A 1,126,452-nucleotide genomic window follows, 5' to 3' on the forward strand; every position below is an offset into this window, starting at 1 on the left:
AAATTACTATGGCAAAGGAATAAGCAGCAAGGTTAAGGGGCTGGTGCACCCCAAAACAGAGTTTCAGAATAAACTGCCATGGTTAGGGAAAGGGCTTTTTCTCTTGACACGAGGCTAGCTTGGAGTGTTAGTTGTTGGGAGGTGTCACAACTCAGGGCTTAATGCCACATGCCCAAGGATGCAGAGCTGTTTGTGCAGCTCCACAGCCAGAGCTGTGAGCCCTTCTCAGCTGGATGTCACACAGGATGGTTCTCTATGTTTCTGGGGGCAGGGGGGATGCTGTGGTGCTGGTGTGCAAGTCAGATGGGAAGGTGCCTCCAAAAGGCTTTGTGACCTCCTGCAGCTGCCGTGGCACTGGGACACTGGGGTGCATTTCTGCCAGGAACCAACCTGAAAAGCTGGGTGGTACCAGGGATATAGGAGACAGGAGTCATTCAGGAGGAGGCACATGCTGGCATTCATCTTTCTTGGAGTGGTACAAAAGAGTAATCAGTTAGTATTTGTGATGTTCCAGGGTTGAGAGGTACTCTGAAATATTCTGTACTAACACATTGCAGGGCTCCATGTTGCCTGCTGGGCTTATTTTTTAAAAACTTCTGGCGTGAATGAAGTGCTAATTGGAATAGGAGTTTCATACATGGTGAGCTTTCTGGACTATGCTGGGAAAGGTCTGATTTTCATCCTGACTTAAATAGGTACTAAAATATAGCTTTTTGTACTTGCTGGTTTAGAGACAGGATGAAAAATTTTCTGGTTTATGAACTGCAACTATTTTAAATACTTTAGTTAAAGCTCTTGGCATAGTTTTGAATCCCTTTGGGAAAGTACTAACACCAAAATTCTTTAATTCCATATATATGCATGAATAGAAACTTCAGAGCTGTGGGTAGCCCTGCTGCTTGGTGGTGGCAGGAGAGTTTTGGATGGGTTGGGATGCCTGTTGTTGTTCACTACTTTTGAGCAAAGGGCATTCCAGGAAGAAAGTCTACATTTCTTTTAGAGTGTTAGTGAAGAAGTGTAAATATACAGGCGGCTTCAGTGACAACAATGGCCCCAATTTACTGGGAGGGGAAGGATAGAAGGATGCCAGTGTCCTGGTCTCACTCCTGCTGTAGCTGAGCATTTGTGGTTCCTCAGAACCTTTCTTCCTGCTTACAGCTGTACTGGGGCTTTCACCATAGGTTTGTGTTTGGCTTTTATATTTTAGTTGCTTCTTCCACTGCTTTCACATCTACAACATCTTTGGGTGGACAACAGGTCCACTGGTGCTATGCAGTACTACTGGGGCACAGAGATAAAGGGAAGTATCCCAGGGGTTGAATTCTCGACCTTCCTATGTCACAGTGAAGTAATTGCTGCTGTCAGCCCACCATGGCAGTGCCAGCCCACTGCTGAGGCTGCTCTGTACGGCTGCAGCCTCTGGAGAAACTGGGGATTACTCTGACAGAGTTTCTCCAGAAACTCTGTCAGAGGAGCCCATGGACACCCTGGAGTTGCCTCTGGAGGGCAGGGGACCATGTGCTCTCCTCTCCTTAGCAGCAGCCAAGGCATTTTACTTAAATAAATTAATTCTCTTCAGAAGTGTAATCACTAAATAATCTTTGTTGCTGTCCCCAAGACTTGCAGTGCTTTGTTGCAGCATTTGTCATGTTTGATAGGTTCTTTTTCAGTTTTTTAAGCTTGAAGAAGTTGAAAATAGAGCAGGTTCAGCAGGTGGCCACATCACATAAAGTCTCATCACTCCTCTTTCTCCCTCACCATTTCTTTGCTTATTTATTATTTTTTTCAGTTTAAATGTCTTTACAATTAGAGCAGTTGATCTGTGGATGAACAATAGCTTTCTGTTTTAGTCTGTATTCCTATGTGTTTTGTTTTTTTTTCCTGAGAGTGGCAGCCATCCAACTCAGACATGGGTATTTGAGCAGTTCCTGAGTGGGAATGAAAGATGGTGCTCCAGGCCCCTGTGTGTGTGAGTGGGAGTGGGTCTTTGTGCACTGGTGTGCCCCCAACTGTTTAAAAGAGATATATTTGTACCTTGTAAGCAAAACTCTCCTTATCGATTAATTGAACTGGCAGTGTGACTTATTGCCATAGAGGCACTAAGGACAGGAAGGGTAGAACATAATTTTTAGATTGGCTATAATTCAGAGATATTGCTTATGCTACTATGTCTTGACAAGATATTTAAAAAAAAAAATTGCTCTAAGCTGAGGTGCCAGCTATGGAGATAAATGTGTGATCATATAATTGCTATTAGAAATACTGAGAAAAATATTCCAAACCCTCAAGGCTGGACTGAGTATGTGTGCCCTGGCTCCAGGAGGGTGGTGGCTATGCAGAGCCTACAGGTATTTATTTGGGTGGTGGGGAGGAGCTGTTACTCCAAGGGAGAGGACAGTCCTTAGTGCTGAGCAAGGGACCGGTGAGGGGCTTGGGGCACTGGTGAGTCCTGGCCAAAGCACAGCTGTTTCTGTCCAGATCATGCACTGGATTTCCCTTTGGGAGTGATGGCTAATCAAAGTCACTCACTGTTTGGATGACAGCTGTGAAGGTAAAGGTGTTTGGTTCTGAGAGTCCACTTCTCTGGGCCTCTCCACTGACAGACGGTGAAAGAGCCTTGGGAGTCCTGGAGTCGGATAGCCGTGGAGGGTGGGAGCCCTGCGGGACACAGCCATTGAAATTCTCTCCCAGCCCCTAATTAGTCAGGAGAGTAGGCTGCCTGCCATGCTTGTGTGGCCTTTTAAGCAGCAGTTAGAGAAAATATCCCAGGCTTCTAGAGGACAAAAGAGGGAAAGGACTCTTCTGGAGACTTATGTGAAGTCAATCCCTAATGGGATCAGACATCCCTGGGTAAGTCCAAAGCCTTCTGTAGCTTTGAGCTCCATGACAGTGTAACAAGAAACTTTTCCACTTCACAGCAAAGCTTCCTTCCAAGCAAGGAGAAACATGGAGGGTGACATCCTCATTCACTGAGGTGTGCTCTTCCACTTTTGCCTCTGCAGTTCTGGCCCCAGGTTTCCGTGGCAGCAGTGACGTACAAAAAGAGCATAGTGCCTAAGACAGAAATGTGCCTGCAGCTTTGCCTGTCCTTGCCTTTGTAAAATGAATTTGGAGACTTCCAGTAGAGTATGTTGCATCCACAAAACCTGGCCCGAATGCTTGAACCATTATAAGTACAGACATTTAGCAATGAAGATAAAACATTATTTGTACTTGCAAAAGTAGTTACTGGCTGCATGTAGAGTTAGTATGTCTAATAAGTAACCACTGGTGGTTTGTGGAGGACAAGGCAGTTGATCTGGGCTTCAGTGCAAGGTGCTGGATATGTCTTTATGTTTATATGACACCAGGAGAGGGTTAATGACTTGATGTGTAACTGGTCATGACACCTCTTAGGAGAGGTATCTCATGTTGAGCTGCTGATACACATCAGGTAGAGGTTGAGAGATGCCAGACAGTGACAGAGGACCAAAAGAATGAGGGTAAAAGAGGAAGAAAAGTTCTGAGGGACAGAAGGAGAAAATGGAGATCGGAGGATTTGATTTACTGAATGGCAGCAGCACTTACCTCAGAGGTAGGATTAAGAACAAGAGCACTGGGAGCTGAGGAGGAAGAGAAGAGATTCACAACGAATCTGGTGCTACTGAGAGCACATGGGATGTAGAGGAGGCTAAGCATGTTTGTGTGTAGAAGACATGGCACAAATCAGATGGAGTCTCATCTTTGATGGGGATGGGAAGCTTTTGACACCGAGACAACTAAGAGTGGCTGTCAGCACAGTCAGATGAAAAGTGTCAGGTAAGAAATGTATCCATGTTTGAACTTCTTCACCAATTCCTAGCAGGCAGCTATCCACTCTGGGCTAAATTGTTGGCAGTCTAGTCACAGAGGCCATGGAATAGGTGGATAGATGGGTTACAAATGTCCCTCCTGTTTAGGGGAGCACAGTGTAGTGAAACCAGTGCAACCTATGCTCTGTTGTAACTAAACAAAGAATGCTGTCTGTCCAGCAGCTTTCTGGAAGAAAAGATGACATCTCTGGTGAGATCTTGTGGGAGTTATTAAATCTCCTGTCTTTTTTGTTAAATCTGTTTGAAGGCGTGCTCTTCCAGGCTCTGCAGGTTGTGTGAATGGCCTAAGGCAGAGAAGTACCTGGAGATGGAGCAAGCTCCAGAGCCGACATTTGCCACTGGTTAGGAAAAGGGCTGCACTGACATCTGTCTGTGGTGTTTTTGTCAAAACTCCTGCCCAAATGTGCATTGATGATCACAGGCTGGCAGGCTTACTTACACTGTTGGACTGCAGTTTGGAGCAGATATCTGCATCAAAGAAGGCATCTATTTCCTTGTATGTTGCATAGGTATGAAAAGAGATATTAAAAGGTGTCATAATAACAGCATTGCAATGGAAATGCTCTACTACTGTGTTTAAAAGAGAAAGGGCATGTTATTAACAGAAAAAGTTAGACTGGATGAAGCTATACAGCTTTAGTACACTGCCCTGCGATACCTCTGCGTCTGAACCAGGCACACATCCAGATTTCCAGCCAAGAAAATAGTGGCTATTTAAACAGCAGCAAATTATTCTTGAAAATTAAAGATGCTTCATATTTTCTATGTGTTTATTGTAATGCAAAATGATGTTATTAGTTCAGCTGGTAGAAATTTTCTGTGTGGAACATTAATCTGAAAAACAAGGCTCTGAAGAAGTTGACTCAGGCTATATGAAGACAAATTATTATTTTTTGAAGAAAATTATATTTTAAGGAAACAGGAAATATTTATTTTTAGAAATGTCATATTTGTGTGAAAAATATTACTAGTTTTCCAGGCAGACATCTTACAGTGTCTACAGTCTATAAACTGATGATTTATTTTGTCTAACTGGAGATAAGGAGCATTTAATGAGGGGTGGATTTGGTCCCAAAAGAGGCTGGCTGGTTACTAATATTTTTACACCCTTACACACCTTATGTTTTTTGAGACAATATTTCTGTAAAATAAATTGAAAATGCAATTATGCCCCCTTCACACAGCTTGCCAACAAAACCTTTTTAGGGCTAGTTAGAACTGCCTGATTTCTGAGGTAAATATGGTTTATGCTCAGATTAATTCCGTATATATGGTGTACTCTCAGAAGTTATCTCTCACTGCTGGGAGTCTGGCCACCCTGGCCCTGTGTCTGCTGGGACTGGAAGGAGAATAAGGGTTTAGGCTTCTCCACCAAGGAAGAGATTTTTCTGTGCCTGTGTTGTCTCATAAGCCTTAACTTGCCGTTATGGAATTTGTTTGGTCACCTACATGTTTATTCATAAATTGGAGTAAGAAATTAAAATAGTCTATTCCCTTTTTTATAAGGCAGCATCTAATTAATTCTACTCATATGCAAGAAAATGACTGTTTCTCAGGGTAACTGAAGCCTATTACTCAAAATTAACACCAACTATATACAATTGAAAAAATGAAAGATTTTTGGATATATATTTTATTTGACAGTGGTTTAGAATATCATACAGTAAACAAGATTTCTGTAAAAGTTAATTTATCCATAGTGGTGCGTTTCATAAAAATAGTTGCTCACTTACAGCCTTTCTGTGACTATTAATACATGGAATTATATTTATAGAGATAGAGCTGTACAAGGTAAATTCACAGCTAACACTACACAGAAATATTATTTGGAATGGGGTTTAGATGATGTGCTGTCTTCACAGGTTATCGATTACAGCCGCATAAAGCAATTACTGCACAAGGAGTAGCTGTGAACTGTGCAAATTAGAGTTTATGCAAGCATAATCTCAACTGTTTTTCAGGTTTCATTGTTTGCTTTCTTTATACATAAAAATAAGATACTGGGACGTGCATCTACACTACAGAAGCATTGTCCAAAATCAGATTCAATAAATTAATGGCAAATTATATTGGATTCTAGTTCAGGGGATAAAGATTTTTTTTTCCATTAAATAAGAGTTTTATAAACAGCTACATGGACTTGTGCTTTTTTAGAAATTATAAATGGATTTTTCTTTGTAAAAAAAAAAAATGTTTGAAAGCTGCAAAATCCTTGACTTGAGGCTTTTCAAATAATTGGACAGGAAGAAACATGTCTATAAATTTTGCAGTCCAGTGCAATGTTTGAGACATACAGTAATGTGCTAATTTCTTGGAACAAAGCCAATCTCAATCTAGTTTTTCAGCAGAGCATATGAGGAACTAAGATTGCTAGTGAACAGTAATTTTTAAGTACGAATTTTTGACAGTACTTAGCTTTATGGATTTTTTTTGTAAATTACCAATGTATTATTGCCCAGGATTTTGTTTTAATTTTGACAGACGAATAAGCATATGCACACTAACACAGACACACACACATCTTTTTGAAACAAGATAATGACTGATTGACTGAACTCGGAGTTATTTCCTGTGAAGGCAGACTGGAATGTTTACCTGGCACTTAAGGCTTGAAATTCAAAACAGACAAGCAAGAAAGATAAAAACAAAAAGAAAAAAAAATGGAGATAGGGAAAAAATGGTAAAATGGAAACCATTTTAAAAATTGAAAAATGTTGAATTTACTGAATGAGGACACTGACAACTGTATTTCAGAAACCAGTCTAATTATTGTTGACGTGTGCCTGAAAGGCACCTGCTCTGCCAAACTGAGGGGATGAGAGGTGAGAGTGTCCTAAGTAAATGCAGATGGGTATGAAACATAGCACTGTTGATAAGTGACGCTATCATCTTCTGCAGGAAGGAAAGGCCTTTCCTTAAGGAAACTGCAGCTTTTTCTCTGTAGCACTCTTCCCTTCATTGCAAGGGCCTTGCAGATGTCTGGGGTTTGAGCCTGACCAATTGGTTTGTGTGCTACCTCGCAGGACTTGGGGAACCTGTAATAAATCACTTTTGAGAATAATTTGCAAATACAACTCCACCCTAACTCCTTTCCAATGTACAGAAACATGGTTTGTTCACAAAAATGGCAGTAGAAATGGTATCACAGAAACTAATCCACTGGATTCCCCACTCCTCCTGTAGCGCCCAGCGAACTATGCTACAGGGTACCACGTGGACTATCCCAAAGCATTAACAGTGGAGACGTGTCATGGGTGTACAGTTCTGAACGATGCTTTAAAGAAACCCTTTAACCCCTGTCTAGATATGTCGAGAACAACTTATTTACAACATTTTAGCTCCATGAAAAGATCCTCTCTCGGTTTCAGCTTGCTCCGTGCAGTTTTATTTAAGGCGATGTTCCAGTTTGTGATTGCTCTAACTTGTTCCAGTTTCTTGATATAAAGTCTGAATGAAATCCAAGTCCTTCATGCAGTGGGAAAAAAATGCTAAAGCTACACTGCACTATCCTTCTCTGATGTACTGTCCTTCATATTGTTTTGGTTTCTTCCATAGCTGCCAAAGTCCCTAAAATGGAACTGGGACTTTAGGGTCGATTTTAAATCTCTGTGTTGACTATATGCTTTTGAACTTATTAGATACTGTGCACATTGTCATGGAATTACACACTAATGTTTTCATTCCTCAATGCTTTGTGTATATGTGTGATAGTTAAAATAAATTAAAACAAACCAATGTGAGACAAAAACTGAGAAGAATGTTCTGCATCAGTTTGAGACAGTTAGAGGGCAACAGTCCCTTGCTTATCTGCTCATGGCAGAAGTACCAGACTTCAGGACGCTAGGTAGCTTATCTGAGCCAGGGATTTTCCATGGCCCTGGAGAGACCGTTGCCTTTCGAACTGTGGTGTTGGTGCTGCGAGTGCTAATGGAGTGGAGATGTCCCTTCCTGGGGAACTCACTGGGTTTCCCATCAGGGTCCCTCTGGCTGTGGTCCATATCACTTCCAGGCGAGCTGCAGCGGTTGCTACTGTATGTCTTGGTAGCTCCTGTATCGATCTTGACACGGTCAGGTGCTGCAGCTGCCTTCTTCTCACTGGTGTTTGTGGATCTGTGATCTTCTTTTTTGCTAAGAGATCCTCCTCTCTTGCTTTCTGGCTTCCTCAGCCTCCCAAACTGTTCATCACTGGTTCCAGCACACACGTGCTCTCTTGTGCCAGCCTCGATCATAACGCTGTGTCCCACCACTTTGCTTTCTGAGGTGGGCCTGCCACCATCAGTGGTCTTATTTTTGCCTTCTGAATATCCTTTCCAAGAAGCCTCTTCATGCTTTGACCTGTCTACCTTTTTAGGACTTGCTGACCTTTCTCTTTGTTCTCCTAACCTTTTCTTTTTGTGACCGTTCACCGAAAGCTCCTTTGGTTTCCTTACATCGTGTTCCCTCTTGATATCCCATGTTGGCTCTGGGCTTATCTGGTGAGAAGGGTCAGAGGGTGGGGCTATGTGTGATGAAGATAATGGTGAGATTATGTCGTCGAGGGAAAGAGCTACTTCCGGCAGACCTGGGGAGGTGGCAGAGGGAGCACTCCAGGAGTTTGGTTCGTCTGTTGTAACAACAAAGAGAAGAGAGTTAAGGGCGTATTCAGCAGCACAGGTGTGTATTGCATAGGCACATGTGTTCTGAGCAACACTGACACCCAAACCATGCACCAGCCTTAAACCCCTCTGTTCCAGGTGAGGTGAAACTCCCTCAATTGTGGAGCCAAGAGGGAGAAAATCAAAAATAATCTCTCCACAAAAAACCCCCCAAACAAACAAAAAACCAACCTACAGGAGAAGCAGGAACCACAAAGCTGGTAAGTGCAAATGCTGGAAAACCTGGTCTTTTCTTCATACAGATTCTGCATTCCTCTGCTTATGTTAAATTATTCTTAAAATAATAAAGGCATGTGCTCATGAAATCAAATAGCCTCTTTTGTAGCTGTATAATGGATTTCTTAGCTGGGCAATATCACTGCTGTCTCTGAGGACAAATGAGAAGGACTTTCTTCCATCTGTTAAACATGTCCCTACAAGCATATAATAATTGACAAGAATTTGTAGCTCAGATAAGGTCATCATTGAATTCTGTCTCATATTTTTTCTAAACAGGTATAGTATTGCAGTGTTAATGGCCCCACAATTCTTACAGGGTACTTACAAAGCTCTGCCTTTATATCACAGCGTCAGCTGCTGAGTCTCCTGGCTGTGCATTTTGAATTTCTCCTGTTTACTTAGCCTCAACACAATATGGTTGGATTGTGCAGATCCTGTTTAATTTAGCTAAATAGGCATCTCCTTTGCTGAATCATGATGATTTTCCTAATCCAAACCAGAATATTCTGAGAAGCCTTTCTCTTGCATATACATCCTCATTTCTTTTGATTAACCTTGTGGCAGACAACAAATCCATCATGATTAATGACAGCATGGCTCCTATTCTTACCCGTCTACTTAGAGGTTAGAGAAATTACTGAACTTGGCTAATGTCATTCCCTATTTAGCACCATTGCCTGGCTTTTACTGGTATGAGAAATAATCTGTCAGAGATGAAGGACTATCTCAGGAATCCATGGAAACGAGGTAGAACTTGTGGTAAGAGCTGTATATTTTATGGGGGAGAAAATGTAACCTTCTAGCTAAAAAATAAGCGTGGACTTCCTCAGGTCAGGACGAGTATCTCTCAGTGATATCAACTGCCCTTTAAAAAAGTAACATGCATTTTTCTCAGTGCTATGGCTGCTTTCAAATTATCATGGAGATGCACATCCTCTCGAAAAATTGAATAGATTCTACTGCCCAGCCTGGGATCTGCAGCTTGCTTGACTAAAACAGCACTTTTAAGTTAATAGCTGGATTGAGTGATTGCTGTCTTGCAGATAAAAATAGGAGAGACAATAGTGAGGTGGGTGACGTAAAGGGAGGGAGCAGCACAGTTAGCTGAGGAGCTATTTATTTTCCCAGATGGTGTTTGTCATATGCTTTTGCATAATGAGCATATGTGTGGAGAGGATTAGCATTTGAGAGGGGGTAGAAAGTACAAGTTCTGTGTAAGACAAATAAACATTGAGCTGGGAATCTAAATGGGCTAAGGGTCTCAACTGAATTTAAAAAAAAAAGAAATCACACTTTCTTACCCTCCAGTTAAGGGTGAGTAATGTACCATCTGCTCTCAGCTTGGCACTCAAGCAAGAAAAAATAAGAGGAAGACTTGTGCATGGTAGAGTGATCAGCTCCTAGGAGTTTGCCTACAAAAAGCATTGACTTTGATGGGCTTGTTCTTCTGTTCTTCTGCACCACCACCCTGGTACAGGACCACAGCCTGTGCCTGATGAGGGAGGCACAGACACCACCCTGGCTCTGCTTCAATCTGAAATCCAGGGTATCTCATTTTATTTAACACTTGAGCCAGGGACCATGCATGAAGTCCAAACCAGTAAAACTATCCCAGAACTTGGCATAAAGCTGCCTATGTGCACCAGCGAGGTACCTGAGCCAACTCTGAAGAAGCCAACTTGAGCTTTGGAAAATTAAGTTTATACTTTTCATGGCATTGTCACTCCTCCCCAGGGTAGAGGTGGTGCCAAGGGCTGGACCAGCATATTTGTCTGAACTACAGTCTTCTTTCCTAGTTGTCCATGACATGTTGTTTTTCACTGAGCCTCAGTAAAGAGCAGTGGGCCATTATCCGATCTCATGTTAGGCTCTGAGAGCTACTGATTACAGAAATAGCCTGTGACTTTGGGTAGCATCAGCTGCCCACCAGTAAAAACACCAAATGGCCTGAAGCAGCAAGATGCTTTCAGGTAACAAGACTGCCTCTGTGGAAAATGTACCACTATACCCAAATCAGCTGTTTCTCCTCGAGGAGGACAAACAAGGGGGCCACCATTCAAGGCCAGGATGGCAAACATCTCTTGTGGCTCCTCTGAGACATGAAGGACAATATGGTACCAGTTATTTGTGGGATGCTCAGGAGAGGACACCTACGGGTTAGTGGCCTGCTGCTTTATTCCCTGGAGATGACAGAATTTCTTCTACTTTCTTTTGTAAAGGGGATGAAAAAACAACCAAATGCTGTAGTGAGAAATCATAGTGGGTTAGAACGTACTTCAACAACAGTGAATCAGCATATCTTTTACATAGAGTGATATGTAAGTATAGGTGTCTATAAACTGGGACATGCCATATTATATGCATTACTGGATTTTATCTCTCCCCCAGAAAACGCTAAGTAAAAGATGACATGGCCAACTAAGCAAGAAAAGTTATAGCCACAGCTTAAAGGAAGTTTGGCTGTGGGACAACCCCAGGTGGGTCACTGGCTGCACTATGTTCAAAATACTTGCTGGGAAGACACCTATATACAGGTTGTATTTCCAGTGGTTGTGGAACAATGTTGCCATGGAATAAAACTATCATTTATATTCTGTGGCAATATATCACTTGCAAGTAAGAATAAAATTACTTTCTTTAAGGTTGAAGTACCATCAATCTGAGACAGCCAATCCCAGCCTAACCTGCTTTTCTTTCAAATGAATGACATTATACAGAAAGTCAGCCTCAGTCTTCGTAGATGTTAATGTCAACAAGCCATTGTTGCAATATTTCACTGGCTAGTGAGGAGAATACTCATGTGAGGGCATTGTAGCCAACTTCCCTCTGAAGTTTGAATACTATGGAAAAATAAAAGAATTACTAGAGTAGAGCAAAGTGCAGGAATATAAATAATTTGTTGCTCAAAAGAAAAACCCTTAAAAAAGCCATGTTCAAACCATAAGGGTTCATTTGGACTTGTTCAATCAGCACTAAAGTGATTGCTTCTCCATAACAAATATAAACAGGAGAAAAATGTAAAATTTTATCCTGCAGAGCAGTTAAACTAGTAATTTATTTTCATACTTATACTCAGTTTCTAGCTGCATTTTGGAGAGAGTTATTATTATTTCTGAGTATTTTTTATTCTGTTGGTCTAAGGCTTTTTATAAAACCTTTGTGTTAATTGGGAACATAACCTACTTCTACTGTCTGTTATTCCATTGTATCTCAAAGCATTTTATAAAGCTACTAAACCAGAGACAGAACACTGATTTTACTTTTTTTCTTCCTTCACCTCTGGGAGGAGCTGAAAACAGTACCTGTTTAACAGAGCATGAACTACTAATGCCCAAACAACTTGCAAGCAGATGAAAACGATATTGCATTCAGTTGCAACTGCTGGAGAGATTTAGGGACAACGCAGTTTTAAATTTGCTTCTGACTTCGTCACCATTGACAACATCCTTACTGTGAGAGAAACTGTTTTTCAAAAGTATACCTCTCACTGAAGGCTAATAGATGCCTTCTTTGAAGGGAGAAAATCTCCCTTGACCTACTAATTTAGACAAGATAAATGAGCTGGGAGCAGCACTATAATCTGTCACTGTGATGGCATTTAATTTGGTGTAATTTAGTAGGTGTTTACTGGGTGGCTTTTAGTTTCCACAAGCTACTGTAACACAGGTTGGTGGCACTTCTCCATGGGATGTGTAAGAATGACTCACCTACGACCCACTTCGTATAACTCTCAGGCAAAGGAGTAAATTTCTAACTGAGTAAGAGCCACCACAGACACAAGATCTTGAGGGTGTGGGAGGACAAGTAGGAGATTAACACAGCCATTCTGGGGGAAGAGTGACACGAGGAGAACATTAGGAGCAGAAGTTTTCTGTCTGAAGGTTTTTTTGTTTGAGGTAGAGCTGCCACATATATGAATTGTTTTGCTCTGTCAGCTCTCACACATTCAATGGAGTGGAAATGAGGGTACTACTTTCATGTGGCCATTTGCTACTGTCTTTAACTGTTCTGCCTGGACCCACTGCTTGCTGATGACTGAACCACGAGAAAAAGAACCCTGGCTTTACTCCTAATAGCAAGGAGAGCTCTGTCCATGGACCTCTGATTTGTGGCTAGGTTCTACCTTAGCATCACAATATTTTAGATAATTGTTTAGTAATTTATCAAGGACATGTGATTTTTCATCAGATATAATTATCCATAAACTACTAATATTAATTTATTGAATATTTAGTAGTAAGAGTAGAAATTATGTCACATTTTATTACTTACATACAATAAAATCTCAAAGCCTTTTTAATTTTCAAATTATATGAATAATATACAAGATATTAAAGCTTTGAACACTTTCATTAGTCTGAATGAAGTGTTTTCTGAAATGTCTAAGCAGCTGTTCTCATATCTTCCCAGAATTCTTTTCCTAGGGAATCAAAGAGTTTTTGACTGAATAAAAATATGGTGCTTTATTTTTTCCCCCCATTTTTTGTCTGAAATTATGTATTGCCAGGAGGTGGCAAGCAGTTCTTACAGATGCTGCTAATAACAAAAATGGGACAAATTGTCCCCTGGTGAGTATCCACTAATGTTGGCAGTGCTACACCAGGAATGCATTTGGGTCTTTCTCATTATAGCTTGACATGTCTTTGATGTTCCTGATTGCATTGGTCTCCTGCAGCTTTTCTTTAACGCTCTCTAAGGGGGAATATTTCAGAATATAGAAAGAATCTTTAATCTTTTATCCTGAAACTTCCACAAACATACAGCACCTTTGTCTCCTGAAATGATTCTCTGAAGATTTAATGGTTAGAAAAGCTCTTTCTGTTCAGCTTTCAGCCTTATGGAAATGTGACATGAGATGCCACCCTTTCCCCCAGCCTCTCCCAGAAAGTGAATGGGAATGGGCTCTGCCCCCAGCTTACAGCCCGCCTGTTCTTTTAGCTATAAACTGCAATTCTTGTTAATTATTCAATATGCTATGCAAATGTTTTCTCACAAATTACACTTTTCTTGGCTTAAAATTACACTCTGTTTGTCTTCCCTTCCACTGAATGTACCCACATTCAGAACCCTGAACACCAGTAGCCCTGGAAGCAAACACCAACAGATTTAGGTGCCTTCTGCTGTGATATGGTACTTTCTTTGGTCAATCACTGTGGGCACATCCAGGTGGGATAGCCTTTCCATCATTAGTACTGCTCTTATGCTTTACAAAGGTATGATGGCAGTGTGCTATGGGTGCAAAATGTTCATTCTATGTATGGAAATTAGATACCTGCCATAGACATTAATAAAAGTAAATCCAGCTTATACTTGGTTATTTTAGTACACGAACTACTTCTCCTTGCTCACACATGCAGTTGAGTGATCAGCTTAGTATTTTGAAGTCTTGTTTCAAGAAAACCTAATCTCATTCTTTGCTATATTAATGTAGCCACATTTGTTACACCACTTGCCTGTTTGTACTTAACAATGTCATGGTGACTGAATGTTTAGAGTACCTTTTAAATATAACTTAAAATGTAGCTTTGCTCAAGAGTGGAATCCTACTTTACAGTAATTTGGTTTTTTGGCTTCACGTATTTGTTTTTCCAAAGTTGGAGGACGGTTGCTCAGGGTAATCAGAGATTACAAGTCACGAAAGATTACAGGAAAACAAATATGCATCTGTGTCCTGATATCTTTCATTTATAAATTTTGTGCTCGGCATTTTCAAAAGAGCAGAATGATTCATTAAGAAAGACTGATACAATGCCAGACTGCCAGACCTAGGCTTTCTGTCCCCAGAATCATTCTGCGTTTTTGTTTTTGTCACCGGTCTAATACTGAAAAAGGTGGCCACCATTACTATTACATGAAACTATTGGTGGCATGGCTTCTGCAGATGTTCACAAGAACTGAAAAGATATGAATGTAAGTGTAGTGTAAGTGGTATCTCCTCTGTAAACTTGAAATGTTTAATTTTACATCCAGAAAATTCAGCCACTGACCTATTCGAACACTGGAAAGCACAGCTGCACATCCTGCTTGGCTCAGTTCCTAGTGCCACTGATACCCAGATGCCCTACTTCTTTCATGTTCCTGGTCATTACTGAAAAGCAACAATTTAGTTCCTTTGGGTTCATTATATCCATCTTCCATTGTATACTTTACCTAGGTATTAAATGGAAGATGCCCTAAATATTTTTGCAGCAGATATGGTGTTCATAAGGTTCTTGCAAGGGCCACCTAATGAGACTTTGAATGATCTCATCTCAGGTAAAATTCACTTTCATCATCTTTTCTGTGCTCTGCTTAGAGGTTTCTTAGAGAAGTGCTTTCATGTTCAGAGATCTAATTTTAGAATTATTGCAGCACTTCAGAAAGAGCAGATTGTTAGTTATGCTTGGAAGATTTTCTGTACGAAAACCTACAGAAGCTCAGGAGATGATATTATTTGGTTTTGGAGCTAAGGGAACAGAGAGAAAGGGAAAATTCAAACTTGGGGCAGAGAGGACAAAACTGTATATTGCAAGGAAAAAAAGTTTAAAAATCCTTTAGAAAAATGCTGTATGTTTTCTTGAAACAAGAAAGCCACACACATTGATTTGTGTTTGCTTTAATCTGTAGCAAGCACTATGGATGAAAGCACTTTTCAATTTTTTATGTGATGTAGTCTTTAAATATGGTTAACAAAGAAACATAGGAAGCAACTGATCTGACTTAGAGGGCTTCTATTATTATTCTGCACTGGTTTTGATCCTACATTATAATACCCAGGGCATCATCAGTAAATCCCTTTCCCTGAGTTAGTTCTTTAATTATGGCACTGCTTCACCAGTATTTTACTGTCCTTACCACTTGAGATAATAATTTAATTGCCTCACAGAGTCAGAGAGAGAGGTGTCTCAAAAGACCTCTGGAAATAGATGTCTGCTCTTCTGTTGAAAAGTGATACTAATGTTGGGGAGTTCCTTATGGGAAACCCCTTAGAGGCTATGGGTCAAAGCTGAGTGGATGAACACAGAAATCTACACCCATCACCCCACATCAGGTCCTTTTTGGAAAACACAGGCCACGGCAAGTAAGTGGCCTGAGACCTTTCAGGCTGACACAGGAGATAACTAATGAATTCAGAAGCACTCAGACTTCCTGCCGTGGAGAGCAGGTGGATTGGATTGTCATGGATGATCTTGGGGGGCTGCTTTAGCCCTGTCCTGTTTCCTCTGCCATTGACCACCCCTTAAATATAAACCACGTCCATAGGCAATTCACTGTAACATTGCCTAAGCTCTGCATAATTTGGTTCTCTCCAATATTTGACACACCTTAAAACAGGGTTGAGACTTTAGCAGTGCCCTTACAGTAGCAAGAATAAAAAGGGGTAATTTTTCTATGCAGAAGAAAGCGATCCAAAGCACAGGATAGGAGAGGGGAAAAAATAAGGAGCCCTACCTATAAGCATGTTTTATTTCAGAAACAGGTAAATTAATATAGTAAATCAGTTTACTAATTTACTGTAATAGTCTTCAGGCTGTGAATCTTAAGGCCAGATGATTATGAGTACAGAGTTTACCTCTCTTTCCAAGACCCAGTTTAGTTTATTCCATAGATATGACTCTAGTAAACAGTCCTATCAACTAAATATTGAAATCATTGTGATCGCTAATCTGAGTGAACTTGGTGTGAGAGACTGAAATGTTAACAGTTAATGACTCAAACAATTGTTCATTTGCAAAAGCAGCAGGTGCTTTGCTGAGGATGTGCAAGATCACAGCCCAGAAGCAGAGCAGGTGTACATGAACCTTTGTTTAGGGACAAGCTGGGTTTTGAGCCAGATAAGAGAAGAGGCTGATACGAAGCAGATCCTGTGAGGTGGGATAATACTTCTTATCATGCCAATGTCCTCCCTTACACAACTGGCTCAGTTGTAAAACCCTTTTGGGGAACATATCAGGACATTCATGTTATTCATCCCTTCAGATGGGGCATAACTGGCTCAACTACAATGACGTGAGAGGCAGCTGTCATGTCTTAGAAGGTGTCATTCAACTTCCTTCCTTCCTTCCTTCCTTCCTTCCTTCCTTCCTTCCTTCCTTCCTTCCTTCCTTCCTTCCTTCCTTCCTTCCTTCCTTCCTTCCTTCCTTCCTTCCTTCCTTCCTTCCTTCCTTCCTTCCTTCCTTCCTTCCTTCCTTCCTTCCTTCCTTCCTTCCTTCCTTCCTTCCTTCCTTCCTTCCTTCCTTCCTTCCTTCCTTCCTTCCTCCCTCCCTCCCTCCCTCCCTCCCTCCCTCCCTCCCTTCCTCCTTTCTTCCCTTATATGTTTTCTTGTGATATTTTTATGCTTTTATGTTGTTATATTACTATAGGTAATAATAACCAAAATTGCTACATACCTGCTTTCCATTTCAACCAAACTGTTCTAAAATAAACCCTGTATATATATCTATAAACATCAATCATTCAGTGTTGCTTCACTCCAATTCCCCCCCAAGGGCTCTATTAACAAGAACTGCAGTTACCCTTGCCTTCAGGGACAGGTTGTAACCCTTGGTAAATTAGACTTTTCCTTGAATCAGCTTAATCCATCTGCATAAATGTTGCAGGATTACTGATACTGGAAGAGCTGAAGAGTTGTAGCTTGCATGGGGCTTTTATCCTCCACAGGAAGCTCCTCACTGCTATGTCAATGTTAAGTCTGTGGACAGCTTAAGTACCAGTCTGGAGTGATGCTGCTCTAACCACACATTATCATTCACTTGGTCCTTCAGGTGGTTTGGTGCTATTTTTGACGTGCTGAGCATCTCACATATTTATCAGATCAGAGCTACTCAGGCAATATTCATCCTGTCAATAAAGAAGGTTTTATTTTTTCCTGTGTGGTCAGGCAGCAGAGTAGAACTGGAGAAACCTCAGCAGTTCTCCTCCAGAGCCACGCTGGAGCTGGAAAAACTACATTGGAAGTTACTGTATAATTAAAAAAGATAATGACTTTCAAATTAGTTTTTATTAATAGAATTAAGCCACACTAAATCATAAAAGGTGTTCATAAATATGTTAATAAAATGTGTGGTATTAATGAAAAACATTCTGCAAAGACTGAATAATTTAAGAGTTGGATATTACACACTTAATTAAAGTTAAATATTAAAATTATTAATTACCACAGCTAAAATGGGCGTTAACAGTAGCCACCACATTCTGTCAGGTCAATAAATAGCTCTCATTAATAAAAGTGTGTAGATAATAAATAAAATTTACTTAATATGGGAGGGATTCAGAGCATTCTGACTCTGTATGAAATGCCCCTAGAAAGATGTTTCTGGTAGGCACTGACGTTCTCACTTTATGAGTGAGAGCAGGATCTTAAGCAAAATACATAACTTGGTTTGAACTCAGTCACAAAGCTCATGAATAAGTAGTCCTGTTCTGCTTAGGGTAGAAGCTGCAGAAGCAGTTTAGTGTCTCTTCAGCAAACTGTTTTCAGACTGGAGGCCTTTAGGCAATGAAGGTGCAGAGCTGACTCTGGGACCACACCTGCTGTTGGGACTGTTGTAGTATCTGATATCTTTGGAATGCTGAGACAAATTTCCCTGAAAACTCTATGATGAGATGGAAGTGCAGGAATAAATGAATTTTACACTGTAACATTCAGCTCCTAATAAGTAAACACAAACTACATGTTGTTAGAAAATCCAGATGTTCAAAATTCTGGGTTGCTCAACCACAATTCAACACTCTTTATGGTCATGTTCATTAAGCATCAGTTGGAGAGTCACAGTTACCTCATATTGTCTAAGTAAAAAAACCCCACATTTCATTTTCTGGTTGCTTCTCCCCCCCCCCCCCCCCAAGCTAGGAATAACAGGCTCTAAGAAATCTGACAGAAGCCATGACCTCTGCTAACCTTTCCCTGTGGCTGGGCCACAAAGCATCAGCCAGGAGTTGCACGATGGGATGGTGGAGTGAGGACAGAGGCAGGACCAACTGCAAGTCCTTCTGTGAACAAAGCTTGCCTTCACCTTCCCAGTGGTTTGAACAACAGTTTTTTGTGTCACTCTCTGTGTGATCATTTAGACTCATCATATTTCCAATGTCAGTGAGAAGAGGTTATGAGAAGCCTTGTTAGATTAATTTAGTCTTGGGCATCATAGAGTCAGGCCACTGGCGAGGCTCTTTGACAGAGTTTGAGTGATACAGGAATATTCCTGTGTGCTTCACGCTGTTCACTTTGGTTACACAGCTCCCTGAGGCAAGGATACCATCACAGATACGTGGGGAAGCTAACTCTGAGCAAGAACAAGTTGCAGTGATGCAGTCTTGCTATGAACTGGGAACCTGAGGCAAATGAGAGGGACTGAGATAAGCATCAGGAGAGGTATTTTCTGGGGTACTATGCTGCAATTTTCTGGGGTATTACGCTGTCCAGAAGACTGGACTTGGTCCTATAGCACACTGCAAAGACATGGTAAGTGTTACTGAATTCCTATTTTACCTATTTATCTGGATTACACAAAGAAAGGAAAAACTGATGCTGTGGGACAGAGGGATGGCTGCATTCTATCAGGTCCTGTATTTCAGGCGCTTACCTTCTGGTATTGTCAACTGGATGGAAATACAGGAAGCCATGAAAATAAATGTTAGAAAAAGATTTGTGGGTGGGACTTTCCTCTTCCTCAGGAAGTCTGCTTGCTAGTTTATGTGAACCGAACGAAGGATAATATTTGTTCATCTGTTTTATTAATTGTAGTTTAGCTGTAATTATCTACATTTTACACCATATTAGTAAATCTACTCCAGAATATTTTATTAGAATAATTAAGCTTTAATAATAAGGGAACTTGCTCAACAACCTTATTAATAAATCTTTGTTCAGATGTGGGGGGACACTGCCAATTTTGGTGTGGATTAGCAAAGTTTTCTTTAGTAATAATATTGAGTAGTCAACTAGGAATTTTAATCTTTTAAGTGCTTCTCAAGCATTAAATAATTAATCCCCATAACGCTCCCATGAGATAGGTAAGTAAATATTACTATCCCCATTATACAGATGGGAGAAGCCTGGATTAGGCTATTCAACTAGACTGGCCAGAGCCACTGGGAGTGTAATTGCCAAAGCAATGTTTAGGACTCAGTATTTTTGCATTTAAAAAGTGAGGAAAAGGTATTTCCTTCCTGGAAGCTCAAAGTCACTGCCAAAAAACTGAAAGTGTCATCCCATGTGCCACTCTTTCTTTCAATACTGATTTCTTCCATTTCTATATCAAGCGATGAAAGGTCTACGTATCTTCTAAAATAGAAATTTGCTGTAAGACAGAAATAACTATATGCACCCACACATACATATACACCCACTGTTATTTAATAGAAGGATGTTCTACTTTTCTGCCAGCTGCTACATATTTATTAAATACTAAAGACATGTTTGTAAAGCAGGTTTTAATATTCAATTTTGCCCTTGAATAGTTTTTACCCATAGCAATAAAATATTCTAGAACCTTTGGGAGCCCATATTCAAATTGCCTGATGGTTTTAGACCAGTTTTATTAACCAGTATATTGGTTCATTTAGTTAGTACTTTTTTTTTTTTTTTTTACACACCACGGGTTCCTGAAATTAAGTTGGTATTGCTAGAAATAAGAAGGTGGTATTGGAAATGCAGCAGGAATATGAATGAATGTTTGCAGTTCCACCAAGGTGGTCACAGGCAGAAAGGGCACTTTTCCAAAATGACTATTGATTTTTGCACTCACATCAGGTGAATGATATATGGGGTAGTTCAAGTTTCAAATAACACCCAACCTCAGCTCTGGAGACTTATAAAATGAGCATTAAAAATAGGATGAATTGGATTATTTGATCAGTACTCTGAACAGATAAGAGTATCTGCCTTCAAAGTATAGGCCAAGATGATATAGCCATTTATTAGACAAATGCAAAAGCTTCACACATTCTAATAGAACTAGAAAAATCAGTTTGTAGCAGACTGCAAATGGAGCTTTCTGAAGGATATAACTATATTCAAACAATAAACCCACAGTATAAGCTCCCAATTTTTAATATATTTTTGCAAATATAAATGCAGTGGTCACTAGTAAGGGCTACCAAACCTATGATGCAAGGAAGCACAGGCATGTATCTCTTGGTCTGGATGCACCTTCCAAACTACCTGCCTCTCTCTTGTGCTACATCCAAGTTCAAGTAAGCCTGCTGATCATCTTGCAGAAGTGATTATTTATACAAAAAGGAACAATTCCTTTGGGTGAAATGTGGTCTTATAACAGACTGCACTGTGATGTTATGGTAGGGCCTCTCCTAAGGCATACTGGAATGGTTCTGCATCAGGAAATTTGACTCCTTCCTCAGTGCTCTAATGAGTGGTATAACAGTCACATTTTTGGTTGGGATAAGCCCCATCAAAATGGGCTCTTTAGGAAAATCCCCTCCGAACTCTTTCATTAAAAACACCTGAAATGGAAACATTTAATAAAAATTTGACATGACATTGCTTTTTCATCAAGCAAGTATCTCAGTTTTGGTGTTGACTGGAACTAAAATGCTTTTGATTTTCTGGATACATTATACTGAGAAAAAAAATTCTGTTTCAACACTTCCTGCCAAATAAATGAGAACCATTCACAGCTGGATGACTCTGCAAAACTAACTTTAGCTATATTTATATAGTATTTACATTTCTACTTATTTCAGGAAAAAGACTTATTTCCTGTGTATGTTTTTCTAGAGGAAGAAAAATAAAGATGATGCCCAGAAAGTTGTTGTGGTTATAAATATGTAGAACTTCTGCTGGAATTGCAGTTCATGGAGCTGGGACTCCTGGGACAACTGGGACTTGTAAAATGGCCCTAATTCCAGCCTGGATTTTAACCTCTCTGAGCTATGTTTAGTGAAGAACAAAACAGAGGTAAGGTGAGAATACAAGGAATGGTGGAATTAACATTTCTATATGATGCAGGAACTTCGTGGCTGGGAGGTCTCTGATGGTGACATACACACTTGAACTACATGGGAACAATTCCAAATAGCCTCTAGATATGTCCAGCTTTGCAGCAGCAAAGCATATGGATGCGTCTGTGTTCAAAAAAAAAATCTTATTTCTAGACACAGATCGGAAATGAGCTCTAACTGGAAACACATTGGTTACATTACCTGGATTTGCATGCACAAGACTGATAAGGCCAGTTTAGTGCCTGGGTGCTGGGGGCAGGAATTCTCTGAGCATCACACTGGACGAGCTGCTTGAAGCTCAAATGCTGGAAGAACACTCTGGGTGTAACTCCCTTTCTATTTCCAATCTGTCTACTTCAATGTGTGAGACTGTATAACTGTAGTAAATGTACTACATTGTGCAAAGTCAGCAGCAGACAGAGCTGAACGCATCTGGACACTGCTGTGTTTTCTGTGATGACAGCAATCAATAGGAAAATAGAAAAAATGAGTCTTTCTTTTCCTTTGCTTTCCAGGTATCATATCTGGGCCCTGACTCTGTATTACAAATTAGATGTATCTGAACAACCTGTGCAGTTGGATCTGATTCTATGAAGAAAATAGCCTGAAATCAAGAGCAAAGTGCTTTGCTTAAATTCAGCATAACCACAGGGTTTGATAAATGAGTACTGCCTTACAGCACATTTCAAAATGTGTTCAATTTTACATCTGTTATTTCTTCAAGGGGCTGCATATAAATATTGTTTGAGAACAGCACCTAACTTCCACCTTCATATTGCTAATATTTTTGCAAGCCAGGTGCCACAAAGAAGAGGAAAATTATGGCTTGAATGCAAAAGTTTAAGATCTTCTACCTGAAAAGTCATATTCAGAAGATAAATTTTTGTCATGAGAAAAAGTGAATATATAGTAGACCAATGCACTAGCAGCAGTGTAACATGCAAAACTCATTATTTATGATATTAAAAGACATTTGTAGAATGCATAGCTGCTTTGATGTCTTAGATAATCAGTTATGAAAGAAAAGTCGAATACTGTAGAAACAAGTGAGCTAGCATGTAAGAAAAAGTTGAAAAATACTCTATTAACAGTTGTGAGAAACAAAATGTATTAGAAAGATAATATACATGCAGAGTTTACAAACCGTGTCTTTAGGGTGGCCCAATAAGTAGAAATATGGGGACCCATGCTTGTCACTTTTCATGCACATGGAGAGACTGGAAGGTACCATTCCTAAAGGAAGGGGAGGAACAGCCTAGGACCAATCATTAGAATTAACAGAACCAGTGACATACAGACATTTTACTATTGTTAGAGCAGAGAATTCTTAGTAAGTTTAGAACAACTGAGTAAAAAGCTTATATGTAACAGGAAAGAAGTATTTCTGTAAAGCTAAGACAAATAAGCATGCTGTAAGTCTAAATATTAGTGGATTATTGAAAATACAGTACATATATATTCAGGATATAGATTCACCTGGTCTATGGATATGGAGTACATCTTGAGGTGCTTCCTGAAGGAGTCATAACAAAGCAAAAGCAAAGGGCTTAATGCATTTAAGAACTGTGCCAATTTCCTTGTATGAAAAATCCTTGTATTGGTATCAACTCTGACATTTTTGGTTTTTTTTTTTCTGGGGTAGTGCTGAAGCAGGAGATGAGAGTTTCTTCAAGGCCCCTTAGAAATGACTTACTGCTAAATAACTTGTAGCTTTTATCTCTTAACCATCAATTTGTATATACTGAAACTTTACTCTTCCTTCCTTAAACAGCCCAAACTGAATCTAAACTCTAGTTCTGTAAAACCACCTGAGTGTAATGAACCCATCGTGTGAGCTGTGTATGCAATTTAGCATTGTGCAAAGAAACAGAGATTCCAAAAATACACACTGCAACCCCAGGACATGTCTTTTAATACAGCAAAACAAAGCAGGGGAGGACAGGGAAAGGGACCATCATTGTATAGATCCATAAAGCACCAACCATCACCACACGACGCAGATTTCTTGTCCTCCAAACCTCAATGATTCCAGTTCCCACAGCTCTGTGTATCTGCTAGTATCACAGTGTGACCTAGAATGCTCAGGGCCAGATCCAGATATCCAAGATAGGGCAACGGAAAAGTTTTCCAAAAATCTCTCTGGGCTGGAGTCTCTAAAACTTTTAACTTCCTTCAGGAGTTCTTAAGCAACTTAAAACTAAGCGAAACTTGACAGAAACCTGATATCAAACCTGACAGATGATTTTGTAGTCCTGAAAGCAGGAAGGGAAACAAATTTATTTCTTGTAGATGTTCCTCACAGGTGAAAATCAGTGTTTTTGCTCCCTCTGCACTACCAGACAGAAAGCAACCGGGGCAGGGGGTTATGCCTTGCTGGAGGGATGGAGTCCACCTCATGCCTCAGCCTTCCTTTACAGCCACCTTTACACCCTGTTACCTCTTCCTTCCTCAGCCTCCTTTACACCCCATTGGTGGTCATTTGATTATATGACTCATTGCTTTCAGAAACTTCTAGGAACTTATATATTTTAATGTACTATGAGTAATAAAATCTCCAGTCAGGAAAGGCCAGGAGCAGTAAGTCGGAAGAAACAATCTGCCAGGACTGCTGGTGTGGGAACCTGTTAATCCATTGCTTTTCCTATTTCACATGTTCCCCCTGTTCCCTCCCTGGCTTTGGCCACTCCCTCGGTTTCTCCCTATTTGTTCTGTACCCAAACCCCGCCCAGGGACCGCCCCTGGGCCCCTGACAAAACCACCCCGCACCCGGACCACGCTGTCTCTCTACCTCTGAGCATTGCTGGGACAAGATGTGATTAAAGCCATCTCACACCCTCATGAGAGACCCTTCTCTGCCTCCTTTACCCCACTGCGTTGTGACGCTGCTGCTGCCGGAGCCAGATCGCGGGGCTGTCCCAAATGGACTCCGGGATGCGACTGATGGCACGGCCCTGGGAAACCCTCACTGAGCTCTCAAGGAGCAGCAGCCTGCTGGGCAGAGTGCAGTGGTTACAACATGCTGGGACTGAGAGTGAAACATCACAGGCTTTCCTAGGGAACTTCCTCCGAAGATATTTAGAGAAAACAGTAGCTATTCCCACAGAAAACTAGTTTTCTGGGGCTGATCAATCAGAGGTAACTTGCTTCTTGCAGAACTCACAGCTGGATAGAGAGACTGATCTGTTAGTTTTACTTCCTCATTAATTTTATCATTTTGAGATTTTGTGAACAGTTTTCCCACATTTTGCCTTTAAGGATGACACTTCATCCCAGTGTTTGGCTATGCAAAGTACATGTCCTTCTCATGGTGTTTATGTAGCTATGGCTAAGGCCTGAAATACATGAGCATCTGTAATGAGGCTCCCACAGTGTGAACAGACAGATTTTTTTCAGAACTGCTGCACACCCAGTAGCTCCTGCTGAAGTCAGTAACCACTGAGGTAGGTGCATACACAGGAAATTAGGCAGCCACTGCAGGGAAAGTCTTGATCTGTCACTATTCAAATAGTTTTTAATGCTGGGGTGAGAAGTGCTCAGTTCTACAGTGATGATTCTGAGTTTTGTGTCCTGTGACATGTAGGAAACCTCACACTCTCTCCAGCCAGACTTCCCAGTCATTAAGTGCATTTTGGGATCAGGATTCCCAGCAGTACTTCTAGTCTTTCTTGCACATTAATATGATTTCTTACTATGACTCGGTTCTCTGGAGAACACAGCTGGCAGATTATTTCCTATGAAACATGATGCTGATGTTCTTCGGCTTTGGACAAGCTGTGATAATTTACCTCCAGTAGAAGCACAGTTCCTCTGGCTGTCCTTATCCTCAGCAAACGTTCTGAGATGCTGGCTGATAAAACACCTGTTTTCTAAGCTTCCTTTGTTGCACCCTGCTGTGAAATCAGCTATAGTTTTGGAGCGTTAGTCATACCCGAGCTCCTTTGCTTACATTCTGATGGTACTGTGCCTGCTACAAGGGGATTTCTGCCTCTTAAGTACTCTGGGATCTTTCGCATTTGTTTTCAACCAAAACCAGCAGCTGGAATGGACGTAAATGATGCATTTGCAGCACACCTTATTTCTTATCCTAGGTTTGAGTAGTGCTTCAGCTCAGCCAGAATTTTCCAAGTTCGGAAATGCACAGATTTCCAGGCAGTATAAACTGACATAACTCATTCAGGAGATTTACACCCTCGCAGGAGCTTGTTTTTTGTTTCTTCCCTGAGTGCTTTCTTCTTTTCAATACACACTCTTTTCTTTCACAAATCACTTTCTTATCATTGATGAATTTTCCTCAACACTGCTGTTACTGATGTCAATCACATCATCATTCAAACACTGATATTTCTTGCACTTAAGTACATACCACCATATTTTGTACTAACAGAAACACTGCACTGGGGTTTAAAACTCAAGGAAAATCAAGAAGCTGAAGACTGAAGACAATAATGTGATGGTCTTGGCTGGCTGGTTTAGGTAGCTCTAGGTAATTAGTGCTGTGAATCTGAATGTTGCTGCTGTTGGAAAGGTCTTTAATCACAGCATTACTAAAACTGATTTGGGAAGTCCCTGACCATTTCACCTATCAGGGACTGAGAGAATATCCAGGAGAGGACCCTGGTACACTTGTGCTGTTTTCATATTTCTCCCTAGGCCTCTGCTGCACACCACCACTGCAGTCCCAATACCAGCTCTGTCCTCCAGACTTGCATTTATATACACAACTAAGTCTTACTTCCCGCTGATGCTCTCCATAGCTGGACCCTCTATAAGAAATATTTATGACATGTACTTGCTAAAACAAAAAGCTGATTAATTCAGTAAAAAGAGCTCCAATTAGTCTTGTTACATCTCAACTGTAAAATTCTGGTTGAAGGAAGAGTGAGCTACTAAATATTGAGTAGTTTATCTGCTGTCCTCAGGACCACTTTGTCCTCAAGCTTACTGTCACAACCTTCTCTGCATTCAGTTTTACATTATTTTGAAAAGATGTTCTGGGGGTCTCTGACAGACATTCTTCGCAGCATGATGACTTAACCTTGAGATCTGGCCTGCTCGAGACGCGGTCTCCCATTTTAATTGGTTCTGTTTGTTAATTTCTGTTTTTAACTTCCTAGGCAGGCTGCTGTTGGAATTTACGTGTACCTTCTGTTTGTTCTTAGACTATTTCTTACACCTTTGGGAAATGACCTAGGGAGGACTTTAATTATCTCAGTTAATTTCAACAGGCATCTTCTTATTTTGCTTCCATTCTGCCTCCGGACTGGATAGAGCTCTAACACTTCTCCGCCTGCATAAAGCACAGATTAAGAACTGCAGATGTGCAGATGTTATCCTTTGCTGTCATGCTTTCTGCAGGTTGTGTGTACATTATGAAGTAACTCCTGAACACTTTTACTCCTTTTTCAGTGCAGTAGGAGAAAGGGATTTTCAAGCACAGCTACTTAGTTCTCCTCCTGTATGGAGCTGTAAGCTGGAGATGTAGCTTGGAAAATGGTCTGATGAAACAGCACTTCTTAGTAGCAACTTTTATTTCTCAGTAATCTGCATTTTTAAACAACTAATGCCAAGTATTCCAAATGCCTTTCCAAATGGTGAGCTTGGGTTTAAACAATGCCGTGAAGTCTCCTTGTTGCTTTCTGTTAACTAAAAGCTGTGTCTGGAATTCTAGTGGTCATCTTCTGTGGAAGGGAAGACTTGTGCACATTTTGGAAGATTTGTTTTCCTAAATCAATGATGATTACACTGAAGTTTTTAGGGGTTTTAGGTGGTTGTTTTTTTTTTTTTTTTTTTTTTTTTTTTTGTGTGTGTGTGGTTTCCCCCCCCCCCCCCCCCCCGGAATAAAGTACAGATTTATAAGATTATATAAATAATGGACATTTATTTTGGATTTAAATGCCATCTGGAGCTGGGATCTTAAGAAATTCAGATTTGGAATGGGTCTGAACTGCAACTGATTTTTTACTCATAGTAGCTTCCTGGACCTACCTTAGATTAAATTGTTTTTTGAGGAACCAGAGAACTGCTGGTATATAGTTCTGCTATTTGAGAAGGATTACTACCACTCTATCAGTCCTGGACGCTTGTTTGTTCTTTCATTAGAAATGATGCACCTCTCCCTATAAAACAGTTTTGAAGGTGACCTGAATTTCTGTTGGAGGTCTCTCTGAAAGGATTGCACACTAGTTAAAATTGGTATTAAATATCTTAGTACCATTTTGTCAGAACCCCTGAAAACCATTTTGGCTTTGTTTCTACTCACCAAAATTATAGATCACTAACTTTATTACCAGATGAGTGGACTATGGCCCATCTTTTCTGCCCTTATTCAGAAGCTCTTGAAAGCAGTAAAAAATGTAGCATACGCTGTCCTGAGTATTGGCTTAGCCATAGAATTAGCTCTAGTTTAGAGAAGAAAATAGTGCAATTACCATGTGTATTGACAGCTGGGAAAGAACTGACTTTCAGTGGAGCTGGCTTTAACAGAGGTAATGAATTTATGTTGGCAACAAAGGCTCACCTGAACCTACAGTTACGCCTAAGTATTTGAATTTTTATGTGACTCTAATTTCTGACTCTAAAGGGAAAGCATTCTGGAACTTCAAAAGTAACAGTAAAGAAATTTAATAGAGTTTTTGACCTCCTAGCATAAAGAAGTCAAGGACTTTTCATTAAAAAAATAGCCCTTTTCCTGAGAGATTTAAGGCCCAGAGGTGCACATCATAGACGTTATGTAAATATATGAAATTGTTGCACCATACTATAGAGTAAGCCCTGATTCCAGTTTTAAAAAAGAACACTTCATCTTTGAAATTACCTTTTGGATAATTTACTTTTACTTCTTGTCATTTCTATTATGAAATAAGGTTTCTATATTGCCTAAATGACTCACACGTTTTGAAATACTTAAAAAACTCCCAGAAGTCCCTCTGAAACAAAACATAAGAAGAATGAATCCTGTTTTCTCACCAAAATGAGCAAAATCTCATGTTTTAAATTCAGAACTGGGTTCTAATTGATCATCCATGTATTTTGTCAGAGAGAATACAATGGGTGAAGCTGTCAAAGAAAGGAGTACATTCTTGATAATGCTTTGAGGTTCAACCTGAGGCGCTCAATTGCATGGCAACAAGATCATCTGCTGTGACTCAAAATGTGCAGAGAAGTACCAATAAAGGAAGAAAAGGAGAGTTTATGGGCAAATCAGCAACTCCCAGCACACTCAAAGATGTCCCCTAAGAGGTTTGTAGTTCTTCCTCCAATGCACACCTTAAAAGCCACTGCCTATGTTGGGAGGTCAGCAGACTGCGATGTACACACACCTACGGGCTTGGCTAAGGAAACACTTAAGAGTAAGTCCACCTCTATTCAGGTAAGCACTTAAGCCAACAGTTAATGTGCTCCAGGAAATTACAATATATATATATTTGCAACTGCTACTTAATTCAAAAGCAATAGAATTAATTTATGTGGAGTCATGCACATACAAAAATGTAAAGATGAAAACCCACCATATTCTGGGACCTGGCCCGTTCCACGTTTCAACAACAGTCGCACTCTCCTGCCACCAGACTTGATTAGCTCTATTGCTCTGGCATGTGTCATGTCCCTTGTGCTTTCTCCATTGATTTCAATTATTTGATCTCCCACCTGTCAGGTAAGAAGAATATTGAGTCAGACAGAATTGCAGTAAAATGAGCGTTTCAGAAGGAGACATATTCAATGGATCACAGGTTACTTGAATGACAGACAGACACATCAAGGTAAATTTGTTCCTGTCTATCTCAGGAATATTGCTGGCAGATCAAATAACCTCCAAAGTGGATTCTGAATATGGTATATCAAATGCTGCTTGTCTTCTGCTGAAATCAGTGTAATGCCTTTGTAACTTGCCTCACATCTACGTGTAAGAGGCTTTGGTGAATTGCTTGATAAGGTGGAATCACTGGAACATTATCTGTGCTACTCTGTAACATGCAGTGCTGTGTGAGCCTAAGAAGAACTTTGTTGCACTTGCTGTTCTCATAGAGAAAAGAGAGGTTTAAAGTGCAAATATAAACTTCCATAATTTGAATTTCCGAATCTTGGCAGTAAAGTTTCACACCAAATTAAGAGTAGTTATGAAGCACGCTATTAAACAAAGAAAGGTTAGTGCTTTGACACAGGATAGGCAGGTTTGCTGGAGTTCAAAGAGTATGCTTTGAACTATTTAAGCACAGGAGCCTTTTGCTGGGAGTCAGCACAGCTTGTGGCTGAACTGTCTAGTTAGAGCAGCTGACTCCAGGATTCTGATTATGGATTCTGCCACTCATCTCCTGGCCAGATTTCCAGTCAGTGTTTTTCTGCTGTTATTTCTATAGCAGTAAAACGTGGCACTGATGTCTGCATCTCTCATCCACCTCAATTTCCCTGGCTTTGCCTCCAGCCTGCATGTTTTGGTTTTGGCTGGCTTTCCACGCTGGAAACCTTCTCCTTCAGTAGGGGAGCGGTTGCTTTCCACTGTGCCTTGTCAGCGCAGCAGAGAGCACATGTTGGGAGCAGCACTGTACAGCCTGTTGTGATACCCCTTGGTGAGAGCCTGAAACAAGCAACACAGAGAGGTGACATGTGAGCCTCGTGTCCATAGCACCACAGCCTTTGGAGTTGGTGTCTTGCAGAAGTCTCCCAGCCCCACTGGAAGGGTGACCCCAGTGAACCCAGAAGAAGGGATGCTCTCCTGGTCCTGGTAGAGGTGCAGGTCCAGGTGAAGGGCAGCCAAGAGTGGGGCATGAGGGCCCAGCTGAGTGGGTCAGCACGCTCATTTATCAGTGCCAGAGGAACACATCTGTTCAGCGGATCACATCTGCCTCAGTGTGCACCTATGCCTTCCTCACATTGTATTTTCACTACACTAAAACAACTAAAACATCCTAGAGAGGAGATTATACAGACTTAAAGGTGATGTGCACTTCCTTTTCCCCTTACAAGACTGTCGTAACAAAACCACCTCTTAGCTGGCCTTCGACATTGAAATGTCTTCTATTTTGTATGTTTTCTTTGCTACAATTGTACTTCTGTCAGCTAAAAGTGTAATCCTTCAGAGGTTTTACTTCTTTCCTGAGTCTGAAATACAGTATTTACCAAATAAATGTGCACAATATGAAATGTCAACACAACTCCTAGAATCAAAGAAATTGAAAAGGATGTCAAGTTATCTAGTCCTCACTTTTGCTCAGAGACACAAAGAATGCTAGTAGAAGTACTATGGAAGTGTTTCTCAATAGGAATTCATACTTTGTCAATAGCATCCTCCCAGGATCCTGTATGAAACCTCTGCTAGTACTTTGCGTAGCTAAAAAGCCATTGATACAAATAAAACCTATTAGCCTTGATATTACACGTTGTAAATGCTGCAGAATGAACAGTGGGGGAAAAAAAATTAGAATTATTTTGTGCAGGATTATTTTTGCAGCACAAATTTCTTCCTCAGCAGATTTTCTCTCTTTAAAAGAATGCATTTGGTTGTACCATGCAGTAAACAATTTAAAATATTTCTGATGACCTTCAGGCCAGACTGGCACACAAGCCAGGTGTTCTCTGGATCATGGTGAGATCTCCCCCAGAACTGGCCATACAGGGCTCTCTGCAACCCCCTGACTTTTGGAGAATGCAGTTGGTGCACACACTTAGAGCAAAAAGAGAAAATCTGTGTTACCACTCCTGTAACACACACAGAAGACAGATTTGTAGCAACCCCACAAGGATATTAGTCAGGCCAAACACAGTGAAAATTCAATGAGTTTGGGAAAACCTGTTTCTAAATGTCATGAAACAATTAAACCCCATAAAAATCCTGTAAAAGTAAAGTCAGATTTTCAGAAGGCTTGAGGACAGCTCTTTTTTTTTTGTGCTACATTGCCTGGGTAGACCATATTTTGGAGAAGGCATTTAAAATGTTCTTGTTAGCATGTTTTGAGAGAAGTGCCAGATTAGATCAAATGAAAGAGGTGTTTTTAACACTCCTTAATGAGTAGCTTTTAAAATGAATACTGAAAGCTGTGTAGAGAATGTACAGTCCTTCAAATAAAATTCTCTGCACTGCAGAGCAAAAAGACAGAAAGGTTTTAATACAGTTTAATATGTAAAAAGGTTAAGTTAATGTCACATTTTTCCCTTGCTGTTTGCCTTTCTTCTGTTTCAATTGGTCACTATGCAGGAACAATCTTGTATTAATGTAACCTTTTCTCTATTTCTATGAATTTGAAATTGTTTTTCTCTGTAGGCAGCATGTAGCTGATTTGATATTTCCTTTCAATATAAAATATTGTAGTTGATTTGATATTTCCTTTTCTTTTAAAATATTATGTGCAAATAACTTGGGAAAGCTGAAAAAAAAGGCCAGCACCTTGGTTATGTGACTGGAGGGGAGAGAAACGTTTGCAAAAATTAGGTGCTCTGAAATCTACATCAGAAAGGGTGAGACCAGTGGTATAATGAATAGTTGCAGGAGCAGTGGGTTAACTGTGTTCCTTGCTTTTGTGTCTTGTGGCTGACTGATGTACAGCTGAATTATACTGCCTTTGCAGCACAAGCCCAGCTCTGATTACATGAGAAAACAAGGAAGAGTTGTCAACACTCTTAACCTCGAGAAAAGCTTCAATTAGACTTTACACTCATATCTGAGAATTCATACAAAAGAGAAAAGGCTGAGGAGTGGTTCCCCACGTGTCAACAATGTACAATTCTTGGGGTTTTTTTTTGCAGTTAAACCTTGTTAACCTCCCCTTCCTCTTCCTTCATGTTGTAGATTTTCTTATGGCTGATATGGGAGGAAACCCTGCTGTATATTTTCTCTTTGTCCAGGCATTCATATGTGCTTTCTCCCTCAACTTTGCTATTGTGGAATAAATTTTTAGATTTGTGGAGCTATTTCTGTCTTTTCTAAATCCAGTGATTTTTAAAGAGGATCTTAGATATACCCACATATTGAAGATGCACCAAGATGAGGTCAGAGGTAACTGCAAGCATAAAATCAGTGTCTGGTACATGGGATCCTCATTTCTCTTTTTAGGATCAAAAGTTGACTCCTGCAGTTTATACAATACAGAATTGCTCTGTACTTCTCTTCTGGATCCTTCCATGCCTGTTTACAGTCTCCAAACTGGAGATCTTTTGAAGATGGGGGGTAGGCAGAACAGATCAAAATGGTAACATTCTTTCCACACTTACTAATAATGTTCCCAGAACAAATCCTTTGCCTTTTTTTAACACACCAGATTTGCAACTCATAGTCAGTTTGGATTCTCAGATACTCCCCAGCAGTTATCTCCTATTTTACATTATGCATCTGATTTCTCTGCCCTAAACTGAGCACAATGCACCTTGGTGAATTTTATCAGATTGACTGCTTTAGCATGAAATTTTTATTTTGAAATAGCCTGTTTCTCAAAGTCTTCTTAAACTCCCTATGAATAGTGACACACTGGCATCAGTAAATTTTGTTTTACTATTTATCAGTAGGTCTCCAATTATTAATGGAATATTGAACTGAGTTGGTTTCATCCCAGACCCCTCAGAACCACACTTGTAATTACTATTAAGGAGCAAACTGTTCAGAGCAGCCTTTGAGAGGAATTATTGTCAGTAACCACTTTAAAAGAGATTCCACCTAGAGCCTTTTTCCTCATCCTTTTTATGTGAATTTCATAGACGGTAGTGTTGAAAGGTGAAAAGAAGATTGTGCATTCTCCTCCCCCTTTTTCCTCTTAGAAATAAGAATGAATATCAGACATAAGAAAGGAAAATTAGACTGGTGTGACAAGATTTGCTTTCCACAATTCGTATGTCAGTGAACTTTCTCAACTTTTTGATAACTTGTCACAGATTATTTCTGAGTACAAAAGTTAAAGGAAATTTTCTTTATTTGACTTCAAAAATAGGGGATATGTTTTGCTTTCTCTAGTCTACTTCTTACTTTCTTGTACTCCATGAATTCTTGGACATAATTACTAATAGTCTATAAATTTATTTCCCTTAGTCATTGAGCATACATGAACATCAGCAAGTTCTGCAAACTTGAATCTAAGTATGCTTTAAGCAGTTCTCTCCTTATTCTGATTTATACTAATTTTTCTTTGTTTATGTTTTTTCTGAACATTTCAATGGAGACTGATAAAAAAAACCCCCACTGAATATTTCAGCCATCTCCACATTCTCATCAGGCAGTGGACCTCTTTTTTCCCAGTTCTTCATGTTTCTTTAAATATATTTATGTTACCTTTCCTTGTTCCTTTTTAAATTTCTTTGCAGACTGTTTGGATATAATTCTGTCACTTTTAATCTTCCCTCTTCATCTAGTGGGTCACCAACCACCAAGCTGGTGTTGCAGCATCAAGCTTTGAGTGTCTAAATATTTTAGTGGGTATAACCCTGTGGCATTATTTTCTTTTGTGGAAAGTCACACATTTCAATATCAGACAGCTATTTTTAATAGGCATTTCAGCAAGATGCCTTCTGTGAACATATGTAGCTTTTTAGATGAAACATCAGAATACTTTAAAAGATAAACTTCAGTGTAGCAATGTTATTGTTTTGCATGGAATTTAGGTCCTTGGTCATGTTACAACTTTTGATTTCACTTCTGTTAAGAAATTAACAGAAAAAACAATTCCCTAAATCTGGAGAGTGGGCCTTCCCTATGATAATACCTTCAGCTCCCATGCCATTCATGTGAAGTGTTTGCATGACACCCTGAAAGGACACATGCATGCTAAATACCATGATTTAAACCCTCAATCAGCAGGGAAAGCATTTGAGAGCACAGCCATTTAGATGTAATACTTCAACCTCACAAAGACACGGACTACATTCACATTCTTTAATAAATGTAAATAATAAACTTTAATTTGAAGGTGTCACAGCATGGGATCCATGCACAGAGCTGCGATGAGCCCTTGGCAAGGCTGGCGGCTGTTGGGTGGCCAGTCATGTGAACCAGATGGATGGACCCTTTCCCAGCCCCAACAGGGAAGCCCTGCAATTTGGGACACTCCCCAGACTGGCATGTTACTCTGGTGTAACATTCCTGGCAGTCTTCAGCAAAGACTACAAAGCAGGAGTGATCTACTGCTATGTCCTCCAGATGTTCTCAGCAGCTTATGCGTGTTGGCCTGGGAAGCTTGCCTGGCTGCTGCCTGAGCTGTATTTATTCTGAAGAAACATGCTCTTTGCAGCTATGAATCTGGAAATTTTATACGTGCTGATTTTGTGTTGTGTTTCTTTCTTCCTAAAGAATATGACCATTGCTGAATTTCCATGCTGCTTGGGATATATGCCTACCCAAACCCACTGGTTCTTCTCCTGACCCAATGCCACTTGGTAAGCAGAACGCTCCTCTATTATATTCTTACAATGGGCAAGCACAAAGTAAACACTGAATGCTTCACCCCCTTAATGTTTTGAAATTTGAATATTAATGATTTGAATGTAATTATGAACGTAGTTTGTGTGTATGGAAAATGTTTCTTTAAAAAAATCTGTTTCAGTTCAAGTTAATTCAAATGCTCCATCCATGTGTAAGAACAACTGAGCTATAAAATTGGGCAACATGTTTCTAGCTATAATGAGAAGATAATATTCCTAAGGAATGTTTAAGTGACATCACTATTGATAGGTTAATTAGAAAGAAAATTGTAAAGCTTCTCCAAATCATTAGAATAAAGTGCCTCTAGTACATGTGGGTTCATCTGCAGAGCCTTTGTTCTGGCCATATTTTATAGCAATTATTACTGGTCTTGTTAAAAAAAGCTGACCATACATGCAAACAGAGTTTCAGAAACAGGGTGAACCAGAAGGGAAACATGTACAGCTTTAATGTAGTAAAGAGACTTTTCCTTGCTTGAGTGTACTTTTAAACTACTGGTGTGAGCCTTGTGTATGTTTGCCTCCATTGGCGTGTAAGGAACAGTCTCTAAGCAGGTGTATGGTTCCCAGTTGCATGAAATTAAATTAATTGTGTATGCACATTTTCATTCTATGTTAAATCTAATGATAAAGGCAGCCTCAAATGATTTGTGTGGAGGGCATTTCTATCTGTCATTTTATGAGTGCATTTTATAATTAAGCCTCAGGAAAGAGACTAATCACACTTAATTATTTTTATATGGGCGTTCTATTTTTATAACTGAAACACTTTTTACATGTTATTTGTTGCTGTTGTTAGTGTCAATTGGTCCAAATAGCTGAAAAATTGTATGTACTTGGAGACCAAATGGCAATTCCAGAGTATCTATTTTGGTGAATTTCCAAGTACTGTCAAGCCCTAGTATCATTGCCTGGAGTTAGGCACAGGCTGGGTATCTGCTGTGCAAATTTCCTCACAGCAGAGAATCTGTACTGCCTGGAAATCCCAGGGGTAATATGTAGCCTGAGCAAAGCTGTGGGGTTTTGGTCATCTTGGACTCCCTCCAGTGCATTTTAGGTGTGTGCGCTCAGATGTCTCAGCAGGAGACAAGGTCTTTGTCTTTGGGGAAATTACAATTACATGTCCCATGCTGCTTTTGAACCAACTGCCCATAAAGGTTCAGAGTGAAAAAGTCTCTTTCTGTGGCCAGCCAGCTATTTAAGCAGCTGTGGCTTCTTACCCCTGGAAATGCCATGCCCTTTGTTCCCACAGAGACACAGTCTTGACTCCTGCCCAAAAGAAGGGGAAAAGAGTGGCCATGGGACACGGTGCAGAACAAGAATAGGCCTTCACACCACTCCTCAGCAGGAGCTCTAGCTTGTTTCTTTTCACTTTTTTACCCTTTCCTGAGAGAGAGAGAAAGAGTAGTGCTATTTGAGAAAGAGAGCTTGGAAAGAGGAAAATGTGCATGCCTGATTGTCTGTAGAGAATGGGGAGTGCAAGAGGGAAAAATGGAGTTTGCAGTTACGGGTCGTGCAGTTGTGACAAGACAGCAAAGTGGACTTCTGGTACTACAGTACACTTGATGCCTTTCACAACATTGCTGCAAAATAATCCATGTATATGTGAAATAAATCTGTCAAAGATAAAATGAAAAAGCATTTTCCTCCTGGATTTGATATATTATTACTTTTTTAAAACAGAGGTGGGATAACTCAGTGTGGCATAATGTAATATTAATAACATGTACTTCTATCCTTTACAATCAGGGATGGGAACCAATAGAGACTATGAAAAAGGAAGAAGAAAATTTTCTGGTGTCTTCTTGACCAGGCAGTTCCCATCAGGCAAAAGCAAATTCAAGTTCTGACAAGCTGCTTTTATAGATCCTACATAGAAACCTGGGCATGGAGATTGTGTCATCCAAAGTTGCATCCATGCAGCAAAAGAGAAAAGAACATAAACCCTGACAAGATAAAGATAAAACCACAAAATTTTTGAGGAGGAAAAATGCTGAAATGTCAGATCTGGGAAGGTATTTTCAAGCATACCAGAGGAACAGAGTCTGTCAGATCTCAAAAGATAATTTGGGCACAAGGTAGAAAAGACTGCAGAAAACAGATTAATTCTTTGCATCAATGTTCACTGAGGAGGAGGGCAGCAAAACTCCTGCAGAGGGTCTGCTCCCTGCAGGGTTGAGTGAGGAACTGACTCCAACAGCAGGGTCAGTGGCAAAGATTTTATAACAGACTGATGAAATGGATAGTGAGAAACCACCAGAAGTAGATTACTTTTATCCTCAGTTCTAAAGGAATTTGGATATTAAGCTGCTTCAACTAGTAGCTGTAGGATATAATCTACTGCTTAAATCAGTAAATTGCTGAATTTCAAAGGAATGGGAAGTGGCAAGTGTGACACCAGTCTTTAAGAATGGTCTTGGAAAGTAACCAAGCAAGTCTCATGTTCAATTGAGCAGATGGAAGGAAGCAATAAGGATGGTGAGGCTTAGCTGGCACATGGACAATGATGATATAGTGGGAAAGGGTCAGTGTGGCTATTGTAGAGGGAAGCCATTCCTCACATATCTATTGCAGGTCACTGGAGCTCTCAATGACTATATATATAAATGAGATCTGGTTAGTATACTGACATTTTCAGAAAGCTTTTAATAGTAAAGTCTTCAATAGAGGCTCTGGTGTGGGATGAAAAAGAATAGGGTCTTCTAGGCAGGAGATTAAATTCTAGGAAAAAAATGCTTTAAATAAGTGGTCAATTTTCACAATCAAAAGACTTTACCACAGTGATTATTCTGTTCAGCATACTTGTAAATGGTGTGGGGAAGAGGTGATAGGATTTGCAGACGACACATTACCATGCAGTATAATCAAATCTAAAGTTAAAAGCTCTAAAAAGAGATGGCACAATTCTGTGTGCTGAAGCAGCATTTGAAGTCCAGTGGTGCTGAGTGCTAAGCACCAAGTATAGTACATGTGGAAAACTGCCTACACCATCACTCTAAGTCAGCCATCACCCCTGAAGAGACAGATCCCACAGTTCTTGTGCTTAGCTCACTAAGCTGAAAATGTCAGCACAGCCAAAAAGCCAAACAGAATACCAACTGTTAGAGGCAGAGTGGAGAGCAAAGGAGAAGCCAGGCTGTGTCATTTAGGAACACCAATATCCTGAAAACTGTGGATTGTTCTGGTGCTTCCACATCCAAATGAATGTGATACATTAAGAAATGCTTTGGAAGAGGCCAATGAGGCTGGTCAGGGGTAAAGAACAGCTCCCTTTTGATGCAAGATGAAATAGACTGGTAAGGTTCCGTGGGAAAAAGATGGATATGATATAGGTCAGTAGAATAAAGAATGATATGGAGAATGATTAAGTAAGGTTATTATATTGTAACTACAAACAAAAAAAAGGGTTTTTTTTCAAACAATGCAAGCATTTAAACTTGGAATCCATTGGCATAGGGTAACTGGAATGTCAAAAGCATGAGTACATTCAAATAAATGGCTAAAAAATAGTCCTAATACTGAGTTCTAACGTAGAAAAATCTATAACTTCTGGCTGCCAGGGTGTTGGATGTTATACGCAGTGAAGAATCATTTCATTCTTGTCCTACATTCCTTTTCTAAGCATCTTTTACTTGTCCTTGGAGTGAGGATACTAGGCTGGTGGGCCATAGGAATGGGCCTCATATCTTTATCCTTTTACTGTCAGAGATGACCTCTCCCAATTTCAACTTGACGTGGTTTGGGAAAACACAGAAGAGAAGTTGATGCCTGTGTCACTCCTGTTGCTGGACAACATGTTTTAGTTAACAGAGCAGCATCATGTGGTGTGCTCATTTTTTTCTAACACTCTTGATTCTTAATTTTTAAGTTAGGGTTAATTAATTTCTTAGACTTGAAAACCTTCATAAATATGCTATAAACCCCAGATTTAAATACCATGCTTGCCTGCCAACTAAGTATTTTAGTCTTAAAATTTAATACTAAACTATTTTTATCAAGATTATTAACTTGTTCTTTTTTCACAGCTGGCTTGAAAGATTTTGCTACTAGGCATAAAGGATGCTTTGAATGTGCCAACCTGAATACATTCTGCAATACTTTGTTAATTAAGTGTATGAGAGGAATACCTCTCCTTACCTTTCTGCAAACAAATTCTAAAAAACACACACAAATTTTTGGAGATATACTGAATAATAGTTCACCTACAGTTAATTCGCTCTCGATTTATTAAGCTTTTTTACTGTCAAAATATATTCAGGATCCCCGAGGGCCTTAGTTTGCATTTCTTTGTTGTGCAGACAGTAGAATGTTGATCAGCTTTATGCCTGCATGTCAATATATTCTTCCATGAGTTCTGCCAATTACACTAACCCAGCACTGAGCTCCTCTTGCCACAGGCTGGCATCCAGCTCATACTCTTGAGTATCCCAGTTGAATTCTCTGAGTTCAGATCAATCACACCTAGTCTTACTACAAGTGAGGTTGGACAGTGATGTATGTAGTAGGGAATTGGAGTGTGAATTAGATTACCCCAAAGGGACATGCAATTCGGTGGGAAAGTATAGCTAACATCTTCCTGTGCTGTTCAGATGGATCACAAATCACAGAATAAATGGATGGGACTAAGAATATCTTTGTCTTTTTGTTCCATTGTAATGACAATGTTGACATTCACTGAATGCTTATCATGAAGGTAAGATTTATATTACTGCATAAAGAAAGCCAGGTATGCTGCAGGTTTTAAGAGTAAGTGATACTTAGTAGAAAAGATGGGCTACTTGACTGGCATGAATCACTCCATGGGCATTTGTCTTCCAGACCCTGGGTGCACAAGACCTAAGTCAAGCTGCTGCTGGTGGAGCACTGTATGCTCCTGGAATGTACTTCTGCCCCTGATGTGTGGGATTATTCCAAATATTAGTGACTTTTCAGTGGGGTTTCTGACAGCGTTCTCAAGCCCTCACTCACATCAAGGGTTCAGCAGCTGAATCCTTACTGTGCCTAGCACACCATGTGGAGAAGACCTTTTTCGGCTCTTAGGACCTATCACTGCTCCTTCTACCTTTGTGTTTGCTGTGACTAGAGGAAACTTGCAAGAGGCTTTCCAACAGTAATATCTACTTTCCTCCAATATTCTGAACATAAGACTTCACTGTTTTTTAGGACCTGGAGAACCTGGGGATTTTAATGAGTCATTCAGCAGTATGTCAGTCTTGTGCTTTCTTTTCAATCCAAAATAGGATTCCAAAGTTTGCTATAGCAGAAATTAAAGATCAAGCATTCCCTTGCTGCAGCTTTCTTGATTGGATAAAGAAATGTCTGTATCTGTCACCTACTCTTTACTGTGTGACAACCCTTTCTCTCTTATTTTTAACGCATTTTGCTCTAATCACCCTCAAGCTGAGCTGAGCTACTTCTTGCTAACTGTACTTACTGATTGCAACCTTAGGTGTTTTCCACTGCAGACTGTAGGAAATCATCCTTTAATGTGGGGCTAATCACTGATGGAGCATCCCAAATAGATGCTCTGTTCTTCATTAACAAGAAATCTTGGAGAGGCTCTATGCAAGTGCAGAGTCAGTGCAGATTGTGGGGTCTGCATGGCCAAGTGCTCTCAAGGGTTTCCATTTACTGTAGAGTAAGAAATTGTACATTCTTCCTTTTCAGCTTTGATTTGATGGTCACTGACAGAAAACAATCAGTCCTGCTGATCAGTGCTTTTTCATATTTACCCATTTTCCATATTCCTTTAGCAACAGGGCTACAAACAGCTGAGATAACCCTGTAAAGACTTTGTCCTGGAGGGACAGAAGAAACACAACAATAATGCATGGAGACCAGAATCACAAAGATTAGAAGGTTCCTCTGTGTGAGATTGCAGGAACTGCATGTGGTTTCTGGTACAAAATTTGGTTGTGCAGTGGGAATCTCACAAGACATTACATGGCATCCCAGCCATTTCTGTTGGATTTTGTTATCTCTGGGATGCAAGACAACAGCAACTAAAAATTAATTTTTAAAAAGAATAAGGGTATTTTGCATGTTTATATGGACTTAAAATAAGCGTCTATGGAAGCTGTATTACGTTCAAGCCCCAGAAAGGGAATGATTCCTTATTTGGTGGAAACAGACAACTGATCTATTAAGAACCTAGAAATCAAGGGCTGCAAAAAAGGGATACAGTGATTAAGTGACTAGATGAACACCAAGCTAAATGTGTGCAATACATTAGCAATAATGAAAAGTGAAATGGAAAAAAATAACGATGAAAACAAGAGAGAGATTTCTGTTTTGCAGAAGTCCACCGAACCCAGAACAACGTAATTGATTTTGGGGTGCCCTGACTTGAGATGTTTGGAAATGTCATACTTCAGGGAGACAGGTTCATGTTACCTTGTTAAATTCCACAGTTATACAGCATTTACAGAGCCCAGATGCCTACGTACTACCTGCTCCTTTGAGAAGCCTGAAGCATCTTAATGGTAATGAATTTATTCTGTGAGACATAGTTGGCAATAGCCAACTATCACATGCCACTCTACCGTTCAGAAGCCTGGACTCCAGACTTTTCCAAGGGGAATTAAAATAATGTCTCTTATGGCTCAAGAGAGGGATTTAATACCAGATTACAAGTCTCATAGGCACTCTGTCACTCTTTTGCACATATGATTTAGGACACATACAAAGAGGAAAATGTCAGTTTTGAATGTTGTTGAATCCTCATACATGGGTTATGACAGTAGTTTTAAATGCAGTACTTATGTCCTCCCTGATTTGAAACTTTAGTTCTGTTTCCTTCCAAGTAAGAGACAGACTCTCTCTTTCTGCCTGCCTTTTGTGCCCCTGGTTCTTGAACAGCCAACTCTCCCCTTCTGCTAGGAATAATTCTTGGTGTGGGTGGATGAAGGTTTCTGAGCAACCTTCATAAGATTAGTGTGAGCTTTATTATTATGGGAAATTATTAAATACACAAACTGTGCTGGTTTGCAGAATGCCATGAACCTGACCACAGCATAGATTGCTTACTGGTGAGAGCATCACTGTGCTGCTCACTCGGCAAGCTGGAACAACCAAGCAAGGCCACACAGACTCTTATGCAACAACGCAGAAGCTCATAATTGACACTGTAGGAGCCTCCTGTCCATTGTGCCTGGTTTTATCTCCAGCTGTGTACAACTCAAACAAAAAGAGGGATGAAAGCCACAGAAAAGCAACAAACAGGAAAAAAGACTGAAGAGTCAAAGCAGGACTGCAGAGCATGAAAGATATAGAATTCTGCTGTGCCTGGATTTCAGATGTCTGTCCTGCAAAAATATAAGAAAAATCTATAATAAAATGAGAAAAATAATGTAGTATAAGGAGATATGAGGAAGCTGGAGACAGGGCTAAATGGTGCATGAGGGCTGAGAAAAATGAGTTGACAAGACAATGAAACTAGAGATGTCAGAAATGAGATGTATGGCTTTTGTGGAAGATGTGAAAAAAAGGATGTAACTCACAAAGCGACAAAATGACATAGATGTACATTGTCTATAAAAAAGCACATTTCACCCTCATTCTTCAAGAATTTCATGTTATTCTGTACCTTTGCAGCCCTCAGCCACAGGCTCTTTGTTTGACACTGGTTTCAATAAACATGTTGGCTGCTGGAGATACCATTCAAGGCAATAAGAGATCTGTTGATCATATCTCATGTCTAGCAAACACTACGACCATGCTTAACAATTCTCCTGAGAACAGTAAGGAACTTACCCCTTCCTTCTAAGATAGGAAGGGATAGAGATCTGCAAGCAGAGCTCTGCTGATCATTGTTCTCGACATGAGGCAAAAATAAAATATAAGTTGCATGAGCCTTATCTAAATAGGCCTGTAAAATTGTTTCCAGCAATGTCTGAATCTTCAAAGGCTGTGGGGACTGTGCTCCGCATTGTGTGTGTTGTGTCCCTCGTCTCTGGTGACAGATTCAACCCAATATGACTGTCACTGACAGTGTGTGAGCCATGTTCTCACCCTACTCTGAGACTGAGCCTTGCAGCTTTATTCTTAATATTGCCATCACCAACTAGTTTCATTGTTTTTCCCTGATGTTAGGATTGCTTAAGAAATGGAATTGTGATATGCTCAGACCTCTGCCAGTCTGGGAAAAAGTATCAAAGGCGCTAATAATTCTCTTAACTTTTTTCATGGTTATTTTAATACATCCTTGTCTCATGGAGCACAGACATAGATAGGTTTTTCAGAATTCACCATTGGAGCTTGCTCTCTGCTCAGCTGTCAGAATGAAGTCAGTGTTTACATATATTAGATACATTTTATATATCTATATAAAATACACTGTCAGTATGTAATTCCAGTGTAGTGATGATGTTCTCCCTTACAGCAGTCTCCTATGAGGAGCTACCATATATCTTATCCATAAATTGCAGTAAAATCTTGCCACAGTTAATTGTGGTGTATGACCTGACATATGATTTCATGTGAAGCTGCACTTACGGCTGTGGGTCTCCAACACTGGTTGAGAATAGTTTAACAACTATGTGGGCAGAGGATGCATGTGAAGAATCAGTTTCCTGTAAACCTCTGGGTCCTTTGATGGGCATTTCCTTCCCATGTCTAGTGATAGATGAATCCAAGTTAAACTAAGATATATGCCCGGGCTTTCTGCAGAGTCTATGGGCTCAAATCAAAGTCTCAGTGCATGTGAAGGTGCCGTGACTGAGTGTAACAAGACCATGAATGTTTTAAAACTGCTTTTAAGGGAATAATTTGTTGAACCTCAAGACTTAATGCAGAGTCTATCTAGGCTAGCAGAAAGGGATCCCCGAGTACAAGAGCAATATGCTGGGAAAACTGATGAACTCCGCATGACATCAACTCACTGCTCTTCCACCTTTCCAGTTCCCAGAAGAATTCTGCAGAAAATCAAAGTAGAAATCTTCATCTGTCATGAAGTGCAATTAAAGACTATTTTAGATCTTGTAATCCTAAATTGGGTTGCTCCTTGGTGAATTTGTTTCCAAAAAAACCACAACATGCCTAGCATGCCATCCCCAGTGGGAAGGGAGACCAGAACTTATGACTGGAAATGGTGATGTGGTAATGAACTTCATTAAACTTTTTTCCCTCTTACATCAATATCTACAAATTCAGACAGTTTTGGCAGGACCAGTGGAAGATCATCATTCTTGGCTTTTTTCTATGAGTCTGTTCTGTGTCTGCTCACAAGTCTCACTGAAGTTCATAAAAGCCTGAAGATCGATCTGAAATTTTCATGAGGATGTCCTGATTTTGATGTCACTTTCTTCATCTTGTTTCATCATTGCTTTCTCGTTCAATTTCTCTTTGCTCCTATTATTGGCATATTGTACTCCTTCTGTACCTACCTTCTTTAGTTATGGATCTATTCTTCTCTCTTTTACAAGAGATAGCTCTATTCCAGTTCTTTATTTACATCTGTTTTCCTATAATCACAGCTTTTACTTTAATAAACTCTGCATCTGTAATGCTTAACACTTTTACATGTATTTAGACCTTAGAATCTTTTGAATTTGTGGTGGTAGACTCCCAGATTTTTTAACACTTGTCCAGGTGGAATACAGCTGTTGGGACTCATCCCATCACTATGGTTTTTCAATGCCCACTAACAGAGTAAACATACAGACTTTGGCTTCCCTACCTGGAGCTGTTTTTAATTTGAGATTTCATTTCTTCAATTATACAATTTTATAAATCCACTAATATAGCTTCAGTTCTATTACTTTAAGGTAATTATTTTATTTCTGTAAAATAAATTTATATCAATAAAGCTTTATATCAATATGAATGAGTCTCTATCAGGTCTTGCTAGCTGTGCATAGATTGAACACAAAATGTTATTTGTGGAATATGTTTGCTTATTACACCTAAGTGCTCTACAGGTAACATGTTTCGTTATATGATCTATTTTTTGCAACAACTTAGCTGGTTTTATTTTTCTTTTCTTGGTTGGAATAGCAATGGAGCTATGTGCATTATTTCTTTTTATAAGCATGATCTGCACCTTGTGTTATCTGCTTCAATGTTTCTCTGTAAAGCTTCAGTTAAATTAAAGAAGGCTGTTCATGGATGGAGGAAACAGGAAGCAAAACAATAATGGAGACAAGTAGGTCATAAGAAGGACTCTTAGCTGGAAAGTGTTCAGATAACATCCTACCACAAAAGTGTGGTTTGCTATCCCCAGTGCTGAAAGCCTATGATCAGAGAATTGTGTCTTTAATGATGATGGTAGCTAAAGCAAGAAGCACTGCCCTGATTTTTGCATGTTTTGCTGTAGAGATGCACCTGTGAAACAGAGAGATGGAGACATGACACAAGCAGCTTGGTGTTCCCAGCCAAGAAGTGTGAATGAACCTGCATTGTTAACAGCTGATGTAAGCTTAGGAAAGGAGATGTGGATACAGAACTCTGCTTCCTTTGCCCATCTTCCTATGTAATATACTTCTTTCAATGTGTTTTTTTCTATTTTTGTTTTGAAGCTGTTTCTTGAGCTTCTGCTGTACATCAGTCACAGGTCACTGAATATAAGAATCTTTCATGTTCCAAACCCATTTGTCAGGTTAAAATGTCTGTTAAGCAGGAGAATAAAAGAGAAGACTCAGTGACAAGGATTCATGGTAGAACTGGTTCCAAAGAATGATGCTTTTAAAAGGGAGAAAAAAAACCCAATTACAACTATCTGGCCAGAATAATAACATATTGTGGCCACTACAGTGAAAAAGCTTTAAACCAAGTTATTTTAGAAACTGTACTAGCAGTATTCATTAAAACAGAACTTTTCCTAATGCAACTGAAAAAATCCCCTCATATTCATGTTAAATACTTTCTATATTTTGGCTAAATACAGAGTGGATAGTCTAACTTCATTCCTTAGTACCAGTTTGTTTAAATGATGCACAGATTTTAGTGTTCATTTTCTACCTAATACAGGTTTTTACTTGAAATTAATCCTCTTCAAAGGTGTTCTTCTTTTATTTTTTTCTGTATTCTTAGCCATATGTCTCCAAATATGTGACTCCAGAGCTTATTAAAAGCACAACTTTTTCTCCATCTTTAATCACATTATAGCTACTAATGTACATCTTGCATATGGCTTCTCATTAAGAGCAACTCACAATGATAATGCTACAGTAAAGGAAAGAATAAAGACCAGAGAAGATATTCTTAACCTAAAGTCTGTCTGCAGCACAAAATCACCTATATTTCACACAAAAAATGCAGTGGGAGTATTTCTGTTATCAGTTGCCAGCCTGACTGCCCCACTGGCTTTCCTGACACAGGGACTACTTCTGCCACTGCTGCCAGTGCCAGCGGCTTGCACTCCATGATACAACTGAGGACTGACTGAATTTTGTAATTCCACAAAGTGGCCAAGTGAAGAGTCATTTGAAGCACAGCAAAATTCCTGAGTTATACACAGAAAGACAGTGCTCTTTCAGTAAGACATCAAATTTGATCAGATTGTTAAGACTGTGAAACAGAATATGTGTAAGAACCACAACATTTTTAGAATCTGCTCTTATCACTGTACAGAACACAATTTTCATTGCCCATCTTTAAAGTTAAATATAGATTTAACACGATTGCTCTAATTAGATACAAAACTAACTTTTTATGTTGATTCTTGGTAGTCTTGCCTATGTTCTTTCCTCCTCCTTTCTGTGTACTCATAATTCTACAAAGTATCAGCAAGCCCGGTTGTGTTTATACCTTGTCTTTATCACAACTGGACAGATTAAATGCCTCTATTTCTGATTAGGTTATTTTTCCTACATAGAGTGTGTGTTTGCTTTTTTTTTTTAATCACAATCCCTACAGACAAGATTGAATAAGATCAATAAAGAAATTTAGCAAACACTACAAAGGCAACTTGCTTAAATTAATAAAATAATACAGATGAGGTCTTAGGTTTCATAGTTGTCTAATACATGTCATATAGTTATCACTTTGCTTTCGTGATTAGAGACCCAAATGTTAATTATGCTATTATTATCTAAGAAACATCAAACTTTGGCTGAGATTTTTAAGTTGCTTAGATAAGAGTGAAAATAATAATGACAAGAATTTCTAATAAGGCAAAGTTATTATCAACAAGAAGTAATAAACTTATTTGCAAAGAAACTACACAGATCTGCTATATGTATCAACTAATTTCCTGAACTCCTCCAGAATGAATTTATTTTTTAAGAGGTATTTGGCACTTTTTCTTTAAAACCTGATCAGAAGTGAAAAAAAAGCTTTCTCTTTGACCCCATCACTAGACATATCTGTAAATGTCGAAAAAAAATGTCACAATGCATTTTACTCACCCTCATCCTTCCATTTCTTATTGCTGGTCCATCTTCTGCTAACCTCAACACATACAAATCCATTTTGTACTCCCTTCCTCCTCGAATACTAAAACCAAACCCTTTGGCTCCTTTCTCCAAATCAACGGTGAAATAATCAAAGTCCTGTGCAGACAAATACAAAATGAAAGACAATTAACTGTATGAACATTGTGGTATGCATTCAAGGAAACTTTAAAATAAATCTCTTCAAATATGTATTGATCCACTTGATATAAGCAAAGCTCCATAGCGGGGTCTGTGTAGCTTCTGATCCATTGTCAGCCAAGAGTGCAAGATCCATGGGGGCAGGAGAAAATCAAGAGCAAGCTTGGGTTGTGCAGTTTAGAGAATTAAACTGGAGATGCTGAGAAACACCCAGTCCAAGTATCTCTCTAGATGCTAAGAAGCATCTTATAAGGTATGCACATGGGGACAGGGATTTGCTACTTAGATACTGAAATGCACCATATTTTCATGGGGTTCTCTGGATCCATTTAGGAATTTCAGTATTTTTCTGGATATAGTTTATGTGTCTGGTTGTGAAAATATGGACATACAAACCACCTATACATGGTTCCAGCATATAGTGTCCAGAAGTTTACATTCTCTTATTTAATACTTTTTGACCTCTGTTTTTCCTGCCTGTATGTAAGGAGAAAGGAAGGTTTTTTTCAAAGTCTGAACTTTGAGCTAAATCCTCAACCTTCAAAACTGTCAGTAAATATCTGTCATCAGCAGGAGTCTTGTCCAAGGTACCATAACTCTTCATCTAACTCATCATCTCATCATCATTTGTCAGATCATGCTTGATGTCAAAGAAAGTAGTTGCATGGGCTAGTTTCTACTCATCCAGACTACTGCCAACAGAAATGTAATTTTATCAGTCAGGATTTTCAATCATTTATTTATTGATGTTGATTAGATAAAATCTTACTTTTCAAGAATGCTGTAGAAATGCACTCTGACCTCAGTATACCCACTGTTTGATGACTATGTCCCAAGAATGAAAATATTCCTCTCCTGATGAAAAGGCTTTTTACGTTAGATTTTTTATTTCAACTCTCCAGTACCTTAAAAATGGCATTTATTTAAAATTATGGTTACACAACTATAAATGTAATGTTAATTTACCGATCACAGTTATACATTAATCTTAATGGTTTGGAAGTAATTTCCTCTACAGAGAAATAGTAAGTCAGAGTAAAACCCATTAATGTGTCTTTTCCTTCTATAATATCATCTTCCTTACCAATACCCATGACCTGTCCCTACAGACCCTGACTCCTTCTGTGTGGGAGGGCTCTGAGTGTGCCTGTTTGTACCTGGGGCTGCCTGTACTCGGACAGAGGGTACTGCCTGGTGTCGGGCGAGTGCTGCCTGTAGTCCATCAGGGGTGGCTGCCTGTAGTCAAGCGGCGGTGGCTGCTGGTAATCCATCACCGGGGGATGCCGGTAGTCCAGCGGCGGCTGCCGGTAGTCCGTGGAGGACTGCCTGTAGTCTGTAAACGGGGGCTGCCGGATGTCAGGCTTCACATCCTGCCTGGCTTTTACTTCTGACCTATAACTGAGGAAGGCACAGTGGCTTAGTTTCAGAGAGTAGCAAACCATTAAGAATATGCATTGCATGCAATACTGAGGAGTGAAAATGAGCTGCCTGGCTGGAAAATTGCATGAAACAAATTTTCACAGAGAAGCAAAACTCTCAAGGGTAAAGAGTTGAGCCGTCCAAAAACAGTGAGCACTTTTAAAACATGGGCATAAGCAATTTTCCCTCAGGTCATACTACGCAATTTTCCAGCTTGTATCAGCGAGATCAGAACTAAACTCAAAGGGACAGGAACAGAAAAAGCATCTTGATTCCCACTTACCTTGCCTATTTGGAAGATGAAACTACGTGTGAAAACACCCGCTATACTCACTACAAAATAATTCACTGAGTTTATAAAGCCCTTTTTTCCAGAATTAATATTTCTATAGAATAAGTGGAATATGAGTGCAGTTTATATCCCCTTTCATTGACATAAAGCACATGTGAGCTTATTAAGGTTAAATAAGGATAAATTCTTTGTCTTGGCTGTTATCTTTTAATGAAAGCTATTCTTTGATATAAAATCTGTTGATACAGTGTGTATTATTTTTATTATACACTCCCTATGATGCTATCTAGCTAAGAGCTATGGCAGTAAAGTCATGCCAGTAGTTATGCACAGAAATAACACAAGATGAAAGGAAAAAAAATTGGTTATGAGGCATTAATAACAAGTAAAATATTATTTTAGCTGGTTACAGGAAGATGTAAACTAAAATTTGAAAGAAAATATGGCTTTCTGAGGTACAGTGATTAGTTATTTACTTTATGCAGATAGGAATTTCCCTTAGCACATGGAAATCAGCACATAATGGCATTTCACAGTTCAGGGTGAAGTAAAGAACATTTCTTATTGCAAACATCCATACCTGAGCCATCTGGTGTACTAAAGAGGCACAAAGAAAGTCCTAAACTCTTTTAGCAAGGTAATTCTGTGATAGTGGTTTGGGTTAGATTTTAACAAAAATGTTCACATAGTGGATGTTCTTACACTATTCCCTAGGTGTCAAAGGAAAGACTTCTTTCTTGTACAGGAAATAGACATTTCAAACTTTGCTCTAATAATGGACTGGAAGTTTTTAGTCCAGCTAGTGAGCATGTCTGTACATGGACACATACAGATATAGAGACACATATAGACTGTGAAAGGGATTTTGAAATTTACTTAATGATTACAAAAATTACACTCTGAAAAAATGACAGCATTGTTTTTGATAATGTTGATTTACATATAAAAAAGTGATCTGAATAGAAATGTTTCAAAATGTCTGATATGTTTCAAAACTTCATTATTTTATTAGTATAGTTACAGTGACGTTATGGCAAATCTTCCTATACAATAATTTTAATAATCTGAATGTCTAACCAGACACAAAAATATCAGAACTACTTCCCTTTGAGTTTTCTGAGAAGATTAAAATAGACTGCTGCCACGTGTTCTTTTAAAACCTGTACATGGCATCTGTAATAAGTCCTGCATGCATACATGCAATCCTCTTACTTTCTTTACTCAGTATCATGATCCTGTAAAAACAGGCTTACTGTGATACTGAGCCTTATTAATACTGGAAGTAAAAAAATAGTTAATATTCCTAAGAGTTTTAAAATCTTATTTTGGTAAAGAAACCATTTATGTGGCTATGCAAACAATCTGTAATCTAGTTTATAAAATTTAATGAAAAATAATACTATATGAACTAGCAGTAGTTGACCTTTTTCTGAAATAAGAGTCATCTTTAGGCAGGTTCCCAATTAATGGCCACAGCTGCGTATCAGGAGATGATGTTTTTATTCACAGATGGAGGCGCTGTAATTTTTGCTGAATTTGTAAATAGTGACATGAGCAATTATAGATTACACTTTTCAGTAAAATTATTACAGAATTTCTTTCTGAAACTTTAATTAATATCATTTGCTGGTCCCATCTGAAAATTCCCAATTTAAAAGATATTTAATACTGACTTCCAACAGCACAGAATGAATTTTGTGAAAACTCTGTATTGAATTTTGTCAGTAACATATGTCTTCTAGGAGGTGATCACTTTTGGAAAAAGTACTCAGTGAATTATAAGGCAAAGTAATTTTCCTAATTACTCATTGAAAGAAAATAATTCTGAGTAAGCAAAAGTACTACATCTGTTAAGCAAGGAGAATTAGAGGGTATAGCATCTAAATCACAACTGAACTCAAGTATTTTCAGAAGAGAAAAGATACAATCCTGTAACCAGCATCATTTGGGGAAGAGGATCTTGATGATATGTGTTGGTCACTGAAGATTAGCATAAAGACAGTCAGTGTAATCAGCCTTGTTTAACATGCTAAAAAATAATCCAAAGACTAAATAGTGCTGATTGGAGGTCACAGAAAGTTGTATCATCTCACAGCCTGAGTGTGCTTTTTATATAAAGAGCTTTTAATACAGCTGGTCACAAAATTTCTGTCCCTCTACCATTTAATTTCCATTACAGACAAATTTGCTAATGTATATGCATAAATTGCACATGAGGAATTGGCTGGTAAGTGATACACCAGAGATAAAACCCACCATAAAAATATCTTCCTGACTTCAGACTAATATACAAGGCAAAAAAAAAAAGACCATTAAGAAAATGAAAAACCTGTTCTCGTGTCCCTGTGGCTGGAGGGGCTGTGGAGGTGGAGGCTGGGCCACGGGGCTGTGCTGGGCCACGGGGCTCTGCTGCGCCAGGGGACTCTGCTGGGCCATGGGGCTGTGCTGCTGGGCCATGGGGCTCTGCTTCTCCGAGCTGGGCGCTGAGGCTGGGCTGTTCAGCTCTGCATAATGGGGAGATGGAGATTAAAGACCTGTCACAGTGCAGCATTTAATAAAGGGCAAAGGTACACAATAATAATTTTTGGTCACACGCTACCTCTGCAAATTTATGCTTTGTTGCTTTTGCTCTCTCAGGTTATAATTAGATTTTAAGACATTTGAATGTAATGGTCTCCTTTTGGTAGTCTGTGGGATCTGAAATCTTGGTCACTTCTATAATTCTGGTTGACACCGTCATTATTTAAAACACAACTGAACAAGGGAAATTGCTTCCATGTTCCACATATTCTTTTAAAACATAGAAATACTGATCATAGAATGACAGAATGAGAGAATCATAGAATAGTTTGGCCTGGAAAGAACACTTTAAGATCATCTAGTCCAACCCCCCCTGAAATGAACAGGGACATCTTCAAGAAGGCCAAGCTGCTCAGAGCCCTGTCCAACCTGGCCTTAAATTTTGACAGGAATGCCAGGATGGGGCATCTACCACCTCTCTGGGCAACCTGTTCCAGCATTTCATTACCCTCATCAGAAAAAAAAAAAAAAAAATCTCTTTTTTATATCTGTCTGGATCTACTCTTCTTTAGCTCAAAGCTATAAGACCTCTTGTTCTATCACAACAAGCTCTGCAAAAAGTCTGCCCCCATATTTCTTATAAGCCCCCTTTAAGTACTGCAAGGCCACAATAAGATCTCCTTGGAGCCTTCTCTTCTCCAGGCTGAATAACACCAACTCTCTCAGCCTCTCCTCATATGAGAGATGATCCAGCCCTCTGATTATCTTAATGATCCTCTTTTGGACTGGTTCAAACAGATCCAGAGGACCCCACAGCTGGATTCAGAGCTCCAGGTAGGGTCTCATGAGAGCAGAGTAAAAGGGCAGAATCACCTCCCTCAACCTGATCATCCATCAAACAGTCCCCCCCCATCATATGAATCTCTCTCCAATTTAGAGAGAAGGATATTGTGGGGTACCATGTTAAAGGCCTCACAGAAGTCTAGATAGGTGAGATCCACAGCTCCTCCCTTGCCCATTGTTGTCCACTGATGTAGTTACTCCACTGTAGAAGGCCACTAGGTTGGTCAGGCAGGACTTACCCTTGGTGGAGCTGTGCTGGCTTTCCTGAATCACCTCCCTGTCCTCCATGTGCCTTAGCACAGCTACTAGATATTTGAAATGTTTTCCACTTAGAAAAAAAAAATTAATTTTGAGAGAATGAAAGCATTTTACTGCTTTCTCCACTGTTTGGGATGATAGACCTGGCACAAAAGTTAAAACACTGGTGTCCTTATGTTAGCTCCTGCTTTCTTTGAGCTCATCAAGAGTCTTTTTAAATTTTTGGGGACCGTGAACAGTAAAACAGTAAACCCAATCTCAATAGATTCTGACTAACTATTTAAATCAATGTTTTATTTCAGTGTATTGTGTCAAATGACCAGGGTTTCACACAGGAACAGTGCAGAAAAACAGAATCCTTCTTTCCAAACAACACAAAAACCAAAAAGACGGAGATTGGCATAGGAAATATGGTTTCATTGCTTTGTTACAAATAAAGGATGCCAATCTTCATTCAGCCTTCCTGCTGGACTTAGGGGAAGACACATTTGGCACTGAACTCATATCAAATATATTTCTTCCAACATACTGGAACAGTCCTGTTGTTCACCATTTACCTATTAGGAAGCATAAATAAGAGAGACTCTGCCCACAGGAGGACAAAGCACTGTAGAAGTTCCTGCATTATGAACAGCAAAGGCAAACACTATATTTTTTTTATTCCTGCTTGCAACAGAAGGAGGGAGGCCAGTGTGGCATGGTGCAAAACAACCTAAATAGACACACATATGGCTGAACATCCCTAACAGCAATAGCTACCCGATACAGATCTTGCCTAGTTTTACACTTGAATCTAAATCTAGTTTTAATTTTTAATTGTTTTATTTTTAAATTTTTAACATGTGAGTTTTTCCATATGGCTGCACATTCCTAATGACTCTCTAATTATCTAATTTAGGCTCACAATTATTATAAAAATTTTGGCTACTTTATTAAAAATATTTTCAATTTAGAATTAATTGTCAAAAAAAGCTTGTATATTTGCACTTAAAACACTCCTTATGCAGGCACAAGCAATACTTGTCTGTCTAATAACTATGCTTAAGACTGTAATTGCCCATTTTGCATCTGTGAGTCTCTTTTGTCTTGCAAGTTTTAGAGAGGAAGATTGGAAATGTTGTCCCTCATTTCTACATTACTCTCATAACTAGGGATGAACTGGTCAAATCATGAGCTGCTTCTAAAACTGCTTTACATTTTTATGGTATTTTTTACCTGAAAGTATATTACAGATGTATTAGATTTTTTCCCAATTTTTATAAGCTGGGAAGCTAATACCAGAAGGCAAATGAGGTGTCCAGTGTCACACAGGGAAGCTGTGCCTTGGGCACTGATCATTTCTCACCACTAGCACCTGAGAACATCTTGTAGCACTGCAACTCAGCTGCACCTCTGCTTTCTTTCTAGTTTAATGTATCCATCTCTAACACTGAACTATTAATGATGTTATTTAACCTGGATACCAGAGAGGCTTAAACATCATGGACTATATGAAGTATCACGCTTATTTTAGATGCTTGCAAAGCTGACCTCCAGTAATTACACAGATGCTAATTGATGTGAATTCTAAATGTGTGTGTTTGTGCTTTTCCATTCACTGAATTCATTTAACAGAGTAGATGAGTTCCTTCAGTTGAAGTCCATGACCAGTGTCAGACTATTTCCCTGTCCATTGCTGGATGCAGCGGCAGAAGGTGAAGGTCATCTAATTGGACCAAGGCTAATTAAGTAATTCCATTACTTTCTGTGTGTCATTCCCAGCTCTACCGGTATTTGTTGCTGAGATATAAAGACATAGTCTCATTAATGTGGTACAATTCATGCACCAGTGCAGCACATTGTTAAACTAAAAAAAGCCCTGAAATCAACCCCAAACCCCATGGAACCAACATCAAAAGATCTTCACTGATTAGATGTGGTGTAATGACCAGAATAATGAGTCTATCCCCTTATCCTCACCCTACAAATGAGATAATTCAGGGTTCAGTTCTTCCTGCCTTGTGCATTTACAGTGATGTATCACTATATGATAGTGATGGAGAAAACTGCCTAATCTGAACTCTTCTTTCACATCACTTTTTGTCACACGTAGCTGGTAGCTGAACATGCCTGGTGACAGCCATTGCAGTCTTTTGTGAATCACTTTGTCAAACTTTGGCTTGGCTTATAGCAAGATATAAGGGAACGGACTCAAAACTTGGCTCTCTTGTAGAGTGCTTTTCCATGCAGAAGACAATTCTTACAAAAGACATTAACATCCTCTTTCTCTCTCTCTTTCAGGTTTCTCCAGGTTTGCTTTAAATATCCTTTTCATAACTTGAAACCTTTTCAAGAATTCAGACCCTATCCAAGCTAGTTCTGAGCTCGTAATTCTGATGTGCTGCGCGTTACAGCTGAGGAAGGAGAACAAAAGATGCTCTTTCAAGTGGTGACATAATTTAAGCTAATTGGAGGCTACTTAAAATTTTCTTCCTGTTTTTAAGGGCCATTAACTTACCCTCCTGAGGAATGATGCGAAGAGTTACACTGAGACCTGCATCTTTAATTAGCTTCACAATATCTGCATGAGGCATGTTAATAATAGACTGGCCATTCACAGCTAAGATCCGGTCTCCAACTTTAAGTTTTGCACAGCGATCCGCAGGACTTCCATCAATTATCCGCCCTATTTTATGGGGTACAGCTAGACAAGAAATAATAGACACAGTAAACATATGCTGAAACAAGTGGTGATGTTCACAAGTGAAAGAAAATGAGTTCATTTTGGAAGAAAGTTCTATATGAATTAAAAACAGCTTGTGTAAAAGCATATAAGAATATAAATTCTTATGCAATATCATTTGCATTAACACAGTACTGTGTTTTCTCACTAGAAATTCAGAATCCAGATGCATATCTACACATGGCATATACATATGAAGTCCAAAATAAGTTTATAATTCAGCTGTTTTTCAAACCTGGCATGAAACCACCTAATAAGAAGATCAGGAAAACAATAAGGCATTAAAACAGGGAAAGGGGATAAATTTGCACAATAAGTAGCAGTCATAAATTGTCTCCCACCTCCTGGTTTACAGAATTTCTTGATTTGTATGTTGCAATAGAGGCACTAAAAACATTATTTATTTTATATACAAAAAAATGTTACTGAAAATGCCCAGGGTACATGAAATTTTTCTCCTCCACTCAAATGTGTTTATTGATAAGTAGAAATAATACTGAGGATTTACTGAGATGTGCAGCTCTCTAATTAGATATGAATAATAAATGAATAGAAGTGAATTGACAGTTAACTATGAGTACATAGACATGTACTACATCAAAACATCTCAGCCCCCTTCTCAAAACATTACAGAACAAACCTTCTCCTCTTGTTCTTCACCTTTCTGTTTACTCCATCCATGCTCTTGTTCTGTCTTTTCCCTCATCTTTGACTGAATTTTCTAAATATTATTCTTGATGTTTTTGCCCAGTGTTTCTACTCTATTATCCTCTGGTTTTTAACTAAATGCATATGCTATAGCTGACTGTTTTCTCTAGGCTCCCTAAAGAGCTGCTTTCCTTTCTCCCAACTACTCATAAATATGCTTATCACAATTAAATTTGACTATATAGTCTATTAATATCCTAATGGTGTTAGAGTATTCCTCTGAAGTCCCACACTTCAGTCTTGGAAAACTTAGCACAAAGCAGCTCAGCCCCACTATCCACCTTTAAACTGGTGTTTAAAAACAATGTGTTTCTTTTTTCAAAAATAATATGACCTTAACATTTTATTATCTACAAAGAACTTGGAAACATGAAAGATTGTTCAAACACTTTTTGGGAAATATGTAGGCTATCAATGCTTATAGAAACCAAAGCTCTAACAGGAGATGTGTTCAGAATACATTGCTGCAGAACAAATTTCTCAGCAGCCTGATTAACATTTACTGAAGGTTTTGGTGACTAACACAGACTGCACATCTGATATAAAGTCACAACACACATACCTTGAAGTGACTTTTGTTTCTATTGTGGATGTTGTTTACAGTGTTAAAAATTAATTTTCTGAAAACTGAAAATATAAGTGAGTACTCTGAAGTGCAAGGCATAATCAAACTGCATGCTTCTTTACCACTACAGTTCACACAAGAATATAAATTAAAACATGGCTTTAGTAATATAGACACAACTAGTGTACTTCAGAAATGTCTCGTTGCTTAGGAAATAAACACCTAATTTATGTCACAATGTCTAAACATTTCTATGTTTTAAAATATACTAAATATGTATAGCCACACTTTCTACAAAAATTGTGTTTATTTTGCTCTTATTGCAGATGTGTAACTGCCATATATACATATCTCTGAGCAAACAAATAAGAGTAACTTGACTCTTAAACAGTTTATGTTCACACGGAGCCTTTTTCATCAAATCAGTCTTAAAGCATCACCAGGAATCCTTTAAACTAATACGAAAACGTGCCTGTTTCTGGCATATGTAATAAAAGATCTGTCTGAAATTGTCATGTCTTTACTATATATTAGTGGAGATCTGAAAATGAGACTGTCTTATGTAAAAATCAAGAAATTTGGTAGTAAGAAAGAAGGGGAAACATGGCAGAGATGCCACAGCTAAGATTTCCATGCTTGCCATTTCTAACCCTAAAGATGTTTTTGCTAGCCTAAATATTTAAGTATAGACGTCGTTTCAATAGTAAGGGGTGTGGGTGGGGGGGGGGTGTGTGGGGGGGTGTGGGTAGTCCTATTAATTTGCCAGAAAAAATTTTTGGTTGGACTTCTTGTACCTGACAAGTGAATAGAGCAGATGTCTGCATGTTTGAGATGTCTGCTGAAATCCAAGCTGGAGGTGGGAGAGCCACGACAGTCTAATTTGGATCCAAATCCTGAGAAAAGGGAAAGGAGGGGGAAAGAGGAGGATCCTGGTGTTCTTCTTCCCTTTAAGCATAATGGCCTTCACCTTCCTGATAAAGGTATCTATTCTAATTGTTTTGATATCCCTGAACTCCCTTCATTCTGTTGTGTTATGAAAGGATCAACCATCAGATGGTAGGTGACCATCACAACAAAGCTTGTGTCTGTCAAGGTACCTTTTCTACTCCACTTTGGTATTTGAGGATTTAACGCTCCTCTTCTCAGGCTGTATTGGTGCCATGTGTTACCACTTGATCTTGCTGCAAAGCAGGGTGTGGGAAGTTTTTGCAGAAGGAATCTGAATCTCTGTTGGATTCAAGGTTACACTGTTACGCTCTATAGGGTTTTATGGGCAAATCTAGTGATTTACTAATGGAGCTCATGGCCACTCAGCAGAAACCAGTTTATGCACATTTCTGGATAATATGAGGAGAGGATTATCTCCTGGCTCCTTCCCTCCCAGTAATATCATCCTGAGGAGTTTCTGTTCTTCGCTTCTCTTCCCAGTGGAACTCTGCCTGAGAGCCCTCCTAAGCCACAATATCCTGGCTGCCATGGTCCCAACTGCTTTCTTGGGAAGGGAGGATTTATTTAAGGCTTTATTTACAAGCATGAGTGCTTCTAAGGGATGCAGATTATCTGATGTGCAGGTTGTTCATAAAAAACAACCATGTTAAAATATGTTAGAAAACTTTCAATTTTTAGAGAGAGCCTTTGGTGGTGAAATATTTACTTTGAAGGGATAAGAAGGAGCTACTCTCATAGGGGATTAATTACATAAAAGCTCAGGAACAAAGGTAGAAATGAACTGTGCATTTCCATAATGGAGAATTTTTTATCATTCAGAATGGTCACATCTAAAACAAGTGTGGAAGAGCTGTAAATTGTCAGTAGGGAGTGGGTTGACTGAAGTGGCAGACAAGATCTCATGAAAAGAAATGGAGCATGATGCCCGTAAGGAAAAAATAACCCTGCGTAAGATTAAGCAGAGCTGAGCCCTAAATTAATTATCACTCAAGAGACCTTGAAATGCGCACCTACTTCTCTAAAAACAAACTCATTGAAACAGTCAATACAACACTAAGAGTTAGGAAAAAAATAGCAAATGAAACAAACTATTGCTAGTTACTGCTGTGCACCTAAATTCTGAGTATTGCTGATAGTTTCAGTATCCTCATCTCAAAAATCATAGCAATGAACTCACAAAGATTCAGAGAAGGGAAGCATGGAAGTCAGAAGCAGAAAACAGCCTCTGCTCAACGGAGTTGTCGAAGAACTCACTGTCTACAGCTTGGGAAAGAGAGGCTGGGGCAACCTTCTGGAGGGCTAGAAGAATAAAAGCATTCAAAAAGGTATTAGACCAATTTACAGGAGTGGACCCATTGCTGATTAAATCAGAAAGTCTTGGCTGTGAAAGCTGAGGTGACGCCTGGGAAAAGTCCTGTCTACTGTAGGTGCTGTCCTCTCTGTCACTGGTCATGGCCAAGGGACAGCATGGAGCTGTGTGGCTACTTGCTCTCTCCCAGCATGGCAGGTCTCTTCTTGGGAAGAAACCTCCCCTGTCTGGAATTTCAGTAGGGTTTTGTTAACATATAGTGGTTTTTTTCCTTAAATTGCATCTTTGCTGTTTTATTTTTATCTAAGCAGAGCATTTAATAATGTAACCTTTTAAAGGAAGTCCCAGATCACCTGACTGGTGGTAAATGTTTCTATCACCCTTAAAAATTTTGACTAATCTATTCATGCTTCTTTTAAGAATTCGCCACGAGCTGTTCTCCAAACAAATGTACATATTGAAGAGTGGCAGCATGTGCCTGGATGAGAGTTTGCAGAGAGTTCGATCCACTTATTTCAAAACGCTGAGTTACCTGAGCAGCATTTAATATTAGCAGGCTATATGGAAGACTTGGGTTAGTGGCTTTTTTTTCCAAGAAACCCATTGTTCTTGCTAGAAGTGAGCATAGAAAACAAGCTGCCCCTTTGCAGAACAATTCATTTCTTGGTTCTCTCAGACTACACAATGAATGAGACTGTAAAGGAAAAAAATATTGTAAACAGGGATTAATACATATTTTTTAACTGTTGAAAATATGGGAAATTAGTAAGTATGAATTTATATTTATACAAACCACACAGCCCTTCAAAATAGACATATAGGGTCTTTTTCTCCAATACTATCAAGTCATGCAAAATGTGATACTCAGGAGTGATATAGTTGGATGTCTACCTTAAGATAAAATAAATCCTTCCAAGGCAGAAGGCATAATCCTAGACTCAATCTAGCAGAGAGCAGCAATGCTGCAGAAACCTTACCTAACAGAAGATCTTACAATGGGATGCAACTTTTCTGTGGTGTATTTTTCAAAATCTCATGACTTGGGGAAGATGTGCATCCTGAGAGCACCAAAGCTTCTATGCTATTTGAAGTCATTAATCTCTCCTCCTAAATCTCGCTCAGCTATTTACAGCCTTACAGCACAAACTGACCCAGAATTGGCATGTAGCAGCTGATGCTTTCCCAGAAGGTAGTTAATTGTGCAATGATCAGCTCTTAGCTCATTAAAGAGAAATTAAATTGAAAAATTAAAAGAAAAAATGATTTAAAAGAAATCTTTGCATTTAGAAAGTGGATAAGGTCTGCTTTCAGAAACTTACTGATAACTACAAATTTATTTTATTATTTACAAATCTATATCAGTATTTTTAATTGATAAAAATCACCCACTTTTGCTCTCCATGATTCAAATTAATATCCTTACCACACCTTCATGTCACAGAACAGAGAACAAATTTTATGTCATTACACCTGAGTGTCCATATGCTTGGGTCAGCTGTACACAAACCCAGAGCAGTTGCTGAATACAGATACTCCTTCTAACACCACATATCACAGAAACACAGAAAGGCTGGTGTTTGAAGGAACCTCTGGAGGCCACATAGTTCAACCTCCTGGTAAAGCAGGCTCATCCAGAGCAAACTGTACATGATTGAGTCAGGTGGAGAAGGACACTTCACCACCTTTCAGGGGGCCTGGTCCAGTGCACAGTCACCTTCAAAGGAAGGAAGCTTCTCAGAATGAACTTTTTGTGTTTTAGTTTGTACCAAATGCCCATTTCTGGCTCTACTCTCTTGACACCCACTCTTAAGATATTTTTATGCAATGGTAAGAGCTCCTCTCAGCCACCTCTTCTCCAGGCAGAACAGGCCCATCTCCCTCAACCTTTCCTCTCAAACAGATGTTCCTGTTCCCTAACCATCCTCTTAGTGCTTCACTGGGCCCTCCCCAGTAGTTTCAGGTCTTTCTTCTATGGAGGAGCCAAGAACTGGGCACAGCACTCCAGATGTGGCCTCACTAGGGCTGAGTAGAGGGACAGGACCACCTCCCTCGACCTGCTAGCAATGCTCTTCCTAATGCTCCCCAGGACACCACTGTCCTTCTTGGCAACAAGGACACCGTGCCAGCTCATGGACAACTTGTTGTCTAGCAGGACCCCCAGGTCCTTCTCCACAGAGCTGCTTTCCACAAGTCAGCCCCTAACGCACTGTATGTGGGTTCGTGAAGGGCAGCTGCATTTCCCTGAAACGTCCCTGGCAATGGGATCGTTCCGGGGGGTGCAGTACAGCGCTCCAGCAAGCTTGCTCCTCTCACCCGCGCGGCCGTGGGCACGGACTCTCACCACACACTCAACCGGACAGCTCAGCGTTACCAGAAGCAAAGAGTCAGGAGGGCTCTCCCGCAAGGCATTCCACAGAGGATGGTTTATTGCACCCCGCCCCAAAGGGAATCCAGAGACCCAAGAGAGCTGACCATCCAGGGGTTCATGTACAGGAGCGGGGCGAGCATCAGGACCAATGATCTGAGGGCACGGGGGCGGTACAAAGGCGGGACTAGGGCAAGGGACCAATGGGGAAGGTCTGGAGGCATGCAGGGGTACAAGCCATTCAGACAAACCAAGTCTGCAGAGCACCACAAAGACTGGCAGGAGAGGCTTCTCTTTTCTCACCATGAGGTCAGGGCATGTTCTTAAACCTCAGAACCGGTCCACCAGCAGACCCCTGCTATTTCAGGGCTCCTTGGCCCCTCAGCCATCACAATCGCTGGCTCAGCGGCTACAACAAGCCCCAGCCTGTGCTGGTGCTTGGGGTTCTTCCTCCCTCGCTGCAGGACCTTGCACCTGCCTGTTCAAACTTAACATTAAGTCCCTCTCCCCCCAACTCTCCAAACTGCCCCGGTCTGGCCAGCAGAGCTTTCAGGTGTATCAGCCTCTCCTCCCAGTTTTGTGTCAGCAAACTTGCTGAGGGCACACTCAGTCCTTTCACCCAGACCATTGATGAATAAGTTAAACAAGACTGATACATCTATCAGCCTCTTAGTTTTTGGATGTGAAAATAATTTCTCCCCATTTGAAAGACCCACAAACTAAAAAGAGTGGATTCTAAGAAAATATTGCCACAAATAAGGCTTTTCTGATTTACATCAGTATTTTTTTTACATCCATTCAGTACTTCTAGACTTAACTGTTGAGACTATGTTTTTTAGACAGCAACTTTTCAGTCTTCCCCCTGAACATAGTAGTTAAATGTCAAAAAGTATCAGTTAAGGGGGAAAAAAAAATCAAACCTCTGCTTTATCTATTAAAACTCTCTGGCAGATAAATTCTTGCAATATTTTCTAATGTTAACAGATATAGACAGTAAACCAAGCAAATGAGCCTTCCTAAGCCAGCTGTCCTTCAATGTTATACAGTGATCAAATGAATATTTATTATATTTTCAATTCTCTAAACATGCAAAAGTTTTCATTCAACCACAGGCTCCAGCATAACAGATTTTAATTGGAAGAATATATTAAAGATAAACATCTGTAATTTCATTGCTATGGAAAAATCTAAAATTTGGAAAACTTGAGTATGGTGGACTTTCCATCAGGGCTAAAAAATATTTTCCTGATATTGATAGGGTATTTTATGTGACGCTTATTTGGAAAATAGAAATCTGTGGCATGCTGCATACTTGTAGGTGAAAATAATCAGTTTTATTTATAAGATTAATGAATCTATGAATGGAAACATTCCATTGTGTGCTGACATGGACCATATTTGCTTGCATAGCACAGGCATAAGAAGCTAGGTGGGAAGGAGTGCACATACCTTAGAAAGCTGAAAGATCTAAGAAAAAATAATGGAACTTATATACTTTAATTCAAGCTTCTAATGAAGCAAAATGGGCCCTGTGAAATTATTAGAAAAACCTTGATTCCCTTGATGGGTTTGTGCTAAGAAAACTCACAGTGTTTGTTCCTTGAAAACACATGAGCAGCACCTGTAGGTCCAAGTGATGTATTCAGAAACATGCTAGAACGTAAGGACAGAAACCATCTACAGAGGGGAGTAATGCACTTAAGATCCTCTGTTCTTTATCTCCAAAAAAAGTCAAATATACAATTGAGTATTTCATGCCTGCAAACTGCAGCAATGTATTTTGGTGATATTAAAAACCTCTTTGACCTCTTAAGGTTATTTCACTATGATTAATTGGTTCTGTTGATTTGCAAAACTAAATTGTATAGAAATTTCTTTCAGCTGCAGGTTTTACTATCACTTAAACATACTTAGAAAGTGTGATTTTATAGGTGAAGAGGCAGAACAGCTCAAACCTGAATATCAAAGCTACGTAGAAATGAGAATCCAGATTCCTTGCCCACAAGTTGCAAATATCTTCCATGAGGGACTCACACTGTAGGTGGGTTTTCACTGCTGTGCTCCAAAAATGTCCTAGGTGGGGTAGACAGACATCCTAATTTCCAAAGCTCTGTTTTCTTTAGAATTTGCAGATTGGTCACAGAAAATTACGTCCCTAGGCACCATCATACCCAGGAAAAGCATGGGTGAAATTTCTGCACAAACAACTCGGATCACACAGTTATCATTGATCGATAAACTGGTTTTTATCTCTAAACTGTAAGGAGTTCAAAGAAACTCTGGGCTGAATGGGACTTACTCAGAATGCTGTTTCCTGCAGTCAGCACAGGCTTATCTTGGGTTTATGTTTTTTAGTTAAGACTGCATGTTTTGAGAAATGAAGGAAACTTCTTTCATTAGACTCTGTTTTATCATGTTTTGAAAATCCAGCAGGCACTAGCATATGCGGTGTAGGGGTAAATTAATCTACAGCTCCTCTTTTGTGAAGCAGGAGGAAGATCATAACAAGTATGCAGAGTCATCTGCTCTTAATTTTTTGAAAATTGTTTATTGATTATGCCTGTATTTTTAGTTTGTTTACACTTTATAACTGCTAATTGACAGTACCTGCTACAGTACAATTCCTGGAAATATTGCCAATTTTCCAATTTCACTGGGAGTTGCAACTTAACAAGGTCTGTTTACAACGCATGGTTTCTCTCTACAAAAATCAGGATGTAAAGAGATTTACAGGGCATCACAAGTACTTCTTCTGGATGAAGCCGCATCCCAAACATAAAGTAAAAGCAGCAGGAAGATATGAAGCAGGCAGGGACAATTTTACCCCATAAAACTCTGGGACACATTCATCCAGAAATCTCATTCTGGCCAATTTCAGAAAGCTGCAAGTGCTTTTCCATAGGCTGCAGATAGTGAATTTATCTTGATACCCTAAAAATATTTCCCTAAATGTAATGCTAAGTATAGATTAATTACTTAAATTTAAGTATTTTAGCTGCAATTTCTCATGTGTGGAGAAGGGATGGGAGCCCTTTAATGATGGAACAGGATCTGGGGGAAGGCACAATAATATACTTTAGAGGCAGTGGAAGTTAATCCTTTCGTTAGAAATAGGTCAGGAGCCTGGACAGGTGTACTTTCTTTTCTTAATCTCTTAGCACTCTAAGATCCTCTGCGTGCTGCACTAGGCAAAATGATTTGCTCCTGTATATACCACTCAAGAACAGCTCTTTATTTATCCACTTTAGCTCCTTTTACTGATACAATTTCGAAGCATGGCTGACCTTTTCTATGCCCCTGCTTTGCCCTGTAAAATCTCTTCATTCAATCCTTGTCATTCGTTTTCCACTCCTGATCTCCCCACATCGGAACCGTAGTTCAGTGCAAGATAATCCCCTGCGCTGGATTAGAGAACATCCCAAGCAATGCTTTGACAAAGGGGAAACAAAATTTCTACCATTATAGATGTGGGAAAATAAATGTGCCACAGGAACTGGATGTTTAAGCAAGTACCAGTAAGGAAAAATGACATTCGGATCTAAAGACTGACTCCAAACTACTCAATGTTAATTTATTGAAATGACAGCTATTACAGTGCTGCCCATCACAAAATGTGAAAAAATAGTTGGTTCCCTAATTATGGCTGTAGTCTGTCCTCACTCAGTGTCTACATCAATAGTGAAAAAAATGCATTCATTATTTTGAAAATTTCTGCAAGGAAAAGGCAGAAATCAACGGTTACAACAAACCCCTTGCAAACCATGTCAAGAGAAAAGCTGACCAAGACCCTAAACCTCTTGGAAAAAGAGTGACATCTCTAATTCTTGGAGCTCCTGAGTGTTTCATGGCTCATTCTCAGGTCAGAAGGAGCATGAAGCACTCCTAAGAGGCTGTGTGGGAGCAGTGCAGCCCCTACGGCTTCACACAGAGCAAACTCTCCGGGCAAACAGAGAGTGAACTTTTGTGCAACCCCTTCAGCTTCAGGCCAACTGCAAAGGAGCAAACTGATGAACTTGCAGCTCTGTAGCCAGTAGCAACTTTGCTGGAATGATTGCTTCAATTTTGACAGTGCTTGAAGCACAGGCACCTAGTGACATAAAGTGCTTGCTCCTGTACTCAGCAAGAGCTGTTGTAATCTTTTGGACTGTAGAACATAGTTTGTAAGTGTGATTTCAAGAACAAGGAAAATACTTTCAGTGCATAATTAATTGCCTTCCTGAGTAAAAGTGGTGATGATACTTATATTCCAAGACCTCAAGTCTTTTGCTTTTGCAAGAAAGTAGAGGAGGAAATAGAGTTATTGAAATAAACATTCTTAAATAAAAGGAACCCTTCTCCACTTTGCCCTGAGGATGCTCCTAGTGAGACAACTTCCTGGGCGATGCTCTTCCTTACAGAGTCTGTTACTACATGATACTCCCTATTTTTGACCTATTTTGCCCATTTTGATTTTTTTTAGAATTGCTTAGCAATTACAATATTTATGTTTAACTGTACATGCATGTCTGCTTAACATCATTCTCTTCCACATGGGGATGCAGGAACTGGCAACAAGTGCACTGGCTCTGAAACAAGGGACACTGGAACCAGAGTATTTCACCCAATTAACATATTACTGTATGAGAAGTGGGTAACTACCAAGGTGTTAACATGGTTCCATGCAGGTTCACACTTCGATAGTGATGTATTGTATATTTTGCACATGATATATTTTGCACACTGCACTTCCTATATCCATTTGATATTTTCCTGCTGTTACCATGCTTTCTACCCCTGATTGTGCATTTCAATAAAAGGATTTTGTGTTATGTCAAGTTAGAAGGTACCTCAGGACAGTTTCCCTGTTCTGTTTTCTACCAAAAGGCCCAAAACCTAAATGCTGTATTCTGAATGGATGCCAGCGAGTGCTGAGTAAAAGGGGATAATAATTTCCCTCAATCTACTGGCTATGCTCCTGTTAATAAAGCTCAAATTACTTCACCCAAATAAATATTAAGTAAAGAAAATAACCTCTCTTACTCTAGAAAGAGTAAAAAATTTTTAGATTGTTTTCATTACTGATGACATCACAATTTTCAGCATATTTTTTCTACTACAGTTTTGTAAAAGAATTCATATAGACAGGGTATTTTCTTCTCTTTTCTGTCACTATCTAAAGCAAATGTAATATTTTGTTCACTGCTGTTCTTGTAAACTTAGAATTTGGTGCTTTTTGGGATCACTGAAATTCAATGCAGTTATTATTTGAATAAATTCTCCTGTCACTTCCACAGCAGACTGTCATTTTCCTTTACTATTGGAGATGTTCAACTGAGCATCAAAACCAACTGGTTATGTAGTTGCTTGTGGAGAAAGAAAAGTACTGAAAGAACATGTTGGAGGGTAGGAGGCAAAGCAGGATCTTGGACCTGGGTCTGTAGTCTTCAAGAGAATATTCCAGTCACAGAATATTTGGTTGCTTGAGCATTTTCTCATTTTCTTCCTCTCCCCTTTCCCTCTCCATCTGCCCCAACCACAAACTCTCTCTATTAAATAATTTTCTTGAAAAAATCATGACTGGCTTAACTGATTAACATGTATGTATCTCAATGGATTATTATTTTTCTTTTCTGATCTTCTGCAAAGCACTTCCAGTTCTTTGGCTGTTATATTCAGTAATGTGAAAACAGAGTCCCAAGAGGCTAATTAGCTATGGTTTTGTTACAATATTAATTCTGGCAATCATGGAGTTTTAAAATTCAGCTCAGGTAACATGAAAAGCAACTCTTTTAATAACTACATGATCACGAAATACTGCAAAAACATTTTCTGAGATAATTTGCTATTGTGAGATAAGGTTTTCCCAGTACTCTCTCAGCTGCTTTTCAGGTATGAATTTAGAAGAGTGATGTTTGGTCCTAAAAGTTGAAATTGTGATTTTATTTTGTCAGGAACCAGTTTCAGGCAAAAGAACAGTTCCTTCAAAACATGTTTTAATGTAGGGAAAGCATCAGATTAGGCTGCAACTTGCAAAATGATAAATGTTCTCACTTCTCTTGGTTTTTCAGCTGTGGTTAGCATTATTTGGTGGGGCATGTGGATGTGTCTCAATATAAAGCCTTTTTACTTCCTTCTTCCAGAGGGCTCAGCTCTCATTTGGTTAAATGTCATTGGAAAGACCCAAGGGTGCCCCTGTGCCTCCAGCTGTCACTACCAGGGTTTGAGTCTTCTGTAGGTCCTATGTCACATCTGCCTGATGTCTCCCTGGATGTACCCAGGACAGCTCAAGTGGCACCAGATGTTTATATTAAAGCAATAAAATTGACCCACAGAACAAATTAGTTTTCTGAACAGAAAGTGAGCTGTAATTATTAAGGGCAGATCTTGCCACCTGAGTACTACTGAGTACAGAGAGATATACCTATACCCCTGTACTCAGCTTTAATTTTTATGCTGTCTATACTCCAGACAGTTTAATCAGCCTCTCTGCACCTGCATCTAACATGTTTTCCCAATTTCCAGTTGTTTCTGCAGTCCTGTAGCTGGACAGCTGTTGTCACAGGGTTTGCTGTGATCTAAGATTGTTTTCAACTTGTTGAACTTCACCTTGATTTATTAAAAAAAAGTCTCATTCAGTTGCATGTGGGAGAATAATTTATTCACATAACCCTACTCGTTACTTACAGAGTCTCTTTGAGACATAGTAACAGAGAAAGTCTACTTTATGGGTGAATCCTCTATTACTCTGATAGTCAAGGAAGTGTGGGAAGTACAGAGCTTGAGAGGACAGAATAACCTTTGGTTTTGTTCAAGACACAACAGACAAACAGTGCCCCTGAATCAACATTGAGAGTATCTTCAGTTTAAATCTCTGCAGTGATAAATTATTAGCAGATAGGTTTAAATTAATTATTGGGGTTTTTTATTTGGGGCAAACTTGGAGGAGAAAGAACTGAAAAACATATTTACTTACTTATTGTGGACCCGGATTCGGGCCTGTTCAGCGAGCTGATGATAACGAAGCCAAAGCCTTCATTCTCCTTGCGATGGATCACCACGTCACTGGTTTGCAGGCTGTGAGATGCGAAGCCCTCAGGGGGAGTAGCATTGCTGCTGGAGACAGCGTGATTACTGTTGGCATAAGTCGTGTAGTCACTTCTTGGAGAACTGTGGTGCGTAGACACCGAGCCTGGGCTTCTGCCATTCTCTGGGCAGGGTTCTCCTACAACACAAATCACACCAGTGTCAAGTCTGACTTGCTCAGTGGCTCTGTGACTTACAGTACATTTGTTAACACAACATGAATAGAGCTGACTGTCTACAGACCAGACTACCCTGAGTATTAAGCTAGGAGCTGTAGTAGATGCAGAGAGACAGGAATCTACACAATTATGCAGAACGTTCAAGGGCAATCAGATAAAGCAAGCATGAACACTGGCTTCTAAGCTAGCTACAAGAGAGCAAAGGAAAGTAAGAAACAGTGTCTATCTGGATTGCAAAAACATTAGCAAGCGCTATTTCCTTGTCTGCTGGTGGATCTGTCATCAAGAGGAAAATGTGACTGTCTAATCCAATAAAAAATTATTTGTGTTTGGATTACAAGAATTTAAGCAGGGAGCTAACAGAGTAATTAGGATTAGCTGCATAATGTTCTTCTTACATGTTGATTAGCATGTTCAAAAGATGTTCACCAAACAGAGCTGTTATACAATGAAAACTGATCACAAGTAGTTTTTCTGCGGGTGTCATGGCAGCAGCAGCAGTCATTTAAAGGTTTGGAGATGTTCTTGTTTGGCAAGTTCAAAAGAACAGAAGTGAAAATGGAGTCCATGCACACTCTAGTATTGCTTTACAGTAACAAGAACAGGAAGCAAGTTAAAACTTGTGGGATTGCACATTTTTTAGTGTGAGCATTTTGGCAATTGAAAACAGTAAAGTTACACCTCCAGATGGGAAAAAAAGATTTATATTCCTTGAAGATCTAAGTTGTTTACACAAATCAGCATTTATTGACAGTTTTAATACAGAACTTTCAGATAAATGTAAGTAATATGTTTTCTGTTTGGAGCAACAAGAATGGCAGAGTCATTTTACTGAACATGTGAGGCGCTCCCACATACACACATACATCCTAGGTAGAGAGTTTGCAAATTAGACCTTCAGTGTGTGTATATATTAATAAAATAAATAACATCCAAGGACAAGCTGTTGTTTTCTCAGTCAGGTGTGTCCTTTAGCAGTCCTTCTGCAACTATGAAATAAAGTAATTAGAGAGTATAAGGAGGAAGAAAAACAAACAATTATTATACTCTTGCTTTAAAACTGAAAATCTGTAAGAGTTATTGAACCAAATCTGCAACTAAATGCCATAGTCAGTGGCAAGAGAGTTCTCATTTTCTGGCTGTCATGTTTCAGAAAGCTGAATATTGTTTATGTCAGTATGGCTGCAACAGAAAGGAAATTATCTTACCCTGTAGAATGACCAAGAGATGGCTTGGCCACAAGAGAATGCAACTGAATGCCATTCAATATAGGAAAAGAAACAAAAAGAGGAAAAGCTTAAATGGCCAGTTGACTGTCAACTGTGCAATAGATATTAATCAGAAAGATTACATTTTGCTTCTGCCTGTGAAAAAATGGCATTTTAATCCATGTTGTTCCAAATATCAGATTTTCCTAATCAAATTGTTTTCCAGAGCTTGTGAATTGTGACTTTCTGTTCCAGATCTGGGTAAGTATATGTATAAAATGGTAATTCCAGGTGAGGGCTAAGATATGTATATCAGCTATAGACAGGTAAGGAAAACGCCAGATCCCTCTGTTGTATACGTTCACGCTAGTGAGAAATTCCCATGAAATTAATTGGCCTGATGTATTAGTATGGCATTTTTCAGTCACGCCCAACATCAGCAGTTTCAAATTTTTCCACAAAGCTTATGTTGTAACACACCACATTAAAAGCCTGTTCAGTTCCTGAAATGCTTAAACATTGATGAGCTACATGCTACATTCCCTGGTGTGGCATTCTTAAGGCCCAAGAATAACTTCAGGTGTTTTACCAGCCTGCTTCATTGTCTGCACCAGGAGGCCAGGCTGGCTATCAGACCCTCTAATATTGAACGAGCAGCAGCAAAGGCTGGCATCCACTCTGTGGATTTTGCTTGCAGTGTGTACAGCGGCTGACCCGGCAGAGGTGCTGGCGGCGAGGACTCGGCATTACCTTGGTTATTGGCCATTTTCCTCGCGCTGGGGGAGCTGCGAGGGGGCGTCGCACCAGGCGCAGGGGCACCTTTCTGGCTGGAGGACTCTGGAGTCAGTAACAGAAGAAAGTCAGTCCTGCGGGAGCACGGCTGGCAGGGAGCTGCACTGCCGCAGTGGGAGGGGGACTGCGAAGACGAATGCGAGTGGGAGGGCGGCTTTTTGGCACAGGAGCGAAGGGGAACGGCGCAGGCAGCGACAGTGCATCTAGGGCACGGGCAGGCAGAAGACAGGACAGGCTGGGAATGTGGTTTTGCTCATTTCTGGTACCTCAGTGAAGTGTACTCACCAAAAATGTTTTAAAAGTTCTTAAAGAAACTTCTTTCCTCTAGCAATCAAAGGTTGTAATGGAAGGGCATCAAATTCTCCCATTAAAGCTTTAATAGATGCTATCACACATTTTTCAAGGTTCCGATGTTTTAGCAATTGAGACTGAGCTAGTCTAAATGTCTAATTTACTACAAATACTTCATATTGGTTTAGGGTAATTTTCTGAATGTTTCTGCTTGACAGAAGAATCTGGCCCTGTTCCTAGGAGCCACTTGTGCCCCAGAGAAGATTTTCAGCCAGCTTGCATTGCAGTTTGATGGGAAATTCCAGATGACATCAGTGAGACCAGAAATGGGCTTTTAATACATACAAGAGTGAAATGATTTCCTGCCCTGAACAGTTAACAGTCTTTGAGCCTTTCTCTTATTGACATAGGCAGCTCAAATGGCTTTAACTTAGGTGAATGTTTAGTTCCAAAAGTGGACAAGAGGAGACAGCACAGACCAAGACAGCATGGAACAAATCCAGAGCACTTTTGATCACCACACCAGGGTTGCCAATATGTTTCCACTTCTGAAGGAAACAACACTCAGCTGTAGTACTTTTTTCAGAGAAACAAGGGACACACATTTACAATTTTTCTTTCCTCAAAATGACACAAACATTCACTTTGATTTCCTTTGTTGTTTTTTAAACAGCACCTGTTTGTGCTGCCAGCATTGGGATCTGTTTTCCCTTTCACCTTTCCCAGTCTTCACTCACCCGTGGGTAGCACCTTTCTCCTCACAGTAAGATTCACTTGCCCATTTCGGGCAGCGTTATGCATAAGATCAATCACATATCGGTGGGTTTTGCCGGCCACTGGAATCCCATCTACATACACCAGCTCATCACCAGGATGGAGACGACCATCTCGGTCTGCTGAGCCCATGGCAATTACTGCTCCGATGAGAATCTAGGCAGCAAAGAAACAAAATCCTGTCATATATTGCACTGAGCCTCCAATTTAGTGACATGAATATTGCAGTGATTTTCCCTTTGTTCTGAAATTGATCTAGTCATTTAGTACAAATGAAGCGATCTGTGTGTGTCTGAAAGCTGTGCTTGTCCTCTTGTGGGTATGACTGAAGATGTTTCCTCGCCTTTGGTAAGAAGGCAAGGTGTTTCCTACCTGCATAGGAGAGATACACCAGACAATCCTAATCTGAGTTCTACTTGATATGTTCAAATAAAGATAATTCGTCTCTAAGGAGTGCTGAGTTTCCATAGACTATGTTATGCAGAAGACCTAAACAGATTAATTCCATGTAAGGATTTTTTGACTTAAAATTAGTGAGTCTGCATACTTCTTGTAGAAGGTTCTTCACTGCTGTGTGATTTAAACACATGGAGTAATACACCTGAGGTCAGCAGTGGAAGTGACCCCACTACACAGAGTGTGCTTTGGGACTCTTTAGGGGAAAAGAAGTACCATATTAAATGTTGTTACTCATAATGAATGATTGCTCAGGTTGTGCTTGATTAAAATGGAAAAAAGAGGAAAAAATGTCAGCTTGCTCTGAGCAGATGTTGTTTTCCCAAATCAACACTTAAATGTAGTTTGTATGGGACATATAAACTAGTAAAAAATCTGTCCAAAACCTTTTAATGACTTTCTCCACTTTCTATGCAGATAACTTCACATAATTTATTAAAAGAAGAGGTATATATTCTCCCTGTGGAATAACTGGTAGAAGCGTTGAGATTGATTCAAACAAAACCTGCTTTCTTTGAAAGAATTTTAAAGCATTCACAGAGCATGTTCCAAATTTTTGTTCTCATTTTCAGTGTGAGAGTGAGCACAAAATGATGGATATGACATGCCATGACAATCTGCTTTAAATAATAAAAGACAAAAGCTTTGAAACATTGCTTTTCATAATGAATTGCAAAGGATAGATGTGGTAGTCACACAGGTGGGCTTGGGGTTTTTTTGTGGTTCTAGCTGCAGAGTTGCAAGTATCTCTGCAGAGTGTTTAAATGAAACCCTGCATGGAGCCTGGAGAACTTCCCTCAGTTTTTATCCTCCCTTTGGCTTACTTTTGCTTTCAAAAATTAGCAAAGAGAGAACATGATGTGGCTTCTTCCTGCTTTCTGGTGTTCCTGGGATTCTGTTAAGCAGTGCCAGGCTGAGTGGCTAGAGAGGCTGTTTCAGGTTCTCCATTCTGTTCTTCAAACGGTGAAAGAATATACCTCAAAGTTTCGGAAAATACTTTGTGCAATATTCAACTCTGAAATATGTATTTATGCTCCTTTACTGGACAGAAGAAAAGCTCTCCAAGGCTGGGTTTAGCTAGATCTCCCCAAAGTATTCTCAAAACGTTTGAGAATTAGGTGTCTCACATGAGGAAGAATTTCTTCCTAGTTATTTTGGGAAGAGATGGGTGATAACCCTCTGCATCTTGGTAGATTGTAGGGACTGGCTTCCTCCTTTGGTTTTATTGAGCATTTGCAGTTTCTCCATAATTGTCTTGACAAAATATTGAACAATTTGTGCATCTTTAACCTTTGGAAAAACACAAATGCAGATCACAGCATGGTAGGTCATCAGTATACACAACAAGCTGGAAATAATCTTTCTAGTTCTGACTAATTAAGTAATTATTGCTGATATCTCACATGTCCACCATGGAACATGACTGTGCTACTCATCTCAGTGTTGGACTCCTAACATAAGCAGCAGAGTCATATTTTAAGCACTTCAGATAGGTGTGTTTGTTGAGATGATGGCCACCATATCTGTTATTTGGTATATTTAATAGCAAGAATAACTTAATTTTCCTACTTATTCATTTTCTGTGTCTGAATTTCTTATCCAGTATCTGCTCTTATTTCATGGCTGAGTAGTTGCCATAATAGTTATCAATTCTACATGTAAAACAGAAATTGGAAAAGTATATATTGGGATTATATTACCTCTGAAATGCAGTTTTATACTGGCATGAGATTGCTTTGAATGTGTGAGGAAAAGGAATGTAAGCAATAAAGACTGTGTTGTAGAGAAAAAGAAAAGTTTCTCGTATTGTTTGAGATTAAACATGAGAAATTCTGGGTTAGGGTGATTGTGGCAGAGCATAATCTGAACTTAAAGCCTGTGTGTATTAATTTGTACAGGTTAATCTGCTTTGATACTGACTTTTTGATTCTTGGTAATTATTAGAATTTGTATTTTAGTTTCTCTGAATACAACACAGTAGGTTCACAGGCACATAGCAAAATTTAAGTATATACACATAAAAGGTGATTCACCTAATTTTGAGTGTCAGGGATGTCTAAATCCAAGCTAGTCATCTGAACTCTGTCTAATCGCTGCTATAATAGGACTTCCCAAGGCATGGTCTTAGCCTAATATTTTGCTCTATAGATATCTAAGTCTTAGAAATGCAGAAAGATACTTAGAATGTGTCTTGGCATTGATAATAAAAAGAATACAGAATACATCTTGCAGACATTTTTGAGAAAAATCCCAGTCCATCTGTGTTGAAAAGGTAAAACTCTTAGAGAAATTATGTGTATGTTCCTGTGATTCTGAGTCTGAGCTGCAAAATAGATCTCCCCTTTGGGACAGCAATTTGCAACTTCAGTAAAGTTCCAATTTATGTGTTTTTGCAACCTTTCAGTAGTATTATAATTCCATAACAGAGACAGATTATCCCTAAATCCTCAAATTACTGGGAGATGTGATAAATAGCTGTTGTAGTGCAATATTATAAGATTTGAGAGGTGATTGGAACTGGAACAACCCACAGTCTTGAAACTTCTGAATAAATTTAAGTATTTCCTTTCAAAAGCATTTTTATGCTTACAAATATAGAAAGTGGAGTAGTACAGCAGCACTTTCCTCTTCTAAGGTGCCAGGTAGCTGATATAACTAGAAGGAAACTAAGCTACAGTCCCTCTATAGTGTCAGTATTATCCTTCTAAAATAACTTTATTTGGATTCTACTTCTTTGAAAAAGTTATTGCCTTATGGTGAAGAATCTATATTCCTTTTTAGAAATCAAACCACAAAGACAAAAGCTTCCTTTTGTTCTGTGTTACCTGACTGCACAGCAGGAGAGCTGAAATAAAAATTTCAAAGTGTCTCAGTTCTTATTTCATAGGAAAGGCAGGGGTTTGGAGAACAGGCAAAAACTGCTTCTCCTGTTCTGGAGGTGAAAGGAATGGGAGGCTGCAGGTGGGCTGTCCATGGGGGAGCAGAGAAGCAGTGGAGGAGAGAGAGCAGAGTTAAGAAGTCTTGTACTCTGAATACAAAATAGAGGGACACTAAAAAGAGTACATCTGTTGTGTTTATTGGTGTTGAATTTGAGCAGTGAAAACAAGAAGATGGGCAACAACGAGGGAGTGGGAATTGAAAACTTCAGCACTGCAACACTTAGTTCTGAGAAGGTGCCTTTTTGCCTTGTACAATCCTCAGCTTCAAGTCAGGGTCTTATTAACTCCTGAGGACTTTGAGAAATGTTTGCGAAGAGACATAAAGCCCATTGGATTGATAAGTCCCAGGGAAAAATGCTTTTGTATGTGCAAACCATGAAATAGAGATAGCAGCCTTGAGGCTAAGGGCACGCTGGGAGCAATTGTTCAACAAGCCAGTGAAATGTGTTAGAGAGTGGTTCACAGAGGGCAGCGTTTTTGGTCCTGCTCTCCAAAAATAGCAAGGTGCTTATCTCTGCACTTGGTATCCAGCTATGGCTCTTTGACTTCGGACAGTAAAGTCAGGTCAGTCCTTTGCTGAAGAGACACTAGAAGGAGCTTATCCTCTGTAACACTTCAGTGCATAATGCATGTAGCTGCAGGGCAAAAGGCTTGTTTCAGATTTCCTTTCTATTGGATTGCTGAGCAGAGACTCAAGTCTCTCACAGCTCCAGCATGTATTATGAATATGAACTATCAGAAACTCAGATATTCTACATGAGTTTTTTCCTTAGTCCTTTAGGTTGAAATAATTCAGTTTTATATAAATAATCATCTTTTAGATAAAGCATTTGAGCTGCACTTTTCCCCATGAGATTGTCATAAAACTCCAACAAGCAGAGCCAGTCAGATGCTTAGTCTGTGACTGCTTAATTATCCATTTGTAATGAAAAACGCACTAAAGGAGACACTAAGAGACACTCTCACAAAATACGGAGCAGCCTTGTAGCCAGGGATATGTTCCTGGGAGATAGGAAATGACATTAGACATTACTGTCCAGAGCAGGTAGAAGGAGACTTCCAAACCTTCATAGAATCATAGAATGGGTTTGGGTTGGAAAGGAAAAATCCTCTAGTTCCAATCTCCCTGCCATGGGCAGGGACACCTTCCACTACACCATGTTGCTCAAAGCTCCATCCAACTTGGACTTGAAGGTAGTGCCTTTCTAGTGCCGTTTGCTCACAGTATAAAAAGATAAAATGGAACATTTCCACTAACACCTAACAGATTTCCTTTTTGGGTTCACCCAGTAGGTGTGCTTTGAGAGCTTACACTGGCTGAGCCATCCAGAAGGGACAGGAATAATGCTTAGTTGGAGAATGTGCAGATGATGGCTCAGTGGCCTTTTTTCATGTGCACTGGGACAGGCACACTGCAAGTGTAGGGGATGAAGCAGTGTTGTTTTGGAGTCCTTCTCGGCAGCTGTACTTTATATTTGCAAAATCATTCAAAACGCTTATTCTAAACTAGACTGCATTTCAAACAGCATTTGAAGCATCCTTTTTCAGAATACACTGCATTCTTTTCTTTTTATGGGAGACATCAGTAAACTATTAAGATTTATCAGTACTTTGACAGATGTTGACAATTTTAAAATATAAGAGCTTCTTTGTTTCTCAAAGCCATGTGCCGGTTAACCTTAAGGCCTGCGTGAAAAATATACTATTCTGTATTAATTTGAATATGGAATATATAAATTATCAACTAGGGAATATACAAATCTAATAATTAATTATACATTATCTCAGAAATGTGGTAAGGAAGCAGGACTCAGACTGTGCTTAAAATTGTGATAATAAAACACTATCATTACTGACTTGAGATTAGTCCCAGCTGTCAAACTATAGTTACACCATCGAGTTTTTTCTGAAGGAGTACTAATTATGCCTGCTCTCAAAATTACAGCATTTAGATAGATCAGTAATTTATCAAAATGTGTACACATTTGTGATGTCTCATGCACATTTGACCCTTATTTTCTGAGCTTCTACAATGTTTCTTTAAAATATTGTGTGTATGGTTTATTTTATATTATATATTTTTAGCAAAACATCTATGTTCATTTTGTTACCTGTTATTTGGTTACAGAGGTGTCTCCCTCCTAATGGTATAAAGCTATTGGTTTTATTCCTGGTGCCTCCCATGATGTTGTCATCTAACCTGGAACATTGACTATCACTCCCTGGTGAGGTTTTCTGTTTCTAGAAATAAACTGCATTTTTGACTGTGTCTTTTAACCTTATGCATACATTTTGCATGCAAGTTGCCTACTCTGAACATGGTTATAGATAGTCTTACATAATTGGATTTTTAGAATCTTCTGCGTAAACTTGATTTTGGAAAGTCAAGATTAAGAGATGCCAGATCACACTCTGCAGTAATGGGATGAGTGATGCTCTGTTTCTGCCTTAATGCCTTCTTATTCTAACTTAATTTACTGTGACATCTTTTAGATGTGAACAACCTGACAGTTCTGTCTTTTTCTATGGATGAATAAAAGTAATTTTACTTATAGCCTTAACATGGTGTTCATTTGGGTTCAGTTATGTAGTAATATTTTTCTGACGTTTACACAGATTATAGAATATGGAAGGAAAAGGAAAATCAGGAAGAAATAACTTACAGGCTGTCCAGGCTCATCTCCTCCCAGGATCCTGAAGCCAAACCCAGACTCCATTCTCCGAAGGTGAACATCCAGCTCCTTGTAATCGGGACCTGGTTTAAAGGGAAATCCCACTGAGCAAAGTATTTTGGTCTTATCTTGAGAGTTTGCACCAATTTCCCTCCCACCTTGTGTTCATTGCATGTGACTAATGGCATCCTGGTTGGAGCTGGTGGAAACAAATGGGCCACAAACAAGGAGGAGAATTGAAAATGTAGGTGTCTCTTGGAGGATGATTATGTTTAGTAGAATAAACTAAACCAAACTAGAATACATTCACGGAAGAACACTATGGAAAAGTCTGTCCAAAATACAGGCTATAAATATGTCTTCCTAAAACTGACTGTATAATGGACTGCTGTTCATCCACCTCTGGTACTTAATTTGTCTTTTCCTTGCAGTTCATGAAATCCTATAAAGAATAAACTGAAATGGGAGAGAGAGATACTTCAGCCCAACTCACAAAATATGAAAATCATTACAGGCCATTTAAGTTCCAAACACAGATATGTGTATATATATATATATATATATATATATATATATATATACATATATGTCTTTTTATGTAATGTAGCTTTTGAATATTCCACTTTCAGGTAATACCCTCAATAAGGAGTTTTGATGAAAATTATCATTATAAACCTCTCACTCTCAGTGTTTAAACTGAAAATATTTCAAATATTATAAAGTAAAACCATAAGCATTCAGAGGACTAAGAAGTTGTCTGTTGTCTGTTGTGAGTGTCACTTTGTCATCATGCTCAGAGATGCTTTAGGCTCATCACCTTAAGCAGTGATTGACAGGAATGGTCTTTTCTATGAATTGCACTCTGGTCTATACATTGTGACACAAAAGCTTCTGGTCAGTGTCAGCTTGTTGCTGACCCCAAGAGAAAAAAGGGATGATAAGGAAGATTTCAGCAAACTGCTCATAAGTGTCTCCAGTTGTGCCTTGTTCCCTCAGTATGGGAGCGATTACAGATGGCTGAAACATGGTACTTCAGCAGCTCTCACTTACAGATCTCCCCTCAGAGCCATCAGTGGACACCTCATAAACTGCAGAATTGGGCACATCCCAGGTGTAGTCTCGGATTAAAGCCTAATTTGTTTCAGTCAGGTATTGCAAAGACAGATACAGAATGACATGCACTGGCTCTATATTATGACCGTGCAATAAAAATCCTCTGTAAACAGCAGCATAGTGCATTATTTCAACAATCTATATTGGGGAAAGTGAGACTGAATCACAAATATTTCAGTTGGTAAAATAAAAGTATTACCTTTCCCTACCAACTTGTTTCTCATATAATTGAGAAGGCAAACCCAAACAGAACCAGTTTATTATACTGACTTTTTCAATTTATTTGATGGGTCTCAACACTAAATAAAGGAACAAATGAAGTCTGTGTGTGTACAGTATGTTAGCTTAATGCAAATAATTTAAAAGTTTGAGAGGCAAAGGAATTTCAGATGAAAGAAATACTTTACCTGGTTTGCTGTGCCTACAAGTGTGGTGATAAAAAGCAAAGGCAGCTGGAAAATTCCTCTGCTCCTGCTTTTTAGCATCCACATACAAGGATGGGGCTTAGCACTAGGGAAACAGCTTTGTAGATAGACACAGTGTAATCATCTGTACCCCAGGTTTAACACTCAAAGGCACTGTCTCCAGCAGTCTGTCACAAAATGAGCACTACCTTTGTTGTGCACAAGTGAATGAATATGCACAGTCGGGAATACAATACAAAAGTATAAGAATGTCAGGTTGTGAAGAACACTTGCTCTGGCAAACTGAGATGAAAACGTCCCTCAAATAAATTGACAAAGCTGATTCAAACCAGTGTTGGCACTAGACTCCAAAATAAGGGGTACTATTTCTTTTTTAAAAAAGGCTGTTTTTCTACCCATTTAGAATGGAATAGGTAAGCCATGTTGACCATGAAAAAGTTTAGGCTAAAAAATACTGTATAGGGGCATACTTTTTTATGAGCCCTAACACAGTTTGGAAGCCTGTGGATTAATTGACTGTGCCACAATGCTCATTCAGAAGAGCCTTCCTTCCTAAAGAGTTGGAATTCTGTGGAGTCCATTGCCTGCCAACTCTCACCAGGCCACTGAAAACTGCTTTTAAAAAATAATGTTCTTTTCTGTCCCACTAAGGAAGCAAAACACAGGACTGGAAAGGATCCCTGGGTCATCGAGTCCAGCTTCTGGTTATTGCAAACCTCTGCAAGCCAACAGCACACAGACCTTACCAGTAAAGACACTGGCAAAGAAGACACTGGTAACTGAGCTTGTTTGTGGCCTTTGTCACTAGGTCACCTGCCTTGCAGTAATATCATAATATCACAGTATCTCCGGTGACTGACTGGTACACAAATGCATTTGCTGGTTATTTCAGCTTTCATGTTGGGTATGATATGACTCCACTGGCTGCACTGATCACCTTTCCATTGCTCTGGAGACAGCTACACCACAGATTACTGAGTTTACATCTCTGAAAGTAGAGCTGACTTCTACTCTTGGTTTTTGTGCTTAAGTGATTCTTGAAAATAAGACAGAAGACTTAATGCAAGGCTCTTCAATAATATTACTCTTTCAGCTCAGAAACTGTTCTTTTAGTAAAATTGCTTAGCTGCTTTCTATTCATTTGTTTTTACATTTCATGCTAAGCACTGTCTTTTGCAGGCTAACATGGAAATGTTTCAATTATAACTGGCACTTTGTAAAATGCAAAGTATAGATTAATTAAGCACGTACCACTTGTTTGGTGTAAAAAATCAGTTACCAGGTTAGTCCAACCAACAAACTTTTGCTAAACTCCCTTTGCATAGTTCTTAGTTTATCTCCATATTGGCAGTTAGTCTTGATCAGCAATATGTTCTAAAGCCTTGCTGTGGCTGAGAACCTTTTTCTTATTTCTGAAAGACAGGTAAGTTGTTCACTATTTTGTGCTTTTCCTACAGGAGCTCATGTTTGGTAGATTTACTAAAAGCCCTAATGATCATGTGGCAGCAGTTTCAATATTTCTGAATATCCATTGATTAAGTATTCTTACCCATGTAAATGATTACATTTCATCCGATATTCCTCTAGTGCTTGCTTCTCCAGGATTCTGGTACTTTTTTTCTTACTCACAAAGGATTGCTAGATAGACTAAATTTTGTGTTTTCTTGCTGGAGCAGATTTTCAGTTGATCATACAGATAAAATTGCCTGTACTTACAGAAAATGACACTCCTGTGCCTTGCAAAATACTACAAAGTGTTGGTTAATATAACTTCATTATGGAAAATGTGTTTTTTTGTTTTCTCTTGCTAACCTAGATTAGCACCTTGTGGTTAATGCCAAAGAAGAAGAATAGGCTTGCAGACAAACCAGTACTGAATTAACACTGTCTTTTCCTATTCACTTATCTTTCCAGTCAACTTAATGTCCTGTCTCCTACCAGTTTTACTGAGACTTTCACCTTAAAGTCAATATTTTTGATCATGTAATAGGGGTATTCTCTGACAGAATGACAATGCTCCCTGTCCTTCCTTGCCTCACTATAGATTTATATTAGAAAAAATACTTTAACTTGGTTGGGTAGTAACTTCATTCTCTCTTTTTTTTTTTTTCATAGTTATACCACTTTGTTTCTTCTTTTTGTGTGCAGGAAAACTTTTTTAACAGTTCATTTGGCCTGGAAGAAAAACACTCACACCAATTCATTTTGCTAGGCTATAAAACCAGCTGGCTCCCTCATGAATTTGAGAATGGTATTGGACAAGCTGGGATCTGATCATTGCTGCACAGTGAGGACAGTAAAGAGCATCGGGAAATTCTTTCTGGTTCTTGAACGATGGGGGATTTGCTTTAAATGTAATGGTACCAGAATAGATAGTTACTGAACAATAGTGAGCTCTCACAGGTGAAGATGTGATTATCAACTCCCAGCTACCTTTCTGCACTGTATTCATCTGAATAGCTGGGTGAACTACACACTGATAAGTGTACATGCAGTTGTTTCTTAAATGTTGAGAAAATATGTACCTGAAAATGATTAATTAATTTTCTGTGTGACAAGTTGAACAAGTGCTATGTTATTTTACAGTGATAAACCTGCTATTCAAGATGATCCTGTAAATGTTGATATAAATTTTTTTATTAAATCTCTTCTATATTGTAATTAAAGCAAAGTTGAAGTGCTTTGCTGTAATAATTTTACAGTCTTTCTGAGTGTATTCAGCTACCTACCGAAAAGAAAAAACTAATTTGGGCTCCTTTGCTGAAGATGGTGAAGATTTTTGTTTCATACAAATAATTATAAATTGTGAATTGTGATTGACACAGAAGTACAATAACTTCATCTGAGTTTCAGATGCTCTTGAAAGATGTGAAAAGCTTGAAAACAGTAATGGATCTGCTGGTCTGTAATGTGAGTAGCTTTTTAAAAAAGCATACATATTCCCTCTTGATATTTATAGAGAGGAAAAGCTGGCAAATAAAAACTTCAGTTTGAAAATCATCAAAGAAAAGAAAAAAGAACTGGCGTGCTAACAGAGTTATTCAATGTATAAACCCTACTGGGTTATGCAAAACCAGTCCAATGCTATATTTAATTTAGGATCTCTGTCCAACTTGTGTAGGACTAGAAAAACTTTGATAGGATTGTCAGAACAGCCTTTTTTTGTATGGGATGCCTGTTTTAACTGTTCACTCAGCATGATCACACTGGGAAATCAAATATTGCTGTTTTTTAAAAAAGTCCATTGCCATTTTACAAGATCAGTGTTGACTCAAACACCCCAAAAATCTCCTGATTTTTGAAGTTTTTGCTTTTACATATTTACAGCACAAGATATATGTTGAGCAAGGGAGCAGGGAATTGGTGATAGAGTTAAGAGAGAATTAAATTCAGATTTTAAAAAAAAATTGCTTAATCTTAAATATCATGAGCTATAGAGATACACTTTTATGCTAAAGAGTGAACACTAATAGGAAAGTACACATAAAACACAGTAAAACATAAACAAAAACTGACTGAGGAAAAAGAAATACCTTTCCTTTGTCAAAATGCAAATCTATTAGAAAAAGTTTTGGAATAAGCATTCTACAACCCCACAAAGATCATACAAAATAAAATGGTGACTGGGTAGTCATGACTGGCCATCATCTGGAGAAATGATTAAAAAAAGAATAGCTAAAACATAAAATGAAGGACGACTAGTTTACAGAAAACAAAGGCTGAAGAATACTTGCCAGAGGAATCCGCTCGAAAACCAGTCCTGGGCAGCACTTGTTCTGAATAGGAAAATGGGGAATTAAAGGTGAAATACATTTCTCAAGTTATTTAAAGATGCAGCATCAATTTCTTTGCTGTGTTTTGAATAATTAAAATGCAATTTCTATTTTTTCTTGTAATTTTGCTTTCTCCTCCCCTCCTTCCAGACTTTCCACGTGGTACATGTACATAGTCCTGCTAGACTAAGACCTCCCTGTCCATTTCTGTACAAAGTGAAAAAGATGGTGAGGTGGTAATGTTTCTTTAACACAGTGTAGGTTCTGATGAAGATAAAATTTTTAGTTTGGTTAAAACTGTGAAAAATAGTGACAATATTTGTGCTTATTCAAGTACAGCAATAAAAAGGGGAAGTTTAATGGGTGTGTTTGGATGACTTGACCACGGATGACTTGACCCCTGCTTTTATACAACTCAATTGCAAAATGTCTTTTATCATCAAGAAGAGGAAGATTTTGCTAGAGGGATGTATGTTGCCAATAACAACAACTGACTGTACATGAAGGTAAATGCACGTAAATCCCTTTAACATACTTTTTATGCAGGTAGCTTCAAAGTATTTGTAATTCAGTAGATGAAGTGCAGCAAATAACTGTCTTGTTTTCATATAAAACTACTTTGCTTGCATTAGAGGAATCTGGATGAGTTCATAGCTGAATTCAGTTATGCTTCCTTTGCTAATTTTGAAATGTTCTGAACAAAAATTTCTGGTTTATTATCTTGGTAGCATCCAGAGTGAACTGCAAAACATGCCAAACCAGAGGTGATTTCTATTGGCCTACACACAACAAAAGGGCAAATCAAGTATCCCATTTATGTGATTCTAAGCAAGAATACCATACCATGCATATTTCATGCTATAAAGGGGGTAAGGTCTTTTGCAACAGCATTTGTAGGACAGTGATGCAACCTATGAGTATACACTATCTTCCTAAGACAGAAGGGTGTGGTGAGAGACATAATACAGGATTTCCTCTGTGGGAAACTGTGCATCGCTTTGAAAGAGATTGGACTAAAGCCACTTGCCTTCTGGGGGACTGCTTCCTAAAGGCAGCATGGGCTACAATGGCAGCAGCTGAGTAATTCAGAGTTCACTTGAGATAGTACTGAACTGGTTGTTGCAGGGCAAAGATATTTCCCTAAAGACGTCTCCCAGAATTGGAGATGTCTTAAAATTTTTTTTGGTAAGGATATTTAGATAATAGCCATGACCTGTCCAAATGTAGGTCCACTGGATGGGGAGATCTGTTTGGATTTGATGTTCTTGTAGTATTTGTGTTTACTGTCTGCATTGAGTTGTGTTATGTGGGCTATGCTGTTTGACCTTATAGGTGGCTGCATGTCTTTACTTTGATGGTTAAAGGAGGCAATTCCTTCACACACTTCGGATTTTGTACAGTGATTTGGGATCCTTCAGGTGAGACATGCTATCTAAACGTAAAATATTCCACCAGCACAGCTCCTGAAAACCAAAGCCTTTGAAACTGATGCTGCTCCACTGCAAACTTGGAGAAATGATTTTTTTCAATCACAGCCCTTCAAGATTTTAATGGAATTCTTAAAAGAGACAAAATGATTTTAATATAGAGAAAGCAATTTCATCTTGATAGTCTCAATAAGCTTTTAGGTTTGAAAGCACACAAGCTTTTTCTCTTGGTCACTCAGCTAGAATTGCTCTTCAGAACTGCTGTAACATTAGTTCATTCTGTGTTTCCATTTCTGCTTGCAGTCACTCTAATATCACCCAGAATTGGCCTCAAGCAGCAAAGTGAAAGAATCATCACCATTCTCAAACTGTAATCAGTTAGGGAACAACTTGCTCTGTTAAGACAGCCAGCCATATATTTTAGGTAAGTTAGCAGTGTCCTTTTTTGGGAACTGTTATTTGTGGTCTAGCAAAAGTACCTGTCAGTGAGGTGGTTTCCTTCAAGGTAATCCCATGAAGTCTGATATGGCTTTTGTTCCTTTGCCTTGCAGAACTTCATGTGGGTTCTCACAGAGTTAATTATCATCTTGTAATCAACCATTCAGCACCTAGCATGTGTTTTCACTGCAGTTTAGGTATTCACACATACAAAACTTGGAGCTGTGCTACGCTGAAGATGCCGAATCAAGCCTTATAGTTTTAAATGTCTAATCACCAGAAAGATAAACCTGAGTGCAGATTTGTGTTTTTGGTAACCATAGGAAAGCAATGTTCATTTTAGGAAGAATCTGCTGTCAGCAGTATGGGTCTCTGTGCAGCACAGGATAATTGTGATAATGTCACTGACACTTTGGAAAACAAAATACATCCTCTAAATAGCTGTGCTCATATGACAAGCAAACTGTTAGCAAATAGTAGAAAACTTCAAAAGAAGACGGATCTTTGAAGAATGTTTAACATAGAAGAAGGGACTGAATTAGCACTGTCTTCACCTGTCAAATGCAGAGATAGTTTTTTCAAAACACCTAGTTCTGTGCTCAAAGACCCTACAGAAAAGCAACTTCCAACAGAGGAGGAAGGGCTGCTGAGCCTTGTCCTCAGCTGAGCAGAATGCATGTCATTTATGCACATCCTGGTGCCTTCTATCTGCTATGGATAAATTGAACTGGTAATTTTACCAGAATATTGAGAGACTCTAGCAAGCTTTGTTTTATAAAAATCTGTCAATTAGGTTTATAGGAAACTACACAAAGCAATTTGAAACTTTCAATTTATTTATTATTAAATTAATTTGGAAATTTTCTAAACTTTTAATAGGATTTTTTAAAATACGTTAAATGTCCTGCCTCTACCTTATTGGAAATGAGGCAGAAGAAGGCAATTTTGGAGATGTCAGGACAAAGAGACAAGTCTACCCAACACTGCCACCATGAAGAGGCATTCAAAGTGCTGAAAGTTTGAAAATGATTACATAAGATTTCTGTATTCTCCCTATGATGCCTTTGGCTGAACCTCTGCAGCTGCATTGCCATGAGTAGTTGTAGTCTTTCATGTGAAACAGGAATGAAGTACTTACAAAGTAGAGCTTGGAAGTATAATAAAATACTTGTTAAATTCACTTATTTAATTTTTTTTAGATCAGCTAACCTGTCCTAGAACCAAGAATCAGGAAAGAAAATCTAAGAAATCTTCTGAACTGTTATTTGTATATATTTGTATATAACTGTAATCAGAACAAATCTCCACCATGGTGATGACTCCCTGTGCTCCTGAGAACGAGGACGCAGCTGTGCATTTTGAGAAGTCTTGCCATACATCAAGATTTGGGGGTTGGAAGCAGATCCCTTCCAACCCAAACCATTCTATGGCAATCATTTTATGATTCTTTGCATATCAGATGAATGCAAAGCCAAGATTAATTTTGATATTAGAAGATAGAACAGTAAAAAGTTTGCATACCTGCCTTCTTGTTTAGTCTAAAATAAATTACACTCATAGCTTTTAAACTGAAAACTGTAAATATTTGTGAAAACAGACAAGCAATAAACAAGACCTGGTACATAATCCTGATTTAAATGAAACCAATGGTGAAAATAGCAGGTTTGTTTTCTGTCAAGATACAGCCATTGGAGAACAATTCACCCACAATGTGACACAAGGGTATTTCTATTTGCACCACTGGAGCCACTGGTATTCTCTGGAGGAAGAATTATGTTGAAGAAAGGTAGGGATGATAATATTTATTTTCCATATTCTGTTGTTTTCTGGATCAGTCTTTGCTGAATGCTAAATACCTGGAACAAAACTAGCACGAGGAAACATTTATATTTCAGAATCTCAGTACTAGCCATGCCTTAGGCAAATAGAAGTTTCGCAAATGAGAAGAATGAGTGTGATTATGCTTCAATGTCCTTTCCAAAGCTGTGCAAGCAGCAGTTTGACACAGCTCATAGGCAATGCAGCACCCACTTGTCTCATGCACGTGCCCAACTCCCCTATGCCTACAAGGCAGTTCTCTTAAATTATTACTTTGACTTCTTAAGTTCACGCTCCCACTTTACAGATCAAAACCTATTTTTATACCTTTTAGTAAAGTGTAAATTGTTAAAGAGAAAGAAATACTGCATCCTTAACACTACCATCAGCTGTAAAACTGACACTTCATATTAGCAGAGGTCGTTAGGGACCTACTTTGCAATCCAGCAATCAAAATCATTTTACATCCATGGTACTGTGATGATGACATACTCATAATTCCATTTGAAAATGGTTTTGGTTTCACTGTCAGTTCATATAAAAAACAAATCCATTTTGTCATGGTGAGTAATTCTTTCTACAGTGACGAACAGTACAAAATCATTTGACATTAGTCTGCTAAATTTCCTCTCCTTTTATTAGATACCATCTCTTATTAAAAAGAAAGGGTTATATTCATTTAGTAATATAAGTTCTTAGACCATCTACATGCTGTTGCTTGGGGTAGCAGTAGATGCAAGGAAAATACCAACACGCACTGTTTGGAAATTGCTTTGAGAAATTCCCTTCCTATTCCTCAGCTGTTCATACTCTAGGTCAAGGAAGAGTTTGATGATAAAACACCTTAATTAGCAATTTCCCAATACTTTTCTTTACTAAGTGAAGGCAGGCATGACTTACTGACATAAAAGACACTAACTGGTGAATAGAAATATTGAAAGGTATGGTAAATTGCATACAAGGAAGGTTTGAAACTAGAACCTGATTTTCTTGCTTACCAAACCCTTTAACCATACAAACCCCCCTTTACACAATACTTCAGAATATTATGTATTTAATGCTATCATAGTTCAGCATATATATATATCTGTACACATATGTGTATACATGTATTTTAAAGCACCATAACCATAAAAATGAGCAAAAATGGGAAAAAATGTTGGAGACAATTATTTTTTTTGTCAGGAAAATTTGTCTGAAAAAAGTTGTAGTACCAATTATGTGAAAAATTTCTTCAATTTTTAATATTTTAATTTTAAGTTTAATTTTTAACTGTAGCTTTTCAGCCAACAAGCACTGGCAAGAAAATTCTGCTTAGCTGTAGATTATGCCATAAAACCCCTCAGGTGATAATGCATTCAGTTCTAGACACTTAATTTTTTTTTTTATGTTCCGTGAGTATCAAATTTAGGAAACCCTGATTGCCTTAGTATTTTTCTGCAAGACTGGTATTTTCAGAGTTACACATTATGGGTCAGTATAATGCTGTCCGACAAATCTTTTCTACTTTAATGCATATCTGTGCTGAAAACCTGCAGTGATACTCCAGAGGAAAGGTAGCCCGTGAATATGAATTGAAGTGCTTGTCTGTGACCCTTATTTCATGGTGGCTAATTATGCAAATACATTTCCTATTCACATATTTCACAGCTGTTGGTGAACTTTTTTTTTTGGTTCTTTTCCAATTTGTTTAAATCTCTGGCAGTAAAAAAAACCCCAACATAAACCAGCATAAAACAGCAGATATATTTGAAAGGGACGTGGGAAATTCAAAATACTGTGGTCAGAGGAGAAAATAACATGGGAGATTTTGAAGAAAGTAACCTTTGTCCTTCCAGTTAAAGGTGGAACTGTAATTGTTCAGATTTCACTTTCAATGAGAGCTTATCACTGGCTTATCTCATTCGTCCTACTGGCATTTCTGTGTCACATCACCAGCCTTGGCTACCACACTAACTGAAGTGTGGGTACAAATGTAACCCAATAAATGTAAAAAATGTTTTATTTTACTGCTTTCCTTAGAGGAATACAACCTCAAGTTTCTATTATAACTAGAGAAATATCATGGCACTATGATTCCCAACAGCTTTGTGACTCCTCATTGACTAATGTCTGCCTGCAGGGGTGTCTGAACAAAGGTTTTTATAAATTGTGAATCTACAATAAAAAGAGTTCAATATAAAATATAAGATAGGATAAGGAGAGTTTATAAAAGCAAAAATTTAAAATTCAGCTGAATGTTCCTAATGATAACTCCAGGGCTCCAGTTACAGCTGTAACAATCTGCTGCATATGAAGTCATAATTTTGTCATTAATAGGAAGTTCCTGGTTTGATGTTCCATTTTCTAGCTTCTATACCCAAACCTGGTTATCAGAAGAGTCACACTGTCGCTTACAATCTAACAGTTTTCTTAAGGAGAAAGGAGTTAAAGGTTTTGCTTAGAATTAATAGTAGGACAGAAAAAAGGAAAAAGTGTCCAGTTGAGAAAATAATATCACAGCAGAAATTTAGGTAGGTTCTCTTCATTGTGGAGAAGAAAAAAGCAGAGAGGAGGGAAGAGAGTTAAAAAAAACCCCCAAAACTCAAAACAAAAAAGAAAAAAAAAGCAGAGACACAGGAAAGAAGGAAAGAAAGCATAAACCAATTTCCCTTTTTTTGCTTTTAAGTGGTTGTTTTAGATGATGTGGTAATCCTCCTCAATCTTTGGAAAGCCCTCATGCTCCTTTTTTGGCTATTTGGAGCTTTGAGCACAGGTGATAGGTGACAGCAGAGGCTGGTGACATCTAAGAAGGAAGAGCTGACAGGTCACAGCTAAGTCATGACAAACAATTTTCAAAGGTGCTATAACTTAAAAAATAGAGTAGCACTCTGGTTTTGTACTAATGCATTATTTGCTTGTCTCTACGAAACTCTTTCCCATGCAGAAGCAGTAGTGCTTTGTGATTCATATGTGATCATTACAAACCGAAATCCTCCCATCACACAGGGTCTTGCAGGTTCTTCATGTTCCTTAGGTGGAAAAACATTCCTGTAGAATGAAAATCATACTTTTCATTGAGACTTCCTGCTTGAAGCCCCTTTCTTGCTATCATTAGGTTGGGATGAGCTAGAGGCAACATGTCCGTCTAGTTCTTGCTCTGCTTTGAGTCATGTTGCTTGTGCTCCTCACAGAGCTACACTGTGATGCATAACTTGCTTCACTCCCTCCCTTATTGGGAAGCAGGAGGCTTTTATGAAGTCCTGGTGAGTGCTGACTGTGGGGAAACCCTATGATAAAAAGCTCTGTAGAAATTCAGAGCTATAGAAGTAAAAAAATGAACTATTTAGTACCAGAGTTTTACTGTGAGGGAAACAAAAATCTTGCACTATTTTTTTCTTTTTGAATTTTCCAGGTCATGATTGTTCACTTCTCTGCCCTATTTTCAGAAGATGAAGATGAAAAGGTCTTGCCAGGATATAAGACAAAGTTGCTTTGAGATAAGAAGTACTTAAAAAACCCATGTAGCTGAACTTTTCCTGTGCACTTTTAGGGTATGCCCTTCCCAAAAATAACCAACCTGACACTGCCATATGGTAGGAAAATGTGTTGTCTTGAAACTCTCCCTCCTCTATACTCAAATTAGATGACAATTACTTGACTCAGTAATGGATTTCCTTCCTGTTGTTTCCCTCTTCAGGAAACAGTAGCACTATGTGGAGAATAAAAGCATTCAAAGGCTTGACAAATTGAATTTGCTAAAATGTGTGCTTATGGAATTCATGAAACAAAAATGTCAGGGAGAATAGAGATCTTTGGAGGCAGCTATTTATAAATAAGGGATATGAATGAATGCAGACAAGATCTGGTTGGGAACTGTGGAATCAAATCTTAGAGAAAATGTTGAAGGCATAGCAGTGTAAGAAGATAAGGAATTTAAACTTCCAGGATTAGCTGGAAGATGGGACACTGCAGGAAATCTAGGACGAGGTTACTGCAATCTTGCTTTCCATCTCTCACTTTCTTGTTTTGGACCTAGCAGCTTCATGATTTTTAATTCTTAGTTTTTCTAGGCAGCTGGCTGAAAAAGTCTTGCATAGTTTCCAGTTGCCTCTTGGACAGAACTCAAATGAAATTATACCATTTAAACACAGGCTTTAGCATAACTCCAACCTACGTGTTAGAAGCTCTTCCTGTGGTGAAGCATATACTCCTTAACACAGTAGATTATATAAGTAAAAGATAAGAGTTCATGTCGGTCAAAGAAGTGCTCAGAAAACTTAAGAAAGCATTAATGAATAATAATGAAGCACTTAATTATTTCATTGAATGGTGTAATATATCTTGTAATGCAATATATAATCTTCTGGGGTGTAAGTGAATCTTTGTTGTTGACATGAGATCTATATTCCCACATTTTTATGAAGGGCACACATGGATCCAGCCTATATTGGGGATCAGGATGAAAGAAGATACTATATTAATATGTATCTCATACGTACAGATGGCATTTATAAGGTTTTCTTAATTGTCTTACTGAGATATTTATTTAAATGCAGGAAGTCTGCACTCTTGGCTTGATGAATTTAACCACAGAAGACGGTTCTGACTGTTGAGTGGAAAGTACAGATTTTTGTTAAACTACTTCACTTCTAAAAGCTACTGATACGAGAAATGATTATTTGCAAAGGGTTCTCTGTTCGTTAGAGCTCTATACGAAGCTAAGAGTTTTTTCAATAGAGGTACTGAACTAGATAAAATCCTTGCTAACTATGGAATGGATTATTTTCCTTCTAATTTATCGTATACCAAATTCTATCACTTCGGGGAATAACACGTCAGTTCAAGCAAGTCTTTTTATTTATTTATTAGTCTAGCCCTTAATGCACAAGAGAAAGTGAAAAAGGGAGATGTCTGAAAACTACTTCCGATCTTCGCTCAAAACTAGTCTTACTTCTTTCAAACCTATTTGGCCTACTCCACACAGTATCCTGATCCATACTTCAAAGAGTTTTAAAATTTCAAAAATGATAGTCTCTTTTTGTACATTGCCTTGAGAGTACCAGCCAGCATGGGCTACATGGTGTTTGTAAATATACTGGAAAGTTTAGTTTCTATGCCTAACAGTTTATAATTGAAGATGAAATACTTTTTACAGGGGTCTAAATAAGTTCTCAAATCTGTATTTAGGGTGACTAAGATACCTGGTATTCCTCAAAAAAGCCAGCAATTTATTTAAGCACATAGATTTAAATTTGGGATCTTAATTTCAGGCACTTGTTAAATAAACAGAAAACCTCAACAACTGTCCCCCTCAAAAAAAAAAAAAAAAAAAAGAAAGGTCTGATTTACGCAAAGTGACTTTAAGGGTGACAATCTATACTGAAAAGTGTTCCACTAATAGGATCAGTGTGGCAGAAGATGGTGGCACTGGCCACAGTGGCAAAGAACTGAGGAATATGAAATGCAACTTTGAGACTAGATTAGGGTTTACTTGGAGTTGATGTAAAATGAACTCTGCTGTTCCTCCAGCATATCCATTCTTGTGGGGACTGGGAATACCAAAGCCAAAGAGGAGATGCTGATGCTGTTACTAATATATGAGGGCCAAGGCAAGTAAGAATGGTATCAACCCAGTGTTTGGGGCAATAATGTATTTCCTTCAGACTACCCCTTTGTATGCTGAAGAAATTTGAACATTCCCAGTCTCTGGGCCTAACTAATATTAATGGACTGGTCTGGATCAGCTCCAATATTTTATGCGTAATTTATAACATATTTTGGTCTATAGGCTCAAGTAATTTATAAAATTAGTTGAAAGGTGGCACGTGCAAGTAATGGCAGTGGTGAAGAAGCTTTCAGTAAAAAAGTCAATTATTTTAAATAATTGATCTTAGTAAGTGCAAAGGCTGCAGACAATTTAGAACAATATTTTTAGCTAAAATGTTCTTTACAAATGGAGTAAATAAGTCTAGGTCCTTCTACTCTTGTGAAAAATATGTGATATATTTCCAAAAACATCAGAAATTAAATCAAGATGAGCATCTCGTTGCTCAGTACTATTTTGTATAGGTCTTCAAATAGTACTCTGTGCTATGGATTGCTTTCTAACTACCAAGGACAATGTGAAAGCTTGTCAAAGACATTTTTATAAAAGCAAATAGATTTGAAATATCTTTACTAAACATCACTTTGAAGTGAAAGTAGGTGAAACTTTTTTCATTGATAAATTCACATCTTCCTATTGGTTGACTATGAAAAAGAAAAGTGCAGTAAAATGTTGTGGCACATACACTGTGCTTCATCAAGGATTTAATAGTCAACACACTGAGATCAAAAATATAAGAAAAAAACACCTATGAAAGTCAAACATAAGAATCTAGGCAAGTTCTAGGAAAATATGTAAGTGTAAAGTTTTTGAATAATTTACAATGGTCTCTATTTACTGGAAAGAAATGTAGTTTCTTTCTTTAAATTACAAAAGATAATTACAGGAAACTATGTCAACAATGACACATTCATAGGCAAAATTTTAAATACTAAATAGTCAGCAGGGTCAAGAGAGCTTTCACTTACGCCTACTTTCATAAATAGCTCTTGATTTCTCATACAGCTCATATGGGTCAGGTTTTCGTGGATCAAAGGCCTCTGTTGAATCAGGAAATGAACTCCTGTGAAGAGTGGGTGGGTAGGGAATATTCTGTGGCATAGCTGGAGCAGACACACTTGTTTGAGGGCTGCCTTGATTCTCCCATCGTTCCATCATCTGGAATGAAAACATACAGAGAATAAAAATGAAATTTTGTAAAAACTGTAGCTTCCACAATGAAACCAAAGACAGTGATTTCTATTGAAGATGTGTTTTGTAAAAGTAGTAAATCCATTTGCTATCTTTTGAAGTGAAAGGTGTGTGTTGTGCTGTTTATAAAATGACTTGGCTAAATTTACATATTAATTTGTTGCACATGGCAAGATGTTATTTATTGCAGGTTAGATTAGGCCCAGCATTGCCTCTGAAGCATGTGGAGTGCCCCTCACAGAATGTGCTGAGCTACTGGAAACTATTTGCTAAAGGTGGAATCTGTGGGTTTGTGAAGACACAGTTATCAGATCATCAAAATACAAGGTAGTGCTTAACAAAGAAGGGACAGACTGTGTAGCAAGTGAATGACCTTAATGCTGTATCTTCTGAGAATGAATGAAAATAACTAGCTGCCCAGGGGGAAGTAGATAACTGTAACTGGGAGCAGAATTTACAGCTTCAATTGAAGATTTAAAAAACCAAAACCAAAAGAAAATCAAAACCAAAGAGAAAATTATTATAGCATATATTCAAGTATCTCCTGTTCAAAAAACCCCCACTAAATTTGTGTTATACAACCAAGTTTCCAAGCACAGGATAAGGCTTTCAAATCTTCCAGATCATTTACAGGAAAGAAGTACACAGCAGCCTGATGTCTATGCATGAGACACCTAAGTTCACGCTTTTTTCAAGACTGTCTTTAGCAGCCTTACATGTACATCAAGCTTGAAGATATGATAGGCTGTGCAAAAGAAGGCTTGAGTATCTGCTTTTTTTTTTTAAGAAGTTGGCTACTAATCAAATTGCATTAGCAAATTTATTTGAAGAGGCTAAATTAAACAAAACACAAATGTTTATCCCAGGAAATGAGTGCTTGGATATTCCTATCCAAGGAAGGACCCCTCCTGAGGACAAGGGTGGTAAAGCCTCCAGAACAGCGTGTTCTCACACGTAACCCAACAATGGTAATTACACAAAAAATGCCTCTTGGAAACAAACTGATCTGTAATTAAATTTCACTGACTTCTATTGTTGTATCAGCAGAGCTTTATCAAAGATGATTGCACGTTTACAGAGAACTTGCTCTACAAATTCTGTGATTATCATTTGTCTTTAGTTCCTTGGTTTCAGAATGTGTTTGGGTCAGCAGGTAGGCTTTACTCTGTTCTGATGATTAACTGCATCAGGCTTTTTTCACACCAAGTATGTGTGAACTACAAATGTTTTAGGGTCCTCCTTGGTGAATATGCTGAATAACTGTCCTGCTGAATATCCCAGACTCATACTTAAGAATAAACAGATTATGCATATTGGCCTTTTTTAGTTGTCGAGGACCTCATTCTTTTATAAAATAGTAGTATAATTCAAGCTGTGCTTCTGTCAGAATTTCAGCAGTAACTAGGGCTGGTTCATTCAAAACTATAGGTATGTACATTCTGTGCAATACACTGGTATATGGAAATACCTGAGTTGCCATTGAAATATCTTAGGTACAGGAATGTACAAGGCAAATTTATCCTCTGCAAATAATTACCCTTTGGGTAAATTAGCTTGTGTGGTAAGCCACATGAATATCACAGTACTACTTCTGACAGCCCTAAAGAAATTACCTCAAGTAGGTATAAACACATATACAGTACATATTTGCATTATGGAAGTGTAAATTCAAAGGTCTCTAGAAACACACCTGATTATGACCCCTACGTCTACATACGAAAGGAGAACTGAGCTCAATTCAAGCTCCTTATGATCAAGGAAATCACAGGAGAAATATGTTTAGGCTTTACCTTCCCTTAGGAATCTAAAAAAAATACACAAGCCAGTGAAACCAAGCTGTCTATTGTGTCATTATGAAGATGAAAGACATGAAGGGCCATGTCTGCCTAGAAGTGAAAGATTCTTAATTTCTTGGAAAGTGCTGGCGAAATAGACCACTTACCTCTTTCAAAATGCGAAACTGGACAAAATTAAAATACTTAAAGAAAGATTTAAAAAAAGAAAGGAAAATATAATTATCTTTGATGAGCAAACTTTACCGTAGTGAAAGGAAAGGAAACTGGAGAACAATTGGCAAAACCCTACTGGGTCCCATATATTTAATTCTTGCTTCCTGGTTAGCTCTAAATCTTCAAGTGTGAAGTTCAACCAGCTAAATAAGCAGATAAACAGAAGGGGAATTGTATCTCCCAAACCCATATCAACTAATTAAACAGTCGCCTAGTGTTCAGTAATGTGAGTTATCCTGATGCTGCTTCAGAAAAGAAGGCATTCTTGAAAGTAAGCACAGTAGTGAGTGCAGGGTACCAAATCCAAATTGGGGCAATGGTTTGGTGACATTGCTCATGGTCATTTTGCACTGATATTATATATGATCTACATATATTTTGCACTGATATTATATATGATATACATATATAATATATGCACTTATATACATATGAACCACAGGAACTGATATTTATATATTTGATGTGTACATGAAGAGGCTAAGTATGGACAGGAGGAGGTCTTCAAATGAGTATCTTTAACAAGTGAGCTCCAAGCTATCTATGTCATCATTTTTTATCTGAGATTAAAGGTTGAACACCCCAGCCATTCAGGAGCCTTAGACTGGTGAGAGCAAGTTAGCCCTTAATAACCTGATTTATTTTCATGAATGTCCTGCTCCATAGATGAATAAAGCAACTTATGCAAGACTTATTCCAATGTATTGTATACAGATTCTGTCCTTTTACACCAAAACCACCACAAGCTGAAGCAGTCTGATGAAGTTGCATCAGCTGATTAATTAAGTGCTATTTGTACTTGACAGGATACAAAAATTGTTTTGGTATACTTTAAGCACGAGATCCAGTATGAGAGTATGTAAAGTTGTTCAGATTCAATGTACTTCCTCTGCCTGCTCCCCAATAAGAAGGCTCTAAGCTCTTTAAAAGACACTGCTATTGTTATTCCTATTGCTCTTAGGAGTCGTCAGGATCTATTTTCCTCTACACACCCTTGTTGAGAATTAGGAATTGCTCTAAGGTCTGTCAAATCTCAATAAAAAAGCCAAATTAAAAAAAAAAAAAACCAAGCAACAAACCAAAACAAACCCCCCCCCCCGCAACAATAAAACAAACCAGACAACCAAAAATAGTAGCCTATGATTTCTTTTTATACTGTGAATGCTGTCGCAAATTCAAAAAATTGTATGTGGTGTCAACAGAATAAATAAAGTCATTGCTTACAGTCTTACAGTAGGAAAAGCCTTTACACCTTGGGTTTTACTGTCAAAATCACAGAAACACAGAAAAGTTGATTAGGAGGCACCTCAGTCAGTTATCTAGCCCAAGCTCTTATTTGAAGTGTGACTATTTGCAGCTCTAGATCTCCTAATGCAAGAAAGAATAACAATCCCTTTGAGGATGCTAAACTCAAGCCACTTGTAAACCAGGAAAAGTGAATGTTGTTAATTTCAAAGAATTTGCCAACTAGAAGACTAGACTGGCCTCATTTCTGCTGTCTTCTCCTCCAGACCTCTTCATTTTAAGCCACCACATTTCTGGTTCTTGCAACCCATCTTAACATCATGGTTTTCCTTTTTCCAGACCACTTCTGTCAGACTCCAAGTCAACAGACCTTCAGGACTTAGCAGGGAGGCCACCCCTGGTGCTGGGGCACTACTGAGAGGTGTCTCATGAGTTGGGAACAGGATGGATAGATGAAAGTCTACAGGAACTTGCTTTGCATGATAGGCATCTTATGAACTCAATGTGTACAATTTTGAAAGGGAACTTACAGGCTTTGGAGTTTTCCATGGAGAAAAGAAACCTGAAATAAACAAAAAATAATGTTAGCAGCTTTTTCTGATGCATGAAGAGTGGAGGCTAAGTAGTGTCTATGCTCCCATTCTCATTCAGGTCTGCAGGTAATATTGATAGATATGAAAATTCTCTACACACAAGGGGTGAAAACACAAAACATAAGGGATAATTTCTAAGAAAAAATAGAAATATATATATATGTGTATATATATACATATATATATATATATTTGCAAGTGGAGCTATTGAGATCATTGCCATACTTTACAAACAGCATGGGATTAGGTTGAAATTAAAAGAACTAATCAAAAGGACTTCCAAATGTCTTGGTGGACATTGGATAAGACACCAAATGACCTGGTATTGATGTGTCAAATGCAGTCGCACCTTTAGGAAGAAGCATTCAGAACATCCCATCAACAAAACCTAATAATACAAGAGATTTTTTTAGAAGAAAAGCCTGAAGAAAAATAACTGTTTCATCAGTCTAGATAAGGTGGTCAAGTCTTGAGAGGATTGCTTATATTGATACTGTCCCGGTTTTTCGTCATAGGTAGCAAGAAGTCATACATGACTACCTCTTTTACACAAGTAGTTATCTCCTTTTCCTCAGTTATTTACTGACTGATAACTTACTTCAGTGATTTTCTTAAATTTCAACTATTGTAGCTTACAAATGTTTAAAACTCCGGATATGTCTTTTTCATAAAAGGAAATAATTTGAAACACTCATTGTAAACACTGTTCCTATCTTATGCAGTACAATGTTAAAAACCTTTACAAAGTATTAAATAAAAAGAAGCATTACAAAGGGTATTGGGTCACGTTTTTTAAAATACCACCTTTCAACACGGCTTTCATTAAAAAACTCATTCTCCGTTTAATAGCAGGTAAAAAAAAAGTCTGTGGACCTTCCTAGTTAAGATTAAAAGCTAAAACCAAAGAGTTCATTTGTTTTGTCAGAAACAGAAATGGGACTTAAACTGAGATATCTAATAGGAAGGCTCCTCTTTCATTCAAAAAAATTAATTCAGCTGAAAGAGTAGAACTGACTTCATTATTTCTTTTTCTAAAGTGAGTCTAAAAAGAAAATTAAAATTATGAGAGCATTAGGATAGTATCTTTCTACAGACAAATCACAACAGGAATTATATTTGCACATACATTTAAGGTTTGTAGAATTCTGTGATAATGAGATAATCTTTTCTGCCCTAATACCTAATTAATTTTGACTGAAATATCTTGCAGTGTAAAAGCACTTGAACCATTTGTAGCAAAACACTGGCTGTTCAGTAATTCTGATGTGTAACCTGATAGTGCTTTTTTTTTTAAAAAAAAGTATATTGAAAAAGTAATCCTGGAAAGGTTTATGTTTACTGACTCTACAGTGCCTGGATAAAAACTGCTTTATTAACAAGTAGATAGATTTCTTTCCATCTGCAAACTCAAGCTGAGATAACAGGCATCCTTGATAGATCTGGCTTGTACATCACTTTCAGTATTAAAGATTCAGTAGCAGAAACTTATTAAATAACTTATTGGATGGCAGATGGCTACCTTTTTACTACCTCCTATGTTTCTCTACTGCTAATAAGAGTGAAAGCTAAAAAGTACTCTTCCTCTCAGAGCTAAAGATAGGACTTGAAACTTGCTCAAATCAACTTACTACCCTGATTGTTGTTCATAAAGTATTTGTAGAGGTTAACTCTCCTTATCCATTGATACTGGTGCACCTCCCACAACTTATTGTCATCAAAAATGACTCCTGATTAAACTGAAAGATCTTTTTTGTTTCCTATTTATCCACTGTATCCACCTAAAAATAAGTTATGCTGGAGTTATAATAAAAATTTTACTATCCATTAAAAATATATTAAGTATTTATAAATCAAATAAACACTGACATATACATCGAGTCAAGATTTTTAAAAAAAATCCCTCAATTAAAAAAAATTCAATTATTTGCTCAAACAAGGAGAATATAAACTTATCTTTAACTTGGAGGTTATGGGCACAGACTGCAACATACAAATGACAACATCTACACTCAAAACAAATAAAAGGCAGTATTTATTCACACAGCATGGAATTATGTTAAGAAAATGAACAGATATAGGATGCCATAGAAGCAAAAGATCCAAAGGAAAATTAAAAAAAAAAAAATTGGAGACCCATATGTGCACAAAAGGATGCTATATAAGCAAAAAATTTCTAAGGGTAACAAACCTTGGGACTAATAGTAAAATCCATTCTTCTGATTTTATTTCATCTTTTACACCTTGATCTCATGTAAGATGAGATATTCTCTCACCTCTGCCAAAAACTAGGCTAGGCTACAGGGGTGAAGGCCTAGTTCTATAAAGCAAAATTTACATTACATCTTTCATGTATCACTTGATAATTTTAATGTTGTCTCACATAAGATCTGTACTCCCATCTGAGCTAAACATCCTTTTCCCAATCTAAACAAAACTGACTTTTACAGAATATATGGCATTATCAGTTATTCAATATGAGACTGATATGGATAATTGTTGTGTACCAAACATTGAGAATTATCACTGCTATTTAAACACATGCAACAAATGCTGCAAATTCAAGAATTCAAGAGAATATTGCATATGTAGCACACTGCAAATTTAAAAGAAACTTCACATGAAGAGGCATAAAAGCAAAATGCACTTTCTTAGGTATGCTGCACCCTCCCTTCTAACTTTCCCTTTTAAATAATACTCTGCATGAGTACAGGAACAAATCTTCTACATAGAAAACTGAGGTTTAAAATCCCACCTGAAGAATATACCTGAATAATGTGCATTCAGTGCCCACTCAACAGTGTTGGCCGTCTGCAGCCACATCTACAGCAGGCAGTGAGAAGAAGAGGACTTTAATTTAGTTTGACCTCACTTCACACCACATTTTCCCTTGACTTTCTGGTGCTCATGACATGCCAGGTGAGCATTCCCCACCAGGGACAGTGGGATCCCACCTGAACGACAGCTTCCAGCAGATTGGCATCAGCTCATATACAGATACTGACTTATCAACAGGGCTGAAATTTGTTCTCCAAAGAATGGAGCTTTCAACATCTTTCAAGTACTAATACAGTATTAGTACTGCTTAACTCATGTCTAACTAGACACATATACTGGATAAGCTCTTACAACCTCATTCCACTTCCAGATTTCTGCTTCACCTGCCCGAAACTCCCAACCCCCTGCTGTCCAACTTGTGATGTCTTCATAAAAACTTGAGTAGCTGAAAATATTATACACGTCTACATATAAACACCCCTCACCTCCATATCTACATACACATTTGAAATAATAAAAGTCAACTTAGATTCAGCTAAAAATAGTTCATGGAGCCTGTTCTTACCATGAGTGGCTTTTGGCTCACCCATGTGCGTGACAGCCATCCCTTCTCACAGTAATCTCACCATGTAAGCTGTAGCCATTTTTTGAAGACTCCTGTGCTTTTTAAATTAACATTCCTTGTAAAGACAGCCAGTACAGGTCTGCATCAGTTTTGGAAAGGAGAGCAGGGTTACTGGCTTGTCTTAAAGAGCAACCACCACCATTCAGCCAGGTGCTAGCAGGAAAATACTGTGGTAACGTGTATGCATGCAACAATAAAAATACATAACCTCATATGATTCTGCAAAATTAGTTTTGAGAATATAATGACTTCTTATTCAAGGTTGGCTATTTAAACTGTAATAAGGTACAGCAACTGGTGACCAACACATATGGACCTTTTAATTGTTTAATTTCAAATAAATAAGCTGAGGTACAGTAATAAACATATGTTTTCTAAAAATCAGACTGACATTTTCTATTAAAGCAGTGTTACAAAAATCTATATTGACATTGCTTTTTAAGTTGTATTTACCACCTTCCAAAATGAGCTTCCCTGGAAATCAGAGCTGTGATGGTTTCTATGTAGTAACTTTACTAAAAAAACACTGTGAACTGAAAACAGATTTTGGATTCAAATATATTAGGGAGAAAAAACTTTTTTTTTCCTTTTTTTTTTTCTGATCAAGGCAAATTCCAGCTTCAGTTTACTGTACTTCTCCTTTTTGATGAAGATATCCTGTAACAAAAGACAAATCACATCACACTCATTGTATCTACTCCTTCTTCTATCCAAATTTAAGTATGCTTTTGTTGTAAAATATTCTTACAGATATCATATGCCTTACACTTCAGCAAGGATTTATTGTTGAAAAGTTTAGTTTTCTAAAAGAAGCTTATCAGGCAGAACGTAGAGCATTTGCAAGACACAATTCTGATTTATTTCCTTTTTTTTTTTTTTCAGTGAAAATAATGAATTTGGCAAATTCCATAATGTCAGTAATACAAAAGCAGCCCTTGGTTATTATTCTGCTCCCATGGGGATGATTTTCACTACATTTTCATCTTCATTATTCTCACTATTTTGCATTTTTTCCTGGAAAAGTTCTTCACACCTGGTAGGATCATAAGTAACTAACATAGCTATTGCTAAGTCACAGGACTTTTAATGATGTTCACCTCTGTGGCAGATGTGTATGGATAATTAAACTGAAGCCTGGGAACAGTTTGATTTCTGCAGTGACGGCGTGTGCTGCAGGGAGGAACTCAACAGCATCAAACACAAAGCCTTTTAATCTAAAGCAATGTTCAGGGCAAGTCAACATCCCTGCACATCACTTGTCACACTTTCACTTTTAATGGGTGAAAGCCCACTGGCTTTCACTGGGCTTCTTGGGGTTTTTTTTTTTGTGCTTTAATATCCTTGTTGCATATGGCTTCCTGAGCAAAGCTGTCTCAAGCACTGAACAGACCTTTCTCCTTCCTAGATGCTCAGAAGTCGCTGAACAGATGGCTGATGAGCACTCCCAGAGCATTAACTGACTCCATGGGCATCTTATCAACATCCATGTGACAACACTTCAGCAAAAGTTTTCCTTTCTAGAAAAGCTACTGTATAAATTTACTGTAGCAGTAGATTTTTTTTCTGTGTTTTCTTTCTCTTACTCGAATCCCTGAAATGTCTATCAGTTGTCTATGTGGGCCTGATTTCCAAAGGTATCAAATACTCATTAACTTCAAATGGATGTGACAGGGGAGAACACTGAGATCAGACTCAGGTGTTCAGCATTAGCAGTGTGCAGGGAACTGTTTCTTACCATTCACTTTACACCTGGTCTCTCCCTCTGTATGTTCACCTTTTGTTGAGCTATGTTAGGTGTGGTCAGATTAGGTGGACAGAACTAATGCTAGGACTGAGTTGACTGATTAAGATTTAAAATACCCTCCAAAAATACTTGTGGGAGAGGTAATTTTTTGTGTATACATAGAACAAATATATAACATTAATTCAATTACTCTTCAAATGTTTTCTCCTTTGAAGGAAAAGAAACATGATCAATGAGAAGTAGTACATTCAATTAATTTATATACTGTAGTAAACAAAATCTAAAAGGAGACAATGAATGAAAATAAATGGAAATAATACTTATGAAAACAAGCAGGTGATAAAAAGTTTCAGTTGATCATGTAATATTTAAAGTATCAGATGATGTATAGGGAATGGCCATTAGTTCCATTTCTAACAAAATCAATCATTATTACATAATATTTTTTCAAAGGTCCATCTTTTTGAAACAGGTCTAAATATTGAGCTCTTACTCTAGCAACAACAAAAAGTTGATTTACCTTGAAATAAAGAGTAGGTGTAAGAAGACTGGGAGCTCTAGCTCTTCAAGCATAGTTAGCTAGTCCTGCTGTCAGCTGTCCTTCAGAGTGATGGTGCCATGCTGTGGAGGATCCATCTTTGGGATGGCACCTGATGCAATGGGTCAAAAATCAACACATCCCACATCAGAGTGAGATGAATGACCCACTACCTTTGATCAGGCCACAACGTTCCATATGTTTAGAGCCAGTGCCTTTTCCTTGCAATAGGCTACACACGAGCAGCACGGCAAGTAAATGATACAGCACTGTGTTGCACTGAGATAAGGCTAATTACAGTCATCAGTTGTTGTATCAAATGCAGGTTCACATTAATAAAACTCTGAAATATGTCTGTTTTCTTTATGACTATATATATATATGCTCAGATGTTACTAAACCCAGTTTTTCCTGAAAAAAAGACTCCCAGTGGTACAAACTGATTCTCAGTAGTTGCTTGTGCTGGCATTTTGCTTTATGGTCCACTACTCAATTGCTCTGGATTTCAACCCAAGTGAAACTGCAACAGAAGTAGTGCTCCAGTTTAAATCATCACTGTTTTTCACTCTTTGACCTACTACACCAATGAAAAGTAATCCCAAAGAATGAATACATTCTTGCCTACAGACAATCACTCTATGAAGGTACTAGGCAAAAAGCAGGGACAGTTCAAAGGAAGGTCAGCTAGATCTTTAGACCCCATTGGCATGCCACCCTGTCTGGCTAATCTCCACTCCAGATGACTTGGGGGGCATCTTGAGTCCAAGTCTATATTTCAGCTCTTCAGATTTTCAGTCTTCTTGACATGTAGCACTAAGTGTGAGACAGAGAAGTTTATCAGAAATGATGCAGAGGTAGAGGAGCACCGTGGGAAACGGTACCTGATCTCATCCTACTGAAGTTGCTGAGGCAAGTGGCTCTGGTGCTGACATGACTGGCTGTGGAGTGCTCCAGTGAGGTGCATGGGGGAGCTTCCTGAACTTGGGAAGCTCAGAGGAGGGCCAACAGCAGCCTGCAGCTCATGCCACAGTGGCTGACAGGACCAGGAGCAATGGGCCAAGCCTTTCTCCAAAGGATAAAAGAAGCCCTTAGGGATCTCTAATGTCCAGGGATCTCTAATGTGCACCAACAGCATGGTGGGCACACAGGGCATGATGTGACAGTCTGGTGGCAGCTGGCACAGAAGGGCACACAGGTATGGTGCTGAAACCCTGCCAGCTACAGGCAGGAAGACACAGCCTCTACCTCTGTACCCACCATGAGGGACACGGCTGCCCAGATGGAGCTCCAGTGGGAACATACTGCCACCAGTGCCAGGCCGTGCACTGGCCTTGTGCCAGGACTGCTGGCACAGTGAGGAGCTCCTATGCTCAGTGACAGCTCTGGGAGGAGGTGAGTAGGCTGAGGAGTAGCAGGGGGAGTGTAAGAGCATCAGACTACTGGAATCACAGAATATTCTGAGTTGGAACAGACCCACAGGGATCATTGAGACCAGCTCTTAAGTGCATGGCCCATCCAGGGATTGAGCCCATGACCTTGGTATTATTAGCACTGTGCTCTAACCTTCATACACTGTCTTGCCTGGGACAGGCTCCCCAGATAGACAAGACACGTGATAGAGAGAATTTATTATCCTTTCCCCCTGGCTGAACACAGTGACTTAAGGGATTGGGGGCAGTGGTGACATGTGCCTGTCCAATGCACGTCTGCTTTGGGATTGCCTCACCTTTCTGGGTGTCCAGGCATAGCAGGTGTGAGGCTCTGCAAGTGGAACCAAACATAACAAGGACGGTGGTTCATCCATCATGGGTGTGATGCTGAGGTCAAGTTGGCCTACTCCCTGTGCCAAAGCTGCTTTCTAAATATAGAAAAAATGGGTCACTGTCACAGGAAACTCCCTTCTGAAGAGAACAGAAGGCCCAAAATGCAGCCCAGACCCACTTCCTATGGAAGCCTGTTGCCTCCCTGAGGCCTCGGTTAAAGATATGGAAACTTCCTACTCTGACACATCCCTCAGATTATTATTTATTATTCATTTCTTGAGTAGGCAGTGATGAAGTTGCAACAAGAGGTTAGAGGGGAATCAAGAGAGACTTCAGGGCCTTGGGATGACTGGTTAAGAATCAGAAGCACAGGCAGTGTTCTCCTCTAGTTTTACAGTTGCAGGAAATGGTGAGGGAAGCAACAGGAAGACCCAGAAGATCAATCCTTGGCTCTGACCCTGGTGCCACCAGCACAAGTGTGGGTTTTATTTTTTTGATCAAGGGATGGTTTAGACTTCAGGGAACAGACAGGGTACAGCTGTCTCATAGTGGTGAATCTATGCACAGGAGTTAGCAGGACTCATTGATAAGAGACTTAAACTGCATTTGAAAGGAGTAAGGGATAAAACCAGGCTTGCTAGAGGTAAGCCTGGGGGCTGCATGTCACTGTTTGTGGGACAGTGGGCTAGTGAGGTCCTCTGGTCTGCTGTCTCAGTGGAGGTAGGGGATAGAGATCCATGCAGCAGCAGAGACATGAGGGTTACTGATGTGCTAGAAACCACAAAAGCAGCTGACAGTGGTCACACATGAATTAGGCCTTCTCCCTGCAACAAGGTGGCAGGATCAATAGCCCAGCTGAAGTGTGTCTACACCACTGCACACAGCACAGGCAACAAACAGGAAGAACTAGAAGCCATGGTACTGCAGGAAAGCTATGATACAATTGCCATCACAGAAACGTGGTGGGCTGACTCACATGACTGGAATGCTGCAATGGATGACTATGAACTCTTCAGAAGAGACAGGCAAGGAAGGAGAGGTGGTGGGGCAGCTCTGTATGTCAGGGGCTGTCTTGACTGTCTGGAACTTAGTGATGTGATGACAGGGTTGAGTGTTTATGGTAACAATCAGGGGAAAGGCCAACAAGACAGATAACAGGGTGGGAGTCTTTTGTAGACCACTGAAACAGGATGAAGAGGCAGGTGAAATATTCTATAAGCAGCTGGGAGAAGTCTCACTATAGCTAATATCTGTGCTTGTATCAGCAATAGTGTGGCCAGCAGGACCAGGGCAGTGATCATTCCCCTGTGCTTAGCAATGGTGAGGCCACACCTTTAATCAATTTTGGGCCTCTCAGGACAAGAAAGACACTGACGTGCTGGAAAGGGTCCAGAGACGGGCCTGCAAAGGGCCAGTGAAGTATCTGGAATACAAGTCTGATGAGGAGCAGCTGAGAGAGCTGGGGGTGTTAAACCTGGAGAAAGGGTGGCACAGGGAGGGCATTACGGCTCTACACATTTCAGGTAGGAGGTTGTAGTGAAGTGGGGGCTGGTCTCTTTTCCAAAGTAACAAAAGATAGGACAAGAGAAAACAGCCTAAAGTTGCACAGGGGAGGTTTAGTCTGTATATTTGGAGAAAAATTGTCCACCTAAAGGATTGCCAAGCACAGGAACATACTGCCCAGGGAGCTGGTTGAGCCTGGAGGTTTTTAAAAGATGTGTAGATGTGGTACTTTAGGGCATGGTTTGCAGTGCTGGGTTAATGATTGGGCTTGGTCATCTTAAGGTATTTTCCAACCTAAACCTTTTTATGATTCAATGATTCTAATTTTCTATGTTTATAGAACTGATACAAAAGCCTGAATGACTGTGGGATCAGGTAGTAGCAATATACAGCTTTTTAAACATAGGAACACTTTTTGCACAGTTCATGAAGTTTCACTGACCTAGCCTGCTTAAGCAACACATTTTCAACAATATTCACAGATAATTAGAAAAAGGATGGCTATTCAAAGTCATGAATGCTAGAAGTATTTGCTGTTCAAGCTGGAACCCTCACTGGTCACCTGAATCTATCAGAATGTAATCTAAAATACACCAGAGAATCTCAAGCTAGCATTAAATTTCACTTTCATGAATAGCAAAGAGCCTTTGTTAGCAAGAATACAGCCATCAGGAAAGGTCAGAAGCTGGCATAGTAATGAGTTAATTTACATTCTGATGGACATACAAGTATTTATTTTCTTTGGCTGCTACAGCTCTGTGAATTGCTTATCAGTCAGAGATTTAAAATAATTTATGAAACCAGGAAAAAACCAACAAGTACCATGTCCTTCTAATTATTATGGATGTGAGGCAGAGAATTTCTGAATCATAGCTAAAATAGTGCAGAGGCAAATGCAACAGTTAGTGACAAGTTTTGAAATGTCAGCTTAAATATATTAGAGGTTGAAAAAATAATAAAAATCTAAACTTGCAGAAAACCACATTTTTGGAACAAGCTTTGTATGTGGTCAACAAGAATAAATTATTTTCCAAGGACAAACTTCAATACTAAGCCCCTATAGAATGTCTCATTTTTCACAAACTGTCTTCTCTTTTCAGACACCTATTACCAGAACAGTGTTCCAGATTTATTTCCTTGCTGATAGCAAACCATATTATCTGAAGCACAGTCATGTCTTGAAATAGAGAAAATGCTGCTGCAGAACAGATTTTACTGGGACAACTTGACCTGGAGTAGAAAAAGGTATCTTATGGAATTGAGGAAGAGCCTTGCCTCTTGCTTTTTATGACAGAACTTTCTACTAAAATTCCAAATCCTTAGGTTCATATCCTAGTTTTTGATTTGCAGCTGCAGGCAGTATTGGATTAACTGTTATTTTCCTCACTGAAGTCTAAATTTGTATTTTTATTTAAATACTAACCCAATTAGCAAAAGTCTGCATGCATGTGCACTCATATATTATGAGCAAGAAATCTCAGAAATTTGCTCATAGGTTGTGTATTCTATCAACAGTTTGAAAAGGTCAAGGGCATATTTTTGTACAGACATGAAAAAGAACCTTTTTTTTGGCTGAAGGGAAATTTTCCCTGAAGAATTTCCAGTTTTGCTCATGTGTGTTGTCCAATGACTGCTGCTAAAACAGGGTCACTGGTTCACTTCTTCAGACTAGCAATTACACTCTTGACTGTACTGCTCTAATGCTGCAAGAGCTGGTAATGAAAGTGATGCCTTGTCTTGGGTAAAAACATACTGTTGAATGCAACTCCCCCTGAGCAGAGCAGACACAGCAAGGTGATAAGCCTGGTATGTGTCATACACGCAGAACCAGCAACATAATTTGGAATATAAATTGAGACTTCAGAACCCTGACAGCTTGTGGTTGTTGCTTCTAGAAGGGCCTGCAAGTGCTGCCATACCCACAAAGACTTTGTATGCTTGCTAAGAACATGTCTGACAACTCAGCATGGCTTTACTCAAAGCTAATTTAAGCTTCAAAACTTTTCAGGGATACTGCATCGTATGTTTGGAGCTCTCTGACAGTCAGAAACTCTGCCTAACTATATCACTCTCTGCTCTTTCATGTGTTTAGATTCTGGTCCCATTTAAGCTTTAACACTTTCTAAGCCCAATAAAGAAATCTCACATTACATTATGGTATGTCACATTGATGAATATCAAGGCACGTTCCAAATATTTTCTGTTAAAATGTAGATGGCTCATAAGTTGTTTTAAGACAGTGCCCTAAAGTCCTCTTCATGAAAATACATTCACAAAATGTCTTCAGCAAGTATGGGGGAAAAGGATTTAATAAAAAATCCATTCTTTTGCTTTCATGTGTATCCTCCTGGTCTGGCCAACTGTGACAAAGGACCTTTGGTGGGAAGAGATGTGGAATATCCAAGGGCATCTCACTAGAATAGGATGCCTACATGTCAGCAGTTTATTAAATTCCCCATCAGTTATAATAGACACACAGACACCTATGCCAAATTTAGATATTGATACTCAGACAAGTACATTTTCATGTCATAGTCTGTGAATTAGGAACTTAACACAGATGCAGAAACACAGGTCTAGTATGCAGGGTGCCATACCTAATGTTATTCATAAATCTGTCCTAGATTGGCAGATATGACATAGAATCTATGGAAGACTTCAGAGCTTCAGCTGTCATCTTGACTCTGCCATTCCACTGAAGATTTTTTTGGTATGCCAGTGCATCTCAGATGGTCCTGGATGTTGCTAATGAGCTTAGAGTCTCACTCCTCCTGATTTCACTGTGATTTGGGAGCACTGGACAAAAGTTCATCATAAAGCAACAAATAAGTTTAGTTACTTAGAGAGACTTAGAGAACCTCCTGGCTTCCTCTGACTGCTTGTCATTATTAAATTACATCGTAGTAACTTCAGTATTTTGTGTTTAATATGAATCAAGCTGTCTGCATGGTTTTAAATTTTATTGAGTTGCCTGTGAAATCTGTTCTGTGGGATGCAATGGGAAGCGTTAGGAGCTCAGGTGTGTTGACCATAATTGGCTCATTTTCATACCACATGGTGGAATGACAAACACTCAATGGCAACATAATAAAAAGGTAATCATGCCACTTTGCCACAGTGGTGAAAGCTGGGATAAGCAATAGCATGCTTATTTCATGCTTTGGATCCAGATGTTATTCAAAGTAATAATTAATTTCCAATTTCCTGCTCCTTCACACCAACTTGACAGATGAGTTTATTGATGGCTATACGGATTCAGGTAGAACAAAAAGATTGACAAACAGTTGGAGACTGTGAAAGAGAAGACTAACTGGAGAAACAAAAGAGCCACAAGGTTACCACAAGAGCCAGGGTTTACATGATTAAGCCTTGGATGTAAAAATACAACATTTAGTGTTGAAAAGCAGAATATTTGGCAAGGAATGTTAGTGTAAGGCCCATGTAGAAAGGCTAACAAAACTGTGAAAAGAACAGCAAAGGTCTAAATTTGCAGTTCCCCGGTTGAACCTCCAGGTAGTCACTTTGCTTTGAGCTGCTGAAGATTTGATACTGTCCACACTGACACGTACTCAGTAGAGATAAATGTCTTTGCTTTCCCATTCCCACTCAGGACGTAACTCTCAGTATACAACTTACTTATCAAGAAGAACAAAACTGAATTAGTAAAAGCTTTGCTGATAATTTTAATGATCTAAATTATACTGGTTAAGATGACATGAAGTTCAGAAGGTTTAGCATAAGACCACAGGAGCCTGAAAGAAAAAAAATGAGAGAGTAATAATGATCGATGGGCATGATATTATTGCAGTACAGAACACTGAAGAGTATAAAGCATGATAAATTGATCAAGATGACCTGGATTGCAAAAAACTATTAAGAAACGTCAGTTTTTTATGAATTCCTGAAAGTTTGGAGTTGAGCAATTAACATAAAGAACAGCTGTGTCCTGAAGTCTAATGAGAGAAGAACAGTATTGATGTGAATTTTATGATGTTTAGATTATGTGCTGGTCACATGTAGTCCTGTGCAGTACTTTAAAAAGTTAATGAACAGAACACTAAAAAATGATGCTGAAAAAGGATCCTGACAAGATAGTTAGGAAGTGATAAGTATTAAATGAATATATTACAAGGAAAAGGAAGAAAACTGTGAATAGTTCTTTTCCCTGTGACAGTGTTCTGTCTCTCAGAGGAACATAAATTGGTTTCAGACTTGAGAGTTAGATGATGTGTCCAACATAATGGAAATAAACCCCTCAATACTGAGAAAATTGGAACAGTACATAAACATGACAAGTTAAACAGAGGAGATTATGGTGCTGACAACCGTGAAGCACCGTGTGGACCTTAAAAATTAGCATTTTTAGAAAAGACATGCTAGGGTCCATAGCATGTATGTCCCTCCTTATTTAAAATCAGAACTTACTGCGTAAGAAAACAAACTTGGATGTAGCCTTTGGATCTGTAAAATATCTTCTTCCTCAGTTTACCCTTATACCTCAGTATCCTCATTTGATCACAAGACAAAAACTGAATTTATGCCTGAAGAACATAGCTGGCTGAAGGAATCTGGATGAACAGCACAATTAATCTGCAGTGGTCATCATACTTTCTCCTTGGGTTTCCCCAAAGAATAGATAAATAAAGACACTAAGTGTAGATCTGTATGCTCTTTACCCAGTCATCATACAGGATTACTGGTGTATAATCCCAATCAGATAGGATAGCAAATAGTTCGTAGAGGAAATTTCCCCTTGAGTATAATTCATGTCATAGGGATCAACAACAAAGGGTCTACTTCAGGGGAAGAGGAAGGAGAAGGTTAATTCTAATTAGAGACTTTTAGCAAAGGGAGTTTTGATTGGTTAATGTAATTGTCTAAAGCCGTTTTTGTGAAGAGCATCTGCATTTCCAGAATGTATTGAACATTTAACGGGTAAAAAAACATAATAAATTGGATCTCAGATGAAATTTCTATTCCAGTTCTGTAAAAAATACCTGCTGACCATCTAGCCTTTAGCAGGATCATCTAATATTTAGCAAGCACTAAATATTAGATGTCCCTGATAACAGGGAGAGTGAAGTAATTTACCGTATTATAAACAGGCCTTTGCTTCTTATACCATCAAAAAGTTTTTGATTCATCAGGCAACTGACAGTTCGAGATTAAGTTGCTCTATTTCTCAGTGGACGTTCTCTTTGGTGAATTTTAAAAAATTGTTTAGGACTGATAGGATAGAGGAAACAAATTACAAACCCATTCTAATTTAAAAAAAAATTATATTTCCATCTACTCAGAAGTTAGTAATTCAGAAATTTTCTGCTGCCATTCGAAAATAAAATCAATATGCAAGAGAAGACAAACAAAATTATTTTCAGATCTTCCACTGAACAATTTTTTCCCTGAGGAATGTTCTGAAAATTTTGTGTTCTGCCATACAAAGAGACCTTAAATGGGAGACACAGCAAATACCAATAATTATCCTTAATCTGTTAAATTTTACTTATTGTTGAGGCAAACTGAAAAAAACCAAACCAGTGTGCAAGTAGCTATCACATACTAATGAATAAAAATGGGTACCTCTGTAGAAACACAAGTCATGAATTTTTATTCATCTCTTTCCTAGTAGGAACAAGTTAGAAATGTAACTGAATTGCAATTCTACACCAGTACTCTGAAATAGATGCATTTAAATTTAGTGACAAAAGTATATATGTTGTTATACTGCAGTTCTTTATCTTTCAGACAACAGAGAGGAGCAAAAAATAGAAAGCTTTTGAGTACTTCAGCATTAATACTCACTCTCTACAGACTAGGCCTGATCCCCTATCTGCAAAATTTGAGGCATTATTTTTCTTTCCTAAATTTGCTTGTTTTAATTAGCAATATTATTTTCAATACACAAAATGATTATTTTCTTATTTATTATATTGCATTCTAAACCACTATTACTTATTTTTTATTTCTTTGACATCTTTGGTTTTTTACCAAATATAAAGTTCATAGCTTTAAGTAGCAAAGGAGAAAGTGATAGCAGTATATTTCAATTTGGGTCTCTTTTTTTATGACTTCATAATTATAATAATGCATATTATTTCTGTCTTTATCACCCCAAATTGTAAAACCGCTGCAATTTTCTATAAAAATCTCTGAAATCCCTAGAATTTCTGTGTGAGTTTTGTTTCTTCATTACTAACTCACAATTACATAGCCACAGAAATGATTATCAGTTCATAAGGAGAAGCAACTTCAGTTCTTAGTCCCAGAATTCAAGCCTTTAATCTGCAAGGTGAAGGATATATCAAACTGGTGAAGAAATTACTTTCTATTTTGTGGCAATATAGGAGGTTTTGATTTGGTGTTTTCTTCCCACATGAGCTGGATCCCAGGCTGGCCAAAGATTTTATCTTTGATCTGCCTAGACTCATAACAGTTCCAAAGGCTTGGTTATATATATAACGAAAAAAAACCCCAAACCACTGAGCTTTATCATAATAGCACTAAGATACATATGTTTTCAAATAGGGAAGATGTAAAGTCATTAAATGGAGTATATAGAAATCAAAGAAACTTCTCAACAGCTTGCCCTGCTCACGGTGTCCCTACATTAGAGGTCCTTGTTCCCAGTGGAATTGATGACTCCCTGAGTTATAAAAAGCTCTGTATACTCCCTGCTTGTCCCCTGAAGATTTTCACCCCATTCCCTCTGCAGCCCATGTGTCTGCTCTTTGCTCCTCTCAGCAGGTTGCTGGATTAGGCTGCAGATCTCCAGCTCTCTGCCTTGACCCTTCTTCCACTTGCTCAGAACCCACAACCATTGGAAATCTCTCCATCAGGACCTCAGGAAGGAGGGGTGTCTTCACTGCAGAAGGACCTGACTAACTCAGGCACTTTCAGAGGAACAAAGGCAGCCTACACACCTGGACAAAACCAAAGAGATCTCTCCATCAGACTGCTGTTACCTGCTTGACACACAGGATGGCTGCAGCTGTTTCAGGTAAATATTTACTCATGGCAACCACAAATGTCTTTGAAGCAGTTTTATAGCTAGTAGGCTGATACCCAGAGAGCTGTAAGTCAGGGACTGTGCCTCCTATCTGCTGAAGAAAGGATCATCCAACAACACGACTCCTACCAGTACTCTTGATGTGACCCAAAACATCTTCTCTTAAATGTCTAATTCTTCACTATACTTTCTATATAGTTTCTATACTTTCAGCTCTGTTTTGGAGTACTTTTCCCAAGCAAAGTAATTTTCTTTCATTTCTACAAGCTTTTAATGAACAACTAATTGCAAGAGTACTACAGGAAATAAATTCTGAAATTATATGCCTAGTTGTCTGCACAGGAAATGAGTCGTACTATAGGAGCTGGGTAGTAAGGAAACATCTTTCCATCTACCTTGCACATGGACAACTGAATAAGCCATTACTTTAGCTAATGAAGAACTGTATGGAAAATCCTATAGAAATCCCATATTTCAGGTCTGAAAAAAAGAGAAACTTTAGTTAAAGATAAGACTTCTACAAGATGCTTGATCATTGCATAGTATATGGAAGTAACACAAAGTAACTTTGAAGCAAATGGGAAAAATTGAAAAAATAAGATGGAAGAAGCAGGGAAAGACTATCTGGAACAGGAGCTCATTGATTTTCTTAACATTAATAATAAGTGCAATAAAATAGTTTACCAATGGCATCTTACTAAGAAAAATATAAACAAAACCTTTAGTTTTAAGAAGTTGTTCTGAATCTGCCTTCTTCATTTTGTTGCTATGCTTAGGTGATTATACATAATGATTCAAAAGCACTTTTACAAGTTTGGGATGCATTCCTTACTCTCTTTCAGGAATTAATTTGCAATGACTGGATAAAAACATTTCCTGTTTGCTGATGCTTAATTTATTAAGCATTCCACATTGGTCTTTATCAGTAATGGCTTATCTATTCAATGACGTGGACCAAACTCTCTGCCAACTGCAAAGTTTATCAGTATTGATTTTATGTTTTCTACAGGATTTCCAAAGAAAGTGCATTTAGTCAGAAGCCAAGAACTTTTCCTAGAGATAGTTCATTAAAAATAAATTCCCTCACTGATTTCCTTCTTACAATTATGTTAAAAGATTGATAGATGAAGCAACTTTTCAATCCAATGTAAGCCATACTAATTTTACTTGTTTCCATTTTTAGGTAAGGAGTGAGTTGTTGCATGTAAAGACTTACAGAAGTCCATTATATAAAAGCAATTAAATTTTATAATAAAACTTGAAGTATTAATAAAGATATTAATATATATTTAATACAAATTATTTTCTGTAGTCTACATTTCTAACTTCACTTTTATAAAGAAATCCAGGCTGTTTTCTATAGTAGCATAAATGGGATTCCATATTTAGCCTGAGTGCATGAGATAGATTTCAGCTTTTGTGGTAATGCAGAGTTTTTCTAATAACTTTGATTATTAACTATGCTTGCCTCTGGTGTGTGGGCAGGACTCATCTCATGCACCCTTGTTTATCTGGCTGGTCAGTTAACCTAAAGTTCTCATCCAGACTTCTCTCTAGTCCATGGAGCACAATGGGAAAACTGAGAGAACAAGCTGCCCAGGCAATGACTGAATAAAATGATTTAAGTAATCCTCTTCAGGTGCTTATTTTCCACCACTGGCTGTAGGGGTAAATATTTTGAGTCATGTAGACTAGAAATCTAAATATTTTATGGTTAAGTTGGGATTCATCTGACCAAAAGTGAGTAGAAATTTAAATGTGAAATGTTAGGTGAATTTTTAAAAACTTTAACACTCAACAGGAGAGAATAGGTTCTTTTAGAAGACTATTGATTTCAGTCACTTTAGATGTTTATAGTAGCTGACTGGCACCATAGTTTTCCTCATCAAAAAGGATCCCTGCTTGCTGCCCAGTACAGATGAGGAAGGATTCACTGTTGCTGCCTGCTCAGGAACCCTGACAACAAGTGCTGAGGAGAACAAGGCTATATGTGTTGCAAGGCAAGACTGGGAAGAAAGGTTGAGGGATGTTGCATGTAAAAGATTTTCAGCTTATTTCCCTTTAGTGACATGTAAAAAAATGTAGAATCAATTAATCACTGTGAAATGAATGCTTAAAAAAGACCATTTTGACTGAAGCTGTATATAGATGGTTCTTTTTTCAGTACAGTGCATCCTAATGTGATGCTATTAGGATAAAGAACTTGATAAAGTTAAAAGTCTGATATGCAATAAACAAGTTATGAGATAAACCTCTTGCTTATTTAAGATTAACTTCAGTAGAAATAATCATTCTAGTTGGTGCTTATGCAGTGAATGTTAGCTGGATCAGACTCTCCAGATGTTTCTGATTTAGAGCCAACCCCACAAGCCACTGAGATCTCTCAGAAATGCTACATAATAAGTAAATAAAGACTGCATTAGCTTTCAATTACAGTGTGAGAATAATTTGTTGTGTATGTAATCTCAAGGAACACATCTGGCAAGCTGAAATCAAAAAGCATGCCACCATTCTTCCTGTTTGTATTGACTTCTAAATAACTTTCCTATATAAAGAAATATATATTCAATATGGTGTAATAAGGAGACAAGATTTAAAAGCTTCTCTTTCTCTCTCAGAAGTACTGTGGAAGGAGTTTAAAATTATCCAGATGGTGATTAGTTCAATGAGAGACTCTCTCTTTTAGCACCCTGGGACCCCAAATGTGAGAAATATGGAGAACCATAGAATATTTTAAGTCTTTAGCTTGGAAGGGACAGTTGGATTTCAGCTAGGCCAAGCTCTTGCTCAAAGCGAGGCTAAGTTCAAAGACTGGGCTGACATTCAAGAATGGCATCTTCTCTGAATTGCCAAATGAAGGAAAATGGAGCCAGAATGACAAGCAATAAACATTCAGACTGAGAAAGGACTGGGTAAAACATGGAAAAAGCTAATGAAGAAGGGCAGAAATTGGATGGAGCTGACCATCTTTGACTCTACCACATTTGTTGGCTCTCACTGGCCACAGATGAAAGCCTGATGGAATTTTATCCAGAATTCTCTCTGGGCTGCTTTAGGAACTTCCATTGATGAAATCATGCTGCATTTTGGTTATACAGCTGGATGATCTGCTATAATCTTTCCACTTTCACTAAGTACTTCCTGATACTTATTCCAGAGAACATGAGATGTTAAATAGTGCAAGGCTTAAGGTTGATGCAAAAGAGAAGCCGTATCTTCTGATACACAATCCCACTAGGATCATATTTACAGTTTCTCAACTGGTCATTCTTTTTTACCCTTAAGGAACATATTAAGGTGTCTTTTGCTGTACTTCAGAGATATGATAGCGTTTATACTGCAGTAGAGAGGCACTGCTTGGCCCCAGATGCCAAAAATAATCATATTTATTGAGAACAAGTTAAAATACAGAAGTTATGCATGGGTAGTAAGAAAGAGATGTTGACTTCGTATTGATAAGTGAATTTAGTTTAACTATTAAAATATAGAGAATACTGTGGTATTCCCATAATCAGCAAATCTTTTCTATGATGTCAACGAACCCCTGGAGCACTACTTACTGATTTTTTAAAAATTCTTTAAGAAAAATAGTATTACTATCAACATTATTACTACTACTATTACTATCGTCATCATTGTTTATCAATTTAAAATATTAGTAAATTTTCTGCTATGAAAAACCCTAATTATAGAAATGGAGATTAATTGATAAAATGAATGTAAAGATCATTAAAACATTTTCTCATTCAAAGATTTTGCATCTGTGCTTGTATTCATGCATATGGAGGATTCTTCTAATGATCTGAGAATTTTTAGAAGTGCTCTATCTAGAACATGTGAAATGCAATTAAAAATGCTTACATTATAGAAAAAATATTCTAAAAAGTCCATTGAGTATAATTTGCACCCGACTGAAATATACACTAAAAATAAGGTGACCCTTATGTAATGTGTGTAAAGAAAGCTTGCCTTCTTTTAGCTTATGGGAATAAAAGGTACCAAACAAATAGAAGTCAAGATTTCTCTCATTTACCAAACAGGAACACTGCACAGTATGTTTCTTCTATGCTGAAATACTGTTCCCAGTTATGAAAAATCTGCCTTTGGAAAGCAATTTACTTCCTTTAGAAATCTGCTTGGACATACTTCGGAGTCAGCTTCCAGAATTTGTGCCTGGCAGCTTTAGCTTCCCTATCCTTTTTTTTTCACTGTAAACTGAAGGTGACACAACAAAGGGGTATGTATCCTGGTGCTGGTTTTGATTGTGTTTGAATTATGATTCACCCAAAGGCTTCCTGAGAAGGACAGTGTTGTATTTAATAAATACTGTAATCTTGGTTTATAAAAAAATAAAAAAAAAACCCCATTGAGCATGAATCAGAGGGCAAGCATAGCCATTGTTAAAGCCCTCCTTCTCTTTTTAAGAATTTAAATGAAAATTGCTCAAAGATTTGTACAGGGATTAATACCTCATTTAGAAAACTAATTTAGTTTCTGTATTTTTACTGGATATGCAAACCATAAGGGCAATGAGAGTTTTGTGGCTTAGGAAGTGCCTGAAAAGCACACCTTCCCATCTCCCCAGTGCTGTGTCTCAAGTCTGTAGCACAATAGATAATGTAGTCACTTGTTTCATAGTGTATTAGCTTACTTTATTACTATAAAATATTGCACTATTTTACAAATCACCACATCACAACGTCTACACAACGTACTTTGACAACAGATTTGGAAGCCCAACAAATGCTGTTTAATAGGACATTACATTATACTGAACCAACAAAAACATTGTTCAACACATTTAGACTAAACTTTAGACATGCCTCAGTACACAAGCACAGGTAGTAAGGTACTTTTTTAGAGTCCAGCTCTGTAGTTCTCCATCCTTAGGCTGAGATCTCCCAAATCTCCTCTGAGGAAGGTGAGATTCACTCAGAAACTAGACTATGGGTGACTGGGAAAAAGCCCCGTTTCTTCATCTCTCAGTATTGCAGCAGGTTTTCCCACATACCATGCTTGGGAAGTATTTGGCTTCAAAAGATGTCATCTTTCACTGAGATGTACAGTCCAAGATAATACCATTAAGTTTTCTCATAATACGGCTTGCAAGTACAGAGGAGAAACTTCTCTGGCCTGGCCAGATTCCAAGCCAGACAAGCAAAATAGTCTGTTTTCTCAAACAAACTATTCTTCAATTTGCATGAATTCATTCACTAATATTAGTCTGCAGTACTGCCAATGGAGCTCTTGGGTTCTAGCAGTGATGTGGGCTGTAGCTATCAGACAATAATGTGCCCCATACTCCTCAAGAGAGACAAGCCTGTCCTGAAGGCGGAGTTCCTGCAGCTCTGCACAAATCCTACATGCACAGTAAGTCTCTTTGTAGTCCTATAGTAACTATAATGTCTGACTGCTCACTGTTTGTAGTCTCCTGGGTATAAGAATGTAATGGCAGAATTGCCACTGGAGTAGTAAATGGTAGTTACCTCCTTATGGCATGCAATGATGACAATATGTGTCTATACACTTGTGTTTCTTTTTGCTAAAAGGTTTTCTGCAGGGACCTATTTCTCCAGCGTGCAAACTAACTCCTCCTGTCAGCAAGAGTTAGGCACACACATCCCTAGGAGAAGTGTCCCCAAGTTTTACTAGAAGCACTGTTCGAATTTCACACAGACCATGTAAGCCTACATCAGAAAACAGTTTCACCAGTGATAAAAGCACTTTTGAAACAAAATGCTTTCCAATAGTCATTAAAAACCTTCTGTGTAATATATGTAAAAAGGGTTTAACTAATGCTTTGCAAAATTATCCACATATGTACCACACAGTGCACAAACATTAATAAGGAAGAGGCAGCAAAACTATAGCACTACCACTTTGAAACACAATGCAATTAATACTACTTCCAGTAATACAGTGCAACAGCCACTAACTATTATTGATGTCTATTTTTTCAGGAATCCATATTCATTAAGGAGGTCTATGGTTTCTTTGTCTTTTATTCAGAAATATGGAAGCAATTGCACACTGTTTCACTGCTAATCAGAGCTATACAAGAAAAGATATGAAAGTTTCATTAGTGCAAATTTTAGGATAACTGGTCTCCTGCCCTAACTCCTCCTGTTCAAATTTGTCATTCCCTGTGTTACTGAAAGGTTACAATTTCTCTCACTAAAATGGTTTCGATTGAATCCCTTCACAAACAAGGCTATATATGTAACTTAATTTTTAGTTTACCTGCAATAACGTGTAATATTTATTGAAATAGATTTTATGCCAGATAATTGCCACAAGATGCTTAAAAATATCACAAGTTTACCCAAAGTATAAAACAGTCTCAACGTGTAGGGCAAAAAGGATGTAAATAATTGGAAGGTTACTAGGAGAGTACGTATCGCACAGCTAAAAATATGATACTCTGCAAGGTGAGACATTCCTTGTAAAAATGAGTCAGGAAAGCAGTGCTTCAGGATTTTTGTTAATGTAACAGCAACTTTTTTTGCATGTTAACAGTATTTTCTAAAATTCTTTCAGAGATTTTATTTCTGGAATTAACAAAGGAAAGAGAACTGCCCTTCTCACAAGGCTGTTAGGAAACTATTTTGCGCAAAATACGATTTCTGTGTGGGGAAGGTAGGAAAGGACAAGTGTCCATGTCTGGGGGGTGGGGAAAAGGGCAACATAACATCTAACAGAAAAGTCAGTGAAGTGGACAATATAGCATGACTCACAATATTTTTGATCATTAAATGTTTTGGGCCTTACTAGCTAAAAGTAGCAACAAAAATGAGCACAAAAAAAGAGGAAACAACTCAAAAGCCGGCATGAGAAGAATATGTTTACAGAGAAATCATGCTGAGGAAACTGTTGAATTTATGATGTCATAAAAAACGCTCATAATTTTGAGATGGAAAGGAGAAAGGTCAGCTATGAACCTTTGTTTTCCATCATTTTTAAAGCAGATGGATCCAGGAACAACAGTGCTTAGAGGGATGGCAAGGCAAAATGGTGTGGGAAATTGGAAAGAGAAAATTGTAAGAGGATGATGTCAGCAGCATGTTCGACAGAGGGCATTCGTGTCTCTAACTTCTAGGCATCCATGGATCACATGGTTCACTTCAAATGGGTCAGTGGTTCACTATTAGATTCATATGCACATTCCCTTTGTGTGATCAAATGTCCCTTAAGCTCGCAAACAAGAGAGATATGTGCCATTTAATAATACAGAAGGGCTAAAAATGCAGATATTGCCAAATATTCCTTTCAACATTGGACTACTTTCAGGAAATAGGAGAAAATGGATCAGGAGCAAATGTACAGTTGAAGTGAACATCTGGAGAGGGGAAAGTATATCGGGAAGCAGGAGAGATATGAGACCTTGTATGTCCCAAAATCTCCTCTCAGAAACAACAAAAGAAGCATAACTTCATGAACAAGGCAAGTATGAACAGACCGCTGTTAATTTGCAGTATCCATACAAAGCAATTCATTTACATTTGGGTTCCTTTGGGAAGTGACTGGAAAGGAAAAATTTGCCAATGACTCAGGGATGTAAAACAGTAGAGACAGCAGGATGATGGAAAACCTTCCTAAGTCCCAAATCAAAAGCCTACAACATACTTCCAAGAATTTAATTTCTTTAAACCCTCAGGACTTTTGACTAGAAAGTCCTGAACTGGGGATGAGCAAGCCATGAGATACAGGGTCTCCAGTTTGCAACAGGTACGCTGGTAATATTTGGAATGAAGAACTGCAGAATGAGAGTAAAAGCTACAGTGGTGGTCTCAGCTCATGGAACCAAGAGACCAGAATTTCCTGTGCCAGACTAGTGCCAGCAGGGTGAGAGTGCTGCCTCAGCTTTATCTTGTGAAGCTTTCCAAAGAGACAACAACCTGGAGATAAAGAACCAAAAGCTCTCCTGACCAGAGGAACTGAAACACATAGCAATCCTGGAAAAAATTTAAAAAACCATCTCATCTCTATGGTAGAAAGGCAAAGCTGGCAAATCTGAAATAAGTCCATGGAAAGGGTACTGAGAATGGAAGGTTTCTTCCACTGAAGTCTGCTTATTTTGAGGGGTTAGTTTTTTTCACTGGACTATTCAGAGATTTTTTTGGTGAAATTTCTGCCTGTTTTTGAAATTGCTGATGCTGTGTGATGTACTGGTACCTGTTAGTGATTTTAAGGAGTTACACACTTCTACTGAGATTTATACAATATCTGAGAAAGATAATTTACCTTCCTTTTATTCACACAATTTACAACCATACAGTTAAATTCTCCCTCCTCCTCTTGTCTGTGCATTGCATGTGGCCCTCACTATTTCCCATGCTGTGTCACAGTGACACCAGCTGCTGACAGTCCAGTCCCACACCAGGACTGGGCTAACAATTAAACAGTGTGGACAGTGTGCCAGTTCTCTGGCTCAATTTCGTACCAACAGCCTCAGTTTCTCAGAGCCAATTTGGATTCTACCATTCTCTGATTCAATGATTACAAAATAGCCATCTGATGTAGGAATTTTGCCAGTCTCCCACTTTTTGCATTTAATGTTTCACTCTCAACACCTGTTATGAGTTGCCGTAACTTCATGACTCAGTCCTGGGTTGTCTGCAGGTTTCCTTTACAACAGTATTTCAGACATAGTCTTGATGGGTTTACTTTGGAATCTGTCAGTTCTTTTTTAGACAGGAACACTTCTGGAGCTGGGCTGCTGTCTATAGGTTCATATATTTCAAAGGTATTTTCCAAAAGAGATGGCGTATGTCAAATACTTGGATAGCTCATTTAGTAGAACATGCCAAACCAAGTTTTTGAAGTCCTCATTATTGAATATTTTGCTCTACATAATTTTGCTACATACCACTTCAACCACTAAGTGCTGGTTTTCAGTAGTAGTGGACTAATTCAGAATTTATGCTCTATCTACAGTCAGAAAGACTGATTTTTGAGAGCTCTTCCACACTATTTCAGCAGCCTACACTCAATGAAATCTACTGCAGAAGCTGAGGATAAAGCATAAAGCCTGAACCAAAACTGGAAAGGAGTAAGTCTCTTTGGGTGTTATTTTCTTTTTTTTTTTAATATTAATTTTTTCCTTTTATTTTTTTAGGTAACAATTTTCCACTACCTTTGCCAATAATTTTAGGGTTTTTTTTCAGTACAAACATATCTGTCAGCTTATAGTAATCAATGGAAACAATACAGCTGTTCAGCAAAAACAGATGTAAAGAAACTGAACTATTATAGTGCGTCTACTTAGCAAAGAACTTGTCCAATAAACAAAAGAAAGACAGTAAGATGTCTAGCCACTGCTAGAGAGATGCTTTGTATTTTCTTTGATAGACAAGTTATATTGTTTCTATTATTATTTTTTTTAACATGCAGATAAATTGCTACTTCTGCTTTTGGAATCTTAAAACAAGTAGACTACGAGTTGTGGGACTTCCTCCAGCTGGATTGTATCCCATGACGAGTCTCTATTTGGTGATGGTTAGAGAGGTCTTAGTGGCCTCTTTAAATTTGAGTACTGCTATTCCCTCCATCCTTTTGAAACATGCAGACCTTTCCTTCTCCTGCATACTCTGGCTGTTGGCCTTTTTAAGCCTGAGGGACAATGTTTTTAAAATGTTATAGCATGCATACTATGTGCATCCGAGGGAGTATTTTTTTCCAGTATGAGATACCTTTTCCTATAGTGAGAATAAATCAGTCAGTGTTGATCTGTTTCTTGTCTGCAATGTAGATAAGATTGCTGGATGAGAGAGAAATTAACTCACTTACAGAAATGGATTTGCCACAGTTAGGTGAGCAGTCAGGCCATATTCATATCAGAGACAGAATACATTACAAGGCAACGCACAACCTTATGCAAAACACAGCCTTCCTCCACAGGCAGGAACAGCCCTTTGGTCTTAATCTTAAAAATTAGACATTAAAGACAGGATGCACAGGGTAATGATGGAAAAGGATGGCATAATTCAAGTGTCATTACAAATCAGAGATAATAAAATAAAAATTGGATCCATGAGTAATGAGAAATTATGCCTTGCTTTACTGGTGTCATTGACTAAATATTTTAGAGTCAAAGTAGGTTTCTCTAAATATTTGGTTGTGTATTCAGATTATCTCACATGACCAAATCTTGTCACCTGTTTATTATTTAACATGTTGGATCAACACGTGCACCTGAATCAGTCATCCTCTACTCCCTTTATAATGAGTCAAGCAGCAAATATAGTTCTAAGGTATACCTAGATATACCTGACTTACTTGAAACATATACAGTGGAATTACATGAATTACATCATAGAAAAATGTATTTCTGCCCAGGGACTATAAAAGGAGACATGAAGACTAACATAGACATAATAACCTGCATGATAGGTGTATATTTAGTCACATAGATTCCCTTTTCCTAAGAATATATGAATAAAAAAGAAACGAGATCCTGGTTGTCATCTTAAAACAGTTCTCACATTTGTGTTAAGCTGTGATTTAGCCATCTCTTAGGTAGAGTAGGCCTGATTCATACACTATTTTTTCAGTTCTTTTGAATCACTCAAACCAGAGAGCCTTTTTAAAAAAAAACAATTCATAGTTTTGCAGCCTTGAGTTAAGGTATCATTATTTCTGATGCACAAAAATTTATGACAGTCAACTTGCATTTCTTCTGTACCATCCCATTAAGTTTAATGACACTGTAGTACTTCTAAACATTTGCTTTAGTCTTGGTCATTGTTCTACCGTGAACAAAACATGTTCTCTTTCTCTTCCTTGCATTCTCTAAAGCAACCAACCAACTCCTGCCCCAGCAACAGAGGGTTAAATGTTACTGCATTTGGACCTAGTATGTTGTGTCAGCTGAGCCAGGGGAACGACCTGTACCTCAGTGTTTGGCCTCAGACAAGAGCAGAGGGTGTAAATTTACACTGCTTTTATTGAGCGTTGAGCTCAGTGTAGTATCTCCTACCTGCCACAGTGATGTGTAGAAAATAACCACAGCTCAGTTAATGTACCAGAACTTGTTAAACTATCATGTTGATCAATGTTAAACTATCACGTTTTGATCATGAATCAATGCTCTAAGAAGAAATTCTCTTCAGAGAGAGCAATTATCCTCAAGGGCTTGCGTATGTTGCTGCTTCAGGTTTTTTTTGCTACTGTCCTGCAGTGATTGCTGAAATACCTGTTTTGATGTCTATTATTACTCAGGCTTGTTCAGCATACTGGATTTCACACTCCACTTCTCTCTGAAGACTGGTGTTGTAAATTGTTTTCCTCTAGAGAGTGATTACCTTGCCTTTTTCAAAATAAAATTCCACCTTTTGGGGTTACACTAACCCTTCTAATCCTCTTTATGCTCTTTTTTGGCTATGAAATTCTCCCTAATTTGTCAACTTCTTAATAAAAAAGAATGTTGCTTACTCCACTGTTCAAGATTCTTAATGGACACTAAGGAGAACCAGATTTAATACCAATGAATATAGCTTCTCTGCGACCATTAACTTTCTCCAAGTTCGTATACTATAGTAATACCAGTTTAATTATCATCCTAATTTGGTTTCATTCCAAAGAAATGTCAGATTCTGTCTCTTGTAAAGCATTCTTTTATATATATATATATACATGAAAAATACTTTATTGACTATGTGACTATAGATCACCCAGAATCACCTTATGTTTGTTACTTCTGCAATTTGAGATAATGTTACCATATTCCTTATTCTAAGGATTTTTAGGTATTGTAAGGATAAACATTTGGCATATGAAAACACTAAAGGTTCACTTCTCAATTTCTACTCTTCAGAAGGAAAGTAGTTAGTGTTTTTGAATCTTTTTGCATAGAATCCTGTCTTTTTTTCTTTTGATGCACAGAGTAACGTACATTAAGTGACATATGAATGCCTTTAGAGAAACAAAGAGCTTTAATTTTAAAAATCCAATCATTATTTACTTCAGGTAATAATAAATTATGATGGCTGCCCACCTCAAACCACCAAAGAAATTTTTTTTGGCTAAAGTAATAAAAGCTATGAAATAACTTATCACTGTCAAGTTTTTAACACTTTTTCTGTTCTTATTGCTTCTTTACAGATAAGTCTTGACTCTCCCCTTCCAATGGTGAACATTCCAACTTACTGTGTTGGGCTGGTGAGGAAAACCAAGTTGCTAGAAGCTATCTTTTTTAAAATCAGAGAAATATATACCATGGATCTCTGTTATCAGGAAAGAAAATAACCCCAACAACTGTTTTCACAATGAATGAAAAGGAGGAAAAATGGCTTAGGAAAACCAGTAACTTGTAAAGGGCAAATAGATTGCTCTGATTTTGATCTACATTAATGAGTCAATATATACAATTATATCTAAAACTTGCAGCACTGCTTTGGGACTACATGAGTTTGCTGCAGACACCACACAAACTATTATGGGTTGAAAGGTCTGGAACTGCCCTAGTTTTACTCTTTATACAGAGATGGGACCATTGACACTCAAAACACATAAAGGAATGTACAACAAAATGTAAGATTTTGCCTAGGATACTCAATTGCAGACAACGCTTTTCCAGAACCAATGGTGTTACCTCCCACAACATGGAAATTAATTTCCAGTCTAGCAAACAAGGATCTAGTGAGTATATGTATGTCTTATGGTTTAGAACCTTTTACACACATTTTTGTAATTGTACAGACTTTCCAAACTTACCTCCTCTATGGATAATCAAAGAAGTTTCACTTCCAACAGGACATTCTTTAAGTATATCCACTACTTCTGCATGGCTCAGGTTCTGTACATTCTGCTGGTTGATCTCAACAATGAGGTCACCTTCACACAAACCAGGACATCCCTGAATGTCTAGAATTTGCTTCACCCTCTGTCCTGTAGGACTGTCTGCTATAGTGAAGCCAAAGCCCTGGGCCCCTTTCACAATGGTTAAGGTCATGAGTTCAGCTTGGGTGGCCCCAGAAGAAGCCATTGATACATTATCATCATGGGCAGGTGGTGGGAATGTGCTATCAAGCTGACTATCTGCTGGAATGGAGTGCAAGGAGTGTGGTGGTCGATCTGTTACGTCTGGAACAGACTGAGAAGTCCTAGAAATGTATTCCAAATAAGTTTCATAGTTATGTCTTCCATTTACCACTACCGGAGGCCTCTCCATTACTGCAAGGGGTGGCACCATGCTGTTGGCAGGATCTTCAGGATCAAAGGGCAAAGGGTATCCACGACATAGCACCAAGTTGACACTCTGACCAATAGGAACAGACTGGAAGAGTTTGACTACATCTGCGTGAGTATGTCCAAGGACACAAACTTCATTAATATAGACAATCACATCACCTAGAACGAGAAGAACAAACAGTGACAACATGAGACAACTTCAATTGCTGTATATGCAGTGCATTTTTTTTCAAATGAGATAGAAGTCTACTAAAAAAAATACGATAAATTCAATCAACATACTGACTCAAATAGGAGAGACAAAAAAGTAAAGTTTGTCTGGCAGCAAATGTAATACAAAGACACAATGACAATACCAGTTATTTTCTGTGTAAGCTCACAGATGGAAAATTTAGATGTATCCAGACATTCACCTTCTCTTAATATTTCCTCCGTATTTTTCCAACTCCTTTCAGTGTAGTCTCCATAGATTACTTTTTTTATAAGGTACAATGAAAGATTATTTGGAGAGTGTGTGGTCAAGATATACCATTGTTTGGTGAAGAGTAAAAGAAAAAACGTAAGTACTCCAGGACTTAAGAATCAATGAATAGCAATGCAAGACTGTGTATGCATGTGCATAAGGAAACACTTTTTCCATTGATCATGATATTGACACATTTCTGTTAAGTGTGATTACTTGCCATCAACCATTCAGAACTACTACTGTCATTTCCTATCTATCTGGCATAACGTAGAGATGTTTCATGGCATCTTGTTGTAGCCAAAAGGCTCAAGGACAATGACACAACAAATTTTTTTTAGGTAGGTTCAATAGTTTTTTATTAGAAAAGTCTAAGCAAAAATACAAAAATCAGTTTAATATTTTCACCTAACCAGCTGGTCAAATAAAACCAAAGATACTACCTTTACCTCCAAATCTTGTCTCGTGTAGCAGAGCTACCAGTCTGAGCATATGGAAGCAGAATACTTTAAGTCAACAGGCTATTTATGGGTCTCCATATTGCCCATGCACCAACCATCTACTGTTACTGAAAGGCTCAGAAATAACTTCAAGATTCTTCTTGGTGTTAAAATAGATCTATATATTTATAGCCATAAATAATTTTTTTATGTACTCTTAGGTGCATATTAAAATAAATATGAGTGATCAGTACAAACAATATTCAGAATAGTTTAATGGCCCATAATCAGTTTTCACTTTCATAAAACAGTTTGCATATTTATAGGAAAAAAAAAGGATATTTGGTTAGAGAGCTCTAGAAGTTAAAGTATTTTTCTAAGTGAAGATTTTTTTATTATCCTACCATTAATCACCAGGATACTGTGAGATGTTTACAAGGTACACAGTTCAAAAATTGACACATAACAACACAAAGCTTTTTAAAGGTATTTGAAAACTCAGCAATAAAATGTGAATGATTTAGGGAGAATGAGGTGGTTTGGGTGGAATTGCTTTAAGCGTATTTATGAAATTATGTCTTTCAAGTACTTCAATCAAAATATCTAATCAAGCAAACTGAGGATAAGAGCGTCATCAAGATGCCAATGCAAGGGCTGTTTCTAAGTGACAGCAAAAGGCAAAGGCTGTTTCTATGTGAAAATGAAATGGTCAATTCCCACATGATCAGTCTGTGTAACAGCCTGACAGTAATTAATTGCATATGCACAAACTGTGATTCAGAGGAAGATTTCTTCAGAGGGTGCCTAGGGAAAAAATGCTAAGGAAGTTTGTTTAAATGATTGTATACACACATAAACCTTAGGAGCTGCAAATGCTTTCTTAAATGTGCAGCATAAATAGATTTCAAAACAAGCACAAACAGTAATGTCACTTCATAGGCAGTGCTGAAAGAACTCCAATGCTTTTGTCTCAAGCAGCTGAAAATAAAGCAGTTTTCAAAAGTCAAGATTTAAAAGAAAAAATGCACCGTACAAATTACTGTGGCAATGGCTGCAATTCATCTTGATTTGCTCATGCCCTAGTATAGAAAGATCTTACCTGCATTCTCATCCCTGGTTCCCACGTTAGCAGTGAGGCTGACATTGCTCACAACAGGACTGCTTCTGTTGAACTGAGAGCTCTCCAGTGCATGCTCCTGTTTCAGTAGCTATGCCTTAATAGTAACCTTGCGACTTTTTAATCCATGCAGTCTTTATTTTCCTGAGTGCTGGCATGCAGCTATGTGGTGGGAGGAGACCAATCTGTTTGTTCATCCTCTCTTACAATACATTAGCAGGGTGCAAAAGGAAAAAATGCGATTTTTTGCGTTGGGCAAGTAAATCGTTGTCTGTTTTCAGCCCTTCACTTTAAGTATTTGGACAGGATTAGGTATGATATAAAACTTAAATCAATATGATTTCTACATATCAGAAAATTACATAAACTAGTTGACATTATATGGGTCTGCAGTGAAAAGCTTTTGCAAAAGGAGTGCAGTAAGGAAACATACAGGCCAAGTAGTCCCTTTCCCCAATCACTAAACAGGCAAAACTGAGCACCAGAAGATCTGGGGCTAGAACTTCTTCAAATAACAACCACGCATTATCCCTCACAGGACAGCAGAAAACCCTCCAGGATTTCCTGAATCAATATTTTTAAAGCTCTTTGTTGTTTCTGAGGTATAACATGAATAGCACGCCTGGGCACACACTGAAGCTGTAAGTCACTGTGGGACTGTTTGGGACCCACCTGCTGTACTGTCACACGGAGAATGAACAGCCACAAATGAAGTGTGATGAGCACAAGGACATGAGTTACTAAGTTCAGCTCAAAGAAAGGAGCTACAATGGTGTTGCACTGGGGAGAAAGAGTTTCAGATCATGAGAGAGGACAGAGGAAAAAAAGGGGTTAATTTCAGAAATCCTTTGAATTAATCTCTCGGCTGTACTTTCTCCAAACCTAACTCATTTTTCCAGGCTGAGAGTTCCTCGTTGCTGACACAGAGAGAAGTACCCAGTATTTGGTAGGAAGAGAGAGATAAGAGCATTACAGAGCCAGTGCAATGCTAACGCAAAGTTCAAAACCTCTCTTCTTTAGGAAAACTCCCTTAAAGGTCTCTGTAGCATCTTTTCTGCCTGTTCTCTTCTGCTACTTCTAATAATAATGGGTGCATATGGACAAGCATGATAGCAATCCACTTTATAATTCCTGTCTGATTTTCTGAGCAAGCCATAGTCTGCCTCCAGAAATCACAGTTTCACAGTGAGTGGGTATCTCTGGAGTTAAGCAGAACATTTATATTAAGCATCAAACTTTGCCTGACTTTTAGAATTAAATTTACTAAAATGACTGGAGCTTGCTCACAGAATGATTGAGGTTGGCAGGGATCTCTAGAGGTCATATTGTCCAAACCCTGCTCAATCAGTAGCCCTTAGAACCAGTTGCCCAGGATCATGTCCAGGTGGCTTTTGAAAACCTCCAAGGAGGTAGACTCCACATCTTCTTTGGGCAACCTGTGCCAGTGCTCAGTCACCCTGCCAGTAGGAAAGTGTTTTCTGATGTTCAAAGGAAACTTCCTTTGTTTGAGTGTTTGCCCATTGCCTCTTTTCTTGCCACTGGAAAGAGCTTGGCTCCATCTTCTTTGCACAGGTATTTACGTAGATTGGTAAAATCCCCCTGAGCCTTCTCTTCTCTAGGGTGAACATCCTCTCTATCAGAGAATAGCTCTCCAATTTCATCTTCCTCACTAGCCTGTACAAACTGTACACATGCCATACCAACCTTATCTTACTCAAGACTGTTCAGGGATGAGGGAGCCCAGAAGGGCTGATCTATGGAGAAGGCATCTGAATCAGACTCTCTAGATGAACTGGCAGGTTTGATAGACACCCAGTAGACAACAGATACCCTGGCCTACATCTCAAACATTTACACTGTCACAAAAACAGATTCTTCAATGTCTAAATTCAGCATTGAGTTGAAGAATGTTAAAGAATACTGACAGCAAGCAAATTTGTCAAACTGTCTTATAGTTACCTCTGCTTTAGTTAAGGCTCCTGCATTTAACTGACAAATTTAGGAACATGGGTCTGGAGGGGACTTCCTGGATAGCTGAACCTAGTTCCCTGTTATCAGATACAATACGTTACACTTGATGGCATTTGATGTCTTCTTCACAGAAACAACCATGAAGCCCCATAATATTTCATTTATTTAACTAGCTTGTTTTGCTTATTAGTCTGCTGACCATTACTTATTTTGTCATGTAATGTTAATTGACTCAGTGCCTGAATGTTTGATTAGAGGTTACATTTTGTTATCTACATATTTCAAAGCAAAAACCAGATCTATACTGTCATTATCTTTAGTTGGATTAGTAACTGGTGAAGAAATTTGTGAGCTTCAACATCTTTTAATGACAGATTCTGTTCTACATTCCTCTCTACAATAATGTTGCAGAATGAAATCTGACACCCAGGGGATTTTCCACAAGCATTAATTCTGAAAAAAACCCCCAACTTTTTCATGCTTGAAGTGCTTGATCCAAACAGAATCTGTTTTATTGACATAACTAGTTTCACCACAAATTATCCTATCATTTCAGGCAATGTTACCAGCTCTACTTACCTCCCTTTTGAATAACCTGTACTACTCAGTTGACTCCAGTTATTGTTTCTGCTAGGTTTTTATTACCCCTAGATTCTCTGTGCAAACATCTTGCACTAGTAGGTAAAGCTTGTCCATTTTCTTACCTATGTTCCCACTATTTGTATACAAACATTTTGCTTATTTCTACTTATTATTGTATCTTGTGTACTTAGGTTTCTAGCTGTACTTCAGAGAACTGAATTACCTACTAGACTGCCATTCTTATGATCAATTAGGATTCACTAAACTTTGAAGTCTGAATGCAGAGAAAAAAGTGCAGATTAGATCTTCGTTCGAAATTTAGTAGAAATGTCTCCATTCTTTCTGACAGGTTTTTGATCATGCTCTTAGTGCTAGGTTTATGTGCTTAAAATATGACAGAACTCTGTGATTTGGGGTGGAGAACAGCTCTGCTACCCCCCTGCAGCCAGCACAAGCCAATAGCAATGGAGCTAAAACTCAGCTGGCAAGTCAGCACAGGACACATCAGCTCTGCAGGACTTGGGCTGCATAATTTTTTGCTGCATTTATAGCCCACATAAACTCTGCTAACTTCTCCATCATTGCTTATTCCCACTTGCATTTCTCACCCATATAATCTAAACCCTGCATATGCATACTTTGCATCAGTTTCAGAACTAGCAATACATGATTACTTCATCGTTGAAGCTTTCCCTTCACCTGCCCACCCACACTCTCTACTGTCATTACCAGATATTTCTGTCACTTCTCAGCAGTGACCTTGTCTTCTCTTTCTGCAGAGTGCTGCAAGATTGCTGGCACTGGAGCCTGTTAATAATGAATTCAGAGCATGTTTCCAGTACTGAGATATGAAACATGGGGGTAATTTTAATAACAACGGCATGCGATTGATGGTCATGAAAGAAGCAAAGATTTGTTAGAAATGAACCATTTTTACATTCACACATACAATTACAAGTAGCAGTACAGACATCTAGTGTGTGAGGGATCCTTTAGTTAAACACTAGCAGACAAACTACATCCTGCAACTTTGAATTCAACTTCCTTCCACTTGCCATAGGTGTTAATCCAGTGTGTGAATAAATAACTTCCATTACAAATGGCTAGAAGAAATGTTTTGGACGTAAGAGGTTTCAGAAAGTTCTGCATAAACAGAAATTCTCTGATTTCTTGTACTCTGACTTTCCACAGTACCTTGTAAAATCTATTTGGCTCTAGCTGCTAAGATCTGATGGCCTGACTTTTACAAACCAAAGAGAAAGCCTAGGGTCCTGTAGTTCATGGTAGCCTGATTTGTCTTAAAAAAAAAGGGGGGGAGGGGGCCCTTAATTTTGTTAATACAAAATTATCCTTATTTTTAAATAAAAATTTTGGAATTATAACAACTTCTTAAAGGGGATTGCAGTGTAAGATAACTATTGCATATTAGTACTGAAAGACTTAAAATACCTGCCAAGAAAATCCTTACTTGTTTCTTCTAAAGAGGAATATTAGATCAACTGCTACAATGTATCAAGAAGGTAACCTGGGGAGAAGTACACGCATACAATAACTACAGCTACTGATTGAAAGAACTAAATTTAAAACTGACCACTTTATTATCAGCTTTAAACCAAATTTCTCACAGATGGTACTGCAGCAGCCACAGTGAAATCAAAAGAACTGCTGGGACACATAGTGGTCAGCTGCCTCTGCACTCAGAAATAGTTTCAGGACCACTTTCTGGTATGCAAGAACACTGAATAGTCCATTAAAATGTCACTGCTCATACTGGCATGGAAGAACCATTTCTCAGTCTTCACCACATACAGAAAGTTTTAACCATGTGTGACAAACTCAGCAAAGCTAACAGGTAACCATTTACCACAGATCCTGCTTTCACTCAGCGAACTCTGGGAACTGAGGTTCAGGGGAAAAAAATCAGGGTAATAAAAATTATTAATTATTTGATCATTAATTATTTTTATTTTTATTATTTATTTAAATCAGACAAAAGGTCAAGCCAACATGTATTCCTAGGCATTCAGGCCTCAAACTGGCATAAGACAGCCCTAGATTTTCCTCTTACTGAAACCTGAGAAAGAGATATAAATCATCTGTTTGTCACATTTGAGTCAGTAATGTACAAAACAGCATTGTAGGAGTGATTAACTCGGGCTAAAAGCTGTTCCCATCATCGGAAGGACTGCGCACACTGGGTCTGAACTTTGCTTCAGGGGCCAACACAAAGATGTGACATGGACACTTGTCTGCAACTTTAGCCAAGACTCAGATCTGTTGAGTAAGCAGGTGCCATTTTTATACAATCAATTTTTTAGAACTCATTTTAATTCTACTGTGACCCAATGCATATGCCTAATTAAAAAGCTGTCTATTCAAAATTTTTGTGCTTAACCAGCATATATCATGTAATTACACTCAGGCAGATGTGGATTAGCAAAAGAAACTATTTCAATTTTATTTGTATTTTGCATATAGTGGTAAAAGCTATTTAAATAGAAGCATTTATTTGGGAGAGAAATAAAATACATTCCAGAAAAATCTAAAGACCTTGATTATTTGCTGATCCAGTAAACATGAAACACTGTAGATTAAAAAATGTAAATAATGCAATAGCAAAAGCATACTTAGTTGAATGCTGATCATAAAGTAGTAAAGAGTAGGCAAATTTTCTTCCTAGAAACAGTTTTTCACTTCAAGCATCTGAAAGCATAGCATAGTCGTTAAAACTGCTACTTTACAAAAAAAGTAATTACTTAAAAGATGGTAAGTATATTGGAGGCAAGACCACATAAAAAGAAAAAGGTCCAATTTTCAAAGCAGCCTTTTATTTACAAATTATGTAAGCTTGTTCTGTCTAAGCTTTGCTTGCGGGAACTACTTGTGCATCCTGAAATGCCTGGTGTGAATGAACTGCGTGACAGAACGTCAGTGGATCTGAAGAGCGAGATAAAAAATGTATGCCACGTTTGCATAGCTATTTGGGATCACTTTGAAAGGTGTCACTGTGTGCAGAGGCTCATGCAGAAATGAAACCCTTCTTTTTCTTAAGAAAAAGGAGGGCAAAATTTACAACACATTTGCTTTTGTACGCACATTTTATTTCTGTAGGCAGCACATCACATTTATCTAGGTAATGGCTCCCAGGAGGAGGAAAGTAGCCCAGCCAGCCTCCTGGCAGCCTAAAGGCATAAGGGTATGGAAAAGCATGATGTAAATACCAAGCAGACCCTGTGGCCAACTGGGAATTCTGGCAATGTGCCACCTGTCCCTGGTGGAAGACATTTTCAGCAGCACTGTCAACTGCACACCATTGCCACTGCTGATTCCTGACATAAACTGCCAGGAAGGAAAAAGGGAGACGGATGAGGTGAGGAATTAGATGGAGCATTTATAAAGATGCTGCAGTGCAGTGACAAATGCCTTCATATGTTGAAATATATATATATATATATATATATGTTACTGGGAATTTTTAGTAATAGGCAGTCATGTTGTGAACTGAAATGGTTAATAGAGCTATTTTATTTCTTTGAGTAATGCTAGCACCATGAGGACAAGAATAACTAGTCACATACTAAAATAGTGATTTGTGGAAGTAACAGCAGTTTGTTGGACACTTAAAAAACGAGCAAAGATAGATGAGTAGGATTAGTTTCCATTTAAAATCTATAGAGGTACAACTTGAAAATTAATTTCTATTGTAGAGATATTATGGTTTCCAAGGAGATTCCTTGTAACTGAAGTGGGCATTACTGCCAGAAGAGGGTAATTTTTGTAACTCTGTTATCTATTTGGTAAAACTAGGATTTTCATCATTGTTTGATCAATACTTTGTTTTTCCTGCTACACTCACACAAGTGCCCATCCAGGCACCTAATTCACCAGCTGACTCTCTGAGACCAGTACAAATCTGATTTGACTATCAGTCAGGTTATTAACTTAATTTAAAGCTAAGACTTAAAGCTTTGATTTGTGGATGTTTTGTGTATTCATTGTTCAGGTCCACATTCTGCTAACTGAGATCAATGTGAGCTGCCAGCAATCAGTGTGCTTATTTCAGATCCAAACCATGAATGTGAAGCCAAATGCCAGGCACCAAATCTGAAGGTGTTGTTCTGAAGTATTGATTAGCAAGGTCAGTCTACAATAACAGTAATATGCATCCACATTCTTCCCAAAAGAAATATTTACTGTTGTCCCAGGTGCTACTTCTTATGCTATAAATTCACTACCAAACTTTATGCCGAAGAATCTGACTCTGATTAAACATCTTGTGTCCTTGATCCTGCCAGTTGTAATGAAATGTGTGCCCATTCACTGCTTCATCCTAGGTATTGGAGCTTCTCCTGTCATGCCAAACCAGAAATCCAGAATATCTGTATGTGCACTCCTAGTTGTACATATATATAGATCCTCAAATCTTGCTGTTACCTTGAAAGTAGTCAACTGGGTTTACAAGGACAGCACCTTTCAGGAGACCCAGACATCAAAACATGTCTGGATCACTACAGAATAATGCTTTTGTGCAAAATTAAAGACAGGGAACATTTTATGCAGCAGAAATTAAATGTATCAAAACACTGAAGTAATTACTAGCTAAATAAATGAATTTTTTTTAATAGTCTACTACATATAAATACCTCAGTGCATCTGAAATGGAGCTATATTTGATTACCAATTAATTAACAAATGCTTATACAAATCTATGGCTAGTATATAAGTAATTTTCTACTCATAAGTTTTATAAAGGCCATTCAAATTTTAGTTTGTATGTGCTTATTTTATGCATTACCTCTATATCATCTTTTTTTTGATGGTAAAATCATCAACAAGAAAATATTACCTTAACTTCAGAGAGTTTCTCACATAATTTCTATACCAAAAGATCTATTCAATAGTTTTTCAGGTATGTATAAATATATTACTTGCTTTAAAATTGCATAGTAAAGATAAATAATGGTGTCCCTTCAGGTTCTCTAAGGTTTTACAGTACTTTTCCAGGTTAATAGAGGGTAATGTATTATCAAACTGACCTTCCTTCCAAGCAAATGTTGGTTGCCTTAATATCTCTAGAGCCTCTTTCACTGCCAAGCACTCGTTTTCAAGGACAATATATTTTTACTCTTTGCAAAACAATTTAACACCTTCACCACTGAATAACTACTCTTTCACTTTCAGCTGATCTTTGAATACTACACTGAGTATAAACTATAAAATTCAGCTTGCATAATATTTTTTTTTGGTAGGAAGAAGGAGGAAAAATCATTAACAAAAGTCCCACCAAGCTCCTTCTTTAAAACTGTTTTATAACACACAGAAAACTCCAGCCTTATAATAGTTAGGAAAAGGTCACTTTCTACCCTTTTAGCTCTACAGCTAAGAATCACATTCTCCTTTTATGAGGATTATCCAGTCTCCCACTAGCTGTTCTTCCTCCTTGTATGTCTTGTCCACCTTCTCTATTTTCTGTTGTGGTTTCTGAGAGAGAGGAGAATTTGTGGTGCTCTTGTATGGTTTATAGCACTGAGGAGTCACAATATTGTTGGGACTTCACTTCCACTGCAGTAAATATATGACCAATAACAATACCATTGCAGGCAAATACTCCATCATTTTCGAGTGCAATGTAGGGGTTCAGTTGAATGTTTGGATCACAACACTTGCCACAAACTGTGCTGCAATATGGATACATCAATTGCTGTCCAGAAGTCAAATCTGAGATCTTATATATAAAGGGGCATTAAGCCTGTTATGTATGAGAACACGCCATATCTTCCTCTTTAGAAAAGAATTAATTTTCTGGATGTCTAAATTTATCAATTTGTTAATTAACTAATGAATAAAAGTAAATTAAAATGTGTTATTATGAATGACTGTGATGCCATATCAAACTATTTGTTCAGACCATGAAAAAAGCAGTCTCACACTATGCCTGCCATCTCCCAATGTTCCCTGTGAATCATTTCAAGGGTGGCCTGTAATTAAAAAGACCTTCCCAAAATTGTCATTGTATCTAATTTTTCCTCAAAAGGCTACCACTTAATGTCATTTGCTACCATGCAGTATTTCTATCCTGCTCCTGACAAAGTAGGTAGCACCATCTGTCCTGAGAAGTCTATTGCTTTTATGTCCATCAAAAACTGAGATCAAGCTGTAGCCTCCCATCCCATTGGAGATGGTAGCCATAGTGGTAGAAGGTGATTCATGGAAAAGTTCTCTCAAGCATATTATATGCACAACTTCCTCTTCTTTGGAAAGCCTGTAAAAATGGAGGGAACTGGGACAGCCACTCCATAAACTTCCTTCTTAGAAATGCTGCATGAGAAGTGCACAAAGAAGGGAAGAGTGCCATGTGTTAATGGATGCAGCATGCTGGAGACGGGATAACTAAGGGTGAGCAATGGATGAGAGTGTGTGCTGTGGGGTACAGGAATAGAAGGAGCAGGAGGAATGTGGGACAAGAATGCCAGCAGCAGAGTGATAGAGAAAGCAGAAGCTGTGCACCGGGTGCTCTGTTCTTCCCTGTCTTTAAAAATACCCTAACTGGCTGCCTGTCTAAAATCCCTGTCCTGCTTCAGGAAGGCACAAACAGACTGGAGTACACTAGTGAATCCTGCTCGAAAAGTTATTGTTTTTAAAATGGATGGCGATTCACATTAAAACTCCTTTTGTTATTTCTGCTTCTTATGGCATTTTAAGGATAAAATTATTAATTTTTCAGACTTGTATGCAAGCAATGCTCACATACAGGCACTACCAGAAAATGGTTTCCAGACAAAAAATACAGGTGTCAGATGCTTATATGTCAACTGCAAATTTTAGAAATACAGTGAAATTACACAGTTATTATTTTCAATGGGGATTATAATCAGAGAAACTCAGGTACCTAAGATCAAACTAAAAAAAAAACCAAACAGCCCAGGGTATAAAAATGAAAGTACAGCTTCTTGTCTATTTTAGCTCTCTCTGCATTTATTACAAACTACAAGTTCAGAAAAGAAACCCAAAACTGTCTTTGTAAATCACTAAAACCAAAGATGGGGCTGCTGACACTAACAAGAGAGACATCACCATAAATAATGTTGTTGTAATAGTAAAGTGAAGCATTGCTGGATGAATGCATGCAGTGTTTCTTTGACCTAGTGCATTTTGATTTCATGGATTTTATGATGATGTATCAGGGAGACTTAGTACCTGTTCAATACAATAAACAATAAAGAACAATAAACCAATACCCAAAATAGAACAAGATTTTACAATAATTGATAAAAATGTACTAAATATTATAATTACAAAATATAATTTTTCCCTAATTTTATACCATTAATAGCTGATACATTATGTTTTCAATTAGTATTTAGAAGAAAGAATTGCATAATTTTGAAACTGACAGTCTTTTAGCCATTTTCACCAAGGAATCCAAAAATTGTTTGGCCTTGACAAATTTTACATACATAAAGATGAACCAATCAATCAATGCATTAAATGCCTAGTGAGCCTGTAATACTGTAAACTAATATTGAAACATTGTCAAGGCTTTCAGGGTTAATGAATAAGTGGAATTACAATTAAACACGGTGAAGAAAAAAATTCTGAAGAGTTCTATAATTTTATTTTTATTGAGAATGAAACTATCCAGTCTTTTCACAATCCTTCCAAAAAGATGTGTATTTGTATCTCTTATGCCAAAACTATTGTAACAGCACTGCTAGCATTCCCATGGCAAGGAGTATTCTGATTAACTGAGACAGTAGAAGGGGTTTATGAAAAAAAACTAAAGTGATTCCATGTTGTTAATGTCCCTATAGCACAATTTCTAACACTACTTCTATGAATTATTCAAGATGCTAGGGATAACTAGTGTGAGTGCTTCTTCTCAGTGTGCTTATTTCTTATGTGACAGACACCATAAAAAGAGAGGACAGTAACTTTGATATTAACAGTGACCATATTTTCGTTCTCTGACTTCACTGTCCTCCCAGATTTATTGCAATGAGCTGCAAACTAAATGCTGAATACCACAACTCCACCTAGTAGAACTCATCTAAAAGGTACTTTTGGAAAACAGAAGTATGCATATTTTCACACTTATTCATATATCTTCAGCTAGCTTCAAAAACAGTACTGATTTAGAAGGAGAATAAGTGGTCCCTCCAGTCTAAAAAATGGAGAGCATGTTTTGGATTCTGAGGCAATCTGGAATTTATAGAACAGCAAGCATAGCTATTTCTCTGGTGCAGAGCTTCTGATAAGCAGAGGTGGCACATTTTCTTCCAGTTATGTTCACTTGGGCTTGAAGGCACAGGACAGCCTTCACCCTGACAGAGCGGAACACATCTGTCCTTGTGTCCAGTTTTAGGCTGCTGCTATCAGAAAGAGCCCCATAGCACCAGAGATCCCTCAAAGCCAGCCTAGTACAAGGGAATAGTGGAACAGATAATGTCAATTAAGTGACATGGAAATAGAGAAAAACCAAATACTATCAGCAGTGGAAGGAGAAATAAAATGATGTGAAGAAATTGTGAGACAAATGCCTCTGATATCAGTGCCTACTGTCCCCCATGCTGGCCAAGGAAGCTGAAAGGCATTTCTGTATTTGCACAGTCCTTGCCTGTCCATAGATAATCTTACAAACAGCATGGTCCCCAAACCTACTAATGACTTTATCCTGTCATTCAAAAAAAAATCATCATTAAAATTTGTAATATCAAAGATGAGGTTCAGGTCCAGTTGCAAGCCTTCTGCATGCCCATGCTTCTGTTTGCACATAACAGATGTGCTTCTGTTCCACTGGAAGGTTCTACTTTGGATTAGAACTATTTTCTCAACTCTCTCCTCCCCACCCTCTACATTTCTTCTGTAAAAGGAGTCTTGCCCTTCCCCCAACACGAAAAGTAGAATGAGTACTTGTCTGTATGGTTATTTTTGTAGTAGTTATTTTGTAGTTAATGGGAATCTGCAAAAGCGAGACTGTTTAAGATGAATGATAATATATTCTTCTTTTTCACTGGCACAAATAGAATCCATTTGGGAAGAATGCTCTTGAGGCATAACGACGATTTTGAATACCTAAGTAAAATCCAGATGTGCTTAGATACCAACAAGATGTGAAAGAGATTAAAAAATGTTGCCATTAAAAGAGGAATTAGTTACATGAGCATTCTGCAATTTCCTCAAATATCTTGCTCTCCCACATTAAAAGACAGATGCACTGCCTAATTCAAACACAAAAATACGAGGTGTACCTTCATCTAATGGAAGAATAATACTGTTGCATCAAATTGACTGAAATGCAAAGAAATGAAAGAAAAAGGAATGAAAATTATATGAGCTTAATGTGATTTTTCTCTTTTACAGATAAAACAGGATATAAAATAATATCTGTTTAGATAAATAATAGTAATAAAATAGTAAGGCTATGGTGCATGAGAAATTTAAATTACTCTGAAGGAGTAGGTTCTATATTCAGCCTGTCCCTAAACCCTGCTCTTGCAGTATACAAACAGAGGTCACAAATAGTTGTATCTCATGTAATTTCTAATAGCTGGGAGAAGAACTTGCTGTCACTGCAAGAAAGAGTATAAATCTTGCTGCAGTCTGTTGAAGTGGATGCAATTATACTGTACAGGTATTATGCATGGCTCTGCTTGTCCACTGGACAGGGCTGCTTGCATTGCCATGGGAAGGCTGTCAGAAACTGACTAAACACACTGACTTTCTCCTTCCAGTCTTGACTCTGAGAGAGATTGTTTCAAGTACCTTTTACGATTTTTATTATATACTTCAAATTTGGGGTAATCTTTTGGAAAATGATAGATTAAAGGTTGTCTACACTGTCTTGATTGTGTTTGCATTGTGCAAACAGATTCTGATACAGTCTTTATTGAGATGATACTTTATATTTTATTCTTTGCTACAGGGTCTTTGTTCTAGTCCCTCCTTTTTACTGTACTTGGCCTGGCTGTTTCCCCCACAGCTGGGTTTTCAGTTATGTGAGATAGAGAGGGAGAGAGAGAGAAGGAGAGGGGGAGAGAGACAGAGCATGAGCCAGCCTGATGTGGCTTGCCATGGCCACTGCCACTTCTGCACAACCAACTGGAGACCCAAATCAGGGAAAGCCTGGCTTTTCCTGTCAGCCTGTGGTAAACCATGTTCAACACAGAATTCATACTGGAGAAAAAATTAGCTCCCGATTCTGACACACAGATGCAAGGTGAGACTACAATCTAAGTGTGGATATATTTTTATGTGGAAAAGATGAAATCCTATATCCCTGGGACCAGGCTGATCACACCTAGCTTGGGGTTAGGTAGAAGACTTTCTCAGTCTGTGGCAATTTTTCTGGAATAGTTAAATTAAAAAACCCTCTAAAAATTAGAAACATTGTGATTTTGTTTCTTCATAGAATGCTCTTAAGCTCATAATATTTTCAATTTGAATTTTTTTTTAACACCCCTCCAACATTTTTGGAAAAATATTACTTCCAGTTGACTTGAAATGATAAGTATTATGACCTAGCAAAGATGAATTCATTATTCTTGTAGCAAACAAAATGATTAAAGTATCACAATCCTGCTTTCAGGACTGAATGGACTATTGAAACATAGTATTTACAACACTGCACAGCATGAAATAAAAATCCATCCACTCAGCACCTTGGTTAGAGTAGAGTTTTTGACACAAACAATTTCTCAAGTACAATTCTTATTATCCCTATTTCTCTAAACAATTCAGAACTATTTTTCAACTGTGCTAGAAACACTAGAATCTCTTATATAATAGCCAACGGCATCTTTTGATGCAATCAAGTTTGGCCTAAAAAAATACACTCTTGTCTGATATGCAGAAAATAATTGGAACAGGACAGAATAAAGAGATTTAAAAAAAAAATCTACCAAAAAAAGGAAGCTTTTTTGAGCTCTGAGTAATGATGCTGCCATTGTGACCTGCCTGGAAAATGACCAGAGATGATATGAGTGTTTTCGACTTCTCCTATCTGTGTTAGAACAACTCCGTCCCACTAAAATAATACAACCTTCTTAAATGATATTAAAAGTATAAACACAAAATGTGTTTATACATAAAACGTGATCAATATTTTCATACCACGTGTAGCACTGCAGTGTTGCATAAATTTCCTGTGGAATTTGGCAATCTACCCTCAATTCCACTTGTTAAATAAACAAGGTTAAGTACACGCGTGGTTTCTAGTGCCAGTGACAAGGTCTGACAGGAGGCAGTGTCTTTGCTGTGGCTGGGTGTCTTCCTCTTAAATTGCCTGAGGAAAGCCTGCCTGAGCACACCAGGCTGCTGTGTGGCACACAGACCTTTGTGGAGATTTCAGTGGAAGAAAGTCAACCAGAATCCACAAACAAGATGACTACCAAGAGTGCTGGCTGAGGCTCTGCCGCATATCAGGAAAATAATCCTGGTAACACGATAGTGATAGGGGTATGATTAATGCTGCCCACCATATCTAGTGTGTCTTTCACTCAAGAACGATGTTTCTCCACTTCCCCCTTACAAGAAAGCACTGTCAGATTCTCATCATTACCTCAATTTCCTAATTTTCCAGTTTCCCACCTCTTTCTGATGCTGTTTTTGAATCACCCCAGTGCAAAACAACCAATTTTTTTCTGTGCTCTTTCTGCCCTTCACAATGTTACAGGCTTAGCTCTGACAGCTTCTTCAGAACTGATGGGTTTGCAGGATTCAAAGGCATGATTTCAGGCCAACAATCATGAACTGATGATAGCCTTTGCTAATTGAGACTTGTTATTTTGCTTATGTAAAAGTGGAATAGAAGAGATCACAAAGAATAGCAGCATAATCTAAGATGCTGTATGACTGACTTTTAGCCTATGAATAAATTCTCAAGGAACAGCTATCAAGAAAGGGTGTCCAATATTATCTGACTTTTCCCCAGCAGGACTACAGGTGATGCTCAGTGTGGGGTATGCCCAGCCCCTGCCCTGGAGGGATCTCTGCTGAGATAAGAGATTTCGCAATCGCCCAGCAGGACTCCCTGGAAAGGCAACCACTTCTTTGGTCACGGCAAGAAAAGACAGACCCACAGTCCTTTAGGAGACCCTATGCAGATCCTTCGTAACCCATTGGTCCTCACCCATCCCAGATCCTCTGTAACCCATTGGTCTTCACTCATCCCCTGTATCCCTGTAAAAGCAAGCCCTCTGGCCCCTGGGGCTCTCAGAGGGGGTTCTCGTCCCTGGCTTTCCCCTTCGCCGGAGGGGACCCATAATAAAGCTGCCTTTGTGCAGAACCAGCCACACGGGCCTCTCGTCTCTCTCTCTGGTCTGGCTTGGCCTGGAGGCTGCCCTGCAGAGCTGAGCTGGAATCATGAGCTGACAATCACTAAAGAGCTGACAGCCTCTGCAAGGGCCCTCCTGCCAGCTGCTGAGGGAAGACACCGGGCCTCAGGAAGGCGATTCCTTTCGGGACCATCTCCCCGGACCAGTCATCTCTTCCTGGGTCAGAGCCGCTGACCCCAATCACCAGCTGTAACAGCTCAGTACGGCAAAGAAAGTCTCAGTAAATACTACATACAATGATGCTGATTTTAATGCAGAAGAGATTAGTTTAATACAATGAATTGTAATTTACTTCAATTTGGAGCTGAAAAAGAAGGCAATACACCAAAAGGAGTGAAACTGCCAGTGTTTAAAAGATCTGTACTCACATCACTGCTCTCAGACCTTTCTTGCAGAGCGCCTTTCTTCTTTTTCTTAGTACCTTGCCCTCCCCCTCCTGCCTCCTACATGCTCACACATGCATAGAAACACCCACTCTCCAGCCATTTCTAGCATAAAATTACTGTCTTTTCTCCCTGCCTCCCCACAGAACAAAAACAAACTATCTCATCTTCAGCTTCAGCATATCCTAGTCCAGTCAGTTTTCTCCCTGTTCTGCACCCAGGCTCTGGAGATTGGACCCTCTTCTCCCCTCTCCACAAGCCAGTCACCCCCTGAGGCTGATAGCTGAGACCTGGCAAAACACTGAAGCTCCTGTACACAGCCCTCATCTGGGCATGGCAGCAGAGCAGTTTTTAGGGGACCCTGGCTCCACCACCATGGCACCGATTCCCTCTGGTACCCGCTGAAGGAGGAGCTGAGGAGGGGCAAGTAGTGCCCAGGCAGCTCCCACTGCTGCAAACACAGAGCGTTCGGGAGCAGCAGGGCACCTCGAGCTCCACCGCCATCCACCGACTCAGAGACAACATCACTCTTATGTGACTGCCGACGGGAGAATACCTTTGTGGGGCAGAGAGGGAAAAAACTGGAAGAATTTTTCCAGGGGCTTCTCACTTTCCATCAGGATTCACTTCATGCCCGCCTCCTGGTCAGAAAAGTGCTCCTTATGTCATTCAGAAATTTTCATTACAGGTCTTTAAACAAACAAGCCATTTTTTAAATGTCAGAATCATCAATTACAAAGAGGCAGTTGCATAAGTGCTGGAATAAACTTTGCTCTTCTTACAAAGAGCTACGTGAGCAGCTAAACAGGGTCAGATGAGAGGTGCATCTGTGCTAATATCCTGATTCTGGCAACAGACAGTGAAAGATGGTTTTAGAAGTGAACTTCTAATAAAATTGCCTCAAATGTCTCTGTAACTCCCCATTAGTTAAAGGTTTGCAAAGCTCCTCAAATATGATTTATATGCCTGGAAATGTTTTGTCATCTCTAATTTAACTCTGGATAGTTTTACTTCATGCCACACATCAAATTATAAAACTCAGCACCGACAAAAATACTGATCCATGTGCGATTGAGAACAGCTTTTTCTTTTAATATACATTGCTCAGTTGGACTTTGACTGTATTTGGCCTTAATACCTCAAGCTGCACTCCATTAGGCTTCTCTTCACTAACATTTTTAGCAGCTATGATGGGAGTTGCTAACTTCAATAATTACTGGACTTCACTAAGTTTTAAAATGACTATTTCTCCTTTTGGATGGGGAAATTCAGGTACATAGATGTAAACAAATTTGTTCAAGCAAAATGTCTGCTAACTTTCAACAAAGATATTTCCCATTCTAAATATACAGAAGAAATTTTATCTTAAAATTAATTACTTAATTTATTCTTAAAGTCCTGAAAAGTTTAAAATTTGTTCTCAATGGTTAAAGCAAAAAAATGAGGGGAATTTCTGAACTCTCAGATTTTAATATAGATACAGATTGTATTTGGTTGCACAAATCTATTAATTTTTTAATACAAAATGAAAATGAAAATCCGAAACTCAGATAAATACTTTTTGTTTTGATAATTAAATTGTATAATAAAGCCCTATATGCCAAACCAAAAGAAAATTCAATGTGGCATGGCTGATGATATTGAAAAGTACAGTTCTAGATTATTTTCATCATGCAGTATTAAATTCTCACTTTCCCTGTCATCTCTTTATATAGTGAGAACCTCCTTCTGACTTCATACATCATTCTTCTTAAGAAACAAGATGTCATTATTTATTGAATGAAATAGTACATGAGAAGACGATGACTATTACTTTCAATGTATATTTTTGTCTGTTCATACAAATAGCCAAATCATGTGAGACAGATTAATCTGATAGAAGAAAAGTAATTTCTGCAACTGCAGCATTTTTGGCAGCCACTGAGTTCAGCACACACTGCTTACTCAAGGTGCAACTTGCAAAACTTACAAAAACTGTCCTAATAAATACCAGGCTTATGATAATATATTTATCATCTCCTGGTCTATGTAAAATGTCCTAGTGGCAGAATCTGCAGATTTTGCATGATGAAGTTCATACTGAAGAATGAATTTATGGGCTTCCTAGAACCTGTCATACACAAGTGTTTATGACAACATGAACACTAAAATTGCATAAAGGTGTATTAGGAGGTGATAGTGGACAGAATAAATAATTTAACGTTTTTTGCCTTTGTATTTTGCATACTGAAATAAGTATGACATAGTTTTAGTATCCTTCCCTATGCTTTTGGTCTTTGTGTCCATTTTTTCCATGAAGTCAGACCTTGAACTAAAAAGAATGCAAGACTGCAAATACTTGAGTAATTTGTGTCCAAATAGCCTCTTTGCTTTTTCACCTTTACTCTTTCACATTTTACTTTACCATATTTCTTGATTTCTGTATGATCTCATTTTCTGCTAAACATATAGCACCTTTGAGCAACAGAAGGTCTCCACTCACTCTTTTTATAAAAGAGACTGAGGCTCATGCCTTAGGTTAAACAGGTTGTGTATGTCATGTGTTTATGTTTTGTGTTGCATTTGTCCATAAGAGACAGGATTTTTGTATTATCATAGATCGTATTTCCATTATGCCCTCCCTTCCCATTAAATTACTTCACCGTTGGTTCCTGGGTTAAACAAAAACATAACTGCAGGGAGAATCAGGTCAAAGCTGAAACATCTGGATAAAAGACAGTAAGTGCTGTACATGTGGAATCTAGCATGGCTGGACAGAGCTCAGCCATCTCTAACCAAGTATCTTCAGCTTTCTATAGTTGGTGCTGGAAGAGTTGCTCTAATGCCTTAAATACTAGAAAAAACTTATCACATATAAGCAGACCTGTTCACATACTCTCTTCTGCAGAGGATTATGTGGCTTATGGTTACATAATCCAGAATTTCACCTATTTACGTGTCCAGTATTTTACTGTTTCAAGTAGCAAGCACACGTTGTCACTCTTGGGACTGATAAACATAGATCAAAACATAGTGTCAAATGTGAACTTCTTTCAAAATGAAATAAGTGCCATAAACCAAGTGTATTACGAGTTGTCTCCTGTGTATAAATATGGATTTTATCAAAGCAAAATGAAAGATTGGTGTTCTTTTCAGATTCTCCTGCATTTCTGTGTAATATGTGGACTTGAAAAAAATGAGCGACTCACTTCAAAATGACTTTTGAAGAAAATTCACCACAGGAAAGAAAACAAATTACATGTATAATATTCAATCCTAATATTGGCATATTCTTTATGGTACCAATAATATACGAAGCAAAATATTGTAAGCGCTAGAGATGAAAATGAATTTATAATCCCCAGTATTTGGTTGAACTCAATCATCAGACTTCTTATAATGTTGTTGTCTGAATAGTTACACGAGAAAGAATTAAGCCTATTAATTTTAAAAGGGTTTCTGTTGCTTCTTTTAAGTATTCATAAAACCACAAATATTAGTTTTGAATTAGGCCAGGGGAAACAAATACTCTTAAAACTGTCAGAAAAGGATTATTATTACAGTAATTAATCAATCTCTAATAGATGATAAGGAAAACCAATGGGGTCTATTAACACACTCCTTGTTGAAGGAGGAATGAGGTTGTTGAAGGAGGTGTCTAATGTCATTTGAAAGAGCCTTTGGCATTTGAGATATATGTGACCTGCAGGTAGCACACAGGACTTTCACAAGAGAGTGCTGCCTGGAAAGGCAGGAGGAGGCCAAGTGGGATCCCTGGAACCTTTAATGGCACTGGACACCTATGTTTATGCAGCTGAACTGCCCCCACTTATTGGTAGTCTCAGAAACCTCCTGGAGGAAACATTTTCCTCCCTATTGCCACCCTTCTTGTGGATATATCTTCCTTACTGTCTTGCTTTGAACCACCTTGAGTTAAGGTACTAAGCCTAAAACTTGAGATAGAAGATTCCCAAACTTTCTACATTATGGCAGACTTTAGGCCTAAACCTCAAGATACGGAGTCAGAGACCACAGAGCTCCATTTTTGCTAACAATGCAAGCCCAGAATCATCTCATGAAGTGAGACAGTGCGTGATGTGGAGAGAATTTCCCAAGAATTTTTAAAAAAATTGTTCCTGTGACTTAAACAACACACTGTCCATTTTCAGAAGCATTTTGAAGTCCAGCTTAGATGCTCTGCTACAATTGCTCTTTCAGTTTGCATAAATAATTTTAATTGAAGACTTCAAGGGAATAGACAAATGACAGGGCTAAAAAGAATCAAAAGCTCTCTTCATATCTGGAGGAATGTCTGTTTGTAGGCAGTACTTAACAATGCTCAGTAGCTCGGAGAGGCAGCACAGACTCAAGCTCTATCGGGCAGAGCAGATACCGACGTGGATTTTTTGCAACTCAGAGAGAACACAAGGGTATGGATTTCACACCAGCCAACTAAAAAATCTGACAAGGTACACACAAAGACCCCAGGTATAGACAGTAATAGTGTGTGGTATACAAAATATGGATACTTTTTTTAGTCTAGGCTCATCTCTGTCCTGGCTAGCATTCAATGAATACCTCACAATATAGTGAGTATCAAAAGAAGGAAAATATGAAGGAAACATTAAAATAAGAACCTCATGGAGACTAAAATTCAGTAACTTTGTGACAAAAGTAGACACCTTTCCTAGTCCTTTGGTTAACATAAGGAGAAATTTACAGATATTACTGTGACTGCTGTACCAACTTATGTGAAAGCCATAGAAATATAAAAAATATAATGGAAAATCAATCTTAGAAAAAAGTAGCACAAACACAAAAAATTTCTAGCAACCTAAGTACTACCTCCTGATCTTTCTAATTACATGCAGAACTCAATGAATTGCCTGCCTTAAAATATGAAAAAAAGGGGAATTGAAAAAGAATCTCTTAATTGCTATTAATATTCCTAAGAGGCAAGTATTATGTTTACTGTCACCATCACACATTTAAAACCACAAGTCATATCCATTTCCACAGTGAAAGTGAGTCTTAATATATGATATCAAATAAATAATAAGACTGGCATTTTTTTTCTTTTCTTCATGTTTGAAACCCCTTAAATATAATGTGGTCATGCTTCAGCACTTTCCTCTGTGACAGGGGAATAGAAGATTTATCCTGTAAAATTTAAGATTCACATTTAGTCCCCTTTAAAGAACAAACAATTAATTAACAGTTTTGCTTTAAAGAATTCTGGTTACATAGAGACTCAGGTTAAAATTGTGAGGACCAGCAATACTGATAGATTGTTAAAACAGGGCTAATTTTAACTACACCTCTTGAATGGTTTTGGCATTAGTTATATGATGCACAAGTTTTTATGGTGAGAAATATAAAATATAAAGTTAAATGGGATGCTGTGTGCTACAAAAAGGGGAAGAAAAAGGTTATATCTGTTTGTTCTAGCTATGAATTAGCTGGGCATCTATTAACTCCATCCTCATGTCTGGTGTAAAAACCAAAGCACTCACATTGTGGTTCCAGAAAATCTCCTCTGTGGCTCCTCTCAATCTCCTTGACTTAAAAAACCAAATTAAATTGTGAAATGAAAGAAGACTGGTACTGAAAAACCAGGCTGAGGTTTTAACAAATAGTTACTCTTCGCATGTCTCACAAACAAGAAAATGTAACCAGCACCACTGGTGGAAGGAACTGTAGATTTTGGTTGTATCTGATGCAAATATAGTACTTCTGCTGTGCTTTGCACCATTTCATCATCTGCCTGGAGGATGCTGGAATACAAGCAGTAAATATAACACAAATTCACACTGACTGGCCTAACGTGGGTGGGAGAAATCACTCTCTCTGATGCCTGAAGTAATTTGTGTTATTGCTGTTAGTTACTTTCCAAACAGTTAATTTTTGTTCTCTGAACTCCATGGGATGATTAGCAACATATGGAGACAGAGAGAGATGTGCAGTCTCAGCTAGACTAAAACATCAGATAAAACATCCTAGCTTCCAAATAAAGCAGGGGTAGTAAGGGAAGCTGATAACACAAGCTGGTTTTGTATGTTCTGCTCTGCTCTCACAGTCCTGTCTCACCTGGAACCAGCTTGCAGCTGCAAGACTGACATTTCATGAGGCCTTGGTGCATATTAATGGAGTGTTTTAGCCTGGGGAGGCATAACAGCAATGAAAAGATAGTGCTTCCTCAGCAGCCCAACTAGTAGCCCAGCTTCTCATGTTCCTAACACCATGCCTTAACTTTGGGAGGCCAGTTTTCCTAGAGCCACTGGATAAGGAGGTATCAGGCAGGTGAGATAACTAAATTTCAGCCAGCTTGTGGTACTGTGGAAATCAAGCCCTACACGTATGTGACAGGCTCCTGGTCAGTGTGCCTCTTGAGATGGCAACTGTGGCAAACAGTTGGCTACCAAGGGCAGAGAATGTTGTAAAAGAGATTATCAGTTGGGTTTTGACTGACAGTACATCAGAAGGACATGACAGGTTTGAAAAAGAGCATGTGGTGTGTGGTCTTGATACTTGGAGTAATGTTCTGAAAGTATTAATATTTCCAGATGACTGCCAAAACATAGATTTTAATTTTAACATATTTGCTTCTTTGGACTGAAGGCATTCTTTGTGCATACATAGTTCATCTCTTCTGTTGCTCAAACTAGACAGCTTTTATCTCAGCTGATCTCACATTAGATGAGATGATGGTTTGTTCACATGATCTGACAATGGATAAATGGAACAGAATTGAGGATCTCTTTGAACTTGTAAAAATACATCCTTTGCAGATATCCCCAATTCCTTCTGTCTTGAGTACTCCACTTTTTATAAAGGTTGTAAGATATTAGCCTTACTGTGAAAAAAGTATGCATTAATGAAACTAGATAATTATTGCCTAAGCCTAGTGACATTGTAGGGTCAACCACCTGATAATGGCTTTGGGTTTGCTCTTACTCACTTAAATAATAACATTTAAGTCTTTGTAGATCAACAAGTGTGGTTTCTCCAATTTGCTTACATTTAAAGTAACTTCAACTTCTTGAAAAATTCATCATATGCAGAAGATTGTTATGGTCTTGACAGTACATCCACAGACAGCAGCAAGGCCATGGGTCACTCCTTCCAGCATTTCTATCAGCTCATTCCCTTTGGAGATCTCTAAGGTGCAGTAGAAATTCTGAGTGGTAGATGTGGGACCAATCCCTAGCTTTTGTCTCTAGGCTTCATCCTATCACAGTCATACAAAAGTAATAGATGTCTGTTTATATGGTAGGTGTAGACGCCTGTATTGTAGACAAGTATATTTGTTAGCTGAAACTTATCTTTATGAATTTCCATCTCTAAAATAGATCAATCAATATAGAAAAACTACCATTCCCGAGAGAACAACATCTAAAAAAGCCCAATTCTGCATTGTTTACAGATGATTTAGCATCTTAAAGCTGGCCAAGTATATGCTTGGCAGATGAAATGAAAAAATATGTTTCCCCTTTCTTGATTCACACTGTTGAGCTATGACATTTCACCACAGATTTATGTTTCTGGAAAGTTCAACCTGCAATGGCCAAAGATACTCATCATCCAGAAGGGTCATCACCAGACTCCAAGAACCACTTGAGCACCATGTCTTTGAACTGTTCCCTGGAAACTTTCAGCAAAGGAAATGAAGCTTGCTGAAATGTGGAGAGTGAGAATCTTTCCCTGAGCATGATTATGTGGGAGTGTTTCAGTTTATACAGTCCATTGAATAACCTTGAGAATCGTAGGAGAGTTTTTGCCTTTGCAGCTTGAGCTTTTATCTAACTCAGCCACAGGCCTAAATCTTTGTTTGCCTTAGAACAGCAGTCAGTCAAAATCAGTCACTGTACAAAAATCTTTTCATGTAGATGCAGTCTTTTACCAGTGATGTTCACTCAGCATTTTAATGGAATGCAGGGGCCTCTTAAATATAGACAGTATTCTATCAGCTGCATGAGGCTTCAGACAAGACAAAGCAAAGTAACCTCCCAGAAAAGAATGTGGTATCAGCTCCTAGGCTGTCCTGAGGTGGACAGAGATGCTGTGGAGTGTAATGTTCATATACAGAAGCTTGATTGAGCTCCAAATGCTAAAACATGTCCTAGAAAGGCATTTTCAGGATTATTAACAGCCATTAGAGCACAGATGCTAGATTTACATGAGGGCATAATAGCCCTACAAATTCCGAAACATCTGGCAAATAGGATCAGGAATGTAATTTTGCTTGTTTTTGACTCATCCACTGAGATGTGGTTCCTCTGAGTCTGCTTGTGAGGTTTATTGTGGGTCTAGGACAAATATAAATACCCCTTAGTGCCCATCACTGAGCACCAAGTGGTGCTGATAGATTGTCAGGACCTCAGATATCTCTTGTTGCATCTCAGTGCACTCGGTTTGCCTCACTGCTTTGTTTCACAGCAATGCCAGGTCACTGTCAGGCAGCTGCTTCTGTGTTCCCAGTGGCTTCCAGGCTTTCAGCAGTGTTCCTCAGGGGTCAGTACTGGGACAGGCACCATTAAACATCTTTGTTGGTGATTTGGACACAGGGATTGAGTGTACCCTCAAGAAGCTTGCCAGTGACACCAAGCTGTGTGGTCACATGCTGGAGTTCCACCTGGTTTAGTGGAAGGTAGACCTGTTTCTGGTATGGGAGGTGGGACTGGATGATCTTGAGGCCCTTTCCAACCCAAACCATTCTATGGCTCTATGTTCCAAAGGATGAAATCCAAAATTGCTCCATTTTGAAACCTTCAGGTCAAACTACTTTGTGTAGTAGAGTGACAATGTCTTACACAGACTCACTCTTTGAACACCATTTGTACCTGACCCCTACATTAGATTTTGGGTGGAGAAATAAACCAAAGCTACAATGGTAGTTTTCTGTGAGCTTATTTCTTTAACAATTAGCTTGAAGTACAGCTTTGGTGTCTTCAGCTTGCGGCCAAAGATTAGGTAAGATAAAAGAGATGGTGCCTTTTCTTCCTTTTCCCCCCAAATCTAATGCAGGTCTGAAGCATGAAGATTTCGATAACCACTAGGCCAAAACCACCTTGCAGCCTTGCAAGGGACAGGGTCCAGAATTATATTAGAGCTGGGAGCACCACTGCCTGTGGTTATCCCTTACACTCAGGTTGTTCACAGATCATTGTCACTACCCTCAGAATTTCTACTATGATGCCCTATTGCCACAATATGATGTTTCGATCACTAATCAAAGCTTCCCATGACTCTGATCATATCTGGAGTGCACATAAATTGAACAACACACAGTTTGTATCAAAAGAATAAATAAAATCAAATTTAAAAGCTCTATTCATTATCCAATGATGCCTACTTAACAAACAAAAAGAAACTTATGTAATTTCAAGTAGTTTTCAAATGTAAGATTTTAACAGCTTTATGAACAAAAAGCTATTGATAGAACCTGGGAGACTTTCATACCTTCCGTTGATTATATTGTAAAATAGCTGAATAGCGAGAGAAATTCTAATTCAGGAAATGTGAAAAAGATTTGATATCAGAAAATACAAGCACTTTGTTGAACAGTGCTTTTATAAACATGCTGACCTTAAATATATTTTTTCAGTTTACCATTACCATATTTAGAAATTACTTTATCATAGAAACCATGTTAGATGCCACAATCCTTAGTCTGAGATTCTCCAATTACTTTACATCAGAATCTGTCACTCTTCTTAAAAATGAAGACATTTGAGGCCAAAATTTGCTCTGAGATCTAATTTTGTATGTTTGGGGTCACATAAGTATAGAGTGATTATATATTTGAATGTACATTTCTGCTTTGCATTGCTAATGTAGTTGAATTAATTACCTGAGGATAAAACCAATGCTATTTCTGTGCATTTTAAAGCACATTTTTCTTACATGTTCTCATCACAATCCATGACTACAATAATGACCATAAACAGTACTATGAAACCCATGTTCAATTTCAGCATAAAAATTCAAGTAAGTTTCGAGGATACCCTGTTTTCCAGAGGAAAGAACTCCATATGACCAAGTTCACTAATAACCAGCCCACACTCCAGAGGGCTTATCAAGTAACTGTATTTGAGTGCTTAATCTGAGAATGCTAAACCATGACAAATAAGGAAAAGCTCTCATGCCATGTATTAGATAGTATGAAAATATTAGGGAAAAATGAAGTTTATGTCACTGAAATCTTTTGAACTTCAGGAAGTCTGTTATATCCTTTGTTCACTTAGTCACCTAATTTAATAAATTTTGCCTTTGGTAACTAAATTGCATTAAGTTAAAATGGCAACAAGAACTGAGAATTAAAAAGCTATTAGACTAATGTATTTTATAAAATCAGTGCCAAAAATCTATATTCTACTTCTTTCTTACGTTTTACTTCTTCATGTAAATTTTCTGTTTATCTATTTGGCATTAGAAACATCATGCCGGGTATAACATAAATTTCAAGCAAATTCTGTTTTTTTTTGTTTTTTTTTTTTTTTTAAATAATACTTTTCACAACCTTCACACTTCCTACTTGCAGAGTTCTGGAGAGTCCTACAAAATAAACTAGAATTCAGGGTGATTTATTCTGACATATGGACATGACTAGGATAAAAAAGTTGACAACAATAAAAGAAGGATGAAATGAAATTTCCAGAAAAATCACTTCAGACTATTCCACTTGCATCATGCGTGCCTGTGTGAGTTTGTGTCTGCTCCCTGTACTGTAACACACTAAAAGGATCCTTCTCTCCTGCTGTTATCCATCCACAATGATTAGTTGTCAAAGTTTAGAATATCTTCACAGTGACTCTGGCCACTATGAACTTGGTTTTCTGCAAAGGCAACAAAAATCTCAAACTACCGTCTTTCTTTCAATGTCTTGGTGAGAAATGGAAGGATAAACTATGCACGCCTCATTACCAATGTGCAGCATGATTTATTATCTGAAGAACAAGGACTGAGGGGAAGAGATGGTACAGAGTAACAGGGCTGCTCAAACACAGGAACACAGTACTTCAGTCCCTACTAACCAGCTGCACCTGTGGAAAGCCCAACCAGACCTAAAGAACAAAAATCAGACAACAATAGAATGGTTTGTGTTGAAAGGGGCTTTCAAGGTCATCTACTACCCTTGCCACCCACTAGACCAGGTTGCTCAGGGCCCTGTCCAACCTGGCCTTCAACATTTCCAGGGATGGGGCATCCACAACTTCTTGGCAAAAGTCTTCACCATGAGAGTGGTGAAACGCTGGGACAGGAGTCCATGTGGAGGCTGTGGAATCTGTGTCATGAAATTTTCTCAAGACCTTGAGAAACCTGATCCAATCACAAAGTTAGTGCTGTTTTAAGCAGGGAGTTAGTGATTGAAGGTCCCTGCCAACTGCAATAGTTCTATTATTTTCTCATTTTCTTTTCCTAAGGAAGGTGACAGCTGCTTGGAAACTGAATTAATCTTCCTTCAAAAGAGTTTCATCCATACATAGACCTGATGTGACCTTTCAGACAGTGGTTTGCAATCTTTATCAATCTGTGAACATGAAAATGCTTGCAGTGGTGGTCCAGATCTTCAGAGCAGCTTTAAAGCTCTTCAGAGAAGTTTCTTTTATTTCATGAATTTTCACAGATTCTTTATTAATAGGACAAAAATGCCTATGTGTCCATATGCCACACTGAAAACTCTTGTGATGGTTCTAATGAGAACAGTATTGGATCAGACTCAACTGATTATTTTGCAAAACCATCCTTTCTAAAGAAATAAATTTGCACTTAGTAGTCTGTGTTCTCTCTCTCTCTTTTCTTTCCACGCAGACTTCCCTCAAGTAAAAACAGCTTATAAACTGTATCCCATCTTTACCTAGGAAAATGCAGAGATCTTTCCTCCCTTAAAATATTGGGAAATGGGAAAAATAAGCTACTTGGCATTTATTAGAAAGAAAAGTTACAAGAAAGTTTTACCAAGAAACTTACCTTTTCTACATATTAACACAGAAAGTCAAATGGAAAATGTATGCATTCACAGAGAGAGTGAGACTCAGAAATCTATTTCTCATTCTATTTCTTATATAAAAGAACAGAGGAACCTTCATAATTACCTGTTTCCATTTTCCCATCTTGTGCTGCAGGCCCATCAGGAATTACACTCTTCACCTGAAGAAACTCATCCGGTTCGTCCCCACCAATGATGGTAAATCCAAAACCCATGTTGCTTTTCTTAAGAGTTGTGCTGAGGAAAGTCCCCTTCAGCTGTGATGCATCACGAGTGAAGAGTGGTTTTTCTACATCAGTCAACACAAACAAGAAAGACAAAAGTTCTGATCTAGTCATAACACAGCAGAGACATCAGATAACAATACTGACTGCAACCAAGTGACAGTGTATCAAAGACAAGAAAATAAAGAGTGCAGGCATTCCAGGAAAAAATATTTGTGAGTTCTTGTACTAATACAAAGCTTAAAACATATTTCTTATCTATGGCAGATCAGCCATAAATGAAGAGATATAAATATCCTTTGATATTAGAAATCCATTTAGAAGTGGATATTGTGTGGCTAAAATAATTACAACAATAAAACTGATCTGTGAGGTAATTTAAAAACCTCTTTCCTAACCTATAAATTCAGCTTTGTCTACCAAGTAATACGTCCTTCATAATTTCCCTCCCAACCACAATGAGGAAAATATCCCCTCTGAGTATCTCATTGCATTTGTTACCAAGAAGGGCTAAATATTAGGTGAGCTTTCCTCTCCAAACACACGGGCTTTAGACATCCAACAAGTGACACACATGGACTGCAGTGCAAGCTTTGTGTCCCCTCCTTGCGTGCCTCGGGGTGCAGTGTGGGTGCTGGTGGCTCCCCATGCTTCTCTCCTGTGCCGCATTCGGTGAGGGGGGCTGGGGAAGGTGCGGAGTTTGTGACCCCAGCCGGTCCCAGGGCGGTGGGGCTGGCGGCAGCGGGGACGTACCATAGAGCGCGCGTGCCCCGGCGGGGTCGCGCCGGCCCTGCGACAGGTCATTCACGCTATGGCACCTCTTGGGAGCAGGGCGCAGGCGGGCAAATTTGGGTCTAGGTAAGGTTGATGAGGAGCTTTCTACTGTTACAAAGGAGAACAAGCCTCATTCTCTGACTGTAACCTTACATTAAAATTAATTTGTCTATACCAGTACTGTTTGCTCTTTTACAGCTCATTTTGAGCGCTTTAGTTTTTATGTTACCAAATGGCTGCATTCTTGTAAACTCCTGTAACACTGTGCTTGAGGCTTTTAACTTAATTGATACTTGCTAGATGAGCTAGCTTAGAAACATACCAAACATCAATTAAGAGTAATTTAGAGAAAGTACAATTAAGTATTTCAGTATTGCCAACCTCGGGTGCTCAAGAGAGAGTCATACATTCTCAGGAACAGAATTTATGATTTTATTGAGAAAATTACTTTGGGAGTCTTATTGTGCTTTCAGTTTCTCAGCCTTTAGGAAATACTAGATTCAACTTTTCTGTTTTTTCTCTGCACCTCTGAAGGTTTTAGTTGGCTCATCAGTCCTGCAACTAATGGAATCTGGACATCTTAAGGGAGAAAATTGCTAAGATACAGGTGATAACCTTTCGAGAATTGGCAACACTACTCTTTTAATCAGCCTATGACAAAATCATTGTCACATAAACAGAAGAGCAGGATCTTTCATCTTAACTAAGATAGCTGACATAGTACTGTACCTCGGAAACCTTGGGCCTGCATAGGCTTTGTTCCAAGTTCTGCGTTGGGCATGTTATGCTGCTGTAGCTTCCTTTTTGCTTCTAGGACAGGGTTTTCAAATTGAGTTCTTCTATTTATGTGGCTGGAAAAAATTTGGTTTTGATTAAAAACCGGGTTCAGTTGGGTAAAATGATAATTTTCACAGTAGGGTGCTGTATGTGGCTAATGCATGTGTGGTTAGAGAGCGAAACCATGATGGACCCCCAATGGGCCTGAGTGTGTCCCTTACATTTCACAGAATTTCATTGGGGATGAGAATATACAACCAGTGCCCTGTGTAATGAACAGCAGTGAGCATCATCCTATCACTTCAATACACTCTGCTACAGACAAATGCTTTTGATCCATGGGACTGCAAATTCAACAGCAGCACTGCTGAAACATGCTACAGCAACAGCTTTTCATGTCTTCAGCATGACAACTGTTCTGTGTATGATTCAAAGGATCTCAACCATTTTTGTGCATTATAATCAATTGGTTGTAAGCAAAATTATTCAATCACTTGACACACTTACAGAAGAAGAAAAGCCTAGAACACAGAGTGCTTTTATGATGGTAACTTAGAAATAAATCTAACATAGGTAATAAATTGAAGATTATTCATTTTTAATACTGTGGTGCGTATCTGCTCAGCTGCACAGAAAAATCAGATGCAGAAACTAAGTTAGATTAGAACTACATAGATCATATATGAAACACAAGAAAAGTTAGTATACACATTTTTTCTTGATGATTTACATTTCCTACTACAGCTCATTAAGTACATCTCTGTCATTACACCACTATTTTTCTGCATTGTGTTTAGAACTATGATGTTTAGTACATACTGTCACCATATCCTTGATTTTAATTCTTTAAAGCACACATCTTATCAGTCACTGAGCAATCTTACAGTCTTGTCCTGGGATAAGTTTTGCATGTTTTCTGAAGGAGGCAAAAGTAGTAGGCTGCACGGAACAAATCTGCAAGATGATCACAACAGAATCACAACAAAGAGAAGGGGCTTGTGCTTCAAACACTGTTCTGGGGAAACAAATACATATGTGCAGAAGGGAAGGCTTATGTCACTCCTTATTTGTTGTCACTGGGCTACTATCTACTGAGGTCTTCTCAAAATCCAATCCCAATCATGGGCTTTAAGCACTTGGACAGGTGACCTGGGAACTTTCAAAACTCCAAGATCCTAAAAGGGTCTCTCTTTTTTTACACTGAAATGACCTTTTATGCCACATTAAGCACCTTTCAGGTCCTTTGAGATTCTGATCCTACCACCGCTTCAAACAAATTAAGTGTAATTGCCATTAGGAAGGGAGGTAGAAGAAATGCAGCAAGTCCTGTGGGAGTGCAATACACTTGCAAAATAGGATTTAGTGGCTAGTGTTAATGAAATGAAAAGACTTTCAGTCATGTAAAAGAATATTTGATTTAATGAGATGAAGTAAATGTGATAAATCCTGAAGGTGATACTTTGTTCACATGACTGTAACTCATTCAAGTGGCTGTTAACATTCTCATACTCTAAAATTTTGATTAATAGTTTTCAGTAAATTTTGGTCTATGTTGCAGACAAAGTTCCTCTCATTTCTTTCCTTCTTCAGATAGGCTGTTTAAGATTGTAGGCACTACTTTCCTAGACTTTTGCTTTCTGTTATTTCTAGTAATTGTTAGGGTCTTCAGCACCTTATTCTACTGCAAACCTAGAAACTTATGATGAAAGGAAGAAAAGCTTTACAAGTTAAAAATGGAGAAAGCAAGACTTACATGCATTAAATAAGGTAATAATGAACTACTAACATAAGCATGAAAAAAGTAATTATGTGATGTGCTTATCATATGACGTATTTCCATATTGTACAGGAAATACTGCTTTTGCCTTTAAACAAGACAGTGATGAAACTGAAATACTACATGAAGTTCTGAGCACCCATGATCAAATGAAATGAATCTATGTGAAAGGTTTTACAGGAAGACCAGTGAAATAGAATCTTCTGTTATAGAAGATCAAAGGAGTTTTAGCTTTTTATTCAAGCAGAATTAATTCTGATATATAATTGCTTCTATGAATATATTTGGAAGTAAATACTAGAATGTATTAAAGATGCCAGGATTTCAGACTTCAGTTCTGTAGGCTTCTCACAGGAGAAGCCTGAAGTTAGAAAACAGCTCCCAGTAGGAGATATGGAGTACAATATCTAGCTTGTTTTATGTTAGCATTTCATAAGGTCAAAACTAGGGTTGTTACACAGTGGGTTAATTGCTTCAACAGAGGGATCATCTCTTACTTTAGGGGCTCTAAAGTATCCTGTCCTGTTCTCCAGCTGCCCTCCACAAGAGCTTAGGTTTCTCATGGCTCTTTTTGCCACATCATGCAGATGTAATGGATATCCAAGATTACACTCCAGCTCTTTATTCAGTGCTTAGTTCCATGTTATAATTGCAGGGCACATCTCAGAGCTGCAGGAGGGCCCTTGCAGGCCTAGGTTTCAACTTATATGTAGTTCTGTGATATAAAAGAAGTTGGGATTTTAGCTAATATCAGATGGGCTCATGGCTCAAGAAAGATTAATTACTGTGGTACTGACATCACAGCTAGAATCTGTTTTCTACTGCCTACCTACAGTTTCTAGGCAGAGTTTAAGTTGTGGTTTGGTGCATTTACACAGAAATGTCTTTGATAACAAGTATCTTGAAAATGACATTTTGTCCTATCAGATCAGATAGGAAGACTGAAAGAGGTACTTGAAGCACCTCATGTTGTTGGTGCAACTTTAATAATTCTAAGCTCCAACTTATATCCATCTTTTGACTGTTTTATGGTAGTGTGCAGTCTCAAAAGCACAATGTGAAATTTCCAACTAATTTAAAAAAACCTGCATTAAATATTGTGTCCAAGATGAGTCAAAGAAAAGAAAATTATACTGGTAATCAGTCATTTTTATCAGTCAGTAATACTATACTATGCTCCTAGACTGATGATACTGAAACACATCTCTTTTATGCAATTTTAAGTGCTATACAGCTTCATGGCTAAATCAGAAAATGTGTTCCTGATGAGTTTACTTGAGAAAGAAGTTATTAAGCTAAGTAATTCTCTTTAAAGGACATTCTAGCTTTTCATCTAGCTACTTCAACAGCATACAAAATATGTATTACTAGACTCGGCCTTCATAAGACAAGCCAAATGAGAGTTTTAGAGATGGTTACAAATAAGTGCTTTTGTGGTTAAAACAGATTTTGGATGGCAACCAAAATGTATTGCTCATTTCCCATAGGCTCTAATTCAGTGAACAATTCTAACTTAAATTTTCTTCCTTTATTTTATACGATATATATTAAATCTAAAAGCCTAATCCAAAGACTAATCCAACAACTTTCTTCTAGTGCCGTTGTGTCTGTGCACAGAAGGAGTGGCTGGTGCTGCTGGCCCCTGTTAGCTCACTGTGTCTTAACCGGAGACAAACCCTCAGAGACAGGATGTGCTTTTGGGCTGCATTTACCTGTGAAGTCAAACTACTGTCTCTGTGTGATGAAGAGGTACCACCACCACCAGCCAGCCTATAAGACACAGACACAGTTCCACCCTCTCATCAGTCAGTGGGGCCAGGCTAAGTTGTTTTTATGATAAGCTTCAGGTTCGATGCACTTAAGACAACTGCAGCACATCCTTAGGAGATGTGTGGGCTGTAGTGCCTAATTTGTAGATTTTACTTGATGGTCAAGGTACTGAGCTCTGACACAATGGTAGCAGGTCAGAGCATGTGCACCAGTAGAAGGAGTTTAATCTATCTGCTTTTCTTAGCTACTTTAATATATGGGGTGGGGGGTTTTTTCAGTTTTTCCTATAGCTTTTGAAATTGTTGCCTATTACCCAACAAAGTAATTCTGGGGATCAGGATGCCTATAAAATGGATATTCTAATGCATAACATATTAGTGCCTATCTACTGTTTCTATTCACATTTTTCAGTTGATAACACTTTATAATGACAAAAAGACCTGAGATAACTTTTTCTATTTGAGTAGTAACAGATTGTTGTCAGAAGTTGTAAGTCAAGGAGGTACATTTTTCCAGAGTAAATGCCTGTATGGCTAATTTAGCTGTTCTATTAAAGAGCCCATGCCTGGAAATTGAGCTCTGTGTTGTACTTAATCATCCCTAAAGAGGGAAACAATTTTTTGGCAATTAGAATCCCGAAAGACCCAGCGCACTCTAATGACTATTTTCTCTCCACAGCCCTGCACAGCTCAGTGCTGTTAGTTCTTAGTTTACAGATTAAGACCAGATTGCATGAAAGTTAACAAACATATTAGCAAACACTTCTCATTTATGTCAAACATCTACACATTACAAATGAAGTCTGGACCTGCATAACAAAGCAAATGAAAATTATAATAATATCTCACACCTACATTAATGCATGATTAAGAGAGGTAGTTATATTGGAGACCTTTTTTTTTAACAGAATTTGCAAATACATTGTGATTAGTCTTTATCAACTCGACTAGCAAGAGTTTTAAGTTTCTTTGTTTTGGTTTGTTTTCTTTTTTAGCTTTTTCTCTGGTCTCAGAATATTTGAGCTGAACATGGCTGCTCCTTGTAAGGTGAAATGGAGCCTGTCTGCCTCATTGCTCATCCTTACATACTTCCCATGGCATAGAAGTATCTCAGTGAGCAGAGCACAAGCCCTTCTTTCATGAGGATTTTGTAGGCCTGCATGTAAACTTGGACTGGACCTGAATGTGTGGAAGTTTGGTTTGTAATCTTGCTTTTCATAATTTACCTACTTTTATGACATAATTAACAGAGTTTATTGTAATCTGATTATATCTAGTTAAAAATGAACTCATCTGTTGAATACTGGTAATAAAAAAGCTGTGACTGTTATATATTTTAGCAGGCAAAAATGGAAAGCAATCTTTGTTTCAAACTTATTGAGCTCAGACAGCAAATTAAACTACAGCTGCATTTTACTGGCTATAAAATTCCATGTGAATTTAGCAGGGCTGCAGTTTCAATGCCATACCATGAGCATCCATTCCACTTCTAAAAACCTCTGAGACTGCAGTAGTTTTGATGTATCTGTCCACGAATCTTATCTGTGGTAGGATTAATAAATTTCACACTAACAGCCTCAAAATATGTAATTGCACAATAACATCTGGGCCTGGTGCCTTGTGTCTGTTTACCTGTGGTTGGACACAAAATGCAGGTAAATACTTGTTCCTTTTCTGACTCTGCAGTGGAGTGTGAACCTTGCTGGTGCCAGAATGCCTTGGGCTGCACTAACAACCAAGCGGAGTCTCAGTAAGAGATTAATGCACAGAAATTGCACAGCACCTGTTACACCCCAAAATACACTAAAAACCACTGGGAGAGAAGCCTCACTTACACCCAGCAGCTGCATAATTGCATGTGCAGAAATCTTTGTGGGGGGGTTAAGTACAAAATGATATGAGAACTGCAGCCTCTATCTACCTGGGGACATCATAAAAGAACTCAGGCATTACAAGGGGGAGTAATTTAATGGTATTAGTAGGGACTTCAAAACTTATCTTTTTGGTTGAATCTGGACTGACTAAGGTGACTTGAGCTGAGCAGCAAAGTAGATGGGGCTGCTGGCTCTTTCACCTGAGGGCAGGAAGCAAGCTGGTGACAAGGAAGAAGAGCAGGTGCTCTGGCATTTGGAGAATGGGACAGAAGGAGTCAGCAGAGCAGTGACCAAACACCACTTTCAGTTGTTTGTTTGCTTTGTAGAAGGCTGAGGAACATGCATGGGCATCCACAAGCTGCTGCTGTGGCAGCAGGTAAGAAAGGGGCATCTTATGTCTTCTAGACCTCCAGAAATCAGATGAATTTTTGATCTCCCTGCACACCTGAACCCTGGCATGCTAACAGCAGCATATCCTGAAATGTGGAAAAGCTGCATCCCCAATGCCTGTCCAGGGCAATCCTGCAGTCAGTGTGTTGGTATGGATTCAAGAGACCAAATTAATAATATTACACACAAAGGAAATTTTCTATTTTCTATGAAACAACTAGATGAATATACTGCTTGAGTGTCAGGGTTTGAAACTGACATTTTAGGTCAGGGGCCATATTCTCTAAAGATCTCTCTTGTTTAATAAAAGGCACAAATGGATAGTTGTTTCTCAACCTTTCAAGTGCTGTCTGCACAGTGACAGGAGTGGTTTTCTCTCTTCTCTCCTGCATACTGTCTGTAGAGAGCAGAGTGAGAACTGACTCCTGAACAAGTACCACAATCTGAATTTAGATTTACTTTGCATAAGTCTCATTCACTGTGCTAAATTAAAAAGCAGAGGAACTCATCTCTCAGATTTACTTATTTTATGCACAAAGTGACCAGGTTCTACCATTACTTCAAACAAAAGCATTTTGTTGGCCTTTGCACAGAGGAATAAGGTGTCTTTTTTTTTTTTTCTTGTTTCATGACTAAAATATAATCTGAAGAAAATGAAAGCAAGGATTGTCCTTTGAAAATAGAATTTATATTCTTTTCAGCTGCATTTTTAAATACAAGATAAACCACAACATCCCTAAAATTTTATATGCAGCCTATAAGCAACTTGACTTCTGGTGCAAACAGTATAAACACCTGATTTGCAGCAACTGAGGACTCTCCAGAAAAGGATCTTAACTGAGCTAAAATGAGTATGCTTTGCTCTATTCATTGATTAACAAGATTTATATCTTGCTGGATATTCAAAGCTTACATAGAAAATGCAACATCTATTTAATGAATATGTTCTTTGTACAAGTATCAGCTGGAATGGTACCGTGAAACCAGACCCTGCATAAAGAGAGTGACTGAATGCCTGAGTCACTGATTGGGACACTTTGAATGTATCTGGATACATTAGCTGCATTCATGACTGAGAATTCCTGGTATACCCCTAGTTTAACATGTCAAGTAATTGTACCCATTCCTTGCCAGGCTGAGCATTGCAGAAGGTGCTAGTATTAGTTTATGACATATTAATAGGAACTTAATATTGAACTTGGGAACTTACTCAACATAATAAGTGCCATAAATGGGATCATCAATTTTCTCCCAGCCATATGGAAGCTCTGAAAAACAAAGAGTTATCTCTCTCAGTAAATGCATTACAGAATGCTAGATTTCTAATAAAAAAATTGTGGATCTTTGCTGGGTGTTGAGGGAAATAATAGTGAAATTAGATACAGTGACCAAAGCAAATGCCAAATCTTGAACACACCCCATGGCAGCCAAAAGTAGCAGTAACTTGGAAATTTGCATGCAAAACCAGCTCTCAGTCTCTAAAGCAACACATTTTGGTTGAACTTTATTGTTCCAACAGTTGTACCAGCCAACAACTGTAGCACATCTTGTGTGACATCACTGCCAGAGGAAGTGAGGGCATTCTATTTTCACAAATAGGTACACACAAAAAAAATTATTTTGCTTTTTGAGCTTTTTTTCTTAGGAATCCTGGAAAAGTTGGTGTAGAAAGAACAAAAAGAGCTTTTCTCCTGCTATATAAGTACAGTAAGTATACTGAAATGTTTACACCATTCGTCTTACTGATGGCAATTCCAGAGTCTCCAAAGGCATCCTGTTCCAAAGTTTAGTTATATATCAGGAACATTGGAGTGCAGAGCAGTACATGAAAGTACAAACCAAAATAAGATACAGTAGCATCCTCTGGACATAAAGCTAACTACATTTTGCAGAACAGAGATCCCTAAAACATTCTGGTCTTAACAATCAAAATGTTATAAATATTAATTCAATAATCTTGAAAATCAATCTGCCTTCATTTATAACCAAACTGCCACATATATATTCATGTACATCCATACTTATTTTATTATCACTCACACTGAATGCTTAAAAAATTATTATACTGCCAACAGAATTTCATCTTGTGTTTCAAAGGCACCAGACAGAGGCAACAAGTATCTTGGCTGACATGAACAGAGTAAAAAACCTCAGTGCCAGATGTGGCGACTTTGATGGAAGAGACTCACAAAAGGATGGGCATTCCCATCATGCACAGCTGTTGATTTCTGTGCAGTTAAAGAGTATGACACGATGTATGGGGAGTGGTAATGAGATTCTATAAGGACATTTGATTCTGGAATTCCTTATCTCAGATTTTTTTTTTGTTTTTAAACTCGGTTGCGCTATTTTAAAGTAACTTTTTGGAGACAATAACTACTGAACTAGACAGAACAGAACTGATGTAGATCATATTGAACAGCCATTAAACTGGACATAAAGAAGCACTCCTGGATGACTTGAGCTTTTTTTTTTCACTGACAATATGAATAGACAATATTGACATGCTCAAAGAGGCAAGTAGGAAAGTAAAACCTGAGTGGCAAAAGGGAGGCTAAAGGGTTAAATGGCAATGTTAATCTCTGCTTGTTACTTCTCCTTTAAATGCATCTGTAATAGCTGATACTTTCTTGAGTGAACCTGTTTAAACTACTGTGGTCTTCATGTCACATTGCCCCCAGGGGATGTTTCTGCTCAGCATATTCCAACCCTGCATTGAAGGATACAACCCTCTGCCAGAGAGAGGCAGATGAGAAACGCCAGTTTTTAGCAGAAGGCTTAATGTTGATATTCAATTTTTCCTATTATTCTTAGAATATTGTTAGCTTTGAAACCTTCCTAAGTCCACACTCTGAACTGCTTTTGTCAGGGCTATTTTGTTATTGTCACTTCAGAGGAATAAATGCAGCATAAGCAGGTCACAGAATTACAGAATGGTTGATGTTGGAAGGGAGCTTTGGATGTTGTCTAGCCCACGCCCTCTGCTCAAAGCAGAATCATCCAGATCAGATTGCTCAGGACCACCTTCAATCAATGCTTGAATATGTCCAAGGATGGAGACTCCACAACCTTTCTGGGTAACTCTGTGCTTTTTGCCTCCTGTCCTGTTGCCACACCCCTGCAAAGAGCCTGGTTCTGTCCTTGCACCTCCCTTCATGTATTTATTTAAATTGATAAAATTTCCCTTGAACCTTCACTTCTTCAGGTCAAACACTCCCAGGTCTCTAAGCCTTTCTTCATAGGAGGGATGCTCCAGTCCCTTCATCACCTTAGCGGCCATTCACTGGACTCTCTCCTCTATGTCCATGTCTCTTCTGTACTGGGAGCCCTGGATCCAATACTCCAGCTGTGTCTCACCTGTGCTGACTAGAGGGGCAGAATCATTTCATTGATTTGCTGGTGATGCTCTGCAAGGCAGCCCAGGAGCTGCTGACTTGCTTTGTTGCAGGGGCACGTCACTGGTGTGTCAAGGCTCTAAGCATTAGAAAGCCCTGGTGATGCTCTTTCCAGACCTTCACAGAACTTGAGCAAAATGAGGTGAGTCACCCTACACTGGCTCTTGCAAAGTCCTGTCTATCTTGGAACAAGACTGTGTAATGTATCCATAAATATTCACAAAAGAAATCAGCTGATGCACAAATCCTGTACTGCCCCTACAGTAAGTTTCATTGCCAACTCATGCATGATAAACAAGGCAAAAATCTGCTGTGAAAAATGATGCTCTTACTAAACAATATGACACAGAATGAATATAAAGTATTAGCTTAAGTACTATTAGTACATTTTGTTTTTATGTAACCTTGCAAAGTTTTCTTCCCTGATTTAACTTAATATTGCTTTCATATCTGTCCATCTAAAATTACATCTCCTTAGAGAAAAAGTCAGATGGGTCCCAGTAAAACCTGTACATAAAAATACACACAAACAAACACACATCCCCATATACATACACACACAGGCGTGCATAGGTTGCTCTCCCAAACTGCATTAGTAGAGGCATTTTTTTTTTCCAATTATGAAATAAGTAAGTAAGAAAGTAGATATTTTGTCCAAATTTAAAAGTAGGTATTTTTATGTAGGTATATACACTTAAAGTATATGAATGCAGATGACTTATTTTATTTTAAATTTTTGTGAAAATCTGAAATAATTGAGGACTCACTATTAAACTATTGGCCTATTTTTTCCTAAAGTAATAAATAATTGTATTTATGAACTGGCACAACTACTGAGAAGGAAAAATTCCATTTACTAGTGTAAAAGTCTGTTAAAATTTAATGAATTGGACATACTAAGGAGAAACCACTTTTAAATGCATGGATTGAACCACTGATATCTAACACCATAAGATAGCCACACGTTCAGAAGAAAGAAAAACAAGACTACCTTTGTGTACCATAATAAACTCCCTGTAAGATTATGCTCTAATTTTATTATTCCACTTAAGATTCAGCCTATAAGCTATGTTTAATTAAAATTCTGTGTTGACCAGTAAAACAGAATTGCTAGAGCACAAACCCCAGGCCCCTGCCTGTCGAGTATGGCACATAAGGTTAGTGGAGTGTGGTTTACTACAGAGGTTCTATAAGAAGAATCTTCTGCTACATTAGCTTTCAGGAGCACCATGATTATTTTTCATTACATTAAATAGTGGCATCTATTCCATTTCTCACTATTGAAATGAAAGATTACAGGACAGAAATACTTTAGTGCTTCATAAAACAGGTAGCTAAGCATTTGCCAGATTAGGGGTGAGGGCACTATGGTTTCTCCTTTTGATTCACTGTGCCCAGGGATGATCATTAGGGATGAAAGTGAACAGTAAATATTTGTAAAAGAGAATTGTTGTAAAACACTAGTGAAGGAGACTGCTGATGGCCACCATGATGTGAATAGGGAAAAGAGCTATATCTTACAGCTCATATTCATTTTTTACCATCAGCATGCTCATTTGTGTACAATTTTTGCAAGCACTAGTTAATGGATATGGTGCTATAATATGACAGACATCTTCATCTTCATGAGCTCAACACTTCTATCTCTCATGGCCTCCATGTCTATTGACTCCTGAAGGCTTTCTCTGTATAGAAGGAAAAAAATTTAAAATCTACCTTTTAAAAAAAATCTTAACTATCTAACATCCTCCTATCATCCAGTGCAGGGCCTGTTCAGGAATATTTATAAAATCACCATTTAAAAATTAGTAATAGCTTCTGCAGTGGTTGGCAATTCTGACACTATGAGTGGATGAAAAGGAGCTAGATAATCTGTATGGTATGTTTGTATCCTCCAGTTTTCACAATGCATGCTTTATTCCTTACAAAAGAAGCAGCATCTAGCCACACCAGCCATCCAAAACTACCTTTGCTCAGTAACCATCTGGGTGAGCTTTTAATTCAGAAGAAACTGCATTTCTAATAGTTAAATGCCCAGTGGTAATGAAAGTCAAGAAAGAAAGAAAGAAAGAAAGAAAGAAAGAAAGAAAAAAAGAGAAAGAAGGAAAAAAAGGAAAGACGAATATGAATTTAAGCAGGTCACTTTAATAATCAATTGTAGTGCCTTCTCATCACAGACTGCTTATGCTAATGGTGCAGATGCTCTTATTCTGCCTTGTGAAAGCTGTTGCATTTCAGAATGATTTTTAATGGTGCCACTTAACATTCTCTAGGGATGGAGGAAGGAATACATTTTGGATCGCAATGTGCCAAGATGAAAAAGCATATTATCAGGCCCAGAGATTAATTTTTCTGAAGTTTATAATTTGCTAACTGAGTTAAAGAGAGTCATAAAAACTTCTCAAGGTTTCAGAACAACAGACAGCATTGTGTCACTACCCCAATGACAGGCTGGAAAGAAAGATGAGAGCATACTTCCTGATTCAGCTGCAATCAAAATATTTGTATCGTTAAAAGGAGTATAGCATGAGAGACAAAAAGAGAATATAATACCTGCTGTTATTGAAAATACTGTCAGTAAGTATGTGGAAGCTGTGGAAGTCAACATGAGTTTGGTTCACCTGCCTTGTTAACACCCTGGCATGCGCCAGGAATCCTTTTCTAACCTATATAGGAGATTTTTCAGAAAAATACTGTATCTTCCCACTCAACAGCCTGTGCTTGTTTCTTGCTTTCCTTCTTATCTTTTCTTTCTCCCTGTTTCAAATTCAATTTTGCCGTTTCAAGTCAGTTACCTACTACAAAGGATATCAAAATAGTTGGGTTAAAAGTTACAAAACAGTGCAGCTCCACAGTCCAATGCAGCGTCACAGTCTTCCAGTTTCTCTAAGAGATACAGTCTTTGCAAATACTTATCTCTAAGTCTAAACCAGTGTTCTTCACTGCATAGCTTACACAAGAAAACATTGCTTGTAATGCACAAGGCACCCTAAGGCACAGCACAGATTCTCAGGGAGTGGATGCTGCTCCTGGCATGCCGTGCTGCTCCCTCAGGAGCTCAGGGTGGGAGATACTTGGTTTGGATGTTTTTGTTAGTGTAAGTCCACACTGTCCAGCTGAGACATGAAACATATTGTGGTTGTACTGCTGCTCCTGAAACCTCTGATACAGGTTGCCATAAGGAAAGAGAGGATAACAATGCCCAGTAAAAATCATGACTTAACCTACTACCCCCATACCTATGTGAATTCTGCTAGGTCACCCATGTGCATTCCATCTGGAGCTCAAAAAATGAACCAAATCAACAGGTATATGCTATGGTAACACTGAGTGGGTGGGGAGAGAAAAAAAATAGATTAAAAAGTTGGAAGTTGAATTATTCACTCTCTCAGTAAAAATAACAACAAAGGTAGGACTGACAATTCCACCTCCACAAAAAACCCCAAACTGACTATTTCTTTTGTGTAAGATCTGGAAAACCTAGGGAATGTACCACCTCCGAGCCAAGCCACGTAAGTTCAATTTCAATGAAGCTTGTGTTCTCCAACTGCCATTCCCATATCAGCAAATTTCACAGAGTCATGACTGTTTATGTTCTGTCCGCAATCAAAAAGCATTCATGCGCAATTTATTCTCACGAATAAAATGTCATTATGCAAAACTTCTCCTTGCACAATGGAAATAAATGTCTAAGTAACACTCACATCTGATAAATCCATCTTCTTCCTTCTGTGTAGCTTACTGGGACATGCTACACCATTAATTATGTAGAACGTAGATTACTTAATATTATTATAAATTCAATAATATTTTTTCCCAGCATTGTTACAAAGTCAAATACTGGCAGCAGTAGGGATATTTTTTAACATTAGGTGTACTTGATCCCTCTGACACTCAGAACTATGCAACTGCTAATCAAGATTTGCATTAATACAGTGAAAAAGTGTTAACTGAATTACTGGGGTTTTACTGGTTTTGATCTTTTTTTCAATCAAAAAGAGTCTATAAAGGGCTTGTAAGTTTTTCATTCAAATAAAAATTAAAACCCCCAATCAATTAGAAATAAATAAGGGGCAAAATAACTTATATGTTGAAAACTTAGCTAGATTACTGTAGGCAGTGCCTGAGATGATTTCCTTAATAAAGGTTTAATAAGGAACTCAGTGCTCAAAAGGTCAGTGGGCAATAGCTGAAGCTGGTCAAAAGTACTCTCCATGGACCTTTTCAAGAGAAAGCTAAGCGTTTCTGTTAAAAGATTTCAAACAAATTACAAAATCCTGTTCTCTGTGTATTTATAAAGAACAGATTTAAAGAAAGCAGAAACACTGAAAAAAAATTATTAAAACTTTATAATTTTTTCATCAATTTTGTTATCCTTTTATCTTGTTGTCTGTCCTTACTCTTGCATTATTTCTGCCAGGTGCCTGGTTCATATTACAGGACTTCTGGGGGGAGAGAAGCTTAAACCAGCTCCTTGTTGATCTCAAAGTTCCCACTAAAGTGACCAGCATTTTGCTGGTGAAATAGAGATATCTTACATTTTAGCTACAAGTTCTTGGACAGGAAGAATTGAATTCTGGACAGGAATGCAGCCAGATTTTCTCAGAATAATTAAACAGCAGTGTGCATTAGCTTCCAAGAAGCACTTGGTAAAATATCTGAATTCTGTGTTAAATTACTTGCTTGTTTTTAATATAATAAAGGGTACATATAAACCGAGTCACTGCAACTCTTATCCTCACAGGTCATAGCTTTAAACCAGCCCGAGGGGGTACTGCTAGGAATGAATTCCCTTTAGGATGAGGGGCATTTCTGCAGAATGCCAACTCGATGGAGGAGCCCAACGCATGCCCTGGTGGACGCACGCCCACGGGCCGAGGAGCTGAGGTGGCACTGCTGGCTGGTTCAAGGTTCAGCCAGGCACATAAAAGGGACTGGCACTGGCACACTCATTTTGCCTGCAGAACAGGAGCCCTGAGTGCATCAACTGCATGCTGCATTATCAATTTGTATTCCTGAAGTTCAGCAGATTTGCTTCATGCCACGTACAGCTCCAACGTGGAAGATCCTGCCTTTGAAACCAATTTTATTAACACAGCTGTTTTATGCTATATTCTTTCAACTTTGAAAAAAACAGACTGAAAAGAAACACTCTTTTTGATCTTTTGGATGTTCAAATCTTTCAGTGCCTGATTTCATTACTGACTGTATCAATTAAGCCTTGTTAGAAACCAGTGTTTTCTATCTAATAAATGCATGATGTCATGAAGTTAGGCTTTTCTTGTATTTGCTTTTCAGTCTCTTACTTTATTTATATTCTTTCCTTTGCTGTTAAATGTTTAACAGCATACCCTGTGAATTTATGGAGTTACTGAATTTACAGTTATTATAAAACCTAAACCCTCAAATTTGGCTACTGACCTAAAAAAAAAAGATCCATATAAAAGTATGTAGCTACTAATAGTACAGACCAAATTTTATGTGAAGCTGCCAGATATTTTGTCACTCAAATTCAACGACTTTAGTTATCTGTTCACCTCTTAACCTCTAGTACAACAAATTTAAAAAGTTTATTATTCTGTAAGAAACCCAAATGACACATTTCAGTGCTGTTTTCAGTGCCACACTTTACTGAGGGGGAAACTGGAATACCCTCAGCCTTTGCTCACAGGGTAAGTACCCCTGCCCTTGCCTGTCTTGGTTGCCCTCTGCTGAACTCCTGTGCATCATGGGGTCCAAAAACTGGATTCAGTATTACAGATGCAGTCTAAAAAAGTCAGTTCCCAGCCTGTACTGCTTCAAGATTTTCTTCCTGCCCAGGTGTAGAGCTCTGCATTTGTCCTTGTTGAATTTCACAGGGTTTCTGCTGGCCCAGTCCTCCAGCCTGGCTAGAGCCCAGTGCAGCCATGCCCTTGACTTGTCCCTGTGGGGTCACCTGCAAAGCTGACTTTGTTGCCTCCTTCAGACTGTACATTGAGAGTCAAACAGAGCAGATTTATCTATAAGCTGCTGCAATACTCCTCTTCCACAGGCATTCAGGTACAGTGCGGCCCATTAACCGCTACCCTCTAAGCCTCAACACCCAACAAGTTACTTATGTGCACCGTTCTCCATCCACCCAGATTTTTAATGTCTTAAATATAATACACAAGATTTTGTGACAGTCAACAGAAAAACAATCTTGAATAAGTCAAGATAAATGACATCCACTGCTTTAACTGGATCCACAGATCCAGTAATTTTAGCACAGCAAACTGCATGATTTGTAGTGGGTAAAATACACACTAGCTGTTCCCAGTGCATTAGATGTGGATGGGATGGAGTTACCTTTCCCCACAGCTGCCGTGCTGTGCTTTGCACCAGTAGCTAGAAAGGTGCTGATAACACACCAGTGTTTTGGCTACTGCTGAGCAGTGCTGGCACAGCATCACAGGGGTCTCCCCAGCATTCCCCCCTCACCAGCTGGCTGGGTTTGGGCAAGATCTTGGGAAGTGACATAATCTGGACAGTTGACCCAAACTGACAAAGGGATTATATGTATCATATGATGTCTGCTCAGAAATAAAAGCTAAGAGAAAGGAGAAGGAAGAAGAAAAAATCTTTTTTCATGACATCTGTCTTCCAAAGCAATGGCTATGTGTGCTTTGAAGCCCTGAGTCCTGGGAAGTAGCTGGACATCACTTGTTATGGAAAGAAGAGAGCATGCTCTTATTCAGGTGTCCAGAAATGTTCTCAGAGGACTCCGCGTATCGTTGTCAGGGTCTGACATCTGCCAGTGTTTTGAGTTCCTCTGCTACAACATCTTGAACTTCACTGTTTCATGGTCACTGTAGCTAAAGCTGCTGTTGATTATCACATCTCCTGCTAGTTCTTGCTGTTAGTTCATAACAGGTCCAGGTGTGCATCACCTCTCATTGGCTCATCTGATACCTGTAGCAAGAGCTTATTCCCCAAAACTGTCAGAAATCTTGTTTCCTGCTTGTTTTCTTCCTTGTTGCCCCTACAGCAGCTGTCAGGGAGCTTAAAGTCCCCCATGGAAGCCAGAATCTGTCATCTGAGACTTTCTTGAGTTGTTTCAAGTATGTTTCCTCACCCTGTTCAGGGGATCAGTAACAACAACCTAGCACGGTGTCCTTTACTGTTCTCTCCTCTGATCCTGCCCCACACACTCTCCATCAGCCAGCTGCTCAGGAGAGCTCCATACAGACATGATGTTCCTCTGCATGGAGGAAGCTGCTTTTTCCTCATCTCCTCTAACCATCTTTCCTGCTCAAACAAGTTATTTTGCCTTGTTTCTGAATGATTTTAAAAATAACAACACTGAACTTTAATTATTTCAATTATTTAAAAATTTCAATCAACATTAGAAAACATTTGTTTCATGATGGCCTTTTTCTCACTGGGCCTTGAGAGTCTCAAGTCAATGTTTCAAAATAAAGTACATACAATAATGCTTTTTGGTTTCTTGGTGGCTTTTTTCTGCCTTGTTACTACACCAAATAGCAATTACTTGATTTTGACAGGCCAGTGAGGCAAATGGATAGATGTAGCATAAAAAGAGATAGAAAAATGTTGCATCTGTAGTGATAATGTGAAAAAAAATTGCCAAGTACTACTTTGTATGCTTACAGTGAACTGATTATCTGTGGGTGGTCTACAAATAAAAAGCTATCCTACCCAGACTGTAAAATTTCAAAGGTACATTACTTATTTGTGATGAGTTGCAACTGCCTCAGAATCACCAGATACTGACCCTGGATGGAAATCTGAGAGCAGATTAAATAAACTAGTGCTCTGATCTAGTACAAGGCATCTTACATTTCTATGTTTTATTTCCAAGTGTCCAGTGAAGTTCTATACAATAAGATAGAAGAATCCTCCTCAAGCTACTTTCTATATGATCTGTTTCCATGACTACCATGCTTTTAATAATGTTTTCACAGTTCTGAACTTGGCTGGATATATGTAATGCAGACACAGTAGTTGTTTAAATAGTATTTGATGAAATAGATAAATCAATACAATTGATGACAGAAATTACATTGCACTGGGGAAAATTTGTGTTAACACTGCACCTGCTGAAGCAGCGATTCTTCATTTATGCTAGTGAAGTAAGATTAGAGTCTGGTTTTGTCTTCTCAGTGGCTTCATTGTCTTCTAGAGGGTGAGAACTTTAAAAGTCCCATTTTTTATTACTTTTTGCTTTGTTCCACAATCAATAAAAAGCTGTTTTGGTGGCATGGAACTGCTTTCTGAAACTTCTTGTTATAACTTATTCATCATTATGTATTAGTGATATTTATGGGGACAGTCACTCCATACTTTAAACATTATGTTAAAAAATCCCTTGCCATTTGAGTGACAAGGAAATATGTATGAATTCATAAGCTTATTTTTCTTTATTTGAATTGTAATGCCATCTGCCAAAACTCACTCTCAGTATGGTTCTGTGACAGCATCAGAAAGGAACTTTGCATGAGAAACAGTTGTGTGGCCCTTTTTTTAATCTACCAGCCACAATGTGCTTACATTCATAAGGGCACTTTGCAATTGTAGTGTCCAATTAATGCATCGATTTGTGTCAATGACAAGCTAATCAGGTTTCTAAGTCACTTTTCCTTCAACAGTTTTAACTGTGTGCGATAATAAGACAATAAAGATCTACCCAGATTTTCTTCATGCTTCAGTGTTCACTAATGTTGACATGTACTAACATGGAAGAAGGGCTGTAGGAAGAAAGAAAAATAAAAGGAAAGCAAAGTACATCTTACATCTTCATAGTAACGATTTTTTATTTTTATGTGATGAAATGTTACAAAAAGTGACAACACATATATTTTTCACTCTGTTTGCCCTCCTTTCTTCCTTCTCAGTGTAAAACCTTCCTAAGAGTAAATAGAGTAGCAACCCAAAAACTAGAAAGAGGACTGAGAGGATACTGTGTTAGCGGCATGAAGATGGAAATGGGACAGAGAGATGGAAAAAAGTTATTGGAAGAAGAGAGTGTCTGCTCACTTTTTTCATGCATGTGCAACAATAGACTATTTGCATGTCAGGAGACTTTCAGGTTACTCAGTCATGGCTGCCTTTATCATAAGCATCAGCCCAGAGAGATGAGGCATCTGACTTTCATGATACTGATACATGCAATTTTGGAATCAGCAACTGATCTACTTAATTCCAACAAAAAGTAACCTTTTCTTAGGTGTATGCCCTTGCATGGATATTATATAAATTGATTATTTAAATTGAATTAATTAATTTTAATTGCATTTGTTCTTAATGGTTGAAGGTAAGTCTCCAAATTGAAGCTGTACCAACTCAGTGGCATCATAAACAAATTTCAATTTGAATGTGTCTTTTTCCAACAGTCTTTTAATGTCTGCTCTTTGCTGTACCCCAGTCCCTTCAGCTTCTTAAATATCAAGGTTTAAACAAGTTCTTTAAAAAAAAGAGACCTCCAAACTGCTTCTCCTACAACCTATCCCAAAAGATGTATGGTCTACCATGAAGTTACTACAGAATATAGGAACATGAAACACAAAAATTGAACAGATCTCTCACTGCAATATCTCATTTCAGCCTAGTTTTGCCTGACTCTATTTTATGCCTTTCTGATTCCTCTGTAAACCATCTTAGAAGTAATCAGATAGAGACATACAAAGACATCTTTTACAGACTGACCTAGTGACACTTGATTGAAACTTTTTGAGGATTTCTCCCTATGGCCCATGAGAACAATTCAGAGTGATTAGGCTAGGTCCCCTCAATGTCAACAAATCCTGTTCAGAAAGCTCAGTAAGAAGGGCAGCAGCACGACCTTACTGACTACAACCTCAGTTATTTACAAAAATACATGTATAAGGGCCCAAAAGATAATATAAAAACTGCTGTTCAACTGAGGCTGCCCCTAAATCAGTAGAAAAGAGTCTGAGTACATCAGACAAATAAATGCAGAAATTGCAAGCAGAAGAAATGATAAGATTGATTTTGTTGTCATTGTGTGTAACTATACATAATTGTATTGTAACCAGGGAAGAGCAAATAAGTACAGAAAAGAACAACTTTTAGTGGCTGGTTATGTTTATTTTCAATAATTTTTAGTCTCCATAAAACTTAATAAACTGTACTGGCCATCTTCAGACAGAATTCAGAGGATGAAAATGTATTGAGACTTCTATATTGGACAGGTGTAGAGACTATTATCTTAAAGCCAAGCAGAGCTGAAAGGGACTTGATTTTACACCTCTCTTGATAGGCAGCCTACTGATATAAAAAGTAATGGTGGAATTATCATCCATAGCTTTCAAATGCAGCAGAATGGGAAAAATGAAGTCTCTTTATAATTTATGATATATCCACTGTGTGCACTTACCAAGAGATAGTTATGTTTTTCCTTGGTGAACTTCAATTATTTTGAGCACAATGTTATATGCCTACTGAATATGTGTGCTCAATTCCTAAGTTTGCCTTTTGGGCTGAGCTGCAGTCAGGACTTGTGGATTTAAACCAGTGTCTACTTTCTTCCTCATTCTGTAATTAGGTGCTTGCATTCCAAAGGCTTGGTTAACGTCTGGTTCACTGGTCCGTGCTTGCAGAAAAAGATTTCTGTACCATGGGAAAAAAATAAGCCTCCAATCTTTTATCAGAAGCCTTAAAAATGCAGAGAACTAAATTCTACATGCATTTTGGGGGCATATTTGTCTCTGCTCCACTGACAAAAACAGTTGTGCATGTGCCATGTTTGTAAACTGGTTGGGTCTGAACACTTCTAACACCTGTGGCAGTGGCAAGCTCTGCCAGCCTTTTAGTACCCAGTGAAATGATAAAAATGTATTAGCTTTCCACTTTTCGGCTGCAGTGCTAATTATATGAGGCAGCTGGTGCTGCAGGAAAATCTGTACTGTTTAACAGTAAAGGAATTTAAGTGGAAGGAGGGAACATGGCGTGGCTTCACAACTGTCTCATTTTTGTCTTTAATCTCTTTTTTCCTTCCAGCATTTTAAAATGACTAGATGATGAGAGAGGACTAAGGGACAAAAAGACTGGTGGAAATACTGAGAGAAAGTATCGGTGTGCTAGTGAGGGGAGGAAGACATGCCATGATAGCTAGGCAAGTCTTGCTTGGACTGGCCAGGAATTGCTCATTTCCCGCCATATATTATGTCTCTCATTGATTTGTCAATGTCTTCTCATTTCCCAGTACTATTTCCTCCATTTTTCCCCTTCTTTTTTTTGTTTTTTTAAATTTTTAGCTTCTTTTCCCTTTTTATTTTTTGAAACTGTTAGAGTCTGTAATAAATAGGATACGCTTTGGTCTACTAAACGTGATGGAAGACAATGGTGTCTCCTGCACGTTAAAACAAGAACAATGTTCATACAGTTTGTACCATGTAGTCTAAAGAAGAGAGACTGTTTATGTCTGCCACTTCTGAGTTTGCAGAAACTGAGTCTGTATATCTGTACAAAGTCTAAAAGAAAAGGGGGGGGTGTATAAAATAATTTTAAAATCGTGTGCTGGCTGTTTGTTTAAACACAAAGCCCCCAGTGATATGAATATATAACTCAGCAATGAGTGCTTAACATCCCAAGGATTTTACAAAATTAAAACTCATTTACATATCAGTTGGGTCCTCCTGAGAATATTTGCATTTCCTTGTCTTCCTGTAATAAAGGTAATTAATGCCATGCAGTTTTTTTAGGACCACAACTGTAAACAGGATAAATATGGGCTGTATCAGGCCTGTTAATTTTACATTGTCCCAAAGAGCCTGATGTTCACAACACTTAATTGTTATGTAGTGGGATGACCCTGACTGGATGTTAGGTGCCCACCAAAGCCACTCTCTCACTCTCCTTCTCAGCTGGACAGGGCAGAAAAAAATATAATAAAGGTCTTCCCCTGTTCCAGCATGGGGTCCTCCAGGGGTTGCAGATGGATCTCTGCTCCCCCATGGCCCTCCCTGGGCTGCACGGGCAGGGCTCACCATGGGCTGCGCCATGGGCTGCAGGGGAATTTGCCCTGGCACTTGGAGCACCTCCTGCTCCTCCCTCTGCACGGACTTGGGTGTCTGTAGGGCTGTTTCTCTCACAAATTCTCACCCCTCTCTCTGGCTCCTGTAGCTGTTTTTTTCCTTTCCTCCCTCCCTACTTAATTATGTTATCCCAGAGGTGATGCCACTGTCGCTGATTGTCTTGGCCTTGGCCAGCAGTGGGTCATTTTGGAGCCAACTAGCATTGGCTCCATTGGACATGGGGGAAGCTTCTGGCAGCTTCTCCCAGAAGCCACCTGCCACCAAAACTTTGCCATGCAAGCCCAATACACATTGTTTTCCCAGATTTCCAGTATCCTGCATTCTTGTGTTAGGTATGATGATATCTAATTACCTGAAAAACTGGAGGCCTCATGAGCACTGCAATACTACAAGCATCAAGGTCATTCTCATGTCCCTTCAGAACAGGGCAGTTAAAACAGTTGGTGTCAGTTTCTCTGAGCTAAACTCTGCCCTCTGGGCTAAACTCTGCCCACTGCTCGATTTGCAGGTCAGACTTCTGCCGTCTGGACATTACCAAGGTTCTGAAATAATTTAATGAAGTGAACTGAGACACCAGCTATTCATAGCACTCAGTCACAGGCATTACCCTCCACACTTGGTGACAACACACTGAAATAGCCAATGAAAGTAATGAAAAATACTGCACTAGTATCAAGGCCCCAGAAATCATCAATTCTCAATTCAGTGTGTTCACACAGCAAAATCTGAAGTCTGGAGGCTGTTTGACCTAAATATGGTGGGCAACAGCACCTTCTTTGCTGTAGCAAAAGTAATTCACTGCAACCAGACAACAATTAATCAATTTCACGGATCCAATTATCCTTGAATGATGGGAGATTACATTCAGCCCTGCTCATGATTCTGCATTGTTCTCTTTCTTATGAAAGTTTTTCCACAGCCTTTTGGGATCTTTCTCTTAACTGTTAATAGCAATAGGTTGCTTTATTTTTATTCCAAGAATAAACATTAAAAAAATCTTTAAAGGACTGGAAATTTTCCTGTGGGTCTATTGATGACTATGTTATTTTGTGTAATCACATTTGTCTCTCATGAGGAGGAGCTCTCAATGAAGGACTCAAATTGTGATGCAGAGCACACAACTGTGCTACAGATACTTTTAAGTCTTCTACAATTCAAGGTTACACAAATAAACCAAAACCTTTCTTCCATGACACTGTGCAAAGCTGAGATAATCTGTGTAATTCTATAGCAGTGAGAAAGAAGGGATATTTAGCAGGGCGGAAGGACTAAGGAAACAGAGACACAAAATGCGGAAGTTGCTGTAGTAGGAACATTTCTGTGCATGAACACATGAATTTACATCTCCCACTGGCAGTAGCTTCCCACCCTGGGTGGCCCTTGCACCCACCTGCTGCCCAGCCCTGGTGGGCTCCAGACTGTCCCCTGCAGCACAGTGCCCTCCCCTCCCAAAGATCCTGCACCAGTGTCACTACTTGATGGGAAGCAGAAGAGTTTAACCCCTAGTAACTTCCCATTATCCATTATCGTGTCTTAAAAACCAGGAACTACTGATGGAGGGTTTTTCTGTTGTATTAGCTAATGTAATGGTCAGAAGGAGATCATTCCTCAAGGGAAACTACTGCTATTGCCTCATAAGTAGGCCACTTATGTTTTTAATTTTGATAAATTGCTAAACATTTCTGATATTAAGGACAATTAAAGACTGTGACAGTAAAAGGAAAAAAATATAATAAAAACCCAAACCAAGGACATCAGCATTCGATCTTGTGAGAACCAAATATTGCATTAAAGAAAGGGAAAATTCATTCAATTACTGCAATATGGCTGGTCTTGAGATGACAAATATGAATACAAAATTAAATTTTTAATCTATCTAAAAGTGTATGTCTGCAGTCTTTGATTTAAACTCATGTCTAATGCAAATCTTATTAAATAGATGAAAATGTTTGAAAGGAAGAAAAGAGAGCAGAATCAACTGCATAACTTTTCTCCTTCTATACCAAAATAATACCTTGATCTCTTCAGGATAGCACACAAAGGCCCTTAATGTTTTTGCTAGACCAGTTTTTACCTATTTTTTTTTAATCTTAATAGATATTTTTGATAACCTTTGTGTTATCTAGAGGCCAGAAAATGGGAATCTCTGCTAATGGTTTTACTTCTAGCATTTCACATTCCCTTTCAAAGTGATATAAGCTAATTAAATGAACAGAAATAAAACAAATATGCATAAGCAGACTTTGAAAACATCAAAGTGCAATTTTCAGTTAGGATAGTCTCTTTTTTGATGTCCATTCCAAACCATATAGTAGACTGACAACATCCACAGATTATTTTTCACATTTGCCAAAGAAAATACCTTGTAACTGCATTTGTATGCAGTTGATGCAAGACACAAAAGATCAAAATAACAAAACCAGACAGTGTTGCCATATGTTCCAGTATGGAAGCAAATTATAGTACACTAACACCCCACCACTACCATATAAAAAGGCAGCAAAGATAAATGTACCCTAAAAAAATCTACTAAAGAATTAAAAGATGGGTAAGATAACAGTTTTAAATTAAATAAATCATTTTAGCCCCCTTTTTTCCTTCAACACTCTGATTATATTTTTTCACTTTTTCTTCCTGTTATTAATGTTACAAGTTCTTTCAGTACTTTTACTATCATTAGAGATCTTAATGCAATCTTTGACCGGTAGCTTCATATTTATTTTCTTACAATTCAATCTTCCAGGAACTATAGCTTGAATAGCCTAAGAATATATAAACTTCTTATGTCTGTTATATCAAAAAATCTCAGCCCACACATTAGTAGTCCTCATAGCATCAAATCGTAGTGTTATATATGCTGCTCTGTCAAAATTTATTTTTTAAAAAATTTAAAATATGCGACTTGTGTAGTTTAGTGTTTTAACACAAATCTAGATTTTCTCATTTCAACCCTGCTTCTTTTTCCCATCAAAATTTATTTTGCCTTGAAAGAAGTTCAGGATTCAGGTAGGCTGTGCTTCGCTTTTCTATAGTTATCACTATGTGTGGGTATCATTCTGGACTGAGCGTATCTTTTACTAGGTTAACCTTCAGCTGAGTTCTGAACACTTCATGAACACATAAGGATGGAGCTAGAAATATGACAAGGATAGAAAATCCCTGTATTCAAGGTTCTGCTGCCAAAGTATATGGATTTACTGGATTCTTCAGTTTCCCTTTTATCTTCAGAAGATAAAACCTATGGGCTAATAATCTCATTAAAAACTCCAAGGGAATTGCAATCTTCAGGAGAAATGAGGAGGGCTTTGAGCAACCTGGTCTGGTGAAAGATGTCCCTGTGCATGGCAGGAGGGTTGGACCAGATGATCCTTGAAAGCCCCTTCCAACACAAACCATTCTGTGATACCAAGGATAATTGGTAACATGGAAAGCGGACAACATGTCTTCAGGAATGACAGTTTCTCTACAGACAAGCTACTTCTTTTGTTGCTCCTTTCACTCCCTCTTTTCTCTCTACCATTTCCAATCAGTCACTGTTCAGAGATACTTTTTGCAGATCCTCAGTTCCATTCTCATATGTCCTCTCACAAATGTGTTCCCTTTTTTCTTAATAAAATTTTTTTACATGTTGCCCCTAATAATTTCTATTGATTCACCCTGAATTAGCATCTGAAATGAATCAGAAATCTTAAGAAGTGCTGTGACTTATACAAAATTTGTCAAAAAGTGGCTTTTCTCAGGACTGCTGGTTCTTGATGATGGTGTGGGTGGGTTTCTCAGCCCAGCAAGGTGTCATCGCCACTACTTTTTTGAAGCAGACACAAGTCTAATAATACATTAGTCACTTATATGGCATTCTTCCCCCAAAGTAATGATGTTAGAGCATCTAAAGGTCTACGAACTGATCCAGTGCAGTGTGTAAAACCTGACTGGCCTGACAAAAACCAGTATTCTAGTTCGGGAAGGGGGACTTCTTACAGGCTCCTTAGGAAGGACAGGCTGGGAAGACAAAGTTGCCCTTTATGTGATGGAACAACTGGAATGCATGGATCTCTGCCTGGGGATGGATGAGGAGCCAACTGACAGTTCATGGATGAGGATTAAAGAGAAGAGAGGTAAGAGTTGGTCTGTGTTTTCTATAGGCTGCCTGACCAGGAAGCACAAGTGGATTAGACCCTCAACAGAAGAACCAGATTAAATCTTCTACAGAAAGATAGAAGCAGCCCCACATTTGGAGGCCCTGGTCATCATGGGTTACTTCAACCAGCCCAATATCTGCTGGAAGGACAACACAGCAGAGGTTCCTGGAGTGCATCAGGAACTTTCTCATCCAAGTGAAGACAAAGAGGAGAAGTGATCTGCTGGATGTCATACTCACCAACAAGGAGGGACTTGTTGGGGATGGGAAAGTCAAAGGCAGCCTTGGCTGCAGTGACCATGAGATAGCAGAGTTCAGAGGTCCCTCCCAACATCAAGCATTCTGTGATTCTGTTAGGGCAGAAGATACTAGCAGTATCTACAAGATCTGAGGTAGCCTAGATAATTGGATAATTATTTGCCAAAACTATTAAAAAATGCTTAAAGAAGTGCACAGAAACAGGAACAAGAAAGACAATGCAAGTGTACAATAAAAGTGAAATGTACAATGGTATATAATGGGTGAAATAAACTTAGCCTCTGTATTTATTCCTTCTTTTGTGCATTTCAGCTTCAGCCTTTGATTGATTTTGATTCCAAGATGTGTTTCAATACAGAGCGTGCTCAGGAGGCTGAAATGAAAATGCTTTCTGAAAATGCTTGGGTGTTGTTGAACGTTTGCTTTTACTGGCTCGATCTCTTGAATCGAAATCCTTTTCATTGAAATTAATTGAATATTAAAGAGAAATTTGCTTTCCTGTTTCACAAAAGTATTCCCTTAATCCTTAATTGTACATGCTATCACATCCTAATCTAAGCTGTAGAAGTTTTAATCATATTTACATATCCAGTAGGTTCTCTCTAATCACACAGGTAATATTTTATTGACCTATTTCAGTTCCAGCTCATTAAACACAGCTGTTCTGATGCTTAAGAGCAGAATGTAAACACCCCCCCCCCCCACCAAATAAATGTAAAAGTGCAAAATTCAGAAAAGCAAAATGGATGATTTAAATTCTCTCATCTGAATTCTCTTCTCAGGTCCAACCAAGCCCTCAATTTTTTCTCACTATGAACTGAGGTGTATGTGCAGAATTTCCATTGAACAAAAGGGACAAAATGTTGCCCTCAGCCTGTAGTGTGTAAGCCCTCACTGCAGCCACATTTACACAACTTAGGTCCCAGGAACAGTCTAGCAACAAACCTGGCAGCACAGAGCTGCAAGCAAACTAAATTTATCTTGCTACATCTCATGCAGAACAAGCCCTTTAAGAGGTAGTCAGGCATCCCCTCAACATATTTTGAAAGCTGATTCTTGTTCGCTGCACTAGAATTGTCAAGAGTTTTCTTAGATTATAAGTTTTTCTGGGCTGAGATAAGCTAATACTCATTGGTTTGGTAACCTCAAAAAAGGGCTCTTTTCTGCTGTATGACAGTACATATTAATAAAGTTATAGTAGCAACAGGTCAAGCAGTAGCAAAACAGTGTTATCAGAATAAGTGAAAATTATTTATTCTGTAAAACTTCTAAGCAAATACACTAAAGACACACAGGACTGATGAAAAAGTTTTTATCTGAGATATATATGAAATGAAAAGAGTTTTATCTATGATAAACAGCAAATCAGAAAAGAATTCTATATTCTTATCAGCAGGCTGAAATGGAAGCAGATGGAGAAATTGATAAAATGGGATAGACGGCATTTCAGCTTCTGAGCCATACTGTTGAATGTTTTTGCTTTTCTGAGATTTCCAGGGTACGTGGATATGTTTCTATTCAATTAATCCTGAATTTACCTCTAGTTACAACTCAGCATTTATTGAATTGCAAGAATCCTTATATTCAAGAGTTTATGTGCTGACTTCAGGTAAATCATGGCTCTCTGCAGCATCATCCTCACTACTGAGGTATTTTGTTTGTTCTTTAAATTACTTGCTCAAAGCAATACTTCTTTTCCAAAAGTGTAGTTGAATAACTAATTCTCCAACAGCTTAGCAGAATCTTTTCCATATGAAATGCCAAATCTGGTTTCTGTGCTCAGCCTTCTTTTTTCACAACACTACTGATACGTGCTTGCAGACTACTCCAAAATATCCACAAAATACAGTAATATTATGTTAAGAAGCATTTAGCTATGATAGCTTAAACTGTGCTTTTGATTTATGATATTTAAACCAAGAGATTAGCTGATTAAATCTGACAAAATAATGGCACCTGCTTCTGAATGTGGAGCTGTTATTGCTGGTGGCATAGTTAAAGTTGCTTTGAGATTGGCAGCTACAGCTTGTACTGAAGCCCTTGGACCTGGGCCAGTGCACATTAAAGTCAATAGAAAGGAGATTTGCTTGCACTGAAATTAATCAGAAATAAACTCATGACATTTAGAGTTAGCAAAATTATATGTATTGTCTACTTTCTTTCCTAGATGCATTGTTGTTTTACCTACAGCAGCAATGGCTGTCATAAGAACTTCTGGAATGCAGAAATAGGGATACTTTCAAAGGCACAAGGTCATGTCCTTTGCTCCTATTGAAATTATCTTTAAATACTCCCTTTAATAACATGTTTTGCTCACATAGGGGGGTTGCAATGCTCAATGGAAGAGATGGAAAACTTTATTTCACAGGAAAAGCATTAGCTTTATAATGCCTTTTCTTCAGAATATACCAATGTTTTAAAATGGCAAATAAATTAAGCAAATACTATTATGCTCATTTTTGCAGTTGGGGATGTTGGAACACAAAAATAGATGCAATTTCTCATAGTCACATATTAAATCCCTGGCAGTGCATGGGACAGAGTCCAGGACTGCTGATTCTCTGCAGACCACTAGACTACACCACTCTCAGCATGATTTAAAGGGCCACCTTCAGTCTCAGAAGACAGCTTTGTAAAATATAATTTTACAAAAGATTCTCGGCTGGGTTTCACATGCAGTAGTTGCAAGTCCAATTTTTTCCACTCATCCTATTTCCCAGGTTTTTGACTTCACAATATGTTTTGGGATTAGCTCCTGAGAGCCTTGAGTTTCAGCCAAACATGGATTATGGATCAGATAATGCTAATTACAATTAATAATGTGGGAAATAGTATTGTAAATTGAGAAATTACCACGGAATTAATTTTTTCACTGAAAGTTGGAATGATGCTACAAGAACACAAAATCCATAACTAGAGACCAAAATATATAAAGATTAATATTTAAAATATTTATTCTAAATGGAGTTGGATGATAAATAAATTTACCTATAGACCCATAACTATTCAGAAACTGGAAATAAGACTGGGGATAGATTTGGCTGCTGCTATTTTTTCTGGATGAGATTCATAAGAATAACAGTTGTTTAATTAAACATAGTGTGCAATTACTTCCCATCAAGATATGGCCTTCATGTTCATAAAAGATTTGAAGGAAATTCACCATTTCCCAGAAGTATAGCCTTACTGGCATTCTCAGTCTAAAAGCAACTGTTTTCATTGGCTTTTGCTTTTTCAATTCTTATGATTATTTGCTTAACAGACTAGAACCTGGAGTTCACATATTTTCCTATAAAGGAGCATCCTTCTCACTAGGCTAAAAAATTACCCATATTCTGTATTTTTTACTGGTTGGCTGTGCACAAAATGGCAGGGATTAAGCATAGGAGGGATTAAGAAAGCAATGATGTGTGAAAGTTTGGTGTATAAACCTGTAAATGGGTAAACCTCTGCCCACACCAAGACTATAATGATTATGATGGACATGATTAACAAAACATCCATTTTATGTTTAGTGTCTTACACTACAGCATTCGGGATTTACTGGAACAGGTAGATACATAAGTATGTGCCATTTCTATGCTCACATCAGCTTTTTTGTTACTTTTCTCACTGTAGGAACTAGCAGTCATGAACATCTTTATGAATGATAATGCTGAGTTAGAATATATGAAGAAACGTAATTATGAAAATTTAGTGATTCACTGCACTGTTCCTGAAAACTGTTCCTTCTTATCACAGAGTAGAAATTGTATCAGTAAAATTTGAAAATTGGGCAAATTTTTGTGCTATGTCAAAATTTTAAAATTGACCTCTGAAATAAACATTCTCACAAAAAGGCTGAGTTTCTAAGTGCTGCATCACAATATTTTGAAAAGTATTATTTTGCATAACTAACTGCATGAAAAATTATAAACTACTTATTATGGAAGCAGAAAAATGTAACTTCTAAATTAGGTGTTCAGTTATTTTCTCTAATACCATTAGATATTTGGTTACTACATGGTAATAATTTCTCAGCCCTAGTTACTATTTATTATTTGAATGTATTACACTGGAATCTGTTTGTCCAAATGAACATTAAAAGCAAATGATGAAGACAGAAGGGACAAAAATGACATTCTTTATAATAGACTGTCCAAAGAGTAAGTGATATATTGTGTTGATTCTGATGCTAATAGCTGAAATTTCAATATTTAAAATCGACACTTCAAAAAGACAAATTCTGATCTTTAAGTTATTTCTCCTAATTTGAAGAAAATGATAGGCAACATCATTATTGTGGACATGTTTCAACCAAGATTTATACTTGTTCAAATTTCTTTCTTCACCCTTTCCCCAGACTATTATGACAATTATGTTACTTTCTAAAATCCCTGTAAAATATAATGTGATTCACTTTTTATAATTTGCAGTGAAATACTGACTTTCATAAATCTTTTAATGATGCTATTACATATGTACTGACACTACACTAGAGTGCTTGGTGGAAATAAAAAACATTGCATGTGTGCTGGATATAAAAATTGTAAATTTGAGCAAGGGCGACCAGCATGTTTAATAACCTCTTGCACAGCAACATCAGAAAACACTGAATGATGCAACAGACAGCAATGCCTTTGTGGCAATTTTTTAGCTCATCTGGAATCCTTAACTATTGAAATGTTTCATTCCTGGCTCAGAGGCATCATAAGTACACAGCACCACAGAATGTTTCAAACCAGCAATCCTGGTGGATGCTTTGAAAGCATAGTACAAATACGGTATTTCACTTCTTTTCAGTATCAGACTGATGTAAGAAAGCACCAGTCAAAAAACAGCAGAGATTTTGGAGAATGGCAGGTGACCAAGGAAACTATGACAACAGTATTATAATAAATTCATCTCTCGAAGGGCTTCGGAAACTGCATAGGCACTTGGATTGTTAGTTTAGCATGTAAAATATAGAAAAAACCCCCATATTTTCAGACCAAAATGATGGTGTATTAAGCTGGGCTCACTGCCCCACTAATGCTGCTACACAGCTCTAGGAGCAGACTGATGAGCAGCCAGACTGGAGTCTGAACCGAGCAGACACCCAAATATACACACATCCAATTTTGTGCATCTACAGGCACGCACTGCTTTGTAGGTCTCACTCTGGAACATTTAGACATATGAAGCACGATTTCATAATTCAGTGGATGTCTTCACAGTATTATCTTTTTAACATTGACATCGTTTTTTCCTCTTGCAGAAATAACAAGCTAGCAGAGAATGGCTCTAAAACAAATGGAAAACCAGACCAAAAGAAAAAAAAATCTTAGTAAGACAGTAACTGAGTCTGTACTATCTTACTGCAGAATGTATTAAAGGTGCAACATTGCATTACCATCTTTAAAACCTTAAATAACCTCAGCTAGAAATAGCACTTCACTTTTTTCAGACTTTTTTTTTATGAGAAACCATGCTGGAAAACAACCTGACTTAAAGACTTTAAACTCAATACTTTTGAACTCCGTTGATAAAAGAACATAGAAAAAACCAACAAAAGAAATAAAATCCTGCCAGGGTATCGGATGCTAACATCTCCATAATTCAGTTTCTCAGAAGACAGAAATCTACCTGATTTTTCTCTTTAAACTAAATTCAGCAGGATTTCCTCAAGTACACTTAAAGCCTTAAGCGTGACTCACTTCAATTTAGGATCTAGAGAGAAAGGAGAAATAATTGGTCTTGGAGAAAAATAAAAAAAGAGAAACTGCAATGCAGAAAATCAGCAGTTATAAAGTGGGAGTTTCAGCCCCTGATATTCTGGAGGGGAGGTCAGATAAGTATGAATGATCAGATGAATGAAAGCAGGGACGGTACCTCTTGCTTACAGCCAGGTCTGGTGAGATTCAGATCTAACCAATTACTGTGGCATCACTCTCTGATCAAGCAAAGGAAAAGAGAACCTGTCCAGGAAACTTGTCATATGAAGAAATATATCCATTTTGTGAAGGCCATATTCACACTCACACAGGTGACAACTGTATTTTAAAGCAACTAGCCTGTGATTCTGTGGCAATTGTGATTATTAAAATGTGTGCCCAGAACCCAGGTGGTTCTCCTGGCTACGCTGCAGACAAACAGGAGAACGTTCCTGGGTAGGACATCAGCCTGGAAGACAAGCTGTCCATGGAGCTGCTTTCTAGTGGCTTCAGAGCAGGATCCTTACGTTGTGGGCACTGCTGGCTACAATGACTGTCACCAAACTGCTGGAAAACTCCCATCATAAACCTCCTTCTACTTGCTTTGAACCTCTGATAGAAAATTGAAACCAAAGTGATCCAGCCACTTCCTAGAAAAGGCTCAGAAAAATATATTTGGGACAATGATAAAAAAATCAATAGATCTTGACTCTGAAATGCTGTAGGAAAGTTTCTGCTTAGGAACAGAACTTAAAGAGAATGTTTTTATGTCAAGCAGGGCCTTCTGTAAACTCAAAAAAATCACTAAATGTTTCAAAACCTGGTGAGATAAAATTCCTTCAGATCCTGTCCTTTCTGAGCACGCACAAATGTGTCAGCTGATGAGATAGAAATGTGCACCTTCTTATCACAACTGTACTGCACACATATCCGCATGAGATAACAGAGGGACAAGTGACAATATCAGACTTTGCAAGTACTTGTTCTTTCCAAGATCATGTAATCCAAGATACTTGAATTTCACCACTGCTTGTCTGCTGGGAGCACATATGTGCCATAGCCTACCCAGCCCCCTGCTACAAGCAGACCCTATAGACTTTACAGAGCAGTCTACAGGCACAACCCATCCACTCTGCTCTCTTCTCACATGAAGGAAAGTCTGTTATTGAAGCTGCTCTTTGCAAAATTGCAGATGAATCACGTGAACAGAAATATTTTAGTGTCTTTCCCCCCACTTTTTTTTTAAATTCTCAATAAAATATACGGAAATTAATACTAAAATTTTATAATTAAAGCTGAAAATTTAAGATGGGTTCCAGAGTCTTAAACTCACCACCCAAACAATGAACACACCAAACTGCAGTGTAAGAATGCAGGTCTTCAGAGCTACATTCAGCAAGAGCAAGTTAAACCAAGGTTCAAACTCCCCCACTTGGCCTGCAATTCCTTTCATCAAGCACTTTGCAAAAGAAGCAAAACCATCCCACAGCCACAAGTCTCTTCTACAGAGCTCTGGCCCATGCCAGAGTACACAAAGGTCTGTCCTGTGTACTCAAGGAAGAGCAAGCCTAAATGGAAGATACTCATACCCATATAACAAAAAGACAATACCACAGTCTGCATGAACAAAAGAGCCAATCTGAAATCACACAGGGAGCCTGAATTTTAATGTGTTTGGATTTTCAGGAGTATGTTTCTATCATCTTAACAGCATTATTTATCTGTCCCTTTTTCTTTTTGTGTGTTCATGCGTTGAAATATATTATCCAGGCCAAAGTTCTGTCTCCGCATGTATAATAAGATTCAAGAAGACAATTACCACATGGCAATTGTTTCATACCTGAGGTTTATTTCGATATACATTTCACACTGATATGATCACAGAAAAAACAACCTACTTATAAAATACCTAGTTTTCCTCTAAGTTCAAATGGAATGAGGACTGAGATTAACATTTTAGTTTCTGGTTTTGATTACTTGGTGGCATAACAATAGTACTGTAAATTAATATATATATATATACAGAAAGACGGAAATAACACTGGTTTGAGCAAAGACACAAGTTTTCAAGGTACCTAGAAGACCTGAAGTGTCTCTGAAGAGACAAGAATATGGATTCACAAAAACAAAACAGCTGTATATTCCTATGCACAGTGACAGAAAAGGAAACTGGACAACTTAATCACTTGTATATTAAAATTGGAAATTCAGATTTAAACAGACTTAAACCAATCTAAACTACCACATTACTACAGAGTAGTTAAAACAGGAAATAAAATTAAAAAGCAGATAGTGGATTATAACTAGGGATTCCATCTGATGATAAACCTGACAGCTAAATAATAAGGTTTTACGGATTCTATTACCTGAGATCCACAAAAGGTGATCTGATCTCTGAGTAGAAATGCTATTAATCTCATTCAGCCATATGCTTAGCAGTTATGCAGCAGCAAGATTCCAGCAATATAAGTATAGTTAGCAAATTTAGTATATAAGTAGCTCCACCCATCAATTATTTCAATGCTTAATACTATTCTGGCTTCTTTTCTGATACTGAAGAAATGTATAGGCTGAAATTGTGACTTCACAGTACAGTTAGCTAATAAAATTTTCTTCTTGATATTGTACTTACTGCTCAGCTGGATAGGTGTAAAAGTATACGGTTGTTACAACAGTTACCACAGCATTAATGAGACAGCTTCCCTTGAGCTCCTGCAGTAATATTTGTGGCTGTAGAACTTTTTATAGAGAGAGTTTTAGTTCTTATTTTTGCAGAGGTTAGGAAAATCACCATGAAGAAAATCAAAATACCAAATTCTTTGGACAACAAAAGGTTTTTTCTTGCCACCTTATCTAGGCACATGGAAAAGAGGTAGCCCAAGTGCAGCAGATTGATCAGAACTTCAGTGAAAGCTTTATAGGACTTTTCTGTAACAAAAATTACTATGAAATCTGTCTTAGGCAAAATGTAATATTCTCAAACCCACACCAGTTGTACTTACAATGTAGTGTAAGAGCATGCTTCAGGCAAGGTCTGAGACTGAATTCACCAGCCAGTCATTTTCTTGCCTTCAGAAATGCTCTAAATGACTGCTCTGAGGCAGCTCAGTGTTACTGCTCTAAGTGGGAGCTTTAGATACATCTTGCGCTTTTGAGTATTGTTGATGTTGTAACCCTTAGGAACAAGACTTAAGAACAGGTTCAGGAGCCTCCAGCTGTGCCTGGCAGTCCAAGCTGGTCTGGGTAGGCTACACTGCACACTGTCTATCCTTGGAAGATAAGATAATCCTCCTTCTTTCTATTCCATTACTCCTTCCCTCTCTGTATACATGAAACTGGGAGCCCAGCACCATGGCATCCACTATTACATTTCATCTGGGAAAAAAGTCTCCTGGGAACCACTGACTGCACTGCACTGCTGTGCAGATCATCAGCTCTGGCAAGGGCATTCAGCCTGAGGAAACAGCACTGCTGCAGGTGCCTGCTTCCAACCTTTCTCCCGTCAGCACCATTGCCTCCTATAAGCATTGGAAATATTTCTAGAAATATCCTGAGAAGCTGGACTGGGAGCCACTCTAGGGCTCCTGCTCCTGAAACACCCAAGCCCATCAATGAACCACTGCAAACCCAGCTGGCAGGTAGAGAAGAGAAAGAACTCTCATAGTTGCTCCTTGCAAGTGCAAGTTCTGTGTGCTGAAGGAGACTAAATGGGCAAACACTTCTTCCTACACAATGCAATGGGTGTACAAATAACTTGAAAGACTGCCTGCAGTCCAGGGCAGTAATGCAGGCCAGATGTAGACAGGACCATTGATTCTCAAGTTAGGAAATTTAATTATTATTAAATAAAAAGGTAGAGGCAAATTAATTCTGCACAAAGGGAGGTTGAAAAGATCAGAACTGTTTTAAATGGGCGTTATTTTACAGATCTATACACAGAAAATAAATTGAGCTATTATCTTCTGCCCATTTAAATAGGAAATCTAAAGCCAGTGAATTTAAGTAACAAATATTTTTTTCTGTAAGACCTGATTAACTCAGCACCATGGAGTATCACCAAGACTTAGGATTTAAAACAAGTTTAGTAATTCATAAGTATAATGGATACTTCTGATAACAACTAAGGGAAAAATGTCCTTCAGATTGAAGTCCTATCACAAGCTCACGAAGGTTAAGAGGAAACTTCCTCTAATTCAAATTAACTTTAATTGCCACTCCTGGGCTTCCTGTGCTTCTCTCTGAAGCACCTGACATTGTTAGTGTTGATCAGCAACAGGAGTGCCTATGCTCATAGCATGACATTCTGCAAAGCCAGACCACTGACCAAAAGCCTCCACAGGTTTCTGTGTAAGTGCTGTGATTTCTACTGCAAGAAATATCCACTAAGAGAGCTGTGTGTGCGTGTTAACTCTGTAATTCGGCAGCATGTTGTGGATTGTCTGCATAATTCTTTTGCTGATGGACTCTCCCTTCCAGGCTGCAAAAAGAATATTCACCAGTATCGCCCTAGCAGTCACAGCAAAATGTGAAAAACAGAAAGGCAGCATACAGGGAGGCAGGATGCATCCCTGCAAATAAAACAAAAGACAGAATTGTGGGCCTGAGTTTCTTTCATAAGATGTTGTCAGATTGTCCCAAATGATTGCCTTTAACAGCAACAGTGCAATGGAAAGCATCCTTTCATTTTCAGAATAAATTACAGACAAACCAGGACATGCAGTCTAAAGGGTTCTATAGCTGAGTATTTGTTGTGTACTCAATTTTTAAGTAGTCACATTGAAGTCACTCCCTGATGGCTGTCCTTCGTGAGTGACAGAAATTATATTCCAGAATCTTTTTCTTCAAACAAAATTTATATACAATATTTCAATCACTTGACTGGCTACTTGAATTCTTAGGACAATGTTAATGCACATTATTCAGTGGAATTCCCACCTTGGCAAAGGGAAGACTCACTGTTACCCCAATTTTCTCCTACCATTTCAGTAGATTAGCATTATTCTTTTCACTTCCTATTATAAAATGTTTCTTTATTGACATTTCATTTTACTATGATATAATGTACCACTAGGAACTTTGCCTTTCAAAATTCAACCAGACTGAAAATCTATTGTTTTGTTAATCACTGGTAAAATACCTAAACCACTCAGATTCCCAGATAAATGATGTAACAAAACTAAAAAAACAATATTATTCGTACCAATCAAAGGCTTCCAAAGCCACTTTATAGTTATGGCAACTAACAAATTCACAAACCACTTACACTAAGAAGTTTGTTTGTGCCTGTTTATTTTCTCCTTTACAATGCTTTTCCAAAAACAGAATTTTAAAGATTAAAATAATTTCCCCTAAGGAAAAATCAAGAAATTAGCAAATCCCAATATATGTTAGTATTTATATTTTTGAAACAGCTCGCTAGTAGCTGATGTTCATGGTTCCAGGATGTCAGAGCTAGCAATTCTATTACTTAAATAACTGCGAAACACACATCACACATTGACTCTAATCTGAAAGTTAAAAAAGAACATCCCATTCTTGGGAAAGCAGGGCTCATGCATCTTAGGATAATTTTAGCCAAACATTTTACAAGCAAGCCATTTGAGTTTGATTTATTACATACTGAACTGTTTTACAGGAGCTGAGTAGAAACTCCAGAGACTGCCACTAATCTATTAGTGTACACACACATCTTCTCCCACAAACTTTTACACAATTAGGCCAGGCTATAACTTTAAATATAAGTGCTCATTATCTTAGCTACACAAATCTTTAGTTAATTTTCATACACTATTATGGAATATGGGTCAACCTCATTATTTCCTGTCTACTGAGGATAATTCCTCTTCCTGCTCATAAAAGCTGAATGTCATAACCTATGAATTAAAATACTTGCCTTATATCCTAGCTTTTATTATTATTACGACTTATGGAAGTTCCACTAGAAACAGGGCTTTTTGTTCTGTGCCTACCAGTTCAAAGCCCAAGGTGAAACTTCACACTAAAAATTATATGTGATTAAACTGGAACCTGGCAGAGACACAAACCCAACATGAAGAGTTCAACTCATTAAAAAAATATCAGGCAGGCAGGTGCTCTGCAGTTCTGGTATGACTGAGTCACACAGCAGATGGAGGTGAATAGTAAGGGGCAGATCTTAGCTGGTGTGTATTGCCTGAGCTCTGCTGGCTTCAACAGAGCTGTTATAGTTCACATGAGAAGAGATATGCCCTTGACTACAGAACACAATAAAAGCAGATATCCATCCATGTATGTGACTTAAAAGCAATGGCAAGAGGCACAATGCTATGAGGCACAAAATTCTACCACAACATCTTAATATTTCATGAGGTAACTGAATTTGCCAACTCAAATGCCAGACTTTTAAATTTCTGCTTTTTAATTTTTTTTTTTTTTAATGTGTAGATTTTAATTAATAACTCCTTGTTTGGATGTAAAAAGTAAAGATTTTTTCCATCCAAAGTTTTATTAATAATCAGAAAAAACCTGGTGTTTTCTAGACATGGATGTGCAAGAATTCTCCAAGCTCTGGTACCTTTTTAGTGGAGTGTATGGTTGTGTGCAGGCAGTTACAAAATGAGCCTTTTAACTCCTTTACAAAAGTAAGACCTAAATTTAAAAGCTAATTTTCTGCAGTTTTAGGGACAAATACGTATTTTCCTCCATTTTTATAGGGGTCTGTCAGCTATAACAATCCTACATATCCTCTGAGAGGGCTATTGATTTTAAGTTTTTGTCATCCTGGTAAAAGCATGCATGCTTCATCTTCCCACAGTCTAAATATTTGGGATGTCAAGTGCCATATCCTATGAATTTCCCAGGCTCCTGGTATTAGTTAAGGGGGCACATGGACACAGAATACTGGTCTTGTGAGGGGTATATTGTGTAAAGGGATGCAGCTGTAGCTGGTCACCAAGATATTGCCCAGGAGGACTCATGGCAGCACAGGGCCATGTGCCCCTGGCTGCAGAGCATCTCTACAGCCTTTCCCTGTGCTGGGGTCTTGTGTATCCCAGATCCAGCATTTGCGTGGGTTTCCCACTGAACATGGTGGGGCTGTGCTGAGGCAGTCTGAGAGAGGAGCTGTGGGGCAATGGGAGGTGAGGGTTAGTAAATGTGTGGCAAGAATATGTGAGACTCAGCACATCTAAAGAGGTTCACAGAGGAGAAATCCATGCCCAGCCTGGGCTGTGCTGTTCTAATTGGAGTTGCAGGGTGTCTGACAGCCAGAGCCTCCTGCAGCTAATGGGACTGGTAGCTGAAATATGATAATTCAACTGTGAAATTTCATCACTGAGTATGATCCTACACCATACCAGTCCAAATGACAAACTCTGGAAAGCAAGTAAAAGTCTTGGAATATGTCAACTTTTCTTCTCAACAGGGTAAATTGGCACGGCTCCCGGTCACAGTAAGCTAGAGTGCTCTGGTCAGTATGATATAAAAGCAGATACAGCTCATGGCCACATAATGAGCCAGTGGCTGCTGTCAGATTGAACTAATCTGCTGCAATTTTTATTTGTGCAATGATCCTGTCCTACAAATTCTTAATATTACAAGGATGAACACAAACCCAGACTGATTGTGAGCATGGTGTTATGCAGCATTGGGCCCACTGTTTGTACTAACAGAACCTCTTCTCACTGACTTACTATGCTTCTTAATTAACATGACCTTGTAGGTCATTATTTTCATTTAAGGGAAATGCTTAATGAGTATTCTACTTAGTTGTTCAAAAATAATTGGAGCCACTTAAAAGTGCAAGAGTCCTCAGAGAAGTACCTGCTGTGCCATGCCCCATAGGCCTGAAACACTAATACCTTTCCTGCAGGGTTAGGGAATTTTTTTACTCTGACAAGAGGAGTGTGAAGCCTCAGATATTATTTGTGTGGGCTCATTCCTCCCACTCAAATGATGTTAAGGAAGCATCACTTAATCAGAGCAGAGGCTGAGTCCCAAAGCCTCTCCACTCACTCCCCTCACCTTTCCAGTTACTCCTCTAGACTCTGTTATTTTTTTGGCAAAGAGCAGAATCATGATGTCACTAAGTTCAGTCAAGAAAACCTTTGGCACCCTGGCATTCACAGGGAGTGAGTCTTATTTTCCCTACCAAACCTCCAAGAAGCCCCACCACCCCAGCTGTGCGATCTGTGGGGCTGGCCTGACACCCCTTCTGACAACCTGCAGTGTCTGGAGCTTCAATGGCAATGCTGCTCCTCATGCCCAGCGTGTTTTTCCCTGCCTGACTCACAGACTGCCTCAGCAATCCTCAGTCTATATATTTTTTGTTCCATACAGCCTTCAGCTGCTGTACCTATCTGCTGCCCTTCCTGGGAACTGTGGGCCCTGATCACAAAAGGCCCACACAATTATTAAGAGGGATGCTGTTATGCCTTTCCAACTCATTTAGCCCTCACTATGAGGAATCCCAAGGCCAGAGGGTGGTCTACCCTAAGTGATTTCTTTCTTGGGAGCTCTTCAAGTCACAGGCATACCCAGCCACCTGCAATGCACACAGTGGACACAGCAAGGCCAGGTGTGGGGAGTGCCTGTGGGGAAAGACTGGCCAGTCTGATTTTACTCTGTGCTATTTCAGTTGCAGGGAGGTAAATCTCACCCTTTCATTCATAAGCTCTGCTTGTTTTGTCCATACTATGCAATTTCATATGGAAGTCTGTATCTTGTTTCTCACATTTAACCTCAGCAAATGCCTGTGCACACACAAGCAGGAACACTCCAAGTCCCTTCACCACTGCTGAGAACAGCAAGGGGAGTCAGGAGCTCTGAGTGGGGTGGCAGGGCTGTCACAAATCATTACTTCCCTTTTTCCTGCCCAAGCCATTTATTCTGTCACCAAATATACTCTATTCTTTAGGTACCCCACCAAAACCATCCTATGGCTTTTCACATCTCTGACCCCAGCTTTGCTTCTTCTTCTGCTCCTAAAACTCCTGCTGAAGAGGACAGAGAATGCAACAAGTCACACTATTGGCTTCTTCTGAGAACAGTGGTCTCACCTGAAACTGCACCTCCCAAGTGAATAAAGGAGAGGAAAGGACTACAATCATCAGTCAGAGTGGAATTCCCCCTTCCAGAAAAGGTTTGTGTTCAGACAGTCCAACTCAATGGCAAGACACTTGAATTTTCCACTTAAATTTTGTAACAGGGAAACCTATTGGCATTCATCCCCTCTATGTGCCTGTGTTGATCACCATCATCTCAGCTACAAGATTCAAACAGCATGTTTTGATCCCTCTCAATTCCAACATCCTGCTATGGCCAAGAGATCAAAATGTTTTTTTCTGCATTCATTCTTCTCATCCCCATGAATCAGAGATGATACCATGCTAATAGCCTCTGTTGGAACTGCAAGATTGAAATCAGACAGTCTGTGGGAGGAAGGGTTGTAGGATCAAGTATATTACTCTCAAATGATTCCAAAATGGCTCTGCCAGGTCAATTATTGCAAGCTATTATGGCACCTGTCTCCTCTGTTCAGTTAGATTGAGTACAAAGCCTCATTTAAATTATAGATTTGAACAGCACGGTAGTTACAGACTCTATGTAGAATTAATGGCATACCACAATGCTTAAGTAAATGAATTATTTTATGCTCATGTATAAAAAAAAAAAAGAAATAAGGAATCATCTAAGAATTAAGCTACTCGGTACCCTCAGCAAACAGATACTTCTCTTCTGGATCTTCTATTAGTTTGTACTTTCACCAGTTGAAAACCAGGTAGTACACACAATTCAACACTTACTTGAATCCTTAGTAGAATTATACTGCAGCCAGTCTGACAAAGTGAAACAAACCTGATAATTACTTCCTGATAGCCTATTAAATGATAAACATGAGATTGTAAAGGAACTGTCTGGTACAGCATAAAAAACAGCTCTGACCAATTAAAAATGTATATTACCAAGACACAGACTTTAATGTGGTGGAATAACTTCAGTGGGTTTCTATCAAAGTCTGTCTCACTAGAGATCTGATCAGAGACAGAGATCTGATGAAGCTAGACAGAGAAATATGAGTACCCAGTGCCAAGACAGACCTTATGAACATCAAGAACAACAAATATTAATTAGATGTCCATTATTAAATTTCAGCATTTTGCAGCCTTATACAGGTAGAACCTTCAATACTGTACATACCAATTTGCATTTCTCACATCATCTTTTTCACTTGCCCTCTTTTGATGATATCCCTAACTTACAGGCATGGTGATTTTTCCCAAATGTCTTTCCAGCTAGTCAGTAAAGAAGACATCAGATAAGAGACACAGAATGGGGATTATATATTCCGAGGTACATATTTTATTGTAGCAGCTGACTTTGCTCTGTGGCTCAGCATTTCCATCTGCTGACATATTTCTCTCAAAAAATATTATGAACTGAAAGAATGGCAAAACCCCATCACAGCAAAAGAACTAATTCTGATCTTGCCTTCAGCTTGACCTTGACTTCAGTGCAAGGTACCCAAACCCTCTGGTCATTTCACACCCTCCAGCCTCACTAAACTGAGCTCTTGTTGGTGGTATCACTTTCCTCTGCATTCTTGGCAAACAGTCAGACAGGATTCTGCTTCCCTTCCTCGCTCAGACACACTCTCAGAGGTGACACGAGCCTCCTGCGGGGTACTGGGTTTCTAGATGACAGATAATTATTGACGTTTCACTGAGATCTGGGTGGGGAAGGTTACTAATGGATTACGGGAGTGATGCGAGGCTGTCTGAAGGGCAAAGAGATGAGATCAAATTTTACTGCTATAAAAAATCACAGGCTTTGGAAGAATTTTTCCTTTTTAGGGGTAACCAGAACCATACATTAACTAGCATTACCAGCTAGTTTTCTTTCTTTTCAGAGAAAACCAGTCCCTTGCTTTTGTTAAAAACTAAAGCAATTCTACAGTTTTTAGAGAATTAATGTAATCTTTCCTGAAATCTAACAGCTCCACGGAAAGGACTATGGACCATAGCTAATCAGTACAGGTTTCCAAATCTGGAATACAAAATATGTGATAGAGAAACAACTTCCAGTGAAGTTGGATTCACTGACAGATGTAAGTATCTTTAACCACAAAGTATCAAATTGGTGAGTTTGGAGAACATGGGATAGAGGTTACCATGGATTGGAATAGGGGGATAGCATGGGGTAGGGATGTCCAAAGGATCTAATTCTCATAAATTTTTTTGCAACCCTTTTTGGGTATGTATAGCACAAAAAAGTGGGTCAAATAAGTCTCTCTGTAATTTTGGAAGTTTCATAATGGTGATTTTATTTTTGGCTATCTAACCTCAATAGATAAAGGGTTGCATAACTTGCTCCCTTTCTCCATTTCAGTAGCTGGTGTGTTTTATATTGGTGCTTCTGATGTGGCTTTGTTCAAGCCATAAATATGGAGATGGAGGCACACTTTCTCAAGCTATATTTATTAAATCTCAGCTGAGACTTTCTTAAAGGACCAAATGCAACTCAGGAGCTGGGGAGACATGACCCTGCTAGAACTGGAAGGAAGTAGGGAGAGTTGGGAAATGGGAGAAGTCCCAGATGCACCTAATTAAAATTCACCCACCTCTCTGAAGGGAAAGCTGACATGAACTTATCTCTGAAGGGAATTATTCTCCCTTGGGATCCTGCATCCTCAATTCTAGGGCTTCCAGGCTGAAGAAATAAATGCTGCCTGCCAATATAACTGAGATTTGCTAAGAACTCTGCAAATGTTTCTAATTTTGCCTTGTCAAAATCGGTACTTCAGAATAACATCAAAGTTGTCCAGCTTACATCAGTCAGACCATCGATGATTAATGACAGCCTGGAGGAGTAAAACCTGAAGATTAAGTACCTAGCACTGCTTTATGATTTTTCTTTTCTTCTCTTACAGTTTTGTAACCGACATTGGCTTCAAAAGGCATTATAACCCCTCCCAAACAAACCCAACCAGAATTGATTTTATTTTGTAATTACATATTTACATATTAAGTTCTTGTTTTACACACTTGCAAAATACTTTCTCACCTAGGATATTTCATTTGCTTCCTTATATTACCACTATTTTTTCTATGCAAGACTGAAAATGGAAGCAATTGGCATATGAAGACAAAATATTAGTGCAGGTACCTCAGTTCTATGACAAACTGCAATTAAGTGTTTTGAAAAATATCGTGCCTCCCAGTGGTGCCAGAAAGATGAACCCAGCACCTGAGAAGGTGCTCCTCAATTGCTAGAACACTATTTTGGTAGTGCTTTGAATCTCTGACAGGCTGACTAGAAGTTTAAAGAATTTAATATTATCTTTCCACACAGTTGCTGCTGTGGAAATTTTGTTAGATGCTGAGGAAAAACTACTTTCCTGTGACCATAAATCAGCTGTAAATTAACTCAAAGTCTATGATCTTCCTTTCAAATTACCTTGCAATATATATCATTGCTTTTCACAATGAGAATTTTTCCTTGTCTTTAAAATGAATAAAACTTGTTCCCACCTCAGAGGAAATGCTGTTAGAAAATTAATTTTCTTTCAAAGAACTTGGACATGTTAAAACACACACATAAATATTTGTTAATAGTGTTATTTAACATGTTAAGTCCCAATTTCAGTGGTCACTTGAAGCTAATAGAACTTAAATTTGAAGGAAGACTATGGTTAAGTGGGCTGAGCAGGTTACAAAGCACGGTTACTAACGACTTAAGACAGCTGATACATCCCATTTTAATATAAACTTTAATTGCTTAAAGATTTTGTAAATCTTTAACCATTTAACATAAAACTTATGTGGTGGGTGTCTGCCATATTAAATGAGACCAGGAATTCTTTTTAATAAACCCATGCAATTGACACATATAGTGATTCACACAAAAAGAATTGGACTAGAGTGGGTAATGCTGCCTAAATTTTGGTGTTTCCTCATCCCTGGGTGTTTAATGTTGAAAAAAACCTCTGTATATTATTTGAATGCATTTATCTTGGGCACAATTATAAATTTAAGAGCTGTATAAGTTTACTAAGAGCTTTCAGAGACACGTCTTCTGCCTGAATCCTACATGGAACTTGAAATTAATATTGGTATTGGTGGTGTGCAGAACCTGCAGTGGGATTTTACTGCAAATAGACAGCACAGGGCCCAGGGTGCAGCCTGGAGAACAGAACGAGGCTTAGGGGCAATTTTGAATTTTGCGAAAGGGTAGAATCCATTGAATTGAAAGAAAACTGGCTTCTCCCCAGTGCAGTTTGCCAAGGAGTGTGTGGGGTTGCAGCTGGCATCCAGCTGCCTTGGTGCCTGTGGACTCAGGACTGTGCTGGGAGCTCCCATCTGACACCGCGACTCCTGGGACAGCTCTGAGCGCCTCAGAAATAAACAAGGTGCCCCCTCGGTATGCAAATGAAACAGATACTTTTTCCCTAGCATTAGAATTACTGAAAAGTTATTCTTACTAGTTCTTCTAAAGACTTCTAATTTTCTTTAAATTCACAGTAAATAATGGAAAGAATGCATTTCTAGATTATAGGATAACACAGCAGTGCAAAGAGACCCCAAACATCTGGTAATTACAAAGCATTAAAAAGGTGCACAGTGATGAAACAGGAGTGTCCTTACTAAAATTTGAGCATATGCCATAAGAGACAGTTTTATTTGCCTCAAAAGGCATATGGAACCACAGAATCATACAACTTCCAACTTTCCAATAAGTTGGAAAAGAACTTTAAAATCATCAAGTCCAAGCATTACCCCTGCACTGCCAAGTCTACCACTAAACTGTGTCCCTAAGTGCCACATCTATACATTTTTAAAATAACTTCAGGGATACCTCTCAAAATTATTATGTCAAAAAAAAAAAAAAAAAAAAATTACAAAAAGAAGAGAAGAAAGTGATATGAGAAGGTTCTAAACACATGTAGAATAATTTATGGAAAACTTGGCTTTCTTTTAAATGCATAAATTTTACATTACTCTCTAACACCTATAGACTGGTTTTCTCCTTTTTTATTTGGTTTTACAAAAATTATTTCTTATTGTTCATATAAATAGAATTGTACAAAAAGAACATACATGCAGTGAGGAAGATGCAGTTCATACCACACAAATGCTAAAATTGTCTCAGCTGTATCAAAAAGAAAAAGCTCTTTTTCGAGAGCATGGTGCTACAGAGTGCCTGAGAACTTGTATTGCTGACCTTCTGCACCTGCAATTCTGTCTTCTGGAAGATGGAAATGGATTTTCTTTTTTTAAATGCATGAAGTACTAGAGTGCTGTTTGTTCTCTAGCTTGTAAGATTTACTAGAGCAAAAGAAATGAGAGCTTTAGTCAAATGGGAAGGCAGGTGTCCCTCATGAGATTACAAAATCAATCAGCTCTTGTTTACTGTACAGCGACAGAGTCTCCTGCTGTGGCTAAGTTGCACAGACTGTTAAAACACTGAACAACATCACCATAAACCTTATCTAGTTTGCTGAGTGAATTTGGTTGTCTCCTGACACAGAAATGGCTTTGTCACTGCCATATAGTTGAGCCATAAATATTTCAGTCTGGGGTGAGAAAGACATGTAGGAAGGAGATGATGGGAAGAAGTCCAGAAAGGCAAATGTGGATTCTTACGGTAGAGCACTGCTTTCCTCAAGTCTTTTAAATTCACTCCTTGGAGTCTGAAGGAATGAGGGCCCAACACAGACAAGGAGCTAGTGACGTCCCTCAGTCATTCCGCTCTCTTTGCAGCCAGTCCGGAATAAATCCAGACTTTCAGGGAGGAACTGGACTATGGAAGATGTTGTGATGGATGGAGACCTCTTTCACTCTTATCACTTCAGCCTGTGTGCTGGAATGGGTGATATTTGAGTAACTCGTCTGCCTTTACCTGTGCCATAAATGCTATGGGACTCAAGATGAGTCTAATGTCTCTATGATAATCTCAGCAGAAATTATCACTGGGTCAGGAGAGTCTGAAAAAGCTATGTGTCCTCTAACAAATCATCAGGACCATCTTTTGCATGGAAATAAAAAAATCCCTTACTGACCTGTTTTATATGGCAAGAGTGAAGACCCCAGACCTGCAGATTTGCCAAAGAGCTCTACACCGCCTTTAATCAAGGTGCAGTTACTTCATAATAGACTTATTTTTCTTCATGCCCTTTTAAAATCAAATTTAGCCAAAAATTCGACCAAGCATGTTTTTTATTTAATTTTTGCTGTTTGGAATAGTAAATCACTAGTATTTCCTCAAAGACAAGATATTTTGTGAGGAAAGATGGCTTCTATTGCACAGTAGGTTAGCTAATAATGCAGAAACTTTGGCATGTATCACTCAGGGAAAATTGTAATTCTTATCTGTTCTAGTAACTGTGGTTTTAGTGTCCTAAGTGACAAATTCAGATGACATATTACCATTATCCTTTGTGAAGTGTATTAAAAAAGACTGCAGGACACGATACAGCAAGTCTACCAAAGCACAACTGTGATGTTTGTAATGCATTTACTTAAATGTTTTTTTTTTTCTATTATTGACAACATGGCATACCACCTAGTGCTAACAATCACACTGAGGAACTAGACAGGATTTGTTTTCCATTTGCAGTTATTTTCAGTTATTTATTTCTCAAGGAAGACTCTACCTCCGGTGTTTTTAACAAATACACGGTTTTTTAAAATACACCGAATTCTTCACTGAGAAGTCCGCTGTGTGTGCTTTTAAATCTATTAAGTCAGACCTATCCAAAGCAAAAGTTCTGATGGAAAACTTTCTGGTTTTGATGTCTGCCTAAACCGGAGCTGTTGATAATGCCAGAAGAATTATTTTTTGTTGTGATGTGTAACTAACCTAGAAGCATTGGTTATGAAATATCCCATATGCCTAGGCATGGAGAGCTAGGTCCATAAAGCAGGATTTGAGAAAACATGTAGTTCAGGGCTACAGAATCTAATATTGTGCATACAGTGCTTAGAGCAGAATGCACAATGTGGTTTAAACACCTGACATTGTCAATATCTCTGTACTCAGTGTTCACTGAGCATTCCAAGGTGCTCTGCCCCAGAGAGAAAATCCAAACAGCAGGAACTACCAGCTGTCTGCCTTCTTTTTACAGCTCAGGACAGCAGAACTATAACAGTATCTGGAAAACTGAATTTGCATAGAGAATTAAACCAGCTCATTAAAAAAAAAAAAAAAAAAAAAAAAAAAAAAAAAAAAAAAAAAAAAAGTATTATGCCATTTCCAATTAAACATAAAAACTTTAAACACACTAATTCTCAATCCCACAGCAAAAGGTAAATTATAATATATTTTGTATAAAATCAGCATTTTCAACAATAAGAACAGGAATAAAAAATAAGCTAGTCAGTGTATTGCCTTGGTTTTAGAAACCAAAAATAACTATTTTTTAACTTTTACAGAAATAAAAAAAATTTTTTTTCTGCTTTTTTTTATCCAACAGAAAGCTTTTCCTGCACAATTGGACAAATAGGTTTCTCTTTTGTTTGGTATACATAAACATAAATGTTCTCTATCTATTTATGTATTATTTTGTAAGTATTTTTTTTCCTTCAATAGTCTGAATCACTACATTCTTGAACTGGTCTACAGAAAAGTTATAAATTGTTTTTTTCTACCTTGCAGACTCCGCAGATTTCAAATTTCAAAATCTAAAATGAGCACTAGAAGAAACACAGTGGAAAGTCTGCTTTAATTTTTCTGAACTGGAGTAAGTCCTTCAATGTTTTTGCTCTAAATTCTCTTCTAGAAACTATTAACAAAGAAGAGAAGAGGTCTTTTTAACTAACAAACTGTCCTTTACACAGTTGCTGTCCATCATCTTCCCTAGCACAACTGGATCCTGGCCTTTTCCCTAGGACTTCTATGACTTGATTAGATTTGGGGTTCTGAGACTGCAGAGGAAAAGGACATCTATCACCTCCAGACAGCCTATGTAACATGTATTTTAATGTTAACAAAGCTGACTGTGGAAATGCTATCCATAGCTCAACGGCAGCTATGCAGAAGAATGGATTAATTCTTTAGACAGAGGAAGCAGAAAGAGTGGTAAACGAGAAAACAAATTTTAAGAATAATGCTGCTTTCCTTATTTTAAAACCACTGACGGTACTAGGATTTAGAAAGACTTTGTAATTTTTCTCTATTATCTTTTATTACAGAATTCATTTTGTCTCATGTAAGTTAAAGAACACGGAAGGAATTGGGAAGGGGTACCTTACACTCATCAATGTTTCTTTGATGCAGATCAAATCTAAAGGATGAGTGTAAGAAGTTAAGATTCCAAAACTAAAAATATTCAAAGAAGCCTAGGGATTACTTATAAACTCTATGAAATCAACTGGAAAGACTATGAACACACTATGTATATTTTTTTTTCTGAAATCTAGTAGCAAGAAATTGTATTTGCCACATGTAATCACTATGGTGATTGTCTTGATCATTATTTGTTACAATTTTAGTATGAATTAGTGGCTGTCTCTTAGGGGTGAATGAGATACAAATCATATCCTTCTAATAGCCATGTTTATATATGAAATCAATTGCTTCAATGAAGTTTGTTTCCTAGAATGTCAAAACCTAGTGGAAAAAATTTAGAGCCATTCCAAATATTGGGTGACCATGTAGTATAAAGTATCAACTGGTCCAGAGGTCATTTAGAACAAGTTGGCATATATTGACATGATCTTGCTGGATCAAGTGTCTTTGATTATTCTGAAGGGTCAGAGGGAAAAGGTACACATCTCCATTGAAAAGCTGGGTTTCAGCAGCAGAAGGTGGAGGCTAACTCCCTGTGGGGTGCTAGCAGCAGGGTTAGGAGCAAACAGGTGTAGTAAATTCAACAGCAATGACATATTTGTAGAGTAGACTGCATAAGCTATCAGACAACCTCATGATATGTTCCATACACAAGGCGAACATTTGGGTTTATTGGAGCATTAAACAAAGATGAGGGACTTAAAATACATGTTCCTTTTCCCAGTTTTTTTGAGATTTGGGGTGAGAAGTACTTCAGCTGAATTAAAAGCTTATTTTTTGTCATTAAATTTCTTAGCATTCATCTGCCACTAAACAGCCAGCATTTTACAAGTCATCATAACAACAACAGCAACAAAACTTTCCTTGTTGCCTGCTCATTAAGGGAAAGTTTCATGCCTCCTTTCTTACAGATGTGTCTATTTCCCAAACCAAGGCCTTAGATCCCACTATTATGCTCTGCTTATCTGGATTCCCTTCCTTCCCTTGGACAGGCCCCTATAAGTTTGTTTAGCAACCTCTCCATCTCATTTTCCTCCATCTAGTTTTCCTCCATCCCATTTTCCTTAAAAGAAGGGTGAAATTATGTGTCAAGCATACAAGTAAATATATCTTAATTTAGATTTATTAATTATCAATTATTTCAGATGTATTACCATCAGGATTCCTTGATATTTACTAAGGTAAGTGACAGGGAGAGAAATGCATCATACTTCTGACCTTGGGATTTTCTTTGCAGTCCACGTACAGAAAGCAGGCAGGATCCATTGAGATTGCCAGAAAGTCTACGGATACTTTTATTTTTTTCCCATGTAAATGCAACCATTCAGCCCATGACATATTTAAATTCACAGAAGAGAGGAGAGACATAGGCTCATGCACATCCAGTCAGGCCAGGGTGAAAAGTGAGGTTCATACCTGCTCTCTCTGTTGAAGGTTTAAAACTGCTGTATCAGAGATCCAGCAGGTCTCATATAATGGATGAGATGAATGTTAAGTGGTTTAGACTTTGGGGCATACTGAAACCTTCCAAGAGAAGAACTGATAGATATATTATTTCTTGTGGAGTATTAAATTTGGTGGCAATAAATCTGTGATACTAATTTCACCTTTTCCCACTAGGAGGAAGAGGAAAAGGCTTGCATTTAGAGTAATGGGTTCTAAATGTAGCCATAATGAAGCTCATTTTTGTGGCTTATGGAGAAAAAAATGCTGCAAGGTGATGCAATATTCTCTATTTGTGGTAAACAAAAATCTATGCCTGAATGCACTGCAGTTGAAATACACAGGATGTCTGATGATGATTTCAGCAGGAACACAGCAGCTCTTTCTCTGGAATTCTGCCAGCCCCTTGAAAATATTTGGCATCTGAAAAAACCCAACAAGGTGAAGGGTGACAGTTTCAGGAGCACGGTTACAGAATCAGAAGTAAGTGGGAACAGTCCCCATCTATGTCAGTGAAAGGAATAATCACATTTCAACAGATACTTCCTTGCTAGGCTTTGTTTGAAGAATAAAAGCTGTCAGCATTATGGCATAGCAGTAACAAAAAGAAAATCTGACAGGAAAATCACAAAGTTGACAGAAATGGTATGTCTATGGTTCCTGCTGACAGCATTTGTGTCTATTTTCAATGAGAAAATTGAAAAGTTTCCATTTCATTTAGGAAAAGGTCAGAATCATACAAAACAGATGATGAGAAAGTTCTAGTAATCAATGAAACAGGTCTTCCTCCCCAGCATAAGCTTCAGTCTATCGACCCTTGAATGAGATTGTAATAGAAACCTACTGACTTGGGCTTTTATGTATCTTCCTGGGAATCCCTCCAAGATGGGGTCATCCCTTGTGTAGGTGTCTGCATAATTAAACTCCCCTCATTTCTGCCCCCCTCAAATGGCTGCAGCCCCAGCCCACAAGGAGAGTCTGCCCTTAATAATGTGTTAATAATGTGTCCCCAGCTTGATCCTATCTGACTTACAGTCACAAGTCAGATACTGACTGGGGAGTCACAAGACCACGGAGAGCTGTGATACAAAATTCTGAATGCATTTATGTATTGCCTTCTGATTTCAGTTTCTTCTTCCATCTTGCACATCACTCGATTTCAAAAATTTTAAAAGACCTCTAGACCCTTGCTGATTATTTTATCTTCACTTTTTATAAATTGGAGTAGATAGAATAAGGCAGTTTATCTCCTCTCCTGTATCTGAAATACAGAAGCCCTGCTTAGTCTAAGACAAGGGAAAGGCCACGGCACACACGTGGGTGATTTCAGATTGCCTGTGATTGGCATTGTGCAAATGTGCATCAAGGCAATACTAATTACTACTGAGACATAAAAACTCTATTGCTTTTCTTCATTCTAATCCCAAAGGCAAATTGTTCATAAATAATACTTGAGGTTAATAGAGCTATGTGAATCTCTATACAAATATTTAATCAACCACCAATTCAACTACCAGATAGTGCTGATTTAACTGCTGCAACTTGGGCACTACTTGGGGACTTTCCCTTGAAAGTCATATTTTCATTAGACTTTAATACAGAGATATAATTAATGGATAGCTGTCACAGCTGCTCTATCTGGTGATTCACTAGAAGATGTCTAAAAAATAAAATGTGTTGCAAAAATGCCAGCTGCAAGTGACAAACTGGAAAAATGACATGTTAAATTATTAAATGAAAAATGATTGACTATTCATTGTAATATGCATTCAGATGAACACTAAGTTACTGAATTAGAGTTTGTTGTGATAAAGAACCTGGTACAAAAGTCCCAGTTTTCAAAAGTCTCTGTACTTCCCTGTCAGAAGTTTTAAGGACAGGTCTGTGCTGCAAGTCTGCATGAGAGCCGACAAAACATGTCCTGTCTGTCCACTTAATAAAGCTGTTTCGTTATGCCAGGATGCCTTTATCAATCATCTGATTAAGTCCTTTCTCTCAGGAAGGTAAAACCCTGCCCAACTGTATTTTTAGATACTCTGTAGAGAATAAAGGACTGGGCACTCCTGGAGATCTGAGATGAAACTCAAGGTACAGTCAAATCTTTGCTTGTGCACCAGCTGCAGACATGATTCTGCCAGTTAACAGTTTCCCTCATACAGGCGCAAATTTTAACAAGTTAACGATCACCATCTTTAGCAGGGAACAGGACTGATTGCACTTCTAGGTGACTAAAAGCCGATCATTTAATGACTAGCGCAAGTTTAAGAGACAACTAAAAGATTGAAATTACTGAATGGTGGTATTTGTAGTACCAGAAAGATTTTGGAGTAGCTTTCTACTGCTAAGTCCCATCAAAGTCTGACAATAGCCAAGAGATGCATTTTGGAATTGCAAAGACAAAAGCATGTGTAGGTTCAGACTGCTCTGTGAGCTGCAAGGAAGTTCGTGTAAGAGACTTCAAACTGCTGATACACATGAGCTTAAGGTAGGACAAGATGGTTAGGACTAGCTAGAGTTTAGGACTAGACAGCAAAGTAATTCTCCCCAGTAAAAGATGATAGAGCTTGCAGAATTAAATTTATGCAAAAAAACAAATTTAAAAGCAAAAAAGTATAATACAGGCATAACTTCCCACCACCTCAGATTACACAGCAAATTTACACAAACACTAGTGTATTGATTATCAACATTATAACAGGAAAGGATTAATTTTACAGCTCAGTAACTTTGGACGTGTCATTATATAACAGCCAAGCAGGTGATTCTCTTTTGCCAATTGACAAGCATTAAATTTAAATTTACATTGTTAATTTTGTATATTAATACCTTAAGTCCCTGAAAAGTAGATTCTAAGAAGATGGTGGATTTCTGAACTGATATTTCAAATTTCTAGGCTGATATGTGCCTTTTTCATAGGGATGATTTTCGACAGGCATTTTGAACAAATAAAAAGAACTGGTAAGGATTATCTACATGCCCTAATGCACTCATCTATCTCATGTTAGAACAAGACTGTATACATTTTCTTTTCTTGGAAGGTGATAATTCTGAAAATAGAGCGTGTAGCTTGATAAACAGCGGTACAGGTTTTGTTAGCTTTATACACCCTAAATCCAAAACATTTCCTTAAATGATGGAAGAATGGGAAGCAAGCAGAGCTAAAATCGTCCTTTGAGTTTTAATTTAGTCCACTGAGTGGAAATCTATTCTACCTGCCCAACACTGTAAATATGCAGCCTCCTTCCCTTCAGAAGGATTTTATGGCTGTCTGTCTATGAGGACATCCTCTGTCTGAAAAACCTGATAAGGAAAAAAACCCAACCAGGATCTAGGGGAAAGAAAATTACAGAGAGAACAAAACAATTTACATACACACAAAATAATTGCAAAATAATGACATCTGCATTTCCTTGTACCTCACTGGTCTGTGCCTGGGCAGAGGCACCTGCCTGCAGAAACCCAAGGGCAGGCTACAGAATCAGGGGCTGAGAGTTTTGATAAACTCCAAGGAAAGAGGGACAATGGGCAAATGCCTAATTAAAAGACACACAGGAAGAAATGGGGAATTTAAAAAATAAAAAAAAATCAAGAAAACAGAGGCAGAAGTTATTAAAAAGAAAAAACGCAGGAGAAAATAGGCCTGGTTTATGATACACAGAAAAAGTAAAATAGGTAAAGGTTAAGCTGTTATAACAAGGGGGAATTAGGGGAGAATTTAATAAATTATATTTTAAAAAGATCAGTTTCTTTCTTTTCCATTCTGTCTAATATTTTTCTAATTAGCTCCGCATTTGTGGTTTTCAGTTTTGTGCTTTTAGTGATTCATTTATAATGGATTTATCTGGGGCATTATGTGGTGCAAATACTAAATAACCATGGTCGTAATTGGTTAATAGCCCAAACACCATCAAACATGGAGCTTCTGACACAATGACATGATGCAGATTAGCATACACCTGTTACATACTAATTCATCATCAGTGGTCAATCTGCAAATATTTCAGCAGTCACCACTGAGGAAGATAAAGAACATGGTGTATAGATTTTCCTTCTCTAAACAGGGGCCTGGGTAAAGTCCATGACAGATAATCTGTGATATAGGACTGACATTGCTTACTCCTGAATTAACAACATCTTTAAAGTCTGATAAAGAGTCTGTATCTGCAGAGCTATCAGCCTGACATCTTTAGCATCTGCTGAGATCACTTAAAGGGTGAGGAGGGGAAGAGAGATGGAAAAGGAAATAGGTTGAATAGAAATGAGGTAAAGGAAGGTTATGAGGATGATAAACAGTTTAAAAGTTGAAGTAGCCCTCTAGTCAAAAGAAAGAAAAGTTGGTCTTTTCATACACATTAAATTACCTCAAAAGAGACAGGTTTAAACCCTGTTTCTGAAGATATATCTAATAATACTTAAAGAGAAAAAATATCCTAATAAATCCATGACTAAGAGTATCTGTAGACACATAAAACTGTTAAAGCTGAAAAATCCTCTTAAAAAAGCCCCAAACCCGACGTATTAATAGAGTGATGCAGTGTCCTTGTTGTTCCTGTAACCTTGTGGTTGCAGTGACATTGCTAGAGCATAAGGAAAAGCAGCTCTAAACTTCTCCTTGTTGAATACATTTTACATTCTCTGTTGCTGTGGGGATTTCCCAGTCTGAAATCTGCAGGATACAGGTGACCCAGTTTTGAGCTCAGGGTGGCTGAGCTTGCTGTGCTCTGCTGGCAGCACACAAACCTGGCTGCTCAGAGCTGGGCACAGCAGCTCCCTTCTGCAGGGCATGGAGTGCCCACAATGATAGATCACTCCAGGAAACCATGGGTCCCTCTGAGCCAGGCAGCCCACATCTGTGATCCCAGAAGCAGCTCTGGTCCTCCATGCCCTCAGTGTGGGAGTAGGGGTTACTGAAGCTGGACTCTAGAGTACATCCTTGGGAAAATACTCATTGAAGGACAACTGAGAGGTGAGAGAAAGGGCAGCTGGGATTGATCAGGAGTTACTTGAAAGACAGTCAGGTTAGAAAGGGAGCTGTTCCCTACACAGCTAAAGAGGGAATGGGGATTTTAAGTAAAAAATCACTGAGATGTGTTCTTTAGACTTGGAGAGCACCAGTCAGTCTGAAACATGGGAAATCTATTGCTTTTTCCTATTTTAACTACACCTCCTCTTCAGCAGTCAGTACTTTTACCTTGGAAGAGCACCAGGACCTCTATGCCAACTTTCAATGTGGTATATATTAAACCAGTGGAGATAGGCATCTCCAGGAAATTGATTTTATAATGAAAGTAGTGCAGCGCTAACTGTAGTGGAACTCCAGAATGGCATTCAAATTGATAATAAATAACGCAATTTTCAGCCCAGTGGTGATAGAGCATTTAACACAAATAATTCCAGTAGCCAGCAGACTATGTTGTATCTTTGTTTTGCCTTGCCTTGCCAGGGGAAGGAGTAGAAATCAGAGAATATGCAGAATTCAATTACTGGCAAAAGGGGTAGTACAGAACAGTAACAATGTGGGATCCAGGAGGAAAAAAAAAATAGGTAAAAGCTCCTCAAACAGCAACCACTACAGCAGTTTTCTGCAGAATAGACTGTGCTCTAACAGAGGTGTTGCAAAACCACTTACCAACCTCATCTTCCACAAAAGGGAAGTTGGAAGAATACTTTGTGGTTCTTCACACAGTGTGCTTAAAGCTCCCATAAAAGTATTTTTTCAAAATGTGTTATTGAGCTTTGCCCATCTATGCTAACGGGTAATTTGACAAATTATTTTTAAGATTCCAGTGAAGGTTTTGGTGCCACTATGTGCTACTCATGGCTAGCTGATGTGAGCTCTCTTAAAAGGTTAATGGATGAGATTCACAAGGCTAAATGAAAACTCTGTTTTGTCATCACAGATTTAGCTATTTAACTAGAATCATTAAAAACATGACATTTCTAGAAATCACAATAATGTGGACTTCACTACAAGTATCTGTGTTCCTGTAATAGTCCAAAATCCTTAGGTCAAATTAGATTTTGTTAAAGAGACCAGTTTTGTCCTTTTCATTTTGACTCAGCTACCCTTTATGACATAAAAAGCAAAAAGACAGAAAATAAGAAAATGCTTCATTCAGCCTGTAAATATCGTAAATTACTTTTGTGAATTGATTTTCTTTTAATTTTACCTTTCCTCATTAAATTGTAAACAAGTTGATGTATTGATGATGCACACTTCTGTACATATATGTGGAATGGAGCACTTCACATAAAGGTCAGGGGATTTACTAATATTTATTCCTTTAGAAAGATGTTAGCTAGCAAAATTCAATAAATTATAACAATGTTCCAATGCACATTTAATGTTTACATTATGTTTTTAGCAAACTGAATTTAAGCAGAATATCAGTAGGTCTTTGGATAGCTAAAGATTCCCCTTTGTCATTATTAATGTCTATCAAGTGGCCCTATCATTTGAAAAGAAAATTTTTATAAAATATCTTTCAATGACAAGAAACAAAAGCATTGTCTCAATGTACATTTTTTTTTCCTGGTTATTTTTAAAATTTGAGAGTGTCATTGCTCTATGTTAGTATATATAAGAGAATTGTTATGCAGTCCTCTACTTTCAAATTCCCATGTAATAATGATGCAATATTCACATTTCATGTACTATAGAAGGATATTTTCTTGCTTTCATATACTGCAGACATGTACCTAAATACATATAAAAAATATGCTTGTCATTGTGAACTGGTAGAGACTGTTTCTGGTTTTGGATCATATTTGAATTAGCACATTACAAATCTGTTATTGAAAATGAAAGCCTTTTGGTTTATTTCCTCCAAACAAGACTTGATTTAAGGTCAACATCACAAGATAATGCATCCTTTAGAGAGCTCCCCACTGCAATGCAGAGTTTTGCTAAGATCAGACAGGCTGTGCCCTTGGCCATTCAGGAATCCCCAACTGGTAATTTCGCTTACAAGCCATTCTTTTCAAGCCTCTAATCAATGGCCTCTTTTTTCCCAGACTAATGACAACCTTATGAAGCAGTATTTCTTTCATGTCTCTCAGAAAAAAAAACAATTAGCCACAGCTACAAAAGCCATTGACACAAATAGATCTTCAAATTGGTTTTGTGATCTACAACTGTGGATCCAAAAGGTGTCATAAATGACCTTACTGTTAAACCACTCTGATGCTAGATTTACTAGGATACCAGGAGACAGGCTAGTAAAAAGCAGTTATAATGTTTAGAGCAGGGCTTGATCCTGAGAGATGCAGACCACCTGCAGCATCCATTGACTCTGCTGAAAATTCTGCAGGTCTGTCCCTCTCTCAGTTCTGCATGTCACATCTCCGTATTCCTGGTCAGCATCAGGCAGAGTGGGCACAAATGGCACTTTCAATAGACCTGCCTCATAAAAGCATCAGTCTAATACTTAACAGAGCTGTGCGTATTTCCTTAGCAAATCTGTTTTGTCAGCCTCTCCTGGATCTTGTGTTTGAAGCATTTACTTTTAGTGAGACTGTATAAAGCCTTTTGGGAAACAACCCAAAAGTTTCTGTTTGGCACAAAATGAGTCCCTTTTAGATTTTGAGCCAATACCCTATTAGTGTTTCATAAAGATGATACAGAAAAATAAGTACATCTAGTACTCACCTAATACTTTATATATTTTTATGTCCATGTTGTGTAAATGGATGTGTTTATGTAGACATGCATTTCTCTTATAACACTACGAAACTTTGTAAATAATGAACTTTCACAGATTTCACACTAATCAAATTACTTCTTGCTAATAGGTATCCATGGAGGCTGCTCCCCAGGTTTTCTAATTTTGCTCATTATGTTCTCTAATTTTTCCAGAGAGACAACTCAAGCAGCTATTTGATATACAGCGGCTGTACCCAGCTGGCTTTCACTTGAGCAGTTGCTTTGATACAGCATCACATGATGATGCTCATTACTTCAGATAAATTATTCAGAAACTCCCAGATGCAGTGTCCTGCAGTTTACCAAGCTATAGGAGAGTTTCACTAAACTGTTATGCTGGTATATCACAAATGAATATGAGTTTCTGAGATTATATACTCCTAACAGGCCAAAATAAATCAGGTACTGGGTCACCAAGTTGCAATTAAACATTATCATGATTTCTCTAAAGGTTCCCTTAACACAAAGTTCTCTTTTTCCTTTTCTTGGTGCTGTTTAAGGTTACTTAGGAGATATAACACAGTAGCAAAATCTTCCAAAGCTACAAGTTTTATTTCCTAAAATTCTTAAAATTATTATTCTTGAAGAACTTTCTTAATGTTACTACAGTATTCATGCTTCATATTTCAAAATTTGGATGAAATCAGTTTAAATTTAGCCCCAAATTTTTATTCTTTCATTCAAGTTCTTCAAAGCTGTTAGATGGATAGATAATACCTGGGAAAATTATTTTTAAAACTAAAAATTGTGTGTATATATATTACAAAATTTCCCCTTTACTGCAGTTTTTAATCAAACACAGTCCTGACTCCAGGCTCTATCTGAGCATAACTGTATTTCCTTTAAGAACAAAACACAAAGTAGATTCTCAAAGCAACAAAGTGAAGCAAGAAGCCTATTCCCTAGCAAATCTGGCTGTTGTCTGCCTCTTACAGAGCTCTTCAGTAGCATAGCATCAACAGGAGCTGCACGGGAATCAAGGAAAAGTGTAAAAAGCTTGATGTGTCTTGTGAAACAAAAGGAAGGTAATGGCTGCTGTTGCTGCTTTGTCAGACCAGTTTTGCTGGAAATCCCACACTAAATAAATTTCTCTGTCGATCCCCCAACCTAGCTGCTTCATGACCTGTAAAGGGGAAGGCTTTTCCTGGAGTGTGCCAAGACTGAAGTGAGAAGCATCTCATGTACTTCAAAGACCTACATGTCACTCTCACCCAGGGTTGATCCCCTCTGATTCCCTTCAGATCCACCTGGGTAGACAGGGCTGTCAGAAGGGAAATCCATCTGATTTAGCACAAAAGTTAAGGGTGGGGTGAAACACTCTTTGGAGGTGTCTACAGATACAAAGAGTCCATGGTGTCCAGCTCTGGATTTCAATATCCCTCTTTTCCATTGCTAAGTTGGGCCAGCTGCTTTCATTTCTGTGGAGTAATTAAATGCAGCTAATTAAACAGAGCTGCTGTTACCATTGTTACCATGAATTCCTAAGGCCTTCGTTTCAGAAACAAGATGATTGTATTAACTCTCTTTCTGGCTCTTCTAGCACAGTTTTAGTCCATTTTACTGGTGGATAAAATTATGCAAATAATCATCTTAAGGGATCAAGCAAAAAGAAGGTAAACAAAAATTGCCACATATTCCTTCTCAAGATCTTTTGATTCTGAAGTCAATTTCCTGATTCTGAGATATTGATGAAAGACTCTGAAAGCTTATTCCAGATAATCAAATTAAAACTGCTTGTGAGAACCTGAAGAACAATCTCATAATACTGAGTGTTAAAATGGATGATTAATTTTAATCTCCATAAATGCAAAGAAATGCAGAAAGTGAAAAAATAATGCTAACTGTGCATACACACATAAGTAATGATGGGCTCTAAAGCAGGTATTACCACTCAGAGAAAAGATTTTCAAGACACCAGCTTAAGCCCATGGGTAGTCAAAAAACAAACAGAATTTCAGCAATGTCAGGAAAGGAACTGAAGCTAAAACAGTGATGCCATGAAGATTTTTGCCTTTTCTTTTATACCCCTGTTATACCTTTTTACAGCTTCTGTATTCCTAGCGCTTTTTGCCTACATTCTTGGACATTCTTGGACTTGTTTGTTAAACTAAGAGACCAAACATTTTAGAAGCTTCATAGCTAGGGATCAGTGTGCCCCAGACCCCAAGGTTCTCTCCAAAACACATTCTGTAAACCAAGATAGAATCATCCAGGGGAAGGTTCCTTGGGGAGGGGGTCTCACTCAAGCCTCTCATTGGGGAATCTTTGATAGATATGTTAATTAGTAAAACCTATAATGTTATACCCAATGTTGGGGGGAGAGGGGAAGAAAGACAGAGACACAGGGAAAGACTCGGTGGGGTGCATCTCGATGCATATGACCTGGACGTGTACACCTAAGGATCCTTAAAAATAAATACCAAGGTAAAATCCCTTTTCCCCTTCTAACCGTGTATGCCTCTTGATTTTAAGACCAGGAAAAGGCATCAACAGGAAACACCATTATTCCAACAGTCAACAGTGCAATTACACCCTAAGTACTGTGTGCAGTTCTGGTCATTCAACCAAAAAAGCAAGTAGCAGAACCCGGAGAGGTGCAGGGGGGGATGTTGCCAGAGATTTGGAAGACCAATGTGAGCTTTTGTGGGCTAGGGTTCTCCTGCTGGAGAAATATCACATAAAGGGTTATGATAATGGTATATGAAACCTTTCCCAGAGGGTGGAAAAGTTTAAATGGCTCTAAAAAAGGAATTAGACACATTTATAAAGGACAGTTAGAGCACAGTGATCCTGAGACTACCACCAGCTCAGAGATTCTGTAACACACTGAGACATAAAAAGTAGGAAGGTGCAAGAGGGAGAAGATTATGCCTGCTTTGTTTCTTGTAGCCTTTTCTATACCATTTGCTTCAAGCAGTACTTAGAGACAGGATACATGTTAGACAGAAAGCTATTCTGAGCCAGTAAAACAGATTTGTGCTCTTACTATGTTGTCCTCACTATGTGTAAAGTAAGAATTTATCTTTATTCAGCATAAGATTCAACTTTCCTTCAGCTACAGAATCACAGGAAAAGAATCCAGAATTCTGTTTTTAATTCTAACATGCTAATATAAACAAATAGCCATAATTCACTTAATAATGTATTATTTTTTTAAAACAACTTGAATAGTTGCTAAAATGGAAAGAAAACTATGTTTAATTTATCCAGAAATAAAAACTGCTCTCAGACAATGGGTGTGTCTAGTTTTTCTGGTCAAATATCACACATAAATTTAGACCAAAAAGACTTCTACAGATCATAATCCAGAAATTTAATAAAAATTTTTGTAGGACTACACTTTCCCAGTTCTGACCTCAATTCATGAAAAATACCAACACTGAATATGCTTGAAAGAACTGCAATGTATAGAGTTGCTTTTAGACAACCCTAGTGCATTATTCTGGTACTGAAGGTTTGAAGGAGTTGACTTCCTGTATCCTACAAGAAAAAAAAATATATTGAAACACTTTAGAGAGAAAAAATACAATTTAAAACTATGTTAAAGCTCAATACAAAACCAACATTCTGTAAAATTCAAGCTGAGGCAGCCATACATGATTTTAATTTTAACGATAGCAAGGTATTTCTCATTTCTCATCAGGGACTCTCATCACAGCATGACAAAAATCCCCATTGTAGGAACTAAGCAGCCTAGGAACACCTGATCACAGTTATCCTTTTAGTTTAACTCCTTTGATGAGCAATTCCCAAAGGCAATGTTTAAAGTTAGTGGAGAAAATATATCTCTGGCATTAAACTCAAAGACTTAAAGTGTTGGAAATACATTACACAGAAGGAGAAATTCCAAGCAGAAATCCAAAATTCTTTCAACCAATTTAAAGCTTATCTTGCTTTGCTTGGTGTTGCGAAGTCTGTGTGTAAGAATATATGCAAAGCTGAACTAGAATTTGGCTACATATAATGTTTAAAAAATAAAAGCTGGGACTCAGTTCTCAGAAGGATCAAATCCATGGTGGCATTATTTCAACCTCAAATTCAAGTCTGTATGAAATCTCAGTTGTTGGGCACTCAGTCATGTGAAAGGCAATGTACAACAGCAAAAGCTGAAGGGCAGTATTCCCAGTTCAAACATCTCCTCTCAGCTGCACATGATATCATGTGAATATCAATATTCCCCTTATCTTACATAGTTCCCTGCAGCAACATCAGTGGGAGATCTGCATACATAACGAGGGCAGGGCAGCAATACATAGAACCTGCAGCTCAGAAGTTCTGGTGATTAAAACAGTAGAAACAGCTAGATTGGGTCAATAGGATGAGATGAGCAGACCCTCACTATTTCCCAAAGTATTAAATTAACCACACTAAAAACAGTGAATGCATTTTGAAGTTTGTGCAAATTCACTACCTCTGTATAACACTGTTCATGCAACAGGAACATAAAGCACAATTAACCTTCCTGGGAACACAGGTTTTGTTTTACAGAGAAGGACATTATATAAATATCACCTCCACCTTTCCACCAGAAAAACATTTAAAAGGTTTTCTTATTGATTTTTCAAAGCCTTCTGTATTTGTAACAACAATGCCTAACTTAATTACTGTGGCAATAATGGGACACATTTACTATCCCAGAAAAGGAAAAAGAATCTGCCATTATGTCTCTTTCTTGGATTAAGAACTATGCAACAAAAAATACCCAGACACACTAAATATCGTAGCTGGGCTCTCTATCAATCTGGCCATTACTAAAAATCACCCCAAGGAGAGAAAATTTATTACATATTTTGAACTTCAAGAACAAGTGAAGGAAACATGAGCAGATCAGTAACTCAGAGATGATGGTTGGCAGAGAAATGTGTGGGGGGTGAGGGTGGCATTAATTTTAGTTTTGTGAGTGTCCCAGTAATTATGGGAACAAAGCCAGCACTCATGAATTGTCATTAATTGTCAGTGACCGCTGCCACAGTCATTCAAAACCAATTAGAAGTGAGAGAAGGAAAGTGTATCAAAAAGGCATAAACAATCCAGAAAAACCACTGCTGGCACACACATGTTAAATGGGGATTTCACTGCCACAAAAATGCACATTGTTCTCTCTGGAAAGGATATTCATGAGGACATAATTACAATATTTGGTGTTGCATAAACAAAATCCCAAAAAGCACACTCCTCATCTGAATAGGGAACCCTTCAAGTCAATCAATGATGGAAGCTTACATGGAGAAAAAGGAAAATCCTTCTTCTTATAGATGTATTATCTTTCTGCCTAATCCAACGCTCTTCAGAGGATTTCAACAGAAGACATCCAGCGGGTTTTGAAGACGTCCCCTATCACCTTTCACTAACTAAGAGTTTGTTTGAGCTTCTTTAAACAAAAAATAAATCTGTGGGGCTCTTTCAAAATTAATCTAAAATATTAGCAACAACAGGATTTTCTGCCTTCTTCTCTTGTAGTACTGTCACTTATAATCTTACTGATGCTTAAGTAAGAGATTAAAGTTTGTTTATTAATGTTCTTTATCCATAACAATTTATTCTAATTCTGCTTTTGCCTACCTAGTCATAGTGCAGGTAGAAAAAATTCTTCAGTCCTTTACTAAGGCAAATGTTCCTTAACCTCAGAACTGTATTTCTTACAGGATTAGTATTAGAGGGGAAAGATTATTTGCTTTTACTCCTTGCTAGACCAAATTCTACTTTTTAAACCATGTGTTAGATTCAGTTATTGAAACAATACAGAATTTAAGCTGGGCATAATGGAATTTTAATGGAATACCATTTACTGAAATAGATCTAGGACTATATTTTTCTATCCAGCATTATCTGTTCAGTTTATTTATAGAAATTTACATGCTAATAAATATCCTTTAGCTACAATCAGCAAACAAAAATTATTGTGCAAATTCCATCAATCAGTATAGCAAGCAGCAAGTAGGCAATACTGTTCTACTTGCAATGATCTTTTCACTAGACCAACAGAAGTCCAAAACTACAATTTAACTTTTCAAAAATTAACACCCACGTTTAATGAATAATCTAAACTACTCAGGAGATGTTAAATGTCACAGTGTGAGACCAGACATCGCAGGGAAGCATGAGAACAAAAGGATGGTGAGACAAAACTAAAGGTGATAAAATCCTTCAAGAATTTGAAAAAAAGAGACAAGAAGGGAACAAACCACAGAAAGTTCAAACAATTTTGGAAGTCCTCTCTGTTGTGAACAGGTATTATATGTCATGTCTTTAATAGTTCAGAAGACAGACACTCTAAGGTCTTTCCATACCATTTTTCACTACTCATCAGAGCAACATTTTATGATCATGTATATTAATGCAGAATTTGCAAGTACAGGTGTATTCTTCAGTTATGAAGAGACAAAGTACATCAAATAATGGTGGGGACAGAATACCCAAGCAGAAATATCATGGCACAGAAAGTGACCACAGAAAATTGAAGGGTAGAAAATATGAAAATATCTGTATCTTTGAACAAAGTGGACCACCAGAAAAAAACCAGTAAGTTTAATCAATATTAATGGAGCTACAATTGGCAACAGCCTAATGGTCCCCAATAAACCCACTGAATAAACAATGATGAGACTGAAATGTGTACAAAAACATCTGCTCCCAAACCACCAATGATGGCAGTCCTTTCCCAAGTCCACAGCTGAAATACTGAATGATTCCTCTAGTCCGTGGAGGAAAGTAGAGGATCAATTCAAGACAGAAACCCTTAAAATATGAATGTCTGAGTATACAAAATATAACAGTCCCAAAATAGCTAAAGCTGACTTTGTCCACCCTTTGTCCAAGCGTGAAAATTTCTAAAAAAATGACATAAGTTGAAGATAAATTGATGGTAAAGCCAAAGCCACAGTATAAAAAGCACGAGGTCCATCCTGCAAGAGCAGTGGCAGACACTTTCAGATTCAATAGTTGCACATGACCACAATGAGTGCTGTAGTATTTGTTTAATATGAAAGTGATATACACTTATTGTAGACATTTTTTTGAACAGAAGGAACAGAAATTTCAGATGCTGATCAAATGTTTCTATTTCTGTCATTGGAAAACTGGAATGACTGAAATTTTGTTAAAGGAGTGAAAATTGTGAGAATTGTGTTCCCCTGTAAGGAAAACTCTTGCTCCCTCAAGTAAATATTCTATTATTGAGAAGGTAAACTATAACTTTAAATTCTCTAAGCAAAGATTTTCTTGTAAAAAGGAAAACTCACAGACTACTGAAGAGAAAATAGATAAGAGAAATCCAGCTGGGATTGAAAGACGAAAAAAGTATTTTAAAAACATAAATCCAACTCTCCTTTAACCTTTGCTCTCTCCTTCCAAAACAACAAAACTTTTGGACAGAGCAACTCATGTCTTTCATGGTGGTGTCAGAGCTGAAAGATGAAATAAAAATTTCTATAATTAAAACATTTCTCAAATTTTGCAGTCTATTTGAGCAAAAGGACATTGAAACAAAGTCCAATGGCGAGTACATTTAAGTGTGCAGACAAAAGAAGCTGTAGCTTCTCAGTCAACTTCAGAGTGAAGCGGAGCAATGTTATCACTGCAGTGTCAGTACAGGAAGGGTGTAGGTTATCAGTAGTGAGATAGTATCTAGACTAGATAATTTCTCAGACGAAATTGCTAGTTTGGGCTATTGTGAATAGTTTTGATAGTAAGATACGACTTTTTTTCCCTCATATCACTCTTTTCCCCTCCTTCATGCACCAGAAGGAAGGGGATCCAACATAAGAGCTGGGTGCTTCATCTTTGTACAGGGAAGATCTCTGGGCAGCATCCCAGTCTCAGGAGTTACCAGAGTCTGGCCTGCATGGCTACAGAAATATGCACATATTGATATGTAAGTAAGGCTCATTTGTGTTTATAGCAAGTGACTGCATTCATCTGGAATCATTCTGCATTTCGATGGCCTTTTAATTTTTACAGTTGCATAGACAAAAAGATCCAATGCTTCACCAGAACATGTAATCAGAAATTATTATTTTGATGAAACATTAGACTGTATTCTGTACAATGTAATTACATAAAAAGGTTTGATGTTTAACAGAAACAAATTCTAACATTTCTTGTCAGGATTCCAAAATCCTGCCTGTTTGCCTTATCAGTCCTCTTACCAGGTCTCAGAATTTCCTCATATCCAGAGATACTTTTCCCTCTTCATGTTTCTATGCTGTAACAATTCTAATGTTTAAAGACATCACAAATCCAAATATATTTTTATATAGACAGCAACACATTCTCCACATCTCTGCTTTTTATATTTTCCACCTTTTATAGCCACTTATTCTATTCCAAAGCCTTCTACTATGAATTCTGAAAATATAGTTCCTCCCTTCCCAACAGTTCTGCAGTATCTGCCATCCGCATACTAAGTGCCTGTGCCTTCCTCCCACTCAGGCAGATACTGAGTTCTCAAAAAGCTTGAAATGTTACCACTTTTTTTTCTGTCCCACAAACAGTGATTATCTGCCACTGGGTCTTCGAGGGTATTAGTCATGAAAGACAGAGGCTTTTTAAAGAGCTGCATTATCTGTCAAATCTTAAATACAGGGTATCTGTGCTCAGACAGGATTTCCCAGTTCTATTTAACAGGGACTCCAACACTCACTTTGAGGATTTTAGGCTGGAGTCAAAGACCAGGTGTCACAAAAGGAAAATAACTAAAACCTTTTTTAAAGCATATTGGAAAAATAAAAAGAAATGGAAATCATAAATACAAGGAATTCACTTAATACTAAGACAAAACCTGAGGTAACTGTATTTGTGAAGCTCAACTGCTAATGGAACAGAAAGGTTTAGATACATCTTCTCTTTAATTGTAGTACATTGTAAGCAAAGAGCAATCAAGGAATGTTTCGAAAAAATGACAAACACTCTACCTTTAAAGCTATCAGAAAAATAACAAATGTTACTAGAGATTTTAGCAAGTCATCAGAGTTCTTATTTGGCAGCAATGGACTTTGAAATGTTTACCATAAAAACAGCCAACCACTCCTTGCAACAAGTCAAAATTTCCATCAAAGAACACCAAATTGGCTTTTGGCTCCTAAATTTGATGAAATTGCTGACCTTCTAGATGAAATTTAAAATGAGATGATTATGAAGAATAATTTTTTAAAAGGAGAAGATTATCATTCCTTTTTCATTAATGATCTCTGTTAAAAAGAAAAGCTTTCATAAAAAATCAGAGGGAGGAGAAACAATAAAACCAAAGGTAGCTGGACATGTTGTAATGAATATAATCCCACAAGCCCCTCATTGTTAAATCTATCATGCTTCATTGCCATTTAGAAGTCAGGGACTGAAGGATTAAAGCTATAAAGATAATAGGATTAAAAATCATATACGCCGATTTCTACCTACGATTAAACAATATTTCATAAGGAATGTCAACCTTTTGTTCTTTACTGGCATCAAGGCCTTGATCTTTGCAAAATGTGGTGGGGTGAATCCTTTTCTGTGTGACAAGACAGGGTCACTCCTTTCAATCGTCCTTGTAGGAATATTTCAGGCCACCTCTATTCTCATGCCACACGTTGTTTGCATTACAGTGGGAAAAAACCCCTTGTGCTGCCAATGACAGTTCTGCTACTTGCTTCAGTGGTGAGTGGAATCCAATTTATAGCTCATTAAAGATGTGAATTGTTAAAACTCTGGCCCTGTTTCTCCCAATGAGTTTACAAAATCTCTCTCCCTCCCTTTCTAAATTACATTACACATTCCAGCTGAAAACTACTTAAGCTTAGCCATTTAACTTGGCAGCAAAATGAAAAAGAGATGCTTTTGGAAACTGGATGTGAGTAGCTTCAGCAACTCCAGCAGGAACTCAAGCTACCATAGTCATTCTAGCCTTGGACTGCCCTTCAGTTGCAGTGTAGTTTAAAGTGTACTATCATTTTAGCTCCAGTTTGCTGGCTCTGTTTTGGGGTATGTCACTGGTGAATGTGTCTATTTTATTCTGAAATTAAATTATAATTTGGAAAGTCTTACAAAATAACAGTAAACCTTTACTGCTGTTAGAAAATGCATTATTCACAGTATCTCACACCACTGATGAACATGCTGTGTTCCTTACAGGGGGCATTTGTTATACGTGTTACAATACTTTACGCATTAAGGGCCATTAGCAAAAATAGTATTTCATAGCTCTATGAACTTTTTCAGCTGCAAATCTCAGTGCAGTTTACAAGAAAATAATCTTCACAGTCACATGAAAGGTGTGTTTACATGACCCTCGTTCAAAAAACTCAGAAATTTGAAGTGATTTGTTTCAAATCATCATGAAGCAATTAGAATGAAAGTCTGTGGTTTTCCTCATGAAGGACCATGGGACAAGTTAGTAGGTTCCTCAACCTGCATTTAGCAACCTTTAAAATCCTCAGGTTGCTGGAAGAGTTACTATGGGTTGCCAATACCTCCAAAGACAGGGATCCTTGCAGGCTGTGTGCTTTGACAGCGGGCAGCTGTGGGATGCCTCTGGGTCCTGGGCATCTCCCCATTTAAATGCACAATCTGAGGGAGCAGTGGGAGTAGTGAGTGCAAGAGAGCCAAGTGCTTGCTGAACAATCAATGATAAATTTTTTTCTCTACTTTTACTCCTTCTTGTCCTTGCAATTACCAACTTTATTTAAGATTAGTGTTAGGACTTTACAGGGATTTGTATGGCTCAGACTGTGAGAAACTGTAATGGTTGTAAAGGCAGAGTAATACTTAGTAGTTCATTACAGCTGAAAGGACTTATCTCTTACACTGGTAAGTGTGCTCCAAGGAAGCCTCCCTGTATGCAAGAGCTCCCCCAGGGAGATACCAGAATGCTGCCCAGGGCACAGACAGCCAAGGTATGTACATGTGGACAGCTATTTTGTCTTAAAACTTATCTAAGGATGAAGAATTACTCTTACAAGCTGTGTCACTGAACCAGGTCATCCAGAGAAGCATCTTCTGAACTCCCAGGAAGAAACTCTAATGAGGTAACCCCTTTCTTATTTTTATTATCATTATTGTGAGTTTGGCATGGAAGGGTGTTTTGGTCAGTGAATGCCCAGATGGTGTTGCCAGCATGAAATGCCCTTCCAAATGTCATAACAGTTCAAGATATTTTGTTATGGTTTAATTAACCCAAAACTGAAAATGCAAGCTGTGAAAACCATGTTCAATATGTCCTAAAATGACAGAAAAAAATTTCATTGTGATCAATATTATTACAAGTAATGCCAGCTCCATTACAAAAGTGATTAAATAATACTTAAAATGGGGTTAATAATCTGCAAAAGGGATTTCTAAGTAAAAACTCTGTGATTTAAAGGTGCCGTATTCTTATCATCTGGAAACACCTGGATTTAAGTCAAAACTGGAAATAAATGTGGTATTCTGTCAATCTGTTTCCTAATTCCCAGTCATTTGTTCCTATCACAAAGCCACCAGGCAGGAGTGCGTGATGGGCAGTCCCTGCTCAGAAGTGACTCAGGCCTGGAACAGGAAAGGGTTTGATGTCTGAATTGAAAAGCACTTGCAGAGCAGCATCAAAAGTTTGCAGCAAAATTACTCATCTGTGCCTGGCACTCTCATCTGAACTCTGTAAGCATTGCTTTCTTGCCCTTGGGAAGAAAACAAAACAACAGTTCTTGGCACAGGAACTCAAACCATCCCAGAGGAGATGGTTTAAAATGTCGAGGGACAGTGTCATACTCTATGCTCCTCTCTGGAGCTGCTCTCTATTATATCTCTGGATTGTTTAATCTGAAATTACATTCTGCATCCCACCTCGCAGAGGATCTTACTCAACATGTCTTTCTCGCTTACAGGATAGTGTTTGTTCCAGCCTGCAATGCAGGAACTTCTGCTTTAAAATAAAACAAGGAGACCCTCCCACATTTTTTTGAGAAACATATATAATGAGGACTGGTCCTCAAGAGAGGATGCAGAGGAGGCCAGATTCAAGCTCTTAAATAGATGTGATACTCAAGATTTGCTAAGCTCTGGAAGAGATCAAAATTTGGGATGCAAGCTTGTGATTAGCCTTTCCTCTTTTCTGTCTTCAGCCATGTCCCTCTTGACTGTGCAGCCTTTTTGGCTTGACATTTTGTACTCAATTTCCTACCCACAAATAAACTCCCAAAACAGGGATCTGGATTTCTTTTCAGGCACTGGGCATCCAAATATCAGATGTTGCAGCAAGTATATGCTTAGGTGCCCACATCAGTTATGACGGGGAATTCTTTGCCTGCCCCTTCACAGAGGGAGCACTCCCTCAGCCACCTCCTGTCCATTGTGGTTGTGCACAATGCTTCCCCTCCCACCTGAAATCACTTAATATGTCTGTATTGAAATATAAAAATTCTGTATTTTTCATGGCAAATATTTTACTAAGGCTTAGACTCCAGCCTCCAAATGGCTTTAATTGTTAAACCCACTGGAAGTATTTCTGAAATTTCATGTAACACGGACAGGTGGATAGACAGAGAGGTTTTTTCAGTGTGGTTAGAAGCCGTTTTTTATTAACTGATAACAACAGGAATAATGAAAGATAACATAGACCAAGTAAATTTTTATGAATTGCATTGCTTCCATTGTATTAGAGACAGACACTTATGTGGCCCTTACTTATTTCTGGCTTAGTCATGTTTTAAATTAACACTAAGCTAAAATTCTGCAAGACAGATTTCTTGAAAAAATGCACATGTGAATGGATAACAAAATAAGCGAAGGCCTCTTTGTATATAGTCATGTCTCATTCTATATAAAGGCATAATTTCATATGGTGACCTATTTAATACTCAACAACATTCCAGCATTTGAATAAAAGAATTAGGCTGTGCGGGTACAAAGTCTAAAAAAGAGACTCTTCTCAACATATTTCCAACAGCAAATATAATTCCCTGGATACAAGGTTTAAAATAGTAATGCTGGTAAACCCTTGACTGTAGTAGAACAAATGGTGCCATTTAACACACAGTGTAACTAGCACATAGCATTAGATATCAATCATGACTTTTATGATTTTTATTCTTGTTTTCATCAGGAATAAAAAACTACTTTTCTGAAGATAATATCACTATCTACTTCAGTTTCAGGGGGAAATGAACTTTATAGGATCGTACCATCTCCCCTGTAAAAGTCTGAGTCTATTGTTAGTTTTCACCTAAATTTAGCAGAGACTCAGGTATCTCAAAGACAAATATACTGCCCTTCCAAGAGATACTCTATGCTCAGCAGGTACTTTCTCGTTTGCACAGTCCAATCTGGTTTGCAGAGACAGAAAAGAAGAAAAGGTTTTACAAGCCACCGAGAGAAAAAGAAAATGTTGGAAGCAATGAGCAGAATACCATGTAGAGAAACACAGTGGTCAAGGTCACACAGCACTATACAAAACCCAAAAGCTAGCCTTCTCTCCTAGTTCATATTGGGATACTTCCTTCAACAGAGACAGGGGATTGGTCTGGAGTTGTAAGATGTCCTGCTAGCACTTTTTTCAGTCAACAGTGTAGAGCATTTCCTCCTCATTCCACCTCCTCCTCTCCTACAGCACTGGTCTGCCCAAGTTTCACATGTAGTGCTCTGATATGGATATATCCCAATATCTCAAAAAATCCCACAACCCCTTGTATCTTAGACTGCTGAAAGATTTGTTTTCAAACCCAAGGCTACTACAATCAAATAAAAAAACTATTTGTAGGAGAGTATTTATCCTCTACAAGTTGCCATTAGTGGGCATCAGAAAACACAAACGGTATCCGTTTAAGACAAAAGCTCACTACATGGCTTCCAGTGAAAAATATGTGTAAGGGAATCAAGAAGTAATGCTTTACTCATAAAAGCAGCATGCCTATGCCCAAGTGCATCTATAAAACAAAATTATGAAAGGTTGTTACATCTTACTGCAGCATAGTTAAGGAATCAGGTAAGCAATGACAAATTCTGAAGAAGAGCTGCGTGGGGCAGTGGGAGCATCAAAGGTACCGCCTGTGACTACAGGAGTGGGGAATATATAACCCAACAAAATGGGATAGGAGGGTGGGGTTCAGTTCAGCATGAAGAAACTGAAATGCAGCAGTCTGTCTCCATACAGGTGTTCACACAGGTGGATCAGCTGTCTGTGTCCTCTAAGTGCCAAAGCAGAGCTGATATTCACAGTCAATGAAGTGTAAAGGCAACTCAGCTCACCCTACATAAACATCTATATTCTGCAGTCAAGTTGGTGGGTGTAGAGGAGATGGAAAGACAGATGACGGATGAATGCTAGGTGAAATCAAAGTTTTATTTTTAGTTGTAGGCCTATTTGTATTTCAAAACTAGGAGAAAGGAGGTTGACATAAAAAGAAAGAGAGGGTTAAGAGTGATAGAGACTACTGCTTGGGACAGATTAGTAATGAAATTAGTGAAATTTGTAAAAGAAATGAGTGAAACTTGACATATCTGATCCCAGGAAATTTCAACAGCTGTTTAATAGCCAAATTGGATATAGAAGAAATTCTTGATTTTTCTCCAGAATAAAAGTTCCCTAAAATGAATTAAAAAATTTGAAAAAATTGCTACATTTCTTAATGAAAAATGAACTTCCTTAAACCTGTGATATTTCATGTCATTACAGCTGAACTGCCTTTCAATATAAAACTACATTTCTTACTGCCTTATGGGACTCGTCATTCTTTTCCATATTCTCTCCTGAAGAACAGACTCAGTTAGAAGACCACTCACATAATATACCTGTAATCATGCAAAGCCCATGAATCTACTATGTTATATGACTTTACAGGAAATTTAGCAACCAGGGAATCTAGCTCACAGATGCAAAAGGGGCAGAACTATACCTTCTCTAGTACTCTACACATAAAAATTGTTTAACCAATTTTGATGTAAAAAAAAAATCATTTAAAAGTAGTATTTAAATTCAAAACCCCCAAATTTTTAATTTGTATTTCCAGCAGAGAAAACACAATTATTTCTATTAAGGTCAATATTTTCTGGAGGAAATCAGAAATGTGTAAAAATTGCAGCTGTTATTGTAGAACTGCCAGTTATTTCTACTTATTGCTATTATGAAACTCAGATTGGCACCATAAAAACAGAGAGTAAGAGGCAGTTCTTGCTTCAAAGACCTGCCATCTAAGTAGATCTGACAGAGCAAAAGTCAAAGTAATTTGCTGAAGTGCACACAGAAGTTCCATGAGAGAGAGACAGAAATAAAGATCAGCACTTAAAACCTCCTGACCTACAAAAGGATTTAGAGCAGTAGGTGTCATTAAAGAAAAACAGAGAGTCCACAGCACGCAGATAAAGAAAGCTTGACTTGGTAGAGCTTGTCAATCTCTTGGCAAAAGCATATGAAAATTTTTCAAGAGGAGGGATGTGCTGGAATGTTGATTCAGATTTTGTGAAAGGAAATGAGCAAGCAGTGGGATTTGCAGATACAGAAGCCAGAGATAATGAAGAAATCATATTTGGCAAAGGAGTATTGAAGAGCAGAAAGTGGAAGAGAGGAAATGCGTGGAGCAGAGGAGGCCCTCAATATCACCAGCCCAGAACATCAGGACTCTGATATCATACTCTGCTTGGACATTGTCTGGTGTGGAAACTGCATGCTGGTGGCAGAATGAAGAAGGAGGATTTGGCAGGATTTGCACTGAAAGGAGAACACAAAAGTTGGGTTATTCACAATGAAAACCTGATAGGAGAATCTGGTAGATGATTAAGACGTCCTAATGTATCTCAGAGAATCAATACAAGTTTCAGATGTGACAAAATGAATGTCAATGAAAAGCACAGGTTATGCAGGTAGCAATAAAGCATCAAGGTAAGTATCATTTCCTATCTAAACACTTATGTCTTTGTAAAATTTTGTATCTCTGAGTAAAGTATGCCAGAATAAATCACAAAGTGCAACAGAAAAGATGTTTGGCATAAAAAAAACCAAACTACCAAGCCACAGCTGAAATTAATTCTTAGATTAAATTTAAACAAAAATTCCAAATCCCTGTGTGCTATAGCAAAGTTCCTTGTGTTGGACCTCCTTGGCAAGGTACAGTCATTTTAAGGCATATAAGCGATTTTGAAGAACTTTTTCCTCTGCAGGTATTGGATTAAAAAAAAGACAAATGATACTTTTGAAAAACAGGAGAACCTTAGAAAAGAGAGGATGTTGCAAGAACAATCACTGTAAGAATAGAAAATCTCTCCCTAAAGTCTTTTATGCATCACTCCAAGTACTTTGCATTAATGAGCTGAGCAATCTTAAAAGAACAACATGACCCAGTATACTATAGTGATTCAGTAATCCAGTGGTCAAATAACTATAAAATAATGCTTTTTCTTTAATGCACTGATCTTCATCTTAAATTGTTTCAGATACTTTGATATTTTTTTTAATATTTAAGTGCTGTTCTGATCTCAGTATACAACAGCTAACAAAAAAAGGAAAAAAAAAAAGCAACACATTTACTCCAAGTAACTCCATGCAATGTTACTCCACAGATATTGGTGGATTTTTTCCCCTGCTTTTTCCATTAGTATTTTCTTAGGAGCAGGCTAAGATATAGCTTCATATAAGTAATGTGAGAGATTCAGAAAGCAAAGCTCCTGTGCCCTTGTTTTGTTTCAGTATCAGACCTTTTTGTAATCACTGTAGAATTTAGTCTGGGAGCTCGTGTTGTCTGTGCTAGAATAAGCATCACAAAATCATTCAGACATGTAATTTCTGATGTCAGAAGAGAACGTCAGAATTGCTGCTGAAATAAGGAAGCAATTTTTGGAATATATCAATCTTTCAAAAGAAAGGCATTTACAAAAAAACCCAACCCAGAAACATTTTTTACTAAACCACTGACCCTGCAATTCTTACAGCCAGCGACTCCTCAGTGACCTCTTAATCAGCTCTGAGTTTCCTTTCCATTAATAGTATTTACATTAACAAAATGTATATATTTTGGAAAATTTAAAATAAATCAGATGCAGTACCTGAAAGCTTACTAATACATTAAAAATATTTAAAAATGCTTTGAATTAAAGCACATAGCATGCATGCATTTAATGCTCTGTATCTCACAACAATAAAATAAGTAGCAGCCTTTAGAAATCATAACATCTTAACTGACTAATCGAACTGACATGGAAGTATAGAACAATGAAAAAAACCCCTTATCAGAAACAGATCGATTACAACACATTCTTTCCTTGACTTTATTAAATGATTTTGATTACTGATAAACTTTACCAGAGAAAAATTAGAAATTATACTCAGTGCAAAGATAGTTTGATATGATTTGTATTATTTCAAATCTCTGAATCTGTTAATATAATAATCCCTCTTGCTCAACAGTTACAGCTCCTTTAAGCACCCTCAGCAGTATATATGCTTTTAAATTTTAAAGCATTAGCAATGTAGTACCCCCCAAATCCAGCCTTGAACTCTGACAGACACTGATCTCTTGTCTCCCTCCCACACCCTGTTTTATCAGACACTATTTTGTTTAAATTGGCTACTAAATAGCATAGCACTGTACCTTTAAATACAAATCAAACAATATTCATATTCCCACGGTGCTGCTAGTTTCCCTTATGCATTGAATCGCCTGTAGATTAAAAGCTCAGAATCTGAAAAGGGATTCTGTTCTGCAGACCAAAGTTCTCTGTAGGAGATGAGGGAGAGGGTCAGTCCCGGAGTCACACACACAACAGGCAGAAAACACACTTGTGATCCTCAGCTTTGGATAGCATCAGAAAGGGGAATAAAAAGCAGAAACACATGGCACACTGAGAACTGGTATCACTTATGGCTTCTAACCAAAGCAGCAATTAAACACCTTTCACCATTCCCCCAAATGCCTGATTTTTGTAAGAACTGAAAGAGAGACACACACACAAAGGAAAATCCCCTCTGAGCAGCAAGGAAAACTTAATCACCTACCATTTTCTTTGCACTCTTCTGGAGGTTTAGCCTTTTTCGCAAGTCGTGGATCCAGCCATGATGTTGTCTTTGTGTTATGGCTGAAAAGAAAAGAGATCACTCTGAGCAGACACATACTGAAAGGAATCAAGTTTATTCCTTAAGAAAAAAGGGTTAGTCCAACAAAATTGCAATCGATACACTTAATTTGCTTACTGGTTCTAAGTAGCCCTGAAGGAGGTGTAAGAGTAATTGTGCAAGGCAGCTGTAAATTTGGCAACCTCAGCTCCCTGTCCTCAAAGCAGCTATTTTTATTAAAATCAACTAGAATGTTGCCAAGTTAACCTCATTGAAAATGCAGAACTCATCCAGAGCAAAAGGAATTTATTACAAATACAGTGTTCTCCCGTTGAACGAGTGCAGGCGACAGGATTCTGTACCATTCTCACAGTTTTCGGATAGAATTATTTTCGTCTTAAACCTGTCCTTTTCATAAATACAGGTTTGTTATTTCTCAGCAGCAGCACTGACAAGGCATAGCAAAAGTGATGCAAATTACAGCATGCTCCTGCAAAGTCTACATTTACGGACAGGGTGATTAATGATACTTTGTTTAACAAACCTTTATCTCTCCATATATAATCCTTCCATAGAGATAAAATAGATATGCACAAGCTGAATGAATCATGTGGCTCCTTTCTATACTCAGAATAGATCTTTGAGAAATCAGCCATCAAATAGCATTGAACTGGCACAAATTGTTTTCTGGGAGATTATTTTGCCAAGTGAATTGATACTTAGCACAGCTAATGAGACTTAAAGCCAGATCCTTTCAATGTATACCTTACTCATAAGCAATTAAATTTGGAGCCAAATATTGTAAATATATTAAGGAAGACTATAAACTAGAAAATGATGTGATCATTACTCTTTGATTTTTTGACATGCCTTTCCTACAATACCATCATTCAGAGACACTTCTAACCCATGTTTTATTTATCTGATACATCCTAGGAGGAAGCTCATTCCATACAGTATTGAATTATTTAGTTTATTATTAATTTGCTGTGTCATTTTAAAGTGTGCTTACAACTTCTCTTATAAACATTGGTATAAGGTGTACAAAAACAGGAGACCTGGCAAAAAAAATGGATTAGGATGCAACTGTTTGTGAGTTACTAATAGAGTCTATGTGATCCCAACACCACTGGTTCCCTTAGGGAAAAATAAATAAATAGAACCAATTCCTTCTCCCACCTTGTCTTCCATGGCAGATAAATTTTCCTCTGCCTCAATTTCTCTCTCTTTCTCAAAACAGTGACAGCGCCTACTTCTCAGCAAATTGTCACTATGTTAAAGCTTCCTCCATGTTTTGGATGGGAATGAAGGTAGATGAGAGTTATGTATGGATAAAATAGTAACTAAATGAAAATTGAGGCATTTAAATTCTTTTTTCTTTAATGCATTATCTAGTCTAGAACACCATTCGTGACAGGTGAAGAGGATAAAGAAACCCTTTCCTTTGAGAGCTGAGCTATATTTGCAGAGTATGAAGAATGATGAGCCAAAGGTAAGGTGAACTTGAAATGATGCCAGCAGCCTGTGCTTGATTGCAAGTGTAACTAAGACTTTCTCAGAAGCTCTGGCTGCCTGTGGTCTCCTGTAGGGTGCATTTTTATACTGCAGCCACAGCCCAACCACAGCTTGTGCAGACATACTTGAGCTAGCTTTAAATTAACTGGAGGAGATGCTCCAATAGTGTCAGTGCAGCAGGGTGGAGCTCAGCATGGGCTCATCGCCCCAGCATCCATCCACTGAGCTACTTGGGTGCATCCAGCAGCACATGCTGAACTCCACACCACCAAGGCTAACTCGTCAGCAGTGCCAGGGTTCAGAGCGAGCTTGGACATACCTGTGGAAGCTGCAGTTGCATCTCTGGAGTGTGGGCATGTCTGGACAACAGCCACTCTCTCCCAGCTCTTAATTCTGAATTGTTTTAAGGACCTCCACTGACTGCAAGGACTAAACCAGAATCACAGATTGTCTCCGATGGCTTTAAAAGAGCAATATATAACCACTACTACCAATGTTTGCTGTGGTATAGAGCAAATCTTAAATTTTACAAAGGAAATAAAAATAACTATCCCTGTTTTAAAGGTGAGAAAATGTAGTCACAGAGTCATGAAATTACTGTTCACATCCACCAAACAAGCCAGGGACAGCAGCAGTACTAAAAGCCAACTCTGTTGCAAGTCAACTGGCCAATGTCCACCCCTCACACCCGGCCAATTCACCAGCCCTGAAAACACCCCCATAATATTTTTAGAAAGAGTTTTCAAGTATCTGCGAAGACAGGTGCCAAGCTGAAAACAAGCCCAATTCAGCATCAATATTTAAAAATGTGAATTAGTTGGATTACAACCTTCAAGGTTTTTGGCGAAACTGAGAACAGCAAGCAGTTATGCTACCCTTTAGCATAAATGTGGCTTCTGCAAACCCAGCAGGACTGAAGTCTCAGTTACGTGCAAGATGGCCATATTAAACAAAACCATAAACAAACGAAAAAATCAACAGCTCTTACAACGGAAGAGTGATCCTTCAGTCTGCAGTGGAATTTCACAGAATGGAGATGGTATTTCATTTAGATCAGCTCTTACAGCACTCAATCTCCTCTTCTAGGTGCTATCTGTCAAACCTGTTCGGCTACTTAATAAAAGCAAAACTCATCCGCAAGAACTTTTATCTATAACAAATAACTGCAGGAGAAAAGTACCTTTCAAAACTCATCCCTCTTTTCCTTACTTGTATCTTTTTCTCTTGCCCTGCCTCTCCACTTTATAATCTATACTAGACATACAATGCAGTGGGACTAAACAACTCTTGCAATGGGACTTTAAATGCTTCTGGGCAAGTGCTTCAGTGGGTAAAAAATCTTTTCCTGCTCTGAAGACAGGACTTGAAAGAAGGCAGAATCAATCCCACCTGTCTTCTAACACCTCTACAGTACCATCAATGTCCTCTTATGCTCTCCATAGTGCTGTTTGCTTGGATCATTTTAGCAACCAGGTACACAACACACAAGCATTCTTTCAAGGAGGACAGACATGACTACTGTCACACTGCTCTCAATAAAAGAGGGAAACGAGTAGCCCTGGAGTACAGCATAGTGTTTTTTATGCATGTCTACTTCTGTTCTGCACAGGAGGTTTACTTGGCAGGGTATTCTTCCAGTCCCCCTTGTGTCAGCTATTCCCTCTTCAGTTCTGCTAAGGACTAGAATCTCTGAAAGCTAAAGGAAGACAACATTTATCTCCTAAACTGTTTTTATTATAAAGGAAGCCTTGATAGGAAAGCTTTAACTATGGGAGAGGAGACAGAAGGAGCAGTAAATTGGCCAAATTAACACCAATGGCAAAAGTAACACATATCTGCTGCATAGGCTGTGCACACTGAATGCTTTTTAAGCACTAAAAACCTGGCAGAGGGCATAACCTGTGTACCTTACCACCGGTCTAATCATGTGTGTCCATTTGGGAAGTCTTATAGACAGACCAGAAGGAAAAGGGGCTGGGGATTTACAGATTAGTTATGAATGAGTTGCAGATGAATAGCAGCAGCAGTTGTGGAATAAATGCTCCAACAGGAATTTGGAGCTGTTGTCAGTGACAGAATGAGAGTGAAGTGATGCAACAAAAGCATCCTGTGAGAAATACAGCTGTGGCTCCACCAGCAATTTCCACTGACCAATGCTTCATCATTTGGCAATAACTATACCTTATCATTAAAAACACGTCTAGAAAGCCCATCTTTACATAATTTCAATGATTTTGATTACTAGTTAGGACTCCTGAGATAAGTGCTGGCAAACCAACAATGCTTGTCTTAAACTCTCTCTTGAAATCAACAGTAAATTCCTAATTTTTCAAACTTTGAAAGCAGTTAACAAAGGATCCCTTTGGTCTTGCTTCAAGCACATGGAGCATGGGAAGAGCATAATTTTTTAAAATTCATCCTAATTTGTTACCTGCTATGCACAAAATAGAAACTGCAGGTAGGCCTGAACTGTATTGAAGTTGTTTTTTTTTTTTTAAAGGTCATTCAGTAAAGCAGAGCTTAATTCTTTAGCCAAAAGTCAATAAAATAATTATTGCTAAGATAACTTAAATCCTCTCTCTTTGCCAAGTATTTGCACCTAGCAGAGACAGTTTATTATAATCAGAGTCCTCTGGTATTAGTTGCACACAATTTTGAATATACGTGGAAAAAAAGTTCTTCAACTGGTTTAAACAGAGTGAAAGAAAGCACAGAATACTTCCCAGAAACCTTGACTCAACCTCCTGTTTTTCTCCAGATTTTCTTTATAGCTCTGCTTTTAAGACTTCACAGAGTCTGTTTATTTGCCTCTGTTCCCTGTTAATAGCACTGGAGCTGGGTACTAGGTCTAGAGGCTCTCTGGGAATCTCACTGGATACCACTCAATATCTTTAGGAAGTAAAAAAACACTAGGAGTGTGGCTTTTCTTATCTAACAAAGTGTTATCTTTTTATTATAATTATTTGTTAGACAGTATATTATTTTACTTAAGCTTTGAATATAACGGATTTGTGTTATCAATCTGTCAGTTTAAAACACTTTGACAGATGAAGTTTCTTGTACTAAAAAGCCTTCAGGCAATCTCTTGAAACCTTTTGGAAGGAAATATAGAAAGTACTTACTGACAGGAATAGCCTTAATGTCTTTTAAAAGCACTGCAAACCTATTCTAAATAGTGAGTCTTGCAAGGTATGTAACTTGCATGTTATTGTGAAAAGCATTTCAAAAAGGGCATTTACCAGTGTGCTACTTCAGTGTGTTTGGGGGCAGCACATATGGGTTTGTTTGGGTTTTTATTGTGAACATATTAAATTTCGGCTGGTCCTTGATCTTACAACTTGAGCAAAGGGGAGCATAGGAGAAGAAAACCACAGTGTTCTGTGGGCCCCTGGACTTCAACAATGCTAACTCCTCCCTCCTTTTTTTTATGCTGAAGCGTTGTATATCTGCAGAGATTTTCAAGTAGCACAATAATGATCTTCAGGTAATTTGTATGTAGAGGGACATGGGTAGGAAAACAGAGCATCAAACCAGCAATTTTACAATCCATCCATTGTTGGATGCTACCTAAACTTCTTGCACACATGTAGGAACAGATACAAAAGGAAGTTGTCCTCTGGCAGTGGTCCGCATGGCAGCAGCTGTGATTGCCAGTTTGCCTTGCATTTCATGGTGTGCTCAGAGTTCACAGTCCTTAAGAGACCCAGGTCTGGGAGTTCTATCCTGTGAATCTTAGATGGCCTTGGGCAGTAGAGGAGCACTTCTGTACCGAGCCCAGAGATGGTGGTGCTGCCTCCAGGCACTTGCAGCAGCAGAAGAGGCTTATGCAAGATTTTTAGGGGAATATATAAATGCTTAGAGTCTCCTGTGGTAATTTCTGCTGTTGAAGTAATTCTCTTTGACTCAGGCAGTTTAATTTCTGACAAAGAAAGGGCTTCATCTCATGTGACTACAAAAATTACATAGCTAATTGTGTAGGATTCATCTCTCTTCAAGGGAGAGACACCTATACAGAATAATTTATCTTACCTCTCTTCCAGCAGAACCACCTAATGATATGCTCTTAAGTGACATAATGCTGGTATGTCACCTCCTAAATGGCATCTGGCTGTCACTCCAGAAGGTCCTGGTTTTGACAAGGTCTGTGTCATATCTGCCAGGATCATGGAGATGTCTTGGGCTGTTGCTGTGCCTCTACAGTGGTGCTTTGGCTTAGATCAGGAGGTCACTTTTCCAGTGAATCTGTCTCCCAGTTATCTTCTTTTTCACACTAAGCGTTCTCCAAGCTTGTAAGCTTTTCACTTGAATTTAATCTAAAAGATGCACAGCAGGAGCTCACTTATTGCACTACATTCACAGGCATGCAGCCCATGGCACCTGAAACGACGTAGAAGCTGTGGCTGCTGGGTCATCAGCACCAAGAGTTTCGCTCTGCAGTCTGCTGATATTGCTAATTTAGATAGGGAAATGGTTTAGATCAGAAGGAACACAGACTAGTTTTAACTCAAATCTGGTCTCATGGACTGAGTTCAGGGTCCAGAGGTTGTAGAAAATGAAGTGCACTCCCAGAGATCAACTTTCTTTTCAGTTTCATCTGAAAGGAATCCAATGTGCGTACTCTGAAATGTGAGCCAAATCACAGTGTGTGAAGACAACCAGAAGATTTCCTTCAGAAGTGTACTCCTGACACAAATTACATACTACAGCAGACAGAGTTTTGGATATCTGGAGACATCTTTACTGGTAGAAGCAGCTGTATTTTGGCAGATTAATTCTGCCCTTATATATGGACAGGATGAATCAGCCTCTCTCTCCATTGACAAGATGAATTCTCTCTCTCCATTGACTGCGGAAGGAGGCTTGGCAACTGGTTTACATTAGGTACCTAATGCTATAGGGCAAGAAAGGTGAACTGATTCTTCTAGTTCAATAAATACAAAGGAGAAAAGTTATAAAAACATGACAAACATCAGAGGAAAGGTCCTGGAAGATGAATTCTGCAGAACAGAGCAGCAGAGACCTTTGGGGGAAAGACTAGAAATAAGAAAGTGAGGAAAGACAAGAGGAGTTAAGCTGGCAGTTTGACCTGGATGTCAGCACAGATAAAAACAGCAAGTGAGAGCAAGGGACAGCACACAACTAGTACAGAGTGATAATGTCTTTATAACATCAATAGACAAGAGAAAAAAAAAAAGGAATTCAGCGTTCTAGAAATTCTTTCCAGTTCTACCATCTTCATATTCCTAATTAATTTCTCATGAGGCAAAGAAAATGGTCTCAGGAGAAAAGATCCCTCTCAGTTTCTTTCAGCTGCCTGTCCTGCTGTATGTCATGCTGAAGTCCAAAGTGCATTAGAAATCTGATTTGTTATGCTGACCAAAACTGACAGACCAAATCCAACATATAAACAAAGAAAATGAATTACAGACATTTATGGTGATATGCTCAAGACCCCTGATGAATCAGAATTGTCTACACAATGAAGTCAGACTAATTCAAGATGGTTTTTTTCCCAAAGAAAAATCCTATCAGAAGTGAATATTATAACAGTATGTGGAAAAGAAAAAAAACTTCATCCTAATTGCTACTTAATTCAAGTAACAGAAATATCCAGACAACCAAAACATTTCATTATTATGGACTGATACTCTGATGATATAACTCACAAAAGTTTCCAAGTAACTTATAAAAGTGCATGTAGGAGGGTGTATCTTCTAATGCAAAAAATAGTAATCATGTATCCAGGCTTAACTAAAGTATCCTGCTTTCCAATTGTGAACTGATGGTGCAATCAGGAGCAACTAAATATATCATGGATCTTCAGGTAAACAAGGTCTTGGGATAAATGTTATTCCTGCAGTCAAAAAAATTTCCTGCCTTAAAAACTGCTACAAAGAAAATCTGATCCCACTGAAGTCAATAGCAATATTCTTGAAGCTGTACTCTTCAGATATCACTTGAAATTGTACCAGCTGTATTAAAAAACGTAATGGCTGTTTTTTACAGCGAAAAGGAGAGTCCTTGGCAAAGGACTATTTTATAGCTGTTTTTTAGTCTTTTATGGTGCTTTCATAAAAAAAAAAAAAAGTCTTTAACAACTAGAAGAGATATGGCAACAGGTTCAAAAAGCAATGCTGACTATGCTGTTTGGAGAAGTAGGTGTTGAAGTAGTAAGAGACTGAATGTCTGCGAGATGTACTGGAAAGTGGTTTGTTAAACCTCATGTGGCCACATTCTCCTAAAAATCATCAGCACAAGTCAAAAAAGATGACCCTTTAAAGATGTTTTACAGCAGTTTGCACTTATTCTAGATTTTTATCCCCTAAGAAAACAATTAATATAATACAAGCAAAGGAAACCATATATGCTTTTGAACAGTATGGAGTCCAATAGGTTGACTTTAGGTTTCATGTCCTACTGTCCCTGCACCCCTTACAGAGTTCTGCTGCCTATATGTGGAGAGAAGGCTGGACAGAAAGAGAAATCCAATTCTGCCTTTTATAAAAAAGTATTAAAATGTGTAGCCAACTGTACAGGACAGTTGCATATACAATGCAATGGGATGGAGCTGGATAGTTGGGTGAGGGCCACGTTTCAGCCTGACTGCACATGATAGCACACACCCCAAGAATCTCGGTCCTTTTTTATTCCCTTCAGCATTGCACTGGACCAACACAGCAAACACTGATGCTTGGATCCAACACAACCAGCATCTGCTGACTTGAGGAGCACAACACAAGTTTGGGTCTCTAGTATGTGGTTTGAGAGTTGTTGGCAAGGCAAGGTCTGAAGGCTGTGGAGAACCACAGCCTTTCCTTATCCCTGGGAAAGGGAAAAGCTAAAAAAGTGAGTGGTGACTATAATTTATTTAAGCATGCCAAAATATGCCACTCTTACCAGCCACATTTAAAGCAGGAAAGAAGGAGCAAAACTGGAAGGTTTTTTGATGGTATTCCAATTTATATACAGTCTGTTAATTATTGCATATTCTCATTAGCATATGTTCTCAGTGAAACCAAATGTAAGAGATGGAGTCCTATTTGTGTAGTGTGTGCCTTTATTTGAAAATTCAGATTCATATGTAAGGCTGGAAACAGCCCAAGAAATGTAGATCTTCCTGAAAAACAGTGGTAAGTATTATGTTGCAAGAAGAGATGCTCTTGTTCGGTCTGTGAATGCTAAAACAGGTAAACATAAGGTCATGCACCTATGTTGAAAAGGGAAAGAAAGGAAGAAACAGATCAAGGCATGCTCTAAAATACAACCATCTTTTGAATCATTCAGTGTCTGGTAGATGATAATTTTTTTCATCTTTGTAGTCCTTGAGGGAGAAGAAATTCCTTCTACTGTGCTTTACAAAATGCTAACTGAACCATTAATGATTAACAAATAAATAGTCCTGTCTATAGACAATTATCTCTCCCCTTATGAAGTCACTTCCTCTCTCACTGTAAATCTGCCACATTATTCTGATGGCAGTTTTGATAAGTGAGATCACGCACGAATTTTAGAGGTTAGTTTGACGTGAATGAATGAAAATGCTGTCATGAAATCTAAGACCTTTGGGTGTACCTGCGACAACCTGGAACTTGAGACCATGTGCTGCTAGAAGGCTTTAGTGTTTAAAGGCACAATTCACAAGATCCTCAAATAAAGCAATAAAAGATGCTGCCTAGTCTGTCTTTTTTTCCCACTCATTGTGATGTACACTTTAAAAATGTTTGTTTTTCATCTATTATTTAATAATCTAGTACAATCTTTACTACTGTTCAGGGAGATGTTGTTAGACAAATAGGTTTTTGTTGTCTTTTTATCTTTCCGTTTTTTTGTGAAAGCAAATGGAGTCTCTTCATGCCATTAACCAAAGTGACTTGTAAACAAAGAGGCAATTTAACAGCATCCCCACAGCATTACATTCCTACTTAACCCTGCAAAGGCTGTGCAATGTGAAAACTCAAATGATCAGTGAGTTGCTCCTTTGCTAGGATTCTAGTAAATAATCTAGTGTTTTTACAAATGTGAAATTGCACTTTTTTTGCGAATACATTGTTCAACAATACAATCCCAAAAGCAAGAAGTCCTTACAACAGCCCTTCTATCCAGTCTGCACCTCTGATTGATTTCTTTGCTTTGCATAACATTCATTTAGTGGAAGTGAATGATGAGCATTGTCAGAACTGCAGTGTAAACCAGAGCATTTCCAGGAAAGGAAGTAAGCTGTAACATCAAAGGAATTTGAGGAGTGCAATGGCTGCTCTGTAGAGCATCAGGGCTATTTGCATTCACTGTATTCGTTACAAAATATATATTTATTTTCTATTAAATTACCTCCTGCAGTATTTACTACTCTCACAGTTTGGTATATTAGTGATCTACCCATCATCCCTTCCCCCAGCCCCCAAAGGTATCACAGGTTTTTGTTACAAGTAAAATAAAAGTGCCATATAATTCAGTCTGCTTTCTTTCAGAGCATTCAATATGTGCAGAAAAATTAAATCTGGGAGTAAGGTAAGAAGGAAAAAAGGGTTTCAGCTAGCCCTGAGGTCACTCTAGTTCTACTCTGCTTGCTTGGGCAAAGTTATATTAATTATTCTTTTTCTAGAATAAGCATATTTTTGCCCTTTTCAGCAAAGACACTTATATTTTAATAGTTACTGCTATTTTCAGCCTTGTATATGCCAGAAGCTATAGTTGGTCATGCCAGTGTTCATTAAAAAGCCCCATGCACAAACTTTATTCTTAACATTTGTTTACACTTCATGTGATAGTCACAACATTTTACATTAAATACAGGACTTAAAGCAGAATTGACACCACAAAATGTTATTTTTACTTACTAATAATCAGAATAACAGATAATGCTCCAAACTGAGGCAATTCCACAAAGCAAACATAAATGCTACTTCTACCTCTATAGTAGAGCTCTCCTGATGAAAATGTTGGTTTTTCCATTCTCTTTTTTCTTTTGTGGAACACAATGTTATGCCAACTCAGACATTTGCTTTGTTTTTTTTTTTTCTGGTAACGTATAATAATCACAGAATCATAGAATGTGCTGAGTTGGAATGGATCCATCAAGATCATCAAGCCCAACTCCTGCCCCTATGCAGGACATTCCAATCACACCCTGTGCCTGAGAGCATTGTCCAAACCCTCTTAACTCTGTCAGGCCTGGTGCTGTGAGCACTTTCCTGGGGAGCCTGTTTCAGTTCCCAGCCACGCTCCGGGTGAAACACTTTTTCCTAATATCCAATCTAAACGTTCCCTTGACTCAGCTTCAGGCCATTTCCTTGAGTCTTGTCCCTGGTCACAAGAGTGAAGAAATCAGTGTCTACCCCTCCTCTTCCCCTTATGAGGAAGCTGCAGACTGCACTGAATTCTCCCTCCAGTCTCCTCTTCCTCAGGCTGAACAAACCAAGTGACCTCAGCTCCACTTCATAAGGCTTCCCCTCCAGACCCCTCACCATCCTTGTGGCCCTCCTTTGGATGCTCTCTAATAGCTTAATGAGAATACACAGAGCATAAAGAACTTTCATATCCATTACTTCGATGAGTTTACTAATTAGTAACAGGTATGTATAATCTACCAGCACAGAAAAGTTTCTACACATAACTAATTCTCCTTATAGTCCACTCATTTATTTTACTATTTCCATATATAGCATGGTCTCCCTCTACTGTTCATTAGCTAGTTTTTAGTCCACTCATTTTTCTTTCCTTTAACTAGCAAAAAGCGTCATGCTCTCCACCTCTGTTCACATAAGGAAGGAAAAAGCCAGCAATTGTGTTACTTTCCCAGCAGAAAGCACCAGAAAAGCAGAAAGGCCTTGCTTTCAACAGAAGAAACAAAAGCTTTAATTCCTGCCATCAAAGTCAGCAGGCCAGTTACCTATCTTAAAACCCAGCAGGCTTCCATCTAAATCACTAATGCAGGAGTTGCCACCAGCCCTCAGGAGCCCTGACAGCCAGAACATTCCTGCTGTTTTAATGAGGAGTGCAAAGCTGCACTTCACCGTACAAACCATTTCCCCACCCAGTTAAATACAATAGTGCTATTAAAAATAGAGGAAACAAGACTTACTCAATAAAGTAGACTTCCCCCTTTTCTGTATAAGCCATTTCCCAGTTATCAGGCAGTGGGCCCAAGTCATCATTCTCTTCAGGTTTAGTCTGTTTTGTTACATCCATATCCTCCTTTGCTTCTTCAGGCTGACCATATCCTGGTGCAGGACAAGGCTGGGTGGCAGATACCTCACCCGTGACAGCTGTACTCTTCTCTTCATGTTCACTTGATTCTACAAGAGAAGAAAAACTACAGGTTTTGGATATCCAAGTAATGGTGAAGAATTTACTGGGTGTAAGTCTCTGTGAAAGGCAAGTCAGAGAGAAAAGATTCTCTCTGAGAAAGAGAAAAATTCTGTTTGGTTTCCATAAGGGCCCCTCTGATGATGCATTTTATTTGAAACACAATGAAAGGAAATAAAGCAATAAAACCAAACTGAAACAAGAAACTAATAAAGAGTTCTGGCTCATTCTGTCTCAGGAGTCCTTCCAGACTAGCAGTAAACACTGAGCAGAAGGCAGCTTCATATCCAGCAGCTCTACTGTCTAATGTCTTAACTTTTCAAACTATACACACATAAAACAACTATCCTGCTGTTTTACCACAAACTACAGATTCTTTTCAAGTAAAAAAAAGTATATGCACCAATTGCTTTATCTGTATCCATCTATCAAATAAACCAATGACATCCATGAACTCATAGCAATATATTAACCATATAGAAAGTGGTTTTCATTGCTGATACAACCTGTAGGAAGCTTAGTTTCCCACAGCCAATGCCAAATGCTTCAACATGTCAACAATGTAGTCTACAGAAAAGTTCAAGAAGATGACAATTTATTAAATGATCTAACAGTGCACCCAGAGCACGTAACTATGCAGACGCCTTTGTGAAACGTGTAGGAAGGTGGAAGACAACTTGGGTGAAACATTCTAATTAGTGATGCTTACAACAGCAAGAAAGAAGGGCAACAAAAAAGTAACAAAAACTGTCTATAAAGGTCCAGATTTTAATAAACTTACAGAATCAATAAATCTGATATTATGGCAAGCAATGGTAAGAGAGAAAAAGTTTAGGAGGACAAGTAAAGATTAAATAAACAATACTAAGGATGCAAGTACAAATTTTTCTAATTGAAAAGAAAAATAGTAAGCATAATCAAAGATAATTTTAATTAAGTCATGACTGTAATGATCCATTACTTGAGACAGAATTGTACAAAATGTGAAAACTAGATTAAATCATTAAGGACGAACACAGAAAAACAACATGGGCATCTAAAAGCAAAACAGAACTGTCAGTCTAGAAAGTGGGAAACAGCCAGGACATTAGGTGTAAAAAGAAAACCTTCTGTAAGTGCAATAATAATAATAATACCAAAAGCAGACTCACTCTACTATTTGGGAAGGAAAGAAAGCTAATAGTTTATGATGCATAAGAACCCCAAAGCAATTAGTGCTCTTTTTGCCTCAGCCACTACTACAAAAAAAATCACCTGTGATTAAATGACTAACATAATTAACATCAGCAATAGGGCTAAAGAAGGTGGAGTGAGCAGAGAACAGGTCAGGTGAAACTCAGATGAACCAGATGTTCTCAACTGGCTGAGCTGGATGAAATGGAACCTAGGGTACAGAGAGCACCAGGTAAGCAGACACATGGATAGTAATGGAAAAACCTTCTAGACTTCATGGGGAAAAGAAACTTGGAAAGGACAAACACAATCCTGGTTTCAGCAAAGTATCTATGATTTAGGTTTTTAGATAATTTTATATTCTTAATTTCTGAGTACCTATGTTCCCTTTGAAATGATTTGCTCAATTAGGCCTTTTTGTCCTTTTTGTAGAAAAAGAGGAGGAAGACCCATGAAACTCTAACTGCACCATCTTTCTCTTTTTAATTCCTGGAAGGATTTTAAGTAACAATCAAACCACCTACATGTAAACTCTTAAGAGGTCACAAATATTTGTCAAGAATTTTTTCATGAAGAAATTGTGTCAAACTAATCTTTTTTTTCTTTACATGACATAGTAAAAGGTGCTGCTTCTTGGGGATAAATGGTAGACACAGCTTTCGTGATCTTAAAAAATACTTTTGACACTGACATGTACAACCCTTCAGAATACCATGAAAAAAATCACAAATTCAACCTTGAACACAGTTGTGATCTACAGCTCTACATCCACGTGAAGCTCGTGTTGCTACATCTTAACTCATGCTTGAACTATGTGGAATTACAATCATTTTATGCTGTTTGGAAACATGAATCTATCTGTCTGTACCATTTTCAAATATGTAAATATTCCTGTAAAGCAGAGAAGATATATGGCCTCCACTTCCCCTGAGAACAGGACAATGTAATAATTGCTGATAAATTTTTGGGGTGTTTTGTTCTTATCTCTGCAAAGCAAAAGTCCTCATCTGTTTCAAGCATTATTAACAGGTCTGTGAGTTGTATTCCTGGGGCTGCCTGCAGCCTTGACCACATTTCTACCACAGGAAGGAAGACATACAGATTAAACTGAATATAAGGCATAAGGTCACATGGCAGATTCATTTGGGGCATAGGTGCATCACACACAATGACTATTGATCAGCCAGTTGGTCTGACAGAGTGCAGATGGGGTGACACTACTGTGTCCTGGGATTTTACCAGGATATCTCTAATATGTGTTCTCCCTCAAGATCTTATTTTCAACAGGTCTGAAGAGGTCAGATTCGTGATTTTCAATAACAATATTAACAAATTCCAGCCATCATGATGACAGAAAAAAAAGGTGAAAATTTAGCCCTGAGGATTAGAAGAAATATTCTGAGTTTTTCTAAGACAGAGATTGCTATCAAAATACAGCAGGGGAAAAAAGAACCTGATGTTTATATTTAGCAACTTAAAATATAATTATTTTAAAGCCAATCTCATGAATAATTAATTATTGGATCATTACCTTTTAATAGGTTACTTTCATAATGGAGAAGACATCATGATGACTAGAACCCAAGCAATTAAGATAGAATTGCCTAATGCCATTTAATAACTGTAGTCTTTACACAGTGGACATCCTAGTCACACTTATCTGAAAGCTCTATGGTGTCATCTCATCTTCTGTTATATGCAGCTATCATTCCTATACTCCATGTAAGGTAGATATTCACCTCACTGGTTTTCCTTCTGCTAATAGATATCCATCTATAATTTTTGATTTGATAAAAAAACCCCAAAAATTGACTTCTAGTTAAAAATTAGCAGCATCTTGAATGTACAAACAAAATTTGCAACGTGACTGTATTGCATGGTGAGTACAAATATTTTCCTTTGGAATATGTGATGTAAAAAAGAGCCTAAAATTGTACCACAACATTAGCCTGTAAGTATTTTTGTCACTAAAAAACCCCAATCAATTGAAATTGAAATAGCCTACTAGAGCTTCTGTCTCACTACAAAACAGATTAGATGGTTCAGTCTTCAAAATCAGATTAACACAGTTTCTCAAGAGTGTCCTGAGAAGTGACAGAATAGACACCAGTAAAGCACCAGCAAACTATTGCATATGTGGAATACAAAGTTCTTTGAGAACAAGATAATGTTTATGTTAAAATAACTATCTTTAAATACCCCAACTCTGTCATACCCAGCTTCAAATACCAGCAGTTAAAATATTACTGATATATGTTGATATGACACATTCTTTATAATTTTGTAGTCAATATGGTGACCATTTAAAAAAACCCTGGCAAACTAGTAGTTATGCTGTCATAGTCTCAGCATTTTTCATCAATGCTGTTGCTTGCACTTTAAATTTTTCTATTATTTACAGTCTAATTCTTGAAATTGGCCATCTAAATATGTAAAAGGACCATATCACTTTATTCATTTATTTTTAATGCTGCAGATTATTCATGTAGGGAAGTTTGAAAACTTATTCTCTTCATTTGAAAGTACCAACTCATATAACCTAAGGAATATCAGCAGGAAAAAAAAAATTAAATAGTAATTTATGGGGTGGTTTTAACAGTTCTGAATAATATTTCACATCTTTATACCCTTGTTGTATCAAATGGCTAATTTCTTAAATTCTGTACAGGAAAGAGTCCATCCTTTTTAAACAACTGTTGGATACAATAGTAGTTCAACTCATGTTTGCCTGTATACGTGTATGTACTTTCTTGTGAAGACACCACTTTGCAGCCTTGGAGCTGCTCCCTTTCCCACAGAGCTGGAGCCATATTCAGGGCTTGGTGCTTTTGTATGGAGGCACTGCTCCCTCTGACTCCTGACACAGTGAAAACCAGGAGCTGACCTGGGCAAGGAAAGCAGGAGTCATGGAGACGGTGAGCACAGGGCATTCTGTGGGTCACAGGATGTGACTTAGCTGTGGTAAATTGAGTATAAAGAACACACCAAGAAAAATCAATGGATACCAACTTTTGTATGTTTTAAAATCTCATGGCTCTCAGAAGCTATGTATGTTGTTTTTATGCCTCTGGCTGTCTTTGCTGTGCAATAATAAAACAATAAACTCAGCATGTTGCCTGGGACTAGTGCACCTTGCATGGTGATTGACAGCATTGGGACTCTGGTCTTTTGTTCACTCTTAAGGTCTGGAATGATAATTTTGAAACTTGATGTCATATCTTACCCCTCAATTAATTTGAGCCTGACAGAACTTTATTCTCTGGGTGCAACTTATCATTGCTCAAGTACTGTCAGAATAATGCACACACATAAGCATGCCTTCAATGTTAAAGTGATTCTTCTGGAGTTTGGATGATGAACACTTCATCAGTCAGCAGTGGGAAGCAAATGTGACTTGACCAACAGTGTCAAGTACTGATGCTGGTTGTGAAGGAGACCGACTCAATTCTTTGCAGACATAAACAGTGACAGCAGTAAACACTGAATGTCTGACAAGTTTTGGGTTACAATTTGATCAGGTCTCTTTTTACCTATTTAGTCAATGCATCAATTTTGCAGAAATCCTTAATTTCAACACTGTGTCCATTAGGAAAGTTTTCTCAGGTGCAATATGTCTCGCCCAGTAATGCAGACAATTGCACTAAGTGTAAGAAACCAAATACTAAGTCTAATCTTACCCATTTTAACAGTTAATCTATAGATTATGTCTCTCATATATTTCTTGGAAAATAGCAAGATTCTTCATTTAAATTTAGCCATTTAAGCTCTTCTGTATCTGTAGGCTGAATTAATAATTTTAAATTGTAGACATGATCCCTAAAATGTGTATCTATGTTCTCTTACTCTTTGGAATTTCTTCTTCTTATTTTATAGTAAGAGAGCAGAGACAAATAGCTCAAACAAAAAAGTAAGGCATTTAGGCACATAACTTACTAAAACTGGATGAGACAAATCCCATCTCCCAAATCATACTATTTTGTCCTGAGAGAACTTGATCCAGGATGAAGGACTGAGAATGCTCCATCCTAAAATGGCCAAAAGCCCCATCCCAAAGCACTGAGAAGGATTCCTGGTGGCTTCTGGGCTGAAGACAGGTGACAAAAATCAGAAAGAATAAACACATTGAGCAGACAATTATGCTCACTTTGTCCATATACAACTGTCTCAGAGAAATCTGATGGACACGGAGAAAGGCATACGGAAGGTATTAATGAAAAATTGCTGAAGCTCAACACTTGCACAGATTATGCCAACAGACACTGAAAAGTTGCCTGAAAATTCAGACCAAAAGCACACAGATCTCTGTAACCACAGATATCACTTAATCGGTCTGATAAGGATGGGTTCTTTTCTTCAGATTCATCTTAGATTTGTTGTTATTTCAAACTAGTAGTCCTATGTGTTAGAGCAGTCCTTTGAGTTGACAGGCTTGGATATGCAGTAAATAAGCCATTAAATTGCTGAGCATCTATAAAAAATGAATCAATGTTTCAGATGTCCCAAGAGTCTTATAATTGATAAAAGCCTCCTCCTGGAAGTGAAGTATTCAAAATAGAACACACTTTCTAAAAGAATTGGCAATAACAAATGTCCTACCTTTGCTGATTCTTTATAAAAACTAAAATGCTCTCACCACCAAGAGTTTAAAAATAAATAAATTAATTAACATAGTCTGGTTTTCCTGATTGTTTAAAGACACAAACTACAAATGCACTGACATTTTAGAAGTGACTAAGCCTCTGTCAGCTCGCAGAGAAAATGACTGCAGTAACAGGGTCTGTGGGAGCCACACTGCCCAACAAAGGCAACACAGCATGTATGTACAGAGCTGCTTTGCTACAATCCCCAAAGTCCTCAATCAGTGTAACTGAACAACAAAACCCTGCTTATGAAACCATGAGAGCCAACACAGGCACTGCTTGTTCTGCTGGCCACACTGACAGGAATTACTCTGGGGGGAAGAGGAGGGGGAAGATGGGGGGGTGTCTTACACCCATGCTTATGTATTTCATTTTGTTACACAGCACATGCCAGTGCCTGCTTCTTGGGTGCTGCCTAGTCATTGTTCACATGGAATTTGCCTGGGAGAAGCAAATTATAGGTGTAGAATTCAAGGAAAAAGACAGGTAAATATTGGCTCTTGATCCACTTGGAGCTGAAACATATATTGTCCTGGAAATTGCTCCTCAGCAATGGTCTGTTATGTGGCACATTTTGAATAACTACAAAGAATGGTATTTCTAATGATTTCTACAATACACATCAGAGACCAAATCCTGCCTTTGCCTCTTTCACTGTGGAAGTATCCTGGCAACAGCGGCAGTGCTGATGTTTTATGTAAGGATCTCTGGGCTTCATCCTTTCCTGCTTAGCTGTGTAGGAAAGGCACGAAGTGTCAGAGCAACGCCAACAGATGCAATCTGTGTGGAAGGGATGAGCAAGGCTCGTCCAGCATGTGATGGCAGTGGCCAGGGAACAATACTGCAGCCCTTTGGAGAGCCAAGGGGAAGAACCACACCCACTCTCACCCCACTGCTCCTGTACACCTCTCACAGAAAAGGATGGATTCTGCACAGGAATGTTCCCTTATATGTAATGTTAGGCAACAGCTAAAGAAAAATATGAGCAAAATCATACTGGATGGGAAGATATCAAATTCGATATGCTTTGTAATGAAGCAGGAATTAGAAAGGTATATATAGACTCTGCAGTATGAAAATCCTTCAACAGAGCATAGAGGATTAGGTAATAGATATACTTTGTTTCACAGTAATGTATACATTTAGAGAACTTGCAATATTTCATTTTATCTTCTCATCCATATAATTGTCACTATAGACTTCTACTTCAGTGATCTGTTTCTGAATTTCTAAGTTTACCAAAAAGGATTCACAGCATTATTTCTCAGAAAGACATAAAAAGCTGAATTCTTAAATTTTCTATATGAACAACAACAAAATAATTTCTTAAATTCTATTTCAGGATAAGAAATATTAAGATCTGCAAAGTATTGTCTTGCTGAAAGGTTGAGGGGGAAGCTGATTACCTGCTTCAAAAAAGGCTGGAGTGCTCTCGCTAAAGATACCAGTCTACATGGACTCCCTTCTTTTCTGAAGCACTGTGATCCAAGGAATAAAACAACAATTGTCTTTTAGGACTAGACATCTGAAACCCTTATCAGCTTTATGCAGGCTCTGAAACATTCCTGAAAATAGGTCCTCCAGATACTACTGCCAGCTAAGTTTCAGTGGCACTGCCACAACTTTATTAATGTGGTGACTTCAGACTCCCACAATATTGCTAACTCTTCATAACAATTTACAAAAGTTCATTTCATAAATGCTGAACAATCTTGTGAGTGTCACCATTTGAGAACAAGAAGGCTTGAAACACAGAAACTACTCATCTGACCAAATTGCAGTTCTCTAGACTCCCTCTATAGTCAACGGAGAGGAACAGGCACTTGTGATTGATTTCCTAACCTAGAAATCTAAACCAGGTCACAATCCATACTCAGAAAGAAGGTGTTTTTCTCCTTGGTCTATACATATGGTTCAAAGGGACTAGTTCAGAGACAGAAATCTTTACAGTAGCTGAGGCAAGTGAGATGACTCCCCAAAATACAGATTAAGTAATTTTTTTCAGGCTTCAGAGAAATCCTAATATTCAGGATTCCTGCCTTTCACTCTTGCAAGAACATCCTTACCTGAACATGCATATTCTCACTGCAGAAGGAGGTAACTGAGAACTCTGAATAACAGAAACTCACTGCAAAGTAAGAAGGAAGAACAGACCTGGTGTTACTGTCACGTCATTTCCATTGACCACAGGTCTTTCTTCCTCTTCTTCCTCTGGTGGTTCAATGCCTGTCTTCTCCATATTGCTCACAGACTTATTCCTTTTACGTTTGCCTTCAGCCCCGGGAGTGGCACCTGGGAGGATCTGGTCTGTCACATTTAACAGCAACGGAGCCGGTTCTGCTGGAGGCTTCGGAGTGCCGTAATAGTTGTCTGCAAAGAAAAGAAAAGGAATAACACATAAGAGTGCAGAAATACACAGGCTGCTGCTGCTTCTTTTGTCTTAGATTAATGGATGTGTGAGGTAGGATCTGGCTCACCAGCTAATATAAAGAATAGTTCAAAATGTTTTCTGCGAAATTGAATATTTACCTTTCATGAAATGGCAATTAATTTTCTTAGTGGTATCACAAGAGATCCAATTATGCTCACAAACATGTATATTATTAACAATTTTTGAAACTATAACAGGTTAAGTTTACATTTCTCTCATCCAAAAACCTGACAAATAGGCAGCATACCAGAGCTGTTCTCTTATTTCAAACCATTAGTTAGGACAAATTAGTTTTACAACATTTATGCCACAAAACAAGAGTTTCTTATGGATCAAAATCATGATAAGAATATTGATTATTTATTATGTTATGTAATTTTCACTCCCTCAAATTATCTCACCTGCTTAGAAAGTAAATAATCATCCAATGATTCAGAGATTTGCAGTTTTCAGCAACACTCACTATCTTGTTTTTCATAGTTGTCAAATTTTTGCTATTCACAAGATCAAAATTTGAATAGTTAATGTTAATATATTTTCAAAGAAAGTTGAAACCTTATGCTTTAGGTCTTAAGATTATCTCAAAGTACTAAGGAATTCTGAGAAGACTCAAGGTGGCTGGCAGATTACCCTCTAGTTGTTTCTCATGAAATTTCTGGCAACTTCCTCTGAGTCATCTACTTTCTGTCAAAAGGATTATTAGATTAGATGGACCATGGCTCCATCTTATCTATCAGTATCTGTATGTTTGAATTTTCAGCACATCTGATCTCAAAATTGGTGTCTTACTGATACAGCAAATTTGTCATAAAAACATAGCCAAAAATAGGAACAGTAATATAATTAAATAATATTTTTAAAATCATGTGCTTTCTAGAAAGAAACATAGTAATATAAGACATAAAGATGAAAACATGCTATTTATGCAGTTATCCTTTTTTCATCTGTAAGCTGCACTGAAGTGCAATGAACAAGATATTTTAAAAGTAGATTTACAGCAGTCATTATGGGAAACTAAAAATACTGTCCAGGTCTAAGAAACCTCCCCCCTCCCACCTCTCCCCCTCCCCACCCCCCCAAAAGGTGTACCTGTGTAAGGATATCAAGCTGATGAAAATATTTGTAGACCTTATGACCATTTTTTAATGTCTTGTCCCACATTTATGACTTCTGTATGATCAAACAGCAGTAGCAACTGACAAAATTTTCGTAACCATATACAGGCATGACAAAAATAAATGCATATGTTATACATGCACAGTAAACTATCATAAAATACATATTGCAGGCAGAGCAAAAATTACTACTGGTAGTTGTATTCCTGTCTGTTTCCAAGGATTTACAATGTTCAGCCACATGACCACCTCAATACAGGTAAGTAACTGAAAAGCCTTGCAACTACTGAATACTCAATGAAATTTTCACAGCAGTGTAGCAAAAAAATATTAATAACAGATGTTTCTGTAATTGCAATACACAGTAAAAATGTCCTGCGTTAAATGACACTCATAGTCACTCTGGGCTTAGGGATGTTTGAATGAAACTTTGACTCACCACAGATTTTCTTTGGATTTTGTGAAATGGCAGCAGGTTTAACCCAGAGCCCCAGTAGGGCAGTGAGCTGTGGCTCTGTAGGGGTGACTGTGGGACCTCTCTCTGACTGCTGGAGTTAGAGCAGAGGAGCAGGATTTGGGGTCTAAGGGGGGAAAAGGAAATCTACATTGATCCACTCACAAAACTGCACCTCCAAAAAATGTCAAAATCAGATCTGGTCACAGTCAAATTTCTAAGATCTGACAGTAGGGGCTACTTTGAGAGTATCTGAAAACCAACAGTGCTCACTTGGAAATCTACTTGTGTATTGCTCTAAGATCATGTTACCTTTATTGGTGAGATTGTATGTCTGAAATTACACATATTTTGAAAAAAGGATTCCTCAATTAAAAAAACTCCCCAGCCTAAGCCATTTTACCAGTCTCAATCAGTGCTTCAGAGGCCTCAAGCTTCACAAAACTTGTCAAATATGCACTGATTTCCACTGATTCCATAAATATCAGCAGATATATCCCAGGCATATAGTACCAGTGTGACACAAACTGTGAAACTAAAAGTGCAGTACCCTGACATTTTTTGCTTTGTTTCTAGTTTTGTCATTGTCATACAAAATTGAGTGCAGTAGTAATTAGCAGTAATGCTAATATCCTGAATAGTAGATGAGGTGTTTTAACTGAAGGATACTCTCATGTTATTTTAAAATATTGGACACTTTTTCACTTTGACTGACTGTATGCATTAGTGAGAGACAGATAAAATGCACTAAAAAAAAAATATCAGTGAATATCACATATATAAAAATATAAGAAAAAATGCACTTGTAAGATCAGGAGCCAAAGAGGATGTAACTAATTTAATTTCAAACTAGAAATGCTGTATAATTTCCAACTTCTGTCCTTTAATGTAACACTTCAATGATCCAGTAACCATTAATTTAAAAGTGAGTTTTACATTATTAATTACTACCTACCTTTTGATTTATACCTTTAATTCAAAAATACGCAAAAACACTGCAAATAAAAATAAGAAACTATACACATATATACAATCAGTGTTCACAAAATAATTAGTTAAACTCCAATGGAAAAAATATATAGGATGAGAGATCCAGTAATTTCAATGACGGAGCTATGCTCCATTACAGAAAAATTAGAATCAATGTAAACTGTGTCTTTTATCAAGAAGAGGTTCTCAGTGTCTTAAAATTCCTTATTTAAGAGTTAGGACATTAGAGCTAATGGGAGACTCTCATAAAACCTTGGCAAATGTCATATCTAGGCAAAATATAGAGACTAAATATTTAAAAACAGTAACTTTTGTTGCCATGAAGTTTGGAAAATCTCTGATGTTTTTCATCTTCCCTGAGCAAGGTCAGGGCTGGTTCAACAGGTTATTGTTGAAACACAAATCATAAGGTACTGAAATTTATTTTCCTGTAGGTACAAAAGGAACACCAAATAAATAATTTCAACTGTACTTAATTTTTAAAAAGGAATTATTTAAAAAAAGGAAAAAAAAAGAAAAAAAAAGAAAAAAAAAGAAAAAAAGAAAAAAAAAAGAAAAAGAAAAAAGAAAAAAAGGAAAGCTTACTAGAAGAAAACATAAATCCCATGCTCATTGGCAGTCAGAAAAAACAGCAGTTAGGAGTTTTTTTAAAAAATGAATGGAGCACAAAACAGACAACACCTTTATAGCACTATACAAAACTACATAGTACCCTCTCTTTTGTATACTGCCTGCTGTTCTGGTACTTGCCTCTCAAAAATTACATAGGGGAACTAAAGAAGGGCAATTAAAGCTTGGAACTGCTTAAATTGATTTTGAGTTTTCAGCTTGGAAATGGGACAGCTGAAGGGGGATATGGCAGATATGTATAAAAACAGGAGAACCCTGGGAAAGTGCCTAGAAAATCAATGAATGGCTGCTTGGCTTCCCACTACATAAGAACAAGAGGATGCCCAATGAAATTAGCAGCTTTAAACAAGCAAAAGAAGTGGTTTTTTTTTTTCACACAGCGTAAGAGAATAGTGGCACTCACTGTCAGATGCTGCCATTATCATAAATGCAGTCAAAAAGCACTTATACAAAGTCATAGATGAAAAAGACCATGAAAGCCTGTTAAATGTCAAGGTACAAATTCTGAATCAAGAGTCCCATACAATCAGATTGATGGAGTGCAGAATGGAACGCTGCATACCTTCCCTGTTCTTGCATTTTATGCCTTAACATCTGCCAAGGGGCACTGGTAGAGACATTTTCCCTCGATTTGACTAAGTGCAGCTGCTCTATTACTCAGGTCCCTCCTTGTTGTACTCAAAAAAATGTGTGTATACTTACCTGCCACCGCTGCACAGTCAAGAGATCAGTTTAAGCCTAAGTGAAGGTCTTTGTGCTGGGCCTGAATCAAAGCAGACAGGCAGTGCAGAAAAAGCACCACTGCTTAATCCATCTGGCTGCTGCTCCTGATTGCTTCAGTGCTCCCAGCTGGTTCTGAGTGCAGCTGAACACTGAAGATGGTCTGGCCTAACCTATTTGATTTGGCTGCCGAAGTGGCTTGGCTGCCATGGCACAGTGACAATTACCAAGTATCCCTTGCCGCTCCTGAGCTGTATGAACCCTCATCAGCAACCTGATTCTGCAAGGAAGAGTCAGACAAATTACTGGGTAGGCTTTCTCTGATGACAGAGACCATATCAGGAAGACAGAAAGTCACAAGAAGCAGAAAAAAGGGGAAATAAGGAGGACAAAACAGTTTACTATTTTTTTCCTTAACCTTAGCTCACCTATGTCAGGAAGAAGTAAGACTTTTATCGATAAAGTGTTTGATGATGAAGCAATACCCTAAGTTGCTCCCTGAGAAAAGGTAAGCCCTTGTGGAAGAAAAAAGACAGAGCATTTGAGTGGTAGTAAAGAAGCAGGAAAACCACCATGCTGAAATGATAACAAGATGTCCTGACAATGCCTACACTGATGTGCTCGACACCCAGTGATCCCAGTTACTGGGCACAGTTATAAATTTGTCTCCCATGTTGTGCTCTACTTCGTGCTCCATTGCAGGGACTGACCTACATGCATTTTCCTCTGCCTGGCCTTCCCAGGTCCTCTCCCTTTCTGTGAGGAAAGAGCCAAAATGCAGCATAGAGTGGACATCTCCACTTGCCATCCTTCTGAACAGAGAAGGGAGAGGAAAGGCTTTGTGCCAGGTCTGCACTCCAGGCTGTGGAGGAGCACGTGCTCCTTTAGCTCCTGGGCCAGGCCAGCCTGAGCCATCAGGCTGTGAAGGAAGGGGGTCATTGCTGAGAACATCCTTTGCTCCTGAAGCTCCACTGATCTTATCTAAGAAACTGAAAACTCTTTGTTTAAAAATGTGTTATGGAAAGTTACAAGTAGTGCTGAGGAATTAGGAAATTATAGTAAAAATGAACAACCACACAGAAGTAAAAGGTGTGCCAGAGCCAGAAGCTTTTAGCATGAATACTTCCAGCTATGGTGTGACTCACATTCTGAGCCCAGAGCAGACACATTCCTTTTCACACTTATTTTTAGAGTGGGATGAAACAATACCCAGCTACAAATACACACCTGCCTCTGCTTATTCAGCACCCTCATTTAGATTGATCTGTCTTTTTTGTTTATACAGCTTTGAATTGCTGAAGTATCAGTCAAAATTGCGTGAGTCAGCCACAACTCTAGGAAATGAAAGACAAACCTTATTTTCCAGTTTTGAGAACAATAACTGCAAATGTTATGATGAATGTTAAACATCTACATATTTGCTTTTGTGATCACTCACTATTGATAATAAATTAGGGGGAAGTATTCTGAAGTCTAATTGTGGCCTAGATTTGAGTTACATTTGATATTTTAACAGTTCACAAACAAGTACATATGGAAATGTAATGGACTAAAATGGTATAGAGAGTTTTAGGTAGGCAGAAATTAGCTTAATTTTCAATAAAATAATAATGTGAACAAATATGAATATTTTATTATTTGATTAAAAGAAGATGGCTGCATTTATTTAAGACTAGAAGCCTACTGCATGCAACAAGAAGCATCTGTTCATAATTTATGTCTGTTTATAATCAGTATCCAGATGAAGACTGGTGACAAGTGGCGTCCCTCAGGGGTCCATACTGGGAAGAACTAGTATTTAATATCTTCATCAGTGTCATCACCAGTGGGACTGTGTGCACTCTCAGCAAGTTTGCAGATGACACCAAGCTGAGTGGTTTGGTTGATTCACCTGAACAACAGGATGCCATCCAAAGGGACCTGGACAAGGTCCAGAAGTGGGCTCATGGGAATCTCATGAGGTTTAGTAAGGCCAACTGCAAGGTGCTGCCCCGGGGGTGGGGCAGCCCCGGTGTCAACACAGGCTGGGGATGAACAGACTGAGAGCAGCCCTGCTGAGAAGGACTTGGAGGTGCTGGTAGGAGAAAATCTGGACATGACTTGGCCATGTGCACCCGCAGCCCAGAAAACCAGTGTCTTGGCTGCATCCAAACCAGCATGGCCAGCAGGGCAAGGGAGGGGATTCTGCCCCTCTGCTTTGCTCTCATGCAGCACCTGCAGTGCTGCATCCACCTCTAGGATTTTCAGCACAAGACATGGACTTGTTGGAGAAGTCCAAAGGAGAGACACTAAAATGATGCACCACTCCTATGAGGACAGGCTGAGAGTTGGGGTTGTTCATCTTGGAGAAGAGAGGACTCCAGGGAGACCTTATTGTGGCCATTCAGTGCCTAAAGGGGGCTTATAAGGATGACTTTTTAGAAAGACCTGTTGCAACAGCAGGAGGGTTTTTTTAAAGTAAAAGAGGATAGATTCAAACTCGATAATAGGCATTTTTTTATTGGAAGGATGTTGAAACACTGGAAGAAGTTTTCCAGAGAGGTAATGGATGTCCCACCCCTGGAAACATTCAAGGTCAACTTGGACAAGGCTCTGAGGAACCTGATCTAGCTGAAGATGTCCCTGCTCATTAAAGGGGGTTGGACTAGATGACCATTAAAAATCCTTTTCAACTCAAACTATTCTATGATTCTATGAAAATCAATGGTCTTTTAATAACAAGATATTTATTTTTTGACTTAACCGGCTTTGGAGTCTACAAATGAATTATTATGGCCTATATTCACCCTGCCTAGCTTTAAGTGTTTAACTGATGGAGTATTTAATTGGTATTAAGTAAAGCAGTCATCCACGAAGTGGCTAAAAAAAAAATCTCCATCTATGGCGATCCCAAGCCTGCAAGCCCTGGGACATCAGGCTCAAGGCTGCTGCCATATGGAGTCCACACCCTGTGCGTTCTTTGGGTGGAAGTTTAAGCATAGGCTTCTGCTAACCTCTAGAAGACAGCAAGAAAACAAACCCATGGTTTTGGTATTGTTTAGGACAGGCTCAACACAATGGCAGTATAACCAGCAGGGTAAGATCATATGTGGGTGGTAGTCTTTCAAATTTTGTCTGAAGTTTTCCTGGTCAACACATCCCAGGAATATGGGCTGCAGACATCTTCTCTGAAGGATTTAGCATTAGAATCACTGAATTTTAAAGACTGGAAAAGACCTCTAAGATCATCAATATAACTGTTAACACAGCACTGCCATGTTCACCTCTAAACCATGTCCCTGAGTGCCACAACTACAAATTTATTGAACGCTTTCTGGAATGGTGATTCAACCACTTTCCTGAGCATCATTTGCATGCAATGGATGTCAAAGACAGAAAGGAATTCTTAAATGAAGATTCTGTGGACTTCCATGAACCATGTAGAACCACCATGCTCTCACTTCACTGTGCTCACACATAACTTTGCCATAGAAGTATGTCCAGTTGATTGCCATCTTCTTATGAAATCACTTTATTCTAACATTTCTGATTGTCTGTATATGTAATTAAGAGCATTTTTTGTATGTCTGTTTTGTTCTTCAGTAAAAACACACAAGTATAGAATATTCTAAAACTGAAAAATCCCTTTCTCAGTATTCTTACAACCGTCTTATAAAATTACTAAAGAGGAAAAGAGTACATAGACTTTGTTAAAACATAATTAGTGATGTATTTTAACAAAATCCAAGACAATTACCACCTCCTTAAGGAAGTCTAGCAAACTTCTTTTTACCCACTCACCCTGAGCAATTTATTTTGATGGGTGACTATACTATAATTAGGGCTTTTTTTAATCATTGCTGTAAGGTTGGGTGAGTAGATTTTGTTCTTGGGTTCATACATTTTCATGATGGTTTTGCAAAGCTGCTTGATGGATTAAAGTTGCAGAACTCTTACTGTGACTCCAAACAAAGTGAAATTAAAAAATGAAACCTTCTGAAGCCTTTAGATTTTAGATTTACATTGATAATATTTTTACTCACGAGCTTGTATCATTAAAATGGCAAAGAAATAGGAAAGGTCATAGTTCAGATCTCCCAGAATTTAGATAAAAAAAGTTATTAAACATAGATTCGCAATTATGTTTTTCAACAACAGCTTTTAACTTCTATTGTTTTCTCTGAAATATTCACATGTAAAATTATACTTTACTATGATGTTTGCGGCTACTTTTCATTTCTCTTTGTGGCTACTTTTAGTTTATTTTTGACAGAAGACTGAAGATCCCAGAGATGTCTTTGCTCTTCTTTCATTAAACTAAGCCTCTGAATCCAGATTTCTTAGTTCTCTGAGACTTGCTGTTAAATTAAAGTCTGAATTAAAAATACAGATTAAAATTTATTTACTCTGGGAACGCTGTCTGAATGAGTTACACATGATACACAGAACTAATTCCATACTTGTTGGATACAGACATCCCCAAGGCTACTTGTTACAAAGTCTGTTTTTTCTCCCCTTGCTATTTCCTAACTGCATTTGGCTTAGGCTATAAATCAAGTTACTCGAAAGAAATACTTTCTGGACACCCCAGGATTCTGCTAGAACAGAGGGGTCAGAGTTATTGCCTGTACATTCCCAAAAAACACTTCACCGTTTTCTGGCAGGGGCTGTCCAGCTGTTTCCCAGGGGCAGGGGAGGTTTTGATGCCTTGAGTTGCTGTGCCTCTTCCCCAGGCAAAATTCTCATTTGGGCTGGTCTCCGCAGCTTCTGCTAACAGACATTAGGCAAATATACTAACTTCTGTGTCAAGTAATGACATTTTAATTACTGGCTTCAGGATTGTCTATTCATCTACATTAAAATTAAATCACTAATTATAGCTGTGGATTTTTGCCCAAGAGTGTTCTGGCCCCCAGTGAATGCAACAGCAGAGGAAGTTTCTAAATTCACAAATACAGAAATGGAGACAAGACGGGCTGTCAAACCTTCCAACATGACAAAACTGCTGTTCTCTTACTATTGGATGCCAACTGCCCCCAATAAGGACATCACTTTTGCATACAGACTGGGGAAGACTGTATAAGCAAGGATAAATGCGTTTGGTTTTTATTTATTAATTGGTATTTATTAATATTTATTAATTGGTATTTTTCAAGATAAATATCAGTAGCAAATGAACTTTTGCAAAATTAAGGTGGTGATAGAGTACACCAGATATGCATAGGGCATAACAATTGTTATTAAACAATTCTGATTTTCAGAAATTTTGAAGACCCCCAAATTAAGGCGTACATAAGTTAGTTCTCATTTTTAAAAATATATTTTCCTCAGAGATATCACTTTACACTTTAGTGTATTTAAGAGAGTTCAGACTTCTAAGTTTTTTTCATCACTGTTTCCATAGTTCCATTTTACATAGCTGCTTTTCCTCTTAATTATTCTTTTTCTTTCTCCCACCTTTTTAAGTACTAGGGTGGCTTTATCCTATAAATACTCTGTGTTCCTTAGATTTTGCTAATTAATGTTTTAGCTGCTTTCCCATCTACAAGTTTAGGCACCTATGCAAGATTAATCCCTAAAGCTCTGTGTAAGAGTACAAGAAGCAAGTAGAAAGAACAATTTCACCTTTACAAAATCAGGTACTGCCTGAACTGTTTTCATCATCCCTTCAATTTCTACCAAGACCAAACCATGTGAACAGATAAAATCCTCTTGAGCACTAAATCTCTCACAGCTGGGAAATAACAGTTCTCCTGTCAGATGTGGGAATCCCATGGGTTGAAGGTGTAAATACCTTTCAGATAAAGTAACTATAAACCATCCCGTGTTAAGTCCAGGTGAAGGTGGCTACAGAGAGGGAACTATCTTGCTTTAAGATTCCACTAAGATTAAGGTCCTGACCTTATTTCTCCCAAATATTCTTCAAGTTTGTACTTCTTTCTGAGGAGCAGAACACATCAGTTTTAGATAATGGCCTAGAACAGAGAGTGCTGCTTATCAGATGCCGCAGTGTGCTGCACACACTGCACATCATCACACATCTCCCAGCTGATGCCATGAAGATTTTTTGCCTTTTCTTTTATACCCCTGTTATACCTTTTTACAACTTCTGTATTCTTAGTACTTTTTGCCTACATTCTTGGACTTGTTTGTCAAACTGAGAGACCAAACATTTTAGAAGCTTTGTAGCTAGGGATCAGTGTGCCCCAGACACCAAGGTCCTCTCCAGAACACATTCTGTAAACGAAGATAGAACCATCCAGGGGAAGGTTCCTTGGGGAGGGGGGCTCAGTTGAGCCTCTCATTGGGGAATCTTGGATAGATCTGCTAATTAGTAAAACCTATAATGTTATACCAGATCTTTTGGGGGTGTGCATTGTGGTGTGCATTTCGGTGCACTTGACCTGGATGTGTGCACCTAAGGATCCTTAAAAAAAATACCAAGGTAAAATCCCTTTTCCCCCTCTAACCGTGTTTGACTCTTGATTTTAAGATCAGAAAAAGGCATCACAACCACCTGCAAATATGAAATGACCTTTAACTTTCATAATTTGATCTTCTGCTGAGCACAGTGTACCAGAAGTGAAAAATCTAGACATAACTCTTGAAAAGGCTACTCTTACAGACTTAAGGAAAATCATGGACAAAGGGACAGGATCGAATAGTTAATAAAAAATGGAATTTGGACTTTACAAGAAGGAATCACAGAGGTATGAATGCAGGCTATTGGAACAAGACTACACAACAATACAGCTTGATAAATACATTAGTAACTGTTTTATAGTGTTCTGCACACTTTAAAGCAATTCTGTCATCTGACCTTATCTTCTAAAAAGCAGTAGTATAATCTGAAACCCCTGCTTTCCCAGAAAATAGACATGGTTCAATTCCTAAACAGTGTGTTCTTTGATGCAGCTCAGCACAGATACCAAGACACTTTTCCCCACCACACTTATCTCTTTGGTGGTGAGCTGGCTGTTGTCTGGATGGGACCCTTGAGTAATCACTTGTCCCTAAATGTGTATGATCCCGAAGTGCTATAGAGAGTGGGGTTTTAGATAATTTCACTGCTCCTGCTCAGAAGTTTGGTATCTAAAATAATGAGCTTTCTCCCCACATCTGCCCCGATAGTGATCTTAGATGGGATTAATTGACTTCTGGAAGCATACTTGGGTTTTGATTGTTGACTTTACAAGAAGGTCCAGACACCTTTAAGCTTACTAATGATAGAGGACATGATTCAGACCTTTAATGACCAAGGTCCCAACACACTAAATCATGCTATTACTTTCTGCCTTCATTTAAAGATTTAGGCTTAGCAAATGATAAGATTTTCTGCTTCCCGTTGTATATTTTATATATTATGGCTAAGATTCTTGTAGAAGTAAAAATCCTTTGTCGTATTAGAGAACAGCTTGCAGCAAAGTCCCTCCCTTTTGACAGTAGCGCCTACATGGTTTTACACCTTAGAAATTATCTGGAAAGATGAGAAAAGTCTAAGAACATTTCTAGACAGAATTTTATCTAGTTCAGTCTGGGCCACAGAAATGAATGTTTCTGAAGCTTCGGAAGGATTGAAAAAATAAAAACTGTAAGTCTAGGGGAATCTATCATGTTAAATGAAATTTATTATTGATTAATGCAAATCAGGGAGCCATTTTTTTGCAAATTACTATCTTTTCTAGAGAGATACTGGCATTACTGTAGACATTTCTACATACTGTAGACTGTATCATAGTAGCTTCCTTCTGCTAAAAAGCAAAGCAAGAATCATTAACTGAACTGAAGGAGTAGAACGGCATGCAGCGCTCATCTTCAATTATGTGGTTAAGAACTTTATTGCATACCGTGCTGGCCCAGACATTTTTAGGAAAAAAAAATTACAGAACTCAAAGATATCCTAACAAAAGCAAGTAAAATTATAAGCTTCCCATAATAAAAATAAAATACATTTCATTGTACAAATTAACTATACTTCTGTAACAAGGTGGTATGAAGGAAAGGATATGCTAAGTTTTTCTGATGAAGTTTTGGTTTAAAAATGGGAATGAATTTCAAGAACATAGAGTCACTATACCAGAAGTTTTTGAGAGATGACCCATATGTTAAGTCAATCCATAGTTGCCGCAGATCTATCTGAAAATGCCATGTGTAGGGAAGCAGGTGAATTTTATTCAAAAAACGATACTGCAGAGGTCTTACAATCCTGAGAATTGTCTGATCTGTCTTTTGCCTGACATAAGAAGCTGGATTAATGTCCCCACCCCTGGTTTGATCAGTACTGTGTTTCCTTTTTCTTTTTTTCATAGGACTTCAGGCATTTTTTAAAAGCTGTGTTTATAGGCACCTTATACTTTTTCAGTGGCATTTTCTCTGTGTAATAGTTGGAAATATGTCTCCAACTACCTTGACAACCTCGTGGAGCCACTCTAGACTGTTAATTTCATCTGACATTTTCTTCAAACTTGAGGAAGAAAAGAGATCCCTGTAATCAATCAGTTTTTGTATTCATTTATTCAAGCTGCTACCAGAGAAAGTTATCTTGCCAACTGGAGAGGTATGTAGGGAATCCTTTCTTTTTGTGCCTAAAAAGGCATCCACAGATTGTCCTGGATATTCATCTCACACAACATGAATAAATCAGATGTTCCCCATTGATCTTCCCTTAAGGAGTTGTCAGAATAAATAAAAATACTTCTCAGAGACTCACAGTGATTCCAGGTACAAAAAAATAAACAAACAAACTTCCAAAAAAAAAAAAAACAAAACCCCGATAAAAAAATATACATAAATTCTGCTTTCATCAACAGATTGTTATTTTGCCATATTAGTGCAAATCCTCAGGGTTTTTTTTAAGGTAATTTGGCCTTATAAATCCAAAATACGAAGCCATAACTAACATTTAATGGAGATTCTGTGTTCTCTGTTTTCCTTAAAGCCAGTGGAATAACTCTTTCTGACGTGGTATTTTTTACCTCAATTTTCTGTCAACCACCTTGCTCCTGAGATGGCTGAGCTATAGAGCTTTACTTTTCTTATGTGAGTTTTAATCAATAACTTTACTGCCAATGAGGTCCTGTGCTATAACAAGACATTTTAGCTCCTCCAGAGCTCAGCTACTACATAAAGATCTATGATGAGGCAATCCACAGTCCCAAGAACCTGCTCTAAAACCACACAACCTACCACTGTTATAACATAACTTTCAGCCAGGAAGAAAAAAGAAGGTTTAAAAACTAATTATTTTTGAATCATTCAGAAAATCTCAGATTAAAAACAAACTAATAGATAATGAGGAATGAAATAATTGACATTGCCTGAGGTGAGTTTATTACATATTAGTAGAAAAAAAAAATAGGGAAAGAAAGAGTTCTGAAGTTTGTAATAAGAAAGCTTGATCATGCTTGATGAGCCTTTTCTCCTAATTCTTGCTCCTAAGCTGTATAATGAGGCAACTTCTGGCTTGCTCTTCTTCAGGCCCCACAAATTACAAGCTTCACAATGTCATTCTCCCAAAAGAAGGAATGGAGGGTCACTGTCATTCAGGAGCTACGGCACTCACTGGGACGGCGAGGTGAGACATTAAATAAACTCTGACCTTCCACTGATTCTTTTCTTCAGACATGAGGCAACCAAGAAAGTGGCCAGAGATCGTAAAGAAAGTGTCATCACTACCATGAGCGCCTGGGCATTTTGCCATTTGGCCAGCTCATATTACACAATTTTTGAGCATGGATAGGACTGCTGGGGAAGTGGGGTAAACGTGCTTTCCACTCATTTATCGACTCCGACAGAATTTAGGCACCAAGAGACACTTTGGTCCCAAGGTCATAGAGGTCTCTGCATGCCCAGAACTGCAGAAATGCAGCAGCTGCCAGTGGGGACTGAATTAAGTGTTATTGGAGTGGATGGTGGCAGCGTTCCCCTAATTTACACTAGAAAGATACAACAGAAATGTTGTTTAAAACAGTGGGAGTTGTAGATCCATCTGACCAACAGCAGAAAGAGCAGCTGAAGATGAAAAAGATGAAGAGTTTTCACTGTCTCTCAAAGATGTATCTAATAACTGCCTGAAGCCATCAGACAAATAATTAAAAACAGAGGTAAAGGAAATGAATTTCTATTTACCAGGTTGACTGTGGGGGAGAAAAAAAAAAAAAGAGGTAGCTGAAAAATCTGTGCTCTTTTCATTCTCTGTCAAGGACAGCCAAATGCTTTTGATGCGTGGTCTGCACAGTCATTACAGATTGAAGCCAACATGCACAACTGTCCAAGTGTTTCTTATCTCTCTCTTTCTCCTTGACACACTGTGTTGCCCCAGGCTACCTTTTGTTGGCTGTCCTTGTTTTGCCTGCCTGCCTGCTTCTTTTCTGATCCTAAAATCCATTCTGGGGTAAAAGACTTTTCTACTTTGTCATGGATACCTCTTGTCTCTGCCCTGTGAGCCAGCGGAAGCAACATAGGAAATTAAAAGCACCTCTCTTGTTTTGACTTTATTTTTTGAAAACTGCACCTGATAAAAATTCTCTGGTAATGCTAAGCACTGACCTGGTCCTATGAAGAAGCTAAAGGCTTAGTGCTCTATGGAAAAAGAAAAATCAGTTTGGTATATATAAATTATTTAGGTAAACTAAGCATCTGTGAATGAAGGAATCTTCCAATCTGTAAAAGACTGGTACAACTATGCATTTCCCTCCTGTGAAATAAACATGTCATAATCCCAAATTCTACATTTATAAAATGTCCCAATGTTTTAATTATAGCTAAATCTTCAGAGAAGACCTGTGTTTTCCACAACCTTAATTCCACCATGAAACTACCCTCTCACAGATATCAAGGACCTGATTCTCCTTTTGCACAGGTGTAAATCAAATACTACCACTGAAGCTAATGGACTTACTGTGTTATGAAGGAAATGCAAAGTTCAAGCATTTAAAATGTGCAATTCTGTGAAACAAAGGGGTTTTTTTGGTGATCTTTGAGTGATTACTTACAAGAAGACTCACTATATTTACTCTTGTAAATGGCAAATAATTTCTCTTTAATTTTCATCCTGGACAGAAAATGTTTGGGAAGAGTCACGAAGTAATAACAACCTTGAACATTTATGCAACACTTCACATTTCAAACTGCTTCAGAAATATAAACCAATTAGGCTGTCATTATGATTTATGCTAAGGGAGACAAGAAATATATAAACAAAGTCAAATAGAAATGCAGGGCTCCAAACTACAGTTCTGTGAATTACAAATCACAGAAACATCTTAGGGGTGTAAAGCACAGGGACTGGGCTAATCCTGGAAAATGGAAGATAAAACTATGGAATAGACTGAGTAACAGCTAAGACATTGTAACCTAGTAACTGTTGAATGGTCACGTCTCTCCATATGGAACACAGAACACTTAAGTACACCACTTATCTAAATAAGCATTATCAGCTTCATCTCACAAATAACTATCGTTCATTAGCTCATTAGTGAATTTCTTGAGATATCTGATTTACAATGCAATTACCCCCAGCCGATCTGTCTAAACTGATAACCAAAGGGCAATTAAAATCAGTACCCACGCCAGACCCTTACATGGTTTAAAGAGTAATATCTATGCTACTGGTTCCTTTCACAAGTACGTTGTTAACACCAGGAGCATAAATGTTAATTAGAGTAATGACTTCATTCACCAATTTCTTTTCTACAAGGCCATTTGGATCAGAATTCAGCTCCTCTGGTTGAAAGGACAAGTTCTTTTTAATTAGGACAGCTACTCCATTGGCACTAGTAATAAATGAGAGGAGAGATGAAGGTCTCACCCCCCAGGATTTTTCCATTTTTTTTGTTTCAGTGTAGCATTCAGTACTTCAGAAAAAAGCTCCAGTTTTAGTCAGAAAAAAAAAAATAAAGTCCTCATTCTTTTAATGTTAATGTAGATCCTTTAAAAACATTTATTTGTAGCCCAGATATTCTCATATGGTCATTTTTGAGATAAATTTTCCTCCCTGCATGTTTCAGTAGGTAGATCAGTAGCTTTAGGTCATTGTTATTCCACTGGATCACCCCCCTAAGGCAAGGGTCTGTGCCAGAGTGAGACTAGTTAAGAAAAAGCTTCAAAGACTATTTAATTTCAAGCCTTCGCTTTTGTGCATCTCTCACTCTTCAATCACGCTCTGACCCTGTCAAGGCACACACATGCAACTGGGAGAGGACAGGCTGCTCTTAGCAACAGCAGTGCCCGGTGCTCTGCCTGGTGCTGACCTGAGCTCCACAGCAAAGGCTTCTGATTTGAACCTGCAGAAATCACAGCAGGAACAGACAAAGAGCAAAAAAGTGTAGGCTGAGGAGAAAGAGTGAGGAACACACAACTGCACTTGCAGGGCAGGAAATATTTTTCCTCATCATCCTTGCCTACACTGGCAAAGCCTTATGGACTTTCACAAGGACACTGCCACCTTTCCTTCTTAAAAGTTGGGATACATTATTACAGAATAGGTTGGATTCTTATGAATTAATTCCTGGAAATATTTCTTAAATTTGGCCTTGTAACTGCTGGGTATCTGCATGCACTGGGCATATGCCCTTACAGCTACGGCCGAGGTTGGTCTTGAGTCAAGAAGGGGCTGCAGTTACACAGTTACTTCTCATGCAGCAGAGTGTAAAGGATGAACTTACATGTTCTCAGAGGCTCTGAAGTACCATGTTTCTGCAGGTTCTGAGACCCATATTTCACTTCCTGTTCTCAAAAGAGCAAAGAATAAGAAGGAATAGACATAACTGGGACTAGACATGAAGACGTCAGTCTTCAGCCAGTTTTGATAGGTACAAGTTCCTTCTGGACTCTAGTGCCAGTCTAAGAGCCTGTGGGCAAATTATGTGTGTAGAATCATGAGCACGTTCCTCTACAGAAAGTAATAACTGGCAGATAAGATAATGATACTCTGTGGAGCAACCTGTATTGCCTCTTAGACTCCGTAAAGATGGCAACTTGTGCAGCCAGAGATTGACATGCACACAGTAGTAATATCATGCTCCGGCAAGATTTCTCATGCACTGACATGTGAGAGTCATATCTTAGCTTGACCCTACCTAGGTCACTAAGAGCTACCAGTGGGAATATGCAGAGGCCCTCGAAGAACAATTTATTTGGGCAATGCCAACAATCCCTTCCTAAAATTAAACACAGCAAGGAACTGTCTTACTCTGATGTAGGCCCAAAACAGCATTGCTAAAATCAGTGTCTTTAATCCTATAAATGAAAGCCAAGCAGACCAAAGATTAATAAATAATAATAATAATAATTCCATATGTCTAAAAATAGTATACTCCTTGTACATAGTTAACATTTGCTCCAGCTTGTTCATACTAAACACCACTACAGCAGGCTAAAATTGAAAAATTAATAATTTTGTCAAACTCTCCTTAGTTCTAAAGAGTTTTGATGGTATTGTGGCCAGCTGATACTGCTGAACTTGTCTCAGTAGATCTAAAGAGCAAAGTTTCAAGAACTGCCGATTTGCCAGGTTGAAGATACATCAGTGCAATAAGGTGATGCAGACATTTTCCCTTTTAGGGTAATACATATATTATAACCAAAATTTATATTAAATCAAAGGAATATATAGTCACCACTACAAAAGAAATCAACAGTGTAAGCCCTGCTATTAATGGTTCACAGTGTCAGAAGATCAAAGGTGACCCAGGCATGGAGAATGCACAAGAATGAGATCCTTAGACAGAAGGCAAGATTAGATGATTACTGAGCAGGCTGCAAGGAAAAACTTACAGAGCTACTGTCAGTTCTGATTTTTAAGCTGGATGTTCCACATTAAAAATGTCATTCAGAATGATCCTAAAACTTGCTGCTGTGTGCCATTAGTTAAAGTGCTGCATTAACATATCAGTGCTGCGTTAACATCAGTGCCTCCCTAGTACAAAGTTTTAGTGTTTTCTTTGGAAATGCTGAATTTCTGTGCACATTTTCTGTCCAGAAGAACTAATGATGTCATTGTCACTATATTCACCAATCTTGCTGAGCAAGACCTATTTTGTGTGAAGTTCTCAAAATAGCTTTTAGACTGCAGCAGTGTTGGAAGCTGGAATAAATCCAAGGCTAGTGGAACTTGTACCTGACCCCCATTCCTCATCATTGCCCTTTTATGGACCATCATCCTTACTGATAGCTCACACTAGTGCTCCTAGCTGATTTTGTCTGAAGCAGACCAGAGGGCTGTTGAGTACAACCTGTTCTTCTGGCAGGTAAATGGGAACTCAGGAAAGAGAGGGGTGGGAGAAAGCAACAGTGAACAGCCAAGGTGGCCAGTTCTCCACCAGCTGGTGCTGGGAGGGACGTCTGTCAATGTCCCAACAAAGGAGTTAAATCCAGCTGTCATACTGACATAATGAATCCAACTCTAATATTGCACAATAAAGGATGTAAGGATCTTTTAACCCATTAAAAATCTTTTTTTTGACCCTAGCATTATCTTAATATCCAACTCTATTGTGTTCTATCTCTAAATCTCCTTTAGTTTCATGCAAGCCTGGATTAAATACAGATATTTTAGGTTATTAGTTAAAAAAGCTTTCCAGATGCAGAACTCAATGTCCTTCAGATGACTATAAAAAACAGACTGTTGTACACTGAGTGCAGTGGAGAAATGCCTATCTGGAAATCCAGAAACCTGAATGGTAGCAAGTGTATGCAAAGTTGCATTGGGTAGATGTGAAAGCAAAACAATCAGGACTGCTTCATTCTGCCAGTACCTCTGCAACTTGGAAAGAGGTTTTGGCCTTGACTGCTCATATGTCAGTCTATCTGTTCACAAAACAGCAGGACTGTTTATGGAAGAGACAGTTTTAAAAGATAATTACCTGGTGGCTAGAAACCCTTGGACAAAATCCATTCACAGACTTCATTTGAAGAACGTTATGTATGGATTACCATGAATATGGATGCTTTCTTTTACCCAAGTGACAAGTTTTATAAATTGCCATGCTGATTAATCACTTCACTCTATTTTTCAGGAAAAATGAAGATAACTAATTACTTAAAAAAAAAAAATTTTTTTTCTTGCATTTACCTTTTTTTTTCCTCTTGCATAAGAATGTTCTTCATGGAAGCTTTTTAGCTAAATTTAAGCTATCTACTACCAATGTAGACATCAGTCACCAATGTAGACATAGCCACATGTTAATTTCCTTTTTCTTACTACTCCTGACATACCATTTCATTAGATCAAACTGAAAAGCTAACATGCTGAACTATTTACTCTGAGAAAAGCTAGAAGGTGTTTGTCATTTAGCTGATTACATTTTAATCCAAGTAAAAATTGTTGAACAGAAAAATTTTTGAAGGAATAGAAAAACAGTCAAATATGAATTGTTTTAGCAAAGCTATCCATACAATTTCATACTTGCATTCTGATATTTGTCTGTCTAATTTGGATTACAGCTTCTTAGCAAATGCATTATAAAAGAAGACATTTGAGATTAAGAACCATATTTTTAAAGAACTGTGTTGCCTGTACATGCTCTGAAACTTACACTTGTTTCCTATACACACTGAATTTTTAGTTTCCAAACCATTTGTACTTATTTAAACTGACTGAAAATGAAACAATTTCCTGGCTGATGATGCTCTGTACAGAGTGGAACAGGACAGGAAGGACAGGAGGAAAATCTGAGGGAGCTTTCACTGGGTGAAGGGGTCAATGCATTGTGCAGCCACAGTCTGACAGACACCTCTGGCACTGCTACTGTGTTGGGGAGGTGCTGCTCTGACAGTGCCAAATACCTCTGGTGTTATAAAAACAGAGAGTGCTCCAATGTTCTGTGCAGATTTAAAATGGATATTTTACACTTACAGACTAAACAGACGGTGTGTTCTTCTGGGGCAGCCCCATTATGCAGTTGCCAAGCAGCCAGAACCTCACGTGCACACGGTCCATGTGCCATGCAATGCCCAAGCAGAGCAGCTGGATCAGACCTGGGTGTAAAGGCACCTGCACAGCTCCAGGCACACAGAAGTGCTCCCAAAAGCTGGCTGGGGTGCAGGGGCCACACCTGCACCCCACACAGTGCCTTCTGGCAATGCCACTAACCCCACAATCCCTAAGCACAGCCAGGGCATCTCTTCGTGCACAGAAGTGCCTCTCCCACAGTGTCCCGCCGGCGGTGGTGGAGTCTGGGAATACCAAAACTATTAGATGGCCCCATCTGTTGTGAATGAGGAAGGTGCCAGAAATAGATTCATCTGCCATGCTCTGCAACAGCACTGCACCAGGCAAGGCTCAACCTGTGGCCTGAGCACAGACAAAAAAGGACTACTGCCTCAGGGTGACTCCAACTCTGACCTCTCCAGCCTGTTGACATTTGGAATCCTGTAGCAGCATTCTGCACAAGCTAGTGTGATCCAAAACAAGCCACCTCTCTTCTTCCTTATAGGAATCTTATTAATTGGAAAGAGGGGATAATATCCAGGTTCTCAGACTGTAACATAATATTGTACCTGTGTGAACACATCCATCCCTGAATTAACTGGCATTTGAATTGTTGACCAGAGAAAATAACCTTAGTTTAAAAAATTTAATAAATGGTAACCCTGGGTATCTCATTATTTGCCTCCATTGCTAAAAATGTGTGCTTCATGTCTAATCTGAACAGGTTCAAGTTACAGCCAGGGGATTGTATTATACTTTGGCTGTGAGACTGAAGAACTATCTATTACCTGGTATCTGTTTCTACAAACACTGCAGAAATACTTGAAAAATGTGACAAAGTCACCCCTTCCCCTTTATTGTGCTTAACCAAACAGATTCAAGTCTGACTTTTAACATTTCTTATGAATTCCTCTCCAACTTTTCATCTTCCTGCTTGCACTGCATGCACTACAACTGGACAGAGACAGCCAGGAGAGCTTCAAGCAGCTTCATACACAAAGATGATGTAACCTCTCAGGTCCTGCTAGTCTACAGACACCTTATCTCTTTGCCCTAACACCAGAGCAGGAGCTCACACCCATTTAATGTGGTTTGCTATGCTCTTTCGGTACCACCAATTATGAAAAAAAAAAAAATCATGACCTGCATAAATGTGTCCCAGACTAATCATTCCTTCATAAAAGAACTTCATGTTTACAATCTACCATCATTTACTAGCTCTTCTAATCCAAAACTGGTCATCTGCCTTTTAGCAACCAGCCCCCCACTCAGTAAAACATCTCTTCTCACGTTTGGATTTTGGTTTCTAAGACTGTGTAGTATACAACCACCCTGAAAGCTATGGTGTCTGCCTATCAGAAAAACAATTTTTATACACAATTTTATACCTACTGAAGCACAAGAAAGATGTCTGTGGGGCTGTTTCACAGAAGGAGCTGTGAGAACAAAATTAATTAAGCTTAACAAGCTAACACAGACAGAAAAATACTTTATTGAAATATTTTGCTTCCTAGTAAGTCATTATGACTGAGAAACCTTCAAGACAGCTGGAGATACACAAGTTTACATAACAGGAGGACCTGTATCACAAGCTTAGGAAACAAACAAATCTCTGTATGTATAAAGGTATGGTTTCCATCCTGTTATTGACAGAAATTGCATGACAAACTGCTGGAGCAAAAATGATACATGAGATGATATTTGTTACCTCTACAGCTTTAGAACTGGAGAATAAATGATATACAATATAGTGAATGCATCACAGACCACTGAAACACTGTAACCTTGACCAAGGAAGCACAAAGTCAAATTTCAACTAATCTGAATTTTAACTAATGTAAATATGATTCCTCACACTCACTTGAACAATCTTTTTTCAAGTGTTCAAGCAAGAGGCATGTCCTTATCAAGACTTTTATTAATATTCCACATTACAGAAGCTCCCTAGATATTTTGACCCCTAGTTAGGCTACCAAAACAATTAGCTGTTCATCATACATGATTTATTTAAATAAAATCTTTAATAAAAATACAAAAAATATGCATATATCCATAAATAATATAATAAATTATATCCAGTTTCCACTCATCTAGATGCACACTCATCCAGGTCATAACATACTCAGACATTTGCTTACAGCTATAATATGTGCTGTGGTGGAAGAAAGATTGGAATTGGACTTTTAATCCTCTTGACCTGCTGAAAGCTACACTGATGTACTGTTTGTGTCTATTTAATGTGACTTGTTAAGGAAGACACCATTCTAGATTATGGTTAAAACAGTCTGTGTCAATCACACATCAATAAATGTAACTGACAAATGACAGTTTTCTCAAAATAACTGAAAAAAACCTGAACATATAAAATTCTCTCAGACTGTAACCTGATTCTAATACTCATCCATGAAAAACTGGCTTCTACTTCTTGTGAGTGGGCAACAGAAGGAAGAAATTTAAGGAGATAAAAGCAATGTGAAGACAGCAAACTTTGATGTTGGGAACCTGTTTAGTTTTATTTAGGATTCATTGCACTTCCAACTCTCTCTAAAAAGTTTTGTGCTTTTTAGTGTTCCAAAGGATCACTCAAAACTTTTTATGTATTTAGTACTATTCATCTCCCAGGTGCTTTAATGACTAGAACATCACAAATGAGTGGCAGAAAAAACACATAGTATTATCTAGTTCAGCCCCTACCAGCACAGATTTTTTCTTGCCCTGCAGTTATATTGCTTTCCTGTGTCTATTTTAAATATAATTAAGGTATAAAATCAATCTTGATGAATCCTTTTTTTAAAATCCAATCCCCTCTAAATAAGAAGTGCATATAGTTAAATTCTTTTGAGACAAATCATAATCTCACAAATATTGTAATTTGAAAAGAGCACTTTACACATTACTTATCCAGCCGCCAGCTGAATAATCCAATTCCTCATAGGAGGTGGGAGGATGTTGCAACTTTATTGTTGCAGTGGTTCTTTGCTGTCAATGCTTCCTCCCCTTAAAGAATGGAGAACAAATATTACTTTTAGAATCATTTTACTGGTGCTGCTTCAATTTCCTTTTATGTATAGTTTAATTCTCAGGAAGATCTGATCAAAATGAGAATATCAAATGAGTTTTAAATGACATAAGGCAATCCAGTGATGAAATTTCTCATGTTATATAGACTTCATAGCTATAGACTTTATTTGCATTTTTTCTAGTTTTCATTTCTAAATTCATAATTATTGTGCTTCACAAACTACATATAAAGATTGTTTTAAAAGAAATGTGGCCTAAAAAGCTGTTTAAATGACAGAATGGTTAAAGTCTGTTTAGTTTAAGTCAGGTAACCCTTCCAGGCATATGGGGATACAAATGAGTTTGTACAGATACCTGTGAGCAGAGGACAGCTCTGGAGGGATGGAAATACTCCTTGTCATTCCAGATAGTTATTCACTATTCTGCTTAAAAGGTGCTGCACCACAATGATGCATGTACAGAAAAAGATATGGGTTATTAGCTAAGACATGTCTGGAGAGACACAGAAGTCTCTCCTATCTTTCATCTTTAACATTCCCTTCAAAATTCTTGTCAGATTTATTAAAAAACCCCCAAACTTTCAGGCCATTCAGGATGCTTCTGAAACAACTGTTATAATTCATTTTCTCTTTAAAATGAAAGCTTAGGATTTCCTTAACTCTGTTTTACATCCCTGATATCTTCTTCTGAAATTGTCTTTCTGCAACTCAGGCTCAAAGTGACACCAGTGTCCCATGCACTGAAATAAAAAGTGTTTCCCTGGCAGCAGTATCGACACAAAACTTCTCATGATGTTCTCTCTCACTCCTGTGTCTTAATGGACTGAATAATCCAAATAGCAGAGAAAAGCAACATGCATCTGATCTTAATGCACTGTAATAGCTAGAGACAGCATGAAAGCAAGCAAAGGTATTTGTGCTATTTATAAACTACTGGATCAGCTGACTCAGCTTCACCAGCATTTGGAGTAATTCATATTATATTCAGTGAGTCATTTAATGAAATACTTTAGCATGTCAGGCTGTGTGCAAAATATTCTTACACTTCATTTTTACCAGCAGTTTGATCTGATAGCTATAATATATAGGAGATTAAGAGAAGCATGGGTTATACCTTCTACAATCAAGAGATGGGGAAAAAACCAGCAGTTAGTTAACAGGCCACAGAATGGAGTGGCCATTTGGATCCAATGCTCTGAAGAAGGCTTGAATCAGTTTGTGACTGCTTAACCCTCAGCTAAATTCCCCCCGACTTGTTATCCATCACAGAATTGTAGAATCAATCAGGTGGAAAAGACCTCTGACATAATTGAGTCCAACCTATGACTGAACACCTCCATGTCAACCAGACCACGGCACAGTTTCAACCATTCTGAGTTTCTCTTATCACTTCAGCTCACTCTACAACAGTCATTTGTCAGCAGATGGATTTTTCCCATGGCAGTGAACGTTGTCTTGGGGTGACTTTATGATGTGTATCCCATGTCACTGCCCTATGCCCAGGATTCATTTTTTATGCCTTTTTATGTCTTTAAACTGAGCCTGAGAGGGGAAAGGAAAAACTGAGCAAAACTTTTTCAAAGCAGTTTGCAGCTTGTTCAAGGTCACACAGAGATAGGGGCTTTTTTTTCCCCAGCTGCGGCAGGGGAGTGAGGAAGCGCCCGGCTTGCAGCTGCCCGGTCAGCTTTTGGCCAGTGGTTCAGCTTCTTTTTCTCCAGAGAGAGACTGAGAGTTGAACTTTGTTTTTCCTTCCCTGGAATTTCAGATTTTCTCCCTTTTCTACTGGACCGCTCCAATATCAGAGCACATCGGGAGGACTTTCCACCGAGCACAGAGGGCCTGGCCCTGGGCCAAGCCCCAGCTCCGAGGAGACCAAAGGGAGGACTCAAACGCTTTCCCAGGTTTTTTCTCCACAGCAAGACTTTATTATTTAGCATTATTTTCCTTTTCCTGTGTGTTTGTTAAATAAATAGTTTTTATCTCTTTCACTTTCCTTTGAGGAAAATTTATTTTTTCCCAAACCTGGTGAGGGAGGGGTGGTGACCTGCCTTCTCTCAGAGGATATATTTCTAAATTTGGCCAAACTGGTACAGGAAAATGAAAGGGAAACAAAATGAGAAATCCAAACTGTAATTGTTTGGAAGGAGCTGTTATCAGTTTGCTTTTGTCAATTAGCATTCACACCATCTATTCAGCATTTACACTTACAGATTAGTGTCACTATTTATAAGCTCATCCTATACAGTTATATATATATATATATATATATATAATGTATGTCTTTGATTTAAGTATAGGTGAGGATCTTTTCTTCCCCATATTACTGTGGGGATATGTACCAGACTGGGGATGCTAACAGTGGATGTGGTCTTGTCTGCACAGCTACTTTTACACCAACCTGTTTTTCATCATTCTTTCTGAGAACATCCACCTAAAGAACAAAATAATACTATAGTCTCTGTAAAGGAAGCCCTCCCAAACGCCAGCTGAGACTAACTACCAAAGTTCACTCCAGACTGTGGCTACTAGATGCTGGATAAAACAAAGACCATGAGGTTACCAGCAAAGAGAACTAGAAATATTGGTCTACAATAAAGCAGAAAACAGCACTTCCAAACCTTCCATGGTTTAATTTTACGATTGTGAGCTAGAGGCATTTGACACACAGCCAAATACTTGTCTGAGATTTTATGTGATAAGCAATGTGTAATTTACAAAATTCTTTGCTGGTTCTTCTGGGACTGAGAGAACATCTAACTATCGTTAGTATTCACTGGATGCCAAGACCAAATGTATAAATATTACATTACTCAAACATGAATATAAATGAAAAATGAAGTATGTGAAACTAGAGCATGAAGTGAACCTAGAAACAATCAGCAATGCCAGAAACATCGGAAAAAAAGATTCAGCTGCTGCAATTGAAAGTTCATTGTTAACATGAGCAGAGACTGAGACTGAATTTTATAACTTCAGTCTATTTCACTTTATGGAACTGGGAAATTGATAACAAATCCTGAACTTACATGTCTACCTTTAGTGTAGAAATCTACATGATATGCAGTAGAGATGGGGATTACAGGCCGGCTGACTAAGTACAAGTGCACTCTGCAGCTTTGGAGTCAGTAAGATGCCTGGGGCATTCACACAGGACTGGAAGATGTGAAACAGGACTCATTAAAGACTTGCATCCTTCTGGAACAGCAGCTGAAGGTCTAGTGAGATACACCAGGTCTGTATATACATTTGAGCATTAGAGTTTGGATCAGAAGTGCACATGTGATGCAACCCCACGTTGTTCCTATTTCCCATGCATCACTGTGCATGGGGAGCCATCTCAGAGCCCACAAGCTGTACCTTTTTCTGATAGATCTGACACAGAAGACATCCTCTGCCCCCAAAGTGTGTTCAGTCTGCAAGACTAGGATAGAGCTTCCTAACCCACAGGATGTTCACAGTGCACAACTGGGACCACAGCACATGAGTGGTTCTCCTTGCAGAGCTGCTCCCATATTCCTGTACTCCCTCCCACTGCAAAGGCAGGCTACATTTTCCCAAACAATACTGAAGGACTTTGTTTAAGCAGCTGAAATCCCCTGGCCTGACACTGTGGAGCAGAGGGAATGGTTTGGTCCAGCCTGAAGCTGACATATAGTGGCTGATAGCTGAATCCCTCTCCAACTCCCCTTGGCTAATTAACTGGATCTCATAAACTGATAGCAGTGGGAAATCAGAATCCTCAACACAAGTGTCTTTGCATGGAACTGACTCCCACCATTTCTGTCTGCATCACAAAATCTTTTAGGGACAATAGTTTTGTTACCTAGAAACTACAGCCTCCCTACAGACACATCCTCTGTTGGCAACGGCTGGAAGAGTGTGGGTGATCTTGGGTATCTGGTAGGTAAGCAGAGCCCTTTGATGCTCTTGTGCCCATCCAACATCCTTCAAAACCTCTACACTAAACATCAAAAGAAAATCTAACATCTTTAGTTAATAGAGAATAAATTGCAATTAGTATATAAGCAAGAGGCATGGGGGCAGTTTACTGCCTGTGAAAACCAAATTTCTCTTACATGTAGCCAGATGTTAGTTTCTGATGTGAATTTTCCTTTTAGCTCAAAATAGGAATTTTAATTAATAGCACTAACCAAAAGTTGCTCCAATCTTTTAAAAAATGTAAATAAATAACACTTATTCACCATGTGAATACTAAGATGAGTCTTGTAAAATAAATACATAAAAATTAGCATTTTTGATCAAAAGTACAGATGGGAAAGACTTATTTTGTTCTTAAAGCTGGATTCCAGGGACATTTAAGTTAATAATTTCCCCAAATCATTTTCTCAGTCTGTGTTTCGGTTTACTTTTGATTTCCTAAATGAGAACTTTTCTGCTGCTTCCTTTCAAAAACATTTTATAACCCAAAGGATTTTGCTGTCAGAAATTAACCCTGAGAGCTAGATGAAATCCTTTCTTTTTAAATTTAATCTGGATATTTTACTTATACTGCTCACAACACCCTAAATAACCTCTCTTCCCTGCTGACATTTACAAATTTCAAATATTTGAGAGCATGTTGTGCCATCACTTTTTCACCGTAGTTATACAAATCATTTAATCTTTTCATTATGGTGGTCTCTCTGTGCTCGATAAAAAATTAAATTGAATAAATACATAAATACACTGAGTAATCAGGTAAAACTCTAAATCTACTTTATCCACACTACTTACAGCTTACTCCTTTGTCTATAGAGATTTTGTTTCCCAAATAATACTATAAACCTTACCTTGAATGCAAACTTTAAACAGCATTCAACTCACTTTAAACATCTAACTCACCTTGGCACTTCTAAGATTTTTGCCACAAGTATTTTCAGTCATCTTAGATAATTTTCTCCCTAAAGTAACTGGATTCAAAAGTTTGATAATCTTCAGTAATTATATCATTATTTTAGCTAATGCTGAGCTAATTAATAACACCACTGCTTAACACCAGACACATGACTCCCAATACAGGACCCTGTTTTTACAGGCTCCTGTAATAATGAAGAACTCTGAAGAGACAAAATTATATGAAAAAATCTATGAGCCCCATTAATTATTTTCCGACAGACAATAAAAACTTTCTCCTAAGCACCTGTGGAAAGGGATTTTTTACTCATTATACTAATAGTCCATACTCATGTTATGTAAAAGAAACTAGAGAATGTGATTAAAAAGATGTGTCTTTCTTTTAATTTTACAGTTTCTCAAATTTACTCATTCTTACTGCTTGAGCTCTGTCTGTGGGTAACTAGTTTGTGGATAGTTCATTTCAAGGATTATTAAAATTCTGGGCTATGATTAGTTATTTGATTGGATAAGAGAAGTCACATGTTTTTGGTTATCACAAGAATAATAATATAAAAATCCTAAATGGAGAACAATCATGAAACAGCATGCTTATGGTAACCCTGCAATAAATATTCACAGTGGTTGATGTATCTGCTGAGATTCAAATAAGTTGTAATAGAATCAGCAAAATTAGAGTAAAAACAAGTAGTGTACTAGAGTGAAGGGGTATTTCAATTACCAAAGTAATAAACACTGAAAGAGATGTCATATTATTTACTACAGTTTCATTTCTTAACACCACTCATTTCAAACCCACAGACTAAATAGCATGCATTAAGATAATTTTTGATAACTAACAGTGAAAACATAATTTTAACTGATAATGGAACATAAATCATGATCTTTAGATTTTGGCTTTTCCAGGTTCATTAACTGACCTGGAGGAGTACATTCTAACTTTACATTTGGATAGTATGGTGATTTATAAGTGACTTTAAGATGAGAAAATGAAGGCCTGTAATACCCAACCCCCAAACTTCTAAATACATCTCATAAGTAATTTTCATGTTTAACTACCTTCTTAACCTTATGGTAGGCAGCTACTGGCAATAAGATGCTTCTGGTCCTACATTTTTCACATTATTTCATGTAGACTGCATTCAGGTATATTTCTCAAAATGGTAAGTTATCTCATGGTTACAAATTTTACTTTCGTAGTGTCATGGTATGTTCACCAAATACATACCACATGAACTGATTTCTAAACTCTCAGTCCATTCCTTGTTGGAATGTGCATCTTAAGCATAGGGCAACACAAAAAAATATAAGTATTGGGTTTGAAATTAATATTTTACACATATAGACAAAAAAATTAGAATTACCTCAAGATGATTTTCACTTTATTTTTTTATATAATGTATTGGCTAAATGATGGGTGACAACTTTGCCCCAGTGATAAGACAGTAAGAGACACAGCTGGGAAACATTATACTGGTGATGCAACTATACCTTACAACTCAAACACGAAACCATGAACATGAATCACCTGTGAGATTGACTGTCAATCTCCTGAGGACCAAATCCCACTTGCCCACTCTCACAAATTAATTTTCTTTGCTGATTTATATAAAAAAAAAATTTAATAAAAAGACCTTTTAATTAACCTGGACTTTAACCAGTTTATTGAAACTGGTGACAGTGAAATTATGAAAGGCAATACACAATTTTTCTAGCTTTAGATGTTGTACTCTATTCTTCCTAATTATCCAGAACATCAGAGATGCCTCTATGATCTCCTTAGAAAGACAGGGGAAGATCACCTAGATTTCTGAATTTTTTTCCTTAATTCTGAAATAACTGAGGACTAATCAGGATTTTTGTCACAGTAATATGATCGAGAGTGTGAAAATATATCCCTCACATCCTCCTCAACTAACATGACTGCATAGGCAAAAGCCCCAGAGTGGACATATTTATACTAGCAAAGAACGCCTCTTGTTGGGGTAGTTTATCTTATTCATGGAACCAGTGGGAGTTCTGTCCTCATAAAACCTCTCTTGCTAACATAAGGCACATTTTCTCAAGCATGTTTTACTGATGTGAATATATCAGCAAATATGTCTTAGTATAAGAAGCCTTTAATTCAATTAGCAATTAATACTTTTCAAGCCTTAATACTTTTACTGGATAAATTAATTAATATTAACTTATATAATAATCATGATTAATGATAGGAAAATTTTACCTCATATTCAAACAAAGTTTTAATCACATTCCTGACAATCAGACAATTCCAAAGGTATTGTATGTATTTCAGAATTGTCTTGTGTCCTTCATATTCACTATCTTTTATCTTTTTTTCAGAAGATGATTTTTCTGATATTAAAAGTCTTCACTGGACCTTTTAGAAACCTTCTAGGTTATGTCTATACGTCTTCCTTTTTGTCTTTTTTTACTGCCTTATTTGTCTTTCATCCTACTGATGTCATTTTAGCTTAAAAAATTGTATTGCTTGGGGGGAAAACAGAAGTATGTCTTCCTACTAAGGTAAGTTTGATTTGCTTGATGCCTAAGTGGATATCCTTGGATACCAGGAGACAAAGTGATCAGATATAGTTCCCTCTTCACACATATGTTTGAAATCTCATTTTATTGCTGTGTTTCAGAAGCAATATTATCTCAGCCTCATGGATGTCTATTCTTCTGATCTTATTGCTAACTTAGTTCATTGCAATTGCAATTCTTGCTTTCCAATTAGAGGTGAAAGATACTCAGTTTCAGTTATTTACTCAGAGTTCATGTGGGACCATTCAGGAATGTATCTGTTGTGTAAAAATATATCTTAAACACAGATCTTCAAAAACACTCATAAGTTTTCTAGAGGAAAAGGTATCATTGCACAATAGCACACAAGTACCAGAACAGATAGAAAATGCAGAGTCTAGAAATTACAAATAATAAATGCAAGAAATAAGTATCTGTCTTATTAGAAACTATGAAATAATCAATGACCTGATGAACACTGGAATATTCAGTGAAGATGATGATGAGCATTTGATTGCATTTATTAAGAAATGGTTTCCATGAAAGCAAAAACCTTAACTGTTGAGAAATAAATTCTTTGGGGATTTAAGTTATTTATGCTTACAGTTTTTCACAAGGCACCATTGAAACCCTTTACCCCAAATAATGCTGGAGAAGCTTAAAAGTTGCAAATGGGTACTGGGCACCAGTAAGCATCATCCCAGAGGGACCAAAAAAAAAGAAAAGAAAGCTTGTCTTTTTTCAGGAGCAGCTTATATTTGCTGCCTTGGAAAGAAGAACAAGGAAGGAGATACAAGTCAGTGAAGGTGTTCAAGTAAAAGAACGCATCAGTGAAGGACAAAATGAACTAATTCTAACTAAGACAGAAAGGACATATGCTGTGCTTGATCTGACTCGCAAATACAATGTATCAGGGGAAAATTTCTGGCACAAAGCAAAATTATTAATAAGTAATGATAGCTGGTACCCAAGCCCCACTAGGGGGACAAGGAGGTCCTAGTGGGGAGTGTCAAGCTTCCAGGCTTCCTCTAAGGGCAGGGAGTTCTTTCCCCAGCCTTTTGGAAGTGAAGGACTGGAGGTCTTGCTTCAAGACCCCATTCCTCTGAGCAGCAGATGTGGGTGAAGAGGCCACAGGGACCAGAACACCATTAACTTGACTTTCCTCTGTGCCACGGAACATGAGTCTTCTCTAAACCAGTTCTAGTGAACTAAAGCATAGATGCTTTCTGTGCATTTTTTTCTCTGAAAAAAAAATTACTTTTTGCTGTAATAAAAAATTATCCAGATTTCACTGTTTTGCCCTTTGTATTACATACTTGGCTTCCAGTCATCCTGCATAAATTTATGGTACCTCAAATTTTAGTTTCTTCCAGACTAACATCCTGTAATTTCCCACCGCTACCAAAGGATATTTAATTTTAACACCACCTTACTCCCTCTAATTTAATCTGGAAATACTCAATTCTTTCAGACTTCCCACTTTCAGCTTGATTGCTCTTCTCCCTTCCTGCAATGCTCTGTGATGATGTCCCAGGTTACACATGCCAAACCCATCCAAGTGCTATTGAGGAGAGTGTTAAAGCAGTGAAGCTGGTGGAGAAACAACAGTGAGCACTGACTGGAGGAGCTGCAGTGAAGTGACATGTTGATAACTTACACTTTGGATCCAGAATTTGAAGCATTTCAGTGCCAAAAAACAAGTGGGGAAAAAAGAAACCCATGAAAGAATAGTAAAACAGTATATGCAATGGAACATTCTCTAATTCTAGGAATGTTTAGACAGTATTTAGGAATAGTTTATTTAGACTGAACAAATTACAAGTCAGAATGCAGAGTGGGAAAAATCAGGGAGAAAGATGATCATTACATCTCTTAGGCAGGTCAAACCCAGAGCAAGAAAAAAAATGATATTGAATGTCCTCGGTGGATACAAATAGGGACAGTGGGTTAAATCTGTGCACAGTAAAATCTCCAGCCAAGTATCAGGAAGCATTTTCTCCCCATTAGGATGTCAGATCACAGAGCTGTCTCCCAAGGGAGGTGGTGCAAGGAGCTTCACTGTATGAGTCATTTAAAATTAGACTGAAACAAAGCACCTGCATATACCTCAGGCAACACAGCTCCGTTGGCAGCCAGACAACCTCAATGACCTGACAAGACTTAACCAGCTCTCCTTTCTATCATTCCATTTAATTTTAGTCTTTTCACATTAAGTAAAATGAGAAAAAATAGCACTCTGTGTAGCACTCACACATTCGTTTCCTCAAGTGACTGATTACAAATGAAAAATACATAAATTGTGATAAATATTCAGACATCTGATAGGTAAATCTAATGACTACCTCTGGTTTGTGTTATTATTTAGGAAGTTATTTTAAAACATTCCCCCTCTCCCCCCTACCGAAATGACAAATTTGCCTCGCCAGAAGGTGAGCCAGCCAGGGGTAATCAAATACATAAACAAGATTTAGTTATACCTGGGATGATTATGGTTAGAGCATTTATTTTTGGACTCCTACTGCTTGAAATATCTACCTTTTCAGGCACTCCTAAAGAATGCCAAAGCAAAAATGGTAGCAGCAGAAAAGAAGACAGTGCTGATAAGAAAACATTTATGTCTGAGCAGCAAGACATTCCAAATTTGCTCCCCTGAGTTTTTCAGCATGTATTTCAGAGGACTGAATACCTCATTTGCTTTTTTTTTTTCCAATTTCAGCCACCATGGGCTAAAAGGAGAAAGGAGAAGATTTAGCCTTAAGTTTTGGGGGAGTTTACAGGAAAAGAAGACAGGGAAAAAAATTATTAATTCATTCTTAATCCATTTCTGATATTAAAATTCACTTCACTCTCCTCTTTAATATTATTTATAGTTATTTTCCATGATTGAAAAGGAATTAACATATCTGTAATTATACACTGCAGGATGTGGGGGAGAAAGTAGAATGGCAAAGAAAAGTTCAGTGTTCTCAAAACAGGAATAAAAGGTAACTTCCACAGCAGAAACCCAGTACCTGACCTCCTGGACTGGCAGTGAGGATATTAAATGTATTTATCAAATTTTATGGTTGAAGAAGAGCAAATAAAGTATCAATATTTAGGAAAGAGGGGAAAGAGGGGAAAATATCCAAGTACACAGTGACCTATTATTCTGACCTCAAAACTACACAGGGCTTTAAAACACACTTTGAAGACGAAAAACGGGAACCTGATCTCTCTTCAGGGTGAGTTTTATGTGAACCCTTGCATAGGAAGTGACTAAACCAACATGATTCATTCAGCTTAGCAGAATGAGAATGAGGTGAAATGCAGATTCTACATGTGTGAGGGGTGATGCAATGAAAAATTAGCTATAAAAACATAATTTTAAATGCAATTTCATACAGTGTAGTCTGTCCTGTGTAACCTCTAGAAACTACTACAGGAAAGTGCAATATTTACAGGTGATATATAATATCTTCCAGTCCCATATGGGGAACTATGTTGGATATCAGTCATATTCAAAGATACATCAAAAATGCAAGGGCCAGTTAAGTTTAGACCCTTGATTAGCTCCCAAAGGAGAGTCATGTAAATGAAATCTAGTACTGACATAAAAGTGAATGATGTTGGCTTATAAGGAACAAAACCCAGAAATTAGAGATAATTTTCTATGTAGATGAGAAGTGATGTTCTAGAGCAATATTTTCATATGAAATAAGAACAAGATAGTCTATGAGATAGAGCTTGATAAGTTTACAACAGCAGAAGTCTGGAATCCTTTTCTTAGAAAGATCAGAATGATGCAGAATGAGGGAGGGAGGTTCTTGCATCCAAAGCATGCCACCAGAAGCACACAGTGTGTGTCAAGGATGGCCAAACTGAGAGCTTTAAACTGGTATTTACAGGAAAGGTGGAGATTCCTCAAAAAGCAAGCGAGCAAACTGAGGATGGAATAGATAAGGCAAGAGCCAGGGGAGATGGGAAGAGAAGTGACATAGAAATCAACAAACCCAATGATGAAGTGGAATCACTTTAAGCATAGGTCCATCAAGACAGAGGTTCCTGAGAAGCAATCTTGAGACTGTTGTGGTGAACGAACACACCTGGGTGCCTCTCTGAAATGCTTGGCAATAATGGATATGGCATGGGGAATCAACGGGAGGAATCAGAAATCCACATGCAGTTACATTCATTGAGCTAGTGGAGACATGAGGCAATAGCAACTAAATTTCTGCAGTGGCTGGGTACAGACTCTTTTGGAAAGACAGGCTGGGAAGGGGAGGTGACATTTTTGTGAGACTGCAGATGAAATGCCTGGAGCTCTGCCCAAGGATAATGCACTGGTTATTCTTCCCCAGGTGCATTTCCTTTTGCTGAACTTCATGAGTTTACTCTCAGCCTAATTCTCCAGCCCGTTCAGGTCTATTTGAATGGCAGCACGACTGTCTCTGTATCAGTCACTCCCAGTTTTGTATCATCTACAAATTTGCAGAGGGTACACTGTCCCATTTTCTGGATAGTTACTGAAGATGTTTGAGGAGCAGTTTTGGCCCCAGTATCAAACCCTGGCATAACACCACCAGTGTCTTACCTCCACCCTGAGTTTGAACCACTGATCTCAACCCTCTGGACCTGGCTGTTCAGCCAGTTTTCAATCCATCATACTGCTCTCTTGTCCATATTTTGCCAGCTTGTCCATGACAGTGTTGTCAGAAACAGTGTCAAAAGTCTAGTCAAAGCCCAGGTAGGAAACATTTGCTGCCCCCTCTTCATTCACAAAGTTGATCACTAGATCAGTGAGGCACCTTCCAGCCTAAGCAATTCTGTGAGCCTGTGATCTTGAGGATGACCATTTGTGTGTGCCAGACAAGAAGAGCAGACAGACTGTGGCAATCTGTGTGTCAGATCGCTGATAGCCACTGTAGCACCAAAGTGGCTGGCACTGAGTAATATCAGGTTTACTGATATGAGTAAACCTGGAACCTGACCCTGTACCTGTCAGGCTTCTTTTGCAATCCTGGGGAATGTTAGAACTGACTTCCTCTGAATTTATGGTCATCAGGGCTATTGATGAAAACAATAGCTCATCTCTGTATCTGTACCTAGTAGATTAAAACACTGATGCATTTCCCTGTCCTCTGTTTGATCATCAGCCCTGGAATACAGTCCCTGTTCTGCTAAGGGCCTCTTCTGGGATCTTAAACAGGTCTTCAGCTGTATAGGAGTGTTCACCTCATCTATTTAACTCCTTCAGCATGCGCCCTGTAATTTAGTGCATCCAAAGTTAAGAACTGAAATTCTCAATATAGAGAATGGAGAGAACTGAATGTTTCTAGGGGATGATTAGGAGCATTAAGTTAAACACTTAACGTTACATAGTGTAAATAACCTCCCAGTTACACGCAAATTTTCCTGGTGAATTACTGACTCATTCATACAATGAAAGTGTTCAGAATTAAATGAAAGAAGAATATTCAATATTTATTTTTATCTGAATGCTGTGTGTCTTCATAACGTATCATGTAAACTTTTGCGACTGATAAAGTAGATGTGCTGTGAAGAATTTTTTCAATGCCTAATAAAAAAGTACAAAGAAGGCATTGGAAGTAGCTGGTTTGTTTTACCTTCCTTTGCCTTGATGACTTATTTGGAATGTCACTTCTAAAAGTAAATACTATCTCACAAGCCAGTGTATTTCTGAGCATCTTTGGAATGAGGAGTGGAAAGAACAATTTCCAGCAAAGGAAAGTAATTAATTTTTAAATTGCAGGTCAGCTGCATGAAGCCTCCTATAAAATATACCACTATGCTTTGCCCAACCCTTTTTTTACAAATAAAGATTATACTTATAAGTTGAAAAATTATTGCAGTGCTGGAAACAGTGGAAATTGCAACCTGTAATTCAAACACCTCGTTTTTCTATACATTAACAGCAATTTGACAAAACAATGCACTTCTACGGGGAAAAAGCCTATCTCAAAAAACTTGTTGTCTATGTGATGTCAGGAGCTAGACACCACAATGTATTCATGTTTCTTCCTGAATCTTGCTTATCTAATTGGATTGCCACACTACAAAAAAGGGTCTCTTGAGTTCATATTGGCTGTTTCACCATATGAAGGCACATGTAAAAATTAGGCTCTGTACAAGCCATGTACCATTAAGATAAACACTCCAAACACACTATATATGTACAATGAGGAGAAATGATGAAATTTTCAAAAATCAGAATGATTTTCCTTAGGAAAAGACATCATCTTTTAATCTTGTGCTTGGAGTGATTTCCTTTCCCCCCCCCCCCATGTGATTTTCACTGACAAAATCAGTAGTACCAAAGGTCAGAAATAGTTTAGGATGCAGGAAATTACTCATAACTGATAAAACTAAAAAAGCATTCAGAATTTAGGTAGACACTGCTTAAAGCCCAGAGGGTCACAGATGCAGGCTCTGCTCCAGCTGATTCAACCTAATCCTCAACATAGAAGATAATACCAAATTTTCACCTCACAGTCCCTAAAAATATCTCTCTCTGAGCTCGCAAGAGGCAAAAGGGTTATTGTGCCATGGTCAGCTCAGCCTCCTCACAAAGCACCTTCTGTTGACTGTGGTCCTGTTAGCGGTTTCTACCTGACCCTCCAGTATAATCCCAGTAAGGAAAAGGCAAAAGCACCACGCCTCCTAGGGGTGGCAACCCGAACTTTTGCTTTACCCTAATCAACCAAGTATATTGTCTTTGTCTCTAAGTTATTCCTTTAGGTAGAACAACCCACTCTGGCATTGATGGTAACCCCTTAATGTGGGTTGCAATGAGGCACCAAAGGCTGGGAGCTGATACTGTAAAGGCACTGCCAGGTAAGATTATGAAGGGAAATTTTTAAATAGTGTTACAGGGGCAGCTCCTTCATTTCTATCACTTTGATTTCCTTCCTTTCTCTTTCCAGCTAAATTTTGCCACTGAGCATATAATCATGCACATCTTCATACCATCTGTCTTCTTTCATATTTTTTACAGCTGAGTCAGTGAGAGTTTTAATTTCAATTTTCATCGATCAAGAGATTTTTATCCTGTCTCAGAGAGAGAGGTAGAGGTTTTCCAAAGATAATAACAGTTTCAGTAGCCTGCAGAAGATTTTATTTCTATTTCTTTTAGATGCAGAGTTTTTATGCTCAGCAGACTACTATCCAAATACAGCTGGGAAAAATATGACACAAAATGTGTGCTAGAGATTACCAACACAAGTACCTGCAACCAAAATCTCCACAGGGAAGTGAAACAGAATTTTTCTCAAAGGACTCTCAATTATGAAGTTAAAAACAGCCAGTGGCTTTTGGTTAAGTCTAACCTGTAAAGAAAAACTTATGTCTGACATATCCCAAGTGCCAGCTTGCTGAGGAGGATGGTCCTTCCCTTGCCACACTCAGTGTATCCATAGCAAATGAAGTGCTCCTTGAAAGAGTGATAGTGAGTGCAGGATCTGCTCCACAGCCTATACCCTCTGCTGTGGAGTTTCTAACAAGCCTGGCACACACTGGGAAAGGGAGGAGGAAAGACTTGCACCTTCCTCCTTGTCTCTCTGTAAAAGCCTTTCTAAGCCTTATCATAGAAGACTGTTAATGGGATATTTTGTGATAACAGGCAGCCTATGCTGCCTACTGTAGTAGAAAATAGGAAACCAACTTGCTTTGGATAAATCGTTTGGAGTTATTAGGAACCACACTGAATATAATTCTCTTTAACAGAATGTTTTAAAATGCTGACAATAACATTGTTCCATGCCTTCATGTGCTTGAAGGTTTTTTAGTTGTGAATTAACTCTACTAGTAAAACTTTAAGCAATGAAATCATTCAGCTTGTCTCGTTTTAACATGTGGTTAAACTAATATAACATATTTCTTATTAAATTGGGCAAGAAAGCAGCTGTGAGCTACACCATTTCCAGATCTTCCCAGTGATGGGATCTTCCAGCTCGTGAGAGTGAGAGAACACTGCACTCCCAGCTGCAAAATCCATTCAATCCTACCTGTATTTACCTACCTTTTAAACACTTTGCCACTTTTGACTAATTTACCAGCAGCCTTTTATTCATCATAGCACCCATCTCTTTCCCTTCCTCACTTATTTTCCATACTGACATTATCTTCCCACTTGCATAACTCTTCACTGAACTCAGCACTTGCTTTACCTTTTCTGTTCTTGTTAGCACCCGCTCTTACAAAATCTCTTTGTATCTCCTGCTGTTCCTGATGTGCCCTCAGGAAGAATTATTTATAGCCACACTATGATGTCACCAACTTCAGGCAGATGAGTTGGAAAGGATTTGCAGAGATCATTTTGTCCAACCCCCCTGCTTAAGGAGGGTCACTCAGAGCAGGCTGCCCATGGCCAGATGTCTTTTGAATATCTCCAAAGATGGAGACTCCACAACCTCCTTGGGTAACCTGTGCCAGCACTTGGTCACTTTCACAGCAAAAAGTGTTTTATGATATTCAGACGGGACACGTGTTTCTGTTTGTGCCCATTACCTCTTCGATACCTCTTTTTACCTCTTTCTCACCTCTTTCATCCCTAAGTGTTTCAATGTACAGTTGTGAGAGCTAAGTGCTGGTCCATGGACACCCACTGCTTGGCATCCAGCTCGTTTCCCTACTGACTGCTTTCATCTGTTGTCCTTCATTTTACGATATAAATTTGCAAAAGAAAGGGCTTTCTCAATTTTTTCTCTGCTTCTGCAGCACCTAGCCAGTGGTTTCCAATCTATGCCTGGGGTTCTCTGACAACATGTAAATACAAATAGAAACAATTCTTTTATCTAAAACTCCTAAGACCTTAGTAGGGAAGAGCATTCATATGCACAAAACACAAAGGAAGAACAACTGTATTATTTCCCTACAATCGACCTCAATGTCTCTGGAAGACACTGCAAATGTGTCTGCTCATGGACAGTAAAAGTATTTGATTCCCCATCACCAATTTGAAAGTTCAGTATTCTTATCATTGCACATCACTGTGCAATTCAGAAGGCCTTAAAGATTTTTTTTCTTACTTGTAGATTTTTTTCTCCCGTAGTCCTGAATTCATTGGTGGAGTATGTAAAATAATTTGGTGGTGAACTTAGATCAAAGCAAGATTTTTGTCTTTGCATTCCTCTGATCTTCAGCAGCTTTGAGGATGCTCTAAACTACATCAGATATCAACCTGCCATGTTCATGGACATCTTGCATCCTATCTCTTCCTGGTGATGACTGAAGGAGATCAGACTTACCCTTAACTGAGTCTGGAAACACACATCTAAATTCTGAAGAGCCACTCATTTTGCAGACTGTGGCACCTCTCCTGCACCACTTTCAGTGCTGGTGCACTTTGCTCACGCAGGTGTAGCTTTCTGCTGCACCAGTAGTATCTTTTAAAACTTATTCTGTATTTTTGGCTATTTTTTCTGTATGCACAAAATAAAATAACTATAAATGTAGGTCATCACCTGTGCTTTTTATTTAATTCTCTAGCAGCATATTTGACCTTGATTTCTGATTGCTTCTCCCCTCTTTTCTTTGGAAATACAAGAACCTTCCATTGGACAAAACTCCCTGTAGTTCTATTTATGCTTTCATTTACACAAGGTAAAACATAGAGTCATTATTTTTGAAAACAGTGTAAACCAAATATACAGATTTCCCTACACTTGAAAGGTTTTGTTCATGTTTTTTTTAATATCTTCAGGGTTTTTTGTTTTGTTTTTAATCAGAAACTCCTCGCTTTGAAACACAAACACTTCTTTTAGTGCTTGTGGTTTTTTGGTCTTTTATCTTGCTTTAATTAGCTCACTTGGGAAGTAATGTAACTGTATTACAGAAAAAGCTGTATCAGTAGCTGAATCCTTCTTTTCAATTAACCATACAAATCCAGGCCTTCTTCCCACACTCATACTGCATTATTTCACACTTGGCACAACCTACTTCTCTCAAAGTCCTTCATTATTTTAAGGTCATTCTGACAGGATGCTTCCTGTCTTATTTTGTGCCAGCAGGCAGAAAGATGAACACTTTTGTTCACCTGTCTGGAGTCCACCATAGCAACCATGACCAGGGTTGCATCCAGGACTGCAAAGTCTTATAATACCTTGCTATTGAAACAGAGTAATCAAAGTGAGATTTAAAAAAAACCCCACAATTTCTTCCAAGGCCATAAAAGGGATTTTTTTGTGTCTTGCTGCAAAGCAATTTCTGCTGAAATATGGAAACTGCAATCCTTGCTAGTATACAGAGGCCTTATCCTGATTTTATAGAACATTGTGCAAACAAGGGGAGACTTTAAGGGTCAGTTTTGCTCCCAGGAAACTACATGTGTGTCTGGAAGGCAGAAGCAGGGACAGGCAAACAAGGAGAAATAGAGAATAATTTCCTGGATACACAGGGCAGAATTAGGAAGGCCAAAGAAAATCTGGAGTCAGGATTGCTGAAGGACATAAGGGAAACAGGAGAGATTTTACAGCCACAGCAGCAAGTAAAGGAAGACTGGGGAGAACGTGGGCCAGTGTGACAGGAGACCAAGTGATGGAGAGTGTAGGAAAGGATAATCTATGGTAGGAAAGGGTGAAGGACTCAGACTTCATTCCCTCAGACTTTATTGGCAAAGTCTGCTGCTCACTCCCAGGCCATTCAGGTTTTTGCTTAGGACCAAAAATGGCAGAAACTACCCACGGTACAGAAGGATCAAATTAGGTACTAATTAGGTCAGCTGGACATGTGCAAGTCCATAGGACTGGAAAGGATGCATATGAAAATGCCAGGAAACTGGCTTGATGTTGTTTCGGGACCATTCTCTATCATGTTTGAAAAGTTGTGATTAAGAAAGCAAAGACTAGAGAAGGCACTTGTTAGTCTTCAAAAAAGGCAAGAAAGATTTAGGGAACATACTCAGAAAAAAACCATAATATTTTGATTCATAGGAAGATGTTAATAGAAAGGTATTGTGGAAGCTTCAGTATACCTTGTGCTTAGAAAATACAAAAGCTTCAATATTTTTGGAAAATTCTGAGATTGAGAGAAACAGAAAGGGGATTTTCTCCATTTTTTCAAAAGAACCTCCCAAACACTTTTTAGACTGCAGTTTATGGTATTTAGCAGAATACTGTTTGATACAGGAAGGTGATCTGACGCTTAATATTGACGAATATCACAAATATAAATGTGTACTATCCAAAAGGATATAAAATCTAGAGGAGCTTCACAAAGACATAACATGATAAATACATGTCAACTGGATATAACAAATATTGTCTTTCCAGTAATGTATTGAAAAATGGAGATCTCTGTAACTGAGCAATGTAGCTAAACATTTCTGCAGAGCACATCACAATGAGTTGCAATTTGAATGGTTAATTCTTTTACATCTTTTGTAATCTCTACAGGTACGTGTGCCTTAACAGTGTGATAGCCCGAAAACTCAGGCTCTACAGTTTGATGGTTTTTTTCTAACACAGTTTGCATTTAAACTAAAGCTACACAATATGTACTGCAGGCAAAGTTCACTTAGAAATGTAACTGAAATGCAAACATGAACTGTTTGTGACCTGTTTTATAAAAAAGCCCACAATCAAAACCTAGTGTGTCACACAGACAGCATTAATATATACTATACTGAAGCATACAATACTACACTACAGCCTTTAATTAATCTCTCTACTAGTGCAGGAATATTTCTACTAATAACTACTTTTAAAATTTCTAAGAGATGAAACTTGGATCTCCACCTCTGGAGGTTATTTTAGCTTTTAAATCACATGAGTACGAAAAATTTTTCCCCCAGTATTAAATTGAAATATTCATCTTTTCCAGCTTCATCACATTAGCCCTGGTCACTTATTTGCCCAACTGTGTTTTATTTTTATTCACCCATTGGGTTCACATATTTTAAATTCTCTGAGCTTCTCAATCATTACTCAACAAAGCTCTGTCTGATGAGTTCTCTAAATTTATTCCCTACAGGTCTCCTAGTAATTTGCATTACTTTTGCCTGGACACCTCAGTTTGTTAATACTTTTCTGGTAGTAACAGCACAGAATTCTAAAGATTAGGGTAGAGGTCTTAGCTGAGCTGACACGTGGTCAACCCAGCTTGGGAAAAGACATGAGGGCAAAATTTCTTTATTTATTTCCCTGCAGTTGAGATCCTCTTGGTGCTGATCTAGCTTTGATACAAAATAAAGTATGTTAACAGTTGTTTTGGTGAGCCTGTTTGAGCAGACAGGGTTTCTGGAGCACTCAGACCCCTATAATTTGTGCTCTGTTGCACCTGGTCCTGCTCTACATCCTGGGAATACACCTGAGCAAAGAATAGTGTTGTCTGTCTAGTTATATGTTCTCTGAATATGGGGGTGAAATGTTGAGACCATATTACTATGAGATCTACCTCTTCAAGAGGCACTTCCAACAGGAATATGATTTTTACTACCAAGTATCTCTTTTCATTCTTCTATGCCTTTGAAAACACTTTCTGCTGTTAAAAGACATGGCTTTTGGAGGACTACTTCTATTTTTATCTCTATGCATCTATCCTCATGAATCCTTTGTTTTCCATTTTAAATCAGAATATTTCATTAACTACTGTGTTTAGGTCTTAGGAGAGTAGCATTTCATTATCTTTATGTTGATTAATTTCCTTTGTATCCATCTGCTGTGGAGTGCTCAGGATGTCCTGCACACAAGGGAACACTGCATACAGTGAGTGGGTGGAATTTTGAATACCTTACAATTTTTACAAGGAAGAATGGAATCAAAACTACTGGAATCAAACACCAGCTCTTTATAAAACCATTTTCACCACAAAGCAGTAATTAAAATCTCCATTGCCTACATGGAGCAGTCCTTAACTCATTTTTAAAATTTACAGATATTAAAATGAAATGTTAATTGAAAACGCATTAGCTGAACAGAAGGGTTTAGATCGTTTAGGCTAAATTTGGCTTGAGAGAAGAAATGATAGCCTATGTAAAACTTAATATCTTCTTAAGGAGACAGAATGGGGACTGTCTCCAGGTGAATGGAATCTGAGCACCTCCCAGTGTTGCTTATGTGCCAGTTGTTGGCAGTCACAGGCAAGGCATTGGCTGTGACCCACATTCTCTTCCCCAACAGAGCTCATTATAATGCTGACCCCTTAAAACTCTGCCTAAAACAACTGGAAGTTGTGTCTTCAAATAAGCAAGTAATACAAAACACCAAGGTTTCATCCATGGGATGTATTCAACCTGTTTTTTAAAGATTTAATGATTACAGATTTCTGGAATGCTAAGGAAACCCCAGCTAAGACTCACCCTTCTGCCAAACAATACTCCATTAGATAAAAAAGCATGGGTGAAATTCTGTTTTCATTTAAGCCAGCTGGAAATTTACCATGGAATTCAGTGGGGCCAAGGAAAGTCCATGATCATATAAGTGGTTAAATAGCTTCAGTGAGCGTGGACTTTTCACCAGTGAATGAATTTGAGACAATTCCAAACAATCAAACAAATCATAAAAACCACATTTTTGAGAAAATTGATGTCACAATAACTAAAATCATTGCTTTTCATGGAATAAATTAAGGACTATTACATTAACAGCAAATAAGATGTCTTTTACAAGACAACTGTTCTGGAGATTTTCTGAGGCAAACAAAAATTTGATAGAAAAAAAGAGTTCTACTTAGTGCATTATTGATAAGTGTACTGGCTGAATTAATTTATGTTCTTATTTTTGTCACATCTTTAACAGTTATGAACAGGCTTTTTCATGTTTTCATTTGTTATAGAGCTCATCATTGCTAAAATCCCCCTTGCTTTAATGTATTTGAAATACATTTCTATCCTTATGGATTGCCAACAACCATGTTTCTTTTTCTTACAGTACTTATACACTGAATATCTCTTGTTATTTCTGGTACTACCATTACACGTGGCAATTTTACCCATAGCATGCATTGCACTTCAACTCTTACATAATTAACTCTTCATAATGATGTCTAACTATAACCTTCAATCTTGTGCCTTAACATACCTGGGTTTCGGAAATACTGAAGCTGTTACATTCCTGTTGATGAGCACTGACATTCTTAAGCAATACACAATTCATTTTCATTCTACTGATGCGCTGCACTGGCTAAGAATTTTGCTGATCTAATAAGGAGATGGGAACAACATTTGATATCAGTGATCCATGAAGTCTCCATGCAAGTTTTGATGCATCGGAGAGATGACCATGCTGAGCCAAACCTCCTACCAGAGAAGTTGTAAAAGACTGTACACACACATAGACACACACTTTGCTCATCACAGCTTTTTCTATTCTGCATATTTACACATTGTGTCAATTCAAGGACCATCTTTGATCTTCATTTCAGAAACTAGGAAAGGAATGTGGGTTATTTTGCTGGGGCATGTCTTCTTGTGTTACATGAGTCTGCATGGCACGAGTGGCTTCCATTCTGCACAGGAACCCCTCCTCCTCTGGTTATACAACCATGGTTATGTTATCCAAATAAGTGTGTTGGATAACGAAGTTATCATTTTGAGCCAACTCAGAATTCCTTTAATCAGTACAGTAAATTGAAATTCTACTAAAAAGCAAACAAAGTGAAACCTTTAGGATTTGGTTGTGCTGCTATACAAAGACCTTGAAGTAAATGTTTGGTGTGCTTCAGGCAAACAGCCCCTGCCTCAAAAAGCAAGGTGCTGGTGTATAATAAATTTTTAATTTTATATAAATGTGCATAATAAAATTTGTAATTTTATTACAAATTCAGAACTCAATGACAATGTCACTGAAGTTAACGACTTCGACTGTTAATCTGACTGAGAGTAGAACTGACTCTTGTATTCTTACTCTTGTTCTGCACTGAATAATGTTACCTAGATTGACAGGGAACTTAGCCACAGGTAAGCTGCAAAACATAGCAACTGTTTATGTAACATTATTATGCTTAAAATAATTCATATCTATAAAGATAACTTTCTTCCCAGCAGTTGCTCAAAAAGGCATAAGTAGAAAAGTCAAAATAATAATGGATTTAGTCCTACTGAAATGAAATATCTTCATATTTGCAAAACTGCTAAACAAAGAGATTTGTAGAGTTTTTATCATGAACATACTATTGCTTTTCTACAGCACTTTGGAATACTACAGTCATTCACAGTCGTCACAGAAGTGGTAGACAAAGAAAGGAGTATTCAAAGCCTAAAGTAGTAAGAAGGTCACAGAGTATCCTATTTTTAATTCTAAAGAATTTGTAACTTAAAAATCTATTTTAAAACTAAAAAAACCACGTGTGCTTCAAAGAAAAAAAAAAAGAACTATACAACTCTATCTAAGAATGTATGTTGCTTTCACTTTTAGATTATATCCTGTCTAGGCTGGAATCACAACTCTTATTTGCTGCAATAGAACAAAATGTTTCTGATTGTTTTTACTGGTTTTATCATTACTATGAGAAAATATCCCCCTCCCAACAATACCAAGTACTGCAATGAACAATACAAACAGTATCAGGTAAGTGTCCACTTGACCTCCTTCTCCTCTGTCTTACCTGAATGTTACTGATTCTCTTTGGAATTCACACTGTAGAAGGCAAATTGACTGAAAACAAACCTTCTAGTCAAAAAGTGATGAAAAACAGCACACGTACACAGTCTGTCTTTTTATCTCAACTAAATGAGAAATCCCTCATTCTTTAAAACATTTTTCTGGTAGAGATGAACTGGTTCATAGTGGTTGTGGTTAGAGAATCAGCACAGACTGACACAGCTACACTATATGGAAACAGCTAAATACAGGATGATTTTCTTAAAACAAAAAAATAATAAAGAAATCTTCAAACCAATCTATTAACACTGAGAACCTTTGAAAGGAAGGCTGATTTGTTTCAGAAATCCAATAACCAATGTTGATAAGAAGAGGAAAATTAATCTCCCAGAGCATGTATGCTCACAGAAGTTGCTTCATATATGCAAGAATTCAAAAGTTATCTTCTCTTCATGAGGGAAATCAAAAATTTCTTTGCTCTGGTTGTTTTAACTGTCACCAGTAAATTTAATCACTGCAGTCCTAATGTGCTCAGGAAAACTTGTGACAGGATGATTAGAAAAATTCTTCCCTAAAGAAGGCATTACAGTCAAGAATTAACCAGGAAACTGGGGACGTAACTTTGTATGGTCATGTCCAAACATCTTTGCATGGGAACAGGAGAAATAGCATCTGTAAAATAGTTATATTTTCTCATGTGTTACCGATTATTTGCCATAAGGCACAGGCAGATAATATATTATCTGTTTTTTGTCAGAATGTGCATCTGGTGATCAGGAAACCTGGGAATCAAAGACAGGATTTAGGCAGAAATGGTCTGTTGAGTTTATTTAGTTGCATGTTTAGTTTCTGATTTCTTGGCTTCAGTGAACTTGTCACCTGTGATAAACAAATGACGTGACAGACATTGCACATAGAGTCATTATTTTTGAAAATAATGTTCAAAGTCACGACTTTGGACCTCTCTTCAGCTGAGTCCTCAGCTGGTTTGAGGAGTTATGCAGCTTCCTCAACCAGTATTTCACCTTGCTGTCCACTCAGCTCTGGTAGCTGGTATTAAAAGACACATCTTAGTATCCCTCGAGGGACAGAAGAGCACTGTGAATTAATTTAACATAGCAGTTCAATCTCCACAAACTTCCTGCAAACTAATGAAATTACATGGGCAAGCAATGACAGACTTTGCTACACTTAAGCTCCTGTAATGTTACTTTCAAACACCTAAGGTAACAAAAAGACACTTCAAGAAAGGCTTGTTATTTAATTAACCTGTGATAAAAGTAAAATTGTGGTGGTGTATTAATGTTTAGGTAACTTGTATCATCAGATGTCAGACAGTAGTGAAAAATGTAGAAACCTGAAAAATTACATACTTTCCTTTATTTGATCTTCTTTAATGGACATCTTTGTTACAAGTTCTGTATTGATACAAGTCTTAATGAAAATTCATTTACTTCACAATGGGTACTTTGTGCTGATTAGGTGGGAAAGAATTATCTTTGCTGCTATTTATAACACAGCTAATGATTTTTTTTTGGTGAATACCTCCTTATTTATCTTCAGATGCTTTCCTCAACAGGGATAAAGTCAGGACAAAAGGGTCTTCATTGCTTCTTTTGCTACAAGGTGAAAATACGGGGCTGATTTCTGTAAAGTGGCTCTACTCACCCAGGTATTCCCATGTATATGGGTCATATTTTTCCTATAAAGGGCGTTTCCTCTAATTCTGCATATTGCAGTAAAAACCCACTATCCCTTACCCAGCTATTTTAAATACTAGTGTATTTCCAAGAAACATCTGGTTTAAAATAGTGTACCATTATTCTTGTTTTATTAAAATACCCTGCTATGTAACTGACCACCTCTATACAACAGTTTCACTTTCAGTATAGCTGTGTTTTGGAAAAGGTTTAAAATCAGATGAATCATAGGTTCTCCTGGGAAGCAGTGTCATGCAGTAAGCTGCTGGCTCTTTGCCCCATAGACGGGCATCTCTAAAATAGCCATTAGGACAGCTCCTGTCCCTCTGCCATATTACACAATTAATGAGTTCTTTTCAATAACTTTACAAAGCCCATAAGACAGAGCAAATTCTTCCTCTGTTACTTAAGTAGTGAGGTTTCAACTTCTGATATAGATGGATATTTGCAGGATCACACGTGCAAAGGAAAAGTGTTAGTCTTACACCCGTTTTCTGTTGTGGAATGTTAGGAAAGCAGCTGTTTGCTGAAATTTTGTGGAAATGTTCTTGAGTATTTCTTGTAAAGGACTACTGTTTGTGTCCTGTAAATGCAATGTAGATTCTCTTAACCACTACAATATACTAAAATTATAATGAGCCCATATGCATTTAGCTTTTACATATGAAAATATTTTCATAGTGGCCATATGGCTTTTCACAAATTTCTGATAACAGTAGCAATGACACACTTTTAACAGAATATCCCAGCGCAGTTCCATCTAATTAGAAAACAGTACAATGGAAACATTATACAAATTAAGCAGTAAAAGCATGCTTACCTTCATATGTTCCACTTTCTAGGAGAGCACCACTTTTCTCCAATTCCATAAAATCTTCAACAGTGATGAAAATATAGTCCACACCAGGGACTTCCCCCTCCTTATGTGGCCTTGTGGTGCCTATTAATAATATGAAAGACACACTGTCAAGCATGTGGCCTAAATGTAGAATGATCTTTTTGAAAGCTTTGGAAAATTCACAAAGTAAACCATTTATACAACATCTTACATAGCACATCTTCCTTGTGAGGATGCCTTTCAAAGCAATATAGCTATATTTGCTGAAACTGACAGAGGTATATGAAATGTATGTTTAAGATCATGCCAGATATTATTTGTATCCATATTGTTTATTCTCACTAATGAAAAACTATCATACAGTTGTTCTTTTTATGTTACTAGAGAGACCCTTAGTGATATCAGGCATTCAGAGGTAACACAAAACAGTCTTGTCTACAATTAATCTGTTTCATGATATTCTAAACATTTATTTAGAACACAAAATAACAGTTCTGTAAGTAAATCTGTAAGGGTTATATTCACATTGCTTGTTTCAGTGCCATAAGTGGACTTGACAAATGGTTAGGCTTCAGGGCCTGTGGGATTCAAATCACCTGCTAACCGTGCTGTCACACTGCAAAGGTGTTTATATTTAGTTATTGCCTCTATTGTCATCTCTGGAAGACAGAACTCCATAAAAGCTGACAGACAATATTACACACAGCCTGAGAAGTGACTTGGCTTAGCTAGCAGAAGTTGGGATGTTAGTAATGAAGAGTCTGAAATTGACCTGATTTCCTAATGATCCAGTTTATTGTGGTCAGACTACCCCTGCCTTGATTGAAACCACTAAATAAGTCTCAAAATTCTGTTTGGAAATGGGAGTGTTTTAGGTTCTCTTCAGTCTCAGAGTGTTTGAAATATCTTAATAAATTCTTTATCAATACTGTACTGATTACATCACACATGCAGGGTTTGGTTTAAAGACAATTGACATTGGGAAGTGGCTAGAAACCTGTCCAATCTCCTTTCTGTTATTTGAAGACACAGAGACATAGAACTGTTAGGTTAACCCAATTGCCTGTCATAGAGACCTTTTTCTCCTCAGAGACAGCCTGAAGTCCATGGCAATGACTGAATGAGCCTGTCAAGCTAATATTTCAGTACCTAACATGGGGAATATATTTTGATAAATCTATAAGACCCTTCCCTCATTTTCTCAGATTCCAGTTCCCTTCTCATCTCAACATTTACAACTAAAACTGGCTGTTAATTTCTGGGAATTTTCATACTATTATCTAGAGTACTCTGTCCATCTGGATGCAATTCTGGGCTCCTCAGTACAAGAGAGATGTGGAGCTCTTGAACTGGATACAATGGAGGGCAACAAGGATGACTGGGGGGACTCGAGAATCTCTCTGATGAGTAAAGGCTGAGAGAGTTGGGCCTGTTCAGCCTGGAGAGGAGATGGCTGAGAGGGGACCTCATTAATGTGTATAAATACCTAAAGAGGATGCCAAGAGGATGCCTAGAGGATAAAGCCAGGCTCTGCTAAGTGGTGCCAACCACTAGGACATGAGGCAGTGTCTGATGCACAGGAAGTTCCATCTGAATATTTAGAAGAGCTTCTTCACTGAGCAGTGACCGAGTACCGGAACGGGTTGCCCAGACAGGGTGTAGAATCTTCCTCCTGGCAGATATTCCAGAACCATTTGGATGCAATCCTGTGCTAAGTGCTCTGGGATGACCCTGCTTGAGCAGGGAGGTTGGAATAGATGACCCACTGTGGTCCCTTCCAACCTGACCCACTCTGTGATTCTGTGATTACTCTTGTGTTTTGGAGATGATATGGTTAAAGTACTCAGAGACCTGGATTGTTCATAAGAATGCTGAATTTATTTCCCATGCAGCAGCATCCCCAAAGATCTCCAGCCCTTTGTGAGAACTATATTGAAGCACAGGGATTCTGGTGTGCCACTGAGCTCCCAGGAGCTCTGCTAACAGCACAGACATCAGATGTTTGATCTGTGTGCTCTCCCTCAAGAAATTTTTTACTATCAAAGAATATTGACAGGAACTGTATCTTCCTCAAAAACACTCTGGCAAATCAAGGCTATTCCCAGACATGGCACAGGGAGGAAGCTGGCATATAAGATGAGTATCTCTAACTTACTCTTTCTACAATATTTTTGTTATGTAGCCAAGCTAGGATTACCAGTTTACTAATCAAACAAAAATACAAGTTACATAAAACCTAAGGCCTGCTTTGAGTGGAAAGTTGGAAAGATGATATAAAGAGCTCCCTCACAAGTGAAATTTTTAATGATTTTATGCTATTAAGTGTTAATACACTCTAGTTTGTTTTAAACTCATGGATATTCAGCAGTCATTCATGAGGGATGATGAAAAAGTCTCACAGGAAGTCAAACAACAGACTTGGTCATCCCTATGTTTCTCCACTTTGGTCACAGTCTTGGGTCAACTTGCCTAGAAAAGTGTAATGTAATTCAGTTCTGAATCCCCCTCTCAAGTTGGAAGCTACAGACTTAATCTTTCTGCCCTTATATTACTTAGTCAAGCTTTTTTCAGATACAGTACAGATATGATACATTTTGCATATGCCTTGCATTACTTAACTATTAATTAAATATTCTGTCTAATCTGCTTAGACAACACCAGGAGACAACACTGTCACTTGGATGGTTCCACCCTCTCACAGTCCTCAGGGAGCCTGCTCCAAGAGCCCTGCACTGCATTGTGTACTGAGGGCTGCAGCCTATAAAAGATAAAGCAGTCACTTCCTGCAACAAAATGGAGAAAGGACCAAACCATGATCAATAGTTGTGTGAGGTCAGGGTGACTCTCACCCCAGGTACAGCAGTTTCCATCCCCAGCAGAAATTTATTGCTCTTGATGAAATCTTGCTGAGTCCCATTTCCTTCCCGCATCTGCTCTCATTCCCTCAGGCTGGAGGACCTGAGATCTTGGAAATGGTTAAAGCAACTCCCTGGCTAATGGAATAACCAATGCTTTTTTGCCTCTTTTACTCTTTCACCCTGGAGGAACTGAGTTGTTGCTAATAATACTTCTGTCCTCCTTTATAGTTTTCTGTAAGCACCATGGACTTTGTAATGTGCATGTTTACAGAGTTGGACACAGTTACTGGAGCATCTTAAACACCCATCAAGGTCCAAACATTGAGATCTATATACTGGAATCTTACAGACCACAGGCAAATTCTTTCCTTTAACCTAGAGCTACACTTCTTAATAGATTTTAACTACATTCATATAGACGGATAAGCAGGCCAAAACCCGCTGTTGAATCAAGACTTAAAACAAAGGACTAATTCCAAGCCTTTTATTTCTACAGACACATCTTTTGTTATGCAGCATCAGGGCTTAATAGGACACAGTTTTTACTACTTATAATATTTAGCCCTTTATTAATGCAAAAGGAAGAAAAGAGCTCAGTTACCATTTTGTTACCATGGTAACCTATGAAAAAATAATCTTTGAATTCCATAATGAAAGAATATGATCCTTTCAGATCTTTCAGGACCAAAACCAACAAGGGGTATTTGCACTATGCATATTTCTGATGAGTACAATTTATTGGTGCTATTGAAGACACAAAATGAGAAGCTCTCAAGTAACCATGACCAGTCCAGGCATGCAAGTGCTGTCACACAACCTGTAGGTACCTTAGAAATTGCAGGATCTTGGTCTACAAAATCTGGACTGATATTGATCTTCCTTGAATTCACGACCACTACTAGCATCATTCATCAATCTGCTCTCAAAACCAGTATTAAGTTAATTCAGTGAGCAACTACTTTGTTTGGATTTATAGCTTCAAGATGGATAGTTGGTACAGTTCAGAGATATTTAAGGTATGTGTTCTATCTTTTTATTATTATTATGTTTTAAAAAGACCCTTTGCCTTTGCAGCTGGTTTCTTCTCTTCTACAAGGGAATTATGATTTGCCATACTTCAGTGCAGGCTTCTGTGTGGTGTTGTAGGATGGTGCTATATTCCAGGAGAGGAATTAAGTGCTGTTTACATAAATAGCCTCGGAAAGAGTATTTTTCTTTTAACTGAGTTTAAGGCACCTGAGGGCAGGCATTTAGACACGTAAGAAATCTTTACCTGTATAAAAAAAAAAGAAGTGTTTTAATTTAATAGCAATAAAGCAATGCTTTTATGAGCTTGGGGAACAATAAATTAAATGGAACTTTTATGTTGACTTCTGGATTGGAAAAATGGTCAGTTCATGTAGTATTCAGTCCAGATTACCTTTACTGGTAAAAAAGTATAGAATTATTGATTCTAAGAAGAGTTCCAGGGCTGGAAAGCCCCACACCAGTTTGTAGAGGTAGGAGAACAACTAGGAGTTTCTATGACTCTTTTTAATCTCAGAATTTGATCACATAATTATAAAATTTTAGTGCTTATTTGGGAGCAAGGCGCACAACCTAACTTGGAACATATTTCTACTTCTTAGAGGCACTGAGTCTTCACAGTCTCTGTTCAACTCTGCTACTTTCAAAAGCAGGAAAGATGCTCCCTCAATATTTCTTTTTTTGCTAACTCCAAGTAGCTATGGAAAAGAGGCTAATTTATTTATGTGTCAACATAAGAATATTAGTTAAAACTCCCAGAACTATGACAGGAAAGACTCAGAAAGGTGCTCTTTGCTCAGTACCATGGACACATTTTAAGGAACACTTCATCCTTTCAGTAAATAATCTGTATTTTACAGTCTTTAGCAGCATTACAAGGATAATACTGCACTGGTTGGGTCCCTGCACAGTCTATATGATGGTCAGGAAAGTAGAAGTAAGGGCCTTACTCCCTGCATGGTCCAATACCGACTCACAGACTGTATTCACAGGTTTCAATGCTCCAAGCTTACAGGCATGTTATAAATATTTAAATTACTACTTTTTTTTTTGGTAAGTTAAGGGCAAACATGGCACACCACTATTCAAACATTGTCATATGTATTTAGCTGATTTGTATTTGGATTCACAGATTGGTTCCTACCAGATGAGGTAAATTCAAAAGCAAAGGTGTGTCTTTGCCACAAGGATTTAGAGTAAATGAAGAGCACAGAAATAACCTAGTCCTTTTTGCATAATGACCTACTTCTAAAGTAATTTTCCCAATGTATGGAAGTAAATCATGTCTTAATTTGCTTATCTGCTCCAAATGTAATAAAATGCAAAGAGAAAAATGCCTTTAACATATGAAACCCTTTTATTAGACAATCTACTGAAAATTTGTTCTGTAACTCTGGTCTGCACAACAGCTTGTTGTGGAACATGGTACGTCAGGCTGTCATACATTACAGTAGCTGGAGGGATCCCTCCTGCAGAAACAGACTGCTAATCTTTAATAAACTTCAGCTGAGCCCTTGGTATGACCTTCTATACACTTTGCCTTAGAAAAATTCAACAATACTTAATTAGCTCCTTTATTTGTTTGCCAAATTACTCTGGAACACTATTACAGTGGGGAACTGAAACGTATGGGAAATTATACCTATCTTGTCAAATTACTAACTGCATTAAGAAGAGAAGCACCACATTTGTCTTGATCTACTGAATTTCCAGCTGAAGAGAATAATAAACATAATTTTCAAGTAAAGTGATTTTAGATGTACTACAAAGCCTGAAGCTTCAAGTGTTTATGACAATTCTCATAACAACGACATAAACCACAATGGCATAAGTCCCTTCTTGCCAATGGTCATGAAGAACAAAAGTGTTTCCCTTTTCTCAGTGTGCAATACCAGCAATTTCTCTGATGTATTGCTATAAAAAAAAGCTGCAGAAGCAAAGGAATGAATTCCAGATTCCCGAAAATGTTTTTCAGGGGTAGTAGTTTCAAACCACATCAATAAACAGATTGTTGGCAAATGTAATCCTGATGAAGATCTGGATGTTAATCAAAACAAATTTAGTAAAGATGCTCAATGCTCTACAGTGAGGCAAGAACACATCTGAGAGGGGATCTGATCAATGCATACAAATATCTTTAGGGCAGGTCTTAAGACGATGGGGCCAGATTCTTTTCAGCACTGCCCAGTGACAGGACAAGGGTCAATGGGCACAGACTGAAACAGGAAGTTCCATCTGAATATGACATAAAACTTTACTGTGAGAGAGACAGAGCAGTGGAACAGGCTGCCCAGAAGCCTGTGGAGTCTTCTCTGAAGATATTCAAAACCTGCCTGGGCACAATTATGTGCAGCCTGGTGTAGGCGAACATGCTTTAGCAGGAGGCTGGCCAAGATGATCCCCAGAGGTCCCTCCCAACCTCAACCATTCTGTGAAAGCCAGGCATTTAGCAACTGCTGAGCTGTGAGACTGCAGCATTATTTGCAAAGTTACCTGTATGCAGAGGGAAAAATCAGATGTTATTTTGAAGAAGCAGTGTGTTTTTTCTATCTCCTGGATTTTCTGATCAAGTTTTGGTAGAAAGTGAAAAGCACTTAGCCATACTTCATCACAGAACTAGAAGCTTCATTTTTAGGTGCTTAATTCATATGAGCTAAAAAGGAGGTTTTGCAACCCCTGTGTATAATTAGCATCCAGAGAGTAGCAGAAGTAATAGATTAACTACATGGCTCAATCTGTTGTCCAATGAAATTAGGTGGAGAATTTGATTCATATCAAAAGAAACCTTTAGAAAGAAAATAAAAGCCTGACCCATGGTTTTAACAGTTTCTGTTATAATTTGGGATTCATGACGTTGGATACATTTTGACTTTTGCTGAAGAAGCAAAACATAAGACTGAAAAGCAGTCTTAAGGGACTGTGCTCTAGGTTGTAGTGCAGACATTCTAAAAAACCACATAATGCTTAGGACAATATATTTTATATTTTATAGTGTAAAACAGAAACAACACAATTCTGAATTTGAGATTTACAATGCCCGTAGGAACAGATATAAAGCATGACCTTTATGGAATATGCATTCTTTGAATGATTCTTTAGATCTTCATCATATCTAAATTTGAGACATATGCATTAGGAAAGCTAGATAAGCTCCTGCCTGGTGGTTAGGACCATTATTAGATTCCAGATGCATATATCCTTTCAAATACCTTTCTTAAAATGATTTCTAGATTCAATATGCATCTGCTTCTGATTTAACACAGCCTGGGTTTTCTATTTGTTCTTTTGGTTTCGTGCAATGTGACAGACAGTGAACAGCCCTAAGATAATTTATGCACTGTAAAATTAAGTCATATTGGAGCTGAACAGAAAAGTAAAACTGAGAGATGGGAATGACAGTAGTTCTAGCTAAGGACTGCAGGTAGGAACATTATATATTTGTTTATTTATTTGGTTAATTATGACAGGACCACTGGAACTAACTGGCAAGAAGAACCCAGATAAATGCAGCACAACAGCTGTGCACTGAGACAGATACTTGGAGACTTTTCTTTGGAATAAATTGTGGCATATCCAGTTACCCATTACACAGTGCAAGGACTTGAATACTGCACTTTGTGCTCTTGTCCTGTGGCAGGCACTGACACCCTGGGTGTTCCCTCTTCAAGGGTATGTGACATTGCTGGTTATTGTGGCATGAGTTGGGATACTTTCCTGCAGTTGGTGAATTCTCATTAAGTCTGCAGGGTACTTTCTTTAAGAAGAACTCTGACCCAGTATTAAGCCAGATATCCAAGTTTCATTGCCAATACAGCATTTTAGCAAATAAAATATCTTCTTTTTCATTATTGAATGAATATTATTTGCCAAGAGTAGTTTTCAAAATTAACAACAAACTTCGAAGATAAAACCTAATAACAGAGAAATGTGAATACTTTGTGTAAAGTTAGGCATGGATGACTGCAGAAAATACTTGTGAAAAAAAAATAAGAAAAGCTGTTGCTAATGCAGGTATCATAGACCCTTAAATGATATTCTATGTAATTCCTGGAAAATGCCAAATTGTGAAATTGGCTGTTCAGGCATTTGGAAATATAGACCTTACAGGGGTTAGCCAAGTCCCTAAAGCAATCTGATTTTCAATGCTCAAAAAGTGGAAAAGATAAAAAGAAGGAAAATCAGTTATGAATAATTTTGGTTTCTGCATTATTGCCCAAAGAGGATTAGGTGTTTTGTTTGATTGGTTGTTAGATTGTTTTTTTCAAGGCAAGAATTAGTACAAGCCAGGAAGCTCCAGAATACACTAAAATTTTATTCATAAAACATGTTAATGCCTTAGAAAATACCCAGAAATATGTCCCAATATCTTTCATGCTTATTAGAAAACTAAAATTCCATATCAGCTTTCCAAACATATATGAAAGAAAGCAGTGAACCGCTATAAAAAAACATTTAAGAACAAAAATTTGAAAATCTGATGATTAATGAGTGGTAAATTGTGGTGTAGGAAGTCTGGGGTTTTTATTTTGGTTAATTAGGAACATGTTGAGCTAATAAATAATTAATAGACTCCAAGATTTTTTATTTTTTTTTTTTTTTTGTACATGCTTTAGATAGTTATCGTTCTTCTTTCATGGATTTTCACTTTCAGGTAAACATATAAACTAAAACACTACGATAAACTTTTACCTCTTTTGTACATTTAGACTTTGACTACTATGGTACACAGCTGTTTACACCCCCATAAATCTTTATTACAACTATAAAGAATAGGTTTTACATGAAAATGAATATATATGTGCAAAAGAGAACTATCTGAATAATGAAGACATACATTAGGGCATCATGATGAGAGAATCATGTATGCCTGAACATTTATGTTTCCACACAGATTTATAAAAATCACCTGCTAATGAGATCCTTTTGATCTTACTAATAAAATAGAGGTTCACCTAATCACATGCAAAATGCTTTCTACTACTAGAAAAGCTTAATTAGAAAATGGTTTCTTATGGTCTTTAGAAGAACATAGTCTTTTCTGAGAAATGTCTGATTTTTGCAGCTCTTCAAGAGGATAGATGATATAGTTAGAGAACTACTTGCATAGTAGTCTGTTGGCATGTGTATCTCTGCTAAACAGTGAGATATTACAGCTAAATTTTTGTCTAGTCTTAGCAAATTTGTTATTCCTGCTGATGGTTCAACAGATTGGATCATCAGTGGAAATATAATAAAGTGAGATTTGGGATGGTTTGTTCAACTGTAATGCAAAAACATCTACTTAAACTGCACATCATTCAAATATACTTCCAGAAATCCTGGAAACGCATCACTTCTAGACTAAAGGACAACATTTCTGCTATCAACAACAGAACCTGCTTTTATACCATTTGATTTTATTAACATTATAAATAAACTCTTATGGATGACTTCTGTTATGCAGCTTGTACTTATTACCACACAGAGCTGAAGAGCTCTCTTAAATCATACTCACACCACAGTGTATCTTGAAAGGTTCTGCAATGCCTGCAATAATAACTTTTCAACTGAAAAAACACTAATATTCTTGTTTGCTTTGTATATTTTATTCAAAACTAGGAAGCCAGCCACGTTGTATAATATCTATTTAATAGAACATTTTAAAAGGATTTGTGAAGTTGTTAGCTACTAAAAGTCTGGAAATATTTAAAAATGGATTTTATAAATCTACAGTCTTACTTTGAGAGGCATTAAAAGAGGGACTATGAAACAGGCTACCATAGAAACCATCCACACATGTATCCTTAACCAAACTCAATTCAGGTGTTTAAATTTGTGTCAATAATACAGAACAATTAATAATGAATCAATAGTATGAAACAATATATACAATATATACAGCTAAAACTCTGCACCATTCACCAGACACTGGACTAGACCTTGGTTTGGTGACAAAAAGATGCTCATACGAAACAGCAGATACTGTTGCAGTCATTTTTACTGACCAAGTTCGAAGAAATGAATGAGTGGCTGTGCAATACTGTGTGCAACACTTCCAGTAGATTCCCAGCTGAAATCCCGCATGGCCAACTGCTATCCAGACAGCAGAGCAAATGCTCAGCTGAGATACAGAGAATGCTATTCCCTCAGTAGGGATCCCATCAGCGCTAGACAGGATTTCTTACTGTGGGATGCCACCACATGCCGTGGAGGGCTTTGAGCAGAAGCAGAAGTTGTGCTGTGGGACTGCTTCCCATGGCAGCACTGCTCTGTTCCTGTGGAAGCACATTTCTCATCTGAAGGCTACAGACTGCTGAAGGCTGCACCTCTTGGGCACACTGGCAGAGCAAGCCCATGTTTGCTCGTCTGCTTCTAGAATAAGACAAAACATCTTGTTCCCCCTTTCCTCCTCTTGCTTTCCAGTACAAACAGTAAAAGTAGGATAAACACACTAATGGTGTGAACCCCTGTGAGAGACTGAAATGTTATGGTTAACAGCTTAAACATTGTTAAAATCCCCAAGTGACTTCTGTCCACTGTAGCAAATTGTGCAAAGAAGGAACCGCTCGTCTGTGACCACCAAAGCCAAACCCTTTCCATCTCCTGACTGGAAATGGACTGTGAGTTAAGTCACCTGACAGGAACTTGAGATAAGATAAATCTGGTATTATTGTCCAGTTATCTCAAGTCTGAGGAGAAGTAAACAAGCCTGGAGGGAGAAGAGTGTACCCACAAGGGAAGCCTTTCTCAGCAGCTATGTTGAAAAACAGCTCTGGCTGGGTTCAGCAGGGGGAGGCCAAAGCCCACAGACTCATTTGCTGAGGCCAGGTTTGCACCCCCGAGGGGGAGGCTCAAACCCTGCGTCAGGGATGGTGCTCTTTATAATGGTCATTGTCCTCTGCTCAAGGGTAAAAGTGCCCCTGCTCCCCCAGGCAGGTCTGATGGGGCATTACTGGCTTGACTGCGCTGAGACATGTCTTAGAAAGTGCTATAAACTATCAAAGACCCCCAAAGTGTCCCCAGAACCATTTCTGAGGTCTTCCACCAGATGACTGCACGGGATCTAAAAGGGCTTCAACAGACCTGGAGGCTGTTGCAAGAGACAGTGTAAAACTTCCTCTCCACACAGGGAAGGTACCTGGGCGTCCCCACCCAGCCTGAGCCTATTTTAACCCACAGGACTTTGTGTTTTGGGGGCTTCTTCCCCCACCCCCTATGGATCAAGACCATCAATTTGATCAATGGTTAACTGTGTTGTAACAAACAAGTCTGGTTGTGAGCTCTGTGGGTGGTTGTCTTTCTCTTTCTTTCTTTTCCCTTACAGATTTTCATAAGTGGTATTTTTATGCTTTCTTATTGCTTTATTACTGTAGACAACAATAGCCAAAATGGCTACATACGTGCTTTCCTCTGCAACCAAACACAACCAAATGGTTCTAAAATAAACCCTATATATATATATATATATATTTACAAATATATATATATTACAATATTACTATATATATATATATATATTTACAAACATAGATCATTTTAATCCACCCCCAGGGATCTATTAAGAAGAACATTGGTTAGCCATGTCATTTGGGTACCAACCCCTAAGAAATCACTTTTTTTTCTCTTTTTCTTCCACTGTTTCTCATAGAGAATAAAGTTTTCATTGAACTATGACCTTATGAAGTAAATTCCAAGGAAACACAGTGTTTTATTTTTCTGTTTCACAAAGTCCAGTTTAAAAGAGTAGAAGAGAAAATCTATTTTTTCAGCTTAATGAATGCATCATGGAGCACTTCTACCATGGTATTCAGAAATCTATTATTTTGAAACCATCTTAGTTTTTATATTAAATTATTCTCCCTAAAAATGTTACTTCTCATAAAAAGCAAGTATTTTAAACAGATTTTTTCCCATCTGTTTTTAGAAAAAAACTATTTCCAGTTTAACTCACACTAAAAAAAAAAACAAACCACAAAACCATTCTTTGACAAGTTGATTAAATGATTTATACAGTCATTATTTTATAGCATACTCACAAACTTCAAAGTGCATGATGCAAACTTAGATATTATGACTATCTTAATTTTTTTAAAAGAAATTTTAAAACCTTGTTCATTCTTCTTTTGAAGATAGACAAAAAAAAAATAAGCTTAGATTTAACTTCAAAGGAGTCAAATACAGTGGAATTGAGGAAAAAAAAGTCACATAATTCTGAATGTTGGAAGCTCATTGCTATTCTTATCTCCAACAGGAATTTTTTCTGAGGTGGAACTAAAGCACTGGTGAAGGTTATTTCACGAGGACTACATGATCCAAAAAATGGACAAATCCCTTATTCCAGGTAAATATAAATGTTGTATCTGAATAAAGAAGGGCGTGCAACAACCTGAAAGATTTCAGTTCCAGGTGTGACCTTGATGTTTTTCTTGTATTTGACAAAGCTGAAAGAAAAGTTATTGGTGAGTAGTAAGGTTACTCTGGTTGGATAACAAAAATTGATGCTTTTCATATACAGTGAGGCTTCCTTTTCTGATATGATGATTTGTAATAATCAACCTTGCAACATTCAATTCAGTAGTCACTAGAGCAGTTATTTTATCTCCAAACAGTTAGCAAGAACTAGCATCTGTTCCTACTGATGGTAACTGAGCAAATTAAAAGTACCTGTATCAAATTGATGCAGAACTAATTACCCTCTTCTTACTTTTATATATGCATTTAATTAATATTTAAGAATTTGTATTCTAATAATTAGTATTAGAAAACCAAATTCCCTCAAAAGTGTGGGTCAATGATTCTAGCTCCCCAGCTATCAGAGAACATGAACATTCTGTATTTTTAGTGATACTCTTTCTTTCCTTTTAAGCATTTCAAGAGTTCTGCTTCTTCAAAGTTCAGTTCAAGAGCTCTGTATACCTACTTAGAGTATCACTATTGGTTTTTCAATTAACCATCTCTCTGATGCAAATCCTGATGTATTGTGGGTTGGTTTTTGGTTATTTGGATGGGGTTTTTTTCTGGCACCACATGCCATTAATACAGTGGTCCCTTCGTCCCAATATGTAAAAATGCCCCTGCATTCAATAGCTGCATTCAAAATTTGAGATGAATCTATAACCTGTCAATTTACTTCAAGGAATGTACATGGCATACATACAGTGCTTGCTACATAGCTCACTCTGCTTGTCAAATGCACAAATTTGTCATGAAGTATGGCTCAAGTTCAGACACTTCAGGTCTAGGAATCATCACTCCAGCCGAGCTGCTCCTTATTTCAGCAGCAGTCAATCTCTCTAGCTGAACAATTTTTTATCTCAAATAATGTGTTGGGAAGAGTTTTGTCCTTTGGCACACCTTTCAGCATTGTGATCCTTTCTAGGAAAAGGTGATGTCGCCACACTTACACTGCAGGGCTGCCTTGCCACCAAGGGTATTGTGGTGGAGAGCATGAAGACAGGGAGTTTATTTTGGCTCAGGCTCCTTCCTTGTGTTTTTGGAGCACATGAAATTTGTCATTAAGCTGTTCAAACATGAGTGCTGCTGTGCTGGTACTAGTCAGGATATACTGCTGTATTCAGACTTGCCAAACCTCAGCTAATTCTGCTGCTACAATTATTTCTACAGGAAAGAACGACAATGAGCTCTGGAAGGACAAGCCATTGCTGCAGTTTTTATGGGAACAACACCACATAAACACATTAACACTACCATCAACTCTTGTGCCACCATGCTCAGCAGAAGGAGGGAGTAATTTACACCATGGGAAGTGATCTTTCTCCTCATTTACCAACAAGCCTCAGGTTTGCCACTCAGTAGGACTTCATCCATGCAGCTGTTGAACCAGCTCACAGGGAGTAACATTCAAATCATTAATTTTCTATGATGGGTTACCAGACTGAATTTAAACTTTAACTCCCACTTCGCAGGACTAGTTTACCACAAACAGGTATGGAACTCAAGAAATTATGCAGACAAAACTATCAGCCCACACAAAACATAGATGTAGCACTGGTGGAGCATCTTTGTCAACCTTGTAACAAAAAAAAAGTATCTTCAATGACCAAGTAAATACAACTCACATAAAGCTGTGACTTTAATGTCTAACCCCAGAGTTTAACACTAAGTTCATTGATTTATTAGCTGCTTTTCTTGCTTTTAAAATGTTTGTGTAGTTTTGGTTTTATTTTTGTTTTAAAAGAATGTGTTTCAAAGAATTTAATTTGAATTCCAGTATAAAAGGCTCCCTGAATTAAAAAATAATAAATCTAATAACACTTTTATTAGGTTTTGAAAACCTAGTCGAGAACTAGTGGCTACATAAGTTGACCTTGAGGAAGAAAAAGGCATTTTTTCTTTTAGCTATAGTAAACAGCCTCCTGTAAGTAGAATGAAACAATGGCAGAATTTTATGTTTGCTGAACTCCACAGGAAGAAAACTTAAAAGAAGAGAGTTTTCAATACACTGTGTTTGCTTAAGGCATGGAGCTGTCAAGGGCAGCAAGCATATTTTTATTAAAGTAGTACATGCATATGTGTATCTAAATTACACTGGTTGGCTAAATTACATTTATAAAGATAACAATTATAAATGAAGTAATGCTGTAATTACTGCATAAATCCACCCCTTGCATATCCATTGAATTTAATTTTTGCAATATGTATTGCTTGCACATCAATCTCTATAAGGAACATTGAATTTTAATGATATTTTATGAAGATTTAAGATGTAGGAATTATGAGTGCAATTTTGCCTATTTATTATTTAACTCATAGTTGTTCTTTATTTTTATCTGCATAGAGAAAATTAATTCACCACTGATATGTTCTGTGATTCACAGGAGCTTAAAAAAAAATGGAACTAATGATGATGATACATGTCCAGAAATCTTGCATTCAAGTACATCTAATGAAACATTTCAACTCCTTGTTGAGATATTATTCAAAATATGTATGCAGTGAAGCATATTCATACCATGTACCACCAGAACATAAAAGATTGCTTACAAGTTTTACTAGTCAACAACATTTAGGATAAGTCATCTTATAAACTTATGGAGATTTTGGAAATGATCTACTCATCACTAGAGGGAATATGTTATAGTCCTATCTGAAATGACCTATTAGCTATCTAAAGTCTGTATCACTTTCACAGTTTTTTCCTGTAATGTAAAACAAGTTTTAAATAAATATACACCCGTCTCTTGTCTTTTCAGAGCAGTCCCAAACTGCCACTAGATAAGAAGGTAAGGGCACAATACAGGCTGTTGAATTTTTGATCAGCTACAAATAAAGAACAATCAAGTTAAGTGGGCTCAGCTGATGCAAATCACCCATGAGAATCAATTCTACAGTTCCTGACATTCTGAAGTATGGTTGTGGGGTTTTTCTTCTGAAATCCCTGAAGGAAAGAATAGAGTTATGAAGAAACTAACAATATATAATCATACCTGCAACTAGCATAAGTAACAGCAATTTCATTGATTTATACCAGCCAAGAAGTCGATCTGCGGCTTTAAAAAGTTCATGTAATTGAAATCAAGCTTATAAATCACACAGTACAATTTCCTCATACTTTGATATTAATTTAAATCTAAGATTTTGCAATAAATAACAATCTCTCTTACTGCTGCTTTTTCTATCTTAGAATCCAATAAAGTCAAGGAATTCACTGCAGGTGAATTAATTCTCTAATAACAAAAAGCACCACTGTATCACCTGTTAAACCTTCATGGATTCTTGTGTGGAGGTTTTTGTGGGCTGTTGTTATTTAAAAAAGAATAGGTAAACTGTGAGAGATCCACAAATGTGCCCTCTGACTAAAATGCAGACAAAATGCAGAAGCAGCAGACTTCACAAAGAACATGGCAGGAAGACAAAGGAATTAGTATTGCAGAAGAAATTGGTTTTGTATGGTGGCCATCCCAAGAAGAAATGCTTTTTACGGAATGCAGTGACACTAATTTCTCCCTATGAAGAACAAGCTAAAAGAAAATCTCCTAAAGTGAAATGTAATGCATCCTAAGCTCTTTTAAAAGTATACTCAGTAGGAAGACACAAGAATGGAGAACAAATGTACAGCACCAAGTTCTCTGCTATCCCCCCATGCTTCACTATCCCAGAAAACCTTGTTTTATAGCAATGTGGATATATCTTCATCCTTTGGTTCCCTAACCTTGGATGTTGCTATGTAGATGTGTTGATAACAGTCTTGAATTTATACTGTTGGACATTTTAATAGTAATTATGACTGTCCTTCTAACAAAGTAAAACTGAGTGACATAAATATTCTCTCATTGTTTTTCTTTCTTGAAAACATTGAGAGTCACAATGTTACAAAGCTGAAACATATGTCAGTCATACTTAAATTCACTAATTGCATTTTGGTAATAACAGCACAGGTACAGGAAAACCTGATGCATAGTTATGTACTAGAAAAAAATGTACTAGCCATTAGTGAACAGAAAGAAAAATACAAGTATTGCATACACATTCTTTATCCAAATGATCCCAGAGTCCCTGAAGATTTTGTGCTATTATAGGAACACATTTAAACACACATAAAGCAAATGCACTCATGTTGACTCTGTTACAGCAACTTGGGTATAAATAGATCATAGAAATATGAGTGAAATCAGATGCAGGTCCAAGGCACGTATGTTCTAGAATCTCACAATGGAAGGACCTAATTAATATTACAAATTTTACATTATGGAAGAGCGATTGATATCTCCAATTACACAATATTTTTAAGCAGGAATTCAGTTTAATGAATAATTATGTGCTTCATAAAATGTTTAGTACCATTATCTATCTAGTAGCTAGAAGGTGAGCATTCATGAACTGAGACTAGAAGAAGGGGTATGTTGTTAATATCGAGGCTAATTAACAATTTGAATTATTATCATGTAGTAGATTCTGTGTATCTTTATTTTCATAGGAGTTGTCTTAGTTGTTAAAAATGATTGAAGAACTCTATGTAACACAGAAGGTCAGACAAGGTGAACATAATGATCCCCTATGGCTGTATGACTCTATGAATTCAGCATGAAGTTAGTGATGATTTTAGCTACAGAGGTATTAGCACATTCATTTTTGGGTAGTGTACTCCTCTTCCTCAAGCTGCCTCTCATCAAAGGCAGGTAACTGGATGAGACAGACACAGAAGCACCAGCTTCCAACAATACAGATAGCATACCTCCATCCATCCAGGGATACAAGATGGTCTCTGGAAGATGTATGACACTTATCTTGCATACTTTTATCTCAGGGATTTCCAGTTCCAGAGTTTAAAACCTTCTCAGGGCTGATCAACAATTGGTGGCCAATCTCGAATATTTTACACAAGCAGACTTCTAACTGTCACTCTCTGGTCACTCTTCCTTCACTTAAAAAAACTATCCACTGCCAACTGAAACTGAATCTACCAATACAGTGGTTTTATTAAGAAACATCCAAGAATGAGTGGGGAATTAAGTTTCTCAGCCTAAAGTCTCTCCTAATTATGCCCAATACACAGAAAGAAAAAGTAGCAAACACTGTCAATTATAATATTAAGAGGGGAAAAAATTACATCAGAAGTAATCAAGTGCTGGAACAGGCATCCCAGAAAGACTACATATCATAGATTCTCAAAGTTAGCTTAAGAAAATCTTGAGCAATATGATCTACCCTCCAAGATGGTTATAACTTTGCAGTTGTTCCAGCTGTGATGGAATGTTGGACCAAATGATCTCCAGAGAGCCTTCTCCGGCTAATTATTAGATGATCCTGTGATAATGGAGTTTATCAATAAAAGAAGTGGCCACTGCTACTCAACTAGAAATGCCTAAGAGAGTGCTGCCTTTCTGAAAGTGAAGTTTAAATGCACAAGCACCACCAGGCTTTGCTTGAGATTTGTTTTGTGCTTTTGAATCTAGAACAAAACTCGCATTTAGGAGGGAACACTCCTATTCCCTTCAGTTGGAAACTTGAGGGTGTCTAACACAAGTCCCAAAACATGTAGCAGTTGTCACTACTAACTAACTACACCATGTGCCCTGAAGTCCATCCTGAATGTTCAATTACACCTCTGCTTTTTTGTCCTCAGCTGGCCTTCAAATAGGAGTATTTAAGAAAGTGCTACCTGATGTAAAAATGGAGCCAAGAAATACATTATATTTTGGTTACAGTAAGCCAGTCACTTGGAATCAAAACTGGGAAATTAAGTTTTTTATATTTTAAAGAATGATCCGCTTCATTATGAAAAACAATGTCTATTTGCCTTCTGCTAAGAGATGTAGTGCTGTAATAAAAAGTGAAATGTTACATAAAAGTAATGGTAGTAATGTTTATTGAAAAAGAAACAGAAGATATTCAGCAGTCTGCTTTTCTAAAGCCTCACAGGAGCCCTGAAGGAACTCATCCTTGTTAATTGGTACTAAGAGAAGGGATGTTACCAACACAACAGGCTGTACACAATTGTATAGCTCTATGTTTTCTGAGGCACGGTGATGTTACATGATACTCAAAACAAGGAACAGGACACAGATGAACCTGAGATCTCACCCTGTGAAGCCATCTCCCTTGTGCTGTGTCATAATGATTCCATTTTGTTGATCAGGGAATACAGAACTAACATAAGCAGCTTTATTGGAATACTGTGATTTTTTTTCTTTTTAGTAAAATTATTTTATGCTGTCAAAGAAAACTAATGACTGGATTTGTGTTTACCTCATATGGCACTACAGCACACTGGCATGAAAAGACCTTAGAGGGAATATATAATTTCTCCATTTTCCTTAACGTGCATGATAGTACAGGTGTGAAGGAGACAGATTTTCCCAATGGCAACACACTTTTTTACTTTGCTTTAATTAACAGATTTGAAATTAACTTTTCATTCTCTATGGACCTTTTGATTCTGCAGCTTATTTAACAAGATCATTATTGAGAATTCTACATTTCTGCTTAAAGGTTTTCAATGAGATACCCATTATTATCTTAGTTGTAACAAACTTCTAAAAAACTGCTTTGGCATAAAAACATATCCCATACATGAAGAGGTACTTTTCAAGTGCTTTTTTTTGAAATGCTTATACATGACTATTTTATCTTTGGAAATTATAATATTTTTGCTGACATTTTGTACTGAAGTAAAATAAATATAGTATAGCTAATCCTATAAAAATTAATATAATATTAATTTATTTATTTATTTATTCAGATTGGCTACTATCAAGTGTACTATGTCTCTTATTGGGAGCTACATTCTACTTAGATGAAAGGAGAATCTTAATTCCATTCTTCTTTCCTTTTCACATTCTAGGGTTTTTAGCTGCATTCCACAAAGTGCTATAGAATGACTGTACTTCACGTTGTGTTGTCACACAAACATGAACAGCAGGCAAAAATGCAATTAATCATAAGTTGATGTTATACCAAACCTGAGACTAAGATTCTTAATTATTTTTTATAGGCCCTGCTTGTAACCTTTAAAGTTAAATAAAAGCAATAATGAGAGAATAGAAACCATGCAAAGCACACAGAATAAAACCACCAGCAAAACATACTGTAAAAATACCACAAAGCAGAAAGTGGCATGAAGTTGACAACCAAAGTCCCAGCGCAGATGAAAGTTCATATAAAATAGGGATGGACAATACAACTAATGTAACTGTGTTCTTAGCAATGCAATATCGAAGGCAAGAAGTTATTTTAAATGTGATACCTAAAACATTTAAACTCCAGAGTTCAGAGGAGTGTAGTTCAAGTATTAGAAGTTTTTAGCCTTGAAAGGTGAACAATAAAATACCACCTTTTGCCTGAAATACACACTTTTCCTCTATTGTGATTAGAGGTAGCCAGTGTCCTTGATATACTGGGCTTTTTCATATCATGAGTACTTTTTTCCCTTGACATTCATTTCTTCAGAAACATAATGACTATTCGTTGTATAAATTTCCTATACCAGCTGCAATATGATCTTCTGTACTTGGTTCACAGCATGAAGAGAAATCACTGCATCTTCATGCAATAAAATGTACTATTACACCAATTAATGTCATGTAATCAAGAATATTCTAGACTTCAGATTGCTTAGCATTATACAAAAAAGAGGTAAAATTAAACCTGGCTTTTAATCTAGTTTATTTTAAGATCATTAATGGTAAAATAAAAAATAAAATTTCACTTCTGAAACTTCATTTCTTTTTATTATTGTTTTTACAATACTTTGCTACAATATAAAAATACTGGGTACAAATGCCTTCAATTAAGAGTTCAGAGTGTTCATAAAAAGTCATCCTACAGTGCAGTTTGACATACAAACCTTGGTCTGAAATAAATGCAAGGTATGAAATGATGCACATACTGCAACTGTCATGAAATTACTGTCTATTTTCACTCTGTTTTCTCATAAAAATCTCTTCTTATTTAATACCTGTTCTGAAAACTACAAATGCTTTTCTACACATAAGAAAACATGAACACTAAAGTTGCAAAGAAAAAATGTCTTGTGGCTTTCTGCTCACATGTCCTTGAAAGGACCAACTCTTCACATAGGAAGAGAATTCAGTCTCTTCTCGTTAGCTTCTTGATTTGTTGCTCTAAATATGATTCTCTGTGTCCATCCAACAGGCACTGGAATGAACTCACCCATGTATATCCAATGTACATTCACTGTGTCTCTCTCTCATTAGTGAAGTGCAGACCCAGAAGCGGCATCCTCATTTTAGATTAGCTAAACAGTTAGAATGTGCCACCTAGAGCCACCACTGCAGATTTCAGCTGAGTCTGAGAAACAGGATAAAGTCTGAAACAAAGTACTCAGAAATCCTGTTTTTTGTATTTCAAAATTTTAGTTTGAAAATACTGTCCGTAACAGTCTAATATCCAGGGACCTAACACATAAACATAGCACAAATACAGCAAAACTTCAAACTTTACTGGGATATTGCCCAACACTTTGAATGCACAAACCTGAGTTATGCTTTCAGCTAATCTTTAGGACATAACCACCTTCACAACTGAAAAATCCTCTGAAACTCTGTTCTGTTCTGTTCTATTCTATTCTATTCTAGTTCTGTTCATCATTACACTATGTCAGTAACAGTGGCAAAATTAATAACTCAGTACTTATTTCCACAGCATGAAAGTGCTAGGATAGATGGAAAAATTATTCAAGCTAAAAATTAACAATAATGCATTCTTGATATCATCATGCTATCATGCAGTGTTAGAGAAATAATGGGTGAGAGGTAGCAAATGCAGGAGCTGGGGTTTCATCATGAGTAAGATCACAAAACCCACTCTTTCAGCTCCAGAAGCATTCTCATATGATTATATGCATTGTGGTGTCCAGCCTGCATCCAGCATTTAGGAAATGCATCTTTTTAATTGTCTACAGTGACTCCGCTTCTGTTAATGTGACTGATCAAGTACCACCTACTGTCTAAATAATTTGGGGCTGGCCAACTTTTGTTTACATTACTTTCCCTGAGAATATGGGAGAAAAAATGAGCTCAGAACAACCACGGGGTCTGACAGCAGAGTAAAAGACTTATATTGAGGACAAATGCAATGTCCACAAGACAGGCTAACAATTTTCTAAATAAAGTGCCAAGAGGTAGAAAGGGTGCAACAATTCTTTTTGGGCAGACTTTTGCAGAACAACCAGAAGAAAGCTTCAAGTCATTTTTAGTAAACCTCAACAGCTGGACTGAACATCTCATCCCCAAGATACCTCAGCATTGTCTGCTCACTCCATAGTAGCATATTAATTCATTAAGGGTAATTTAAAGAGACAGTCTGGAAGAACATTGCTACCTCTATAACCTTATGCAAAGATGTACACAGATTTTTTTCATTCCTTATCATCAAGCTTAACATTCAGGGTCTGGTGAAATAGCTACATTTGCATGCTGCATATTATTGCTGATTTTACATGACATTTTTCTGTGATATATATACGCAAATATGCACACACATATGAATATACACTATGTATGTACATTACAAAAATATGCCTGTAACATACAACAACCTTTCCTTACTCTTGATTGGGTTTAAAACATAAATTCTGCTGATCTTTCCTGACCTTTTTCCACTGTGTACAAGATTGTCTGCTTTCATCAGGTTGGATTTTAAATATTTAATCAATTGAAACATGCCCTGAAGGCAATTCCGTTTAGGGACTCTGCACTGTCCATGTAAAAATATTTCTCCAGAGACTTTAAAAGACTTTGACTGCTCTGAAAATAATTCCACCTACTCAGAAAGAGGAGGACTAATTTCAGATTCCATGTCTGTGGCCAGTTAGAGTAGTAATAAATACACTAATTTATAGGCACAGAGACCATACTCCTGAGGATGGGGGTCTTGAGCATGCTATAAGGAGGGAAGAGTTCTCTCTCCTGCAGAGCAGTTCTGCAGACATTTACTGTCATTGCTGTAATTTTTAAGGGAACGCTGCTTCAACTCCTGTCTGTGACCTCCTTCTTCTGAAGGAATTAAGTATCTACGTGCTTGTACATTCTCCAGATGGTAGAAATGAGAAATTTAGAACAGTGAGGTTACCTTCTTCTGCAGTAAATGTGCTGAGTCCAAAATCAGAAACATTTCAAGCTAGATATAGCAGACAATCATGGAACAGTAAAAGTAACAGTAACAAGAGAGACTGCATTCATTTACAGGGTTCACATTCTCTATTATCACTCAGATCATTGATAGACTAGCCAGGAAACTGCTCCAAAGGTGCAGCTTGGGCAGAAATCTCACTAAAACTATCATCCTGCTTTGCATAAAGTAATATTTTAGAGTTTGAGATGTCTTCAGGTATCCACAGGCTATTACAACCACCTTGGTTCTAAATATTTGTGCTACCTGTTCTAATAGACTTGGGCAAACATCACAAAAGAAATGGCAATACACAAAATTCCTCTCTAAATAGTGATGGACAATTAAGTCCCTGCAGATCATGTTGTCTGGATTAGATTCCTGTTAAGCCTCTGTTTCAGCAACTTTCTTTTACATATCACAATCCCAACTGAAAATACCTTTCATCACTACTTACCCCATTTCTTCAAAATCCACCCTCCTCCCTCTCCTTTCTCACTTAATTCTATGGCCTTGTTATTTTAATTTGTAAAGCATCTGGGGAAATAGTGTGCAATAAAGACCATCAACAACTTTGTTTTATTTTACACCTACATGAGCACAGTTCTTATAAAATTTGCACACTCATTTTGAAACACCCATTCTGTGATTCTAAAAGCATACAAACATTTCATAAACAGTCTTCACGGGATGAATAATTACAAAACATTGATGGGTTACTGAAGAACAACTCAGTAAAGGCTAATATGATACTGCTAAGAAGAGTACCTAGAACATTTACATCAAAATTAGCAGGCACATATTCAACTGCATCATTTCTATTGTTGTCTCTTATCCCTTAATAGAGTCTCTGAGACATACAAATATCACTCACAGTGGCTCAGATTTCTTGGTAAGCATCCTTTACATTGGCAGTCTCAGAGCCATTTCAGAGACTTGCAGCAGCTCAGCTCTTTAGCTGGTTTCCTATCTTGTGATGTTATTTACATTTATTTACAACTGACTGAGGAATTCACAAATCTCTTCGATCTACTTGCTAAAACGAAGAAAGTAACAAAAATGCCATTCCCCTCCCCAGAACCAAAGATATTTTCCTAGACTTACTGAAGTGCTGATTCATGCCTTCATATGTTGGCCTTATCCTATACAGCAGATATCAGTTCTTTATTTCCTGGAGAGGCAGGAAATCAAACTCACAGTCTGGTATGGAAGAGATTACATGGTTTGTGGGAACCTATTGCTCTGTAAGAAGAATCTGAGAACTGTGGCAGCTTTTAATGATAATGTATAAAGGCCAAATCCACTCCTAATGTAAATCCACTAGGTTCAAAAGAACAAAAACTATTTAGCCCATGAATCCTGCTTTCCTTAAATATAAATTGCATTTCACATTTCAAACAACTGCAGTAAGTCCTCCTGTGGGTTCAGCTCAGTGCTTTCAAAAACATTCCTTTCACTGAGATTCAGGGCAGGCCAGATTTTCACAGATAGAAATGTATGGTTGCAAACACCTGACAATATTTTATATTAATTACAGACTGCATCTGCAGACCTCACCAGGAGACAAGACAACAAAAACCTTCAAACCCACTTTTTCCCAAACAAGTGCATGGACATCTTTAGGTTTTATTCTCAAGGAAGCACAGTGTTCCTCTGCTCAGAAAACATTGTGAATAAACCACTGCAGAAGTGGATGAAACCAGTACCACAGATTCAGGTGCAGGGTGCAAGCTGGGTGTTAAAGAAAGGCAGAAATCCTTTGGGGCAGGCCTGAGTTCTCCTCTGTCTCCCATACAGAGTCCCATGTCTGGGGTCTGTGATTATATGGTCTGAAAAGGTTTGGAGCACTTATGTCCACTAGCACTTGTCTGTGCAACTTGTGCCTGTGTAGGTTTGGGAAAGTATCCCTGAAAAGGTATCTTAAGGAGTAAGCTGTTCGAGCTGTGGGGTGACAGTCAAGGTTGGCCCACTGTGAATTTCTTAACTGGATACTTTCACCTTCTCCACTTCCTTCATGAAAAATGTATGTTGATATTGGTCACTGTGGGTCAGATCCCTGGAGTGCAGAGCAGAGAGCACAGGAAACAGAAAGCAGGAAGGATGACTCCCTTCCAGCACTGAACCCGCTTGGACCTCAGCACATGTAGTTATGCCCCAAATGATGGGACAGGCTTACATTTGCTTCCATGAAGGAAAAGTTAAGACTACAGCAGTTCAGGAAATTAATGCAGGTGCAAACACAAACCCTGCATATAGACACACCTTTCTTCTCTGTTGTTATATATATTTTTTCTTTTTACCCTACACACTTAAGACACCTCACAATGTCTAGGTCTAACAGTGGAATGTAGGCAGGAAGAAAATACCATAATCCTTCTTGTGCAAAAGGAGATCACCCAGCAGCTCAGTGAGACTGCATGGTGAACGAGGACTCTGGGCTCTGGAACTGTTGGCTGAGCCACTGCTAGTTTATGGGAGTCTTTTACAGTTGTGTAAAAAGATTATAGCTCTTTTACCTATGGCTAGATTTCTGTGCCTATGCTTGGAATTTTCAAAGCTGGATATCTCTTGTCATGATGTAGCTTCCTCTGCACGTGTATTACAAGGCTCAGCTCTAAATACATTCTGTACCAATAATTACACAATTTCCATTGGCAGAATATTTAATTGTATAATTGTATTCTATAAAGTTTATTTCTACCATTTAAGCATAAGTTTGTATAAAGACTTAGACCATTACTCCTAGTCGTGTGTTCATTAATTAAGCAAAATCATCAGTCACTTTTCTCTTTAGGGTATTCTTATACATTGGTAGATAATTTTTATGCTTGTCCTCTGTATTTTCCTCCAGTAAACATGGCCAGATCTATAACCATCCTTGGTAGTTCCTACTTTTCAAATCCATTCTTTTATGTAATGCTTTTCTAATTTATTCTCCTTCATCCTCTTTTTTGTCCTTTATCCCATAAGGACTGAAGACAATGATAAAGTTCCCATGATTTCAGCAGTTCAGGATCAAGACATGGTTTGCAGTACTTAGCAGAATACTTTAAAACAAAATTTGCCATTGCTGATTGCACCATAGATAACGTGTTTTTAATTTCTAATATGTCCTTAAAATCACAGAGCTCAGCAAAACAAATGTGCACAGTTTGCGCAGAGATTTCTCTTTAATTTAAAGCAGAATTCACCTTTTGCCCAAAACCATGTAACAGCAATTCAAGTTTCATAATTGACTCTCTTTCTAAAGCAAAGAGTAGAGCATTTCTATTACTAAATTTTGTATTTTTGAAGGAAACAATATCATACCAGACCACCTGCAGAGCAGACAAGGGAAAACTACAAACCATCATGCACCAAAGACTTTCATTGGAACTACATTTTTGAAGTATATTTAAAGTGTATTTAAAATCATTTGAAGTATATTTTTTAAAAAATTCAACAAATAATCTTAGTCAAAATAGTAATAAAAAGAGATGTATGCAAAGAATATTCTTTTAAACAGGTTATACTCATTACTGCATTTTATTTCAGGGCTTGATTTATGTGCATTTTACAGAGTCTAATAAATAAAGACCTCTGCATGTTATTTTGTGGGCTTGTTTAAATAATTGATTAGGATGGCATTTTCAAACTTATCTGCTCCACACACATATATAGTTTTATAAATCCTCCAACAAAAAGCCCAGCTAAACTATGTCTAGAGCTCATTAACACCACAACTGAATTCTCTTCCTAAAAAAAGGAAGAAGAAACAAAGAGAACTGTTGCACAATCATAAAGTAACCTGTCAAAACAAAGACTTAACTTCTGTTTGTTTTTAAAGTCCTCAGTATAATGGATGTCCTAAGGGAGCAGACAGGACTTTACTACCCATGCAAGCCTACTGACTCCAAACAGAAGGGAAATTTGAACTCAGGATGCACAAAGACAACTCAAATGATCTCATCTGACCAGACAGGATGGCTGACCAGACCATGGCTCAGTCTAGATTAATCACAGATTCTGACAAATATTTGAATGTCATTTATTTATTTATTTGTTAATTATTGAATGATTGAAATGCAGGGTCACCCTCCACTCCTAACATAACAAGACAGTAAAACCCATATACCATATCGATTGAGGCTGCCATCAACAGAAAATCGCCATCAATTCTCTCTCTAAAGAGCAAGGCTGTTTTTACCAAAAACTTGTTTTTCGCTAATAATTTGGAGATTAAATATATGAATGTAAACTTTTACTTTGATGTTTTACTCTTCCCTATCTCTGGAAAAAAAATGCACAAATGATGTAAGATAAATAAGTTTGTAAAAAGTCTGCAAAGAAATGCAGTGAACACCTTATTATTAATAGTAACAGATCCCTCAAAGAAAATCATACAATTTATGAGCTGGTTTCAGCATCCATAAGATCTTGCACTGGATATGAACATTTCCTTTGGATTGGGTTTAAATTAATTTCCTCCTATTTTTACCTGTTTTCATTTAAATCCCATTTTGGTTTGATCCATATTGTTAGCAACATTAAAATAGACCTCACACTCGTTTTTTATAAGTAGATGGAAAAGAAACAAATTCAGTCCATTCAATTGTAGATTCTAATTCCCTAGAAATCATTCACCTTGATATGGTTGGAATAATAAACAGGCCAGAAGACGTAAAATATGGGCAATTATGTTATTCCATTACTCCATATGATTATTTCTGAGTATCCATAACATCCATAACATCCATAAAAATTATGCTCTTACTCTATACCTCATTCAGCAGTCTCCAAGGTGGGTTAAGATCTATTCCTTCTATTCACAGAACTGCTATATAAAGACACAGACAGATGAAACGAGCTGCCCAGTGTTATTCATTCTCTGAGCAGCTAGAAATAGTCTGAAGCCTGTGGCAGAAATAAAAAGAGAATTTGTGCTTTTGATGAGCAGGTTTTACACCGGAAGTGGAAGGACAGAGATTTCTCAAATGTGATGAGAAGAAGGGCAAAAGCAGGAGGCAACAGCTACTTTGTCGATGGGTTAAGTCTAAATAAAAAATGTTGGCATTTGTTGTAGTGGAATATTTCTGAAAGACTGTGGTGGAATGGCTGATTTTTTTACAAGAGATGTTTCTAATAGCAGCAGGACAAGGCAGGCTCTAATGCAATAGTGAACTCTGCATGACAAATAAGCCAATTAAACTCACATCACATATTCCACTTACTCAAACCGTGAGCACACAGCCATAATAAATCTAATTACAATGTGATGATGTAACAGACAAAGGCTATTGTTTATACAGGAGGCCAGAGTCTCTCCCTTTCTTCTTTATTTTTTCTGGTTTTTTTTTAGATTTCCTCAGTTTCATTTAGCCAACTGTCACTTTAGAGCTTTGTTAATAAAACAGAATCTGAGAACTGCCATCTCTTCTCACACCCTGTATTTCTTTTTGTGGAAGCAAAAACTTAACTGGAAAGAAATAATATTCTAATTTGTAAGCTCTCTCATGCATCTTTCTAGTATAATCTCCTAAAAACAGGTTAGTTCCTTTAAAGCCAAATGATGGTCCTTCAAATTAAACTTTCAATGATCAAATAAAACTTTCCCACAAAGGACAAAGCTAGCACTGGGACACAGCACTGCCTGTTAATATTGCAGAAGTCATATTTTAATCTCCTTTGTGAGATTTTCCCAGTAATACAAATAAGGGAAAAAAAAATGTTAGTATTGGCTCTTGAAGTTCCATTCAGGGAACAGAGTGAAAAATGAGTTAAACCGGTGGAGAAATAAGATTTGGTTTTTTCAGTTTAAGTGATGGTACTGAGTTTCATCTATTTTCAATATTTCTATTTCTCAGTTATGAAAAAAAATCTTATTAGAAAAGAAACACGGATAAGTTTGTCAGAATATCATAGTTTGCAAATTTTCACAACTACAGCAACTAGCATGTGAATGGCAAGCTGTTATATAGCCAGATGACTGAATAAAGTACATAAAGGTTCTAAGATTATGTTTAAAGTTTTCTATAAAAAATCTCAACCACAAATCTCTCCAGCCTCAACTTTCTCACATGCTTCCATAATATTTATGGAAGGATGTTGATAAGGTAGGAGTAGTTCGTTATGTTGAGGTTTTGTTTGTTTGGGTGTTTGGTGATTTGGGGTTTTCCTTGCTTTGTTTTGGTTTTTTACTAAAAGACATTAGGAAGTCATCCTGATTTAATGAAAGAATTATTTATCAAGTTAGATTTAACAGTGACAAACCTTTCTTTAAAAGAACTTTTAGTGGGCTTTTTGTTTGGTTTGTGCTTTTTTTTTTTTTTTTTTTGCTTTGAGAAGAAACACTTTGAAAGAATAAACAATTCTCTAGAGTACTTTAACAGGAAAACTAAGTAATAGTAACAGAGTATCTTAATTACTGCAGTGGAAGATTCTTCAACTGGAAAGACAGCTTCATTATAATCAAAGTGCATTGTCAAAACATGTCAATCTAAGAAGTTGTAACAAATGTGTGAAAATGATGCACTAGGATTTTACTACTTCATCCTTATTCATTTTGGCTTATGCATTATAATATTATTTTATGTACTTAATATTGTATATTTGCTATTGAAACATTCCCAAATACAACCCACAAATGCATCAACTTTGACTCTGCAGTCCAACTGGAATGAATGAAAATATCAGTATCTTCAGTTTTACATATGAAAACTTCCATGACTTTTTGTGTACTAGCACTAACAAATAATTAGCTCGCAATTTTAATGAATATGTTTTCATCTCCAACTTATACATGATTATGCAAAATCCAAATGATCCACTGATTAGTTTAATTAATTTAAGTGAACACTGCAACACCTGCAGATAGCTCCCACCAGATGGGATGCGCCTTCGTGTTTGCACGAATTCTGATTCAAGGCCACACTTTGAGTCAAGAAGGACTCTGAGTGCAGCAGGACTTTCAGCAGGCTTCCTAATGCATTCCCAGGGAGCCTGTGACAATAGAGCAATAAAATAAATGGCAACAGAGTGGACGTGCCCTGTCCCAAAAAGAAGCTTTCTGTTGACTGAGGATATTAAGTGCCACGACTTTCTTTAAAAACTAATAAAGTGCTGAGTATTGCTCTGGGAGAGCTTCTGGCATGGCTTAGAATCAACTTCACTATTTACAAACAATACTTTGCTCTATAGGACATCTTTATCTCTTCAGAACCTTGCACGGTGCCCTGGTATCACTTAGCCTATGGAGCACATAAGAAAGTCTTTATGGTGATAAACATGGTCTGATCTTTCTGTGTCTTCCTCTCCAGGGCAAGTTTCCTACACTGCCATCTGTCCTCGGATACTTACTTTCATATGTCTAAAATTAATGAGGACTTTATATTCAGCTTAGATGCTAAGGAAGTTAACATTGTTTCTCCTGTTATGGAATGGAAATGAGCTAATTATTGACCTTCAGATTTTGGATTAAAAATTGTATTTTTTTGTAATTGGAAACATAACAGAGCACACAGAGCCAGCAACAAAAAACTGTTTAAAGATCAATTGATGTTTAACAAAACTATAGCACAGTTCTCTGGGAGGAAGGAAAGGAAGGATGAGAAGTTGAGAAAGGAAGCACAGATAGTTAGAATTCTGATTAGAGCTATGAAAATAAATTGACTTTTCATGGGTGAATTCGAAAAATAAATGTAAAATAATCAATTTTTCCTTTGTGTGGATCAAGTACTTATTGTTCATCAAAATGAAATAAGTAATTTTGCCTTCTAAGCTTGTAATAGATTTTTTAAATATCACTGTGATTAACTTCTGTTTTCCTTTCAGTATAACCATAATTTTGAAATAAAATCCTTCAAATATTTCAGTTAAAATTGTTGATTTTTTCCCCTTTTAGGCTAAAAGCTTTCCATGTCATTTCATAAATGGCTAAGTTCAAAGTAAAATGAATCTTTCTATCTAGAACTAAGTGATAGGACAGCTAAAACCAACCAACCAACCAACCAACCAACCAACCCACACAGAGAAAGAGAAAGCAAAAGAGATAATGAAAGCAAGAGAGATAGAAAGAAAAAGCAGGGATGAAAGAAAAAGAAGAAAAAGGGGAAAGGAGAGGAAAGAAAGGATGTTAGGAAGGAGCAAGACAAGAAGAAAGGAGAAAAAGAAAAATCCATTCCAACCTCTTTTTCAGAGTTTGCTGCACCTTTATTCTCTGTGCTTGCTAGCATGTGTGAGAACTGCCAAAGAGAGACCTGCAACATCCAAAGCAGCTTCAGAAGCACTACTAGAGAATGTGTTTTGTTTTCCTTTCTATGGAGAATTGTCTGAGCAAATTTGATTAAGAGTCACAGATTTTAAATATAATTATTGTGTGGCTTTCTAAATTTCTTTGAATGTGTTAACAGCATTTCCAAGGACAGCATTCTCTTTTTTAAAAAGTTACATAATTTTCTTAGCACATTTAAAATAATTTTTTCCCTTTTTTTTTGCAATATTTTTTCTAAGTACTAAAGTAAAAAGCAATTTTACGGTTTACAAAGTCCCATGTGAAAGAAGTTTTGAATACAAGTTGATCAAAAGTTATATACCTCCTGTGTGCACTGCAGGGATGAATCATTTCAGAATCAACAAACCAATGCATAAATCATCTATTATTACTGAGACTAATTGAGTTAGCTGAGAAGTCTATCTTAGCTGTAGCACTATCTCAGCCTGACTCAGCCAGGCTGAAAATCCTAAGGATCATCTACTAAAATCTTCAAACCACAAGAATCATAGACTGAAAACAGCAAAACTGTTTGCAAAAGGAAAATTATAGAAGTCTTGGAGAACCTCTGCTGGACCTGTTCCCTTCTTACAGTCTCTGGTTTGGCTTTATTTTGTGGGTTGTTGGTTCTTTCATTCGTTTGTGCTGGGTGAGAATGGAGGAGAGAAGGACTGAAGGAGGGAAGTAGCCAAATTTGGGGGGAAAATCTTTTGCAGAAGCCTGCAGATCTGAACACATATGTGGTTGGGTGTTCCTGCCATCTGAAACAGTGTGACTCCAGCAATCTCTTCTGTGGTCATGGAGCAACTTAGAGGACAGTCAATCAGGTGAGGATGCACTTATTCTGGAAAAAAAAAAAGCCCAAAAGCAAAGCTTGAAAGATCAGCCAGGTGCTGACAGAATATAACTGCATAGGCAGGACCAGTTCAGCTTGCATAGAACCAGGGTACATGTACCTCACAATCTGCAGGCTTATGAGGTCTTGCTTTAGGGCTTCAACTAATAACTGAGAGATTCATTCAATGATTTATCACCTTTACATCAATTTCAGTAGACTTGGATGAAAATTTAAATAGCCTGGTATTACAGGAAAAGAGTCAGATGGCATCACATAACTAATTTCTGTCTTCAGTAGGCTCTAACAGACTTTTTTCTTCAAGAAACAACTCACTTCAATATTGCTCCACTAATGGCATTTTTTGGTGACAAATTTTCTTAGTATATTTCTTATAACTGAAATGGGAAAAAATCAGTAAATGTGTAGCATTAGTTTAAATGTACTTCAAGGGTGGAAAATCAAAAATCCAGGGCAGAGAGACCAAGTTTCATGTTGGAGGCTTTCCCTCATAGGAACCCTTTACAATGAAAATAGGGTGTAATACCTATGAGAAGATGAGAGGTTCAGGAAAGAAAGATTTTTAGAAGTCTGGGGTTTGTGTCATAGTCAGACATGACAGATGATTAAAATGATCACTTCTAGTTTGCAGATCAGTGAAGAGTGGGTCTATGAACATTTGTAGCAGAATGGACTTAAGATCCAACAGAGGATCCAACAAGCATGCATGACAAGGACTGCCACTGCCTGTCTGAAATATCTTAAGTATCAGATCTGTCAAATATTTCAGACTATTAAAACCAAACCAAACCAAACCAAACCCACCCTCACCATTTTTCTATACCTTCAAAGTATCTTTGTCCTTTTCAATGGCATTGTTAAGCACTTTAGTTATTTCTGCCAGTGTTGAGGGAAATGCAGGAGATAGATCAATTAAAAGTTCCAGGAACTAATTGAGTTACTTAATTTTAACTTTGAGCTGATGTTACATGCTCACTTCTGTTTCTTATTTCCAAAATGCCATTGCTTCTCCTTGAGTAACAAGGGTAAAACATATAATTGTGTGCAATTTATCCAACAGGTTATGCTTTCATGGCTTCAAGCAACAGTTAGCTCATCTTAAGAAATAAACAGCTTTCAGATGAAAACTGCCGGTGCTTGGATGACATGCAATAGCTGAATAGCTGGGTGTACCCAGCCTGTTGCAGTGCAAGGAAGAGCAGTTAACTTAAACCATTGGTACTGATGAGTGACATTTATTTCTTCCCCACTTGTGAAAATTCTCAATCACACTCTTGCATCATGATTAAATTCTAGTATTAATGCACTTCATTCCCATGAATATACTTTAAACTAACTTTAATACCCTAGTTTCCTTAATTATCACAGTAAGGTACAATCTCCTCTCTAACTAGGACCGAAAATAATTTTTTGCTTAAAGGTCAACCATTCTAAGCAGTCTAAAATATGTGCAATTATTAGATTTCACCATGGTTTGGAGAAGGGAGAAAGGGACAGAATTACTGATCCAGATGTGATGTCATTTGAGAAAGTAAAACTGAATCAATACATTCTAAGAATCCTCATTCTTATTCACACCTTCAGTCTGACCTTAGACATTAAAAAAAGACCTTACGCAGGGAAGAAATACCAACAGTATTATTAAAAGAAGATACAGGTTTTCTGAACTACTTCAGGAAAGCTTGCCCTCGCCCCACAAATCCTATATTTTCAGAAAAAATGATTCAATGTAAACTTTGGGAAATTAGGACCTTACACCTCTGCTGCATCCAGTCACACACTTAAGTTTGACATCAGACCTGGCAAGTGCCAGAGAAAACCCTGAGCATTTTATTACTATTCAGGCAGGGGAAACAGAAGATAATCACATTGGGGTATTTAGAAACTAAGGAGACATATTCTGTACACTTTGAGTTGGTCATTTTGGATGTCAGAATAGCCACATAAAATTGGGAGACTGGATACATAAGACTGAAATTAGACATATACTTCCATATCTTGACTTTGTTTAGAAGTTTCTTTCCATGTATCCAGTGGACAATGTAGCTAAGCAAGGAAGTAAAGTAGAAAGTATGAATCCTAGTACAATATTCAGATGAATGCTTTCTCTATCAAGAGCTATTACAAACAACCCAAACAATTAGTTCAATTATCTGAGCTCTATTTATTTTTTAAAGACAGAAAATAATAGTTTTTTCTACATGTGCTGTAAATGGATTCTGAAGGTAAATGGAGAAAAAGAATAAAGAAACAGGTTTGAAACAGAATTTAAAACCTCATTGTAAGGCTAATCTGTTCTGAAGTGCTACCAGTGACTCTTAGGGAAGTTTAACTCTGCACATAAATGACATGTGGTCTAAAATACTTACATCCTTGACTGCAAATGAATTACTATTCCCATGATTCCAAGCTAAAAGACTTGAAAGGTATAAAGAAAAACTTTCCACTCTTTAAGTGTTTAAAATGCTTTTTTGAGTTCTGAAAACTCTCTAACTAACTTGTGACTAACTGCCACGACTTACTCTCAGGCATGGTTCTCTCTCCCAGGAGAATCAATACCCTGATGAGTTTGTAACGTGAGGTGTTTGCATAGAGAAGCAGAGAACTTTGCTTACTTGGGGACCTCATACCATCAGACTTCTATATACCTTGCCTCTTCTCAGGCTCCATCAGTCCCAACTAACAAAATAGTTCGAGTTCACAAACTATGAAAAGTATTTTTTTAAAATGACATTTAAAAATATATCCACAGTACTTATGCTTGCCTTTTAGACTTTGAAATTTAAAAACCTTAATTTTTGTTACATGAGGTGAATTAGCAATCTTTCCTCATAATCTAAATTTATAAATAGTTATGACAAATAGGATAAAGTCATGTTTCCCTAAATCCCAGGACCTGGGATTCTGGGGAAAAGAAGTGCTATTTAGCATATTTTTTGAATTTAAAATTGGAGGATATATATATCTGACCATGTGTTTAGTCTGGAAAAAGTCATGTGAAACAACAGACTAAAATTCCTTATTCAGTGCAGTTCATTAAATTAATGCTACAGCATTTTTGGAATTAACAAGTTGTATGGATTAATGTTTTTGTCTAGTCCATACTTTCAAAAAAACTAGACTCTGTATTGCTTTTAATTGTTTTGTTTCCGATTACATATCATTCCACATTCGGAAATTAGTTTTTTCTATGTTTAGAACCTCAAACAGGATTCAAAATCACTTGTGGCTTAACAGAAGAGTCCAGTATGTGAAATTTGGAAATGGATCAAGTGTTATTACTACCCAACGTTACATTTTTACTGGATGACCACTTTTTGTCCAAATACAGCTAGGGTAATCTTCTAACCCCCATAACCAGAATACCAACTTCAGAGAGCAGCTAGAATAGACATTGCTTCAGGGGATGCTATGCAGGCATGGGCAAAATTCCAAGTTAATATCCTCTGGTGTAAATTTCAAATAGCCCCATTGACTTTTTCTAACTCCACTGGAGTTTCCTGCTGGAGTGAAACCAGGGTGAGGTCAGAATCTGGCAGTTTCTTATTGAATGCAGTCCATGTCACATGCTGACTTTCTAAAAGTAATCCTACTGTAATATGGTCAGCTGTGTCTTGTACAAAATACACCCTGTCTGTCTACTGTAAGCTTTGTGACGGAGCTGGTTTGTAACTTCAGACTTAAAATTTGAAGTGAGGCTTAAAGGTGCTTTTGAACATTTGCCACCCAGAATAATAATTACAAATATTCATTGCAATTGTTATTATGCTCTCCAGTCCCCAAACAATTAAGAAATATGTTGCCAAGCCTTTTCATGTGCTCTCACTATTTTTTTACTGTGAAGCAGCTCCCCACCTCCACCTATCACAAGAACAAGATCAGATTACAGCAACGGGACAAGCTGATTCCAAAACATCTATTTGCTACCATGATTTACAAACCGACTGAAAACAAAACTGACCTAAGTGCAAAGCAGTGTAGTTTAAACAATGACTTAAGCTCAATTAATGAAAAAGGACTACAAGCATTGTTCTGCTGTTTAGGGTTTACCAGCTGCTCTGTTTTGCCTTGTGCCAAACCCCCACAGGACCCTTCTTTAAAACTGGTAACTGAGGGAAAGAAGTAGTAGAAGGGAAGGAAACATAAAAAGATTTGCACCTGACATTTCTATGCTACATCGTATATTCTGTTTTTGCTGCAAATGTGCTATTGAGGGTGATCTCCAGGCTGGGATTAGCCAGAATGTCTGGGAAACAAAGTCAGAGCAAGACTTACTATACTGCAAGAACTTGGGCCATTGTTGAATGCTCCATTTTTAAGTCATATTGAAACAAGTGCTTAACACTATCTCTGTGCTGTTAGAAGTCAATAATCTTTTATTGAAAAAACACACGATACAAACAATGTCTGCTTTCCCCCTGGAGCCCTCCACAGAATGATACCACACACAGCACCCAGTGAGTCAACAACACTTCACAGTGTTCGTTTCCTATTTCATCTGATTCTCTGTGTTAAGAGTGGAGCTGCGCATAACCTTTTATTGACTCTTGTGATACCAAGGGTTAAGTCCAGCAAACACCTGCTTGTGCCTTATTCTTACATATTGTCTGTATATGATAGGAACTTATTCAAAGACAATAATTGTTCCTACACAGACATCCTAATCCACTTATTCCATTCTCCAGTATATTTTATCAGTCTTCATTGTTTCCACTGCAAGTGTGTTTTCCGCAGAAAAGACAAAAGAACCCCACAGAATGGACTGCTGAAGAGGGACTGTGAACATGGTGTTAGGACACAAGTCTCAAACTTGGCACAAAGACACTACCAGCCTTTGGGGAGAGATATACAGGACTTTTTCCAACACTGAAACATTCTGATAGTCATCCTAAAATACTAATTAGGCAAGATCTACGATAGTCATAAAGGGATGTTCAAAGTAGCCAGTTTTGCCAGTACTGCAATATTATTAGCATAAGAAGAACAGATGGATTTCTAAGACCAGTATGATGGCTCTTTCTGCATTTCACTGCCCAGATTCTGGCCAGATCATATCCTTTTGGCATGGTTACTACAACCAAAGCTCGACAGAGACAGATAAAGGGAGAATAATGGACACTGACTAAACAAGAAATCGCCAATTGATCTGTAATTACCCATAAGCTCTTTAATATTTATAGATAATATTTATAGATGAACTGTTCAGTAAAATACTTTCATCTGCATAATACATAAATAGGTATAAAGCCTCTGAGAAGCTGCAGACATGTTAAATTTGAAATTTTGATTCCACACATCATACAAAGTTTGACATTTTCCACTGAATCTTTGCATGAAAGGTAACATTTCCATACATATTCATTAATTTGGAAGCCTTCAAAATATATCTATTTAGAAATTGTGATTTCAATACAAATACTTTAACAGATTGTATTTTATGTATATATCTTTTTATGACATAAGGAACTACATTCAAATGTGGAAAAACTCTACTCTGGGTAATTTGCATCCTTATGTCCCATTATAGATTTTCCTATTTGGAATTCCATCTGGTCTTCAATATCCTTCTGAGTTTACTGCTTTAATGAGATCATCTTGGGTTTACATACCTACAATTTTATTACTATTTGGAATTAACGCTGCCTGCTTACCTATCCACAGACTCTTAGTCTTACCTTCTAAGCATAACAATGAGCAATGCTTGTGTAATGCTGATACAGAATGAACAAAAGGACTATAAGTGAAATAATCTTGTTTTGAAGAACCCCTAATTAGGAAAAAAGAGTTCATGCCAACCTTTTACTTAACCATTCATACCCTGTTCTGGAAAAGTAACGACACTGTACTTTAGGGTTTACAACCAAAAATTGCCATTTCTGTCTAATGAACCTCCAATGTGATCTTTGTCACTGGCTTGTAGTATAACCTTGAGCAAGCTAATGTGTTTGGGAAACTGTCAGAATGTCAGACGTCAACAGAATACTTTGAAAACATAAGCATTGTATAGCTACTATGCATAAATAATTTTAGGAATAATTTAATGCCTCTGCTTTGCAAGTTCAGCAATTTGGAACAAAACACTGGCAAGGCACACAATCAAGACAGACAATATCTATCTGCATTTATGGTTGCATCTGTAAAACAAGAGAAATGACTGAAAGAGTTACCAAATCCAGACCATTCTTCCTGGAAGACAGGTCTTATTTTCACTTTCATAATTCTACCAGCTTCATTTAAAACCAAGATTTTACCCTTACACTTCCCTCAGAAAAACTGGTCTAGCACCTTTGAGTAATAAGGAACATCTTCCAATTTTCAGCCAACATCTGTTCATGGCCAATTTATTCCCATTTATCCTTGTGCAAAGATTGCACTTTCAGTAAAGTACCTTTTACCACATTTGTGTTTGCACCTTGGAACAAAGCGATCATTTATCAACACACATTTTTTTCTCTGTATCAAGCTCTGTCTCTTTGCCGTCATGAAACAGTCTCTCAATACGACTGATAGAACAATATCCTTTTCTGTTCCTAGCACAATTCCAATTTGTCTTCTCAAATATTCATTTCCACAACTATGCATAAAATTCCAGACATGGTCACATCAGTTTAATTAGTCTGTGCTGTTTAATCCACACTGTTTTATCGCCATCAACATTTCATGTTGATGAGTCTCCAAATTATAGCAGAAATATTTAGTGCAAAGCTATGAGATTTTTTAATCAAATATTCTTAGGTTTCATCTTACTAGTACTCTTCTATGATATTCCTTTCATCCTTTGTACTGAAAATTCATCTGTATTCTGTATTTTACACTAACACCACTTAAGGAATCATTACATACAATTTGTTCTAATAATGGTCCTTGTTAGTTCTATTTATAAAATCTCTTTCAGACCAATAGTGCCCTTTAAGCAAAGCATGCTATTGTTATCTAGATTCCTTTATGGCCCACTACCTCATAATTCTTTTATTAATCCTCATTTTCTAAGATTTACCTAATATTTTCCTGTGTGACACCATATTAACTGCTTTTCTGAGATCCTGACAGATTAATTTTAACTTTGTTGCAGTAAGTTACTTCTGTTTTTCAGAAATATCAGTTATCTTAGAAAAAGGCAACCTTAGCATGATCAACCTGAGTAAATCCATGATGTATTTCTCATTTAACCACTATAACCCTAATTATTCTTTCTTTTCAAAATTTGTTCAGAGTTTTTGCATGCAGTCTAGGTCAGCCTCCTCTACACTCCAGACTGGTCTATATTAAAATTCTTAGCTCCTCATTCCAGTTGACTTCACTAATTAGCTTTCTTAATATCTCAGTCTTCTCAAAATCTGAGGGCTTAACTGCAGACCTATTTTGTTTGTCCTTCTATTCTAGTTAACTGAATAAACTCATGAACATTCAGTCTGTTTTCTATAGGAACTTCTAATATTTTGCTTAAAGTAAGTTCAAAGACAATCACTTCTTCTTGGGTTGTCGACTATTCGGTGACAAAAGGGGTGTAACTGAAGCTTATTGCTGCTAGTAAGGGCATACTATAGCTGGACATGGACAATATTCCATTGTGACCAAAACTGCTGCAGTTTTCAACCCCATATTGCATGACAGAACTTCTGCTCTGTGTCCCTGTCCTTATATGACTGTGCTCATTTTGTTTCTTAAAAAAAAAAAGCAGGAATTTTCTCTCCAAATATATGTACATTTCAGAGCAACTACCACAAGTATAATAATATTCTGATGTATGTGGGCATCTCTAAACAATACTGACATAGGAGGGAATAGGCAACTCCTGAAATAGACATCTTTTTCAGAGAATGTTGTAAAGAAATCAATATAAAATTAGCAGTACAGAGTGACTACAAAGTATCATGAGCTTCACAGGAAACTTGAATTTTTCTCTCTTTTCTCAAAAAAAAGTTTTCTTTTTAAACTCTCCTTGAAGTCAGTGAAGGTAGGTTGCTGTTTTATAGGATAAGTTATCCTTGCTGATAACTTCATTTCAACCAAACAAGTAAGCGTGTGACACTTGGACTTAGATCTTATTTCTACTGATGGTTTAGTATCATTTCACTAGATTTTTCTCATACAAAATGCATTAAAATGTGGACTGCTACAACTGGACATGCTAAATTACTCTTTTGAACCATAGCCTCAAATAATTTTGCTTTCAGCGAGCATATTTCTGAAAAAATAGATAGTAGCTGCAAATAAGCTACTTTTGTTCTGCTCAGAAAGCCTGTGCCCTGAATTGTCATTTGCCACACTGCATCCTACAGTACCTCAGCCTGAAAGGGAACCATCTAGCCAAAATAACTCCGAGATGTCTTTGTTTTCAACAAAAAGCTATCCTGATTCTCTGCAGATGCTCTTCAAGGACGCTTTAGAAGTTGTTTCTTAAGACAGACTTTCCTGAATTGAATAGGACTCATTATAGAGCGTAGCGAAAAACAAACATGAGACTGTGCTGCCGAACCTTACAATTAAACAGAATTTTAAAACTTTATGGAATCTTTGTCAGGTAAATCACCTGAGAAAGGAGTTTACAGAAGAGAGAAAGGTGCTTGTGCACCTTGTCCCTCCATCTGGGCTTCTCTGAGGTCCACCCAGGAAGAAGTTAAGATTCAGGCTTTCTCCTGGGGGAATCTGATAGGAGTGTAGTTCCCTCTGTGCTGAGATCCCCAACGGCCTGTCCTCCTGCCCACCACTCCAGAACCAAGGAGAATACTCTATTCCAAAATCTACTTGGAAATCCTATGGCCTTACTCATAGACAAATGAAGCAGATCCTGCAAGGAAGGGAAGGGTCCTGGAAAACAATGTGCCTGACAATGTTTCCTCTAACACTTACAAATTTTCTAGGAAGACACGACACTCCCATACATGTCTTTCACTCCAGTCCTCAGCCCCTTACAAAAATCATCAGAGAGAGAACTTCCTGTTCCCATTTTTCCTACTTAAAAAATAAATAGCCTTTCAGGCTTCACTGGTGCCTCTTACAATATCTAGTACTTCAGCTTTTCCAGAGAAACTTGGGTTTCTCAGTTCACCATGCAGTGGTTTCATTATTAAATCTAAATAAGCTAAGTACAGAATCTAAATTTTAAGGATGATAAGAACATGTGACCAATGGCAGATTTTCAGGAACATTTCTTGGAGCAGCTAAGGTTTATTTTGGGGGACTGTCATATAGCAAATATATTCCGAATGTCTTCCATTGTTTCAGACAGCAAAAATGCAGGGGGAAAAAAAGGAACCCATGGGTTCACATCATTCAGCTTTGCAATGTGAACTGTAAATAGTATATTATTTGTTACTAGGCACAGGACCAATTAACTGTATGAACTTGGCAAGGAACCAAGTTTCTAAAATATCTACTTTAAACAGATTTTAGAAATCCTTAGTGGATAACATTCAAAAGACAAATTCAAAAATAGCTGAAATGTACTGCATTAGGATCACTGATTTAATTATGTTACAAAGTTGATAGGAAATAGTTAGGATGATCTATTAAAATATCTTTCAAAAGTATCTTGCTATTGTTAAAAACAAAAACATAGAACACAAATGCAATATACCTTAAAAACAAGGAATAATTTCATTCTTGATAGACATATTGGCACATGGAAATGCCCATATGTTTTTTTTCAGAAGATGCCCTCTTCTGAATACAGCTGTGTCTTGGGAAAATTGTTTGGAATATTGATAAAATCAAATATTGATAAAGAGCTGAATGCTAAAACAGGGTGAAAAATATATTAAAAATAGCAACATAAGTAACACAGCAGTGGATTGCAGAAGCATGCAGTATGAAAGATGGTATGGGTGAGACAAACTTTCATTCATCTACCATAATGCTGTATTTTATTTAAGATCATTAGGTTCTTGAAAGTGCAAATTAGTGTTGATAAAGTATCTAGATAGAGAACAAATACCTCATTAAAAAAATTTCTGAGAATTTACTGAAAGCCTGAAGCATCAAGGTCTGAGATACCACTTACACCAAGTAAAATATACAACTTGTATTACTTGGCATATTATAATCTTCATACTAGTGTTGAATGTTACTCATTATCAGTGTACTCCTTTGTACTTTGCAAATGTCAGCAAGGACATGAGATCATTCTTAAGAGGAAAGTCTGTCCTGACAAGGAATTGATTAACAATACAATTTCATAATTGCTAGGCCATTTATCTAGGCAACCAAAACAGATCAGCAAACAGTATGCCTCCCCAAATTTTATTTTTCAATAAAAAAGTTTACACTCAGTTATTACAGCAACTTTGGATTTTTTGTTTTTTGTTGGTTTGATGTTGTTTTTTTTTTCCCTGTAAAATTAAGAATAATAAATGATGAAAACAACTTATGAACTCTTATTTAGATAAATTAATTTAGGTCTTTCCTTTAGTGACTCATGTTTCTCAAGAAAAATAGGTTGGGAACTGAAACCTGTTGCTAAGATTATTTTTTTATATCAGGAAAAGGAATATTTGCTATAAGGAAACCTCAGAAATGTGCTCTAGGTACATTACCGCTATATTTCATTCTACATATCCTCTTCTACATTTCTCCACCCCCTATTCCCCCACCAAAGCACAACCAAAAAAAAAAAAATCAGTATTTTGGCTGTTGAAAGAACACATCATTCCCTGCAAGACAATTATGCAAGAATAAGAGCCTCAGGGCAGATTTTGATCTTACTAACACCAGGATAAATGAAGTGTCACTTTCTTGACTTCAGCAGATTTACAGTTAACTGTGATCAGAACAAGACCTTAAAAATTCGGGTTTGGACTGGGATGACCAGCTGCTGAAGCTCTCCCTGCAGACAATGTTTGAGCACTAGCACAGGTGGCCCAGGGAGGCTGTGGAGTCTCCATCCTTGGAGAAAGTCAAAGGCACCTGGCCATGGTCCTGGACAAGTAGGCTGACCCTGCTTGAGTAGGGGGGTTGGATCAGATGGCCTCCAAAGGTCCCTTTCAAACTCTGATTCTGTGAAGTCTCCTCACAGATCTTCTGCTCAGTCAATGCTATCCTGTCATTGCAGACAGATCTAAAGTGATTTCACTACTCAGCCCAAATGGCAATGCTACAAGGGGAAAGGCTCATTTTGGTTTCCCATCACCAGGAAAGGAAAGAGTGTACTGGAAATCACACTGGGGTGTGATACCCAATCCAGAGGGCTGGGAAAACTACCGGTATTGAAAGAGTTAATGTGGACTAAGGGACATGGGGTGTCTACATCTGGGGTAGACAGAGTGGAAAAGCAGGATAAACATCCAGATCAAAAAAGATTTTTATACTCTGTCTCTCAGTTGAACAACTTGCTTATTTCTTTTCTCCCAGGCAGCACAGATATGTACTGATCCATGCTAATTCCCCATAAAGAGCTAATACTTTCTGAAGGCTGTGCCTTGAAATGAAGAATAGCTCTTAATGACAGTACCTGTTAGCCAATACTGAAGTACAGACTGTTGTATTGAACCCACTGAAGTAAAGGGAAAGCTTTAGAGATCAGTCATTTCCTTAACACTTGCTTGCCCTTGCTTACATCCTGCCATTTAGCAGTCCTAGCGTGCAACTCAAATGTGGCCTTGGTCACTGTTGTCCTTGTTAGCATGAGGTTGAAATGTCCAGCTGATCTGGGGGGAGAATGGCAGAACTGAGGGATCTAAACCCCAGGATTTTAGGTGGTTATGGTCTTTTTGTATGTGGGTAAATGCTGATACATGCTGATAAATGATAATGCTGATAAATGCAAATCTAAATCCCAGAGGAAAAGATGCATGCCAGAAAAGGTTTTTAAAATGCTGCCTCCCACAATGAAAGTTGGGAAAAAAAGGAGCTACATGTAAACATTAAAGTTCCCAAGACATATCTCACCCTGCCCCAGCTCCCCTTCCCTTAGTCCAATTCAAATAGCTGTGTAGAGGAAAGAAGAACAAAAAAAGAAGGGAGAGAAGTAATGAAAAAAACTCAGAAAAGTGAGGACATTCCCACAAGCTTCTGCTTTTATCCCTGGAGACACCTTCTCAACCATTCACCCAAGTGTTAAAGGAATTTTCTTTAATGCTTTGCTATTACAATCAGCTTTTTTTATAATAATTTGGGTTTTTTGCTTGTTTGTTTTCTCAGCACGAAGCCACAGCAAGGTTTATGCTTCGTTTAGAATTGACCTACACTCTGAACATGCCCAGACAACAGGAAACTGGTTTCTTTGGAAACAGGAGCTACGTGAAATCCTTTAGTATTTGTATTCATTTCAAGCTGTTCACACATATGTAACAATAAGGCACCAGACCTTCAGCACGTGATTCAACTTCTCCAGGCAAGGTAATTAAGGGGAACACCACAGTGACACTCCAGGCTGGTAAAACAAATTGGTGCAATTTGAATAGGAACAAAACAAAAATCCCATCATCTAAACTACTTTTTCTGTGTATAAAAGTTCTTAGTGGTCATAACAATACAGAAAACATCAGCAACAATCGGAGTGACTTTTGTTCTGTGCAACGTGGAGATGTTACATCATCTTCCTGACAATATGGAGCCAGCATGGCCACATATATTGAAAGCTGATTTATGGAGAACAACACATTAGCCACTGATGGGACTAATAAAGCTAGTTTAAAAATACTCAAGGCAAACTGAAGACTTCCTAATTTCCCATTAATTCTGTTTTTGACTTTTGAAGACTGCAGCTGGACACTGACAGTCTGTCTTGGATACAGCTGAGGCAGGGGAAGGTGATACCAGTACTTTCAGTCCACTTTGCTCTGAAAGCAATTACTGGTCCCAAAATAGTCATGTCAGAAGAAACACATACCAGTTTCCCAGGCACTGGCATTCACAGGGTGGTATTAACATAAATCTCAACCTTAAGGTGCTTTAGGACAAAGTATAGGACTGTGAATAGCAGTGACTGAGGAATCAGCACAAGAATATTGCTCCTGCTTCAGTTGCTGCTGGAGCTATACCCTTCAACAAAGTTGTGGGCAGAAAGCAAAGATAGAAACATCTTATTTTATGTCTGCTAAATTTAACCCCCTGCCACCTCTCAGAGCTCAGTTTCCTCACTTCCTCAGAATTTTTCAGCAGATAGCAAGTTTCCTGACTTCGCTGACATTTCCCTCAAAATTTCATGACATTTGGATGTGCATAAATCAAAATGATCCTGAATTGTCTTTGATCAAGAATGTATAGAGATCTTCATGGTGCCTCCACACTAACATTAGAACGGCATGACAAATAAAAAAGAGATAATGAAGACATCCTTCCCCATGCTTTTCCATTGAGGGATTCCAGGAGGGAAGGGAAGTTAGAGATTTTGAATACACCTGGCAGAAATAATCATATTTCAATCAGTGAAGAAAAAACCAAAGCATTTAGTGACGAGATATTTTAATTATGATGACATAACTGGATTTTATGTGGGAGCTACAGTTACTTAGGTATTGAGATACAAGGGTGGAGAGGGATGACAACTAAGGAGAAAAGAGGAAAACGATCAGAAGTTATGTCCACATGTGATACAGAGAAACAGAGACAGACATTATTCAGACACACACATGCATTCATGCAGATATGTATACAAAAAAATGGTAAACAACCATGGTTCCAAATTCGCAGGTGAATACTGCTTAAGAAGAAAGAACTTTTTTCCTAGTAATACTGACTGTGTTTCTATTTCAGGGTAGGATTCTGTTACAATAGACAAAAATTTCAGAAAAATAGGATCTGCTCAAGGGACACTGACATGAGAATGCCTGGCAAGAGGAAACAACCACTCATCTCAACAAGAAGAGATAACAGAATCAGCTCAATTTAGCTTTGTTTGCCAGCTCCTCTAAGCATGTTAACATCTCTTGATGAATCAGGGTGAAATCTGCTATAGACCTAAAAGTGTATATATTCGTCCTTAATTGTTAAAAGACTATGCATCAGTCTAATCAAAATATATTCAAAAGATTCTTGAGTTTTTGAGGTAAAAGTAAGAAAGTTACCTTACTGAAGTAGAAAAGAGTAGAACTAGGATAACAGTTGGCAAGACTACTAGTTTAGAGTGACATTTTTTTGAGCCATGGCTAGATTATAGACTGTTTTAGCATTGCCAGTAGATTGCCAACATTGAGGGGGGTGTTGACAATCACAGCTGACTGGAGTCTCAGTTACTTTTCACCATTTTTTCACTAACTAAGGAAGCCATGTAATCACTGGCAGTTTCTCCACTGCTTTCAGGGCATATGCTTGCAAAATGTCTCAATATAATCAAAGCACAGGTACAAATCTGAAATGAGGCAGTGGCTTGGGGACTCAAGAAAGCCAATGACAATTGGGCAAGAAAGTCAGGTTATTTTCCCAGGTAAGTCCATTGAAAAAATGCACTGCTCTGCAAAACTGCCTCTGATATGAGCTACTGTGTTGTAGCTACCACAGATAATAGCTGCCACAGAGCAGAGAGTTCTGCCACTCTGGCTGTTCTTGGAGACAGGGTTTATTTGTCAGTGCAAGAATCCTTTCTTACAGGACAAAAGGCAGAGCATTACATCCTACAGAAAAATCTCTTTGCCTGATTTCCTCTGCTGTAAAAGACCGAAAATATTGCTACCAAAAAGGGTCTTCACAAAGAACCAGGAAAGATCTGGAGGTGTCCAAAACCAGTCATGGTACATGCTTGAGAAAGAGATGAATCTCAGTAATTAAGAGCGCCTTTTCTTGATTTGGTGACAGACCTGTAACCCCAGGAGGGAGGCAGGAGTTTTACACCAAAATGTCCCTCTAGCCTGAGGCTTTTTGTTTCCAGTGTGACTACATCTAGGGAGGTTCTCTCAGGCAGACACACGGAAAGGATCATGACAGCATTTTTCTACCAGATCTTTCCTAATGCAAAGACTCCAGAGTCTGAACAAAGAAGAGGGCTTTCAGGCAGACCAGCTACTACCAAAAGAGAAACTGCTTAGGCCCTCAAAGCCAGTTGCCTCCTGCTGGAGTTCACCCTGCCAAATAACCCTGAACATCAAGTGATCAAGCCTTCAGATGAAAGCTAGAAAGTTCTTGACCCCTAAATTGGAAGCTCATTTCAGATCCTCATTCTTTGAATAATTAAAACTACCTTCTAATCCTTTTAATCCTCTGACTAAATTTCATTCTTCATAAGTGTCAGCAGCAACTCCTGATCAGCGCTTAGATGAGCCAAGAATTCAAGAAGCATGATGCCTTCCAACACAATTACCTGGAAAAAATCTTGATGAGAGCAAAACTGGAGTATTTCCTTTGCTTTAAGGACATACTAATTAGTGGGGGATAATCTATGCCATAGGTGTTCACAAAACACTGTTTTATACTATGCACTTAACTCCCTGGTTCATTTTCTGCTACTTGTAAGACCTGTCTTCCCTAATTCACTCAGTCTTCTCCTTTACAGCCTGTTAATTTTATAAGCACGATTTTATTAATATACTCCTGTCAATAAACTGGAAGGTTGACTTGCCTTTGAACAATGATGACTTGACATTAAGAACAACATGTACTGGTTTTTTTTTTTCTTCTTTTTTTTCAGATGGCACCATAGTTTACCATCTTGGTCCAGAAAATTCTAAGGATTATGCTTTGCACATCTTTTATTAATGAGCTCTCATTTTTTTAAGATTTAGGAACTAAATCCAGGAAGACATTAAGAGACAAAGCCCAAGAAGGGTGGGGGAAATATGGCAAACGGGATCAGAGTCTTGAGTTATGGGGAACTGCAGCACATTGAAAACAATTCTCATTGTTTCAGACAATGATTACAGAGCAACAGGAACTGAAAGATCTTAATTGAGTTATTACTACAAAGAAACGTAGTCTTTAAATTTTCAGCCTCTGGGTGACTGTATCCACAGTAAATCAAACAAAAAATCATTAATGATGAAGAAGAAATAATTAGTTTTTAATAACACATTCAGCAGTTAAATAGGGTGTAATGACAACACCTCGTGTGCAAAAGTCTGTATCAGCACACAGATTCTGTTCATACAAGATGTTTCATGAATAAAGCTTAAAAAAGATCATTATTAAATCATAGAGCTCTGAAGAAGGCAGAATATCACATTTATTTTTTTCATTATTGCTTGTATTTCTGAAATAAAAATGTTCATGCATGTCCAGAGAGATATGGAACTGGATTATTTAATTTCTCTGAAAGTATCATCCTTGAATTTCTTCTCTAAGAGAATAAGAAAATTGTTGCTTTGTGGTTTTTTTTTTTTATTCTATAGTAAACTGATCCCTCTTTAATTTATCTTACACATATAATATCTTTCTGAAAGTACATGGAATATATTCTTCTATATTATATGATAAATTTGAAGACTACATGAAGTCTTTGAAATTCTTTAGTGGAATAGTTATCATTAAAAGATGTGGCCTTGAAATGTGATCAGGAGGTAGAAATGAATAATTTAAAAAAGTAATCAAAGATTCTGTATGACATTGCTTCTCATAAAAATTAAGACTGAGTAATTTCTGCAGTAGAAACTATGCCTGATGTTTCCAGTACTATTTGTTCTCAGCTTACTGAATTTGTGAGATTTTAATAAACCACAAGAGAGACATTTCTACTGGACACCCCAAGAACTCCACATGCAAAACAAAATAACTACAGAACAAGACATTTTGAAAATGAAAATGAAAACCAGGGTGAGATTTGCCATATCCTCATTTTCATGATACACATTTGATGAGAAGTTAGCATTTGGTCTGAGAAATGCAGCTGTGCCTTGAAACAGAAGTCTGCCACTGATTCCTGCAGTGCCCATGACTGGAAAAATGTCAGAGGCTCTCACGCATTCTCCTGTGTTTGATCCTGACGCAAATGCTTAATTCTGCAGCCCTTGAATAGCCTCAATACTTTAATGGTGTATGTAGAGTCAAGCTCATGGACAGATCCTTGCAGGATTGCATATTTTTGCACTATTGATATTTCATCTGAAACATGGGAGATCCTAATTGCCAGCTTTGCAGTGTTCCCAGGGTGGCCATACTAATATTAGTTTGCATATTTGAACTTGCAATGTAGCTATGGCAAAAAACCTGACAGCAAACAATCCCAGCAAGGAATTAAAATTCCAGTCCTGTGCAGCAAAAATTGTCCAGCAGCTCTATAAATTTAAGTCTAGGTAACAAAAATTCCTCTACTTATTAAATCTATAAACACTAAACTATTACTTATTTGTTCTTTCTTTTACTCTTCCCCTTATTTGACAGTATATATCAGAACTCCCTGTAAAACTTAAAAGCAAACAATTTGGCTTTCTTAATCAAGAGAAATACTATAAAACAGCCCTTCACAGGCAGAAATATAAGTAGAAATTATTTAGATTTTTAAAATTGCCTTAATAACTATCAGCAATTATAAAATCAGACATTTAAGATTCAGAATCAATTAAAATATAGCGTAAATATAGCATAATACAGAACCAATTTAAATTGATTTCATTATTAACAATTTCCTTTTCTTATTTATCTGCTTCAGCTGGCTTTTGCTCAGAAGCTTGCATAAGCACCTCATTGGCAATTCCAGCAGAAGTTTCATGAACCCTCCAGTCAAGGCTTGAATCGGTCACTGGCAGTCATTCAGTTCACCTTTAAAGTCTGAGGCATGTACAGCAAACCCACACAAAGGTCAGAGGGTATCTGGAGGCCAGAAAGCTAAATACACATCTTCCAGGCAGATTTCCAGTGGAGAACCTGTATTTCCTCTAATTCTCCCCCAAACCTCGCAGCATTGACGCTGCTGCACTGCACGGCCTCCCTGAATTGAATGAGCTCTGTTCCTGGTAATTATGCAGCCCTTCAATCCACTCGCTCCTAACTTTCCTTTCCACTGTGCTATATTTGACACAAAATGTTTAATCAGGTTCATTTATCATGACTGGAACAGCCTGACTCATTCCCCATTTATAATTAGAAAGGATTTCATCTAATAAATGTTGAGCGCTCTCAGCTACCAAAGTCAGTGAATGAAGAGTTTGCTCACCACTATGCAAGGCAGAGGGTAGATAAACCTGTTTTATATGGAATTAGAAGATTCCCAGATTTCTTCAGAAAATTTTCAGAATTTGAGGCAGTAAAATGTTACTTAGGTTCTATGTAAAAGGGCCCAGCCTGGAAATATGGAGGTAGCAGATAACTTATTCACCTTTCTGCTTTGGTCAGTCTGTACCTAAAATGGTGGCTTTCTTCCTTTGTTAAGTACTTCCAGGGAAGCGTAATTACTCATTCCATATCTGTAAAATACTTAATAACAATTTATTTCCTAAGGAGTTCATATTTTGAATTTGTAAGAAGAAAACTGTAATAATAAATTTCATGCAAAATTAACTTACAAAGAACAAATTAAAAATACCCAACCTGTAGTCCCAAGGTCAAAATAAAACAATGAGAGATTCAAAAGTTTAAAGGTATTAAGATGGACACATAGAAATCTGCCCTTCTTTATGTCTGCAGTCCAAAGCCACCCTGCATTTTTTGTACTTTTTATGGTGCTGTGTTTGCCCTATATAATAACACTGAGCAGTGCTGATTGCTTTAACCCAACTGAGAAAAGGTAGATCATAAACCCTTGCCAATTAATTTAAACACTGCATGGTCAGCCTTGAAAAAATTGATTCCGTGATTCCCTAAAATGGAGAATCCTCATCAGTTCCTATTGTAAAGTAAGAAAAAGAGAACTAGAGTGGAAAAAGAAAAGCATAAAAGAATAATGCAAGGAACAATGGGTGAATCATAATGAATGAAATGTCCCCACCACTGTATTCTCTCTGCCTGAAGGCCTTTACTGGGGAGGGAAAGAACTTGAAATGTGTGTGCTAAATCTTGCAGCTGTATAAATTGGAATTTGACAGCTAAAGCTGGCTAAATGAGCTGAACTTCTATGCTGGTAGGTATTTAACATATATGGGGCCATAACTTTAGCAATGAATCTTATAAAATAGGAAACACTCTGTAAGAATTCATATAATGAAAAGAGAAATTTATAGAATATGAATACCTAGGAAGACCATAAAAATGAAGTACATATGCTAGGAGGGAAAACTCTTTCTGCTAAGACATTAATTTCTTGGATACTTTTAAGGAGTTTAGGCACTTCCTGGAATATGATTGCTTTACTAAATACCAATTAATTATTTAACTTTGGTATTTGATCTATCCTAATGCATTGGTTAAATGCTTAAAGCTAGGTAGGTAGGGTGAATGTAGGCCATATTACTTCATTTGTAGATTTCAAAGCATGTTAAATTAGAAAATAAATAATAAATATCTTGTTACAAAAAGACCACTTATTTTTGTAGAATCATAGAATAGTTTGGGTCAGAAGGAACATTTAAAGGTCATCTAGTCCTCTGCACAATAAGCAGGGACATTTTCAACTCGATCAGGTTGCTCAGAGCCCCATCCAACTTGGCTTGGAATGTTTCCAGCAATGGGATATCTACCACTTCTCGGGGCAAACTGAGCCAGCATTTCACCACCCTCATGGTAAAACAATTCTTCCTTTTCTCAAATCTGAATCTACCTTCTTTTAGTTTAAAATCATTAACCCTTGTCCTATCACAACAGGCTCTGCTGAAACGTCTATCCTCATCCTTCTAGTAGGCCTCCTTGTCATGGTTTAACCCCAGCTGGCAACTAAGTACCACAGAGCTATTAATTCACTCCCCCCATCCATCCCCACAGTGGGATGGGGATGAAAATCAGAAAAAGGTAAAACCCATGAGCTAAGAACAGTTTAATAACTGAAATAAAGAAAAATATAAAAATAAAAATGTCAATAATATAGTAATGAAAAGAGAGATAACAAAAAGAGAGAGAGGAATAAAACCTTAGAAAAACAAATGACATGCAGATGTGATTGTCCTCTTCCAGCCAACTCCACACAGTTTATATACTGGGCATGGTATGGTATGGTGTAGTTCTGTGGTATGGAATATCCCTTTGGCCAGCTGGGGTCAGCTGTCCTGGCCGTGATCCCTCTGGCCTTCTTGTGCACCTGCTCACTGGCACAGCCTGGGAAACTGAAAAGTCCTTGACTTAGAATGAACAGTACTGAGCAACAACAAACCACCAGTGTGTTATCAAAATTATTGGTACTAAATGCAAAACACAGCACTGTGACAGCTACTGGGCAGAAAATTAACTATTCCACCCCAAATGAAGAGCCCAGAGCTGAAATGGCACAATAAGGTCTCCCTGGAGCCTTCTCTTCTCCAGGGGAAACAGCAACAACTTGTGTCAGCCTGTCCTCATAGGAGAGGCGCTCCAGACCCCTGATCATTTTTGTGGCCCTCCTCTGAACCCATTCATAAAGGTCTATGTCTTTCCTGTGCTGAGGACTCCAGAACTGGGTGCAGCACTCCAGGTAGAGTGGCACTAGGGAGGAGCAGAGGGGCAGAACCCCCTCTCTTGACCTGCTGCCCACGCTGGTTTGGATGCAGCCTAGGACAGGGTTGGCTTTCTGGGCTGTGAGTTCACATTGCTGCCTCATGTCCACCTTTCAGTGCACCACCACCTTCAAGCCCTTATTTGTAGGGCTTCTTTCAATCCCTTCATCCCTCACCCTGTATTAGTACCAGGAGCCGCCCTGACACAGGTGCAGCATCAGGACTTGGCTTTGTTCAACATGGCAAAGTTCCCATGGGCCACTCCTGAAGCTTGTCCAGGTCCCTCTGAGTGGCATCTCTTCCTTCAGGCTTGTCAACTGTACCATTCAGCTTGGTGTCATTTCCAAACTTGCTAAGGGTGTCTATGTCATTGATGAAGATATTAAATGTACTGGTCCCAGTATGGACCCTGAGGGACACAACTTACCACCAATGTCCATTGGGACATGGAGCCATTGACCACTACCCTCTGGATACAACCATCCAACCATTTCCACTGAAATTATCAAATCCCTATTCCTCCAATTTAGAGAGAAGGATGTGGAGGAATGTGTCAAAGGCCTTACAGAAGTCTAGATGGAATAGACAGCTCTTCCCTTGTCCACTGACGTAGTTAGTGTAAAGATATTATTTAAGTCTGCTATTCAACCAATTTATTTTATAAATTTAATGCAATATTTTATAGCTACTTTCACTGACTGGTATTCTGACAAGGCAATTATACCCTGCTCTTAAGTTGATGCAGTTATGTCCCCTACTTTAACTGACTCTCTGTCCATAATAACTTCTTCCCCACCTATGGCTTCTTACATATTCCTGATCTTCACTTCAAAAGATCAATGTTTCATTTATTGCCTCCGCCCAGGACAATTATCTATCCATTTCTGACTTCATTTCTTCCACTTTATCTTTCCTTTGCTTTTTTCCAACTATTATGCATTGAATACATTTCCTGGCCTCCCTCACTGCTGGCCCTTGTCTCACCAAAGTCAGACAAATCTCTTTCCTAATTCTCAGTACAAATCTTTCATGCCTACTGCATTGAATTCAGGAGTCAAAGAACAGAATTAAAACCCAACAGCTAGACAGGTTATGGTGTCTGCCAACCATTGTGTTACTTCCCAGCTGAGTGCTGCCCTGTGTTTGAACAGTGACTTCCAGTAGTGACACCACCCCCAAGGGCCAACTTAATCTAACTCATCAGATCCTAGGGAATGCACAGCTCTTCCCAGGCTCTGCAGTGCTGCCCTGCCTTGACCCCTGTCCTGGGAGCATCAGTAAAATTGGGGACCAAGAAGGCTTCTCTCTGCCATCCCAAATCTTTTAACACAGAGTAAAACACAATAAAAACTTGCCTCTGTATGCTGCATACGGTTGCTGCAAAGCAAATTATTCAAGAAGAGTATAGAATAGTTATCTAAATATTTCATTTTACTAGAGTAAAATAACCCATGCAATTAATAATTAATACAATTATGAATTATATACTGTAGGTCATTCCAGTTGACAAAGAAGATTTTAAATAATTTAAGACAACAAATCTATGTATAGCCATTAGAACACACAGATTAGCCCTTCATTTGAATGCATTGCTCAGCCTTATAAAGCTACACAAAACATTTGTAAAGAAATGGAAATACAAAAACTTGCATATTTTCCCTTGCAATGAGCACCAAACAAGCAGAGACTTGAAATATAAGTGAGAGCAGTGACATATGCTAATGGATTTGTCATCAGGAGATAATGCAATGCCATTAACTCATCTCATTTCAGATTCTAGCAACTGCATGTCATGGTAGGTAACACAAGCTGCCTCAAGGTCCCAGAAAAAGAATCCAGAAGCAGAAAAAGAATTTGCAAGACTATGGCTCACGGGTATATCTCACCCATGGTCAGCGATGTCTATTTTAACTTTGTTGGATTTCACGTTTAATGAGCATCATATTAAAGAATGAGTAACTTGACTCACTAAGTCCTCTTAACTCTATTGAGAATGAATAGGATTAGCTGAATCCCATTATTTTTGTATAATAAATATGCACCAGGAGGAAAGAATGCTGATTTCTAAGCGTAGAAACAAAACTGTCAGAATTACAACAAAACTTGACAAAAAAAAATTGCCTTTCACACAGGCTATACAATCTCTCTTTTAGGTTGCATCTAATAAAAGCAGTCCTGACAAACATTTAAGTAAAAAGAATAACTAAATTCATATATATTCTCACTAAAATCAATAGTATTAAGCACAGGTAAAGATCTGCTCTTCACACAATAAAATTAAAGATAATTTTCTCTTTAGTATTTGCCTTAATGGCATTATTGTTCATTTAACATAAGTAGTACAACAGTCTAGACCATAAATACATGCATAATATTGATTAAAACTTAAGCTACTATAAATGTTCTCCAGAGAAATTTGCAACAAATTGCAACAGCTGAAGACCTTCCTCACTGATATCTCTACTATATGTTTATCTCTGTCTCTTAAATAATGTAAGTAATTATGTACTTATCCAATGGACTGGAATGACTTGCAGCAATTCTAGTCTGCCGGATCTATAGGAGTTCAGTTTAATAAATGATAAATATAGGTTCTACAAATTTCTTTACTTACTGTGTAAATGTGTTAACATCAGCTATTAAAAAATAAAAGTTCATGGCATTACAAGTAGAAAAAAAGCAGATGTCAGTATCTTCGTCTGGGTTTTCAAACAGAAAGCTCCCATGTGGATGGCTCTGCTGACTCCCAGATGAGGTTCAGTGATGAAGTAAATCCAGCTTTAGGGTTCCTAGTACCAGATCAAAGGTGCCATAACCATGAGACACAAAGTGCTGATCCTGTTCTAACACACATTGTCATTTCAAATATGTCAAAATATTTTTGGTAGCTTAATTATAATGGGAGGCTTTTTTTCCCCCTAGGTTAGGCATTGGCAATCCAGGTATTTTTCTGCAAGTCTAACCTCTTTTAAAAGCAGCATAAAATTAGTAGTGATTACTCTTGCTAAATCACCATAAATGCAGTTGTATACCTCCTCTGCATCATATATGAGCTGTCAAATGTCCTGAGAAAGCACAAATCTGACAGCAGGAAGCAAGTCACTCTTCCTTGAAACCCCTCTTGGACAAGCTTGAACTGTGGACTTGAGCCATCCCACTCATCTCCACTGAGCTACTGACATGAAGTACCAGCAGGCTGAGGTCTCACTGCATAAACAATGGCCAGCCTTAAAAGGATCCCATAAAGAAAAAGTAGTTTTCAATAATTAGGTTAAACCATCATTTTCAAAAAAACTCACTAATTCTGCATGATTGACAAAAAATGGGATTTTGAAGCTTTATCAGATTGTAACAGATTTGGCCACATTTAAATATAAACATAGGTTTTCAGACACCTGAACCTGTATGCAGGAAAACTAAATTGAGCCTTGACTTCAGTGTGTTTATCATAACTCGGACTGAGTTTTTCCAATGTCTCAAAGTTTTGGTACTAGTGATTTAAAAATAGTAAAATAAAGTTCATTAGAATAAAAAAGCATTGGAGTTTCCATTCCCATTTTAGATTTTACTCATTTGATACCAATGCAGTAAGGAGAATATTGCTGAAGATCAAAACAACAAATTATGTTAATTTTTAATTAATTAATACTTGGTTAAACATGGATATCTGAAGGCACAAATATGGATCTGTATGTTAGCTGCTAATTACTGAAATCAGTCACCAGTGAAAGCAGACGTGCAGAAACCTTTTTAGCATATTTTTCTAATGCAATTTCCTGGTTTTATTTGTAAATGTCTTTTTTAGATTCAGTATGAAGAAAAGTAACTTGATACCAATGTCCAGGTCAAATAATAGCATGAGAAGAAGCTCTCTCCTTCCTCAAATGTTTTTCACATTCATTAGCAATTTTCCCAGAACTCATCTGGCCAGCAGAAACTGTGTGTTCTTCTTTGGAAGTGGTCTATCAGGGCTGACATGCAGAACAGTGTATTAAAACTGGGAACTACCTAAAGCCAGGGTGTGTCTAAAGCCTGGATAAGGGTATAATTCTGTGTACATCAACACAGATGCAGAAAGCTTTGGAAGAGTGCTTGAAATCTGTAATACAGGCCCCGCAGCCACCAAGACACAACAGCCACAGCCACTCCAAGTATCAAACCTTGGCCTTCTCTGAACATCCACCAGGTTGTTGCTTGATGAACAATAACAGTTTGTAATAGATTAAGAGGGAAGGAATCTAAACCTTGGATTCCTCAGTATACTGATATATGCTGCTCCAGCAAAATCAAGTACCTACTCTTTTCATGTATGTCTTAGAGTACACCTCGTGGGGAAGTGGGCTGTAAAACTGGTGTGCCCAGTCCAAGGAGAAATGAAGGGGAAGATGCTCCTACAGGCCATGATTAGAGCTGCTGTATTGGTTTGAGTGGCAAGGCTTTGGTAGTGGGGTACAAAGAGGTATATCTGTGAGAAGGGGAGAAAAAGCTGCTGTACAGAAGCAATTGCAGCCAGTGAAGAGAGGAGTGAAAATATGTGAGAGAAGCAGCCCTGCAGTCACCCAGGTCAGTGCAGAAGGAGGGGAAAGAGGTGCTCCAGGCACTGGAACACGGATTCCTCTGCAGCCCATAATGAAGACTATGGTGAGGCTGCTGTGCCACTGCACCCAATGAAAGGACCCACACAGGAGAAGTTCATGTAGAACTTCAGTCATTGGGAAGGACTCATATTGGAGAAGTTCAGGGAGATCTGTCTCCTACGTGAGGGACCCCACACTAGAGCAAGGAAAGAGTGTGAGGAGTCCTCCCCCTGAAGAGGAGGAAGCAGCAGAGACAATGTGTGATGAACTGACTACAACCCCACTCCCCATCCCACTGCACTGGTGTGTGGGAGGAGGTAGAAAATTCAGGAACAGAGTGAAGCCTAGGGAGAAGGGAAGGGTGGGGGCAAAGATTTGGGTTTATTTCTCATTATCCTATTCTGATTTGACAGGTAATACATTTTTTTTTTTTTTTTTTCTCCAAGCTGAGTCCGTTTTGCCCATTATGGTAATTTATGAGTGATCTCTCCCTGCCCTGGTCTTGACCCAAAAGCCTTTCACTTTATTTTCCTCACTGCTGCCCAGCTGAGAAGGGGAGTGATGGAGCAGCTTTGGTGAGCATGTGGCATCCAGGCAAGGTCAACCCAGCACAGCTGCTGAAGAAAAGGAACTGTGGGCTAAAAAGTAACAAAGTAGTTACTCTTCCTTTTCTGTCCAATACATGCAGCTAACACAAGGAAGAAAATGCCAAAAGTTTGCTTTATAGACACCTGGAGAATGGGACAGCAGAATCTGGAGCATGCAATGGGGATGTGGGAAATGGTTTTTGATGAAAAGCTGAAAGGTAACTGGTCACAGGGCACAGAGAAACTTTATGTCACTGTTTGGTTTGTAGTGCCCTGTCTCTTTCACAAAGGTACAGGAATCTTTTTTAAATCCTAAGTCATGCAACTGACACGAAAATTGTCAGAATTTTCCAAACCCTATATGCCTACCACTTAATCAGGTATTTTTAGCTGGAAATAATATTGGTGGTATGTGGAACCTCTTTCATATCCTTTGCCTGTGGCTTTTTAAAGTCACTTAGTATGTCAAAACAACTTCAACTGACTCAGGAATAGGGAAAGGTCTGTTTTTTGGGGTTTCTTTTAATAGTTAGGAATATATTACTTTCTCACATACAAGTAATGACATCTTAAATATTATGATATGATATAGGAGTTATGGTCCTGGGTAATTCAGCATAAACTTTTTCATACCACCTCATGGAATTCTCTGTGTAGTCCTAGAATCTGGTTGCCTGATTACATTTTAGTTGTTTCTATAATAAAAGTCCAAGTTCCCTAAGTAACTCATGAGGAGCAATGAATAACTTCTCATGTAGCAGTAATAAGGAGACATAAATGGTAGGTCTCCAAGTAGACCTTTAGATCTTTAGAGCCCTTTAGTAGTGGTATTACTGAAGTGCTTATCTAGGTCGTTAGAATTTCCATATCTTACAGGTTACGTAGTAAATGCTTCTAATGCCACAAGGACTCAATAGTGACTGCAGTATCATTTTCCAATTTACTGTCAAGTTGTATTTTAACAGAGCTGTAAACACAACATGGAAGTTAAAACCTATTGGAAAAATGAAAAGTCGGTGATGTTTTGAAGATCAGGTCAGCAACAGGTAATATTCTTGAAAAAAACAGCTTACTAAAGACAGGGAATGTAGAGAAGATAATATGCCAAAACAATTATAAATAACAATTATGTGCAGCAAAATGAAGACAATCTCCTCCTTAGTGTCCTCAACTCCAAGTGGCACAAATACATGCAGTTAGAAAATTCTCAAATTGTTAAAGTAAATACAATAAAAATCATTGGTGTTCCTTTAAGTCCTGGGTTTGTTCAACAAGGCCCTGGTTCTGCATTTGCCCACAATGGGACAGGTTTCTGGACCTGTGAGGACTTCTTAAGTCCTTAAATAGGGATCTGATTAGGTGTAAATGTCCTTCTGAACAATCATCACTTGGAAGACCGGAGTCCAAATGGGAACAAAACACAACCACTGAAAATAGTGTTAATGTCACAATGTTGTAAGACTATTCCATCAGTACTATTATTGCTGCTACACAAAAATACACTCTAAAAACCAAGACACTATTTTATTACACAGCTCCTTCAATCACAGGCATATTGTGACTACTATGACTTTATGCTGCATGCACCTGAGCACAAACAGACTGATAGAACGCATTTTAAATAAGCAGTAGATGCACTGAATAGCAGTAAACACCAAAATCACTGAGACTGATTAGACCTTAAGTCTACACAACGATGTTGAATCATGTCACATAGGATACTGAACATCTGTGTGCCATTATTCAATATGTCATTGCATATGTTACGTGTATAAGCACTTTTCATTATTAGTTTCTGCTGGCCTACTTGTGAATTGTTGGCTTAAGAATCAAATTTATTTCTCAGTTTTTCTTCATAAAAGTTATCAGGTTCCTTCATTAATTAGCATTTTTATTTAATAATGCTGTGATATAACAAATAGTTTTCCTATAAGAACAAAAATTCATTGAAAAATAAACTGGAAATTATGGGAATGGGTCAATACATCTGTGTGAATTTTTGGTGCTTCATAATATAATTAATTAATTAATTAATTATATTCTTATTATCTATTAATTAATTTCTTCAAGGAAATTAATAATAATAATAATAATAATAATTCTAAATAAAACATAGGACAACATAGACATAGCAATTCATTGAATAAAAGGGATCCAACAATCCAGACTTGTTAATGATAGCACTGTAGAAGACCCTAATGTGTCTCACTTAATTATGAATGAGTTCAATAATGAAAGCAGATAATTTAAATAATTACACAGAAAATGAATGAAAACCTAATTTTAAAGCACACACCCCACACACCGGAGCAAAACAGAAGCACTTCACTGAAGAAAAAGTTGAATAAAATCAAAGAATTTTTAATAAGCTTTTCCTTTTACAGTTGAATTTAATGTCTTAACAAACCTTTCAGAAATCCAGTCAAATATTTTTGTCACAAATAGGAATGATACATCATAATTCTGTTAAACATATCCTTCAGAAAGAGAGGGAAAAAAAGTTTCATTCATAACAGCTATGGAGAATATCTTTTCTTGAGAAGCTGTACCATTAGAAAGATGATAGTGTTTCTGTGCTTTCAAATGCATTCTATTTAGACAAAACAATGTCTGAGTCATTTTCCCTGTGTATCTATGCTTCTTGCCTCTCCTAGTACATTATTTGGGACATTTTTATCTCTAGGAATATTGAATGAAACAGGTTTAATTCTGAAGGAGTATCTTTCTCTCCTGTAGTTTGCCTGTTATTTCATTTCCCATCTGATAATCTCTTTCTGAAGGTAATACTAAATCCTGTTTTACATAACGTGATGGTCTAAATATTGCTATGAAATTTGGTGAGGAGGAAGATAACATTCTGTCTAATGTTATCACTAGACAGAAAAATATATATTGAGAAAGAAGATAATACTAATGGGTTTTCTCTGCACTCCCCAAAAGATAAGGAACATTTTTGTCTGTATTTACAGAGTTTTGGCCCTACAGTGGGGGCCCTGGTCCACAAAGAGACACGTTAGCTATTGTGAGAAGACACATAATGCATGCAGACACACTGCCCACCTTTATCCTCAAAGCACTGTGTATTCATTCTGCTGTTAACAGCCTCCTCCGACTCTCAGGTTTGTGAACCACACAGTATGACTTTGTTGACATGAATTCTTTTAATCCAACTCAGTCATCCCTACTCCGTGTGTTTTTGTGATGGACATGGCCTTAAGCACAAGGAACAGCACTTTCACCTTTAAAAGCCTGCAGACTGATGGAAAACGATTCCTTCTTCACCCTGCCTTATTAACAGTGGATGAGTCAGAAAGGAAGATATAACAGGATACCAAGTTGGAAATTATTTTGTAACAGGCACTTTCCAAGTTTTCCACATGGTGTCAGTGGCTCCTCTCACTTTTTGGAAAAGAAGAAGTTAGATTAATACATTTCCAAACTCATCTATGGTGTCACATTGCAGTTGTACATTGATTGTGTAAATACTACTCAGGTAATACTTTTATCACTGATGCCATGCACCTTAAAAATTGTTATGGTTCCACTTTAAATAAAGAATTTGTTATTATGTGTTTGACTAACACTTCTCTTTAGTGTCTAAACACTTCTCTTTAGTGCCTTCCTCTTAACCAAATCACCTTATATCTTAAGATAGGCAAACAAGAAAAATAACAAATATCCTTCCTTTGAAATACCAGCCTAGAACTGAACAAACCTTTTATCCAACAGACAATCCATTGACAAAAGCACTACCCTTTCCACGCACCCAAGAAGTCCAAAATAGATGTTTTACTTTAATTGCACTAAATCAATAGACTGTCTTGAAGAACATTCTTATTGATTTATGACTCATGACATATATTACAGCCGCAGCTTTTTTAGCGTCTCAGTAAAAAGGAATTACAACTTTGTTCAGAAGACAAGCAGTACAATAATATGTACATTGCAAATGTTAAACTTGAATTTTAGATTTATTTCTTATTGAAAATGAATTGACCTTGGTTTCTTTATTTTAAAAAACACAAGTTGCCTTTTAAAACTAGCATTTAAAGTGTCATTCAGTGAATATATTGCACTTTATTACTTGAACTTTCAAGAACTTGGATGAAGAGAGACAAGAGGATTGCAATGTCATTTATTGCTCCACCTGCATATGGCACTGTGCTCTGTCAACATGTACTAAGCCATGTAAAGAGTGTCTTGCTGCCACACTTTCCTGCTGGTGATGCCCAAGCAAATTTTCCTCCGAGGATAATCTGTAACTGTATCAAGGATCTACCTGGCTATCTGGATGGACAACAAAACCAGTTTTAAACACAGTCTTTATATGCCCTCCAAAAGGCAATTCAGGCACATGCTAACAGCCCATATTCCCTCTTTATATAGTCTTTACTACTATTAAAAGTAGTAATATTACTAAAACATTTATTAGTCTTGCCTTTAGTCACAGACAGTAGTGACTGAAGAACAGTGGTCACCAGACAGCACAGGTAGGAGGGAGAATATCCTTTCCCATAGATAAAGTCTTACCTTTAACAGACTCTAGAGATTCCTGTGAAGAAAGATTACAGATATGCTTCCTAATGCTTTACTTTTTTTTTTTTTTTTATTTCCTTTACTTTTTTCTCTTCTGTCTAAGGTAGCTTTCAGTGAAATCTCTGAAATCAAATACATTTGGTCACACTTGCCTAGATTTACAAGGAAGACCTTTCCTCAGCCATACTGTCCTTTGGATTAGAATGCTCTGCATAGTCAGTCATCACTACCATAGCACATGAAATACATCTCCTCTCAGGTATCTTAAGATTTCTCATTGAAAATTGCAGAGGCACAGAAAATGTAGCCAAAGTGCAGGTGTCAAACTGGTACCCTGCCAGTTGCTTCTCCTAAATCTGGAGGTTGTGCTTCCAGGAACAATCCCACTGGCTGTGACAGACAGGCATTTGTTTTTCTGTGAAATCCTTGTGTCATACCGCTGCTGGTCCCTTCAGGAAACCAAATACTAGCTGTCACACACACAGCAAAGGCATGCACATATACTCCTGTCCTCTAGCACATCCACAGCAGCACCTACTCAAACAGACACAGACAGCTCCAGCTGCACCAAAATGAGCTACAGGCTGGCACTGAACCATCAGAGAAGATTTCAGGAGAATTGCGTATTTCAGAAATCTGTACTACCACTAATTTTGGTTTTTCAAAGGCGAATGCACTCTGATTAGAGTCTTCTGTTCATAATATGTTTTAAATAAAACACATATCTTTGCAGTTTCTGCAGCTGGAAATTATAACAGGGGAATCATTAGTACTACTTTTAGTGTACAGAATGTGCTATTACGAAGTATAAATATAACCTGCACCTTTGATACTGTATGCAGTACATCACTTTTTACATTTTTTTTAATAGACTATCTGTCATTTTGTGAGAACTAGGAGACATAGATTTATGAATTGATAACAGATCACAGAGTATTTTTCTTCTAGGTTAGTGCAGGAAAATCACTTCTATTCAGAGCCTGCATGAAAGGAATTAGTAACCGCAATAAGTTACTGAAAAATCCAGCCAGTGCTGAAAAGTCACTACTGCATCTATTATTATAATTAGCCTTACCATTACAACACACCAGCACCGGCACATTAAAGAGATATGTAGAGCCTGATCTAAATCCAGCAAAGGAAATATAACAATGCTGATATGTTCTCTGTACCATATCAATGACCAGTATTTATGGTGGCCACATTTTTCCAAAGTAAGCACTTAAAGGAAGGCATCTTAGGCTGTATTCACGTTTTTCTAGAATTCTGAGCATTTTCCAACTTCAGAATCTGAAGAAATTTAGTACATGTAAAAATCAGGGGTTCATTCAGGAAGGACTACCAATATTTAATTTGAAATACCTATTACTAAATAGTCAGAATGTGTCAGTATCTTTTACTTCAGATTTTTTTTTTAAGAAAAGAAATTTCTGTAATGTGCACAGTATAAATTAACATCTCCAATAATACCATGGAAGGTGAGCTGCACCCTGTATTTGACTGCAGTGTTACCTACTTTGAGGCATTATTTTGCTCCGTTTCTCAGGTATATAGCTTGACTTACATTTTGTAACAGAAAAAAAATTACAGAACAAATACCAAAAGTTACAAATATTCCCAAAGGTTCTTGATGAAAGGAATAACTTTATGAAAACTGAGCTGACATTGTAGTGGTGCAACCTTTAAATCCATAACACAGATCAATTAGTCACAAGGTGGATACCACTGCTATTAGTACAGATTTCCAACAAAACTGCTACAAGCAGTGGCATGAAATTTCTTTCAAAGGGAAATGCAAAGTGAGTGTTTAAGGATAAATTAACTGTCTAAGGTAAAGTTAGTCTCTTGTTTACTTTTTATACAGCTACATATATTTCACTTTGGATATGATGATGATAACACAGAAGAACTGTACCAAAGCATGGATAAGACAAGTGAGGAAGTCACTTCCTTGGAGTACCCTCAGTTACGAATCCTGCGTGACTACCGAAAGGACAACAGGAACACAGTAGGAGGATACATCACACAGATCAGAGTTCCATAAGAAAATATGTGGTCAACACTGTTTCCAATTTGCTCTCTGCAGCAAGTAGAGCAATCTGAAAAAATCCTGATTCCAGGAATTAGGAAAGGCTGTGCAATTACAGTGCACAATATGCAGATCATCCCCCTTAACCTGAAATGTCCATGTAGAGAAAAAAATAATCTAAAGCTTTTCAAAGGACACTGGAATATTCCTATTTTTCTACCTTTTCTGAGGGTGAATGTACAGAATATAATTTGAATTAAAATAAAATAATGCTTAATATCTTTTTCAGCTCATTATGCAATCACTACCTAAAGTACACTAGGAAAATAAAGAAGAAATCTACATGATTGTAATCTTGGTTTTTTGTCTGTGCAGCTCTGTACACTCACTGTGTAAAGCAGAAAAAACCACTATTTTTGAGCAAGTCCTAAACCAGCATCAATTTAGAGTAGCACATACATAGCATGTATGATTTTACATTCCTCCTGCGTTTTCAAATGGAAGCAAAAGAAGCACACCAAAGAAGAAAATGTGATTCACTAAACCCAGATGCTGGTCTTAAAGAGCTCAAAACTTACACAGTAGGTCTTGCAGGCAGTGAAGGCTATAATCTACCTCAGGATCTTGGGAAAGGAATAAAAATCAAGGTCTCTGGAAAGAGAGCTTCACATCTTTGTAATGTATTTTCCAATTTTAACAAGCTCAAATTCACTGCAGAAAATACACCAGGGCAGCACAAGTTTTCATGCAATGAAAATACGAACAAAAAACCAGTATGCTAGGTTATTGACGTGGTTGGATCTGCATTAAAAAAAATAGTTTCTCTGAAGCTGGGGAAAAAAAAGGCATGTTTCAGTCCATTTGTGCTGTAAAACAGAGTACTCAGGAGCTAATAATACAATGTCCTACTGCAGATCGTACAGTCAGATTATGACTTCCCCTTACGCATGGCTGAGCTGTTTCTCTCACTTCTTCTCCCCAAACAAAGATGGATGGCTTGGAAAGACACTAGACCTGGTGTTTATCTCAGATGAGTGTAAATCAGGAAAAACCACAGCAAAGTCAATGGGATTATTGTACTATAAAATGGATGGGAGAGCAGGATGCAGCTTCCTGCCTGCAACACACAAAGTGGCATTTTAAAGCCACACTTTTAATTCAGCAATTTCTTTTGCTAATCTGGGATCATTGAAAGACTTTTTTCTCCCCTCCCTCAAGCATGACTGTGTGACACCTTACTTCCTTGCTTTAAATGTCCCGAAGTCTAATTTAGCATTGCTGAAGCGTGGTTAGCTCATCATCTGCCACTGAGCAAACCTCTGCTTGCCAGGTGCCCCCAGCCTGGCCCGGGGGCCACACGCTCCCACTGGCACTCCAGATGTGACCTAACACAGCACCAGCAGTGCACAAAGATGGTTTTGTGTCCAGTTCCCTGCACAGGAGCAAGGCCAGGGAGTGGCAGAGGACCCTGTCAATACCTGGATGTATTCCTCTGCTGGGCTGGGCTAACAGGAGCTGTGGGAAGAAGGAACAGTGGGGGATTTTAGTGAAGAGCATGGAGTGACAAGAGGGCTGTGACACAACTGGCACTTCAAGTGCAGTAAACAAGGAAAAACTGCATTTTCATATTAATTACATTTTAGAGAAAGGAAACAGGCAAGAGAGACAAAGAACAGGGCATATTTCTGCTTCCAGAGAGGGTCCTCCATTTAAAGATGTGGCACAGAAGAGAAATGACCATTGTATTTTCTGCCAATTATCCTACGTGTCCACTGTTCTGCTGCCTGCAGCACTGGGACGGGCTGGCACCAGGGATGCATCCTCATCTTTAAATTGTCTTTAAAGCAAGATGCAAAGCCTTTCCTAAACATATGCTCAAATTCTACCAGAGGTTCTTAGGGCTGATAAGGTTTGCTAATATATTGAGGAAAAATAATTCCCTCTGCTTTAGGGATTTTCAGGTGAAACTGTGTTTAGAGGAATGCATAAAGTTGGACTACTTGATCAGAATGGTCCTTCCTACCTATAAATATCTATGCAGCTATCTCTCATGATCCACCTAGAGCATAAAGACAAAATAATGCATTTTCCTAATTTAAGATTAGGTGATAAAACTTTTCAAACAGAAATTAAAGTCTTTGAAAAATAATACAGATATTAGAAAGCATCTCATTTTAAAATCAGTAGAAAAATGTATATTGAAGATTGTTGCTTGAAGTTCTCAAAGTAGAGAATATATTTAAAAAAAACCCAAAGAATATAACATAATATTTGGAATGAATTATTTAGCAAGCATTCTTTTCATGTTAATATCCCATTTTGGTAGTCATGGCACAGGCTTTCCAAAAGACTTCTACCATAACTTTAGAAGAATTGTACCTTCTGCAGTACTAAAGAAAACATAATGTTTACTGCCTTGATCTAGGCAGTCATCTGAAAAGGAAGAATGGTCTTGCAAAAAAGATGGCGTAGGGCTGGATAAGACAGACAGGTTAGGACAGAAATGGAACTGACAAGAGATACTACCAGTTTGTGACCATTTCTGTCACCTGATGCTGTGCACATGAAGGACTTTCAGCACTATCATCCCAATTTAAAAACATAAAACCTTAAGTTTGGAACCTATTCCTAGTCAGAAAGAAAATCTGGGCAATGCTGAAGTCTGAGCCTAGTCCTCCAAGCTCTGCACCTGTGTCATTATTCTCAACAGGTTGACATCTAGAAATACATTGTAGTGGAACAATCTTCTGTGCTAAATACAATTCTGAATTTTGGATGAGACTTCAGAAATCACAGTGTTTCTGCTGAGGTCCTACAGTATCACAGTAGTATGGGCTTTTTTGTAGGGTGTATTTAATTTTAAGGATTCTTTGTGGTCTTATGGGAAAGTACTCGTGTCTCTTTGCAAATGAATGAACAATGAAAGCTCAGCTTTACAAAGTAGTGGAGAAGAACAATACTGCATTTATTCCCTAGGAAAAGGGTACATTTCTTTTCCTTCCTTCCTTCCTTCCTTCCTTCCTTCCTTCCTTCCTTCCTTCCTTCCTTCCTTCCTTCCTTCCTTCCTTCCTTCCTTCCTTCCTTCCTTCCTTCCTTCCTTCCTTCCTTCCTTCCTTCCTTCCTTCCTTCCTTCCTTCCTTCCTTCCTTCCTTCCTTCCTTCCTTCCTTCCTTCCTTCCTTCCTTCCTTCCTTCCTTCCTTCCTTCCTTCCTTCCTTCCTCCCTCCCTCCCTCCCTCCCTCCCTCCCTCCCTCCCTCCTTCCTTCCTTCCTTCCCACAAAACACACACTCCCTCCCTCTTTCCCAAGATTTGTCCACAGTTTACTGAACATAAAATATTAATAAAACTATCACGACACCTCTCATTAGCCAAGGTTAACAGTATATGATCCCTAAAGCTCAGCACACAGCCGAGTCAAAGCCATGTTCACCTGCTGGGTTATTCCAGGCTATAGGCTAGTTTGCATCCCCCCTAACCATCATGGTAATTTTTTAATTCTTCACATGTGAACTGCACTCTGGGACCTCATCCTGTATGGGCACATGCAGTGCTTGCTGACTTTAATGATCACACCTTCCTGCTTCCCCTTTCCTGTGCTATGGGCAATAGCTCACATGGCATCTTGCCCAGGGAGCTGGATGAGTATGGAGGCTGCCATGCCTGCCAAGCCCCAAAACATGTTTGAGAGGAGGGCAGTGGAGCCAGCCAGCACACTGGGGTCTGCAGGCACAGGTGGGCACAGTCAAAAGGGAAACAACCACTGGTGTGAGACTGAGCTGTGTCCTGTGAAGCAACACGTGACAGTGCAGGAGCTGGACTATAAAAAAAGGGTTTTGTTTGTGTTAAGATAAGGACAGCATATGGCTTTGTAATTGGCTTCAAATCCACTCCTGACTTGGCAGAGTTTAGCTAAACCAAATCAGTCTTTTGGAGGTTAGGCCAAGAGCTGCTTCAATTTCACAGGCCATGTTGCATTTCATATGATGCCTATTTATAAAATCTCAGCTACATTTGTAAAGTTAATGTAGAAACAAAACTTCTGGAGAAAAACCAACTTTACAAGAGCCATCTGTGTCCCTTCCCCCCTTTAAACTCAGATCACAACTCTAGCAAGTTTCTTAGTTCAATATGAACCATAAAAAAACTCCAAAGCTGAAGGCCTCCAAACTTTTGTTGACATTTTGTCTAATGAGAGAAGACAAATTCTGAAATTTAAGAAGAATATACAGGGTTTCTGAAGTGATGTTATTTCATGTTGTTCTATTGGCCACAGAGTTTTCTCTATGACTTTCAATTCAAACTTGTTCTGGTGTATCTAGTATAAAAGGAAGAAACATCTAATCGTTCAAACCCATCTACAGGCTAGGAACTGTGTGCAGAGATGAATGCTGTTACCAGAGATACTAAGCTGAAATCATTGCTCTCTGAAGATCTGACCCAGCAGTTATGTTTTAGACTGGGATTTATGTACACATCATACTCTTCCCAGCCATATTTGTCTGCTTTCTTATTATGGTGATGAGGTGAAATGTTTGAATACTCTGTCTTTGTGAGAACTTCACAGAACATGACTGTAGGATTTTTGCATATTCCACTTAGCTGTCTGCCTGCAGTAATAAAAGTACAGGGCAGTGAGAGAAGAAAACTGCTTATGTGCATGCACTTACTGTCATTAAAAGAGTCAAGCAGTTTTCTGCAGTAACTAGAACTTGAAAAAAACAAATAAACCATAAATCTGTCTAAAACAGAGCTCATGCTGTTTCTGCAAAGTGCTTGTTAGATCCCTGATGAACCCACTGAGCAGCTTTTGGATGTAATGTACTGTGGCCCCTCTTTTAGGAAAAGGCATTTGAAGCAACTGTTTAGAGCTTGTCTGATGGCTGCATGATTTTCTACTAAATAGACACAATGACCACCCCAGCTTGAGGATGTTATCTCTATGACACCATTGGCATCTGCATCTGATCTTTTTGAAGTTTGTATGAATTCTATCACACAAATTCTCTGCTGAAAGGACTAGCTCTCTCAAGAACGAGAGGCTAGAAGGGGGAATAGATTACGTTCCCCATTGGCCATCAAAAATGAACAGGAAATTCTTACCTTCTGACAGCTCTGAGCAGTTCAATAACTAGACTGATTTGTTATTACTGCTGCTATTCCTCCAAAAAAAGCCCTTTGCCTCATGCACCTTTTCCCTTTTCTTTATTTAAGTAAGTAACAAATGAGGAAAATAAACCTTAAGTAGGAATGCCTGATCTGCAGTGTCAATATTACTAGGAGCACATATTTATCTACAGCATTGTGCTGGCATTTATCCATTAGAGAACATTAAGGAAGAGATCTGTGCAAGCCTGGGGAATATTAAGTCTGCAGGCAGCCAGACCTATTCAGCCACAGACTGGCAGTGGCAATTACAGAGCTGCCTCAGGTGAGGAGCACTCATTTAACTGAGCCTCCCATGCTCTGTGTGCAGCTTCGCATGGATCTCCAGATACTGAGCATCTCTTCATCATGCCTGTGCAGCTGGCAGCTGTTAAAACAGGGATGAAATGGCCTTCTCTCTGTGACCTTCTGGCATTCTTGTTCTACGGGTCCTCTTCCCCTTGATTATGTCTTAAACCTAAATCTAAGCTGTCCTTGGGATCTCCAAAGAACCTCTTATGTTGGCAGGTGCTGTTCAGTGGAAGAACTGCCTCAGTACCTCCAGCAGAGAGGGGTAGATGTGTGCACAATGGAAAGAATACCAGCCAATTTCTGAGGTTTTGCAGCCTCAGGAATGTTTTGCTTACTAAATAGAGTCATATTCTCAGCTGCAGAGCTTACATGAACCTTGACCATACTGGCTAATGCAAATTTCCTCTTGCCCAGTGCCCTTCCTGCCCAATAGATCTCCATGCCTATGAATAGCTAATGTATTTCACAGGAGCAGCCACAGAAAGATAAATTAATTTAAACACTAGCAAGGATTCCAAAGAAAGAAATACAGTCAACAAGACAGAAATTCACACCTCAATCTTCTGTTTTACAGCACTGCATGCTCACCCCTGAGTTTACCCCACCATCCTGCAGGGAGTGCCCTGGCAGCCAGGAGGGCCAAGTGTGCCCTGGGGTGCCTCAGGCACAGCATCACCAGCCGGGCAAGGGAGGGACTGTCCTGCTCTGCTCTGCTCTGCTCTGCTCTGCACTGGGGTGGCCTCACCTTGAGTGTTGGGGCAGTTTTGGGCACCACAATATAAAAAAGACATTAAACTGTTAGAGAGTGTCCAAAGGAGGGCAGCAAAGATGGTGAGGAGCCTTGAGGAGAAGCTGTATGAGCAGCTGAGGGCACTTGGTCTGTTCAGCCTGGGGGAGACTGAGGGGAGACCTCACTGCAGTTGCAACTTCCCGGTGAGGGAAGAGGAGGAGCAGACACTGATCTCTTCACTCTGGTGACCAGTGACAGAACCCAAGGGAATGATCTGAAGTTGTGCTGGGCTGGGTTTAGGTTGGGTATCAGGAAAAGGTTCTTCCCCCAGAGGGTGGTTGGGCACTGGAACAGCTCCCCAGGGCAGCGGTCCCAGCACCAGCCTGGCAGAGTTCAAGAAGTGTTTGGACAATGCTGTCAGGCACATGGTGTCACTCCTGGGGATGGTGCTGTGCAGGGCTGGGAGCTGGACTCGATGATTCCGATGGGTCCCTTCCAACTCAGCATATTCTATGATTCTGTGTGATTTCTTTCCACTCTCCTTTTATCCTAACCCAGTATGAATTAACTCCTCTTTTTTTTTTTTTTCTTGTAGGAATATTGCTCTAGTATAATTCTGTTATATACAAATCTATATCTTGCAATTTGAAGTTTTCACTTAGGGAAGAGTGTGCAGAAATATCCATTATTTTTACACAATTAAAATTTTGAAGTCAGTATTTCATTACAGGTTAGGAACACAGGGGGGCTTTAAAAATAATTTTGCATTTTCCAATCTTGCTGACTTGCTGAGTTTTCCAGCCTGAGATCTGATGAATCAATACTACATTATTACTAGCACCTGCAAAAATATAATTAGACTGCTAAATATTATTTCAATGCTTTGAAAATCTCCTATCCATTTCAATCAGCTGCCAGCTCATGAGAAGGATGTGGTGACTTATCGGGAGAGCAGAACAGCAAATTTCTTGGAGTAGCTTGGAATGATTCACAGGAGAGCAATAGTGGGAATTGCAGGGCTCAAAAATGATGATCAATAGACAATCTTGAGAGTGAAGTCCTTTATGCAGCCACAAGATATCTATACCAGCAGTGGGAGTGCTCTGTGTGAAGCCACGAAGCAGAGTGTGAAGATAGGGTCATGGGCTGAAAATGGTGTGAGGCTCATTGGATGGTCCTGTGGACACACTGTACCAGTAAGCAGCACAGATGGGCTGTGTAAAGCTTGCTGTGTTCATAAATTAGTTTGGAGTATCTAGACAGGTAGGCTAGATTTGAGGCATCCAAAGAAAGTGTGCTGATGGTCCTGTGTGCTTTTGCAGCTTTATCTGGCCAGCCTGCAGAAACTGAACTCCCAAAGATACTAAAAAAATTGTTGGAAGATTTTTCAAGGGCTACAGACCCATTTCCTCAGCCATTTGTCCCTTTTTAATGTTTGAATGCCTGTAAAACTGCTGTCAGTTAATGCTGATTTGTGTCTCACTGCAGTCTGTCAGAGTGCCTGCAGCCAATGTACAGGAAGCAGTGTTTGCTTTGGATATCACCATCTCTGACTTGCACACATGAAACAGTGTGAGCTGTTGTGAGTTTAATTTCCCCCACTGTTTCCACATGCCTGAAGATGAGTAGGATGGTGGCCTCCTTTCCACATTGCTGGAAAGGAGATGGTAATCCTTCTTCCTCTGGCCAAATGTAAACTGACACTGCTTGAAAAGCCTCCCCTCTAGCATGAAACATCCCCCAGTGCACTAAATTAAGAGCCTGGCCCTAAAGAGTGTTGACCTTTCAATGCTCTCATACTATCCTGCCTTTAAGAAATATGCCTCTCCCCCTTTCTCCACTCTTTTTTTTCCCTAATCTTTATGGTTTCTTTCTCCCTAAGCAGCTTTTTACAGGTACACTGAGGTAGTGAGTGCTACTGTCTGCTCCAGATGCAGCTTTTCTGAGTCAGGCAGAGGAGCTTCAGGCAAAGGTTCAGCCTCCTAATAAAGCAAGTATATTCTAAGATAAGAGCTGCATTAGGAATTGCGGATTTTCTCTTTTCCAAAGTTGATGGTTAATACGGAAATTTTGTGGGATTTTTTTCCAGCTAACTTTGGAGAGAAAATGCAGGGGAAGTTTTGGGTTTGGCTCTGAAGCTTGAATCTTCCTAATCCTACACCACAGGTCCTTGAATATGTTGTCAGGCTTAAATATTAATTTCAGATAGCAGAGAACTGTGGCAGGGCCTCATGTGGATCCCTGAGTGTGGGACTATCTGACTTAGCAGACTTCACAGAGAGGGAAGAAGTTCCCTAATCACCGAGACCAGACCAGCACAGTGGATCACAGCTGCCTTGCAGACAGCTGGCTGAAGGATGGAAATGTTTTACAGAAGTAATATATAAATGCTGCAAGAACAGAGTTGGGCCAAAAATTATTAACAACTTATTAAAGCTCAAGGAAATTTCCATACCAGAACATAAGAATAAACAACTAGAGCCTCCAAAGTGAGCCTGGGAGGTTTGGGAAGCATCAAGAAATGGAAGGCTGACCACCTGCTTATCTCCATTGCAACCCTGTGTAGTGCAGCAAGAGTTCATCTCAGGGCAGTAAGGAGCTGGCAGGGGCAGGTTTCACGAGCTAGCACACTCAAAGAGGGCATTTTTGTGCATGTTTTGTTTGTGGCAACACTGAAGGGATACAACAGTTTATCTCTGCAGTACAGATGTTTTCTAAATTACTACCTAATTTGAAGCAGTATCCCTAGAAAAGAAGGGACACTCTGGTTCATGAACAATGCTTCAAGTGATCTTCTGCTTGCTGCAATTTTAAAATGCCTAGTCTTTGAAATGTTTGCTATGACTGCAATATTTTTATATGGGGAAAAATTGTAGTGTTTGCTTGTATGTTTTTAGGGAAGTTCAGATTCCTGGCCTGTCAGCCTGACAAAAGCTCCCTTAATGAACTCAAAACATCATTATCTACACAAGTTTTTTGCACTGGATGGATAGAAGACAAGCAGAACATTTCCAGGGTTCCTCCAGAACTGCCATTTCTATAGGCTGTAATTGTTATTTTAATAGGCATCCTAGTATGACATTCTCTTTTAAAACAAACCTTTTCCTTCTTTTAACAATTAGGCTCCTGTCAAACACTAATCCAGGCATTTTTGTGAGCTGAGCTGGTGACTGGTATTAGTGACTAGACACTTCTGGCTGCATCTTAGTGCTTTGTTCCTCATAGGATCTTTTCCCAAGCTGTAAAATGTGGTGCCAGATTTAGTTTCTAAAGCCAGAAAAATAACACTAATAGACAGTAAATGGGTGTGAGTTGTCACATACACCAGCATCACAGAGTTAGTGCTATGTCTCAATTAGCAGCAGACTGGAAATCAGTGGGAGCAGACAGTATTCTTTCTGGTTTCTGTTGCAGTTCTTGAGCTGTAGAGAAACTAAAAAAGAAGAGACTTTGTTTACTGGTGAGGAGAGAAGCCTGTCACTGCAGTGAGCAGTGTCCCTGACCTGCCTGCTTGGTGTTTCTGGATACTTGCATGGGTCAGTTTATCCCCACGCATAAAGCTGAACACTAACATGTAGGTAACTGATAAAAGCTAAACCATGCCTGTTTTCTGACGGGAAAAGCCAGTGTAATTCCTGCTGGACAACAAATGTTGGTTGTGGGCAAAGTATAACTGCTTCTGGATATTCCTAATATTAACTGATGTTGCAGCTTCTGCTGGTCCTGTTTCATATGTGTAGGAGTATGTCAGTCCCAACTCTGTAGAAATCATCTGAAGTTTTACTACTGATTTCCATGGGGACAGAATTATATTTTCTCAATTGTGAACTGTTTTCCAAAGTACACAATGAACTCATTTTCCTGCTAAGATGAAGCAACAACTACCAGAGATTACAGGGAAAGTGAAATTACATCAACAGTTTGCTAGTTCACACTTGTACAAGGCATTGGCAAAGACTTTCAGGGAGGGATGCTCTAACTCATGGAGTGCTGGTCTGAAACACATTTTCATACAGTTTACACAGGCAGACTGCTATGTATAAAGATGACATAACCTGCTCTGTAACTGAACTGTCACTTTACTACTGGTACAAGATTTGAAATCAGTAAAGTCATCAGGTACTAAGAAAATATGTACCTCATCTAATAACAATATTTAAATATGCTTCTGTTGAATCAGAGTTCATAGATATCTTTTAAACATTTAAATATTTAATTACTTCTAATCACAGCCTCCATAGTTTAAAAACTCCTATCAGCCACACAACATTTCTGTTGACTAAAGTCCAGCTCTATCAGATAGGGAATTAACAGCCATTCTGTATAATTTCACAGTTTCTAAACCTCCCTTTTATTCTCTGAAGCAAGCCATGGACGAAAGTGCATTTCCTTTGAGAAGCACAATCATGTCACTGGCAAAGCTGATAAAAGGGCTTCTAACAGCTGAAAAGTTCACTCACGTCATCAAAGAACAAAAGCTGAATGGCTGAAGTTAATAACAGTGCAAATAAAGCTATTTCCACAAAATACATTTAATTATTATTTGTTTATTTGACCCTTATCTGAGACATTGAGGATGTATTCATGAGAATGCAAAGCAATGAGTTAAATAGTCAGTTGCTATGTATTGCCTATACACATGTATCCTCTTAGGCACTTTTAAATGCATTGATACACCCCAAGATAAGCAGAGTAAGCATTAGTGTACATCTTTCATATCAGACATCCCTGCAATATGACCTGAAAACTGAGAGAAGCAATTATATTAATAGAAAAAGATTCATGGACCAGTGATCTGTGGTTAAGCGGAATAGTCACTCCCAAGTCTGAGTTTGTCCTTACTTAACTCAGTTCTAATTAAGCACACTAGAAATAACTGTTGAAATTATGCTTAAGCTTATCCACTTCACGGCTTTGTGTAAAAACTGATAACAACACCAAGTCCAAAAATAGCATACTTTCAGTTTTTTGGGGCTAAACTGAGAGCTAAACAGACCTCACATAAAAAAATTCTTTTAGCATAGCAGGCTTCAGCCACAATTCAAAACCGTCAAAGGAAAGATGCCCAGAGCCTTTGCTATATCCTTCATATAATGCCTTTGAAGTCCCTATACTTACCTGACCACTGTAAATATACAATGGTGGCATCGGCCAGAGCTGAGGAGTAACATGCCATCTGGTCTGGTGGATTCATGTCTGTTCTCCCTGAGGTTGGGAGGGACATGCAAAACCATCCACAGTGGCTTTCACAACAGCTTTCACTTCTCATCTTAGGCACATGAACGCCCCAGCCATGCTCCAGTGCAGCACTGAGCCTGACCTTGCTGAGAATGGACATCACCATTCGTCCCTTCCTGTGTGCTGCCGTAACGAGCTCCATGGGACCCTGCTCTGGATCCCACTCCAGGGCCCGCTCCAGGCTGTGCCATGGTGGTGCAGAAATACCCAGCTATCAGCACAGTTACCAGCCAGTGCTGTTCCCCAAGTCCGGTTCTGGACCATCCCTGAAAGAAGCTTTTCTGGACTCATTCCACACTGCAGCTATGGCAAATCTTGCTAGGCACGATTTGGCTCCATAAAGAAGTACCTCAGTGTCTCCCTTGCTGTTGAAATTTGACCATATGTACAAATTAAAAAAACTGGCAGGAAATATAATTTTCCAACTTGTTTAACATGACATATAAATGATCTTTGCTGATTTTTCTTTAGCAGATACCAATATCATTATGATCTTACTTCAGTTAAAAGTCCATCTGGGACATATACATACCTCCACTTACTATCCTAAATACGTATGTTTTATTGCTGTTTGGAAAAACTAAATTACATTCTTGAGGAAAATGAACTGGTTACATTTCCCCCAATTTTCTTTGTAACTATCTCTCATTGTATTATCACCTCTTTTTATAACCTATTCATGTCAGCTTGCACAGCATGAAGAAAGCAAATGAGTGCTGCCAACAAAATATGCCAGCTTATCTGGTGTAGTCCTAAATCTTTCTCACTTTTGAGAAAAGTTCATTTTTCAGTTTGTAAGGAAAAGGAAAAATAGCACTTTTCTTATATAGGAGGGCCAAAGTATGCTCTTTCCTTAGAGTGAGAAATCGGAAACTCGCTACTATCTCACTGATTTCTTTTGCTGGTGTCTGTACTCTTAGGCCACTGAAACATAACATTATACCTTTGCCCCTGATAAGGTGTAGCTACATTACCTACACCCCAGTAATCACACAGTAATGGAGCATGAAACAACAAACATAAAAAGTAACATCCAAATTGGAGATTTTGGGTTTAAAGAGATTTGAAAGTTATTAACAGTAGTACTTCACATTTTTGTCTTACAGCATAAATTAGGTTTGTAAAAAAAACCTGTAAACATCATTCCATAAACATCACTATCCTTATACTACTGATATACAGACAAAAAGAATGTCCAATGACTTTCCCCAAGGTCAGAAAACAAGTTAACTGGAGTCAAGGAAAGAGTGCTAGAGAATTCTCACCCACTAATTCAGCATGTGGTTTGAACTCTTCAGACAGTTTGAAAAGCAATCAGTGCATTTGTGATACTGGATTTGCTTGTTTTGATTTAAATTTTTGAGGGCAATGTCTTGAAAGAAGAAAGGCACTGCGAGGAAATGAACACCTTGGTACAATGCTTTACAGACATATGTTAGGTAATTCCTCACTTTGAATATGAATTCAGATACATCAATTAGCTATAAGTTCTCTTCTGAGTATTTTCAACACATTGAGTTTAGGCATAATTGGATTTTTTACCCCTGAAACACTTAATCAAGGCTAAATCAAAGAAAAAATTCGCTTTCAGAAGAATTCTGCAATATACAAAGAAAATACTTCTCTATTTGCAAAAGATGTGCCAGCTTTATTAAGTTTCCTTCATTTAGAGACTTACTTGTTTTTCCTTTTATCCAATTAATGCATTAAATCACTTTGATGTGTTGCTTTTTAAATGCGCAGTATCTGCAGTTATAAAAAAGTACGAGACACATCAGCAGCATTCATTTTCCCAAACTGAGACAACTCCATGCTCATCTCAAGTACAGAGATGATTTTAAGGTGACTTGATTATTCCCCCAGTGTTTAAACAAACCTTTCATCAGTTTTAAAGCTACACAGCTGAAGTGTTTTCTTCCCTATAGAGCAAGGATTTCTGTCATCAAGTTAGCATGAGTCAAAGAGATCCTGAGGAAAAATCAATGGAGAGCAACTCTCGTAAGACGAGTGTATTTGAGAAGTGTAATCCTTTTCTTCCATCTTACACGTTTTCCAATACCTTCCAACGCAGAAGAAGCTAACATATGTGAAATCTGAGTGCAATTTTGTTGTAAGTAAGCTGTCTACTCCCTACCCTTACACACCCAGAGGTGGATATATATGCAATTTGCTCTGCACCTGTGAAGTGCCAACATTCTCAGGAAAGATACAGACAAAAATAAAATGTCTATTAATAGAGTATTCAGCAACAACCCCTTAAAAATTAGTTTATCAGTATTTATCAGACATCAAATCTTACCTATAAGAAGCTATAATTCTTATTATTGAAAATAAAAACCAGCCGCTTAGGAAAAATGCATAATCACACATACTCACACATAATCACATCTCTAAGCATGTTGAATAGAAGGACTGGCATAGTTATCAGTCTCTATATTTCACTGTCAAAAGATCAAAGGCATTAGGGACTTAGGTATGAATATAGACTAGACCACTATTAAAAAGAACCCAAACAAATCCAGAACTTGTCGGACTCCCAGCCCAGTCTCCAGTGTTTGCTTCCAGAAGGCCAATTCACAGCTTATTCTGCCCAACAGAGCTCAGTGAAGTCACATCTGTCAAGGACACAATAAAAGGACTTGTCTCAAATACCCAACTTTGCCACAAACATTAATATCTCTGCTTGTGTTGGTGCATTATTATTATTAATAATAATAATAGTTCCCAGATTCAGGAGAGTACACTTAGAATAACATAACCTATTTTTATGGAAAGCTGGTGAGTTTTATTGCTATACAGAGCCTATGTGAACATATGTTAAATCAGATTTTTACTGATATAACTACACAGGACACACACACACACAGATTCCACAACCCATCTCTACCAAAAGTGGTTTATAAAAACTTCAAAATCGCATGCAGTGCTCAACCCGTGTTTGTCACCTATTGGGAGCTGCTGTTCAGTGGAGGTGGTTCAGCTCAGAGGAACTGTTGCATGTCATTGCCATGGCAATGTGGATGTGGCTTCCTGGATGACGCAATCTGATAGTCCAACTGCTCCGTGAACTCCTGTTCTGCCTGGAACTAAAAGCCATGCTGAGAAGGATTAGTACTTTCATTTCTTCAACTGCATGGTTGAAGAAATGAAATGGGAAAAGCTGGGACAGTCTTAATTCTTCATGAGAGGCTTTAGCCTTAAGTAAAACCTCTAGCTAAGGTTATATGAAAGGTTCAAGAAGGAATATTGGATGTTTTGCAATGAATCTGAAAACAATGTGTCTCTAGAGTTATAAAATTTCTGTCACAGACTATGGTTAAGTCTTTAAGGAAAAAAAATAAAAGATTTATATGAAAACCAGCATCTTTTCTACGCTAATAAAATGTATTTTGAATCTTTTTCTGTCTTTCTGAGATATGCTTCCATCTTTTTTAAGCTTTTTTGTGCATTCTGTACTTGATGTATTTGAAAAATAAACTTGCTTTATGAGTGACTCTCAGTTTGTGTCAGCACTTTCACAGTGTAAACACAGAAAGCTTTATATAATGTAGATTATGTTTAAAATTAGTGTCTTTCTCAAGCTCGCAAGCATGCCTTTTTTTTCATTAACTATATGAATCTTAATGAGGTCAGAATCACTGTGTAAAACAGCAATAACAATGAGCTGAACCATGCCAGTGCCTCCTGTTTCTTCCCACTCTCATTTTGGACTGAGCTCTGTTTCAGTTGACACAGTCATATACCCAAATATGCTGCAAGGGCTTGGCAATCACATAACGATAGCCCAGTGTAAAGCACTGGCCACTGAATCATTTCCTTGTAATTTCCAAATTACTGTGTTAATCTTTAGGGTTTTTTTCTTGATTTCAGCCTGTTTAAAAAAGCCTGTCAACAGGAGTAGCAATTTCTAATCATTCCTCCAGTTGCTTAACAACCTTTACAGATTTTGTTTTCACAATATTTTCTTTTCAGATTTGGTTTCTGTACTAACCAATCATCAGGTTAATGCAAAAAAATAATAATATCCTTCTTTTAGCAATTACACAGCTTCCTACTATTTCAATCCCTTTGTTATTTTCTAAACAAATGCACAACATTTTTCTTTATTATTTCTCCATTTACCACAAGCTGTGTCACAGGTCCTAACAATTCTCTTGGAGTGACTTTACACTTCTTTGATTTCTGTTAGTTTTGAATCAGCATTCATAAATGTAGCCGTACAATCCTTGGATTGTTACGTTTTGGTTTCTTGACATTTCATCACATTTCTTTCCTGTTGTATTGGTTTTGCATGGCCTGCCAGAACCAATAACAAGTTCACTCCTGGGACATCAGCGTTGGTCAGCAAGCTCCATGGGACAAGAAGCATGGCACACACTCCTTCTACTTCATGTTACATGTGTGAGGAGTTTTTAAACTTTTTAATTTCCATTTCTAGTGTCAGCCACAGAAATCTCCCAGTACTGTTTTGTGTGTGTTTTACCAAAATAACAGCTTTCCAGGGCTTATCAAACTATGCTCTGTTTTGAAATTCTTATGTGAAAATGTATTGCTCATTAAGAATTCACTGGTCACAGTGGTACTTCTTCTATTCCTCAGTCATCTCTTTACAGGTCATACAATATTTCTCACAGGGAAAAAAAAAAAAAAAAAGTGTTTCAGGAAGCTAAATATCTTCACCAACCGAATAGGAAATAAATGATTTTTCACCTTGATTGTCTTCAGTGCTGTGGCCAATAAAAGCTTGTCACTTGCTTTTATGTATAAATTCTAAGTCTGTCATCTCTTTCATGAAAGGCTAGAGCACCCAGTCATCCATATGTGGCCATTTCTTGCTTCTGTTGTACCTGACTTTAGCCTGCTCTCCCATCTGTCAGTCTCCTCTTGTCACTTCAAAAGCAGAATCTCAAAGCATTCTGGAATGTGGCTTTTTCTCAAGTGACATCTCAGGGTTGAGAGACACTTGTGAATATAGCTAAAAGGTACCACTTCACTACTGAGCTCAGTCTCTAATTTCTCTGCAGGCGATGCTGCCGGTAAACTGACAAGTGGTTTGAATTCTCCTTGACAGAAGGTTCTAGAAATGTAACAGCCCAGAGTCACAGCAGCTCAGAATGGCCAAAGTAACACTGAAAAGCCAGATAAATATTTAAGAAACAAAAGCTACCTCACCTACATGGAATAGTTTGTTTATGTAATACGATTTATGACACAAACTGCAATTTTAAGAGCAGGAAATGCTACTTTTTTTTTATCACAGTATTGTGGTAAACACAGGATTGTGTTAGCATGGTACCTTCACTGCTGTTTAGAAATCCAGATTTTTTTTTTTGCCTGTCTGGATCTTTAGCTAGGCAAGTCCCACACTGATGTAAAACATGGTTTTGCAATTATCTCTCTCCTTTTTTTTTTTTTTTTTTATTAGAAGAAATAAACCCTGAAAATTACCAATTTGCTTCCTATCTTGTCAGCTCCAGGAGGAGATCAAAGGATGACTATTAATATAAAGACTTGGGTGCTCTATAGACAAAACTTGTTTCTTCATTGCTGTTTTCCAGTACTCAAGAGTTTATTCTAAGAGTCTCATGGAATATTAATTTTAATTGTCAACTAAAGATTTTTTGAGATCCCTACGACACAACAGTGTAGAAGAAACGGCCTGTATTAATTTTCTAAGAAAGTCCTTTATTGAAAGTCTGGACCAAGCAAGGTCACAGAAAGATTGATTTAAGCTAATGTTGAAATGTGGAAGCACAAAAATTAGAATAAATACAGGTTATGTGATCAAAGGGGTGTGACATTTCTCCTTTAAAGTTAAAATCATGTAAGACTTAATGAAGAACACAGCAAAAATCACGGCTAAAGGGGCTATACCTAGCAAAATGTCAGACATCCAGAACTGAGTGTGCAGCAAATACTGCAATCATGTTTATACACAGGGGTTGTTTCACTGATCCATCATTACCACAGATACAACCCGGAGTTCAGAAGAAAATTTGGCATAATGGAAGTCTCACCATCAAGCATTTAAAATGGCTTAATGATCTCCTCTTTTGCGTAGTACACACCTTGGTTCAAGCACCAAGGACAATGCTTGTTTGCATGACTAAATTAGATCTGTTTGACACAAACTGGATGTGCACTGTGGCAACAAAAGTTAAACCAATCTCTATTGTGAACAAAATTTTAAAATAAATTTATTTTTAAAGCATAAATTAGAAATTATTCTCCTCTGTATTGACTGACACCTCTAAAAATCAGCCGTTGCTTAATATTATGACTATGACTTTAAAAGAGCAAATAAAAAGGAAAAGAATTCAGTAGAAAAAAAATATGATCACGATGCAGCTAGACAGGTGGAAGAGTATAAAGCAGCAAATCTGGCTGCTGGATGAGAGATTATTCTGCAAAATGTCTGTATTTTGGTCAGTGCAGGTGATATGCCTAGTTAATTGGTGAAGAGAGCACAGCACTGAAATCAATGAAAAACATTGATAACAGATGAGAACGTAGTTGGTGATCCACATACTGAGTATAGAAAAACTGATATGCTTATCTAGGAGATTATGTGATACACTTGCCCATGATTATAGGGGGACTGAATTCAATGGCTCAGGTCTCTTCCAGTTCTACACTTCTGAAAAAATGGTACAGGTATTTTAATTAAAAAGAAAATATGCAATCTGTGACACAGTGTTATAACTCTAGTAATTTCAATGGGTGGTCACTATTTCGCTTCTCATTAGCAGGAAATTGTCAAATAATTTAATTTGTACGCAGAAAGGCTTCAGGTTTGGTCCCTCCTATGAAAAACATCAGTGGAAAATGATAATCTTGTATATGAACTTCTTAGGGTCTCTCTATTATGGATGGATGGATAAGTTCTTTGAAATGCTTTGATACTGCATGGTTTACGCTTCTGAAAAATAACCTTTGCACAATGTGCTTTTATGTAAAGAATTTTGAAATCCTTGAACAGTAGAATACAGTTGTACAGCTACAGAACGTGTCAAATGTAGAAGTGCACGTTCACAACCCCTTTAAGGCGGACACTGAATTTCTGTTTGTAAATGTGTACAAATGATACTGATCAAGATCTGTAGTACCTATTGCATCAGAGGCAATAATTAATAAGTTAACAGTCATCTTAATGAGGAGAAAAAGGAATTATTTGTGAAGAACTAGTAAAGAGGACTAAAAATATCTCATTAGTGTAAAAAAAAAAGATTATGAGAGGATTAGGACTAACGGCCCTAGAAATTAACTTTTTTGATTATTTCCTGAAATATCCTCTCAGTTTGACACTACCAGCTGGGATGCAGAATACAGTGTCTAAGCAAATAAAATTGTTCACCTCTCTTGTGCATATTCAGTCTTTCCCTCTTGCCACTTTAATATAAATTGCAACACTGACTCCTCATTAACCACCTACTACACCGCATTTCTGAAAAACCCAGCACTTTTGTCATTATTACAAACTGACAAACCTTGGCCCACCCTGAAATTTACTGCATCTCTGACTGTGAAAACTGAGAAATATTGGTAGCAACTTTTCAGAGACAACTAGCTCTCCATGTTTTTATTATGCATTCCCATGTTCTGGGAAACACTCCTGAGCGTAGAATTTAAAGTAAAATAATAAGTATGAGTTTTAGCTAAAGTAAGTTTTCTACAGTGTAAAAGAAGGTTTAAAACATCATGATTTTAACTTAATTTAGTATAACTGTAAAAGAAAGCTGATGCTTTATTCTAATCTTCCAGATGAAAGTAAGTGCCAGCACTATGTCAGGAGAAGTTTACAATGCCAGCGATTTAGAACGAATTCATCCCCCTGCTTGGGAGGAAGGGATGAACCTCTTTTCCACTGCTAGGAAAATACCACTGATTCTGAGAGAGTAATTGCAGATTTACACCATAGTGCCTCAGATCAGAGTATGGCTTGTAATAAAGCTTCAATGTGTTTCAGGAGTGAAGACGCTTCTTCAAAGACTTTAAGATAAAGCACATGTTTTAGAGCTTTATTTAGCCAGGTTTCATTAAGGCTGAGCTTCAAGGAACTTGAGTGTCAAAGGTGACTTTCTATCAAAAACCAGTTTTCTCTTGCTCTTATATAATATTATATCACAAAGCACCCAGGATTTTGGACCATTTCTCTCACACTGCTTCCTCTCTGCCTTTTCTCATGAGTAGGGATGCTGCATAGAGGCCACAATGACTGGGCTTCTCCATCTTCACCCTTCCACCCTCTTCTTCCTCAACAGCCTATGGTTCACCAGGATGCTTAAAACCTGCATAAGACTTTGCCCCAGCGAAAGCCCTGACATCCACCCCTCCCCAAACTGCAGTGGTGGAGAGGAGCCCTGTACAACACACCAGATGCTGGGTCCTTCTAGAGGGAGGAAACTGTGATGGTGGGACATGGATGTTTTAGAGCAAGAGGGGAATGGCATGAGCATCAGGAGCAAGGAGAAGAGCCTGGGGTGAAAGTGTAGGCCCCACTGCCCTGAAAACCTTTCCACCTGGGGAAGGAAACTTTATCACTCGTTTAACTCTCCCTGGACACAATCCAGCTCACAATTATTTTTCTTTTCATGGATGTTTTTCTCCTCACTCCTTAGCTTCCATAAGGCAAACCCATCCGTTTCTGTTAGATAGCATGGTGTGTCAGTTTTCTGGCATTTGAGTTAAACAGTAACCATAAAGAAGGCTTGTGAGAGACAATAACTGTTCCTGATGTCAAGTCTTTCCATAGTAGGGAATGACTTTTAAATAACTTCTTTGAAGAATAAAATAGAATAGTTTTGTGGTAATTGTTTTATTTCCATGGAGAAGTGGAGGAAAAGCTATTGGGCTTATATTCTTTACCATGACAGCTTGAGGATGTGCATAAGTATTCCTGTTTCTGCCTTCATTCATTTTAATTTTTCTTTCCCATTTATCTTAATTTTGGTTTTGGTTTCCTTCTCCGTTTCTCTATGAATTGTTGGATTTCTTTTATTTTTGGAGCTTTATTCCAAGCCCTTTGCTCTCAGCTGCTCTCCATGCCCTGTTTTCCTGTATGGCACTCACTCAGCTTGTGAAACACTCTCCCTCCCATTGACTTCTTGGTGCAGAGATAGTTGGTTACAAACCCTTGATGACAATGGCAAATTGTCTCTGTCAGTGTAAGATGTTCACTCCAAGACTCAAGGATAGCCATTTTCAGAGAGAGGGTCAGTAATTTTAAGGGCAAACAGAGGCTGTCTCTTACAGACAACTGCACTCAAAGACAAAAATGCATTTGTTCATCAACATCTATCTATTTCAATCCAATCTCCCCTCACACCTTTGGGGAAGGGTGGAAGAACCTTAAAAAGGATGAACAAATAGGCAAACCAAATTCATATACAAAGTGGTAAGAGGAACTGGTATTTCAAAGGCATGCCTGCAAAAAAAAAAGGGGGAAAATAGTCCAGTAACAGAGAAGAGGTGATTTGATGGAGAATACTATGATCCCAGAAGAGGAGGCACATTCTACGTCAAACATTTCAATAGATGTTTTTGATAGTAATTTTCTGAAAAGGGGTTTATTCTGATTCCTTTTATTTTCTGTTTTTTCCTTTCTGGATTACTGTATTTTGCCTTTGCCAGGCGTGACTCATATGCACAAAAATGTCTTTATCACAAATGAAACACATTTTCAGATTTACATGCTGACTTAGCCAAAACTCAAAGCTTTTGACTTTTAAAGTTTTAAAGTATTTGTAATGATGGCAGGAAGGTCTGATGTGCTTGAAGATATGAGGCTCATCACCAAGGAAGCAGTAAGCTCAGGTGAAGACATAACAAACCATTTTTCCTCCATGACTGGGTGACCCTGTACTGAGGTGTAAAGGTCTGGTTACATACACACCACTGAGCGTGTATCCATGGGACCAACGCTGGAAATAACATTTTGTCTGCATTGTGTGGCCACATAAATAACAATTTGTGCTTTAGAACAAGAATGTCGTATCACTTGGAAAATATCATAGTATCTTGGCAAGTAATATTGGAAACTGGGAAGCATAAAAGGAAAATATTACCCCACATGGCCTGGTGCTGCTACTCCTTCCCTGTGTGAAAAGCAGGATGCTGGGCCAAATACCCTGCTGTTACTCCAGCTGCGGAAGCAAGTTCCACATCAAAAATTTAAGATATTTTGCCAGTAATTTTTGTATTTGCTGCTGAGGTGGAATCTGGACTGTCTGATCACATATTCTTATTACAGTGGATAATTCACATATACTAAGCTTTATATGTAGAAGTGATTGACAAACACAGAGTACAATAAAAAAATAATGCTTGGTAGGAGGTAAGAGTGTGTCCTCTGCTTCAAGAGTTACCACGCCTGAGTTGGCAGGTCTGGTGCACCAACATTTCTAGAAATTACTGCAGCCTCATTCACCTGATGGGGGGAAGAACCTCAAACTGAGAACCTCAGTGCTTCTTAAAAGCCATAGTCCTTCCCCTGAGAGACTGTGGGGACATGTGAGACTTTCCTATTAAAATGGAAGTGGGAAGAAGAAATGAACAGCACAAGAAAATATTCAAGAACTGGTCATAGTGCAACACGCCTCCACCAAGGACAGTCTGCACATTATCTCCTGGAGGCACAGAGCAACAAAAACTTTCTCCTTGTTCTTAGGGCATCTATAGGCTACACATCTTTCTCCATGGACTGCTGCAGCTATTGCCAAGAGCTGTGGCGAAGGAAGCACACTAGTATCAAGCACTGTAATGCTGAACTAGCAGATAATACCAAAGCACCTACATTTTCTTGTGCTCACTCTCCTTTTCTTTCTTTCCTGCTTGTTATCACAACTATGCCATGGAGAGTTTTCTTTGAAGCATTCTTCTAAACACAATAGACAGCATACATTATTTATCCTAATGGAATAGTGTGCAAGGCACCCACCATATCTCACTTCCTCTGAATAACTTCAGAAGAGAACAGAGCAAGATAAAAACAGGCTACATTTTTATAGTCAGAAAATGATGAAACCTCACAGAAGGCAATTCTCATGTGTATGAGGTTGCAGAAGTAGGAGCAGCAGGAGCTAGAAAACCCAACTTTGTTTTCTCCTGTGCTACTGAGTCATTGAGGGAGCCGGGTCCAGGTACTTACAGACTGACCCACATACAAATCCAAGAGCAATGCGTAATTAAGACAACTTGTTGGGAAGGGCCCTCAGATCCTGACTATCTCTACAAAGATGACTGAAAGTTACTTCTGTTTAAAATTGGTTGTGTACTTTCTCTGTCCCAGCCTCCCAGTTTATGTAAAATTTTCACACCTATGAAGGAGTGAACCCCTATGAATTTTTTGGTAAAATGAACTACACAAATGTAAACTACTCCTTGTAGGAGAGAACTGTCAACACTCGGAATTTGACTTCTTTACACATCAGCAATAAGGCATTTTTATAGAGGTTCCACCATTTAAAGGGCAGAGAGCATTTACTAGTGTAAATGAACAGTACTGTAAATGAAGACTGCCATTATTCTGTTGGTATGAAAGCAGCAGCAAACATGCTTCCTCAGTTTAGTTTTGAATTCTGAGCAGAGCTCGTATTTCACACAGTAATAGTCAGTAACTTCCATGGACAGGGAACATAATTACAGTGTCCTAGCTCCAAATGGCTGAAGGTTGTAAAGGATAATATATAGCATCTGCTGAATCTGCAGAAGGAAAAAACCTAACACAATAAAGAGCTCCCTACTGGCACACTCCTCCTTTTTCAGAAGGACTTTCCAATAGGCACACAGGCAGGTGTTTTTTGATGGTTATATCTCTGCAGTTGGTTTGACAACAGCCTTTGACAGCTGTGATGACAGAATGGGAACAGACTATCCCCTCAGTTATTCCAGGTTTTAAAATCCAGTCATGCAAAAGCTAGGAAAGTTTGGAGTTACCCTTTCCTTTTGTGCAGCAAATTCCTCCTAGTGCTGTCTGAAGGATAGATACCACTCATCCCATAAGGATTTCTGGAGTGCAAAGATACTCACATTTCCACAAACTGTTCACTTGTGTTTTCCAGAAACTCTTTCTGTTACAACTTCTGAACAAGAAACACCAAAACTACAGTCTCGTTCTGTGAGTCAGGAGCTGCAGAGCTCAAGACACAGGCACATGCTTCCAATCACCCCAGTCATAGAAGACTGTGAACAATTATGATCTGAGCAAGTTCCTTTATTCAGCCATCTGCAATTTTCCCCAGATGTTCTAGATTTATGGAATATTCCAGTGGCTGGTGTCATAATCAACCTTTGCTTTTAGATGTTCTTAATCCCAACCATGTGATAGGGAACCTTAATTAGTAACAAAGGCACTGTTCCTCACACCTCTTTGGGTTAGTGCACTGTTAAAATACAAAATGCTGGATTGTATCTGACTGCATAGCATTACAGGGTGATGCCAAGTTGCCTTTCAGAATTTCTTCCAAGAAGCTGACTCTGAAGGTGAAAAATCCTTTAATGAAAGGGAACTCTGCCCTGAAGGTCCTGTCCCTGCAGAGGCTGTGCTCACCAATGTTTCATTACAAATATTATCACCTCCTGGACTCTCCATGGCCTCTGCAGTCACAGAGATGATTACAATCACTCCAATAACTTTGGCCAATGTCATGAGCAATCCTGAACATTTAAGCCAGGACCTTGGGAGAGGAGACAGATGGAGAGCAGGAACAGCACAGGAGTGCCAAGGGTCTGTGCTCCCATCAGAGCAGGTTTCTCAGTAGATGACCAAATCTGAAGTTACACAATCCATATCCAATTAGTCTGCTTGGATCAATCCAGACTCTAAGAGTTCCTAAATCTTTATGAACTTCCAGAAATCTTTAATTTCTGTTATCTAGGACAGACTTTTATAGTTTACACCATCTCTGTCATCAGAAAAGCACTCTAGTTGCAATAATTCTTCACACTGTACTTCACTGCAATTTATTTATTTGACTGGAAAGGAAAGGATAACTGAGAAAGAGAGCTTTTATTGTGATGTGCTATTTATTGCAATGCTTCCCACATCCATGCCCATTTGTATTCCATCACCTCTGGGTTATGAGCAATTCTGTCAATGGGGATTGTCATGGCTGTAAAGACTTAACTCCTAATACCTTCAGATTAAAGAATTTTTCCCAGGCACTTTTATTTGGTTGTTCATATTTTCATAAGGGATAACAGTTAAGGGGGTTTAGAGGTTCAGTGATCTCTCATTGCCAATCCTATTTGCTTGTTTTCTTTGCCAGGAAGGTGATAAAATGTATTTAACCTGAGCCCCTCTGCAAGATCAGATTTTCTCTACTAAATGTTCTCTTGTCTCATCTCTAGAGTGAAACTTGGCACCAATTTCAGCAGAGGCAGAACTGAGCTGTAAACCCTACTCTCCTTTAGTACCATTCATATGATCATACAGGTATTCAGGATACAGATTCAGATTATAAAATTGTCCCAAGAAAGCCACCAGCTTTCATTGTTTCCTTCAGCAGTTTGAACCATGGGAATATTGGCTAAATTCTTTATGGTATATTTGGCTGATGTTGGGATGAAAAGTAATTTCCTTTTTGTCATAGGAAGACTGATGAGATTGAGAGTATTGTGTTCTGTAGGCATCTGGATATGACCTCTGTACAACCTAGCTCCCCAGCACCCAATTCTGACTTCACCTGGACTAAAGAAAGGCCTGGTGGCAGAAATTGCTTCTCACTGTCCCAGAACATGGAGTTGGGCAGAAAGAAAAAAGTCACAGGTGCAGAAAGGGTAAGGTTAAATCAAAGAAGGTTTACATAAATAAAGAAGTTTGTGGATGGTCAGAAAAAAGTATGAGAGAAGAAATACAAAGAAATTAGAAGGGTGACAGGGAAAAGACTGTAATGTCAGGTTAGAAGCATCTTGTGTGTTTCCAGGTGAGAGTGGTTTTCTTTATTTAGTTGAAAAAGTCAACCTAACCTTCCATTCTCAGAGAAAGAATGAACCCAGCCAACTTTCAGTTTACAGTTTTCAGCTAACCCTACTATTGATGTTTCATTTCCTACAAAATAGTGGGCAGTCACTAAAACATGGGTATGCTTTGTACACAAACACCAAAGGTCATCAAATGAACCATCCTCTTTATCCCACAGCATAATATAGTCAGAAAACAGTTGCAACAGTGATCAGAGAGATCTGTCTGAAATTTTTGTCTTGTGCTAGAGACACATGGATCTGGGGTATGCTATATACATGAGGAAGCAATGGCAGAGGAATGGCTGGGATGTTCTTATGGAAAAGAAAAAAAAAAGTCTATTATGCTGACCGTACTCTTTTCTTGGCCCTGTGGGCTACACTCAGCTCTGTTATAGTGACATAATTTACAACAGACTTGATTTAAACTGGTTGCATTAAGGCAACTGGGAATACTATATGGCCTTTAATGTTCTTAAGTTTATTTTGCAGTGAGAGCATGATGGTTTCTCTATAGGCATTTGCTGCTGAAATGGGAAATAGGTGGGCTGTTTGATGAGTCTGTCAGCTGGCAATCACTACTTGGACTGCTTCAATGTAAATATAATTTTCTCAGACTTCAGTACTCTGGGTCCAAGTCTCTTTCCTGTTAGTATATACTAATCTATCTAATTCTTGTTATTATTTATTTTCATCACAACCAGAAGACAATACTGACCTTTATTGTTTATCCACAGGATGTATTCAGACAGCTTGCAGAAAGTGATGGTGAGAAATTTTCCAAGTGCCACCATTTTATTTCTATGTTTCTCCTCCCCCTTTACAGAAGTTCAGTGTCTCAGTGCTGCACCATGAGAAAATGTGCATTCCCAAGCAAAGTCCCTGGGCAGTTTTCACTTTGTAATGACAATAAAAGTCAGAAGTCATGCTTAATTTCTTAAATCAGATTTTCACTGTTAAATCCCACATTAGATGATGTTATAGTTAATAATCACATAATCAATAGACAATGCTCCTAGTTGGATGTGCATGTTTCTTTTGGGTTAAATTTGCTCATTTAATTTCTTCTAGAAACTTTTCTGCCTGTGGTGATCTTCAAAACAGTTTTCCTTAATGTGTAAAGTTTTGAAATCTAATTTGTTCCTGTTTAGTATTAGACTCTCATTTTATTCTGATTATGTACATACACACCTGAAAATCAGCCTGGTTTGGTTTACCTTCTAAAACTGCTGCTGCATTCCTGTGCTTTATACCTATGGTCAGTGTGAATTAGGCATTTGGAATCTTTCTGTCACTCAAAGTTTTTAACTCTATTTATTTGAACATCTCTCATTGACATTTCTGCTTGTCTGATGGTTTGCAAGATGTTTTCTTTTTCACAATCCCACTGTGCAATTGTGTCACTTTCCATGAAGCAAGTGTTTACTACTGTCAAATTATCTACCTGTACAGAAGGAGCAATGGGATCTGCATGCAGTGTTAAAGTTCCTTTTTTGCTCCCTTCCAGTGGTAGTGGAATTTTATACCATAACGGCAAGCATTTAGGTCTATGATAATTAATCTCAAAAGACCGTAACAAGTCTGGCAAGTAACATTTGGGGATTTTATAAGTACTGCACACAACATGCTTTCTAAGCAGCAACTAATAGCAGGCACTATTAAGCAGTCACAAAAAACACTGGCCACATTTTCTGGAGAGGATCCATACCACTGACAACTTCTCACAGCTACCCTTCTGCCTCCTACTTGCCCTGTGTTTGTGCTATGGAGCCACCTCATCTCAGGGAACATTTAAAGAAGCAGTTTCCACTGGAGTGAAATTCCCAGTCAGCCCAAGAATCCCGTGGCACAGATCCCTCTGGCAAAACACGGTCCCCTTCCTCACTCCCCTCCAATCACCCCACACATGGGCAGACAGAGGCATCTCCCACCTCTGGGCTGCAGCTGCTGCTCAGGAACGTTGGAGCAGAGCTGCGGAGTCAGACTGAATGGCCGGTCCGTGCGGGGCTCTTTCCACCCAGCACACTTGTAGTACAATTAAAGGAGTGCCTCCCCTCCTCCTCCTCCTCCCCCCGGCTCTTGTAGTATCTGAATGTGAACTTCTCCCTTGGACAGATAAACACTTGTACCCATATGTATACTTCTGGCCTTTAAGGACTTTATTCCGGTGCCTTTTTTTAGGATTTTCAGTTTTACCTGTCAGTTGCACTCACCACAGGCTGGCATTTCTTTTTCACCTGTATCGGGGGCGGCACATTATCTAAGACACATGTTTTTCAACCCACTTACCTAATTTCAGCAGAACTGGCATAAGCTGCTTTATTAGCAGTATTTATACAACACATTTGCAATACACACTTTAAAAAATTATTTCTCTTTTGTAAGCAGTAGTACTGGCATGAGGTTCTGATTTCAAGTAAAACAACCACTGCCCACTATAGCCCCTCAGCCAGTCAAACAGTCAAAGAAAGCAAAGCAAAACAAGCCAGTCAGACATTATCAGAGAGAATGGTGATTATAACAAACAACAATACAAGGGGAAAATGCATGGCTATTCAGAAACTGTCTTTTGGGGAATGAACAAGAGATCTGGAGCCATTTTTCACTAGGTTCATGAGAAAATGTCAGCACACAGATGCTACTGTACTGTCAGATTGTATCTTAATTTGGCCAAAGGGGACCCAGGCAGTCACCCCTCACAGACATTTTTAAAGGCCCATTACAAATCTGATTTATTGGTTGCTAAGAATCTCCCTGCTATAGTCTGCAGATTTTGCATGACATAGAGCTGAAATCCAGTTACAGATAAAGGTCTTCTTCTCTGTATGATCTAAATCCATCTGAATTCAGTATTTCTTGGGCATCGGTCAAGCCTCCCCCGGTTTGCCCACCCCCACTCCTCCTAATACCTTAAGGCAGTTTACTTCAGAATGAAGCAGAGCATTAACCTGTATAAAATTGCTAATTTGTATATAACTCTCTTGATGCCATGGGGAAAAAAAAAAAAAAGAAAGAATAAAAGGAAATTCCTTTTTCCTTTTGTTCTAAAGAGGCAGAGAAAAAATTTCAGGAACAAAAGAAATGAATCTGCCCAGCAAGAGAAATGAGAAATTGCTAGGATATGTTTTAGATATTTAGGCATGCTGCTGTTAACAACAACCATTCAAATAAAAATGCTAATTTGCTCCTGTTGTTTGATATTTAAAAAAAATCTGTTGGCTTTTTCCTTAAAAAAAATAAAAATCCCTTGCCTTCTGTGAAAAGCCAAAGATCATACGAGTGAAATGTATTTGGAATTACTGAAGAAACACCATTCAAACTTGCTCTACTCGAACTGCCCATTGTTACAATTCAGACAATGTACAACAACAAGCACGGCTCAACTTCAAACCATGTCCCTGTCACAAGGAATTCAAAGTCAACAGCTCTTCCTATTTCCATAAACTCACCTCCAAAGCCTTCATTTGCAGCTTCTCTGGCAAAAATCTACTAGCATCGGAACAGTCATCTGACAATTGTTACAGAAGCACACAGCTTGTCTTAAAGCCTTGTGTTTCATGAAGGAACTATTCTAAACAAAGAAAACATCAAAAGCTACACAAGGATCACTCACAGCAAGTCCAACTCAGCCCAAGTTTGGGTTCAACATCTGTCTGAACACAGTAGTGCCTCCCATCTTGGTTTTGTTCTGTGGGATTAAACCCCACCTAATCTCTTTAAGTGACCCCAACTCAGGTTCCAGCTATACTGCTTTACAAATCCAGAGAGAAAGAGAAGGAAAAAAAGGCAAGAAAGAGAAGGCAGCGCCTATCCCACCTTTCCATGGCTCTCATCCCGTCTGTCTTCGCATGATCTGCAAACCACCTGTACTGGATCCAGCCCATTCTGGGGACAGAAATTATCTTCCCGGTAGGTGTAGTCTCAGCTGTGCTTTGATTTTTCGGCACGAATGTCTAGAATCTTCTGCTTAAGCCAGACACAGCAACACAAAACTGCAGCTGAGCTCTTTTGTTTTGCCTCTCTCCGGGGCTGAGGCAGCGGCGCTCCCGCTCCCTCCGCCCCCGGCAGCGCCGGAGCGCTCGGCTCCGCCGCCGGCCCCCGCAGCCACCACCTACCCCAGCCCGACCCCGCCGCCGAGGTTCCTCCGTCAGGGGCAGCTTCGGGGGGCGGTCAGGTGATCTTCCGGTTAAAAACCGAGAGGATGCTCGGGGACTGAGCGCACGGATCCGTGGTGGGATTCAAACTAGCCATTTACATTACAAAGCAGGGAGGGAAACAGGGCTCGGAGGAGATCATCAGGCATCCTTCTGCTTCCCAGCTCTCCGCTGGCAATCCACACAGGCAGGCACAGCGCAAAGATATGCAATTAAACTTTCCAGTGGCAATAATCATACATAGTTTGGATACCACGATACTCCTAAATATTTAAAATTAGGGGCTTATTCCTAAATAAACATTCCCCCCCCCCCCCCCCCCCCCCCCCCCCCGCTGCTATGCTGGTTCTGTATCCCTTTACAGATTCTTTCCAATTGTACCTTTTTTACAATACAATCCTTAAATATTTATGCTGGAGCCATATTTAATTTCTCATCAGCAAAGGGACCCTGCTCAACTAAAAACAATTATTAGTTCTTTATTCACATTATTATATTGCAATTCAAAGTATCTTTGATGTAAGGGCCATTACACTTAAAAGTGACTCTGAATTGTAGCCTATCCAATAGCCCTGTTCCCTGGGATTACCCTGATTAAAGCTACCATACGTGCAGGGCTTTGGAATTTAGGCTCTAAAAGACAGAAAGAACTCAGATTCTGTGAGAATCCTAGTTATTGCCAAGTAATAAGAAATACCCAAATATTGTTGCAAAGGTCAGAATTACTTGCAAACAAGAAAATCATATGGAAAGAGACTGTGAGTGTTGATAAAATACTGCATTTTTAACCCTAGCTGCCATTAAAAAATTTCTACCATGTTTAATGAGACCACAGTTTCACCCAAAGTATTCCTTTGCACTCATTATAAAATGGTAGCAAATAGGAAACATCTGCAAAACTAGGCACAAAGGGTAAAGTAGGCATCCACATTTAATCAGTCTTTCTGAGAAACTAAATGTGCAGGTGTAATGTATCATCTATTCCAGAAGAAATCTAAATCCATTTTCCTATGACCATGTTTTTAAAGACTCAGGTCTTTAAACACCAGAAAGCCTACTTACCCATCCACCATCCAACACAGGCACTTTTAATGCTTACCAATGCTTCCAACAACATATAATAACCATTTACTCATCTTGTATTAACTCCACAGACACTTCAGTTCCTCTGGCACTACACCCAGAATGCAGATTTCCACCTTTTACTTTCCATGCTATCACTCTTATGATGTAAGGTAATTCTTTTGGTAAGTACACAAAGGAGCAGTCTGGATTTCTTCTAGGATACTGAGGTAAAAAACTTATATGAGAGATCATGGATTATCTTCACCGTATTATTAGGCTACTATTATGTCTACTAGATTGACACTAAAAGTTCTCTCTTGCTCTGACTTTCAGAGACTTAGGTTTTTAACCCTGACACATTCTTTTCAGTAATGCTCTAGTAGGAGTGCTTCACATCTTTCCTATCATAGACAAAATTTTTGCCATAGTCCATGAGCTTTTGGCAGAAGCCAAGACAGACTTGAAGGGGCTGGTAAAATTCCCATAACTATTATATATATATACATATATATGAGACTTGATTTCAAACCAGGCTTCACGGGAAAGAAAAAATCACCAGACTTTTACTTTGCTACATTTGATTTAATTATGTATTTAAAAAAAAATGTCAAAAGTGGGACTCTTGTCATGCCCTCATAAGAATATCCTTGTAGAAAGATATCTAATGACTAGTGCACACTTAACACTAGAAGATGTTTATGATGCTCCCAACAGTGAAGGCCATAGGAACCAACAGAAGATGGAAACAAAACAACTTCATCTCAATTGTTTATGTTTCTGGTTACAAGTGGAATTCTGCAGTTCTTTTGGGCACTTTGAGTAGCCACATATAGTTACTCTATAATAGTTTTCTCCTTTCACCCTGCTGAAGCCACAATAGTGCAAGAAGAGTAGAGACATGTCATGTGAACAGGGTAGCAGAGCTAGCCAAGCTACATGTCTTCAGAACTCAAAATTGCACATATATTGGTGTTTTCTAACTTGGATACCGTCAACATTTTTTTTAATGCTATAAAGTCAACATAAAACTTGTTTCTAGTTAAAAAATAGGCCTAAACTATCATTGCTGAAAAAGCAAATAGAAACAGATCATCCTGCCTGGTACTTAAGAGTAGTTACAATAGTGTGTAAATCATGGGACTACCCCAAAAAATTTCCAGTGTAGTCAGCTACAAGAATGCAGTTGTGTCATTCTGCACAGAACTCCCATTGAATGTGATGAGTTTCTTGACAAGCAAGAGGACCACATGTTACATACACTTATTACAGACATCAAAATGTTCACTTTAGCAAAGCTGAATACAGTAGTGCTTTTCAAAAAGCAAATGCTGTGGTCACCAAGCAAAGTATGGCTTGCAACTCTCAAAAGAAAGTAATTTCATTTCTAAGAAATAGAGCAATGATTTTAGGCTTCCAAAAAAAGCCTTCTATAATGTCTGGGCTGCCATACACACTGACAGGAACAAGACATTCAGACTATACATGTTGATGCAGTAAAAAGTACAGGTCTAATCCACTGGAAGAAACTGGAGGATTATCTTCCATCTAAAGGGTGTATGTATACATGCAAGTAGGTATGTAAATAATGTGTACAGACAGGTATACATAATTAATTAAAACCATGTAATAAATATGGAGGAAAGAATGTCTCAACCATGCAGATAACAATTATCTGCAGTAATATTTATCAAAATAAAAATCAGTACAAACTGATACTTTACTCAAGAAGTAAATACAGGTTTTTTAATTATTAATTTTATCACCTGAAATCTTTTGAGAGGAATTTGAGAGTTTCCCAGAAGAATCACTAGTTTTACATCATACTCCTTTAAATATTAGAGCTTTAATTCAAACAACAACATAGACATAATCAAATTATTGAGGCATGACAAAAATAAATTAATGGTCTACTTTGTGATAGAAACGGTCTCAATATTTGCAATGTTAATTTCAAAACAGTAAAAAAAAAGCATATATCTACATAAAATAACAATAAAAATCCCTATTTTAGTTATAATAATATCACCCTTAAGGCTGGATTTATTTATAAAAGAAGCCATAGAACTAGGTTGCATCTTTTTTACAGTTCATTTATAGGCAAGTCGAAAAGGTATATCTTTAAAAATGAAACTATATTCAATCAGTAAGAAAACAGGTATGTCATGTATTTATGAAGTCTTTTTGAATTTGTGCAGCAAACGGGCACAAATGGCTTCTTTCTCCATTACTCTTTAGATATAGAATTTGCAAGTCTATGTTTCAAAATTAGTTCTAGAGGAAGAAAGCAGCTATTGACTTCAGATCTTTTACATCAATATTACTGATGAGTGAAAATATCCAAGCGCATACAAGTTACACACATAATTTATACAATGGGGAAAACCACAACAAAAATAGATTTTACAGCATTTTAAGCATCTTGCACCCTCAGAAATACTGTAAGTTATAATCAGAAAATTTAACAGGTTTGAGATAGATTTGGTTTGGGTTTTGGCTGTACCTAAAGTCTTTTGTCATCACAGGTTAAAGATTGCAAAGAAGAAAGTGAAAGAAGGCTGAGATGTGGTCTGAATCCAGTTACATTGTAAATAAGCCTTTTGATGTGTGGTCTGACTCGTCCAAGAGAAAGCATTGAATGAAGGCCTTTCCGTGGAATGGATTAGTCTTTATCTTTGACTTTAAAATAGACAGAAAGAACTGGGAGATGATTAGCTACCTTAATACAAATATCCTTTGGAATTCATGACCTTTCCTTGTCAAATTATGGGAAGCCACAAGAAGAAACGATGAAAACTTTCCCTTCTTCAAAAAACAGGTGAATTATAAAAATAGAAGCAACAAAATTCCTTTGACAGTGAGGAATAAATTCACCATCAAGTCTGCTGAAATGCCCATGCTTTTTTTCCCCTGCGGGTATGATGCACATTGCACAGGATTGCATCCAGATTTTTCTTGATTACTTCCAGTGAGGGAGACTCCACACCCTCTCTGGGCAATCTGTTCCAGTGTTTGGTCACCTACACAGTGAAGAAGCTTTTCCTCATGTTCAGGTGGAACTTCTTGTGCATCAGTTTCTACCCATTGCTCTTTTCCAGCTGCTTGGCACCACTGAAAAGAGCCTGGTCCATCCTGTTGACACCCTTCCTTCAGATGCTTACAGACATTGTTAAGGTCCCTTCTCAGTAATCTCTTCTCAAGACTGAACAGGCCCAGCTCCCTCAGCCTTTCCTTTCCTCAGAAGAGAGATGCTCCAGTCTCCCAGTCATCTTCACAGCCCTCCACTGGACCCTCTCCAGGAGCACCAGGTTGCTCTTATACTGAGGATCCCAGACACAGCACTCCAGATGCACTGGGGCTGAGTAGAGAGGAAACTTACTCCTTTGTAAAGAATTTGTAGAGGGCACAACTCAATCCCATACTATTCAATTTGTGGAGAGTTTGGGGAATGGAATGTACATCTTTCAGCCAAACTTTTACAAAACTACTTTGCCAACCAGTTCTGAGACTTGTGTCTCAGAGAAGACTGAGTGTCTTCATCTAATTGCTAAACACAGTAGTCTTAATAACTTTGGCAGAAACAAGTGGGTAGAGATGGGGAAAAAATCCCATAAAAATGTCTGGTTATTTTTTTTGAGGATATTAACTTAACTTTCTTGGGATAGTTCAACTGTTTCTCTTTAAGCTTGTAATATTGCCTGTTCAGGCTCATGATGAGAAGGAGAAGATAATTATAGTCCTCTTCAGACAGTGTGTTCATTAAGTGTGTTATTTTGGATAAGTAAGTTTTTTAATTGGTTTCCAGTGCCTGCCAGTAGGACAGTCTATGGTAGCACGGTAGTAAGGATCTGTGCCCCTACCGCTTTCCTCTGCTGGAATTCAATACAGTTTAATTGAATTACAATAGGGGTAACCACAAGATGCCAATTACTGGTTTATTCACAGTGTGGACCTCTTCTTCCAATGGCACTTGATTGACTCAGCACACTTCTCTTATTACAGGACCTCTTCCCCTCTTCCCAGAGAATAAGTACTGTACAAAGATGCCACATTCTTTATTATAAACAGCAGCATAATCACACAACTCCTGTGGCACTGACTGCAAAAATTAAAGATCTACCTGGTCTGAGGTAGCAGGCATGTGACCTACTTTATTTGAAGCTAGATTTGGAATGTCTTCCTGCATCTATGACTTTGCCCATCTCTTGATAGTTTCCCTGTCTGGAACTGGGAAGATACCAATTTTTGAATTATGCAAAACTATCTTTTGTCTGATAGAAAAAAAGATTAATTTTGTTTGCTCGTTTGAGCAAATAAATAGAATAGTTTGGAAAGAATCTTCCTAGATTTCCAGTGTTTAAGTCATGTGAAAGAATTGAATAAAAACAAATCCTTAACCTATCTTTCTGACTGCTCCTCTTTCATCCAGTTTGAGACTTGAAACCATAAAGACACCAAATGTTTTTGCTAAAAGCACTTAGTATGTTGAAAAGACAATTACCTAAATCCAAAACAATTGGATTGGTCAAAGATTTTACCAATTCTCTTTTTATGCAAATGATATTTTGATGAAATACAATTTTAAACAAAAGTAATATTTTTGCAAGTTTGTTTTTTTCCTCTTTTAAATAGCAAGGCATAGTAAGTTTTGATTTGTAAGACTTTTTCATGGAGAAAAATAATTTCCTGATCTGTAAATGTCAGTTAAAGTGTAAATTTGAAAAATCACTGTGGTTGTATCAACACTAATACGACATGACAATGTTTTTTCACAAATGTTATTTTACCATGATTTAAGAAGAGCTAAATTACATTTTAGCAAGCATTCTTTAATCCTGTGCACAATGCTGATCCTACTACTAGTAGGAATGAAACAGAAAGAGTAAGAAAATTTAAATTTGCAGGAGGAATGGATGTAATATTACAAAATAACAAGACTCTTGACTGAGCCTTCTCAAACTAGTATTATTGCACTGTGCTTCCATGTTATTACTTGCTAGATATTATTTGCTCAATTGCATGTTTGCTCAGTCCTCACTAGTCCCTACATATTATACGATCCCTTTTAAAACAGTTCTCAAAATTTCTGTTGCAAATTTTGGGTTAAGATAATGCTAGTAACAAGTAAGAAAACCAATTTTTAAAACATTAAGTCTATTAATTTATTATATTCCTATTAATTGTAGCTATAATAATGTCCTTTCTTTCTTTATTTAATGCCATATTAAAATAAAGGCAGTCACAAAAGAAAGCAAAATATAATTTGGTATTCTGTTTGTATATACTATATTAAGATACCTTGTTTAAAATAAGTAATGTTGTTATGGGATTGCTATAATACTTTGCAAAAGAAAATGGACATTCTATAGTTTTTGCACAAATAGTCCAACTGCACAGCTTGATACTTACAGAAAGGGAACACATTCACTATTGTAACTCCTAATAGTTACTGACCAAAGACTTTAATACTCCACTGAAGTCAATAAGATTTTACTGGGAAGTGGCTGGTTTTAAATTTCATATATGATCATTCTGGGGAAACCCAACATTTGGAAATTATTACACATTCTTCCTTTCCCCCTCTCCTGCCATGTCATATGGGAAGAGGAGCTAAGCCTTCTTCATACAATTGCTCTTCAACTCTGAAACTTCTAATGTGGGGAACTCATTGGGACTTGTACAGGCTAGGAGTTTAAAGTGAGATTCTAGATTTGTTTCTTTGACTCAGTAGTTCCTATTAACAAAAGACAATAATTAAATTACTCAGAATTGTATCTATATGCAATAAAATAATTGTATCTATATGCAATTATGAGGTATGATAGCTACGATTTTAATTATTTTATTTGATCTTTCTTGTATTTCTAGTATTTTAAATAGGTGTGATAATATTTTCTAATTAATAAGAATCTGCTATTATTATTAACAGTATCCATCTCTGTATTCATGAAGTGTTTTAAATGTTATGGTTACGTTACGTCTGCATATTATGTGCATTTTAAAAGAAAGAATTGTATCACTTAATCCTATATGCACATAAAACTGTTAGTTTTGTGCTTAAATAAACCATTGGACAGTTGTGTAAGAGACTTTTCTGGTACCATTTTGGTTTTTTTTTTCTAGAAGAGTTTGCCTAAAAAAACCCCCTCATATTCATAGTGTACATAGTAATATTCCATCTAGTCATTAATAGTCAAACACTCACACAATGGCACATCTGACACAGGCAGCTGAGTTGGGAATTGAAACCATAATAATTAACAATAGATTTCCTGATCTCACCATGACAAGTAAATGAAACACTCTGTGGTGTGCTTGCCCACTGGAAGAGGGAATTAACTCAGTATGAAAAGCAGAATGGAAACATATCTTTGATTAGATCTAACGCACAAGGAATGCAACAATGGGAAACTTGTGTCAGCAGAACACATCAAACTCTTTTCTAAATATTGTGCATAAATATGCAAAAACATGCACATTCCCTATAAGAACCACAGTGAAATGCACAGGATGTGAAAAACACAATCCCTACTGCAATAACTAAATAAACAAATAAATAGATAAATAAATAAATTAATAAATAAAATTGCTGCATGTTCTTACTTACACAAACAATTTAATCTAAAAATTTAATTTTTTCCAGTAATTTTAGTCTCATTCACTTCAAATTTCCTATTTAAACGACTCCTCTCCCTGCTCCTCCCTGACCAGCCTGGAGGCTCGGAGGGTTCAGGACCCTGGAGAGCAGCGGCGCCCCGAGCCCCGCTGGCCGCGGCCCCCACAGAAACAGCTCAGGGCGGTCATGTTCCATTCATTATCATCCTCTCTTCTTCTTCTACGTCTCTTACGACTGCTCCACCTTTCCTTCCTTGTCCTCATACTGTCTTTTGCTTTTATAGTGACATTTACTGTTGCAGCAACTTTTTGTCTGAAACAAAATGCTCTCCCTTTCATTCCTCAAAGTGTGGTTGGTTGGTTTTTTTTTTTTGTTTGTTTGTTTGTTTGTTTGCTTGGGGTTTTTTTTAGTTCTTTTTCGGTTTTTTTGGTAAGACTGCCTTATATTCAATGTTGACTAAATCATCATGGGACAGCCAATATAATTATTGTATCAAGCATTACAGTTTTGTTGTTGTAATATGTACCTGGCTGGTTACACTGCGTTCTTTGACAATGTGTAGTGTTAGAAAACTTACTTTATAGAAACCCTGAATCAGAAATGACTGTGTTTGTAGTCATATAAAGTAGTTCAGTACAGCCATAAAAATTCAGTTGTAGTTACTATTCTTCTTGCATGTATTAAACACATTTTAATATTTCAAATTCTCTTCAAAGCTTGAAAGACAATCTAAAATTTGAAATTATTACTAAAAACCTGATTCTGCAAAAACTTACGAGGGTGAATAATCCCAGTCCCTTCACTGGACCTATTCACCTGCACAAAGCCACATGGTACGTGCAGATCTGTTCCTAAATAATCTCATTAAGCCTCAGAGTTTAATTAACTCTCAGACAGATATAAATCAAGAGTGATTCCCAAAAGTCACTTCAGACTCACTGGTGTAACTCAATGAAACTTTTTTTCTTTTGGTTTCTTAAGGAGAATCAAGTTTCTGTAATGGCATTATGAGAGGGAGGCAAGAAGGGAGGAAAGGAGGATGTTGGTACGGCATATACAGAAACATGCATTTGTCTCTGTGCCCTTCAGTCTCCCCAGCTCTGCTGGAGCACAATGGCCAATTTCAGATTATTTTTATAATGCAATAGTAATTTGCAACCTGTCAAGCTTTATTATTTTTGTGAAGATACAAAGAAGTAGGGGGAATCAGGAAGGCCTGAGGAAAGAGCACATTCTGAAGATCAACCACAAGTTTCATAAGAGATCCGTTTTGTGGATTTGGCAACATGGAAACATTCTTTCTTCTGAAAGTGATGAAAGTTCAGAAGATATATTTCACATCTCTCTTTCAATATGTGGCTTTTGTAGGTTTACTCTGCCATATGGAATTCAGAGAGCATCCTCTGTGCTGGCCCCTCCATCAGAATAAGAAGTAGCCTCTCTTTCTTCACAATAAACAAAACACTCGTGCAACGTGCTTTGGAAGATTCAGACACATGAATAAAAAATCCTCAAATGAAAACAGTCAAAATGTTGAAATGCTGTGAAGGACTGCTTATAGTGGCTCCAAGGCACCTTCAACCAAAGACCCACTTTCAGACAAAGCACTTATGAATACACAGTAGGAAAATCAGGCAATATAAAGTGGGAGGAAAGGGTAAACCCTACATATTTGCAAGAAGAGGGACACATATCCTTTAAACAAAAATAAGTCAAAGGTGCATACAATGCAGTCACATTCACACACCACCACCAAATCATAGCCTTACTCTGGATCTCTCAGAATTCAATTTGGCTAACATATAGGTCATTACATATCCTAGCAACTGAGGATAAAGAACAGTGCATCTGGCAGAGAAACTTCACAGGTTGGAGGTGAATTTTGGACTCTACAAAGCACATTGGGCTGACGAAACTCTTTCTTCAGCACAAAATCACAGGTCCTACTTCCATATGCAGTGAAAGAGGAAGGCAAACCATCCTCATTGCAAGGCAGGAGCTATTACTATTACTGAGATCCCATGCCTTCAAATTCAAAACCAGACCAAACAAATAATGCCACTCACTCTGTGGTCACTGAATGAATGTCAAATAGACACTGAAACTGGTACAGTATGCTCCTAATAAATACTATCTCACTTCTACATTTTTTTTTTCCTAGCACAAATAAAAATCTTTTCTCTAGAAGAATTTTTGATAACTTGACTCTGATAGAAATCACAACTTATTTAACCTCCCAAAGAAGTGGTTTTTTCTATAAGGATTCTGGAATTAAGAAGCCTCACATCTGGCAAAAGAAAGTTGTCAAGTAAAGATTTTAAAGAAAACCTGTGAATTCAAAAGTGAGCTAAAAGTTATGACTGGCAATAGGTAGTGACTGTTATCAATAGGAATTCCTAATTCTGTAGAACTACAGAAAATTAAGGTTTCCTAAGCCTTATATCCTATGCAATGGGAACATTAGAAACAGTTAAGTTACAGAGTAACAATTGCAGTTGCTATATGTGAAAGTCAAAAATAAATACTAAACACCCAATCTTTAATGATATTTTAGGTGGAAATGTTATGATTTACAATTATGAATTGGCATCCCAAGCACACAGCTTACAGTCTCCTCAGAAGGTAGGTAGCTGCAACTACTGATTTTCCAGTGTCAGGCCTGTATCCAGTTGTCAGACTCAACACCAAGAGCCTAATCTTAGTTTTTCTTCTACTGTATTTTTCTTTATTCTGTGGAACACCTTCACACATGAAGAGAGATCCATTTTTGACGTACATGTCAAGATTTCTGATATCACGGTTTACCTCACTGTTCTCCACTGACAAAAATATTCTTGTGTGCAAAGATTACATATACGGAAATTCAGTCCATATTCATTCAATCCTTTGAATTTCTTATTTGGAATTTAATAAAATAAGTTTGAGTATTGTCAAAATCATGTTGTAGACTAGTAGGCAAAAAATACAGAGAGTACTGTATTGCAAATATCTCTAGCTTGCTACTTCATTAAAATATGATACAGAAGGATTTTTCACTTCATCAGAAGAGTAGAACAGGAGCAACTTATACACAGCTACTCCAAAATAAAAGCTGAAACTTTGACTAGATTATAGATCTCTACTGCTGGTCTCATGTTCCCTCGAGGACTCATAAGAGGACTTGTGGATATTTGCCTTGCATCTGATTCCAATGATGGTACAGGCAACCATTTTCATATATAGAATATTAAGGGCATTTTTAACTGTGAATAAACAAGAATAGTTATTCGCCAGTACTGAGATGTACTGTAGATGCTACATTGAGGTTTTGGAATTCTTTTTCTGTTATTCAACTTTTTCATGTCATAGCAAAATATTCTATTTTACAGGTAGTCCTAGATACGGAAGAGTTCCTTAATCAATACAGTGATCTTACTGCCAGTAGCACAGGCTATTGAGTGCTACTGGCATTTCATCACAACAGAAAAAACAGATGACTGAAATGTGGAGAACTCATTTCTTTTAAACCAGGCTACAGTCAGATAAAGTGCATTCTGAATTGAAAATTTGATAATGAATGGCTGTATTACTTCTGTCCTCTCTTTTAAAAAGTAGAGCAGGATACATAGGAGGAAATTCCTTCCTACTTAGGGCATGGTTAAAACTGCCATCTGTGCATCTCATTTCATGAGATAGGTATTCCAGAGGGAAGGAAGAGAATAGTCAGAGACGAGTGATGAGCTGGACCATCACTTCTAGGAGTAGTGACAGAAAGTATCACAGTAAGTCCTTTTTGAAAACTATGGATCTGCACATAGAAAATATGCACGTCTCATGATCCTGTGGCTAGGATTTTCAAAGAATCCCCGTACCCCACTGAAGAGCAATGGAAAATCCATGAGAAAAATCATAAGAAATAAGCTCTTCAACTATCTACTAAGAGTAAAAAATCATGTTATATAATTCTTGCTAACATTCTGGATGGGTTCTTCTCACTTCCTTTCTTTAGAAAACTATTTTCCTTGAAATCTGAGCACCATGCATGCTTCTACTAGAAAATGTATTTATATTAATAATTTAATGATAGCTGAGCTGCACAAGGTCATCTGTGTTCCGTGAGTTAGAGGTTATTTTACTAGATTTAAAAATGAAGGAATAAAAGAAGCATGACATGACTCAGTAAAAAAGATTTTTTACTCTAGGACCTAAATATTCTAATCAATAACACTGTGGAATTGCTCTTCTCTGAGGAAAGAAACAAATTAATAAATAAATGTATTTAATTGGCATAATAATTCTTAGGACTCTGTTACAATTTCCAGACAGAGTTTCTTTGGCATAATTGGTCTTTCTTGTTTTCATTCTCTGACCTTAATGTCCATCTTTCTCCTTTTCTGGAGTATTACCAAGAGATTAATAATTTTGAAAGTCAGCCAAGATAATAGTGATGGTGGTGACAGTAGATTTTGGTATTTTTCTCAGAACAATGAATTGGGCACATAGTTAAACTGATTTGAGAGGTGACAAGATAATCTAATGATCTGCAGTCTATTGTAGTTTCTGATATCTCTACCCTCTCTTAGAGCATAGAAAAATAAAAACATATTTCTGTCAGAATATACAAAATAGTCTCAGGAAATGTCTCAGGAAATAGTTAAAAGTCTGTGTAAACAACAACAACAACAATTTATCTAGTGAGATGACGATATCTTTAGATACCCAAATCTCAAAGCAGAACACCTAAGCCTCAACAGTCCAATAACTGAAGCACAGGTGGCATAAAAAAGAGGACACCCTCTCCTCCCATCAAATGAATTCAGATGTTGGGATTGCAATTACCATTCCAAAATTAAACAATATAAAATGAAGTAGACATTTGGACCTTGTTTAGGAAATGTACAGCAGAACAGACAACAGTATTAGGCATGTCTGGAAATAACATAGCTGACATAATTACAACAGAAAAAAAAATAAAGAAATAAAGAACATTCATGTACCATGGAACTTGTGCTTCAGCAAGTATGAGATCAATGGATTATATGGCTTTCGAAGGCTTTCATTTACAGTTAAATCCAAACTGAAACACCAGAGCATTAAAGCCAGAAAAATCTGAAGGTCAGCATTTTTTTCAACGAACAAAGTATTAAAAGTACTCTCTAAGTGAGCACTTCTTTTGTTATATAAAACCCTGTTCACTGAACCGATTTCCTGTTAGTAGACTGAACCACGGATTAGGTACATTTGATTTGAAGAATGTCACAAATGAAACAAATCATCAGGAAAGGAAAGAGAATTTTAAAGTGTGCTTAGCACACTGCTGGGTCAGAGTGATGAGGTTTTGTAGAGCAGGGTGGAAACTCAATGGAAAGAAATAAGGGAAAAATGTGAGTGTATAAAAAGGGATTTATGATGTGGCTTTAGAAAGCTGAACCTTCTGAAAGAGGCATTTGGAACTGAGGTAGCTGATGAAATATAAATGTCAACAACCATTACAGCTTAATGCAAGTGAAACATCTGTAATACAAAGTTATAAAGAAGAGTGGCTGTAGTTGAAGTTGGTCTGGATTAACGGACGCCGTATGTTCTTACAATTCAGATCAAACAATTGCTAGTCAGAGCCCCTGGCTTGCATCAATAATGTTATCACTAAAATGGTGTAATTTTAAGCAAGTCATGACTGCAATGCCTCGGTTTACCTGTTTATGAAACCAGAATGGCATTTAACTGTGCTGCAGGGCTTAATTATGCTCATAAGGTACAGGGGGTCATTGTATGACACATTATATGCATGTGAATTTTTGTTATTATAACATCTCTATCAACAGTTCTTTGAATAATAAAAATCATGAAATCTGCAGGATTGGAGGTGTAAAGATGGCACTTTTTTCCATCATTGTATAGTAAATTACACATAATTAGAAAAAGGAAAACTAAGATAAAATGTGGCAACTTTATAATTAATTGTGCTGAGAATCCAACACTCATCATCTCACATATAAAAATCTATAACGTTTTAGGACATTTTTCTGGTATTAGTCTGGAAGATAGTCAAGTTTATGCATCAAAATCTAAAAGTTCATAGTTCATACTGGTGCCACAGACACAAACCATGACTAGATCCTTGTTCCTATGCCAAATGATAGCTTTAATGATGACATTTACATCACTATCAGGACAAAACAGTTCAGCAAACTATTTCACTATTTATCATCAAAACTTCGAAACATTGTTAGATACATCCTTCTCTAGATACAGTCATGCTGAAGAGGCAAGTGCATCTTCAGCACCTTTCTAAATGACTTTGCCTCTTCACAGAGTGAGAAATTTGCATGTGTGGTGCCTTTGAATCACCAAACAGTCCCAATTCAGTTATTTTCTATTTTTTTTCTTTTAGTTTGTGTTAGTTTGTGGGGTTTGTTTTGTGGGGGTTTTTTGGTTGGGTTTTTCTTTGTTTTGTTGCTGCTGCTGTAGGAGGATTCTATGTTTTAGTTAGGGTTTCAATCTTAAGACAATATTCCTGTATGGCAGAAATCAGATATAAATCTCTACCCTCCTACATTAAGAAAGTACATAGTCTGATAAAAAAAAAATTGCTAACATACATTTAAGACTCTCCCTAGTATCACTTCAGAAAGCATCACTTCAGAAAAATTAAACCTTCTGAAAAGTATAAAATAAAGAATTACAGTACATGACAGCTCAGTATAACTCACTCCAATTTTACCTCTGCAAAAGCCACTGGGAGTATCTATGACATCCCGTCTCCAAAAGCAGTGCATGACAGGGCAGAATAGTAAAATACAGAGTGAGTTAAAGGGAAAAGAAAGTCCTTCTGAATTAAGTGAAGTGCTTTTTCCATGATTCTTTTATATTATCTGCAAAAACAGAATGCAAAATATATATGGCAGGCCATGGATTAGCAAAGGCAGAGCTAAGGTTAATTTTATGTTTCCTCATTTCCTACAGTTTACATTTGGCAGGTCAAAGCAGAGGTGGTTAGTTTGTGAATCAGGCTACAGAGGGAAATTTATAGATGTGTAGGGAACTCATATATATTTCAATTAATATGTGGGACTACTTTCCATAAACATTAATTTTGTTTTTGTGAAAATCTGTGGATGCTAAAATATAAAAGCAAACCCATTTTTATCCAAGACTTGAAGCGGATTTAGGTGGATATAGCTATTGCAGAAGTTGAAAGCTGAGATACTGTTGCAATTAGGCAGGAGGAAGTTGTTTTTTTTTTTCAGTCCTGACTACATTACTACAGCAGAAGAGTAATCATCGTTCCCATTATTCCAATAATTCCCATCACTGAATGCTGGAGTTACTAAGATACTAAGAGAGATGGATTGTTAATTTTTCTCAAACCTAAATAGCATCAATCTCTGTGTGTTACACTGCTTCTAAGTACAAAAAAGAAGGCAGACGTTTTATAGATCCCTAGATTTGAAAGAATATGTACAGGGCCAAAATTTCCTGACATCAGGCTCCTTGCAGGGGGTTCTTAATGATCAGCACAGAGCCTGGGTAGTGATGGAGTGTGTTGGGTTGCTGGTTCTTTGTGAAAGAATGTGCCTGGCCCCTGAACATGGAAGACTGAAATGCTTATTATTTAAGTTGTAACCTGACCCGGATGTTATGGAGCAGTGAAACACATAAATGTTACTTGATTTCCCCCCATGCCTTGTGTTCATGACTGAAATGCTTAGGATTTTTTCGCATGACTTTATATGCCTGCCCCTGGCCAATTCTAGATCATTGAACTTACCTTTTAAATTGCAGCTAAAAAGAAAAGAATCATTAGACATAATATAGACAGAGGCTGGACAAGAAAGCTCTGGACAAAATTAAAAATAAAGAGGCAAAACAAATAGCATTTAAGTAGCAAAAAAATCCTGTATTTTATGAGAGCTACCTCAAAATGCTTCATCCTACTAGTTTTTTACCTAAAGACAGACAGTGCAGAAGTACTGTACTCTTGAAAGAAGAAATAAAAACTACAGAAAGATATGTTGGGGGGAACAGATGTGTTCTCACTATTGTCAGTTTCTGCTGTCATGAAAGGAAGTGGGGCAGTTTTTCTAAGAAAATCGGTTTTATCCTAATAACAACTTGTTAAGGGTGTGTCTTTTAGAAAGTTAGCTCTGAGTTCATTTTCTCACAAATTCTGCTGGATTTTGGGATAAAATTATTTAGAATAAACATCATGCAAATTGAAACATGGGTTCTGCACTTTAAAAACCACTCAACTTAAGTTGGCAAACAGCAAATCATTGTGGGCCTCCTGAATTAAAGACAAAATTAGATGTCTATACATACTCGAGAGAGAGCATACTATAAGAAGAAGTACCTAGTCCACAGGAATTTTAGAAGAAAAAATTCAAGTATTTGAGTTTATCTAAAGAGGTCTTCAATCACAGTATTTGGGTTGCTATATTCAGCAAACTGTGAGTTGATTTGAAATGGAAATATATATCTTTAGAGTAAAAGGAGCGTGCAGATGGTCTTGGATGACTGAGAAACAAAAGGAATACTAGCACAAAATGAGCACAAACTGTTCATTTTATGAGTTGTCATGGAGAGAATTATGAATGGAAAATATTCTTACATACTAATGAAAGCAGGAGAGCCCTGAAAGCTGCATTAATTATACTGTAACTGCATTACTCCAGTATGGACAATTTGTTGTACAGTATTTCTTATTTCAAGTGCTGACAAACTACTGTGTAAAATTTCATGCAAACACATCAGTTTTCTGAAGAGCAAAACACAACACTTAGATTTGAAGGAAGAAACTGGCTATATGGAAAAAGTTTGCTCATTCAGCAAAAGTGAACATGCCATGCCTGAGAAAAGGTAAGAAAGGATTAATTTAATTTTCATTCCAGGGCAAGAGACTAAACGAGAAACAGAAATCTCTGTGTTTCTTTCTGAAAAGACACAGATGGATAGGTGATGCAGAGTAAGTTAACAAATACAAATACTGATAAGAATGATCAATTGATTGTAGCTTGGGAGGTTAGGTGGACCAGCAGTTAAGGTATGATATCAGTATATTACTGATTGATGAAGATTCAGTGATTGAATAAGTTGCTAAAGTTATTATAAATTTATTCATTTAATAATTTATCTGATAGAAAGGATGCCAGGCAAACAATATCGTGTCACATTTCCAAATTTATCACCAGAGGACTTGCAGCACCCATGAAGAAGGAGAAGTCAATGCCACCAACACTGGGAATAAGATTTTCCAAAGTACTTCCATAACTGGGAAGGCAAATGCCACAGAAAGCCAATCTTTGAGGTGCTCTGTTACCTACCCACTGCAACAAAAAGAGAAAGATTACCTATTTAAGTACTTGAGATACCATTTTAAACCAGGCACCTTCAGGATCCATTAAGATCAGTAGGAACTGATCATGTCAAATTGAATTTAGCAGCTTATGTTTGAGACAATGCCAAAGTTAAGGAACATAAAAAAACCCAAATCAACATTGCATTTCAGTCACCAGCTGGGAGTACCAAAATCACACTTTTACTGGTCATGTACATCTCAAGATGTTCTTCACCTTCTGTCACTGTGCTGGCAGGACAGTAGGAGCACAGGAAAAAAAGGCCTGATTCTCATTTGATAGCAAGAATACACCAGCTGGGATTCACCATAATACTGGTTCCAGAGGCAGTTCCCACATGTAAGGTGGTTTGGAGATTTTGAGATCAACTCTGTTTAAAGCAAATTCCTTTCAGACTGCCACAGCTTATAGTCATAAGGGATATTCAAAGAAAAACTCAGCATCTATTTTAATTAATGATATTGCCATCAAGTGTGGTGTAAAACCAGATGTGTATATTGGGGACATGCACTTTTTTTTTTACTGGTTAAACTCATCAGGAGCAGGTGTTTTATTTATGTTTATATTTGCAGTAAGTCCTTATTTTGTGATATGAAAAAATAAAAAAATAACTTTTCTTTTGATTCTAGCAATTGTAAAATGTTTAAAATATTCAAATGAAAAAATATAGGTATTTGTGAGATTAACTAAAGCACTGGTTTTGAAAGTTCTCCTTTACTATATCTCACACCACAAAATTATATTCTCTTTTGTGTAATTTTTTTTTTTTTGGCATTAATTATTTTTAGGAATTTACATAAAATTTCCAGTTTTTTCTTGTAAAGTGCTTTAAAACCTACTTGCTTATATTTAATTGCCAGTCTTCATAGGCCATCTCGGATTTGTGGTTCATTGGAGGAAGGAAGCAGGAGTTTTGGCCTTATGTTTGGTTGGTTTTTTAAAACCCAGGAGGTCGAGTGAGGCTCTCTCACCCACTGCCTGATCAAGGTCTCTTCAGCTGGTTTCTGAGGTGCTGAGCAATAATGCTTTTCACTGACCTTAGCCGACACTTTGGATGCTCAATTTTGACTTACAAAAGCAAAATTAAGCATTCGCTGCCTTTTTGTTTGGTTTTGTTGTTGACGTTTTGTTTGTTTGCTTGTTTTGTTTTTTCAAATATACCTAGCAGCCCACACCATCACATAATGAATAAAACCCAAAAGATTTGCACAGTTCCTCACAAAGTTCCCCCAGACTGGCTCCTATCTGATAGGAGAAGAACTGCTTGACGTGTAGTGGAAGGTCACCTCCGACTCCATGCTAATCTGTGAAGTTCATCATCTCTTCATATTGCCAATCCACACGAGTGACAGTGACTGATTATCGTGCACGACTTTAATTTAAGAGTAATAACTGAGAATAAAGAAATAAGATTTAATTTTTGCTCTGAATTCTTTGTTAACAAATGTAGAAATCTCCCCTTTAAGCAAATTTTACTCGAAAAATAAATTTATGAGGTTTACAGACACTGACTTCTTTAAAGAAAAAGCATTACAGTAATAATAGTACATTACAATATGATGACTCTATCCACATTACTCTTCCTATTTTTTAGGGGATTTGCACTTTATTGAATTATTTTCATCTACCTACCTCCCAGAAAGACCAATTTCCAGAATGCAAATGAATGCTGAAACCCAGTATACTGCTTCTTAAAATTCTGAGGAATATTTCAGGTAGAAACAACAGCGTTCCAATCTTAGCTTTCATACAGAATGTACTACATGACAGTGCCAAATTCAGGTAATTGTGGACATCGATGGACATAGTTTCTGGCATGAATAATGCTTACTTTTGATGATAATTAATATTTATATGTTCCGTTTCAGTCATATAACATCACTACCAAGTCAGAGGTCCCTTCCAAAACAAAGTATTTTTTCTCCAGTGTATTTAACCAAATAAAAATCTCACTTTTCTCCACAGGTTTGTAAATGTCATACTTTGGAATAAAAAAGCTCCAATATTTAGTTTCAAAAAAGTTGAAAGGAGATACTTCCCCTCCCTCTCTGTAATTCATCGAAGAGCTTAAGGCAAAAATCACATGGAGTTTAATCCCTGAACTGCATTTTTCAGGAAACACACTATTATTCACAAGAAAAGGCACCAATAGCTAAGCCTATTACTATCACTGCCTTAACACTGCCTTGTGTTAGAGATGTGTACATTTAAGTGAAAAAGAAGAAAACAAAAAGATTTTGTGCTCTTACAGTTTTATTCCTATACTTGAAGATTTATGTATTTTTCTAAGTAAGACACAAGTTTTAAAAAATATATATTTTAATACACACCTACAAATTTTAAAAATACATATTTTAAAAACCAGAAACTCCTAAATTATAGCATGCAGAAAATTGTAAGCAAAAGTAATACCTAACTGCTCTGAATTGCTCTCTTCCATCAAAGATTTGTTTCATTTTGTTCACAAAATCCATTGTTTCTGAGAAGTGTTCTAATTAATAACAGCTTAGCTACAGTTAAAATATTTTACATGCCAGTTGCTTTTCCCTGGTACAAGACAGATAAGGAAATAAACAGGTTTGCCCTCCCAGAAATGCAGTTAACCCTTTTAAGTCAGATGATCCATTCCAAAGCAATTTCCCTTGATATAGTCCGTGTTTTATCCAACAAAAGAAAAACAAACCAAATTCACTTGAACAGTAATATAGGTTTTCCTTCTAGCTACCATTCTAATTAATGACACAATCAATAATGAAATATTTCTAACCTTGTTTGTAACAAAATATAGATCTAGATAAACTACTTCAAAGAGAATATTTCTCTAGTCAGTAAAATTTACAACAGATATGCAAAAAGTCAATCTAATGGGAACATTTCAAAGCAGTCCTGTTTCCATGTGAGAAGTGTGACTTTGACTAAACTGCTATTCCTTTCAACGTTTTTGTATGGTGTCAAGTGATTTATACAGTGAAAGATAATCACTCTATAAATACATGAGAGATAATTGAGGATGTATTTGCAGTAGGAAAAAGTCTTCTTTGCAACTGTGCCCACATACTGGGCTAGTTACTGAAATCTTGCTCTTTGATTTATTCCTATTGTTTCACATTGAGAGGCGGACAGCAGTTTGTCAGTGCAGAGCAAATTTGCTATGGCTTCATCCCCTCTCTCTTCCTCCATTCATTTTGCTAGTTCAAGATGCTGATCTGTCCCAAAGCTCACCACAGTGCTTTTACAGGAAAAACCCTGTCCCACATCCAGTTCTCAACCTTGCTTACAAGCCACACAATCCCCACGCCAGCACAAAGGAGTAGGTTCTCTTTAAGATAGGAGTACTCTGAGCTTAAGCATAGTTGCTTCATCTACCTCCCAAAAATTCTATTCTGTATTGCAGCAGCCTGTCCATAAAGTGTGGTTTAAATTTCACGTGCTAAGCAGGATGCTTTTGTTGCTTCATTATTATCCTGCACATTACAGATTTAACTCAAAGGCTGGACTTTGGGTGGCTTATCACAACTCTTTGCACCAGCAGTTCAAGTCCTCAATTCACCTCGCAGTCCATTTCTCTAATCCAGACTTTATCAGTTAGTCTATGAGTATAATATGGGAGACAGTGCTGAAAGCCTTGCTAAAGTCAAGATGTGTATCATCTCCTGCTCTCCTCTCATTCACCAAGCTAGTTATTTTACTGCACAAAGACATGATCAGGCCTGATTTCTGCTTCATAAATTCACACTGATTATTTCCAATCACCTTCTTGTCCTTAGTACATTTAGTAATGGCTGCCAAGATTTTCGCTCCAACCCCTTCTCAAGGACTAAAGTGAGGCAGGCAAGCCTGCAGTTCCCTACATCCTCCTCCTCCTCCTCCTCTCTCTTCTTAGATATAGGATAAATATTTGCTTTCTTCCAGTCCTCAGGAACCTTTCCAGACAGCTGTGACCTTTCAAATACAACCAGCAGTGGCCTTGTGGTGACTGGCCAGCTCCCTCAGTACTAGTGGGTAAAACCCTTCAGAGATGCACCCATACTTCTGTATGACCTATCCTGCCCTACTGGTTTGAATGTTCCCTTATCTGGTCCTTCTTAACTGAGGGTAATTCTTCCTTTCTCCAGACTTTTCCTGCTGGCTTCAGGGACCTGGAATTGCTGAAAGCCAGTCTTGCCAGTAAAGACCAAAGCAAAGAAGACACTGGGCACCTCATCCTTTTCATCACCAGGTACTCTGCACAGTTCAGCGGCAGGAACACATTTGCCCTATTTTTGTTTTAGCTATATCATGCCCGTCATGTCTCCCACTGGATTCAAATCCAGGAGGGCTTTGACATTTCTAATCCTGCTCCTGCATGTTTTTACAGAGTTTCTATGTTCCTCCCACGTCACATGTCCCTGCTTTCACCAGTAAATACTATGTTTTTGATACAAACTAAAGGTACTTGCAGAGTTACAGTTACATTTTGTGTGTATATAAACTTTAATTCTATTTAGCATTTTGGAGTCTAGTACAATTTTTTTCCTGATATTGAAAACACTTTTGTTTTGAAATCCACTCTCTTGGACAGTTATACATTTCTAAAAAATAATAATTGCAAAATTCATAACTCATTATAATTACCAAGTTAATTTTGACTACAAAGCAAAATGCTTCATTGCTAAATCATGGTTTTCCTTCATCCAATATAATCATTTGATTAGGCATTCTGTTCCACACTTCCCTAATGATTTTAATTTTTTCCTCTGGAGACCGAATTTTTAGTCTTGTTTTTCAGATGAATGTCATAGCTGATAAAGAATCAACTTACTTCTAGCTTGTTCATAGATAATGATAATAAAATGGGGAAACATCAAGGATGATTTATTATATCACATCGAGCAGTGAAGGAAAAAAATCTTGTCAGTTGTGCTCACTTCTTTTTATTTAAATGAATGTGATAATGTCCTCCGTCTCCATCTTTTCCAAACTAATGTCTATTTGCATCTGACTTCCCAACAATACGACACCATATAAAGGAAAAAAAAAGACATTTCTGAAAGCACAGCTGGTATGCACTGGTGCTTGCAACTTAACTGTATTAAAACCCTTGCTAGCTGTATTTCTAGATACCACTGATAGTCCTCTTTAGGCCCCTTTTAAAACGTGATGTACACTGTTTGGAGAAATTAAATTGCTGAGGACTGATAAGAGGTAACAGCATGTGTCAGCAGGAGAGATGTAACTCTGCAGGGAGCAGTGCACCTCTGCTGTGTCTGGTGCATTGATTTGGCTACCAACTCCTGCTGTGATTGTCCATGGTTTCCAGGGCAAATGTGCTCAGGATTTCCACTGACTCCACTGAAAGGTGTCTGCATCCATACTTTTCCCCCCATGTTTGTGCAGTCCTTTGCTGGACGTACCAAGGAATTCTGACTTGTGATCTAATTGTTGCACAAAAAGGGAACAGGATCCAGATCCCTTTCTCGTGTCTGCAGCATCTCTGTGGCTCTTCGAATAGTTTTTATAAAAGCAGAAACAATCCTCCAAAATGAATACTGTTCTCCTTATTAAATTCAGCTGATGTGAATTAGCAGTATAAAAACACTTTCACAATAGATTGACACTTCACAAACAGAAGACATTTATTTCTGTTCTTACCTATTATAGTCAAAAAAGAAATAAAATATTGGGTAAATAACATTTTTTTTCTTTATTTTTTCCAGAAAATAAATAATAAAATATTTAAATAAAGTAGTATTTCCAGGGACATATGGGACCCGTTTTTATTTTTGCTGCTTTGCAAGATACTGCAATGACCACCAAGGCCAAGCCACCTCCTGTTTAGCAGAATCTGAAGATGGCCCTTCCTGTCCTGTCATCCAGAAATGTAAGTTGTGGAAGGAAACTGGTTGTGTTAATCCTTGGAAATGCCTTGCTAATGAGCAAAAGATTAATGGCACAGGTGAGAAAAAGGAACATCTGACAGGTTTATAGCTCTGTTCCTTAAAGTATGGACAGTATGGCATTGCCAGATCTGCTGCTACATGGCATGGTGGTGGCTAAGAACGATATTCATGTTTCTATGTGAGCTGCATCCCTCTTTTCTCATGCTTCCAACAGACTTCGGGTGAATGGATGGGAAGCAGGAAAGGAGACTTTACCCTTTGCCAAGCTTGGAAGCTCTCTTTGCCTGAATTGTCATCGGTGTAATAGGACATCAAGAGCTTACAAAGAGGATGACAGACTATTATCTGTTTTAGAGACAAAGTGGCAGAAACTGCCAAGAGTGAGTCCCTTGTGTGCCTGTGTGTGTAAGGTGAGAAAAAAGGGAGCCTGGAACAAAAGCTTTATTTAGAAGCAGCATGTAAGCTGCTTGCAGGCTCATTGCTACTGGGATCTTTTGTACTGAGAGATTTTAAAAGGAAATGTAACACATTTAAAAAAAAATAAAATTTGTCCACGTTCTCAAGCTTGACATTACTTTATGAGTGGAGACAATGAACTGCACATTTCCCAGTAGAGGACATGTTGCTTTATTGTGGATTAGGAGAACAATAAGAACTCCTCACAAACAATCAAAGTGATTAGATACAGGACTGAATTCTTCCTAGCAGAATTTCAGAATATATTTACAGAGAAAATAGATAAATTGCCACTTTTGTATTCCTTCACAACTTGCAAAAACTTTTTAGCTCAACTTTCACACAGAAAGTTGAGCTGATTATCCACAGTTTATCTATCAATGACAAAGATAAATATTTCAGACTCTGAGATGGGACGAATATGATTTTAGACTCGTCAAGGCGAATAGTTTTAAATTAATGAAACTTTAACTGCAAATAGGAGGAATCAGTAGGAAAAATGCCTGCATGATCAAGATCAATCTCTGGGCTCTAAATCAGGTTAAAGAAGTTTTGAAGTTGCTTTAGTCTCTGTAAAGGTAAGAATTCAGAACCTATACTCATTTTTTAATACAGGCCCCCATTTGTAAGTTTTAAATATGATGACAAAACTATATTGATGAACCTCACAAAATAGAACAGACAGTTTGAAGGAATATTAAGGGGTAGATCTTACCTCTTTCACATTGAGGAACATTTTTACTTCAAAGAAATTGATATGTCAGTTCGCAGACTAGATGGGGGTATCATTTTGGCTAATTTTAGCAAAAGAAATGATAGATGTCAAATCTAACATTATCATCTAGTCTGCCTTACAAAAAGAGACAGGAATGTCCACAGGGCAATGTTTTCCACTTACCTTTAGTACTTATCTTAGGGGGAATTAGCCTCCAGCATCACCTATCTCTTTCTGCCGACTGTTAGGAATTCCTAGGCAATTATCTCAGATTTACATGCTTAGCAGACTACTGCATCTTATTTGTGAATTATTTTTTAATGCACCTCAGGAAAAAAATGATGTCCACAGATTATTGACTGAAAAATCTGAAGCTTTTTTTAAAATTCTTTGTCCATATTGTTTTTTGGGGTTTGGGGTTTTGTTAGTTTGTTTGTTTTATTAATTTCCCTGTCTATACGCAAATCTTCAGGGAATCAGAGAGGAATTTGGAACTCAGAGCTTCAATGTTTTCTGAAAATGAGCACATCAGTGAACTGAAAAGGCCTCTTTCCTGCTCATACTTACAAAAGTACAACAAATGTTCTCTCATATGCTTGCAAAGATACACAGAGACTTTTAAAATCGATTACTCACTTAACACCCAAGGTTTCCACACATGGAACCCTGTTAGGTGCTTGACATTTATTGGATGCTCAAACACCATCACAAAATTGCTTTTAAATAAATTTGAAAATCTGGACTGTTCAAAAGTCATGGATTGCACAGCTAGCTATATCTATTGTGTGTGTTTATACATCCTCTAGCACCAAAGCAATTTGAAGGATTCATGAAAGATAACAGTAAGGTCTGATGTCACTGTGACTAATAAAACATAATTCGTTACAGAAGCGTCTTGTGACTGATTGACCTTGATGTCCAACTGAAACATTTATAAATCTGTGGAAATCTAATTATTTAATTAATTAGACTCCTCTACTTCTGTCAAATTCAGTTAAAATACACCAAGTTCAAAAGTTTTTGAAGGGAAGACAAAGACACAGACATGCAGGCAGGGGGGATTTCTGATCCTCGCCTTCTGTGCAAATAATGCTACAAAGAAAAGTCTCTTCTATTCTTGCAGAAACTTTGAGCCATTCAACCTAAAGCTCTAATTGACCATCATCCAGTCTCATTCTATTTGTTTCTGACTTATTCAGCCTGTTTCCAGTCTTATTCAACTTGTTCAACATCAATGACCTGGATGAAGGGATAGAATGCACTCTGAGCAAGTTTGTTGATGATACAAAACTGTGGTGAGTGACTGATACACCTGAAGGCTGTGCTGCCAGTTGACCAGACCTGGACAGGCTGGCAAGTTCAGCGGAGAAGAAAATGAGCTTCAACAAGGGCAAGTGTAGGGTCTGGCACCTGGGGAGGAGTAACTCCAGGGAAAACTGTGGTCACCAGTTGAGGGTGGTGATCCTGGTCCTCTACTCTCCCCATGTGAGGCCACATCTGAAGTACTGTGTTCAATTCCGCTCTCCACAGTTCAAGAAAGACAAGGAGCTACTGGAGCAGGTCCAGTGGAGGGCCACAAAGACAATTAGGAATCTGGAGAACCTCTCTTATGAGGAGATAATGTGGGAGCTGTTTTGTTTGGAGAACAGAAGACTGAGAGAGGATCTCATTCATGTATATAAATATCTCAAAGTGACACGGGGATTGTGCCAGACTCTTTTCAGTGGTGCCCAGAAACAAGACAAGGAACAATGGCTGTGAACACAAGAAATTACACCTCAGCATGATGAAGAACCTCTTTACATTGAGGGTGGCACAATACTGGAACAGGTTGCCCATGGAGGTTGTGGAGTCTCCCTCTCCAGAGACTTTCCAAACCCACTTGCATGAGTTCCTGTGTCACCTGCTCTGGGTGACCCTGCCTTGGCAAGGGATTGGACTGGATGATCTTCAGAGGTGATTCCACAATCACAAATCAATGAACATTCAATAAATATACCTAAAACAGGACTTTTCACCTTTCTTTAGGTACTCTCCAGGTAAAGGTTCTAACAGAAAAGTGTGGAGCTTCGGGCAAGTGTGAGGGGATCCCAATGGAAAGGCAAAAGCAAAAATGAGACCACAGCAGCAGAAGTGGCCTTCCATGAGACTCCTACAAACAATGGCATTATTTACTCTGTCTGTAGCAGTTATGTCAACTTAGCCAATAGCAAAAGAAGAAATTCACCAGGAGGCAAAGAAATGTAAACACAAGGCTGGCAGGGTTTCCAGCCACTGGGAGCTGGCAGAAGGGGGTTTTACCCCTCGCGTGCTGACACAAAGAAGCCCAGAGGTCAACGCTGAAACCCCTCTGGAAGGCGGCACTCAGTGCCCAACACACAATGAAAAGGGGTAGAGCTCCTCACCAAAAGGGGGTGTATCTTCCTGTCGCTGTTCTGTTGGCACACAGGTGAAGGCAAAGAAGCAAAGAGAGGAGACTCTCCGTAAGTGTTCCGCACAGGTTTATTCCCGAGAAATCACAGGGACGAAGAGGCCAATTGGTGGGAGGGTCCAGGGATCTTATACTGGGTACAGAATAGGTGGGGAAAGGGATCTCAGCCAATGGGATAGAGACAAGCAGGTGGGATTGACAGGAAGGGAACCAATGGGAACAACACATAGGAGGGACTCAGGGAAGGATCCAATAGGGCATCGAGGAAGAAAGAACTTTCTAGAACTAATACATATTAAAGAAGGAAAATGAATATACATAACTTCATACATAAAACAAGAAGACAAAATATTAACCAATCAGGGGAAAACATGCAAAAGGCAAAACAAGGGAATCATAGGTTCTCACCACGACTGCAAAGTTATGTGCTAAGCTTGGGTTGCTTACCACCAGAGCTAGTTGTCTGAGTTCTCCTCAGGAGAAAGAGTAGTTGCAGCCACCTGCACTGCTACACATGGCTCAAAAGTATATATATATTTATCCTACTGGGGAAAATATTTTCCAGTTTTTTTCATATGCAATGTAAAAAAAGAGACTGTTCCAACAACAAAAACAGTTTAAATGACAAATTTCTAATGTGACCTCTTACAGCTGCAGAATTACTGTGCTTGTCCATATAAACTGAAGAAAGGTGATGGCAAGTTCAAATGAATTTAGAAATGGCTAATATAATGGATGTCTAAATCCTCTGTCAGGAGCACTCTTGGAGTATCTCTAAAGAGGCTTCATAGAACTGTATGGGTACTGAGAATATTAGAAGTCTCTCCCTCATCTTCCCTGAACATTTCCAGGTACTAAAGCTGTCTCTGAGGTACATAGCATGGTAACCATGCAGCCTATTCTCTGCTCAGTTAAAATAACAGCAAATCTTCCACCAGCAGGTCTAAAAAATCTAATTCTTTTCTCAGCACTTTTCAGTTCAAGCACTAAAACCAGTTACTGGTGATCCATGGGGTATCATTCTGTGCCTTTTTCAAATAGGCATAACAGAATAATAATAACAGCTGCCCAGAAAAATCCCCTAAGTAGAATTGTATGAGAGAAACTGATGTGAAAGTGATGGACAGTAGCCAAGCTGTATGGGAATGCTTCTCAGTATCCACTGTGTCTGTGTCTTATCATTGTAACCGGGTCCTTCAGATCTATCTCAATTATTATCTCAGCTGTAGCAAGTTGATAAGTGATATGTTAATGGGTAAGACGGAATTCTGATAGCAAGGGCACAAGAAGGCAACAAACCTCCAACTAAATGCAGACACAAAGAACAGTGGAATCCAAGGTCTGTTAGGAACTTCACCAACAAACCAGAATAAAGAACATAAGAAAACTGTGCATTGAAAGAAGGATATCAGAAATGAGGCTGAATAAAATTAATTCCAGTCCCTCTCCTTTCTTCACCTTCCCCTCTTTATTTTTCATTTAAAAAGAAGGGTGTAAAAATTCCTGGAGTAATCCTTTGTAAAGATCAGTAGCCTCTGTTGTGATCTAGAAACTCTACCCCTTGTTAGTGAGCCCTGATCACCTGGACATCTAACCAAGCACATCCAGCGACTTCTGATTTGTACCAGGGTACCAACACAACCCTATCCAACACAAATGAGATTTTGCTCCATTTTCCCTTCTGTCCTCCAGACTCCCTACTTTTTTTTCCTCTCTGCCTATCTCTCTCTCAATTTCACAGTGACCCTGAGCCTCACTACACTTCACAGCACTTGCACAACAGGCTGCAGCAGCTCCTGCTGAGAAGGAAACAACTTGCCTGGTGGTGCCTTAAGCCGTGAAATAATCAAAAATAAAAAGAGGTGTTGTAGAGGAGAGATTGCAGTAGTTGTTGACTACAACTGTGGGTACCACATTAGGGTGCCTGTTTGTGGCTGTCATAGCCATTTACAGTGAGAATATATTCTGCTCTTCCTACTATGGGTTGCTTAGACAATATTGGAAAAATAGCCTTATTCACAGTTGCCCACTCAAAATTCAGAGACAGGACTATTCTATTCAGACTTCTACATGTGCATGTCTAAAATAGCAACTCTAAGCAATCTTTTCAGTCTGAAAAAGAGATTTATATAATTTTTGCATTAATTTATTTTGCTTATGAATTCTGATTATAATTTCCACTTTTTTCCCTTTCATCCTATAGAGCTTTGGCATGGGACTAAATTGTCTAAGGTCTCTGCACTTAAACACTATGGAAATGTTGAAATTCACAAGTAGTATGGTCAAACTCTTAGAATATTGCTGTATTGAAATATTTCAATTATCTTGGGTGGAGTTACATTACAGATATGGTCAATGCCAAATGGTCAATGTGGTTGAAATAAATAATATTGTCATATTGTCTTTTTTTTTTTCTGTATTCAAACAAATTCAACTAAATTTAACTATCAGCTAAGAAACTAGTCAGCATTATACAGAGAAAAAAATACAGCTTCTCATCTCTCAGAGGTTATTCAATACAATGCTCTGTAAAAATAAAATTCAATAAGTATTTATATAGCTCCCTCAATCATTAGACAAGTTCTGTTTTTCTACTAATGTTCATGGAATTATGGATGACTTTCACGTTGGCTTGTGGGGTGTAAATGATAACAAAATATGCTAAGAAGAGTTCAAAATGGTGTAGAAGGTAAAGAATCAAGTTATCTGCTGGCAAATACCTACTTGGCTCCATGGACTTTGTTGCCAGACAACTTTGCTGTATACACAGTTTGAAATACAGTTTGAAATAGAACCCTGTTGGAAATGGGGTCAGGATAAAATCAAATTACAGCTAGATGCTAATGTGTATCTCTCCTGTAACCAGGTAACATCAAAATGGGCTATTACGCCAAAAATACACCAAATCACAAAGACATACCCATGAACATATTTCAGAACATTTTGTTTCTCTTCCTTTTATGCATCCAGATGGACAATGCACAATAAATAGAAACTGGATGAAAAAAGGTGGTCTCACTGTTTAATCATGAGAGTCAATTACATGAAAATGTCTACTGATCATTCAAATATCCAGCTGAAAAGTCTGCATAGCAGGAAAGACAATCCAAATACAAGATGACTACCACATCCTCTGTTCTTTCAAAGTTTTAGTAGGTTTTGACACCCTTTTTTTTTTTAAAATCATATGACAGCAGGCATGCTTTAAAATAAAAATTACTCTATCTCAAGGTAATACCTATTCAACCAGATGCCTGTTCACTACCACTGAAAGAAACCCAGGTTTAAAGAAGAGGTCGAAAACAGCTGGTTTTCCCAATTTATAAAAAGCACAAGTGGAGATTAACTTTGGTAAGTGCTCACAGCAAGATTTGTTTTGGCTGTTTAAGTAAATTAGATTTAAAATATCGTTCAGTTTTTCATTTAAAACTTGGGAGTGCTAACTAAACTACCAACCAATTTTTAGAGATATTTAATTGTACTCCAAGTGGTCAAATAATTAAGGACTTAATGTTGTAATTCAGTTTATTCTCAACTTAAACAATAAACCTATTATGTGTTCACTCAAAAAGAAAATAGGACAAAAGTACTCCGCGAGCTCTGCTATAACTAAGGAATTACAGTGTTTACATTAGTTTTCTATCTTAATTACCAAAGATATCATTAACTTTGTAGACTGGGACACTTTTCTTTTATAGCTGCTGTAATTTTATTTGTCAGACACTGGCTTTCATTGCAGAACAAACTGCTGCATATTTTAAAATTCTGACTTCAGTAACTTACACCACTGAATCTCTTTCTTTTTTACAAAATTAAAGGTAGTTAGAGCTCATGCAAATGCATGACGAGACTGTGGAGGCCAGTCATAGCATTGGCACAGGAGACCATGGGGCATAAGCAGTCCCAGAGTGGTGGGTTTTAGGAAGATATTTCCCAGGCCCATTTTTAGGACACTAACTATTGAACTTGCAAAGAAACATTAAGTGCTCCTTTCCATCTCTGTCTGAGGGAAAACCATAGGGCCACTTATACTGGTATGCTAATTGCATAGTGGAAATGAAATTGTTCAAATTATATATGCCCTTTATAATTTAGGAATATAGAGAAAAGTAAGAGAAACAACTATAAAGGAGAGTAGTAAGGACTATTTATACTCTGCAGCAATGCCAATTCACCTTTACAGCTGCCTCCAAAGCCTCTGAGGAGTCCCTGAAGTAGAGTCCCAAGAGAAGATAGCCTTTCGACTCAGTTTATCTTTTCCTGCAGCCAAATGACACTTGTGGACAAACCTTGTTAACATGATTTTCTCTGTGTTTCAGACAAGGACATTTTCTTTAAAATCAGAAGCCAAACCAACCTTGCCTCTATATTCATCATATGGGAATGAGGCTGCCTATAATGAATAAATCCCATCCATCCACATAAAAACTTTCTTCCATGATCAGATTTATTCATCTAATTTCTTTAAGCGCTCAGAAAGATTAGCTCCTGAACTTACAGCTCGACAATGATGCCTCAACCTTGAATGTGTGATGATGACAGCTTTAGCATCCAGTGTGCTCATGTTGAATATAAGAAGAAAAAACTGCAGTTTACCAAGTGGTCTTACTGGCTTCAATCTCCTTAAATATATATCTGGACATATAAATCTAAATCTATTTAAGTAAGTACTCAAAGAAAGAAAAAGTTATGAATTAAGCCATTCATCAACTGTACCTACTGCGCTATGGACATGGCCAAAGTTCAGTGCCTATAAATAGGATACATGTAATATTTCAAAGCTTACACAGACTGAGGAAAATAAAAAGAAAAATATTGCTGACTGGACTCTTCCTCTGCTCAAGACTCTTTTTTTCATACTGGGTAGTTGGTACAGCTGCAATGACATCCCCTTCAGCTCCTTAGCACCACCTCCCAGACTGAGTTTCAGTCATGGATCATCTCATCCATTTACCACTTGCTCAACCTTGTCATCCTTCTGCTTTGTTTCTGTTTCCATGTCTCGATGGATGCATTTGACCTCCTTCAGACTTATTCTTCTCCTCCATCTCTTTCTGCTCAGTACCTTGAAAGCCCATGATCTGTCAATGTCCAGTACTTATTTACTATTTCTAACCTCATTTATGCACATTTTCTCCTTTAGCAGCTCAGGTTTCTCTGTCTGCCTATCACAAAACAACCTTCACTCCATTATTCTCTACTGTGACTCTTCTCCAACATTCAAATTAAGCTCTTACCTTTCTAAAATTAAAACTGTTGAAAATCTTGTAATCATATGAAACAAGATCATAAACAAAAAAACCCCCAAATAATATTTTAAGCTCTTTCTTGTTACAAGTGATTGAAAAATGATGTTTGAATGCTTTGCATGCACAAACTGTAGGTGTCTCAAAAATCAGGTTATGGGGAGATATATTGGAAATAAATATATCCTCCAGCCTTCTTATCCAGTCTATGCATTTGTTGTCCGACTGGGGCATTTAATAATTGAGAAGGATTTTTTCTCTTTTCAAGAATGTCTAATAGAGCAAGAACACAAAACTGTATAGCCTAAAGGTTGTACTTCTGGTAAGCCTGTGCTTGTCCAGGATTACTCATTCCTGTCTGCCACATGAAACTGTTTACTTCATGTTTTGGTCCATAGTTTAAAGCATCATATTTGTGCAATGTGCATCAGTCAACATTAATACCAGCATTTGCAACCAAGGATAAAGAAAAATACAGAATCTGTCATTTATCATAATTGTATATTTTCCTAAAAAGGCAAGAAAAACATGTTATCATCATTTGAAAAAATGGGCATTTAGCTACGTTGACATAAACACTTTTTTTTTTTCCCTAATCAGATTAACATTTACAAGATTAAATACAGTTCATTCATTTAGGATAAATCTAAATCTTGTCACGTGAAGACTTTATAATCTCAGTGAATTGTGGGGTGGCATCATGGTACATGTCGAACAACTAATTGCAAATACCAGATTTTTAATGTTCACCTATGGATGTCAAGTTGTGTGACTCAGACACAAAATGTCTCTATACACCTATATTTAAAGCAGATATCTAATTCAGTCTATACATGAAATGCCTTTTTGAGTTCCCCAGTTGGTCTTATCTGCTGTTTGCACCATCCCTGCACTAGGACATACAGGGGAGTCTGTGGAACTGCTACAGTTGATATATTCATTCATCTGAAAAGCAGAGGCTCATCTGGCTGCTCTGTGGGGCAGGGTGTGATACCAACCTGTGGACACAGTATGTTCTCTTAGGTAATGCACCTTTTCATTCCAATTTTCTCTTGCGTGCATACATGCCAGGCGCAGCTGGTCACCCACGCAAGCTCAGCCAACCAGCTGCTTCTCACACCTGGGACCACAAAATGAGCAAGGCTGCCTAAGAAAGGACTTAATTATGAAACTGTGGAAATCAGTTGTTCACTCAGTGCTTGACATTTGAATTGCCAGTTTCAACTGCATGAGCTAAGCAACCTTCCATATCACTGCAGTTCCTGCTCAGTTTCCCAGAAAAAAGCAGGCACTACATGGAAGAATATGGACAAATCAACAGGAGGATTTATTTCAATCACTAGCACTATAAAGTCAGGAAACACTAAAAATAAAGACACTGATAAATTTGAGTGCATTAAATGAGTCCAAGACACCTGTGTGTAGGGACCTATTGGCATATTTTGTACTTACATTTCTCCTTGGAACTGCCTGTATTTTGGGTATTGGAAAATAATTCCTGAGAAGCTTTATCTTGAGAAAGGCAAAGCAAAACACAACCATCTTCTTGTTTAGAGGACTCTTTACCATTTTTACCTTTGTAGGTAAACTATCTAGCTAAAGATATGACATAACAAACAACTAACCAAAGTGCTAGAAAAACAAAAAGCAGCTGACTTTACATAAAAAAGATGGGAAGCCCAACGCATAAAATTTATTTCATCAGACTTGCATACCATGCACTATTCTCAGACTTCAATGAGTACAAGAAAATCCATCTAATGTGTTTCTGATTTTATTGGTTCCCCAGCAGGACTGTTGCTGGTCAGCTGACCAAAGAGCTGATTCAGTGGACCCTGGTTGACAGCCTGTAAGACTTGTCTAACTTAGATGAGGTTTAAAGATGCCCCAGGTGCCCCATGGCCCCAAGAAGCACAGGATTGAAAGGGCCATCAAACATCTATCTATAGAAATGCACACAAGAAATTCATGACTTGCTCAAGATCCCACTGCGTGTCTTGCATTAGCGATTAGGAGCTAAGTGCTGCTCTAAAAGCTACTGCTGTAAATTCATGGTGGTCAAGACCATTTGACCTCATATTTCTACAGTCTCACTCCTCTTCTTTTGCTGCTTGACAAGCAGTCTCTCCAGAAAATGTTGTTTTTCTGTTATTTTTCCACAGCAGGCTTTTACCAATTATACTGGAATTTTTAGAAGTAGTCTAAAGTAGATAATCAACCTCTATCCAAAGGTAACACTAAAGGAGTGCAGAACTCACAATATTAGTCATTATTGAAAATATGAGGTACATTGTTTTGAGAATAATGAGCCTTGTCATTTTCTGTTTTTACCCATATGTTCTGTTTCCTCCCAGAAACACTGTCTCTTTTTCTGTTTCTGAGCTTCCATTCATCTTAGTATCAGCATTTTGTCCTTCCAGTGATCACAGCTGCCCAAAACAGTGCAAAAACAGACACAAAAAAAGCAACAGAACATGGATGAAAAACAAAATGTTCTCTATGTCCTGATGTACTTGTTAAGCAATAGAGATTGCATGGAGGAGAAGTTTGTTGTTGCATTCATTAAATATAACTCAGGGCTGTTTGTGCACACTCTCCTTGAAAGCCAAAAGCAAGCCAAGAAGGAAGGAAAGGAATCTTCTTTCTTTCAAGCACCCTTCAGAATAAAATAAAATAGCTCCTGCTATTTCTTTAATGAGAGGACTTCATTATACAGAAGTCCTTCTAAAGAGAACTTCATTATACAGATCTGGTAATCATGTAAATGCTGAAAGGTAGCTACATCTATTTTTATCTTGTCAATCTAATGGACCAAAAAGGCTTAAAATGTCTATAACCAGTCTAAGTGGCTGACACACTTGCTGCTAGATGTTTGTTCCCCAAGGATAAGTACACACAGCAGAATATGGGATCCCACACATATATTTCAATGGTCAAAGGCAAGCTGGCTCAGATGCCGGAAGGAACATCACCACCCCTACTGGTGCATTTTGCCTGGGTGAACGAGGCTTGCAGCATAGCAAAGTGTATTACTGTGGACAGAAGGCCATGCTCATACAGCTTTAAACGTTTTCCAGAACTTAAATTAGAACAACCTACTTCTATAAGGAATTGCATTTTGGAGCAATTTCCAGGAATTCTCACTCAGTGTTATTTAGGTGCAGAAGAAATGCTTGCAAGAATCAGCCTCCCCACCACACTAGACAGTTGCTTTCATCTTCAGACAAATGTACGAGCCTGATTTTCTTCTCCTTTACTTTGACTTTACATAGAATTATTTGAGCTGTCATAAGGAATCAGACCAATTATCCGTCTAATCCACTATCCTGTCTTTGACAGAGGCCATCACCTCATGCTTCAAATGAAGGTGAAAGGAACTCTGCAGTTGACAATTATGAAACAATCAGCCCATTGGCAAAAAATTGCCATTAGTTAATGTTTTGTCCTATACTCAGAAATCTGTGAGTTTCTATCCTTTCTCAGAAGGACATGCTTTAGCTGATATGACTATGGGTATTCTTCAGTCACATGTATCCCTTGGTGTGTTTTTTAATACTTTCAACTCTGAAATGCAATTTATTCAAAGACAAGTTCAACGTCATGCAAAACAAAAACCAACAGCAAATAATTAATCATGTTGTATTTCAATATTAGTGACTATGTTCAATTTTAATGAGTATTCCTTCTGTTTGGTAGAAAGGTAAAAGATACAGTAGGGGCTATGGTTACATTGTCAGTACTTCCAATGTATTACATCTTACTATTACATCTTTCTTGTGTATACAAGTTAGTGTCAGACTTCTCAAGGTCTCATCATTACTTTCAAAGTCTTCTGCTCCTATTTATTTTGCTCTTCAAAATTCTTTCCATTTTCTTAAATGAGGTGATTAAAATTTAGCATAGGAAATTTAAACTGATAAGATGATGCTGAATACTCTCCATATTATTTTCTACTTAGTTTTTGATCTCTTAAACATCATTGTCTATTTGAAAGCTCCTGTGCACTAAACAGAATTATTAAAAAACTCCCTGAAATGGTACCTTGCTCCTCAGCAGGAGCAATTTCAGTATCTTTAGGTCCAGTGAGGTATATGGATAATTCAAATATATATTTTAGTATTCTTTACTTTGCATCTGCCATCTTCAAATTTCTTCTGCTATCATGTTAACTATGTAATGAAGGTTCATTAAGTCTCTCAGAGGCTAAGTATGCGTAACCCTTAACTATTGTGATTTAACTTGCAATTCCCTCTGCTGCTCTTGATCTTTCCTGGAGAGTGTTTGAAAAATTTTTGCTCAAGCAGTAAGACAGACATTGCCAAATCAAACAAAATCACTGTTTCTACAGCCTCCTGATCCAGAAGCTGTGTGATTTTGAAATAGGTATATAACCTCAGGCTCAGCACTCTCATACAACTCCTTGCCACAGCTGACCAGTGATCAGGATCACAGGCAAAGTGAACAGATGATTGACTGTGTCTACTCATGAAAAGATATCCAACTCACTGGAATTTTAGTGTAATTATTACTGATTTACAATATACCAATGTAAGTATCAGAGTATGTGTCTAGTAGAATTTAAGCATCTGATTGTAGAGATATTGGATGTTTTGATCACAAAGAAAATATACGTGTTTGTGTCAATCAGACTTCTGTCACAAAATGCCAATGAACTTCTGACTTGAAAGCTCTCACAGGAACTCAAGACTTGTGAAAATTTCAAGTTAAATGAAAGCAGTAGCACATGTCTGGGTATATATTGTGATTTCAGGAGCTGATCAGGATTTGTATTTTTTATCAGGGGTTGACCCAAAATACATTCTTGTTTGACTCCTGTGAGTTTTCACACCAACGTCTAGACAAGTATCTTTCCAGGCATATTAGGTTTCTCTTGTCCTATTTTTTGCAGCACTGAACATTGCTATCTGTAGTTATTTAAAGACAGGTACATTTACATTTGATTAGCAGAATATAGGGATTCAGCTACCTTTAAGACTGATGCATTAACTTCAGTAATAACCTTTCCCATTAGAAATTCACATTACAATAATTAATACCACAATTGCAAAAACACAAGAAACAAGCCAGGGAGAAATAGCACCTCCGAGTTTTCAGTTCCAGTGTGACTTACAGCCTCTAATGTAATTCCTAGGCAATAATTTGTACTGAAATCTAAAGGCAGAGAATTTCCAGCAAAAGGTAAAGATTTCTATTGCTTGAAAAGACAGCTGGCACAGAAACGCAGAGATCAGTTAGGAAATACTGAACAAACATCACTTTCTTATAATGGCCAAAATGTATTTTCATTTCTACTTCATTTTCTATATTTAATACAAAATGATTTTTATCTACTGTTCATGCGTTCTAATAATGTCAGATGTGTGGGCGTCCTGTAATTCTTTATGAATAATAAGGAATGCAAATAGTGCTATCTTCACACTCACAGTTGACTGCACTCTTGTTGGCTTCCCATCAGCACCTAATTTATCAGCTACTAATTTTCAGAGAGATAATGTCTAGGGCTAGAAGAATATCTCTGTGCAACTAACATTACATTGCTGAGGAAGAATGTTAGAATCATCTGACCAATTACATGTGCATCAAGACAGTCTTATTTGATGGAGTTCATTTTCTAAATTTCCCTCACCTTATTTATCAAGACTTTTTATTACTATAATCAAGAGAAACTAACAATGATTTGTTGCAGTGAGCCATGATCAGCCAAATCAAGTGGACCAAAAGGTCCATTGGTTTGATGCTTCCACAACCCAAAAGCCCTAAGCATTCAAAAGGCTGTGAAAAATACATAAATCCGTGCCTTACCATGGCAGCAGCCCTCCCCTCCCCTTATTTCTCATTTTTGGTTGTATTTCCAGAGAGTTCTATGTTCTTTGGTTGTTAATTGGTCCTTTGTATTCCTCCCTGCTTACCCCTTCTCCCATGTGCTGTAATTCCTTCTCCCCACCTCGGTAACACCCCCTGGCTGATGTTCCATTGGTTACTGTGTGTTTTCCATGCCCTGATCGTGGGGGTACAAAACTCCCTGCAAGCCACATTTCTTTGGCTTTTCTCCGTGGATTTTGCTTTCTGATGAGCCCTTCTCCCCCATGAAGAAGTTCCTGCTCTTTCCTACCTCCTTCTCACACCCTTGCCATCGGTGGGCAAGGTGAACCTGACCCGAAGCTTCTCCTGCCCTCCCGTGCCGCAATTGGGTTTCCATCCTCCCCTCTCGGAGCAGGCAGAAGATTGCCTGGTGCTCAGGACAGCGTGCTAGCCGGATGGCACCGCAGCAATGATTTTTGCAGTCTCACAAAATATTCAGTTATCTTTCTGTTAATACAGAAATTTCTTCTTTAAGGCAATTATATATTGGCCCACTGTAAATGAGGACTGCATAAATAAATGCCTAATATAATCTGAAATTATTAGTAACCAATCCATAAATATAATACGAAAAGAATTTATAAAACTACTAGTGGTATCATTAAGCAATGTTAGATGACTGAGACATAATGCATTTTCCACTATTTTCTATTTCCTTTCTACCCTACATCACACAGACATTTCTGCAGAGTTAAACTGGAATTTAAGTTTACTGTCGTTGAGAAAATTGATTTAAAACTTTTGATGCAATAAATAAATGTTTATGTTTGCAGTTTTTTAGATTTTAGAATGGATGAAGAATAACATAATTAAATATAAGTTTCATATTGTCAATAAGCTTCCACTTTTCTTCATAAGGATTTTTCCATCCAACTTGTTTCATATATAAATAGCATTTCCTCACAGAAAATAAATTTTGAAATAACTTAGGGAGTTACACAACCTAATCATTCAGGTTGCATTAGCAAGTTTCCATGCTTATAGATGTGAGCCCTGGAGGAAATCTGATACACAATTCATCTCTATGTTTATTTGTTTGGATGCCATATTCTAAGATACTACTCTCATTTTCTTATGTACCTTATTAGAAGTTAGTATTTTGGGTCAGAAGTTTTCTATGCATTGATAGCAACCAACAAAATAGATCATTAAATCTTACTGGAACTTTGAAATAACTATTACTCTTCAAATGTCTGGTTATTAATATCTCTGCTGCCACTAACTGCTCTACCAAAAATAAAACCTAAAATCTGTCAGCCCACGAACCATAGAAAGCCTTTTCTAATATTTAGAATCCTTTAAATTGCTGGTAGTCATATGCAAACTACTTTAACCTTGACCTTGTAGCATTCAAGAATTTCAATGGTGCTACAAAAATCTTCATGTCTCATAAAAAATACTTCTAGGAAGTCATAAATTGCATTGAAATCATTTTCCCATCTACACAGAAAATATTTTTTTCACAAAAATTGGGGAAAATCCTGTATCTAATGAATTTAAAATCAATTTCTGGTTGGCAAGGGGTCTTTAATCATGAACAAAATGCCTGGTCTATTCCTAACTTTTCTGCTAGCTTTCCATGTGACCTCAGGAAATTTATGTGATTTATTACATTTTCAGGTTCACATCTTCACAAAGAAATCCTGATTTACATCTTTTCACAATATTTTGATTGCTGAAGCAGAAAATACTCTATAAGTACTTGAAAAATACTTTTAAGCCTTATCTTTGGAGATGAAAAAACTCCAGGTAAAAGTAAAACTTTCTGATACTATGTATGACTACCATGTTTTGCTATTTTTGTTCTCATAGTAGTTTTGTGGGGGGGGGTTGTTTGATTTTGTTTGTTTGCTTGTTTGTTGTTTGGTTTTTTTTCAGTAGAACAGTAGCTTTTAGGTAATTGAAACATACTGGAAGAAAATATGGCCTCAGAAATAGATATCAGTATATAGAGAGTATTAAATGAAGATTCATTCTAGCCTAGTTATGGATAGATAGCCAAAGAAAAATTAATTAGCAGTATTCAGGGACAACATGGAACAGGATTCTGTGATGCATCCTTCCCATTATTGAAAAACATTGCAGTGATGCCTTGAACTTTAGCAAAAATTGTCGGTACTAGCTTGTTTTGACATATGAATCTTTTATCAAACCCAGTTTGTTCTTCATGGCATCTTTTCTACGATGGTCAAAGAGATGGTGATATTTCCCATGCTCTCTTTGGTGTCAGTACTCAATTATGCCTTGTGCCAGCTCTGCCTGGATGCTGCCAATCCAGGGACTGTCAGTCTTGGGGTTTTTGCAAGACTTGCCTACTGTATGAAGCCCATCCTTCATGTAACTTATCTGAAGAGAATTATGCAATGCCTACAGTTCTTTTTTCCCCCTAAGCTTTCCCTGAGTAGAGCATGCCATTTCTGTCTAGTCTGTAATGGTTCTGTTACATAAACCAAGTCACTGACAAAATTTGATGTCAAGTCCTATTCACTGGGGATTGTTTATAGCCAAAAGATCAGAATGACTTTCAACCAATTTTGTCAGGACTCAGTGTCTGGCCTCCCTTACAGAGTTATCCTAGGTTCAAATCACTTTTTTATGCTGTTATAATTCTAAAAGAGTTCTTCCCAAAAAATATGCACAGCACTGAAATTTTAATTTTATTCTTTGTATCACAAACATAAACAGATACTTTAATATGGGATCACTGATATGGGATCACTAAACCCGAATTTATGTTGTTCCATATTTCAATGGATTTCAAATGATACTTGCAAATATTTTTAATTCTGTATTTAGTCATGATAGACAGAAAATTAGAGGTTTTTCCAGCTAACTTCAAGTTTATAGTACTGAAGTTGCATCAATTACATAATTTCTTATTAATTTGTAACAGCCTCTTATGCCAATTAAGATGTTATAGAATAATTAAATTATAAGACAGGCTTTTGGGGGCAGGGTATTATCTGTCTGCATACCTTGTCTGTGGAACACTGATTAAACAGATCAAATGGCTGGGCAGAATGTCATTAATCTTTGAAATAAAAAAAGCTATTGTTTACTTCTCTCTGAGAAATAGAGATACAATAAAATGCAATCAGTAAAAACTCTCTCTTACAATTAAATGGTATTTACAGGTATTTTTAAAACATCATTGTCTCAGATTTCAGCTCCACTTCTTTGTTTACCTGGTTTTACTTGAGTGGAAACTACTGAGTGGATTATTCAAGCCCTAGAAACACAAATTGACCACTCAGGGATGAATAGAAACTGTAAATTTCAATGGATCAACTTGGAACTTTTTTAAACTGCAACTTTTTAGGTGTTTTAAATGGGTACTCAAGCTTTGGTAATAAAACTCTTTTTCCTTATAACTCTGGGTAAAGATACCGATGAATGGGGCTAAATCAATGGAATTTACAGCTAAACAAAACCTAGTTGGATGAGGCTCTAACTCTACAAAGTAGAAAATGATGACCAGAAAAAAAAAAAAAACCTAAAAATTTAGCTCTGATCTCTAAGTTAAATAAAAGGCATCCAAAACTGCCATCTTTTAATGACCTTAAAAATGCTTGTTTCATATCTTAGATTGCTAGAAGGTATGAAATTTGGTACTACAGAAATATAAATTAATGACGCTTTAGACAGAAGTGGAAGAGTTAGGAATTCTGTAGCAGTTCTAGTGCAGAAGGGATTTTGAATGAACAGGTATCAGCCATTTTTGTTTTGCTATTAATCCACATGGGCATGGCTCCAGAGGGTGAACTCCTGCAGGCAGATCCCCTTGGACACTGGCACAGGAACAGGAGCTGGAGTTTGGCCAGTGGTTTTTCCCTTCTCCAGTTTGTTATTCAATCTGTCACAGCTAAGGGTCAGCATTTCCACTGATTACAGAGACATTTCCAAAAAACATAGCTGACACTTTTATCTAGTCCTGATGTTACATTAATGACTGGAAGAGTAATTACACCCACCTGGCTTTTTCGGGAGCACACGCACATGTGCAAACATACATATATGTAAATATCTGCACAAATTGCGAATTTTGAATACATTTATTCTTAGGTATAATACAGTTCTGCAAGACTTACAGGAGGAGAAATTAAACTTCACATGGACTTTTCTAGTCTTTATTAAGAAAAAAACAACTGAGTTTTGAATATGCAAGTCTAATGGAATGTACTCATCCATTTTAAAGTATTTTAAAAATTTTATTCTAGAATGTTGGAATACCTAATGAAAAACTTATGGGGAATAGATGGTTCCTTCCTGTTAGTTTCCATATTAGAATCCACACTTCTTTACAACCTAATTAATTATTTATGATAACGAAAAATTACATTTTTTATTGACTCCCAATTCAGTTACTAAATTTTCTTCAGCAGTAGTTTTCTGCTTGGAAAATTTACTCCTATCTTTGTATCTTGGTTAGCAAATGTAGTAGTTTGGTCCAAAATACTCATTACTGTTCTTGAGTTTTAGCAAAGAACAGAGTTTGTATCCCTTACCAATACTGAGAAGTATGGAAATATATAACTTTATGTCATATAAAAGTGAAATCTATCTTCTTTTCTATTCATATTACAACTAAATTCATTCAGAGAGATAAAAATATAAGTGTTTATATTCTCCCACACTTACATATGTCTAAGTCAAAAAATCAAAACACTTTCCAGTGATGTATTGCATAGCTTAACAATGGAGAGCAATTCTTTTAGCACAACTATCTGTGGCTGACTCAAAAACTGCTGAAATTCAAGGGACAAGCTTATGACGACTTCAAAAGGTTTCAAAGGTTTTTGAACAGGCCCCCTAGTGTCTCATTCACTCTAATTTTTAACACCCCAAGCAATAAAACTCCCTCTAGTCTTCTTTAATTAGCTCACACAGTAATTTTGTGAATTATTTTAAATACAGAATCTATTTTACATCCTTGCTGATTTCACAGTTACTTGTGTAGAGCTCTCCTATTAGAGCATTCTCAGAGAATTTAATCTTTTCTTTTGAATCAGTTCAGAATGCCTTTCTTCCATATGTAATCTGTTTCCACAATCACAAGGATAGCTCTTTTATAACCTAGGAAATCCTTTGATGTCTGTTGGTGTGACTGTGGTATACCAGTAGATATCTAGACCATTAATATTTCATTTGACTTGGATATTCCATACTTTAAAGCATCTTGGAAATATTTTTTCCTCTTTTTCCAGCAGACAGTTGCAGTAGATGTTTATACTGCTTCCATTCAAGACAAGATAGAACAAAATGAACCCACCTCACTTGTCAAAACACAGTTTGCTGGAGTTGTGATTATTTTCGATACACTATTGACATATTATTGCTATTTCCTTATAAGAAGTACTGTAATACTTTGACAATATATAGTCATTGATGTTCCATCAATAAGAAACATTACCCAAAACTTACATTGGGCCATTTGGTCTTTCTACATTGTAATTTGCATTATATTTTAATTCATATTCAGAGGTACTGATTAAAACAGTATATTGCCATCATCTTAACCTCTCTAGCCCTTGGAACTTTCGGCAGTGGTTTCCTACTTTGATACCAAGTCCTACAAATAAGACAAATTTTAAAATAATAATTTCTCAGTATAAAGTCAGATAAGAGAAATAGATTGAATTCTTTTTATAAGTGCAATACTAAGGATGTAAACTACTGCAAAGGCATTTTATAATCTTAAACAAATAGGAAGGATAATTCTTTTATGACAATGAATAACCATGTCTTTACTACAGTCAATGACCAGTTCCACACCAAATAAACTGAACAATCTATGCCTTAAAGATCATAGAATCATAGAATGGATTGGATTTGAAGGGACCTTAATGATCATCTTTTTCTAACCCCCTGCCATGAGCAGGGACACCTTCCACTGGACCAGGTTGCTCAGAGCTCCATCCAACCTGGCCTTCTAGGGCTGGGGCAACTGCAGCTTCCCTGGGCAACCTGTTCCAGTATCTCCAGTCTTTTTTACGCTCACAAAGAAGAATTTTTTCCTAATATCTAATCTAAACCTGCCCTCTTTCAGTTTAAAGCCATTGCTCCTTGTCCCACTACATGCCCTTGTAAAATGTCCTTCTCCACCTTTCTTGAAGCCCCCTTTAAGTACTGGTAGATGCTCTAAGGTCACCCTGCAACTTTCTTTTCCCCGGAATAAGTAGATCCATCATTCTCAGCCTGTCTTCATAGGAGAGGTGTTCCAGACCTCTGATCATCTTTGCTTTCTCCTCTGGACCCACTCCAAAAGGTTCATGCCCTTCTTATGTTGGGGACCCCAGAACTGGATGCAGAACTCCAAGGAGGGTCTCACAAAAGCAGAATAAGAGGGGAAGAATCACCTCGCTAGGCCTGGGTTTTGATGCAGCCCAGAATGCAGTTGGTTTTCAGGGCTGCAAGTGCACATTGCTGGTTCATGCCAAGCTTGTCCACCAACAGCCTCAAGTCCTTCTCCTCAGGGCTGCTCTAAATCTATTCTCCATCCAGCCTGTATTTGTGCTTGGGATTGCTTCAGCTCACATGCAGGACCTTGCACTTGGCCTTGCTGAACTTCATGAGGTTCACACAGGCCCACTTCTCAAGCCTGTCAAGGTCCCGCTGGATGACATCCCTTCCCTCCAGTGTGTCAATATCACACAGCTTGGTATCATCGGCAAAACTGCTGAGGGTGTACTCACAAAAAGATGACTAGATGCTTCCTGACAATGAATGACAAATTTTCTCATACAAGTAAGCAGAATTTCTTTAACATCCATGGTCAAAGCTATTGTTTGGGGTGATGGATTAAAAAAATGCTAGAAAGAGCTCTGCCTTCCATAGTCTTATGTCCTTAGTGAACCAATATAATGAGTAGCTCACAAAGACACATCTTTTCATGTTTGGTGTGTTCCATTGCTCACTTGTTTCATGTTTTGTCTTAAGATTTTAGACACATGATACCCATGCCAGGATTTAGTAAGGCTCCTGTGGTGTAGCTGTTGGTGTTCCAAGAGTCATAGTTTTCGTATTGTAATCTCTGAATACCAGAGCCACATTTGATTTGCTTAAAAAGCATGGGCATGACTTAAAATCTTCAGTGGTGTCTATTCAATAACAAAAGAAGTTAGAAATCATGGGACACTTTTTCTAGATGTCTTTAGGACATCATAGTCTGAAAATACAGGGGAAAATATTATAATCCTTTGTTATCTTATTTAAAAAAAACAAACGTTATTTGTTTCTTAAGAACATAAAAACCCCAAACCCCAAGAAGTCCATATGCTGTCTCAAATTGTTATTTGATTTTAACTGATCTAAATGGGAAATCTTTCATGCTCTTGTTGGAATCTTCCTCTCAAACAGACCAATGTATTTTTGAAAAAGAATCCTCAGCCCTCTTCCCCTTCCTGTATGACTGAAATAAGATTGTTGTAGCTCCTCCATCTTCCAACAGCTCTCATATTATCTAGACATCTATATCATACCACATATGTAAAATACTTTACCCTCAGCTGGAGGTTTTTTTATTGACAGTCCTTTTTACTCTCACTTAAAATTGTCTCAAAGATTATTCAAACTCCTATCAAGTCTAGAGGAAGCTTATGGTGATTCAAACAAGATTCTTCCACTTAATGAAAAAAATACCACCTTTTCATTTCTCTTCCCTAAAATAGCTTCGAAAAACCTGATAGAAACTTACTGCTTAGAAAGAGAGAAATCACAGTTGTTTTCACTGCTGAATGTAGAACCTAGAAGACGTTACATGTAATTGATGGCAATTTACAGAAAAAGATCCACTTTTTAGACACCAAAACTTCTCAAGAAACTTCCTTTCACCTTTTTGACACTACTGACTTTTCTCCGGACAATTGACATGAGTCCAGTGAGAAGGTGAGAAAATATACTCTAAATCATCACTCTTAATGACTGAAGAAAACTGAAGTTGCTCATGTGCTCCTTATTAAGACATCTCTTATATGAGATCCTATATTTCCTTTTCTATTTTAAATACAGGTCAGGTTAAACATCAGAAGAAAATACTATCTGAAATCATGTTTAAAATAAAAAATGTGAAAAACATCAGTTCAAACCAGCAGTAATATCAGGTGTTCTACACAAATGAGGACTGCCCAGAGCAAAGCAGTCAGTATACGGTTGTATTGTTCTCTGAAAAGTAACTGTGAAATCTTATTGGGGTGGGGTTGGGGATGATGTTTGTGCATGAATGTTTGTTGCCCTTTTTCTTTTTTTTTTTAATTTATTTTTTTTTCTTTTTTCTTTTTTCTTTTTTTATTTTTTTTAATGTCAGGGCAGAGAAATAGCCCTTCCTCATCTTCTATCCTTATCTAAAGGAGAAATGGGGAATCTGGCTTGGACAAATTCAGAGGCACATACAACGCTTTTCAAAAAGCCTCTCAGTCTTCAATGTTCATTGCCTTCACTGCACCAACTTGTCATCTGAGTTGTGCCATACACACACTGGAACTCCCTGCCTTCACAACAGCCTCTCATGATTCCTGAGTTGCCTTTGGACATTCCAGTGTATATGGAACAGCGTTTTTAACCATCCATCTGGTCCTCAAAATATCTCATTAAAACCCATTGCTCTGCTTACACTGGGTCTGGAAAAAGAAACCAGCAAGTCCCAGGATAGTTGTACATTTTTAACCCTTCTCCAAGAAGATGGCTCATCTCATGGCTTAGCCTACTTTGAAAAAGTTTAACCTACTTTGGAAAAAGTAGCAGTCTTTGGTGGTGGTGTTTTAATAAGGAAGAGATTGAAGTCTGGGGACCCAAAATAAAGACATTTGCTTGCTTAGAAGCAAACCTTTTGGAAAGCTGTTTTATGTAAAAAAACCCCACCCCACTTGTGAGGATACAGTCGAACATTACGTGACTGCCAATCCACTACACGGTCTTTTACTGAAAGCCTTGTAGCTAATGAGTTACCTCTACTGACATTTGACTTGCAAACCACAATCACAAAACTACAGCACAGTCACTTGTACTCCGTCAAAATGTTATGATGCTATTCGTGTCCTTGACAGCTTTAGCATCACAATGATACAGTACAGTAGCTCTGCTAAGAGTGGCTCCTGTTTTTAAAGCCCTTTCAATAAACATCAAAATAAAATCTTTCAAAAAAGAATAAAACAGCCCACAATTTACTTAGCAGGAATCTGTAACTTCAAAATAGCAAAAAATGAGATTAATATCATAACTAAAACTGATGACATGCAAATGACATTATCAGATTTCCAGTTTCTGGAGTGAATTACATGCAGCTGCATGTAGTTGGACCACAACTGTGAATGCTCTGCACTGCATCTTGTTGGCAGTTTTTAACTAGGCCATTTGCCACATAAGACGAAATCTGCTCAGATAGAACCTCAAATATTTACTTAAAACAACAGGGCTCATTACAATCAGTGTTTCAAAACAGCAAGCTCCAAACATTCAAAGGAAAATAGATGACTGTGTATATTTTATGGAAATACCATATTTTGATCCATGGACAAGAATGCTTCCACATAACACTAGGAAAATGTCCAGAAGACGAGCATGTCATCTTTAGTGTGGTACTGTGAGAAGCACACAAATTGAATCCGGGTACAAAAGTTCAGGACAGTTTCTGCGAAACTGCTGCTAACCTGTTCAAAACCAGTCATCAGCTGAGAGCAAAGAATAAGCAATCTACAGTCACCCATCAAAATAAGCTGCATTCCTATGTGCTGTTCTACATTTGATTTTTTTCTGTTCTATTTTTATACAATTTTCAGAAACATCTGAAGACATTTTGTTTGTTAAAAAATTCATACTGGAAGATATTTTTAACTTTACTATTCAGTGGAGCATACAAAATATGGAAATACAAATCCTTCACAAAATATTCTTGTTTTTTGAAAATAATACATCACATTCAGACTCCTCAAAAATGTCTGTGAATTAGTTTTTGAAACATAGACCAGCAAGAGCTGTAGATAACAGTGAGAAAACAAAGGCAGAACAAAGGAGATTCTTGAATTACTCCACATCCGAATTACTAACAGACAACAACTCATGTTTTGTGAAAAAAAATTAAAACTCTTCTTGTTGGCAGACCAGTGTTTCACTTTGACCCTCCATATGACAAAGAATGCAACTGATTTGCCATGTTTGAGGAGTCTAAAAGTTAAATCTATTACTCTAGGTCAGTCACTGTCGGTTCTCTTCATTGTTGTGAAAGAGAAACAAGCACCTCCAAAAGATAATATGTTTCATCCTAAAATAGCTTCTAAAGTAGGCCAGATTATTTATCTTTCAGCTATGCCTATTTATTCCATTTACTGGAAAGGAAGCCTGTGTGACTAGCATAAAATTAGACAACTCACTTTAACAGGACTGAAGTTACATAAAATTAAACCTGTTCAAATCATCTGTCTTTCATTTATGGATTGGCATGGGAATACATGAATTTAATACTGTATTTATTTTTATATCTGCAAGGATTTTTAGACAGTAGTTGAACATTAACATGATGTCTCATTGCATTCTATATAGTAATGCACAGATCCCTTACCTGGGTTAAATACACTGATCAAGTTAATGCTGAGCCTGCAAACAAGGTCTATTAAAAGAACTTAACATTGGATCAATGTCCATTACTTTCAGTTAAACATTCATTCATCATCATGTTGGTTATTTACTTAGTTTAAGTTTTTCCTCCTCTCTCTGCAGGGAAAATTCTGAAGTACTTTCACTAAAAGCTTGAGGAGTGCTCTACAGCCTTTATTTCCCAAGGGTCCACAGGAAGAGAGATCAGACTTCATCTAAAGAAAAATCTACACCACACTAATGTGGGGCCTGATAGCTGGACTGAACATCTCACAGATTTGGACACAATCACTTTGTACCTGTGAGAATTCAGTTTGTACCCATGAGAATTCTAGCACCAACATAAGCAAGAAACCAAAACAAACAGAAGAAGAATGCACAGCTGTTTGTGGCAGGCTGTTTTTGGGTTTAGAATGGGTGTTAGTTGTAGGTGACCAATAATTTGTAATGTAGTAATTTAGGAGCCAATGGACATGCAGCATGAGTGCCAAGAAAGTGTATAAAAGAGGCTTTGTAGAATTAAAGAGGCTTTTTGCCCGGAGCAGTTGGTGTGTGTCTGTATGTGGTGTGACCGCCTCAACAGTGACACACTAATTGAGCTTGGGCTACCAGGTGAATATTACCTTCATAGCATAGCTCTGCAAAAGATGTTCATTGACACATGTACTGTAGCTTTCTGTGCTATGTCAATTTATTAGATTTTTTTAAGCTACCAGATATTGATTTTCTGCAAAACACAAAATATCTTCATTATTTTCCCCCATCTGTATTTCCTTCTTTCTGTAATCTCTCTATAAAAATTTCCTTCTTTCTCTTGCATTTAATCTTTTTGGGTTTGGTTTTTGTTTTTCCTGCAACTGTCTTCAAACTTTCTGCTTGTTCTCTTTGCCCAGACTTTTAGAAGAGTGGGTCATTCCCAATATTCTTAACATGGTATATAAACAATTCACCACGCAAGCCAGAAGCACCAGGCAGAAAACAGGCATATGTTAAAAGCTACAGGTTTTCAGGCCCTGAAGGTTACCCCCCACCCTCCCTCTCCTCTTCTCTTCCCTTTTTGCAATTAAGCTCACACCTTATATCCTGTATCAGTGAGTTTTCCACACCATAACTGTATTTTTTGACTACTTTAGCTGTATTTCAAAAGTCTATTCAGGCACCCATCATCTTCAGTACAACCCAGTGGCAGGGTGTAATTTCTGAAGATCTATTCTGGTGATATTTTCTGCAGCAGCTAGCAGTGTTGTAGAAGCAGAGAAACAGGCCTGAGAAGCATTTATAAGGCTTGACAGTTTTCAGGGGACAACTGAATGTGCATCTAAAGCAGCTTCCAACCCTCTGAGCTTGGCCAGTCACACAGGATTTTCATCTCTCTCCATTTCCACCCACGATTAAGTTTTCTATGGGCAGCACAATTTCCACAATGAATGGATGTATTTAATTGATTTTCATCTGATGTTCCTGTCTTTCAGCCTGATAGGGTCTCCTGCCTCTCATGTAAAAAATAAAAGCCCACTCACACTGAAAGAAAACGTCACAGGCACTTGGATTTCAGTTGTTGCAACTATATGAAGCACTCTGGATATTTTTGGAGGCGTAACACTTTCTGGTGCTCAAAATTATTTTCATTTATGGTCAAATAAAGAAAACTGCCTTAGGAAATAAGTGATTTCATTCAACCTGGCTTTGAAAAAGGCAAAACCCCTTAGTTTTCTAAGTTTTTCTGCAGGAGAGAACAAGTTGCTTTTTAAAGATTCTGTTGTGCAACAATTCAAGGGGAGATTATGTTTATCATATTAGTACAATCAGTTAAGGCTAATTCTAACTTTAAAATATACAGCACAAGGCTAGATTGACATCTAAATGAAAACATAGATCACTGGTCTCACAGCAAGACAATTCCCCTGGTGAATGGGTTAAACTGTTGCTGTCAGATTGAATACAATTAGTACAACTGATATGCAAAGAACTGCTCTGTCAGGAAATGTCACTGTCATTGAGCACTGTTCCCAGGCTGCTTTCAGTTTTTTGTCTGGCTCAGAAAATTTTAATAACAGGTCAGAATTCAAATGGAAAAATTTAACCAAAGTGCATGGTTTCTCCCCAACTTCTATCTCAAGTTTCATTTTCTGCTTTGTGCTTCACATAATTTTTTGGTTACCAGGAAGCTATTCTTAAATGTCCATTTTTTGGTTTAGTTAACTCTTCCTCTCATTGTTAAGTGAAACTAAGAGTTTTTGTTGGTATTTCTTATACAACTTTGGATTATTTTTTAAAGTAACAACCAAGAAACCACGCAGACAGCAAAAGACAATAACAGAAGAAGAAATAATTTTCTGTAGAACACCACTGAGAACCTGTTCACTGTAATGCCCACCCACACCCTCTGATCATTCCTTTTCCCACCCTTTCTTTATTGCAGTCCTCCAAAGGTAGATTTTGGTTCTAATCTTTTTTTCCCCTCTACATTTTCGCCCTCAGTACATGAGGCATTTTAAGACCTTGTACTTCTGTGCTAACTCCTCCAGACCCTCCTTTCTATTTTGGAGGAAACAGTCACCTTTTCAGTGCCATCCTGTTATTTTCCAGCAGGTCACAGATTCCTGCTGGCCCTATGCATGACACTGTGCAAAACCTTTGAGTGAGTTTGCAAACTTCTAGCTCTGCAAGGCTGGTGGCTGGGGAATAATACTCCGGGAGCAAAAGTGCCCTTAGGAAACTGGGTTGGGGATGGGTCAAAGGGAAGGCTGAGTGCCTGTTCCTACAGTGACGCTCTTTTACAAGCCAATGAAGCAGGCAGGGTGAAATGCTGCTGTGATGGTAGGTAGCTAGTTATTGGCTTAAGGAAATGGGTGATCAACGCTCAGGTTACTCAGCTTGACCTATCTGGGAACTGTCTTTGGAGTGCCATTGAGTAACTAAAGGACAGCAGTGCCAGAGGACAAACCATGGGCTTTTGTGAGCTCCTTTCTCCACCCTTGCTAAAGAGCATTTTTTTCTATATAAATTACATGACCCACAGCCCCCAGGAGGCTCGGAAAGTGGATGACTTGCAACTTCTTCAGGATTTGTGACCCTTCTGCCCTTGCAGATGGGATGAGCAAGGGCTAGCTTTCCTGTCAGCCCCACGGGGGCTTTGCTGACCTGTGGGGGCCGAGTGCTGCTGAGCTGCCCAGCAGCCAGGCCACTGACCACCGGCCGCCTTGGCTCCTCCTGGCCTGGCATTGCTTTACGTAACCACTGAGAGACCTGAACTTGTCACTTCCCATCTCCTCCCTCTTCTTACCACTGCAAGCAAAGACATTTCCTCCTGTGTGACTATGGCACACAAGTTTACCACGGCCTAAATCCATTTTATTATCAGTTTGTTGCGGAATTACAGACTCTGACCCTTTAGCCAAAATCCTGTTTCAGATATGAACTAAATTCCCTCTTTTTAGGGAATAACATCACAATGCAAGAATTAACCCCACTTTAATTCGCCTTCTGGTATGCTGAGACAAGTCTGTGTGGAGGCTCTTTTAGTGAAGATAAATTACCTTTCTTACTTTTAACTTCTTCTTGTAATAATCAACAGATTTTTTTTAACACTGACTTCTACCAAAAAATGTGATGACAGTTTTATTTCAGCCCATATCCCTGCATACAGCCATCCTGAAAACCATCCCTATTCTTCCTCCCCTCATCAAAACTCCTCTCTCATCAGTTTCATCTTCTCAAATGTCTTCAATTTTCTTAAGTCACGAAGTTCAAAGTTCACCTACTGTTCACTGAAACCATTATCTCCTTTTTGTTTGAGAGCCCTGTATGTCCTGTAAACCACACAGCAAGATGAGGGAGCAGTTATTGTAGTGTTATTGCCATCTACTTAAAAAAGATAGGCTGCAAAGAACTGTCTAAGATTTTAATTAATTCACTAAAATATATATCTCCATATCTTTTGTCTGTGAAGAAAACACTAAACATGTGAGTACAATGTCTCATTGAAAGTACTGGCTTCCTGAAACATGAAGACTCAGGGACAAGCAAATTGTTCTAATCCAAGCTGCTACTTTCACTTACACTATTGCTAACCCTGTAACACATCATTTTAGTGGAATGATAGAACTGATGCTTTTTAAGTGGATGTAATGGCAGATAACAGGGCATGGTCTAGGGAAACCAGCTGTCGTGAAAATCTGCAGAAGCTGGGGAATGAGATAATCCTTCCCAGAATAAAGAAAATTGTTTCCCCTTTCTCGAGAAGGGACAGAAAATTCATCTTTTCCTCGATATTAAATGTTTCAGTAAGCTCTGGATGTGTGAAATACACATCCTTCATGCCAAAAGTCCCAGCTGTCCACTAATCACTTGCCAATATCTCTTTTTTAAATATTCTGCCATAATCATATGGAAAGTGCTAAAAAGTACAGTATAATATGACATACACATAATATATATAATTATGTGCTGTAGGCTAATTTTAATGAAACAATAATGTGCTCACTTCTCTTTTTTGTCTTTCTAGGACCTTTATTTCTGTTTCACCACCTCACTGAAATTTGAGCTAAATCAGATTACTAACCATGCTAAATACATACAAGCCACTCATTCCTTTATAATATTTAGTCCAAATATTTTTTATTCATAAGCCATTGTAAAATTTGACTACATGAAGAAGGTGAAATTTTTAAATTCAGTTTTCTCATTCAGAGAAAGGACTCCAAAATAATTGTCCACAGAGAAAAAAAAGCACCCCAAATATTTTTTTTAGAAGTATATATTTTTCCTCATAATTGAGTGTAGTGTTTGAGAAGGAGACCTTCTACTTCTACCTTATTCATCATTCAGACAGTGACAGGTAATTAAATTAAGAGCAAAGTCATATGTATAAACTGATTTTCTCAATAAAATTATAGGCCTTGATGTCTTTTCAGAAGCTGATTCCTCTGAGTAAGTAAGAAGTGTTAATGATGTTGTATGAATTTGTTTTGAAACAATTATTCTTACAAATATTAAATATTAGACACTAAAAGGCAAGTGAGTAATTCTGCATGTTCTGAATGTTGTCTTATTTTTGTATAATCCATTTTTATATGGTAAGGAGCCAAGAGGCTTTTGCTGGTGGATTGCTATGAATCAAAACATCTTATTAAGAATGTTCTTATTTTCAGGACTATCACCTAAAATCATAAACAAATTTTATTTCTTTTTAAAGAAGAATACAATTACTCCTTAAATGGATTACCAATATTCTTGATAGTCTTCGATTTTGTATGCTAATTTCCTTGTAGATAATTCAAAGCCTTCAGATCGATTTGTTTAAGTGCAACAACCACTCCAGCCTAGGACAAAGAAAATATGATTGCTTAAATCTCATATATGCAGCTTCCCATAGGAGTGGAATACAGATGAGCTGCAAATGAAACACTCTCATCACCACACTGCCCAAAGCAATTTTCCAGTATGCCCCCTCCCCTCAGGACATATTTTACTCCACCTTTACTATGTTTATAATATGATTTACATGTTAATGAGAAGTGACAGGGACTAAGTAATTAGGAAGCAAGACTGTAGCTCGTCATGCATTTTAAATACTGTAGAATGCAATTCTGAAATAAATATTCAGCCCCTTTCCTTATTTTCTTATTAATTAGAAAACATAATCAATTTTGTCTTTATAACACAAATAGACCTTCCAAAGGTAAGCAGTAGAAAGAAATTTATTGTTACAGTAAGCATGTCTGATCAGCCTAGTTCTCCTATATTTGGTAATTTTTCTTATTACATTCTGTTTATTAAGCTTGGACAATACAGTGAGAGCAACATAAAACCTATAGAACAGTCCTTCCTCGGAGGCTGTGACCTCTGTAAAGCCACAGTGGTGTGCACTGTATGGAAATGCTGCATGGATGTGCAGCTGTGTGTCTTACCTGGATAATTCTGTGGGTAAGAACTTTGTGTTATGACTGTGGAGAACATCTCTACATGGGGCTATTGAGGCCCTACAATAAGGTCTGTAGGCATCTGTGTTTGGACAGAATGTCTTTCTGATTATGTACAGGAAGAAAAGTGAAGGCATTCAGGACAGCTGACAACCCCTGTGAATGTATAGAAGGCAGGGAGTGGGAAATGCCTACCATCAGTACAGCCATTTCCGTGGTAGGGAGGAAAGTGGTGCCAATCAACCACAACCTCTTTCACCTTCTTCATCTCCTTTCACACCCCTTCCCCACACGCAGTAACTTGGCTCTTTCCAAGTTTTTACCTGGTGCTCTTCGTAAGATCAGGACCTCAGAAAATAATGCTTATCATATTGTCTAATACTAATTGTCTATGGTGCTGAATGAATTAAGTTTCAGAATACACTTCTGATCTATGAACACATTACCATTCTAATTATTCAGGTCAGGAAAAACTCAGAGCAAAAAAAGTAACTTGCTTCAAAGTGTTCTAATAGAAAAAAAAAAAATCAAATCATTCTCCTTGCAGATCTTCACAGTTCTTTGTGCCAAATATATAACAAAGTTTAAAGACCTCTGAAGCTAAAAACTCTGTTGGGTTTTTGTTACCATTCTATGCATTTTGCTTTCAAACATTAAATTCTTGGAGTATGTCATAGCAATGTGGTGCTTTTTTAGTAAGAGATGCTGCAGGAAGTGGGATGCATGTTTACTAATCCTTATTTCATTACTGAAAACCATTGTTTCCAATTGTAATGGGTGCAGACACAACGGAGATTTCGTGGTAAAGAAGTGACCAAAATGGAGCTGGTAACTATTAGATATGTGGTGATAGGTATAGTACCCCTACTCTTAACAAGAAATACTTTCTATCAGCCTCATTTACAGTTCAGGACTGCCTGGTAAACTCTGTTCATTCACAGGACTTTTAGGTTTCCAAATGTATGCTGCTTTTGCTTGGGATACTGCTTTCTTCATAGCAGCTGTTATGGGCTATCTTTTGGATTTGTGAGGGAAAGAGTGTTGATAGTTCAGGGATATTTTAGTTATTGCTGGGCAGAGCTCACACACAGTCAAGGTCTTCTCCGTTCCTCACCCCACCCCACAAGCAATTAGGCAGGGGGTGCACAAGGAGCTGAGAGGGGACACAGCTGGGACAGCTGCCACCAACAGATCCCACGGCCTCATGCTCAGCACGAAGTAGGGGTAAGAAGGAGAAAGCAGGGGGCTTTTGGCATGGTGGTATTTATATTCCCAAGTCACCACTGTGCACGATGGAGCCCTGCTTTCAAGGAGATGGCTGAACACCTGCCTGCCCATGGGAAGTGGTGAATGAGCTCCTTGTTTTGCTTTGCTTGCGTGCACAGTGATTTTGCTTTACATACTAAACTGTCTTTATCCCAGCCCACGAGTTTTCTCACTCTTGCTCTTCTGATACTCTCTCCATCCTCTCCAGGGGCAGGGAGTGAGCAGCTGTATGCAGCTCAGTTGCCAGCTGGGGTTAAACCATGACAAGATGCTTACATAGTACTAAGAAATCTAAGCATTCTCTAGGGGCATATTATGTATAATTGCTATACATGCAAGGTCTTTACAACCATTACCATGAAAATGATCTTGTTGATACAGGATTTGAGAACTAATCATGCATATACTATAAAGATTGAAGTTTAAGGAGATTTTACTCAAACTGAAGTGCTAAGAGACTACAATGATATATGCAAAGAAACCTCAAACTAGTGTGAATAGTTTAGTCTCTAGTGAAGAGTTTTGTCTCTCTTTCCAAAGAAGTATGTTCATAACTTTTCTCTCAGTAAGACAATTTATACTCTAGTTATTATGATATATTTGAACCGCCAATCATACAAATATTTAAATATGAACATTAATGTCAATCTGAGAGCTACCCAAAGGTAAACAAAACATGGCAGTGATTAATTCTTTTTTGTTAGCAATTTTCATGGGAATACAATCTAAATATCTCAGCTTGAGGTACTTGTCTCCCTCATCCGTAAAATATGCAAAATAGTTAATTAAAAAGGGACAGCCACGCTATATCCAGTTCCATATTACCTACATTGAATACATATGGAAATAACTAGCCAGAACCTAACACTGAAAGGTAACTGGCAAGTACAGAATTTCCTTGTAATTCTCTCTGAACTCAGCTAGCCAGATAAGCATTAATTGCAGTCTGTCTAGCCATTGAATATAGGAAGATAAAAGGTGAATTATTCCTTTGAACTCATTTTTGACAGGTGAAGTGCTGGCAGTATAGTGAGACAGACTTTCTTGTCTTATTAAAAAAATAATTATTAAGCCAACTTGACCCTCTGTTTACATATTGTATTGCTACTACTGTATCTAAAGGAGTGTGAAACATGAGATGGAAAAATTCCCCTCCTAATAATCTGTTTAGTAAATTAGTTTTTTAAAAATGAAGAAAGGAGAGTTTGAAATGCGGAGATTGTAAAGGGGCAGAATAAATTCTGGAAGCTGAAGCAGGTATAGTCAACAAAGAAAGGTGGATTTACTCAGCAATGGTGCAGGAGCATTTCTATAAATTAAGCCAAGGCCCATGTCTCATAATTCACTTGACAGTTTATCAGCCCAGAAAATGAATTCAGGCAATTTAGATGAAGGATGGAAGCAGTGGCTTCAAAGCCCTATGAGGCAGCTCAGAAATATTCCCTGAGCTTAAGCTTTTTGTGTTCTAAAGGTTAATGGTCCCCAATCATGCCTTCCACTGGGTTTTATTAGTGTAAAAACCAGCCTGCAAGATACTCTGGGTGCAGCATAAGAAAGGTAAATAGCATGAAAGATAGTTGTTTTCAAATCAAGCTACCTTATGTTTGGCTAAGGGAGGATGGGTTTATGAAAAGCCACCCTTAGGACCAACCAGGACTACAGGAAAAATCACACATTGTAGATGAGCTTTTACCACGGTTAGCTAGGTCCTGTTGCTATCTAAGTGGTTATATTTGGAACAAGACTTTTCAAACATGCAGTAGACATGAATGTGTTTTCTAACCAATCCTTAATACTGATGAAATCTGGCATATGGTGATTTACGATTAGTTACAATTATTTTCAAAAATGATGCTTAGGTCTGATCCTCTCTGCACACATCTGCAGTTTAGGAGTTAAAGGTCACAAACCTACTTTTGTGAATTGAGCAGCTACATGCACAAAGAACACTTTTGTTGGCACTGTGTTTTTTCACATACACAAAAACTCACAAAGAGGATTCTTTAATTTGTGTATTCTTGGCATTAAAGGGACAGATCTCACTTTTGTGAGAAAATTCTGTCAGTAAAAGATCAGTTTACTAATTGTAAGGAAAGCTGACAATGTTCCTGCTATCTTTTTTTCTTTAGTTCCCATCAGGTTATGAGAAAGACTGTCTCAAGCAGGAAACACAGACTGTTAAACATGACAAACATGAGAATGATATTAAGCAACATGACTTTGGGTGATACCTAAAATTCTTAAATACTTATCATAATGATCTAGATTTTTACTTCTATTTCTTTCCTTTTTTTTTTTTTTTTCTGTCTATTATGCAGTGGTGGTCTTTTTGCCTAAATTCCTACTCCACAGCAAAATTCTGGTTAGAATTTCACATAATTAGGGCCATTTTATTCCTGCTCCAAATGGCTTTATAGTATTGCTATGCCCTATTAAACTGCCTTATGCCATGCTGACAGCGTATGAAGTGATTCCTGGCTGTGGGTTAAAAGATGAAACACTGTAGTCACATTGCATTGTGAATGTCACTGCATGGTTCTGTTTGACAAGTCATAAAAGTTACTGCACTTAATCTGTTTAGTTAATCTTCCTGGCACAGTCCTTCTGTCCAAGCTGGGGGGGAAAGTTCCCTGACTTCATTGCTGTGCAAGAAACTGAACTGGAAGGAGCTGTTGTGAGCATCGAAGGTGATCACTTGTTGCCTTGGTCTTCCAGCTCCACTGAAGTTTCTTTCATCAGGACAAACTCATTCTGGGAGTCAGGTTAGACTGAAAGATCCCTGAAAGGGAAGATGTACCTGTCCCAAGCTTGCAGGAACCTTTACTGAAGGACTGTTGGGAAAGAAAAAATGTAAATAAATCTCAACAAATTAGAATATTCTGTACACTGCTCTTACTGCACTAAAATTATTTACAGGTCTTTGATATCTTTTACCTTTACTCAGAAGGGCAATAGTAGTACTGCCAATATCACAATAAGCTCTTAGCTTTCAGTTCAGCTTCACGTGCTGCCTTTTGTATAAAATACAAAGAATGTGAAGGAAATAGCTGAAAAAGTTTGTGTACCTTAACCTTTTTTAAATGTAGCTAGATGTAGTAGTGTTGTAGGGGAGGAAAGTGTTGGATTCTTTAATTTTAATCAGGGTATCTGTTTTAAACCAACAAACCTAGAAGCTTCCTGATAAAAAAATGAATGAAAAAACCCAACACTGGGAAGTAGCATATAAAATATATATGTCCATCTTCCTTCTTATGAAGTTAAGCTTGTAGCCTAGGTCCTAGAACATTCACATCTCATCTGAGAGAAGGGTTGAACACTTCTTCAGCTAAGTAATAGGCTAGCCACTTCTAAATTTTTAATCCAGTTAAATTTTGATCATCTGGTAATCTCTTGTGATAGGAATTTTGACTATATTTTTCAGACTTCATACTCTAAATAAATACTAGTAATTTCGCAGTTGACAACAGAGGTTATAGCTTGAGGATGTTTTCCTTCCTGCTGTAAAAACGTTATGTAAATGATTAGAGAGCATTACAATGGTTTTCTTTAAAGTGAGGAGAAACATATTGAAGTAACACAAAATTGATGAAATGATTCACACACCCTCCTAAAACAGAATAAACCAATTTCGAAGAGATTAATACATGATATGTCATAAGTGAAAAGAGAACTGCAATTTCTCTCTAACTTCATTAGAAATAAAAAAACCCATGCAATACTTTTCAAGTACTGAACTAGTGTTTATCTTTTCACTTCTTCCCAGAAAGCTGCAACTATTTATTTAGTCTTAGATTATTTTTTATGGCCCAAGGGAACCATTATGATCAGCCAGTCTGACCTCCTCTATAATCTTCGCAATAACTTTTACATCCTAGCAAATGTGTGCACACAATTACGCAGAACAGAATATAACCTTTTTTATTTTTAAAGTTTCTTTAATACCTAAGGTATTTCAAAGCACTTTACATAGTAATAAAACAAAAACTGACCAAGCAGTTTGCAGAAAATATCCACCACTGCTCCAGCAGACTACAAATCTTTAGTGCTCCAGTGGAAGTGATTACATATCTCATGATATGAAACTTTAAAAGGAGGAGAGATGAACTACTTCACTAAATGTAAAATTTAGCACTCAGTAACACTGAAATGTTTTATCGCCTCGCAGAAAACACATTCAATATATATTTGTCCCTAAATTGTTTTTTTATAATACTCAATAATTTTTAAAGAACACTGTAAGTTTTAAGTGACTGAATGGGAAAAAAATTAATTTTTTTGATACCATGAAGAATATAAGTGTACACTGGCATGACCAAATTAGAGCAACAAATTTTGAAGTTTACTGCAAACCAGCTAGAAGAAAATATTATTCACAGACATAGTGAAAATGGCATAGCACTGCATTAACATGAAAGAATATGCAGCATTATTTTTAAAGTAATTAGAAATATTTAGTTATCTAATTCTCTGATTACTTGGCATGTTGAAATCAGCATTTGCATAGTGCAAAAATATCTAAACGAAATGGCTTCTTTAGTTGTTTTTATGTTTTTACTTTTTTAACCTTTAAAAAGAAGGATTTTTTTCCAAGTTGAAAGAGCAGACAGGAATTATGGGACATATATTTTATGCCTATATCTCTTACAAACTCTTCACTTATCTTTATTCAGCCACATTTTAGATGCTAACCTCTAATGCAGAGCAACATTTACCACTTCTAATTGGCTTACGAACCCTTGTCGTTGTGTTTGACTTGCTCACCATCATCCAGGGATGCAAGTGGAACATCAGACCAGCATATGACTTTTACACAATCTCACTCAATGCATCAGCTCTCAGGAGCTCCAGCAGGTCCTTAAAGCAACCCTGTGCATTCTCGTGTGTGCATTCCCTGTGGGATACACACCAGTGCACCTCCCTCCCTGCTCACTGGCAGACATCTGAATCAACTGCAAGGTTCAGTACTTAGCTATAGGATAAGCCATGAATTTCCTTTCTTTAACATAAGTGCAAAAACATATGATCATTACCAAAATTATCCAGAAATACACAGAATACCCTGAAAGCTGAGCTGATACATTGGACAAAGCATCTAGAAAATTCTTTATTATTTCTACTACTGATGCAGTCACAGCAAGCAATTAAGGAAAGCTCCAGGCTGTAAGAAAATGCCTTTCACAGGGTGATGTGATAGATTAATCTGACCTTTTCAAAGGCATGGCCCACACAGGATTTAATATGGTAAATCCTGTATCAATCGTGTCTCATTGACCTAGAGGATATTACTTTCCTTAGAAAAGCATGAAGGGAATGACTTGCTTTGAGAAACCTGAACATAGGCGTCTACACTTCAACCAGGTGCTTTAACTACCATTATGTTCAACAGAAATCAATTCAACACCATAAAAGACTATAGAAGTATGAAGAATCAAGTGAACAATCCACTGACCTCCAGAGTGAACTGCAGTGCTACCTGCACTCCTTCATTTCTTTTTGGATCTCTCTACATCCAGTCCCCAGATAGAGATTTTATTGGTCTCTGTCTTTTAAAGTAAAATGCTTCTGCTCTCAGAAACTACTTTTTGCATAATACTTTCTTGCATGATCAAGTCAGATCTTAATTTCTCTTTTTTCTTTGCTATATATGTTCAGATTATTTGGATTCTCTCAAGTTTTCTAGAATTAGAATCAGTCTTATCTTACTGTTATTTTCTGAACACTTTCCAAACATGCAGATTTTACTGAACAGGATATATCTCTTACTTCTGTCATGAAACTTCTATTCTCTTATACTAGTGAAAGCTCAAAATTATGCTTTCCAAGTAACTCCAGCTGACAATTCTTACAGGCTTTGAAAAATGCAGTGGCATAAAGAAGCACAGTTAACTCTTCTATTTTGTTTCAGGTAGCTTACGAACTTCATTAACCTGTTTTTCATTTTTGCATTAAAGGCATGGACTGGGAAAACTAAAAGTCATATATGTTTAACTCTGTGCGTAGTTAATTTCAGCAGTTTCAGCAGGGCCACTCATGCCCTAACCCCAGCAGGTACACAGACCTATGGTAAGGATATAGTTTTGAATCATCACCTCAAAATCAAATCAAAAACCAAAATTGTATTCTCAGTATTTAGCATATATATATATGTTTATATATATGTTTAGGAGCATTGAGTCTAACCTGAAACCTTCTGGCACTGGATATTTAGGCTAAAAAATTCACTTAGGCCCTTTCATAGAAGATTTAATTTCCCCAAATAATCACTAGGCAATTATGACCAGGATGGACTATGGCTCAGATTGAGTGAACTAGCCCAGACGTTGTTCTGCTGACAGGTTTCTCTCCACTACTGAATCTTCATGAAGAAACAAGACAGAAAAGGGAAAGAAGAAAAAGATTTTCATTGATAGAGCTTAAACTGGAAATTTTTTAAAGTTTCACTATGAGCTGAAGAACGAAAAAAAAATCTCTGTTAAAAAAAGCCATGTAATGGAATAATGTAGTTAGTATGGAAAAGAAATAATCCATGCAATCTGTTCATTTGGCTTGAACACAAAAAAATGAAAGGTAATAAGTTATTATTGTTGAAGAGGTTACCACCAGAAATGCATGAAACAATGCTGAGTCAAGTTAGGTGAAAATAGCAGAAATTTTATAAAACATGCTTTTTAAAAATATGGCTAATATTGCAAGAGAATATCTTTTAAAGTTCTTAGGGGTCAGTTGATGAATTTTTTTGTTAGAGAAAGAAATGCATAATTCAATACTACAAATAACATTAATGCTCGAATGTTATATTGCATATCACTTGCATTTCTATTTTCCTTCAATTTTCAGTCCAAGACTTTGCAACTGAAAGCTAAAAGGTGAAAGTTATTAATATCTTGTAGATATATGTATTTCCTTTAAAGCAAAGCTTCAATAATGGAACATCTATGCTATTCCTATTTAAGATATGGTGAACTGTTCTGCCATGAATATTACCATTTTGTAAGTGAATCTATCCAAAACAATAGTGCAGCAGCAGGTCAGAGGAGTACATGCTATGAATACTCTCATTGGACTAGTTATAACACACCTGTTCAATAACTACTTAATGCTTCTCATTTACTACACATGAACATAGATTTTATTTAATGACACTCTTGTTATACAATGTAGGTCAGTCAAAAGAGAAGTAAACAATTTGGGAAAAATAGCTCTGACTTGATGGAATAAAAAATGTTATCTTTGAGTGTGCCAATAAGGGCATGCTACATAAATACTGAAAATTAATCCCCTATAAAATGATGGAAGTTAAAAAATAGGAAAAAGAAAGACTGAAAATTCCCATGAATGTCTGCTGACTTTTAAAAAGGGAATAATGTTGCTGTGGGTATTTTCATCCTCCTCATCCCCCAAATTCACCAAGTACATCTAATCAGATCTCTCTGCTTTCTGGTTGTAGAGTGGCTATAGAAGGTTTGACTAAATATATGTCATTGAAATATCCTGACTAGTCTTTTCATCTAAGTTGAACTGAGTAATTTTGCTTGTGGGACTTCTATCATCTGGCCACGTAAAATACTGCTATCATACTGTCCTATCAGCTCAGTGAGCACAGGTAATTTGACAGCTCTAATGAGTTCCGTACACACAGTCCTGAGAATTCAGTAGAAGTTCTATTCTGATTCATTCAAAGAAAAGGTCAGTTTGCATATTCTGTCTCAGTGCTGTATAAAAAGTGTATAGTACATAATGACTAAAGGCCAATTCCCTCAATCATTAAAAGTACAGCATTCATGGTGTTAATACCATAGTTACAAATACATATTTATGGACATTTTTCTATGGTGTTTATTTCCTAACAACCATCTCATCAATAGAAACACTGAACACCTTTTTACAAGCTTTCTCTAAGTGTTTATTATTTGAAATTAAGAGGTCTTGCTTTGATAGAAGCAAATTTTCGATTCACTAGGGCATCAACATAATTCCTGGAAAGCTAAAAGCACAGAATTCTCAGGGGCAAGGAATATACTTATATACAGACAGCAATATATTTCTTAATATATTTTCTCATGCTGTAACTTTGTATTTTTGAAAAAGTGCAATATTTCTTCTTTATATTAGAGAACTTCTTTGAAGAACCATATTTTTTGTGGTAAAATATGTCAGAGAAATTATTGGAGTTTTCTGATTCTGAAAAGATGAAAAAAAAAGGTTGATGACATATTCCCATTAATAAATGGACCTTTATTCTGTAAACAGTAAATTACTCAATGGCATCATTGACAGAAGCTCTGGCTATATTGGAAAGTATTGATTCATGTTATTAGACAGTATCTAATTAACTTGGTGGATTTCAAACCATTACAGAACTGACAGATGGAAATGACCCAGATGAATGGGGGGAAAAAAATGTTTGCACATATAGCCCCAGAACAGCTGAACAGGAGCAAATAATGCACAACCACACAGACATGCAGGGAGGTTTTTGCAGGAGTTCTTTCAGTGTATTTGGACTTAAGTCAGTAACATTAATACCCTAGCCATACATTTTCTGAACATTTCATTCTTGGATCAAAAACCTCCAAGCTAGAAAATATTTTTAAAGTTAACAGCATGCAAGGAAAACATTTAGAACTGAGTTCTATGAAAAGAACTTTCTAGTAGATGTTTGGAGCACAGTTCAAAAACACAAAAAGATTGCAAAAAACAAGTGTTCAAAAACACAATAAAAAAGACGTGTTTTTAAATCCGTAATGGCTTATCAAGTAAACCTGTATTCAGTGTCCTCTCCACAGGTTTTTGAAAAGGGAAAATGTCACTATAAACTGACCTTTTCCTGAAGCATTTGCTAAAACTCTACAAATGTCAAAACAGCAGTTCAAAATGAAGACAGCATCATCAGGAAGGAAAACTCCAGGGGTACTTGTGCATGTAATTTAACAAAGTAACTCAATGTATAAACTGTTTTTACTTCGACTTGTAAGATCCTCATCAAACTAGTAAACTTCTAGCTATATGTGACAGCAAAATGTAGCCAGTAGATTTTTCTAACTTGCAATGTTCAACAGCTTTCCTGGCACTAAACGCAGTTTAAAAAAATAATGAGAAAAGCAAACTAATAAGGTTTAATTGCCACTGAATAACATGCAGGAGCAAATAACATGATGAAATTTCAGGGCAATCAGACAATAGTACATGTCGTCCAGGTCTTTCTTCTCCTTCTTCATCTTTTATTGTATCACAGTCAGTATTAATACATTTCTCTGTCACCACAGTAAATGAATCCCCATTTTCTTTTGGAACATTCACCAGACATCAGCAAGACCCGTCAGCTGAACTGGAAGGCTGAGAGAAACAAAAATGTGTAGAAGTGCTGCCTAATGTTTTATCCAATCTTATTTTCTAAAAATTGCATGACCCTACGATGATAACTAAGATTATAGGGGTTTTTTTATTTGACTATCAAAATGTCAGAGAGCTAGAATGGAGAACAATATAACTGTATTTGAACCTAACAAAAATGCCACTGCCTTTGGGATTACTGGGTAGCTTTGAAAAAGAACTGTCATGAGAGATTCTTACAAATGTTGTTGATTGAATGAATCAAACAAAAAGCCACAGTGTTAATCCTAACCTCATTCTTTTGGATGCTTATCCATCTCCTGCCTTTTAAATCTGTTGTCGCATGCTTGAGCTTCACCAGACATTACAACCATGTGTTCTTCAGAGTTATTGCAGATAATGGACCCGTCCCACCTTATTCAGGAAAGCCTCTAAAATCACTGCAGTTAATCAATTCACTTAAGATGCAGGAATAAAAAGTATGAATGAAAGCCAACCAACCAGTCTCAATGACAACCTTGCAGACAAGGCAGCAGACAGCACAGTAGTCTCAGAATTATTAACTCTAATACTAGTAAGTAAAAGCACATCTATGCAAATGATTTTGTGCAGTGAGTTTGTGGAAGGTACTGTTTAAGAGCATTTATCCCACTAATACTCTAAAATATTAATTTACTACAGAGATGTAACTAGTAAAGTAAAATACGCAGTACCTAGAACAACAATGATCCTTATGGGTTCCTTCCAACTTGAGATGTTCTATGATATTCTACTCTATTAGTACAGATTTTTTGTGGACCACTGGAGGTAAAAGTAGGTATTCACAGGATAGCACTGAAGATTTTGTGACTGGTGGATGCATAGGCTTGATTACTGAGTTTTTTTCCTAATGACTCCAAGAAAGAAAATACTTTCTACAAAGCATTTATAGACCCCAATATTTTCCTCATGTTCCCTCTTACTTGGCTCTAACTAAAACCAAATTACTGACCTGCATCCAAACTTCCTGAAGTTGCTGGGTTGAAAAAAATGTTGCAGAAAGCCAAATATGACCTCCATCCTAACGGAGATCATGAAATAAAGTAATTTCTTGTTATGGAAATTTAGAGGGTAGGTTGGTAAAATACAAATTGATGGGGACTGATAAATCCTCACAATATAACATAAAGAAAGGTATCCAAACCTGTAAATGAATCCATTCTATTAGAAATATATCTTATACAAAAGTGTGAAGCACTGTACACCTGTAGAGCATCAGACTGAGATGGATAATCAAGAAACACACTGGATCTTATATCCTGTTGGAAGAATTATGCCTGCTGCTCAGCTTTACGGCTGTCTAGAAGCCATTAAAGTGCATTTAGCTGGAAGTGAAACAATATTTTTCAGTGTTCAAATGTGGCAGTTTTGAGTGTGAGACAGAAGACAATTTAGGAACCTCTGAAACACTCGTTGGTATAATAGCAGTGATCCATCCTCCCTAAAGCAGCAGCTGATGCTTTAGTTTTCTCCTCCATTTAACTAGCAAAGTGCTCAGATGAGCTCTTGTTAAGCCCTGCTTTTGCCATGACTGGCTTTGCTGGTCCTGATTCCTAGGATTTTTGGAGGCTCACCTGTTTTGCACAGTGCTTCATCCCCTTAATTCATGCATTAAAAAGCATTTCCTCTGCCTCATAAACAAAGTGGGAGTTTGTTTCCATAGAAACAACAAAAAACCTGGAGCTGTTTCTGTTTCCACAAGTGAGGCCCTGGTTTCCTTCCTTAGGAAAAGCATAAGGATCCCACATCATGCCCTCTGTGAAGGGGATACAAACACTTGCCCAGATCAAGTCTAATTCTCTCAACTCTGGATCATAAACTGACCTTGCTATTCTTCTGTTTATTGAGATGTAAGCCACAAATGTGGTATTTCCTAACTACACTGTTATTACCCCATCAGCATAATACAGCTTTTGGTTCCAGCTAACATTTTAATATCATTGCATGCTATTCAGAACTGGACCTTTTTACATTATTTCCTTATCCAAATAATAAAATTATTCAATTATACCAAAATTTGGCACAAAACAATGTCAAAACCATGAGCTTTCCATGACCTAAATAGAAGGAATAGTAATTTTGGTAAAGCTGGGCTTTTTAAATTTTCTTTTGCTTTTCCCTCCCTGTACTATACATATGAAATACCAATTTGTTTGCTGCAGCTTCATTAGGATTGCAGTACAGCAAATACTGAACACTTTAACTCCTTTGAGTCCTCAGCCATCCGCACTTATTTCACATTGGGATTTCCTAAGGACTACAAGACTCAAGTTCTTCATTCAAGTTTCTGATAGGTTCTTATTTAGAGGATAGTAAAATTTTTTTTTTTTTAATGACCATATATTATTATGGAGCTTCTACCTGTGACTAGAGTTCTGAATTCTTTCCTGCCCTTTCCCATATGCACTCAACATGTGTACACCTTGTTTCATAACACAGCACTAATTGCTTGTACAGCTACATTATTCTGACAGTTGTATTCATTAGAAACACAGATACTCTGTGTCTTCATCAGCAAGTGACAAGAAAAAAAGTAAAAAAAGGGAAATCCTTAAGGCTTTGAATATAAGTATTACAGTACAGGTTGTAAGTTCCATATTTTTCTTTGATTTTCATAAAATAGCTATTTTGATAATGAGCATTAGGCTTGTTCTCAAAATGAGCAAAAGCATCACCATTCCCAGTCCCATTCCTTTCCTTGTTAACTCTTTTGTTTTCAGTATCATTCTCTCCTTAGTCTTTTTGTTTTCCTTGCAATTAATACTCTTTCATTTCTACTCACTGATATTATAACTAACAGTTCATTGTAATGACTGTCCTGTTGACATCTGTTTTTCTGGAAGTTTACACTATTGCTCAGCTGAGTGGTTTCACTGACTTCAGAGGGCAAAGAGAGTAGGGGTGATTAATAACCACTCAACAGAAACCCCAGGTGCAGAAAATCACTCCACTTATCACTGTTTTCTGCCTTGTCCCCTTTCATGCTTTTAAAGTATTTCCTGAACCTTTATGAGCTGTCTTTGTTATGCTCTTTACAGAGGGGAAAAAAAAAAGATAGTCTGAAATACAAAAGCAGGTCACATCTCAACATTTCTAAGCCTCAGAATTTACAGTGAGACTCAGAGATAGAAATGGGATGCAGAAAAAGAACTCTGCTCTTTTTAGGGCTTGAATGAATGAAAAATATGCTCAACCCAAACTCTCTTAGTTGATTTATAAGTTCTTTGAGTCATTGTACAAGACCAGCCTTCAGTAAATTGTAAATCTCGGCAAACCAGAGGCTTCCCAGAGATATTCCTGATCACACGATGCATCACCTTGGTTGACCTATGGTCCTTCATGAAATACAACAACATCTCGTCTCAAGACTTCATATATCATTTGCAGAACTACAAATGAAGGAAGAAAAAGGCTTGGCATCACCTTGATTGGATTCTCTAACTAGACAGGAGCACAAAAACTGTAAAACCTAGCAGGTTTACCTAGAATTTACTTTCAAACAACAGAGCATGAAATAAACCAATTCTGCTCCAGAAAGTAGAAAACATTCTGTGTGCTACAGACTCTAATCTTACTGGATAAATTAGGATAATCTTGTCAAGAGTACACGAAGTTCTACTTCTTTCAAGTTACTGCAGGAATATAGATCCTGTTGTCAATTACTTTGTCCCAGTGCTTCAATTACACAGAAAGAACCGAGCATGTGACATCTAAGAGATGGAAAACAAGAATGTTGTCTGAAAATGTATGATATATATAACATCCATACACAAATGCTTCCTCACAGCAACTGCTGTTCTCAGGAAGAAAGAATGGGATCAAATCCCAAACAGTGGCATCATCAAGAGAATGCTGAACAAAATCATTGTATGAGACTCCTGCTCAATTTTTTCTGAATATTGGAAATGAATTAGTGGGGTTTTTTTTTTCAAAGTATCTGTTTCCCAGTTGCCTTCATCATTCTGTCTGAAATGAACTCCTTATGGTTACAGCAGCTCACACTCTTTGACAATGAGACCATGTCAACATTCACTTTTGAGATAATCCTCTAATCTCCACTGATAGTCAATGGAATAAGTACCTCAACAATACATTTTTAATAAGCAGAGCCTGAAGTGACTAGTACTTGTGTTGGTGGCCACATCATAGGCATTGGAAGTTTTGTGGGATGAACTCCACTGTATAATTTATGGCTGTGCAGTGACAGGTACTACGATCAGGAGATAAGAATGTAATCAAGGTCATGGAAGAACAGGTTGCGTCAGGGGTTAGGACACAGACCTAGAAATGGTGAAATACTACTTCAGGTTCCTATTCTGCTCTTATGTGGTCTTGACCAAGTTATCTAGCTGCTTTAAGTTAGATTTAGCTTAATTAGTTATCTTCTCTGTAGGTATCTCAGTTAGTTATCCAGACTCCCTGTGTGGTTAATAAGACAAGATGACTCATGCCCTCAACACCCAGTTCCTGCTGAGGGCCTACAACAGGAGTTTAGCAACTAGTTCAAATGGAAAATTTGCATTATAAAAGTACAAACGTAGGTGAGAGTAATCTTGTTCTGCATTACAGATCTGGCTAGACTAGACAGACCAGATATAAAAGAGTTTCCATTTTATCGGAATTTAAAAGTCACTTCAAAAATTACCAGAAAAGGGGAAAACACACTTTGAAGCATGCTAGACCCACTATTATTTCCTTAACCATTCCCTAATGGTGTGCCTAAGTTCCTGATTGAATAATGGGTTCAATTACATTTTCTTGCTTGCAAAGGTGCCATAAATTTACAGAATAAAAATTGTGAAATACCCAGGTAATGCAATAATGGAATCATGTAAGTACGTGGGAGAGATGTATACAGTACTACCTGTATATGATCTTGTAAAGGTGCAAAATGGAATGAAATAAATCCCCTGTACTATATCATTATGCTGAGGCTGAACATAGTAAACATTTAAGGCCAGAAATGGAAAAATGAAAAATTTAAATGTTTTATATACATATTTTTGCTTTCTGCTAAGGCATAAGTCTGCACATACATGTCTAGAAAATTCACTGTGTTTTTATCATCTTCCACGAAGCAAACATTTGGGAACAAGCAGACTGGCAAGCAGATAAAGTGAACATAATCAGCTATTTTTACAAACGCCCTTTTGACTTTCACAACTCATTGATCAAATGCTGATTTTCCTCTTCCTTCTTTATATATAGGAAATTTGCACACCTCTTTAGGCTGCTTGATTGAACCAGTTGGCAGAGATTAAGGATTACTGAATTCTTTCTCATCTGTTATTCAAAAGAGTAATCCCATTGCACATGGAAGAAAATAATTTTACACTAATGGTTAAAGAAATAGACTTGAAATCAGCTAGAGATTCTGGAACATCATGCTAATGCAGTCCCCATAAGTTGTACTTGCAGAGTTCTAGACCCACTGATCCTGGGGCTATGGTGCCTTTCTCTAAGGGAGCAGGTATGTCCTCTGGATTTTCTATTTGAGCAGCTGCATTGCTCAAGGCATCACAAGCTCTACAAATTTATCTTGCAGTTTTAGTGCATCCTTCTGGCTCATGTTGTGTAGGGTAGCATTCAAAGTGAAGAGTAAGAATAGCTGCAAATGGATACCAAACACCAAGAACTGCTTCTGAGCTACTGATTGGAGCACCTAGTCTAAACTCTCCAAGTGAGGTCAGCAAACCACAGGCAAAACTGTTACTTAATCAGGAAATTAACTCTGTCAAATTCAGGTACCACAGTCACCAAGGTGCCAGGCCAGACAAGCATTTGGTTTCTCTCTCATCTTGCACTTCAAAAAGAAGGGAATTGTAGACCTGTTCTTTGGTCAGCATCAGTTATCTTTTGATGCAGAACGTTCAATGAACATTGTGTTACAAATACAAAGTAGAAAATAAACCCCTTCAAGTTAGTAATTATACATTTAATATAAAATGAGAATGTGGATTAATACATTGGATTTAGTTTTGGCTTCAGTGACAAATTGAATCTGCTAAGAGTATCCACTTTAAAAAAACTTATTGAATATATTCCAATAAATCAGATCCAGCCATCCTACTGTCTGTATCACTGACAACCACTGCATATTAGGTACAGTACAATCCACTAATTAATAACATTCTAAACAACTCAAGATATAAAATTTTTTTAAAATATCTCTTTGTTTTCTTCAAATATAGCATATTGATGTCCTGAAAAATATCATTAAAGAAATCTGTCATTCCCAAGGTTCTGCTAGCACCATACATGGCAGAAGTACTACTAATAAAAAAAGAAATCAGTATTTCAGTGACTGTCCTTTTGTACTTTTACATCTGCCCTGTTGCACATCTGCACTGGAAACCTAAACACCAACTCTCATTTCAATATACAGAATATAAAATGAACTGTTTACAAGGGAAACCCTGTAAACTTGCTGAACTGTAATCAACCATGTGAAATCTTTAATACAAATCCATAAGCCAATGTGCAAAGCTCCACCTGGTTGCTTATCATTAGCTCCTTACTCAAATGGAAATGTGTTCTAAATAATTTAACAGAGATTACCTTCCTGTCTTATACATGTTTCCCTCTACACATTTTATTTAATATTGTATGGTATATCCTGAATTTACTTTAGGAAATTATTATCCATTCCATCACTTAGAATAATGTATTAACAATCCAGATCAATTTCTAACATGCTAAATGAGAAATATTTTAGATGCCAGCAGCATCAGGGAAACTAGAACATAAACGGGCAATCTATTTGCACAGACTTGTCTTGCACTGTATATACAGGGATGTATTTATCTCAAAAAAAAAAAAAAAAAGCAAAAAGCAAAAGCTTTCTGTGCAATTGGTGGAAATTCCAAGAAAAGGGAAATGTTCTGAAAATGTAAGAGCCACACAAGCAATCTTGCATCATTATAGCACAAAGAACAATCAATTTTTAAACAATTAATGAAAATAAGTTTTCATACCTTTTATCTCTGTCAACACCAATTAGCATTTACAGTGCATAGCATCTTGGAGAAGGCACTGAATTCAATGTAGTCATTTCCTGCAGAACAAACCTGCTTATTTGATCAAAAAAATGCTACGGAAATGTTTGGCACTTGTTAATTGCCTCTAGATATAGATCAGAAAACAAAGATGGAAAAAAAATCAGTAAAAACTATTCTGAACCAAACCCAAAAGTAAACACACACAAGACATGGTGTGTCAAGGTTCTACAAGTATTATCATTTAGAATTTGTACTTCAGCAGCTAGAGATATCTGTCAAGAGTGGTGCTTTCAGATTGTTTAGGTGGATAAATATGCATTTACAGTTTCCTATTTTTTAACTGTTTTCCTAAACAAAGCAAACTATCCTGCTCTGCCATCCTGAATGACCAGAGAATGGAAAACCCAACCTGAGAGTAACATATGGCACAAGTATCCTGAATAAGGATCATATTCTGTCAGTCCACTTTATGCCTCATTTAGGCACATAACTTAGATAATGAAATAGCTGGCATTAGTGTAATCATTCAGGGAGCTCAAGTGATGTTCTTGAGTCTGACACCACTACAGAATTCTGATGAACTGAGGCACCTATTTCTCCCCCTTATGTTTAGACACATTTAAAGAAAGATTTAATGCATTTGCATATTTAATGCAGGATACATTGGATAGGAGGATACTCTACAGGAAGCTAATACAAAACACTAAACACAGGGAATTTATGCAGACACACAGCCTGAGGCTTAAGAGACATCTTTTTCTGTATCTGGATACCAGTACATATTCAAGAGTGCCCATGAATTAAAAGGTAAACATGAAGTTAATTCCTCCTTATTTTTTGGCATCCTCAGGACATTCTGAATTGATCTCTGGAATGCATGGCTTCGTTTTCTCATAGGTTTTGTGCTACAGCTTAGAATGAGCATTTTAGACTTATTCCTAGGGAAGCAGCAAAAGATTTGAGTAATGAGAAAGACTACATGTCATATCTATCTTTTATTTGGTTCTTCCACTTTTCTTGAAAATTTATACTCCCCTGCAACTACAAAATATTACTGGTAAAAATTGTAAGAATGACTGCATATTTTGCCTCTTGCTTCTGCAGAAACTAAAGAATAGCTTTTGTATTGATTTTAACAGAATTAAAGATCAGGCTTTTCACAGAATCACAGAATATTCTGAGTTGGAAGGGGCCTACAAAAATCATTGGGTCCAACTCTGAAGTGAAGCCCCCAAACAGAGATAGAAACCACAAACTTGGCAGTATTGACATCATGCTCTAACCAACTGAATTTGTCTCTTTTTGTAGCTAGGTAACTGAAATAAATTTAGTTTCCTGAAACTTCCTTTATTAACAATCACTTTTAGATGACCCATAATAATTCCATCTCAAAAAAAGCTACACCTTAAATATAGTGGAAAGCTAAGTTTCAATTGAAATGATGATTTTCATCTGAAAAAAGACAATAGTGCAGAGCACTTCATGGAAAAGGAGGATTAGCTGGCTTATAAGCCTGTCCTTCTGCAACTTTAATTCTGGAAATGCACAGAAGCAGAGCAGAGGCCACTGTTCTGTGCTTCAGTAGCCATGGCTGAGACACTTGTCAAGTCCACAGCAGATGCTGGGTTAGACTTTTTCTCTGTTTCACAGCTGTGCACAGGATCTGAAATGCTGCCACTGGAAATGCCAACACATCACATGTGCAGGGGTGTTTGTCCTTTCTATAAGAACAAATACTCCTTAAAACCATATGATTCAACCCTTTTTCATGTGAGATCTTTATACTGAATACCCTACCCTAGGTGCACACACTTTGAAAAAACTTTAAAAAATCTTCAGTGATGTCAGCAGGTTTTGCATTTTTTAAACATTATCTTTTATAGAAGACCACAGAATACCTCAATGTGTAGAAATAACATTGTCTCAATGTAGTGCAGCAGAAGAACTAAGGCTCTTTGGAGAAGAAAGACCTGGGAAGGATCTTAGGTTCAAACTGAAACAGAGAAATGTTACATCTATTTCTGACTTTTAGCAGTTTGGAAGAAACAAGAAAAAATTTTCCCTAAGAAACCTATTTAGTGATCAACCAATGTGGTGACATTTTGACTTTAAGGAAAACAACAAAAGAAAGAAAGCAGTAAATGACAGAATGATGACTGAGTGAAGACATTGAGCCTTAAAAACAATGGAACAGTGAAAGCATATTCAGGTGATAAAGGTCAAAAAGAAAGGAGAAAAAAGAAAGTGAGTGAATTCCTTTTTGGGACTTTACATAGCAAGGCAGCTTAATACAACATTGGGGGGTTTTTGTGACTACTGTGTCTTTGGGTTGTAAATTGCTCCTCTTTCCTCCAAAGGATGATTGCCAGTCATTCTAAGAGAGACTACTATTTGCCACTTTGTCACATAACTGTGGCATCTTAAAAAACTAACCAAAAAAAAAAATCGGTTTTATTCTGGACAAATTTCAGCTGGTCAATGGTACATGATCTGTAATATTTATGAACTATTAGAACTGTGACACTGTCATTGGCAATTCATCTCTTGCATGTGGCAGACATATATGAACTGTTACCACAGAATATAAGGGAAAGAAGGAAAGGAAATAAACAAACTGGAATAAGCTCACTAAATAATTAATGGCACATATAAGGTAGGTACTTTGCTTTAGACATGATATATAGCATAAATATATTTTACACTTTGCCTTATATTTATGATCCTACTCTCCTGCAATCCCAGGTCACCTGCCATGTACTGTATTAGAGTTCCCTCTACTGGATAAGTGACTGAAGCTGTTCCTTAAGAATTTGCAAAGTAAACTTCTAAATTACTTTTGCTGACTCTGTTTACTGACCTGAAGTTCTGATGCAGAAAAACTGAAGTCTTCTCTCAGTGACACATTGAACTAGAAGACCAAACCACATATAAACAATGACAGATTTTCCTGATAGTTGTCTTGGAACCTATTGTTCAGCTCACCAGGAGTGCACAGTTCAATACAAAAAGTATTTTCCAGGGAATGTACTTCACAATAGAAGCTTAAAGGAATTTCATAGTCTGAAAGCCTCAGTAAAGTGTCAGGATTTGAAATGGAAATAGTATCTTTAATGTCAATGATATATAGCTTGCCTATGCACAGACTATTGCTTAGTCAACAACGTAGAAAGTTATGTTGGTTTTAGTCATTGCACAAGAATTCACTGAGGTGAAGGAAGATTTAAAATCTGATTTCCTCAAAGAAATCTGCAACTTGGATTAGGCCTAGGCCTAGTCCAGATGCATTATAACATGAAGAGTAATTTCTTGGCCATGGTATTTTGCTTTTACAGTTTAAGGTTTCAGATCCTCTGCTATTATTCAACTCTTTGATCTTTAGTAGCAGTGCACCCCTCTCAGAACATATTGTGACAATTGTTTAACTGAACTCAAAATAAAGAGTGAGACTGATGACACTCACAAGCTTTGCAGTATGCATCACTTCCTCAATCACAGTTCATTGTGCCCTGAGATGGTGGATGAATTACTAAACTTGTTCCAACTAAACTAAACTTCATCTGGTACCTGAATGTTGACAGCATAGAAATACATGAACACGCTTATAATTTTCAAAGGCATATGAGAACCACTGCCACCCCAGCAGGAAAAATCCACTTATTAAACTGTGACAAAAGAAGTATCCTGCTTTGAATATTAACTATTGTAAAACTGTAAAATGCCAGGCAGTCATAAGGTCCTTTCTAATCTCATTCTGCTGCTAATTTTTCATTCAGCACTGAAATTAGACAATGAAATTGAAACTAGGCTCAATTTCTATTTCATATACTAGTTGAAATCTACTGCCTTATCTTTGGGAGGGAGTTTGAACATCATGGCCTAATTTTAGAGCTTTATGTATTTCCATGCCCAAATCCTCCCTAGGAGGACATTCACAGAGTTTGAAAGTCAAGTATCTATGTGGAGGAGCAGAGGTGAGAAGGAACTGCACAGGAATTACACACCTGGAAAGGAACAGTCGCAGAGCATCAATGAGGCTGTGTCATTCCCGTGGCCTTAATGAAGAAAGGATGCACATATAGAGATTTTTCCTCAGACTGGATGTGCTTTTAAAATAAACATGCTTAGCAGATTCCCAAGTCCATTTGAGCTGCATGTTCAAATACTGCCAAAGTAACATTATGGTGGTACCTGCAGCTGAGTCAATCTCTCCTAACTAGTTATGTCACATGTGAGAGCCCATATCTATAAGCATAATTAATGAAGATATTACATAGGATTTTGCATTTTTAAGATCTTAAATGCAGTTCTTGTTGATAGCATGGTGGTTGTATACCTTACACATGACCATACATTTTTTTACAGATTTTATCCTTGAAAACTATTTAAGAATATTCTCCATGTACTTGTATATGGTTTCACTTAACATCAATAGGACAACAGATTTAAGCTCAATCTCCACTGAACTGCTTCTGCTACATTAAGACCTTAACCATTTTTTTTAAAGGATTGATGTATTTTGTCAGGGTTTGGTTCACCTTAACATTACTGTGGCATGAATTAAACAACCCAATGTTAATCTTATCTGTTGCACTCATTTTACTTAGATATGCCTATCCTTTCAGGTGGATTTCAATTCACACAGTCCTCTATGGAGGCAATCATTTTAACATTAAAACAAAAATGCCTTATGCCTAATTAACCTTGATGTTTAGGTTTCTGAAATGAAAGTATTGTCTAAAGGTAATATTTTCTCTGTGTGGTAAATGGCAAAAAAAAAGCACCAGAGAAAAAGCAGAGGCACATCTCAGTTTCCATATACATGGATTCAGATATGTTAGTTTAAACATTTAAATAGTAGAAAATTTGAAAAAAAAATGCAATTGAATGGCTGAACCAGACATCCAACTTCACTGAATTTGCTGCTGACCTGCAGTGGAGACAGTCCTAAAACATTTACTATCCAGTACATGCATTGCCTTTGAGGCCAATGGCTGTGGGAGAAGGAACTACAACTGCATTGAAATCTCCCTCTCTCCTGGCAAGTCTGTGCTGTATATAACTACAATGAGTAAATATATTTTCATGGATTTTTTTTTTAGTGTCTTATGAAACATCAATATTTTCGAGATTTATTCAAAACAGGTGGTGATATATGGCCTTCTGCAGTATCAGAATGAGTTTCCACCTCCTAAATGAAATATAATACTTTATAGTCCTCAAAAAGCTATTCTTTTTCTATGCACATTTCTAGAGAATCATTATGATGTGTGATATACTGGGTTTCAATTAGACCAAGATGTGCTGGTACTGTATTAACATTTCATAGAACAACCAGATTTTGCTAATTTATTTCACACCAAACTTCCTAGCTTTAATTAGCAAAAGGAAAATACCCATTCAATTTGATTAAACATCCCCAGGTACACTCATGTTCGTCTGAGGAAGTTCTTGTGAAGATTATGATAATGAGTAATTACCTTAGGCTAAAAGCTGTTTTTATTCCATTGTCTGGAATGAAGAACTTGAACAGTTTCCACTCAGGAAATAAAAAAGAATGAAATATTAAATTATATTCAAACTCTGGTTAGATAGTGAAATTTACCTCTGCATTTTCTCTCTACTGATTTTGTTTCAAAAAACCACTTTTCCATGACATATGCTCATACTCTTTATGGTATGAAGAGGTACGGCAGAACCTCTCTCCTGTTTAAGACTGGCAGTGGTGGTGTCCCTGGAAGCATTCACACACTCTGTAGTGATTTTTTTCTTCTTTTTTTTTCTTTTTTCTTTTACAGGTTTCACTTCTTTGATAGGTACTGACATTTTTGACCTAGATCTAAAAGGAAAGAAATTATAACTGCACCCTTAATTTCTCAGGTAACATGAATACATTTCTCAGGTATTAACTTGCGTGGCACTGAGCTCTTATGCCAAGTCAGATGCTTTATTTAAGGTTTTGTACAACTGAGAAGTACAGACATAAAAAGGCTCCTTCAGCTGTCCTTTTTGTCTCAAAGACTTTTAATCCCTCATTACTTAGAATGAAAAGGTGAAAGAAGCTGTCACAGAAGCAAGGGTACATCGGAGACAGGCTTTCCATCCAACACATCCCATGGAGGAAAGGACATTCTGGGTAGCATAGATTGCCTACACACAGGCTGAAATACAGATGCACACCATGGTCAGCCCTGGTGCCCTGTCCATCCCAACCAGAGATGCTCTTGGGGATCCTTCACACCAAAAATAAGTTAGGGGAGTAATATGTGCCTGCCTAGGACTTGCCCTAGTGCAGTATTTTGACAAGATTAAGTTCCCACCTGGATTTAGGAATGCCAAAATTGACACTGGTCCACTGGTTCAGACAAAATCTGAGTGCCACCCATCACCCTATTCTTAGTTTTTGAAGGGAATATTCTTCACCTTCCTAGCAGTGCTGGCCAGGATGCTGGAATGAGTGTGAGAGTGTGTCTCTGTGTTTGTGTGCAACCAGAAAGAGCAGACAAAAGGTATTATCCAAAGTACTCTTCTCATAGACATTCACTTTGGTAGCATGAAGAATTAGTCCCCAGCTTTAACACACATTGTTTGCATTAATGTCTTAACTGGTTTCATGACTTCTTATTACCATTCCTTATTACCAAGGGAGCACTGTCACTGTTGAAAACACTTTACCTTGAGATGGATCAGGTTATATCCTTAGGGAAAATATCTAACAAATACTTTAAGTAAAAAGGAGATCTGTGGACACTGTTCTATTCATTTTTAATGAGTTTTGCATATCATGCCAACTGAAATTATGCTGGGATGTACAGCATGTGTTAGATAGGATAGCAGCGGAGACGGCATTGGATAAGAGGAAGTGGGGAGAGAGTTGCTTTAAACTGCTTGCTCCCAGACACTTCAACTCTTTGAAACTGTAAAGTATATCTAAAGTTAAGGAGTCATTAAAGATACTCCCTCACTGCACTGTGCAAGCACTATATACATTAGCATATTTTTAAGCAATATGCTATCCATGGGACAGATAGAAAAAAAAAATTCCTAACAATAGACCCACCTTCTCTTTGTATTGGTTCTAAATTTACTTGTGATTTAAAGGGCAAGTTATATTTCCATCTTATCAGGTCACTATCATTGCCACTTAGCTTTGCATCAGGATAAAAAATGTTCATTACAGAAACTGCTGTTTCTTCAAATGAAAATACCCTCCCCTGTGGTGATACCCTGCTGTGTCTAGTTTCTTGGAAGCACGTAGGCTGATGAAAATGCTGCTCTATCCACAAAGGCACTTTCTGATCATTGACAGCCAAACTCTTGCTCACGGTGCTTAGTTGTTTGATCACAAATAAGTGCCCATGACAACTGTACTGCAGGATTCAGGACAGCTGTGACCAAAATCCTTCCATGGAAGGGCATTTTTAATTACTTGCTATTACTATAGGATTTTAATTTTTCTGAGGTGGAATGTTGGTGTATTGGCTTTGATGAAGCTGGTATCTCTGATTATTTTGATTCATTTAGTGTAGACTCATGCCTGAGTCTGCCAAAATCTGCAGCTGTTTTACCCAAAGTAAAACTTCCTGTGGAAGACTGGAATTTGCTGGTCCAGTTATTTGGTCAAGTGGCGGTAGAATTTTTCAAAGTCTTTCGGGCAGATCCCTATAAACACAGAAAACCAAAAAGCTGCATTGTCATGGACACAGAGAACTTACTGCACAACAAACGTATCCATGGAATCAACACTTTTGACCCCCCCAAAAAATCTTGTGCTGATTCTTCCCATTGTGCATTGTTATCTCTTATCAATCAGACATTCTTTCCAAACAAAAATAATCCAGTTCAAGTTCTGAACACTAAGTTAAAACCATTTCTTTGAAAGAAATGAGATTTTCCCACCTAAGCTGGGGAGGAAGAGGGAAAAGATCTCAGTAAAGGCATTATTTAAAGGCATTATATCCAAAGAACCGTGCACTTTATTCCCCCCTTGGTTCTCTGAAGTGACCTTCACTGTCTGGTGCTGCAGCAAATGATTATAACAAAACAGCATCTCTCTTGGGAAAAAAGAATTGGTGATTGCCATGGCACTAAACTCCTTACAATCAACCTATGAGGTGTCTAGCCACTTCTGGGCTTCCAGGAAGGGCTCCTCACCAGCAGGAGGAATCATTTGTAGTTATTGCATTTTAAGCTCTTTGAAGATACTTGATCTCTTACCTTCATTGAGTTCGAATGGTTCCCTGGTCAGAAAAGAGGCGTAGTTTCGGCAAGTCAATTCCCTTCAACTCACTGCAGGTAATCAGAAATCTATTGGGATAGATAAACTGGGTACCTGCCAGGTAAACTGGAATGGGAGGCTCATTAAAAAGCTTTTTGTAAAATAAGCAGTCTAATTATAGCCATTGAATGGAGACAACAAGAAAACTCAAACCCAATGCTTTGGGTGATTACCCAGAGACTTCTCATAATCTCCCTGCACCTGTGGTTTCATAGCTCTTTGGATTAGGGATATTTACTGAACTGACTATGCGTACAGAAAAAACCACAACAGAACAGCCCGGCTTGGGCTGTTGTTCTTTTGTATCATTACCCTGACATACATACAGCTTTAGCAAAGGGGTAGAGAAGTTTTGGGTTTTTTGGTTGGGGGTTTTTGGGAGGGAGGTTGTTGGGGTTTTTTGGCTTGGTTTGTAGGGGTTTTTGGGTAAGAATTGGGGCTTTTGTTCACATTTTTTGCAGGAATACTAAACTGATCCTTAGGTCTTAGCAATTTTCTAAAAAGGGTCAGTGATGCAGAGATGGACAAGAGGAGAACACCATAGCTACCCTGAATAGACCATTAGTGGTTATTACAGGGCACGTTAAGCAAGTTCATATCCTCCATAAACTTCTCGGGTCAGTTAGCAAACTGTCTTTGAGTGCAGCTTGGGTTACTCAGGTCACTTTGAAGTAAAATTTCTGTGGTTTAATATTCTCGGCTGGCCTGTCAAACAGCCAATATATTACTTTCTACAGGAAAAGAAAAACATGTAGACATCACTGAGAAATTGTCAGGATATTTCATTTGATACACAAGCAGCAAAGAGCAAAAAATTATGAATGTAATAAGTTCACTGAATATACAGTATCACACATAATTAGTTTTTCCCCAAATACTTTCTGTTAACCATACTATAAATAAATTGTTCCTTCCATTTTGCATTAATAAAGATCAAATGACAAGCAATCTTTGTGAATGAATTACCAGAAGGGACTGCTGCAGGCATGAAGCAATGTGTTCTGCAGGAAACGAGTAGTTCTAGGGACGTCCAGATATAGCAGACCAATTGGGTATGCAAAAAACTTAATTAAAATTAGCAATAATTCCTTAGGCCATTTCCTCTTAAGTAAATATTCTGCATCTTTCAAACTCCTGCATGATCTACTCTGACAGTTTTGGAAGAGTTGCTCTTTGTAACAGATTGCAATCTAACCCCAAAATAAACATTTAATAAAAGAACATTTTTAATGAAATATTTCATTTAATCTTCTCGTGGAGCCTATTAAAAGCACGTTCAGTTTAAAACCAAATAAAAGTGATATTATTGAAGGTTTAACCTAGGAATTAAGATCTTTCATTAATTTTTCTTTCCAAAAAATTCTGTAGTTATTCTACTGGCTTTAATGAAAGTATTTTTAGTAAAAACCTGGTTGTTTTTCCTAGTGCTCATAAGTTTTATAATTCTCTTTACTGCTTGTTTTTTTCTGCACTACTTTATGCACAGTGATTACGACAGTACTGGATCTAATCTTGAAGACGGTAGGCACCGGCTTGCACAATTTATTTTACTATTTGGGTACAAAAAGCAAACTGTCGGATAGCATCAGTATTCTGTGATATTTCATCTAGAAGGCACTGCTATTCCCTTTACCTGTGGAGGGACCCTTCATCTCACATCTCTCTAGCAAAGCCTGACCAGGGTAATCAAGGGAGCACTTTTACTGTTGAAACACTTTACCTTAAGAGACATTTAAAATGGGAAAATACAAAAAGCGTTACATTCTAAAATTCTGTACTCCAGACATTTCTAGAAAACAGTAGCTTTTAACACAATCTTCATACAAATAATCTTGGGACAAATGCTGTTTGCATGCATTGCTTTTAGAATTTGTTGGTGGGCTATCTAGGAATTACTGAGAAAAGACACATGTGCAATTGTCCCTTTGAATAGGGCTTTCTCAGAGACAGCTGAAAGCAGAATTCAAGCTGTTAAAAGTTCCCTAGAAATGTCATAGGCACAAAAGGAAAGAAAAAAAGCAAAGTGCTCTCTGAGGGGAACCATGTGTTAAAGCATCTAAAATTTCATGAGTACATCTGGAGAGGACATAGATACTGCAGCCTCCCTTCAAGGTAGCACTGTCAGCAGACCAAAGAGTGGGTCTGAGTATTTTTGGAAGGGATCTCTACCCAGAACACTATGGAATGTCCATACCCACTGCTTCTGTTTATCATCTCCCTGGATAATATCACTGCTTCTGTGACCCCATGTCCCTTAAATGAATCTTTATGCTACTTTTGATGAAGGGGAAAAGTCACTTTACTAATTAGTATACATCTTGAAAATACTTGTGCATTGAGAAGGACAAAAAAAACCAGAAAGCCTTAAAAAAATTATAAAATGCCATGCCTGACTACTGGAAATATGGGAAATTATAAATAAAAGACTTCACCACACATTTTTGTTCAAGTAGGCTATAACTTTGCAGAAATTCAAGAGCAAAAAATGATGTCAGACATGTCAGACAACAAGACATTTTAACATCTTAAAACCATCAAACATTTTGTTCATTTTCCCAAGGAAGCAACTAAAAATGATAAATGACTCAGTGTAGATGAGTCTATTTAGAGTTTATGAAGTTCTCTTAACTTAGGAGAAAGCAAATAATGTCCCCACTCAAAACAACATTGTCCTTTCCACAAGGATGTGTTCCTGTTCTTGCCTTCGTGACCATTTAAAAGCTTGCTCACTTGTGACATTTCTATGACTATGATTAACTAAACACTAAGTTGAGTTCTCATTTCTAGTATAATTTTTAACTCTTCCCCCATTTCCTTGACATCCCTATTTTTAAAAATGAGGCGACAGAAAGGAAGTTTTAACTTGTGATTCATCATAAAGAAAAGTTAATTATTTTATGGATACTATTCCTCACACTCAACTATTTTTCAAGGCCTGCATTTTTATTAGGATTAAGTCAATACTAATTTTTCTTCTGATGTATTGTAGAAATCAGGTGTTCTAAGTCATGTAAGGCATGATAGAACTGCTTTGTTACAAACTCGATAATCTCTCTGCTATCCTGCACCACAGTATCCTTGCTCCACTTAGCGTGCAACTGGGTTACTGGGAACACATATCCTACTGGTTTGGGATTTTTATACACATAAGCACAGATACATGGGAAACCACACCAAGAAATTTTATTTCTTTACAACAAAGAGACTCTTAGCTTAGTACTGCACTTTTGCAATTTAATCTGCTTCTGCAGCTCACTTCACAATCAAAGGTTACATCACACACAGAGGTTGATCACTACACCCATTGCAGGAATGCTCATTTCATCATGATCTCCCAGTGCATCCATTTAATTCACCTCCTTTGGTCCAGGGCTGGGTTACATGCCAATGGAGAGTCAAGAAAAGGATGTACTGCTGTTCCACAAGGACTGGGAGAGTTGTTTGACATGCAGTTATCTCAGATAACGCCCTCACCACACTTCTTAGTTGCTTTCTCTCTCAAGTAAAATAACTGAATTTTACAACTTTGTCTTTTTTTCTTCATCACTTACCTATCCTCTCATTACTTTCATTGCTCTTACATGCATTCAATTTCAAACTGTCCTGCTGCCCATTCAGTTCATATTTATTTTTCACTTTCCTGGTGACAGGATTATCTTTATACATGTCTAGTAGACATCTTTCGTTGACCTGGAAGAGCCACAGTTGTCACAATCCAGTTCCTCACTCAAAAAATTGCCAGTTCCCTCTGCAACACACTGTTGCAATTCAGCTAGGGTTCAGATTAGAAAGCAGAATACTATTTTTCTTGCAATTACTTTCCAGGTCAGTAATGGGGTCATCCGTAATTAAGATCTAGAATGCTTCTGACCGTTTCTGTTTCTATTAAAATGGCTAAACCTGACATCCTCTGTGTTCAGGTATGTTCTTACATATTTAAAAACAGGAGACTAAGACTCACTACTTCTAAACCAGGTGTAAATCATATATTTTTGCTGAGAGCTGCTATGTATTGCCTTCAACCCTTCCAGTCTCCTAGAAGGAAGAAGACAGGATATCACATCTTTAATTCCCACCTGATGGATAAATTTTAATTAAAGTTGAAATTTAAAAAATAAAAACATGAGTCAACTATAATAAGAGCATTTACTTATATTGTGAGATATAACTAACATAATAAAAAATTGAAACCTAATTTATTTTTTAATATACATTTTCCTATAAACACTTTGTGATAAGTCAATTAATGCTTAACCACCATTTAAAACATGGCAATACCAAACCATTAGGTCATTATTGTTCTGCTTTGAACTTCATGCATGACATGAAATGATAAACTAATTTACAGATTTGGTCAGCTGGTAATATCTACTTCATCTATTTTTTGAACATGAATGAAAAGTAAATCAGAATAGTACTAAAATGTATTTATATTTCTAAAACTCAAACCACTTTTGCTGATTCATGTTGGGCATCTCACATTTTTGGCATTTGTTATGCCAGAACAACTAATCTCATTGTATTGACAAACCTATACAGTGCACCCTCAGCAAATAATCTAATGTACAGTAAAAAGAATTATTCTTTCCAATTATGAAATTAAATATCATCTTGTACTTAAAGAAATTAAAAAAGGTTCCCAGTTTTTGTGGATGGCTAATTCAACAAGGAGAAGTGCAGAGGAACAACCCCACACACCAGTTCTGGGGCACACCCACCCAGAAAGCTGCTTGGCAGGGGAGGATCTGAAGGACTCCAGGTGATGGAGTCTGGACAGAGTCCTGGGCAACGTGGATAGCCTTGCCTGAGCAGGGGTTTTGGAGGAGATGACGTCCATGAAGTCACTTCCAACCTCAGCCATTCTGTGATTCTGCTACTACTGATTGTGAGTAAAAATGAATTTCTCATTTTCTCTGATCAGTTATTCTAAGAACAGTGGCATATTGCCCTCATTGTTGGGAAGCAGCATTTTATTTCCAGTCTGAATATTTCAGATTTCTATTTCCAGCAGTTGGATCTTAATTTTTTTTTTTTTTTTTTTTTTTGCACAGACACAAAGATGGGTTACTCAGGTTTCTCTCCAGGAAGAGAGAAAACTAATTAGTGTTATTACTGATTCTGAAATGCTCATAAAATATATCTGTTCCCTAACTGTGCTTGCTGGCACAGAGATGTCAGCTGCCACACTGAAGAGATGAATGACCAATCATCTCTTTATTTTCTTCCTTACAAACAGTGAAAATTACAGAGAAAATTAATGCTCTTAACTTTTTTCCAAGGAGATTATTTTGAAATTATTCCTAAATTGAAATCATAAGCAGAAGTAATCTGAAATTGCTCCAGTTGTACCATAAAAGAGTCCAAACAGGGATAATTTTACATCTTTCAGGTTCAGAGATGTAAAGAATGAGGCTCCCAGTGTGGCAAAATTTTCCACACACTATATAAGGACTGGGGGCATCAATGGAGTGATTTCTTCCTCACTGTTATTACACTGCAACTTGTCAAGCAATTACCTCGGACAATGTACAAAGCAGAAGGACCTCACCCTCCAATATTCCTAGTACTGGGGTTATGATGAAAAACAGGATCTAAAATACACAGAGACGAGACAGAGACAAGACGATGCCAGGTGGTAATTCACTCATGAACATTTTCTGTCTGGCTCTAACTCACATTTTTTAAACCCACTGAAACATTGTTGAATTAAAAGCATTCTCAATAGATTCCTTTGCCATGACAACAGCTTGGAGGAGGTTTCAGAACAATTTTATGATACAATTTTTGTGCTGTGCCGTATTATTTTCATGCAACTGTGGAGCATGCAGACAGAAAAATATTAAAGTGCCTGCATATTTATGGTATAGTGTGTGGAAATAACAATGACCTTTTTCATTTTGGTCTCTGCTGCCATGACAGAAGCGACCTTGATTCTGCTCTGTAGTGTTTGATTGCAGATGTGCCACTCCCATCATGGCAAGCTAACAAAAAGTTGAAAGTTCATAACTTGTCTAAATACTTCAAAACCCAAAAATGGGTTCTTTACAAAAAACAATGCTGTATTTAAATGCAAGTTGATAAAAAGTCCCAAAACTATGGAACTTCTTACCTGTGAAAAGTATGAATGTGGCAACATAGAAGCTACTGGATCATTGTATTTATTTTTGATATTTCAAATTACAAACATTATATATACTTATGCTATACCTCTACCTCTTTAGGAACTTACTGGAGAAATCACTTAGACTTACAGGCAGCAAACTCTGGACATCCTGCCTCAGACTCATGCAAGAGAAGGGGCTGTTCCACACACATCAATTTAGGAGCTATGACCCAGTGACTTTGGGCATTTCGTGTGTTCAGTAATTGCATGATCCATTTCAGAACAGGATGCCATTTCTGATCACGGAAAATATAGGAAAATAAAGCAGAGTTTGCTGTTGTTTAGAGAAATGAGCACCTTGAGACAAAGCTGTGTTTTCTTTTTCTGCGCTCTGAAGTCTTCTTCTGCAACCATAAGTTTAATAAATAGATGCAATGTCAGAAAATTTACTCCTTCATGCAAGACAAGTTTTGCATGTACCCAAATTTACCCAGTGACACAGATTAGTGGGAAATCACCATGCTTTCCAGTTAGAGAAAAATGATGTTCTAAGATTTCTTATTATGAGCATATTTCACCAATATTTTATTTGTGGCTCACAGCAAACTAATTCTGAGTTGCAGTATGTGCTCTTTTAAAATTATCATAAATACTATGAAGCCGTCAAGCTTCAACTGCTTGCTTTGAGGGAAGTGTTAAGTCACTATTCTAACTGTATGTCAGGATACAGCCTTAGTGCATGACAAAAACAAAAACCAGAAAATAATCAGATTGCAAGAGTTCATAAAACTAAGACAAGAAAATTTTAGAACTCCCTGGGTAGAAATAGAAGCATTCACTGTTACATACCTGTTCCTAGTCAAATAGGCCCTTCACAAGGGAATATCTGTGGAGGGCTTTTATGGAAAACCATTGGCAAAATGGACTGGGTAACCAGGGCTGTTAAGAATATCTAAGCACGTGTTTTCTAAAAATTATCTTAAAGAAGAAGATGACCATTAGCTGAATTAAACTGAAATGGGGAGATAAAGGGACTTTCAAAACAAAAAAAAGGCATCAGCTTTAAAGAAGTGTAAAACGAAAGGGGAAAAAGGCACTCCCTATCTAATTTAGGTTCAGGTATTCAAGTGGATATGATTTTTCCCTAAGGGTCTTCAAAGAGACATACAATTTACCCTTACCTAAGATACTTTTGCTTTCTGTCTTGACAAAAGGTGCCCATAGGACTGAAATTCAAGGAGGGTGCATGTAAACCTCAACTGGGTTTTCACCTAAGATTAGGTGAAATAAATGAAGGTCTTAATGTAGAGAACATCTAAAATAATTCTAAACCTAAACAATCTTATCCAATGGGAAGTTGCCCAATGTTTTCAACAGTTTCTGATTTCAGTGAAATTGTTGGCTTCAATTTTAATGGAAGACTATTTTTGAGGCATTTGCTTTCAGTGAGCAACTGAGAAGACATCAAAAAGTGACAAATTGACAAATATAAAAACTGTGTATATAGTCTGCTGATGAACACCTTCACAGACAAAGACAAGTGTGTTACATTTGATGCAGTACGTGCTCTCTCACCTCGTACATTTCAGTCTGTATATCAGAATTTCACAAGGACATTGTTAAGTCCTGAGACAGTGGAGATCTTTCTCAGAAAACCTGACAGGCCCTTAATTATATATGTCCTGGAGGACACTGGCACAATACCAATTTAGTTTCCTTGGTTACTAACTCATGTAATCATAATGTATATATTTTACCACAGCCTTATTATGACATGCCAAAGAAAGCATGTCATTTATTCAGTCTGGCAAACACTTAATAAAAACCAGCTGTACATAACTTTAGATTATTTAAATTATGGCAAGCATTCTCTTTTAATGTGACTCAAAGAAAATGGCAGCAGTAAATCAGGGTATGCACAGGAACTAAATCAGGATTATATTAATTATAATTTTGGCGGTGTAATCTTTATGATCAGCTGTATACAGTGGAGTTCAGAAGGTGTAATAAATGTCAGTGCCTTGTTATGAGTACTGTATGAAAACAAAAGAGATTCAGTTGGGCAGAAGCAGCTTGACAGATCCTTTAAGTCTTCAAGACTAGGAAAGAAAAAAAATGTCTCCGAGTTGTAGCTGAAATATTTGCAATCTCAGGCTTTCATTAGCATACAATAAGATACTTAACTCTGCTTTTTCCCCTGTTCATTTCTACCTCACAGTAAAAGGATGACAGTTTCTTTTTACTTGAATATGACAAATAGATTTTGTCAGTCTCTTTAGCTATAGGGTGTTTTTTGACATCCAAAATGGATGTCTCTGCAAAGAGTGTATCTCAGAAAAGCCAGACTTAAAGGGAGAGTTTACCTTGAGTTTTATAGCTTTGTAACTTTATCACATTTGGGGAGCTATGAAGAAATGTAAAATAAGTTAAGGGTTAAGTATGATCCATGGAGTTTGAGTGGATGTGTGTGAGAGCAGACAAACTCCATTAACTTCTACTGCAGGCAGTTTCACTTTCCATTGAACAAGAGTCAACGGAAAACAGCACTAGTGATGATAATATTTTCCATTTTTTTCCACCTCATTTGGGGCAGGGAAGTGGTGGCAAGTTGTTCACCTCTTGAGGAATTAGCCACAAAATAGCTCCATCTGCTCTCATCTACATTCTGTAGCGCTGATTGCAGTTCAGTCCTTGCCTGTTTTTTAACATCAGCTCTGTTCATTTTCCAAAGGTTTCTTTCAGCCCCCTTTGGAATTAGAACAATTGAAGATCACTCACATAATATATACAAAAGGTTCCATATAGAAATGTTGAATGCAAAAATCACTACAAGTAATGCAGCTTCCTTCATATATACTTCAATGTGAATTAAGTTTTCTTAATAATTTGGTGTATAAAAGATTTTAACTTTTGAACAAACTACCTTTGTCAAATATTTTAAAATACCAGCTGAAGGAAAAGAAAAATTTACAAAGGAAAAGTGAAATTAGCATCATGAATGCAAGAGGTGAATTAACAGACTAGTGACTCTGGGAGGGAACTCCAACTTCATGTACCTAGACATCTGTGTTTAAAATGCTTATTTGGCCTGTGTGTATAAATGGTGAACAGAAAAGAACATTTTTTCCCAGGGTAGATGTCAGAATAGATCAAATGCATGGCTTGGAATACACTCAGAAAAAGATCAAAGCAAAACCACAGCTCTACAGTGGTGCAGCCTTGTTGGCCACAAGTGAGACCAAAGCAACATTAGGGTTCCCATCACTATTTAATGGGATGTGACTAAAGAACTATTTTGGTACTGACAGAAGCAGTGCTCACTGAGAGATCTGTAATCCCAAAATGATGTTTTGAGGGAAAGGATTATTATGATAGTGGTAAGCAAAATATAAAGAAAGAAAAGTCCTAGTAGTGTCTGATATGTAAAGCTAATGACACTAAGTAGGCAGGCTCTGAACATGGTATTCATGACAAGCTCAAAGCTGGTAATAAATAAATTCCACATATATTAACATCTACATAGATGAGGAGTTCTTGTAAGGAAATCTGCTCATTAGATGTTTCCATCATCTTAGTTGTGTGATTTGGAACAAAATTTTTATTACCTAAAAAGACTAGTTCCTCGGGTGAGGTGTAGAAACAGATCAATGTGACATGCTTTTACCAGCTAGAAAATACAACAGATTTTAGCTCTGCTTGTATTGAGATGATTATACTGTGGCTTAGACTGGATGTTCCTTAAAGCAGTGAAAGGATGATTTGGGGCTCCTTCAGGCATGAGGAAAAATCTGAGGGAGAGTGAGAAGTGCATAAGGGAAATGAGAAGATAATAATATGTAGGTTCCAGTTTAGAAAGTGAGAAGGGAGATTACACTTCTCTTTTGGTGCACGAATGTAGATCCACAATGATAGCAGCTGTCACTGCCATTGGTGGGTGATAACAGAGTCAGATAATTTGGAAATTCCTGCCTAACTCACTGAGTATCTGTCTGAATCTATTTGAAAGACACGTACGGTTTAAAGACCATTAGAAGGCCCCCTGGATAGCTTTTTAAGAAATTTTAAATGCTTTCCTTTGAAAGACTGTAATAAATCAGGCATTATTTTTGGGAATTTTCTGTAACAATTGAGCAATTCTAAAATCTCAAATCAGAAAAACACCTCAAGCATAATCAGTATGAAAGCTAAAATGAGAATAAATAGGTGTGACACTGCTGACTTTCTAGATTGGTTTTCTTGGTAAAACGCTACGATGCCACAATATATCTGAAACTTACTATTCAAAGATATAGAACTTTAACAGAAAGGTTGAATGTGCACAGTTGGAATTCAGAAGAAATGCTGCCACTTTCTCATAATAGAGAATGTAAAATTTCCTGTGAATGGATTCTGCAGCCAAGGCCCTTTCTTGATGTTTCTGGTTTTTTTTGCACTTAAGAGAAGGGGTTAGCATCCACTTTGTGCCAATGTAAAGTCTTCCCACAAGCGCTGAAGAGAAACTAATGTTTTTGATGGCAGGTAACAATGTAACCAATAGAGAAATTATTTTTTAAAATAAATATGAAACCCCAAGGCTTTTAATTTTCAGTAACCAGAAATGGAGTTCCAGAGCTTGAAATGAACAATGTTTTACTCCTGACCTTTCCATAAAGACAGTAATTATGTAATTATTTACAGAAAGTAATTATGTTGGGTGATGTACACCCTGTGGATGATGCTGATGACCTAAATAGCCTTAAAATACTGTGTCACCCCATCCATCAGTTACTCCTAAAGAGAATCACTACTTTAAATTCTCTCTTGAGACTTTCACATCTGAAACTATAGGAGTAGGCACCTAATTGGTGTAAGGAATATCAATAAAAAATTAAAAATTGAAATTAAATTAAAAATTCCTTATTGCTCTGGAGTTCTGGGTAAAAAGGTTTCTATTCAAAACAAAATAGCTTAATGCTATTAAACTATCAAGGTACTTACCTCTTGTATCATTACATCAATAAAGTTTTGTTTTATTTTTTGGTTATGACAGTCTTTGTGCAAACAACCTTTTGGAGGTGTGAGCGTATTTATGCAATGTATTTGATGACTACAGTCACATTGTTTTTCCTGTACATGGTTTGTTTTACACAGAATATGTGTTTGAAGTTACTTCTGTTTTGCAAAATGTCTCTTTCCTCGAGGATACTTGGTGCATTGGGTGGGTAACCTTCTGCACTTCTGTACTGATGAGATGACATTAAATAGCAGGTGTTGTTTTAACTGCTTTGTAGAGCTCATTTCTCATAAATAAAAAAGGTTATTAACAATTAACTTGTACAGTTATGTTCTAAATTAATTTAGACACACACACATGAGGAAGTGGGAGGGGAATAGGATAAATGTAATTTCTCCTCCAGTGTCAGGAAAGGTTTAACATATCAGCTTTTTTTTTTTTTTTTTGTAGCAAACTCTGCTATACAAACTACCCTTCAGTTTTGGACTGACAAATTTTTGTCTTCTTCTGCAAAGGCCCTTCTTCACTAGAAACAGTTGATGTGGGAAAGAAAAGGTGTTTGTGTTTATGAATTCTCCCTCATTCTGGAACGTGCCTTTCACTCCATTGTCTAGATTTGTTATACTTTTACTCTACTTAGTGTTTTTAAATCAACAACAGCCTTTAAATAACAGCTTGCATGACACTTTGTACATGGAGATCCTTTATGGAGCAACGAACTACTAAAAATCTAATAGATAGCAAAATAAAAAAGTCACCATGTTCTGAAATGAAAGCTTCAGAGAAAACAAAATCACATTTATCTTTTTATTTCTCACTGATTATCCTAACCTGAAGAGGTCCCTGTTTTTAATAGGAACTGCTAAAACACAAAAGTAGATACATCTGTGTATTCCTTCCTCTATTCCTCACTTACATTACATGCACACACAAAATTACAGTATTGACTACACTGAAAATAATTGACCATAATTCTCTATACAAATCATATCAGCATATAAACACTCAGCTCACAGAGATACTTACACCTCTGATACTATTATAATGGCTTTATATCATGGATTAGCATCAGCACTGTTTTGTTGGCTGGCATGAACTGATGACAATCACAACACTGGGAATTAGATCTGAGAAAAAGCTTTTTTTTGAGAGGAGAAATCTTTCACTGTTCATCAGAATTTTCACAGTTAAAATTCTATCTTTATAGTCTTAAAATATCAATAGAATTATCTATATCCAGGTTTAAACAAAAAAATGTCAGTTTCTTTCTTCAAGTATTTTTTATACAGAGATACATGTTTTAGTAATTAAATTCAATAACTCATGACTTCACTGGCACTGAAGCATATACTGACATGCTTTGTTAATCTGGAATAAAACATAAACTCATATCAAGAAGAATCCCACTCCTGTCAATGGGGCTGTAGCATACAAACACATCAGTGAATGTGATTGGTTGTATCACATACAGGATAGGAATGATTAGCTAGAAAGATATTCCTTCTACCAAGTTTAGTTTACAATCCCAGGGAAAATACAAACCAGCCTCATTCATATACTTAAAATTAGTTTCAATTTGCTCCCTTAAAACCAGAACCCATCAGATTTTCAGAAGTGTCATTAATTTCCAGTCTTAATAGAATCATATTCAGGTTTTATCCATTTCTTTAACTTCTTTTATCTTAAAAATTTCTTTTTATCACTCTGGCATTCATTCCTGAGTCTTTCTGTAGAGGGTGAATGAAACTTCTCTTATGTATTGATCTTTACTTTGCTAAAGTAATTAGGCAAAGCTATTTCAGTAAGACAAGCACTTTGCTCTGCTGAGCAGCTTTTTATGTTTTCTAAGTGCTTCTTCCAATTTTACATTCCTCTTGAACATGCAAAATATTACAGAAAATTTCAGATGAGGTCTTGACAAACTACTATATAGCAGCTTTACTCTTTCTCATCTCTCCATACCAAACATCAAAATAAATTACAGACCGATTAATTCTGTGGTGCACTTCCTCAGCTGATAAAATCAATAACTCCATCAAAGAACTATCAGATTAGCTTGACCTTTTAAACCTTTTTGCTGTATTTTGTCTCATTTTCTATTCATCTCTCTGACTTTCCTTTGTCAACACTTAAAAATTATTTTAATTTTGCTTTCTAAAGAGGTGAGCAAATAAAGAAATAGTTTCCTGAAAGGTGTTTTTCTCCTACAATGAGCTAGATTTGCAATTACTAGTGTTACTTGTGATATAAATTAACTAAACATTCTGGATGTCAAACTTGCAATTTCATATTTCAATTCTACAATATTTCAGTTGACATACCAAGTAAAGTTATTGCTTTTGCCCATATCTCAGATGCAATAAGGGTTTTTTTTTTTTTTTTAATCAAAAACAAAGCAACACACAAAACCCAACCAACCAATAAAAAACCCATAAAAACAAAATCCCCCATTAGCCATTTTTCCTCTATGACTAGGTTCTAAGTGATCCTGACTGAAATTTTTTTTGTCTGGAGTATGGCAAATCCTAATCACCACCTCCTAATGAACTGCCTCTCTTCTCTCCTTATTCAATTTCTGTTTAGGTGGTGAAATAATTCATTTTTTTGTTTTGTTCTCTGGAGGTCTAATTCATCTTTATTTTTCCCACTCTTACTTTACAACCTAGAACAGAGCTTATTTTCTTGTCCAACAAATATCTTTGCCGTTCCTTGTAGATTCTTCACTTACTATGATCTTTTTTTTTTTTTTTTTTTTTTGGTAGTTAAACATTGAATCTCTTTTTGATTTTCATTTCCCTTTGCCTGGAAGAAAATTCTGGATGGCTTTACATATTGAACTTACAGAAGCTTGAACCCCCCGGCTATGAAATTTCCCAAGTTAACTGACTTAGTAGAGCTCCTTACTTTTTTCCAGAAAGAACATCTTTGAATAAAACCTGTGAATAATAAAGTATACACTTTAATGTGTGAGCATACATGACTTGTTTCTGTGCTTATTAGTCAAAGTATCCTTCAGCCTGGCTTTGCTTCCTTGTTTCTTGTTTGCATCAATCTGTTTTAGCTTTATTTGTGTTCAGTTGAGTCATGCACTCTTACCTTCTCTTATCAAAGGAGAAAATAAAACTGGAAAATTCACATATATGTGGTACACCATTGAAATGATAATTCATGTTTTCCTTAGCTGTTACTTTCTCCTAGTGTACAGATGTGCAATTGAGGGCCTTGACATCTCAGTCACTTACTGAGTTAGCTATAATGCTTTTTGTGCCATAGCCTATCTTAAGATATTTTTATCTGCAGACTAAGCATTATTTTTCAAAACAAATTACCAAAAAGAAACAGGAATGCTTTTTTTTCATATAAATTGTGCTTGAATGGGCAAGTGTCAATAACTGGATACTTCATACAACATTTCTCAGGGCAATGAACGCACAATGAATCCATAACACTTCCAACAGTTCCGTCAACCTCTGTTTACACATTAAAATTATAAAGAAGAAATTAAATGAATAATAATCAGAGATACTCTCAGCTAAAGTAGAAATCCACTAAGGCCTATAATAAACTTACAATCACCAAATTTAATTTCAAATCTTTAACTCAGGTAAATTAAGAGATAAGAACTGGACCTTGGTCAAATATGCTGCAGAGCTTCCATTTAACTGAAATTCTGTGTGCCAAAACTAATATTGATCTATGGATTATTAATGGATCTGGACCTGTACTGATAGCAAGTCTAAAAATTTTGATTTATTTTTTGTCTTTTTTTTCCACCATCTTTCCATGAAAAAACATCAAAATCAGCTACCTAATAGAGGCCTGAAATGCCTTCTCCCCCAAGACTGTCTTCATGGAGTAAGATTACCATGAAGTTGAAATTACTCATATAAGGAAAATTTTAGCATTTTTCTCAATAAATGTTCTCCCTCTTGAAAGATATGAAATCATATGTTTATTAGTCATAACCATTAAAGTAAAAATCATGTTTTTAATTCAAAAAGAATAAAAAATCCCAGTCCTCCCACAATATTATGAAGTCTTACAAATATATGGTTTAACAAAAAGACCCTGCTCAAGGATTATAGTGCATATGTACTGTGACACGTATTAAAGCAAGAAATTACTACAGAGAGAGGGTGGAAACAAAACAGAAAACAACTGGGTGTAGTAACATGTCATTACCTGAAATCTACCTGGAGATGGGGTTTTTTTCAGATATGAGTAATTTTTTAGATTTTGATTTTGACAATACTAACTAAATATATTTTAGTTGGTAGTATATTCCATTTCATGTACTACACTTGGTGATATGAAATAATTTAATGAGTCTTCATTAATCTGCCTTCACAAGAAACTTACAAAGGCTGTTATTTCTCTTGGTTTGTACACAAAGAAAATTATTTTGCAGCAAAAGTTTAGTGACTTTATTAAGGTTGCACAGGAAGAAAGAGACATGCTAAAATGAAAGAAAATACTTTTAAACCCTAAATAACTTCCTCTTCTAACTACAGGATGACCTTAATTTCCTATAGCACATATCTTGAGATTTAGCATAAAATTCTTGGTCAAATTGGTGTTTCCTTTTTGGCATTTGAAATCAGCATATTTCAATTTTCTCCTACTTTAACTCTCTTTCTTGCAGCAAATGGATGCTTTCATCTTGCCAATAACAGAAACCAGCAGATTCATGATCACTTATTTGCGTTTAAATTAAATTAAATTAAATTAAACACGTTTAAATCATTTCACTATTCATTAATTTGCACACCCTTGGTACATCAGAGTCATTCTGCGACTAAAATGAACATAAAAATACCTTTTCAAGAACATTCTTCTATTGGGCCTACTGACATGTCATTAACAGGAAGCTGTTCCAGCTCCTGGCTGTAACTTGTGAAGGTGAGATTAAAAATACTTACTGAAAAAACAAAAAAAAAAAAAAAAAGGAAGAAGCTATACACATATACATTCTTATTTTGCTGAAATGCTCATACATTGAGTCAAGAAAAATGGAGACACATATATTAGAACCAAAGGTAAATGCCAACAAATAAATAAGATTCAAGACAGATTTTGTTGTAAATATTTAGTTAATCTAGAAAGTTTTAAGTCTCTAAAGATACAATAAACTAAATATAGAGCTTTTTGTTTGTAGCAGCAGTCTTCTTTACTGCAGTAATTTGGTCAAAACCATCTTACTTCTCATAAGGGACATCTCCTATTTCCCACTTCTTTCCCTCCTACAGACTTTGGAATCATTGCTGATTCCTCACAAGAGCCATATGGAACCAGGACATGTCTGAGCACCTCTGACTGGTAGAAATGGACATTTCTTGGTAAGGAACACTGTGTAGTACTGCTGTGTGGAGAAAACTCCCTGCAAGCTGAGATCACAATATAATTTAAACAAAAACATCTCTCATTTTAGAAAGGATATCATTGCAATGTATTTCTGAGCTATCCCAGCACTCTCAATGCATCTCAAACACTTCTGAGTTTAAGAGAAACCCTGGAGAAATGTTTGGGTTTAAAAGAGCATAATCCACATCAACTGATATTAAAAAATATTAATTGTTTTTCTTCTCCTTTAACATAGCTCCACTGTATTTTTTTAAAGAATGCTACTGACTTTGCCAGCCCATACCTAAATGCCTGCTTGGCACAAAGATCAGGAACTAGTTAATCTCACGTGTTATTAATTATTTAATGACTCACATAAGCTTTACACAACTGCTGTAAATAAACAATATAATCTCAGTTTTACAGACATTGGGCTAGATATGCTCTACGCAAGCCTTTACTTTTTCAGAATCTTTATTTATCTGTTTCTGTATCACTTTAGGTTTCAAGCTACAACTGCCGTATTTTATTATTTTTCTTTCCTCCAACAACATCAGAATGATTGCATAAAACTAATTAAAGATTTGAAAAAAAGTGTAAATTTATGGGAAGAAAGTCTCCTTGAGAATGGCAACTAAATTTTTTCTTTTAACATTTGAAGCAATGGGTTCTCTATTAAGAAATTGTTTCAGTCTTTACACTTACTTAGAGCCATAGTTATCTTACATTAAAGCGAGCTTGAAAACATCCCTTTTTCCCAGACTACCGTTTAGTGTTGCCAGTTCCATAAGCAGAAACAAATTAAGATAAAAACCTAAAATTCTTTTTAGACCCCCCCTTAAAATGTTATTTTCTCCTGCAAGGAAAAAAAAAAAATTAACAATGTTTTATGACTATTTCTACACTGTAACTTATGACAGAAGAAAATGACTACATTTATAAACCATAGTGCTAAAAATTAGAAAATGTCATAGTTTAGCCTTTTTAATTCATGTCCTTTCTTGTTTCTATTATAATGAAATCTTTAATAATCCTGTCACATGTTACTTTCCCCACAGGTTTGCCACTTCAATCAGTCTTGTGAAAAATATAACCTCCTATTTTCATTTACCTTAGAGAACCTCATGCCTCCCTTGTCCATCTTCTATGCTGCCATCTCTGAACCCATGACCACTCTGCAGCCTCATCTCACACATTCCTAGTCCTTATGCAGAAAACCACCATGAACAAGTGCAACTGCAGGCTCACCCTGCCTGCAGTCTGGGGAGGTACCTGTGGGGTGTTGGAATGGCACCAGAGCTCATACACAGCCTGAGGAGGGCTGCAGTGCCCTGGCTGATGCCTACACTAGTGCTGCAGCCTCCCAGAGCACCCACTAGATCTCATCCAGCCAGTACTTCAGAGAGGAAACTTATGTCTTATCAACATAGCTGCACATCAGGCACTATTTGGGCAGCTGCTGTCCCTCAATAAGATTTCTGATTTTCCTACAATCCCTATCCTGAGTTGGGTCAGGCTGTGGATGTTTGTTCCCTTTTGAGGATGCAGCAGTGTGCCAAGGTGGCTGAGAAGGCCAATGGCATCCTGGCTTGTGACAGGAATAGTGTGACCTGCAGGACCAGGCAATGATTGTCCCCTTGTACTCAGCACTGGTGAGGCCACACCTCAGATCCTTCTTCAGTTTTGGGTCCCTCACTACAAGAAGGACATTGAGGTGCTGGAATGTTCAGAGAAGGGCAATGGAGCTGGCGAAGGGTCTGGAGCACAAGTCTGATGAGGAGTGGCTGACAGGACTGGGGTTGTTCAGCCTGGAGAAAAAGAGGCTCAGGAGTAACCTTATTACTTTCTATAATTCCCTGAAAGGAAGTTGTAGCAAGATGGGTGTTGGTCTCTTCTCCCAGGTAACAAGTGACAGGATGAGAGGAAATGTCCTCAAGTTATGCCAAGAGAGGCTTAGATTAGATACCAGAAAAAACTTCTTCATGGACAAACATTGGAACAGTTGTACAGGAAGGTGCTGGAGTCACTTTCCCTGGAAATATTCAAAAAACGTGTGGATATGGCACTTGAAGACATGGTTTAGTGGTGAAAATGGTGGCAGTGCTGGGTCGATGACTGGACTTGATGATCTTAAAGGTCTTTTCCAATTTTGAAGATTCTATTTTGAAGTCTTTCTGCTGTATCTGCCCTACTCCTTCTGATTGTTTAATGCCATCTTCCTTTGTGCCATCTACAGCCAAGCTGTACACCAACTCCATTCACCACCTTCCTGGATTGCTCCTCTCACATTCTTTTCTGTGCTCTTTAACCTGTCACACTCATCCTACGGACTGCAAAAGCCACACTGCAACGTATTTTCTACCTCTCAGGTCCTTTTTAGTCTGAAAGATATAGTTCAACCTTTCCTCTGGCCAAAAGGCTGTTTACACAGCTGTTTACTCCAGAAGGGGATCAGATTTCAGTTGTTGAATCTCATCTCTGTTATCTCATCATCCATCACTGCCAACTCTTTTTATTTCTTTCCATTCTCTTTTTCTCTGCTTCTGTTCTAAGTTTAGTCTTCTTTACCAAACTGTGGACCTGTCTCACTCTCACCTCTTTCTTTTGACCTTGCTTGTGCTCTTGTGAAAGTAGCTGGAAAAGCCTGAATTTCTTCTCTAGAAAAGTCACTCCTAGTCCAAAAATTGTCACTGAAGTAATTGAATCCTGTGACTTACATTTGCTCCACAAAAAGTCTTGATTTATCATGGATTTCTTCAAAGGAATGGTAAGATAAAACGTGATCTTGCTCCTCTTGTCATAAAAAAATACTGTCTCACTCACACATGTTATTTCAAGGAAATAAATACTCTTGCCTATGGGAACAGTGCTACCCCAGGGTCTTACTGCTCTGCTTCTGTTTTCAGCAGCACATGTGGGCTAAAATAGCCCCATCAAAATAATGTTTATGAAAATGAGACCACACAGAATTGCAGTTTTCCACATTGCCCCTAACTGTGATCAGTGCACCTGGGTTTAGCTGTGAAGCCTGCACCAATTTTGCAAAGGGTAGAAATAGGTAGATCAGCTGCACTCAGGCATGCTACTGCTTATAATAGTGCTTAAGCCACAACATGACATTTATGCTCAGAGGTAAAGGTTAAAGAAACAAATAAGGAGAAGTGACAGAAATGACCTTGGCAAAGGTATCCCTTCCTAGGCAGCAATTATGACAAACTTCACGATGCTGCAAAATTAGCCTGCAAAGGTGAATTATTTCAAAAACATAAAAATAAATGAGAACGGCTTTCTTAATTTAAACCTGCGGGTGAGCATTGGGTTTTAGGCTTTTCTTGTTTGTTTTTAAACTATGCAAATGACAATAACAGCACATTATTTAAAGAAAACAATAAAGCTGCTCCTGCTTTTCAGATTTGCAACCTTTTACAGTTCTATGATTAAACTTTTAGCTAATTTCTTTTGTAATTTAGAAGAACAAAGCAATTTACAAGTCTCTACAGAAAAATGCTACAAAACTTCCAATTTAATTATTTTGATATTTCAGGAACATATTTAGCTCAACAATGAACAAAGATATTTGTGCCAATCTCCATCAGTAACATCCAGAGAGCTGTTAGCATTCGGTAATCATTTGGAAAAGGAACTTGATGTTTCCTGGCTATCATAACAAGGTTAAAGCCTGAAACTGTGCTAATTTCTGAAAATCCCCAGCAGTAATGAAGTTACACTGATTGACATCAGTGGAGAAATTGTTGCTGGTATGTATTCAGACTAATGGAAACTCTTAAGAGTAATAATTTAAAATTAATTGTACAGAATAAGTTGCAAAAGAGGAGGAGAAGAGTTCTCCTGCAGACCTAATTCAGCTATTACATCAGTAAGGCACAGCTTTTGACACTCCCAAGTCCTCTGTTCCACCAAAGTCCTTGTGAGCACTACACTTTGGACCTTGATCTTACAAAGTGCTGTGTGTGGCCCACCAAGGACGCATGGATCCCTTGGCATCCGCAATCCATGCAGGCATTGCATTCTCTCAACATGCATGAATACAATAACTGCATAACTGCAGGCAGTATCAATAGGGAAAAACATAATTAATATAACATTTTCATAGATTGAAGCACAGGGGATAAATAGAAAATTCAGCCTTTTTAAAGAGAAAAAGAATTATTATGCATGCTTTAGTTGTCATGCACTGAATTTTCATTTGAATAATACAATTTAGGAGAAAAAAATAAAACAGATGAAACTGAAAAGAAAATTAAGAAGTTAAGAAGGGGTTTATCTGATTGCCAACCCCTTTTCTTTGCACATTACTGGATACAGTGACATTCAGACAATCAAATCCTTGCCTCTGTGGACTGCAAACAAGCTCAAATTCTTGGCAGAGTGATACTGGTTCTCATGCTGCCTGCAGAGAATGAACAGGCAAGTCATGCTCATGTACTTCTGGCCTTGATGAGGGAACCCATGAAGTTAGAGAAGACTGATTATTGATACTCATCTGTCCCCTGTGCTACTGCAGAACTTATGGAGCTGGAGGGTAAGGGGCAGGTGAGGGTGAACTCCTTACTGCTAGTCTCTTCCACACTGTAGGGCTGTGACTGTTTTCTTCTGCTCAAGCTTTTTAGTGACACAGAAGGAGGAGTAGTATATGGCCCAGATTTAACAAAACAGCTGGAGAATCCTGAATCTAAGAAGGACAAAGAGAACGTAACCAAAAACTTTGGCTGCTAATATTTTAAATAATACTACACAGAACATGAAAAAAAACCAAGAACAAAAGCAAAAAACCCCCAGGCCATACCAAAACAGACAACCACAACAACAAAAGCCCTAACAACTAAACGAATAAACAGACCAAAAAAAAACCAAAAAAAACCCCAAAAAAACCAAACCAAAAAACCAACCACCCAAAGCCCCAAAACCACTTCAAAAAATCTATATGCTGCTGAGGAGCATATATTAAATATTGCCCTGCTATAATAGTGCAGAATAATATTTGCCAATATGATGTGGTATTTTTCAGCTGGGCTATATAATTTAGAATCAGTTTTCCTATCTTAAAGTTGGAAACACACATCATTGGTAAATAAACTTGGAAGTACACTTCTGTAAGAGATGGATGGAGTAGTGGAGACAAACTAATGGAACATTTAACCACATCGTATGTTTTCGTAAGTGGAGATGAAGGGAAATAAATCCCTTTCCACCAGCTTAGAGGGGCACTATTTTCTATTCATTTCCATCTGTTTTTTCTAGGACAGACACAGCCATCACCTTGAAATGCTTAGGACTGTGCATTGTTGATGAGGACACTCCATACTGGCCAAGGAAATCGTGTTCCCACATTTTCTGTGATGTCTCTTTGGGGTGTGAAAGGAGAACTGGGATATGAACGGAGACTACAGCACCATATGGAGTATTGCATGGAGACAGATTTCACTGTCTGTCACATGCTGCAGTACTGCACAATACTGTCTGAACAGTGACAGTACACAACCATGGGGAACAGAGCAGCTCTGCACAGTGAGGTACATACATGGTTTGAACCTAAAAAACCAGATCAAACCATTTTAAATGTTCCTCTCTCTGTCACTAAAATCCCCCTTCTCTCCTCTTTCTGCACTGATATGGCACTAAATTACAAGCAGTTTCTGTGAACCCATTTAAAACACTTCTGCTGGACCACATAACAGGAAGAGAAGATCTTGTGCCATGACCTGCACCAGAATAAAAATGGAGTGGAAGAACACAGAGCCAGAGCACTACAGAGCCTCCTGTGTATGACTTCTGGAATAATCAGGTTGAATCTAGTTGAATTTAGTTTCCATAATTACTCATTGTTTTACTTCTGTGTACTCTTACACCCCAATTAATCCTTTTGTTCAGGAACGTGATGTGCTTTGTGCTTGAGTTTAATGGACCTGAAGACATTGATTTGTTCAAGCTTTAGTTTTGAAGGATTGTTAATGTTGAGCAGATCACATCTTTATAGGTCCTACTTGGAATTACATAATGAAAAGAAAATTAAGCTGCTATAAACCTCACAGTATTGTCAGGGGAAGAGGTGCATTATTTTCTAAGCTGCAGAAAGCTGAGGCCTGCAATAATTTAACAAAATTCTACCAGGGACACAGAGAATGAAATTAATTCTCACTTCAACTCAATGAAAGTTCATTATGATATTTCACTTGAACAGTAAAAATTGTGCTTGAAGTTATGACTATTCCTCTGTACACTTCCTATGTAATTTTCCTTAAGTTCTTACCCAGTGGGTTAAAAGAACCCCTCAAGTGACTTGCAGTTTATTTTCACTGCTTAAACCAACCTAAGATGGTAGTCTTCTTCCTTCCCTTAAGATTGGTCAGAGCAGAAATGGGTAAATAAATAGTAATCACATCAGAAAATACGTCAAGAAATGAAATAGAAAGCCTTTTCTTTTGACTGCATGTATATTTTTAACTGGATTTAAGATGATCTTCAGTCTAAAACAATGATCTCATTTCAGATTGGGTCTTAACAAAACCCAGGAAACTGTAGAAAATTTCCAATTTATCACCCAATTGCTTATAAATTTACCTTCTACAGTTATCTTTGGTATTCCCTCCACCACCCAAAGGGCTCCAGAGATGGCTTCCTCATGGTCTAACACTGTGTCATGTACCCTGAGACCTGTAAGGTGTTGCTCCATGGGAGGATAGGAGGTGCATTTTTTGCTCAGAGCTTACTGTCTCTCCAAATCCATCATTATCCTTTAAAATTCTTTAAACTTGTGCCTAGTCTTCGGTAACTGTTTATGAGCACAGACATTTCCAAAGCAGAGAAAAAACCCAGTTATTGCACTTTATATTGCAGTTTATGACATAGTATGTCGTTAACAATGGCAACAATGCCATGATCCTCAAGAAGCTCTTGCCCAAGTCAGGAAAGCTTCTGCCTTCCTCTGAGAGCATGATCTGACCTCTGGCCATAATGCAGTTAAACACATGGCCTCAGCAACCCTCCATGTTTTCAAACTCAGTGAAAATTACCATTAGAAGGGTGCAGTGACTAATGAGCTGACTCACATTCAACTTTGTATCATCCAGGACCCCGGGTCTCTTTCTGTGGCACTGCCTTCCAGCCTCTCATTCCGCACTTGGTCTGTACATGCAGGGATGCCCCATCCCAGGTGCAGATTCTGCCTCTCTCCCTTGTTGAACAAACCCTTCTGTTTTGCTTTTTCATTTTCCTTTATGTTCATCTTTCAAGCTTCCTTGTTTTGTAGAAGAGAGAACTTAAATCTGTAACCTTCTTCTTTTTAAAAGACAAACCTTTAATCTTTCTTCAGAATTCTCCTTTATGATGCTAATGGATGATTATACAAGAACTAACATTTTCTCATGTTTATTATTGTTGCTCAAATCTTCCACGTTTAATAAAGAGGGACAAAGAGAGACAATATAATTGCATCTTGCAGAAGCCTTCTCTTTTCTTTTAGACTTTACTGCTTTTTCATAATTTTAAAAGAATTTCAATAAAGTAGGAATTACTTATCAGAAATAAATTTTTCTAAACTTAGAGCTAGGTTACTCTGCTCAACTGTGTAGGGAAAAATGCTCTTAGAAATACAATGCCACGTGGATTTCTAATATTGTTTTTAAATGTGTAAGCTGGTGGAAGCAAGGTCACCACTGAATCCCCCAGATATCCTGGATTTTTTTCCACTTGATTTCTCCAGTTCAGACCGAACAGTTCTGATTTAGGACAGAAACTACTTGTATCTTACTCAGAAGATTCTGACAATTAAAACTCTCAGCAAAAACCCACCAGACGTACCAGAGTTAGGAGATGCAAATTGAAGATAATGACAGGAAAGGAGTAATTAGATGCTCTCTTTTTGTGAAGATGATGAGAGGAAGCATTTTCTCCAAAATTCATCACTTTCTTCCAAGACATTGCATTATAAAGTACAAAAACAGAACAACAACTATTCTCTGACAGTTTACAATCTAGATTATGAAATTGTTTCTGGCTCCAAGTGTGATGTTTCTGAGTCAGTACAATTTTAACTGTGTATTTAAATAGTAATTTAAATAGTTGGTGCCAAACTCTTAATACGAGTACAGATGCATTTGCACTGTAGATAAAAGTGACTGATGATCTCATGGCAAGTTTTGAAGCTTTATAGGAAATAATCATTATTTTTGAAGCACACAAAGATAAACTAAAAATTAGATAATATATATTACAGCTAGACTCATTCTACATGATACACAAGGGGGAATAATCTTTTTCTTTGGTAATTGATGGGGAACTTTACATTTCACGTATTCCTTGAATGAAACCCTGAATAGTAGAATGACTCACTATTCAGCTGTACTTTTCACCATGTCCTCACAGGACTCAGAAGAGAGAGAAATATGAACCCAGCCTGATTTTTATCCTATTCTTGAGAAGGTAGCTGCACTAGCTTATCTAGAGGACATAAACCTTGAAGTATATTTGGGAATGTGCCTTGCTTATTGTACTGACTAAAGTTACAAAGTTCCATTCCCTAAGCACCAGCTTAGGTTAAAGCCACCTTCTGCAACCTGTGTAAAACCTACAGCCTGCAGTCAAAAGCTTCCATTCCCTGACCAGTTATTGAAGGCTCAGAGTCAGACACCAAACCACAAGTTTTCTGAGCAGGGAGTCAGCCATGGTTTAGAAATATGGAGCTAACAACGTACAGAGGCTCAGAATCATTCAGCATTTTCGAGAAAGTCAAAGCAGGACATCTCTAAGGGAACAAGAGAATTTTTTTATAGATGATGCTACTACGAGGATATTGTACATAAAAGTAATTTCTACTTTTACGTAAGAAAGGAAATCTTGCCAAATCACCATTTTGAGTGCCACCATAGCATACATTTCCCAATGAATGAAAGGCAATTAAGTGACAGCCTGTTCTCTGAGTTCTAAGAGCTTTTCATGAAGGAGTACAATGCAATGTACATTTGCCAATTAAATGAAGTGTCCTGTGAAGTGAATGAATCATAGCAGGGCAGAGATTTACTGCAGGATTTCTGACACACCTGTGATCAAGCTTTCCAGGAAGGGCTCCACAGATTCTTCTGCAGAAAAAAAAAATTCAATTTTTTCAATAAGAGGTTGGGTGGTTTTGATTTAAAGCTTAAAAAAAAAAAAAAAAAAGAGAAAAAAAAGAAGACATTTCTGTGTTTCTCTGTATTAACAAATGCCAAATGAAATAATTGGTCAACCATCTACTCAAGTCAGTACCAATATGAATTGAAGAAATCATAGCAGTACCAAGTTGAAAAAGAAAGCTCAACAACCAGTCAAAACCAAAATTGGGAATCAGAAATTACAGATGAGTTAAACTGAGTGCTGGTGTGCATCTTGCCACTAGCTAAAGGCCACTACAACACATGTGGAGACTGCACCTTCAGCAGCCTAGAGTGATTTTCATGCTTTCCTACATATAAAATGAACCACTATTTTTGTGAGCAATGTGAAAATAACTTAGCAATGTATTATAGGTATTAGTGATTAGTTTCAACAAAGACACATTGATAAAATAATAGCAAATGTAATTTATTGTGAAGTTTAGTACTAAAAAATCTAATATCTTAACTGGAAAGCATAGTGTTTTCTAGACCCTGTAATATATGTCCATGTCAAGCTTTTAGAATTCAAAGACAAGAATTTAAAGGCTAAAATTACAACACTGTTCTGTATTTAAATCCAGATCCCTCCTTTCATATGAAATACAGTCTGGAACCTCTGCATTATTATAATTATTTTTTTCTAACCAAAATATATTTCTGCCATCTCCACAGTAAGAAAGTTTCTCTATTCAGACTCATTGAAATAAATTTGACAGAATTATTTGAATAATCCATAATAGATTGATAGCTAGTCAAGAGGTTGATGTGTTAATAACAGTAATACATTAGAAAAAGAAAAATGCATTGGTTAGAATCAAAACCTGGAGATAAAGGATAAATACAAAGTTTTGACAAACTGTCATGGGTCAAAACCAGGACAGCAGTATCCTCAGGATACAGGAAAATAAAAAGATAAGGACTTGCTGAAAAGGAGTTTCCTCATAACAGTTTTTCAGCCTCTAAATTATAAATTATTCTCACCCCTACTGATGAAACCAAAGTCTTTTTCACTCTTCAGGTGTTACAGCACCTCTGTAATCTTCATTCTCTAATGTTTTTTCTTGAAGGGATTTATTTGAGCCAGGGTACTTTTGAATCTAAAACATGGTGCCACTAGAGACACTTGTCCATTTACCTGGGCTTACTATGCACAGAAGGTTGAAATTCTTTCTCTTTTTTTAAGACACAGAAAATATGAAAAAAGATGTGCCTTCTTCTCTACAGTTGGGGACATGACAAAATATTAAATAGTGAAAAAAGATCTAAAGTTGTATATTCTCATTAATGTAAGTAGGGACGTTTTTTAAAGGAGGGAGTGGTGGCACAGAGCACAGTGCCCAAACAAATCAAGAAGGACCTGGGCTCCAGGTGGTGTGAGGAGGCTACTGATCTGCAGGTGCAGTTCAGAGACATAAACGTGAGAAGCTGGTTATTTGGTGAACTTGGCCAACTGCTTACCAATTCACATAAATTTCTCAGTATGCACCAGAGGATCAATTCACGAGGACATCCATTATCACTACCACTGATTTGCTTTTGTTGTGGTTGTAGATGAAAGGCCCAGAAAAGAACAAAAACAAAAGCAGCACATCCTGCCAAAATTGATATTGGACCTTTTTATTCAATGATGCAAATATGGATTTAGTAGTTTAACTAGTCATTCAATTCAGAATAGTGATTCTTTTATAGCACTCTTTTTTTTTGTTGTTGATCTGAATTTCTAAGGACAGCTGTTGTTGTTCCATTGTTCATTGTTCAGCTGCTCTTCAGATAAAAAAAAAAAAACAAGTAAAGATTATCCACTGTCTCTGACAGTTTATCTTCTCCAGACTGAGAGAAAACACAGATATTTAAAATATCTTAGCTTACCTTAAGAAAAAAAAATTTTTTTTGACCTATTTGACTGCAGATGGAGGCTACATTTTAAAGGATATATTTAAAAATCTTTTAACATCAAAAGGCCATTTGGAAAGTTCATGTAGGAAATAAAAAATGCTTTAGAAATCATAGGAGCACTTACATTCAACAGTGCTGCAAGTTTTGTTCATTATATTTGTAATTCCAACTTTCTAAGCTACTTTGGTTATTTAAGGAGAAAGGTCAGTACTGTATCTAAAACCTCCAGGCTTGAAAAGCCTACTGTCAGAGGGAGATACAGCCTCTACACAAACTTCAAGCTGCTTTAGGCTACTCAAGAACTGTGACTTGTACTTGTGAAGTAAGTTATTTGTGGCCTCTTCTATTTGCTATTCTTGTTCTGCTGAGGCAAGGTACTTCATAAGACCCATGCTATTGCCCTTCTAGTTTGCTGCTAGTTTGCAAGTAATCAATAAATTAGTGCTATCATCAAAATTCATTTAGAACTGCCACTATCCTTTATCCTTTCTGGAATTATGTGAATTAGAGAACCCATTTTGCAACACCTGAGAGTCTCCTCATAGTTTACATAAATATGTAGAAATTCCTGGGGACAATCAGCACAAATATTGTAACTAAACTCTCATCTGGAATTATGCATGTGCTGTATCACATATAAATAATTCCACACAGATATGATGAGCAACCCAAGCTGCTTGACATTAGCCTCTAAATCACATGCCAGATAACATCACTTAAGGAAGATATGTGATGTACTTTTGTAAGAAAACTGCTTTAGAAAGATTAAGTTTGCAATTCCAGAACATTTTCTTATCTTTTTTTTACTGCTAAAACTTTTAGTGATTTTAGTGGTATTGTATCAACTTTCCAGTTGGCAGGGCCTCAGATTACCAGTTAGAAAAAGAATTTATATCGGCACCAAATTATAAAAAATATTTACTGATTTTGTATTATTTGTGTTTTAAAATGGGAGAAAAGCATGGTATTTAAAGGAGCAGAAAGGAGGGAATGAAGGAGTGGAAAGAATGGGAGTAGGGGGCAGAATTAGCAGCCTTAGTGTCTTACAGATGTGATTTGGGTGCAAAGATCTGTGAGAAACAGAACTGTTTCACTGAACTACAACCAATGCAAGCATCCTAGTCTTTTCATACAACCTTTATGGAACAGTCAAGTTGCAGTATCAGAAGCAGTACACAATTACTGCTCCTCATTTTGTTACAACTCTTCTCACCTCCTACTACAGTTACACCACATCAGACACATTCCTTCCCCACTTCCTCTTGAACAGTTATTTATTTTCTTTGGATACCTTAGTTATTATAAGGTGAGTATTTAGTCACTGAATAGCCAAGAGTTGATATCCCCAATATGTAGAACTGAGAAGTTTCTACAAAAAAAAGACAGAAATGATGTACATTTTCTCTCTCATGACTAACACACAGTACAGTATTTTTCATCTGTGCTGCAATTTGTAGATATAGTTTGGACATCTGTTTACCCTAGATCTTAACTAAAATTGCAGTTCACTTTGATAAATAAATGTTAAAAATTGTTTTTTCCCTGGTTTTATTTTTATCCATTTCCTGCTGAAGGCAATGAAGTGCCTGCAGCCTGAAGATGCTCTGAGCACAGGCAATGCTCTGTACAAACTAATGGAGAGGAAGCACAGTGCTGACTGCAACCTTTACCATCCTGCTCTAAAACAGACAAAAAGTCCCATAAAATAACCTGGAAAAGTCAATACAAAGATGCATAAGCCAAACTCTTTGGACCAGGCATTCCCAGTGTCCTCAGAAAAAAAGCTCACTGTCCTGCATTCATTTCCAGCAGTTAATTAGGAATACTGAATGTAGCAATGGAAAAGAAAGCAAGGTCCACAGGGAACAGTTTAACCACCACTCTACCTCATGCAGGAAAACTTAGGCATTGTTGGTGCTCTAGGTTTTTTTATCAGCTGTTCTTTGTCTCTTCTATTTAGGCTGTCAGTTTTTGGAAGCAGTGCCACTTTCTCATCCTCTGGTACACGTGGCTGTGCTGCATGCAACACAGCAGGGCCCTCATCTCATGTAATTACCTGATTTTGCTTGAGATGCCAATGATTTTGATTTAAGTACACTTTGGAGGTGTGCTCCATTAGATACACAACAACAAGAACACTTTTTTCAAGCTCTGCATAGCTCTATTCTGAACCAGCAAAGTCTAAGCAATAGCTAACTCTGGAAGAATAAAGTAGTCATTAAAGTTAGGTACTGTTATTTCCAGTGATGCAGACATTTCTTGGCAATATGGTGTGCTAAGCACAGGTTATTTTATCCTAACAATAGCTCCATATGATGTCAAACTGGCAGCTCTTTAACTGACAATACCTCTTGTAAGATACTTCTGACACTGAACAAACTTGTAAGAAAAATATATTAAACCATTGGCAAAGCTGTTTCACACATTTCCCTTTGAATTTTCTTGGTTATATACTTCTTAGAAGAAAAAAAAATTATAATTTATTTCATTTTTCAAAAAATATTTTGAAAGGCTTCATATTTGTCCAAATATAGATTAGTCAGGTGTACCACACATCCTTATTCAGAGCAGCAGAACTATGCCCAGAGAGCTTCTGAGCTTGGGCTACCCTCAACCAACACAGAGTTATTGCCCACTTGAATTCCGCAACTCTTTCCTCAGCTTGGAAATCAGAAACCTCGTATGAAAACCTAGGTATGTAATGGGGATTTCTTTCAGTATTTACTAATTATTGTGACCAAAATAAAAAGTATTAGAAGAAATACAAACTATGATAACACCTGTCATCAGTAGAGAAAAGTCTTACACACCTCCAGAAGTTTTTTGCTTGTTATTGGTACCTGTGAACTAGATTATGAGTAACTAAGATTTCCCAATATATTACACTTCTCTGACAGAGGGAAAGACTTTGTTTGTTTTGCACTGTTTTTCAGATGAAGATTTCTTCAGGTCTGAAAGTGTGAATTCCCCTGCGGCTTCAAGTATAAACATATTTTACTGACTTTAGTATCACAGAAATATAAGCTAATGGCTCTACTTTTACTGTATATGATAAACAAAACCAACACCAAGAAAAGAAAACTTAAAAAATCACTGCATGTACTTTTTCTTCTGGGAAGAGGACTAGACAATAAACATAAGCATGCTGTAAGAAGTGACATTTCAACAGTACACAGACAATATTGCAGCATGTAGGTTAAATTTATATATAGACCAGACTATACTAAAATACAATAGAACAAAACTATATTTGAAAATGAAGCTCCTATTTAAATTGACTCAAGATGACCTAAATCTAAATGACATGAATCTATTCACAGAAGATGGAAAAAAATAAGTCACAGAAGAAGTGACTTAAGGGACATATTAAGTGCTCATATGTTTCATATTTGCAATGCAGTGTTAATTCTATTCACCTAACACTGAGTCCCCACAGTGTCAACAGGGAAGCTGAGAAAAAGGATTTGTTATCACGATTTGCCATGTGGGAAACTGCTGCTCATAATCATTCCATTTCTTGCCCTTGGTCACTCACATATAGTATATGGCTCGGTTACAAACATAACTTTTTTTCCTGTGCTGCTAACAAATGTCTTAAATAAAACATCCTTCCTGCAACTTCTGTGCTAATGGTAATACTGCAATATCCACTGCTGTAAGGCTGATCCATATACCCAGCCCTCTCTATTCTTACATCATTCCTTTTTTTCTAAACTCAAAGACTAGGAAGGAAGCTTCCTCATCCCCATCATGTTTTTAAAGCTATTTTTTCCCCCACTTTCACTGTGAAGAATGCATTTATGGGCTGCACCCTCCTTTGGTGCAGCAGGACAGACCAACTCATCTGAGCTACTGTCAGCCTGAAGTTATATCCCAGAGGATGAGCATCTCTTCAAATTAATGGATGACTTTTTACTTTTATGAATCAGCTTGTCCTTGACTTTTTACGGTGCGGTTTAATCACAGTGTTTTCCACTATCATTTCACATTCCCTGTCTGGAAAGGAAGCACACACAGATTCTATTTTCAACCACAGCTACACTATTTTTCCAGCTCTTAAAGAAATGGAATTTGCAGTTGCTTGGAAGGACATATCAAAGGAGACAGGTCTGACCATGACTGTCACTATCAAAACTGTTCTCCTGTGACGTACTCTACTCAAAGCTTTATTCCTGCGATGACACAAAGTTAGAGCTACCTCTTCTCACATTAGTGAAGACTGGAAAGCTGCTTGCCCACATGGCAATTGCAGTTTGCTGGGAACACTACCAAGCACAAGATGCAGCATGATTAAGGTGTTGTCTGCCTATAGCATTCAGAGCCCAACGTGTTTTGTGGCCTTTCTCCAGATCCCTAGATTTGGATGGATAGTGTCAGACAGTGCTGACAGCTACCCCTTTTCATCATGCCTTATTTTTCTGTGTTGTAGGACAACCACAATGGTTAGTGCTCCTAAATACCTTCAGGAGTAAGTTTAGGATATGAAAAGTGCTAAAATCCTACACAACAGAAAAAGGGGAAGAAAATGCATGACACAAACCTCAGCTAGGTCTTCTGAATTTGGAAAATGAGGAACTTTTCTTTCCTCCAACACTACCTTGTTAACAGCTGCATCTTGACTGCTGCAAATACAATTGTACATCCTGCCCCAGGATATATGCATATCATTCCTGTTGGCAATGCAGGGAAAATCAATTTCTTATGGCACTGAGAGCTGCGACACTTATAGAAGGCAGCACTTGACTCTCAGGGTTACATGGCCTTTTCTAATTTAGTAGAAAGGGGCACTGCATTAGCAAAAATAGAGAAATGTAAGGATCACAAACCCAACCAATTCATCTCATCCCCAGGGGCTACAATTTCTGAGGGAAGAATTGACCCATTATCTTCATGTCATGTGATTCTGGCCCATCTATTCTTTGGTGTACACAGGGATGTACACTTGTAAAATAGAAAATTCAAATTCTTATCTAGAATCATAGAGTCATAGAATGTTAAGAGATTGGAAGGGTCCTTAAAGATCATCTGGTTCCAACACCCCCCACAATGGGCTGGGACACTTCCCACTAGAACTGGTTGCTTAAGGCCATATCCAGCCTGGCTTTAAACACTGTCAGGGTTGAGTACAAGCCCTAACCATATCTGGTTTAGTTCAGTTGTCTAACTTGAGTTGTCTTATCCTGATTTAAAACAGGTATGGATTAATTCTCTGCTTCCTAGTTTCACAGAGAATACTCACTCATTCAGTGCAAGTGAAAGATGACTTTGTCTGACCTAGAAGGCTGAGAAACCCATGGTCCTGCCCACTGCACTGCTGGGGCCAGTGCTGCCAGTGCGAACAGAAAGCAAAGAACAGAAAAACTCAAGGTCAAGGACTCTCTATAATGGTTTTACTGGCAATTATGCCTCCGTAACAGAGCAAAGATTGTAGATGCATTTTTAAAAGGAAAATATTGCCACTTATACCTCTATATACTAAGGACTGTAAAATACAGTGTTAGGACAGCTAACCAGCACTCTTAGACTATGTACAGAGCTTAAAAACAAAATACTGCCCAGAGCAGAAAATTTTGAGTACTAATGCCCATGAAAGGTAAGTTTGCGATTCAAAAATTAGTTAAGTTATATGAAAATAAGAAAACAGTTTCCCTCCTAGACATGAATTCTAGAGACAGAGTAAAATTTCACTAAAAAAAGATTCACCACAATTATGATTGAGGGGAAATCTGGGTTGCCACCTATGTGATGGTATCCTTTTTATTTGACTGATTATGGAAAATCCTTTAGCTGACCACATATAATCCTGTCTGCATTTCATAATTTCTTTTTTTTTTAAACACCCACATTTCAGAAGGATTACTTTCAAACAACTTTCAAGAACATTTTGAAGAAAATATGCCAGTTGGGCATTTTGGAGGGTTTTTTGGGTTTTTTTCTACCACTACTACTGAAAAGAGTCCTCCACTCTCCAAGAACATGACAGCTTACCTGGAATTCAGCAGCTGCCATCTGTAACACTACACTATACTTCAAAATGTAGTTTTTACTTAGTTAAATATACTCACTATGGATACAATAATGACCTAAGAATTTAGCCACCTAAAGTGACACAGAAGACGGAGAAGCCACAACAGAAAGAAAAGGTAGCATTGTTTACAGGTTCCAAACTGTAGTCTTTGTGGGTTGTAGTGTTACATTTTGAAAGACAAATTTGCTTCTGTGAGTACTGTATTTTACTTGACACATGATAACACTTTACTATTGTTTTGATTAAAGCAAAACAACCTCAAAGGCTACTCATTGTGCCCATATTGCTGACAGACAGCATCTGTTACATGTGTGCAGTAGTTGTAATATTGTATTTTCCTTCTTCTTTAACCTGGACCTGTGGCACTAATGAGCATGGACTGGGGTTATAATAAGTATACTCTTATGCTAATGATGCTCCCAGAGATCCTTGGAAGAGGGATTTAGGCTCAAAACTTTTCTGCACTTTCCTGTACTTGCATTTCCACTTCAGCTGTGATGTTTCTCAGTATTTTCAGACAAAACTAATTTATCATAAATCTCACATAAATGTAACATTTTTTGTTTTCTGCATACAGGTAATAATTCTTAAATGTTTTTCTCCACCTTTCCTTCTGATAAGTTGCAAATGGAACTCCTGAAATTAAGAATTGATATTTATTTATCTTCAGCTTCCAAGAAAAAAAAAGGAAAGGGGGGGAACTGCTTGAACAACTTTTTTTAGGTGCAGCTTTTCAAAGCTTCATTATTTAATGCTATGAAAGAAAAAACATACAGTAGCATTCACAACAACTCAGCTTTCAAACAGCATCCACTCATTACCATACAAATAGCACAGCCACTTACTCAGTATACCTTCCTCTGCCTATCATGCCAGTGTCAAGCCTGTAAATTCAAAAGTGCACCCCTTTTTTGCCAAAACCAGAGGACCCATTTTATGTCTGCTAAGCAATTATTTTATGAATGAAGAATAATGGAACTTCAGTCCATTTTAAATGATATATTGTCTGTCAGCCAAGTAGATCTGTTCTGAAAGGCATGGCCCTGACAGTTGGACATGGCTTGCGTGACTCTCCTTAATTTCATGTCTACTGCAGAAAGAGGTGGATACTCTCAATACAACAAAAATTATTTTAGAGGTTTTCAAACATTTTGAATATTGATTTATGTGGCAACAAACACATATTCAAGACAGTATAAACTTTCATTTCCATGCCTGTTGCATTTAAACAAAATCTAGTCTATACATTCTTCTGTTGCCCTGTTGCATTCTAAATCCAGTGGTATTATTACATAATGGATATGTGAAACACAAGGCAGATCAAACTCTCTCTGTTGGACATCCACTGAACCACCCCAGAAAACTGGTTTTTTTCTCTTTAAATTTGTGCTTTCTAAAACTACAGAAGAAATAAGATTATCATTCTAGAGCCAGACTTTATGAAATTACAACTTTGAAAACACCACGAAAGTATCAGTGAATTCAAGCACAGTTGAATTTCTCAGCAGTAACATGGAAGACTTGAACCAAGCTACAAATCTATTTACAGAAAGTCTGCTTTATCCACAGACCACCTCTTCATGCATTGCAAAGGGCCTCAGCAGCACTCACTCAGACAGTCTATTGCTACTAAAAAGCCAGGTTTGTCCATCTCCACCCTACTTACATGGCACTGTGCGGAGATAGAGATTGTCTCTTATGATCTGCTGGAGCTCATGGTCCACCGAACCTTTCTGGAACCGTAGATTGAGGTAGTGACGAAGGTCCTTATCAACAATGCCTCCTGTCACAGAAAAGACAAATAAAAGTACAATTTAAAATTATATTGCTTTGATGGAAGCAGTGAATCACTTGTGAAGTCTTTGTGACTCATTTTCCTTTATGTTTCTGTCACAACGGAGGACAAAATCACAAAGAGCTTTTTGGTTAAAGCATGTGGTTGGTACAGTATTTTTTACTACTGATAATAGTAAAGACTAAAACCAGTTAATGACAAATAATTGTTTAAATCTGTACAGTTCAGAAAATACATATATGATTATTGACAGAGCTGTCAATATTTTTTATGCACAAAACTTGAACATATTGTTATTATACAACTACCTACATATGTATCTAAATAATAAAGTATTAGGTATTGTGTTTCCTATGACCTTGTATCAATTTCCCACTTCATATTAAACCAAAAATCTTGGTTCAAAATCTCTCTGCAGTGTTCAGTGCTTTTAGTACAGGTGTAACCATTATGAAATGTGGCTCTACTTAGTGATCATATAAATGGTATATAATGTTTTATTATTTCTGATAGAACTCACAATTGAAAGAGACATTATCACAAACAAGGGTTCATATTTTATTTCCACCACCAAGAAAGGTCATTATGATGCCATGAAAATTTTTGCCTTTTCTTTTATACCCCTGTTATACCTTCTTACAACTTCTGTATTCTTAGTGCTTTTTGCCTACATTCTTGGACTTGTTTGTCAAACTAAGAGACTAAACATTTTAGAAGCTTTGTAGCTAGGGATCAGTGTGCCCCAGACCCCAAGGTCCTCTCCAGAACACATTTTGTAAACTAAGATAGAACCATCCAGGGGAAGGCTCCTTGGGGAGGGGGGTCTCACTTGAGCCTCTCATTGGGGAATCATTGATAGATATGCTAATTAGTAAAACCTATAAGGTTAGACCAGATCTTTTGGGGGGGGGGGGGCATATTCGGCGGCGTGCATTTCAATGCATATGACCTGGATGTGTGCACCTAAGGATCCTTAAAATAAACACCAAGGTAAAATCCCTTTTCGCCTTCTAACCATGTTTGACTCTTGATTTTAAGGCCAGGAAAAGGCATCAATTACAACATCTCAGCAAAGCAGTGCAAATGTGGAAAACATTGAGTAAAAAACCTTGTACTTGCCACTTTTACTATAACTTTAGGACAAAACAATTTAAACTACTGTTTAGCCACTGGCTGGTGTATCATATTCCACTCTGAAATCTATATCTATAAATCTGATCCGACATGATTAAAAGCATTTCCCAATATAGTTCCTCCCCATTTCTTTTAACCTTGAATATGGATCACATTTATAATTATGGAGAAATCTATAAATAACTCAATTTCTTCCCTCTCTGAAATTCTGACATAGGAAAAATATAAAAAAATCATTACTATTGAGTTCTGACATATATTCCCAAGATGAAAAATTGCAAAGTAGATAGATCCCTAAATTGTTGCTTCACACATTCAACCTGATGACATTTTTTCAAATGGCATTTGCTATTGAACCTTCTGCCAAAAGTCTTATTGACTTAGACTATATAAAGATTTTCCTGTAAATAGGAGCATATAACATTCGTACCTAATTATTTGAAAGTCACTGCAGAGCACAAATGGTTATAAATGAAAATATATTTCTCCTTACAGCTATTCCTATTTATCTGCCTATTACAGGTCCGTAATCTTATTATTGCTGCTCTTTGTCAGTAACTTCAAAACCTTTTGTTCCAGGCTTACAAAAAGCTTATAAATAATTTCTCTCTTCTTTAGCTAAAGGCAAAAACCTAGCAAACTTTCATAATCAAAAGAAGGGGGAAAATAGCACCCCAGCCCATAACAGACACAAAAAAATACCTGTATGCCCGGTTTCCTGAGGCTGAGAACTTCCATATGGATCTCTTTCTTCCAGGACCCCCAAGTTCTACTCTACTACTTTGTACCACTAACCCTGTTTCTTGCAATAGGTTCGGTCTGCAGACCAGACCATCCTTACTTCTAATTTCTTGTGAGATTTCCAAGGAGGCTGAAGAAAATTCTCTGAGTCTGCTGTCCTTTTTGATCAGCTGCAGAGAGTAAAGGTCCTACAGCTCTTGCTCTTCTTGCTCTAATATATGGAACATGCCCAGTGATGCAGATGCTTTTTGGCAGCCTGAGAAAATGCCATCTTGAGAACAACAGCTGTAGCCTGCCCACTGACACAAACCTGAATCATTCAACTTATAACATAAGTAAGTTTAGGAACCTACACAGATTTCTGACCCTCAAAGTGCATTTTTTATTTACAGCCTGCTGCTTCAAACACAGCCATTTAGTTCATTTAGTTCACCGTGTGTAATGAATGCACTAAAACCTCCTAAGGACTTCATAAAAAGAGTCATCTGATATTTTTGGCAAATTGCATATTCCAAACTGGATGTAAAAATGTGTATTTACAGGAGGAGATGCCTACAGCCTTGTATTTGTTACATACAATTCAAAAGCAAGTTTCTAACAGAAATAAAACCATGGTGCAGAGGAAATAAAACTTAGCAGCTTCCAAACACAGTGGAAACAGTTTAATTTTTTTCATAATATCTGAGTATATACTGTAGAGATTAGTCAATTTTAAAGAGCAGTCATATTAAATACAGACAACATATGTACAATCAAAAAATTTCTTTTTCAAAAGTCATTCTGTTTTTTGAACTAATTGATGTTTTTCAATTTTTTGGGCACAAGCTATCTTTTTTTTTTTTTTTTTTTTTTTTGAATCTGGTATAACAGTGAATTTTTCCTCCTGGAAACTGTAAAAAAATAAAATAGTTCTAGAGCCCTGAAAAACAGATGCAGTATTTTTAGTTCATCCATTCAATTGCCATTCTTCTGCTTTTCTCTCCTAAAAAGTTCTGTAGTTTTACCTGATGCTCTTTAAAGGCATATTGACTCTAGACATGTTTTTGTGGTATTTATAGTACCTGAGCTTTGGAGCAGCCTGATCCTTTTAAAGTACAATCAGAACAACATCTTGCATGTGCAGTTATGGGTCCATAAGACTTTTTGCAAGAAAACTATAGTGAATTGCAAATATGTAAACCAGCCTTGATTCAGCAGCAGTGAATTACAGTTTGTGTTACAGACTATAAAATCAAGAATAACATGAGTAATAATAATAGGACTGTGTCCTCCAAAAGGCTGAAAATAAGAGACAGAAAATGTTATCATTTGGTTTACTTTGAAGGGAAAGAAGAACCGACATTGACAGTAAGTTCATAGAAAAAAAACAGGGAGAAAGCATTTTTACAGCCAGTAACTGCTTTTTAATGGTCCTATCCAGCCCAGTTAGACAAGTGACTAACTTGGTTTCTGTACCATTCAACTTCCCTTTATTGTCTCTTTCTGTAGAACATTGAAAATTACTGAGATGTTGAAAAATTCCTGACATGAACCTAACCCCCTTCTTTACCCTTATTCCCAGGCTGCCCACAGTGGAGGAGTTGGGGATGATGCTCAGGGACCACCGGTGCCCATCGCGCCATTCCGCAAATCCCCCAGCTCTGCCCTGTGGCTCACGAGCCGGAGCTCAGAGGGAAGGAGCTCCCCCAGGCCACATCCCACTCACTGCATGTGACAGCAGCAGGAAGCACTGTTTGTGTCAGAGGTATTATACAGCTCAAGCTTTAGGTACCCAACCCAGAGATTTAAATTAAAGGGTTCTTTGGCCACTGCCACGGGAGGAGGCTGACAACTGCATGATGGAGCATTCACTGGCTTGCAGCCGTGCAGTGCTTTTATGGTTTTGGTTTGTCTTTTTTTTGCTGGCTTGAGGCCTGTGCCCTGTTTCAGTTTCATTTCACTCCAATGAAGCCCTTTGCCTCACTAGCTGAGAAACACAGGATGTGAATGAAATACTTCCAGTAATGATCTCTTGCATAATTTATGTGCAGCTTAGGTACAGCTACCAATCCTGATGGCAAACTAGTAACCATGACTGAAGTTGATTCCAGACATTATAAAACAAGACGCACTTGGATGAACTAAAAACTCGCTGTTTGCATGTTATACTTATGAATTTCATGAGCAAAGTGTATCTTTTTACAGTGTTCTAGTACATTTCTCTCATGTTTGCTTGTCTTTATAAAATCTAGTAGCAAAGTCCAATCAGAAAAGAAGTACAATAAAGAACATGCAGATAAAAGAGTATTGAATAGTTTGTAGCTCATTAGAAGATTCAAACCTGAAGATAATTGCTATTTCCAAGAAAATGGCAGGGATAAAGGTTTATAATTTTCTCTAGTCCTAAATATTGTAACAGTTATTTTGTAACTTCCTATTTGGTAACACACCGATGCTCCAGCTGGAGTCTACACTTGCATTATATTTTCCATGGAGAACTACTTGTAAACATGAACATCCCTCTTGTTGTTCCTGCAATGGTAGCTCTAAATAATTTGCTTTACCGTTAACACATTTTTATTGCTGTAAATTTTCAACAAACACTTCTGAGAATTCACCCATTAGTATTTGCTCATCTTGTATAATAATCTTTCATTGAATTGACTTCCCAAAATGTGGTGTGGTGAATTATTTGGGTCTTTTTAACAGTAAAAGTAAAATCAATTGCATCTTATCTGAGAATAATTTGCCTTAGATATTTTATTTGCTGGGAGTAAAATTTAAAAGACTTCAGTCTCCCTGGCTTCTATAAATACTCCTGGTTAGAAATATCTACGAGCAAGCAAGACTTTAGATCTATATTTGCATCTCTACATGATCTGCATCAGGGGAAAGTAAAGGAAATACCTCAGTATCGTTACTCTGTGAAAGCAGACAAGCTCATAAACTTTCAGTATAAACTACCCCCTCTCTTCTACTGCTCTGCTTGAACCAGGTTGGCTCTCCCTTTGTTTTCAGCAAGCTTCCACTTCTGACTGTAAACACAAGCCATGTACGTGGCAAAATCAAATGCCTTGAATGACCTGGCTTTCACCAGCTTCAGCAGGACTATTCTACTGGAGAGTGTTATCCAAAGTATTTATTCAGGTGGTATTTGGAACTTTATATCCACACCATGGGGTGGGTCCAAGGACATCTGACAACAGCTCAAGTCTCTTCTGCACCTCTTCAGTAGAATACATGCAATTTGGTGCCTGCTAGATTAATTTATCCTTCATCATTCACAGATAATCTAATTGACCTTTGTGTAAGTACCCTAAATGATGACCTAAATTTTTAAAATCACGTATATCAGGAATACTGGATGAATTAGTTCTTTTCTCTACCAATGAGATTCAAAAGTCTTTTACCCAGGAAGGCAAGTGCAACAATATTTGTTTTGTGACTCTCTCGGTGATCTATCAAGAAAATCATAGTCATCACAGGTAAAAAGCTGTGTACATGGTCTAATTGCTCATTTCCTAATGTCTTTTTAAATGGTTCAGTAAGAATCCAGAATACCTGAAATTACCCTACGGAACCCCTCTTAGTCATTCCAGTAATTTTAGTGACACCATGACCACTTATCTTTAAACATCTCTATCATTTTTCATTCTGTTATATACAACCTAATGTGAGATGACCTACAATTCCCCTCTTCCTGTCCTGTTCTCCAGACCCACACAACTTTAGGCTCATGCACAAAAATCAGCAATGCAAGTTTGAGCAGCAATGAGGGACAGACCACACAGCTGTGAGAAAGCCCATGTCAGCCATGGCTCCTAAACACTCCCTCTATATCACACCCTAAAGATTTTAAGCATAAAACAAAATTTCCTGCTGTATCCCCAGGATTTTTCCCCAGATGATCCTCTCAGAAGAAGAGCACCACAATTCCTTTTGCCCTCCCACAAGCTCAGTGATATTTTACTGTAACAAACTTCAAAAAAAAAATCCTTAAGAAAGCCTTCATTAAAGAAAAAATTATGATTACCACTACTCATATGAATTCCTTCTCTTTGTAGTATGAATGGTACTTTTCAAACAAATGAAATATATCTTATTTTAGTACTTGATTAATAAAAATCTCAGGCATTTAAAACTTATGAGCCAGTATAAGATGATTTACTTTAATAGTTTCTTTAACAGTTAACCAGAAAAATCGCTTTTAAGAGAGAATATGAAAATTCCAAGTAATAGGAAAACTCTTGGTTGGATTTTATAAGGATTCATTATTAAAATACAGCCTATAGCTAAGCCTATTATTTAAGGGAAATTATTTTCAACAAACCTATATATCAGAGTAATATCAAGATGAGCGTTGGCATTTCAATAGTCACAGTATAATGGGCATCTTCAACAAGGGATATTCCTTCAGGTTTCCATGAAAAATATGTAATCACCATAACAGTAAAACAAAACTTTAGTAAATTATATGAAGCATGTATTACACTCCCAGTCATCGGCTGAAGATTACACATTTTATTTTTAAAGCCTTTCTATCCCTAGATTAAACTGTGCATCATTTTTGCACTTCTGCCTGCCTTTCACCACTACCTTCAGCCAAGTCTGCCATCTGACTTATCTGCAAAGTCTCACACCATTAGGGTGAGAGATGCCATGATCTCTCTCATGCCATGATCTATGGGCATGACTGTGGAATGTGTGGCATGATAAAGTGTGATGGAGAACCAAGAGGGAAGTATGCAAGAAAATTAGACTCCTCAAGGAGAAAATTAATTTCTCTCATATTTGGGGCTACTCCAATAAATTCTGTTCCATGATCCTTTAATGGAGATCTAAACAAATTTCAAGACTAAAGGCTTTGGAAAAAATTAGATCTTGGTGTATTTCTATGTGCTGTATATGATGAAAAACATTTTAAGACCTAATTTATTGATGGGAAATGGCCTTCTCTTTCATAGCCTGCTATTTTGTGGTCTTTCTCTTTGGGTATGGATTATATTACTAACCTTTTTGCTTATCGATCTTTTATATTATATATCATACACATGTATCATATTTATAACACTTAGACTTGCATTCTTAAGTTTATCCTCTGATTTCTTCCTCCTAGCATTTTAAATTCAAGATTTTAAAATACAGGATTGTAGAACTTACAGGTTAAATTGCATGGGGATGGCACTACACACAGACTGTATTAAAAACCTGCAATAAGTTCTAGCCGATTAATGATTTTCTCCATTATGGGAATCCATATTTGGATGTATGTCTCTTTACAAATATGTAATTCCCTAATCTCTGCAGATGATATATTCCACCTGCTCTCCTCAGACCAAGAGACAGGCTGAGGTTTGCACACTCACTGATCTTCACAGTGGAGAAAGTTTTCACTTCGTTGCTGGGGATAGAGGAGTCCTCGCTGCCTAAGGACACGCCAGGTTAAATTCACCACTGTGTTACACCTGCCTTTGTTGTACCTTCTGTGGTAGTCTGAGGACCAGATAAACAGGATACCCTGGAGCAGCCACAAATGAGACCAACACCACAGGGGAAGACTGATTCTAGGAACACTGTGAAAGCACATAATGTCCTGGATTTATTTTCTTAGTTTTTGTGGCTAGCCTCAAGCCTCTGTTTGAAATGTGAAGACATGAGTGTGCACTGTGCTGGAAGCAAAAAGGTGGTTTGTAATGATACAGAGAGGCTGCGTCAGCAGGAGAATCAACTGAGCCAAACACATCTGCATTTTGTACTTTACCTCAGATTACTGAACTTTGGCTTTTATTACAATATAGAGCTCCACTCCTCGTGGCTACTGTTATGATCTGGTTTAAACCCAGAACAGCAAAGAATATTAAGTCTGTGTATAAGCCGGAAAGAACCTGAAGGTTCAAAATATACCCAAAAATGAGATTGAAACCAAATGAAATTGAAACCAAATGAGGTTAGATGTTGGTGTGAAAAAATTGATGTATTTTATTTAATAGTAAAAGAGGCAAAGAGAAAGAAAGAAAGAAAGAAACAAAGAAAGGAAGAAATAAAGAAAGAGAGAGAGAGAGAAAGAAAGAAAGAAAGAAAGAAAAGAAAGAAAGAAAGAAAGAAAGAAAGAAAGAAAGAAAGAAAGAAAGAAAGAAAGAAAGAAAAAGAAAGAAAGAAAGAAAAAGAAAGAAAGAAAGAAAGAGAAAGAAAGAAAGAAAGAAAGAAAGAAAGAAAGAAAGAAAGAAAGAAAGAAAAAGAAAGAAAGAAAGAAAAAGAAAGAAAGAAAGAAAGAAAGAAAGAAAGAAAGAAAGAAAGAAAGAAAGAAAGAAAGAAAGAAAGAAAGAAAGAAAGAAAGAAAGAAAGAAAGAAAGAAAGAAAGAAAGAAAGAAAGAAAGAAAGAAAGAAAGAAAGAAAGAAAGAAAGAAAGAAAGAAAGAAAGAAAGAAAAGAGAGAAAGAAGTGTGTGTGGGGGGGGGGGGTTGGGGGGACGGGGAGAGGTGACAGGGGTCAGATGGAAGCAGATCACCCAACCGAGGGTCCCAACGACGTCTCGGTGCTCCCCTCCATCTGCTCTGCTCGTGGTGAGGGCCCCCCGTGGTCCTGTGGCCATGGCCACGCCATGTTGCCACACACCAGAGTACACAATGCTGTGGATTAATATGCACTTTGGGCCAGGTGGGAACGCCCACGTGTCTCTCTTGCAGGGGCTGGCTTGACACACTGTCCCTTGCAACACTGAGGGTCTGCTGCATCATCTCAGGGGCTCTGGTGCAGGGTCTGGGGACCCCTCTGTTGGGGGGCCTTTGATGGGCCTTGTCACCCCCTCTGTCCTTCATGTGGATGCAGCTTCTCCTCGGGTGAAGGGGCCCCTCAGCTGGGCTCCTCTGCACATTGGGGGACGGGCTTTCCAACACACACCCAAAGCCTCTCTCCCCCCACCCTTTGGTGGAGGGTCTGTTCGAGCCTGGCAGCTGATAGCCCTGGGGCTGTGGCCTCCACTTCTGAGGTGTTAAGCTTGTGCTTTGGGAATGTTTTCTTCTCCCCCAGCCCAGACCTGAGTCACTTTATCTTATCTTCATCAGCGATGGTCCAGGGCCTCTCAGAGCCCCATCCAGTGTGTGGTAGTCTTCTCTGCAGCTTTTGTAATACAGTTTTGAAAGTCTTTCATGAAAATGTTTAAGTCATAAACGATAATATTTCAGTCTCTGACAGCTACAGAAACAGTCTTCCAGTGCAAAGCCAGCTGCAGCACCTTCCAAAGCCTGCTAGCAGCATGCAACATGGACTTTCTAATCTCAAAGTTACCCCCAGTTAAATTCAAAAAGTGGACATTTACCCAGTAAAACCATTTTGCTATTTAGAGGTACTTTGGTTTGTTCTCTTCAGTTAAGGTACTGCTCAGCACAGTTCTAGATTGAAGTTTCTGGGAAATGCCACGATTTAACTGGCTGGTAAAAAAAAGTCCAGCTGTCATTCCTGTAACTGAGAGGACAGTTTGGGGCACTTTGCTTTTAGAATACCCATCTTTTATTTGGTGTTCCAGTCAATAGGTGCATAAATAAAGTGATGCTGCTGCTCTCTACAAAGCCTGTCCGGAAATGAACTACCTTTTACTCTAGTTTAGTAAATTCATTAAAGCTAATTATAAACCAGATGTTTGTAGATGCTTCCAGTTTATCAATGATTGGATTGATAACTTACACACAAACATTAATGAGTGCTACTGAGATATTTAAAAGACTGATATAGTTCCTACAAGACTTGCTGCAAGGCAAATAATTATCTTTACAGATGTCTTTGACAAACATAAAATTGTAAGAGATTATACATTTATTTATAAAATGAGAATGTCAAAAACCACACTCATCCTGTGCAGCCATATAGAAGCCAGCAATATTTGCACAGGCAGCTTTCTCTTGAAATTTGTCCATATTTACAGAAGTCGTTACTAGCAGTCAAATACTACCTGGCATTCAGATGCTCCCACTCACAGAAATCTCTTGGTCAAAGGGTGTCACAAGAGAGTATGAAACTCGCTAATGCCAATGTTTGTTATGTAACCGAGCTCTCAGATACAGCTCCCAAGGAAAGTTCTAGAAAGTGACTTCAAGAAGTCAGTTGGAAAAGGGAAATAATACATCTTTTGTTATTCTTCTAAAGACAAAGCCTCTTTGAAAACTAATGGCACATAAAGATGAAAACTCACAGAGTAAGTTTAACCAAAGACTAAATGAAACATACTAAAAACATTTCGACAGACTACTAAGGCTGTTCTTAGCTCCAGAAAAACATTTATATTGTCATTTGAGTTGGATAAATTTCCAGGAAGATGTTTTGTATTCTGGGAAAATCTACATTAGTCACAAATGTCTAACAGACAAATTTAGCTAATGAGGAAAAAAAAAGTTATAAAGATGCAAGAATTTTATTTTTAATCAAACTGTAGCAAAATATTTTTTCATGTGTATACTTGGAAAACAAAAAACCACCCATGTGGTGCTTACTGACATGCTCATTAGACAAAAAGAGACAAATTGACTCCTCTGAAAAATGCAGCATTAATCTGTGATACACAATAATGGTTATAATGGGAGCCTCCTTCATTCTGGCAGGGTACAAATAATGCCTCAGTGCATCAGTAATTCTCAGTGCTTTAAGGGTGAGTCACTCAGCACGGAAACCCTGCAACCTCTCTTAGGATCAGCTGGAGAATGCCCAGAACACCTGGAAGAAGGGCCTGCTCAGACAATATTCCTCAGGAAGCAGGCACACACATCTTACTTGTACCAAAAGCCACCTCTGCTGTCCACATCCAGAGCCCCTGCAGTCCCCTCTGAGCTCCCTTCTGGGCCACCTGCCCCTAAAACCTGGTGCTGGGAGCTAAATGTCAGTCTCCAAGGAGATTCTGTTACAAGTTTTACTATTCAAGCAAAAGCAGAATTTATATGTTCAAATTTCTCTTCCAGTGGACAAACATCCTCCTGTCCTTGCTTTGCAATGGCTAAAGCCAGCTCCTTGCAAAACTAGACAGAAATTGCTCCTCACATTTAATGGAAAAGTTATTATTCTGTTTAATACTCTTTTTCTATTAATATATCGGTACAACTGTTCATCTTCTAGGGACACAAATATTCTTTTTCTCTAACACTCTTTTCATTTTATCTTCTTTGTGAAAGACAACTGTGATGGAACTTTGAGGTCTGACATGTATTTAAATAAAATATGAAAGCCTGAATTGGAATAGTGGCATAATTTTACCAGACTTGAATTATTTGAAAGGCATTTTACTTAAATCATAGCTGCCCAATTTTAATTGCTTGAGATAGAGACTTATTTTCCTTACTTCTGGAAATAATATTGCCATATTAATAGGTTGTGAATTATTCGCTGACACTTAGTAAAAAGAAAAATTAATCTGGGTAAAAGAATCCCAGTAACACACAATTTATGAGGGAAGCAAGCTCACAGAGGTTACCATTGTATGAGTTCCAATAATAGCTTAAAAATATGATTTAGGTTGGTATCTGAATCATGGCAGCCCAGTTTTTTAAAGTCTTTGTAGCATCTCAGTCTGACCTCATAAGGTACCATGAAAAATCACTACCAGAATATATTGCTTTCTGATAAATAGCACAACAGTATTTTGCAGACTTTGTACTCAAGAAACTTGTCAATTGTAAACTCAATTTTGCAATAGATAATCCGAATTTTTCAGAGTTCACAAAATTATTGATAATGTCTGAGACTGAATTGCATATATGTTATCAAATGTGTTTCCTTCCCTGAAAATGCTGTTTTCCAGAATCAAGTGTCATGGCATTCATATCTAGTCAAAAAAAGAGTAAAACACTGAGAAAAATTAGAAGAAGAGATGCTTTACAGCTATTTTTCGGCAATGGGAAATTAGGGCAACACAAAACATGCAAATAAGCCTGAGGCTGAGTAGGTATTCTCCAGTTTTATAAACCACACAATACTCAGCACCAGTAAGTGTCACAGCCCTCTCTATTTCATTTGTCTGGGATGTTCCTCTCAGCTCTCAGCCCACAGTGGTACCACCTTCAGTTATCACACAGATTAACCAGGACAGTCAGAAAATTTCTCAGCACACAAAACCAAAACGAGTCATGCTGGAAACAGCAGGTGGGACTTCTCTCTCCAAGCCAAGTGCAGGTGAGTGCCTCGGTGTGTTGAGAGGCCACTGGGCCAGTGGATGCACTGTTTAGCCCTTGCAGGGTAACACTGAAGTGGTGATACGTGCTACACACCAAGAAACCTGCATTTCAGTCAAGACAGAAGACAGTGAAGACTGTGGAGTGCCTGAGGTTGCCTGGAATGAATTCTGCTCTACTAGTGGAACAGATCATTATTAGGCTTAAAAACAAAACAAACAAGAAATAACTAGACTAGCAGTAGACATAATATTTAGAGCTGTACAAGAAGACCATACTATTAATTCCACTGAAAGGGAATTAACACCCTACTTAGGTGTTAATTAAATATAACAGTATTTGTCATAAAAGCACTCAGCTCCAGGTACCAGAAAATTTCACATTGGAGAACTATTGCTCTGGATCACACTCTGGCTCATTATGTTTGGTGGTCTGTCTCTGAGAAACATGTTGTCAAGGCAAAAAAGAACCATCAAAGTCTGGGTGTTCTTGCTGCTGCAATGTGGCAGGGCAGACTCACTGCTTCTGCCTCTGAATCACTCCCACTGAGGATACAATTCCTACAGTCACTCTTTTTTACACATATGGAAAGGAACATCTTCCAACTTGTCTCAGAGAGAAGCTAGAAGGATGAAATGAAAGCAAATAAATAACCACAAAATACAACATAGAGATTTGTAGATGACAAAGCAAACAATTGCCATGTACTTACTGCTGACAGAGTTTTGTAAGCATTGCAACACTGTTCTTCACTTCTAGGCACAGCCAGACTGCATGAGCCCATGTCTCTGTGTCAGACAAAAATAGTAGATCCCCAGCATGCAAATACATAGCTTCAAATTAGCCTGTTCTTAAAAACCTACAAAAATAGGACTGATTTTTTAAAACAAAAAAATTTAAGTCCTTGTAATGCCACTCAATAAACACTTCAAAATTACTGTATGTATAGGCAATAGAGCAATGTCTTTATGCCATCAAAAGTACCTTTTGTGTAGAATGGTACTTTAGCATGAAAGACAGCACTTGGTCTTGGAGCACTGAACCAGCTGCTCAGCACATGAAGAGGCTGTTATATTCTGGGACAGTCTCGGTTGGTTAGCTGAGTCCCCTTGTACTGATTTAATTAGCACTGCTGGAAAATGCAAATGACCAAAAGAGACACTGTGCATTGTGCAAAATTAGATTGTGAAAAATATGTGTGCTTACATAATATGTTTCAACAGCGAAATAAAATGCTCCTGTTCCCAGGAGCTGTAGGCAGGCAGATGGTGGGTACTCCAGCAAGATCATGCACTCTGCCTGCAGAGACACGATGCCCTCAACCTCTGGGGAAGAGGCTGCTGCTGCATTTCTCTAATACCCCAGCTTGCTGAGCCACAGAACAAAACACAGGATTACAGCTGGACTAAAATTGCTCACTCTGCATCCCCAGAAGCGGAAAGGTGTCACATCAGGGGACAAAAATGAGATGACAGAGCTGTAGGTTCACTTTGTTACCCTTCAGGCACATTGTCCCCATGGCTATGATCTACTGGACTGAAATCAATACAGTCTGTAATTCAAGAGCATGCTTAGTAGTTTTGAACAGAATTTACTACATTTTCACAGTTGTTACTTAATTAAAAGAGAAAACTAGAGGGCTAAAATCATGGGACAATAAAGAATTTGGCAAGCCACCGGGGTGTGCATTAATAGTTACACATTTCCAGCTTTATCTGTGCATATTAAGGTCAATATCAGTCTGCATATGGTACAAAGCCATTAAAAGAGCCTCAAAGATGAACATTATCAAGCAGGATGTCCCTGTAATTTCACCTGCCTTTCTCTGTTGAGATTTTGATGCATACCCCATAAAATATTAGATCTGTACTCTTGCAATGCCATTTCCTTAATTTAATGCTACAGGCCCAATAAACTGTAAGTAAATTTTACACCATATAAGAAATGCCAGCAGTCAATTTACTTTTTTCTATTTTTAACATGCTTGACAGTATTCAACTAGCACGCAGAGATAATGGAGAGATTCATGGTTTTAAATCAGGAAAATAGTAAAAATTTTCTGTTTCTCTAAGACTGCAATAAAAAAGGAAATTAAAACAATAAAAGGCCAGATTCTCGGACGCTTTTGCAGCTATAGTAAAAACAATTTCAGTTCATCTCATGTATTGTCTTCTACACACTTCAAGACTGAAAGGAACCAGAGTAACTTCAGTACTTGGCTTGAATTATTTTACCTTTATCCATTTTGAAACAGTGCTGTGAGGCCTCTGGGACAAATACTGGTAACTTGGGCCTCAAATGCAGAACAATGCTAGTGTGCAAGTCAGATTGTTTACTCATCCTATACTAACAAACTCAAATGATGCTAATGCCAGAGTAGGTCTGCATTCAGATTTTGGGGTATAAGGTGTCAGAGCAGAAAAAACAGATGGTTACATTTAGGGACTCTGCAAGTGTCTCTTTTGCTTTAGGAAGACACATAGAGGATGATGGCACAGGATGAAACAGTGACTTTACAATGCATATTTCATGCAATAAATAAACCATATCATCTGCTGCACATCAAGAATGAGGTTTTTTGTTTCAGGAGTCCTTTCAGACTAAAATGTGCTGAAGGTTCAATTTGAATGTTGAGGTTGCTTCTGAAGGCTCTTTGGGCTGCCAAGTGATGCCCCAAAACTGTAAGTTAGTTTGCATGATAGAAGAACTTAAAGATTGCATTGGACTTTATGTGAAGTTTTCAGAAACTGCATGGACAATTGAAAAAATAATGCAGCTTGGGGATCAGAATTAATCGACAGCAGGTCCTACTGGCCCTGCCAGCCACCAGCCACACTGAGTTCTCAGAGGAAGTGAACTCCACAGGACCAAGCCTCTTGGTGTCCCAAACAAGCAAGTATTGGGTCTCTATATATCTGCATGAACTTAATGCAACTATATCTTTATACCTCTTTCTTGCAAGAGATGTCAGATCTAAAGAAATACCTCATAAAAAGGAAAATATCTATACATGTCTGTATCAGCATAGCACAAGCCAACCACCCTAAGGACTTTCAGACTCTATAATAGGGAGGGGAAAAAATATTTTTGCTTGCAGTCAAAGAACATTACAAACAAACAATAATTTAGACCCCCTGCTAATGATGAGATTTCTTTCACACAAATAACAAGTTGCAATGGTGTCAGCATGTCAGTTTAACTCAGATTCAGAACTAGTTTCTACATCAAAACAGTGAACTCCTGAGGGGGAACATCTAGAGCTGAGGAACTCTCTTGTTCTTACTGAGACAGTGAGGGGAGTGAAAATCATGTTTGTCCCAGCAAAAAGAAAGAAATCATAACGTTTCAAAAAGTTACGAATGTGTGATGTTGGTTGAAGCTTGGAGCAGAGCATCCATGGCTGGCTGTTTAGAAACTGACTTCAGCTGAAGTCAGTTCACCTTATTCCTGAGGTGAATTCGGAGGTATTCCACAAAGGCATCTGATTTTTGGTGCTTTAATTAAACAAATGGAGGAGAGACATTTCAAAGAAAATTGAGTAGAGCAGTCTGTCCTGTAGTACAGTCTGGAGGCATCTTTTAATCAATAAAAGACCAAAGACACCATGAAAAGGGGATCTGGGTTTTGCTCTTAAGGAACACATAGAAGATGTACTAATTCACCAGTTGTCAAAGAAGAGCTGGCAGATGCCCTTATTCAGAAAGGGAATAGTCAGTGTATGAAGATATCAACTTTTTCTGGTTGGAGACATTTCAACAACAAAGGAATGCCATACATCAAAGAAAACCAAGAGGAAAGCTGACTTCTGAGGATGCTGCCAGCACTATAGCATCTCCTAAAAAGTATCAACTAGTCTAATCCCATGGACTCACAACGGGCCTTTCAGAGCTGGCCCCTTTCTGGTTCATCTTCAACCAAAATGAATCCAGCCTGCATCTTGTGATACTGATCTGCAGGATGAACTCAAGTATAAAATTAATTTCTCATTGCAAATATGTTTCTCATGCTATAAATTCTTTCCTTTCATGCTATACTAACTTATGCTGTGTCCTGTTTTTGCTTCTGTTTTGCAAGCATAACAGTTATCTGTTGCCCTAACAAGTACCCAAAAAGATACTCATTACTATTACTACTTTCAGTACTCAATACTATTGCTACTTCCATCATCATCATCATCATCATCATCATCATCATCATCATCATCATTATTATTATTATTATTCCCTGTATTAATCTGTACCAAAAATAGAATACTACAAAGGGAAAAGGGATGCATTTTGGGATAGCAGCCAACTACTACACCACAAACAAGAAAAATGCTGGATATTATAAATAATTTATTCAGAGTTTCAGATTCAAACTAGCCAGGCTGCCAAAGGCTACTGAAACAATGATTGGGTTAGAAAAATGTCACTGAGCAATATTTATGTCTCTAAACATGGAACTGAGCATGAAACAGTCTTAAGATTACTTATGTTTTAAGGCAAATTACATTTTCTGAATTTCTGCATCACAAATGTGGGGAATTTAAAACCATAACATAGAGACATCATATCTGTCATTTGATGGCTGCAGATTTGGAAAGATCAAAAACCACTCCAAACATAAGCAAAGGTATGCAGTTATATTTTAAGATTACAGATACTAATGCTTGATGTTCAAGGTCAGAAAAAGCTTTTAGATCCTTTAGTCTCCCACATGTTGCAGGATATGCTGTTTCAACCAATACAGTGACCCCTGTACTAAGCCTATTAATTCATGTTGCTACAGCTGTTTCTAGATGAGAAAAGCTGGAGACCCTCCCCTCTTTCTTTGGTGATTTTGTTGGCCTTACTCTTAAAAATGTATGCCTTAATTATAATCAGAATGTCTCTGACTTCTGTTTCCAGTCCTTGGCGAGAGTACTCCTCTTTTCCTTCAACAATGAAATACCTGTAACTGCTCCATGAAAAAAAGTTTATGTCGCAAATTAAATCACTTTCTTTCTCCTTCCTCCTTTTTCTTTTCTTGTTCTTTTTCTTCTTCTTTTTTCTTTTTTCCTGTTTATGTTGAGCTAAAAAAACTGAGGGAATGAATTTCTCTGGTTTTATATCTCTTGGATGTTTTTCCCTGCAACTTATTTCTGATTTGTCTACAGCACATATAAAGATAAGAGCAGAGCTAGACACAGACCCCTCACTGCCTCACCAAGAGCCACAGAGCACCCATGACTGTACCACCACAGGAACTGAAGGAAATTTGATGTCTCTTTAGAAGAACCAACTGAAATAAACTCTTGGCTCTTCTGAAAAGCCTCTCATTTCTTCACAGCACCTATAGAACCCTGTGTATCTCAGAGTATTTCAGTATCAGAACAAGAAAGCTTTTAATGGTAATGAAATAGGCTGTCACAGGACACAGAAAAAGAGAGGATTCAACACAACTATTTAGGAGAAATAGGAAATTCACAATACAAGAATAGGAACTATTTTATTAACACCATCAATCATACCATTCAGTGGCACAGGTGACCAATAAGAAACATGCTCTAAGGGCTATTTGGAAAGACAAAGGTATTTACTATGACTTCAAAGTCAGCCACTAAAATAGAAGGTGGACATGTACGTATTTTTTGTGATCTGGGACTGAAAAACTTTGGCATTGCAAGATAAAACTGCAGAAGAAAAGTTGGAGTATGTTAAAACAAACAAAAATGCTTGCAAGAAATAACAATAAAGTCTTAAACATTATTTCTTGTATGAAAGTTGAACTTGCACTTTTCTGCACAAATACCTCTAAAAATTTTAATTTGCATTTACTCATATATTTTCATAATTTTCACCTACTTGCCTAAAGGCTATAGGTACTGATATCCCTAAATGGTGAAGTGGCTTACGATGCAAAACAAACTCTGAATTTTACAGCGCAAAGATACTATGGTAGATTCACATTTATTGTTATTACTGAAAAAGTGTTTTCTTAAATCTTTGAAATTTAGGAAAATAGGAAACTGCAATTTGATGAGAAAATAGGTGTTTTCAGGTGTGCTCATCACTGACATTCCCCACCCCTCATTTGTTTGTTTGCTTTGTTTGTTTTTCTCTAGCATATATTTGAACAAATTTAAAATGAGAATAAAAATATTTCAAGTCTTACTCACTTTCAATTGTACACATATGGGAAGGCTAATAGAAAATTACCTCCTTTTTATTATTAACAATTCTTCTATTATTGCCCATGTTTATCAACAGAGACAGGTCTGATGCTGCAGAAGAAAAATACGTGACGTTATACAATATGAAGTGATAAACTGTAAGCAATCATACCATTAAGGAATATCAAGAGATACCTGTGCACAAGGGACATTTAACACCATTCAATAGTTAATAATGTCATATTAACTAGCATTTCACTGCTTCTGATGGCTTAATTGTCTGACATTAACATTCTTCTTGCACTCTAGGGATGTTATTTACACCACTCCTTTAGCTAAGGCAAATGTTATCACAGCTAGGTTGCTTGCCCCTTCCTCTCCCCAAAGCACTCTGTTGATGGCTAAATAGCTGCTCCACTTACAGAAGAAAATATGTATTGTTAATGAGCAGGACAAAATAATGAGAAAATTATTCTGATGAACACATGATACATGTTGAAATTTCCAAACCCCTTTTGGCACACAACAGAAGACAGGATACCAGTTTGCTTGATGGGATTATATTAGTCATTCTACTTAATGTGATTCTTCAAATAAAGTATCATTTCATTTTCACATTGTTTATTTCTACAGATATAAGTCCCTCAAAAATGGAAGGTATAGCAGTCAGTGTCCACAGAGCAGATCATTGATTATCTAACATGATAATTCTTAGTTTTCTCTCCAATTCTCTCAGCTTACAGTAACAATAAGCTTTCTCTACTTTTCCTAGATCATGCCCTAACTATGACACATTTCTATAATGATGGGTATGGTACATCATTCATGCCTTTTCCATAACTAAGACCTTTTCCATAACCAAGCTCTTCTAGGATGAACAGGTGCTCTGATGTCTTCCTGCATCTGAAACACTGATGACCTGGCTAACTAAAGTTCCACTTCTCTGAACTGATTCTTATGGCAAAACAGGACATGTAAAATTCATGATACTCTAGCCTATTTTGTATAGCTGTGTGAGCTTGTCTTGCTTGTAAGCACTGTGGCTGGAAGTTTTCATCACTCAAGGTCTCAAGATGACTTCCTCCATTCTTCAGAATTTTCAGTGCTTTAGAAATGCATCAATTTTTGCCCTGACTTTCATAAAGTTTAAATCCTTTGTGACTGGTATGTTAATTTTTACATTCCAAACTAAATACCACACAAAATGCTCTTTGCTGAAAGTAATTGTCTGCATTTTAAAGACAGGCATTTTGACACATCCTTTCTCAAAGAAATATGAACTCTCATTCCCTTAGAAAAAGCTTATAAGAGAGACAGATGTTTTAGGACTTTTTGAGCCTGTTTCTCAACAAGGAATTTTTGTTTGTTTGTTTCCAGTGCTGGTATGCCTGAGAGAGGAAGTACCAAATTTAATTTCCAGCTGTTGCATTTAAAAGTTTCAAGAAGGAAAGAGTAAATATGGCTTCCTTGCTTACTCCTCATCCATTTTCACCATCATACACTGCTTGCTTTCATTTGCTTTCAGATTTTAATTTCTTAAAGGCCTCCCTGATGTTGTTTTGAATTGTCAGGGAATTAATGCTACAGATACTGGAATGGGAAAATAAAAGTTGAAAGCACCCAAACCACTGAAGCTGAAGGATTCATGACTCTCACAGATCCACTCATTTTCCATACCTCACTTACTGGGGATAAATTAAATGATGCCATAGAACAAATATGATTCATCTTTAGCTATCTAAGAGTCAGATATCCAGTCTGAACTAGTCATTTGGTCTCCCTCAGCAATTAATAGAGTGACTAACAATGTAGACATGCTTTTAGAGAGGGTAAAAGAGAAGTAGAATCATAAAGGATAAAGGGGAAAAAAAAATTATCCTAGACTGATGCAGGAAAACACAACACTAGCATTTAGAACACAGTGTCTCGTAAGATTGCCTGCAGTCCACTTGCAAACTTTCCACCAACAGCCTCGCCACTCCTTCCCATGGATTTCCCTCCACCCCAAACATTTTGGCATAATTCCTAATTAGATTTCATGCTGGGACAGTTAACTTCTTAGCCAAACTATCAACAAAAATTTGCTAAAGTATTGATCAAACTTCATTTTAAACTTTGTTTTACAATACCATGTGGGAAGTGAATAAGCTTATAAAGTTTTTCTTGTATTGTACTAAGAATATCACTTTGATTCCTTACCCGACTGAGGAAACAACAGTGATTAAGTGACACAGAAAGTAGGATCTTTTCATTCAATCTTTTCAGGCATTTAATGAAATGTCAAATCTGCACATTATATAGCAGTGCATCCAGAATCAGAATTTAAGGCTAAATCTTATGGACTGCTCTTCCAAAATGTTTAATTGAAAAAAGAACATAAGGCAAAAAAGTATTGCTGTCAACAGAAGTGCTGTTTTCCAGAGAGCACTAGGAACATTCAATAAAGGAGACATATGGATGCACTTCATTCTATCAAAAAGTAATGTTAAAAATAATCTCTAGAGACTTGAGAATCCATTAGAAGCTGTTTTGGTGGGGTGAAAAGTGAGGTATTAAAAGAAATAAAATATGCATGAGTTCTAGTAAGTCATCTCTCCAGTTCTTTAACTTCTAACCTCTTCTTCAAAGCTTAAGCCCAGCTTTTTTTCTACAGAAGTTTCTGGCAGATCTTTCAAATCAAGGTGTTCTGCACTGCTACCATTAGCTGGTAACATTTCGTAAAAATGTTTCTGTAGTGACCCATGTATGACTCAAACATAGTTCCTTTATTGCAAAACTATTTTCAGAGCTGTGTGTGGCTCAGGGACCTCCAGCATAAGGAGGGCATGGACCTGCTGAAATGAGTCCAGTGGAGGGCCATAAAGATGATCCGAGGGCTGGAGCACCTCTGCTGTGAAAACAGGCTCGGAGAGCTGGGGCTGTTCAGCCTGAAGGAGAGAAGGCTCCAGGAAGAGGGCAGGTGTAGATTGGAGATAAGGAAGAAATTCTTTGCTATGAGGGTGGTGAGGCACTGGAACAGGTTGTCCAGAGAAGTTGTGGACTCCCCATCCCTGGGCAGTGTTCAAGGCCAGGTTTGATGGGGCTTTGAGCAACCTGGTCTAGTAAAAAGTGTCTCTACCCATGGAAGGGGGATTGGAATGAGATGATCTTTATGTTCCCTTCCAACCCAAACCATTCTATGGTTTATGATTATTGCAGTGTGCTTCTGGCAGGAGTATGTTGAGTTAGATGATCCAGTTTAAATTAATAGGAACACCTTCAGTTCATGGTCTGCTGCACTAGGAGACCTATTCAGATAACTGTACATATCAGCACACAGAAAACCTGTTGAAGATTTACTAAAATCCTTGCTTGATTTGTTGCTGTCTACTTTCTGAACAAACATCCACAACAGCTATATCTTTTATATTAGCCTTTTTATTTATATCCTCTGCATTTATGGCCCCACAGCATGACCTGTCCAATGCTTTAACTACATTATAATCCTTTCTTTCAGCAAGTACTTAACATAGGAAGCATTTTTAACCGAATGCCTTACAAAAATATCTTAACTTTTAAGCACAAGCACAAACCACTGGTAAACTGTCAAAAAAATGAGTGACTACATCCAGAGAATTTCCAACTCAGACAGAAATATGTGAGACCATGCATTAATGCATAAAACACAGAGTCCTGTGAATGGAGGTATTTCATTTCTGACTGATCCATGCTAACATCACTTGACCCTTCTCCTTGTCCCTTTTTCTAGCTGGTGCTACCAGGTGAATGTGTACACCTCACCCTGTATCTCACACTACAAAGGACTATGTTAAACCATTTACAGGTCCTCGTTCTCTTAGTAACTACATCTGATGAGCTTGGAGCCCAATCCAATAAAAAATGTAACATATCTCAGTGTGTTGCACTTTAAAGTACAAAAAACCCCAAATGAGATTTCTGGCTTCATGGTTTGAAAATACCTCAGGCACATACATTTATTTAATGATCAGTGTGGCTATGGCTGAGCAGAGGACTCTGGGATTCTGACCAAACTACATCTAAATATAGAAATTAGATGAGAATAAAACCCCAGTGTTCAGGTGTACCTAATTCACACCTTCATCTTTTGCATTTTAGAGATTAAAATAATGACCACAAGAAGTTCTTCCTTCATCCTTACACATCCTTCTTACATAATTTGGTTTCTCAACTCTGTCCTCAGATTCCCCTCTTGGGATCAGGGGCCTAAAATGTGAACATTACTGTTCTCAACCTGCAACTACTTAAAGGCTTCGGTGAATATGAAAATAAAAAAATCGAATCAAGCTTGGTCTTGCAAAAGGAAGACAGGCCTACTGAGACTTTTCAGTAACTTCTCATGCTGTACCTTTAAAACCTTCTACTTCAATCACCTGTTTATGAGTGACTTTCCTTCCTTGCTTTTATCCCCAACATATTACCAACAGGCAAATTTTATTCCAGGGCTCCATTTACAATTAATTGCCTCCCAATACAAGGCAACAGACATTCCTCACCATCATCCTGCCATTAAGAAGAAGAAGCAAGCTTTCTGTTTGCCCAGATTTCTACCAGTGACCTTTTCCTGGAAGAAAGATCCTCTTGATAGGAGTCCTCACTCCTCTCCGAGACATTCTGCTGAAAATATTATATTTTCTAAAGTTTGTGCAGAGCTGGAAAAGTGTCATTTGAATTCTAGCATAAAGAGCCATGAACTCTCACAGTTTGCACCCGGAACAGCCACTCTGTCCACTCTTTATCAGAAATAATTCCACTTAAGTCAACTGAACTGCACAGGTGATGCAGAAGGAAGTAACAGGAACTGGCAAATATGGGTAATGCACCTTTCAAAAAGAAAAACTCAATATAGGTACTGTGGGCTATTCCCAAATTGGTAACATGACTGGGCAGTAGAGCATGAAGGCTGCAAGAAGAGGCTTTTCCCAGACATCTTCACAAGAAATCAATTAAGGATTGGCTCTCACAATTTTTTAAGATTTAAGAAACTTTCTGTGAATTTTTTTGGTAGCAGTACATTGTGCAGAAGCATGTAACTTTCAAGATGAGATTTTTAATCATGATTTTATACCACTAGATGACCTGCCATGTAGGCATAAGAATCTATTTTTTTCTTTGGAATTAGACAGTTTTAATTACAATGCTGAAACATACAAGAAAAATTGATCTAGGCATTTTAAAATAATTTAAAATACATTTTGTAACTAAAAAGCAAACAAAATTACCTGTGTGCAAAAATGTTAAAATAGAAACAAACATTCATCTTGTGCATGAATTAAAGTGTACCTACAGGGCATATGTAGAATTAAAAATCAGATGGTATTAAAATGCAATTGAGAAACCATAATTATATGTTAAACAGAGACACAAAGACAAGGGATGGCTTCATATCTCAGCTTTGGAATAGCTGTTCAGGGTAAATGAACTGAATACAGACTCCCCCTCACAACACATTGAAACTGCAGTCTTTTGTAGAGCTATGTAATCCTTAAGATCTCAGCAGCTGCTCAGAGAAGCTAAAAGCTGGTATTAGCTAAGCAATTTATTCATGGTTCTGGATGGCAGTCTTACAGCTCTTCTAAGGAGATGGTTTCAGTTTTATGTCTGTATCTGAGTCAGAAGGCTTCCAAGGTGGCTGTAAGCAACAATGCTAAAGACTCTTTATTAGGGCTAATAAACTGGAGTCACTTTGGATGCTGCAAAGACAAACATTGCTGCCCTTCTTCCCCAGCCACTGCCAGGTCCACAGCTCTTGCTGCAGGGTGGCTGCCCTAGGAACCCTATGTGGGCACAAGGTCAATGCAGAAAAGGAAAATTTGTGCAAGAAAAGGTCTGACCCAGAGGAACAGGTCTTTGCTGTCTTCCTAGAAACTATACTGGGATCTATACTGGGAACAACCACATTTAAATGCTGAAGTAGCAGTTATTCCACATACCAGTTGTAGTTCCATTGCAAAATGGTGTGTTTAGTCTATTTTACTGCTTTTCTGTTTGCTGTTGGGTTTTGGTTTTATGTCTTTGTTTTTGTGGGGTGTTTTGGCTTTGTGGTGTGGGGTTTCCTTTCAGTTTTTACTTAAACCTTCGTTTCAGGAATCGTAAGAAGCTATTATATCTAAGCTATTTAGAAATTGCAAGAAACAGTTTGGAGAGGCATACTTTCTGTGGAAAAAAGAATATACTTGCTTAGAAATGTTCAAACACCAGTAGAATTATAATTCAGCTTGCAATGGGTTCACCCAAACTGAGATGTCTGTGCATTTATGTCAGTAAATAAACTCTAATGATTCACAATAAGAATATTTATATTTTGCACATAATGCATATTCTTAAGCTACTTGTTTGCCTAGAATGTGGTAATTTCTTCTTTACTCATAAATTCATTTAGAAAACAGTGACATCTTTCACCAAGACAGAAGTTTCAAGTGACCAAAACACTACTGTGGGCACTAATGGTATAATAAAATAAAATGGCAGCTTATTTTTTCTCCATTTTTAAATAAAATTTTGACCTAATTGTCTAAAGTCCAGTGTGAAATAATTATTTTTACTTAAACAAGTCGGCTAACACAAATTATAAATCTGATCTGACAACTGGATATTCTCATGGCATGTTGGTGACTCATATGTCCTCTAATCCAAGTCAGAGGCCAACATTTTATCACTGCTCTTTAGAGAGGAAAAAAAAAATTGCACACAGCAAACGTTCAGGTCTTAACTATACATTATTTATAGTTAAGTGTAATCAGCTTTTTATGTTCTAAATTTCCATTCAAATGAAGTATGTTTAGTGTAAAAACCAGCCATTTTTGTTCAGTGCAGAAGAATGAGTCTTTGCAAAGCACGTTTCCAAAAGGTAATAAAAATGACCATAGTTTTAACCCACTGGACAGCCAATTGTATTCTTCAGTGTGGCTCAGGAAGTTACAGGGTCTGTGTTAAAAATATCAAAAGGTTTACCCTGACAGGTCCCAAGACACCTGAGAAAGATTGTTTGGGGTTTATTTTCCTGTACAGCCTCATAACACTCTCTAGCAAAATATGATGATTCATGGGTGGTTCATTGTAAACTACATTTACAAGGGTCTGTGCAGCCTGAAATAAATGCCAGCTTATAATGAAGAGATATTTTTCTGTGTTCTGTTACAAACAACACCATAATTACAATGATTTCTGAGGAAACCAGTAAATGATCACAAATTACAAATGCTCCTAGACAGAATCCATTTATTTTCCTTTTTTTTCCCATTCAGGTTATATAGAAAATATATAGAAGCTTCAACACGGCATTCTAAAGAATGATTTTTTTTCTTATGGTGCATGTATTATCAAAGCTTATTAATAAGAAAAATGTAATTAAAAAATTAAAATAATTCTTTCCAGACATCAAAAAATGGGGTTGCTTTTGGAGTTCACTTAGTCCAATGTCTAGTCCTGGCTGCCACTAATCTAGATGTTTCAAACGAAAGTGAAATAAAGACAGCATAGGTATTAGATATTACCTGATTTTATGTGTGTGCCTAAATTTCATAGCTGCATATTAATTGGTAATTGCATACTTCACACATTGAAGTATGACAGATTCCAATTCCTTTCAGAAATACATAAAAAATTTAGTAGGATAATTCTTAAAAAAAAGAAGCTTGTCAATTAAAAAAAAATGTAACTTAAAATTTACTTTATTCAATTACTAAAGTATCTGAAATTTTTAGCTTCATCTTTAGTGTTATCCTTGATTCTTCCTGGGTTCCCTAACTGTTTGGTTCATTCCACCAACAAATGGAAGTATCTAATTTAACACCTGTGTGACAACAGCATGCACATTTTTGTTACGATAAAATTTAGCATTAAAAAATTCAATGGTAATGTCTGCTTATGAAAGTACCCTCATTCACATGGCATACTGGCTAATCAAAAAAGCACAGTGGCAGCATTTAAAACTCATGTGCTACTTTATTAGTCCATTCATTAAGATTAAACAAAATCAGCAAGAAGTAATAAGTAAGGAATTAATTCTGGTGTCTGGAGGAGTTTGGTTTTGTTCAGGTGATTCCAACTCTCTCACTGTTCTTTCCTTGTTTGAAGGTGGCACATGAATTCATTGTCTCTTTACAGACCACATACAGATTGTTCAAAATGAAAAGTTCTATGTAATTGTAAGATCTTAGTATGAAGCACATTCTAGACTGAACAGAATAAAATTGTGGGTTTTTTTTGTCAAGTACATTGGTGCATTGGAAGCGTCTGGGTTTATTTATTTATTTATTTTTTAGCTATAGCATCAGCACTATTGCATAGAATATGGTCCTCTATCATTTACTCTGAGAGTAGACTATATGCCTGAAAGATGAAACAGATCTCACACAGGGAGCACACTAAGTAATGAAAAGAATATAAGGAAGGAACAGATTTGGAGCTGTCTTTTGCTCTGTGAAAAAGTCATTTGCACACAGGTATACTCTAGTTCCATTTATTTTAATAACCTTTTGAGATTGAAATGCTTTCCTGAGCTGACAGAAGGTATGTCCTTTGTGGTTCAAGATGTCTGGTCATACAGGAACAGGGCTGGGAAGGGCACTAAAGGAACTAAGCAACACACACATTTTTTCCCTTTTCCCAGACAGAATCCACAGTACTGAGAGAGGCTGATGGCAATGCTGAGAAGAGTTGGATTGCACAAAAAAGAAGGGGTTGCAATAGATAAGCTGCATGTGAAATTCCACAAAGTAAGGAATGGGAAACCCCTACCTCAAACACCAACCTGTGCTCTACAACATGCAGGAACGCCACCCAGGCACGGTGGCACCTGATGCAACCTTTGCAGGCAGGAGCATGAGCCACGTCCTTCAGAAGTCAGGAGGAAATGAGTATTCTCCTTCAAAACACTGCTGAAGGAGATGAGTGGTGATTGTTTCCCCAGTGGTACTTCTCTGCCTTTCTGCTTTTAAGGAATGTGCTCAGAAATGTGTTAGGAGATCTGCATTCAAATCCTTCTTCTGCAGAAGGTGATTCAAACACATCCAGGTTCAGCCCAACCAACACAGTTTGCCAAACACAAGTCTAAGGTATTCCAGGGGCCCTGCAGCTACTTTAAACTGTTCTTCATCTTCATTTTGCAAAACTATTTGCTGGGTAAGAGACAGATTCAGCATAAGGCTTAGTTTTAGGGCATTTATCTGTGATGGTAGTCTTGACTTCCAGTCCTTGTTGTACCTTTTTGCTCAGCACTTTCTGAATCCAGAACTTGTGTTCTTTGGTGGTATGGCTCATTCACTGTGACAATGAAATTTTCCTTCTGGTTTTTTATGTTAAAGTTCATTAACGTTCTTTTTTTTAGTTGGTGGATCTTAATTGTTTAGGCCAAGTGGAGCAGCCCTTATGAGAAGAATTTAGACTAAATCCTTCATCACAGAAAATGCTGATGGCCTAATTATTCTCCTACACAGAAAACTGAGACATTTACTTAAGAGGGAGTTGCACAGACTTCCCTTACAGTAAATGGGGAGAAATGAACATTTTCAGACAGGATTCACCTCACCCTAAAGCATCTGCTTTAATATATGCCACAACAACCCAACTCTACAAGTGCCTGCAGAGATCTAAAATTAGGTGAATGTAATTACACCACAATTACCATAAACTGCCTCTACACACAACAAAAGAAATGGGCAACTTCCTCAGGGAAATCAGTAAGACGAATTTCCATCTGGAATTACCCTCCTCTGTTTCCACTGACATAGTGGGGAGCTGATGCACTCCAGAAACAACTGTGTTTAAGTGTGATCAAACAAGCTACAAGCCTCCAAGGGCAGGAACCTCAGAAGTCAGTTTTCTGTGCAGGCTTGTTGAGTAGGCAATAGGTGAACTTTCAGGGTTTACCTTCTTTGCCAGGGTAGTTCCCAGCATGTGAGCAAGGGGAAAACTGCAACTTTAAAATTTAGAAAGTTGGTATTTTTTTTTCCTTTTTTTCTTTCATAGGGAACAACAATACAGTAATATTATTTCCTACTATAATACAAAGCCCATGAGGCATTTCAAAATGCAAGTTAAAACCTGAATATACACTGATCCCACTGCTGAGGAACTTAACATCAAGAGTAGTGGAGTCTTCAAAATACTCATGGCTGCGGCTTCATTTCAAGCGCATTGTACTGAGCCACTAAGCAACAACAAAAAATCAGCTCATTTCTAAAGGGATCCTTTGGAAAGCCAGATTGATTCCTTGGAGAATCAGAAAGACGGAAACTAAGATTATCCAACGGAACAGATTTATTTTTATGAATGCGGGATGCTAAACTATAGATACTGAAAATGTTCACAGATTGATATTCTTGATTTGGAGACAGCAGTGAGCCACTGACTGATTTGAGCTTATCATAATCAGAAGGAAGTTCAAGTGTGTTACTACACAAATTGTTAGTTGGCACTGTATCTTGTTCCTAACAGTAACAGATGTTTCAGAAACAGGTGCAAGAAGCTCATATCATACCTATGAGCAGTAACACTTGATCAATGTCTATTTCTAACAGTAGAGATTAGGACAAGCCTTGATGTGTACATCTTCACAGTCTTTAGAAAAATTTTGAAATTAATTATGATCAAAAACTCTGAAGATCAGTATGTTATTTTTCATATTATTAGGTCAACTCCAACATATATTTACTATTATTTCCCTTTCTAAAAAAAAAAAAAAAAAAAAAAAAAGAAAGAAAAGCAATCTCAGTCTTATTAACACTTTTTTTTTTCCCATGAGGATTGCTTCCTAGAAGTCCCTGATCATTTACTTTGCTTTTCTGTGAAACCCCTCTTGTTTGGCTACACTTTCTCAGAGGGAGATGATCAGCACTGAGTCAATTTTCTTCAGACTGTTAATCATTCTCTTCCTTATTTAATCTGATTTTGTTTAGTGCTACCAGTTGCAGGGGTCACAAAGGTCTTCACTTGCCTATGAACAATTTCATTTTGGAGTGGATATTAGGGAAGCTGACTTAAAACTATGTAGTGTATTAAGTACATAAATATGTCAAAAGTGGACCTAGTAAAACATACTGCAGCTCATTCTCTGCTTAAAAAACAGTAAGAAAGAAAATAAGAAAATGGTATTACTTTCAGTTTGTATTTTTCTAAACATACCTTTTGTATATTTTTATTATTATTTTCCTTGCGAAGAGGCACAATAATTGTTTTAATATCAAATTACCTATTCTAAACATATTTCTGACACTATGATCGTGACAATGTAACTATCATTTTGTTTTACAATTTCTTTCACTTTAATAGAAACAGGGTTTTTTAAATAACAAAATATTTTAGAGTGATAAAGAAAGTGGACTGGTTTTCTGTAATTTAGTTAAGTATTTTTTTCAATAAAAAATGAAAACTACTTACTGTAGAAAAAGGAGTGAATTATTTTCTTGCTGCAATTAGCAAGGACATGAAGTATTGCTTATCATAGCTACAGTGTTCTGTCTTGCTCAATAATTTTTTTCATCAGTCTTATTTGGTATAAATTGTCTGAGCATGGCCATAAAAACTCATAATAATACAGTTTGGAGGATGTGAACTGTTGTTTTATTTGAACTGTTGTGACACAAAAACAAAGACAAATTCAAAATGTGGGGGTTTTTTAACAGAGAATGTTGGCTTCCCCTGTAGCTCTGTTCAGATCCATTATTTTGATATTTTTGATTCCACATATATTTAAACTGGGGTTTTATATGCACTCAGAAACCCAGAAGAGAAAAAACAAAGCTGTTGTATCTGATATTAAAGAATACTGCAAAATCTAAAAAGAGCAGCTGTACAACAAACTCCCTGGATATCATATGATTAAATTTTCATCCATGAGAGTAACTGGCTTTTAGCCTGAGGTCTGGACTAGACCTGCTCTGTCAGGATAATTGCAGCTGTATTTTGCCCTTTCTTAGTGCTTTGGCAAATTGGTTGGTAACTACCTGCACAGCTTCTTGAGCTGGTGCTGGTAACAAGGGTTATCAGGTAACATCTGCCAACAAAAGGGATCCATAATCCCCCAGATATCCTCCCTGACCTTTGGTGAAGCCTGCCAACTCTTCCAGCTGAATGCTTCCCAGGTGTGCAGCTGTCTAACCAGCCCCTGCTGCTTTTTTCCAAGCAGAATTATACATCTATCTTCATATTTAAAGGTGTCAGGAATCAAACAGCAAAACTGTTGCCTTTACTATTCAGACCCAACAATTTCCCATACACTACATACGATTTATTCTGCAACATACAATTATTATATGTGAATAGGAGATTTTAGTCTTAAATTTTGGTTTAAACATAGTAGTGCTTCCTTAGACATATTGAAAACTATTAAATAAAACACAGTATGCCTAAGAAAATGTTTTTATTTTTATCCATTTGAACAGTATCTTCTGACACCTACAGTGAAAGCTACAGCCTTCTTAATATAAATTATTTGTACTTCTGTGAGTCCTGTATATATTTTCTAAACAGGAAGTCACTTACTAATATTGTAACAGATAATCATTTAGATAAAATAAATTCCAAATACCAAAAGACAGTCCTGAAAGAAAAAGAAAACCTCACATCTGCATTTTCATAAAGCTTCTATAAAGCATGCCATGGAAAGCAATTTTATTATAAGTCTAATACCTGAGGCCTCTGAATGAATTTCATACTGGATGTCACCTCCTAAACTACTGAGAATTGAAGCATATGTCAAACGCAATTTGAAAGTAATTTCTTACAAATATATAATAAAAGCTAGAATTTGACCAAAAACCTCAATGCAATGCTCATTTAGGCATTCACAGAATCCATGTTCCCCAGACCATACCTTGACCGATACTTACCTCAGGAAATAAATGCAATGAAAATATTAAAAAAGTAATTTTAAGTCCTCTCCAAAAAGTGCATAAAATTTAAATTATACAGAAATACAGCTAATGCATTAGGAATGAATGAAGATAAACAAAAATCGAGCAACACTTTATTCAGACTACAGTATTCTATAGACTAAGGAAAACTTGATCTACTCAGTTTGCTGTCCAAAACACACTGCTGGGTAAATAAGCATGAAACTTAAGGAACACCCATCTCCCATACCAGAAATCAGTTGCTTGAGGATAATTTCTGCAGTACTGCAGGAACTTGTTTTTGGTATTTGTTTTTGGAATCTTGCTGGATGAGTTGAACATCAAGTGCACTAAACCATCAGACATTGGTGCTTTCTGAATTAATAGTAATAATAATAATAATACTTCTGAGATGTTTAGGTTTTGCTTGTGACCACTGTCTCAGAAGAGCTCAAAGTTCACTTGTGTACAAACCAGAATCTCCTTGTCATTTTTTATAGATTTTACTGACAACTGGAAAGTTCAAATGGCTAAGAGCAAAGCAAGAAACAGATTCCATAAGACAGTTTTAAATGTTAGTCAAGTACAAGAGATTGCTTATGTACTTTTAAGATCTGATTGGTGCTCCTTCCATGAAAACAGTTTTTCACCAAACCAGAGCATAACCAGAGAAATAAGGATTTCACCTGTACAGGTATTCTTCTAAGGTGACTGAAGACTTATTTATATAAATGTGCATATTTTTACATCAGTTGTGCCTCATTATCAGTAAGAAAAAATAACCTATTTGATTAGTTCCACATTTTACAGAGCTGTTTGACAAGTTTCAAAGCAATAGACTTTATTTCACTGTGCTATAATCAGCACACCAAATACTGGAATACTGCCCTGCTGTTTTGTGTCACAAACTGACGTGTTACAGTAGTGACAAACAGGGTCTTACTCTTTTGGTTACAATATTCATGTGTTTCAGTAAATGAGCTTTCATATTTTCCCATTTATTACCACTTCTAAGTTCCACATAACTGCCATAACTGCTTGGCTTTTATCAATGCAAATCAATTGGCATCGGCAATTGACGAATTGACAATCAATTTGATTTGTTTTATAGGTGACTTCTCCCACAGTTGTTTGCCTATACAACTGCCAGGTGTAGCTGGAGAGCACCATCCCTCCCACCACGCCACTCCTGAGAGCAGTTTCGTCTCCGCTAGCAAACTTTTAATATTAACAACAATAAAAGTTATGCATGAGAAGAGTCAGACAATTTTATTTCTCTGGCAACTAATATATCAGATGCACTGGAAGAACATGAATGATATTGTTCCACAGAGAGACTGGAGCTTAGCAGTTAACAGCGAAGAACCCTACCCTGGGCTTTCTACACGTAAGATACTATGGATTCCTCCCCACACTCCAGGATCCTTAAGGCAAAGGAATGCTGAGTTAATACAGCTCCAGTCTACAGTGTTTGAGACCTCTGCAATGATTTCAAAGAGAGAAATCCTGTGCTAAACTCTGGAAGAGCTTAAACTGGGGAGGGAGTAGCTATTTCTGCTCTACATGTGATTTTCTCATGGGAAGTGATTCCCACCTCACTCTGGCACAGGTGAGGGTACAACTGGAGCCCTGGAGTATGTCCTGGCTTGGGCTCTCCAGCATGAGCCAGACACTCCCAGTCCAGAGAGGGACATAATGACAATCTGAGAGCTGGAGCACACAACAGGTGCATCAAGAACTGTGGCAAAGCAGAGCACATTTGACACTTTAATTCTCCACTCCTGACAGCATATAATAGCTGCTGTTTTCTACCAGCTACCCAGAAGGTGCATTTCCCTGAAAAACATATGATTTTAATGCTATTTTAATAGCATTTGCTTTTCACTTATGGATAATAATGTATCTTTCCTTTGCCATACTGCCTTCTCCTTGCAGATTATCCAGCAGAGGTTTTGTTTTCCAGCACCCTGTGAGATATTGAAGTATTCATTACCATCCACAGTTCCCAGGGAAGAAAGTTAAAATGACTTGCCCAGGGCTGGGAAGAAGCTGTTAGAGAGTGAGGGTCAGAACACAGATCTTGGTATTTTAAGCCATAGCCAATCTTCTAGCATAAAAAAATAGTGCTTCACACTAAAACAAGACCTCATGTTAACAGGCCACAGATTTTTTTTTTTTTTGCATAATAACAGACTGGTGTGCTTGTAGCAAGAACCAACCAATTCATAACAAAGAACAGAGAGACTATTAACCCCCCGCAGCAAAAGAACACAACCACAGAGAAAAATGTGTTTTTTCTAATGACTTGCCATGAAGATCATGTAGGGCATCGGAGCTGATCTCCCTCGGTGGCACAGAATAAAACAGGAAAGATTTTGAAAGAAATGGGTCTGGTCTATTTAATCTGCTTGGAGCATTTGTGCCAAAGTTTCCTAGCTCACCTAACTAAATTATCCATTCCTTAGAACACAAGGATTAATTGAGGAATTTAATGCCTGTTTACATCAGGTGTCAAACTCCAGAGTCATAAGTAGAGACATTAAATAACTAGACACAGTGTAATAATCATAGAAAAAATTAACTTCAAGCCCAATGCCTGAAGGAGATGTACCCCACAACCTTTCTGCACAGATGAAAAAAACCAAAAAAACCAAAATAAAACCCCACTCAAACCCCACATTTGAGCATCCAGTCCAAAGGATAAGGCCCTGGACTGTTACCTGTAGCAGGACATGAAGAACTGATACTTCGAAAGTGGGCTACTTAGACCATAATCCATTTCTTCCAAAAGGCAAAGTTCTTGTGGTTTTCTGCCACTGATGTCCTATCAGGCCAATTAGTATTTGTGCTTTTTGTACAATATCATACACATGAGCATGAGATACATAGAAAAATGGGGATTCTGTTCTTCTAGAATGAGAAAAAACTTTAGTTCTGGAAATTATTATAACTTGACTTCAGTGATCCACCAAACTCCTCTGAATAAAGACAACAGGAAGAACAGGGGAGAGAGAAAAAAGATGGTGTAGTTGCTTCAGTGTAATGTTGTTCCTCTTATTTGAAACAACCTTCAGATTGTTTCCTCTCTGTGATAACCAGTAAGAGCAGTAAGTATTGAAGATATTCACTTTGCCAATGTATTCATTAAGAAATGCTGTAACATACCACGTGACTGGAGACACTCACTTTAATCATAATACTTAATTTTCAAGATACCTCTCTTCTTCTTTATTCCCAGAGTCTTAAGACTGCTGCCTTTACACTGTTGTGCAATGGAAGGATGAGATTTAAAGGAAGCACAGTATATATATATGAAATATTCTCTGTACTTTCTAAATTCTGTCCTGATTCTTTATCTTCTCATAAGCTTAAAAAAATACAGCAAGAGATAGGACACTTCCATGGAAGACAAAAGCATTCAAGATACTGGAAAGAGCAATAGAAATAGCAAGATTCAACTATCAAAGAAGGTGCAAGCCACTCCAATCTCCATGTGACTGAGGGTATGGGCAAATGACCAAACAAGGTTAAGTCACAGTAGGGAACAAAGCCACTTCAGAGCAGCCAAGGAAGTATCACCAGTTGCCAGGACTCTCCTGCCTTTCCAGTGAAGGATGATGAAGCACATTGCTATGGCCTCATGACTAAACAGGCTAAAAATACATGCATTGTTCAGCAGCTGCTTGGTATTAATTTGTTATACAATTGTAACTCATTTGCTTTTAAACATCAAGTCTCATCTTTTAGTTGTCACCACCACCCTTTTCCTGTACTGTCTATCCAGAGTGAAAGATCTGGGAAAAATTGTCTCCTACCACACACTTCAGAGCTTGAGAAAATTTGGTGTCCGGTAATTTTGTGGAATTCTAGCTGCTGGTGAAATAAAAAACCAAAGAAAAACAAAAAGTAGAAAAATGCTTCATATTTACTAGCACATTTTTTCAGCCTTCATTTTTCACACAAATTCAATTCTGTTTTCATGGGGTGGCAAAAAAACTTTATGCCGAAGACACCTTTCCTCTTTGCAAATATTACTCCTGGATTCACATTTTCGGGTTAGTCCATAAAAGCAAACATCTATTTTGCAGAAGACTTATCTCAATGCATCATTTGTATAGATCCAAGTGACAGCATTCAGACACAAAAAATAACTCTAATGCATTTTTATCTGTAGTTCTGGTGTGTTCTGCATTCATGGCACATCTCTACCATAGTTCATTGCTTAGTAAAACACTTTGAGCTATAGTATATGAAAAGCACTAAATAATCTGTAACAGAATATAAACTGAACCACCTTATATTTAAAGATTAATGTTTCCTCCAGCTGAATAACGGTCTTTTGGAACTACCCGTGCTTCTGTGTAGGGGCTGTGTTTAAATTGTGTGAATTAAAAATAGGGAGAAAAGGTCCATATGACATTTTGCCTTGTAATTATTTACCTACACTTTAGACATGCTCAATGGGGAAATAATGTATAAATTTTAAAAGTCCTTAATTTCACTGATACTCTGCTAGAACTAGATTTAGTTTTGACACTGGTTTTTCTCCAACTGCTCAAGATTAGCTTGTTTATTACCATTTTTTTATATGAGACTGATAATATGCCTTATTATCTCTGGAGAGGCCTTGCAGGTTTGCCTACACAGCAAAAGAATCTGCAAGGTTAAAATCAAGCCTGGGATAGAATAGCCTGAAATGGACCCAAGCAAGGTGCATCTCATGTTCACTGCTGCCATCCTTATGAGAAGCTCAGGCAGTTTTATGAAAGTTGAAAACTACATGACTGACAATTGCTGAAAGAAACAGTGACCCAAACCTCCCACTGAAATTTCACGAAGTATCAGATGTAAGAAGGAAATAATTTTATCACTTTTGCCACCAAAGTTTCAACAGAGGTGAGACCATGTCCTTTGCTGCTTTACTCTCCAATATCAAAGAAACATTAATTAAAAACTAACCATAATCTTGTAAACTGTTAAACCCCACAATTTGCAGCCCTTTACATTAATTTAAAATAAAAGTTGATGGCAGAAAGGGTTAGCAGCTTCTGGGTTTTGAAATGGGAAAGTCCAAAACACTCTCATCCAGTACAAACATGGAATAATATTGTCAACACACTTAGGAAAACACCAGCTCTCCTCAAGTTCATTGGCAACAGCAGGAAGAACACATCCTGAGGTTAAAGAAACACATTTTCTTCTACTGAAATATTTTCTATTACATAAATGCTCACAAATGTGCAAAAGTATTGCTTTTCTAAACACACAAACACAAGCTGGCAACCAGAAATATTAAGAACAAATCCTTATTTATTGCTCAGCAGCCTGAAATTACCAATGAAATCATGGAGGAAAAATGCAAGCAAACTTATACCACACAGTTCCCAATATCAGCAGTGATTTCAGGCTTTGCTGTTAACTCCAATTTAATTGGGTGTTGTCTTTTCAATTTCCAAATAACAAAACCTTTTGATTTTTCTATTAAGTTCCAAGTGTACTGAACAGGCAGATGCAACCTGCATTACAGCTCTCTACTACTGCAGCACCAGCAACTGTGGCAGTGAGCAGAGCACAGCATCGTGCTGTGCAGTGTTGGGTGCCTGTAGCAGAAAAAGGCTCAGCTCTGAAAAGCTTAAAGCCTTCGCAAAAATTGCAAGAAGGACAACAAAAGGGTGCAATGAGCAACACAGAACTTTTGGGATTAAAAAAAGCAACCAGCCAAAGATGTGACCACAGGACAGTACTTCTGACATGGACAAACCATGCACTGCCTAATCAGTTTATATTTTTTATCTTATATTTTTATCCCATATTTTTTAATAGCATTTCACTACTGAATATCCATTACCAACTGTTTTCCTTTTAGTAATACAGAATTTTAACTGACAGTGACTTACAGGATTCAGAAAATTCCTTCCCATTCAGACTTTTTACTCAGATGCTGATACTCTAAGTACCTATGAATGATTTTAATGTACTTGTGGTGGAGAAATTCAAAGCAAGGCATTTACCAAGATATAAATTTGTCCTATACACATTGCATTGCAAGTGGAAATGATCTACAGTAACATTTAGACCCAGAACCCCATGGCTTAACGTTTTTATGTTACTGAGAACTTTTGCCTTTGGCTGTCCAAGCTTAAAAATCAATTCACTACTTTAAACTTTATGTTGCTGATGTCATTTTTATTGTTGAACTCAACGATCTGAAAACTTCAAAGAACAAGATCATGAAAAATTGGTTCCCATTTACCACAGTTTGAAGCAAAAGGTGACCAGTTTCAAGTCTTCAGTTTATCTTTGCCCTTGTGGAGCATGAAACTCTGCAGGATTGCAACTTTGTGATGAGTAGAACCACATTTAAATCTCCAGCTAAAATGTTTGGCTCTCACATGCCCTGTTCATATTCTTTTCCACTTTAACAAACTCCTAATACCTCTCTCTATTTTCAGTTTTATGACTGACTTTTATTGATCTATTTCTGCTCTCAGCTATGTTTACTACCAGTTTATAGCAATATAATCAAGAGCAGACTTCACTTCAGTGCCTGTGAAGACATTTTCCTAAACAAAATAAAACTTGTACCCATTAATCTATGATTCCTAAATAATTCTTGGTGATCTTTTGGTACTGGATCTGATTTTCTCAATGTTGGCTCTTCTTTGCATCTCAGAACCAAGATAGATTGCATATACCTGAAATGTCAAACACCTAATGAAAAGTCATTCATGTCTACCTGGGATCCACTGTCTCCTTTTCCTCACTCCTTCATCAGAGGGGAGGACTTAGCTGCATCACCCAGTGACATAAACAAGCAGAAAAACGAGGGTTTTTTATTTTCCAGACCCCTGGTTCACGCTGTTCCCCTCTGAGCCCATCAGCCATCCCCTTCTCCGTCAGCACCCAGCCACACCACGGCTGCGGCTCCGTGCAGGAGCCCCTCCACCCTCACACAGGGTGCACATCTTTGCGTGGGCCCTTTCCCATCAGCAGGCTGTCTTCCCTCATCCTAGTGCTGCCAGGCGATCAAAGGGCACATTATCACTGCTTTGATGTGAGAGGACAGAGAACAATTCTTGCTAATTGACAGCATTTTCACCATTTGCTGACAACCAGAACACTAGGTTTGGCCTGAAGCCCTGGATGCTGGCTTATGCTTTTCATTCCTCGTGGTGCTAAACTGCAATGATTGAACATTATAAACAGATATTTGGAGAGAATCTCTCCATCACTCCATTTTTATGTGAGCTTCCTTCTATAGGCAGGCTTTTTATTTGTTTCCTTCCATTAGCAAACTCATCTTTTTTTTTCCCTCTGTACCTTTATTTATGCAACAGATGATTTTTGTTTTATCTAAATGTTTTCTGTTATTCTAAATTGATTGCCTCGATGACTGTGCAATTTGGTGTCTGAAATCAAAACTCTGAAAATGTCACTGTGTAAGCTACAACGTCTTAGCTTTATTTTTATCAGGCCATAGAGTCTCTCCTCAGATTCTTGTTTTCTTAAATGTGTTTGAATGGAGCTGTAAAACAAGTCTCCTGCAAGCAATGGTCGGTCAGTGAATGGTTATTGCTTCAGCGGGAGCAATCACACAGTATCACCGAATGTCAGATGGACAGTGTTAATTCTTTGGTGTTTGGCTGGTAATTACAGAGCATGGGAAAATGCCTCTTAACCTGGAGGCAGTAACTACAACTGCTGACACACTGTTACTAGCAGCTCTGGTCTCATGAACAAGCTGGCAGGGAGATTAGTGCTCCCAAAGTCAATACTTGCCAGCAGTTATTGAAGCATGTGTTGTGAGATACTTTGGAAAGTTACAATAAGGAGTAGCTGATGCTGCAGCTCTGTTTATTGGATTGCAACTCCTCTTTCTCCTGTGCCAGGGGGCACAAAACCCTCTGTGCAGACTCTGCAACACTCAAAGAACAGCTCTGTAATGTTGGTCTTGAAGGATCCATTTGATTACTTCTAATTGGGGATTTGGACTCTAGAACAGGACTCTGACAAATTCACAGAAGAATCATTTAATGGTTTGGGTTGGAAGAGACCTTAAAGATCACCTAATTCCAACCTCTCTTGCCATGGGCAGGAACACCCTCCACAAGACCAGGTTACTCAGAGTCCCATCCAACCTGGCCTTGAACACTTCCAGGGATGGGGCATCCACAACTTTCCTGGGCAACCTGTTCCTGTGCCTCCCAGCTCACAGTAAAGGATTTCTTCCTAGTATCTAATCTAAACCTACTCACTTTCAGTTTAAAGCCATTCCTCCTTGTCCTGTCACTACAGGCCCTTGTAAAATGTTTCTCTCCATTTTTCTTGTAGGTACTGGAAGGCTGTAATTTTGTTACCCTGAAGCCTTCTCTTCCAGGCTGCACAATCCCAGTTTTCTCAGCCTCTCCTTGAAGGAGAGGCTCCATCCCTCCAATCCTCTTAGTGCCCTTCCGCTGGACTTGCTGCAACAGATTGATGCCCTTCCTGTGCTGGGGATCCCAGAGCTGGATGCAGCACTGCAGGTAGGGTCAGAATGGAGCAGAGGGGCAGAATCCCCTCCCTTGTCCTGCTGCCCACACTGCTTTGGATGCAACCCAGGACACACTTGGCTTTCTGGGCTGTGGGTGCACATTGCTGGGTCACATCCAGCCTCCCACCCAGCAGCATCCCCATTGCCATTGAAGACTGAGACACAGCAGTTGTTGAATATCTCAGCCTTCTCCTCATCCATGACCAGTTTACCAGCACTGGTTACTGGGGTAGGTCAGGCTGAGGAGGAAGGGGTGGTGGTGTTGGTCAACCTTTGTTGACCTCCTTTTTGTGGTTAACATATCCGTAGAAGCCTTCTGGTTCTAACACAATTCCTAAACTGAGGGGGAGAGGCAGATGAGTTATTTTCACCCAAGTTCTTTTTCCCTGTCAAGCACAAGGCAGAAAGATGGGCATAATTTCTGTCTATCCAGTTGCTCCAATTTAGTGTCTCCAGTAGCAGGAGACACACCTGTGGGAATGGGATCAGCTGACGGAACAGCTTTGGGGCAAGCCAAAGGCAAGAGCTGGGTGGGCTCTGGACAACTCAGCACCCAGTTCCATTCTCAGTGTAAAGCCATTATGTATATTGGAAAAATACTCCATTTTTTTCTTATTTTTTTAAGGTAAAAATATTCCTCCCCACTCCCAGCACCACGGAGTTTATTAATGTTCTGAAGAGCTTCAAGAAGAGTGTTATTTGATAAGGTACATTTAAAACACATCTGATTACAATTTGCAGCAAAGTGAGAAGTTACTAGACATCTGCCATGTAATTGCTCTGTCATTAATTAATTTTATCAAAATGCTACTGCTTTTGTGGTATTGCTGGAAAGTTTATTTTAAACTAGTATGAAAGAAAATGTTTTTGCATTACCACCAGCTGCTATGAAAACTTTTGAACTCTGCTTAAAATAAAACTGGAAAATAAATATTCTTGTTTCCCCTTCTGATGTTACTAAAATCAGTTAAAACTAAGACATAGATGGTTGATATTATGATTAAGAATGAGAGAAAACCAGCAAGAAGGATAAGAAAGAAGGAATGTCATGTTCTGGCTAGCCTCGGATAGTTGGTAAGAATTCTTAGGTACGAATCCTCAGCGCATATTAGAGTCAGGTTTTTTTAAATCCTTCCCTACATAGTAAGATTTTTTTAGATAAATTCAGCACCACGGATGCTTGATCTTCAGCCTCCCAATTGAAACAGCTGGCCTAACAAAGGCATAAGAAGCTTTGTGTCTCTAAGCCCCTGACCGAGTTAGGCAATGATCACAGACTTGCCATATGGCTGATGTTCAAAAGAAATATTGAGTAGTTCAGTGATCACCACTTATCCTTTGCTCTGACTGAGACAACAATTTTGTGGAGAAAACAAGGGTTCAGGGGCACTGAGCAAAAAAGAAGGTGGTAGGAAACTGTAAGTAATTTCATGTATTTAAAAAAAAAAATTCTTCTGGTGCTATTTAGGGACATGGCCCAGGCTAAGATAGCTTGCTCAAGAAGGAGTAGGGGCTGGCAGTAAGAGGACATTCTTTCTATATGGACCGACCACCCAGAATGTAAGGCCAGCTTCAGGCAGAGGCAAAATAAGTAGATGTCCACACTGGCAGACTGTCCTAGTAAGAGATGTCCTTGCTGTCAGCTCTCCTCAATGGCATGGTCCTGAGGTGATGACCTTGCTGTTATTACTGCCACCAGCAACAGCCTGTGTGCCTGGGACAGTGTAAACAGAGGGAGGTGCTCCCACTCTTGCCCCACACTGCAGCAGCCAGAGAGAGAGAATTTTCTCCTTTACTTTGAGCAAAAAGTGCTCAGTTTTGTCTGAATTAACAAGCAGCATTGAGCTGGTTCTGATGAACATTTTTCACTACCAGTAGCACTGAGAAATAACAGCTCCTGGCCCAGGGATAGCAGTAAGCCTGGCCTATCCATAGCACACAACTCTACTGTATCACCCCTGGCTTTTGCTTGCCCTCTGCATCCCTTGCTCTAGGTTTGTGAATCTTCCAGCCTTACTCCAAACTCCCTCCTTACTCTGTTTGGGCTCCTGCTTTTCTTCTCCACCTCTGCTAAACCTTTCCTTTCATTGTACCTTGCAGAAATTCTTTCCTTTCCCGTTGGGTCTTCTGATGCATCTCCTCCTGCCTTCTGATTCTGCTGCTCTCTGCTGATTCCCAAGCACTGTCTCTCCAAACACTCTAAACTCCCAAGTGAGTCATGTTTGAAACTATTATTATGGTTCAGCAAACAAAAAGCAGTTCTCTAACAGGCAGTATTTGGCTGAACTTGAATATAAAGCACAGAATATTCTGCTGCTTCTTATTTTCTAAGGTAACTCAACAATATATATTGTCAAAACTTTATTTGCCTGTAGTCTCTTTTACCTTTATATCAAATAATCCCTTTTTTCTTTCCAGAGCTTGTTGAATAAGTATTTTTCATGCTTTTTTCAACCTGTAGACATTAATCTTCTGAACTTTCATCAATAATTGCAAGATCCTGTAGCAAATGATGCATCAATGTTAGAACAGTTTCTTAAAAGACACTGTGGAAGGGGGACCATCAGTGGGTTTCCATTCTTGCAAAATAAGCATACTTGTGGATGCTGCCTTAAATTTTTTATTTCAATAATTTAATTTACAATTCTGTTTGTTTGGGTTTTTTAAATAAAACCTCTAAGTCAAAAGCTGCAGCTGAAATCATGAATGTGACAGACAGTATGCTGTGTGCCAACAGAATCTAAGAGATATAATGTGAATGAACTTAATGTGTAGATTTAGATTCTTTTTTTTTTTTTTTGGACAAAGGTTGGATATTATTACAGAAAAAAACAAAATCCCAAAAGAATGGTTGTTCAAACTAATGGTTATCTTTTCTTCTCACTGTTTACTCATAAATTCTATTAATGCTAATGAGTTGCTTGCATTTATTAAAGAGGGAATATATCTACCTCCATAAATAGATTTATCTAATGGTACTATGCTTTGGGTTTAAGTACTTTGCTGGAATGCAGCCAAAATCATAAGTCCCATCACCTTCTTTAGCACAATATGAATTCCAGGTTGCTGCTCTCACCTTGAAGACCTCACTGAGCACTACAGCTCCTCGTGTATTTGTTCACAGTGTTGCATTCTTATGCCACTGATTTCTAAGTAAGAAAACAGAGCATGACCAACAACATGGTGTTGATGCACCAAGCTGATTTGGTTTGACTATTTGGGACCTTCATGTAGTAGAAAGCACCCAGTGAGGCCCAGGATATTTATAAAGAAGTATTAGATGCGGCTTCTGTTGACATTCAGAAAAGCACGTGTGGCTCTGATCTCTAAGTAACAGGCAAGCATCTTGGGAACAAAGTGGATTACAAAGTAAACCAGAATGAAAATTTAACTGAAAATTCTCACAGGGAATTGTATAAACTGCTCCTAAAGCTGCCTGCAAATATATGTAAGAAGGTGTAGATTACTGACTTGAGAATCTTCTCAAGCCCCAAAATAAGGATTAAATTTGTGAAAAACATATCTGGTGAAGAAATTTTCCAGTGAAAAAAGTGTAAGGGACAAGATAATGAAGTTTCTTGCAGTGATACTGCCACTGTCTCTGACTGGAAAAGAAAATAGCAGTAGGGGTGTGAGCCAGACTATGCCAGCTGCTCTAGGGGCCAGAGAACAGACTGAACTTCATGCTATAATCTAGAAGTAATCTTTGAACTTCACTCTCTGAACATCTCATAGGACTTCTTCAATTTGTGATCAACTAATCAATTGGAATTATTTCTGTTCTACTGAGAAGAATATGGTCCAAGGCTATTTGGAAAGTGGATTTACTAAAGAACTTGATTAATAGTAGAGAAGGTTTCTACAGATTTAACCCTGTATTTTATTATTGTGGACACCATCCAAATATGCCCCACAAACTAAAAAATTTATTCTCTATTTAGGGAGTATGTAGATGTCACATGTATTATATTTAATAATAGCATTTTCCTTCTTTGATCCTCACAGCTTGATAACAACAGGTAATTTTTTTTATAAAGCTGTACAAATATTTAAAGGATTTTATTTCAGGGCAACCAAGTCACCTAATGTTTCTAATTCTTTTACTTCAGTCTCAAGCTAGCAGTAAGTTGAGCTGCTTTTTCATCTAGATTTTGCACAGAACAAAATATGTGTCCAATACATACAAAGACACGGTAAAAAAGCATCAAAACGTTATTTAGACCCAATGACACTACCTGATCTAACAAAGAAGTTGCTGTAAGATTTCTGATTTTATTAGATAATGAGGTACTTTCTAGCAACATGAAAGATGACTGATCCCAAGATCTCTGTGGAGCCTACATATCACCAGTATCACTTCCACATTTAAAATGGATTGGAGTGGTTTACAGAACTCACAAAAGAAAAGAAGCTGGTGGCTTATTCACTTCTAGAAGTTATTCAGCACTGGAACAGCTTCTAAATCTTAACAAGAGAGATGAAATTGTGGTGTGTGCTTCTGTTGTGCTGAATAACTGCAGTGAAATACACTCATTATGATTATGAATGAGTTTTATGTGGTTCATCTTTTCTGATCCTGAAGTTTAAACTGAAATGACCAAGAAGCAAGACTATCAATTCTAGAATATCCTTTCTCACTGCCATTGGCACCCCAAAATCAATAAAATCAAATGAATTCTCGCTTCTCACTTCAGTAGCAGCGGATAATATCCTTAACAGAATGGAAATAGGTATTTTCAGGATTAACAGAGACACTGACTAGACAATAGCATAATTATAGGTCTGATGTGTATGTTGTATTTGAAAGCACTTAGATCATGTCTTCAAAAAAACCAAAATATTCCATTTTTAATATAGCTTTGGTTTTGTCACACATGTAACAAATGTGACTGTCATGTCACATGTGACTGAATATAGCATACCCATAGAAAACACCTGTAATGGAAGGCAAAGGTTTGCTCCTGAAAGGGGAAGGAATATGTTGTACATTTGTATTCAGAGAAAACATGTTGGGTTTTCTTCTGTTTCCTAAGGCAGTGATTTCAGTAATTTGAAAGCAGTACAAAAATATGTCACATACTACTCCAAACAATGGTACCTCTATCCTGAAAATTAATCCATCAGGAACAATTTTGATGAGCACAAATCTTTGCCAAGCACATCAACAATGCATTGATTTTCTCATTCAAAGATAATGTATTCATCCAATAAAAAACATTAAGGGATTTTAGTCTAGTCTAATGCTGCTACATTTTTCCACTTAGACTGAAAATAAGTTTGCAAAACAAATCTGCTTTTTTTTTTTAAAGTTTGCTATTTAATGGTTTGATCCACTTTTCCCCAAATTTTCTTCCAAACATACCCGTTATATCTACCTCTGTCTTCACAAGCCCCATGCTGCAGCTCTAGAAAAGTTAAGATGAAATAAACTATCAATCTTGACCCAGGCATCCTGATCCTAGTCCTTTAACAATTCATCTTGCTGACATTTTTGACTTGTATTCAATCTCTGAATTTGCTTGTTCAGCACCTACAGTGTCTAAAATTCATAATTTCTTAACTCTTTATCCCCATAGTTGTTTAAAGAAAAATATATATATTATATATAATAGGTGCCCAAACAAATCTGCTCTCCTTGAGACTGGAACAACAGGAAGGCAGGAATTATTTTTATGAGATTATCTTATTTTCCACTATTTGCTTCATCCCTATGTGCAAAGTATCTCCAAGACAACAGGAGCAAAAGAAAATTTCAAGAAAGCGGAGTGGTAGATTCATAGTAAAAATTGCTTTCTCCATTAAGCAATCTTTTTTTTTTTTTTTTTTTTTCTTTTTTTTTTTTAAATTTCGTGAAGCCAACTTGACCAAATATAAGAGTGCACCTTACATCTCAATTGAGGAATTACAGCTGTTAGACCTACCAAAGGCATACAGAAACTGGTTCAGTGAAAAACAGTCAGGCATAGTTTTACAAGTAAAAACTATTTTGTTAAATGCTCAGAAGGTAGCCACCAACTACCCATGTGATTTTTTAACTCTCTGTGAATGTTTGAGTACTTATGGTCACATCACACCATCTCTGTCCTTCAGGCTTTCAGGTATCAAATCTTATCAAGGTAATCAGCAGACTCCCTCTTTTGTTGATGGGGAAGGTTTTCTGCAGTAGAAGTGCTAAACTCCAAGGAAGTCAGAGGAGCATCAATTCATGTTTGAAAGATTATCTTTACAGCAATAAACATGTAGCACTTTATTTCTGAAGCATCAGATCTCTCCGAGCAATCTTTACACTTCAAAGTGCAAACAACACCAAAGCCCCAGCAATTTGAATAGGGCATAAAAAATGCTGAATGACGATATTCTGTAAGCTTCAGTAATGAAATTAATCTCAAGACCTTTTAAATACAAGGCTTTAATTTAACAGATTTCAACAGGGGTTTTTGTCTACTTCTGACAGAAGCAAAATAGAAGAAAAAGGGCATTTGACAGCTAAAAATGCTTTATTATCTAAAGGCCTTTGCCCTCCAAAGGCAGAAGAACATTCCTGCAGCCATTATTAATTCTACAAAATGCTACCCTGCCCAACTACGAAGGCAATGGTGATGCTTGTGCCACTGCATGGGGCTGGAGCTCAGCACTGAGCTGGATCATCACAGAGCTGCCCATGGGCATTTGCCACTTTTACACAGCTCCCTTACACTGGGATCAAAGCTCTCCCCATTTCCACAACAAGATTTTTACAGACAAATCAATTAATTAGGTAATGGCAGAAGAAGTTTCTGACTTTACTACAGTAATTCAGTCATGTCTGATTAATTTTCCAATTCCAAACACTTTTGAACCAAGCTCAAAAGAAGGAGCCTGCACTGGTGGGGGCTCTGAAAGAACTTGCATGTGTGTGCAGGTGGCCCAAACAGAACTTCCCCTAAGCAAGACGATGGAAGAGCAGGTGACACCATGTGGAACGTTTAGACATCAAAACAACCCTCTAACAAGTCAGATAGACTCGAGGAGAACTAATTTGATATTAAAATAATAATAATGAAGCATGCCTTAAGACAGGCAGGTAATCTTAAAAGAAATTTCCCCGTCCCTCTCTGATGCAAGCGTGTGCAGCTGCAAAGCACTAATAAGCATTTTCTATTTCACCTGCAGGTTAGCAGGTGGCTGCAACAAATACCTCCAGGTAGGTAGATTTGTTTTTCACAACCTTACAGACCTCTCTGGGATGTGTTATGGTGAAGAGTACTACAAGATATCTTTATTATTATAAAAATACACTCAACATCTACTCTCTGGGTATTCACAAAATATTGTCTCTGTTTTCCAGATCTCTTAAACAAACTGCTGTAACCCCCCTCCAGGGAAATGCTGTTAAATGCCAAGAGGATGCATGCACTCATAAACACCCACTGTCGTTCTCTAATTGAAAAGAAAAATATTAATATAGCAGCTCTACCTGTACTAAAAAACACACATTTGTTTCTAGAACAACTTCCAATCTGCCCTGAGCTGCTGTTTGAACAAGTCTCTATCACCATAATTTTATTTCAGCACATAAATGGAATCAGTTATGCTTCAGTGAGTTCCTTTTTCCTCCCTCTTCCTTTTTTCTTTACATAATGGAACTGTCTCAAATTAATAGGTTGGTTTCCACATCTTATGAATTTTGACTGCCTTTTGAATACAGAAGCATATTCATTGCAGTTTAAATTTCTTTGGACTAGTATATAGGCACTTCCAAAAACTCATATACAAATAGAAGTGGCACTCCTTTTCCAAATAGCACTTAATGGTCTTTTGCTACTTCACCCCTCTACGATGTCAAATATAATACTCCCAATCTGATTAACAAGGTGTGCTTCCAACACTCCACTTGGATGCCCAATATAAGTTTCATTCTTATTAAACCTAGCAGCATTTGCTCTTTATTCCAGCTCATTCAAAGTCAGTGCAAATGAAATAAAAAGTTACATTTTAATTACAAGATATGATTTAGGTTTGCTTAGGAATGACAAGAGATGGTGACAGTCCATCTGGTTTTTACATTCTGGATGGCTACTTAAACATGCAAGATTCGATATCAAAGCATCCTCATCATAATGATGAAACCTTGTCAAAAATTATGTAGAAAAAATGTTAATGGGATTGGTCCAAACATAAAATTGTAGGAAGATGTGGTGGTTTAACCCTGCCTGGATGTCAGGTGCCCACTAAAGCTGTTCTATCCCTCCTATTGTCAGCTGGACAAAGAGGAAATGAGAGGCTCATGGGTTGAGAAATGGACAGAGAGAGATCAGACACCATTCACCATCCTGGGCAAAACAAATCTGACTCACAGAAATTAGTTTAATTTATTACCAATCAAATCTGAATAAGGTAATGAGAAACAAAACCCAATGTTAAAAACACTTTGCCTCCACCTCTCCATTCTTCCTGGCCTGAACCTCCCTCTGAATTTTCTGCCTCATCTCTTCAACAGCACAGGGGGACAGGGAATGGGGGACGTGGTCAGTTCATCCCACATTGTCTCTGCCACAGTTTCCTTCCCAGCAGGAGGACTCCTCTCACTCTTCCCCTGCTCCATTGTGGGGTCCCTCCCACACAAAACACTTCTCCATGAACTTCTCCCAGGCGAGTTCTTCCCAGACGCAGTCTGTCATGAACTACTCCAGTGTGAGTCCCTTCCATGGGATGCAGGGGCCATAAGTCCTGACAGCAAACCTGCTCCAGCATGGGGTCCCTCTTTCCATGGAGCCCTGCCAGGTCCTGCCAGGAGCCTGCTCCAGCAAAGGCCCCCTATGGGGTCACAGCCTCCCTTGCACATTCACCTGCTCCACTGTGGGGTCCTCCAGAGGTTGCAGGTGGGTCCCTGCTCCCCCATGGACCTCCCTGAGCTGCAGGGACACAGCTGCCTCACCATGGGCTGCAGGGGAATCTGCTCCGGCACCTGGAGCACCTCCTGCCCCTCCTTCTGCACCGACCTGGGTGTCTGCAGGGCTGTTTCTCTCACATACTCTCACTGGCTGTAAGAAAACTAGAGCTAACTTTGAGCTAAAAGAACCAGGCACTTTCATTCTTTGAAACAAACTCTCCCTCAGGGTACAACTCAAGCAAGTGTGGGCTCATAAGAACACCTGTTGGCCTCAGCGTCTTTCTCTGGGTACAGCCACAGGCTTAACACATACAGGCATAACTAAGAATGGACAGAATGCAAATTATGTTGTAATTAATGCAAGTCAACTATCACACTAAGATATAAAGCAATGTGACAATATAAGCCAGAATCCCAGCATCCCTTGTGAAATGGAAAGAACAAGACAGCAGAAAATATCAGCAGGGCCCTACACATCACACACAATGGTGACACAAGAAGCTGTTAGGTGATTGCTTACAGCATATCTTGTAAAATTATCTATGTAAAGAGAAATACACGTGTAAGAAAACCCCTGGTTATTGGACCACTAAAAAATGCATTAAATTGCTTAAATGGTTCCTTCAAGTGCTTAGCATACTTTTGTGGGCCATAAAAATAATTAATCTCATTTCTCACGGTCAGTAACCTCCCTACTGAACATATCTCTGTTTACCAGACAGAAATACACCATCTAATGACAGAATGACCTACTGTGTAACCACTGGATTAAAAAAAGGAGAAAAAAGATCCATGCATGCCTCAAGTCAGAGAATTATTTGTTGTATTTATATTGCATTGCCAAAGGTCATCATGTGCTATAAATCTACACTTCACAATTCCTTAAAGAAATGTAAATTATATATTTTACTAGAAACATATAAACTTCATGTTAGAACTGTACAGGGTCTGTATCACTCAAATAATTTAAATATTCCAAATATAATAGGGTGTCTATAAATATTTCATGCAACTAGGAAAATCTTGTTCATATACCTGTTGATTCCCCACAGTTCCCATGAATGAGGAACCCAAATGATCCTATGCCTTCAAAGGCAGTGGCTTATGAAATCCCATTTACCCTGCACACCTGTACTTTCAGCAACAGCAGCCTCACTTACCTAACACTTGCTTCCATGGGTGAAGCACAAACCAAAATATAAAGTCTTATTTTGCTAGGAGTCAGATGTCAGTCTTTGTGGAAAATAAGCATGATCATTAGATTTGTTTGGGGGTATTTTTGTCAATTTTTATTTTAAACAGCTATGGGGGAAAGAAAAAAGAAAGAACAAACTGTATTTTTGTGTTTTTGAAATTCTGCAAACTGTAACAACTCTAGTGGAACATGGGTTAGAATAGGAGCATTTCATGTCATTTGCTGAAATGTCAGCAATGGATGCCTATGTCACTTGCTGAAAAGTGAAAACATTACATTGCTTCAATTACAGTTGCAAGAGTAGGAAACAAGTAAACAGCTGTGTTTATACTCCCTTTAACTGAACGTGAAAATCTCGTGGATAGCTACCAAAGCCATATACCAGCTATGAGTGTCCATCCACATATTTGTAACTGAGAAAAAAGGGACATAATTTAGTCTCAAACATGGGTCCCATAGCATGAACTTGACTGTTTCAACAGCTCCTGACAGCTCATAGAGATGCTACAGGAACAAGGCCTGCTGAGAAATCTCTGAGCTGTCATGTTGAAGCACTGACATGCTACACACTCAGTTTATTTGAACACTAAAATTTTCATGGCTTTTACTTGAGATTTCTGTTACTAATTTAGTAATGAAAGATCTTTTGTGCCTCATTTGGGCAGATCAGGTAATTATGAAGTAATAAAAGCACGAAGGCTTGTGTGGGCTACCTTTACATGTGATCAGTAGATCTGCTGCCTCTGAAGATGACCGTAGGACTGGCACAAATAAAGATCCCTGGTGTGTGTGTCAGCAGGTAGATGTTCAGCTCTTGTCCTGCTCCAAAAAGGATGCATTTGTATGCACCCTACATTAATATGTCTATTTGAAAGGAGCTTGAAGGAACCTGACACTTCCTTAGACAGTTGATATTTTAAGGATTAAAGCACACGAAGTATCAAAGTATGCATCTGAATTTTTTGAGATAAACACACAATCATAATGGATTCTATTGACTGAAAATGCAATTATGGGTTCAAATAACTTCAGACAGACATTGTTTATGACTAATCTTTAATAGCTATAAGCCATTTGCTTAGTTACTGCTTTGAAAAAGACATTCAAATTTGTAATGAATAATGCTAAAAATGATCTGACCTCAGGAAAAACACAGCAGAATATGCAATTAATTATGTGCTTTGCAGCTAAAGACACTGTAAGTATAACAGAACATATATAATTCCATAAGCATGGTCTAAGGGATTGGGGTTTTTTTAAGTCCAGAGAAGAGAAAGCTTCAGGGATAGCTACCTCACCCTACCAATAAATATCAAATGAGTGACCAAGAAGAGAGCTCTCTACTGAAGTGCAGAAGAGAGGTGATGGGCATGACTTGAAAGAGAGGGATCCTACTGGGTATAAGAAAAAAAATAAAATCACTCTGAGGGTAATTAAGCACTGGAACAGGATTCCCAGAGGCTGCAGGTTCTTGTTCTTGGAGTTTCCAAGACCCATTTGGACAAAGCCTGGAGCAACCTGCTCTGAATTCTGTGTTGCTTCTGCTTTCAGCACATGGACTCTTGAGACCTTTCCCACCTGGGTGAATATATGCTGCTGAAATTACCTGATGAAGTTAAAGTTTTCAGTTAAGAACTGCAATCTGTTCAAGGGCTGGTCAGAAAAATGCACTTACATGAGAAAAATGCAGGTATGGTTTTTCTCTCGTTTACCCTTTAGCAAGGGCAAAATAAGATAACATGTATATTAGTTTTTATATAAAAAGAGTAATGTGATATTAAGACTGCTTTCCCCCAGGAGTTTAAAAACTCCTTAAAGAAACAAGGCAAAGACTTAGATAAATGGCTGAAAAGAGAGATGTGCAACACCTGTATTTCAGAATAAAGGTTGGCATTCGGTCCCTGAGAGATTTTGTTCATCAGGATCACATTATAGAAAGACAGCTGCCAGGAATTGCCACATAATGCATTTGAGGTCTATATACAAGATCTAGAGAAAATAACTGCTTTCCAATGTCATTTATAATAAATATATTTCAAGCTCATGGAGACCTAAAGCTAAAACTACGGTACAGACTAGAAACACTTGTTTGTAGATAACCTGATCTAAACAATACAATACCCAAAGTATGCCTGCTTAAATTCAGGTTTTTCAGTTTGCTTTTCTAATGACAGGATGCTTTTCTATTGGATTCAGCTCTGCTTCCATATAAGTCACTGAAAAAAGTTTCGTTAACTTTATGGGAACAGATTGGGCCCTCATTACTGAATCATTTTTCATGAATCTTAAGATATGTGGAAAGGAGACACATCTGTTAATCTAAAATGGAAGACTCTGGAGCTGTTGTCCTGGAGATCATCAAGCATCTTAGGCAATGCAGATGCCATGAAGAAGCAGTTCTGCTCAGCTCACTATTTGTTTGTTGACTCATATTTAGGTCTTAAATTCAGGGACCCATACACTGGAGCATAGTTGCTGTAGGTTTGACTCTGGTTACAAGGTCTGAGCTCACAACATAATTGGCTAAATGTGACATAAAATCACTCCTCCAGGTGCCAGCAGTCCATGGCTACAGTTTGAAACTCCCAGTACTCCAGTGTAAACTCAGTTGCTTTTCTGGATAAAATAATGACAATGACTGAAATGGCCTGGGACAGAGAATGTGTCACCACTCAGTTCATGCACTTAGGTCCTGATGTATTTGCTTCCCCAGTCCTGAAGAGCTGGTTCAAAAGTGAAGATATGATTTTCAGGTAAATGCTGGGGAAGATTTATTTCATATTTTTGATAATCTTCAACACAATTATGGATTGATTTATATCATACAGCTATTCTTATATCTTTCACTGGGTCAGAGAGGGTGAGAAAATGAATCAGTTCAGATACTTAGGGTAAAGCACAACTGCTTAGTGATAGTAAATTTTTGGCATAATCCATCAAGATTTTTTCTTGAATGACCACTTGGTCACCAGGGTCATAGTTATAGCACCCACACAAGAACCCTCTGTTCACTTCAGTCCTGGTCTGATCAAGTTTAGTACTCATGCCCTGAGAAAAGGAGCTGCAACCTCACTTCTAGCGTGGGTTTGAACTGAGAACAGATATGTTCAGCTGCTGCAGGACTTTTCTCTGCTTAACTAGAGACAGAGTCAGGACTTCATCCTGTCCTTTCCACAGTTCCTTCCTTTTCAAGCCTTCTGTAATAACAGATGTTTGCCAGGGGTAGGGATATGCCTTAGGAGGCCAGAGATTATAAAGAAAAATTAACAGGGTAGCTTCCAAGACCAGCATACTTTGGAACTAGCAGTAATTTAGGAAAATTGTGCAAAACTACTCTTGTGGCAAAACCCACTGGTCTTCCTTCTCACTGCTTTTTTTCTGAGAAAAGAGAAGCCCAATTCAGATCCAAACCACCTCAAATTTAACTTTTGTCACTCAATTGCTTCAGAGTTTTACAGATAATGTTAACAGTGCTCAGTTACATATTATGGACCTGGATTTGTTTGAAATTGAAAAGGTTAGAGATAGAATTGGTTCATATCTATCCCACAAATACTTTTAATGAAAATATTATCCTTTATGTTCTTCCCCCTGCCTCAAAATTTTAAAAATTCCTATTCCCATGATATTCTCCTTTTATCTTTCCATAATTGTAATAAAGTACTTACTGCTTGAGATGGCTTTTGTAGCTCCAGCTGCACTTCAGCATTTAATAAACTATAAAAGCCATTTATTGCTTCATGGACTCAATCTCCAGGAACATTATCACTTAACTATATGATTGCCCAAAGCAAAAAAATGAAAGCTGTCTATACGGTAGATAGATGCCCCATTCATCTTTTTGTGCAGTTCTAGTATCCAAAAGCAAATTATGGCTATTTTCTACCACTAGTAATGTACCTTTACAAAATCAGAGAAAGAAAATGTACATACCGTGCTCACACTAAAACTATTTTTAGGGAAAACCACCAGCTGGTAACTTCAGCTCTCAAATTATAAAAGATAAAAAAAATAAGAAAAAGGAATGCAACCCGGATGTTTTACAGGTGTAGAAACCAGAATGGCACTATCCCAGTGCTCACTGCTGAGCCTAAAGTAGGAAATATTTCTCTCTCATTTGCATCACTTTTTTTTTCAATACTGAACATCCTGTCCTCTGCCATTGCATTTCTCAATTATTCAGTGCAGCTTTTCAAGTTGGCATTTATCTTTGCTATACAGAATATACTGTCATCAGCAAGTTTTACTGTAATTTTCCAGATGATTCATGACCAGGTAAAAACCCACAATTTTTTTTTAAAACTCTACCACTGAATACCCTGTAATATGACAATCATATTCCTGTCCTGTTTCCTGAATATTTTTAGCCAGTGCAAGTATATTCTCTTGTATCTTATTCTTTCCTTACTCTTCTGTAACCTTGCCTACTGTCACCTCAACTTGAGGCAGATGCCTGTCTCTGTGAAGGAGGCCATTAAAAAAAAAAACAAAACAAACCACTCAATTACCTCATTGGTCTTATCAACCTTACATACTGCTTTAACTCCTACATAATAAGGCTCTAGAATGTATCCTGTACCCCTTCCCCACTGCCATCTTCTCTGAGGACTTTGCAAGTCCATTCTTACAGCATATTCCAAACACTGTACACCTCTGCACGACACAAGCACAGCCTTTGCTGCTCTTTCCTGCAGACTTTGCTTCCTCGTGTACTGTGAGTCACAAGCCTTTTGATACCAATGAAATAACATGACTTGTACTAAATAATTAACTACTTGATCCTTTTGGGACCTCCAAGTCTTAATGAAAAATTTCAGTTTTCTTGAATGTTAAAAAAGGATGTTTTCTCTCAGAAGAAATCAGAAGGAAGTCCTTTAGTACAGTAACCCAGTTTTGGCTTACCCAAATCCAATCATATTCCTGTTGATAACTTTTCATGAGTTGTTTTCACTAATCACCCTTCAGCTTTTGATAAAAGAGTGAAGGAGGTTTAAACCATCCACTTGACAACATGGCATCTTCATTTCACATTTGGTCTTTTCTCTACAAAATTCTCATTTTCTTTCAAAAGCTGATTAAATGAAATGCAGTTTTAACCATTTGTGAAAAATGGTGAGAAGTCTTATAAATCAAATTACTCATTTTTATTATTTAGAATTCCATAAATCTGAATAACCACTCATCAGATTAAAACAATCAAAAAAAGAAACAGAAACTCAACATATTTGACTTATTTTTTTCACACAGCAGTAGTGTGGTTTACTTGGTTGGTTGAGGTGTGAGGTTTTTTTCTGGTTTTGGTGGGCTTTTTTCTATTAACAGTATTTGTATAGCACTTCATTCCTGCTCCTTCCATAACTGCACTAAAAATAATATATAAACTGAAAGGAATCACTCTGCCTGTTGCTGAAATTCACTGATAAAAGGCAGCAGATGTTGAATAACATGAATCAGCCACTGAAGAGAGGACCAAAAAAAAAAAAAAAAAAAAAAAAGAAGAAAAATTAATTTACAAAGGCATCCCAGGACACAGGATATTTATACATCTGCATCAGCAGAGCCTCTGAATTCAATGGAAATGACACCCAGCATCTAAACTACATTATATTAACCATCAGTGCAAAGTGTGCCCATGTGCATTAAATTGTTCATCTCTAAGAGAACAGGGATTCATATTAAGAAAGAAGAAACAGCATTTTCGCAAGCATCAGAAGAAATCAAATTGCTCTTCCTTGTTGCTGTATCACCTCCTTGTTGCTGTATCACCCAGTCGGTGTCACTTCTCTGTGGAGGAGGCTAAGAGAGGAGGAGCAAGGCAGGACAGGCACATTTCAGCTCTCCTTTTATCTGCTCCCGACTGCCAGAACATAGGACAGAATCCAGTCTCACCTGAAAGCTCAGTGGCTCTATGTTTCCTATGTTAGTTTCAGAATAAACTGAAATTTGATAAATGCAGCATACCCTTCCTGACCGATGGCAGATGCTCTCTCTGCCAACTGATCATCTTGGTTCAACACCAGCTTTCTTTCATGTAACTTACATGGTTTTAGCACATTCTCCCCAAAATAACTCTACTTCAAAACTGGAGAAGAATAGACTCAACATACTTAGTACAATAAATCAAGTAATCAGCCAGAAGACTAGGACACATTAGTGTGTTAAAAAATCACTCATAATTATGAACTAATGGGAGTGTAAGAAGCAACAATTACTTCAGTACCAGGTAAAGACACATTTCCAAGCTGTGGAAGAAGGTTAGGACATCCTTGGTTGGAGCTTTCCTGGGGCCACTCCACATAAACCTGTAACTACAGCTGTTGTACATGACAAAGAGTGTTATTCCCAGTACTGACAGTGAGATTTTTCAGGCTGCTTAACTGATAAAACTCAAAAGATCTATGATCTTTTAGTGTCCTTATGAACTTTCACCATCTACAGGTAGTTAATGAATTAACAATACTCCTACTATAAAAACAATGGGATTTTTTCAAAGGTTTTAGGGACCACGGTTTGAAAGAGAGGTGCTAGGCATTTCTTGCAGCAAAAATTATCTTTCTTCAGCATCCTGCTATGATTCACAGCATATTAGTTTTGTCACCAGGTAGGAAGTGATAAAAAAGGGATTTTTATACTGATACTCACAAGTCATTCGAGCTTCCCTGCTCACACTATACCCAAGTGGGGCAGAAAGAGTTGCAGCAGAGGAAAAGCAATCTGACACGTACATAGGGCTGGGCAGCTGAAAGCCATAAGCATCATCAAAGCAAGGGGGAGATTGCAGCATGAGCAACGTTAGGGTATGTTCTGAATCTAGGATAAGGAGATTTGAGAGGGAATAGATAAAGGGATGCAGAGAGATAAACACATGTGCATGAAAGCAGGAAAGATTATGAAGGACACAAAGCTGACTGGGCACCGGAAAAAATGGAGAGCTGGAATGGGAAGATCAGGACTGTGAAATGTTTCAGGGGATTACAGAGCAAGGGAAGGTGCAATATAAGGATAAAAATAATGACAGGGAAAGAGAAAGGAAGGGAGAAACCAAGACTTTGGGCACTTAATTTCTGCATGTAATAAAAATGCAATTTCAGGGCAAGAAAGCAAGAATTTTGCTGTTTTCTGCAGCCCTTGTCCACAGCCAGGAGCACTGATATCTGAGTATTTTATATATAGTTGTGTGGGGCTTTTCTGTTAAGTGATTATTATGACTATTTTTATTATACTTACATGCCATTAATTTTCACGACTTTTTTTTTATATTTTATAAAATAGCAAATTTACAAAATATATCAGCTGAATTACTTGATATTTAAAGAGACACTACATTAATCATGTCAACAACAAATCAGCCATGCTTAACATGTTTCCAAAATCCTAAGGAATAAGCATAAACTTTTCAGTAGGAGCCAGAGAAGACAATATTCCTATTACCCATCTTGTTGCTTCTATACAAACTATGACAAACACTGATTTTGTCTATGATCTCCGTTTCCCTTAAAATTTAAATGCAAACAAGAGTAAGTGTAGAGGTCCCTGTTTAAGACACATGTTGGGAACACAATTCTATTCTGATGAATCATGGGTTGCTCCTGACGTAATTCAGCACAGGGAGGTCCACATCTTCTGCATTAGGTTAGGTAATGGGATGAGTAATGGAAGTCCAGGCTAGGTAATTTTCAATGCGAATTAATAATTTTGAAGACCAGAACCCTATGTTTAACTTTTGCACTAGAACATTTTTTTAATATTATCACAATAGACAAAAGGCTGAGCTCAAATTATGTGCTTTACTTTCATTTGAACAAATTTATGTGAATATTTGCTTCGCATTTTTCTCAGAACTTTTAGTAATAGAAGGAAATTTGTAGATGGCTGTAGATAGAAACCTGTGGATAGTTGCCAATTTTCTACCATTACAATGTCAGTCAGTAATAAAATAAAATAAAATCCTACCTACTGTAAATGTTTAATACTGCTTTCTCATCCAAACAGAAATCATGAAACAGTAGACTTTTAAAAAGGTGCTTGACTAAAGCAGTGAATGAAGCCTAAATGGGAATAGAAAGGATAAAGCTGTCAGTATTAATGCACACATGCTTTTCACATGACATTGCCTTTATATTTCTAACCTGTTATGCAAAAAATATCTCCGGAATAAAAAAGGTTTTCAACAGTTATACCTTCTGGGAAGAAAGATTGTGATAATATTTTTGCAGAAAATGCAATTGCATCACAGGAACAAACTCCAGAACATATGGCCTAATTTGGCCTAATTTGGCCTAATTTAATCTAACTCACCGATGAGAAAATATTTCCTTGTATAATTTCCAGTTCTCAGTACTTGGGCAGCATTGAATAGCTCATGCAAATAGATTTAATCATCTTACATACACGACTAAAAGTGAAGCAAATTTAAGGGATAATAAAAACAGACTGTAGGACAGGATTATCAGTTTAATTAGAGACTGCATTTTGAATTCCATTACATTTCTCTGAGTTTACTGCAAGACTTTTGAGTTTGAGACTTCATCAACAGCACACCCTGGCATTTCCATTGCAAATGCTGAAAACTGAAATCTTTACTGAAGCTTTTAAGGATTTTTCAGATTGTGAAGACTACAGAAGGTCTTCGGTGGATAGAGACTTTGGCTGGGAACCAGGGGTTGAACTTCAGGCTCTCACACACTTCCTCAGCTCCCCAGACAAATGAGGGGGATGGCAGCTCTATTTATCTCTCTGGGCTGAAAGCCCACCATCTAGTTACTGAGATTAACCAAGATACTGTCTGTCAGCTCAAGTCACCACATGTATGTTTATAGCCAGCCGTGAACAGGAGATTTCACTCAAGTTTAAACTAACACCCTCTCTCTTCCTTTACCCATGAAAGCAGATCAGCTCACATGTATTTTTTCCCAAGTGACAAGAAGAGCACATGCAGTAACCATTTCTCAGATAAGGGGTTCTCAGATGAGGGAGAAGCTACCTTGATCATTTGTCATTTTATGAACATACCTTTATTATATGTATACAGAGTCTCAAATAAGAGATTCTTCTTGCCCGTTGCTCTGAACAATAATATTTTGGCCTTTCTGCCATTCTGTTCCTTTAGAAAATGAGAACTGACTTCTCTCAAGGGGATTAGAGCTGACACTCACTAAAATGGCTGCATTGATGAGTTGGATAGTTCTGCCTAGGAAGAATGAAATGTAAGTTGTACATGACATTTTCAACCTTTGTTGAACTTCCTGCAATTAAACACATTAACATTTTAAATTCTAATATTTTAACAGCTGCTTAGAGCTTTACACTGTGAGAATACCCTGATGCTCTGCAAGGAGTGAGTGCCAATATTTGCTGTGTTCCCATCCTGGATCCCCAGGACCTTCCAAATTGGTTCAAAAGGTAGAGTTAAAATAATTCTGCATATCTGTCTCTTCGGGGTTTGCAATCTTTCCCCATCCACTCAAAGCGGCTCTGCTACCCAGATATTAGGCACTATTTGTGTGCACCAGACTGGTCGCAAGTATTTCCATGCCACCTTTTGAGTACAAAAGGCCAAAACTTGACATCAAGCAGTGTAGTTTTATGACCTTCATTCCTCATCAAGACCCTAAGAATAAGTTCCGAATAATTTTTTGGTTGCTGTTGATCCCAAACATTTCAAATGTATGTACTTTAACCCTGGTGGAAGAGAAGATTTCATTTGACAGAGATTTCAACATGGCACAGCTCCTTAAGACACTAAATACAGCTTATGACACAGTAATCCTCTGAATTCAATGAGCTCGAGATGAGTTTGGCTGTCCCAGTATCTCAGCACCCGCAGATGCCACAGTGTACTGCTACATTCAATGTGCTGAACTTCCCTGCATAAAGCAGTACATCACCTCTGCAGGAAGGGTGTGGGCATGAGATCAAACATGTGGGCTAAGGAGTCCGTATCTAGGCTCCTAAAACCTACTATAATCTCTGTATATAAACACATACACAAAACTAACCTAAGTTTCACATGGTCTGAAAGTATTCCCTTACAAATGGCTTCTGGACTGTCAGTACTTCTGACAGTGTGGGGAAAAACAACCTCAACCAAACAAAACCCACCTATAAAGGGGCAATATGCAGGGGAAAGGAGGTGAAATAAAGACAGCAAAACATCTGGGATCCACTTCCCACTGCAAGACTGTTGTGCTGTTTTAGAGTGCAGGGCCAGTTTTTTATTGCTTACCAAAAAAAAGAAGACACCAGGGCAACTTTATGTGGCTCTTCGACACTTGACCACCAAGCTGAACATCCAGAGTAGCACAGGTCTCCATTAGCTCTTGTGTCATGTCAAGATATGCTCTGCAAATACCTCAGATATTGCAGGACATCTAAAATTGCATTAGGCATCCATAGTCAAGCAATGGAGTCCTACTCCAGATGTGACATCCTGGTTATTTACTGGTCTCTGAGTTTGTGGGATTATTCAGGTTGTTTCCACTACCCCCAAATATCAATCTGTCTCAACATAAGCTACTTCTGTGTGTCATTGTTTCCTTCAAACAAATAGAATAAAGTCCTTTCAAAATTGCAAGTGTCTCAACTCTGTAACAGAAAAAATAACCACCATCTTTAGTGCACATCTACTTCTGAAAAGCAGCGACACTGAGTCAGACAACAGTGCGTTTATAAAACAGAACATTTGTAGCAAAGGGTAAGAAAAGACAGCACACTGTATGCAAGACAATACATTAAGATAAGCATTGTGCAAGTTATTTATTCCCATTCAGCTCATTCCAATTCTGTTTTAACAGTGTTTCCATATGTGTAGAGACCCCTTGAAAACCTAAGCAACAAAACGTGAACAAATCTGCACAGGAAAAAGTCCTAAGATTTTATCAGGTCCAATGCTGATCTGAATAAAATGAGACACTTCTTGGAAGAAAAAGAAGTCAAAGTTTAAAAAAAAATCAAGTAGAAGAAGGAACAGATCAATGAGATTAACACCTCTGATAGACCAGAATTATGATTTCCTAACTATGGTCAAAATCATACAAAAAAATAAAATGGAAGACAATAGTTATTTTAAGAAATATATAGCTGAGTTACAAGTCCACAGGGATCTACCCTAGCATTAAATTCCATTGCAGCTCTAGATTACATTTCTGCTGCTTGAGAACAAGAAAGGCAGAACAAACTCAGACAACACTATCTGTACTGCAACTTGCTCCAAGTCAAGCCCTTTGTTCTGCTCAAACGAGCAATGGACAGGCTATCACTGCTCTCTGACAGCACTTCCCCAGGCTGGCCTAATAATTAAAAATAAATCCAACTGTACCATGACAGTATTTACACAACATTAGTCACTGGGGAAGCTTTGGTGACTATTTTCTTTCCTTTTAATAGTTCATCTTAAAGTGTATGTTTGTGGCTTTGTGGAATCCCATCAAGAAGGAAAAAAAAGGTGCAATTAAGACATTGTGGGAAGCACTTGCAGCACCATCCGGAAAACATTGCTGGCAAATCAGTGGTACTAGAGATGTACTGGAAAGCCAGGAGAACATAGCTGGCTCCAAATCTGCAGGTACTAAACTTCGCCAGGGATGAACACTTTTTTGTTTTTGTTGTGCCATTAGGGCATATTCTCTCCTCCAAACTTTTCTATGACATTCAGTTTCACCAATCCTTGACTACCTATCAATGCCTGAGATCTGTCACCTACAAAGCAGGACTCATAAAGCCTAGAGGGAGATTTAATGGTACTTCATGCAGCATTAAACAAGGAAGTTAAAAAAAAAATTATCTGAGAATGAAGCAATCTTTTTTTCATAATGTCTGTTCCCCTCTGGTTCTGTAGCTGTTTCTTGGCCAGAACAAGGGTCAAAACAATTTTTTGAGAGAGTTTAGATGTCACATGAAAAACAGCACTTGTTCAAAACACAAAGTTATCTTTTTCTAAGGTCTCTTGAGTTTCTGCTTGGATCCATTATCTTCAATTAATTTTATTCTGCATGCAAGAATAAGCACTCAGGAAGGTCTGAGTTGGTTTTCTTAATACAGTGTTTCACTCTGTTATGATTTCTTTTAGGCATATTTCAGGTGTTCTAATTCATTAAAATTGAACTATTTTCAAACAAACTAAAACAAACAAGAGAACTGTGAATAGCTAAACTTTAAAAATCGCTTTCAACACAAACAAGCCCACTGATATTAGCAAACCTAACCCACTCATTTCTTGACTTGTCTTCTGTTTGCCAATTAAGAACATAACAATACATAGCTGGAATTTCGCTCCCAGGGCTAGTCTTTAAATAAGGTTTACGTTTAAGGTTCACCTACTTCTCTCTCGCTACTACCTGATTTCTCTGCTCTTCTATCTCATGAATGGAGCTAGTGACATCATGCTGACCTGACTGCCCAGAGAGGCAGCATATTTGCCCCTTCTCTTACACTCTCTTACACCTTGGCCCTGTAGAAACATGTCACACCATTTCAGAGGTGTGACCCCAGAGGGTCAATGACCTGCAACTCTCTCCCGGTTCCTCTTCTCCAGGCAAGCTACAATAATACAGGCACTTTTGTGGCTCTATCGATCAAGCAGACACATGGAAAAATTTTCATAGCATATAATGGTGGATTTACCCATCACCTTTCAAAATAGAAGTTTCCACATCCAATAATAGATTTTAATGTAAATAAGATGTTCACAGTCATACTGTTTGTGTATTTGGGATAGAAATACGGATGCTGAAGAAAGGACAGCTACACAGATGGCAGATGATCTCTATATTCTCTCTATACACAGGAAATTATGGATGGGTGTGTACTCTACAACCAACATTACTCCTTTCCCTTTCCTAAAAATAACAATCACCAGAAGCAGCAAGGACCTTGGTAATAGAATAGAAAGTACATTTTTAGGAAAGCTGGGAGGAACTGCCAGTACCCTGAAGAGCATCACTAAATCTTAACAAACTGGAAGTACACTTTAAAAAAAAAAATAGCTGTTACTAAAGTTGATCATAGGAGGGAATTTGAAGCAGAAAAATGATCTGTAATGTAAACAGAGTTCCTCCAGAGTTTCTTAAGGATAAGAAATAACTGAATTGGTAGTACAAAAGGGCACAGGTATTTCCATGGTTCTACCATCTACTTGTCAAATATGTCAACTGTCTCAGGCTATTGGAGTGAGGGCAAACATCTGACCAGGAGGACATAATCAGCCATATCTCCTTTCAATCCACAACTGGACAGCTGTGATCAGCATTAATCAGTCTGAAACAGTACACTAACTCCTTAGGAACACAAAAGAGTAGCTTTTCCTCTCTACAAAAAACCATGCGCACCACAAGGGCCAGGATCTCCTTTCCAGCTTTAAGGCTTGAGGAGTTAAGAAGGGTCAGATACAGAACAGCTCTTAGAAATGCCCTTTTTTGAAAAAAAATTGCATATATGTAAAAAATGCAACTAAATTGTTGTAGCAGTCTCCTCTGGCTACCAAAAATTCAGTCATTATTTTCCCACAGATCTGTAAAAGCTGGATTTTATTTCTTAGTCAAAATGTCACAACATTTATAAAACAAACAGAATAAGAAAAAGCATGCCCATTTTCTTTATATCTTTGACATATTTCCATCATAATTTATATTTTATTTCTGCTCAGGACTTTCAAATGACATTTGAAGTTCAAAAACTTTATAATGGAAGGAAGATTATCAAATTGAATATTTAAAGGGAATTTATACAGCATGCAGACATTAGAAAAAAAATCTTTCATGGAAATCAGACAGCAGGATAAGGAGATCATCTTTTAAACAGATACTGTACTACATGTTTTAAAAAGAAGGCATTGATTTCTTGAGACTATTAGGGAAAAGAATCAAACTTATTTACAATGAGTGATAATTTTTTTTATATTTAAATAAATATTTCATGCAGCTTTAACTGTATTTGCACATTTGTTTACTGTTTTCCAGCAGGGTATGATAAGAAGATCTACTTGGGGAATCACAGAACGGTTGAGGTTGGCAGGGAGCTCCAGATATCCTCCCACCCAACCGCTCTGCTCAATGCAAGGTCACCTACAGCCATTTGCTCTGGGTCGTGATCAGCTCTTGGATATCTCCCTGAGAAGTGATTCCACAAGATCTCTGAGCTGTCCATGTCAAGTTTCCATCTATCCCAAAAGTTTGAACAACAACAAAAAATACTTTTTTCTGCATGAATAGGTTTTCCTGTATTTTCTTTTTGTGCCTGTTACCTCTTGTCCTGTCACTGAGCAGTCTAACTTTGCCTTCTATACACCCCATCTGATATTTGTACACATAAATAACATCCCACTGATCCCCCTCCCCCAGGTAATTCCCACTTAAAGATGATATAAATCCCTTCTTTCAAGAGGGAAGTTATGGAAATCAATTCTAATCAGCGCATGTGGTCAGAGCCAGCACTTAGCCTGTTCTAAAGTATCACAGTACATGAGTGGCACACTACAGTAAAAGTAGAGTCCTTTTAGGTCCCAGAATATGAGAAAAATACAACTGGTATAAAACCATGGCTTGTTCAGGCTGACAGGCAGAGTTGCACACCACAAAATGGACAAGCTGGTAATCAGGGGTGGCTGTGAACATGATATATTCCAACCATGCTGTAGATGAGCACAGGGGAACACAGGACATTCACTAAGGATACTTCTGCTAACCTCAGATGCCAGTCTACCTGAAATTAGTGGCAGAATTCCCGCTAACATCACTTAGGACAAAAATTTGTACCTAAGCCAGGCAGCTGGGAATAATGAACAGCGTGAGGGGAAGTTCAGATGTTTTAAGTGTCTGGACTTCAGAGTAGCGTCTGTTCTTACATCTCTGCTCCAAAGGAGGCATCTCGGTTGAACCCAGTGAAATCTACTCCTTTTTCTTTAATGATGTGACATTCATGGGTTTGCCCTACAAATATCCCATAGATCACCTCCCTTCCTTCACTTTTAAAGTCGTGTCCCCTCTGCCAGCAGTTCATCTGCTCCTGCAGTGTTTGTGCATGAGGGAGCAGGATTTCCTTTTGAAGAGCAATGAAACCAGTGAATTTCAGTTTAATGTCTGCTAACTCTGTCTGGGATACACATCCAGCCTGCTCTTTCAGGACAATGCATTTGACAATGAATAGGTTTCCACAGGTTTAATAAAACTTCTGTTTCTAATATCCTAAATTACCTGGAGGCACTGAGACTGAGAAACTGAGCTTAGGTTGTGATTATGAGACCATCTTGATTTGCCAACGTCCTTTGCCTGTGGTCAGCTAGTTAATTCTGTCTCATAACTTTGCGCTACCCCCAAAAAACTTGTCATTATACTTGGAGTCAGAAAACTGAGAAACACTTTGAAAATATCTTTATGATGAGTTATTTTAAGGCTGTAATCAAAGAAAAAGCAGACAGGGCAGATTACCTTCTTGCAGAAGTTTCAAATTGCAGCTCTTTGCTGCCCTCTCTAGATACAAGCAAAAACTGGAAATATGGGACAATGACAATGGAACTGCATTCATTTCTAAATTTTACACCCTGGGTTATTCACTAAAGGATATGCAGTGTTACACTGGTTTCAGTACATTAAATAATCTCGAGCACTGGATTTCCCTCTTTCCTCCCCAAAAGACACATTTACCTTGGCCTGGTTGTTTAAGACTGATACTGGTATCATACAGAAAAGTGTCAAATCTCTGTGTGCAATGAACTGTGGAATGTGCTAAGTCCGTGAACAAATGCAAACTTGAAATCTTCTCCTTTAGTTTTGTTCTACTGCTCTCAGCACTTCGGTATTAAAATGTGTATACAGAAAAGGCAAAGGAAAAAGAGGAGTCCACAGGAAATAAAGAATTGTTGTAGAGTTTTCCTAAAAATATTTCTCTCCATTTATATTCTTCTCCTTTTCACTTTAATCCTAGTGCTGATGGTGACTCTCTTCACTGCCTTGGGCAAATGAAATACTTACTGTATCACTGAGGTGTTGTGGAATGATCATTTGTAAGGCATTTTGAAGCTGAAAAGTGCTAAGTATTATTATTATTATTACAGATGAAAGGCCTGTTAAAACAAATATACAAAGCTGCTCTTATCCTAAAACTTAAGACAAAAGTCTGAAATCCTGTAGGAATAAGTACTTTATAGACAGCCTTTCATTGGAACTGTTCTTGTCTTTGTGAAAACTGCCAAGGAAAAAGCCACTTTCCTACAAGTCAAACTGGATGCAAACAACCATCAGACTGATGGCACTGAAAAATAAAACAAACTGAGTCTGGACATCTTCTTACCCAGTGTGCCGGTTTGGCCAAATTTAGGAACATACCCTCTGAGAGAAGGCAGGTTACAAATCACCCCTCCCCCACCAGGTTCGGGAAAAAAAACCTTTTTCCTCGTAGGAAAGTGAAAGAGATAAAAACTATTTATTTAACAAACACACGGGAAAAGGAAAATAATGCTAAATAATAAAATCTCACTGTGGAGAAAAAACCTGGGAAAGCGTTTGAGTCCTCCCTTTGGTCTCCTCGGAGCTGGGGCTTGGCCCAGGGCCAGGCCCTCTGTGCTCGGTGGAAAGTCCTCCTGATGTGTTCTAATATTGAAGGCAGTCCAGTGGAAAAGAGAGAAAATCTGAAATTCCAGGAAAAAACAAAAGTTGAACTCTCAGTCTCTCTCTGGAGAAAAAGAAGCTGAACAACCGGCCAAAAGCTGGCTGGAAAGCAAAGCTGCTTCCTCCCACTCCTGCCGCTGCTGTAGAAGCGAGAGGAGTCTGCATCTCTGTGTCCTCGAAACATGAAAACAAAAGCTGCAAAACTGATTTGAAGAAGTTTTGCTCAGTTTTTCCTCCCCCCTCTCAGGCTCAGTTTAAAGGCATAGAAAGGCACAAAATTAATTTCTGGCCATGGGGCAGTAATACGGGATACAACATAAAGTCACCCCAAGACACCCAGTCAGATGGATGTATTTCTGACAACAGCACTTTTAATGCTAATTAATTGCCTTCTGGATGTGTCACCCACTGTTGCCCAGTCAACACTTAATAACCCATGACCAGATGAAGTAGAAAGAAGAAAGAACTGTCTGAATGCAGGGCATGTGCCCTGTGAAGGTGTGAGAACAAATGGCTATTAAATCTATTTCTGGAAGAAACAGGCCTTTTCCAAGAAAACATCAGACTCTTGCAGCCTTCTGCATAGTGTGAGGAAAACAGCCTCTATAGCCACAAAGTGCAGCAAACACATGGAGCACTGGAACTTTTCAGAGGGCTTGTGTGCCCTCATTGTGAGGGGAAATGCTGGCAGAAAATTTCTTTGAGAGCAAGTCTTTGAAGAAGAAAACATGTCTTGTGACACAGGTGTTAGACTTGTTTAGTGCTATGCCAAACGATGGGGATGATCTTGGGAAAGGATGACTTTTATTACTTAAGACTTGGATTTTTCTTTGATGTCTGAGGGACAGAATTTCTAAATTCTAAGCTTCATACAAGTCTATTGCTATGATACATACTCTTAAAGCTTAATCCTATACACAAGACTGAATCCTACAGAAGGCAGAAGACTTTTCCTCAGACTGCCTTTGCTGTGAACTACATTGCTCTGGCAGCTGTACAGGGAAACACAAAGAGCTTTCTGCCCCTCTCACCAGTGGCCAATTACCCACTGCACATACCACACGGCTCTGTCCTCTTTACAAACCTACCTCAGAGCAGTTGCACAATCCCTCTATTATAAATATTTTAAGAGGATAATTTTACACATTAGATGTATAAAAGATACATCTATAAGAGACATTTTTCTTAAGAAACATTCTTGCTACCACTGAGACAGGGGAACTGCAGTTAATAATTAATACAATTCACTCACTGCTCTCTACAAGATTAAAATACCAGACACTCCTGACAAAGGGTTAACAGAGACTGAGTGCACAATAGTTTTTCTAAACTTCTGGAATACCACTAAACAAGAATCTAAGGGCAACTACAACTAGAGCTTTCTAAAACTGTATCTTAACAGCACCATACTGTTGTATGATACCTCATTGCCTCTCCACAAAAAACCACTAAGAAATGGGTAGAGCCTTTTCAAACAGACTTCTCTCCACCTACAGGCTGAGCTGTACCAGCCTATCAGATGTTTTCAAGTACTGGGTTTGATCTTATTTTGAGACCAGTGTAGGGGTACTTATCATTACAAAACTGTACAGTCACAGAGACACATTGATAAATCTAATTTGTAAAATTCTTGTGAGAATCAGAAAAACCAGTCTGAGTTGAAAATGCTTGAAATGTCTTTTCAAGGCTGATTACTCATATAAGAAAAGGAAATGGGAGAGTGACTTTTCTTGCTTTAGTTTTATAATGTTTTCAGGGGTAAATAGTAAATTTCTCCTGCAATTCTCTAATAATTTTTATTTTCATGATATTAATATAAAGCTTCTTCTGGGAAAAAAAAAAAGACAAAAGTAACAAAATAAGAAAAGACAGTATTTAGGTCATTAGCATATGCCTAGCACTGTCACAGAATACCTCATGAGGCAAGATTAAACAAGACACTTTGAAAGTCCTTACTGTGATGATAAAATATGGTTAGCTGCATCCATAGTGATCTGGTGAATAGAGATAATTAGCTATTAATGCAAAATTTGAAAGAACTCTTTAAATACCTGGATATTTCAGTCATCAGATACCAGTTAGTCAAGGATACAGCCCATGAAAAAATAATGCCAGATTTCCTGCTTTGGTGGCTCTTCACTTGCTGTAATGCAGCCACAGAGGCTGTTACACTACAATCTCCCCTGCTCTGGGTCATTCTTATCCCAAACCTATTTCATAAAGCTCCAAAAAGACAGACATTAAACAGTGCCTGCAGTGATTGCTGGAGATGGATAGGTAGGTACCACCTTCTTTGGGAGATTAGGTTTCCCAAAGCAGAGGCAGCCAGCCCAGTATGGAGTCAGTGCTGCTCAACTTTTGCTTCTGATCCTCACATCAGTCTGGATCTAAGTCCTGGGTCTCTTTCAGCATTGTTCTCTGCCTGGTTCAAAGCTGTCCCTACTCTTCCTGTCTGACTCCACTTGCTGAATGCACGTTTCGTGTGCCAGATCTTGTGCCTTGCCTCATCCACAGCAACTCTTTCTGATCTCTGCTATTCATGATCCTGGCCACATGCCCAAAGCCTAAACCTTAGGTTTCATTGTAAGTAGCTGCATCATTAGAGTTTCAGTAGCTTAGATTACTTGGCTGGAGAAATCTTCAGTATATAGCAAGAGCACTAATAATCATGGTCTATAAAGAATTTTGATACAGTTAAATTCAGCTTGATACAAATGTGATATTTTTGACTTAGTAGTCACTGGCAAAGGTTTGATGTCTAGGAAAGCCAAGAAATGTGAAACATTTCTCTAGAAGTGTGACTGACCTTTGAAATGCTTCTTCCCAACAGAAATTTCAGTAGGGAACAGCCAGAACAGCAATTTCCTTTTCAAAAAGAATGCCCTGCTTGTTTTAGGACTACATGACAATGGGATAGTTTTAGATCTGAAGGAATCCCAAGGGTTTAAAAATTTCTCAGTCTTTCTCTGACAGACAGAATAAGAAAAAATACCTCCTATTTGGGCACATGTTGCATAATTTACCCAAAGGGACATGGCATTTCCTAAGCTTAATATTCATTCTCTCAGTGCTGTTTCCTATGTTTCCCTTGAGAAAATGAAATAAGAAAATCCCAAACTAATTTGGACCTGATTCTCTGAAATTTTGAGCCTAATGTAGCCATTGAAGCCTGTTTCTTACATCTGCTCCCACTGGTGTGAGTGATTACAGAATGTTTATAATGGAGAATCATCAGGCTCTTACAGGCTGCAATTATAACCCATGCACACTCTGCCATGACATAAAACCTATTTCTAAGACGTTTGTTTCCTTGAATTGTCCTCTCCACACAGGGAAGTCATTCAGATCTGAAATTCCAGTACAGTACTCTAAGCAGCAAAATCCTAGAGATGCTTAAAAATTAATTTTTAAAATTAATTTTTAAAGCAAATATTCCTTTTAAAAGTAATTCCAAACCAAGGTTTCTTCTAAAAAGCACACATTGAGCATCACTTTACCTACTGCATGCGTTCCACAAGGCTATATACATTGTCACAGAGATAACCACAGGCCCACTCTCTTGATAAAAGCCATAATTAATGGAAATTAAACCTTCCATTACAGTCTGCACTTCTCAAAGATCAAAGAATGGCCTTATAAAAGTCTTTTCTTGGGGATGAGGCTGGGATGGGGAGGCTCAGCATGAACGAGCTAGAATGTCTTTATACTTGCATTTGTCAGTGCAGGTGGCTTTAGGCTATGAATTGATCCAAGAAATTACTGTTATTATAAAAGCAAAAAAAAATTTGCCTCTGTGTATAAATATCAGAAAGATGACGTAAAGTATGTGAATTACAGAACTGTAGAATGGCTTGGGTTGGAAGGGACCTTAAAGATCCTGTTGTTCCACCCTCCTTCCATGGGCAGGGACACCTTCCACTATCCCAGGTTGCTCCAAGCCCCATCCAACCTGGCCTCGAACACTTCCAGGGATGGGGAAGCCACAGTTTCTCTGGACAACCTGTGCCAGTGTCTTGCCACCATCAAAAGGAAGAATTTCTCCCTAATATGTAATCTAAACCTTGACATACTGGCCACACTTGATGCAGTCCAGGACCTCTCTGGCTTTCTGAGCTGCCAATGTGTATTGCCAGGTCATACTGAGCTTCTCATCAACCAGAAATAGACTTAAAAAGTGATTAGAGCAAATGCACAGAAAAATACATTATGGCATTGACTTCTATGAGTGAATGAACAGAATATTTGACACAGCTAAATATCTTCTCCAATTTAAATTTTATGTTGTGGCTTCAAAACCAATTAGACTATGCTACAGTCTGATGATTTTCCAAATTACCCTTTTCAAAACAAAAGTAGTTTTTGACTAACAGAGGCAAAGGAAAACTGCAACTATGGAGTTTATTTTAATTTTTATAGTGTTTATATATAGGGCCACACCTTAGTAAAACCATTTAAGCATATTTGTAAATTCATGGACACAAGAAGCTTCTACCAGATCCCTATTCCAAGATAATGGCTTTTCCATTGACTTACCTGAGACTGAAAAGTAACTTAATGGCTGTACTTGTGCATGATAAGAAATATATGTAATATATATGCTCAAATTTTTGTCATTCTGCTACAAAACTTCATAAATTTAATCAAACATAAGCTCATAATTCCCAGGGGAGGAAAACAGCAGTGCCACAACATCAGCATACAGTGGGAATAAGCCAATAGAGGTCAGCAGTACACAACACAAATGTCTTTAACAGCAGTCTATCAACTAGACTTAGCCACAGTCATAAAAAATTCTTAACTGATATTTGACGGAAATTTTTCTGAAAGAAAATTGAGCTTTTTTTGGTAACAAAAAAGCATTTTCCTATTTTGGAAACCATGAGTATTTCCTCACTCACAATGCACAACATAGAGCTTCACAGTTTGACTCATGCTCCTTTTGTAAGCTCTTATTTGTGCCATTCCTTGGATGTTGGCCATACAAAGGTTAAATTTTTAGTTACATATCTGAGAATGTCATTGCAAGAGGGCTTAGTCTGGTATAAACAGATATTAACTCAGACACCACAGAATTCATCTCCTTTACTTTAGAAAATAACATTTTTCAACCAGAGAAATTTGGCTCTTTTTTTGTAAATTTTGTATTTACTTATCTATATTTCCAATTATGTCATAAATTAGATTTTTTTTAAACTAAAATCATCTTTATTCTTCATCTTGATTTTCATCATGCGTGTCTGCTTCTTGCAGATAAGGATTTTGGATACATACCTGAACTCTGACTACACAGGTTTAGAGGGTTTTTTTAAATTTTAAATAATTTTGAGGAAAAATAACACTTTAAAATATTCAGAGATTGTTATGAACAATAATTCTGCTTTAATTCAACTGTAATTTTCATTTATATCCTATGACTACAAAATTGGGAGAGACAAATCCCTTTTAATGGATACCTACTTGAAAAATACTACATTTTATTTGTCCACACAAGTGGCTGCCTGAAGTCTGGCAATCACAGATTATAGCTAACAAAAGGAGTATTAAGCTTGGAAAATAACAAAGGCAGCATGAAAAGCAACAGCTTAAAACAAACCCTTTAAATAAGGCACAGAAATAATTACTTTTTTCGGTGGGCAAGATTGTTGAAAACTAATTTGCCACCTGCTATCATAGAACAAGTCTTGTTCATCTTAATAAGGAGGTAGTTAGACATGTGCCTGTACAAGTTAGCAGATATTTTAACTTGATGAGGGATAAGAGTACCCAGTGAAGCAACTGCAGAATGGAAGTTTTCTGCTTCCTAATTTACTACACACGTTACCTCCTAATGTTCCAGAAATAAAGCAGGGGTTATTTATTTAAAAAGCAGGATTCCTTTAAAACACTGAATTTTGTTAGCATTTCCTCGGTATATAAGCTTATATGTAACTTATTAGAATAATGAAATCCTACAGGTTTCAGCAGTGGCATTACAGCCACCGGTCTCCTGAATGAACACCAGCTTCCACAGAAACAATGGCAACATTGCCAAAGTGTCCCTGGGAATTAATGGAGTATCTTCCATTAATCTTTGGTCCACATGCCCTGCAGGAGTTTGAAATTCAAAGATTTCTCTCTTTAAGTGTCAGAGGGCAAGGACAGTTGGAAAGATTATCGTGATGCTGCGTGAGCGTTTCTCTCACCTCCAAGGATTTAACACACTAAAATAACAGCTCTGCAGGCTGTGGCCTCAGGCAAATTACAGACCTGGCAGGGGCAATGAATCAAGATCAAAGTGACTCTAGGCCTTGACCATTAATGTTTTCCTACTATTTTGCATAAACCATGAAGCCACAACTAAGTCGTGAGAAGGATCATTTCGAGGTTGATCCTGCCCAGCTCAGAGATGGCAGGACAGGCTTTACTCCTGCGTTTTATGTACCTGTGATTTCACTCACCTCATGCCTAATTTACCCCATCTTAATACCAGGTCAGAGCCACAGTGTATGGTCTTTCCATAATGGAGCTGTAATGACAGTCATTTTGAATACATTTATAATTATGAACTGAAACTGGCAGCCTTTTTCCAGAGGAAAACTTACACTAACTTCAGTGACTGACTTCACTGGTAGTTTTAGCAAAAGTTGCAAGTTTGGCTACTATAGTACAAAACTTTTCATTTCTAAATTGAATATAGGCAACAGGATTCAGCAGTACATAAAAACATCCATAATTTTTCATAAACAAACATCCTTTGCTTATTAGCAGGACTCCTGGTTCCCTGTGCTTACAGTGTAAGAAAGAAGTACCACACACATTTAATCTTGGCTATATTCATTCAAATAGGTCCTTAAAATAACTACATTCAGTTATAGCATTGAATTTGAATTAGACAGCTATTCTGTAGAGTTTCAAGTATATTACCCTTCATTTCTTTTGGATTTGGAGAGTGACTTCATATGCTGGGGAGTAAAATTAAAAAAAAAAAAAAAAAAAAAAAAAGGGTATAACATTCCCTGGTAGTCGGCAGAATAAAGTTTTGTGGATTTTGTTGTTCATTGGTTTGGTTTGATTTTTTCCAGAAAATCTTTCACTCTGTGGTCTAAGTTTTTTGTCAGCCTATCAGCAGGGAAATGACATTTAAAAGTCTAGTTTTATCAGAGCATTTAGATTAGCTAAATATTTTATTAATTATGAAAATATTATTGAGGTATTAACTTCTTATTTATGATGTACAGTGTCCTCTCAAACTCTTTAAATACCAGACCCTCTTGACACAGAAACTCGACAGAGGTAATAATGCTTGGGTATAACAAGATTCAGAGACTCTAAACTCCTGAAAACATTCAAAGCCAGGCTGGATGGGGCTCTGAGCAACCCAATCTAGTTGAAGATATCCCTGTTCATGGCAGGAGGGTTGGACTAGATGGCCCTTTACAGGTCCCTTCCAACCCAAACCATCTACAAAGACTGCTCACAAAACACAGTTACAGTCTGCAAAGTTTAGCAAAGCCCTGTAATGTGAGCCCAAGTCATGAGCTGGGCTGTAGGGGGTTGCTGGACCCGAGAACACCCCAACAACTCACAGAGCTGAGCGTTGGGTTTGTATTGCTAGGAGCAAATGCACTTACATGGCTTGGGTCTCTGCAAAACATTCAAGGAGCATAGTAAATACCAGGCCTGAGAAACAGCATTCATCTCCTCTTCCTCTACAAATAAATTGCGAGTAATAAAAGCCAATGTTATTTTGCTTAGATTTCTTCCTCTCCCCCTGCACTGCCAGAGTTGTTTTTCAGACACCTATGGGAGGGAATATCCTTGTTTGGATTGCAGGGAATCCCATAATCTCACAGGTGAACGCATCCTAATGAAGTAGAAAGATCTACATAATCCTTGCTTGCAGAGCAGCATCATTCATAATACTGAAAATTCCTATTGTAATTTTCTTCTTGACATGCTACAGTCTCATTTCAAATTCCTTGAATTCAATGAGGGCTTTTGTTTTTTTTTTTTTACCACAACCATCTATTTTAATTTTGACTAATTTTTTTCTTAACATTTACTCCAGTATGTCATGCTCTGTTTGAGAGCAGTAATTGGTTCATTCCTTCAGGGAAAAAGCAAAACACAAGCAAATACAGTTTTTGCACACGACATGCACACACATTTTTTGCTTTAAAGCAAAAATAAATACCCTTTACATCCTCTAAATATTAAAACCACAAAAGTCTTTGCCTGACTGAATATAATGTTAATTGGTTTAGATTTATGGTACTCTTATACCACAGTTAAATAGTGTTTCTTACCAACCAAGTGAGAAATCTTAGCTACCCTAAGTAAATAATATCAGCTACTGCAAGGCAAGAAAATGCTGTTCTGGTCACAGCAGTGGACTAAGATTAATAAGGTCTTAAATTCCAGATTCTGTCACCTTCTTGCTGTGTGACATTAAAAAGGATGTATCTTCATGCCCTGCCTTTAGTTCCCTTCTATAAAATAGAAAAAGTAAGAACTGTAAAACTACTGGATAGAACAACATTCTGGCTTTGTGCTGAATCACTGGCTTGTATAGTGGGGCCATAATGTTGGTTAGGGCTTATCTGCCATAATGTAACAATTAATAAATGATAGCAATCTGTGCCTTCATGAATAGAACTATGTTGTGGGTTTAACATAAAGGGAGAAATTCTAGTCAAATAAAATTAGTCATGTACAAAATCCTGGGCATGTTTTGCACCTGTTTTGCTCTTCATAAAAAGGTAGATAAATCACTGTAAATGCTTTCTCTATTAATGTTTGCTTATGGATTTATATTTCCAGGTAAAATTGCACTCAACTGCTGCCAAAAATAAGATACCACATCTGATGTGGAGGAAGAGGCCAATCGTCATTTTATTTTCTTTACAATGTGCTTTACTAATCTCACTCAATCTGGAAGGAGAAAAGACTGTAGTGGATTTGAGGGCCACAGATTGTATTTTTTAGGTAATTTTTCAAAAGTGCTTAAATATTCACAAGAGTTCATAAAAGCTTCAGAAAAGATAATAGCACTCCAAGTATTAAAAGGAGTAAGAGAACAAGCAGTGGAATGCATACAGAGCAATTAATTAATTGCTTTGCACTCTTTCTCGCTGTTCCTTCTAGCAAAATTTCCAGCAGTAGCCAGGATGAGTACAGTAATTAATCTTTTTTATCATCTGAGATCAGCATGATTACTGGGCACACCTTTTAAGTGGAAATCTAGTCTGACATCCTGCCCCTAATTACTCACAGTCATGATTAAAGTTGGTGATAGAAAAAAGAATAATTGCACAACACAGATTTGCAAAATTCCACTCAATAAAGGGATTCAACCCACATCAACATTTTAGTCCCAACATCCTCTGTGTAAAGTCAGCCAAAAGCAGGAAGGAACTAGAAGTTAGATCTGACAGTATTCAAGGCGATACTGAAGAGGCAAAGACATCAGATTGGCTTCCAGCCACATGGAAGGTAGCAAACACCTCTTACACATTGCAGAATCTGAGAGACCAAAATGAAAACATTTAGGAATGCAATTCATGGAGATGCATTTGACATAACTCTATGTTTTAATGAGTCATTTTTAGAGTCAGGTGGTTTGACAGGCCATCACACAAGCACATGAATGAATCATAAGCCAATTACTTTCTTGAATCACTGACTAGGGAATTGTCAAACTCTAATTTATTAGATGTGTTATTTATCTGGATGATTGTATCATTTATTTCGACAAAGGTAAATCAATTTTCAGTATTAATGTAACAAAAGCTATCACACAGGATGCTTGATGCTGCATGTGCTACGAGGAGCACAGCTGTGTCATGGCAGCCTTGGCTATCACCTTTGTGCTGGTGCTTAAAGGGGTCATGAACAACAAAATTTCAAACTACTTCAGTTTAAAACCAGGAACTTGTGAGAAGCCACTCACTGTTCAACTACTGTGAAGTACCTCCCAGTCCTATCTAAGTTTTCTAGGAATATAAACATTATTTTTGCTGAGTAAGAAGGAAGCAAGCCAGGTTTATGCAAATCAACTGATTTAAAATATAAGCAGTTTAAGACAACCCCAAGTGGTGTTGCCTTAAATATTCTGATTTACTTGTAATAGTACACAGTTTATAACAATAAGTGAAACAGAAGACTGAGAGCTCGATCCTGCAACATATTCATGTGATTTCAAATGGAATAATCTGCAAGACTCAGAATGTGGAAAAGATTTCCAATCCTAGGTAAGCTTACTTGGTAAATACACAATTTTATGGTGACACAGACAGACTGATCAATTGCAAAATTGTTCACATGTTCATCAAACTTAATTCTTACCAGAAACTGATAGTCTTGTGACTAAGTTTCAATAAATTCACTTTTAAGTTATTACTGTCATAGCAATATGAGTCTGAATTTCAGTGTAGCACTGACTGCCAGCCTGGACTGACAGTTCCTTACTCTTGAAAAGCTGTCTTCATTCCTAAAATTTAAATATAACGGGGAAAAAAAAAAAAGCAACCTATCATGTCCCAGCCATTACAGTGTTCTCCACAATTCACCATATCCTAAGGAAATTAAAAAACAAGAAGGATGGCAAATCCAGACAGAAATCATTACCCCAGCTCTCTCATTTTTCTCCCTAAAATTGTGGTAACAAGAAACTACACTTGCATGCATACTAAAAAAAAAAAAAAAAAAAAAAAAAAAAATATTAAAACGTACTATTCTGAACAAGAAGTAACACAAAATTAGCTTTCCAGACAAGCTCAGATGATTTGTACAATACTAGACGGAGTAAGTAAGATCAGAAAATTGATCAGAAATTTGTTACAAGCCATGAATACAAAATTATACACTTGGCTTCTCATAACACCATCTTTTGAATAAGTATTAATAGTAATGCCAGACACTTTAGCACACAAGCTCTAGCAAAAAGGCTCTGAATGTAGGTGAACCTAAGGGTAAAGAATGGATCTTTATAGCTAATAGGAAACATTTTCAGGAAACTGTTATTAAGAGTGCTATTAAGGGGTGTTCTGGTATGGTACAGTGATACACTTTCATCTAGGCCATGTCTGGAAGCACTTGTACTTTGGCAGTGCACAGATGTTCAACTTAGAATTGAGATCCCACTGTGAAAGGTAATAGGTACACAAAGGGAAAGATGTTAGGCTGGTAAAATGTGCATTTTGCTCCCCATATTAGAACAAGAGAAAAGGAAAAGCAGAGGAAAACAACAAGTGATGGCACAGCTCTGCAGTCAACCCTTCCACTGTGCACTGCAGTTATTTAAAACACAAGTAGCTTTGGAACAAATTAGGGCTCCATGATCGTATGCTTTAACGGAAGGCATAAATGTGTCAGCACTGGAACTGGTAACACATAGATTGATAGAGCAACAAAATAAATGTCAAAGCCCATGTGAAAAGCAAGAATGTACATGAGTGCACAAAACCACCTCGTCCTGACTGTTCTTATTGTGATAGCATAAGGGCAAGGGCAACTCTACCTGTCTCTGAAATCATCAGCCACCCTCCCTTGCTCTCTGATGGCCACTTGGCCTGTAGTTCACGGTCCCTGGTTTGAGTCAAACAGCTGTTTTTGCAGGATCAATAGAATAAATCAGAGTGCAGAGTCATCCATCTGTGAAGACAGTTTACTCTGTTTTCTTTGCTAGGAACAATGTTTAGATGACTGTATAAGAAAACTAAGTGAATTGTTTACGACAGCACTGAGAGCAAGCCGCCAATGCTGGTTTGTAATGGGATTAGATAAACTGAGGCTGTGACAGATGTGTCTCCCCAAAACACTTAAGATCTTGAGTCACTGCTGCTCTTCCCAGTTGCTCAGGCAATTGCTATAACTAGATCACTGTAGTGGTTTGGTCCAAAATACTCATTACTGTTTTCACTTCCAGGACTATTCTTGCTAACCCATGACAATCACTCATTGGGAGGAGGAGTGTCTTACATTTTCTGGTGAAATACAAAAAAAGGAAGTTTGAAATTAAGTAATTTAAGCAACATTTAGGTTAAATTAATTTAAATTTAACCACTGTTTTGAAAAATTCTCGTATCTATTCCCAGAGATTTCAGAATTTCCTAATTTTAAAAGTTATCACTTTTTCAGAGGTTTTCCAAAGCTTTTTCAAGTATTTTAACTTAATTATTTGTTGATGTCACATTAAACTCACACATGATTTCTATTTCCACAAGAATCAATTCAGAAAAAAATCCCCATTTTCCAAACAAGATTAAAAGAAACCCACATTTTCAAATGGCATTTTCTCATCTCAGAACTCTGTTAGTAGTCATTGCTGGAAGTTTATCCGATATGCTTTTTGAAAATCTTACAAAACTAAGAAGACAGATTGGTTTAGATGTGACATCCTTAAATATGTTTTTCTTTTGACTGCTATTATTTCTAAGCTTCACTCCTTATTATCAGCATCTAAGCCAATGTCTTCTGTTTTCATTACAGAGGTATTGAACACTTGATATGAAATACCAAAGCTTAAATCTGCTAATACAGATCTCAAAGAAAACTTGGAAGGAATATTCAGGCCTGAATTTGTGCCATTCTCTTATCCATCTGTTAGAAAAACTGAAAGGCCAGACGTTTCTTTGAGAGTTTATCCCACACTTGTAAAGTTCAGTGAGTCAACTACTATAGCTGTATTTCTGCAGATTTGGTAACACTTCGACACAATTTTGTTTCCTGCAATAAAAAGACATGAAGCTATTATTTTACTGAATTTTATGTGAAACCAATTGTTTATTTTTCTACTTAGAGCACTTTATGTTTTGAGCATGGAGAAGCAGCTCAGCATTGAGGTATTTCCTCCTGCCTGGCAGCCCCTGGCCTGCAAAGAAGCTGCAGCCAGACACAAAAGCCACTCAATGGTGGGCCTTCAAAAATGCCCAAAAGATTGTCCTCAGTATTCCAAAGACTTTCTCTACAGTAAACTACTGCTCCATATTTCCCTTTCTCTGTTTCTACCATGGCTTCACCTCCTTCCCTGCACTTGGACTGTCCTGTTTGCACAGCATGACACAGGGAAGGGCAAATGCTGAGCAGTGACACTTCCAGCCACAGCACACCCCATCCCTGCCAAATCCACATCCAGTATTTCCACTTGGTTTTGAGCCTGAGAATTGAGCCAAGTAGCTCAGCCTGTGCCATGAAAAGGTTTCACCAAAGCGAGGAAGTGGAAGAAGGTGAGGATTTGGACAATTGGGTTCTGGAAGTAAAAAGAGATGCAGGGAAGAACTATTAAATTAGTGTTTTGGCCTTCTGAGAGTACTGCTTTCATGCAATAATCATGCAAATGAGAGGATATTTTATCTATGTAGCCAAACACAGTCACACAAGGTTATAAACATGTCTGGGCTAAGATATTCTCCTGATTAGTCAATGTAATAAAAGAGGAGAAAGACTAATCTATGCAAATTAAAACATGTAGCAGAGCCTTTGTAATATCCAAAGCTGCTTAGTCAGGCTTCAGAAAGACAACACAGATTTTACGGCTGACACACAAAGCAGCACAGCTGGGAATTGCCTGCTGGGAGCTAAATGCTACCTGTAGGCTTTGGTACCTTTACTGCCTGTCACCTGGTGCAAAGTCTTAACAGTGTGTTCTAGGAATACCTTGGGCTGCTGCCAGCAGCCCTGCCAGACTCAAGCTAAGAGGCTTTGCTAGGAAAACTGGGTATTTGTTTTCTTCTGGTTTTAGATAGATGCAACCAGGGCAGGATTTTGATCCTTAAAAACTGAATATATTTTTCGTACAGCTGAATTTACTAATTTTGAAGGCATTATTGAGTAAGACAAATACCACTAATTTTGAAAAAGGACTAAATACTGGAAAATCTACAATAACAAAGCAAATGTTATTAAATAGTCCACTGTGGATGGTACTGCCCTGGTTAAGAAGTTCAAATACTCCTACGTATGTTCAGCCACATAGGATTAATTAGCAGGTTTTATTTTACAAGCTTTGCTGAAGTCTTCATAGACTATTAACTTGTGTAATCAATCTTGTCACAATATTCTGTTTGTCATATTTCTAGGATTATTGGTAACAGTAAAAAAGTAAGTGCCAGCATTTGGGGAATTTGGATAGTCTAGATTCTAATAGAAGAAAGCAACGATGTTAAACTGAATCTCCTGGATGTGACAGAAAAAGATTATCAGAATAGTTTGAGCAAAAAGAGATCGTGACCTGCTGGACTTCAAGGTTTTGTGACATGTGAGTATGGGATGCATCCACCAAAATTAAATCCTGGTAATTTTCTTTTACTTAAATGTACTAAACATTCTTTTTCAGATTGAATTGTTTTGAGTATGTTAGGGAAAACAAACAAACAAAAACCAAAACAAAGAAAGCAAGAAACTAACCCACAAACCAAGCCACAAAGAATAGACCTTCAATGGAAAAGTGAATTGTTCTACATTGTTTCCTCATGATAACAATACTTTCAATTACATGTAAAACACAGCTTGATGACAGACCCTTTTAAAATTGTCAGCTAAGTCAAACCACTGCACTGTGCATATTCCAAGTTCACACAGTGTTTGGCTTCCTTTGGGATAAAGGGGTAGGGGTCTTTACCTACTCAGAAATAAGTTTTTTTATTTAGCCAAATAATGCTTAAGTTATTCAAAACTGTAGAGACAAGCACAGGCTATGTAATTAATAACAGTAATTAAAGCAAATTACATATTAATGACTGCTTTGGGAAGCAAAAGGACTTGAACTCCCCATGAAACCGAGCTTGGTACTGGATGATTTTTAGGGTTCCTTCCAACCCAAACCATTCTATGATGTTTCTATGATGTTTCTTGAACTGACCCTGAAAGTGAACAATTGAATGTTTAATCAGTAAATTAACTGTTAAGACAAACATTGCTTTTTAATGGTTATTTTACCTTCAGTAGAAATGGTATTTCTGCTGGTCCTTTAGAAAAGTAAATTACATAAATAATATCTGTACTTCAGTTGTTCTTTGTGAATGTGAAATAGGCATATGAAAATTTCTAACTCCAGAAAATTGAATTGCTTCCATTCCTCACAGCACACAAGGTCCATTTGGTGAGCGAGCTGGAAAAAGCAGAGCTCCTTGTAATATTTCTTTAAAAAGCACATTTGTTGCTATTTCGTTAATGGAGAAATCAAACCCTGTAGGGCATGAGCACTAGTTTAATACCAGGGAGATGCATCATCAATGACAAAATATTTCATAGTTGTGTGGCTACAGGTGTGCTTAATGAGCTGTGCCTAGAGTCCAGAAGTGGGAAAAAAGAGCAAACATCATGACATAAAATGTTAAGTGAATGCATTAATCAAATCTTTCAAGCGCTTTTCAATGGTCAAACTGAAAGTGCTTTCCACACTCTTAATAATTTCCTCTAAGAGAATCAAGGCAATGAATTTAGACACTGATCTATACACTATCAGTTCACATGAAGTAACTTATTAGAAACACTTGCTATTCCTTGGAGTGTAACTACGACCACCACAGTTTAGCAAAAAGCCAGGGCATCTGCAGCCTCTGAGTTCCTCAAAACCTTGCAAAGACACATTGTAAAAACTGAGATCACTGTCAGCTCAGCAAAGGCTGGAGGAAAAACCACATCTGAGTGCTCTGCTGTGATCCTGGCTGCAGTTTTCCCAGTCCTCTCCCCCAGTCCTCTCTACCTCTGCCTGTAAGTTTGTGGTATCTGCCTCTTCTGGGCTTTCTGATGTGAATACCTCTTCTTGCTAAATGCCTCAGCGGTATCTGCTCTTGTCTTTGCTGTGCCTCCTTTAGGCAGAGAGTTTATCTTAGTTGGGCAGGTGGAATAGTCTGTCGGTGATAGGAGAAGGCAAAGCTGTTATTTCTAGAGCTGTTAAGGTTTACCCACAGGCTTGAGTCGAATTTGCATGATGCTTTAGGAAACCTCTTCAAGACTGAGACAGATCTCAATTTTATTTTCTCTTGCATATTTAAAGCCAGAACAGCAAAAAAGAAAAGAAAAACAAAAAATTAGGAAAAGGCCAAGTTCTGTCTGGATGAGGGAATGAACAGTTCAGCAGCAAATGTGAGGGATAATATAAACTATTCCATGGAGTAAAGACAAAGGCCAACTCGATATGCTGCAGAAGAGCTTCAAGGCATTGAGTGGAAAGACAAAATGAAGTATAAACTAAAACAAAGTGATATATATAAGGAAAGAAACTGAATGCTATGGCTGGGTCTGAAATAGTTATCACCACAAAGGAATAAGGTCTCAAGGTTAGGGTTTCAGAGATAGAAACTCAGTGACCATATCGACTGTTACAAAGTACTGATGGAATGAATGCAAAGTCCATTAGGCACAGTAACCCGAAATGAAATAAAGCAAAATAGGAAATATTACAGCAGAGGACACAGACTGTATACAATGGGACTTCTGAACCTGGAAAAGATCAAATTGGAGTGCAACAGGAAAGAAATCTAAGAAATCTGGAATGATAAATGAATAGGTAATGCTTGTTCACTGCCTTCTTAAACAAGGACTAAGGGGCATCAAAAGATAGTATCACACAGCAGGTTGGAACAAAAAGATATTTCTCTATATAGCTTGCTATTAAGATGTTATGATATTACTGTCCAAAGTATTTACAATGTTTACGTCAGTTCACAAAACAGCTGGACAAGTTTATGGAAGAAAAATCCATTGACAAGTATTGAATAGCAAGTCCTCTTCTAAAATTTATGAAATCTGTGATTACGATGTGCTGGAAGCCATCAAAGTATTCTAGAGAAGTCTCACAACCAGACTATCCTGTCTTAAAGGCCTTGTCAAACACCTGTGGAAGGAACTGCTGGGGGTGGAGGTAGATCTCAGGTCTGGGTTTAGTACAACCAAAATCAGGTTACTCAGGTAAAAATTACCTACTTGTGTTCCTCGTTGAACACATGGTGATTAAGTCTCTGTTTAGAACACAGCAAGACTGGAGCAGAATTTGAACTGAAAGAACAAGAAGTGCTTCTGCAACTGGAATACTGAAGATCTGGAAATGGAATTAGAGACTTGCCTGGTCATACAAACCAAATTCAAAATCCCCATGGGAAACTGCGCTCTACCCAGAGCAGGACTCGACAAAATTCTAAAACCCGGGTGAACAAATTAATTGTAGGCCTGCAGTAACTCAGGCTTACTACTACTGCATCCTTGTCTTATTGGAGTATTTAACAGCTGTCCAAAAATGAGGTTTGCCGTCTAACAATCCCTGTTTATTTGTGGTGAGTATCTTCAACCACCTGCCAACTACTTTTCCATGAAAGCAGCATCTTAGATACACATGCTGAACATGCATGAACCCTAATGCCTATAATTAAATGGTAACAGTTCAGCATAGCAAACTAAATCCAGCTCAGGGCATGGAGGGGATCTCAGACCTTTAACTGTATTGGTTGCAGTCTATAAAAACCAAAAGTTAAACTCATTTACATAATCAAGCTCTTGATTGACAGATTCCACCTAATTTCTGCCTCCTTAGGCCCTCCCTGACCATATGCTCTAGCCTGGAAGCAGAGGGCTGAGGAGTTCCCAGATCCCGGGCATCCCGGCTCTGGGACCCACAGGTCCCCTCTCCCTCCACAGTCTGCCAGGCCTCAGGCACATCCAGCCTTGGGGCTTGCTGACACCACTCCCAAGCATATTCCACTTAAAGAACCCATTGGCAGGTTGCAACCTTTGCTCACATCCATGCTGGAGGAAGCACTGGAGCAGCACAGGGCTTGCTGTGAGAGCCCTCCAGCTTTTCCCTGGCTGCAAGCACTGAGACCTATGGGAACAAATCTGGGGGCTGTGTTCTCCATTTCAGCACTGCACTTTGTTTGGGCTTTCTTCAGGGTGGTGGTGGGGGAAATGCTTCCATTGTGCCAAAGATTGAGGAAAAAAAAGAAGAAAAAAGGAAAAAAAACCAACTACTCAACACCTCACTAACCAAAAAACCCCAGATCTGATCAAACTTTGATTACTTGTAATTAATTCTGACCTTCACGTTAAATGTTGGAGACAACGCAGATAAACATGTAATTGTAACACCCTATGGCACCCACATAAAATCTAGACTCAATTTTGCAGAGTGAAGGGGAAGGAAGGAAAAACTGAAGAGAGTCCAGAAAAGAACCACAGGAGAGCCACAGGATGACCTGGGAAATGAAAAAAGAGCTAAGAAAAGTAGTTTCAAACACATCTGCAATTCAGCTAAACAACAGCTCATGAAGGGACTTGGAAACAGTTTTCCAAGGGACAAAAGCTAACACTGAACGAGTTGTTTCTCATCAGCCCATGTCTGTGCAATTAACTGAGTAAAAGACAAAGACCGAAGCTGAGCTCAGAGTTATCTTCACAGCTTTCTTAAACTGTGAAATAATTGCTTGAGGGGAGTTGTGGGAACTCTACCACTTCTGGGATATTTAAAAAACTACAGGGGGCATAATCCTAGAAACAGTATTTTAAGAGGGATTTTTAGTAGCAAGTACTTAACAGAGAAGTTCCATTAATTGCTTGTAGCTTTTTTTTTATTAAAACACAAAATTGCTGGGGTTGTCCAGTAAATTACATTGTGTTAAGTGTTCCCTGAAAGTAGCAATTTTTACAAGGTTAAATAATATTAGTGCCACCAGATTAACACGGTATTTGAGAAAATTTTCATGCAACATTCAAAGTTTATTAAGAATCAACTGCTAAAGACAGCAGTTTACCCCAACTCTGGATTATATAAGCTTATTTCTTTAATTCCCCATTTAGCCATTTAAAGCTCAATTTTCAAATATTATATATTTTTTCTTCATCTTTCTGTTGCTCTTTTATTCCACTTTTTCTCTTGTTCTCTTAATCTATATTACTTTCTCTTTTCTTGTCCTCTCCTGCACATACTTCTCCATTCTGTATTTTTGCATCATTGGTGTCACATATGCCCTGCCAGAATCCACTTTTTGATTTTTTTTTTTTACCTCATGTGCCCTTTCATTTTTTTTTTTCAGTTATTCTCCAGTCTTTTTAACCCCCTTTAGAATTTTTCCTTCAATGCAATATTTGCATTGGTTATGCATTGGTTATTGCATTGCATTTGGTTATGCTGTGCAAAAGAATATCACAGGTCAAACAATTTTACCCAAACATGCTTCTCCTTATGGCTGTCCCTTCTTGTGGCTTCTGCTCAGATAATATACATATTTTGTTCAATTTTATTTAAATGCCACAAGGTCAGGAATAGGAATAGTCATTTAAAGACACCAGAAAGCAAATTGAAAGGAAATAAAACATTTCTGTAGGAAATAAGATGGGTCTTTAACTGTTATCTGTTAAGAGATACAGATAAAAAAGAAAGGTCAAAAATAGGCCTAGAAGTCATCTTTCAAGGACCTTTTTTTGTTTTAAGAAATTGTTAGCTTTTTACTTCTAGCAGGTAAGTTATGATCAGAAGGTACTTCCCCTCACCTATTCCATCTTTCCACCACACACATTTTTTATTTTTATCTTGACCCAAAACCAATTCATACTTCTTCAAAGAGCTGTTTCTTCCTCTAAATCCTTTGGTCATTAATCCCTCATAAAGAGGGAATGCAGAGGCATCACACATTTTTCCCCCTACTCAGCTCTCCAACATTATTCCTTAATTCTCCAGATCTTCTCTTGTCTCACAGTTATCACATCTACCTCAGAATTTAATACAGTAGACAAGCAAAAATCATTGTCCCTTTTTTGAGTTTTGTTTGGGTTTTTTGGTTTTTGTTTTGTTTTGGGGTGGTTTTTTTTTGTTTTTTTCTTTTGGTTGGTTGATTGGTTTGCTTTTGGGTATTTTTTCCCCAGAACAGGATCAACACATTTCTGGCTTCATTTGAGCACCAAAAAAATATTAAAAAAGCCTTCAACAGCAGCAGATTAGAACACCACCTTTACAAAACATAATTTAATCTCTCCCTGGCACAGGGAGCAACTTTTCTGATTTAAACAGCCATAGTTGTATCTGCACAGATTGCTCCGGAGAGAAGCTTGGGTGGCCCTGGCTGGGTGCAAGAGGCAGCTGAGGGTTGCAATGAATGTGGCACAGTGCTGTCCCTGGGCTGCTGTGGTGGAATGAGTGTGGCACAGTGCTGTCCTTGGGCTGCCATGGGTGGAATGAATGTGGCACAGTGCTGTTCCTGGGCTGCTGTGGTGGAATGAGTGTGACACAGTGCTGTTCCTGGGCTGCCATGGGTGGAATGAGGGTGACACAGTGCTGTCCTTGGGCTGCCATGGGTGGAATGAGTGTGACACAGTGCTGTCCCTGGGCTGCTGTGGTGGAATGAGTGTGGCACAGTGCTGTCCCTGGGCTGCTGTGGTGGAATGAGTGTGGCACAGTGCTGTTCCTGGGCTGCTGCATTCTTCACTCCTGTGACATTTGCACACTCAAGCTCTATTTCAGCCTTTATACATAATTTCCCTGCTCGGGATAAAGATGTGGACAGGAGAGGCTGCTGGTTCCTGTTTCTTTCAAATGCTCAACCAGGATTACCCAACAGTCTATCTCTGATCAACCAGAATAGCATAAATGTTGCCACTTTTAAAATCATAGTACTTTCCAAATACTCAAGATTTTTAATGCATACAGGGGTAGCTAAAATAATAGCATCCTAGAAGAAGAAAAAACATAATAAAAGTAAAAGGAGGAAGGAGCAAATACTAATTAGTTCCCCTTCAAAAGAAGACAGAGAAGAAGAACCCCATCTTAACACTGGTTTTCACACACTGATTTTCAGTCTCATTTCTATGCTGTTCTCTGATTAGTAACAGAGACATGCATAATATCTCAAACACACCCAGGTACATTTACTTAGCTGATGTGCTTTAGAAGGTTCTTCATCTAAGTAAGAATCTAGCCCCAGGCAAGTGCCTCACAAGAAATGATTGCTAGTAGATGCTCAGCCCTATATCTTAGCTAGTAAAATTAAGTTGCTGTCGAAACAGATTAATCAACTATCATGCAGAAAAGACACAGATACACAGTGGCACTGTGAAGACAAATTACTAAACAAATTTTATGCCCAGATAACTCTCCATTTTTAATTCAATTATTTATTCATTTCAATGCCTTTATTCTAAAGGCAAATACCAGTTTCTACTTTCTTAACACCAGCTGCAAATAAGAAATGAAAGACATTTTGTGTAAAGCTCACCTTCTCCAGCAAAGACAAAGGTAGAAGATACAGAGTTATGTTGCAAAAAGCCTTACCATAAGCGTTTATAATGCCTAGAATAAACACAGACAATTACTGTTACAGATTACTTAAAAGCACTTAACAACAGACCTGCATTTTTACCATTATCCTTGTCCATTGTATTTAACAAGCAGCAGAAATTATAGCATGGCAGACAGCAAAACATTTTCCTGCTATAACCCCAGGATTAAATGATCCTGAGCAGTGACCTATGTGTACGTGAAGGGAATTTTTCATTTGCTCCTTTCTGTATGTTACAGTATTGGGTGATAACCACATCTTGCACCACTCTTGATGGATTTGCAGACTGCACTGAATTAGACCGGTTTGCTTTAATTGGAACAGTAGAAGCTGTTGCTCATGTTCAATGAAGCTAGGGACTTAGTATGTAACATCTTTCCAGACATAATTACATCCAAGCTGGGTCAAATTAAGAACTAAAGTCTTTAAATAGAGATTCTAAGGCTCTGTAAGTCCTGCTAATGGTTTATCTGTGTTTTTAAAACAGACTCTTAAAAAAATACAAAGTGTTCAGCAAAATCTGACTATAGGACATTTTTTGCAAAGGAATAGAATTCTTTTCAATGATTATTTTGTGTCAAAAGCAGACTGAGATGACCTATATCATAAGGCAACGTACTTCTGGGATCATAAGAAATGCACCACCACCACCAGTCCCTGACTCCAAAAAATCCTTATGAATTTTTTTTTTTCCCCTCCAAATCTGTGCCCCAAATAACACATTTCTGTCTTTTACGCAAGGAAATGTCACTGATTCATCTTATGCCCAGAAACTTTCATTAATATCTTAGATGATGCTGGAGGTCAACGTGAAAGAGAAGCTAGTGGGGACTCCGTTGTTTTCTACACGGACTTAACCAGCCTTGGATTATATCAAGGATATTTATGAGTTTCCTTGTTTAGTATCTTCAATATGATTAGCACAAATACTGAGATGGATTCTGAAAATATGTTCTAGGTTGAGTTCAAAAGGAGTCCCAGAAGAATATGATTTTTTTTTGTTGCCCACTGTAATAGGGTAACAGTCTAATGACTGATTTGCCATATGATAGGCTGTGTGCTTATTTGCCTATATATATGAGCAGTTTCTACATTTTAAGTATAGAGACAGAACTGGTAAAGCCTTTTTTCTTTCTGTGTTCTGCTGAACTAGTGAAATCACTCAAGGTTAATACAATTAGATGACAAATAAAGTTTTTGATGGATGGGACTGCAGTGACACTGAAAAATGTGGTGCTCATTCCATTAAGAGAGATTTCTGCATCCAGTGCAATTAAGGGAGGTACAGATGTGAATATAGGAGTAGCTGGAATAAAAAAAGAAATGGCTTCATGCATCTGTAAACCTCTATAAAAGACATTTGAATTGAGACAAATACTGGTAGAGGGATCATCTTTCTTCTTCTGATGAAGAAGGTCAACTCAAGGGACAGATTCACAGACTGTGTCAAAGCTGTGAAATCCTCAAAGGTTCCTTAGGTGGGATTTTCCTGGAATTTGCCTGTCTTCCCTGCTGCAGAAACTGAGAGGCATGGAAGGTGAGCCAGTGCATACCGTGGAATGAACCTACTCTCAGGCTGGAACAAGACTCCTAAGATACTTTAAAAAGGACACACCTTTTTAAAAACTTTTAGAGACAATATAAAGGTAAAAGGTGTTTCTTGGCTTGACTTTATCGCATGAGTCTTAAGTCAAATAAGCATTTTGAAAAATGAGCCTCTATTTTTTTCCTCAAAAAATCTACAAACAATAGAAGTGATATTTACAAACATCAGAAGCAATGTTAGAAACAAAGTTATGTTCTGAAAGAAACTAAACAGAACATGATGCTTCTTGCAGCTCTGTTACTGGCTCCCTGTGCCAGTGTGAATCCTCCTGGAACTAGAGCAGACACAGGAACAATACAAAAGCTGAAGAGGTTGTTCCGACCTTCATTTGACAATCTTTTATTTACAAGCATCAAAATAAGAAAACTATTGGTAAAAGCACCAATCCAGCATGGGCGCTTTACACCAGGCCTTTCCCTAGTGAATTCTCCACTGTCTAATATTCCTGTGCTCAAACTGAACTGTATCTGACTCTCCCTTTTCCAAAACCTTCAGTACCATAATCACTGGAATGTCATTTTTCTCTCAAACCTGGCTTAAGTTGGACAAGTGATTTTGAAGTTATCACCTGCATCCCATTACCTGCATGCAGAGATTGTATGACTGCAAAAGTCCCATTTCCCCAGCGGACACAAATGGAACTGAGCCAGTAACGCTCATTAACATTTTGGCTTTAAAAAAGGGCCAAATTATCAGAAAACCTCTGAAGGTTTTTTCTCTGAGGTAAAAACATGGTTTTTTTTCTCATGCAAATAGTGTTGGCAAATCCACAGTACTACATTCTTTCCGCTTGGAAGTCTCTGTCAGCAGTCAAAACTTCACAAAATAACAGACTAAAACATCTACCCTACCCCAACTGTAAACTACTTGCTTTTCTTCCTATGCTCTTTAATAATGTGTGCAGATCCATTAAAATGGATGGCAGCTTTCCATCGTAACAGTAAATGCCACATTCTTCTGCTAATAATAAGCACCTCTGGAAATTAACCTGCTGGTACAACTTTTATAACCATTATTTCACTCTGCTTTCCTCAATTACGGAGGAGTTATGCCTACCTGGTGTTTTTCCTTAGCATCTCTTATCACAGATCACAAGCACTGTGATATGTAATATCACAATATAATGAAAACTTCTGATAGAAAATTACATTTTTAAACCTGGGAAATATTCTCTGTGATGACCAAGGAAATACTTTGTGCTGGATCAGAGAAGGAAAAGGAAAGGGAAAAGCAGAGGGAGAAGGAAAGGGAAATTTGCCTATTCTTTATTGTAATGATTCTGTGAGAATAATCAAAAGAGGATTTTTGCTGCATTATCGATTCCAGTGTATGAAATGTAATTACTCTTTAAATATGGACAGCTCAGAATTAAGAACTACATATTTTTATTTAATTTTGACCACTGAAAAAGACCTGCTCAGATCTGCCACCAAATGACCATTATAAATTACTTGGGAAAAGCCCACAGCATTTTAACAAGCAGATCTCATTACAGGACATACAACTTCCTCACCTTCATTTTGTAACAGTTCTAATGTTCTTAATGTTCATGCTTGAAAGGAAAAATAACTATTTATCACACTTACTGAGGAAAGCTGTGGTTATGGCTATTAGGAGCACTTTTCCAAAGTACAGGTATCATTCTGGGTCTTGTCCAAGAAGGCTTCCAACTCAACAAATGACCAAAATAATCAATGCTTCAGTTTAGGACCAAAGAGAATGTATGCTTCATCTGTATGTCCACATAGGTAACACTGCCAGAATGGTTTCCATTGGGATGTATTAACCTTTTAGGCAGATTCTCTTCCCTTAACAGGCTAAACATAAACCTACTTAAAGTGATCATTTTAATGACTGTAAGGAAAATGCGCCAAAGGCAGCAATAGAAGAAAGACATGCAAGTACTAAGATACTAGAGACAATAAATTCACAGTCATGCTTTGACTTCAACAGGAGAATTAGCCAGGTTTTCTAGCTTTGCTATGAAGTTCAGGAAAGTGGCCACCATTTCATTCAGGTATCTATTTAAGTTGCTATGACCTGAGAGCTGAATTTGATAACTTGAAACATCCTAACGAAGAAACAAGTATGTTTAAAATCCTCCTCTTATGCTAATCAGCATTGCCAAGCCTTCTTGGCAAAGAGGCATGAATATTGCTTCTGCTGCTTCCTTACCATATTTTATCTGGCTCTGAAGAGCTCTGTGAAGATATACAACAGCAACCTTTCCAATCTGTGAGACATCATTTATCACCCGCTCAGACAAGTTCTGACGCTTGAAGAGACTACAAGGTGTTTCATAACTGGTACCAAGTAAAAAGAGAAAAAAAAGGATAATGAAAAAAAAAATATAAAATGGACAAGGATGTTCTAGGGACAGGTTTTTCTCCATGCTATTGACCCTGTAAACCTTGGGGCGCATTTTCCCCTTGGTGCTGTTACCTAGTCCACAAAAGATGCTGATTTTTTTCAGCTGCAAGGTATTATTATATATCTTTGAATTTCTTCACACAAAGTCTGCCAGGCACACTGGCTATCCTAGCAGGAACAAAGCAGTTACTTATGAGAGATGACAATGGCCTTTTGAGATTCAGGGTATATTACACCTTCTCTATTAGATATTCAGTCCCCAAACTATTTCACTTTGCTATTCCTGATAGCACATGGTTAAGGATCATTCACCAGCTAAACAGGTGAATCCCTTATAAGTTAATGAAATTTAGGATCTTGACTTCTGCCAGTAGGGTGATATGATGCAGTATGAAGAAATTACTGGAGAGGATTAACATGAACACCAAATCACTGAAGCACACTTGCAAATGAAATCATGGTTCCCAGATGATTTCCCTAGCAGCTATAGTTTTGTTTCTGACACAGACATGTCTTTAATGACTATCTTTTCAAGATCAGCTAACATTCTTCCAAAATCAGTTTCTACTAAATGAGGCTGCATATTCCATCCAAGCTTCCTAGTATAGCATTTACTACACTAGGTCTGTTTTTAATCACAAATCATGATACTGCATAAAAGAGAATATAGGTTTTTTGCTCTCTCTGAAGGGAATGATGATCAGCAGAACACATTTCCATCTTCTATTTTTCTAAACACTGATTTTAATATTTCTGTAATCCAAGGGACTTTTCAATATTTGGAAATACTTTTAAGATCAAATGAAACATATTTATATTTAACAAAGGAAAGCAAATGCGCTAAATTAATAAAATCACCTGTGTACTGCAGGAGATGTGGACTGTGAGTGGGGATCTAAAAACAGCTTTGGAGGTATTTACAGAGGGAATCTATAAATTGCTTCTCGTGTCTTTATCCAAAGACGCTCAAAGATCCTACATCATTAGGATCCAACATCCATGTTTCATGGTTTCTACTCCACAGACAACTTTGCAGCAAGATTATTGTACCGCTCCACTAGTTTCCCCCTCTAGACAATGCCTATTTTCCCTCCTTTTGTCTGAAGCTATAGTTGGCTGTCATTTCCCAGATGGAAACTTCCTTGTAAATTGCAAGGACCAAGTCCAAGAAGGGTGGGTTAGGAGCCATACAGCTTGCTCTAAGGTCTGGAGTTACTCCAGAAACCGCTTGCAAAGTGATACTCCCTCTTGTTTTGCTTTGGGGACTGCCTCAGACTTGCCACTCAACACTTAGTCCTTTCTGTGGATTCTGACAGAAAAGAGAAAAAGAAATGAAAAGGCTCACAAAAAACTGTGATGGATTCTGGTTAGTCTCAAGCTTTCAGCACAGTTTTCTGCTCTGGCACTGAGAGCTGGGATTTTCCAAGGCATCTAATTTCAGTGCCTATGTATCACTTTCACAGATAAATCTCTGGAAGAGGGGATGCAGAGGACTGTGCAAAACATGCTGACACAGCTGTATCTCACTCCTATGAAAATGGTTTGGTTTTTTTAATTTAAAAAGAGCAGAAATCATACACTGAGCACCAGTGTTAGATCACTGGTGAAAGTGAGGGCACAGTGTTACATGACCTTTCAGGCTTTTACCTACCTTGGTATTAAGTAAAAGAAGTTTGGTGTTTAAGCTTTTTTTAATGTAAGGAAGCTGAAGTTACAGCTTTGATTTGCAGTCTGGGAAGGGTTAACAAGAAAAAGGACAAACATGTCCAAGTTAAAAACAAGGAAGAAACCCTTTTCAGACAGTCATGTATATCAGACCATTAGTAGGAATGATAAATTTTGTAGCCTCAAAAAATATAGGGAAGATTTTGTCTCCGCGGGTTGAAGCAGGCAGGACAGCAGGCTAGTAAATGTGTTGTTAGCAAGAGGGCACTTCTTCCTCTGTATTAGGTTTTTTCCCCCTTAGTCACAGGAAGAAAGAAGGAGGAATAAAACATTGTAATCTGCAGCTGCAGACATAAGGGCACAGAAACTCACAGTGGTACCAGTACTTTGTGGAAACAGCCAGATACTGGTTTGGATTTCCACAAGTGGAAGAAAGTCTTCTTCCTTAAGTTACAGCTTCCCAATCAGCATTAAACACAGGAGTGGCTATCCCTTTTCTGCGGCAGCTATACTCACAGTCCTTTTAAGAATACATTCACACTCCTTGAAATTCCACTACTTATACACAAATGTTTCCACTTAATCTCCCAGTTCAGATAGGTGGCTTTTTTCCCTGTAGAAGGGAAAAAACCAACCAACCAACCAGCCAACTCCAAAAACCTCTTGGGAAATCAGCTTAGATCTGTGCCTCATTCTTTCTTCTCCATCATTCATCGGGAGGGCAGAAGGGGAACTGAAGGCCAAAAGATTAGCCCTCCCTACTGGTCTGCAAAAAGTAAGAAAAAATGGTGCCAAGAGATTATCTTTTAGACCACCTTTTTATATACTTTGGGGAATCTGTTTTTATCATTCTCTTGGGGAAAGATGAGCAAAACTGAGCACAGACATTTCTAGGAATTCATTTTCCTTCAAACAACTCTTGATGCACTTGAAGATCAGGAAATGGTCCAAAATCAAGATCCAAACCCTTTGATGAGTGTTGCCCCTGAAGGACTGAGATACCAGGACAGATCTCCTGAGAAGGATGGCCTGGAGAAGGCAGGCAGCACTAAGCTCTATGACTGCATGCTCAAGCTTGAGTACAGAAAGTTTCAGCCACATTAATGACTCCCAGGACAGCTGTCAGGACATAGGTGGCTCTTCACTGCCCACTGGCAGAGTGAGTCTCTTAAGGGAAAGGAAGCAGGGAACCTTTCACACCTGCAGCTTTCACTCTTGGGCCAATAGCTACCATATCGTGTCCCCTCGCTCCTGACCCAAAGCTCTGTGTGCTATGAAAAGCTACTGAAGCAGGTATCTGCTTTCTCTTCTGGCTCTCTCTCCTCCATTTGAAACCAGAGCTGTCAGTAGCCAGACAGAAAGACTCAGGGAAAAGGAAGAGCTAGACTTGGATGACTAGCCTAAATTATTAGCCAAGGTGTTAAAACTTTTGAAGCTGCTCCATCAGATTTTTACAAAGCACAGAGAGCTTTCATCAACGCTTCCCTAATGGGAGTGATTGGTAGCTCTGATCCATCTTTCTCTCTGCTGTTACCGCTCATGCTGCATCTCTCCAACCATGAAGTACATCAAATTTTTCCTTTTAAGCAGACTGTAGACCTTCATGCACCAAAGAACAGCACGTTTTATTTAAGAGGATAGGTTTTATATAAATATTAAGCAAAACATACAGCATATGCATCAAGCTGTGATGAAAAGAAACAGTGCAGTTCAATTATAGTAATTACCTCTCCAATGACTCTGAGGCCAAAAGGTCCCCTGCTTTTATATTACTTGAACACTCTCTAACCTTCCACAAAAGCTATACTATTCATCTTTAATGAATTCAAATACCATAGGATAGAATATCTGCTGCATTTGGAGGTGATTTTATAGAAAACTTTGTTAACATATTCAGAGTTGACATTTTGCCTATTAAATACCTCCACCCTGAATATCGTAAGAACCTAAGATAAAAGGGCCTCTGGCTCAGTACAGATATTCTTACAAAGATCCACCTCACCTGAGATCCTGACTCCAACAGGCACCAAAACTGGATATAGAAACAACTATGTGAAAGAAGTGTAACACTGTACTTGTTTAGCATACTCTGTATTTCAAAACAGTTTGCAGCAGAGGGAACTCCTGACCCACGTCTCACATCCCTTTTAAGCCTTCTAAATTAATATGCACAATTTCCTGTGATAAGAGTGCTCTTAGCAAATATGCACTAAGAAAAGCAACTTGAAAAAAAACCAAACCAAATCCTAAGCCTCCCACCAGCTAATATGTGGAGCCAATGCACAGAACACTTCTATCAGGGTTTTTGGAGCATCATAAATGCTTTGTCATTTTGGTCCCTGCCTCTGTGAGGTGAAAGATGGGAACAGGACACTACTACCTAACACAATTATATTGATATGCTAAATTTTTAAGGACATCTTGTACATATCACATTTCCAGAGCCAAAACAAAAATAGGTAAGAAGACTGATGCAATTTTATCTATCAATTCATGAAAATAAAATTAGAATAAGAGATTACATTTCCCAAGCTTAGAACAAATAACTTCTTTCTTTCCCAAGAACTACCATGTCTTACAAATATGAAGCTGACAAACCACAAGATGACAAACCAGAAGAGAGTTGTGTGCAGAAACTAAGATCCATCCACTGCCATTCTGGAAATGCTGATCCTAACACCAGAACCAAAGACTGTCAATCATTCTGCAAATGATACACTCCTCTGGAGAAAATACTACTCATAGCTCCTGTGTTGGCCATGTTATGCAGCTTTTGCATGCATCTGCTCAAAGCAATAAACAGATCATGGTTTCTGTGAGACAAAACATCCCTGTCCTGAGGGCTGACAGGGATTCAGCAGAGGCAAAAGGTCCTTGAACAAAAAGCAGACTGGGCAGAGCAGACAGGTGAATATTACTTCCCCCCCATGCCTTCACCTAAACTCTTCAAAGAATCCTAGAATTGTTTGGGTTGGAGAGGATTTTGGGTTTTTATAAACTGATATGGTTTCCTGTGAGGATAGGGAAATCAACTGAAAGATCTCTGAACAAGCACAAGACTGAATCCATTCAGAGCCAGCAGGAGCTGTTAGACCTGTTAGAGCTACCAATGGGAGGGACTGAACACAGCCAAACCTGTGATCGATGACCTCTCTGTAATTAGGATATTTTAGGCAAACAGTGCAGTTCTTGAACGCCGTTCCCAGTAGGATTCAAAAAGGAATCATACCCCTGAGTTCAGCATGCCAGCAAGGAGGCAATGAGCAATAAATCAACAGCCAAACTTTACCATCACGCAGTCTGGGGCCACGATTTCCAGTGGACTGAGAGGAGACAAAGGAATAAGTAAAGAGGAGACATTGCAGTGTTATAGTAGAATAATTTGGAGAACACTGCATGAAGATGAAGATCTCTCCAGTGATGAGAAGCATTCCAGTAACAGTATAACATAGTTATTTCTCTTTGCAACTCAAACTAATGACAAAGTACATTTGTAATAGAACTAGAAAGGTCAGTTTTGTATCTTTTAAAGCAACTGTCAATGTTATTATATTAGAACTATTAGACTACATTTTTTTTTCATATATCCAATTTATTTTCATTACTCTTGCTTTATATTTCGCACAAAAATGTAACTTACAGATTGTTTGCTTTGTCAGACAACCTGAGAGACATAAAGCAGATTCCATCAAGCACACTGGGATGCCACTGATCTTCAGAGCACAGATTTTCATTTCAGATCAAATTCTTCCAGTCAGTTTCTGCCTTGTAGTCCAGTCAACTCTTTTCTTACCCAGGATTTCAGACACTGTTAGTTTGTTTTCCTGTTTCTCAGGAAGAAGCACAGACTGTGTCTGATGGCCTGCTCTGTGCAAGAACTGCTGGACACGATACAAGTCTACTCAAGTACAGCAATATCAAGGAAGACACTAACCACAGGTTTTCTTTGAGCTCTTTGAGACTCTGACATGAATCACAGAGCTCAGCAAGACAATACAGAACACTTACAGTAATTCCATATCTTAGGTTTTAGAAGACACTGTGGAGCTCAAAACAGGAACAGGTACGAATTATAAATGGCTAAATAAGGTTTTTTTTCCTTCCTGTTGTTTTAGTCAAGTGTTTCTGTATTTAGAAATCAATGTATACAGACTAAAATGATGCTACTTAGACAAATACACACTTTAAGGAGCTAGCAGAGATTATCAAAAGCTTGTAATAAACCTTCTGAAATAAACATTCAAAGCTGAAAAGGCACTGTAACACATTCTTCAACTTGCAATATAAATTGAAGTGAACAGACTTAGCACTCAGCTCTTCTGAGAGCAAGAGCACATAAGCCACTTCTATCCAACTCAGCACAGCTGGAACCCAACTGTGAGCTTTGTTACTTGAGCAGCAAAAAGGAACCCTCCAGTCCACGTTCAGCACAGTCACTGCAAGAGCTACCGAAGGGATACAGCCGTAGTATCCACACGAGGTGGCTCATTCAGGTGTCCTCCAAAGCCTACCCTTCTCTGTGACATTACTGTACAACGTTATGAGTCTGTAATTGCTTCAGAGAAAAGAGACACACACAAGACTGTGCACACTTGTAAGCCAGTGGGCACATTTACTGTCAATAATTTCCATAAAAGGTAAAATGGTGCTGTACAGAGCTGTCCTCAGTCCCTAAAACTCACCTTAAGCTTTTGTGGTGCACCATTTGCAAGTGTCAGCTAAAGGCTCTGGGTTTGCCAGGGCTAACACTGCCCATTACATTAAATGTCACGTATCAGTGGCAGAAATTAAGATATCAGCTTGCAAATCCCGCCCCACCAAACCAGGCACCCCTGTCCTGGCCCACCCCTGTCCCCACAGCCTTGCCCATCCACTCTTGGCTGGGTCTGACTGCTGCTCTCTGGGTCTGATCCTGTTCCCCACCCTCAGGTCCCTGACTGCTGTCCCCAGGAACCCCCTGCAGTTTTCCTATACACTAAATTTTGGGAGTGTGTAAGTAATCCACACTTGGACAACATCATGTTTGAACGTGGGAACCCAGAACTACCGGTCCGCATATAAAAGCGAGCTCATCTGATTTCTCTTTTCTTTGGAAAAAGAATTGGAAAAAGCTTCCTAGCAGTCAAAAAGAGCAGGAGGGAAGTGGCCTGATCTGCTTCCAAATGCTTCTGCTAGCTGATAAGTGAGAATGCTCCAAACCAACAGCTAAATTTAAGAGTTATATGTCCTAAGAGGCTTTAATTGATTATTTGACCTTTCTTTTGGTCATCTCACCAATAAGCAACCACCATGTTTTCTGTATTTTACTGTTTTATTACAGTTTTCTACTTTGAAAAAAAAAAAAAAAATCAGTGGCTAATCATTTTTTGTCTATACTTTAAAAAAATTAACCTTGTATGTAGTAAAGAGACCACTCATGAGAACTCATGAGCAGGGCAGAAACTGCCAAGACTCTTTACCAAGATGACTCCAGAAAGAGATGCTTTTCAAAAGGGTAGTTAATATAACAGAATAATAATTCTTACTCCGTTCTTTATCCTAAAGGTATTTTAATTACATTTGAATAAACAATTTTCCAACCAACATAATTACTTGCAATATCATCTGCTTCCTTTACACACCACGCAGACAGCAGTGGTGGGAACTGCTCTGCTATTATTCTGTCAGTGAAGAGTGAGGAAATTTTGACTCTAAGAAAAGATTAACATGCCTAATTTCAGTCTTTGCATTTAAAGTAATATTTTTAAATTGAGGGGTCCAAAATATATCTTTTCAATCTACTTTCTTCATTTACATTTTCCCTTTTAAAAATGCAACATTAAGCTCTCAAAAGAAAAAAATAATATAAAATCACTAACCTGAGCACGATCACAGAGAAGGAAGGATCTGAACAGTGCTCAAACACTGCTAAAGAAATATCCCTGCACTGGCAAGGTCACTGCTGTTTCATGGCTGGGACTCTGCTGACTGGACATTGCTAAAACAACCCTGTGGCAGGCTGGTCTTCTGAGGAAAAGAAATACTTAAAAAATATCAAGTCTACTAAGCACATTTTCTCTTTGCATATGTTTGAGATTTTAGCTTAAATTCTCATAAATTAAATGTACTGCAGCCTCCTCTGCTTTCTCTCTCTCTCTCTCTCCCCCTTCCTTCCCCAATTTTTTCCATTGAAAAATCATGCTCATGAAAGCTGCAGAATGAGAACTTCAGAGACTAAAGGCCTCTAATTATCTAGAAAAGTGCAAAAATCTATCCTTCCCCATTTAACTCCAGGAATGCCTCGACCCCTCTTTGCAAGAATCACATCCCTAGAAGAGGAAAAAAAGAAATAGTGCAAGGAAACAGTTCAACCTTGAGCTTTCTGCTAAGCCTCCAGTGATGCTAATTATTGCCAAATCTGACAAATCTCCTCATGGCAGTGTCACCTTGCTGTTGGAAAACACACTGACAGCCAAGTCACCGGAAAGTGGTCACTGCAAGGAACAGCTCATTCACCAGGGGTCTGGGGACCACATTGTCTAAAATCACTTTGCTCTGAACTAAAAACAGCAGCAACAAAATATTGTAAAGCTTACATTGATCTTTTCCTCCCCCACCCAATCAGAAGAAATTTGTATTGATTGAGAAGAAAGAGAAACTGCTTAACAAAAAGCAAGGAAGCATTCTGCAACAAAAGACTTCCTGCACCAGAAGTCCAGAAGTGTTATGAAGATTATCTTATGATGGGATCTGAAACTCAAATGCAAAGCCTTAAAAAAACATATTGAATATACTAAAATGAAACCTAGCTATTTTGATTTTAAATTATTTCAGTCAAGTTAGACCAGAATAGACCAGAATACAAATCATTTGAGAAAGCTACATGCACTGACTTTGGCTGCTGCTATCTCAATTCCAGGGTTTTAAATATGCATATCTACTATAATAATTTAAAATTGACAGTTTCCAGACTTTCTCACACTTCAGAAAAATGACTGCTATCTAAATGTGTAGCAAGATGCAGTCACCAGAACTGCTAAGGAACCTTCTCCAGACAGGAAGAGAAGGGAGGTAAATTTACATTATTGATACTTAGATGAGCTGAATCTAGAATAGATTTCTACCTGTGTTATAATAAAATAAAGCTATAATTTAGATTCACAAACTGATGCAAACCCATACATTACTGTGATATGCTTGGTTAGTGTACCTGTTGGCAAAGTACCTTTAACATAATTAGGGTAAAAATGACTTGAGTTTCCATTCTACCCATCTGGCTCATACATCATTATGAACTTTGTATGGAAACATCTCGAAAGCAAAGCCTGGTAATATATTACATCTGAGACTTTTCCTTACCAACAAAGTGGTTAAATACTAAGCCACTAAACAGTTCAAAATGTTTTTTTAAAAAAGGGTAAACCTGAACTTTGCCCAGGGACAAAGCTATTAGAATAGTGGACCTGCGGTTATCCCACTCATCTAAGGGTATCTGCTGAAGACTTTAACCTGGATTCATGCCAACTTTTAACCTTCACACAGACTTCTCCCCCTGACCCATCCAGGTTTAGAGATGCTATCAAATCATTGAGTCATATACTCAAAATCACTTTTCACTTCAATCAAGGCTGGGAGCCATCTACTTCACAGGGAAGATACTGGCACAAATCACTTATTCAGAGTCTGTACAATACGCTTCTGAAAATTCCTCTCATCTCCCCAAGGACAAACAAGTACCTCTGCAGCAGACAACAGATTGACTAATCCTAAAGCATTAACACACAAAACCAAAATAAAAAAAAAAAAAAACAAATCAAAACCCACCCCAGAACAGAAAAAAAAAAATCATTATAATCAAATAAAACTCCCCAAAACTACAAATAAACACACACCAAAAAAGCAACCGAAGAGGAAGCTTGTCCCTACCCATACACACAGATCAGTGCTGTGCCTTTGCACCACCACAGCTTTACAGCAGTGCTGCAGCATTAATCTAGCACTAAAAGAACAAACAGTAACACTAACAAAAATTGAACAGTAGCTAATGGTAGCAACATTCAAACAAAAACCATACACACACAGCACAGAAAAGCTTTTGTTGCAACACATACTAAAACTAAAGCACGCATAGCACACAGATTCATCCAGTTGTTTTATCTGCATTACTGAAATACTAGGTGGGAGTTAATCAATCTGTGGAAAAACCTTGACAAGTAGCAGGAAGGTACAGTGCTGTTATTCAGATTTTACACACGGGTGAAAATATATTTAATACTCAATATTTTAAGTAGTGACGACCTTGGATGGGCTGAGCAATTTCACAGTAGAGAGACATCTATGTGGTGATTTGTACTTCTGGCACAGACTTAAAATATCTCTGATCATCAGTTATCTGGGCAAGGAAAACATATTTAGTGTAAGATTTTTAATTTTTTCCCTAGGTTTGCCTTGAGTCATTTGGTGCAATTTCAGTCTATATACATTGATATATTCACTCTTGAATCAGCAGTTTAACAGAGAACAGTCTTGCAAAGGGGCTGCAACATAGAACATATACAAACTAAATGGGTAGGGGCTGTAGAAGCAAAAGGTCAGAACATATTAAAAAACCACAGTTGCTTACAGCAACTTCAGCTATATCTTAATAAACATTAAAAAAACTTTAAAAAGCTGTACTTAAGGGATAGCTTTCCATGTATCTGCAGTATGATGTCATTCTTATCTGTATGACCATATCCAAACTCTTCTGCAAGACCTTTGCCCATTTTAATGTAAAAGATGGACGGCAAAGTCCATTCAATGAACAGATACTTATAATCTGACTTTCTCCTCAGTGTCCACTGTGTGACCATATGCTTTAGTTTACCATACCCCACTCAAACATGCTCTGCAAAAAGAAGTTATTAATTTGCTAGTGGAATTTTTCTAGTATTCCTCCATATATTCTCAAAAATCAGAAATATTAGTTCATTTTCATTAGAGTCTGATGACGAGAATTATATTATCTGAAATTTTCAGATGAAGAGCTTTAAGACAGAAAAAAATGGCACATATTTAGTGATTTGGTGCCCAGTTAGCAAGGAATAAAACCTGTTATTTTCTACAACTCTTCATATTACTTGGGCTTTACATATCCAAAGCATTCAACCTCTGTCAGTTCTGAGTGCTCAGCATACCTGTAACTGCAATCCCAGCAGTTTCTGTGAAAATTCACATTTAAACAACTTGATTAAAACAATATAGGCATTCAGTGGCATTGCTGTAATCCAGTCCTTCACAGCAGCACTGAACTTCAAACAGAAGACAGTCCCTTCTCATCCTACCTTCCAGTTTGATTCACTCCATACCATTTGTTTTCTGCATGAAATGGAGCAAAGTTGCAAAAATCATTCATGGTGAATCACAGGACCCATAAATCTCACTGTTTTCTATGTATAAAGAGCAGTTTGGGACTTTCTTGTCCGTAAGTGCTCTCAAGCCTCCAATTTCCTTCTCTCCCTTTATGCAGGAACCCTTCTGCCTAAACTGCATCCTGTCCTCCAGTGATGCATCTAGTGCCACCATAAGGAAGTGGGCAAACCCCTCTCTCTGGCATTTCAGGCAGAAGGAAAGGATCAACTCTGCACTGTGTACATTAAAAAGCAAGACAACTGTGCAGGTGTTATTGCAAGTGTACCAACATCTACACATACCCAGGCTCCTTCTGGCAGGCAAGCACAAGCCTGCTGTGTCACCAACCAACACCTTGACACTGGGCAATGAGACAACATGAGACCAGCTGGACATGGCCCAATGGCAGTGGCACTGCAGGGGCTTTACTCCCCGCACCAGGGAAGTGGCAGTGTTGGCTGCATAACGTGAATTGCATAAGCAGTCTGGGGACGTCAGGACGGGTGTCTCTGTCCTGACCCAAATGCCTTGACCTCATTTCCTGAGCTGCACCACAGCCAACTTCATCAGACAGCTGGAGAAACAGGAAGATGATGCTCCTCACCCTGAGAAGGTACCCCACAGCTCTGGAGTCTGAAACACTGGCTTGAATTCCTTTACGTGAGAAGTTTTTATCATTCAATTCCTATAAACAGTGAAGGACACTGGTACCCCCAGCTCATCTGTACCATTTCTAACCACTTTCACTGCATATGCCTTGGGTTAGTTTAGAGCATTTCAAATCCTCCCTCAGGCCCAGGAGACAGTGAATACCCAGTGGTTCTTAGCTCCAGACACAGCTTCCAGATAAGCAACCAGAGCTGCTTCATTCTCACCCACAATCTCCAAGGGAGCTTGAGCAACAGTTCACACTTGGGATTCTGCTTTGCTGTGGAGCTGTCCTGAATTTAAGTCATGTATGAACTAGAAGAGCCCAAGTTTACATTTTGTTTTTTTTCTTTTTTTCCCCCGCCTGAAATAAAATGAAGTCTTCAAGGTTTTTCTGAAACAGACCCAATGCATTAGCTGTGTTTTTCTGTGTATTTGTTTCATCAGTGGTGTTTGAAGTCCTGTTGAGTTTTACAGGCAAGCTCCTAGCAACATGAAGGAAAAATACTGGACCTCTGAATTAATATGTCAATCTGGCTACTGACAGAGTAGTCACCTATTTAACCTTGAACTTTAAATGAAATCCTAGTCACATTAAGAGCCATCTCACAGGTTCCAAAGGTACACTGGAAGGGAACAACAGCTTACATTCCAGTGCATGGTTCTGTCCAGGAGATGGACAAGTTTCCTATTTCAGGGTCACTTGTGGGTGAAACTCTACCTTGGCTAAAGTAATCAAGACCTTTGATGTTGATTTCAATGAAAGCAGGGTGTAGTTTTAAAAGGAAAAAACCACCCGGCCTAGCCCATAATGAGAGATTAAATCTCCAGCAGAAGAGCCCTCAAAGTTCTCTGCACACAAGCAGACATCTTGTGCTTGCCTCTGTCACTGCTTCAAGCTCACTTGAAAAGCACAAGCAGTCGAATTTCTTAAATTCCTAACGTGTTTTCTGATGTTGAGAGACTTGTCCTTTGCTGTTGTTTTTATTCTGAAAACTTGAATTATTTCTGTTGCAGTTATCCTTTTGATCTCTGTGCTATTTTTGCTGAAACTTTTCAAAGTACTCCAACATTTATCTACTTTCTTAGAAACCAAAGAAGGAAATTTGTTCCCAACATGTGGGAAAAGGGGGGCGAGGGGGGGGGAAGAGCATTCCTCACAGTCACGTTTTAGTATGGCATTTCAACACTAACATTAATTAAACAACACCTGTTTGTACAAGCTGAAGAACTGATCCCATTAGATTTAAAAGCTAAAGAAAAACAGGATAAAGCTATCAAGACAAACTCCAATCCCAAAATAGCTGAATTGCACATATCCGGTTCTGGCTTTCCTCGGTGAACAATCATGGAGTTTGAGGGATTAAAAAAGCCTAAAGTTTTCAAGTACAGTCACACTTATTTCTATTTCTTTTTTTCCTTGGTAAGAATTCAGAAACATGAAAAACTAATCTGACCTTTCTATCATGTTTTTCTTCAGTTTGGTATTAAGGAGTGGAATTCTTTGACCCCTCTTTTCTCATGCTCATTTCCACCACTCTTTTAACATCTTTCTGTCGTCTCTATTTTGCCAACAGTAGATGGCACCAGTAAATTCTATATTCATTACAATACCAAGGGGTTTTGTTGTTGGTTTAACTTCCATGGTTATATTTTCCTCACTGTATTCTATGGGTTTTTTTTAATTAGTCACCATGACAAAATTCTACTTGTGAAAGTCTCTTAATTTATTGGCGTGTGCTTCATTTAAGTATCTGCTGGTTATTCACATGTTTAGGATAATACCACCTAAAACTATAGCTTGATACAATGCCAAAACAGTAATTTTCTGCTTTAACTTTAATTACTTCACTAAAATTGCATTAATTCAATAACTGAAACTTGGATTTTTAATTACATTCTTGAAATTGCATTAATTTAATAATGGCAACTTGAATTTCTGCTAGTAATATTCTTCTTCTCAAAGAAGAAATTATTTTTGCCACATAACTCAATTAAAATGTTCCACAACCACGTTAGCTTATTTATTTAGCTTATACATTTAAAATGCAGAAGCTAGGCAGCAGCTCTGCTGGTGTTTGGGTCAACACATTGTTTTACCCTTATATTTATCTACAGGCTCCTACTTAGTTGTGCTATTCAGGTCTAAGCTTAATTACACAAACACAGTTGCATCAGAATTTTTTAGATCTATATATAAAGATATATTTACAAATTAAAATACATACATATAAAAATAAAAACACACACTTCTACTCAAGAAAACAATTACAGCAAGATATAGAGAACATTCCATTCCCCTCAAAACACCCCAAAGCAAACCAACCCCAAAATCTCCATTGGGGATACATATATTTAGTTCACAACAAGTTCCTTTCATATTCTGTAGGAATATGCAAACACTTTTAGGATCTATTTTAGCTGAAAACATTTTGTCAGATGAATTCCACCTTTAATTTCATAATTTTCAAAAGAAATTTATTATTAGCAAATTTATGACTAATTTTTGCCATAACCTTCATTTTACTGGAAATGGAATAGTAATTTGGGTTACTACATACGTTCATATGTATCTGTATCTATCTACCTATATCTGTCTCTCTCTATATATATGTATCTGTGAACATAAATAGCAAGGAACAATGGCCACAAACAGAAACGATTGAAAAGAGATGGTTCTTTGGAATCATCATTTCAAAATTCACCATGAAAAAACATTCCAGTGCACTGGGTAAAGCATCACAAATTTAAAAGGAAGGCTGTCCCTCTGACCTGCAATAATGGATTGCTGACCTATTGAGTTCACAGATCAGTTGGCTTCCTGCATCTCAAGAACACGTCCAGCAGGCACTTTACAGTGTTCAGATCAATGGCTTTCCTTTCTCTATGATCCACAACATCCGATATCTGTACAAAGTTCAGATATATATGTACAATGTTCAGCCCCACTCCCACCCTGAGCTAATGATCCCCAAGTTCCTGTTGGTGTCAGAATGACTTGCATCCAGGTCTTCATGTGAAGAATCTGCCACCCCCACAGAAAAGAGAAAAATATGTTTGCAAACAGTCATGGTCATTGGATACCACAAAATGACAGTGAATTAGATAAAAGGCAGCTGAGTACCACAGCTGTGAAACTCATGAGGTTTTCAAAACCTTGCATAGACCAGAAGTTAAAGTAGATGTTTTCTGTTTGCTATTGGCCTATGCCTTCAGGGGAAAGAAAGCAGAAGAAAAAAAAAGGAAAAAAAAAAAAGATGTTTTTTCTTAAAACATGAAGAATAAGAGCACAGAGAGGGTGTGTAATAAGCTATTGGCCCTCAGTGATGAGTAACTCTGAATTGTATTTCAGCCCACTCCAACAGGCTAACCTCAAAGGCAGAAGAATATGGGGAAGTTGCTTGTGGCTGTCCTGCTCTTAGAACTAAATTAACAGAAGTCCATCTCACATCTAGAAAAAGACTGCTTTAAACACTGAGTGATTTGCAGAGAATCTAAAAAATAATCGGGGGTATTAATGTATAGTGTACACCCAGCTGGTGTTGCAGGGGTGTGTGGGCAGGAGGGGTGGCTGTCGATAACAGCGATGTGGTGCAGTCGGGCTGGAGGTCCCAGCTCAGCACATCCTTCAGGGCACACCAGGTGGTGGCATGGGCAGCCCCCTTTCCCCTTCTCCCCTCTCTTTTGCTCCAATCATGGCCATCCCTAGCCCTGCATTTGGCAGAAAAAAAAAAGTGTTTGCACACGCATTTCCCATTTGGAACAAGCTCGAGGGGGTTTTTTGCCACTCTTTTGGTTTGATTTGGTTTTTTCATATAAATGAATTTTCAAGCTGATCAAGTCTTCATTGTTGAAACCCTTCCCAGGGTACTCTGCAAAACAGCATTGTTGGAGATCTTTCTGCTTCCATCTTATACTCTATTTGTGGTCCCTCAACTCAGTAATAAATATTATTTTATGATGATTCTGTTTTTATTCCCAGATGAAAACAAAAAGAAAACAAAACCAATCAAGCAGCCAAATACAAATGCAAATTTGAGGCATTCAAAATAATTCCAAACATCTAACCTCAAGCAGCAATTTCCTCTGCATTTAAAAATAAGGAAAAATGAAATTTTCTGGCTTTTAGAATTGCAGCATTACTAACAGAAATTAAATCAAGACTAGTAAGAGCTAGAAAAGTCTGCCTAGTGCTTTCAAATCAGTACAAATGAATCTTAATGTTTGCTGCAATCTTTTAATTGAATCCTCTTCAACCTCCTAACAGATTCCTTATAATTTCACACATAAACAAAAAAAATCATTTTCCATATCTCATGTTGTTTCTATCACAAAATTGCCCAAATTAATATAATTAATAAAATTAATATAAATTTGGATATTAAAATATCTGCTTTGTTTCAATATTATACAAAAAACTTCTAACAACAATACAATATCCAGAGTAGTAGTAGTACAGAGTAGTACAGAAATGCCACGTTAATAAAATTCTACAATCACAACCACAAACCAAAAGGTAAAAAGCTCTTGATATTCTACACAGTTTCTGTTCTTGCCATTCTGGCATGACAATCACTGGTGGCATCACAGCTATCTGCTGGAATAAGCAGGTATAATTAAGAGCTATAATTAAAGTACTCCAAATCAATCTCACAGTAAGTGCTGTTATTTCCATTACACTACAGATTCTAGATTTTGGTATAATCCTGGGATAAATGTTAACTGAAGAATGAATAGTGTTAAACTTAACAGAAGACTTGCAAGGATAATAATAACTCTTTAAATAAATATATGGAAGTTGCTGCTACAAATAAAAGAATCTCTTCTCCTCGTCTACATAATGACCTTGAACTGTAGTAACACACATTCAGGTAAGAGAGCTGGAAAAAAGCACTTTGGGTATAAGAGAGGCACCAGAATGGACTGCTTGGCTACAAACACTATGGAATTTCCACTACTGCAAATCTTTAGAAAGAGCCAGATAAACATCTGTCAGGAAGTACGTAGGTATAGCTGATCCAGCCCCCAGATAAGAGAGGAGCTGGATGAGTTCTCACGTTCCCAGGCAAGCCTCTCCTTTCTTTAATTCTAAGTAACAGAGATACGATTTCTATATTTTTAGTAATTACCATAACGATAAAGTAACTCTATTACTCGTTTCTAAATTATTTTAGCAGAAACTTCTGGTATGCTCTCACTGAAGAACTCAAAAGACACCATATTTTCTTTTTCTACCCCTCAAAAGAAAAAACCTCAAACACCCAATAAATTCTTACAATTAAGTTTTTTTATAATAACGTTTGTCAGTTAACATTTTAATAATAAATACTATTTGCAGAATGTAGCTACTAAGCTACAAGACAAAATTAAGTAGATTATAAATAAAATGGGATTGATCTTTGATGCTAATGTAACAGTTTTCCTTAATGTAAAAAAGCTAGTGAAGGAGATCCCATTTTACAGATAATTTTATCAAACGGACCAGAACTTTATAGCTTGAATAATCTAATATCTGTCAAAACAGATAATGCGTTTTCCTATTTCTTTGCCAAACAACATATACATGTGCACATACACTCATACAACTGCATGGTTTAGACTGTGTCTTGTACCTGAGACTTGTCCTTGCACTGAATTTTAGGGGGAGTACACACCTTGCTGGTTTCTGCCCAGTGCTATTCACCTCATCACCAGTGCGACTCAAAATAGAGCTTTTAACATTACAGAGTCTCAGTCAGTTCAAGCATGTAAAAAATCCCATTGGGTGAACACTGTTTGTATAAGTTAGGCACACACACGAGTCCTGGTGGATCACAACCTCTATGAAATATGTGGGAGTTAGTCAGTAGCTTCTTACTTGTGCCTATAGCACAAGTATGGGGCTAAGGAGTGAGACCCATCAATTATCTACACATTTAAAATATTTGTCTTTGGTTACCTGGCATTAGACCTGTATCACCTCTCTCAACATCATCACTACTAACACATTTACTTTTTATCATGCAGCCATCATATGCATTTATGTGGAAAATCTGCCATGTCTACCCCCGATATATAATTTAGAAGATCATCAAAAACAAAAGGCATTTGCTGATGTGGAACGTCTGTGGGGTTTGTGGATTTGGACTCTTCCCAACATTCCTTTTCTTTTTTTCTTTTTTTTTTTTCTCCTCTCATTTCACTGATTTCAAGCAGTTGGGGTTTTTTTTAGAGCAAAGACCCTTTATTTTCCAAACCATACATTCCTGATAACAATAAAATCTTTATGCCTCTTTCCCGCTTCCAAAAAGAGAAAAGCCACAGCTGAGCCAAATTTCAGAGGAATTTGGAGACTTTTTAAAATTTAATTTCACTGAAATGTGTTCAAATTCCCTTGTCCAAACCAGGTATAGATTGGCCAATCACCAGAATTGCTTAGATGCGATCAGAATTCCATTCCACAATAAAAGCCGTTTTTTTAATTAGAGAGGGGAAGAAGTCCCATCAGCAGTTAATCCTTTAATTTCCCTTTTACCTCAGGAGACCTGGTTGTTTCTGTTCAGGATGACACATGGCAGTAAGTCTGTGAAGTGCACCGTTCTGAAAAACTGACTTTGGCATGGAAGCTCTGTAGCAGCAAGTTACCCTAGAGCTGGAGAAGCACTTCTGCTTCCAGCTTCCTCCTCTCCAAGACATGAGACCTTGTAAGCATCGTTCTCCAGGACCTGGCTCTTCCAACAAAGGTTTTACTGTGACTACCTAATCCCAGCCAACCCTTCCCTGCTCTCAGCCACAATTGAATTAGTACAGTCAGGCTGAAGTTTTTTCTGCTTTATACAAATAACCTACAGAAACCCTCTGAAACTGAGGGCAACAAGAGCAGCAGCAGCTCTTCTTGTCCTCTTCTAATACATATTAAATGAAGCATTAGTCCTGACACTGAATTAATTATTCAGGGAAATTGTTAAAGCAGAGAGAAATAAAAAGACCATCATCCATTGTGCATCCTATCACCTACCACAGCACCAAAATTAAGATTCTCAAATTATTTTATTTACTACAATACCTTTTCTCACAACATAAGGGTGTATTTTGTCGGAGCTACTCTGACTGAGGAATCCATTTCAGGCCCTTGCTGTGTACTACATTTAAAAGAAATTTCAGTGATCAGCTAAATGACAAGCTTGTGCTCTTATTTAAGCAAGTAGTTATGAACACTTTAGAAGTTTCACATAAGAATTTTAATGAGGCTTTAGTGATTTTGCTATCAGATTATAGTTAATGCAACCCTGATTTTTACCCTAAATTGTCATATTTTTGCTAAATTTTGGGGAAATTTGCCTAGTGGGAAGCTGTAACTATATCTGACATCAGTGAAAATGTTAATTTGATTGTTCTCATTCCCATTTAATTCAAGTGCCTTTTGTTCATTTATTTTCTTTCTGCAGACTTGTGGAAAGGAACAAGCCAGGATACGACCTTTCTGCTTACATGTAAGTCCTTTTTAATTTCCAGATCAACACGAGATATCTCAGTTGTGGCTTTGCATTCAGGAGTATTACACATTCTGACGGACCTGTGCCTGCCAGCTCAGCCAGAAGAAGCTCCCATGGTGTGACAGGTTCTGAGCTCGCTGCCATCCGTGCCAGGACAGCTCGGAGCAGCACTCAGGGCAATCTACTGCTGCGCCTTCCCACGAACCATATAAACTGCCTGGCTTGCCAGATATACTTCCCTGGCTCCAGCCTGGCTTCCCTGGGATGAGGCAACCCAAAACCAAATGATAAAGGAAAATGTCTATGTGAAGGATTTGGGAAATATGGAGAAAAACCTAAAAGATATCAGTCTTTACAGAGCTTTACCCCACCGCACCCATGGGGATTTTTGTGCAACTGCAAAGGAAGTAAAACTGGAATGAAAACTTGAAGAGCTGCTGCTGCTTAACCAAGAGATTGATAATACTTTTCTATGCAGTTCTGATATGAAAGACAGTAATACTGCTTTTGCTTCCCTGAAGCAGAACAGGTTCAGCTGGTTCAGTCCTACAGCTCTTGGGAATGACTTCCCATTGAGTCAGTGGGACCTCTGTCTGATTTGCGTTCCAGGATTTTAAGCAAACAATACATTTGTATTCAGTGTGCAGAGGGAATCTGGAGTCAATTAAATCTGTAAAACAGAAATGGACCAACAATGAGGAAGATCCAACAGCTCAGCCATGTCTGGCAATCTTCTCCTCCAGAAGCATGTGACTGAATTACAAGTCAAATAAAATGAAGCATGAATATTTCATTAAGAAGCACTTAAAAAATAATTTTAAAAAAATTCAATTAAAAAACCACCCCTAAAAAATAGCACACATATTCTTGCTAAAATGCTGTGTTTGCTCCTCCAGACTGCCTTATTTTACCATTAACCTTTCCCAACCCAACTTACTTGAGAAAGGGCAAGATCAGAACTGTAGAGACCCTGGTAACACTCTCAGACTGACACTTTCATTTAAGTACAAAGCTCATGCGCAGATTTTATTTCTAGAAAGCAGTTCAGGACTTTTGAAACTTATTATAAGCAAGCATATAATTGTCACAATCAAAATTTCAAAGGAAATGAATGAAAACCAGTTTCTGAAATCCTCGGCAGTCAAACAATGAACTATTTCACTAACTTTCAAAAATGCTAGCAAAAAATAAGGGAAAAACCAAACCATAAGCTTGCGTATTTTTGCTTTGTTCAGTCACCAAAATATAAAATGTTAATTAGCATCATGACTGTTTAATCATAAACAACATCATTACATAGGTGCTTCATTCTTCATGATTTCTTGTTAGAAGTGGCAAGTGTAAAGCAATCCCTCATTCAGAAGAGAGAGCTTGCAAAATTTCCATGAAGAAGTATTTACAAAAGAGCCTTTATAATTTATTCTACATTTACATGCTGAGTTCTTCAAGACCACTCAGGATTATATAATGGTAGACCTTAATTCTTGGGAAGAGAAGAGCTCAGCAGCATCACTGCAGCCTTCGGTTAATCAGAGATGGCTGACATGAGGAGCGTGCCTGCAAAATGTTCATGTTGGTGAGAGTTAAGGAAGGAATAACAACATCAGAGATATTCACTGCTTCACATGCACCCACAACACCTTGTATGTGTGTTTCAGAGGGAGCAGCCGAGCACCCTCCACCAGACTGGGGCCCATGCTGGCAGGAACAAGAGGCAGGCATGGGAAGCAGAGGGAAGAGCAGCTCTCTGCCTGACAGGGCACCTGGAAATGTCAGATGGAGACCTCTGTCAACACACTGTTCTCCTGTGCTCCTGGCAGCCAAGAGAGAGGATGAGACAAGGGCAAAGCAGAACAACGCAGACAGACCTGACAAAACAGTGCCGTGGGTATTCTGATACGCGTGCCCCGATGTGTTCCGACAGCACGGATCGGGGCGAGCTGCCCCACAAAGCCAACGCAAATGCCAGGCAGGGATCAGCAACTCCACTCAAAAGTGCAAAGTGCAGTTTGGAAAAGTCAAAAGTACAGGCTCGATCCAGCATGGCACAGAAGAGGCTGCGGCACAGAGTGACAGACTGTGGGAGTTAGCACAGTTTGTTATTCATTCAGTAAGATGTTACCCAAAACAGAGGAACGAAAAAAGTGCCTGAAGAGCAATGTTTTGGTTTAGAGCTATGCAAGCGTGGGGGACTTTTCCCCTTATATTTCAGAATTCATAAATATACTAGAAGTGCTATAAATATATTTCCCTAACTAGATTTTATTAAAAGCAAAGAAATAAAATTTTGATGAAGTATTAAAAAGCTTTTGCCACAATCCTCTTCTTTCTGCTTGTCTGATGTGTGAGTCTATTAAAGCTTCAGTGACAACTATTCCAACCCAGTTATAGAAGGTACAGAAATAGGCCTAGTAATAAATCCAGCCTTTACAGATAAGGATGCACTGAAATGACAAGTTCCTACAAATCTGACATTTTCACATTGTTATTGGGGTAGTCAGCTTACAAACACCATCAATATGGACAGAAGTTCCAGTGATTCCAATGTTCTCTACCATGATGTATTTATTAGTTAGCAAGAAAGTAAAAGTGTAAAAAAAAACAAAACAAAAAAAGGACTTGCATTTCCTTTCAGAAAAAGGTAAAAGACAGACAGATATTACACAACAAAGAACAAAGCTGCACTTTTGGGAATTACAGAGTTTAAAATCAAATCCATTACCTTCAGGTGATCAGGACCATCCCAGAAACTATTTATTAACATATAGTTGGGTTTGGGTATTTTTTCCTCTTCACTTCTGCTATGCATTTAATGTGTTACTGTTCCCTGCATTTCTTTTGTCAAATGAAGCCTTTTTAAACTAAGTACAGTAGAATTGCATCCACACAGCATATATGGGCACGTGTGTGAAGACAGGTGTGTGCCAAAATAAGGCTTTATCTATATGACATCACATGCCCTAGAAAAGGCCCTTTTCCTGACACTTCAGCAGGACAATGTGCTTTGAGAGCCACAGCCCAGGTTCTGCAGCAGCCTCTGCTGTGAGGATAGGAGATCTGGCATGCAGACCCCATGCTGTGCAAGTCTGCAAAAGTCTGCCTCAAGCATGTAATTCAGTGACTTCTGCTTGGTTTTTCTGTGTCCTGAAAGTTCTCTGCAAGAATATTGTGTCACATTTTTGTGTGCGAGCATGTTGGCTTTTTTCTTTATACACACACACACACACACACACACACAAACAGCTTCTCCTCAAGTAATGATTTATTTGCTAGTTGGCTCAAAGTTTATTCTGAGGACAAGCCTCAATATTTTCATGCTGGCAAAGTCCATCTCAGTAAGAGTAAAAATAGCAAGAGAGGAGATGTGAGAGAGAGACACTTTTCCTTTCCTCATTCTTAAAATAATTTTTCTTCTAGATTAAAAATCCACAATATGTTACGGCCTCCTATTGGGCACATGCAAGCTTCAGTCACCAAGTAGTTCTACCCGGCTATAAATTTTGAATTGCAGGCTCGGTCCATGCACTTAAAAATAGCCTTGTGGTAAATAACACCATTTGTAACTTCTCCATTGTGCATCACGCAGCCAAATGAAATTGCAGATGAGTTATTTCTGTTTCTGCAGTAGTTCACTGAAATCCTAGTCCTGTTTGAAGGTTGTCTTTAAACTAATTTATCATCATTTGCTATTATAAGAGTGCTCCAAAGCCACAGAGTTTCATCACATTCCAGTGCACCTTAGGAAGGGAAAGATGCTATTTGATCTCTTGGTCTAATGTTACACCTGGTTTAAAGTCTCTACAAACAACTCACTGGAAGCAGGCAAGCATTGCCACAGGAAATCAGCACACACAAAGCCCTGAAAACCCCTAAAGGATCAATCTATCTGATGCACTTCTATTTTAATCCACTCTGCTAACAGAGGATGGTTAAATACCTTCAAGTCTCCCATTACCTGCATCATGAAGAAAATGCAGGCAGTGAAGACGTATTTTGCATCTTCAAACTTCATGACTTGTCATCTCCTCACTAACCTTACGGTGTCTCCTAGTCCAGTTATTTTATGCAGAGTTAGGATCTCCTTCCTCTCTTGTATCCCTTTGTTTTCTCTCTTGTATTTTCCCCTCTTCAGCTTTAATGACCTAGTGGCAACAAGATGCATCACCATTTTCTCCATTGCAGTCTTATTTAAATGGCCTTAAAATGCCAGACTCTAAAAGTCTTGTCTCAGAAATGCTGGATATTTGTAGCTTTTTGGCTTTTTCCCTGGCGCAAAAGCTCAAGGAATAACCACCTTAGAGTAAAATTTCCACAAAGCAGCCTCTACACACTGCTACCCAGAGATAAACAAAACTGACTGTCATAGTCCAAAATTTAAGTCTCTGGAAAGGACACCTCAGAGGCAGTGATTAATACATGCTTTTTAAAAATAAACAAACAGAACACCCAAACTCTTCAGGGAAGTGGTCACAGCACCAAACCTGCCAGAGTACAGAAAGTGTTTGGACAATGCTCTTAGACATTTGGTGTGATTCTTGGGGTGACCTGTGCAGGCCCAAGAGCTGGACTCAATGATCATGATGAGTCCCTGCCAACTCAGCATATTCTATGATTCTATGAAAAAAACAAACTTGAAGAGCCAAAAATGTCTATCAGAAAGTCTTATCCAAATTTCAAAAACTTTTAAATACTTGGCCAAAATTTTCTAATTCTAGCTACCTCAGGTTTGCTGAGAAGAAACTAAAAATCTCACCAACCCTTTCAAGATTTATGTTTGTGGCATATCCCTTTTCTCTCATTAAACCTTCCTTCTTTTATAAGAAAAAAAACCCAAACAAAAAACAAGCAGGAAAACCCAACCAACTAACTAAACACCCCAGGAAAGCACGGGGAGCTCTTCATCAGTTCCTTGAAGCAGACCAAATGTAAACTTCAAATCAACAGTTCAGACTCAATTATCCTAATGATATTTTCCAAACTGAATGATTCTATGCACTTAATATATGCTAAACAGCCATTTCTAATACTGATAACATTAAATTAACACACTAACATTAGTCCCCGGAGAAGAGTGGGTCAGGTGTTCCACTACCTACTGTCTTACAGATGTTTCATACATTTTCTGAAGTGAGAGTAAAATAATACCACAATGATCTGGTCTCATGTCACGGCTGTAAATGACTGCACAGGTTTCAAGACAGACAGAAGTACCAGTTACTTTTACTCTGGGATCAAAAGATCCACAAGGTTTTTTTCTTCCAGATTATTTTACTTGAATGACAGCAGAGTCAATCAGGATAAATGCCTCCAAAATACAGGCAGTCTGAAAGTGCTAAATCCATGGGCAATTCACAAATGCCAAATCTCTCTTTTCATTTCACTGTTATGTGGCTGGAAAACTGGATAAGGAAATTATTTTATATGTCTTGTTTTCTCTCTCCCTTGCCTTTTTTGATAACTAGTTTGTGATGTAAGATTTCACAGGACAGGAATAGGAAAACTGGTAGAAATTACTCATTTTTCTGCTTGCCTCTATATGTTTATTGCTTGGGATTAACAGCAGTGGTTTTGTCCTTGAATTTACCATTGAGCAAGTAGAAAAAATCCAATTTGAAAGAGAGTCGTGGAGTAGTAGAGTAGAATGCCATAATTATGGAAAAATACACTCTATTAGATACTAATTGGGCTTAACACTGGACATGACACCTCCACAGTCCTTCACAGACACCTCTACCAGAGGAAGAAGACACAGATTGTAACACATTCCCTGCACTGAATTCCTTCCCACCTATCTGCCTTGCCTCACCAGGCATAGCTCAAGAGTTTTAAGGAGAAAAACCACTACTGACATCAGCACACGTTCTTAGGATTCCCTGTTACTCTTCAGAGCCCACTCAGAGCCATTCCCTAAAACAATACAAGTGACAGCAGCATCTTAGAAGAGGGGCCACAGAACCTTCCCCACCACCCGAACGTGTAATTTATGGATCTCCCTGGGACTTGTATGGCCTCCCTGGGAATATGAGATACCGATCTATTTCTCCTATACAGGCAGTTATGTCACAGCACTGTGGAACTTAAGGGTTTAAATTCACATTAGATATAAAAGTAAAGTTAAAAAAGCAAATCAAAAATATTTCAAACATTGCTATTTCTTTTGGTTGAGTTCTCAACAGCGTGAAAAATATCCCACTCACATTTTAATATTCAGATGACAGCCTGGATGGCCACATCATTATCATTTTCTGGAGTGGAACAGAATTGATAAATAGTTCAGGGGAAAAAAATAAAATAATAATTTCAGCCTTGCATGTAATTCGATTTATTTTCCCGGACAGATTTACCTAGGTATTACCCACAGCACGGAAATAAGAATTCACATCCCAGAGGAGTTTCATAAAAACGTCAGTAGTGAACTGCTGAAATCGAACTTTCATGGCAGTTTTCAGGATTACACTGATTGTAGAAGAATATGAGTGAACATAAGTTTTGCCCTTAACAGGTCATGTAAACAAAGAGAAGAGCTGTTCAAGTGTACTAGCTGTAAATACTGCGTTTAAACCACAGATTCCTGGACAGGTGATAGTTCTTTCATAAGTGAGTGAAAGATCTTGCCATGCAGGTCTCTGAATTCCAGATTACTTTAAAGTATATTTTAACATGTATCATTCTGGAAGAAGAAAGCAAAATTCACTCTCAGCTGAAGATTATTTTAGCTGCAATATCTTACAGACTAAAAAATCTGCAAGTAAAAATTCAATAGAGAGGCCCAAAACAAAAGACAGGAAAAAAAACCCCACCAAAATAAACCCTCAAAAAATCTGCAGAACCATCTGAATCCATGTGGAGACAGGCCCATCATCTTTAAAACAAGACATTTGGTGGAGTTTGGCAGGCAAACAAAACAAACACAAGTCTGGCAGAAGTAGCCCACTTGGGAGAAGAAGGAATAAAATATGATTGCTCATTCTGGTAGAGGTGGGGAGAGGAATTGTTATAGCATGTGAATTTTTGAATTGACCCACAGAGTTGGGTAAAAATGAAAACATTTGGAGACATGAAATGGAACGCATTAAAATAAATAAGAGAAAGATAGGCTCAAGTCAAATTGGGTTCTGCTAAGTGAGAAAGTTACTCCCATCTGGTCCAATGATGGAAAGATGCCTATGTATCTACCCAAGATTCATAGTTCAAAATGAATAAGAAAGAGTCAAGTGATTGAGCTAGGCATCAAATCAAGTCCCTTTCCTCAATTTAGTATCTCTGAAAGGGAATGCAAGAAAGCATCTCCTCAGTAGTACATAGCATAAATCTGTGTGTATTTTGAATCCTGAGAAGGGTCAAAATGAAATCATAAATACTGCATCATGGAATCATAAAATTCTCCAATGCATTGTTGCAAGAAAAAAAAAAAAACAAAAGAAAAAAACATTCCACAAGGTGTTTGAGCACATCACTAAGCAAATGTCACAATTTTTCTCCTGGCGGAAGGATAGGCAGAAGATACAATTACTTTATTTATATATTACAATTTATATTTATATATTACAATTTAGATATATTCAAATCCCTCAGATTTTCCTCTGCAGTTTCCTACTAGCCTAGTAAATCAGTGTTCAGTTCTACCCACTAATAGCACCTGAATAAATGACTTTGGGTAGTATGAACTACAAAACTGGTATTTGGGAAGTTTCTCTCTATTATTATTGGCCCTAATTCGGCGAAGACTAAAGGGTGTGTACTCTCAAGGTTCAGTAGGATTTATGAAAATATTATTGATCACTCTCCTATATATAAACCTAAGAGCAAAAGGGTGATGAATTTGGAAAAAAAATCCACACGTGAGTACTAATGTAAAATGAGAAGGGGTTACAGGAATGTCTACAAAATTTAATACAATTACCTTTACACCCACAAGCTGTGCTAGATCCTGCAGCACACAGAACTTTAATCTTCACTAGAAAGTGCCTGTTCAACAACTTACATGCATCACTTTAAAAATGTTTTGGTTTTGTTTAATAATAAAGGAAAACAACAATCCAAATTTAGAATGAACTGTAAAAGAATAATAACCATTTTTGAGCAACTAGGGATGCAAATAATTTTGGTAAGTATAAAACTATTTAAATCACTATTTTTTTTTTAAAGAATGGCTCTCTCTGATCATATTTCTGATGGGATGAAAATTTAAGTGAATTTCTTTCCAAGCACAGATTCCAATTTCTCAGTTCACACAAGCTTTTGGATACCATCTCGCAAGAGATGCACACCTTTACTATGTAGCTTTTCTCTACTTTAAATATGCTGGATAATTTATTCTGTTTATGCCTATTTTTTGAATTTAGGGTACTGCAAATTAAACAATAGGAAACAAATAAAAACCTGTCATATGCAGAAAAGAGTCAAAAAATTTTAATTCTATATAGAATAGAGTAAAAAGTTAAATATTTCAGCACTGGAAAAGGGTTAATTTTATTTGAAAGAAGTTAGCAACAAAATGGTGTCAGAAAAGAAAATCAAAGGAGGGGCATTAAAGGTGACTGAACAAAGTGTTAAAAATCCATGCAGTGTTGCTGTGTGGCCAAACAAATAATCCTGAATATTTGGCAGACGTAACCAAAAAAAGTGCCAACCTGGAGAGAAGAAGCTAATAATATGATGAAAGAAAAGGCTGATTATCTCCCCCTAGACTACTGTGGCCTTGTTTTGTCACAGAAGTGGCAGGGTTATTATAATGAATATTGATTCAATTACTATATTAAAAAGAAAAAATGAAAACCAAACCCTAACCACCCTCCCCCACCTCCTGCAAAACAAAAAAAACCTGGTTTTTTTACACCACCAAGTAAAAGAAAACAAGTCTCCAGATACTTAAAGGATTTTTACCCAGGGATTTTTTAGCCCTAAGTCTCTTTCTTACAAGCTTTCTGCTCTTACTGATTCCCCTATCACTCGCTCATTACAGGAAAAAAAAATGGGCATATGCATGTCCCTACTTTTTTTCCTCTATATTTTCTATTTTTTTTTAATTACTTCATGCCCACAGCAGTTAGTAGAAATACAACTAATAATAATGCTGTTTGCTGAGATTAGAGTGATATATAATTGTACTAATTTAATGTTGCTTCCTACAGAGAGTTTTCATATTTTTTACTTAATGGAAACATCAATGCTAAACTATTTTAGCCCCTTTTTATACGACGTACTGCAGAAAAATCACTGCATCTGAACATCAGTCTGCCATTCTAAAAACAATAGATATAAAGCCTTGCAAGGGAAACATAGGCAGAAATTCAGTCTAGACCCTGGTTTGTGATTATCTGGAAGCTAGAGTAATGTACATTTTGGCTTGAAATAATAAAGTGATTGGAAATGAAGTACTAGAATAGCTGATGATAAGGAGGTTCATTGGCATTGCTCTGGAAAGAAACTCATGCTCTGCATAAGCATGAAGGGCAGTTTTAGCTAATGCACATTGTTAGCAGGAGTAAATGAAGTCAGGAATTGCACATCTCTGAAGTAAAATTTGGAGTCAAACAACAATCACATGACTAATTAGTAAATATATATCTGTAAGTATTTGAGCCCATGCAAACTGCTATGAAAATTAGGGACACAAAACATTTGGTGCCAGGGCCAAACAGTGCTCTCTTTCAGCCAGCCAAAGGATGCACCAGTAAATGCTCAACACTAAAAAGCAGCAGCTGCCTCCTCCTGTGACCAATGCACTGGCAGATCTGCCACTGGTTTGGACCGATGCTAACCTAGCAATTTTGCAATCTGCATCTCTTATCCTTCCATGCCCAGCATCCAAGTTCTTTGTGGGGTATCAAACAAGATCCTTATGTGGCATCAACTGAGATCTGTACTGACCTGATTAAGCCCCAATAGCATAAGACCTTGATAAAGATAGAAGAGTAGAAATAGAATTGAGCATGGCCACAAGAAAAAGCATTTCAGAAAGATTATAAGAGGAAAGTTGCTAGCACTGTAACACAGCCCACTTCCATCTCCTTACTTAGAGACTATCCTGCTTTCAGAAATTTTCATAAAGGAAGGTGGGTCAGCTTTGAAGAAAATGCAATATACTTGGTGATATTAACATAGGTTCCCAATAGTTTTATGGGACCATATTGAAAAATAATGTCTTTGTGAAATTACCTGTTTTCCTAAATGTTTAGAAGATGACACTTAGATAAGTTTGGGGAACTTGTGTTCTCCTGTCTCATTTCAGGGCCACCTCCTATCAGCACTGAAATCAGGAAAGAAATGCAAATTTTATTTTTTATTATTTTAGCACTTCACAGTGTTATGCTTTTATATTCTAAAATATGAGAGAAGTGACATAAAAAGGAAATTTTATGTAGATCTTAGATTTCTTTTGTTAAAAAAAAAATCTTGTCTAATTTTCCAATCAATGCTGTACTTCCGTTTCTATGTATATGACAATGAAATTGTTAGAATACCATCTGGGTATGATTTACCTAACTTTTTATTGTGTTTAGTGATTTACAGAAATGAAAAATGCTGCCTTTAAAGGAAAATATAAGTAATCTAGAAATATACCAAACATCCAGGAGCCAAAACCCAAGCAAGCTTCAGAAAGGCATTACTTAGAACTGGCAGTACAGTCTCATCCAGATACATGTAATTTGCTTCCCAACGAGCCAGCTCTAAATTTAAGAGATAGAAGCCATTCAGGTGAGAGCTAGAGCCCACATGCAGATATACTGTAGAATGTGAAATACACATCTGGATTTGGGGACTATTCCCGATTTATTCCAGCATGGCAGGAGGAAAGCTGGACAGAGCCTACTAAGGTCTTCTTTCCCAGGATGGCTGAAGGGGCAAAATAAGAAGCTAATCCCTCCAAAAGTTTGTAGGCAAAATATTTGCTGTCCCATTGGTTGTCCTGCCCAGAGCTTAGACGGGGCCACCAGCATAAACCAGCTCTGCCACAGCCCAGCATCGGCACCACTGCCTCATCTCCAGCTTTGGAGCTACTCCCGCAGAGCAGCACTGCTCAGTGGCACTTAGATGCTTCATCCACGAGTAAAGCAAGGAGACAAGGCCATATTTCTCCTACTAGAATGGAAGAAATTTTGCTCCACTGCCTCCAGACAACGCTTGGTCAGTTTTGTAACTATTTTCTTGGGACCTTCTGTAGCACTTCAGCTCCAGCTGTCAGTGAACATGGCCACTTCAGGCATCAGAATCAGCTATTTTGTGACATATTTTCCATACTCACATATATTTCTCTCTTATCTCCCCTTTGTCTGTAATACAGCAGTGTGCACTAAAACGAAGGAATGCAACTCCTCTTTAAACCTTTGTGTTTCCAGCTCTTCATCCACAAAAACATTCAAGCAGGCTATAAACTTTTCTCCCTCTGTGCCATTACTTGTAATGGTAATCTGTTCAAGAAATTGTCTGCTGCTGCTGAAATTGCAATAACCATCTCATTTGCAGCAAGGCAGTCATATTCAAACATAAAATGCAGTAGAATGCAACCTCTTGAGACAGTACTATATTAAAGTTACTAATAAAGGCCCCAACTCTTTTTCCATTAAAAGTACAGTGACTTTCCACTCAATTCAATGCAATTTGAATTGGGTCTAAATCACTCTTTTTAAACCTGAGGTCAAACTTTCATCATGTGCCCTGGGAGAAGACTAGTAATTCTACCCTGAGTCTCCTTTCTGTTGGACATTAACCGATTTTACACTACATTCATCTCAAAAGAATTTTGCTGCATGGTTATAAACCGTTTTTCTTCCAAAACATAAAGAACACATTATAATCTGGAAAAAGTAAGGAACTGTAGAAAGTTGTTAAGTTTTGAATCCTTACTTGATTTTCTTGTCTTGGCCAGGATAAAGTAATTCAAAACATCTACGTAATTTCAGCAGTTTGTGGCTGTTTCTTTCCCATTTCCTTTGAAGCAAACAATTGAATGCTATTAGAAAAGGGGGTACCCCATAATTCAGTATCATCATCTTTGGTAAGGTGCTGCAATATCATCCTAGAAGATTTCTGTCATAGTCAAAAAGCCATCACTTCATACAGAAATCAGGCTTTGCTATACTTTGGCTAATCTACCTTCCAGAATGGTATCATTCCATTGACATTCATAAGGAAGATACTGAGTCCAAAAACCAGACATTCTTGCTTCAGACCATGAACTTCTGTGCAAGGTGTAGGTGTAGGTGCAAAGAACTTCTGTCTTTGGAGAAGCTTCCTCTGACTGGGGACCTCCTCAACTGCACATGGACTAAAAATACAATTATGCTGATCCATAAAGGAAAAAGTGTACTTACCAAAGTCACAAAATGGTTTTCTTTTGTAAGCTAGGCAGTGAGTCACAAAGGAGATATTTGTTAAATGCTCACTTTGCTTCCCTGTGTTTTTGCTTGAAACAATTATGCTGAGCTGTATCAATCAGCTTCAGCTCAGTGGGTCAGGGTGAAGAATTTATTTCAGGAGGTTCAGTTTCTGCTGACACACCATCTGATTTTCACTTCTGCCAGATAGGTTTTTTTCTTTATGCAAAGACTATTTGCAATACAGGAAGAAATAAAAGGCCTATAAAACCTGTGCACTTACAGAGAGCAAAAATAAAAGAAAATAGGGAGGTGAGAATTTGTTCTTGCTGGGTGACTACAGAAGGAATGCTAAATTTATGTGACAGTAACTCTTGTCTTATAGAGGATATCAACAGGTCAAGAAAACACTAACTACAGCAGCGTTCCAAATAAAGCTGAAGATACTGAAGGTTCCTGTATTTTGGACTTCAGGCAGAAGAACAAAAGGCAGGCATGTAGTCTCCACTTACAGTAGACAGAATGCACTACCTCCTAAGAGAACTAAATCAAGAGATAAACAAATGCTTTTTTAAACCTTGGAAACTCATAAATTCTGCTGCATAAAGCTTCTCTACTGACACCAAGGACAACCTGCTGGCTCCTCTCTGATTGCAGGTGGTAAATTTAGTCAGAAATTATAGAAAAACAATTTCAGGATCTTTGTCAATCAACAGAAAGATTTTTCACAATGCAAAACAAAAGGAAAGATGGTCTAGACAAAAATATGGGGGAGGGAGTGATCACAAAAATCTTGGCTATAAGGAGCAGCCAACATAACTGAATGATTGAGAAGCTCTGCATCAACATATGCAAGCATTGTTGGGGGACACTGGATTCATACGTATTAACATTTTAATGCATGAATTTTGTAATAAAAGATTTCATTCATCTATCCTTGGTGTCACGTGGCTTGTTCTCAAGCATGCGTCTTACACACTTGAAGTACTTCATCTCCTGGCAGAACTCAGATTGAAGTCACACAGGAGATTTTATCCAGCACATCCAGGCTGTCTCTCTCTCCTTTACCCTAAGGCCATCCCACCCAGCCTCTCTCCCCTCTCATGTTTTTCTCCAGCTGCAGCATAGGCTCTTCATACCATGCAGCAATCCAGCCACCAGATCGCCCCCTGTCCCTTGGCCAGCCAGAGCTCTTTTCTGTGATCCTCATCTTACCTGTCCCCACTCATGCTTAGCCTTGCAAATAAAACTTTTTTTTTACTTACCACTTCACTAATAATCACTTCCACCCACCTGCCCAGTTCCTATCCCTTCTGAAGTTTAACCCTCAATGTTTAATTCAGATTGATGTGTTCACTGATCTTAGGATCACAGGATGCTCACTAGAAAACATGACAGGCAAATTCCTCGGTCTCAGTTCCTCTGGTTGTACTGGTTTGACCTGTTCAATTCAGAGCAGCAATTTCAAGGAAAGTCCCGTCTTAAGGGAGGCAAACATCCCATACATTCGTAATCTTTTGGAAATGCAGCTGCTAAAAAATCTAATAAAACTTGACCAGGAATGTGTGAAATGCAATTTTTCAAATGTTCGTAACTTTGCCAAATGTGGGTGGATTTTAACAGGCATAGTAAAAAAAGCATATCCAGGCTATAAACTTCAAATCCCTCCACTACACAAAGAAAAACCGAGATGTTCAGAAAGAAAATGTACCAAGACATTTAATGTCAGCAAATAAAACTAATATTGCAAGATGTTCACTGAAAGCCTGGCAGTTCCATCCAAACAGTAAACTGACAACCTAAGAGTTTCAAGTACTAATACAAAAATCAGCCCCAACCCCACTTTTGCAATCCTCAGCCATAAACTTGAAATTTTTCTATTTGAGGAACTGAAAAAGACTTTGATTTTTTTTTTCCACTCCTGAAGAAGTAACATTAAAATATGTTTTAACTCCAAACACACACCTCACCAGATCCCCCACACCATCTGGGACCCTGCAAATTAGATAGCTGACTTTAAGAAAGGCCTGGGATTTTATCTTCTTTTTCACCTGCTGGTGCACATTACTATAACATTATGTACAGTACCTAATAAAAACTAAAGAAGAAGAAATTAAAGATATTTGATGAGACAGGCAAGAGCCACACTGACATAAAACTTCAGCATTTCATACTTAATTACAAGTATTTTAAACAAGTCCTACAGTGAGAGCACAAATGGATTTTCTATAAGTCCTCTGAGCTCTCTTTTGAGCAAAACACAAAGGCTGTGTGCCTTCCTTGGCTGGATAACCCCATAAACCACTACCATGTTAATATTTCTCTAAGTCATCCTTGTTGTAAAACCTATTGCTACTTATTAATGATTCCCACTGTAGATCATCATTTCAAGAGGAAACGGGCTCTAGAAGAGGAATGGAATCCTTTAAAGCATCAAGACTTGTTGGTGTAGAAATAAAGAAGTCGTTGCTGCTTAGTGGCTCCATTAATAAAACAAGTGCCTACAATAAAGGATATCTCCTTGTAAGAAGTCCATCTCTCCAGTATAAATGGTGCTGTGTGCACAATCCCTGGATCAAAAGAACAAGCCCATCCATGCCAACAAAAGGAGTTGCCATTTGAACAGTATTGCAGACACACTGTGTGAAAAATGAGCCCACTGCAAAAAAAAAAAATTATCTTGTTGGTTTTGTTTCCTAATTAGATAATCCCAATAATTTATCCTTTTCTATTACTTTTGAGATATTTTTAGTGAGAAAATTGCTTGCACAGATGCAAAGCAAGACTATAAGTTTGCAAGCAACAGGCATCCTTCCTTAGCCTTACCTCTCATTGAAACTGCTCCTTCCTGTAAGAGGAACAGCCAGGATCCAAATCATTCCATCTCCCATACATGCAGTTCCTATAACTGCTAGGGAAGCCCACTGGCCATTTGGCTGATTTTCTTTTGTTTTCTATTGAGAGCATAAATTCTATCTTGGTCATTATATCCAAAGGCTTCTCTGGGTTGCAATTTCTTTTTTCCTTAAAAAAAAGAAGCTATTTCAAGCTTATGGAATATATTTATCTGATCTCCAGTACTGCCCAGGTAAAAGCAATAGATCTTAAAAATGTTTCTGGAAAAAAAAGACATGCAAGATTTATGTAAATAATCTGGACAAGCTCAGGCCTTTTCAGACTAACATTAAGTTAAAGATATGTCAATCTTAGAGGAGAGAGACCAGTGAGAATAATTGTTTGTAAACTGAACTGAAAAGGTTCGGTTAAGCTTTGACAAAAGATTTGTTATGATCAATTACAGTGAAACCTGAAGGCATTTATGCTGAGGTTTGTAACCGTAACAGCAGCAGTTAGGAGGGAGCAATTAGTTAAGTAGGGGGAAAGTCAAGGCAAATGGTCTCTCCAGTGCTGCCTTTTGTACAGTGTTGCACAATAACAACTTTAATGCACAAATCCAACTTCTCTGTTTATGAATTAGAGTCCTGTCTTTGCCAGTCTTTCACTCCATGTGCTGCTAATCTTATATTCACTGCTACTGAGCACAGCCTGCATCAGAGGATATCTGGCTGCATTCCTAGGACATTGTACCAATAAATATTAACTCCTCTACTCCTCTAACTCCCACAAAATAACTCTGCATGAATTGTTTATATATGTTTATGACCAGCATTTATGAGAAATTGGCTTTATTCTATAAAGTTCTTATATCTGTCTAGAAAAATCTAGATAAAGTAGCATTCTGCCAGTTAGCATAACTGTTAATTTCATTTAAAGGGAATTCTTGGCATATTTTTCTGTGGTCAAGAGCTACAAGATTACTGTGATGAGCAAGTATATTTTCTGGTATTAACTCTTTTGGCATACAGTAGAATCATAGAACTGGTTGGGTTGGAAGTGACCTCAAAGATCATCTAGTTCCTATTCCTCTGCCACAGCCAAGGATATCTTGTACTACACCAGATTGCATCAAGCCGTATCCAGCCTGATCTTGAACACTTCCAGGGGCATCCACAGCTTCTCTGGGCAACCTGTTACAGCACCTCACCACCCTTTACAGTACAGAAATTCTTCTTCACATTTAATCTAAACCTACTCTCAGTTCAAAGCCATTACCCCATGCCCTATGGCTACATGCCCTTGCAAAAAGCTCCTCTCCAACTCTTTTGTAGGTCTGCTTTAGAAACTGTATGGCTGCTGCAAGGTCTTTCCAGAGCCTTCTATTCTCCAAGCTAAACAACCCCAATTCTCTCAGTTTGTCTTCACAGGAGATGTGCTCCAGCCCTCTGATCATCTTCATGGACTCTTCTGAACTCACTCCAACAGGTTCACATCCTTATGTTGGACACAGAACTGGACACAGAACTCCAGGTGGGGCTTCACAAGAGTGGAGTAGAAGGGAAGAATCACCTCCCTCACCCCTCTGGCCGCACTGCTTGTGACACAGCCCAGGACACAGTTGGCTTTCTGGACTGCAAGCGCCAACAAAAATATTAAACAGCATTAGTGCCAGTACCAACGCCTCAGGGATGTCACTTGATATATTTGGTTACCTCTACTTACAGATCTGTGCTGTTAGACAACCTTAACCTCCATCTGTCTACAAAGCCACCTTTCCTCCCTTTACAGACAGGCAGGTTTTTTTGTAGCCAGATTTCCCTCAGTTGTCATTGAGTAAATTCTCTGTCTGATCTGAAATAAGAAACAAAATAATTTTAAAAATTGCAGAACCTTTTAGTGACAGCTTCAACTGGGCAAAGCAGAAAATTTCATCTGAGAAATCAAATGCTTGACCAAGCCTATAAAAACAGCAACTACTACTTTTTAAAGACATAAAGACAATGAGATCTTAAATTCAGGGTAATTTTATTGATCAAACCATTCTAAGAAAACCACTTGTCACTATCAGCAGGATCATCCATCAAAAAAGGACTGTTTGGCCAACTCCTTATGCCTATTCTCTAGTTAAACTACTTAAAGTAAAATGTACAATAGCTACTCAAATCAGGCAATAATAAACAGGTAGTTTTAAAAAAGAGAAAAACACAAAAAAGCACCTACAAAAAATTATGTGACTCAAAGTATGTTCACAATCATGGTATTTAACAGTACCATTAGACAACAGCTGACAATTCTGGACAACTGTGCCCTGGAGAAGCAAAAGTTAATAGTATAACTAATTTTACTGAAACTGGCATTATGTAAGGTTCACACAAGACCATGAAAAGAGTAAAAATATTATGAATTGTGTTGATAAATAAAAAAGACAAGGCCATTCACTTACTCTGAGACATTTAAGCAACGTGGCTTCCTTTTAGCAGCAAAAGATGAGATTAATATTTTTCAACTCTAGGAAGCTAAAATTCAGGTATCTAAATCAAAGCTGGTCACTCTGAGTTCACCTACTCACTGGGGAAAGAATCAGGCACTTCTAAAAGGTCAGATCTGTCTTAACTTCTTACATTAGCATCTCCAGAGGCTGAGGTGGTGGAAAGACAGATAAAACCAGTTGAACAGGAAGGCATCTATTTCAGTTACTACAAACAGGGAGGAGGTAGAGGTGCACCTTTAATATTAATCAGAAAGTCTAACGCATTTTGTTCTATACTCATCGATCAGTGCCAGTCTTCTTTCAAGGAAGTTCAGGAGTCATCATTCTTTTCTAAGTTGTAGCTGTTTCAAGTTGCCCCAGTTTTATCCAACAGTTTCTCAGAGCTTTATACCACAGATAATTTCAAATGTGATAATTCCCTTATTTCAAGGGACCCAAATCCCTCTTTTACAGGCATTAACTAAATCTTGTGGTATAGGAAAGTCTAACCCAGGAGCTAACTGAGTTGCAAGTGTCTTGCAGAGTGGCCATACTTTGTGAACTGCTGGCACAAGAAGGCAGCAAACTTAGCTTGAGCCTGCGGCCATCTGCATGGGACACTTGGGTGAAAATGCAAAGGTTGGGTCTGCAGTCTCTGCAAGGACTTTTGGACACATCAGCAGCTAAAAATCACAAGTAGGAAATATTTCCTAGCAAACAAAATTCAGGATTTTGTTAGTGCTAATTTTTTTGAGTTAACAAATATCACAGGTGCATCGTGTGCCACAAGCCCTTGAGAAGGCCTGCACCACAGCTGACTAATGCCGTAAGGACATGACACTAAACATCAGGTCTCTGGAATATTATGAAGATTAACTTTAAAAAATCAAAGCAATCCAAATGCTCATCCAGAAAGTATAAATTTCAATTAATGCATTTCGATATTCTCCTGTTTACTACCATCATAAAAATTGCATTTTAAGCTTTTTGAAGGCTTAGTGACAGCCCCAGCTTTACTACCATGTCAATTTGGGACTTGGTCCAAAGGCAACTTTGAGAAGACTCCTTTCCAAGTGCATTGGAAGCTCCTGTCTTGGTGAAACAGACTTTATTCTCCACAGTCTCCCAAAGAATCACACTTTTGATCATGAAAATTATCTTAATAAAAAAATACTATGATACTTGTAAGATGAAAAACATACACATGCCAATCCTCCATGAAAAGCAGTCTGACTACAAATCTGTAGTCTGCTCCCAGGCTTTCCAGAATTTCAGAACAACAAATTCCGACTCACAGATTCCACTTTTGTGCATTACCATTGGGTAGCTAAAAAAGCAAGAAGTTAAAGCAACAGCAGAAGTGAAAGGGAATACGACTCCAAAATAAAAAGAGAGAAAAAACCCCCAAAACTCAGCACCCAAAAACATTGGCTCAAAAAATCTGTTCAACCAGCATGAGTAGAGACAACCTTGGAGAGCTGACAGGTTGCAGAGCAGATTGCTGGCACTGTGTTTTGACTTGCCAGAGGAGAGAAATGACAACTAGAACACAACAGTCTCCCTGCAAATATTGCAAGCAAGGGTGAGTTGAAAACAGACTTTAGCAAGTCTCAAGGTGTAGTCAAGTCAGGCAGCAAGGCAGAAATAGATTCAATATATTCTGAAGCCTCCATCTTCTCAAAATAACTTTATTTTACTGTAAAAAGGCATAAAGAAAGCTTCCCTCAGATCACAGAATCTGACCGGTTGGAAGGAACCCACAAGTATCATCAGCCACAACTCCTGGCCCTGCACAGCACCATCTCCAAGAGTCACAGGTGCCCAAGAGCGCTGTCCAAACAGTTCTTGAACTCTGCCAGGCTGGTGCTGGGACCGCTGCCCTGGGGAGCCTGTTCCACTGCCCAGCTATCCTCTGGGGGAAGAACCTTTTTCTAATATCCAACCTAAACCTCCCCTGACACAACTTCAGCCCCTTCCCTTGAGTCCTGTCACTGATCATTACAGAAAAGTGGTGCCTGCCCCTCCTCTTCCCCTCACGAGGAAGTTGTAACTGCAATGAGTTCTCCCCTCAGTCTTCTCCAGGCTGAACAGACTAAGTAACCTCAGCCACTCCTCATACAGGTCTTCACCATCCTCATGGCCATCACAGAAAGATTTCTCTGCAAGAAGATGGTTGCCTACATGTCTGTCTGGCAGAGTAGTAACTTATTTAAAAGTTTCAGTCATAATGAGCTTCATTTCACCTTCTCTGTTCCATTCAAAAGCATCTCTTTCCCTCTAATTCCTAAACTGTTTAAAATAAGAAAAATCACCAGACATTTTACCTAGTCATGACAGCAAAGTAGAGCAGCAGGAATTAAGCTGTTGCAGCATGGACATATCATCTCAACAACATGCTTTTAACATGTTAGGACCTCTTTTAAACACCATGTTAATGAACACAAGTCAAAAATTCATTGTGTCCACTTAACAAACACAGATATGTACATCAACTGTGTCCAAGCTGTTGTGTTACTCCACCTGCATCAGGCAACTGTGATGGTTTCAAAGCATGTTCATTCCTTAAGGCACATACGTGGTACGTACACGGAATTAGAAGAGGACCGGAGCACCCTGTACTTCCAAATTAAGCTTTATGACAGTAGAACCTACAGTGACTTTATGGTCCACAGGCTCTCTTATCATAGTGACTCTTATCACAGTGACATAGTCTGTGCTCCTGAGTCTGCTCCCAGTTTGTTCTTCAAGTCTCAAGTGCTGGCCTTTGCACTGCTCAGACAATGACTTGGAACAGCAGGAGAACTACTCAGCCTCACAGCCCAGGGGATGTTATCCTCATCACCTTGAAGAGGTTTCCCTCCATTCCATTTCAGCCTAAAATATTAACATATTTAGGTAAGTTTTTAAATAATGATTTATTATACTCGCCAAAAACACAAAGTGAAAGCTGGTATGTCATCCAATTGCAGTGTTGAGTGCTTATTTCCAGGATGAAAAGAAAGACAAATTTACTACTATAATATTTTAATTTTCCAAATAAAGAAAAATTTATAAAGGGAGGGGGAAAAATCCAGTGCATAGAAAGGGAAAGACATAAATAAACTGACATTAGTGAAAATTCCTCAAGTCCTTAAACTCATACACAAAGTGTGGGGCAATAATATATTTTATTATGCTAGTTTATGCACATAAATTTATGCACTCTTTATCACTTCAATCTGTGAAATATTTACATCCAAATTAAAGTTGCAGGACTACAGTGTTTTCACAGAAGAATCAAATGCCATTTTACAATATTCCCCCCAGGTAAATCAAATAATTGAAGTTCAGTGAACACATTCTTAAGAGCTCTCAAATAAAAACAGATCTTCTGTCAAATACACAAGGCAACCTGAAAAGTAAATTAAGGTAGAAAAAAAGTACACAGAGAGATAATAAAAGCAACAACAGACAATGCTCTCTCTACCAATTGCCAAACATGATAAAGCAGAAGTTTGGTGGGAATCCTTTGCCAGACCCAAATATTAAGATGCATAAAAGGAATAGCAATGTCTCAGGAGGAAAATCATTGTTATAAATGCATATTTCAGGGAGAAAGACCCCCAAGCAATACAAAGTGCACTCAGAAAACAAGAAGCATACCCAGCAACAACCTAATTGTCTCTCAGTGGACACAGCATGATAATCCTTGTAGTAGCAGTATCCCAGCTGATCTCATCGAAGTGCTGACAAGGGAACACACTCCCAAATTTCTACTGCAGAAAATGCAATACACTTGTGACTCTCATGACCTCAGAGGGAAATCTGTGGCCAGCTTAAGGAGAAGAAAAGCTGTTTTTCTATTCTCACCTTGTCTGGCAAGGTAATTGTGTTCAGTAACGGTGGAGACTGCATTAAAAGTGGAAGAACACTTGATTTGAAAGGACAGCTTTTGCAAGAGAAATATTAATGAGAGAGACTGACATGGAGTACAGCACACCCTACAGCAGTGATAACAGCACTGGGCAGACAATGCTAGCCACACTACACAGGGAGTATTTCCTTAGCTATAAAAATGTCCTGGGATACATAAGAGAACCAACTGGCTTCTCAATGAGCTTTTAAGCAACTCACACAAGAAAGGTTTTAATAATCTACTCAAAAAAGAGCTTTTTTGTTGTTGTTGTTGGAAAAAAAATGCATAAAAGTTCTTCTGGAGAGCTAAATATAATTTCTATTATTAAAGTATATCTGTGGAGAACAGCTGAAGCGTTTTATATGGGACAAGGCAGGTCTACACATGGAAACAAGTCCAGCCAAGAAACATGACAATTTAAGTCTCAAGATAGCAAGTATAAATCCTGTCTAGATTATTTTGAGTAAAGATAAGGGAGATTTATTTGATAACATGATCTGTGCATGCTTTCAATATTAGGGTCTACTACTGATCAATTTGAGAGATTTCCTTTAAGTGTGCATTACAGGTCTGATGAGTCTATCTGGTTTCTCCTGAGGGTTAATCTGTCATTTACATAGATAATTAAGAAATTTTAAATGGGAATTTTATTGACCTAATTACTAATAAAAGTCTTAGTGGTGCAGATGTACATGGTACTTTATAAACAAAAGATATGTTCCAGTCTAATGGTACTGAAAGAGATAAATATATTTAGAAGACTTTTTAAAAAGCTGAATTATTTGTTAGCTATGTAGCAATGCTTGTGCAGAAGACTCAATCTTTCCTAGTTATTAGATCATTGCTTTAGTACAAAGATCTGCAAAGATTGAAAAGTCTCTAGCAGCCCTTTTCTGTCGCATACATGCAGTCTATTTCCTTAACATTTTTATAAACCTTTTGTTGCGGGGAAAACAGTTTAAGGACTTTATTTTAACTGATTTGTAAGCAGAATAACCTAGTTACTTCCATGGTGTAAATTCCATGCCATAAATTTCACATATTGTTTGCATTCCTCTTTTCCAGTTCTTTATTTAAATCATCATGAACAAGTTTGCTATTCCTAAAGGACTGGAGAAAATTCAGTTTGACATATTCTACAGAAGCCTTTTATTTATCCTTAAAGTTTTATTTGCTGTAGTGTTCTGAGCAGTACACAATAGTGTTGTTTGTCATTTGGCACAACTTAGAATAATAAGAAATTATATTGCTGCTAAGGAACACCATTATTTACTTTTTCATAATTACAATAATATATCATATGCATAATCAGTGAATACAAAAAAACCTTGAAACACACCGCAAGATGAATTACAGTAAGATATGAAAATTTTAATTTTCAATTGTAACCCTTTACCAGCATATTCTATATAAAAGCAAAAGTAAATTAAAAATAGTGAGTTTGACCTGGTAACCAAAGTATTCAGATTCACAAGCATCTGCAGTTATCCCTAAAATACACAATGAAACAAAGTTAATGAGATTATTCCAATTTATTTGTGTCTCTAGGGAAAAAGTATGTTTCTAGAATAAAACAGCTTCATTTTAAATCAATATATCAGAGTCAACAGCTAGACCATGTTACACATGCATACATAAGCACTGAGACATTTGAAAGTTTTGCACTTTCTTGAAAATTTTAAATTGGTACTTTCTGGCTTATAAACTATTCGCAATAGAAATATCCCAGCTGAATGCTCAGTGATCAAACATTCAATTTCTGTATGTCAGATGTATACACCACTTCATGTAATATACAGCAGCAATTCCTGAGAGTGATTTAGTTCCTGAGAGTGGATAGTTCTGGCAAAGAAAGAGGACTTACAAGTTTCTTTGATTCAAGGACTGCAAAAGCAGCACAGGAAGGAGACAGGTTCAAGGAAGTAGACTGGGAACTAGTTAGTATCTGCATCCTTTTGAATATATGTTTTGCTCTCTATTGAAAATTAATTAACAATCAAGAGTCAGGGGTAAAAATAACGTGCTTACAAAATATTTTAGTAATTTTGATAATTTTTACGTCTGTTTAAGTGGCTAACATCATTGATTTGGAACTCTCTTTCCAATTTAAAAACCTTACAAAGCACTGCCTCTCAAAAGATGGAGAAGCAGCAAAGCAGTAGCAAGAGATACAACTGTGGCTTGAGAAACACTAAAGTCTCTAACTGTGGCAAAATAAAGTTTTAAATATTATAATTTGCCACATGATATTTGGGGATGTTGGAGTTTATGCTGCTCTTCAGGTGCTGATATATAATGGGGAGAAAATAAACAGTATTTCTTACCTTAAGTTTCTCAGCCAAGGAGTATTATACATTCAACAAGGGTAGAAATCATTTATGAGATGTGCCCAAGAATACACTTCATTCTTTCTGAAATGTTACACAACAACACATTTAAAAGTGAACAGGTACTTTACTGAACAGGTTTTGCAGGAAGACCAATACAATTAAGATATTTTCTTGTCGTTGTTGCTGTTCCATAGTAATGTCCTTAGGCCTCAGGAAGATCAGGAGACTTTCAGTACAAGCTAAGATTTTAGTACAAGAACTTGTACTTCTTTAGTAGAAGTACAAGGCCTTTCAGTGAAAGACTTTCTTACAACTTAAGAACTGGTTCCTGCTCTGAAAAACTTTTAGTCCAACTGAACTAAGATGGGTAAGAACATTTAAGGAAAGTGAATAAAGAAAAAAATTCTCCATTCCTTAAGCTCAAAAGATTTGTTAGCATGTTACCCAAAGATGCCATGAGATGGAGATGGATTTCACCAAGTCTGTTATATAACACAACTGTCTTTCCCATCTGAAAGCAAAAATTCCATCTAATTGAAAGTACAATGCTTTAAAGACTGAGAAAGTGGAAAGGGTGGGGAGGAAGGAAGGAATTCGGAAGGAATTCGGAAGGAAGGAATTCGGAATTCGGAATTCGGAAGGAAGGAATTCGGAAGGAAGGAAGGAATTCAGAAGGAAGGAAGGAATTCGGAAGGAATTCGGAAGGAATTCGGAAGGAATTCGGAAGGAATTCGGAAGGAAGGAAGGAAGGAAGGAAGGAAGGGAGGGAGGGAGGGAGGGAGGAAAAAATCTGAGCCACTGACACTAAGTCTCAACCAAAAGGGAGTTACTACGACCTAGAATCATTCCAGGAGATGGATTCCCCTGGTATTCTCTTCAGAGCTTTGGTATGAAGAGATGGGTATATGCCTGCAAAGGAGTCTGTGTACAGTAAATCAATCTGTCAGGCAGTATCAAAGTACATATTTAAGAATTCATGGGATTTTCATGATGGGCATTATATAACACAGACTACATTTCAACCCAAGTGGCTCAAATGTGACTTGAGTTTTACCTACCTGTAGTTTTCTAGCCCATCCTTCAACACAAAAATAATGATTCAAGGTCTTTTCACCCATCCAATCTTTACACATTGACAAGTCTATTACAAGAATGAGTAGCAGCAGGCTCAGGAAAAAAAAAAGTGTAAGAAGACACCATGCTTAGTTCTTTGAAATGCTTTTCACTGTTTTACAGTTCTTTCCAGGCTAAATACATGGACAGGAAATGGAACTCAGGACAACTATCTAACCTTTTTCTTAGGAACCTGAGTTACATGCAGGGTTTGAACATTACGGATTCATAATCACATTTGCCTCCAAGCTGAGGGTAGGCCTTCCAAGTGAGTATAGTACCAAAACCTTCTACTGCTTCCCCACCACAGACCAGATCAAACACCAAAGCCATCTCTGAAATGCTCTTTTGCCACCAAGAGCACCTCCAAGCCGCACACACTCAATATGACTAAGAATCCAATTTACTTCCTGGAAGAGTGGCAGAGACCTGTCTCTTTCTCTTTCCTGTCCTGCAACAGAGAGGGGCATTTCCCTGGCTCTGATACATCAAGAAACTCATGAGGGGAATCAGGACCACTCCTGCAGAGTTATCTGGTGAAGAAGAGTCCAAACAGTTAGAAGTCAATAGGATATGCACTATGATCTTAGGTAAATAATTAAAAAGCAGCTCATAGCAGGTAGGAATAAGAGGAATAGAAACAGAAACCCTCAGAACAGATTTCTGCCTAAGTGTACAATTTCTGAATGAGATCTAATTAAAATACATGTAATCTATACATCAAAGTTATGATCCTTCAACAAAATCAGTCCTCTACTTACTTCTTTGACTAGTCTCTATAAACAGTTTCCAGAATGAGATACTGAGCAGAGAATTTGACACACTGCCTGTCTACACAGGGATCAGCTTCAGTTGAGCCTGTAATATTAATACACACATCTACAGATCAAATTTTCCCATTACTTTTTCTTCTAGGGGAGAAAAGTTTTTGCCTATAGCAAAGAAAAAAAAAGCACTTATGCCTCAGTACTAATTTTGTATGCTTTTTTACAACCAAAGTTTTTACATAGTTGCAAGTACGTCCTTATAATAATTAAGCCTAGATGTATTCATAATCTGACTAGGAATAATTTATTTATGAACTATTCAAGACTTAATTGCTTCTTAATGTTGTTTTGGAGACATATGCAATATACAAGTCTCCTGACTGCCATGGAAAAAAGAACGCAGATTTCTCTTCAACAAAGAGCAAAACAGAAGAGGATATTCCCTTTTTGGCTAAGCTTTAAAATGTTTCTGGTTTGTTTGGGTTTTTTGTTTCAATATTTATACTACTATTAACTCATCAGCAAAGGCAACTTTTATTACCTTACCCATTCCAATTAATACTTCCCTAAACAGCAATGTTGAGGCACTCTTGGCAATTTTTTACATGCATTTCATCAAATATATATTTGGGTACCTTCTTCAGTGTTTGATGCTACCCCAGGAGCAACATGAACATAATTTCACTGCACTAAGTGCCAGCAATCTCACAGAACAGTTGGGGTTGGAAGCGGCCTCTGGAAATCACCTTGTCCAACCTCCTGCTAAAGCAGATTCACCTAGAGCAGGTTTGAGCAGGATTGTGGGTTTGAGTATCTCCAGAGAATGAGACTCCACAACCTCTCTGGGCAGCCTGTTCCACAGCTCTGCCTCCCTCACAGTAAAGAAGTTTTACCTCCTATTCAGATGGAACTTCCTCTGTTTCAGTCTGTGCCCATTGACTGTTCTGTCACTGGGCAGCACTGAAAAGAATCTGGCCCCATCCTCTTAACACCTCCCCTTCAGATATTTGTAGGCATTGATCCGATTCCCTCTCAGTTTTATCTTCTCCAGACTAAACAGGCTCAACTCCCTCAGCCTTTCCTCATATGTCCCCTAAACATCTTTGCAGCTCTCCACTGGACCCTCTCCATCTGGCAGTAGACTTAACCAAAAAATAACATTTTTCAATTTGCATGAAATTACACACTTGTCCAAAACGTCATGCCTTCTGGCACAAGTTATGCATCTCTTCTCTCCCTCCACCCAAAAATACCACAAAGGTAATCGATTCCACATCCTCCAGCCCTAAGTTCTTCATAGAGCTTCACTACTCACAAATTACCTTCACCAGCAACAATCCCACTAAACCCACTCTGCAGCCTCTGCTCTTTCACAGACACACAATGCAACTCTTGCCCCATCTACCCCAGAACACTCCCTCCTTACCTGGCAAGATTCAGGAGTGCTTTACTTCCACCAGGTTCAACACAGGGCTCTAGGGGAGATGAAAGGTCAGAAGGACCAGACAGTGACAAAGGTGATAAAGGACTTGGCTGTTTAGACAAACCCATTAACACTACCTATGTCTTCATGTTTACTGACTGAGATGTGTATACTTGAGAAAGGACACCACCTCTGAATGGAAGCTGGCATCCTGATTAGCCTCCTGCCCAGGAAGTGTAACAGAAAGGTTAACCATCAGCCAGGATGTGGGCTTTACAACCTAATTAAGGTGTTAATGAGGGTAAGTAAGGTGCAAACTGTGTCAGTGCTAGCTTTCAGAAAATCTCCTGACCTTCCTAGGTGTCAGGTTCAGAAGGCCAGCTTAAACCTTGCAATGCCATTTGCACAAATCTATGCAACACAAGGGGAAGTTTCTATCTGAATAGGGAGGTGGGCCTATACAGCCCACTCAAATTTCTACATGTTGGTCCACTGTCTGCTTTCCAGAAAATTTGATTAGGTAATTCCCCAGTTAGTCTGAAAACTCCTTGCCTGCTTTGATTCAATCAACCAAGTATGAGGTGATTCAATGATACTAGTTTTTCTGTGTTTGCAAACTGGCACTGGCATAAAATGCTGCCAGACCTTGCCTGAGCATCCACTCCTGGAATATCCTGAGCATGCCATGAGCAGGGCAGCTACCCCAGAGGTGAGTGCTGAAGTCCTAAGGAATAGCACACTGAAGTCTGGCACGTGGCATCATTGAAAAGGAGGAGATCTAAGCATTGCTTCGTGGACCAGTGTGAGGTTTTTATACAACAGTAATATAATGTAAAAAACAAAAGTTCTGGGGAGCAATGACTATAACCTTAATTCATACAGAAGTGCAGGGCTCTGCACAGTGATTTTAAGATGACCAGATTTATCTGTCTTGTTCTCATTACATTTCACTGGTCCCTTATAAGCCCATAGATCCCCATGGTTTGAAAAGCATCCTCATTAAAATGCATAGGGTGGTTGCTGGCATACTACTACACACTGCCAGAAGAAGGTTGGGCAGAGTGGGTGTCAAAACCATTTCTCTAGCACTTGTACTGTTTCCCTCCATTTCTGTGAAGGTGCTTGGCACTAAATCTGAATAAGTCTCTCAAGGTGCTGAAAAACCCCACGCAGTCAAAGGAGAGCAGTGAGTATTTAAATGAGGCACACTGTATCCTGCACATCTTCAGAAGTTCCTCTGTTGAATACATAGGAGAAAAAACAAAATTATGGTTGGCAGACTGAACTGATGAATATGGAATTGGGCACTTGCGCTCCTTGTGAAGTAGCTGGTTATTTAAAATAGCAGACTGGATTCTGAATTGCATTAGGGAATTAACAGGTATATCAGTGACTCATTTAAAAGAATGAAAATACAAAATGAAAATAAAGCATAATTACTTTGAATTATTTCTTAAGTTAATCAACTATCGAAATGTAAAAATCTGAACACAAAGTAATTTAATGTAATAAAAAAACAGTGTTCACATCAGATCTGTCAGGCTTTTTTGGCAAGTGAGATATCTAAGATGAAATGATTATGCAGGAAAATCAAATCATTGTATCTAACAACTGATGAAAATCATTCAAACATTGCATAAATTAAAGATTACTTTAGTGCTGAAGGTGGCTTTTTTATGCATCACAGGAACAGGGTTTTACTGACTAATGTCAGAGGACATAGAAAACATTTCTTGCCTGAGATGGTCCGGAAAAAAAATTAAAGTCATTTTTATCAACCTTTACATTAATGAAGCTGGAAAAGGTATGCATGTGACAAACAAAAATATCCTTCCAGCTTAGAGAAAAAAAAATGTCAACAGGGAAAGTCAGATGCTATAATGCCTGAGGTTAAAAAGAAATTTCTCCTCCAAGGCTTGTAGTTGTGTAACTTGCATACTGAGGGAGAGTAACACATTTTTGAGAAGTATTTGGAAGTAGTTGTTGTAAGATGTAGGAGATGAATGGCTGAACTGATGCACTGTGGCAGTGGTTGGTGATCTTGGGAGTTGTGAATGACTGTCAGGCAGTTCAGCCACTATCCTGCCTCCAAAATGATGAGTGGGAGGGAGGGCTGGCTACCAAGAGGTTATGTGTACACGTGTGCAAAGAGAGAGCGGCAGATGAGGACGTGTTCTGGTAGGTAACTGCTGGGAAATCTAATACACTACTGATAAAGAGATTTTTTTATCAGCTACCCAGGTTCTGCCCAGTTGTTTGGATATTTTGCCATTCCTGATAGCCTCATTTACTTCAGGCATCCCAGGACAGACCCAGGTGACAAGGGAGCAGAACAGAGAAGGGTGTCCCTGTGTCCCTGCAGGTCTGCTGCAGAGGCATCCCATGTGCTGATATGGGAATGGGAATCCACACAAGGCAGAGAAAGCAATGCGCCCGTGAAGTCTGACCTCACTGGCAGCATGGGCCAGGTGGGTGGATGAGTCAGATTGACAGGGAACTTTGTGTAAACTCATCGTAGTAGCTTTCCATCTGCTGGTAGTGCTCTCACATTCACAAGTTTTCTAGGTACTTCATGGAAGATGATGCACTCGACAGTCTGTGTACTATAAAATGAATTTTACAAGCACACAACACAAGCTATCCATTTATTCATGAGCATTTCTGTTCCTCCTCTTCCCTTAATTTATGGCTTTGTGCGTATTTTGGTCCTTTGGGCACAATTGTTGGGTTCCCTCTGCAGTCGGTTCCTTCAGTTGCTCCCTGTCTCTCCAAGGGCACATGCACACCAAACCAGCCTGCCCCAAGCTTTGCTCTGCCACAGCAGACTGAGCTGGCTGATTTAAAGATAATAGCAAAATCTCAAATGAGAGCAGCCTCTGCAGTGCTGATAGGAGAGTGCTGATGTGTGGGGGGTGGCCCCACAGCAGTTCCAGGCAGTCCATCACGCAACACAGCTGCAGCTTTGCAGCTTTCCACAGCACACTGAGCCTTGCAGCCACCTCTAGAGCTTCAAAGTCTGCACCCAAAGTCGGTGGCAATGCTGCCTTTCACAGCAATGAGTGAATGATCAAACCCTGGCATGGTGAGGGAAAAGTGGGGGGGGGGGGGGGGGGAGGGGGGGGGGGGGAATCTTAAGAAGAAACAGAGAAAGTGGCTGGGGGGTTATTAGCAGGTGTTGTAATTTATTCTCCTTTTAACTCTGTTTGTAAAATGGATTAGATTTCCAGCTGGTGATGTTCCTTTAATCCAAACTGGCAAAAGAGAACACCAGCTGTGGCAAAAGAACTTAGAAGTTGAAAACATCTAAAATATTTATAATGATGTTTTTGTATTTAAGGACCAACAAAATAATACAAATAAAATGTAAACAATATGTGAATACATTAACTTAAATCATCCAGCTTTTGCCTTGTGCTGCACTAAAATAAAGGTAGTGCATGCTTTTCTGTGTAAAATTTATAACCCCCCATTTTCCAATCATTTAAAAGCATGAATTTCCTCACATAAGGTAATAAATAATGTTAGCATTTTATTCAGGTATGAGTCAGATCCTAAACCAGCTTGACCAGGTCCCTGGTGGGTTGCACCCTGCCCATACCAAGAGCTGCCCATTTGACCAGGAAGGTGCTCTTCCCCCTGCACTGCACTGGGACCTGAGCTGCAGGGGCACACTCAAGCTCTCTGTAAGACCTCAGCAAGAAATCTCTTCAGTGTGGGATTCAGTCAATATGAGAAATTTCCCAAATCACCAGCTCCATTATGGGTCACATGCCAGGAAACGTGCATGGAAATTATTTCACTAGCTGAGAAAAAAACCCTGATCTAGACAAGAGAACCCTTTCCTGGGATAAAGATAACTTTGGACCGAACTCCTCCTTAGCCTGAGATGAACAAAAGCCAAACTGCCAATAATGTATGAACGAGCAGGCTGCAGGCCAGCCCAAGTGGAGGAATACTCTTGTGCTGTTGCAACAGAGGCATCGCGTGGGCAGGAAACCAGGCATTGTGGGGACAAAGGAAGCCAAGGCATGGAGGAACAGGCTCTTCTTGAGTATGTGGGGAAATCACCTAGAACAGAGAGTCTTAATCCATGGTGCCTGGTCTCTGGAGAGTGTCTGCATTTTTACCAGAGACTAATGTGACCTGCCTATCTCTGCACAGCTCACCAGTGCATGCCAGGGCACCGAGCGGCAGGGTCAGGCTCTGTTTTGCCCCCTCAGTTCAGTCACATCCCTAAGTTTGTTGGGCTGGGCAGAGAGTGCCCACCTGCATCAGCCTGCAACGGGGTGGTTTAATCAGCTGGGAGACATGTAAGTGAATGGAGGCTGCAGAAGGCAGCTTTCTCCTGCTTCCTGGGAAGTGTCCACCCACTTACTGTAGCCTATGAAAGTCAGGTACTATCATGTTAATACTATTTCCTTACAGTGACAGCTGTAGGTTCTGTTCACTTGTCCCATAAAAATAAATCTGAAAGTGGCTAGACTCCAAACTGCATCCCTCTGCAGGATCCAAGAACAGAGATTAGCTCTTGCCACAGGGTAGGAATTCAGATACCATTCCTATGCATTAACAGTTAACTTCTAGTGGCTTCTCACTCAGCCTCAGGTTTTCAAGTTGCCTGAGCTTCCAGTTTTACCCATTCAGTTTCCTAGGGCTTAAGCACCCAGTTCCCACTGCAGCATTTTCAGGAGGTCATTATGTCTACAGCAACCACTGACATGCCAGCATGTAGATGTGTCTTTTATAAGCCCTAGTCCTAATTCTACTCAGCAACAACTTTCTGAAATGTATAATGTGTTCATCAAACTGTTTTAATGTGGTTATGCCCTTCATGTAAATAAAACACTTCTCTGTTCTTTTTCTCTGTGGAACAAATTAGATTTTTTATCATCTTGTTACAACATCTGTTCAACAGAGTCAAGTCCAGTATAGTTCCCAGGTCAGTTCCTGCAGCCTGAGCAAACAGAAGATGTTATTATCCTAATTTAGCGGTGATAAAGCACTGAGGCCAGCAGTTCATGTTCAGCATTCCCTGCCATGCTCAAAATTCTTTGATTTTGGATAGTTCCAGAGCCAAGGAACAATGTCATTCTGTAGTGGGAAATTCAAACACGGCGGAAATAATTTGGTTTTGGAGGATTCATGCTAGCAGGAAGGCAACTGAGGGGCTTATTATGGGATCAGTTTCCTCTAAAACCTTCTGACATCATTTAAGCTCTTACCTTGCAAACAATTATGTATGTGCTGAATTTTAATTATGCAGCTGTTAAAAGAGCCACATAAACAATATGCTGGAATCCTGGTAACATTCAATACCAAAAAATTGCTAATTATGTGAGAACAGAGCTATATATTCATGAGCACCATCTACTGGCATATTCCTATTAGCTCAAAATTTTCCTATTAACAAATATCACAAAGAGCCACGGAAGGGTTGAGGTTGGAAGGGAGCTCTGGAGGCCACCTGCTCCGACCCCTCTGCTCAAGCAGGGTCACTACAGTAGAGTTCACAGTACTATGTCCAGATGGCTTTTGAGTATCTCCAAGGATGAGAGATCTCATATGTATACCAAGACCAATGCACTAGGTGTGACTTTTCATTTACAGTTATTTATATATATATATATATATATATATGTAAGTGTATATATATATATTCACATATTTCAAGTATGGGATGTGGTTAGAAGGCAGTATAGTGTCCTTTTACTCAGCTCCTTTATACTAAGTGAGTAAAGGCATGAGGTAGAGAATCAGATCCAGAGTAAGAATCCAGATTTAGGTATCTACACATAACCTGGGCCCCGAGTTTAACTGCCTAAAAGTTTCCAGAAATACTTGTGATGTTTTGGACATCCTTCTTGTGGTCCCAAGAGTGCAGGAGTTCTATCATCCCATGTTCTTCATCCTTCTTTCCCAGAAATTCCATACCACAGACTACACTACATCTGGCATGGCACTAGAGAGATAAGTGTATGCTAATTTTTCAGTACTCAAGACAGAACTTCAATACATGGAGGAGAATTTCTCCTTAATAAGACTAGAAACTGCAAAAGCCTTAATTTTAACTGTCAAAAATATCTCCATAGGGCAAAACCTACCTGCCTCAGGAAAATAGTTAGGAATAAACAACACTATAATCAAGTTTTCAACATTCAACCAATGTAAAGAAAACAAACAAACAAACCAACCCCCAAAAAACCCCCACAAACCCAAAAAAACCCAAAAACAAAACACCCCCCCCCCCAAAAAAAAAAGATCCATTAAAAAAAAAAGGATCCATTAAAAGCAATGGCAAAGTTTTATTTGATTTAAACAATCCTAGGAACCTTTTTGTCCAAGTATTTGAAGTCCCATGCTATAAGCACACATCAAGATTTTTATGGTGTATTGAGGTCTATGTCCTATATAACTAGACTAAGTCTACACAGAAGACATCGTTTTGGAGCCCTACTGCTCTGAACAGAATGCAGTTCCTTGTGTTTGAATGCTGAAGGGTATTAGTGCCAAGTCATGACTCTGACTGACCATTCAGCAATGCTTAGGCAAGCAGCTGTGCTTCAGACCAGTCCTACCTTCCCTTACAGGAGGCAGAATACCTCCACTGACCCCACAGAAGTTATGCTGAAACAATTACAGACACTTTTTGGCATTTGTGACCATCTAAAAAAATTTCCTTCTTACGTTGATAAGAACTAGTACATGAACAAAATCAAACAGAGCTATGCACTGTTTAAAATACTGGACTAACACATCTGAACCATTTCCTGCCTTTCCAGATATAATTTTAAGATATTAAAATTCCTACAACTTGCATGATTTCACCAAATATGGGTGTATCTCAAGTATTCAGAGATATGTTTATCATGTACCCAAATACCCACTCGTTTCAACTAGAACACTGATATGTACTCACTAAGTTTCATAGTGCTTTACACTGGACCTTATTATATCATTAAAAAAGTATTGTTAATTCATGTTTTTTTAAGCCCTTTAATCAAATAAATTTATACTTTACAATAAATAATTACTATTGCAATCTATTTTCGCATCAAAATTCTTTACAATGTAAAAATCAAATATGGCCAAAGTGGTTACAACTTACGAGCATTTTGTTTCTCAAGTCCTCAGTCTTGTGGATTCTTTTTATGAACTGTATTTTCAGTGCTTTGTGTTCTACTGTGAAAAATGACAAAGAAAGTTGAGAACAATCTAAAACTGAATACAGAGTTTGTTCCATATTTGAAAACTCTTTATGGAAAGGCGAATTATCCTTTTCTGGAAATGTGCTATGAGTTTGCCTAAAAGAAGAATTTTAATTTAAAAAAATATCCTGCCAAGCAGAAAACAAACCTCAGAAAAGACAGACTTGCAAGTTTAAATAATGCATGATTATACTGGCTTCTTAAAAATCAAGATTAAGCATATATCTGAGGCTTTTTGTGCAATTGGAATTTAGAAATAATAATTTTTTTCTACATATGCAAACTGCCTTTAACAAAGGTTTTATGTTATTGTTTCACTGTAGTAAACAATAAGGGGTTTTGTTAGTTTGTTTTTACATCTGCAGTAGCAGCTATGTTTTTCCAAGTGCATCACCTCACAACTGGACAAAGCATTGTCTCTCCCATGAGACCATCAGCACCATAACAGATGTGACACTGCATGATCAGGTCTGGTAACACCTGATGGCTCTTCTTACCTGAATGTCAAGAAACTGAACAAAGATTAAGTTTCCAAGGAGAAGAACCCTTCATCATTTTCAGCCAACTTTAAGCTTTGATTCCTATATTTATACAGTTCATTACTTTTTCACAAGAAGCAAAATGTTCTTGTTCCATAGCTGAATCAAGCTGTGCATGAGGATTTAGCAGGATATATATTAATCATTGCATTCTCTTCATTTTCTTAAAGAGAATATGTAACACAAAGGAAGACAACAAGAATTATTCTTTGAGAAAAAGCAACAGCTCAGCTTCACAACATTAACTTTGACAAATATTCATGAAACTGTAACTTAACAGGTCCAAAAAAGGAAATAGCTCATATTTAAATGAATTCATTTTCACAACTATTCTCATTAATCTCTTCCTATGTAGGCTCATATTTTAAACATAAAAGAATTCCTTGCTTCCATTTCCTATGCTATTTTAGCTTCATTCTTTCTTAGAACAGCTGTGCCCAACTTCATATTTATGCAAACATCTTCTTCACACTATTTTCCAGCTATTTTTCTGTGAGATTACAGAAATGTGTATTGTTAGACATAGAAGGTACACTTTTTGAAAGCACTTGTGGGACTTGGGATCTTGGGGTTTATTAAATTTCAGTTGCAGCTGTGATTTCACATTCATGGGTCCCTCAAAAACCAGTTGTTTCACAGAACAAAAACAAACTTGTTATTTTCTACAATGTCACTTAATCTGCAAGTTATTAGTTTTAACTTCTGATGGATTTAATATAATCATCAGAATTTCCTTATTACAAAACTTACTGTATAACGCAATGTGATTTTCAATTAATGCAATGGAATCTTAAATCAGAGTGTAGAAATTAGAACCTCCTAGACAGGTTTCTATTTCTATGTATGCCACTGTGTTCCTGCATTGTTTCTTTATAGTCTCTCTAGCTCAATTTACTCATATGCAAAATAAATATTTAAGTAATTATTTCATGTAGAAATTCTGAGCATCCAGAATAATACAGGCTATCATTCTGCAGATGTTTACCGTGAACTAATGTTATACAGTCTTTCAAGAACACCTCTCTTTTTTCAAAGTGAACTCTTGGTGTTTTCCACCCTCTGAAAAGTATTTTCTTCTTTGCAAATATTTTATGGTCCTTCAGACCCACTTAGTCTAGGGAAGAGCAACAGTATTTTTCTTTGCAAAAAAATCCATGGATGTGACCATGAAAAAGGGGTTTCTCCTAGCGGTATATACATACCTTCAAAAAATCTATACAATTAATCTTGCCTTGCAGAAGCTGGAGAAAATCTGAGCAACTAGAAAACGTTTCCTGACAATAAGAAAACTGCCCAATGTGACAGAATTGCACAATCAGAGCACGGATGAGGTTGGCACACCTCTCTGGAGACCATCTCATCAAGCCCCCTGCTCAGAAAAGAGTCAGAGCTGGTTGCTCAGGGCTGTGTCCCTTGTATTATCTCCAGGGATGGATACTCCACAACCTCCCTTGGCAACCTCTCCTGGTTTTTGTCCACTCTAACAGTAAAAATATTTTTTCTGATGCTTAGATGGAATTTCTTTGCTTTTTGTCCTGTCACTGGGCACCACTGGAAAGAGCCTAGTTCTGTTTTCTCTACACCCTTCATTCACAGCTGAGATCACCCTGGCATTTCTCTCCTCCCAGCTCCCTCAGACTCTCCTTAAATAGGAGAGTCTCGAATTTCTGTGTGTGTGTGTCCCTTCCTTGGACTTTCTGCAGTCAGTCCATGTCCTCTATGTACTGGGCAGCCCAGCTCTGGACACAGCATGTGCCAGTATAACGTACTTGTTCCCAAAAAGCAGATCTTAAGTGATGTGAAATGGTATGTTCATACCTTCATTTATTCTCTTGAACTGAATTTTCATTAAAATCTATACTACTTACCACCCTTTCATGGATGAAACACCTTGTAAAAATCAATGAGTGTTTAAGGTGTGGATCAATGGTATAATATGGCATTTAGTCTCTTTGTGAGAACCAGCTGCTTTAATTGGCTACTCATTTAGACTTAAGGTCTCTTCCTGGCAGGTTGATTAATGCAGATTCTCTATCCTTCATCTCTGTACATCATATTCTTTGACTTTGTGAACAGTTTTTTCTCTGCTGCCTGCTCAGCTTTGCCCATTGCATCTAAGTCAACAACACTTCAAGCCAATAATGAAAAATATTATTGTAGATTTAATATTTAACACCTTATCTTAAAACTGGTCTATATGGAAAATTCAGATGGAGTCAATGGGTGTTTTGGGATCAGACAGACAGCAGATTATTTAGGCTTGTGGTAAGGAAAACATTGCTAGGAAAGGATTTAGATAAGAAAGAAATTGCAAGCTAAAATATGAAAAAGAATTCACAATAACAACAAAAGACCCTCTGAAATCCCTAACCACATCTCAACAATGATGGTTAGCCCAGTAGAGAAAGGAACACAAGTTTCAATGAGTTTAGACTACTTTACTTACATTAACTTGCATTGAGCTCAATGTTCCTCCTGTCTAATAGCATGCTAGTCCCACAGACAATTACCTGGTAAATAATTTTTTTTGCATGGAAAAATTCCTCTTTCTAAATAAAGCTCAATTTCTCCACAAATTTAGTGGTGAAAACAGCAATATTAAGAATAGTTTACATTCTTTTGAAGAATCTTAGGAAAATCATATACATTTATAAAAATAATTTCAAATGACTGCTAACTGAAAATAAAAGGTCAGATTGTTTTATTTCTGACTGGGACAGAAGGGATAATGAGGCCATAAAACTAGCAGAAGATCCTAAATAAAACTAGAGAGAGAGAAAGTCCCACTTTCAGTGGGAAGTGAAGAAGTCCATAGGAATTCTTCAGGCAGACAATGATGTGTGTGTCATCTCAAGGTAGAGAAAAATCTCAAGTTTGTTTGCACAGAGGCTTCTCTCTTATCTGAAGTATATCTGCTGCATAGCCTGAGGGCATGGATAAATAAATATTTCCTGTGAATGAAACCAACAGCTCTCCATAGATTAAATCCTCTTGCAGCAAGCTGGAAGTTTAATAAAAATTATTTACTTGGATTATGTATGCGCCTATACATACTAAGTACTATGGACTCAAATAGGAAGAAAGATTAAAACAATGATTTTACAATCATATTAATTGTATGAGAGGAAACAATTAATGGAAATCACTAATACTTGTGAAAGGAGTACAGCAGGATAAAGTTATGATTAGCTTCATAAGCAGCTAGCAGATGCTGGCTCCTACCAAACTCCATGATGGTGCGGCAGCATGTTGGGAAATTCTGAGGAAGGATTTGAATGAGCACAACTTAGCAGCTAGGCAGACATTTGTCAAAAGAATGGTGCTTTCAGTCAAAGTTATTCAGTTTATTTCTTCCCTCAGGCAGTGGAATTTTGGGTGTGAAGCAAAGGAATCCTTAATCAGTCTCTGATTCAGCAACATTTTCCTTAACTAAGAACAGGTGCCGTCTGTTGCCTCATGTGAAGTGTTCCAGAATATTGGACAAACACTGGGCATATGTTTCATAAATAAGCAATAGGCAAATAGCAAATATATTTGCAATATGCTGCAGTCACCAGGTACAGAGGATGCATGGGATTTCATGACAACAGTGTTTTGACAGGAGAGGAAAGTTTAAGTATTAAACTTCTAATCATGAAAATAAAAAAGAGATATGAAATAACAGAAATTTTTGTATTATTTATTTTATATTTATTTGGGAACTGATGTAACATGCAGTGGGAATTTCTGTTAAAAAATCCCCTCCAAGTCTGAGGACACCAAATGATGCAGGTAGAAACAACAGCAAGTTTGTTTGAATTTGGGTTTCAAACACTACCAGATACCCAGCTGTGAAGGCAGAAAGATCAAAATAATTATGAGCACCCTAGAGTTTGGCTGTTTTAATTTGTTTACTTTAGAAGTCTTCCTGTTACTATCAATACCTAGCAGAAAGATGGCTAGAGCAGGCTATTGAACTGTTGGAGAGATTCTTCTTCAGCTCAGTGCTCAATGCCAAGCATCTTTTTTGAAGGCATGTCCAGGCAACACTGAAAAAATTCACCTGAACTCTTCAGAAAACATAGAAGTGTACAAAGATTAAATATGAAAAATATTTTTTAAAATATTCTTTTCAGTTTCTATTACTGGGAATAAGAATAGCTGGACATAGCATTAAAAAGAGATATCATATAATACAATATTTGGAAGTCTACTTTTTAAACTAGGATTAAGAGAGGGAAAGTTACAGAAAACAGAGCTGGCTTGTGAGGTACAGCACGTCATACAGCATGATCAAATGGGCCACATTAGCTTTAAATCTCTTGTTGCTATAAGCATAAATATCATTCCTGACTTGTCTCAATTATTTTTCCTAATATTTAAAGCATTCATTTGGACAATGTATCTTTTCTTAAATCTCCTAATGACGTCTATGGAGCAGGAATAGAAAACAACCAAACAGGGTCGGCAGGCAACCAGACTGTGCAACAGGATAGGGTCAAAGGATCAGGAGTAAGATAAGCTGACCCAGGAGAATCAGGTCTGGCCCAGGAGAGTCAGGAATATGCGAAAGAACATCACAGGATTGCTGCGTGTCCACTCAAACAAATGAAAGATGTGTTGGGCAGAAGCAAAAAGTAGCATGGCCATCAAGGACTAGTAGCCACCAGCCTGAAATGAGAGAGACATGAACACCATATTCCTAGAGCAGGCTGTCAACTTAGTTTCACAGATAGCACATTAAATGAAATGACTAACAGGGCAGATGTAGCAGCCTGTGTGAAAGCCAAGAGAGAAACTCAGGCTAAGAAACTGGAAAACCTACAAAAAGGCTCTACAAACTTCCAGTCTCTCACCAAATGAACACAATGTTAGTGGAATCTCCAGTCTCTCCCTAAGTAGCATCACTTAACTAGACAATTTGCCCTTGCAGACTGAAGAAAGTGCTCATGTTGCCACTCAGCACACTCACAGAGAACATCTTACACAGGCAAACTACGACTTCCTTGGATTTAAAAACAACATAAACAAGAAAAACTCCATCAATAGCAGATTTTTTCCCACATGATAAATGGCAAACTCAGTAGTAATAGTGATGTCAAAGAAATCAGTGTACTTTCTGATGATACCCTTATTTGTGAGTTTAGGTTGAAATAAAACCTTCAATTACAATGATTAAAATCTCAAATCAGGGTTGTGGTGTTAAATAAATAAACATCACAATTACAGTCACTGGAGAGTTGCCCATATTTAAAAGTATCAAAGTCCAATAATCTTTTTTTTTTCCTAGAGAGAGAATTACTCTACTACACTGCACACAGCTGAAACCAAAGCACTCAGAAAGAAACGCAACCTTAAAAACTCTTACAGTAGACCTCAATATTTAAATTATCGCTTGCAGTGTTGAGCAATTAAAACTGCCATGTATTTTCATTTCAGCTGCTCGTGAGTCAAGAGAGCATGATCACATGGCATACTGCATCTGCCAAAACGAATACAAATCTTTATTCATGCTGGGTGTGTCTCCACGAGATGTCAAGGGAGGAGGATTTCCTCACCTGTGCCCTTCTGTGCTCCTTGAGCCCTTTAAGTATTTTTCAGATACTTTCTCATTACCCAATACTTTTCCGTTACTCAACCCCGAGTTGTATCAATGCCACTACAGTGTTGCTGCAGTTCTTTTCCATACATTGGTATAGACAGAAATTAGCTTTGCACCTGGCTTCCGGACATCTACACTGTTTAGAGAACTCCATCAGACTCAGCTGAAGACAGGACTTTAACCAAGGTGTCTAAATGGCTCCCAGTGTATGAAGTTCATACAGTTAAGAAAATCATCTGGATGAAGTAAATCATATATCCTTAAATAAACCACTGAGAACAATCCTGTTTACTATTTACAAAGGAACCATTATGAGCTGCAAGAGCTGCTCTAGAGTGGCACAAACCACTTAATACTCCCCATGCCTTTGTGAGGGACATCATTACCTCCATTCATTTCAGCACTGAAAACAAGAAATACAAACTAAGGGACAGCAAGTAATGATGAAGAATGATTCAAAGAAGACTTTGTGGGCAGGCATGTCTAAAAGACTAAATTTACAAACTATTCATTATTTTTTGTGTTTTAAAAAAAATGGCAAGGTCAGGTTAAAAACCCCATCCTTTGGACGTAAGATTCCAATGGTAGCTCTGATGTACAAATACAAAATCAAAGTGTATTACTGTCCTCTAAAAACCCCACTGGTGATTATTAAGCTGTGCATAAAGAGAGCTTGCACACATCGAACAGGGACTCCATTCTCTCATTTGCACCCACACATTCATGTAAACACTCAATAGAATGTTGAAACCTTCTCAGTGAGGTGCTTAAGTTTTATAGTATTCCTGTGATCTCAAATACTATTAAACCCAGAGAAATTCAAAAGCTCAAATGAAAAATTTGGCATTTTTTATGAAAATATATAGGTATAGTCTGCACACTTCTGGAAATAGACAATTTGTCCCAAAATACTATTTTAGCATTTATCATAATTGTTTCTGAGATCTGGAAATATTTTTTTCATTTCCAAAGAACTTCTGAAAAATCAGGATTGTGCAACAGAAGGCACAAAATTCTGATATTAGTAAATGAAAATATGTGATTTTAATATATAGTAGACTTAGAGTAGATCTTCCACAGCAGAAAAGAAATGGGATTTCTCAAAACCATGTCTTTAGGGGACCAAAGTGCCAACAAACAAATGAAACAAGCCCCAGACATGTCTTCCTTACTTCTTACTTTTTTCCTTCTGCATCTCATGCTCTATGCTTCATGAAACATTGTTACGATAAAAGAAATTTAGAGGGGATTCGTGTGGTTTTTTTAGAACAATTTTAAAGAATTACTCCCAACACCTCAGCTACAGAATATTATTCAGTCTGGAGACTGTTCTCTTCCATCTAGGCTCTGGTTCACCTCTGACAAGACAAAAAATTGGCTTCAAAATTTTTCAACTTAATTTTTTTTTGCTCTGAAGAAAGAAAAAGTGAAGAATGAAAGAAGACAAAAGACAACAACACAGTGTATGATGCAACACAACAACTAAACAGTGTTAAATGTCATTAGCATTCTGGAAATATTTGTGGTCTTTCATACTCAGAAAATAATTAATCTACATAAGCAGTATTTCCTCTTGAGAACAATACCAACAGCCTTTGATTTATCACAGGGATGGTCATAAATGTGACATAAAAGTGGAATTAACTTTTTTTGGATCAAGATACATGTTCAAGATTCATGAATTTGTGGTTCAATACCACAATCCCATTATTCCCTTACACAACAAATAATGTAATCTTCTGAAGACTCCAGTGAAAACTGTTGATCATCCAAAATGTTTACTCCCCAATTTCAAAGCATGTCTGAAGGTCATACAGTTGTTCACTGCCATAGATTTAAATAAATCAGCTCAATATCATTAACAGAAAGCCAGAAAGGCACAGAGTCAGAGCAACAGATGCACTATAAATTCTTGGAGAACCAATACAAAAGGAATTTACAATGCATAGGAAAGGCGAAGAACAGGATTACCCAGGGGATGATAAGAATCTAATAAATGAAGCAGTAAATAGGGTTTATTGCTAAAGGTGTAAGTCTAAAGAGCTTAAGCAAAAAGTGATGATTCACAAACAACTGAGAAAATAGGACATTGTGTGAATCTTTCACAAATAGGGGAGTTTATTTTGTGGCAAGAGATAACATGTAAAAATACAGTGAGATAAAATGTGTTTAGTGCTGCCAGAGGAGGTTAACATATGAACTGAAAAAACATGATAAAACACTATGAGGGCACAGTTGGCATGAGGAAAAATGAGAAAGAAATTAGTGGAAATAGAAGTAAGAGAAGCAAATTAATGTTTGAATAAAACTCAGAAAGTTTATTAGAATTTTTTTTTTTTTGCCCTGCAGATCTTTTCCGAGAATACAAGGTTTCATTCTCATTAGATTTTTCACTGAAAAATATTGACTCTTTGTCATAGAAAACAGAAATTTCTCGTAGACAGCATTTTTTCACCATTTTCTGATGATCTTTATAGAAAACTTGCCAGTGTCAGGATACATCGATTCTACTTACCTTGCCCACAAAGATGTACACATGAACTTTCAGTCAGCTTTGGTGCCAGTAACAGCTGTGGCACTGCATGACCCAGTGCTGACAATCAGACCCAGGTGGAGCATTGTGTGCCACGATGGCTCCACACATCAAGATCTGCATTGCCCGAAATATACATAGTAACTAAGGATTTACTTGTGTAGGTCAGGTCTGCCTCTACACTGCGACTAAAATTTGTGTTTGCAGTTTGATTTATTTGCTCCAGTTTTCTAAGAGCCTGAAATGCTGCCCCATTTCTCTGCGTCCTGCTGGCTGCCCTAAACTTAACTGGCTTCATCAGGATGACTTGAGATATCAGGACCAGCAGGACAACAGGGTAACAGGCCCTAGTGAAGCAGGAAAAGTTTGAGCTATGAGACTTTGCAGGTATTAAAAAATCAAAAAGACAACTCAGTGGATTGAGCGTCCATGAAAGTGACGTCAAGGACCTGGAGATCTGAGGCTGGGACAGTGGCTTTAGGGAAACAAAGCTACAGAGCAGGGATGGAGGGAATGGAAGGCTCTTCCAGATCTTAAAAATATTACCTTTAAAAAATATGTTCCACAGAAATCCTTTATAGAAGGATAAAAAATATTCAGATCAACTATGATTTTATCAAAAATGTTAAACTCATTTTACTCAAAACATATAATCAGTAGATTGGAATGGTTTTGCACCAAACTTATCTCCTGGAACAGGTAATGAATAATCTATTGTGTTGCAAATCTCTCATTCTCCAAAATGTTTTACATCAGGAATCACTGCTAATAAAGTCAGAAGAAATAATATCTCTTTTCAGAGAAGTTATTATCAGAGTACAATTACTCAGTAGAATTTAAATATTAAAGGAAAAAAGAAACAAAACAAAAAAGAAAAGAACAGAACTTGATAAAAAAGGAACTTGAATAAAGTAAATGAATAAAGGAACTTGAGCCAAATGTCTCCAACCTGAGAAACAATTACTCTCAAGGGAATATGTACTGTCAGCCTCTTGAATTCTTCCTCAGTCTGCTTTTACTCTGTACTGAGTGGCATAAAAAGAAGGAAATCGAAACCTCTGCCTTCTGGGATGAATAGATCTAGACAAAATACATTGTCTTCTAAGCCATTAAGTAACTTCAACATTCAATAAGCACAAGTGAAGTAATACAAATTAAAAAGCCCAACCAACTATTCACTAGGACGAGGACTAAGTCTTCATACTTGACTCTGGCAGCTGACAGCCAATACACTGATACAAAGTAAATTCAAAACTCTCTCAATAATCCCATGATGATTCTCCAGACCCCTTAAATCATTAGCAATTACCAATATTATTATTTGTTTGGTGTTTTGGCATAGCAAGTGAGTGAAGGCCTCTATGCTACACCGAGTAAGAAACCAGTAAAAAAAATCACCTGCTCCCTTTTTCTCTCTAAGAAGGATTTTTCAACAGTACGAACATTGTTAGAGGTTCTGTGTGGGAAGATGGGAGACTCTGAAATGATACTTCAGCATCAAAGAAACCTAACAACTATAGTTAATTTGGAAAAGTCATTAATTTCAGTGTGTTGCTAGTATAGGATCAAGAGCATGGAGAAGGGAATATTAAGTCCAGAACAGAAGCCCAGAACTGCAATTTGGGTCCCAAAGTCAAGTACTGCTATTATGACTTTTCTGCATCCAAAGAATTCACAAAACAAGCCTGTGTAATATTCACTACACTGCTAGTAACTAAATCCAGAGAATTGTTTTCAGGTACTAGCAATATTGCCCGAGGTCATTCATATGATCTAAAGGACTCCTTTGGAATTAGAAATCGAGGAGCCAGACTTGTTTAGCAATTCAAACAGTGTGAAATAGCCAGAAGGTGTGATTTCTTTAGATTAATAAAGAATAACCCAAAGGAGTCTGAAGTCAAAGCACAACTAAAGAACCAGTCAAAGCTGCAGCACTTCATCTCATCAGACTTTTGACAGCATGTCCTAAGAGAGATTATTTTATCTTCAAAGTGACACAGACTCTTAAGTTTTGTTCACTGAACCAGGAATCTGCTGCAGAACCAACTTCAGTCACATTACCAATACTGAAATCCATTTTAAATACTGACAGGATTATACTGACCCTCAAAGGGAACAGTGTCTTTCAGGCTATTTTTCTTTTGCTTTCCATCAGAGGAGACATTTCTGACTAACTAAACCTTCAAGTTTCAAAGCTCTGTTGTAACTCCCCTGACTTAAATAAGCTCTGACTAGTTACAGACTTGACCCTAAAGAGTTACTTCAGTCCTATACACAGCTTATTTACAGTTACATATAAAATGATGTCAAGGGAGCTGTTTGCCTAACAAACCTGACCAACTAAAACACACACACAAAAAAAAAAAAAACCTAGGAAAATCATGTCACATCCCACTTCTACAACTGTCTTTTCTCCCCCTATCAGTCTCTGAATGCTTTCTCCCTCATTTTTAGCCTGTACCTCCCTCTTTCAACATTCTGGTTGTGGGACAGGCCTGTGTTCTAGTCACAATGGAAAACAATGCCACAGCAAAATGCCTCAAAACTCCGTTTCTTCCTCGGGTGGTACAAAGTGGAATCGTTGCAAAGCACTGTACTCCACTTCTGGTACAGAGACTTTCATCCTGTGCTTGTCAGTAAATAAAGTACAAAGAATTGGGTAATGGCTGATGCTATAGGAAGTGATTTACATATTTTAATTGAATGTTATAGCATCCCAAAGAACTCAATTCAAGACATTTTTTAAACAACTCTGGCCTTAATTCAGTAATGCAATTAAACAAATTAAAGCTTTGAAGATTAAAATTTTAAGCTAAAATCAATGAGTATCCATACATAAAACTATGCACACGTGTAAGTAATTTGTTGAACTACAGTCTTTGTGTGGGAAAAATTAAGGCATTTGTAAAAAGTCACAGATGCCCTGCGCTTCACAAAATGAGATCTGTATTATTCAAAATTTGACATTCAGTATCACATTCACTACTTAAAAAGCACAAACCTTAAATATTTATTTTAAAATTATGCATTTGCTACTCTCAGTTGAGGTATATGACTAATCAAAAATAAACTGAGTAGCTCACATTCTTAAATTTTGGACAGTGAATGAAGTGCTGAATCACATTACTTATTACACTTGTTTGAGATATGCTCGGTATGAGAGAAGGAATGTTCTTTAGCTCTTCGCAAAATGGCTGTTATAGGGACATTCAAGTACAAAACAGAGACATCAGAATAACTTTAGAAATTGTAGAAAATTCACCTCTTTCACTTTATGATTTCACTTTCCTTTAATAATTTATTAATTTTTTCCACTAATAATTCTTTTCACTTCACAATATTCATCATTATCATAAATAATCCAGTTATTTTATCAGGAGATTTGCCCAACAGAGGTGTCCTTTGTCCTTGTCAATTCAGAGTCACTTGTTTTTGTTTTTTTTTTCACCTGGGGAATAAAATATCACCCTCTAGGGCTCTGCCCTTCATCCAAGGGCAACGAGAAAAGCCATTCCAGGACCACCTCTGCCTTGGTGCTGAGTTGGAGTGAGTACCAGCAAGTAAGAATCTGCATGCTGAGGACATGGCTCTTGGTTTGAGTTCTGTCACTTAAGCTCATTCTACACATCACTAACTTCTCCTTGTGAAATGAAAGGCCTTTCATTTTTTAAAGCCATATTCTTGCCTTTTGTTTTAATCAAGCTGTCCCTCTGTCCCAGAAAACTTGGACTCTGTTTCTAATCAGTAGAAAAGAGAACAAGGGATGAAGAAGAAAGCAGCACATCATACTAGACTACCCTAAAAACCTTGTATAGATTGTCTCCTTTAATGAATAATGAATCACAAGCACAAGCCTATTTGGAAATTCTCCAACAGGTCATTCCTGTACTCTCAATGACAATACTACTGGGATAAGAAGTTACAGCCAACAATGTCATGGAGATCAAAACAGCCTTAAATAATGTTGACTTCCGTATTTTCAGCTCAGACATCAGCTTCTGGATACAATGAATTGGCACTGAGCAAGAAATAAGCCTGTTACAGGATTCCACATTGTTTTGTGAGCAAACAACTTCTTCAATAAAACACCTGAAATAACTCCATTCCAGCCAAATTCTGCATGAAATGCATCAAAACTACAAGACTGTAACAGAAATCCAAACCTTTTAAATGAACTGTCCTCTGTTCTTACCATGTGTGAAATAGCCATGAATGTAACTCAAACGAGATGCTTCATACAGGACAACCAAACAAATCTGAGAAGTTAGCAACAATTTCAGGGAAGCATGAAAATTCATGTAATCATGCCAAGTGTCATTGTAAGATACGGCTGGCCTATTTGCCTTCTGCAAGAATCTTAAAAAAACATTGTATCTCTCCTAGCCTTCAATAAACAACATCACCCTGCAACTGTGCTTTTCTCTACATGGAATCCAAAGTTTCTTGCCCTTGAACCATCTGTCTACATTTTTCTGAAACAACTGAAGCAGCTGAGTTCTATCTAATGTAGGTAAGACTATCAGTTATCACTTGGGTAATGAGAAGCTGTGAACACTTTGAGAAACAGGATGCCCTATCAAACACAAGATATTTTGCATGATGTCCATTCAGACCCTCTCCACCAGTGCCCAGTGTGTGCTGGGAGGTTTGAGCTCTCAAGGTCTGCAGGATGACTTCTGGTTTTGCAGCCCTACGAATGGATAAAGACTGAATCCCTGATCCTTTGGTGTTACTGTGTGGATACTAAATAGTTAGCAGAGAGATCTTCTAGCTTTCTGCAGCCGCCTGTGAAAGTCTCCTTTCTTACGCAAACTAACTCGGAAAACGGTTTGAGGTTTTGTAAACTATATTGCAAGTGCAAGCTGTTTGTGTCTCTGTTTTCCACACTGGGAAAAGTATTTTGGAAATGGGTGTTATACCATTCAGCCAATCGCTCTGGGAGGCAGATGGTCAAGCACCCAATGATGTTATGCCACTCCTGTGAACAAAGCTATATAAGCTGATTTATATAATTAAATATAACCACTTTTGGCCTTTGAATCCGATCCTGGACTGTGTCGTTCATGGTACAACAGCAACATTACTGTAACATCCACTGAACAGTTACTTGGACTGCTTTTTTAAAAAAAGTGGTTTTGCTCAGGATATATAGCATTACTTTTATCTTGATACCTATCTTTGACTTGATGGTATTCCTGAAGCACAGCCTACTGTGAAATAAGGAAGGCAGGAATTTATATGAAGTAGGCTGAAAATGTTGCTGGCAAAATAATAACAGTAGGTAGGAATTTAAATTACAAAGTTGTTCCTTTATATATCATCTCAACATCCTATGACCATTGGAAGATTTCTCAGCTCGAAATAAATGGGTTTAAATATCTCCCTTTAACACAAAAAGCCTTTAAAGTCTGTGGACTTTTTCTGCCTCCATGTTCAGAGTTTTCTGCCTTCACGTTCAGAGATCAGATAATACGTAGAGCTCTAAATAAGGCCATCTCTGCCTTTTAGCCAGATAATGCCTTTTAAATCTTGTGTGGCATAAAGAATACTGGCAATGGAGCTGCATTATATTAAATCATCCATCAACAACACACACAGAATACATTTGAAGATAATGAATCCTATCTTATGATCCTACCAAATAGCTGTGCTTTCACATCTTTTTCTATAAAGACAATATCATTCCATGCCATGAAAGTAAATAAATTTACTCACACACATGAATTATGTATTAAACTTCGTAGACTGATTTTCACATAAAGAAAGAAAATTATGGTTGAAGCCCGCAGTACAAATTGCCTTTTTTGAGGTTTTACGCTAAGCTTTAGAGATTTATCACTTGAAAACTGGCTCTTTTAGTTTTATTTATTGACCCTAATCTAGAAAAAATAACTTTCTCTTAAAGTTTTTTTGCTTCTTAGTAATTTGAGCAGCCACATAAAAAAGCAAAGTTCCTTCTCTTTGTCCTCATTTTGGGTAATGATGACTATCTTTGTCCTGTGCTGCAGTGAGGTAAGGAAGTATTTATCTGTTCTCATTATCTACTATTGAATAAAAGTTCAAATCTGGTGCTGGAAATGTACTAGAGTGCTCATGAATGATCTGCATATTTTACCCCCTAAACAGCTGATCTAAGTGTGCTTAGAAGGGAGAAGGAACAATTTCCATCTGTATTTAAAGGATTCTCCATGTACAGTGCCACTGCAGAGAAAAGGCATTTGTCTCTGGTTTTGCGCTCCTTTCCCACAACAGCCAGAGACCACACCAACTTCACAGAAAAGGGAAAGAAGATGGAAACATGGACTTGAAGATAATTTTTTTTTTTTTGTCTAAGACTTCCTAAAACCCCCAACAAAAATTCTGCAGTTATATGTGCAAATCTTTTTGCAGTCTTGGAATCAGAGCTCCTGTATTTTAAGCAGCATAAGTATGGAAATAAACAGAAGCCTAATGTTGACCAGTGACACAAGTAGCTGGGGTGCATGATATGGTGGTGAAACACCTCTGGATCTTGATTAATTTTCCAATCTGCAGGGGCAAGAGCAATCCAGCGTCTTAGGAACAACTGAAAGAAAACCTACTGACAAGAACCTCTCCTTCCCTTTTTCCATTACTATTTCCATTCTTTTGCATCTTGCTTGTCTCACCACTGCTATTTAATCACACAAATGTAGCCACGCTGTACTAGGATTTTATTATTTTATTTAAATTCTCAGCAGTATGCTTTCTGGTGCGTTGTCCCTAATTATTCATCTTTTATACATCATTATTCTTTGTCAGTTTATCTGTTTAGTTTGATATAGTTTGATTTAGTTTATCTGTTTAAACTGATACAGTTTATCGCCTGTACATTATGTGCCTCAGTCACACAAGGTGGTAATCTCTTTGGGAGGATCAAACCAAAGCTGAGGTCCATGTTCTGCTTTCAGAACCCAGTCAGTCTTAACAGGTCTTGGACTGGCTTTCTGTAAACTCTAGTGTTTCACAATTTCTCCCAGTCATTGGGAAAACTCTTGGGTTAAAGATTTTTGAGTTTTGATAAAAAAAGACAATGTCTTTACAATGTGCTCATAAAACAGAAAGTTCTACTTTCCATTGAGTTGTTCTTACTAAGATGCAGTTCTTGGTAACAATTTATTGACTTCTTTTTGGATACTGGCCTAGGTCTCTGGCAGTTTCTGCATCCCTTTACGCAGACCCTGTTACAAAGATGTATCTCAGCCATCTGAACATTTAATTCTTTCCACCTATGTAGTCTATTATTTTTACAAAACTTGACAGTTGCAAGTTGTGAACTCTGGAGATTTTCTGGAGTCCCCACAGATTACAAAAAGTTAATTAGGGGAAACTGCAAGGTGCTAGACATTGAAATCCAATATAAAGAATTGAAAATCTTATTCCATAAAGCTTCTATCCTTCAAGGCTGAATATTATGCACTAGCTTTTCAAAACACAGACACACTAATAATTTACACAGGTTTATCATTGTTAATATTTCTTCTCTTTTTGTTTTCACTTTAATACTTAGAAGAGTGCGAAAATTCTTTATTTTGAATAGAGGTCACCAAGCTGGAATGGTTGAGACACAGAGTGAGAGATGAGACAAACAAAATCTAGTTGGCCAGATTCCATTGCAACATTCCAACGAGGCTGTATTTCTTCACATAGACTTAAATGATGTGTAAAATTTATAATGGCAACAATTTCATAGGGTGTTCAATCAAAATTCCTTCAAGGCAGTGAAGGTCATTTAGATTACAAATCAAGATACCTATTATAAAATTAGAAAACATTGTACTTATTGAAGGCAGCCTTTAAAAATAATTGTTAGTGCTGCAGATTGTTTTAATTCTTGAGTTTCATAAAATAAATTACAAAAGGAAGCATAATTTGAAGTTTTTTGATGATAAACTATTTCTATGTTTCACAAACAAGCTATGCTCCTTCTATCAGTTGTTCAAGATGCAAAATGAAACCGGTTTTAATGGTATCTATCACACCTTGTATGTGACAAAATACTACACCAGGTCAAGCTAAATTCAGTAATGTAAGGTAAGCATCAAAAAAAAAAAAAAAAAAAGAAAAAAGTCACCTATGGCTGTATGCAATTAAATTCAGCATGAGGTCCTCTAATTTCCAAGTGTTCCAAGTAGTCTTTCCCAGCAAAAAATAAGAGTAAATTTATATTCCTCTGCACAAATCCCTAAAAATCAATACATGAGTTTACCACGGCATACATCAAGCATGACTAGCAAAGTATGAACAGTGAAGATTCAAGTTCAGAACACTCTTGAGGTTTTTTGTTGTTACAGTAGGAAAGTGTCAAAACTGCAATGGCATTTTATGGGCCTTTCAGTCTGAGAGATCAAGTGTCAAAAATAATTATGACATGGATTTTACATACCTAAAGTACACAGGACCAGATCTCCCTGACCAGTTCAGCAACTGAGAATCTCATGTAAGTTGAAACCAAGAACAGTCAACTCTGGACTGCTGAAGGAAACAACTGTTAAAGCTAAATTAAACAAGAAGTCAATGAGGTGATAAATTTTGCTGTAAATGAAGGTAAATCTGGAAGAGGCATTTTTTGAATTTTATTTTTTTATTATTATTTATATGGTAGCAAATTGAATGCAGGATAGTAAATGGCATGAAGACCACAAACCATCCCTTCTATCTATATATCTTTATGTATTGCAAGAAATTTCTATGCATTGTGTATTCTTCTCACTTCTGTACACTGTGCTTTAATATGACCTTTATTTTTTCTCTATCTATAAAAGCTTATATATCTGTGCTTGTAAAGCTCTGTGCTTTGTGAGATGCTTTCAGCTGAAATGTATTATAGTAATGCAATCATCATTCTTGTAATGATGGACATTCTCAGAGGACTTCCTTTTATCTAAATGAAAACAGTATGACAGCCAAATTGACTTCAGTAATGATAGAAATATAACAATTTTTTTGCATTTGGTAGGCATCAGCGGATGCCTGTGTGCAATACTGAACTAAAATGGGCATTGACAAAACTCCTGCTCTTCCTTTTGCTTTAGTCCCCATGCACCTGGGAGGACTCTTTCACCACTCCTTTGGGGAGGCTGTGCAAGCCTCTGGATTTCGGAGATGCAGAGCATGGAAGGTTGCAGGCTTTCATCATACTGACAGAGGTAGTAAGAAAACTTCTTCCTGTTCTTTCCTGGTTTGGTGCTCTTGACAAAAGAGTAAAGGTAAATGAAGTTTCCTTTCTTTTCCACCAAGTCTCAAAAGCAAGAGAACCACAGGTCCATGGACCTAAGTCTTTCACTTTTACCAAACTCCATGGAGTGGTGGGGTGATGTCATGGAACTGGTTCATCACCATCCATTGTAAAACTGGCTCCATCCGCTTCCACTTCCTGACATGTTCTGTCCAAGGCAAGAGGATGACAAAGAAACTCCATACTACTCAAAATTTCCATTAAAAATTGAAAAAGGAAGTTTCCCAAATTTAGAGTAGATTCTACTGAGCACTACAGAAATGAACTCTTGACTCTCACACACCCGACTAAAGAATGAAGCCTAAGCAATGTGTTCATTGTCCAACAAGCCTTTTTAAACACCCTTAATTTTAATAAACACCAGTTAATTTTAATGAAATTTAAAGGAGGGGGACATTCTTTGAGATCTCATTTTGAAAGGATTGGCCACATGGGATAGAAAACATAACTGTGATAGAAAACAATGCATATTAATGCTGAGTTTGAAAGGCTGCTCATCTACCTTCTCTGACAACAACCAAAATACTTGGGATAAAGCCATTATGAACACCTGAACTACTCAAAAAAAGTCTTTATTAAAACTGCCACTTTATTAAAGATGCACTAATGGAAATACAAGAGAAAACTGCATGGTACACCAGGTGGAGGTCTCCCACTCTTTAAAAGACTGTTCTTGTGTTGTTTTCTGCCTTCATTCAGATAAACCTGAACTATCCTATCAAATGAGTATTTAGAAGAACAAGGAAGATGATAATAAGAGAAGAAAAATTTCCACACATTGAGTGGGTTCAACCTCTAAATGTTGACCTGGGGCCACTGACTAAGGGACAGAGCAATAGGTCACCAGCCTCCCTCACTGTAACTGTTAAATAAAGGTAGGCAAGAAGGACAAAGATCTTAGGATCTGTGAGTGTACTGAAGCTAGAGAAGAAAAGATGATGGTATTTATGACACCAATTGGAGTCCAGATCTGGCTTACAAACCACCTTCTGAACTGTTCTGTTCTTATGAACTGTGGATGAGATTCAATCAGTAACTAATAGGAAAATTAAGATAGGAGAGAAACTATCCTACCAGGTGGGTGTTGTACAAGTATGCTGGGTTTTGGCTGGGGTATAATTTCTTTTTTTAACAGTGGCTGGCATGGGTCTGTGCTTTGGATTTGTGCTGAACACAAGATTGATAATACAGAGATGTTTTTGTTATTGCTGGTCAGGGCTTATACAGAGCCAAGGCCTTTTCTGCTTTTTGTACTGCCATGCTGGCGAGGGGGCTGGGAGTGCTTGGGAAGCTGGGAGAAGACACAGCCAGGGCCGGTGACCCCAACTGACTAAAGGGATATTCTAGACCATATGACATCAAGCTCAGTATATAAAGTGGGGGGAAGAAGAAGGGAGAGGGAGAGGGGATGTTGGAATATTTGTCTTGTGTTTTTCCACCCAAGTCACTACTATGTGTGATGCGGCCCTGGTTTCCTGGAGATGGCTGAACTCCTGTCTGCCCATGAGAAACAGTGAATTAACTCCTTGCTTTGCTTTGCTTGTGTACACAGGTTTTGCTTCTCCTATTAAATTGTCCTTATCTTAACCCATGAGTTTTCCAGCTTTTACCCTTCCAATTCTCTTCATGATCCACTGGTGGGGGAGTGAGTGAGCAGCTGAGTGGGGCTTGGTTGCTGGCTGGGGTTAAACCATGAAAGGAAGACAGAAATATATATAATAAAAACTTATATGAAAATAATGCTTTTAACTTGAAATTAATACTTTTTAGACTAATCATATAAAATTGAGGTGCTTTATTTACACAGATGCAGAAAACTTCCATAAGGATGTGTGACAATTAATACTTGCCTGTGTTCACTTCATGCCCTGAAAACTCAAGGCTGAAACATGATTAGATATTGCAAGTAGCAATTTTGAAAATCTTGGAAAAAAGCTAAAAACCCAAAGAGCCTTTCAGCCTTAAGAAACAAAACTAAAAAGACAAGCCAAGACTTGACACAGAACCTGATGTGTGATGTAAAGTCAATTCTAGACCATCAGTTCCTAATCCCAAAACAGGAGGAGCTTTACAGGCACTTGCAAAGTAACTCAAGTGCTGTTATCGTTGAACTGTTCCAGGGTACAACACAGGGAACAGTTCCTACAGGCTATGTGTGAAGAAGAGTGTGCCCTAATATCTGGAGGGCTTTTGTCAGAGCTTAATGATGTGTAAATGTAGGAAAAAAGAGAAAAAGTTAACTCCTTTCTTTTTTTTTTTTGATTCCTGTCATTTTCACTGTTAAACTCTTCTAATCTAATTTTCTTGAGGAATTTGACCATATTTTTTATCTTAACTATTTTCTTTATGTCTTCAGTTTCTTCTAGCATTTACAGAAAGGCTCTACTGAGGTCCAAGTTCAAAGGAGAATTTAACTCTGTGTGCCTTCTTATCCTGATCCAGGCTGGTTGTCTTTACCCATTATTCCCTTGGGTATGTACTATGCCTTAAAAAAAAAAAAAAAAAAAAAAGCAAAAATGGGGAAAAGAGCAGAGTTCTGAGACAGCGTCCTTTATTTGTATCTAATAACTAGTACAGAGTTTTAGCTCATCTGTCTTAACACCTCTCAGATCTGTGATATGCTTTCGGACCTCACAAGCAGGTTAGATGTTTACTGGCAACAGCTGAAATTCATAAGGATAGTGAGGATGCAGAGAGTACTCTGTGTACGTGTGTTCACTGTGGGCCCTGCTGTCTCCTTTGGAATCTTCCAGATGAATTTCCCAAGAGGAAAGAAAAACGCAACTAAACCCTGCCTTTTTGGGTACTATTTTCTGCTATCTTTGCGTCTCTCTGTTGAGCCTAGGAAGAAGGGCTGATGAATAAAGAATCAGAGCTGAGGCAGGACACGTAACACCACAGCTGAGTTCTGCAAATGATGGTGGGAATGGGATAAGACGCTGTTCAGGCACCACACGTGCTGCTTTGGAGATAAGCCATCAGTGACAGATGACTGCACTGGGAAGATCCACAGCATCTTTGTGTCTGTGTGGTCCCTTTGTTCAGCACTGCTGCTGCAGTGACACCGTGACTGCTGCAGACACTGCTCTGGCAACAGTGGGTGACAGAATCCCTGGTCAGAAAAAATGTCATTAAACTATTTCTGGAATTTTTCTACCTAGTGAGCTTATAATAATAGGCTTGTACTGTAAAGTACATTGTGAACTGACAATCCCATAATGCTTATAGCAAAATGCTGTCTTGTAAACAAAGCTCCAGAAGCCAGTCATGATTATCAGACAGACCAGACACTAGAAAAGAGTCCCTGCCAGTCCAAAGAGTTCTGGGGGAGCATATAATAAGTAAGGAGCCACAACCCACTGAATACTGCGGGTGCAACAGAACACTGAAGTTTCATGCTCCCTGAGCAAACTTTGATGTCACTAAAGCACAGTACCCAGAGGTACAGCCTGAATTGTGAGCTGCTATTGCAAAGAATTTACTTCCAATCCTGGCATTTAAAAGTCATGTAGATGTGGCACTAAGGGACATGTTTTAGTGGTGGACTTGGTAGTGAAGTTAATGGCTGGACTCAAAGGTCCTTTCCAACCCAAATAATTCTATGGTTCTATAAAGCAAACTGAGAAGTTTCCAATAGTCTTAGAGGAAGAGAAACTTATTTCTGAGTCAAGGCTGATTGCTTTTTTATTCTTGTTGGTTTTCCCTGTTTTTTTCTTTTTCCTCTGCCACTGCAGAACTCCCAAAGGCAGACAAACTCCCAGAAGACTCAGCTGCAGGATTAGGTTAATTTTTAATACCTGGTGAAGGCATGTCTAGTGCAGATGACAAGAAATGTCAAGAACTTCTGCTGCTTGTGATGCAAAGAGCTAAGTCCCTGTCACCAATTTTTTATAGCTAGCATGACTTCTGCCAGAGGCTCTCTAACAACAAAACCAGAAAGCACAAGCAGAGTAGTTTCTGCTCTTTTCCAGTTTGTGAAAAGGCATTAGACTCAGTATTAGTCTCAGAAGTGGCATTCTTCAGTATATAACATGCAGCCTCCTTTCTAGTCCTGCCAACAGTAGAAGAAATGGGTGCCATGCATCTCCTCATGACATATTTTATAATGAATAAATTCAAACAAATTATGGAAGTGACCATAACCTGAAAATTTTCCTGCTCACTCAGGAATATACTTTACTCATGAGAGAATACATGGACCAAATATATAAACCACCTTACATCCTCTTGCTTTTCTTTAAAAATACTTTTTTTTTTCTGAGTTTTGCACTCCAGTTTCTATGTGCCTTCATTAATTTATAGAACTTTTTAGTTGTAGGGATTATTTTGAAATATTGCTTCACTGAACTTACGATATGCTCAATGGTCTAATTTATCACTATCAAGCATGCAGAATTTTGGACATACTATCTCCAATGTAATCTCCATTTTTACATGATTCTTCTTTTAATAAGAATTTATAATCCTTTTGCCCGTAAAAACCACAGTTCAACAGAAATATGTCAGAGATTATTCTGTTATGTGGTTCAGCACATACTCTGAGGAGACAAATAGCTTTACCTTTTGTAGGTACAGTTCTAACTCCTTAGGAACTGATGGAAAATTCAGGGAACCAATCCAAAACCCAAGCATTTCCTCTCAAAGTCCCTGGCTATGCCTACGCAGCTGCAAAGAAGCAGTCACAAAGAGCAGCTCCTGTCTGTTAACTCATGGATGTCTTGGGACCATTAGCAGTTTTTATGCTCCAAGCACATCTGGCCACATGCTCTGTACCTGGCAGGCTGGGTCAGCTGGAGAGAGGTCCTGGCTAGACCCAGAGACACAAATAAACCAAACAACACCAGAGCTGCAGGAATATGGAGGGAACAGGTGTGAATCTGAGACGCTCTGACAGACACCTAAATGAAAAGCTTGTGCCATCCAAATGCCAACCTGTATTTTCAGTGATGAAGCAGGTACATAAACAACAAACAAAATTATAAAGCAATAGGACTTCCACAGGAGAAAAAAAATATTTTCCTATTCCTCTGTGCTGTACATTAGGATGCATATGTACTGTAAAACACATACAGTAGTAGAATTCTATTAACAGTGTGTATCCTGTTCCTGAATTCAGATGGGCTTTGGAACCTCTTCTGGAATGCAGTTCCAAGGCCCAAGATCTACTGCAGATGTCCCAGCCCTCCTCCTACCCCACCTGGACCAATTCAACCTCACTATAACACAGTTTCTTTCCAAGTACCTGCAGAACGTTGGTAAAAGTGTATTTGAGATACAATGGCCAATTTTTACTGCTGTGACTGAAGGTGTGAGCACATGCAATTCATATTTCAATTATAGGGCTGGCTGTACCTTTAAGTGCAGCAGCTATTTGCTACATAAGCATGAGTCAGCTCTCATTGACTCGGTGAGCACAGATCATAATTTTCTCAGAACTTCAGCAGCTGCAGGATTCTCAGAGCAGTTTCTGATCTAAAATGGTGTATTTGTCTCCATTTTCTTATGCTAGAATGCACATGGCAATGATGAACAGGACATATATTTCTTTCCAATGCACTTTTCAAACTACCATAGTTAGTATCCATAAAAAGGACTAAAATAGCAATTAGCTAAATAATGCATGTTGCTCATCAAAAAACACCCCAAATTTTTTCTAAAAGCAAGTTGAATTAAAGTATTTTTCACGAGTTATTTCATCATCCTGCAAGTTACTAATCCATCAAGCACAAAATCATCATGTACTATCCCAGATACATAACCTTCCTGCTGAGAATTGGAGCACTAACTTATACAATGATATCTGACCACTCAAACATTGCTCAGCTTTACCCTGCTAAATGGCTGATGGGCTGTTTTGATTAATTCATGCAAGGTCAATCTAGTTAATTCAGTGCTTTCAACTTCATTAAAGTTCCTGAAAGATAAGGGTACTCAGCACTTTGACAACACTGCTCAGCTGGATCAAACCTTTCTAATTTTCTACTAAAATAACAATAAGGGTCTAGTTCCCAGCTGGTTCTGTTAACATTACATACATGTGCCACCAGACTGAAAACTGAAGTTACTCAATTTTATTAAGAACATTTGGAAGCATAGTGATGGAAAAAACCCTTTTCTTCTCCATCTTTTGTAGGAGAGAAATACAAATTAAAAGGCTTCATGTTGCCAGTTTATAGATGGGATATCTCAAATTAATATGCACTACAGATGGAGCAGAACTCCTAGTGTCAAATCACAGAGGCACTGTAGATTATTTCCATCACTTTAGGAACTGGGTCAATGCTCACAATCAGGCCAAAAATTGAACACTCACAGCAGAGAAGATGAAATACTTGGAAAATACAAAATTCACATGAATTCTGAGGGGATTGTGGTATGTTGTACACAGGGATTAATCAATGACAATTCTAGCAACAAGAAAAAGGATTAGAAGCTTGGCATAGCACTCTTCTTGAAGCTTTATTACATGATCACTCCTACGTGCAAATGGTGAGGTACATTAGTTGGGAGCTACAGGGCATACAGAATTTGAGTCCACTAACTGTTAACGCTTAGATTTTTCAGAGGTTCTAAGGGATACTGCTGAGTAACAGGAAAAAGTCAAAAAACGTCTCTGTTCCACATTGCCCCCTCTCCCAACAGGACAATTCAAACTCAAAGGATCAGCACCCACATCTGAAATGTTCATCCAGACTCTGGCAACACTGTCTGTCCTCATTTCACATCTGGTGAAAGCTCCTCCATGAACAGCAGCATGTACAGTGAGGGATTCCCTTCATGGCTAATATCATTCCATCAAGAGCTAATTTATCGTGGCATCAGCCTTCATACAGTCCTCACCCTTACACTTCAGAGGAGCTGAGCATTGTGGGTGCTGCTTAGAGAGCATGGAAAGATGGACAGGAATTCAGCCTGAAACAGTAATTTAAATTCTGGACTTTCTGGGGCTTCTCAAGGGACCCAGCTGAGGTATAAATTATTTCCTCCTTAAATCCACTTGCAAATACAGTCTAGGCAGGAGGTAAGTGCTTATCTCCTCGTAACAGGAATCCTGGAAGCTTTCAGGTTAGGAAAGGAAATGTTTACTAGGTTATGCAGTCCCAGAAAGTAAATTTGCTCGATTGCTGTCTGGCTTGGTGGCTTTTCAGCCCCCAAGGATTTTAGTGCACTGGATTTTACTTTGGGTCCTAGCATCTGAATACCAGACAGTTCTTCAAGGTTGAGGAAATCAAATTCCCTGACAGAGAGAAAAGGTAATCTCAGTGAAATAAACATTCAGTAAACCTGAGATGAATTTTTCAGTTTAACCTTACAGTTCAGAAAACTCTATTTAAGTTTATTAATTCTAATTTTGTTTCTAGACCAGAAAAGCTAATCACACCCAGCACACAAAAAAAGAATTTCTGATAGTATTACTTTGTTTCATGTTCTGTAGCTCTTATACAATACAAATCTATAATTCTATATTATTCTGTGGACAGAAATAGGCTAATTTCATATAGCAACCTGTTATATATCCTGTTATATATCTCCTGTTATAGAATAATTATATTTGCAACTTCTCCCACTAAACAAGAAAAGTTCCAGCATTATAAATACATCAAATTCCATAAAGCTAAATTTCACTTCTTTATAAAAAAAAAAGAGAATGAATAAAGGAACATAGACCATAAGGTAAGAAATTTCAGAACTGAAAAGAAATCAAAGACCATGCGCACAACAAGGCACTGCCTCTATATGGAAAGGCATTAAGGCTTCCTGAAAGGCTGTCTTTTCCATTTAAGTCTGAAAGACCATGAAATGCATGCACCAATGCAAAAAACATTCTTGTTTGAGTTCAAGACACATGAAAACATTTCACCTAGAGGTCCACACTTAGCCAATAAAACTACAGTCGTTAGTTACAGTCCAGATGTACATCTTGTTTCCAGTAACACCATTTGTGATGGGGTAAAAAAAAACCAAACCAAACAAAACCAACAACCTCAAAATTTAACAAAAATACATTTAGCGCTGGCTCTATTATTATATAAATGCACAGGTATACTCAGCAAAGAAAATACCAAAGGGGAAAAACACTATGCCATTTCTCTTTTTCAGTACACTCTCCCTTGAGAAAAGCCTCAGTAGTTGCCTAGGATTTTTTTAAAGCCATTGAATTAGTAATAGGAATTGCCACACTGATCATCCAGAAGAAAACACATTAGAAATCTCCAGTAGATCAGTGCAGAGTACATTGACTACATACAGTGATAACACCTCCAGGCCTGTTTTTGGGAACTGGCACCCTGGGCAAGCTGTGGAGGCTGTGCCCAGGGAGAGGCCAGCAGGCTCTGATGGCCGGGGAGCCCAGCAGGCTCTGATGGCCGGGGAGCCAGCCTGAGACCTGCTGCAGTGGCTGCCCCCGTGGCAGGGGCGGCCTGCGGGCCCGGGGGTGCTGAGACAGCCCCAAAGTTGGAATTAAGCCCCCTGGGTGAGCCTTAACGCAGGGGGACCGAAAGGGCCTCTCCCCGGCGCTCTGTCACTTCATGTTAATGTACCCCAGTTCTGCTACCCCGATTGGTTCGCCAACTCTCCACCCCCTGTACCCCTCATAAGTTCATGTCCTAGAATGTTCTCCCTTCCCCGCTTCCCCATCAGCCCTTGGTCCTTGGCTCCTCCCTCCATGTGTCCCCCTTGGGTTGTGTACCCTGGCCCCGCCTGTGCTCCTCCCCTTGGCTCTTTCTCCATCGGGCCCTGGCCCTCTCTCCGCCCCTTGCCACCCTCATACCCTGGCCCCTCCTGTATTCTTGGCCCTTCGCCCCGGGACCCTTCACGCGTTCAGCAATGAACTCCCGTGGAACTCTGTGCGAAGGACCCCTCCCGCCTCTTTATTCCTGGCGAGGCCCTCAGCAGCTCTCCGGGGGCGAACTGTGCGTGGCTTCTGTGGGCACAGCCCAGCTCTGTGGGGCGGAGGCTGAGTGCCGGGGTGGTGCCAGCCACAGCAGCCTCACCTGGGATGCTTTCCAGGAGGATGCAGCGGCCTCCAACCACGACAGGCCGGCAGCGTCAGAGACCTGTGGGGCCTGGGGGAGTGGGGCACTTAAGGGAGCCTGGGGGTCACAGTGCTGGGGGTGACTGGAGAATGTGAAGTTTTTTTGAGAGAAAAAGAGATGGGGGAAGGTGTTTCCAGTCTCTAAGAGATAACTAGCACCAGCAACCCAGCTGCAAGCTAGAAAATTTTAAGCACAGAAAGAAGTAGAAAGCCATAAATACTAGCATGAAGTCTCAAAAGGAAATACCAGAGAAGCCTTAAAGCTTTTCTTAGCCTGTAAGCAAAGCAAATGCTTCTTCAGCTTCTATCACGAGTATTTCCAGGACACCTGCAGTGTTAGTCCTTTGGTGCCAGCATTAAACATCCGTCCCACTGCACACAGTGCCAGCATGAGTGTGCAAATACCGAAGGCCAAGGGCCTGATCTTGAGGTGTGTAGGTCTTTTCCCACTGGCAGCAAAGGAACCTGAAGGCACTCAGCACCTGGTAACATCAGGGTCACTGAGCAGTGAGATGGAAGTTTTGTGTCTGAGTGCGCCCTAGGAAAGATCTCCCACAGAGCCTTACTTTGGACAGCTTTTCCTTTTTAGCACAAACGATCTTCTATAGTGCTCTTTATGGACGTGTTTTAAAAGCAAATATAACTCAGTACCTGAGGCAGATCCCATTTCACGCTGTGCCGTGAGGCTGCCTAAGGTGGGTTTAGTTGGGACATCTTAAAGAAGGGGAAATATTTCTCACTTTGAAGCGTTCTCATTTATAGATTCTGATTAAGACTGTATTATAGTTCACAAACTTCTACAAACTACACATACGTACTTTTTGCTACCTAATTCCTATTGGTTGCAGCTAAACTACCTTGTATGGAAATTTCCAGACACAGAATATTTACCCAAAATAATTTACTGTTGCAGTAAATTATCTGATCTTTATTTAGGTACTTTTGAAAGGGCACTTGAAAGGGAAATACAGTAAATCCACATTACTGTATCACTTAGCATAATGGGACTGTAGGATTTTAATCTACAAGTTAGTTTTTGCTTTGCATGTACCAGTGTCCAGGACTGAGTCCAGATTTTGATTAGAAAAATCAGCCATAAAGAACAGTCATTAGTTCAATAAAATACTGCCATCCCTGTATTTAGGCCCAAGATTTTTTATTCTGTTCTCATAGTAATTGTCTTGTACAAATTTGGTCTTTTTTTTTCCTTCTAAAAAAACCTATTGATCTAATACGACAGCCACACTAAAAGAAGATATCAGAGTTGCCCCACTACCAGTGTTTTCTGTAAGAACATTTTAATAATAATTGATACACCCCAAGTATTGGGACTCTCTTACACTTCAGAAGACATTCATAAGGAAGATTCTATATAAACACTCAACAGTTATTAACAGTCTGTCCTCAAACTCCCTTTGCCAAGTACAGATGTCCTACTACCCACTCGCTACAAACAGGCAGTTGAATCAACCCATGGAAACCCTATTTGACTGCACAGCTTCCTGACATCTCACAGGCATCTTACCACCGGGAAACAACAAAAGCATCTAGAGGTCTCTGGGCTAGTATGTATTTTGGCAATAACTGCTGACATCCCCATAGGTGTCTAATTTGTTAGATTGCTCTAATGTCACCTACTGTGCCACAAAAGTACCATCTTCACTCCAGTTGAAAAGAGAGAGCAACGTCCTTTCAAAGGAAGAAAAGACTTGGCCATTACCCATCTTTAACTTATGAGCAAGTATTAAATATTTAACATAAAGTAATGTTTGAGTCATTCAAGTGGAAACTGCAAGAATTGGGTCTAAGTGAACACCTTGAGAACATTAAGCTGACACCTCCCCCCATCCCAGCTGAAGCTCTTAGGCTCCCTTTAGGCCCTATGCACCTCATTATTTTCAAAACTTAAAGACTCATGACTGTAAACTCTCACAAAACCTACTACCTACCTAATTCTGTAAAATTTCTACCACCCTTACTAAACCTGAAATACTGAAGAGTCCTATAAGCACCAGGAGTGAACTGCCTGAACCTGCACTGGGAGGTGCAACCTCCCAAGGACCTCAGGGAAGAGCTGTGAGTTACCACTGCCCACCAATGTCCAAATTACTGACCTCGTGTTTGGTGCCTCAGTACTCCATCAAAGAGGGGAGACTTTCCAAATCCCCAGATACTCCAGCATGCTCCTCCCAGCTCTCTTACCTTCTGCCTGTTTCACAGGTAATCAATTATCCACTCGGAAGAGCTCAGTTGGTCAGTGGCCTCCTGCCTTTGCTTGGATCTTCCTGCGCTACCCTGCTATGACAGGTGAACGCTTGCAAGGTTCAGTGAAAGCAGGAGGGAACTAAAGGCTCCATGGAGGGCCAGGCAAATGGAAAAGTGCAATCATCAGCACTGCAGTAGCAGGCACTGGGTTTATTTTAAGGGCTTCTTAACTCTTAACACTGTCAGCAGATCTGTCAAGCTGGCAAGGCCTTGCTGTACTGATTGTAATTCCCCACTGAAGATGTGCAAAGCCAAGAGATGTAAGGTTCAAATGTGATATATTTTCCCCTTCAACGCTACAGGAGGAAATACATGATCATTATGATGACAAGGAATATAAAACCACCACATGCTCACGCTTCAGAAATCTCCATGGTGATGTACAAACTCCACAGGTAAAACCAGGTGCTTCTCACCCACAGTCAGAACTCCAGCATGTACTTCCTGGGACATACTGGTGTCCTGTTCCTGCCAAGGAACAGAAACTCCCACTGGCAAAGCTATTCATACATTCTCCAGTGCCACAAGCATCATGTATGATCCCTTCCAATGACCACAGAGCCCAGGAGTTTCAAAAAGTCACTAGCTTCTGCTGAATGGCCTTGCCAGTGAGATGCTATTGATGCAAATATGTGCAAAGACAACGGGGAGCCCTTAAAAATCCTGCTGGAGCTGTCTGAGAATGAGATGCTCCAGTTCTTGCCCAGCAGCAATCCTGGACACAGCCCTAGTAACACAGCAGCTGCAAGCAAGGGTGATGTGCAAAGACTCTGTGCATCACCAGTACTCTCCTAGGCCAGCATGTTGCATCAGCTTGATTTTGCAACTTCAGGCTCACCTGTTTATCCAGTCTTTTCAGACTCCTGTTCTGGTTCTTCCCCGTCTGGGGTTTTTTCCACATTTGTCTTTCTGATACAACAGACACAGAATATCACTGACTGGAAAAGGCTTGGAGACAACAGATTCTTCCTCCTCTGCCATGAAAATAGGCAGTAGCTTTGTTAAGAGTTAGTGTCAAACTTCCCTGAACTCATCCAAAACACATTTTTAATGTAGGAAAAGTCTTGTTTGAGCTTTGTAGCCACAATTTAGGGAAGCTTGATCCATCACAAGGGTTGTGGGGAACTACAGGATTACTCAGTACTCAACATAAAAGCAGCAGCAAATGTCCCAGGTGCCTGCCAAGTCCACAGGTTTGCCCAGAAAATACCAGACATGCATTTGCCAACATTCATTCTTTCCTCAGTACAGCAGCTTTGCTGCAGGGTCAGGTCCCCTCAGACCATGCCAAACTCCCCATTTCCCTCTGTAAGGAACTAAGAGTTCATCCCAAAACTGCCCCCCCGGACCCTGGGACAAGTGGCAATTAAACTCCACAGGAGGCTGAAGCAGTCAGAATCTTCCCGAAGGACACTGAGTACTGAGAACAGTCACATACTGTACAGTGCAAAATAAGCTTTAATTGTTAACACATTTGTTTTCCGGTTTGACAAGTGCAAGGCAACTGTATCAACCTTATATAGAAGAGCCGCTGGCAAGGAGCAGACCTGAAAGCCAACCAATATTTAACTCTGTGGATTACCTACCACAGTGGGACACCAGTAAGCAAATAGAGAAGACATTTCAAAATGAGGCAGCTGTTCTTGTTGCAGCCAGCACACTTCAGAGCACAGCAGTTGAACTGTCCCATACATATTTTCATACAGGCCACCCTTGTTTATTAGGGCCAGATGAGATCAGGCACGGTCTTGCCACACAAGACTGAGAAACTGGCCATCCTTAGAGAGTGAGGCCTTAAGTTCAGAAAAATTACATGCACCAAGGAGCACTCTTAGGATTTTATCCCTCTGGCAGATGACAGAGAAAAATAGAACTAAAATATTCTGTGGTCTTAAGGGCAACCTGATAAAAAAGTATTTATGGTACCAGCATATGTCTGTTGAAATGTACTAAAAATATAAAGATTTCTAGTATTTTCTGCCCTATTATTATGGTACCTCATTCTGTCCACTTCCTCATTAGATCAATTTATCCAATTTTAGTTAGTTAGTAGTCTGTGACAGGGCATCTCCAAATGCCAAAGTCAAAGCCAAAAACAATAACAGTTTAAAAAACAAAGAATACTGTGAGCATAAATCCCATCAAAGGCTATGAACATTACACTACTGGTATTGATGAGTTTGCAGGTGCCCTCTCCAAAGCTGCATCACTCATCAACCCAGCTATGTGAGTGGACTTCCTAGACTTGAGGATACAGGGGCTCAAACGTGAGTCAGCAGACCAGTCACTGTAAACACTTTCTCTGCTTAGAATTGGAGTAGGATGCCTGGGTGTCTCCACTTGACAGGTGATTATGGTATTTTCCAGGAAATTGGCAGTCAAACTCTCATATCTGGTGTGAGAAGTGCCAGGAACTCCTCAAGCTCCACTGAGTTCTTCCACCTTAGGGGCTCACAGCTGCACCAGACCTCCACCCTACACGATCCTGCTGCAGCTGTTCTTGCTCATCTACCCTCTTGGTAAGCTTTGTTATGGCCTGGTGGCATCGTACAGGTCTACGGGAGCCAGAAGATCTGGGATGTCACATGGTTGGTGTGCCCTGTGCAGCCTGGACTTCTGCTGGAGAGGTAGTGGGACACAGGAAAACCCATCACACCGAGACACTCTGCCTGATGACTCTGTGAAGAAAGCAAGGGACAAGGCCGTCACTCCTAACTGACCATCCTGACCAAAGGTGGGTCAGACTCACACAGGCAGTAGCTGAGCCAGGTACATTTCTTTCAGGGTAGTCTGAGCAACCTGCTCTTCCTCTGAATCAAAAAAACTTGTAAGGTGCTAAGCCCAGTTCATACAAAAGACCCATTTCTCAGAGGCCTGCTTGTCCCCGCCTTCATGTGACTACAGCCCAAGAGCTGCCCCCTTTAAAATTACTTACAGGTACCTCAACTTATCCTCCCTCTCCCAAATGTGAGACCAAAACCCAGACCCACCAATGTCCTAATCCTGCCTGTTGTCCAGCAGGAGTGAGGAAGAACTTTCTCCTGCATGATCTGGGCTGAGTGCCTAGAACAAGCCCTCCTCCACATCTGCTGGCAGATGTGTAGAGTCTAGTCAGAAGGCTCTCATGAAACGATCAGGTGGTGATGGCCTGAAGATAAGTTTTGTCCATCAACTGAAGCCTACTAGCAAAAGGAGAAAGGGGAGGACTGGCGGTCCCACTGCAAAGACTACAGAATGGAGTATTTCAGGCGTAAGTGGTGCCCGCTGCATTATGAGGACCATGCCAAGAAAGATCTGACAGTGTTTCTGGAGAGGGGCTGATCTCTCACACTGTTGGCACAGTCTTGACCATCACGCTGCAAGCCTGCCACAGGGGAAGCCTGAACCTACATGGACACTCCTACCAAAGGTGAAACCTGAACCTACACTGTCCTCTCCAGAGAGATAAGAATAGTCCTTCTCCATCACACAGACAGTCTGACCTAAGAACATGAGCTGAATGGCAAAACTAGTGAGTTGCATAAAACCTTATAAATGTAGAAGCGGGTATCACCCATGAACAAGGGCAGCTTTACTCAACTATGTTTTCCTACAGTTTTTCTGCCCTGATGTAGCATTGTTAACCCACTGGCTGGAAAATTCCCAGGTAATGAGTTCATTGCACAAGTGAGGCTTTGGCAAAGTTGTGGTGCCAACTGCACTCTTCCCATGTAAAGAACAGACACAGATGTCCTCTGACACCAGTTGATACTGGGTCATCTGTGCCAAGCAAAGTCTTGAAAAAGACCAACAAGAGAGTGTAAAGACACAGGGGGAAGGGTGATGGCATTTGTCTTTCAGCCTCACAGAAATCAGGCTCTTCCTGGCATTTTTAGTCATTCAAACCTCCTACTTGGTCCTCAGTGATCACTCATGGCATTCCATCTGGGACTTCTAATGGTTCAGAGAAATTGGATAATCAAAGGTTTTGGGTCTTAAAGACCACATGGTAGCTTTCTTGCAAAACAGGGTAGACGGAGCTGTTGCTCTGTGTTCTGTACAATCTCACACCAGTGACATGTCCCATCCCTGCAGTGCATGTCCACCTTCTGAATTCCTGTATACAAGTGCCAGAATCCAAACCTGTTTTTCTTAACTTCTGCTTCTATTTCTATATTTTTTAAATGGCTAATCACAGCTGTCATTGTTGCCGAATGAACATTTACCACCTCGCTGTAGCCTTTAGAAATACATTTATCATGCAAATGCTGCTAGAATTTTAAGTATAGCTGAAATAATGGGTAGTTCTGTAATAGCCTTCCCTAAGAGATATTGTGCCACAGTTAGCCACAACAGTCCAAAAATAGAATGATTGTTCTCAAAATCAGTAGCACACCCGATACGCGTTGCTCATCTCTCATCACAAGGGACACGTCTGTTTTGTACAGCTGTACTCTTTCTTGTCTAGATTTGGCTGGTCACATGCCATGCTAAGTTAGTCTGGTTTTTTGAATTTTTTTTGTTTAGTTATTTGTATCACTCATTTTGTCGTATTTTTTTCACTACTTACATTTACCTAATAGTAAAACACATACCAAATTATATCAATTGCCTGTACCACCTGGAATCCTGTTTCCAGTAGGAACCAAAGGGATTTTTAGAGGGAAACAATTAAAAACTGTGTATCTAGGTACTACTGCAATGCAGGTGCAGAGAGAGCAGTGGGAATTCCCACCAGACACTATCCTTGTGGTCAGCTTTTACACAATAACTCATTGGCTCTTTCATTCCCTTGAATTGCTAAATATTTTCTTCATATTTTACAGATTGTAAAATCCTCTCTCTTGAAGTACAAACATGATGCCTTTTTGGATAACTCCATACTGCAATGAGTTTCACTGTAGGAGTCTAAAAGCTACTGAGCCTTATACAGCTCTGAGAAGCTGAGAACTCTCAGGACCCTCTGGCATGTGAATCTTAGGAAGGGATGGGCATTTTTCTTTGCACACTGGTTTGTTTTCCTTTTAGTGAGTATGAGGTTCTCATTTCACAAGATGAAGAAGAAACTGAAAAGTCCAACTTCTTATTTTTGCTTCTTTTTTTTGCTACAAACAGCCAGACACACCCTGCCTGGTTAAGTGAGTGACCCTTTTTCAGTTTCATGGGAGCAGGAAAGGTCACTACAGGGAAGATGCTGGAGAACAAGGTCTTAACTCTACCAGATTTCCCATGTGATGCCCAAAACTAGACACCATGTGCCAGTGAACCATGGGTGAGATAGCTGCTGCAAAGCAGAACATTACCAGAACTTCCTACTCCATACAGGCCTGAACTATGCATCTGTGACTGTTCAAACAGATTGAACATTTTAAGACTTACTGACTGAATAGAAACCACAGAGGGTGCTTAAGTAGAAATAAATTAATTTCATCTGCCTCATTATTTTTCCATCTAAACCAACATCAACAGATTTAGAAGAAACTCTGCAATCCTTGTTTTTAAAATTATTTTTGATATCTTACACTAACATCTAAGTTATATATTAATAAATTGCCATATGTTAAAAACCAACCAAATCAGCTAACTTTCACAGAAATGCAGTCTATCCAACAACAAAACTTTGGATATATAAACTTCTAATTAAAGATCAGTTCTCAAATATTTTATGTACCCTTAACTCTCATAACTTTCATAAAATGCTGGGTGTTCAGATTAGGAGTATATTCTTTTGATTCACTGACATACCAAGTTTAAAGCTGATAGACATTTTTGGCTGCAGACAGCCTCCATGAGCAGATTTATTTTTTTCTTTCTAGAATAATGCTTTGATGTGCTGCTAATAAATTAGCCATTTAGAAAACAGCATTTTAGAAATAGCATAGATAATTACCCATCCCTTTTAGCATCCTACCACTCTTACCATCTATGTAATTTCTGGTATATAGTCAAGAATCAACTACTGAATTGCAAAATGTAATTAAACAGTTACAGTAAGTTTCCAAAATGAATATGTGTTAGAAAAAAAGATTTAGTCATAGGAAAAAATGCCTGAATCGACCAGGTCTAAACCAATCAGGTGCATTCCAATTGTAAAGAAAATAAATGGGGACACTCCACACCCACACAAGGCAGTTTCTGAGCTCATTTTTAAACACTTCACAGTTCTATACATAGAAGACTTCCAGCAAAAAATATTTTATGGTGTTGTAGAAAGGAGTTCTACTAAGTGGCACGGCTATTCAGGTATCATTATGGACTGTACAGCACTCTGCACAAAACAGCCCTGAGATCAAGGCCCATAATCATTGCTGCTGTGTGAAGAAAAAGTCTTTATCTTAAGGAGCTTATCATCTATGGTGTGAACTCAGTCTGCACAGCATTTAAACTATTAATATTTTTATAAGGTATCCTACCTATAAAAAAGATGTGGGCATGAAAATGAACCTAAGTCTTAACATCCCGACAATTCTTCATGTGCTGTCTTTGCAGCAGCAGTGTAAAACATAGCTTTGTCCAGTAAGGCTCAATTTTCCTGAAATTCTGAGTTCCTTCTATGCTGCTTATTTCCTACAGTGAAAGACACTATATTCCAAAATCTGACCTAATATAAGCCTGAGCACTTAGCAGTACATGGCATTGTTACAAGATATTTCACATTTGCCAAAAATGAAGAAAATTCAGAACTGTCCATATCCATGTCATTCTTTGTGTTACTTGGGGATAATTTGGTGCTTAAACAGTAATCATAACTTTGGAGTAAGAACTAAATTACTTGCTATAACCTTATTATTTACATAAACAAGGCATGCGTGGTAAACTGCATAACTGGGTGTTGAAATACGGCACTGCTTTCCCCACCCCAAAAGCTCACCAAGAAGCTCTACAGTGGCTGTCCCCCTATGGACAGTGGCTTTTGTGCCACTCCTAGAGATCTGCTTACACAAACCCCCAACTGTACCAAACGTACAGCAGGGTCAGTGAGTTTACTGTAACTCTTAATCCAGATATGGAATGCTAATAGGAGTCATGTGCTGTCCCCAGGCTGATTATTTACCACATTCAGGAGATAGCAGCCATAGATCAAGGCTAATTCACCACTCTGGCCAGTTCCCCAGCGTTCCTGCCAGACCACACCAAATGGAGCAGATGATGATTTATCACCGCTTCATTCAGTCAGGACGCTCCAAGTAAGACCAGAGGGATGTGAAAGATACAAACTGATACGTTTGGCCACCAATGGCCAAGGTTTCATGCAACTCTTCATCTGACCTTACAGTCAGAAAGAAATCACCACAATGAATGATGGTGTGACCTCAGTTCACACGGAAGTCACAGAACAAGAGGAATGGAGCTGACTGTAATTCCGACATATCTCAGAGGAAAAAGGACTGCTGAATGATTTAACTCCAATTGCGTAAGGCAAAAATTCTGATTCACTAATCAGAATTAAATTTTGCAATCCTTGCTAACACCCAAAAAGATTTAATCATAAACATATACTTCTGATACTTCTTTAGTGATATGCTAAAAAATTATAATTAAAGAAGAGACAAGAACCACAGTTTAAGTTTCCCCACAGATATTGTGTTATTTCTGTCCGTGACAAATTATGTTCAGCAAATTTTGACCTATTGCCAAATGGCAGAAGAGTAATTACCTACCAGGCCAAATTTAGTAAGACACTCTCATGTTGATTTACATATAGAACAGTGGGTTAGATGGTGTTAAATGTTTAAGTTTAGGCTTTTGATAAGTTCATGTAACAAACAAATTGTTTAACTGCCTGAATAAATTATTCAGAATCTGAAGATCTCAAATGGGATGACATCCTCATTGTATGTGATGAACAACTGTAGGAGACTCAATGACTTCGCTCTATAAGGACAAAATTAAAGAAAATTACACAATGAGAAATCAGACCAGCCTGCATTCAGTTCTTCACAGTCATGTAATTTCAAAAGGATTGTGCAGAGTGGTTTTTATACCATATAAGTGCGTCTGGCATCTGGGGTGAAGACATCTACTTAGAAGACAGCAAATGACATTTTAGATCTCATCAGGGAGAAGAGAATTTGCAACTTGGGCCTCCCACTTCCTGGCAAGGGATCTAGTCATTAGGCTATTACATATAAATGATACAGGCTAATATATATACATACAAATACACACACATATATGTAAATGCCACCTTTTTTAGGTATCTTTTGAAAGGACTGGGGTTCCTAAGTCTCCCTTCACAATCAGATGGAAACTTTAGGTTAGTAAACTTCAGTCTTAAGGATCAGTAGACCCAAGACAATAAAACAGACTACTCTCAAACTGAAGGAGAATGCAGGGAAATAGGAACAATCAGACATGTTCCAGCAGGGCCCTGCTGAGCCAATTTTATATCTTATCTGAAAAGTCAGAGAAAAAAAAACCCAGACTATCTGAAGCTCTAGTTATTTATAGTTTATGTTTACTCTTTGCTCAGTAGAACAAATGTGCTGAGTATTACTGTGATAAGACATAAAAACATTACTTCTTGTACTGACACGTGCTCTAGTAAAACCTTTAGAAATGCAAATAATGCTGCTAAGTCTCTCTTATTTATGTTTCTAAGTCACTGTGATCCTATCTGCCATATCATCCTTCATGCCCTAAGCACCTTCTGAATAGTCTGCTTCTTAAATTGCTTTTTATAGATTAAATAACTTTCCCAGCAAATCACATCTTTTGGTACATAAGCCATGCAAATGAAGCCCAAGGCAGGTGGGGTGCTGATCAGATGGAGTTGGTGTTTAATGACTACAGTTTAGCAACACTGAAATTCACACTCCCATCTTCTTCCACTACACCGTGTCTGACCAAACCCCTTCTCACCCATCTGTCCACATATCCTTTTTGCCCTCTGCAAATCCCCGCTGTTCTTCAATCTCTCCCCATCACCGCCTGCCTCCCCTTATATTCTTCCAAGTACTCCTTTGACCGCATTTTGTCTTCTTCATCTCTTCAGTCCTAACCATTCTTACTCTTCATGAGCGGCAGATCCACCTACTTGTTTCCTGGACTACTATCCTCCCTTGTGTCCTCTTCTGTATTACTTGATCTTGATGAGCTCAGACATGGGAAGGTGATCAAGACCTGCTCTCTGCACAGCTGACCCCAGAGCTGGCCAGCCAGAAGGTGCATCTATGTGAGGTATGAGATCAGATCAGATCACACACTATCTCAGCTGAAACCTGACATATGTTTGTATGATGTGAAAAGCTGCCCAAAATGATCAGACACATCTAAGGGAAAAGGGCAGCTCAAAGCATCCTACTTTATCAGCTAAAACCAAGCTTGACCTGCGAGGCTGAATTCAAGACATCACCATCACTAATCCAAGAATTACAGCATGGGTTTTCCAAGTGGTCTGATAGCTGTATTCTCTTCACTTGGATGAGTGGTTACTACCAGATATACTCTGTCCTTTTAGGAAGAACGCACACTTTGTCTTTCCTTTTTTACCTTTACCAGCTGTGGCATTTGAATGTAACACAGCAAACTGACTGCTTCACTACCCTCTCAAAATTGTAACTGGGGAACTGTGATTAAGAGCCCTACCTAATCTTGTTGACTCATTAATTATTTAATCTTCTAAAATTTTTTCTTTCTTTCCTACCATACCTCACAGAATTGCCTGTTTTTAAGAGTAGCTTAAGTGCCCACTAATGGTTACTAATAAAGGGCATCATTTAGCAATGAGATAATTCTGTTTTCTGATAGATGCCTCTTAATATGGATTTTTTTTTTAATGGAAAAAAACCCTAGATATTTGACCTATGCCTTTTTTCCCATTGCAGTTGTCAGAATGGTTACTTTCACATGTCACACTTTTGACATTTAAAGCAATTGCATGATACACACACACATAATCTGGAGCATGCAAGTAAGGAGACAAAGTCTAGTTTCACAATTCATAGCTCTGTTCACACAGATTATTGCCTAATAGGGCATAAATCCTATCACCATCTGTGTCTCAGAACAGGAAGCGTTATAGTTATGCTAAATGGTGGATTAAAAAAGGTGATCTAATGTGAAAAAGATCACTGCATGGATAACAAGGTGAGCATTCAAACAGTGCTCAGAACTGGTAGTACCATCACATTCTGGCTTCATAAAATCATTGGTGGAACACTGGGCTCCCCTTTGGTGTCTGTATTTTAAGCAGCTGTTGGTAAATTAGAAAGAGTTCAAAAGGAGCTACAGAAACAATTGGAGAGCTGTAAAATGGATATTACTGAATAAACTTCAGGTGTGTAGTTTACACGGAGAAGGTTAAGACGCAATTTCATTTTCCTCTCTAGATTTAAGTATGAGGGTATTTTTGATTTCTTTAATTTTCATTCAAACACCTGACAAAGTTCAACAACTGGAAGCTGAAGCTAGAAACATATACTAGTTTTCTTTAAGAGTTTGAATAATTAGCTACAGAACACCTATCACGAATTTCTCATCCTCAAGGACATTAAATCGAGAGGGTGCATATTTCTAAGAGATATGCTTGAGCTAAAAAACAACATACAAAACCTCCAAAACTTAAGGCCTTCATGAAAAAAAACCATCTATTAAAAATTACATGATGAGTATGAGGTGGAGTCAATCATTGTGATGGTAATGGTCTTGCTAGACTGAAAAACTGCAAATCCTGAAATGAAACACAGTAGAAGATGTAATCCAAGTAAAGCCAGACTCAGCTGAACCTTCCCTGATAAATCCATGTCCAGAACAGATGCCTCTGTGATTCCAGGCATGATGTTGCACAGTCACCCAGCATGTTACTGAGTAAAAGTAACCTTCACACACAGATTAGTATTGTTACTGTACATCCTATACAGTCCTGAAATAAAGTGAAGGAAATGAGAAAGTAATTTAAATGTACCTCTGAAATCATGTAATTGGTCAGAAAAATTAAAGCTGTTTCTGTTTAAGGTGGACCATATATTTTCTGTACACTTTTTAAAGGGGATAGAAGAATTTCCTTTTCTAGTAGCTTCTTCATCCCAGACTCAAGCAACCATTTTCATGTCTTCCATGGCAATTAAAGAGTTATTGGCTATAACTCAACAAGCAGGGTTGCAGCCAGGTGCCTTGAGAGCACAGGAACTCACTTTTAGTGATCTCTCTTTTCCCATTAATGTGACTTTGCAGACTTAGGCTCCTACCAAATCAGTCACTGTAGCAGGGCCATCCAGGCAACTCTGACTGCAAGGGTATTTGTCTCAACCTGCTGCTGACATAATGTCATACTCCAGTAAGCAGAAGGTCATGATTATCTCCCCTCCATTGACTAGACAATCCTGTCAAATGTACCACCACCACCACAGTGAAGGTTTGTGCTACAACACAGTGCTCAGGATGCCTGACTTACCTGCAGACTGTATCTGCTTGTCACTTGTCAGAGGAGAGGGCTTGTCCAAGAGATGAAACCTCATAGAAGGTCGAAGGGGATCACAAACACAAACGAGGACAGCTGCTGGCTTTACCATATGCTTAACCAAAGGCATACCTAAGTCCTCTGTTTTAACTTTCCCACAGTCATCTTACAGCATGGCTCAAAAACCCCACAAAAATATCAGCAGGTTTTGAAAGTAGAGACAAGTGCCTGAGTATTGCCACCCTTTCCCATATTTATGGGAGAAGACATTCAGATAACTCAAGATCTTCATCTCCTCCTCCTCCAAGTACAAAGGATCCTCTTCTGAGCCATCCTGCTCTAACATAAACTTACAGCAGCATGTATACAGCTTTAAAAAAATCCAAAACCAAGCAACAACAAAGGTCTTACAAAAATACAGCACTGCAGGCAGGGTTCTTCCCTGGGGAGAGGATGAAAGAGCAACATGTGACAGATGTTTGTCATGTCATTTTATATACTATTCAAATGCACTCAGAAACAATAGTGAAGAGAATGGTATAAAAACCTAAACAGACCAGACTGAAAATAAGTGTTACAAAAATAACTCTTGAATAAGAACAAAAGGAATTAAATATAGAAAGACCAAGAAAGTGGTTTTAGGAAGCTTTGTTTGTTTTTTATGTCAATTTAAAGAAAAGAATAAAGTCTCTTTTAAGGACTCTCTCAAATCCCAAATTTGTCTTCATTATCTGCTGACTCAGAGACTTCACAAGACACTCTGGCTGGGAAACTGCAGGGGTTGCTTCCGACATAATACAGTATTGATGTACCCCTGAAGGATGTAACAGCGCCATGAAACAGACCCACCTCTTTGCCTGCAGGGTTTCTAGCTATTCTCTTAGGCTCCTTATTTCCTCCCTGCAGCCAAACCCTCATTTTCCCTTATGTAGAACTCCTTTCTGTACTAGTTTTATGAACAAGCAGATAAAAAGAATAAATAAATTATCCTCTGGGAAAGTGACTTAGCAGTGAAATGTCAGAGTGTAATGGATACCTGATCATATAGGAATAAATTTCAACTATGAAGTGCAAGGAGACGCAAGACACTCTAATAATTCATTCACTCATATAAATATGTATGGAGGCAACCTACAAAACTGTTCAGTTCACCCAGTTTGGGCAATATGTATTTTAGCATGCAAACTACTGCACAGTGGTTGCACATGCTCCTATGGGGAAGATGGCACAGATGCTTTGATTTTTCCGGCTGCTGCTGTTCACTAAAAGACAGTGAAAGCACCATTCTTCAGTCTGAACTGGTTATTGGTATTCTATTCTAGAACTGAGATGCTTAGATCATTCTTCAAGCATAAGCTGTTAAGCAGCCTAAGCAAAGAAAAATCCTGTATAGGTTTTTTTATTTATGTTCAGGTATTCAGATTCTGCAATAATTAGATTAGGAGTTACCTTCAAATGGTTTCAGATACTTCAACCACAAATGATAAAAAAAGAAAATTAAAATTCAACTTTCCTACAGTTGCCAGAAAAACTCACAACTATCTGTCGCCATCAACTTTTCTTCCTCACAGAGGCATAAAGCACCACTCTCTTCAATAGCCTGTGTGCTTTTGATTTCAAAAGAACTATTTTCCACAACCTGTTCCCATGTTTAAGAATGTACTTCCACAAATTTCCCCATTTGTGCAAATGTAACAAAAGTTTTACAGTGTAAACAAAAGCCTTTTGTATAGCATTAAAGAGATGGCTTTTCCTGAGACGGTGGGACACAGCACTGGGAAGAACAGGATAGAGGAACATGTAGGGAGCTAAAGAACTGAGGTGGATTCATGGTCTCACCAATGTGAGCAGAGACAGAGAAACCACGATGCCCAAACCCACTCCCTGTGCCCCTGGCCTGTTGTTCAAAGGTGTTTGGAGGGAGGAAGGCACTGTGGAGGGCCACTGTATGTCTGGGGTTGGTGAACTCCTGAACATCACAGCTACTACAAACTACAACAATTCTTCAAAACAGAAAATTGGCATTTTCTCTTTATCAACAGGTATCCAAGTAGGGAAGCAAAAATGCAAAGAAACCTCCTTCATCAGTCATCTTTAGGGGGTAGGGCTGCTCCAACCAACAAACCAAAAAGCTGGAAGTTGGCTGAGTAACAGCTTTTTCCTCTCTCCTGCATCCATACATCCTCAGTGAAGAAGCCAAAGAGAGGAGAGGATACCTGGTCAAACCACTGAAGAGGAGTTCCCCTCTGCTTTTTAAAGAGGAGGTCCACTCCACTTTTCTTTAATTCATTTTGGAATTAAAACTGGTTGATCTACATTCTGACATTGAATCAAGAACATATTTAGGCTAGAATAAAATAAGGCTTCCCATTCATAATCCCATACTACAACATAAAGGCCTGTGAGTGTATGAAGATCCAGCTGGAAAGGAAAGTTTTCCTAAGTTCCTCAGCCACCTGAAAACCCCACTAGCTGCTTTTATACCTTTCTACACCAATTTTTAAAAACAGGGCTGATGGTCTTTGGTCAAGTAATCAAGTAATTGAGGACTGCAAGATCACACCCTGATTTTGGAACACTTCCTTAAGCTCCAAAGGGATTATCTGTTCCAGTTATTACCCGAAGTGATTAAGTCACATGATTCTGAGCACATCACAAATAAGAGACCAAATCTGCTTTTCTTCTGTACAAAAGATTTTCCCAACATGTGAATCAACATGCAGTGAGGTAAATTTTATCCTCAGTGGTCAGACAGGAGTTCAGAGAAAGGGATTTTTACCATCCAGTTAAAAAATTAATAAATTCAGTCAGAGATAAATTCAGTCTCCGCTTCTGTGTCCTCATTACTGAAAGTCACTTGAAATATACTTTTTAGAAAGTGCCCTTTAGAATTCATTTGTATTTTTTAAACTCAAACAATTTTAAGAACGTCGAAGTTAAAGAGAATACTGGGCAACAATTCTGCAGATGAAGTTTGAATTTCCTGCAAAATTTCACCATGGAGTGATAAATTTAGATAATAATTTGAATTCTGACACACCTTTGGCATTACTTCCCTAATTTATCCTTATGTATTAAAACCTAGCTACTTATTTATTGTAGTTTAACAGGGTAATTTTACTTTTCTCCTCCACTAGTTTTACATTGTTTCAGTGAATACTAATGCGTATGGGGAATCAGCTATGGCCAAACAAAAGAAAGAATCTTATAGCCTGGATCAGACCAATAAAATAAAACAGTGATAAACTACGTGGAGGCAACAATTTATTGAGGCATCTTATTACACTACTGAAGAATATAATTTTGCTCTTCCCCCATTAATACATAATAAAACCAGATTTAGGTAATTTAAAACCATGTTTTGTTTTGTTTTGTTTTGTTTTGTTTCCCCCACTCCTAGAAAAGTATGCAGATACTGAAACACTAAACTACTCTTTGGGTTGTGATGACAACTTTTACACATTTCACTTTCACACACTATTTCTAGTCATTCCAGAAATACAATACAGATTTCTTAAAAAAACCCAGACTTCTGTACCAGGTGGTGAAATGCAGCCTGCAGTGCTAAGGAGTGCAATTTATTGGAAATTGCAGTAAATTTACATGACAACTGTCACTGATACCTTCCAAATCTATCATATATACCAGTAATCCTCTTCTACATCCACAAAGTTTTTGAACTCTTATGGAAAGTGGGAGATAGAGAAATTCTGCATGAATGGCTGCAGGACATAGAAAGAACACATCACATCAACTAAAAAGATAATCAATTACCATCTTCAAGGTGTATGGCTACTTCCTTTTCCCCTCTGTAAATACTGACTCTTACTGTTTATATGTATACAACGAAGGAATAAGATATGTTTCCTCCCCTTGAATAATGCTCTCTGCAGAAATGAAGACCTGTACATTACTGAGTGGAATTAGACAGCACCAAAATGCAATCAATGGTTAAAATGATCAGATGGCTCTTTTAAATAAATTACTGAACTAAATCATGCACTACAGGACAGCAGAAGCCAGACTCCCTAATAGCCCTACCAGTTTTAGTTCCTGCTCTGGAATCCCAGAGAACAAAAGACAGCTGTGATATTGACTGAGGTCAAGTTGCAATTATTGTCAATACAGGATGAGCTTTGGCCTCAATCCCCAGTGATCATCAGTGCTCAACAGTCCCACAGCTCTCTCAGGGTCCCCGAGACCATAAAATTATTTGAGGAAACCAACATTGTACTGCAACCTTACTCTCTCAGAGGAAGTTTCACGAGGGCTATTCTATTTCAGTGATTTCCTACTCCCTTGTGTCCTTTTGAAATCCAGTCTTGGCATGTTTTTCTCCAGGCTTGCACGCTGTAGTACCCCAACAGTGAATATTCTACCTTAAAACCTATTTTTTTTCAATTTTATATGGTCTGTGCTGCCCAAAATTGTAATATGATTTTCCAAAAATCATTACATGTCCGTATTTCTTTGTGAGATTAATGATGATTCAGAGAAGCTGTGAAAAGCCATTCCAGCTCAGCTTCAGCACAAATGCATTTAGATCTTTGATACCAAAGCTTACTATCCAGAAAGTCAAGCATCCATAAATCTAGAATCAATAAAAACTAGAACTGCTCAACATTCAATAAAGACAAATTATTAAAACAATTTTTTAAAATTCTAAAATACTTTGAATTTTCAGGTGAATCTCATGTAGGCTTGTAAAAAAAAAAAAAATCAGTTTCCAGTGGCCTTTGATAAATTTGATTAGGTAAAAGTCTTAATTATCACGTACTTTACTCTTTCATTTATTAACAACATTTCTTCTCTCTTTCACACAAGGTAAACCTGATACTAATTTTAACTACCCTATGGATTAATCTGTAGTAGCTTCTTATTACTGCTAAACTTAAGGGTTTATATTAAAACATATAAGAAAGCTCTCATCTGAAAAATTTATAATTAAATTACAAAACTGCTCTCAAGGCTTATATAGCTGTTTGGAAAAATCTGCCTATTTATCTGCATCACAGCTGATGAAGGGTTTTTAAAACTCGAATCTGACAAGAGAGTTTGAATTCTGCTCAGAATGCAAAAAAAGTATTTGCACATTACTGCTTTGTTCTTAGATCATGATATCAACCTTAAGCAAATGTTTTGCCTACACTGAACTGCTTTTTCAGCCACTGTGATGCAGCCACCGAACTTGCAGTTTCTGTTCTTAAGTCAGCTGGGGTGCCAGCACAGATCCCTTCGGAATGCAAGTTTGCCACACTAATTTACCATATAGTTAAAAAAACCAAAAAATCTGTAATTTATACATTGGCTAAGAGCTTCAGCTGAGGAAGAGCAACTGGACTTTATCCCATCCATCACAACTGCTTTGTGGGCAGCAGATTACACAAAACTAAAGATGATGAAATCTTACAATATTGGCTCTTGCTTTACATGTGAATGGCATGAATATTTGATAGGTTAAGGTATTTGTAGTTGTGTAGAAAGATGTAATCAAAAATCACTTCAAGCCACAGTTCAGCTTTTCCATAAAAATAACTACAAATTCTTCCCCTACAACTTCTCATACTGGACATTATGATAAACAATAAACCTGAAAAATGAAGGAGAGGTATGGAGTGCCTGAAAGTTAATGTTCTGGTGGATAATAGTTTTCTATGCATTTCTATGCCAGACATTTTGGTCCTTTTTACTCAATATATGAATATAAACTAACTTATGGCAGATAAATAATAATTTTTAAAATAAATTTTACTAATATCTCTCTTCATTGACATCAGATATTGCCCCTGTATGTGGAGTAATGAGAGCCTCCAGTACCTTAAAATACAAGGAACAAAATGAAGCTATTGTGTTTTCATTTCTTCCATGAACACAGGGTAGTTCCACAGCAGATATAATCAGGGTCTACAATGCCTTAACTGACAGCAGATTTTGTCCCCGAATTTTACAAAAAATCTCAACTAGAAATAAACTAATTCAGCCTGTTTACATCTTATATTTGTTTATGAAGAGGAATTATTTTCTTTTAAAAGAATTGCTCTTTCAAGACTATCCAAATAAACTAGCCACAGTTTTACAAAATCATTTTGAGGCAAAAGAAAAGAAGATGATACCCTCTCTTACCTGACATCTGAGAACAATAAGCAGTCCCAGGCCTGGTATGTAGGATACCTGATAAGCTACCTAAAAAGTCCCAAACAGTTCTGAAGTGCATAAAAATCGTTATGTTCAGAAAAAAAAAAAAAGAAAGAAAGAAAAAAAAAAGCTGAATTTCAATTTCTTTAATATCAAACAAAGATCAAAGGAATAACTCACACTTTTTTTCTTTTCCAAATCACCTTCATTTGGAATCAAGCTTAATACTTGGTTTTCAAGTGTGGCTTTATCTTTTCCTTATTTTTTTATGCACCTAGTGCTCCCAAAGTTTACTGAAATATTGCAAGCAGCCTGTAGGATTTGGGCAATTAGAATCCAGCAAATACAGATCAAGGGTTCAGTCTAATTACCTTTAGTATTGACTCTGATGCTTTTGTAACTCTCTTCACTTTCAATGGTGCCTCTACAGCCAACATGAGAATGCCCACAAATACGATTTTGGATGAAAATGAAGTGCAAAACATTAGAAAAGCAAAGAAATGCAATGCAGAATGTAGATTCCTTATAAAAAGAAATAAAATAGACAAATCACAGTATGATAACAAAGCAGAAGAAGAATAACAAACCAACACAGAGATATTTTGGGCCAGGTATCTTCCAAAACGTTCACACACCCTCAGGAGAAAAATCTAGTGCAAAGATAAGAGTCACAAACAACATAAACTTCCACTACTACAGTTCTCTTGGAAAGTAAGAATTAAACTGTCTGGAACTGCCCCACAGTCTAAACATTTAGCCATCAGTTTTACATAAATGCTTAAATAAAACCTTTAGCACACAGGCTACCATGGTGAAAGGAGATGCATCATGCACTCAGTGAGCATCCTCCTTACCTATGCCAGCTAGCACAAAGAGAATAACCCTCTGGAAAAATAATAACAGCAGAAAAGACACTTCTCAGCTAAAGGGAAAACTCCATTCTATGCAGCTAAAGAATAAGAAAAAAGTAGAAGGACATAATAGAAAAAGATCACTGACTTGATCAAAGAATAGTCTCAAAATTGATATGGAAAGCATCTTGAGCAAGTGCATTATATGCAGAGAAAATGAACAAAGAAAAACACACCCTTGAATTAAAAAAAAAAAAATAATTATATCTTATTTACACAAGATCTGATTCAGCTTTCAGAGTTTACTTTTCAAGGATCAGGTCAATATTGAAGAATTAGCAATTACATGTCTGTAAGCCATATTAGTATGCTACCCTGACTGCTATTGCAGACAAATGCATCGCAATCATTAATTGAGTTCCCTCAGAACTCTTTCTGAGGAACAGACCTATTATTAGTTTAATAATCTATGTGATTTTATTACCATTGGAGAACTAAGGTATAGAGACTGAGGAATTTCTTTAAGGTTTCTAGAGAATCAGACAGAGCCCAGATCTCTGAGTGCTTGCCCATTGCCTGATCTACTTAAACATCTTAAAATCTACACCATTGCACGTCAAACACTTCACAATACTGAAACTACTGATAGATTTGCTGCTTTACAACAGGTAACAAACACAATAATGACATTATTGTATCTCAGCACTGTATCAAGTGACATAGATATCATAAAGCACTCTTCTTTTGTCATGACTTTATTATACAGACTCTTCACATGCTCAGCTACAAAAAGTAACAAGAGCCCTCAAAAAGCGATGCACTGATCTGTCATGGCATGGCAAGAAGTGGTTGTAGCTACCTCCAATCTTTTCTCCATCTACCCAGACATCACCACCAAAGGCCCAGATGGCCCTGGTGCTGCTCTCCCAGTCCCAGCAGTTGCTGGCCCTGCCCAGCTTCTCTGACAACTCCAGCAGTGGCACCCTGGTTCCCTTCCTCTGGCCATAGGGCTGATGAACTGCAGCAGAGATATCCTCAGTCTAGAACTGCTGCAAGCTGTACGCTGCTTTTTTGAAGCATCACATCACTTGAAATGGATCAACACTGGTTTTAAATTATGAAGCCTACAAACCATCTTCTGAATGCTCTGGTTTTTTACTTTAATCTCCCTTCAGTTTGCTCTTTTTCTTAGGGTTTGGGATTTTTTGTTTCGATGATTTGGGGGTTTATTTGTTCATTTGGTCTATCAGTTAGTTTTGGTTTATTCCTTGAGACAGCATCTTTATCAATACGGAGTTCTTCAGGAGCTGCACTCACTGAAGGCCATTAAACTTGCCAACCATATCCTGGGTGGCATCAAAAGGAGCACAACCAACAGGTCAAGGGAGGTAATCGCCCTTTTACTCCACTCTTGTGAGACCACACCTGCAGTGCTGTGTCCAGCTCTGGGGCCCCCAATATAAAAAGGACATGGACCTGCTGGAGCAAGTCCAGAGAAGGGCCACAAAGATGATCAGTGGTCTGGAACACCTCTGAGAGAGTTGGGATTGTTCAGACTGGAGACAAAAAGGCTCCAGGGAGACCTTGGAGCACCTTTCAGTACCTAAAGGGCTACAAGAGAGCAGGAAAAGGACTACAAGAGCATGTAGCAACAGGACAAGGGGCAATGGTTTCAAAAGAAAAGAGAATAGGTTTAGATTAGATATTAAGAAGAAATTCTTTACAGTGAGGGTAAAGGGAGACTGGAGACATTGGAACAGGTTGCTCCAAACAGCTGGGGATGCCCTATCCCTAGAAATGTTCAAGACCAGGTTAAATGGGGATTTCAGCAACCTGGTCTGGTGAAATGTGTCCCTGCCCATGGCAGGGGGGCTGGAACAAAATGATCTTTCTTGGGTTGCTTCCAACCCAAACCATTCTATGGTTCTATGATAGCAACAACATAATACTTCATAGCCATCATCCTCAGAGGTATTCAAGAAACCACTGGATGTGGCACTTAGTGCTGAGGCCTAGTTGACAAGGTGGCAATCAGTTAAAGGCTGGACTCAATAATCTCGGCAGTCTTTTCCAAACCATTTCTATGATTCTATGTATTGAGTGTTCTAGTGTTAGAGCTATATAATAAAACACATGTTTAAAACACAGGGTAGAAGTGTGAAAAGAGCCAAGAGAGCCAAGATGTTTGAAACCCAGTGAGATTACACATATAACTCCTATCAAATCACAGTATCAAAGACTGTGATAGAGAAGAGTGTTTATCTGATTGATGCTGAACATGCTCCAACATACCAGTAAGGACTCAAACAGACAGGATCAGTTAGCTGCTCTGGATCTGCTTTAATGTAGTACAGAAAAACTGAACCTCTTCCACTAATAAAATGAAAAATGAAAAAGGCATGTCCATGAAAACAGTCATATAGAGAGGGTATTTTACATACACAACATGCTCAACAAAATTTGAAGGAAAAGACAGATTTTTAGTTTTATTGGAAATCCTTGATTCAGTTGGTTTAAATCAAATTCTTAATGCTACTGTAACTTAACCACTTATGCATTAAACATGCAGCTTTTCCAAAGGTTCTTGTTATACACATTCATAAAAATTTTTATACATAGAATTTTTTGAGACCAAGTACATTCATTTCCTCTGTTGATGTAAATTGTACAATAAAGGACAACAAACAGCTCTAACGATCTGTTACATTGAGACTTTTCCACTTGATGTCTGCATGGGGATTCTGGCTTATGAGGCACTGGGGAAGAGCCTGCCAAGGGCACTGGCCTCTGCCCCATGCACAAAGCCCAACCACAAGCCTTGGTCTCCCATCATTTCCAATAAGCACAAGGGCCTGGAATCACTCACTGGGGAGAACCACCTCTCTTCCTTCTCTACTCTTGTAGTCAGAGACAGGGCACCAGCTCCAGGCCTCTTCCACATCCCAGGCTAAGATGTAGGACAGTCCTTCCTGCACATCACAGCCAGGGCTCCAAAGGCAGGACAGCTCCAGGTCCCAGTGAAACTTCCCAGCTCTTAATTAGATGCTATCTTCCTTAAAAAAACAATTGAAGAGGGCTATGCAAGGATACGTCATCTGCAAAGATGGAAATTCTCAGGCAGCAGCATCAGCACGACAGACTGACAAATCTTTGTAGCCTCTTAGGCAACTGGATGGGATGGAATCACTCAGCTGCCTTCCTCTCCTACCTTTTTTCTCCCTTCCCCTACTTTTAAAAAAAGACTGGATGTGGCACTCAGTGCCATGGTTTAGTTGAGGTGGTGTTAGGGCATGGGTTGGGCTCAGTGATCTTCAAGGTTTCTTCCACCCTAGTGATTCTGTGTGATTCTTTGCTGGCCAGCTTATTCTTTGGATGTACAGGAAACAATTACAGAAATACTTTGCAATCATCTCTGAAAAACAACGACAATTGAAAATTTCCTAGTTTCATAAACAGTTCTAAGACAGAAACAAATTACAGGCATTGCTTACAGACAGCTTTAGTAATCAGAACTCAATTATAAAACTTTAAAACACAGCTCCAGAACACAGAAATGTAGTACCTGGTAACAGTTGATTGGCAAGTCTCCTATAAGAGAAATACAAAATATTCCATGCTGTACTGTGCACTTGATAAAACTGATACAAAATTTCCCTGAGTAGTTGATACTGGCACGTGAAAATAAAGCAAAGCCCAGCAGGACACATGAAATTCATGCATTTCCAACATAATTCGAAATATTATAGTATAAATCAGCATGGGCATGCAATTCTTGGCTCTATTGTTTGACATAAGCAAAGCAGAAATTATGTGTTGTTGCAGGTGTTTTGCAAGCAAACATGACACCCAGCTGATTGTTAACAGATGAACTTTTTTCAGAAGAAAATGAGCTGAAGGAAGATCTCAAAGCTGACAAATGAAAAAACCCAGGTGGAAGTAGTTATGACCATTCCTGGGCTGGAGCAGTCAGAAGCTGTTGTTTGTGCTGGGATGGCACTGGAAACAGGCTGCTCTTAGGGGAACCAGGAGCAGGCTCCAGCAGGCTTGAGATGCATTCAGGGGGATGACAGCCACTTCCAGCTGGGCCAGTTGCTGGGTTGCTCAGCATAGGCAGTTCCATTTGGCTCAGAGATTTTAAGAAATGTGCACCTCATGCTGAAAGCTACAGAACACCTGCAATTTATATTCTCTGAGAAATCTGCAGTTTCTAGTCCCTCAAAGCCAAATTTTAAAGTTTTATGACCTATAATACTGCTAATCATAACAAAGATCATCTTGTTTCAATCCCCTGCCATGGGCAGGGATACCTTTCACTAAACCAGGTTGCTCTGAGACCCACCCAGTTTGGCCTTGAACACTTCCAGGAATGAAGCACCCACAGCTTCTCTGGGCAACCTGTTCCAGCACCTCACCACCCTCACAGACAGTAATTACTTCCTAATTTCTGATCTAAACCTACCTGCTTTCAGTTTGAAGCTTTTACTCCTTGTCCTATCACTACATGTTCTTGCAAAAAATTCCTCTCCAGGGATTTCTTTGTTTTTTATACAAAGCCCCATAAGTGTAAAATACCTTTAGGTGTTAAAGATGGAGCCTCTCTACTACAGGTTCCATTTACTACTGAAGATATATTTTACATACAATTCAAAGGCTGAGCACACAGCCTTTGCAGTGCTGGTTAGGGAAAAAAGGGTTGGAAAAAAGAATCTGATATTTGTAAAGTCATTTATACATTTATACATACATAATTAATATAAAGAATATAATATAATATATACACATACATAATAAAGTTTAACCATTTGATTTTCAAAATAATTACTTCAAGTTCAATGACTATACTCTTTGTAACAGAAAAATATATATCTAAAAAAATCTAAAATACAGAGAGGGATCGTTGACTTGCCAATCTGGGTGAGGCATCTTGCTCTGGGCTTTTCCCCCTCTCTATTCTGCTGCTCTTCTGAAAAACTCCTGTATAAATCACAGTCTGCAGGTTCATCCTCCTTAACTGCAGGATGTTTTCAAGAGACAGCAGTTATCTGTAGCTACCAGCCAGAGGGGGAAAAGAAATTAAAAAGGCGATAGACACACAGAGGCCTGGCTGCTCCTGGATTTGATCAGAATTTGCTTCTCAGCAGTGACACATAATACTGTTTTCAGGCAAAACATGAATAAACATGTGCATAAGCTTTTGATTCAGAGCAATGCCACACTAGTTCTGTGATCCATCAGATCTTAGAAGATAAACATGATGTGATGGGGTCATTTCTTGCTAGAAAGGCTTCCAAACAGCAAGTGGAAAGCTGCAGCTAGTTGGTGATTGAGTGAATAGGACACTTCTCAGTATGCGTAACTTGTGGCCAGGCAAAGCAGCAGGAAGCACTTGCTCTTGAGTAAAACAGATGAAACTAACCTGAGAAAGACTGGTCAGAAAACAAGGATTCAGCTTAAAAAAAAAAAAAAAATTGAAGCACTTGGTTTTGGTTTGTGCTTTTAAAAAATAAAATGGAGGAGAAAGAAGGAGATCTCTCAAACATTAACTGAGGAATTTATACCCAAGTGTAGTCCTGTGCCAGGGACATTGTTGTACAGACCTGCTCCACAGGGCAGTCTGAGAGTCAGACTGGAGCCCATTCAGGTCAACTGCTTTCAAGTGTGTCTTCAGTGACAGTTTTGTGGTGGCCTACACAACATTCCCAGAGGGTGAGCTCAGGGACCCTCTCACCCAGATAGCTATGCACTACTCCATCATCTATTTTGGAATGTGGTTTGGCCCAGCACTCCATGCAGCTTCAGCTATCTCATCCTTCTGAGGACAGTGGGAGACACACACAGAGGCATAAGAAAAAAAAAAGAGTATTCACCAGTGCAGAATAACCCAGCACCCTTTAAACATAGGTGTTTTTACCTTCTGCTATGATGACACCTGGCATGCCTGAACAGCCTGATCACTGGCTGAATTCAGGACACCTGGTCCAGGGAGGGGAATGATGCCAGTGCTATTCCATCAAGTACTGCTTGGACTTTTGCTTCATAGGAGTATGGACTGGTAAGTCTGGTGCCTGAGCCAAAGTCTAGCTTTATCTCCCCTATTCCCTGGTGATATTGGCCACTCAGAATATTACACATTTTCTGCACCAAATTGTTGAGCAGTTTCATCCTGCACTGTGAACCAGCTGCCCTCGTTCACCAGTTGGAGACAACAGCTTTTCAGGGTTTCCTTTGTCCTCAGACCTACCAATGACTGCACCTGTAAAAAGCCTGATGAATTAATAATGCAAACAAGGCCAACAGTGTGCTCATGATCAACTTCAGGACTGAAGTCCTATCAGACTAACTGTACAATAATGGGTGCTGCACATCGAACAGGACTGCATGGCTGTCAAAAGGACACGAGTGCTTCAACAGAATAAAACAGGAACGTGCTGCATTGGCTTGTGCCAGCTCTATTTAAAGGATCTAGAAGTACTGTGGTACATAAAAGGGGATTAAAAGAAGGATTGCAGAACCTCAGCTAGATGTCATCTTAATATTATGCAACTCCTTTCTCCTGAAAACAAAGGGTGGATTCAATAAGACCCAAGCAGCCTTGCTTGTGCAAGGCTAAATCCTACCCTGACCTCTCGCTGATCACTGCTTTAACTCCACACCAGCCCCAAGCACTTAAAGAGGAGAACCTTCTAGATAGTGAAACCTGCTCTGGCAGAGCAGGCAACACATTCCTTTGTACCAGCCTCTCCAAGGGGAGTGGGAGCAAAGAGTCTCCAGTGAGAAACAAGACATGGATGCCAAAGAGGAGGTGAAAGCTCAAAGAGGCACCAACAGCTCTTCACAGAGGGACAGAAGCACAGAGCCACAAGGCAAACCTTTGGTGTAACCACAGCTGACACAGCAACAACAGAACCCTGCCTGGGATCACCAGGTGTCCTCGTAACATCAGGACAGGCTCACTTCTCCACAATTCCTCCTTAATTTGGTGGGATGTCAAGTCTGACTAAATCTAATATTCTACCAATAACCCCACCCAGTCTGGATCAAAAGGTGGCAACACCAGGGCTCTGAAAGGAGCCACCATCCAGGGAAGTGAATCTGAATTCTCCCACCACTGTGAAAAGTCAGAGGCTCACACTGAGTTCTTAGTATTTTGTATGTGTTGCTCAGCAAACCAAACTTCATCTAGGGTAACCTTTTCTTAGGATTTCTCCTATTTCCAAAGTTTTAAAACAAAAAGACAAAGGAGGCGAGTGGAGGAATAAACACTCCAAAAGAAACCCCACACAAACCCCACACTTAAAATTTGTTACTTGTCAAACAGTGACTTTAACAGGCCAAAAGAATTTTAATAAATTTCTCATACTGTCACTGATGTACCTACTTGTCCAATTAGCACTGCAAACAAACATAAGTATCTCATTAAAATACATAAATGTATATTACTTTGGTTTCCTACACTTTACCACTTCCAGTGTATTTCTGAAATACCTTTCATTTTAGGAGTAAACACTCCATCACACTCTCTCATCTGCAGATACCTTTGCATGCTGGTGCTTCTTTGTTATTAACAAAGCTTCTGCTTTATGTGGGATTTGTCATGGAATATAAAATAAATACCTACAAAAATGTTATACTCAAACAACCAGCAGAAACCCTCATTGAACAGGAGAGGGGTTTTTTGTGGTTTGTGTGCCTTTACTTGGATGCAGTACTGCTTGCATAGACTTTTAAATTACATTGCAGTGTTCTCCACTCTGTTACTGATTGATCTGAGATTTCTGGCAAATCATTTCACCACCGTGCAGTTCTGTCTCTTCCTACCTATCCTCTGTGTCTAATTACCCTTTATAAACCCTTTGGGGCAGCAACTGTTTTTCACTGCCAGCTTATAGTACCTGTCACCATGGGATCTCATTCCAGTTGGCTTGATAGGCTAATAGCAACATTCATGTTGTAAGAGACTAATTTTTTAAAGAATAAAAGGAAAAAAACCTAAGCAATTACATTGTAGAAATGCAGTACCGTTCTGTGGGTAAACTATACGTATTTAGAAAGACCCTTTCTTCCTAAAAAGCTAGACAGGCTTTAAATAACATTTAAAAAAAGAAAAACAAACAAACCCATAAAAAGACAGCAGAGAGGACAAAAATCATTGATTGCGAAACTCAGCAATTTCCCAAGCGTTTTTAAGAACTCTATCTTATAGCCTAGGTCAGGAGACTAAGGAGGGAAGGAAGTGTTACACAGTCCCAGCTTCTCTCCTCACAGTGAAATTCACCGCGGTAGCTGAGGACATCAAGAATAAGTCCCTGTCTGGGGACTCTGAATAAAGTTTGGGGGGTTTTTTTTGTAAACGATTTTTAGAATCTGGAAGCTATTCAGATACTCTAATAACAAGGACAATATTAGTGTCTAAAGGGATACAAGTGAGAACTTCTGTTTACTGTCCCAGCTGCAAATCTCTTTCCCAGCAGCAGCATCCTCACTAGCTGGCCAGCAGTGTACAGATACAGAGGGAGGAATTCTGCAGCTCATGCAACCTGTTCCTACAGCAATTGGTGAGAAAGTTGCTTACTACTTACCAGAAATCTTCTTAGTATTGACCCAAAAGAACACTACTTGGGTCCCAGTTGGATTTACTACTTTTCTAGAACTGGTACTGCTCTAGTCACATGCAGGAGGTGCTTTCTCAGATATGAAGAAAAAAAGGAAAAAAAAAATCTTCAGCTTCTCTGACTTTTACACTCAAAAGCATTACTTTCACTACCCTTAAAGCACAGCACAGACATGAATTCCTACCAAGGCAAAGCAGCTGTTACACTAACTGTACACAAACCCATACAATATTTCACACATATTTAAAAGTGGCATTTTTAAGTTTTATGGGTTCATCTCTTCTGAAGACTGTTTTAGTACATAAGTATCACAGGCTTAACATAAAAACTCAACATAAACATGAATCCAGAAGACATTTTAATTGATATTTCAATTACTGACTTTTAATTAAGCAAACCAAACATCTTGATTTTATTTTATTTTCTTAACAAAGCCTCCAGTAATGTGATCGATTCTTTCCCTGAAATATTTTATCCTATTTTTACTGGAAAATGACCAAATGCAGTGAATGTTGAGAAAGCTCTTTTTACTGGCTTATCAGAAATTCCAGTAATTCTTCTAGAAGTTTACAGGGCAGAAATATTCTTCCACATGTAATCAAGCAGATAAAATGAAAAACCAAGTTCTTCAGGAAATGTATTCTCTGTACGCAGTATAACAAAGATATTTTGAATAGGCTTCACTAACAGTAGCTATAATAGAAAAACCATGAGACAACAGACCAGCACTACCAATAATAGAAGCTCCACATTAGGAATAACTATTACAGTCTCTTAAATCCAAAAATATTTCTCAACTTTTATCTACTTTAAATCTTCTATCCCCAAGACTGAATTATGATCAATTTGAGTTACAGATCCTACGTTAAAATTATACAGAATATTTCCAGCAACTAATTCCAAGAAATTCATTATGTTAGACTCTGAATTTAATGTGAATACTTCCTTACATTGCCATAGAAACAACAGACTCCCAACTTGAAATTGTCATGCTAGTTGCTACAACAAAAAGGCAGTTTCTCTCACCAGGACTTTTCAGATTTCATGCACGAGACAACAGGCAAACATAACAAACCCACTTGGAAAGGGAAATCAGAAACACCAGTAAAAACAATGACTATACAATAACCCAATGGGCCTGAGCTTTGAGGAGTTTTCCAAATGAGTAGTGTAGTGGCTGAACAGGGAATTTGGGGGTAATTACATTTTACCTAATCAAAGCACTCAATAGTTTAATCTGAAGAAGTGTTCAGCTCCTCCATCAGTCTGATACAAGAGTTCAGCAGCTGCTCCCTTTCCCACTTCACAAGGATTTAATTTCCATGATAGGAGCACCTACATGATCTTTCAGCTTTTTAAGCTTGCAACAGGACTCAGCAACACTTTTAAATATAAAATGCTGTTCCTATAAAAAAAACCAAGGACAGAGAATTAAAATAATGGGATTAATATTTGTTTATACTAACATACCATTTTGGAAGCATCTTAGAGGCTTATGTGACATTTATTAATGCAGATTTAGCACAAAGAAGGAGTTAGTAAGGGAATAACAGAAACTAACATAGCCATTCCATTTCAAACTAGTTAAAGAATCAGCTGTGTGAATGTAACATGATAGAAACTATTCAGTATAACTCATACGGGGTACAAATACAACCGTTCATCAGTTTTCAGTCTAAGTAGAAAAAAAAGGTGTGTGTTATAAGAACTTACATGTGAAATGGATGTCCTGGAGTGAGACAGATGCCCCAGTTTGTTTCCTTTCAGCTTCTGTAGTACAGGTTAGGTCTTGCTTTATGAAATGGCAATATTTTATCAAAAACCTGCAGATAAATTCATGATTGGCATGAAGGAAACAAAGCTGGAACATTTTTTTTTATTTTGTGTTAAAAAAAGAACCTTGAAATGTGCAATTTAAAAAATCATATTGCACATTTCGTTTTGACAAATGCAAGGACAGTGTGAAATACAAAGATACCATTAAATAAGTAATAAAAGATGACTTGTACCTGTTTGCAGGAAGGATTTCCACTCTGGAATACTAATGTTACATTAACACAGCTGCACAATGCATTTGCTAATATGGTGTAGAAAATTTTGCTCATTATATTCTACCACTAGTTTCCACTGTTCTGCTATGTATAGTGAATCTATGAGCACTACTCGTAATGATGAAATCTATTTCTAGGGGTTTTTTTCCTTTTTTTTCCTGCATACTGAGGACACAGTATTTCTTCTGAGTTTTTAAAAACAAACACACTATGACTCTGCAGAGAGTGAGCGATGTCAATTTTGTCCTCAGTGTCTGACCTAACAGACCATCAAAGAAAAACCCTGGCCCCCAGTTTAGTAATTTAGGAACTCTGTGAACTAATAATTCTGGATAATTCAATTAAATGCCTGCCATCACTGGCTATAGAGACTACCATATGTTGTCAAGGCTGTGTCACATATCTCCCAGACCAGGGACAATGGGAGACTGTTATACCAGGCTTTCTCCCATCAGAACAGGCATGATCTGGAATCATGGAATGCCAGAATTCTGTGTCAAAACATGCAGGTTTTGAAAACAAGTTTCAGCATAGAGGGTAGAAATATCTTACTGGCAGAATAAACTAGTTGGTGCTAATGCCAGACCTGAAAGATCCCCTACCTGAAAGGTTCAAGATGAATTCCAGCGACACAGGAAGACGCTTCAGTAGCACAAAAGGTGTGGAGCTGGCAAGAAGGAAGGACATTGGTGGCAGATAGGTCTCCATGGTTTGCAAAGAAGAAAAGGTGTATGGGGGACTTTCATGAAATACACTGATCTGAACCAAGGATGGTTCAGGAAAGTAACAAAAATATTATATAGGAATGTATATAGAAAGGCATTATTTCATCTATGGATGTGGCAGCAGACAGCCAATTTGTCTTGTCTGAAAACCATAAAACACATGCACATTTGGTTTTTTAATTCCATTTTCACAAGGTTTTGAGTACCTGAACTGCTGCCCTTGCTTCCCAAGGTCGGAGGTCTGAAAGGAAAGGTGCAGTAATGCTTTAGTGTTTATCATCCTGCACTACCTCTGAAGGTCCATGACACCACGACTGTTTCGGTACCAAAGGAGGATACAGAAACAGAGCCAGGGAGGCCAAGGTGCTGCCTCAGCAGCAAGGAACCCAGCATGCAGTTCTGTCCACAACTAAACACTACCTGGTAAATATCTTTTTTTGGCAGAATGCCACATACACATATGAAATCATGTGTGTCATCCTACACAAATACGTGTTTCTCCCCCACTTCTCAGGCAGCACCATTGTTTCACCCTAATTTCATGAGAACTTGGGACAGAAACACAGATGCATAACTCATGCTTTCAGCTGAAGAAGCAGGAATGCTATTTTTTCCTTCAGAATGAGTTAATTGTACATATTTTAGACAGACAGCTCTAGACCAGCATTCTTCTGCAGAAACCAGCTGGCCATAGCTTGCACTGGTGCACCATTCACTGTGTATAAAACTGACTGGATGGCGGGGCCTAGAGAGTGGGGGGAATGGAGCTACATCCCGCTGGTGGGCATTCACCAGTGGGGTCCCTCAGGGCCCAGTACTGGGGCCAGGCCTGCTTAATATCTTTATCAATGATCTTGTGTTTTCAGTTCTGGGACCCTCACTACAAGACTGACATTGGGATGCTAGAGCGTGAACAGAGAAGGGCAGTGGAGGGAAGGGTCTGCAGCACAAGTCTGATGAGCAGCAGCTGAGGGAGCTGGGGTGGTCAGCCTGGAGAAAAGGAGGCTCAGGGGAGACCTTATCACTCTCTACAACTGCCTGAAAGTGGCTGTAAGCAGGTGGGGGTCAGCCTCTTCTCCCAAGTAACAAGTAACAGGACAAGAAGAAATGGTCTCAAGTTGCACAAGGGAGCTTTAGATTGGATATTAGGAAAAATTTCTGCTCTGAAAGCATTGCAAACATTGGAACAAGCTGCCCAGGGAAGTGGTTGAGCCACCCAACCCTGGAGATGTGGCACTGAGGGTTACAGTTTAATGGTGGACTTGGCAGTGCTGGGTTAACAGTCAGAGTCAATGATCTGAAAGGTCTTTCCCGAACTAAATGGTTCTATGATTTCAACATGTTTTGAGAAACTAAGACAGACCTAGGAAACACATGCTCTCTATGCTGATTTTTCCTGTGCTGGAGGCACAGGGCTGTTCTCTTCAATATGACAGAACATGTAAATTCTAAAACCTAAATTACTAAAGTAATTACTAAATTAACATTACTAAAGTAATGTTGTACTTTAATAATCTCTACAGTTTTTTCCTGGGACTTTCACACAATTTTACTTTCTCCGTTTTGTTCCTTGTCTTACTTTCCTTTGTCTCAAATTCATGCATTGTGGAAATAATCAAAGACATGCAGGAGAAACATCTGAAGCTGATAAGCAGAGTGAAACAGCATTATTCATATATTGCTAATCATAATGTATGTGTGAATGAGAAGACACCTGGTAGTGCTGTGTTGACAGCAAGCTACCTTTTGATTAAGCTTTCTGGATTCTAGCAATCTGAAGGTACTGACTAGGAGTTCAAGAATAATGTAAAAATGATAAATACATGGCAGATAGACACAAACAACAGCTTTCTTTCAGCTCAGCTTGCAATGAAGACTCCAAATTGTGGATAGCAGGTTTGAATAAATGAGAGATTTTACGTTAGCATTTAGAGAACGTTCAAGTACTGTTTTTGAGATTATCATTTACAAAAGAGGATTTTTGTCCAGTTTAGGAATGCTAAATAATTTTTGTTAAAGCCCTTAAGTATCTTTCTTTTCTCTTGCTTCTGCCCACCATTCCACTTTCCATTGGGTAGTTTCAGCCTACAGTTAGAAATCTAAACAAATGGCTAGAAAACTATGACACCTTCTTACTGGATAGATTTCTATGAGGTTGAAGAAAAGCTGATTTGTAACAAATTAGGTGTGCTGAAGAGATACTGTTGTGATCACACCCCCTGGTTTTAGAAAATTCAGTTAAGGCCAGCATTGCAACGGCATTCAGAACAAAACCCAAGGACAGGCACTTTGCTACTGAAATCAATACCTTCCAACTCTGTGCTCTAGACTGCACCCACCTGGATAGGCATCTAGTCAATCTTATTATAAAGTTTATGATTCTTGGATTTCCTACTGCAGAATCCTGTGCCATTCAGTACATTGCTTGGACACCAGAGTGACCAGGTTCATTGTAATTATCAGATATGTATTTGCACCAGATCTTGAATGAAAAATATTCTAGAGTAGTACTGTAGCAATACTTGTATAGCAGTACTATATGAATTCTTACACAATCTCAATCTATAGATGAAAATTCCTACCAGTCTCAAAAACCCCCAAAATTATACAAATGTGTATGTATAGTCTTATATTTATAAACACCTAGGTATGTAAGAAAAACATGACTTCCAGAATGTTAACACAGTCAAAGAATATCACTATGTTCTTTGAACTTTGCCTTGATGCTCCCCAGTAAAAAAAAACAACCCTTTTTTGTTTTTTTATTTGTTTATAGCACCATGAGGAAGAGAAGAACAAGAAACATCTGCTTCTACAACTACTTTCCATCACCCTTTCTAAATCACAGTTGTGACCACCTCCTCCCATAAACCCCTCTGAAGGAGTACTTTTTCCATGTATACACCACTTCCTGTGAACAAAGTATGTAGATGAATTATTTATAGAATCTTTCATATCATGAAAGGAGCTCCTCATCTATAAGGAGCAAGGAGAAGATCAAGAACACTGAAAGCAAAAGCTCAGAATCTGTATCTTTCATGAAAAGCTGAATTAATGCAGGTGAGGTTATAGGATGCATAAAGGAAGTCAGACACAGTTCTACCTCCTCACACCGGTACTTTCCTTTGATGTCAACAGTATCAACAGATGGACAAGTGTTACTGTGAAATTAACTTTACCTTATGTGACTAAACAGAACTAAGCAGAGCACTCTCAATTATTTAATTTCTTCAAGGAAATGATGCACTAACAAAGTCATGGCCCCATCCTTTAATGGCACATTTGTAATTCTCAGGGAAGAAAAAAGACTGATGAATATAATTCTGCTGCCAGTGAACACAGAGTCCCTGACATGAAACATCACAAGCTCTCTGGAGGAGCTGAAGAATAAATCACAAGCTACATGAGTCAGAAGTCAGCTTCAATGGTCTTTAAATTAAGATGGACAGGCATAAGAATAACATAAAGTAATGGTAAAAAAAGAACTCTGAATTTAATTTTAGGAGTTAGTAAAATCCTAAGGAGCACAAATTAGGAAAAAGGAGTAGGTCTGAAGTACAGTTTATTTTTAAATACTATCTATGCAAAAAACATAGAGAGAAGTACAACCACATAGGTTTTCAGGGTTCTTTGGGTCTGGTTTTTGCAAGACTCTTACGATTTTTTTTTTATTCTGGAAAATCATGCAGCTTTCTGATGCAAAATACTGTTCTTGTGAGGATAGCTATATCCAACATTCCCATCTTGGAATATAGTATATAGTGATATCTATGAATAAAAAAACCACCAAAAGACTATTTATATGCACAAAGTGTTTTAATGAATGGAGAGGAGAATTATTTATGACCTTAAAGAACAAGAAAAAATTTTAAAAAACATAACTATACATAGGAATATGTGTATGAAAAAGTCTGTAGTAAAATATTAACATTTTTACAAGCTAACATGGTATTTACATGTGCATGCAAAACTTAGGAAAACCACAACATTCCTGTATTTCTCTGTCAAAAGGCTTGTCACAGACTTTTAAAGAAATTTTAAAAGTTTGGCCACATTTTAATTGCAAAGCTTATGGATGAACCCATTAAGAAAAAACACTACAAGGCTACTAAACCCCTTAGCCACAAATCAGTGGGTGCTGGGACAGTACTATCCTGTCCTTTTAGTCTTTGCTGGGAAACCACAGTCATGGCTCCCAGGAATAGGATGTGGAGGATGCAGTCTGCCCAAACTTGGCTGCTCTTGTATCCATCCTAATGAGGGTCCATTAGGACCCATTCCTGCCTGGAAAAGCACTTGAAAATATGCTCAAGTCCATCTTTAGTCAGCAAAACATTCTAGCATATGCTTACTATTAAGCAAATGATTGGACTGAGAAAATTAAACTGGTTTTTAGTTCCTCCTTACATTATGTGTACTAAATGCCTTTTTTGCATAAGGAGCCAAAGAATTAGGGGTTGACGCTTAAAGTCTGAGTATTTAGAGTCAGATAAGACACATTAGACAGTGTCCATATAAAGTGTCTGTCTTATTCATATTTCATATAACCATACCACTGAATACTTCTAAAAATAAATTAAAATGCTCACTTGGTCAGTTCACCTGGCTACTTAATACATCCAAACCATTTTCCTTGAGAAAGAGATGCATCAGGCAGGAGCTCCAGGACGAAATCTGTTGCAATGTTCCTGAGTTCTGAAACCCATGTTTTCAGACTGTTCATTGGGATTCTGTTGAGAGCATCTGTGGAAGTTTATGTAAAGAATAAAGATCCTGGTTTATGCAGTACAACTGAGTGGGCTGTTCCTGCAACCCTTCAAGGAGTGAGTCTGTGCACAGCAGAGACCTGTGTCACCCACTGATGGGAATTACTGTGGATCTGAGACAGCAGAGATGAACAGAGAATGGACCTGGAGGCAACCCTGCTCCCCATATGACTCTTCCCCATGTGATTACTTTTAAGGCATTTGATCCAAATTAAGATGCCTTTCCTTAACACACTGCTACTTTTACAACTACGCATCTGTACGTGTGTGGGAAGAAGACAGCACTTAATCCAAACTGTTCCACATGTAAAAACAAACACATTCGAAATTCAGAAGTATTTCTTTAAGAAACAGCACAAGGCTCTTCTCCTCACCCGAGAGAGCAGAAGGTCAGAATGAACATTTGCAATACGCCCAGCTAATGGAACTGCTGTATACAATTCTCTCATTGGAAGGGTATATATTCAAAAAAGCGTGGGGCTTTGCAGAGGAAACCCTGCCTTCTTTATCTGATGTCAAGGACAGCTTTGCCCTTGACTTCATCTGGGCCAAGATTTCATCCCATGTATTTCTAGAGATTCTCTGTGATTCTGCCAACAGTAGCACAGTAAGTGGCTCACAAAAAAAAAACTAACAAAAAAACCCCAAACAGGAAATAGTCTCCAAGGAATACTTCTTTGTGAGCTCTTACAATTAAGACATAATAATAATAATAATAATAATAATAATAATGAGTCTTACAGTCTTTTCTCCCCATGGAAACCCAGGCATAACTTCCTGCATTAAAACCCTATTTATTAGGCACCATACCTAGAAGAATTCATGTTGAATCATATCATGGAACTGCAAATCAGCTTCTCATGATGTTTACTCCTCCTCATGCTATGCAGCAACTCCTACATTATATGTTTGGGGTTTTTATAACTCAAGATGTTTAGCTAACACAAAGCAGCAATATTCCATCCGACTTTTCAAAAGAAGTATTTCACTTAGTAATGTGATAAATGATGAAGTATTTTATTATTTCGGAGAGAGAGGTGTTTAATCAAACATAGCATAATGAAAAATCATGAAAGCACCTTTATTTTCTGTACTTCAAACCAGCTAATTCTTGAATTAGCCATTCCCTGATTTCATCTACAAGTGAATTTTCACTGCTGAATTGTCAAAACTTTCAAACAAGAAAAATACTCACAGTCTCTTAAGGATCGCATTATAAATAGTCGTGTCCTACCTCCACATTTCTCTCTCTGACTTCATTCCTAGGCAGCACTGAAGAAGCAGCTACAGTCACATGGTGCATTCAAGGTCATGCTATTCTAATTGACAGAGATATCATTGATAAATTATGCGGAAACAATGATAATGGAGTCATTAACCTTGTTCCAGCACACTAAAGGTGCTTCCTAATTAAAAGGAGTACAAAAGTTATAAAAACATACAAAGATTTTATTGCTCAGCCTTTTCTCTCCTACACACTGCTGCAAAGCACTGTTAGGGAACAGCAATATTGCTGTTACGTGGCTGCCTGTGCTTTGTCACTGAGGGGTGCAGGGACTACACTAGCTTACACTTGAAGGAGGAGTCAGGTAGTAAAATTCACAAACCACTGACCCTTTTTTTTTTCCCTAATAGGAAGTTGGATCCAGAAGGCCTCTCTCTTTGGCGTAAAGGATGCTGGAGCACATGAAAGATCATTCCAGCCAGGAAGTCTTTCTCAGTCCAAGAATCTATGCTGAACTGTCATTTCCAAACACACAGTCATGTGGCCAGTGCTTTGAGAACTTGCATTAAAACTGTAGTAAGTTAACATTTGGAACTGAAACTCCTCAGATATGTATAGATACAGGTACAGATACATAGAATTAGGTAGAATTCAGAATTTATCCTTTATGTCTCATGCAGAAATTTGTGTTAATTCCCAGACTAAAAGCCTGACTAATGTCCCTAATTCATATATGACAGGTAATTTATTAAGGGTGCACACATTAATGAATCACTAATGGTTGCTTTGACTTAAAGAGAAATATTAGAAAAATAGTGAAGAGATAGGACAGAGACTGTTTCACACAGCAACTCAAAGTAACCTTAAATTTGCCTTACTGTAAAGAATCTATAGGATTTCTGAAAAAAAAAATTAAATTGGATTACAGACAATCTACCCTTATCTTCTTGACACTTCAACTGCTGCTTCTTTTTGAATCTCGTCACAGTAAGACCACTCCAATAAAAAGAAGAAAGTACAGAGCAGGTATCCTGGAGTTGACCAGAGATGACACTATACTGCCACGACCGAATCAATTATGCTAATTTTTAATCTTCACTTATCACATAAACCATTGTGTCTCCCTACAGTCTGACTGTCAAGATATGATCTATAGCATATTGCACAACTTACTCATAAGGACAAATAAAAAAAATCCCAGATCATATCTGTATTTAGAGGCTTGACCTCATGGAGATAACATATCATAAAGTACATTCTGAAGGCTTGAGTGGAAATCAGATTCTTTCTACTGGTTTTGTCATGTTTGGATAAACTAATAATTAGCATATTCTTCAAGCATTCAGAAGTATCACAAATTGTATTTTAAACAATAAACTGTCAATTACAAAGAGGAAGCAAAAAGTTCCAAATTATACCCAATGTCAAGAGAGATTCTCCTCTGTGTCCTCTGAGCACAGGCTGATGGCTATAGTTGCAGAGCACAAGCGCCTCTGATGCATGGTATCTAAAAACTTCCCACCGCAGAAATTCCCAAGTTTTCAATGGCTGGGCTCACTGCCCGGCTGGAATGCGTACTTTAGCGATACGCCTACAGCCGCTGCACCACCCATAGCCAAGAAGCACCTACAGACTCGGTTCCCAGAGCAGCTCCTGTGCTCCAGAAATGCTGCTGGGGTAGCAGAAACCTCCTCACAAGTGTTCAGCTGCAGAGAGCTCAACTCAGCATAGTTTAAAGAGGACAGAAACAAACATGTAAACAGCATCTGTGGCGTCTCTTCTCTATTGACTTTCCTGGAAACGCATTAACCTATTGTAGTACTTCAAAATAAATAAGAGAAACAGAGGCGAGGCAAGAGTATACCGTTCTCTCCCAAAAGTTTCTTTCTGCCTGTCCTCTCACTTGCTCCGAGCTCCCGTTCCCTGGGATTAGCGATCGTTTTCAGCAGGGATCAAATGAATGACTTTTCCGCTAACGACACTTAAGAGATGCTAAAACCACCCCGGGCGCCACCAGGGGCCCGGCGCGCGGCGGCCGCCCCTGTCCCCACGCCAAAGCGCCCGGAGCGAGGCGAAGCCAAGGGCAAGCCCCGCTCCGCAGCCGGCCCCGGCCGCCGCTCCGGCCCCTCGCCAGCGGCAGCAGCAGCCGGAGGGGCGGCGGGGCCCGGGGCCGCTGGGTCGGGTGGGGTGGGGGCCCGTCCCCGTGAGACTGGGGCTGCAGGGGGTGCCGCCGCCGCCGCCCGCCCGGCCCCCCCCGGCATGGCGAAGCGCTGTCACTGACGCACATTTAATTCGCCCGGCTGCGGGTACCGCGCAGCGCCGCTCGCATCCTCCCCCCGCCGCCGGGGAGGGGGCGGCTCCGGCGGGGAGGGGGAAAGTCAAACTGCAGCAACAAAGTTGCTCCCCCTCCGCTCCCCCAGACCTGCCTCGGCCCCCAGGGGGTGGGCAGAGAGGGGGGCCCATGCCCGCCTTACCTTGCTTGACGCACTTGAGGCGGATGGGGTCCTTGCAGTGCTTGATCACGGCCAGCACATCCCTGATGGTGAGCCCGGCCACGGGGGTCTCGTTCACCTCCAGCAGCAGCTCCTCCGGCACCAACTTGCTGCCGCCCTCATAGGCCACCTTGCCGGGCTTCACTTCCCCCAGGTAGGGGAACTGCCCGTTCTCGGCGCCCCCCTTCAGCTCGAAGCCCAGCTGTCCCTCCGGGTTCCTCACGATCACGATCTCGTGGACTCTGCTCGTCCAGTGGCTTTTCTTCTTCAAGCCCTTGGACATTGCCGTGGGGATGCTCTGCCCGACTCCCTCCCTGCAGTCTGTGCCTCTTCCCTCCCTCCCTCTCTGCCCCCCTCCCCGGGGCAGCCGCGCTCCTCCGGGCAGGCTCGGGGCGGGCGGGAGCGGCCGCGGCTGTGCCGGCCGGCGGCCCCGCGGGCTGCGAGCTGGGTCGGGGAGCGCCTGTGTGCCCGCTCCTCCCGGCTTTAGCTGATATCCATGGCAGCCGCGGCGGCCGGACCCTGCCTGCGCGTGGATGTACTAGTTGTAGAGAAACTGGCAGGAGGGAGGAGGGAGGCGGGAGGGAGGCAGCGGGAGGGAGGGGACGGCCGCGGCGCGGGGAGGAGGAGGAGGGGTGTCGGTGTCGGTGCCGGAGCGAGGCGGGCGCTGCTTCGCCGCTCCCGCCTCGCCTGACCCGGTAGTGAAGGCCGAGAGAGAGGCTGCCTGGCACGGCCGGCAGAAGGCGGAGAACGGCCCGGGCGGGGGGGCGAGGGCGCCCGACGGGCGGGAGGGAGAGCGGCGGCTGCGGCCCGGCCCCCCCAGCGCGGCCCCGGCCAGGAGGGGGCGCTCGGGGGAGCGATGGCGCTGCCCCGGCCGAGCCCGCGCTGCCCCCGCCCCGGCCGGACACTGCCCAGCACCGCCCCCGCCCCGGCCGGACACTGCCCAGCACCGCCCCCGCCCCGGCCGGACACTGCCCAGCACCGCCCCCGCCCCGGCCGGACACTGCCCAGCACCGCCCCGCGCTGCGGCTGCCGGCAGCGCTTCGAGCCGTGCGGGGGCACCGCGTCGCTGGCCCGCGGGGGCTGGGGGAGCTGCCCGAGCCGGAGCGGACAAAGGTCCATCGGTCCAGGAGCTCTGCTCGCGGCCGGGAAGGACCAAAGGCAGCTGGGCTTCGGGATGTGGCTGCAAAACCAAGCGACACCTGTTTGCTTCGAGGATCTCGGTGTGTCGCGCGTTTGCAGAGTGGTTTCACTCCACTCGGAGGTCTCAGTCAGTTTATTGAGTTGGACATGGGCATTATTGTTAACGCGGGTTGCTGTGGCCGCAGCTGATGGCTCAGGTGGGTGCTACATCTGAAGAGGGTAGGACAGAGGTGTGGCAGTTCTCTCCATGAAATTTACGGACTGTCACCCAACAGGTGTTCACCACCCTCGCACAGGTTGCCTTCTGCTACTTGGCCTTTGTGGCCAAATACCACACTCCAACCTGCAGAGCTTCCCTAGAGCCCCAGCAGTGGGATTCACTGTTCAGCAGGTGATACTGTAGCTCGTTCCTCCTGTGGACTCTCCCTTTAATTAGTTCTGTCATATGCCTCACATGTGTGCCAGCAAGGGACTGTAGCAGTTGGCATGTCTTTGTGGGAAACTTGCCTTGCCTAAAAAAATAGTTTCCATCCGAAGTGAAGGTTGACAAAACACAGACAGAACAACATCCTGACTTTAAGTAAAGTGCGTAGTGTTTGTGCCTGCAGGATATAGGGGAGCAGGATACATGAAGGCAGGGGTCTGCAGACAGGGTACTGAATGGGATAAGGCAGGAAAAATATATTTTGTGTTATGGCATGCAATTTAAAGATGGTCAGATATTTTTAAAATTTCAATTAAAGTGACTCTGCAATGAAATTTTTCACAAATTGTATGGCTGTTTTTCTTCTTGGTTTCTATGGAAACAGGCCGTTATGCGATCATGCTTGGCTGTGTTGCTTTTACTTCTCCAATAACTTTTGAAGCTGTTGGGCAGTTTCACCCAAATCTATCTAAAATATAATTAAGTTATTTCATGAAAACAGGCAGCTGGGTAGGGCTGAGAGGTCCTGTAAATGTCCCAAAGGCTGTAACATGAACTTGCCTCTTATTAAACAGTGATTCACATGGATGAGAGACCATATAAATGTCTTGGTAATGAGAAAAGTTTCCATTACAGCTCGTTATCAGCCTCAGTATGTGTCTGTGGGAAACCAGGGTTCTTCACTTCATTTTCCTTTAGAATTACTTGTGTTCCAGAGGTGGAGCAGACACATGCAGAAGGGAAGAAAGCATTGAGGAATTACTGACATCTGTATTCTGCAAGTAATTTCACCTGTTTTACTAGGGGGACCTGGTCAGAGGTGCAAAACTCTGTGTGTGAGTGGCTTCACAAAAGTGAGCTCAAAGGATAAACAAAACCAAGACCCCACATATCTGGAAACATGAGATGCATAAGTACAGACAGCTGAAGATGAAAGGGGAGCTGAGAAGGTACCTTGACTGGAAGGTACTAAGATGTTTTCGCTGGTGGGACAAGGGTTACGTAACGGTCTCCTTCTCCAAAGACCATCATCAGTGTCTTGTCATTAGGGAGCAGGGTGTCTGGTCTGGACAAAAAAAGGCTAAGGCATGTGGAAAGAGAACAAAAGAGTCAGGAGGTTTGTGTCTCTGTAGCCCTGCCTTTTCACTTTGTCTTGGTTTTTAGTTCAGAAGTGAGGTAGGAAGCAAATGGCTGAAAAGAGGAATACAAGACATAACATCCTGTTATCCTTCAGTTTCATAAGTTTTACCACAGTCACTTCTTTGCTGAGTCATCTCTCTACTAAAGTCCACTCTACTAAAGTGATCACCATTTCTTAACTTAGAGTTTTTAGTCATTCTGCCAGTATAGTATTGTGGTTGTTGATTTGTGTTACAATTAAAGTAAATTTCTGAGTAACTCCCATGTTTACCACAATATATGTACAACACTAGGACATCTGCCAAAAATTCAGCTTTTAATAAATATGTCAAGAAATAATGGAAATATTCTTAGATGGGGGACGGGCATCCTGTGGGTGTTATTTTACTATTTCTTAGGAGTCCCTAGTAATTTATTGATCAGAGTTTTTTAAAATGCTCATTACCATTTTAAGACAGATGACAACAGTAGGTAATGGGTAGGGCATTTCTGATTTCAGCTGTGCAATAGACAAATCAAGCTGAGTGAACTCTTCATTTCTAACTGCAGTTGTATTAATCTAAAATAACACCATGTAGAGGTGGTGGAATAGGTGTTCCAGGGGCACTAACTTTGCCTCTTGGAGATGGGCAGAAAGGTGAGCCAGACAGACCCCAGCACAGGCATCTGCAGTTTGGCAGAGAAGTGGGAAATTAGATGGAAGGAGGCCTAACAGTTTTCCCAAAGATCTGTGTGTTAGTTGAGTCCCATGTCAGGAAAGGATGGCAGTTTTCAGGTTCAGAGACAAAGAAAACTTGGTGAGTAGAGTGGCGGGTTATACCTGTTAAGATCAGGAGTGAAGTGTGATTAAAAGATGGGTGAAGGATACAGTTTTTCTCTGCACCATCTTCTTACAGGAGGCATAAGATTTTAGAGTTTTGAGTTGACTGTGTATGGGTAAAGTTTTGCCATCATATCATCACTGGCTTATGTGCTTTGGGCATAGGGCAGTAATGCCAGAAATGCAAAGTTTGCTTTGGTCTTCTATTTGAAAATATATCCTGAGGAAATGAAACCTCATACAAGGTCCTTTTGCATCAGCTGCACCATTTCAGATAATCTTGTTTCATTTCTACAGGGATAGAGGGATATCTGTACAAGATTATTCTTGTCTCTGACAGAGCAAGCGTCCCAGCATGTGTCTGAGGGGGTGAGCGAGCAGATTTTCTGTCTGGTCCCTGAAGAGCTTGAAAAGGACTTTGTGATTTGCTAAGATCTTTCTGTTAGCTCCTTCCATTGGTTCATCCCAGGAGGGCATGTGAACTGGTCCTGAGTGTGAATGTAAGGGTATCTAACACAAGGGATTTCCTGTGAGTAAAAGTAACAACAGCACATAATGAAACACATTCACCAAACAACACGAATGCCTTTATTGTTCCTTTAAATCTGAGCCTGTAAACACAGGAACCAGCAAGTCACTGTACTTTTGGGAGTAAAGTTGAGCACATGAGTAAGCTGAAGTGTGAGACTTCATAAATAATTATATTTGGTAGCTGAAAGGAATCCTTCCTACTGTAACATTACAGATTCAGTAAAAAGGTAACTGAATCCTGTTTTTATTTTCAGTATGCCCCATTTGTAGATAAGTGAATTCCTCAAACAGAAAATGATGTATTGCACATGCCAAAGGGGATAAAAAGAAAATACATCCATTACCTTCTATTATTTATGCAGGAATGGAGTTCTCTGCCTTGTAACTGTGTTTGTAACGTTGGACTTGAACTCAGAAGACATTAAATTTCCTTCTTCAGCACATGGTTCCTGTGTGACAGGATGATAACTACATGATATTGTTGTCTCTTATTTTTTCCATTTTAGTATGGGCATAATTCCTCTATTCTCTACAGTTTGTATTGAGCATGTCAGCTACTCAACAGTTATTCTTAAATAAGCTTCTCAACACTACAATATGGATTCACTACAGGACATGTATTCATCTAGGACCAGGAATTCAGATGATTAAATCCAAATTCACAAATATTTTCTCTATGCCCTTAGTTGCCCAAAAAGTTTGTAATACCTAATCTTCCCATCAGTGGAGCTCCAGAGTGTCTTTGTTGATTTCTTCTGCTTGGAGTTCTAAATGTTCTCCTTAGGATTCTGAGAAAATTCTAAGTCCTTTATTTCTTTGGACACAAGTTTAAAATTCCTAACCTTCTCATCTGCAAATTTCACCAAAAAACCCACTAGAAATTTGTTACCACATTTACTACAGCGACACATCTTCTATGAGCTTAGTTTTACTAGTATGAACCTAGAATTACTTCTAACGTAGTCTTTTCCCATTTCCTGGCTTCAGATTTTGAGAACACTTGCTTCAGAAAAGCTAAAACCTCAGGCTGTTTATCTAAAAACTCTTTTCCCAAGTCCTCCAAATTCTCACTTTTGATTTAAAAAAATACATGTTTTATTATACTACAGAGCAAAAGAAGAACTATTGTGTGTGTTCAGTTGGGTTTTTATTTGTCTTAGGCCAAAACGTTCCATAGTTTTGGCCATCAGTGCTTCAAAACCATCTGTTACTTAATTTTAAACTCCAACATTTTGTAAAGCGTACATCTGGCTAAAATGGAAAGTAATGGGTAATACTCAGCTGTCTCAACCCATTGGAGGATTTCTGTTTTGGCAATAGCTGTTGCAGAGGGCAAATCTCATCATTTCTGGATGTGAAGAAAAAAGTCTCCATGGCTGTACTGAAAGATAAATTCAACCTTTGGGAGTGGAGAAAAATCAAAGACTGAAGTTCATCTAAATAGTATAGTTTGCAACAGGTTTATAAGATTGCAGGAAACATGTTGTTGTCTCCTGACCATCTCTGTATTGGCTTTTGTTCTAAATGTGTTCTTTCCCAGTCACTTTTCTCTTTTCCTATCAAACTTTGGTGTTGTATACTTCCTGTCAAACCTTGGTTTGTATACTTCCCATGCTGCTCCTGCTGGCTGCTCATGAGTTGATTAAGGTGAGATACAGAGAATTTGTTGGAGGTCAAAAATTTCCCCAGGGACAAAGTTCTGGAGACAATCTGTCAAAATAAATTTGGAAAGAGCCATTGAAATAAACAAATGATAGCCTCTTTCTACAGCAATGCAAGTTTAAATTGCATCCCAGTAAATATCCACAGCAGAAGGCAGAATAAGACAGAAAAAAACCTGCACACAACACCCTGTCAGAAAACAATCCTTTAATTTGGTCTGACAGTAGAAAGATAGCAAACCTACAAGTATCTGTTACGGTGAAAGGAAAGAGAAGTGTGAGGCTCACTGTGAATTACTGCTGTTGAGTGGTGGCTGGTATTCTGAAAAAAAACAGATCAAGTGGCTGGGTAACAGCCTGGGTTTGAATTGATGACTTCTCCACCACCATGGCACCAGTTTGTGCACTTGCTAGTTTAAGTTATCCTGTATCTAATCTCTTAATTTTCCCATTTTAATATTTCATGTTCAGTGATCTGCCTCACCATTAAAATATCCATAAACATTTGGTTATTGCTGGTATGTGATGATATCTTCGATTAGCAAACTATGGTGGATCTTTTCTCTGAATTCTTTATTCCTTGCCTTATTTTCATTTCCCTTGGATTAGACAAAATGAGACTTTCCTCTTTCGTGTTTATAATCGGTTTCATTTTACATTTCATATGAACTAACAGTACTGCTGAGATTGATCTCACAGCATGGCTGGGAAAGAAGATGAATATTTTATGAACTTATAAAAGATAAAATGAAAGCATATTATTCTAGGGATGTATTGTTGATGTTCTGTGTAAAATTGTGACAGCATGTCCATTCAGAACCTTATTTGCACATCTCTCTCATCTCTTTGAGAGGAATAACTTTTCCATGTCAAAATTCTTGCACTTAATGTGATTGCAAAGCCTTCTTGTCATGAAAATTAACAAATACTTCTGAAGTTAGAAGGATTCACACAGACATCACCATGGAAATTTATAAGAGGTTACATGTTTTGTAGATACATTTCCATAAATATTAAAGCACGGTGCAATGAGGAGTTTGGAGAAAATGACTCTAAAATAATACCTGCAGAAACTCAGCCAATGCTTGTCACTGCTCAGAGGCCGTGCATGAGCCAAAATGAGTAGGAAAGACACCTCAGTCAATTTAGCGCTTCAGTGCAAGTGGTGCTGAAGCACTGAACTGGCCAAATTCTCAATGTTTTTACCTTAGTAAGCCTGAAGCTTTAATGAACTCAGTTGGTGAGGATGATGTCTGATTTCCATTGTTCTACCACACTTTTAAATTCAACAGAGTTCCTGATTCGTGCTGCCTCATGACAGCTGAATGGACAGGGCATTCCTTGCCTGATCAGGGTGTGCTGAGGATCAGGATCCAGCTAGTCTTGGCTCCCTGATGTCGATGTTTTTCACAACTGCAGAAACACCTGGATTGCTTTCACAAGCTGGTTGTATTGAAAGATTATCAGGTGATGGAGACATGTTTAAATATCATCATGCTAAGGTTAGTGACAAAAACAGTTTTGAATTAGCAGGGCTTAATTTCAGAGTGATATATAAATACTCAAAAACTTGAATGCTAGGTTAAACCTAGAGCCCTTGTCTCTGCCCCACAACCAGAGTGTGTGTGCTCCAGATGATGTGACATAAGGGCATTTGCACCATTGGCATTCACCAAGTTTTATTCAATTTTGTTTATGTAGTTCTGGAATTGGTCCACGCGTGCTTAGAAGCTCAAGATGGGCTTTGCTGTGGTTTCGGGATGATAAACAAAAGCGCTTTCAAGGAAGCTGAATTACGTTACTGTGCAGTTTTGGTGTTATTCTCAGAATATGGCTCCATGCTCTGTCACGCTGGTGGCTGCACATTATTCTCACTAAGACCATTTCTGCACAGGTGCTTCCATCTATAGCAGCTCACTGATGGGACTGCATGGTACTGTCAGGTCACTGATGCTGTTCTTGGATGACGTTTTCAGGGGGAAAAAAAAGCTTCAGCTGATGTAATGACCTAAATCTAATGATTTGAAGACAGAACCCTCAATCAAGTCTTCAATTCAAGATTTTTTCTCCTGTAAATTGTAGGTCAAGGCCACAGTCTCCAGGAAAATTTGATGCTTGACCAGAAATCCAGCTTATCTTGGGAAAACTCTCAGATAAGCACCTCCACTGAATTTGAAGAAGCAAGCATGCTCACCCTTGTGAAGCAAGACAGGTGCAAGTTACCCCTTACTGCGCTCAGTTGAGACATTAGTGTTGAAGACATAGCATATAAAAATAGATTTTAAAAGTTTCAGAAGTCAAATTATTCTTATTTTGACTTTGGAAATGTATTTTCTTGTGCTGACAGGAAAAGTTTCTGTACTTTATCATTGCCTTGTTATATGATATCTGGAAATGAAAGAAAAACTGTGTTTACTAGGTGTTGAATTTTTTATCTATAATCAAAGGAAAAATTGTTCTCAGCCACTGTGTAGTTAGAAACACATGAAGAAGAAACACTGGGCAATTAGATTATTTTTGCAATTTGCTACAGATTATTTAATTAGGCTTTATTCAAGGACAGGTGTGTTATTTTTCTTCTATCTAAATTATACTGGAGCTCTCATAACTTCCATATCATCATGATATTTTATTCTCATAAGGATTCTTTATTTGTAGGTCTTGTTCTTTCTTGTCATGGCCAGTGCCTGTGTTGTTGTGTCTGAAGCCAGTAACACTTGCTCTTTTGTCCCTTTCAGTTAATGATGTAGGCATTGGTACTCTAATCCACAGTTCTGCTGCTGCAGCCCTTCACTCCATTCTTTTTCACCCCAAGGTTAATAATGAAGTAGTGGAATAATGAACATACCATAGGTAAATAAGGAGGCTAACACCAGTGCTGAGATTTATTTAAAAAGAGGTTGTTAAGAGTGGAGAGGAAGAAGGAAAGAGCTACTGTCATTAGAACTTTTAAAAGAATTAAATTATTTCCTCAATACTTTGTTATATAAATTAGTTTGGGATGTGTTTTGTTTTCCCTTTAGATTTTAAATTCAATGAACTTCTTGTCAGATACTGTTACTTGCATTTCTCATAGGACTCCTACCATCACTATGATCTTTGTGCTATGCATTTACATCATAAGTCAGGGTTTATGCTCTGAACAGTTTTTAATATGGATATCATGGGTAATATGGGTAAAAGCAGGCAAGATCACATAGTTCCAAGATCACTTTCTGAGCATATAATAGAAGTTGAGGATGATTGAACACTAGAATAGGCTCTGCTTAGAGGTTGACTCATAGACATAAAGATTCAACGGGGCTCAGCCCTGGGCAGCTTGCTCTACTTGACCCTGCTCTGGGAATGGGGTTGGCCAACATGATCTCCAGAGGTTGTGTCCAATCTCAACAATCCAGTAATTCTGTGTGGTTGTGTGCCAACCAGACCCAAGTCTCTGGAGTTTTATGATGCAACTGTTCATTGGACCACATCATCTTTGCCATAAAGTTGTACAAAAACAATATTGTTGTGGATGGAGACCAGTTCTGCAATTATTAGATTGAGCAGTTCTCCTTCACAGCAATTGTCCCATTGACTTTATATTAAATTGGTTTCTGAGCACCTCTTGACCTGAAGGCTAAGTTCTTAGTATGCAATTCCATTTAAAAATTAATTGACACTATTAAGACACTTCTTCCAAACCCAGATTAATAACCCTCTTAATTTACAAACCTAGGAGCCTTAAATGAATTAATAATGTATTTACGGGGTTTATATATTGGCATTCTAACAATACTAAATGGTGCAATTGGTATTAGTTCAGCTGGTCTCAGATTGACACTGATTTCTCCCAGTGATGAAAGAAAATGACAAATTGTTTATTTGACAGGATTTTATCTCTTGTGGGATACACTTTAGAAAGAGGTGCTGGAAATAGAGGAAAATATTGCATTATCCTACACAGATAAGCTAATAATGAATTATTTTTTACTTCTTTTCAGGTGAAAATTTTCAGTGGGACCCATGTAGTGCTGCATTTATTGTGTGATTTAATTTCCGTGTATGCATTTTTAGTGTCAGTGGAACAAATCTTTCATCCTTGCTGCTTGCACTTAAAAAATGAGTGCTACACTGGCAGCTGTTTCCTTGCACTGTTAGTATGAGAAAATGTCTGACCTACTCAATTAGCAATATTATTTTCTGAAGTACTTAATTGTTTTCCTGATAGTGCTCCTTCAGTTTTGGTATTCAGTAACCTCAGGATGCCCTTCTCTAAGAAAGTGTACAGGTTTCCACCCGCAGATTTTGTCTATGCAATGATCTTCCTAAAGCAGATTTGCACACTGTTGTACCTTGGCTTCTACTGAAGTCCATCATCTTTGCATTGTCTTCAAAAGAAATAAAGTTAGTCAGGTTTTAAAAAAAATATTTTTGTACATTAAAAAAATATTGAAAGTTGTTGGTTTTGGATTGTACCATTGCAAAGTCTCAAAGACATTAATTTTGAAACTTCTCAAGCTAGCCAGTTTATTTTTAGAAAAAAAAATCCACAGCAAAGAAAGAATTAGACTAAAATTTTCAATGTCTTTTACAGAAATCTCCCTGAAGAACGTCTTCAGTCTTTGCAAGGGAGGAAGAAGTCACCTTGTTTCTTAGACAGCAATAACCAGACTGTTAAAAAATAGGTCAAAACTGAACCTTTTCAAGGTTTGTTTGTTTTCTATAAATTTAAGGGAAATAAGTCAATTTTGTGATTTAGAAATAGCAAGTCTATTCCAGCCAAAAAGAACAAGCAAAGTAATTTATACTTCTTCTAGGTGTAAATATGGCCACATTAAACACCATTGAATTGATTTGCATATATGTATGTTATAATTAATTATCAAAACAAAGTCTGTGTGAATATTAAGAGACTCACTTTAGTGCTAGTAGGAAAAAGTTAAGAACAACTTGAATTCTATTCTTAATGATTTATTTTGAACTTCAGTTTTCTACTTTATGTACATATATCCCACAGTTTAGTTTGACATTTATATGTTATCGTTGAGTAGTTATAAGACTAGTTTGTCATTTGAAAAGTGGATGATTTTCTAGGATAATTGCTGGAGATGTAAAAGGCAACATAAATTTTTTATAAAGAATGTAACTGCTTGTATTTTTTAATTCTGAATCACAGGCATTTTTTGATTCCAGAAATTGTGATCCTAGCAGTGATTTTGACTGTTATGAGTGCTTACACTTTTGGAGTTCACTCCTTTTTGCAAAAGCATGGCACTTGACAGTGTTTGTTACTACTAACACTTGGCTTTCTGCAGTGATATGAGGATGGCAGTAGGCAGGTGTTACGCTGTGACTACTACTTAGCAGGAGAAACTTGCTCCTTATCCTAGCCCATATTCTCCCATCTGCTTGCTTCACTCACTGTTGTGTCTGGCTGGAATCCAGATTTGTAAACTCTTTTGGGGACTTGGATTTTTTTTTTTTTTTTTTTTTTTTTTTTTTTTTTATATTCCATGCTTCTAGATGACTTAACACAGAAAGCACAATAATTATCCTTCTTCTAAGACTGAAGGACAAATACTGTACTCTAAAGTCTTGCCTCCTGACCATCAGCACTTAACAAACTGTAGGACTGCATTGTGGTTCCGTCCCTCACCGTACTTTTCTTGTAGTAGGAATAAGCCTTCTTAAGTGCCCTTATTTGGGCTAACAAGTAAAAATAATTGTTGTATCTACTACACCAGACTAAATTAGTAAATAAATTTAGCCATTTATTATAATAGTGTCTTGGTGGTGGTGAATTGAATTTAATTGACCATTATTAATTAAATAAAGAGTACTGCAACAATTCCTTGTTATCTTAGACTTCTAAATTAATCAATGAGCTAATATTTGGATAAAATCAAAGTATATTGATACTTTTGTTTTATTTTACATTTGGGTTGGGAATTTCTTTTTCCCGAAAGTTGGTTAGAGTATTGTGCTAATAACACCAATGTTGTGGGTTCATTCCTCATATAAGCTATTCACTTAAGAGTCGGACTTGATGGTCCTTGTGAGTCCCTTCCAATTCAGAATATTCTATGGAAGATTACTGTAGCCTGTTTTAAAACTGTGATTTATGGCAATGCAAAACAATACCTCAGTGCTGGGGAAGGTTATGGAGCACATCTTGAGTGCCATCACACTTCAGTGCCAGCACATGCAGGCCAACTGGGGATCACACCCAGCCAGCATGGGTTTGTGAAAGGCAGGTCCTTCTTGACCAACCTGAACTCCTTCTATGACCAGGGTGACTCACACGGTGGATGAGGGAAAGGCTCTGGGTGTTGTCTACCTGGACTTCAGTAAAGCTTTTGACAGCATTTCCCACAGCATTGTCTTGGAGAAACTGGCTGATCATGGCCTGGATGGGAGCACTGTTCACTAGGGATAAAACTGGCTGGACAGCTGGGCCCAGAGAGTGGAGAGGAATGGAGTTACATCCAGCTGGTGGCTGGTCCCCAGTGGGGTTCCCCAGAACTCAGTACTGGGGCCAGTCTTGTTTAATACCTTCATCAGTAATCTGGACAAGGGGATCCAGTGCTCCCTCTGTGAGTTTGGAGATGACAAAAAGTCAAGTGGCAGTGATGATCTGCTGGAGGGCAGGAAGTCTCTGCAGAGGGATCTGGACAGGATTGATGGGCTGAGGCCAATTGTGTGAGGTTCAACAAGGCTGAGTGCTACACTTTGGCCACAACAACCCCAGGCAGCGCCACAGGCTGGGGCAGAGTGGCTGCAAAGCTGCCTGGTGGAAAAGGACCTGGGGGTGCTGGTCAACAGCAGCTGAACATGAGCCAGAGTGTGCCCAGAGGGCCAAGAAGGCAAATGGAATCTGGACTTGTATCAGCAACACTGTGGCGAGCAGGACCAGGGCGCTCATCGTCCCCCTCTACTCAAACTGGTGAGGCCACATCTCAAATCCTGTGTTCAGTTTTGGGCCCCTCACTACAAAAAGACATTGAGGAGTACATTATTAAGGTAATTCCCTCCCAGATCAGGGCTTGGCTAGATTTACATTAATTTTTTTTCCAAAAAGAGATTTCTAAAGACATTGCTGGAGTGAGTTCAGAGAATGTCAACAGAGCTGATGAAGGCTCTGGAGCACTATGAGGAGTGGCTGAAGGAGCTGGGGTTGTTTAACCTGGAGAAAAGGAAGTTCAGAAGGGACCTCATCACCCTATAACTACCTAAAATAGGAGGTTGTAGCAAGCTGGGGGGTGGACTCTTCTCTGAGGTAGCAAATGACAGGGCAAGAGGAAACAAGTTGTGCCAGAGAAGGTTTAGATTTAGGAGAAATTTCTTCTCTGAAACAGTTGTCAAGCACTTGAACAGGCTGCTCAGTGGAGTGGTGGAGTCACCATCCTGGAGATGTTTAAAAGATGTGTAAATGTTGCACTTAGAGACATGGTTTAATGGTGGAGTTGGTAGTGCTGTGTTAACAGTGGGACTCAATGATCCTAGAGGTCTTTTCCAACCTAAATGATTATGTGATTCTATTCTATAATGCAAATGGATTTAGACTCTGAATGCACACATTTTTAAATATGCTTTGAACTTTAAACAAATAAGCAGTTTCTTTATGGGCACAGCTCATTAAAGAAGTACAAAATTCCTGCAGGTGATTTTAAGATCAATGCCCTACATAGTTATGTTGACACAGAAAATGATGTTGTTATGGCCTTGAAGAAGCCAAAGGGAAGAAGAGGATTTGTAATTATGAGGTATTCAAAATTATTTAAAAGTTACTTTATCTAAAGGGTTCACAAACTTTTCTCAGGCTCTCCCATATTTTCTTCAGATGAGCTCTAAAATAATTCTCTGCTTACATTTCCTAGCTTTAGGTTCATCTTGCCTGGCAAAATTTACAAGTGCAGATGAATTTGCAACTAGTACAGTGAACTAGCACTCTATTATTTCATTTTATTAGAACAGTAATGAAAATCTGATGCTCAAGTACTTAAATGATGTATTTCTGAATTTGTGGGCTATACATTTGGGAAACAATCAGCTGGACAGAATGCTGTCCCCATGCACTTCTCTTTGCAGCATAACATTCTTTATTATGTTGCTGTTTATTTATTATCCCTCTAATGCATTATTGCACTCAAGATGTACTTATGTAACAGGACATAAAAATAATTTGCAGAGAGTAGTAGTAGTAGATGGAAGTTGAAACACACTACTGTCTGCATTAGAGAGGATTTAGTTAGAAAGCTAAGAGGAAAGTCATGGAAAATGTAATCTTCTCAATTGTTTTCCTCGTCTTAATCTTTTCTGTTCATTCTCTGTACATGGCGTATTTAATCAGATCTAACTGCTTGAAGATTCCTGCATCTTTAGAGATCCCTTTTTGGAAAAAATTAATGTAAATCTAGCCAAGCCCTGATTTGAGAGGGAATTATCTTAAAACTGATTTTGAATGACAGTCATATTTTACTTTTTTCTTACTTAGAAATACCTGTTGTAGTAAAAAGCTTTTGGCAGTGAATTAGAAATTACCCTGTTTCCCAAGGATGGCATTTGAATTACCTATATACACAAAAGTGAGAAAACAATAACATAATTATTATTTAGAATGAATTTTTACTATTTTGTCCAGATACAAGTCATTATAATACTTCAATAATTTATGATTATATCCAGAATCTGTTAACAAATGTGCTCATGCAAACATGATCAAATCTGTACTTTGACATATAGTATGATATTTTTAATGGAACATGATAATCCAATGAATAAAAGAGATGCAGATCAATACTTTATAATACTAAAGAAAAGTGGGTTTCATTTCCTTACTGTGTGTCTTCTGTCTTCTCTGAAGTGTTGCATACAAGGTTCAGAACCATTTCTGTAAGGTGGTGGTGTTCGTTCTTCCTGCTCAAATGAATAAGTGCTAAATTTAATTTTGGTGTCTGGAGCTTTCTTTGATAACCAGCTAAAAAACTGAGTCTACTCCGTGAAATTCACCCTATCCAGACTCCTCTGAGGCATCTTTGACAAGGCTCAGAGAAATAACTGAGCTGCCAACAGACAAGAAGTGGGTGGAATCACTTGGCTGTGTGGTTCCAAGAGTCTTCTGAACTTTTGGGTTGTGTCAGAGAGGTGAGATCTTCCCCTGCTCAGTAGGTCTCAAACAGGGGGATCCTACCAGCACCCACAATTGCACATCTGAGCCAAGGGTGTCTCGAGAGCACCTGCAGAGAAAGACAAACTCAGCTCTGCAGGAGCAGGGTGGACTCCTGTGATGGGAAAAGGGTGTTCATTTGGGGAAAAACTACAGCACTGCAAGAGATGCCAGAAACAGCATGGAAAATGGTTTTGCTGAAAGTTGTAAAATGCTTTGAAAATTAAACTTACTGAATATCATTCCTTCATTCTTGTGCTATATTCCTGCAGAGATAGATATATATGGTGAAGTATGGATATATTCTTGTGTCCTTGTTTGTATGGAAACTCCAATTATTAAAATTAATGTATATAACAGTTGTCTTCAGAGAAATGGACATTAGTAGTTGCAGGAAGCATATACACAATTCTTTAGAAATATAAATTCCAGTTTTCTTAATACCCATAAAACTTTGCTGTTGTGTGGGCAAGACTCCAAATGCTGTATTTCTGTAAAACAGCTACCAAAATCAGCTGTTCATTTAAAGTATCATTTGGAAACCATGGGAATAGGAAAACTTATTGGGGAAAAAAATATTTCTATCTTTATACTTTGTAAAATACGTAACAAATTCAGAACCTGCAGATATTGGCTGTGGTGACACTTTTCATGAAGATTAAACAGGTGGAGTCCAAAGTCCCCAGTTACAATAATAAATAGTCACCTTGATTTCTAAAACCTGCAGAAGAGAACGATTGACTGATCGGTGCTGGATCTGGGTAATCATCTTTCAAATATACTCTGCACTGGTTTCAGATGTAGAACTCCAGAAGGACTTGGGTCTTGCAGAGTTATGGTGTTGCAGTCAACTTTGAGTAGTCAGGGGAAACTTGGAGCTATAAACCTGGCTAAGTATAAATTATACATTGATAATTAATGTTCATCTGATGTATAGATTGGGTGCCCAAGAAAGAGATCCACTGGTGTTTTCAATATGAGTGTAAAAATTCTTACAACATTCTTAATGCCCCATGTTAAATTGTAAGAAAGGACATTTATGTGCACAAATCATGTTTTATAGCTATTTTTTCCACCACCTAATGGTTATTCTCCATTCAATAAGTAAAAATCCTGTGATCAACTCCCTTTGGCAGCCTGATGATATGGCACCTGCATTTCTTAATTTCTCATATTGCAGCTTTTGTATTTTACAAAGAGTACATATGTATTCAAGGGAGCAGAGGGATGACATTTTACCCCATGACCAGAACAAAAGGAGCACACATGGAGCATTGTACTGCCTGATTAAATAGTCCTTGGAGCAAGGGCTGAAATTTATGTAACTTTCCAGCAGGAATTGATTACCCTTATGTTTGTAATATGTATATAATATCCCACATAATCTCTGTCTTTGGTGTCATCAAGTGGCTATTTCTGTATGTCATGCACAGTGGAACAGTTTAAAGGACTGAGAGCTTCCAATAACTTGTGTTTAATTGCATTAACATGGAGAACATGTGGCAGGTTGAAAGCTCTGGACAGGAAATAGACGTTTTTTCTTGTTCATCACACAAGCACTGTGTCGGTTTCTAGGTAAGAGGAAGGTGTCTTCACCAGCTCTTAATTTTGGGGACTGAAAGGTAGGGGTATGTTTTGCTATTAGAGCTCTTTGTAGGAAAAAGGTGATGGAAAACCTAGTACCTGATTTTCAACAGAGGCTGGACATGGTGTGAAAAGGGGCCACGAGGAGGAATGATCCCACCCTGCCCAAACTTGTTCACAGAGTACCAGTTGAGATCTAATCGAGTTTAGTAGTGGCTGCAAAACTTTCCAGGTGGTTTTGTATGTCACATAACAGTCAGATCAGGCCACTGTTGGAAGGAAGACCTGAGGGAGGTCTAAAGATGTAGGAATGAAAAATGAAATCTTCACTAAACAAAAACTGGGCGAGTGGGTGGATGTGAGAGAAGAGGGGAAATCATGTTCTTTTTTCAACCTGATTTTGCAACAAGAAAGAAAACTCCCATTTATTTATTTCTTTTTTGAACAGCCAGTCTAATTTTCACTCATGATAGGAGGACATGCATGAAATTATTTTAATGAGCAGTTACTTAAAGGAAGCATAATCAGGGAGATTAGGGGGTTCTGTACTTTTTCAGCTTTTATGTCTGTATCTACATGTGCAAAATTTTCAAGAATTAATCATTTACTTTCAAAAATGCTTTGGGCTTTTCAAGTAATTCTTTTTTTAAGCATTGATGTAGCCACATGTTTTTCCATGGGTGGTTCAGAAATAGGATTTTCACCGTTTTTATCTGTCAAATTCAGTAGAGATATGAAGGTATTTATGAGGTAGTTACCAAGTTACTGCTCTGTGCAACACAGTGTTGAAAATGTGTTTGTAAAATGTTCCACTGTTTCATTACATCCTAGAGCTCTCTGCGTGGAAAACTTCGCGTTGTATTTTAAGAGCTTTAGCTCTATATCTCTATTTACCTCAATAGAGAAATATGTAAATAAAAGGTTTTAAAATTACTGATGCCTCCAATGGTTTAGACCATTGTTATAGTGACTGAGCTGAAAAGAAAATACAGGACAATTTTTGAAGGATCAGAACACAAACCTAGAAAATCTTAATTAGAATAAAAATACTTTTGATAGCAGGTTTTTATTCTTAAAATAATGAAATTTGTATTTGTAATATGTCAGAATTTTTTCTATTGTTTTGTTATTGTCATCAACAGTTTCAGCCTAGCCAAATCAGCCAAAGAACAAAGGCACATAAGTGACTTCCTACCAAGAACACAAACATCTGCTAAGCAGTTGCAAGTACAGGCTGACATGGAGGGCAAAATGCTGTAAATAGGGAATAAGCGTCTGGAACCTGCCGTTGTGATCAAAGACAATTGAAAGGCCATATGAAACCACAGTGAACAGGAGGATATACTGGAAATTAAGAATAAATTAGTGCAAAATATTTCCCAAAAAAATTACTTTGTTTCTTTTCAGTCTTCCCCAGGAAGTGTTAATTTTCTGTTTTAGTAACATTTTGCTCTTTTTGCTTTTGTCCGCTTTCCTCTTCTCATTTTATTGCAAACATTAAACCAAAAAAACCCTTTAAAAAGTACTGCTAGAAGCAGAGAAGTCAAAGTTCATCCCTAGAAATAAAGGCATGTGGAGGAGTATCCATTTTACGCTGCTGCAAAGGGTTTCAGAAAGTCTCGCCCATGCCTGTGCTTGTTTATGCTGTGCAAATGGGAAGGCATTTCTCAAAGGAATGCAGCAAGCAGTGCTTCTGAAAGCAATCGGGAAATTCTTGCTGATGTGGGAGTTGCCAGCACTCTCCCAAGCTAATGAAAAGCCCAAGATTGGGATTAAGTTCGAAAGAAAAGTGTCTGCTAATTGATTTTCATTATGTGTGGAGTAAGAATGGTTAGAGGTAGAGCTGTGGCTCCCTTCTGAAAGAGCAGACACTGCTCTGGCTGCCCGGGCATTATTATCACCTCCCAAGTCCGGGGTCAACAGACTCCCTTGCAGTGATTGCAGCTGTGGTGTCTTCTGCACTCACAATTCCTGCATAATCTCCCCACTCACTCTTCGATGCTCCTTTCAGTTCTGCTTGGGCAGCTTGCTGTAGCTTTGCACGCCCAGTCAGGGTTATTTCGGTATTTAAAACCCAGCTCTGGAAGCGTGGCTGGGCTCACCAGTGCCGCTGCTGGCACCCGACCGCTGCGGGGCACCGAGCGAGGAATTTCCACACCGCAGGCACGACTGGGAGCAATCTGTGCCTGGCGAGGGGGTGTCCCTGCCCACATCCCACAGGCATTTCGGCGTGGGGGTGTTCCTAGCAGTTTAGTCATCGCGCTTGACCCCTGGCTCCCCGGTAGGGAGGTACCGGTGCTGCCCAGCAGCGCAGCTGGGATGATGCCGAGCATTCTGGAGTGCCATCTGGTGGCACCGCATCCTGGCGTGAGGAATGGTGCCCCCGTGTTAGGAGATGGACGGCGGGGTAAGCGCCAGGAAGTGTGGACTGTAAACTGCTCTACCCCGGGGTAAGGACGGAACTATCACGATAATCAGTGATGTGCAGTTGCCTTCCAGTTCTCCTCCTTCTCAAGAACAAGGCAGCCCAGAGACACTGGGGCCTGTATTTTTCCTGACTTTGTATTATAAGCATTAGTTACACTGGCTGTATAAGCATTACAAGTCTGCACTTTTACCAGAGATTTCTGTTTGACATGACATGTTTACAAACAGTTTGGTTACTCCCGCTTCATTCTGAGCTCTGATTTGAAGGGATTGAATCTATATTTCCATTTCTATGGAAACAGCTAACTGTCTTCTAATATAGCTGTTTTGTAACTGCTGGGTCTGATTCTGTTCTCATGTGGGCTGTTTTTAATCCAGTTTAGTGCTGTCGATCCCACCTGAGTTGCTTGAAGCTGACATTTATAACTGAGAGCATTCAGATCTGCTGCTCTCCCAGCACACTGCAGAGAAAGGGACTTTCATGCAAAATGTAAGCAGGTTTGGAGCAGATACTGTGAAACATCCCTCACCATCCATCATTTTGATAGCCCTAGTTCTAACTCCAGAGCTAGAACAGCCACAAATTTTTGTTATATGGCTCACACCGACCTGCCAACTGTGAAGAATCAGCCTTTTTGTATTCATTAGGAATACGGAGTTAGATTTGATATTCCTCCAAAAACTTCTGAATACATGATCAGCATTGCGTTTGGCTTTGGTGAGATTTTTTTCCCATTTGTGTTAAAACTCCTAATGCTATGTGTTTCAAAACTGTAAGGTGTTCATAATTGTTCACTTTCTTATGCACTGGCCTGGTATGGAAGCAGGAGTGGTCATTCTCCCACCCCTGACTGTGGGAGAATCTGTTCTTTAGTTTAATGCTATCTGCCTTCCTTCAGAAAAGTGCAGTAGTTTCTCTTGGGAGTTGCAATCTTTATTACATTTTGAAATGAGGCTGATATCAGATGGGTTTCATCCTCATATCAGATGGTTGTGGCTCTGGAAAAATCATAAATGATGCATGGAGGGATGTCTGGTCATATTGCAATAACAACTTTCATGTTTCTAACAAGTGAAGCCACATGAAAAGCTAGAAAAAACGTGAATACTTCCCTAAGATGGATTTTGTGTATTATTTAGTCATTTGGAAACTGGACAAAAAGATATCCCTCACAGCTGTGTAACAGCTAGAGCAGGAGTGACCATTACCTCCACAAGCTTCTTGCAGCTCACATTCATAATGTCCTGCTCTCCCCAGTTCAGAGAACTTGTGCTCACTTCTTCTGAGCTGGCAACAGCAGCCAACGTGGCTGCACACATTTACCTCTTGAGAACACTCCTGTTCCTCTTGCTGTGGCTGTGAAAACAGTTAAAATGTGTACATGAGGCAGATTTTGTATTTTGCTGTGTCTGGCACCATGGGGCAAATTAGTTTTGAGTCACATTTGCAAGGTTCCCTGATGGGTAAAGTAGACACTCTGTTTTTTTGTTGATTCTTGCTCTCCTGAATTGAATCAACCCATGAGCCAGTTCTTCTCTGTGCTATTTTAATGTTATGGTAGTAAATATAGTTTTTTATTTACCAGTCACAATAGCTTAAAAACAGAGCAGTATTATGGAAAAAATCTGTTCTTGACCTATAATTTATACTATTTTTTTGAAAGAGGTAAAATATACATTACACTAAAAAGACACTATTTATGTACTGAATAAACTAAAGGGAAAAATAAGATCAACATATTTAAACATCTACTGAAGCATATGAAATATATATAATTTCACATTTTCAGCTAAATTATACCAGAGAGATACTGATAAATCCATTGCTGGAGGGTCAAATTGGGGCTGTGGTAATATACCTAAAGAAGAAATAGTGGTAGGTGGCAATATATGCCTTAAACGGCTTGGAGAAGGGGGTGGATTAGGGATGTGGGGGCGGGGATGTTTGGTTTTGTTGTTGTTTTGGAGGCTGTTTTGCTTATTTATGTAATTATTTATTTATTGTAATATTCCTTGAACACTGTCATATTCACTTCGTCTTTGTGGATATATTTGTGGAGAGATCTGACAAGGCTGATACTTTCACTGGGCAACTTTGTAAGTCTCAGCATGAACCCATTTATTAAAGCAATAAATGTGCCTGGTGTTACTCTCTCTGTTACTCAAATGGTGATGTTGAGTCTGAACGTGCTCATCTTTCTGCTCGGGGGGTACTCTGAACAGGCATTTGCCTGGCAAAATATGCAGAGGTGCCTTCAGACCATCTGCTTTTCTGATTAGGCTGGCATGGGAGGTTCCTGCCCTGGGCCAGGTTGCAGGGGCACAGTTTATGCAGTGTGATGTAAATGGCCTCTCTGAGGCCACAGGAGGAGGGACAGAGTTGCTGGGAATAAACCCTGGTAGAAAATGGCATTTGGCAGGCCCTGTTTGGGTGCAGGACCCTGGGCAGGGAGCCTCAGTCCCAGTTGCTGCCCAGGGAAGCCGACTGTCCTGCCATTCCTCTCCAGCCTTACTCACACAGCACGTGTCACATGCTGGCTGGGCAGGCAGGTCCTGGTGCCAGTGCCAGGCATGCAATGGGATGATGTCCTGTGAGCGACAGTATGGAAATTATCCAGTGTAAATTGTGTTATTCTCTAAGTTAATCTCACCACTCTTTTAACATCATGGGGTGTCATGCCCTAGTACCACTGCAGTCTTGGATTCTGAAAGTGGAAAACCTTCTCCTTGGTTTTGAGTGTGTGGGGAAATCCAGGCAGTCTTGTAAAGGCTGGGCCAAACACACATCAGGCTTGAGTCCAGGACCATGCATATATCCCAGGTGCACTTGTGTTGGTGCTACCATGATGAAATATAAAAGCAGCATGAGACAGTTCCCAATAAAAAGTTATCTCTGCAATTCTGAAAAATTGTGTTTAGAGATTTAGAAATCCATTTCTAAGGTCTGTAAGTCTTTCTGCCTTGAGCCTATCTTTTTCCATTTTATCTCAGTCTCTTAACTGTAATTCAGGATTAGTGCTAAGGTGTTAGTATGTGGTGGGAACAGTAAAATCTCTCCTAATACTGAACATTTATTGGTTGTAAGCTGTGTACAACAGTCTGATACTATTTAAAAGCCTATCTTTTGTTTTTACTTTGCAGAAATGACAAAGAGCTCATTCTCTCTAGGATAATGTAAATATAGGTCATAAGAATTTTAGTGTCAGCATTTTTCTGTCCATTGCAAGGGCCCACCCCATAGGTGAGGCCCTTAATTCATCTTGTCCTCGTGTGTCATCTTTTTTTCTAGGTTTTTTGTTCCTTGAAGGGAAGGGGCTTATGTCAAGTACAGTGTGATGTTCGGTGCATAGTGGTACAGTAAATAGAGGGGATGTCCTTATGCACCTCTTGCCTTAGTGACAAGAACATATTTGCCTGAGATTATGCAGAACTGGACTCAGGCACCCATGTTGCCTCTTCCAGTGTTAGTTGCCATATAATTTCAGGATCTAAAATGTAATTTAGAGCAGTGATTCCCATGCTGTGATGTTTAGTGCTGTGATGTGGGAATCACTTGCAACTGCACAGCCAAGAAAATTCTTGATGGTACAGAGAGCTGTGCCTGTGGACGTGGTCCTTTTCTTCGGATGGTCTGAAAGTCCATGGCCAGTTGACATGGACCTCTAATAATACAAAAGCTCCATGTGATTCTTTAGGACAGATCCTGGGATCTCATAAATTGCCAACATCCTCAGGATGTGACCCTTTGTCATCAGTATAAATGATGTGTAAATATATAGAAGATGCATCCATAGTTGATCTAAATCTGCCTGCATCTTAAATAGCTTAATAATTGCCTAGAGTTTATGCATCACACAGCTTCAGAAATCAAAAAATCATCAGTCAGGAGACAGAGTTAAGCTTGAACACACAGTTGCATATGTTCTTCCTAAAGACTTTTTCAGTGTAGCAGTATAAATAATTGCTTACTATCAGTTAATATCTTATTTAATGCAAAATGGAATTATGCATGCTGGCACAGAACAATGTTCAGTGTGCCTCACTGGTTTGTAGGAGTGAAGGCATGATCTCAGCTTATCTAGGTAACAAAAGGTGATTTATCTCAGTTATAATGGTAAAACATCATAGCTGGGGGGGGGGGGGGGGGGCTGCAGCCTCTAAGCACCAGAGCTTGGGTCTGCAGTCAGGAGTTGGTTTGATGAATGACATTTCAAGGAGATCTAGAACTCATCTGAAAATATCTGTCTTTGAGGCAGATCTCTGCCAATAGCTTCCTCATTTTCTTCCAAATATGTCCAGACTTTGGTGAATTCCGAGACTTGGGTCTTCATTGTGTCACTGTGGATCCATGTCAGGAATGTGTTTCTTATGTCTGCTTTCTTCCTTTCATATGTTGCCAATTTTTCTTTATTTCTTCATTTGAACAAGACAGGCAGACCATTATACAAAAGCTTACTTGGAAAAATAAAATGCCTTGAACTAGTACAACTGCTTTGCTACAAATAAATATAGTGGGGTTTTAACCTTGCTATTTCATTACATTAGATTTAGAATAGCCTCACTAGAAACAAGCCCACTGCATAATATCCTTGAAGAACTCATGTTTTATGTGTATTTCAGTTCTTGTGAGCAGAACAACACAGGAACAGTTTGTTATAAACTGTTATTTATAAATCATGGCTGCAGGTACAGAGCAGATAGGCACTCCAGTGTCTGTAAGCACTGCAAACACTGAGAAAAGCAGAGATGGACTTGTAGCAGTGTTACATCTGAATATCCCAGAGATCTGAGTGACTGTGAACCCCTTAGATGTAAAATCTTGACGGATGTGTCATATGAAACAATAACTACTTTTCAGTTTTTATACACTTTTCAATAATAAATATTTTGATACAGTATGATAAATATTTCAATAATATATAATATATATAATTGAAATAATCTAGATCTACCTACAAATAAATAAATAAATAAATAAATATTAAAATAAGAAATCTTTTTTATCAATCTCACTTCAATGCCCATTATAATAATGGAAAAGATTATTCTGGATGGAATTGAAAAGCACCTGGAGAACAATGCAGTCATTGGTGACAGCCAGCACAGCTTCATGAGGGCAAAGTCCTTCTTGTTACAACTGATTTTCTTCTACGACAGGGTAACCCCCCTAGCTGATCTAGGCAAGCCAGATGTCACCTTTTGGACTTCAGCAGAGAGTTTGATACTTTCTCTCACAGGATCCTGCTGGATAAAATGTCCAGCTCACACCTGGATAACAGGGCTATATGATGGGTTAGCAACTGGCTCATGGGTCAGGCACAAAGGTTATAGTGAATGGGGGAACATCAGGCTGGTGACCTGCCACTTGTGGGGTTCTGCAGGGTTCCATCCTCACCCCTGTTTCTTCAGCACCTTTATTTATCTGGACACAGGACTCAAAGAGATACTAAGTAAGTTTGCTGACAACACTAAACTGGAAGGAGCTGGCAATTCCTTCATGGGCAGAGGGGCCCTACAGAAAGGCCTTGACAAATTAGAGAGATGGGCAATCACCAACCATATGAAGTTCAACCAGGGAAAGTTCTGGATTCTGCACCTGCGATGAGGCAACCCTGGTTCTGTGCATAGAATGGGGAACAAGAGGCTGGAGAGCAGCTGTGGAAAGACACCTGGGAGTTCTGGTCAGTGGAAAGCTGAATATGAGCCAGCAGTGCCCTGGCAGCCAGGAGGGCCAGCCCTGTCCTGGGGGCATCAGGCACAGCATCACCAGCCGGGTAAGGGAGGGGATTGTCCCGCTCTGCTCTGCACTGGGGCAGCCTCACCTCGAGTGCTGGGGGCATTCTGGGCAATATGAAAAAATGAAAAAATATGAAAAATATTAAAAAAAAGACATTCAGGTATTAGAGAATGTCCAAAGGAGGCCATGAGGATGGTGAAGGGTCTGGAGGGGAATCCTTATGAGGAGTGGCTGAAGTCACTTGTTCTGTTCAGCCTGGAGGAGACCTCATTGCAGTTACAACTTCAGTTTGAGGAGAAGAGAAGGGATAGACACTGATCTCTTCTCTCTTGTCACTGGCGACAGGACTCGAGGAAACAACATGAAGCTGAGTCAGGGGTAGTTTTGATTTCCTGATAAGGAAAAAGTTTTTCACCCAGAGGGTGGTTGGACACTGGAACAGGCTCCCCAGGGAAGTGGTCACAGCACCAGTCTGACAGAGTTCAGGAATTGTTTGGACAACACTCTCAGGCACAGGGTGGGATTGATGGGGTGACCTGTGCAGGGTCAGGAGATGGACTTGATGACCATGATGGGTCCCTTCCTACTCAGCATATTCTATGATTCTATGATTTTTTTGTTGTTGTTTTTTTGTCCAGAACACGTGAAATAATTTTACATAAATAATAATCAGGCATAACTGAGGTGCCTGGTATTTTGAAATGGATTCTGATTCCTGCCAAAGCAGGAAATAGTGTAAAACAATTAATGAATGCCATTCTTCACTTTCCAGCATAATTGAAGGAAAATATAGACAAACTGTGTAAGTTTTTAAATGTGTATATCTGTGTGGCCAAATGTAACATAAAGATCCTATCTGTTCCGTCTGCGATGTTTTAAGTCAATGAAGAGCATAGACTTTTTTGTAGAAGAATGAATACAGATTGAAAAAAATAAGATTAAAGTTCATGAGTTTATAGGACTTCATACTTCCTGATTTAGAGTGATGACAAGAGGTAATAAAAGCTTGTTGGAGATTCTCACTGAAGTTGGGATACTCTGAGACTGAGTCACAGTTTGAAGCTTGTCCAGCACTTGTAGCTGACCCATTTCTGCCTGATACATGAGGTGAAATTCAAGGGTTTCAGTGTTTTGGGGCTAGGAGAGTTGGAGGGGTGTGAAAATATTGAGCAGAGCTCTTGACTTTTACTGCACATACAGTCCAAACTATTCCTCAAAATTCAAGAGAACAGATGTTGCCCATGGGATTATGACCTTTACCCTGATGCTCAGGTTTTCTCTGTTTACACCAGGGATAAGCTAAAAGAAATATATTTACTTCAGATTGCCTGGGGCCCAAATGGTCTAAAAATATTGAAGCTTACTGCAGCATCCCAGCAGTGAGTATATTTGAACAGAATCAGCATTATTTTTATAGAACACAAAAATATTTTACATAGTTCTGAGTAACGGAGTTTGTTATTAAAAAGCCTTTCTCAGCTCCCCTCAAAACTGTGTAGCCTCATGCATGGAGAAACAATTATCAACAACTAAAACCTTCAAACAGTGTCTTTCCACTTTTATACACTCTTTGAAAAGCTCTGAGGAATGACCAAAAAAAAAATGAGGTTACTAGCCAAGCATGGAAGAAGTTTTAGTTTGAGTATCAGTGACATACACTGTCAGTAGTCCTTGAGCACTCATAATCAGGTATCTGGCACAGCAGAGACATCCCCACTCAATGCTACATAATACTGCCAAGTATTTTCCTTCTAGACCTGGCCAAGCTTAAAAAAATACAAAACATTGGAGGTTCTTCACACTTTTGCCTCTTGGACTCCAGGCACAGGGCACTGATTCCTGGAATAGTTGACTTTTCTTTAGCAAGAGGCTGACAGGGGGATGTGTGCTTGTTCAACTTTATTATTCATTCCCCAGAATGCATCCAATCTCCTTGTTTTTTGTCTTTCATGCTTGTTCCTCTTGGAATCTAAAGGCATTACATTCATAGAGCACTTTTTTTTATATCCCTGCTTACAATCTCAGTGGCTGCCTTCCCTACCTGTTGTCAAGGGCCTGCTATGGATTTTCAGAACACAGTGTGTTTCAGCAGCATGTTTTTCTTTGTTTTTTCTTACTCATTCCCTAGTGGTATAAAGGGATGAAAAAAAGCCTGTAAAAGATGAAAAACAGTATTGTGTTAAAGCACAGGGAATCAGGTTATTAGGATGGTCAGTGCAGGAGTGTCCTTAGGCAAATTCCTTATATATGGATGACCTTCATTTCACACACTCATTTTGGATGTGTCTGACTTGAGAAATCTTGGACATGGTGTCCAAGGAGGCCAAATGTTGTCTTCTTTAGTTGAAGGTGATGGAAGATTCAGACACATTGCATTTTTTTGATGAAGCAAAAAGTAAATGAAATTGATTGCCTGAGTTTTATTACACTCAGATCAGAGGAACAATTTTGATTTAGCCTCTCTGCACTTGAGATTTCCTATCAAAAAGGGAGAGGTCATCACCTCTTTCTGCTCGTCAGGGATGCGATCTTACTTCCCTGTTCCAGCCCTTCAATAGCTTTGTAAATATGAGAAGAGGGTTGTGGTCTACTTGTGGGGTATAGTTACACATTTTGTTCATGTTGCTTTTCAAGCAACATTGAACATAAACATTTTTTACATATTTTTCTGAGTAATTTTTCCTTGTGGTAAATTCTCAGACTCTGACATACTTTGAGCTTGCCTTCAGCAATCTGTACAGATGTTTCTTATTATGATCCCCCTTGTTACATCATTTATTAGAACACTGTTTTGCCAAATGTTTGAATTAAGAAAGGCATGCCATTTTGACATTATTCAGGCATTTTTGCAGGGAAGTAAGGTAAGATATAGATGATACTCTGTTTTGAGCCCATAAGCACAGACGTTTCTGATTAGAGTTTTCAGCAGCTTATAAAATCAAATGGGATTTGATAGAAGCTGGCTCTAAAGGAAGTTTTACAAAACTTCTTAGAAAGATTTGAATCCTTAATTTGTATGTATTCCCAGCTGAAGTTTCATTGTGTAGGAAAATGAATATGGAGAGCTGTTGCATAACCAGCAAACTCCAATTTGTATTTCAGAGAAACATAATAAAGTGAAAATAAATTACATGGTAATAATTGTTTTGGACTGCAGGGCTAGTGCAACTTCCAGGGAGAAAAAACAAAACCTATGATTTTTCATGGTGTTCCTCCATTTTTATACAGATTTATGTGTATTGCATTCAAGGAAAACACTGGAAAAAGAGCAGAATAAGGACAAAGATGACTCAGGTCCCCACAGTGGTGATGCATTTCTTATTATAACAAAGCACATACAAGGAACCTATAAAAAGCGAGTACACCTCATTCACTTGACGTTTTTCAGTGATAAAGTACCATCCATCTGAACAACATTTCTTTTTAATATATGGCAGATTGCTCAATTGTACCCATCAGCACAGTATCTGGATGACAGTGCCCCACAGTGAGGCAGGAAAATATTATTACTGCATTACAGACTGAGGCACAGAGAGACTTAGAGACTTGTTCAAATTCAGGCAGGAGGAGTAAGGCAGAGATGGGAATGGAAATCACATCTACTATTTCCCAACCTAGTACCAGGGCTTGCCTGATTTCTTAAAGATGGCCTTCCTCAATTCTTATGGGACCAGTGGACCACAGCTTCTCCCTGTTCATCCAAGTGCACTTATTAATTCATTTTGATGTATGTGCCTTCCATGAGAACATGCTAGTTCTTTTCAGTGCCCACTGTGGAAAAACTACTCATGTGCAGAAGCCTAACCTTAATTTCAGGGTTGTTTGTTCCATATCTATGCAATAAGAACAGTCAGAACAGATGAAAAATGATGAAAGGGATTGAAAAGCCTTCTCAGTTTTGTGCATCTTTTTGTGCATTGCCAGGGTTTTCTCTGCCATTATCCCTCCCACCCTGCTTGTCAGACTCAGTGACTTCTCAAGAATGGGAGCACAGTGGATTTCCTCACTTGGGAAGCTGCACTGCTTGAAACTGCATTTTTTAAGCATCTAAACCCACTATTCTGTTAATCACGTCACTATTCAATGAACGTTTAGCACAGACAAGTTTTTATTACTGTTTCTATGTTCCAGCATCCACATGCTTTGTTTCCCTTTCCAAACAGTAGGTTTTCAGTCCCATGTGGCCCTGCATACCAACTACATCCTTTCCAATGCCATCTGCTAAATGGCAGTCACATTCAGGTGTTACCCAGTAAAGCAAATCCAGCTCTCCTAGGCTGAGACAGACCTCTCAGCCAGCCCTATCTTCATCCTTCTGTCTGCAGGTATCCCAGTATGGCAGCAGGGACACACAGCAATGTACTTTATCAGCTCTGGGAAACGGTACCCAGAACAAATCCTGTTGAGATCCTCAGAAGGAGAGTATTTTAGAGGAAAGGCATTATGAAATGTCAGATGAGGAAAGAAATATGTAAGTCGATCACTGGGAGAAATGACTTAGATATTTCTCATGGCTCATCTTTCCAATTAAAATTGTTGTTCCCTGTTTTTATGGAGAGTCTGATAGTGGTGTTGAAGATTAAACCAGTGCTGGTTTTGGAAAGGCTCAGACTTTCAGTCTGCTCACCCAACACTAATATTTATTTCCTCTGCTGTGAGAGAATATTGAAAATAGATATCTCTATTTCCAGACCTAGGTGCAGACGATGTCCTCAAAACTTTGCGATATCAGATGCCAGACCATGCTTTGCTTTGTCTGTGTCCAAAGGATCACTTGGTGGTCACAGGCTATCACCATACTAGAAATAAATTAAGTTTTACCATTATTCCAATGAAGATAGTTGCAACAATTTCATTAATTAAAAAAAAAAAAAAAAGAAATTAAAAGTTATTGTTCTCACTGTTTCCCAGAGCTTTGTATTTAACCCGCTCCAGTTATTGTCAAAAACCAGTGTTATGTGATATTGAGTGCTTTGTCAAATTATAAAAAAATCCTAGGAGAAGGCTAGGAGACCCTGGAGGCTGTTCCCAGGGAGTCCAGTGGAAGGTCTGCCCTGGTGCCACAGAGGTGTGGAGCCCCCAGCAACTTCTCAGCAAAAAATTGCCATACTTTGTCTTCCCAGCAAAGCTTACAAGGGCATCAGTTCCATGGCCAGCTGCCATGTCTATAGGGAGCTGCTGCTTTGGTGTAAACTTCGTTCAGATTTGCTGCTTCATTTGATCCAAACCAAAATTACTTTTGTGGAAAAATAAGTCTGCGAAGTGGAAATTTGTTTTGTATCCAGATTTACTCTGAAGTTTTTGAAAACTTGGCCTTTTGGATTCTTAATTTGAATTAAAAGTATACAATAACATAAGTAGTCAAACATGAAAAAAAAAATCTAAATAAATAATCAGTTGCTAGAGACTGTAAGAAAAGCCAGTACGCCAAACCTAATAAAGATACACATCAAAAATCTAGGTATGAAAAATAATTTTGGGGATTTCTGAGTGTCTTTTCTGGACACATACTTTTCCAAACTTTACATTAACATTGTAAGAAGTAGGAGATTTCCATTAAGAAAATTGGAAAAGAACCCACACATTTCCTGAAATTTCCTGAGGACTTAGGAAGAGTGCCAAATGTTGTGAGGTTGTGATAAAGGCAGGGGTGTTAGCAACATCAAGAGCAAGAATAGCTTTCTGCGGGCACTGCTGTTCTGAAAAAGCAGTGTGATATACCTTGAAGAATAATCCCCTTTACTATGCTCACATGCTGCACTGACACTTCTAACATTTTTCTGATTTGCATTGTACCCACTGCTTTTACACATTAGTCAATTTTTACCTCATTGTTTTCAATTGTGCAAAGTAAAAATATCCATGTGCCATGTAAAATTCAACTACATGGTATAAACAAATGCTGCATAATGTTGCTTACACATTGCACTAGTACTCAGCAAACTGATAGGCTTGATTAAATGTAACAAGGAAATAATGATGGTATTTTGTGTGTTTCTCAGGTACCACTGACAGAGAAATTGAACTGCTGCTGAAGATGTCTTACACCCAGCCTGGGCTTTGCCATCTATTTCACAATACTTATGCTTTAAATGGGCATTCCTAATGTTTGATGCATGAGGAAATATTGCACATAATCCAGCAGCATGTGCCTGGTCCCAGCCCTGCTGGAACTTTAGTCAGAACAAACCTGTGTGTGCATGAGCTGTGTCCTCTTGGTGTGGTGTCTGTGTCCAAGCAGGCCCTTGTCCTAAAAAAACATGTATTTGCCAGAAAGAAAATCATCTTCAGAAAAGGTGCTGTATCCATGCCCAGGACATGGTGCAGATCTTCAGAGCTTTCCCATTGTCTTCTGCAGCCTTGTCACCAAAGAGTAAACTGACAAGTACAATTATTCTGGAAGATCAACTATGCTTTAATTTGTTTTGAAACAATTTAGCATTATGAACATTATTCCAGACAAAAAAGGCCTGGAAATTGATGCTTGCCTAGAGAAACTACTGTGGAATAGTTGTTATAGAGCAGCTTATTTCATGGGAGTAGCTATGGCCATTAACATCCTTGGTCAGAGAAGACTCCCCTTATCAGCAACCACCACCTGAACTTCCCTGGTGAGTGGTAGCAGCCAGCCAGAACTTGACTGGGTACCTCACTCTGCCAGTCCCTTGTGAAATTATTTACTGGAATAGCCCACAACTTGTTGCTTCTTATTGGGAAGAGGAACCTGTCATTTGAATAGCCTTACTTTTGTTTCTGTGGAAGTCTCCAAACAATACTGTGTTGTATTTATGTGTCTAACAGTTGTAGCCTGCACTTTCTCTTCAGTGCTGCTCGAGAAGCTGGATATTGTATAACAACTAATAAGTCATTTCCTAGACCAAATTATAAGTCAGGCTCTGTTAGGTGGATCCCAGAATTCTATAGAATTTTATTTAAATAAATGCTAGATGTGAAATGTATTGTTGCATTTTGAAGAACTTTCTATAAACCTATTAATGCAACTGCCTACTTACATTTCCCATATTCCAAGAATAAACTCCTTCACTATTGGCCTTGGCTCATATACCTAAATAAAAGTATATGAAATAAAAACTGAAAGCAGCCTAATCCTTTTACAATCCAGCCTCATGGGAAAAGCTCAGCTGAAGTAAATGGGAAAGACTCAGGGATATAAGATGAATTCTCATTTTAACCAGACACATAAGGTTATCAAACTAAGATGATGGTTAAATAAATGTGGATATTTTTAATTGTAGCACAGAAAGATGAAATTCAGTTTCATAAAAACAATTTATATTACATATCTAAGGGTTTGCTTGATTTCTTGGGCATTTTAGTGCTGGACTTGATGCTAGAGACCATAATAATGTAGACATTAAAAGCAATAAAATCCTTACACTTCTTTTGAAAATGTATCATACTTTCAAGTGATTTCGATATCCTTCCCAAAAAATGTTACTTGTGAAATGCATCCCTTGAAAATGATAGCACAGTTGAGCATTTTTTGTTGAAATGTTAATATTCTTTAGCAACTAGGCAACTGGCATATCTTGGATCTCTCCATGTAGGAATTTGTTTACTTTTTTTAGCAAGTAATGTAGTCATCAACAACAATCTTGGATATGCAATCAGCAGGAACTTGTGTCTTCTGCTGCCTTATTAATGCACATTATTATTCATAACCTCCTGCAGATCTAAAATACTACTGGCTTTTGAAAACTTAAAGTATGGGGGAATATTAATGCACAGACTATGAAAAGAACATTGATGTCTGAGGACCTGAGATTCTGCATTGTCCTTTATTTTGCATCAGTGTCATCTTATACAGCAGATGTGCTACACTAATGTTCAGATTCAACAATGTTTCACAAGTATTCTGTTTTCTTTTTAGAAAATTTCATGATAAATCAAAGTGCAACTGGGCATCAGACCTGTGAAACTTCAGTTATAGAACCAAAAGACAAATTACACACCCAAGTTACACACCCAGGGAGAAAATACAGTTCATTAGAATTGTATGGATGCAGCTAAGATTATTAAGAGATTTAGTTTAACAACTGCTTTAAAATAATAGATGCTTAATAATAGATAGTTTAAAATCTGTTGATAAGAATCTGTATCTGCAAACATGACTGGCAAGACATATGTTTTGCCATGCAAAACTTCTCTTAGCTAGGAGAAAATGAAAAATCATTTGCTGCTTTCATAGAAAAGTGATTCGTCTACTAATAAATGAATGGGGATGAGGAGAAAGGTAAAAAGAGATTGGCAACTTTACTGCATTTTTCTTTTTCAGACCCGTAGAAGTGGTCTGAGAAGATGGTAATATCCAAGTTTCCTGGGAATAAAACGAAGAAGCTCCTATCTGTGTGTCACAGTGTGGCACACTGGGGGCAAGTGCTCAGGTGCTCAGCAGTTCAGATGGGCCCAAAGTAAACCGGCATCTGGAGAAATGTAAAGTGGAATAATGTGGCAAGCCTGAAGTGCAGGTGTCTCCTGGGCTAATTTCAGCTCTTCTGTTGCTTCAAATTTACATTGAATTGGATTTATTTTGCCTTCATTGTGCTGAGGTGGCCAAGCCCTTCACTGTCTCTGCACCTTGGTTCTGCTTCCCTCCCAACAGCACGTGGTGACCCCTCCATAACAAAAGTGCCCTGAGTTCACCTGATTTTTATGTGTCTCATTCTAGTTGACTGCAAATCTTCTGTTGTGCACAGCAACCCACTCAGCCTGGTTAGTTGTTATCTAGTCAACTTGAGAAACTTAAAAATTAACCGTGTGTTCTAAACTAGCTGTGGAAATCAGTAGGTTTTTTGAAGAGCTAGTTCATTGCTCTCAGGTGAATAATGGAGGATGACATGAATGCTGATCTCTCTCCACCTAAAAAAGTGAAGTTAGATGACCAGCTCAGATTGGATATCTAACCTCAGATGGCTAAATGTAACATAAATATAACCTGTATTTGGGAATTTCATCCCTTGAATACACTATTTCTAATTGCTGAAGTCACTTGTCCTCAAACTTAAGAGAAAAAAAAGCTTCTTCAGAATTGTTCATCTTCCTTATATTCATTTACTCTTCTCTATCTTAGGGTTTTAGCTGCATGCTGACATAAACCTCAAAGTCTGAAAATTATAACATTATTTGGAGTCTTTAAAACTTTATCCAAAGCAGTAGATTTACATGGCTTTTTATTCTGGTTCTCAGGTTCCTTCCAGAATTCCTCTGAAAAACTGATTTTACCAGATATTGGCAGATTCTTTTATCATCCAGGTATGAACAAGTCATAATGACCCTAAATCCTACATTCTAATTGGAAGCATTTGCAAATTAAATATCTTTCTCTTCATTATCCTGGGTATCTACAGCAATGATATTTAGAAAACATAGCTTACTGTAAAAAGCCAAACAATTTGTCATTTTGTAGTTACAGAAATCTTTGGATTACCACTGTGAGCTGTTTTCAATTTACGGAGAGACTGAAGTTATGTTCTCCATATACAATTGATCACAACTGCAACAGTGAATTTTCTGCCTCTTTCTTCCTCCATCTGTCTTCCTCTCTCTACCCCCATAATGAACCAGCTGGTCATTAAAACTTGCAGCCAAGTATACAAGGAGTAAATTACTGCCCTCTGCTTTGGGAAAGCCAAAAATATCCACAAGTTTGTTGATCAGCATGTATGTCTGTCAATCAGCATGTTCCAAACTTGGAAGCAGACAATGCATGTGCTACTCTGAGGAGTTGATAGGGATGCTGAGTGGAAACTTGGAACACAAGACACTTGTTCAGGGGAAAAGGGGCATGTGAGATGCTTGGCTACAAGAACTAGCCCTCTACTACTCATGTTGTTTCTCTCCTGCTAGTGAAGGTGAGGAATGAGAATCAGAGCAGCCAGAATAACAGAACTGTTGGGTTTTATGTACTTGAAGTTGTGATGGAGAGTGTATGTGAGCACATAATGTCATACACCTGAGAACCATGAATCAGAGGTGAAAATATGTGTTACACACTAAAAGGCAATGTATCATATTAAGTAGAGAAGTGAGGTGAGGATTTTTATTTAAGAAGTCTCTATTCTGTTAGCCTTTACATTTTGAAGGGAATCAGAGTGTAGAAATAAAATGCTATGGCAGCAGAGTGTAAATAAAAGCAGATAAGATTACACTGCAGGCACAATGAAGAGTTCATCTGCAGAAAGTAGACAAGACCAGCTTGCCTCTGCCATGTATTTTAGTTTTATAACAAGACAGGTTTGGAGACCTGTCTTGTGCCCCAGCACAAGATATCTTGTATATCTTACGTGCCCCAGCATCAGCTATGGGCCCAACTTTGTATTTCTGGAGAGAATGAGTTTGCAGAGCTGTTCAACAATCAGACAAAAATGGTATGCACAATTGTACACGCAGTTTCTATTCCAAATAGTAGCCAGTTTAGCTAAAATATTTAATCGGGTTCCATACCGGATCTGTAGGCACTGATGGGAACTGTCAGGAATTACTATGGTCTTCAGGGCCCCATAGGACCTCTGGCAGGGTTGATGTCCTGAAGATACCTGTATACTAAACTTTGTGGTGCTTTGCCATCTTCTGTCTAGAACACGGCTTTCAAGTATCTCAAGGTCAGTCACTTGTTAAGTCCCTGTCTGCTGAAGTAGCTGCAGACTTGGAGGGTGGAGGAGTCTTCAAGGGGTCCTCTCTGAAGAGTCAGTGTTATAACTAGAAGAGATTTGGGAAAGAAACTAAAAGAAGAGGCTGTTCAAACTACACTCCTTCTAGCACCTGTGACCTTAACAATTCTGGAGACTAAATTTATGGTTGCTGGCCTCATTCTGGCCAACCCCTAATTTTTTCATTGTCCTAGAGATGAATGTCCTCCTCTACCAATGGAAAATACTTCTGTATTCCTTCACCACAAGGGTCTTAACTTAGAAGACTACCGTTTCAGTGTTTTTTCCATGAGTCATAATATTACAAAGCACACCTTATCAGTTCTCTATGTTAGTGCTTATAAGGAAGAAAATATCCATGGCAATAAAAATAATAGTGCAAGGAAAATTGAAGCTCATTAACAGCACAATTTCTGTAGTGATTGTGCTCTGACAAGATCTAGAGAGATAAATATCAGGAAGTCCATTGCCTTGTTGTTTTAACTGAAGCCCAGAGGGAATGAGGGGAAGGAATTGAGACTTGAAAACTTAAATATGAATGATCAGTTATTATCAATATATATTCTCAATAATAAGTGCTTTCCTGGAACGATGGCTAGGTCTGCAAATCTGTCTTCTAAATGTCAATCTGTTAAACTGTTTCTGTTGCTGAAAGTTTGGAGTGCTTGTGTGGTATGTTTTCTGTTTGTCTTTGTCTATGAATCACAGATAATTCAGAAAGAAAAAAAAAATTACAACAAACTGCTTCATCTTAAGTCACATCAGGATTGTTTCTTGCAACATATCATTTCATGCGTTTTTCCAGTGTGCTTATACTATCCCTAGAGATGGGGTTCTATTATTTCCTTTTAAAGACTATTCAATGGTCCAGTAGACCTTATCATTAAGACAGTTTTCTTCCTGCTCAGCCTGAACTATTCTGTCTGTATCTTCTTGTTATAACCTTGTGACACATCTCCCTCCTTGATATTTATGCACCTCAACTGCTTAGAGATAGCAATTGTGTCTTCTCTTCTTGGTTTTCGTTTAACATGCGTATGAATGTGATATATATTAAGTGCAAAAAAGTATATCTTTAAAGAATGGATTTTATACTAAAGAGGAATTGTCTTAGCTCAGCTACAGCTAGGAGACCTTTAGCACATGTAGTGGGAGACAATTTAGCTCTTTAAAGTAATTAATATGATGTCATTAGTGCTTTTAGCCAATGCAGCTACAATATTATGGTATGCTATATACATAAACAACATTTAATCTCATTCTTTTCTTGCATAGCACTTTCTTGTGAAAGCAACAGCTCTACTCAAAGGATTTGTTCTGAAGATTTATACATTTATAAACATTTTAGGCTTAATATTCGTAGTGTGTTTGCTATAATTGTTCTTTATGATGAACCTCTCAGCATTGATGCAGTGTTCTTTTGCAAACACCTCTGTGTAATTTATTTATCTTGATATATGAAACCTGAAAACATTTTTCTGTGTACAAACTTAAAAATTATTAGATTAGAAACTTCCACTGATAGAAAAGGCAAGCTGAGGCACAGGGGAGAACATTATTTCCTCACAGGCACGCAATGAGTACGTGCTATTTGCCAAATTGAGCAAGACGAATTTGGGACTGGAGAATAAAATGCTTAGATTAATGTTTATGTGTATGTTCACATCTATGAGAGAGAATTTAACAATGGAATCTGTCTCTGATTGTCAGAACTCCTTCTGAAATCATTGTTCCTCATTCTTTTTAACACAAACCATGGAAGATTTACATACTTTTATCTGAGATCTTTGTGTAGTGAAACATGGTCTTCCTGGCACACTTCCAGAGTCCTAAACTTTTGAATTGTAATCCCATTTATCCACATTATGTAATCCACATTTATCTATGATGTTCATTTGGGTAATTTCTCTCTTTGGGCCAGAGTAAAATCCCTGGGCATCAGGTGCCTCAGGTGACAGCTGTGCTCTCTATCTAGGATGAAGCTGAGCAGAAATTCAGGCCAGAATCTGCCCATAACCCAGCCTTCCTCTGGGTGAGACCTGCAGGCTCATTCCAGCAACGCTAGGGGCATGAACAAATTAGCACTTTGCCCTTGCAAGCAGTGTGGACACAACTAGTTTCAGTGACATGACAAAAGAAGTTTTGGGAACACAGCTGGGTTTGGCTGGCCAAGACCACTGTCCAGAGTATGCTGTGCTTACATGCCTCTGTAAGTCCCAAGACGTTGGTACGTCTCAGCTTTCAAGGTGCTCAATTACCTCCGTAAATCCATCTTTTTGTGCATCTCTTCCTTTATGGTACTTTATGGTAAAAATATAGCTTCTTTCACTGGGCACTATCTGAAAATGGCCTATAGAAATTATAAATATCAGCAGGGCACAAAACTACCTTATAGCATTATACCTTATAGCATTAAAAGTTGTTGATGCCAAACTGGGTAAGCAGTTCCCACTGTGAGAAACCTCCACAGATATGTTACAGGTTCTAAATCATATTCAAACTTCAATCTACTATGTGCAGTGGAAAGTTAATTAATGTGCTAATACTAAAAATAATTATTATGGAAGTAAAATGTTAAGCAAGAATCTTTTTGCTTTGTGGTCAGGAAGGTTACACCCTTGGCATTTTTAATGCACAGCCTTTTCATCTTATTATTTGCCTTTCGTTTCCTGCTCACATCCTAAGTGCAGCACTTTTAACACATTGTGAGGCCTCTGAGAATATTCAAAGTCCTGTGGCCTCTTGTTGTCACCCTCAGTCCTAACCCCATAAACATTTATTACCCCAGCAAGTATTGCCAGGAGTATGTTACCGCTCTATTTTAGTATAAATGACAATATTAAATCATATTTAAATAATTATGAAGAATAGTTGTTATCTACAGACTCAGGTTAAGTATGTGTTATGTTCATGCCAGATGGGATGCAAAACCTGGTTGGTGACAGCACTTTATTAGTAGGAGAGAAAAGATGTAGGGTATGTAAACAGGATTGGTGTCTGAAGGCATTGCAAGGCTTCACAGAATGTATGTAGGTGGGATTTTTCATCAGGATAAAATGATGTTAAGTGAAAGATAATAAAAAAGAATCTTTCCTGATGATAATGAAGAAAGAGCAGATAAATTTAGCTAAGTACACTCAGACAGTACAGGAATGGGAAGAGGGACAGAGAGACTGTCCAGAAAATTAAAACTCTGTGAGGAAAAAGAAATTGGACTTCACCTGGGGTCAGTGCTGTGATTCTTGTGATGGACTTTCAAGGTTTGAATGCAAGAGTTAGACATTAGTTCCAGGAGTTTGGTCTCCATTTGATTTGATTACAATAATATCAATCTCTGGTATTAATTCATGCCCTACATTCTTCACCTCAGCTCAGCTTAGGGATGGAAGAGTGGCTAGTTCTGGGATACCCCATATCCATATACATGGAACAAGTTTTCCTGTTCCTTCAGGCTTCAAAACTGCAGCAGCACTGCTCTGTGGTGCAGGCATTTCTTCCTATTCTCTCATCCTAGTTTCCTAGATTCAGATATCTACTAGTACAGTTCTGTGTGAGGAGATTGTTTGGTTACCACCAACTGGCAAGTCATTCCTTGTCATTTCAAGTGCATCTGGAAGGGAGGAGAGAGAAGGATTTTTGCTTCTTCCAACTATTTCTCACATCACAGAAAACTTCAATTTAGAAATTCTAATATGGTCATTTTGATTGCTTGTGTTGAATGGGAAAGGGCTCTGTCTATTAGAATATAATTCTTGTTCTGCTAAGAAGCCATTAGAAAACAGATCTTAAAACTTTGTGACAATACTGATATGAAAATTAAAGCAAAAGTCTTGTGAAGGAAAACAAAATCAAGAATCCCATCTATTTTCCTGGGTATCATCACTGCTTTGATTATATGATATTACAAGTCAGGTTCTCTTGTCTTATAACCCACAAGTTGTTGGTAATACAATAATGGCATGCAGAAAAATGTGCCAAAAGGAACAAGCACAAATAGTGTTACCAAAACCCTCTCAAACCAAAGCCCTGTTTTATTGTCCCCATGCAAACTGAAATCAGCTAAGGGTGTGAGACTGCGTGTCTGTAACCTTGTGTGTCTTGCTCAGGAGTCTCCATGGGATGTACAGTCTTTGTAGCTTCTTTCTTCAGACAGAGAAGGATGGGTACCTCTGTGGAGAACTCAGCTCACCCAAGCCACAAATGGCTCATAGGAGTGGTTTGTCTTTCTCCATTGATTTTGCAGGAACTGAGTAGAAGTGTTCTAACAGATATTAGGTGTCTAAATACAGATGAGATGAATCTGAGCCGAAGAGTCAAATGGGCAACTCAGGCAAATAATCTGGAAGGAAGAGGTAGCAAAATAATCAGAACTACTAGAAATACATAAAAGTGTCTCCTTGAAGCCTGAGATGGTCTTTTGAAAAGTTTGGTGAGGAGTGCTGAAAAATGTCTTGGAGGGTGGATGTGCTCAGAGAGTCTGCGGAGTCCAATAAATATGAGTAAGATGTGATGAATGCAAGAACATGATGCATATTCTGTGTCGAGTAGGTGAATTTCCTGTAGCAAAAATTTGAACCAAACAAGCACAAAAGAATTACGGTATCACAAAGCTATAAATTCTTCTCTGCTGATTAGTTAGCATTTACCCATTTTCTTTTTGAGTCACTATGTTGATGATCTCACCAGTGCTGAAGCAGAAATTTTTTTTTTTTTTTTTTTGTTCTAAATACTCTATCGTAAGGCTTGAGAAGAAGAGTGATTCTGTATTTGCACCAAATAAAGCCAGCTCAGGGAGAACTGTGTGGCACAGTGGAAGTGCACAAAAAATGAAGTTCAGTTTGGAACTATCTTCAGAAAAATAATACCAGGTTCCTGAGTTCCTAAAAGAACTGAAGCTAATGGACTTGTTGAGTTCACCCAAATTAATCCTGGTATGAGTTTCATTTTGAGATAAAACCTCATGAGTCTGACAGAATTAAAATCTTTCTAGTTTGCTCAGTATAATTTTGAATCATTAACTGAGTGATAACAAAGACCTAATGGTAACACTCTTAACTGTTTCATTTTGGATTGTGTTAAAGTGAAAAAGAGCTACTCTTTTGGTGGACTGGCAAGTGATGGGTGAGTACCAGATGTGGTTAGAAAGAGGAAGACTGCTAAAGTAATAATGTCTTAAATTCCATTTAAAACTATTTCAAGATCTAGCTGCCCAAAGGGGTGAAAAGATTCCTTTTGCAGTTATAAATTTCTCATTCTTTCTTCCCTGGAGTATCATAGAAGTGATGAAGAACATAATACAGCAATTAGGTTCTGCAGCTAAATTCCTCAACAGATTTGTATTGTAGCAGGCAAAAAATATGTCTTTATACAGTTGTAAAAGAAAGCATAGAAAACTACCAACAAAGCCTTGCACTGACTGTGAATGATCCCTGTAATGATACAAGAAATACTGGAAGAAATGCATATAAACCCTGCTTACCACAAATATTCTTCAGTATTTTACCTCAATTCAGAGGATTTTCACCTGTGTAAGTCTGGAGAACCACCACTCCAGGGTAATGTATTGTAAAGCTTTTTGAAAATTACTGTCAGTTGTTTGTCACGTTATGCAGGTGGCAAGAGGAATTGTATTTAATTATGTAAATCAGATGTCGCATTGTGGTTGACAAGGAAGTATCACAGAATCACAGAATTGTTTAGGTTGGAAAATAAAAAAGTCATTGAGTCCACCTCTTAACCCAGCACTAACAAGTCCACATCTAAATCATGTCTGTAAGTTCCACATCTACACATCTTTTAAGTACCTCCAGGGATGGTGACTCCCACTTACCAGTGTAGTCTGTTCCAATGCTTGACAACACTTTTGTGCAAGAAATTTTTCCTAGTATCCGATCTAAGTTTCCTTTTGCAAAACTTGAGGCCATTTCCTCTTGTTCTATTACTTGTTGGGGCAAGAGACCAACCCTTACCTGGCTATAACGTCCTCTCAGAGAGTTTTAGAGAGTGATAAAGTCCTCTTTGAGCCTCCTTTTCTCCAGATAAAAAACTCCCAGCTCCCTCAGCTGCTCCTCATCAGACTTGTGCTCCAGACCCTTCAAAAGATTTGTTTCCGTTCCCTGGACACATTCGAGCACCTCAACATCCTTCCTGTAGTGGGGGGCCCAAAACTGAACACAGGATGCAAGATGTGGCCTCACCAGTTACTCATAGAGGCCAGGATGCCATTGGCCTTCTTGGCCCCCTGGGCACAGCTGGATCAAGTTCAGCAGCTGTTGACCAGCACGCCCAGGTCTTTTTTTACCGAGCAGCTTTGCAGCTGCTCTGCCCCAGCCTGTGGCGCTGCCTGGGGTTGTTGTGACCAAAGGGCAGGATCCGGTACTCGGCCTTGTTGAACCTCACGCAATTGACCTCAGCCCATCAGTGTGGCCTGGTCACACCTGTCTGCAGAGCCCTCCTACCCTCCTGCCCAGCTTGGTGTCATCTGCAAAATGGCTGAGGAAGCACTCGATCCCCTTGATCCCAGGCTTACCTCTAGCAAGTGTGGTTTTATCCCTTTCCCCTTCTCAACCCAGTTGAGAAACTGTATCTGACACAGGAACTACTTGAGAGTCTTGCCTAATTGTTGTGTCAATCTGACTTGTTTGTTGAGGCAGCCAACTTCATCCCACTAATGCATTCTGTATCTGTTTTCAATTGCCAGTTTCCGAGCTGTATCTCATGGGGGGAAAAAAAAGCTCTTTTTAAAACACAAACCACACTCTGTGAGTTGATTAATTCAGATGAATGGCATTATGGAAAGTTAAGAAAAAATGAGCTTTGACTGACAAAGCTTAGTACGATTACTACTTCAATATTTAGCATTCTTCATTTCTTGCTGCCTTCTATTTCCTTTTGGAAAAGCATGAGAAGGAAAAATGGAAAATATCAAAAGCAAGTAAACCCTGATTTGCCCCAATGGATTATTTTGCTTTTATTTTGGACTTTAAAAAATGCAGTTTTATAACAAATTTCTAGCTTTCTTGTCACCTGACCATTTCATTTCAAGGTTACAGTGTAGTAGTTTATGAATATCAAGAAAAAATATCCAAGATTCTGTGAAGCAGTTAACCAGAAGTAAAGTGAGTGAGGCATTGATACAATGAAGCCTTCATTTTGAAATAGCTGGCTTGTGAGTATTCTTGACACGAATATAGTAAAAGTATCTCCAGGTGTCTGGCCTTCTGGTTAAAGTTGAAAGCATAACAAAGTAGAAATGTGATGACTCTTTCTTGTATTTGTGTTCCTGTAAAGTTCAGTGACCATGAAATGTGTTCTCTGCTGCTACAGGAATAGAGCATCCCTCTGATATGATAATAGGAGTACTGGTAACTTTGTATTGATCCCAATAAAATCTTGAGTAATATTTATTTCTGCTATTGCTAGACTTCATCTTTTCATTCATAGAGAAAATAGATGTTGCAAAATACTCACTTAAGTCATCCTCCCTTTTGGAGGGCTCAAAGCATTATTTCCATTAAAAAAAGATTTAATACTACTATTGTTGTCATCTATTAAAATGCTATAAAAGCATTTTTTAATAGTCATATACTGTATTTTTTCTCTCTAAATGAAATTCTGCTCTTAAGCCGGTTTTCAGAAGGAAGACACTAATCTTCCTTGCTTTTTGACCCAACTGACTTGTATAATTGTGTTCTTAGAAATGGTTCCTTTGCAAAACACAGTCAGTGATCCCCAAGAGTGTTGAGCCTACCAGCTAAATTCGTGGTGTGGGACCAGGAAAGGGTGCTGCAGAGAAAAAAAATGAAAAGATGATGTCTGAAAGTTGCATATTTCAGTTCAATAGTTCATTTTTATTAGCTCTGTATTTTGACATGCACCATGTTAAAATGCAGCCATTTATTTTCTCACGACAAGCTCACATAAGGACAAAATTGGATGAAAGATTAGAGCTGATCTTCAAAGAAACTGGCACAATATTAACATATGAATTGAAATCTAATCCATATTTTAGATTACTGAAGAAAACAAGTAAATATGAAGTGCTTGAATGATAATGGGCTCCCAAAATACATTGATGTGGCCCAAGAAGAAACTGGAAATGGACAGCAAATGTTAGGATTTAAAGATGGCTGAAAAACAAAAAGTGATATTTTAATTTCCAAAAGCATGAAATGCATATATTAAAATCTCCATCTATTCATAGGGAGTCACACTTAGGACAAGTCCAGACTAAAATCCTGATTCGTCTCGTTCTACTTTAGACATGGGAAGAACATCACGAGAGCAAAATTTTACTGATTTTGGATGGCAGACACCTTACAGGATTTGAAACCTGGAGGATTTGAACATTGAAACCAAACCTATATAACTCAGGTCTAAACTTTGAAGCCTCATCTTCAACTCATTCAGTTTAAATCTAATCTGAGCACAATCACTGCCCATCTATCTATAATAGATATAATGAAAACAGATGGGAAACCTCTCCTTACACAAACTCTCCATACAATTCACCAGTGACCTATTACCACTGCAGCTGAAATTTCTAATAAGATTAAATTCAACATCATTGGCACTGAGAAAAGGTCATCTAAAGCCTGAATATGGCTGATAAGCACTCTGACCTGCCCACTGACGTGTTTTATACTGTTGCCAGTTCCTACAACATCTGAACAAATTCCTGAGAAAATAGACTGGCACTACCACAAAACCTACAGTGGAAATATTAAGATTCTGACTTTTTCCCTGCTCCACATGATTGAAAAATTTAATGAAGTTGTATTTGGGGCAATTCAGAAAAGGAAAGGTTATAACTTCCTTTTTGAGCAATTTTCTGGGGAAAAGTATTGTAGAAAATTTATGAAGCATTGTCTTTTGATTGTCAGATTCTGGTTTTATCCAAGCCCAGTTAAGGTCTAGTTGCCTAGCTAAAGAATACCCCAGCGTACTTCATAAGTTTTTTTCTTCAGAGAAATAATGAAATAATTGTCTGCTACACAGCTCTTCATTACATACAAAGTAAATTAGCAACTGGACAATGAATGGAAAATATTAGATTTTGGGTTTTTAGTATTTATTTTTTCAAAGCACATGTGTTTAATGGAGAGCAAAACCAAGGTCTAAAGTATGAATTTATACTATGTAAAAGAAAATAAAAGTGACAATTCTTTCAGTGTGACTGAAATTAAGGATTAATTTTTCTGAGTTACTTTATTTGCAAGTCAGTTACAATCTTACAGGAGTCAGGGAAGATTCTCTTGGTTTTAAAACAGCAAAGACTGGAGAAAAACCTGGCCCCAGAGGACAGGGTTTCTATACTACAAGGAAACTTCCAGTGTGTCACAGGTGGCATCTCCCTTAGCTCTCCAGCTAATCCTACTGCTGAGTTATCAATCCCTACATGAAGTGGTAATACACTCTCAAATTTCCTTTTTCACATATAAATAAAATGATGCATTTTCTAGAAGAACCAGGCTGAAAAGTTTATCCCTGAACTTAAAGGAGAAAAAAGCTGATGGAAGGATTTTAAACAGCATTTGAAGATTTACCCTGGCCATAGGCAGCAATATTGACCTAACAAAGAATAACTTCATACAAGCTGATGATAAAAAAACCCAACCCTGTCCAGTGTCCAGGGGTCAGCACTCTGCTTAGCTGCAAGGCTGTGTGCAATAAGCCTGGAATAGCAGTGAAGAATGAAACTCTCTGGGGGGGGACTTAACGGCATTACACTGAGAGGAGTATCTGCTTACAAAGGTATTGCAGTTTAAGCAATGAAAAATATCAAAAGAAAGGAAACAACTTGAAAGATATAACTGAAAGAAATGAGGGGCACTCAACCCTGGTATTGACTGCCCTGAACAGCCAGTGCCTGTTCTGGGGCTCAGCTTGAAGGAAACTCAGGACAAAGCTGAGGCCTGGGTCAAAACACAAATGCATAATTTTAAGCATACTGATAGCCCATTAAAGAAATAAGTAAAAACTTTGTAGGCTCGATTTAGTGGCAGTGCTTATATATTGAAGTTACTCATGTGCTTAAATGGCTCCCCTGTATTGAGGTCTGAACCTGACCAGTCGTAAGGGAGTGAAATTTGTTACAATCTCTTGGCAGTTTTTTGATCTGCAAGAACAAACCCTAATAGACTCTGAGAAGACTGCAGTAGACAGGTACCATTCTCAGAAAGTTACCAACACATTTATTCCCCTTCACAGAGCCTCAGAATGGCTGAACTTTGAAGGGACCTCTGGAGGTCACCTGGCCCAACGATCCCACTCAAGCAGGGCCATCTTATTGAAAGCCACATCACACTAAAACATGATCAGGAAGGTCTGTTAATGTAGAAAGGCATTTATGGGGGCATGCATGGAAAGCTGCTTTATGGCTGTTTTCATTTTTCTGAACATAGAAAAAATTTGCTGGTTTAGCATTTTCCATGAACACTAAATTCAATTAAAAGAATAAAATCAGCAGCAAATAGTTGAGGCCAGTATTTATTTCCTAAATCTGTGTTGTCTGTAAAAAGAAGAGTCATCCCTTCAGTTTTCTCTACAGTTTTCCTAAACATTTTATAAAGCAATCTGGGAATACTCATAAGAATCTATCATCAGGCTCATGCCCTTGTGCATGTTATTGCTAGCATATTTTCCATCTTGCAAGTGTTCAGAAACGTCAGTTTCCAATAAAATTTTCTCACTGAAAATTGAAATTCAGTTATGGCAGTACATTTCTAAATTGAAAAGTGAACCAAACAGTTTTCATGGCTTTGTCTCTCTGCTAAGTCAGTCTAACAATTTTGGCTTTTAACACAAGAAAAAAAAAGATACGCAAATAAAAGACCTTTGCCTGCTGTTCATATTCTACATTTTCTGAAATACTTAACTTCAAAATTGCTTTTGTTCTCTTCCCCTAGTACAATATTGTTTGAGATTCAGTCATTTGAATACCTGATATGTTCATGTTTTCTGTTTGACATTTTTTCCTCTATGAATACTGGATAGGATTTGCTTATTACAATGGTTTGAACTTTAGAAAAACAGTGATATATAAGCAAATCTTCTGATTATTTTCCAGTTTCCAGCAGCATGAGACTTGAAATGTAGATGAATAGCTCTACCAGTAGAGAATATTTACTACTGTACATCTTAGAAGAGGCTTGAGTGAATTTGCCTGTAGGAATTAAAAAAAAAAAGAGTTCACAGATAGTAAAGCAGAACAAATGAGAGATACTAGAAAGACAAGGTTCAGGGAGATAAGAACAACAATCTTGCTAACAGTAGGTAATTTGCATTTAAATATCAGAAGCTAGAGTGAGCAAATAAAAAATTTCTTACTCTTTTCCCCCCAAGATTAGTGTCAACCAGTGTAAAAATAAATAATGAGATGTACTCTTAACATTGTACATACAAAGGAGAAAATACAGCAGTACAAGTATGTGAAAATTCCTTTAACTGCTATTGGATCATGCACTTTGACATATAGGTTATAAACGCCACTCTGGTAAAAAATCTGTTTATTTGAATTTAGCTCATAGCCCTTTTCCCAAGAAAATTGTAAGGAGAAATAATGGATTAATGAACACACATGGGAAAACAAAATACCCTTGCCCAAAAACTCCCCAAACCCAAGAAAGCTTGTTGGTGGAAAGTTGAATCCTACCATGTGTTGAAACACTCTTTATGTGTGAAAGATTAGAAAAATTTGCAGTGAGTCTTGTTGGACCTATATTAAAGCTCATAAAATTACTAGTTAAGGTAGGCACACACAGCTTTTTGAACGTAATCTTCCTCTTCTTGGAGTGGGATTTCCCATCCTGCTGACATGTTAACTTGCACTATTTAGTCTTCCATTCTTACATTTTCCATCCTTGCATCCATATGCAAAACACAGCTTTCAGTCTATTCGCTAAAATCAATCAGGTCGCAATTTCCCTCAGGTCATTTGCTCCTCAAGCACAAATTATGAGTAGGATCATTTTGCTGCTCTCTTGGAGCCTGATGCTTAACATGGTAACAGAGTTTATCTGTGGAAGTATCTATTTACCATGCTTAATCAATCAAATAAAGATACATTAATCACTTTGCTTCTCACAGTGCAATTAGGCCGATCTCCTTGATCTCGTAACAGTAACTAAGCAAGCAGCTGCTCTAGGGCTGTTTTTATTTAAAACAAGATTTCATTTTGCCTTCTAATTCTGACCTTGAGTATGAGGTAAACCTCAATGCATAGTAAAATCTTTTACTGGACATCTTATAACTTTATATTTTTTATCCTATACATTAAACAATTTAGTGAGTATATATTCTACCTGTGACACTGGAAATCATCCTAATTTAGTTCCTTCCCTTCCTTCTGATCTGTTGAGTGACTCTGTAAGCCACTGGGGCCCTAAACTGTATTTCCTGTTGCTGATTTGAATGTTTTGCCACACAGAAAATCCTATTGAGTATTAAAGAGCTGCAGCTGGGCAATAATTAACTGCTACCAAGACCACATATGTAGATAATTCAGATGACTGAAATACAAATAATAGTATCTAACTTAGGTCAACTTCAACATTTCTGACTACCTGCAAAGCAAATGCAATAATGGATCATGTTCAAAAATTCAATTTTTATCGTTCAGAGCATTCCTGGTATTTTTTTTTAATTGAAAAAAAGTGGTAGATATTTGCATCAGAAATTTCTGTCTTACCTAGTTCCATATATTCTCATAAATGTTCTTCATAGGAAATTTCCAGCAACTCAGTTGATCCTCAAATGATACTGAGAGAGGTTCCCAGCTCATGGGTGTAAAAAAATCTAATTCTCTCCATGCTTTCACCTAAATTTGGATGAAGACTCATAGTCAAAGATTATGAATCTGGAAGAGATAAGCAGCTAGCTATTCTTTCCATGTTGTGCTGATTACAGATGGAAACTTTTCCTGGCATATTTTAGAACAATGGAAACTTTATTTTAAAGAATGCAATGGAATATGGACCCTGGGCTGGTTGACTGCACCTTTCCCTCTTTATTTGCACCTATAACAAAGATTTCTCTCTTTGTTTGACTAGTAGAGAGATTGGGGATCCAGGCATTGGGTGCATCTTTTTTATTGTGAAGAGTAATAGGATTTATTGGTGGTTTAGGAGAATATTGACCTTGGCATCTCCTCAGTTAAAATTTAACTCTTGGGTCAATAGATCTGGATAGTCACTTATTCAGAAGTCACTATCAATTTAATTGCTATTGGCAGTACATACTGTAAAAACCTTTGGCAACTGATAATTGAGTATTTGTTACCAGATGCTATGAAGAATATCACATTAAAAACCTGATATAGTGATGACAAAAATTATCTTGTTATAAAATTTTTGTATATAGCACCATGAGTTGTTGAATGGAAAAATGCTAAAAACCAGATATTAATTGCTAGTATGTGTTTGGTTCTTTAATTTCTTCTCTTTGTTTAGATCAGTAGTACCAGAAATTTTTTCAGTGAATAAGAATAACCCAAATTTCTGATTCTCATTAAAAATGATTACATGGTAATTAAATGAGCACATAGCCAATATTTCAAGGGAGGACAAGCACTTCTTTGTCAGTCTGTCTGGAAATCTGTTAAGTATAATCAAATTCTGAAACTTTTTGGTTTTAATCTTTGCTCAGTTATCACATACCAAGCACACTAAAGGCATTGATCCCCATCTGTAGATAACGTAGTAAGGCACCTAATAGCAACAGTATCCACTTCTCCTTTTGGCATAGCTTGATACCGTGGTCCCAGCCACAGGGAAAGGAGAGGGATCTGAGCTGCCAGCTCTCTCTATTTCCAGCACCAGGAGCTATGATCTCCTGGCTGACGAAGCACGCTTCAGCTGTGCAGGATTTATATGAGATCTCTGTAGTGGGTCACCTACCAGTCAACCACCTAGCTGCTTTCAACAGTGGAGGGGCACTGGACTGGGTACAGAGATAATTCTTCATACTCAGCATTTGATTTTCTCCTTCAAACCCAGTATTGCATTTTTATTCCTCTTCTTTGACACTGAGGCTGCTCATGGGAGTGACACAGAGACCTTCTTGATTATAAGGCCCCAGAACTTCCTCACCAAGTCCCTTAGAGGGGCTTACAGGCTTTTTATATACCCTGAGCTGGTCACAAGGGGAAACACCAACAAAATATTCTCAAGAAGGCAAAACAAAAAAGCTTCACTGGAAAACTTCAGAAAATCAGGGAATTTTGGCAAATGTTTAAAGCAACATTCAATCAATATAAAGCATTTCAGAAAGCATTAACTTAGCAAACTCCAACACATCCAATCTTAAGTTAGTCAAACTTTGAGAGGAAGGAATTAGAGGAAAAAAGATAAGAGCTATAGAAAAGAACAAATATAGCTTCCTGTTTCTAGTGGTGCTGTAGCTGATACAAAGTCCACGAGAACATAGGGTCAAGACATACAGTTCTGTTGAGCTCTGGTTTAAGCCCAGTCTGGCTTTCCTGGGCCCTCCCCACAGGTGGGACTTCTGGTTTGGTGGCCACTCAGGAGCTGGGTTAGGGATGCCAGTGGTGGGCTGTGGAGCATTCCTGCAGTCTGTCAGGCATGTGGCACAGGTGGGATGTATTAAGCAGGGCACTGCCTTGCAAAGGAAGACTTGACTGGCCCCTTTCCCCACACATGCACCTGAAATGTTTCAAGCCAGAAATCCTTCCAGTTTCTCACAATGACTAATGACTTGAATAAAAGCATGTATTTCGTACTTTCCAATTTTGGCTCATTAATAGGAATTCACTTTAAGTTCTGCTTCTTGGAAATGTCTTTCAGTTCGATTTTTTTTTAATGTGTTGTAAAGACAGGCATGCCCCTTCTGAGATTGCTGGAGGCTTGGGTACATTACTGTGTCCTGCAAGAACCCAGTAAGGTGTGCTTGGTTCTTCTGAAGAGCCCCTCTGTGCAGCAGTGACAGACTGATACCTTTGGGAGTAAAAAGAACATAAATTTTCTTACACAGAAAAAGACAAGGATGGGAACACGTGCTTCTGTTTTCATTTGGGCACTCAAATGTGTCTTGTGGTTTGACATTCTTTCTCTTAACTGCTTGTGTAGTCCTATGATGGATAGGAAATAAAAATGAAGAAGAAAGAACTTTTCTGGGGCTAGAATCACTCCCTGCTGATGGTCAGATACCTGATACATTATCATACATTAGTGCCTCCTATACAATAGAATACATATCACTCCTGGCATGGCTTTTGCACCAGCTTCATGATTAAATAGCACTCAGGATGAAGATACAAACAATTAAACAGGTGGCAACAGGCTGATTCAAGAAAAACAAAGATTTTGTTATATATATATATAAAAACTAATATATATATATTAAGGCACACAAATGTCTTTATAAATAGAAATCAGTTGGTGTTCTAAGATGCCTTCTGATACTTTATGCATTAGTATGATGGACTGCATCACGTGTATGAGTATGCATACATGTAAATAATTTACTTTTGAGATTTTATAAGATTTCTGAATTCAAACTGTGTTGATGCCAACCTATAATGATACTGGCCAAGTCAAGCTCTGACAGCATTGAAGCCTTAATGATGTGGTTAATGCTGAAGTGATGTAAATGTAAGGTCTAAGAAACAGAATAGGGTATTTTAAGGATCAAGCCAAAATACACAGGTAGTTAAAGTTCACAAATGAAAAGGTACATAATGCATCTGTGGAGATAAAGGAGCATGACTGAGAGACAAGTTTTCCTTCAGTTCTTTGTTTTTTTATTTCCATTCAGACAATAGTGTTTAGAATATAAAGGAAATACCCTTTTAAATGTGTTTTTCTCCTTTAAGCCTCGGTTTTGAAAACACTTGATTACTTAAATCTTGCCTAAGTTTAGATCAAGGATCTCAAAAACAATCTAGCCTACCTATTCTCCAAGAGTATTGCCCCTGTAAGTGCTTATAATCATAGCACGCTCTTCTGTTCAGCCTAAATCTCCCTGGATGCCCAACTGTAGTTGTTCAGTTGCACAGAATAATAGGAGATAAGCTCCCATATCTTCCCTAAGAGTGCTTTGATATGGGCACCCATCTCTGGCAAAATCCCTGGAGACACTGCCAACATTAAAATGGGCAGCAGTGATGCTCTCCCACTACCTTCTCAATTGTTTTAAAATGATTTAACGATGAGGAGTTGTCCACCAAGGACTTGGGTTCGGTGTCCATGCTTCATGGAGCCTTGAACTTACAATAGTGGATAGCTTATTTTTCATTTCTGTTGTGCAAAAATACAGTATTCTTGTAATAACTCTGACAGCTTTCTGTGACTGCTGGGATGAATCTAATTAAAGAATGGGTATTTACCTGGCTTATCTTTAATAGCCAAGAGAAGTAAAAGGCTTATGCAACATGATAAAGAAAAGAAATGTAGCTGCTTTGGAGAATAGGGAGGACAAATTTCCTTCATCAGCCTCTAAATAGTTGAACAGCCGCAGTATGTGAGGACCCAGCAGACATTTTAAGATGAGGGAGAGCAATTAAGTGTTGACTAAGATGGCATCAGGCAGCTGATGGGTTGAACAAACCCCAGTGTGTTATAGTTACCACATGTGGTGGCACTCAGTGAAATTGCCCTTGCACATCTGAAGCCATGTGTCAGTGCCTGATGTAGAACACTTGTTCTGCTCTTCTCCCTCTCCTAACACTCACCTGGCTCAGTAATTGTCCTCAGCAGAAACCCCTCTGAACTGGGCTGGCACGGTACTCTTGCAGGTGGATATAATTAAATCTGCTCCTTTTAAGCAGGATTCCTGACAATGCTGCAACTGTATTTGTTTAAATCTGACATTCTAACTTTATGAGGAAAGTGTTCTTTTACTCCAGCTGGCAGTGTGGTATGTCCAAGGTGCTTCTTCAGCTGGCTGACATGGGAATGACATGCTCTGCTAGCACTGACAGCACAGCAGGTCTGCCTGCAGCAGTGGAATATCAGTTACCTGGGAGCTGAGCAGCTCACACTGCATTAGATCTGCCACACTTGTCATTTATGATACAAGACTTTCATACTTAGAGGGCTCAATTCAGATTTAGTTGTATAAACAGAACTCATGGCTTCAGAAAATCCATTCAAACAGGACAAGCAGGTACCTAGTTGCCTGGTCTACTTCTAGACATTTAGGTCCTGCGTTCTTGACTTACACTGGTTTGCCTTTGACAGGAGGGGAGCAAAGCATGCTGATGCAAGAGACTGCCTGGAATAATATTCAGTGTTGTGTTTTCAGGATTTTCACTTCTTGGGTCACTGCTTTAATTACTGAACTAAAATGTAAAATACCCAGCTCAGCTGCCCTGGCCCATTATGTTCTCATCCTCAGAAAGAGGGCTGGGTAATCTGGATGACAAGCAGATGAACAACCTTGATCTATCCTACCAACTTCTTCTACTCTGCATGGACGCTTGATTGTAGGCCAAGTGACTTCCCCTCTGCAGGTTTTCAGCAGCACTGTGAGAGCACAGAAATCGCAGGCAGATATTTTAGGTGTCATGGGCTGCCCCCAGAGCCAAGTGTTTACCTTTTTTGGTGAGATAATCTTATGTTAGGAACTTCTGTGGGTGAGCAGGGTTCTGCTTGGAAGAGATGTGACCAGCAAGCACATATGTGTATGTACATCCCAGGAAGCAAAGCTTTAGTCACATTTCAAGGAGGACATCCCCTTACAGGACCTTGAGGATGAAACAATCCTGCAGCCTCCAGTTTGGATCTTGGCATTTCACTCTTCACATCCCAGAAAGCAGATGGAGCTCAGGAAATCTTCCAATCCTCATAATCCCCTCCTTCTCTGAAGCCTGCAGGAGTCCTTGGGTACTGTTGGGATGTTTCTGTTTAAAACAGCAGGGTCAATATTTTGCTCTGGTTTGTGTATGCTCACACCACTGCACTACTAAACCCTTGTGAAACTGCTGTAAGCAACATGATCATCCAGCATCATGAGCAGATCTTTTCTTTCCCCAAGGAGAAACTTTTCATGTGTCTTTGAAGATTATTTGATAAATAATATGCATACTGTGAAATCTGTGCTTGGTAAAAATGCTGAAGGTGTGTTCAGAAGGAAAAAAGAGTGGGGTTTTCTGACAGTGCCAATGAATGGTTGTGCTGGGTCTGAGCCTGCCTCTGGATGTCCTGCCTTCCCAAGCAGTGAGCATGCATGTGGCATCCAGTGTTCCCACAATACAGTGCAGTCCCTCCCAAAATTTGGAATGTGCTAGGGAGCTCCTAGAATGCAAAGATGATTTTGCTGTGTTGAGTACATTAGGAATTGCTTCAACAGGAGCAGAAAACTTTGGCACTATTCCCAAACAAGATTCTCTCCCTAATTTTAGGTATGGAAGATGCCCTCATTCTGGAAACAGCCTTTCACAGGGTGGTCTGTCAGGAGCTTTCTTGTGGAAGCTGAACTTTCCAGGAACCAAAATGGTGAAATGGCAGGTTTAACTACAGTAGAAGTGTTGCAATTACACTGTTTCAACACCTCTTCTGTCACCATCCTGAGTACCTGGCCTGGGGAGATAACAGCTGTTCCCAAGACACTTAGAACTGAAGATCTTTAGTTGTAGTCTTTCCTTACAAGGAGTGAAAAGAGTGTGATAGTGACAGTTTTTGAATTTGTAGTGAAATGTGTTCTTGCGAAAGCACCTGCTAGGCAGAGCAGGAGACACACATCTCTTTGAGGAGAACTGTAAGGCTTTGTTGCTGAGGCAACATGGTACATGGGAAATGGAGATTCAACTTTTAAAACCAGGGCAGACTTTCCATGCATCCTTGGGATCCTTAGGCATTGACTCAGTAAAGCAACTTGGTTTTCTGATGATGTGATTATAGTGTGTATTTAAAGACGTGATCAGAGGAGGACTTTTTGCTGTTCACATACTTTGACTATTTTATTTGTAAGACATGTAAGATCCTTAGGACCAGAACTGTGTCTCACTGTGTGTTTGTTCAAATGCCCAAAACAAAATAGGTCTGTGGTCAGGTCCCCAGGTGCCAGCATAGTCCACAAATTAATGGTAGTGGTAAACACACAGAAAGCTCATTTGAGTTAATGGAAAAACATCTTTATCATTTTATGTGTTTGTATTTTCCTTTGAAAAGCCAAATGTAATAATAAAAAACTCCACTCTACATGAGTTCAAACAAAATTTAATGCCTAGATTGTCAACAGATCCACTGGATCATGTGCTCCTGCTGCCAGGGCTTTGCCTGTCATGGCTTGGAGTAGTCATGTGCTTGAGGGGGCTGGAAGTTGTGTTTCCATGGTTATGTAGCTCCCGACTTTCTTTTAATAACCCAGACAAGAGATTTGTTAATGTTCACTACTGATAATGGGAAATTATAGAAAAAAATTTTTCCCAAGTGCTTTGGTTTTTGTTCTGCACTGTAAAAAGGATGAGGTGAAAAAATAACAATTCCTCCACATAACCAGGAGCTACGTAAAGCCAGTAAAATGTGACTTTTATGTGATTGCTTATGAGCAGCTCAAAAATTAAGGCACAGTGGACCTGTTCCAGCTGTAAAGGAACCTATCCCAGTTGAGAGTATTTGCCCTTGGTGGCAAATTTGTGAAGGGTATCATGATACAGGAAAGGTTACTTTGCAGTCAATGGTCCATTCTTTTCCTGTGATTGCATCACATCCCAGGAAATCCAATAGAAATAGACACTACACCTATGAATAATACGTTGAGAGAGGCTTTTATTCATCTTCTGCATAAGGGTATATCAAGATCTTTATTTTCTCTGGTCAATTGAACAGTAATTGATGCTAATGCTAGAACATGAGGTTACCAATAAGGCTCTCAGAGTTTTTAAAAGTTGTGCAGTGGGGTGAGTATTCAATGTTAATATCAATTATATTTTCTATGTTGAAAGGGCAGTTACAAAGGAAATAGATTGGCTTTGTTCATACACTGAAGTTTGCAATTTGTTAGGGAAAGATGTGGTCTCAAGATCTGAATATCTATTTTAAAATAAGAAACAAAACCAAATTCACACAAACAAGTTAGCAACTTCTAATGTTCAGAAATGTTCTGATAAATATGAAAATATATTCTGAAAAAGTAACATTGAAAAACTGAATACCATACCTGTCAAAGTTTCTGAGAACTGGCGGCAAAAACAGAATTGGGAAGTTCTGAATTGTACTATCAACATCATTACATACCCTGGTGATCTTTGCAATGCCACTTAAGTGAAAATGTGAATATTTTTCACCTTGATTTTTAGAGGAATTGAAAAACAAGTGTAATTTTAGCTAAGGTTCTTTGGTAACCTCATCTTTACATGGAGCTATAAATCATATTTGAAAATTGTACTTCATGTATCTGATTTTAGACAGACACATATGATTTTCTTACCTATATGACATAATTTTCTAAAATAATAGTGATTAATGATTGACAAAAAGGGGTCATTTTCAAGTACAACTTCTTTTTCCTGTGGCTCAATTCAGGGTTTCTATACAAGGAGTTACAGAATGGCAAAATAATATTTGATACCATAATTCCTTCAAATTACTATCATAATATTAAAGGAATTCAAGAAATGCAGATCCAGCTACTCTTTTAGATCACGATTTGATTAGACACTTGAGAAAGAGCCTGATTTATAGCCTATAAGCTGGATCATTAAAATCAGTGGGTTTAGTGAGAGCCTTAAGTATTAGTGACCAACCATAGCAATTACAGGAGTGAAGCAAGTACTTAAATGCAGGTGTATCATATTAAATCCATATTTCTGTAGTGATATAAAATGAACATTATCAGAGCCTGGCTTAAAAGTTGCTGATACTGTTTTCAGTAGAAATAGAAATGTTTTTATTACATTGAGCATATTAAAAGAGGTAGATCTTTCAAGGTTATTTCATAGATAGCTACTTGTGGCTCAGAATAGGTTCTTAAAACTTTTAAAAGTAAGATTATCCTTTACTGAAAGACAAACTACAGTAACAGTGATCATATGTGATTATTGAAAATGTTTAGTAACTTTCTTAGAATGATTAAGTTTATTAGTCTTCAGCACAAAAAGAAAATCATTATTCCAACCTCTGTGGTACTGAGACCTTATATGTCATGTGCAAATATTTACAGTTCTAATACCTCCTACTTCCAGACCTCAAGGCCATCTGACTTAGTACAGAATTTAAATACAATGTCTCAGGTTAGGACCTGTATCACTTTTCCATGATCTGGGGATGTCAAATCAATAACTGTGTACTTAAAGCTGTCACATTTTAATCCATGTGTCAGCTGTGAGGTTGTGAAACCTTAAATATACTATAACATTATTTCCCCAAATTATAAAATTTTGATTGAAAGCAATTTTGAATTTTTAAAGTTTCTGTTTCTCTTTTTGCTGGATTTAAGAGTGCAAAAATGATCATTTAAAATGCAGAAATGGTTATGTGCCGTGTTACATGACAAGAATGCTACCGTGTCACAACATTTTCTGAGGATAGGATGGGTCAAGAGCCAAGGAAAGAAATAAGGGTATCTCTAGGCTGCAGTTTCAGGTAGATAAATAGATATGTGTAGGGAAAAAATTGCTTTTGAGTTCAACCACTAATGTCCACTCTTTCTAGAAGAACAGATGGGAAATATGTCTAGGTCAGAGGCATCGCTAGATTATATATGCAGAGATTTAAGGTTTATTCTAGTCTGAGACCCTAAAAGAAGCATTACCCTAAAAAGTAAAGATGGGGTTGAAGACACGTGGGAGCTGCAGAGAAGGGTACTGCAGAGGTGATGCTTGAGCTGACCTGTGGGTCCCCCATCGAGCCTCATTAATGTGCTCATGCTGAATGGAATTCATTGATGTGATACATTTGATCCTGGGAGAAACCTTCCTTTTCCTTGTGTCTGAAAGTCACATTAGAGTTGGTAAATCTCACAAATTAAAGGATATGGTCTGTTAGAATTTCAACAGGTAGAGCAGAATTTGTTCCCCACCTCAGACTACTTGCAATCTTGAATTATTTTTCTCATAAGAAACAGAGCTTGCAGCTGTGGCTCCACTCAGCATGTGGGTGGATTTGTAAGTGGTTCTTCTCCAGTCATAAAACTCCATAACCAAAAGCCAGTCTTTATTTTCTTGGGTTCACACTGGTTTCAGGGCTCAGTGCACACATGAATGTTTTCCCAGGGCCAAGGCTGCAGGAGGAATATGTGGCTGTGGTGGGGGAGAAGTGTGCTACTGCCCTGTTCAGAAGGGCAAAGCATGGAAGTTGGTTCCACCCTGGGTGATTCAGAAGTAAGAGATGGTAGGAATGGCTGTGCCAGTGCAGATCCAAGTGCCACATGGTCCAGAGAGGTATTTGCAGCAGTGGACAATTCTCAATTTCCTTGACACGTACCAATACCAGGACAGTGTATCCTCACTCAAGTTTATCAGTTTTTGATTCAGGTATTTCACCAACTCATATTGACAAAGGACTGCTGGCACGTGTCTGTTGGTACCACGTAGAGAGTAGCTCTGGTTGGAGCTGAGTTAACTGTCCAAGTAGGGACTTCAGGGTGTTCTGGGGTCACATGGGATTTAGAAGATACCCCCGTCTCCTGTGGGTCCTATTATGCTTAGGTGTTTCTTTCCTGGCACAATTCTTATTGCTGGCACCACTTTGAATTTCTCTGAGGACAAGGAGCCAAAGAACATAAACATTAGGACATTACAGTGCTCAGTGTTACAGTGTCTATTTGATTTTATTTTTCCTTGGAACAAGCTGTACCTCTAATGAAACAAACCTGATAATAAATATCCTGTCTCCTGACACAAACATTAATTACTTCTTCAAATGAGCAGGTTTTTTAGTCCAAGTACTGAGTACTGAGACCTAGTTCTAAATCAAAAGATAACACTCTTCTCTTTGAAGAGGACCAGAAGCAGAGTAATCAGTGACAAGGACATAATTTACTAAGAGAGAAGTATTGTTTGAGCTGCTCTGAGAAAAGAAACATTCTCCAAGGCCAGATTCAACCAAGCTTTTAAGTACTGATAAACACTGAAGAATTTTGTTTAATGAAACATTTCACATGCTTAACCTGAGAATTTTATAATTACCTAGCTGAGCTGGAGTCAAGAATACTTTTCAATCAATAGCATAATGAAGAGCTTAAGAGAAGCCTAAGAAGTATTTTCTACTAGTCAAGGAGGATCTTGAACAACAGATGCAGAAGCCAATGTAAAGTCCTGAAGTCCAAAGAGATGATGGTCTAAATTACAGTTTGGAAGGAATTATATAAACTTGACAAAGAAATTTGTTAATTTTTAATTGGGAAAAGTTAGTGGGTGTTTCAGAACTAATAAACAGCATTTTGTAAAATAATGATTTACACATCTCTGTCACAATAGACTTAATCAAGCTGCTCAGAGAGCTCATGGGGTTCATAAAGCTCTGGTTTTTGCTACTGAAAAAGCTGATTCTGGAATGTTTACTAAAGAGAAGATACTGAAAAAATCAATAATATTTAATGTGGGAAAATATAAAAATATACAATACACAATTTCAAAACATTTTTTATATTGAAAAATTACAAAACAAATTTCTCTAAATAATTGAAAAATTCTGGTTGAATAAAAAATAAAGAAAAATAATTTAATTAACCTTTATTTTACAAAAAGATGTAAATATAAAGATCGTTTAAAAGCACAGATTTCTTCTGTTGATGTTTTCCTGTGAACAATGCTTCTCTTATAAAGAAAGGTCATTCAATATCAAAGCAATTTAATCTTCTTCCCCCTTCCAGATATGTAAAGCTATTAATGACCAGTATGCCTTTACATCATGTCCCTACCTCAGCTATGCAACATTATTTATTTCATGGCAGAGCGATTTCTCCTTCCTACAGACCACAGCTATCCACAGCCCCCCTGGTGTTTCAAAGGTTACACAGTCAATTTGAGAGCTGTCTTTAATGAAGAAAAAATCTGGGTAGGAATTTTAAATTAGTCATTGTTAGCTCTTTATTTGCTTAACCTATGTGTGCTGATTTGGAAGATGTTTGTAGATGTTTCCAATATTTATGCTTCCAGGTTTGATCTTTTTTGCTTGTTGTTGTGGTCCATATGCAAAATCTAATTGAATGTTTTGGTTTACATTATGGTTAGTCTCTCATTTAAAAAGAAAAGAGATACAAAGATATTATTTCACAAATAACAAAAATTAAATTGGACACATCTTATCTTCAATCTTTTGCAGGAGCACCTGGAAACTCTAAGTCTTGTCACCTATTTTCTGAAGCCAGAGCAGCCCCTTTGGCTGTGGTTCCTTTGGTAACAGTGTTGATTTAAGCTGTTCTGGTCTCTGCTTGTTCTGTGTCTGTACTAACCTTTGTTATGGCAGCATAGCTTTTGTGGAGCTGATAACCAGTAGCAAAAGAGTAGTTTTGTCTGGAGGATTGCTGGATTTTCTTTCAGAGTTATTTTGACCATGGGTCCACTCCATCAGAAGGGTCACTGCCCTTTTCAAACAGCAATTGCTGTTTCAAAACTAGTAAACAAGTGCAACTGAGGGGAGGTGGTGTTTCAAATGTTGTTATGAGCAAAGGGTAGCACACTACATATATGTGAATCCAATGCTTTATAAAGCATTATATAATGGAAGTCTCAGCAGCCTAATTCAAGTATCATTATTACTCTGAATCTATTTCTGATCTGAAAAAGAAACTAATTAGGCAATTAGAGTGCTTCTCTACAGAAAAGATCTCAATAATAGTGATACAATTGAAATATTAGTGCTCAGTTCTTGGTTTTCTATGCTTTTCTTGAGGAACGCTTACCCTTGAATTTCTCCTCTGAACTAACAGTCCACAGCTTTATGCTGCTAGAAAGGATAAGACCATAAACCATCAAGCCCCAGATCCTTCACTGGGAAGAATCCAGTGCTGGTCTTGCCAGTTTCTTCCTCCTTAATTTGCCCATTTTTATACACTTTCTAACACACACCTTTCCCTTCATTCATGGTTTTGCAGCTCCACATTACATCTGTGCTTACTCTCTATGGTTCACTTTGTGTTAGATACTGCTGTTTTCTTCTCTTTGTCACTGTCAAACCCAGCTTTGTCTAGCTCCTGGTCTGCATTCCTTTGCCTACTGGTGGGTGGTTTATATCTCCAGACACCTCAATGCCAGCCTGGGCCCACCTCTCATCATTCCAGACTTGCACTTTTATATGTGGCATCCTGTCTCTCCACTTCCCAAGGTCTTTGCTATTGTATTTTTCTATGTTACATTGTTGTGTTAGAGGTGTAAGTATCTCATTCTACACAGAATAACAGCTTGTTACAGCTATCTGCATAAAACCGTGGTTGTACCACATAAAGATAAGCAAAAGTAGAACAAATTAGCCATAGAATTGCAGGCAAGTCAAGAAAAGTTCAGGCAGAGCAGCCCTGGAAATCCTCTGTCCTTATGGCTCTCATTTAGCAGTGGCAATGTTTTGCTGCAGGGCTACAGGTTTACAGTGGTGAGGAGGCAATAAATGAGAAGCTCCTGGGTTAGGGACTGTTGAAGTCAGCTCTGTGCAAGAGAAGATTGCCATGGCACTTTGGTTTTAAATCTATCTGTTACAAAACCTAGTAGACGGTCTGTATTAATATATGTGCTACTGATTTTGCATCAGCTCATGCAGACTAAATATGTTCTAATTTCCTGGTAGAAAAGCATTTAATAGACACGGAAATGGTGTGAATCCATTGGCCAGTCAGGTTGAAGAACTTCTTTCAAAGCCCTCTCCCTCTGAGGTGCGTGTTGCCACTCTCCCTTGTGACAGTACCAGCAGTTGCCCAGCCAACAATCAGGGACCTCATCCAGCTGAGCCCATCGAGGTGAGGGACTAAACTGAACCAAGACCTTGGCCTTGCTTCCACCTCAGTTACAAAAGCTTGGGAGATTAGGTGAGGTAGCTGAAGTAATTCACCAGGCTGGGGGTAATGATGGGACTGCTTGTTCTGGCAGATTCCCAAAATGCTGTGGCATTCCTCCCAAAGCCTTACAAGAAGGTATAGAGGATGGCTTTTTGGCTACCACACCATCTACCTGGAAGCTTATTGCCGCAGACACTCGCCGAGTGGCTAGCTCTGAGGTCGAGCTCTGGGCAAGTCTTTGCCAGCTGCTGTGGCAAAGGACACTCGTCGATGGAGGAGCGGGAGGTTGGGCGGGAACTGTGGTGAGGCTTGCTTCAACCACCGTCGACAAAGGCGCTGGGAAGAAGGAGGCGAGGGAGGCTTTTTGGGGAGACAGAAGCAGTTTTATTGACGGTCAAAGGAGAACTCCGAAAAAGCCTCGAGGAGCCCCTGACAGGGGGTTTTATACCCCTCTGACAGAGGCGGAGCACACAGAAGTAACCAATAGGGACATGGCAAAGGGGAGGAACTGAGGCGGGGAAATATTCACCGAGACCAATGGGAGAGGGGATAGGCGGGGAGGCTGAAACAGGGCCAATTAAAAAACAATGGCATAACCAGGGGAGGAGAGGCTGGCGGCCATTGCAGACGTGCAAGGTGTCACGTCTTTCCCGCCAGGGCCAACGGCTTTTCCCGCCAAACTGCCTGAGGGCTGCCTGAGGGCGGCCATGTCAAGGCAGGCAGCCATTTCATGGTTCCTGGGCCCCTGGGGTGTTCAACCATTGGACCTTTTGTCCCATGGGGTCCAGCACACCCTGGCGAGAGCCGTGGCTCACCACAACAGCTTATGGGCATTTTCAGTTGAGTTTCTTTACACTGTATGTGTTTTGTAGATATAAATACTCAGCTATGTCTCCCTTGTACTGTTTCTCTACTCTTTTTTTCAGGACATGACATATTAAAGCTGGCTCGAGGCCTGTTAGCAACAGATCAAAATATAGTAGCTAGATGAGGGAATAACTAATCTTGTCTAAAAATAGCATGTCAGTTCAAAAATGCTGAAAAAAAATGCTGGATGCACTTTGCATTAACTAGGGATTCTCCATAGCACAAATCAAAGACAAATGCGATATGAAATGTGGGCATTAAAAAATGCTCTGGGCTGTATTCTAAAAATAGATTATCATCTTAAGATATAACTGTATATGGATGCTATTTTGAACCACAGTGTAAGTACTAGGGGAATATTACTCAAAATTCATGCTGCCATGTGCCAAATCAAATATTCTTTAAATGGCTCTAGTGGTCTAAGCAAAGGACTAATGTGTGAGCAAGGCATGTCTCCAAGAAAGGTGATTCTGAGTCAGCAGCTCACTGAGTCTTCACCACTAAGAAAAACCCAGTCCTGCTCTCCATCTGTGATGACTGCTGGGTGTAATGTGCAGCCTATGGAAGAGGCTGAATTTCAAAAAGAATGACATTAAGACTATCTGTTATTTCTTTTAGAGATTGGAAATATGAAGTAGAGCTATTAGCAAATGAAATGTGGGTTTGTGGTTTACATGAAAACCGTTCTGTGGTAAAAGCCCTTCAGCCCTTACTCTTCATTAACAAACACAAGGAACACATTTCAAATCCACTGCATTAAAAAGATCTTAGAACCTTGGCAATGAGGGGTCAATGTACCAGTACTGTCCTGTTCTTCCCAGTATCCTGCTACATGAGATACACTCTTTGGTGGCAAAGCTGACTTTGAAAGTTTCTCTTCCCCTCTGTCAGAGCAAGATTTGACTATTTATCATGCTGTCCTGGCACAATCAGCTGTGTTTTCAGCTGTGCCAGTTTAACTATTTGCAGTGGTGTACTGTACACAAGTGCACAGATATTTGGCTGTAAAAACCCAAGAAATGTTTTATTCCTGGAGTGGTGTCTTTGACCAGATCCCCTTCATGAGCTTGGGCCAGGGGCAGTTGCCCTGGCACAGCTGTGCTACACTGCAGTGAAAATGGAGTAACAAATGGCAGAATTTCAATCATATTCAGCAAGTTCTTCCTCCTCATCTTTTTATTATTTCAGAAATAACATCTTTTGCTTCAGCTGGGGTTTGTGTGTGCTTGTTTTACCAGTAAATTTAGTGTGGTGAAAGAATTTTTAATATAATCAAAAGCAACAATGAAATCAAGCCAGTGGCAAAATACTTGTGGATTAAATAAGCTTGGGTTTCCACTCAGAATAGATGTTAGCTCTGTATTATTATTATTATCATCACCATCATCTATTCTACACTCTTGAATTATACATGCCATAAGGCTTTCCTGAATAAATTTGCTTGAATTAAATATTTTTTCATTAGGAAAAAAAAAAAAAAAAGCAAACCTACAAGCTAACAATATATCTAATATTAATATTGTTAGGTTATCTTGGTGGTTGCTTAAACCTCTTCTAAAGTTCTCACCTTCTTTTATTTCTGAATCTGAACTTTCCTTGCTTCAATTTGCAGTTCCTGAATCTTCTTTTATCTTTATTTATGAGGTTGATGAGCCAGCTACAATCAGATTGTTACCCAAATTAGAATAAACAGCCCATAATCAAACCACCTTTTTTTTTTTTGTTTTTAAACATAATGGATTCAGACCTTTTGAAAATTTTGTTGCGGGCAATGTTTTTCAAACCTTCAATCATCCTGAATCCTCTCCATTCTTCAGCTCTTCTTCAATCTCTGTGGCAGCAATCAAATATTCTAGTCAGTGGTTAACTGCTGCTAAACCACTGATATAATGTCTCTTCACAAATTCAATATTTTCTTCTTATATGTGAGAGAACCACACTAATCTGTTCACCCAATGCTCCCTTGAAGGCAATCAGGTAGTTGGGTAACAGTGATTGCTCCTGCCTAACTTTGATTAGTAATTGCTATTGCTTGTAGGGCCAGGAAGATGCCTCATTTTCTGCTCATGGAACTTGGTCTCTACTTTCTCTGTGAGCACACTAACCTACCCATGAACCAGGTCCAAACTGGATAATTCTTGAAGGGTCACCCTGCACTGTAGAAGTGCTTTTATCTCCAAAGCTTTCTTTTAAAGTATGACATCTTAAAGAAAAAAAAAAAGGGGGATATAAAATAAAAAAAAAAGAGGAAAGAATAAAGAAATAAGGCAATTGAGCAAAACTTATTTATGAGGTGCTTCATAAACCCACACGGAGAGTGTATAACTTCCTTGTACCTTCTCTTTTATTCCTCTACACTCTGCAGACTGCACCCTGACTAGTATATTCTGGGCATGACTATCTCTAGGCTTCATTTCTACACTTCTTTCGACTATTAGAAAAACCAGAGATGAACATAAATCCTTGTCCTTGCATACTCTTCTCAAATATCTCACATGGAGAGATATTACCTGCTTTTGTTCCCTTCTACTCTTCCAGTCCAATGTGGAATAAATAGACATCAACACTCAAATGCAGAGTAGGATTAATATATTTTGTAATTATCTGAAATCCATTAGCATTTCCATTTTCTACACCTAATGCTGTTATATTGAAATCCTGGCAGATTGGATTAGTATGCCCTTCTGCTTTGGGGACAAGTCAGTTTTTAATGCCATGGCTTGTGACTACCCAGCTCCTGGGAGTAGCCTGCTCCAGCCACAGGGATCAGGCATGGGCTGTTTCATTCTGGTGCCTTCCACTGGCCCCCAGTTCGAAATAAAAGTGACACTCAGATATGACTGAAGAGACTATGGAAGGCTTGACTTTTTCATTTTAAAGACAGTTTTTCTACTTAATTTGGTCACTCATTTTGTATTGCATATTATTTAGTGCAATCATTTGAGTTTCCAGTATGAGTTATTTGAGACCTATCAAGGGTCTACTTGTTGGACTGTTCATATACTTGACATGGTACATTCACTGGAATAAAAATTAGACCAGACTTATGGAGTGGATTCATAGCTTTTCACTTTTCCAAGTGAAAGCCCCAGCCACCAATCTGCTTACTTGAAATTTATTCCTGATTGTACAACGTCCTGGTCTTGATGGAACAGAGTGTATCCTGACTCACTGTAAGCAGCCTGGTAAGGCAAAGAGAGCCCTAAAATTTGTTAAAATTTTATTTCATATACTAGAATGAACTTTTAATGCTTATGTTAACCTGAGTGACTTGATCAGATTTCCATGGTTCATGCAAAATATGACAGAACCATGCACAATTTCAACAGTTTTTTTAACTTGAAATTCAGTTCCTTCTCTTTGCCAAAATAAAGTCCAACATAGGATTCTTCTATACACAGTGTTACAAGTTCTGATTTAGGAGATGGCCATCTGCTATAGATTCAAGAATGTGCACCCATTAATTGAGATGCAGTGTGCTGTGATAACCTGGCCTTTTTATCTGTATGTTCTTAGAGAATGTCATCTTCTCCCTGTTAGTATGGAGGTCACAAGCAGAGACCAGTAAGTGTGACCAATCTTTTGCTCCATCTGGTGTACTGGCATAAATTGGGCAGCAAAGAGGTCAAATTACTCAAGAAAGATATCATCCTGGAAATGAGCTGTGGCAGAGCTTCATGTGCTTGGGAACTTAACAAATTAAAACCTGAAGTATTATGGAGCTTTGGCAATTGCAGAGTTAGGAAGCCTTTAAGTGCAGAATTCTCAAATCATAAATTGGAAGCTGTGCTCTTAAATCAACTCTAAATCTATTTTCAGCTCCTGCATCTTTTGTGGGGCCAAAATCTTGGCTGTTAAAGGCTCACAGAAAGTTACAGGATCTTTTGTATGAGTCAAATAGCATTTTGGTCCCAATGCCTAAAAGCATATATCATCACTAAACCCAGGATCTGTTCTTTTCTGTGACTGCTGTTTTGAAAGCAAACAATAAATTCATTAGTATAACTGTACGTATAAATCAATATTATTTCAAAATTTCAATAACTTCCTGTTAAAAAATATACAAGGAGACTAAATATCTCTCTAGCTCTGACAAAAAATGAATAATATGTGCTATTAGTGCTGTAAAATTACAAGCAAAACATTACTAGTGACATGCTGTATTACAATTAGGTATTAGAACAATCCATGATCTAGTACACACAGAGAGGGAAGTAGCAGTAAATCAGGTGCAGCAGTGTCTGGGAAAATTTCAGCTTGCTTTAGTAGAATAAAATTTGTGCATGATTAACCCAGAAACTGGGAATTATAGAAAAAGTTAATACTAGGATTGTAGGACTCAAGCAGCGGAGGACAGTAAGCACTGGATAATCAGAATGCTTTGTCTTGAAGAAAGCTTCTTCCAAGATGTGAGCAGAGGTTTTAGAGGGGAGGATACTCTTGATATTGTACATGAACCATGTTTTGGCAGGAAATCTTCAGTAAGGTATATTTTAAGTGAGGGAAGTCAAAATATTTTGGAAGTGTTAAAAGAGATGACTGCAGTAATGTGTATTATAAATGAAGATGATGCAGAGCGAAGAAAGAGCAGGGATAAGTGAGTGAAAAAGCCCACAGGTTGTGTTATCCATGGCAGGTGGGCACCATGTAGGACAGGCGCTTCTACCTTCTGGAGGGCTACAAGTCACTGGTTGTTCAGCCTGCAAGAAGCCATCGAGATGGGCCTTGAAAAACTGAATTTTCCTGGACAAAAAGAAACCTGACTACTGCTCAGTGTGGACTGAGTTCATGTCTGGAGGAGGTAGAGAACAGGCTGGTAGGAGAAGCATGGCCTCGAAGGGAAGGTTTGCATCAGCATCTGTCATCTCCCCTGCAGTTTTAAGAAAATGAGTGATGAATGTGCCTGTCCATTTTAGGTGGAAGCAAAATTTCTATGCTCAGTTGGAAGGGAAAGAATAATGTACATGGCATAATACTGGAAAGAACTAGTACATTAAGTTTTAGAGTTGGCAGCAAGGCATTGTATTGAACCTGTCAAACTGAAGATGGTACGGCAGTGAGAACAGCATTATGGTAATGACATTTGAGAGAAGGAAAAAATGTAATCTTGAAAACTAGATATAAGTCAGTTTGACCTAAGTGCAATGAAAACCTTTTGAACAAATTTGGAAGAGAAGAATAATTAAGACATGGAGATAAATGGAAAATGAGATTAAATGCAATATCGGTTTATGAAATCAGATCAGTCCAAACTAATTTGCCATATTTCATCTAAGATGTGCCTAATTTTCTAGAAAGAGAAAATATAGTGCATCTCATCTGCTAAGATTTCTGCAGAATGTTTGAAGTTTCTAGGTCAGCTAGGAAACTTAATACATGCCTAGCCTCCTCTTTAAATACGTATTTCTGAGGAGAATGAAAAACAGATCAGACATGTTTAGGACTATGCATAACATTTTAAGAGTAGACCATAGGTAAAAGCCAATTCAAAATTCAATTTTTAACTAATTATTCACTCCTCTTGAAGTTAGTACTTATTCTTATTTAATTATATTAAGGAGCATCATGCTACATAATATCACAAGCCTTATTAAAATAAAGCTACATGATATATTTTTCTTTTGTTCTTATAATAATAAGCTATTTAATGAAACTAGAGTGGTTTCATATTAATTTTCTTGACAAAATCATGTCGGTCCTTGTTTATCATCTAATTATCTTTTGTACATTCACAAACTGAACTTTTAATAAGTTTTCCAGTGTATTTCAAGATTTGAAACTAGGCTGATTAGATCTGTATTTCATGGAGTCCTCATTTCTCAACATTAAAGTGGAGGTAGAAAATTTGGTAGTCCTTTTCCAATCCTCAAGATATTATCTGTCTCTCACTGTTTTTTTAAGATAGTAATCAGATCTTATTTTGCTTATATCCTCAATCATCCAAGGAGGAATTACATCTGGCCATGCCTACCTGAATACATCTATGTCAGCTAATTATTCTGCAAGCTGTTTTTCTTAGTCTGACTTGTAGTCTATTTCCTTGAAAAGATATTGTATTTATGTTCATTAAAAATTTTAATTTTTTTTTTTTTTTTGTAAGGGCCAGAGAAGAACAAGCATTAAAGTGTTACTGTTGTTTGAATCTTCTGCATTCTTCCAATTTAATGTGTAATTCCAATGCGATGTGTGATTTTGGATGTAATTTGCCGTATATATACAAAATCTCCTTCATGATCTAGCTTTGAAAGCAACTTCTGTGCTCTTCTGTGGCTTTTCAGGTTTCAGTAGTTACAACAAATCACGTCCTCTGGATATTGAACTTTATATATGACTGGTTTTTTGTATCCTCAAGTTAGTCAGTTTGTTCGACAGTTATGCTACCTGACTAGTATTATGTGGGTATTTGCATTTATTTGAATGTAGCAAGTATTTCAGAAATATTTCTTTCCCCTGTGACAAATATGAAGAGGCAGGGAGAAATTATTTGGCTTGTGTTTGTTTTTTGCTCAGTGCCATATCTCCTCTGGATTTTCTTGGCAGGTAATGCAGCATTTTTGAGTGCTACACTGGTCTCCCTCACTCTTGCATCCTCTGATGCAGCGTGAACTGGCTGCTTACTCTGTACAAATTTGAATTTCACTGTTGTAGTCAGCTCCACAAGATTACCAATGCTAAAGTAAATCGGATCAAAAGAGGTTTCCTAAATACAATTATTTTATATCACCGCCAACTCCATTTTTTCCCCTGGGATTTGTATCATGAGCCTTCCTTCTTTATTTTGTGAATTTTCAAGGGCTTTATTTCTATGCATAATGTCTTTTAGAAATTAATCTTGGCTTTCAGCTTCCTAGATGTTGATTTATCCTAGGTGACAATCATGAAGAGTTTGGAGGCACTGCATGTGCTTCATGTAAAGCTTTCAGTTTCTCCTGCTAAGTGTAGTTCAGTAGTTCGTAATTTCACACCATTTTACATCCTGTGGCTGTACTATGAAACTCCTATTTTCACATTATTTGCAAATCACACTGCCACTTGCAAATGTTCAAAAATGCACATGTTCTCACACCCATGTGTCTCTCCTACCTAGATGTTTTGGCTACATCCATGACAAGTCTGGAAATTCTATTTGTACTTAGATTTCTTAACAAAATCTTGTACCAGCAGACTAAGCAGGCAATGCTTGCAATTTAAGCTAATTTAGAACAGACATCTGAAAAATAGAGATGAAGGAATAATAACAGACTTGCAAATGTAAATATTCAACAGCTAACAATGGGATAGGAATAGATTTCAGCCTTTTCCAAACAAGATGTCGCTGCCTGCATATAAAACCAGAGTGGATATGCAAAACATGCACCAAGATGGGTGATTTATATCATAGTGATTTTAAGTACCATTTAAATCAACAAGGATTAATTTAAATAATGTTTATCCTTTTCTCAAAGATATTCTGCAAAATTGAATTGGTTTTAATTAGCTGAAATAATTTGATAAATTTAATAAAGTTATTTGCTCAATGAAAAATTTATGTCTGATACATATTTGTCTAAGTTGTAATAAAATGACATGCTTTTATTGTCCTACTTAGTACTTATAGTTTTATTACACTGGAAATCAATGAATGGTGGATTCATTATTAGTGCATAATTTGTCTTTTTAATTATTATTTGTGTGAGTTGCATTTAAATGGAAATTCCGTTTAAATGATGCTCAGTTAAAGATTAATGGTATTTTGATATTGTTTATTTGGGACTTAAAACTACAAAAAATGCATTAAAAGGCTCCTCAAAACAAACTTTAATGCAAAATTAATTAATGTATTAAATTAAGAAAATATTGATCATCACTAGTCAACTGATTTTTTTTTTTTTGCTTGCCATGTTCTTCAAATTTTTAAAACGGCTGTCACCATTTCACACCTCATCACTCATTTACAAACTGAAACAGGAAAATGAGCTTTCCTCCTTTTTCAACATGCTCTGGTTCTCACAGCTTCGCTTCAGCTCAGCATTAAGTTGAAGTAGTGAAATAAATGGACATGAAAAGTATTCTTGTGCATCTTCATGAAACACAACTATTGTCAAAAAATAGCTCAACAGAACACGATTCTAGTTTTTTAACTGATAAATCCTAGCTCTTCATGCTCTGATTGTTTTTAAAATGTGATGGAAAACTTGCTCTGGTTAATTGAATATATAAGATGTTAAGAGGCTGTTAAAGAGTCAGAATGTAAATTGTATTTTCTTTTAAAGGTAAAAATATTAAATTTACATGGGACAATATACGTCTTCTAAAATGACTCTTTATCTGTACTTGATCTGGTACAAAACAACAGGCACATGCTGTGCATGTGTATGTAAATGAACCCTGACTATTTATGCTTTTATGGTATAATTTAAAATTTATTCTATTCAATAGCTACTATATTCCTTGAAAAGCAGCCTCTTCATTGGATTTGCATAATCAGCTGACAATATTTTAGGAATTTTGCCAGAATGCCAAATGATCAAAGAAAACCTGTGATATTCATCTTAACTTTCTTTAGCCTACCTTATCTCACAGAAACCACTGGTAAGGGAATATGGGACCTTGCTTTAAAGAAGGTGTAAGCTGTCTGATGGGACAGGAAGGTATAGGAGTAGCCCCTAATCTAGACTTGGAGAGCAAGGGAGGAGATCATTTGTAGTAAAGGGAGGGGCAGACAGTCACTTATTTGTGGAGGAGTGGACAGTCATGGGGGATGGAACTGTAGTTAGGAAAAGCAAATGCACAGCCAAAGGGACAAAAATAATGGCAATGGGAAGGGATAGAAATGGAACATGTATTTTGGGGGTTAGAAGAATAAAAGGAGATCCTGCAGTAGGCAGTGGGCTTCATCTGTGGAATCAGTTGAGTATGGGACAGTCTTGCAAAATTATAGGTATTTTTGGGTAAGAAAAGTAGTTCTCCTGTTCAACATATGGATATCTGTGATGTTTCACCTAAATTTGAGATACCTGGAGTGCAGCTTTCTGCATCTGAGATAATTATCTATGCTCCTTTTATGGCCACTGGAAGCAAACAGGTTTTGATTACCACTGTTCTTGTGCATGTCTAAAATGATCATCTGTTTTGCAATCTGATAATATTTATCTGTTGAGCTCAAAAGAAATCTAGACACCTAACTCAGGTACAGACACAATGTAGACATCTAAAGTTAAACTAAATGGATCTCATACCCTGTTGATAAGATTTCCAACTGGGCAGGAATGGATTCCAAAATCTCTTGGATCAAGCTGTCTAATCTCTTGTATTATTTTTTTAAACCTCTGTGGCACATGTCAAGTGTTATTGTACTGAAGTGTATCTTTGGTAACTGCTGCATTCCCCGGTGCTTAATTTCAGGTACACAAGTTTGAAAACATTCTCTCATTTGTTGCCCCCTTTCTACAACACAGGTGTGTTGCTTTTAGATCCTAGAATCCTATTATATTAATTTCACAGAAATATCTTCTCTTTCCACCTTATTCTGATTTCTTTGTTTTAGTTGGAATAATACTCCCTGTCAAATGAGACATCCTTGTCTCCAGATGTTGCAGAGAGCTTTGTGTAATGTTTTGCAACCTAAGACTGCAAACTCTGTTAACATGCAATTGGGATTTTGTGGATCTGTATAAATTTCTTGTATAGTTTGTAGGATTTTTTTAAAGACAAATTATTGAATTGGACCACACAGCTTTATTCTGTCAGGAATAGTGTTTGAATCACGGTGGCGACAAGTAGGTACTGTCTTTTGTGAACCATAAGCACAGAGGAATGTAGGTCTTATAATTTCTGGCCTGGCAAATAGTACTTCTAGACCCCTGATGTCAATAGTGGCCATAAGCAGACCTCTAGTGAAGAACAAGGAAAGAATCAGCTATATGAGGACAAGCTTCTTTCTAGTGCTTTCCTCTCAGTGGAATCACTGAGCCTGGTAAAGCTGGTCTGTCTACTAACTGTATGGGGTGTCTCTTCCAGAATTTCATCCAATCTCCCCTTGGACATCTAAATATCCTGCATGCAGGACAGCCTTTGGCAAGCATTAATATGCCTCTGCTCTCTGTGGTGCAAAGAACCACCTCCTCTTGTTTTTAAAATGCTCCCACTAGCTTCATTGTATGGCCTTAAGTTTTGTTATTGATGTTGAGCATGGATGAAGACTGATTCTTTTTCACTGATTGAATTATTGTTGAGCAGTCCATCCCTCTCCTTACCCTCTGTGAACAATGTAGTTTTGTATATCTGCGTCACACCTCTCACTCATATGTTTTCAAACTGAAAAGTGTGGCATGAGTGAGTTCTGAATTTATACAGCAGTAAAGAGGTGCTTTCTTTGTCAGCTAGTGCTTGTCCAACATGTTCCTGTCATGTGCTTAATTTTTTAAAATTTGTTTTTAAATGCTGACCAGACTAGGGCTGGTATTTTTTTAGAACCAACTATCATACCTCATGTTCTCTCTCCCAAGCAGTAAAAGTCAGCTCAGAATAAACCACTTTGTCTGAAGGTACAATTGGCTTCCCACAGGGGCATCACTTTACATTTGTCTACACTAAATTTCATCTGACACTTTATTGCCCAATCAGTCTTGTCAGTTCTTCTGCAACACTTCACAGTTGGCTCTCATCTTACTATCTTTAATAACTTGGAACCATCAGCAAACCTTATCATCGATTACTGTCTTTTCTAGGTCATATATGAATATATTAACCAGCAGAAGTCCCAGAACAGATCTTTACAGAAACCACTGCTGACATCCTTGATATGTAAGAACTATTTATTTTCTCCTTTTCTAAGTTTTCTACATTTTATCAAATATTTTTTACATGACAGGACCTTCTTTCTTAACTCATCGCTTCTCAGTTTCCTTTAAAAAGTCTTTGGAAATCAGGTTAGATTAAACCAGCCAATTAATAATTATTATTCTCAAAAGTTTTTACTCCTTTAGAACTCTCTATGACAATTATAAAGCAGGACTTGCCCTTAAAGAAGCAATGTTGAATTTTTAATCAAACAGTATTTATCTATAGGTCCACTAATATACCTTTTCTGTGTAGTTACACCACAGTCTTTTCCACAGTTATTTTGGTTTCAAACAGATTCTCCCTGGACACCCTTGACCCTTTTCTCCTTGCTCCCAAGGAAAGATTTGAATGCAAGAATGCCCCAATTTTTTACTAAAGTTAATGCCTATTTGAAGAATTAATCTTCAAATTAATTCACAAGTCTTCAATGGACTTGTCTTTCCTGAGTTCTCCTTTATACTTTGGGCTCCTCAGGTTCCTTTTTTAAAAATATCACTGCAAATGCTGGCACTCCTCCACCATTTATTTTAAAAATTCCTTCCAACCATCTTGATTTTAAATGCCAGCTGAATTTTTTTCCCTTAGAGTTCACCTCTCCTGTTCAAATCACCTTTATTCACAATGAACCTGGAGTAATTTTGTTTTCCCATTATAGAATCATAAAATCATCAAAGTTGGAAAAAAACCTCCGAGATCATTGAGTTCAAGTTAACCCAGCACTGCCAAGTCCTCACTAAACCACGTCCCCAAGGCTGAAATCCACACACCTTTTGGACACTTCTAGGGATGGTGAGTCCACCACTTCCCAGGGCAGCCTATTCCAGTGTCAGCCTTTCCTAATATCCAATCTAAACCTCCCTTCTGCAGCTTGAGGCCATTTCCTCCCATCCTGCCACTTGATACCTGTGAGAAGTGCCCAACCTCTGCCTGGCTATAGCCTATTTTCAGGCAGTTTTAGAGAGCAATAAGGTCTCCCCTGAGCCTCCTTTCCTCCAGGCTGAACACCCCCACCTCTTTCAGCCACTCCTCATCAGCTTGTGCTCCATGCCCTTCATCAGCTTCATTGCCCTTCTTTAGACATGCAAACGAAATGTCCCAACAAGCATTTTCCTCCCCTTTGCTTTGTCTATTGGGGTTGTGAGTAATTCCTTATGATGTTTACCACATTTTTCATGAGCAGAAGTCTTTATATAATCATCCTGGAAGTAACAAACATGTTTAGCTTTTTGCTTGATGATTACGTCTTCTACTCTTACCAATATTTTCCCCTCTTCCAGTCTGAGTTCCTGATTTCAAAGGAGCATCCTTAGTGCTGGATGCTACATTGATATTATCTAATGGAGAAAACCTGTCACTCAGAATTTTTTTACCTTTCCCATCTTCTGTGATATTTCTGGATTTCTTAATGAACAGCTCCATCTCATCAGGTAGGACTTGTGCCCCTTTCAAGATTAGATGGCTCCAACATGTTTGTGAAAGTGCTGCTGATTAATTTTTCTGTCTTTCTCAGTTCCTGTTATTCAGCCTTCCAAGTCTCATGGCATGGGCCTGAATTCTCTCTCTGAAGCTTTCATGTTGCTGATACAATTGCTTTGTGCCACTTCCCCACAGGGCAGGTAATCACCATTTGGCATATCAGAGGGTAAACTGAGAAACTGTTTTCCTTTTGGCTGAGTTTCCCCTTCATTTCTTCTCCACATGAATGCAAAGGTGACTTCCAAAGCAGTTCTGTACATCCACATGACTTACCTCACCTCACCTCCCATTGTATGTCCTTAATATGAAAGCCACAAAGCATAAACAAACACTGCAACAGTAAATGCTGAAATAAATATATGAGTAAATATAGGTTTATAAACTAGCAAGAGGGAAAATAATTTCTTTAGCTTTACATACTTATATTTAATCACAGAATCATATAAGCCCTTTCAGGGATGGAAAAAAATACAATCTTGCTTTAGCTGAATTTTTAAACACATCCTCAAAGTCAATTGCTGGAAAAAAATTATAAGGGCAACATCTAATCTCATAAAAATTCTTAAAATTCCAAGAAAATTCAGCATCACATAAGAGTTTTCCATATGTATTCCCCCAAAAAGAAAGATTAAAAAAAAAATCTGTCAATCTCCGTGCAGAAAATAGAATGAAGCTGTTTTGTACGTCATTCTCTGAGACTGACATTTAACACAAATTCCTTCAGTGGTCCTTTCATCTTGTAACAACTAACAGAATACCAAAGGAAGATCAGACTATCCTGAAAACTGCATCATCAGACTGCTATTCATAAGGCAGTGCATAGGGATATTAAAAAAATACTACTGAATGTACAAGATGGTGCTGTTCAACACTGAAACTGCAGCGCCTCTAGAAGGTACAAAACAAAATAATCTGTGTAAGGTGGTATAAACAGTCCAGCTGTGGGATTCTAGGACTGGAGGCTCCTGTAGACTGTAGGCTTGTTCCAAGGCAAACACCAATCCCCAGACCTGTTGTTTTCTGTCTGAAAACTCAGTATTTCATGTAAGACAGAGGATCACAAGTGAGACTCAGTGTTTCTATTTACAAAATAACTGAAATTTTAAACCCATAGTTGTTCAGCAAGATATGTTCCTTGGCATTCAGATCTAGGTTTTAATTTGACAGAACTTGATTTTGAAGTCTAAGCCAATCTGAAATAAGGCCAAATATACAAAACATGGTGAGGCATATAATTTTTTAATGTTTCCTGTGAAGAGAGTCAAGTTATCTTGTATGTGTACTATTTGTGAAGAAAAAAAGTCCTTTTATTTGTGCGGTTTCAGACCTTGAAAATACTTCCCTTCTGTTTGTTGGTATTGTATGGATTTTGTTATTGCACAATTTTTCGCTAGACTGGTTAATTTAACAAAAACTATATGATTTTCTACAAATGTATATAAGCAGAGTAAAGCAGGAATAACTCCAACATATACCACGTAAGAATCATCTTAAAATCAATACAAATGAAAGCTGCTGTTATGAAGTAACATGGATAGATGTTATATTTGAAACTGTACAGTAGAAATTGTAGTCTTGCTGTGAAATAGCTGCTGAAGGGAGCCATGAATAGAGAGGCTTATGGACGTTGCAATTACTTCCTATGGCAGAGATTAAATATACAACTCTGGTTTTAGCTGGATACCTGAACAAGAACCTCAAATAGTAGCAGCAGTGATACCCTTCCTCACTACATATTTAATGGTTGTTCCACAAGTTGCTTTTGCAGGCACAGGTACAAATGCATGAGTTCCATTTTCCCCTGACCAACCTCCCTAGCAGCTGCTTTGTGGAAGTTTTCACAGAATCACAGACTGGATGAGGTTGGAAGGGTCCAAACCCCTGCTCAAGTAGACCCAGCTGCCCAGGACCTTGTCCGGATGTCTTTTAACTCCACAACCACTCTGGCTGGCCTGTTTTACCTGAAGATTCTACCTGGGGTTTTCTACCTAGAGTTGTTTCTTGATCATCTGAGATTAAATTTATTTCTTTTGTTTGCAAGTAAAGCATATCCCTTGAGATGTCAGCCTGTGTCCTGGACTGCAACAAAAGCAGTGTGGGCAGCAGATCAGGAGAGGTGATTCTGCCCCTCTGCCCTGCTCTTGTGAGATCCCACCTGGAGTACTGCACCCAGCTCTGGAGTCACCAGCACAGCAAGTTGGAATGGGTTCAGAGGAGGGACACCGAGTTAATTCGGATACCTCTCCTATGAGGAAAGGATTTGTTCAGCCTGGAAAAGAGGAGGCTTCAGGGCAACATATTTGTGGCCTTCCAGTGCCTAAAGGCACTACAAGAAAACTGGAGAAGGACTTTTTTCAAGAGCATGTAGTGATAGGACAAGGAGGAAGGACTTCAAAGTGAAAGAGAGTAGGTTTAGATTAGATTTTAGAAAAAAAATCTTTACTGTGAGGTTGTGGATGCTCCATCCCTGGAAGTGTTCAAGGCCAGGTTAGATGGGGCTCTGAGCAACCTGGTCTAGTGGAAGGTGTCCCTGCCCATGGGAGGTGGGTTAGAACTAAATGGTCATTAAGGTCCCTTCCAACCCAAACCATTCTATGATTCTGTGATTCTATGTCACTGTTACGATGGGAATGAACATGAAAGAGAGAATGGATCCTGGCCAGTGCCTTCATATCCTACACTGATTAGATGGTTGCAGACCAGAACTCCCTTGTACAGATTGAAGCAGGTGTGGAGCTCTGGGCATCTGCACTACTGTGCCTTCAGCTCATCACATATGGTTTGGTACTTGCAGTGGCTATTGCAAGAGAAGATCACAAGGTGAGCTGAGGACACCCCTTAAGTGCACAGGAATTAGGCAATACATGACAATGGATCCCACAGAGGGATCCATTGCAGGCTCTCTGGACTAACCTGACACCTGTAGCATGAAGTGTCTGATTTTCAAACAGTATTCATGAACACTATTTTACTCTCCCTTTCTTCATTAAATGCTTTACTGTAGGCCAGGCCACAGAGGACTAACAAGCAGTCAGGAGGCAGCTATACAATTTTGGTCTGCTGTCCTTCGGCAAAGTGCTTGTCTGAGAGATACTCTGACACAGTGACACAGACTTCCCTGCATGTGTGTTGGCAGGGAAGGTTTACACAGAAAGACCTATTTTCTAAGTGCGTGCTAGTTGCCAAAGGCTCTGCTAAAAGAATGCTTTGCTGAACAAATTGGTTTTAAAATGTGTGTGATTTATCAAAATTATAAACTGTGGGGGTGACTCAGCTGACTCTGTGTAGGCTATATTTGATCTAGTCACTCCTGGCTGCCTTTGCAGTCAATAAAGAGAAACAGGCACTTTCAGATCATAACTCATCTACACTTAAAGTAGATGCCATTTATGCCCTAATACAGAAAAACCTGTAATTAGCTGTAGGAAGAGTTGAGTCTGACTGCCTTAGGTGTAGACATGTAAAGTCAGGTGAGATGATTCCCACCCTGAGGCACTGTTGTGCCAGCATGACTCTTCCCTCAATGCAGTCACAAATCTGAGATGCACAATTCAATAGAGAAAATGTGTGATTGATGCTTCCTCTATTAGTGGTGCAAAGTTCTAGATGCGAAGTGTGTTATTTGTTAAAGGACATCATTCAATGACTAACAAGCAAGAAACAAGTAACCAAGGACAGATCTGTAAGAGCAGAGTGAATATATAATTTGATAGGAACCATGCTGGGCAATGTGCATTATTTTTACATGACTGTCCACTGTTACACACCAATACTGATAGAGCTGAATTTCCCTTACTTTGAGCTTTATTCTACTCTCACTGTACTCTTTCACACGTGTAGCTGCATGGTTTGCAATGAAGTTACTCCTGGTTTAGTCAGTGTACATGGCAGTGGCATTACTCTTTTATTGTAATTTTCTTCTGTTCCATCTACTTGTTCCTTGTAAAAAAGATTTCCTGTCAGTTCCTACAATGCAGTTTTGTGCTGTGCTTTGCACAGTGATTTCAGCATTATTATTTGCAGTGGAACATTGTCACTCAGACTTCATTTCATTACTGAAAATTTACATTACCCTTTTGATCTCCTAAATATCTTCTAATAATTAAAAAGTCTATGCTTTTGCTCTTGAATCTTTATCTTCATCTATTTTCCTTCTCTGCTGTTCTCCGGGCTGTGCTCTGCAGAGTGACATAATTGACTCGGATGCCTTGATACTATGGAGACTTGGATATTATGATAATGAGCATGATAGGTACATTAGACTCCAAGAAGGACTTTAGGGTCATCACAGATAATTACCTTAACATGAGATGCCTGCTGTGCTGTGACTAAAAGGATAATGTGAACTTCAGAATTGCATTAAGGGGAAGTTCTATCAAGCAGAGGTAGGAAAGTAATCTGAAGTTTGTGTGTGTGTGCATCTTTGCCTGAAGCATTGCTTATGGGGCACAGCTGGAGGCAGATCATCAGCACAGCTGTCAGTGCTCTAGTGATTTGCAGGGAATCCATGTCCTTAGATGTGCTGCAAGTGTGAAACAATCACACATTCATGATCAAGGTGTTTATCAGAGTTTGGAAGAACATTTTTCCTTGGCTTGGACAGATTAGTTTGGATGGTAGGTTGGAGTTTATAAATATATATATATATATATATATATATTTAAGTTTGGCTTTTTCAGTGTAAGATAATGGATATTCAGTTATATTTCCCCTACTCAGTGTCTTGAATCTAACCAGCTCTCAGACTGATGGTACATCTCTCATTTCCCCTCCCTTTGGTCGCACTTGCAGGATTGAGGGACTGAGACCTTACAGGCCTAGGTGGCCTCATTGTTTCTTCTCTTCCTCATTGATGTGTCCGTGCTGGAGGCAGGTGTGCTATGCATCATGTCCCATAGGCTTAATCCCTACGTGGTGGTTACCAGCACACATACTTCCCTGTTTTCTCTGGAAGGAAACCTGTTGGGAAGGCAGAAAGGCATCCTCTCCATCTTGATAGATTGCCTATACAATCAGCCTAGGGAGAAGGGTGGTGCAGTAGGGATTCAGATAGTTTCTAGGAAAGATTTACATTTAGCTTGCTACCTGTAGACTGTAAACTACTTGAGTAACTCCTAGGAGAGGATCTGTAAGAGCCTAACCTTCTGTTTGTGTAAGAGTGTGACAAGAAAAATGATGTCCCCAAAAGAGAAACTTGTTTACATTCTGCCAGTAATATATGTGCTCACAAAAAGACGTAATATCATGTCTGTAATTCTGAATTACAGGCAGCACCAGAAGAAGCCTTGGAGTTCAGGAAAGCATGTTTGAATTTATGCTGCAATGTTGCACTGTTCATATTCACCCAACTATATTCTAGCTAAACTTTTGGCTGGAAAACGGCTTTGCGCTATCACTGTCTTTAATTAAATGCTCTGTATTTGCCCCTTTAGTACAGAGAGGATGAATGCAATATTTGTTTTTTGCAGAACAGAACACTGCTTTAATGAGACCCATGAAATCAATCAAAAACTTTCCCCAAGTTTCCTGAGATTTCCAATCACATACAGAGAGAAACAGAAAGAGTGCTTTTAGCCTCTGGTGTATAAGATTTTAGAAATTGTATGATATTTCTTTGAACTTATTTCTGAACTTCCTTAAAACTAATTTAATGACAGAGGAAAGTTTATATATTAAGCTTGCAAGTAAGGGCTAGAGAGAGAACCTTCCTAGTATGTGACCTCAAAGATTAACACTGTAGCATTATCTTTAGATCACAGGGTAGAAAAAAATCAGATGAATGTTTTAAATGGCAAGTCATGTCAGACTAATACTAAGGACTTTAACAAATGAAACTTTCTTGTTAACAAACTGACATTATTTTATTTAAAGGTCAGCTGACAAAAGGGTATGACTCCCAGGCAATCTCTCTCAGGCTGCGAGCAGGACCTCCTTGGGGAGACACTGACCTTTTCCAGGGGAGGAGCAATCAAGGCTGATAAAAGTCAGTCATCTCCAAAAGAAATATAACAATAATTATGCACTGCACTAGGAGTGGACTTCTAATAGCTTCATGGTTATTCTAGGGCAGAAGAGACACTACGGAATTCACTGGTTCCCTTCTTCTGCAAGTTTTCTGTGGTGACTGCGTGCGGTGGGCTGATGGGTGCACTGATTGTATAGGAGCAGCTTGCTGCAGTTCAGATGAAAAATGGTCTTGCCATGGAAGCTGGTCAAAAAGTTATTTCCCTGTATCTTTTGGAATATTTTGGAACTCTTCCATTTTGGGAGGTTTTGATGACCTTAAACCCATTGGCAACAATTGATTTTCTTGCAGCTTTCTTGACTTCAGTAAATTAAATTATTTCTGCATCAGCTGAGAAATGAGACCTGTTGCTTGAAAGAATGTTAAGATGAAATTTGCTTTTGCAGCCTCTATTTGGGCAGATCTGTTAATGAGTGTTAGTTGAATGATGAATGCAAGCTCCTTGCACCAAACAAATATTTTCTTGGGTGCCACACTGAGTTTGACACAGCTAAAGGCGGATTTACTGAACATCCAGAGGAGGCTACCTTAGATCCATCTTGCGTGGATTCCTGTACCCAGATGCACAGTGACCACAAATTCAGAGTAACTACATCTGATAAAAGGGTAATACAGGGCAGGATCCAAAAAGAGATTAATCATGTATACTGTTCATTAAATACAAACCTTCACTGCAGAAGTGCATCCATGGTGCCTGCTATGTCTTAGGTCTCATATTTGCAGAGTTGATATTTGCACAAATTGTCAGTGAATACATCATGTAGCAGAGCTCACTAGCCAAGTTCAGTCTAATTAATTCAAAATAAGACATGGAAGAATGCTGAAAAATGTTTTAAAACAAAGTTTTAAAAGTGTGAGGTTATCTATATTTCCTCAGTGCCTTTCTGGTAAGGAAGCTGACGTAGAACACTACAGAGCATACTAGGCTGCCCTGCATCATCATTATGGAAAAATTCCAATCATTCTCAGGATATGTACTCCAATTCAACTGTAAATTACTGGATTTGACACTGGAATCACTTGTGGGAAATTCTGTAACCTGAGCTATGCAGGAAGGAATAAATGTTCATAATAATCTTTTGCCTTCAAATTTGTGAATCTATGTTCATTACGGACTGTTTTTTCTCTGTCAGGGATACATCTTTCAGTCTGTAATTCTGCAGGGGAAAGTAGCACTGCAGTGAGATTTCATCTTTTTCCTACCTACTGAAGTCCTGTGGTTAAACGAAAACAGAGCTGAAATCCACTGAGCTACCTATGAGAAAAAATAATTCCAGTGGTAGAAAAATGACAGCCTCATGTTTAAAAGAGTGCAATTTGACCACTTAAATTATTAATTACTAATTAGGATGTACTGAGATGCAAAAGCTTGAGAGGAGTTCTTAATGTACAGCTACCAGAAACTTGTCACCTATATCCTTTATGCTGCACAGACTGGAGACCCTCGGTTTCCTGCATGGAACTCACAACTGGTGAAGTTCTGTTTTGTCTGATAAATGATACTGCCTGTGTTTAGGGACTCTGGTTGAGCCTGTTTTGGCATTTAGACTCATGGAACAACTTTGGTGACAAATGAGTGGCTGGAGGCCGCTGTATTAGTCTGGAGTCTCTGAGCAGCATTTACAGTGACTGGGAAAGCAGCTGCACTCTGGTGTCCTTACCTGAGCCAGACCTATCTCTTTGTTGGGATAGGACTGCTGGAAATTTTATTCCTGTGTTGTCAGCTATATGTTTAAACCTATTGCCTGCCTGAGTCTGCTGGTTGTCCTGTTAGGAATGGCATGGCATTATCCATGAGTGCTGTTTCCTGACACCCACTCTGCTCATCCATCACAGCACTCATCTCGTTGAGGCTCTCCTTGCTGACCCAAGCATATTTAAGTCACTTCTTGCTGCTCTCATGCTATACTTGATATAGAGGCTGTATCATCTGCCTTACAGTCATTGACAGGGACTTCATACTTAGTTCAGGAATATGGTGCAAATTACTCTAAGCTCTGATATAGCTATCAGTAAAGCCATCCATCTGAAACTCCTACCAAATTCAAAGGAAGTGAAAATGTCCCGAAGCTACTTAAAATTACAGCTCTTGATTTTAGTGGCAGGCTTACTTCCTAGTTCTATTTCTCCACTATCTTTGCCCTTTTTACTATAATTAGCCATATTTTCTGGCCAATTCCATTTCCCTAATTCTTGAACAGGACCATTCCCCTGTGACATGCCTACTATACGAGAGAGACATCTTTGTTCTTTAATTTTATGGTCTTGTTGCTAATCTACTTTAGAATGATTTTTCTGTTTGAGTTTGTCACTGCATTGTGCGCACTCTAGAATTTTCTGGGGATCCTGTTTGTGTCAACGGCAATATTAATCTGAAGATTATGTTGAATAGGGGGCCTACTATGCAAGAAAAAAGATCTACTTATAAAAGCTGTCACAAGGGTTTTTCTGGCTGCACAGGCTGCAAACATACATTGATGCACAGCTCGTTCCTGGGCTGTGTGGGGTTAGGTGGTCTGTCACCCCGCTCTGCTGAAGAACAGAGTGCTGCCTTTAGGCAAGGCTGCATTTATTCTCATTGTGGTAAAAAGCGGAGGGTTTTATGTAGAGGTATCTGCAACCCCATTACTTGGGTTCTTGCTGCATGACATCCATTGCATGACTATTCCCAATATCCAACTGGAGTTCTCACATTCACAAGAATTCCCATCTTTGCGCCGAGCCATGGAAAATCAATTTACTGTCATTCTTCTTCCTCTTGTGTTTGCCTACTTAGAAACAAATCCACCTAAGATATGTTCCTGCAGCAGGTGTACCACTTCTCCCTTTTTGCAGAATATCAGGGAATCACAATTCTCTTACAAACCTGCCTGACTTCAGGTGAGGCAGACTGAGGAGAGAACTTCAGGCAAAAATAAGTGCATAGGTCTGTGCCACTAAATTGAATGCAAGATTTATGACTGATTTCAGTAAATACAGAAAATCACTCTTAGATTCTTTTTGAATCTTTTACCAGAACTGACTCATATTTCTCCTTTTATACATTGCAGCTATATCAGTGCTGCTTCAAATGTCACAACTGGTTTAAAATAAATAATATATAAATGTTGCTCAAAAATCTGTGTGCTTCATATACAGTAACTGGGAATTACTACTAATGTTGATGTCTTTACAAGCCATGGCAACCCCCTAATGTCTATATATCCTCTCCTAGGTTTACAAGGGCAAAATAAGTCCATCATTCACGTGTTTAAAAATTCATAACATTTCAAGTTGTTGCTATCCTTTTCCCATATATCTCTGTAAAAGCTACAGAAGCTAAGACTTAAAGTTTATGCTTAAGTTTTTGTTCTCACTGTGGAGACAATTCTACTAAATTACATCAGCTAGCTGTTCCTACATATTCAAAATGTTTACAGTAAGCTCAACCAATTTTGCTTAAGGGTCTAAAACTACTTCTCTTTTTGAGAACAAATTAGGGCACAATTCCAGAAAATGGAATTTTTCGGCTTATAATTGTGAGCACTTAAAAATATGGATGATTTACTACACAAGAGACCTTTCATGCTTAGCTACAATCATTATTAATATTTTCTTTAGAAATGTGTATTTTTTTTCTCTATCTGTTGAAAACATAAAGCTATATGTCTCGAAAAGATTTCCCCTGCATGGGAAAAGAGATCTTTTCAGTTGAGTTCCTAATTGACTTCATTTGTGCAACCAGAATTTTTTGACAAGGGCATGTGTTCTTTCTGTTCTGTTCTACTCTATTCTATTCTACTCTGCCCTTTTCTCCTCTGGTCTACCTCCATCATAATTCATGAATTACTTAATTATTAAATGCTGAAATGAGAAAAAAAGGTTCCCCCCCCCCCCCCAAGTGTTTCCTCCGCTAAACTGTTGATCTTGGTTAGAGATTGAACAGATAGCTCCAGAATAACTGGCAATAGTTCAGTAGCCACAATTTAAGCATTTAAAAATTTGAACATACTTGCAGATCATTTGAGAGATCTCCTACAGTGAAAACATGAATCCATCAATATTATTGACATGAGAATGCAAATAAGTATCTTAATTTATTGTCCATTTGTCCTGTTAGATTTGAGTGAATCTGTTTGGTGAGGAATGGATCCATGTGGATTAGGATCCTGCCCTGATACAAGTTCTGTTCTTATCTGGTTCTTTGAAGTAAGGAGATGTATCAATAACATTTCTTTCTCTTTCTATTTTATCACTACTACAGAGTTATAGCTCTGGTCATATTCAGCAAAAATGCCTTAGCTGTTCCTAAGTCTGAGACAGAAGTTGTCAATAAGGTAGGGCTCATACTCTCCTCCCAAATTTGATTAAGCTGCCACAGAGCTCTTTTTTGAATAACTAAGTATTTAATTACTTCAGTTATGGGGCAGCAGTTGAATGATTTTGCTTATTATAGCATGCAGTGCTTCCCTGCAAGGTTGTATTGGTTTTACAATTTGAGTAAGGGCAGGTGCAAGATTGGTTTAGATTACTTGAGGTTAGGAAGACACTGATTGGCATAGCTTCAGGGCTGTTGGAATCCTGTGGGAAGTGAAAGTAATTATATTTTATTTACTCTCATTTCTGCAGTTCCTTCTGTCACTTACTCTCACTGGGTCAGCCTTTCCCTTTTCTAATATTTATGCCAGGATATTGCACCAGAACTACACAGAGAGATTTCACCCGGGCTTTTGGAAGGATTGCATCAACATCTTGTGAATTCAAAATTTTGCCTCTTCTGTCAGAAAGCAAGTCTTCTGTTTTGTCAGAAGAAGAAAAACTAAATTTTCTTGTTATTTTCTGTCAGCATTTTTGGTATATCCTAGTACCTTTTTTGCCTTCCCTTAGTTGCTTTTTCCTCACTGCTGACACTGTTTCTGTACCCATATTTAGTATTTCTGATACTTACTCAGGTAACAAGGCTGGAAACTTACGAAACATTACTATTTTTCTTAGGCACTGGTCATCTTGTAAGTTTGGGCTTCCTAAAGGTCCCCTTTATTCTGTCACCAATTATCTGAGAATTCTGTCTGTTTCCCACATACATCCTCCTTTTAAAAATCTAGCTATTCCTCATGATGCTGTTACTTTTGTCAACTCCTCACCTTGTTATTTGTTAAACCGAATATTTTTCTCATGTCTTGTCCAGCCATTCTCACACCCTGTTCAGTTAGCTTGACCTAACTAGCATCCCAGTCACCTACCCGTGACCCTAACACTGCCCTGCTCACAGTGGAGATGCCCCCCCTTCCATCTCTGTGCCACGAAGCCCAGGCAAGTCTCCTGTACCAACCCCAACGTGGGCTGCACACCTTGGGGCAGGCGCCTGACCCCAAGGGGTTTGCCCTGTGCGGGGTGTGCTGGGCTGTGGGGTGGCTTTCACCATCGCCAGCCCAACACAACCCTCTAGATGCCAGACAGCACAAACAGAGTGGGGTGCTTCCACGTCACGGCACTCCTGTGAGAGCACCTGCCTGCACCTCTGCTCTGGTCCCGTGGGCGGAACACCCACTAGTCGGGTATTGCTCACTTTTTTTGAAAATATTCTTATTTGTGGGCTCTGAGAGCCTTCAGACCTGAGCCTAAATGTGGTAAATGGGGGTAATGAGATTAGTTAAAGGCACTCCTGACCTGAACTAAATGCTAATGCAGACACACCGGCATTATATTAACAAATCAGCTTCATAACCATCTCTGCACCTGATCTTTCTTGAATATGAGCAACAAGAACTACATATAGAATTTCTCTTAATGCCTTACCACATCAGGGGTTTACTATTTTTCCCCAAGAGACAATATATATATATCCCATGACTGGGCCATTCCAGTAGTTGCAAAACACAGTATTCCCAGGACTGGTTGGACTGGCCAGAACTTTCTCTTCAGAAAGGGGCCTAATTATACAGAGCTCAGTACCCGCACAAATGTTATGATTAAAGATGAAGAGGGGAGGTGGTGTAGATATTTATGTTGATCTACAAATGGAAGCTGTACTAATAGTGATAAAATTAGCATACCTGAGTATGCTCAGAGGAATTAGGCAGTGATTAAACTGGGGTGCTTAGGCTGGAGCTTATCAAAACTACATGTGTAGTTATCAGAATAGATACATAGAAACCTTGGCTCATGGCAAGGGCATGGAAGAGCTACATAGCCAAGCTGCTGTTGTGTGATACTGTGCCATACCAGGTCTCTTGCATTCAACAGGAACCAGTATCCCATTAGTGACTGGCTGCCAGCTGGATGTAACTCCATTCCACACCACCCTCTGGACATGGCTGTCCGGCCAGTTTTTCACCCATCTAAGCCATGGTCAGCCAGTTTCTCTGGGAGAACACTGTAGGAATTAGTGTCAAAGATGATCTGCTCCATGCCCTTGCCTGGCACTGGGGTCAGCATGACAGGCCTGTGGATCCCTGTATCCACTGTTCTTGTAGATGCCGTTATGTTCGCTAATTCCCACTTACCTGGGATGTCTCTGGTTAACCAGGACTGCTGGTAAATGATTGAAAATGGCTTGGTGATCTCTTTCATCAGCTCCCTTGTTACTCTCAGGTGCATCCCATCTGGGCCCATGACTTGTGGATGTCTAATTAGCATAGTGTGTCACTAACCCTTTCCTCCTGGATTGTGGGGGCTTTATTCAGCTCCCCATCACTAACTTCCAGCTCTGGGAATGCTGAGGAAGAGGGGTGGGAGAACCAGTTTTTGTCACCTACAAAGCTGGTGCTCTTTGTCCTATTCTTTACTATTTTACATTGCAAATTTATGTTTAATGTCCCTAAATACATTGTGCTGTACATTTTATTTCATCCTTTTTCTACTGTTCACAAACCATGGCTGTCTCGCTCCTTCCTGATGCTATCCCAGTTCCTCTCTGTGCTGACCATGCCCTATTTAGCAGCACACCACTACCCTTAGTGCTTTGGCTGTCAAAAACATTTTAAAAGATCAATGGTAGAGAATGGTAAACTCTATCCAGATTGGTATTTTCCCCTCCAGCATGGCCAGGTGTCATTTTCCATAAGTCATCTCCTTTTCCCATCAGAATTCATTTACTAATTCCCACGCAGTAAGGCTTTACAAACTGCTTTCCATAAAGCACCATATTTGAAGACCAGATAAAAAATACCTACTATATTTAAATTTTCTTCTAGAAATAGATTCTTACTGAGATATCATGCAAGCCTTGGGCAATCTGTTGTTTGGATAATGGAGATAATTCCCATTTCTGATTTATTTGCATGTTTGCAATATTGTTTTTATTTAAAAAAATTGTTCTCGAGTCTTGCATAATATTAAGGTTTGAAAAAAATGGTTTTGTAGTTATTGATATCTCTTTTTCCATATGTTTTCTATTTTCTTTATTTTTAAAGATGCACTTTTGGCATTTGTATTTTTTCAAAAAATATTTTATACTTTATCATGGATTTTGCCCTGTTTTTTATTTATTTATTTATTGTGCAGTGGAAATTACCCTGTCCTCCTAAAACTATAAAGAAACCTTTTTGCTTTCACTTCAGATGATAAATTCACCATCCTGCACTTACTTGGATCTTCAATTACTTTTCCAGCATTTATTTGACATTCCTGTCCCAGTTCAATATTATTTTAAAAAACTCTTTATTTCTCTTATATTGCACCCTATTTCTCTTTTCTTCTGTGTCTTTATAGGGATAAAAACCATTCTGTTTTTTCTATTTGTTCTTATTTCTCATAATCCTTTTCAAGATTCCTCTCAACATTCCCTTTGACAAGTCTCAGTTTATTGCAGTATCACTTTATTTCTAATACCTTAAATATAGAATCAGAAGGCTAAAAGGGCCCCAAGAGGTCATGTAGCTCATTTCCCTGTCCCAAATCAGGACCACTGCACCATGGTTGTCTAACGTGCTCTTAGAGATCTCCAGTTACAGAGGTTGCCAAATCTACTAAAGTTCAGTATTTCACTATTGTTTTCTACTAAAACTCTTTCTGCTGTTTAATTTTAATTTTAATGTTTCTTACTTGAATTTAAGCTGATTACTGCTTGTCTTTTTCACCAATAACATGAATAATAGGTTGCTCCCTTTCTCTCTGCAGCAACGTTTTGCAATTTTGAGTCATTACAGAGGTGCCACTCAGCTGCCTCTTCCTCTGGCCAGCCAGTCTCACTTTTTTCCCCAAAGTGAACTTGTGTGTATGAGTATGGATTTGTCTCACTGCTCTTCTTCAAACTCTGTCGAACTGATTCTTACCAGACTTGAGCCCAAGAATGTCCATCAGCTGAGTCTTCCAGGTTGTTGATTCAAATATTTTGGTAACTGTGTTCCTGCATATACGTCTTGGACAGTATTTGTCTTTTTTTTTTGCATCAGGAAAGTTTGATTGATCCAGGTTCAGTTTGCAAACCTCTCTAAGTGATATATTACTGCAAAACTACTCCCTAATCAGTTGTCCCCTTCTTAGGTTTTTGTAGCTGATTTCTCCTGCCCTATAATCAGTATCTTGCTCTGGTTCCTGTTTCATGGAAAACCTTATGTTTCTTCAGGTGATTTCATTAATTATCAAGGTTGTTTGAATTCCAGGTGAATGTACTTGCTGTTTCATCTAGGGTGATGTCATTAGCAAATGTGAGAAACATGCTTAATTCCATCATTCAAGTCATTCTTGAAAATACCAATTAGTTTCCATCCACAGAACACTTTTTCAGAACCCCATGCACTAAATCCTTTCATTTTAACAATGAACCTTTGATAGCTACTCTGTCAATCTTTGTTTCAATAAAACATTTTTCTATTTTTGTAGGTTCTATTAGATGTAGGAATTCTTTCCCACAGAATTCACTTAGATAGTCTTTGCACATTTGACTTGTCAAGCTGAATGATTAGAATTCCTTATCTCTAACTTGTTGGGTTTTTGTTTTGTTTATTTTTTATTTGAATTTGACATCAAACACTTTTTTTTTTAATTGAAACTACAATTACTTATGCTTTTACTCTATGTTCCACTGTGGAATCAGCCAGGAGTCATTTTTTGCACACCACCACCACCAGAACCATTAATTCAAATAAAGAGAAAAGTCACACCTGGGAGAACCCCAGAGAAAGGGTAAACACCAGGTTAAAGACAAGAGCACACAACAGTAGAAGCAAAGCATATAGACCATTCATTGCCTTACACACTTATTAATGGAAATTGATTATTCTTATGTGTGCAAACCTATGTTTGCAAAAATTATTTGCTGTAGTGTGGCTCCTGCAAAGTTGATTTCTTGCATTTTTTATGGTATCATGATGATTTCTAGAAAAGGTCATGATGAATGGAAAATATTTTTCACCACCAATTTTTTAAGACCATGGTCAACTATTTCTCCTCAAAAGCCTCCTTCCTTTTGCCTTGTCTGATGTTTTTTAAATGACTGCCTTTCAGCTATAGGCTCATTTGTGTAGCAATTTTCTTAGAGGGAAATTTCATGTGACTTTAAAGCACACCATTGTAGCAAAACTATCAAGGTCTCAAGTGACCTCAAGCCAAGTTTAGGCATTGCACCAATGTCCCTGGCTGGACCTTTGCACTCTTTTTGGGGATCTGCATTCTGAGTTTCACCCAGCCTTTTAAGGAGCATTTGTTTCTAAAGCACTGTCCTGAATCAAGTCCCTTCATATATTACAGGGAATTTCTATTTGCAGCCATTCCACCAGATGCAATAAGCTCTATAGCTATGGTTCAGTAAACAACTGCACTCCACAGAAGGTTGTTTTGATTATTAAGGCCAATGCACTTTTTTCCCCATTTTTTCCATTTGTTTTTACAGTGCAACATATTTTCAGTTAATTCAGGTGATGTAAAATTTTAGTATTAATTAACTGTTCTCCTGTATCACTCCAGCAGTATTTGCACAGTTACTCAAGATTGGCCATATCACCAGTTCTGAATTAGTTTGCAGTAACTCTGTATTATAATTTTACATGATACCTAATAGGAAGTATTTTTTGCACGCATATTTAGAATAGATTCTACAGTATTTCTTTTATGACACAAAAAATTATGATTTTAAGATTTATTGATTCCTGTCTATACTGTCATTAATTCTGTCTTTTCCAACCCAGATGTATTCACAGGCTGATACTTAAACCCTTCATGGTTTCAAACTTACCAGATTTGTCTACTGAATTCTACCATTTAATACATTTCCAAAATATTTTATTCGAATTTTTCCCAGTTTTTGAATAATTTTGTTGGTATTTTTCAAGTTGAAATGAAAACATACATCAGTGCTTCTTGGCCCATTTTTCTTTTATGACATTGTCATTTTTATAATAATTATTTTTGTCAGTAATCATACTGCCATTTAATTTCAAGGGTCCTTTTGACTCTTGCTCTATCATATATTTTCAATTTTTTCCACTTTCCAGCAAATGCTGAAAATTTAACAACGAAGGTTAGGAGGATTATTTATTTTAAGCCAACACAAATAATTGCTTCTGGAGAAAGAAGGAAGTAATATTTCCCAGGAAAAAAATCCCAAACCTAAAAGATAGCCACTTTATGGATTTTTGCCTTTCTTTACTCCACATGTTTATTTTGGTTTCTCTTAGCAGGTTTCGGACACACTCACAGATTTGTAAATTTTATGTACAGATTACACTATAGTGACCATGTAGCCTGATTTCTTCCCTAACACATCAGGCATAAAATTCCTCCTAGGAATTTTAACCAGAGGCCCAGCAGCTTGTGCTTGAAAGGCACTATACATGCATCTGTCAAACAATTGGTTTGATCAGTACAATACATTTTCTTTGGGGGAGAAAGTGTTTAAAGGCAATTTGACCCCAATACACATCTCATCCTTTGAAAAGATCATCTTTTTACCCTCCCAAAGTATGAGCTGACAGGTAACATTTCTTCAGGCTCAGCATAGTAAAGATGCTGGCATATAAAAGCATATATTAAAGGCATACAAAGTTTTCCCTGGAGGCTGTATATTGTTTTTTCCTTAAAGTTTGTTGGGATTTTGAATGCTGTCGTACAGAATGAAAAGAGGGAATTACATTGCCTGATTAAAGTGATAGATGGTGCTAGCTCAAAATAGTCAATATACAACAAATGGTGGTATAAACCCTGAAGGAAGAAGTCTTTTTTTCTTTAGAATCTAATGGATTTCACTTCTATGATATCTATTAAATACAAAAATCCAACAGATATTCACAAATCTAATTTAAAAAACCCCATCTAATTTACTTTTTTTCTCCCATTTTGAATTTAGAATACTATAAAAAACCCACCTAAAATTATTAAATAGAATAATGTCCTCTACTGGCAGGATAAACTGACTTCTCTGTGGGCAATAGAATTGGCTTTCTTTGTCTGGGGTGAGTGGTAGGTTTCTCCACTTACATATTTGAGCACAAGTCCAACATTGATTAATGTACTTGTAGCATCTTTTGTTTCCCCCGAACTCTGGCTGCCTTGTAAATGTTGCTTTTGTGGAAGAAAAAGTCTCTGACCCAAGAGTGCTTTGCATTCAGTTTATGTCCACATCAGAATTTCTTTAAAGCTGAATTGACTATAATAATTTTGTGCACTGGTGACAGGACAGTGTTTCTCTGCCCTTAGGTTGAATGTCTCTTATTTATTTTAAGAAACTGAGAAGCCCATGTATAGTGGGATGATCTCTCCCTGGGCCTCTCTGTTGGAAAGTGAAGGAAACTCTTCCTTTGACACAAGGAATGTCACAGGAACTTATTCTGGACAGAACTAATTTAGTCTAATAATGCAAATACTCTCATCCTCTTACCCTTAATTTCATTATTAATAAATCATATTCTTTTTAAGATCCAACTCTGTAAATTCAAAGAGCCACTATCTTCAGAATGATTTAGAAGTTTCCATTCACAGTGAAAATTCCAAAGGAACAGTGATCTACAAATCAGATGTTGCCAAAACCTCCAACTCATGACTGACATTGTTCACAGCAATTTTGTGAATTGATCTCCTTCTTTCCTCCATCAAATCTCTGTCTTTATTTCGAAAGCTCAGTAGACATGAGAAATTTTAATGGCGACCAACAGGCTGGTTTTTCTAACCCACTCTGGATTTAAATTCCTCCTATTGCTTTGAAGACATTAATGAGACTAGGAGCAATAGAAAACCATGCACTAACACAAGTTCATGCTGACAGGATGTAGACTACCATATTTGTAAGAAATAATAACAAAAGGTGTGGTCTTCTATGGTCAAGGCTGTCCCCCGTTCTAGAGGGTAGGTTGACATGCTTGTTAAGACAAAGTAAGCAGTTATAGGCAAAGCTTTTCATTTGGTTTGGGTCTTTTTCTTTGTTTTTTCTTTCCACCTTGAAGGATGTAGTGTGCAAGAGGCATTTCCAGGGTTTTTTTTGAGTGATGCCATGTTTTAATGAAGGATGAGGTAGTTCAAACAGTGTGTGTGTGTCCTGGAAGGGCTTGATCTTGGCACTAAAATGAACAATGTCTTGAAGTCGGATACATTCAGTTTTAAGGGCCTTTATTAAATACTACAAAAGTTGCAATTATTAAACTATTACAAGCTACAATACTGCAAAGTTACAAAAATGATGAGAAATCTACATTATTGGTGAGGAGGATACTGATAGACAGTTCCTTTATCTTCCATGCCAGAAGATAAACCAAATCTTTTCTAAGCATGGCACTCCAACATGTTATCTGTGTTGCAGGTCACCTGTACACCAAAACAGTTTCAGATGGTAGGGCCAGAAATGGACATGTCAAGAGAAATCTTACAAACACATGGTGATAAGCAGCAATCCTATTAAAATTGTAATAGTAAGGTTTTTTGGTAATTGAAGTTTTATTCTGACCACCTGTAAACACTCCACTTCTTTCCATATTTAGACATCAGATAAACTTTCATTTTCCAAGCATTATTAAAGGGAATCTGAGACAAAAATAAGAATCTCACCATTACAAATGATAGCATTTGCTAAGGATAGTCGTTATTATCCAGAGCAGTAATTAAACTATCAAAACCAAACACATAAAGAAATTAGTTCTGTTTGGTCTAAGAAAGATACAAAGGGAAAATCATAGTAATGGTACTCTGACTTGCCAAAGGTTATACTAGAAGAGAACAAGCTATTTTTTTACATGCCTAAAGTAAATAGGAAAGTGAATTAACTTTTGGCATTGAAGAATTTAAATGAAGGAAATGAGGAAAGACTTTCTAATCACTGTGAAAATTATCTATTTAAGGTAGATAAGATCTATTTAAGAGAAGAAAGCTCAGAATCTCTTTACAGGCTTTTATAAACATATCAAAAAAAGGCTTCATTCAAGAGCACCACAAGGTACTGGATGAGATCATCTCTAGTGGCTCCTTTTATATTTTCGGTCTAAACCTTCAGTTCAAGATCATTCCTTAGAATATTATGTTCTTCATCGTGAGTGTAACAGTTGTGATTGGCCAGTACACTGTATACAAGTGAATTGTTTAAGAATTTTCCTCTTTTCTATGTTGGCTTTTAAAATTTGTATGCACCCAGTATGCTCCCAGCTGTCAAACATGAGGGAACTGGTTGTATTATTTCTGTTTTACTTTCCATTTCAACAGCTTGAAGGCCAAAAGCCTTCAGGCTGTTGCTGACAGCAGATTTCTAATGAGAAGTACTACTCTGTATTGTGGAGAACACTATTTAAGGGCATAGAGCTCCCTATTCACAATCCATCAGTAAAATCTGCTATTTCACAGTATTCCTTTCACCTTGCTTATTTGTACTCCTCTTTTTGATGCACATAAGAATGACAGTATTTACATACAGAAATTATTTTTCTACCATCCTTTCTCTCACAATTCTGCTTTTAAATATATGAGTTCTACAACTTCATTTTTCTTTTGTTGTTTTGAGCCTAAAAACTCAGGAGAATTTCAATAATAGATTTTTTTTTCTCTTCATGAAAATATGCATCCGTACTTCAAAGTTTGTGAGCAAGACATCCAGCAAAAGGCAAAATAAAACTGTCATCTGTCTCAATCATTCTAGCAAAGTCAAGAGTTAATTAATATTGATAGAAAAAATGTCCAAAAATAGATGTATATTTGAATTACTGTATGCTAATAAGCCATGTTGAGAGCATAAGAATCTGAAGCATTCTTCAAAAATCAATGTGATAGGAGCATTTGCCAGGAGAGGTTTCACAAAAAGATCCAAATGATCTGTAGTGTAGCCTCATAAAAGTGGTTCATATTTTAGTGTAGCAATGTACTGCAACATCACTCACAGAAAATGTCCTCTAAATTCCAAAACATTAGACCATTAAATCAAGAACTATTTTATGATTTGTATACAGTTTATTGCATGTTCAAGCTGCAATGAGGATAGCAGGAGGTTTTGTTGCAATTTATTTTTTAAAGAATTAATTTATGTGGAATTACATTATATGGAGAGCAGAAAGACACAGGCTTTCTGTGGTTTTTTTGTTTTTTTGTTTGTCTTTCCTTCTGACCGCAGTCTACATTGTTTATTTTAATATCTTATGTTCAATTCTGGAAATTCCTGCAGTACAAATATAGGTAATTTCAATCTTTAAGAGAAATGTATGCCTGCATATCACCCGCACGTAACTTTAGATACTTAGACTATAAAAATTTATTATTATTTCGTGATTACAACAACTAACATCTCAATCGCCCATATTATTCTACCCAAAACATCAAAAATAGCTCTAGCTTTATGAAGCTTTTCTGTGTGCAAAGTTGGAGGCACAGAGGAGTATTCACACTGTTGAGATGAAGACAACCATCTAAGCAAATGCACAAACTTTTAATAGTTAGCCCTTGAGGCTGCTATGCAGTGAATGCAGAGTGTCTGCACAGTAGGTCAGGCCCCTTGTACATTGTGACTTGTAGCAGAGGATTTGTGAGCTAAATGCTTTCCAAAAATCACGTTTTGCTAGTAACGCTACACATGAGCCCTGGATGTGCGTGGATTTCCAGACACACAGCCATCCTTGATGAAATATTTGACCCCTGAGCACCTCAGCCCCTGGTGACATTTATTCAGAAATGTCCTAACATTTACCAGGAATAAGGGAGGCCTGTGGTTGGAAATGTGAGATTCTCTAAATCCACTTTGAACTAGGAAAAGTCTGCTTAGTAACTAGGTAACTCTATCAGTTCTGTAATTTCTATTATCCCATGGGATCATAGTAACTGCTGTGGTACTGAGTTATGTTCCCTTGCCCCCAGCATAGCCCAGTCATCTATTGAACAGCATTATCAGAAAGAGTGGGGAACACTCCCACCTCTGACTTCAGACCCTGGTACCCCACTCTCAAAACAGCAGTCTAGAGGCAAATGCCTCCTGCAGGTCTATTTTGAAGGGATGTAGCTGGAACTACAATTTTAGAGAAATAAAATCTTTGCAGAGTCCCTTGGGCTTCCAGTCCTGCTCCCAGCTGAGTGGGAGGTTGGTGCACAGGTTTTGGCACAGATGTGACCCTTGATATGCATAAAAGCAGAAATTCAGGTGTCTGGGAATCTTCAGAGTAAGATGTCCATGTACATGTTGACTTTAGTGCTCCTATAATGGGTGGTCAACACCAATAATTTCCTTCAATCAGAATGTTTAATTTAGCCATGTGCACCCTGCCCACCTTTGAGTAATTTGTCTCGTCAAGGAGCTCAAGGTCTTGTATGAATTTTATACTCAGAGTGTGAAAATGCATATGTGTTTTCAGACTGGCCTGCATGAGCATGTGGTACAATCACCTTTCCTGGTTCTGTGATAGGAATGTCCCTATCACAGGAGTGATTTTTTAAAGAAATATTTTTTTCTGCCCATATTATCAGTTTAGAAACTGAATCCCAGGACAACCTAATGTAAGTTAAAAAGCTGAGGATTATCTCAAAAAATACTGTACAGAAAAAAATTCAAATATCTTACATTCATCTTAAATGTTCCTGTCAACTCTCTCATTTAACTTTATGTGCACTCTTAACTTTTCATTTATTCCATGTTCTGAATGAGGCAGTGAATATTGTCATCTTCCCTTCCTCCATTCTCCTTTCTCTAATACGTATTTTCAGCTGTTGCTTATTTAGGCTATTAGAAATGTGCTGTTAGAGATTTAAAACTATCAGCTGCCAGATCAATAGTTGAGCTGTGTGCTGTGATACCAGTTATTTTTCCCTCTCCAGATAACTTGCCTTCTCATAAGCTGGTCTCTGCATCTTATAGCTAATGCAATGGGAAGAGGGTTTCCAAAGGCTCAGTTGCTGAACAGTGAACTAATTAGCAGAACTTCTGCTGTTAAAATTAGATATTAGCCAAGCTGGTGTGCAAATATGTTCAAAAAATTTCAGCTGAACATAGAGCTCTAGCATTTAGCTGTGGTAGTTTAGATTTAGATATATATTCTCAGATGATTAGTTTTGTGCCTGGTGTTATACACATCAAGGTCACCTAAATCCACTTCCACAGTTGCTCCAGACAGAGGTCTGCCTGGAGCTAGAGAATTTTTAGAGCAAAAGATTAACCTATGCTGTTTGTACATGGCCAGTCACTTGTTATGGAATGCAGGACTGTAACCTCTTTGGGAGCAAGGGGATACAGCATGCAGGAGATCATATCGAAATGGCTTGAGTTCTGTTTCCCATTTGGAAAGTAACAGTCTTGAACGGTATTCACTAGTGGGCACTTTCTGAAACCCTAGTTATATTAACTCTACTGACTTGTCAAATTTGGAGTTTGATTAATTTTGCCAATTTAAAAAGCATGTTGCAGCTTCACCTGGTATGTTTCATTTCCTGTAATAAAATACTGTTTAAAATTGATTCATGCTGTGAAAAAAAAAAAAAAAAAGTTGTATTTCATTCCAAAGCAATTTCTTTAAAGAGAAAGTAAATCTTTTAGTGTTTTTGGCTGGTGAAGTACCTTAAAGTAATTTTGAAGCTTTAACAAGATGAGCTGAGGACCAGATCCAAAACTTGAGGTGTAAGAGGAGCATTTCATCTAGATAGTGTTAAAGGTGGCAGGAAGTTGCTGTTCCCAGGTCTGAGACACAGCAGCTGTACATGCTCGCAGTCCAAAGGGGCACCAGACCCCACTGATGGCTTGCTGAACCTGAGCAACTCTTTAACTTTATTGCTTACATGGATATATCTTCCTGTAGAAACAAACTGGTCTGGTAGAACTGATGAAACTCGGTTTTCTATGGCTTTGTAGCCTACATAATATATCTCTAGATATGTCTCTAGATCCTTCCTGCCTTAATTCTTCTGCTTCCTACAGGCCTTCTCAGTAGGCCCAGTTTCCTCCTCGGTTCATTACCCACAGCCTTCCTGAAAAGCACTTGAGGTAAGGCTATGGCATCATGATTTACATCTGCAGTACTAGAATAGGAAAAGAGGTTTTTTTGTGTCTTAAAATTTAGGAGGTATAACTGGCTTGCAGGCTAATACTAAGAGTTGTAAAATGCAAACAATTAAATTTAAAATTAAAATTAGCATGACTAAAGGATTTCATTTGCAGAACAGGATTTTAGCTGTAATTTGGCATTTGATTCACAGTGAAGATGACAGGTTACAGACTCAAGAATAATAAAAACTGCCTCTGGAATTAATTTTCCTTTACATCTTGTTGCAACACGTTAGACACATACATTATTTATCATCACATGGATCTCATCTTAAAAAACTCCAGAGCCTTGACCCAGTCACATTCTCTACTCTGATTAGACTGCAGCAGGAGATAATTATTCCAGGAATATCTCTGTGTTGGGGTTTCACAGCTGTTGCAAACTGCTACAACAACTGAGATAACATAGACATTGACAATAAAGAAAACCAAAGGATCTTCATGTTTTACAATTTCTTGCAGGACATTCTCCAGATAGCTGAGAAAAGACATAGCCTACTACTTTTTCCAAGACTGCTTTGGTATCTTCACACAAATAATACCAAGCTGACTCTAGTGGGAAATGGGAGGGAAGACTTCTCAGATCCCCTTGAGAAGAAAGGTATCCTGCTTCCAGAACTTGCCTGTGCCAGGAACAAAACTGGATTCTGCTTAAATTCATTTTACATCACTTGACCACAGCCTAGTGGGAGCAGAACTACTACAGGTGCTGACATAAAGTGGGCTGAGTGGCCAAAAAAGGATAACACAACCACAGTCTGCAATTGGCTCTGGATTTTCTCCACTAATGCTGGGAGACAGTCGTGATTCTGGCACCCCTTCCCAGCTAAGCATAAAAGATAAAAAGTAAGGTGACTTCTACAGTTGAAACGTAACTGTTCGAGATTCAATTTCAGCTTAACTTTGGTTATGGAAAAACAAAAAGGGGAAAGAATAATATTGCAGTCATATTATAAACCCTAAGTCTCATTCCCAGCCAATACAAATTTCTCACAGCAAGAGAGAAGAAATGTATATATTTTTTAGAAAAAGTGACAAGATGTGGATGATGAGAGGGGGTTTTCTCTTCACTTTGTTACATCAATCTTGCTCTGGAGTAACTCCATGGGTTCAGTGGCATCAAGCTGACAGACCAAGCCAAGAAGCAGGCTTTGTGTTAACGAGCTCTCATGGGCTTGCCTGATGAGTGAAATTTTGGGGACAAGAACATGAGGTATTTGAATACATGCAATATTCTCTCTATTCTGCTGTTCTACTTGGAGCTGGGTCTAATGTACACAAGATGAGAGCTAGCAAAGCTTTGTAATGAGGTTTCAGAACATATCTACCAGGGAAGTCAAAGGACTGATGTAGCTAAAAAATGATGATGAAATCAGAGAATAATTTATTTTCATCTACTGAACTACTGTTATCCCTCTCCCTGGCAGAGCTCAAAGAATAAGTCCTATTCTGAAAAAAATAGTATGAGAATTAAATTTTTATTTTATTTTAAAAAGTGAATTTGCTGAGTTCCTGACTGAAAGTGAGAGACCTACTTTCTACCTACTTTCCAGGATCTCAAGGGTGGAGATTTGGGTTGTATCTAACAACATAATCTCTTTCATCAGATTCTAGAGAATCACGGTATAAACAGGATTCCATTCCAACCCTGAGAAATAGATGGAACTCAATACTTTGGTGAGAGGCAAACAGCTTGGTAAAGCTTTCTTTCTCCCTAGTATCTTCTGAATCACTCCACATGCCATGGCGGAGTGAAAAATAACCACTCCGTGAGTGGTTTCCACTTTCTGTGAGGAGAGAAAATAACCTTGGAAACAAAAGAGGGTCTTTGAGGAGATAGAAAGACTAGACTAGACCAGACTAGACTAGAATAGAATAGAATAGAATATTTCAAATGGAAAGGACCTACAGTGACCATCTAATCCAACTGCCTGGCCACTTCAGTGATGACAAAAATGAAAGCATAATATTAAGGGCAGTGTCCAAATGCCTCTTAAACACTGGCTGGGGGCATTGACCATCTCTCTGGGAAGCCTGATCCAGTGTTTGACCACCCTCTCTGTAAAAAAAGGCATCCTCATGTCCAGTCTAAACCTTCCCTGAGGTAGCCTGGAACCACTCCCACAGGTCCTTTCACTGAATACCAGGAAGAGGAGCTCAGCACCTCCTCAGGAAGCTCAAGAGCAGTGATGTGCCTTGTTTCCCTGGCACTGGCGCTCCTGGGGTGGATCAGCTGCCCGTGCAGTTCTTTGGTCTTTTCCATCACTGCTACTGCATGAGGAAAAGCAGTCTACTGCCATCCTGCTCTTGCTTTGTCAGGACCCAGCCCTGCTCCTATTAAACCAATGACAAAAGTGCACATCTCATTTCTCCTCAAAGGCTTCAGACGTCTTTCACATTCAGAGGACCTCGATGCCCCTGACATTTGTGTACAAATATCCTCTGCAGTCACCAGCTCTGTGCTTTTACCTCAAAGTTTCCAAGAGTCCCTCATAAAGCGGCATATGGGTGGACAATATTTTGGCACATATTTTATTAAGGATAAGTAAATTCCCATGGGTGAAAAAAACCCAAAACTGTGCCAATAATTTCATCTAACAAGAATTTCACTGAGCTTAAACACACAATGTTTGTGAGAAAAAAAAAGTTTTCTTTGGCAGTCTAAGTGCAAAGAAGCTTCTTTACTGTCCCAAATAGATTACAAGACAGTGGCTTGCAGAAAACCCTATTATTTTACAGCTTTTAACAGCTTTAATCTGGCTCTAATAGACCCTTTTAATGTTTAGCTTTGTAAGATAGCCTAAAGAAACTGCTATTTTTACTATTTTAAATAACAGAGGAGCTTTTGGTTGGAAATCGCTAGCTATCACAAAATTTGCTATTGGTTGTAAATATTTGGTCTGCTGGACAGGATACAAAATTGTAATGTTGATAAGCATTTTCCAACTGATTTCAACAGCTTCTGCATCTTGACATTTGTACACTCCAAGTGTCTATCTGCTGTTAATAGTTGTGAAAGTAGTTTCCTGGCTCTTTAATTTTAACAAATGCCTCTGCTCAGTGCTGACTTTTTTAAGGAGAAATAGATGAGAAACCAAATGCAACCCCAGAAAACATTGTCTCAAATATCTGATGTACTGTGGAATGGCATCACACACAGTCCAAGTCTAAAATTACGCTATCTTAAGTTGTACACTTAAATGTGCAACACTGAAAACTGTATATGAGCAACTATTGCAGTCCAGTAATGTCTTTATTTCTATTTTGTATAAACTGGTTCAGAATATTGAAACTAAATTCAGTTAATCCAAAACAGTAATGTTCACACAAAGAGCTCACACTTATTTAATGAATCTGATTAAACAGATCAGATTAGCTCAATTATATTAGTTAATGAAAAGTAATAGTAAGGAGTATGAAAATTTCCTTAAGTCCCATGGGCAATAGAACACTGTTAGGGATGCAAGGGACTTTGGGATGACAGCTCAAGGGGTATCAGCACTGTCTCTACCTCAGGAAATCTTGAAATGATTGATGATATTTTTTTCATTCCAGGAGATTTAAAGATATTTTGAAAGTATTGCCCCTTTGAGTCAGGTTTTTAAACCAGAGTAGCTTTGCCCCTGGCAGGCTGTGTTCTATTGGGAAGGGTCTGTGAACCTTTGCTGTCCTGAACATCTTCCTTCCGCTGCCAAACACATGTGAATGTTGCCACAGAAGCACGAAACACATCCAAATGCTTATTGCCAAGCACAGAGATGTTAATCCCCAAACTCCAGATTTGTTCTTTTCCCTATCTTCTGCTAGATAAGAGGGCCATGTAGGCCAGATTTGTGCTTGCAATATCACATCAATTACCAGGAGGAAAAAATACAAAAGAATATTTTGCACCTCCAGCACTGCTCATCTGTTGATTGTTTTTCATCTTTTTTTTTATTTTATTTTTTTTTTAGTGGGGCATGGAGGTGGTGGAGGACTGGCACAGGTGGTGATTTATCTCCTTCATTCACTTAAATATAAAAGTATCACTTTTCTTCCAAGATATTTTGAAGTTCAAATAGCAGAAAGCTGGTAAAATTTTCTGGAAGAATCATTATGTGCTTACCTCTCTCCCATATGCCCAGGATATTTGTTTTGGCTGTTGTCAGACACAGAATGCTAGACTGGGTGGACTTCTGTTCTTATCTGAAAGCACATATGTCCTTGTATAGGATGTATCCCCTTGCAATTATGTTTTTACCAAGGTGGTTTGGTAACCTTTCTGTTGATAGAAGCTAACAACAGGATTTTTGAAGTTGTTTTGTGTTGCAAAAATATGATTAATCCAAATACTTAATGGGTTGGAGCATCTGTGTACATTTGTAATTCATTCTCAAACTTGACTGTGATCTGCAGAGTGAAGAAAAAGCAAATCTTCTTGTCAGGTCAAATGTATTTATGAATATTTCAGTTTTCCAATGTTTAAGGGCTGTCTTCATTAAAAATCATGTACATATACACAATAGAAAAAGTCTGATTTATTGAATCATGAACAGGTTTTCTGAACAGTTTGACTAAATAGCCATTGAATGACTTGGAAACTTAATTTTATGAACCTCTTCCTCTGCAGCTTTCAAGCAAGTACCATGATCAAGACTTCTAAGTGGTTTTCACAGAAAAGATTAGAGTAACACAAAAGAAAATTATACTCACTGCAATTTTTTTTACTCCTCATCATTTCATCTCAGATATCCAAGTACAAAAGGATTTAAAGTTTTATTTTGTGCAAAAGTTTTCTAATGAATTCTTTGGGCCATATACCCTCCCACACACACTTTGCATTCTTAAATTCATGCATTCTGAGGTTTAAGCATATTCTGAGCTTGATCAAATGAATAGCCTTGCTGTGTCATACAGGTAACTGAAAGTAGGACTTAGATAAGCAAGCATCAGCCCTGAGTCCTCATTAATGGGGTGTCATGAGAATATTTTAATTCAGTCTTTCATTCCGAGAATAAGATACTGATATAAAGTAAGAAACAAAAGGAGAAGGTTTTTGTATTTTTTATGGTTTTGTTTGTTTGTGGACTTTTTTTTTCAAGTTACAACAATACCAGGCACCAACCCTTCGCAGAGTTGAGTAAAATAGAAGAAATACATCAGGAACAGGAAACATAATTACATTCATAACAAATGTATTTTGTTGCTGAGAAAAAAACAGACCTGTCCATACTATATGAATGAATACAATGTTCTTCTTCTTTATACATAGTTAAAAGCAGAAACCAAAAAATATCAAATAAAAATGCATTTCTATGCTTGTGTAAATTTGATGTTGCTACAGTAAACCAATTTGCAAATTTCAATTGAAGCTGGAGACTTCCACTTACTGCCTGGAGGAGTGCATGGGTTTTTGAAATGACTGAGATACATACCAGTGACAGCAAAACACTCCCAGGACTTTATTACTCCCCCATCTCACGACAGTTAGGAGTTGAGCTTGCTGTCATTGTCACTTTCCAACAGAGAATTAAAAAACTAGGTGATTTTCTGAAGCACCAGCCACCTTAAAAAAATAAGTATTTTATTGATTGTTGCAAGAGCTCTCCAGGTGGGAATTTTAGACAGCCCTAGAGATTCCAGTGGGCCGCTCCTGCTGTGTCAAGTCCAATTTATTTGCTTACACCTATTGATTAACGTTGTGGGTGGAGTGTCACAGAGATTCTTGCTGCAGGATCAGTCAAATTGTACGTGGGCAAAAGGCGTAAAAGCCAATAGAATATATTCCTACAGATGCGGAAACAGTCACGTAGGACAGCTCTTTGGTTAGGTATTTCAGAGCTGTTTGGGATAGAGTGGAGACAATCAATAACATTTTATCACACATGAACTGAAGCAGTCACGTACAGCCACAGGCAGGTAGATTATATGAAATGAGCAGAAAGGCATCCCAGGGAGTCTCACTCAATCCATCTGAAGATGCTGCTGTGAGAACCCTTGAAACTGGGACTCCTGGGGGGTCCACAAGACAGTCCAACTGTGCCCTGATCCTATGCCACAATCCAAAAACCTTAATTTCTACACAAAGACTTTGGTCTCTGAGTCTGTGCAACACCAGCAGGCAGGTGATGTAACCTGATGACTGGAAAGAATATGAATTTTTCATAGTAGGTGAGCATTAGAGAAAAGCTACACTCCATTAGAGCACTCTTGTGGATGTTGAGACTGAGATTCACAAGAACAGCCCAGCACAAGATGAGGGCTTCAGAGAGGTTGCACATTTTCCTTCTATGAAGGTTTTTACAATGCAGCTGGATAAAGCCCTGAGCAGCCTGATCTGACTTCAGAGCTGACCCTGATTTGAGCAGCAGATTGGACTAGACAATGCCTGCTGTCCTCCCATCCAAAATTTCATATGATCCTGTGATAAGAACATGACAGAAACACAAGAGGAGGTTTACATTTCTGTCATAGGTGAAAGCTGCCCACAGAAGGAGAATGGAGACTCCTCAGAATAAAGGTGCTCTGAATGCTGCTGCCCAGTGTGTGGCAGGGAAAAAGCAGCAGATGATGGCTGAACCCTCTGGGATACATATAGACACCTGAATGACCAACACATGACCATATTCTGAAAGTTGATAGCGAGAAACATTCAAAAAATATGAGCAGACAAGACAGTCCTCAACAAAGAGTGGCAGAGATTGAATACTTGCTTTTTAGAAAGCAGTTATCAAGCAAGTTGACATGAGTTTGTTATTAGAGAGCCATGGGCAGGTGTCTTTGAAGATGATTTCTTACTGCAGAAAGAAACACAGTACCTGTAAACGATGTGTATGAAGTATTTGAGAAGGAAAAGGAAGAAAGGGGAGTAAGTTTTTGGAGAGGCAAGAACATTTAAGAGGCTCAGGTCATTTGGAAAGGAAGATTCTGTGTAGAAGGAAAGGAGTAAGAGAGGGATAAAATGATGAAATGAGGGAGGAAGGAAGACAATCAGGACAGATTCTAGAATGCCTCTCATGAGTTTCTAGCCATCTAGTCAAGGGTACTTCAAGGGAAGAGAGGTCTAATATCTTTGTAGAACATCATAAAAGTCCTTTGACTTCATACAGAATTTTCATTCACATTAAGAACATTTTTTATATTTAGATATTGACTTAAAATACAAAAGAGTTCCCAACAGTGCCTGGGAAAAATTTCAGGTCTGTTTTATAGCCTTAGCTGTACTAAAGCCAAAAGAGGATATTAGAAAAGAGCTAATTATAATTACTCAGAGAGAAAATGATCATATCAAAGGCATTTCAATGTTCTGCCATTTCGGAGGACCTCATAAAGTTCAGGAAAAATTCTGATTCAGTTCATAATGGGAAACCTTTTTAAAAGTACCATAGTGTTTTTGGACCCTCTGAATAGCCAGAGGGAGAACTGACTGAAAGGACGCAAGTCATCCTTACAGAGCATGGATGAGTGCATTAGGAACTTGGGAATAAACATTTGCTACTATTTTACAGAGTATTAATATTTATTCCACAAATCACCTGCTTCTGTGAACAACATTTTAGGTTGTCACAGAATTGATTGTCACAGAATTGATTTTTGTTTGTAATTTATTCTTGCAAGCAATACCATGGAACCCTCAACAAAAGAGGAGCTGTGACACAATTGTTCTGCACACAGGAAATACATTGGACTTATGGTTCAGGAGGTTTATGGTGCCAGGCCTAGTCTCTGAGCAGCATGACACAAGATACACTGATTTTCAAAGTCCTTTCCTGTGCTCCCCTTTCTCCTCCCATGCTTTCCCATGTAGGAGTCTGCACCTCATTCAGTGAGGGAAGGAGAAGAGAAGGAGAAATAGTGGTGGCAGATTGCTGGGACCATGCAAAAAATACTTACTTGTGCCAAATCCTCTGCTTTCTTCCCAGTAAAACCTTTCCCCTGCACTTTTAAGAACCTGCTGAACTGAAGACATCTCAGAGAGCACATCCTTGAGTCACCAAGGCATGTGCATTCCACTTTGGTATATCTAGACTGACATGGTGTCTTGGGGTGGCTTTATGATGTGTATCCCATATCGCTGCCCTATGCACAGAAATTAATTTTTGTGCTTTTCTATGCCTCTAAACTGAGCCTGAGAGGGGGAAGGAAAAACTGAGCAAAACTTTTTCAAAGCAGTTTGCAGCTTGTTCAAGGTCACACAGAGATAGGGGCTTTTCTTTCCAGCTGCGGCAGGGGAGTGAGGAAGCGCCCGGCTTGCAGCTGCCCGGTCAGCTTTTGGCCAGTGGTTCAGTTTCTTTTTCTCCAGACAGAGACTGAGAGTTCAACTTTTTCCTTCCCTGGAATTTTGGATTTTTTCCCTTTTCTACTGGACTGCTGCAATATCAGAGCACATCAGGAGGTCCTGGGCCAAGCCCCAGCTCCGAGGACACCAAAGGGACGACTCTAACACTTTCCCAGGTTTTTCTCCACAGCGAGAGATTTTATTATTTAGCATTATTATCCTTTTCCTGTGCGTTTGTTAAATAAACAGTTTAAATCTCTTTCACTTTCCTTTGAGGAAAATTTATTTTTTCCTGAAACTGGTGGGGGAGGGATGGTGGTGACCTGCCTTCTCTCAGAGGATATATTTCTAAATTTGGCCAAACTGGCACACATGGGAAATAGAATATTTTCTGCTTAGGTTCACCTGTGCAATGAATTTCTAGATATTGTTATGTGCTGCAAACAAATGTAAAAGCTGTCAATAATTTTTTTTTTTTTTTCCATAAGAGTTGCTCAGAGGCTTTGCTTAGAATTCCTCTGGGCTGTCCTGGGCACAGGGAAAAAGAAGCAACAGGTATCTAAATACCACCATGATTTGTCCTGTGTCCCCTTTAATGTGAATGCAGTGGAGATAGGAGCAACATTAAATCATCACAGTCTGAAGTCAGAGAGGTAACACACAGGGAGCCCTGAGTCGAATCTTATTGGCATATTTTTTTTTTAGTAGTGCGTTATTTTCAGCTTCAGTGGATTTTTGTTCTGCTTTTACAGAACGAAAATTTTAAAAAGTGATCATTGGCCATTTCTTCTGCATTTTTAATTCTGAATTGGTTTCAGAAATTCAGTCAAACACATCTGTGATTTTTGTGGAACAAAAGTCACAAATTCTCTAAGTATTTGTTTCCCTGTATAAAGCATTTTAACTGTTCTCCCCAAGCTATTTTCCACCACTGAACGAAGTAATGGAATTGGCACCAAAGGAAGCCTTTCTGTGACTAGTTCCATCAACTGGTTTACACATGTTACCTGTGTAGAAGTTGGTTGGGTTTTTTTTTAAACACTGAGGAATGAAAAATATCCATCTGTAAGTAGCATTTACTATGTAGGAAAATTCTTCTCTGGTACTTCCTAGTGCAAAGAAAAACATTTTTTCTCTTAACAGCCACACAGTCACCAGCAAGTCAGTATGTGGGATATAGGATATCTCCAGAACATATTACAACAAGTCTGACAGAACACAGACTTAGGCTGATGGTTCTGTCGGTTTAAATTTGGACATCTTTTAATTAGGATGATGATTATGACTAGCTTTCCAGAGACATTACCAGATAAGTAAACTTTCTGAAATTGCATATTAAGTTCTCATGAGAGATCTTGAGCAGTTTTACTGGCAGTGGGTGTTTCAGTCATCCAAGTCTGTTAGAATAGCAAGTCAAATATTCATCTTTCTGCTTTGCGTTTGAATTTTCCACGTGGGCTACATCTAAAATAGGATGTGGAAGTTTAGAAAGTTCATATGCAAAATGTTATTGCAAAGCACTGTGATGGATTGGCTGGCATGTATGGGTGCATGTGGACACACACATGCTTGTATGTGTGGCTGGGTGGCATCAAAACTCATTTGTATCAAAGATCAAGCAAATAATTATTTTCCTCTAGCATAAAAAGGTTGACATTCTAAATTCTTCTGTTATGAAGCATCTATCTAGCATATCTAAGTGGCATCTGTGCCAGCAGTTTTAGAATCACTGGAAGATATTTGAGACAGAAAAGTTCTACTCTGAGTTGTTGAGGGAATTTGGTCAGGTCTGTGGAGCAATACCTTATTTACAAGTTTCAATAGGTGAACTCAATCCAGGTTCTCTGTACAAATTTTGTTTCAAACCAGACTCTGCAAGGCTAGTGCAGTCTTGCATAAAATAGTTTCCTTTTCTAGTCCTAAAATAAACTGTTCCTTTCCACACATAAAACAGCCTTGCTTGCTTGACGGACAAGATACTCATCTTCTCTGAATCTGCATGTCTCTGTGGAGTTTAACAAGATGCAACCATGTATAAAAGCTGCGAATCTGTTCTGCGAACTGCAGTCTGGCAGAAATCTGTATTTGTAACTTCATATCTTCTTAGCTCAGCCTGAATGAGGAAAATTAAAAAACTTGTGAAACGAGTCATATTTCATGGTGACCAGATTGGTTGGAAACACTGTTGGGTTTTATAGGATTTTATAGACCATTTAAGACATATCAGTTCAGCTGGATGGAGCTGTCATTCAGCCCCCCGCATACAACACAAGTCCTGAGCAGCCTATCTTCCTTCAATTAATTTTGGTTTAAATAAATTGGAAAAAACCCTAAGAAGGAACTTCAGACTTATCCTTTTCTGTCTTGAGAGGTGATGCCATTATGTCTGCAATGTCAAGACTGAGTCAAAAGAACTTCTTTCCCTCTGTTGGGCTGTTCCTGGTAAAAAGCATGCTTTTGATTTACAATCTGAGGTGAAGAACATTGTTCTTTATATCTGTTCAGTTCTGTGATAGATGGTACTTAAGATTTTATTGTTTACCAGTTAGTAACCTAATGTGTGTTTATTTTTGAGTCCTTTAAACTCCATGACCATTATTTTTTATTTAGACACATTTTCTTTTGTCCCTTTGTTTCACCTGCCTTTAATAGACTGCTATCATTATCTTTAAATTGATGTCAGATGAGGTCCTCTCTTCAGGAAAAGTGCTTTTAGTCTTCATTGCACATGGCAATCTCTAGCTCTTTCTTATCCATCCTTCAAAGACAACAATACTGGAAGACTGCTGGGCTCATGTCTCTTTTAAGGGCATTAATGGACTCTGTACCCTGTTAGGATGCTTTTTCATGCTTCTGTCATCCTTTCCAGCTGAAAATTTGACAAGATAAGAATTTATAAGGACTGTGGTGTTTTAACAGGCCCTTTTTCTCTTATATTCTATAATCCCTGTGGAGTTTCAGAAATGGTTAGGCTGTGATGAAACACACCTAGGCAGAAGCCGAATAACCAAATGTTGTGAGTTACATTGTAACATCAGCTAAGTAAAACTGTGCATCTTTTCATCCATATAAAATAAAAAATAAAATTTCACTGAAATTTGATTGATATTCTGTTGATCTGGAGAGCTCCACAAATATCATGAAATTCGAAGGGTTCTGACCTTTGAGTCCACTTGACAAGCCCTTAGTAAGCTAGGAGGTGCAAAAGTGTCCTGAAATCCAGTGTTAAAGGATGTGGCCCATAAAAAACATCGTGTTCCCTTTCAGTGTGACAACACTTTATACATTCAGGCTGAGCAATGGGATTAAATACAGGATTATTATGAGATTAATCCCTTGTTGTGGTTTAAGCCCAAAAGGCAGCTCATAGTCACTTGGTCACTCCCCCCACAGTAGGAAGAGGGAGAGAATCAAAGGGCAAAAGTTAGAAAAGACATGGGCTGAAATCATCTGATAGGTAAAGCAAAAGCAGGGTGTGCAAACAAGGTGAAATGAGGACTTAATTCACAACTTCTCAAGGACAGACAGGTGTTCAGCCATCTCCAGGAAAACAGGGCTCCATCTTGCTTGATGGTTATTTGGGAACACAAGCACTGTAATTTTGAATGCCCCCTGCTTTGTCCGTCTTTCCCCAGCTTTTATTGCTGAGCACAATATTGTATGGTGTGGAATATCCCTTGGTCAGTCAGGGTCAGCTGTCCTGGCTCTGTCCCCTCCCAACTACTTGTGCACCCTCAGCCTCCTCGCTGGTGATGTGGGGTGAGCAGCTGAAAAGGCCTTGGCTCTGTGTAAGCTCTGCTCAGCAAAAATTACTGTGTTACCAACACTGTTTTCATGACAACCCCATGCAGGCTACAATGAAGAAAATTAACTGTATCCCAGCTAAAACCAGTGCATCCCTGATCACTCAGAGATCTTCTGATACTGTGTGCATTGACACCATCAAGGACTTCCAAATGCACTGGCCAGGTGCCTGCTAGAGCTGTGTTGGCTGGTCAGCAGTGCCAACAGCTTGTGCAGGTCTGCTTGTGAGGGGATGGCAGGGGTGGCCTCCTGCTGCTGGAAAGGGACAAGGGATGCAGAAGGGCTGCCAGAGGGGCCATGTCTCTAACTCTGCCTTCATAACTGAGATGACGACCTGGGCTCTGTCTTTGGATGAACCTGTCTGTGATCTTTTCTTAGTCTTTGATTCTGTCTACCTGTCACTTTTATGTGAGGCCACACTGCGAGCAGAGTAGTGAATAAGAAAGCTAAATTCTCTGGTTTTGTAGAGATTGTTAAGATACACTCTTATACCTTCACCATTCCTCTGCGCTTTGGTCTCAATCCTCTTGTCAGCTTGGAGCAGAAAACACACACACACAGGGCACTTGGACTCTCAGGGGTCCTTGCTGGGGTGTGAAGGGCTTGGAATAGGAGCACATGGCTGTGGGATGCACAGCAGTGGACCTCAGGTCTTCATGCAGGTATAGGACCTCATGTTTGGTCATCCAGAAAGTTTAATGGGGCAACCCATGGGGCAACAGCCCTAGGATCACCCCTACAGCCTGCTGCTTACAAGCCTTTCCTCAAATCCATGGCACATTTAGATGACTAAGAACTTTGGTCTGAAAACTGTGGCACAAGTTGTTGCTTTCAAAGTATCAAAAAGTCAGGAAGACCATAAAGTATAGGAAATATCCACAGCAGAACAGCAAATAGGCTGTGAAATGAAAGCATGGTCCAACCTCATAACACTCACTGTAACACCCTGGTGATCACCATCAAAACTATTCTGAAAAAGTCAAACTACAGAAAGAAGCAATTCCCCTGCACTCTTTACTCTGATTTCATCATGCTTCTGGCCACTTTACAAATTCCCTGTGATTTCTGCATTTCCCTACTGCTTAAAAACTCTGATCTTTCCTTTGCAGAAATACTTTTTCAGAATCCAATACCTGATCTAACAATCATAGTAAATGAACTTTTCACCTTGTTTTTACTTTAAAAGTGCAATTTCACTGGCAAGAGATGACTTAGTAGTTTTAACATAGGTTCTTAAAGGCATAAATTAAAGTGGAAAAACTTAAATTCTTTCATTCTTTACCTCTGGAAATCTGCTCAGCCTGGGCTTTTCTGACTGGTTTTCCCTGGCTATTGAATTGATATTGTGATGATTATGTTATGATTTCATAAATAATGTGATGTAATTCAGAAAATCAGATGAGAACTTCTTGGAGAACAGTTGCATTGAAAACCTGAGAGGAAAAACCCATCTTCTGAAAGAAGGTTTTCTGTTCAAATAAGTATTTGTTTAGATCTGACATTGCTGGAGATGTAAAAGAGCACAGCACTGCTGAGATCTGCACTGCCATTTTCATCTCACTGTCTGTGACTTAGTTATAAGTAAACATCATACTCACAAACATGATTCTTGGTTGTCTGTCCACAAGCGTTTTGAGTATCTTTTTTCCACATATTACTTGTTTCTCTGTCCCTAATAATAAATGTGAGGTTTCTTTTGAACCTGGGAATGAGCTTCAGCATCAGATGTTTTCTGTGTTGCCTGGTAAGCAGTGATACAATACACAAGTCTCACTGCTCTGCTGCATGTCCTCCAAAATGGTACTGTGATTTTTTTTTTTCTTAAATTTTATTTTGTCGGGGAGGGGTAGGAGTTAAAGGCCGTATTTTACTTGTTTTTTTCATGACTGAGGACAATGGTCCTTCTGGTGTTTCTCATGTAATACCACCAGCAATGTCTGCATGCAGCCCTTGCAAGAGGTTCATTTAAACTGGGGGTGTTAAATGATAGAAAATCTCAGACACATGGTAATGCAAAACACTTCTGACTTGAAATTCTAGCGAGTGATAAATTGTTTGAGGCTTAATTTTATGGTTTAAAAAGCCACAAAATCTCTCATGTGAGTACAGGCAGGTATAATACAGTTGTTAATTTTATTTATATTTACTTAACCAAACAAAGGATGAGCTTGTTGGTTTACATGAAAAACAAATTTGAGCACATGAAAACACTGGGGATACATAGCTGTAAGACTTAAAAAATATAATTTGAAATTTTCCTTCCTTGAAATGTCTGGCTTTGGGAGACTTTTCAATCAATAAGTGTCCCAGGACCTCAAGGAGACAAACAGTAGTTTTTATGAGGAATATTTAAATAACAGGTTCATCCTTACACATCACTTACATTTCTTATGAGGTATTCAAACCTGAAAGCAAGAAATGTAATTTTAAAGTTTATTTTATTGTAAAAAAAAATTTTGTTCTTTAAATTAATTAATTTAGGAAATTAATTAGGAAAAATCTGAAATGACACTCTTTTTATTTTTCCTATAGCCAGGCTGAAAAAAAAATATATGTAAAAAAACTAAGCTAGACAATCTGTATGTAATGAATATAAATTTTATCCTAAACCAGCAGAATCAAATTATATATTGTAACATTTAGCACTTCTGCAAAGATATATGCTATCAAATTTACAGTGCAGTATAAATGTTCATCCAATTTTGAAACCCAGAAATAAAAATTAAAATTAAATGAGCCTTAAATGAACATTGATTACAGTGTTTTTTCTGCCCCACTTAATTCACTCTGGTTAAAGCTAGGGTCCTTAGGACTCTTATTTCAGGGGGAAAAGTTGCCTCTTCTATGCTACTTTTAAATTGTATGAAAACCATGGTTTTGGAGGGCAAAGTGGGGGTTTTTCAGGGTTAAGACACAAGCTGGATAGAAGAGGACTTCAATGACCATTTTGTACACCTTAAAGTACTGGATATTCTGGCCTTGGGGTTGTAATGCATTGGGTCCCACTGGAACCTCTTCTCATGGGGCCTTCATGTTCTACCAGTACATCTGCTCTGCTGGTCAAAGTGTCACAGCAGGTCCTGCAGACCTAGAGGAATTAACTGTGGTCAGCTTTGTTGTTAAAGGTGGTGTAGCTCCAGCAGCAAAGAGAGCTGAGCTGGTCAGTAATGACACAGATTGCAGCACCTGGCAGACACCCTGAACCCTATTCCATAGCTACATTATTCACCTGATTTCACTAAATGAAACACAGCTTGGGTGTGTGCAAAACAGAGATTCTGAAAGTAAAGGGTGTTTCTGTGTACAAAAAAGAGAGCAGATTTGATTCACATCTTATATATCTTGGATTAATGCATCATTTATGGCTTCTTTTATTTAAAGAAAAATAAACCTAGAAAACCACATGTCAATGCCCTCATTGTCAGGTACCAATGCTCAGGCAGTGAATTGCTCCCCAAGCACCAATGCCTCCTCTAAAATTTTCAGTTTATAATGACGAGATGAGCTTCTCCACTTGTAAAAAAAAAAAAAACAAACCAACAACTTCTTTTGACATTAAAGTTGGCCTGGTATTCTAAAATGAACTCAGGAAAAGAGGCAGGATCTGAAGCAATTTCCCTTCTTTGGGGGTAATGAATCCAAATAGGGCATCATTGCAATGCTTATGCCAAACACATGAGAGAAGCTGGGAATCCTCTGTAACACTTCATGTCACAGTGGAAGGGACAACTGCCCAATGACAAGAAAGCTCTTATTGAGACACACAAATCTGTACCTTTCAGATAAATTTTCAGAATTGGGAAGGCAGTGGCAAATTCCATGTGAGCATAATGCAGCAGCAAGAACTGCAGCCACATGTTTAGTGTCAATTCAGATGGCCCTTTTGACATGCAGTATGTAGTCTCATGATTAAAATAGAAATGTGTATGGACCCTGTTGCCTTGTGCTTTTGTTTTATCCGTTACATAAATGGAAATCACTACTATTTTGACATGACTACCTTATTTCCACTTCGTGTGTATTGCAAATCACTAAAAAAATGGGAGTATTGCAGCACTAGACCCAGAGATTTTATTTTTTCACTGCACTACTTTTGTGATAATTATTTGGCTGAATTAAAGCAGAGTTTTCCCATAGACAATGAAATGCTCAATGTGGCTGTCTGGCAAGGTCATGCATAGGGTAATAATTTGCATGGAGCTGGAAGAAGTACATGCCTTTCCAGGGCATAAACAGGCTTTGAGAATGCCAAAAATGATACAAGAAAAATAATTATAACTTGAATCAAACCAGCTTGTTTCTTTTAACCTTCCCCCAGATTCAGCTAATTTATTGAACTCTGGGCATTGCAGTCAGAGCTCCAAAGAGCTTTTCTGTTCCATTTTGCTGCACTCCACTGCATGAATGATCAGGGAATGTAGCAGTGCCCTTGATTCAGATGTTTACAAATCACAGACCTGTGGTGTTTGACTATCTTATCAGCACACATGATGCAGATAGAAACCTACTCAGAGTCATGGCAGCACAAAGAGGTACTGCCTGAATTGCATGACTTAACAAGTTGCAGGGCTGTCTTTCAAAAGCCACAAGGTATTGCCTTTTTTTTTCTTTTAAAATAATACCCACTACCACCTACCTGCTAACATAAAATTTTTAATACTTCTGATCATAAAGGTACATTATTATTCTTGACGTGAGAAAGCAAATATAAATCAAATTTTTAACAGTTAAAGGCACTGAAAATATTTCATCTGATCCTGGTAAGATGCTGCAGCAAATATTATGTGTGGGTGGCAAAGAATTACTGTTCTATTTTGTGTAGAAAAGGATAATGAAATTAGATGCCAGGGTGGTATTTTTATGACCATGGACCTGTGACTGACTTGGTCCTATGACTATTTCAATGAGTTGTTTGGTGTTGTTTTATTTGTGTGTACATGTTGCAGGTTTTTTTGTGTCTTTTTTTTTAATATACTTATGCATCCTTGAATTTGAAAAAAACAAATTATATGGTATGTTTGTAAAATCCATGCCATATATAGCATATAGATAATATTATAGGTATATCCTTCATAGATAGTCTTGTCTGATTTAACTTACACATCAACCTGGTGAAATGTTGCCCAGATCTGTAATGAGAGCACTGTCCTGGAACTGGCATGGTGGAGGAAACACTGGAACATGCTTCTGTGCCAGTGAAATCTTGTGTGCCTTGGATAATTTGCTTCTGTTTGGGCTGGGGTGGTAGAGAACTATTGCACAACTCAACTTTACCCTGCCTGTTGTGAGGCCCTGATGTATGGCAGAAGGATTAACTTCAGGTTCCTGTGAGGTTCTCAGTGCCTGATGTGATATAAATACAACTGTTGACACTTTTGATGGCCTAGATCAGATTGTCAGAATACAGCCTCTAACCCTGTGTCATACAAATAATGGAATCTCTAACAAGGTCTTGAACCAAGAAAACATACCTTAGGTTAGGTCTGACAAACAGGTAAGGTGTTCAAACCATGTTCTGGCATCTCAGAAAGTATGTGATGGTGCTGGATGAAATGAAGAATTCCAGGCCTGAGCACCAACTTTGCAGAGCTTTCTGTTTATTGTTAGTACATGCATTTTCTTCCAAAATGTAAAGTTTGTTTGTTAAGCTTATGGAGAAAATGTTCTGTATACATCTGCAGAGAGGGAAGAGAAATTATGGAAGAGAAAGCATGATTAGCTCTACTACCCAGCAGGGACAAAGGCTGAAGCATTCAACCATTAAAATAGTTCTGTGTTATAAAGGAGATTAGCCTGAAATCTCTTGTCAATAGAGATATACATACAGGAAAGCAATTTAATGTGTCCACATTTGCTAGAATATTGAATTAGACAGGGAATTTTGGCATTTACTGAGAGCAAGTAAATACTTTCCGTGGCCTGATGAGAGTATAATATTGATCAATTGGACACATTTGTCTTTAAAACAATAGTCCCAATCCTTTTGCTGAGGCAGATGAATTTAATGTGAACATGCAGAATCAAGTCAGAAATATGACAATCTGCCAAGGTGATGATGAGTTCTTTTCAGTTCAGGCTTTGACAGGTAAAGCATGATATGTAGGGTGGTCAAAGAAAGAAAAAAACCCAATCACTTGCTTATGAATCACTGAGAGCATGTTTGTAATATGTTCTGCAGGGAGCACAGAGAGATCTGTGAAACACCATGGTAGCGCTTTTTTGCAGACCTAGTTGGGCAACCATTATTAAAATCCCTGCTAGGAATGAAATCCCTGTTACGAATGATTTTTTGGGACTTAGAAACACTTCATACATTAATTGAAAATGAATATACATGTAACAAAAGTGGGGTTTTTTTAGGAGTGTTTACAGATCTGAAAACATCAAGAATTTTACCTAAAATAGAAATACTTAAAAATTCAGATCTGAAAAATATTATTGATAATTTGATATTATTTTTAAGCTCATTATTTTAAATGTTCTTTTTCAGAGAGAGAGGTGAGTATTAAGTAAAAATGACTTTTCACTTTTGGCTTCCTTGCCTAAAGATTGATTGATGACCTTTCCAATGGATTATTTTAAATCTTCACAAAGGAACTATTCCTTCTGCATAGTACAAATATATAATATACATGCATAGATCTGAATTTTCTGGACATCTACATCTTTGCTAAAGCTCCTACCATATTCCAGGCAGCATTTGTGTGTGCTATTACCAAGACTGAACTGCATGCTTAAAAGAAAATCTGACTTCGTATACAGATATTTCATAGAGATTTTTGTCCTATCTATGTGTATATTTATATCTATATAATTTCAAGGATCCATTTATATATATATATATTCCTGAAAGCCAGCATGACTATGGAGGCTTGTGTTGCATACATCACTTTGATGAGCTGAACATATTGTATGGAGAACATAAGTCTCCAAGTAGAGACACAGTAATTGTAGTAGAGGGTAGAGCAGGTCAGTATTAGATTTAACATTTTGTATGAGTCAGCTTCAGCTGCTGCTCTCCAAATAAAGAAGAGCTGGTAACTGCTTTGTCCTGTTAGCAATCCGAGAGAATCCCTGTTACCCTTTTGCTCGACAAGTTATTGAATCTCCTGAAGGGCTGTGATTTACTCCTCTGCTGTTGCTAGCTCATTACTCATGGCTGCCTGGCTCATTCCCATCCCCTCTGCGTCCGGTGTGCTGGGGATGAGGGGCAGAAGCTCCCAGACAGGAGCGGAGCTGGCCAGGGCTCCTGGGCAGCCCCAGCCCTGGGGATGGGGGCCGGGGGTGGACCAGACTCAGCCCATGGACAGGTGGGACAGGGCTGTGGTGGTGCTGGAGATGTGTCCTGTGGCCTCTCTGGGGCCGGGACTGATGGTCCCGGGGCTGGAATGGGATCCTAGGCTGTGGGCAGGGATGATAGGGCACTGACAGAAAATGTGGCAGGTATTTTGGGCCAGAATCTGCTACCCGTGTTCTATGGAAATCCTGGTCTCCGTGGCAGTGCAAAAGAAGTTTCTCAAGTTCTTACATGACCTGAAATAAGAAGCTTATTCTGAGCAAAACCATCTCTGGGGTGGGAGCAAAGCAAGTGGGAAATAAATACAATGATATCTCACCTAAATAACTGGTTTAAAAACAATCATGCTCCCCAAATCTATCATTCCTCTGTTGCCTGATCAAGCTCTCCCTGAGTTTTCCCTGCTTCTCATCAGAAAGTGATTGTCCTAACAAACGCATTAAAATTTATTGACTTGATCTCATGACTCTTTGGTGCAAAACGACCCTGATGTGTTCAGATACTATTCCTTTTTTATTATCTACATCTGTATGCATATGACAAATTCTTTGGAGGTTTTATATATGACCTTTTAAAAAAAAAACTTCTGTCTATTTTACCACAGCTTCACACTTAGGAAAAATCCTGAATTTAGAGTGAGTCCAACAGACTCAGGATTTCTTTGTGTGAGGACTCTCAAGGCCATTAATACAAATTTAAAAAAAGATTTTAAAGAAAATGAAAGCTATGAATCCATGATTGAGCATCTTTATTCAGAATTCAAGTGTTTGCATTTTTTTTTAACTATTTTCAGTTTGGAAGTGAATTAAACTAATCACCCAGGTTTAGTGCTGTTCAACTACCAAATGTTCAACCCAAGCTCACATTAACTTTTAGAGTGTCCATGTCTCAAATGAACAAAACAAAGGCAATATTTTTTTATAGATACAAGTTGATTTTACTATATACAGTGGGAAAAGTCTTTCTTAGTCAGTTTTTTGGTGCTTCAGTCATAAAAGAAATATGCAGCTATTTTTTCTGGGAAACTGAATATATTTCCAGTAAAATTGATTTACTAACTGAAAGCTTGAGTGAAAGAATATCTATGAGGTTTCCCAAATAAAAGAAAGGAAATTCCAAATATATATATATATATATATATATGTATTTAGAAACTCCCGCTCCCAACACTGTCCTTTGATTCATTCTGTCTTAGCCTGATTTTGAATATCTTAAAATTTTTAATTGTTTCACTTCCTATAGTGTTACACAAGTAGACAGGGTGCTTGCTGAATCCCTGCCTCTGAGAAGCTCTGTGCAGTTCTTTATTCAAGGACTATCCTATTTAAGGGATACAATAACCCAGACATTGCACACTTCTATATAAAAATTTTACTCTTTTCCCTCAGCATGATGCATTTCTCTATATGGCTAACTATATATATATATAAAATGTTGCCCTTAGAAACTCTGTGAAATTTAGCATAGATAAATTTCATATAATTTTAGTGGACCAAAAGTGTACATAGGGGGGTTGTTTTCTGCTGAAGCACACAAGAAAGCTGAAATGAACTTGAAAGTGATATGGGCTCTTGGCTTCATGAAAGAAAATGAAATGAGATGTTTAGATTGTTCCCTCCTGAATTGCTGGGTGTCATGCTTGGGTCAATAAAGCTCAAAGCCTGAGTTTTTTACAGCAGTCATGATTTTATGATTAGGTCAGCAATGAGGTAGAGTGAAACATTTTGTGGGTCTGAGCAAAAGCATGTTCAGTTTCAGATTCCACTACCCATCTGCCCCTCTAAGCCCTGGAAAAAGACAAACCACCACTTAAATTGCATTCTGTGACCTAATACTCTTATGAGGGGTACTTCCCTTGGATTTATTTTGGTAATTTCTTGTTTTGAGATGTGTGGCACATACTTCTGTTCCACTTAGGAGACTTAGAAAACTTCCATCAGAATGTTAAGGAAGCTTATGAACAAAAGATCTATACTGTGCTTATCAATTACCAGTTTCAGGTGGCTTCTCATGGATGGGGCTGCCTGTGACTTATCTGTCCACAGACCATCTTCAGGAACACTGGACTCAGTCAACCTTGGAGTGCACCGTCATGATGATCTTGGGATGGGCTTGGATTCATGATTAATTGAGCATGTAACACATTGTGGACAGAGCTTAGCATTTGCCTGTGACTGAGTGCCCTTTCCCTCAGTAGAAACTGTGTTTGGAGTTCACTGGGAAAAGCACACAGGAAAAAAGATGGTTCTGGCATAACCTTGACCTCAAACTTTTTTTGGCTCATAACTCGTTAACCATGGTACAGCCATGTGGAGGATCTGACATATAACCCAAAAAAGTGTAATGTGTAAACAGATATGATTAGGACTGATATTTTCACAGGTCTCACCAGAAAACAAGTGCTAGATCCTGTCTGAAGAGTAAAGGAATTCATATGCTTAGTTACTCTAGTTAGTTAGTGTAGATACTCTTACACCACCATGAGGTGTTTTCTAGCAGTAACATTTCATAAAATGAGAAAAGGCTCTACTTTTGGTTTGGTATAACTCTATGCTAATAGCCAGTTTTTGCATCTTAAATATATCAGAAGAATTCAAAACCACCATAAACTATTAATCAGACTCACAAGGAAAGTGAAGACAGAAATACCTATGAACATGTCTCAGGTGTTTGAGCTTTTGTCTGATAGGCTTGGACAGTTATGACCTTCACTGCTTGTGCTCCGAATTGTGTGAGCAAGACAAGTTCCAGTTCCTGAAGCCAAAGAGCTACATTAATATGTCAGTATCCCAAAGTACATTCCCCTTCTACCATGGCTAATGGTTTTTCTATCAGAGCTGATTTGCATGTAGCCATGAGCAAAGGTTTCCCTCTGAGTCCCAGGCAAACATCCCACCATCATTCATGAAAGTGTTTCCACACACAGTGATGAAGTATCATCACCTCCTCAGCTCTCCTTGACAGACTGGTTTTGATCATGGTCACACAGAGGGTGTACAGCAGAAGTATTCCCCAAGCCCATCCTTCTTCTGGATCTTCTCACACTATGATGAAACACAGCTACACTCCCTTGCAAGACTCTGTGGGAAAATGCATCTGTACTGCACCTGTCCTGAGTATTAGCAGACTGTCCCAGAGAGCCAGGCTGCCATCCTGAATAAGTTCAAGAAATGCTACAGAAATTTCTCTTAAAAGTATTCCAAGAAATCCAAGTGGTTTTCATAGCAGCTAAAGACAGTAATGCTGGTTCTTTAGTGTGTGACAAGGAAAAATTGGCTAAAGATGTGTGACAGCTGCTTGAAAACTCATTCAAACTGACAAAGCTCTTGAAGTAACTGCCTGCATTCATAGCAGTGAAGAGGTTCACTGCAAAAGCAATCACTTTTAATTGTAAGAATATCCTTGGCTCATAATTTTATTCTCTTCTGAGTCAGATTTCTTAAATCAAGGACACATTATATTTTAGACTGTAAAAGTATGTCAGGTCTATCCCAGTTTTTCAGCCAAAATGTTTTCTGGCAAAATTATTTCCCCAGTTGAAATGTTCTCATAAAATGTAAAGGGAAATAAAAAGGAAAAAAAAGAAGAAGAAAACAAAAGGGTGAATTACTTCATCTCTCTGGCCTATTTTTTATACTCAGTCCATCTGCCTAAGTTTTAAAATCTGCATTTTTACATGTGTCTAAGGTGGTCAGATTCACATGTTACAGAGTTTTAATAGAAGTTTGATGCTTGAGAGTATTCCTATAGTGCTTTTCCTTTACACAACAAATTTTTCATTTGCTTTCTCTAAGCCAAAGGTGGTATTGCCTCATTATATCATTAGTCCATCTGCTCTCCCCAAAACACCAGGTAGATTTTGCAGTTTGAATTCTGCATTCCCACTGTATGGAACCTATCTGAGATTCTGAGACTTCATCTACAGGGTCTGTAATCATATCTTTAAAGTCAGTACTAATAGTTATAATGTCTTTAAGACTTATTTCAAAAACTTGGATCTTGATTAATCATTGCTAACAGACTGTGAAGTTGTCTCAATGAAGTTCAGGAACTTTAAGCTTAGAATCTCTTGAACAAAACCATGAAATAATATTTCTTTGAGTTCTTACTATTCAGATTGATACAGAGTTGAATTATCCATAAATCAAGTGCAGAGAGAGATACTCTGCAGAATAACAGATATTCTGCTTTTATTTTTGTGATTAATCACCACAGAAGTGCTAGTTAGATTTTAGAAAATGCACAAGTGTACACATACAAACCAGTAGGTAGAGAAAGTCTTGGGGCAGTAGTGACTGGCACCTACCAATCAATGCATGAAACACCATAAATAACAATAAAAAAGAAAAAAGTCAAATACAATATTGAGATGTAACAGGTGGATCATAGAATCATTAGGGATTGTTCAAGATGGTGGAGAAAAACCCACCTAAAGTATTTTTTAAGAAGTTGAACCAAAATCTGGATCAGAAGTGTAACAGCTACTGGGATGATCAGTAGAATGGAGAGGCTTTCCATAAAAAGTTATTAAAAAAGCTTTGCTTGTTAAGTCCATGAGATGAAGTCTCAGAGAGAGGATATGATTGCTCTATAAAGATCCTTGATGGGTAAGCATCAGGAAGGGGAAAAACTATTTATGGTAAAGGACAGTGCTGACACAAGAATAAATGCATATAAACTAGCTATGGATGCAATTAGGCTGGATATGAGGAGATTTTTAACCATGAGAGAAACAAGAATTGGGAACAGACTTCCAAATAGAAGCTTAAGCATATAAAACCTAACTGACTCTAAGACAGAGAGCCATAATGGTTTCTGAAAAAAATAATACAATATGTGTCATCAAACAACGACACTTCAGGAGTCAGGCTTGTTCCCTGATTGTTATGCATAAGCATATGTGTGGTTTACAAACTGTGTAGAGCACTAATGTTCCTGCATTTTAAAAATTTTAAAGTCATTATCCACATGTAATTTTAATCCATTACTACTGTGTCTGTACAGTACCATTCAAACTGAGTAGGATTCATTTTGACACGGTAAAAGTGATTAGTCATCAAAATAGTTTTATGAAATAACTAATCAAATGGGATGATGTGACTAGCACTTTATCACCTTCCATTTGAAACTCCAGGCTCATCTGTCACAACAGATAAAACTGCAAAACACAGAGACAGGAACATTTGAGCAAGAGAAACCATCTTCTGATCGATGTTATGCTGAAAGACGAGGAACTCATGCAATTAACATGTGACACCCCTCACTCTTCACTGAAAATATTTTGGATGCTAAAAAATTGCACTGCTATCCTTGTAGTCCTAATGATAACTTTCTGAATATACATCAGGACAAGTAAATCCATTTTTTTTCCCTGAAATCAGTGATAATTAGGTGGATAACTTAGCAGGCAGGAAGGTTGAGAGTGTATTTGGTAAACAACCTGACGTGCTTTTCTGTCATCAAGGGCATCAATTGTGCCCATCTTTGTACAAACAGACTTTCATGTTCCTGTTAATTATGTATGTACTGAAATCTAAGACTGATCAAGTCCCTCTTTAAAGATTTTAAGTAATCTCTAAATTTTTCTGAAAGTAAAAAACACACTTTCAGTATTGTTGTCTGCAATGTTCTGCCTTGAAGTCTCACCTCAGTAATCCTACTTCATTACAGAAAGTAAAAAAAGTCATTATTGGAACATACTGGGATTTTACACTCAACTGTGTAGTTGAAAAAATGACACAGACCTGCATTTTTTTGATTTAAACAACAATAAAAATATCAATACAAAACCTCTATGGACTTCAGTTTAATAGATCTGTAATTACAGTTGTTTACAGAGACTCAAACAAACAAAAAAGCCCCTAGGTATAAGTAAAGGCTTCAGACATCCAACCAATATGAAAAATCAACTGAAGAAACTCTACTTTGGCTCTCTTTCTGACCAAATCTGTAAGATTTCCCCCAGAGCTGCCAGATCAATAACCTCTGCATGCATGAGAAGATCTTGTAGCAGCTCTGTGAAATCAGTTCCACGCTTCATGGGGAATGCCCTTCTGGTGATGCCCTTTCCTTTAAAACAGGAGGCAATCAGTCACCCAGCTCATCTCACCCCTGCAGCTACATCCAAAACAAAGTGTTCTTCAGAGAGGTGTGTTCTGTGCTGTCCAAGGCATGGCTCTCAGCTCCACACCTTGGGAACTGTTTGGAGACCATGAGGCAGATAAGCACTGGCTTTGCAGGCAAAGGAAGGCATGCTGGACTTGGTGCTGGTTTTTCCTGCACCATGGAGCCTCATGTTATAGAAGTCTAATTTGAAGGTGGTCATGGCTGAGATAGACAAGGAAGGTCACATCTAAGATGAGTACTTGACTGCTACCTATGCCAAAACAGCAAAATGTGTCCAGATCAAGGGCCACCATGTGCTAAAGGACCGTGTCTAAAGCCATCCCTATCATGCTTCCTTCTGTGTTTAAGGGACACAAGCTTTAAGTCAGAGTCTAGGATTGCATCACCATTTTCTCTGCTTCTCCCAATGTACGCAAATGAGTTTCAGCCTGTTCTCTGATTCTTGCCCATTTCTTGCACAGACATCAGCTGTGGCCTTACCCACTTTAATGAAATGAGATGGAACCAAAATTTTATTGAGTGCAGACTTCAGAGCAGATGCTGCAACCTAAGCCTGATGCATGGCCCCCATAGCCATGACAAATAAAGGAGCAGCTGAGTTACCCTGCCTCTACTCCTCCTTTTCTGGGGAGATTATTTAAACCTCAGTGTATTTACAAGCCCGTTGAGAACAGGAAATTTTACAGAAATTCTGGCTTCAAAAAGCTTTAGTGCTTTCTATTCATTATCTCATTTTCCACATTATTAACTGTTTCCTAATACCCAGTTTTTTCCCTGTAAATAAAAGTGAAAGAGTGCTTGTAATAGCCTCCATTCCATGAAAGCCTGAAAGAACAACACATTATACTTTAATTGTTGTCTTAGTTGAGCATTCAGCAGCACTGGCTTCTATTAATAACACATGTACCTGGTGTCATTTCACAGTCTTGGTGTCTGAATGTGTTTTTATTTTAAATCAGAATAGACTTGTGATCAGTATTAATTTATTGATAAAATTAAGACTCAGAAGACACTGTAGAGATAGATACAGTAAATTAAAGCTGACTTTAAAGATTATTTAATCAAAATGGGTCCAATTTTAAGACTGTGTTAGCTTTACACAGTTGAAAGCTTCACTGATTGCATTAAAATGGCTTTAGACACATGGTGTCAGAGCAGACAGAGTCATAAGTTAGCCACTTTTCTCCACCAGAAAACAAATTTCATGAAATTTTCAGGACATCATTCATTATACATTTCCTTTTGGTGCCTCCTTGAAATGCTCTGCTTCAGACACTTAAAACACAATCAAGATTACATAATCTCAGAAGTATTTTCTTCCTGAGTGTACAGTCCCTGATTGCATCCCAAGTAATGAGCATATCAGTTTTATCTATTGATGTGGTCCTAAAATGTGTAAGTAAAGTTATAAATGATACTGAAAATCACTAACACAAGGGAGAGTAGAAACCCACTGTTAGTTTACAAACCCTAAATTCTAAACATTTAAGTTGTCTTGCTGTGCCCCAGATTGAAGACTGTTTTATAATCTCACTGGTGGGTAACTTGGTGTGTGTAAGAAGAGTAGCTGCTTTCGTAAAATATTAGAGTCAGTGTTTTTTCTCATCAGAAGGGCTCTTTGTCCGTTGTGTATAAATGCCACATTTCTACTTTACTGAAGAAGACATTGTTCATGCATCAACCCTGCCAGCATTTTTTATTATGCACTTTTCCCCAACACTTTGTGCAGGTAAATCAGAAGTAGATGAAACCCTAAACACTTCCAGTTGCCTTCGATTAAGCATTCTTTCAGATTTCTCAGCACTTTGTAGGATCAAGAACACAGAGCATCAAAGCTTACTCTGGCATGAAGACTGAGAAATGGCCACCATGTAAAAACTTCATGGAAGGTTTTTCTGTCTCAAGACCCTTCTGTCATCTGCAGTTATTTGGATCTTCCATAGCAGCAGTGGGAGATTGAATCATGAGCTGGTGTTGCTGCCTCTCAAGGATTTCTGGTCTAGTTTTTGTTAAGGTCTGTAGCCAGTTAATCTCCATTATGTAATAGATAAAATACATGCTTCTCCTCTTGAAAATTAACATCAGGTACAGTACTGATTTTAATCTAGTACTTTTGTATTGATAAAACACCATGTTTCCAAACAAGCTTTAATTGGTGTATGGAACCAAAATCTTTGCATTAGAGTTCACTAAAGCCAGTCAGTTTTTCTGCACTGCAATAATGGAAGTTTATTTTTTAAAAGGCTATTTACACTGAAGTCTCAAGCTCAGAAAGGCAATAATTTCTCACACATTGCAGCCTCTATATATCAAGTAGAAGATTAATAGTAATTACTTTATTCTAGCATCAGATTATCTGCTAATACTTAGAAGTCTTTGGAATTACAGTTTGTGCTGTGTCACAGTGAGACACTTTATTCCTGCTCTGGATAAGGATCATCCTCTGCACAGATTTCAGCATGGCAGATTGAAGATATTAGATGATTCCTATACTTTAATTGGTCTGGTATGATTTTGGTTGTGTATGAAGAAACTGACTATAGACACCCCTTTCCTTTTGAAGGGATTGTTGGGGTTTTGTTGTTTTGGGCTGGGGTTTTTAATCTTCTGAGAAGCCCACCTTGCTTTGGCATCAAAATTGTGACCAAGTAACGAGAAATTTTTTGGATATATATGATAATGGTCACAGTTCTGCTTGTGCCAGTTGAAACCATGTGAATGAAACTTGGCTCTAAACCAAGGCATCTAATCTAAAATGTATATGTAGGTGTTCATATTACATCTATGGCATTTAAGCTCCTTTATAGAATGGTTATAGCCATCAGAGACCTACTTAATTCTAGGAACAGAGTTCCTTCAGCAGTTCATCTTCAAAGAAAAGTGGCTTGTTTCAGTTGTCCAAATACAGGCAGGAGGTTGCAGGGTTCCTGTATCGTGTCTGCTACCACTGAGGGGATGTCTCAGATGCCCCAGGCTATCTCAACATTAGATACTTTTGCTTGGGCACCTGAACACTTCTGACAGTCACTGCGTTAGTTTTACAACCTTCCCTATCCCTAGTGCAATCATGAGCACAAAAATTGTTCAGGTGAAGCTGTCCAGAGCTGGACTCTCTAAAAATCTGAGATAATATTCACGAAAAGCCATTATTGCATTATATCAGTACATTACATTCTATTCAGCAGGAATGTGCTTTGAAACACAAAGATGTCCATGTATCTTAAGAGCAGAAGGGTGTTTATATCCTTATGTAAGGATTAAGATGGGAGAAATGGGAGGAGGGAAGATAGAGACTGGAGGATGCCGTGTGAGAAGGAAAGGAATAAAGGAAAACAGAATGGAAGCAAAAGTAACTGAAAATTACTCAAATGACCCTACAAGAAAATGAACCTGCTTTGCCTGTCATTTTACTTTTTAGATAGGTTGTGACTGTTCACTAAATATTTCAGGCAGATGGATTCTCTTACAGTTTGTTCGTGTTTTTCCAGCTCTAACTTGGACTTACAAAAATAATACTGTGAATCATGAGAAAGTTTGCAAAATACAATGCCACACACATACCACTGACTTTGTTGCATATATGAAAGCTAAGTTCTGAGGAGAGAACCTGGACCTTAATGTAATATCCCAATGCCACTGCAGTCAATTGTGAATATCCTCTGGATTTCACAGCGAACGGATTTTGACCTTGAAAGAATAGCTCTGTGTGAAAAAAAGTCCATCACTTAATGCAGTGTTTTGAGTTATTTTATTTGAAATATGTGTGCTGTATTCATATCCCCCAAAAGAAAAGCAAACATTTTTTGCTTGTCATACTGTTTCAAATGTATATCTACACGAGAAAAAAATCATATAGGAGCTGTGAATCACATTTTGAATCAAAGCCTTTAAAAGGAGGGAGAAGGCTGAGCCTTCCAGGACCTGCTGCTAGCAGTTCTCATTTTCTGTAAAGTGTAATCAGTTGTGGCACCAGCAGCACGAGAGCTGGATGTTGGTGCTGGCAAAGGAGTTCCTGTTGTGCCTTATGACTGGCTAAACATCTGAAGGGCAAAAGGAATCCTTTTGCTTTAAATATCTAACATTTATTTTAAAATTTAAACATGGAAGCTGTTCTTCTGAGAAAGGTAGTAAAACTGGTAGGAGCGTGGTTTATGGTCTGTCACTGGGGAACCATGTTACTTTCCTGTAGTATGGTACATGCAGGATTAATAAGAATGCTTTGCTATTTCAGGTCTTGTGAAGCAATTTTTTAGGGCCATAAATTTTCCTGGTGATATTTTGTTTGTGCTGTCTGTAGGAAAAAGGGTACCTTTGCATGAAATACTGGATGGCTAAAGGCAAACCACAAAATGAAATCCAGGGGCTGAGGGGGACTTGAAGAAAGGTTAGAAAGGAAAATCTGTGTATTTAACTTAAGAGGTGATGAAACATTCATCTAATTTATAAATCTTTGATGAGTGGGCTTTTGAGGTAGATAAGGATTGTTCAGGACAGCACTGAGCAGAACAGCTGAGAGCAGATAAGAGTTATGCAGAGAAAGAAAAGGCTGTGATAATACATGAAAAAAGAAAACTTCCTTTGATTGAAGTCTACTTCCTTTGAGTGTTGGTCTATGGAATAGTCTTCAAGGACAGCAACTGAAGTATTACTATTTTGAACTCTTTATTAACATTACTTTATATTACAGTAGTGAGCAGACTCTAAATGAGATCAAGGTCTTTTTTTACTGAGCCATAGCTGAGAGCAAAATATGCCATGAGATAATCCCTGACTTGGAAATCTAATGAGATTGATAAGGCATATAAAAAAGATAGGAAAAGTGAAGGCAGGAGAGATTTCCTAAGGTTACAACCCAAGTAAGTGATGGATTTATTTATTACTAATTTATCTATGAAATAAAGCCACAATACATAGACTTTAAAAGTACAGCTGTGTACTAAGAGGAGATGATCCAAACAACCCGAAAACTCTCCCATTTGCTATAATTATCTTACATAAGCAGAGTACACAGTGGCATTGTGAGTGCATTGTAGGTTATCAGCATTTACCTTATAATAAGAACTGTGTTACACATTAACACTGAACATTGTAAGCTCCTCTTAACAACTTACAGATAGTTAATACATTTCCCTCATTGTTTTCCATTGCTGAAAAATGCATGAAAATGAAGTTAAGAGAAACGTCCCTCTAGTGAGGATTGCATAACTCCAGTCAAGACACTGCAATAACCTCTAGTTTTATGTAGATTATCTTTTCTTTAATAAGCATACACTTATTTGGGAAGATCTTATGATGCTTAAAATTTTTTAGGAAGCCTGGAAAGCTTTGGTAATCCTGCAGTTCTCTGTGATTGCTGAGACAAAAGCTCTGTCTGGCAGGAGGCCATGTTTCACAATCAGAATCACCAAAACCCAGCACATTTATGTGCTGACTCTTGGCTCTTAGGAACCATATTCATGTCAAAAAATGTATTATACCACATGTCAGAAAATACTACTCATGTTCCTAGTTTTCTTTTTTAATGACAATATGCAGTATCAAGGTCCTAGCAGTACACACAATATTGTACAAATGCAGTTTTCAAATACTGAAGGAAGATGCATTAAGTAATACACCTCACAATTTGCTGACTTTTTGCACCCATTACAGAGATGAGATAAAAAAAATATTTAAGAGAAGATTTGCTTAGAAGAGAATGAGCATTTTCAGGCTCATATAGCCCTCTGGCAGAATTGTGCAGTAGCAGATATATTTTTATGTACAGAAATATTGTGGAACTTGTTTTAAAAAATTACCGTTTCTTAGGATATACTTAACTTTGTGTAGATAAGTAGTTCTTTTTGGTCTTCATTTCTATTTCTTTACATTTTACCCCCTTCTTCTCTGTTTCCTGTATCTAATTTTCTATTGTCTTTTCTGTCATTTTTTTAAAGAGTATTGCTCCCAGCACCTTGCCTCTGCCTTTCATGGCTTGTCTCTGGTTCTTCCCAGAAAACTGCAAAGGCAATCTGCACAACAGAAAATCAGTGAGTTTTAAATGAAAAAGGGTGCTGGTGGGGCATTCATCACACATTTATATGCCTCTATACATGTCTACAAAAAACCCCAAACCTAAAAATCTGTGTTCCATAAAATCACCGTTCAGGTTTTAAGACAGCTGAAGATACACAGAAACATATTGTGGGAATAAAACTCTTAAATATAGATAAATTATTATTCAGTGGGATTGTCTCAAGTTTCTTGGGTACACAGAACCCACAGTTCCTTTTCTCATTACATTTTCCTTCTTTTTTTTTTTTGAGTGCAGCTCTTGAAATATGCTTGACATTGTGCAGACACAGAGGCACAGGTTCGGTTGCAATGTATGTGCAGTGTAAATACATGAGAGAAGTACTACTCCCTGTAAACCCTTGTCAATGTTTCCTTCCTTCACCCAAAGGATTTCTCCTGATTGTCCCTTCTCTCCAAGAGCAAAATGTCCCTGGACAGATGTTTAAGGGGATGTTTCTTTCCTTCACCTCAGATCACCATCTGGCAGATTCCTGTACAGCAAGACCCCACAGGAGAGGATGAAGACTCAGATGGGAACTGGTACATTGATGGTTCTGCCTAAAAGGTAGGGACTTACCCACGTTTCTGTTCTGTGCTCCTCCCTCGCTGTTTCCTCTCCTTGCAACCTTCACCCACTGCTTACAATCTTCCATTTCTCAGAGGACCTGTAGGTTTGTCATTTTTCCCTTTCCTCCCCTTTTGTACCTTACACACCTGACATGAAGTGCTTTTGTTTCTCATTTTGATTACTTTTTGTTTCCTCCTTTCTCTACCTGCAGACTCCTGTAATGCTGCTGAGCCCTTCAGCTCCTTTCCTCAGAGGACACTAATATTTGGGATGAGAAGACATAGACATCCCTGCAGTTGGGCAGCTGACAGTAACTACAGCATGTGCTGCTTGCCAAAGTTGTCTCCAGTTCTGATTGGGGGCTACATTTAGCAGTGATCAACTTTTGGTAATTGTAATTGAGGCTTTTAAAAACCATGTGGCATTAGTAATTATAGATGTTAGTCTTTTCTTTCCTTTCCAGTGCTTGTGGCTGTAGATGAAACATTTTCCACAACACACTATGGAAAATTTAAAGTCACAGGAGAACTAGAACTTTCAGAAAAATCCCCAGAGACTGACAAGCTGTATGATAAAACCTGATGAGCTGGTGACAGAGCAGGGTGCTGAAGAAATGTCAGCCAGTACTGCAGCTCCAGCTGCATACACTTGAGAACTGGAGCTCAGGGAGATTAATCCCTCGTTAGAAACACAGACCCTTTATACCTCCTGTAAGTGGTTGGGCATAATAAGAGATATTGACATCTCTGAAAAGTTGGTGAATGTACAGAAAGCAAGTTAGAGAGTCTGTGCATAAGGGTTGCAGCTGATCTGCCTGCAGTACCTTAAGTCCATCTGGCTTAGATGTGCAGAATACTCACAGCAACAGTCTTTGGCAAATGGTTACATAGCTGCAGTGAAGCCTCAGGCATCATTGCTCTTGGTACTTAAGACAGCTACCTTAGAGCTAATTATCTCTCTCTGTGCTCTAGTCATGCTCTCTGAAAGAAGTCATCCATCAAGAGGTGCTTGGTGTGTCACATGAATCTTCAGTGGACTCTTCAAGGTGCCAGCCACTGTCCTACCAGACACCAGCTCCTCCTCGCTGATCTGAACAAGGATACATGGACATCAGGGAGGCTGAGGTGGAACAGCCTCCTCCCCTGCCCTGCCTCTGTTTAGGGTGGCAATAACACCTTGCTGTTGGATGTTTCATGGGGCAGTGCTGTGCAAGTGAGAGAGAACACTGGCAGGATGGGCAGCAATTCCAGCACAGTGTCCTTTGCAATCCAGCTGTGCAGAAACTGCCCTTTTTGTGCCGTTCACCAAAATGTGGAAACTTGTAAAATATGGTGCTGTCTCAAAATTATTTATGTGCAAGCTCAGAAGGAATGTGATAAGCTCTATTGGGAAAAGGCAAAACTAGGTAAACAGGCAACACCACTGAGAATGAAGCTGAAGCTTGACAAGCACAATATAAAGCACATTGAAAGGAATGATTTAAGTTATAAGTACACACAGATGGTCCCTGAATTAGCCTTAGTCTCAAGCAGTAGAGAATTGGATTTTGCAGCAAACAGCTCTCAGTCTGCTCAGAGATTGGGAAAGCAAAAGCATTTAGCTACATTAAGGATGAGAGAAAATTATGTGTTCAAAATCAGGGCTTGTACATACATGTCGACATATGGCAGTGATTTCCAAAGTGTTTAAATAAATGGGACTGGCAATCAGACTATTTTTTCACATCACCTAAATGGAGATTAGAAAGTCTGCAGGTAATTAATTTCATGGAAATAAGGGGGAACTTACTTGTCAACATCTATAAACACCAACCTGCTTGCTCCCAGCCCTCATCAGTGCAAAAGGCATTGAAAACCAGATTGCCTTTTACAGATAATCAGTGTTACCTCTGTCTTCCATGACTGGAGAAAAACAACTTAAATTAACAGTCTGGTATAGCAAGTCTGGATTTCAGGCTGCCCTATGCAGGGTAGTTGCCTGGGTAGAGTTCAGACCATTCCCTTCTTGAGCTCCCTATCCCACTGGTTCTGGGCAGCTCCTCACTGGGTGGGGGAAGCTGAATAGCCCTGTTAGGAAATATTTACTTTATATAGGCTTTATAGGCTTTATATGGGTGTCATCTTAAAGATTTTGAGAATTTCACTCTGAGAGGTATCTCACTGTGTTTAGATAGGAAACCTGAGTACTTAAGGCAGATGCAATGATTCAATCTTTTGGACCAAATGCTTGTTTATACATCTGTAGACAGTAATTTGAACACTACAAAATTCATCTGCTACTGAATCAGCTAGGTGGCTCAGTATCCCTAAAGATCTGAACACTGTAAAAACCCTGAGACATGAGTTTTAACTAGGAATTTTTTAAGACTGGAATTCTCCTCAAGGAAACACATTTCAAATGATCAGAGCTACTGTGAAAGCAGAAAAGTTGTGGCCAATGGATGGCTGCAGACACTGTTGACCTAGATATAGATGAAATATTAATAGAAGACCATCATGACTCAAGACCAAATGACAAATATGACTCATTATGACCAAGAGATCAACTTTAAGCAAAAACCCATTCAAATCAATAATCAGAACTGAAACTAGACAGGGAATGTACGAAAATAATTTCTGCTCTGCAATACATACATAAAAAAAGTTGTGTGCTCCCCTTCTGAAATCACAGGCTTATTTTCATAAATCCTTCAAACCTGCAAGGTTAATCTGTAGCAAAGGATAAATAGCCTTCAAAAAGGAATAATTAGACAATAATAGTTGCACCATAGGCCATTATTTGAAAAATAATATAAAACCCCACATCTAAATACCCTCACTATTGCATTTACTACCCAGTAATTCTCAAGTTACCTGAGTTCCAATAAAACATTCAGGCACAGCGAAGCTAAAAAGCATACACAGCACAAAGCATTTTTTAGATAGTCAAAAATGGTATTGCATACAATTGAAAATGGGAGATGTAATTTAACTCTACATATAGATGTAGTATCTGGCAGCAGACACCTGCATTTGTACAGCTAAAATCCAGGAAGGCCAACAAACCACAAGGAACAGCATTTGGCATGGCAGCTCCCCACTATCATGTGTGGAAATAACCATCATTGTCAAAGTCATGTCCTGCTTTTCAGTAACCTCACATTTTAATGGCATTATGATGTTACTTTTCAGGAGCCTCAATGAATTTGCTTTGGTATTTTAATGAGATCATACATTAGGATTGCTATTTGCTTTCCCAGAAATAGCTATTACACTGCTTTGTGCCCACACAATAGTGCCTTCATACCTGCACATTGGCAGTAAAACTTCTTTCCGATGTAATCTCAAGGAACAGTGATTTTATATTAACTTAAATGGGGCCTGCTAAATATATATGAATACTGCTTTGCCTCCCCAGGACAGTGTGTTATTTGCAGCATGAATGCAAACATATCTGAAGAAACAAAAACATAAAGTTGTGTGTTATAAAATGAATGGGGAGAACAATGTTACTGTCCATTACGCAGGTACTTCATGCTGTAAATCAGCTGGAAAACCTTGCATAAATCAAATAACTGAAAATAGTATGAACCTGAATTTTCTTTTGTTTATTAATGAACACAGTCTTGAAAAATATTTTAAAAGCATATGTCCAAACCTAAGATATTGATAAAACCACGAAAAAATGAATACCAAAGTACAGCAAAACCTCAGGTCAATTTACTTTCTTGCTGGTGAGCTCAGCAATTTAGGTGCTCAAATACACTCCTGCTTCCATCAATTCCTACCCTTCTAATTTCCTACACTTCCCTACTCCATTAAAAAAAAAAAAAAAAAAAAATTGGACAGAAAATGAGGTTTTCAGGGCCTGAGCAGCCACTCACCCTTGCTGGGGAAACGACAAACACAGAGTAGGTTTGGTCTTACTCATGCAAAAAGGCACAGTCTTGCTTTCAGAAATAGTCTATAACTTGAACAGTTGCAACCTGACTTTGGAAATAGGACTCGTGAGTGATGGGCTTTGGAAGAAAGAGAAGTGAGCAGAAACTTTTTTTGCAATCCCCGTTGTTGGGAGGGTTTTGCCTCTCTAGCAGGTCACCACATAGTCACCATGCTGGAGGCTGATACAGGGTGGCCATGTGCAGTGCTGTCAATATTTATCTATAACGAGTAAAGCAGCAGAGAAACACAGCCCATGCACTTGGTTGCTCTCACGTTCCCGGCGTGTTGTGGCTGAACAGGCAGCGCTCTGTTCGTGTTCCCTGTGCTCAGAGCCAGGTGACCACTGCTCTGATCTGCTGGCCTTGGGCTCCAAGAGTGTCCAGCTGTGTGTCTTAATCATTTTTGGACCAGAGCTGGATTGTGTAGCTCTTTGCAGTGAATGTAAACACTGTGGTGGCACCATCAGCGCCTTAGTCAATCTGTTCCTTCTCTCTCATCAGTGCAGATGTGGAAAGGCCACTTCCTTCCGAACCTTGGTTAAAAACACTCTGACATCCGAACTAAATTCTTCTTGGTTCACAGCCTTGACTGATTTTTTGTTACCTTCATGCCTCCCAGAGAGAAAAAGGACTCAGCAATGATTCCACTTGCTGCCTTTGAAACCACAGTGCTACAGCAAAGAGACATCTCCTAATTGCTCTGGTATTCCCTGGCCTGGGCCACACACTGACCAGTTCCAGAGATTAATCCTGTTTGTTAAATGAAGTGTTACAAATGCCTAAATATACTATCTGACATGCTAAAAAGTAAAGTGGGACTTTCCAAAGTTAAGTAATGTAAACTGGGGGACTATCTTCATTAAGACACAGATGGGTCTGTGAGGAACTGCAGGACAGAGAGCTTTGACAATCTGTATAAATGCTTTAACCTAGAAATGAGAATCTGCGACTGCATACTTTTGGCTGAGCATAAAACCTCAGGAGCCATAGTCTTTGTAGTGGCACTTAAAGACAAAACACCATATCTGAAAGAGAAAATTGCCTAAAATAGAGTTACCTAGATAAGCTAGAACATGTCACTCTGGGGACAAAAATGAAAACACAAACCAACTCAACACAATGCCAAGATAAATACAATTTAGACCATTTCTTAGATTAATAAATGCAACAATTTATAAATTAGTCCTTTGATCCGAAGCAGCATGTAGAAAAAAATTATAATATTGCTTCCTTAAATAGGCCTCTCTCTTTAAAATGGCAAAAATGAATGAAAACACCTGATAACATGGAATACACCAAATTTATCCTTTAGCAAGTTTAATGAATCTACATCAAGGTTTATGTGAGAAAAGGAGGTTGGGGATCCTTTTTGATGTGACTGGTTTACCCAGTCACAGGTTTTTTTCCAGTGTTATATTTGCAGATGGAAAGGTTTGCCTGAATCCCATGGCAGGAAAGTTCTGTGTGCACTTCAGAGCTGCCCAGTGGTGTGTGGCTGAGCTATCTTTACTTGCTGACTTAAATGCACTCTTAGACACTGTTCAGACTCTTCTGTTTACTGCCTTTCAATAGGGCTGTGTAAGTCCTCAACAATGTTTATAATAATAAGGAAGCTGTGCCCAGCTATAAGGTGTGGATGTAAAAATCTTATCCCCTTCTGCTCTGTTGGTGACCCTGGATTTTGTTCTCTGGATGATTCCAGGTTACTGCCTTTAGTACTGGTGTTATTTAATACATTCAGGCTACCGGCAGATCTTGGTGCTTTCCATGCCAAGTCAAATAAATTCAGCTACTATGCCCAAAAGATAAAACTACTTGTACATTTGTCATCAAATAGCACTTCTGGCATCCATTAATATGGGATATGAGTCTCTTCTCTATTAATGCTGAAGGGCTTATTAGAAATTGGACTCATACAGTAGCAGAAACCAAACTTTTCTTTTCAAAAAGAAAGTTTATTGTTAAGACCTTCACATTAGAAGCTAAAATTATTTATAATATACTTTGGGCTCATTCTTTATATTATAAAGTTTTCTTGAATGGCTGACACCAACATTTCACCCAGAAATGCAACTTAGCTAACCAATAAATAAAATAACATTCACTTTATCTTTCATAAGACACCACCTTTAATTGCTGATCAATTTTGGATTCCCTTTTTCATTGGATATTATTTATGTTTTGAATTTGGTTACATTTTAATAAAGTTTTGAGGTTTGAGGGTTTTTTTTCCTGATGTATTTTTGAACAATCAAGGAGTTTCTGTACATAAAAAATTGGAAGGGAACCTCTGACTTTTACAGACAGTTCATCAAAATACTGAGACAAAAAGTCCCAACATTGTTGTCTGTGACTTACTATAAGGACAATGAAGCAGAGCAGTTGGTATACGCCTGTAAAAATGAGGGGGTTTTTAGTAAAAGTTGTAGAAATCTCACAAAGAATAGAGAATAAACTTGAATAATGGCAATGATGACACATTCCCAACAAAGCCAGGACAATAATTGAATAGAGCAGTGGCTTTTAAATGTAATAGCACTTATGAATTATGGCTAAATGGCCTGAAGTTAAATATATATGGTATTGCTGATATTAGTTGAATTCAGCTTCTTGCAGCATTATCCCAGATCTGACTGGCAGACATAGGAAAAGTAATATTTCTCATGTAAAGTAAAATTAATGAGGTGTTTGACTCAAAGAGCTGAGTTCTGCTGTAAGGCTCAAAAAAATGTTCCACGTAGAAATGTAAAGACCATGGAACTCCACCTGACACTGAGATGCAGTTCTTTCCAAGGTGCTGGTTTAGAAGTGGCCAATGAACTTTATATTCTATAACACCTCTGAGTAGCCTTTTGGTAGCTCTGTGAAGTTGTGATACCTTAGTGAAACCAGTGAGAAACCCTTCTACTGAACCTTACACACACACACAAATAATATTTCTGTTGTCAAAGTCTCGGAGTTGGAGTTCCTGTGTGTTAGCTGCAAAGTTCAATTTTCCTTCTTTTTTAATTGAATGCTTACTTTAATGACAAGCTGTTTCAGGGAAGGCAGCTCTGTTTCAAATATTCCATATATATGTCCACTCTTGCTTTTTTTTTTTTACAAAATCTTTACATTGATCATATAATTTATTTTCTTATATCTTGCATCAGGTTATTACATGGTCAGAATACTAGCATCAAAATATGCACCTTTTGCAGAAAAAAAATTGCTTTATAACTGAAAGATTTGTATTTAAGTGCTGAACACATAGATGTAGTTCTAGGAATTCTTTAAACAGTAATAAAGGCATCTGCCATAGCAGGGATCCTCTGCAGACAAATTTTCTGTGAAAATGAGGTAGATGCAGTTTTCTGTGAGTAGGAAGTGAAATCAGTCACAATACAAATTATAATGGCATTGGGGATCTTGAAAGGATCCGAAGTCTGTTGAGGAAGGAAATCCTCGAGACTGAGGCTGTCTGCTCCATCCCCGCACTGTCAAGGTGTCACTAAACACAGAGCATTGCTATTCAAAGCAAATCTATATATAGAGGGAAATGAGCTAGTAGGGAGCTCTCTTAAGAAAATTACAGTAATGGCACAACTACAAACTATGCAAGTGCAGAGGATGAAATGCAGGAAGAGATTCCTGTGGCTGGGTCACGAGCTGGCAATACAGGAAGGAAATCCGGAGATGGACAAATTAAGCCAGGGACAGACAAGTGGAGATAAGCATTCATGGACAATAGCAGAAAGCACAAAATAAGTATAAAATGAGGTACAGCTTGCAAGGGTCATTAAGATGAACACGAAAACATTCTCTAAGTACCTAAAGAAAGATAGGAAGAACCCATGGAAGAGCTGGTCAGCTGCTGACTGGAGAAGATAAACACATCAATAGATCTAGGTGTCACAAGTGGTTTTAACAGTAGTCTTCAGAAAACATAGTCAGCTGTGGTCAGACACCTAATGCAATTAGGACAGAAAAAATATAAACTCAAGGTGTACCACAAAATATATATTAAAGAATACTTATATTTAGTAGACATTTGAAATTGAACTGTGAGATATGAAATGGGAAGCATAACAATCAGTAAAGTTTCACACTAATTCTTTGTTCTTACGTTTCAAACAGAGCAAAAGGAAAACCAAAGTATTGTCTAACAATAACTTTTACTTCAGCATATGGAAAAATACAGGATCACATAAAATAGCTATATATTTTCTGTAAAAATAGCAAGGCAAGTAGCACTCAATATGACATGTTCAGCCATGACTGCTGGGTGGACTCCTGGTCACTCCATCTCAGAGGGGATTTAATAGAACAAAGCTGATCAAGAGTTTGAACAACTTCTATAAAATAAGACGATTAACAGAGCAGAACAAATAGATTGGAAAATAGATAATTTAGGCAGTTTGGATAAAAGCCTATAAATTCCTGGAGAAAGTGAATAGGCATTGATTATTCACTGTTTTTCACAATCCAACAACAGCAGGGCAGCCAAGAAAATAATGTTTAATAGGTTTAAAACAATGAAAAGAAAGCCTTTTTCAGGGAGTACATCACTGAACTGTGGAACATATTAATGTAATGCACTGCGGAAACCAAATGGGACCGGTTAAATTCATGGAGGGCTTACCTAAAATACTACTAAACATAATGAATAGTAAGGGAAGTTGTACAGAACTGTAGAAAGGAAAAACAAACGTAACCAGGGATCATAAAAAGCTGACCTAAGAAAAACTGGACAAATTACTGTTGTGCGTGCTGCTATTTTTCTTGTTATGTAAGAAATGCCTGATTAGAGATGCAGTTATTTCAGATAACCCTTTTTAACATGGTACTTTTCAAACAGTTTTTGTGTCATTCTAGTTCACTGATAAGTAAGATAGTGGACTCAGTACACAGTCATGATGGACTTTGCTAAGTTTTTTTTAATTTTTACACTATTTTTTGTTTCCTATCCAGTTCTTTATCCCTGGAAAGTTCTTTCCCTTTTATTCTAAAATATTTTTCTCATTATATTAAATATAAATATTGAATCCTCTTTACCCAACACATCAGTCTTTATTAATCTGCTTCTCACAAAAAAACCCCAGCTTTTTCTATTCATATATCTTATCAGCTTCTTTTGAATTGAATAAGAACTCGTAATGGTCTAGGATACACTGCACATACTTAGCTCTTAACCTCTGCTACAGAGTGTAGCAAAAGTGTGAGAGAAATAAATAGAAATATAAACAATCATAGATCCCAGACACAGAGCTGCAAGAAGATGATTAATAAAGTAGAACTGTTTAGCATAATGGAGATATAATGGAAATGTAGCAAAAAAGTTGAGATTCTGGTAACAATCTTTAAATACATGAAAAGTTGCTGCAAAGAGAAAAGCTGTCCTCCATGTCCCAGATGAATAAGAGTAACATGTAGGTTGTGTGTTAGGGCAAGGCTTTTCATGGTAATATAGTAAAAATTGCAATACATTGCTTGCAGAGGTTCAGACCTTTTTACCACTGGAGATGTGGCTTTGGGAGGTGGTTGGAGTCACTGCTGCTGGAGGGGGCACAGATTCACCCCTGAGGATCTCTCTGGAATTCAGTAGGCAAAAAGTCATCAAACTTCCCAGCAGCTTTCCTTCATTAAGCCCTGAGGGGAGTTCTGTGAGTTCTTTTACTCTTTCTTTAGAGAATTTCTTTTCCTTTTTTTGCAAGCCTTCTGGATATTATCTTTTTTAGAAGAAAGAGAAAACACTGCTAAGTGATCACCTGGGTCATGACCCTTTTTCTATAAAAGTTAATGGGATTTTTGTTTCTTTGGAGCAACTTTAACCAGAAGCTGGGATAGCAAGTTTTGAACTTACAGCTACAAGCAGCCGTGAATGTTATCTAAAAGGAAAGCTGGAATGAATGTGAAGGTCAAGTGGACAGGTTAAAATCAAATTCATTTCTCTTAATCTTTTTGTTTCTGATCCTGCAACATGTTCTGCATGTTTCTTTTGTTGCACTGCCTCAGCTTTCTTGAGAAATAGGGAGGATCAGAGTTCAGTGGTAGGTTTGGCTCAGGACAGGTACTTTCCAGCCAGGCCAGCCTGGGACCCTGGGTAGCAGCTCCCCAGTTAAAAGAGCAGTAGATGCTGTTGGCCAGAGCATTGTGCTCTGCATTAGACATAACTGATTTTGGAAATTGTTCAAAAGAACTCATTAATCATAAACAATCTTTTGTTTTCTGACTCTAATTCACAAAATACTTTTAATATTATGTAATGAATTAGTCAGTGTTCAACCTTATTTATTATTAATAACCAAGAGGATTATTTTTGTAACAGCAGGCCCATTATCATGTTACTTGATACAAATTTCCAGTGTAGCTTTGTCAGAAGCAGCAAGCAGTGATGAAGATCTTTTCTTAAGTTGTGGATCTGAAATCACATCTCAGCTAAAATTTTATTGTTTTAACAAGCACCATTCTTCTAATGAATAAAGTAGGCGGAAGCTGCAGCTGGTGTTATGACAAGATTTTAAATTAGAAAAACCGAATCACCTGGAAAAATATAATTTTCAGCCTGTTTTCCAGATTAAAATTCAAAATGCATAGCCTTTAAAGTCCTGAAAATCTAGGATACTCTTTAGAGTTCTTATATTTTGCCTTTGAAAATGCAGAAGTTAGAGGTCTGAAGCATCCCAGGATACCACCAGGAAGACTGTTGCAAATTTTTCAGGTGTCACCTGACTCTGCTCTTGCTGCAACAAACATTTAGACAGTCCAGGATTGAGATTTGTGAAGTTGGCATTCTAAAAATGTAAGTCACACAGTATAATACTTCACAGTGATGCAGAGGATTTGTTGAAGAAGGAACAGATGAATTGCTCTGTTGCAGCAAACAGTGATGCAAACTGCTATGTAAACTTCATGCAGATATATATTTTAAACTTCCGTCAGCATTTAATTCCAAACTGGCTTCTTGTTTGAATTGGCAGTTCACATTGAATACCTCCATTTTCTTGGAAATACATATTCTACAGAAGATACAAGCAAATGTATTTCTACTTAGACAAAAGCTATTACATTACTGGTTACTCTCAAAGAAACACATCTCCTTTCCTGTGTGCACATGCAACATCAATGTTCTTGGACACTACTCACCTAGATTTTGTTACAAATGGTGGGGAGAAACAGGCAGCTTGTCTGTTGGGTTTTTGGATTAATCAGGATCATCTACACCTTCAGAAACAGTCAGCGATGGAGTTTCCACAAGCTCCTCAACCAGTGAGTGTTTAACTTGTTTTGGCATTAAATGTTGTCATTACAAGTAGACTTTATTCCCATATTTTAACTTAAACACATTATTTCTTGTCTGGCACAGCTACTTTGAGGTCTAAAGACTAAAAGTCCAAAACACAAACCTGCAGGCATAAGTAGAAGTGGGAACTGCATCTAGGGGCAAGTCAGTGAGTGGCAGCTGTACCCAAGGGTCTGTGATGCAATGTACCCATTCCAGCCTGCCTCTAGGATGTGTGTGTAAATACACATAAGTGCCATGACCTTGATTCTGAAAGGCTTTGCATAGTATATCAAAAAGCCACAAGGTTTTTCTGCAGAGGCTGATCAGGGGCAGATTGCACAAGTGATGATAAATGTTTAATACAAATCTCTGCCACAGGAAGTCTGTGCCCTGTCTGCTGTGCAGTTCACCTTGAGGAACAAGACTGGGCAGAGATGACCAAAGAAGTTTTTAACTATGTTGACTTGTGCTTCAGACCTCAGTGTGGTGATGAGGCACTGAGTGATGTGTAACTTTCCCCCTCGTGCTGCTTGGTTCTTACTAACACAGGATCAGTAACTCTCTCTTTTATTTCTCTTGTGCTCCTCAACTTTTATCTTGTATTTGCATGTGGTGTTTTGATTTCTGCACTCTTCAGATAAAACCAAATTCTTTTATGTCTATAATGAATCACAGTCCCATGAGCAGCCTTATGGGAACAGATTATCAAAATAAAACAGCATTATTAAGAAAATATGGGGATGTTAATAGCAAGAAGTACTAATTATTTGCAGTACATTTACTGAGTGTTGACCAGAAATTTTGCCAATTAAATTGCTTTAGCCATAAGATGTGATGTTTTTGTAGTTGTATCTCCAACAATGGAATTTAGTTATGAACAGCCCAAATATTCTCCCTGAAAAGGTTGCAGGGTGACCTGTCAGGTAACACATGCCTAATGGCTCTCTGACTGGCTCAGTTAACCCACACTCAAGGCTTTTGACAGAACTCTAAGACTTTCCCTGAACTTTGCTAGATATCAGAAGAGATGGACACAAATAAATGCTTCTGCATCATTTGACTTCATTAAGCTTCAAAGCAGATGCACTGATGTTGGAGAGCTGCCTACCAAAGTAATGGTTGCAACAACAGCAAAGCATTTATTGAAATCCAGAAACTGAGGAAAGAGGTAGGTGATAATTCTCAGAAGCAAACAGAGCTCAGCAACAGATCCAAGACAGCCATAAAGAAAAAACAACGATGTGAAATAAAAAATTGCCCTAAATTTCCAATCTATTAAATATATGTGAGGCTGAAACAACCCACTGCTGCCAGGACCTCTGCTGTCTTTATCCTTCCTGGGGATGAGAGAGAGCCAAGCCCTCCAAAATGCTGCACAATATCTGCAGTGCACACAAGACAAGGTAGCAATTGTGTCCTTAGCCAGCTCTGGAGTGCTTGTTTGACAGTGCTTCCCTGTCCTTTGTCAACTTGTTGAAGGGCTAAGAGGAGCTGAAGTGGATGTTTAAAACACTGCACAATGTACCTGTTTTCATGCCTTCAGTGCTGGTAAATATGGATTGTTGCTTCCCAGAAGTATGTCAATGTAAATTTACATCTGAATGGATGTATATAAACCACAATATCTTTCAGTTACTAAGTGAGTAAGTATGGGTAGAAGCAGTGAAGCAAACAAGAATTATGTTGCATTCTTGCAGTGACGTCAGTTGGAGCCCAAGGGCAAGTGAGGCCACTCGTACTTATGTGAACCTAAAAACAGGCAGGGTGTGAGGGTGAGGCCATCCCATGTACAGGCTCAATGAGCCAGTTCTGCAGCTCATATCCACTGATGGGACATCAGCTGACTTCAGTGGAGCTAGGCTGGTTTATATCAGCTGAGGATTTAGCTAGAAAGTGGTTTTCTGCATCACTCTCCTTTTCAGCAAGTGATGTTCCATGCTCCTGCTCTCACCTGTGTCACTGCACCATCAGTTTGCTCTCACCTCCAGGAAGGGCTGAGCTGTGACTGAGAACTGGTGGCTCCTTTGTTGTTGCTCCAGCTGCCTAAGCAGGGAGCAGTAGCCGACCATCACCCTCTGCACAACACTGTAACTCACCAGCTCTGGAGGAGAGTTTAGCTTGGCAAACAGCCACCTCCTAAGTTTGGGAACATGGTCAAGACTCTGAATATAGGATTCTATATTTTCTTAGGGGAAATAGTTTTTATTCTTCCTCTCTTCCTATTTGGTGGGAATAAGAAGAGACATCAAGTCAGTAATAAAAGAAAAATAAAATACTGTGAAACACATGCTTATTACTGGCAATATTGTGCCATGTATTTTAAAAACCAGGGGACTCATTTATAGCTGCTTTAAATTAGTAGAATCACAGGACTAAGGCAGCCCTCATTAAAATGAATAGGAGTCTTTCTGTGAAGTTCATTGGAGGCTGGAGCAGACTATTATGTGGTATATAAGGTCCTTTTGAAAGAATAAGAAAGAAAATGGTTCAAATTATTTTCACTTCATGTTCTTAAACAATTTGCTTATTACTTTAATGCAATGGGTCAATGCATCAAAGGAAAGAGTTTTGTGAAAGCATGAACAATTTGAATTTCAGGATTGCAGTGTATTAGATTAATTAACTGGAAAATTACTGTAGTAATCATAGTGGAACTGGAATCAAACCTGCTAAGAAGATTCCCATGCTATTTCTTATTTCTAATGTAGAGTCATTTTCAGTGTTGCTAAAGCTGTTCCTCATTTCCATTGCATTAGCTGGGAAACACTGACAGTGGTAGCTAATAATTTACCTCAGAGATATAAAGTTTAAAGTTTGCAGAAGGCTATGAAGATTTGTGGGGGAATATTTCATCCTGTGACAAAGACACTGTACTTAGCCACGCTGATTTATTCCACCACTTCTTAGTACATAGGTTTCTGGATCAAGGTCAGAAAAGTCAATGATCCACAAAACTCTTTCTATCTTTGTGCCATTTGCATCGATCACAAATTTCCAGTCTTCTGGTGGTGCTCAGAATTACTCTAAATGGTTGTCCATTTACCTCTTCTTTATACTTGTTCATGGGCTATTCTTTCTTGGGACTGAAACCAGGCGTTGTATATCAATATCCTATGTCATTTGGAGTCACAAACTCATATAAAAGACCCTTATCTCAAGAGATTTACAGTTTAGAAGGCTCAAAGAAAAATGAATGTTTCTAAGGCATGATTCATCCCTTCCTAAGATAGTTGTCCAAAATTGACATTCAAAGTGCCTATTTCTCTCCGTTGACCAGAGGTGGGGCTGACTAGTTCAGACTTAAGTATTGCAGAGATTCCAAGTTAACATGAATAGCTTTCTGCTCCTATATCTTTTCAAGATATCCATGCTAGATGTATAATATTAAAAGGTAATTGTTCAAGCAAATGGAACCTTCATTGTCACGGTGAGAACTGAAAAAGACATTTGCCCTCAGAACTAAGTGTTTATGCCTCAAGAGTTTTTGCTTTTTCTTTGCACATAACATCAAATAGCTCATCTTGAGTTACTTAGGACTGCAGTGTGCTCATTGTGCACCTTTCTTGTGTGTTCTCAGTAGGTGAGAACCCTCTGATCCTCACAGAATAGTGCAGCTGCTAACACCAGAAATACAGCAGTTTTCTTCTCCTTTCCTATTGTTATTGCTAAATTTTGATTATTAAATTTGGCTTATTGTCCAGAGAATATAAAAAACCTCATGCTATGAGTTTAAAAAAACCAAAGGACTTGAAAAGTGTTTAAGTGTTAGCATGTGTTGTTGGAACTGTATCACACTACATCACAGTTCCTTCAGAGGAATAATTTGCTCTTCTTTGTTTTTTGCACTACCAATTGTAGAAAAAGATATTTTTGTGTCATTCAAATGTGTCTTCCTACATTGAATTTTGGCAGCCTTTCTGACCTATTCTCATATGTGTGCACATATTCTGCTCCCACTCATACTGTGTGTGTGAGAAACTGCTGGCACCAGCCTCAGCTGCCCCTTGTGCTGCACGTGCTGAGCCAGCACCTCAGAGACGTGGTTCTCTCTGCCTTATTGCTGTTCTCAATAACAGCACTTTGAAACAGCTCAGATCTTTTTGTCTCATAGCCTCCTGCTGCAGGAAGCTGTGACTTCTTCATGATCAGGGTGCTTATAATGTGTTATTGCTTCGTTTCCTGAGTTCTGTGTTGCATCTGCAAAAATAATTGACACGAAACCCCCCAAAAGTAATTTTTAAATAAATAATTGATAAGAAATAATAAGGTTTGGAAAGTGTAATTCCAAAAATCGAATAGTTTGTTTTATGTATTGCAGATATGTGATACACTCTGATACTTCAGGACAGTAAAGGTTAAGAAAAAATGAGCAGAGCTGTGTCAGAGAAAGCAAGTATGTGTCCAGATATATAATTGAAAAAAAGTTGTACCAAAGAATTCTATTATTCTTTATGAATGTCTGTCCTCACATTCTCCTCCATTAAACCAGTCTTTTTATGTTGCTATAAAGAAGTAAGGTTCAATAAATCCAAATTAGCTAATCTATATATATTTCATTTGCTACATTTCTTTTTATTATTATTTTTCTTTGTTCTACACCAGCAAAATATGCTGGAACAGCAGACAAGAATTTCCAGTTGTTCATCAAAATTCAATTTGATTTCTGCCTCTTTCTTCATTTCTTTTTCAAGAGGCAAGAGAAAAAATAGGCTTTCCATGAAAAAGCTGCATTTGGTTGCAGCCTGGCTACAACATGAAATATTTTTCATGAACAAGTATCTCCTTTGTGATAAATTTTAAAACTTCATTAAAGTGACATGCCACACACATCCTTTAGTAGATCTGAAATCCCTTGGTTGGGATTATGTTGCATGGGATTAAAGATTCTTTGATTTCTAATTTCAGCTCTGTCACTAACCTTGACAAAGCCATTTGACTGCTTTGTACCTGCATTTATCTACCCATTCACAGTCTTTGCAACTTAGATTGCAAGCTCTTCGAGATAAATACGGTTTCTAACTGTCTGGTTTAGTAAGTTGCCTTACAGAACCTGCATATATTCCTTTTGGAGAAGCCATATGCTTTCTGTGATGACTGAACCCCTATTTCTACTTGCCCTAGGTAGAAATAGGCTCCAGCTACAGAAATGAAAAAGAGATTTCAGCATTTTCTGTGGGTATTGTTCATGCTGCTGGGGGATTGACACAGGTAGTCTTGATCAGGGTCTAGACCACAGAGTCTTCATCAAAAACCATCCTCTTTACAAGTGATTTCTTAGGACTTTTGGGTGTTACAAATCTGAGCGAAGTGACCCTATAGAAAAATACCTGAATTAGGATGAGAGTCCCAGAAATCTTTTCATTGAGTTTAGTGGGTTTTAGGAAATGGGCATTGAGTGAAAAATCAGAAATGTGGTAAGATGCATATATAGGTTAATTATCTAAGTTCTGTGGAAATAATGGGAGTGTGTCTAAAAATGAACCTTGATTTTACTTCTTTGCCATAGCTTTTCACTTCCAGTATTAATTTCAAGAAAATTGTTCACATTGCAATCATCCACATTGATTTGAAACTTGATGGCCTATTCCTCCTCAGTAAAAATTCCACGGTGATAATTTCAAGCATTCATTTCACATGAACATGTCACAGAGCCACAAAACAAGAAATGAAGATTCTCAGGAATAAATAGATGATCAATTCTTTTTTATTGATGGGGAGTGGGGAAGAATCAGAATCAGAATAAAAATCAGAATCAGAATTAGAATCAGATGGACTTACTGAATTTTCCCCTTAATGGGGAAATGGGATTTTGACCCCTAAACCAAATACAGATTTCTAGAAATTCTCCTCTATATTGTTCCCTATTATAATTTTTTAAATAAAATTTTTCCTGAAAAAAAAAAAAAAAAAAAAAAAAAAAAAAAAAGGAAATCAATCAACTTGCATGGTTTGTTCAGCTACATTACTACCGTTGCTTTTCCATAGCTAACAAATTGAACACAGAGAAACACAGAAAAGAGAAAGGGAAAATTTCCATTCTCAGTTTGCTCTTCAGGGATAATAAGCAAAACTTGTATTGCATATTTCAGCTTTTTGTCCTTATGACTTCCAACTCCTTTCACGGACCATGCAGACAGCTGGCTTGGTCTAGCAGCTCTCCTTCTTGTTCCTAAGACCCTGTTTCCAGGGATGTAGTCCCCAAAATATTTATGGAGACCATTGAATTTTAAGTGATTCCTATGTGTTTACAATTAATAACCATTTAAGAACTGCTAATAGGAAAACTGGGAAAGATGAGGCAGGATCAAATGGTAAGTCTGCAGGAGTATAAGAACTAGTACTGTCAAAAAATTCCAAAGAATCCAGAAACCACTGTGCCTCAGCAGATTCCTAACATTATCTGCTTTGTCTGCTCTTTCTAACAGTCTGTGATACATTTATGGACTGAAGTTTTAGAGAATACTGCTCAATTTGAAAGCAAAGTTACCGTAAATGAAATCACAAAATGGACAATCCCTCAGGGAACTGACCTTTCCCTTTCTAAAATAGGAATCTAGCTGCCTTGCTAAAATGTTCAGTAATGATGTACCAAATTTAAACATTTCCTTCCAGATTAGGAAATCTCCTGGTAATTACTGCACAAATCTGAGGCTACAGAAATGTTTTCTGAATTTAACTTGCAAGGATATTTTTCTCCTATGATTTTATATGCATAAAACACAACAGTTTTTTTGATAGAGGATGCACCTTTGAATGTGTTTGTGTAGCCCAAAGAAATACTGTTCTTGAGTGAAGCTGCCACCTAGTCAGTAGTGTTACAGCATTCTTCAGCCATCACAGCACAAGACATTTTGATAACTATGTTCACAGGTTAAATTCTTAAAATATTACCCAGTACTACTTATGAGATATTTAAGCTATAATTCTTCCCTCCAAAATTTTTAGGTTTTAGTAAAACAGAGGGTAAGACGATGGGTTGAAAAAACCATTCCTTTAATTTCCTCTGCCCTATCTGGATAAAACCAATGTCTTAGAAGGTGCTTCACAGACAAAATACAACCAAACACCCTAAAAGCCCAAAAAGAGTCTGGCACTCATCCACTTTGGCACAGCAGGATGGAGGGCTTCTGCTCAGAGCTTGTTGTATCTGCCTTGGATATCTCAAGTTTCAGATTCCTTCTTTCCCCTTTCCTGCTGCAGAGGTGAAGGTTTGAACCACAAAGTACTGTAGGTTAAGGCTCTTTTGTTTATCCTGTGCCTGATAAAGAGGTCCAGGGTTAAATCCAGCAACTCTTCCCAGTGAAAGCTGTATAGAAATTATAATGTTGCTTTGCAAAGCTTTTTGGGAAATCAGGACTGGCTCAGTGCTACAGGCATGCTCTACAATTGGTGTTCATGGACTGGTGGTTCTGTTAGAAGTTGTATTGAATCCAAAGAATGAGTTCGCTATTCCACCCCACTTTGCTCATGTAATAAAGAGAACAATGAAGTTAAATTCTAATCAATTTTCATAATAATAGATTACTTCACAATAGGTTAGGTAGGTGAAGGACCTACCAAAGAATCATAATAAAGCTATAGCAACCTCAAATAATAGATGGAATATCTAATCAGTTGCACAGTGCATGGGGAACCTGTTTAAATTAGAAACTAAACTGGAAAAGTGATACAATCTTTTATTAAAAACTGCAGCAGAGCAGAGATACTTATCCAGATGAAAGAGAAAAATTAACACGTTTTAAATAATTGATATCTTAATAATCTTCAGGGAGCAACAAATAGTTCCTTATCATATACATATATTACACATCACTCTCTAATAAATATAGAATTCTCTTTAGGGCTGACCTCTGAGGTAAGAGAGTTGCTGCTGATCATATTGCCTGGTCTTACAATGTCCAGTTTCTGGAAATAATTGCAGTTTTGGAGACTTCAGGGGAGTTGATCAGTTTTTAAATGCTTTATAGGCATAATGAGGCACTTTTTTGTCTGTAACTTTACTCAATTTGCACTACTTGGATATATGATTCTTACTGTTGATAAAACGCAGTATTACCAATGGTCAGTATAAAGTGGAATCCATGATTCCATTGCCTTCAATAGCTGTGGAGATTAATTTATAAACGTGGTGGGTTGTAGGTGGTATTCCCCTTAATTTCTTAGATGAAAGGTAGAACTTTTATGTCTAAAACTTACAGACAAACCAGAAATATATTCCATAAGTGAAGCTTAGGATGTGCTTTCAGTTATTTTGAAATCACACTTATGTCACATGATACAGAAATACAAATTATTAATTTCATAAATAAGTTTCTTTCTCTTTGGTTGTATAAAGACCTCATTATTATTTCCATCAATCTTATACGTTAGGATACACTATGGTTCAAAGGAGATAGAATTCTTTACTGATTTTTTAAATAAAAGGTTTCAGACACATCATTCTTTTTGCTCTTATAATTTTAGCTTGCTCTAATTTAGCAAAAACCCCACAAATATTGAAATATTTGACATGGTCTAGAGATCAGAAAACAACCTCATATTCAGAACATTGTAACTCTGTTCTGTAGGAAACCAGCATAAAACCCAGTCAAATGAACCTTTCTCTAAAGAATGGTGATTCTGGATTCCTCCTCTCCTTTTCATCTAAATTAATCCATAAACCTCTAAGATATTCTGTCACTTGCCCATCAGAAACAAATTATCAATTTTGAATCTAGAATGGATGCATTTATTTCATCCCTAATACCATGAATGTGAAAAGGGAGTAATCACCTGGCTGTCCCTATAACTATGTATCTCAGTGGAAAACAGTTTATGGCAACCCGTGATGGATAATGTAACAACAAACTTTTCACTCTGAAACGAGGAGGGAGTCCTCTGTTGCAAATATTAACATTTTTTCCCTTATTTTATATTTGACAGCTCTATTTCATACATTTTCTTACTAGGAAGTACATCAATGCTGCACATAAATAATTAATGTGTCATTTTAATAATTCAATATAAAAAATTCAATATAAACATTTAGAATTAATGCAGCTATTTTTCAATGCAGCACACTTGTGTATTGCGGAGTATTAGAGAAACTTAATATTCTGGTGTTTACTTGAGGAAGGGCTTTTGGTATTTTATTATATGTGAAAGGTAAAGAAAATAAGATAGAAAAATTGAAGATGCTGCAATTGCTGTAGCAAACTAATCCTAATGTGTTCATGTTCCATCACAGTAGTTTCAGAAGCACCTCATTAATTATAATTAGCAAATGGAAGACTACTTAGAACAGTGTATAAAAAAGGTGTTTGTTGAATGTCATCATGGGGAGAATGCAGACATTTGGTTTACAGGTGGAAGTTTGGTCAGACTCAGCCTAAGGAATGAGAACGAAAACATTCCCCAGGTATCCCCATCAGGATATTTTGAACCTTTGGGGTAGGTTTTTGCATTACAGCTCCTGTGATGCAGATACTAGGAAGGGTCTGTGTTTAGTTTCTGTTGTCCTGGGAGCTCGGCCATTGGCAAGCAGCCAGGAAAACTGATGTGCTCCCCTTTGACTTATTCCATCATAAATAGTTGAATACAGGCGCCCAGAACATGCTCATCAATAGCCAGGGGAACAGGAAGAAATTCTGACCAGGCCAGGCTGATGGTGGCTGGAAAATTTTTCTGCCTTTGCCCTAAAAAATGAGCCTTAAGGACTTTGTCATGTGACTGGGGATGCCAGGAGGTGACAGTAGGTCACTGTGATTGTGTACAATGAGTACTCAGGAAGGCAACACAGAGGGGCAGCCTGGTGGGTGGGGACCAGGCTTTCAACAGCACCTCTGGGACATGGGCTGCTAAACAACCTCCTAGGAAAGTCATCAGGGGACTCTGACTCTACCTGAACCAGATTTCCCCTGATTTTTGCCCTCAGGAATCCAAGACTGAAGCAATGCAAATTCATATTACCCGAGTGTGATAGGTGGTGATTCTCGTCAACCGCTGGGCTGGACATGGGATTGGATCTCAGGGTAAGAACGTGATTAGGAGTGGTGTGGGGGGTTGTGAGTAGAACAGCCTGAAGATTATGTGAACTTCAGTGTTGATGTCTGTCTTTGCCAGTGTGCACAAAGCAAAAACTTTCCATCTGTCTATAATAGTTTATATGCAGTTTGAAAACATAAAGATTAAGGTCATTTGCAATAATAATACCAACACCTCACTTCATCCATTACAAAAAATTGGATTAATGAAACCTGAATGTTAATAGGTGGAGTGCTACTCCAAATCTGTAATGACTACAGCAACTGAATGAGACTTAATTGTCCACTTTAATTGCATTGCCTCTCAGGCAGCAAGTCTCCAGATACTAGGAATAAAAAATGGAACTATGAAAATCATAAAGGTATTACTATGAATTTTTTTTCACATCTAGCTTGCTTCAACATTTAAGTTCTAACACTTCATATATCTATATAAAATATAGCTTTATTTGTTACTTTTTAATACTGCAGCACAATTTATTTAGCTCTGCTCCTTCAACACTTCCCAGATACTGTGTGTGATATCCCCAGACAGGACATGATGCTGCAATATACCATTTTGGTCATTATGAGAGCAACATTTTTGCCTTTTCCTTGGCACTGATAATAAACCCTTACATAGCGTATCATGGTAGTTGTCACCTTTTAGATTTGTCACAAACTGTATACATTGGCTTTATGATTACTAAAGAGACAAAGCTACTTTGTGGGTTGTAAAACTGTTAAAGTTCAACTTCTGGATTTGTATTTCAGCCTAGATCCATCTGCTAGGCTTCTCTTTTTCTGTCTCCACTTATTTCAACAAATAATATGGGGTGTTTTTCTGCTTCTTGGATCATTTCTTCTTTCTCAATAAATTTTCAGTTGTCTTCACCTGAGTTATTTCCTAGCTACTGTCTGAATCCAACTTGTTTTTCTATATGGACAGTGATCAGATCTTTTTATTTTAACAAATTGATAAGCAAAATTCTGGGAGATCTTAGCAGTGCACTAAGGTAGGAAGCAAGTTCTTTGGAAGTCTGAGGTTTACAGAACATATGATTTTTTATATTTTATCACCTGAGGAATATGATTGAAAGGCTATGTATAAACAAAAAAATAAGATACATCAAAAGGAGAGCTCACGTTATTATTTCTCAGATAAGAACAGCAACCAAAAGAAATGGCAGAAAACCCTTATGATTCTGGAGTAACAGGAGGAGTCTGAATATGAGACAAAATAATATCTTGTATGTAAGATGAGACTTAATGATTTATGTTATTTCATATAAGAAGATTGTTTTAAGGACAGCAGACACAACATATATACCAAATGGACCTGGAACAGTAGAAAAGTCAGCTCATAATCAGAATTCTGGGGGCAATTGTATAGGCACCAACTTTATTTTGCTGTGAGTGCCAGTACTGAATTAATTAAAAGAAGGAAGTCAACATGTCTTGTACATGTAGTCAGATATGAAGGACACTGAAGGAGTCAATAATTTAAGCATATTTGAGAAAAAAAAGAGGACCCTTAGTAGAACATGGAAAAAGCTCAGAAGACTCAATGGAATTTGAGATTTAGGATTAATCTGATAACAAGCAGCTATGGAGATGAATCCACTCTTCAGTCAAGACTGTAAAATATGCATATTAATTGATAAGTATGAGTTTATAAGTGTCGGAATTTGCTAGCATTCCTTATTTAACTATAGTTTTTTCCTATCTGTTAAAAAAATGCAAGAAAATAAATTAAAAATAGATAAAAATCAAACACCGTAATATATGTCCTTGTTTTATGTCTTTTATAATGACAAAGCACTCCAGCATTCTGCCTTCAGCTTTGACAAATATTTTTATTGCAACAAAGCTTACGTGAAAATTCAGCTGGATGTTATGGGAAATTCATCTTCAGTTTCATCCCACCATATCAAATATCTTTGCGAAGTCAATGAAGGAGAAAATGATTTCTCTATAGAAAGATTTTGAAAATCCTTGTGAATGGAAGTTGTCACGTACTTCTGTGAAATACTAAAACACTTCTTTAAATGATCAATTTTTAATCTTTTTGTCCTTCAGTTTTCTCTTCAGGCACAAAGACATGTGAATCTGCATTAGAGTTATTTGATAGTCATGACCTCACCATGTGTTCAGAGTAAATCATGGGAATGCTGCTTGGAATGTAAATGTTGTCCAGCTGGCCAGGCATCTCACCCAGCCTGCCTTTATGGTTTATTTCTTCTCTGAGCTTTGATTTCATGTTAATTTCTATCACTCCATTTTCTGCAGACATCCTCCTGATGCTGTTTCTTTCCTGGACAGGAAACCAAGAATCTCATTTTAAATGTTGTTACTGCTGCTGTTATTAACAATACTCTAATTTTTTTGTTTAATAATACCAGTAATTAATTCACACATAATCAAGGCATGCACAATACTGTGCAAATATTTGTGCACAGTAACAATTTATATGTCAGAAGAGCCTGTAAAATTCCCAGGTGCCTGGAACCTCAGAGATTTGGAGGCATTTTTGTAGACAAGAAAGAACCGCCAAACAGTTGCCATAACAATATTTTTTCCCTCCTTCTATACCTGCAAAGAATGGTTACCTGGCTGCTTGCACCATAGAGAAGGGTTAGGTAAAAGCTCATTGTTTCCTCATACAGTGCATGTGGAGGTTATTTTATCCTTTTCATAAGCTATATATAATTTTACAGCAGGACTGTGAGCTCCATCCCTCTCCTATGCCACTGTTATGATGACAATGGCCATTACCTACTAGAAAAGAGAAGAAGTGTTTTCCCTGTACTGTCAGACCTGGGAGTGAGGTGTGCTCTTCTGTTTCATCTCAGGGATCCCACTGAGCAGCTGGGAATATATAAAATGTTGGTACTGTCGTAAGTTCATCATATAGATTTTCAGTTAGGAAGAGATTTCTTCAGCTCACAATAAACCAGAACTGATATCAGGACTAGTAGAAGGTATTACTTGAAGGAATCAGAGAATAATGTTTATGCACCTGCACTGCTAATGCAGCTGCTGTGTAGATTTTTCCTCATGTATTCAGTGTCATGTGGAACACAGAAGAAATTTAAATAGGGACACTGTGAGGTGAAAAAAATCTAGACTGGTGAAACGTTTTCTTTCGAGTACATTCCTGCTTATAAAAAAAACCCAACAAACCCACAGAGTGGACTCAAGGATTCACTTTGAGCCCTCCTCTTTGAGTTTTAATTTGTTTTGTAACATTTAACCCCATGACACCATCTTTATAGAAAAACTGGGTATTTTAGCTATTTCCTGCTACGTCTGAATGACAATTATGTTCTCTGTTTCCAGTTCTGTCTCATGAAAAACATGCAGGGCAGCTGATGCATTGCACGGAAGTTTCAGTAATGTCCTCCTCTGTGGCTGCTTTGTGACGTCACAAACAAAACCATGAATTCTCTTTCCTTCTGTACAGGCAGCTCTATTACCCAAGCTAAAACAGGTGCAGACCTTTGCATTGCTGATCTCCTTTTCTTTGGATTGAGAAAATGTTAAGGCATAAGGGAATAGGAGGGGTTTTTTTTGATTCAAGTGAAACTAGCACTTTTTATGAACTAATACAAACAACACTGGCATATTCAGAAAATAATGCTTTACAGCATTTTTTAAGAAGATTCAAGCAGAGAAGACTCCACGTAATCAGCATGAAGAAACCCTAACAGCTATTTGGACACAGAATTTTTGGAATTGACATTTAAGATAAATTTTTGGACCATCATATGCTAGATTGGACAGTATAAAATTTAAAACAACATTGCACCCCTCAGAAACTCCTGACATTATTAAAGTTCTCAAAGAACAAGACAATTGTTTAAGTAACTTTTGAAAGCAGTGCAAATACTAGCAGCCATGCAGTGAGTAAATGGCATGTCCTACCAGGAGGCAGAAATGGCAGACTGTGTATGTAACATGCCAGCTGCATATACAACTTGATGCTGCTAGGTACCAAGGGGCAGGAATTTCTGAAGAATCATAATCAAGGATTGAAAATAGTCCTAATTCAATTTTTTTCAGCTTACAAGTCATATAATGTTGGTAATTAAACTTTATTTTGCTTCCTACATTTCCTTCACCAGTCCCATTCACCACATTTTTGAGGTTCAGTGGAAGAGAGCAGTGAGTGGCCCTACATCTCTGCCATTGTATTGAGAGGGCATCACCAGAAAGCACTTCCCAATGGTTCTGTCAACCTTTTGCTCTGTTTCACATTTCCTTCCCCTCAATGCTCATTTTCTATGATCTATACTGTACATCTAGATAAACTCTATTCATTTCAGCTACACTAACTTACATCCTCTACAGGCATGTACCCAGGCCAGCACTTACCAACCTGGTGCAAAACCTCTGTCTTGTGTTATGAGACTGCTACCTTGTTTTTCTTTGCTTCTGAAGTTCTCTTGTTCATTACTGAATGCTCCTAATCCTTTATAGTTTATTCTTTTCCAAGCACGGCGTAGAATCATAGAAGAGTTTGTTTGGAAGGGATCTTCAAAGGTCATCCAGTCCAACACACCTGCAATGAGCAGAGACATCTTCCACTAGATCAGGTTGCTCAGAACCTGTCTTGGTTTGAAAGACAGGTGTCTGCTAAGGAAAGCAGAAGCCTCCCTTGGAATGGCAGATGCAACCCCCTTCCCTCCGAGTTATTCTAATTTTGAAATCAAGGGGCTTTTAGGCAAAGATGTGGGAAATAGGAGTAACAGTTCTTTACTATTATATATCTGTATGTGTATAACCAGTCAAGCAAACAGCGATAACCATGGCAGTACCAGCAAACAGAACCACAAACCCAGTGCCAGCCTTCTCGGCTGTCGGGCCCTTTCCCCTCGGGTGCAGTTCCGCTCGCAGCCGGCAGGGGCGCTGGCGGCTCCCGGTGAGCAGGGCAGGTGCGATGGTTCCCCCGCGGCTGCAGGGGGCGCTCCGGAGCGAGCTCGGGGAGCACGCGGCACTGGCGGCCTGGGATCCCGGGAAGGGATGGGACAAAGGCCTCACAAACCCCTGGGCAGCCGATCCCGGTGTCCGGCCGGACCCTCGGGAACAGCAGGCTGGAACGGCAGGGACAAGCACAAATCCCGGGTGGGAGATGAGGTGTATCCAAGCGGGGAACCCCCCGGAGGCCTGGGCAGGCAGGGCGAGCAGGGCTACAGCGCAGCGAAGGCTCGAAGCAAGGGCGGAGGCAGGGCAGCCACAGCCCGGCTCCCAGCGGGGCAGGGAAGGCGGGCTTGGGATCCCAGGGTTTCTCCATCAGAAGGAAAAGCGGCTGAAGAAAGCAGCCTCCCTCTCTGGCTGAACGCCGGAGACCGAACTGCCCACACTCCCAGGTGAAACAGAAGAGTAGCCAGCTCTTTTGTTTTTCTTAAATATCCAGCCATTTCTTCCCCTAGCAACATGTATGGGCAAAATTCCTTTAACAGAAAAAAAACCCAGGAGAGCTCCTAAAACCCCAACAGAACCCCATCCAACCTCACTGTGCATATTTCCAGGGATGGAGCATTAGTCATCCCTATGGGGAACCTGTTCCAATTCATCACCACAATCCTCGCAAAAAATTTCTTCCTTATATCTAGTCTAACTCAGCACTCTCTAGGTTTAGAGCCATTATCCCTCACCCTATAGCAACAGGCTCTGTTAAAAATTATGTCCTCATCTTTCTTATAGGCACCTTCAAGTACTGGAAGGCTGCAACAAGGTCTCCCCTTATATAACATGTCAGTTATGGTAAATATGATGCATGATTACTCTGCTTTGTTTTTTCCAGGCACTGATCTCATTATGAAGACAACAAGCTACTGCTTCATGATGACATTAGAAAATGAGAACATAATGGCAAGAGTAGTTAGTCATGTCAGACTGTAAAGAAAGAGCTAGAGGAAAAGCTGGGCTTAGCAGTGACAATGAATGATTAAATATTTACTGTATTGTGAGCAAGAACAAAATATTTCTGGTGCTGGAACTTACTGCTTGAAATAAAAAAAAATAGTTTTGGTACAGTAAAAATATTGTCCTGCCAAAACACTTGTATTGCTTTACTTATTAAATAAATGTAACATTTTAAATTATGTTGTAATGGAGCGTAAAAATAAAATAATCTTGCTTCAATCAGAAGACTAATTACTACACAAGGAAAAAATTCTCTTTTCAAGGGCTATATTTATTCTATGATACATTTAAGTGTCATTGGAGCCAGCATTTCCTTTGTTCTAATCTGATCAGAAATGTGTTGATTTGAAAAGGAACATCCTTATCATTAAGAAAAAAAAAGCCAAGAATTCAAATAATAATGAGTTGATGTTACTTGAGTCAGAAAGTCAGAGCAATGCTGGTTTCAAAGTGCATGAAAAAATAATGAAGGCAGGTTTTATTTTGAATGGAAAAATAAGACAAATCTGAAGTGCCCAATCCATGAAAAATGCAATATGCACGTGCAATTTCTTTTAAAATATTTTTTATAAACTTTCTAGAGAAAACAAGGTAGATTGTTACAGAAGATCACAGTGTATTTAAACTGGTCACCCACCAAAACAAACCACTTACATCTATACTGAGAACAAAGACACTGCACTGCTATAGAGAACTTTGAAAACATAAAACATGAACTGTTCTTGTTGAACAGCCTTTAGCACTCCCTAATAGAGACAATGCCTCTTGATAGATGTGTGTATGCAGGCATGTAGTGATAGGACAAGGAGCAATGGGTTTAAACTGACAGAAAGTAGGTTATATTAGATATCAGGAAGAAATTGTTTACTGTGAGGGTGATGAGACACCGGAACATGTTGCCCAGAGAAGCTGTGGATGCCCCATTCCCTGGAAATGTTGAAGGCCCGGTTGGATGGGGCTTGGAGCAGTCTGGGACAGTAGAAGGTGTTCTGGTCTATGGCAGAGGGTTGGCACTAGATGATCTGAAAGGTTCCTTCCAACACAAACCATTATATGATTCAAGGATATATCTAATCGAAATGACCTTTCCACCTTCAAGGTTCTTAGTTTTGAACCAGGACAGGCAGCATAGAAAGAAAATGTGCTAATCAGTGACTGTAATGTGCCCCAGGCAGGGTTAACACATGCTGCAGGCATGCATAATCTGTGTTCATGAATATTCAGAGTAGTTCCAGCACCTACAACATCCTTTTATTTGGATGGTATGTTCATGGCCTCCCCCATAAGACTGAATGTGTTTCTCAGCAGGAACTCGAGAAAAAAAATCAAGTGTGGCTGGTTCAGCCACTATTTATGAGGAGTCATATGAGGAGCAGCTGAGGGAAGTGGGGGTGTTCAGCCTGGAGTAAAGGCAACTCAGGAGAGACCTTATTGCTGTCTACAACTACCTGAAAGGAGGGTGTAAATAGGTGGGGGATGGTCTTCTCTCACAAGGAAAAAGTAATGGGACAAGAGGAAATGGCCTCAAGTTGCAGCAAGGGAGCTTTAGATTGGATATTAGGAAAAGTGTCATATCTAAAAGCACTGTTAAGCATTGGAATAAACTGTTCAGGGAAGTGGTTGAGTCATTGTCCCTGGCAGAATTTAAAAGATGTGTAGATGCGGCACTTAGGGACATGGTTTAGTGGCAGGCTTGGCAGTGCTTCGTTGTATTCCATAATCTTAGAGGTGTTTTCCAGCCCAAATGTTTCTGTGATTCTGTTGCTTGTCAGTGACTTATATATACAAGAGCTATAAATATTCACCTCGTTCTCCTCCAGCCTTTATCCAAGCAGGCTATGCTTGAACTGTATGCCCAAAATGAAAGTCAGGACTCCAGATAAGCAAAGTACGAAAATCACTTCATGTGACAGTGCTGTTCTGGATTCAAGTACAATGTTGGACTTCTTTTGCAGCCTCAAAACTATTAGATTTCTCTCCAGTTTGAGAGTCACTACTGTATCTCAACCTGATACTGCAGTACTTGATTAATAATTTCACGTCCTGTGTTCCTGCTGTAGCTTATTCTTCTCAAAGTATAAAACTTGGCTATTGAATTGCATCCTTGTTTTCCAAAATACTTCTTCAATTTTTCAAAGTCATTTGGACTGTATCGAAACATACTTTCAGTCCCTCTAAACTGGATAATGTTTAAAAATCTAATAAAGTCACTCTTTGTTCCATCATCCAAGTAATTAATTAAAACATGGAATAGTATTCTACCCAAAACAGAACTGTGAGGAATGTCATTTGATATGCTTTCCATTTTGCCAGCACACTGCTTATTATCCATCCAATACTGCCATCTGACCCATCTGACTGACCCTGTGTTGCTACCTCTAGTCAACACCACCCTAACATGCTTTAAGTGACAAGATGTGACAAGATCTCTGACATCCTCTGCTTCTGCTTCAAGCAGACTGAAAAAATTATTTATGACTATAACAGACAGTGTTCTTCAGACAGGTGTCTTCCTGCTATACCATGGAAGATACAGAAGCCTCATGAGCTATGGCTTGATATGGAATGTAAACTACAAGACTTCTGTGTATCTTGGGCTGTGACACAGACAATGCATTGGTGTTGCTGAAGGGTTAAAGAAACCAGAGGCTTGTCACATAGGGTTCCAGAGTCATCTGACTCACAAGATAGAAGGAGTTGTCAAGCATGTCACAAGTCTTGTGCCCTCAGAAGCCATGAACAGCTTGGATTTTTTGAACACACTGCAAACTGGAGGAATCTGTTCCACTACACAGAAACCTAAAAATGGCTACTGCCATGAGATCAGGCAGATGCCTTTGAATGACTTAGTTAAGACCTAGTTATTCATCTCATTAGGACTTTTTCTATTATTTTTATTAAAATAAGAAAAAATCAGTACAGCATGGATAAGCAAGTAAGTTCAAAAGGAAAAAAAAGCCTGTATATTCACATGAAGATCAATTCAATGGTACTTCTGTAAAAAATATTGTTTTCTTGAAATACAATTTTTGCACTTACGTTTTTGCAATAGTGAGGAAGTGGTAAAAATTTTTTTCTTCTTCAATGACAAATATTTTTTAAAAGTTTTCAAAAATTAATTGAAAAAAAGAAGAAAGCTAACTAATGGACACTTCAAGAACTTTTTGTAACTCTCTGTAGAGACACCTTAATGAAAGCCTTTTTTTTTGTCATGCTGCTTGTGCCATATTTAGATCAAATGGACTATTTTACGAGTTACTTCTGTTAAGAGTTCCAGGTTACAAAACCAACAAAAGAAATTCAGGTCATCCATCATGCAGTGCACATGTATGACCACCCAAATAAAAGCATAAGTGACACAAATAAAAGCATAAGTGACAGTTGCTGAGGCATGTCAAAACAATGATGTGAACTTTTCCTGCAGTAAAAATACCACTAGACAGACAGGCATATTTCTGATTATAAATTTGAAGGACAGTAGTGGTGGACACTTTAGTTTTGTTCAATAGAGCTTTAGAAATGTCATTGCCCAACAATGAACACAATTCCCTTGATGTAAACAAAGAGACAAAAAATAAGTAGGTTTACCCTTAAAGACTGAAAAAACCATTTTTTTCAACTCCTCCCAGTTAGGCTGGGAATGGAGCCAGACACAGGTTTAGCACATTACAGCTACTGTTCTTCAACAGGTAAAGAGGATTGGGAAAAGAGAAAAAATGTGACTAGATTAACAAACTTAGTTAGTTTGCAAACTTAGAATTCTGTGACATATTTACACCAAGATTTGACAACAATTTTCACTGAGAATCCACAGTCTACCCAGACTGCTCTAAGAGCAAGGCAACTGCTATGTCTCAACCTGCCACTGTAAGTTGGATTTTTACCAGGGTCGTTAAGAGATTGGTCCCTGACTCCATGTGTTCCACACTGGACTGCTGATCTGGAAGAAAATCGAAAATTGCTGCTGACAAAGTTCACAGAAGATGCAATTACTGAGAATGATAAGTAATGGTGAGGATATGTTACAGAAAGAAACCAATCACAATAATTACTTGATAAATCAGGCTGCAAGCAATTAATTTGATCTTCAATAAAATTGACTGTAAAATTACTCATTTAGGAAGGAAGGATACAGAACCTGATTACAGCATGGGGAGATCTATCCACATAAGAAATGGCTTTAAAACAGGCATACTGAGGCTATAGTGATAATCAGCTGAACCTTGGCTCAAATACAATTATTTGGCCAAGGGACTAATGAAATCTTGGTTGTGTACACAGGAGTTTATCAAAAAGAAAGTTACAAGCAGGGATCCAATTGCCTTTTTAAATATCTACATGTGGAACAAAAATCTGATAAAGCCAGATGCACCTCTGTTCCACAGAGACATGTGCAAGAAGGTACAAATGCTTGAAATTAAACCTAGAGGAGCCTAGTCAATAAGTAGAACACACACTATTAACAGCAAAGGCCATTAATCATTAGTACAGTTTAACAAGAGCTGTAGTAGATAACTTTTCCATCACTGGAGGAATTTAAAAATCACTGGCTACTCTTCTAGTTTCTGCTGTAAGTAGAAGTTAATCAGGAAAATTAAGTTATTTGTTTTATGGGGCCTACAGATTATAGTGGTCTTTTCTGTCTTTGCCATGTGCAAATCTACAGCAGAGCTTTATAACTTTATAACTGTCATTATGCTCTAAACCTTCATTCCAATACCAGACTTCAAGACCTCTGTGCTCTGCTGTACAAAAAAGCAATTATTTTTGATGTGCTGTTGATGTAATGCAAACATGACTTTGACTAAAGTATCACTATTCTTCATGGGAAAATATATCTTCCTATTGAAATATTAGAGAGTTCAACTGTGGCCTTTGCTCCTAGATTTTACACATAAATGTGCAAGTCTGCCCCAAAATATATCCTAATAAGCCTTTGGAAATGCACATTGATGTGCACAAGAGCAGAGGTTTTAAAGTTTTTTTACGTAAAAGAAGAGCAACTGGTGAAAAATTCAGTGGTTTTGCTTTCCTTTGCATACATCTGGGATCTTTCTTGTTAATAACATTAATGATGTATTAAACTAGTGTGTTTATTCAGAGTATGAACCTGTTGACACCTAGCTAGTTATCTAGCGTAGTAATCTATTGTGAGTCGTAGTAGAGCTGTGTTTCATCCAAGGCAGTAGTAAGTTTGGGAATAAACTAATTAGAAGAATTGCAATGTCAGCAGCAGCACCCATTCCTAAGCACATTTTTGGCAACTTATAAAAAATCATCTCTGCTCTCTCATAAAGTTTTCTCCTAAGGTAGATTTGTTCCTAACTTGTGCTGCTAATTATTGCTGATATTTTTACTTTATGTATGGGATTAAGATGCCCCTTCTGAGTGAGACAATTTATGAATGTCATGCCATAAAAAAAAGAGAACCTTTCAGAAAAGGAATGAGTATCCCAGTGCTTAGGAGCTTGCTTTTGAGGTCCATAACGCCAGCAATCTGCTTTCAAGGGACAAACAACTTGCATCACTCAGTAACTGTCTTGTACTAGTTCTAGTTCAAGCCTCAAAGAAAGCAAAAGAGGTAGTAAAACTTGATTGCATTGTCCCTGTATGCATTATAAATACAGACTGCTATCATCCAGAATATTTATCATACAAATATCACCCAGGATATACCACCTATTTCATCAAGTTCCCTTTGTCATCCTTTGAAAGCTGTGACTTATTATAGAGAGTAGAGGATATTTTAGAGTGTACCAGCTAGACGATTTTTAGGAAATTGTAAAATTGTAAGACCTTTTAATTGTGAAAGGAAAAGATATTTACCATACTGACAGATAAATACTTGAGCAGTGTGCCAGAAGCTTCCTGAATATATGTAAATATATGATAATTAGTCAATGTTCAGAGTAAAACATTTTCAAGAGCTAGCAAGGCATTTCTTCATCTGATTAAGCAGTGAATATGCAACAGTAAAAGGTTAACTCAATGTAAGTCTGTCATGTGATATTCTAATAGCATCATGCTGATTTAAGTGGGTAGGCATCATTTAAAGTAGAAACTCATTTTCTTGGTCATCATTTTCTGTAATATCTCACAACATGAGAGACACTCACAGGGAGTAGAAAGAAATGTAAGATGTGACTTCAAGGCAGTTTTCTTTTCAGACATAGTGAAATATTGAGAAAAGTCTGATCAAACACTTCCAATCACTGTGCTGGCTGAGTGACCTTGGGATAATGCAGGATGATGAGTATGTAACAAAGGGCTACTTGAGTTTGTAATTTGTAATTAAATACTATTGTTGCTGAAGAAGCTTCTGCAACTAAATGACATGCCTACATTCACCCAATGCCTTAAAACTAGGCTAAAAACCCCTGAAAAACCTTGACTTCCAGATATTTACCTAAGACTGCATTTTTCTGATCTCTCAGTATCATTTGATTCTGACCATAGAAATTTCAGGACAGTATAAAGAATGATATCTCAGTATCATCCTGTATCTGCAACTTGCATAGTTCCTTACTTCTCCCTGCCTGAAAGGGATAATTTCTGTAAGGTAGCTGTTATAGAGTATAAAACTCTAGTTTAAACCAAGGGGCAGATGAGTAAGAGTCACACTTACATTAACCTACCTTTCTTCACAAGGCCTGTACTGATCCCCATAACCAAGAGTTACATTTTCCTCCTTATTTTTAATTAGTGTTACACTTACTCTACTTCTTTCTCTACTTTCTGTTTCCTTCTGCATCCCATTCCCCTGTTGCCACTATTCACCCTCCTTCTGTTCCTATTTGCCAGGACAAATACTGAAAATGGTCTGGACTGTGTCCGAGAGCATCAGTGAATCCTTTCAGCTTTCTCTACCAGAAGACACATTTCCCAGAGCTGTCTCCCAGGAACTGCCAGGCCTGCCTTTGCTAGTGTATGTGTCCAGCCTCTTTGGAATCTGTTCTTGCCATTTAAATTTTTATCCAGATAGTTCCTATAGTGAGTTATAGTTGCCTGATATTGGAAAGTCATTGTTCATATCAGTAGTGCTCACAAGGATGGGCTAAAATGTATAACTTTTGCCTTCTGGAATCAGGGTCTTAATAAAAACAAAGCATGATTTACACCTCATGCTCAAGCTGCGTATTAGGGAGTTGCAATGAAGTGTTTTGTTGTTGGCTACGCCGTTAAGCTGAGCTCTGTGCATGTGTGCAATGCAGCAGTGCAGTTTTAATAAGAAACTCCCTGAAATTTATTACTGAGAAGCAAAGTATTGCTATGCAGTTTTATTGCCAGATCATAGAATTCATCTTTTTTCCCTTGGCCTGAGCTAATCACACAAGAAAGCAACCCCCCCCAAAAAATCATAAACAAAACCAAAACAACCCCCACTCTTCTGGTTCCTGCAGCATCATTGTAATAGATTTCTTATCTTGAAGGTTTGCTGCTTTTGATCTATTTCTATACCTGTCTGATTCAAGGGTTCCATATGCATGGATCTGTCCCACCTGTATGGGGTGTTTTCCCCCTGACCCTCCCCCAGCGTGGCACATGCTGGCCAGTTGCCAGCTCTGTTAGCTGCTGTGGTCCCTGCAGTGTGTGGTTTGCACTGGCAATTCTGTGGCATGAAGAAATGTAAGAGCAGAACAGCAGCACTCAGGTAACTGCTGGGGAGGTCATGGCTGTTGTCCAAATAATTTACAGTTAACCATTTTGTGTTTTGTTTTTTGAGATGCTGTCACAGTATGGAAATCAGCATCTTTTTCTGCAGTGGCAACTGATGGGTGATGAGGGGGAGGCTGGCAGGAGATGCAGCTGATGAAGAGCCCAGAAGGAAGAAGCAAAAATATGGCAAAATTGATAGGGAAGAAAGGATGCAGATGCTGCTGTTTTGATTGATGAACTAAGAGCTGTTAGAGATGCTCTCATTAAAGATTGCTGAACAATCTCCAACAAATCACATACTCAGCAACCTAGTGGGTTTAGTGTGAGTGTGACTGGAACAGCTCCTCTTATGTAGGCCTGCAGAAAGGGAATTGCAGGGTGAATGGACAATTAATAGTCAAAACTTCTGCCAGTGTACCTGACGACTGACATCATTCTCTGCCTCATTTCTTCACCTTGGGATAAGGGTTGGGGGACTCTCAGTGTCCATGTCTTCAGCTCAGTATGAAGTTTTCTCCTAGGGACTGTGCATAGCTACCCTGAATTCCTGTCCTCCTGACTCATTGCATGTTCTGGAGCAAGAAAAGCAGTCTCAGTGCTTCAGCCTCCCCCACATCATTATCATTACCATGGTTTATTGGAATGTATGCAACATTCACAGGGGTACTGTGACAAGTCATTAATTAATATTTGACCAGAACTTTGTCAATAGCCAGTGTGGTCTAAATAGTCAACTTTTCTTTGACCTTCTGACAGAAAGAAGAGGGACAAACAAAATAAGCAATTCACTGTGGCTAGTATCTCCTTCATGACCTAAGTCTCCCTTTTCATACGCACTGCAGCTGTGGCCAGATAATCAACTACTATAATTAAGTTAGTGGTAGTTTATACCAGGAAGCATCTTCCCCAAATCCTTTTCTCTTGAGGACAATTTGCTAAGAAAAAAAAGGATCCATTCTGCAACATTTATTGAGCTCCATGTTCCCTAGAACCCTTACAACACCTGTTTTCCAACATGTCCCATAAAGCATCCTCAGTGTTTTCCAGTGATCTCTGTTTACCAGTTCACACTTGAACCTACCTCTTGACTAAGGGGTTGCCATGGAGTTCTACAATGCTACCAAATAATCCCTATTTTCCACCAGAGGGCTGCTGGCTTGGATTTTTCTCCTCTGTAGAACCACCATTTCCCATGAAGTTTATGTGAATGTTGTACTTTTGGGCCATAGGCACCAAAATTGCATTCTTTTGAAATTGGTCAATTGGTTCAAAAATTCTCAGGAACTGACACATAGATTGTCAAGACACAGAAAGAGAGGTGCTTTCAGGAACATCAGTCCTTGCCTTATTTCATGTTATCTCATGGAAAAGGGATGACAATTGCATTCTAAAAGCCAATTTCTATCAAGATTACTGCTAAACTTTCATTCATAATTTTTAATGACAAAAATCTGACTAAACCCCTTTCCCACCTTACATAGTGATATCTGAATTAGAGTTTTCTTATACACCCAGTAGTTCTCTGATTGATCCCAGAAGATTCCCACAAAACAGGAAAGTACACATAATACTCTCAATAGCGAAAGGAATTTTTAGCAGAAAATTTCTAGTCTTTCTTTATGTCTCACATAAGAGCAAAGAAGAATCTTTTTTTTTTCTCTTTATAAGTCACCTTAATATTTGCATCCATAAATTAGAGAATTGCTGTGATACAGCTAATAATCCTTCGGGAATTCATGCAGTGCTGGACAAGATGTCCCCTCACAAAAACAGTCCTTGGAATGATAACTACTTCTGTTAATGAGATATAAGGAAAAAGTAAATTATTTTTCCCATATCTGCACTATTAGGGTGGCGGAGCTGTTTGGATTAGATCCATGTGGGAATTAGCACAAGGCCCAAATGACAATGAACAGGGGAAAATGTCCAAAAGCATCGACTAGAGCAGGTTCTTTCAAAACAAAATGCTCATCTCAGAGAGCAATGATAGATAAACTAAGTGTTTGGGCCTATGATGTGTTTCAAAGTGTTAACATGCTGAGGACTCTGGAGAAAATATAGTTGACCTCTGTGGCTGGCTATGAAAAATGGCATTACTGTGAATCCTCTCCTTGTAGATGAATTGCTCTGTCTTGCTAATCAGACTGGTCAGAAAAGCCCCTTCCATTACAGAAATACAGGCTTTTTCAGCTTCCTCTCTGCTGGAGCAAAGGACACTCACAACTCCTATTGAGTTAATAAATGTGCTTGCAGCAACTGACAGAGGTTTCAAAGCAAGCTCTGTTTCAGAACTAATAACAGATCTTTGATTTGTAGATGGGCCTTTGTTTACGTATGAGGATCCTGCTCTCACTGCTATGAGTTGTGTACACACACCTTGGCTTGCTAAAATGCATCAATTAATAGGGGTTTCACTGCACCTTGTCTTGCTCTTTTCAGACATTGATGCCACTGATGGTTGATTCCTGCCCTTAGAAGTTATCCCGTGCTAGTCCAACAGGACTTGCCCACTGAAACAATTACTCATATCATGCCAGTCTCTCTAGTGCCCAACATGTAACTTCAGTTTGTACTACAAAACCATGTGGCAACTTTGGCAGCACCAGCACAGTGCTGAGACCTTTGAAATGAACCCAAAAGAGGTTAAGGCTTCTGTGTCTCTAACTGCTGCCCAGTGGAGACCTGGCCAAGCAGTGTGACACAGCTAATGTGTGATACTTGACCAAGGAGACCTTTAGGTGAAAATGTCTTTAGCAGTAGACAAACCACAACTTTCTTTATCTGGAGTACAACCTCACTGCCTTCAAAGTCTAATCATGGGTTTAAGAACAGGTTGTTGGATCAGCAGGGTATAAAGAGTTATGTGAAGCTTGAGGCCACAGTTATCACAAACTGTGTCAGTGAAGCTAAATGTAGTCTCAGAGCAGGAGGTTCATAGTCAAGAGCTTGCATGATACTTGCCTGAGGCCAAGAAGGACGAGCTCCTCACCATTTTCCTAAGCACCCTGTTGCCATTCAGTACCAGGGACAGTCATGAAGCAGAAGGGAGCCAGGAACCATTTGCTGTGTGAGGCTGGAGCCTATGTTGGAGACATGCCCTGATGCTCCTCCTCCTCCTCTGCTCTGTCAAGCCAAAATTCACTCAGGCACAGTTTCATCTTGTAGCCATGATGTTCTTCTGGCCCTGAAATTTACTGCTTGACTGAAATTTGTACCGTAGCCAAAAGAAATTTTAGTACAGGGAAAAGAATATGGGCCCAAGGCTACATAGATGTATTTATTATACATCCAAGATTTATAATTGAATTGGACATTCTGGCAATGTGATAATGATCTGATTACAATTTTTATCATGGTTTCTCAGTGTATCCAAATGTAAAAGTTATCTCCTCCCTTCACATTCCACTGCAAAGCCTGCCAAGGCACATAAGCCCCTGCGTGTCATTTCTGCGGGCTTGTTGTGGGAAGCTTCTTTGTTATCTCTGCCTGATGCCTGGGCCAAGGGATCTCCTGGCTATTAGCCTAAAGCAGACCCAGCGCATGGCAGATTTCTCTAAGCTCACCAGGTACCCATGTAATATCTGATGCAGCCTTGTAACCTATCAAGACTTGCTTGAGGCATCTGCTGCAGATGGGGCTTTTGTCTGTGAAAAATGAAAGGACAATATTTTAACCAAGCAGTGTAGGTTTTCAGTGATGTTCTAGGTGACAAGAGCAAAACTAAAAGGGAATTAAATAGGGGTAACATGTAAAATTACCTGGCATTAGTCCAAGAGGACTACGAATATAAACATGTTCTACATTGACTGTATTAATATTTGATAGCTTAGATTGGTTATTATGTCTTTTCACCTGACACCAAATCTCCATTTTTGATAGAAGATGTAATTTGGATTCCTCAAAGTGTTTTTCTATTTTTTTTTTCTTTTCAAATTTGCCTGTTTGAAGTATCTGCAAGTAGGAGGGTTTAATTGCACTTTATTTTACAGTTCTTATTGGATAAAGCAAGTGTATTTCCCTTTAATAACTTCCAACAAATGCAAAAAAAAGCATTAAACTGAACTGAAAAAAAGAACCCCTGAAAAGATCTTGTACCCATTACTTTTAATCACAAGCTCAGCATTTTATAAATTTAAAATTATATTTTTCTTGCTTATCTGATAAAGCAAACTCAAATATATAGGTGGAAGAGTCCAGTTATTTGAGATAAATTGAAATTATTTGCCTTTTTTTATCAGCATATTGCCAAAGGGAACTCAAAATACCTGATAATCCATTTCCTGTTACAGCGAACATTTTACGACAATGACATTTTCATCCTTCTGTATAGAGGTGATTAGATTTTCCTGCTATCTGTCTCATATTTTAATGGGAGGTTGTAGCTCCCCATGGGACAGGGTTGTGGAGGTTTCAGCTTGGGCTTCCTCAGTTCTGCTTCTGGCTAACTCCAAAAGAAGGACGGGGATGTCAGCTCTGGATTCAGAAGTGTTGGCTAGTGCAGAGAAGGCTTTAATCTGTACAGCAAACCTTGCTCAGAACTACTCCTCATCTTACCTTAGCTAAACCCTGCCAGTGGCTACACATAAATGAATGATTAATTCCATATCCAAGCTGGCTTTACACACTGCTCTGCTTACTGACTTGGGCCTATTCTACCTTAAATTTCTGCACACTGCTCCACTGCATGAAACAGATTTGGCCTTAGTGATTGTGATTGATAAATTTCACTTGACATGTCTCAGGTCATTTGCCTCTGGAGCTGGGATTAGACAGATTTGTTTTGCAGGTGTTAGTCGAAGTGCAAATGTCCACAAAATCAGGAGTTTCAAAGGGAGACTGCAGCAAAGCTTGCCATGTTTGTACCCTGCATTCACACACCTGCAAATTCTTTATTTTACAAAGTTTTCATCCCTGGAATCATCCCCTGAAAACCAGTATTTGGGAAAGTCTGAGAAAAACAATCCAAAAATGAATTTCTGGAAATGAGGTAGTGCTTTGGAAAACAGTAGTAACACTGTGCCTCAGCTATGCATAGGCTGGAATGTTTAGTACCTAATTCTGTGTCTTCTTGATTGTCAGAAATGAGGCTCCCGATTTAGACACCAAATTTAGGCGTTACAGAGTTGTGTAACACCTATGTGTGTGATAAATTTAGGCAATTATGGATAATAGAAATTTAATAAACAGTGAATTCAAAGAGATTTTTGGATTCCCAATATAGATACCTATTCTCAGAAAATAAAAATTAATAGCAATATTCAGCTGCCAAATCATTAGTGCCTAGTGCCAGTTAGATGCTGTGGGCTAACCTGTGCATCCTCCTGCTGCTGCTGCTGCTGCAGCAGAGCACTGGTTTCCCTCTGGGATGGGGTCATATAGCCCAGCCCTTTGTAGATAGATGACATCCTCCATGTCATCTCAAATGGCATCCACCATCCTTATTCAGTCAACTGAGTTCTTACCCATTGACTTCACTGACCAGATTTTCCTTAGCTGTGCTGAGGGCTGATAAATCTGACTGGTCTGTAAACACCTGCACTGTAGACACTTAAAAAATAATGTGGTGTTAGTTACCACCCTTGGTTTGTATTTGCTTCTCATGAGTGTGCCATCTACAGTCAGAACAGCAGAGCAATCTTATTGGGTCTGACAGCTGCCCAGCAGTAGTGAGTGATGCTGTCTGGGAGTTTGTGCTGGTGCACCATGACTGAATCATTCATCTTAATCTTCACTAAGCTGAGCAGAGGTCACAGAACATGTATGATATTTCACCAGCTATCTCTAATGCTGTGTACAAGAGCAGTGAGTTGGATTGGGGTTTTTTTTCAAGACTTATTTTCCTGTGGGTTTTTCCTGGCATAGTTCAGGGCTGTGTCACTGTTACAGCGGGGATTACTGTAACAAGCATATATCAAACCAGGAGTCCCGTGGAAAAGAAATATATATGGACAGATTCGTGGCAGATGTTTCAGAGGTCTTTATTTCTCCAGCCGCATGGCCGGGGCTCTGCTCAGGAACTCCCCCAGTCACGGGACCCGAGGGTCCTTGGCCACCCCGTGCCTCCTCCCCAGGGCCCCTCTCCCAGGGCTCCATGGCAGGAGAGGAGACCCCAACATGTCACCTCTCAGCAGGACCGATTACTCTTGCGTGGAGCACTGCCCTGAGCCAGACACAATTCCAGCTCTGAATGATAACTCGAGCATGCCTTAATGGGTAGACAGCCCTACATGTCTGTGCATCCAAAGACTGTATTAGCTACCACATCACACTGAGAACATAGGCCTTTTCGATAATCAAAATATTTGTCTGATTCGCTGTCTTTTAAAATTCAATCCTTCCTCCTGCAGGTGTGAATGAAATGTGAATTTTCAGGTGAATGTGTCTTTTGCTTATATTGCTCTACCAATTTACATTATTTTCCAGGTTGCCATATAGTAACCTTAAGGACTAAAATGCTAACGTTACTTCCAGAAGCAGAGGGTTTTTCATAGGAGATCTGACATCCCTACAGGAATGACTCTGCTCAGCTTACAAAGGCTGACAGCAGCTCTGAGTTGGGAACACTGAATCTTGCTTCTTTATTCTTTAATTAGTTTATCCTCTGCTACACTGTTGGTTAATATTAATGTGCTGTCCTTGAGCTCCACTACTTACCCATGTCACTATTGCAGAATCATAGAATATCAGATTAGAAGGGGCCTCATGGCCCCTCTGGTCCAAGATATTAACCAGTGTTGGACTCAGTATTGATCCCAGGGGATCCCAAATGTGACAGATTGCCATCTTGAAGGAAGCTACTTGCCACCACGTCCTGGGTGCAGCCTGTCAGCCAATTCCCCATCCACTGCACAGACCACTTGTACAGACCTTAACATAGGAGGAGACCATGGGAAACCGCATCAAAAGGCTTGGATAAATCTGTGTAGACAATGCCCATTGCTGGTCCCCCACCAACTGAGCAGATTGCTTTGTCACAGAAGGTCATCAGGTTTTTTAAGCATGCCTTGTCCTTGGTGAATCCATACTGGCTTTTCCCAATCATGTGCTTCATTTGACTTCTGATGTCTCCCAGGAGCCTCTATTCCATAACTTCCCCAGGGACCGAACAAGACCAATGGGCCTATCATTTCCTGGATCCTCCTTTAAACCCTTCTTGTAGATAGAGTCAATATTAGCTTTCGTCCGGTCTTCTGGGACATCACCCAATCTCCAAAACTTCTCAGAGATTATGGAAAGTGGCCTTGCCATGGTGTCAGACAGCTCTCTCAACACTCAGCACATATTGCCAGGGCCCACTGATTTGTAGGTCTCAGGCTCCTCTAATAGTTGACACCCCAATCCTTCCTTCACTGACAGTGGGTCTGTGTTCACTTCAACCTGGATTCTGTTCCCAAGGCCTGGGGCCCAACAGTGCTGGACAGACAGAGATGGAGAAAGTGTTGAGAACCTCGGTCTTTTCAGCACTGGGCTCAGCGTTCCCTGGAGCTGTTTCAATCCCCCAGAATGGCTGTCTGCTCCACCTCAGGAGTCCTTGGCCCTGGAACTCTTCTGTAACTCCATCCACCACTCAGCCACAGGATGCACCATGTCCACCATCTGCCCCACTGAGTGATCTGTGTGATCTTCCATTGTCAATTAAAACATCCCTTTCTCTTTGTTTTCATCAACTTAATGACTACATTTTATTATATGGAGTTATTCTCTTTTACAAAATCTTAGTATTCCAATTTATGAAGCTGGTGAAAGAAAGTGAGAAAGTACTTGGAATGCAAATATTCTCTGTGGTTTTTCACAGAGAAAACCCAAATATTTGCTTGGCTCTAAACTGAATTAACAGCAATTGGGTAGTTTGCCTTCTGCTACTTATACTAAATGTTTCTGACAGACGAATGAAAATTGAAGAGAAATCCTTTACTTTGTTTTAAATTAATAGTTAATGGAAAGGCAGCAAACTTAATAAAAATTCTAATCTGAGTCAAATTTTTTCTCAACTTCTTTCTAAATAAAACAAAAAAGATATTTTCACAATTTTACTTTACATATTTTTTTAAAAAATGGATAAATATATCTTAAAGTGTGTTACAGGAGATTCAGAAAGAATGAAAAATCAATTTCATCATCATCGAATGGAAAGAAATTTTACATTTAAAATTTTTCTATATCCAAGATGACTGTTTTTTCAACATATGCCTGAATAGTTTATTTTAGTTCTACCTTGTCTTTGTAGTGCTTAGTAACCATAAATAAGTTAAAACCCCAAATACTTCTCATAATTTAATACATTTAAAAATCTGCCTGGAAAGACTGAAAAATCATTAAAACTTAATGGACAATGAAATGAATTTGGAATGCACAAATGCATAAAAATGCAAAAAAAGCCCCCAAATGTTCTAGAACTTCTCTGTATATAACACATTAGTAAAAAATATTGTTACCCTTAACCATACGCTCCAATGACACTGAATAAATACATTATCTGACCATGAAAGTAAAGATGAATCTACTAGAGTTTTTGTGGAATAAGATTTTTGCTTAATGGCTATTGACAATTTTATGCCTCATGAATAAATAAATCAATTTCTTTTTTTAGTTGTGTGAAATTAGATATTGAAGCAAAATAGGAATTATGTGCAAATCAAAGTATATTGCCTGTGCTAGACAATGAAGCATAGGCACAGCACAAGACAAAAGGTAGGAGGATTCAACAAGTTTGCTGAATGGCTTAGAGATGCAGCTTCGTGGGTATCACCTACAGAAATCACTGCCAGTCTGCACCGTGCAGGCACTGGAGCATTGGCTGTCTGAGAGGACTTGTACACAACAGTGCAGCCAGTATCTGCTCTCTTTGTAATGTCAGGCCATGCCCTGTCTTTGGACACCTGCTGCTCGCAACAGCACCTGACCTGAGCACTAATTCCTAGGGAAATGACTGGAATAAAGGAATAACTTGTTCTTGCTGGATTGTGTTGGACATGCTTATGACAACCATTTGCAGGAGCTAAATGAAGTTCAGCTGCTGAACCTCATCTAGTCCAGCTCTGGTTTTATTCTCATTGTGTAACAAATTCAGTTGCTTTAGGACAGAGATTGAATGGAAAGGTGATGTCAGAACTCTACATTTCATTTACTGGTAGGCAGAAGCTGAGGTGGAAGCTGAGACCTGTCCCCACAGGGTTTACCCACAGCAGGCCACTGAATGAATGATGGGTAAAGCTTACACACCACTTATTTACAACCCAATAGACTGGGAAATAGAACTCTCCCTTTTGCAGTAGTTTTTAGTTCTGCCATCTCAGAGTTCTGAGCTGTTTTATGCTTTGTGCATCTTCACAAAGCCAGTGGAGTTACTCTAGATCATCTCTGTACATGAGATTGAGGAGGAGAAAAGAAATATGAAATGGGAAATATGAAACATGAAATATGCAGTGTGAAATGAGAAGTAGTCTCCTCTCATTGATCTTTTCTGTTCATAGAGTCCAGCTCCTGGTTTATGGTATACTTCAATAACAACCAGAAGAGTTGATTCCTACCTGTGATACTCAGTAATCATCAGTAATCCTGTCATGGAAAGTGCTTACTATGGTATCTTTTGCCTGCAAGCTGGTGGGACACTTAATTCAGTTTGGCTTTACTTTTCCCCTTGCTTATCACTAATGATCAGTTCAGTGTAGTCCAATAAAGATGTATAAGACCTCAATACATCTCATTATATGGATCTCATCAATGGATCTCATTATATTACCACTGGACAGGCTGTACCTTTTAAAGCAAAAAAAGAGTAAGTGCTGGCCTTACAGATAACTGAACTCAACATCATCAGGACTGATTCATGTAAGTTGCTGCAGAAAGTAGTTAAATAGTGTAGTAATATGAAGAGTGTGATTTTGGATGAACTTTTAATTCTAGTTGGAAATGTCCTAATTCTGAATGAATTTCTAGGTTTACCTGTGCCTCTCCACTTCCAATCTCATGCCACTCTTTCCAAGCAACACACTTGCCCCTAGATGTCTTTTGGGAGGCAAATCTATTGTCTATCTCACATTTAAATAGCCAAATCACAGGAATTTTTTCCACTATTTAAGATTTCACCACAGGCACCAGCTGACTCCACTCCTTACCATTTTTGTAGTGGTCAGGATAAAGAGCAACCTCTCAGATCAAGGCAAATCTCAGGTATTTATATCACAAAAGAGGGAAAAAAATGAAGACTGAAAAAAAAAAAAATCACTGCACAGCCGAATTTCATTCTTCCCTTGGAAATCTTGGAAATCTCATCTTTGACCCACTTGTTCCCCTGGGACCTGGACAGAGCATAGGAGAAATTCTTCAAGCACTCACTTAAATTCTCAGATGTTTGCCATACGCTGCCTGGTGTAATCTGGGTTGCACACCCTTTCTCAGGCTAGACAAATTGTACTGAGGCTATTGTGCAGCTGCTGAGTACATGAAGGCTGAAACTGAAATGTGTAATTATATGACACAGTTTGATAGAAGCTTAACATTCCCTACCTGATACTGTTTTAAAAGGGGACTTAGTTGTGCCAAGGTGATTAATGTATTAATCAGGGGCTTGAGAACTTACCAGAGCTGTCTAATTAAAACAGCAAAAGCCACCCAGACAGAAAAGAGGCAGATACATGCAGAACTGAGAGCAAAACTATTCAGTCTCAAGCAGACCAGATGTTGCCATCAATCCAATCAAGAAGGCTGATTGAATTGCTCCAATTTAATAGGTGAAATACTGTAGTGTATTTGCCCAATCATATATGAGCTGAATAATACTAATGTTTTTTACCAGTTTACTGCGGAAGTCACTAAAAGGCTATTTTAAATTTAATTTAGTTTAAACATGAACACTGTTTTAAAGGTTGCCATTGTGGAAATTTTCTCTTTACAATTTTCTAAAAAGAAACAAGACAGTAAACTGATTGCAAATTCAGATACCTGTAAAATATTTTTATACAGGGTATCTTCTACTCTCTCCAACTGTTTCTTCCCATTTTAATGATATGTAAGCTTTATTCCTGTCCTGCCTGGAGACTTTTGGAAGACTCTTGCAAGTTGTAACAAATGACACTTCAAACAAATCACCATTATTAAAAGATTTGCTTGCTGGGAAGGAAGCCAGTACAGACGACAATGCATTCTATATCTCCAAGTATTTCATAACTACCACTAACAATATTTGTTGTCTTTATGACTCTATTCACATACATTTTTTCAGTGTTGCCTTGAACCTAATGAAATCTGTTCATTTTCTCTCTTGTGATTTGTTTTTTAAAGTCTGGAAGATGTTTGCAATAGCTGTGCAGCTGTATGGTTCAAATCTGTTGAAAATTGGCTTAAAATAATGTCTGATTGTTCAAACACCATTGCCAAATCACAGAGCCTGGATCTCAAAACAGTGTTTGCTACTTTGGACCATGCTTTCCTATTGGAATGAAGTATTACCTCAGATCACCATAAATTTACCAAATGCAAACTGAAGGTGTAATCACTGATAGTTATGATCTACAATACAAGATAAGGCCGTTTTACTGGTGATATCTCAAGACAGATGGTCTTGAGACCATTCACCTGTATTTATTTGTACCCCAAGCCTGCATTGGCTGGAACTGGGTAGAGAACATACAGATCAGTTATCTAAACCCCTAATATGTATCATCCTTTGAATATATTGTCACAGACACCATTTGCCACTAAACACTGTTCTTTGCAACTCAAATACCCATCCAAAAATTGTGTTGAAGTTATCCATATAACTTTGCATTTCACACTTGATTCCTTCTCCACTCTCACTGGAGGTATCTACAAGTATTTGTGCTGTTTCCTGTAGCACATAAGTGATTCTGGTAATATTTGCTTTATAAACTTAAATGCTGCACCAGAGCCATATTTATTTCTTTATTTTAGATAAAATCTGCTACATCTTGGGAATGTAATTTCTTTCAGGTCTATTTGAAGAGACATTTTATGAGCAGGTTTACAGGGAAAAAATGAAGGAGAAACTTGCAGTCGGGGTGGCTATGCTGAAGTTGTGTTTCTGAAGGGTCTGGAAAGCAAGCTAACTGACAAAATTACACAACTTGTTTGTGAAAAGTATCTACCTTACATGTCTCTCACATTTTCTCCATAGGGATAAAGGGCAAATAAAAATCTGCATGTGCAGCTCTAGGAAGACTTCAAGTGCAGGTTATGGAAAGGTGTGGGAATTTTGGGACAGGTCTGTACTGACATACTCTGCTCTGAATCATAGAAAACTAATTCACAGCTACCAAGTTCAGTGGCTTATCCCCCAAGTATTTCACGAAAACTCTGAAGAGGAGATATAGATACAAATCAGTGGTCCACCACTATGTGTGACACTGATGTATTTCAAAACAAGACAAAGATCACCCCACACCACATTTTGAAATAACATACAGAGATGGAAGACATCTTTTTAACCCACTGATTTTGGAACGTGTTTGTCTGTGAATTTCTTCGTAATGTTTGTAAATTGATGTAAGAAGCAGGAACTGTTTGTCATGTTTCTGTTTGGGATTTCCTGGACTGAAATACACACACACACGCACACACATGTTGCACAGCTGCCTTCTGTGTGACAGTGAGCTAGATGTGCTCTAGATATGACGAACTCACAGTGCAAAAGCAGATTGATAAAATCCATACAAATACCCCAAATCTTGTTCTTATTTAAAGAACATTTCCAGGGGAAAGAGGCTGTTGTACCTGTTAGTCCCATCCAGGAATCAGGACTTCACCCAACCATCACTTCACTCTAGATCTTCTCTGGCAAGATAATTGTTCTGCAGCTGTCCTGAGGCAGACTGGCAGCTGGATCTCTAACTGTGATCAAGCAGAGCATGGAATAAAGATTTCCCAAGCTTTCTTTTCTTAGGCATGCTGGCAACATGGCAGGTGTTGGAGGATTATCCCTATATGATGAAAGAGGCAGGAATACCTGCCCACAGTTGAGCAGTTTACAAGTTTGGATTCCTCTAAAAACGCTTAATCTGAACTCCTGTGATTAGACTGTACTTTAACACTGAAATGCTCACATTTCTCCCATTTTACTTTCTGAAATGAATACACCTTTTTTTAATTTTTTTTTCAGTGGCTAAATCACTTGAAATCCTTTGACAGACTTTGTCAAAGCAGAGGATTCCATAAAATAATTTGAAGAGAGTTTAGTAAGAAGCTAAGTGGAAACTATGGGATAGAATTGTATTGTTCACAAAAGATAGCATCAAGTATTCATTTTACAAAAAGCAACCAGGAAATGATTAGTTGTATTGTGACACCTTTGCTGCTATACTGATACTTATCTGGTTAAGTAGCTACTTCAAAAGACATGGAAGTAAGTTTAGAGATCTCACTGTGAAAAGAAGTGTCAGGCTTTGAACTAAATTTGTGTAATTTTTGGAGAACATGGATCAATAAATGATAATCTTATTATAAATCATTGTTTAATCAGTACTTTGGCTCTTTGAAGAAGTAGCTCAATCCAAAGAACAACACATGAAAGAAAAAAAATAGAGTTTAAGCAACTAGGGGAATATATTGGCCATTTAAAATATATATGGATAAAATTAATGATTTATAATGAACCACAAAAATCTCTGATTGGAATATTAGCTAAAGGAATATAGCTTTAAATTGGGTATTATTACAGAGCCTACTTTAACAAAAAATATGCCAGTGATTTGTCAGATGTCATAAGCATGTCTCAGAATTACTAGGGAGATCCTACACAGGAGTCAGTATAGATTTGGGACATTTTTGTTCTTTCTTGATTTGGGATATTTTGGGGGTTAAAGCTAAAGAATGCCATCTATATCTGGGACTGAGGCCTCCAAATACCTCTCATGAACCTTGCTGATACCTAAAGATCATACACAGGTATTGACACAGCTTAGATTTAAGAATCAGATTTGGATAGACTCAGTTGTCTTTTAGGGAATAATTTTAATATTGACTCGACAGAAAATTTGGCTTCCAGCTTTATCTGCTCTTGATTTCAGCTGAGATAGTTGCCTGAACTGGCATCAACTTCCCTCCCTAAGTGGCATAACTCTACATAAGGAGATACCTGTAGCTATGACTAAAATGTCATATTTTCTCTTAGCTATTCTGCCTGCTTTTAGAAGGACAGATTTTAATTATATTTTAGATTCATTGTCTAGGTTTTAACACGTGGTTATAACAAAACCTTTGTTGGCAGCCTACCTTGTAACAACCAGTGACTGCACAATGAGACACTGGAGATGTTCAAGAAGAATCAAAAGGATTTGAGACAACTGGTGATTTTGTACATAATTTTCAGTCTTGATTGTTCAAATTTAAGTTCTTCAATGCCTATATAGGAACTACAGTATAAATGACTTTGCTTTCAAAGGAATGGACACAACCACCTCCTCCTATGAGGAAGGTTCTACCCAGTTCTATGTGTGAGATCTAGGTGTGTGTACCTCTGACAACTCTGATGAAAGCTTTTTTTGGCCCACTGGCTTTGACCACAGAGATGCCTTCCTTCAGTCAGAAAAATTCTATCAGATCTAATGAGCCTCACATCAAACCGACAAAACTCATCTGTTTGTCTCCCTCTTCCTACAACAACGCTAACAATAAACAGCACTTCCTCTCTCCCTCCAGAGCTCCATTGGGACTGTGAATGTAGGACTCTGCTTCCCACTGAACCATGAGAAGGGAAGAAACTTTGTCAACAACTCCCCTGCCTGTGTTCCCTGGCCCTTCCCAACCGTACAGCATCTGAAAATGAAGGTGACTAGTGCAGCATAGCCACAGTGTACCTAGTGATTGCATTTCTGCTAGGATGGCTCTATTTCTCCTTAGAACCCAAAGGAATTGCTGTGACATAAATTGCCATGTACAACAGTAAGGAACTTCCCCACACTGATCAATCTAAGGACAATTTATGTGCAAGAACCATGAAATGAAGTTAAGTTACTCTGTCATCTAATAAGGGAGTGAGATGACATTTTTTTCTGATTGAAAGCCCACAACTCTTTAATTATAGAGCATTGGGCCAAACCCATCTTAATTTCATGCATTTTTAGGTTGACTGTAATGGGGATTCTTGTTCTTATCTGGATTAAATTTTCAGCTTGCTTTTTTATTCTGAGCCTCTTGCAAAGACTTTAACAACCAATCTGCCAGCACAAACATCACTCCTGGTTACCTGTTCAAAAGCATAGCAGAAAACAGCCACACTTCTCTCTGATCTGTGGGGAGGGCTGATGTTACTAACCAAAAGGGAGAGTAAATGATTTAAATTGTTTGTTATCTCATGTCATTGTCTAAATCTCAGATGCTAACTGTAGGTAATTTGCTAATATGCATCAATGTCATCATATATGTTGCTGCTTCTGTTCTCCTAAAATTTTTTCAAATGCAGAAACTAGTGTGGGCCTTCAGAGACAGGTCCTAAATTATTCAGGTAATTTACTCTTCTGCCAATTAACTTGGTATTTCCAAAACTCCTTGCATAAATGGGTATGTAAACCCCACCCCCCCATCAGTTTTCTTCCACTACCCATGACAACACCACTCAATGAATTTCCTTGCTTCTTGTGTCTACAGAATGAGGATCCCTGACAAGCTGTCAGTATCACCCCAGCCATTTCACAGTGTTGACAGCCCTCTTCTGATGTACAACACGGGACACTGAATGAATCAAAACAATTGAGGAGTGTGACAATGACATCAAGAGGATACAGTTTGCAGGGCCTAACTGAGGTGATACACTTCAGTCATCAGCGTAGCAACATGTTTGTTGAGAAGAATCTTTTATCTTTGCCAGAAAAACATATCTTTTACACGAGGTCAGATTATACTTGAAGTGTGAAACTGCAAATTAAGGATGGACCTCTCATTTAATAATTCATCTCCTAATTTAAAAGCAAAAATCTGCTATACTCATAACAGCATTTTCCCTTTCTTTTTTATTCTTTTTCATTTTTTTATTGAAGTGTGCTTTCATAGTTTTTATTACTGGAAAGTACCTGGCTTCTCAACAGCAATATTGACTCAATTTTTATTCCCTTAGAAAGGGGATAACATTTCATTCAGAAACAGTTTAGAAAGGAGTAAATCTTCCACTGGATTTTTAGATTGGTTTACTTACACAATTAAAAATAAATGAAAACATTTAGAGTCCAATTTGAAGCCTGCTCTCAATAAAATGCACAGGGATCCATGCTGGCAACTTCTATCAATACAAATGGAAGTTATTAAGTATTGTCTTCCCCAGGCATTGATGAGAGAACTTCCTGCTCATTTGTAAAGAAGGTGGAAAGTGAATGATCCTCTTCGCTGTTATGCTCCTGGAAAAGTGCATTAGCTATGGTTATGAACATTATGAAGGAAAATCAAAAATCTGTTTTCAGAGGATTCTGTGGAAAGGTAGTAGAAGTTAGAAAATCAATGGACGTGGCACTGTACTAGATCAAAAATTGACCTTGGCTGATATTTGTGTTGCAGCAGGTGCCGTCTTTGATAAATGGCTCTTGTAAATCCTTGGGAATGTTGTACCATCCCATCTGAGATAAAAAAGTTTAAGTGCTTCTGATGAACTTTCTAAATGCCAGCCGGCAGATGCACTTGGGGGCTATTAACTTCTGTACACTTACAAATGGCAAAACATAAATCCAAATGAAATACAGGAACCAAACTGGTAAAACTCCTGATGAGAGGAGCATCAGCCTCCACTGCCTGCTGAAGGAAGACATATGTCTGACATATCCTTAATCAGAACTAGCTTAAATAAATTGCACATAAAATGTCAGAGGAATTTTGAAAGTAATTTTGTGTATTGTCTGCAGATTTGGAGGAATGATTTGTGTACAGCTGTTCACCAAGTTCTTTTTCTTACAGGTTTTCAAACACCTGATTTGATTTTTATTAACTTATACATGCAGAGCTTTATTAATTTTACCAAATCAGAAGTGCCTATGTGCTGTGCTGTGTTGATCTTATGACCTGAATTCTCAGATGATTCTGGTTGTATGTCTCTGTCCTGGACAGATCAATATTGTTGTGGGAGAGAATAGCAGGTAATGTGGGCATTTGCTTCTTCATAGATCGGTTCACATTTGCAGAATCTGATAAATCAGAATGATGCTTAAAATCTTTATTTTTCACTTATACATTTGGCTATGGCCAAAATATCACTGCTAGAAAATATCTACAAATTGATATTAATTTTATGTAAAATTTTGGACCCATATTTTAAATCCCCCACTATTCACTGGGGATTTACACTTGCCCTATGTTCACACTATAGCTGAACTCTTTAAGACTGATTGACTGCAATGAATTAAAAGAGGTAAAAATGTAGTATCATACTTACCCATAAAGTCCTACAAGCTGACGAATTCAGAGCTGTTATTAACTGTTCTCATCCAGAAAGAACCAGCTTGCAGATAAAGAAAAGGACAATTTGGTAAGTTTTTAATGAATACAGCAGAAAACTTCTCTCTTAAGGAGGAACTAGAATAATTTGAATGTAAATAACTTCCATGGAAATAAATTGGATTTCAAAGACTCTGAGATACTTTGGAATAAACATGGTCAGTGTAATTGTTTAGGCATGCTGACAATACAAACTGTTCTGCAACTTTAAGGTATGGAGACAAAAAAGAAATCAAATTATTTTAAAATCACTTTGTTACTAATCTTCCCAGTAGGAGAAAGCACACGTATGATACTGATTCTCCTGATAAAGCTATCACAGAAGCAGTTTGCCTCGATATTTTCTTTAATGGCCTCTCCCCAGCTTATTGGAAATATTCCATTTCTTTAATACTTTATACTTTTACAACGAGTATTTATATTACTTAATAAGTATGGAAAACAGAGTCTATTTTTCTGAAGATTCTACTCTTTCTGTTCATGCCTTAGAGACTTCCCTGTTTTCTTGCAAATTGGAACAGCACTGAAAATTCCCATTCATATTGCAACCCTTGCATACAGACTTTCTCTGAGCTAAAACTCTTAAAGCAAAATTTTGGTTTGGAAATCTTTCAGGATTTTCCATTTCAAAATCACTTCCCACCTATGCAGCAATGAAGCAATTAAAGATTTAGAAGAATAAAATATTTGAGTACACTGAGAGCTTAAAGCTCTGTAATCACAAGATGCTTCTCCTTTTCTATAGCTTTACTGAAACTTGCACTTATTTGAATCTCATTTCAAGCTTGTAATGGAAAAGTTCAACACACATACACACATGATGGTGCCACAACAGGGGGTCATGGCTAAGGATTTCTGTTAGGTAAGCTTGAGGATGAACTAGGATCATAGAGCTGGTAGAGAGATGAAGCAATACAAATTATTTTAGAAAAATCAAAGTTCTGGTGGCCATAATGCTTGGATTTTGGTCATATATGAAAGATTTGTTTTTATTAAAGAACATAAGCCATACACTGAGCCTGAAGTATATTGCATGGGTAGGTCAAGCCCAAACCAACATTGCAGAGTAAACCTACTCAAAATTTCCTGCATGCTGAGAGGAATAACAGCTATGCAGTCAAACAGATGAGAATGTACTTGAGACTCTTACCTGTAATACATGAGGCAAATACAAATCTTTACTTAAGAATGGACACACAACTCCAAACTAAAAAATCTTGTGCTCAGGCATAGAGTAATTAATGTAATTATTTATCTCATTTCCTAGTTGTACGTTCATCTTGTCAAATTTTGCTTTGAATTTCAAGCTCCAACAATTCCTTCATCTCAATATACAGAATTCATTTGAATTTTATCAGTTTCACATGACTTTTACGACAACATAAATCTGTCCTGTATTTGTTGCAAGGACTGATGGCATTGCACTATTTTCCAAGTAGGCAGTGAGACCCCCTGGTTACCTGGTACCTGACACATGCTTTGCACCCTCTTCACTTCAGCAAGTTTTTCTCCATGGTCTTGTAGACACAAAGTATGGGTCAGCACAATAAATCAAAGCAAATCAGGAGTCATAGCTCATCTTCACCAGATTGCAATGGCAATGAAAACTAAAGTGTTGCAGTGAAACAGCATTGCTGGGTCTGAATGCAGCACTGCAAAGCAAATAAATGTCATGGAGAGGGCGGGGGGGTGTTGAGGCAAATCCCCCAGCCTCTAGTAGTTTTACCTCAGGAATCTCCAGGGCCCTTTGTATTTCATAGTTGTCTGCGCATTTCTTTACTTTTTTCTAATGATTTTCTAAGCATGTGAAAATATCTAGTAGCCAACTGACGCTGCCGGTCTGTCGTGGTTGGAGGCCGCTGCATCCTCCTGGAAAGCATCCCAGGTGAGGCTGCTGTGGCTGGCACCACCCCGGCACTCAGCCTCCGCCCCACAGAGCTGGGCTGTGCCCACAGAAGCCACGCACAGTTCGCCCCCGGAGAGCTGCTGAGGGCCTCGCCAGGAATAAAGAGGCGGGAGGGGTCCTTCGCACAGAGTTCCACGGGAGTTCATTGCTGAACGCGTGAAGGGTCCCGGGGCGAAGGGCCAAGAATACAGGAGGGGCCAGGGTATGAGGGTGGCAAGGGGCGGAGAGAGGGCCAGGGCCCGATGGAGAAAGAGCCAAGGGGAGGAGCACAGGCGGGGCCAGGGTACACAACCCAATGGGGACACATGGAGGGAGGAGCCAAGGACCAAGGGCTGATGGGGAAGCGGGGAAGGGAGAACATTCTAGGACATGAACTTATGAGGGGTACAGGGGGTGGAGAGTTGGCGAACCAATCGGGGTAGCAGAACTGGGGTGCATTAACATGAAGTGACAGAGCGCCGTGGGAGAGGCTCTTTCGGTTCCCCTGCGTTAAGGCTCACCCAGGGGGCTTAATTCCAACTTTGGGGCTGTCTCAGCACCCCCGGGCCCGCAGGCCGCCCCTGCCACGGGGGCAGCCACTGCAGCAGCCAAGGACATCCTAGTTGAAAAAAATGAACATGGTCATTACACAAAGAAAATGGGAGCAGCAGTAGGATTAGTGCACTTACGAATAACACTGGTTGCTAAAGCTGGGCTAGGTGAACATAAGCATCTCTTTTGGGGATTTGCAGCTGTGTCTACTTTCTAGGTCTTAAGCAGAAAATCCAATGTGAATTCTTTCTCTACGAAAAAAAGAAAAAGGAAAGAAAATGCAGTGCCCAGTTTACACCCAGGACTCTGTGTCCCTGCTGTGGACATACACATCTACAGTTCAACCAAACAATTTAATATAATCTTCTGTTTGATCTGAATGCACTTCCTTCATGTAACTGGAAAGTTTCATTACCGTTGGACTACAAAAATAATATTTGTTCTTGGCAGAGTTGCAGTCTGTACAAAACACATCAACATTCAGCTAAAGCAGGCTCTGCAGTTCAGGGATGTCCAATAAAGGATGCAAGCTGGGGACTAGAATATGTTTCTTAATTTTCCTGTCTTGGGCAAGAGCTGGAAAGCAAATGACACAGAGCAACCACAGAGCATTAATAAAAGCTTCCATTAACTGAGGTGGGGCACCCTGGGTTAGCCCACAGATGCTGTGGCTGAAGAAGAAGGAAATGCAGTTGACAGCAATAATTTCAGCAATTAGTCTGTTGCTGTAACAATTAATAGAGACAGGGGCAAGATTTGCAATGTAAAAATAAGCAAGTTAAAGCTCTAGGAAAATTTGTTGAGATGACTGAATAAAGGGAGTGTTTATTTTGCACTACAAAGCTGCCAAGGGCTGCTACTAGGGCACAGACTGGGAAAAGCCAACAGGGAGGGCTGGACACGGTGCAGCTTGGGATGGAGCTGGTAGGGGCACAGCCCAGTGTGCCACAGGTGGTGCCAGGTACGTGTGGCATTGTGGGAGCCCTGTCCCCAGCACCCACAGTGGCTGCTGTGCATGACTGCCTCATACCAAACATGTTTTCTCATTCATGTGATTGGCCAGTTGCCACTTTTTGAAACCAATTGATTGGCTCCATGTTTCCTTTTGTCCAGGAAGTGATCCTATGTAAAAAATATACAATACATATCTACCACTCCTTCAATAGATAAGCATATATATTTATATATATAATGTATTGCATATAAAGTTATATATACAATTGTACAAATATATGTAAATAAATGTTTTAATTATATATACACAGCTGCATATAAAATATGTTTACATATTTTTATGTAACACCTATATTTGGACATATTTAAACTAAATACATATCCTTAAACGTGTGAGTGAGTAACAAAATACAGCTTTAATAACAGCAAGTGAATGATTGATTAAATTTTAATGTGAATAGAAAGTAATTAGACAAAATCAAAAGGCTGTTGCAGGGCCCCCAGCTCCAAAGGCTTCTGGAGAAGCCCTCACTTCTCGGGAGTGGGAGAAATGTCAGACAGGGCAGTGATGGACACAAACATGCTGAAAAACGGGGAATCAGAGGTCAGGGTGCCTCCCCAGCCTGTCCTTTTCTGCCCCACAGCGTGTTCTGCTTCTGCTGAAACCCCCTCCTGTGCTGGGGAGGATCAGGAGCATCCATTTTTGAACCTTCCCTGCAGCTACCAGGTTCTTAGGAGAATGCTGGTTTTGGAAATGTCTCACTGGACCCTTTGGAAGCTGTTGGTGATTAATTTTTCTACTTTGTCCCACTGCTGTGAGTCATTAGCATTTATTCAGTCTCTGCTTCATACCTGTTTGTTCAGAGATTGCAGGTAGGTGTGTGCTGGGATATTGATGACCTGCTGCTGGAGGCCTCAGCAACACGAGTAATTTTTACAATCCTTCCCCTGCTGGAATTTTGCATCCATGTGTCCACATTGTCTCTCCACTCATGTCAGTATAAAAATGTTTGCAACAGCTTTCCACAGCCCTAGAAGATCCCCAGGCTTCTACTTCCTAGTACTTACTATCTGCTGACAAAAAATGACAGCTACTTCTAATGGTCTGTAAGTTTTCTTAAGTCACCAGACCTGTGATGTTGCCCCTCAAAATACAGCAGTGTACTATGAAAAACTTTCAATTCTTCTCCTGCAGAAATGAAAACTAATATTGAAATGAATTTCCTTCTATGCAATCATTTTGTCTATAAATTCTATCCTATCCTGTCTTCACAAATACCTGTTTTATTGGATTCTCATAAGCTTTATTCCATGCTTCTGCGCTTTTTCATTGTACATTACTCACCTTACATTATTCCTTCTTATACAAGAAAAACTGTTTGAGAAGAAGAGGAAGAAACACTGAGTTATAAAACTGTTTCACCAACTTTCCTGCTATATATTATCAAGGGCTAAACCACTGGATAAACAGAAATGTATTGGCAATAATAGAGATGTCATTTGATATCAGATGTAGATTTCGATCCAGGTTAAAATGCTGCATTTATAGTTGGAAGCAGCAACTGACTCTCTCCTGACATTAGCAGTGGAGTATTCAATGCCAGATAGGCAATATGGAATATGAAATCTGTTCTGGAACAGGTATAGTTCTAGAAATCTCTTTTTAGGAAAGTCAAGGAAAACTGAGGTGAGCAAGAATATTTTTTAAGACTTTATATTAGTAAGAGGAAACATTTTCTGCACGATTCCATCACAGAGCTGGTCTCATACAATGTTAAACATTGAAATTCGACTTTAAACACCTACACAGGGTCTGTACCTTCACTCTCTAGTTGCTAGTAACAGCTGGAGTAATAACATTTCACAATATGACAAAAGAAACTGTTCCAATATTTTATCATTAGGCTTATTAAATAATTTGGAAAGCTGCTTCAGAGTCGCTAGAATGATCGTAAAAATCTGCTAATAAAAGTGTGTTCAAACAGTTTCACTCACTAAAGGGTGACTGATCCATGCAGGCCTTTGTTTTGGTTAGGATTAGTGTTCTCCGTAACAGCCCTGGCATCCAGCTCCAGGTAATAGAGCTAGCACGAAGATAAAATAAATAAGTACTTAAAATGTGATTCATATTATGCTGCATGTCCCCATTACACCTCTTGCACCCTGTCAGACTGGAGAAAAAATTGAGAGCAGCAATGCCAGATCAACAAGGAAATTCCACTTTGCAGGACTGTGGCTCCTCAGTATAATTTTATGAATCAGGTACACAGATAAAGGACAATGCTGCCTGAGGCAAAATATGACAAGGCTAATGTAAAGTTTATTTCCTTATTGACATCCACAATGCTTCTGCTGTTGGCATTTTGTCCTGGATTTTCACTTTGATGGGTCTGTGTTGCCCACAAAGGGCAGCCCTGAGCAGAGCCCCAAGGCTGCCCCAGCGGCACAGCAGAGTCCTGTTAGTGGCCCTTCCTTGTACATGTATGCCGTGATACACATATATAAGTATATATGTATAAGGTGTATCTATGGATAAACAATAGTGCCTATTTGTACACTTGTTAGATCTATTTATACAGACAAATGTGAATAAATATATGTCTAAAGCAACATGTCTTCTTTAAACGACTTTCCTTAAAAAGTCAAAGATGTTTCTCAATTAAGAAACCAAGTTTAGAGTTTCCTGCCTGTCATGGTCCTTGAGAGTGATAGTAAGAAGTCATTTAAGTGTTCTATAACTTAGTCCTTACTTTATAGATTGAGGACAAAGCTTTCCCTTCAACATGAAGATTTTCTGCTTCAGAAGACGGGTATCTCTTACTAGGGGGTTATAAAATACCCTCTAGAATAAAATTTCATAATCAATTGGGATTCCTAGGTGCTTCAATAAAGAATAGCAGTACAAAGTACACTGGGATCAAATAGTGTAAAAGAACAATTATAGCACAATCTCTGTGCTGTAACAGTTCACATCTGTCTATACTCTGAAAGCAGAGAAAACTAAGAATTGTTGTCCAAGGTGAGCAAAGGCATCTGGGTTTTCTTTCTTCAAAAAGAAAAATAAACCCCACACGGATGAGAACACGCTGATAATTAGTTAGCAGAACTCAATTTCTTTAGAGAACAGAAAGGTGGTAACATTTTTCTTGTATTGATGCCCAGAAGTGTTGGTGAGGTGTGTGGTAATGTGCTTCAGAATACCTTAAGATGAAGATGAGCTGCAAGAGAGAATGACCATAGTGGGAAAACAACAGAAACTGGGAGACAAGATGGGGGAGTCAGTCCTGCCCTCACCAAGACAATACATTAGCTAATGGAAGTTCACATTCTAGTATAGACACAATTTGTGGTGTCTCTTCATACAGCCACCCACCAGCTGAACTTTGGGGCCATTTCCCCCACTCTCACATCCCTTGACCAGCAGCATAACCAACAGGTACTAAGATAAGAGTACGCAACTTCCTCAAGGTAGATGTGGCTTAAAAATGCAATAATATGAGGTGTTCACCATCCCTGACATAAACTGGAATACAAAATTTCTGTGGCTTGGGAGACTGGGTTCTGTTTACCTTTTAAATCTTCTCTAATTGGGGCTAGTGTTGGATAATGAAGTTATCCAGACTGAGGAACTCAGCACTTTTTTTTTCTTTCAGAATAGGAAGAACAAGAGATGCTGGGGATCAGCTGTGAATGTGCTATTGATTTCTCTCCTACAGTTACCATGAATGACAAATGCCTTGTGAGGCATTCTAATTTAGCTGGAAATAAGAGCTTTTCCAGCAAAGTGCAACAGCACCACCACAATACTTCCAGCATGAGGAGAGGGTACATTTTGCTAGGGATTGCTTTTGGTTAACCATACTGGTGAAGTGATACAGAGCTTTGGACTTTCCAGCCTTGCCTGGACTAAATCCCTGGATCTGCAGTCAGTAATATTAATTATGCTTCATGTACAGCACCATCAGTGTGGAGCCAAGCCACTGATGTGTATCATTTTTCTGCCATGGCACGTGGCAATCAGCCATGCCAGGCTTCTCACTTGGCAGCTTCAGGTGGCATCAAACTGGCTGTGTTTGTTTAGGAGTTCCCAGGAGGCAGCAAAGCAAGCTGGAGATAGTTAAGCCAAGTTTTATCTGTGCCTTTTATCCAGTTTTATTATTTCAAATGTTGAAATATTTCAAATGTGAAGTGCTCTTTTGGCAGATTTGGGGAAGGATGAGGTTGTGTTTTCCCCAGATAGTCAAAGACTTCATGGGAAATGGAGAACTTATTTTGTGACCTGCACTTCTTTTTCAGCCTCTAGGCAAACAAAGGTATGGGTGTCCAATGTTTTGGACACTGGTGATTTTATAATTTCAAGGGACCATGTTGAAAGAGGAAATAAAAAGAGTCTTACTATTCTAGTTACTATTTCAGTAACAGACACTAATATGCTTTTAGCTTTAAAGACAGAGCTTGACATCAAATTTGTATGATGGCTGGACTACCTTGGTTGAATTTTAGCATAAACTTTCCTGATTATTTTCTATATATATATATATATTCTTAATATAGAATTTGATGCTTTTGCCTGTGTAATTGTACTAGACTGCTTAAAAAACATTAATCTTGCCTTATTACCAGTACCAGATCAAAGAAGGGCAATAACTAAACAGATGTTGCCGCATATGTGTCTGTTTGTGAATCTGCTTACTTTAGAGTACTTTAAAGAAAGACTAAGTAAAATAGTGTAATTGTAGAAATAGGAAACTGGGAATAATGCAACATTTTATTTTTATTCTTAAGAGATTTAAATAAATAACTGAGCAAACCTACTTTGAAAATAAGAAGCCTTTGCATAAAAACCAAATTATTTCTTACTCCCAAGTGCTTGTGAAAAAAGCACATCAAAATTTATTCTCTGTACTCTTGCTACTTGTATACTTAGCTGTAATATTAGGTCAGTGTTTAATAGGATGCATAGCTATGAAAGCATTTCCAATTCCCATTTGAACGTGTTAAAGAAATCTAAAGGTTACAGTACAGTGCTCTGGACCTCACTGAGCTCTAAAAAGTAACAGTAAATTTTAGAGAGGAAATTATTCACTAATCCCATTTTTGTAGTTATTTCTTAAATTACAGATTAAAGTAAATTACAGTTAAAATGTAGCAGTTTCAATAAATGTAAAGTATGTGACAGTCTGTGTAATTATACACACATGAATAGGAAGATGCTTTATCTGCTTTGATCCTGCAATTCTAACACAATTTAGGATCTCAGGGAATATTTCCATGAGGATGAAATAATTATTATCAGAAGTAGCTGCTTTTGAATGGAGCCCTGTCTATTTACAGAAATTCCAGAAAAAAAACCCCTCTTTATGACAACACAACAGGAATAAAACCAAGAAGCCTCTCCCTTCCATGTGGTTCTTCATTCTCTCTGTGCCAGAAGAGCCTATACAGCAGTGTCATGGCTTTTCAGATTTGTTGTGTTTTGGTTTTATATTTTTCCCACTGGCTTTGTGCCTCTGCCTCTAACAGAAACACACAGCCATGATCTAACCAGTTCCTTCTCTCCACTAACCATGTGGACACATAATTACCCCCCGCCATCAGATTGAACTAAAAGTTTTTCAGCAGAACAGTAGTTTTATATTCCTGTGAACATTGTGTCTTTTTATTTTCTTCACAGTTCTTGTGGCTTTCAATGAGTCAACTCCTAACATTTTGCTCTTTCTGGCAGCCCCATCTTCCAAGTTAAAATTCTTTACTGTTGTCACCAGCCTGAAAGTGGACCTCAACACCTTCTTTTCACAGGAAGCAGATTTTGTTCTACATGACCAACTGGGAACATACTGGTTATGTTGACATCTGTGCCCTTCAAAGTACACCTAAAATCTGAATGACTCTCAGAAAATGTCTTTTACTCTTCCAAGACATGGAGAATTGGACAATTTCTTTCCTAGTGTGAGTCATTACTTGAAATAAAGAAGAGTGACTCCAAATTGGTATCAGTTGAATGCAAGAAAATGCCTGCAATTAGAAACTTACGTTGTTTACTTAACTCTTATTTCAGGGATTCTGGAGGTCTATCACACTTCCACCCCCCCCCCCCTTCCCCCCCAGTGTAATCTTAAATTTCAAGAAAATAAATAGAAATTGTTCTTTCTAAGCAAAACTGAGTTATGCATTTAAATTTAATTTCTAATGCAGTTCTGCAGGGGATGGATTTTGGAAATAATGGAGTTTCAGGTTAATCATCAGTGTTTATCTTGCTGTAACAGGATCACCTGGAGCCACTAACTGTGCATTAAAAGTCCTTGTTTGAAATGCATGGGATCTGTCATTAAAAATTTACAGTGTGAAAAAATTGTAGAAGGTATCCCATGTCCTATAGGTAAAATGGCATCTAACTGCTACAGGATGAGCTTTGTACTGCTTAAAGTTGCACTGTAGCAAGCAGAAACTCTTAGTTCTGGCCCCAAAAACCTGAAAGTATAACAACATTTTTCCTATGAGAAAGACTTGGCAGCCTGGACAACTGGAAAAATATATTTAAGGAACTTCCTCAGAAAATTTCTTTTCCCCATTGCATCAAAGAATAAATAGCTTTACTTAGAAAGAGTCTGCAGTGCAGGAGAATGTGGGAGGAAGCGGAATATGAAAAAGAATTCTTCACCAGAAAGGAATGGATTAACTGAATTGATCAGAAGTTTTACAATGGTTTTGTTTTGTTCATAGATCTCTTTTGTATTTTTTTTTGGTGGTGTTTATTTGTCAAAACTGAAACCCGTACAAATTTGTGGAATGTTTAGGTGATGGTGCATTTTTCTCTCAAAATTCTACTGAATTAATTATTTCAGCAATACTTCGAAGATTACAAAAAATCGCATTTTAAGATTTGAAAAATAGATTTATTTTCTATCTTGTGTATAAAGAAATCCAAATTATCAAAACTTAAATATTTAGAAAACAATCTAGTGTTTTAACTGTTCTGTAGTCAATTCTCCTTGAGGGTCTGGCTAATACAAATGTATGCAATTTTTCATTTTCATACCTTTTTTGCAGTAATTATTTTCCAATATCTTGAATTTTTTCTTTAATGGAAAAGCTATTTCACACTCACATCTGCTAATTAACTCAGTTATTCTTACTCTTTGGAAATGAATGATTGTCTCATAGATCTCAGCTATGTTATCTATGCCAGAAACAGTCAACTAATCCTGTGAACCTAAAAACCCCAAAAAAGCATTAGATGATATCAAAATTCATTTATCATTAATATTTTTATCAAAAATAATAAATGTGCCTTACTTTTATGCAGTCTCATTCTCTATTGTATCGCATGTGTATGAACTGCTGATGTCAGATAAAATGCTGAGCTCTGGCAAAGCTAAATCTCTTGTTTGCAAGATGGATATGGGAGTTTCCGAAGTTAATTTCTATTTTCCAAACACAAACATACTGCAAAACCTGAAACATTTCTAGGTGCAAATAATATTTAAACCTATTCTCTTTTCTTATTCTACGACTGCAAATCTGTGCTCCAGTGTTAATTATATTCCAGTAGATGTTGGAATTTACATGTCTGCAACCCTGCTGCAAAAAGCAAGCTCTGCTGGTGAGTGCAGAAATGTTCCCTCATTCGAAATATAACGTATGTTAAAAATTACAATGCCAGAATCGTGCTAAGTGCACATGTTCTACCACTTCTTAACTGTTGTGAGTCACTTTTGAGTGGTTCACTGTAGAAATATATGTGCAGTTTTCAGTAGATGGAAATATCACTGCCATGTTACATAAAATAAAAATATTTCAGAATTCAGATCTGAATAGGACATGCTGGCTTACTATACTGATAGAATTTATGTTTTCCTGTAAAGTATATTGGAGTAATCAAGGAAGAGTTCTAAAATATTAGGTATTCGCCACGCAAAACTATGAAGTACTAGAGCAGCACAATAAAAAGTCTTAAATCACAGGGCAGCAATGTAAAGGTTGATTATATTAATATATAATTATATATAATTAATATCCTTATATATATGTTTTCCAGATAGTTTCCAATTATGTCATGGAAGAAATAAAACATAGTATTTCTATATTTATGTTATGGTAATGGAAATTCTTCATCAGGGTTTTATGCTGATTAAATTTGGAAATTTTTCTAAATTTTTTTTTCATGGGAAGTTTTACTCTTTTTGCCAATAAAGTTATTTTTTGAAGAAAACATATTAAGCAAAATATTAGGTGAGGTTTTTTTCCAATTATTTATCGGAGCCATTTTCTTTAATTTTCTCATTATTACTTGTTACAAATTAAAAATGGAAGTGAAGTAACTGTGTAATTATAAGTACTCATTTGGTTGAGCCAAAGTATATTCCTGTAAAATTGTTGTTACATAATATAACATATTTTCATACATTTCCATACATTAAAATTTTATTTTCCTAATTACTAGCAGTACTTTTTCTTAAAGCAATGGGGAAAAAATATTTGACAATAAAAAGCCTGGGAAACAAAATGTGCACTGTCCACACGTGCTTAAAGGCACATGCCTGCTTAGTCTCTTCAGCACCAACAGAGTAACTGATGTACATTAGCTTAACTCTTCATATGTTAAATTATGCATAGGCTTAAGTATTTTCAGGATTGGGCCATGGTTCTGGTAAATGACATGGGTCCTTAAATACTTGGGGCTTATTTCTCTTTAAATTTGATGTGTAATATCCATAAATACAGCTCTCATGTTTCTTTAACATATGATGGCACAGAGTTTTACCAGAATGTCTCTTTACATTCTTCATCTTGTAATTCGTATTAAATTGCACTGAATAATGCAAACATATAGACTTCTGTTGCAAACTGACTGAAAGTCTATCAAAATCTGCACTGTCTGATGCAATCAAAATTTCCTTGCTAAATCTGGATCCCTTCCAAAGCTATTTATACATTTGCTAATGCCTCACTTTGTGTAACATCAGATAAGTCACTTTGTATTACATTTGTGGAGTGTAACATGTCATAAATGGCGTAAGCAGGTGTGACATAGAGGAAAGCAGTGACTGAACACGATATTCTTAAAAGTTATGCCAAAACACTCTGCAAAAAAAATTCCTACCATTATTTTTCTTCAAGACATACATATATTTAATATACAGTCCTCAGCAGCATCCTTTGAAAATTAACGAAGACCTTTTGATTGCTGATATGAAGATTGTCAGAAACAAGCAGCATTTCAAGCCTGATATACAGGGTGAAAGCTGTTAAAATATGTGAGTTCATGTATGATGTATTACCCATGTTATTTTCACTGCCATAGGCCCAGTAGGAAATGTCTTGGATCTTAAGCTGGTTTACCTTATTTCACATCACAGACTGGAAGACACACATCTGTATAAACCCTTGTATACTGGTGTAACAGGACTTCTCCTTACATGTATAATAATAACTCTTAAAGCAACACAATTTCCTATTACAAACAAGTTTTATGTCAATGTGATCTTTTGTGTGTATATTGTGTGCTACATGGCAATGAAGCCCTTATAGATTTCTCTGCACAGCCATGTGCATTGTCACAGAACTGCAGATGAATTTCCATTTCCTCTTACTGTAATTAATTTAATTAAAATTAATTCACTTGAAAAAAAATTCTGGACCTCATGATGTGGCCTGAAGCAATGTAATTACCCACACTAATGATTGTGGGGCACCTCAAAGCCAGCAGGAAGATGCCTGCATGAAACACACATCTCTCCAGTCCTTGACTCTCTGACCTTCCTTCATAGTTTGCCATGCGTAGAGTCCCACACTGGTGTGTCTGTGTCCATTACAAACAGGGTGGTTTTTGGTTTTCACAAGGAAAACAGATTGAGGTTATTAGGTAAGGACCATCCTGGGTTTAGTAATAATCACTTTAGAACAATACTAATTTGGATAACATCCAGAATGAACACCTCTATTTTTACAAGCTATTTCTTCATGAAAGGGTTTTCATAGTTGTGTAAAAGGCATTAGTGTTGCTTTAAAGGTTTGTTCACATTGAATAGGACCATAGAAGACATTTTAAAAGGGAGTTGTGCACTCTTCTGTGAAATACAACTGTTCATATCTTAAAACTGAACACCTGAAAGATTTGGCTTTGTTAGAATGGAAAAGCAACTATTTCATGTGGAAGATGTTAATTACTAATCAGAGAGTAGGAGACTAGGACAGAGACAGTAAATTATTTTTTGCATAGCTGATACTAGACATGTAATTGGATCAATTGAGTAATACAATCTGATTGACAAATGTGAGCAAAATTAAAGGTCATATCATTGTATCAGTAGCATAAACTTGAAATTATGAAAATTTATACATTATTCACTTGACTAGTGTTGTCTGATTACACTGATTATAACCCATTGAGACCATGACAAGTATGTTTTTGTTGCTTAGATGTGAAAGGTTTTACATTGTTTTTTAAAAGAGCTAAATAGGAAATTTTTAGCAAAAATAATTTTTGTACAACACAACTCTTAATATCCAGTTACAAAGGTATCTGATTTATTTTTTCCTTTCAGAAATGTTAGAGCTTCAGGAAATTTTAATGAGGCATAGGATTAAGAGTTGCTTAAAATAAGGTGATATCATGTGACTATGAAGTAGTTCTCTTTGTACCACACTTTCCCTCAACAAACATTTTAGCCCTTTAGAATGAGAGAAAGGAAGAGAAAGGAAGAAAGACAAAAAAACATATTGTTGCCTAGAAGAAACTGTTAATATAGATAAAATATCATTAAATAGGCTACAGGGAATATGCAATGCAATGCAGATAAAATAGCTGCTATATTTATCAGCATTCTCTAGTGTTTTAAGATTCCTTAGTGAAGTCGCTGCTTATTAAAGGTGCAAGACTGACAGCACAAGAATATGAAGTCCTTTGTCTGTCTCCTGGAAAAGTACTGAGTAGGCAGCAAAGTCCTGGTTCTCTTTAAAATTATTTGTCATTTGTGTCACTGTTGAATTTACTGCGTGGTTTGCCTTTGATTGGCAACAATAATTCAAGGAGTATATGCCTCCCTGCACTGTAGTCCCATTATATGTCAAATGAGCATGGAAGGCAACATTAAAAAATAATAAGTGTCTGGTTTCTGTAGCTGTTTTGTGTCTTCCAGCACTAGACCAGAGAAGGAACCTGATGCTCTGGGGAATGCACTGAGGAAACAGAAATTGGTTCTCCAGCCTGTGGGCAGGGAGAGAAGCTGGCACTTTAGTGTGGTACAGAGCCATGGACAGGGGTCCTGAGGCTGGAATCTCTGGAAGGCAGCATGGCAGGCAGGCTGCTGGAGGTCTGGAAGCCAGCAGAATGCTTACCAAAATGGAGTGGAAGTGGTGGCAGTAGTTAGAGATGCCATTCAGTCCTTGGAGTCCATCCAAATACTTCCTCAGGATCCTACTGCACCCATGGTTTTATCATGTGGACGTTTTTCTGCAAGGAAATGGGTTGAAACTGCAAAGAGATCCCATAAATCAGGAGAGAGATGATAACAGTCCCCATTGCCTATGCCAAAAGTTTAATAGGCATTTTAAATGTTTCTACGATAGATGCTGATCTCCTGCCAGCTGGTGCACAGAGTGCAACGTGTTCCAGCTGGGCTGGGTGCAACAGACAGTTACATCCCAGTATATATATATATTTTACCCACTTCATGGTATTTTGCCTCAATTGCCAACATTTTTGGAGTACACGAGTCATCTGCCAGCATTCCTGCTCCTTTGTGTGAAGAAAAGATTCACACTTTTGTTAATATTCTAATTTCACACTCCAGAAGCACATTCTTGTCACTAGTGATGCCCTAAAGGTTAAAAGCAATTGTAAGGAGTTGATGAGGATTTGTTTCACACCTGTAGAGAAGAATGCCAAATTCAGAAAAAGGGGGAGTCAAAAGCATTGGGCTGTGGGTTAGCCAGTGCCAGAAGTGATGGGCTGCAGTTGTCAACCAAACCCTATAGATGCTTGGAGTGGAGCAGATGGCAAATTTCAATACATTCCACATTATGAGGAATGTACTTTTTTTTTAATGAGCTGCTAAAATCTGCAATGAAAAATCGCAATAAGGAAATAAATCATCTGCCTGGATTGTCTGTCACCAGAGCAGTAGGAATGATTTGGCTGCACAGTGAAGCAGTACAGTAGTTGTTGCAAACTATTGATATTTTTTTGTAAGAGTTCAGAATGGACCACATGTCTTAAAAGTTCAACTAAGCTTGAATGAAATCCCAAAACGTAAACTATACTTAGGCAGAATTTTCTTGCCTCAGGGACTGTTCAACTTCAACATGCTGATTGCTCCTGCAGCCTCTGACACTATTCCATCTGCTCCATCTGTTGTCGTCCAGTTAACACTGGGGGAGGTTACAGCTGTGCTCTAGTCTGCTAAAAGTGCTTTCCTAATCTGCTTATAAGACTACTCATAGAACTCCATGCAGCAGAATGCTCCTTCTGCTCCTTCTGCATTAAGCACTAGAAAATAAAAAAAAAAAAAGGAGAAAAACAAAGACCTAGAAAAAACAAAAAAACCCCCAACCGAACAAATAGTAGTTGCTCCCTGAACCTGGACCTCTTTCCCTGTCAGGTGAAGATCATGGTCAGAAAGCATAAAGCTTTCTCTTATTGCTGGAAGAAATATCACCTGAGATGGTAACCATGCTTTCTTTTCAGTTAGGAGCTTAAACTCTCTGATTCTTCAACATTACCAACATAAATCACTTCCACCCTGTGTTTATTTCTTGGGAAAGGGGCATGGAGAGGAAAAGTCTTGTTCTGGTTTCTCCTATTAATGTCCCATTCAGAACAGGACCAGACAGGTGATTAGATTAAGGGCTGAATTTATTTGAAGGGAGAGCCAAGGCAGTGGCATACTCCCCCTCTCTCTCTGGTCTGGTGTGTGTTCTGCTGGCTCTGTCACTGCTGACCCACTTCTGTAGACCTTCCTCCCTGGGACACTGGGTGATTCTGTGAGAAGATTGTGCAAACCCAGTGTAAAAAATAAACTGGAAGTTCAGGGTTGACTGCATGCTGAGACTGCTTAACCTCCTGACACAGAGACAACCAAGGCTTTAAAAATATTACTTCTGTTTTTTATAATAATCCCTAAAGCCTTTGGATCCCCAGCTCTGTACCAAAGTGTCTGAACAATCACTGAGTGCTGGTAAATTCGTAATACAACCACAGTCCCACAGCCCATCAAACCAGTGCCACCCCCATCCACTGCAGAAACATTGGGTGGGGTGTTCCAAACCAATATTCTGTAAGCATCTGATAATACTTCAATATTGTGACGTGCTTAAATGATCTTTACACAGCTGATCCTAAATGCTTTTACAATACTCTGCACTTCTGTAAACATTCTGATATTTTAAGATATACACTCAGTATGTTTTCTGAACCCACAGACAGCGACTTATCTCCAGACCCTTCTCTCACTTAGAGGCAATATCCTTTCCAATGGCTGGTTTTCATTTCAGCTGCCAAAAGAAAAAACAAAACTTAACAAAAATCCTTTGGTTTTTTCTCCCACATATATCCTAACCTGCTTTTAAAGGGTCTGAAGGAAGTGAATGTTTGAGTGGAGGGTGAAAGAGTTAATTGAAACATGGAGGTTTTAAACCAAATTTTAATCTTACAACAAAGACAACTAGTTGAAAGCATAAAAAGCATACTTGAGTCTTTTTAATACCATTGCGAAAACTTATCTCCAGAAAGGAAAAATAGCTTTTAGTTACTCCAGATTGTCATGGGTGTGATTATAGTGAATTAGAAAATACGTGAGAAAAGAAATTATCTCTTTTATGCAAAAACTCACCTTGAAGAAATTCAACGAGTGAGTGAGTGAAGGTTCTTGCAAAGGTGCATTGAGGACTTTCGCATGAGTCTGCAGTCTTGGGAGCAGATAGATGAGAGGGAGCAATCACAGATATGAGTACATATTAAGACTATCTTCATGATGCCAAAGGTTTAAGTGAAGTTAGAATCAGCCCCTTTAGCTTCAAAGCATTTTGCTGAGCAGTTTTAGATCAGACCATATAGACTTATACTTTATTAAGAATCCACATATGTTATCTAACTGTTCAGAAGGAAGCATAGATATGTGATAAAACCAGAGCTACAGTATTACAGGCTGCTAAATGCATTCCCTAAATCTGGAGGAGTTTAGTTCACAAGAAAAAAGCTTTGCATTCCAAGTAAATGGGATCCTGCAGCTCTGTAGGGAATAGCTTTAATTGGAAAGTCACATTCCTTGCCTCCCATGTAAATAAATCAAGGTACTTGAATTTGGTCATGGCCTTTGTCTAGTTTGAGGCCAACACCAGCCCAAAGTAATGCTGTGAAGGTTAGAAATAGCACAGTGGAATCAATCTTCCCATTAATACATATTTAACACCACAGGCAACACAGAGATGGGATTGAATTGAACCCCATTATCTATAGAACATATTAATAAAGTAAAAAATAAATGCCCTGGTAATGCTGTATTTGATTGGTAGTAAAATTCTGGTAGGTTATAAAACAAGCTACAAGCAAGGTAGGAGAAAAATCACCCCTCTTAGCTAAACTAAAAATGTGCTAGGGCAGTTTTTATTATTTCTTAATGAATTGCATTTTAACATGCAGTTACAAAAATATCACCTGCCCCCATTGAAAGCAATGGTTATGTTTCTGTCATCCTCAGTATTTTCTCACCCCATTAAAAAATACAGCTGGTAGCTCTCCAATGACTTTAGAAAACAAGGACTAATGTCTTTAAATTATCATTGTACCATGAATATATATTGTTCTTATTTACCGCTTGCAATGCGTGGGTTCCACTATATAAAGTGCTATACAAAGACAGCAAAATACATTCCCAAGTTTAAGATAAGCAGCAAAGCAGGGAGTAAATAGACTTTTTTTTAATCATTCTCTGGAAGCATGGAAGAAGATATCAAAACTCCCACAGATACTCTCCTTTATCATTCCAGCTGTTTTGCTATTTGCTATGTAGATGTGTCCTTGATGATACCATGGGGAAATATATGATTTTGCCATATCTCCATTCCCAAAATATCTTAAATACATTAGGGAAAATCATTAATAAAGTGACAATTTGAAGCTTCTGTGTTGCATTTGTAAGAGGAACTTAATTAATCTTCTGTATCAAACTAGTTTATACACTGGAAAATGTCATGCTTTTCATAGTCAGAGTTATATTTTCTCTTTGAGTCCCCATGGCTATACATTGACATATAAATGTTTTACTCAAAGAAACACTTGCAGAAGTTTATGTTACACTTCCCAGGAGCATGAGCTGTACTATCAAATCATGATTCATTTCACTTAGCTTTATAAACTTTAGGCATGAAGCCTAAATGAGTGCTCCAATCTTCCTCCACAGCCAACAGACAGAGGCTAACTCCAGCAAGGTGTGCAGATGTTTTATAGGAACTTGCACTTAAATCTCACGTATCTAAATATAAATGAGCATCATCCCTGTTATTAGTGTAATGGAAGATCCTGTGTCTGGTTTAAGAGCAGGAATCCTCCTGCTATAAGATGACAGCAGCCACAGGGCTGCTGTCAAATAGCAAACATTTCCCTTGAACCTAAGAAACACAATTGCCTGAGTTTTTGAAATCAGAAATTATTTCTCTGAGGAACCCTCAATAAGCACCATTTCCCCATTCATAAGCACTGAGTCTATGTGTGAAAGAGCAAGAACTTTATTACAGAAACTAGAAAAACTACATGAATGACAACGAAATGTACTCTGTGGTAGCTTTGCCAGCAGCCCAAAATCCCGATGCCTTTCCATTCTGGTGATGAAGTAAAAAGAAAGCACCCTTAACTGTGTAACTTATTTTTTTTTTTAGGGTTTGTCTACACTACCATTAATTTAGTCCCTGAGATCATGGCAGGCACTGAATCCTTACTGTCTGCATTGTGTGGATGTTATTTTGCATTTGGAATTTCTCTGGCAGTAAAGCAACCAGAGCAAGTGACACAAATCTTACATGCAGTCCATGTCAAGAACCCCACCACACCTACAGGGCTGCACCTTTACCCTCAATGGTCTTTAGAGACAGAAAGTCCTGCAGACTCCAGGACTTGTGAAATGCACCAATGCAATAAAAAAATCATTTAAGTGCCTGCCAACACAACTCAATCCATGTTCAAACTGAATTTCACTTACAAAGAACCCCACAACAACTCTCAGAAAAAAAAAAGAAGAAAATTAAATCACTGTGTCTCAAGGCAGTGTGGTTACTCCCTAGACAAGGATACCCCTAAGCTGACACTGTTGGGGCTGCCTGAGGCAGCACAGTGTCCAGCTGCAGACGTCCTTGGTGTCAGCTGCAGCAAGCAGGGAAAGGTGGCTCCTTCGCAAGGAGAGAGCCCCAAACAAAGATGATGTAGAAGTGTCAGCGTAGGCAAAGGACAAAAGAGGGGTCTCTGTGTAGGTTCCAGCTGGTTTATTGCAGATGGAGCATCTAGGGACAAATACCAGGGATGAAGGAGAACACAGTATTTTATACGGGGGTGGAACAAAGGGAAACAACCACTGGGGATCGACTGAGGAGGAGGAGACAACAGGAATATCCAATGGGGATAACTTAGGGGAGGGAATTACATGAGTAGACCAATGGGGCATCGAAGAAGGGAGAACTTTCCAGAACTAATACATAAGCAACTAGGGGAAATACATAAACATGAACTTGCACATAAAACTGAGTGGAGAACTCCTAAACCAATAAACTTAAAACATGTAAACTAAGAGCCACTAGGAACATGGCAACCCATCGTACCCAAGGGGCGAGGATTAGGCCTTGGCGTTGTCCAGGAGTCCTCTGAATGTTCTGCTGCTGCGGCCACCGCCACATGCACCGCAACACTAAGGCAATTTGAAAGGGACTAGCCCTGATCACCAAAAGTGTTTTCCACTCTTTACCAGTTTGCTTAGGGATATGGTTTACTCCTTGGGTGCGATGCATTTAGCAGCAGGGGTGCATCCTAAGGATACTAAGCCCTGTGTACAATGTGTTGGAAGTGCATTTACAGTGTCCTGAGGTGCAGACAGACAGATCTGTGCTCAATTCTTTACACTTTGCTGCTCAGTGGTGCTACTTTTACTGTTTGACTACATAAAAAAGCTGAGGAATTCAACAAGTGATGGTGCTCATTCTCCACCAAATGGCTTCTCAAAAGCAAAAATTATTCTTTTTCTCTTATTTCAATTATGATGCCTAATCAGTTCTGAATTTCACTCTGTCTACGATAATTCCCTAAGTGTCTTGGAGATGATCAGGAAGAAAATTCCTCAAAACAAGCTCTCTTTGGAAGCTATTCAAAGTCTCTCCCTCACACTGGGATGCGGCAGAATCCCAGATACAGAAATACACCTACTGTATGGAGTTGTAACTAAGAGGAGCTATGGTGATAAAAACCTGATAAACGAGGTTTTTTTTACTGAAAAATTCTGTTTCAGAAACACTGGGATAAACCACTTAGTTTCAATGGCATTTTTAATTAAATAGTATTTAATTTTTTAAAATTTTGTTTCAATATAATCATAGAATGGTTTGAGTTGGAAGGGACTTTAAAGCTCATCTCCTTCCAACACCCCTGCCCATGGGCAGGGACATGTCCCATTAGACCAGGTTGCTCAAAGCCCCATCCAGCCTGGCCTTGAACACTTCCAGAGGTGGGGCATTCACCAGTTCTCTAGAAAAACTGTTCCAGTGTCTCATCACACTCTGAGTAAAAAAAAAAAAAATTAAGTTCTGATGGCTTCAAAATAAAGTTTCCGGAGGAGAGACTCCTCACACCATCCTACCAGTTTGATGACAGTGCCTATTTTTAGTTTGCTTTCTTTTAAACATTATATTTTAATTTCACTGAAACTTCAATTATTTAAATTTTTTAAAGATTGATTTTAAACTGTATCACTGTCTGCTACATTTACAGTAACAACATGAGCCATCTTGACACCAACAAAATAAAACATTCTGACGAATTGTAAAATTCTCTAAAATGAAGTGTTTTTGAATACTTCTTCCTTATAAATTTAGAAATTGATGTAGTCTACTGAGTTTTAGGAGAAGTATGAAAATGTCAGACTTTCTTTCACTGGAAGAAAAATTGTTAACAATGATCTTAATAGGCAGAGAAAGCAGTTTGCTATCTGTCCACCCACTGGTGGGAGTCCATTGCCTTGCAGAGGGCACCGCTTCTCAGCCTTAGGTGGAGGAGAATTGAGTTCCCTTGCTGAAGTCAGGGTTGTGCAATATACCAGGGTCCCAGTGCACATTCTTGTCACTCACCATGGATCTGTAACCAGAAGGTTTAATAAAGTGTAACTAAAGGATACAGCACCTTCTTTGGCAGCTATCCAGACTGAGAAGGCTGAAGGGAGGTGAGGTTCATATACAAACTACAAGTGAGAAACTATCCCTGTAGCCATTGGGATAGGAAGCATTTTAGAAACATAATCAGAACAGTTAAATGGTAGTGAGTTTTTGGAGGATATTCAGCTCTGTGCTGAGGTACCACATTATGCTTGAAATTGTCCCTTAGGTTTTATAAGCCACATAGAACAGAAAAAAGGTAGCCAGGAAGAAGCACTTCTGGGATGGGAGTTTGAGACACAGGGATAGGGAGGTTATGTATGAGGTTTCTTTCAGTGATAGGAACTGTCATGACTCACCTCAGAAGAAGCTGAAGGGAACAGACAGCCCTGTGTCCCCAAGCACCATGGCACAGGGACAACCCTCAGTACAGCAGGTAGGTGTGCACATCTGGGCAGGAGTGCAGTCCTTGGGCTCAAGGACACGAACTGCAAGTCATTAAGTGTGTGTAGAGACTGATGAGCCATCAGGAATGCTGCACTACAGCTGCTCTTAACGAGTGTTAGGCAGAGACGATATTTCTCAGTGTTATTATCCCATTAGTGAAAGATGCTGCTGCCTGAATTAAGGTGCAAATGAGACCACGTACCAAAGTCAATAATACAGGAAGTATGAGGTAGAGAGATAGAAGGAAAGAGAAAAGAGGGGCAGGGAGGGGGAAGAGAGGGAGAGAGGGAGAGAGAGAGAGCGAGATCAAGCAGAAGCTAGTGACCACTTGTGAATCCAGCAGTGTTCTATCTGTCCTTCTTCACCCTGGGCTTCTCAGTGCGGGACTGGGGGCCAGTCGCTCTTCTGCAGGTATCACCTTTATACAGTCCAAATTCCAGGCTTCCACAGGGCAAAGATGCCATTCCCATAACTTGGGGTGATATGTGTATGAGCAGCTGCTTCCTTTCCCAGTTTGTCACAGTGGGAATTTTGGCTGGGTGCCTTAGTTCAGTTGGTTAGAGCACAGTGCCCATGATATGAAGGTTGTGGGTTTAATCCCCAAAGGGACCATTTATTTAAGAGTTGGACTTGATAATACTTGTGGGTCCCTTCCAACTCAGAATATTCTTTGATTCTTTGGTTAACCAGGGTCTGCTAACCAGATCTCACCATCAGGGCTGGAATTAGTGTTTTCCTCTTTCAAATTTCTCCCTTTCACGCTAATCTCAAATTAAGCTGTGGTGGCTTAGTTACTTCTAAGTTGTCAAGTTACTGCTGTGGCCTTGACACTGCTTTGAGACAGGCAGACATATTTTTTAAGTCCACTCAGTTCCTGTGATAAATTTTTAAATATTGTTACTAAGTGTAAGAAAATGTCTGCTTGGCTCCACCTCAGAGGAGGCAGCATTCCAGGTGGTCCCTATGGCACACCAAGTCTGATGGCTTGTAAAGTGCTCTAGAATCCCTTCAGAGGACAAAATGGATATTTAAATGGAAAATAGTGATTGTTTCTCTCATCTTTCTACCTAACGCAAGCCTTCGGAAATAAAAATAATTTCATAAATCTTGATTAAAATAACATGTAAGCTTCTAAAATGTGTCTCTTGCTAGTTAGTCACTTTAAGAAATAGCAAAAAAAAAGGAGTCATATTCTCTAGAAAGAAAGTGCACTTGCTTCACAATTCTTATTGTTCCTGCCTGAAAAAATCCTACTAATCTTAAAATAAAGCACATTGGGGATCCATAAACCTTCAAAGTATGTAATATATTTCAGAAATACTGTTCATAAGCTCTGTTTTTTTGAAAAGCAATATTTGTAAGCACAAGATCATTCTGCACATCACTCCTAACTCCCTCTAGCACTCACAACAAAATCCAAAGGAAGAATCTCAAAATCTGCCCAAGCATCAGCCTAGGACTGAACTCAGCCATGAATTCAGTAGCACAGAAATATTGCATTTCCTTTTCCTTCTATTCCTGCGGCTCAGTGGTCCAATTTATGTTATCTATTTTAAGATGACCAGCAAAGGAGGTTTTTCTTCTGGTTTTGGAAAAAATTCATTGGCGAATACAGCAACAACTGTGTAGATACAAGCCATGGCTATGTTTTAAAAGTGCATGGACTATAAAGAAGACTGTAAATTTTGTCTACTGGTTATATCTTGGGAAAAGGCTGGCAAATTGAAAACACTTCATTGTGAGTTTATTCTGTAGAAATACTCCTTCGCTGGGCAGTGAAGCTTTTCCTGTGCTTTGAGATCCACAGTAGAGAAAGACCCTCTATAAATACAAAGCTTCTTCTACTGTGCTTATTTTTAAATAAAACCCTGAGGATGATTTCTGCCTCATTTGCTGTACCACTGGAGAATGTGGTAAAGAGTTCCAGGAAGAGGCCAGTCCTTGCTTGACTTCAGTATTATGGTTTTATTCTCTTCTGCTCTGTCCTTTGAAATGTGACATGTTGTGGCACGGCTCGAGAAAGGCACAGCCTGCTCCCTCAGGGATCCTCTTTGTGAACCTGCGTGGGTGGGAACCGATGCTGAGAAAATTTCGCTTTCATGGGGAAGTTTCAGAGAAGCAAAGAGAGAATAGAGATCTCTAGCTGGAGGTGTCAAACCACACCTTTGAAATCTGCAGCAGGAATACTCTGGCAAGTTTAGGACTACTGTTAGCCATCAAAGCAGACAGCCTCTTCTGAAGAGCAGTGAGGGAGTACCTGATTCCCTGGTGTCAGGACCACAGGCTGCCTTCATGCCATGGCAGCTCGTGCACCCTCTACACTGCAATGTATTTTGTCTGCTTAAGGATACAGTCCTGTTGTTACTCATTTGCAGGATTCCTGCCGAATCCAGTACTAAGTTTTGAATTGTGATGGAAATATCCATTACAGAAAAAGTAGTCATTTCTTCCTGGAACTCTAATCAGCTCAGTCATAATTACAGTACATCTGTTGTTACTAGATTATTTGCTAACACACACGTGCCTGCACACTCTCTGATAAAGTAAGGACATGCTGGCATTTCTCTGAGATGTTGACAGAGAGACAATGTGTGCAGACTGAGGCATTCTAACTAAATTGTTGTTTTAACTCCCTGCATTATCATCAAGGATTGAGAACAGAGGAGGTCAAACCCACAGGTTATTCAGCCTTATGGCTGCTCTGATTTAGAATGTTCTTTTAATGCTTCATTGCAGAAACAAAAGGAAATTCCTGCCATAGTGCTGAACTGGCCACTGTGTATCATTTTGTCCATTCAAAATAGTGATTTAATTCAAGATGTTATGTGTGGATTGCTCGCTGATGAATTTTATTCCTATATACATCATCCTAAGGCTTCTGCTCTGTGTTTAATTTGCAGTGAATAGGCAGATTACTTTTTATTATTTACTCTAAGTCATAGATTTTTATTATCAGATGCCAAAGCATGGCTGGTGTCGGGGTCCCTCCCCCCCTGCCATGTGGTCCTGGGAGAGGGGCCCTGAGGGCACAGACACGGCATTTCCCTGCCCCTGGTCAGCCCCGTTCCCCATTGGTTGTTTTGTGTTCCCTGCACGGGCAGAAGGACCCTCGGGTGCCGTGATTGCCTCAGTTCCTCAGCAGAGCCCCGGCCATGCGGCTGGAGAAATAAACATCTCTGAAACAGCTACCAAGAATCCGTCCATATATATTTCTTTTCCACAGACCTCCTTGTTTGATACGTGTGTTACATCATCCACACTGTAACAGGCTGGCTTGCTTTGTGCTTAACACAAATACTGAAACAATTCAACATGGAAATTCAACCAAAGTGCAATTTCACCATGAAAACTTCTCTAATGTTACACTCAGCTTGTATTATTCAATGATTTTATTTTATACCATAAGTATACAACCACCTACAGATCAGTAATAGTATCTTGAGGAACCTTCAGATATGCTTATTCTGAATGCCTGTAAGATAGTACCTGGCTTTGTATGTTAGGCTTCCTAAAGAAAAAGTACTCAATTTGAGGAAAAAAAAAATTGTTTGAGACAAAATGTCAAGTACCACATATTTGCTGTAAATGTTCCCTGCAAATCATTTCTGTATAGCACTTTCAGTCAGGAGCCTGAGGAGCCCAATTTAGACTCAGCTGAATGCTGAAGGAGTGACTAGAAAATTGCAAACCCCTCATTAATCTGCTGTGCTTACTTTCCCACTGAAACCATCATCCAGATTCTGCATATGCTTATAATTTAAAATAGATCTGGAAATGGTAAAATACTACAAGTCCAGTGATGAATATATTCCCAGGTGTGTTCAGATCATCTGAACTTCTCTGTTTACAAAGAAGGCAGCAGCATTGTTTTAACAAAATATAAATCAGTGCTGCCTTTCCCCTTGATAACTCTAAGAAGACAAAGCCTGTTCTGTACAATCACCATAATCATGCATTTATTACTTATGGAAAATAAATGCTTGGCCTATGCTTGGCACATCCCTTTCCAAGGTGATAAAGGGTAAAGCTACTTAAGGAATCGATCTACTAGACAGAAAATCAGCTCTTGCCGGCACACTAGGAGAAGTTCTATTAGCAAAACTCTGTACATCCTAGCTGGAGGCAATGATTCAGAATTAAACCTGCATAAATAATAGAGGATTCATTGTGGGATAAACCAGAATGTGGTGCTTGACTTCAGAATAAAGGAGGAAATGCTTCATTTATGTGTTATATAGCCTTTAACATAAACTTTTTTTACTAATTATTGTTAATTTAAAATTGAAAAATTATGTTAAAAAAAAAGTCAATCATATAAATGTAAAAAAAATTTCTTACATGAAAATTCATTTTACATTTTTCCTTTTCTGTTGTTTCAACAGACCCTATCTACTGAAGTATTCATTATACTGAAGATTAGTATTTGGCTAAATGCATTATTCGGTGGAGAAAATGTATTGTTGTCTACTCTGATTCATTGCTGTCAAAAAGCTTACACTGGCAGAGGAGAGAAGGAGATCACAGTGAGGGTTTTTCTTCCACTTAGCTTTCATGGATCTGAGGTTGCTTGAAGCGGCCAAGTTTACTTGGGTTATGACTGGGTGGCAGAGAGCAGGTGCCTGAGTTCATCCTGCCCCTCAGAGCTGTGACTCTGTCCTGCTTCCAGACATTTCCGTGGAGCACCATCCTAAGCTGCCACTGACACGGCTGTGGCTGAGTCCAGCATGGACAATTCACATAGGAATTGCATACTGGCTGATAACCTGTGTCAGAGAACCAGTATTTTAAGTCCAACTGTATAAGTACTTGTGCATAAGTCTAACTGTTAGAACACAAGAACTGTCAGCAGTCATAACCTTTTCTAGCTGTAGAACCAGCTCATGCTATCACTCCCATTTGTTCCTGTGTGCCTTTGTTGCTTTCCTGAATGATAATTTATAAGTTGCAGTTAAAACAACAACAACAAAATGTTCAGAACAGCCTGATTTTTCCTGAGACTACTTTTTTGTGCTTTGCCTAGTAGTATACCTTTAATTTGAAAAATTCTAATGTTCCACCATATTCAGCATTACTGGTTTTTGCAGCCTAATGAATTAGGCTTTGACACACATCCTGATAACTGTCCAACACATCATCTTTCCTCCTTATATCCCATTACTCCTAATTACTGTTTTGTGCATCAAATACTCAGCATCTCTGTGATTTTATAAGGCAATTAATTTTACACATTACTGCCAACACATTTTTTAACTTTTTGTCTCTTTATGTGTGATCTGAAAGCATTTCTGTTACTGTGTGTCAAGCCACTGCATGAGCATTTGCACTACTAAAGACCAACACAAAGGAAAGGTAACAGAGACATTCAGCATAACACATCAAGTTCTCTGCCAGCTTGTTGCAGGACTTAAGACTTTCCTAATAATACATAATCCATAACAAATTTTACACCTGCACTCATACCTGAGCGTCAGCAATAAGATGTGAGAGTAAAGTGTGATGCAGCAGGCTGGATTTTTAAAGTTCACTGAAACCAGCTGAGTTCTCTAATACAAAACAGCTGAACGTTTGTTCATGCCCTGTGTCAGAGAGGAAAGGAATCAATTTTTTATGGAGACTAATTAAGTTCCCAGGACACTCTTGAAATTGCTTGATATTTAATAAGATTAGCATTTTTTAAATTGAATATTTATATCAATATTTACATTAATTATATTTAACAGTTATTAAATAACCTTTGAGCAATTATTTGTACAGCTAGTACGTAGAGTTTCTTTAATAACCTGGCACTGCTCCTGTGAAGGAACAAGGTATGGAGCTTTGTATGTTATTGCTCCCACAGCAGACACGCTGTAAAAAGTGCAGTTTATTGCTGCAAGAAATCTTGTTGACCAAATGTAGAATGCAGTTTTCATTAAAGCCAGAGATGAAACTTCTAACATCAGGTCCTGGGCAGCATCCTCTGTGAATTGATATTGATCTTAGATACCCCATAACTGTCTACATCTCTGGATAGGCTGTAACATACAGATCATTTTCAGGTATTGGGGTCTAAATCTGTTCTGTAAGGGAATTAGCAAAAAGCTAGCAGTCTGGTTTATTAATTATATGTCATCTAAAAAGTACAGGCATAATTGCTGAAGACACATCTGGATAAGGCACAGGGCAGGTTAAAGGTGTTTAATCAGTCCTTTTGCACAAGGAGAGCCACGAGAGAGGGAAGTGGAAGCAGCATTTGGAGACAGGGATGCCACCAGCTCTTAAGACAGGGGTTCCTCTGGCCAGCAGGACCTTGCTGCTTTTCCAGTGGAGCTGGGGACCCAAAACAATGAATATAGATGGTAGTTCTGGTTTTCATAACTACTCTTTGTAAACTCCTCAGTAATCATCTATAGATATCCTAGGTTCAGAGACCACAGTTAGAACAAACAGGAAAACAAAACCAAAAAACCCACACCAACAAAACCCTAAGACTGATGCAGCCAACTGTTGAAAGCAAGCTGGCTTGGACTAGGGCTAGAGATGAAGAGCTGTAAACAACACGGCCCTGCTCAGGAGATGGGCATCATCCCAGACAGCGAGACCCTGAAGCCCCTTAGAAGGGTCCTGAAGCCCTACTTGGCCTCCAGCTCTCCATCCTCCCTATTTCACACTCACAGAATGTTCCAGGGGCAAGGGGGCCCCCACAGATCTGCTTTCTCAAGGCCCGTGTGTCATCAAGGGTACGCTGCTGTGAGTATTGGAAAACCAAATTACAGATGTGATGAATGGGAAAAGTCAAGTCCTTGTTGTCCAAAGAGATCTGGGAAGGAGGGGGGCTGCACCTCTTTCACTGCCAAAGCAGGGCATTCACTGGCAGAAGATGGAGGAGTAAATCACAAGCTCTCAAGAACTGCTCCTGTTATCTGCATTTGCTGCATCTGGTACCCCAAGGTCCTGCTCAGCACTGCTGCAGCAGTTCAGTGCTAATGCAGAAATGATGAAGTGTGGACAAGGTTGGACAAGTACAAGCCGTTTTGGATGGTAGGAGCACACTCAACTTATGCCTACAGGCAGGTTTGATGACAGGCTACTGTGATGGAATGTTAATCAGCATATTTATTTCTGCAATATTTGCAAAAGCATCCAACAGGTTTCTGCTTTTTGACCTGCCATTTCCAGCATCCAGTGCAAATTGAGAATGGTTATACTAGTTAAAACTGAGTGCAGGACTATATGATACATTCACTGAATTTTTACATAGTAATTAACTGATGTCTTTTGGTAATAGACCTTATATATTTTAATGTCCTTGGCTGCTATCTATCATTGGCCCATATATTTCTTTAGTATGAGACTATTTGAATTTGCCAGTTAGATATTTTTCTGTATTTGCACAGGCTATGTCAATTCCTAAAATAATAAGAGCAGTGTTCCCCATGGTGTGATGCTTGTCTATGTCTGTGACAAAAATCAGAAATGTGTTTGCACCTACACATTTAAGCAATTCAGAATAAAAGCAAAACTCCGAATGATAACTTGAGTAACAATGACTAGGTGGCTGATTGATACATAAATTAATTATGTGAGTCTGGCTGTGGTATGTCAATTAACAGCTCATCAGTTAAAGTTTTAAAATGTAAATCTTCTTACTTTCTCTACTCAGTTAAATAAGGAATATAGAGATGAAATTCTGCATGAATAGTCATGAATAATTGCAAAAACTATATTCCAATTAAAAAGTCAGTAACCAAATGAATCTGACAGATACCAATCAAGTAGTGGTAGCTCTTTTCTAGCAATTTCGTTCCTTAGTGTTCTGCAGGCACGTTAAATTTACATTAAATCCATGCAAGTCATAAAGAACCGGGTGGAATAAATTAAGAAAAACAAATAAAAAGTTAATCAAATATTACAGTCTGAAGGCTTAACAAAACTGCAGTTATGCACCTGTGTGCCTCTAACAATGTGTCTACAAGGAGCTGCTATTGCAAAGCACAGTTAGAATTATACATTAGAACACAATTATTATTCTGTGTTATCTTCCCATCTTCCATTCAAGCTCAGAGCTGTAGGCAGAAACACAGAAGAGACAAGTGCATCTGAGCCCTGCTTATGATTTTGGTCACTGCTGCTAAAGCTCCTCTGGAAGCAGAGTGGAGTGGTCACAGTGAGGGACAGATGGCAGGGAGAGTAGCCATCAGAAAGGCCACAAAAAAAGGGGTATATGCTGGCATTCTCTGTCTGCAATGCTGATGTCCTACACACTGAAACATTGTCATCTACAGGTACACTTGGCTGGATTGGCAGGGACTCAGGAAGTCCAAGGCTGATTTAAACCAAAGTTAAGTAAATAATGAAGTTCAGAATTTGAATATTTTCTTCTTTTTATTTTCCCCCTCTGCTTTCTTTCAAAACTTTGCCTTCTTTTAAAAAATAGATGCAATCTTTTTTAGGATACCGGATTTACAGTTTTATGACCTCAGAATTCTATGAAGTTATATGAAAAATGATATCAAGCTAAAGTTTTCTCCCTAGAATGAGTAACTATACCACAAAATCTGGGGTTTTTTTCAGAGAATTAGTACTATAATGGGGCACAGGGAAAAATAAAGAGAATAATTTTTAAGTCCTCTCTGTGTCTGAAGCATCTTGAAAGTCAGGTACTGGCAGGCAAATAAAGTATGTCTTCTCCAATGCCTGTGTGCTTGATAAAGCACCAATAAACTTAATTGCCTTTGCAAAGCACTGATACAAAGAACAAAAAATATGTGCCCACGTATGGCTCCCATTTTGCAGGGAGTTACTTACACATTCTTCTTCCTTCTGTGTGCTATATAATCAGGAGCTGCATCTTGGAATTCACAGCAACCCTCCTCTCTGTGCTGAACATTTATGAGATTTATTACTTTTTTATAGATATGGTAAGTAAATATAAACTGGGAAGGTATCATAAAATAGAAAACTCATCAACAGATGCTGATTAAGGAAAATTGTTTTATAAGCTTTATATATTTTTTCATTTAAAATTTAGCTTTGCTGTCTTATTAGAAAAGGGTTCATATGAGAAAGGTATGACATGGGAAATGGTAGCAGAAGGAATTGTGGACACCAATGGAAACATATACTCTGAAAAAGCTTTACATTTTTCAATAGAAAATAGTGAAAGAGGAATATTTTAAAAGCTTATTTAATTTGATGTACTGTGCTATAAATAACACTTTTACTATAGCCAAAATCTGTAACCAGGCTCATTGGAAGTGATCATTTTCATAGTATCATAGAATGGTTTGGATTGGAAAGGACCTTAAAGATGATCTTGTTCCAACTCTCCTCCAGTTTTATCAAAGCCCTGTCCAATCTGGACTTGAACACTTCCAGGGATGGGATATCCACAGCTCCTCTGGGCAACCTATTCCAAGGTTTCAGCAGCCAAGAAACTAAACTTCATTTAGCTCTACTTCAACTTTATACAACTCTTTTCTGGGTCATCCCACAACATGTCAGGAGCTGAAGGGTACAGCAGACCCTCACACCACATCGAAAATGATGGAGACATTCAGGAGGTAGAATGGGAGATGCTTTTGAGGTATCAGGCTTTGTGGCCAGGGCTAAAAGGGACTTTGTTGAATGAATCCTACTTGATAGATTTTGTGGTTGGATTTATCCGCCATGTTCTCCAATTGCAAATATCAGCCTCCAAAGACGAGCAGTTCAAGGACGAGATGTTGCTCCTGGAACTGCTTCATTTGCAGTGCTGAATGCCTGTTTCATGCCTTCACCTGCCAAACATGGGGACTGAGGAAGGGTGGCTGTGAGCCAAAATGAGAAAGCAGGGTCCAAGGTAGAAAAATTCATGCAGCAAATTCCTGTTCCCTGATCTTTGGCAAGCTGAGCTGCCACAGAACACGGCTGCCTTTGCCATCAACTGCAGAAGAGCTAATGCCTGTGTCTCCAGAAACAGCCTGTGTTTCTGCAGCTGAGCTGGTAAGCTGTGGCTGCCACAGGCAGTGGGTTTGCTGCATTAAGAGCTACACACTCAACTATAAAAGTAACCTAATTGCTGTTGGACAGAAGCATTAAACACACAGTGAGTTCACTTTCTGCAGAAGCGAGTAATTGCCATGCGCAATTTTACACTTAGAGGGTCAGATTTTGTTGTTAAAATTATACAGTTCAAAAGCAATTGGCTTTCTTTTAGCACAGAGCAATTTGGTTCCAGTGTGGGATAACACAACCAGCAACACTTCACTGCAGCACTGACTCAATGCAGTATTCCTCGGGTACTGGTCTGTATAAATCTATAGCTCAGGGCTTGATCCCAAGCCATGTTTCTGTCACTGTTTCCAACAGACTCTAACTCAGGACCTTAAAAAGAAACCCGTGGTGAAAACCAGCGAGCTGAGCGTATGTCCTACACAATTCAGCTGACTATTCCTGTGCTCAGCAGCTGATAGTTTAGGGCTGCAGTATTGATTTGTGCTACTGTACTTTATAGCTAGTATGTTACAAGATTAATTTTGTGCTACTCAGCATCTGCTTTCTCCTTGGGAAGTTTTGTAAAGAATTCTGCTGACTATAAAGAATCGACTTTTTCATTTTTTTTTCCAAACCAGCTGAACACATTCTTTATACCCTGCCCTGCCAAAGCATAGCATGACAGATACTGTTAAGATGATTATTGTATATACTTACATGTGCTTCTGTGCTCACAGGCAAACAGCTAAAGTCTTAATAGTACAGGTCAGCATCCTTGTTCAGTCTTTCTTCTCTCGCTTACTTCCAGCCAACATTACTGTGATAGATTATTATTCTGCTAGGGTAGGCTATGGCTCCTGTCCAAAAAATGATATAAATCTATACACTTTTACAGATGACTATTATTTTCTTCTTGCATTTACTTGTACTTTTAAATGGGAAATAACAGGGACTGGCTATAGGTAAAAGGGTGAATATTTAGTTCAATAAATAAATGTATAAATAGCTCAATAATAAAAAAATGTGTGGTTTTACCATTAATAAAATTTGTCCAGATGGAATTTGTTGATTTAGGTGTCTATAAATATCAGTGAAGTGATATCTAATACTGACATCTAATACCTTTTCACCAAATCAATATAGGCAAGGTTTTGAGTACCTATGATTTGGCTGTGCCTCCCTTTGGGGGTCATTTAGGAGCAGGCAGTGTGTGATGGATGGCAGGCAATGTAATGGGTCTTTACACAGCTTAACACCAGCCACTGCAATGTGCAGGGCTAATTTCAGGGAAGAATGGGAGAAGTAAGTTGCATCATTTCAAGTCCTGACATAAATTCTTTTCCTTTGCTTCAAAGGAAAGGAGCTCTGACCCCATTTGTTTCTGGACTGAGCAGTTTCGTGCTGGCTTTGAGTGAGACTGTGCTTCATTGCACATTGCTTTGTATGCTTTTGTGCCTGCACTATGCAGCAAGACATAAACCTCATCCTCCAGCTTAGTTGCTGAATTAAAAGCAGTAGAGATGTGAAAAGTACATGCTCAGTCAAAGTGGAAAGAGGAAATGAAAACATGGATGCTTCTTAAAGGTTAACCCAGGCTGTGTCTCAGAGGCAGGGGCAATGACAGATGCTTTTTAATGAATCCTGAATGTATTGCTCTTGAAGGTTTTATAGAGGTATTTCATCTACCTTGCTTCAGATTTCTTCTGATTGGGTTTTATGGCAGCAAAAGCCCTGTTTTATTCTTCAGGGAGTGCCATGTGGTGGGGCTGAGAGAAGGGCAGAATTATGGTGCCAAAGATTACAAAGCCTAAATCAGATCATCTCTGAACATGAACTCTCACACCTGAGGTTTCTGCAGTAGAAGCATACAGACTTAAGCCCAGTGAAGTTCTGTCCCTTTTAGCTGGGAACACGCCCAAAAGGCTAGAACAGGATGACAAAATTTTAGTGAGTTTTCTGTAGAACTCTGGAAGCATGCAAGTTTTAGTCCAGAGAAAACAGAATAACTACTCTTTTTCTTCAAAAATCTATGTCCTTCTCATAGCATGTACACCATGACACAGAGAATAACTCAATAAAGTTAGCAGTGTGTGAACAAAATTGTCAGGGTCCTTATCTCCAATAACCAAAATGTGCATGTAAGTAATCCTTCAGCCCTGGACACTGTAAATAAAAAAAAGGTCAAGAAGCCTTGACAAAGGATCTATGGCAATGTACTATTATCTGGGTAAAGGCTGCTGTAAATCACTTTGTCTGACACATGCTCACAAGCAGATATGGTTTAAAATCAGTAAGAATAACCTTGGGAAAACCGACTGCAAATGACCAGTAGATGGTGGTAAATCTTGGGAGATGAGTACAATATGTTTATTGCTGCACCATAAATGAACATGGTTCTGCAGATGTAAATAGACCATAAATCTGATTCTGCCCTCAGTTAACAAGGCCTTTAGTGGTGACCAGAGATAGAGGCACTACAGCTGTGGATTTCTCCCTCAGATATAATCTCTACCCACGTTGCCATCCTCAACTCTACAACAGAAGGAAAAACAGTTTAGTTCTCCTAGAGCATTTTTCCAAATTTTGTTCAGTGTTATTTTGTTTAGCACCTTAACTTTCCAAATAATAAAGGCAAATAGATTCACTCTACCTCACCTTACGTGTCTAAAACTCAGTCTGAACATGTCTCTGTGGGTTCCAGGATATGCCCTTCTATGCCCTTCACCTGACAAACATAACTGAACAGACCCTTTTGTGTTGAACACCAAATATAGGTCAGACTTGAGTCCAGGCAAGACTTCTAAATTAAGGTTTCTGTAATGCAGGTGTTTACATGTGAACAAGCTGTGTCAGATCCAATGCTAGTCCTCAGAAGTGCACCCAGTGGAGCCACAAAGCAGTTCAGTTCAGTTCACCCTAATAGACATCTCTTGATCAGACACCTAAAATGGGAACATTTTCTGAGATGTTCTACAGGAAGACATGGGATTTATAGGAAACCTGTGTCCTTCTGGAGGGGCAGTAAGAAATCATTTGGAATAGCTGCAGGCACCTCAAACAGCAGAAGATCCTAATGTTTACACAACTGAATTGTACCACTTTATGTAGAATATTTCATATGAACATAAACTGAATCCAATCCCTAACTGCTTGTGTTAGGAAAAATCAATCCCACCTGTTATATTATCTTCTGTCTATGACATCTACAGGCCTTATATCTTGAAAAAAAATAGGGGTTTTTGGTGATGTTAGCCCTTACTTCTGTATCTTTTCCATTCTTAAAGTTATTGAAGTCTTTCCGCTGCCATAAAAAGGGCCCCAATTAAATTTTTTCCTGCAGAAGGCCAGGGCTGCTGCATTCTTCTCTGTCATTTATCACTGACAGACTGATATGCATCACTCAGAAATTCAAACTCCTATAAACTTACCTACAAGGCTTTCAATTACTGCAGGTTCTGTTAGAAATCATGCAAAATGAAAATTATCTTCCCTAATCCATGCTCTGTGTCTTCCTTTTGTTGCATTGATCATTCATTCTATGTACAAATCTCCTGAAAACACATAGGGAAAAAAATATGCACTATGTAAAATAAGGTAAGTTGAAATACGTAATTTTAAGAAGTTAAACGAGCAGGATCCAATCCTTAAATCAGCATGAACAAAGATTCACTCTCAGAACAAAAGAAAACTGAAATGCATGGTGACAGAGCACTTTTTACTGTTTGGAGTTTTTTGAAAGCATATTTGTTTGATAGTTCCCAGATCCATTCATGGTCAGACTCTGAGTATGTTTATCATTATGGAAACAGTATGAAGAGAAAGAGTGTACTATTAACCATAGTGTAGTTCCTTCTTCCACGCAAGTTTCCAACACTGAGATGCAGCAGGAAACATTTGAGGGATTGTACAGGAGATGAAGAAACCCAGAGCAGAGAAAAACTACAAGGATGTCCATGGAACAACCTCTGCAGGTTTCAGCATTTTGGATAAGACTTGATTATGCTTCTTGATTTCGACCATAATATGTTTAAAAGAGTAGATATCAGCACTCAATGTAACTTTCAATCTCACAATAAATTTGGAGAACAGGTTGCTAAAAAAGAGAACTCCCAGCAAGTACTAATGTTGCTTTCTGAAAGACAAATCTCAATTACATTCCTAATTACCTGTAATTATGAAGGTCCTAGTCATAAGGTCAAATATAGAGATGCTTTTTCTCCATTCTGGTAAAGTCATCTTTGAGAAAATCCTTTATATTTTGGTCCATAGACAAGAAAAACATATGTTAATGAACCACTGCAGAGTATCTTTTCATCTTAACTCTGCATTTGTTTTCTTTGATATCAATATTAATAGTTAATAACGAGACAGGTATTAATTGCATTTTAAAGTACTGGGACTGATGTACAGAGGTGGGACAAACTGGTACTTATGCCAAGCACTGCTGGCAATTATACATGGCCTTCTTTTAATCCTAATGTCATCCATTATAAAATATAGCATTGGTGTGGAGACAATAAATCACTTACAGACAGTAGAAGGGCTCATTTATCTTTGTAGAGATGCTGTATAGAAGCCACATCTGAGCTATTGCAATGAAAAGTAGATTTTTGGACACTTGTGAAAGTACATTTTCAAAAATGTTTCCTTTTCAAGATACTACCTTTTGCACACTTTCACTCATGATTTTTGAAGCAAATATCATTATGCTTTTGAAAAATAAGTAATTTCCTCAAGGAACATGATACCAGATACAGAAGGTAACACACAATGGTGCAACCATGATAGCATAGAGAGTTTAGAGTTAGAATAACCAGGGAGCGGTGCTTATCCCATGCAATGGATAATTTTTGAATGAATGGAAGTCTGAATAAACAGCAGTGATCTCAAACAATTTTCCCTATCCCTAGCAGTGTGTCCAGTTACAGTCCCAGAAAAAGAAAGGCAGGATATTTTGGAAAACTGAGCTGTCTAGCACACCTGGTATATGCTGTGGACCAGCAGGCATCTCCTCTTCTCACACCACTTACCACCATTTTCACTCCCCCAGGCACCTTCTCCTCATTGCTGGCCTCACCAGGCATGTCCATAGCAATCCTTTCTGCAGACTCAGTCCCCATGACAGAGTCAGCCACAGGTGCTCCTTGCACCTGGCCTCTGATTTTATTCTCTCCCTGGACATCTGAAGATCACTGAGGTCACTGAGGATGTGCATCCTCTGAAGTTTGCCATCCTAGAAAGCAATTAAGGGTAAGGTAATTAGCTGGACTGAAGCCCATGACAAAATCACTGCTGTTTCTTTCCATTTCAGTAAGTATTTTAGGATGAAGGGATGCTTCCCTGACACTTTACACCTGTATTTGTTGCTATCTCTTAATTTCACGTTTGCTTTTTCCTTCTCTCCGATACTGCATTTCACTGTAACTGTCATGGCTGGTTTGCACCAGAGATTTGGATATTGATTCATTATCAGTGCCTAAACACCATATCCCTGGCATGAGCTGCAGGCAAGAGGAATAATTACAGAGTGCTTGAGACTGCTCCAGAATGCATTTAGATCTGTGTGTATAGCTGTGGGGAGCACTTGCAGCAGTGCAGAGACACCAGGATCAATGTGAGTATCACTCACTGCCCACCCAAACTGCTCTGCCTGGCTGAGAGGTTGGCATGCAGGCTGATGGTGAGGGACCTGGTTGGTTTGTGACAACGGGCAGAGAGGTGGCCACTGCAGAAATACGCTGGGCTCTGCCAGTGAACCTGTATTCTCATAGAATCATAGAATGGTTTGGGTTGGAAGGGAACCTAAAGATCATCTAGTTCCAAACCTCCTGCCATGAGCAGGGACACCTGTGAGAGACTGAAATGCTAATGGTTAATGACTGAAAACAATTGCCCATTTGTGGAGGGGCAGGGTGGCTTGCTGAGGCCAGGTTTGCACCCCCTGAGGGGAAGGAGGTGAGTTTTTGGGTGTGTAATGGCAAGACTCTGGTCTAGATAAAACAGAAGGGGTGAACAATCATCACCAGAGGTTACAAGCTGGGCTTTGAGGCTAATAAGAGGGAGATCCTGCAAGGTGGGATGATGCTTTTTACGATGCCATTGGCCCTCCCTACACAAATCACTCAGTTGTAAAACTCCCCCTCTCCCCTGTGGAAGGTCCAGAGGGTGTTCATTCCTTCTGATGAGGCATAACTGGTTCAACTGAACTGATGTGAGAGACAGCTGTCCTGTTTTAGAAGGTGTCATAAAGCATCAAAAACCCCCAAAGTACCCCCAGACTCATTTCTGAGACCTTCTACTAGAGGACTGAAAGCTCCCCCTGCCCAGAAGAAGTACATGGGTGTTCCCATGTGAACCTCAGTTACTGAGGGTCCATCAGACTTTGTGCTTTGCAGGCTTTTTCCCCAATCTGATGCATCAAGATGGTGACCATCACTTCAACAACCATCACTTCAACAAATGGACATCTAAATTGCAACAATCATGTCAGTCTCGCTGTGAGATCCATGGGTGGTGATATGTTTTTACTCTTATGCTTTCTTTCTCCTTGTTTCTTTCTTTTCCCTCATATACTTGCTTAAGTGATATTTTTATGCTTTCATATTGCTATGTTAGAATAGATAATAACCAAAATGACTACATACCTGCTTTCCACTGCAATCAAATTATTCTAATATAAACCCTACATACATATATTTATAAACACTGATCATTCAGTGTTGTTTCACTCTAATCCACTCCAAGGGATTTTTTACCAAGAAATTGTGCTACCCTTGCCTTTAGGGGAGGGTTATAACAACACCTTCCACTAGCCCTGCTTGGTCAAAGGCCCATCTAATCTAGCCTTGAACTCTTTCCCATTTTCCACATAGGAACTTCCCTGCTCTGAGCCTGAGTCTGGCATGTGCTGAGTGAGCAGGTTCAGCTACTCTTGTGCATCAGATTTTGCAGTCCCTGCTTGCACTTATTTGTCTGGCTAATTTGTGCATTTTCATCTGTTGGTTCCTTGTTATTCAGATTTGTTTGTTAGTGGTAAGGATTTGTGTTTCAGTCATATTATTGCAGTAGAAGAGAAGCTCTCTAGTGGAACACAGCAGCTGTTTAACAGTTTGTATCAGCAGCATGCAAACTGCAACAATGCAGGGCAAAGAACAACGCTCTGCTAAAAATCTGCTAGAACAGAATGAAAACTGTTACTCGAGGGTATAGAAATCTCAGCTTCCTGAAAACTCTTGTAGGAACTCTAAAGGTCCCTCAATGAGTCATGGTTTTACAAACAGAGAGGGAGTGCCTCTTGAAATCTGCCAGAAGTGATCTTGTGTTACAGCATGGTGTATGAGGTGCAAAGTCACAGATAACAAAAATAAAATTACCGAGGTTTTTCTCTTGAGGGCCCTCATTTGAGTATAGCAGGATTCTTCTTTGTTTGTGGATAACTGTCCAGATTGGAGTTTGCACTGGCTTCATTTAATTTCCTCTGCACACAGGATAATTGCTGAAATAACTGAGCTGGCTGCAGTTATTGGCCATGAAATTTCATGCATCCGTGAAAATTTATTGAAGTACAAATCCTTGCATTTGCTCTAATTTGTGCTAATGAAAGGCCTTGGCACGTTTGCTAGTAAGTCTTATAAAGAAGAAGATTCAAAAGGAATTCAAAGGGAATCACTGTAATGATTTCAAATTAGAGTAATAAATTTGACTTTATCACATTAAAATTAATAAAACTGTTGTTAGTGATTTGATTTTCCACTACTGTGCACCTAGTATGGAATATAAAGATGGATGGTTTTTTCAAGAAGTTTCTGGCCATCCACAGTGGAAACTTTTGATCAACACAAAGCTATAGATTTACATCTCAACATATTTCTCATTAAGAAATTTATCTCCGAAGGAACTCTTAGAAACTGCAAGAAAGAGTGGGCTACAGAAACACAAAGGCTATCCAGCTACAGAATGAGAACATAGTTTAATGAATACTTAGTTTACAATTTAACTTATGAGCTGATTAATGATACAAAGTTATATTTTTTCCTCCAGATGACAGTATAATCAGAAAAGTGATAAAGGTGTCTACTGCGGTAGTGGTATGGATGTGATATCTTTATTTTTCATACCTAAATACTATTTGCCTGAAGAGCAAACACATTGTTCCTGCACTGGTTGAAGCTGGTCTACAGCGAACATACACATTATGCTTAGCCATGGAAATTCATCTCTTTGTCTGTCATGTTGTACTTCGCTGCAGTGAAAGCAAAAGATTTCAAATGGGCTTTTTCCTTCTGTATTCACAAAAATAATAAATTTCCACATGAATGAAGATGAAGAATTTGAAGGAAAAAAAGCAACAAAACCGTTCAGCTGTCTATTGAAATTCAGCTGCACTGTATCCTCTTGCAGCAGAATGGCCCCACTCGTACCCCTGAGGTGGGAGTCACCAGCCCGTGCCCTGCCAGAAGGGTGCTGAGGGCTCTGCTCTGAGGTCTCTCTCTCAGTGGGGCTGCTGACTCTGCTGTGAAGTTATAAACAGTGCCAGTGATAAAATAGTGCACAGATAGCAGTGCAAAATTCATTTTGATTGCAATCACAAGACAAATGGAGCGATCTTCCTTTGGTACAAGGTGGGAAGGTAGAGGAGGATGGGTGGCTATAGGGTTGTCTTTAAAGAGAAGGCTGAAGAGGATGGAAAGAGGAGACAGACTATTACTGAGACTGATCCTGTTTTCTCATCTTTTATCTCCCTCTTACTAACCTCCAAATTCTCCCTCCATCTTTTTTCCATTTCACCTTAGACACCCCTTCATCTTGTCACCTCTTTCCAAGTCTCTTCTCTGTCTGGCCAGATATGGATCCACCTTGTTGTACCTGTGCTGTCCCAGGAGTACAGTGACAGAGATCTGAAAGTATTGACCAAAAATTCTGTCTTTGTGCCAATAAACTACTACTAGAAGAGCAAGGCCCACCCTCTGGTCCCAAGGCCATTTCCCCAGCCTGGCCCCTGACCCTGTTCAGCTGCTAGTACAGCTGGTGCCAACAACATTTTGAGGAAGAGATTTTTCGGGACAGGGTACCATATGTCAGAAAAAACACACAGTCCCAGCCCTCTGCCTGGGGAAACCTGGACACAGGAAAATGTCTATATCATCATGCTCTTCAGCCAGTTCTTGGTGTAGAAAACCATTCCTTGGCATTGGATAGCCAGACTCATGTCAGGACTCCTGGAGTAAAGGACTGCCTGGGTGTCTTTAGTGGCTATTTATGTTCAGGTGGAGTATATAATGGCAATAAGCTATTTACAGTGAAAGCTATCCTACAATCTATTCCTCCTCCTGTGAGAAGCTGATTTGCAACACCCAACTGTTCTCTGTTTTGTAGGAGGCATCATGGTAGCACACATCACACACATGTAGGGAGACAAATCTCATGGCCATGCTTCCAATGGTACTGCAGGCAGCTGTGAGGCTGCTCAAGCAGCTGACTAAGGTCCTCTCTTCATTTTGTTCTTACTGGAGAATGGCTGTTACCATGTTATCACCAAAGTTATCACATTAAAAGGCAACACTCTGGTGTTACTTCCCTCATCATTAAGGCACTAAGTTGGGATTAATTCTTTTTTTAAAGATTTTTCACCTGCTTGGCATTACCCTTAACTAAACAGCATGCATGTTTGCTATACAATGATCATGGGTGGGTAGTGATTTAGTGCTAGAGCTATGGAAAGAAAAGTCACTGCCTGAGTTCTGTAAAACTTTGCCTTACATACAGCCTAAGCCACGTCTATGTCTTTTATTAACTATATATTAGAGACACAGATTTCAGTGAGAAAAAAGGAGTAGGGCAAAAAAATGTTTTCAGGAAAACAGAATTATTCCTGGGTTTTGGTGATATTTATGAGACGGCTCCCTTTGCAGGGTTTTAGAGTTGCTTTTTTTCCCAGAAGCCAATGTAGAACTGCTCTCCAATATCTACCACAAATTGATTCATTGTTCAGTTTTTCCCTTCAAGTTCCTGACAGTCTGGATCAAGCAGCTAAGTAGCAATTACCAACATTTATGGATGGCTGATGCAAAATAGAGATTGACTGCAAGGTGATTCCTCTGCTCTGCTTAGCTCTTGGATTTGCTTGCAGCCATAGGGCAGATGGAAGAGGCACTGAGTAACCTATACTGAGACCAGGATGTACAGGGAGAGCACTGTCTTCTGACAATGTTCTGAACCAATCTGAAAAACAATAGCCTGGTGTTGCAAGAGTTATTTTCTAACTTTTTTTATTTTAAACATAAATTCTCTCATATTACAAATCCCATAAATAAGAATGCCCTTTGAGATACAACAGTTCAGCCCTTTAAAGGAATAGGTATGAAAGCTGAACTCTCTGAATGGATGCAATGGCTCTTTTTTGAATGTGGTAAGACAGAAGAATTTCTGTCTAGAACTTGTCCCCTTTTTCTTTTTTTTTTTTTTTTAAATTTTTGTCTTCCTGTTCACAAAGCAAAAGCAGTTATATCATGACTTGTTAGTCAGCATGCAACACACTCATCTAGGGGAAGGTATTATGGTAGCATGTGTTGGGTATCATGTGGTGCACCAGAAATTTAAGAACAAGTATTCTAATAATGGTTTGGGTTTCTGAAAGAGCTGCCTGAAATAGGTAATTTCTAACTCTTCTCTTATAAAGCTATATGCCCCCCTCACCAGGAAATCAACAGCATAAAGAAGTGAAAGCCAACTAACAAGAACCCAAAGAAGCTTTAAGGTATCAGAGCCTTAATAGATGTTTTATCAAGGCTTTCTGAGACTCAAAGTGAGAAACTGAAAAAGTCAATTTTCTGAAGAGATATAGGTCCTACTTGCAGGCTTTCAGGGCAACAAAACAGTATCTCTGTGGTTGGGAATTTTTTATTTCAAATGTCAGATTAGACTGGTCCACATTTGTGATGTGCTTTAGTTTCAAATAAATTTGGGCAGAAAATCTTATGTTTGCAGGAGACAAGGATTTATTCTTATCTACCCTGCATACCTATCTGCTTGGTGGATTAAAATTAGAGTAACTCCTGGGGGAGAATGATTAGTGAGCAGAGAAGAAGGAAGTGGCTAAGGTAGTTTACAAATAAATTTATCACCTAACTGCACTTTATGACTTACATATTCTCTGCTAGCAGCAACTAGAGTGCTGCAAATTACTTTGTTACTAAAGAAATAAATATCCATGTCTGTCCACATCCATCTATCTCCTGCTTCATATTTTTCAAGGAAGTGATATTGCTTAAAATAATACATACAGTCTGATTGCAAAATAAGATTGAAGTTAGTTTTAATTGTTTAATGAATCCATTTTGAGAAACTGGGTTGAGAATTCTTTTTGTGATAACTGCATCTCAACAACCTCTTACAACAAAGTTCATAGACTGCCTTAAGTTCATATTAAACTTTGAAAAAATTTGTTCTATCCTGTAGTACTGTTCCATATTGGCCATAATGGCCATGTCAAAAGTATGTGCTTCTTCTTGCTGTGGCTTACTCCTAGTAAAGAAGAAAGAGAGAGCAGGGAAGGAATTGTTCCCACCCAGCACTTCTCTTGCGGTACCCCTGGTACAGCCTATGCCATAACCTGGGTCTTGCCCTCCTGCCAGGAGAGTGTGATGAAGTGACAGAAGGTGGTTGTCCCACTTCCACCCTCCACAGTTCAGCAGCACAAGGGTCACAGATCAGCCTTCTGCTGGTGCCCATTGAAGAGAACAGACTGTGTCCATTTTTTATGGACGTATAAGGTGAACTCCAACAGGAAATGCAGACTTTCTCAGCTCCAGCTTTCCAGGAGGTCCAGCCCTAATGATGTTGCTGCTATAATTATCATGCCCCATTTGATGTTTTCAAGAAGACTGAGCAATGATCACTTACAACATCAACAAGCAAATGAGTTTATGAAGATCAAACTGATGTGTGACTTAGAGACATCCAATTTCACATATTTCATTTGCAAATTGTTCCCTGAAGATTTTATTAACTTTTTTTATAAAATCTCTCAGCTTTATAGAAAATCAATTCTCTGTCATCTAAATGTTGTCTTATAGCTCAGCATGCCCTCAATTTATTTTTGTATTGCTCCCTTTTAATGGGAGTGTGAATTAGAAATAGCTATAAAATATACGCTGTGCTTTTTTGCTGGGGACAATTTTAGAGAAGTTTGATGAAATTGTATTTAAAGTGAGTGCTCTAAATTTTAAATTTGTATAATTTATATGTCCAGGGTGACAGATTAATCATAGGTGCCTGTATAACTTAAAACTCCAATTAAAATAAACAAAAATTAACTTGTCAGTATTGTCATGTATGCAAGAAATTAGTTTGAGTAATAAAAGAGGATTTTAAGCCAACTTTTTCATTTCAATGCTCCCACCCTGAAGTTAATGGAATTAGTGGACTACAGTTTACCGTAGGCAACTATGCATTTCAGAAGGGACTGATTGAGACAAAAAATACTGATGGCCGTCAGCCTTGCATGAAGAATCCATAAAAATGACCTGCAAGAGAGAAGAACACTTTTGTGGAATTCAAGGTAATGGCTTGTGCTTGTATAAACACTCATGAAAGATCAGAGTGACATTGAGAGTCTGCAAATGCCATGGTAAAAAATAGTATTGAAACACATGACAGGACAATTTGGGGTTGGGTGGAAGTCATTGCTATTTAAATCAGTTATTAAAATAAATATTTATTTTTGATCACTGGAGTTTATCTGACAAGATATCATCTTCAGTTGATACTGGTGTCCTTCTCTTTATCCCAAACTACTAAAATCAGTCTTTTTCAGCACTCTCCAATTATAATTTCTCATCAGCTCTAGCATCTCCAACTCCTCAGAAGAGGGGAAGAAAGGTAGTAGGAGTGAAGGAGATGATGGTCATTCTGGAATTGACTACCAATACTTTTGGAGGAAGCAATATAGGAATGAGGACGAGATATATAGGCAAGAAAGTATGGCCACTGAACACAGAGGAGAGAAGTAATCTTGGAAAAATCACATCTGTGAACTTTCACCAGTTAAAATTGAACCTAGCTAAACCAAATTGTAAAAGACAACTCCATTACAAAAATCACCATATTGTATAATATTATTTTAATAAATAAGATAATGTTGGGAATTTAAAATATTTACTACCAGTAAACCCTGAATTTAAAATGATATTGTATATGAAAGCAGGAGTCAAACCTGAATGTTACCTTCATTTTTAACAATAAAATTAGTACCTAAACTTGGCTCCTGCAGATAAGTGCAAGCACTAACAGGACAAACCAACCCTTCCCTCAACCATTTATCCACAAGTAAATGTGTAAAAGTAAAAGCAACACACAAGTATTAGTCAAAACATAATGATCTTGATGTATTAAAACCCCGCTTCCATGTGTCTAGCTATGACAGGGAAGTCTATTGCAAATGGAAATTTTCACACCACAAAATACAAATGATGAAATTACAATGAAGATAGAAATTGAACAAAGTTGTTTGTAGTGATAACAAAAGCTTTCTTAAGTTTGGATGCCTTGACCATCTTGATAACAGACCAGGAGTATCTATGTAAAATTCTAGCAATGGCCCAAAACTAAATGATTCTTATTTAAAGACTGTACTTACCTCCATAGGAAAAGTACAAAATAAGTATATTGTCAACCTGTGCAAAATGGCTGACTAATGATCAAATCTTAAAATTTGAACCAATGTTGTGATAGATTAATCATGGCCGTGAAGTATGAAGGAGCTCAAATGGGAATACTCTGACAGCCCATAATAAATCAGCTAAGAGCAACACGCAGAGCTAGTAAATAAGCTCAGAACCAAATATAGAGCATATCAGTCAGGCACAGAGCTAGAGCAGCAAATAATATAAATAAATATGGAAATTGTAAGAAAGATGTATTAAATTGCTACAAAAGCAAATGCAGAAATACATAGATAAGAAGTAAATAAAATGAAAAATAAAATGTAAGCACTATTGGTAGTTTAGGAAAGGCAATATTTTTTCCAAGTGTTTCATCTGGAAAACAACACTGACAACAATTTGAATGGGGAGGTATTTACATCAGTGTTTGTCTGCTGGACGAAGGGATGAACAGCCTGCAAGGCAGGCCTTGAACGGAGCAGTGGAACAGCCTACAAGAAACCCAGAGGCCATGTTGGAGACAGCAGCATCCAATTGGGACCACAGAGCCTTCAAACAGCTAGTCAGCATATCTAGATTTGGATAAACATGAAATGTTGATTATTTGTGGAAATATTGGGATACAGACCCTAGAAAGGCAAAATCATTACAAACCCTAAGTGAAGATAATAAATCAATCCAGAAACACTGCACCAAATCTCAAAACCTCAAAATATCCCCCATAAATCACAGATATTTGGAAACTGTGAGGCACTGATTGACCAAAGAATGAAACAACCATGGTTTCTTCCTCTTGGTGCATTTGTCCCATATGTCAGAGAACCAGTGACCTATTCTAAAACACTTATGATGTGAATGGAAAGGTAAAGACAAAAGTGGTGACACAGGGGCAAGAGTTGAAGCACTGTCCTTTGAAAGGGACAGCCTTAACTTTTTATCAGTGACACTAACATGAATGGAATAAAGGTAGACACAAATTGAAAGAAATGTCTTGCAGTGATGTTTGTGCTTGGAAAGTTCACCCAGCTCTTTCAGGAGCAGGAAGCCATTTGTGTAGAGCATAGCCATAACTCACTGGAGGGTATTTCTTAAAAGCAAGCTGCTCTAGAGTTCTTTCAGCCCATGCTCTGAGGGAACAGCACTGTTATTTTACATGTGTGCTGCAAGAAATGGACTGCAATTACTGACAACTTATCCAGGCAGAAACTGTAGAATTAAATGAAAGACAAGTGAATAAGAATACAAAACTGTAACCCTTCTAGAAATATAAAAGACTGGAGAACACTGAGGCCATTGGACAATAAATTTTCATGTCCCTTTTAAGAAAAGGTCTGGAGAGAATTGTATGAAACACGTAAGACAAACATTTAGAACTATTCATAATATTTTTCCTTTGGTCTGGCTGATGAACAAAAAGAAACCTCAATTCTTCTGAAGTGTGCTAGAAAGGCTGACATGAGACAAATATCAAAGAATGGATCAAAATGTACTCGGCAGTCACACTGCAATGTCCAGACTACTGAGAAAATAAATTCTCCATTTCAGAATACAGGCCTGTACCAGAAAGCTTAGGCATCCTGTGTATCAGCAAACAGCCCTGAAGATCTCTGAGATCTGATGCAATACATGTAGGAGAAGGCCAGGCAAGCCGCAAAAGGAAAAAAAAAGGTGCAGTCTTAGAGCAGAAGGAAAATAGATCATTTGAACACAAACCACTCATCACAGTGGCCTGATTCCTTGACTGCCTCAGTGACAGATGAAGCAATGTGTTTGTTAAGTACATTTTTTATCACAAAGTACTATTTGAGAGAAGGGCAAAAATTATAACAGGAACCATTCAAGGTCAGATGGAATGTTCATCTAGGAAGAAGAAATAATTGGGGTTGTGTAAAAGAACAGGTTGAGCACAGAAGTAGTTCTGCAAGATATCCCTTCACCTTGGAATGGCCTGGGACTACCTAAACCAGAAGTGTTGGGTTTATTAGCCTCCAAGGAATGTTTCTCTCCATGCAGTTTTCTTTATAGCCGAAGGATTCAAGCACTACCTTTCAGTATGCAGTATGACTGTGTGTAACTGAAGTGTACTATCTTTTCATTTCTCCATCTTCTCTTCTAAAAGCTCTTTCTAAAAGTACTTCAGTGTTTTCTCTTGTAACTGCTGTTGGTCTCATGTGAGCTTTCTCATGTGTTCTCAAACATTTTGTAAGTACCACGACTCATACCAACATCTCTTTTCACATGAGGCTTTGCTAATGTGGCATAGACCAGAAAATTAACCCAATATGTTTTACAGGTGAAATATGCATTTCTTAGAAACTCAGAATAGCATAGAGGCAGAACAGCTGGAGTTTTGTTAGCTGTGACGTTGTTTCTGTGAGAACAAAAGCACATTTGTTTCTCTTGTGCCAAAGTACTGCTGGGATGCCATCTAGAGCAGGGCTGATTTCACTGGAGGTTATAACTTTGCTGTCTTTTATCTACTTACAGTGAAGAAAATAGTGCATGCATAGTGCAAAGTATGAGCAGCATTGTAGAGTCATCCCTTACTTATCTGCATGACTGTTCCAAGCTGTCTGTTACATAAGGCATGAACACTGAAGAGTCAGTGCTTAGATGTCAACATAATAGACAGCTAAGAAATGTCTTGTATGAAGGGAAAGCTTTTGTACATCAGTGAAGAACAATGAGCTAATGAGTCATGGATGTCCTGCATGAAATGTCTTAAGCCTGTTATAAGGCTTATCCCCATTCTAACTCCAAATTATCTCACAAGGTCTCACTGTGGGAAAGGGGGAGATGTTTGCATATTCATTTTATAAGAATTTTCCATCTATGTGACGCTTAAGTGGGTTTGCTGGTAAAAGAGAATTTAAAAAATCATCTAATTTGGAGCTGTAGCATTCAAGGGTGCAATTAATTTTCACAGCACACTGCTCATTTCTCCTGCAGCAGAAAACACACACAACATCCTCCTGCAAGACCATTCAGCCTGAGCCTCACAGACTCACTGGAAGCTCTGCCCTGGCTCCCCTCAGCACTCACCAGTCAGCTGGAAAGAACCAACTGGTCAGAAAATAATGGCAGCAAGTGGAGGAGCTGCTGGTGGCATCTTCCAGAACTTAACTGGGTCATTCCCAACACCCAAGTCATGATCCAGCCATGGGTGATGGGGATTTGCAGCCCAAACAGTTCCCCAGGTCCTGCAGACATTGCTGCTGCACACTGAGATGACTTGGGGTGATGCCTTTTCCTGGTCTTAAAATCAAGAGTCAAACATGGTTAGAAGGGAAAAAGGGGTTTTACCGTGGTATTTATTTTAGGGATCCTTAGGTGCACATGTCAAGTGCACCGAAATGCACACCACATGACGCACACCCCCAAAAGATCTGGTATAACATTATAGGTTTTACTAATTAGCAGATCTATCAAAGATTCCCCAATGAGAGGCTTGAATGAGCCCCCCTCCCCAAGGAACCTTCCCCTGGATGGTTCTATCTTGGTTTACAGAATGTGTTCTGGAGAGGACCTTGGGGTCTGGGGCACACTGATCCCTAACTACGAAGCTTCTAAAATATTTAGTCTCCTTGCTGAACAAACGAGTACAAGAATGTAGGCAAAACGCACTAAGAATACAGAAGTTGTAAAAAGGTATAACAGGGGTATAAAAGAAAAGACAAAAAATCTTCATGGCATCGGGGGAATGATAGAAATTACAAAATTTCTGCAGGGCAGGGAGAAAATGATTCAACTTTTGAAGCTCCTCATCAAAAGCACCTGAAGCACTTTCAGTGTTTAATGTCTTAACAACTCCATATTAGCTTCCTATGTGTTAAGTATTGCAGAAACATGAATCCTTTAATCAGGTTTTCCATGTTTGCAGGTCTTATGAAGGCTTTAGTATCTCTTAGCACTTAAAGTTAATTCTATGTTTCCACAGCATTTTTTAAAATTTTGAATCTACTTTTTTTTCAGATGAGGATATCTTTATTTGTGTATCTTCTCTGAAAATTCAGATTTTCGTAACACATTATAAGCATATAAATGTCCAATTAACACAAGAAGAACCCCAAATAAATTGGAATTAATGCTCTGTAGTATGTACCACAGTGCTTTGATTCTTCCGCCTGTCCCCCTTGATATCTTCAACAAACCTCATTTAAAAAATATATAAAGTATATATAAAGTAGGAGGTCGCTGTCAATGACAAGCACATACTCATTGCAACATCAGTCACTCATGTTTCAGAGTTCCATTGCCCTCTCTCTGACTGGGTTGGCAAGTGAGTAAAGCTACAGCTCCCTGTCCTGGACATATTAACTAAAGCATGGACAGTGAAGATCTTAGTTACCATGATGAATGAAGCCCTGTCACTGTCTGTATAATTTAGAAAGTACAGCTGACCCTCTGTTCTCTCCTTACTCATCAGGTGTAATTGCTTAATGACTGAAATTAGAAGCTAAATCATACATTCATCTGCATATTATAGATATATATATATATATATAAACTCTTCTACAGTCAAAAATTCTCCATCTTTTATGCAATTTATTGCTCTATGATAATTGCTTGCCTTTCTTACAATATATAGTAAGCTCTTAATACATAATCTTTATTTCTCTCTTCACTTCTAGTGAGTGATCTCCAAAGACCAGCAACACTGTAGCAGTATTTTCATCCTATATTAAGGCCACCCACCCATCTGAAAAAGGAGCCTGATTTTTTTTAGCCAATCTTGAAAATACTGAAGTTCAAAAAATTGCACAAACAAATAGGAATTAACTATACAAGGAATGCAGAAAATCTGGATCTCAAATTCAGGCTGAATATAGCTGAAGAAATTCCTAAGAACACACAGTAGCCTATAGAAAAACTGCTACCAGGAACATCCTCCCTCGTCCCAACCTCACCCCTAAAACCCCACTGCTGTCAAGAACACTGGATTCTTTATTTAATTCACCCTCGTTTTCTTCCATAGCTAATGCAGCCAGGCAAGCATTTCTGAAGCCAAATAGCTGATGAGACCGTCATGAGTAAGAATAACATTTGAGCTGTGTGAAGCTAAAGAACCAGGAAAGACTCTGCACCCGAAGGAAAGTTTGTTGTTGCTGCTTGCACACAGCTGGAAAACCCCATCCCTTTGGTAGCTAAAACAATTTAATTAGCCCCAACTCGAGTTGCTCTGTTATTACACTGGCTCTTGATGAAAACGTTTCACAGCATTTTCCCCTCAGTGTTTACTTTAGCACATCGCTGCTAGGAGGGGTATTTTTAAAGCATTTGGGGTCAGCTGCCTTTTCCTCCTCTCCAGCCTGTGAGGAATGCTGAGTAAGTTGTTCTTACCTGCTAAACTAATTTTATTGCCTTCAGGTTACAGCAGTTACTGTGTAAACTAACAGATCCCACTTAGGCAAGTCAGGTTTGCATTTTACATATGGCCATCAGATCTAATGAGGGATCAAAAAAACCTGCCCAAATGTGATTTTAATTAAAAAATCTGTCTGCCATCAGAAGTTATAATTGAGAAAACTGATCTAGGGAAGAAGCATGAGGATTTTCAACCCCAGGGCACAGATGATGCTTGTACCATCATCCAGCTGTTCCCTGGCAATATCCGTTCAACAGTCCCTGCAATATGTGGCCAGGCCAAAATCAGTGGAAAACAGCTAATGGACAGCCTCAGCATGCAGGTTAAAGAATCTACCTCTTCCTCAAAATATTCAGCCCACCAGGTTAGAGTTCAAATTGATTGGGAAGGAGTTGAGAACTGGATAAAATACTGGATAAAATTTTTCTGTGGCTATAGAGGGGATTTAATTTTCAAATATTGTTCATTTAGCTCCTTTTACTGAGTGTCTGTCTACTTTCATTTGCACCAACTCAGAAATATTTATGATGCCAATTTGTACTGCGATGTAGCACTGGATATAGTCAAGCCCCAAGACTGCTCCAAGCTTTCCCATCCTGCTTTTTTTTTGAGAAAAAACCCCATAATTGCTCTGAAGAGACCCCCTCTAACGCTATATTTTCTTTTGAGTGAAGGGAGAATAACAGATGAAATTCACGCAAAAATTATTATTTTGGTAAAAGTTATATGAGCCTCTGATATTCATAAAATGCATTTAGAAGTTGTGCCACTCCCAGATCAGCCATATGGAAGCAGAATGATTCTGTAGGTCCCTCCTGTAGTTTTATTAAAGCTTTTGTAAAGTCAGAAGCTGTCGCGGACCGCGCAGCTTGTCGGTGCCAGAGCGCGAGATGCCGCGACCTTCCTAAAGGGTCTCCAAGGCGAAGCCACTTGGCAGGACCACCACACACTCACACATGGTGTACACACACATGCACAGAGAGCTCCTGACAGCAAAGAGGCAGGAAGGGTCCTCGTATGGGGTTCCATGGATGAAGGTTTATTGCTGCCTCACCATGAAGGGTTCCAGGAACAAAAACAAAGAACAGTGGGGGACTCAGGTTTAAGTACAGGAGAGGAGGGAGCTTCAGGGACCAATGATCTGAGGGCACGGGGGGGCGGTACAAAGGTGGGACTAGGGTATGGAAGCCAATAGGGAAACTCTGGGGGAGTGACGATGGAGCAGGGGCCAATGGGGGGAACGTGGAGTGGAGAACTTTCTAGGGCATGGGACATACAAGGTAACAAAGGGGCAGAGAGGCCAACACAGCCAACCAGGGAAGCAGAACTGGGGTACATTAACATAGCAGGGCAAAGCAGCCTGGGGGAAGCTTTTTCTGTTCACCCTAACCTGAGGAGCATCTCTGATACTAGGGACTGTCCTACCAGTGGAGTCTCTTTGTCCCTTGTTCCGTAGGCTCACCGGCCCCCCACAAGAAGCCTATGCAGGGACTGTATGTGAATTTGGAGCCTTTATCAGGCTTTTTGCCTTGGGTATTTGAAAGATGCATGTGCTGTATGTCAGACAACTAAAAACAGTGTTTGAGGTATTGCACTTTGGATTATACCTCTTCTAATGTTATTTAAATGATAACCAAAGCCGTGCAACCATGAGCAAAAATAAAGGCAGAAGAACAGGCAGCACTCTCTCCCCTGCTGCTTCTGGGGGTGCAGAACTGTGATGTGCTGTGCTGTGTTGCTTCAGCTCTGATCACATCTTTTCACCAATAGTTACTTTAGACACGTCCATGAAAACCTTTACCTTGGCAAGTACTCCTCTTCCTGGATCTGTGGCTCAAACTACTCCTTGCTGCACAGAGTACCACAAAAAGAGCAGAATAGAGTCTCTTTCCTGATGTAGCTGCTGCTTTATCCCCTCCTGTTCTTCCCAGTGAGAAGGGGCTTGTATGGCCACAACCACAGTCCAAATTCTCCTCTACTTTGTGACACTTCACTACTTTGGCTCTTTACCCAGAGATCAGCCCACACTGTGCAAGGTATTGTTCAGGCTGGTTTTGTGTTGGCTGTAAGGTACAGACAAATGGCAACCAGAGTCTGATTCCCTAGGAAATTTGCTGGGAATTCGATGAACCAGCAAGATGAGTTTCTTATAGCTTACTGCCTGAGATAATGTAGCTGACATGCTTCTGAAACAGTCTGAGAGTAAACTTAGCATCTCATATGGCAAAATGGTCAGAGTCAGTCAAAATGCACTGCACCTAGAGATACCTTTAACAAGGGTAACAATGTCCTGCTTTGTTCAGCTTAGTTGCCTGTAAAGTACTTTGGTATTTTAAGAGGAAATGCAATGCATTGGCCCTAAAATCGTCTGTGTTCTCTGAATTAGCAGAGCACGTACATAATTTTCAGCAGTAGAACTTCTACATTATAGAAAATGGAATCTTTATTTTCAAAAGTAGAGATTAAAAATGAGCTGAACAATTAATAAAGGTTATAGCTCCAGATGGGCTGTTTGTGTCAAGCAGCCAATCCATAGCCACCCACAGTAATTTATTTATGGGGCACCTGGTATTACCTATACTTGGTCCTTTGATACCAGCTTAAATACACACTTAGGTTTTTCATAGCATTCAGCTACTGATATACTCAATTGCATCTTTCCAATACAAGAATGGACAGATTTCTTCCTCCTTTATATTTACTCAAAAGGCCAGGAAAATAGGCACAGTGTGACGTTTTCAGTAGACTTTTTTCGAAGATAAGATAAGCAAACATGACATAGATCATCACTCTTTCTCCCAGTGGCCTGGGCAAGGAGGTAGTCAAGAGACCAATAATTCAAATATTAACATCTCTCAGACAGAGCCTGGAAACTACACTCAGGGCTGGAAACAGTCCTGAGCCATCAATCTTTGAATGCATCCCATGTCCAAAGACACTACATTCCAGGTTGTTTACATTCTTCATCTATCTAGGCTCTGTCTTTTTATTAAACTGCTACTTAAAACTTTCTTACTGATGAATGCTAGCTAGCAGTTATTGCTGGACACAACAACACAAGAACATTGTGTTGGTTTGTGACAAATTGTTTTATATAGAGACTATATATGTTACAAAACTGAGATGAATTTTTGTCTTTTCTGCATAGCAGGAGAAGAGAAGCAAGAGTTACTAAGAGTATGTATTTCAAAAGGTCTGCAATGGAAAATGAAATTGCTCAGTGCCATATTTCAGAATCCTTGATGGACCTTATTCTTCTAAAATTGCACACTGAAACGTAATTGTTCACAACCATTATTACTTTACTGCGTTTTGTTAGACAGTTATTTCTGCCACACAGTCTGGAAGTCATTCACTGCTTGGCACCTGCAACCTGTTGTTTTGGGGATTGAGAGTATTATGATGATGCTGCTTTGTTGGTAGGGCATATAGTCAATACTGAAGCCCAGAAAAGCACTAGTTATAACCCATGTTTTGACAGCTTGTCAATATCCTGGTGTTATGATCAAAAGGGCTGTAGTAGGACTTACAACCTGTGTCAGGTGAGCAGAGAGATTGACCTTATTGAGAGTAGGGTGGAAAAAAGATCTGTTAATTTTATTGCCAGGAAATAAGCCGAAGACAACAGATTGCTTGGCAAAAACACACTAAAAAGAGCAAAGTGGACAGACCTTCTGAACTCTACAGTCAATTGTTTATTAATGGGAGAAATAATCAGTCATTAGATAATTGTGTTTTCCCACTTGATCACTTTCAAAGACAAGTGAAAATAAAATCTTTGGAGATTTTTTAAATATTTCATTTTAACTGTTCTATCTTGTCTTTCAACACTATCACATCCCACAAGTCTTTAAGGAATACACATAGCAAAGCTTTATTAAAAAATGATCCATGTTTTGTACTTTTATATTAAAAGTTAAGCCAATTTCAGTCAGCACTGAAAAAAATACCAGCCCAAGTCGACAGGATATCATGAGTCAGAAATGTCTCACAGAAACAAGAAGATTCATCGAAGCAAGGTACAGGAATAACTGAAATACTTTTACATCTACATTATTTTATATTATATTTGAAACTCATAATCCTTTGTGTCCCTCTGGGTGGAAAACACTTCTTTTATTTTCACGAAGGATGAACTTGGTGCCAGTTTGGAGCCAGCGGTGTTCCATGGTGGGCACCAGGAGGAGGATTTGAGTTTAGTCTACTCAAGGCACCAGCATGCTGAACTGAGCCCCTCAAAAGTGCTTATTTGTTTTCATTGCCTTCACAGAGTACAGCATTTCAAATCACACTCCTGTGGTCTTTTAAATCACAGCTTAATTATGATGCCTAAGTAGCCTGAGTAGACAATACAAATGTTGCCTTATACTTCATCATAATTCCTCAGAATATTATGGCAATTTAATTACAGTTCACCCCACCCTTGTTAAACTTGGGTAAAAATAATCTTGCTTTCATTAATAAGAGAATTCACATGAAGTTTTTTGTGTTTGGTTAAGATTTGGGGTTTTTTTGTGGTGAATATGTGTGATACTTAAGGCCTCAGTCTATTTCAGCACAGTGCTTGAAAAGCATAGTAATTAGTCAAGAAGAAATCACACAAAAGGAAATTAAATAAGACATAAACAGAACTGATATCACATGGCAGCATTATTAAGGAACTGTTTCTCACATGAGAAGAAGGATGAGTAAGAGAAAAATGCAAACCCAGGCTGGATCAAGCAAGGTGATTTCAGTGAAGAGATGGAAGCACTGATGACAACGTCCAGGACAGTAAGAAAACCTTATTTGGAATACTGTATGATATTTTGATCAGGTTGGCCTAAAGGAAAAAAAAACACACCACCAATAATTGGAAAGGTGCAGTGAAATGCTGCTAGGGAGCTCAGAATCTGCCTTGCAACAGTAAAGGCAATTCTTTGTTACTCTTAAGAAAAAGTCTTAGGGCAGCATGATTTTGCTCTGTAAATATTCTAAAACAAATAGAAAAAGGATTCAAGCTCTAAAACAAAGCCAACCCTCTTGGAAGATCAGTGCAGGTGGGGTCTGGTACTCCACGTTGTGTCCTTTAGCTGACAAAAGGTAAACAGCCCAAATATTTCTGACAGCAGTGGTGCCTAATCATTCTGCATTCATGAACTTTGCATGTTATAAACTGACCTCTGAAAGCCACAGAAATATATTCAGACATAGGACTACAATTCATGAGCCTAGGAGAGACAGTACATATGAATCTTTAGGAGGAAAACATCACCAAGAAAAGTAAAGTAATTTAAGTATGGCTCTAAATGTTCTGGGATAGGAATGCGTGAAAAACAATGTTCCATGAAAGAAACCATTTATGTGAAAGCACCATCTTTGATCTTGCTTATGCTGGAGCTTTCAGGAAAATGAAAATACAGGAAATCTTGCAATTGAACAAATATTTGAGATTGATGGCACATTTCAGATGAAGAGGGAATCAATAATTTAATCATTCCATCATCCTTGGCTGAATTTCCTCTCTACCTGTAATCACTCTAATGCTGATCCACCACACGCAAGCAGCAGCAGAACAGATGTTGTGAGAAGAAGGACTATGCAACCCCATCCTGGGAGTTATGCTTGTCTGAATTTTCATTCCTTAACCTGGCAGTACTACACAGCAACAAAACTCGATCAGCCTTATGCCTAAGTCTTCAAGGAACGGATTTCTAACATTTGCTGGAGCAAATGTAATTTCATCATCTGTATCCAGTGTTGAATTGCTCAGTGTCAATACAGCTGCTGAGAGAAGACTTTCAGATGTGGATCTTAGTCTTTAGATCTTAGTCTTTAGTCTTTAGATGTGGATCTTAGGTCTAGTGAAAATGTAAAACCAGAAACTATAATAAATTCCTGCCCTAGGAATTGTTTTTATTTGTTTATACATGAAAAATTACTTAGGCATACATAGGTATATACATAGGTATGTTCATCCTCCAGAATAGAATTGAAAAACTTTAAATTTGATTAAATCAATTTGAATTTTATGGTTCCTCTCTAGGAAGAAAACTGGGGTAATCTTATGTTCTCCATTCTTATTGGTCTCTCACTCCTTATAGGAAGTAAAAGAGCATTTGCAGGGGATGAACATTGCAACTGATGATACAGGGAACAAACAGCAAGAGGAAGCTGAGGCACTGAAGGACAAAGTGGCTGATGCAGCTGAATTGGAAAGAGGGATGGAGAAAGAACCCAGTTTTCTTTATTCCTATTCTAGCATCTTTCTTGATAGAAAATCTTAAAACCTTTCCCTTCTCTACTGGAGTGGTCATCCCTGACAGCAGTGAGCAATCTTAGAGGGAAATGTTTAAGCCCTCTGTTATTTAAGTCTAAAATGAACTTATAAAATGTGGGGGTTTTGTTGTTTTTTTTCAGTCATTGTTATAATCTTCTGGAGAAATACGGATCTCCAACGAAAGACTTCCATAATTTAAGTCTCTTAAGTTCTCCAAAACTCATTCCTGTGACAGCTACAGTTGCTCTCATGCTTGACTAGTAAATGGCAGAAATCAGACTTTACAAGACATATATTTTTTCCTCTGAGGGAGCAGGTTAACCCCACTGTGTGATATATAGTTATAGAAACTGGAAAGTAGCATGAATATGTGGTAGTAGGAATAAAGAATGATTTCTAGTAATTTTATCTTTTCTCCTGTACTATTAGAACCAGCAAACAACAGAGACTCATCAGCCATCTCAAACATCACTTAATTTACATGAAAATCTCTCTGTTTACACAAATATATTGGAAGAGCAGTGATTAATTCTAATAAGCTAGGCAGGTAATTTAATTAACTGGTAAGAATTCTGTCTTGAAATGTCTCATTAATTTGTTGTGAGCAGCTATCTCCGAAGTGCATCTATTAACACTATGCAAGGATATATTCAAATGTGACACACACACAAACCCAAGACAGGTACAGATAGAAAACTGCTTCCTGTAACTCAATTGGAGCTGTAAAATGCCTTTGTTCAGTCCTTGACAATCCAGTGTGTTCAGTCCTTGACAGTCCTGTGTGTTTCAAATGTCAGCAACTCAGCAGAGAGCAAGAGAGGAGCAGCTCCTGAGGGGTCATCACTGGGAAGGGGTGTAGGCAGGAGCCTTGGATGTGCTGCAGGAGACACACAAAGATCTCTTCCTGCCTCTGAAATCATTTTGGAAAAGAAATTCATCACAGCAGTGCCAAAAAGATCCTACTGCAGAGGGCAAGTTTGTTGACAGGTAGAGAGAAAAGGACAGAGTTTTCCTCATAGTCTGAGATTCCCAAAAGAGGCCAGCAGAGAGACAGCAGACCCTTTCTCATATCTGATCTATTCCCTGCACCAAAAGGAAACTACTTCTCTGTGCCTCAGCTCCATAACACAGACAGGTACTGAGATGATGGGGTCACCCAGCTGACAGCTCACTCTCACTGTTTTTCCCTTCCTTCTAAGTTACTGTAGCAGCCAGAAACTATTTCACTCTCTCATCCCGTGAAGGAAGAACACTTTGAATACCAGGAAAAAGTGAGGAAAAAAGCTTTATGGGCTGCTTTAAGTGAGCTAAGCTTCTTCTGAAAGGAAAATAAATATATTTTGACCTGAGAAAAACAGCTTTAATGGATCAAGGGATTTACAGATTTAGGCTATGTCAAAATCAGTAGGCAGATAGCTGCTGCAGTGTAAAGCTGTGCTCCCTGCAGCTGATGCAGCAGCTTTCCTCTCTCTGGGAAGAGGCAGGATGGAGTGGGATGATGTCTTCCTCGGGCTCACCTGGATACAGCTGTGTGCCAGAAGGCACCTGTACATATCGTGGTTAAGCTGTCATTTCCAGAGGAAGTTCAGACAGACTCAGAAAGGGCTGATGAGACACAGCAGCCCCTCGGGAGCGGCTCCATGCATCCCGGGGCTGTCCCTGCTCCACCCCTTGGCAGTGACAATGTGGCCTGGGCACACGGCTGGTGGCCTTGTCCTCTCCTGCACAGCAGGAACCCACTTCTCACAAGCTCTGCTTGTGACAGACAGGCTTGGGAGGCAGCTGAGCTGGACTTAATCCTGTGAAGAGTCTGCTCTGCCGTGCCAGGGGACATCAACTGGGACAAGGCAAAGCAATAGTAAGTGCCTGGCATTAAAAAGCTGATGTAACAGTGGGGTGCCCCTTAATTAAGGAGCTAAATCAGCAGGTTTGATTTTCTCCTCAGCCTGAGGGGTTTCAATTATGTGATTTTTGAGACTCCTACAAATGTATCATTCTACATGACCTATCTTTTCTGTAGCTGCTGGTGTTCTCCCTCTGGGTCCTTTCAGACCCAATGTCCAGAATTAGCACTGCCAGGAAAAATTCTGTTAATCTCAGAAACCTGCCTGTGCCACCAAGCTGCACATACTCAACAGGCGCCAGTAGGATGTCAAGCCTGAAAACCATCCACTTCATATAGGAACAGTTAGAAACACTTCTGGATGATTTAGGAAATGCTTCACCCCATCCTGGTCTGGACCTTTGAACAGAGGAATTCTCGGTCACAGACACTCCAGAGAACACCCAAGCTGTTTGGCTTCCGTCACTGATAACATCACACACAGCCAGGGAGACACCCTGGACTGCCCAGGCTCACAGCAGTAGGAATATTGAACATAAAATTTAAATATCACTCTCTCCCATACAACCACAATTAAAAGATGGTATTCACAGCAATAGCTGGGAAACCCAATTCAGACCAGCCTTGCTCCCAAGTGGAAACAGCACAGGTGACTGATCTCACAGCAAGGACAAGGAATGAGGTGTCAGCTCCGATACCAGAGGCTGGAAACAGGGTACATGCTTCTTTTTGAGAAGTATAAAATGGGATGCTCGAAATTACATCAACCACAGACAAACATGCTTCCAGCAATTAAAAATTGTATGGCAGAACTCCCTTCTCAGTCACCTCAGGCTGCTACATATACAGCTAAAAAGGATAATTTGTCTGTCTCGTCTTTAGAGAGGCACATGTAACACAGTCTAGAGCAAAGGCAGATGTGCCATATTATATGATATCTGTTTTATCTGTTAATACAGCCAAAACTGTCAAGTCCTCCTCCACACATGCAGGAAGGGAGGGATGCTGCTGATGTTAACCTTTGCTAACAGATCTACAGTACAAATAATTTAAACCAATTCACAGCACTGTGGCTAGACACGCCATGGCTACTTCTCTGTCACCTTAGGTCTTGAGCAAATGAAAATCCTTGACTTAAGCTGGTGCTGGCAATTTTTCTCAATTGCTACATTCAGTTTTAGGAAGCCAAGGGCTCCCTCTGCTCTGCAGTAGTTGTGTACTTGTGTAGAACCATACAGAGCTCCAAGGGTCTGTGCTACAGACAGTATTTGTTTCTATATGACCTGGTCATTGTCTAATCTACTTCTATGAGACCAAAAACACTGAGAAGGAAAACAAAGCAGGGAAAAGATAATAAGTAGCAAAAATATCTCTGACCTTCTGGAATAATTTATGAAGTCCAGCACACAGGTTAAGATCTCTGAGAGTATTTAACTACTGGGAAAATACCCAGGCGCTTAGAACTGGTTGCTCTTTTCACTTTCCCTCAAAAGAGCCTGAACAACTTTGGATGTCCAGCATTGCTAAGGTTTAGCTCTGCTCTAGGCAGGTGAATGGCTCTGCTCATAAAAGGAGATGAACTGTACCTATTACTAATAGAATACTGTTTTCTTTTCCTTTCCCCCCAGAAAATAAAATTTTGCCAAATAAAGTTAACAAAGTCAGAATTCAAGTAAATAGAGATGCACTATGTTTCAGATACAAGGAGAAAATGTACTTTCCTTTAAAAAAAAATTGTTTGTGTGGGATGAAAATAAAATGAAAGCAGGAAGGATGATATGATTCAGAGAGAAATAAGCAGCTCTCTAGGACTGGGTCATGAAATAGTGGCAACTGCAGCACGGTCCACATGCCAGGACCTGGGACAGAGCTGGTGCTCCCAGGCTGTTTTTGGGAGGTGTCCTCTCCACCCAGACCATGCAGGCAAATGTTTCAGAGAGCACCACCACTCTGATGTCCCCACTGCTCCACCTCACAGGGTGGTGGTCAACTGTGAAAGAAAAGAACAAGGCCAAACTGGTGTTGGAAGATCCAGGCTTTGGGCAGGGACCTAGAGCAAAGCTATGACCCTGTGGTAGGTTTGAGTGCCACGTGGGGCTCTGTGTGATTGTCAGAGACTGAAATATTATAATTTATGACTTAAACATTTTCTTGAAAGACTTTTAAAACTGTATTACCAAAGCTTCAAAGAAGACTACCTCACCCTGAATGGGGCCCTGACTGAGGCCTTGCTGATGAAGATCGCTGATGAAGATAAGATAAAGTAACAGCTCAGGGCTGGGGACATTCACAAAGCACGGGCTTAACACCTCCAAGGTGGAGACCACAGCCCCAGGGCTATCAGCTGCCAGGCTCACACAGACCCTCGCACAAAGGGTGGAGGGAGGAGAGGCTTTGGGTATCTGGGAAAAGCCTCTGGTCAGAGGTGCAGTGACTGCCCATCCTCCACTGTGCAGAGGAGCCCAGCTGAGGGGTCCTCACCGGGAGGGGGAAGCTTCTCCACAGCAGGAGGGGGTGACAAAGCCCATCACAGGGGCCCCCTCAAAGGGGTCCCCAGACCCTGCACCAGAGCCCCTGAGATGATGCAGCAGACCCTCAGTGTTGCAAGGGACAGTGTGTCAAGCCAGCCCCTGCAAGGGAGACACGTGGGCGTTCCCACCTGGCCCACAGCGTGTATTAATCCACGGCATTCTGTACTCTCTGGTGTGTGGTGTGGCAGCGTGGCATGGCGTGTGGCGGCATGTGGTGGCGTGTGGCAGCGTGTGGCAGCGGCAACAGGGGGCCCTCACCACGAGCAGAGCAGATGGAGGGGAGCAACGAGACATCGTTGGGACCCTCAGATGGGTGATGTGCTTCCACCTAACCCCTGTCACCTCTCCCTGTGCCCCCACCCCCCACACACACTTCTTTTTTCCATTTCTTTCTTTCTTTTCTCTTCCCTTCTCTTTGCCTCTCTATTATTAAATAAAATACATCAGTTTTTTGGCAACAACATCTAACCTCGTTTGGTTTTAATCTCATTTCTGGGAATATTTTGAACCTTCTTAGTTCTTTCCAGTTTATGCACAGAGACTTAGCTTGCTTTGCCTTTCTGGGTTTAAACTGGATTATAACGGTGTTCCAGCACTGGAGTTTTTGGAACCATGGTGGCTGTTTTGCCATCCCTCTTTTCCATTTCTCCAGCACTGCACTAGGTCAGTTTTCTCCTATGGAAGAAAAGGGAAAAGAAGGAAGAAACTATTCCCTTTGAATTTTTCTAAACCTCTCAAAAATATTAGTTTAATTACTTGCTGCACAAAAAACTGTATTTATAAACTTCAGTCCTAAAGTGCTTTTGGTAGGTGTCATTTAGGCTGCAACAAAAGCGGTTTTGTCATGTAGTTAGAGAACAACCAAAAAGCAGCTGATAATGACTGCAAAACCCTTTATAATCATCTATAAACATCTATAAACAGTGCAAATATCCAAGGGAAGGAGAGATGAGATTCCTGACTGGAGTGAGACAACTCATTTGTAGCGCTACCATGAGGAAGGCTGTGGCCAGTGGGCCTTTCAGAGATTCATGTTTCTCAGGACCAGGTTATGACACACTTCTGCAATGCTCTGCAAAGAGTTCTCACACATCCTCACTAACTTTCACCAAAGGGTCTGGGTTCTGTTGTGCTGCATTTTACACCCTGGTAAACCCAAGGAGGGGAAAATGGTTGGTGGCACTCTTCCAGTTAGTTTTTCAGTTAACAACATCCAGAGAGTCAACTGACTGAGAGTTAATAATTCCTATTCATGTGTTGCACAATGTATAGGGCTCCTCAGCAGACATGGGGAGCTCAGGGACAGGATCAGCCCTGCCTCTTCACATCACACCTGGAAGTCTATCTGTACACTTCCATGGCTCCCACTGAGTTTCCAGAACCACACAATTGCCACTGGTCCAAACCAGGTCTGCCAGCAGCGCCTCTCAGGGAGAACAGGCAAGAACAGTCGGTCAGAGCCATGGTGGTTCTGTAATTGATACAAAAATCAAAACACATGGAAGAATAATTTCCAGATGGGATCTTCAAAGATCCTAAGGGGGTTAGGATTCAAATCAATAGTGGGTTGGAGTTACTTTGAAAATCACAGTCTTAGTCATTGAGGTATTGCTGTGAGAACTCAGCACTGTGCTGTTGAGTAAAAGATCATTTTACCAGTCTTTTTTCATAGCAGAATTTTCCTGCACTGACAGTGATTAATAATCAAGAGCTAGTAATTAAGCTTGTATTTACAGAAAACACACAGATGAAAATGATGACTAAGGAAATGGTGCTACAAACTGACCCTTCTCACTTCAAAGAATGTGAAAGGTGAAGCAGACTTTGCACTCACTCCAAGATAAATATCTAATTAGACTTATCTGCTCATTCTGAAAGCTGTAATGAGGAGATTGCACATCTAAGAAGTGACAAAACTAGCAACTACCCTTCTTGAGGGTTTGTATAGGAAAGAGTGAAATTTACCTCATAGAAAAGTGAGGAAATGCTATCTCTGCTTTCCCTGTGAGTCTTTCAGGGCTCACCCTTTACTGAGAAACAGAGAATCACTTTGTGAAAGACACCAACAAGACACAGAAACAGTCAGTTTATTTGGGCTGCTTCTAACACTTCTGCAAGACAAGGTAGATCCTCCTCCCACCCTGTCATGTTAGAGACACCCTCCTAATCTTTCTCATGTGGGGTCCCAGCCCCAGAGTCAGCCCGAGGAAGCAGGTTTGCATGTGTTTCTGTGTGGGACAGCACATCTTTGGGTTGTAGTTGCCAGTGTGGTCCATGGTTTTTGTGGAAAAACCCATTGGCTCACCCAACCAGGCAAGGAATCACTGTCGTGCTACAGCATGGAGCAGGCTAGAGAGGGAAAGGAGAGGGGGCACGCAGAGCTACTAAATTCTCTCAACTCTCCTATCATTTCAGAGGATAACAGGTGGGCATAATGCCAGTCTTCCTTAGCAGTGCAACAAGAACATACTGCATGCCAGAGCCAGGGAAATCTATGTGGTGAAATCTTTGCATGTCTGGGGATCAAAATACAAGTTCAGTGCAGGTGTGACACAGTGCAGGTGTGACATGGGTTAGTTTCGTGTGTGTTGAGATAAAATGCTGCCAAATCTCAGGCCATCTGAGCAGTGGTAGGTATCTATTTGAAGTCATGAATCATGCTGGGATTGCTGGGCAGCCTACTCCATCTCAAGAGTAAGTAAACCACAGATCTGATAAGCTTTGTGTTACCTTTGTAAAACTTGAATCAGGCCCTGGGGTGTTTTCCTATGTTAGTGTATTTAAGATTAATAAACCTAGATGTGATGTACAGTTCAAAGATTTGGGTGGAAATCCTATGTTTGCCAGGAAAGATAGATGAAATAGATACTTTGTGAAACAAATATTTCATAAAAGAAATAAAAATAAAATAAAAATTCAGAATTTGTGTCTCAAAGGACTAATGTATCTTAGCATTTATGCTGGAATGACTCTGAGGCCTCCAATGTTTCATTTCCCTTTCCTTTGAGCAACATGATTAATTTAAATAGACAAAAAAACAAAGGGTAAATAACAATTCCTTTGAAGTTTAGAGCTAAGTCTGCTGAATCAGTATTAAGCTGTTCCTGCATTTCAATTAACTCTTTGAGAAACCACTGCTTCATAGAGACCTTCTGTAATTACTGATGTGAATGAGTGGAATTCCAGAGGTGATGAGGACCTTTCAGTTAATTGATTTTGAGGCTCCAGCTAGACAAGCCATGAAAAAAAGGAGAACATAGCCCTGAAAGTGGTGATAAGTAGCTTAATCTTCAAGGCTTTTTGGTTTTATTTTTAAAAAGAAAGCAGTGAATAAGAATGTTTATTCTCAGAGTTCTTTTGAGAAGCAGCTTCTGTAGTTGAAACAAATGTGTTAATAGTTAAAAATAAAATCAATGACCTCAGCAGCCTCCTCTAGATGCAATCCTAAACCAGTGCTGACCTGAGTCTTTTTATTTGCAGATTTTTAATTATATGAAGACTGTCTCTTCCTCCTTCTGCCATCAGTGTAATGGAACAAAGCCACTTGTAACCTCTTTTCTATAGTGGATTGGGACATGACTTACTTTTGTGAATGATCTTGCCAAGGGAGTACCAGAACATGTTTTACCGTGTGGCAAGAGCACTTACCTCCTTTCATGAAATCAAGGTTGGACAAGAGCAAGGTTCATCTCCCCTCCAGGTCATCTGAGTTTTATTGTTTCTAAATATGTTGGCAGTGTACTGAAGCATTGACTAATATACAATAGTATGCATATTTATTATTTTTATAACACCTTTTCTCTTTCTTGTTTCCATGTCTTCCTAAGGTAAAAGGTGATAGAATTTCAAGAGAGCTTAAAGTACAAATTTTCACAAATTCCTTGGGATGTAGCCAACTTGGACTTTAAAAACTTGGTTATTAAATTGTCAGATCTGGTATAGATACACCAAAACTTGTGTATGTGTAAGAGGTGGGAACTGTCACAAATTGGTGATTCCAAGCTGTCCCGGTTGGATGTCCCCAAAAAGCATTTTTGGGAGTATTATTTATAGTCAGATAAATAAAACTGTAACAGACAGGTTGCTCCTTCTGTGCTAGACTTTTTAGATGTACATCTATATCTACATGTAGATCTACATCTGGTGTAGATGGGATTGCTGAAATCACCAAATAAATTTATGCTGTGTGTTGGAAGAACTGCTCCCTTGGGTTCTAGGCCTCCCACTACCAGTACTGACTTTTACACCTTTACAGTTTGTTGCTTTGAGCCTTACCATGCCCCTTTATACACTTGGCATATTATTTTTGCAGCTGCCAGTACCCACTTGGTGCTACTACATGTCCAAATCCACAGCTGGATCCCCCTTCCATCTTCAGTTCCAACATGGAACTGGCCAGTTTCAGCTTTATTGCTCTTCCTTACTCTTCTCCTCTTCTGGCCTTCTCTGGAGAAGCATTTTGTTTTGGAGAAGAAAACCTTTTGTGTTCAACTGGAATGCAAAAACTTAGAAATTCTGTCTTGACCAAGTGATTCTTTTATGGAAAAGAAGTTTTTTCAGGCTTTCTCCAGCAGGTTTGGTGAAAAGCATAAAGTACCATTACAAACTCTTGCCTTGGAAGCCAATCAATAGTAACCTGCTTCTTAAAGATATAAGCTGAAACTATTAATGATGTGGTGAAAAGATAAAATTTGGGGTATTTTTTGAGACAAAAATATGGTTTGATTTATTTTTTAATTCATTATAATGAACTGTTTATTTTAGTCCTCAATGAATTAATGTGATTAACATTTTTATCAGAACAGTTTATCAAAATCAGTGATAAATAGTGTTATTAGACTTAATATTCCAGCCTCATTTGCTTTTCACACAGAAATTCATAACAGCCAATAAAACACAGCTATGTAATAATATTGTGCTAAAGCCATAAACACTGTATTTGTAAAGTTGACATGTAAAAAAAAAGACAAAAACTATCTTCTACCAAAAGAAGATTCCAGCCAGACTCAATAAATGCTGAGTTTGGGCTCTTTATAACGCAAAACTGTGAAAAAAATAACAAACTAAAAAAAAAAATTACTGTTTTAGTGAAATGAGAAAATTAATAATAATTATTTCTTCCCCTGTGTGTCCTTTCTCTCTCCCTCCCTGCCTTTTCTACCACTTTAAGGAGGCAGTGGAGAGGGTCAAGACAGAAGGAAGGAAGGAAAAGATAATGTACACAAATCTAAAATCTGTAAATTACTTTGAAGAAATAAAAGTACGTGTTTTAAGCCTACAAGTGAAAATTATCTATTTTTGTGTGTGATTTTTTATTTCAATATTCTGATGTTTTCCAACGCCTACTTGTTTGGATATCAGTGAATGACAGTCACATTAAGTATCTCATACCATGGTCAGATTTGTTCTTTTGTTGAGAAGTCTATTAAATAACTGGAGAAAACTCTTATGATGCAAATTAATTTTATTATCACTACCAAGTCAGAGGCTTCACCAGGAAGAAAAGAGCATGAGGAAATATGAAGCATAACTTCCAGTTCCTAAGCGATCTCCCTGCCCCATTTCCCTCCTGGGTTCACAGAGCACAGCCTGAAGTACCCGTCTGTTACCAACTAAGTGTTTCAAGCTCTGTCTTTTATAGAGGCTTTTTGCTACAAGCCCAGAAACATCCTAAAGCTCTGACTCGAACCAGACTTGTGCTGCTCTCCCATGAAAATACAAATTCCAGACAGAGAAAAAAATTTCCTTTGCCCCTTTAGAGCTGGCTGGTGCCCAGAGATACACAAACACCACTGAGAACACATTAAAAATGTCTCTATTAGCAAATACTGGTCCACTGACCTTGATATCACCCATGAACAGAGGCCATGCAGCCACAACATTTTACAACATGTGAATCTGAGTGCTGCAAGAAGTGGTATTAAATGCAGGCAGGAGGTGAACACTCCTCATTCCTTCCCAAAACAAGCTGCTACCACAGTGCCCAGAGGCCCAGCACACTCATTTGAGCTGGGCTCAGGCAGAAACACACAGAGACATCAGTTCTCATTAGCTGTGCCACAAACAGGGCAATGGAAGCTTCTGGGAAAACTCGATCAAGGAGGTGGATGGAAACAACCATAAACTATGCAATATTTCTAATGTCTTCCAAATCTCATTAATATATTTCAAATTGCATGGAGTGGTTTGAGTTTATTTATGATTTGACTTCTTATGACCAGTGACAACATAAGCAATCCCCAAACTGCAGTGGCAGAGATTTCCCCTGGAATTACAAACTCACATTTCTCTAGAAGTGTTTTGTCAGCAATACCATCTACATAGTTATTATAGTTATGTAGAGTATATATAGCCACTGGTTTTTACTGACTTGTTTAATTGTTTATAACTAGAATGCAGTTTCAAACTGAATTTATTGGGCTGACTGGAAGCTGCACAGCTTTCAAGTGTGTATGGAGCCTTACCTTAGGGAATAGATTCCATTTTACCATTTTCATAGCCAGAGGCCACTTTGCTGCCTATTTGGTTTGGTGCCTTTATAAAATAATGCCATCAATATATTCAGACTGGAATGAGAAGGCACACTTTGACCTTCTTTTTGCCAGTACCTCTGGGCTGTTGTTATTATGTTAAAGATCTATAGGTCAATAAAAAAGCTTATTTAGGTAAGGCTACTAAATGAAAACAAGACAGACAGTGGGGTCAGTCGTCATCTACAGCTCAAAGCAATATAAACAGAGACTTCTCTCCTTCCTTCTCTCTTTTTTAGAAGTGACTTTAGTGCTTTTCTGTTTGACCCCAGTTAAATGGCTTGTGTGAATCTCTGCTCAACTAATTTTAGGTGTACAGAACCAAAATAGCTCAGTCTTACTCTATAGATCCTCTGCAGCTAGAAATTATTGATTCTGCTGATACAATAAAGTATGAATTCTCACAAATTACTGTGAAATTTCTTACTTTTTTTTTCTTCTTAAATCTTTTGTCTTTGAAGATAGGTGCAGACCTATACTGCTTCCCTTTCAAAAACCCCCAAACAAAACCACCAAAAAAACCAGAAGAAAAAAACTGTCTGAAAAATCAAAATCCTTGAAAAATGGGAGCAGTCATTATTGACATAATTTTCACTCATTTTGGCCAGCTCTAGTTAAAGTACAGTGTAGCACAGTGTAGCATTCTGAGCTGAAATAAATGACCTGCCTGAAGTTCACATTTATCTGTTCATTTTAATGCAATTTAAGTAGACCATCTGACCTAGATAAACTATATAGGTTCATTGCATAACACAGGTATGATGAAAGAACAGGTTTCTGAGAATATTTTTCATTATTACATGAAGAGAGTAAAAGGGCCAGTGCTAAGAAAAATAATGTTCCAAAGAGCATAGAAAAAGAGCAAATAGGGAGGAAAGAGCTATTTGGGTAGATGGCAACAGGTCACATATTAAAACTTCAAAAGAGATGGTCACAAGGGAAATTAAGAGAAACATTTCAGAGAGCATATGATTAAGATGTGTATAGAAGCACTGCAGTCAGCAGTGGAAGCTGTGCTTCTGCTTCTCCTTTGACTTATATCACCCTCATTTCAACAGCACTAGGGTGTCATCAGATAAAAATGAGAATGTGACTGCAGTGGGCTACTCTTATTCTGAAATCACCAGAAATTAAGAGGCCTGGAGTCAAAGCACGAGCTCGCATTTGTATTGCACAGTGACTTAACCAACATTACTGTTTGAAATATGGATTTAAACTGCTACTGGTGATTCCCCTGCTTCCCTACTCAAGGGAGAAATTTCTGTCCATAGTGGTGACTGTCAGTTCTGACCCCAAGTACTTCCTCCAGCTGATCCCATAAATGATTTTGGGGTGGGGGAATATAACGTTTATATAGTTAATGGCAAATAAGGGCTGAAGAAAATCCTTGGAGGGGAATAAACAGCTTCCCCCAGAAGAATCCTCAGAAAACTCAGAAGGAAAATGCTGCAGATCTGCTCTTGTAGGATGCAGCTTATCCTATGAAGGACAAGATCAGTGGCAGCACGAGTTCTTTTGCTCAGTCTCTCTCTAACATGTAAAAGTTTTCCATTGTATATTTTTTGATTCCTCTGTTTTTAAAATAATATCCTTACAGATCAGAACCAATCATGCCCTGGCTTCAGGCTTATGCTTGCCTAGAGAACATCACTTTGGCCTACCAAAATAAAACCCCAATGAACACAAAAAGAAAAATCCCCAAGCATTCAAGTGCTTAAATTTATTCAACTACTTTGAACTCCTGAGTACACCAAAATAAAGGAGACATCAAATAATAAACTCCATATTGTATTTTTTTTTCTCCAAAGGAATAGAGAAGGCAGTTTTACTTGCTGTTCTGAGTTGGCTAAGATTCCCATGAAGTTATCTTATTTTCTTCTCCTTTATCCTCCTTTCTTCCTCTCTCTCCCTCCCTGCAGCCAAGTCACTGATCTAGTTTCTGAGGTCCTCCTAGCAGAAGCTTGCCCATCTGTTCAGCAATGTCTCTTTGTAATGATGCTGGTATTATTTTTTTACTGCATTTTGTTTTAATGGTGTTCATCAGAAATGTGCAATCTTTGAATTGCAGCTGACTTCTCATTAGAGTGATAACTTGTTTGAGTAAAGCTCTGGAAGGCAGGGATCCTTAATTTTACATTAACAAGCACTTCAGAGATGGGCAGAGATGGGCAGTAGGAAAGCAGACCTGATTCACCTCTTAGCTGATGGCTTTTTAAAATTCCATATGCACTGAACCGGAAAGGCTTACTTTAAAATACTTCTAAGAACAGAGAGAGTGAACTGCTGAAGTCAATTAAATCAGGTTATTCAACATGTTGCAATGGACTGACAGTAACTTTTTTAAGCACAATGCTCTTACATGCTTTGAGTATCTCAGTGCTGATCAGAGCAGTGCCTCCTTTAAAAGAATAGTGCATTAAATACAGCAGGTGAGTATAAACAGCCTTGCCCTCCCTTCAACTTGTGATAGGTACATTTCACTTCCTAAGAAGGCTCAAGAATTCACAGACTTGTGGCACACATTTTCCTCCCACTATACTAATATAAATCAGAGGAACTCCATTTTAACCAATTGATTTTCTGTGAGCCTGCATAAATGGAACATCACAAGGTCTGCACCTTTTTCATCATTTCTATTTTGAAGCTCATAATTTTCATCAAAAATTAGCAACTAGCAGGTAACAATACTTTATATATTTAGCATATGCTATTCTATAACTCTTTCCACAAATCCTGCATCACCCTTGAGGAGAAATTTAAATGAATACTGATAGATAAGGAGAGACCGATAGGTTAGCTGGGTAAGAAATACGTATTTTAAACTCAGAAGTCATACACTGCTCTCTAGTGGCAAGAGCAGGAAGTCTTCATACACTGCAGCCCATAACCACACACTTTTAGAGGGTTTTTTTATTTGTTGCTCCTTTTCTTTAATAGAGAAAAGCAAGGTCAGTGCCCTACCAGTGTTTCTGATGTCAACTCTCAGCAGCCAGTGTTTGTAACTGGCAGTAGGGTCTGCATTTTAACTATATTTATGATTCTTCTTTGAAAAGTGAGTGCAGCATTTCAAATGCTGAAATGTTTTTATAAAATATGAGAAACATTTTTATAGTTAGAAACAAATATTCTTGATACAAGCTAAAACAAAACGTCTAAACCAAGACACTACTATATATTTTCTAAAAATTGGTTAAAGTAACTCCTGTCAAATCAACTCAGCCCAATTTTCTAAGCTTATAGGTCAACTAAATATTTTCCCATCTTTTGCAACTGTTTCTAATGATAAATTTTGAGAACACTCAGGAGACTTACTTGTAAAAGGATTTATTAAGTTGTTTTCAGGGCCCAAAAGTGTCTGGAGAAATTTTTCATTTCCTAATTCAGCCAGAAGTCTAAGGAGCAGTGTTTATTTCCAGCTCTCCAGCACCCAGTGTGTTGATTCATCATTCTCTGCTTTATGAGAGGGAATTTTTGCCAGCAGCAACAGCAAAATGGACCCTGGTTTTGTGTTCCAGCCTATTCATCCTGCTGCCTGTAATGAGAAACCATATTACTTATCTGATGCTCATGGCTGCAGACATCAGTTGAGGGTGTTGTGAAGCTAATCTCCCCAATGTTTCTCAAAAAAGCTCTCCGGATCTGATAATGGTTGGTATTTGATTAATATCTTTAGCAGTTTGCAAAATTCATTTTATTATATGGATTATGAAAGATAAATGTGACCCATGGACAAGAAGCCCTATGTTGAGAGCCAGTTTAAATGAATTTATATATGTTTTTTATACACGTGGTCCTGAAATAAAGCTGTACCTGGAGGGAAGTTATTAAGGGAGGGTCACTGGATGGGAACTCCTATTTCCCTTTATAGTCAATGGAGAAAAAAATGCATGCTTCCCAGAAGGAAGGTAGAGGCAGAAATTTGTTTGACCCCTTTTAAAGAACTTCTCTGGGCTGAAATGAATAACAGCCAGAAATGTCAATTTCCTTGCATTGGTTATAGAGGGACCAGGCAAGCCAGCTTAGAGAGGAGTTTGCCCAAAGGAAAATTGATGAGGTCCTAAGGGCTGAGCAAATTGACCAGTCATGGTTCCGATCTTGGATGCTGAGCAAGGACATCCTCGCAGGTGGGATGTCCATCCAGTATGACTGGAGCCCCACAGTCTGGCCAGACAAAGGCAGAATGCAAGTAGTGATGCAAGAGAGATACTGTTTAGGTGGCAGGTCTGCTCTGGTGATTCACTCTTCTGATTTGGTCATGAGAAAGTGCAAGTCATGCTCCAGCTCACTGGGTATCGTTTATGCAATGTACCTTCCATTTGTGTAATGGAACTGCATGTTATCCAAGGAATGAGGCAGTTTATTATAAAATTTTTTAAGCAGAAATCTCCATAAATATGCTACAATAGCTTAAAAGCAGCACAAAGATCTATTTTAAAGGTACTTTAACTCTTTTTTGTCCTTGCAACAGCCATTCACAAAACAAATTACCAAAATTTCAAAGAACAAAATGTAGTAACACCTTAACACAGAAAAATAGTCCTGTAGGGAGGTTTATTCAACTATTTCATAACTCCATAAATCAGCAGTACATTCTAAATTTGTTCCCCATGGTTTTTCTTCAGTCAGTGAGATGGGGTAGGCACTTTAAAGATGACCAGCATTAGCAGATACATTTTGGTAAGGAATCTTAAAACCACTTTCTGGAAGTGCCCATCTCTCTCCTTTACCTACAAAAACCCAACACAAATACCTGTCCTCGTAGTTCCCTGAGCAAGCAGGAAGAGATGTCCCAGCCTTTATCTCTGCCTCTTCACTTGCATTCCTCTCTCCCCTCCAGCTCATGTTTTTGGGCTACATGAGAACCTCCTAGGGCCATAACTGTCAAACAAACCAAAAAAAAAGGATAATTTTAACTTCTGTAAACCACATCACTGTGGCCAGCCTCTGCCAGCATCAGAGAGAGGAAAGCACACAGGTAAGAAGGAGCAACGAATTCCAGGGGAACCGTTCAGACCTTAATGCTCAGCAGATACTGAATCAAAGTGGAATCTCGTGGTGGGTACAGGGAATTTAACTGAAATCTTCAATGATTCCTGATCACAAGATGATTAGCACAAGTGTACTATTTTATTTATGTCCATGTGGGATGTTCTTCGCAAATGGGACTCCTGTCTGAGAAACTCCAGTGACACTTGGCATGTGTGAGCCTGACTGCTTGGGGTGCCATGGGGAGGGGGTTGGTTGTCACTCTGAAGGGCACAGCAGTGAGTCCAGAACAGTGTTTACAGCAGTGAAAATAAACAACTATTATCGTATCTTTTGCACTTTGGTTTCAACGCATGCCCAGTGGATTTTTTCAGCATCAGCCTACATTCACATCTTCATTTTACAGAAAAGTTTTTAGCAGTTTATCCTAAGCACACCTCTACCCTTCTGAATCAAACAACATTTTTCAGATCTTCAGAGGCAAGAATTACACACACCTTACAAACCTCAAGTGTTTATCGATCTTGAACTTAGTATTTCGGGGTTTAAAGATTTCATTTAGAGTTTACTAAGTGCTAAATTCATTCAGAAGTGTATTTTCACAAAAAACACTCCTTTAAACATCTTTTAACATTCTTACCTCAATTGCAATCAGAAGGGTTTTGGATCAGTATTCTCTAAATATGCAAACAAGCTGATGGGTGGGATTTTGTCTGTTTACAACATGCCATTACAATCCTGTGTTTGTGAGTCAGCTGTGACATTCTGCAATTGATCCCGGGGCAGAACTTTAAAAGGGCTGTTAGTGTTTGCACTGTTGAACAAATATTCTGAGATACTTGAAATCCCCAAATCTCGTCTGTGCATTCCAGTGCAGTGTACACAGAACAATTGTGCCAACACTGCTGTATCCCACGTGAATAGCAAGGAGACAGTTTTCATGTATCAGGGTAGAAATATGGGCCCACAAAAATTAAAATTATCCTGAGATGCACTATGTGTTGAGGGCTATAGGGCAGTGCCAGGATGTCATCAAGCCTGAGGACTTTGACATTTGCAGGCTTTTCGGTGCCACAGAGATGTGCAGAGCCCAAGGGCCTGGTCAATCTGCCCATTTCCTTGAGAGTTCAGAAACCCAGATCTGGGATAAGGGCAAATAACAGACAGAAACAGGGCAAAGCTGGGCTCCAAACACATCACAGCAAGTTTCAATTCACTCAGACTGCTCTGAAGAAGCTGCTTTATTGCTCTGGAGCAGATGTCTGGTATTTTATTGGACATAAACTCCTTTTGCAAATATGGGGAAATGCTCACTTCTGATGTGTTTGAGAAGTTTGAGAGAGATTATCAGCAATAGCTGGTGAGAGCTGTGTGCAGTTGAGGGCAGAAGGCAAAAAGATGCCTTTTGCAACTTTTCAAGAGTATTTTGGAATGATCCAGACAATGTGAAATTGAGGTACATTGGCCTCTCCTCCCTTCCGCTGAGTGAGGGGTCCCCAGTTTCTGTTTTCCTTTTATTCTGCAGTTTCAGACAGATACCCATATTTATATGCTTCTCCAAGTAAACATTCACAGCTGTCACTAAAGGACTAGAAAAATATCCTGCTTTCAAGTAGAACTATTGCTAAACTAAAAATATGAGAGAGGGTAAGTCCCAAAAGACTGATACTTTATGGCTCAGTTGTGAAGTAAATCTCATAAAATACAAAGGGTGTTGAAAGCTTATGGGATATTTCCTGTCTTAGTGTGGTTCTCTCTTGAGATAACCCTTCCAATAGCATACACTTTTTGCGTAAAATAGAAAAATGCATTTACAACTATTTCTGCACGCACTTTTAAGCACAGTTCTTCATTAAGAGCTTTTCTTCAATCTAAAAAAGCCTCCCCAACACCTCTGACTTCCAAATAACCATGTAATCTATAAAATCAGTATTTTGATAGGGGTTGGTGTGTGTGTGTTTGTGCTCAATTTGGTAAATGGAAAAAAGAAACATTTTTATTCATGTATTGTACTAAAGGGAAGAGAGTATTTCGAGTGATCAGGGTCCTTCAGTGCAGGGCATCTGTGAACTCTCAGATGAGATCAGCTGTTCTCCAAGACATACCTGTGACTTTCACATAACGAGTTGTGATAGACATACTATACAAGGCATGGTATACATGGCAACAGAAGCAGTTCATCATTTACAGTAACATTTCTACCCTGCAATTAAGGAGAAATTCAGTTGAATTTTCAGACTTCGTTTTTTTTCTGTCTCACCAAAATAATTTAATCCAGCTGAATAACTGAATTTCCCATGCTTCTTCTCATTCCTGTAACCAGAGGGTTTGGGACTTCTTTTGACTTGTTTGTTTTGGTTTGTTCTGGGGGTTTTTGGTTTGTTTGTTTGTTGTCTTTTGTTTGTTTTGTTTTTTGTTTGGTTATTTTTTTTCCCCACCAAGTCCCTTTAAAAGCAAATATAAACCACACACACATGACCCCCCCACCCCCCCAAAGATTGTAAAGTATTTTTTAAATTACCAATGTGCCTGCTCAGATAATTTTTCCCCCATAACTCAACACATCTTCAAAATGTTATTCTTGTTTTGCTGTGAGATTTGAAAGCTATGGGGACTGAAAAAGCAAGGAAAGTAATGCCACATGAGATGATAGTTCTGCATGCAGACACAAACACTGAAGCTAAACTTTAGTAAATATACATTTCTGAGATAGTGTTTCTATCAAACTATTTGTTTATCGAGAGGGTGGACTTACATCTAAGTATCATGGAGAGTTTTAAAATATATAACATATGTATAACAATTCTGGTTTATTTCATCATCTCTATGGCTGTCATTGAGGAAAGACAGAGTTCAGAGGCACTGTAAACATCCCACTGCAGGGCACAGATCACTCCTGTCTGATATGAGAAAGCAGGAGACAGTGTGAGGTTTTAAAGACACGTACCTACTACAGGTGCCTACTTCACAAGAAATAAGAGATTTGGGGTTTCTTTCATCCTCTGGGAGCCAGGATTTAGTGTACATGAACAGAATGCCAAGATTATATCTACACCTTAAGAGCACTGCTTTTTTGTTCAAAAGGAGCTGCTAGGTCCTAAACATTTTCTGCTTTGCCTGCTTTTAACAAGCCTGTGCTGCCTCTAGTAGTTGCAGAGTGAATGGGGAACTGCAGATGTGATGTTTGGAAAAAAGGGGTGCAGAGGATGAACAAACAGGCCATATAATGTTTAACTTTGTCACAGCTTGAGACCTGTGCTCAAATAAATCCTTGGTCTTCCAACTGCTTTTCCTTATGTAGCACAATCCTGTCTTAGTATTCTCTGCTGCTCAGCATTTTAAGTTGCCTTTCATAAAGCTTGCATATTAAGCATTCATAGGCAATTCTACTCATGAAAAATTATTCCTTTTAAAGCAGAGGGCAAAGGAAATGTTTTCCAAGGTTGCTGGCTGTTAGAAAGATGGCCATTAAAATAAAGCATTCCTACTGCAAAACTGCTTTTTAAATTAAAGCCAACTCTTTCCAACTACTACTCTTGCCAGAATTGTGAGTTTGATGACTGAGGCCTAAAATGAGGAAAAGAAGGCTAATCAGAGCTTAAGACAACATATAGCAAAAACAGAAGGTGATTGATTAATGGAAGAAGCTGACAAGCAAGACTAAGTGTCTTTTTTACCTTCCTATTTTACTACTTGTTAAGAAATCCACGTTAATTAGATCCCCGAGCCAGAAAGCTGAGAGAGCTGAGACATGGGAAGTCACAGCAGGAGCCGTGTCTGTGTGAGCATCCCAGTGTGATGCAGGAGTTAGCAGGTGCAGACTCCAGGGCAACTTGGGAGAGGCTGGGGATGGAGAGGGAGTGAGGGCAGGTGACTGAGCCCCAGGACCTGATACCCGAGTACAGTGCATCCATGAGGAAAGCCAGAGTTTATCACCAACTGCCCTTAGGAGTCCCACACCTGAGATCTGCCAGTCAAAAAAAACCCTGGAACTTTATTCACTTGTTATTGTTAGCTGGATCCATATGTGCTTTTGCATGAAGTGATGAGGTAGTAGAAGAAAACCACCGGTTTTTATTTCTCTTAGCTATTCTTTCATATCTACCATGTATTAATATGGCAGAACATTAATATGAAATTAATATTTTACAAAGAATGTGTAGTTTGTTCTTTGCTAGAAACCCTTGTTGCTTTGCTAACTTTTTACTGTATGGTTTTCTAAATTTAAAACCTACAAAGATAAATGTTCATTTCATAACTTGGAATTCATATGAAATATTCTGTGGAAATACTCAACAACACAACAATAAAAAATAAGCTGTTCTACATGTTTTGGAACAATGTAAAAAATTGTAATAATGCAAAATAAGAAGTATAATGTTTTATTCAAGACTGTACAATCAACAGGCATTTTATAGCTGAGATTTCATTCCATTTGTGCAGACAATGAATGTTTGTGAATTTTAAGCTAGACTTGACAATGTGACCATTTTAACAGCAGAAGTAATTAGAGAAAAGAGATAAAATACTGACAAAGAATGCTGTTGTAAAAACCCCACTCACTACTGAAGTTAATGGGAAGCCAAGGCAGTACTAAGTGGGACTGCAGAGGTGTTGTGAGAACATAGAATTAATTTGTTAGCAAATTATTACCACTGGAAACTGTATTTTAAGACAGAAAACACAAAGTGTTATGTCAGGAGGAGCTGAGGATTTCATTGAGAAGTGTTTTGCAAGATCCAAAGAAAGAAGTGAGCTCCAATGGAAACATTTAATTTTCCTTTTGAGTATTCTCAACCATGGCAGACAATTTTTCCTAGATTCTTGAAGGAACAGATATTTCATCAGCAGGAAAGTAATTTCTTGTGAAGAGATTTCTCTACTTTGTAAGACCAAAATCAGAAGACAGAATACTACAAACAAATCACTGGAAAAGCCTATAGGTATATAGAGATAAAAAAAAGAAATTTATCAAGAAATACTAGTGATAAAGATTAGTGTCTTGGTCGAAGTTCAAAGGATTTCCATAATTGTAGTTACTTCCAAGCAACTGATTTTCCAACATTCAGTGCTTGATCAAACAAAAATATTTAATATAATGAAATTATATTAATTGTGTGTTTGAGAGAATCTAGACTCAGGAGAATCTAGACTTATGTTTCAGGTATTAGCATCTAATTTCAGCCATGAAAATATTGCTTATGTTATTGACAGGTGGTCAGGAGTGACTCCCTGGCTCTAGGCTTGGGGGTGAAGGGCAGGGCCTGGGTGGTGCTTCCTCAGTCTCACTGGTGAAGGGGAGATGCACAAAAAGGAGCAGAGGGTCCTCAAATCAATACCCAGTTGTGCAACTGGTATCATCAAAAGGGATTTGGCTTTTAAGAACACAGGATCCTTTTTGAGGATAGAGGACTGCTAGGGAGAGATGGGATCCACCTGACAAAGCCAGGCAAGAGAGTTTGCTCACATGCTGACCCACCTGGTGAGGTGAGCTTTAAACTAGAAATTGTGAGGGATGGAAATAACAACCTGTGGGAGACAGCACTGAACAGAGTGGAAAGCAAAGGGTGCAGGGTGGCAGGAATAAGAGACACCTCAGAATCAATTAGAATGGTAAAAAGACATCGAGTATACAAATACCTGCAACCTGTGGAGGAAGCAGGAGAAACCAGAGCTCTGCATGGAGTCACAAAAATATTGGAATAACTGAGACATGGTGGAACAGCTTGCACAGCTGGAGGGAGCAACAAGATGGAGCAAGCTCTTCAGAAAACATGGGCAGGGAGGACAAGAAGAAGGGGTTGCCCACTGTGTGAACGTGCAGCTTGGATTTATGGATCTCTTCTATGGGATCAATGTCCAGCTGGTCCTGTGGGTCAGGAAACAGAGAAGAGGCTGGGAAGGCAGACACTGTGATGGGTTGTTGTTACAGACCCCCTGGTTATGGTGAAGAAATGGACAGAGATTGCTTTAAACTTAAGGGTGTTTCTGGTCACACCCCCTGGTTCTCATGGGGAACTCGACCCAACATCTGCTGGATGGGTGGCTATGGAACACAACCAGTCAGTGAGGTTTCTGAGCATTCTCAGGGGTAGCTTCTCAATACAGGTAGTGTATGGAAGTGACAAGGTCTCCCAGGCATCTGTTCTTGGTCAAAGTGTTCAGGGAAGACCATCAAGCAGCAGCAAAGCTTTCACTGAGAGACTGATTCCATGTCCATTCTGGGAGAGTTCTAGGACCTAATTGGACAAAACCCTGAGCAAGCTGATCTGACCCTACAGCTAAACCTGCTTGGATTAGGAGATTAAACTAGAGACTTCCTGAGGTCTCTTCCCACCTGAATTGTCCTATGATCCTATGATTTGTCGAAAAACAACTTGCACAGATGGATCCTTAAAGTCAGTTCACAAATATCCCAGTTCACTCAGCCAAACCAAATACCATCTGTTTACCAAAGAGGTGAAGCTGACAGAAATAAGGGTCATAGTTTCAGGTTTCTACACCATGACAACCTGGGCCAAATGCACGGTAAAACAGTGAGTTATATCAGTCAATTGGCACATGATGACATACGTACAAGGAAGAAACCATTGTTTAACAGTTTACAGATGTCATGAAGTAATTCATTTGAAGAAACATAAACACCCTTACTGGGGATGACTAAATATCTGTATTAGTCTTACCAAAGTTAAAACATCAATGAAATAAATATTTTCGTATACGATCTGCTAGTAATAAAGTCGGGTGTGACTTTGACTTCATTTATAAATGTAATTCTTTAATTTTGGGGGGAGAGGAGAGATAATAGAAGTTGAGCAATAAATCCTTTTAAGATTCATATTTTCCAGCATGAGTTAAAAGAATTTTCTGAGGATCTTTTTTGATACTTTACCTTGAAATGTATTGAGGAACTAGAAAAAATTTAGTTCTGCTTGTGCCAATTCACATCCAGTTCTGAGCTATGTCTTCTTGCCCTCTGAATTTTGTCTCAACCCTTTGAATAAAGCTTTGCCACTTTAGATGAATTTTTATGGTAATTTATAAACTGTCATTTGCTTTCATTTGGAAACCCTCATCAGTCTGTCTGTAAAGGAATATTCACAAGAATGCCACAATGTGAATGAACAACCAGGCAATGAGAAATGACAACTGAATTTTTGTGTGTAGTAGATGGTCCTCACTCTCCTCATGGTTCTGACACATCTGAGTCCCCCTTTGCTGAGGGTCCCCTCAGCCCCTCCCCAGCTGATGCAGCATGACAGTGCACAGGCTGAGACTGTCACAGTACTACAATCTTCACACAACTCCGATTTCTCATCACCTCATATGGTGGTGCCACTGATTGAGAAAATCTAGAAACAGGCCATTTTCTTGGGAGGAAGTATACATAATCTCCTTAGGATTTTAGGTTTTGGATGGTTTTCCTTTCTATATGGTTCTTTCTCTTAGCGAACACCATACTTTTCTTATGAAGGTATAATTTTACCAGCAATACAGCCCTCTCCAGTAAGACAAGAGCCTTTATAGTAAAAGAAAAGGACACTGAAATTCTGGCATATGTTCAGAAGCTTAAATGAAAAAAAAAGTTTGACAAAACACTCAGGAAGTTCCATGCAACCTCACAAGACGAAAACATCAAAATCAAACCATGTGAACGAAAATAATGCACCGTAAGATACATTCATTTTATTTCTCATTTTTGTTCTCTAGCTTATAGACAAACACAGCTGTTTCTGAGATGCTAAACAAAAGACAGCTTTGTTATAACCTAATACATCCCAGATGGGAGTGTCTCCTTGCAGTAAATCACACAGTGCATGGTTTTGAAAAGACTTCTTTTAGAGATCCCGTTCTTTGAGAAGGGTTTCTCCCTGGGCTGTAGAGCAGCAACCTGCCTCCCTCAAAATACCAGTGCACCTACAGCCTTGTTGCTGCAGCCCAACGTGTTAAAACACTGTGTGTGGTAGGGAATGCTGCTCAGCTGTATTACAGAATGAAATCCTCAATCTACTCTGAAAATCAAGGCAGAGAAGAACTTTGGAAAATGCCATTTAACTAAAACCTTGAACAGAGCTAATAGAATAATTATTTTAATCTTTAACAAAGTAATGCAAATTGGGAACATTAAGAAACTTTCCAAACCACGTAAAACTTAAAATAAAGAAGTTGGCTAATTCATCCCAACAGACTTTCAGTTTCTACTGAACATGTAGCTACTTTTCTGGAAAATTACTGTGTGCCTTCTTGGAAGAATTTCCTGCCTGAACAATATACAGCTCTCATCATGGTAAGAAGATGCAATTTGGAGAAGCAAAAACATAGGTAAAGCATGAAGGGAGAAACCACCACTAGGTGGCAAAATGGTGTTTTCAATGTAATAACATCGGGCTCCAGGTTCATTGATGCTGTTTTTAGGAACTTTGCCCAAACAGGGGTGGTAAGATATAAATAGTGCATGGTAGTGTCGCAGTGTGTTTCAGTTTGCTGGAAAACAACCGTTGATTTGTAGCCCGACTTCCACTGCTGCCGGTAGGATTTCTCCTACTGTGTAGCCACTCTTTGGCAAAAGTCAGTAGTCAGTACCTGCTCATTTGCAAGCCTGATTTCCAGTTTTATTTCCATCTGACATACCAAGTTTGATAAGACAGCTAATCACTCACAGCACAGCCTTGCAGACTGCAAAATTTTCTTACCTTTTGTCTTGTCTGGCACACTATAGGATAGTCTGACATCATTAGAATCATGCGAGTATGAAACAGGTGAGATGGAGAGGAGAGTCAGTTTCCATTTAAAGGTAAAGCCTAGGTAACATTTTTTAAGTGCTGTGAAATAAAATATAAAAAGTTCTGGTACTACCAGATAGATAACACAGATTTCCTCTCTCAGCTGGGATGGGATGTAGTGCTGTGAGCTGCTGACCTTACCTCCATGGGCTCCAAGCATCCATCAGTCCTCGGAAACAGGCCTGTAATGTGCACACAGAGCAAACACTGCACTGCAGGAAAGGGATAAAAACACTGCAGTTAATATCTAATCCAAAACGCAAATGAAAATAGGCATTGTGGGACATCCTTTAATACACATCCTTGTGTGAGGCCACAGGACTCATCACTGCCTCTTACTCTTTTCTCTTGGCTTTTAGTTGCCATGGTGATGGAATAACCTTGTCTCTGCAGCCTGTTGTCCAGTCAACACTAAATCTGTTCCCACCTCATCCTTTACAGCGTGCCCTGTCCACATTTGTTTGTTCTCTTCTTCTCAGTCTGTATTGGTGTTGAACCACTCTGTCTGTTCCACAAACGAAATTTGCCCTTATAAACCTGCCTTGGCTGCAGAGGACTTGGCTCCCCAAAGAAACACAGGATTTAACAGACTGCAGAGAAACTGCAAAGGGAAATCTGTACTACAACTGTTGCAAATCAAACAGAGGCTAAGCACAGCTTGCTTTGCCTCTGAACCTTTTTTCATTCCCCAAGAAGTTAATATTTAAAGTAAACAGCATGATTTGAGTGTGCTCCAGTATAGGACATTCCCTGGCTGTCAGCAATGTGCAGCAGCTGGGACCAACCCAGCCCAGTTTTAAAGACAACTTCAGTCTCAGACAGTAAAAACTCAACATCTTGTCTAAATGATTTCCATCCTGCTGTACCCTGTCAAATCAACACAGTGTGCTCAAATGAGGAAATGAAATGAAGAGTATGATGTAAGTATGGTGTGGTCCCAAAGGGCATCCCACAAAAACTCCCTCTGCTCTGTACTGCAGCCTTCACAGGGACTGCTGGTCACCCTTATGTATACTCAGCAGGCTCACATCCCACATGTAGTTCATGAAATCATGAAATTAGGTTATTAATGGATGGACAAAGGTAAATGCTAAAAAACAGGAATATGAAATCAACATGAACTGGCAGAAAAATGGAAAAAAAATCAAACCCCTAAATACTTCTCTATATCTACTGATTTAAATTTGAGATTAGAAGATCATAATTTTTCAAATTCTCACAAAGGTATCATAATTATGTGATGGCTGACTTTTGTGCCTTTGATTTATACTATAAATCTCTCACAATGAACTTTTAAATTAATATTTGGTTCTATAATTATAGTCTTCAGAGGAAAATTCACTTTCTATTTACAATAGAAAATAGATACTATTTGGGAGGGGGAATGGTCTATTGGGCTGAGGCTATATGTTCTCCTACTGACTAGCAGGTATGATACACTGTGCCTATTTTAATTTGAGGTAAAGCCTCATTCAGAGACCATTTTCATAGAATGAGAATGGTTTGGGTTAAAATGGACCTTACAGACCATCTAGTTCCAAACCCTCTGCCATGGGCAGGGACACCTTCCACTAGACCAGGTTTCTCAGAGCCCCATCCAACCTGGCCTTGAACACTTCTAAGGATGGGGCAGCCACAGCTTTTCTGGGCAGAACATTCTGAACAAAACATTAATGGGTCCAAAAGTTACACTCAACAAGTTTTTCTGTTCTGTTCTTTTCTTTTTTTCTTGTATTTCCAGATTTAACTCCAAAGCTCAAATATACATTTGTACAGAGGAGAAACAAGAACCATGTTTGGTCTTGTGAAAAGAAGTCGGAGGACAGGACCCAGATGAGTAACACTCAGCTTCTGGCTTGATAAATGCACATGATTTCTGCAGAAATGCAATCAATATTATAGGCTTCACAGGTCAATATACATCCAAAACCCTTTCCAAGAAGATGAAGAGAGTTTCCATGATTGTGTCGGGTGGGTAAATTGTTTTCATCAGATCTGCCACACTTGCCAGTGTGTTTAGGCCAGTATGTTTCTGAGAAAACAACCCAAACATTGATAAACTCAACAAGCCCCAGGCAGGTCAGTTCCCTGCCAGGAACAAAGGGACTGGTGTTATTTTCAGAGTACTCACATTACAGAAAATCAGGGGAATAAGAGTGCAGTAAAGACTGCACTGGCAGATGCAGAGCTGAATCAGTCAGTATTATTGTACATAATTCAGCTAAGAAGTCATTGTAATCTACTAGAAAACATTCTTAATTAGGACATGCTAATGGCAAGTCTGTTCTCCCTTGAGTGGGCATACTGAATAAAAACCTGTTTTCTAAAAATGCCTGAAACATAAAAATTTGAATGAAATAAAATACTGACCTACCTAAAAATAATTACTACCTTAAATTTAGCCTAATTTTTTTTTTTTTTCATACGTGCATTATACTGAAATTATGTTAATAACAAAAAGCAGCGGCTGTGGTGCATTCTGGGCACTTCAGTGTCTCATGTAATCCATCATGATTATCACTAGGTGATTTTAGAAGTTGTCTGAGTTTGAGCCTTCTGTCAGAGCAGGTCTACAGGACCCAGGTCTAATTTAGCTGCCAGTGGTCACCAGAGCCTCAGAGGTGAAAAGGTTCCAACTCTTGCTGCTGAAACTGGAGCTGTCTGGATGAGAGCAACAATAGGCAGGTTTTGTGAACAAACAGAGCTGGTTAAAGAGTAAGAAAGAATCCTGAAATCACAAATCCAGTATGTGGTGGAACTGAAGCCAGGAATAACTAGTTAACAGCAGCTTAAAAGCTTCCCTTTAGGGTGTGCTGCATTTTGTATGCGCCACAGTGCATCCCATTTCAGCACAGTAATGGACAACTTGGTTGCTCTTCAAACAGCACATCAGTTAGTACAGACTTCCCATGTGTCTGAAAGTGACTCATAGTCTGAATTATCACAACAAATCATTTTAATAGATATACTCGTGTTAATAACTAAATGCATATAGCTAATGTAACATTGCATGTGAAGACAAAATATTGCGCCTTAGTGTTTTATTAAACAGTTGAATGCTTTCAAAAATTGGAATGTCAGACTGTGTCATATTGCACCATTTCATAGCTGTTTTGAATTGAGCACTCCAACAGGAGTATTTATGCATTTAAAATAGTCAAATTTATACTTAGACATATCACAGGCTCAGCATTTCCTACAAAACTGATGGGAAACACAAGCTCTGGCAGCTGTTGGTTTGTCCAGAGCACCAAGGTCACGTGCAGAACCTGTTGCTGATCCTGTCAGTTTACTGTAAATCCAACACACCTTTTAGGCCACACCTTGTCCATGTGGTTTCTGTGAAGGTGATATATCTGCAGCCTGTTACAATGTGATGTTTGGATTCCTCATCCCTGTGTCTGAAGGGGAACATTACTAGACGAACTTGGGATTAAAACTATCAGAAGAATTTGGTCTATTCACACTCTTCTATACTACTTAGAATTGCTTTGACCCAATGTTTTTTTTTTTTATAGAGCTTGACAAATGTGATCTGTTCGTCCAAGCTATTTCACATTTCACAGAATCACAGAATTAACTAGGTTGGAAAAGACCTTTGAGATCATAAAGTCCAACCTATGACCTAACACCACCTTATCAACTAAACCTGAGTGCCACATCCAGCCTTTTTTTAAACACCTCCAGGGATGGTGACTCCACCACCTCCCTGGGCAGCAGAGGAAGCCAGTGACCTGTAAGTATACTGCATGAGAAAGGAAAGTCCAGCAGCCCCTCTGCTCTACTGTCGGTAGCATTTCAAACTAGGTGCCTCTCACACATTTGGTACAAACATACAAATACGATAGAAACTTTAAAATATCCACAGCCTGATACGATCAGGCTTCTTGAATGTATTTTATTTCCATAGCTTGCTTTTGGAGTTGATACTCCCTGAAGTCCCAGACCTGTGTGTTTATGTGCATTCATACCAAACTGCAGAGCCTGGTCCCTGGTCACCCTGCAGCTGCAGTCTGTACATTGCCACGGCTCTGGCACAGACCAGGAGAGCTCACACAGCCTCTCATGCAGAGTCTGGGTATGGGTCATGCCTACTGCTCTCAGCCCTGGCAGCTAATGCCATTCCTAAGGATGAAAACACAGGACTGAGTCAGCCACTCCAGCTGTATTAACAGTTTTCATGCTATTTCAGATGAACAGTGAGGTTCAACCAGCACTCCACTCATTTCTCTCAGATATTCTTGTCCTCCCTGTAGGACCATAAGCTTGAACAATGCACCCACAATGAAATAAACACTCTGTCCCTAATTTAAATGATGTATCTATAGGAGCACCTAGTTCACAGAAAAAACCACATTTTCTAGACTGTAAAGCTGCAACATTTCTTTGGGCATGCTGTCAAGATCATCTATTTGAACTAGTGTCAGCCACTATTTGAAGCTACACAATATGCTGTTTGTTTACTGTGTGCTATAAATAGGAAAGCACAAAAGAAGAAAAGATGCAATTGTGTTTCATCTTGGACAGTTAAATGGAGCAATTATTCCTGTTTTCAGATTTCTCTTTACACTTTTTAAATAATGGAATTCTTGTTTTCAAAGCTTTCCATCAAAATACATAGTTTCAAAACCTCAGTTGGCATAAATCAGTTTTGCTGTGCTTAGTGGAATTCTGTTTATTTGTAAAGTTGATAATTTGCTCGCAGAGCTGTTGTGCCTAGACATATCCATAGCTCAATTCCATTAAAATATTGCAGAACATTACCAGTGCCTATAAAAACACCCAAAATACATTAAAATATTATTAATTAGCAATATTGATAATTAACAATAGTTATAATTATTAATAAATAATAATTAACAATAACATTAGTTAACTTAGAGGATTTTTTTTTTCAGTGGAAACATGAAAATTTTAACATACCAGGTAATGTCTCTACTTTTGGGGTATGTAGTAATGGCATTTTGTAAAAAAAGTTCATTGCAGCCCAAACTCATTTACAATACTTTACTACAGTGATATGTGGATCTATTGTTTTGGTACTTCTATTGTTTTTCTTGTTAGCTTCTATGCTGCCCTATATTTCAGCTTCCTTCACTGAAATACTTTTTCAACCAATTTCTATCACTCAGGTTCGGTGGAATTCCTGTCTCCAAGCTTTTATAATCTGAAAAGTGTAGCAATCTAGGTTAATCATATATGTTTCCTTTGTATTCACTGTAAAGGGTCTGATAAATCTTTGGAGTGACTCATCTAATCCCCAAATGATTGAATACAATAGGAGACAAATTGTCTTTCAGAAGTGTCTCTTCCACATTGCTTATATCCAGGTAACACTGACTAGAGAAACTGCTTGGATTACATACCTCATTTCTAGACAGGAAAAATGAGAAGAAAAAAATGTCTTTATCCAATAGTATTGGGAGCAGAGTTTGGAGACACTTTTAAGCACTATGGCAGCACAGACACCAGCGTGCATGGTGAACCCACCTGAGACAAAGAGAAGGTTAACATGCAGCCAGCTCCAGGGTGTTCTCTCTGGGCTCCTACAGGTACCAAGCACAGGTCAAGGAACAGGCCATGTGCTGCTGCAATGTCTGTAGTGCCAGCCAAGTGTAGAGGTGAGAGAGATGGAAAGTGTAGGCTGAGACAGGTCAGAGAATAGTGGGAGTACTGCTGCACATCAGTGTACACTGAACTGAGCACATCTAGCTTTTACTGGCCTGGAAGAATTTGAGGAGTCTTTTTATTTCTCTATATAGAAAATTCTACAATGCATGTTCACATCCACTACATACCACCACCTTTTAAAAGACATTTTGAGTAATATAGCTCCTCTTGATAGCTTTTGCATTAAAATGAACATGTGTTAGCAGTATGAGTCCAGGCTCCCTCCTATTTCCTCCTTCAACCTCACACACCCACTTCCTTGCTTCCACCAATTATGACAGCAATTAAAGTGAAGGGCTCACAAGTTTCCCCGGTTAGTAGAATTTATTTGATCTAGTCATCTCAGCCTATAACTGCCCTGATCTACATATTTTCTTTGCAGCAGGTTATTGCATCTGCAATAGGAGGAACAAAAGTCAATGTATATCAGCTTCTCAACTGCTACAGGTCACTGCCTGCCACGTTTGATCAGAAGGTGACGACAGGTAGAAAAATGAGCTGAACATGATCTTCTAACCATAGTTCTGTCACATGCATTTGCAAATTATTGAAAGATTTTTATTATTTTACAGAGGACGAATGAGGAACCCAAATGAACTCCGAGAACTCAGTTGCTGTGCTAATAAAAAGCACAAAGCTAATTTCTTGCAAATAACACCAAAAATTAACAAAGTTGTCATGCTGGTTAGTTACAGTTTGGGTGAATAACTGGGATAGAAGAGATGTGGAGAATTAGAGGCTCTAGGAAAAAAACCTCAACAACCCTTCAACCTTTGCATCCTTCTCCTCCTGCCTACCAAAAAAAACCCTTCTCCTTTCCTGAGATGTGAGATGTGGCCTGTCAAAGGACCAGAACCAGGTTGTGAATCTGAGGAAAAGCAACATAAAACTGCGCAAGCTAATGATTAAAAAACATCTGAGTGAAAGAGAGAAAAGTTACTGAAGGAAAACTATTTATGATGTGGCTGTGCAATGAAAGATGTGAAGCCAGACCAGGTACCCAGAAAGCCAACTGGAAGGTAATGACTGCAGTCAAGAGTTTTTCTTTCCCACCATTAAAATATTTCTGTTGATCAACAGTAAATAATATACTGCGGGCAGGAGCTCTACACAGGGCAGAAATACAGAAACAAAAAACCAGATTAGGCTTTTTGTTATATTTAATTCTAATTGACAGAACAATGACAGGAATTTCTCCAGTATTTCATAACTAATTGAAAAGCAGAACTAATGAGGTTTTCTGGAATCAATAGCGGCAGTCAACAGCGCCAGCCCCTTTTGGGCATGTTTTTCACACTAACCATGGTAACAGTGTTAAGTGTTTCCATTAATGTGACTCTATGTCACTTGCCATACTATGCATTATTTATTGACCTTTCTCAGACATATAATTGCTTTTTAAGATTAGCAGGTGATTTGTAAGATTGTTTGATTGTATCCCTTGGAGTCAGCTGTCATACCAGCCCAGCTTTATGCTGATTTTAAGAGCACAGGAAGAAATGAACTGGCTAAATAGAGAGAGCAAGTGTTCACACAATGCCCAGACTAAAAACCCAGAGGGATTTCATAGTAATCCAATGTTCAGAGAATATAATAATATAAATGACCAGTTCAAAGCCATAGAAACAGCTGTAGAGTTTAGCAAAAGGTCCTATGATTCTCTGTTAGCTTCTTGTTTTGAACACTAGATCAATCCCTGATGTTTTTCCCAGATTGTTTCAATGGCTTTATCAGCTTTTAGTGACAGCATTTGATTTCTACATCCTTTTCAAATTTTAAATACAAAATCAGAAGCTTTTTTTCAGACTTGGTTGTCATCCCTCGTTCCTGCTTTTCAGCTGTGACTGTTTATTTATTGAATTTATTCCACCTACCCTCCAGCTATTAGCTATATATTGTCTCCATAGCAATCCCTCTCTTCTCCTCAGCACAAAAGTGAAAGAAGAGGTCTGGTAATTTTGATTTGAGATGCAAGGTGTTATTTTAATGCTTTCAGCAGTGCAAACAGCAGGGAATATGGCACTTCTGACACTTTTGGATATCATCCCTGTGTGCATTATTTTTTCCATATTCATGTTTCATCAACCATTTGCAAATTCTCATTTATCTTGACTGACTTTAACTTTGGCTTTGCTCACATTTTATAATCAGTATAAATTTAATGATACTGTGTTTTTCTCACCAGGCTGCTTTCCTCACGCAATTTTACATTTACACTAAATGTTTTAAGGGGACTTTACAAATTTTCCTTCCCATGGTGTAGGGGGAAATGACTTGGTTAAATTCCCTAGGTAACAGGTGAATAAGGACTCTCTCTCCCGCAAGCCTTAGCTATATATTTTCTATTTTTTTTGTATGCTTTTTACAACAAACCAGTATTGTTAATATCAAGAAAGTTCACTTTCTCTCCACAGCTGACAACAGTTAGTATACACCTATTTCCTTGAATCCTTTACAGCTAATCCTATACTTGTGAGAAAAAAGTACACTTTGTATGGGTATGTTAAGAACATCATCCAAGGGATTGGATATTCTGTTTCTGCTTTATCCAAGGTTCTGCTTCCACATCCAAACAGTCTTTGTGTATTAACAAAAATGGCACCCTATATTTAGAGTTTAGTACAAAGAACTAAGCTGGGTAATGTACACATTTAGCACAGTTTGCAATGTTTCTAGATAGCAGCTGGAACAGAAAAATGATATCTCTATCACTATGAGGTGTTTTGTGTTTTGTATTACTGTTTATAGGCCGAATTAAGTGTGGATGGTTCTTTGGAACACAGTTGGCTTTAGGCTCTGCCTTGGTTAGTTTGCTGTCTAGCATGAGCCTTGACTAAACTTTATGTAACTATACTAGGGGTAGACAGTTTTACATATAATAATGGAGTGGAGCAGCTAAGTCAAAATGGGCTGACAGAAAGTTGATAGAAAAGGAAGTTACATTTAATATGGAAAAAGCAAGCTGTGCCCCCAAAAAGGTTAATGATGTGAATTCAACTGTGAAGAACCACAGGAAAAATTTAAATGGAGGCTAATGACCCAAAGTGAGTTCAGGCAGCATTGTAATACGTGCTTTTGAAAAATAGAGCAAAGGGTACCATGTTATTAAACACTATACTTATATAGATTCATTCACTCAAACTGAATTAAAAGGATTAAATATTTGTAAGTCTGTACTTTTGCTTTCACTGGAAGTAGATAAAGGCCACTATTAAATACTCTGTTCAGCAAGAGCATTATCAGAAGTTCACTGCAATTCTCTTAATTATAAGTTAATTGGGATCAAGATAAAAGTCTAAATAAGATTTTCATATCTTTTCTGTTTAAAGCACTACAGTCCCCTTAATCTTGTTCCTATGCCCTTTGTAAAAATCAGTTTTAGGATTTCTTGTAGCCCCTTTAGCTACTGAAAGACTGCAACAAGGTGTCCCCAGAGCCTTGTCTTCTCCAGTCTGAACAAACTCAACTCCCTCAGCCTGCCTCCGTAGGACAGGTGCTCCAGCCCTCTGATCATCTTTGTGGCCTCCTCCAGACTTGCTCCAGCAAGTCCATGTTCTTTATATGTTGGAGACCCCAGAGATGGATGCAGAACTCCAGGTGGGGTCTTACAAGAACAGAGCAGAGGGGCAGAATCCCCTCCTTCACCCTGCTGCCCAAGCTGCTTTGGATGCAGCCCAGGACACAAGTGGCTTTCTGGGCTGCAAAAGCACATTGCTGGGTCATGTCAGGCATGTCGCGACCTCATCGACACTCTCAAGTCCTTCTCCTCAGGACTTCTCAATCCATTTTCCACCCAGCCTGAATTTGTGCTTGTTATTGCCCTGACTCCACAGTTCTACAGTGAAATGCTTCGGTTAAGGACCAGGACCAGCGTTCTGAAAAAAGATATAGCTCTTACGTTGTTTCCCTTGCTGGCCAAGGAGCCCACAAGGAAGACATGAATTTCAGAGAGCAGGAAGAGGTTTTGGAAACAAGCCAATTTTAGCAAGAAGATAAAATTATTATTGCTCTTTGCTGTTACTTAATAGCAAGGAAGGCTCCATGAAAGAATTAAAGTTTAAATCTCTGCATATTTACTGTGTAGAGAGATAGAAATATTTTGGGGTTATTTCGCACCTAACTAGGCTTTAGAAAGAAAAGCTCTGACAAAAACAGCCTCAAGACATTATCAAACTCAGGACAATCATGTTGGTAAGAAGCACTGACTGACATTTCAAGTTACAAAAACATTTTGTATTAAACAAAACTTCTTCAATGTTCAGTGTTGTTTTGAATCAAATTTAATTTTCACTTTCTTTACGTTCAGTCTTTTGTATACTTGTTCCAGATTGACAGCACACATCTTGCCAAAAAGCAGCAGCAATCCAAACTAGCTAGCCTTGAAGCAGAAGACTGCATGACAAGGAGTAGAGGCCTTTTTTATGATTTAACATAAAAAACCCACTTCTTGATAAATTCAGTTCAAACACATTAAAAACAGAAACCTAAAGGGAAATATGGAAATCTTGCTTTCACTGCAACTTATAATTCACTTCTTCACTACTATAAAGTAGTTTTGTGATGATAAGAAGGATTAAGGAGGGGAAAAAAAAGACCAGAGTGAATAATAAAGTATTGTCTTTAGTCACACAAAATCAAGATACTACTCCTTGCAGAACCAGTTTATAAAAACAAACCATTTAGTAGTCTCAGCTACAAAAAGGTTGCCTTGTTGATGTGTTCTTACCTGATTGTCCACTACAGTATTTTGGAATACTTACTGGGGAACATTAAGAGCCAGCTATTCTCAAGGAAGGAATGCCACAAAAGTATAATTAATTAGAGATAATATTACAATTGCTGCATGTTAGTAATTAACATTCTTGGTCTCATCCCGGAAGAGAAAGAGACAATGCAAGGGAAGACCATAAATTATCCTTCAGTACCAATAGATTTCTCTTCAGGCTACAGTGAAAATATAATAGCAGAGTTATTAAAGAAGCTTGTGCTAAAATTCCCCTGCAGAAAATGTATAGACATACCTATAAGGCTTTCTACTGCAGTTTATTTTTATTTATATATATCTATTTATATATCTATATATCTGTATATTTATATAACTGTATCTACATATATCTGTGTGTAAAGCCTTTGGCTTACACACTACAAATTGGGTACATTGAAACACCACAATTCCATGTAGTTTAAGACCTTATTAGCACGAGGGGAAAACTCACACTGCTGCCATATGGTGTTTACTGATACAAGTGGAGTTTTTTAGATATTTTGTTGATATTTTTCTGTGAAATTACTGTTTTGTCATAAGAAAGAGCAAATAAGCATGAACACAAAGTCCTAACCGTCATTTTTTACAGTGGAAAAAGCAGGAAGAAAAGCAGAGATGGCAGGATGCTAGCAGTGAGAGAAATTATTTGGATTTGTGAATTCTGGAATTCAGTTCTGTAACTAAATTAGTCTAGGGCTATTTTAGAGTCAGAGTAAAATATCTTTAAATCAAGATACATGTATTTAATAGAGATCAATAGCACATATGATCACTCATCTGTAGCTTTACAAACCATTTACAATATATTGCAGATGTTTTTGTGAACAGGTGTGTCAAAGGTTGAAGACATTCCAGATTTTTTATTTGAGCCTTTTCCAGTTTTTCTTTTTTAGATTTCTAACAACAAACAAGTAAAACTTCAAAGGTTGGACTCCATGATCTTGGGGTTCTTTTCAGTCTTAATGACTCTATGATTCTAAATATTTCTAAATTTGGGTATTATTAATTAGAAAATTGATCAGCATACTGAAAATGAAAGGTTTTTTGTCCCTTTTTTTTGGTTTCAACTTCGTCAAATGTGATTCTCATTTTGCACAATGCTGAACATTTCTGAGTTGGCTGATCATGACCCATCTGCATTATGTAACTGTCAAAAGCCTGTCTTGGCCTTGGATAATGTTGAAAGCAACTATTGTACAGAGGGTCACTTGCCATTTTTATGTAATTGTCCAGAGAATGTCCTAGTTCACATTTAAATGACTCTATGATACAAAATTTCTCCCAGCATTCAATCAGCCTTTTGTCTTGCTCTGAATAGATCCTATTAAAAAGCAGAAATATATGAATAGAGATACCCCACTGCCTGTTTCAACCCACTGGAAGCTGTGATATGCTTGTGAATAAACAATATATACACATACATAAAGAGGAAGTTAAAATTAAAAAGTTTGGTGTGAAAAATAACATTTATGTTTGGATAGGCTAGGCTTCTGTGGCCAGGGCAGTACTGAAGAAGACCTATTCCTAAGAAAAAGGCCATGGTTCTATGATACCTTTATAGTTCCTCATCCCTGAAATCCAGCTTGTTTACTGTCTTATTATGGCATTAAATAGGGCACAGCAAGACATGAACATTCATTACTGTTTGTACTGTGGACACTACCAGAGGGTGTTCAGGTCACATAGACACTGTCAAGCTGTGCTGAGGGGCCAGGGGGACCAGAGGGGCCAGAGAGGCCAGGGACCCAGTTCTGCAGTGCAGGCCAGGTACGGCAGCGCTGCCTGGCCTTACAAGCCCTCATTGGAGAACAGTAATGCAAAGTATTTTCCTTTCACAGCCCTGTTAGCTCAGAACTTGTCCTGCTCCTGCACTGCACAGTGTGGGGCCTCCTGTGCCAAGCCAGCTGCCTGTCAGTGTTGGTGAGAGTGTCATCTGTGTCTGCAGTCACCATGGTCAAGTCACACAGTCACATCACATGCTCACCCATGATGGCACAACTGGGGAGCACTATCTCTTCTCTCCCCATGATCACATTTATCAGTTACATACATTATCCTGTTTAGATATCAGATGACAGACTGAGGAGTTGGACTACTCTGCACAATAACATCACTACCTAAGTGATTTTTTTAGTGCCAACACCAGCTTCTTTTTCCTGCCACTCACCAAGATCTGAAAATTTAGTATATAAGACTCAAAACTCAGCAGCCAGATCCAGTAAAAGACTCGGTAAAGCTGGTGGATACTGCATTATTATGTGCCTATACTTCTCTTTTCCAGAGGCTTTTTAACATGATTTTTAATCAGTAACATAAATCAGGCTTTGAACTATATCTGCAAGGCCCAGCAGCCATTTGGCTAGCAATGAGCTAAAAGGGAGTTCAAAGGAACATCAAAGTTGCCAGGTATCTCCACCATGTTTCAGAATGAGCTAAAAGGTTTCTTTTATTCAAATTAAAGAATTCTGTGTCACAGCTATCTGTGGCAAGTCACACAGCTTTATTTTAACTAAGGGACAATCATGCTGCTTTGAGAATCAGCTTCACTTGGAGGATCTTTCTTTTGCAAGATCATATTGGAGCAATTTCTAATCTCTAGTCAGAGGAGATTTGTTACAGTTTATTCCTAAACTATTTTACTTATTATTTACAGGCATACTGACATTAAGGAAGCATAAAAAGTGGATTATCTAGTTTAATATTCCATCTCTCACTAACCCTTAAATTGTGTACTTGTCTTTTGACAAAGAGTTTCAGTGGTCTCCTCAGTGCCCTGCCTGGCATGAGGCAGCCACTTCACATCCATCTCTTCCTGTTCCCTGGTACCACCTGAATGTGTGACACCTTCTGAGAGATCGTCCAAGCCACTGCCAGATGCAGCCAGTTCCTTCTGCTGCTGCTCATGTTCCTCATCCTCTTTATCAGAAAATTCTCCCTGGGCATTTTAATAATGATTTATACTGTAGACTTTCAATTTCCTTTTTTTTTGGTGCATTCACATTAGTTCTGTAAGTAGTATTTCAATATTGGTCTCCTTAAAACTTCAAGAAGAGATAAAACTGCCTCTTCATACACTGACTCTTTGTTTAGGTGCATAAACAACTTTTTCCTCCCTTCCCAGGGCCCTGTGGTATGGTAATTTTAGGACACTGCATATAACTGCTTTAGCCTCATCATTACTTAATGTTTTGTTGGCCTGTGTGTCATATGCAAGTTTTATCAGATATGGTATGAAAAAAAATTCAAAGTTATCACACACTAAGCTGAACACAACAGAAATGAGTTCTGCTGAACTCTTCTACAAATTCCATCTGTCCATAAAAATCTGGACAAAGTATTTACATAAATGTCACAAATGACAAAAATACATATCTATATAAAGGCACAAAATTTTATATGCATTTAAAAATCTGCCAGCTCACTTCTCTGAAATCCCTCTAAGGTCTGAATCATGGATTAAGCATTTTGCTGCATTTTCAGTCTGAATGTCATGGAATACTTAGTCAAAAACCTTACAGATTTTCACCACAGAAGTATAAAGATTTATTTTTGGAAAATAAAATTCAGTAAAATGTTGGTTGGAATTGATTTTATTCCTACCTTTTACTTCATAAAGAAGAAAAAATTGTGTATCTGTTTTCTGTTATTTTTGGTCAGACTGACCAGCCTACTGTAGCAGGGGTATCTTAGCAGCACAATTTCAATGTTATTGCCATAATGAAAAAAAAAAAACCCAACAACTTCTCTTTATGTATAATCTCATTGCTGCTTTTATAATATAATACAATAACATCAGATCTGGTTTTGTAGGAACAGATTCTTGTAGAGACTTATTATTTATACATCAATTGAAAATACTTCAGAAATGGAAAAGCACAATATAGCCCAAACTCATGCCAACTTTGCCTAGCAAAACTAAGACTTGGGCCGGGACTAACTCTGATTTTGCCTCAATATACAAAGGATGCATAGGTCAGTGAGTGAGAAAGCTTACCTACCAAATAAGTCAGTTTAGAACCTCTGATGATGTTATGAAGGTTGGGGGCAGATTGCAAGGTGGGGGGTAGGGCTTGTTTGTGGTTTGATTTTTTGTTTGGTTGTTTTGGGTCTTTTTGTAAAAATGCAGTTTGTGGATTCTGAACTCTCTTGCTCACTCCCTACACTACCAATCTGCTTTCTCTAGGACTGTGCTGGGGGAAACCTGCCCATGGCTTACAGGTCTGTTGGGAAACCAGAGCTCTGCCCCAGCCTGCACTGCAGGAGGGACTGCTGTGAGCTTCGGGAACTGAAACCTGAGAACTGCAGCTATTCACTGACAGAACCATCCTCATCCATCATCAGAGGAGCCACTGAGACCAGCACTGCTGTCTCAGCTGGACAGTTTCAGAGCCCACCAGGGATGGGCAGGCCTGTGAGCCCCTGGCCCAACATGTGCCAGTCCGTAGCTCACCTGCAACAGCCCCAGTCAGTGCAGCTCTGCACTCACACCACAGAGCACCTGCCACGATGGCACTGAGACCTCCTTCTTCTTTCCAAGGCTCTCTGTCCTGCAGATGACAACCCATTCTGAGTGCCAGCACCATATCTGCTCCTATCTCCACTTGTGACCAGCTCTGGATTACTGTCTCCATACTTGAACACTCAGCTCCAGCTGGAGCTCGCTGCTTGTCTGGTTTCCTCAGTTTGCCTCTGACTCCTCTGACCCCAGCTGTAATACTGTGCTTTTTTAACATGTCTGAGATCTTTTCTCTGATCATAATTCTTGTTTGCAGCTTGGTCCTACTAATTTAGGGGATAGCTGGATGCCTGACTCCATTGACTCTAATTCCATTTTCAGCTTTTTCAACCAGTGAAGCACCTTGTGGGCAACTTTGCACTGCTGATCTGGACTGCCTATCCTTGCACAGAGTGTCTGTCACAGCTCTCATAGTCAGGGCAATGGTCATTCCTCACACAGCATTAGCATTCTGCAGTAACAAACAGTACTCAGCCTTTCCTGTTTAAATTCCTGATAGCTCTTTCTCATCCAAAAACATTTCCTGTTTTTGTTCCCTTAGACAGTTTTATCAATACATAGTTTTCTTAATCTGGGTTCTCCAAATTCTTGAAGCAGAGGCTCACAACTCAGTTTTATAGTTCTGTTCAGCTATGGAAATATCTGGATCTTCCAAAAACCCCTCATGAGAGAAGCTTGAAAACAGCCTGTATTTTCTTGGGAATGAAGCCTAGATAACTAGCCAGAACTCAACATGATGGAGTAAACTGTATAGTTTGCCAGATTATTCAATCAGGTGACCTTATGACAGACAAGGAGGAATTATCTTTGCATACTGGAGAGAAGAAATTATTTTGTTACGCAGGGTTTTTATTTCTAGTGTCTTTTACCACTGTCTCCAACATTGTGTAATGCAAAGCCACAACCAAGTCTTACAGATATTGATGACAGTGATCGTCTTTCCTTACAGTGGACCTGGGATTTGGTATTAATAATGTTGACAGTGTTTAGCTCATGTATTTTATTTCTGTTGTTAATAATAACATTTTTAAGACAAAATATTTCTGAACATATTTTCATGTTATTTTACAAATAGGTATCATGACTGTTTCATCATTGTATTTTTACAAAAAACATTGCTTGTGTTGCTTGATTTTATTTTGTTCACACAACTGATTCTACAAACTTTACTCAAGAAGAGAAAACCTTCTGTCAGAATCCTCCTCTGGCACATGTAGGTTTTTTTTGGGAGGGTGAGTGAGATCTAAACAGATAAAGAGTACTCCAAGGCAAAACTGCTTAGCTTTCAAAGTAAATATTACATTCAAAATGTAATTTATAATACCAGGCACCATTAGACACAATGTATTATTCAGCTGAACACCATAACAGTATCCAATCCACAATGAAAATTAAAAATTAATAACTTTGCAACCATTGATTTTCTGTATTCTGCATAGATATGAGAAAAGTGAACTAGTCTACTTGAGGAAAAAAAGTAGCAGCCCATTATTTCTACAAGCTTTAAGGACATTGGACGTGTAAACAAACAATAGAATGAAGAACATTACCCAGGCAACTTGTACTAATTTATATAAAAGCAAAGCAAATGCCAAGACAAACAAAGGGGCACTGGAATATAACCAAATATCTGCTGGGTTTACATGTTCCTGTTTGCAAGACAAAGGAAGTAACATTCAAAACCACAATTTCCTGCAATAAGGCTCATACCTGCTTTGCTCTGAGAAATTATTACTTTCATATAAATAAACAAGATACAACCAGTCCTGTCACTGCATTAGAGAATAACCTGCATATTTATCCGTGTCTTTGTGGTGACATGAAGTATTCAGCCTTTTTTATGCCATTTAAGGAGAATTAAATGAGAAAATTAGTCAACAGAAACACAAAATTTTGAATGGAAATAAACTTAGACATTACTATTTCAAGATCTAAACTTTAACTGTATCTTTCCTAACAAATAATTTAGGATCTGATTTTAGACAAAAAGTATAATAACTTTTTTCATTGACCCAGTAAAAACAATGGTTTTGCAACAGTGTCAGCATAATTTAACTACAAAACAATTTCGAAAGATGCTGAGGAGCCTGGCTGTAGATCAGGAATGCACTTAAACACATGTGTAACTTGAAGCACTTGAGCAGTTCCAAAAGAGAAATTCTGGCTGTACTTACATACAGTAATGGTAAACTAATAATAATAGTCATATTTCCATTGACCCCAGTGTATCCAGGATGTGAACCACGAACTTCATTACTTCTAATGAAATGCCTAAAACTAAAGCTTGTTGGTTTATTTAGATTAACTGGTGTAGCTCAGGAAAAACGGACAAGCTTTGGTGTACACAAGCCTGTCTTTGGAAGCTGCAGAATTCAGAGCTAATTACAAGCTAAGAGTAAAAGAAAGGATAGGTGTAAGTATAACTCTGGATTGAATCTGGGAGCTAGCATGACTGAGAATGAAAAGGAACATTTTGAAGATTCAGCAAACATGTAAACACAAAAACCACAGCAAAGGCCTTCTGTCAGACCTGCTTCCTGCCACTGCTCCGTAACAATCACTGAAGGAGGCAGGCGGTTTTACCACTTCATTTCTTCTCCATCTTTTGTAATCAGGGGAATCTTTTACAGTTATAGAACAAAAATCCCAAAGTCTAGTATTAGAGTCACTGTCATCATGCCTAGGGAGAAGGACAAACCCACTTTGATAAATATTTCAAAGTTATTTTACCTGGTATTTACAGATCAGCATTCATGGTTGTTCAGCATTCTAAAATGGAAAGACTACTGCCATAGCCCACGCATAAATAGTTGCAAAAATAAAAAGGACCACTTATTAAAAAAATACTTTTCATTTCCATGTAAATATTGTGCAACTTTCATTTGAAACAAAACAAATAATATTTATTAGATAACATGGTCATAGTTGACTCCTTTCAATCAATACACTTTACCTGCAATTTATTTTAAAATTGCAATTACTGAAAAACTCTCTGAATTTCTGTAAGTAATCAGTTCTATTCTTTGTTTTGTTGATATGCTTTGTCAGCAATATCATTGCTAGATTTATACTATATTAATAACTGGAATAAAATCCTTGTATTAATACATTATAGAACTAATCACACTATGTTCATATATTTTCATATGCAGTAAAAGAAAACAGACTAATCAAGGTATCTACTCATTTGAGCTGCCTTTCAGAGCATGTGTGAAGACACTTAGATATGACAGTCAAAAAGTGGTTGTATTATCTTATAGTCATGCTGTGCTTATGTGAGATAAAAGTTGACCGCTCCTGCAGCAATTTTCCTGAATATCTCATTTATTGTAACATCTTATGCAGTTGTTTCACTTACTGTACTTTTATGAGTCTTGAATAAATATTTTTAGCATAAAGTCATTAAAAAGACACCCATTTATGAAGATTTAGCATCGTAACAGGAAATATTACACTGTTGGATATCTTTGCATATACACTGATGTTTACTTCCTACAATTCAAAATGAAAAGAGTCACTGTAAAAAAGTGTTACTGAAGCTTTACACAAATTGAATGATATCCACTTTATAATTTTTACTGATGTGACAACGGCACATGAGTATATCTATTTATGTATGAAATTATTATTAACATGCAGTAACATTTAGAAATACAACACCTAGTGTTTCAGTGCTATTTCACACTTACTGGGAAATAATTTCAATTTACCAATATGTACAAAGGAACAAAACATAACGTAACAGCCCGGATCACATCCCAAAAAGCCATGTATTCCATAATATTACAGGATTACCTGATTTTTTGTGGTTTAATTTATGTGTAATGCATTTCTGCTACGGGTATACTAAAGATATTATGTCCTGAAGTTCTACAGGATTTTGTGCTGGCCTCTTAGCAATATGGAAACAAATGTCTATCAGGGTGTGTGTGTCTCTTTCTCTTACAAACCAATACAATCTTTATCAAAAAGTGCTCAGTTTTTCAATTAGTTTTTCCTTTCTTTATACTATGAAGTCTGTACCATGATTAGTTCATTTGCAGGTTGGGGTTTAATAGACAGTAGATTATGTAGTTTCTTCTGCTATAACTACTCAGAATTAAATCTAACATGGTAATATTTAAAAAACATGCTGACTACACAAAAAGAAATCTGCTTTGCTGAACATTTACTCCTGATTCTATCATATTCTAGGAGAGGACCTATCTACAGTGTTTTGAACATTGAAATAATTCCCTTAGGTACTTGCACAACTTGTTGGAAACCTGGTCTCTTGAAAAGGTTAACACAAAACGAATGGAGTGTCAAATTCCCTTCTGCCCCATTGCTCAGCCTTCTCCTAGCAAAATACATGCAGTCCACCTCCAAGGACCTCTGGATTACACAGTGTGCATATACAAAGCTGATTTTCTTCCCACATCACTGTAATTACACTGCCTTCATTAAAATTAACAAAATTCTCACTGTTTATTTCAAGACAACAGTGAGTACTAGGATGTGCATAGCACTCACTGGCAGACATGGCACACGCCTCCTCTCCCTGCCAACAACACCTGCCTCGCACAATATACACCTTGGAATACCCCAAGGCTCTGACAATAATTATTTGCATCCATATTAACAAGCACTATAGGTGTTAGTATGCTACCAAGCTACAGTTTAATCAATTCAGTATTGCTCACCTACAGCGTTGGGAAGTTTTTAAAGCCAAACTTGTTTTGTGGCACCAAGAAAAATTTCATTTTGAATTAAGCCTACAAAATCTCTTACTCAGAAAGGTCCTTCACAGAGGTGTTGCATGAGCTCTGCCCTGTCATTAGTGACATTGCTGAACAGGGACATTATCCTAGCTAATTAATATCTAAAGTATCCACTATCCATTAATTAATCACAGTAACGTGAGAGAAGAATCAGCATTGTGTATGCATACAGTGTAATCCAGAGGTTCTTGAAGGTGCACTGAAAGCACTTTGCTGGAAGAGTCAGCAATGGGGCAGAGAGGCCTTTGACATTCAATTCATATGGAGGGTTTGTATTTGCTGTCTGTTTAATCATTTTTTCATCTGTTTAAATTTCAAATGGTGTAATACAGCTGTTGGTTTAGATTCAGAAAGCCAGCCATGTTCTGGGCTGCATCCAGAGCACTGTGGGCAGCAGGTCAGGAGGGGATTCTGCCCCACCTGGAGCACTGCATCCAGGTCTGGGATCTCCAGCACAGGAAGGACCTGGACCTGTTGGAGCAAGTTCAGAGGATGGATAGTTACCAAGTTGATTGGATGGATGGAGCACCTCTCCTGTGATGAAAGGCTGAGAGAACTGGGTTTGTTCAGCCTGGAAAAGAGAAGGCTTCGGGGTGACCTCACTGTGGCCCTTCAGTACCCGAAAGGAGCCTAAGGAAGATGGAGAGGGACTTTTCTCAAGAGCATGTAGTGATGGGACAAGGGTCCTTGGATGGATTCCAACTGACAGAGAGTAAGTTTAGATATTAGGAAGAATTAGATATTAGGAAGAAATTCTTTACTGTGAGGGTGGTAAGGCACTGGAACAGGGAAGTTGTGGATGTCCCATCCCTGGAAGTGTTCAAGGTCAGGCTGGATGGGGCTTTGAGCACCCTGGTCTAGTGGAAGGTGTCCCTGCCCATGGCAGAAGGGTTGGAATGAGCAGTATGGAAGAAGATACCTTGCACCATACTTCAGGAACATTTTATTTTCCTAGCACAAAAGGAAATTAAATAGGTAAAACTACTTATAATTATAAAATAATTAGATAAAAATATTTTAGTTCAAGCATTGAGATATAATTGTGCATATAGTTACACACTTCATTCAGAAAGTATTTCACCTTGCTCTACTCACTTTTCCAAAGGCAGAAATTCAAATTCTTGCCCGCTTTCCTCTCTTTTTTTGTAACAACTGTATTCAATTTCTCATATATGATTTTGTGTACTGTCTGGTTAAAGATGAGATCAATAAGATGACTAAATCATATAATTTAAATTAAAATCTGAAAACCAGCAAAATAGAAGGCTGAAGGCTGATCATTATCCCCATAAAACACTGTGTAGTCCATACCAAACAAAATAAATTTATCTATTAAGCCCATGCAGCAGCAGCTAAAGATAATCTTACAGAAAAATGAGCCCAAGAGCTGATGACAGGGACTCAAAAGGAGGTCATATTAAACAACAGCTATTTATTGTTCAACCAAGAAAAACAACAAAATCTCTTGAAATAATCCCCTCTCAGGAATGAGGCCATGAAACACAAACATAACTCCTGAGCAATGTCCCAGCTTGTCAGATGAAGGTAAAAGCTGCACAGTTCTATCTGCAGGGATGAAATACACTGTCTCACATAACCATATTGCTATGAAGCAATACTAATCAATGAGTTAGAGCTTATACATTCCCTAAATTTTGGAATAAAGGGGATCAATGGTGTACTGTCCAAATACAGACTATATTTAACTATTTTACTATAGTTTCTTTCACTATCTAGTAGACTATTTTATCTTGTAAGAAAATACTTTCAGACATGAGGTACAGATTTGTGATAGCTCCAGACAGAGATTCAGGCCTACACTGCTCTACAGCATCATGTAAGACATTATTTGTTGTAAAACACTGCACTGACAACCTTTGCTCTGAATATTGGGAGTTTCCTGGCCACAACAGAGTCACCACAATCATTCTTCAGTCTTCTTGTGCATTGTAAAAAGAATTTCTGCTATTCCATGATGCTGAGATGCTGCTATGTATGTGAAGTAACTAGAATACAATAATTTATCCCCTGGGCCATTATTGCATAAGTAGAACTAAACAACTGACATTGCTGAGCACTGTTGAAAAGATCTTTCATCATTTCAAAGAACACCGCATAAAGAAATAATATTGGTGAATCCTATGTAACCTGTACCATGTAGTACTTCCACTCCTGGAAAATTAAAAATCAATACAAATTGGCTTCAAATTTCAAATGAATGCATGTCAGATACTCAGGAGTAGCCCTGGTTTTTGTAATGTTGTCCATGTACAACAAGATACAATTTATCCACAGGGTTGTAATAGGTAAAGGCAGCAGAAAAGTCCTAATTATGAAATAAAATGGGTTTAGGTTAAATAGAACTAAAAAGATAATTCAATCTTTATTTTTAAGACTAAGCTATATTTGTGAAAGAGCAGATACTATACAGTATCACCCTGTTTTCCAGATACAGGGTGATAAAAAGAAATGGAACTTGGGCCTATTTTACCCTTTTTGCCTAGGAGTGTAGTGACAGTGTTAAAGGGGAAAAAGGACAGAGAGAGAACCCTAGCAAATACTCCTGGTCAAAAGTATAGAAATGTGTGCTCTATGCACATGATTAAATGAAACAAAATCCATGCAAAGTTGAGGTGTCCTACTTGTAGTATCTCCATCTTTGTAACATCTGCTTCTCTCGTTATCACATTATTTCCACCTACCATAATCTCTGTTTACTACTTTCTTATCCCTTAATCTGTACTTTCACTTGCAAATATCCTAACCACGTGTTGTTTATCTCAGAAATAATTCTTTATCCTTGATTTCCAAATCAGAAAAGTATCCCTAAGCTTATTAACTTTCATCTCCCCTAACTCTGTTCTTTCCTGAGCAGCAGTTGACATTGCTACCTCTACTGCAGGAGAGGCCAGGAACCCTAGAACAAGACTAGCTTTCTATACGTGAGATGAACCGTTTTGTAAAAGCTTTTACCCAACACCATACCAGTGTGGACGTCTGCCCAAGAGAACACAAAATGGATTATGCACCTGAACAACTCAGGAGGGCAGAGAAGCAAGAGATACCTCTCAGGTGCCCTGGCATTCTCCATAGCAGTAACACAATGAAGATAGCCAAATAAAATGTCTCAGAGGTCTTATAAAGTCTTGAAAACTGACGTTGTTAGTGGTTTCTTTAAGAAAGGATTCTATACCATCCTTTGCTAGGGCTGAGAGCATGCCTACCAACCAGAGAATGTGAAAAATATTCAAGTTACAGTTTGAGTATTATCAACTTCATTTTTACACCATTGCTTATGGTTTATTCATTGTCAGCATCCAAAGACCCCTGCAAAGAAGAAAAACCAACACATCCAGTAAAAATAGAACATTTGATACACTTTTCCACTGAGTATTACAGGAAAAAAAGCCTTTTAATTTGCTAAGTATAGTAATAGCTGAGTCTGACTTAAAGTCGTTGCACTATAATGCTAAAACACCTTCTGTGCTGTAAAATGTTGCTCTTTTTGAGCTCATTCTGGGGGCAGAAGTTCTTGAGATTCTATAGAAACAAAATTCCTAAGGATGCACTGGGATGATGAATCTTAATTTAACAGATTTGCCTTGTAGGCTTTTGCACCTTATGTTTTGACTGAAGTTTTTCCTGAGATTCACGAAGTTTTATTGCCTGTGCAGAGTTTTATCTATGAATGTCGGTGAAATCACTGCTTCACCCTATCAGTGTTCACCAGCTGGGGTGGTGGGTCTCAGTCACACCGCAGCTCAGCTGACCTTGGGATGGATTATCCCGAGGTGCCTTCAACCCCATTTGTTCCACGATCCTATTATCGGGTAATGGGATCTTTCTTTTGCAATCCAAACAGCGCAACATGTGCATGGTGGGGAAAGACTTGTAAACAATGCATAGTTTTCCTAGGGTTTTTATATTAAAGAGCAAAACAAGTCATAAAACAAGCTCTGACTCATCACAGATGTGCGCACAGCCCCATGCCGGGGCTCTGAGATAGGGCGACCACAGTGGGGCATCTGGTCCAGCCTCCCTGCTCAAGCAGGGTCAACCCAGAGCACATAGCACAGGATTGCATCCGAATGGTTCTGGAGTACCTCCAGTGAGGAAGGCTCCACGGCCTCTCTGGGCAACCTGTTCCATGCTCGGTCACTACCCAGCAAAGCAGCTCTTTCTCATGTCCAGGCAGAACTTTGTGTGCACCAGTGTCTGCCTGCTACCTCTTGTCCCACTGCTTGGTACCACCGGGAACAGCCCGGCTCCATCCTCCTGGCACCCCCTCCCCATTTAAATACTTATATATGGATAAATCAGGGTCCATAGGAAAAGGGAGCGGGATGAGCAGCTTTGAGCCGTGAGGTGGGATGGATCGTTTGGCTTTGTATTCGTGGGGTAAAGTACTGCTGACTATCAGTCCGGATAAGAGCCGGTCCTGCTGCTGCCCCTCCCGAGGACAGACCGGCAGCACGCAGCGCGGGCGGGGCTGAACCCCGAGGGGCTTCCCAGGATCCCGGCAGCGGGAAGCAGCGGGAAGCAGCGGGAAGCAGCGGGAAGCAGCGGGAAGCAGCGGGAAGCAGCGGGAAGCAGCGGGAAGCAGCGGGAAGGGGGACAGGCCAGGAGTGGACGAGGATCTCGGCTCCTGCTCCCCCCCTGCGGGTACCCCATTGGTACAGCCCAGCCCGGCGCTTCCCCGCCCCGCCGAGCAATGGAACCTCCCGCGCGCGGAGCCGTTTAAATTCGAGCCCCTCAACGGCTGCCCCTCCCGGGCAGGTGCCCGGGGCTCGCGCCCGGGGCCCTCACGAGCCGCGTCCTTTCCGGCCCCATTCACGTTCCGCTCCCGCTGTGCCCTCATTTCCAACCCCATTCGCGTTCCAGTCCCGCCGCGCTACCGCCATCCCGCCCCCCGCCCCAAAACGCCTCGCCGCCGCCATGCGCACGCGCACACGCGCCCGCCGCGCATCCCGCCGTGCACGCGCTGCCCGCGCCCCTCCTTTCTCCCCTCCCGGCGTGGGCGGTACGCGCGCGGTCGCGCGCCTCTGGCGGGGCGGGGGCGGTGCCGCGCGCGCAGCAGCCTCAGGGCCGGCGGCGGGAGTGGTGGCCCCGGTGCGCGGCCTCGGTCCGCCGGTCCGCAGCCCCGTGGTCCCGGCTCCGCGCTCCCCCGGCCGAGCCTCCCCTCTCTCCTGCCGTTCGCTGCCTCCCCTCTTGGCCGTGAGGCGGACCCGGCGCGCGCTGCCCGCGACGCCGCTGCGCCCCAGGTGAGGGAGCGGGCGAAGGAGAGAGCGAGCGGGGAGCGCACTCCCTTCCCCTCCCTCCTCAGCGCCTCCCCGCCGCTCCCGGCGCCGAACCCCGCCGCTCCCTGATTCTCTTCCCCTGGCGGAGCCAAACAGCCCCTTCCCAAGATGGGCTGCACGCTGAGCGCCGAGGACAAGGCGGCGGTGGAGAGGAGCAAGATGATCGACAGGAACCTGCGGGAGGACGGCGAGAAGGCGGCCAGGGAGGTCAAGCTGCTCCTCTTAGGTAAGGGATGCCGTGAGGGGAGGCTCTTCTTGAAGCAGCCGCTTCCCGAAGCTCCCTCGCCTGCCAAGGGGTATAGTTTTATAGGTGCTTGCTGAGCTGGGCAGGGGGCGGTGCTGCCCTCGGGGCCCTTCGGAAGTTTTGGGGTGGCGGGAGGCACAGCGGCTTCTTGGCGCAGATGGGCGCCTCGGCTGCTTGAGGGATTAGAGGCAGCGCCCCGGGGAAGCGGCACGGCGTGGTCTGTCCGGGCCCTGACTTCTACAGGAAAGGGATAACGCCTGAAACTTTTGACCTGGATTCTCTGTTCCTCTGTTGAAAGGAAGGAAATGTTACGTTGGGGGGGTATTTATTCTTAATGTTTCTTGTAGACCCGAACATGTCCTAAACTGTCGCTATGAGAGCGAAGTACAGAAAGTGTCAAAAGAACAAAAGGCAAAGCACCATTGAACTTTTTGCATTGATTTTTGGTGTTGGTGTTTTTTCTTTTTTTTTTTTTTTTTTAAATTTTGTAGAACTTGCTTGTGTTACTGAGATCTTACAACGGGAAATACCACCTTGATGGAGCTACTACGTGTGTAACGTAGTTACACATAACGTGCCATCGTGTGTTCTCGAGTTTTGCTTGCAAGTACTTGAAGTTCGCCTTTTTGTGTATTTTAAGATATCCTTGTGTGTAAAGATAAGTAAGATAGGATGATTTTTAAAATGACTAGAAAAAAGGAAGTGAGGATTTTAATTAGAATCCATTTGTTCAGGACTAAAACTACCGTAGGCTGGGGACAGTTGAATGCTGCAAGATTTGCATAGAATTAATGTTGTAGGGAGTTTCACAGTACATTCTGTGTATCTGAACCGGGCTGGATCCCTCTAATAGTGAGTTAAAATAGCTGTTGAGTTGCATCTTCCCTCTCAGAGGTGAAGTTTCGGGCAAACTTTTTAAATGATGCGCTACTCCTCTCGACGTTGATTTTGCTTTCCTACAGTGCTCTGTTCGCTGCAAATGTAGTAGACCTCTTAAATAACTTTCTGTTGCTAAATTCTAAGACGGCTCCAGAAAGGGACAAAAGACTGAGCAACTTTCATTGTAGATGAAGAAATGAAACCTAGTAAGGGAAAAACAAAGGTCCTAAAATGTGTTTATAGATTTAAAATGCTACTTGTGAGATAAACGAGAAACAAAAGCTTTAATTGTTTGTTTTCCGGCAAGTGTTAGGTTTTAGGCTGGTACTGTGCCTAGTCCTGTACACCTTTTGAGTCCTCAGATTGTTGTATGGAAGGTTTTCATGTATGTGATAACAGCAATTATGCAGAAAATGTTATTGCCTTTTTTAAAAGTGGCAAAGTAATGCTTTATGTGTCGTCTGGCAAGGCATTTGAAGTTAATTTTCAGTGTTTTGCTCTACTGTATGGAACTTGTGGTGCCTGTAGTTTGGTACTTGTTTATATATTTTTCATAATTCTTGGATACAGATGAAGTCTGTTTAAAGATGCTTTAAACTTAAGAATGGGTTTCCTCACTATTTTAGTGCTCTTATGTACCAAGTCCTATATTATGAGCTTAAATTTCATAAATTCTGTTTCTAGTGCTGGAAGGCCTTTCTGCTGGGCTCTCGTGAGATCTAAGAATATGGAATAAATGGTCAAATACATGTGGGTTCTCACAGTGTTCTGAGCAGCAGCTCGGTTGGGTTAGCGTTCCCCTCTCCCCTACTAAAAAGAGGTGTGAAGGCTGGCAGCCTGGCTTCTCCTGGGACCAGCGTTTGCATGATTGTTTAAACAAAGATTACTAAATGTTTAGTGAACTCTAGATGAGGTTTTGTGCATACACCCATGGATGCGTATATGTATTTCACATGTTTTGGAATGAAAGTTTTTCTGTTCCTTAAGTCTGTCAGATGTCTTGAATGTGATATGAATGCTTTATCTGATGACAAAACTATTTAAAGTTACTTCCACTAGAGTTACTTTCTTCTCACCACTCACTTTCCCAATTGCTTGTTCAGCCCACATGTCACAGTTTGTCATCTACTCAGTTGTACTCCTACGTCTATTTATGGGTTTGTTCTGCTAAAAAGATACTGAAATAAAAGGAAAAGTACAAATTGTGGTCTGCTGCCAGTAAAATGCAGTGTGTGAGCAGCATCTGAAGCACCTTGTTTATGTAGAAAAAGGTCTTGTAGCTGTATACCAATTTATTATTATTATTGACCCAATAAATTGGGTTTATTGCAGCATATATAAAAATTGTATTTTTGCATGGTGATTAGAGAATCCTACTGAAGCTTGAGCTAAAATGCTCAATTTAGGGAAGATGTGTTCATAAAATTGGTCTATTTCTAGACTGGAAATTTAATTTATTCCATTATATGCTTTTCTAAATTTTTTTCCCCTAAAACAGGAAATTGCAGGGATTTAATTGAGAGAGATGTGGCACTGCTGTACCTGAACCATCACGGTGAACAATATCACTGATCCATGTTAGATTTATATTTTCTTGTCCTGTCTCTAGGAGTAAGCAGATACATTTAATCTGTGCAAAATGCTATTGACCTGGATTGTCAAGTTCTTTTGTCATATGTGGAAATTGGTTCATCACTTCATAAAATTTTGAATGCAGGTCATTAGGAATAAAAGTACTGGATTCTAAACATTATCCATGTATAGTTATTTTAACCTTGTAATTCTATGCACTTTGGTGTGCTGTCTTAACAGCAGGAGAGCCTTTCCTGGAAAATTTCTGAGAAGAAGCATTCTTAGAAGTAAGCTGAATTTGAGCTTATAGTTGGTAAGCCAGATGGAAAATGCTTGTTTATACATGCGATTAGATTATTTTTATCTTTTAAAATCATTACATAAACAAGCTTATTTACTTTAATACTATTTTCAGTCAATATGTAACAAAGAAATACTTAAATTTCATGAGAACTCAGCAAAAAATATAAGTGCAGTATAGTATATTGGCCAACACTAAAAGTTCAACATACAAAAATATATATTTTTTGCTAAGCACTTTATTTGTGACAAGTTGACAGTTCTTAAACTTCTGTGTCCTAATTGAAGTAGTATTTTCTTTTCTTGTATTTTCTGTTGGGTTTTTTTAATAGGTAAACTCATATACTTAATGTAAGATTTTTAAAAACCAGTTTATATTTTGGGTGGCTTCCAGGTAGAGAAAGTAGTAGACCCAAGTTGTTTTTTTTCTTCCAGGTTCCTCATCTTTTAATATTCAACAAATAAAAATTCTAGTGATGATTGCAGAATGTGTGTAATCCTACTCATGTTGGGAGGTGATGCTTCTTAGTGACCGATCTGTGGGCTGCATTAATAGACATGTGATCCCGGTCAGGTGTGCATCTGCAAGTACATTTCTGTTGAAATAGCTAGAGCACATAAGACTGAATTTATGCCAACTGCAGGAGAACAGCCAGTACCTCATTTAGCAGAATGCTTTCTGGGATGAGGTTAACTCATCAGGTTTTATGAATACATTCAAACTGGCACCATGCGTTTATAGGATTAGCACTTTGTCTTGTCAATTATCACATTCTGCACCTAATATAGCAAATTTGGTGTTAAGGTTCTTTGTATCTTGAATGGAAAAAGCAATATATAAGTCTTAAACATTCTCTAGGAGTGGATCCTGCCATCTAGGAGGTCACAGGCCATTTATTTGACAGCTGTAATTCTGTGTCTCCTTCCTGGATAATCACGCTTCTAGATTTAAGTTCAGTGGATACCTTCATCCTCATGACCAGCAGAGCCGCTTTTCTGTTCCTGAATAGATCCTTGTGATTCATAGTGGACCGTGTTCATGTCATGCTTGTAAAAGATAAGTGGCATTTAACTTAAAGCAGTACTGCATTTAATCTTTTCCATTGCAGCTTCCTGTTCCTTAAGACAGTAACTAGAACAATTCTATTTAGTTGTTTTTCTAACTCTTCACATCTCAGGCATCTTCTTCTGTCTGTTTTTCTTTTGTTACAGACCTGCATCTTTCTGTGTGCTCAGTCAAACTGACTCCTGCTGCATACTCATCTTTTCAGCAGCATGATCCTCACAGTGCTTGGCAGTACCTGGCTTCCTCCAGACCCCATTGCACATTGGACTGAAAAAATACATCAATGCTGTTTGTACCATTACTTCTCTTGCCTTTCCTCCAGAGTATTCTCTTTCTCCACACTTGCAGACAAGAAAGGCTTTAGAAGTCTGAACTTAAGGGAGGTCTCAGAAAAGCCTTGTTCTCACAAACAAAGTATTGCACATTTCAGAGATGTTGACCTCATCTTCATAAATTATGCCAGCCTAATCTAAAACATTTCTAACAAAATATTTCCTGTCATGCCTTCAGACAACTATCTACAGATGTTTATGACTTCACCTCTTATTTAAAAGCTGATTTGTGATACCTAAAAGAGAAGTGTTTAATGTTTGGGTTTGTGCTTGTTGGTCTTGTCTTTTTTAGTGTGAACACCACCGCCTCCCATTCCTGCCTGTCTGCTTAGATTTAGCAGCAGCGCTGAACTAGGAGCTCTCTTGCATTTTAATATGGCACAGTTGGACTCTGCCAATCAGGATGTTATTTGTGTGGAGTTACTAGATTCTGATAGTGTAATAATCCCCCTTGATTTTGTGAAAGGAGTCTCAGGGATGTGCAGAAAGCACAGTCATTTAGTTATGGTTGTGTTTGTACAATTGCAGTTTGGATTCTTTTATGCTTGTCGCCTTCTATTTGAATGTTGGTGTAAAAGTTTACAACATCATAATATCGGTCTTTAATGTATGTGTAAACTTCAATACAAATTGTCTTCAGTGATTTCAGGTCTTGTGTTGCATTATTGTAATTCTTCTTTATAAAATCACTGTTTATGATTATATCATGATTTTAGTTCTTTAACATTCTAAAGACAAAATTTCCTTCAGTACATACTGTTTTAGAAAGGGTTAAAGAGAAACTGTACTTTATGTGCTATGTTGTGATACCAGTAGCTTTTTTAAAATATTAAAAAGTCTCGTTACGGATACATAAAAAGTAGTTGTGAGGTACCAGATATTAAGGGATTTTGTAATATTTCAAGAGTTAAAAAACATTTTAAACTTGAGAAATGGTTTTTCTTCAACTTCTCTTTCAAAAACAATATAAAGTTGCTTCTTTTTTTTTTTTCCCCCCTCGTTCTGAATTGGAGGCTTCTAGTAAGGTACTTTTTGGTAAGCTGTCCACTCCCAGCAGCAGTGGTGCCTCAATACCACTCATAAATTCTGTAATAATCTATGATGTAATTAGCATCTTCCTACTTTTTTCTGGCAGCACAGTTTATTGTATCATCATTGTTGTATACACGACAGTTGATTCTGTCCTGTAGATGATATTACCAGAATGATTGTGCATTTCAGCTAACCTCCTTCTGTGAAATTATTTTTAACTCGCATCAGAACTAGAGTTTACAGTACAGCTCCCTGCATAGTTGTGTTGGCACTACTTGAACTTGGGGCTTTGTGCTATAGTTAGTCTGTAGTGATTTATATACTCATATTGCCAAAGTGGGTTCTTCTTTTTCTGACATATTTTACCCTTTAGTTGTTTTGGTCTTCTGAGAAGGAATAATTGAGTAGCCAGCACATCCTAAAGTCTGGCTAAATAATTTGAAACCAAGCCATGAGTCTGGCTCAGAGGGCATAAAATTCTGAAGTCAGTTTTGCTGTCTAGCTGATGGATGTGTGCAGCGTTTCCTGTAACATGCTATCTAGCAGATGTTGTGGTACAGCAAAACTGGATATAGAAAAGAGGTATTTAAGATGTTCTGTTAAGTGTGAGGGTGGCTTTTTTTTGCCCTGGAAACACTGAAATAAAGATCTTAACTGACTTGATAATTAGCTATTGAAAGTTTGGGGTTTTTTTCCCAAGACATTTATAGGAGAATGTGTATTAATAAAAACTTCCTATTCTAAATCTTAGTCATTGTCCAGCTTTTACCTAGGTTTGCTGTTCTGTTTATTCCACTTGTTTGCTCAGTGCCCTACTGTTACCTCAGGCTTTGTGTAAATTACACAATTATTCTGTAAATGGAACTTGGTTGGCTTTACCTGAGTGATTTTGTATCCACAAACTATTGAAGTTGGTAAGGTATATAGAGTAGTTGGAAAAATCAGAACTTTGGATTTCTGAGAGTGAAAAGTTTTGAGTGCACTGTTGAGAAAAATCCAGTTTTTGCAGTGGCTTAACTTAGTGACATTTCTGAGTGGAAGGATAATTAAGATTTTGAAATTAAACTGGTAAGACAAACATAAACTGGTTTTGCTGAGACACTTTTGTGTACTAGGAAGGTATGCTTCTGCAGTAAGAGGTTTGAACTCCTCTTTTCTTAATGCTAAACATTTTGTTCTCCTGGACCATTAAGTAGGAACAGACAAGACAAAATAGGATTTCTTAGTGAGGACAGGAAGTAAAGTAGTGATTCTGTAGACTAATTACCCATGTTTGTGACTGTTCATAGTCCTTCTACAGTATAGGTGTAAGAAGTATTAGAGTTGGGGACTTGGAAGATGTTTCCCATCATCACGGCTTTGGCCTTAGTGTTTGCAAAGCTGTGGAGCCAACTTCAGGGTCTCTGGAGTTATCTAAAGCTTAAAGCTTATAGGCTTTAAGTATCACCTCAAGTCACAGATACCCATATACACCAATCCTTGATTTGAAAGTGTGTTACCTGTTGAGGTTCGATTTTGACCTTTGTTTCATTTTGGTTTAATTGCTGGCTACCCCTTCCCTTGAAACATACTTCTGTGTTATTTTTTAAGAGTTACTCTTGGTATAATTCTTTTAGGATCTCAGCTGATGGGGCTAATTGACATAAAGCAGTTAAGAACCAATTCTTTAAACAGAAGATTTTTTAAACATGTGATAAGCAAATAAATTCTTGTTAAACTTGTGATAAGCAACTAGATTGGTCTTCTGGCTTTGGTAGTTGAAGGGTCATTGAAGCTTTAAGAAACCACTTCTGGTATATTTTGGTAACAACTTGATAATCAAGTTGCTGTGTTGACTTATAGATGTATGCTTACATGGGTGCTCTGTATTTATATTTACTGATAAATGTAAACTTCAATATAGTCTGTACCTATAAAATTGATACTGGAATTAGAAAATACTTTTTGTAAAGCAACTTACTGAAAGGACTCAACAGCATTCAAATATACTATGCTTCAACTTCTGAAATAGACTGTATCTCATTACTTTTTCATATATTCTTCTTAGACATGTAGGGTTGCCTTTGTAGTGAGTAATATACTTAGTAAAGGTACCTGATTAAATCTTTAGTGAAATATAACAGTATCTAGGCAACCAGAATGGACGGGAAGTCTTTACAATCATTGCTCTAAGCTGATTGCTTTTATGGAAGTAATCAATGTACTGTAATGAAAATTCCTGTTGAAATGGTGAAGCAGGTTTATAATTAATATTGTCTAGAATTTAATATGACCTGTTTCTTGAAATGAGACTACTGTTGGAATCAAATGGCTATCTGTAATCCCATCTTTCTTTCTCAAAGTTGGTAAAATAATTTTTTGCATACAACTTCGGAGTTTTTTTTATGTGGATGAAGCTGTTGTAGTTGTTTGGATCATAATACAAGTTTTTATCAACCACAGTTTTAAGGACATTTTGAATCTCTGGGGTTTTTTAATAGTTCCTAGTAAAACTCAAGGGGTTCTTGCCTACTTTCTGAATCTGTATTGGAATGCTGGAACTAAGTAGTGGATGTTGTCTTATAAGCAGCAGAGCTAGTCTAGAAGCTCTGTCTCGCTAAAAAGGAGAGTGTTCTTGCAGCATCTGGCTGAATGGCTTTCCCTTCTCCCTGTCACTTTTAAGTGATTAATTCAGTTTTTTGCTGGTTAAGTAGTCAAACTGGCTGTCCTGACTGGACTTAAGTTTTCTGCTGGAGTGGTCAATTCACCTGGTATTTCATAATGGTCTGATGAATCTGACTAAAAGCATGATGAGGAGCAGAGATATGTGCTGTATGCAGATGGAGTGCTGGAAATGCAGAGTTAGCAGGTGGAGGGGAAAATGGGTGCAGAATAGGATGCTTTCAATTTCTGTATTTCTGTGTCACAGTTCACTGTAGAATTGGATTAGGAATAATGTGAAATTGTGTTCACCTGCAAGGTCCATTTGGTAGACATGTTAAACTATTTAAACCCCACTTTTTTAAGGATTCTTTGCTGCAATAGGAGATAGAGCCAGTCTACCTTAAGGAATGAGCTGATTGCAAGTTAGAGGTAAGAGTTTCTTTTCATTTCAAATCCAGGGAGTCTCAGGTTTGTGCTTCCTCATGCTCTTCTATTTTATAGATTGTAGGCTTGACTAGGAAGAATCCTCTTCTACCTAGCTCTTGGTGAAGAATGCAAGATGGTAGTGGGCAAGAAGTACAACTGCCAGCCCAGTGTCCAAACAGTAGAGAAGAGAATGGAGGCAACAGTAAAGTTGCAGTAACATTAAAATAGAATACAGTGTGAATGCAGTATTGGAATGCAGTTTTAAAACTTGCTATAACTGGAGATATGGGTCTTGTAATAAAAAAAATTTGGAATAAACCAGACAATTGTTTTGAGCATTTTTAGAGTTTATTTAATGAAGTGTTACTTTGAATTCTCGTTGCTTTCAAGTCTATCAGTAATGTTTTATACAGTGGTGGACTGAAAATAAATTGCTAAGTCTCATTGAAGTGCTGTCTGTATCCTTGATGCATTTAATGTTTCTTGAAGCATTTTGAAAGTGGATTTCCCCGCTGTATGCAGATCCTTAATAAATCCAGTAAACTCTTGGCAAAACCATTATATACTTTGTAAAACATATAAATGCTTAAGCATAAAGCTCTTAAATCATTGACAGGGATTCCTTCTAATATGCTTTAGGGCTGCAGTGTTAGCTAGCAAATGCTGTCATCTAATTCCTAGATGAGGGTCTATTTACACCATTTTCTCTATCTGTTGTTCTGGAACATAGAAGTGTTCAGAAGTGATCAGTCTTTGATTACATACTTGTTTGAGGCCTAACAGGCTGCTCTTTATGTAGGTGTCTGTCCTGTTCCTTGCTTCTGGGATTACTGGGTGCAACTGTGTCTTGGAGGGGGTTGAAATTTTTACACACTTAAAAGATGTCTCAGTTTAATATGAGACCAGTTAAATACAAATTCTGTTTAAACAACAAAAACCCAAAATAGCCAGATTTTTTTTTTTTTAAGTGCTATTCACCCTACTTGAGGGTAGTTTTGTGTGCAAAATGCATGTGCATGTAACAGAAAATATGGTTGACTATGGTCATGAATTTTCTTTCTTGCTTCAAATACAAATAGGAGTTCTGAAAACGTTTGTAATTGAAAAAGATTGTTCACTGATATCTAGGATCTTTTTACGTTTTAATCTCTGTCACTTTAAGTCCATCCAGATTCTGGTGGAGTTGGAGACATTGAAGTGAATTTAGGTCAACTAACAATATGCTTATTCTCCTTATTTTTGTAGATCTTAGTCCTTGAGCTACAGGATGAAAAACTTTGAAGTTAGGTGTGGATGAATACTGAAAATTTACATGAACTGAAGTTTATTGTTTTGTTTCTACAATAATGGGACAGCTTTTAGTGTAATTGCATTTTCCCGGGTGTAAACTTCGACAGTACCCATTTATCACATTTTCAACTAATGCCTTGGTGTTATGTGACAAGTAGAGCTTTGAATAAAATCAGTTGAGATTTACATGAGAGATCTTCTTCCTGTTTTGATAGAAATGCACACACAGTTTTCTGGTTGTCCCAACTCTTTGCACAGTTATATAGTTATATGAGGTAGCTGGGACAGTAGGTTCTGTCAAAATTATAGGTAATACAACAGTAGTGTTGTTCTGAATTGGAATTGTAGCCTGCAATGAAAATACGTTGTTATTCCAAGTTCTTTTGTTCTTTTGTTGTATCTCTCTGCCAGAACAACCTGCATAAAGTATGCCTTTGTTGTAGTGGGGAATTTTTTATAAAGCATTTTTCATTGTGATTAATGATAGCCTGCTTAATAAGCTTGCTCTGTTATCTCTGAACCTGCCATCTTTACTCACTATATTTATAGCATGGTGCGCAGTAAAAGGCCATGAAGGCCAACCACACTGTGGAGAGCAATGTCAAGGCATTCTGGATTTCTAGAGGTTTATTAGATATGTATTTGAAAGTCTGGATGAGGCATGCTGTACTGTGTTGGCAGAAATTGATGGTAACTCTCTTGATAAACATTTTAAGAGTAAAGGAATTAGTTCTTTCTGTTGGAGCAGTCAGCATTTGTCTCCTGGATTGGGCTCATATACAATAACCGCAGAAACATGTTCAAGAAGGTCTTTAATCATGTTCTTTCATATTGTGATTTTAAATTATGTAGTAATTGTTTCTGAGCATACTACTTTGGATGGAAGAAGAAAGCCACTTTAATTTTTTTAAGTAGCAAATTTAAATCTTACTTCAGTTTTGCAGAGGAGTTCAGTTATTTGCTATATTGAAGTTCCATTCGAAATACTAACAAGTTTTTGGACTTTGAATTTGGAAGAGCTTCCCAAGTATTTTAGATGATTGTAGTGTGGATGCTGGCCTATGATACATTTAAGTAATCAACTGCTAATCTTATCAAGCTGATATTAACCCCTTAGATAAACCTGAAGCCGCAGATGTTTAGCTGCTGGTATTGTGGTGCGTGCTTGTTGGGCACCAAGCATGATTACCAAGTGGTTTTCATCTCTAAATGTGCTTTAACACCTGTATTTAATTTCTGGCATAAGTTCCTGGCATAAGAGGTTTATTTCCAAACCTTTAGGTCTCAGCTTGTCATGGTCTTGCTGGGTTTGGCACTTCACACAAAGGACGCTATGTTAATTGAAGGAAAAACTGCAATGGCACTGTCCCTGTCCAAGACAATGGTACTGGTGTGTAGGAGAACTCCTGTACATTCTTTACATAGGTCTTTTTAAAGTAGCTTCACTTTCAAGGCACTGCATTTCCTTTTGAATGTTTCACAAAGTTTCTGAAATATGACACTTGGCATTGTACTGGTGCTCTTCTTTAGAGTGAGACAATGAGTCCCCAATACGGGGTTATGGTGTAAGTGATACACATAATGATAAAAGGGTTCCTACTATGTAGCTAGTAACTTGAAACAGCTGAGGAATATAGAAATGTTATTGAAAAGCTAGATAGAATTTGTATTCAAAAGCTGCATGCATTTAATTTTGTGTGGTACATAAAATCACACATAATTTCTGCTAAGGTGTCTGCTTATCACATGATTGAATTCTAAGCAAAAAGAACATTTCATAAAACTTTTGTCATAAAAAGATGTGAAGCACTGGTTGAAAATTACAAGTAGCTCAAAACTCAATTCATACTTCTAAAGATAAAGATGTGAATAGAAGGTACCTTAAGGTTTGCAAAGTGGAGTCTGTGCCCTCCTTGTTTCGCTGTAAGATTGATTTTTAGAATTCATTGGGTTCCAGAAGTTATACTGAATGTAAACCCATACTTTCTCATTGTTTCAATACTAAACTAACAGTCTTTATTACTTGCTTCTGCATTTGCTCTAGTAGCAGCCTAGGTATTTAAGAAACTCAGAGCAGTCTATTAGACATCTAGACCTTAATAAACATACAGGAAGCTACCACGAGTTAATACTTGAGGTAACATTTTATAGTAACAGTTTTCGTAAATGATGTTTTACGTATAATATATTGACTATTTTATCGTATACTGTTGATTTTAAACATCTACTAAGAGCGGTACTGGAGACCTAGGAAAGAAATAATTAGTTGTAATTAATTCTTGTTTTGTTAAGGGATTTACAAAAGTGGCAGTGGCATATGGGTGTAAATGATGCTGCTTCTGTAGGACTAAGCATGCAGCTACTGAAACCTTGAGAATTATCTCAGATCTTTTATCTGAGTCAGTGCCATAATTTTAGAATCTGTCACTTCTCTGCTTTGAACCAGGGATGTAATCTGGGATTCATACTCTGTTACTACATGGCTAAGTTACTGAAATATTTTCTGCCAGATACTAATCATACAGATTCTTAATTCGTTGAAAGTTTCCTGTCACATTCAAATTCCAGTAGCTGTGGACATTCCAAGACTAATGCCACATTAGAATTAAGGGGTTCTATCCACCTTTGGTTGACCGTATGAAAACAGGAACGGGAAAAAGGTTGTAAACCTACCAGGGCCAGCAGCTGCCCCAGAATTAGAAGAATACAGGATGGTGGTAGATAAACTTCACAGAGGGGGAGTGGACAAAATAAGAAAATTCAGACAGAGCAGTGTGGCTTTCAGAGAATGTTTCATTTGGTGTTCAACCTGTCCAGAGTGTGTTGTAGCAGTTTCCACTGTGGGTTTCTTGTACTAGCATTGTTGTATTTTGGATATAGTAACACTGATTAGCAGCTTGCATTCTAATTTAAATCTCGTCTGGTAATATGTCATGAAGTGATAAATTTAAGAGATTATACTTCCAAGCTACAAAGCCATGTGTTTTTGTAGGAGATTATTGACCCCATAGCAGAAAGAGTAGAAATCACTGGGTATTTAGCTTGTACTGTGACTAGTGGCAGCTGTGGCACCATACAGCTTGTGCCTTCTGCTGTGAAATACAAGTGTCTGATAGAATTGATAAGAAGGTTGGGGGGAGAGAACTTTACAGTTCCTGAATCCAAAAATTTACAAATCAATATGTTTTATTTTAAATTTCACATGTCTCTATGCTTAAATTAATATGGTGTAAGTGTCCTGTTCTACATGCTGAAAAGCTGGCAAACACCCATTGAGAGTTTTAAATTAATTGCTCTTGTCCATACTTGAACTCTCTTCTGGCAACATAAAAGGCTGTTCTACTTTTTTGTGGATTCTGTTCCTTTGTCTGACTTACTTGGTGTTATTTCAAAGCCAGCCCAATTTTTTCTCTTTAGTTTTTATATAACGCTTAAGTTACTTTAATTTAGTCTGTATTTTTTTTTTCGGTGTTAATATTACAAGGAGTATATTTATTCTATTAGAAATAGTTGTATTTGACAGTTGGTTTCCTCCAAAGAGGGATACTGTGAACTTGAAGTTTTCCTTGCTTTTTACTTTGGTATTTGATTTGTTTCTTTAGTAACCAACTAGCAAATGTGTCGTAACTTAGAAATCTTACTATGAAGGTTTCAGCCCTTCCAAGCAGTGGTTTCAGTACTTGGGTGCATAAAACATTTGTTCCAGAAATTTGTAGTTCTGGAATGCTTGCTATGTAGGCAGTGTGTGGGATAATAAATCGTGAGACACTCTAAGTAGCTTAAAGTAACACTTTTGCTTACCTGTTAATTTTAATCGAATTATTAAATGCTTCAATTCATTTTTAACACAGATTTGCTCCATTTGGAAAAAATACTCAATCTAAGATGGTATTTGCTACAATTTCATAGTAATGAGTCATAGGGTGATAAAATCATTTAGGTTGGAAAAGAACCTTAAGGTTGGGTCCAACCCAATCTTTTTAATTTTTTGTAATTTTTTCTCCTGTAATTGACCAAATCACAGCTTGGAGAATCAAATATTGGTTTAGCTGTTTCTTAAATTTATTTGAGCTCTGCTGACCTTAACTTGGCTCCTTCAGGAGGAAGATTCAGTGAGACTGATCTGTTAAATGGTTTTTTGGTTGGGTTTTTTGAGCATGAAGATGCTTTGATTTTTTTCTATTTCTGAAGTTGAAAGCTGGCTTTAAGAGAAAAATCATAATGCAGCTTAGTTCTTCTTATTTAGCCGAGCGTCAGATTCACCATGCTGTGGACGGTACGGTAGGGTTAGTCACAGGCCTGGGTTTGTGTGCTGGCTCTGAATTCCTGGAGTGTTGTCAGAATTCATGCTGGATCCAGGTAAATGACTGCTTTGGATAGCACAGTATTTGCTGTGACATACTGACATGTGAAGGTAGAGCCTAAGTATTACACTTTGAGGCAGAAGACCCTTCAGATTATAGTCGAATCTATGGGGAAAATGTGAAATTTTGCTATTTAGGTTGGATGTGCTTTGCTCCCATAAATACATAGCAAGCAATAAATAGCATCCTTTACTAGATGATTGAGGAATATACAATCAAGTCTGTCTAAATTTAGGTTGTGTTTGGTTGTGACAGTATAGCTAGCTCTGATATTTTATATGCAGCTGTCACATGTAATATTTAATACTGCTCGCTCCTGTCTAAAACCTTCTAAACCAGAGTTAGTTCTCATATTGCTATATGGGCATCTTATTTATGCTGAGATAAAGGAGGGAATTTTATGAAGTGTATCTGTCAGAAAACCTGGCAGAGTTCTGCATTCAGGATTGCAAAAATAATGAATTTCCTTTCAGTATGGGACAATGAGTAAGGTGAAATTTTCCCATCTACTTTGCAAAGATTATTAGGAACGCTACAGTCATTTCAGTGTGCAGTTAAAGGAAAAACCCAAACCAAACACAACCATTTCTGTTTTCCATTAAATAACATAGGGGAATGCACCTTCCAGGAACTCACTGTTGATGTTAGGTACTCTGTAATAAATGACTTAATTATTCTTTATATGTATTATGGGTGCTTGTGGTTATGTTACTGAGAATGCTTTTATGATAATTGTAGGTATTTGGTACATGTGAATTCTAACACCATAGAGAAACATGAATATCTGACTCAAAAAATGAAGTAGAAAGTATATGACATAATTAAATTTTTGTACTGTAACTAGCCCTGCACTGACATTCTTGGTTAGTCAAATTTGATAAATTTTTAACAGAACATTTTATGAGGTTATGTAAATTAAATGCTGAGTATATTTCTTAATATCTCCAGAATTGCTGTTGAATGCAGGGGATATACCACCTTTAAATTATTTGAATAAAAATACTAATCCAAAGCAAATTATAGTAATTGCATTAGTAAAGCTAATCTTTTAACTTTTGTCACCTATTTGTGATTAAGTGCATAATTAGCTATTTTGAGATTCTTAACTTGATTTATAAATGCTTCAGATGTCTAAATAACAAATTACTTTAGTGCTGGTGTCTCTGATTTCTGTTTATATTAGTGTACTTCCATGGCAGCTCAGAGTCTCAGAACTATTGCTGCTCTATAAAGAAACTTGTAGATTTATAAAAGACTGAGTCTTTTGCTTGGACATGAGCTAAAGATGGCAATCTAGATTGATGCTGACAGGCCTACTCTATTCCTTAGCTAGCTTAACTCCAAGCTCAATGGCTCCTCTTGGTGCCAGCACTCATTCTATGGTGCTGGAGGAAGGGAAGTGTAGCCACATCAGTAGCAGTGCTGGAAAGGACGTGGGACAGCTTTTAAGATGCAGCCTTAAATTGGGCTAAGCTTGTCCTGAATGTACATATTTATTTCATAAGAGGAATATCCTAAAAGCATCACTGTACAGTATTCAAGTATAGAGATAGTCTGTTATACAGAAATTCAATACTTCAAGTTGGAAGAAACCTCTTAGAGGTCATCTAGTTCAGCCCTTGGCTCAAAGCCAGGCTAACATTAAAATAGGTAAGATTTCTCAGAGGCTTGTCCAGTTGAATCTTGAAGATCTCCAAGGCTGAGTTTCTACCTCCTCTCTGTGCAGTACAACCTCTTCCATGGAATAGGTTCCCTGCACGCCCTTCCCATATATCTCTGTGAAATTGCCTGTGCTAGAGGTTCTTGATTGCCTCACGTCTTTTTGTTGTGTACGTCTGACAAGTTTACTTCTGCTTTAAGCTGTCTTATGTTATGGAAAGGACAGAAGCTTACAGATCATCTTCTCCCATCATCCCAATATTTGTAGGATTAAAATGCCCAGTTCCTTGTAGGTTTTCCTTGAATGTCATGTGTCATCTAAACAACTAAGTGACCTTTAACTGTTTTTTATCTAGTTTATCAGTATCTCATTTACTGGGCACCAAGGGGGAGGATTGTATACAGTGCTTGGATACAGCTTAATGCTGGGGAAGAGCAGTGTCCTTTGACTTGTCTGCACGTTTGCCACTGCAGCAGTGGAAGCTGTTGGCCAGGGTAAACCCAAACACCCACACAGCTGTGTGATCACTCTCCTCTCCCTTGGGATAAGGAAAGAGTAGAAGGAAGGCAAGAAGACTCATGGACAAGATAATGATGTTTTAATAGGGAAAGCCACAGCTTGCACACACTAGCAAAGCTAAAAGGAGAATTAATTCCTTCCGTCTCACTGGGAGGCAGGTGTTTGGCCACCTCATGAAAAGCAGGGCCTTGGCATGCATAATGGTTGTGTGAAAAGAATCAAAGAATTGTTTAGTTTGGAGAAAGCTTATAATGTTATTGTGCCCAACCATTAACCCAGCACTGCCAAGTCCACCACTAAACCATGTCCCCAGGTACCAGATCTAGAGTTTTTAAATACCTCCAGGGATGGTGACTCCACCACTTCCCTGGGCAGCCTGTTTCAGTACTTGACAACCCTTCTGATGAAGACATTTTTCCTAATAGCCAGTCTTAACCTCTCCTGGTGCAGCCTGAGGCCATTTACTATTGTTCTGTTGCTTATTACCTGGGAGACAACATTGACCACACCTGGCTGCAACCTCCTTTGAGGTAGTTGTAGAGAGTGTTGAGGTTTCCCCTGAACCTCCTTTTCTCCAGGTTAAAAAACCCTGGCTCCGTCAGCTGCTCCTTATATGAGTTGTGCCCCAGACCCTTAACCATAACACACTTCCAAAGGTTGTAACAAAAAAAGGTTTAGACAAACACTGTAACAACAAATGACTACCCCTCCTTCTCCCTTCCCTGAGTTTTTACAGCTGAGCATGGCATCGTGGTGTATGGAATATCCCTTTGGTTGACTTCGTTGGCTGTCCTGGCAGCGTCCCTTCTCTACATCTTGTCCACACCCAGCCTGTTCACTAGGGGTGGGGACGTGGTGGAAAGGAGAAAATGCCTTGATGCTGCTCATGCATTTTTCAGCAACAAGAGAACTATCGGTTTCTCTTACTAATGAGTGTTACCAACACTGGTTTAGCTACAAATCTAAAGTACAGCACCATAAGGGCTGCTGTGAAGAGAGTTAACTGTTCCAGACAGACACAGTGTAGCAGCCTGGAATGTGGTTGACCTTCATCACCACAAGGCCCCACTGCTGACTCTTGAGTTTGTTGAACCTCACAATTTTCCTAACCCATTAGTCCCAAATCTGAAGTGTTGGATGTGTTATTCTGTGCCACTTGCAGGACTTCACAATTGTCTCTGTTCACTGTCATGAGATTCCTCAGCTCAGTCCTCTAGCATGTTGAGGACTTTTGAATAGCACCTCTGTTCTCTAACACTGTAACTACTTCCTGGCCTTCTGGGCTGATATCAGCTGCAAACTGATGTTAACGCCTTTTGCCTTCGCTTTCAGGTCGTTGGTGAAGATGCGAAACTGTATTAGCCCAGTATCGTCTCCTGGAGACTGTCTAAATGCATTTCAGTTAGATTTTTGAGCCACTGACACAAGCCTTTAAGTGTGGCTGTCTGGGCAGATTTTGAGACACCCCAAAGTTGGTACTTACCTAGCTTGGTACAAGAGATGCTGTGGGAGGTGGCATCAGAAGCCTTTTTAGATTCAAAGTAAATTACATCTTTTAGTGTCCTTCACCCCCAAACCCACCTGTTTCCTCATGAAAACTTACTAAGTGCATGTTGGCAATTCTCAATAACCTTACTTTGTCCAAGATGAGGTTGGCTGTCATGCTTCAGGTTCTTGCCCTTTTTTGGCGATGAATAAGTACAGCCTTTATCAGTGCTATTTTGTGGTCAGAGTTTTCTTTGGTTATATTGGAATTGGACAATGGGTGATCTCTTTGCATTAGAAATACCTGTAGACTGTATGAAGATTATGCTCACTTCTGCAGAGCTGTACTGAGAAAGGGGATCTTTGAGAGGGAGAATTCAGCACAAGTCACAGGCAAACTGGGAGCGTGCTATCTACAGGGATTAGACTGCAGCTCTAAGAGTTCCATGTATTTTTTAGAGAAAGAAGCAGACTAAAGATAGATTGTTGAGGTAGCAAAAACTGCATCTTTTTCCCTATCTGTTGACAGAGATACTGTTTTTCTGACATAGCTTTTGTTTTGTTTTTGTTAAACACTAAAAATTATAGCGGGTTGACTGGCAAACTTCATGCCATCTGTTTTAACAAAAAGTAAGCTGACTTGGTTTATTTGTGCAAGGGTCAAAAGAGGGTTACAAGGACTAAAGCCTTGAAAAGTTTAAGATGTTCATTTGCAACATGGGAGACCATTAATACAGTGTGAAGAATGGATTTTGGTTAGGTTTTGATTAAAAAGGCAGTTGGAAGAATTAAGCTTCAGATCCCTTTGAAGTTCAGCAATTTATCATCTGTTCGCATTAGAAACACGAGCAGACTGTGTGAAGTTATGCTCACTTCTGGTAAAAGAAAAGACTTTCTAGAACTGAGATTTGTTCTTAAAATGGCTTGATTTTGAAATTTTCTGCTGAAGATGCATTTCTATATTAAAAATCAGTTTGTAATGTGTTCTTTTCCCTATTGAAGGTACTTATTGGTTAGATACATGAAGTGTAGAATCAAAATGTATTTTCAAAGAATAGTAAAAGTCTAATGTTGAATTTTCACACATTTATTTTTCAGGAGCTGGTGAATCGGGGAAAAGCACAATTGTCAAGCAAATGAAGTAAGTGTGGTAAAATACTGTGATAGAGAAATATTTTTAAATTTGATTAGAGAATTTATTTTTTTTTTCTTCCATAGGATTATCCATGAAGCTGGTTATTCAGAAGAAGAATGTAAACAGTACAAAGCTGTTGTCTACAGTAACACCATTCAGTCCATTATTGCTATCATTAGAGCAATGGGGAGGTTGAAGATAGATTTTGGTGATCCAATCAGGGCTGTGAGTATTGAAGTACATACACAGACATACAGCTGACATATCCATACTATTTCCTTCAGAAATCTTTGTAAGATACAGTGAAAACTAAATGCTTTTGGTCTTTACATGGCAAGGTGACCTGTGGAGAAATCAGCCCTGGGTTGATTCACAACAACTATTTGGTTTAGATAGTATTTTCCAAATCCTGTCTAAATTTGGAGAACTAAACATCTGGGTCTTACGGAGTCCACAGTCGTGTCTCTATTTGTATAGACTTGTGGGTTATTAGGTAGGTCATTTAAGTTAGACATCTTCACATTCCTTAAAAAATACTTTAAAAAAAAATAGCTTAAGTAGGGAGGCATCTAGCTACTTCTGCACTGTACTGTCTGCACTTCTCTATTAGGTCATAGACACAGCAGTGCCTGAAACATTGCCAGCATCTGAGCTCGATCCTGTTTCATACTGATTTCCAGTGTTGAGGACTTCTATTTTGCTCAAAGAGACATGGGCATGGACCTACTGCTGGGATTCCATTTTTTCATTATACCAATCTTGGGATTTTTCCCAAGAAATGAGACTTTTTCCTAAGCTTTTCTGCACCTTTTCCATCTTATTTCATCTAATGTCCCACGTGCAAAGCTCTGATGAGTTTATTTGCCATTCCACCTATTGGTATCTCCAGTCCTAACCCTATGCTCTTACCTGTGGTGACCCTGGTTATGTCCATGTGTGGTCAGGCAGGGAGATGCTTGGTCTATTTCCGTAAAATGCTCAGTTTACATGGTTTTACTTGTTGTCTCGTTACAAGAGTCTATACAGTCTGTGCTGCAGTGCTGAAATTGATGCCCAAACTTGTTAGTCTGAATAGCAGTTAAACTTGATTCAGGTTGTATGCTTTTATCTCCTCCCCTTAGAAGTCAGTGTCACAATGTGGAATGCTTGCCAGTACCAGTTTTGAAGCTGGAACTTGCCACATTGTGGCTGTCTCTTAGGAGAGATGGAGGAAGGGTTTTGCTCTTCGGGTATTGAAATAAGAGGCATATTTTGTCACAAATTCTTTCTATCACTTTAAGGTGGAATTACAGTTTGGGAGGAGAGGAGGGTCTTTAAAAATAGGAAACAGTATGTGCATTCTTCATTCTTGACAGTCTTGTATTCAAGATTTTATTAGTTGCTTGAAAAGCAATTAATAAATGTTAGAGAGTATTCATTCAGTAACCTTGTGAAATGCAGTATGTATGGTTGCCATAAGGAAGACATTTGTAAGATTATGTATAGTGAGTCATAAAGTTGTATCTGAAGTCAAAATCTGACTGACAGCCAATTACAGCCATTACTTTATGTACATATGTTAGTTCTACCTGATGTCTCTTCAGCTGTAAGCATAACTAGTAAAAGCTTCAATTTCATTGGTTATTCATCTCCACATTTGCTCTCGTGTTTGCTGTAGTCTGCCCTTATGACCAAAGTTTTCCAGAGCACTGACAGTATTTCACTGCTTGTTAGTTCAGTGTTTGTGCAGTCCTCTCTGGAGTCTGGCAGTTAATGTTGAAAAGAGGCAGATGGTAGACTTATGTTACTAAATGCATAGTAAGAGAAAATGGAGGAGGAGTAAATTTAGGTGCTAGCAGATAAAATGACTAACAAGATGATTTTGAGGGCTATCTTATATATGATGTCAGTTTTAAGTCATCTGAGTTTCTCGACTTCAGAGAGCTATAAAAATGATGAGGCAAACGTCTGTCGGGAATGATCTTAAAATTGTTGTCCATCCCTTTGTACTTAGTCACATCTTAGAGGTCCAAATTATTTTTTTTTCCAGAGCAACATTGCTATGGAACATTAGCGCTGGTTGTTAGTACTAGTATGTTTGTACGTCAATTATTTTCAATTTTATTCTATTTTGTTTTAATGTTATTGTCTTTTGGTGGGAAAAAGAAGCTCAAAATTGTATCTGCTGGTGTAAACTGTTATATTCAGATTATTTTCCTTAAATTTCTGAGGTTATTTTCTGAGGGTTTTACTCTAAATGGGGTTTCTTTTAAAACCATATACTTTTATTTCTGTCATAAGACTAATGGTAGAGCAGTGAGTTGAATGTTCTCTTTTTTCAAGTAATTGAATCAAGGGAGCACAGATAACACCAGCAGCTTCAGTAATGGTCAGTTGTAAGTATGGTGTATGTTCCTCTGTGCTTCAGGACAGTTAAAGTAGAAACTGTTTAGAGACGCATTTAGTAAGTGTGCTTCAAAGGACTATAGACCACTTTCTGAATGTCAGACTTGCACTAGTTAGATAGTTAAATTAGTTTTTTTACATTACTTCATTTATGCAATCGGATTAAAAAGAGTGACACCTGTAGAGGAAGCTGCCCCATTTCAATATAACTAAAGGAAAGTATCTAGCATTGATTAATAATGAAAATAGGACTTGATCATTGCATACTGCCTCGCTTGTGGTGTCTTTGGTATGCCATCTTTAGCAAAAGGAGAGTGGGGTAACAGAGACCATTTTTTATTTTAATGTTTGGCCTTTTAAAAAGCTGAAATCAGTTCTCTTGTTGTACCTCCTCTTTCCCCTCCCCCCCCCGTTTGAGAGCATATAGAGATACATGAAAGTCAGACCATCTTAGGTATGAAATGTCATCATCTTTTGTGACAAAACTGTCAGTTTCTAACCTGTTTTCATAATGTGTCTTAATATATTGTCTCTTCTTAAAGATTTGCTGCATTTGAGTTGTAGTTGCATTTGCATCCACGAGCAATATTCAAGACCAGAATTGTCATTCAGGTTTTTTTTTATGCAGGCATAGTGTTCAAGTTAAAGTCCCTAAGATCTGACTTTCCAACCCTTTGATCTTTACAGCTCTGGGTTTTGTATGTAATTATTAGAACAATCCATTAAATTTAGATTATTTGTCCACAATTTGTCCAGTCTATGTATAGTATTTTTGTTTGATGAATGTTCTTTTAGATTTCTACCTACTCTAGCTTTCAAAAGACACTTTCAATTATACATCAGATACCTGTTCTTCATATGTGTACCTACAAATGTATATATATGTGTTTAAATCTCTTCAAGTTTGTGTTGGTTTTACTGGACTGCAAGCCTTTCATTTTCAACCTCTGAAATTTAGTGTCACCTAATCCATCTGTAAACAATTCCCCTGTTAGGTCACACAATCTTTGATTATTTAGGTCTACAGTGGACAGTATCTTTAGAACAATCACTGCTTTCTGTGCTTATCCTGAAAATGGGGTTTTTTTTCCACAGCTTAGTGTCTGAACAGCAAAGTGACAGATTTTTCTACAGATTTGCATCTGTGTCTTCACTTACTGTTTTATGAGAATAACCTTATATGTTGCCTTTTTAAATCCTCCTCTTTCTTGAAATACTTCCAGTTCCCAGCTGTTGTGTCTAAGTCTCTCTTTTCTCCTTCCTCCTTTCCAGATGCATTGTTCTCTTTCTTTTAATTACTGGACAAACTGTACATGCTGTGGGTAGTAGTTCCAAGATGATTTTTCTGGCTGATGTACCTTGGCATTGGATCATGTTCTGCCAATAACCAAGGTCAAGCAGCTACCCACAGGAGAGTACTAATGTGGACCTTCCCTGTACCCATCTGCCGTCTTTCCTCCAGTGCCTTACAGGTCTAAATGTAATAGAAGTACTTTAAAAAATAAAATACTAAGTTTCTTTGCTCAGTCAAAATTGCATGTCACTGGTCAGCTGGTCAAATGCTATTAAAAGGGGAATGGCGGATTTACATCTTGTACTCCATTAGCCTCACTGTCAAAGCCAGTTATTATATATAGTTTTAAAATCCAGCATTTGCTGTTAAAAATATTGATGTTTGCTTGATACTCCATTACCAGGAAAGCCTGGTTTCTGTAGAATAATTAAGGCAATGGATATTTGTAGCTGATTTATCTGGAAAGGTTTTTAGAAGTGTTTTTCTAATTCCTGATACATGATTTGGGAAGAAGGGATTATTTCTCACTTTTGAAGTTGTGTAATTAATTAAAATTAAGTAATTAATGTGTTTTCTTAAGTTATTCAGTATACATCTGCACTTCTGTAGGGTCTAGTCTGTATTGTAACCATTTTATCCAGTATGTGGTATTTTATGAGCAAATATGGTTAACTTTAGGTTTGAACACAAAATATGTTACTACTCCTGTTTACAAAAACTTAGCTCAAGTTATAAACAGACGAGGAGAAGCTTTATCAGCTAATGAGAAATTTGATTTTGTAGTCTTTGTTGTTGAAAAATGTGGGAATTAATATCCAATGCAGAATACTAAAATTAATTTTTTTCATTCACATTTTTTTGTTTGGTTACATTCACATTTACCAAGTTCAGTAATGCATTTGCTGAATATAGTTCTTAGGTGATAATACTTCTGTTGTGGTTCTCAATATTTCTCTCTTCACCTTGTGTTTACACCCTGAAGGATGATGCTCGTCAGCTCTTTGTGTTGGCTGGAGCAGCAGAAGAAGGATTTATGACTTCAGAGCTTGCTGGAGTTATCAAGAGACTGTGGAAAGACAGTGGGGTTCAAGCCTGTTTCAACAGATCTCGAGAATACCAGCTCAATGACTCTGCTGCCTAGTAAGTACAGTCTGACAGACAAGATTCCCTTTGCCTTCTAACTAGCAGCTAAAGCAGTATGAGGTGTCATCTTTTGACAAATTCTGCTCCTATGTAGATGGAAACCACAGAAGTATCTGAACAAAGATAGTGTATACTTGGATCAAAATGCTGCAGCAAAGCTTTGAGGTTGGAAAGGAAGAGGTGTAGTGTAATTAGGAACTTGTCATGCTCTGACCAGGTGTTTCACTCCCTTATAGAAGACAAAAATTGCTCTAAGGTGCTTTAATAGCATTTCTCTTACAAAACCATGACTTAAGTACCTTTTCAGTATCTGAACGTGTCCAAAAAATGTGATGACATGATCTGTATTACCAAGGATACTCTTTCATGTTCGTAATAGTCCTATTTCAACATTGCTACATTTTTATTGTTAATTAATGGTCTCTACTGGAAATGTGTTGAGCCAAGAAACAATTAGAATGTATCTTTTATGCTAGGGCACTTCAGTAAGAAAACAAAATATTAAGGAACTAGGAATGCAAAAATAAGATGGTGTGGTAGCAAGTAATGGTAAGTCAGTAAAGGAAGAGAGTCTACTGAGGGAAATATAAGATGGCAAAGCATGGCAATAGCAGTGATACTGCCTTATAGTGCAATTTTTTAAAGCTTTATGATTCTGAAGTATTTTGTAGTGCTTGAAGTTTTTTCTCACTTGTGTAAACTCTCTTCCATATGGAGCACTTCATTTGGAGATTCACATAGTCTCCTGTGGTAACCTCCTGTGTTTTGTTTTGTTGTTTTAGAAACCTCTAACTCAAGTTTCATAAGAAAACTGTTCTTCTAGCCATATAAACGTATCTGTAAAATTGTTAACTTCTTGTTATGCAGAAAATAGAACACAATGCCTTCCCTGTTTACTATGGGAAAAGTACAAGTAAGCTGTATGGTTTTTGGAAACACTGGACTTGGCCTACGTTGCAAGAATTTTGGCAATGAAAGCATGCTAATTGTGAAAGATATGTGCAATTAGAAAGTCTCGATAGAAACTTAATTGTTATGTATTAGGCATTTTTTTAGACACATTAATTCTGGGCAAAACACTGAGTTATTCTTTTCATATCTGTTACCAAATAGAGTGGTTTTGGGCTTTGTTTATGGTTCAATGTAATCTGCAGTTCAGTAGGTTATGAAGATGATGATGTTCTAATTAGTGCAAATAACACTGATCTATATGGAACCATGTTTGCATTTTGGAATTGCAAAGGAAAAATTCTTTGCAGTGGAATAAATTGCCTAAGTTTTCTTTCATCTAGGATGAAATTTCGTTGTGTGTCTAAAGCTTATTTTGAAAAAACTTGGAAATTTGGAATACTATGTCTTTTGTGTCTCAGAGAAAACTATTTTATAGAATTCAAGCACAATGTAATGAATGGACCTAGAACTTCTGTAATTTTTTTGTAATTATTTTGTTGCTGTTTTATGAATAACTGAAAGCAGTGTTTATTTTTACCTTTAGTTACTTGAATGACTTGGACAGGATAGCACAAACCAGCTACATTCCAACTCAACAGGACGTTCTCAGGACTAGAGTGAAAACTACAGGAATAGTGGAAACTCACTTTACTTTCAAAGATCTTCATTTTAAGTATGTAAATCATGCTGCATGGTTATCTATCCATCAAAGTTCCTGTAAAATTATAGAATAGGGCACTCAATGGTGTAATTTAACAAATTTGTCTAATCACAAGTTTATTTCCCCTGCCCCCATTTTTTATGGGGAAAAAAAAAAGGCATGTGAGAGTTGTTGGAACTCTGATAAATGTTTTGGTTTTATTGAAAATGTTTTCTAAGGATACTTTTGATATAAATTATATCTCAAAACAAAATACTGCATTTTTTTGCCATGTTAAATAGCTGTTCTATTGGATTCTTGTTTTAAATTCCGTTGGAGAACTGGAGGCTTATAAGAGTTTGCTGGTGTTGTATGAAAGAGTAAATCCATTTTCCTGAAGAGCTGAATTCAAATATGTGCTGTACTTTAAGGTAGTAGTTTAGAGATGAAAAATTTATGTTTTCTGTGGTGTGGGATTTATAAAGTGATGTTAATATTCTGAGCATTTTATGTCTGAAGACATAGAATCATAGAATGGTTTGGGTTGGAAGGGACCTTAAAGAACATCTAGTTCTAACCCCTCTACAGTGGACAGGAATGCCTTCCACTAGACCAGTTTGCTCAAGGCCCCATCCAACCTGGCCTTGAACACTACCAGGGATGGGACATCTGTAACTTCCCTGGGCAACCTGTTCCAGTGCCTCACCACCCTCACAGTAAAGGATTTCTTCTTAATACCTAATCTAAACCTATGCTCTTTCTCTTTGAAGTCATTCCCCCTTGTCCTCTCACAACGTGCTCTTGTAAAACGTTTGTCCTGACTCCTGTGCAGCATTCAAGGTGAAAACACAAGATAGTGTTAGCCATCATAGTATAGTACACTGCTTCCTACTGATGAGGAAGAATGTGAAGAAAACTCAGTAAAACACACATTAAATATGCAGAAATTGTTGTCAGCATATCTATATTATAAATTTGCTTAGTATCTTCATGGAAAATACTTTTTCTCATGGAAATGCACAGCAAATACTGAAATATGGATACTTCAGGACCATCAGTACTGTGGAAATCTGTTTTGTTTCCTTGTTTTAGGGTTTAAGAAAACAAAATTGTATTAATCCACGAAAGAATAGTTGATAAATGGTAATGAATCTCTTGCAAACATAAGGAGAGTAGTCCTTAGCCAAGTCTCAAGAGAGGACTTCAGTATTCTCAGGACCTCTCTATCTTCTCACTTTCTAATGTTTCTTGTTCCCTATTATAGATGGGTCCGGTCTGTACAGATTATTGGGACTGTTACAAGGACCATATGGTTCCACTTCTGTAAAATGTGTCTCTGAGCCAGGCCTGTGGAATTACTTAGCTGTAATGTTGTACATTCAAACACCTGTACCTGTGCCTTAGGCAATAGGCTTAATGAGTTATTGGGAGGGCTTGAAGTACACTCTTACATAACCTTGAAAAGAGCTTTTAAGATGAAGCAAAGGCATGAAAGGCTCGATTATACCAAGACAAGGGTACAGAAGTATGACTAGCTGCACAGGATCATTTTTTTTCATGATCTTTTCTTTCCTGTTCTGCTGTGTGTGTTTAGATTCTTTCAGATTGAGCCTCAATTCAGTCTTCTCTATAAAGCGCTTAGCATAGCTTTGATTATTGGTTCAATCCAAAATGCAAATACCAAGTCATCTTCATCCTGTTTCTTTAGACTAGTCCAAAAGTTGAGTCTGATTATTTACTACTTTTGTGTTCAAATAATACTTTTTTTGTACAAGTGTTAATTCTTATGGAAATTCAGGTCTCAGTATAAAGTTATAAAGCATAGCATTAAAATTGACAGGAGTAATTACTAAAATTTAAGGGATTCATTATTAAGGTATGCAAGTATAAAGTATCTTCTATGGGTACAGCCATTGCTGATAGTTTGAGAACTAAGTAGGAGTAGTAGGTGGCTGGCTTACATTTGTATAGGGTGATATCCAAAGACTTCCCTTCAGATATATTTCTGAAGGTAAGGAGCAGGAATATCTTTCCTTTTTTTCATCAGAAATAATCTTTCAAGTGTTTTTAACATGGCATTATCTCGGTGTAGAATATTAAAAGGACAGTGGGCATTGTCACTTGGCAGTTGTTCACCCAACCTTGTCAGAGGTTACAGTGTTTCTGACAGTTTTCCATGAGTAAGCAAAGGCTCTTTCTTTTTTGTCTAATTTGTTTCCTTCTCTACTTACTTTTACTGTGTTTGTTTTTCAAATTAATATCTACCAACTTGGAACACTAAGATACCTAAAAATACCAACTGTAATTGAATCCCTTCAAGTGCAATTTACAGGGTTTGTGTAGTGCGCTAACATTAAATTGGTGGGATTTTTTACCTGCGCTGCCCTTGCAAGGTTACAACTCAAGGAAAACAGGAAAGGGGGATAGTAAAAAGTACAAGTCAGCTTCAGTAAGTGTGTCATATGTGAGACCTAATTGCATTTCCAGAAAACGCATTTATTAGAGGGAAAATGGTGGTTATTTTTACTATGTTAATGCTTATTTTGTCTTCCAAGATAATCTCTTAAAAAAATAGCCTATTTAAACATGGCCAGTTGAAGAATAGATTTAAGTTGTAATTTGATTTAGAAAAGAGAGGAGCTAAAACTCACCAGGATTGAGAGTCCATGTTGTTGATCAGTATCTTTTATCATTTTAGACTTTTTAGTAAAGCTAACTCTTTATTTTATACAGGTTATAATTAACTTTGTTAATGAAATAAAATATTGTAAATAATTAATTTTGTTTATCTTTCACATCATACATTCTCTTGTTCTCTAAAATGTATAAGAAGACTTTTAAGGCTTTATTAAAATTGAGGTTTATACTGAGAAAAATAGTAATTAATGCAGGGATACAGGGATTTTTGCTTTCTTTTTAAGATGTTGTTCTCAGACTTACACAGCTGATAATTCCAGATTTTGCTGGTTAATGTTCAGAAAGCTAGAAATTCCAAAGTTCATTCCCTACTTTGTACTTCTGTTTTGCAGAATGTTTGATGTTGGAGGCCAAAGATCAGAGCGGAAGAAGTGGATTCATTGTTTTGAGGGTGTCACAGCAATTATTTTTTGTGTGGCACTAAGTGATTATGACTTGGTCTTGGCTGAAGATGAGGAAATGGCAAGTACCCTAATGTTGAAGAAGGGAATAGTTGTTGGATAGAAGCTAAGCTTGGAAGGAGAGCTATAAATGGGTCTTTTGAAGTATTACTGCTTTATAAGATGTATGGGGTTTGTGCTTTCTCAGTGAAATGGTGATGCAAGTCATGCTTTTGGGTTCCAGAGTATTTCCTCATATTCTCAGAAGGAATATTAAAAGACAAATATTCTTTTAGCTACACTTCTCATGTTTTATAGGAGCCATAAATTAATGAGGATTCATTGTCAGTAATGCACATTTTGGTCTCTTTATGGATGCTAGAAGTACATGGAAAGAAATTTTTTTACTTACCTGTATCTGCTTTACTACATTTTGTTTTCCTTTCCTTCCTCAGTCTTCAGTTTTTGTTTCTTTCTAACTGTGTTTCTCCAGTCTCTTGTCATAGTTTCAGAAATGTTTCTCTTCCTTTTCCTTTCCAACACCCTTGGTTCCTTTTTCCTCTTTCAAGTTTACTCCTTCTGTGTCACTGTGCACAGGGGGCATTTTACTGTCTTGAGTCATCTGAAGTGATGCTTACCTCTTATGTGTGACTCATTAACAGACTCTTGTGCTCTTCCTTGTGATCTGCGACATTCTATAAAATATAATTTGGGGAGGACAGAGAAATAAGAAAACCTTTCAAGTCAAATGTAGTCACAGAAGGTCATAGCTAGTATCCTGCTACTTAAATGACTGGAACTTGGCCAAAGTACTTATATGTTGGATAATTTTTCTACAGAGTTAAATATTATGGTAAGAGTTAAAATACCTGCTTACTTGATTCTCTAGTTTTGTAGAACTTCTTTCCTTATTCTGGAATATCAGCTAGGTGCAGAATTTATTTTCAATTTCCAGAAGATCTAATCAGTGTTAAGACAAATTCAGGTAACTCAGCAATTCTTGTAGAATATCTGTACTGCAAAATGGCAAAAAACACTAAAAATTTCTGTAATGTTAAAAACTTAAACCTGGAAATGAGAAAAAGTACTTGCTTAAACCCTGCTGGTGGAAGTGATCTTTGTGGTAGTCTTGGCCTCTCTCTATTTCCCTGCAGTAAAATGTGATTTTGTTTGCTAAAAACTAAGATTTGTAACTGGTTCATTTGTAACTAATCAAAAATATGTATCCTGATTTTACTACTGAAGTCTGATAAAATACAAAGTGACTGGGTTTTTTTTCAATTACAGAATCGGATGCATGAGAGCATGAAATTGTTTGACAGTATCTGCAACAATAAATGGTTCACAGACACTTCTATTATTCTATTCCTGAACAAGAAAGATCTTTTTGAAGAAAAAATCAAAAGAAGTCCTCTCACTATTTGCTACCCTGAATATGCAGGTATTGGAGGGGTGTGCAGATATCAAGGAGGTTTTTTGTTAAATACATAGTTTTTGATGCACAGATCATGAGGAGCTGTGTAACTCTAGGCATCTAAAATATTTATATGACCTAAGGTTTAAGATGGGGAGTTCTTTTTATGGATCACAAATAAAATAGTGCTTAAGCCTTTTTATCCAGATGAAATAATGCTGGTCCACTGATAGCATTTATATGTTACTGCTGCAACTATTGAGGCTTGTTTATTTAGCCCATTCTTATTTTTGATGTTCTCTTACTTTTGTACTTCGATATAAGTAGGGATTCCTGAGATACATGAGAGTTTTTTGAACAGGGAGTGTACATACATTTTGACATGTGGCTTATTCAGGATATACATAGCAAAGGAGAATGAATTCATTTAACAGGTCAGCATTTTTATGTGTAATTTTCACTGTAACTTCAGACTACTGCATTGTAGAGAAAATAGCATGTTGGAGGTAAAAAGCTTAGGAAAAATGTGTATGCCAAGTGTCTTTTGAGTGTGGGAAAACCCCAAACCTTTTAAAAACATAAAATTTGAAAGCACATAACTTGAATGAAGGAAACAAAATATCCTTATCTAGCAAAGTGACGGGTCATTAATGACTTGTTCTCTGGCACTGAAGTACATGGAAAGACTATTCCTGCACCTGGAACTGAATTGGTTGCTAAGTTTTTATTCTTAAAAATGCATCCAAAAGTTTTTTTTAGTGCTATCTTAAAGCAATGGCTGTGGAATTACTCTTCTTCAGGTTTAGGTAAACTGTTTCCAAAGAACCAGTTCCTTCACAGATAGTGTGCATCTTGTTCTTCCTCTGTTGGAAACCTGCTTACTGAGCAATTTTCTTCTTCTAGGGTCAAACACTTATGAAGAAGCAGCTGCTTACATTCAGTGTCAGTTTGAAGATCTGAACAAGAGAAAAGACACAAAGGAAATCTACACTCACTTCACATGTGCCACAGACACAAAAAATGTGCAGTTTGTTTTTGATGCTGTAACTGATGTCATTATTAAAAATAACCTTAAAGACTGTGGCCTCTTCTGAGAACAGACAAAAGGTTGTTAAATGGTAAATTACATGCCTGAAAACAGGACTTAAACATTTGGAATATACCCATGCTGTGTAAAACCTGCATAGATATACTTAATTCTCTTTTATTTTATTTTTAGGTTTGAAGATTGACTTCGCACAATTCTAATCTGATTCTTTTCAAGGTGAAAGAAGTACAAAATGCATTGTGCTGAATGATAGATCAGTACTGTACTTGCCTGTTTTAACAGCTTTATTTATGTTTGTCTTGTAAATTTAAGTAATTAGTTAACACTGAGATGTCAGTTGATTGTATGTAAACTTACAATTGTAGTAATGTATTTGTATAAACGTTGAACGGAATATTTTAGTAACTTGATGTCCTCTAAAACATTCCTCTAAAATTTCCTTGTTTTATGAAGATACTCTTAGAGGAGACAGACACTTTTTGCCTTTGGATTATTTAAACATCTTGTAAAATTAAATTTTCTTTTCATCTTAAGGGTGCATGCTGCCTTACTCTTTGTTTTTGTTGGTAATACTGTATATGGCGTTAGCTTTTTTGATATTTAAACAGCCTCATAGACCTTCTCAGACTTAAAGAAACATAACCAATAAACTTGTTTTTTGCCTTAAGTTTTGAAAAATAATCTTTTTATAAATTTAGGATAAATGCAAAGATTATTTTAAAATTTAAATGAAATCCACAGTTTATGAAATCTAGGCTTGCTGTCTTTGCAGTGGAAATGTGGCAGCACTGGGAAATAAATGTTTAAGGGTCAGTTATCACTGAAGCTGATGGAAATGCAAAAAGGAAGTTGTTAAAACTATTCATATCAATAAAAAAATTTGATGCTGTGGTCTTTACTCAGTGGAGTGAATGGAAAAGTTACCTTTGGGGTTTTTTTAAATAGACAGTTAGCAAAGGCTAGACTTCAGAGTAATGTTTTTTCTGCTTACTTAAAACATAAGTTCATGTTCTCCTTTAACTTTTTGCTATTTTCTGGTAATAAAACTAGATGGACAACTTAATAACCATAGAAATATTGGGTTCTCCCACAAAACAAGGCACAGGGACTTCAGAAATTGAAGCAATTTCCTGTTGCATATAGCAAGAATCTTCAGTATTTTGGATAGGGCGTTTTAGTGACTTAGAAGTCCTGATTCTTTAATTTTATCTTTAATTATAGCCTCACAGTTTCTTTTAAGTTAAAGATGTTTTTCTTCTGGTTATGCTTTCATTATGTGATTTGCTATCTTAGGTACATATCATCCATTGCCTTAGGGATAGTGCCAAAACTGATTTTTTTAATACAGATTTTAAAAGGAATAAGCTTCTAACTGTAAATAAGCTGATGGTTGTCTTAAATGTATGTTGTCATCTAGAAAACACAAACGTACCAAACCCGGAGATACAATTTTCTATAATTGTTAAAATATTTCAGGCAGCTACAGTACACCATACGTTCTTTGAGAAGTAAATAAGTCTTGGAACCTGTGGCTATTTTTCTGTATTATCTTAGCATTTATGTTCTTAGACATGCTCAAAATATTGAGGTCATTGTTCTGTTGTTTAATTTTTGATTGTGTATGTGTTTAAGTTAGGCCTCTGCTTGAGTAAAACTTACCTGCACTTCTCATTCTTCAGTGCTTTGTTTGTTAGGTACAGAATTGGTAAATGCATTTTAAATGAAAGATTAGAAAGGAGATAACTTATTGCTGGAGGTCGTTAAATATGTTGATACATCATGAGCTCTTTCAGCAGTTATGGTAAGCAATCTGTATATCCTGGGCTGCTTTTAATTGTGCTTTACAGTTCTGGATATGATTTTAAATCTCACTGAACTACTTTGTGGAATTGTATTTACACCTACGTTCAAGCTGGTTTTTTGTACTTAATGTAAAACAAAAAATTGGGATTAATCAAATTAAATAAATTGAAATTTTGTGCCTTGGTTGAAAGAAATGTTTTTCATTAAATGTGCTGATGGAAATCTTTTTGCATCCATTCTGTGGAGGTAAATAGGTAGTAAAAGTGAGAAGATAGGAAGTTAAGAGTAAATGTAAAAACTTTGTGCTAGAAGCATTAATTATTAATTAATTAATATTTTTCCTTTACCATTTTTCCCAGCACCTTCAGTTGGAGAATTTTTGGAATTTCTCAACTAGTGGTTTATTCGTATCTTAACACAGAACAAAATTGTGAATTGATTTTGCTTGCTAGTCCACAGATAATCTTGTTTTTTCTGACCTGATGGGTAGCCAGCAGGGATGTTTCCATGTGGATGTGCTGCACTGGTTGATCAGTCTTTCTCCAGAGATAAAGTTGTCAGCCTAGCCCACTTCTCTAGGAAAAGCTAGATTTTGCATGCAGTTGTGGTGGGAGCCACACTCTTACTTTTCACTGCAGCTGTAATAAGGCTCCACTGCGCCTCTCTTCCATCAGGAGCCTGCTTCTCCTTCAGGGCATTGCAGAACACAGAGGAAATGCTGCAGGTGCACCACTGTCTGCGGGACAGTCTTGGCCCTCAGCAGCCTGAGCTCCGTTCTCTTCCAGTTCCCCCTTCCTCTCATTTCTTCTTACGGAGTGTGCAGGCAAACCGCTTTCTCTGGCGTTACACAAGGAAGCTCCCTCTATTATCTTAGAAATTCCTTCAGGTTGTTGTAAATGTAGTGTATCTAAAAAATCAGACCTTTGTGGTGACTTCAGCCCCCATGGTCTTGTGGATGTGTCTGGTTGAAGTCTCAGTAAAATGCAGCTGTCATTAAACATGTAGCTATTTTTAAGAGGCTTAACACAGTGGAAGGGTGGTTTGGAAAATTTGCTATTTGGCTTCATTACACGACCTATGGAATCTGGAGTTAATTTGGTATTAAATGTAGTAACCATTAACTAAAACAAGGTCCAGGATCACAGTATGGGAACAATATAGCATTTGCTGGATTGCTGTTTCTGGTTCCATGTAGGCAATTAGCATCTTCATGATTTAAAATCTACGTAAAACCTTAGAGAGCAAAAGAGATCCATCTGCAGCAGGCTGAACAGCATGGTGGCTGGTGTGCTTTCAGAATTGGGGAAAATTAAAAGATAATTGTCTGTTTCAAATCAAGCAAAAAGGAAACCCTGCCAGGATGCTGGCTATCCTACTGTGTGAATGTCTCTTGAAGTTGCTTTACTTCATATTAATAACTAAGATCCTGCGGGTCAAAGAGTAATGCCAGGCTTAAAAGCTTCAAAGCCTTGACTCTATTTCATTTTTTAAAAGGTGTAGGAGGTGCAACAGAAGTCTTTAAAAACCTTGAATAACTCACAGCCCATGCAAGTGCATTCATGGGCTGTGAATGTGGAAGATGAAACTGGTAAAAGAGGAGCTTAATCAGTCATGGAACTATAAGCAGTGCTTGTAGTTCTTGCGCAAGTATCGGGTTTTTGGACTGTGATGAACAGTAATATTGAAATTTCAGTTTTGTTAGGTGCAGGAAAACTATTTTGTGTTTTTGTCCCTGGAGTTCTTTCAAAGAAGCTGGCTTGACATAGAGGGACCTAGCTCCAGTATTTTACTCATTTGTATTTCCAAGTCATGAAAATATGCTGTACTTAAAAATGGCTGAGTTAAAATGCATTTATGAAGCTTTTTGTCCTTAGTGTATTTAGAAGCAGTGCTTTTCAAAGTTGGTCATGATTCCAGACACGGTGTTTCTGGCTGGTTTGCTCTGCTTGTGTTTTCTTTTTTGTGGTAGTGAGAAAACTTTGACTGGTACCTGACACAACAGAGATCAGGATTATTGAGCAGTAGGAATAATTTACTTGATCTAAGGCATAGTTAGACTTACTTTTAAAAGTGCAGTCAATAGGTTGGGATCTATCTATGGGATAGTGTAATGCTATACCATTTTTGGTCACACTCCCTTCTGAGTATTGGGACAGGAAAAAGTTGAGCCCACAGTGTAGAAACACACTTCTGTAGTAGAACTGTATTTTTTTAGCACTGTGTGTCAATTCTGAAAGGAATTTCAGAGCATCTGTTACAAAAGAAAGATTTATGCATGCAAAGATGTACTGATCAGAATGTGCTATCTGAAATTTGACTGGTTTTAATTGCAATGGAACAAAAGACATTTAAGACCAAATACATTGTCACTGGAACTCACTGCAGCTTCACAGAACTAGCTGTTCCCAGCTATACCTAAGTCTTTAGTCTCCCTCCTTTTCTGTCCTCCCACTTACTGAGAAGTTTGGGAAGAGGTGGTATCACTGTGCTTTCCCTCACGGGTTGTGCTATTTGTGTCGACATCTGAGGAATGGGTACCTTGAATCCTGCAGAATATGCTGATATGTACTTTCTTTTGCAGATCAAGAATATGCAGATGCCTGATGTAAGATTATTATTAGTATGGTAATGTAAGAATATGCAGATTGATTAGAAAGTAAGTGTATTTAAAACTGCATATGTTTGTATTGAAGAGCACGAAGAAAAGTCTAGGAAATCAGGAACCCTGAGCAGGTGAAGCTTTTCAGTTCTGTAGCTTACAGTAAGTTCCACAATGATTCACAGGCTGATCAGAAGTCCTTACAACATGACACCAAGCACATCGCAAATACCTCTTACAAACAAGTGTCCTCCTGTCTACAAAATCAGAATGCACTGAGTACAGTACAAGTGACTGAGTGGGAAACACATTGCAAATAGAAACATACTTCTAGACGGTTTTGTTCTTTGTCAGAATGAAGTAACAGTTTTCTAGACTAAATCAAATGAATAAAACAGCAGTTTTGTATATAGTTTCATAATAATTTGTCTCAGGAACTGTAATCTTCCTGTGAAAAAAATATGGTGAGTTACGGTCACAAATTTTCACTCTTCCTCTGTTCCAGTGTCATGATTCTCTTGAAATGTGAATAAATAACCAAGCCACAAAATCTATTCTAAAAACCCTATGAAACTGTCATCCTGAGAATGCTAAATTGTTTCGATTAAAAAATGCTAATACTTGTCCTGTAAGTCATGATTTTTTTTGATAGATTAAAACAAAGATGAAGCTATTCCTCTTTTGATTCCATAAATCACAAACCTACAATACCTTGTCTAACTTTCATCAAGAGCTTTGTTACTAAAACACAGAATATTCTTGTGAGAATACTATTAACTTTGATTTGGTGTGAATTGCCAAAACTTACACTTCTATTCTTCTTAATAAGAATTAAAGGTGAATTTTTAAAAACAAATATCTGTAGTTGTCAACTGCATAATTTAGAATGTAAAACTGAACACTAACAACCAAGAAAAAATCAAAATTACGTTGTAATTTTACTGTTGTAAACATTAAAACATGTTGAAGATGTGAATTTGGCCTGTAGGTCTGTAAGTCAGCAAGAATACTTCATTACATCCAGTAATGATGACCTTTCTACTATTTTTGGCCTTCAACAAAAATGTGATTTTAATCTTTCTTAGTTCCAGACAGATTATTGGAAAAAAAGTTAAATTTGTTAGGGACTGCACATGGAGGTGAGTACGTTTGATAAAATTCTGAAGTTGTTGCATATAGATTCTGCCAGTATCTTTCATGGCTAAGTTGGTTTGGCTTAAATGTCGTTAGTTTGCCTTATTTTTCTACCTATTAACTTAATTCTTTGTAAAGTTCTCAGTCTTTGGCCCTCTGACTCTAAGGAATGGAAGAAAGTCATAAATTTTATGATCTGCTGAGACAAAAAACCATTTTCAAGATGTTTGTAGTCAGTCGGGCACATGAGATTTTAGTTCTGGGAAAACATTAAAGAAAATATTCAGCGATGATCTTCACAGCTCTGTCCAGCATTTGAAGAAAGCAGCTTTGAGAGGGTGTCATGGCATGAAGTTGTTTTTTTGGTATGTTTTTGCATGCTTTTGTTGTGTGGAGCTCTAATCATGAGGAAGTAACAGTGAGGTATTTGCAGTTGCTCAGCTACTCATCCCTTTCCCAGGTGCAGCTGTTGATGTCTGTGTGTTAAAGGCCCAGGTAGCCTGATCTTCCATATATTGAGGGAAGGGGTTCTGAGCTACTCAGCAAAAAGAAATGGGCAGGAGGCACCCTTGATCCTCCTGGAGAGAAGACAGGAAGCACTTTTCAGCAGAGTGAATAGAGGTGGAGGAGGAGGGACACAGCTGCACTTCTGATGTCTGTTAAGTTTGTATTTGAGTCCTATCACGGTTTAATGCAGTTTTACAAGTAGAGGTGATGTATTTGGGTGCTGCTAGGAGACAGCTGTTGGTATGTTGGACGCTTAATCTTGGAGCTTGTTGTCCTATCCAGATTCTCAGTCATTCAAGATCTTTCTCCCTCTAGTTAAAAGCTGCACCAGAAAGAAATGCTGCTAGAGCTGCAGAATAATAGTTTACTAGTCTTGAATGAGTTTTGGCTTCACCAGATATTTTAGTGTTGCAGCATTTCAAAGATGATCTGAAAGATAAATCATGAGGTTAAATGGGCTTTATAGTGTTTTAAATATTAAAGTTCAGAGACAGGAACAAGCTATTTTATATCACTTCATTTTTTCCCCAGTAAATCTGTGAAATGAAGATAAATAGAGAACTCCAAGTGCTCTGTGTGAGTCTTCCAAGACCAGTGTTGAAATACGATGCTTCCTTAGGCTGTAAGAGAAACAGAATGAAGGATTTGTGTCTCCTGTGGAACTACAGCAAAGAACTGATAGCACTTCCTGATAACACTTGTGTTCTTAATCCAGTACGCTGACAGTTGACATCCTTGGCAAAAGAGGAGAGAAATACTGGAATGGTATCAATGATACAGGACCCTAAACTACCAGAGTACAAGTGTTCAGGTCATTTGAGGCCAAACTGTGATGGCTGCTGCAAATGGGTTGTTTATACAAACTGACTTTCAGAGAAAGCTTTGAAAGGAGTTACCTGTTCCTTCACTTTCAAAAGGACTGCAGAAAGCAATGAGTAGTCCTGCTAGAAATGCATAATTTGCTTCACTTTAATGTTCAGCATTTCAAGTGAGTTAAAAGAGTTCTTCAAGTGATTGCCTGTCAGCTGGCATGGGGTAATATGTTTTCTTAGCCTTTGGCAAGTGCAATGTAGTTCACATTATTTAAAACAGCAAAATTTGTACTTCGGAGAAGTGAGCAGGGCATGATCACTAAGGAAATAATTTGCAAAATTAAAATTGCATATTAGGTAACTAAGACTTGCATTCTTCCAATAACACACACATTGTTATGTCAGCATTTCAGAAACTCAATTTTTGAAATAGATCTATGCCAGGGAGCATTTCTCATTGCCATGCTTTCTACGTAAGTGAGGGGATGATGACACTGGTAGTATTTTCTATAGTCCAGTTGCAAGGATGTTCGGCTGGCAGTTGGGATGCTGAATCTCAGTCTGATTTTTGAATTAATTTTGGCCTGCTGATATCTGAGAAAATCTTCCTGACACATGGGCAAGTAAATACCCTGAAAGTGTTATTTTACCTTGTCATGTTGATTTGATTTCATTTATATGATACTGACCTCTCTCCTTGAAGGACTAGAATGTGTCACAGTTACATCCTAACCATTCATTCCTTTGCAACAAATGTCTGTATCTTCTACTAAGATAAAATAAGTTCCATAGAAAGTCTCAGAGTGAGACCCTTACTCAGCTTCTCGCCCTGAACCGAAGCTGAATTCTATCGGTATCCTGAAGGAGGACCTGAGCCAGTTGTACCCTATTGTGTGAGAATATCTCTGTCCTTCCTCTTCACCTTTGGATGATAACAAAATCATCCTTTCAGACTTTTTTTTTTCACAGACACCATCTTATTTACAATAGTTCACAATGTCTAATTCTGTTTGAAATCATTTTTTTGAACTGCCAGCTCACTTAAGACTGGCTTGGTCATACATTAGCTGTTTCTCTTTTGAGCTGGATGGATTTGGCCTGAGGAGACTTTGTGTACAATGCATGTGTTCTTAGGCCATTCATTCTTGCAGTTTTTTCTTGCATCAGTTTCCATTTCTCCTTGTCTATCTTGAATTGTGGAGTTATTTATAAATGAAAGGGCTTTAAAAGTGGAAAGCTTTTTTTTTTTTTTAATTTCCTTTTGGTAGGATGGATGGGGATGGAATACAAAATGAGTGTTTTACTAAAAAATACCAGTTTGAATCATCTCAGCAAGCTTGAAAATTTTCCATTCCTAAAGATGAGACATTACTTGAGAGGTTTCACATTGCTAAACTATTTAATACGCTTTTTTACAAAAAAAATCGGATTGAAAAGAAAACTTATACTTAATCCCCTTTTTGCCTCTGTCCTGTTTCTGGTCAGACAACTATTAATTGATGACTTCATTAGCTCATGATGCCATTAGACATAGGGGAGGCAGACGAAAATCGGAATACTGTGTTCATTCTGGAAGAATTCAGGTAGCACACTGAGGAAAGGCTGAATGATGAAACAGGACTGCAGGAGTTTAACTGAATAATGGAACACTTTCAAATTCTTGAATGAAGACATGCAGCTTCCTTTCAAGGTGTTTGTCCATTGCCTGAATGGACTTTAACTAAAGGCTGCTGTGAAAGCATTTCTGCCTCATTGCCAACCACTATTCTGCTTTAGAGCCATTAATCTTTGCTGTGTTCAAAAAAAGATTCTTAGGAAATCAATTTTCCAATGGCCCAGGAGGTATAAGCTGGACTTCTAAGGCAGATCTTTCTTATGAGCCTTATTCTGGAAGGCAAGATAGTAGAGTTAACATGTCTACACAGGCTTCTGTGCTTTAAACACAGCAAAGTGATGTTTATAGCATTTCATTATATCAAATAAGGTACTTTGTTAGCTGTTGTATCAGCACACCTCTTCACTTGTGTTCTATGTTAGGAGCCCAGTGGTGCTGAATTCTTTGAAAGAGAAATGACATGAGAAGTATGGTGAGAAGGTGTTGGGGTCTCCTCCCCTTGCCATGTAGCCCTGGGAGAGGGGCCCTGAGGGGACAGACACGGGGTTTCCCTGCCCCTGGTCAGCCCCGTTCCCCATTGGTTGTTTTGTGTTCCCTGCGCGGGCAGAAGGACCCTCAGGTGCCGTGATTGCCTCAGTTCCTCGGCAGAGCCCCGGCCATGTGGCTGGACATATAAACATCTCTGAAACATCTACCACGAATCCGTCCGTATATATATCCTTTCCACGGGACTGCGTTGTGTTACAGAATCCCTAGTGTACCAAATGGTGGAGAATTGCCGGCAAGACACCGATCCCTAAGGACAGAAAATTCGTGAGTAAAAACCACTCTAGATCTCTCTCTTCTCACCTTGGTTTGGATATTCTCTCTGGACTATGGAAGAATCGTGGGAAATGTGGTTCTCTGAGCCACAGAAAGAAATGTATCTGGAAGTTAGAGGAATCCTTGAACAACAAAACAAGAAAGTATTGGAACCGGGAGATCTAGAACATTTTTTTAACTGGCTTTTCAAACATTTCTTCTATATTTCTCGAGACTTACTTTTTGATATTGAACCTCCTGGAACTAGTCATGGGTGTTTTTGGGACAAGATCTGGGATAAGGTAAGGGATCAAACAGAACATGGACTAGCGACAGAAGCTCTCCATGCATCCCTTGTAATCAGTGAAGCTCTTGAGGAGCATTTATATGGTCCCATTACCCCTAAAGCAGAGGATCATACCAATCCCGTGGCCGAGGCCGCGCGGCCGCCATCCCTGTGGCACATGACTGCAGCCGTGCTGGCGGAGGTGCCTGTGCTGGATGCGCCCGGCCCCCTCGGGAGCGCGCTCCTTATCACGGACCCCATCCCTGTCTCGGGGTCCCCGGCCACGCGGCCGCGAGTGAGGGAGCGATGCCGCAGGCGCCGCGGGTGCCGTGGGCCACGAGCAGCCAGGAACCGGCATCGGCGTGGCAGCCCGCTCTGAGCACACGGCTCGGAGAGCCCTGCGGAGGGAGAAGCGGCGGTTCCCACAGCGACACGAGAAGCCGCGCAGCACCGAGCCGGAACGGGGCTGCTCTCAAAGCAGCGTGGAGTTGGCGGAGCGGAACCGCTCACAGGGCACGGAGCCAGCGGCGATGGCAACGCGGGGCCGCGCAGAGCCCGGACACGCCGGAGCAGCGCCGCTCGGAGAGCGCGGAGCAGCCGCAACGCGGGGGCCCGGCCGAGACGTCGGAGCCGGCGAGGCGGCGGCCACGCGGGACCAGCAGCCACGACAAACACGTGATAGGAGGAGTTGTAGCCACGAAATCACAGGAACTGTGAAATGGTACAATGTAAAAAACAACTATGGGTTTATAACACGAGATGATACAGGAGAATGTTTATTAATCCATAGAACTGCAATTAAAAGGAATAACCCTAAAAATTACCTGCAAAGTGTAGGAGATGGGGAAGTTGTACAGTTTGATATAGTACAAGGAAAGAAGGGTTTTCAAGCAGCAAATTTCACTGGGCCTGGATATATTCCAGTCAAAGGCAGCCGTTATGCACAAAATTATAAACGATATCCATCCCAGCAATTTCCCTACCCACAGCCTACTTTCCCCTTTTACGCTATACCCAGTATGAACTCTTTCCTAAGTTTACTCCATCCCCAGTTTATTCCTAATCCGTTTTTCACCCCATGGCTTCCCTATACAATTTCCTTTCCCTACAATTCCTCTCCGATGCTGAGGGGGGGATGAAAAGGGGGAGGGAAGAAATTAAACCCTCTCCTGCCTCAGTTTCCCCACAAAGCATGCCCAGAGAATCCTGTCTCCCTTCTGTCAGCCTTAAGATGTTCCACAGAATCTGTTTGGACATTTAAAGGCTCAGGAGAGAGTGGCTTGTATTATTTTAAAACTGTTCTTGTTATGTTTATCTAGTTGTTTTCATTCTCCTTTTATTAAAATAAAACGGGTGAAATGTCGGGGTCTCCTCCCCTGCTGTGTAGCCCTGGGAGAGGGGCCCTGAGGGCACAGGCACGGGGTTTCCCTGGCCCTGCTCAGCCTCGTTCCCCATTGGTTGTTTTTGTTTCCCTGCCCTGGCAAGGACCCTCGGGTCCCATGACTGTGACAGTTCCTCAGCAGAGCCCGGCCATGCGGCTGGACAAATAAACATCTCTGAAACATCTACCAAGAATCTGTCCATATATATTTCCTTTCCATGGGACTCCTGGTTTGGTGCATTGTGTTACAGAATCCCCGCTGTAACAAGAAGGTACAATCATTTATCCTCCTATATTGACTAGTCTTTAATATCTGATTTGTTTTTCTGTTGCTGTCAAACAGCCTGGAGGTCATGCCACAGAGAATGAGAATCACGAAACAGCATCAGCAAAATGTATTTTGCGTCACAAGGATGAGTTTGCTTCTGATGCTAAAGACGGTAGATAATGGAGGAGTTAGAACTAAGTGACAGAGCTCAATAGTTCTGTGGGATATTTGAATAGCTTTGTTCAATGGGTCTTTGCTTTAGATCTGAGCTGCCTGCTACTCTCTGGAGGCTCTTCAGCTCAAGAGGCAGGTGGGTAGTTTTGTGGCCGCGGTAGTTTACAACGTTCTAAAAAAATTTCATACTGTCTTTGTTAGAAAGTTTTCCCTCATCACTATCACTCTTGTAAGAGCTTTCCATATATGCAATATATGGAAAATACCTCAAATAATATAAGCTTGCTCATTGTCTTGCTATGGGTTTAAATATTCGATGGGTCTAATTTAGAGGTCTTTTTTCTTTCTGTGGTTTCTTTTTTAATTTTTCTGTTGTTGCACTCTTTTGGATGTTCTGTAGTACTGCAGCTGTGCTAAAGATACTGATAAAAAAACCCCCACAAGTACTTATAGTCTTGCTGATACATCAATTATTATGGACCACAGTAACTGTTTTCCTCTGCAGTTTAGAAGTGTCATGCATGTTTTCTTTTTCTGTTTTCGTTCTGCACTTGAAGCTTTGAGTGCTTTTTAAAATTACTCTTCAGCGCTTTTCAAAATTACTTTTTAGTTCAGGCTGCCTGAAATCTCTCTGTAGCTTAACTTGGGCCATTAGCTCATGAAACACACTTTGATAAAAGCTGAATAGTTCCATGAAGCTGTGACCAGTGTACCTTTCTATTTACAGGGCTTTCCCCCCTCCCTAGTTATTTATCTACAGCTACAGTAAATGCGCTTGCCAAGTGATGAATTGATTTAGGGGAATTTTTTTTAGGAGAGGGAAGTAACAGGAAATGCAGTGAGTGGTTCTTGGGGAAAAGGAAGCAGCTGGGGAGGCCAGTGGCTGTGGGATTTGTTGTACCTGAAAAATAACAGTTTAACATCTGTCTTGTGAATGCTACATTTAGTATTCTGGAGAGGAAGCAGATGGAAAGAGGCTATCAGGTCTGCACACTGTGGAAAGATAAAGAATAAGCCCTTTTAAAGCAATATAGAATCCTTACGTGTTTCCTCTTTTGCAACAGTTTCCATATGATGATTACATGTTTATGTACACAGCCTCTGGCTGTCCACCACGCAACTCCTGAGTGACATGTCTTTATGTGTGATCGAATAAGGTTTTGGCATCTGTTTCTGAGCACTTGTGTTCTTAAGGCTTTATGCCCCACTGTAAATGGTAATCATGTGTCTTTATTGGGGTTGGTACTTTTAAAAGTGTTGTTTTCAGTCACTCTTACCCTGCTGATGGAACAAGAGCTCCTTGGCTGGCTGCTGTTTCAATGGTGGGAGACACAGCTGGTCAGTCTGACCCAAGGCAGTGGAGTGCCAAGTGTGAAACCATGCTAAATCAGGGATGAAGCAGTGATGATCCAAGATGAGTTAGAGGACTGCCAAAACCAGACTATCTAGATCTTTCCCATTTAAAGTGAACAAACTCATCCTGAACTGGAAGTTGCCGTTTGGAAGTTGCCTCATTTCCTACACAAATACTTGCTCTGACCACGAATGCAATACTCGTTTTGCTTTGTTTCCATACATGATTGTTTGAGGTGAATTATCTGGAATAGCATTTAATGAGACTGAACCGTGGGTAGTTTTCAATTCCCCACAGTTATTTGGGACATGTAAGAAGTCATTCCACAAAGTGAATCACAGCCGAAGGAGTCTGCAGCATGTGCAGTGGACATCATGATTTATCAGTCGGACAGGGTTTCACTGCAGTAAATAAACTAGAGATGTTAGCCTGGTCTGGAGAGGGATATAAATCCTCTTTAGCAAAAAAACTCACAAACATCAGACCACATCACATTTCATGCCTCAAAACCAACATCAGAGGTCAGGAATTTTCTCTCAAGACACAAGCAAAAGGTTCTGGTACTAGAATACAACACTAAAACATACCTGACAGTGCTGCCCATCACTTTGCTGCCAACATGGACAGGAGTTTTGTGTTCAGCATTGTCTGTCCCACGCAGCTGAATTCCGCCTTGCCTGTAATGACCACAAAGCCCCATGCTGGCCAGTAAGTCAGGTGAGCAACCACCTTTTAACATGGCAGGACTTAAAATGGATGTTGGCTGCATAATGGATGTTGTCTGATGCATAACTTTTTATCATGATAGTTAGTATCTAGTGAGCTTTTAAGATGCTCTCTATTTAGTCTGATGCAATTAGATCCAAATGCTGTCATAAACAATAACATCATGTAATACTAGCGACAAGGTGGTTCTGTATATTTTATAATCCCCCTTTTATTCTGAGTTCAGTTGCTTTTTATTTATTCTGTATGAGTATATAAACAATACCATGTGCAATATAGCTGAGAAGGGTTCTTCTACATGTAAAACAGTCCCTTTTTGTGCTGTAATGTGCTATCATGTGTTAAAGGTATTTTCTGTGAGAGCAAACTGCAATTTCTTTTCCACTGATGGAAATGGCTTGAGGTATTACTCTGTTACTGAAAACAGAGACCAAAACTGACTTCTGTAGAATCTCTGAAAGACCATTTCCTGGCATACCTCACTCATTATAATAAATTTCTTACTTGAGGTTGCACATGAAGTCTGTGACAGAGCAAGTGAATATGAGATAATCATATTCAGCCTTACTCTTTAGATATCTCTAAAACGGCGCTATTATCCCTCAGCCATTTCTGAGATCTGGTTCTCTGAGCTGCAGTGATGTAGTACAGACCAATTTTTAGTATTTAATTAGCCTCATGTCCTGGAAAGGTACTGAGCCTTTCTTTAAAGGCATAGGTTAGAAAAGCAGTCTAAACTTTCCAAAGAGACAGTAAAAGACTTGTTTAGAAACTAGATCTATAAACTTTTTCTTGGAAAATGTGTGCTTATGTCCTTTCAGAAAACATGTTTGTATGAACCTTATCTTAAATTAGTTGGTTTTATCATATTTTCTCTCTGATAAAAAATAGCTGACTTCAGAGTGGTATTAACTTCTCCATAGAAAATAGATTTCGTAGTTTCTCTTCAGATATAGTGTTCTCAAATCCAGGCATAAGGTAGTAAATGTTATGTACTAACGCTTTACAATATGATCTGTCAGCAATCCTGTTAAAGTAAAATTGAACATCTTTTCAAGGATTCATAAAAGCTGGTACTAAAACCAGCTGGTAGCTGAAACTAAAATTGCCAGACCTGTTCCAGCATGACATGCTTTTTATATCCATTAGAGAAGAGCAGAACACTTGTAACATACCTTGCGAATAGAAAGAATCAGTGGAGAATTGCATCTCTGCAAGCTTTTATAGGGATCATCAGGGAGGGCATTTAAGTCCTTCTTCCAAGTATTGCAGACTGACTTGTCACCATACTGTTCTTGCTTGTGCTCTACAGTGGCTTGCCTGGGCTGTACTGTGGTTCAGCTGCAACACCAACTCTTGTTTTTTTCTGGAGTGTGTCTCTCATCCACCCGTGCCTGTGGGTCACTTGTTTCACACTCACCTTGGCTATACCTGAGAGCAAGCAGCACAGACCATGAGAAGCAGATTTGAGTAAAATGCTTGTTGCTAAGGGTGCAATGCCCAAGGTCTCTGTTTCATGGGATGTTACTCTGAACCAGCTGCTCTTTTGGACCAAGTGCCCCTCAGCAGCTCAGCACTCCTGGTGCAGAACCAGATTTGCAGAACGTATTCACCCTGGGAAAAAATGAGGATGCATTTCCTTTGGAAGCACATTCCTGGTGAAAATTAAAACTAGTGTAGACACACCCACCTCGTTATTCACTTCAGGGAGACTGTACACAGATGCTCAGCCTCCGTGTACCAATGGTATAGAACAAGCAGCAACCTGTCTACAGCCACCATACCTAATGCTCTTATTTCCAGTGAAGGTGTGGTCTCCTGGGAGCTCATACCTCTGGAAGAGAGCCTTACCACTGCTCTCTGGATCTTGAAAATCCTGCTGTTGGATTGGACAGTGAGGAATCAATTCAAAGTAAGATGACTCTGCTGGTGGCCTAAGCTTGTGATGCCGTATTTCACTTTTAGTGTAGTTTGGTCTGTAACAGTTGTATACCCAAGCTTAATCAGTACTGGTGTGTTATTAGTTATTTCTCAACTAAAAAGGAGTACACATCCCTGTATGCAGCTTCCAATAAAATCGTGATTGTATGAAGTAGTAATTATTGTTCTGTCATTTTACAGGCCCTGTGTGCTGTTGTGGAAGAGTTGTCTCACTGAGTCTCTGCAACAACGGCAGAGACAACTACTTACATCACAAATTGGCTTTTACACGTCAGCCTTTTTCCACTGAAGGTGTATTTCTTCTCCTCAAAGAAAAACTCATTCCCCATGGTCTTCATTACCATTCAGCTCTACCAGTGGAGGTAGAGGTACATGCACTTGCTTTGAGAGTCTCCTAACTTTTCTCTATTGACATGCAGGATGTTTTCTGTCATCTCATTAAGGAGAAGGATGGTCTGGGGCAGCCTTTCTACCAGCAGTGTAAGGTGCTTGAAACCACTGTACAGAGACCTGTGAGCTGTGCCATACCATCCCAGTGAATTGTTCAGCCTTGTCTAAGGCTGCCATTCTCCAAACTTCCCTATCCCCTTTCTTGCACAACCAGACATTGCACTTATCTGTATTGTTTGTCTTCCTCCCTAGAGCACTGATCTTTTCTCCACAGTGAAAGCTTGCTGCGCGCACGAAATGTCCCATAACGCATAAGGGCACTTCATAAGGACACTCCTATAATACAAGGCACAAGCAGTATGTTGCTTTTATTGACCATAAAGATTATCCTTGTTCTACCGGGCTATGAAAGTTTTTGTGAAAGCTCTTAGGCTGCTGGAAGGCTGCTCTTTAGCTATCACCAAACCTCTACAGGTTCTGGGTGTTTCTCCTTACTGCTGGCAGCCTTTTATCTGTGGAGATAAAGTGTTCCTCCATCATAACTCTGTTTAGGAACCTGGATTTCTGTATCAACCATCTATTTGGGCTGACTTCTTGATAAAAAGCTTAATGTTTGTGAGAGGTGTAGGAGCAGAAAAGGTTCCCATCAAAACACTGAAAAAACCTGTTTTTTAAGATTTTTTTTTTATGAGGATACAGCCAGCCTGTGTAGGGAGGAGACTGGGGAGAGGCTGTCAGCTGTCTTGATGGCACCCTACTTGGCCTCTGCCTGGACACCTGCTACACCTTGTAGAGCCAGAAAAGTGTCCTGTCATGGGGTCTTCTGGGATAGGAGACTCGGATTAGAAAACACGACCGAGGAACTGCTCTTTTCTTGGTGTCCACGATCTTCCTTCAAATGCAGCCCATCAGACAGTCTGTTTTTCTATTGCTCCCGCTTCTCTTTTTTGCAACATTTTGAAAATCAACCTGCTGATGTGTGACCCACACTGAATTGTATGTGCAAGCCTGGGGATAGGTGAGGCTAAAGTCTCAGATCTTTTTGTGGTGAGGAAGTGTTTTAGTCTGAAGACATGCATTGTTTCCCCTCTCTGTGCTTAGCTTACTGGGATCTCAAAACTAAAGGTTTTAGCAAGAATATTCACCTTGATGACAATACCAAAAAAAAACTTCTTGGAGAAGTGCTACAGCGAGGAAACTGCAACACGTGTATCAATCAATGAGGCCCGTGGAAAAGAAATATATATGGATGGATTCTTGATAGCTGTTTCAGAGATGTTTATTTCTCCAGCCGCATGGCTGGGATCTGCCGAGGAACTGAGGCAATCACGGGACCCGAGGGTCCATCCTGCGCAGGGGAACACAAAACAACCAATGGGGAACGAGGCTGAGCAGGGGCAGGGAAACCCCGTGCCTCCCCCCCAGGGCCCCTCTCCCAGGGCTCCATGGCAGGGGGAGGGACCCTGACATTTCACCCGTTTATTTTTAACAAAAAGGGATTTAAAACTTAACATTGAAAACAACTGGATAAACATAACAAGAACAGTTTCAAAACAAAACAAGCCACCCTCCTGGGTCTTTAAATGTCCAAACAATTCTCTGGTACATCCTAAGGCTGACAGAAGGGAGACAGGACACTCTGAGCATGCTTTGTGGGGAAACTGAGGCAGGAGAGGGTTTCTTCCATTTGTACCTGTTGGAACTCTAAACAACAATAGTTAATTTCTTCCCTCCCCCTCTTCATCCCCCACTCGGCATTGGAAAGGGATTTTTGGGGAAACAATTGGCAAAGGCATGGTTTTGTGAGGGAAACCATGGGTGAAAAAACAGATTGGGAATACACTGAGGGTAATAGGATATAGGGTAAAAGGGAAAGGTGGGATTAGGAAAGGGAGACTGTAAGGGGGCTTATAATGGAGATATTGTCTAACATGACTACGATTTTTAGCATATATACTGCCTTTTACAGAAACACCATCAGGCCCAGTGACCTCTGCTGCTTGTAACCCTTTTCTACCTTGTACAATTTTGAACTCTACTCCTTCTCCATCTCCTAAACTTGGGATGTATTTTTCAGGGTTATTCTTTTTAATAGCAGTTCTATGAACGAATATGTCGTCTTGGTTGTCACATCTTGTTATAAAACCATAATTTTCTTTAACATTATACCATTTTACTATTCCTAAAACCTTAGCTATGATGATCTTTTCCTTTTTCCGAGTGGTTGCTGTTTTCTGTCTTGCTGCGTTTTTGCTTTCTCTTTCACTTTCGCTCACTTCTGTGTTGGAATTGTCGGGGTTGTCAGTGCTGCCGGGGCCATCGGGGCTGCTTGTGCCTGCACGCTCTTCTCGGGGTTGCATTTGGGGCCGCGCGGGCTGGGCCGGGCCGCGCCGCTCAGCTCCCCGTGCACCGCTGCCTCTGCTCTCAGCTGCGCTGCCGCTGCCTGGGGCTGCATCCACGTCTTGGCTGGGCCCCCAAGCGACGGCCCCCCTGTGCCCTGCTCCAGCACGTGTCTCGGCTAGGTGCAGCTCCTCTCTACCACCATCGCTGCCAGCCACTGCCCGCACGCCGCTCCTCTCACGGGGCTCGCTCCACCATGTGCTGCGTGGGGCCGGGTGGGCTCTCGCTGGGTCTCGCTCTGCTGCCGACACTGCAGCTTGCACGGCTCCGCCCATGCATGGGAATTGCCTCCCTGCTGCTCAGAGAGCACTTGGAGCATGTGGCCTGGGTCACACGGTCCCTGAAGCAGTTTTAACTTCGCAAGGACACAGCTAACATTGTTCAACAGTCTCAGTAATTAAATAATATTCACGAAAATATTCTTCCATCGGCATATATTTTGAGTCAGAAATTAACTGTGTCCAAATGGTGTTCCAAAAGTCTTTGGTAAGAATTAAATCCCAAGAAACATAGAAAAAGTTCTTAAACAACCATGTCAGGAAGTGTTTCAGTTCCTTTTGAGCTTGAATTAAGCTAAAATTTACAAATTGTTGTTCAAGAATTTTTTCAAGTTTAAGATAAATGTCCATATGTGGCTCTGAGAGCCAAGAGTTTTTCCACGGTTCCTCCATAATTTAGAGATGGAACAGCAAAACAAAAACAAGAAGAGAAATCCAGAGTTTATTCACAAATCAGTCGCTGTCCTTAGGGATCAGGGGTCGTTCTGCTCACATTATCCACCATTTGTTACAGCGGGGAAATTGCAACACGCGTATCAGTCAACGAGGCCCGTGGAAAGAAATATCTATGGACCGATTCTTGATAGATGTTTCAGAGATGTTTATTTCTCCAGCCGCATGGCTGGGATCTGCCGAGGAACTGAGGCCATCACAGGACCCGAGGGTCCTTGCCTGCACAGGGGAACACAAACCAACCAACGGGGAACGAGGCTGAGCAGGGGCAGGGAAACCCCGTGTCTGTCCCCAGGGCCCCGCACCCAGGGCCACATGGCAGGGGGGAGGGACCCTGACAGAGAAGGGTCTTTACTGAGATGACATACTAACTACTGCTAAATGTCCTTCAGTGTGGAGAGGGAGAGTATGGAAGTGCCCTGTGTTCACTCTGAATGATCTCCCTGTTTCCATAATAACCTAGAGATGAGAACCTGGAATGAGTTTTTTTGTGGGAAACAGCAGTTGAGTTGGGAGTGTTGGGCTGGGTGTGTTGTGGGAAGGGTTTGATACTACTGATCCATTCCTGTTTTTCCCTTGTTGCTTAGAAGGGATTGGATGCTGCCTTTGCACTGATGGAAGGATTTGCTCCATAATTAATTACAGTAGCCACATCATCCTTTGGGGAAACATGCCCTTCTGCTGGGAGTTGCTCTTCTTGGCCACATCTGAGACTTCTCTTCCTGGTTGCAGTAAAATACGCGGCGTGGACACTGCAGGAAAATCTACCATTATTCCTTCTTCCGAGGAGGTCAATATTTGGGATCCACACCGTGGCCAGGCTGTCCTGGTAGAGAACAAGCAGACTTGGAAGCTTGGAACGGTCTTGTGGGAAGAAGGTGGAGTGTGGAGGCCAGGGAAAATGCCAGTGGGATAGTAATCAGGTGTTCCATACTGAGTGACTCGTGTTTTGTGATGTCCATCTCCCACAGCCACTGGCTTTCATCCCATACCATGTGTCCCCAGCTGGCAGCTTCTGGTGGCACGTCCTACTGCTCACACAAACACAGCCCAAGCCATGCAGGGCTGCTCCTGCTCTTTGCCTTACCATAATGGGGCTGGGGGTGGGCTGTTTGTGACTGAGGCAGGAAGGTGGTGATGATGTTGTGTTTAAGGCCTTCAAGGGCCTCAGAGGTACTGAGTCCATGCAGTTGTAGCATATGGAATACTTAGGATTTCCCAAATCAGAGGAAACCTATCATGGGGATGTGAACTCTGAGACGCCAAATGGCAAATCTGAGGATCTGCAGCTTCTGTCCTTGTCTCAATTCAAGAAATACTGATGCTGAACTGATGGGTGAAGAAAACTCTGGTGAAATAGTATGTAATTCCTTTCAGGAATCTTACGGCAGATGCCATGGAAGACCAGATACTGTTGGCATGGGAAGAAAAGGAAAAGGGCAGATTTGCTGCTGGAGGTTTCTAAAGTCAATCTTCTGAAGCTGGTCGATTGCATAGTCTGAATTTTGTAATGTTTTCAAAACTGTAGACGTGAATCATTCTGTTTGGAAAAATAAGTTGTGACCTCAATTTGTTTTCTTACTTTTTAAATTAAAAAGTTAATAAAAAAGATCATAAGATGATTATATTTTTCTTTCCAGTCTTTGGTGCTTGATTACACAATATAAATCCACCATTGTATTCTATTTAACTTTGTCCTTCAGTAACAAAAAAACCAGAGCAATGAGGTTTAGCAATTGTCCTGTTTGCTTCTATATCTGCACACTGGTCGAAACATTCAAGGATGTTGCTAAAAATAAGCATCCTCTTCCTGCAAGGCAGTGAACTCGGACTGTAAATTGCATCTTTCAGGGAGGTACACGAAGTAACAGGAAATCTGCTTGGTCTTATTTCAGTTTACTGTGCTTGGCAATGATGTCACCCTTCTAGAACAAGGGTTAGACCCTGAGAGCAGGAGTAGTAATTATGTTTCACAGTCCTGTGTTTGAGAGGAATGACCTCTGGTTAGCTTTGAGGCTGAGCCAATATGCAGTGAAAATGGGAAGGCAGGGTCATTTGGGCTTTCTTCAGGGACATCTGTTGTTATTTAAAAAAAACCCCAAAAAGTGTATCTACCCATATAGGCTTTTTCCTCAAGTGACAAAGCTGGTGGTAAACACTAGGTATTTAATGTTGTGTTCCATGTGTCAACAGAGGGTTTGTTTTTTTTTTTTCAGGTCCTTAATAATTTCTTCAGTTAATGAAATCACCTGATTATGTGAGTGACAAATTTTGGGCTTTCAGAATTCTTATTTGTTGCTAAAAAATGGCAAAACCAAGCAAACTACAAAAAGAAGAAAAAGAAGAAAAACTACTCTATTGTCCTAATAAAGGAAGTTCAGAGTCTCTCTAATTACTCTCCTATTTTCTAGAAAATATCGATAATTTTAATTTTAAGAGATGAAAAATTATTTTTTGAAGTGCCTTGACTCAAACTAAAGATATTTGTTTCAAATGAAACTTGTAACCCATGAGCCTATTTAAGGTTATTTCTTTAACAGCAATGATTTTTTTTTTTTTGTTAGCAGAAAGATTATCAGTTATATTCCAAATTCCAGTGAGTTTTCTTTTTCTGGTTTGTTGGGGTTTTTGGTTTTTTTTCCCTCTCCCCTGAGCAGGTTGGTCAGGTCTGCTTAAATGTGTAATGGTTGCACATGAGACTCCTAACAGAAGTCTAATCTCAGAGATTATTACATTTCAGCCCTGAGGAATTCCATTTGTTTTCTTATTTCCTTTTTTCCAAGCGATGGACATTTTTGTTGATGTTTGATGTGTTTGGTATTCATGTGTACTTGGCTCTAAGAGGAAGGATTGTCCTCCTTGCATTGATAATTTTCAGCTACCTTTTGCATCGTGCTTTTTAACACTATTGTGAAGTGTTTTACCTTAATGCAAACATTTAATCAAGATTCATATGAATCTTATTAATCCTTAATTTCTTCATAAATAAATGTATGTTATGATACTTATGTAACAGAAATTATTGGTAGTGCAGTGTTACAGAGTTTATTCATGCTACAGAATTTATTTATATAAATATATTAATATTCATTCAAAGGACTTTATTAAAAGAAATAAATAGTTATTCCATTCCTATGAGTGAAAAACTGAAGTAGAATAGTGTTAAAAGGGTCACTGGGCAATGCGTTAGCCTACTGTAAAAATCAGAAAGATTGTCCTGCTTTCAGAATTCAGTGTCAATTATCCCATATCATCCACGTAGGTGGTATATGTACCCACCCCATAGGGGGAATCCAGCATCCACAGGCAAAAATAATACATTCAGAAATTAAGGGTTATCACTGTCCTACATAAAAGACAAAAATCCTGTAGATTATGGCAAGTTTGCTGAGCAAAGAGCCAAAACCTATATGTGTATGACTCCCTCTTCAGGAGGCCTTATGTCTGTATTTCATATTTTGGATAACTGTGCTGTTCGTATGAGATATCTGTGCCCTGTCACGTTGGATATGGTTGGGTGTCAATATATGTAAGAGTATTTCCTTCATGCTTAAAAAGAAGTAGACGGTGAAGCTCTGACTTGGTTCTGCCTAGCACCAGGACTCTGAGGGTTTCTGCGTATCTGATGCCAACTCTATTCATCTTGTTTAATAAGCTACATTGACTCTGAATGTCAAAAGCAAATGAAGATTTGCTCTTTTAGAAACTGCAAGAGAGAAAGAGACATTCCCAGCATTGCAGCATCCAAGTACTAGAGTGAATAATAATAATAATAATAACAATAATAATAAAGTATCCAGTGAAAGCCCCTTTCTGCTGATAGATCTGAGTTGCACATGCTGTTAAGCTCAGGGTGCTTTCAGGGTGATTGGGACTGATTCAGTATTGCAGATTTGGGATCCAATAACACCAAGGTGAAGATTACACCTGGTCTGTTGGAAACTCTCTTCAGTCTTTGCAGTCTAATACTTTCAGCTGCATTCAAAGGTGATGTAAATCATGTGCACTTTGCTGCCAGGCATCATTACTACTTTGAGGTAGGTTTGCTTATAATTCTGTCCTCAAAATATTATACTGCTTTCAGATGAGTCCAAGAGGGAATATTGCATGACTAAATCATGTAATTAAAGAGGCAGCACAGCTGAAGTCTAGCAGGAAGGGTTCCCAACAATGTATTTCTGTTGCTTGAGCACTGGAAGCTGGTGGTCTGCTGACTGTGTCTTTCCTAAAGACAACACTGTCTTGAAATTGGCATGAAAACACTTATCTGTTGGGAGAGAGGAAAAAAAGCTGGCTTTCTTTTTCATCTCAAGGGTAATTAAAAAACCCCCAAACTTTTTAAAATATTGTGAGACTTTCAGTGAAGGGGAGATTCTAGTTAAACAACCTCTATATTGCATTGCTAATTACGACTGAGATCTATGAGGTGTTTTTAAAGATGGGTATATTAAATCACAGACAGTTTTGCGAACTTTTCATCTTCTACTTCCTGTGAAAATGTAGATGGTCTAGCAGAGAGAGGAAGACGTGTAACAGCTCTTGATCTGGCTGAGCCAGTACACAGACAAGTTCATTAACAGCTCAGGGAAAGTACTGCAAGCTACAAAGAAAACAGCTGAATGACACACGTCGTGTGTACTACCCAGGTTTTCCTCACACAGACCTGACAGTGTCTTTGGGCTCCAATGTGTAACAGTAAGGGAAGTGAGGAGAAAATGATGAAGTGGCCTTCCAAGATGTCTCTGACTTGTATCTGGAGTTGAAAGTGCAACAAATAATGTTCAAATCATCAACTTACTCATAATGAACAAGTTCAATGGCTTTCAATCTAAAGATCCAGGCATACAGGGACATCTTTGTTCTGCCACAAATGACTTTAAGGCCTGATGTTAAGTCAACTAATGTCATTCAGGATGCTTGAACTGACTTTTGTATACTTTGGATGTAATACTTTATATTAAACAGAGTAATTCAGAGTTGAATCCCTTTTCTCTTAGGAAAATAAATACAGAAGTCTCTTATGAAATTTTCACATATGTGACCAGGGACTTAAATACTCCTCATGATTTGATTTCCTTCAGGAAGTAGAGAGAAATAGACACTGAACAGACAAAGCCATTACAGGAATCATTCCCCTGGTGTTTAAGCTCAATCATCAACAGATTTGGAAATGTGGTAAAAGTGACCTTTAAAAAACATGAACTACAATCATAATATGTAATTTTTAAGATGTATCTTAATGTTATAGCAAAGATGGAAATTATGTCAGAAGAAAAGATGGACATCTGCCATTTAAAGCTTAACATTTTAGGATGGAAATTATCTATTACCAGCAGAATCAGATTTTTATGTCCACGATGACTGAGGTATTCGTGCTGGTTTATTTCATTCTGTCCATACAAAGCAAGTCTAATTGGGTGCTTTTCAGCAGTTTATGGTTGCCTTTCTTCTTTGGGGTAGTATAAAGCAAGTACAGTATGTTAATGAATTTGGACCTATACTTTAACAAAGTAAAAGTAAATACTCTAAGCAAATATGTAACATGCGTGATAATCAAAAATAAGGCATAAAGCATCTTCTAAAATGAATGTTTTTCTTTTTGCAACTGACTCTTGTTTTTTCAGACCTAGATTTGCAGCTGTCTGTGACTGAAAGGGGAAAGAAAAGAAGCAAATATCAAATGCTCTTTCGACTCTTCTAGACCAGACATTCCCCAAAATTGACATACTTAAACAATTTTGATATTTCAGGCTTTTGTGGATGCCTTGTTTCTCTCTGATCAACATGCTATTTCACAGCAGCAACAAACATATTGCTGAAGCAAAACAGCACATCGGCAATAATAAAGGAATAGAACATCTTTTTTTTCTTTCGTTTTTTCTGATCTGCTTTAATTCTTCACAGCAGCCTTCCTGTCTGCTTTGACTACTCCACACACCTGCAGAACAAAATCTATTTTGAAAATTCTTCAAACCAACAGAGTGCTTGCTTTGCTGCTCATTAGTAAATGCCACTGAAGATGAGTGGGAGAGTTGCAAGCTCCAAAGGTTGTCCTGTAGGTCTAACCATACCATTCCTGTAGATCTAAACTACCGATTCCTCTCGATGCTCCTGGGACAACATAGGCTCTTGTGATAAGCCAAGCCTTCTCCATAATGTGGGTGATGTTACAGAAGAAAAATTTTCTGCCCTCATCCTCTGTCTTGTAGAATAGGAGGTGGAATTCAACCCTTTCTGGCTTTCTGGTCATTTTATTACGTTGAGTCTCCAAGAAACAGCTGCTGTGCACAGACACCAGGCTGCCTTTGGCCCTGCTGTGTGGCCATACTTGGACATGTCAGAGCTTTGGAAAGCTGGGGGAAGATGTTGCCTGGAGCATGGTAGGGTGCTCTGAAAGCACCTTAGGACCACGAGTCTGTGCTTCCCCCTCCCTTTGGGCTCTTCCAAGCTGGATTTAACATAATGGAGAGTCTTTCCTCCTTCCCCTCTGTCAGCAGTTCTCACAGGTGATTATTCGCAGACAGTAACATTGTTATGACTTGCTATGAATTACAGAAGCCTAGCATGGCTGCTCTAGCTGAAGAGCAGCATGGACAGCAGTAGCACATTTGATTGGCATTGTAATATCTGCTACAGGGTGCACATAGAAAGTTTGGAATGGAAAGTTTGGAGTTTCCCACCTAGGAAGGCAGAAAGGAAAAACTCATTCTATGATGCTAATGTATAAGTGGCAGACTGTGAAGGCTACTGAGTTGTTATATTTTTCTTTGGTTTAGACCAGTTTGATCTCAGAAATAATATTTAAGTGTGGTCATTATGCTGACAGCTTGCTTCCTGGGGAGCTATACACAACTGTGCAGAATTACTAGTGTATATTGTAGCAAGGGATTAAAAATTACAAATTTAAGCTTTATGCTCATTATTGTGGCTCTTTTAAACACATGGAGAGAGCTAAGTTGTTCAGCCATGTAATTTGGCCTGCTTACATTAAATGATTGCATGTTTATTGGGCACAGTAAGATGAGAATTTTCTGAAAATCTGTTATTGCATTGGGTCTTGCAGTACAATATTTCATCTGTCTTGTCATTTAAAATAACACAGAGTGGAAGAAAGATAGCAGAGAGGGTATTGTCACAAATAAATGGTCAAAAATAATACAGTTGATAGTGAATTTAATGGTTCTCAGTTCTTGCCTGCCTTTTGCTCTTTCTTGGCACATGATTTTCTTGATTTTGCTCACTCAGAGCCATCTCTGGAGCAGTTCAAATGTAGCACACTGAAGTGTGGTTTACAAGATCATTTCTAATATTGCCTTACTGCTCTGCTTCAGAAGGAGCAACACTAAACCTTTTCCTGGCCTTGTGAAATGATGCTGTAAAATATCGACTGCAGATAGCTAAAATTTGCTTCTGGATCTCAATCTTCCTTTCATGTGAAAAATGCAGCCCACTCCAAAGGCACAGAGGAATTGACATGTTAAAGCATATAGAGAGATTATAATTAAGTGAATTAGTCAGAAACAGAAGTGCTGGGTATTTTTGCAAACTAATAATGAGTCAAGGAGTTGCCTGAGACAAATTAGGAACTGGCTTTTCACACATGAACATGCAGTGAGTGGAGCAGCGTAGCTGACATCAATTACCGCTGTCAGCTGAGCTGATTAACCATGTGTGTGCTCACAGTCACGGGCAAATGCAAAGTCAACTGTCAAGGTGTTGTCAGCTCATGTTCTTTACAATGGCATCAGAGCAGCACAGAGCCATCGTGCCTGGCTCTGCAGATGACTGGTGACACACGAAAATCCCATTGTTACAGTGTTCAGGTAGCATGTGTTATGAGTTCCTTAAAGTTCCACCTAAATTTCTCTAAATTTTATCTGAAAATTTAAATATAAAGCTTTTGAACTGGAGGTGTGACTATCTACCCAGGGTCCTCTTTGTAAAGTGTATTTGAAAATGTCTTCAATGTTTTTCTTCTTTTTTCTTCTTTCTAAATGTTAATGTACAAAAAGTTTCAGTTAGCTTTAAATTTATTTGGGGACCCCTCTCTCTCCTAGGGTTTTTATGATTCAGAGTGCAATTTTACCACAAGTGTTCTTGAAGCATTTTCAAAGCTTCCTTGTGAATTATTTCTGGCCTTCTGGTATTTTATGAAGCATCATATTTTGCAACTGAAATATTTTTTAGCATGATTTTTATCACATTTGATTTTCCAAAATCATAGAGAGCCTCTCTTGACACAGATGGAAAAGTGATTAATACCTGAAGGGGAGACTGAAAATAAGATGGACAAGTTGTGAGTGATATTCTGTGTTGGATCCCCTTCTAATCCCCTTCTATTAACTTCATTTCTTTTGATCTCAGATTCAGACTGTGCAGAAAACTTGGGTCCTGTTTTTATGTTTTCTCTTTTTTTTTTTTTTTTTTTTTTTTTTTTTTTTTTTTTTTGGCGGGAGGGAATGGAGAGTGTAGAGGGGAGGGAACATCCTTTGGGACTTATCAGGCATTCATCTTCAGCAGCTGAAGGCAGAAATAAAAATCTCTTCTGGCTTGGTTATTTCATAATTTAGCATTATTATAAGTTTCTTCCAGTCTCCTCTAAAATATTAAATACTCTTGCTGTAGTCCTGGCAGCATGATTCTGTGTGTGACTATCTTTGGTTTTTCCCCTACTTACAGCTGCTTTCAAATGTGTTTAATGACAGTAATTTGCTGAAACTGACTCACTAAATTTGTCCAGGAGGAAAAAATACCGTTCTAGGGTTTTTTTTCCTGTTCCCCCAAAACACAAATCCAGGGCTGAATCTGAGTTCTCTCTCCCCAGCTAACCATGAGCTCTTACTTGTACATCAGGTGGTCTTCATGGGTTTTTTTCCTCCCTGAAAGGAAGGATTTGTGCCTTCTGTGTTTACTTCCTCAACACCTGGAGTGCTGCCTGTGCTTTGGGAGTGGGGCTTTGGATGGCCTGGCAGAGTCCTGGAGCTTCCCCTGGGTTGAGTACCAGGCACTGCCCATCCAATGGGCAACACTGGAAAGATCAAGGGAATTTGGACTTCAGTCTTCCCAAAAGATGCATTAGGATTAAAATTCCAGGCCTGTAATTTCTTTCTCATGATGTTTTTCCTCACACTGAAGGAAATGAAAACAGAATCTGTCCAGACAACATTAATTATTTCCCAGTGATGGAAATGGACACAGTGGGAAAGTAGTCTTGCAACAAAGGTTGTAATGCATGAAGAAGCCAGTGGTTGTGGTTGCTGAGGGACTGCTTTAGTCCTTATACCCACCCCCAAGGCTGGGGCTGGCTGTCATGCTCATCACTACAGACAGCTGGTGCACAGCAGGCAACTACTCTGTTGCTGTAGGCTTTTGTGTTGCTTTAAGATTTTTATAATTAAATATGAAGCAGCAGTTAAGTATAATACACACTTGACAGGATATTTTCTCAGTAAATCAGCACAGTTCCATTGGCTTAATTTACAATAGTCAACCTGCTGATGTGCTGGGATCCTGGCTAGTTGTGCTGATCAACGTTGTTTCACTGCTTTTTCTACACCAGTGTGCATGCAGTCTCTTGGTTCTTGCTTTGTGCTGAGGCTACAGAACTTAGTCAAGGTTATGGAGCCTCTTGTTGTGTGTTCTCAGTGTTCTTCATGGTGTTTCATGGTGTTATGATAACCCAAATTATAATAGTAGAAGTTCCAGGGTAAATGATAAGTTTGAGAGGCATGATGTAATGATTGAAGTCTGGTGTTTGTCAGGCTTCCGTGAGTGGGGCTTGGGCTCAGCTGGGGAGCTGAGGGTTCAGGGGTTTCCTGCTGTGATCTCAGTCCTTTAGAAGGGGCTGTAGCCTGATTTGCTCCATACAGAGGTAAAGATTTAGCAGTGTTTGCCTTATCTGATCCTACCAGTTTGGCTGAAATTTGACCTTAAAGTGCCTTCTGCATGTTCTTTTTGGCTTCAGAAGTGGTTTAATTTTAGTGAATGTGCATAAATATATATCCAAAACCCATGTATTAAAAAAATGTTCTAATATTTTTTATAGTGGGTGGCTCAATAATCACAGAAATTAGTGTCATGAATAAAATCGTGTCACTGGAACCGAGCTTTGCATAAGTCTGATGTTTGATGGTAGTATTTTCCAAAAAAAAGATGTTATACAACCCTTCCAGGTTTTTCTAGCATATACATGTATAAAATATTTTGACTAAATGTAGGACAAAATGTGTCCCAAGAATTTTCATATTTAGTTTACTTGACTGTTTTTTTATATGGTTTTTTGGCAGGGAGTGTTGAAGGGAAAAACATTTGATGCGTTCTACATTTCTTGGTTAGTTTTTCTGGTTATATAACTTTTCATCTGAAAGTGTAAGACTATTGTCTATCTTTATGCCAAGCCCATGTTTGATCACCCATGCTATGCTGCTATTCTTACTGTGGCACAGCATAGGAGGTTTAAGCAATACAGCAAATATCTCTCTCCAGGGCTCCCACTCTCTCCTTTGCAAGTCTTACCCCATATTGCATTAGTCAGCCTCTGCCAGAAGTAGACACTGTTATATTCACTAAGTTATGCTCAAGAATTTGTGTCACTGGGACAATTTCACTTCTGCTATTTTTGTCTAAAATAAAATAAAAAAATAACAAAACTCACAACAGTGTTAAAAGAGTAAGATAAAAAGCAGGTCTTTAATGGAAGCTTCTAGGTGCCCACATGGTTATGCACAGACCTGGCATCAGTTTTCTACAATTTTTATAAGTTTAACAAATATTGTCCAATTAGAAGAGCAGTTGGTTAGGCAATTTCCCCCCAGGTTCTGCCCCATTAGAGTTTTTCCAGGGGCTTTCTTGTTATGTCTTCCATGTTCTAGTGGAAAACAAAATGTCTTTGTCAGGCTTCTTTTCTTAAGAATAAGACTAAACAGAATTCCAAGTATCTGTTAGAAGGGTTAGCTTATTATTTTAAAATCCAAGAGAAAGGGCAGGAAAAATACGAGGAGCCATATAACCATGTATTAACACTCTACAAAACCACAAGATATGAAAAATGTATAAAAAGCTAAAATCTTTAGGCATCACTATAAGCATGGTGAGAGTAGGGATTAATTAAAAGGCAGTGTTTGCTCTTGCCCCCCCTGAGTGGGGCCACGTAATCACACAGAGCCTGTCTCCTGTGACTCTATCTTTGTACCCAAGACAAGCACACCATGGAGTCTGTGTTGGAGTTGGGGGAAACAGCAAAGATGCTGGAGAATTCTCACGAGTAGCTGTGTCCATTGCTGAGGTCAGTGTCCAGGCTTTCAGCTGGATGAATGCTTTGGTCAGAGCCAGCCACCTGGCACCATAGCATCCATCTCCTCCTCTGCCTGGAAATGCCTCTGGAGGCAGAGCATGCCCTGACACCAGAGCTGTGCTCCCACCGTCTGCCTGGAGTGTAAGAGAGACAAACCCAGTGCAGGGTTCTTCTGGCAGTGTGTTAGAGTGGCTGTCTGACACTGAAATGTGTTGATGTCTGTCATAAGTTCTGAGTATGCTGTGTTTGTGCTGCAGTACCTTGTAAGGCTAAAGCAGTGGGAAGATCCATGTATGTGTCCAATCAGGAAACAGCAAAGCTGGATGAATTTTGGACTTTTGAACTTGATTTTGATGGATCGAGGAGTAGTCAGTTTGTCTTATTTTTTTCTCTATCTTCAGCTTTTTATGAAAATAAGCAGGGATATCGAAACTCTTAAATGCTTTTAAGGTATTTTTTTTGGATGAGGACTTCAGCCACTGCACAAAGTGAGGTTGATATCCCTCTGACTCTGTCCAGTGCATCCATCCCCAGTAACAGGGCAACAAATTAAGTAGCTGCTACGTTAAACCTCTGGCCCAGATTTTGCTGGGGGCAGGACACTTACCACTCTGTTTTTACTATTTCTTGTTTCATAACTCCTCATTTTCTCTCTAATAAACCTGAGGTCCTTTGATGCTTTCACTTCCCATTGAAATGAGTGGAAGAATGTGCATTTGAAACCCAGCCTGTTTTCAATTTGGAAGGAAATGTAACAAGGCTATAAAAAGCAGAGGACTGCAGTGTATGCAATCCACATGAGGCATTTTTCTAGAAGTGAGGCATCATTACTAAAGCCTGCTTATGTCATTTTGATTTTTCTGAATACATTATGAAAAGGATAACATTGCCATGACACAGTGTCTGGTGACCTTTATATTACTTTTCTGAGCAATTACTTTATGGCTGCTCTTCAGGCTCCTAGATTATGTAGTTTCCCATATTTTTCTCAGTGTGATCCAGATTATTTGTTCACTGAAAACACTGTGATAACACTATAGAAATGTAAAAGATGCATCCTACCTCAGCTCCTGATTAAGCAAGGTGTCTGGTGGGTGTAGCCATGATTGGTTTCGACATGTTGAACATTTCAGTTTTTATAAGACTTTGGTCAGCTACTTTGTGCAGACTTTTTTTCTTTTTTTCTTGTATGAATTGCTGCCTTTAAATTATAATCTTGTAAATTTAGAACATACATTTATTTTTCAGGATGGCAAAAGAACCAGACAGCCATGGCTATGCTTGGGTCAGATACACATTAGAAACAAACTTACAGTAGCCTTTAGGAAAAAGGGAGGTTGAAGAAATGTTTGAATCCTTATAAAAAGAAGGATAGATTTTAGATTAAAGCAGCCTTCCTGCAAGCTGTAGATGTGGGTTTTTTTCCTTCAGAAGATGTTCCATAGTTGTAAAGGTGTATAATTTCAGAGGATGTCACAGTTGTCATGGTGATTGCATTAATATTGCATGGGCATAAAGTGTGCAATAACATCGTGTCAGTTCCTCCTGCCCTCAGGCTGCCACAAGTTACTCATTTTTTCCTTCAGAATTGTGTTAATTTTCCCCTATGAACATTCCTTTTACAAATATTAGCTCTTTAATTGTTCAGTTTTAATTCACATAGATAAATTGCCACTCTGTGCAGTCTGTGACAGTGAGAGAAGCCCTGAGGAGAAAGACTTGGGGGTGTTGGTTGATTAGAAGATCAACGTGACCCAGCAATGTGCACTTGCAGCCTGGAAAGCCAAACGTGTCCTGGGCAGTGTGGGCAGCAGGATGAGGGAGGTGATTCTGCCCCTCTGCTCCACTCTCATGAAACCCCATCTGCAGTTCTGCATCCAACAGACATAAGAAGGATGTGTACCTTGAATCGAGTCCAGAGGAGGACACAAAGATGATCAGAGGGCTGGAGCCCCTCTCCTATAAAGACAGGCTGAAAGAACTGGGATTGTTCAGCCTTGAGGAGACTCTGGGGAGACTTTAGAGCACCTTCTAGTACCTGAAGAGGCTACAAGAAAAATGGAGAGAGACTTTTTACAAGGGCATGTAGTGACAAGACAAGGAGAAATTTCTTCAAACTAAAAGATGGTAGATTTAGATTAGTTATTATGAAGAAATTCTTCCTTGTGAGGGTGGTGAGGCACTGGGACAGGCTACCCAGGGAAGCTGTGGCTGACAAGCCCTGGGAGTATTCAAGGCCAGACTGTATGGGGCCCTGAGAAACCTGGTCTAGTGAAAGGTGTCCCTGCCCATGACAGAGGATGTTGCCTAAATTAGATGTTGCTTGAGATCCCTTCTAACCCATCCATTCTATGATTCTACAGTTTGCCATAAGGACAGGACTTTCATTAATATAAAATCATGATTTAGTTGCATTGCTCAACTAATACTGGGAGGAAGAAAGACTTGTGGATATGGTAACTTAAAGTTAGGACATGATTATTCTCTCTTTTATCTGCTACATTTATGTCCTTTCCCCTCATATTTTGGTCATTTTTCTGTCTCATGTTTGAACTTGCCCCTTATTGAGTCAATGAAATCTTAGCCAATGATAATCAGGCAAACCTCCACATTATCTTTTAGGATAAAACTATAATAAGAACCAGAAAACCACAGCAATTGTCATTAGTTCAAGCGGTGTTGCAATTGTGAATGTTTTGCTAGCGCTGCACTTCAATGCAAGTTGAAGTTTGTGGGCTGGGGCAGAGGTACCTTGCTTCTCCCTTCAGTTCACTTCAGTGGGCTTTGCTAAAGCTCCTAAGGATGCAAGAAGTGTTATCACTTCTGCTTTCTGCATATATTGGGTCTCATCAAAAGTGGAAAATGCCACTTTTAGTGTTAACAGCTAATCCCAAAAGCATGTCCCCTGCTTGTGTACACCTGCACTGCCTGCACAGGGGTGAATCCCATTTTGTCATGTTTTGATAAAACCCTTTTTGAAAGGGCAGCTGCTGCAGCACTGAGCTCCCTGCTTGTCAAACACTTGTTGTCTGAGTCAATAACCTTCTGCTCCTCCATCTGTACTAGCTGTCTTTGATTTGGATGTTCAGTTTTGGACTTCAAAGCCCTAAGTAAAGCTTGTCTGTCCAAGCATATGTTTGTTAAGTGGCTCAGGAAGATTAATTTCTCTCCTGTTTTTGTGTGGTGACCACTCTGGCACCTTCAGTGTCTGTAGCAGTGTCCTTAGAGCAAATGAGAGAGGAAATCTCCTGAAACACTTTTACACTTTATATAGGAGCAGCTCATTGTCTTCTCTCCTTCATGTAAAAAGTGTGTTGATCAAATTTCCTGCCTGTGCCACAGCCAAGCTGAGACACTCAGTGTCTCTGAGGAGATTTTTAGTTGTGCTTCTTCAATATTCCTAAACATAAGGCTGTTTTCCTGTGTGTAGCATGCAGTGTCCATATTGCATAAACTTGTTTTCACCTTTTCCTTATACTCTGGCTGCTTTCTGCACAGTTTCAGCCCTGCTGGTAGGGAAGTGAGTGTGCCTGCCAAGAGTCTTTCCCAGTCAGCACCCTTGAACTTGTCTCCTCCTTCCTCTGCAGATGCTGGGCTTTGCTGTCCTGCTGGCCCTGTTTGTCCTCAGCTCATGGAGAAGTTAGCAGCTGTCTGCTCCTGGTAGCTTTATAGTCCATTACATTCCTACTTTTTGGTAGGAATTTTTTGGTATGAGCAACCTTGCCTGGAGTTTGGCACAGACAACTCTCTGTTGGATAGAGCCATAAATACATCAGTTAGAGCTGCAGGTGTAATGTCTTAAATGATGAATAATGGGAGATTGCAATCAGTTCACTTCTAGGAGCCTCATAACTAACACTCATAGGGGAAGGCATTCTTCTTCCAACTGTTTGGAGCATTAAATCCAAAGCTCAGCATTAGAGACCTAGGAGGGCCCATCAGCAAAGTGTCACATGCATTAAGCCCAGAGCAGAAAGCCTTTGCACAGCAAGCACCACGGTATTTAGGGAGATGCACTAGCTGTGCTCCAGATCACTTACTCAGTATTAAAATTCAGCTCCTCAGCCTTCTTTTTCAGCACCTGAAATATTTCAGCTGCCTTTATTTTCTGTTCTCTTTCTATTTAAAGTAAATCAGGTTTTTTTTCAGCACTAGCTTATGAGTCACTGTTAATGGGAAGGTGGAGCAGGGCCAATAATGCATTTGATTGAGAAGATCTGTTCTGCTGGTGGTTTTTGTGAGGAAATGAAAACCACAAACTGCAATAAATTTGCTTATTAAATAAGCATTAAAGTTTTTGCTGTAAAATAGGATTCTTCGTGATTTTTTCCTGAGTCAGGGAAGTTTTGTATTTCTAGAAATAAGAAAGTGACTCATTATATTTAGCCAAGGGTTTTTAACTGGTAATACTATAAAACAAAAGGAACACGTGGTCTACCAACACAGGTCAACTTCACTGATTTAAGAGGCATTGCCACAGATATGCACAGATCTTCCCTTTTCCTTTGTAAGGGCTGTGGGGTTTTCAATAGCTTTGTAGAACCAAAAAAATGAAAAACCCTTAAATCTTTTAATGGATTTCTGTCAGTACTAGAAATGGAAAACATGAGAAATCAGGGAATATGTAGGTCTCCCCAGAAAAGATGCCATTTTTCTATGTGGAGTTATGCCTTGCAGAGAGCTTTTGTAGGAAATGACTTCATCAAAATGAAATAAGAAGAGGTATTGCTGTCACTCTGGTGTGGACCAGTAGAGCTTTCATTAAGTACATGCATAGTATATTGAGAGCTTCATTGAAAATGCTGCTCCCAAGCACATTTCCTGGAGGGTTAAAGGTTTCTTCATTACTAATTCCTCTAGATATTTCTTGCTGCTGAATGGTGGACAAAAACTGCAGCATGGACTGTAGCCTGAAGGCTGTGAAAATCCAGCCTTGCCATGCTGTAACAGTCCTTTATTGCACTGCATAGTCACAGGTCACATAAATCTCTTTTAAGTATGGGATAGTGCTGCTGGTTTTAAAGTGTGGCTTATTTCCACTGAACGTAGTTTTGGTACTGCTGTGTTCGTGTTTAATATAAAAAACCCTCACTTTTAAAGGCACTGTCAGCTATTTCTCACTCTGAGAAGTCAATAACCTGCCAGGTTAACTAAGATTAGCTGTACTCTTGGTGGGTTTTATTCCTGATATCATCCCTGTACGCACTGCTGGAGTGTATTTACAATAGTCATTTTATCAATGTCAAGCATGTTAAGCACAGACAACCCCATAGTTTGAAAAAGGAGTCAGTTTTGATACTGATGTGGCAACACTCTATATGTGTAATGGGCACCTGTCCCTTGTCACTCTACCACTGGTGTGTCCAAGGTCCTGTTTGATTTTCCTGTAGTCCATAGTAAATGTCCTACTTGCTGTGAACAGATTTAAAACCTTGGCTGTAATTACTTTATCCTGTCCTGTAGATAGTCAGTCTATCCCAATTTAAACACTTCCAGATCTTTCTGTGTATTCCCTGCTTGGCACTTTATCCACCTACATAATTTTGCCTCAAAATTCCTCTATGATTGTCTCATCAGCAAATGGCAGACACTGCTTTCATTCATCTCCACAAAAGCAGAGTTTCCATTGCACAGGCTGGTGGCCTGTGCTGTGTCAGTCTAGGGTGGGCTGAAGTAGCAGGGTCCTGGTAACATCACTCTGGATGAAGTTTAAAACGTACATAGATCTAGAAACATATTATGATGTCTTTGCTTTCCATGCTATGTAGTTGTAAGTACAGCTGGAAAAAGATATTTTCCTCTTTGTCTCAGTATAAATGTAAGCTAATGACAAATTTGTAACGGATTCTTAACCTGTGACAAAAACCCTGCTGGGTATTGATGAATAAATTGATTTAATTTCCCCAAGGGAACCATCGGCTCAACATTATCTGCTGGGGCAGCACTGCCACAGAAAATGATGTTGTATAGCAGTATATTTAGAAAGAGATATTTTAATCTACTGTTTTATTGCTTACTATCTTGAATTATGGTTCCCACACCATGACCCTGGATCAAGGAAATCTGCAAAAATCGTGAGAGGTCTGCCAGTGTTCCCCAGCCTGCTCTGCACTGGGGCACAGCAGACCTGATTAGCTTCTGCCTGGTGCCCCGTGCTTCAGTGCAGACACAGAGTCTCTCACCCTTTCTGCTTTCTCCTGGATGTAATGGGGTTTGCATCAGGCCTTGCTGCTGGCGTGGTGGCCCAGCTGGGAGCAGGGATGTTGGAAAGCCACTGACACTGACTGTCCAGCTGTGCTGATATGCGGGACCAGATCCAGGGGTTGCTTTATTAAGTCCCTTCATTTGTTTGTTCTGTGAATTGCTATCATTCTTCCCCTGGAGAAAAGACACATCATCAAACTTGGCAGAGGGTGAAAACCTTACTCATACATGCTTGCTTTGGCTCTGATATTCAGCACGTGGAAAGGGTCAAAGTCCTGGAATAATGGCTCAGAGAGCAGAGCTGATAGAAGGCAAAGATGTACATCCTGCTTTGTCCTGAACAGGGAGCCTGTAATATAATTTGCAAGTAAAACTGTGCAAAATCTCTCCCACAAAGCATTTTCCAAGATAGCAACTGTGATATCTGGTACTTGAAGGGGTGCCTGTGATGCAGGTTTCTGGAAGTGGTGGGATAGCCAAGCTTTGGGGAGAGATACTGTGCAAGAAGTGAACAGAGGAAACAATGTTCTGCTTTGCACTCCAGCCAGCAATAATCTCTTTTCCTGCTGAATACTGCATTTTTCCATTATAAAAACATTAATCTGTAGGGTATTGGGACATGGTCAGATCCTGCCAAGAACAAATTGTTAAGTAGTTGCTGTGCTCATTGCCTCTTAAAGCTGTAACTGTTGGTTTTCATTTTTCAAAATAAGTATCATGGGGCAAAAATGTATTGGCTGTGACATTATAACTATGTCCCAGAAAGACTAATTCTAAATTGAGAGACTTGGAAACAAATCATTCTTAGAAGGCTCTGTTTGTTTAGCAGCTGCTGTTTATATATGAAACAAAAGATATTTGGTTAAAATTGTATGATATGCCCTTACATTTCAAAACAAGGCTCACTTTTAAGGTCTCTATTTTCAGTTGGCTTTTGGTCATGGTACAATACATCAGTTTCAGACTGACAAGGAACTGGTCATTCCTTCACAGGTTCTCACCCTTTGAGGGGTCAGACTCAAACTGCGCCATCCAGAGGCACCACAGCAACAATTCCTGTCTTAAATTGTACCCTCTGCTTTCTTTGGAGACTCCAAGTGCATTCAGCACTCCAAATTCCTGCCTCTGTGACCCTATGGCTATCCAACCCTCCTAAAGTACATGAGAGAAAGAGTTTCAAATAGGGATGTGCACAAGCTGATCAGGCACTTTCTGGAATTGGAAAAAAAGTGCCAGGGCTTCTGTCAAATGCATTTCCAGAAGGTGCCTTTTTTTTTCCAGGTGGCAGACCTAAAAGCCATCACATGTACAAGCTCATTCACTCAAATCAATCGTCTGCTGGATCTATTATTGCATAATAGCTTTCAAAGAAAATTATAGCAGTAACAAACATGCTGAGATAATGAAATATACAATAAAGGGAAGAATCTGGAAATGCACAGTTTGCCCCAGCCTAAGAGTTAGTAAAAGCTGGCACAACTCCTGCCAAGATCAGTAAGAATTATAGTCTTCTATAGCAAGATCACTTTGTCCTTGGACTTTATTGACAGTTATGTTTTGTTGCAACCTAAAAGTAGAAATAGTGTCAAACACTACATCATCAGATGGCTTATTTTTTCCCCCATGCAGTTAGATATTGAAGCAGTTGCCAGTCACTGTAATGGAAGCTGTGTCATACTGCTCCTATTCCCAAGTTGATCACAATTTGGGAATGTATATGTCTGTCTTCTTGTAATGACAAATACTGATATTGTGCTGGTGATAAACTCTGCAGTCCTTTCAGTAGTATTTTTGCTATAATTTATAAGCATTTCTAAGACAGGGACAGCAGAAAGGATCATAGAAAACCTAATTCTTAAGGCCTGTGCCTGCAAAAAGAGGAGGATTGTAGCCTCAAAGAGGAGTTCTTTGAGCCCTTTCATATTTGGCTGGATGAACTTTCCAGTAATTCTAGTGTATTGAGAAAATGCTGGATTTAGTGACAAATGACTTAATAAATCCTTTCTTTAGGCTTTTAGTTCGTTTCCACCAGAGAGAGATATTTAATTTAATATGTCATTGGCTACTCTCAGGTATGAGGCTACCTCCACAAATCTTTTTGTACTGTCACCTCTTGGCTGGTTATTAAATTAGTGCTGTCTACAAATTTATTTGGTCATAAATTATTCAGTAATTATTGGAAAGTTCCTTTCACCCTGTGTGTCAGATGGTTGTTGGGAAGTAAAATCGAAATGAATGGGTTTTTTTCATGGTAATTTAAAAGTGCTTGGGAATAAGAGAAATTACTGTGTTAAATATCTGAATTTTGCTTTTAGTATAAATGTAAAATAAAATAATGTCTCTGGACAAGACAGCAAACCTTTTACTTATAAATCAGATTCTTAAGAGCTGTTGTATTTGGTTCAAAATAACCTGATAAAATTTTTTACATATAATCAACTTAATTAATTGCTACAGCCATCCTCTTTCTTTTATTCTGAAATTGGAAATGAGTAAGAGCCTAAATGCCCTCAAAATATGTTTGGCTCCATAAACCTTCTTCAGTTTCCAATGTTTACAAGCAACTAGCAGCACTGCCATGGGGATGTTGTCTTTGGCCCAGCAAACAGGGATGGTATTTCAGGTTTTCTTTCTCTAGAAACACTGTGAGTGCCAGTGGACACTGGGGGTCTGCAGCTTGGCTCAGCATGTCTGCATTGGGAGCTGAGCCTCTGTGAACAGAAGGGTTTTTGAAGCTGGAGACAGTATGGCCTCTTATGTGTGGAGTACACAGCAGCACATAGTGCTAAGATGGAGCTCACCTACTCCACTTCAGAGCAGATCATAGAATATCCTGAGCTGGAAGGGATCCACAAGGATCATTGAGTCCAACTCAAGATGCTGCTCTGCAGGATCTGCTGCCTTTACACTCCACTTGTGTTTTTATCTTGAGGAAGGTATCGACTCCTAACAACCAACCACCCCCTAATATGAAATAAAAGTCACCCAGCTTTCATTATTTTTATGATTTTAGGTCTCATTTTTAGTGTTGCATGTCAAGGGTCATTTACATGATGGCATCAAGGAAAGAATGAGGAGCATTTAGTAACTCACCCACAAAAAAGAAGTATCACAAGCATGGCAAAGCATAAACCCAACTGCTGTATATTGATTTTAAAACAGGGTACTGTCCTGGTTCCAGCCAGGACAGGATTCGTTTTTGCAGCAGCCAGGAGGGATCATGGCTAGGACCCAGAAGTTATTCTATACACCTCATCATTTCTGGGGCTGGGGGTAAGGGGGTCACTTTAGGAAAAAGTTTTTTACTGAAGGAATTATAAAGTTCTGGAATTGTCTGTCTGGGGAGGTGGTGGAGTCATCATCCCTGGATATGTTTAAAAAAAGATTGGATGTGGCACTCAGTGCCATGGTTTAGTTGAGGTGGTGTTAGGGCATGGGTTGGACTCAGTGATCTTGAAAGTCTCTTCCAACCTGGTGATTCTGTGATTTTGTGATTCCTGTTGAGTGAATGTGGCTGAGGAAGCTGTTACTAACACCAGCTCTGAACATCACTCACCTCTCTCTTGTACACTTGAAACTTGAGAGGTGGTGATCACAAAGATGATTTTCAGTGTGTGATTTTTATTTATTTGAACCTGCCATTCAATCTTAAATTTTCATTTTTGTCAGACAGAACATTCCTATCGAAATATGTATATATTTCTAAGTCTGAAAAGCTGAGCTGTTTTCAACACTTTTTTTTGCCATTCCAGGTCCATGAGATTTGAAGGGTTGTGTGCAAAGAGGGTTAAGTTGGCCTTGGTTTAAAGGAGAATTATGTCAATTGCAGAGTGGGATCGGGGTTTAAAGTAGGCACAGATGCATGTCTTTGCTGATAGGATCTGTCAGACCATATGAATGAACATAAACAAACCTATTTCTGTTTGTTTGACATGGCAGTGGAGGATAAGACCTGGAGCTTAATGAAGAGAAAGCACAAGCTCCTCCTGTCAGGCTGTGTGGAGATGGAAGCAGATAACCTGGAGGTCTTGCTGCACTTTCAGTTAATCCATGTGAAGTTCAGCTCAGTTTCACGTAGAGGTTGGCCCCAGATTCTGTACACTCCCAATTCATTATCACAGTACTACAGTTCCTGCAGTCAGGATATTGCCATTTACTTGCAATCAGGTTAATTTTTAGCCAGATCAGTCTGGTCATACAGAAAAATTGACAGTTCTCTGTCCATTGTTTGTCTATTCTTCCCCTCCACCAAGTTTAAAGCAAACAACCAAGCCAATCAAAATTTAAAAAAGAAGAAATATTAAATATTAACCATTCAAAATTTGGGTGTAGTGGGATAACCCTAAATAGGATAAAGTTCTTGGCCATTGTATGATTTTGATTTGAATTTCATCTTATTGTCAGTGCCAGGCTGGATGGGGGTCTGGGCAAGCTGGTCTAGTTGAAGGTGTCCCTGCCCATGGCAGGGGGCTTGAAACTAAACTACCTTTAAGCTCCCTTCCGACCCAAACCATTCTGTGATTCTACAATTTCATGTCCTGAAAACCTGGAGGATTTGCACGTGGAACACTCCAGTACAGTTCAATAGGGATGTGCCATCAAGCCAAATAAGTCAATAATTAATCAACATTTATCACTTGATGATGTCTCTTACTACTAAAACTTTGATCTGCTTTTGCTCTGATCATTGTTAGCCATTTATGCTACTGTAAAATGCTACATTTGTGGCTTTTCATGTTAGTTAGGGACAGGCCAGGCTTTAGACTGTGGGAAGGTGTTGAATGGCAGGATACAACCCCACAGGTCTCAGTTCCAGGGTACTCTGTGCTCTCTGCTGAAGTCCCATTGCTGGTGGGCCCTGCCAAACTGGGCAGTGGCAAGTAGAGTCAGATTCTGGATGAAGCTGAAGCATCCCCTTAACTTGATGAGATAGGCACGACTCTTCTAAAATTTTTTTAATCCTTCAAGAGACTCAGCGTATGACCAAAAGGCCAGATTTGTTTTAGAACTTAAATCTTGCATTTCCTACCATCATATATTTCTACCTTTTTCAAGTTACGGGTTTCCCAGTGGAGAGACTGTGCTTCTGAGATGAGTGAGCAGGAAGGCTCAATCTGCATGGGTATTTTATATTTGTAGCCACAGCTCTGATGTCCTTTCTCATGCCTTCAGGACTGAGACACGACCTGCAAGAATTGTTAGATGAAATCCTCAGACTCTGGTAAACAAACAAATAGTTCTGATGTTTGCATCCTTCAAATTCATTTCACCACACTCAGTATTCTCTGTCCTCAGAGAATACTGCTGAATGTCACCATCCTGCTGCTCAGCTATAAAAATGCATGTCTGACATTGAAACTCATTGTTTTATTCTGATCCCCCCACCTCAATCTGCAAAATTCTTATTATACTGGCATATTTTAGCTAAGAAAGTAATAATGCCTCTTCCATGGCTGTCACTACTTGAGCACAGTAGTGAAACCTGCTTAAGTGAAATACTAAGTAATCTGGACCATAAAACTGGTTTCTTCTGTTTTGTTATTCTTCACTTTTCTGTTCTACTCTTTTCCAGATGAGCTGCTGATAAAGTAAATTTATCAGAGCTTTGTGAGACCCCATTGTTCTTTTACCATGGGAGTAAAAAAGGGAATATTCTCAGGTACCCAAAACACTCTTGTCCCAGAAGTTTCATCTTGACTAGGATTGTCCAATTGGAAAAGTTCAGAAAAATATTCACCACAGATGTTTCACATTGGTTTAAATAGAAGTATTTTTAATTGTACAACTTAAAATTACTTTAAAAAAAAATCTTTCCTCCATGCTTCTCTTTACTTAGACCTTAGAAGGCTGTGGTTCCACCCAGCTTCTCTGGAGGGGAAGGTGGCAAGGCTTGTGAATTCATCTTCCTTTCTTCCATAGGATATTAATTTTTTTTCAGCTTTTCTGTGAGACTTCCACAGCTTCTAGTGACTCCTGTTCAGCACAAAAATACATGAGAGAACAGGAAAACAGACAAACATCACTTTTGCTGCTTGTCATTTGCATCCTTTTTTATGTAGTTATTTGGGAGAAACCTGGCCAAACCAAATTAATCCCAAGGCCCCTTGACTGAAGGATGTCCTGAATTTCAGTGTTTCCAGGGATTGAATTCTACACCACATAACAAACGTGCAGCCCTGAGCTGGTGTCCTTGGCTCATGCAAGGTGTCCTACTCTGGCTGTGATTAGCAGAACAGCTCCCAGCACCCAATGTCATCCCCTCATCTCTTCTGTTTCAACCCATCCTGTTCACCTCTTAAATTCTTTGCTGCACTGAACTTTACCTCCTGCTTCTGTGTCTCTCCTTTTAAGCCAGCTGTGAGTTTCTGAGCTGATTGAACTCTTGCTGGGAGATAACTGCACATTTTTTTCATGATCAGCAAGGTCTCTCATTGACCGACTTGTCTTACCAGAAAAAAATCTGCAAAATATTCATGGTAGGTTTAGCTCAAGCCACAGACTGGGCTTGAGGATAAAAAACATAATGAAAACAGAGAACTTTTCTCTGTCTGTTTTCCCTGGACTGTAAGTGATGCCAGCCAGCTCTGCTGAATGAAAGTATGGCTTCAGATCTTCCAGTAGCAATGAGCATTTCTGTCTTTACAAATGCAGCCATGAAATTCTTCACATACAGAGTCAAATACATCTGTCCTCTCACAACATGAGTCGGCTTTGTCTGCTGGCATCCTCTTGTGCAGGCCTGAGGAAGCAGAGTGTTTCTCTGTATCTGAACTCATAATTTTCTGTGGCTATTTTTAGAGACCTGAGGGTGGACTTTTGTTTTTTTCCATTTCTTTCGCAAATGAAATTTCAGAGTGCCTCACTGAGTTTTGACTGCTTGTTTTATTCCTTATGTCTCTTCAGTTATCATTACTCCAGGATGATTCACATTGCTTTCGAAATGCATATGTTTGGATGCCTATTGTGGGGATCTTAGCAACTGCATCACGCTGAAAGCCCAGGCTGGCTGAGGCACGGCTGATGCTTAACCTTTACTTCTCTTTACAGGAAAAAGGTCACTGCTGTGAGCTCATGACTGAGCAATGTTCTGAAATGTTTGATTATCCTGCTTTGTACCTCTGCCTTCTTCCTCCCACAGTCTTCTCCTTTCCTGATCACTGTGATATTTTTTTTTACTGTGTTACCTGTTTTCCTTCAAATGACATTTTGCAGCACTGACATTCATACATCGAGGTATCAGAGGTACATCAGCAAAACCCTTACTCCTGGACACTAGTTCTTCATTTTAATTATGTAACAAGAAGTCACAGGCCAAATTTTCTTCTGTCACATCTCAAATTTCTCCATTTTTAAAACTACATTTTCAGAGAGTAAACTGAATGGACAGTCTTCAAAACTCAGGACTTAAATCCCAAGTCTTGCCTACAAGTCACTTTGACAGAGTCTTGGCATAGATTCAATTCATTCTAGTAGACTTCAGTCATATTCTGATTCATAACATCAGTTTCTGGTTTTCTTCTTAAATCTGCAGGCTAAAATTATTTCAGATAAAATCTTTTCTTTCCTAGTGACTGACTCACAGATGATTTCTAGAAAATTAAAAAAAAATTAAAAAGGAAAGAAAGGAAGAATTTAGCTTTTAAAACTATGTCTGCTTGTCAGTGCATGCTTGTCAGCCTGCCAAAAAGTAAATAGTAATACAGAATGGAAAACTGCTTGTCAGATTTTAAGCACAAGCAAAATCATAGACTAATGATTTCTTCTTCTTTTTAAGAAAAAAATGGTCTTTTAGAGAACAAATTTCTACCACAGATATAGAATATAGGTATAGAATAAAAGATACAGATGTAGAATAAAGCTGTGTAATGGTCTGAATGGAAAAGGTAGGCACTGTTAAATGGGTATCAGTGGAAACAGAGGCCCCATGTTTCCCGTGAGTTGCACGGAAATTATAAGCGCTTCAAGGAAACCCTCACATACTGTGTGCCTAGAAACTGAATTTACAGCGTGTATTCTTCAAACAATTGTATTCAGACACTTTCTATAGCTAAGCCTGGAGACTTTTAGGACAGCATGCTCTTTAAACCATCAGGGTGATGGTATTGGACCCACCCTTGGTGTCTGTTTGGCTGATGCCAGAGCTCCCATCTGCTCACGTTCACACTACATGAAAAGCTGCTGTTTTGTTTATCTTTCTACTTTTCTCTTTCTTTATCTATCCACCTTTATCATCTACTTTAGATTATTTTACTAGGCTGTAATGTCAGTGTGGTTAGGTTCATCCTCTTCACCCACCAGCAGCTTAGTGGAGTATGAAACACACAGCAATAATAACAAGCCCACCCTGAGCGGAGTTCAAGCTGGGCTTGCTGCATGTCAGGCTCTACCAGCCTGCAAGGAACAGTCTCAGTCCTTCAACTGCTTGTGACAATCTGAATCCCAAAAATGAAAGCCTTTCTTTCAAACTCTTTGCTGATAGTATATAAATTCAAGGCTCCACATCTGCCAGCCCAAAGGTCAGCACTGAGCTTGGGAAATTCAAGGCACCCACCTCAGCAGGCACAAATTCCCTACATGGAAGATCTTTCACCTTGCTGAAAGAACAAATGGAAAAACTTGTGGCAAGATAAATGAGGGTGACGACTTTTGGAAGATGTTAGCTAGGTAAGAACTAATATCAGCATCAAACTTACTGAATTATGTGCTAAAACATGTCTTCCTTTATGAAAGCCAAAGGGGTCTTCATAACTTACTGTAAACACAAGAGAGTAAATATAAAATTAGACACTAGGTGTCAATAATTGTGTTTATGGAGAAATACACACAAATTATCATGGATACGGAGAGTATAATTTCGTTTATTTTCTGAACAGACCACTGTGAATGACAGCAACTGAAATTTAAGTAGCAAAACCAGCAATGGCACATTAAGAATATTTTGTAGACTTGTCTTCTGTTTCAAAATGGAATTGCTGAACTTATTTATAATGGCAGTAGAAATCAGAGCTTGCTGGTCCTGCTCTTAATTGCAACCTGGAAGTTAGGCAGTGTTCTGAGCTAAATTTTTCTAACGAAGGTGAGTCTTTTCAATTAACAGTGTTAAATTAACTTTTTTAGTTAATCTAGCAGAATAAATCTGCTGTTTTGCATATGGTAGCACATGTGATTGTTTAACGTGAGTGCTGCCCTCACATATCTTAGTATAGTTAATTCAACTCTTAGTACGGCAAACCCAAATGCCAAAACCATGAAATGGGCTGGATTAAAATCATGAGACTTTTACACATAATAAATCTTGGGGTTTTTTTTCCCCCATTTTAAGATTTCTGATACTGAGTTCACTTTGTAGAAAATAAAGACCAAACTTAAATGAAATATGAGGATGTCTTCTAAATAGTGCTTGATGGGAAACGGGTTTCAGTTTGGCTTTTGTGGGTGTTTTTAGCTTCTGAATGAGGCAGACAGGCTGCAGGCTCCACTTCCCAGTCCAGATGTCTTGATGGCTGGGTTACCCACGACACAGGAATAAATTTCTGCCTTTCTGCTCGCTGTCTCCTTCATTCTTCCTTTCCACTCTTGTTTTTTGTTATCCCTAATCACATGTTTGTGCAAGCTATTCTTTCTATGTGTATTGGGTGTCACAAGATTATTTGGTTTAAGGTCATGAGATTTCAAGTTCTGCTTTATTTCCAACTTTTTAATGGGCCTCTTAGAATTCCCCCTGTTAAGTTTAAATCTGCTGAGTAATACAGAAGGGTTCAGTATTGGTCAGACCTCAAATCTCAAGTGAAGCTGGTGATGAAATGCAGCATTAAAAAACAATTGCTCCAGTGAGGCCCTAGAACTCCAATGCTTGCAACCCCACTCTGCTCCATCACAGTAGGGTTTGACACCTGACTCCTTTCTTCTCCTTCTTCTGGTCTGAGCCACTGATTTGAATGGAATAATTGTTTGAATTAGGTGAGAGGATGGAGTTGAAGTCCCATGCTTTCAGCCTCGTGTTAAGGAATGTGATGGTTCTTGTGCTGAACTGTGGCAACTAAGTCTCATGTGCTGTATTTATTTATATCCTGAAATAAGAAGATGGACAATCATCATGGTACAACCTCCACGACAGTTTTGTTGTTTTGGGTAATATTTGTTAGTTGTAAACACATGTAATAATCTTGTAAGGAGGAGTTAGCCTATACTACTGAAAACAGTGGGAATTTTAGCACTCAGGGTCTGTCTGTATCATACAGTGATTTCTGAGAACATCCCCACGCTTCCTGTGCCTCCACTGGCTCTGGAGTTAGATGTCAGTCTTGTTGGTCCCCTTGGCCCTGCTGCCAGCTGCAGAGCACCTCCTCACCAAGGGGACTGAGCTGCTGCTGTGGCTTCTGCAGCAGTGGGCTGTGTGGGCTATCCCAGGCTCCCCAAACAGAACAACTGTGGCCTTATTTAAAACTCTAGTGGAATTCCAAAGCTTGAGTTGGTGGTTTTAGTCAGGATTTTTTAATTAGTAAAAGAACAATACCTCTTCTTTCTTCTATAAATCCATTTGTAAATCCAGCTCTGTTTCTGTTAGTGGGTCTAAGCTGCTCTATGTAACTCATAGGTAGGGTCTGTTAAGGTCTTGAAAGGAGGGGGGATATTTGCAAGACAGTGTCTCCATCTGGGTTTGAAATTGCATCTTTCAAATTTCTTATTAGTTTTCTGATTTTGCCTTTTGATTGTTAACACCAATGCTTCCAAAATGTGTGAATACACCATCCTGCAGCAGGCTATAAAAAGTTAAATATGGAAATATAGTTATGTATTCTACTCTACTGGAAAGATGCTTCAGGATTTCCATTGGCAAATCTCATTGCATTTAATTTGTCAGTATAAATCATGACACATTTTTTTGATGCAGTAGAGTAAATAATTGTATTCATAAAACATTACAGAGGATCTTAAAAACTCCACCAAACATGACAACAGCCCTTGTGCCCATACAGTGCTCTGTGAGCCCCTGGTGGTGGATGGCCCAGGTCATTAACCCCATTGATCAGAAAGCAGATATTTATTAGATTTCACCAATGTCTGTTACTGAAGGGCTCTGACATTAACTCAAGATTCCTTGCATTGCCTTTGATAAGTGCCTCTGTTTAGAGTTCAGGACCACACACAGTTTGGTTGTTTGGGTTTTTTAAAATTGAGATCACTGTTAATAAAACCCAGTATTTGTCCTTGCTATAATTTATTACCTTGTCTTTCTTTCATTTTGTTCTCTTATCTTGTATATTTGAGTTCCTCACCTCCAGTACTTAAAAGATTAGCCTTCAGTGTGAACAATCCTGTTTATCTTCATAATAGAATTAGTAACCAGATACATCAACAGGATAAACTTGTCTCGCAGGAGAAAAAATCTCCCACTTTCTTAACCATTCAGGGAAGTAGTTGCTGGATCCTGCATATATTCTGGATGAGATCTTATCCCAAAATGTTTTTGTACTACCCTGATGCTCCAAGAGCTCAGTCAGAGCAAACATGCCATCCAGGAAACGACGGGAGAGCAGTGTATTCTTGCCAAGCCTCAAATATTTGCTCTGAGGCAGCCCTCATCAGCTGCTTGCACAGGCTGCAGAGGGGCCAGGCACCAAAACACTGCCCTTCAGGCTTGGCAACCAGATCAGGGGACTGTCATGCATTTTTCAGACATGGCCACAAATATTTATTTTCTTGCTAGGGCAGTGGCTTGAGTGTAAATTCGTTCCAAATTCTTTAAAACCTCTTTTTTGCCTTTTGTGGTTAGATGATTGTCAAGGAAATAGGAAAAAAAAAAAAAAAAGTGGCTTGAAATGTCCCAGAGTTGAGCAAGCACAATAAATCTGGTGAAGTAAGGATTACCACCCCAAGATATACAACTGCTCCAGAACCCCTGTGTGAGAGAGGAGATGCTGGGCACAAATCTCCCTGAAAAGGGGGTGGAAATCTCTCTTCTACCACAGCATCTGTCCTCCAGAGCACCTCAGAAGAAGCCACGAAAGGGGTCCTCATTCATGGCATGTCTGGCAAATGTTGAGGTCAGCTCTTGGTAAGAATGTCCCAGCTCTGAGCTAAGCAATTTCTGCGTGGGGGTGGTGTTTTTGTTAACATCAGCACAGCAAGCATAAACACAGGTTTTGTGGAAATTTGATGGTCCTGATAAAAATATTCAGTCCAGAAGATAAACAGCAGCACATTTGGGTTTGTTTAACCTACCATTTTCTTTTCTTTTGACTATAAAAAAATGTGACTTGAAAGGAAAGAAACCTCCACACAATGTTACAGCTGACCTTGCAGCCTAATAACATATTTTGATCAAAAAGTGGAAAATTTCAACTAGAAAATGTGATACTCTGAGAGGTAGAGGCAGCTCATGACCGTGCTTTGTCTAGGGCATGAAACCCTTGCCACCATGGCTGCAGCTCCTGGCATCCTGCTCTTCTGTGCAAGAAGAGGTCTGAACCTGCTGCACCTGAAATGGAGTGGCCTGCACTGCCACCCCCACAAAGCACCACACCAGCATTTCTGAACTGTAGGAGTACGTAGCCTGTTATTTGACTTTAAATTTTATGGAAAGCAGTCACTTTTTAAAGAGAAATAACATATTTTATTTAAAGAGATGATTTTATATTTCTTTTGATAGGTAGATTTTAATGGGCAACAGTCTTAGTTACCCATAGATACTGAACCACCGGTGAAGATTTGTAGGAGTGAAGTTACTGATGTTGCAATCTAGATTATGTTCCAATGCTGGTAATCACAAAGTAGGTATCAACACTCCTCTGCTATCTTATCTTTGAAGATTTCTTTGCAGCTTCTTTCAATGGGTGTGTACTGGTGAAGAGCACAGTACCATGTCTCTTAGCAAAAGGAGTTTGTTTTCTGGCAAAACAGTTATTCAGTAAAACACCTAATAATGAGGTTTCACTTTATTTCAGAATATTAATTTTTTCTTGGACTGAGATAAAGTGATCAATCTAGATGTAAGAATTTCATTCAACTTGTTAGTTAAACCGAGAAAATATCAAGTACCAAATCCAGTTTGGATCTGCAGCTTTGCAAAGCCTCTGTCATGAAGCTGTATTTCAAAGTAGATTTTGACTGAGAGAGGGTGGCCTTTATTTTAGTGGAGAAGGGGAACTTTCGGGCTATTTCTTTTTGCTGAAAGACTCTCAAGGTGAAATTCTACAGTAATAAGCAAATTAATCAAGTGGAATTTTTTTTCTCCTGTGAAATTTACTGATTGGTTCAGCTCCCCTTTTAGTCCCAGGACACATGAGGTAAATTGGAGGAGGCAGTAACTCTATTAACAAATAAAAGATATAGGAGATGATCCCCTTAAGTAAAGGATGGTTTACTACCTTAATAAGAGCCATGGTGTGATGCTTCTGCCCTTGAGCACTCTTTTCCTTCTTTGATGTCTTCTATCTATTTATAAAGTGCTCTGAGATTACAAGGATGAAGCACTCCATATAAAGTACAAGGTCGTTGTCTGTCTGTATTAAAAAAAGGCAAGATAATTTATGTTTTAAAAAGAGGGTGAAAGAATTTGGCAAAGAAATCAGCTTGCCATGTTTTGTTATAAGACCCAAGAAAAATTGATAAAGCGGACATATTTTTCCATTACAGCCTAAATTACACACATAGCTTCAGAAAGATTCATCTGGTTTTCTACTCAGAGCAAAAGAACCTGAAAAAATAGAAACTAAATCTTAACAATAAAAAAAAATCGCTGAAAGTTGAAATGGATGCAGAATTGTGGGTTCTGGGCTGTAATTAGAGTCTAATTCAGGCAAACTGCAATTATACATAAATAATAAGTTGAAGTTACTCTGCCCTGTGGAGATGAAGTACTGAAACTAATCTCCGTTTTAAGGGAAACTTGCTACACCAAGGTGGAATAAAACATGCTGGAGCAACCATAAAAAGTGCTTGTTCTGTGCAGCAGACTTTATTTTATTAAACATGTTGAAAGTGATACACCTACAAATATCAAACATAATGGTTCTTCTGGCTGATATCAGGGATTTTTAGTTTTAAGGAGCAAATCAAAACACAGAAGATTACTCCAGGATCTGTTCAGTACTATGTGACTTTTTGATGCTGTTTTCAACGTATGTGAATCCACATATGCAGGTAACCAGGGTGACCACTAAACCACAGCTGAAATGCAATGAGATTTATTTCATTACCTCGCTGACAATGCCAGGTGGCAGAGACACACGGGGACACAGGCTGCTGTGGGCTCAGTTCATCCTATCAGCATGTGTGTGTGGGTCCCTGCCTGCCCCACTGTATCAGAGGGCTTCACACATGTGTAGTTTATCACAAGGCTGTGCTTTTACAATCTCTGAGGTTTCAATGTCTCTCTCCCTCTCTCTCTCCAGCAGGAGGCCCAAGTGTGTCTGTGAGAGTGTGTTCTCTCTACACAGGAATTCTACTTCTCAAAACAGGGAGAGGAATGTCTCTCTATGATGTGTATCCCATATCGCTGCCCTATGCCCAGAAATTAATTTTTAATTAATTAACAACATTAGGCATAATAACTGGGGTCTGCCCACTCTGGTACTTTTAGCATTCTCAGCTGCAAAGTCACTCAAGTGAATTTACTATCCTCCTTGACATCCTTCTGCTTTCAACCCTTTCCTCCCAACACAAGGTTTTGACCAGACCTACCACTTTTATGGTGCCCAGGTCCTCTTTGGCTGAGGAAAGCTATGGAGTTTATGAATCCTACAAGAGTTGGCAGGAATCTTGATTTGGCTGAGTTTATATGATCAGGCTCTTAATCCCTGCTATGTGTCACTGAGGTTGGCAGGCTGGATGCTCTGCCCTGGGTGCAGCAAGTCCTTGGGCAGGGTCTCACACTTAAGACCATCCCCTGCTGGATTCCATCTGCCAGCCCAAGAGGTCCATGAATCTCATCCTTCCCATTTCAGTGTATTCACCGGTGGGACATTTGGGGCAGTCCAGCTTCAAAGGGCTTCAAGCACCTGAACTAAACCATCCCAATTCAACAAAGCTGCCAAGCACATCCTTCATTGCCCTGCTGAACTAAAGTGAGTTCAGCTGTTGTGTTCCTTTGTACACAGAGGCCAGTGAGACTGTCACACTGCCTGCCATGCTGGGTTAGAAAGAGAAGATTAAAAATGACACTCTTTTTCCTTGTGCCATGCAGCTAAGAGGTTTTCCAGTTCCTTTATTCTTAGGAATTTGGGAGCTGTTTGAGACTAGCTGTTACAAACAAACCCAGTTAGCCGATTATCTGCTGAAAAACCACCCTAACAAATACCAAAGATTTTGAAAAAAAATCTCAGCCCCAAGCCCTTGTGTTGTCTTTCTTTGTATTTGAAGTTAGCCATCAGCCCTTTGACTGACATATATATTACATTAAATAGCAGAAATGAGTGAATTATTGCACATGGTGTTAATTTATTCTGGCCTAACTCTGGGCTCTGTGTGAGGACAGCTATTGCTTTGTACATGGCAGATATTTTATATGGTGTGTGTCCTGCTGTTGTGACTCTGTAAAGCTTCTGAGGATTAACAAAGAATGTAGAAATATACTGCCTGAAATGTCAAACATAAAAGTGAAAGAAAGAGAAATATATAGGAAAAATGGGCACGCTAGTACCTAAACCTTTTGGGGAATCAGATAATGTAGGTTCAATTTCTGATTCCACAGGTATCAGTTTTTTATGTGACCCTGGGCAAATCATTTAACTTTCCTTTCAGTACTTCTCTTCTGTAAAACCAGGCTTTGTCGAAGGAAGGGGAAAGGGATAAGCCTTATTTCATCATGGAGATCATCTCACGTGGACAATGAAAGTATGAATCAATTTCTTTTAAGAAAATAATTTATAATATATGTTCCTCTTGATCTGGTCATACACTATGCAGTCCTTAAATTTTCCCTCTTTTGTGTTGTAGATCTCATATCTGAATAAAATTGATTGTACTGAAAACTAACTGCCCACACCTCCCCAAACCCATTCACTCAAATGAAAACAGATATTTGACCTCTTGAAGCATAAAAAATAAGCATTCTACTCAATTTCTTCCCCCATTAAACTGATAGAGTTTTTCCTAGAAGAATTACCTTTGGCAAAAGATTCATTTGTTGTAAATCTTCAGAAACTGTGGCAGAAATTGGATCAGAACAGTGTCTTGCATGTTTCAACAGCAGCTATAAAAATATTGAGAAGATTAAGGTATATCTCTTGTTACCAGTAGATTTTGCTAGACCTCCCCTGGGCTGACAGCACTTTCCAACGTTTACATGTCCTAGGATTTATATCCTAACTGTGCACAAGTGAAAAATTACCCTAATTGGTCTCAAAAAGTCTTAGTGGATGTATTCTTTTGGAAATAATTTATTTAGCTTCATGCTGAACTGAAATCATGCATTCTGCCTTGAAGAACTTCCTCTGTTCCACAGTTTACATACGGTGAATAAATATTTAAATCACTCTTTCCTGTGAGCAAAGCTCAAAGGGAAGACCTTGGCCAGTCTTTACCGAAGACAGGCGAGATGTGGTGCTACATGCTGGCTCCTGAGGGCTCCCAGAGAGCTGAGCTCCATCGTGGCCCCATCGTGCTGTGGTCGGGGGAAGGCTTTGTGCTTCTGTAACCTCCTTGCTGTATATTTCAGAAATACCAGGGGTCTGACCTGCAAAACCAAAAAGTGCCTCTAAGCAAAGCCACATTTATAATAAAGGAAACAAAAGCATTTTTGAGCTCTTATAACATGGATATTTGGAATATCTGAGGGGAAAAAAAAAAGCATATGATTATATAATTAAATTATCTAATGTTGCACATATATAAAGACTTTGGAAGGAGGTTATTTACCTATTTCTGTTGCTTCCAAATTTTCCGTGTTTAACTTGGCATCTTTGGTTGTGTCATTTACTATTCATGAGTCATATTTAAATTATTGGGGCAGCACATGCTCTCTGAATTAAGAGATTTTAAAAACATCATTATTCATATTTTTATGAGCAAAACCTGCTTCTCAAACATCAGTATGTACCAAAATCACAGCCATCTGAGTACTCATGGACTGGAATGGTATGAAATGCAGAACTCGTGCTTTACCTCACCTTTCATAAACTCATTCATTCTATCCACAGCTTTTTAATTGTGAGTCTCATGTCTAAATCCCTACTAATTCGGAGAAAGCACAGCTCCACTGTTTTTCCAACACTAATAAAAGAGATATTTTTATGTGTTCATCACAATAAAAATGTACTCAATTTTTTTTAAACAATTATTTGACAGCCTCTTTCTTTACAAGAGTTCTTTCACTTAGAAGTTGTCTTTCAATGTGTCCCTGAAGTTTTTAGCATTATGCACTGATGTAGTACAGGAATAAAGCTGAATTGAAGGCCTTTATTCTAGGAAAATACAGAAGGTATTGTCTCCTTTCTGTCCTGAAACTGTTTTTTAAATTCCTTTCACATTTAAGGGTCAAGCCCTGAGGAATGCTAAAGGTAATATGCATTATGAATTGCACATGGCATGCTGACCTATTTTTTCATATACTCTAATTTTTAATAGACAAATTCAGGTTTTTCTTTTCATGTAAGGTTTGTATCCAGGCAAAGGATACAGAAGCACTCGGTGATCCAGGCCTATGAGCTATTCTGCCAGGTTCTGCCTTGTTAAATTTGCACACACCACATCATCTTCTTGACCTCATTTACCTCTCAAGAAGCCAGTGCCTGAAGCAAAGGATATTTAGTTTTAAAGCAGTTGTTTTTGCTACATATGTTTAAACCTTTTGAATAAATGTCTGTCTGTAAAGGGGCTTGTGTCCCTGCAGCTACTGTTTGGTACATAGACAATACAAGAAAGCATTACAGTGTACTGGAACAGCAAGCAGGCAACCTTTGACAAAAACATGAAGAGAAAACAGATATGTTAACTACAATCATGCCTGTTCTTAACCTTTTATTTCATTGCTCATAAAGAAAAAAAATGGTTTTAAACAATTTGATGCGCAAGAATGGCACAGACACAATGGCTTCCTGAAGGCTCTGAGTCTAAATATAGAGGTGGGTGTTGGCAGAGGTCTGTTCCCCCTGGAATGCAGATGATCCACTAAGGGACTTGCAAATTCCTTGAAGAAATGTGTTGAACCCATTTGGTCAGAGAGTGTTTGGTTACATGGACAAGGTGTTCAACAGTGTGTCTGTTTGAAAGGGGACCTGTACAAAGAGACAGACAGGTGTGGAGCACTGAAATGCAGGTGAACTGCAAAAAAAAAAGGCATAATTCAAAATAGCTCAGATGACATACAGCTTAATTCCCTATCTCAAAATATTACTTCGGTCTCTGCAGCAGCTGGAAGGCTAAAGGCTTTTAGCTCCATCAGAAGGATTTAATCAGTCCAAGAGAGGTGGGTATATGTGTTAAAAAACAGGTAGAGAAGAGGTAGTGTCCACAGACCTGGCTTATTTGTATGGAAACACATGTTGCTGATTCCCTGTGATACCAGTGCTACTCCGCAAGGGAGAGACTGACACTGAGACGGAGGGGTGATCCTCCTTCTGGAACTGCTTAGTAGATGTTTGTAAAATCATGTAGATTGTTTGTTTGTTTGTTTCTTTCTTTCTTTCTTATTTCCCCTCTGTCCTTCTGTCTGCCCCTTTCTTCCTACCTGATCACATATTTTGATTTCTTTTGAGTGTCTAAGCCTTTCCCTACATTAATGAGAGCCAGGGCATTTCATTATAAAAAAAGAAAAATGAAGTTACATAGAAAAATGAAGTTACACACCCTGCAATGTGAGTCTCAGGAACTAAACAACCAGCATAACAGTTGGTTCAGTTTAAGGGGCAAATCCAAAGCTGAAAGTGCGTGTGGCTCTCTCCAGTGAATCCAGTTTATACACATGGTTGACATTAGCTGTGGAATCGGAATTGAAGTGTGTCATGTTTTTGACAAGGTCTTTGAGGGCACAAGAAAAGTCAGAATTTACTCATATTACTTAACTTCTTTACTTCCTTAGGTATTAATTCTTTTGCACTATTCCTCCACATTAATTATTCTAGTTGATTGCTATTGCTGTTTCTGGGTCTTGTTCTCTGATACTTAGACACATTTTTTGTGGTTTAAATCTCATGGGCATGCACTGCTTGCCTGTAATCAATAATTGTGAGAACCACTGACTCAAGGCTTTTGTACTCCTACTCAGTCTGTGCATCATTTGATTTTACTTTGAGGGAGTTTAACTCAACAGTTGAGCTGGTGACACACTTCTGTAAAAAGATAACACCTTGACCACCTCCAGACCTGTCAGACAGCTATGGGAGTAATCTGGAAGCAAGGTTTCTGTGACTAGGAAGAATTTGTGGGAAACATCAGGCTCTGTCACTGAGAGATGAGTGTATATGTTTAGCGTGCTGCCAAAACCTCAGGGATGGATTTCACCAAAGAACAGTTTATGGAAATTTTGGAATATTTTATCAGTATTAGAAGAATGGCACTTATGCAAACAGACTGGCCTTGGCCTCACCCAGCATTCACAAAGCGTTTGCCACCAGGAACAGTGTGCCTTTGGCAGTGCTCCTGTTCCATGCACACAAACACACTTTGCCAAGTCCTAGCAGCACCTGCCTTGCTGGCTGCCACCACCTACACAGAGAACAGCCGAGATAGCTTCCTCTCTGACTTGAACTGCTGAGTCAGGAGTATGTTTCCCTCTCCTGCCCCTAAACCCATCCATGCTGCTGTGAACTAATGCTGGGACTTGCTTTTTATGGCTATTGGTGAACAAGAAACTTGTCTGAGAAAGGTGATGGTACAAGTCACTCAACCTTTGTCCCTCCATCTGAGGCAGATGTTTGTCATACATGCTGTGGTCCCTCAGGAGGGCACACAAAAGTCACATTCCTCTCAGCCAGTCTCTGGAAGGTCCTTCCTCACTTTGTTGGCCTTTCTTTGCTCCCTGTGTCTTCTCACACCAGGACATCCTTCTCTTAGAAATTACTGGGTCCAGGTAAAGTGAGAAGGTAGGGGCTGAGTGTCCCGCTCGTCAGCTTTGAGTTTCTTTAGATGTGCTGTATTCTCAAACCCCATGAGCATTTGAGAACAAAACACTGGCTATACTCTGGCATTTCTCAACTGCACCCTAATCTAATGCAGGCTAATTCACAGTTTTGAGGAGAAGAACAAACCACATGCCCTCAAATCTAATTCAGTCTTTCACTATTTTCATAAAACCAGTGTGTGATTCATGGAATACTGACTACATATTTTCTTTTGCAGCCACTCATTCTGTGCTCACTTATGGAAGTAATTTCCACCTAAGACTTGCTTTCATGGAACTGAATTTTCTGGTTTCCCTGTCTGACCCTTTGCTTGCGGTCTCCTAACACCCACCCATTATACATAAACCAATTTTACAAGCTAAAACAAAAGCTCCCCATGAGCCAGCATCCACTCTTCCACAATGGAACAATGAAGAAGTGGATATATGTTTATTACTGCATTGATGATCTGTCTTCAAGATTCTTTTACATTAAGTGCTGCACAATTTAGTCTTTTATTGAAGCTCAGCTTTATTACATTTATTGCATTTCTTCTAAATATTATTTCTGTTAAAGGAAAGAAGAAAGTGAGGAGATCATATGTGTAAAAGCATGACACTCTGGGGATGTCATTATTGCTTTGAGATTAAAAGATAACCACGAAGGGAACCAAAATGTTTCATATTGCTACAGGTATTTCATCATAGTTTCATTCTGTGGGTCTCACAGTTCCCAAAATCTCTGCTTTCAGGGGCAACCAATTATGAACTTGTTAGAGATATAATGAATTTATTGCAATTCAAGAGCATTTCCAGAGCTGAAAAGTTTCTTTCCCCTTATATAATTTTTACTTGTTCTATAATATATTTTTTCATGGTTTTTTTCTATATTTTTGACCCAAAGTTGGTTTTTTTAATAGATGAGTGCCTTTAAGAAGATATGAAATTGTTAATTATGTAGTAAATTATAATAAAAGGCAAGATTGTTAATAATAAGATAATTATGAGGAGATATTATTTATTTATTCTAAAGGCACAGTAGTCTGAATTAAATCCTATTTGAAAGTATTAATTAATGATTCTGCTTTTGCTAATATATAGCCTACAAAAAGATATAATATTATGCAGTGCACAGGAAGTGATTAAATTAAAAGTATAAAATATTTATAATATTTTATATATTATAATATAATATTATAGCTGGTACTGCAGGTTACAAATAAAACATGAAATATTGAGGCTGATAATTGTAACCCAGATAATTTTACAGAGAGATTTTTGTCCTTTTCCACAGCCTTCATTTTTCAGCATGTTTTCTGATGGTTGCCTCAAGAATATAAACACAAATGTGAAGGTGGACATGAGTCAGTATGAGAGTGGGCTCCTGTCTTTTAGGAAGACGCTTACCAAACAGGCAAGCATATCAGCAAGATCTCACAGCCTTGAATTTGGTAGTTTTTTAAGTAAATGGCAGCTAGTGACCAATTCAGTACTGGAATGATACAGCAGTGGTGCTCTGGGGGAGATGATCAAACAACTCTCATGATGCAGGAGATGTGTGGAGCAGGTTATGGCAATTACATTGACCTCTCCTGTAAGGCACACTGAGATGAAAATGGCTGTGCCACAATTCAAGGAAACACGATTTCTTTCCCAGCACTCTATGAAAGCAGTGCAATTACAGCGATCAACTCTGCCCCCAGCGCTATCAGAAACTGTCGCTGCTTTGGCTGGCATCAGCTGAAATGAGGCTGGAAAGAAAAGGATGAGGGGTTTATTCTACTCACAGACATGTAACAGTAGAGATTTAAATTACTAGGGCTCTTCAAATTCCTGCCAGAGTCCATTTTTTGGGTATTGGGACGGTCTTTGTGGATGCAAAGGTAGTAAAGATGTGATGAAAGGACCCAGGTTAATCAAGACTTACAGCACATCAGTATTTCAAAGGCAGCTATTGCCACTTTCAAATTTAATGGAGTCCAGGTTCTTAAAGAACAAGGTATCAGTATTTTCCAGAATACAGGTTAAAGATTGAGTCTTATCTTGATTTATAAAAAATCCTTATGGATAACACAAGCTTCACATACACACTTGGCCTCTTTCAGAGGAAGACGTTTTACGAGCTTACCTGCAAGGTAGTTGTGGTGTGTTCTTAAAAACTAGACGTGGCACTTGTGTATGTGCTGAAACCTCCAGTTGTGCATTTATAGGCACCAGTAAAGGATGAACACTTTGTCATGGACACAAGAGTAGGCTTTCACAGCTTCCTTGGGATTTAGGCTTTCAGGCTTTTGGGTCCCTTCCAACTGAAGATCTTCCATGATTCTACAGTTCCATGACTTACCAATGCCTGTGAATGATGCTGAGCCTGTTGCACTGTACCTGTACAAATATGGATGTTCTACATACAAAATGTCTGTTTCTTTACAAGGTTTTTCAATCTCATTTTCAAATTATGTCATATTGCAGAGTTGCTTAGAAAGATAGCCAAAATTCAGTTATTACTGTTTGCACCTCATAGTTTTGTTACTGGGGCAACTGGGGACTTTTGCTATGGAAATGCTGCTTTCAGACTTTGAGTTACTGGCAGTACTACACAGACTTATTTTGATTCTTAAATAATTTTTAAAGATGTAACTGGAGTTAATGGGTATGCTTTGATGGGGGACTGAAATACCTTGATGTAAAAACTAGACTAACTCCAGCAGAAAATTCACAAAATGGCAGTAAAATGAACTTCCAAACATTTCAACATATATAAGATTAACTGTCAGAACGGAGAAAATCTGCATTAGCAATTTTCTGGACCAAGACTTCAAATGCAAATTGATGTCTTGAAACTGATGGCTCCTGAAAGACAATGTGGACTTTGAAAGAACATGCAGAGTGCCAGCTAGATCACAACCTGCACAGATCTTTCATGGTCTTCTTTTTTATGCTTCCTTCCCCATTTTTTTTGGTCTGATACTGATCTCTTATACACCATGATCGGTAAAGGACCGAATCTCAAACGTCAGCTTCTCTCTGATGTGCTTTGTCTGAGTGACAGAAAAGGAGCAGCAGCTTCAGAGCATCAAAACTGGAGCCCTAACTTGCTGATATCACTGAAGTCCAGGCAGACCTCCTGCTGCTCTCCTTCAGCTGCTGTTTGAGGTCTGCACAGGGCCATGTGCCAGTGGACAGAACAGAACTATATGTGGTCCTGCTGGATCTTACTTAACTGCCAAAAATCTTTCCCAGAACACTGACTTGGGACCCACAGTCCAGTACTCTGCTCATATCTTCTGTTATTCCAATTGCTGTCTACAGTGGCTTCTCCTTCTCTTTTGGGGGAATGAAGTATTCAATACAGAGGAATGAACAGAGGTGAGGGCTTTCACATTTTTCTCCCATATCCTTTTCTCAAAATGTTGCCACAAAAAAAGGTGTCTTAACTTTAAATACAGATCTTTTCTTAAGCCACTGTTCAAACTGAGCTCAGGTAAGTCATAGGTATTTGATGGAATAGGAGAAAATAAGGAGTCATCTCAAATTACTTCAAAAAGTAATGTGATTAGTATCCTCTTACCCTTGTTGTCTTCAGTATGGCTGCTTCCATCACAGCTTGTCACCTTTGGAGTTCCTGCAAAAACCAAACCGGGAAAATAGGCACCTTTATAGTTGTCACCTGGCCTATTTTATCTTTATTAGGTTGCTTCAAAAGAGATTCTTATATTCTGTGAGCTAAACAGCCTAAATGACTGGCTCTATGCTGGGGATGTCTGCATTTAATGAGATGAATTCCCTTGTTTCTGACATTTTTTGCCACGTAATGAAGACTCTCCTGATGGAACAGAGACACCAGCACCTGTTTGTCACCCACACTGCCATGAAGCACTGTGAGTGGGCAGTAGGAGGAAGTGATCACTCTCTATGCTATTTCTGGACCAAAAAGGCATACCTTACTAGGGAAAGAGCAGTGGGAATTTTATCTTAGTAAGGATGGGTAGGGAGGGAGGTAAAGTCAGCCAGCAGTGGATAAACAGAGGATTTGTATCTCTGTCAGCATCAGTCTGACATCTCTCACCTTCTGTGTTCATCAGAAAACCACACACACAGTGAAGTCGAAATTGTAGAAAATTTAAAACATAGCATGAAAAGAAATGGAACAGTTATGAGAATTTCTCAGAAGCATGGTTTCCAGAATTAAGATGCCTGTTGTTACCTATTCTTCTCTATATCTGATGCTGTTCTCTGAAATACCAAATTACACAGTTTCTCACTAAGTTTTCTCTCACATTTGCTAGTTACTCATCCACAAAATCCTGTTTCTGAGTGTAAGAAACAGGAAAAAAAGGTTTCCTCGAGCCTTTTGTTTCGCAGCCCACAAGCTGCCCCCAGCTGCATGTGAATCATTACATCCTGGCTGAACACAACCCATCCACAGCTTTTTGAGGACGGCTTTGTAATTTTGGGGGGAGGAAGATAGGAGAGAGCCAGCAGGCACCTTCTTGTAGGCAGGGATTTTCCTGGGATTTACTCAACCTGCCAAAAGGTACTTCTAGGTTTTGTTTTGCCCATTGTAAAAAGTGCCCTAGAAACTGCAGATAACTGCTGCATTACCTAATTGCATGAAGTGGAGTATTTTTCATGGAAGGTCAGGGAAGAATCACTCTCACAGTTTGTTTGCAGGGACAAGTCCTTAATATTAGTGGTCTTGATTCCCAGCAGGCTCTGACTGTAGGTTGCCACAGCCAAAGAGAATGCTCTTGGCATACTGAGGTCAGTATGTTTTAATAAAATTCCAATTTTCCTGGACTTCTTTTATTCCCCAAATTTTTCAATCAGCCCCACATTCCAGTTTCACTAATGGGCCATTGTGGATCAAGTGAAATTTTCATTCAGTGGAGAATGCCCCCTGGGTTTCAAATGAGGGTTTCAAAACCAAGAAGGTGAAATAGAAGCTTGAAAATATGACTTTTTGCAATGATCTTTCTCTTTAGAGTCCCAAAAGCTGCAGCCAAAACGTAGCTTGACAGAGAAATACATGACTGGCTGATTGATAATAGCCTGAAGACGCTTTTTCCAAAGCTAATTCATCCAGACAGATTCTTCAGGGAATTCTCACACTGTGAAAGTTTCTGGGAGGTAAGTCAGATTGATGAATCTTCAGATGCTAGTCACATTAAAATGAGCTAGTTTAAATGTGTCCTCTGTTGTGCACTTGCTATAATTGCCTACAGACCGTAAATTGGATGCCATATCTGAACATTGGTACGGTTATGCAGATAAGGCAGAACAGATAGCATGGAAAACTCAGTCTGTGATTTGCACCCACGTGCCAAGACTAGAAGCACAGGGCTTAATTTAATAGGAATTGTGACAGTAAATTAGTGACAGCAGGGATATTGTTCTGTTTCACATGTAGGAATGTCTGGCCTGCTACCAAAGGAAGAATTAATATTCAGGAAGAAGAAACTGAAAAAGGAAGCAGTTGTTATATTTTGTTATTCCTGATTCCCTCAGCATGTAAATACAAAAGAGGAGAATCCTGCAGCTCACTCAGAGATGCTGAGTTCTGCTCTGACTCTTGCTCCAGGCTGGGGTCACTAACATAAGAAGGCAAGAGGAGCCATCAGGGAGCTCAGACACAAGATATGCTCAGTGGTGGAGACAGGCAGGAGGAGCTATCTGAGCCAAAAAATTTCTCAGATCAGATGAACCAGACCACTAAAATTGAAACCTAACTGGAACTGTGTCTGCTTCTCTTGAACACAGGAAAACATGAGCTGAAGTGAGACAGGTATTTTCTGTTGTGTGTATAGACCAGCCATAGGTAACCAGTCATGATGAAAGGAACTCAAGTCTCTGAATCTCAGAGGTAGTCCCCCACTAAAAGAAGTTGTTTGCTCTGGCTCTTAAGCTTCCCTGATGCACCAGAGAGGAATAAAACCTTGCCACATTCAAGTGCAATCCTCAAGGAATGTCGAGATGAGCTTTCCCACACCAGAAGAGCAAAGTGAGGTGAGGGACTTGTCAGGGCACTGGCTGAAAATAAAACCCCTAAAAAGTGATGTTAATGTAGTGATCAGCTCCTGTGGTACTTTGATTAGGCTTTCAGTGGAAGAGAGTTGCTGGCTATGTGGTGTTTTAGGACACGAGTGCTAATCCTAGTGCTTTGCTCAGGGAATACAAGTCACTAATAAAGGATTTAAAATATTGGATTAGAAGATCTGTAAAGATTTTTTTTTGTAGTGGTACATGTAAGTTTAAAAAAGGATATTGTAATTTCTGGTAAATTCCCACTTGCATTTCCCTTATGCCTGAGCATAACCTGTGGAGCAGAACAGAGCTGGAAAGCTCTGTAATTAGTGATTCCAAACAAACTGGCATCCTCTCCCTCCTCTGGGCAATTCCCTGGGACTCACTCTCAGAAGTATATAACCCACTGGATATTTTATTTCAGTGTTCCTTTGCAGGCTTTTACTCAGTGTATAGACTTGGCAGCCTGGAAAGTAGAGATGTTGAGGGGCAGGAAAGACTCAGTGAGTGGAGCACAGGAACCAAATTTAAGGCATTAAGTCTTAAATTTACTTCCTCACAGCCCCAGCCACATCAGAAGGCAGGAAGGGGAGACTTCAGTCCTGCTATAAGCATTTAATTTCCATGTGTTCTCACAGGGTGAATTTTGTTCCTCAGCAGATGTCCAGAGGGAGATCTGGTTATATATCCATTTCAGTAAGGGTGTAGTGAACAATTGTGAAAGCAAACTTTGGAAGCAGATGTGCAGTGGAGACAGCTGGCTTTAAAAATAATTGTGTCAACATCTGCTGTCATTTCTGCACTGCTGTACATGTAGGGCTTGGACCTACGCTTGCCCCCGTTTTCAGCAGTGCCCTAATGAGGAGGCTGATGTGCAGAAACTGTTCACAGCTGTCCCTACCTGTCACATATTCAACAAGCCTTTGTTATAATTTCTGTCTAATTTTTTTCAGCAAAAGAAGCCAAATTTAGTGACAGTGATGATAATTATTTTTGAGTTTCTAATATTTTTGGACCCTGAATGCCAAAATGGGTAGGAAAGTAAACATTGTTGGCCATATGAGGTGATGTAAAAGATAAAAAAAGATTTTCATGAGCCTGAAGGTGAGATTTATCATGATTTGAATTCGTTTGCAGTTCATATGTACCACAGTCCTGATAAGAAAGACCTATTTCCTCTCTGTTTTTACATATCAGTAACATTCAAGCATGAAGTATCTTTCATTCTTCTTGTTCAACTAACCATTAACATGGAATATTCTACTCAAGGAATTTGAAAGGATTCCCAAACCCACCTGTAGATGTGCTGTAATACAATGCTAAAATACAAATGAACTGTTCCTACGACAACTACTGTTTGCATCATCTGTCACAAACAATCCATTCAGTGGTGCCTGAATCAGATACTGGTAACAATTATGGCACTTTATATTACAGTAATTTAAAATCCTAATACTTTCTCACTAAGGCTAAAATCACAGGCTAAGTGGACTATTACCAGACTGTTGCTGTGCTGAGGTGCATTTAAAAGATTGTATCTGTCTGTAGGAAGGATGCTGATAATTCCTTCTAATAGCATTTGGCAATTTATAATTGCTATGTTCTGTCTGAAGACCTTCTGTCATGTTCATGTAATCTCTATCAGAGATTTCCAAACAAAATGATTCATAAAGAGCCATAATTAATTGGAAGAAAGCCAGCTATCTAAAACAAACACTACCACTAGCATCTCTGGCAAGCCCAAAAATAGTCTCTAAAGATGCCACGGTTACAATGAAAAAGCTTTCAAAAAGTATGAAGATATATGCTACATGTTAATGGAATGATCCTGCCCAGCCCAAGACCTTGAGACCTTATATTTATGAAATTTAAGATGGGCATGAATTTCTGGAGCGAGTCCAGATGAAGCCATGAAGATGATCAGAAGGCTGGAGCACCTGTTCAAGAAGAAAGGCTGAGACAGTTGGGATTGTTCAGCCTGGAGAAGAAAAGGCTCTGGGGAGACTTTAGAAAAGCTTCCTGTAACTAAAGGGGGCTACAAGGCAGCTGGAGTGTGTAATGACAGGACAAGGGGGAATGGCTTCAAACTGAAAGAGGGAAGGTTTAGATTGGATATTAGGAAGAGATTCTTTTCTGGGAGAGTGACAAAGCACTGGCATGGGTTGGCCAGAGAAATTGTGGATGCCCCATCCCTGGAAGTGTTCAAGGCCAGGTTGGAAGGGGGTTTGAGCAACCTGGTCAGGGAAAGATGTTCCTGCCTGTGGCAGGGGGAGTGGAATGAGACGAGAGGTCCCTTCCAACCCAAACCGCTCCATTTTATGATTTTATGATACTCAGAATACCATTTTGTGAAGCTGACTACAAAATTGCTGTTAGCTGTATAACTGCTGTCTCTGATTTAAGGACCGGGTCACAGCACACATTGCCCAAAGTTCAAAGGGAATCCAAAATGCCACCTTAGCTCAGCTGAAAACTCCAGCCTTGGAGGACAACAAGAAGGAAGGACTTTTCACTCAACTGCAATTTGCCATCATTTCTGTGTCTGTGGGAAGGTGTGGAGTGTGCAAATTGAGTAATCAATATTTGGGTATGCAAATATTAGGGTGCACTGCAGAGCCTATAATCAACCTTACCATATTTTCCTGTAGTCTATCTGAATTGTGGGAAAGGGCATGTACCTTAGATAAGCACATAAGCATGTTACTGGTATTAATTGAGGAAATAAACCTTTTAGCAATCAAGAGAATATTTCATAGAAGAAACCCACAGGAAAACACTACAGATGAATGAAATGGAGGGTGCTATTCAAGATCCTTCAACTGAATCAAATGTGCTTGATCAGTAACTTCTCTAATCAATAATGATACCAAAAATGTACATAGTTCATCTTTTATTATAATGGGCCAAATTTCTACTTCATCAGCAAAAGCCATAAGCAGAAAGTTGTGGCTTCCTGGTCCTTTGCCCAGCACTGGCTTGTGAGCTGGTCTGGGCAGCCTTGACTCTGCTCGTAAGTGCATCTGCTGGCCACAGTCTCCACTGGGAAATTTAGAGCTGCGGGTTAGATAAGTGCACAGTTTTCTAACCACATTTCCTTTCTGCCCCTCCTTGTGCCCAACAGTGACCCTGACTTTAGAGGAGATAAGAGGGAGTGGCAAAACCTAGCTTAACCTATATACCCAGAAGTGAAAAAGTCATCTTTGTGTGGCTCGCTGGTAATCTCCTTTGGGTAAAAGACTTTCAGTCTTTTTTATAGTGTATTGATTGGTTAAGATATACTAACAATTTTGTACTATAAACAATTAGGACCCGTACTATAACCCAGTCTTGTAAAGAGGTGCTTTCATGACATGTTTTTTTCTTTCTGAAAACTCCAACAATATTTGCTATATTGAATATGTGGCAGTGAAAGGAAAAGGAGCTTTATTTGTAGTGTGTGTTACTTATTAGAAATCTGAAATTCCTTCCAAACTCTGTATATGAACAGCAGAATTGAAGATATGTTTAAGATGGAAAATATAGTACTTCTCTCCAGTTTTCTGATATACCAAAACAAATGGAGTTTTGCGGTAGACCTGACTGCAGATGTGTAATGTCATTTAACATGATGCAAAAAGAATTCCATATAACTGATTGGCTGAGGAGGAAAGGTAGGTGATTATGGGAACACTGTAAAGTGAAACATGCCATCCTCAGTGAATTAAAAATGTACATGTGTGTGCTGACCTACAGTTGTGCACATTCCTCCTCCAATGCCAAGAGGAGGATTGCTAGCAGCTATCCAGGGTGATGCTAGAGGAGATTGGTTAGAAAGCCTGTTTTTACCATTGTTACCATTGCATTACCAGAAAATGCAATCAAGCACCACCCCTTTCCATTTAAAAGGGATGCTGGTCTGAAATGTAAGCTTGGCAACCACCAAGGGGTAAGATTGCTGGGGGAATGGACTCGTAGATGAGTGGTGCTGATTAGCAGGCCTATAAACAAAGTAGTTCATTAAAAGCCTGTTTTGTCCCTGTGCTACTGTCAAGCTCTCATCTAGAACTAAGAAATGAAGTAAAAATCAAAGGTGATTTTAAAATTTGTAAGATCTGTGTTCTATCTATTTCTGTATAGCTTTGAAGATACACTGTTTTGATAATGCAGGCAATAAAAGCAACACAGATTTGCCTCAGTGAGCTGCTGCAAGGGAAGAGCTATTTACTATGTGTTCACTTTCTCTGCATGCAATAATTCATCAGCCTCAGACTCCTTGTATTCTCAGTCAGCTTTAACCATTTCCTTGCCTGCTCCCTGCATGCAATAACACTAACCCCCTTCAGCAAAGCTGTTGCTTCCCCTACAGGCACAACTAGAATGTGTATGAATAATCTGTACACTATGACTCAATCTTCTCCAATTCAAAATAAAAGCATTTCAGAGTAGGTGGACAAGACTCTTTCAGCAGCTTCAAGAGTGTTTGACCAGCTGACATGGGTGAATGTGAAAGTGTCAGAGTCCACTAGAGTACACTAACTGCACCTACCCTGATCTCTAAACTCCTCACTGCAATCCTACACCATTGTCCTCCTCATATGATGGCAGTAAAGCCACATGAAGATGACTGATTTGCTGAGATTCATTCCCAGCCGTTGATGTGCTTCCTTCTTGGTAGTAAATTAAAAGTGGCTGAAATCGCTGTTGGTTTCTGTGAGAAGCTCTTAACTTCCATGTCTCAAATGTTAGAGGAAGTATATTCCATTCACCTCCTGGTTTTATCCTGGATAATAGTACTGTCCTTTTTAACCTGTTCTGCTTTGGAAAACACAGACTCAGTGATATTGCCATGTCTAGTTTGCTGATATGTTGGCATTGGAGCTGCCTTCGAATAAACACAGCGTTAGGTTTGCACTGAGCAGGGGCCCTCTTCCAGAGTTACTGCCAGAATGCTGTCAGATGAAAGCTGAGGGCTCTGCACATTTCCCTTGTGTCAGCAGGAGGAGATGGCCACATGGAGACTGAGAACTGATTAGCTTGCTTATCTTAAATCTAATATGCATTTCTCTCTCTCTCTCTTTTCTGAGACCAAAGAAGACATAAGATGTAACTCACCCAAAGACAATTTTTAGGAATTTAGGATCTGAGACAGAACTGCAGGTCAAGATCTCTGCCCAAGGAGTACATGATATTGCTGAGAAATGTAATGGAATGAGGATGCATCTGCAGACTGAGCAATATTTCCCACTAGCACAAACAATGAAACTACTGTGATGTGTAGTACACTGTTACTGTCTCTCTTCATTACCTTGTTTGTTTAGGGATCTTCAGGATGATTGTCTTGCAACTATTGCTACACTGGTATCTCCTGCCAGAGTGAAAAACCCTACTGTGTCTGAAGAGACTTTCCTTTTCCAGTGGGAAATTATGCTGAAATGACTTATCTTTCTAACACAAGAAATGTTACAGGATATTTGATGACTTAATTTTGCTTTGCTCTAGACGATTTTGCTTAGTCAATGAAAACATTTAGACTGTGACCTTCTTCTCTATCATATCTTGGTGTTTTGATTTTAACCTACTGATAAGAATAAAAGGTCTCCATACTTTTACAGGGAGATGGGAAGTAAGAAACAGTTTAAACCCTGCTCTTACCAATAGAAATTGAAAAGAGCAGGAATCTGATTCTTCTTATCTCAACTGAGCCACTTTGCATCTGGACTAGAGCAAAATGAAATAGTCAGTACCTTATGTCATCTCTTCCCCTAGCTGAAACTGGTGAAGAATGATAAAACAGCTGTATTCCTGCCCTGAAAGAAGAATTCAGCTCTTCAGATGGCCTTTTGCATACTGGTATACCTTGCTCCTAATAGTGTCTGTACCACAGCTTGAAATCCTGGCAGTGAATGAAAACTACACATAAATGAACCTTTAATAAAAATTGTCACAGAGATCCTGCTATTGATATTCAAAGAACCAAAAACATGCCAGGAACTATTTAATGGCAGTAGCTCTTTAATGATTAGGAGAAAATGTTAAATACACTGGGTAAAAACTCATCTGGTAGGAAGTTACACTCATTAAAGTCTTTTTTCTATAGTAGAGTATAATAAAGATGTAGGACCTAAGTGAAATGTTACTAGAACTGTGATCTCTGTCTCCTGTGGCATCATTCACATCATTGTAGTTATTCCAGTGAAGTGTGCTTTGTTTCATTTTTCTTTCTTTTCATCTACAAAGGAAAAAAAACCCTAACTAAAACCCCAGTTCTGTAATGAGAAATGAAGTGTGCAAGCCCTTGTACTCTGAGAACCAAATGTATCAGACTGAAAAGTGAATTCACCTTTAGAAAACCAATTTAAATTCAAATTAAGGTCATATGAATTTAATATGCAATACTAGTATTGTTTTCTACTGAAGTCTACTAATTACTCTGTGAAGAGTGAAAACAGGACTTTCCAAATGAAAGTGGTCATAAAAGAGAGAAAGCTGTTCCACTTTATTTTTTTCTAACAGAAATCAGTTTAGAACTTAGTTGAATATTTATATGAGCCCAACCCAAGTTTTCTCTTTTCTTTTCTCTTTTTTATTCTTCTCTTCTCGTTTAGACATAATGGGTGATAGGAATATGAAGGAATCCCATTCTATGGACTCTACAATTCACTCATGAGCACTGGATTCTAGGACATGAACCACAATAGAAAACAAAGTCCATAAAACTATTGTTTATCTTATAAAATCATAACAAGCAGATACCTTCATATAAAAATATATGTCTACATATCTATCTGTATATATATCTTTCTATCTTTATATATATATATCTATATATCTTTCTATCTTTTCAGATAAATTTATTAGTGTTTGATGCATGCACATTTATACTAATGAAAATTTATACACGTATAGACAAGTTAATGAGAAACATGATAGTCATAACCACCAGACAGATATGGCAAGTATCAATTTGCATTAGACTTTGCTCCTAGTGTTTTCTTGACTCACCATTAGATCAATTCCTTGCCCAGAAACATTTTGTCTTGTATCAGTGAGCAGGGGAATGGCACGAGGGATCAGCATCAACATCGAGCAGCAGAGGTTTCACCAGCACAGCAGAGGAGCCTCAGGCATGGAACTTTTCAGAACCTGAAATTAGCAGCTGAAGTCTCATTCAGTGATTTTTGGCCTGTAGGAAGGACAGCAGAGTCAGTGATTCCTGTGGGATATCTGCTCTGAGAAGGTCTGAACTTAGCAAGGCTGGTTCCATTGATTGGACCAGGCTTCATGCTGGGAAACAAAACAGCTGTTCTGGGTCAGACCAGCCTCTACCTAAATTAGAAGCTTGACTCCAATACTGATTTTAACCTTGAGAGGAAGTCAAAGAAGAGCTACAAAGGACAACAGCAGGACTAAAATGCCCATGGCATGCTTTCTTCCAATTTTTCATATTTGGAGGTGTCCCTAATGAGGCAGATCACAAGGCACACTGGATCCTCTCTCAGACTTTGATTGAGGCTATTTTTTAAAATCATACCTAAGGATATTGGTTTTCAGAAAAACAAAGAAATATTTTAATTTGTAAGGTATATTCTTAAATGCAGGTGCAGTTGACAGTGTTCCCCCATCCATAAAACAGGCAGAAGCCAATTTCAGATCTGGAAGCCGTGTGAATAGAGATCATTTGCTGAAAAGTGTGACCTAATTAATCAGCTAGAGGGGAATTTTAGTAGATGAATGGTATTCATCATGACAGTCCAGAACACAGATGACCCCCTTCTCCCTTGCACCCCTCCCACATGACAGGGATGTCTGCATGACTTTTGTTCTCTGAAACACCCTGTGTGTCTTTTTACTTCATTTAGATGTTCCACCGCTTATTTTCAATTAAAGTTTTGCTGGTTTTGAGAGTGCTTCTGACTCAAGCATTATTTTCCCCTTCTTATAAAGCAGGCGGAGCATCAGTTTTCACTTTGCTGTCTGTGACCTGTACTTTTCTGTGTGCATGTGTTTGCTTGTGCAGTTTGGAGGTCATGGAAAATACGAATGTGAAAAAATTCTATCATGATGTATTTTCTCTTATTCATTGTGTTGCTTTGGTAGCCAGTATCACACTCTAGACAAAAGTTATTTTGGAAACAATAATTTCATAGAATCCTGACACAGAATTCTGACACATCTGTGTGTTAACGATAAAAATAATCACCTAACAGAGGATTTATTTTTTTTAAGTGCCCTAAACTGAAGTAAGACTGGATCATTTTTTTTGTTTCCATTGTTATTTTCTCAAGCTTCAAATAGACTTAAACAAAACAAACATACAAAAAATCCTTTTCCTCACAAAAGAGCTTTCAAAGTTCTTGAGGAAAGCAAGAAATAATTCATAGAAAGTCCCTGATGCCTACAAAAACCTTTGGGTCTTCATGGTGACTGAAATTCTGATAGCTGAAATGGAAAGACAGAGGTCAAACCTTGAGATCTGCAGAAGCTTGGAAAGCATTTGGTTGCGAGGATGTCACATTTTTTTTAATTTACTGTATAAAAATATTTTTAAAGATTTCAGATAATTTTATGTAAAATATTTTCTCAATTTAAAAAGCTGTTTTTGTTATTTGCCTTGCTTTTTTTGATTTGAAATGATAGTGTCAGCTGCTTTCTGTCTTGCAAATATTAACATTTTACCTATGCTTTTAGCACATAAGAGATTATGCCTGCAAATGCATGTTCATCCATGCTTGTACATGTGGGCCATCCCATGAAAATCAATGGGAAATATGTAAATATTATACAGAGTCTGTCACCTGGTTGAGCTTTCCTCAGAAATCTATTTCCTTTACCCCTTTTTTAGACTAAAGGCTAAGGAGCACACCCTGTCAGCAAATTCAGTGTCAATCCAAAACAGATCTCCCAAATCCACTGGAACCATCTGGGATTTACACCAGAGTGTACAGGGAATGGCAGCACCTTGCCAGTGCACACGGCAGCTGGAGCCCACGTGCAGGGCTGCAAAGAGCTCAGGGGAAACACAGGAGTGAAGGTGGCAGGTCCTGGGATGGCTCTGTGCCTCCAGCACAGCCCTGGGGGCTGCTCATGATGAGAAAAGGCAGCAGGCTGTGCTCACAGCATGCTCTGCCTAAGGAAAATACTGCAACAGCAAATTTCCCTGGTAAACTGCATGAAAATAAAACCATCAATAAACTTGAAACACTTTGATGCAAGGTCAGCTTCACATTCTTTCTCCAGTCTGGCTATAAAGTGACATCAGCAATGAACTCAGACTTTATAGCTGCTCATTTGTCACCATGCCCAGAATACTCCTCCTAGGCAGTGCAGTTTATGCAGCACAAACCAGATCCCCAAGATGATGGGTGACTACCCATGATGGGTGACTATCTGACAAGTGATTCAGATAACAATGTGAGATTGAGGAAAAGGAAAAACAGGACCACATCCTAAAAATTTCTGCCCCATGAAAGAATCCAGCAAATAGTAACAGAGAAAAAAAATTGCAGTGATCTAATATTCCTATTATGTTACAATTATCTTCAGAGCCCAAGCTCTGCAGTCTTTCACTCTTTCTCTTGCTCTATGTGGGCATTTCTAATATGTCTGTCAGCACACCATCTAAATGTCTTCTAAGCAAGAAGAAATAGCAACTCTTTTCTCCCATCAACAAAATATGGACTTTATCTCAGCCAGCATGGAGTCTTCTAAAAATGTCAGTGCGCCAAGAAAGAGAGCTTAGAGATTTATCATGGATGCAACACCTCATTCTCCAGTCTGCTTTCTACTCTGTTTATGCATTGCTTTGAGTCTCACTGTGACGACGGGGAACGAGCTGATATCTGTGGTATTTATAGGGTATTTATATAAGGAGTGGTTCTTTAAGTATAGCAACAAGGTTAAGTGTGATGTAGCAACTCAAGAAGTTCTTTGGCAGCTGAGTACCCCCCCCCCCCCCCAGAAAAGCATTGTCTGCTTTATTTTTATTGCAAATGCCACTTAAATGTAAGATACTTAGCAATACTGCCTGCAGCACTAGGTCTGTCATACACAGAAAGATAGACACCGACCAGAAGCGGCAAGATAATCACAAGTGATTGTGTAACAGATCCTTTAGTCACATTTTATATGATGTGAAACTCATTTAAAAAATGCTCAAAATAAGTTATGCTGCCTTGAGAATGCTTTGATTAAAGTTTTACCTCAGTCAGCCCCTGCTCTGCTGCTGGCCAGAGTAACAGGATAAAGCCCTCTTGCCCCCATTCACATTTCAAAATGAATGAAGCTACCAACAATGCTTTGTTTGCATCTTCACTGCATAGAGAGAGAGACAGAGAAATAATGTGTAAAGGTCCTTATAATTCTAAGAAAATATATTTTATACTCATACTTCATATTAGTAATTCAAACTGTCATACTATATACTTTACAAATGAGACAAGAAGGAGCTTGTTCATTTCTTTGTGAGTTTTTTCTTTTTTCTCAGAACAGTCCTTTGAGACCTTATTTGCATTGAAAATACTTACTGAAAAGCTGAGTGTCATGTCAGGGTTCCTATTCTACTCAGAGGATGTAATTTTGCTTTGTGAATTGGTCTCTCATCTTGAATGAGCAAATAAGCATCCTGGTGGATGCCAATTAGATGAACTTTTGTATCCCAAGTAGAGCTGCTGAGAGCAATTTTGATGGACTGAATTTGCATCTGAATATGCTTTCAACTGGATCTAAAACACATTGTAAAATCAGATTGATCTCTCCAGAGCTCCTCCAATGAAAAACATTCCAGTAATGTAATTTTATTTGGAAAGATTCAGAGCAAGATATTTTGGTTTCTGTTTAGTTCCTAAGACTTTTCTTTTTCTTTTAACTACCCAAATAACATATCTTAAAAAGCCAATATGAAAGTATTTCAGTTTTTCTAAAAGTAAGCATTAAGAATGCTTCCAGCTTTTTGTTTCTGTGCTTTTGAGACTTATCTTAAAAGAAAAATCTGGAACACTGATTCCTATCAGAATCAAGTCAAACACTGAAATCCTGAAATTCTTTTGAAAAACAATTTCCCTTCTCAGACTTAATCTGTAGAGGGAGAAACATTGATTGCTTAAAATGTTTCCAGCTGCAATAGTCTAAATCAGGAATTTAAAAATATTTTTGATAGATGCTGCCTTTGGAAATGGCAGCACTGGGTATAATCACTGACAGGAATAGCACTGATTACTTGTATCAGCCAAAAGCACTTCCAGCTCAGACTGTCTGTCTATCCTTCAGAGACAGCTTCCATACCATTATGATTTATGTTGTTATCCCAGAGCTGCTGAGATTTGTACCAGGGTTTCTGGGCACTAGAGTGTGTACTAACCTGGGCTTTCACTGTCTCCTAACATCTGAGGCTGATGTTAGGGGAATTCTAAGTAGATTCAGGGAAACTATTTTTGGGAGAAACTGTTGATCACCATCATTCCACGAGCAGGCAGGACTGATGTGCACTTTTAAAATCTGTTCCTCTGCATCCTAAACACCCAGGCTATAGTAAAAGTGCATAATTACTTCATCTTTCCTTTAGACAAATGATATGCCAGTCTTTTGCAGTAAAAATACGTTTTTTTCTCAGCTCCATGGAGCTACAGATTGGTGCTATTGATGTACTGCTGTAATTCTTGTTCATCTGGACTCACAAAAAAAAAAACCTCCAACATTTTTTTTGGAAGCAACTCTCAGGGAAGATGAAAGGTGGTGTACTGCCTATAAAACCTCTTGTGAATTGTTGATTCTGCTTGGATTTAAAAGACCAGCTTCAGGAGTGGTGGGTATTGCAACATAAGGACAGGCAGTGACCAGTGCTCTGTGATAAGGGATCGCACCAAATGAACAAAGGTTACCCCAGACATCACTCTTAGGTAATTCCTGAAGTCTAAAATAAAATCCTGCATTAGTGTGGGGCATTAACTCCAGCAATCACTAAAGGAAAGACACCTTAGTGAACATATAGAGAGTCTCCTGTTCTTAAAAGTAACAATGGTAAAATTACCGTGCTTCACTGAAACAGAGGGCGAATGAGCAGGAGATGCCTCTTTCCCTTCAGCAGTCTCCTCTATGTCAAAGGTATTTTTCTAAGGAATTCTCAACATGGCTAACCTTATCCCAGTGCTAGACCTGAAGGAAGCCCTGACGAAGATATTTGCCAGCTACTTTTGTTTCATGTGTCAAAATAAACACAACTGAATCAGTCCTTTAAAATTAGCAACCAGAGGCCAAGGTGAAGGAGCCATTCTGTGGGAAACCTTCTCCTGGTCAGGCTGCAAAGATCAGCTGAAGGACTGCTCTGCAACCCAGACCCTCCTGAGAGTGGCCTGTGGCCCCCACAGGGTCATTTCCCAGCCCCATCCTCCCTCCTCTGATGGAGTTTTCAAGAGATGGAGTGTAACACTGCTCCCAAGGAGTTCAGTTGCTTTCACTGCCTCTTACAGAACCTGTGTGCACTGAGGAGAAATGAGGAGGAAGGAGAAATGTCCTTCCTAGGTTTTTGTTTTTCCTTTTGAAGGGAGATATTTCTTCAGTCACCACCTTTACCATTCCCCTGTGCTCCTGTGCTGTCTCTTTGTAGCCAAAAGGAGGCTGAATTTATCAGATGCTCTGTTCAGCCACTAAGTCTGTATTGTGATGAATGTTGCTGTGGGCAGACATTCATCTTCTCTTTGAAGAGCCTGCAAGGGAGGGAGGAGGGAGGACAGTGTCATCTTGACATCTCAAAAGCCCATCAGTTTCCAGGAAAAAAGACCACCCATATCCCTTCCCCACCCTCCCAGACAAAGCCCTGGCCTGTGCTGCTTTCTGAAGGCGAACCTCACATCCCTCACAGTGGTTGCATAAAGACCTGATGCACACAAAGGCAGGTCTGTGTTTATAGTGGCAGCTAGACAAACTCATAAACATTACCTCTCCCAGCAGCACAAGTTCATACAAAATCCCAGTCTTCAGTGAGCTGGAAGATAAACATGAATCTATGCTGTACTTTTAAATAGAAAGTTCTACAGCAAATGATGGCTTTATCTCTTTAAATGCCTGCTCCACAATTTTGGGGGATAAAGTTTGAATCCTTATTATAGGTTACTAGAAGCACAAGAAACACTTTGCTACAGCTAAGAAAAGCTTTCAGATGATTATGAGTTTGAAGCTTCATGTTGTAAATGCTGCTGGGTTAGCAGCCTCCTAACTGTGCTGGTTTTTTGTAGCTGCAGAAAATGGTATGTTGCACTTCAGAATTGTTTGGGAGAGAATATATATTGCATACAGATGGAGAGATTGGGAATTCTCCCCAGGAGAGCTGTGTGAAATCGAATATATCAAAAACAACCCTTAAACTTTTCATATGCTCATATAAAGATGCTTGCATATATGCATGCATTCACATTTTGACACATCACTGTTCTGACTTATGTCCAGTGGCAGAGCTTCATCTTGTGGGCCAAGATTGCTTCAGTCATTTCTTTCCCAGAGAGACCTGGCTGAACATCTTCACCTCACTTGTAGTCAGCTAGCCTGCAGAGAGGTCAAAGTTAGGGTTACATAATTTCCAGAGAGTGTATAATCAGTGCTAGGTATGGCCAATTATAATCAGGTAATTATAGTCAGCAAAATTATCCAGGTCATCTTGCCCCTATGAAAAATGGGAAAAAAGAAATCCTTCCCTGAAGTTCCAAAAGCCTTTGGGTTGCTCATCATGAGGTATGGGGGGGAAACATTATCCTAATGCTGTACTCGAACTTCTTTTTGGAAATTGTACATACAAATCCTTGGAAAAATGAACTGGAGATGTGAATCAGTCTCACTGAAGGCTGTATGCTTCTCTGGGAATTGCTTTAGGCAAGTTCAGCCCTCAGTACATGGCATTTTTTTTTCCTCTTATCAAACAAAATTGCCAAAGTATAGAAGGTTTCCCTGCAAATCACTTTCCTCAGAGGAAGAAGGTGAAGCTAATGAACCAGGTAAACTCCATATTAGCAATACTGAATCTCTCTCCTATTCATGAGGAACCCTCCTTTTCAGCATGACAGGTTGAAGAGTCATTATTAATCCCATTTCACAGCACTGTAACATTATTCTTTTGTATTGTACAATGCTACATAAAACTGAAACCTTGAGGAAGTAGGAGCTAAACAGGGACACTAACAAGAAGAATTACTCTATAAACTAAAAAAATCTGACCTGTGGCAGTTTACACCTGAGCAGGAAAGATCCACTTGCTAATAAACTATCCAGAGAGAGGGAGGAAGAGCGAGAGAACAGGCTGAACCTTCTATAAGATGCTAAGTGGAAGTTTTTTCTTGGCTAACATTTTTTCACTCATGACAGCTCTCACTCAATTCCAGTTGAAAGCAGCTGCTTCCCTAGAATGGGCTGCAGCTTTCCTAACTTTCCTCTCTTGGCCTCATGTCTGTCAGAATTTGATATACAAACTTTCACTAAAAAAGTATATGTAAGCTTTTTTTTTTTGTTATGAAAATATTCTTGCAATTATCTTTTAAGATACCACATGCTCTTTTGCCTCAGAAATGTGTTCTCTGTTACCTTTTTTCAATAATGGCTTCATGACCACTCAGGGTATAGCTTTTTTACTTATTTTGATTGTATATATAAACTCCAAGATATGTTGCTGTTCTCTGTCATCAGGTGGATGTTACATTATTTGCTTTTAGCATTCAGTTAATGAAAATGGGAACTTTGAGGTACATTCAGAGTTGGCAATTTTGCTATTTTCACAAATCCTGTTATATACCATTCTTGTTGCAGAAAACATTTATGAAGCAAGTAACATTTAAGATTCCAGTTCTATCAAGGGCTAAATACTTGCAGCAAAGTGCTCGAGTCCTTCCACAAAGGACCTATGTAGCAAGGTCTTTTTTGGTATCAGATTCTCCTTCAAAGAGGTGTCGGGATGCCCACTTGTGCTTAGAAAAGCCAATCTCTCTGCACCAAAACCTTCTCTACAGGATTGCCTATTGACTGCCCTGAGCTCCTGCTGCTGCATGCTGGCTCATGCTCTCTTGCTGAAGTCTTTCCTCTCACTTTGTAGGGAACTTCACCACTATACTCAGGGGACTGAATTTTGCTTCAAGAGCTGCTTATTTGTGTCCAATTCCCTTTGCCTGTGTAAACTGCAGCATTCCCCTGCACCCAGGTCTGGATATGAGAGCCCCCACCTTATTTTATGTTCTTAAGAACCAAGAAATCTGAAAGCAAAGACAACCTCTGAATATGCCATACTTTAAAATCAATGAGTCTCTTTGCATTTTGCTTCCTGCTTCTTACTCGTTCTCAATCCATCTGTTGGATCTGTACCAGCAGACAGAACCACATGACTTGCACTACAGGATGAAATGACTTTAAATGGCAACGTGGCACTAGTACAGCAATAACATCTCAGCAGCAGACAGTGTGAGATTAATGTCACAATTAGCAAGTGGATGTTTGATATCTTAACCTCAAGGATCCATTGGGCTTGTAAATCTGCAGGGGCTCAGCTGGGTTCTCAGTTGCTACAGATCACAGAAATAATATAAACAGGCATTTACTGGGGCCTGGTGGAACTAAAAAGTCTGTGTTTGCTTGAACAATCTTTATAAAAAGTAGAAATATTGTTGTGATATAAACACAAATGTATATTTATATAAACATTGTTTTATGAAAGAAAATTCAATAAACCTAAATTCAGTAAGCAGAAGTTAAAAGCAACTGCATATTAAATATTGAAAGGGGAAAGCTGCAGCTCCTTCTTATTTGCGAGGTCAGAGATGGTAAGTTGAAGCAAATATTTTGGGCAGAATTCCTCACTGTTCTTGTCAATCTGAAAAAAAAACATAAAGGAGAACAGCAAAATACCTGTACCTGTGCAGCCCCTGAGCTGGGAGAACTGAGGCACGACAAGTGGACCTGATTCTGAGAGAGTTTTCTGGGTGCCACTTGTCAATTAGTGCCCACAGCCCCCACTGTGGCCCTTTACCAAACAAAACCCACACACCTGGCAGGATTTAGCCCTTAATGATGGGGCTGCTACTGCTCTCTGCTGGTGCAGAGCCAGACCTAGGAAAACACTGCTGAACCAAACCAACTCTGAGAAAAAAATGCTGCTGCCTAGAGCTGTGCAAATAGTGGGCATTCCCTATCAGAAAGGTTCTGAGGTTTTCAGCCTTTCTTTTTCTTTCTAGTTTTAACAGATGCTGGTATATCTTCACACCTGACAAGGGGAATATTTGGGATCTATCAAAATATTTTATTTCAAAAAACAAGCTGTTTTTTCTGAGCTTTGAAACTTTTCTAATATGCAAAAAAAAAAAAAAAAAAAAAAAACAAAAAAAAAAAAACCAAAAACAACCAACCAAACTTTTTTGAAAGGGAGAAAATGAGTATTATTTAGTATGAAAACATACCTGTCCTTCATTCAATTCCCTTTCCTCTGAGTCTGGCCACTTTCACCTTCTTTTTGTAGTTCCTACTCTCTGAAGCCTCAAAACTGTGGCTTTTCAGAGGGATATTTATTTAGAAATTCAGATTACTTACAGTACAAAAAGCACTGGCTGAGAAAGAGCACTGGTAAACAAATGATAGTTCATTTATTCCAAAGAAGAGGTGTAAAGAATGTTATAAAGAACTGGATATCATTTGACTTTCATGAAAGTTCTACTTGCTGTCTCTATTTACCTAATGACTTCCTTTTTTTCTGATGGAAGTACATCAGAGTAAATAACAAGACAAATTATTCAACAGGGTCATAATTGATTCCATGTAAAATAAAAACAAGAAAAGAGACAAGAAAATAAACTTAGACATTTACTCTCATAAATGCATACATAAAAAAGTACATACATAAACCATACATAATACATACATAAAAATACAGTGGGACTTCTCGAAGAGACAATGTAAAAACTAACTACTAATTGCTGCTCTATTACAAATACAACATGCAGTGACCATCAGTTTTAAGCAGAACTCCTAAACAGGATTATATTGGCTTTTCAAAAATAGCTCAATAAGATATAAAAAAAGTTATAAAATCAAAGTAATCATGAGGAAAATGTATCTTCTATAGTATATAGTGTTGTTGATGTTATGCAGAACAACCCACTAACATTTAATTCATGGTGATCTCTGACCAAAATTCAGTGTCATGACATCTATATGGTGGGTGTAGCTCAGAAGCCAAATAACTGCCTATTTTACAGGGGAAAAAATACACTTAAGAGAGACATTAAGTCTTCCTCTTTGCAAATCTCTATTTTTAACTGGAATGAACATGATGTCCCCTTAAGCTGCAGCTCTTTACCACAGCTTCAATCAACACACACAATGTGTAAAAATACCCTCAGATCTACTATGTTCTTTCCCCTCAGAAACTAAATGGGGTATCAGTCTATCTCACTCCTCTCTACACATCTTGCTTTCACAAAACCACCCACTGAACAGTCCTGCTAGGTAGCAAATTTTAGTTTAGTATCTTTTGAGTAAGATCTCATGTGAATGACTCTCGTAGCTGAATAATTTAATTTTACAGCTCCCTGCTCCTGTGTGGACAAGACTTGCACTCAAGGGTAAACAGAGTTAACAGGTTTGATCAATGCATGTTCAGCATGTAAGTGCCCTTTGATCTTAGGCCTCAGAGGATCCTCATATGTACTACTTCAGAATTTGTGATTTGTTTTTAATGGATTGTAGCAAGGATAAGAAGCTTTCACAATGCTCATCCTCAGAGTCTCACTGTCCTGTGATTTATATGCCATTCCAGTGCTTTTAAAATGTTACAGAAAAGGGCTGTATTTATGGCAGGTTTTCTATGATGTTACAGAAAGTGGTTTCAGAACATGTAATGCATCATATAAGAACACATTATAAAGAGGGTATATTACCTTTTCTGAGCATCTTGCTACTTTCATTCACAGTAATCAGATTTATACATCCCAGTGGATGAACGAATAGACTGCAGAGATTTTAATTCAATCTATTAGGACAAGTGGCTGACTCAGAGTTGAGAAGGAGCATGACCTTTCCACATCAGTTTGCTCTTAGGGCCAATGTAGAAAACATCCTTGTGAGAAAAATAAACTTTGTTCTCTTTAGTGAGAAAAATAAACTTTGGATGTTTCTAGAGTGGCCTTTCTGGCCATTTTGTCCCCAGTACAGCTTGTGTGCATAGAGCAGGTTTCAGACTGTTGGAGACACCTTTTCTTCATAATTCTCAGCTCATGGGATCAATTTAGTTTCTAGTTCAGGCAAAAATTGCAATTAGGGTTAGGTATTGGAATGGTTTCTATTATTTAGTTCCTTTTGCAGACACATTCCTGGGAAGATTTTCAGAAACCTCTGGCTATCTTTTCTCTGGAAGTCAAGTTGCATGTTTCCATCTGGTCTTGAAGATTTCTTGTGAAAAATTCCTGTTTTCAGAAAAAAATGTGTGTACATGGAGAGAAAAGGATAAAAAGTCACCATGTACTAAACCCACATGGCAGATATCAGAGTCTTCACTCTTCTTCCTTTCCTCCGCTACAGCCTCTTCACCATAATCCTCCTCACCCCTCAGTCTATGGCCCTTCCAGGGAATTCAGGCCAAGTGCAGGCTGCTGCAGGGCTATAAAGGGTCAGGCTTCAGTGCTGGGTGTTAGAGCAGGTTTGGCACTGCTCACCCCGGGTTGGTGTCTGAATCCAGAAACTCAGTGGCTCCACATGGTACATTCAGAAATACTTAATGGCCTTAAAGGATTAGCCAGGCTTGAGAAAAAAGTGATCCTGCTTGCTCCCTGGTGTAACCCAGCCCAAGCAGGTGCAGGTGACCTGGATTTCACCCCATGCAGTAAGAACTGTCACCCTTGGGCTCTTTCCCTGCCTCCTTCTCTGTCTGTAGGAAGAAATTAGAGGGATCACGAGGCTGCATCCCTGGGCATGGCTCAGCTGCTGTGCCTGCTGGTTTTGGGGCCGTGGGTGGCAGCAGCAGCCCCTGGAATGGGATTTTTTGGGATGTGGGCACCAGGTTTGATCCCTGCAGCGCTGCTGTCCACAGCACTGGGTACAGGCACCCACCCCAGCTGAGCTCCCTGCAGTGGCACTGGGAGACGGAGCTGCTGACTGGGCTGCAGGAGGTCCCGAGCACCCTGACCTGTGCTGTGCCCCTCAGCACCCTGGGGTCCTGGTGACACTGCCTGCAGCCCCCTCTCTTGGAGGATCACAAGCTGAAAGCTCCCTCCTGTCACTGGGCACATTTGGGCCTCCCAAACTTCTTCCACATGATCTGGAAACCCAGTCTGAGGAGTCTTACCTGTATCAGCTTTGAGGCTGTGGTGTAAAACCTGTTTGACGTCTCAGGCATTTGCTTGAAGAATATGTTTGAGATATGTTTATTCATGGATTTCTTTCTTAAAGGCCTTGTCTTTTATTATGCCATCGAGGCATCAGGAATTAATGTTGATATCACCATAATTCAAATTATTAATTTTAAGTTAGATTTATTGCTGGAAATGAATCCAGAATCCTGACCACTGGAAATCCATTACTTTCAATACAAACAAGAAATTAATCAAGCGAAGCACTGCAAATCAGGCAGCAGCAGAAATCCAGGCAATGTAAGATGTATTTTAGCTCTTTGCTTCCCACTTCTCTTGGGAGACCTACACATCCTGATGATCCTGCTCATGCAGACAGCTTGCAGGATGCTGTTTTTCAGTGGCCAAGTTCCCTATTTCAATCAGATTAACGAGAACACAAGGAGTCTATGGTGAAAATTAGGTTGAAATGTACTAAAAAAAAAAAAAAGACAAAGGCAGAAAGAAACCCCTCATCAATGATTCTATTTAAAAAGTGAGTGTTATTTCAAGACCAAATTTCAAAATTCAGTTGAATATTTTTAGAACTCTGTCATGCTCTAACTTCAGCTGGCAAATAAGTACCACACAGCCACTTGCTCACACACACCAAACCCTGAAGTGGAATGGGGAAGAGAATGAGGAAAAAGTAAAGTCTGTGGGTTGATATTAGAACAGTTTAATAATTGAGAAAAAGTATAATATAGTAATAATAGCAATAATAATAACAATAACAATAGTAAAGAAAATGAAAAAGAGAGAGAGGAATAAAACCTAGGAAAACCAAGGGATGCACAATATAGCTGCTCACTACCTTCTAATCTATTCCCAGCCTGTCCCTGAGCAGTGATCAGCCCTTCTTGGCCAATCACCCCAATTTCTTTACTGGACATGATGCTCTGTGTTATGGAATATCCCTTTGGCCAGTTCAGGTCAGCTGTCCTGGACATGCATCTTGTGCACCTGCTCGCTGGCAGAGCACGAGACACTGAAAAGTCCTTGATGTAGGATCAGCACTACTGAGCAACAACTTTTAGTTCAATGTGCAATCATTATTCTTACACTTAAATGCAACGCTCAGCACTGTGACAGCTCCTAGGAAGCAAATTAACTCTGTCCCAGCTGAAACCAGGACAAAGCCCCAATCTGTTTAAAAGAGTCAAATATTTTCTGTAGTTAGTCACAATAAAACAACAGGAGTTAAGGGAGAACAGTTCTGCATTAGCAAGATCTTTGTGTAGAGAAAGTTGCCCTGTGCCAAAGTTCCAAGGATGTGCTTTTGCCATGAGAACTGGTGGGTTTACATCTGCTCTGCAGTGGTAGAAATTACTGCTGCCACTCCTGTTGAGTAGCAGGATTATTATTTGCATTTTAAGAAAGTCTCATATTTAATCGTAAACCAAAAAATGTTTCAACTTGCCTTTGTGACTTATGCAGGAACTGACAGTTATTATAATTTTTTTACTCTCCTTAGAGATTTAAAAACTTGCCTCCATCTTACTGTGTTCAGTTTTTCTCAAACCAGATAGCCGCATTTGTCAATTTTGTATGTGTGCAGTTTTTATGCACCGGTCCCTCAGCTCTTCTAACAAAAGAGTATAATTAAACATTCAGATTTGCACTGCTCTATGTCATACACCATCTAAGTCTGAGGGGGCTGTTTTTGTTGAATAAACAGCATGTCATTTTTAGTTGTTTATGTAACACGAATACAAAACAGAATGTAAATTATGTATTGATGCTGTTAAATGCTATAGTTTTCTTTAGGTCTCAATTATAAATAAAAGTCAATTGTCTGTTATATATTATCTTTTTTCATCCCAT

General features: G+C 38.4%; 2 protein-coding genes across 5 annotated transcripts; one reads left to right on the top strand and one right to left on the bottom strand.

The window, feature by feature from the left end:
- Positions 1-7,654: 7,654 nt before the first annotated feature.
- Positions 7,655-723,022, bottom strand: MAGI2 (membrane associated guanylate kinase, WW and PDZ domain containing 2; the record flags this gene model as incomplete). 2 transcript variants are annotated; one of them, XM_082279815.1, is made up of 24 exons in its annotated part: positions 7,655-8,454; positions 29,173-29,311; positions 47,407-47,550; positions 48,750-48,990; positions 51,633-51,807; positions 55,422-55,607; positions 68,494-68,742; positions 70,741-70,827; positions 71,811-72,003; positions 77,906-77,997; positions 83,187-83,228; positions 93,464-93,653; positions 97,471-97,502; positions 126,199-126,834; positions 156,038-156,220; positions 156,909-157,037; positions 157,659-157,780; positions 164,727-164,784; positions 233,357-233,436; positions 245,010-245,223; positions 253,201-253,416; positions 301,750-301,869; positions 510,235-510,351; positions 722,722-723,022. In XM_082279815.1, the coding sequence occupies 24 exons, from the start codon at positions 723,020-723,022 to the stop codon at positions 7,655-7,657; spliced, it is 4,746 nt and encodes a 1,581-aa protein (XP_082135941.1). The 2 variants fall into 2 exon arrangements, with proteins under 2 accessions (XP_082135941.1, XP_082135942.1); XM_082279816.1 differs by lacking the exons at positions 70,741-70,827; positions 156,909-157,037.
- Positions 723,023-1,011,663: 288,641 nt separating this feature from the next.
- GNAI1 (G protein subunit alpha i1) lies at positions 1,011,664-1,044,763 on the top strand. 3 transcript variants are annotated; one of them, XM_082280981.1, is made up of 9 exons: positions 1,011,664-1,012,149; positions 1,030,834-1,030,876; positions 1,030,954-1,031,095; positions 1,035,532-1,035,689; positions 1,037,188-1,037,316; positions 1,040,313-1,040,442; positions 1,041,648-1,041,801; positions 1,042,678-1,042,892; positions 1,042,994-1,044,763. In XM_082280981.1, exons 1-8 carry the CDS (start codon positions 1,012,032-1,012,034, stop codon positions 1,042,866-1,042,868), a joined length of 1,065 nt encoding a protein of 354 aa, XP_082137107.1. In that variant the 5' UTR covers positions 1,011,664-1,012,031; the 3' UTR covers positions 1,042,869-1,042,892; positions 1,042,994-1,044,763. The 3 variants fall into 3 exon arrangements, with proteins under 3 accessions (XP_082137107.1, XP_082137108.1, XP_082137109.1); XM_082280982.1 differs by having other exon boundaries at positions 1,042,678-1,042,881; XM_082280983.1 differs by lacking the exon at positions 1,011,664-1,012,149 and adding an exon at positions 1,012,670-1,012,774.
- Positions 1,044,764-1,126,452: the final 81,689 nt, after the last annotated feature.

Source organism: Coloeus monedula, assembly GCF_965178545.1.
Source record: "Coloeus monedula genome assembly, chromosome: 4".
Lineage (NCBI taxonomy): Eukaryota > Metazoa > Chordata > Aves > Passeriformes > Corvidae > Coloeus > Coloeus monedula.

Excerpts from the sequence above, each read along its gene's own strand:
- GNAI1 (XM_082280981.1), top strand. The coding sequence starts at position 1,012,032 with ATGGGCTGCACGCTGAGCGCCGAGGACAAGGCGGCGGTGGAGAGGAGC. Across the intron at positions 1,031,096-1,035,531 it reads TTGGTGATCCAATCAGGGCT|GATGATGCTCGTCAGCTCTT; the intron begins GTGAGTATTGAA and ends TACACCCTGAAG. Across the intron at positions 1,037,317-1,040,312 it reads TTCAAAGATCTTCATTTTAA|AATGTTTGATGTTGGAGGCC; the intron begins GTATGTAAATCA and ends TCTGTTTTGCAG.